Source organism: Opisthocomus hoazin, chromosome 3 (assembly GCF_030867145.1).
Source record: "Opisthocomus hoazin isolate bOpiHoa1 chromosome 3, bOpiHoa1.hap1, whole genome shotgun sequence".
Classification (NCBI taxonomy): Eukaryota; Metazoa; Chordata; class Aves; order Opisthocomiformes; family Opisthocomidae; genus Opisthocomus; species Opisthocomus hoazin.
Window position 1 is genome coordinate 5222498 of NC_134416.1, and position 1153433 is coordinate 6375930.

Consider the following 1153433-nt stretch of genomic DNA (forward strand, 5'->3'; position numbering starts at 1 on the left):
CATGGACTGGAAAAATAACAGCATTAGTGTTAAACTGAATGTCTTACCTCAGTATTAATTATTCTGTAACAAATTATAGGGGATAGTCTTCTTCCCACTTACCAACAACCTCTGCATAGACAGAGCAGGCAAGAAAATTATTTTGCTTTTCTGCGCAAGTTTTCAAGAATCAGAAGAAAACAAGAATCTCAGAAGACAGAGGTGCAAGTCATGACTCATGAAAGTTTAGCTATGTAAAGATTTAGGCTAATTACCTAGGCTCTCCCATAGTCAACTGAGAAAAATAGGGGTCATCAGACAGCGAGTCATTGTGTTCACAATAGGTAGGACGGACGCGCTTCATCGGCAATTAGTTTCGATGAGGCGCTGAAGTTGGAGGGGAAAAAAAATGGCAGCTAGAGACAGAGCAGAGATTTGAATCTGGACACCTTATAGTCCCCACAGAAGCCGTGACTGTCATCCTGCTCGTGTCTCACGGGTTTCTGCTGGAACTATCATGTGGGATAATCGTGTAACTTTTCATTGGACATGAACACAGCTCCTCTCTCCCAGCTGAGAGCTCAAATCACCAGCGTTTAGGCAACTTCCTCTACATTTGAATGAAAATTGCATTCTGTAACGGGAGAAAGATTTCTCAGCAAGTTCTTTATCAAAATCAGTATGTGGCTGAAGGCTTCTGTTTTTACAAGCGTTTTGCTGATGAAAGAAAGTAACAAGAAACCCACAAAAAATTCTCCCCCCAGGATCCGAAACAGAGACTATTCAGGAATTGCTACAAACCATCAATTTAATATATTATTTTCGGCTTGCCTTCATCCCATTAAAACCAATGGGAAAGCTCCCAAAGACTTCAGACAGCATACTTTTCCATATGAAAAAGTGTAACTATTAAAAGATTGAGTAGAAAGATAAGAACCAGATGCGCAGTTCTGCCATTGCTCCAGCTTTACGCTGTCTCCTCCATCACCCACATATCTCTTCACAGTTTTTCCACCTGTCAAATGGAGAGAACTGGTACATTGACATTGCCCAGAGGGTAAAGTTATAAAAACACAGGAATAGTAATTATTTATTAAAGCAAGGACATTCGAAAAGATACCCAAATGAAGAATATTAATTAAACCTGTATGTAAAATCAATAGGATATACTATGCATGACAGAAAGTTTATATTGCTACTATCTTGTATGCGTAGGATATAGCCCTGGATAGGAGCTGTTTGCTTTTAGGCCTGTTCCTCCAGTGAATAATGCGCAAATTTGGCAACTCAAATACTGTCTCAGCTTTCCAGTGTAAAAAATTGGGATAACTATCTTCTTCACAAGTTTGCTCAGAGGCCAGAGCACTTTGACATCTTTGGACAAAGGCTGAGGCAAAGGCGAAATGATTAACAATTGGGATCAAATGGTTGGAAGGGTCGTTTAGTGCAATTACCTGCTATAGCTAACAACCATAAAAATTTATGAAGCTCCATTGTCCTTTTCATTTTCCCTTTCCAGTATTTATACCACCCCTTCCCTGTGTATTAATCAGAAAATATACTCCTGTTTTACTCGTGCATTTCCTTCCGTTTTTACTGTCCCAGTCCTCAAAAGCATTCAATTATTCCTGTGTGTTACTGCGAACATCCTCTTTGTTGATGTCTCCCAACTTTCTGTCATCAGTAATTTTAATTAGCGCATTTTTACCTTTGCTGGCAGGAGCATCAATAGTGATCCCAAGACCAATGATTATAAAATAACCGAAATCATTCTTCCTTCCTTCCTTCCTTCATTTCTGCACAGTGGTCCAGCTTCAGTAGAAAGGGTAGAGCGCATTTGCAGTCCTGTCCAGCCCGCAGTCTGCTGGTTAAAGGACTCTCCCAGGAGACTGACAGAGTCAGGTAGGAATCTCTTGGGCTGAGGAAGTCGCCGAGTCTCACATTTTGTTAGCAACTACTCTAACAGCCAAGCATTTCTATAAAAGATGGATAGGAATGCTGTACTGCTGTTTAAAAGAGTTTCTAGGACTTATTTTTATATGGTGCTCAACGCATTCATATCATGTTCAGCGCTTACCTGATGGATTGGCTCCTGTAGGGGCTTGGGACAATTTAGTTGGATTCACCTGGAAAACTGTATTTACAATCTAGATGTCTGCTTGTTTAGCATGTCTCCTTTGAGTTTCCTTACAGTGCCTGGAAAACTAATAAACATAGGGAAGTTTAACAGTGTGTCTTGCCTTTCTTACCCTAAAGTAAACTACCCATGCTTGGTCGGACGAATGACATCCCAAATGCCATTATTGACTGGTTCTCCATCCATGAAGGCAGCCCAGCCAGCTAGCACAGCTCCACGTAGAAACGCATCCTACCTCCAGTGTCCAGACACGCTGGCAGCTTCCAGAGGTGGAGGTTCCAGATCTGCTCACGCTCAGGCTGCCTGGGACATGCAGAAGAGCAAAAACTGAGTTCAGCTGGCACTAGAGGTAAGTGATAGCTTAATATGGACTTTTAAAATTACTATTTCAGACTTTGGTTATTAAATATACTCAGTGACTGATGAGCATGCAAATACTGTGGTCATATATAAGTAAATTGAGGTGCTGGAACATGTCCAGAGAAGGGCATCGAGGCAGCTGAGGGGTCTGTAGAATAAGTCTGATGAGGAGTGGCTGAGGGAGCTGGGGCTGTTTAGTCTGGAGCAGGCTGAGGGGGGACCTTATTGCTCTCTACAGCTACCTGACAGGAGACTGTAGTGAGGCAGGTGTTGGTCTCTTCTCCTGAGTAACCAGCGATAGGACAAGAGGCAATGGCCTCAAGTTGCACCAGGGGAGGTTTAGATTGGATATTAGGAAAAATTACTGAAAGAGTGGTCAGGCACTGGAACAGGCTGCCCAGGGAGGTGGTGGAGTCCACATCCCTGGAGGTGTTCAAAAAACGTGTAGATGTGGCATTTCAGGACATGGTTCAGCAGCCATGGTGGTGTTGGGTTGATGGTTGGACTTGACGATCTTAGAGGTCTTTGCCAACCTTAATGATTCTGATTCTAAATACGCCAGTATTTCTACAAAAGAGAATATCCCAGCCTTGGAACCAGAGCGCAGTCGTGCCAGCCGGTGCCACCATGGAAATGCAGCCAGGCCGGAGTGCCCAGAAGCGGCCACAGAGCCCGCTCGTCCGAGGCTTTTCCAGGCCCCGGAGCAGCTGGGACGCCGGGGCACGGCCGAACCGGGAGACACCGAGGACGCTTCTGAAAAGCGGAGTGAGGACAAGGGGTTAAACTTCCCCCCCCCACCTTCCCACCGGCCCTTCAGGATCCTTCAGGGGCGGGAGGGAAGAGCCCCCGCGGCCGGCGCCCCGCCGCCATGACAGGCTCCGAGGCGGCGGCGGGGACTAGCGGGCTCTCGCCACCCGAGGCCCCGCACGCCGCGCCTGCGCCAGCGGGGCGGGCTCCCCCCTCCGGTTTGCGGGGCGGCAGCCTGACCCCCCCTCATCCCCCGCAGCCATGTTAGTGCGGGGAGCGAACCAGGCAGGGAGGGAGGGGGGGAGAGGGCAGCTGCGCATCCCATGGTGCAGCGCGCCGGGAGGGCGGGGGAGCGGCCTGGAGTGGCCGGGGCGGGCAGGGAGGGAGGGAGGCGGCTGCCCGCGCCGAGGCAGGGAGTGCGGGGCGGCCTCGGGAGCCGGCGCTGGCGGGACGACTGCGCTGCTTCTCTTCCCCTCGCCTCAGCCCCTCGGTCCGCCCGGGGCCGGCCGCCCGCAGCGCGGTGAGTGCTGGCGGCGGGGGCTGCCTGAGGAGAGGAGGAGGAGGCGGAGGGGACGGAAGGGGCGAGGGGGACCGGCGGGGCGAGGCGCGGCGGCCCGAACTTACATAAGGGGGGGGGGGAGCGGCGGCTTCTCCTTCCGTGTCCCCCTTTCCCCCACCGAGTCGGGGTGCGACGGCGGCCTCGGCTCCTCAGGGGGAGAACCGCCCGTTTCGGCTCCGTTCCTGGGAGGGAATGGCTTGGGCAGCGGGGAGGGGGGCACAGGGGATACACACACACACACACACACCCCCCCCCGGGGCACGCGTGTGTGGGTACCCGCGGCTGGGCTGAGGCGATCACGGGGAGGGCGGGCTGGGGGTCGGGGCAGAGCCCGCGACGCCTGCGAGGGAGCTTGGCTGGGCGGAGTTGCGGGGAGCGGGCGGGACGGCAGAAGAGGAGGCTGCGGGGAGAGGTGGGCTGGTGCACGGGCCGGGGGTGCCCCCATTCCACCCCTCCCCGGGGCGACGGAACGGCCGCCCCCCCCGCCCTGCCCGCGGCCGGGCCCGCTCCTCTCTCCGGTCCCACCGGATGCGGCGGGAGGCGGCGGGACGGTCCGCAAAGTAAACAAAGGGAAGGGAGGAGGAGGAGGTGGAGGAAGAGGTGGTGGTGGTGTCCCCCCCGTGCCGGTAAATCCGCGGTTGCCTCTTCGAGCCCGGGTGGGAGCGCGGGGGGAAGCGGTTGAGGTTTCTGCTTTTTGTGCCTTTTGGGGTTTGGTTGTTGTTTTTTTTCTGGTTTCTTTTTTTTGTTTTTGGTTGGTCGTGTGGCTGCGCTGGCTGGAGAGTTGGGGTGGTTGGATCCCGGGGGTGGCTTCCCAAATCTGCCGGGGGGGAGCGCTCAGCGCGGGGCTTCGGGTCGCCCCGGCTGGGGCCACCGAGGTCGGGTTGGGTAGAGGAGCCTTTGCGCCTCCGGAAGAAATTCGATGGGTTTTTTTTCAGTTGTAAACCCGATTTTGGAGTGTAGTGAGAACTGTGCTTCTGCAGCTGTGAGGCAGAATCTTTTTCCTCTGATTCCTGGGACTAATTTTGGAGCACGTGCTGTATAGTGCCAGTTTTCACATCCATTCTCTTTCCAAGCCTCCTTTGCTTGGATGATGCTGTTTTAGGACAAGGGGTAGCCTTTCTCTTTGATTTGCCTTTTTTTTTTTTCTTTCTCCTGTCTGAATGACTGTTCACGATACTGCTTCTGCGGTAGTTGGCTCGCAGTCAGTCTTATTTAAGCGCTCGGAAAGCAGAGCGTGTCCTGTAGGCCCCAGCACCAACGTCGGACTCTTGCAGCACCAGCCTGCAGCTCGGTTGGTGGCAGACCAGGATGGTAGCAGTGCTGTAGTAAATGTGTCGAACAAAAAGTTCCCTTGAAAGGAGAAACACTTGGGAGTTCATATTGAAGTATTTAATGCAAATGTTAGCTGAAAATCAAAGTGCTGTTGCAATGTCCCTTAAAAATTCAGGCTCCTTTGGCCTTTGCTTGTTTAATATCTTTTGGGTTTTTTGTGTCTTAGTTGGGAAAAGTCCCACATTCCTCAAAGCTGACCTGCCTTTGTCATAATCTGATTCTATTAAACCTAGGTAAGGTCAAGAACATAACTGGATTGGGGCCAGAAAATATTAAATGTTACATAGTTATTCAGAACAGTTTGTTATCTTGCTGATGTTGTCCATGTCCAAAATTCCACCGCTTCCTTTCTCCACACCGCTCCTTTTTTGTTACCTCTGAAATCAGGCTGTATCCTACCTCGTATCTCTGTTGGAACACCTTGGCCTGTACGGTGTGATTTGTGGATGGGGGCCACAGCCTCCGGATTTCTAAAGCGAGGTTTATGGCTGAGATTCTGTGAAGAAAGTGGATGTGTACCTTGGAGATCGCAGCCCATGCAAGAAGTTTAATGGACCTAAAATCTGGGGTGCTGTTACCAAAACAAACCAAAAAGCCCCAAAAGAGGGAGGAGACACTAGATGCTGGGAAACGTTGTCTCTCACAGGACTATAAACTCTGCAGACTGTTCAGTAAAACAGTTCTGAAGTTAATTTGTCTTTTGTGCTATTATGTCTTAAATCCATTTTTTTGTAGAACATGGCTTGGTTTGATATTAGTGTTGGTTGACCTTTTATTTTGCGGGAAGGTTGAAATGTAGATGTGAAAGCAAGATGGCATAGTACTTATTTCTCAAAAGCTCTAAGCTTTATTCAGCCTCAGCCTTAGGTATTATTAAAAGTACTAGGCATGTGTGGTTGACATAGCGATCAACTAGTAGTATCCTGGAGTACTTAATCCAGACATTAGTATTCTTAGAATAGCACTCTTGTCTTGAATGCGAAATTTGCTGAAATAGCTTTAAAAATTGTTTCAGCTTCTAGACATCTAGTGATGCAACTTTGCTTCACAGTATGTTACATATTGTTGAAAGGGCACTTTCTAAAAACATAGGATTGTTTACCATAGGATGACTAATAGTTGCATGGGGGAATCCTTGTTTTGTAAATTCCCCTAAGCTAATAGATACTTGGGAGGATGATAGGAGGAGAGAAAAGCAGGAGTGCTTTTTGGAGATTTAGTAAAGCAGGTGGCTTTGGTGGTTTAGGAGATTGTCTCCTATTTCTGAAGTATATGTAAATGCGGTGAGGTTTTTTTCAGTGAGAGGGTAATGCAAGAAACAGCATCTCTGGAAACACAAAGTTATTTCTTGCCATTTGTATAACAGAACGATCAGTTTTTTCTTCCCCTCATAGGCATTGCCGTGTGTAGCAGTACTTTCATATGATGTAGCATTTATAATAACAGTACAGGCTATTCCAGTTCCTTTCATATCTCTTAGGATTTGTGGAAAAGCCTTTTTCGCTATGACAGAGAACTTTTTGTGTTCAGTTTTAAAGTACGTTGTGTTGCTGGTTGTTCTTAAATATGTGTATGTATTCACCTGCAGGTTTTTGACAGCTGCCTGCACTGGTGTTTAAACAGTAGTCATGTCTTGCAGAATATTGGTAGCTATAAGTAGGTTGTAATTTTGCTGTAAAATCTGTATATTCAAATTTTATGTGTTTTTAGTCTTGCATGTTTTTTTTTTTTGTCTTAAATCGAACATTTGTAGCTTTACATTTGATGTAGATTATTGCATGTAGTGCCTCCACACTCTAATATTTTGGACAAATTTCAATGGATCAGTAGAAGGTATTTAAAAAGGATACCCTAGAATTCATACTCCAGGTCTTTTTTCTTGTGTTACAACTACCACTCTGGGGTACTAGCTGTGGAAACATGGGTTTTATTCTGTCAGTGAAAACGCAAGTGTGTGACTGATACTTAGCTCCATCAGCTGTGGTTTCCAGACTAAATCTGTTTTAACTCTTATGCTGTGTTAGTGTAATTCTAAAGTTTTGAGTTCCATTGCTGAATAACATGAAAACATGGATATGCTGACTGAATTCCTTGAAAAGATTTTAATTATAGATCAGGATTTGAAAAATGGCAACAAAGAAATCGTTACTGTATCGCTTTGAGCTCTTTCATGGAATGACAGCAGAAATTATTTAGGAACACTCTAAAACTCTTATTGTCAAATGTACTTGTTTAGCACCTGAACTGTGATGATCTTGTCTCCCTGACTTCTACAGGATAGTTATTTTGTACTAAGAGCTGTCTTTTTTTTTTTGTATTATTTTTTAAGTGTTTGGAAAAAAGCTAGAACTTAATGCAGATTAATGCAAGATTAGTTTGTAAATTGTTAGCAATTTCAAATAAGTCTCTTGATTTGTAGGTGACTGCCACTTAAGGAACCTCGAAGTTCGGCGTGCTCTAGCAGTGTTCAATGAATGTAGTTGATTGTGTCTCTTAGAAAGGCACAGAGTTGAAAGAACGGGAAATTAAATGGCAAACGCGGTATCCAGATATCTGTCTGGTTTTAAATAGTCTTTTTAAAAAGTGTAGGAAAGGAAGAACTTAGGTGGAGATAATAGAGTAGATGTTTCTAAAAGCTCTTGTTTTTTGTGTCCTGCTCTCTGTATTCAAGCAGCAGTTGATGGCTAATCAGATGAGCTATTGAAGAAGGTGGCTATTTAGGGACTGAACAGCTTAAAAACCTGCAGGTTTTGTGTTGTAGGCTTAAATTTTTATTTTCCCTATCCCACTCCTTTGTAACTTTGTGTTTTTTCCACCATGTAAATTTGCTAAGGTAGAAGTTTGTTGCTTGTTCAGTGTTTGGTGTTTTTGACACTGGGATGCAAGTCCTGGAACTGGGGGGGACTTTCGAGAGTTAGGTCTTCATGAATAGAAAATGAGTTTAAAAAAAAACCAAAAAACACACACACAAAAATCAAACAAGCAAAAGCACAAAAAACTTTGGATAGCTTAATCCAATTTTCTCTATTTGTATTAAAGCAAGCATGAGACATCTGTACTTATCCAGGTATGTTTTGCTGAAAGGTGTAAGAACTACGAAACTGGCAAGGGGGTGTTTTGAAAGCTGCGTCAGAGGGATGTGGTGCTGGAGGGAGTTGACACTGGGAATCGTGTGTATGGAATAAAGAGTTTCAGAGATGGCAGAAACTGAACCACAGAAACTGAATGCTCTCTGGCTTTGACAGTGCTTGAAATCTGGAGATGCAGATCACTGGTGGTGTCAGCGGTTCGTAGATGAAGAAGAAATTGGAGAATAGTTTCTGAAATCTGGGTTACAAGGTTTGAATGCAATTTCTGTCAAGTAAGAATCAGAATGGAAGAGGTAAATAACAAAAGCTGAAGGCAACAGGCTTTGGTAGAAAGCATCTGATGATTCATTTGCATCAGCGTTAATTGTGGGTGCATCTAAATTTTCCGCAGCAGTCCATGGCTGAACTGGTAAAACTCTCCTGTATCGGCTTTCCTTTGTCCCCTATGACTTGAAGACTTTTTTCCCATGCTCTAACTCTCTGCATTGGTCCCCTGCCCTTTTTTATCATGTTCTGTGCAGAAAGGGCATATAGGAAACGTTTAAGTAGTTTGTGTTAGATTCTCATTGCACTGAAGTATTAATTTTTTTGGTTTTGTTTTTTTCTGGGAAGGGGAGCTGACAAGGACTCAACTTGGTTTCATTTTGCTGCAGGGTTCCAACTTCATATGATGTAATATAAGTCAGTTTAGAGCTTAATCCTTACGATTAATCTTGACCATTTTGCTGACCATGGAACTGTAATTTAACTTATTTTAAGACCCTGGCCCAATTTCCTTCTTTGTGACTGAAAATGTATAAGCAAAACGTGTGCATCAGTTGTCCTGGAGACAGTAAAGGGAGATTACATATTCTTTGCCACTATTATCGTTCTGGGTATGTTAATGAACAATAAATTTAGAAGCATTTAGACAGTGTATGTGTGAACAGTCCTTCAATGAGGCACTTCTTGTGTTTGCAGAGATTCTAGTGACAGAGCCGAAGCTGTTCTCGCTGTTGGGGACGGTGAGGAAGAGGTCAGAGGGCTCTCCTGGCTGCTAACGGCTCCTGCTTCCTGCTGCCAGGCTTGGGCTTTTTCATTGTTTACCCACACATGAAAATGTGCAATTCCTGCTTTTGTTTTATTTCGTTCTGGGGGAGGGGAGAGGGAGCAGACCATCTGAGGCTATAAAGTGTCTTTGGAAGGCAGAGAGAATTTTTCCTTTAGTCCCATTAAAGTTGCCGGGAAGGATTCGAAGCAGCAGCTGATTTTTTTTTTTTTTAATATGTGAAGGAGAAGATCTGCTGCCCTTTCCTGTTTTCTTGCTCCTAGGTTAGCAAATAATTTGGTTGCAAGGGAGTAGCAGAAGTCTAGTTGAGCTCAGAATGAGCTAAATGATATATTTTGCAGATCTGAATGCACCTCTTGAACCAGGTACCTCACTTTTTTGCCAGGCCTTTCTTCACGCCGCAAGGAGCGTTTACTGGTACAATCCGTGGGATGTACAACAGCCAGTAAGGTCTCGGGTCCATCTACATTTGATACTTAATTTCCTAGCATTGCCTTCGAGATTACTGCTACTGAAGGTACCAGTAAGAGACTTTTAAATCCCAGTGTCTGAGTTACGCTCAGTGGTGGGGATTTATGTCAGTCAATACCGGTTTCATCCTGTCCGTTGTAGGTTTTATATTCGGTGTGAATGCTGAGGCAAGTTTGTCCTCGGTAATGCTGTGTAACGTTGAGATTCAGAAATTGTGTGATCTTTAAAAGATATTTTCCTCTTACTGATTTTAGGCAAATTCAAAAATTCTTTTTCTATGAAAGACCATAAAAGCATAAATACATCTACTATCATTTTCTTATTTTTACAGAGGTGTCTGTTCTTCATTTCCTTTTTTGAACTAGGCAGTCATAATCTTTCTGTCCTTTGAGGGAAAATTTTTTTAATGTTCTGGTTTAGAATACTGGGACTTTTATGGCCTGTTGCTTTTCTCAAGTAAATGTTAACACAGAAAGGAAAAAAATAAAGTTACTGTCTAAAAGAGTACAGTTCTTTTTTATTTTTGGTTAATTAACTAAGCTGTTTCACAACTTTTCTCCCTTGCTTTTTCTAATGCAGTTTTCTTCAGGCAGAAATTCCTTGTGCTGGTGCGTGAACGCTCTTGTAGTTCTTCTATGCCTGCTTATACCTCAGGTTTTAGCAGTCTCCACCTTTACCCCCTTTGGTCCTTTACTGATGCTCTTCTGTAGTGGAGGCTGTTTGAAGGCAGGGTCACTTATTCAGAATTGATTTTCCAGTCTAGGCAGTAGCACGCAAAAGTAACGTGTGTAACAGGTACCTGTGTAGTTCAGTTGCGTGAACTTAGACTTTGTAAAGAGTTAAACTTTGTGCTACTAAAATTCTGTGTTAGTCCTTATCACCCTTTCTTCACCCTTTCCCCCAGCAAGTTCCAGAACTTGAGGAAGGTATTCTTCTATTTTTGCCAGTGCCTAGGACCTCTCGTGCCTGATACCACTGTTTTTATTAACAACTAGTGGAAAAAAGATGGGAAACGTTGATATAATCACCGTATTGGAAGTCAGGAGGCAGGAATTTTATTTCTACCTCTTCCGTGGCTTTTTTTTTTTTTTTGGATGGCTAAACTAATTCAACTGCTGTGCTGTTGTTTGTTCCCCGTTAAAATGAGGATGGTGCTTTGCTCAGGCTTTGTCCACTGGCATATCAACACCTGGCAATTCTGAAGTGCTTTCTGTAGGGTGGTTTGAAGTACCCCTCGCAAGGAAAAGTAGAAACCACGATACTGAATCAAATTTGTTCATTTAAGGTGCCATCTTACTGCTTGGAATGAACCTGGTCATGGCTGTCGCAATTGAGTCACATTTGTCGGGATATTTGTTAACCTTTCACAATACCTGGATCAGAACTATATTTGCATTTACTAAATAAAATGGACTTGCATATTTTTTAATGAATAGGTGCAAAAGCTTGTTGATAACATGTATACAAAAATGCATGTCTCCAAGCCACAAGTTGGAGGGTTTTAGTCTCAAAGTTCCATGTCTAATTCCATTGAAGACTGTTTAATTTTATTGCATTTTTAACTGGTTTTCTATTGCCAGCCTTCACCCAGGAAACCTTCATATGCTGCTGCTATGTAAGGATCTCTTCCTTGCAGTGAAGCTCTGTGCAAATGTTACAAATTACTGTTTCTGTTCTTACTCTGGTGTTAGCAGCACCATTGTGGGAATGCTGTTAATTAATGGCTAAAGAAGTGATTCTGAGTTTTTATCGGCTCTCGTTTTCTGTTTCAGGCTTAAGCACTATATCCTAGAGGCTTCTAGATTCCAGCTGGTTTATTAATTATCTTGTCCTTTTCGCTTTGGCTTGTATAAATCACAAAGCTGGCTGTTTTCTGTGCTTGGTCTGGTGCCTCTCAGCTCCACAGCCTTTTCCTACTTGGTGTTTAGTGCCTTTGGAGTTCTGTTGTTCAAATGTCTGCTCAAAACATACTTTTCCAGTTCTACAAGAGCTGAGTAAGCAGTGATGTGCAGGTTATTGATTGATTGGTGCTCAGTTTGTGATTAACTTTGTTCTCCTGGTGCAGAAAAAGAAATGTTCTACTGTGGTGTAGCAAGAGGGTAAATAATTGGAGTAATTAATCGTTGTACTGAGTTCAGTACTGGCAGGGTTCAGTTTGAATGGGGTGTTCAGTTGTGGGCACTGTGCATTGAGAAAGGGTTTTCCTCTCTTCTGGATGCTTCCAGTAACAGATCAGATACCTGGAGAATATGACACATAAGAAATGAAGAAATTAAGGTGCTACCCTTTTATTTCCTTGTAGTCTGAAGTTGTTCACGTGCATTAGGCTGCTACAAGGATGAAGAAAATACGGTCTTATGGGGGCTAAACCAAGAAACAGTTGACCTAACGCAAGTCTGCAGTCCTGCTGTTTGCTTCAGGAGGAAAACTTGCTGAGAATAACAAGCCATTGGACTAGGTTAGGGAGGGGACTCTTGCCACTAACAGTCTTTAAGAACAACTTAGACATCTGTTGGAAGGAAGTGCTGTTTCTCCCTACCTCAGGAGTGGCAGATAGGCAACATGACCTCGAGTCCTATCCAGCACTGATTTTAGTGATGCTAATGGGTAAAGAATGTGGGATTATTATTTTCAGTCTTAAATTGATAGTCAAAAGATAGTTGACAGTAACCCCAGCAACTGATAGTTGTGTCTGAGCTCTTGTAAGCAAGTCTTCTCTCTTATCTTGTTCGCTGTTGCCTGAGACTGTGCAGCTTTGATGTAAATCTGTTGCAGGCAAAGCATCTTGTGTTTTCTTTGTGGAACACTGTTCTCTGTTATGGCTGTAAAGGTCACAGAGAGAAGATCCTTTCCTTAAATGAAACTGCCATGCTCTTCTATAGATGATGTTAACTAGATATGGCTTGAAAAATGGAATTATAAACTGATTACTGCTCCTAAAACAACTGGCTTAGTCACCATTTTGTCGTACACTTAAAAAAATTTATGAAGAAAACATGCAAGACTTCTAAATTGTGAAAGTAAGTTAATAAAGTGACCTTAGAGGATGACTTTTCTTACTCCTTTCAGTATTGCCCTATAATTAATGACTACATTTTATTACATATTAATAAACTGAGTTTTCCTTTCAGATTAATGGGACCGTCTGGTGAATAGATACTTTATGTCAGTCTTTCACTCTGAATATGGTAACTTGTATTCTGATGTTGCACCGGTAGCCGCCTTCTTAACTGTAACTTAAATGAGTCTGTTTTAATTTAGAGGCAGAAGCTGCTGGAATTAATGTTTTAGTGGTACATCTGAGCTTTCAGGGAGTCTTTAAGCTAAAAGGTGAAGCTAAGAGTGTACATCTGTGCAGTGTGTAGAAACTTTTGTAAACCGTTTGCTATGGTCTGGGGAGCTACAAGTCATTTAAAAAAAAACCCTATGCGATGTGGAGGCAAGGGGAAGCCTCTTTCTTGTCATTTGTATGAAATTCTGTTTAATCAGTTATAAAAGCACCTAGTCAGACTAGATACTGAGTCTTCGTTATCAGTATAATTTAATAATTTCAGATTTACATGTATTTCTTGTTTAGAATGGCATTTGTAAGTTACATGATTTTTTTGGGTGGGAAAAAAAATCTCCTCTGAGGAGGATAGCATTACTATTGTTAGCTTAGTGCATATGTGCATAAATTATTTTGGATAATTATCAATAGTTATCGGGAAAAATCAATTTCCAGGAATGAATAATACTTTTATCTTGCCGACGTATTTTTTTTATGGTACAGATTAAGGATTGAAGTTTATAAGAGAAATAAGGGGGGGGGAAGTATGTGGCATGTGCTTATCTTGTGGGTTTATTCTGTGTGTCTCTTCTTGAACGCTTTGTGAATAATAGATTGAATTTGTTACTTCTATTTCTTGGTTTTATGGACAGAAACAAAAATAACACAGAGTCCCTGTAAAACTTAGTCGAAGAATGGAGTCAAAAGGATGAGTGGGATATAATACCGAATACACTTCTGCTCCATCTTCTGCCTAGAGTTCGTGTCAATATTCCATTTTTATAAGAAATCGAGCTTTAGTTCTCTTGATTTCATAGAATCATAGAATGGTTTGGGTTGGAAGGGACCTTTAGAGGTCATCTAGCCCAACCCCCCATGCAGCGAGCAGGGACATCTTCAACCAGACCAGGTTGCTCAGAGCCCCATCCAACCTGGCCTTGAATGTTTCCAGGGACGGGACCTCCACTACCTCTCTGGGCAACCTGTGCTGGTGTTTCATCACCCTCATTGTAACAAATGTCTTCCTTATATCCAGTCTAAATCTCCCCTCTTTCAGTTTAAAACAATTACTCTTTGTCCTATCACAACAGGCCTTGCTAAAAGGATTGTGCCCATGTTTCCTATAGGCCTGCTTCAGGTACTGGAAGGCTGCTGTAAGGTCCCCCTGGAGCCTTCTCTACTCCAGGCTGAACAGCCCCAACTCTCTCAGCCTTTCCTCAGAGCAGAGAGGTTCCAGCCCTTGGATTGTTTTTGTGGCCTCCTCTGACCCCGCTCCAACAGCTCCATGTCCTTCTTATGTTGGGGGCTCCAGAGCTGGATGCAGGACTCCAGGTGAGGTCTCACCAGAGCAGAGTAGAGGTGCAGGATCCCCTCCCTCGACCTGCTGGCCACTCTGCTTTTGGTGCAGCCCGGGATACTGTTGGCTTTATTGGGCTGCGAGCACATGTTGCTGGGTCATGTTGAGCTTCTGGTCAACCAGCATAGTAAAGTCCTTTTTTGCAGGGCTGCTCTCAATCCATTCTCCACCCAGCCTGTATTTGTGCTTGGGATTGTCCTGACCCATGTGCAGGACCCTGCACTTGGCCTTGTTGAGCCTCATGAGGTTCACTTGGGCCTACCTCTCCAGCTTGTCCAAGTCTGTCTGGATGGCATCCTGTCCTTCTGGTGTGTCAAGTGCACCACCCAACTTGGTGTCATCTATAGACGTGCTGAGGGTGCACTCGATCCCACTGTCTATATCACTGATGAAGATGTTAAACAGCATTGGTCCCTGTACGGACCCCCGAGGGACACCGCTTGTCACCAGTCTCCATCTGGACATTGACCCATTGACCACTACCCTCTGGATGTGACCATCCAACCAATTCCTCATCCACCGAACAGTCCATCCATCAAATCTGTATTTCCCAAATTTACAGAGGAGGATGTTGTGGGGGGCCGTGCCTAAGGCTTTACAGATGGGCAGGTAGATGACATTCATTCCTTTTCCGTTGTCCACTGATGCAGTCGCTCTATCAGAGAAAGCCACTGGTTTGGTCGGGGAGGACTTCCTTTAGTGAAGCTGTGCTGGCTGCCTTGAATCACCTCCCTGTCCTCCATGTGCCTTAGCACAGCTTCTAGGAGGATCTGTTCCATGATCTTCCCAGGCATAGAGGTGAGGCTGACAGTTCGGTAGTTCCTAAGGTCCTCCTTCCTACCCTTTTTAAAAATGGGTACAATATTTCCATTCTTCCAGTCACCAGGAACTTCACCTGACTGCCATGGCCTTTCAAATATCATGGAGAGTGGCTTGGAAACTCCATCAGCCAGTTCCCTCAGGACTCTGGGATGGATCTCGTCGGGTCCCATAGACTTATGTGTGTCCAGGTTCCTCAGGTCGTGCTGAAACTGATTTTCCCTTGCAGTGGGAGGGGCTTTCTCCCCCTGATCCTCATCTGGTGGTCCATCGACTCAGGGAGGGTGAGGAGAGAGGTTGGCAGTGAAGACTGAGGCTAAAAGCGTTGCTACAGGCACGCACACGCGCACACACACACACACTCACTCACTCAGTCTCTCTCTCTCACTCTCTCTTTAACGCTGGTTTGGCATTTCACTCTCTTGTTGCTGGAAGTTTGTTACCTGTATGAAATTATTAAACCACCGAGTGGATTTCTTTAGCAGATCAGGCACCTTTAGAAGAAGACGGTGTGCAGCGTAGACGATGAGTTCTCAGACGGGGATTTACATGAAGCGAAAGTTTGGTTGTGTCATCGGCTACAAAGGCCCTGCTTATTCAGCCGTAGGAGAAGGGGGAGAGTTTCTTTGTGCGATGGCAGTGCTGCTGGTCTCATGCTGTTTCAGTGCTTTCAACAGCTCGTTTTATGCCTTGCTCTCTTTTCATCAGAAGAGGAGAGGGGATTCTTAAAGACAGGAGTGTGTATCATTGGCTTAATTTTACTACTGGATCAGCTTTTTCTTCTCTTAAAGGCAAACAAAACCTTCAAACTGTTTCGTAATCTGAGTATTGAATGCGGGAGCTTCCCTTCCTAGGAAACGAATTTTGGAGTTCTGTTATGCATTTATCTGTGTGGCTTTTGGGAGATAAATCGGGATTGCATTGAAGTTCTTTCTTTCAAAAGTGTTTCTGACTTCTGTTGAAATAGGAATGTTCTCAAGTGGGAGTGGGAACTTTGGTCATCATATAGCAAGCCAGAGATCACAGAGTGGAGGTACAAGAAGGGTGAGGACTGCAGCAAGCTGTGAAAATAAATGTACTTAAAGCACACTTCCATTAATACCTGACTCTTGAAGTTGGTGGAAGTAGTAAAATAAGGCAAGACCTCGTGGGCTGCTGAGTCAAGATCAGTTTTGGAAAGGCAGGATGAAAGTAGTGAGTCTTGACAAAGGATTTGAAGTACAGTCAAAATAAAAAGAGGAGGGGGAAATAGTGGTGCCCGTGTGTGTATAATGTGAGTACTTAATGCACAGCTGTCACTTGAAATATGATAGGTTTTTAGACTGTGTTACAGCAGTTCTAAGCGTTACGTGGAACTTGTGTTCTGTGTTGTTAAATCTTTGTCTTTATAGCTGATTTTGTGTGATAGTCCTTATGAATGGGAGGTGATAGTAAGTATGGATTTCTTTATTTTTTGGTGTTTTTAATGTGGTACGAAAGCGAGATTTTACTCAAGTTTGCCCTTCTTCTCGCAACTAAGAACAGTCTCAATGAAAAATGCAGTAGAACTACTGGTGGTGAGGCTGACAGTGGCCGTATGGGTATGTTTTGTGGTGCCGTGCTTAGGCTTTGTGTTTGGGTCCAATGACTCTGTTCCAAATTCAGCTTTATGGACTACAGTCTTCTGGTGTCCAAGCCACTAAGCAGCCTTCAGATCAAGTTAGTGCTTTTGCACCAATTATCCCGAAACCTCTACACTTCCTTCTACACTACATCTACACTTCCACTCTACATCCTTCCCCTCTACACTGCCTCCTTCCCCTCTACACTGCCCTAGAAGGCCTCATCTGGAGTAGTCTGTCCAGTTCTGGGCTCCCCAGTTCAAGCAAGATGAGGAGCTACTGGAGAGAGTCCAGCGGAGGGCTACAAGGATGGTGAGGGGACTGGAGCATCTCTCCTACGAGGAGAGGCTGAGGGAGCTGGGCTTGTTCAGCCTGAAGAAGAGAAGGCTGCGAGGGGACCTAATATATACTTACAAATATCTGAAGGGTGGGTGTCAGGAGGATGGGGCCAAGCTCTTTTCAGTAGTGCCCAGTGACAGGACAAGGGGCAATGGGCACAAACTGAAGCAGAGGAAGTTCCAGCTGAACATGAGGAAGAACTTCTTCCCTCTGAGGGTGACGGAGCACTGGCACAGGCTGCCCAGGGAGGTTGTGGAGTCTCCTTCTCTGGAGCTACTCAAGACCTGCCTGGACAAGGTCCTCTACAGCCTACTGTAGGTGACGCTGCTTTGGCAGGAGGGTTGGACTAGATGATCCCCAGAGGTCCCTTCCAGCCCCTGCCATTCTGTGATTCTGTGAAACACTAAGAGTTTCAAGACTGCTAAATCTTCACAGCGTTGTGTCTGTGCAAATAGTGCCTTGAAGTCGGTCTAGAATTCAGTAACCGCCTCTTGACTGTTCCGGGTCTTCTCCTGAAGGCCGTAGGTCAATTGCGAGTAGGCTGTAGTCAGGGCTGTGTTGTCTTATTCTTCTGCATAGGCTTCTTTTTGGTGGTACTGCTGAAGGTGCCCCGTGCGGGTCCATTACCCTCATTGCTCAAGGTGTAGAGAAGCTGTGTATGTATAGTTGCTTACTCAAGATGTACGAGAGTATCTAAAAACCTGTATGTACTGTATAACTAGCAGGAACAATAACACTGAAGATAACTTGGTTATAATTAGGTCTCATCTCTGCTAAAGAAAATATTACTTGTGCCTAGATATTGCCGTTACTGTTCTGTCCCTGCAGAGCTCTTAGTCTTCCCTGTCTAGCGTGATCTTTTGTGGAGGTTTGCTGTGACTTACGGTAGGGACGTCGTTAGAGACGCGATCCGATCACATTAAATGCTTTATAAGGATAAAAGTGTTGCATTGCACCAAACTGTTTATTCGCTTTGCTGCTGCGGATCAGAGGTAGAGGGAGGTGAAACAAGTAATGCTGATCTTTAGTGGTCCATTTTTAGCTTTGCAAGGCTTGGGATGATGAATCGCTGTGTTGAAATGGAGGAGAGGATCTGGGAGAGGGTTGGAAGGAGAGCAGTTTGTGAAGAGGAAGTTAATGGAGTGATGAGAAAAGAGGACAAACGGTCTTGAAGAACATGATGAAAGAGCATTAAAGGTAGCTGAGAACATAGGGAAGCTGAGGAATGAGCTCCATGCCTAGAAATTTGAAGATTTTTCTTCTTGGTTACTAGTAATTGGTTTATGTCTTCAGTGGTGTACTTGGTCAAGCAGTCAAACTGGAGAGGGAATGGAACGATACTGGAAGATAAAATTTCAGACAGTGTTTGTACAGGTTTAGATCTACAATTAAGATGTTCTATCTTGTAATTGGAAAACAGGATTATGCATGATTTTAAGAGGAAAATAAGGTAAGACAAAGCGATACATAAGGCTGAGTAAAAACAAGATAAGGAAACAAATGAAACTGAACCAAATAGATGACTTACAGCTGCCAGTTGGAAAGAATAGTTATGTCAGTTTACTGAAAACTTTCCCTTGTGGAGAAAGGTAGAGAAATTTCAAAAGCTATGAAAAATTCCTTTTTTTTTTTTCTTTTGCCCCGGAGCAGATGTTTTTTTTATTTTTTTTTTTACTTTAAGGAAATCATTTTATAGGATTATTTTTCTTACAAAAAGTTGGAATAAAAGCACAATATTTTGCTTAACCTAACCCACTTCCTGTGTTTAATCTCCTTTTGACCACTTTAGAAGCTTTCAGCATTTATCCCAATTAGAATGAGACTAATTGATGTTTTAAGAAGTGTCACAACGGTCAAACTTGAATTTAGCGTAGGAGAGTTCTTGTCACCGCTTCCTTCCGAAGGAACTGATGAATGAATTAAATCAGTAAATAACCTGCAAGAACAAATCTTGGCAAGGTGTGCCTGGAAACGGCTGTCAGCGTAAGGGAGGTGCAATGATCCCATGTTTGGGTCGGCTCTGCCTGCGCTACTCTTTTAAGAGCCGGTGACCAAAAGAGAGGCCCTTTATCTGTGCTCTGGTGTTGCCTTCCAATGTCAAATCACAGTAGCATGTGTTTGTACGCTGAATTTTACACACGTGGGTGGTTCTATTGAAAATCACTGGGATAACTTGTGTGGAGAATTTAGCATGCTTGTAAGTGTTTGCATTATTGATGCCTAAGCAATTAAAATAATATTTTTCTAGTATTTTTCTTTGGTGCATTTTTGATGTTGCGTGTGAGTAAGTCCCATGGTATTACATGCACAATTATTTTAACAAATGCTTTAAGGGTGCTGTTGACGTAATTTCCCACAGTGGGGAAAGGTCGTTACTGTTGGCCTTGGAAAGTGAAAGTAGCTTTTACCGTATCAAAAAACATCTTTAATTACATCAACAACTGCACAGGTTTCTCAATCTGAGAAAGCCTCATGAGCGATTTCCCTTTTCGTAAAGGACTTGTCATGATGTCCTTGCCATTGTGTTAGTCGTTGGTGTGTTCACAAATTGTCCCAAATCATGACTAATTCCCTAAAAATGTTCAGAGCAGACATGATTCTGGGGAAGGCTGTCGTTTGCCCCTCGGTCCGCTGGAGTTAATGGGACAGCCAGCTGACTTAACAGATTCTGTGTTCACAGTAAAATCAGTATTTCAGGGGAGTGCCGTTCTTCACGCGTGCCACCACAAAACCAGTTCAAGTTTCGGTGATGTTTTTCCCAGTGGTATGGGGGTGTGTTACAGGTGAGTCTGTGGCTCATATCTGTGGCTTACATGCAGAAATTTAAGTCTTTTGGTTTTCTTATTTTTTCAGTTTATTGTAGCTTAGATGAACACTTAAAATAGGATTTCAGTGTTCTGGTTTTTATTTAAAAAAAATAAATCTCTGCACAGTTTCACTTAACTTTTTTGTGTTATTTTAGCTCATCAGATTCTCTTCTTTTGTGGAAATCTTTCGGTGGCCTTTGTGTGTTTGAGGAACCTTAAGTAGCTAAGGTGAATAAAGGTTCAGAAATGGTTCCTAAAAATTGATTTAGAAGTGCTTAATATGTAAACTTAGGCTTTCTACTGGTACTGCCTCTGTCCCTGTAGTCTATATTTGTTTGAGAGGCAGAAGAGCAAAAACAACTAGCAGAATAGCAAAACCAACTCCGTAGATTACTCAACTCAGAGTTCTTTTGGTTCGATCATTTGCTTTAAGGAAAAAAACCACAACTCTTTCCGGACAGTGCGTTGCGTGTGTGTTTTGAGCTATAGCTGTACGTATTTGTTAATTCAGCTAAAAGCTGGCTTGGCTGTCCTATGATGCACATACCCTGAGGACATAAATGCTTTTCACTAGTCCCTCCCACGCACTTTTTTTTTTTCCAGGGAAGCACTCTTTCTAATTCTAGATCTTGATGCTGTGAATGTTTTGAATCATTCATCATGATTTTCAGCACTCACTTAATCGTTGTTTCATTTAAATGTGTGTTAGCTGTGTGAAAGGTTCACTTTAGAATCTTTCTTTAACCCTTCTCCTTCTTCAAAATACCAAAATCATATGGCTTGTGAAATTTTTAGTTTACTTGCACAGGACCTACAGGATGTCTGGCAACTTGCTTTGTAAGGTATCTGTTTGGATTTGAAATGTAGAATGGTTTGGGTTGGAAGGGACCTTAAAGATCATTTACTTCCAACCCCTGTGTCATGGGCAGGGACACCTTCCACCAGACCAGGTTGCTCAGAGCTCCATCCAGCCTGGCCTTGAACACTGCCATGGAGGGGGCATCCACAGCTTCTCTGGGCAACCTGTACCAGGGCTTCACCACCCTCAGAGTAAATTAATTTCCTCCTTGTATCTAATCTAAATCTATCCTCTTTCAGCTTGAAGCCGTTACCCCTTGTCCTATCACTATAGGCCCGTGTCAAAAGTCCATCTCCAGCTTTCTTGTAGTCTACCTTCAAGTACTGAAAGGCTGTAAGAAGGTGTCCCGGCAGCCTTCTCTTCTCCAGGCTGAACAGCCCCAACTCTCTCAGCCTGTCCTCTTAGCAGAGAGGTTCCAGCCCTTGAATCATTTTTGTGGCCTCCTCTGGCCCCGCTCCAACAGCTCCATGTCCTTCTTGTGCTGAGGGTTCCAGAGCTGGATGCAGGACTCCAGGTGAGGTCTCACCAGAGCAGAGTAGAGGTGCAGGATCACCTCCCTTGACCTGCTGGCCACGCTTCTCTTGATGCAGCCCGGGATACTGTTGGCTTTACTGGGCTGCGAGCACACATTGCTGGGTCATGCTTCTGGTCAACCAACGTAGCCAAGACTTTTTTTTTTGCAGGGCTGCTCTCATCCGTTCTCTGCCCAGCCTGTATTTGTGCTTGGGATTGCCCTGACCCATGTGCAGGACCTTGCACTTGGCCTTGTTGAGCCTCATGAGGTTCACTTGGGCCTACCTCTCCAGCTTGTCCAGGTCTGTCTGGATGGCATCCTGTCCTTCTGGTGTGTCAAGTGCACCACCCAGCTTGATGTCATCTGTAGACGTGCTGAGGGTGCATTTGATCTCACTGTCTGTGTCACTGACAAAGACGTTAAACAGCACCGGTCCCTGTACGCACCCCTGAGGGACACCACTTGTCACTTGGACATGGAGCTGTTGACCTCAACTCCTTGTGTGCGACCATCCAGCCAGTTCTTAGGCACCAAGTGGTCCATCTGTGAAATCGATGTCTCTCCTGTTTAGAGGCAATGGTGTCGTGCGGGACAGTGTCAGATTCTTTGCTCAGGTCCAGGTAGATTACATCAGTTGCCCTTCTGTTATCCACCAATGCAGGAACCCTTTCGTAGAAGGCCACCAAATTTGTCAGGCACCATTTGCCCTCAGTGAAGCTGTGCTGGCTGTCACCAGTCACCTCGTTATTTTCCGTGTGCCTTAACGTAGTTTCCAGGAGAATCTGCTCCATGATCTTGCTGGGCACAGAGGTGAGACTGACTGGCCTGTAGTTCCCCAGGTCTTACTTTCTGCCCTGTTTGAAAATGGGGGGTTATGTTTCCCCTTTTCCAGTCAGTGGCAACTTCACCAGAGTGCTGTGGCTTCTCAGATGGATAGTGGCTTACCAGCTTCAGCCGCCGGTTTCTTCAGGACCCTTGGATGCACCTCGTGGAAGAAGCCCCTGGCTTCTGCTTCCACAAACTTCTTTTGTGTTTGTTAGTGGGTTTTTTTTGTTGTTGTGGTGGTTTGTTTTTTTTTTCCCCTCCAAGTAATTCCAGCTACATCTACACTTGTAAAGTAGGGCACGTACTGCAGCTTGTTCCTTTGGAAGATTATCTTGTCTTCATAATAAGAATATCAGTTACTTGCTTTTAAGTTTGTTGGATATTTGACTACTTTGATGTTAGGTGAAGAAAATATCCTAATCGCTTCTAAATGTTTATTTCAGATTTCATGTTTCATCCTGTATTGAGCACCTGCTGCTGAGAGCTGGAAAGTCTACTTAAGGTACGTGGAACAGCTGCTGATTTCACTTCCGCGCAGGATTTTATTCTGGGTGAAATGCTTCAAGTTGAGAATCTTTGTTTGTTTGTTTTCATATTGTAATTATTGTTGAAAATCCTGATTTAAACAGCGGATGTTAAAACAGAGTTTCTTGGTTTGTTTTTTCCCTGAGTCTCCTGGAACTGGCCTTTCTCTGGCATCCATGTCTGTGCAGCAAGCAATTTGTTGTGCATGGGAGGAATTTCTAAGGTGTCTTCTCGCCTACCAGAAGTACTTAGCTGGAAATTGTCTGACCAGAGCGACGTGCTGGCTTTGGGGGGGGGAAATATTAATGATTCTGTATTCTCACGTTCTGCTTTTCTGTAGTACATAAAAATTGGTCTTAAGCAAGATCTTCACGGTAGGGGCGCTTGGCCCAAGCTGAAGTATTCTTGCTGCAAGTACGAGTAGAGAAGCTGGGTAGCCACAGTGATCTTTGTATTACAGGAACCTATTTCTGGTCTTCTGGTTTTTTGATTCCTTGTGACCCCCCTTCTCCCACAGTGAACAGTTGTATTTGCAAACTTCAGTTTTATTCCTTGGTATACCTTGTATTTTTCACTTCTGCTTTGATTGGTGCTGACATTCATGGATGGTTGGAAAATTCTTACGTTTGAGTGGGGCTAGAAAAACTTGTTGGATCTTTTTTTGTGTTTGTTTTTTTTTTCTTTCTACAGCCTTCGCTGTGATTGGGTTTTGGGAGCCTGTATTACATTATTTTTTTCTATTTCTTAGGCTTTGGCAGGTAACAAAATTCATCACCTGCCACTTCAAGAGCACGTTTGCATGCAGCTACCTAATGTGGAAAGACTTATTTAAGACTTCGATGTCGCCTGTTTTAGATGACGTTGATGTTCTCCTTGCCTGGGCTGTAATACCCTTGAGATCAAAGGAGATGTGGCTGCTAGCATTTCATAGGCTGCTGATGGGATTTCAGACTGTTGTCTTGCAGTTCGATTTCAGACTGTTGCCTCCCCAGGATGTCTCCATATTCTCACCTTCAGGAAACAGCAGTGTCACTTAATGTCTCCTGACTGTCTGAATTTGCAGGGGTAGATGTCTTTAGCTTTTTTGCTTAACTTCCTACTCCATGAGTGGTCTGGATGTTAGTCAGCCTTTCCTAAACTTCATTTTTCAAGTTTACAGTGGCTAATTGCTTCTCCTTTCTAATTTCTCCCTTCCCTTTGCTGGTATGGGATGATGTTTGTATTATGCAATTAACTTTTTCTAAGGAATTTCATCTACTTTCACCACTCCAAGGAATAAGTGAAGTGGTTTAAAAAGTAGTAGTCTCCAGTTTTGTCACCATGTCAATTCTGAATTATGATTCAGATGGAAACCCAGACATTTTTAAAATATTTTCTGAGTGTGGAAAACTAATAGTATGACAAATCCAGAAAGCCAGGGAAGGGAGGCAAAACAAGCCCCCCTTGTCTTCAGTTTGTCATAGATAAAGGCCAACAAATCAGACCTATGATTTCAGGTTTTTAATGCTTCCTTTCATTTTATTTGACCTTTTAAAAGGAACAGCTATGACTGTTGTGATGCCATAGGCAAAAGAGCACACTTGTACGTTTTGTGAACTGAAGCCATTTGTTCTTTGGAATACATGGTGTGTAATAGGCTGAAGTGAGTCATATCCTGGTAAAACCATGACAACTAAGTATTTATTAGTTTGTTAGGTAAATATCTTAAAGTACCTTCCTAGATAAGACTTCATGGAAAACAGCGCTGTGAATAACAAGACTGTGAAATATAATGGCAAGAAAGAAGAAACAGCAAAAGATCTTAAATGTAAATTGCAAGTACTTCTGACTTGTTAGGTTTACATTGAAGTATGTGTATTTTTTCTGGCTGGGAATTTGGTAGGAGGAAGATATTAGTGCTACTTATTCTCTGAAATTGGTGTGATCTATGGAAATACTGGAATGACAGTTCCAGTGCAAATAACAGAAAAATGTACTGAATCTCTTGCTTGCCCAGCTGCTTTATAAACTGTTACTGTAAGTCTTGTATTCGTATTGCAAAGATTGAAGCTTTTTTGTATATCACGATAGTTTTTTCATTACATGATCACGTACTTTGTTCTGCAGAACCACGATCTTGTTTGGTACCAGAAGTATGCTTGTCTGTTCAGCGCGCTTCTGGACCCCTGCTCTTACAGGACAGGTTTTTTTCTGTGAAGTTTGCCATGGTAGTGCTGGCTTTACCCCTTCATATCTTACGGTATGATTAGTATCTCTGTTGGATGGAGTCACAGAATTGAGCATCAAAGGTTTCAATTTTAGGTCTCCACTCAGACATGCTGTTTCTTTTGTTATAACACTTAAAATTTGCACTCAAAGCAGATCTCTCACTGATTTGAATAGCACCTGAAAGTACTTGGCAGTTCTGTATTTAACCCCCCAGATATCAAGGCATGTGTCCATGAAGAGGAAAAGCGTGGTGGTTGTGAAAAACTTGACTAAATGACTCTGCTAACATCATCCAGAAACCCTGAATGCATAGATAGCACTTATTGCTTCAGCTTATAAAATATTCTTTATTCTTCCTGGTGCTGGTTATTTCCTCTGATTATTTATTAGTGAATGCAGAAGACGTATCAATAGGAGGGAGTATGAGCAGCAGTTCTGCTTAGCTTTATAATTCTGACATGCTCCTCAGGCCAGTCTTTATGCACTGAATTGGTGCGGGGGTTCTGTAGGTAAAAGTATGTGTAATTGTACAGGTATTTATTGTGTGTGTGTTTTCAAAGGTGTCAGAGAGCCGTTGATGGTGCTAGTGCTTTCACCTAACAAGCTTCCAAAAGATGTTCTTCTGATTGTATCCCTACTGCAAGTGACATCAGATGCTTTCCAACCTTGCAGTTTTATTTCAGTTGAAATTAACTGTTGGTTGAGTCCCCATCCCTGGAGGTGCTTAAAAAACGTGTAGATGTGGCACTTCAGGATAGGGTTTAGTAGGAACGGTGGTGTTGGGTGGATGCTTGGACTTGATGATCTTAGAGGTCTTTTCCAACCTATGATTTTATGATTTAAAGCAGTATTTGATGAGCAACCTTGTTGTACCCAGCATAGCACTCATTTAAATACAGTATGGCAGATCAATAAATTAATGTTCCTTTTTATCTCTTACAGTATGAAATGCTTCCCTAATGAAATCTTTAAAGATCGTGATATCTGTGTTACTTTGGATGTTATTCTTGTAATCTTGTTTTAATACGTTCATGACTTTTGCCTTTTTGATACAAAATCTGTTTCAAAAGGTTTTAGTTTGCAATGAAAACCGTAAAGAATAACCAGTCTGTTCTCAAGTGTCAAGATAATTAATGTTTGTTGCTGCTTGCCAGTAGCACCTGTGTGCTTACAGCTCCTCCTGGCTTCTGGAAGTGGAATTTTGCTGGGCTTGCTATCTGGTTTATTATTCTGGACTTCTGGGGCACCAGAGAAAGATTTACTTTTCCACCAAGGTTATGGTGAACTTCAGCTTCTTCCAAGCAGAGGGGCTTCACAAGTGCCTGTGAGTTCACCAGCGGTGCAATGCAGAACACGCTCTTCTCCCTGGCTGGGTTCTTGCTGTGAAGAGCTCTGTGCTCTGTCTGCATTGGCAGGCATCTCCAGAGGTTTAAAAGCAATTTACTTGAATGTAACAAACATGAACCATGCTGTGTGATGCTTGATGCCTTCCTGAACTCTCTGTCTTGGCTTTTCCTAGGCACAGGTGTTGTGCCTCAGCCTGTCCCCAGAGCAACTGTTGTCATTTACGTAGAACTAAGTGGGCTGGGGAGAATAAATTTTAGTGCTTCTGATATTGTCCTTAGTTGTCTCAGTGGAGCTGAATAAAGCTTTGGCCTGTCTGAATTATCTTGGAATATGTCAGCGAGAATGAAGTAGGGTTTTAAGTCTTCCCTCTGGAGGTGCCAGAGGTCTTCTGTATACCAAAACAAATTATTTGTGTTGGTTGCTAGCCCTTCTGGTAAGCATGACTGGGGAAATACAAAGCAGAAAACAAAGTCTGAGCCTGTAAATAGTACTACTTTGTAATAAAAACCCTTGGATGGATCTGCAGTAGTACATTCTGATGATGCCAGGCATAGCCATGTAATGCTGCTGCTGCTACCTTCCAGACTATTTAAATTGCAGATTTCTGAATAACTGACTTAGTTAAACATTCATGAAGCTTTCCCCCATACATTGGAGCGTTAGAGTTGTTTCAGCTTGAAAATGTTGAGATCTTTTCACAGAATACATTCTTCTTCTTGTCTTGGGGCAACTAATTGTTTTCTTCATCCCGGCCCTGCAAACACATACCTGTTGAAATTTGTGCAGCCACGCTGACATGTTCAAATCAGCCAGAGTGGTTCTTGTGTCTGAAGTCAGGCATGCCTATGCATGGGTTTTTAGCTGTTATGATGGTAGGCTCTCATTTATAGTCATCATGAAGGTGGATGCAACCCGTTTTATTGGTATAAAAAGCAAAACTAACTCTATTTCACTACAGCTATTCTGTTCCATCCCCCTAATGTATTTATCACTTCTCTAAAAATAGACTTGGAGCTTTTGGGAATGCAGGGTTGTGTTTGCAGTGAAGTTTGCTGTAGCTCTGTTTCTGAGAACACTGCATTTGCTCACTGGTAATGTGTAATCGTCCTTTGATCCTGTATTTTGGTTAATGGGTTAAGATCTGTACTGCCCGTTATTTCTGGCAAGACATGCACAAGACCCTTGAACACCGGCCTAGGAAAGTTTCTGAAAGCAGCAGGAATATTCTGAATCGTTCATCAACTCCATTCTTGCACAAATTAATCAATGATAACGTCGATCTCGCTGCTAGGTGGTAGACTTGTTAGCTTTCCCGTCTGTTCAAATTTCAGACACTTTGCGGATCAACTCCACGTCAGCCTTGCACCTCAAAGTGGGTTACCTTCCTGCTCACAACAAAAGAACTTGAAGAGAATTTTGTGAGAGCATCAAAAATGCCGAAATTCAAACCAGACCAGAATCTTTTCAAGGACTGAAAAGTTCAATTTTTACCTGTAAACTGACTTAGGCTTGACGGGCTTCCTGTTATCATTTGTGACAGTGTTTGTTATTGGTGTAGCATCTTCAGTTGTGGTTGCAGACCAGGTTGTGTAATTAGTGTCCTTAGAAGAAAAGGAAAAATTCGTAGATACAAACGTAGTGACAAGTCATAAAATTCCGCAGAAAAAGTGCTGGACAGCTTTGTAGGCAGCAGGACCAGCAAGTGACAACCCAGGGACTGCCAAGGTTGGTTTGTGTGTGCTGTAGTAAAGGAAAGATCTGGGTTATTTGCTGGCAGACATTCATGGAGAGCTTCCTCTGAAGAGAAGCAGCCTCGAGTGCGCATCCTGAAGCATGTTTTAATTAGCAGTGCCTGAGATGCAGGGAGTTGCACTCCTCAGGAAAGTCAGGGCTTACAAATACTGTGCAGTGCTCGAAACGGGACAGGATGTTCTAGCTTACCCCTTATCAGCATTGTATAAAGTGAAAGGTTACTTGTCGCTCTTACACTTGGCACCTCTTGTTCACAAGTACCAACCTTAATACTAATTTTTTATTTATTTTTCCCTTCCCTCAGTAATCTCAGTAGATCTTGTTTACTTTTGGTTCACTAAAACCTCCAGATTTTCTGTGGTATTATTGTCTTGCTAGTAATCTCATTTTCTATATTCAAGGTTGGTTATTCTTTCCTAGTTGTAAAGCTGGTGGAAAATCATGCGATAGTGTTGGAAGCCTCTGATGTGACGCCTTTCCTTCTGTATTTGTAAGACAAATTACCAGTTATATGGGAACAGCCAGTATAAATCCCTTCAAATCACCCTGACTCCCCTTTATGCCAAGATGCCTGTAGATAATTTGGTTTGCTTATTCTCTTCTTTCTTTGGGACCTTGAGTTGCATAAGGCTTCTTATTGTGTCATAATTCTTTGGATGCCAATTTATTTTGAAACCATTCAGTTTTGGAAATAATGCTGTGTTTTCATGTGCTTCAATTTCACTAAATCCACTTACAGAATCAGGAATTGGCAGCAATAGTGGTTTATTTTTGATTATATTGTGTGCACGTACTGCTATCCTGGGTATAGAGTAGATGACTGTTGGAAGTGATGTTATTTCTTTTGTTTGTTTCTTACTGGTAGCTTGAGTCAGTACTTTTTGTTTGGTTTTTTTTTTTTTTTTTTCTTCCTGGGGCAAGAAGTAAAGCAGGCGACTTGAGTTCCCTGGGCAAGATTCTGGACAAATGCAGACTGGTCAGTGTTTATTAGGGAGGATGGAGAGGACATGGGAAGGTAATAAGAGTCTGTAACTGCACCCATAAGTGAATGGGTTAAATAAGATATAATGCTTTGTACCAAGATGGAGCCTTGCTTGCCTAGCCGAAATTATTAATAGCAGTTCTAGGTACCACTGAAATACTGCCCTTGAACAACACGTGGAAGGTATATTGTAACACAGTCTGCTCCCAGCTGTGCAGTGGAAGGTGCAGTCTTTAAATTGCTAACCAAGATTCTCACTGAAGGAAAAAAAAGAAAAGGTCATTTCTTATTTTAGTAAAATAGTATTTAGAATGTGGAAAGGAAAAGGGCACTTAAAAAGTCATGGTTGTCAACAGGACTCCAAGTTTAGCATTCCAGGTTATTTTTGTATCTATTGTAAGCAGGTGGTTGTGTTGTCATTTCCCTCTTTCCGGATCAGTCTACTCAGTTTAACTTTCCGGATAGGCCGATAAAAGCTTGGCAGAATCAGAGGAGGTGTTAAGGCCCAAAGGAATTGGGGCAGCTGTAATCATGGAGTTCTTCCTTTCAGCCTATGCTTTTATTCTAAACGATCTCTACAAGAGCAGTGCCCTAAAGGAAGGGTAGGCTTTTTCTAATAGTAGAATACTTAATGTATTTTCAACTTTCTCCTGTTTCTGGAAGTCTTTTCATGTTGTTTGGCTACTAGCAATATTCCTGGGAGTCTGAACCGTATTGTATTCTAGTTATTTTAAGCAGAAAAATTCAGGTTGTGCTCCTCTGCCTTGAATGTATGCTAACTCTTACAAATCACCTTACATATAAATTGGAGTTGGACTCATTATGGTGATTTACCTTAGAAACCTCTGCGTAATAATTGAAAAATAAACAGGATGTTAACTTGCACCTCCTTTTTCCATGGTGTTAGGGGCTATGGATTAATCCTTTAAACCTTAAAAAAAATTCCTGAACACAGGATATATTTGTAACCAGTCTGAGCCTTGTGCTTCTAGCTCTGTGCTAAATCCTAAACAGATGTGACCGTAAAAGAAGGTGGTCGTTAAACAATGACCTCTAAATCTTTTTTTGGGGAGTGTATTTTTTTGATGGCTTGTTTTATTTTATTTTGAGGCCCACTTTCTCCAGGAGGTCTTGTATGGGTCAATGAAGAGTAGGACATGTGATGGTGGCGGTGATATCTGGGCTTCAGTTCAGAGGCTTCCTGTTCATAAGGTTTGCAGAGAAGCCAAGCCAAAGGTACCTGGAAGATTTGCTTGGGGGGGGCCTGTGTGTATATATGTATAAACATATGTAGGCAGTGTGAGCTACCATCACTGCAATAACTGCATACAAGCAGTGTGAGTAATACGGGTCAAAAGATGCTGTTTTAGCTGTTCTAACTAAAATTCCCACTTGAAGGTATCCTCACACAAAGAAATTTTGTGATGGCCATATTCAGGAGGGCTTCACAGATTTAAAAATCAGATGAAATGCACAAATACAGAGTCAATTATTCTTTTAGCATCTAATGCTTTTCTAACGCAAGTTCTGCATCCCCTGATTCTTAGCGGGCGAAGTGTGGAAGTATTAAGGTGGGGAGGGAGGGTTGCATTTGATCAGAAGGTTCATCTGTTTTTAAGGACAAGACTAATCCCTTCATTCAAATTCCTCACCTGGTATATATTTTAAAGAAAATATTTAATCCCTAAATTTGCATCTGAACTGTACAATAATTTTGTCAGGAAAAAACAATTTCTATTGTTATTTGGGTGAGTTAGGTGGAGTTTACTTTAAATTTGTTACTTTAGTATGAACTTCTTTTTTCCCCTTTCTTCAAAATAATTTTTCAAGAGAAATTAGTGGGAACCGGTGAACATTTGAAAAGCAATTTATAGGAAAACCCAGAGCTTGGCCTCAGCTCTAGAATTTTTGCTCTCATACAAGTTATAGTTAATTATGGAAGTTTATAGAAACTGAATGAAAGACCTGTTGCTTTTGGAGATGGTAGAACTTTTTTTTTTTTTTTCTCAGTCCTTTTAAATGGCAGCAATGCGGAATTTCTGTAAATTGGCAAGTTTCAGTTAATACTGATTTTCATCTCTGCAGCAGCCATATTTTATGTATAGCTGGTCTGGTGACTAACGGAGGTCATACGCAGTTTGTGGAGGAGGTCCTGGTAACTTTGCATTTTCTTACTTTTACTGTTCTCTCATATTGTTAAAATTGCCAAAAATGTTTTTTCTGAAGCAAGAACACGTCTTGATTTGTCCACCATATCTCAAATTGCTGAAGAACACAGAAATCTGAAAGGGGAGGCTATCAGGGGTGTGGGCAGCCCAGGGACAAGGAAACCTCTCCAAGCCTGATTTCACAGAATCACAGAATGTTCGGGGTTGGAAGGGACCTCTGTGGGTCATCTAGTCCAACCCCCTGCCGAAGCAGGGTCACCCAGAGCACGCTGCACAGGACCTTGTCCAGGCAGGTCTTGAATATCTCCAGAGAAGGAGACTCCACAGCCTCTCTGGGCAGCCTGTTCCAGTGCTCCGTCACCCTCAGAGGGAAGAAGTTCTTCCTCATGTTCAGCTGGAACTTCCTGTGCTTCAGTTTGTGCCCAATGCCCCTTGTCCTGTCGCTGGGCACCACTGAAAGGAGTCTGGCCCCATCCTCCTGACACCCACCCTTGAGATATTTATAAACATTTATTAGGTCGCCTCGCAGCCTTCTCCAAGCTGAACAAGCCCAGTTTTATTCCCTGTAGTATTAAGAGAAATATGCTGAAAAAATTTGGGTTTGGAATTTTTGATTATGCAAAAAATGGCCCATGTGTGCCATATATAACTTAAATGGGGTGATTGTTCCCAGATTTTTGTTAAAAGCAGGAGATAATAAAAAAAAAAAAAAAATGTTGAAAATAGTCATAGTATGTAGTTGCTTAGGCTGTTGGTAGGGCACATCGGTATTTATTTCACTTTGTTTTATAATATACACACTTTGTAGATAACTCTTAGACATTTTAAACTCCTACACTGACTGCAAATTAAATATTGATTTGTCCGTTGCTGGTTTTTAAGCTTCAAGGTGCTTCTTAGTTGCAGTTAATTGATCTCCAACTCCATACTTTAACACACGATGGTTCTGAAAGCAAGGCATCTGGATTGTGAATTACTGTATGTTTTACAGACACAGTTCACATTTAACCAGTTGAACTTCAGACTAGCTAATTTTGCTGTGTGAGTTATTCTTTTAAATGCTTGTAAATAGGAAGGGGAAGTAAGGATAGGCCAAAATACGAAATGAGCTACTGGTAATGAGTTGTCTGATGTGAAAGTAATATTATTTGTCTGTAAAATATTTGGAAATTCCGCACTCTTACCATTCACACTGTCCATCTCATGGCATTCAGTTTCCCAAAAGCCCAAAGGTCAGACCTCAATTTTCTGGAGCTTTTAGTCACAAATGTCAGTATTTAGCCAGTAATCAGGGCTGTAATCCAGTCCATGAATGTTCCCAGTGTAGATTTCTGCTAGCTTATTCTCACAATTTATACATGTGAATTAAATAAATTTCATCATCTGTTGTGATTTTCTTGAATTAGAGGAATTTGTCCCTAAAAATAAATTTTTGTGGCTGTTGTATTAGGCCATATGATTTTTTTTTTTTAATATTTTATGCTACTTAAAAGCATTTGGATGTGTGTTTGTTTTGGTTCTTAATCAATGTTGCAATTGATTGCCTTTCATTTGAAAAATGTACCTATCTTTAAAGGGTGTTGAGATGGAGGTCCACCAGGTCTGTAGTCTTAGTCATAATGTAAAATTTATAAGCCCACCAGGAACTCTGTTTCATAGAGGCCAGCTGCTGAGTTGAGCAGTTGGAGAGAGCTGCTTACTACCTAGAAGTCTTGTCTCTAATAATGATGAAAGTCAGTGTTACACAGTGAGATCGTCTTAACTCTTCAGCAGGTAGAGTGGAGGTTCCTTGTTTGTTCTTTTGTCTTTGAGATGTCGTTGAAAAAGCTGATGTCAGGAGGGAGAGCCATGTTGGCCTTAGGACATCAGGTGTAGTAGGTTGGCTCCATCAACCAACAGTTTATGAGGAGACAACGTGTCCATTAATGATCTGCATGGAAGGGAGCGCAAGTCGTTGACACCATTTTGTGGCAAAACTGCTGTATCTGCTTACCCTAGCTGTAAAAGCAATGTATTTGCGTTTTTAACGGCTTTAGTTTTAGGGTTTGGGAGGGAGGCTGAGGAGACAATGAGGACTGAAGTCCTGTGGAGACTGAATCTTGGAAGCCTAAATAGAGATAAAGTCTTTAGTTTCTCAGTCTAGCTTGGTATTTTTGTACTTTGGAGAAGAGATGGAGGAGTTGGGACTTTATATTCTCTTACTATTAACTTCTTAAAATGTCAAACAAGATAGTATTTTTCTTCAAACTTTTCAGAAATAGATGCTCTGGATGTAGCAGAGGTCAGAAAGCTAAAACCTAGGTGTTCTTGCACTCGTGTTAGTGCTTTGGAAAGAGGCCTTAGGACAAGTCACTGCTGTCTGCCCAGGCTCAAAACTGCCCTTCGTGATTTTTGGAACAGTATCTCATTAATATCTGGAGTTTAAATTTTGGGACTGTATGTAATTGCCAAATCTGTCAACACTGTTTAATGGCTACAGACAGATGTGAAGATGTCTTCGTTAGAAAAGTCTACGTGGAGACGAGCCTGAAATCTTTCTTTTTTGGTATTGCTTTTTCTGAGGTGATCTAAATGGGTTTTAGCTAGTAGATTGTAATCGTACATCGTTGGGATAAGCCTTTTTGTGTACGCTCTCTGTAACAGGTGGTTTGGACCAGCTGATGCCCTGCTTCCCTCCACAGAAACTCCCTTGGACGGGACGAAACAGTTACAGGTCACCACCCTTGACATCAGATTTCCCTCACTCTGTGGTCATGTTATTAATGACAGTACTGTCTGTCGTTATCTTGCTTTTCTAAATAATTAGACTTGTGCTTCATACCAGCTCTCTGTTAACCTCTCCCCGACACTTTTGTGGCCATAAGCTGGTTCCTACCAAACTTGGCACAGAGGCAGAAGCCTCAAAACAAAGGAGCTGCTGATTTCCGGCTGCCGAGGTTGATGTGGGCACCAGGAGTCCCCCAAACTGGTACCCTTGGAATGGTGGCCCATCCAGAGCGCTCCGCTGCTTGCTGGCTGCTAGCAACGAGGTAGAGCTGGGGCTCAGGGGTTAGCCAGAATGGCTCTCACAGGCAGGTAATGGCAGGGCAGATGGGTTTCATGAAAGATTTGCCAATGTACAGGTGCAGTGGGATAAAGGGGCCATGCTGATGGGAGTTGTGCTTGCTCCTTGCTCAGGGATGTTCTGAACACTGTGATGGTGTTGAGTATATGGGGGTGTAGGAAATAATGCTTTATTAATCTATTCAGAAAAGCTGCTCAGTTTTTAGAAACTTGTTTATTTGGTGTTTCAAAACAAGGTGTTTAAGTGTTTTAATATTTTAAGAAGGTATAATTGTGTCGGAAGTGTGTAAGACAGTGTTGTGGTCTTGGATATCCTATTAAGCACCATGCTGTGCCATTCATTTGCATTCCAGTCTATTTAAATTCAGAAGCTTTCTGGCATCGCTTTTAGTTTTCCTTTGCACTGTAAAAAGTGAAGTAATCTTTACAGCTGCTGAGGTGAGAGTAAGTCTGAAAACATAAGAACATCCAGTAAGGGGATGGAATTCATGTGGCTAAATGGGATAGCCAGAGAAATTAATCTTTCTAGAGTTCCAGTTTCAGAAACACTCTCAGGAGGGGAAAGCCTTAGGGCTGTGTACTTGAGGAGCAGTACCAGGTGGAGGTTTCCAGCTATGGAGAAGTTGTTGTAGGGCATTTTTCTAACCTGTAGGTTGGTCAGGGAGACATGTAAATAAATGTTTATCCCCTTCTACGGGGCGCTGAGGTTTTGATTGGGCAGAGCCAGCCCAGTTGGTGGACCCTCTGGTGTTCACCAACCAGGTGGCCTTTGCTAAATGAGTATCCCGGGTTTTGCAAGTCCCACCCCTCATTGCTCTCAGAGTGGTTTTTAGCAGCCCATTGTACCGTTCGATTTTCCCAGAGGCTGGTGCATGGTAGGGGATGTGATACACCCACTCAATACCGTGTTCTTTGGCCCAGGTGTCTATGAGGTGGTTTCGGAAATGACTCCCGTTGTCTGACTCAGTTCTTTCGGGAGTGCCATGCCGCCACAGGACTTGCTTTTCAAGGCCCAGGATGGTATTCCAGGTGGTGGCATGGGACACAGGGTAGGTTTCCAGCCATCCGGTGGTGACCTCCACCATTGTGAGCACATAGCGCTTGCCTTGGCGGGTTTGTGGCAGTGTGATGTAGTCAATCTGCCAAGCCTCCCCATGTTTATGTTTTAGCTATTGTCCTCCATACCACTGAGGCTTTACCCGCTTGGCTTGCTTGATTGCAGCGCGAGTTTCACATTCATGGATAACCTGTGCGATGGTGTCCATGGTCAAGTCCACCCCTCGGTCACGAGCCCATCTGTATGTTGCGTCTCTTACTTGCTGGCCTGAGGTGTCACCTCATGCCCAGTGATGATGTTATATCAGAAGTTGATATTACACAGTACAGCACAATCATACTCCTGATCCTTTTCCCAGAGGTGGTGAACAGCACCGCAGGGAACACGTATGGCAAGTAAGGGTTTACATACCACAAGCATGTGAGCAAACAAAGCAATATTTTGACCAGTGACTATTAAACTAATACAAGAAATGTTTATTACAAGTTATAACAAAGTTGTTTTAACACATTCTGGTCAGCCCTGCTGTTATCCCAACCGTTGTGCCCCACGTTGGGCGCCAAAAAGGACTGTCATGGTTTAGCCCTGGCCAGCGACAGAGAACCATGTGGCTGCCCTAGTGCCCCTCTTCCAGCTGTTTGGCCAGTTTGTGTCAGCCAGCCCGCTGTGTCCGCTCCTGGCTTCTTGTGAGAGTTAACCCTGTCCCAGCCGAACCCAGGGCAATGCTCCGTTGCTGGAAGTGTTCAAGGTCAGGCTGGTCAGGGGCTTTGGGTAGCCTGGTCTAGTGGAAGGTGGTCCTGCCCATGGCAGGGGGGATGGAACTAGATGACCTTTAAAGGTCCCTTCCAACCTAAACCATTCTCCGAGTCACCGATTCCAGCCTTGCTGGGTTACTGGGAAATGCTTTAGGCCACTGACAGACCTAATCCAGCCAGATCTGCTACACTGATATGAAAAGTTACTGCTCTGCTATTCTGGAGGTCAGAGTTGCCCAGTTTACCACAAATTCTTCTAGAGGATTTCTGTGTTTTTTTCTCTTAGCTATAGAAATAGAGCTGTAGAAATAGAGCCAGACATGCTCCATAGGTTTCTTTCTGGCCCCTTGACTTTTGCCATGGACTTTTCTCCTAGGAATTGGGAGGAGATAAATGGACTTAGTTAAATTGCGTTCATGTGGCAGCAGTGTTAACATCCCTGCCATTTAGCCTGAAAAGAATTCTTTCATTCTTTGAGCTTCCCCTGGTTTGCTCTGAGCTTTCAGTATCTCGTTATTAAGAACTTGTGCATTCCTTCTTATGTGGGGCTGCAGCAAACAAATACAAAGTAGAAATTATTTCAGCTCCAATTCCATGGCATGTTGTTAGCGGACGCGGCCCAAAATTCCTTTGTACTGTCACAAACGCTTAGTTTGCAGAATGAGGAAAGAAATATTAACTGCACCAGAGCTGACACTGGAATAAGTACACACTACAGTTCTTTAATTTGATCTCCTTCTGCAGATCAGCAGAGGATGTGTGTGTTCAGACGTTCGGAAATGCTGGCATCCGTGTGCGGTAGCTGGATGAATTTGTGCCAGAATTACTTGCCTGTTTTCAAACAAATTTAAGTTCACGTCCACTCTGAAGCTGATCAGATCTTGAACAGCTTGCGCTGAAAATGAGTCTCTTTATTCAAATTTCCAATAATTATCACAAGGTTTTTAATTTGGACCTTAAGTTGTTTTCTTTCTCACGTGTGCTTCAAGCTTGAACTTGAAGGATTGTTTTTTTTTTTGTTTTTTTTTTGTTTTTTTGTGTGTGTGTGAGTTTTAGGATACTTTCACCAGCAATTTGGAGAGAGAAGATTAGGGAAAAGAGATCTTGGTGAACTCAATGTTGTTGTTTCAATATTTTGATTAATTTAAATTTTTTACTGAACACTGCATATGTGTTCTGCACATCATGGGAGATAGAATATACTGTTATAGTGTATTCTAAATAACTTAGTGTGCTGGGGGTACCTGACACTTCATACATGGTAAGCTGAGAACTAGATCATGGTGTAATTTTAAAATGTTCACCACCTTCATGTTACTGAGGTTGAAAGCGCGTGAAACAACTGTCAGTTTAGTTCTAGATAATCACCATCACCACGTTTAATTCTTGTTCTTACTCTTACGGGATTTGGTGGCATCTGACTTTGTCCAAGATGGATCTGGAGCAGAGAAAGCTGGATGGCTTTTGGTGCTGGTCTTTCTGTCTTCCATGCCCAATGAATGGTCAGAAAAGGAAAAGCTTTTTAGAGAATAGCCCTGAAGTAATTTGTCCTTGTTTGAAGTAACAAAAGAGGTGGGCTGGCGTTGGTTTTTCAGGCACGCGGGATCGTGAGGTAACGAATAAACAAGAGCAGTGAAGAATTTAAAAAGCTTAACGATGTTTTTTCTTGGTTTAGGCTTTATTATTGTTGCTGTACTTCCCTACAGATTACATTGTGGTACAAAAATTTATGTTTTACTGCCTCCCAGCCCTCATTGCTGAGGCAAAAGCACACAGTTCTCTATGCTTCTTTGTGGCCTGGAGTTCTTATCTGTGTGCAGAAAATATTTGTTCACCGAGTCCAACCTACACAGGGCTGTACCAAATGCACTTACACAATTAGGACCTTTGTGGCCCTTTTTCACTTTATTCTTAAAGGACTGCATGATGATTTGCTTTATTTCTGCCAACGCATGTTACAGCTAACTTGCTGTGAAGGAACTATTATACATCAGCACCGTATGTATTCACCATTAGTGTTGCATTTTATATATCAGCCAAGCAAGTTCAAGTAAGATATAATTGTACAAGTGTGTACACTGTATGATTCCTTTATATAGATGGAAAAAGCTGTTGCTGAAGTATTTGACTACATATTTTTCAAGTGGCATAGCACTGTTTGTTAATACCACCAGCACAAATAGTAAATTTCAGACTTTTTTGTAATAGTAATGCATTTTCTATTGGAAAAAATATATTTTTCTTCTAGAAGTCATGTGTAGATCCAATATCATGATAGACTTAAAAGACGTTTTAAACAGAGCTGTAGTACTCTGTAGTACTTAAATGCTTACCAATGTAAGAGAAGTCAGAGTTACGAAGGGACTTAGTGATTTTCAGCTAAGAAAGTAATGAGCGTGTTTTATGAACAGCACTCCGTCAGGATTCCTTTCCCCGCTGCTGCCCTTAAAATTGGCTTGTTAGTTATTTGTAAGGAAATTTGGTTTGACAGCCCTGAAGGCAGAAGTGTTTGTTTCACAGTACAGATAGTGCCGTCAAGCCATAGCCTTGGCCCAGGGATGACAAGAGCTGCTGCTCGGAGAGCCAGCTCCAGTCTGGCCCCAGGACCATTTGGGCCTGCCAGGCAAGCGGACTGGTAGACGTGTCTCCTGGAACGTGTTAACTTCTAGCTTCAAACCCTTGTGTGGACCTCCAAACACTTCTGGACAGCAGCTTTCTGTCATTATCTTCCCATATTTCTGTGGATAATCTAATTAGTTTAAATTGAACCTTGAGAAATTTTGCTCAGGGACCTGGACCTAGAACTCTTCAGACTTGTGCATTTATCCAGCCTGGCTTTGGCCAGGAGCCTACACAGGAGATCTGAAGCTTATAGAGATCGAGAGTTGTCTTTGCTGTCCTTGTTCTTCCTCCCTAGTGTCTGTGGAGTTTGTCAGTCTTGTATGAAATGATGTTGTATGAGATTTTGTTTTAAAAATTGCAGTCATGGCTTGTGTAGGAGGCTCAGCTTGGCTTAGCTGCTGGCGAGGTAATTGCAGTGTTAACTAAAAACCCACAGCTTTTAGACACAGTATTGAGCCTACAGAATGTAGAGTTTATTGCGCGTCTAATGCTCATCTGCCACCTAAGATGCAGTGAATCTTAAATCTTTCTGCAAGTATTTCTGGTGGTCTTTATCTGTTCCATGCCAGAGGCAGAGAAGCAATGCATTCAATTTTGTCAAATTAAGTTTTTACTGTGCATTAAATTGATTAAATAGAGCAGCAGATTAAGGCGAGAAATACTATCTCCGACTGCAGTTCAGGGCCGATAGAATCTTAATGATGCCAAGCTGAAGTTTTTCAGTGGGTTTGTGGAGATGAGAATCCGTTAATCAGAGACGCTAGGCTTCGCGTGTTACTGTGTTAGACACAAACCGTGTGACTCGCTCACTTTGCTGAGACGAGTAAAGGCCGCGTCTGGAAGTCACAGCAAACGGAATATGGAAGCTGCACGCATGTGGTGTTCTGTCAAGCCAGCTGGGTCTCGCGTTTGATCACGTTCTTGCAGAGAACAGACACGTTGGGGGTTTTCCTTTTACCCGAACGACAGAGTCTTTTGAGAGTCGTGCTCCGACGGCTACATGACAGAACCAATTAGGAGAAGAAAGCCTGTCTCGTGTTGTGGACTGAAATTCTTCTGTCTGCAGTCTTGTTCACCCACTACCCGCTTTTTTTTCCCCTTCATAATGTAGTTTTCATCAGTCATCTCTTCTGGATTCTTTGTCCTGGTGTATGTGTGTATTTTTCTTCTGCTGTTTTTTTGGCCTGTGGTTCCTCTTCACCTCACTTGTCATCGTTCTTGCTGTCTTAATTCATCCTCCATTTCTTTCCCATCTGGATAACTGCGTAAAGGGGGACAGAAGCAGAGGGGAAGCTAGGGAAGAGATTTTCCTCTTGTTTCTGCTGGTGCATCTGCAGGTGGGGGAAGGAGGAGGGCACTGACTAACAGAAATACTGTTACCATGAAACATAGCAAGAAAAGTTGATTATGTCAGCTTAGATGAATGCATAATATATAGCTTTGCAACAACTCTTTTACCCTTCCCTGATTTGCTGTCTTTATTGCTGTTGCCCCTAGATTCCTATTTCAGACCCTGAAGTAGGCTCTGTGTCTTTTTGGCTTATGAATAATTACGAATGCTTCTGTAACGACAGAAATAATAATGTTTGTAATTAATCTCTTTGCTAATGCTAGTTGCCATGTGTCTGCTCTGTTCTTTGACAAATAATTTATTCAATCTAGACAGTTCATGAAACAACATTCCTTTGTGACTTAGGTTTTGGAAAGCTTTTTTGGCTTTTTCATAAAAAAAAAACCAAAACAACAACAAAAAAAAACCCCAAAAAACCCAAAACAAACAAAACCCAACAACAACAACAAAAAAACAAAACCAAAACCACAACCTCCCAGAATTACACTTTGCAGCACGTTGTGTCTCCAAACAGTACAGCAGTTGGAAGCGTTGTAATCTGTCCCTAGTAAGAGGCGTAAGACTTGCTGAAACAACAAGATGACGTGAAAGGAGTCTTCCCTGTGCCTCCGGTGGTACATTTATTGGAAATTTATCTAGACCACTGAGCATGCTGTCCTCAGTTCTGTTACTCCTTACATTGTTGAGAACCAACACTGTCATGTCTCGCCGGAGAACTGATTTCAGGCTCTGTCGCTCACTGCCCTAAGCTGTACGCTTGTGGAAATGCCCATAACGCCCAAAGGGACGTCACGCTTCGCTTTGACAACAAGCTCTAACTGCAGCAAACTTGTTCTCCATCTCTAGTATCACTATTAGACTAAGAAAACACCAGTATTCTTGTTAAAAATAGATTTTATCATGTTTATTGGGGCAGATTTCTGTGCAGAACAAAACTTCTGCAGCTGCTGTCAGGCTCGCTTTGAATGCCTTGCAGTGATCCCATTGAGATCAATAAAACGTTTTATTTTTTAGGCACTAAGTAAGTTAGTCTTTTCATGCATGCAAGTGTTAACTAGTAACGGACGGGGTTTTTTTTGGGGAAGTCCAGTGTATGTGTCAAGTTGATAACCATCTGTTAAACTTTTGACAAACTGCTTTGTGTGTGTTCTTTACTGGAAAGCTGTCCCTTCACATTTTTTCCTTCACCCCCTCCCCCTCTGTGCTAGTTGCATTGATTATCTTCAGTCTTCTTTCACCGGTCTTGAATGTTCTGTAACTTCAAATGAAAAAACTTAAAACTTTAATTCTAGCTTCTGAAAAACTGCAGTAACAATGGAATCCATGTGTGGGCCATAACCATGGAAACAGCAGAATTTTACAGTGGTGGAACGTGAAGGGAGACAACTCTCCCAACCTTCTAAGAATTTATCTTAAAAAAAACAAAACACCAAAAACCAAACCCTCCCCCCAAATTGCAAAATACTGTTTTAGTATTCCAAACAGTATTCCAAGATTTGAGTGGTTTTTTTGGTAGTGTGTTACTCTAAATCTTGACTAATTATGCTTTCAAAAACAAAACAAAAAAACTACCCCCTCCAAAAATCACCCAAGAAAGCAGTTTTCTCTTATGTGGTGTTCTGGGATCTGTCGCTCCATTTGAGTTATTTTTTAGTGTTTTGCCTGAAGTACTTGCTCCTGATTCTCTCCTGTTCTTGGTTGTGGCCTTGGGGTTCATTTCCTTACCTGGAAAGCCGTTTATTTTACATTCTGAAACACCCACACACTCTTGCTGAGCTCCTGTCATACCTGGAGTGCAGAACAGCTTTACTGGCATGCAGTGCTAATTTGTATTTGAGTATGGGAACGATAAAATCCTGTCACCTTTGGAAAACAGGAGTGACTTGTGGTGGCACGCTGCATGTCACGAGTCCGTCATGGAAAAGGGCAAGGGAAATTCAACACTAGCAAGCAATGTCAAGACAATGGTTTATGAAAAAAAAAAAAATTCCCCTAAACCTGTCACTTTTAAGAAGGAGCACTGTGTAGTACAACTCAGGGAGGTGGCTAGACACGTGTAGAGCGCACGTCTGCAGCTTTCCCTGAGCTTGCCCGAGGGCCTGACTTGGTGGGTTCATAAAGCGTCGCGGTATTTCCATCAGGGTTACATGATTACAGGTCATAGCGCTGGAGATACTTCTGATAGATCTGAAGTGTTGCCAGCACACAGATGTCCCTCCTGAAACATCTGAAGCGGTTTCAAAGTTGCCTGGGCTTTTTCAGAGTTAAGCAAGTCTCCTTTTGCTGTAAGCCATTACAGGAGAAGAACATTCCTATAATGTAGCTGACATATTCCTAAAACAGCACTTCTGATCGAGTAGGTATTCTTACAGGTCATATCTAAAGCTTGTGACTGTGCTACATCCTCACAGAGCAGTGTCGGGGAGTTTAAGAGCACAAGAATTGTAGAATTGTTTAGGTTGGGAGAGACCCTTCAGATCATAGAGTCCAACCATTGACCTGACACTGCCAAGTCCATCACTAAACCATGTCCCTAAGCACCACGTCTACACGTCTTTAAGTACCTCCATGGATGGTGCCTCAACCATTTGCCTGGGCAGCCTGTTCCAGTGCTTGACAACCCCTTCAGTGAAGAAATTTTTCCTACTATCCAATCTAAACCTTGCCGGTGCAACTTGAGACCGTTGCCTCTCGTCCTGTCGCTAGTTACCTGGGAGAAGAGACCAACACCTGCCTCACTACACCCTCCTTTCAGGTAGTTGTAGAGAGCAGTAAGGTCCCCCCTCAGCCTCCTCTTCTCCAGACTAAACAGCCCCAGTTCCCTCAGCCGCTCCCCATAGGACTTGTTCTCCAGACCCCTCACCAGCCACGTTGCCCTCTCTGGACACGCTCCAGCCCCTCGATGTCCTTCTTGTAGTGAGGGGCCCAAAACTGAACACAGGATTCGAGGTGCAGCCTCACCAGTGCCGAGTACAGGGGCACGATCACCTCCCTACTCCTGCTGGCCACACTATTCCTGATCCAAGAGACACTGCTGGGTGAGACCAGCGATCCTCCAGCCCAGCAGTGTGCCTCGGTGGCAGCAGAAGGCGTTTAAATAGGGTTTTGTCACCTAGGCCCGTATTTCCTCGGCATCCAGAGATGCCGGCCGGTACCTCCCTGACTCGTCTTTCTCATCTTTCCTTGACAGCCTGCTGGGAGTTGGGCAGCTGCCTTTGAACTTGCTGATGGTGCCTGCCTCCACACCCTTCTCTAGCAGGACCTTCAGGAAGCTCCCTGCCAGCTGTGAAGAGAGGCACTCTTACTGGTTGGAGCTGATCTCCAGTAGTTTCATTAAACACCACCTACTGCTCATACCGGCAGGATTTGCTGAACCAGTGGTGCTGCACTGATTTTGCTTCTCCTTTCCGCCCGCCTTGTAAGCTGTGGTTATATTCCCTGTGAGCCTGATGTCCTCCCAGCCGAGAGGTCCCAGATGTTGTAGTCTGGCCTGACACGGCAGCTGCTCCATCCTGCGATCACTTCAGCTGCCCTGCTCTAGAGCTGCTTGAAGTCCACTGTGCATTCCTTCTGGTGCAGAGACCAGAGCTGAACGCCAGATGTGGACGCTTTATTGTTTTCTATGGTAACGTGTTGAAGTACCTTGTTTTCAGTACCCTTGCTAATGATACACAGTGTTTTATTGCCTTTCTTTGGTCAGCTACTGCTCTTTGAGTGGTAATTTCAGAGAAAACAGTGACTCAGCCTTCCTCCCGCAGCTGGAACTGGAGAAAGTGGAAATGTTAAGTGGTTCAGGAGCTATTGCTCAAAATATTTTTCCCCTAGATGCATTACATCATGTCTATCTGTGTTGAAGCGTATCTGCTGTCTTTTTAGCAACTTGCTTCGTTTTGTGAGATCCTTCCGGATATTTTTCCCATTGGCAGGGCTTTTGCCTACCCGTAAGAGCTTAACGTCACCTGCAGACCTGAAGATTTCTCTTACCCACTTTGTGATGCTGAGTAAAACCAATTTTTGACGTCCTCACTTCAGCCTCTTCTCTATCCATACCTCTCTTCCCCATAGGCCAAAGGTGCACGTAGTGCTGGTGTAGCTGTTGAGAAGAAGTTCTTTATCTGAGTTGCTGAGATACCGCGTGTTCTGTAACTCGGTGTGTAATGAGATTGATCCCACCTGCCCTGAGTAATGATTGAGTAATTTCTTTTGCTCTTCTTAACCTCCTTGAACGTAGCTTCCACCAGAACTCTTTCATTTAATCTCTTACTGTTCGGTGTGTCTGGGCTGAGACTTGGCTGCTGGTGGCGGGGTAGAGAACTTTGTGGGCGTGCTCAGTGGTGTGGTGTAAGCGGATTTAAAGTTTCCAGGCGCATGCCCTATTAGTTCAGGGCAGAGTTCAGCTGGGATGAGGGAAAACACATGTGGATTACTTTGCAGTATCTTAATCAGAATGTGGGTGTTTTTTTCAGTTTCAAAAACTAGTATTTAACAAGCGTAAGCCGAGTGATTTTAGGAGGAGTTTCTCTCAGCCGGAGAGGGGAAATTGTGATTGGAAATTGTTGAAAGACTTTTGTAGATGCTATAAACTAAGGAGACTAAACATTGCTTTTGTTTTTAAATCAGGGTGGGTGGGAAGCAGAAGATGGATATGGACAGAAGATTTGGGGGCAGTGAGAAGAATGCAGCAGTTAATTAGCCTCTGATTTGTCAATTTGTTGTCAGCTGTGGAAGCAAATATAAACTGAACGTGTTCCTGAGGTATAGGACAAGTTTGCTGACCCTGATACTTGTACTCCTGTAATGACATTCTGCTCACGTGTGTTTAAAGCTATTTGAAGTATGTCAGGTATGGTGATGATCATGCTGTAAACAGGCTTAGTACATATTTTGTCAGCCAAATACATAATCTGAAAAAAAAAGTTAGTGTTCTGTGCAGTACTCTGGTCCTCTAACCTTGATTTTGTGTTGCTTTTGTGATTCAGAGGCAGCCGCTTGCATTAAAACTAATAACTGGTTAAACAGAACTTCTTAAAAATATAACATAGGCTGTGCATGCTTCCCGAGGCGGGTCTCAGAGCGGTTCGTTCTTGGCTGTTTGCTCGTTAACCTTTTCAACAGATGTAAATGAAAGCACTAAATCGTTACTGCTGATATTCGCAGCTGAAGCCAAGATTTAAACAAAGATAAGAAAGGACTGCAGTGCAGCGTGAATCTGCTATGAGGTAGAGTTGTCAACAAAAGATGTGTGGTTCTGTACACTGAATTTCGTCCACTCTAGCCAAAGCACAAAAAAATGCTGACAAGTTTCGTGTGTGGAGGTGCCTGTCCTGTAATCACCCCCCACCCCACCCCGCCTCTCCCCATGGAACAGATAAAAATTTACAGCTAATGGTGAATATTAAACTGCTGCTGCGCCTAAGGCAAATACGATAAACACATCAATGGGGGGAAAAAACTCTAAGTAAGCAAATAGTATTTTTGGTGCTGTTGTGATTAACTTACGAATAATGTGTCAGGTATTGGTGTCCACAAACGGGCAAAGCTACAAAAAGCAGAAATAGTTGGAGCTTTCGAAGACTTGTAAGGATGATCAAAGGTTTAGGAAAATGAGCCTTGATAGCGATCCACTTCTGCCTCTCATTCTACATGGCTAATATAAGAAAAGATTTGATTGAGTCAGTCTTGAAAATTGCCCTAAAATTGCCTCAGTGGGAAATGATATCGTAAAGGGCAGTTAACATTCAGCTCTGCAGACTGCTAAATGAGAGGTAGGTTAGATACAGGTTAGAAAGAAGGGATGCTTTTAACAGTGAAGGAAGAAAAAGTACACATATGGAAAAATCTAACTGGTGGTTTATGTAATCTTTTAATGATATTGTAAAACTTTTTAACAGCTTTTCCGTTGCGGGTTTGCTGTCAGAAAATATTCATCGTATCTCCGAGGTCTTTGCTCAGTAGGTTGGATGATGATGGATAAATCCTTGAGTTTCTCACAAACATTGTAATTTTACAGAGCAATTTTTTCAAAAGGTGACTTGTGTTTTCTGCTTAATTATTTCCTCTTTAAAAAAAGAAAAATATTTTGATGTAGATGATGAGATCTCAACTTCATTAAAGATTGGAGGAACGTCCAGCTCTCTTTTTAGCCTGCCAGTGGAGAATAGGAAGGGAGACTTCCAGGCTGCTGAATCTGGCCTTTAAGATGACATCCTTCAGCATCAGTCACCCAGAGGCTAAAAGCTGAATACACGTGTGTGTTCCTAAATGATTTTGGTACCGGTAGATAAACAGGAAAATCGCATCTTACATTGATTCTGTGATCTTTCTTGTTCAGTTGGAAGAATTGTTGTCGAATGACATGTGCTACTCGGCTTCCTGGAGACTGCGGTCTGTGGTTCCTCGTGTGCTGCGAGCCTGTTACTCCTCGCTGGAATGAGAGATTGGTTCATGAACTGAGTATCTGAATTCATTTCAAGGGAATACTGTTAGGTTGGAGTCAGTCAGTTCCCGCTACAGGAGAACAGGCTTAAATTTCTTGTGGTCTGCTGCTAACCTCAGCTCTGGCAAGAGATCCGTGCTGCAGACGGGGTGAGAGTCTGAGCCTGAGTAGTTGTCCATGGAGTCATATTCTCATTTTACCTTGAGGCAGGAACATGTAGCTCACAAAATAGCCCTGTTTTCGAAGATTAGATGTTACTCTTGGAAAGAAAATGTTAATTTGCGGCTCTGTTTCCAAGAAAACATTTGAGGAAACTCTGCAGTAAAAAATATGTAGTTTCATAAAAACAAATGTAGTGTTAGAGATATCCGGTACTCAAGGCATCCATAAATCCTAGAAAAAAACTATTTGTGATGGGATCCACAAAGCCTATTTGAGGAGTATACTGCCCAAACCATCTCAATGGATGTAGCAGTAACAGTAGTAGTCTTTCTTTAAAACACAGTTGTGTTACAGTGAATCCATATAGATAACTGGCTTACTTGACAAGTTTTCTTTGGCTGAGGGACTTTCGTATTTTATAACACCTCTAGTGTCATTACAGCTTCTTTCCTGTTCTGTAATTGTCATCTGTGTGTGGTATTATAGAAACCTTGGTGGGAAAGGACCTTTTGAAGCCATCTGCTCCGTTCTCCCAGTATCTGTCTGGGACAAAACCAGTTTTTCTTGAGAACTGGTTAACCTTTACAAGGTAGGTAAAAGTTGGTACAGAATACGGTCCAAAAATTATTTTTCTTTCTGCCTATTCAGACTGGTAGTTTGCTTCCTACCTAGTAGCATAGTAAGACAGGTAGACATATAAATACAGAATATAACTAGTGCCTTGAAAGTGTCTGTAGGATAAGAAGCGCATGAAATCTGATGAATTTGTAATTTCACTTTGAAGAGCTACCTCCGAGCAGATAAGAAACGTAAGGTTGGTTCAGGTTGTACGGCTGTAAATGTGGTTTGTGTGACAGCATTCACAGGCACTCAGGAACCGAGCTGTAGGAGAAAAGTCAGTCCGGACCTCCATCGCGTGAGGGAATCCTTACCGACAAACGCTCCCATGTCTCCTTATAGTCACAAATCAGGTTGGGAGCCTAACTTTTGTTTTTTCTCTTCATATCTCAGCAGTGAGTGACTTTCTCCTGTATAGAGATCCGAACGCTAAAAGCACGCTTCAAAAAGGGAAAGGTTTTGCACAGCGAAGAAAGCCAGTTTGTAAACGTGATCTGAAATAAGTAGCTACGTGAATGTGTCATCTCAGTTCACTTCTCAGGGAAGGAAGTTTTTAAAATGTTGCCAGAAGCCACTAGTGTTTTTTCAGTGTTAGATATTAAATGAAAACCATATTTGGAGAATAAAGCCAAGAAGTTTCAAGCCCAAAAAGATTGTAGTGTGCTGTGGAGACACAGTAAACTCAAGGGTAAGAAAGATTATCAAAGTTCGTGGTGTAACTCTGCAGCTAATAAAAATACGTGAAGGTAATGAACATTCAGTTACTGTTGTGGTGTCTGAATACACAAACACGCACACAAAAAATGGAATTATAACTTCTATCTGGGGCATTGTGACACTGCTTCGTGTGTGCTATTATGAGTTGATGTTTCTGTAGTGGCTGGTGTTTGCCAGAATTAAGATGCATTAGCCTATAGAGGACCTTGTGCTTAATGGAAATCATTGAAAAATATGGTACAAGTAACTTGCTAAGTGCATTTATACAATTTTGAGTAGACTGCTATGACCTTGAGGCTTCAGTTCCTGTTGTCCTACTTGTTTTTAAATCTAGTGTGCGTCAATTAATTGTAGAAAACAGTCTCTCTTGTGCTAAATTGTATTAGAAGAACATGGACTTGCAGGAAGCTGTTCAGTAGACTTGTCCCAGAGGTGTAGCATCTCTTCAGTTAATGCACTTACGGAACTGATTTGTACTGGAAAGTGGAAGTAAGAAATCGTTACGGTGTTTGACTTCAAATACAGTAACGGTGCCGATCTTGTAGATAGCCCGTTTGGTTAGATCCCCGTGCAGTGACGGGATCTGCGTCAATGCCGGTGCCTGTGCAGGAGAGATCACAGCGGGAAACAGCAGCTCAGGTGTTAAGGACGAACACCAGAATACGATCAAGACTTGAAGTTAAAAATACGTGCGTGTCTTAGCTGCAGAGCTTTCCCTGGAGGTGTTTGAAGTTGCATGGCTAGGTTCCTGGAATGTAAATTAATGTTTTCTGCCTGTCTGTGTGTATATAATAATGTATTTGCCTGGTGGTTACATTTACCGTTATTTTCTTGAAATCTGTTGTGTAGGCACACTTCACCAAATCGTCTGCTGGAAGAGTAATAAATGCTGTGATCAAACATTCCCAATACATCAAAAATTAGAAGAGAATTTGAATGCAGCTTGTAATTTCTTACAGTAACTTACATTTTTCAGTGTTCTTTAATTTTAATTATAAATTGAGTTTAGAGATTAGTTTCTATCACTGTCGAAAAATTCAAATCAAACACGCAATTTCAGTTGTTTTGCTCAGGTGGCTGCAGTTGTTCGTACTGTATATCCTAGTGACAAGCAGGAATTTTCTTGCAACTTTATAAAAAAAGTACACGGAAACTGTTAAACTTATACACACAGACAAAAAGATGCAACCTGTCTCTTCATTTAACTTTGTGAATTAATTGCCACTCCAACTTTTTTTTCTGCTGGAAGGAAGTTCCGTTGCACAGGCGCTGCTGCTCTGGAGCCTGCGCAGGAGCCGGCGTGGGAGGCGACTTGAGCTTTTTCCTTCCTGCAGTTTGTGCATCCTCTTCTTGCCTGGGTTTCTCCTACCTCAGGGCATTTCTTACTACGTGAGATGGGTTTGTTCATAAGCAGACAGCGTGATGAGCATCTTTTAAATGTACCTTAGGATCTTCTTAAACGTTATATGTTCTACCAGAATAAAGCATGCAGTATGTGATAGGACAAGGGGGAATGACTCTAAACTACAAGAGAGCAGATTTAGATTAGATATTAGGAAGAAATTCTTCACCATGAGGGTGGTGAGACACTGGCACAGGTTGCCCAGAGAAGCTGTGGCTGCCCCTCCCCAGCAGTGTCCAAGGCCACGTTGGATGGAGCTCTGAGCAGCCTGCTCATGGCAGGGGGTTTGGAACTAGATGATCTTTAAGGTCCCTTCCAACCCTTACCATTCTATGATTCTATATTTTCTCTGTTTTTTGCGGTGTCCTATTGCTATTTTCATTTTGTGTTTTGTGTTTTGACTTTGTGTCTTGCCATTTCATCATCTCCTCAGAGTACTGCAGTTCATTTTTGAAATTTTTAGTAGGGTGCCTTTGAATTTCAGGTGTAATTGTCTTTAGTATTCAAGTTTTATCGTGTTTTGCAGCCACAAACATGAAAGCAAGCATGATGTTAAGAATCTGTTGGTGAGAGTGGGGCTAATTAAATTTATTAAGTCCTGTTATTTCTTCTGATAGGTAGCAAAGCAGTGACCATTTGCCCTGATAATCTCTGAATCTCTTCCAGTTGCTACACCTGTGGTTAAAGTTCACTTTCCACGTGGAATTTGTACCAAATATGACAATTTTATTACTCAACGTTGTCGTTTCCTTTTAACGAAATAACTGTGCAGACCGTTTTCTTAGGTTCAATTCAGTTTCTTACTTGTTTGTTTTACTAGTTCCCCTTTCTCGTCCCCCCATACTTATATTTATTTCGGCTTTAGTTAACCCCTTGCTACGTGTCCCCAGTCCTTGTCCTTACAGATGCTGAGTGATTCTTGCTTTCTAGTTCTTTGTGGGTTCTGGTTTCTGTTCTGAGCTCTGATCGGCCGGCACCTCAAGTCACAGTTCGGTCATGTGTACCGAGATGAGAAGCAGATGTATGAAAAGCAGGCAGAAGGGAGGTCATGAGTTAGGGTTTACATAGTTACCTATTTAGGAAAACGTAATGTAGATGCATTTCTACCCATCGTTCTTTAGAGTATAGTTTTTAATAGGATCTCTTTAGACTCTGAGCCCGTGGTTCTTGTGAAGTTCGTTGCAGCTCAAGACAGTCTTGGCGCTAACTATAAAAATGTTCAGCAACCGTGTCTCGTGCCCCAGTGACAAAAATCAGTCTCCTTTTAGTAATTGTTTCTTGTGTTCCGTACTTACCTGTCTGTAAGCTTGGCTACCTTTTCTGTATAGGCTAAAGAACAAAGACGGCACACAAAAACGTCCTCTTCATATGCGGAGGCTAACCCTGACACTTGCAGCTCTGAAATTGTGCAGGTGATAATGGTGAAATCCGTGTGTAACACTTTAATTTGTGCGTGGTGACCTGTATTCTGCCATAGTAATTACACTCATTGCCTAGCAGTGGAATCTTTGTCCTTCAGTTAGGTGGGCAAAACGTAATCCTGTTAATGAACAGGATGAGACAAGGAAAACGCTTTTGATTTGCATGTGGCATGCCTGGCAGCTAGCAAATTGCTTCAGATAATGTGCTTTATTAAACAAGTACAGCCTTGCAGAAAAATGATTAGACCAATGCAGTTTTAGAGCTATTTTTCCTTCCGTTTCTAAATGTGTTTCTTTATTGTTACAGATATTTCAAGACTTCCCTTGCCAGCAGGTAAGTTCTCTTCTTTATGTCTTGATGTGACAGCAGGCAGCTTTTAAGGGTTTGCTGGTAATATAGTCGTGCTTTATATAATCAGAAGATCGGTTCTTATTGGCACTGTCATAGTACTTAGACATGTGGGGATCCGAGGTCAAAACAAAACCTGTTGAGGTACAGATTTTTTTACATTTAAATGGTGTATTTTGACAAGGGGAGGAGGTAACGGAGCTATAAATATATGCAGTTGTTAAATATGCGTGTGATATAGTTAATGCTTAAAACGACTCAGCGCAGCGTGTGATACAGCTGTCAGAAGAACGGATTAGCAGCAGCCACAAATAGTGTTGGCGGTGAATCAGAGGGACGACGTGCAAGCGAACGTGGATGGGTGATTTATGGGTGGGAGGAAGGTCCCCAGGTGCTGCCGGGGAGGGTGACAGACACCTTCATTTGCCTGCGTCACAGGTGACTTGTGCTGAAGCTGGAAATACCCTCTGCTCTGTTGGACCCTGTGTCTGTTGTTGTTGATGTTAAAAAACAAAAAAACCCCCACCTCCAAAACAACAACCAACTCCAGGAAAAATCCCAAGCCCACCAAAAAAACCTCACCCAGAAGACCTGATTTATAAAAATAGCATTTTTTGTTTATTGTTTGATGCATATGGTCTTTAACCAAGTATTAAGCTTTATAAATTCACTTGTGCTGTGGGCTCAAGTTGTGCTGTAGAGCTGAGGATGATCGTGTCTTCTGTTGCCCAGCACTTTGTCCATCTGTTCACCGTTTGTAACCTGAGTTCTAGAATTGCAACTGTACTGTGCCTTTACTCCTGGTTGAGGAAGTTTGGGTTTAGATGTTTGTTATCAGGCCTGCTGCCTTTTGTCCTTACTCCGCGTTGGTGACTTTGTTGATGTATCTGGTTTATTTCTTCTTCCTGAGATGTGTTTCATATCTGTCCACAAAATACCTTTTTCCAAGTGAGTGTCTGAAGTATAACGGTACTTAGTCAATAAGAACCTGCTCCGGAGGTAGTGGCTCTTCCCAGTTGAATCAAATGGCAATTTCAGTTAAAAGTTTGATAGCTGCTCTGTTGTAGTCTTTCCACAAGAATTTTAGGGCGGCCATTCTGGAAGAAAACATCATGTTTCTTGAAACAGTGAAGAGAACTTTAAATATGGAAAAAAGTTGGGTTTTTTCTGTTCTTTTTTCTTCTTCTTTTAAGGAAGGCTTCTTTAAAATGATTTTGAGTGCTGAGAGCAGTTGTGAGGAAGGCAAATACTTGAGGAGAATATTGGAAAAATAAATGCCTGGTGTTTAGGTCAGGCTGATGGGAAGATAAGGGTTGTTGCGTTTTTTTTCTGCAGCTTCTAAAGCAAGGACGTGTGATGAAACTTCTTCCAAGTTTCCATTTGGGACTTGAAGAGTTTGTCTGGTACTGTGAATCTGAGTCACAGTGGGATTATTCCTTTCAATTTGGGTATGGGCAGGTGGGGGTCCTAACTGCACTTTTTAGCTGTGTCATTGGGGTACTGATAGAGGGCAAAGTTTGCCCAGGGATTTGAAGTGGTGACCTTTTCTGTGGTAAGGCAAAAAGCCTTTATAGAGGGGAAAAAAGCTATATGCCATGGCTTTACCTGCTGGAGAGCAGCTCTGTGGAGAGGGACCTGGGTGTGCAGGTGGACGACAGGTTAACCATGAGCCAGCAGTGTGCCCTGACTGCCAGGAAGGCCAATGGGATCCTGGGGTGCATCAAGAAGAGTGTGGCCAGCAGGTGGAGGGAGGTTCTCCTCCCCCTCTACTCTGCCCTAGTGAGGCCCCATCTGGAGTACTGCGTCCAGTTCTGGGCTCCCCACTTCAAGAAAGATGAGGAGCTACTGGAGAGAGTTGAGTGGAGGGCTATGAGGATGATGAGGGGACTGGAACATCTCCCCTACGAGGAGAGGCTGAGGGAGCTGGGCTTGTTCAGCCTGAAGAAGAGAAGGCTGCGAGGGGGCCTTATAAATGCTTATAAATATCTGAAGGGTGAGTGTCAGGAGGATGGGGCCAAATTCTTTTCAGTTGTGCCCAGCAACAGGACAAGGGGCAATGGGCACAAACTGAGGCACAGGAAGTTCCAGCTGAACATGAGGAAGAACTTCTTCCCTCTGAGGGTGATGGAGCCCTGGCATGGGCTGCCCAGGGAGGTTGTGGATTCTCCTTCTCTGTTCAAGGCCCACCTGGACGCAGTCCTGTGCAGCCTGCTGTAGGTGACCCTGCTTCGGCAGGGGGGTTGGACTAGATGACCCACAGAGGTCCCTTCCAACCCCGACCATTCTGTGATTCTGTGATTCCCATGGCAGGGATTTGACAATATTCACTGAACAGCAAACTAAGGAAACCTGTTTTAAATCACACTTGAAAGATTGTCGAAAGAGAAGGGTGTGTCAAACAGAGACCCACAGAGGTCTGACGTGTCCTGTTGTGTTGCAATATTTTCATTAATGACCACATGATGGACTTCATGTGCCCGTGCAATCTACCAGTAACACCGATATAAAAACAGTTAGGACCGCCTTGGATGACGGGATTAAAATTCAAAAGAAAGTGACAAATTGGAGAAATAGCCAAGATAAAAGATAGAACACATCTGAATAAAGATGAAAATCTGCCTTCAGATGGGAAGTTTTAATCAGCAGAACTTGTATTTGCAATAAAGAACGATATTTTCTTATTTCGAGTTTTGAAGAATTTCTTTTTTCTGTGTGCCACTTTTAGCAATGAACAATAGATGTCACTAGAAGTGCTCTCACTTTTGGCACCTGGTTTTAGTACTCTGAATTTGCACCATAATACGGTGGGGGAGTTTGAAGGCTTCTTAGTAGGGAGGAGACTCCTTAAAATGATCTTTATTGCAGTGTCTTGTTTGAGGTTGTAGTACGTGTAAATTTGTGACGGTCAGTGGTGTACCGAGGTCATCCAGAACACTGCCTTTTCGCTTTGATTTCATCGCAGAATCTTCGTGTAAAGAATGATTGATTGTGTGCTGTTGAAATGATTAGTTGATTGGGTCGTTAGTTAAATCATTACTCAGGAGAGTTATCCTACATTAATCTGTATCACTGCTTTGAAGTCTGTGGGTGACTTGGTTTTTTACTACCCTGTAATGGAGGCCATGGATATGAGCATAGAGAATTTTTGGAATGCGAACTAGCAGGGGCTTGGAGGGCAACTTGCTAAAATATTATAATTGTGAAGCTGGGTAGAGAGCCCGGTACTCCTGCCTGTATGTGAAGTTATCCTGGAATATGAGTGGGTTCGCAGTACGCCGGGAGGAATGAAAGACGTGTTTCCTTTGGTCAACGCGGTTAAACTTTGTCTGTTGGCACTGCTGGGATGAAAATCAGAGGGCGACAAAATCCAGGAGGGGCTGAATTTAAAAGTAAATTATTTATTATATATAATAATATGTATTATATAGAAAAATTTAATTTAAAACTAATAATAATAAATAATATATAGAAATAATTTAAAACTAAATTTAAAAATTGTTAAAAAGTAGCATCTGTGTGATGTAGGTGACTTTCCTTTTTACATGGTCCTTTGTTCTTCATCCTGTAGTGTAAATAAGTATTCATTACCAGAATTAATAAATATTAAGGAAGCAAAAAGCTGTACCAAAGAACTGTACCAGACAGGTAGTGGAGAATAAAGGTAAAGAAAAGAAATGAGCATATACGGGGGTTTCAGTTAAAAAAGGAACAAAACTTTCTCCCCGAATGGAATCTTAGGTACGGACGTTTGTTGCTGATGACTCTGTCCTTCAGAGAACATCTGGTGAGTTGAGTAAAACCTTGCTGTCTCCTAGTACAAGGTATCGAAAAATTAATGGGAAATCAGTATCCTTTGTGTAGCTTAATTACAGATATGTGGTATATTTTAAGTCTGATGTTTTTGTGTGCTTTTTTTTTTATGTATACTGTATAATTTAGGTGAGCACTATCCACACACAGTCATTGTGATCTTGAAATGTTAAATGGTTTTGGAACTATTTTTAGTTCCCAGTACTCGTTTAGGACCAAGAAAAAAAAAAAGTTACAGAATTTCAGCTCAACGTAAAGAAGTTGTTCTTTCGGAGTTGAAAAAATGTCCCCATTCAGTCTTTTGTTAGTGTGTATCACCTTGCTTCTTCCATAAAGCCTGCTAGTGAGCCATGGAGTTAAAGCAGATTCACCTCCCGGCACCTTCCGCAGACGCAGACTGCCTCAGAGCAACCCGCTGCTGCTTTTCACTCTTACCCGCCGGATGCGAGGTGGGGTGTTGAACGCTGCGCGGTGTAATTACATCTTCCACATCCTAAATCTGCACCTGCCCGTGTGATGAACGTAAACACAGCAGCTTGAAATACAAGATAGCTTTTCAGGCTAGAATTAAAAGGAAAAACAAAAACAAAAAACACACACGAAAAACCCCAAATAAAACCCCAAACCAAACCCAAGCAGCATGGATATTTTCTATGATGTTGAAAGATGGAAAATTAAAAACCAGTGGAGGGATTGTGAGGTGAAGTTGCAGTAGCAAGAACTGACAGAATTGAGGATATGCAGAACTCTTAAAATAAATGGTCACATGTGTTATGGGGGTTAATAAATTATGCAGCTGAGAACAAACCCAGTAACAGGAGCAGAGAACTGTTGTTAATGTCCCTGCCTGAAAGGAGGGGGGAAGTAACCCACTGTGTAGTCAAAAGTAAAAAAGTACAAAGGAGTAGCTTTTTGATTTCATTTCAGTTTTGAATAAGAACTAAATACGAGTTGCACGAAGACCGTGAGCAGTTCCTCTCGTGGCAGAATGCCTGCCGTGGTGCTGAAGGGCTTACACAAGGAAACCTGCACTGTCTTTTTTCACTAAAAGCAGTATTTTCAGTAATCCCTTCGAAAATCAGGATTTTTTTTTTTTTTTCCTCTAGGAACCTTTCAAATTTTATGAAGAATTCTGATTTTATCTAATGGTAAACTTAATTTTTGTACATTTGTAATGGTTTTGGTTGTAATTTTTTTTATTTCCACTTCACTTATGAGGTACTCTTACATATGAAAGAGTATGGAACTGAAAACTTCTCAGTTTATGAAATGTTAGTGCTGTCAGGTTCGAATAGCTGTTTGCATGCCCCTTATGGCTCAAAAGATGAGAGAAGGCTTTTCTTCTGATACAGATACACCTTACAGTTTAAATTCTTTTCACTACGAGCAAGGTAAGGTGCGATTTCTAGATTTCCAAATACCGTATCACAAAACTTCTATTACTATTGGGCGAGATTATTGTTGAAAAAACTTAAATGTGACTTTGAGGAAGTTTCCCGTGCTGTTTGTGTGTTAGATGTTCCTATTTTAAAATTCTGTTGAGTAGTTTCAGTAATCTAATCATCTGTACCTGATAAAATGCATTTGCCCATTGTTACTTACCTCTCATACTTGGAAAAGCAATATATTTAACTTTGGTGAGCTACTGCACTTAGATATCTGGGTTTTGGGGTTTTTTGCAGTGAACATTTTGGGGAGGTGGGCAGATGACAACTAAGATCTGGATGTTAAATCTACCCATTTGCAAGCCTTTCTGGTGGAACTTTCTATGATTTTTTTGGCTGCGCTTTTGACATTGCCCTGTTCCCTGCACTCTCATCATGTTTTATAGCTCGTGTCCACACAGGTCAGCAGCAACAGCATGGCTTGGTATAAAAAAAGTAACATTTTTATCAGTGAGCATGACCTATGTAGTAGTGTGGAGATGGTGAGACAGATTAAACACCCCACTAAAATTTAGGTGACTTTAGAATTTCTTCTTTTTTCTTTAGAAATCAGCGTTCTTACTAATCTTTTAACTGTAGTGGCTGGCCTTCACCTGGACTTTAAGCTGCTGATCACAACCCTTTGAGCCTGACAGTCCAGACAATTTCCAGGTCATCTGCCTGTCCATTTATTTAGTCCATAATTCATCAGTTTATTGATATCTAATATTAGCGATATTATATATAAAATATATTTATTATATGTTAATAAAATAGTATTATTTATAAATCCTATTTATTAGGATATTGTCGTGGGAGACTGTGTTGAAAGCCTTGCTGAAGTAGAGAGAAACAACATCCCCTTGTCCACCAAGCTAGCACTTTCATCATAGAAGTCGATCAGGTAGCTCAGGCGTGATTTCCCCTTCATATATCCATGCTGACTACTTCTGATCACCTCCTTGTTCTCACATGTTTCGAGATGGCTTCCAGGGTTGTTTGCTCCATCACCTTGTCAGGAACGGAGATAAGGCTCGCCAACCTGTAGTTATCCAGAGTCTCCCTCCTTGCCCTTCTTGAAGACAAGCGTTCCATTTGCTTTCTTCCAGCTGTCAGGAAACCCCCCCATTTGCCATGACAGTCCGTAAAATGGTTTATAGTGAAGAAACTCACCTGGGCTGCAGACTGTTGTTTTTCTGGCAGTACGTGTAGGGATAGAGGAAAAAGGAGGAGACCGGGCAGAAGGAGAGAAGTTTCAACACAGAGTATTGAGAGTAGGAGTAAAAAAAAGAAAATTCAGGAGTGTTGGGAATGATGTGACACCCCTAATAACTGCTTTGCTCTGTTTTGATGCTCGAAGAAGGTGAAACGTATATATTTATGACATAATGGGGCATGATTGCGTGAGGAGGTAGGGAGTAGGAGTTGATGACGTGAGAGGTGCTTTGAGTCCTGTGCCTGATATTCCTATAATTGTTAACAAGCTGGGTTAATAGTGTGAGAGTTTAAAACAAAAGAATAAACATAAAAAATACAGCAGTTCAGCACATTGCTCTATCATTTCTTGTCTGTAGTTCTGGCTCCCAAGGTTTTGGGGGCTTGCACGCTGCTGTGAGGGTTGTTCTTGCTTTTCCGATGCAGCCACCTCCAAGGGGAAGAATTCCCGCAGTCACGGGTGCATCATGCACAGATTGTATGAGTTGAATAGAGAGTGTGTTAGAGCTTCTCTACTTTGTTCTAATTTGTTGCTATTTTAGGACAACTTGGAATTTTTTATCTGTGTACTTAGAAATTAATATTGAAACTGATGCCTGTGGAATATTAATTTTGCGGTTTGGAGGGATTAGGGTACTGTTCCTAGGGAAACTTGTTCGAGGGTTTGTTGTGTGTGTGTGGGGGGGGGGGTTGATGGTTTTTCTGTTTGTTTTCGTTTTTGGGGTTTTTTTTGCAAACATCAGAAAAAGGTGCAGGTGAGAACCAGGGTTGCTCTACTCTGGATAACTTGAAAAATCCTGATTCCAGCTTTGAATTAAGTCATCTGGACATTCTTTTCTTATGCTTAATTTTATTCCTGGTTTGGAAAGTTGGTTGTAGGAACAATAAGACTGTCTATATTCTCTCACTGAGGATGATGGCCAAGAAACTTGAGCTTCAGTGTCATACAAGCACCTGTTGATACTCCTTGGCCAGGTTTTCCAGGAGGGGATTTGTTACTCTTCCATTCGAGAGGTGGATAATTCATATCTTGCATGGTTAGGGGTGCAGGGAAAGGGGATCGTCCAACACTTTATTTTAAAAATACTAAGAGTTGGCATTGTTATTTGGGGGAAAAAAAAAAAAAGCAAGCCTTTGACAGAGCTTTTGTACAAAATATAAAACAAGAAAACCCTGAAAATTCTTCAGGTGTTTTTTTTGGGGGGGAGAAACCCCGTCTAGGGCAGAAGCTACTGAATTTTTGTCAGTAGTAATATCTGAGGAATTGCAGCAGGACTTAGAATTCTGTATTACATGCTGTCAAAAAATAAATAACTTGTGGTTGTATTTTGCTTAGAACAGCACGCTTATTTGCTGTGAGAAGATGTTTAGGGCTACGAAGATGATGAGGGGACTGGAGCATCTCTCCTGCGAGGACAGACTGAGGGAGCTGGGCTTGTTTAGCCTGAGGAAGAGAAGGCTGCGAGGGGACTTTATAAATGCCTATAAATATCTTGGGGGTGGGTGTCAGGAGGATGGGGCCAGACTCTTTTCAGTGGTGCCCAGCGACAGGACAAGGGGCAATGGGCACAAACTGAAGCACAGGAAGTTCCGTCTGAACATGAGGAAGAACTTCTTCCCTCTGAGGGTGACGGAGCCCTGGCACAGGCTGCCCAGGGAGGTTGTGGAGTCTCCTTCTCTGGAGATATTCAAGACCTGCCTGGACAAGGTCCTTTGCAGCCTGCTGTAGGTGACCCTGCTTCGGCAGGAAGGTTGGACTAGATGACCCACAGAGGTCCCTTCCAACCCTGCCATTCTGTGATTCTGTGATTCTGTTCTGGAGTTGAAGGAATACAGCCTGAAAATGGTTATTTGTGGGTTCTGTGCCATTACATTTTCATTCTGTTGAAACAAAATAGGTGTCTTGGAACTCGCAGTTCAAAGTCAGCTGAGGCAGTCCGTAAAGTGACGCGAAGAAAGTTCATTTCACACTGTACACCCACGTGTGTTATTGCTGGCAAACTGGCTGGCAATGGTAATGCAGAAAAAGCTGAAGGGACAGTGATAAGGGTTATTCAAGCAATGTACTTGATCTAGATCTACAGTAGAATTTTGTCTGGACTCCACCAAGGTTACAGAAATGTGATATTTCTCATGGTTCTGCAGGAGAAACTAATTCTCGGCCTCGGGGAGCAGCTGCATAATGAATGCTGTTGCACTTCTCACAAGTGGAGTTTGCTGCTGGCTCGCAGTGGAGACGTGGAGCTCGTGCATTCATTGCAACGGGCACCTCTGTGAAGACCTGACCGCGTGTCCCTGTTCTAGCTCAATATAGCAAACCCTGCTGGAGTGAGACACCTTGATAGTAGCAGAGTGTATGTAAACTGTTGTCTCTTTTGTACTTACTGTGTGCAAACAATGAACTAATTTCCAGGGCTGTAGTTGAGCATCAGCTGGAGAGAGTTGCTTTTAACACCTGGGGGTGCTGGTTGACAGCCAGCTGAAGATCAGCCAGCAGTGTGCCCAGGTGGCCAAGAAGGCCAACCGCTCCTGGCTTGGATCAGGAATGGTGTGGCCAGCAGGAGTAGGGAGGTGATCGTGACCCTGTACTCGGCACTGGTGAGGCCACACCTGGAGTACTGTGTTCAGTTTTGGGCCCGTCACTACAAGAAGGACATTGAGGTGCTGGAGCGTGTCCAGAGAAGGGCAACGAGGCTGGTGAGGGGTCTGGAGAACAAGTCCTATGAGGAGCGGTTGAGGGAGCTGGAGCTGTTTAGTCTGGAGAAGAGGAGGCTGAGGGGAGACTTTATTGTTCTCTACAACTGCCTGAAAGGAGGTTGTAGTGAGGCAGGTGTTGGTCTCTTCTCCCAAGTAACTAGTGATAGGACGAGAGTCAATGGCCTCAGGCTGCGTCAGGGGAGGTTTAGATTGGATATGAGGAAAAATGTCTTCTCTGAAAGAGTGGTCAGACATTGGAACAGGCTGCCCAGGGAGGTGGTTGAGTCCCCATCTCTGGAGGTGTTTAAAAAACGTGTAGATGTGGCATTTCAGGATATGGTTTAGCAGGCATAGTGGTGTTGCGTTGACGTTTGGACTTGATGATCTTAGAGGTCTTTTCCAACCTTAATGGTTCTGTGATTAAATCTCAAGACTGGCTATACTTGCTCTAAGAAGTGCACATCTGCCGAGTTACTCCGGGACATTGTGCGGCTGCAAACTTTAAAAGAACTTTTTAAGAGTATTTGGTAAGGGATCAGGAATTTATGGGATTCTTTTGTTGTTGCAGGGTGGTCTTTTAGTTTGTAAAAAATTTTTGTGATAGTCAAGGTAGGGGGTGGGTATCTGCTAAGAGGACTGGAGACTTCATCTGCCTTCTCTTAAGGGAGAAGAAAAAAAAAAAATCTAAGAGCAGAGCCAGCCTTGCTAATGGAGAACAGCGAGCTACAATTGGGGCATCAGGATATTGTGAATGACAGGTTCTGTTGCTGCTTTATAACACAAAACCTTCGCTGGCAGTCACTGAAGGCTTCTTGTTCTGGTGCAGAATTACTTAAGGAAAACACAGAACTTTGAGAACTGAAGACATAAATAATTATGCTACGTAAGCGTGTATTCTTTACTGTGTCTTGTGAGCAATATCCTTCTTATGCTCGTGATGAAGTCACTCTGTTTTTATAAGACTACTCCACAGAAGGTACAGTTTCTGCTGATTCCTGTAACCCCTTCACCTCTTTCATTTCAACTTGGTCAATTCAGATGCATAACACACTTAAGAGGTTTCTCTGTGAGTTTCTGTTAAGCCCATGTACCACACGGGTCTCCCATGCAGTTAGATTCGCATCCAATATTGTGGAGTTCTGCTGCGGAAGCAACCTAAATGAGCAATAACTCACTGAGCCTTGAGAAGTTTTTCAGATGTCACCTCATTTTGTTGTTGTTTGGTTGTGTGTGTGTTGTGGTTTAACCCCAGCCGGCAGCTCCACACCACACAGCCGCTCACTCACTCCTCCCAGAGTGGGATCAGAGAGAGACTCAAAAGGGTAAAAGTGAGAAAATTCGTGGGTTGAGATAAAGACAGGTCAACAGGTAAAGCAAAAGCCATGTGCACAAGCAAAATAAGACAAGGAATTCATTCGCTACTTCCCATCGGCAGGCAGGTGGTCAGCCGTCTCCAGGAAAGCAGGGCTCCATCACGTGTAACGGTTACTTGGGAAGTCAAATTCTCAAGGAGGTTCTCCTTCCCCTCTACACTGCCCTAGTGAGGCCCCATCTGGAGTAGTGCATCCAATTCTGGGCTCCCCACTTCAAGAAAGATGAGGAGCTACTGGAGAGAGTCCAGCGGAGGGCTATGAGGATGATGAGGGGACTGGAGCGTCTCTCCTAGGAGGAAAGGCTGAGGGAGCTGGGCTTGTTTAGCCTGAAGAAGAGAAGGCTGAGAGGGGACCTTATAAATGCTTATAAATATGTGAAGGGTAGATGTCAGGAGGATGGGGCCAAACTCTTTTCAGTGGTGCCCAGCGACAGGACAAGGGGCAACGGGCACAACCTGAAGCACAGGAAGTTCCGTCTGAACATGAGGAAGAACTTCTTCCCTCTGAGGGTGACGGAGCCCTGGCACAGGCTGCCCAGGGAGGTTGTGGAGTCTCCTTCTCTGGAGATATTCAAGACCCGCCTGGACAAGGTCCTGTGCAGCCTGCTGTAGGTGACCCTGCTTCGGCAGGAGGGTTGGACTAGATGACCCACAGAGGTCCCTTCCAACCCTGAACATTCTGTGATTCTGTGAAATGCCATCACTCCAAACCTCCCCCCCTTCCTTCTTCTACCCCCCGCTTTGTATGCTGAGTATGATGTCGTATGGTATGGAAGATCCCGTTGGTCAACTGGGGTCAGCTGACCCGGTTGTGTCCCCTCCCAGCTTCTTGTGCATCCCCAGCCTACTTGCTGGTGTGGTGGGATGAGAAGCAGGAAGGGCCTTGACTCTGTGTGAGCACTGCTCAGCAATAACAAAACCATCCCTGTGTTATGAACACTGTTTCCACACAAATCCAAAACAGTCCCACAGCAGCTACTACGAAGAAAATTAACGCTATCCCAGCCAAAACGGCACATTTCTCCCTGTTGATAAAACACAAAGGTATTGGAAAGGAAGCTTTTCCCCATCCCTCCGTCTTGTCAAGAAATTAGTAGTAGTGGGACTGGGCACAGTTAGCAGTAGGTTTGGATGAGCTCTGAAGCTCTCTTGGATGAGTGCATTGGAGGTGCTCGCTGTAGTATCCAAGTATGTCAGTACCGAAGGTTTTCATAGCAGCGACCGTGAAGTAAAGGAAGGGTGGGGATGGCAGTGTTACTGAAAGAAAGAGTCTGAAAATCAAGTTGGATCTTGTGTAGTTGGTTTATTTAAAATGTTAGTTGTTAGAGTGTGTTTTTTCTTCTGTGAGACCCAGGTTGGGAGCGGCTTGGGATCTGCTCCCAAAACACACATAAGGTTGTTTGAAGTAGAATGTCACGGGCCACTGTGAACCAAGAGGAAAAACATTGCATAGCTGAAGTTGTATCAACTGCTTTATTAGAAGTTACGCCTGAAATGACCATAAATAAAAGATTATATGAGCTTTCCTGTAGTCTACTTTTACATCCTCGACAGCTCTTAATGTATAACCTCACTGCTCTGAGCAGTTAGCTGATAACTTTTTATTTGTGCAAGGGTTTTTTTGCTTAGCAGAAGACTGGAAAAAGGAAGTAGTAAGAAAAATTGTAGATACTGTACCTATGACTTCTGCCTCCTCTTCCCTATTTATTTTCAGAAGGTGAAGAATGTATTTAAGAGAATATCCAAGCAGCTTATGATAGCTGTGATGTTCCCTTGTTGGGTGGGAGTTGGGGATCAAAGATTTGAATATGAAAAATTGCAGAAGTTGTTTTGTCAGGCATAAAGCTGATGTTCTTCAGGTTTTCATATGGAAGAGTCAAACTTAAAAAAAGAAAAAAAATCTGTTCTTGCAGTAAGCACCTTTTTCCTCAGGACTTTATTCTGACAAGGGGTCAGAATGACAAAAGTGGGGTGTTAAATGCCTGTGCTTTCGTTGGTGGCCTGGAATTGTGCTCGAGATGGATGTGGAACTTCTTAAGAAATTGTTAAGAAATTGTTAAACTCAGGCCCAAAGATGTCTCCAGATTATAACTTCATTCAGTAATTATCCCTTTAAAAAGATCTTTAATGTTTCTAGTTAGTCTCCATTCAGATAACTTGCTAGAGTGGTTTCACATGGTTTGGTTTTTGTAGTTTTATGTTTTTCACAGCAGTGTGTGATAACCCTTTCTGTGAAAGGCGTGAGGTGGAGAAATATTGGAACTCTGTTTCCAGGATTAATAGACTTTACATTGTGATTTCAGATTTACCTGTGTTTTTAATTACATCTATGATGACTGGCCAGGCCAGGGTGTAAGCACACATGGTCGTGGTTGTTTTTCTGCTTATCCTGCAGACACTTTACAAACGGCTCTAGCAGAACGGTTCTGCGTTGTAGTGGAGCAAATTTCCGTGGACCTGAAGAGCAGCCGAACTGCTGATGAAAACTTGGACTGCGACTAAGGCTTTGAGTTTCACTAACGCATTATTGGTTAGTGTTGAAATTGCTGATGATTGTTCCCTGGTCAACTCTGCATCCTCCAAGAGGAGGAGTAAAAGGTGTCATTGAAACTTTAAGGCCTTACGAGAGAGAAAGGTGGGGGAACCAAGTGATGCAGTGAGATGTTAGAGGGTAGTCCTGATCGCTGAGGTTCTGGAAACATCAGAAACTGAATTATTGAGATTTTTATATAGAACTTCTTAAAGAAGGGATTTAAGTAGAGATTTGAAGGACAGTAATCAGGCTTTGTTTGATGACCTGTGTCCTTCAAAACTTGAGGGAGGGGAACGAAGCCTGTCCTATGCCAAGGCAGAATCAGCTAGACCTAAGTCATTCTTTGAAGATGTTTAACCTACTAAGATGGCAGTTTCACAGCTCCTTCTGCAATTTAAAAATTCTTACTGTGCTTTCATTTCAGGGTACTTGAACTTCGCTACCACCAGTTTGCTTACTACGCTTTGTTCTCCATGTCTTGGTGGCAGGATAAGGCTTATAGTCTTCCTCTGTTTATGCATTCACTGATTTTTTTTGTGTGTGTGTATGTTTTTTTTTATTTCAGTCTCTTGTTCTCTTAATAACTTTAACTCTGTGTCTGAGTTGAAATGCATCACATAGGGTTGTGGAGGCTAATACCCCAGGATTTTTGGAAGTTGTGCTTGACAGCTCAGTACCACACGCGACATGAGCTCTTGGCCCCGTCAGATGCTGTTACGTGCCGACATTGTTCCTGTGATGTTTGGTAACATAGGTCACTCAGGCTGCTATCAGAAAGGGGTTTTTTTCATCTTCTGTCTGCCACTGCAAGACATTGGATATTTATTTAATATTTCTTCTCCTGGATCAGAAGAAGGGCTGTGCCCAAAAGTCAGCTGTATCAGTTGGTCTTGTAGATTTTGGTCTTGCCTGGCTTAATTTTTATAGAAGCATTCCTGAACGCATCTTCAGCTTCATCAGAACACAGCCTTTCGTGCTGAAGTGGTCCTCAAGTCAATGGATCAAGTTTAGTACACTGAAAGTTCAGCTGGATTTGGAGCTTCAGAGAAGAGGTTGTATGGCTCTGCTCATGTATTTGTGTATTATATACAGATGCAGACTGGGGATCTTTGATCTCTTTGAAATACAGTGTGCCCTGGTTGCCAAGAAGGCCAGTGGGATCCTGGAGTTCATTCAGAAGAGTGTGCCCAGCAGGTCGAGGGAGGTTCTCCTCCCCCTCTACTCTGCCCCTGGTGAGGCCCCATCTGGAGTACTGTGTCCAGTTCTGGGCTCCCCAGTTCAAGAAAGATGAAGACCTGCTGGAGAGAGTCCAGCGGAGGGCTACGAGGATGATGAGGGGACTGGAGCATCTCTCCTATGAGGAGCGGCTGAGGGAGCTGGGCTTGTTCAGCCTGAAGAAGAGAAGGCTGAGAGGGGACCTAATAAATGTTTATAAATATCTTAAGGGTGGGTGTCAAGAGGATGGGGCCAAACTCTTTTCAGTGGTGTCCAGCAACAGGACAAGGGGCAACGGGCACAAACTGAAGCAGAGGAAGCTCCAGCTGAACCCGAGGAAGAACTTCTTCCCTCTGAGGGTGACGGAGCCCTGGAACAGGCTGCCCAGGGAGGTTGTGGATTCTCCTTCTCTGGAGATACTCAAGACCCGCCTGGACAAGGTCCTGTGCAGCCTGCTGTAGGTGACCCTGCTTTGGCAGGGGGGTTGGACTAGTTGACCCACAGAGGTCCCTTCCAACCCCGAACATTCTGTGATTCCGTAGCAGGGATTTGACAGTGTTCACTGATCAGCAAACCTACCATTCTGTGATTCTGTGAAATACTGAGTGCTGTTCCATCTAGTTTCGCAGCTCGTTAGGTAAACTAACTTGAGCTTTATTTGGTGGTGGGCTCCTGGAAGCCTTTTTAAAACTAAGCAACATGTTCTTGTGTTTTCTGAGCATTTTGATAGCACTCTACAGGCATTTTCGTAGGTAAACATAACTTGTTTAACAGAGCTGTGCTGGCGACAAACTGTCTCGTGTAATTGGAGGATCACATGAGGCTACTTAAGGTGGTGGATTTTGCATCGAGTAGATGGTTTTGTGGTAGCTAAAGATGACTGTTGATTCCCCATAACGGAGCGTAAAACAACTGCCTGAGGAACTGTTCTGTGAAAGTTTATTGCTGTTCTCATGAAGCAGCGTCTTGCGAAGTACATGTCCTGTCTTGGTATAAAACTGGGAGAGGGATTGATTGAAGTGAATAGGAGTTGAATTTTCTGTGGTTTAGAGGCTCAGCTCCACCTGGGCTCTGCTGGAGGTTCTACAAAACAAAACTTGAAACTCTGTTTGGTGGAATTTCTCATGCAACAGTTTTGAAGCCAAATTATGCTACTTGGAGAGGGAAAGGGGGATTTCTGCCTATTTAACAGTATTTTCTTGTTTTTTAAAATACACTAATCTTTGCTTGATAGGTTAGGCACAGAATTTGTTTGGTTAATAGAGCAGCCTTAACCTTTGTATTATAAATCTTTAAAAAGATGTTACGTAAAAATGCATTTTTAATTTTTGGTTTGCTTAGACTTGAATGGTGTCAGCGCTGGCTTGTTGATTTGTTCCGTAACACTGGAACTTTAAAGCTGTTTGTCTTAGCCTGTAAGTGTTTATTTATACATAGGAGATTTGTGCTATGCTCATCCTTCACTAAGAAATATGTTAAGCGTTTCACCAGTGTGTTTTTAAATATAAATGGAATAACGTTGCATTATTGTGAGATCATGGATTATTTTTTGTTCCCTTTGTAATTGCATTTAATGGTTTGGAAGTCTGAGGAATTGCTAATGTTATATTTGTGTTTCGTGTAACACTGGAAGTCTTTGAAAATCAGATGCTTTCTTCTGTGGTGCAGTGATACCTAAGTCAGGTACAAATCCTCACTGTCAACATCTTTTTCGCACAAATTTTTTTGGCAAGCTGCTGTTCTAACTTTGTATTTAGCATTTGGCGGAGAAGCAAGACAAAGGAGACATGTCCAGACTGCACCATTTCTGGTAAATTAATTGGACCCTCAGTGGCTGCAAAGCTTTCTTGCTTTCTTTTGTGTAACCAGTTATTAGACAGACGAGAGAGAAAGCAGACCAGATATGAACAGACACTTCAGAGACTTGCTGACCCATAAGCAACTTCATTTTCTTATATCCTTCTTAGAAAATGTGACTAATTATTTCTAGGTTACCCTTGCATTAATGAAGAGGGGTTTTAAGAAGCATCTGCTAGGTCAGCTGATCCACTCCTGGATCCCTCCCACAGAACAAAAGTAATCCTCACCAAATGCCTTTCCTTTAACCAGCATCAAAGGGATGGGGTCCTTCCCCTTCAGATACCTTCTACTGTGTTTACCTGATAAATAGAAGGTTTTCCCTGTAAACAGAGGAAGCTTTATAAGGTCAAGAAAGGTTCTGGTGGCCATTCTGGATGGCTTTGTCTCACTGCTGCTCCAGTCACCCCTTCTCTTTCTGTCCATCTGAGAAGGCTGAAGAGAGGCAGTCCGGACTGGTAAGCACGGTGAGCCAGTCACAGAGCAAAAATGTCAGACTTTATTTTGCAGTAAAACAAAGAGCAGGATGAGTAGCATTCAGTTTTTTGCCTCCTAGTTTTCCAGGTCTCCATGAAGCAGATTTTTGCTTTCAGCACTGGAATTGAGAAGAAACTTCTCAAAGATGTCTTGAGGATAGCAACAGTTTTGTTGTTTGTGGTGGTTTTAATTTTTTTTGTAAATAGCCTAGAACATGAAGAGGCAAAAGATTGGAATCAGTGCCCCAAGGAATGAGTAATTTTAAACCATTCTCAGCTTTCATAGTGCTGACTTTATACTGCTCAACAGTAAGCCTTCAAAAAGTAAATGGAAGGAAGTGGGAGACTATGAGCTAGTCCACCCACAAGAAAATCTGCTACAACTTTCATGCCTGAACATTAATACAACCCATATGGGTTTAAAAAATGGCTAGTCTTTATTTATGAAATAATGAAAATAATGTTAACTTAGTGGTCCTTCGAACATCTGTTGTCTTAACAGCATGGGCTAGGAGGCTGCCTGCTGTCTGCTCTGCTGCTCAACACCAGAGGATCCTCTGGGAAGGGAAGGTGTGGGAAGCTTCATTAACACCACGTTCCTCCTGCTCTCTCCCAACATCCTGCTCTGTTTCCCTTCCCCACCTCGGTACTATCGATAGGTTGAGATTTGAAAAAAACGGTGAATTCTGTCAACTGCTATTTAAAATTGTAATTCAGAGGATGGTAAAGGCTCATCAGGTGACACTGGCCCAGAAGGTGAGGAAGTCTTGCTTTAAAACTGCCCTTTTCAGGAATACCCTAGATATATTCCACTACTAAAGCTCACCAAATGGAGGAAGATAACAATAAATTCAGTACTGGATTGAATTTATGCCAGAAGAATGTCTTAAGCAGAGATCCAAAGCAGTTTGTATTCTAGAAGGAGTTTATGTTGGGATGCTGGCATCGTCCTCTGGTCAGTTGAAGCCCCGTGGTGTGAATCTCGCAGTGTGTTTTCTTCTCTTCCTGGCTATCGACTGCCCGAAGTAGAAACTAGGAGGTGTGAGCTTCACTCTGTCATACTTGTTCAAATCTCAAGCATTCCCTGAACAAGAAACCTGAAATCAGATACCACTGGAAGTTCGAAATGAAGACTAAATGCACAAATCCAAATTTTTTCATCTGATTGATGGAAACCTCACGAGAGAGCACTCAGCTTTCCAAGCAATGGGTGTTATTAGTAGTTTGCTTTGCCTTCTATTTTTTTTTTTAATTGATTCTCTAAGGTTTATTTCCTAAGTTGACAGACTGGTACCAGAGATCAGGTAATCAAAGGTAGATTTCCAAGACAGCCTTAGCAAACTTGAGCTTAGTGTAGGGTAGACTTTAGGAGTCGTAATTCCAGATTCCATGTAATGGTAATGCACCATTTTGCAGTGGTTCCTGTGAACAAAGGAGGAGATGATGTTTGTTTGGCTAAAGGGAAACTTAGGGCAGATAAACTTTTCCACTCTTAAATATTGTGCACATGCACACAAAATACTTATAGTAATTAAAAAACCCATAAGGAACAAGCTTGAAAGAATGAAGATTAATGAAGATTACAGCGCAGTTTCAATGTTTGGAGAGCATCTTTGCAGAATTCTGGATCCAAAGATGGAAAAGCAAATGAATTGGGGTGCAGAAGATTGTCACGTGAGTAATAAATATGTTTTAATTTTTAGGACAGTCATCAGGCACTCTCAGCTTTACAGGCTGTTCTGCAATTGTAAAACATTTGTGGCTTTACAAAAAAAAATCCTCCACTTTTCCTGAGGGCAAACTTGGTTTGGGAGCTCTCATTTTTTATTAGTAAAACAAATGCAGTGAAGAAATGTTGTTCTTCCATCTCTTATATCAATATGCCAATCTTAAAATAACTTATTCATCATTATCTAGTTGGGGGGATAAACAGTAGCCCATGAAGTGGCTAAGGCTACGAATGATCAAGTCCAAAATAATAATAATAATAATAATAATGATGATGTGCTTGCTTGCTGTGCTCTAGGCTGCACCTCTTCATTTTTGTCTTAACGCGCAAACAGGCTGCTCTCTTCCCTCTGTTGGAAGGAGATCTCTGTTGCTGGTATGTTCATCTGGTAGCTGAGATGTTGCAAAGAGGAACTGAAAAACAAATTGTTATTATCAAGAGAAGCGTGGCCAGCAGGTCAAGGGAGGGGATTCTGCCCCTCTACTCCACTCTCGTGAGACCCCACCTGGAGTCCTGCGTCCAGCTCTGGGGCCCCCAACAGAAGAAGGACATGAATGTGTTGGTGTGGGTCCAGAGGAGGGCCACGAAGGTGATCCGAGGGCTGGAGAACCTCTCTTACGAGGACAGGCTGAGGGAGTTGGGACTGTTCAGCCTGGAGAAGAGAAGGCTCCGGGGTGACCTTACAGCAGCCTTCCAGTACATGACGAGGCCTACAGGAAGGATGGAGAGGGATTTTTCACAAGGGTGTGTAGTGATAGGACAAGGGGGAAAGGCTCTAAACTAAAAGAGGGCAGATTTAGATTAGATATTAGGAAGAAATTCTTCCCCATGAGAGTGGTGAGGCCCTGGCACAGGTTGCCCAGAGGAGCTGTGGCTGCCCCCTCCCTGGCAGTGTTCAAGGCCAGGCTGGATGGAGCTCTGAGCAACCTGGTCTGGTGGAAGCTGTCCCTGCTCATGGCAGGGGGGTTGGAACCAGATGATCTTTAAGGTCCCTTTCCAACCTTTACCATCCTGTGATTCTATGATTCCACTGTGAAATGCTGCTTTGGTGAAGATCTGTCTGCTTTCTTCACAAAGTTTCTGAATACTGAGTTAAGTTTGGTTTCTCAGGGCAGTGGAGCTCAGCAAAGTATTGTCTGTTTGGCTCTGTCCTGTTCCCTTTCCCAGCAGTGCTTGAACTTGCCAGCTGGTTTGATCAAAATCTGATGAATAGAGATATTAAGCAATGTGAAAATAATTGGTTGAATAGCAGAGAGATCAGAACGATGCCATTCACTGGGGGAGAAACTGTAGTTAGCTCTCTGCTGACGAGCTACCCGAGATACCCCACAGGAGCTCAGCCTCTAGACATAACCGTAGAGAAAGCCAGGCTTTGCCACTTCATCTGAGAGGCATTTTAGATCTTTATTTTTGTTTGGATAAGCTTGTGTGGAAAAAATTATACAACCTTTGATGTGCCTCCCAGTTGGACAAAGCTGTTGTTTAACCCTTTATCCTGCAAGGCTTTGTGATTTTTGCAGTCGACTCCACTAGGAGACAGGATCAGCGCTACAGGCAAAATTAAAACAAAACCAAAATGCCTTGATACAGTTGAAAAGCTTCTGACTTACCCTCTTCCCCTTGCTTTCAGAAAGCTGATGCTGATATTCAGCAGTCTTTAAAACCAGGCTGACACTGAGCAACCAAAGTCACGGTAGAAAAGTCCTGACCTGAATTTCCTTGGAGGCAAAATGCCGTTTCTTAGCTGAGGACCTTGGCCTCTCTGTTGTTACTGGGGTTTGGTTTTGGGTTAGAATGTGCATTTCGGGAAAATGGCCGGTGCTTCCATGTGTTCTTAGTATAGATTGATGCTTCATTTTAAAAAAAAAATTTTTTTTTTTGTATTTTCCTCTGTAACTGTTAGCATCCTTGCTTACACAGTGAGTACTATGCAGATACTATCAGTGTATGTCAGCATATGCATCTTACACAACAACAACGAACGTTCCTTTTCCACAGTCCGAATTTCTGACAGGCGTTCTGTACCTCAGTAGATGTTAAAATCTGATTGGCATTACTTAAACCAGGTTATTTTGACAGAAATGGTACTCAGATACCTACTTGATAAGCAGTAGTTATAAAATGTTGCAAATACTTGGTATTAAGTTTACTAGAGACAAAAACATTCCTACTCTGTGCCTTGTTTTCTGCTTTATCTCTGCCCCCTCGCTTCCCCCCAGCTGTAGGTTCGGGGTTTCTAACTTTCTCCAGGACACAAATTTTATGCTTTTCGCTTTTTTTTTGTACAGAAAAACTGATCGTGTTATTTGAAAGAGAATTAGCGTATGTCTGCTGGTTGCTTTTCACAATAACAAATATAAATTAGTAATTGTTTTAGAAAAAATCTTGGCATCAAGGAAGCGCCTGGCATATTTTGAAAAAATCTACCCTATGAGTGTAAAATACTGCATAACTTCTAAAATCGAATTTAAAAAATGCTCGTGCTATGTAGGGCTTTGTGTTCACCTTCGTTTTGTAGCCTAATATTACAGCAAGGTGTGTCCGTGAGGAGAATGGTTGTAGTACTCGTGTCATCAGTAAGGGTAGCTGTAACGAGCCGACAGCAGCTCTCGACGCTTGGATTGATAATCTGGGTTGGTCTCATCTGTTGGAAGTGTGCAGAAAAACTCCACTCCTCACACTCCGTTTATTGCAATTCTCCTTACCGGTTGATCTCTAAAGGGTTTTGTTTTCATGAATAAAACTTCATTTAGGTCCTGCCATTTTTACCCCTTGATTTTTTTTTTTAGCTAGCTTTCTACAAAACACTGGATTTTTAGGGAAGAAACACAGGTTTTACACCCTGAAGCACAGACCAAACCAGTTAAGCAAAACTAAAAGAAGTATCTGTAGCTTCCCCTTTGGGAACGGAACGAGACTGACTTGCTCGAGGTCGTCGCGGAAGAAGCCCGCGGCAGAGCTGGACGCGCAGAAGCAGCTTTGCTGCGCAGTGAGCTGCAGCTTGAACCGCAACGGCACCGCGCCGGTGTCCGCGCATCTTCTGGAGACACAGAAACACAGTAGTTTGTGTTCTAAATATGACTACAACAGGTTTTGCTCTAATATTGGAGGCAAATATAATCGACCTTGTTGCTGGAAGTAGTTGGCTGGCTGTGGAGGCTTTGAAAACTTTATGATGGGGGGGAGGAAGGCATCCGGGCACGGCTGCGGTTCCCGTTGGCTTTCTTCAGCCCCAGAAAGAGCTTTGTGCCTGAGCAGTGATGCAGAACATCTGATGGGCCTGCTGGTGGCCTAATCTCGCGCTCCTCCCCCTCCAGTATTTTTTATCCTTTAAATGTAGAAGAAAGCAAAGCTTTAAAAAAAAAGAAATCAACTGTATTTATCAAGAGTTTTGACATATGTGACTGTAGTTCTGCATAGCCAGTGTACTGAGAAATGAAGATGGTGGTATTATAGGTAAAAAATAGTGATTAAACATATAATCATAAAGTCATAGGTTGGAAAAGACCTCTAAGATGATCAAGTCCAGCCATCACACGCTGGAGACGAGTGCGTGCGGCTACAAGTAGGGAGACAGGTGAAGCTGAAGGCTGCTGGCTTTGGGTTAATTCCCTTTTGGTTACAGCCTTGGATGAGCCCCGTGCCTGACTGCTGAGGGCCGAGAGAACAAATTACCATGGAATATAGAAAGAGCTTTAATGATCTTCTTGCGAGTCTTGTTCCTGATTGATTTTTAATACGTGTTTTAGCTGAATCGGTTGTTCATAATTTTTGTGGAACCTTTTGCTAGGAGTAAAATTTGAGTTTTCCTTATTTCTATATACATACGCTGCCTGAATGTCTGTTTACAAACAGATGCTTTTGCAAGGTTTACACTCACATTTTTAAAAGAAAAACAAAAATTGTTACAAGTCGTTTTGATGTTAGGTGCTGCAGAGCTAAGAAGAAACAAATGCCGTGCAGCCCGCGGTGCGTGCGCTTGCGGTGACCTTTGCCTTTTGCCTAGAAGTGTGTAAAGCAGCCCGAGGCGCAGGGGAGGGCTGGACGTGGTCCCGAGGGATTGGTGGCACGGGCTGTGTTTGCTCTTTATGTAGGGCGAAGGAACAGTACTGATAGGACGAGAGGCAACGGCCTCAAGCTGTGTCAGGGGAGGTTTAGATTGGCTATTAGGAAAAATTTCTTTCCTGAAAGAGTGGTCATGCACTGGAACAGGCTGCCCAAGGAGGTGGTGGAGTCCCCATCCCTGGAGGTGTTTAAAAAGCGTGCACTTCAGGACATGGTTTAGCAGGCCTGGTGGTGTTGAGTTTACCTCCCCACCAGCGATCCAGTTTCGGCATCGCTTCTGTATATCGTACATCCATACCTGCGTACCGAGAAGAACCCGACAGCCAGAGAACTTCCATGAACTTCAGCAGGAACGGGGGTTAGAGCCTACAGCCCCACCTGCCTGACCTCACAGCTAAGATTCTCGGTGGAAAAAACGCCGGCAGAATCATAGAATCGTTCAGGTCGGAAAAGACCTCTAAGATCATCAAGTCCAACCATCCACCCAACACGAGAGGCAATGGCCTCAAGTTGTGCCAGGGGAGATTTAGATCAAATATTAGGAAAAATGTCTTTCCTGAGAGAGTGGTCAGGCATTGGAACAGGCTGCCCAGGAAGGTGGTGGAGTCCCTATCCCTGGAGGTGTTCAAAAAACGTGTGGATGTGGCACTCCAGGACATGGTTCAGCAGGCCTGGTGGTGTTGGGTGGATGGTTGGATTTGATGATCTTAGAGATCTTTTCTGACGTGAACGATTCTGTGGTTCTGCCGGTGTTTTTTCCATCGAGAATCTTAGTTGTGAGGTCAGGCATGTGGGGCTGTAGGCTCTAACCCCCGTTCCTGCTGAAGTTCATGGAAGTTCTCTGGCTGTCGGGTCTTCTCGGTACGCAGGTATGGATGTACGATATACAGAAGCGATGCTGAAACTGGAGCGCTGGTGGGGAGGCGTGGTTGGCAGGAGCAGCCGCGACTGTCGAAGCTGATCCCGAAGTGCTTTGCCAACCCCGAGGGCTCCGCGGGGGCGATGCCGAGGGTACAGGCTCGGGGCGAACTTGCTGGAGAGCAGCTGCGCGGAGAGGGACCTGGGTGTCCTGGTGGACGACAGGTTGACCATGAGCCAGCAGTGCGCCCTGGCTGCCAAGAAGGCCAGTGGGATCCTGGGGTGCATCAAGAGGAGTGTGGCCAGTAGGTCGAGGGAGGTTCTCCTCCCCGTCTACTCTGCCGTAGTGAGGCCCCATCTGGAGTACTGTGTCCAGTTCTGGGCTCCCCAGTTCAAGAAAGATGAGGAGCTACTGGAGAGAGTCCAGCGGAGGGCTATGAGGATGGTGAGGGGACTGGAGCATCTCTCCTACGAGGAGAGGCTGAGGGAGCTGGGCTTGTTCAGCCTGAAGAAGAGAAGGCTGCGAGGGGACCTTATAAATGCTTACAAATATCTGAAGGGTGGGTGTCAGGAGGATGGGGCCAAACTCTTTTCAGTGGTGCCCAGTGACAGGACAAGGGGCAATGGGCACAAACTGAAGCAGAGGAAGTTCCGTCTGAACATGAGGAAGAACTTCTTCCCTCTGAGGGTGACGGAGCCCTGGCACAGGCTGCCCAGGGAGGTTGTGGAGTCTCCTTCTCTGGAGATATTCACGACCCGCCTGGACGAGATCCTCTACAACCTACTGTAGGTGACCCTGCTTCGGCAGGGGGGTTGGACTAGATGACCCACAGAGGTCCCTTCCAACCCCGAACATTCTGTGAAGCGGGGCTCCCCCCACGACCCGGCTCCATCTCCGGGGCGCCTGGCGCCTGGGGAAGCAGGAGGGGGGGATCAGCACATCAGCGCGGCGCTCGCTGATCGCCTGCCCTCCCTCCTCCCCGCCTCCCTCCGCTGCCAGCTCCCCCCCCGCCGAGGGATGCTCCGGCTCTGCCCTCGCCGAGGCGTGAGGAGATGAAGCGGCGGCGCTGCCTTCCCCCCCCCGCCCTCCTCCTCCTCTTCCTCCGCCGCCGCCGCAGCCGCCGCGCTGCCGCCGCTCCCGCCGCCAGGTGAAGGCAGCGCCCGCCGTTTCTCCTCCGGGGTTCGGCGGTCCCCGGCGCTCCGCCGGCCCCGGGGCTGCCGGGGGGCTGCATGCCGGAGCCCGGCGCGGCGGGGTGGATGTGGCTGCTGGCGGCGGCAGGCCGGCAGGCCCCGGCCCGAGCGGGTGCCGGCTGGATGGAGAAGAGCGGCTGTAGCCCGTTCCCCATATGCTGGGCTAAAGGTACCCCTACCTCTTTTTTAGATATACATATTTATATTCCCTCCCCCCTCCCCCTTTAATATCTTACCCCCTGCGGGTCTTTCGGTGTTTAGATTGGTTTTTTTTCTCCTATCAAAGCTAGAAAATATTTTTATTCCGGTCATGCGCTGGTAACGCGAAGCAGCCCGCAGGATCCGCTTTCACCTGACAGCTGTAACGCCTTTTAGTTTTTTTTCCTTCCTCCCCTCTTCAGTATTAGTGGAAAGGAAAGAGCGCTTGAGCTGCTGGGTTTTTACTTCCCCCGATGGCCCGGCTTTGTGTTTGATCTTTGTACGCTGGAAACCACGGCGAGCGGAGTTCTGCTTCGGCTGAACCTGCTGGGAGAGGCAGCGTGCGAGGGGCTGGTCGGGGGCAGCGCCGGCAGCGGAGGGCGAGCAGCTTCTGGCTGCGTGTCCGAGGAGCTGCCACCCCTGTTACTCACCCCTACCCCTCAAAAAGAGACGAGAACTGGCCCCAAAGCATGCATTTATTACAACGAAAGGCTTTGCCTTGACATTGAGGCTTAACAATAATCAGATGGAAACGCGGAACTCGTCCGCGTGATTATCTTAACTCGCATCCCAAGGCATTAATATTTACACTGGTGTAATCTGGAAGGTCCTTGTGCGTTGGTGGTGTGGGTGGGAGCGTGTGTGTGAAGATACGGTACGGGGATTAAGCTTGAAATTCTGTTAGCAGCCAAAGAATCAAATCTTCCTTAGATGGAAAACAACTGCAAAAGGTTGAGTGTTGCTGGTTGTAAGCATAACTTTCTTCGTGTTCACTTTCATTTCGATGTGCTTTCTTTTTTGGAAGAGAAACTGGCATTGAGTGTTGCGTCACCGTAATCTGGGTTCACAGGCAGAGGCACTGCAGAAGTCCAGGGGAAACATAGCTGGAGTTGATAGGCATAGCTGATGATTAGTCACCTTGGAAAAAATAACAGTAAATTTATTTAGAATTTTATTGTCTCGTTTGGAGGAGACACGAAGGAGCATTTATCACTGTCTCTGTCTTGCACGCTTTCTGCACCTTGCTGAACTGTTCAGGCTAAACTAGCATTTGCCACACTTTGATGTGTTGTAGTAGCACGTGTAGTAGAAATAACTTAAAAAGAAGAAATGGCAGAACTTGCACACCGTGTCCTGGTAACGTCTCATGAAGCACAGGATCTGTCAGCTCCCCGGGATATAATAGTTAATAAAGCAGTGAGTAACAGCAGCTGGCAACAAAGTGGAAAACAAAGCTGTGCTTTGCTTTTAGTGAAACTTGTTTACCAGGAAGGGGTGGTAGCGATGGCTTCTCCTGGGTGTCGCAAACTGGGTAACGGAAGTATTGGGTGAAATTGGGATTCATCTCCTTGGGCTATTCTGAGGGTCAGAATGAAGGTGCTTCCCCGAGAGTAACTTTCAAAAGTAGGGAGGAAAAATCTTCTCAAAGAAAAAGCAAGCCGTTGCCATCTGTTGTTAGGGCTGCTTAGTATCGGGGGTATCGGTTTTCTCCCTCCTGCTCCAGCACCAGAGGAGGATTACAGTGGGGCTTGCTGCTTTTTGCAGGAGATGGCTGCATTGGGCCGTGATAAGAGGTATCGATTCCTCCCCCCCCCCACCACTCCAGCAACTAAAATGAATGAAAACCAATCCCTCCCTCTTCCCCTGGTCGCCTGTGAAGTGTTCGCAGAACAGAACTTTAGGGAAGATTGCTTATCCAGCCTCCTCTGCCCCGGAATGGAGAACAGCCATGTAATCTCTTTTTATTCCTGTTGGGGGGAGAAGGGGGACACCAGGAGTTGCATAAGAGGACAAAGGCACCGGCATCCTCCCGGCTGCCAGTTATGAGGATTTCTAGAAAAAGCTTCATCTCAGCCTCCCCCCCCTAAATAAAAAAATAGGACAGATGAGAAATAGCTTGTACTATATTTGTCGTTGAATGGTGGCCATTCTTTAGTTGATGAATACTCTGTATACTGTTCGCCAGCTTAACCTTAGGGAAATGAAACGGATCTGGCCTACTTTGATAAGGGCTGTGAGATATCTACAGTCGAAGAAAGGTAATATATTAATGAGAGAAACATTAAATTTGGACAGCTTTATTGTGGCCCTTTGACTTTTTTGTTAAAGCTTCGGGTTACCTGCAGCAAAAATCGGTAAAACTTTAAAAAGTATTTTATAATGTGTAAAAATGTGATCTTGATGCATGTTTTATTATCCATAACTTCTCTCTACATATTTGAATGTGATCGATCAAGCTTTCGGTGTGTTATGTGTGTTCTCATGGCAAATGTTTCTTCTTTGAAAATGCTTTGACATGTTTTGGTGAGTCTGTGTTCATATAGTGTGCTTCTGCTTTTTTTTTTAATGTTCTGAAATGTAAAATCTTTCAATCTTAGTGATGCTCTGTGCTGACCTAATTGCAGCCAGTTCCGTGTATTCTGTCTGAAGGACTACATCAAAGAACAAGATAATATTTGCCTTTTTAATGAAAGTATTTACATAATCTATATTACCAGGTTTTAACTCCTCTTTACACTAATGTGAGATCTAAGTAATGGTACTGAATTCAGTAATTTAGGCTGGATGTGCATAGTCCAGATTTGAGAAGATTTTGATTGGCAGTTTTGTTCACTGGTGTATTTCTTCTCAGTAGCAAGTCTGTATTACTTCAGTAGTGATAGGAGTAAGACATTTTTGGCTGTGTGTTTTCCCCTTTCCCTTAAGTAATTTGAAACTGAAAATCTCTGGTTTTGTGGAATAAACAGCCTCAAGCCTCGTGACAGCTGTGGGGGATGCTGAAGTGGGTGTCTTGGTCCCTGAGAAGGAGCACTTGTCTTCCAGCTAAGTACTGAAAATCTGTGCAAGCATCGTACAGGGATGTCTTCTTTCTGACTGTGACAGTAGACTAGAAGGTTCTTACATTGCCTTAAATTTTACCTTTTTTTGTGTGTGTGGATCTTTAGTAATCTTACCGAAGCTTAGACATGTAAATTAAAAGTTTTAAATGGTGTGATGCCTTGCACTTTGCTTCATACACTTTTGCCAGTGGCCTTTTTTCCTTGGTTTCACACGGCGTGCCGCTTGGAACTTACACAACAACTCAGGGAAAGAAATGGGAATGTGACAGTTAAGGGTAGTTGGATAGCTGTGCTGTATAGTGATAAATTATCCACCCCAAGAAGGAGGAAGTTTCTTGAATATCTTCCACGAGAAGAGCTCTGTTTAATAATTTATGAGCGATAAATTGACGTGATGTTGTTAAGTGTATGTCATGTGAGTAGTTAGTGAAGGCTGATCACAGTGCTTCAGTTCAGCCATTCAGACTAACATGAAGAGATCTGTGCTGTCTGGAGGTAATCAAGCCCAGTTCAGTCCAAAACCTTGTCTTGATTAAAAAAAAAAAAAGTCTGAGCCAGCTATGTTGCGAAATTTATTTAATCAACTAGGAAGGAGTTTTACCCTACTTATTGCAGTCTGTTAATGTCGCAATCTTTTTTTAAAGTGATAAGCAATTCCAAGTTCAGTGTTGTGGGGTGGGGGGTGTCTGATAAACCCTGCTGTAGGGCTGTGTTCAGATGGAGCCTGCCGGTGATCTGTTGAGTGTGAGCAAGATGGTTTGATACAGAAGAGAAAAGTTCAGTGCAGTTTCTCCATCTCCTAAGTCTCTACTGTTTTGCTAACAGAAAAATACTGAAGTAATAATTTTCAGTCTAACAGATCCTTAGATTTTCAGGTGATGGGTAATCACTAAAAAGGGACACGGTGGTATAAATGGAATAAGGAATGCTGATACCATGCAGGTAGGCAGGTAAATCGTCTCTATAACAACATTTCTTCCTTTTTTGACAGAGGCACTCTCTGTATAACGTAGAAATACAATAGCTATTGTATATTAGGAAAGAAAAAAGTCTTTCTGTTAGCATGAGCATTCTGCTTCATCTGGTAGTGCATCGCAGTTGAGGTGACTGGAGGGAAGCACCCACTCTTGCCCTTTGTCTGGATCTGTAGGTGTAGGTCAGGAGCACCGTGACGTGCTTTGCCCTTGGTTTCTGAGGGCACAGCAACCGGGAGGAGAGTCTAGCCTGTCGTTAGACAATCTGTTCTTGACTTGCTGCCTTGGCTACATCAGCTGACGTGACTCATTAGCTGTTTCCTTCCAAACCATGAATTTGTCTAAACTTTTGTTTAACTTACCTTTAGTGGCTTCTCAAGGTGTGAGATTTGCAAACTGTTCAAGCATCTGTTAGTTCAATTCATGTGCGCCTGGTTTTTCTTGTTGGAAATCTTCGTAGAAGAAAAAAAAATGGCATTAATCTCTTCAAATTGCTGATTTTCAAAGGCAGTTTAAAAACAATTTCTGAAATGTCTGTGTATAGTTAAAAGTGGAAAATATTCTGGAAAAGCCAGGGGGGTTTCTTCCCTTCAGCACACAGTGCAGCATGCAGTAGCCTTGATATTCTTCAAAATGCATAGGAATTATGCAGCTATGAGAGCACTGGTGCATTTCCATGAGGGTGATTTGTTTCTTATTCAAAGACTGCTGGAATAGAAGATGGAGCGTGAGATATTTTTACAAAAAAAGAAAGTGATTGTTTTAAGTGCTGGGGGAGCATTTGGTGTTCCCTGTGTAATGGAGATGTACGATCTTATCAATTGTAGCACCTGGTAATGAACCAGTGAACCAGCCTGGAATTAAATTCTGAGCTGCCTGGGAAATACTAAAGCTTACGCAAGGAAAACAAAATGTTCTAAATAACCTTTTGAAGGTGCATTACAAAAAGGCTGAAGAGCCAAGTCTGGAAGTCGACATTTAAGAGAATGGTGCATTGATTGAAACGGTGCATTACTGGTGGAAAGTTTAGCAGGAGTTTGTGGCCTTAATAGCTTGCTTACTCAGCTTATATTTGAAATTTTTTATCACAAGTAACATTGTATGTGTATATATATTATATATATTCATTTTCCCTGTGGCACACATATATACACACACTCATTTTCTTTACCCAGTTAGCCTGGCAAGAGTTGCAGCATTTCAAAACAAGCATCCTTAGATGCTGACGATGATCTCTTACCTGTTTTTGCCTTTTTAGCAAATGCAATTCACTGGGCAATGGATCTTGTTGAAAGGACTGTTGTAATGAAATGGACTTTTCTGAGTGGTGTTACGCTTTTAAAAAATACGTAAGCTTGTCTCAGTCCTTCCACTTGCTGAAGTGTTGCGTTAACAGAATAGTTGCAGATTCACATCTTGTAAAAATTTCGGTGTGCCAGCAGAGAGTATATAATTTTCATTAATTATTAGTCTGAAAAAAACCCTCACTAATATCCTTATATTCGTGACCTGATTCGGATTTGGTCATGGTAATCTATTGAAAACTGGAGACATGTTATGTTAATATGGACTGTCACATTACAGTAGGCAAGCCCGTACAAGCTAATGAGTTGTGTAAACTGGGACAGAAAACAAAAGACAGGCATAAAGAAATATCTTTGTAAATGCTGTATTTAGACGAGCCAAAGTACAGCACATCATAAATGTATTTGATTGTAGCAGTTATAAAAATATTGTAGCATTCATGAAGATTTCATCACCTTGCAAAATACCAGGAGATCACTGTGGTATCTACTGTTGAATCCATGTGGAGAATTAATGATGCCACTTTTCTGGTGGGTTATGAAGGATGGGGGTTGCTGAGACGATGGCGTTAACCGGTGGTGGCTCAGCGCTTGACTTTGATGCTTTATTTATTGGCTTAGAGGAAGAGGGTTCAATTTTCTTCTTCTGATATGGAATGTAGCTTAGCAAAAATGTTAGGAGAAGTATTTCTGGGTGGAATTCAATCCTGTTGAGCTATTTCATTGAAAATAGTCTGCAAACAAACTTTTTTTTTCATTTGATAACCAAGGTTTATTTCTTTGCTGGGAGAGAGATTGATTATTGCTTTCCCAAGCACTGTCACTGCTTTCCAAAATAGTGTTTCCCCTGCCAGCAATTTCACACCTATAAAACTAAACGCTGGGGGTTTGGTTTGTCTTGATTTAAGTATCGCCCCTTGCTTTACTGAGGAAATTTCTAAGGAAAAACAGCTTTTTCCATGGCCTAAGTGTCCTTATCTTGAGTAAGTACAGGAAGAAAATCACTGTGTGACCTTCAGTTCTGCCATTACTTGGTACTACTGCTCACAGCAACTGAAAACACTTCAGTGAAGAGCTGTAGAGGGTGTCATATCAACAGATAATGGGCATAATAAACTGAAGTGTGGCATTTTGAGACTGCAGGCTAAACTTTGACTTGATGTGCTGGAGAACCAAGTGTCTCTTTTTGTCAGAGGAAATTGAATAGTCTTACCTTCTCCTCTGCATCCAGTCTTTGATGGTTCATCTTACGGTAACTAAGTGTGCCCTCATGATGTTGCAGTTTCCTTTCAGAGTTGGAAGAGGTACGGATACAATAGTTTTAAACATGTCCAAAACAGGGATGGACAGCTTTTGCTTCTCACCCATGTTAGTGACGATGATCTGCATCTTCTACATGTTCTTTATAGTGTGTGACACCCTGGGGTTGTCTGACTAAATGCTTGAAGAATAGTAGTGCCTTCCTTTCATTGCATGATTTTTTCCTAGTTCTTATAGTTCTATAATTCTTGTAGTTCCTAGAAGAATTTGGCCAAAGCCAACTATCAGTAAAACCAGACTTTTCTTCACTTGAACAGCAGTACTTCTTGATCAAGCTATACTAATTACTTTATTGCTGGTATTTGGTCATGGACCCCATACTGGTTGAGTTTTCTCCTTTAATGAGTGTATAAAGGTTATTGTTGCAACAAACTTTGTCATCACAAGTAGCTGCAGGATGAGTAATGGTCTTGCAGTTCCTGTTAAATCTTTATTTCTAGGGAGGAGGATGGGAAGGAACTGGATGTATTCCTGAAGCTTCTCAGCTGGCTTCTGAAGATAAGGGCCAGTAAGATTTCAGCTCTTCTCATAGGCTTTCTGCTATCACGTTTGCAACTCAGCAGTGATCTGTTGTCCTTGCTGTTACGGGGAGATACTAGAAGGAATCGTATTCCTGAAATCCTAATGTATTCAGCTCAAAGGGGGTTTTGTCTGCTCTGTGACACGATGGTTGGTCAAGATAAACGGAAGAATTGCAACAAAGATACTTCAGAGTAGAGCGGCCTTTTCAATGTGATCATGGTGGCTGATTCCCATAGTACAACTTGTGTTGCCAGTCGGCTTGAACAGCAGCTTTTTGTCCATTCAGGTGTTTGGTTGCAGTGGTCGTGAATCATACTGGCAGAGTTGGAAGGCTGGCTTAACAGATCTCTGATTTGTGGTTGTATATAGCTGTACCTGTCAAAATGGAAGCGTACGTGTGCTGAAGATACTAATCCCAACCCTTTACCAGAGGGTAAAGGTACCAATATATAATATAAAACACATAATATCATATAATATATATAATCTAAATAAATGGATAGAAGTTATAATGAGGGCTTGGGTAAGAAAATGTCCATTAATTCTTCTTTCTTCCATAGTCATTTTGGGAGTTGTGTAGGTTCTGGTTTGATCTGATATTGGACAAACTTCTTGCTGGTTTTGCATACGCTGACCTAGTTGTGCTGAAACAAGCTGCATGACCTGCGTTGGCCAGTAGTGTTGGACATGATGTTTGAAGTACCAGCTTTGCACATCTGAACATAAAATCTCATGAGGTTCAACAAGGCCAAGTGCAAGGTCCTGCACCTGGGTTGGGGCAACCCCCAGTATCAATCCAGGCTGGGGGATGAAGGGATTGAGAGCAGCTCTGCTGAGAAGGACTTGGGGGTACTGGTGGATGAAAAGCTGGACATGAGCCACCAGTGTGCGCTCGCAGCCCAGAAGGCCAACCATATCCTGGGCTGCATCAAGAGAAGCGTGGCCAGCAGGTCGAGGGAGAGGATTCTGCCTCTCTGCTCTGCTCTGGTGATACCTCACCTGGAGTCCTGCGTCCAGCTTCTTCCAACCCAAAGCATTCTATGATTCTTGCAGGGCACTAGTTCAGTAATTTAAAGAAAAGCATAACAGGTTCCTTAAAGAAGAGTGAGGAAAGAGGAAAGTATAGTGAAGCGCTTCAGTAACACGGTCATTAGACACCAGGATCATTTGAGTAATGAATGTCGTATCCTGGCACGGCCAGTGAAATCATAACCCATTCCTCTTCCTTTTCAAGCCATGCGTATCCTCCCTTGATGTGTGATACCCACCAGCCCGCTTCTGCTTCAAATACTGAAGTAGAGAGTTGGTTTTGTGAAATATTGATAGTTTAGCAGTTAAAGGCAAAGTGAAAATGAGCACGTGCCAATAGCCGACACGGTGTGAGGTTCTTTAAAATCAGATGTCTGCTTATTGAGCTGATAGAAATGAATTTGAGGACTTGTTGCATAGAAAGTTTGCAGTAATTCAAATATGTGACTTATTTTTTTAGTACTAATGTTTATCCAGCATAGAAAAAAGCAATGACAGGCACTAATTTCTGTTTAATCTGGCTTTATCTCCACTTTGTTGATAGATCAGGATGGGCTAAAGAGTGTCAGGAACAAGTAAAATTCATCAAAAAGAGGAAAAAGACTTATATTGGAAACTACTTATTTGAAGCTGGTTGTAAGAAGGGATCATACTTGGATATGTATTTATGAATACAGAAGATGCCTGCCATTCAGAGGTTCCCAAAATATGAACTTGAGGATGTTTATATTCCATATCTCAAGTTTCTGTATGTAGCTGCGTATAGCCATGATGGCTTGTGCATTTTTAGGAGAATTAGAAATGAAGCCAGCTTTGAAACTTGCGCTCACATCTCTGCTGTCTGTCTTCATTATGATATTAGGTAATTCAGAGCAGTTCAGTGTGAACACACTTTATGTGGAGACGTAAAAACAAGAGGGCAGACCGGAGGTAGAAAACCAAACCTGAATTTAATATGGTTTTGTCTGTTAAGTGTGCTTGCCCATAGTGGATTTTCACAAGCTGTTGGTATGCTATGGTGATGTATTTTAATGCTTTTTTTAAAGAATCGGTTGCTGATGCCTTAAGCCGGTCAGTGTTTTCCTGCTCAGTGACAGGAACATAAACGAAAAGTTGAGTAAACTTGATTTTTTTGGAATAACACCGCCTTTGACGGAGTGGTAACTGTTCCCTTTTGTGGATGGTCCCTGGACACAGGTAGTGACAATTACCATGAATTTTAGTTTTGTGGTGTACGTGATGCTTCAGCCCCGGAATTATCAAATGAAGCAGGAGTTCATTGATGAATTCTTCTAATTTATTACCACAAAATTCTTGTAGGGGATTTTTTTCCTTGACTTTCCTTGCTCTTTATGTCCAGTCTGCACTCAGATTATTAACATTGCTCCAGTCCTACTGGAAATGGAAATAATACTTTCTTGTTCCTTTCCTCCAATGGGAAAAATATTTCTCAGAGGAGACAGTAGATGGGACGTAAACCATGACTCTGCTGTTCTTGCCAGGACAGCCAACCTACTGTAATGCAATCAAGTCGCTCATAAAATGTGTCCTTTGTCACCGCCCATGCAGTTTTTTATAGGTTTATAGGGCCAGGTCTTTTCAGGTGCTGAACGCTTCCTCCTCCCTTGTCTATGTGTGCGTATGGATTCCGGTGCTTATCGCCTGGACATAAATATATTTCTATATTCAAATCCACTGTTCTGGAAGTCCATAGGTACGGTTGTTGCTTTGCAAAATTAAGGCCGTACTGAAGAAGGGCGGCTGCTGAACACTTTAGGTTGTTGATTTATTAATTATGGTCTGTGTTGTCTTTCACATTGGTGGTACAGTGTGATTTGGCACTGAATTTTTAGGCGGGCTGGTGTTTCTGGCTTTGATTACTACTTCTTGGTGTTCTTTCCCTTTTCCTCTCGCTGCTTTCAGGACACAGATGCTGTTTGCTTTATCGCTGTGAACTGTTTTGTTTAGGATGTAAGACTAGAGGATATAAATGTTATAATAACTTGAGTTATAATTCAGAGCTTTCTGTCGAAACAGCACGTCCTTAGGAATATTCCCAAAGTACTTCGTTACATCTATCTTTAATCTTAATTTTGTTGCTTAAAAACAAACAAACATAGAATTTAATCCTCTCCTGGAAGAACTGACATAGCCTATCCAAAACAGTGTCTTTGTGAATACCTTCTGTCGGTATGTATCTTGGTTAAATGCCTTATAAATCATCAAGGTAAATCTGTAAGTTTAAGATGGAATACATGCTGTCCAGCCACATATTCTCTTTTTTTTTAAATTAAACTCTGAAAGAACCAATCTACTTCTAAAATAAAGTCTTACATCTGGAAAAAGGAGGAATAAAGTATTTGGTCTTTTTTTTTTTCCTGGACAGTTCTCTCATTTATAAAAGCAACAACTCTAATTTCAGATTTTTTTATATTAAGTGTTTTTCAGGTGACAAGAATAAACAGTCAAACACAGTCACACCAGTGAAATAGTTTAAAAAAAAAATCTATTTTTAAGTTCTCTCCTTTTAAGTACTGTTGAAATGACTGAATTACTATGCACAAGGGAAAATAGATAAGAGATGTTTTTAATGAATAACCTAATACATCATAAATGTGAAGTAAAGAGAAACCGAAACAAGTTGTTTAGTTTTGGTATTGGTTGTCTTTGTCCCTGAAATCTTTGAGCTGTGAGTTTCTTTTGACTAATTGAAAAAATGTCTTCAGCTGTCTGGTTTAAATACTGAGCACAGATTGCGGGTGGGGAAAGTCTTCCCCAGTTCAAGTCGGCCAGAGAAACCTCCACTCCGATGAAGAAATTTTGAGAGAAATGTGGCTGGCTGACCCTCCACAAGAGCGTGGGACGGGACGGTGGAAAGAAGGGAGCAGATGCGGGCAGGCGGTGCTGCCACTTGGGCCCTGAAGAGCCATGCCAGCGTCTGTGCTTGAAGGGGTGTTTTGGCACAGCAACGCCCGTTTCGTCTGTATCTCGCTTTTGCTCCGGAGTCCAGCGGTGAAACAGTCTGCGCAGCTGCGGTTCTTGCTGTGAAAAATAAGTTTTTCACAAGGAGTGGGACAGGGAGGTTTCCAGTCTCTTTATTAGCAGACATCTTAAATGAGGAATTAGCGATGCACATTAATGAATCAGAATTTTCTCTTTCTTAAAACTTTCTAAATGCGGAGCGTTGCAGGAGGGGGAGGATGGTGGCTTGGGGCTGTTTTAGAGGGTTGGTCTTTTTTTCTTGACCTGAAGGGGCAGAGTAAATCGTGAAGTCTCATCAAGTGTGCTGCCCTGTACTCCCGCTTATATTAGCAAAATACTCTCCTATTTGCTCTTTAAAGTGGGAAAACTCATTTCCTTCTGGAGTGTGAAAATAAGCTGCAGCATATTTCTTCAGAGCAAATCTTAACTCTCAATGTCTCAGATTTTACAGTTGTGCACAAGGAACGTTGGAATCCACCAAAGCCCAGCAGCAGAGCAGCACGTGCACTGTGTCCCATAAGGACAGGTCCTCGTTGTCCAGGTGGAACAAAAATGTTCTCGAAGCCTGACAAGCTCTGCGTTTTGCTTCTCTTGTCCCCTCTTTCTGGTGTCCGTCATTCCTCCGAGTAGCGTTGTCTTTGACAGAAGAACGTAGCTGCATTGCAAGTGAGCTTTTCTCTTTGAATGCTGTTGTCTGTGAACCTCACTTCACTTGCTCAGTGAAATGTTCTGACATGAAATGGAGTCGTGTTTCAGACAAATGCTGAGCATCTTTAAAAACCATACTTTGACATTTACAAAATAGTGGGAAATAATTAGAGGTTGGGTGTGCTTATACTGCCATTGACTGCACCAGGCATATTGCAAATTGACCTTTTTCCTTTACACTTCATTGTAGTTGCTTGTTTTATCGGTTTAAACGATCTCTGGCCAATAAGTTACTTTTTAATGGATAATGTGGTGCTTCTGCCACCCCTTTAAATTCTAATCCCTGGCTGAAGATCTGTAGATGGTGCCATGATAGTTAACTATCAGATGCTTTGTTGATTTTGGTGCAAATTACAGGCGCTCATCACCGTCTGCCTTGTATCAGATGAAAACAAGCCTCACTTGTCTGTCCTGTTCCCCAGGAATTTCCTCGACTGCTACCCTGTCCACATTACTGGAGTCAAGAATTTCATTGTACGAATGTATCAAATGATAAAACCTGCTGTAGCACCAGAACTGTTGTCTAATCTGTTAGTAAACACTCGGCTCCTAAACGAAGTGAAATTGTAATTATTTTGAGTAAATGAGGTAATTAGGTTTTTTTTCCTTTCAGACTGTAGCTTCAAGGCCTTCAGCTCATGCACGATCTCATCTGAACCCAAAGTCAGGAGATGCCTCAGCTTTGAGCAGTAGAAGTGTCTAGAGATACAAAGTTCTGATACGCTTTCACGAACATGTGTATTTCAGAAATAGACTTTCCTTACCTTGTTATTCTTCCTTCGGGTACATTTTATAATAACGTCAAAGTGCGTGTTGCAAAACATATAGCGTTGAATAGATTTATTTCTTTTAGCAGATAGTTGTATGTTAGAAGAACACTGGATACTAAAGCAGCCAGAATTGTCCCATTTACAAACACTTCAGACTGGGAAATTACTGCAGGGTACATTTCTTGTGCTCATCCACTGTCAGGAAATACAGGAATAATCTTAAATTAACAGTAAGCAATTAGTGTATGTCGGATGTCTTGCAGTTAGTCTATTATATACAATCTTTTTGTATCCATTAAGGAAACAAAACTTTGAAGTTCAGCAAAGCCATTATTATAAAAACTTTATTTTTCATTATTAAGATGTAACAAGTCATCTGCAGTTTCCGTTCTTCTTTTTACTTAGTGTGCAGGGTCTGGAGATGACAGGTCTGTCGGTGAGCTGAAGAACCGCTCCTCTGTTAGAGAGATGTACGCAGGAGCTTTGTAGATCAGCAAGATCTTCCGTGGTGAGGTAGGTGAGGCACGGGGAAGGTGAGCGTTCTTTCAGCCAGAACGCTGGACTCTGGTTTTTGAACCTCCTCCTGAACACCGGAAAAGCTCATTCCCTCTGCCTTGGAGGCTTTTTTCTCAGCAGCTCCTCCCTGTTGTGTCTTCAAGTTTGTTCCTTCTTCTGTCCACTCTTGACACTTTCTGGGTGTTTCTCTGTGCCATTTCAGTGTGTTACTACTGAACATTCTTGGTCTCTCAAATCTGCACGTTCTGTTGGTCAGACTTATCTGGGTACCAGCTGATAGTTGATAAATGGCTTTAAAGGAAGAGGAAAAAAATGAGGTTGAAGTTGCAAATGACACTGGAGTTTTTAATATTGGTATTTTAACCACATTATTTTTGCCTTCTTTATTCGTGACAGTGGAAGAGCTCCTCTTCCTCTCCTACCAGTGCTGCGCCCTCTCTCCTTCCCTCCCGCCCTCTCCTTGCCTGGGTATTGAAAGTCAGTAAATGCTATTTAATAGTTTAGCATCGGAGGCTCAGAACTGTCAGATTTGGACTGCAGATGATTCATGCAGTGTACTGAAAAAAGACATTTCATCAAAACAAAACTCATTTCTCCAACCCTTTTGAGAGCGCAGAGGAAGATGGTTTTTATCTCCCATTGATGTATTTATCCCCACCCCCACCCCAAAATGAGCAGTGAGCTGTCCTCCTCCTCACTCCTGGCCGTGGGCCTTTGCTGTTTACTTTGTGCTGGCTCCAGAGCTTTTGAGAGCTTTTCTGAGCCGCTTCACCTCATTTAAATGGACCTTCCCCCAAAAAACCCCAAACAAACCCAAACCAAACCCCCACCAAAACCAGAAGAAAGAAGCCTGGACTGACTTATTCTGTCTTAAAAAATAAAAGCAGCTCAAAACTGTGTGAGAAGCAGCAGGAGGCCTTAGAAGGGAAGCAAGGGCTGCACGGTCAGGAAGAGCGGATGAGGAAACGCTTGGCAGGGTGAGCGCCCCGTTGAAGGGGGTACCGAGCTCCGCAGCGTTGTCAGCAGCGAGGACAAATCGGTTATATGAAGTTGGTTCAGCAGCCTGTGGTGACAACGTACTTGTCTTTGAAAAATGAACTCGAACCTCTGTACAAATATATTCTTCAGAAATAATAATATATCAGTTCTGTTGTCTGTAGCTTCTTCCAGAGGCAGATCTGAGAAACCAGGCTTAAATTCCTGTAATGATATTTGAACATTAGACTGCATATGAGAATTTGGAACTGTGTTGCAAGAAAATATTTGACATTAAAAAAAAATATTGCAAAAGTCGCAGTCTATCTTTAATTTTGTTTTTTGTAAGCATACTTACATGAACCCTTATGAGGATCAGAATGCACAGTGTAGAGTTTGCTGCTGCGTTCATAGATAGGCTTTTTTCTAGGATTGTTTCATTTTCGGATTTCTTCTATGCAAGAAAATCGTCAAAATATTATTTGACTTCTTTTTCTTTTCTGACTTGATGTCAGTCTTTCCCGAGCCTGGAAATCATCGTATCTCACTGACAATGATTGACTTGATAAATGTAGCCTACAAAACGTAAAGCATGAGAAAGCTTGCAAAGCTTGTGTACCTGTATTTTCATCTGAACTTGCTGGAAGCACTAAGGGTCATACTTCAGCTTCAACAGTAGAAGCAAAAGGTTAAACTTTTATGGATGTTCTTAATGTAAAAAATATGTATCACACCAGTGACAGCATCTCCTATTTGTGACCCTTTCAGGAGACCAAGTGAATGTGGATGTTGTCCGTGGCCCAGCCTTGTGTTTCTTCAGCATCCGCTGTATTGGAGACTTTTGGAGCTTCTTTTAATACCCATTTGTGTGCCTGTGTCCATGACTGTGTCAAAAACCTTTCTGAATTCCCTGCTGCCATCTGCATCCACAGTCTCCTGTCCGCTGCCTCCTGTTTAGAAAAGATCTTTTGACTGTAACTGATGAGGGGATGAGTTTAGGGTTCAGTTTATCCATCATCATGGATTTTGCATATGTTGATCAAATTCTCGTCTGGAGTCCCAGCTTTTTTTAAGTTCCCATCCCATGGCTGCTGCTCTGCCCCTTAACCATTTTAGTTGCACGTCTCTGGTCGTTCTGGACAGTACTCAAAATGTGGTGGAGATTCCGTTGACTGTTCTACGCTGCTGCACCTTGGGGTTAAAATGAAATAAACTTAATCTGTGGTTCTTTGCTGGCAAGGGATTGTGTGATGCTGAAGATACTAGACAGCCGTGCCTGGCCTTTAGTAAGCTCTGACAGAACCTCTTCCAAGTTACGAGGATCCCAAAGACCCAAATTCAAGCTAAAAGTAATAATGAAGTACTGTGTATCCCTCGGTTGGAATACTCAATAATCTTTTATCCCTTTGTGTCGTTCTTCCTCAAGCTAGCTCCTGTACCAGTTTGCTTTGGGGTTGGAGTGGCAGTAGGTGGCTCTGACCTGTGAAATGCCATGGCACAAAAAAAAAAATTGTTTAGTATGGAGGGTGTATTGTCAAACAATATTCTGGTTTTGTGCAGAAAAGTGTATATTTTCATAGATATTAAAGCACACATGGTGCTTGCTGAAAGGGGTTGTTTTCCTATTTTCTCTCTAGCTACTATGCAGTAGTTTATTTTAAAATAACTTACTAAGAGCACAGATTACAAATATATAAAACCGCTTTGCTTCCTGAAGCTAACGTGCAAAGGTGTTTTGATTACTGAATCCTCTTGTAAGAGATTGTGTTTTCAGGCCAAGTACAACTCAGCATTTAGAAACCTGCCCGTGTTTAAGTGGCTCCCGAAATGAGTATTTCTGTATGTTCTAACAGAGGCTGAAGGAAGATTGGATTGATAGCTCTGTGTGGATGGTTGGCTGACAGAGGTGTCTTGTTTGTGTAGCAGTGACTTAATTTATTGCCACCTGCTGTTTCTGCAAATGGTCAGCTTGTATACAAATTGCATATTCCATCACTGGTGTAGTGGGGAATTGATTTATTGCTTCCAGAGAAATAATGGAATAGAATAAAATACACTATAAAGTAACAGTTTCATCTTTGAGTCTCCTTAATGCCTACCCATGATCAAATATATTGTAAAAAGACGCAATAAATTCTCATGGAGGTAGTGAAACCTGCTTACTTGATTTCTTCAGGGTTACCCTGGTCTCTTGACCGTGAAGGTGTTACAGCAGTAACCCCACGTGTCCTTTGATACCCTCGCTGGTGAGGGACAGCACACGCTGGAGGATTTGGGCCTAAGCGAGTGCTGATAAATCTGTTATTTTGTTTGTGCTCATTAGCTCGCTGACGGGCTGTCAAAGAATGTGTGAAGAATGAATTTACTACTGGGTTTGGTTTTTTTTTTTTCCCCAAAATGTGCAGCAATTTAATTGCCTGATATTTATGACCCCATCCCAAGTTGTTTGAAATTAGATAACTGTCAGCAACTAATAAATATGTGGGTGGGATGAGGTGGGCTAGATGAGACAACACAATCAGTTTAATGGAAGGAGCTGAAGCTCGTGGTGGCGAAGTTGTGCTGTGTTTATTGCCCATGCATTGCAAAGCATGGTGGGGTTTTCACCCAGATGGCAGGGCAGCTTTGACCCATCATGGGAGGGCAGAGGGAAGAGGAAACCAGTGCCCACGTGCTGTGATTGAGTATTCTTCAGATGTTCCTGCATGATTTCTTCCACAGTTTGAAGTGACAGAAACGATATAGCTGACTTTTAAGAACACTTGTCGTGCTGTGGGGGATTGAACCCAGCTCTTCTGGGTCCCAATTAATTTTTCTACCACAGACCGGCATCTCATTCTTGGAAGTATTAAGTTTCTCTTTCAGAGGACTTTGTTGAAGGAAGCCCTGAAGTAAACCTATTTCAGCTCGTTAATACCTCATGCAAAGCACAATCTTTGGCTGGCCTAACATACAGATTGGAGATGGTTATAGAAAAAAAAACCCTAAAATAGTTTTTCTAAAATCAGTTGTATGGTAAGCATTCATCTCTCCCCATTTACTGCATGTTGAGGAAACCCCCGTTCTGAACCCGTTTTGTGTCCTTATCAGGATACCGAAGTGACAGCTTTCCCCTAAAACTGCGAATTCCTTAATTCTCAGTGCAATGCATATGTATATATCTAGTATATTAAACATACTTCTTTTTTCTAACTAATCTAAACTCAAGGAAGGTTCAGTTAGCCCTGTGTCAGTAGATTGGAAGTAAAGACTGAAAAATGCCTTTGGGGAGGGCCAAGGGTGTTTTCCTGCATGATTCAGGTCTTCAGAGCTTTTCAGAGTTGATGATTCCATTCAGAGACTGAATGGAGCGTTCACTGCCAAAGCCAAGAGTCAGTAGCGTAAACTTCATGGGCATGAAAGAGAACAAAGACAGCGTGCGCCCTTCCCAGGAGATGTGCAACGCGCAGGACAGCCGTCCCTGGTTTTGTGGGGCTAGGGACTATGTCCTAGGGAGAATTCCAGCTGCTGTGGGGCAGCGCGTCAAAGGGCAGAGGTCCTGGGTTTAGTTTCAGCCCTACACAGCAGGTCAAGAGGATCCACCTAGGATGAACGCACTGGTAGAGAATCCGTAAATCTTGCTCTGCCACAATGCAAGATGGCATCGTTGGTATTGACTGCAGAAGTCTAGAGTGGGCCCTGATGTACTGTTTCGAGTGGGTTAAGTGTTTTAAATTGCCTTTCTAAGGCTATATCAAGTTGGGGTTTTTTAATAACAAAAATCCTGAAGTTGACCATACAATATACGTTTAGCTGCTCCTAGCTTGACTTCACCAGAGTACTGGGACTTACTAGTCATCACAGTAGAGGCTTGGACTTGTGCCTGTTTCATGATCATGTCGGAACTTGAATCCTGGAGGCCACCAACTGATTTCTTACCAGGTATTAGGCCTTTGACGTGACTGTTAAATGAAATGCCAATTTTGTGAAGGTATGGCTTCAGTTCTTTGACTGATTAAGCTAATTCTGTTTGCTCTTCTGGCTTCGGGCGCGGTAGATGGAGACTTCAGGAGAAACAAATGCCTACCTAAAGAATGATGTGGCTGATGTTTAGGTCCTCAAATGCAGCGTAGAGTCTTGAGCTCTTGAGGAGCCAAGAGCTTGGGTTCCTGGGGGGATCCAAGGGAGTATCACAATTTACTCTGCTCTTCAGGATCTTATGTGAGGGTGCAAGGAGACACATGGTTCATGCCCAGTTCCAACAACCACAACTGTGGAATCGTTGGTTTTTAGATGGGTTTTTTTTTTAATGTGTGCAGAGACATGCAGAAGCGTTGTCTCAAAAAGCTTGTAATTAGGAGAATTATTATGGTCAGCCTACACTGAACTTCCATAGGGTCACTTGAATGAGAATCACTTTGTTATTCATTTCTACCTGTATATCAGAGGCTGTAATTACTGGCTTTGGAAAACGCTTGAGCCAGAATAGGCTTAAGCAAAACTTTTTACAGGTCATTGATTTTTGTGATAGGCCATTGTCATGCGACACAAAGGTGACTGTTGTCATGCCGTGTTCCTCTTGAGCACTTAAGGGCCTTTGATGTGATGTGTGCTTCTGGTTTTCATGAAAAACAGGCGTAACACAAGCACAGTTAAAACTGTGTTAAAGGGGATCAAAAATTGAAAGCCTGTGAAGTCGAATGTTTTGAAATACAGGGCTGGGATGATATTATCGTTCAGTAATGTAGAACTAGGAAAGGCAGGTTTAAAGTGAGATGGTAGCCAGACCCAGATGTGTTAAGCTGTAATAGTGCATAGCCAGAATACCTTACTTTCCATAACTGCCTCTAGTTCAGACATTTCTAGTTCTTAGTTGCTGAGAAGCACACTCGCCTTATCGCTAATTCTAATTTATTTTTTGCTCTTGGTGTTCTAGAAAGAGAGTATACACTCTCTGCTTCTATTTGCTACTTCTAAACTTGTCTGGAAGAAGACCTTGTGCTATGTAGGGCTTCCACAGAACAATATTTCAGTAAGTGGTATTAAAAAAAAAAGATGACTTGAATTTGGAAGGCTTACTTGACCCTCTTGTTCGGATGTTCGTAGGTAGGGCTGCCGCCAACCAGCAATGCAACTTCAAAAGAGAATTCTAGCCTTTTTTTCGGAGATATGGAGTTTTTACTTGCTCGCTTCTGTGGTGTCTTTTTTAAGAAAACTGCATCAGTAGATGCACTTGCTAGAGAAATTTGAAAGATCAGCAACAGGAGATGTAAGGGGAGCTGGTTTTACTTTGGTAAGTAAATAAGTAAGGGGAGTATGTAAGATAAGTAAGGGGAGATGTGTTTACTTGGATTTCAGTGGTACTGAGGGACCACAGTGAAGGTTCAAGATGCTGTTGAGAAATGAAGCAAGCATCTAGCCTGGATAACTTGCTCTAATTAAAGCATGGACAGATGTGATCTTCCTGTATTCCCAACACATCTGATGTTTCGGCATTATTAAATTTTTTAATATTAAAAATAGAAATTGGTGCCAACTCCAAAGGGAATTGCTGGTAGTGCAGGTTATGCAATTCTACAATAAAACTGGGTTAAACTGAGAGTTTAAGGTGAGGACTTAATCCCGTGGGACTCTCGGTGAGAAGGACGGGTACCGTTCTGAATGTCGCAGGATGGACAGAGTGCAAGATGTCTCGGTAAATTTGAATTGCTGCTTGACAGTACGAATAGTTCAGCCGGTTGTCAGCACTCTTTGAAACTGTTCTCTGTGTTTTCATCCCCAGGTGCAGTGCTACCGGAGTAAAAGGCTACTGCTTCTGTAGCACTTATAAAAAAAAAGCAACAAGTCCTTAGAACAGCCTGCATCCCTAGCAGCTGTGCATGGAACACACCCTTGTTTCATGTAGTTTAGGCAATATGTATATTTATGGATTGATTTTTTTGCTGATATGTTTGCTTTCTGTTTAGCCGGCTGAAACGTGTCATAGAATCATAGAATAGTTTGGGTTGGAAGGGATCTTTAAAGGTCATCTAGTCCCACCCCCCTGCGATGAGCAGGGACTGATTCAACTAGACCAGGTTGCTCCGAGCCCTGCGTTGTCTCAGTTCATACGGGTCTTGTAGTTCACACTTTCTCTGAATTCCTCCTTTACGCGCCCCTGAATCTTTGATCTCCTAAAACATTAATATAATTGAAATAAATTTTCCCATGTTGACAACGTGTACTGCTAAACTTGTTTTGACTTTGGTCTGTATTATCTTTTCATGTTGTTTTCCTAGTGTCTTTCTAAAATACTTAACCCTGCAAAGAGAGAAAACCCATACATTTCTGCTTTGAGCTGTACTGAGACATAGAGTTAGTAACTGTTAAAGCGGTATTCTCTGTGGGAAAATAATGTTCAGAGAAATTGTCAGTATCAGGATGCTCTTTTTTGTATCCATATAGTGAAATATTCAGTGTGTGAATTTAGACTAGAATAGATAGTAATTCAGACTAAAATAGATACTAACAACATTACAACCCCATGCAATGCTACAGGCTTGGGGAACCGTGGCTGGAAAGCTGCCCAGCGGAAAAAGACCTGGGGGTGTTGGTCGACAGCCGGCTGAACATGAGCCAGCAGTGTGCCCGGGTGGCCAAGAAGGGCAACGGCATCCTGGCTTGGATCAGGAACAGTGTGGTCAGCAGGAGTAGGGAGATGATCGTGCCCCTGTACTGGGCACTGGTGAGGCCACACCTGGAGCACTGCATTCAGTTCTGGGCCCCTCACCACAAGAAGGACATTGAGGTGCTGGAGCATGTCCAGAGAAGGGCAACGAGGCTGGTGAGGGGTCTGGAGAACAAGTCCTATGGGGAGCGGCTGGGGGAGCTGGGGCTGTTTAGTCTGGAGAAGAGGAGGCTGAGGGGGGACCTTATTGCTCTCTACAACTACCTGAAAGGAGGTTGTAGTGAGGCAGGTGTGGGTCTCTTCTCCCAGGTAACTAGCGACAGGACAAGAGGCAATGGCCTCAGGCTGCATCAGGGGAGGTTTGCATTGGATAGTAGGAAACATTTCTCTACTGAAAGAGTGGTCAGGCACTGGAACAGGCTGCCCAGAGTGGTGGCTGAGTCCCCATCCCTGGAGGGGTTCAAAAAACGTGTAGATGTGGCACTTCAGGATGTGGTTTAGCAGGCCTGGTGGTGTTGGGTGGATGGTTGGACTTGACGATCTTAAAGGTCTTTTCCAACCTATGATTCTATGATTCTAAGAACTCATTATGTAAATTGTTGAAATGTGGCTGGCTAGGCTGCTTTATACTTTGACCTAGAGCCCTTGGTAAATGCTTTGGACCACAGTTAATTTACTTAAAACGTGTATGTATCTGGAGGAGAAGGAGAGAGCAGTGAGCAGGAGGGGATAAGAGAGTAGGCAGGAAGAAAAATAAATGCATTCTTGGATGTAGTCATAGCAAATATTACCAAGAAGAGTCACTATAGCTGAAGGGGTCTTAAGGTGGAACAAAAGATGACTGCTTTTTTTCTTTTGCTTTTGAATGTCATCGTTTGCTGGAAGAAAGAAAACCAGAAAAATAAACTCAGTAGGAGATAAACAGGGACTTTCTGATGTGACTTATGGAAATAGCTGAAAGTATTGACACTTTCTGAAGGCAAAAGTGGTGCTAAGAGGAAAAAAATACCCGTTCTCTCGATGTTTATCTCTAAATTGAAATCACAAACCTAGTGGTTTTCTCAAAGTTTCATCCTTAAATCTGCATCTTTAAGATGTTAACATCAGATAAATACAAAAAACCTCGTTGCATACCTGGCGTGCTTGCTGTTTCTTTTCCCATGGCATGTACGTGTTCTAGGGATGCTGCTTTGGCCACGTTGCTGTTTCCACTGTCCATTCTGTCTGGTCTTCTGGGAATGGGACTGTTGCTGTAACTAGGCACTCCCAAGGGTGCAGCTAAGCCACACGACCATCAACATGAACACACTGTGACTGTTTTCTTAGAAGAAACGTGTCTTTTAAGTGCTGCTAAGTAGGATTTGAATGAGTCGTGCACTTTATGTCCAACAGCAAGCATTGGACTAGATCTCAAGGTAAACATCTGTATGTGTGTGTCTATCAGGAGATGGCATACTAAAAGTTAGCAATGTGCTGACTCTTGACACACTCTTGAAAATACAAGCTTTGGCATGGGGAACATCGTTAAAATGGTGCTTAACATCCTTACTTTCTGCAAGGTTGAGATAGACAAGTTAATATATGCAAGGTGAGCTACAGCAGGATTTAGTATAAACTGTGAAAAAGGATTGAGCTTGAAATTCATGAGATGTTTAGCATCTGATGTGAGATGCATTATGGATAATTCTAAGGAATTTAGAGTGTGAAGAAATTCTTAATCACCGAATCACAGTATTTCTGAGGTTGGAAGGAACCTGTGGAGATAGTTTGGTCCAACTCACCTGCTTGGAGCAGGGTCAGCTAGAGCACATCGTTCAGGGCTATGTCCAGTCGTGTTTTGAATATCTCCATGTATGGAGGCTCCATAACCCCTCTGGGCAACGTCTTGCTATGTTCACCCACCTGTATAATGCAAATGCTTTCTCTAATATTTAAATGGGAATTCACGTTTGTGTCTTTGTGCCCATTCTTCTGTGTCCTTACTGGGCATCCCTGGGGACAGTCTGGCTCTGTCTTTACTGGTGCTTGTACACATCGGTGAGATCCCCCTGAGCCTTCTCTTCTCCAAGCCAAACCATCTCAGCTCTTTTGGCCTCTCCTCATGTGACAGATGCTCAGATCCCCATCTTTGTGGTCCTTCATTGGACTGTCTCCATTATGTCCATGTCTCTCTTTTACCGGGGAGCCCAGCACTCACCAATGCTCCTCACCAGTGCCAAGTAAAGAGAAGGACCACCTCCCTCAACCTGCTGATAATGTCCTGCCTAGCACAGCCCAGGAGAATGGTGGCGGTCTTTGCTGCAAGGGCACGTTGCTGGCTTGTGGTTGGCTTGTTGTCCACCAAGACCTTCAGGTCCTTCTCTGCAAAGCTGCTCTCCAGCCAGTCACTCGGGTAAAGCAGCGTTGTTTATTGAGGATGCAAGTAACCTGAAGGCTTTTAGTTCTTTTAATAACTTTAGTATTTTAAGTCTTGTAGAATTTTTACATGAGGACTGGAGAAAGAAACACACTCTAAATTGTTACTGTATTTTTAATAGATTCTTATATTTTTTAGCAGATTTTTATAGGTTTGGATTGAGACAGACCAAGTTATTTTGTGGAAATGCAACCTGGAAGGCTCATTATTTCATAGATGCCGATGCCTTCAGTCCTGAGATAGGGATCGGAATATGGAGGTTAGGCAACGTTTTATGTCTTCATCATACCTACAAAGGGCAACGTGAAGTTACAGCATGAATAATTACAGCTTGGTTCTTTGTCACGTAGGCGTAGTTACCACTGTGGTGCTGGCCATCTGCCAAAGCTAGTATGAGGAACAGTTTATTTTTTTTTTACTTTTTAATACATTATCAAACTGCTAATGCTGAAGACATTATTGGCATTTAAGAGATTTCCCTTATGAGACTACTTTTCTATCCGTTTACTAATCAATTTTTAGTTAATTGATTTAAGTATTTTTTTAATGAGTTTTTGACTATTGTTAGTGGAAGTGATTTAGTTTCTGAATACTTGGAGCTGGTTGTGAAATGTGACTTTGAACTTTGATTGTTGTTCCACTGAAAGCCGTAATACTGGCTTTGTTCTTAACGAAGTTAGCAAATACGGGGAATATGCGGTGCTCGTAAGATGTGTCAGCAGGAGTCAAGTGGAGCAACAAATGACTTCCAAACAGAATTCTAAAAGGATTCAATTAATTATCATTTAGTGTTTTTTTCAGAAAATAAACCAACTTTTATTATGCTTTCCTAATGTATTTGGTACCAAAGTAGTGAAATGGCAGGTATTCAAAACTGCGTTGTATAAAGACAGGGGCACAGAAAAGCTCCGCTGTGCTTGCTTGTAATTCAGTTGAGAAGCTTTGAAGGGCAGTGTTGTTGGGTTTGGGTTTTTTTTGAAAAGCTTTATCTTCTAATCTCCTTTAGCTGTCTTCTATATACTCTCCTAAACCTCAGGTAATCCACCACAGTGGAGCAAATCATCTGAACGATAACAGGTATCATAGTTTGGTAACAACTGCATTACCTTAGCAGAGCTGCTAAGTGTCAGCAGGGCAGGCTTGGTTTACTCCGCTCCCCAAGCTCAGAAGAAGTCTTCACAGTGCTGATGAATGTGGTTTTTCTGAAGGGTGAGCATTTGGTGAGCAATGGTCTTCACTCTCAGAAGCTCAAAGCGATAGCTGGCACACAGCTTCACGTCAGAACAGGTTTGACCAGACTTGATTTTTAGATCATTAGTCTGCAGGGACATCTTCGACTCGATGAGGTTGCTCAAAGTCCTGTCCAACCTGGCCTTGAACACTTCCAGGGATGGGGCATCCACAGCTTCTCTGGGCAACCCGTTCCAGTGCCTCATCACCCTCTTTGTAAATAATTTCTTCCTTATCTTTGCTCTGAATCTGCCCTGTTTTGGTTGTCTGTAGCTGGTTTCTACTCCATAATAGCACGCTACTTCTGTTTAATAGAGAGAGGACTAAAGCTGCTGTTTTAAACTGAGATCCGTAATGTCAGGGTTACAAACCAGGCTGGTTTTAATTTAGAACCACCCAAGTAAGCATCCTAGTCTTGTCATCTTAGCTTTCTTTGCATCTTAAAACAACCAAGCAGGTCTTGTAAAGTAGTTGTTTAGCTAGCCCTCTGACGAGAGAAGCTGTTTTACACAAAGTTTTGGCCTAGGGCAGAGGTTTAGTCACATTGTAAACTCAAACCCTGGAGCTGGTTTTAATGGGAATGTTAGTAGGTCCATAACCGGAGATACGGCGTGTGTTTCTGTAACTTGAGCTATCAAACTTACCGCTCCTTTGGTACCTCGTAAAGTAAGCACTGGGATTTGGTAAAGAAATTGTAACGAACCCAAAGATGATCAAATTCTGAGGGATAAACTGCTTTTCTAATTTTGCATAGGAGGATGTTTTACCTTTAAAAACCTCTGACCATAAAACCTTTTGAATACTGACAATAGCCTGTACCCAGTACGACCAGTCTGATGTTGGATTCCACATTTTCCCCTCGATGTGATGAATATGGGAAAAAATCGGGATAGTCTTTTGCCTGTCGTTTGAAATTATGCTGCCTAAGAGCACCTCAGTATGTAGAAACTGATGTCTTTCATTGCTTTTTTTGTTTGCTGCTCCCAAGGGATGTAGATTGTTCACGTTAAGTCTGCATGTCCAAAGAGCAGTGAGGCTGGTGAGGGGTCTGGAGAACAAGTGCTGTGAGGAGCGGCTGAGGGAGCTGGGGCTGTTTAGTCTGGAGAAGAGGAGACTCAGGGGAGACCTTATCGCTCTCTACAACTACCTGGAAGGAGTCTGTAGTGAGGTGGGTGTTGGTCTCTTCTCTTAAGTAACTAGCAATAGGACGAGAGGCAATGGCCTCAAGTTGCATCAGGGGAGGTTTAGATTGGATATGAGGAAAAATTTCTTTCCTGAAAGAGTGGTCAGGCATTGGAACAGGCTGTCCAGGGCAGTGGTGGAGTCACCGTCCCTGGAGGTGTTCGAAAAACGTGTAGATGTGGCACTTCAGGCCATGGTTTAGCGGGCCTGGTGGTGATGGGTTGATGGTTGGACTTGGTGATCTTAGAGATGTTTGCCAACCTTAATGATTCTGTGACTCTATGATCCTCTTAATGTTTGTTTTGGTGTTTTCCTGTAGCTTTTCTCCCTGTTTTTCTGCCAAATAAAACCTGATTAATGCGTATGTTAAGTGAATGAAATACAGCAAATGAATGTTAAAGCAGGCTTTCTTTTAGTTCTCCTTTACTAAAAAGTAACTCATCTTTCTTTGGTTTGTAGCAAATTTTCCTGCTGTTTATACGTAAGCTTGAAGTAAAGCTTAGTGTTTTCACTCGTGGCTTCAAGGTAGAGCAGGTTGTTCTGATGGAGGCCAAACATAATGCAGAAGTTGTGACCCATGTCTGAGCCTGAAAACTGCCATGTCTTTCCTGGCAGTTGTGCTGTTGAAGGGCTTCGTCTGCACGAGTTTGTCCTGGTGAAGCTCCCCGCCCTGCAGACGTTTGGAGTTTGACGGTGGCTGTTTTAACCTTACGGGAGAGGAGCCCTGCGGCTGGGAGCATGTATGGCCATGTTGTCTTGGTATTAGTCTGCCACAGGGGAGATTTTTATACCTGCTTCAGCTTTCAAGTCAAGGTTTGTCTGAAAAGCAAGTTCCTTTGGTGAGGATAAGGCAAGAGTAGCATCATGGAGGGCTTCCCAGCATTCTCCAGTCTGTTGGTGTAGGGTGGATAGGAGGAAAGGCTTTAACTGCATGGGCATAAGGTTGGCTTAATACATTTGTGTTGTCAGAAAGGAGAACAATAAAGCAAAGTACAAAAGTTGTAATGGCTTCTTGAGTTTTCAGAGGCAAGAGGGATAGGAAACGAAGCTAGCGCTTGGAGGTGGGTGCAGTCCCTCAAGGGTCAGGCACTGGGGAAATGTTTGGGAGCGGTGTCTCCTTGGCCTGCTCTTACCACCTTCCCTGAGGGCAGGACTTCAGAGGCCTTTGTCTGACCCCATGCTGCCAGTCTGAAGTTCTTGAAGTTCTGTTAGGTGGATGCGGTTCCACCATTTATTCAAGAGGTAAAGGCACGCTGCACGGATGGGCTGTGTGTTTCCTCTTTAGCTTGTGGGTCCGAATTGGGTAGATGCTTAAGATTGTTGTGTTAGACTTCAAGTCCTGTTTTAGCCTCCAGCAAATGATATTATCTGCAGCCTGAAGATTTCACGCCTCGATACTGCCAGATTCCTGTTAGCTGAGCTCATGGCGTGGTTTGACGTGACCGGTGAACTGGCGGTAAGGGCTAGTTGCTGCACGAGGGGAGACGCTTGCCCTCGCTGCCCCTGCCCGGCTGCTGCTCTTCTTCTGTGCTTGTCTAACATCTACAGCGAGCTACTTCAAGCAGCTGTGGTATAAAACTAAGCCAACCCTAAAAATCAAATCACTTTTTTTCTTTTTTTTTCTCTTCTCTCCCCCCGATAGTTTCCTGCTCTGGTTGTTGGGGAGGTCGGCGGAGCGCTGCGCCGGGTGGCAGGTTGGTGGCTGAAGCTCTGTTGAGGAGCAGCCGGGCGTTGCAGGAGCTCGGCTGCAACCCCAGGGCTCTCTTCTGCCTCACAGTGCAGTAAAGGAAGGCTCAGGCGTTCAGGAGCAGCGCTGCTGGAAGCAGTTTCGCTCTCCTCCAGCCCCCTTTCGCAGGCCAGCTTTACTACCAGAAAGGCGTTCAGAGTACTACGCCAAAAAGATCAAGTTTTACTTTTATTTTTAACATCTCCGGATTTCCAAAACTGCCTCCCTGCTGGCTGCTCGCTGTGAGGAGGAGGTGCAGAAATCCCGGAGCACTTGTCCAAGCCCTGGAGCAAAGCCCTGCAGTTCTCTGCTCTTTCCAGCCAGCAGACTGGAATGATGCTGGAGACCGTGTCGGGCGAGGGAGGAGGTATTGTTTGCTCTTTTTCTCTTGTACTGCATCGATTTCACAGACACCATCTGCTTGTGGCTGACGAATTTGCAGCAGTAGCCAAGAGGCAATTTTTTCTTTTTCTTTTTTTTTTTAATTTGAGATGCAGGCTCATACCATGGTCCATGTCTTTTGCCACCAGACCTGGAAATCACTGTGAAACCAGGCTAGTCGATGATAAAACTTAACCACTTATGTAGCAGTTGATGAGCGGGGGGATGGTGGTGATATTAAGGGTTCCTCAGTGAATAATGAATTTAGCTCTGGATGGTGTTGAGTTGTGCTGCTTCCCAAAATAGCGTAAAACGAGTGATGTGGCAATGTCTTGGCCTGAAACAGGAGAGCCTGGTGTTGGTGTGCAGCTTCTGAGTGGAAAGACTCCAGTTCGGTGGCTGGGCTGTCCGCGTTTCCCTATCCTGATCTTCAGAGGATTGTTGCAGGACCAGACTTGGGAGATTTTAGGGATGGGAACTCCTGTTAAAACTGGAAGGTGCTGGTCAGTCTTGAAGGCTTTGGTGGAGCCATGCGTTAAGTCATTGAGAAGCTAGAGGAAGAAGTCCTGCTGAAGATACTGCTTTCGTTCGTGATTGTGGTGTTCAAATTCGGGTCACTTGCTCCAAGGGGCTTGCAGACTGTCGGGTAGTCATCTGGGTAGGGTTTTTATGTTTGTACATGTATGGGGGCTCGAAAAAAGGCAGCTAAATGTCCCTTAAAAATGAGTCTTTATGGATTTACAGCAAATACTTTGTGTGAATCGTTGTAAGATTCAGGTAGAACTAAAATGAGTTTATTTTTTGTTTCCCTTTCCTAGAATATGACAGATACCTAGCATCTAGCAAAACCATGGCAGCAGCTTACCTAGATCCAAACTTGAATCATACACCGAGTTCAAGTGCAAAGACACACCTCAGTACTGGGATGGAGCGTTCCCCAGGGGCCATGGAACGAGTCTTAAAGGTTTTTCACTACTTTGAAAACAGCAGTGAACCGACAACGTGGGCCAGCATTATCCGGCATGGAGATGCTACTGACGTCCGGGTAAGTGTTCTTGGCGTTCTCATGCCGTCTTCAGGTTAACTTCATCCTCAAAAAATAGGGGGTAAAAATCTGGAAGCAAGCAAACACAGAATTTTTTGTGGTCTATTTTAAAAAAATCTTCACCTGGTGTATATTGTGAGTAACTTCAGAATAAGCTTAAAGTGGTACCAGCTTTCCTTGAGAACAAAAAAACCTGGTGTGTGATTGTGGATTAGCTTAAAGAAATGAGAGAGCTTCCCGTTTCTGCCAGATAGAAGCTTGAAATTGAGAACAGTGGTTATCAGTCTGATACCACTGTTGATGTATGTCGGTTGGCTTTTGCCACTTCAGACTCCCCAAAAGCCTGCGTGATGCCTCGTAGCAGAATGGCGGGGATGAGGGCTGAGGTGAAGGTGACATTGAATGACACAGTTCATGTTTTAAAAAAAAAATTTTTTTTACATGTTTCAATGTATGATGTGTGTATTTACCTGTTTAAAATGTTTAAATGTGATGTGTACATGACTTTTTTTTGAAAAAATAGTCTTGTTTGAAAACTCATTCTCCCGCAGTGTGAGGAAATTGAGCTGCAAAGTCCTTTCTTCCCCCAGTAAGTCCCTTTGTCCGTCCCTCCTGCCACCCTGGTAGTCACCTGCAGCTGGTGTTTGTACAGTGTGGTCCTTCAGTTAGTCGATGTCAAAGAATCCAAGGTTGGGATTTTTTTAACAGCAACTCTTAGGTATCTGTAATCTTAGATATGTGTGGAAGTGTATGTGTGCATGAAAAAGCAGTGTTTATTCTGAAGCAGGCATTCTCTTTAACGCTGAAACCTTTACTTACCATTTGCTACGCTTACTCTTTCAATTTTTGAGGTGATGCAGTATTTAAACTGAAATGAGAGTTGATTTAACATGTCAAATGCTTTTAGAACTTTGTGGTTTGCTTCTTTTTAGTTATCCTCCCAGATCAGGATCTTGCATGGTGGTAGGTGTTGTGCGGGGTTGTTTTCTTCTGTGAGGTTCTCACTGTAGAAGCAGGTTCCCATCTGCTCGCTCCTTCCGACGTTTGTGTTCTCTGCACGGTACTTCAAATTCCACTCCAGACACGATTCCAATCTGCTGGAGGGAGACAGTTGTCAGAGTTAAGGAGATCTGTTGTCTCCTTCTGCCCACTACTAAGTTTTATTTGTGCAAGGGAAAACTGAGTAAAAAAGACTGAAGAGTTTGGAATGTTTTCTCTTCCTTTCCTACTGTTTATTTTCTAGCATCTCTGTGTGTGAAAAGACCTGACAGCATTCCTAAATGGAGTAAATCTTCTGACAGTGGTCACAGCATTCCTAAGTGGAGTAGATCTTCTGACAGTGGTCGCAGACCTGTGAAATTTGAGGATTTTCATTGGTGATGATCAGAAAATCTGTCTCTTGTCAATTTAATAAACGCCCATCTCTGCGTAGGGATAGCTCGACGAGCAGACAGTCAGAGGTACAACAACAGGAATAATTATCATCACTAGCATGCGCTTATTTTATACGGAATGGGGTTTTGGGGGTGCCACTTAAAACATCTTTGCTCCCTGGCTTGAGTATAGTGGTTTGATATATCTAATATGATTGATTCATTTCATAAAGTATATTACTTGGTACAAGGGAAGAAAAACTATGTCTCAGGATGTTTTTAACCTTGCAAGTCTCTACTGTGGATGAACGTCTAGGGTTCTTTATATGGTATGTGAAATCATGGTTATCTTTCCAAAGAAGTGTGTAGAAACTTGAAAAACTAAAGCAGAGATTACATCTCTGGTTTCTCCAGCTCAGAAATACCTGTGGTTATGGGCTTTGAGGATCCAAAGCTTAAGGTCCCTGTGAGAAATTCAGTGCTGAGTTCAATTTGCAGTTACATATCCTTGTTTTAAGCAAAAATGTTTAATTTTTTTATAAAGTTGGGATCAAAAGAACAGGCAAGTCACAGTTACCTGAGGCTTACCTTAATTTTTAATGTTCTTGTATGCAGATTTAATTGGATTTTTTTTTTAAAAAGGAATGGGATTTTTGTATTGTTCTCCTTTCCTAATAAAGAAGAAGGGAATGGGTTTTGTTCTTTTAACAACTGTGGTTCTTTTTTCATTTTGCTAAACTGGGGCAGTGACTGTTGAATGTGCAGGTACTCCATAGTAAAGATCTAGCACTGAGGTATTACCATGTCCTGACATTTATTTTAGAAACAGTAAACCGTTGTCGGAGTACAAGCCTACATTCCACTGGAATGACTGCTGTTTGACCAGGCTGAATAATTGAAGATTAAAATAGCTTTTAAGTTTTTTTTTATGCCTTAGTTTTAAACACACACACACCCCTTCTTTTGCGGAGTTCTGCGATAGAACTTCCATTTCTTCTGAATTACAAACTGAGAAGGAGACTGGTGCTGGGTTTGGCCTTTGGCTTGTTTCCGAGGAGCTCTTCAAGACTGTTCAGAGGTGGATGTCTCTGAGACAGCTCTGCAATTAGAAGGAAAAGAAAAAAAGGTGTTTCAAGACTACTCCCTGGTTAGCACAGCTTCTGGGATGATCGCTGAGGAACCTTTCCAACATTCAAAGGAACTCAGACTTGCTCTGAAATCTCCAGAAGAGCCAGTTAAAGGTGTTTCTGCTGGTAAACTGGAGAACTTTGTGGAATGTACTAATACCAAGGGAAAGTAAGGGTGGAATTTGCTTTCCTGATTTGTGATTTCTAACATCTCCTGTGTGGAGAGTGGAAACAGTGCTTTAGCTTTATACGTTATACAAAACTCCTTACGCATGAGGGGAAACCCGTTTCATTAAAAACCTCATGTTGTTAAGCTCAGAAGAACAGAATTCATCTTTCTGTCAGAGTCTCTTAAGTGGCTAGGCTAAAGGTACGATTTCCTTGCTATTTGACTTGAAATATCTTTAACCCAGACAACAGTGTGGCTATACATAGGCTGCACTTTGAGGAGAACTTCAGGCTGTGGACCTCTATCCTGGGTGGATTTAGTCTCTTAAAGACAGCTCTTTCCTCTGAGGGGTAAGTTTGTATTCTGCAACCGATCCAAGGGCAGCCTTTAAATTCTTGGAAATGCTTTCCTGGAAATGCTTTCTTGGATTTAAAAGAGCTGACATGCTCTCGTTACCCTGTTTTTTTCTTGGTATTATGCTAAAGCCTTGATTCATTTCCAAAAGAAAAAAAAAAAAGGCTTTTATGAATGTGGGAACAGTGATGTCCTGCTGTGAATGGGTGTATAGGCAGCCATGCATTTGCCAGAGAAAGAAAGGGGATTTATCTTCCCTATTTGTCTTGATCCTGCTTCGTCTGGATGTGTTGTCTATGTGCGTGTTCTCAAAGAAGGATTTCCAGAGCTTTGGGCTTGTAGAGGACGCGGGACATGCTCTGCCCTGTCCGCAGCCTCAGGTGTGGCGTGCAAGGAGGTGGGTGTTGCTGAGATGGAATGTTTTTGGTCTCAAGTACACTGTGAAAGTAAACAGTCCCTTCACATCTTCCTGAGCAGCTACGAGTGAATCACCCTTCCATTTGCAGAAGATGTGCTTGAAGCAGAATGGTAACAACTGTATTTGATAGAGAAAGGAGTGCGCTGCGTTTATCAGCAGGTGGAGGGGGATAGGGAAGGGTTGGGTTTTTTCAGAAAAGAGACATTTGGAAACCTTGGGTGAGCCCTTATAGATGGCCTTGGAGAAGTGCAGTTCTGCTCCATGGTCTGTTCTCCCACCCCAGGGGATGCCCAGGTAGCATCCATTGCACCTGCTTTTAAACTTCCACCCCTCCAAACCTATCTTTCATTCTTGAATAGTAATTGTGAGAACTAAAGATGGCATTATTTATGTGTAAATAACAACCACCAGTCTCAAACCAGGTTATTGTCAAAGTGCATCACACTTTGATTCTTACACAGGTTTGTTTTCTTCCAATTTTGTAAGACTGGCTGACTAAAATGTAAGCTGGATAGAGACAGCATTAAAACTTTTAGCTGTCAGCTTGGTCCTTGCTTCGGGAGCTTGGGAGAAGCATGATTAGAAGACTTCGAAAAATAAAGATACAGGTTCCAGGGCAACCTTAGCCTGTTCTTCACTCGGATGTCTTTTCCTCCCTTGCTTTATGCAGTATCACCCCACAATGTGTCGGCTGCCTTAACATTGACAAAATAACTCCAAAGGCTGAATCAAAAAAGAACAGCCTTAGCTAAGGATAAGGATATATCTAACTTAATGGACCCAAAAGAGTTTGAAGTCAAGCAGCGTGCCTTGGCTGTGTCCCTTCCCTACATCAGGGAAAAAGACCAGAGCAGAGTCATCAGCTTTGCTATCCACCTGTGGAACCTTACTGGTCACAGGTAGAAGGCAGGGGTGCAGCTTTGGAGGAGCTGCGTATTCCAGCCAGTTCCCTAGTTTAAACGATTTAAAGGAGGAGAGAGCAGCCCTGAGAAGGACTTGCAGATACTGGTGGATGAGAAGCTCAACATGAGCTGGCAGTGTGCACTTGTAGCCCAGAAAGCCAACTGTATCCTGGGCTGCATCAAGAGAAGCGTGGCCAGCAGGGCGATGGAGGGGATTCTGCCCCTGTACTCCGCTCTCGTGAGACCCCACCTGGAGTCCTGCGTCCAGCTCTGGAGCCCCCAACAGAAGCAGGACATGGATGTGTTGGAGCAGGTCCAGAGGAGGGCCACGAAGGTGATCAGAGGGCTGGAGCACCTCTCCTACGAGGACAGGCTGATGGAGTTGGGGCTGTTCAGCCTGGAAAAGAGAAGGCTCTGGGGTGCCCTCATAGCAGCCTTCCAGTGCCTGAAGGGGCCTACAGGAAGGATGGAGAGGGGCTTTCCACAAGGGTGTGTAGTGATAGGACAAGGGGGAATGGCTCTAAACTAAAAGAGGGCAGATTTAGATTAGATATTGGGAAGAAATTCTTCCCCATGAGGGTGGTAAAACACTGGACCAGCTTGCCCAGAGAAGTTGTGGCTGCCCTCTCCCTGGCAGAGTTCAAGGCCAGGTTGGATGGAGCTCTGAGCAACCTGGTCTGGTGGAATATGTCCCTGCTCATGGCAGGGGGGTTGGAACCAGATGATCTGTAATGTCACAGAATCACAGAATAGTAGGGGTTGGAAGGGACCTCTGTGGGTCATCTAGTCCAACCCTCCTACAGGGTCACCTACAGCAGGCTGCACAGGACCTTGTCTAGGCGGGTCTTGAATATCTCCAGAGAAGGAGACTCAATGTCCCTTCCAACCCAAACCATTCTGTGATTCTAAGGGTTGAAGCACATTCAGTGAAGACATCACTAGAGTAGTTTCTTAAAATGCATTACTGTGTTAGTGTTTGTTGCTTGCTTTCTTCCTGTTTGCCTCTCTCCTTCTATCCATATCCATATCCAATTTTTCTCTCTCAAACCATTTGCAATTTGCATGTCTCAGTCTGTCCTGCAGTGTCCGTGTTTCATTCTGGTTTGGCTCATTGTTCGTGCAGTATTTCCATTCCTTCCATGTTTGTCCACAGAAGTCTTCTGAATTTTTGCAGGTCTTTCTGCGCTATGGATTGTTGCTGTATTTCACAGGACACCTGAGTATTGGATTGGACATCCAGTTTGTGGTGGAGGAGTGTAAAGAAGCTCTAGTGCAAAGGTCTACGACTCCAATGATGTCCTAGGCAGACAAGCATTTCTTCTGGCAGCTGTGCCAGCTTCCTTCTCGCTGTTTGTTTTCTCATGCTGCCACTTTAGTTCTGTTGACATAGGTGTTGTGTCTGCTTGCCAAACTCAGTCCAAGTTAAAGTGAAGGACTGTTTTATTGTTATTTTTAATCCAGATCGGTTCCGCAATCTTGTTAGCTGAGTTGCCTTGCAGACTGACACAACTGAGAAGGCTGAGGGACGAAAGGCAATGCTTGTAATGCCGGCACTGCAGTGGTACTGCACCACCGGGGAGTGAGCTGTTAAAGCCTTGTTTATGAGCATCCCTCGTCATCCACTGCAGCATTCCTGGTTTCCAGACAAGTCTCGAGAAGGATATAGGCTAACCTGAAAAAGGGCAGGAGGCTTGGCAGTCTAACCTCAGTCATTGAGAAGACCAACTTCTTATCTCGATGCATAGAATCACAGAATGGGTTGGGTTGGAAGGGACCTGCAGAGGTCATCTAGCCCAGCCCCCCTGCAGTGAGCAGGGACATCTTCCGCCAGACCAGGTTGCTCAGAGCCCTGTCCAACCTGGCCTTGAATGTTTCCAGGGATGGGGCCTCCACTACCTCTCTGGGCAACCAGTGGCAGTGTTTCACCCTCACTGTAAAAAACTTCTTCCTTGTGTCTAGACTAAATCTGCCCTCCCTTAGGTAGACCAAATGCCCTTGGTCTTTAGAATGCGTGTTTTACTTGTGCAGAATACTCTTGGTATCCTCAGATTAGGGAGACATGCAAAATAACATTTTAAAAACAATTTAAATAGCCCTTTGACGTTTTTCTGAAAATACCTGGGTCCACAAGTGGCTTCAAGTGAAGAGCACATCCTGCTTTGGAGTTCAGCCATGCGTGTGTCCCTATGTCAGAGGTGCTACTTAAAGATTTTTTCTAGTGCAAGACACTTTCTCCTTACTACTAAATAGGGAAATTAGGTCTGTAGTCACACTGGGAGTATATTATTCCAACGTCATTTTATTTATAGTAGCACATCAGCTTTGTTAATTTACAAGCAAACGATTCATTTTCAGTCATTTGCAGAAGCACAAGGCATTACTGATACATACTGGGAGAGCCTAGGGTATACTGCGCCTTTCGGCCTTTCTCTGGTCTGCCTCCCAAATATACTGTACTGTAAATTCTATTTTTGGACACATTCTCCTAATTTAGGACAAATATTAAGCTGTTTTTCAGATTAGCTGTGTTGAATATCTGTGGGTTCTTTAGGCAAATGAGTAAAAATGAGTGCCATCCAGTATCCCAGCTATTGAAAAAGCATTTTTTCCTTCCCTCTGCGTTAAAGGGAGGAAAAGGTGACCTATTACTTATTATTTACACCTTGCTTATTGATAGGGCATTCCTCTAAGAGCTTCCCGTTCTCTTTTGCTCAGCTGTACTAGCCTATTTTATGTTCAGTGTATTAATGTTAGCTCTGGAAACTTAATTAAAATGTGATTACAGTAAACAGCATTCAGCTGGCTCTGTGACCTCCTTACGGTTGTAGGGTATTTGAGAATGACAGCAGATACAGGAAGACTCCACACACAAGTTTATATTCATGCAGGTGTCCTGTGTACACCCAAAGTGAAATCTCGTTCTGGAGTAGGTTTCTGCTGGAGTCAAGCTATCCTACCAGTATTTCTCGCTGTGATTAATTTGAAGTCAGAAGTTTGTCATTAAGGTTGAAACTGTTGCTCCTTACCTGTGTTTTTTCCACTCAATGCATCTGAGAAGCTTCCTGAGCTAGAAGGCTGGCTGTAGTAGAGTCTGGAGAGATTGTGGATTTCTTTGGCTGTGCTTCCAGTTAAAAGGTTGTCGTGATGTACCTCAGCGGGATGTCTTAGTCGCTGCTGCGCAGTGGTGAAGCAGTTAAATTGTGTGCCTGGAAACTTCTGATTAAGCATTCTGATCGCCACCATGGAGAAGGTCAGGCGTGCTTCTGGCAAGGCTCCTCATGCTGCAACCGCGAAAACCAGCGAAGCTGTCGCCCATCCTGGAGCGTCGGCGATGGCTGTGTTGGATGCTGCAGGCATCTCCGCTTGGTCTGTGGAGGCTGTCCAGAACCCGAGGAGACTCTACGCGTTGTTTACTACTGGACTGGAGTTAAATACACTGACCTGATTACGGGTGCAGTGCCAGTGCAGCTCTTGGAGATTAATCTTGTGCTGTTTGGAAACAGCAGCCAGAGAAAACAAACCCTGACCTGCTGTGTGGGAACTGACGATACTGCGTATGCGCTGCCCTTCCCCTGGGGCGAGTTCCTGTTGCTGAGTGAACCGCGTTGTTGGGTGAAGGTGTGGCTCTAAACATCTGAAATTCAGCTTCTCTGGTTTATTAATAAAAATGTAAATAAGCCAACAGAAGTTCTACTGGAGAGTCCCCCCTGCAGATTGGCCATTTTGAGTGCCTTAATCACGGTATTTCCTTATTTCTCCATTCTTTGATTCTGGCCATGTTTGTTTGTGTCTGGAATGAGCTCTCTGGCATTCCTGACCGAAAAAGAAGAGAAGCCGCTTCAGGTTTGTTTTGCATAAAGCATCAGTGCTTCCTTTCTGGGCGTACGTAAGTTGTTAGAATATATTTTCAAACACTTGCACTTGACCTCCTTGGCCCCAGTGCCGCTATCTCCTTAATGTTGACATTGAAGTTGCCTTTTCTTGAGTTGCAATATGTACTAATTGTTGCTAATTGTTTTCTTGGGGTTGTGCTGACTGCTTGACCAGAAGGGATGTGGTAACCTTCTGCAATAAGTTAGGAAATACATTTACTTCCTATCTTATTATTTACTTTTGGTTCTGTGATAGGTTTAGAATTGATTTATGATATAAAAGGGATAGAGGCTTAAAAATCTTAGTTGCTTTGGGGGGAGTTAAGACATCTGACTTCTTCAGTCCTTTGGAAATCCCAACCTGAAAACCAGAGAGGTGCTGAGATGTCTGGCTTGATTCTTTCCTGAGTAGATACTGATGGTTTCAGCTGCAGTATTCTTGGTGGTTCATGGTCATAGGCAATTTTGCCTCATTTTTTTTCTTTCCTAAACCTCTTCTTATCACAGCAGGCTTAACTGCCTTGTAAGAACACGTACCCCCATTTTCATTATCGACCAACACCGTCAGGGGGAGGGGGAGGGGTGGGTTTCCAGAAACAAACGCTGCATGTTACGTACTCTGTTTATGCAGGGTGTAGAAAGAGATGAAAATGAATGGATCTCCTCTGTTTGCATGCATACAGAAAAGCTGGCAGCATTCCTTTGAGAGGAGAGCACGCCTGCCAAAATATTAGGCTTTACTAAGCAGAGATTGTCCCTTGGGTGAGGAAGACGTTAAATGTGCCCCTGTCACTTCTGAGAGTGCTGGGTGGTGGTTATGTGTTTCCCAGGATACAGGCAACTGTTCTCCTTTTGGCAATATTGAACACAAAGACCCTTAAATACAGGCAAGAGACAAACTTAACCAGTTTTAGTATGCTGTGGTCAATACGCTTAATTCAGATTTAAAACCGTTCGCTGACCTGATAATAGATCTTTGGAACTTGCTGGGGAAGGTTGCAGAAAGTTAACTGCTTTACAAGGAGAGAGGATGAGTAACTGGGGGAGTTCCATCGAAGGCTGGTGAACAACACAAAGAATGTTTGGCTCAGGAAATCCACTCAGATAAAAGCAGAGGCTGGGAGAGCACTTGGGGGAAGCATCAGCTGTGCTTTCCTGGTGTCACCTCTTCCACCAGCATCCATCTGTGGCCTCCGCGGTTCTTCCGTCGGTTATTTCACCAGCGTACCTGCAGGGAGGGTACTTTAGTTTGCCTTGGACATTTGTCCCAGCAACGTGGGCACCTTCTGGCTGCCAGGACTTGGCTGTGGCTGGTTAGTGTGTGTGGTGCGGCCAGCTGGTAGTGCTGCTTGAAAACTTCAATTTTCCAGTGTGTTTTGAAGTCTGCCACCCAAGCGACAGAGTCCTCCGCAAGCATCTGGCATGCTTTGAGTTTGTGTCTATCTTCCTTCAAGAATGGGGCTTGTCGTCCTCTTAGCAGTGGATGTCCAGCTCCTGGGCATGGAAGAAGACAAGAGTATTGGGAGAATTTACACACCAAAAGGATGGGATGCCACCCAGAGGGACCTGGACAAGCTGGAGAAGTGAGCCCGTGTGAACCTCATGAGGTTCAACAAGGCCAAGTGCAAGATTCTGCACCTGGGTCAGGGCAACCCCTGCTATCAGTCCACGCTGGGGGATGAAGGGATTGAGAGCAGCCCTGCCAAGAAGGACTTGGGGGTACTGGTGGATGACAAACAGGACATGAGCCACCAATGTGTGCTCGCAGCCCAGAAGGCCAACCAGATCCTGGGCTGCATCACGAGAAGCGTGGCCAGCACGTCGAGGGAGGGGATTCTGCCCCTCTGCTCCGTTCTGGTGAGACCCCACCTGGAGTACTGCGTCCAGCTCTGGAGCCCCCAGCACAAGCAGGACATGGAGCTGTTGGAGCAGGTCCGGAGGAGAGCTACAAAGATGATCCAAGAGCTGGAGCACCTCTCCTGTGAGGAAAGGCTGAGAGAGTTGGGGCTGTTCAGCCTGGAGAAGAGAAGGCTCCGGGGAGACCTGAGAGCAGCCCTCCAGTACCTGAAGGGGCCGACAGGAAGGATGGGGAAAATCTTTGCAGCAGGGCCTGTTGCTATAGGGCAAGGAGTAATGGTTTTAACTGAAAGAGGTAGATTTAGACTGGATACAAGGAAGAAATTTTTTGCAATGAGGGTGGTGAAACACCGGCACAGGTTACCCAGAGAGGTGGTAGATGCCCCATCCCTGGAAACATTCAAGGCCAGGTTGGACGGGGCTCTGAGCAACCTGGTCTGGTTGAAGCTGTCCCTGCTCACTGCAGGGGGGTTGGGCTAGATGGCCTCTGCAGGTCGCTTCCAACCCAAAGCTTTCCATGATTCTGTGATTCTACTGAAGAGAATGATGCTTCTGAGGATGGTCACACCACTGCCGCTGGAGACAGGGTGCTGAGCTTGATGGAACCTCTGTTGACTCAGACTGCATGAACTTAGTAAACAGAGCTTGTGTTTCCTCCTTGTAGGCTTGAAAGAATTATTTTTACTTTTCACTGTGCACTGTGTTGCTTCTGGAAGATTATTTAAAGGTTGGAGTTCGATGACATGTGTGAGGTGATCTAACAGCTCGCTGTCCCCTCACCAAAAGCAAGATTCCATGCCTGAGTGTGTCAGCTCCCCCCTCTATTCAGATTTAGTACTTAATTCTCTTTTTGCAGTTAGTTTTCTGCTTACTTAATTTGCAGAATCAGGGTCTTAATTTCCTTGGGATGTTAAAGAACAAATTTGGGGAACCAGTGTCGTCCTGTAAAAGAAAACTTTCTGCCGAACTCACTCCGGTAGCGCACTTCTGGCTCTTGTAGAACTTACTGTTGGCTGCGTGTTGATATTTTCCAAAATTCTGAGCAAGAATCAGCAGCTTGTGCATCTGTGTGTGAATATAGAATCATAGAATGGTTTGGGTTGGAAGGGACCTGGAGAGGTCGTCTAGTCCAACCCCCCTGCAGTGAGCAGGGACATCTTCAACCAGACCAGGTTGCTCAGAGCCCCATCCAACCTGGCCTTGAATGTTTCCAGGGATGGGGCATCTATGACCTCTCTGGGCAACGCGTTCCAGTGTTTCACCACCCTCATGGTAAATAATTTCTTCCTTATATCCAGTCTAAATCTACCCTCCCTTAGTTTAAAGCCATTGCTCCTTGTCCTGTCACAACAGGGCTTGCTAAAAAGATTGTCCCCATCTTTCCTATAGGCCCCCTTTAAGTAGTGAAAGGTCACAGTAAGGTCTCCCCGGAGCCTTCTCTTCTCCAGGCTGAACAACCCCAACTCTCTCAGCCTTTCCCCGTAGGAAAATGCATGCGTCTGTGTGTGTATACACACACTCATATGTATGTATAGACACACGTCTATATAGGTGTGTACACACACTCGCAGATGAGCTTTTTTAGCAGGTAATTTTCAGTCCATTGCGGGGTCAGAAGCAAAGGACTATGAATTCCTGGAAGAAGCGTCTGGGAGCAGTGATAGCCCCTGCTCCTGCCGAGCTCTGTACTGGTGGGGATCTGCCGCCGCGCAGAGACGAGCCTTGCCTTCGGCCGGGTTGCGAGGCAGCGACTTTCCTCTCCTGCTGCCTTTCTAATCTGGAGAAGAGCAGGAGAGCCTGGCTCGCTGCACCTGGAAGGCTGCTAATCCCCGACCTGCTAACACATTTCAATTCTGCTGATCGCGTGTTAGACCTTTCTGAGGGCTAACACAGAAGCGAAATGTTCATCTGGCATGATTTTTGTTGAAAGGTTTCTGTCTTGGGCAAGAGATCCTCAAACTCTGAAATTTATCTCAGGACAAACAAGTAGGACATTTGTTTTGTTTAAGAATCTTCCCAAATAATTGTGCCTTGCCTCATTTTATAAGGGATCTGTGCTGAATCTCAGGAGAAAATGAGTGAGGGAAGGAAACCAAAGGGCTGAGAGGTGGCCTACCAAATCCTAGCTGTTGGGGCACTGAAAAGGATGAGAGTCTAAGATAATTTTCCGGGTGTAGATGGAGAGTGACTTTTTAAGGCTGGTGGTGTTTTTTTCCGAACAAATACAGCTTGCTTTCATCCCCAGACCTGCTTTTTATATTTTGCCTTTATGTTATTCTGTTTTACATAGAGGAAATGGTGGCTCAGTTCTGGTAAGATGCATGGAAACATGTTCACGGATGTTTTTTTGAAGCCGTGCTGTTAAAACTTCAGAAATTGTAAATGGTTGTCTGAAACAGTAGCTTACAATTATTCTTAATAAAGGTAATAGCTAATCTGTTGCTTAGTATTTTGTATAGGGTATTACACGGTAAGATTTTAAATTTTTTTAAAAAAATATATATTGCATTATACAGCTTGTAAGGAGTGTATGTTTCTCTGTTTTAGGGCATAATTCAGAAGATTGTGGACAGTCACAAAGTGAAAAATGTGGCCTGCTATGGGTTACGGCTCAGTCATCTGCAGTCTGAGGAGGTGCACTGGCTACACCTGGACATGGGGGTGTCCAATGTGAGAGAGAAATTTGAACTAGCCCACCCTCCAGAAGAATGGAAGTAAGAGCATAAATCTGTTCAGTGTCAAAATTGAGTCATAGAAGTCTTTTTGCCTTGTCTTTAAAAGCTACTCAATAATAATAATAAAATGATCCTCTTGTGGTGGAACAGAGGTGGTGGAACGGGACGGGGGGAAACGCCACCAAACGTTGCACAAAGAGCTGTAAGTGGTGTTTTGTTTGCTTTAAGGGGGTCTTGTTGTGAGGGGGTTCCTGCAAACTGAAGAGAACAGAGAAGTGCAACCTGGGATTTAGAGGATGCATGAACTAGGAGCAGAAATGTCCTAGTAATCTGCAAAACTTGTGATACATCGCGTGAGCCAGCCCTGTCTCAGGTTTTGTCGTCCTTAAAAGTTTTCGGACAGGAATGCTATTCCGGTTTGTGGTATAAACACATCTCTAAAAAACTGAAAAAGATAAATCTTGTTATTTAAATGAAAACAAAACAATATTATTAAGTACCAGTTGTATTTATATATAGACTAAGCAGGAGGAATGTAATTTTGAAAGAATGAAATGCAGTGAATAGATGAGTTGATCCCTCTGCAGTTGTCAGACTTTTCAGCTGTAAAACTATTTATTGGATAAGGACTTGAGGCCCAGAGCGAGGAGTGACATCTGCCTTGCTTCTAACTGGGATCTTCTGCAGTTATACTAAGAGCAATGAACAGCAGAAAGGTAACTGCAGAATTTGGATTTTTAATACCTAGGTGCATTTGCTGGTATATTTTCATGATACCAGTTAGTTGGTTAAAAGAAGTGGTACAACCTACTCTCTGTTGTAGGTGGAGTTTTCTTCAGCTTTGTAGCAGGGTAATCTGAAAAGGCAACGAGCAAGCTGATGGTGCATGCTCAGGGGAGCACATAGGCTGGAGGTGAAGACGGGGAAGATTGTCCACTTCCCTGGCAGAAAGATTAAAATTATTTGGAAACTAAAATTATTTGCAGGACACAGTAATAGGCTAGAGGAGATGGAGAGCTCAGAGTTTTAAAATGTCATTAAACCAAATGTGGTACTGAACTTCTGTGGGAAGACCAGAAAGTAGATTACTATGGTTACTCGTTCATTGCAGGGGTTTTGTGCATGTTTTTCTGTGGTTTATGTTCATAACCACAATCTGTGCAAACGTTGCGAGTTATTTTAAAGGCTTACGCGTGCCTTCCGCAGAATTATTGTAAGTAGTCTATACTTATTTTCTTGCAAATGGAGTTAGTATATACTAGCAGATGTCACAGTTGCCAATCTTCAGTTTGTAAATTCTCTTTAGGGGCCTGATTTTAACAAATGCAAAGAAGTCAAACAAATTAGCAATGTTTAGATCTTATGTTTCAAAAATCTTGCACGTTCTCTTCTGTGCATGTTACATTTGATTGTTTCTGGGACGTGCATCAATATTTTTCCTTCCATACCTTACAAGAAATTTTTCATTGATAATACTGTGAAATCACGGCTTAGGAAGCAGGGGGTTCCTCAATCCTTTCCATGATGGTAGTGCTGCTTGTAAGATGTGAATAATTTATGCTGTGGAAATTTGTTACAGAGTATACAAGCGGCAGTTCCAGTTTTACGACGCGATGCATCTCGCATCGTACACGTTGCAGAACAACGTTAATCAGTTTTAAAAGCAGAATTAGAGGATTGTTTTGAAGTTTGTAGAAAGGCATTGTATAATATACTTGTGAAACAGCTGTGGCAAGATGTAAATTATTCAGTACCTTTCCAGAGCGTCATTTACTGTTTTATCGAATACATGCAGCCTGACATACCTGGTAAACCCATGGAGATTTGCTGTGCTTAATCAAAACGCTGCTGTCATATTTGTAATACCATAACACAGAGTGTTTAAGATCATATGATGGTACTTGTAGAAATATTTAGATTAGTAAAGGGAGAGGAGTCTTGGAATGGTTCTTAAATTAAAAGCTTCCTATAGTGTTAATAAACCAGTTAACTACCTCTTGTATGACTGATTTTTTTTTTTTTTAATAATCTAAATTAAAAGGACAGGAATGCTATTCCGGTTTGTGGTATAAGCACATCTCTAAAAAATTGAAAAAATATAAATCTTGTTATTTAAGTGAAAACAAGACAATATTATTAAGTACCAGTTGTATTTGTATATAGACTAAGCAGGAGAAATGTAAATTTGAAAGAATGAAATGCAGTGAATAGATGAGTTTATCCCTCTGCAGTTGTCAGACTTTTCAGTTGTAAAACTATTTATTGGATAATGACTTCATTACACAGAACACACTCATTGTGTTCAGAAATGTCATCTCAGGTGTTCTCCTGGAGTAACGCAGATACTGGAGTTTGCACTGATTGTCAGTGGGTTGTACGCAAAGGCTACCAGAATAAAACCCATCTCCCATGTATGCAGCTTTTGTTTGGTGCTGTGCTGTGTGTGCAGTCCTGCAGAGGATGGGCAATGAAGAGGAAAAATAGGGATATGACTCTACTTCAGGTGACACAGCCGTAATTAGAGCTTAGGAAGAGTAATTAGTAGCGGACTTGAGAGCAACAAGGTCACCCAAAATTCTGTCACTTCACGTTTTCTTCCCTCTTCCTGTGGCACACGGTTCAGCTGCAGGAGCACACACAATTTAGCTTTACCAAACTGACGTAGATAACCTTAATTATGTCGCGAAAGACGACCATGAAATCGCTGCTTACTGGAAATCTTTTTTTCCCCACCCTTATGTTTGCTTTTACATATTAATTTGACCTTCTTCTTGTGATAAAAAGGTTGGGGGTTTTGTTTGGGGCTTTTCTGATAAAAATCAGTGAAGACCTAATACCTTTTTTTTTTTCCTACAAAGAAGAAAGATTGGCTCTAAAAGTCAGACAGAAGCCTTTTGTTGACTGTGGCTGTATCTTCACTCTGCGTTTACTTTGGGAAAATTTGTGCTACTTAACGGTATCGAATCAAATACCCCTTTTCCATTTTATTTTATTCTCTGGCAATGAAGATAATTCCATTCAGTATCAGAAAATTCCAAATGTGTCTAAATCACGGTGCCAAAAATGATCAGAGTTACAATTATTGGAAGTGCTTGTAAAAGTTTGTTCAGGAAAGAAGTATTTTGGATTCTGCTGTGGTTTTATGTCACAATACAGAATGTTGTCTTATTTCTCTGAGTTATGCAAGCTTTAGCGCTACAGAAGCGTTGTATAATTTGAGTGTGATTCCAGGGTGTTGCTTCAGAATAACTGTAGTCTTCCAAAGGCAGTCCGAGAGTTTTATTCATTACCGAATTCCAGTAACGCTGCTGCTCTTGGGTGATCTTACAGTAGCAGAAATTGTTAATTGTTCCTACAGCATTTGCTTGTGTGAAGGCTGGTAAACCTGTACATGCGAGGTGATCCCAGATGACAAGTGAAAGACAAACAAAATCTGAAGGCTTTTTAATTGGAAGGCAATAAAGACCAGAGTCCATTTGTTTGCTTCAGGTTTCATGTTAGTGTTCATGCCAGCAACGCGTGCGTTAAACTCGCCTTTTAATGAAGAAATTCCTTTTCATTTGGAGTATTATGATTATTTTAGTGATTGTGTGTTTCCAAGGGCATGAGGAAGAAAGGTGGGAGAGCCTTCCTCCCTTAACCTTCATCTTAACCTTCACCTCTGAGAGGTGCAGTTGACATGCCAGAAGGACAGGATGCCATCCAGAGGGACCAGGACAAGCTGGAGAAGTGGGTCTGTGTGAATCTCATGAGGTTCAACAAGGCCAGGTGCAAGGTCCTGCACATGGGTCGGGGCAACCCCCGCTATCAGTCCAGGCTGGGGGATGAAGGGATTGAAAGCAGCCCTGCTGAGAGGGACTTGGGGGTGCTGGTGCATGAAAAGCTTGACATGAGCCACCAATGTGTGCTTGCAGCCCAGAAGGGCAACTGTGTCCTGGGCTGCATCCCCAGCAGTGTGGCCAGCAGGTCGAGGGAGGGGATTCTGCCCCTCTGCTCTGGTGAGCCCTCACCTGGAGGACCTGTTGGAGCGCATCCAGATGACAGCACAAAGATGATCCGAGGGCTGGAGCACCTCTGCTATGAGAGGTGAGGGTAGATTTAGACTAAATATAAGGAAGAAATTATTTACCATGAGGGTGGTGAAACACTGGCACAGGTTGCCCAGAGAGGCAGTGGAGGCCCCATCCCTGGAAACATTCAAGGCCAGGTTGGACGGGGCTCTGAGCAACCTGGTCTGATTGAAGCTGTCCCTGCTCACTGCAGGGGGGCTGGGCTAGATGACCTCTGCAGGTCCCTTCCAGCCCACAGCATTCTATGGTCTTTACCTCTGTACAGCTTGGTGCACTAGGGCTAGCAGGATGTGGGCCTCTTAAATCACAGACAGTGCAAATCCTCATCATTTTTTATAATACTGAGCCTTTAAGAGCTGTCACAGCAGCTCTCCTTTCTGTCTCTAAAAATGATATGTGCCAAAGCGCTGTTGCATTTGCTGCTCTTTTTTGTCCCACAAGGAAACTACCAAGACGTTTAAGTAACAAATTGTACATCTTGGAACATGCCGTGTTCTCCACAGGGTAGACATCTTCCAGTTCTGTAGTTAAGGTTTGTAGGTAAAGCAGGTCCTTATAACCAGGTGACATTCATGCTTTGGCTCTAACAGGTAGAAGGTGCCTCAAAGGAATCCCAAGTGCTTAACAGTCCTGGGTTGTAAGTTTTGATAGCTGCAATACAAATGTCTTGGCACTGACACAAAGGCCCGACCACCTGAGGAATGATTTAATGAGTTGACTTCAGTTGATCTAAGAGCTCCATACTTCTAGCTCTCCACAGTCTGTCTTCTCCCCTCTCTTGCTTCCAGTTATCCAGTCCTTTCCCTTTTCTTCTATGATCCTTAATGCTTATTTAATCCTTCAGTGAGCCGATTCAGTTCGTTAAACTCAAACAAGGCTCTTCTTTTATCTGCCCTTTTTGTTCCCATCTTCTCCTTTCTCGTTACTTTTCTGCTGATGTGAACTGAATCAGAACCTACTAAAAGCAACCTGCGTGGCTGGGACTGGTGGGATTATTTCTTTCAGTTCCACAAAATATTAAGAGTTGGATCATCCTTCCTTTTTTGGCTCCAGCAACTGCCCGTTAATGCTTGTTACTCAAAGCGAACCCTCTAGAACTGCTCAGTAGTGTACACTGTGCTGTGGACAGGTCACTTTACCATGCAACTTGTTAACTCTGTTGATGCCCACCTTTTTGCAGGTCTGAGCAGAGGCCTATAGCGTGCGTCAGTGTGTTTCTGTACCCCAGTATAGATGCAGAGCAGTAAGTAGAACAGTGGTCTTCCAGTAGTAGTTTTATCAAACAGCAGGGAGGTGATCATCAGCTGAGATGGCATCCTTGGGATGCATTAAAAAGAGAGTGGCCAGCAGGTCGAGGGAGGTTCTCCTTCCCCTCCACTCTGCCCTAGTGAGGCCGCATCTGGAGTACTGCATCCAGTTCTGGGCTCCCCAGTTCAAGAAAGATGAGGAGCTACTGGAGAGAGTCCAGCTGAGGGCTACGAGGATGATGAGGGGACTGGAGCATCTGTCCTGTGAGAAAAGGCTGAGGGAGCTGGGCTTGTTTAGAGAAGGCTGCGAGGGGACCTTATAAATGCCTATAAATATCTGAAGGATGGGTGTCAGGAGGATGGGGCCAAACTCTTTTCAGTGGTGCCCAGCAACAGGACAAGGGGCAATGGGCACAAACTGAAGCCCAGGAAGTTCCGTCTGAACATGAGGAAGAACTTCTTCCCTCTGAGGGTGACGGAGCACTGGAACAGGCTGCCCAGGGAGGTTGTGGAGTCTCCTTCTCTGGAGTATTCAAGACCCCCCTGGACGCGGTCCTGTGCAGCCTGCTCTTGGTGACCCTGCTTTGGCAGGGAGGGGTTGAACTAGATGACCCACAGAGGTCCCTTCCAACCCTGAACATTCTGTGATTCTGTGATGCTTACTGAGAAAGCAGACCTGATTTGTGAGAAAGGGACTTGTCATCCTCATCAGTTCGCTGGGTTTCAACGGCAGTAGATTTAGAGGATATTGAAAATCAAGCCCATCCTTGAGTTGGCCTTTGGAAGTCAGTTTCTTCATTCCCGTAGGCATAGTCAGAGATTAGGTTATAAATAGGTAATGAAGGTCACTCTCAGGGACTATCCCAGCCAAGTTATTTGGCCTTACCTGATTTTCTCATGAGATCCTGTTGCAAAAACCAGTACTTCTCATGGCTCCTCAGCTAAGAAGGCGAGTCTCTGTAAGGGAGAAAGATTGCTTTTCCTATATATATATTTTTTTTAATCCCAGGGAGTAAAGATGCTCTACATGCTGCTCTAGATCAGGGTGACTGAGACAGTATGTACGCTGCTGAAGGTCTGAGATCAGTTCCATGTGTGTTTCTTCAGGCCGGAATGGTCTCTGATTTTTGGCTTAGGGGATGGCTGAAAAATAGGCGAATAGGTGGTCTGGAGTGGCTACCGGTATTTAGGCAATTTTTGTTCTTAGTATCATCAGAGACCAAATAAATGATTCTTTTCATTTGTATAGTGTGCAGATTCAACCCCACATTCAATATCTGTTATTAAATAAGATGTCTGAAACATACGCCTTGAATCATAACACTTGAGGATTCAGAAGGTCCCCTTGGTCAGGTCCTTTGGTGCCCCTGAGGTGGGCTGAGCTTGGCTGGCTGCCAGATGCCCCCCCAGCCGCTCTCGTCCTCCCCAACCTCAGCAGGACAGAGGGAGAGAGTGGATGAGAAAAGTTTTATAAATTCTCTTGTGCCATGCTAATACCCCCGAGTTGCATGTCAGCCTTTGCTGTGTGTTTGCCAGTCCCTCACAACGTTCAGTCAGAACAATAATGAAAAGGTGCCAGATTTTGTGTTAACATCCAGTGATCTGATAAAGTGCAGCTTCGGTGGGAAAGGATGAGATTCCGTTTTAATTAACCGGGAGATGCTGCAGTCTGGATAACCGGGTACCCTGTCACCTGGAAGTATCGCACCAGTCAATTTTTCTTTGCCCGAAGGTTGAATCTTCACGTTTGAATACTGTTCTGCTCCTGTTTGCTGTTGCATGCAGTGAGACTTGGGAGGTGATGTAGAAACTTGCTGCCACAGAGTGGAATTGAGATAGAAATCATAGAATCACAGAATCATTAAGGTTGGAAAAGACCTCTAAGATCATCAAGTCCAACCGTCAACCCAACACCACCAGGCCTGCTGAACCATGTCCCGGAGTGCCACATCCGCACGGTTTTTGAACCCCTCCAGGGATGGGGACTCCACAATTTCCCTGGGCAGCCTGTTCCAATGCCTGACCACTCTTTCAGGAAAGAAATTTTTCCCAATATCCAATCTAAACCTCCCCTGATGCAACTTGTGGCCATTGCCTCTTGTCCTATCGCTGGTTACCTGGGAGAAGACACCAACACCCACCTCACTCCACCCTCCTTTCAGGTAGTTGTAGAGAGCAATAAGGTCTCCCCTCAGCCTCCTCTTCTCCAGACTAAACAGCCCCAGTTCCCTCAGCTGCTCCTAAGACTTGTTCTCCGCACCCCTCACCAGCCTCGTTGCTGGTGGGTTATAGAGCCCCCCAAAATGCAAACAAGTAATTTTTTTACACAGATCTGTTTTATTCCATATCAATCTCTGCAGTGGTGTTCAGTGGTGGATTTGAGGGGGTATGGCAGGAGCAGGTGACAGGGGAAGCTTTGGTTTTCGGCTTCTGGGCAGGGTGCTTGCGCTGCTTTCTCGCCCTAGCTTCCACACCTAAATTTTAGTGAAAAACCAGATACCTGCTATGTGTCATGAAATGTAAACGCTGATCGGCAATGGAAGGTGATTCTGTTGGGATTCTCATAGCAATTTTTGAGAGTTGGTCTTAACTGTGACTTTGAATCTTTTTTTGTTTATGCCTGTCTGTGGTGTCGTATCAGAGGACGGTTTGGGTTGGGAAGGACCGTTTAAGGATCACCTAGTCCAACCCCTTGCCATGGGGAAGGACACCTTCCACCAGACCAGGTTACTCAGAGCTCCATCCAGCCTGGCCTTGAACGCTGCCAGGGAGCGGGCAGCCACAGCTTCTCTGGGGAACCTGTGCCAGGGCCTCACCCCCCTCATCGTAAAAAATTTCTTCCGTATGTCCAATCTAAATCTGCCCTCTTTCAGGTGTCCTTCACCTCTCTTGTATACCCTAGTCTGAAGGCTCTTTTTAGTTTAAGAACATGTTTTCTGTGCACAAGAAGACTGGACATGAAATAAACTTGCCATACTATGAAAAAAATTTCGTTCTAAGTATTGCTAGTTTGTGTACGCTGTGTGTGCATGTGTTAACAGTTTCTATATGTGTTCCTTATTTTAATGATTTCTTATGGGACAATGTGTTTTCAATGATTTCAAAGCAAGGAAGAATACTATGGCTTCTCTTTGCAGTGGAATCCTAAGCAGCAGTAACTCCTAGTCACTTTTTATCAGTTCCCCGTATAAATTTTTATTACAGGCGGCCAAATCCCTTGCTGAAAAGGATGTCTTGACCTGCTGGAACCAACAGATTGAAATGTTGCAATATTTGCTTTTCTCATCATGAGCAGATTGTTAAATCTACTTATTTTGGGGAGGGGCTGTAAAGAGTTTCCTACTTGGGATATGCTGTGTTGGCACACCCAGAGGGATGAGGACTTTTATTATCAGGATTTCATTGCAGGAATGCTTTGGAGGAGGAAGCGTGCAGTGTGTGTCAGATGTCCTGGGCTGTTACTGCAGGACAAATAATACTCAATTTAGGGACTGGAAGCAGAGGTTGAGGGTTTGAGAAGGGATACAGATTTGGTCTAGGTCATGGATCAAGGCTAATTCTGAATCTGCCTTACTCCGTGGTGCACTGTTACCTTGAAAAATATGATGGTCACATTGAAAACTGATTCATTCGGCTTTTGCACGGGTCTTGATGATGAATAAGCAAGTAGGAAACGTTTTTACAGAGAAATCGCTTCAAACCCTTTGGAACAGTTCAGAGGTGAATATTGCAGCAGGAGGAGCGGAGTCGTGTTCCTTGAGTAAGCCCTCGTTTGGTCTGTAGGATGTGGCTCCCAAGTGAGTAACACTGGAGCGTTCAGAAGGCAACAGGGTTTTGGTTTGCTGCTCTTACAAAGGTCCTTTGTAAACACCTTTAGGATGTGTCAAGTGCTGCGTTCCTGTTTACTTCCCTGAGTAGTCAAAAGAGGAAAATTTCCCTTAGTTTGCTGAATTTGTTTTGATTTCATCCCTGTTTTTATGAACGCATGAAGACATCTTTTGTTCGTGAGGAAATCTCGATTATTCCTCTTGTCTCACTGGTTTAATTCTCCTTGCTCGCTTTTCAGATACGAATTGAGAATCCGGTATTTGCCAAAAGGATTTCTAAACCAGTTCACTGAGGACAAACCAACTCTAAATTTTTTCTACCAGCAGGTATGTTCAGTTCTACTACGTTTTCTTTTGCTGAATTTTTGCTGAATTTGGAAAATTCTGGAGTTGTTCATGTGGATAACATTACTGCAGAAACAGAAATTGGTAAAATTTAAGGTTGTATATATGCAGCAGAAAGGGCATGAAGCCCCTGGCATCTTTCTGCTTGAGAAGCGATGAGGAATAGTTTCCGAAGACAAGTTAATTCTGCAGTGGTCATCTTAACTCGGGTAAAATTTACTGTTGTTCAGCTGGCTTCTTGTCAATAAGTGGGCAATTTCACTACAACCATGGAGTATTTTTTCCACTCATATGAATAGGTTATTTTCTTTGTTTGAGTATCTCTTACTGGTTAGTAGCATTGCATAATAGTAAAAGTTTCTATAAATTAAGCATCTAATTCTTCGTTTTGTTCACTTAAATAATTTTAATCTGCTTTAAGACTGGCAAGCTCCAAGTAAAACTTCATGGGGATGCCTTTTAGAGGAGTCTGAGCTAGAATGGTTTTAATATCCCCTGACTTTAAGAATCCATGAGTATGTGAGAATTCAAACCTGAAGTTACTCATTTGCTACGTGTTAGGTGGGTCTTCTCCATTGTCTGCGTGGTGGTGTCTGTGTTCGTCCACTGAAATACTGTTAGTGCCTAACAAACAGTTTGTGTCACTACTGGTGACAAGTTGGCGAGCCAGGTATGTTTTTATTTCATAGGTTTAAGTAATACTGTATACTATGTGGAGAATTAGTTTTAATCTAGATTATTCGAAGGAGTCATTTTATGGTTTTTTTGTCGTGACAGAGATTGAATAAGGTAGGAATGAGAGGCTGGAGGAGAGAGGGCTTGTGAAGTCAGCTGAAATCGCAGAGCTCAAGAGCTATGCCGTGAAAGCTCTGGAGTGTTGTTTTGACAGAGGAATATTTTTTTTGACCTGATGGGTTTTGCTGTGTCCAAGGAACAGCTGTATGAAGTGCTGATGATGTTACTCAAACCCCAAAGGCCTCTTCTTCCAAGGAAAACTATTCCCATGGACTGCTGTTCTTTTTGTTGTTTCTCTGGCACATTCGAAAATATCCTGACCTTAGGTTGGTTGTTTGGGGCATATCATAATTCTTGAGCAACATCCCCTAAAATTAGGGTATAACCGGAGCTGGTCCAAAGCGTGGCACTGCTCTGCTCGTGTGAACAGACATGTTTGCAGGTGAAGAACCAGGAAACAGTAATTCTGATTAAATTTTCTTTTTATGTTTCTAAAAAGATGAAAACATAATCCTCCACTCTGTCCAATACTTCAGCTGAAAGCAGAAAATAGAATTATCATGCTCATACTGATTTCTTAAACGTCTTCTATCTTTTGTTGTGCACACACACACACATTCCTGCCTTAGGTAAACACCTTTTGATTTTTTTAACATGTAATGAAATTCTTGTATTGATATACGATGGGATTGACTTCTGAGAAGACAATTCTAGTGCAGTGCTTAACTGGACTTAGCATTGTATGTAGATAATCTGTGTGATATGCTTGTTTCAGCCTAAAAATGTCTGGATTTTGGTGACTTTTTAGTACTGCCAGGAGTTCTTCTAGAAACAAGAAAATCATCTTCACTTAAGCAGCAAGTGACCTTCTTCATACTGGCTATAAACACAGGAGATTTGTGTTTTCCATGATGCAGAAGTGGGTGATAAGCTCCAAAATAATTGCCTCAGCTCCATCATTACCTATCCAAAAGCTGGGAAGCCTGCAGTGCCCTCTCATTTGTGCCTCGGAGAACTATTTCTTTCATGCAAGGAATTTAACATCCCGGAGGAATATTTTTTAGCATTTTCTGAGGAACACATTTTTACTATCTTTGTGGAAGTTGTTAGAAGCAGGTACAAATGGCTCAGAATAGCAAGAAGGCTGATGGAGATCGGCAGGAACTGATAATGCAGAGACGACGGCTGCGTGTGTCTGACAATGCCCTGAATCCTAGTTCTATCATAAAATGAAAATCAGGTTCTTGTCTCCATGCTCGGTGCGCCATGCCATTTTTTTTTTCTCTTCCCCTTTCTTCTCCACCTTATTGTGAGGTGTTTCTAAATCCAGTTTGTCAAAAATCCCTGTTCTTCCTTCTGGGGTGCTGGAAGGTATTTGGGTCTCCAGTGTCATGGAAATCAGGTGCATAGCTTTTCAGAGCTGTCATTCTCTGTCCGTGATTCTGTTTTGCGCCATAAATCTCACTTGGCCTCTTGAATAAATTAGGGCAATTACTTTTATCTGACCAAGTGTTAAGGCAAACCCACTGACTTAAGAAAAGAAGGCAGGAAAATAATTTGAGCAGTAACACTGCATCAGAAAACAGACCTAAAACGCGTGGAAAAACACAGAAAGATGATTTATTCACATTCTTTTCCTCTCTCATTGTCATTCCTGCAACATTTTCCATCCTCTTTTGCTAACCACAGCTCGCCCTTCACAGACACGTCACGTTGTATATAGGCAAGAACAACAGAATGTGCAGAAGTCATACAAGCATGCACAGATATCTTTCTGCAGAGAAAGAACTACGTTAGAGATAATGAACATAGGAGCCAGTTACAGAATTAAAAATCCAGCAGAACAAACCTTCTGTAATCAAATTGGCTCTTGTAGATGTAAAAGTCAAATACGTTGTCTCGTGTGTTGTAAATGAGGGGAAAAAAATTGAGGACCAGATGCTGCCCGTGACTAAATTTTTTTTTTTTTTTTCCCTGATGGGGCTGAGAACCTGTTACTAACTAAACACATGTTGTCTGACCTAAGAAATATGTGACATCAAAGTTCATGGAGAAGGAAAAGAAATAATCGTGACCTCTGTCACCCATGAATTGACCGTGGATCTTAGAAAATGTAATTATTTTATTGAGTATGAGTTGCAGAGCAGCAGTATTGTTGAAAAAGAAGCTGAAAGTGTAAGAGACTGAATCCTCAAGTGATCTTCACCTTCCAGAAGAGCACAGAGCATCAGTAAAGATAACAAAATGTTACCTTAATAGCTGTCAACAGACACGGTTTGTTCATACAGTGAACCCAAACCGCAATTACCAGGCTGTTACACGGGACGCTGGCACACGTGTGTCACTTCGCCCGCACGACTGCTCCCGTTCACTTCACTGAGCGCACTGCCCGGTGACAATTGGTGCCAGCGTTGAAGTCTTCTCAGCTTGGACTTCAGATGTGAATTTTTTTTTTCTTTCTCTTTTCTTGGTACTGACTATTTAAGAATGCTGTGACCTTTCTTTGTTTTGGATATTCTTTATTTTCAAGAGAAACAAATCCAGAACCTCTGCCCAAAGCTGTTAGTAGCTTGACGAGCAGCCGTTTGTAAGCGGTGGCGGTCGTTCTGCCATCTGCAGTGGGCGGAAGCTGTGCTAATTGGAAGCATAAAAGCAGGGCACTTAACGAGACTTTTTGTAAGAGTGCCCCTGGTTTGCAATCTGTACAGGAGAGGATTAAAATGGGGGGAGCACCATGGAACTCGTCTGTAACGTCAGAATTAGTCGTCCTAATATTGATGCCATGCAGTTCATCGAAGCGGCTGTGCTTCAGGCTGTGCTCCAGCTTTGAGACTTGAGGTGGGGCAGAGGCTCATGCTTAGGCCATTCCTCTTGACTGGAGGAGCTGTGTGTTCAAGAAATAAAATCATAGAATGGTTTGGGTTGGAAGGGACCTTAAAGATCATCTGGTTCCAAACCACCTGCCATGAGCAGGGACAGCTTCCACCAGACCAGGTTGCTCAGAGCTCCATCCAACCTGGCCTTGAACACTGCCAGGGAGGGGGCAGCCACAGCTTCTCTGGGCAACCTGTGCCAGTGTTTCACCACCCTCATGGGGAAGAATTTCTTCCCAATATCTAATCTAAATCTGCCCTGTTTTAGTTTAGAGCCGTTCCCCCTTGTCCTATGACTACACACCCTTGTGAAAAGTCCCTCTCCATCCTTCCTGTCGGCCTCTTCAGGCACTGGAAAGCTGCTCTAAGGTCACCCGGAGACATGTCATTTTACATCCCAGTTCAGAGCTCTGATCAACAGATAAATGCTAGAGTTGTGTCTTTGTTTCTTTTTTACTAACCTGTTTGGAAAATGTCAAAGGTAGTGGATGACAGTCTGAGGTGTCTTCTCTTTTTGTCACAAAGTGGTGTGTTTAGGTGGTGACACCACATTGACCACATTATTCCCTTGGGCCCAACTGCTTACAATTTCAGCCAAATTAGGCAAATTGGATCCCACTCAGTGCTGCATAAGTTGTGAGGTTAAAGTATTAAAAAAATCAGGAAAAGCCAGATTTACGGTTGTCTGCACGGTCGGCAGATGCTTGCTGCGTAGGTTTTACGTGCCAGCCTGCAGCCGTGTCCCGGTGTGTTATTGTATACACCGATCTGAACCACAGTCGACTCTAACCCCCCCCCCCAAAACCTGAAACATGAAGTACACTCAGGATTGATGAGTAAAAATACTGTAAGTTAGATTTTATCAGTAAGTAACATCCTTTTTTGTTGTTGTTCAGTTGACTGGTTTTTAAATCTCAATAAAGATATCTGTCTTCTATATCAGTTGTTACCATTTTTCCGGAAAACTTCAGAAGAAAGAAGCATAAAGGTACAAAAGGAGAATTAAAAATTGGAGGTTTTTTGAGTAATGAAAATTAGACTTCACGTTTTTCTTGCACTTTTTGGAAGCATTTCCAGTTGCTTTAAAAAAGTGTTGGTGAAGTTCATCGCGAGCGTCTTCCTTTCACTCTGTTCCAGTGACATGGCTGCTGGGAGGTGGAAGTAAAGGGGACAGGCTTCTCTTTTCCCTTAATAGCTGAGGGAGGAACGAAAGCCGCATCTCACGTCAAGATAGAATCCAGCTTTTAAAAACAGTCGTATAATGAGAATCAGACGTAAGCTGCTTGAATTGCCTTCCTTTTATCGTGGGACAAGAGCCTGCACACATTTATCCTTGAATAACGTGTTAGCCTCCAGTAATTGGAGATGGTTTATCCCTTGATGAAAAGGGAGTGAGCATCTGTAGGACTAGAGCCCGGGGAGGGGGGGACCAGCTCTCGGGCATCAGCTGTTCCATTGTTGCTGTCCTTGTGCTTCCAACAGACGACTTTTAAAGTAACTTGGGGAGGGGGTTTAGAACCCAAAGAACAAGAAAAGGTCGTCTTTATCAGCGTAGAATTTTTCTCTGTGCTGCCTTGTTTAGCCTGCAGCGTGGAGCTGCCCTGGGGGTGTTCATATATATAATGAAGGAGACCATAGGACTGGACCGTGTTTTGGTCTTGCTTTTTAAGATGAGCCAGAGTTTGTGTCATGCACGAGAGAGGGAATTGCAAGCCGAGAGAGGATGAGCTGAGAGTTAGGGCAGGTAAATGATGCTGCATTCTGTGCCACGGGGATTCTGTTTCACCAGGCAAGTACAGTGCAGGTTCATTTTCGTAAGAAAACTGTTTTTAAAAAGAAAAGAGGAAAAAAGTAATACTTGTTTTCTTCTGAAATAGAGGAAAAAAGGAAATTATCTAAAGAAAGAGGAGGCAAAGTTTCCTGTGGACAAATGGCACTTCTTTGCCTTGTCTCTGCAGTGTCTGTGAAGACAATGTTAACGCTTAAAATGTAGTGCCTTAAATGAAAATTCTCTTTTATATTGTGGCAGATAACTGCATCATGCAAATTAAATTATTTTTATAGCACTGTCCCCCAACAAGTAGGAATTTTCAAGTCCAGGCAGTTACTGTAATAGCTTAATGATTATAAAGTTTTCTAAGGCTTAGGTGCATGAGATATAATTTGAAGCACAGACTGGGAATTAGACTCTTTAACCTAATTAAATAACAACATCTCTTATACAGTAATAAAAATAGGAGACCTAAAACAAATGACTTTGACAGGAAAAGCTTTGAAGAAAATCAAGGACATAGGGCGAAAAGCTGGCGTTGTTCCTGACATTGGCAGCCTGTTTAAAACAAAAAATAAAACAAAAAAAAGTCTTTCAGGAAGGGTTAATGGTTGACAACATGAACTGTGCCCTAAAGAGAAGTGGTCAGAAACGTAAGAATTGCAGCTGCTTAAACAGATACTAAAAAAATTATTTAAAAAAATATAATAAAAATGGAAATCAAGCTGAACATCACCTGTCTGCTCCTTACAGCTTGCAAGAGTAATGAAAAGTGAGACATCTTTACAGGGTTCAGTTTCTTGAAATTGCTAAAATTCACGATGCCTTATATTAATTTTTTAACGATAAAAATCGATTTTCACTCTCTACACTGACATTCTTGTAGATCTCGCTGTTTGTGTAGTTGTGTAGCTGCTTTAGCATCTTCCAAAGGTTCTGTGTCAAATGTCTGCTCTCGGTTAGCAGCGCTGTCCGATAGGAACGTAAAACGTACTCCTGTTCCTAAAGACCTCTGAAACAGTCGGCCAAGCTCAGCCCAGGGAAAAATGGCTGCTTTGATGTGAAGTTTCCACCTGTCAGCCGGCGTGGTGAAAATAGTTCTTGTGGTCTTGCAGTCGTATGTGAATTATTCTTAATTCAAGATGATAAATTTGGAATGCCCGGGACAGGTTTCCATGTACTGAAGCACGGATGTGTTTTTGTTACTGACCCTGACCAGAACGTTACTCCCGTGAGTGCATTAGGTTGCGCATACCATACATCGGCCAAGAAATAAAAGTTGAATCTCGTTTATGCTTGGACTCATTTGTTCTGGAAAAGCAAAACTCAGCGTCGGAGAGGAGAAGTACAAAATTAGCTGTTAGCAAGGCGTGCTTAGTAGGTTGAGTACTACATGGCTCCCAAGAGTATAGTCCTACTTTATCGCCGCTCTGCGAGGCAGCAGCGTGCATTGCAGTGACATCTGGAGATCAGCCCCCTCGGACAGAAGGGATCATTTTTAGCCATTCTGTCCCCAACAATGCCTCATCAGAAGTTGATTCCCCCCCCCCCCATCTCTAATGCCCTTATTATTAACAGAGGAGCTTCCAAAATTAGTTAGGGATGTCAAAGATCATCTCTAGATAATATAGGGACTGTGACCTTGCAAGACGAAGAGGAGGAGCAGCTGAGGGCAGATGGCAAATGAATGTTATCCTGATACTGAATCGGTGCTTTTAACTCCACCAGGAAGGGCCAGAGCCTTAATTTTCCCTAATGTAGACTGATCTTCGATAACAAGTCTGATATTATCAGATGGGTAAATAGGGGTGGAAACACATATGTCTTTCCCTCCTGTGCATATTTTAAAAACTACCATTACGATCATTAGGGTGGCTCCTAAGAATAGCGATGACATTAGGAGCATGCTTTGGGCTTTTGTGCGTATGGTACTTCATTCAGAGCAGAAGAGGCACAAATCTTTGAGGGCTAATTTTGCAGAAGATTTCTGAAGCTGCAATAATGTGGGTTGGGACCCTACTCTTCCAAGCTGGTTATTCTGATAGTAAAGAAAATTCGGTGTCCTGCAGGAACCTGCTGTTGGTAAACGAGGGTGGACTCCGCTGTGAAAAGGTGGAGGAGCCATCTCCTTTGGCGGCTTGGGGATTACAGGTATAAGCAGTTAGGTAGGGCGACTGTTCCCCATTCACGGCTGTGGCTGTCTGTGGGTACGCTGCAGCATTTCTGTGGTGCATGTAAACCTACAAGACAGATTACAGAATATTCAGGATAATTATGTCTCATAGGGTACCACAGAAGAGCTGTGTCGTGGGTCACAGTGGACTTGCATGTGGTACCTGCTGCAAGCACAGAACAAACTGCGGTCTGAACAGGAGCGCTCGCAGCCCAGAGCAACTTTGTTCATTTTGAATGTGAAATTGTGGGGAAAACAACTGTGGTATATGCTTCAGTCGTTGTCTTCATCACATTACCAGTTCACAGAATCACAGAATCACAGAATGGTAGGGGTTGGAAGGGACCTCTGTGGGTCATCTAGTCCAACCCTCCTGCTGAAGCAGGGTCACCTACAGTAGGCTGTAGAGGACCTTGTCCAGGCGGGTCTTGAATATCTCCAGAAAGTTGCTGAAGATTGGCTTTTCCAACGGGTATAGAATCGTAGAATCACAGAATCATTAAGACTGGAAAAGACCTCTAAGATCATCAAGTCCATCTGTCAACCCAACACCACCATGCCTGCTGAACCATGTCCTGAAGTGTCACATCTGCACATTTTTTGAACACCTCCAGGGATGGGGACTCCACCACCTCCCTGGGCAGCCTGTTCCAGTGCCTGACCACTTTTTCAGGAAAGACATTTTTCCTAATATCCAATCTAAACCTCCTCTGGCGCAACTGGAGGCCATTGCCTCTCATCCTATCGCTGGTTACCTGGGAGAAGACACCAATGCCCACCTCACTCCACCCTCCTGTCAGGTAGTTGTAGAGAGGTGTTCTGGACTTTCATATTACAGAAGCTGGAATTTAAGGAGTTGGTAAATTATAAGAAATATTTCACTGGACTTTTGTAGGACCAGTGTCACCAGAAGTGTCAGGTGCTAGTGTCCAATGGAGATCACGATGAGCAGGTTCTGTGGTGCCTGAGAGTGAGATATTATGTATAAAAACCAAACACCAAAATACCTTCAGGTATTAGAAACTTCAATGTTCAAAAGCAGGTGCTAGAACACACCTGCGCTGTTAAAAGGGAGAATAAATGAATAATTATTGCAGGTACAGGAAGGTTAAGAGGAAGGTTGTATTTGTTAATGTAAATGTCACTAACTAAGCACAAGTACAGAATTTCTCATTATAAAAAACAGCAGCTAGAAATACCTGGGTAGAACAAACGGATAAGGAGAAAATGATGTAACATGAATCTCTGGTTTCCATGCTTCATTAAACTATTATAATTGCAATACTTACGCTGCTTACTAAAAGGAGTACAGGAGACATTTTGTTTCTTTGTTTGCACATCTAAATATCTTATGTGTTGTGGTGGTGATTTTTTTTTTGGTTACGTGTTATAACTCTTCAGGGTCACCGCGGTGCTGTTTAAATGCAGTTTTCAAAGCAATGCCAATAAAAAAATCAATATAAAAAAGGACCAGGTTGTGTAAGTAGGTCATAGACATTGAAAGTAAAGCATGAGAAATAGATAGCTTATTTTTAAACTTTCCTCCTGAAAAAGTGGAGACTATCCTGTGGGAAATTTCTTGGTAACATTAAATGAGCTGGGAAGGCCGGTGTAGTGGCTCATTATTGATATTCGCCCTTTTTGAGACACCGTTTGATAGTACTGCTGCTAAAGAATTTCCACAGTAGTTATGCTAGAAAAGGAAACTCCATAGAAAGTTTGATAATTTTTTTTAATAATTTCCAAGGATGTAAATAAATGTAAACCTGAAATATATCTTTAAGACAGAGCAAGTAGGGCTTTTTTTTTTTAATCCCTGAATTCCTGGAAAGCATTCAGTACGAAGTTCAGAACGATTTTACTCTCGTTCTTAATAAAGCAATTTAAATCCAGCGTCGTGTTTTTATGAACTGCCCTGGCAAGATGGCTTGTCAGCCTCAGTGAACGTTTCTCTGAAGTACTGCAGCTGCAGGAGAACATCGTGTGCAGAAAAATGAAGCAGATGGCTTTTGAAAGTAGCAGCTGGTATATAAAATACGAGGCCTGTGATAGATTTCTTCTTAAATCATGTGTGCTAGCGTAGGGCTATTCTCTAATTTCTCCATCTTCACAAACATGGGCTTTCCTCTGTCTCGAATTTTTATTTTAAATTATACCAGCTGGAATTTGCTGGCCATTTATATGGCTGGGAAAGTGCCCATTATTTCCTAGTAAATTTTGAGAAGTTTAAAGTTACACCATCAGTAATTTGCCCTTTCAAGCAAAAAACCAAATATTTTAAAAATCTGACATCAGAAATGAAGCTGGGCTTTTGTTTACATGCCTGTCTGCCTTGTGGGAAAAGCTTCTCAGTTCATGGTTCAGTGTTTACTTCCTTTCTTTTCTTGTGATTTAGGAATATCTTTGAACTTCTGATGCTGAAAAGGCCAGAGGCAGAAGAGATTTTTGTTCTGGCTAACCAATAAAGAATAGCAATGAAAAATATTTTTTAAAAAATGGTGATAATAGAAGGTAAATAAGCAAAGTGAATTCTTACTGAATATCAGGACATTAATATGTCAAGAAATACGTTATGGTGTAGGATTATGCTGGACGTCTAAATTCCTGTTTTAAATACTACTGCCCTTTCTAAGCATGGATTCCTTGTACACAGGCAATGCGCATCGCGGGGGACGATGACAGTTTTGTTTCACTTTTTATTTTATCAGGAGGTGTAGAAGACTCCTTTTTCCTACCTCCAAGAGGTGCATTTATGCTTGACGTACGTGTGTTCACATATCGCATCCCTTCCTTGTAGAAGACTCTTTGTAGCTGTTGTGACCAAGAAGTTAACTACAAATGTGAAGTGTAGGTCAGATTTTAATTCTTATTCACCAGCCTGTGAACGAGCAAATGCCAGTGCAGTTACTTCTTCTAACGCTGGCACTGTAGGAATACTCATCCACAAGCCTGAAGTAGTTTGCATTTCCATTATACCAAGTTTAATGAAACTCAGATATCTTTTCCCCTGCCAAAGCGTACACCTGCTTGACTGTAAATCTGATTTAAACTTGTTAGAACATTTGAAAAAAAATTCCAAGGGAAAAGGTGCTTGAAATCAACACCACAGCTTGCAGCAAGAAATTGCTTTTTGTGTCTATCCTCCTTTAAACCTTTTTCCAGTATATTTTTCTCTGGAGGTTCAGATAAGCACGTTCTGCTGCAATGCAAAACGGGTAAGTGGAAGCAAGTGTGCTGCAAGCAGCGTAAACCAAAGTGATTCACTGAAGACATAATATTTTGGGATTTTGATGGTTACCAAATAAAATCTTATCATTGCCAGAGCATCTGGTCTCTCATACGAGGTGTAACTGAGGTAGTGCCACGTGGGTTTAGCAGGAGTACTTCAAAGGCGTCCTTGGGTTGGTGGAAATGGGTGAGAGTTGCTGCGTTGCTGTTTCGTGTTTGACCTGTTGGGTTTTTTTGGGGTGGCTTTTTCAAAATTAGGTTTGTGTGGCAAGTTTATATAAATTAGTGTTCTCTTACAAACTAGGTAAGATTAAGTTATATTAAATAGCATCCTGCAGTTTTTTCTGCTTTAGCCTTTGGAGAGATCCCATCTGAACAATGAAAATGAGGAGCAGAACAACAGCAGCGGTACCTGACCTGCGTCAAGAGTGTGTATATCTTGGTGCCGTACTCTTCAGCCTTCCTCCAGGCATCGCATACTGTTAAGAACTTCCAAGCTATAAGTGAAGGTCTGCACATAACACCAAGGAGTGGTACACAGTATCTCCAAAACCCACAGATCAGAATTTATCCCTCCTTCTTAATACACTTCTTTGGAATTTGTAGTAAACAGGAAAAACCTGGTAGAATACTTAAAATTTGTCAGAGTTTCATTTTGGTGTCTTTGTATGTATGCAAGCTGTATGCTCTTAAAGATAGTAGGGCCATTTTCTCTTAAACAGACAAAAAATGTTCTCGTTTCATTGAACTGTATTCACAATAATAATAAAATAATAATTGAGCAAACACAAAAGACTTCTAGGAAAACTATTCAATCACCTTGTGGCAACGCACTTAATTACCATTAAATTATCGCTTCCGTCTCTTCCATTTAGCATTTGTTCAGGCTTTTTCCGTTGGAGGTTTTGCAGCTCCTGCAGAATCTCTTGCAAAATTCTTATCTAATCTTTGCGCGAGCATTAGTTCATGCATTGATCTAATGCCAGCTCAAAGAGAATAGTCAAGAAGAATTAAAGGTGATAAGAGAAGTTCTCATTAGTATTCTGGGAGTAGAAATTGAATCTGCTTTTTTTTTTTTCCCTTAGACTTACTGATATTTAAAGAAGAAAGTGTGCGGACAGGTTTCTGAAAAAAGCAAGATAAAATTAATTCCTTCTATCAATTTATTACCTTTGCTATCCGTAATAGGATACTGCTCAATTTAATTACACCACAAGATTATGGCCACAGGCTTCCTGACGTTTATAATCTCTTTGTATACCTTCCAAAGTTCAAACACAAAACAAATAGGTGTATATAATGTATATGCACTGTGTTGTGATAATCAAGTGCATAGACAGCGAGATTGAGTGCACCCTCAGCAAGTCTGTAGATGACACCAAGCTGAGTGGTGCACTTGACATGCTGGAAGGACGGGATGCCATCCAGAGAGACCTGGACAGGATTGAGAAGTGGGCCTGTGTGAACCTCATGAGGTTGAACAAGGCCAAGTGCAAGGTCCTGCACCTGGATCAGGGCAACCCCTGCTATCAGTCCATGCTGGGGATGAAGTGGTTGAGAGCAGCTCTGCCAAGAAGGACTTGGGGGTACTGGTGGATGACAGGCTGGACATGAGCCACCAATGTGTGCTCGCAGCCCAGAAGGCCAACCGTATCCTGGGTTGCATCGAGAGAAATGTGGCCAGCAGGTCGAGGGAGGGGATTCTGCCCCTCTGCTCTTCTCTGGTGAGACCTCACCTGGAGCCCTGAGCACAACAAGGACGTGGAGCTGTTGGAGTGGGTCCAGAGGAGGCCACAAAAATGATCAGAGAGTTGGAACACCTCTCCTTTGAGGAAAGGCTGGAGAAGAGAAGGTTGCAGGGAGACCTCACTGCAACCTTTCAGTACTTAAAGGGGGCTTATAAGAAAGATGGAGATAAACTTTTTAGCAGAGCCTGTTGTGACAGGACAAGGGGTAATGGTTTTAAACTGAAAGCGTGGAGATTTAGACTGGATATAAGGAAGAAATTTTTTACGATGAGGGTGGTGAAACACTGGCACGGGTTGCCCAGAGAAGCTGTGGCTGCCCCCTCCCTGGCAGTGTTCAAGGCCAGGTTGGATGGAGCTCTGAGCAACCTGGTCTGGTGGAAGATGTCCCTGCTCATGGCAAGGGGGTTGGAACCAGGTGATCTTTAAGGTCCCTTCCAACCCAAACCATCCTATGACTCTGTCAAATATCTGTGCTTGCCCATCTCTTGTGGACAGGTGTGTCCAAAAAAAGCCCCCTTCTTTCTGCCTCACTTTTGTATTGCAAATAAATTGAGAATTTCCCTAATACTTATTTTTTCTTCCATATTGTTGGGATTGGGAGGGTGTTTAAAATTTTCTTGGTGAAGTTCTGGTGCTGTAGTTGCAGAGTGAGACTGGGAGAACGTGACTGGAATTTGTGAAAGCTCACAAGCCAGAGGGCGAGAGGAAGGAAACCCAAACTCTAAATGTTTGGGTAATGTTGCTTATTTATTTATGGAATAGCAGTTACTTGAGGCTAGCAGCATTTTAAAATATGTTTGCACGAAACTGAAGATGTTCTAAGCTGTTTAGTTTAACAAATGAAGTACTTCAGTACTGGAATCTGCAAGGCAGTGAGCTGTGAAGATGAATACAAATTGGATGATGATATAGTAGTAGCCTCAAATCAGCATCGTTTCTGCAAGGGAAAGTTTTATATGTCGGGATTGAAAACAAAAACTTTGCTGCAGTCAGGTTTTTTGGTGTCTGCACACGTCAAGGAACAGGAGGATAACAGCTTTGCAATTTCCTGGTGATGCGAAGTTGTTGGGATGGTTCAAAAAATTGAATGTGTAGTGTTAAAAGGAAAGTTTAATTAAATATAAGTGAACTTGCCGATGGATATTTGATTTGGGTGAATGTAAGGCAGGCTTGCTAATGATTTCCTGAAGAGGTATGTTGACTTTTTAGGTGAAGTCACTTGACCTATACATGAAGGTGAATTCTCAGAAGAAAGGGTAGGAAAATGAAATGAAAGCTTGTATTTAAAGTAGAATTGAAGTTCCTTAAACTTCAGTACAGATGATATAAACAAGAAGTAAATTGGTTGTCATAGAATCATAGACTGATAAGGGTTGGAAGGGACCTTAAAAATCATCTGGTTCCAATCCCCCTGCCATGAGCAGGGACACCTTCCACCAGACCAGGTTGCTCAGAGCTCCGTCCAACCTGGCCTTGAACACTGCCAGGGAGGGGGTGTCCACAGCTTCTCTGGGCAACCTGTGCCAGGGCCTCACCACCCTCATGGTGAAGAATTTCTTCCCGATATCTAATCTAAATCTGCCTTCTTTTAGTTTACAGCCATTCCCCTTGTCCTATGACTACACACCCTTGTGAAAAGTCCCTCTCCATCCTTCCTGTAGGCCCCTTCAGGCACTGGAAGGCTGCTCTAAGGTCACCCTGGAGCCTTTAAAGAAAATTAGAGTTTCTTTTCGCTTGATACCTTGCTGGAATAGGAGCAGCCATATAAGAACTGAACTCACAGAGAATCTGCGTCTTCAGTTTGTTTCTTTTCAAATATTCCCATGCAGACTTGGGGACAGAGCACTGTTCTGTTTGCCACTGCGAGTACTGCAGAGGTCGTTTATGGTAAGAACATGGGAGCCTGAAAATTATATTGCTGATTTAAATGCTCTGACCTTGGGTCTGACAGTTTTAATGCAGGACAGGTTTCATATCCTTACTGATGAGCAGAAGTTCTAGTGTAATTTTCTGTTTAAGTTATTACCTTGTGCCATTTATAAAGGCATCTAGATGGTAGTTCTGATTTAAGTTAAACAAAACCTTGGTTATAGAAGATTTTTCTCTTAGAGAAATATTATACCATTACTAACAGGTGCAGTTCTGCAGTAGGATGTAGGGTAATTGTAAATGGATGCTAGCTGAGGTAAGAAAATACTCAAAATCTCTATGGTTTTTGTATTGTTTCCAAAAGTGCCCTTTCCAGGGAAACTTCTTTCGCTTTTGGCCCTTGGTGATACTGAGCAGCACAGGCTGGTCAGAAATGCCCAGTTTCTTGAAAAGGCCTCCAGGTGTTGTAATGACTTTGAGTACAAGTGAGATCAAGCTTCTGCAGAGCCCAACAAAGGGCCAGGAAGATGATGAAGGGCCTGGAGCATCTCTCCTGTGAGGAGAGGCTGAGAGAGCTGGGCTTGTTCAGCCTGGAGAAGAGAAGGCTGTGAGGGGACCTAATAAATGTTTATAAATATCAGAAGGGTGGGTGTCAGGAGGATGGGGCCAGACTCTTTTCAGTGGTGCCCAGTGACAGGACAAGGGGGGCAAAGAGGATGGAGCCGGGCTCTTTTCAGTGGTGCTCAGTGCCAGGACCTGGGGCAGTGGGCACCACCTGAAACACAGGAGGTTCCTTCTGAACGTCAGGAAACATTTTTTTACTCTGAGGGTGACACAGGTTGCCCAGGGAGGTTGTGGAGTCTCCGTCCTTGGAGATACTCAGAAGCCCTCTGGGCATGGTCCTGGGCAGCTGGCTCTGGGTGGCCCTGCTTGGGTGGGGAGGTTGGACCAGATGAGCTCCAGAGGTTCCTTCCCTGGGTGATTCAGAGGGGAGAACTCTTCATAACATCAGGCGGTGTTTTATACCTGATACTGAAGAATGGGACCTTAAATACCCCCTGAAAAAAATATTTCTGCAATGCCTTCTTTGCTGAGTCCTTCAGATGAATGGAATGTGTCTGCCGTAGCTTAGAAGTAAATAGATAACATGGTATGTGCTGTAGATACGTATATGAGTGGTCATATAACTGACAGCTCTCTCTAATTTATACATGGTTGTTTGTTAATGATTTAATAAATTAGAAGATGTTTCATCCATTAGAGCAGTGACTGTTTACTTGGCTCACACATGGGACTCTGCACTTAGGGACCTGTGTGGTTTTGAATGCAAATACAGAATCCAAACGTCTTGGCTGCCGGGAGGATGCGTGGCTCGCTTGGTGTCACTTCCAGCCGTGGTAGTTACCAGATACCTAGACCGTGTGGTTTTAGGGGGCTGCTTTTTTAATCTTTAATCAGATAAGTCTTTGTAAATGTTACCCGAAAAACTGAAATAGAATACTGTTTCACGTGACAAGTTCTTTTTTTCATTGTAAATAGAATGAAGAAAAAGACAATTATTAATTCTACATATTTTAATGCGTGCATGACTACTGTAGGAATACAGAATTACTATTTCCGTGTGTGTATATGGATTGCAAACTACATGATGCTGAAGGGCAATTATTTTGTCTCCTGTCTCTCTCATTAGTATTTGTAGGAGTTGAATAGAGGAGAGTTAAAATCTTGTTGTTTTGTCCTGTTGAGTACCTGGATGAGTCCAAATGCAAGAGGCTTTCCGCTGTTGTTGCATATACTGTAATAATTCATATTCTCACTCTTTCACAGTTTATCATATTTCTTCTTTCCCATCTTCAAGAATAAATTAAAATTTGTCATGCACTTCGTAGCCAGGAAGGTCTCCAGTGTTTGTTGCTTTGTAGTCTAGGGCTGGAACCAGCTGTCATACTGGTGGTGAGGGACTGCTGTGGTGCATGCTGGTGTGTTGCTGGGAGGATGCTGACTGGGGAGAACCTCCAGCTGTTGAATCTGCTGCTGTGCTTCTCTGTCTTTTAAATTGTGAATTTCGTAGCGATAGCAGTTTGAGATAGCTTTTCTTACAGGTTGTCATCACTCAAAAAACATTTGGTGAAGTGTATTTCTGTCATAATGTGTAATCTCCTCTTTGATCTGCAAGTCAGTCATGGGGATTTTTGTGATATTTGAGGACTTCCTTCTTAGGCTTTAGGATCTCAATAGCAAGTTTATGATTTCATGAGACAGAGGGTAACGTGAGCCGGTAAAGAGAAGTTGTACTTCTACAGACACGTGTTACTGGTAAAAACCGCCGTAGCACGGAAGACAGGATTCGCAGAGTGGAGTTCGTCCGCACTAGTTTTGTTCTCTCTTACTGTCTTTTTTTTTGTTAATAACTGTATAAATTACTAACTCCAATGTGGGGAAAGTATTATGCAAAAAGTAGGCTTTCTGCCTACATCGATGTCAGCAAATAATAAAACAAGTCCAGGAGACGAGGTGAAGCTTTGACCCACCGTGGTCTGATTTCCTACTGCAGATGGTAACTGTTGAGTTACGCTCTTTTTTTCTTCCTCTTGCTAGTCCAAGCATCATTTTAAGTCAGTGTGTAGTGTGATTTTCACATCCTCCTCTTTTGACTTACTGCTATTTTTATTTTCACAGTCATGTGTGGACGTTTGTCCGTGTTACATGCATGATTAGATGCACCTTCAAAATTAAAAACTATTGACCGAGATGGCTCAAGAATACAGCATATGTGCGCGTATCTCGAATGCAGGTGTGACCGTCTGCTCAGCCTCCTGTGAAAATTTTGATTCTATTTAATAAGACATAGGTGATATTGATGTAAATCAGGAAAATTTTTTGATCAAGTTCCTTGCAGTTGAAATGGGTTTCTTACAGAAGCGCAGCTCGTTCGTGGGGAATATGAACGTAACTTCTTTTTTCTCTTTGCACACTGTGAAAGTCATTCCAAAAAATTTCATTAAAATGTATTTATTCGGCAGCTGTTTGGGCAGTGTTTTAGTGTGTTGGCACTGAACTGACCTTTCTGTGATGCGTACCTGCTTCTTTTACTGTAGGTGAAAAATGACTATATGTTAGAAATAGCAGATCAAGTGGACCAGGAAATTGCTTTGAAACTAGGTTGCCTTGAAATCCGGTAAGCTGATAATTTCATTTATTATTCAACATGTTTCTGACAGAATATGTACATTAATTTTGAAACTGCTTATAGTTCATCACTTTCTGGCCAGTATAGCTGAATAAAACATCATAAGACTTTTTCGCTACAAAGTAGTTTGAAGAAAAACCGAGCAGACTGTATTATAACCACTTTCTAGTGATTTTAAAATCAACATTAATTTTAAAATTTTAATTACTTACATCTTGATCCTGCCTTTTGGGTGAATCCTTCGTTTGAATAATTCAAAGGCCTGTACAGTACAATGAATTATACTTTTAAAAAATGCGTCTGTGGTGTTATTTAGCAAATAGTCTTGTCGTTATGCATATATAAATCCTACAGCTAAAGAATGTAATTGAAGATAAATGCTACCACCTCTTCTCTCTGCATTTACTCGATTTTTAATGTGCTATTTTCAAATGATTAAATCTCAAGGATTCTTTCAGGTGGTTTTGGTATTTTTGCCTGTATAGACAGCTGGAAAATTAAGATAAATTGATCGGATTAGCAGATCCTTGAGAGAGTTCCGAGCACAGCCTTTGAAATGCGTGTTTGGGTTTTGTTTTTTGCTAATTTATGGAGAATTTCCAGCCTGAATCATTTGCTGTAGCTATGCTGTGGTCCCGCACACAGAGATGAGGGAAGAAGTAAAACTGATAAGAAATTAATGGCAAATGTAAACTTGTTAATAGAGAATAGAAAGTGTCCTTTGAACAGTACTTTCCCAACTAAATCAAAATGTAGGCTTAGGAAATTGCCTGGGTGTCGAAGGAGAGCCTGATGTCTTTCCTGGAAGTTCTGCTGGCAGCCCCAGAGCAAACAAAAATTCTTTGTGTAACTGCAGAGTCCTTGCGTGCTTACAAATGCGTTGGTGCCGGATTTCAAAACACGCAAGGAGTACGATAATCCATGACCATTTTGTCAGTCGGGTCCTGCTTTCTGTGGCTCTCATGCCGTGGCTCCCCAGAGCATTTTCCTGAGTTCTAGTAGGTGACTGCTAAGACTGCTTACCGTAAGCGTTACTAGTCCACTTTCTCAGTGGGAACAGCGATCCCAGCCCTCTCCCAGCAACAGCTCCTCATTCTGGATTTGGTTATTGATTTTTTTTTTTTTATCTGAACATGTCTGGATTGAGACTGTTGGTTTTCATCGTTCCCTGCTTCCGCTGGTTCTCCCTGTCCGTGCAGAGGCAGGAGGGCAGTTACAGGCGAGGGGGCTGCTGCCGAGGTGCAGAGGAGCGGGCAGGTTAGATCGCTTCTGTGGGTAGCGGTGCAGTTAAACTGGTTTGAAGTGGTTCTGCAGACACAGTGCTCCTGTAGTCCTGTGTAATGTTCCATAGATGAAATTATTTTGTAAAATCAAAATCTGATCTATTGAGGTAGGAGAATAATGCATTAATATTTATATTTGAATTCATTCTGCCAATGTTTCCTACTGGTAAGTCTCTGAAAGATTTCACTACACTGATGATGTAGTTTTAGGCTGGATCATCCAATAATTCTTGCTTTCAAATATTTTTCCTGACTTCAGGAGATCCTACGGAGAGATGAGAGGCAATGCATTAGAAAAGAAGTCCAACTATGAAGTGTTAGAGTAAGTACTGTGTTCTAGCTCCAGGTTTGAACGGTTTCTTAATCAGGAACATGAAATTCAGTAACAGAACGTTTCTGTTGTAATTGTTTATTCCATGAAGATTGTTGAGATCTTTGAGAGCTTTAATATAAGAAACGGATGATGAAACCTGTCAAGGTACAGCAGTAGGAAGAGCACCTTCAACTCTGGTTCAGGAAAACAGGGTTGGAGTTGTTCAAACTTGATCATGAGGCTTATGATGAATTTTTGCAATTTTGCTAATGTTGACGGGTTCGTCAAGTCTAGTTCTAATGGTTTTCTGTGCGTAGTTGCATTCTTTCAGCTGTGGTAAAGTTGGAGTTACTTGAAAATGTTTGTGGCATTGTTGTTTCTTCGGTTTGCTCAGTGTGTGGATTTCCAGAACTCTGACCTGGCAATTGGCAAGCTTATGGCTTATCTATGTATCGCAAATTTTAAGAAGACCAAGCAGCATCCTTATACTGAAGGTATTTTGGTTACTGAATCATGTTGTACAGTAGATGACTGCAGTCCAAACAGTCCACAGTCCTGTAGAAGCTTCAGGGATTGAAAACTGGGTTTATTAATTTAGCAGAACAGTGATTCATACATACATACATACATACACCAATGATCTCCTCTTCACTACTAATAATCTTTGTGAAAAGGTGCTGTACAGTTTAACATAAAATGGGGATAAAAGGTTGATGTAGCAGTGAAGTCTCTATTTTTAGCTTTATTTTCAATAAAACGTGCATGTTAACTTACAGAGGTGTGAAAATAGAGAATTTGGAGGTGGAAGGTAAGATTTTTTGTCACCGTGAGTAAGTTCACTAGGATTTTTGAGGAAACTGTATGATTTTAATAGGTAAAGCTAAGTTTAATAATTTGCCTGCTTGTGTATATAGTGCTTGCTCTTTATATAGTGCTCCTCTATCTGTGCAGAACTTTTAAAGCTTTGGTTTTGTTTGAATTAGGATTTTTTGGAAGGACTTCAGTTTTCTGTCAGTACCCGCTAGTAGAAATACACTTGTTGAGGAAACGCAGAACGAAACAAGAAAGGACTAATAAAGAGGAACAGGATGAGCAGATAGACAAGGCTAAAAGGTGACAGAAAAAAGATCTGAAGGTACTGTGACCTGGAGGAATTCAGAGCCCAGAGAGAAATTCCTCTTCGGGAAAAGGGAGCTTGTGAGATTGCAGGTTACGTATGAGAAAGGTATTTTTAAGTCAGCAACTCATAATGTGCAAACATTTGTAACTAGGTTAACGACTTTGGAAACGATGAGACAAAGGAAGCAAGGGTCATAACAGATGACATGATGTATTAATTAATAAGTGTAACAGGTGAGAGTTCCTGGAGGTCTCGGTGTGGGGCTGCTTCAGTTGATCAATGACTGGTTTCTCTCTCTCAGTGCATGTGTTTTCCAAGCAGCAACTGTTTTGGCAGGGAATAACTTAATTGCTCCTGTGAACGAGAAAGTGAAGCAAAACCCTGATATGCAAAATTGTAACAGCTTAATGCCATACAAGATGGGAAATGTAGAATTGTGCACTTCAAGATTTTAATTTTTTTTTTTTAAGCAAAATGTATTTTGTATGGGGTTCAGCTGGGAGAGATGAAGGATAAAAGCACCTTAAAGTGGCTAACGATAATTATAAGGTGCTGAGAGTCTGCAAAAAATGCCATCAATCCACAGAATGTGCTCATTCGACCTTACCACCTTAATAGCCTAGAAAGCTTTATCTACACAAGTAATATTTATTTCTCAAGTGAGCCTTTTTTGTTTATTTTGGGGGGGTTTTTTTGCTAGTTTTAGGACATCGTGAGGCACTTAACCAGCTGAGTGCAATTTTTTTTGCATTTGGTGTGATTGCTTCTGGCCTGTCTTTGTCAGATGTCTATTTCATGTATATTTGTCTTTGATGAGATTTTCATACAAGACCAGATCTGGATGGGAAATGGTAGATAGAATCAAACTGTTAAGTAGCCTTTAATAGTTAAGCCTTCTTGTAATGAAAGAAGTATTTTTTCATAATAAATGTGAAGCCTGTTAGCATAGAACAGGGATAATTACAAGTACAAAAATGGGAGCTATATGAAGGAACAGCTGCAGCCACGATTTTGTAAAAAGCATGTTAAAGTCTATTATGTTAATCTAACATTACTTTTTTGTGGTGACTTCAAATGAGATGAAAAATAGAAATAAATATATATGTTGCCTTAAAGCTGCTTATCATTATATGACAAGTGGTATCAGCTATCTGTAGTTGCTATTTTACTAATCCTATTGAAGTTTAGACATAAAAAAAAATAAATTTGCATTTAAGCCCACAAGTAGGATGGAGTAGATGAGGTTAAATACAAAGCTGTAGTAGAACTGTATGAGCCAGGATGTCTCTACTAATTACCTCTTACTGGCAATCAGAAACCCGATGTCGGAGTTCTTAGTCTGGAGGACTGGGTCGCTGTGTACCCCAGGCTGGCCGTTTTACCCCGACGCGGTGCAGCCGAGGAGGGAAGGGAAGGAGTTTGTAGGGCTGTGTGCCTAAAACTGTTCGTATGTTCCAATTTCCAGCACTTATTCTCTTATTTGTAGGTACCCGTAGATTGTTGATGACCATGACATTAAATCTGTATGCTGCTGATGTTAAATTCTCCTCCAGTAAATACATTTGCTGTCTCCGTTAAACACGGGATATGCTTTATTAGCAGATTTTATTGCGTTGTGTTTCGTTGCACTCTGCGTAAGAATTTCTTCTGAATTTGTTGCATACAGACCTGTACAAAAGGCTACTCTGCAGCTCCTTTGAATAACGAGTCGGATCAGATTGTCGCAGCCATGTGCTGCAGTGCTGTGAAGAGGAGTAGTCTGGCGTGGTGGAGGGTGCTTTGTTACTGAAAACACCATTTCTCTCTCAAATGCTTAATGTTAGACTAATATATTCCTTGTCAAAATGTCTTTGCATGTCATTTAGATGGTAATAAGTGCGTTAGATTTGTTTAACTGTGTGGGATGATAAACCACATATAATTTGCATTCGAGAAGAAATGCATCAAAGGAATTAACATTTATGAAAGTTTTATAATCTTTTCAGCTTACTGTCAGTGCAGAGATGCCAGCGTTCACTGCTGCGCGTGAACATTCTGCTCTGTTTTTAGTATGATGTTTTGCAAAATTTTAGAGTACTTGTCTTTAGAGAGCTTTAAAAATGCTCTGTTTATTGTTTTGAGTAAGCTTTTTATATTGGCTTTAATGTTGGCTTTCTTCTTGTGCCGTTAGGTAGCAGTAAATATATACTGTGTATCTCAGGCTTGCTAACAGCTTTGCTTTTCTTTTTGCCAAATGTAAGAATTCCAGATGTATTTACGTTCAAAGCATGCAGTCAGGGAAAGCTTTCTGTCGTACTCTTTGCAAAAGCAGATAGGGGTGTTTGTTTAAAAGAGATTGTAACCTCTTAAATTTAAAGGGCAAAAAGTCAGCAACACCTCTGAGAGGCAGGGATATAAGTCCTTTTCCTATTTGCATTTTGCTTTTAGTTTTTCCTTTTTCTCCTGCAAATTTTCTGCTAACACTGCACAACTAGTTCACGGTCATACACCGCTTGATGTACTTGGTTGTGTAATGATCTCCTTCTCCACTAACATATCTCTGGCACCTTCTCCGGCATCTTCCTTAAAGGTAATGTTTAGTTATAGTGATACATACGCACATCAGACATCAGCTGGGTGCAGCACATCTGGGCCACAAAGAAATTTAATCCTTACGGCTCTGGGTTTCAAACTAGGACTGCAGCCCTGTTTATGAGTGTGAAAGTGATGTCATTCAGTTTGCAAAAGCCAAGCGCACCGGCAGAATTGGGATCCTGATTTACAGATGTAAAAAGTGAGATTACTTGCAACAAAAAGCTGGGAATTTTAACATTAGATGCTGGATATGAGGAAAACGTGACAGCAGAAATTAGAAAAAAACTTTAATTATAGTGCTGCAAAGGGTAAACCAGTAGTGGAATGGCAGTCAGTGTACTTACTGGGGTGATACTGTAAGAAGTCCTTTTTGTTATATCTCGTGCTCAATTCTGATAAATGTTTTTTAGAATTTGTCATTTTCGTGTTGTTCCCTTCTCACATGACCACATGCTGTAAGAGTATTTTTTTTCAGTATTCTTTAAATTATTAGAACACGTACAAAGAACAGGTTTTATTCTCAAAACTTCTCCGTGCCCAAGCCAACATTTCAAAAAACACTTTCCACGCCAGGTGCCTGTTCTAAGTGCAATATCCTTTTGAGTTTAAACTAGAAGATATTGCTGTCCCACGTTTGCTGTGGAGTGGCTGTCGTTAGCATTTTAATGGTACTGTGTTTGCTACTCTGAGATTGTCAAGGACGTTACTATGAAAATCATTTACTATATTGCGTGTGTTAGTTAAAAACCCAAAACAAAACCAAAGCCAAAACACCACCCTGAAAAAGAGCAATACGGTACTGCGCAATGTTTTCTGTATTAATGCTCTGTGTGTTTGTGTTTCAGGAAAGACGTTGGTTTAAGACGTTTTTTTCCGAAGAGTTTACTAGATTCAGTAAAGGTAATTATAGTTCCAGTCAATGGTATACTACTTTTAAAAAAGCCAGAGTGTCAGAGATCTGAAAACTGCGTTACCATTTTCACCACGTAGGTGTAAGGGAGTGGCTGTGCACTTGTGCTGGCAGAGCTGAGACAGATGGTAGTGACGTACGTGGCCTTGCTGAGCTACTGTGAGAGAGGTACACCTCCACCTCGCAGACCTTGTGGAGAAAAGTTCTAAACGAGTCCTCAGATCCTTTAATATCCAATAACTTCACCCCCCCCGCCACGAGAAATGAGACTTCTGGAGAAAGAGGAAGGGGACATGTGAGACGTCAGCATATGTTTTGTGGCAACTCAATAAACCATATTCTGCCTTCCTTGCTCAAGACTCTATCCAACTCATTTAAGGAAGATTTCCAGCAATTTCCACTTCTGTTAATCCTAGTTAAGACTATAAACGTTAGTCAAATCTCGCTTCCGTTGGAAGTCCGCATGTTCCCAGAGTAAAAAATGCAAATTTTTCTCTACATGTTTCGAAAAGGGGGGTTAAGAATGGTCACCAAGTATTTTTACAGCTATAGCGATCTTGAGATGAATGTCCTGGTAAAATACCTCTTTCCATTCCTATGTGAAAGTAAAAATCATGAGTTGGGATTTTAGAGCTGGTTTTGGTAAGCAATGATGGTTTTATAAAAATAATAGTATTCAGTTTCAGATTTAGGAAGTTTCTGTGTTACGATTTAAATGGATAAACAGAAAAGGTCTGTTGTGAAGGGGCTTGGTTTCAGAAGACTTTTGAAAATCAGAAGCTAATGAAGTCAAGTGGATTTAAGTAATCCCTCTGCACTTTAATTTATGTAATCATCTGAAATTGTATTATCTGCTAATGGGAGGAATTGTGAAAGGCTCCAGATGTAAAAGAATTAATAACTGTCTCAAAAATGATACTACGGAGCCAGAAAACTGACCAACAAAGAAAACGGCTCCTTAGAAAGCCTGAAATGGAGAGAACAGCAGAAAGAAGCAGCAAGAATTGCCGGAAGGTGAAGCTGAGTAAAATCTTGCAAAGACATGAAAAAAATGTTGGATGTATGAAACAGAAAAAGAAAGGAAGGAAAAATGGGTCTGCTTTTCAATGAAAATTAAATCTCTATTAAAAATAAGGGAGGATCAGTTCAAATGATTAAATGACTCTTTGACTTTGTGAAGACCAATGATTTTGAACTGGTAGGCAGAGGACAGCTACTGGTGGCCATGAAATATAAAATTAACTATTTCTCTCTGTTAGTGAGGTAGAGCTTAGAGTGTAGTGCAGTGATAATCAAAATTGTTGGTGTTGTCCATGTAGGAGATGCCAGCTGTACAGAGGATATATCACTCTCTGTGTAGGAAGACCAGAAGGCTGGAAAAATGAAAATGGAAGTATTTAAAGGTGCGAAGTATGAGGTGATACACAGGGGTTAAAAACCAGAAAGTTCAGCTTTATTTGAGGAGCTTGTTAAAGAAATAAACAGGAATTCAGAGACATCTATGTATTAGCTGATCACAGAGGGTCTATAAAACACAGTGTTGCAAAAGAAGAAAGCAAGCACTGTCCTAGAAGATGTCTAGGGAGGTTTCTCCAGGAGGAAAGTAATATTAGAGTCCTTGGACAATGCTCTATATCTCGTATGTGGTGCAAATAGTTCTGTTTATCCGTGTTCAAGAAAGAGTAAGTCAGCCTGATTCAGGTACAGACGAGAAGTTACCGAGTCATCAGGCCTTCCAAATTTTCAGTGCATTTCTCATGAAGTTGTCATTTGCAGCTGTTTCTCGGAAGTGGCTCTCTGCTGTTGTGGAAGAGGTGTGTTTTTCTAGCTGCCTTTCTATGTTTACACCTTACTAATGATCTCTGAAAGTGAAGATTAAGTCTCCTTGGTGGACTTAAAAGAGCCAAATAACATATGCCACTATGCATGAAAGTCGAGATGATGCTGGAATAGGCCAGAAGAGCAAACCATGGGCAGAATAAAGCGTCTTTCAGCAGCTGAGTGCCTGAAATTCCTGGGACAACTTCAGCTAGCAGATTTTTGTCTTCTTGTAGTGCCTTGTTCCTGGTATTTGCCAGGTGTTCAGTTAAGGCTAAGGTCTTCACTTTGCTTAATGTTGGTTTTCACTGTAAGAAGGAAGGTAACAGAAAGGTCCAGTATAGTATGTCTTGGTCTTAGCGAAGCCAGAGGCAGCTCTGGGTGCAGTAGGGAGGTCTTCTGACTGCCAGATGCTTGCTTTGTCCTAGCCAAGTAGAATCATAGAATCATTAAGACTGGAAAACACCTCCAAGATCATCAAGTCCAACCGTCAACCCAACACCACCGTGCCTGCTAAACCACGTCCTGAAGTGCCACATCTACACGTTTTTTGAACTGCTCCAGGGATGGGGACTCCACCACCGCCCTGGGCAGCCTGTTCCAATGCCTGACCGCTCTTTCAGGAAAGAAGTTTTTCCCAGTATCCAATCTAAACCTCCCCTGACGCAAGTTGAGGCCAGTATATGCAGCCTATTAGAGTCATGATCCACCTCACATTTGGTAGAAGGTTCTGCTAAAGTGACGCACTAATTTGAAATTACCGCAAAATGGCAGATTTGTTAACTTTCTACCATAGAGTTTACGTGCTGAGCTGAGGGGTTTTTCAAATCATATGAGCGTCATTGCAAAACCAGTCATCATTTTGTATGTGAATATGCACCACCCTTGGATCACTGCTATTAGAGTAACTTTTCTGAACACTCTTTTTTAAAAATTCAGGCTATTTAGAGTTCTAAACGCTCTTTAAAGGCTTACCAAAATTAAATGTCTAATCTGGCTGGAAGTGCTAATGACAAAAGGAAGTTGGTGTTTGTGTAGTGCCTGGAGCTGTTAACAGGCAGCATGGAAGAATGCAGGGTTTTAATGCTGTTACAGTAAGCCATTTGCATATTATATTCATAGTGGAACGGTGGTAATTCCTCTCCCAACCTCTGCATACTGCAAAAATAAGAATGTTTTTCCTTCTGTCATTGTTAGTTGGAAGATATATTAGAAATGAGTATTACTGAGGGGTTTTAAACCCAATCAGTCACTGTAGACACGGGTCAAGCTTTGGCGAAGGGGATGAGACCAGATGTGTGTCCTGGCAGCTGTGACATTGTGGCACTGTGTGACGTGAGCAGCGGGTCCCCGGGCCCTGCGCTGCTTACAGAGCGTACCTCTGCTCGTGGGGCTTTTCCAGCCTAAACGATGCCGTGATTCTTAGGGTTGGGACAGGCGAGGAGGAGGCACTGCACGTCTGTCGAGATGAATTCCAGTGTTCAGAAGCGGATGTTTTTATTCAGGATTCTTGATTGCTTGTTCAGTTTTGGGACGTGTTACAGAGATTGCTTCTCAGATTCCGTTTTTATTTTCAAATGAGTGGCAGCCTTCCCAGGGATTATACATTATATACAGGCAGGTACTGCACTTTTCCTAGGTCTTAGTTTAGTGGGGGTTTTTGTTTGCTTTTTTTTTTTTGTTAATGCAGTTGTTTGAAAGCCTGTTTATGTCCTCTACGTGCTTTCTTTTTCAGTATATGTAATTGGGTGTCTTGCACTGTCACCGATGTCGGGAGGATGATTTGTGCTGCTCTAAGTGGTTATTTCTACCCTGGAAACAGTTAATAAAATGATACACAATATAGTTAAAATGATTTAACTTAAATAGTTTACTTTTTACATTAGTTTTTAATTTAGTATTTAAATTTTGGTTTTTTATATCAAAGTTATTTTGTATATTATCAACTTTAAGAATCCAGTATATTGTGGATAGTCTAAGATATTGTGAGCAGAGATTTAGATAGAGCTACAGCTGGGTTGTTACTACCAGAAAAGAGAATGGAGATTTAAGTGTAAAACCTAGTATGAAGGTGTAGGTTGCTGGGTTTTTGTATTGATACATAGTTATGAAGTTGGGAGAAATGAGGAATCTAGAAAAAATAGCTCCTGCAAAGGTTAACAGGTTGTCTTTTATTATAATTTATTCAAGACGTGGTTAGTTATATATTGCCTCTGTAATATATAGCAGACATAATTTTGTTCCCAAGCGTAAGTTAGAAGGCAGAACTGTTACTCATATTTTGAAGCTTCTTTTTTGCTTGATAATTGTCTACATCTCATTGATAAAGAAACTGTTAGTCGTACTAAGTGACTGAAACTTGTAAAACGCACTGCCACTGATTAGGTTGAAAATAATTGCTCCTTAAACATTTTAATGCACAGGCCAAAACACTACGAAAATTAATCCAGCAAACATTTCGACAATTTGCCAACCTCAACAGAGAAGAAAGTATTTTGAAATTCTTCGAGATCCTCTCTCCAGTGTACAGATTTGACAAGGAATGCTTCAAGTGTGCTCTCGGTGTAAGTAGAGGAATGTGACAGTCGCCAGAACACAGGCTGTAGTTATGAGTCTAATTGGTTTTGCTTAGGTCTGCAATTAATTGCTTGCTTAGTTCGTGTTTTGAAATAGAGAGGAGTTCTTGGATTTCATTAACAAAATGTATTTATTGATTTTATTTAGAACTTTCTCAGTTCTTTCACCATTCATTAGTAGGGAAAGAATTGTACATTAGTAAATATTTTTAGTGGTGCTTCGTTTGTGAACGTCGAGCGATTTTTAACCTGGTTTCCAGAGGAAACAAGACGTCCCAGCTGCTTCTCTTTGTGAATTTTGCTTTAATGCCTTTGAAAAGCTACCAAATTCAAACAGATTTTGCGAAAGGGTCTTAAGTCTGCGAGCTGTGTGAAAACAGGCACTCAGGTAGAATTTAGAACATGAATATCAATGTCCACAAGACGAGGAAATACAGGAAATGTGTAGTTCTCATGTAGGCCTAAGGTAAAACACACGGAAATGCATTTTGGGTAGCATGGATCCCCAGGAAACCAGTCATGAGGAATTTTGCTACTTACAGAATTACTTGATTTTAATATATTTTAAATTGTTTGAAGAGTTTAAAAGCTTCTAGAGATTAATTACTAAAAACTGTAATTGTAACATTGGAGGGTAGTGTTCCTGTCTCACTATTGAAATTTTGCCCTCTTTCTCCTTTGATTCTGAAGTCAAGCTGGATTATTTCTGTGGAGCTGGCAATTGGCCCAGAAGAAGGGATCAGTTACCTGACAGACAAGGGTGCAAACGTAAGTCCACTTCTGTTTCCTTTTCTCAGTTGCTGTCTTAACAAGCGTGACCTGTTGTGAACGGAACTTTACACAAAAGGGAGTGACAAGTCTAATCTTTGAGTTAAACACAGAAGAGCTAGGAAATTCAGCATATACAGCTGTTACTCAGATACTAATTCATGATTTAGGGTTGAAGAAAATGCAGTTGGGTTAAGTAGAGAGACAGCATCAGCCTTAGCACTGAATTGGTTGGCTTTTGTACTCAGTGAAGTGCTTGCTTGCAGAACTTGAAGCATTAGCGGTGACTTTTTAACAATGAAACATGGAAATTACTCTAAATTGTTCTCATCTTTCTTAGGAATGTGTAAATGAAGAGCTTGTTAAATCAGTGTTTAGCATTTATGCAGTCAGTGCTGGCTTATTTGCTTTACTTCATACCCTTAGTAGCCTTTGCATTACCTGATGTGAACTGTGTTACAGTATTTCTTGTACACCTCCGTGCTGCAAGGAAGTTAAGGTTCAGACAGGCTCTTCTAGCAAACAGTTTGGGACATTTTACCCTCATGACTTAAGTTGAGCCCATGTCCACCTTCTACTGAAATTAGTTCAAAGATAGTGAAAAGGTTTGCAGATCAGGAATACGTGGCCAGCTGAGAACGTACCTTTTACAGCAGTCTGGAGGTACGGTAAGTGTGCTGTGAGTGCGGGTTCCAGGTAGTTAACCTGTTGAGTTAACCTCCAAGAGGCCGTTTCCAGTGTGCGCTTCAGCATGTGCCTGGAGTTACTCAGCAGTGACCTCCAAAGGCAAACTTGGCGCTTGGTTTTGTTTTGCAAATACTGAAGACATTGGCGTGTGTTGGTAGCCAAAGCCTAACGAAACTGCAGAAAGAAACAGGGGAGCAGACTTCACAGAATCACAGAATGTTCGGGGTTGGAAGGGACCTCTGTGGGTCATCTAGTCCAACCCACCTGCCGAAGCAGGGTCACCCAGAGCAGGCTGCACAGGACCGCGTCCAGGCGGGTCTTGAATATCTCCAGAGAAGGAGACTCCACAGCCTCCCTGGGCAACCTGTTCCAGGGCTCTGTCACCCTCAGAGGGAAGAAGTTCTTCCTCATGTTCAGACGGAACTTCCTCTGCTTCAGTTTGTGCCCATTGCCCCTTGTCCTGTCACTGGGCACCACTGAAAAGAGTTTGGCCCCATCCTCCTGACACCCACCCTTCAGATATTTGTAAGCATTTATTAGGTCCCCTCTCAGCCTTCTCTTCTTCAGGCTGCACAAGCCCAGCTCCCTCAGCCTCTCCTCGCAGGAGAGATGCTCCAGTCCCCTCACCATCCTCATAGCCCTGCGCTGCACTCTCTCCAAGTGTACTTCTGCAAGTGTAGTCTGGTGATCAAAGTCTACATGTGCTTTTGCAACATCAGGAATAAAGGGAAAGTATTTTGCTGTAATTTTGACATTTTCCCCGCTTTTTCCATTGCCTTTTTGCAGCCAACTCATCTAGCAGACTTTAATCAAGTGCAGACTATTCAATATTCAAACAGTGAAGACAAGGACAGAAAAGGGATGTTGCAACTCAAGATAGCAGGTGCACCTGAGGTACGGTATTGACGGTTGTGATAAACTGACTGGCTTTGGTTTTCCGGCGAAGGGGCGGAGATTAGTGTGCTCTTAATGAAGATATTCTGTATATTGTACTTTTATTCTGGCCTGTAACTTCGTTCTGGATTTTTCTGCTGTCAGCATAATTATAATACACAGAATGTATACGTCACTTCGGTACGTGCGTGTTAAGCTGGGGACTGTGTGTTCATACAAAGACTTCAGCTGTTGTTAAACTCTCTTGCTCCTCCTGTAGTTACAGCCAGTGCATTATATTTTAACATTTGCATTCCGAGCATTCTGCAGGTGTTTGACTTCCCTTTGCTTTAAGGGGAAAGGGAAGCTGAGTGTGAGCAGTCATGATCAGACTAGTCAGATATTTTTGTTTTTAAAATAGACTTAGAGCTCATTACATGTTTCAAGTTTTGCACCTGGTGCTTGTATACTTCAATATTTGTAAAAGAAGCGTAATTTAAGAATTCTAGACTTTAAGTGCAGGTTGATAGTAGCCTGCATATGTATATGATGCTGTGACCTAAAGAGGAAATGGAGCAATTTCACTTTCGTGAAAAGGGGAAATGAATAAGAGGGAAAAATTTTTTCCCTCATACTACATGGAGGCAAAGCTGGGAGTGAAATCCAATCTTTTCCTTGGTCCTGTGCAGTGGAAAAGAGCCGCTGTGGTAGAGGAGGACTGGGGGCATGTTGGCAAATCTGTGCAGAGGCTGATGAATGTTGGTAGTATTAAAATTAATAGCTTGTCTGTATGTCACTCATCTCCTTTTCCACTGTCTGTCTCTTCTTGTTTTTAATCTTCTTTGAAATTGGGAAGGTTACTTTTCAGGGCAAAGAATAAATTGCTGCAAAAGAGTGGAAGAAAGGTACCACCTGTAAGAGTTTTAAGGAATAAGCAGCTTCTTCAGAATTGCCATCATTATAGCCATAAAATAGCAGTTGTAATGAGCAGTGGCTGACTGAAAGTTTAGCTAACAAGCCACTTAATAAGCCCAGATTAATATTACGTTGGGGTGGAGGGTTTTATCAGCTGTGCCTTCTGAACCTCATGTTTTAAATTTGCTGCATAAAAGGTACAGCACGAATCTGGTAGTTCTTCGCTCACCCACATTTTTCTGTGTACTGTTTGCAAGTGGGTGTAAAGTTCTGATGCAATGACACAGCTGTTCTACTCAGTGTTTGCAGCTACAATAATACCTCTTTGTTGGTGCCTTGTTTTTTTCCTCCTTTAGCCTCTGACAGTGACAGCACCATCCTTAACCATTGCAGAGAACATGGCTGACTTGATAGACGGATATTGCCGGCTGGTGAATGGAGCTACGCAATCTTTTATTATCAGGCCACAGAAAGGTAAGGAGATGTTTCATCCTGGTAGTTGCTATACTCACATCTACTGATAGATTATTTTGCACTTGAATAGAAGACACAAGGTAGCAGCAAAACCCTCACTTGGAGGCTCTTACCTTGCAGGGACGAGCCACGAGGTATTTTTGTTGTTAGGAACACTGACAGTAAATGTCACTCCATCCAAAATTACTTAATGGCTGATAATTTAGACTGGTTTTCAGTAGTCACTGCTCTACACTATTCTAAACTTAACTAGCAGAAGTAAATTGCAATTAAACACACTTCTAACAAGAACATATTGTCTTGAAAGGCTATTCCCTAATATGCAAATGGAAATTCAGAGAGGTTGGTTAGAATGTGTTTGGATAAGGTTCTAACTAGTGATAATTTTGTAAAATTTCTGCCTTCTTCCTTGACACTCAAATCATCTCTGTTTGAAAAATAAAAAACTTTGAGAGAAGTCTTACGAGCTTTTCTCATAAAATAGAACTAAAGCAGCGATACGTTTTGTAGTGTTGATCAGTTGTTTTTGTAGCAACCCACCAGCTGGAAGCAGTGAGACGAGGGTGCAGGTACACAGCTTTAAAGAGGGAATTAAATGTCATTAGAATTTTTTCTAACTTCAGCCAGCTTTAATTATTGAAGAACATCCAAGCAAAACTGCTTAAGAATGGAAATTGCTGTCCTCCTGTACTAATCTTTACTTGCGAATTCATCCAACTTCTTTGCTTTCTAAAACAGTGATTCAACTGTTTCCTTCTTCTGATGTGTAATACAAGAAAGTACATGAACCGTCCCAGCAGCTCTCCAGTCTGAAGCTGAGGCCCTCAGCCACATTTTTGCTTTTCTGTGCCACTGGTTTTCCCTGGTCAATAGTTGTTCAGATAGGGTAACGTTACTGACATTGTTCAGGTCTGTCCCGGCTCTGTGTGTAGTATCCTGCCTGGGCATGTCAGGAAAAAATAAACCACTGAAATTTGGTCATTCAGTAATGAGGAAATGTGATTGTAGGGTTTTGACAGCACTTTGTAATTGTGGAAATTATGCTTAAATTTGCACGTTTGTTTGTTATTGCTGACCCTTAGTGTGTGTGACTAACCCTTAGCTCCAACACAAGCAGCTTTGTTAGAATTTGGTAGTTGTGCAACCTTATCTCCATATGAAGGCAAATCTTCCCTCAAAACAAATTCAGCAATGCAGTGCACAACTCGGTGATGATGAACCCTTAGCACCAAAATTCTACACCAAAAGGATAAGCTAGCATCAGTGATAATGCTAGTTTATTGTTTTTTAAAAAAAAAGGCATCACAAACTAAGATTTTAATTTCACTGGTCTAGTTTATACCTGTGAGCAATTGTCTTTTGTGCCTCTACTTTTCTGAAAATTCGTGGTTTCAGGTTTGTTACAATCCTTATTATTCCCTCCCAAAAATTCCCTTCTGATACCCAGCAGGTTGGCTGTTTTTGAGCCTGAACTACGGTAGCCAAAGTTGAACTTCCAGTACTTTTTCATATCTTAACACATTACCTCTCCCCAGTCTTACTGAGTTAATAGATAGCTCTGCCTCTGTCCTCTGCTTTTTGTTCAGAGGCACACATGTAGAGGATGTCCCAATTCTTGCCACTTCTGCACTGGTGGTACTTCAGAAATTTGGTCCGTTCAGTCACATTGCCAGAGCTGTTCCTGTCTTGTTCCTCTGGTACTAGAATGGCTTTTCTTTTCTTACCTGTACATAAATGCTCTTAACTCCACCAAATACCACTGCCTGCTGATTTCCAATTCTGTCATTCACACCACCAACCGCAGGCAGTCAAGGCCTTCCTCAAGTCTTGTCTCTGTTCCTGCAGTGTGCAGGCACCCAGTGCTGTGCATTGTGGCGTTGATTGTGCTCCAGTCGTGGGTGTTCCCATACAGAATCGTGGAATAAAATCATAGAATTGTTAAGGTTGGAGACGACCTCTAAGATCATCAAGTCCGGCCGTCAACCCAACACCACCATGGCTGCTGAACCATGTCCTGAAGCGCCACATCCACACGTTTTTTGAACACCTCCAGGGATGGGGACTCAACCACTGCCCTGGGCAGCCTGTTCCAATGCCTGACTGCTCTTTCAGTAAAGAAAGTTTTCCAGTCTGAACCTGCCCTGGTGCAACTTCACACCATTGCCTCTCGTCCTATCACTAGTTATTTGGGAGAAGAGACCAACACCCTCCTCACTACACCCTCCTTTCAGGTAGTTGTAGAGAGCAATAAGGTCCCCCCTCAGCCTCCTCTTCTCCAGACTAAACAGCCGCAGTTCCTTCAGCTGCTCGTCATCAGACTTGTTCTCCAGACCCCTCACCAGCCTCGCTGCCCTTCTCTGGACACGCTCCAGCCCCTCAATGTCCTTCTTGTAGTGAGGGGCCCAAAACTGAACACAGTATTCGAGGTAAATTTTATATCAGCGAAGCCCTGCTCTGCTGTCCTCTGCTGTTCTTCCCCAAGCATGGAAGCAGCTCCCAGTCAAAATATCTACAGGATTTACCGTGTCCTCTTCAATAATTCCTTGTTTTATGATGCATAGGAGTAGTCGCCATCTAAGATTAGCACGGCACGTGGATGCTGACTTACTGCTGCTGTAGGTGGCAATAAAAATTAAGCCACTCGATTTGCACTCTTTCTTTCTACTTCTGGCCTTCCCCTGACCTGACTTGCTTATCATTCAGCTGTTATTTCTTCTAGACCCACTAAGCTCTGTGAAGGGCAAGATCTCTGATTTTTCTACGTGTTATACAGTACTAGGCACAACAGTGCCTTGCACTGTGGTTTGCTGGTAGGCATGAATGCAGAGTATATCAAAATGCATTTAATGGAGCACGTTTATTTGTGCGATATTCTTACTGGTGTATTTTAACGTCGAGCAGATGAGCAGTGATTGAGTTAAAGGGATTTTATATAGCACTTCGGGAATGCTCCTCTTTATGCAAACATGAAGAGAATCCCTCCAGTTCAAATAAATTGTGGAGTTCTTTTGTCTGAGGTTTCTTTTTCTGAAGTTCATAGCAATACTCAACATATTAATTAAACATTTTGTAGAAGAGCTGTTCCCACTGTGACCTGCATTCCCAGATCCCTCCCACAGTGAGCTTTGATTGTACAAGGCACATCGGAAACAAATCCTGTAGCAACTCTCGATCCACAGATGTGTTTTCTCCCCTCTTTAACCTGGCCCATCCCCTCTTTGTTGGAAATTTACTTGTTTATTGCAAATCTCCTCACAACTTATCCTTGATTACTGAAGGAACCTATGTGTCTGTGATATTACCTGTCTCGCTATACATTAATGATCCAGTTTCCTTAATTTGGTGAGACCACTCGGTAATGTTTAAGACCTGGACAGTATTTAGCATATTTCCACTCAGTTTGTTTTATTTTTCGTAGATATTTTGGTGTACAGGTCTGTTTAGAGCAATGGGGAAGCTTTAAGCTTTTAAAACACTGTTTGTGTTTCTGTTACCACACTTAAGCCTTACAGGCAGAAAGCACAAATGAAGCAACTGATAAAAACTTAAAACTGATGTTAAGTGGCTATTTACAGATCAGACTCTGCACAAAGTAGCTTTCCTGTGATCTTAAGTCTAGTGGCTGAATTTTGTATCTGTTAATGACTTTAAACAAGCTTTATAGGTAATTCAAAATTGTCAAAACTCTTATAAAAGGCTAAAAAGACTCTGAAAAAAAACACCTGAGCAACTGAAATAGTTGTGTGATTGCCATTCCTTTATACCAGAACTCACCTTTACGTTGAAACATTCCCTTTGAATCTAAAGCTAAACGAAAACAGAATTTTGAGTTTCCAGATACCACAATTAAATAACCCGTGAAGTTCTCCAAAGAAGTGTTTCCTGTTTTCATACGAATTAACTGCAAAAGCCCCGTTTTCATTTTAATGGAATGGCAACATGGATTGTAATTCTTACGATACCTTTATCCCTTTGACTAATTTGACCCCTCACTGGTACTGCTTTTGCAATAATCTCAGTCAGATGAGGACGGTTCGCGTTGTGGTAAATGGAGAGTTCTCTTCATGGCAAGGGCAAAACAGAATCGACTGGAGGAAAATTAATTTAAGTTATTGCCAATTAAAATAGATTCAGGTAGACAAACATTAAAAAAAACACATTTCCCCTCAGCTTCTTCCCCACTCCCGCCTTCCCCCCTCCCCTGCCGCCTCCTCTCCCCGCGGGACGCAGGGCTGGGGCTGGGGGCTGCGGTCAGTCCCTCCCAGCCCCTCTCGGCCGCTCCTCCCTCCTCCCCCGGCTCCCTGCTCCAGCGCGGGCCCTGCCCCGGGCTGCAGCCCTTCAGGGCCAACCGGCTCCCGCCCGGGCTCTCCCCGGCCGCAGCTCCTGCAGGAAATATCCCCCGGCTGCGGCCTGGGGCCCTCCCCGGGCTGCGGGGGGGGGGGCTCTGCTCCAGCGGGCTCTCTCCAGGGCTGCCGGGGAGCCCTGCTCCGGGCCGGCAGCCCCTGCTGCCCTTCTCCTCCTCCTCCGGCCTCGGGCTGCCTCTGCTGCTGCTCCCTCCTGGGCTTCCTCCTCCTCTGCCTCGGCCGCCTTTGGCCCTTTCCCAGCCCTGTTCCCCCCCGGCCTTCCCCCGGCGCCCCATCTTGGCTGAGGGGCTCAGCTGTGCCCTGCGGTGGGGCCGCTGGAGCCGGCTGGGACCGGCTGTGTCCGGCCCGGGGCAGCCCCGGCCTCTCCTCGCAGAGGCCCCGCTGCAGCCGCGCTGCCAGCGCTGGGGCACGGACACCCTGATAGAGTCATGTGTATCCCACTTTTTTAGTTGAATATAGAATTGGGCAAAATGTTGTGGGTTTTAGCTTGTGAAAAACAACATACGCTTTTCCTGGGATGCTGTTGGTAACAAAATTTGACTTCAGACTTACAAGGGTACTAATGAATGTTTCAGATTTTATTTGGGATATAAGCTGTAAATGAACGAGCACCGACTTGGGAAGCGCTGCCTGAAGTGAGCGGTTTGTAGCCAGAGAGCGTGTAGGCGTCTAAGATCAGCCTTGATGTGCTGTTTCAACAGTAATTCCATGCGGGTGGATTTTTTTTTAATTTTCTCCAGTGAAGGGGGAGACGTCCCTAATACTAGTTAATAGTAAGTTTTGATTTCTGGCTGCCTTTTTTTTTTTAAACATACGCTTACTTTTCCGGTTTCCCCTGTCCATGCCTGGGCCTCCACCCAGCGCGTATCTCCAGCAGCCGAGCGGGGGATGCTGTCCCTGTCGCCGGTCAATGCGTCCGGCAGATTGTGCCGTAGGAGCCGTGCCTGCCGTGTGCTCCTTCCTTCTCCACAGGGCTGAGCATGCGTTGTCCACCTCTTGCAACCCTGTCCGCCCAGGGGACGAGGGCCCAGGTCTGCTCAGTGCGTGACGGTGCGTTGCTCTGCTGTCGATGAGAACAGAATCAGTCGTGCCTCATGGAAACTGGAAAACGACAGTGAAAAGGAAGAGCATGGAATCATAAATCATAGAATCATAGAATGGTTTGGGTTGGAAGGGACCTTACAGATCATCTGGTTCCAACCCCCCTGCCATGAGCAGGGACATCTTCCACCAGACCAGGTTGCTCAGAGCTCCATCCAACCTGGCCATGAACACTGCCAGGGAGGGGGCAGCCACAGCTTCTCTGGGCAACTTGTTCCAGTGCCTCACTACCCTCATGGTGAAGAATTTCTTCCCAATATCTAATCTAAATCTGCCCTCTTTTAGTTTAGAGCCATTCCCCTTGTCCTATCACTACACACCCTTGTGAAAAGTCCCTCTCCATCCTTCCTGTTAGGCCCCTTCCAGTACTGGAAGGCTGCTGTAAGGTCACCCTGGAGCCTTCTCTTCTCCAGGCTGAACAGCCCCAACTCCCTCAGCCTGTCCTCATAGGAGAGGTGCTCCAGCCCTCAGATCATCTTCGTGGCCCTCCTCTGGACGCGCTCCAACACATCCATGTCCTTCTTCTGTTGGGGGCCCCAGAGCTGGACGCAGGACTCCAGGTGGGGTCTCATGAGAGCAGAGTAGAGGGGCAGAATCCCCTCCCTCGCCCTGCTGGCAACGCTTCTCTTGATGCAGCCCAGGATATGGTTGGCTTTCTGGGCTGCAAGCGCACATTGGTGGCTCATGTTGAGCTTCTCATCCACCAGTATCCCCAAGTCCTTCTGAGTGCTGCTTTCAAGCCTCTCTCTGCCCAGCCTGTGCTTGTGTTTGGGATTGCCCTGACCCACATGCAGGACCTTGGACTTGGCCTTGTTGAACTTCATACGGTTCACGCAGGCCCACCTCTCCAGCCTGTCCAGGTCCCTCTGAATGGCATCCCTTCCCTCCAGCGTGTCAAGATGATGAGAACTAATGGGGTTTTAGTTACATTGGACCCGTGCACAGTGCCTGTTTTTCCAACCAATCTGAAAACAAACATTCATTTAACTTAGAATTGTTAAGAGTCGCTGCTTTTCTCTGTCCATCCTCATCATCTCCTTTCACTGTTTTCAGTCTCCAGTTCCTTGCACCTTTGTCACACACTATGCGTTAACTATATCGTACTACCACTGCTCAACTAACCACGCAATACCACTGCTGTTCGCATTCTCCTTATCTCACAAAATGTGTAGAATGGGTTTACTACGGAATCAGGTTTTTGTTGTGAAGGAGATGTTTTATTACCATCCTTGCTCGATGTTTTGCACTGGTAGGAAGCTGTTCAGCTGAGTGAAGTAGGGACTTACAGGAACAGAATGGGAGTCTCATGGATAAGGAAATTTAATACTGCACTGGGAAGTGAGATTTTATCTTTAGCACTCTTGGATCCTTTTCGATAGGTAGCAACTGGCTTCAGCATACACTAGCAGGTGCCACCTGTGGTATTTCTCACTTTCTTAAAAGGTTGGAGTCTACGTTTGCAGGAGATAGAAACAATCTTATCTGCAGCTGAGGTCAGTACTTTGAATATACGAAGCGTTGTGGCCCTGCAAGTGTTACAAAATCACTCACTGATGTTTCTGAAGTCCCCAAATATGATACTGATGTGCTCCACACACAAAAAGATCCCTGGAGGAAATTAAAATTCCGTCTTCAGAATACAGTTTGAATAGCGTGCAGTTAATATGTGATGGAGCTACATGTTAAAGAGCAAGGAAAATTATTTTGAGTAGCTGCTTATTAATTGTGCATCCATTATCTTGATTTAAAAATAGGGAATGATGAAGTTAACTGTGCAATTTAATAAAGTTCTTTTAACATAGAGGTTTATATGTTTGTGTGGCTTTCTGAACCTTTGAAAACAACAGACTGGAAAGATGTTTCACCAGTAACATGTGTGATTCATCAGCAACACCTGTACCATTAAATCCAGTGTTGGAATAACTCGCAGCAGCAGCATAACTTGGTCTAAACTGGAACACAGGGTGCTTTCACAAATAGTGATTGACAGCTGATGTGGATATCAGGTGGAATTTAAGGTTCTTGTGGGTGGTCTTCACAACCATAGGGAGGCCTGCGTAGTGACGGGCAGGACCCTTCTGCCTGTTTCACCAGGCTTGATGTATTTACCTGGTTCTACCCGGTGTGAATCCTCTAGTGCCCGTTACAGGCTTCCTTTTTTGAGTACCTACCCCCCAGTCTTTTATTGCCAGGCCGTTGCCTTCATGCCTTTGATCTTCTCATTCCACGCTGCCTCTAAGGATCTTTGCCTTTCCACATCATGGCTTCTTGTTTTCCTCTTTTGTGCATCTTCCCTTCCTACACCCCCATCAGACGGATCAAACCAGGCCTAGGCTGGTGAGCCAGACGATGTGGTGGTTCTACCTTTAGACAGCAAAGAGAATTGTAACAAATTACTGTAGTTTGCCATGTTGAGCGTGGCTTCTGGGTATTGGGCATTTCTCTACTCAGTCCCATAATACACAAAGGTAAGACTCTAGTTTACTTTTCCAATGTCTGGAAATTTCAGAAATTTTAACATAGGGTAAGAACAAACAGAAACTTACATGATTTTTTTTTCATCTGTATGTATCACTGTTTACTAAAAGTGTGGCTCTTCCGTTGTTTCTCAGGTCACTGTATCAGTACCGCAGTGATTTAGAGAGCGATACCAGTTTTAATTGCCCACTTTCTCTTATTTCCTTCTTCCTTCGATCTGGTATTAACTAATACATTAATGTTTTACTAAAGCATTATTAACTTCCCCATCATCCTTCCCCAGCTGGAGATAACTGCGTGTCTCATCAAATCCAATAAGGAAAAAAACCCTAAATGTATACCTCCAAGCTTTTATACACAATAGCATTATCAAAGAAAGACTGGCAAGGGTTTGAAAATAGTTAATAAAAAGCTAACTTCATCTCTGGCTACCAAGCATTACTATGGTCTAATCTCAACCAAATGTGAAAACAATGTGAGACGTTGTGCTTTAATGATTTATTTCAGTTGTCTTATTTATAAGTCCAAGGTGGCTCCAATTGTTTTATTTCCATGTTAGCACTTAGCTCATCTTGGAGATAAAAGAAAAGCATTTCTTACTAGAGAGATGAGATACTGTCATACCTTCCGCAGGTGATTTATTGGAGTTATTTGTTAAGAATAAAAAAGAACTTGTATATTCTGTATACGTTGATCTCTCAGATACGAGTTTCCCAGAGGTCTGTATCACTGGTTAGGAGGAGGTGTGTTGATACGCTGCTCGTAATATATGTATAGAGCAGTCTTTTGAATCAGCATAAATTTCCCTGAGAGATTGTGATGGTTATTGTTTCAGGCGTGTATGAATTGCACATTGAGAGAGGTTATTTGGGAACTTGCAGAAATTTTAATCCTGTTTTCTTTTTGTTTACACAGAAGGTGAAAGAGCTTTGCCATCAATACCAAAGTAAGTTTTATGCTTTCTTTTCTTATACACTAAAAAAATTTTTTGCTTAAGTGACGCTTTCGGACTTTTTATACGTGCTTAATTTTTATTGTTGCTTTTGGATTCTATGACAAATACCGGGCAGTTGTTTGGGACCATGGGGCATAAATGACTGACAGTAGTATTAAACGATAAAGATACCAGAAATAAAATCTCAGGAAAAAGTGCATAATGCATAGATCATATTTGATAGTAACAAAAGAAGAGTGTTTTGGAAAAGACATGGCTGGGATTCAGGCTATTTATTTTGAGTCCATGAGTACATTTAATTATAGGAGTGATGCTAAATAGTTGTTGAATTGTGATTTCAATCTGTGAGTCAGTCTGTGCTCTTGTTTTTCCTATTTGTCCCCTTGTTCGCTTATGGGAAATAGAGAAAATATTTTTATATCCTCTGTCATAAATCTGTTGTGTCACCTTTTGTTAATATAATTTCCGTAATGGGACCAGACTAAGTTGGAATTTCTAGGTTCAGTGTAATAAAGAATACCATTTAAATAGCAAATACTTTTAAATCTATTTTTTTTTAATATAGTAACGTAGAAAAATTCTTCTCCAATAGTAAGTATGGATCTGTAGAAAATGCTAATCTTTGTCAAGCAAATAGAATTGCATTTTTTCCTCTGGCTAGTTTTATGGTGACCCTGTATCCAAGGTACCCTGAGACATTCTGTCTGTATCTAATAATTCTCATAAAGTATGCTAAGATACCTCTCTGCATTTTTCTCCTTCCCAAGCTTTAAGGTAAATAAGAAAAGATTTCTAATTTCTCTCTGTATGAACTAAGAAGACTTTGAATGTTGTTGGAGTTGGTAGTCCAGGCCTGTTAATTCTTTTTGCTGATTCTCTGTGCTCCTGGGGCCAGTGGCTTGGTCCCTGTCCTAGCTGGAACGTCGTGATGGGCATCTCCCCTTGCCATGGGCAGTTCCTCATCGTGGACTCTTAAACTTCTGTCCCTTAACCAAGCCACTTTTTTTCCCCCCTTGTTTGCAATCTGACTGCTTTCTCAATAGCCACGTTCTGACCTGGTTTGAAGTCACGTACCATCAGATTGTTCTCCTTGAGGCTTATCAGGCAGTATCACCAGTATCCAGTGGTGGGAGATAACTGTTGAGAGACCAAATGAAGTTCAGCAGTGTATAGTGTCTTATCTCTTCCTTTTTCTTTTGGGACACAGGGACTGTGCCTGCTTTGACCCAGCCACCTCATTCTATTTCTTCCTTGATTCCTGGAAGGAGTCCAGAATTATTATTATTTTTTTTAATTTATTTATTGGATGGAGTAGGGAACACGATTTGTTCCTGAATCAAGAAACCAGCCACTTAGGTACTAGTGATTGCTCTTTGTACACAGGTCCTGCTGCCGTCCTCGCTAGCCAGGTAGCCTTCTCGTGGTGTGAAGGAGGGGAATTAAAATGCAGGGAGGAAAGGGAAATGAAAGTCGAGGCTGAAAGCAGTAAAATTGGTAAACTCGGTGTGCACTCCTATGGAAAATTCGGTTTTGCTGAAATAGATACAGCTGAGAAACACAGACTAACTTTCTAATTGCATAAAAATTATCATTTTTTTATTATTCGTAGGGATTTCTGGAATAAAATAAGTTTTGGTGAAAAAGCTTCCTCCCATTTTTGGGACAGTGTACCAAAACTGAATTTGTACGCTGGAGTCTTTTTAAACAAGGGCACCACGTACACGGTTAGTCTGGCAGCAGAGGAATGGGCTTTTTTCAAATATATAAAACTACTAGCCAGCAGCATCTTGCATCTGGCAAGATTTGCCTCTGCCAGATGAAATTCCAGATTTCTGAAAGCGTGAAGTGCAGTACTCTTTTACCATTAAAGTTGTGTTTGTGTATGCACGTGAAAAAAGCTGAGAAGAGTTCATTGGCATTTCTGATACTAATGAACATTTATACCTATCTACATTTAAATAGAATTGTTTTTCTTCTTTTACTTGACATGTAAATGTATTTTAAATTGTTGTACAGGGGAAGTCATCTTACAGACAAGAACTCAATTCCTACTTTGTTTCCAACAGATAATACAGAAAGTCGAAGCACCATCAGGTTACACACATTGACAGTGTTTAGACCTGCATGGATTGGTCTTAAGTTTGTAGAACTTGTTTTTGGTTTTTTTTTCCTTTAAGTTTGCTCTGTCGTCATGAATCGGTATGCTCATTAAAATGGTAACGCGTTCTCTCCACTCTTACTCCCCCAGATGGGTTTGAAATGGTAGATTCCTTTCTGACTTTTCTCCCCCTCAAAATCTGTCGCTGTGGGAAATGGATTGGCCCTGCTAATTACAGTAGGTGCCCTGTTAGGGTGAATTCCCAGTGTATGTGACCGTGAAGAATGTACAGCATTCAGCGCTTCCAACCTCTGTTTTACAGGCTGGCCAACAATGAGAAGCAAGGAGTAAGGTCACACACAGTCTCTGTGTCAGGTAAGGCTTATTCAAAAAAAAAAAAAACAAGGAAATTTATTTGTGAAGCTGGCAGATGTTTAGGCAGATTTTTCACTCGCGGTTCGCTCACTTCTCGCTACGTGGCTGTTGACTTTCCCAGGACCATAGCTGTGCTGCCTTTGTAGTACGGTTTCTAAAGAACTTTTTGCAGCTATCCTACGTAGCGGCGCTTGCGAGAACAGCCGTATCCGTTCAGTAACTCAGGGTCAGAATACTTGAAAGCAAGGCTGCTTGTCAATATTTTCACTTAGCTTTGTAAGGAAGTGGAATGTCGTGGGCTAGAACTTAAATTACCTGAGTATGTGTTAATTATGAAGGAGCGGCTTTGAAAAGTGAAAATAGGCAATTAAATATTAATCATCACTTTTCAGAAAGAGGAAACTTAATAGCTATTTTTTGTAGCTGCTGTTTAGATCAAAGCACTTAATTTCGCTATTGAAAATCACAAGTTGATTGAAGGATGAACATGGGAGGTAATACATGTTGTTTCTACAGCTTACAGGCTTCTAAGATTTTTGTTAGTTGCTGTGGGGTTTTTGAAGTTTTTATACTTGAGGGACCATTTTTCTTTTACAGATCTTAAATCCTTTTGAGGGATTGATTCAGTGTCTTAGCAGAAAATACATTTCTAAATCCTGATGCATAATATTTATTAAGGAGATTTTCAATGCAAAAGTGTATTAATGTTATGATATGTTCCTATAGATTTCTAGTATTTGGCCACAAACATCAGGAACCAATGTTGTGACCCAGTGGAGTGTCCACCCCTGACTTAAGGCAGGCTACAGCCCCACTTCAACATCTGTGTGAACGCTTAGTGGCACATATTCAAAAACCCGACATATTTTATACAAGAAGTAGGAAAGATACATAGATACTTGATTAATATCCTACTTTTTAGATTCCTTTCCCCGTGCTTAACCTTTCTTTAAAGATGTTTGAGATTCACCCTTTGGCGTAGGAAGCTTAAGTAGACAGACCTGGTGCAAGAAAATAGATGAGAAGACCTGGAATTAATATGTGTATCAAGCTGCAGAGGTGTAATAGAGCTTCATCAGTTTCTGTTACCTCCCAGAGTCAAATAGCAGCTCTTCTGCCTTCACTACCTGTTGAGCAAGCATGGTAGATAAGGTAGATAAGCATGAAGCATGCTCAGCATGTTCTCTCTTGATTCTTACCTGTGTGGCTCATTTTAGCTGTTGGAAAAAATTTAGAAAAGTGCTATGCTTTTTAATCACTCGACTTGACACAAAAAAGCGCTGATCTTCAGGACAAAATAGTCGTACTTGCTGCCCCCTCAAATTTTCACCCTTTCAGTTTTTTTAAGAATGCTGATACACTTTTACTATTGAAAGCAATAATAAATGGTTACTCCTTTGTTGCTGTCGCTTTGACTTGGCAAATTCGGATATTCTTTGCTTGATGCATTTTATCTGAAGTAGTGCTGTGTGTCAGAGCACAAACTTGCTTCTTCTCTACTCTTTTGGAGTAGTGTGCTTTGCTGTAGCACCCCAGAAGAAACCAAAGGATCGGCGCTGGAGATGAGCCGGTTGTTCCAAGTGAACATCAGCTGTAAGGCACAAAGCTGGCTCCTGATGCCACAAACAAAATAATCCAGTTAAACCAGCAAATGTGCCTCCCTTTCTTTCCAATGTCAGAATCAAAACCAGTTAGGTATTTTTCTTGTATTGTAGTAATGTTCTGTAACTTTCCATAATGAAATCATTATACTTGAGTCTTTTATACCATTTTTATACCGTGTTACAAACCACTGGAAACACTGACATAATACTGGAATGATTCAAGCCATTGCATTTATTACTCATTCTCAAGGGTTCTTCTTTTTAATAAGGGTACATAGAACACTGACATATTTTTTTTTGTTGCTGATTTGGTTTTTGTGCCCCAAATTTATTTGAAATGCATCGAGTGTGGTATGGATGTCAGTATATTAAATATAAACCACAGACAGATTGTTCAGATGAAGTTGCCTGATGAGGGTCTTTCCTTGGGAGGTGCTTTCTGCATGAATCTCCGAGTCCCCAAAGGAATCAGCTTGTTACAAATGAAGTAATACTTCATGTAGATGTGGAGAAGTGTCGCTCCTGTTGTCACATGTAACTGATCCATCAGGATGGAACAAGGGAGGCAACAGATGTACATAAGGTTCAGTTAACCCCAGAGCTGCAGGTCAGCAGAGCTCGACAGCTGACAGCATCCAGTGCGAAGCCAGCTGTGGGTGATGCCGTCTTCGTCTGCAGAATAAGAGCTTCTCTGTGGTGACATTTAAATGCCTTACAGCTAAGGGCTTCAAATAAGACGAGCTTTTATAACTTACTGACAGCTGTAATGTCCTTTATGATAGTTTAAATCATATTAACTCCACTGATTTTTTTCAGTGAGATTGCTCGCCTTTGTTTAGACCTCTCCCCAAGCTAAAGCTAAATAGCAAAAATCTGAGACAGACATTCAGCAGTAAAATTAAGTGGTCAGACATATTTATGATATTAATGCACTTAGTTCTAAAGGAAAGTTTCACAGTGAGTTCCCCACCACAATTTGGGGAAACCAGCAGTAGCCAAAAACAATGTGGAACATGTTTTGGTGGTCTAAAAGGTCAGGTATTTGTCTGAAGTTGTGTAGGTTTGAAAAGGAGCCTGTTAATGAAAGGCGCCTTGTCTTTCTTGTTGAAATATTTATTAACATACCTTGAAATATTTCTGGTCTAGTGAAATGAAAACTTGTTCTTTCCAAGTGTTTCAATATTCCAAAGCACACAAAGATAGAAGGTTTTTATATACTTTTTTTTTTTTCCTCTAAAGAAAGGCCTTTTCAAACTAGTGAAGGCTGAAGTTGGTTTCAGGAATCCAAAGTAGCAGATTGCTATACCTGGGAGCCAAGAAGTGTTCTCTTACGGCTGTGTGTCGCTGAACCAGGTTTCATCACACACAGAATCCCAGAATGTTTGGGGTTGGAAGGGACCTCTGTGGGTCATCTAGTCCAACCCCCCTGCCGAAGCAGGGTCACCTACAGCAGGCTGCACAGGACCTTGTCCAGGCGGGTCTTGAATATCTCCAGAGAAGGAGACTCCACAACCTCCCTGGGCAGCCTGTTCCAGGGCTCCGTCACCCTCAGAGGGAAGAAGTTCTTCCTCATCTTCAGATCGAACTTCCTCTGCTTCAGTTTGTGCCCATTGCCCCTTGTCCTGTCGCTGGGCACCACTGAAAAGAGTCTGGCCCCATCCTCCTGACACCCACCCCTCAGATATTTATAAGCATTTCTAAGGTCCCTTCGCAGCCTTCTCTTCTTCAGGCTGAACAAGCCCAGCTCCCTCAGCCTCTCCTCACAGGACAGATGCTCCAGTCCCTTCATCATCCTCGTAGCCCTCCACTGGACTCTCTCCAGTAGCTCCTCATCTTTCTTGAACTGGGGAGCCCAGATCTGGATGCAGTGCTCCAGATGAGGCCTCTTACTGCACGCTTCTGTTTCTTCTGGTATTATTTGTCTGCCTTGCTTCTTCAAATGACGTGTTCCTTGCAGTGGGCATGGTCTTTCACTGCGTGCAGGTAAGATACCTGCCAGATTTCCACTGCTTTTTAAAGCATAATAGTAATTTTATCCCTCAAATTTTACGTTTGCGTGTGTGTAGGATTGTAAGTAAATATAAATAGGAACCCAGATTAAACTAATTGGATTTCAGATTTCTTTAGTATACATCTGATGTTTTGATTTAAGTTGCCATGATTCACCGGAAGCAAGGAGAGGTTTAGCTAATAGGTAGGGATGTCCAACTTTTATCTCCTTCTCCCTCTAGTTCTGTCTTTACATTAAAAAATAATTCTCAGTACTTAGCCAAGAGTGTACGCTCAGGAAAACAGTAATCTTAAACTATTTGCTCTGTGCCAATAGTATAGCAAATTTGTAAGAGCCAGCTACCAGTTTACTATCATTTTATTGACTAGATTTCCTGCTGTTTTACTTGGAGTCACCGTATTAAAATGCTCTACTCTAGTCCACAGGAGCTTATTCTGGCCAGCAGTTTGTTTTGAAATAGCAAACGTTAGCCTTGGTAAGGTGATGGATGTATTTCCTGCTACATGTATTTCCAAAAATAATAATTTACCTATTCAATTATATAAGAAGTTCTTCATAAAATGAAATCAATAAAGCCTTAGTTTGCTTGCTCCCTTTTTACATAAATTCTTTCTGGCACAGAGTTCTTTGGTTTCCCCTGCCCCATCCTTGCCTATATAAATATGACTAGGAAGAATAAATATGCTTTTGCATCCTTTGACTAATCGTCGTGCCTCCTTTGCACTAAAGAATTCTGTGGACATATTTTTTCGTCGTAACTCCAATGCCACTTTCTGTGCAGCGCTGCAGAGTACGACATGGCAGGCCCCCTCGCTTCAGCGAGGATTGAACAAGCTGGAGTACTGAGCAAGCCTTGGCAGCATGAGGTTCTTGGCTGTGTTAGGTTTGTGGTTGGACTTGATGATCTTCATGGTCTTTTCCAACCGAAATGCTTCTGTGTCCATCTCTGGGCTCCCCAGTTCAAGAAAGATGAAGAGCTACTGGAGACAGTCCAACGGAGGGCTATGAGGATGATGAGGGGACCGGAGCATCTCTCCTACGAGGAGAGGCTGAGGGAGCTGAGCTTGTTTAGCCTGGAGAAGAGAAGGCTGAGAGGGGACCTAATAAATGCTTACAAATATCTGAAGGGTGGGTGTCAGGAGGATGGAGCCAAACTCTTTTCAGTGGTGCCCAGCGACAGGACAAGGGGCAATGGGCACAAACTGAGGCACAGGAAGTTCCGTCTGAACATGAGGAAGAACTTCTTCCCTCTGAGGGTGACGGAGCACTGGAACAGGCTGCCCAGGGAGGTTGTGGAGTCTCCTTCTCTGGAGACATTCAAGACCCGCCTGGACGCGGTCCTGTGCAGCCTGCTGTAGGTGACCCTGCTTCGGCAGGGGGGTTGGACTAGATGACCCACAGAGGTCCCTTCCAACCGCGAACATTCTGGGATCCTGTGATTCTAAGCGGTCACTCCTGGCGTTTGGCCATCCAGGTACTGCTGAACAGTGTTTGTGGGGAGGGGGCTGTCACTGGGCAGAGGAGAGGAAGGCAGAGATGAGCCGTTCTGCGGGAGGCGTGTGCCTGGAGCGGGGTTTAGGGCCTGTCGCAGGGCTGGTCTTGGGTCTCAGCGGATGCGAGTTTTGCAGCTTTAGTATGGGCTTATAGAGTGAAGGAAATTGAAAGGTGTTTAAAAATATGGTCGCCGTTTCAGATGTTCAGACAGGCTGTTCAAGCCATCGAAGTAACAGCCCCCAGGACACAGTCCTTTACTAGGGAAGTAGGTATCTTAAAGAGAAGTTTGTCATCTTGTTCCCTTAGCTGCTGGCGCTGTTTCTACTAACACAAGTAGCATTGTAAAGTCAAAAGGGGTGTAGCTGTAAGTGCATGGTAGTGAGATGGCAGAAGTTTCTAATAATGCTGGTGTGCCGTTGCCTCTCTATATAGAGAATAAAAGAAAATTTATTTAGAATCATAGAATCATTAAGGTTGGAAAAGACCTCTAAGATCATCAAGTCTAACTGTCAGGCCATCACTGCCATGCCACTGCTTGCTCATAGTGACTCTGTAAGAAATTGTAACTGTATCCCATGATGTAGATATATCCAGTAACATGCCCTGCAAAACCAAAATCGGGTCCCTTGGAGAGCGCTTCCTTACAGGAACTGAAGGATTTTCACACCCTGAAAGAAGGGCTTCTCAGAAGCCTTCCAGGTTCTACCTTAGAATCACAGACTGATGATATAATGCCATTGCACTTGAGTCACGTACTGTGGTTGAGTCCTGATCATGGCCGTGAAGTGGCGTGAGGGTTCTTCCCTAAGGTGCTACTTACGAGCCGATCCTGTTTGAAGGAGCTACAGATTTAGTCATACTATTCAGCTGAAATTTCAGTTTGAATGAAAAAATTTCTCTTGTGAAGGACGTAAGCATGATTTAAGTGAGGTAATCAGCATGCAGAAAAAAATCGTATGGTATAGTTCGTCTGTGAGGCAGACTTCCAGTAGGTTACCTAGAGCAAACTGAAATATAGCAGGAGCCAAGTGTCAAAGCACAACAAACAGGAGAGAAAAAAAATAACAAATCTATTCGCCTGGTTTCAGGATTACGACACTTAAGAATGTTCTTAATGAAGGAGATGTCGGCATATGAAAGGACCTGAATATACGGGTGACTGATGCAGGCTAATCGCCAGCAAAGGTGCGAGCAGGGATGCAAGGCCAAATACGAGCGTCCTGAATCCTTCTGCTTGCAAAGCACAGTGCGTGCTCTGTTGCGTGACTCCTGCACTCAGAATGAAGGTCTGCCCTGTGCTCAGCTCTGAAAGAGTTTCTTGTGTAGGACTTGTGTTTCCTAGCTCCATTTGAATGAGTTGGTAGGAAGGTGTTCTTTGCCTGAGTTTGTAAGGTTGGGGTTTTTTACATGCTCATGTTATCGAGTCACTCCACAAAGACAATGCTGAAAAGTATAAGTAAATTTTTAAAAATGAAAAATTGTATCTGGAGTGCTTATGACTGTGTGTGCTAGCTCAGTTATGTTGTGCTCTACAGCTCACTTCTGAAAAGACAGACTAACAGTGTTGGCATAAATTAAACAGGTATACATTCAAACTATGGAGTAATTAGAGGAATGTGAAGGCTCTGTACAGCTGTAGCTCTGCCATATGGTCACAGGAGTGGGAGACACTCAAGCCTAAGGTGTACTGCAGATTAATTTTACAAACCTTGAGCAAGTCATTAATCTCCAAGTTCATAAAGGGAGTTACTTGCTTCTTAACTCCCCCAGCTATTCTGCTGATTAACAAGATAATATAGTTTAAAATACCCTTAATGCTAATAAATTACAGTATTTCATGTTCCCATCACAGTTGAATAGACTGGCGCGTTATCTTTTTGTATTTTAGACTGCCTAAAATGCTTATTTTCATGCACAAGACAACCAGAATGAACTGTGGTGAAAGTCTGAGCAGCTTCCCTCCATTTTGGTGCCTAGAAAGTTACTGCAGGGATTTCATCAGTCTGTGGTGTTTGTTAAAGGGTTCTTCACCTTCTGCGCTCCTCCTTTGTGATGCATTCACTTGATTTGAGCAGACTCTTTTGTTTTTCTAGTAATAACCCTGTAGCATGACTAAAGAAATGTTCCGTGCAGTATTAGGTGTAGGGTTATCTAGTTTATGTGTAAACATGCTTGATGTTACAGCAGCATAGTGCTCGTTTTCATTCAGAAGCTTGAAAACAAATAGATTTATTCCTTCTACAGATTTTTTTCAGGCTCTTTCCTCAAACTGGTTCAGGAATGTATGAATAAAATAGAACGGGACATTATCCGTTTCAGCCTTCAGTATTGGTTATCTACTCAAAGAATCTTAACGAGAAGCTCCTGTAGTAACTGCCCTCTAGCCTGGTCGCTTCCTTTCTAACATAGTCTGTTGCATAGCAAGTGGTTTGTTCTTTTTTTTTTTTTCCCCACAATATTTTTAGTGAAGGTGTAATATTGAGAAGAGGAACTAAATAAAAAACAAGTCCAGTGCAGTTTTCAGCATTTTTGAGCTTCATGGGCCTTTAGGTAGACACCATTGGAAGCTGATGTGAAATGGCCTCAAGTTGCATCAGGGGAGGTTTAGATTGGATATTAGGAAAAATGTCTTTCCTGAAAGAGTGGTCAGGCATTGGAACAGGCTGTCCAGGGAGGTGGTGGAGTCCCCATCCATGGAGGGTGTCAAAAAACGTGTACATGTGGCACTTTGGGACATGGTTTAGCAGGCATGGTGGTGTTGGGTGGATGGGTGGACTTGATGATCTTAGAGGTCTTTTCCAACTTTCATGATTCTGTGATTCTATGGAATCCTTCTAAGTAGCATTCATTTCAAGCAGATACTCCCTTAGCTCCTGAAAAAGTGCTGGAACTTCTTTTTTTTTTTTTAACTTAGAATCAACTCTTTGCCTAAATAAACTTTCTTTTGTATCTAGAGTTCAAGATGTGGTTAAGTTGAAGACAAAAGTAGTCTTCTGTTTAGTCTGGCAGAATAGTAGAACAAATTCTAGACACTATATCATAAAGGCAAAGTTTGAAATGTGGAAGATGAATTGGACTGAGTGTCACAGGGCATCAGACAGGTACATGGTGAATTAAGACGAATTCTGTCATTTCGATGTGTCCCTCGTATGAAATAGGCTAGTCAGGTTTCAGTCAGCTTCTGCTGCCCCTGTATCGATGTAAGAACGAACAGCGTTTCAGCATTTCAGGCTTAAATGATCTCTGTAGCCTGAGCAGGCAGGTCAAGAGTTTAAACATCTTTTCCCTTTCAGATAGCTTGCATTGCTTCCAGTGACTCTATACCTGTGCTTCTGTTCCCGTGCGGTGTATCGGATTCCGTTATTCTCCTTTCAGTACCTTTTCGGTAGGCTCTTAAAATAGCTGTAGCTTTTTTTTCTTTCCTTTCATACTATGTCGAAAGCTTTTTATGAATCTTATCTCAGGTTTGTGTTAGAATGATAGCGCTGAAAATTGCGCTGTGTGGTGTTAGGAAAACAAGTCTCCAGGATTACACAGAATCACAGAATGTTAGGCGTGGGAAGGGACCTCTGTGGGTCATCTAGTCCAACCCTCCTGCCAAAGCAGGGTCACCTACAGCAGGCTGCACAGGACCTTGTCCAGGCGGGTCTTGAATATCTCCAGAGAAGGAGAAGGAGACTCCACAACCACTAATGTGGTTTACATGGAAATACTGATACACTCATTTATTCAGTAGTTTTGCCCTCTCATTGCACCTCTTTTAGTTTTTAGCACTGAATCTGGTTAATATTCTGTCCTATTCAATGACTTGTACATTTTCACAACTGATGAATGATTTCTGTTTGTTTTAACCACCTCAGAAGTTTTTATAATGGTCCTTTGTTGTTGAGGATGCAGTAAGTCTCACCCGCTTGTTTTAACTTTGGATTAAAATTACCATCTTAGCAGTGTGTTACCCGTTAGATTTGCATGCGTGAAATTCAACATGCAGCCTTCAGATTGGACAGTGATTGAGCACACTTAATACACTTTGAAAAAAATGCTGCAGATTATCCCTCAAAATCTGGCCACTGAAAACTGCACGGTGGTGTATAAGACGGTGCCTTTGTGTACGTATAGCTGCTTCGACGGTTCATAGGCTGCCAGCCTCTGTGAAAAGTGTGAAGTTATTTTTATTAAAAGGTAATTCTCCTTTTCCACCCTTTCTTCACTCCTCCCCTGTACCTCCAGCCTGTGTAACTCAGGGTGGCTGGACCTCACTCGTGAGTTTTGACTGTGAAGGACTACTGGCAGCAATTTGCAGGTTTTTCGACGATTGGCTTGTTAAACCACCTCTCACAGTTCCTGAGATAGAGAGAGGGCAAAGAGGAAAGCAGAGGAGCAAACAGATAACGAGAAATAAAAGGAGCAGCTATCCTCAGGTTCTTACTGGCGTCTTGTGTCCTTCTTTCTCACCTTGTGAAACCAGTTGTGGCTTCTTTGTGTTTTCTCCTACTCAACAACCTCCCTCATTCTGATCAGTGCTTTGCTAATTAAGTGCAATAGGGTGACTGGGAAAGGGGACAGTGAGGACAGTACCATGGGGCGTTCGCCCGAAAGTCCTTGGAGAGCTACAGTATCAGTTGGCAAGAGAGCTCTGCACTGGGGAGAAGACTCCAGTGGCAGATTTCAGAGCGTAAAATACGGCAGTGTGCTGTTTCAGTGGGACGGAGGAACTCTGGTTTTCCTTGTTCTGTGTAACCCTGCTAGGTTTGCGTTACATTGTTTCCAGGATCCAGAAGGTCCATATGTCCCTGTTTAGGTCTGGTGGCTGCCACTTAAATCAGGATCTAGCTATAGCACAGTCTAGCAGGGCTTAGGTGGGGAGCTTGCAAAAGTGGGTTACACTGCCGGGATAGACAACGTTCTTTGCGTTGTCAGGGGATGGTGAATACATAGCTGGCAAAAGCTGGCGTCTTCATAGATTGTAGTCTGACTTTTAAAAATCGAACTAAGAATGAATAACATTGCTGTAGAAAGGATTTTGAAGGAAAAGACCGAATGTGCTTTGGAGTTTCAGCAACATTCGTATATCCATTTGCGTATGCAGAATTGTAATGTAAACCTTTACTTTTATGTTCATTCATTGTTGATGTTCTCTCCAGTCTCTCTTCTTTTATTTCCAAATAATTTGTTTTCTGTTTTTCTCTTTCCTTTTCTTGCCTCTTTGTAAAGGAGTCAATCACTGTCAGCATAAAGTAAAGAAAGCTAGACGCTTTCTGCCTTTCGTCTTCTGTTCCCATGAGCCGCCACCCAAGGGTACTGCACTGCTCTTTGTACAGGCTGCCTTATTAACCCAAGAGCTGAACATACTAACTCAGTTACTTTTTTTAAACTACTTTAGCCTCAGGTAAACAGAGTTCCAAGAATAATTTCATTAAATTTCTGCTACCCCTTTCTTCCTGTTGAATTGGATTTTCATGCAGTGTTTCAAGTTCGCTGGTCCCCGTTTTTATGAGGGACTTGGTTTTTAGCATCGTATGCTACAATGACAAACATACTAATAATTTCATTTATTCAGCTGTGCCTCCCCCGTGTATCCATGGGGTTTTTGGTTAATACATTTTTACTTCATTCTTGGACCCCTGATACAGCATGCTTATGAATGAAACAGAATAGCAACAATAAGCATCAGCTGAGGTCACTTTGATTTCGATACTGAATACAGTGATGCTTTTGGCTGCGTACTGGTTCAACACGTGGTCTGGACCAGTTTGGCTTCGTTAGGGGTAAGAAGAACTGGAGTATTAGGTGCATTACTTCTGCAACATTAATGCGCATTTTCATTTTTATTTATAAATAATGTCTCAAGTGCATCAGCTTGTGCTGTGGGTGTTGGTGTGCAATAGGGCGGCTACAGTACATGTGGAGTATGGTGCTTGTTCAACATCTTCCCACTTGAGTTGCTCCGTTTGCCACTCGTTTAAATTTCAGCTTTGTGTAACTGCAATATGCTCTGCATAATTAATACTTAGATGGTTCTGTTTCTTACTCATGTCTTACTGATAGCACAGCAGTGCATTTCCTTTTGAAAGGGTCAACACCGACTCTGCTTACCCGAAGTCGTAAGGGTATGTGCAAAGTCAAATTGAACTGACTCGTCTGGCCGTGGGAGATGTATTTCATAGTGAAGTATTGAACAGAAGCAGCAACTGACGTTTCTTAACGATGCATTGAAATAACTAGTTCCACTCCCAAATTTAATTTTTGTGCAATTTCGTGTTTGAAACATTAACTCTGTTTCATCGTACAAGCTTCTTAGAAAGTGTCTTTGTCCCTCGGGTTTTAGGTGAGAAGTCTTAAAATTCTGCTACTTTTCTGGTTTCTCTTGAGTCAGGTATATAAGATAACTGCAGTCTGAATACTTTTGGATTACTCATGAATTTAATAGTATATTTTCCCCTCCCCCTTCTCTGTCCCTTCTCTCTCCCCCTCTGTTTTTCTCTCTCCTTGCATGCCACCTGGATCTGCAGATGAAATTAGTGGGGACGGTAATATGTTTTCTAGTCTGTGTATTACTAACGTGCAATATGCAACTCTTATATCCATATACCACTTAATGCACATTTCAGTAATAAATTCTACGCAGATTTTAGTATTAAAAAGCAGTCTGCTTTGGACATTAGCCAATCAATATTGTACTTCACAGGCTGTGCAACTAACACTTGCTGCTACACTGGAACGGAAAAAGGAAAAATTCTGTTTCCAAGGCACAGGGATGTGGTATTGCATGCGTTTACAGTGAGACTTCTGGCATGACGCAAAGGTTTAGAGGTTCGCTTGAAATGGTGGTGTCCCCGAAGTGTTTTGGTCAGTGGGTGAGATAAATGGCTGTAACACGTGTGAAATGAATCTACTCAGTGATGGTTTAAAGGCACGGCAGCATCAAAGTGCTCTCTAGTCCACCACTGCTCCTTGCATAAAAAGAAGCTGTACAAGATAGATTAATGTAGATTGGATATTCGAAATATTAATCCAGTTTTGGCCACTCAGACTTCCAGTTTTAAAGACAGAGTTAAATCTTTTTCTTCAAAACTTTGGATTTTATTACTAAATATTTAACTTTTCTAGACTTTCTAAGTCTTTTTTCTGGAAAATACTGACTTGCTGTCCTCTGCAAATGAGTTGGGTTTTGGCTTTTTTTTTTTTTTTAGAGTTTTTTAGCTGTTTTACTAAAAGATTCCCTCTGATGTTGGGAAAAACAAACTGCTACTAAGGGTAGTGCATGTTTCTTTATTCTTATAAGTAGGAGGTACTAAAAGGGCATAAAAAGCAATATGAAAAGGAAGGTGATAAGAAGAAATAAGAGATGATGTCTCGTGGCCTTCCCCTCAGTAGAATGTAAAGGGGGTGTATAAATTCTTACCTCCTTTCTCTCCTTCAGATATACATCCTGTTAAGGTAATTCTACCTAAATTTTCTTTCTTTTCTTAAACATTAAAAACTCAAAGGGCGTTTTTTCTGTCATGCATTCAGAAATTGTATTTTACATACTAACCCTACATCACTTTTTATTGGTGCTTATAATCTTTTATAAATTATGGTCTCTGATAGATGGAGAAAAAAATCATGGAAAAGGGAATATATCAGAGAGGTGGATAAGGTCATAGATGAGCTATTATGGATTCAATATACAGAGATTTTTTTTTTTCTTCTCTAAATGCATACATGTTTAGTAAAGCTCAGATTGGCTCAGTCACCTGTACCACCAACACTGTATCGTTGTCCAAAAGCAGCCGATTTGTATTTCCATCTGGAAGAATCTAGGGTTGGCCAACAGCTGCAAAGGTTCAGTGCTGGTTTTAAAATGTGCGAGCGAGCAGCAGTAACGAGCCCTCTTTTTAAATATTAGTTTTACTAGACTTACCAAGGACCTCTGAGGTAGCACATCCCCTGGCCCAGCTGAGCTTCTGCGTGGGTTCTGGAATGTCTCTTCGCAGACATAGTCACAGTCTTAGCTGTAGCAGTAGTACCATACTACATGACTAAAGACTGCATGTGCGAGAGGTCAGGTATCTTTGTTGCAGAACACTTGGAGCACATCACCGTTACTACCTTGATTGAATTTTCTTCTAATTGTCAGAAACAATGCTAGACCTGTATAGGAATTATTTTCTGAATTCTTATTAAATAGTCCTCTCCAGTGTGTTAAATGTGTAACCAAATCTATTTGTTTAGTTAATTGCATACATTTAGTTTATTTAGATTGGCTGTTGAAGACTTTTTTCTTTTCAGCACAGTTTTAGGCAATGTATCAAAACCATGTAAAGTGCTCTGCGGTGTTCTGACAGTGTTTTTATTATGAACTAACTTTATTAATTTAAAATAGAGAGATGAACAAGCCAAGCCATTTACCACGTTTTGTAAGCACTGTTCCATAATCCAGTGTAATGAATGCATTGGTTTTTGAAGGACCAGTGTGGCACCAGTTCTAGTTTCCAAACTTCTTAAATTGTTCTCAAATCTGTTTATAATATCTTTCATTCAGTCCATTTTTTTTATTTATAGATAGATTAAGAACTTTCTGGTATCCTCAGATTTAACTTTTAACAATAGTTGATGTATATCCCACTTGACAAAATTTAAAAACACCTTACCACAATATTACAAGGAAGCAGAGTGATTTGTCCTCATCACATTGGTGTCACACTAATGATTTCTTTCAAACGGATGCTTATTTTTTAGATCGAACTGGGGCTTATTTTCTATGAAAACATTAGTTTATAATGTGGGGAGGAAAAACCATACCAAGAAAGAGATCAGTGCCTCTGGAGCATGCTGCCTGTGTAGAATTGTGCACTGTCTTTATAATTAATTGAATTTTGATTAGGTTACTGTGTTTTGCTGTGTCCTGAACAGAAATTGCCTAGCAAAAATTTAAATGGCATAGAATTTCCTGATTCTTTTTTTACATAGCTTGAATTTTATTTAAGTAGGACAAACTTAGGATCATAAAACTACATTTACTCACTGAAGTGTGTTCAACTTCAAAGGCGATAGGCAACCTATAGTTTCCTGATTGTTGGCTATGGAGTTTATCTGAAAATGAAGCCTCTTGTTTATGTGTGTGTATAATCTTTATGAGCCTTGCTCTGGCTTCAGAGCTGGCTAAAGCTGGTTGAACTGAGAGCTGCTGCCGTAAGGGATCATCCCGTGCTGCTTTGCAGTCTCCCTGTGGCTGTGTCTCGTTCTCCGCTCAGGAACCGCACCTCTAGAAGTGATGCCAGGGAGTGGTAGGGATGCACACATGCTCCAGGGGAGATTGGGGAAAAGGGGGAGTAAATCAGGCCTTTCAGAGGCGGCCCCGTCTATGGTCACCTGAAACCAGCCATGAAAACTGCATGCTGGATTAGAAATTACTCCATTTGGAGAACCTCTCTATGCATTTAAAGTTGGTGAGTAGAATTTAACAGCCTTGCAGTGAAAGATTATCTCACTGTTGTGGGCTGGTTTTGTAACCTCCAGAGGAATTTACCTGACCGTTAAGAAATGACCTACACACCCTGGAAGTTCTCTAGAGCAAGAGAAGGGCCTTCTGATACGACTTGACACCATTGAAACCATTTTGAGAAACCGGTGGTGTGAAAGTTGTAAGTTTTAAACAGAGGAAGAAACACACTGTATCATTTTTCAGAAAATTTTGAGAACTGATTGTTTTCAAACACTGTCCATGAAAGGAAAATTGAGATTAATGCAAGAAAGATGGGCGTAAGGCGAGAGCGTGACTTAAAAGACCTAGAAGACTCTATGGAAAAGAACTCGCCTCGCCGCACAGACAGTAGGTAGCTGCTGCCCTGGAACATCTTTACTGTCTGCTCTGCCTGCTTGGCATAAGAAACTAGCAAACACACTTTATTAAAGGTAAAGCAATTTAATCAGTTAATAATGTTTTCTTCTTAGTGCAGTGGAATTTGCTGTTAAAAAGATTTTAAGTGAACAGTTTAGATGGGTTTTGATTACGGAACTTGAACTTTTTTGAAGGCAAATGAATCTTCCTTCTATTCTTTGTTGAATGCATCTATGTGATGTGATATAATTGGCGCTGAGGTCATTATCATACCATAAATTATGCATGAGCAAGTTTTAGTCATGCTATTGTAAATACGTCCCAGCAGTGTTGCGCTTGGGGTTTGTGACATATCAGCCTTGATAAATTGGAGATGCTGTTCTGGAGAATTGTTTTCATCTGCTTTTCCCGAAACTCTCCGATTCCTCCCTTTACAGAGACAGATGACTATGCCGAGATTATAGATGAAGAAGATACTTACACAATGCCGTCGAGTAAGTATGGTGTTTGACTTGGGAACCTTGCGATCCGAAAGCTGCTTTGGTTTAGCAGGGACTGAATCTTAAATTTCAACCTTAAGTAATACGGGTGCAAAGAAAATATGCTTTATGATGTTTTGAAAACTCAGTAGATTCAGTGTTTTTCAAGTTCAGGTTTTGAAGCAAATAAAACCAGATTCTTGTTTGCTGCCATCAGTGACTTCACAGTGAAATTCTTTCTGTGTTTCAAAATGTGGAATTTTTTATTGTGGTACCGAACACAACGCTTGAAGAAAGAATGGAGAAGATTTCTGTGATAGGAGCAAACAATTTGGAAAGCTTCTGTGTGTTGCTGCCTAACTGTGTCTCACCCTCGCTCTGTGACAGACTTGATGCTCTCGAATTCCCTGGTAGGGGAAAGTCAGCTGTGCCACATGCAATTTTGTTAAAGATGAAAGACTTCAGGAACAGAAAAAGTCTCAAAGTTCTTCTGAGTCTTCATCTTTGAAGTAAAAAAAAAAAAAAAGATGCATTAGCCACCACCAGGATTTTTTTCTTAAGGCATATTTGAATCATAATACAGTCTGAAACTGTCAAGGCTAACGCATTTAACGTGGAAGTCTAGTGTTGTGTCTGCGAGATTACAGTTGCATTTTGGCAACCAGGGATTTCTCTAGAAGCAGACAATGAGCTGATAAACACAGACCTGCAAAAACAGCGGGTTTGGTTGGTGTCAGAGGGGAGGATGGTGCTAAGCTGGTGCCCTGTGCTGCTGAAGAACCGTGAATGCGTAGAAGGATTCCTCCAGTTTAAGGTGTGGCAGGAATGTTTCATGGTCACTTCAGTGTCTGCAACACAGTTTCCACTAATGTGGAAAATACTTGAAAAGCAAGAATGTATGTTTTGAAAAACATATATATTTGAAAATAAATATTTGAAAAGCAAGAATATATGTTTTGAAAAGCATATATATTTGAAAATAAATATTTGAAAAGCAAGAATATATGTTTTCCAGAAAGAAACAAAGTGTTTTGACTGTCTTGCAGTAAGTCACTACATGAGTCTACTCAAATAATTGCAGGATCAAAAAGTGCTGGGATAAATGATATCCTTTATTTTTTGTTAACGTATTAACTTTGTGCAGTTTCTTTTTTTCATTCCTAATCTTTTCATTTAAGTTCTTGTGGAAGTAATTACTTGTGGGCCCAGCCCTGGGCGATGCTGAACGCTGAAGTCCACCTTCGATGCCAAGCCCACGAGATGGGCCGCTGAAGTGAAATTTGTTGGGTGCTGCTCTGGGTGGAAGTGGACTCAAGTGTTCAGCTCTCGGAGGGCTGAGTCAGTAAAGAGCACAAGAGCAGACCTGTGACTTCTGCTAATGCAAACTTAAAATTGCATCAGTATATTTCTTCATTTAAAAAAGAAAAATGTTAACAAATGTTTGTCCTTGTCTTGATTTTAAGAAGCTATATCTAAGTAAGCATTTGATTTTTCTCTTAATTGCACTGCAGAAAGCTATGGAATAGATGAAGGTAACAGGAGACCCCTTTATCCATCCCTGTATGCTTGCAGTTTGGAATGATGTGGAATTTTTAAGTTTACTCTTCACTTTCATTTAATAAACATTATTTATTTATAGTTAAACCAGTTAGCTTTGGGATTTTAAAGAGGAAAACGCAGTACTTCAAAAAAAGCCACAAAAAAGGCATTTATCACTTCGATATCCAGCTCTAGATGACATCATTTCTGTAGCGTTAATGAAGTCAAAATCATCAGTCGTGAAGTCCTATGCTGATTGATTATTTTTTTATTCTCTGAATAATACAAATAGAGGTGAAAACATATACTGTACATGCTTTTCTGCTATTCCTGAAATATTTTTCCATGTCTGCTAGAAAATAAATTGCAAATGAAGTAATTCAGTTGCAATTGATTAAATGTTTTGCTGAAGTACTGAGCCATTTTTATGAGTAATATTCGCAGTCTGTTAAACCACAAAGTTAACAAAATTGCATACGTCCACAAAGCATATCAATTTTTTTTCAGTTACACACTGACAGAGGTGCAGTGCACTCAAAATTTTGCTCTTTCATTTTATCTTTATTTGCCATGCTCTCATTTCTGTATTTTTTTCTTGCAGTTACCTCTTTAAAAATTCTCTGGGCTCATCTGATGGTTCCAAGATCTAAAATACCACATAGTGGAGTTCTCTTAAACAGCTAAGGGGATGTGGGCTGAGGCTGTATTTAATATCACTGGTAGTGCCCTAGGCTATTGGTGCTCCTTGTCTTTTACTAGCTATAATTAAGAAGGGTTCAATTATGTCTATTGCACTGAAATCAATAATACATGGTAGTTAATTTAGAAAATTAGATTTTGCAATTCCTGTTCCATTGCTTGGATTCAAACATTTGTTTAAGAGGTTTCCACTGTGTGCGTACAGCATTTGTATAGGTTGGTGTGCAGCAAATGTTAATCTTAGCTAGTCATATGTGAGACATTTGAGTGACTTAACTTCTACTTTCGTATCTTGTGGATGATTTCTTTGCCCTTCATCAGAAATTTGATGTTTTAAGTGCATAATATTCTTATAGCCAGAGATTATGAAATTCAAAGGGAGAGAATTGAACTGGGGCGCTGCATTGGTGAAGGACAGTTTGGAGATGTGCATCAAGGAGTTTACATGAGTCCGGTAAGCCTTAATTCTGAAGTAAAAATAAATAGACAATAAAACCTTTCTAGTTACAAAATAAAATAAAAAATAAATGTATTCCTGAGATGCATTGATCTGAGTCTTCCGGAACAAATGAAAATTGACTTTGTGACTTATTTCTCAGAATAATCAGCATGTAGAGAATATTTCTCAGGTTTCAGATAAGTAGAAAACTAGCTCCAGAGTAGTTTCTCTGCTCCTATATCTCCATTTTTAATAGATCAGGAGAGGAATTGAAGGACTAAGAGCTGAATAAATTATTCAGGAACCGTACCACGGCCACTGGCTGAGTCAGAATTAAAAGTCATTGCTTTTCATAGAATCATAGGTTGGCAAAGACCTCTAAGATCATCAAGTCCAACCATCCACCCAACACCACCAGGCCTGCTAAACTGTGTCCTGAAATGTCACATCTGCACATTTTTTGAACACCTCCAGGGATGGGGACTCCACTACTTCCCTGGGCAGCCTGTTCCAGTGCATGACCCCTCTTTCAGGAAAGAAATTTTTCCTAATATCCGATCTAAACCTCCCCTGATGCAACTTGAGGCCTTTGCCTCTTGTCCTGTTGCTAGCTAGTTGGGAGAAGAGACCAACACCCTCCTCACTACAACCTCCTTTCAGGTAGTTGTAGAGAGCGATGAGGTCCCCCCTCAGCCTCCTCTTCTCCAGACTAAACAGCCCCAGTTCCCTCAGCCGCTCCTCATCAGACTTGTTCTCCAGACCCCTCACCAGCCTCATTGCCCTTCTCTGGATACTCTCCAGCCCCTCAATGGCCTTCTTGTAGTGAGGGGCCCAAAACTGAACACAGCACTCGAGGTGTGGCCTCACCAGTGCCGAGTACAGGGGCACGATCACCTCCCTACTCCTGCTGGCCACACCATTCCTGATCCAAGCCAGGATGCTGTTGGCCTTCTTGGCCACCTGGGCACCCTGCTGGCTCATGTTCAGCCGGTTGTTGACCAGCACCCCCAGGTCCTCTTCCGCCGGGCAGCTTTCCAGCCACTCTTCTCCAAGCCTGCAGCGTTGCGTGGAGTTGTTGTGACCCAGGTGCAGGACCCGGCACTTGGCCTTGTCAAACCTCATACAGGTATTTTTTTTAACCCTAACCATTCACTTTGTTCTTTATTTTGACTGTGTCCAAGCATGGTAAGCCTGCGTCCCTTCAGCCGTACTCCCCTATTGAGTGGTCAGTGCTTTAGAACATTTTCCAAAGTGGAGAACGGTATTTATGGGTGTTCCGCCTCCCGCAGGTTTAGGTTCAGTGTTCAGTGCAGCAGCTGCCAGCTGTGTGAGGATAAGCTGAGCTCTCTGTGCTGAAGTACAGAGAAATTTTAGGCTGTTACGGTGGAAGGGCAGCAGCCTACAGCAGAGAGCAGAGGAACAGTAACGTTAAACAAATGTGGCTGTTCCTCCAGTGAGCATCTCGCTGTATCTCTCACAAAGAAGCTTGTATGTTAATAAAGTTACTACTTTTTCCTGAAAGAAAAGATACAGAATACTTGGGCGCTGATCCAGAAAAACCCCAACGCACAAGAGTCACCTCAGTGAAACCAGTGAGATTGGTGGGACTTGTGTAATTTAGACTGGCGCTTACATGTTTTTCCAGACTGCAGCCACCAAGATTAAGATTGCAATTTAAAAGAGTGAAAAATAAAGTTTGTGGAAAAAAAACGAGAGAAAGCTGGAAAATTATTTAATTTCAACCTATTTCAAGCTTATAATAAGCTAATTCTGCAAGTGTAAAATGAAGATTTATTTCTCATTTGAAGGAATTCAATGTTTGGATTTTCAATAGATGAAGTAATAATTCCTGTGGACAGCAATCTAGTTCTGACTTCAGAGACAGTATTTCCCAGAAGCAGCCCATTAGTGTCCTGGCCTCAGTGGGTTAAAGCAATCTTTAATGCATTATTTATGTAAATAAGTAAGGATAAAAGTTAAATATTTCAGAAAGGTTTGAAGTCTGTTCTGGTACCTTCATTTAGAAAAGCAGTTCTGATATACTTTGCGTTAAGGGAGATCCTTGTTTTTCATTTAACCCTGTCCAGGTTAACAGGAGTAATGTTTCACTGAGCTCGAGGCACAGTGGATAAATCTAGTGCTCTGTAAAACCAATTAAAGACCCATTTTCTTAGGGACTGTTGTTTTGAAAATGCTGTGTTTCTCCGTTCTTTTTCTTGAATGAGAAAACAGATTTTATTCAGTCATCCTGTGTCTAGTAGGAGTTTTTGAAATGGCAACCTGCTGATTACTTTTATTAAGAAGATTTTACCACATTTAATACACTTGACTATGTGAAGGGAAAACAGAAAGGTGTTAGTAAATTTGAATGTACTAGTCACAGAGTGTAGCTTCACCTTTTGGAAGAAGTCTTAAAATAGTTAAAAGATCAGTTACAATAACATGATAGCATTTCCATCCTTGTATATATTCAGCTTGCATGCAAAGATGTGGGGGAGATTTCTGGCCGCCTGTTCTGGTAGCCCAAATCTGAATGTGAAAAATCGGATTTGTCCCTGTTCGTTGCACTTGTAAAGTTCTTCCTTCTGGTGGCTGTGCAGCATCCACATCTTCTCGAATCCTGCTTACTGCTAGGTATCCCTGAAATGTCACAACCAGCCTGTATGTGTAGGATGCTGCATAGAAAATGTAGGTATAAGTGCAGGATCCTATAGCTCAGGTGTGAGCAATTCAAATAAGGCTGTCTTCAAAGGCTGAGTTACTGTGGGATTAATTCAAAAAGTGTCATTTAAAATAGCGTTTGCTGCTCAATGCGCAAACCATTGCCAGTCCAATGTGTCCTCACTGTTTTGTCTCCTTATCCGAAAACAAAATCTGAGCAAAACCCTGATATTGGGCCTTTTCCTATGCTCGTTTTTCAAAATGGCTCAAGTCGTTGCTGGTTGCAGACGCCAGAACTCTCCCTTTCAATGCTGCTGTTGGCTGTGAGAGGTTTCAGAAACTCCCTCTGTAACCCCAGGAGGGGTTTGGTCTGGCAGCCCTCCAGAGGTCTGATCCAGTGCTGAATACTGAATCCTGATTTCAGAAGGGAATAAAACCATCTTAATTTAACGCCAGTTTTTCAGTCAGTTTGTGGGCATGTTTATGTGTGAGAGAAGGTTTTCATCAATGCTTTCCTGCAAAGTCAACTTGAAGAGCATGCTGTATCTTAGAAAATAGGCATTTAAGCCTGAAAACTATAAAAACTATAAATACTTTAAATTAATATAACAAATAGGTAATAATAATAAATAAAAATATAAATACTCCAATTCTGATAATGTTTGTCTGTAAAAATAGATTTAAAATAGAGCAAGCGTGAACAGACGTAGAACGTAAATCTGAATCTTCAGCTCTCCCTGGCCTCAAAAACCAGGTGAGGACGTACATCAACCCTGTAGCCTTTCGGGGAAAGGTTCATTTGTGATCTTCCCGTGAAACAGTGCACAATTCCCAGTTTCCCAGTTGGAAGGAAGGGTACTAGTCCTCGAGCAGGCCTGTACCTAATGCAGAAGCTGACTTTTAAAACATCTGAGCTGCTTTCAGCCCAGTAAGAAGTGCTATGAGTGACATCATCTGAGCACTGCGTGTTACAGGGGGATACACGGTGTTGCAAAAACACCACATTCTGGGTAAGTCGTGGCGTTTTGAGTACCAGTGAAGGTCAAACACCTAGAGCTGCTTTTCAGGAGAGAAACGCTTGCAGCTTCTCTGCGCTGTCTGTAGATATTTGTAAAACAAACCAAAGCAAGAGAAGCTGCGAAGGGCCTCCTCGAGCCTGCCTCGGCGCTGCTCGTTTTGCAGCATGCAGAGGATAAGCAATCGGATGGGAAAAGCTGTTTCTGACCACATGTGTTCTGTTGTAACTTGGTTGTAAGCCCTTGATGTACTGATTGTGAAGCTATTATGTCAGATCTTTGGTTTACTTTCCTTTGTAGCTGGAGTTCAAAATTATAGCCAGTCTTTGCAAAAGCCACAATACGTCCTTTATTTGGCTTCCCAGATCGCTTGCTTGCATAAGCCAAGTGTGTTTTTTAGGCACATGTCTAAATATTGTCACAAGTTTACCATCCTCAATAAGGCAAGAAGTTTATAGTACTGTTTAGTTAACCTTACTGTCTTTCATAATCTTTGTACAATTTAGCATACTTTAAAAAAGATTAAATATTTCCTAGGCACATTAGATGTAAGTGTTGTATGCTAGGTATCTTGATTATAATATTATTTTAACATTTAAGCATTCAAAATGTAATTTCTTAACTAAAGATATTTTAGTTAATAATAATTTAAAGCAGTTTTGCTAGAATTTTAAAGGACTTAGCTGTTGGTGGGCTGTATTTCAGTTCTTTCTCAATAATGTCTTTCAGGAAAATCCAGCTATGGCTGTTGCAATCAAAACATGTAAAAACTGCACCTCAGACAGCGTTAGAGAAAAATTCTTACAGGAAGCCTGTGAGTATTAAAATACTTCTTTGGGGGTAGCTTCTGTATCTGCTCCTTGGAAAGACCGCAGCCATCTGTGCCAGAAACTTCTGATATTAATATAAATCTTTTGTTAATATATAGCATGACCTTCTTCTCTCCTGCAGTGTGTGCCAGGCAGACTGCTGCACCTCCTTGCATTGCCCACGTCATTGTGGGTGCTTTGGTTTGCTAAATTGAACAGTGATGTTTGACTCCTGTAAGACTTCAGAACCAGTTTTGGAATATTAAGAGGTCTGATCCTCTATTTCCTTCTTTCTTCTTAATGAATTAAAAAAACATAGCACTTCCAGTTTATTGCTTTAGGAGGTGGGGTGGTTGTTAACGAAGTTACTAAAAATATTACATCTAAGAGAGATGTTTTGAAAATTCGTAATTAAAAATTATGATAGAATAAACCCATTTTCTATATAATTGCCCACAAATATTGCATTGCCCAAACAGTACATTTCATACATGGAAGAAGGCTTTGTTTTGAGATGAATTCTAATAGAAAACTTCTCGAAGAATGTTGTACTTACTGGTTTCTCTATTGTTTGGTTTTGTAAGCAAATTAAGATATGGGACATAGGCCTTAATTTTTGCCTATTATCCTCTGCTACTGTATATCTATAAATTTCATAAAGGTATTGTATTATATCAAGAAATGATTTGGTTATGGCCAGAAGTTACAGTATACTTTTCTTCACTATTCCTTTGTTCAATGATTTTTTCCTAATTGTTGAGAAAATCTGCGTTCATAGCTAATGGCTTCTTATTTTTAGATGTCAGATTTTTCTTAAATTACTATAATTTTTTCCATTACATATCTAGCTGTTGGAAAAGTGAAAACCATTGCTTGTAGTAATAACTTAGCAGTCAAAGGTAGGCTGCTGTCTCTTAACAATATAGAAAATAATTGCTCATCGAATGCCGCTTATTATGCTTTGAGCTTTGACAGATCAGGAAACGTCAACCTAGTAGATAAATAGTGCTTTTCAATTTTGATTTAATAGTTTTGCCATTTCTTCTTTCTTTTTTTTCATTTTAATTCCCATCTGTTACCTTGCTCTTGTTTGCGTTCAGGTGGCAAACTCTCGTGGCAGGTTCTGCCTCCTGGTTTTCAAGAGTACTCTTCAGCAGGCCCAGATCCAACATCTGCAGAGGCAGTTGGTTATTTCGCTGAATTAAGGAATTTATTTCCTAATACATTATTTTAGTGTTTGGAATATTAAAGCATTTTTGGGTTTCAGTTGTTTGCCTGTGGCAGAGTTTTCAATGCTGAAAAGATTCAGTATTGATTCTTGCAAGGAGGAACGCTGCAGTATGAAAAGTGGATGAAAGGAGAGGTTTTTACAAGCGACGCCTCTCTCTGCGTTCCTGCCCGCTGCTGTGTAGCGGTGTATTACTGTGAGAGCATTGGTGTGTGCTGCAATACAGACAACCTGGTTTGGGGAGATTTTTATTGATCTTCCCCTGGCTTGGGCAGATTGCTCCTTTCTGTGAGTAGTTCATTCCTCTTACCCCTTGAAGCCTGATGGCAAAACAGTATCACAACTCCACTGCCTTTTGGAGTTCGTCAGCTACTATTGATTGAATTAATTTCTGGGAGGTACTTTCCAACAATGAAGTATTTTATGTTGAAAACTGGTAAGGCCATATGATATAAAGCTGTTTGTGTTAATTGCCTTTCCCTTGCTTTGATAATTAAAACCGTATTCCTGCTTCATTTTCAAATCGATGAAGCAAAATTTCCATGTTATAAAACATTGTAAATTGCATTGGGTTGGTTTAGCACCAGAGAACCTTAAAGCTAAGTAATTGAGGTTTGTTTGGAACTTTGACAAGATGTTTTTAATTTCATGAACATTATTTATTTACCAAGATTTTACTGCTAACATTGGGTTCAGATAGACTAGTTTAGCAGTGCATACTAAGTCCGTAGAAAATAAAATGTGAGTGTAATTAGAAAGTGAGATTTTTGGCTATGTCGTAAACTGACGCACATTTTTGCAGACATTGAATTGTGCTGGTTTTTCCTTCCTTCTCTTGCAATAGAAAGGCACAGGGCAGCTGGTCATGCACGGGATTGATAGGTCAGTGTGTTAACTGAAATTATACTCAACCAGGGCAGAAGAGCTGGAGAGCCTGACTGGACTGGCACCTTCCACAGCAGTTTATTTTTGGTGGGTGGAGAACAGTACCACCAAAGCAAGAAGTGTTTCATACTGCCCGCAGAACGTGAAATGACCAGGCATTGCTGCTTGCAAGCAGTTGTTTCAAGTCCTGCAGAATTGCGATTATATTTTCTGGTGATAGACTAAATGTTTCTTAACCAACTTTTTTATTTTGAAAAAAAGGTTTTATGTAACACATCAACTTGTTTCTTTGCCCTTTAGTAACAATGCGTCAGTTTGATCATCCTCACATTGTGAAGCTCATTGGAGTTATTACAGAAAACCCAGTTTGGATAATCATGGAGCTCTGTACACTTGGAGAGGTAAGAAGAATCCTCGTGCAGCCTTGGTTTTCACTCTTTAGCTCACGGTTATCTTTGCAAAAGACTGAAAAAATCACTTCTCAGTACTAACGCAAAGGCACCCTCCTCAGACGTGATATCATACTTGTTTGTAGAATTATGGACTCAGAAGCAGGAGTGGCGGAACTTGACCTGACTCCTCCACTGAGGGAACTGCATCAGCTCATACCAAAGCGATTTAGTCATAATTTGCAGAGAACTTCAATTGCTGTGCCAGAGTGAGAGCATGACCTGTGTCAAGATGATGATAACGCGATATCATTTAAACAGCATTTGCAGAGATACCTTCTAGAAGTGAAATTATTTGATACATCTTTTATTCTTTCCGAGCAATACTGCATTTTCCCTTGGAAGACTGAATTTCTTATGATTTTTCTCTGTACAGTCTCTGCAGCAGAGACCCTAGATAAGATGACTTTGCTCATTACTGTGTCTTTTGGAGGAAAGGTTTAAACAAAGCTCGATCTCAGTTTTTAGAACAGATTTGTTTTCTTTGAGCTACGTGTTTCTGACAGTATGAGTTGAAGTGATATTTCATACTGCATTGCAGGATACTCGTTGTAATTGTCAAACTGAAGTATGTTGTCCATGAAAAAAAGAAAGCCAGAAAACCTGTAGTGGAGAAGTCATTTTCTATTGAAGAAATGACAGATTTCCTTTCCAGTGCCCAAATCACATTTCAAAGCCTTGTTTTAATTCATAAGGAGACTCTTGTGTCGCCTTCCATTAGATCCTAACTGCCTTATGCTAGGAATATAGCTTATAAAAACTCTACATTGATATTGGCTACTCTGAGCTAAGTCCACTTGTTTTAGCAAATGAAGATTAAAATTAATGCTTCCAGAACAATAATGATCTAATTGGTGTTCAGATCGATTGTACTGTTTTGTTCTGAAATTATTTAGGCTTAAACCATGTGCATTTCTCAAGAGAAGAATGCATAAAAAGTCCCGGAGCGCTTTAGCGCTCCTTCAAAAGGAGCCAGAAAGCAATGGATTCAGTTTGGGTTTTTGTTTGGCTGACAGTTTTCATATAGAAAAAACTGCTTGAGTTTAACCCAGAGTCAAATTTCTTCATGGCAAGTGATTGTCTTTTCTCATCCAGTCCTAAGGGAAAGCATGCCTGTTGATTCTCGGGTAAACTTTGCAGTTTGGGATATGCCTGGTTCAAAGTTGTTATTTTTTTGTTCTAACTTTTTTTCCTTTTTTTTTTCCTTCTTTGTGCAAAAAGTTGAGATCGTTTTTGCAAGTAAGAAAATACAGCTTGGATCTGGCCTCTCTGATACTCTACGCTTACCAGCTTAGCACAGCACTTGCCTACTTAGAGAGCAAAAGATTTGTACATAGGTAAGATTTTGTCCATACATATGTGTACGTGTGTGTTTCTAGAGGTGACTGTTTCACACACTGCCACCAAAGGGACGCCCTTTTCAAGAGTGACACCTGCTGGCTTCCTCCTGGATTGACTCGGAGATGGTGCTGGATTTTAATCGGAATAGATTTCAGCCAAGTTCTTGCTTTGTGGTTAAAATATTTTTTAAAGCTGCGAGTCAACTGTAATCTTCCAAGTACAGAAAAGCAAAACGAGGGGTAGCCGTCTTCTTAAGGAAAGAACAGGGAAAATAAAATACTAATAAAATACGAGTACTTGCTTAGGCACAGAACACAAACCTAAATTTCCTTCTAGTTGTGTTTTGAATTTTATTCCCTTGAATTGGAACATGAGCTTTCTAGGGAGAAGAGCCCGGCTGCAGCCTCTTGCTGTAAGTAATTAAAAGTTCGCAGCACTCCAGTTATGATGTAGCATTTCATTTTGAACTTGAGCATTTTATTCATGTTTAAATACTTCTGTTTAAATTCTATACATAATATTGTATATATTGTGCATATAAACACATATGTGTGTAAGTATTAGGTAGGTATATATATACACAGATATGTGCATAAAAACATTGTAAATAACAGACCCTTACGATTGTTACGGATACTTGAATTTTGGCCAAGCAGCTGTTTGTTTTAACTCTAGCAGTAAAATTTCAAAATACAGCTTATTCATACCGTACTGAAACAGGAGAAAGCAGCGCCGCTCACTTGGCTGGACTTACTTTGCTGCTCAAAGCTGAATCTGTGAATACTTAGTCAAGCCTGCTGAAATCCAGAATGCAGAAACACAGGAGGTGGGTTCTCTCACCTCGGAAACTGCAAGAGAAAAATGCCCAAGTCTTTTCATAATCCCAGTGGCATCACTGAAAACTGAGCTCCTTGTTGGGATGCCTCTTACAGATCTTAAACCAATTCCTTACCTTTGCGGGGTCAGGAGGCAGATTTTCTTCTTTCCATTAATTCTAATTAATAGCCAAAAATTGTTAGCCTGTTCTCCCAAGTAACTAGCAATAGGACAAAAGGCAATCACAGAATCACAGAATCACAGAATAGTAGGGGTTGGAAGGGACCTCTGTGGGTCATCTAGTCCAACCCTCCTGCCGAAGCAGGGTCACCTACAGCAGGCTGCACAGGACCACGTCCAGGCGGGTCTTGAATATCTCCAGAGAAGGAGACTCCACAACCTCCCTGGGCAGCCTGTTCCAGTGCTCCGTCACCCTCAGATGGAAGAAGTTCTTCCTCATGTTCAGACGGACCTTCCTCTGCTTCAGTTTGTGCCCATTGCCCCTTGTCCTGTCGCTGGGCACCACTGAAAAGAGTTTGGCCCCATCCTCCTGACACCCACCCTTGAGATATTTATAAACATTTATTGGGTTCCCTCTCAGCCTTCTCTTCTTCAGGCTGAACAAGCCCAGCTCCCTCAGCCTTTCCTCATAGCAGAGATGTTCCAGTCCCCTCATCATCCCCGTAGCCCTCCGCTGGACTGTCTCCAGTAGCTCCTCATCTTTCTTGAACTGGGGAGCCCAGAACTGGACAGAGGGGAAAGAGAACCTCCAGTTGTGTCAGGGGAGGTTCAGATTGGATAGTAGGAAAAATTTCTCTACTGAAAGAGTGGTGAGGCATTGGAACAGGCTACCCAGGCAGGTGGTGGAGTCCCCATCCCTGGAGGGGTTCAAAAAACGTGCAGATGTGGCACTTCTGGACATGATTCAGCAGCCATGGTGGTGTTGGGTTGACAGTTGGACTTGATGATGTTAGGGGTTTTTTCCAACCATAATGATTCTGTGATTGGTTCTGTGATTTAAATAGATGAAGGTAAAACTTTCCTCTGTTGACATTGGCGGTTGTACTTTCAGGAGACAGCTGTTACTCATAAGGATCAAACATACTGCAGCATTTCTGCAAGCTTCTCAGAATCAGTAGACAAATCTGTAGTCGTCTTTTTCTGTGCATGCACACTGAAACCATGACTAGAAAAGTAATTCAGTTCTCTTAAAGGTGTTTGATACTTCTGGGTTTTAATCATTTTTTTCAAATGATATTACACCACTTGAAGTTTCTAAATGACTAGAAATAATATCTTCTCTGTTTGGCAGGGATATTGCTGCTAGAAATGTGCTGGTATCTGCCACTGACTGTGTGAAATTGGGTGACTTTGGTTTATCCCGATACATGGAAGACAGTACTTACTATAAAGGTAAGTTGACACTCTGGGTCCTTCTTGCAGGCTGGGTAGAACACAGGTGCTTCTCACAATACTGAGTTTGTTGTCAAAAGGAATTAGCCAGATTCTCTTGGTCTGTCTGTTGTATTTGCATAAAAAGACAAGCTATTCAGCAGTTTCATAGATGGCAGTAAATTCGTACATGGATGCTTAAGAAGAATAATAATAATCACAATGTCTGATTTAAATTGCAAGAAGTAGGAAATTCATATGTAGGTAAAATTCTGGTTTTTAGGACAAGATTATAAAGCTTACTTTTAGAAGGTTATCCACATTTGAGGCATGTTTGAGATAATACTCACATTCACGGTACAACATAGGTAGCCTACAATGAGTTCAAAGTGGCCTACAGATAAATTTTGAGTTTGTGCTCTCATTGTATGCTGCATACTTGCATACTCGGCACTGGTGAGGCCGCACCTCAAGTACTGTGTTCAGTTTTGGGCCCCCCACTACAAGAAGGACGTTTAGGTGCTGGAGCGTGTCCAGAGAAGGGCAGCCAGGCTGGTGAGGGGTCTAGAGAGCAAGTCTGATGAGGAGCGGCTGAGGGAGCTGGGGCTGTTTAGTCTGGAGAAGAGGAGGCTGAGGGGGGACCTTATTGCTCTCTACAACTACCTGAAAGGAGGTTGTAGTGAGGTGGGTGTTCCTCTCTTCTCCCAAGTAACCAGTGATAGGACGAGAGGCAAAGGCCTCAAGTTGCATCAGGGGAGGTTTAGATTGGATATTAGGAAAAATTTCTCTCCTGAAAGAGTGGTCAGGCATTGGAACAGGCTGCCCAGGGCAGTGGTGGAGTCCCCATCCCTGGAGGTGTTCAAAAAACGTGTAGATGTGGCGCTTCGGGGCATGGTTTAGCAGGCATGGTGGTGTTGGATGGATGGTTGGACTTGATGATCTTAGAGGTCTTTTCCAGCCTACGATTCTATACTTCAGATGCCACTGGGCTAGGGAGGTTCAGTACAAACAAGTCTTTGAAGACTACTTTTTCCTCCATTTTGGATGGAATAGTGGTATTGAGTGGCTACAGCAGCTGTGAGATGTCCTGCAGTGCATGATAGATGGGAAATACAGCAGGAGAATAGAGTTTGCATGTAGGGTACCAAACAGTACCATTTTAAATCTGATATATCTTATGAAACCATGTATTTATAGAGCTAATCTTCAAGATATTTCTAGTTTCAGTCATATATTTTAAAATACCCTTTATCTGTCCCCTTACACACCACTACGTTTACTCGTTTCGTTTGTCTCTTACCACTGTGAGCTACATACCATCGTTTTAATTGCTGAGAGGAGAGGGAGGAATCCATTTGACATGATCATTTCTTGTGCTTTGGAGGTTTGTTGTTTGGGCCTTCGTTGGGAGGTTTGGGGGATCATTTTGGTTTTTGTGGGTTCTTTTTTCTGTTTTATGTAAGGCCAACAAACCCACCCTATTTTTATGAATCATTTAAAAACACTTACTTCCTTGCTAAGATTTTGTGATGATTTCAGATTTGGTGCCAGTACCTTCTTAACTTCAATGGTTACGTCTTGCAATAAGCACCAATTTATAACTTAAAGGACCTCAGTCAGCCTGAATATGTAGACAAAGTGCTGCTCTGCTCTCTAGACAGAGGACTACCAGCAGAACTGGTCAGACAGTGCAGCAATCTCTTGTACAGAATTTGGTAGTTGAAGCGCTTCACTGGAAAGTTGGAAAGTTGGGCAGAGAGGAACCTGATGAGGTTCAACAAGGGCAAGTGCAGGGTCCTGCACCTGGGGAGGAACAACCCCATGCACCAGTACAGGCTTGGGGCTGGCCTGCTGGAGAGCAGCTCTGTGGAGAGGGACCTGGGTGTCCTGGTGGACGACAGGTTAACCATGAGCCAGCAGTGTGCCCTGGCTGCCAAGAAAGCCAATGGGATCCTGGGGTGCATTAGGAGGAGTGTGGCCAACAGGTGGAGGGAGGTTCTCCTGCCCCTCTCCTCTGCCCTAGTGAGGCCCCATCTGGAGTAGTCTGTCCAGTTCTGGGCTCCCCACTTCAAGAAAGATGAGGAGCTGCTGGAGTCCAGCGGAAGGCTACGAGGATGGTGAGGGGACCAGAGCATCTCTCCTACGAGGAGAGGCTGAGGGGGCTGGGCTTGTTCAGCCTGGAGAAGAGAAGGCTGTGCGGGGACCTAATAAATGTTTATAAGTATCTGAAGGGTGGGTGTCAGGAGGATGGGGCCAAACTCTTTTCAGTGGTGCCCAGCGACAGGACAAGGGGCAACGGGCACAAACTGAGGCACAGGAAGTTCTGTCTGAATATGAGGAAGAACTTCTTCCCTCTGAGGGTGACAGAGCACTGGAACAGGCTGCCCAGGGAGGTTGTGGAGTCTCCTTCTCTGGAGATACTCAAGACCCGCCTGGACAAGGTCCTGTGCAGCCTGCTGTAGGTGACCCTGCTTCGGCAGGGGGGTTGGACTAGATGACCCACAGAGGTCCCTTCCAACCCCTACCATTCTGTGATTCTGTGAAATGGGTTTTGCCTATGAAGTATTTCAGTGAGAACAAAATCAATGCTTGAGCTCAGTAGCAGGAATAAAAGCCTGCCTTGTCTTGCCTTCCCTGTAGCTTCCAAAGGAAAATTGCCGATCAAATGGATGGCTCCAGAGTCAATCAACTTCCGCCGGTTTACCTCAGCTAGCGATGTGTGGATGTTTGGTAAGTGAATGCCAAATGGGGCGTTCTGGTGGAGAAGTTTGCTGTTTCATTTTAACTACTGCAAATGAATCATTTCCAGATATTTGGCACTGGTTTTACTGTACTTTCTGAAAATACAGTTTCTTCCAGTGCATTTTCCATCTCTGTATTTTTCTTTCCTTTTTGTACTCAGTAAGCCTTCAGTTTCATGTGCCTTTTCGCCTCTAGTAAGAAGCTAACAGACGTGAAGATACAAAGAAATTAGTTCATAGTCGTAACGGAGATGATTTTTTTTACCATTGATTTTCCCCTCTGATTTCTTCTTGTTATACCATCGTTATTTGGTTTTTATGTTTTCAGTTTCTCTCCTGTGGTGATACGCCTGTTCCCTTGCTTAATGCGTAGATCAGCCTACGCGATGTCCTGTTTCCAGATCTTTAATGCTAAATTCCCACTTAATTTGTCTTTCGTATCTCCTGCTAGCTTACACACTATGACCAGAAGCTGAGTAAAAATAAGAGTAAATGGGAATATCCTGAAGCCTTGATCTTTTTTTCCTAAATATGCATGTTTTTATATGAATCTGATCACCTGTGCTTAAACTGGTCCAAACTGGTGGTCTGGACAGACAGAATAAAGATAGACTGTGTAAGGGAAGAAAGGTGATGAGACTTGAAATATGAGCAGGACAGACAAGGAAGGGTTCATTCACCCTCTTTACAGAGTAAAATTTGAATGTTTTGAAGTGAAGGGTGTGTGAATTTTAGCAGGTTTATAATAGTTTGAAAAAAACTCCAGTACAGTCAGAGTTAGAAAAATGAAGTCAGTGGAACATTCTGCCCAATCCAAAACAGACAGACCATTTTTCCCTTTGTGCTTTTAACATAGTTTCAAGAGAAACTGTTTTATTACATAGTTTCAGCACAAAAAAATTTGGATTGATGCCCGTGTTAAAACACCCTCAAAGTGAAAATACGCTCTACGTGTCAAAACAAGCCGGCTGGAACTAGTCGAAGGGAAAAGCAAACACAGCTCATTCTACCTCATAAAAAAGTAGATTTGAATATGAGCAAGCATTCTGATTTACAATAGGTTAAAAGTAGCTAAATGTGAGGCCAGGCTGCCGTGAGCCAGCTGTGGGTCATGCTTCCTCATAAATAGTTCAGGCTGATACCGCGTGCGTAATCCTGCCGCACATTACTCCCCTCTGCTGCCAGCCCGTAAGTCAAAACCCATCCCCTAGCTGCACATTTCGGCAGAAACGGCGTTGTTTGGCTGTACAAAATCAGGTTTTGTTTCTTTCTTAACGGATTTTGTTCTTTGCTGACAGTGGGGAAAATTTTTTTGTCTGTTTTTCTCAGGTGTGTGTATGTGGGAGATCCTAATGCACGGGGTAAAGCCCTTCCAGGGAGTGAAGAACAATGATGTGATTGGGCGGATTGAGAACGGTGAGCGGCTCCCAATGCCTCCAAACTGCCCTCCTACCCTCTACAGCCTTATGACCAAGTGCTGGGCGTACGACCCTAGCAGACGACCCAGGTTTACTGAACTTAAAGCACAACTCAGGTAGGGTTATACTTCTGAAAGGTCGTTTCTTTGTTCAGAAATATTTATTTTCACTGTATCTTCTGTTACAGTATTTTCTTTCCATGGAAAATGCGAGATACAGGGTATGAAGTTTTATCTTCAGAAGGCCAGGTTGTTGGTACTCTTTGGAAATCTGGGCCTTATCTGTTGGAGGAAATTAGACTAGGCAATAAATTCAAAGAACTGGAAATACGAATCACCTTTCTTTCCCAAGAAAAACTTCAGATTTTACTAGGAATTTGGTTATAATTTTAGCTGTGTATGCTTACCGTCCGTGGGGAGGGGGTTAGAAAGAATGTACAGTGGTTACTTAGTCAAACATGCAGTGTACAGTTTTGGGGTAGAAATGTATCCTTTCTTAAATGAATGAACCATCAGGAGAGTGCTGTTGAAAGTTATTTTCATAGCATACGCAGCACACTAGTTGCCCTGTGGCAGCTGTGTCTACGCCATTGCAGAGCCTGCAGCGTCATTAACTAGAAATTCCTTTGCCCTTTGTAAAGCAGGATACAGACTGCTTTATCTTCACCTTGGAACAAATGTGAGCACACTTCTGAGACCAATCTAAATTCACACCCTCGTTTATTCTGCGGTAATTCATTCCAATGTCCATATCTCCATTTCACCAGCCACAAAATGGGCGTGATATTTAAACTTTGAAACATCACCGAGCTGTTCTGTAGACAAATTTGAGATTTTTGACCACCTTTGGGATTTTATGAGTGCTCAATATCTATTTTGCCTAAGTCAGTAGAAGCTTCAAACAATGTAGTAGGTATTGCACACTGTAGATGCACTCTTGGATTTGTTGTAATTCATTGCCAAATTCTTCAGTTTTATCTTATGCTTTGTTTCAGAGTTGTGCTTTGCGGAATGTTTTATTTTCATAATATCATTTTGTGCTGTCACTGGATGTTCATGGTACGAGATACTTCATAGGTGGTTAAAACAAGGGACAAAATTAATACAATTACGATGCTGTTTCAGAGTTGCTGTGTGGGTAACTTTGCTACCTTTAGGTTTTTTCCTGTTTCTTAAAAGGTCATACAGTCCCGCCATCTGCTACTCTGGGAGCATCTGTGTAAACTAATCGTTGACATAGCTAGAGGAAGATGTAGCCCTTCTCACAAAGGGCTTAACCATCCTATTGACTCTGTGGCGTGAACCACACAGGAAGGGAGGTAGGGCTGGGTAGGGATTGCAAGGAAAAGATACAACACAGTTGTGTGCTTTGGGTCATAGGTGGGAATTGGCAATTCATTTGCTTTTGCCTTTTTTTTGTTTGGCTCTAGAAGAACAGGGTTCTTTTAATTTGCAGTCAGATTGTACTGATAACAGCTGACTGACACGCAGGAGAGTGAAGCCCTTAAAAAATGTGACTAAGAGATGGCTATGATGTGTAAACCCAGGCGGGGAGAGTATCTCACCAGCAAGGGGAGAGGATGAGTAAATCCAGAGTAAAAGTAATTGTGTTAGGGCTATGAGGATGATGAGGGGACTGGAGCATCTCTCCTGTGAGGAAAAGCTGAGGGAGCTGGCCTTGTTCAGCCTGAAGAAGAGAAGGCTGAGAGGGGACCTCATATATACTTACAAATATCTTAAGGGTGGGTGTCTGAAGGACAGGACCAGACTCTTTTCAGTGGTGCCCAGTGACAGGACAAGGGGCAATGGGCACAAACTGAAGCAGAGGGAGTTCTGTCTGAACATGAGGAAGAACTTCTTCCCTCTGAGGGTGACGGAGCACTGGAACAGGTTGCCCCAGAGGGGTTGTGGAGTCTCCTTCTCTGGAGATCTTCAAGACCCACCTGGGCGAGGTCCTGTGCAGCCTGCTGTAGGTGACCCTGCATCAGCAGGAGGGTTGGACTAGATGACCCACAGAGGTCCCTTCCAGCCGCTGCCATTCTGTGGTTCTGTGTTGGGGGGTGAAATAAGTGTGGGCTATGCTCAGAGAAAGACTGACATCAGCAACACTTATAACCATGTGAGTCTGGAGGAGGGGGGGGGCGAGAGGTGAGCGATGTGGAACGGTATCATCAGGTGGACCAGGGCCCAGGAGCCTGGCTCGCCTCAGAAACGCATTGCCAAAGGGCGAGAACCGACGCTCACGACATGCGGCAAGGCAAATTCTCACTAGTTACAAATCCAGATGTTTCCCAGTGTGCATGTGTAAGCTCCAAAGCAGGTCACCCAGAAAAACTCTGGATTTTCCGTGCTGGGAGACTTTCAGACCTTGACTGGAAAAGGCCCCAAGCAGCCTGACCTCGGCATGTATGGAGCCCAGCTTTACCAGGAGATTGGACTCAAGACCTTCCAAGCTTATACGATTCTCTGGTTCTGGATGAAAGATGCACTGAGGGGGGTGGGTTTTTGCTCCTCTAGTCATGCTTGGAGATTTGAAGCATGGTTTGGAAGACAAGCACTCTCCTGGGGCCACAGCAACCCTAAAATCCAGTTTTTACTCTTCTCACCAAAGCAGAGAGTGTCCTGCGGCATCGAAGTGGTGACCTTTATCTCCTGGAAGTTCGGCAGCACGGCTGTCCTTAGGGCTCCTTTGTGCTGCTGACAGTCAGCCTCTCGCTGGAGAGATTGCCAGTTCCCTTACGGTGACACAACCTCAAGCAGCTAGGAAAGATTGTGTTTCAAAACTCGAATTCCCATGAACTTGCGAAAACAAGCTATTTCCCTGGTGGCCTTTTCTCCACAGTGTTGCTGCTGCTCCTTCTGGATCCTAGCCAGGGCAGGGTTGTCAAGCTGAGAGCAAAGCAGTTGTTTGCTTGAAGCCAGTGATACAGCACTGCAACGTTCCTCTCTGTTTTGATGAGAAAAAGTCCATGGCTTGGAGAAAAAACGTTTTTTCTGCATCTGAAATAGCACTGATGGGAGCATAAGCCTTTCATGGGTTCTCTGTTGCTTGATGCTTTTCCCATTCCATAGTAACATGTGCTTTGCACAAACTTCGTTTGCAGCTGCTTGTGCAACGCGAAGATGCTGATTGCTGTAGAATTTATCTGGTGTCATGAGGGTGGTCATAAGGCCTGGTATTTTATAGCATTCGATCTGTCCAGAGTGGATAGGGATGAGTTAGCCTTCCCAGCAAACACAGAAACAAATGGGTGAGTTGTGGATTTCCAAATTTAATTCCTCCTCGCATCCTAGGTCCCTGTCTTAATTTTGGGGGCTGGTAAAAGTGAGAAGAAGTCAAGAAAGTGAGGTGCTACCGTGCTACTCCTGCGGTTCTGTCTGATCCGGGCAGAATCAGAATCTGCTCAGGAAGCAGGTGTTGCCTTGCTGATGTGGTGTAGGAGAGGTTTTGAGTCTTGCACTACATGGTAAGCAGTAGAAGAGGCCCTTTGCAAAGTGTTTACCTGATTCACAGCATTCCTCCTCGCCGTGACTCCTAGCTATTTACTAGAACCATGCACTTTTACTAGACTATATTCGTACACTCACTATAACCATAGGCTGTCTCATAGATGCATACTGTAGGTGACCCTGCATCAGCAGGGGGCTTGGACTAGATGATCCACAGAGGTCCCTTCCAACCCCTGCCATTCTGTGACTCTGTGATTCTGTATTATTAAATTTAATTTATGCTTGGCAATGTTCAGTATGCTGCGGGTGTGGATTGCTAAGGTAGCACCAGTATACTCACAGGCTTTCTTACAAGTCAACTCCCAGGGCTGTGCTTGCAAATTGTGGTGGCCTGAGTGTCGCTTTTGTCGGTGATTCTGTTAAAACTGGAGGGGTTTTGTGTTGGAGGTTAAGATGGATTTTAATTTTGAGCTTTCAAATCAATGTAATTGCGTGACATTTTCACTGCATCATTGAATGAATGTTATATAGGGTACCTATCGCTAACGCTTTCCCTCTACTAAAAATGGCAAAATAAAGAGTAGTTGTATCGCTGCTGTGCGAAGAGTGTGAGTCCAGCGCTCTGTTGGTCGCGGATGAAGAAGCAGAGGTTTGAACAGAGCGGATGACCCCACTAGCATCCCAGCACTGCAGGTCACATATTAAATACGGCTCTAAAAAGAATGCCAAAAAAAAAAGGGGGGGGGGGGGGGGAGAAAAAAAAGTCTGGTTTTATGACCACACAGTAGGATAATTAACTGATGAAGTGGACTTGAGCCTTTTTGTGGCTGCGTTTGATGTGGGTCTTGAGATGCTGCTTGAAAGTAAAAGAAACAAAACTGGTAAGAATAAGGGTAGTTTGAGTCCTCTCCTTTCTGGTATCCTGCCAAAAAAACATTTTACCATGTACCTGAAATACATGATGGGGGTTTCAAAATGCTTTGTTAGCCTTGTGCTCTTTGACAGTGATAATTAGGAATAATCTCCGTATGAAAGTGCTTTTAAACTAGGGCAGCATGGGAAAATCGTTCACCCGCAACGAGCTTTGCGTTTCTGACGGCCGGAGACCACAGAGAGAAAAAAAAGCAGCTGCTTGTTCAGGGTCGGTGCTCGCTGTGGGTTCCCGCACCGCCGTAGCAGCAAACGCTGGTATTGCTGTGCCTGTTGAACTGTGAGGGTAGGTTTCAGTATTTCACATAATCCTACCCTGAAGCTCCCAGTAAATGTTTCCGTTTCGATGTCACAGGCCACTTTCAGTAAAAAGATTCCTTGTAAATGAAGGAAGTTTATGGATTATGCAAACATTTAGTAATTGAGATTTTTCATGAAGACTTCGCCTACCCAAGAAGATGGGTGAAGTTGCTCTGTGCTACCTCAAGATTTGCTAGAGAAGTCGTGTGAGTAGAAATACTTCTCTGCTTGCTCCTCTGTGCTGCTAAAAATACAGTCCAGTTTGGGAAAATATGCCGAGATCTGACTTCCCTGACCTTCTGCAAATTCTAATAAGCTGCTCAGAGTACTGAAGCAGCTGCACTGAGAAAAGGTCAAAAATATCTCTTGGCACGCTTTTACCCCGTCTATGGATTGGTCTTCCCTGTGTAAAAACAAAGACTTTTCTGTGAGTCATTGATGTTCTTTGTGTTTTTTCGAGTAATGCTTCTTGGAGGCATTTCCATTTTACATTCTTGTCAGCTGTACTCAGGGGCACCCAAGTACAAATCCTGCTGCAGCTGAGCAGCCTTTGCCCAGGCTGGGTTGCTGGGGAAAGGACCTCCTGGTGCCACGGGCGATGAGAGCGCGGGGTGGGGTGAGGTAGGGTTATAAGGCAAAAAGCTGGAAACAAGTCATTTCCATAGAAATTTCTCACTTCCAGCGAGAGGACTGAAGTGAATGTTGTGCTGAATACCGTGACACCGCAGGTGAAATGGCTTTGGTGGCAAGGCAGATAGGTATTGGTGTTTGGTTGCTTTTTATGGAAAAACCGGACTGTGCTGTGACAAATGACACCCAAACTGTCAATAAGCCATCTCTAAATTTAGTCCGCTGCTTTCAGCCAACTCCTGTTCCCTTCTTTTGCTCAGATCAGAGCAACTGCTGTATCAACAGCCTTGTTAAAAATCTCTGTTTTATTCATGCAGTGTCTGGGTGGATTTTTTGTGGTGTTTTGTTGCGTTTTTTTTTAAATCTTGAGGTATTTCGTGAAAGATCATAATCATGGTTCATGGCTACGGATGCATGTTGGCTGAGTTCTCGTGCTACATAGAAGTGCGTGCTGAATATCCGAAGGGTGGCCTGGCTTTAAAGCAGGTGGTTGTCGCTAGTTCTTCAGGGGTTCAAGTGGGAAATACTGCATTTTCCTTATTCTGAAGGAAGAGAGAGGTAAACCAGAAAGATTTTCTCTCCTTGGCTCCCTCGCTGGGTTGTAGCTGTGTTTTTCCGTGATAGACACATCAGGATGACTTTTGCAAATAACTTGTCCGAGTTTGGTTTTGTTCCACATTCCTGTGTTACTGCGGCGAAGGTGGATGGAAATGGCAGCAATACTCATAAACTGGGTTTAGCTGCAGCGAGACGAGATGACTTCTCCACTTTTTAGAAGTGGCATAGATTTTTTTTTTTTTTTTTTTTTTTTGGCTGAATAAGGAAAAGCAAAGTTCTCGTCTCCAGCCAAGCAGGAATTTATTCTTGAAATAAGCAGTAAAGTTCCAAGACTAGAATAGATTGCTGTAGTTGATCTCATCCCCTGCATGAGTAATTCTGGGTGGTTATTTAGCAGACTGAAGAGGAGATTATAAACTCAGAACCCAGCTTTGTTTCTGGAAACTCCGGAGCGATAAAGAAGCCGGAATAGCTCCTTTGCGGGATGGTCTTTACGCTGGGGATAGCGCTGTGTAAGTGCTCTGCCCTCCTCACGTCTCCGGACTATCCGTGTGGCGTGCAGCTCCACCGACTTTGCAGCTCCCCATTTCAGAGCTTCATTCTGGGTATTTTTCAAATGGCATGTGTCCAACATTAATAATCCACATAGCAGAGCTGGGAGGAGGCTGCTGTGGGGGCAGCAGGAGCACGGTGAACTTCAAACGGTCTTTTTAATAGTCAGAACAGCGGTAAGTAACGAACTAGTTTTACTACTGTCTTGTACTGCGTTGAAAATGTCGCCTTTTGACCTGAATGTTTCGAAGCTGAGCGAATGCTGTCAGATATTTCTGTTTTGCTAAAGTAGTTTGCTGGATGTGTTCCTGGTGAGGCTAAAATGTACGAGCTGAAGACAGAGTATTTAAAATGGTTTTTGACTGCTTTGTTTAAAAAATGGAAAAAAAATCCCAGCTCTCTTGAGATGCAGTAAAGAACATTTGCAGTTTGTTTTGAACCTCTGCAGCAGTTCAGTAAAATATTTTCTTGTGAAAGATAAGTTTTCATGCAAGTAAGTGCTGGATTTATTGTCTTTGGGGATTTCTCTGTGTAATTACACATCAAAAGAACTGTTAACATGCAAAGAAATTTTTGTACAAGATCAACCACAGCTTTTTAAAAACTTCATCAGTCTGAAAAAAGTGGAAGCTCTGGGGAGTGGTTTGTTAGACATTGAACTGGAGTTTTGCTTAAATATAATATGTTTTTCTTAGTACAATACTGGAGGAAGAGAAGCTGCAGCAAGAAGAACGAATGAGAATGGAATCCAGGCGACAAGTCACAGTATCCTGGGACTCAGGAGGATCAGATGAAGCTCCTCCCAAGGTAGCTAACACAGCAGATTATATGTGTTTAAAAAAACAAGTTAAAAAAAAGACCTTTTTACTCTATTTCTTCAGCGCCTCCTTTGATGGGTACATTCAAACAACGGCATTCTGGCCAATTTTGTCATCATCTGCTAATACTTGCCTGGAATAACCTGGCTCTGTTTGAACTGTTACAAGAACTGATCCATGCTATAATACCACATGAGTGATTTTCTGTTTCTTGTTGTTTGACATGTAAAAGGCTACCGTAGTAGCCACAAAATTGTTTCCTGGCCTTTTGTTTATTCTTCTTTCTTGTAGCACTCCTATGAAACGTGAGCTAGCGAGCTTTCAGATCACTGTGAAGTTTATGTATAACACATAGGTGAGAGGATAGAAATCGATTAATTACATTTTCCTTATTCTGGACAGAAAATTAGAGGTCTGCTTCCATGGACCTGGTGTGGTTTAGTTTACACTTCAGTTTGTTTCGTCACATGGCTGTCCTGTTCGGATGTCACCGATGTGTTCTGCAGCTGTGCCAGTCTGACCTCACCAGCTGCGGAGCACTCTCCTCTCTCAGTAACTTGTCTGCTTCTCAGCAGAGCTATTTTGCCCTTTTAAGGATCGAGCCCGTGTTTTGAAGAATGTCATTTTGTGCAGGCACCACTGTAATGGGGAAGATCATGCTGCTCAGTTTGCGATGGGTTGCTGTAGCTCTCTGCGCGAGCTCTGGTGCTGATCGTGATTTCGGTCGTGCTCTTGTGGCACCTCCTGCTGCACACATCCCCCAAAGCCCATAGGAAAGCAGCTTCTGTTGATTTGGTTTTATTCCCCCATACCCAGGTTGTTGCCTGATAGATTTCCGAGCTTGGTTCTGTGTTTTGATAGCTCAGTGATAACTGAGAATCATGGGCAGTGGAATTGTTGCTTCCAATTCAGAGTTAAAAATGGCAAATGGTCCATCAACCTATTTAGTCATCTGAGATGAAGTAACGGGATTTGGTGTATGTACAAGCAGACGATGTTCCTAGTTACAGAAGCAGATAAACTGCATAAATTGGAACAATATGCTACTTAATTATTGCACCTTGTTTGAAGAATTTGTTTAGTCTTGAAGCTTTGGGGCTAAGCCAAATAGAATAAGTACCTCTTACTAGTCTGATAGATGAGCTACACCATACCATCGTTAGAGCTTTGGGTGGGATGTACAGACTGAAATTCTTGACAAAATGTACATTAAGAATGAAATTAAAAGGAAATTAATTCTACCACTGTACATCTTTTTTGAGGGGTCAGTTATGTCCTTACTGTATATGCGATGCAGTTGTTGGTTAGGTTTTTTATACCATATTTTTATGTAAAATATGGATGTGCATGCTAATGACATTTAAACAAGTTGTATTTTGTAGATATGAGATCTTGGGTATCTCTTAAGTTATAATCTAATTTTCTAATGGTGACAACTGATTTTTTTCTTCCAACAACTCATTGTAAAAGTTTCAGGTCTTTATAGGTTTTAAACTCCATTTTATTTATAGCCTAAAACTCCTACACATTCTCAAATAATTCACCGATATCACAGTCTGTACTGTGAAATTACTTGTATCTCACAGTGATTTCAGTTGGAAACCTAAGACACAAAATATCCTAGTGCAGAATAATAATGACATTTTTCATAAAGTGATGATAAAATTCTGTGATCCCAAAGTAATGTGGCAGTCGCCTTTAACTGCCAGGAGGACTGAAGGAGCCCATTTACAGAATGATGAGGTCTGGGGGTTGGTTCCCCTCTTGGGTTAATTTTTCTCCTCCTGAAACACCCAGCAGCACTGTTCCTCATCAAAAAAAAAAAAAACAATTATACCTGTGGAGGCTGATATCCAACAAAACAACAGAACGCTTATACTTGGAAGATAAAAGTATGTTGTTCTTAGCAACATTTTCCAACATTATTTCTTTTGGTAGTGTGAATTTCTGGCTTGATGATCTGTTCAATGTGTGCAGAAACCCAGGCTCCTTTTCATGCCTTTTTTTTTTTTTTTTAATAATGCTGTCTGAATTTCTGGTGACTTTTCTGGTGTGCTCCTGTGATTATACATTTCGTCTGTTCACCAGTCAGGTAGTGCCCTTCTGAAGGGGCGAAGCAGGAGAATCAGGCAGAGCCTCTCGATAGCTGTTCTTCAGCTGCCCTTTCTACTGGGAGCTGCTTCATCTTGTCCTTCCTTGGCTGGGAGGGGGTTGCAAAACGAAGCGCGGATAAGGAAGCGACCATGGAGTTCGGAACATGATCAAAAGCACCTTCTGTGTTGAGGCAATTAGTTACACAGAAGTTAATTACTCAGAATGACACATGGAAATATTCAGGCTGAACACACCAGTTTGATTTGTGTTCTGACTGAAGCAAAAGAATTTATTTTTGGGAGCAGTCACAAATGCAACAAATTAATAGCAAAGCTTTTATGTACTGCAGATTGTGCACTTAGAAACAATGCTTTATTTGCACATGGAAGCTTGATTTAAGAATTATGTTCTTAGCTGATCTCTTTTCTAGGGTTAAACAGCACAGAGCAGGTCACTTAGTGCAAGCAATTAAATATGCACAAAGAATTCACAGAGCAAGCATTATTTATTGACAGACCTAGCAAACAATTCAGCTGCTTCCATTTCCAGGCAAAAATACAGGAAAACTTGATTTTTATTGTTTAAAAAAGAATGTTGGTCATGTTCGAATATTTATTTCAGGGGGGGTTTCGAGCTTGCTTTTGTGGTGCACCACCTGTAAATGTTTGTCTCACTGAAGAGAATTTTCTGGTTTTCGTTTTCTGTTTCTAAAGACTCTAAAAATTCCTTTCCATTTACAGCCCAGTAGGCCTGGTTACCCCAGCCCGAGATCCAGCGAAGGGTTTTATCCAAGTCCACAGCACATGGTACAGCCAAATCATTACCAGGTATTACTTTTAACACTCTGCATGCGTGTTTTCGAATGGGGGGTTTGTAACTCGGTGGCAGCTGGTGGGATTGGTTCGCTTCTTACGCCGTTTATTTTCATTCAGTTCTTTTAAATGGTTTTTGGTTTACATCAGAACAATCCCTGAACTGAAGCAGGTGGCTTTGCTCCAGATGGCAAATATGTTCATACCTGCTGTGGTGCTCAGATTCCTAAAAGTACAATGAAACATGTCGGACATTTTAAGATTTATTGAAGGAACGTGGAGTTCATGTGAATATGTGTGCTAAGCTATAAAATCACTTGCCTTATAAAATGGCGTTAACTGGTGGACTTTCCTTGGACTTATTGATACTCTGCTCCCTGATGATTCTCTGAAACGTTTTGTTGTTCTGTTGGCTGATAGCCACCTTCAGATCTGTGAGTATACATCGAATATTCACAGATTTTGCTTTTCTGCCTAACACTGCCAAAGAAATGTAAAACAAAACTTGGTCATGAAAGTACTTGAAGCATGCTCGGGTTTGTTCAAAGCTGCAGCCGTACACAGCTGTCTCAGCTGAGACTTCTTTTTTTCCATGGAGAGGGGGAGGTTTTCATTGTTTTTATGAGTACTTCAGAGTCATTAAAATGACTTTGATTTTCTTGTGGAGATGTTCTCAGGGTGCGCAGCTAAGCACCCTAATTACATGCTGTCACTCAAGACTTAAGCTTGTAACGTACACCAGGGGGTACATTTTTATGTGGCTCTGCAGAGTGATGTGTGCAGGCTCCGATTAACTTGAATGTGAGCTCTGCATGCGCAGCTCTTACAAATGTACCAACAGATTTATTTTTGTTCGTCGGAGGACTTTGATCTGCTTGATTGCAAGGGTTAGAACATAATTTCTAATGCTGCTGTTTTGATAGGCATCCTCAAATAGTTACAGGTGTTCAAAAATGTGGAGATGTGGCACTTCAGGACATGGTTTAGCAGGCCTGGTGCTGTTGGGTTGACAGTTGGACTTGATGATCTTAGAGGTCTTTTCCAACCTTAATGATTCCATGATAGTTGTCCTCAAAAGTTCTATTTATATATAGTTGTAGTTATCCCCAAATAGTTATTGTGTTATGATAGGCATCCTCAAAGACTTAAAAATTTGAGCTTTTGTATTTTATATTGCCTTGGATTCCTTCTTCTGATGTTGCTTCCCCTACTCCCTTTCGGTCACTTCTTGAATTGAGTCATTTCTGCACTGTCATGCTTGCGCCCTTGGTGGGGGGGCTATTAATGTCACTCTTCTTTTTCTCTTCTCTTTTTTGTTTTTTTTTTAAACCCTAAAGGTCTCGGGCTACCCTGGTTCTCATGGGATACCAGCCATGGCAGGCAGCATTTATCCTGGGCAGGCTTCTCTCTTGGATCAAGCAGATTCCTGGAACCATCGGCCTCAGGAAATACCAGTGTGGCAACCAAACTTGGAGGTACTGTGAACTGACACATCTGCTGTTGCGCTCTGTACGGCAATTACACTTGTTTATTATTTAGGTACACCTGGAGATCCTTGTAGGAAAATGGTTTCTCTGGTATTTTTTAAATTGCCTTACTGTAGTGGGATGGGAGTCGTGACTGAATTCCGTTCTTTTTGAAACAAATCCTCCTATGTGAGGTTGGGCATAAAGTGTACTGTTTACACAAATTCCTGATGGAGTTATTACTACTTATTATCTTGACTGAGTGAGTGACAGCAAATATTTTGTGTTTATTAAAATGCTTTGCTGAAACGTACTGCTGTTAATAGAGATGGGAACATTCATGTAAAAATATGTAATACCATTACTGTTTAAAAATAACTCTCATGGGAGATACGCAGCATAGCTACAGTGTCTGAGGCTTCTCTGTAACGTACCCAGAACAGAAAATGAAATGCTCTGCAAAACTGTTCTTCAGTTGTGTGCCTGTTAGGTGCTTTTCAGCCTGTCATTATTGCACAGAGCTGCTGCAAGGAACGTCAAATTTGTTTTAACCTTCTGTCATTTTTTTTCTATTCTCCTCCAACATTTTGTACTTCTTTAATAAGTAAATTTAAATACGGGCGAGCAGATAGGTGTTGAAGTCTTCAGTTTGCCTCTGCTTACTCCTGGTTGATTTGGCCACGTATTCGGCCATTGCACCTTGCTGCTGTGCTGTTGCTGTTCACACTTGTAGAGCTGAGAGTCGTAGTCCCAAGTAGCTCAATATCCCAGTAGATTACTGACTGTAGAAATTACTTACTCTGTGTTGTGCTTGAATAAAGTGTTGGTAGAAGCCTACAAATGCTTTGCACGTGTTCATAATCAGAAGTAACAGCCACTGTTTTCACAAAACCTTGGGAACTTGGTTAACTAAAAATAACCTCAGTGAAGCTTGTTACAAAAACTCACCGTGGCTTCTTTAAGAATACTGATTTATGCACTACTTGCTAATGATTTCCAGACAGCGTTGGGATATGGTATATTCAGTCTTGTAAGCTTAAGACATGCGTAAAAACGTATTAAAAAATCATGTGAAATGTTTTTGTGACATGCTTTGCAAGTGTCAGCTAAATCTGAAATGCATATTTGTTTGGAGTAAAAAAAGTATCTTGCAGCTTTTAACAACTGGACAGTTACATTATTGCTCAAGACCAAGAAAACAAAATTGATAAATCTGGTTTTGTTGTCCCTCTTAAATGAAGTGCCATGTATGAAGGGATGATGTTACTGCAAAACAGAACAGAATTTTTCAGATCTTTTGCGTTCCAGTGATCAGGAGCAAGGCAGATAAAACGTTTGTAGTTGGGAAGAGTTTCTTCTGATGGTCTGCTTCAGCTTACAAGGAGTTGAGGGAACTCTGCTGGACTGCTGTTGTGCATTTGGGCTTTTAAAAAATCTATTCTTTTATAATCTGTAAGTTTTTGCAGCTGTTTATACAAATTTTAAGTTGTGAGACTGAATAAACTTGCTCTGTTTCATAGGATTCGGGCACTTTGGACATACGAGGAATGGGCCAGGTTCTACCTACGCATCTCATGGAGGAGAGATTGATACGACAGCAACAAGAGATGGAGGAAGATCAGCGCTGGCTTGAAAAAGAGGAACGATTCCTGGTAATGCTTTGTTTCATAGTGCTTCTTAGTTCATTCTGATTTTTCTGGTTTGATTGCAGCTTGCTAAAACTGACCACTTCTGTGAAATGAGGGCATTTACTGAACGTAGGAGTCACTACCAAAATGTAGGTTTGGAAACAGTTTTTAAATAAAGCATTCAGCTAGTAAGCCAGTCCTGTATTGTAAATACCTTGAACAGCTGGTTTTTTCAGTCAGTCTCACTTTATCCAGTTGAATATGTGTGGGCAGTTGTGGATATAATTCTGTGCCAATCTGGAGATTGCCTGTTTGTTCTTAACGAGATAGATCTGTGCATACTCCTCCCCTAAAAAAAGGGATAACCATCAACCATCTGAGAACCCTGACTGTCGTGAGAGTTGTAAGCAGTCTTGCACTGGAGGAATGATGAGACACGTTAGTGGGAAGAAGTAATCTGAGAGAGAGCTCTGTGAGGTGGGGAAAAAGCTCTGAACATCACCAGGTGGAGAAAGAAGAGGTACACTGGCAATGGGATCTTCTGTTGCTGTTCCGTGTTTTCTTGTTGTCAGTGCCACTGGTGTATTTTTTTTAGTTCAGCTCTGGCCTCCCAGTTGTCAAAATTCAAGTTCAGTGTTAAAATTCTCCTACTCGAGGCAGATGGCTACAGATGCAGCAGATTACTCTGTATAGGCTCATACTGGGGAGCCTGGAGGCACGTGAGCCTCACTTGACTGGCGGATAATTTGCAGTGGTGTGGTTGGGTTGTGACAAAGATCAGTCACGTTTGGCCTTAAGAAGCATATTTCAAGGAATATTTCGGTTTGGAAGCCTTTTGTCTTGTACCTAGTTACAAAACATGTCCGTATAAATGCAGGTGCCATAGGTTTGTTACGGGAGGCAAGTTTGAATAAGGACATTCTCTGTTTAATGCAGATGATGATGATGGTCTGTGGTTTCTGAAAGAGTTCGCTGCACTGTCTGCAGCTGGTCTTCAGCAGATGAATTATTTTTATTTTAGGCACCAAAGTTGCTGGTCATGATTGTCTCACAGAACTTGAAACAGTCTTTTAGGGATCCTGAAGCCAGGACATTGAGTTCGTTGAAAATAAGAATTTATGCTTTATTCTGATGCTGATGACAGCAAGCTGGGAGGAGTGGTGGATACACCAGCAGGCTGTGCTGCCATTCAGTGTGACCTGGACAGGCTGTAAAGTTGGACAGAGAGGAACCTGATGAGGTTCAACAAGGGCAAATGCAGGGTCCTGCACCTGGGGAGGAACAACCCCATGCATCAGTACAGGCTTGGGGTGGACCTGCTGGAGAGCAGCTCTGCGGAGAGGGACCTGGGTGTCCTGGTGGGTGACAGGTTAACCATGAGCCAGCAGTGTGCCCTGGCTGCCAAGAAGGCCAATGGGATCCTGGGGTGCATCAAGAAGAGTGTGGCCAGCAGGTCGAGGGAGTTCTCCTTCCCCTCTACACTGCCCTAGTGAGGCCCCATCTGGAGTACTCTGTCCAGTTCTGGGCTCCCCAGTTCAAGAAAGATGAGGAGCTACTGGAGAGAGTCCAGCGGAGCGCTACAAGGATGGTGAGGGGACTGGAACATCTCTCCTATGAGGAGAGGCTGAGGGAGCTGGGCTTGTTCAGCCTGAAGAAGAGAAGGCTGAGAGGGGACCTAATATATACTTACAAATATCTGAAGGGTGGGTGTCAGGAGGATGGGGCCAAGCTCTTTTCAGTGGTGCCCAGCGACAGGAAAAGGGGCAATGGGCACAAACTGAAGCAGAGGAAGTTCCGTCTGAACATGAGGAAGAACTTCTTCCCTCTGAGGGTGACGGAGCCCTGGAACAGGCTGCCCAGGGAGGTTGTGGATTCTCCTTCTCTGGAGATATTCAAGACCCGCCTGGACAAGGTCCTGTGCAGCCTGCTGTAGGTGACCCTGCTTCGGCAGGGGGGTTGGACTAGATGACCCACAGAGGTCCCTTCCAACCCCGAACATTCTGTGATTCTGTGATTCTACAGGAAGCCAGTGGGCGGGAGGGGGGAGCAGATCTTGTATGTAGACGATGTTACCGAGACCTTATTCCTTGCCAGCTGAATTGCCTTAGTCTCTCAGGGGTTTAGTCATGCATGGTATTCAGAACTGTTCAGAACAACTGATGGCTGTGAAGACAACCAAGGTGGGATAAATCTCTGCTAGGTCTGGAGAGCTGCTGATAGATGCCCCCACGTCCAGTACATCTTCTAGCCAAGATCCAGGTTGTGCCCAAGTTAAGATGTTACTTTTGATTAAAGGGTGTTGAAGCTTGCTTTTGCCTGGTTTCCTTGTGAGTGCACTTGGGCATTTGCAGCTTGCCGTTGGATGACCGTAAAGAAACCACTGTACCCAGAGGCTTTGTCCAACTTTTTACAAGCTGAAGAGAGGGAGGGGAAAGGAAAATTTCTTCCCTAATTTAGGCATTAGCTTTTCCAGTCTTGAGTGGCACCGGTTGCCTCTGACTTTCACAAGCCCAGGAGGTCAAATTGATCCCATTGTCGGTTGAAACTTTCAAGATGGTCAAAAGCTATGTGAGGAATTAATATGCTTACTGAGAATGAGGCATTGTGATTTCAGGTGGCAGTAGATTGTGAGGGAACCTTCTGCACAAAACTTTCTGACCTTTCTGACTTTCTGCAGCAAAGATAATTACTTGTAGTGTTTGTTATTCTGTTTTGATTCAGCCTCTGGACCGTTAGGATGTTTACCCTCCCTGAAATTGCTTCTTGAGGAGGGACTTGCTGATTTTTCTTTTGATCTGTAATACAGACCAAAATATTGACATATGTTTGAAAACAAATCACTGTGTTTTCATTATGTGTTAGTTTTTACTGCGAGGAGACGCCATCTCTGTTGCTACCCCCTGCTCAAAGGAGAACTAGGGCTGATGAACTTGGGAGCAGCCACACCGCTCTGCAGCTTTGCCAGAGCTGGATTTGGTCAATGTAAACCCTTAGATGGTTAAAAAAGAAAAAAAACAGAGAAAGCTTGAGTGGAAGTAAGAATGAACTTAAATGGCCTAAATGAAGAATTGGAATCCATAAGAGACCTCAGTTCTTTTTCATTCTACACTAACATGTCGACTCTGCAGACTTTGGGGTTTATACTCGAATGCCTGTTGCAGATTTGTACACTGTGTCAAAAGCTAAACGAGAAACGATAGCCACAGGGTACGTTTGAAGCCGTAGCAGGATGTGTGTCACAGGAATCTTCAGTGTATGGGTGGGTGTTTCGTGGAAGAGGAATGTGGTTTTCTAGGTTTAGCCCTGAAGAAATCAAGATGGTAGGAGAGTCACTGCGGGGCGTCGCTTGGAGGCCTTGCAGATCTCCTGGAGGATATCCACAGTTCATACATGAGAGTCCGAACACTGGTCCAGCGTAGAAATCATCCATGTATTACACACACACACTTCTTGCCCCGTGTCCTCTAGTAAGTGACTGGTGACATTTCTCCTCTTGGGAGAAAGGCCTTCCCTAATTTCACTCCAGGGGATTTAGCATGGAGAAGCAACTTATTTTTTTAAAAATGGATGTCCTGTCTCTTGCTTGCTTTGAGACACCTTGCTGCACTAACCTTTAGATTTGGATTAAATGGTGTGCTGAAGTGTGGCTCTCCCTTGCCTGCTGTAGGCAGGTTTCAGAGAATATTTTTCCTTTTGAGCTCAGAGAACAATAGAGAGTAGAGCCAGATTTTAATTTTTAACTTACGTAACCATGCAGTGTGGTGTTCTCAGTTTAAACCGGCTGCTTCCAGAACCCGCTCCGTTTACACAGTCTTCAGACTCCCTGCCGTGTATCTCACTTCTGTTGAGAGTTGGACTCACAGGGGAGCAACTGCAAATCATTTAATGTAAGACACTGCAACAAGAAGAAAAATCCTCAGTGGGGTTTCTGTTAGTACAGTTTTTGTTTCCCCAGAGTAACACCAACTTGCTCATGACTGGAAGGGTATTGCTGTATACAGGGGGGAAAAATACAACTCCAAGCATGTTAGTACATGTAGGAATAGCACTGATGCTGTGTTTGCTGGAGGAGACAGCCCAGATGAAGGATTAAATTGCAGTGGCATTGAAATGGAAATTTGCCAGTCTTCGGAGAGGTCGTTGTCTGTGTAAGCAGTTTGCCTGAGCCTGGTCCTGTGGGAGCATGTGACTCCTCGATACTTGAAAGGGGACAGAAATGTTGTTTGCAAGCTGCAGCCTTACGAGAATCCAGAATTCTGAAATTCTGCGGTAAAAAAGAGAAAACAAACAGATCTCTCTTCATGGGAAGCTCCTGACTGAAAATAAATCTGTTGTGTAAAAACTGAAGAGTAAAGAAGTGTTTAATACTAAATTGTACCAAATATATCCACTGGGAGGTGAGAAAAGAATTGGGGGGGTGGGGGTTGTGATTTGTGGGGGCTTTTTTTTTTTTCAGGACTGACACTCCCTCCCACCCCCTGACAGGGAGGGGATGTTGCGCACTAGTCTGGTAGCTCCAGAGGACACTGATTAAACTTGTGGGCTTACACACTCTCTTAATATAAGTGCTTTGGATAGCAGCATCTCCAGGAAGGACGACAGAAATAATCTGAATTATTTTTCAATAATAAGCTGGGCTTGTTCAGCCTGAAGAAGAGAAGGCTGAGAGGGGACCTTATAAATATCTGAAGGGTGGGTGTCAGGAGGATGGGGCCAGACTCTTTTCAGTGGTGCCCAGCGACAGGACAAGGGGCAACGGGCACAAACAGAAGCAGAGGAAGTTCCAGCTGAACATGAGGAAGAACTTCTTCCCTCTGAGGGTGACGGAGCACTGGAACAGGTTGCCCCAGAGGGGTTGTGGAGTCTCCTTCTCTGGAGATATTCAAGACCCGCCTGGGCGAGGTCCTGTGCAGCCTGCTGTAGGTGACCCTGCTTCAGCAGGGGGGTTGGACTAGATGTTCCCCAGAGGTCCCTTCCAACCCCTTCTATTCTGTGATTCTGTGATTTTTGAGGAAGCTGAAGTGAAGACAAAGCATTACTGCACTTACAGCTTGATACAGGTAACTACAGGAGACAGTCAGGGCATATGCAGGTGAAGGGGGGAGATGGCTGCAGTACCAACATGTGACATCAAACAAATGGATGTCTGTTCGGACTTCAGTGTATGGAATCTTAGTGTTCGGATTTTTTGGGTGCTGCAGACTTTTGGACTGAGGTTTTCACTCATTTATATCCTATGATGTTTGGGCCTCAGTCACACAGGCAATATAACAAGAAATTGGGTGGTGAGGCACTGGACCAGGTTGCCCAGAGAAGCTGTGGCTGTCCCCTCCTTGGAAGGGTTCCAGGCCAGGTTGGATGGGGCTTTGAGCAACTTGGTCTGGTGGAAGGTGTCCCTGCCCATGACAGGGGGGTTGGAACTAAATGAGCTATAAGGTCCCTTACAACCCAAACCATTCTATGATAAATTCATAAAGTTCTTATTATGCACTTTCTCCTGAATTGTTTTTTGATCATACGGGTATTTCTACCCCAAAAAATAAAATTGATGAAGATCAATCCAGATTTTACGTGATAGTGCATAGCATGTAAGAAGCTGAACGAGCAACCTCCATCCCCAAAAGCAGTGCTCCCCAGTTGCGAGTGGCCTCTCTGCTCCTGGCCCTTGCAGCTCACTGTAGCCAGAAGGTCTGGGCCGTTACCCTGCCGTCTGGCACGCTCACTGCGATGCTTGCACTCGTGTCCAGCGTGCTGGCTTTTTGTTACAGTATTTGCGCACACAGATAATCAGTCCATAACGATCAGATTACTTCATTAGGGCCACGGTATATTCAGTCTTCCAGCTCTGACTTCTTGTGTGTAGAACTAATTTAAAAGCAAATCAATTAATTCATTGAGTTAAAATAATTTTTAAAGGCCCCCTGAGGATGCTTTCCTTTGTGGGTTTTGACGAAAGTTTGTAACTGCCAAAAACTTTTTATTTATCTTTTTATTTAATTTTTTTTTTAGTTGCTTCTAGGAGAGAGTATACCTTCTGTGTTTTAATACAGAGTTTGACCCAAAAAGGGTCTGTAACCACAGATGGGAAGCCAGTGGTGGTGCTGATGCCGTGAGAGAGCCTGCTGAACTGGGTGCTGGTTAGTTTGCTTCGCAGAAGTTGTGGGAAAGCAGCTGTGTCAGTCTATGTCTTTCCAGGGTGACCTTTTTGGTTCAGCAGTGTAGTGAAGTGAAGTGATTTTTATGCTGTAACCCTTGGCACCGTCGCTAACTGTCGCTGAACGTTTTCCAGAACACTTTTCTTCTTTTGGACCTGTTTAGTTACCTGCATTTGTATTTAGTTTCCAGTTTGAACCTTTCTTTTGTGGCTGTATTGATGGTCTGTGGCATTGTTTTTAATCATATAAAATAAAGATATATATGTACGTGCCTTTTAGTAACTCCTCAGCAGACAGAGCAGTGTTGTGCTGAGAATTTTATAGTCCTTTCCTGTGATAGGTTCAGAAGAAATAACTCGCATAGTTTCCTTATCGTGTTTGGGTTTGTTTTCTTCTGAAATTCCCACATAGTTGTGGTTTTGTCCTATTTTGACACTGAGAACTGCAATTCAAATATAATTGATGTGAACTGCTGCTAAAATAAGAGTTTAATTTTTAGCCTGAGAAAATCCCACCAAGACATTACAATTTGGCATGTCCTGAGAATGCCAAGACTTACATGTTCTTGTATTAGTGAACGACCAGAAATACTGGAAATAAAGTAGATTGTGTTCCAGTTTGTTAACATAGGCATCCTGTCTGAAAAGTCCTCGTGACATTTCCAGAAGATTTCAGACAGTAGACTATTTATTAGAAAAAGTACCATTTACTTTTCAAGGGTCTTGATTCTCTGCAAGATAAATATGTCATAAAATATAGTTCCTCCCTGAAATATATATATTTAATGAATATAATGGCAAGTGGAAAAGACTTTGCTTAAACTTGCATTTTAATTCAGCACAGCTGGTGCTTTCACCAAAAAATAACTCAGGGCACCACAGTGTGTGCTTGAGAAGTCCCACCATAGCATGAAACACATTTGGAGATGATTTGTCGTCACAGTTGGTCACTGTTTAGCTTCAAGGCTTGAAAAATATTCTCACAAGTGACAACTTTTTTAGGTAAATCCTGAATCTCCAATTTCCCAAAGGCTTCATTTTCTGAAACAGTCTTAGACTGCACAGGAGTGCTAAGCAGGGCCTTTGTAGATACACACTCTTAGTAGCTATGTTCAACTTGGGGGCTTCACAACCAAGTGGAGATCTTGAGGGTTTTCCCTCCTCCAACTCACCTCCCATACAGCTGTGCTCCAGCAAGTGCCAAAATGTTCTGCATGAACACACGCACGCTGAGCACCTCAGCGCCCACCACCCGGTGTCCAGCCCCTGCAGCTGCCTCTCAGAGAGGATCGTGTCCCATCCAGCCCAGAAGTTCTGTGTATCTAATGGTGCGCCCAGTACCGGGCTGGGAGAACCATGCGGAGGAGTCTCGGTGGTTGTTGGGAGGGCTGCCATGGAGGTACAGGGCCATAGCAGGGACTGGAGAGATAGAAGGGTGTGCTTTGGGGCTGTGAGATGGTGTGTAAGGTACAGAACGGGTCCGTTTTGGTATGAGGCTTATTTTTGACCTAGAGAATGCAGCATTAAACACACCTGAAGGATCTCGGTGTTAGAAATTCAGCAGTGCATTGCTATGTGATGCCAGCATGAGGGGCTAAAATTAAAGCTCTGTAGAAGCGTAAGAATTGCTTCTGAATAACATTTCAAATAATATTTAAAAATACAGTGGGATTTAAGAATACAGTTTGATCTTAGAGATCACCTTTGCTGTGAAATAGTTTGTCATTTGAACTTGCCACAGCTACACAAATGAATAAATCAGAGTATCGTTTACTAAAATGGGAGTTGGTAAAATCTGTTAGGACAGAGTCATGTTGCTAGCAATACATTTGGGCCTCTTCTTAGTGGTTGAGAAGTGTGGATATTTCTCTGTTGTTCCTTGTGTTCCTAGGCATCTGAGTTTCGACGGGGCAGAGGGAAGAAAATGTTGGGAGGAACTGGAAGGCCTTGCGTTTATGTACTTCTAAAGATATTTGGTCTTTATCTCTAAGATGTAGATATGCAGATCACTGAGATGCAGGGGGGTTGTGTAGCTGTCTAACTTGTGGACCCTCTGGTTTGCTGTTACCGTAGGCACTCGGTATCTTCATTTTCAGATCAGGCTCTTGGGGATGCCTGGGCAACATGACCGCCTTCCATGGCTTTGCTTGCACAGGGGTAGTCAACAGGACTCGGTATTTTTGTTGGCAATGTGTGAAGCGAGTGTTTGCCAAGTTCATAATGCTCATTTTGGTAATATTTTATGTGTATTTGTAGCTTTTCTGTCAAACAACTCTTAGGTGGGCGGTTGTGTACTGTTCATGTATGTGGTGTCCTGCAGTCCACTCAGACGCTGTGCGTTTGCTGCTGGTGGTGACCTGGGGAACGGAACTGTTGCAGTGATGTGAAATTGTAGAGTTGGGCATTTAGAGGGTTTGGGTGCTGAAAGGGAGGGACCTTGTTAGTAAGACAAGGAGGGGAGGAGATGGGTATTATGTCTGTTCATTTTCTTATAATACTAGAAGAAAAGCTGTTATTTGGCCTAGGGTGTATTTTTGTGCTGCTGAATCATTTGAAATGCTCAGTATGTCATTCTTTTTGGAGTTTGGGTTAGGGTGCCTTTCTGGAATAATAAATTGTTAAAAGTGCAAAGAGCATTAAAGCTCCCCGTGATGAAATAGTCTTTGACAATTTCCAAAGACTTTGGGCACTTCCCTGGCTAGAAACGAACATGAAACGAAAGAAAATTGTGAGCATCAGTGTAACAGAAATTTAGTCACTCATATGCTGAGATAAACAAGCATAGCTATTTGCTTTAGCTTAAAAACATGAAGAGAATCGTTATTTACTTGATACCTAACGATGTAACATACCCACATCAAATGAGACTTGAATCAGAAAAAGTTTCTTCATCGTAACAGAGGAAATAAACTGGAGATTCGTCAGTGGTAGGTTTCATCATAAAATCTGTCACAAATTTCTGGAGAAACATTGGGAAATCGCTGGCTTGTGTCTGCTTCAGTTCTGCTGTTTAAGATGGGGTTAAATATTTCCCTGTCTGCTGTGATTTGTCTATTTTTAATCTGCAAGTTCTTTCAGGCAGCGACTGTCTCTGGCTGTGCCCCACTCTGCGGAAGACTGAATGAAAACCCAAAGCGTAAGCCCTCCTGACAGACTGCCAGCACAACTGGAGTGTTTTTAATCATAAAAGATCAATATTAGTGTATCTGTGCCAGTTCCGTCTGCCCTGCTGGCTTTTTGGGGTCATTTAGCAGGATACGTGAATTGAATTATTCTTTAGTGCTTTTAGAAAGAATGAAGGAAAGGGGTCTGGAGTAGCTTTAAACAAGAAACAGATATATTTGTCCTTCAAAACTGACCCTGAAAGAACATGTTTTTGTTCAGGGGGTCAGTTTAGTTACAGTCAATATTCACATGCCTGCATTTCTCTAAATAAAAAATTTACAGTTTTGTTCTGTATGTGTCCATTTTATATGTATATATATATCCATACAGGCATATGAAATAAGTTGTATTTACACTGACATAGACATGCATTTTATCCGTTTTCTGCAGAGAACAAACTCCAAGTCTCATAAGATGGTGAATTGAAGAGTTAAATAAATGCTCTTTCTTTGTTGTGGTGTGCCAGGATGAGCGCGCTAGAAAAGCACTCTCGTTTTGCTGAACTTGTATCTTCAGATCAGTGTTAACCTTTGGTTCACATCAGCTCTTCCTTTGTCTTTCCATGTACTTAATGTTGTCCTCGAAGAATAACGTGCCTAGATTTCCTGGGGAGATGAGATAAATGACCAGTTTCTGTGTGAAAAAATCGGGCCGGTCTTATTTTTACTTTTTAAAACATCCGAGCCCCAAGTTCCTCGCTTAAAACTTACAAAATAGAAATTCATTTGTTGCTTCTATCAGGAGAATAGTGCATCTGGACATCTTTATTAGCTTTCTGTGCCCAAACGCAGTGTTTCAAGAGCTCCAGTAATTGGCCCCGTTTGCGAGCTTGCCGAGGGAGCCAAGTACATATAAGCCGTCCGCAGGCAGGAAGCGGGAATTAATGCGCGGCGTTGCTTGTCCCGTGGTTGAAATTTTGCTGTTGGGAAGCAAACAAGCTTTTTTTTCCCCCCCAAAAAAAAAAAAAATTTTGCTGCCTTTGAGAAAATCAAAATGCAGGTTTTCCAGTGTTGTGTTAGGGCAATGGTAGTACCGATATTTCTAACGAGCATTTTTACACGTGCGCTGGGAATGGGTGGTTGGGAAGCGGGCGAGAAGGCTGCCAGGAGTTTCGGCAGCGGCAGCTGCAGAAGCGAGTAGTGGCAGCAGCGGGGGTGGATAGACTGGAATGAAATGACATCTGTATTTGTCAGTGTACATTTTGAACAGCATTTTCCTGTCTTTACAATGGTTTGAAGCCTAGGTCGTGTGACTGGGTAAGCAGAGTACGGAATGAAACATTGAATTTTTGTTTCAGAAACCCGACGTGCGGCTCTCCAGAAGCAGCATCGACCGAGAGGATGGAGGTCTCCAGGGCCCGGTAAGTATGTGTGGGATCTTTTCGTCTCCCAGCTCTTTCTCCAGTTTCCTGGTAGAACGTGTTGGACGCCGTCGCGATTGTGGGAGATGATTTGAAGTTTTTGCGAAATGTTTCCACTATTATTACATGGTTCCGCAGCTTTCCAGGAGGCTCAGCTTCTGTGGGAACAGCAGCCCTGGCAAACTTGTTCCTGCGGCAGTTTGGGGGATTGGGGGTTTGGTTCCACTCCCCGAAGCCGCCGTTGTAACAAATACGAAAATGTTTCCACGCAGAGGTTGCAATAATTTTTTAATGTTCGTGTGCTGTATGATTGGGCCCTTCATTTGAAGATACGGATAGTTTTCTGAAAGTTCTGTCAACAGGAAGCAGCATTAAAATAACTTCTGCAGTTGTTTAAATATCTGAAGGGTTTTCTTCCAAGGAATGTAAATGTTACTGGTGCGTTACCCAGAAAGCTGTCTGGGGTAAATGATCCGCTATGAAACAACTGGAATAACCTCCACAGCCATGCATTTATTGCCAGGCAGCAGCTGCAGCTGTGGTGTTCTTTCTTCCTGGCTGAACTCCTCTCTGTTTAACTAAAAACGTCTCCAATTGTTTAATTGCCATTGGAATCTCTGAATCGTCCTGATCGAAAGGGGGGGTTAGGGCAGGGACTGGTAATGAGAGAAACCTGATGCTACTGTTTGTCCCCAGGGATCACCTTGAAAATGGTTAATATTTTAAATTCACATTCGTAGTTCATTTGGGATGCAATTGTAAACTGCTAGTTCGGCTTCAGCATTTCTTTGCTAAGACTTTAAGGACTCTTCCTGCATTTGCAGCCCAAGTACAATCATGAGTGAGTATGTTGACGACACGCTGCAGCGTGGGCTCGAGAGACGTTCACGTCTGGAAGCTGCTACAGATTTTTTTCTGTTAAATTGGAGAAGACTATCAGTTACTGTTATGTCTTTGCTATTGTTGCATCTTTCTATAAGAGTAAGTAAAGTGTCTCTGCGTTTTGTGCTACTCATGAAGATGTTTGGCAATAACGTGGAGATTTTGGAGTCGTGTCAGAGGCTGCCGGTGGCAGTGGGTTTGAAGTACAGCTTCGTGCAGCCAGCTGGTTTCCCCGACTGCTGCTTGATTTCAGCGCGGCTGCCTGGGCTTCGAATAAAAAATCCAACACCCAGATCCCTGACTGCTTGTAGGGGAAGTCTTGTCTCCCCAGACAAGGTAGTGCAATTTCACACCCCATTTGAATGAGTGTGAAGAAAACGCTTAGTGATCGTTGTCAAAATTGGTTTTAAAAGAGACTCTAATTTGTGATAACTACATTTCTAGTTCCAGAATTTGATTTTGCATTTTTATAGTTCTTAGTACATTCAGAACATAATTCTTGACTGACTTCATTTGCAGTGGGAAATGTCTGATGCTTCTATGAGTCAATCTCAGTTTCTCCTCAAAAGGATGAGAGGGGCAGTAGTCATTTCTAGGACAGCTACCATTAAATAATTGTCCAGTGTAACACGGGGATTTCTGTGACAGTGGTGAGGGGAGAATCCAGTTCACTGAGGTGTCATTTATGTCTGCCCTGCAAGGTGACATTTTTATTTGAGTAGTTGTGGTAGTTGGAACGGGAGCAGGAAGCACAGCACCTCCGATTCCTGCTCAGAGCCGCAGTGTCTGGGGAGTTCAGGTGTGCTGGGAGGGAGGAGTAATACGTAATGCTGTTCTTGGATGTGGTGGTGCAGATGGAGCGTTACCACATGCAGTTTAGGAGTTCCTAACCGATGAGCACGTGGCTGTATAACTTTGTGGGCGTTCTTTTGACATATACTAAGTCTGTAGTTACAGACTTGGAGTAGGCAGGATGAATATGCTCCTTTATTTCTAGCCATCAAGTTTCTGCTCTAAAGTATTAAGTTGCTAGAATATCATCTACGGGCCTTAGAACTTCAGATTTCTCCCTATGCAATACATTTTTATGCGACCTTACTTTCTGGAAGTTGTCCTTCTTGACATAGTTTTCCATAGCAAACTGATAGGAATGAGCTTGAAGTAGAGTTAGTTGGGGAATTTTCATTTCATACAGTTAAAAGTTGAAAAAGTTTTGAGCAGCTGAAAGCAGGCCTCAAGTGCTAGGCAACCTTGGCCCTAGGAGCCATTGTGAGATCTGTCTGTATTTTTAAAACCATAACATGAATTTCTAAAAACGCCAAGCTGAAGCTTTGCATAAATGTTGAGCTACAGTCGTGAGTATCCTGCGAGTTTGTTAATGAGTCGGCTGAAAGGCATGAGCTTCTCGGTTCAGTTCAGAGATCTCCTGCAGACTTTCGGCGTGCTGTTGGGCAAGCTGCTTGGTATCCTCACAGCCGTCTAGCACTGAAGGGAGCTGATGGTGGAGTTAGGAGCTAAGGAGTAGTAAGTGTACTGCTACTATCCGTCATACCTGGGTATGGATGTGAGACATTCAAGAACAGTTGCTTAAAAGGTCAGAAAAGAAAGTTAATGAATTATGATTTACGATAGCGTTGTCCAGAGCTGAAGGTGGATTGAAGCAAATACTGTGGTTTCGTACCATTAAAAATGAATCCTAAGCAGTCTGAATGTCATCTTCAAAGTGTTGAAAAAGCAGTTTCCTTAGGTCTGACGCAAAGTATTCTGACTTTGCAGAAAACAGTCTTTATTGTATAAATACATGCCTTTTGGGGATGTTTCAGTATTAGACCTATTAAATTCTGACTGCCTTCAGTGTTTTACTTTACAATGGAAACTTCTTTATACAGATAGGCTTGCATAAAATGGGACTCTGTTGGGATTGTAATGCATTTTATGACATGACAGCTGCAGGTTTTTTGTAAAGTATTGACTTGGTTGTGACCAGATTTTCATCTTTCATAGAATGATAGAATATCTCAGGTTGGAACGGACCCATAAGGACCATCGAGTCCAACTCCCTGCTCCACGCAGAACTACCTAAAATTTAATCATATGACAAAGAGTGTTGTCCAGGTGCTGCTTGAACTCTGACAGGCTTGGTGCTGTGACCACTTCCCTGAGGAGCCTCTCCCAGTGACCGACCACCGTCTCAGTGAAGAACCTTTTCCTAATGTCCAGTCTGAACTTCCCCTGATGCAGCTTCATTCAGTTTCATGATGTCCTATCCCTGGTCGCCAGAGGGAGATCAGCACCTCCCCCTCCGCTTCCCCCCTTGAGGAAGGTGTAAACTGCGGTGAGGTCACTCGCCAGCCTTGTATTCTCCAAGCTGAACAAGTCAAGCGACCTCAGCTGCTCCTCATAAGTCTTGCCCTCGAGGTCTATCACGATCTTGGTCGCCCTCCTCTGGACACACTCTGACAGGTTGATGTTCTCCTTATATTGAGGCGCCCAAAACTGCACACAGTACTCGAGGCAGGACTGCACCAGTGCCGTGTAGCATGGGACAATCACCTCCCTTGACCGGCTCGCTATGCTGTGCTTGATGCACCCCAGGACACGGCTGACCCGTTTGGCTGCCAGGGCACACTGTTGACTCATATTCAACTGGCCATCAACACAAACCTCCAGATCTCTTCCCACGGGGCTGATCTCCAGCCTCTCATCCCCCAGTTTGTATGTATAACCAGGATTACCCCATCCCAGGTGGAGAGTCTGGCACTGGCTCTTGTTAAATTTCATACGCTTGGTGATTTCCCAGCACTATAATCTATCCAGATCTGTTTGTAAGGCCTCTCTACCCTTAAGGGGGTCCACAGCTTCTCCTAGTTCAGTATCATTGGCAAACTTAATTAATGTACATTTGATTCCTGTGTCCAGATCATTTATAAAAGCATTGAAGAACACCGGCCCTAAAATTAAACTTGTAGAACCCTCCTGATGACTGACCACCAGCCTCATGTAACCCCATTTACTGTAACCCTTTGAGCCCGACCCATCAACCTAACGTATGACGGACTTGTCTAGCTGTGTGCTGGGGACTTTGTCCAGAAGGATTTGGGGGCTGGCACTAGATAATCTTTAAGGTCCCTTCCAACCCTTACCATTCTGTGATTCTATGATAAGGATACTGTGAGAGACAGTGTCAAAAGCTCTGCTAAAATAAAAAACCACCACATCTACTTCCCTTGTTCCACTAGATAGGTGACCTTAACATAAAAGGAAATTAAGTGGGTTAAGCAAGACTTTGCCCTCAAGAACCTGTGCTGGCTATGGTCAATGACTCTGTTGTCTCTCAAGTGTTTTTCAGTTAACTCCCAGAATAACCTGCTCCAAGATTTTACCAGGCACCAAAGTGCAATTGACAGGCCTGTAATTACCAGGGTCTTCCTTCTTACTCTTCTTGAAAATAGGGACAACATTTGCCAGCTTCCAGTCAACTGGGACCTCTCCAGACTCCCAAGACTGTTGAAAAATAATGGAGAGAGGTCCCATGATAATGTTGGCGAGCTCTTTCCGTACCCTGGGATGAATCCCATCGGGCCCCAGAGACTTACATGCATCCAGCTGGAGCAGCAAGTCCCAAACAGTTCAGAGCCGGCTGGGACTTTATCATCCCCCCAGTCATGGTCTTCCAACACAGGGCTCCAGGGGTCCCAGGACCCACCACTGGTGTTGAAGATGGAGGTGAAGAAGGCATTAAATGTCTCCGCTTTGTCTGTGTCTCTGTGAGGTGAACGCCTTCATCAAGCAACGGACCAATGTTATCTCTGATTCTCCTTTTGCTGTTAACATATTTTAAAAAGCCCTTTTTGTTTTCCTTCTGAGTGCTGGCCAGTTTGAACTCGAGCTTTGGCCACACAAATTTTCTCCCTGCAGTGGCAAGCAGCATCTCTGTAGTCCTCCCATGTCACCTGCCCTTGCTTCCAACGTCCATACGCTTCCCTTTTCTGCCTAAGTTCTAGAAAATCCCTGCTCAGCCAAGCCGGCCTTCTGCCCCGCTTTTTTGACTTCCAGCACTTTGGAATTGCCTGCTTCTGGTGTAGATGCACTTGAGCAGGGGTGAGATCGACAGCCCAGCTCAACTACATCTACACCAATGCACGTAGTGTGGGCAATAAACAGGAAGAGCTGGAAGCCATTGTACAGCAGGACAGCTATGACTTGGTCACCATCACAGAAACGTGGTGGGATGACTCTCATGACTGGAGTGCTGCAATGCATGGCTATAAGCGCTTCAAAAGGGATAGGCGAGGAAAGAGAGGCGGTGGGGTGGCCCTGTATCTTAGGGACTGCTTCAGTCATGTAGAGCTCAACAATTGTGATGACAAGGGCGAGTGCTTATGGGTAAAGATGAGGGGGGAAGCCAACGAGGCAGACATCCTGCTGGGGGTCTGTTATAGACCACCCAGCCAGGATGAAGAGGCAGATGAAGTTTTCTACAAGAGGCTGGCAGAAGTCTCACAATCGCTAGCCCTTGTTCTTGTGGGGGACTTCTAACTTACCGGGCATCTGCTGGAAATAGAACACAGCAGAGAGGAAGCAGTCTAGGAGGTTCCTGCAGTGTGTGGAAGATAACTTCCTGACACAGCTGGTAAGTGAGCCTACCAGGGGAGGTGCCTCACTAGACCTGCTGTTTACTGACAGAGCAGGACTGGTGGGAGATGTCGTGGTCGGAGGCCGTCTTGAGCTTAGTGACCATGAAATGATAGAGGTGAAGTTAAGAGGGGGGCCAGCAAAACCACCACCATGGACTTCCAGAGGGCAGACTTTGGCCTGCTGAGAATACTGGTTGAGAGAGTCCCCTGGGAGAGAGTGCTGAAGGGCAAAGGGGTCCAGGCAGGCTGGACAGTCTTCAAGGAGGAAGTCTTAAAGGCACAGGAGCGGGCTGTCCCCATGTGCCTCAAGACGAACCGTCGGGGAAGGCGACCGTCCTGGCTGAACAGGGAGCTCTTGCTGGGACTCAGGAAACAAAGGAAGGTCTACCACCTATGGAGGAAAGGGCAGACGACTCAAGAGGAGTACAGGGGTCTTGTTAGGTTGTGCAGAGAGGAAATCAGAAAGGCAAAAGCCCAGCTAGAACTCAGGCTGGCCACTGTTGTAAGGGACAACAAAAAATGTTTTTACAAATACATCAGCAACAAAAAGAGGGCCAAGCAGAGTCTCCATCCCTTATTGGATGTGAGGGGGAATATTGCCACCAAGGAGGAGGGAAAGGCTGAGGTACTAAATGTCTTCTTCGCCTCAGTCTTTAATAGTCAGACTGGTTATTCCCAGGGTAGACAACTCCCAGTGCTGGAAGATAGGGAAGGAGAGTGGAACAAACCTCCCGTAATCCAGGAGGAAGCAGTTAACGACCTGCTATGCCACCAGGACACTTACAAGTCTATGGGGATGGATGGATCCACCCAAGAGCGCTGAAGGAACTGGTGGAGGGGCTGGCCAAGCCACTCTCCATCATCTGTCAGCAGTCCTGGCTAACAGGGAAGGTCTTAGGTGACTGAGGGATCGCCAATGTAACACCCATCTACAAGAAGGGCCGGAAGGAGGACCCTGGGAACTACAGGCCTGTCAGCCTGACCTAAGTGCTGGGCAGGATTATGGAGCAATTCATCCTGAGTGCTCTCACCAGGAATGTGCAGGACAACCAGGGGATCAGGCCTAGCCAGCATGGGTTCATGAAAGGCAGGTCCTGCTTGATCAACCTGATCTCCTTCTATGACCAGGTGACCCGCTTAGTGGATGAGGGAAAGGCTGTGGATGTTGTCTACCTGGACTTTAGTAAGGCCTTTGACACTGTTCCCCACAGCATCCTCCTGGAGAAACTAGCTGCCCACGGTTTGGATGGGTGTACTCTTCACTGGATAAAGAACTGGCTGAATGGCCAAGCGCAGAGAGTGTTGGCGAATGGAGTTAAATCCAGGTGGCTCATGGTCGACTTGTTGTCCACCAGCACACCCAGGTCCCTCTCTGCAGAGCTGCTTCCCAGCAGGTGAACCCCAAGCCTGTACTGGTGCATGGGGTTGTTCCTCCCCACGTGCAGGACCCTGCACTTGCCCTTGTTGAGCTTCATCAGGTTCCTCTGCACCCAACTCTCCAGCCTGCCCAGGTCTCGCTGAATGGCAGCACAGCCTTCTGGTGTATCTACCACTCCTCCCAGTTTGGTGTCATCAGTAAACTTGCTGAGGGTACCTTCTAACTCTTCATCCAGGTCATTGATGAGTAAGTTGAACAAGACTGGGCCAGTACTGACCCCTGGGGGACACCACTAGTTACCGGCCGCCAACCAGACTCAGCGCCGCTGATGACAACCCGTTGTTGATGACAACAGTTTTCAACTGTTGGGAAATGTGCTGAGAGCAGGCTGCTCTCAGTGTTCGAGACTGTACTGATGAAAGTTGTCAGCACTGGAATAACTTGTCTAAATGTGTATTTTATTTTGTAGGCTGGTAACCAGCACATCTATCAGCCTGTGGGTAAACCAGGTAAGCAGTAAATTCCTCTACTGTCATCTTAAATCCTTGACTACAAGTATTCTAGCAGCAGTAGTGAACAAAGCTTTATGCCAGTGTATTCATACAAGGGGTGAATTCGATTCCCGGTAACTGCACGTAGATGTTTCCACGCACTACGTGTTGAAATTCCCCGTGCAGTCCCCAGAGACGCAGTCAGCAAAGCAAAGAAGGTGTTTCATCAGCCGGCGGGAGGTGTCTAGAGGAAGCTGAGTCACTGCGTAGGTCTTAAGCGTGTGTGGAGCTCAGACGTGTAAAACAACGGTAGACACCTACATTTAGGTGTCTCAGTCTCAAAGTGAATCACACCTAGGATTTCTGCCATGAAGAAGTCCGATTTTCCCAGACATCTGCAGTACACGTGGCACTCGGCTGTGGTACGAAGGGGTGAGCACCTCTCGGGTCTGGAGTAGGTGCACTGGGATGAGCAGCGGTTGCCCCATGACGGGATTTTTGAAGTGTCTTACTGAAACAGCTGTGCTCCCATAATTGCAGGAAAGCTTGATGTATTCCACCACCTTTTCTGTCTGCATTTTGTCAATAGAAATACATATTAATATTTACCCTGCTTCAGCAGGGGGGGTTGGACTAGATGACCCACAGAGGTCCCTTCCAACCCCTACCATGATATTAAAGCGTAGCTCCTACAAACAGTGAATTTACTGTAAGATACAGAAAGATGTACATCTCCTCTGCGAGGGCAGTAAAGCACGTGTAGCCCTTGTGGTGTTGACAGACCAGAATTCTGCAGGTACCTCTGTTGGTCCTCTAAAATGCAACTTGTTTTATTAACCAGATCACGCAGCTCCGCCAAAGAAACCTCCCCGCCCTGGAGCCCCCAGCCATTTGGGCAGCCTTGCAAGCCTGAACAGCCCCGTGGACAGCTACAACGAAGGCGTGAAGGTACGTCGCTCAGCGTCACAGGACACACGCTTCAGAAAATCAAACGTTACCGCTCAGATAGTTCGCTGTTCCTGAAGCAGAGACTGTGGAAAGCAAAAGCAACTAAACCTCTCGAGTAGATGTTGTCATGGGGCAAACGCGCACTGGCAGCTCTCCAGGGAAGTGGGGAGTTAGCTCGTAGGCTCGTATCCTCCATTACCGTGATTCAGCAAGGTCCTCACCTAGAACCTTTACCAGGTGGCCTTATTTCTAGTTTGAAGAGCGCATGAGATCTCCCATATGAACCCAGCCTCCCTGCTCAGCAGCTTCGTTAAGCAGGAGGGAGCACACCCGGGGTTCCCAGTTACTCCAGTAGCACCGAAGTCTCCTGTCCTCGGTCACAGGGAAGTGAGGCACATCTGAACTGTGGTGCTCCAAAAACCTCTCACTGCAGCACCGAGCCTCCTAAAGCCCTCCTCGTGCTGGGGCACAAGGGAAGGAGGGGAATGGCTGTCTGACCTGTGGCTGAGATGCCTTCTAATGTGTTGTTTCATCCCCAGTAAACGGGCAACAAAGCCAAAAATGAAACTTCTGGCCGAGAGATGCTGTGAAGCACAGCGTCCTGTCCCCTGCTGCAGTTGGTGTCAGCGGAACTGCTCCTTAGTACGTCAGTCGCTGCTAAAATCGTGTTGTCCCCTGCCTTTGGGACTCCGTTATCGTTCTGATCTGGGCAACAGAAACCTGAGCGACCTCGGGGCCTCCTGAGAGGAACCAGAGGAGCCGTTTCTGATGCTGGCAGTTTCCAGCAGCTAGGTACAACGGTGGCTGTCAGTAATTTCTCTGACAGAAATGCAGCCGATCTATGCGCCTCGCTGTTCTATCATTTCACGACCTTTGCAGCTGGACAAACACCCCTCCCCAGAGACTCCTGGGCTGACAGCAGTATTACCGCCCGGAGCGTGCAGGCAGGGTCGCTCCTGCTGCCTCTCCCATTCTGTCAGTCGGTGCCGTCAGCAGCAGCCAGGGAGGTGACGCGTTCGTGCTCCAGCTGTTTCCCGAGAGGAGAAAGTCGGCGTCTGCGTTAGGGCACAGGCGCCTGCAAATGCACCGGGGCAGTCCCCGCTGTAGTACAGCAGCTAGCGCTGGTAGTACGGCTCCCCACAGAAGGAGCACCTCTGGCTGATCGAAGCCCTGCCAAGCCCATAGCAAAGAACGGGAATTCATGTGGTGGTAGATACAGCTGCTGTGATGAGCGACACTTATTTTAGGTGGTTTAAGAAAATACAAAAAAAAATCCAGCTCATCTGACTGTGAAATTCAGAACTGGCCGTCAGAGCAATGCGTTCAGCACAAATCCATCTCAGCCACTGTCCGTCTCACTCTTGCTCTCTTGTTCTGAGATTATCAGAATATTTAAGAATCAGCGTAAATAGGCAGCAGTGGCAAATTTGAGCAGGGTTATTTATTAGAAACTGATGCCAGCGCTTTTCAAGCTGCCAAGCCTCAGAAAATGGCAAAAAGCAGTAACAGATGTGTTACCACACTTGGCTTCTCTAAAATTTCCTTTCTAAATGCTGATACTGGAACGTGAAAAATGTTTTCTGAAATCCATCTTTTTGACCACAAACAAACCTGAGCAGCCAAAGTCATCGGTAATAACGCATGAACAAGGTTCATGTACTAAACAGCTAAAGAAAAGCTGATTTTGTTTTCCTGTCAAGAGTTTCTTGAAATTGGATTGTTTTATGCCCCTTCAAGAAAACAGCCTGTTGTTTTTTAATGGCGTATGGCTTTGTTAGTGTCTGCAGTCCTAAACTGAAGATGCTTCTGGGGTTCATTTCAGACTCCCTTTTCTGTACACCCATTTCAAGACTCCCACTTCCGTCTCCCTTTTCTGCAGAAAACAAGTTAAAATAAGAGGAATGGAACTGCTCACCCCCGGGAGCCGTCAGGGCACCCACCGGGAGATACCTGGGTTTGCGTTACTTGCCGAGGCAAAGTCAGCCAGTCCATGCAGAGAAACTCCTCTGACTTCACAGTCTGCAGAGCAATAGTGTTGGTGTCAGGTATAAACAAAAAAAATTGAGTGGAAAGAAACGCAGATGTCCGTCCTCTTGAAACGTTAGGGCCCGACTGTAGGAATCAGGTGGGTTGGGTATAAGCCATGTGGAATGGGTTCTTGGTACTTTTTAACCACGACTGTGATCAGTCGTCGCCAACAGGAGCTGCACAGCTCCATGACCACGTATTTCCCATCGCGACTTTTCTAAAGGAAAAAAAAAAACAGTTTCAAAAAGACGAATACAGCATTTGCTTAAATCTGTCGGTGGTCTGGGTGAAGGGAGCAGGGCTGCGCAGGACACGTTGTTTCCCACCGTTGCAGAGGCCCTCTACTCCACTCACCACTCTGCTGCTCGCCAGACTGGCTTGCTCCTGTCAAGCTTTGCATGATCTCTTCGCCATGTGTTGAGTAAAAAGTAAGCATGGGTGCATGGCAAATACTTCCACTTCCTCCGCGGGTGCACAGCAGGTCGTCAGCACACGGTGCTTCCGTAACAGATGGCCCGAGAGCTAACGTGAATGACTGCCGGTACCGTTGAGGATGCATTTTCGTTGCAGGCTTTTTAACTGGTCTCTTATTGCTACACATGTTTTGGTTTGGTTTTTTCCCTGCTGAGTTTTATTAATATTGTTTTTCTTTTTTCCCTTCTTTTGGTAAATTTCTTTAACCTTCCCCCACATTCTGCTCAACCATAGCCATGGAGGGTAAGCAGTGCGTGAGCGTGTGTGTACGTGCCCTATTCCAAAATGTCTTTGCATGCGACTTTGCCAGACGACTGTTTAACTTCTCCGTTGCTGAAACCGATTAGAATCACAGCCTTCCTCTGGTGATTGGGGCAATTACGGTGTTCTTTCTCCTAAGGTACTTTCTGATCAGTGCACTAGATTGGATCTCTGTAGTAGCTGTCAGTACCCACTTAGTGCAATGCACCAAAATGGAACCACTGAGCACTAAATCCTGCACTCCTTCCTTACACAGAGTTTCATCCAAGTATTTTATAGTTTCATGAGAGTAGTATCTCAGGTGCTTCCAGTGAAACATCTCTGTAGCTAGGACCAGTTGTAAGAACCAGTAGTAACCCAGCGTGGTGGGTTGGAATGCCATGAGCCCTCTCAGGTGAACACAGAGGATGGCTGCTGTGTGACCAGTAGGAAATAAGGAATTTTTTAACCTTCTCCTCCCACTGAGTGGTTGCTTGGGCATCCCGTAGCAGCGAGGGGCTGCAGGGACCTGGGATCCTTGTAGATTTAGAGATCAGGAGCAGAGATAATGGAGGGCCTTACAGAGGAAGTTTACAAAGTTTGCTTCTTTTCTGACCCAAGATTATTTCAGTCTGTCTTGGATTTAACTTTAGACAGATCTGACTCAATGGGGATTTTGCTTGAGAAAGGATTTTTAATCTATTGACTTTTTTCTGATCTATTGGAAATAAACTCTGTGAAAACGTGCGGTGTTTCCCACCTGCAGTGGCGACACCATTTTTGTTCATCTGCTGTGAATTTTCACTAACAAAACAATAACGTGTACTGAAATATTCTCTCTTTACTACATCAGTACGTTCACTGTGTACTCTGACATTGTTTTGGAGCACGAAACAAGGTTCTGGAACGAGGGACCTGGTACCTGTTGCCTTAGCTGTGGAGCTTGGCCTTCAGTAGTGAACTACTTAGACGTGTCAAATACTCTGTACTGTTCCTCGTTTCTCAAATTATTTTCTTCTCTGTTGTGGGAGCTAGACTGGAAGCTCTTCAGGGAAATCCTGGTAAAAATTCCCCAGTGTCGTTTCACAGATCAGGTTCAGTCAGAAGAACTTGAAGGAAACTTCCTTCAGCTCCCGGACCGAGCGTGCTCAGGCAGGACAGGGGCCCCAGCTGGACGGGACTGGGGGGCTGTTGCGAATATGAGACCTTCGCGGCGGTCTGTGGAGGTTGGGAAGTTGCTGAGCCCCATCTGCTGGGCACAGGAGGTTCAACAACCCCTCTCTGCTTCCAGATCCAGCCGCAGGAGATCAGCCCTCCGCCTACGGCCAACCTCGACCGCTCCAACGACAAAGTCTACGAGAACGTCACGGGGCTGGTGAAGGCGGTCATAGAAATGTCCAGTAAAATACAGCCAGCTCCGCCGGAGGAGTATGTCCCCATGGTAAAGGTATGGAGGCAATTCCTAAAAATCAGTGGTTTAGTTCTCTCCCAAATGAGGTCTTCAAGTGGCGCAGGAGAAGCTTTCTGGGAAGCTGGAAGCAGAAAAGGTTTTTGTGTTTGCAGGGTGGGGAAGGTGTGGTCAGCAGGATGGAGCCTTGGATACTGTTAGCAGCACTGTGGGCAGCGGTGCTTTTCGTCCCCAGCTTGCCCGCGCTTATCCAGGGGCAGCGAGTCGTGCACAATCTTTTCTGCCTTTCACTTCTGTAAGAAAAACTTTTATTAACCCTTTGCCATCTTGTTTTGATGGTGAAACACAGAATTGCAGGTGGGATTTTAGAGTCTCTCGGCCATGTTCTAACTCCCTTACCCAGATGAGGGACTAAGTGCATCTGTTGCTTCCTGCACTCCTACAATTCCCTCACCTGTTCTTTCCAAGTTTTTAAAGTCTATTTCCTTTCATTTTTTTACTTAGGAGGTTGGTTTGGCACTGAGAACCTTACTGGCGACGGTGGATGAGACCCTCCCAGTGCTTCCTGCGAGCACCCACAGAGAGGTACGTAGAGCTCCACTCGCCTGATGCTCGGTCGTTACGCTCCAAGGGAGCCTCGGCCAGGACAGCTGTCCGGACAGGCTTTGGCTCTCTCTTCTTTGCCTGTGCATACGTTTTGGTTCGCTAAGCAGTCTGAACTCCTGGGTTATAATTCTACATGAAATAAATTTTATTAGAATTGCTGCGTGGACATAGGCTTGTGGGGACTTCAGACGCTCAAACTGTATGTAATTGAAGAGCGTCCAACCGGCACCCAGAGGAAGCTGCCGTAAAACCCGTTAGCAGTGCTTACATGAAACCAGTGCTGCAATGCACAGAGACCATCTGGGAGTTAATTCTTGGTGCAAGTGTGATCTTTCATTAACCTACAGCTTGTGCACAAAGTCGGTAAACAGGTAATTAAACATTAGCTTGCTGCAGCCAGAAGGTTTGGATGAGAATGTATCCTGTAGTGACCTAGTTCTGGATGAGAAGCGACTGAGATCTTTCAGTGAAGCTCAGGAGTCAGGAGTAAAGCTGTTTTCCTCCAAAATCCTGAAAGAATGTGATAATGAGAAAGCCAGAGAATGGTTCTCCAAGTGCCACCTTAGAGAATCGTCCTGACTTAGCGACGTGGTTCTTTTAAGTAACCTGTATCTGGCTGCTTGACCTGTTTTGGTTTTTAGAGCTACTTTCATCAGTAGTAAAAAGAGCGATGGTAACGGGGACCTGGAAAGCTCTAACGAGGCCTCAGCTCTCAGACATGGGTTAAAATCTGCTACTAGCGATGTGGGTCTTGGTGCCGTTCCACAGCGGGCGGCTCCGCCGCCGACGGGGCTGCTCGTGCTCTCCACGCAGCGCAGAGCAGCCAGTGCCGACGTTCCGTCCGCTCCCCGCGCTGCCCCCAGCAGCGGCCCCGGCTGCCATCGGAAATCCCAGCCGGGGGCTGGTGAGGGAGGGTGGTGCGTAGCCTCGCCGCTGCAAGCGCAGCGCTTCTAACGACTTGCAGAGTTGACCGACTCTTCCCGTTCCAGATTGAGATGGCGCAGAAGCTGCTGAACTCGGACCTGGCCGAGCTGATTAACAAGATGAAGCTGGCACAGCAGTACGTCATGACCAGCCTGCAGCAGGAGTACAAGAAGCAAATGCTGACGGCTGCGCACGCGCTGGCCGTGGACGCCAAAAACTTGCTGGATGTTATTGATCAAGCCAGACTGAAAATGATCAGTCAGTCCAGACCGCACTAAGTGCCGAGGGAGCGGTTTCGTCGGCCCGTTTGAGAATTCTGCTTGCGAAAGGATGTTCCTTCACCTTCCACCAGCAGCGAGGATTCACCCAGCGTAGTCCTGGCTTTCCGGCACCTCTTGCTTCAGCAGACCTGACTGACAGCTGTCGGTTCTCTCTCACTACAAAAGTTTAACCCACGTTTTTACCATAAAGCCAAGCTGGTCTGGGATTCAAAAAAGTGGCATTAGCACCAGATGAAGTTTGTACAGAAGTCCTCGGGAGCTCACGGCTGCGGAGCGCGCTTCAGTTTCACACCGTCGCATGGGACACGCTTAGCCTCGAGCTGCCGCAGGGCTACGGTCACCGAGCCGAAACCGTTCGCGCAGCAGATCGGAGGAAGATATTGTGAAGAATTCGGGGAAACCTCAGGGCTGAGAATTCTTGCCCGCAGTATATGAACTATCCAGACTGGAATTTTTTTTATTAGAACACTTACGTCGCAATATGCTAATCACAATTTACAGAGAAAGAATAAAAAAGCTATATTTTCAAGACTTCGGTCATTTCAAGACAAACTAAAGCCCTCTTCATCTTCCTGCCTTCTACTTTTCCGTGGATGTGTGAAGCATTTGTTTGGAACTAGCGGTAGGACACAACTGAAAACTCTCTCGTCTTTTTTCACCCGGATAACGTGCCAGTTCTTTTGTAGCAACGTTGTTTTCCTTGGAAGCGAAAATGCTGCTTTGTACCAGAGCAATTCAGAGCCGCATTCAGAGGAGTTCTGTAACCATTCATGTCCCCCGTTTTTATATAATTTATAAACGACAGATTAAAGCCATGTTGAATATTTTAAACCCACTGTAGTTAACTAACCCATCCTTTTGTCTATCTTGCCTGGGAGGAGTTACAGTAGAGCAGTGTAATTAGATTTTCCTTGGTTTTCCAGTTATGCCATCTGTTCTGTTAAAATAAAAACCACACTCCCTTTTTGCTGTTGAGGGATATAAATTATTCTCAGGAAGAATATAATGAACTGTACAGTTACTTTGACCTATTAAAAAGGTGTTACCAGTGAAATTTGGGCTGTATTGTTGTGTGTGTGTGTGTGTGTGTGTGTGTGTGTGCGCGCTGCAGGAAGAACCCCCCCCCCCCCCCCCCCCAACCACTGTTCAGTTTTCGCTGCTTGCAGTCTTTCCCCCACCCTGATCCGCAGGACTTGAGGAGCAACAGGAAGCACCCAAGGAGGAAATCCAAGACTGAGGCAGTCCTCCAGAAAACAGTTTTTCCTCCCAACTACGGAGCGCAGGAGTAGGTCAGCGTTACCATCTGTGTGACTTGCAACTACTCGGCGCTACTCCTTACGCTCCTTTAAAAACCAGTTTTCCTCAGGGAGGGTTTCTTTCAGAATGAGTGGAGAACCTGGCAGCGAGTGGTTTGCAGGAACTCTTCTGGAGCCTCAGTACCCGAGTTCTCAGCAGCAGCAGGGGGTGCACAGACTAAATTCTTCCCTGGGCACCTGCATCTTGCAAAAAAACAACCGAGCTCCAGTTGTCCCAGATGGGACAGCACAGAGTGCATCGGGTTTTGGTCCAGATACAGAGCAACCCTCCTACACAACTTTGGGGTCCCTTCTCACACACTCAGAACGTTTTGCCAATGCGTAATTCTCATTTAGATCTTCCGCACACACATCTGAAAGGCAGCCCCGACCTGGTGAAGTTGCTCTGGAGAAGTCCTGTCCAAAAGTTGTTTTTACAAACACGTACTTTCTGCAAAGTGACCCCATCTTCCCCACCCCCCCCTTCAGAGCAGTTTTCAGAGATGCTCCCTACAAGTTTTTCTGGAAAGGCAAAAAAATTACACACCTGACACAACCTAGGCTTGGCGCCTAGCAATGCAAGACTCGGTCTGCTTTTAGATGACACGATCCTAGATTTGGCCTCCAAGAATCACAGAATTGCTAGGGTTGGCAAAGACCTCTAAGATCATCAAGTCCAACCATCAACCCAACACCACCAGGCCTGCTAAACCATGTCCCAAAGTGCCACATCTACACATTTTTTTTTAAACACCTCCAGGAATGGGGACTCCACCACTTCCCTGGGCAGCCTGTTCCAGTGCTTCACAACTCTTCCAGTAACTAAATTTTTCCCCATATCCAATCTAAACCTTCCCTGGCACAACTTGAGGCCATTGCCTCTCATCCTATTGCTGTTACTTGGGAAGAGAGACCAACACCTGCCTCACTACAACCTCCTTTCAGGTAGAGAGCAATAAGGTCCCCCCTCAGCCTCCTCTTGTCCAGACTAAACAGCCCCACCTGCCTCAGTCACTCCTCAGCAGACTTGTTCTCCAGACCCCTCACCAGCCTCGTTGCCCTTCTCTGGACACGCTCCAGCCCCTCAATGGCCTTCTTGTAGTGAGGGGCCCAAAGCTGAACACAGCACTCGAGATGCAGCCTCACCAGTGCCAAGTACAGGGTCACGATCACCTCCCTACTCCTGCTGGCCACACCATTCCTGATCCAAGCCAGGACGCCATTGGCCTTCTTGGCCACCCGGGCACCCTGCTGGCTGATCTTCAGCCAGCTGTCGACCAACACCTCAAGGTTCTTTTCCACCAGGCAGCTTTCCAGCCAATCCTCCCCAAGCCTGTAGTGTTGCATGGGGTTGTTGTGACCCAAGTGCAGGACCTGGCACTTGGTAAACCTTTTGCAGGACCTCCAGCTGGGAATTTCAGTGTTTTCCCCACTCTTCAGCACAACAGCTGTCCTCTGCTGGGCAATGCACACAATCCCTGCTGTGCCACAGCCTCCAGCTGCCCCTGAACAGGTTAAATCTCCTGGCACTAGAAACCACCCCCAGACAGAATCACAGAATGGTTTGGGTTGGAAGGGACCTTGAAGATCATCTTGTTCCAGCCCCCCTGCCAGGAGCAGGGACATCTTCCACCAGACCAGGTTGCTCAGAACTCCATCCAACCTGGCCTTGAACACTGCCAGGGAGGGGGCAGCCACAGCTTCTCTGGGCAACCTGTGCCAGGGCCTCACCACCCTCATGGTGAAGAATTTCTTCCCAATTATCTAATCTAAATCTGCCCTCTTTTCGTTGAGAGCCATTCCCCTTGTCCTATCACTACACACCCTTGTGAAAAGCCCCTCTCCATCCTTCCTGTCGGCCCCTTCAGGGACTGGAAGGCTGCTAGAAGGTCACCCCGGAGCCTTCTCTTCTCCAGGCCGAGATGGACCCTGCACTGCAGCTAAAGCATTAGACACATCACAAGTAGAGGACCGCAAAAGGAGGCTGTAGCTCTTTCGCTAACCATGACCACAGCCTGAACCTACCAAGTTGCTACTGCATCCCACTCGCCATGATTCCACTTCCACCTTTGTCCACGCACTGTGAACGCAGCTCAGAGCTGTGACTGCCACTGCACTACGCCTGTGTTAGGTGTGAAGAACTGGCAAAGGACGCTGTAAGCCCCAGATGAACATGCAGTGACAGCAGTTCCAGGGCCCGCGGGTAACCTGGCCATCCCTCCATCCCCTCCCCTTCACACGCATCCATGCAAGAGACAAGAATACAACTGAATGTTCTTTATTACAGACAGGTACAAAACTAGTCAAAAAGACCAAAGCCCATGTCATCATCAGATTCCTCTGACTCATCTTTCTTTTCCTCTTCTTTCTTCTCTTCAGCTAGGAAAGGAGAAAGGAATCAGGATTTTTCCATCTTACCAGATCACGAAAGCCACCCGCCACGAAAGACCTCCCATACCACGACTGCAATGTCGAGAAGCAAAAGCTGAGCAATCCTAACGAGCTAAGCTAACGACCCAGGGAGGCTCATGTTCCCACTATTAGAAAAGGGTGGTTGTGCCATCAAAAAATGAATTCCTATCAAATCTGAGAAACTTCCAGAGGAGATCCTGATGATGCGGAGAAGGACCAGCCTTGATGCTGGGGTAATGCTAAGGTCATGTGCTGGCTCCAGCCTTTCCACAGGCGAGGGCCTGAACGCCCAGGATCACAGAATCACAGAATGTTCGGGGTTGGAAGGGACCTCTGTGGGTCATCTAGTCCAACCCTCCTGCTGAAGCAGGATCACCTACAGCAGGCTGCACAGGACAGCGTCCAGGCGGGTCTTGAATATCTCCAGAGCAGGAGACTCCACAGCCTCCCTGGGCAGCCTGTTCCAGTGCTCCGTCACCCTCAGAGGGAAGAAGTTCTTCCTCATGTTCAGACAGAACTTCCTGTGCCTCAGTTTGTGCCCATTGCCCCTTGTCCTGTCACTGGGCACCACTGAAAAGAGCTTGGCCCCATCCTCCTGACACCCACCCTGCAGATATTTGTAAGCATTTATAAGGTCCCCTCTCAGCCTTCTCTTCTCCAGGCTGCACAAGCCCAGCTCCCTCAGCCTCTCCTCATAGGAGAGATGCTCCAGTCCCCTCATCACCCTCGCAGCCCTCCACTGGACTCTCCCCAGCAGCTCCTCATCCTTCCTGAGTGCCCAGCGCGCTCCGCCCAGCACAGCCCGCGTTCGGAGGGCGACGGGAGCGCCCAGCCGGCCCCGCGCAGCCCCTTCACCCGGGGCCGAGCCCCTCCGCGCCCCGCAGCCACTCACCCGGCGCCGCCCCGCCGGCCGGCGCAGCCCCCCCGGCGGGAGCGGCCGCAGCCGGAGCGCCGCCGCCGCCGCCGCCGGCTCCCACGTTGCAGATCAGGCTCCCGATGTCGATGTTGGCGAGCGCCTGGGGAGGGACGAGCGCCGGCAGAGCCCCGTCAGCGCCCGCCGGCTGCGCCTCAGCCCCGCCGCCCCCGGACCCCCGAGCGGCTCCCCCGCCAGCCCGGCCCGGCCCGGCGCTGCCCCCCCCCGCCGCACCTTGGCGAAGAGGCCCGGCCAGAACGGCTCCACGGTCACTCCGGCCGCCTTGATGAGCGCGTTGATCTTGTCCTCCTGCAACGACAGCGGCGTTCAGCGGCCCGGCCCCGCCGCCGGCCACGCCGCGCCTCGCCGCCATCTTACGCCGGCGCGGCCGGGGCGGCTCGCACTCACCGTGACGGTGACCTCGTCGTCGTGGAGGATGAGGGCGGAGTAGATGCAGGCGAGCTCGGAGACGGAGGCCATGGTGGGGGCGCGGTGCCAGTCGCCGGAGTGGGACGGCCTTAGCTTCAGCTGAAGGACGCAGCACCTTGAGCCGCCACGGAGGAAAAGGGCCGCGCCCCCACGGGGGAGCTTTATAACGGCGCCCTGAGCCAATCGCGGGCCAGGCGAGCGCAGACGTAACGCAGTCGTCAGCGCCGCCGCCCAATCGGCGGCCGGCAGGGCGGTGCTGCCCCGTGCCGTCAGGGCAGCGCTCGGCCAATCGCGGCGTAGCAGGGGGTGACGGGAGCGGCGGCGGCGGCGCTGGGCTGGGCAGCGCGGTGCGGCGCCGGGGCGGCCATGGCGGCCATGGCGCGGCTCGCCCCGCCCCGCCCCCCTCGTCTGGCCGCTGGGGGGCGCTGAGGCTCCCTGCCCGCCCCCGCCTCCCCTCGGGGCACGGCGCGCGCGGGGCCGCCTCCGGCGCCTGGCCCGGCCCCGAGCGCCGCGCCCGGGGGGGGAAAGGCCCGGCCCGCTGCCCTCCCGCTGCCCTCTCCCCCTGTCCCCCTGTCCCCCTGTCCCCCTCTCCCCTCCCTCTTCCCTTCCCTCTTTGCTTCCTTTGCCTTTTCCCTTGCCTTCTTCCCTTCCCTCTTCCCTTCCCTCTTTGCTTCCTGCTTCCCTTCCCTTCCCTCTTTGCTTCCCTCTTCCCTCTTCCCTTCCCACTTCCCTCTTTGCTTCCCTCTTCTTTTTCCTTCCCTTCCCTCTTCCCTTCCCCCTTCCCTTCCCTTTCTTTTCCCCTTCCCTTCCCCCTTCCTTTCCCTCTTCCTTTCCCTTCTCTTCCCTCTTCTCTTCCTTCCTTCCTTCCCCCTTCCCAGGCAGGCAGGCAGCTTCTCTGCGGCCCTGCAGGAGTCCTCCCACATTACAGCTGCCTCCTCATCGAGGTCTGGTTTTCCCCCTTCTGACCAGCAAAACCCCCCTCTCCAGACCAGACGATGATCTGGAAGGTCCCTTCCAACCCAAGCCACTCCGCTAACCACAGGCTGCTACTGCGCACACGAGAGGGAGCGCGGACTGTGGACTCCCCAAAAAGAGAAGCTACAATCCGGAAAGCTCGCCAGAGCCCACCCCGTTGCCGTGAGGACTGACGTTAGGCGGTGAGGTTAACGCGGGGACCTGCGCGTTCGGTGCCCAGCGGTGTCCCCAGCCCTGCGGTGCAGACACACACTGGCACCATTTGCATCGCAAGGCAGAATTGCCAGTTTTTGTTCATGTTTTCCAAAAAAAACCCCATCGCTATGTACCGTGTTCTGGGTTTAATCAGCGCAGTTATTCAGGGTATCATCGCTGAGCTAAATGTACGATTTTCTGTAACGTGCAGAAGTAAAAAAATTTAAAAACCAACTGGTGTAGAACTTGGCGCTTCCCAACTGCTGCGTAACTTTGTATCCTGATGAGCCTCAGCGAATTGCAGCATTTCACTCCGAACAAATAATCAGACCACGAAAAATCAATGTTCTCTGATTTTCATGCGTTCTTGACAGATGTGCGTTTGACGAGCATCACTCGGGTGTCACACAGGGCACAGTCCACGCGCCGTAGCTCTTGCTCAGAGCCCTGGCGTGCGGGACGGACACCGACCGTCGAGCAGGCGCCTACGGGAAGGGCCGAGCCGGCTGTGCTCTCTCCGTTGCTCTCTCGGCAGACGGAGTCCCCTCCGAGCTGTGGTCCAGGGGACAGGGAAATCGGCTGCCGTGTTCCAGGTGAGCCGCAGCCGAACCGGTCGGGACGGCGTATTTTTATTTTAAATGGTGAACGGGCAAGATGGGCCTGTTTGTCATTCCCTCCGAAAGGTGGGAAGTTAGTTTGAAAGTACTTTGTCAAAAGGAGCATGAGAAAATAGTTCGAGCAAGAGGTGGGTACTTAACAAAATATCTTCCCCACCAAAGCAGAGCTTTTTTCTCTATTTATGTGCACTCAACTGACTTGCAGACAAGCATGAAGTTACTTAAAATAAAGAGCATTTTTTCAGGATGTTGTTGACGTGAGCTGCTCCAGAGCTGGCCCAGTCCGCAGCCAAGCGGTGGATCTCAGAGCACAGGGGGTTTCCTGAGGCAGGGAAATGCCACGGCAGCAGAGAAACCCACCAGGAGGCGGCAGCTCTCAGGGGAGACGCTGACGGGGCCTGGGCATCGCCCAAGCAACCACGGCCACCCGCACATCTACAGAAAGCAGCCTGGGGAGCACAAGCGACCAGAGCGGGCAAACGGCGTGGCACAGCAGTTCGCGCAGGAAGGCCATCGTCACCCGGCCAGCTCAACAGGTCAGTTCACAGAATCACAGAATCACAGAATGTTCGGGGTTGGAAGCGACCTCTGTGGGTCATCTAGTCCAACCCCCCTGCCAAAGCAGGGTCACCTACAGCAGGCTGCACAGGACCGCGTCCAGGCGGGTCTTGAATATCTCCAGAGAAGGAGACTCCACAACCTCCCTGGGCAGCCTGTGCCAGGGCTCCGTCACCCTCAGAGGGAGGAAGTTCTTCCTCATGTTCAGATGGAACTTCCTCTGCTTCAGTTTGTGCCCATTGCCCCTTGTCCTGTCGCTGGGCACTACTGAAAAGAGTCTGGCCCCATCCTCCTGACACCCACCCTGCAGATATTTATAAGCATTTATTAGGTCCCCTCTCAGCCTTCCCTTCTTCAGGCTGAACAAGCCCAGCTCCCTCAGCCTTTCCTCGTAGGAGAGGTGTTCCAGTCCCCTCATCATCCTCGTAGCCCTCCACTGGACTCTTTCCAGTAGCTCCTCATCTTTCTTGAAGTGGCGAGCCCAGAACTGGACACAGTACTCCAGACGGATCTTCACTAGGGGCAGACCAGAGGAGGAGGAGAACCTCCCTCGACCTACTGGCCGCTCTCTTCTCAGTGCACCCCAGGATCCCATTGGCCTTCTTGGCAACCAGGGCACACTGCTGGCTCATGGTCAACCTGTCGTCCACCAGGACACCCAGGTCCCTCTCCGCAGAGCTGCTCTCCAGCAGGCCAGCCCCAAGCCTGTACTGGTGCATGGGGTTGTTCCTCCCCAGGTGCAGGACCCTGCCCTTGCCCTTGTTGAACTTCATCAGGTTCCACTCTGCCCAACTCTCCAGCCTGCCCAGGTCACGCTGAATGGCAGCACAGCCTGCTGGTGTATCCACCACTCCTCCCAGTTTGGTGTCATCAGCAAACTTGCTGAGGGTACATTCTAACTCTTCATCTGGGTCACTGATGAAGAATTTGAACAAGACTGGGCAGAGTACTGACCCTTCTGTTGGGTCCTTGCATCCTGCTATTAGGTTGTAATATCCTGGAACCTCTGTCATTGTTAGGTGCGTGAGGATGGGATCTCATAAATGACTTGCATGAACCTGCCTTGCCTGTCCCACACTCCAGTGTCACCACGCCCTCCCACGCGAAACTACTTTGAGCTGTGCCGACAGGTCCATGAGATGATCTGACTGAAAAATAGCAACATGGAAAGAAAAGATTCCTTTTCAGTCAAATGAACTTGCCACTGAAGGTGGCTTGGGAAATGAGTAACGGCAGCATGCAAACAAACAACAAAATGACAGGCTTCATAGAGCCCAGTCATAATTTGCTTAGGAAGGAACTTCACATGTAGTATATAACTATGTTCCAAATATCACGAAGCAGAAACTGGTGTTTCTTCAAGGGCATCAGGATCTCAGAGTAACTCCTACTACAGCACCTCTGGAAATGTACAGCTTGTCAACAGGCTAAAAAAATCTGCAGGAGACCCCAGCTACGCAAACCAGAAAGAGTCCCTCCTAAATGGATCCCACAGCAGATTACATTTGTGTATGTGAGGAAGGAACGGAAAAGTAGACCAGCCCACATAAGGAGCTGCTCAGGTAGCTATCACTTTATGTCTAAAGGTACTCCCAGCTAAGAAACCCAGCAATGACAGATTCAGCATCTGAAACGTCTGCTCCACTGAAAACATTCTGCGCTAAACAGAAAGTAATTTATTTTGCAGGATTTAAATAGTGGCTGTATATCATGGCTCCCTTTAGACAGTAGAGGAAATCTAGCTTCACTGAACTCGCAGGTGCTCTGTATTGCAGGGATTCTTGTTGCAATGATCAGCATTTTTAGTGCTGTTGTACTGAAACTGAATATATTTGGGGACAGTACGCAAGCATTGCTCTTGCTTGTGGACACAAAGAAAGGTGAATGCTGGGGGCCAGCTTTTTCTGTTGTGCTTTAGTGGTGAAAGTAGGAATGGAAATTTATGTGGGCCCACACAGAGGGAGGAGGAACACTGATAACGGTTCTGATATACCAGTCCTTAAGCTTACAATGATTAAAAATGCTGATGTATTGTTAAAAAATAAAATATGAAGACCTGAAATTTAAATGTGACATTCACATAAGCTTAGGCTTTGGTTGGTAAATTAAATGAGATTTGCCTGCATCCTCACTTTGTGTCTGTCTTGTTGCATCTGTTGAGTGAGACTGATAAGGCTGCTCTGTAGGGGCTCAGAATAAAGTTATGATGGAAACAAATCACTATGCAGTAAGAAAGCTAAAAAACCCAGTTTTGCTACTTCCCGAAGCTTTTTGAAGCCTGGCTATCCAGTCAGGATTGCTGGTTAATAATGCTCGATTCTAAGGCAGATCAAGGGGTAAGGTCTAGAAATTTGCAGTTGTATGTGCTTTTCACCTCTGAACCTGTAACTGTCTATAATTTGTACAATCTATTTAACACGTCACCATCCTTTTGGAGCAGAACAGTCTCTGTTCCGGAGGAATCTGTAGCAAATAGATGGGGGCTTAAAAAAAAAAAGAAAGTGTACATGCTTGTGTGTATTCTACAATTCCAGGGTACTGAGTTATTTTCAGGGTGATGAGTTATTGGGACTTGATCCAGAAAACCAGTGTTCTCGTTTAGGACGGTAATAAAACTGTGTTGCGAGCAGGATAGCACAAGAGTGTCTTCATGATAAACAAAACAAGTAACCTGGGCATGAAACATCCCTGAGGTGGATACTTTACACTTAGGGGATGGTAAAGAGCAGTGGCAGAGATTTGGCTGGATATGCTTGTGCATTACTTACCAGCCAAGAAAGGAAAACATCAGCAAGGTGCGGATGAACTGTGGTGATTCTCCCTTTCTTAAAACAGCCTTTCCCCAGCTTTCAAGGTTGCACTTTTTCAATGACCAATAACTGACCATGAGTTACTGATGGTTTGGGGGCCTTTGCCTTCTGCCTGCACCCATAGTTTCAGGGCCTTTGCTGTTATCCCACACTTAAACATCACAGAATCACAGAATCACAGAATGGTAGGGGTTGGAAGGGACCTCTGTGGGTCATCTAGTTCAACTCTCCTGCCGAAGGAGGGTCACCTACAGTAGGTTGTAGAGGACCTCGTCCAGGCGGGTCTTGAATATCTCCAGAGAAGGAGACTCCACAACCTCCCTGGGCAGCCTGTTCCAGTGCTCCGTCACCCTCAGAGGGAAGAAGTTCTTCCTCATATTCAGACAGAACTTCCTGTGCCTCAGTTTGTGCCCGTTGCCCCTTGTCCTGTCGCTGGGCACCACTGAAAAGAGTCTGGCCCCATCCTCCTGACACCCACCCTTCAGATATTTGTAAGTATATATTAGGTCCCCTCTCAGCCTTCTCTTTGTCAGGCTGAACAAGCCCAGCTCCCTCAGCCTCTCCTCGTAGGGGAGATGTTCCAGTCCCCTCACCATCCTTGTAGCCCTCCGCTGGACTCTCTCCAGTAGCTCTTCATCTTTCTAAGCATGGGATACCTGATACCAAGTTCCAGTTCACAGAGTAAGCTGTCACACAGGTTGGCAACAGGTCCGACAAACCAGGATTGGGCCCTTCTGGAGTTAGTATAAGGCCTATGGCCTGTTAATAGCAGGACAATAGTATTTTCACCAGACTTTGGGTACAGAATAGCTTATATAGTTTTGCAGCATTAGCATGCATATGTTTGGGTTCAAAACAAGCTAGCATTAAAGTCTGCACAGTGATTGTTCTGTGGTTCTAGAAACTGCATCATATTGTGAGTTGATACTAAGGAAGCAAGAACAAGTAGGGGAGGTGAAATGCCGAAGTCTCATACCCATAAGCTGAAGACAACATTTGAAAACATGAAACAACACGAGTTAAAAACCTAGCAAGGTAGAAGGCCAGCAGGTAGGGAAGTTATTTGCATGCACCAACAGAATAAAAGATATGACTACTTGACAGAAAAGAAAGAGAAAATTAAGATTCCCTTAGCCTCTAAATGGGCTTTGTCTTGCACACAATCACGTCTTCTATGTAGACACCACAGTCTCCTAAAAGCAATCACTATACGACAGTGAGAGGACTTAGAATTAGATAAGCCATTTTAGGTTTTCTTTCTTACTACAGCCCACCTAATCTCTGTACAGTTCCCTTTCTTTCTCTAGCAATTCATTATTTTTTTTCTTGTTCAAATTGTCTAAATTGTTCATTGGCCCTGAGAGGATCCTAATTTGGCTATACAAGCCTATATCTCCTGGTTTTAGCAATTAGCCACATTAATGAACTTCAGGTTCTTGATCATCAGCAGCAGAGTAGAAAGGATCTGCAAAGGGAGCTGGACAAACTGGATTGATGGGCCGAGGCCAACTGTATGAGGTTCAACAAGGCCAAATGCCAGGTCCTGCACTTGGGTCACAACAACTCCATGCAATGCTACAGGCTTGGGGAGGAGTGGCTGGAGAGCCGCCCAGTGGAAAAGGACCTTGGGGTGTTGGTCGACAGCCGGCTGAACATGAGCCAGCAGTGTGCCCAGGTGGCCAAGAAGGCCAATGGCATCCTGGCTTGGATCAGGAATAGTGTGGCCAGCAGGAGTAGGGAGGTGATCGTGCCCCTGTACTCGGCACTGGTGAGGCCACACCTCGAATCCTGTGTTCAGCTTTGGGCCCCTCACTGCAAGAAGGACATTGAGGTGCTGGAGCGTGTCCAGAGAAGGGCAACGAGGCTGGTGAAGGGTAAAGAACAAGTCTTATGAGGAGCACCTGAGGGAGCTGGGGCTGTTTAGTCTGGAGAAGAGGAGGCTGAGGGGAGGCCTTATCGCTCTCTACACCTACCTGAAAGAAGGTTGTAGTGAGGCAGGTGTTGGTTTCTTCTCCCAAATAACTAGTGATAGGACGAGAGGCAATGGCCTCAAATTGCACCAGAGGAGCTTTAGACTGTGTATTAGGAAAAAATTCTTCCCCAAAGGGTTGTGAAGCATTGGAACAGACTGTCCAGGGCAGTGGTGGAGTCAACATCCCTGGAGGTATTTAAAAGATATGTAGACATGGTGCTTATGGACATGGTTTATGGGTGGTAGTGTTTTGTTTATAGTTGGACTTGATGATCTTCAGGGTTTTTTCAAAGCTAAATGGTTCTATGAATCATGCCAACACCTTCACCCAAAGGCGACAGGTTAAAGTCTTTTAACCTCCCAGGAGAGGGAAGGTGTTGGTAGACAATCAGGTTGCCCTGCTTTCACTTGAGTCACTGTTTATGTGCTGTTAACCAGGACAGTCATCCCTCTTACAACTATTTTCCACTGTTTTTTGCATTTGCGCCTACTGTGCTGTACTGAGTCAGGTGGAGTTGCTTGTGAAATTTGACAAAATAGCTGTAGACCATTAAGTTGTTTTCTCCAAGTTTGTTCATGAACAGTCTCAGGTACAGTATTTGGTTCCCATATAGTCTTTTTGGAAACTACTCTTCTCCCTAGATGGTTTTTGTTTTTGTCTTTTTTAATTTCCTGACAACAAGGTTATTACAATAAAGAATAAAACTCTGTTACTACTTAAAACTGAAATAATCATCATACCTAACATATCCCCAATAGGTGGTGCTGCATCTTTTTCATAGTGTTTAATTGTTGAATTGTTGGCCCTGATCATTTAGAAAAGTTAAATGTTTCCTGAGTGACCTGAAGCTAGTATTCGAATAATAATACTTTGTTTGTGTGTTGTTGGTTTTTTTTTTATAAATAAGTATTGCAATTCATTTGGCAAAAGAAATCAAGTGTGGCTTCGTAGCTTAGAAATTAGGACAGTCATCTGGTTGTGGCGAGACAAAAATCAGGTTTTGGTCCCTCTGCCATGGATTAATTGTGATTAAATCATTAACTGTAAAATAATAAACAGTCCCTGGGGAGGGGAGCAGAACCCTTAAAGTCTTTCTAACCATGTGAACACAATAGATCATAAGAGTCATGGTCTTCTTCACTTTTGTTCTGATCTCACTCATTTGATATTCTTATACAAAGCAGAACACATAATATCTGAGAAGTCTAATGCACGCACTCCAGCATGAAATCTTAAAAGTTCGGCCAGTTGCGAGCTGGAAGATGTAAACTTAAATCTCCTCAGAGTCAAGAATAAAATTTACATCTCTCTGCTCTGAGTAAAATTTTTTGCCACTGTGTCATTGTTATGCATGACTAAAAGACATTTATAAACTGTGGTGGGTTTTAATTAATTTAGTTTAAAAAGGGAAGGGTTGTTACTTAGCTAGCTCAATGCTTACTTTCTCGTCAAAAGAAAAGCCATATCGTTTGTCACTAGCCTATTTGTATATATTTACCCCAGATTGCCGCTGCTGATATGATTTTTAAAAGCTGTTCCTAAATACCATCTTTGCTTCCAAAATGATTAGAACATGCTCAGTTTTTCCAGAACTAATAATTTGTTCTTCGAGAGATTTCTGGGAAATGTCAGCCTGAAATCTAGCAGTTACGACAGGCATTCTGTCCAACAGTCACTCAATTTTCTCATTAAAGAAACCTCATTTTAAGTGTTTAAGCAGTTCTTCTGGTGCTACTATATAATTGTTAATATAGGGTATAAAGACCATGCATAAAGGAATGTTTTTATAGAGCTTTCAAACCACTCTTTCAAAACAAACCTTTCGAAAACCTGAGGTCTTGTTTGGGTGAAATTGCCCAGTAAGACATAATTAGGTTTCACTGTGCTTCAAAACATCAGATGTCAGAAGCATTAGAAACAAAGCAAGTGACATGGCCCAAAATGAGTGTGCGTCCCGTCACTTCCAGAACAGAGGTAGACGAGAGCTGTAACTCTCCTCAGTAACACAGAAATGCTGCTCGAAGTGTGCGGTAGCATGAAAATAGCCTGCAGGAACAGCAAGGCTTCTACATGAGAAAACAGTGCTTAAATAAAACTATTTAACCAATTTATTAGTTAACTGATTGTGCAAGCCTGCAGTCATGTATACACAGCGATAAGCCCTTTTGCTTATGGAGTGCTAAATCCACAAAAAATCAGCTTTAAATCAATATGAGTATATTGCACTTCAGGACATTCCAGGTATTAATTGCTGGTTTTGGGATCTCTGTTTTCCAGGGAATTTCTGAAATCAATTGCAGAGTATCCTGTGGAACTGAAGTGTGGGATATGCGTTTACTGTTTTGTGAAACCTCCCCTTGTATTTCACCTACCTTCTGTTGCTTGTTAGCTTGCTATTTTCAAACTGCTAGCAGAGTACCATAATCTACTTTTTTTTTTCTTTTGCAATCATATGAGGTATCCAATGAAGTTCCATGGGGGTACATCCCTTCAGCACACTAGCTTCACTGACGGTTGCTTTCAGGACAAGTAGATGTAGAAAGGTGAGACAAAATTACCTGTGTTTATGTCTCCAACAGTCAGTCAATTTGTCCATCTATAGGATGGTGATGGCCATGTTCCTGGAAGTCTGCACTGAGGTCATTCCACACGTCTACAGACATGATCTGATGGAGGTTAACTTCGGTGCTGCAAGTCAGGGTGACCAAATTAGTCAAGTGGACTTTTCTAGAAACCCATCAGTGTATTTTTATGCTCTCTTGTACTTAAATACAGAAGGTCTAACAGGCATGATAGTATGCATAATGTTAGAGGGAGTTATCTTCCTAATCACATTGAAGAGATTGATTTCAATATGGTATAAAAAAATTAAATGTCTATACAAGGACTGCATGGTTTCCTCCTGTCACCTCAGCACTTAGTACTATCTAATACAATAGAAAGGCCAAATTTGCATCCGCTAACTCTCTTCTGACTGTTAGTTTTGGGGATATCTCCTCCCCTCCCCCTGTTTTCTGCCTCTACTAAGGTTATACAGCACAAACCAGAAATTATTAGTGGTTGTGCAAAAATGTTGCCAACTCCTCACAGAGAGGAAAATGCCAGCCCCTTTGCCAGCTCCCTTGTTTATCATTTTCCTAGAGCTACTTCACTTTACTCTAGAACTAAAGCTGACCCATGATTTTGTCCTTTCTTTGTTTATAGTTACTGGTGAATCTTTACTTTCCAGCAACTTGAGGAGCTTGGAATGCAGACAAATCCAAAATCACTCCAGTGGAAACTCTAGTGGTGACAATGGTTTCAGGAACTGTACACTTGAAGTGAAAGCTGAGCTGTTAATAGCAGCCCTTGAGTATCTACAAGTATGACCCAAAGGGAAGAGTAAACATATGGTTGATGTAACTTTGGAACACTGAGATGCTTCTATATCACTTCAAGTACGAACTGATGCAGGGGATACTAACTGGCTTGATGAACCATACAAGTTGTATGTTTGCCTTGCCCTTTGGCAGATAATATTTACTGAAGGAAATGACTTTGAAGACATTTCAGTGTTCTGGGATGAGAAGAGCATTTATTTTTTTTTAAAGACTTCCACATCAAAATGGAGCAGGTGAATGAAATTATTGATCATAGCTGCTATACTATAATTCTGTAGGTAACACTTTCTGGTGGAAGCGAGCATCATTAACTTGTTTTTTGCCTCCAATGTCAACTTTAAGATTATTTTTCCTAATTTCTCCTCCTGAAAGGAAGAGGTACCAGTGAGGTGGTTACAAAAGGATGACCATTTCTGCAGGAATAATCATCACTGCTACCTCCTAGGTCTCAGCGCATCATAGTGACCAACATCGTGACTCTTTCACATTATTGCTAGTTGGTATTCCCTGTACTAAACTTTACATACGTATGGCCAGAGATTACCTGGTTGTACAAGAAAGTAAGGTACCACACCACAGCTGGGTTTCATAGATGCAACAAAAAGCAGGTGTGGTACGGAGGTGTGAGATCCATGGGGTGACTTTGTCTCATAGAACATTAGGCAGGAATAAAAGAAGTGAAACAATCAAATCCAGGGAGGTTCTCCTTCCCCTCTGCACTGCCCTAGTGAGGCCCCATCTGTCCAGTTCTGGGCTCCCCAGTTCAAGAAAGATGAGGAGCTACTGGAGAGAGTCCAGCGGAGGGCTATGAGGGTGATGAGGGGACTGGAGCATCTCTCCTACCAGGAAAGGCTGAGGGAGCTGGGCTTGTTCAGCCTGAAGAAGAGAAGGCTGAGAGGGGACCTTATAAATGCTTATAAATACCTCAAGGGTGGGTGTCAGGAGGATGGGGTCAGACTCTTTCCAGTGGTGTCCAGCCACAGGACAAGGGGCAACGGGCACAAACTGAAGCAGAGGAAGTTGTGTCTGAACATGAGGAAGAACTTCTTCCCTCTGAGGGTAACGGAGCACTGGAACAGGCTGCCCAGGGAGGCTGTGGAGTCTCCTTCTCTGGAGATATTCAAGACCCGCCTGGACAAGGTCCTGTGCAGCCTGCTGTAGGTGACCCTGTTTCGGCAGGAGGGTTGGACTAGATGACCCACAGAGGTCCCTTCCAACCCCAAACATTCTGTGATTCTGTTTATTTTCACGTAAACAGGGCATTCAAGAGCAAGCAGTAGACGTAATATCGATGGTATTCCAGCATCCATGAACATTCACAACTAAGCAAACTGCCTTGAAGGAGAGGTAGTGGAGGGAGTGCTGGAGACACACAGTTATTATCCAAGGTCTCACTGACAGACAGAACAAGCTTCTGGCGGTCCCGCCTGCAGCATACGCTTGGTTTGATTGTTGATGTTGCACCTGCCTAAGGCACAGGCTCGGTGCAAAGCATCTACGGTTCATCTTGGTGGGCGACTCCAGGGCCTAGCAAGGCTCCTGCCAGGAACGGCTGGCGTCTGCTTAGCCACATAGCGGGCCGGACGAGCCCAGCGCAACGTGCGCGGGTCCTGAGGAAGCGCCGTTCGCATCCAGTCGATGAAACCCGTGCGGGGAGGAGGAGGAGGAGGCGGCGGCAGGGCGGTCGGCTCCAGCTGGCGCACCTCGGCCCGGGCCCACCGCGCGCCCGGGCTGAGGGGAGCGGGGCCCCTCGGGCGGGCAGCCCGGCCCCGCCGCTTCCCGCCCGCCCCGGGGGCCGCGGGCAGGAGGGCGGAGGAGCCGGCGGCGGGCGGAGCGCCCGTTCCCCGTGACCCCGCGGCTCCTCCCTTCTCCCCACGCCTCAGTGCCGCCGAGTAACCTGGTTTCCCGGCGTCGGCCCGGCCCTCCTCCCTCTTTTTTTTTTTTTTTTTTCTTTCTTTCTTTCTTTCTTTCCCCTTTTCTTTTCCTCCCCCCTCCCCTCCCCTTCCTCCTCCCCCTTCCCCCTCAGCGCAGCCGGGGCTCGCTCCCTCCCCTCGAGCTGCCGCCGCGGTAGGGACCTGGAGAGAGGCGCCGCCTCCGCCGCCGCACACGGAGACAGACATGTACCCGGGAGCCCCCGCCGCCGGACCCGGTGAGGCTCCGGCCGGTTCTGCTTCCCCCCCCCCCGAGCCGCCGGAGCGAGTTTTTCTCCTCTCTCGGGGCGGCGGGGTTGGGGCTCGGCGGCCCCCGCGTCTGCGTGAGGGGAGGGGGTGACCGCCGGGGCACGAGGCGGTCTGTCAGAGCGGGAAGCGGCGCGAGCACCCCCGCGCCCTCCCCCCGCGCTGAGGCCGGCTCCGCTCCCCCCCGGGCCCCGGCTCGGGCCTGGCTGCAGCCGCCGAGCCCGGGGAAGGAAGGAGGGGTCAGGCCGCTGCCGCCACCTCGGGGAGGGCGGCGAGGGAGCCTGCGTGTCCGGAGGCCCCTTTGAGGGGAGGGTCGCCTTCCCCTTGCCCTCCTCTCCCCTCCCTCTGCCGCGGCGGGAGGCCGGCCCCGGCCTGAGGCGGGGGGTGGGGGTTGAGGCGAGGGGTCCCCTCACGGGGCTCTGGTGGCCGCTGAGGTGGGAGACGGCAGAGATCCCTCCGTGTCTCCTCGGCTGTGGGCTGCGTGCTGCCTTCCCCAGGCCGGCGCTTGGCCGCTGCCGCCGGCTCGGCCTCCCGCTGGCAGCGCGGCGGGGACCGGGGTCTCCATTTCCTTCCCTGCCCGCTCCTCGCACGGCCGCGTCCTCCCGGGCCGGCCCGGGGATGCCGCGCACAGAAGTTGAGGCCGCTGTGGCCGTGTTTTCGCTAACGGGGGGTTTGTCAGCGACCTGTTTGCGTTGTTTAGAGGGAGGTAAACCGTACCCAGATGTCTGGTAGGGCTGGGAGAGGTTATCGGCTTCGTTGGGTGTCTTCAGGCTCTGTGTCATGGAATGAAACCTGGGAGAGAAGGAAGGGTGAACACGGAGAGAAGAAAGGTTACCTGCTCGCTCGGGGACGTTTGGTGTTGTTTAATAGTGTGGGAGTTTGTGCAGTTGATGTGGGACAGTGTTTTTTCTTTTTCGTATTAGGCCGTTTCTGTGGTGAGGATTGTTTTCTTATGTAGAAACTACGGTGTTTGGGTCACCAGTACCTAGTTTCTTCTAGAAAAGTTTCAAAACAAGTGGAACTTTATATTACTGTTCTTAGCAGCTTTGCGTAAGATCTTTCCCCTTAGAGGGGTAATCTGGCAAAGAATAGTGTAGTGAAATATGGGACCTGCAGCTGAGATCTCATTTACTGCTTCTCTTATGAATGCTTCTACTGTAAGAGCATTACACATCTTGGGATCCGCAGTTAGGTGCTGGCATCTTTTTTTCTCTGATTTGATTCTCTTGAAGGGCCAAGAATCCAGAGGGGCAATCAGGATAATTGTTTTCCTCTTAGAGTGCAGCTCCTCTGTTTTGATTTTCTTGCTTTTCTTTCTACAGTGTGTGAAGGCTTTTACTAGACACACCAGGAAGATAGGTCTGTGCAACTGTGTGTATCCAGAGTGATGTTCAAGATTTTGGTTTCGTGTGTGACATCATGTGCACCTTTCAGTACCAATAACTGTGTATAATGATTGATGTAATCATTTGGTGGTTTCTAATGTCAGGTTCTCTTGCTCAGGTACAGATACATTTTCAGTTTATGGGTATTCATGGTGCTCAAATTGTGCTGTTGTTGCTAAGGCTGTTACGTTCACTCCTGTTGTTTCAAAATGGTACATAAGGAGGCAAATAATTGCAAATATTGCCACTGTACACACTGAGGGTAGTTTTAAGTGTGGGAGTCTTTTTATCTTCTTTTACTTGCTCTCTATCTGATCCTACCACTCTCCCTGTCACTCAGAATGATCTTACTTCCACGGCACCGGCATTGGTGGCTGCTGTTTACTATCAGGGACCCACATTCAGTGTGCCGAGGGTGTTTTGCCATGACTGGAACAACCCTCTCTTCACCTGGGGCTCTTGATAGAACAAACACTATGCTTTTACTGAGACCTAGGTTGATACATGTTGCTGGTGTGTGTCTCGGGCTCCTGTTACTCTGCTCCTTCCAGCCAAGCTCATCTTCCGTCTTGTTTACTTCCTAGTTTATCTCTGTGGCTCAGCCCTTTCCCCCTGTGCAGAGCTGGGCAGTGACAGTGGGGTATGAGCAGCGAGTTAGGGGTATGAGCTGCGAGTTGTTCTCCACATCGTGAGGCTCTCCGTTTCCTTCCTGTGAAATCATCCACAGAGAGCCTCAGCAGCACAGTGGCTTCTCGCAGTCCAAACAGCTTCCTGCTCCACACCGGATCGTAAGGCAGGGCGTTTTTAAGAGAGCGTGGCTGTACTGGGAACCAGTCTGGAAACAGAGACTGTTGGCAGGATGCTTAGCTGTCTTGTGTAAGGCTACGTGTGGTCTGCGAGCTGCCAGTGAAAGTCCCCTTCCATGCGTTAATCTGATACCTATAAAATGAATGTACGCCAAAATTCTGTTCAAGGAGTGAGTAAGAATTGTGGTTTACAACCCTTCACTGAGCCGCAGCTGCCGTGAATGCACAAGAACTCCAGCCTCTACATGTCTGTCAGCACATCCTTGACACCGCTTAAATGCCCCATTCATATCTCCTGTAACTTCCATCGTGTCGCCGTTTGCTTCTTCAAATGTTGCTGATGCAGACAAGCTACTTTGCTCTTCCAGCTCCCGTTGCCAAACGGGACACCGCAGCCAGCCCCGTTCTGAGGGTGCCTGTGGTGCTGGCCTCCTGCCCATGCAATCACTCAATTTGCCACAGGGTTTGCTATTTTAATCTTAATTCTTTTTCTGGAAACAGTATAAAGCAAGTTAGGAGGCCATATCTGACTAATTTCAAAAAATTGCTGCCGAACGTGGAAACTTTGTTCAAACATGCTGTTACATGGGGAGTAAGATGGAGGACATCAGGAAATCAGTGTTTTCATGGTTAGGAAATCTATGATCCCTGTTCCTTTTTCCCAAATACTGTTTTGAGTTCTTGACTTGATGTCGAATTTGCTGAAACATTGAACCCATATGCTTTTCTTGCCTTCGAGACACTGTGAAAAGTAAATAAAATCTCAAAATATGAGACAGGTTTTTTTAAAAGAAGCTTGATACTACTACATTTTGGTATATCTTCTAGAAGGACAGAAAAATGTAAGCATAACAAAAATACCGTTGTTCATTTTAAAGAATTGATTAAAACTTGAGTAAACTTCTGTAACCTACATTGCTTGGTATTCATTTATGTATAAATTATAAACATCACACACTACAGATTCTCTTTTTATTCTTTGAAAGGATATTTGATTTTTGCCTGCTACTCAAGGCCTTAATTTATTGTTGAAGCAGCAGTTGTCTGAATAAGAGTGACTTTATGAAGGGGGTTATGGCTTTTTTTCCTGGCTCAGGAAACAACTTTGAGCCCTCTGTACCAAACTAGTGAAACAGAGGTTATTTTATCACTTGTCGTTTAGTTGTAAGTTACCTCTTTATAATTGTTAATAGACTTTTGAAACTTTTAACTCCTTGCTGTTTTTCGGTGCGTGTACTTGTTTTTAACTCCCATACATTTTCTTGAAGATATGCGTAGGCTGGATGCTCGGTGTTTTTAGGAGTTTAGTCCTAAAGTGTGGTGAAGGGAGGGGTGTGCTCATGCCTCCTGTCAAGGGTCTGCTCTGCTCTTCTTAGAAAGGCTTTCTGTATTCTGTTGGGGATGGATCTGAATCTGCTCTTAGTGTGCTAGCTCTGGTGGTATCACAGTGTTTGTCCAGTTTCTTTGGCTTAGTTTTAGACAGTAAATTATGTTGAAATTCATTGTAAGCTGCCATACGTGGAAGAGGAAATGAGGACTTAATGCACAGCTTCAGCTTCAGCTCTCTTCCTTTTTTGCATGAGAATTTTTCCTTAAATTTACATGGCGTTTGAGAACGTTACAACCTACAAAACGCAGTGTAACTTTCACATGTGTTGCTGTCGTGGCCAGTATACTTTCCTAAGGAAGAAAAAGACTGCGTATTAGTCTTAAGGTGGCTTAAAGGTGAAGTAGTCATTTGATGAAAAAATAATTGATGTTGTCATACGTGTGAACCAAACTTTCTCCTTTCCTCAGTGAACTGAAGTATACTATTTGCCATGTGAAAAATGAAACATTTTTTTCAGTAGTGATTCTCTTACTGACTATGCAGTTACATGGGATCTTGTGCACTCATTTTGCCTTTGTCTTGAATTTTTTCCCTTTTGCAGAATCGTTGTGAACCTATGTATACTCAGTGGTGTGTTGTAATGTAGATAGAAAGAGTACAGAGGAACAGCCAAGCCCTCCTGACTTCCAGGAAAGTACCACTTTCGCAGTCTGTATACCCTCTCCTGCACTGCACTCGCCACCAGTCCTCCTCTATTTCATAGAAGGGTGGGCAAGAGAGTTAAATGCTTTAATTCTGTAAGAGGAAATATGTCTTAGATTATCATATGATGGTCTGTTCTTCTGCCCATTTTGAACAGTGTAGGAGAGAAAGATGTTTCCGTTTCAGAAAACAGCCTTTCTAAATACTTTTGGTCTTCCAGAAATTGTAGGGATCAATTCAGTGAATGCAGTAAACTTCTAACTGTAAATTGGCTTTGCAAACACACACAGGTCTCACTAATTAGGAACTTCAGATGCCTAATGAAAGTCTTGTTCGTGTCAGCTAAGCGTGTGCTGACAATAGCTTTACAGAACTTGTAAGACTTGTAAAAATTTTGTTGTGTATTGCCTCCCTTATTTCAAGTTTTAGTGGAATACTTGGTCATTATTTTTAGTGATGGAATTTCTAACAGTCAGACTACCAGGAAATACTACTAAATTTGAAAATTAAAGAGAAATCAACCTCCAGTATCTTATTTTTGGTAAGCTATGAACTAGAAAAAATAGCTGGTGGAAAATATTATGTAGTTTGAACTGTAGTGGCTGTGGGTAGGGATCTGTTCCATGCATTGTCCAATTAATTTACTTTAGTGTCACGCATCCTTTCTGATGTAGACACAAAGCAGCCCACTGGAATGAAAAGTATCTCTTATCCTATCGACCAGGGAAGTGCTGCACTTCACAACTTGGTGCGAGAGGGGTTTTTTTGGGTTTTTTTTCCCATTGATTGTAATACCCAAAGTTGAACGTAAACATTTCCTTACCCGTTTTACACTGTCAAAACTTTAAAAAGTAAAAGACGGACCTGAATAGCATCATCCCCAGACAGACTGGACTTGCGTAGTGAATCTTATGTCTTACACCAGAGTTGTAATTTGTTAGTATGCAATTCTCTTTGTTAGCCGTTTCGAAGAAGTAGTGCTTCGAAGAGACTTTAGTACTGTCCAGGAAGTTTTTTTTTAAATCCTCAGGCTGGGATGATGCCCATATTTATGTATAGATACGGCTTTTAATAGGTGATGCCTTTCAGTGTGTTTAGTGAGCACCATAGGTTACTGCAGTTGATTTTTCACTTCTCGATTTTAATTTGTTTTACTTTTACTGTTCTTTTTTCAGAGTAAACTTAGTGCTTTTAAATAAAAAAGTTTTAATATGAGCGTTCTTTTGTCTGTTTCTGTAGTTTCTCTTTGCATTTTGTATTAAGGAAAAGTATTTCTCCTAAGTATTTTTCTTTATAGCCTTTCTGTAGCTGTGAAGCTGTGTGATACCTGGTGACCAGGCTTCCTAGAAAGAAAAGTTCTGAGGTTTTTTTTTTTTAAACTGTATGACTTCACAGAACTGGACACTGCCAAGGTAGAAGCAAACCATTGATTTAGGTGGGAAAATACTGTTGACAATGACACAATCAAGTCAGTCCAAAGCTTGCTTTGATGTTTTTCTCTCTCTCTGCCATCAGTGTTGTCTTCTGAATTCAGTTCTCATTGAGCTGTCCGCAGTGCTGCCAAGTTTTGTTTGTGGAGCTGATTGAGTGTTTTTTAATCACAGATGTGGCAAGAGTAATTCATTCTTTCCTGTTGTGATTTGTTTGTCCTCTTCTGTTTTTTCGCCAGTGCTGCTCAGTTGTGTTTTGTCTTTGTTGTAGGTTTTAGTCTCCATTCAACCTTCATTGAACAGGCAACTGAAAAATAAAACTCTTCGTTGCTGACAGTAGATGTAAAAGCTGTCCATGTGTCAGCCTGTAGTTTTACATTCGTCTTAAACGAGCCTTATCTAGCCCTGCTGCAGAAGGAAATGGTCGTGCAGGTGTTAAGGTTGGGAGGCTGCCTTGGGCAGACCAATCCCAACTAGAATCTTGGTTTTCTTCCTTTCATTCCTTACCCTCATGCCCTCTCCTGATTAGTTTTAGCTGTTCTGCTTCTCTGCAGGAAGCCTCATGATAACAAAAATTTGGGGATCCTAGGGCAGAATGGACAGCCGCGTGAAGACAGGGCTTGTCTTTCAGTGCTGGTTTTGTCTTATACCAGCTTAAGTTGTGTGTGAGCTTCTCATGGTCTGAAGTGTTAAGGCCTGGGTGCCAGTGTTTATATATGCCATGATGGCTCTGCAGTTGTGAAAGTCTCTGTCTTTGAGAGAAGTGTTAAAATATTTAACTTTTCAGCGATACAGAATGACTACATACATCTGCACTGTTTTGGGCCCCACATGTCTTTCTGCAACAACCTGATTGCATCCCCTTGTACAGGTTGCTTTATAATCAGGAGTTGGAGAGTATGCTTAATGTTAACTCCTTCACCTGTGTGAAGAGTTAAATCACATAGCACAGAATTCCGTATAATATGAGTAAGTCTGAAGACCATGTGTTTAAATACTACGTGAATTTTATGTCTCATTATGTCACTACCAGCCTGTGTTGGGGTATGACTGAAACAAGGGGGCTGGGGAGCAAAAGTTAAGTCTTTGGTCTTTTGAGGGATAAACTAATCTCGGCATGTCATCTTGGGGAGCTTGAAAACACAGATTTGAAACTGTTGGCTTTACAGCGCAGATTTGCATATAGGGAATCAACTTGATGATTTTGTATGTAGTCTAGAAAAAAAAAAATTGTAACTCTTTTCTGGCCAGACGAGAATCTGACTTGACAGGCAGTGCTAGATACTGTGGGTGGCTCTGTTCGAGCTGCTAATGTCACAGATTGGAGCTTTAGAACTTTTTGTCGTAGTGGTGCTTTTTTCGTGTTCTTGGTTCGATTGTGAAGTTTATGCTAGAACTTATTAATGTGAGAAAGTAATGAAATTTAAATTTTATTTTAGTAGTAGGAAGTGTATGGATGTGCTAATTTAGGTTTATTTTAAATAAGCCAATTTTAGAAGAATTCCCAAGAGGGGAGGTTTCACTGGCTTAGCTAGATCAGTCTAAAAATTGTTTGAAGTTAAACTTGTCATGTAGATGAATAAAGCTTTAAAACATAATTACTGGGGCCTCATTATATACCTTCTGAAACTTGTTTAGCAACTATTTACTATTAAAGGACAGGTTGATTCATACAGGGGGTAAATTCCTATCTAAATGTTGCTGTGTTCTTGGCTTCACTTATCCTTTGGTAATGAATTTATTTCATTGTCCTTTCGTACAACTTGTGGTTTTCAGTGAATGCTGCCTTTCTATTGTTTTTTGTTTGTTTGTTGTTGTTTTTTCTTTTTTTATTGGTCGATCTGTTGGTTGTGCTCTGTTGCTGCATCATTCTCCTCCATTGTTTCTGAAATCTTTGCTCCTGTGTGGAGGACAAGTCTGAGGACTTCGGGAGAGCAAGGGTGTTCTTGTTTGGGCTTTTTAACTGCTGGTGAAATGTAAGGTTTCTCAAACAATAATATTTAGCAACTTCAGCTGTTCTGACTTGAATATTTCTGTTGAGAAAGCAAATGGGAGACATAGGTTTAAAAAGAAAACCCAAAAAACTACCAAGCATCCAAACCACAAACAAAACGAAAACAAAATAGGGAAGAAACCCAAGTTCAGGTGGAAATGACAATACAGAAGAATGGATCTTTCGGTGAACCAGTACATCGTTTTTTGGGGAGCTTCAATGTTTAGTGAGGGAGTTTAGGAATAATTTGTGGGGATTCAGAATATTTGTGTAAGGGTGCGTTGTTTAAAAAGTGAGAGCTTCATTCAGAAGGAGGAAACTTCCCACTGGGGCAGGGAAGTGGAGCTTTATTGTTTGAGTCTCGTTATGTGATTAGAATATGGTGGTGGGTTTTTTTCTGATTGTTTCTGACTTGCAAATCCCCTTTAATGTATAATTTTAATGTACGTATAGGTGCCTGTAGCAAAGTTGTATGTGCCTTTCTTTCAAACTTACCTTTCACAGAAACCTTAAAATAATGCATGGATGAAGAATGGAAATTTACAGGACTAGGTGCCACACGGAATAAGGTTTTGACAGGGACAGTGCAGGAGAAAATTATTTCCTGGGAAAAAAAAAAAATCTGTGGGGATTTGGATCTTCCTATAGTAAGATGCCATTGTTTGCAGTGTCCTGCTGTCATGACTGGGGTGGCACAGTGCCACAGCTGAGCGTTGGTTTGTATCAACTAAGAAGAGAACTTCAGTTGCTTACAAGAAGGAGGTGGAAGGAAAAAACCCAAGATGTAATAGGAAAAAAACATTCTCATGGGGGAGTTCTGCTGAAGACCTACACTCTCGTCATATCTCAGTTCTTCCATTATTACGAACCTGCATTTTACCCCTCTTCAGTGATGCTGAAAACCACAGCCCTATCTTTTGAAACCGCATGAGATACTATTGGATCTCTTGCATGTTGAAGATGCTCCTACAGCTGCTTTCACTATCTAAAATGAAACAATAAAGCATAACCTCAGCTCTTAACTGTGAATTTTCTATTTTGAAACCAAGCCACGAGAGTGTTCTTGTTTTTGTAGATTAATCCAGTGTGGGTTTGGGGAAAGATTTCTTTTTCAAGGAAAGCATGACTGCTTCTGAGTTATAGCTCAGCAGTTGAGTTTTGTAAATTAAAACATATTTTAGGTATCAAGACAACTTAAAATGTTTATTTTTAGATTTTATACAAGAGTACTGGTAGCCGAGGTCTTTGGGGGTGTGAATGTGCTTGCAAAGGTACAGCACAGAATATGGCCATCCTAGCTTATTCCTTTAATAAGATGAGGACAAACCATTTCTGTATTTCATTAAATTGTATATAATGTGAATACCACAGGGAACGTGGATTTGGAGCCTCTGTGGCACCAGTTTCCAGCTGGGGAGGCACAGCACACTAGAAAGACGTGCCAGCGGCGACATAATAAAGCCCAAGCTGTTAGAGCTTGTTAAGCTGAGTGGAGCTGGTGTGCATGTGGGCACTGATGTCTCTAATAATATAGAAGGCCAGAGGAGGGGGCATGGGATGTGATGGCAAGGGGACTGGAAGGAGAAGGAGGGGAAGGAAAAGATGTTGGTGGAAAGGCTGGGGAAGCAACATTATGCTGAGAACTATGACTTTGGTTCAGGTGACTTAATCTGTCCAGCATCTGCTTGTGAGCTGGAATACAGAGACCAGTCCTTACTATTTCTAAGGGGAAGAGCTTAGTCTTAACTTCAGTCTGTGCATTGAAGTAAATATTATTGGAAGAGTCAATACTGATGTATAATGAAGTCATGCTTTACCAGCCTTGTAGTGACTAAAAAGAAAAGGAAAATAGAAAAAAATGAAGAAGTAAGGAGAGTGGAGGGTAGGTTATGCTGTTTCCCACATACCTATGCAGTTGCAAGTGTCAACTAATACAGAAGGAGGGGAAGCCACATTTCTTTCCTAACCTAAATGCAACATTTCGGCGAACAAAGGGTAAGGGAAAGGCAGTGTGGGATGATGAATACAGAATTTTTGATCTTACTTTCTGTAGGGGAGAAGCAGCATGAAGGGAGGAATAGGTGCCAGTGGGTGGGTGGGGTTTCGCTTAGAAGATGTGTGTAGGCCTTTTGGAGTGCCAAATAACAGAGATTGTATTGAATGGAGGCATTGCTCTTTATGAATGAAGTAAATACTGTTATATTCTTTATTTCAATTTGTTAGAAAAGGCATCTGGAATTAATTCAACATTGTTTTCTAAGGTATGGAAAAGTTAAGGAAACATTACGGTTAAGTGTGATAAATAGCACGAAGAATGTTCTGCATTTCCCTCTTCATCAAGCAGAGATTTGCCTGAAGACGGTGTTATTTTGTAGTTTGAATTCACATTTAACTTGAAACTGAGTTGCTGACTTGTGGGTAAGCCCTGAGCATCCCCTCCATTGTTTGGATGAGGCTCACTATTTGGATGACTTAATTCAGCATTGCACTTTGTAATTAAAAGCATTTCTGTGCATTCCTTAAAAAGAATTTCAGTAGTGCTTTGTACAGCTTTGCGTACAGGGATCGGTTAAGCCACCTGGCTTATTAACAGTATGGATGGGTGGTTTATGCTGTGTATGCTCCTTGTGTGCTTTGATGGTGCTGCCGCTCGCCCCGCTTGCAGGTGGCCGGTAGAGTGGTGAGAACCAGCTCGTTAGTATTTGAACGTTTCAGGAATAAAGGTCTAGGCAGGAAGGAGAATGTGGGAGGGGGGAAAAAAAAAGTACTAACACTTGGTGTCTTTTGCTAGTTGACATTGTCCAGAAGAAGCTTGTGGGCGAGAAAGAACCATTCGTAGTTTCTCGCCTGCTGCTTTGTGCTGGAGCATTGATCTCTTCCTCTTTGGTTGTCTGCATTTCGTTCATGTAGTCTTTGACATATCCATATTTGAAACATGGTCGTAATTAGAAAGCAAGCTGGATTGATGTCTTCTTTCTCCCTTTCATCTCTGACTGCAACACCCGCTCACACCATTGGTGCCTGGCAGTGATTCTGGTCTCTGTGGTTCATACTGCTTCTGGCACTATGATGAGATCACATCTCTATCTTACAGAGGTCAAGAAGCAACCAGGATAACCAATGGAACTATAGATCTGTAACTGATTATTTATTCCAGACAAAATAATCATGGAATGATTTGGGTTGGAAGGGAGCTCTAAAGATCATCTAGTCCAGCCCACCTGCCACGGGCAGGAACATCTTTCATTAGATAAAAGGGCTGAGTTGAGGGTTAATCTTTCTTGAATTCTTTTGCAGTAAGTGACAATTTTTCAGTAGAAATCATGTCTAGGTGAGGTTTACTGAACACAGTGAGATAACGGGTTTGAAGGCAATGCTGTTTATCTAACACTTTGACTCCTTGCTAAGGTATTTAATATTTAAGATAATGCTGTAACGGGTATTAGATATAACTGAAGTTCTGGTTACATCATTTCTTCTGCTGCCCTCCAGCGCTTTCCTCGTGGTTTGTTGAATTTTTGGGGATAACAGATAAGTCCATTACCTTTATTTGTTGTGCATCATCTAATCCAACAATGCTGTGCCTTGGCTGAAGAACCCTGCATTTCTATACTCTAAAACGTGCTTAGTGAGCAGCAGAGACAGATGTACAGGTTGCATATAGATTCCTCTACCCCCATAATATCAAGGGACTATGGGCTGCAGCTTTGAGTTTTCCTTATCTCATAGAAAACACTGCCAGTCTGTCTCCTATCTTTCTCTAACGGTTCCTAACAGAAAGCCAGTGTGAAAGTTAAACTTCTTCATAAAACCCAGACTGTAAGGAAACTTGAAGACAGCCCAAAGTTTGGTGTGTATGTTGTTGTGTTGGTTTTTTTTTTTTAAGCTGGGTCCTAAAAAAAAGAGGCTGAACTCCCTGTATTCTTTTTCTTGCCCTGACCACATAGATATGTAAAGAAAATACATAAAAATTCTGTGCAGATCCTGTCAAGGATTTGTATTGGATGTTTTCCACATTCTTTCTGAGTTCCCTCTGTTACTGGTCTTTGAGTAATTATTTGTGGAAATCCTGTTTCCCTTGCCATGGGGTGTCCCCTCTCCAAGTCTGTCATTCACCCACTTCAAACTGCACTCCCAAAAGGGGACATGACCCATTTGCAAGCCCAGTGGCAGGTCACCAAGGAGGCTAGGGGAAGGAGCACATGTACTAAGAGAGGTTTGTTAAGGAGAGAAGGCTGAAGGGTGATCTGTCTGTCTGCAACTACCTGAGGGGAAGCTCTGGAGAAGGCAGAGCCAGACTTGGGGCAGGTGCACCAGAATAGGGCAGGAGACAATGGACAGAAGCTGGAACGCAGGAAACGCCAGTTGAGTATAAGGCAAGTTTATTTCAGCACAGGGGTGGTCAAGCACTAAGACAAGTTGTAAGAGATGTTTTTAGTATCAAGGACAGTTTCCACAACTTGACTGGACGAGTCAACCTCGTCCCTTGCAACATACATTATTCCATGTTCATGGTACTTGGCACGTCTACAGCAGCTGCTGGAAAAGCCTGCTCAAGCAGATGTGTCTGCTCCATTTGCCAGTCTTGGTTCTTTTTAACCTGATCATGCTGAACACGTTTGTCATTTTTTTGTTTCCTGCAGCTCTGGAGGCAAAACAGCTGACCACTAGTTGAGGACATGTTATTAAACCCCCTTTTCCCAAGGAGTGATGCCTCCTCTCTGTGTCTGTGTGATGGAATCAGTAACTGACCTGGAGGCAGCAAAGAATATGCACAGTGGTTGCATAGTGGTTGGAATTCATGAGAGCTAACTTTGGCCTCTTCAAGGACATACAATTCAAGGGGTTGCACTCTAGAAGGTAGCAGGCTCCAAGAGAGCTGTTCACTATCCAAGCATCACTTTCTCCATGCTCAGGATTGGTGCATGCCAATGAGTAAGAAATCAAGCAAAGGAGGCAGAAGACCTGCATGGATCAACATGGAGCTTCTAGCAAAACTCAAATGGAAGAAGGTCTACGGAGTGTGGAAAGAGGAACAGGCCACCTGGGAGGAATTTAAGAACATTAGCCTATGCAGGGAAGCAACGAGGAAGGCTAAGGTCCATCTGGAATTAAATCTGGCAAGGGTTATCAAGGACAACAGGAAGGGCTGCTTCAAGTACATCAGCAGCAAATGGAAGACTAGGGAAAATGTGGAGCTGCTGCTGAAAGAGATGGGTGCCCTGGTGATGGAGGATACAGAGAAGGCGGAGTTACCGAATGCTTCAGTCTTCACTGCTAAGGCTGACCCTTGGGCATCCCAGTCCTTGAAGGTAAGAGAGGAAGCCTGGAGAAAGGAGGACCTTCCCTTGCTTAAGGGGAATTGGGATAGAGACCATTTAAGCAAGCTGGACATCCACAAATCCATGGGCCCCGATGGGATGCGCCCATGAGTGCTGAGGGAACTGGCAGATGTCATTGCTGAGCCTCTCTCCATAATCTTTGTAAGGTCCTGGAGAACAGGAGAGGTGCCTGAGGACTGAAGGTCACACCAGTGACTGGTGTCACTCCAGTCTTCAAAAAGGGCAAGAAGGAGGACCCAGGGAACTACAGGCCGACCAGCCTCACCTCCATCCCTGGAAAAGCGATGGAACAGCTCATTCTGGATGTCATCAGTAAGCAAGTGGAGGAAAAGGTTATCGGGAGTAGTCAACATGCATTCAGCAAGGGGAAACCATGTTTGACCAATCTGATAGCTTTCTATGATGGCATGACCACCTGAGTAGATGAGGGGAGAGCCTTGGATGTTGTCTACCTTGACTTCAGCAAGGCTTTCGACACGGTCTCCCATAACATCCTCCTAGGGAAGCTCAGGAAGTGTGGGCTGGATGAGTGGCCAGTGAAGTGGATTGAGAAATGGCTGAATGGCAGAGCTCAGAGGGTTGTCATCAGCGGCGCTGAGTCTAGTTGGAGGCCGGTAACTAGTGGTGTCCCCCAGGGGTCAGTACTGGGCCCAGTCTTGTTCACCTTCTTCATCAATGACCTGGATAAAGGGACAGAGTGTACCCTCATCAAGTTTGTTGATGACACCAAACTGGGAGGAGTGGTGGATGCACCAGAAGGCTGTGCTGCCATTCAGTGAGACCTGGACAGGCTGGAGTTGGGCGCAGATGAAGCTGGTGCGGTTCAACAAGGGCAAGTGCAGGGTCCTGCATGTGGGAAGGACCAACCCCATGCACCAGTACAGGCTTGGGGCTGACCTGCTGGAGAGCAGCTCTGTGGAGAGGGACCTGAGTGTCCTGGTGGATGACAGGTTAACCATGAGCCAGCAGCGTGCCCTGGCTGCCAAGAAGGCCAATGGGATCCTGGGGTGCATTGAGAAGTGTGTGGCCAGAATAGTTGAGGGAGGTTCTCCTCCTCCTCTGCTCTGCCCCTAGTGAAGATCCGTCTGGAGTACTGTGTCCAGTTCTGGGCTCCCCAGTTCAAGAAAGATGATGAACTGCTGGAGAGAGTCCAGCGGAGGGCTACGAGGATGATGAGGGGACTGGAGCATCTCTCCTGCGAGGAGTGGCTGAGGGAGCTGTGCTTGTTCAGCCTGAAGAAGAGAAGGCTGCGAGGGGATCTTATAAATGCCTATAAATATCTGAAGGGTGGGTGTCAGGAGGATGGGGCCAGACTGTTTTTCAGTGGTGCCCAGTGACAGGACAAGGGGCAATGGGCACAAACTGAAGCAAAGGAAGTTCCACCTGAACATGAGGAATAACTTCTTCACTTTGAAGCTGGGGCAGCCCTGCAGCAGGCTGCCCAGGGAGACTGTGGATTCTTCTTCTCTGGAGATATTCAGACCCTGCTTGGACGCGGTCCTGTGCAGCCTGTTGTAGGTGACCCTGCTTTGGCAGGGGGGGTTGGACTAGATCCCCAGAGGTCCCTTCCAACCCCTACCATCAAGTGATTTTCTATTTCTTAAAATAGTCTGTGCTGTCTGCAAGGCTGAGGTTGGTCAGTAAGGTAGATCAAATCAAGTGCTGCAGGAGAATTGAGTTACATATTGAATTAAAGTTCTGTATACTAGCATGAAATTTGGCCCTCTTTTATTAAATACTTGGGTATCAAGTAATTAGGGATCTAAAATACTTTGAAAAGTCCATCTTTTGTTGCACAGCAATATCTGAAGACACAGATAGTGGAGATCCGGAAGAGCTGCCCTGTTGTCTAATGTTAGACAACATTAGACATGTTAACCGAAAGTGAAGCTTCCAAATAAGGCTTCCTTCCTTCACCTTAGTTTCATTTAGAGACTATATTTTTAGAAAAATAGTTTTAGAGAGACTTCCTATCAACAAACGTAGGTTGTGTTAGCCCAGTCTTGAAACATGCTTTGAGTTGTGGAAACATTACCAGATTATTAAATATGCGTTGGGACTTGCCACACAAGGACACTTATTGATATAATTACACTAGTATAATTATGCTCTGGTGATTTCCTGTGTCGACAAGCCCTTAGATGCAACTAGTTTGGCCCCTTCTTATTTAGTAACTCATTAGCCCGCTGACTGCACATGAAAATTGCATAATGCTTTGCTAAAAAAACTCCAGCGTGCAAGTTTAGCGTGAACTGACAGCACTTCCAGGGTGTTGAGAGCAGCGGTTAAGCTTGAAAAAATGATGAAGCATGAAGGATAAAAGAAAGGAACGCTCTTAAGTCTGGGAAATGGTTATAAATTAAACAGTCGTGAAAAATCATCATTGCATAATTGCGTGGATTTTGGCGTAGACGACCTGAGCCACGCTCATTCAAGAGCGTGGCTCATTCACACGCTTTATATACTAGGAGTGTCTTGGCCAGCTGACTCCTTGAGTCACTCTCTTATCTTTAGTTTTGATCCACAATAACGAACCGGAGTAGGAGCACACACGCAGACAGCCTTGCTTTTACAGTAGTGTTTTCAATCTGCCCAACTCCAAAACCTATTTTTACTAAAGCATCGTTTCTAGGCTTGTGCAGAGCTCCTCTACCAGCCCCTTTTCCCTGCTGCTCCCTTTTGACAGAGAAGTATTGCTTGGTGTTTAATTTTATTTCGGCTAACTGCCACGAGAATGTTATTTTTTGAATACCTGTCATCTTCGAGACTTCTTTTTGTTTTAGAAATTACAGTTCGTAAGATTGATAACTCTGAATGTTTGGTCTATGTAAATTGGATGAATTGTAATAGAAAGTCTGTTTTTTCGTGACAAAAATAAACCTAAAGACTGGCACCTCATTATTCAATACCCAGCTTACCTTACTTCATACCTCTAAAATGGTACTCTTGATGGTCTCAATCATCATATCAAGGCTGAAACGTTCTCATTATTCATATTGTCATCTAGCAAATGAGCGACGAGCTGCTGATACTTATCACACGGATGCGCCAGTTTATTAGTCTTTCATCCTTCTTCTGATTCGTTCTCCCCTTGACAGCAATTTAAAAGGAAAATCCCAGTATGCATGTAGATTTTCCAATGCTTTGAAATTCTGTCTCTCCGAAAGCGTCATCTGTGTTCGTGAAGGAGTCTCTGAAAAACAGGAGTGGAGCAGAGAGCGCGTGTTGGGGTATGAATTTTGGCAGACTTCCTTGGGCAGGGCGTCACCTTGAGCTCCGGTGTCCGGCGGTATCCAGTGTAACACAGCTCACTGTGCTGCAACACCTCCCTAGTAGGAACCTTTGGGCTAAGAAAAGCGTTCTCGTATCAGTGCGGCTCCTGTCACATGTGAAAGTGAGCGAGCAGTGGGAATTATGCGGGAGTGCTTGAACAAGGCGTTGGGGCAGCTGAATCACTTTGAGCATAGCAATTGTGTTTTACGATTGAGGTTCATGGGGGTTTTTTCAATAGAGAAGAATCCTAAGGCTCTGTCGTCTCCTATTGGCACCAAATTCAGTATTTTGTGACGTTACACTTAACAGCTACTTGGTGTAATATGTTTTAGACGAGATAGTTTGATTTTGCATTCTTAATTTGAGGCACTGAAAGTGAATTCAGATCAGCGGTTGTAATATTTAGTTCTTTCCCTTGAAGTTCAGTTCACATTCCTCAGTTCTCGTTAACACATATATCTCTGTTTTATGCGGCAAAAATATAGGTTGACTGCTTATCAGGTCAGTGCTGCTGTTTAATAAACAGTGCTTATCTCCTTGAAGCAACACCCTGCCCTAAATAAGTTTGTCTAGGGAGTTGAGCCAGAAATAACTTCCTTTTTAAAATTCTTTTTTTATTAGATCGTAAAAAAAAAAAAAAAAAAAAAAATTATTTTAAAAATGTTTAAAATGAAAATACAGGGTGATAGTAGTCCTGCTTTCTGAACAGCTTGATTCTTTTTTTTTTCTCTCCCATCAGATGTGCAGGTTGTAAAACTGTGTGATGATAGCTTTCCCCAGGAGTCTGTCGCTCTCTCAGCGTTTCGTGTTATTCTCAAAACTGAATATATGCCCTCACTTTGGTTTACTGTTTCTCACTGAAACTCCAGTGGAGGAATGCAATAATGTTACTGAGCAATACATGATTGTGTTGATCCCTGAACACTTACAGATACGGCTTCATTACGCCCCTGTGAGAAGTTGTAAACAATCCCATTTTAATGCAGTGGGAGGAGGATGTATTGCTTAACTACGAAATTACTGAATTTTGCAGCATGAATAGCTTGTGGGGGGTGTTCCCCCCTCCATGATGCTAGTCTTTGTACTTCCAAATCTTGTAAACTTTTTTTTTTCATATTTCTGAAAATTAGTCGTGGCGTGCCAAATGTGGCACAGCAAAAGGAAGGGCAGGGGAATTAGGATGTGGCAGTAGATATAGAAATCATAATTTCATTAAGGTTGTCAAAGACCTCTAAGATCATCAAGTCCAACCATCAACCCAACACCACCATGCCTGCTAAACCATGTCCTGAAGTGCCACATCTACACGTTTTTTGAACCGCTCCAGGGATGGTGATTCCACCACCTGCCTGGGCAGCCTGTTCCAATGCCCGACCACTCATTCAGGAAAGAAATTTTTCCTAATATCCAATCTAAACCTCCCCTGATGCAGCTTGAGGCCATTGCCTCTCATCCTATCGCTGGTTACTTGGGAGAAGAGACCAACACCTGCCTCATGGCACGCTCTTTTCAGGTAGTTGTACAGGGCAATGAGGTCTCCCCTCAGCCTCCTCTTCTCCAGACTAAACAGCCCCAGTTCCCTCACCTACTCCTCATAAGACTTGTTCTCCAGACCCCTCACCAGCCTCGTTGCCCTTCTCTGGATACTCTGCAGCCCTTCAATGTCCTTCTTGCAGTGAGGGGCCCAAAGCTGAACACAGTACTCAAGGTGCGGCCTCACCAGTGCCCAGTACAGGGTCACGATCACCTCCCTACTCCTGCTGGCCACACTATTCCTGATCCAAGCCAGGATGCCGTTGGCTTTCTTGACCACCTGGGCACGCTGCTGGCTCATGTTCAGCTGTCGACCAGGACCCCAACATCCTTTTCCCCTGGGCAGCTTTCCAGCCTCTCCTCCCCAAGCCTGTAATGTTGCGTGGGGTTGTTGTGACCCAAGTGCAGGACCCGGCACATGGCCTGGTTGAACCTCATACAGTTGGCCTTGGCCCATCAATCCAGTCTGTCCAGTTCCCCCTGCAGGGCCTTCCTACCCTCAAACAGATCAACACTCCCCCCCCAATTTGGTGTCATTTGCAAATGTTAGAAGGCATAAGAGTAGACAGCAGAGAAGGGAAATACTTAATGTTGATGAGCTAATAGTTGGCCAGGTAATAGTGGTAAGGCAGTACTCAATGCAGCTAGAATGCAGAGCATGAATAACCAGAAACAGAAATGTTAAAATACAAATGCCAGGAGCCTGGATAGAAAATTGAAATATTTTTGAGTGAGTGGTGCTATAGGGGTTATGGAACAATACAAAAAAATTGTACAATACGTTAATGAGTAGGACATGGTTTTTGAATGGGAACGTTTTGTAATGGGAAGATGGAAAGAAAAATATGTACAGTGATGAGTTGTAAAGGATTAAGCAACAGAATGGCTGAAATCAGAAGTGGGAGCCAGCTTTCTTCAGGGATAATGATGGTAAACAAGATTCTGGTGGAGTAGAGGTAGATGCTTGGTGCACATCCTCCTGATCTGATTTGGGGGTGGATAATAGAAACCTTTGTCATATTGCAAGTATATATATTTGTGGGAGTATTTTTTATGTTACTTTCCAGCTGTAGTGATAATGCTATAAATAACTTTGTAAGTTGTCATGTCCACAGCAGAGGGTTCTTTCCAATTAATGATGCAGAAACTTTGTGAATTTGTCACACCAAGCAAGGGGAGATGGTGGCTGTGGGGGCTGCCTGAGTGAGTTAATCACCTTCAGAAAAATATTTGAAGTAAGCAGAGTAAGCGTTGAGAAAAGGTGACAAATCCATGTCTTAGCAGTTGAGATGTGCAGGAATTAAAAAAAAAAAAAAATTGCCAAAGCTTGAGCGGAACTAGAGCGAGCAAAGTATTTTGACTTGCCTTCAGGGATGTAAATAGGAGAGGTCAGATGCAGAGGCAGATGGACTGCTTGCGGTGAGGACTGGGTGAAGATAAGTGTCTAGAGCTATTGTGTGAAAATTAAGATACTTTGCTTCATTTCTCAGTACAGGTGTTGACACTGCCAGATAGATAAATAGTAAGAATAATATTCAAATGAGAATTGCACTATTTCCATTGAAAGCAAAACTGAAGGAGGCGGTGTACTTCAATCAGGGAGATAGAATAATCTTTTATCACAGAAACCTGAAGTTTTAGGTCATGGAAATGCAAGTTTTAGTAATGAGCATCTCTAATATATTGATTAACATAATGTTGGAGAATCACAGACTTTAATGGCAATGTTTACAAAAGGGAGGGGAAAAAAGCAAGTTAAACTTCTGTAACATGACATCAAAAGGGTGTATGCCTCAGAATATGTTTGGAAGACTATCTGAAACGACCTTTCCAAACTTAAAATAAATGAGAAAACCCAAGATTTTTAAAAATAAAGAAAGAAAATAAAGTAACTAACAAAATCCCCGATCATATTCCTAATGTCAAACCACATTATCTAGATTCTGATGAAATAGCTGGTATATGGGGAAACTGGTGCTCAAAGGCAGGTTAGGGGAATGGTGAAAATAAGTAAGGAGATGCTGACGAGTGGGAAACTGGCCTTAGGGAGTGTTGAAAGGTAAACTGGGGAAATGATGCTGCGAAGGTTGGGAATGTTCTTGTTTATTATTTCGTTGAGAGTCTTTGGATAAATGTTGGGAATAAGCACATGGCACTTCATTATGGGGCGCAAGAGGCACTGACAGAAAAGGAGGACCTGGGCATCATCCAGAAAGCAGTAGGGTAATAGATCTGGGTTAAATACATATATATAGATATGTATTAAAGATGGTGTAGCTGGGAGCTAATAGTGAACTCGGAGGTGATCGGTCATAAAACAGCGAAGACGGGCACGCGTGTACTGGCTGGTAATTGGGTGGCCAAGAGCTGCTGTTACAAGGCAGTGGTACAACAGGCAAATGCAGTTTGGGGCTCGTTAATCTGATACTTCCAATTAACAGATGAAAGTATCAATGTGGTTGTGCTGGACCCTGATGGGACCTTGTGTAGAATAACACTTGGTCTTGTTCAGGAAAGGTGAGCTGAAAATGCGTTAGCTTAAAAAATGAGTGGAAGCATGAGAACGAAGCCTGGTTTAAGAGAAGAGACTAACAGAAGTAGTATAGCCTAGAATTAAGAATTAAATGGGAATTTGGTTTAAATTTAAAAGTACCGTAAGGAGTATTTAATATGAAGGTCAGTGAGTATAATCTGACAGTGAATAAATAAAAGTGTAAGGATGTTTCTGAACATTAGAGTATCACAGTTCTGCAACAGCTTTCCAGTAGGGGAAAGCAAGGGTGGAAAAGTGGTGACTGACCTGTTAGGGAAGGGATGTGTCCTGCTTCTGGTGCTAGCAGAGGACTGAATTTGATAATCCCAGGAAACTGCACCTGAGTTCTTACATAAATCATGAGAATCCTCCTGGGTTATTTCATGTGAAGGTTTTACTGCAAGTTGTTACTGCTTTAGACCACAGAAAAGCTGAGTACTGATGCTGCAGGAGTTTTTAATACTGGAGTTGGTACCTTATGCACTTCCCTATGGATTTTTAATGAAATTTCCTAGACTGAAAAAACCATGAGCAGCTATTATGCTTCTCCTTCACATTGTCTCATCTTTGGCTGGCGTTTGAGCTCGAGAATATAGTACAGCAGCAGTAGATTATCTGGTCTGTTTGCTTTCTGTTTAAAGGAAGCAGTAGGATATAGTTTAATTCTAATACATAGTGTTTGTCAGAGAGCTGCAATGTGTAGGAAGAGCTCCTGTGCTGTGTTCCCCTCTTTGGCAAACTATGCCGTATGGTCATTAGGGCAAAATGTATATGGCTGAAACGCATGCGTGTTTTTTTCGCTTCAGATGCTTGCAACTCATCCAGGTGTGATAGCAAAGGTGGTTTAAGTGGTAGAAACTCCCATTTTATACATGTCTGCTCAAAGAAACACGGTTAGGTGATTTGCTTTGGTGTCTGTTTTGAAACCAAGGTTTTTCTCTGCAACAAAGATCTGGTTCTCACTTTCCCAGCAGTGCCCACTTGCCCTCTCAAATTCCCATCCAGCTGCCATGTAGTATAGGAAAATGCAACTGATTTTAAGATTTTGTTCAGTAATCAGGGCTAGCAAGTAGAGCAGATGGTGCATGGGAAGAAGAGAGTCAGAATTCATGGACTCCTGATAGCAGAGTGTTTTTTTCAGTCTTTAAATTGTTTAAAAAGAGTTGCCACTTTAAAGGTGCTGTGCTTCATTGGTCAAATAGCCTGTAAGTCTGTTTAATTGTCAATTTGATGGCTAATTTGTGCTTTCTCTTTTTTCAGTGCTTGCACCTCCTCCACCGTTGCCACCACCAATACAGGGATATGCCTTTAAACCCCCTCCTCGACCAGATTTTGGAACTTCTGGGAGAACAATCAAACTGCAGGCCAACTTCTTTGAAATGGACATTCCTAAAATAGATATCTACCATTATGAATTGGATATAAAGCCAGAAAAATGCCCTAGAAGAGTTAACAGGTAATACTGTGCTTTGCTTTTCCACAGTGTATTTACACTCTTCTTTTCCTTTGAAAGTGCTGGAGACGTGTGCCAGTCTTCATTGACGGCTTGGAGAATGTGTCTGTCTTTAATCATTGTTTGTACTGATAGCTTCCAACTTTGCATATCCGTCAACATTTTTCTTTCTCCAAATCTTTTTCTACCAATCCAAGATTTCTGTGCTAATTATCCTTTATTTTGATTGGACTTGTCAGCATCTTAAGATGCTGCTGAGCAAAGCCACTGGTGACAGATGGATAAACTCTGTTAACCCTACTGGAGTTAGGTCAGTATAAGCCAGCTAGATAAATATGATTCTTAGTATTGCTTGGTTGAATATTGGAGTGCAATTGGCCCTTCAGCAGGGACTTGCTGTTACCAGCTTGTTTTCCAGCCTTGCCCTACTGACAAGGGGAGGCAAAACCCATTTGTTTGTGCTGCTGCAAGAGGATCATGGAGAGACTAAATTAGGTAAGAAATGATCGTTCATCAGTAGATTCTATATAAGGGAAAGATATGCTGCTGAAACAGATAGCAAGGTGAAAACATGGATCAGTTGGCCAAGCATACAAGCAATTAGGTCTTGTATTTTGCATATGTGCCCTATTAGTCACAGTGTGGCAACTTCATTGACTTGAAAAAGAGTAGCGTTGCCAGAAGTGAAACTTGAGAGCAAGACTTGGCACTAGCTGGAAACCACGAGTGTGTTCATCATAACTACCTACATCTTGACTGTAGAGGATTGGAATGGCCTGTTTATATATTCAAGAGCAAAACCTTTCGTTATTAAAAAAGGTCACATGGGTGGAATATGCAGTCATCAACAAAGCGTGGAGTTAAAAAAGCCACCCGAAAGCCAAAGTTTTCTTAATGTGCATTAATAAACCAGAGTTCATTATCCATTGTTGTACTAAAGAGTTGGTAATGATACTTGTGCAAAGTGTTTGGCACTGTCCCGCACGACACCCTTGTCTCTGAATTGGATTGACATGGATTTGATGGATGGACCGCTTGGTGGATAAGGAATTGGCTGGATGGACACACTTGAAGAGCTGCGGTCAATGGCTCGATGTCCAGCTGGAAACCAGCGATGAGTGGTGTTCTTCAGGAGTCGGTATGGGGACCGGCACTATCTGACATCTTTGTCCTGTCTGGACTACTGTGTCGAGCTCTGGAAGTTTGCAGATGACACCAAGCTGTGTGGTGCCGTTGACACGCTGGAAGGACGGGATGCCATCCAGAGGGACCTGGACAGGCTTGAGAGGTGGGCCTTCGTGAACCTCAGGAGGTTCAACAAGGCCAAGTGCAAGGTCCTGCACATGGGTCGGGGCAACCCCCACTATCAGTACAGGCTGGGGGATGAAGGGATTGAGAGCAGCTCTGCCGAGAAGGACTTGGGGGTGTTGATTGACGAGAAACTCAGAGTGACCTGGCAGTGTGTGCTTGCAGCCCAGAAGGCCAACCATATCGTGGGCTGCATCAAGAGAAGCGTGGCCAGCAGGTCGAGGGAGGGAATTCTGCCCCTCTACTCCACTCTGGTGAGACCTCACCTGGAGTCCTGCATCCAGCTCTGGAGTCCTCAGCACAGGAAAGACATGGAGCTGTTGGAGGGAGTCCAGAGGAGGCCACAAAAATGATCAGAGGAATGGAATACCTCTCCTTTGAGGAAAGGCTGAGGGAGTTGGGGCTGCTCAGCCTGGAGAAGAGAAGGCTGCGGGAAGACCTTATTGTGGCCTTTCAGCACTTAAAGAGGGGATTATAAGAAAGATGGGGACAAACTTCTTAGCAGGGCCTGTTGTGATAGGACAAGGGTTAATGGTTTTAAACTGAAAGAGGGTAGATTTAGATTGGATATAGGGAAGAAATTTTTTACCATGAGGTTGGTGAAACACTGGCACGGGTTTCCCAGAGAAGCTGTGGATCCCCAGTACCTGGAAGTGTTCAAGATCAGGTTGGATGGGGCTTTGAGCAGCCTGGTCTAGTGGAAGATATCCCTGCCCTTGGCAGAGGGGTTGGAACTAGATGACCTTTAAAGGTGCTTTCCAACCCAAACCATGCTATGATAACATTTTCATAAAGCAGCATCACTACACTTTGCTGTCCTGTGGGTTTTTTTTTTCCTGTGGTCATCTATTATAAATCTAACTTTTAAGCTAATCAAGAATTAAATTTTATTTTAAAAGCGAATGTTGTTGTATTAAGCTGAACTCCCTTCTTGCTTAAGGGCATCCCTGCTGTTTTCACTGGAATACCCTTACCGCATTGGAGCGCTGATAAAAAATTCCAGCAGTCGCTTTTTTCATAGAGGGGGCTGTGAGAGCTTTGCTGTCATTAACCAATCTCCCTGCCACCAGGTCCAGCCCTGACAACTGGTGTGCTGCGGATGGACGCCGCTGGCCGTGCCTCTGTAGCTCCTCTGGCAACTGTGTGCTGCCCAGCTCTTGTCTGTGGTGTAGCTCGCTGTGATCGCCCCTGTTATGGTCTGGCTCATGTATGCTTGCTCATCAGTAGCAGAGAGCGTAATTATTAAAAAATAAAGCCGTTTTTCTCACTGGAAAGGAAGATCGTATTCAGTAGCAAGTTCTTTCTCCACTGACAGCTTCTGACCTGCTCTGCTTTGTCAGGTTAGGCACTCCCTCTGTTGTGGTAACAACAGCAAGTAAAAATCTACGTGAATTAAATGCCTTTTGCAGTAAACAAGGATGTCATAGATGCACTCGACAGTGCTAGTGCATATTTCTCTGTGCAGTGTGGGAAGAATACAAATTGGATTAACTTAATGAAGTGTGTATTTTATTTCTTTTGAGTGCTTATTCCTACTTGCCTTACCCTGTAGATGTACAGGCACTCACTTGCACCTGGGTTTTTGTGAGCCGTGACCTTCCAGTCCTACATCGATACCTATAGTTGTGTGTGTGTATAGAACTGTGCAAGAGGCACACATTGTCCAACTCTAAATGACAGCTGTTTTCAGCTGGCTTACATGTTTGTAGTATTTTGGTTATATATTTCAGATGTATATTTGTGGTAAATAGTGGTTATCATTATATGCTGTAGCCTCTAGGAAGGGTAGAGGGTGATTTTATTTTCATTTATGCTACTCCTTTATCTGTCCCAGCTTTGTTCTTCAGTTTTATTCTAGGATTTACTGTGCCTTGTATTAGGCACCTGCAGACCCACTGCAGGGATGTGTACAGGGTCCATGCAAGTTCCACGCTGATGAGAGGTGAGCTGGAGCAGGACTGGAAGACACAAAGCTGAGACAGTGTGCTGCTGTGCCAAGTCAATACAGTCCGGCTACAATTCTTCTTGTGTCGCAGAAATCCCAGATCTATTTTTATAGTTAGATGGGGAGAGTGGGCAATGTGAGTGTGGCTCTGCACCGTGGATGCCCTCAGTTTAATCCATGAGAACAGCTAGGACTCGTACAAGGTTCGAGACGAGCTCTGCTTGCAGTCACTGGCCCCGAGTTCTTGGTGTGCTTGTGTGATCTCGATAGAATAGTAATCCCAAAGGGCTGAAGTTAGCGAACTGGTAAATAACTCTTCTTTTGACTTCGCATGGAGAAAATAACTTGCTTTTCATTAAGATGTCTCCACCCACAGCTGAGAAGCACCATTATAAATGTGGTTTGAAGCTTGAAAACTTCAGTGAAGTGGAAGTGTTCATTTTTATAGAAAGTAGTTCACAATTGGAAGAACTTGCTCAGTAAAAGAACAGGGTTTCTGTTGCTCAATTTTTAACTCAAGGTTGAAAAATACCTCATTCCTCCCACCCTCCAGATTATGTACTTGTTCAGTCAGATGTTGCAGACCTGAGGCAGAAATTATTGGGTGAAATTTTATTTGTACTTCTCGGGTCAGACAGGTTTCTTTCAGTGGCCACGTCTTGTCTTAAAGCCTTGGCACACAGCAAAGAAATTGTCAATTAAACCAGTTTTTGTTCTTTTCTTGAATGAATTTAGAGTTTCATCTCAGTTTTTTGCATAGCTGTAATATCTAACTGTATGCTTGGTTACTTACCTTTCCAAGTCAAGGTGTATGAAAGTCACCCACAGCGTCTCGGAGCTGCTAGTTGACAGCAGTACAGAAACGGTGGTTTCCTTCTTGCGTCGGTTTAACTTCTCAATGCCCTTTTGCTCCAAGCTGTATGTTAAGGATCTTGTAGGCAGCGTGTTGCAGACCGCTGATGGATTTCAGATTTTACAGCCTTGTGATACAGATAGCCTGAAGGATGCCTGCTTGGGACATTTGGACCAAAGACCTTTGGTGTCAGGGGTGTTACTGTTCCAACAGCCGTCTCAGCGGGTGGTGAGCTCCTTTGTGTGACCAGTGTGTAAACACTGGGGTTTGACAAGAACTTTGTGAGTGGTTACCTCGTTCATACAAATGTGCAACCTCATCCCAGCTATGCTTAAATGAATATGTAATTTTAATATGCAGGGATCCCAGTGAATCTGCATATCTAGTTTTGATGGATGGGTATCAGTTTTGTTGTGTACATGAAAAACTTAGATTTTAAAGTAAGCTTTCTCAGTGCTGTGCAAGAAGTTTGCCTATCACTGTCATCATAGAACTATCGTCCTTACACAGAGGCTGTAAGCTTGAATAGTGATTTTTGTATTTTTTTAAAGCTTCTCATGGTGCTGAGCTTTTGGTCCGTGGTGCTCTGCAGAAAGGGCTGTATGTCAGGGGAGCAGAAGCCCCAGGAGAATATGAAGCACCTCTTGTTTTGAGCTTGGGAGAGCATGAGCTTTTGCTTTACCACTTTCAGTAGATCACAGAAAAGAGGAAGGAAAGTTTCAAGCTAAAAAAGCTAAAAATAGATGCTTTAAGAAAGCTGTTTAGTATGTGAAAAGTTTGCTTTAATTCAGATCAGTCAAACAAATCTTACCTTTAATACCAACAGTGGACAACCCTTTCATTTACCTAATGCCTCTATTCATAAATATTAGTGTTAGTGTTCGTTTGCTACTTAACATCAAAAGTAAAAAGTTGAATTAATGTAATCTTTTTGTATTTTCAGAGAAATAGTGGAGCATATGGTTCAGCACTTTAAAACCCAGATTTTTGGGGATCGCAAACCAGTGTTTGACGGAAGAAAAAACCTTTATACAGCTATGCCGCTTCCCATTGGGAGAGATAAAGTAAGTTTTAAATAGAAAAATTTCTAATTGGAGATTTTGGTGTAATATTTGCAGAGCCTTTCTGATAACTGATAGGAACTGGTTTTATATTTCTGGAATAGGTGTCTCCTCCCCTTACCGTTTTGCTCAGGGTGTGGTTTGCTAGGACAGAAGTGTCAGCTTGTTGCCATCAAAATGGTCACCCTCCGTTCCATATGCTGTCCTTTCCTCCCTCTCTTTCTCCCCACTCATGTGGTTTCTGCTGGTTTGGTGAATTGGATCAACTGTCCAAGCCAGCGGACAAGCTCTGTAGTGGCACTAGGGAGAAAGTGAAAGCGCAGTTGACTTTGGGAGAGGGGAGCGGAAGCACCCCGCTGGGTAGCAGCAAGCTGTTGTGTCAGCTCGTTAATCTCATCGGAGCCCACTGTGAGCTGATTCTCGCTATCCACTAGCTGGAAGAAACCCCTCCATTCCTCGGTTGGAGGTATGGAACCTTGCCTAATCCTTTACAACGTGAGAGCTAAATTGGTGTAAACTGCACAGGTTAAGACCTGCTACCTTAGCCCTGGGGCAACTGAAAAGGACTTACATGTTCTGTTTTCCAGCTCTGTATTGTGGGGTGGCGACCTCTTCGGTCACTCCAGTTGTAGCTGCCAAGAGTACCCACATCTGTGCCTGTGGATAACTGGTGAAGCAGGAGGGACTGTGTTGGAACATGCTAACACGCAAACCCTATAAAATAATTTAGCCTACGCTTCTGTGGTCTAACACCAGGTTGAATTTTCTGTGGCCTTTTTAATTTAGATGAGGAACACTTGGGGATACAGTCATTCTCATTACTCACGCTATGGTAGTTCCCAGAGGCCATTACACCCTGCTGCTGTGGGTGCAAGGTGAGGCATACACAGTTACAGGGGAAGACTGTCCCATCCCGTAGAAGTTGTTTACAACCTAACTAGACAAAACTAAAATGTAAGGGGGAAAGGGAAACGCAGAGAAATATGGAAGCTTGGTTATGTGATAAAATGGGGCAGAGCTTAGGTCATCCTAAATTGAGTAGCAGCGTGCTACAGAATAGATCATGCTGCCCTTCGCTGTCTCCTATCGTATACCTGTGCAGTGCTCGACATTGTTAATAGTTCTACCTGAATCAAGCTCTTAATCTTGTGTATGTGTAATTTTGATTTCCCGCAAATGTGTTTAAGTGAATATCACAGAATTGCAGAATCACAGAATGTTCGGGGTTGGAAGGGACTTCTGTGGGTCATCTAGTCCAACCCCTCTACCAAAGCAGGGTCACCTACAGCAGGCTGCACAGGACCTTGTCCAGGCGGGTCTTGAATATCTCCAGAGAAGGAGACTCCACAACCTCCCTGGGCAGCCTGTTCCAGTGCTCCGTCACCCTCAGATGGAAGAAGTTCTTCCTCATGTTCAGACGGAACTTCCTCTGCTTCAGTTTGTGCCCATTGCCCCTTGTCCTGTCACTGGGCACCACTGAAAAGAGTCTGGCCCCATCCTCCTGACACCCACCCTTCAGATATTTATAAGCATTTATAAGGTTCCCTCTCAGCCTTCTCTTCTTCAGGCTGAACAAGCCCAGCTCCCTCAGCCCTTCCTCTTAGGAGAGATGCTTCAGTCCCCTCATCGTCCTCATAGCCCTCCGCTGGACTCTCTCCGGTGTATTAATGAACGTTGTAACCTACACGTGGGAAAAGGCTGACTTTAATGATTTTGTTAATTCTGTCCCCCACAAAATAGTTATCTGGCTGGAGCGATGATCATTTGCCAAAGGTGGTCCCTGAGGAGAGTGTTTTTAGTGGAGGTTAGCACAAGATGGTTCAGATAATTTCAGCTGTGCCTCACATTTATGCTCGCTTTTAATATACTCATATCTTTTACCTATTTCCCATGGCACATAGGACTTTGTCAGGTTTTCTGCCATACATATATTAATGTCATTACCCTGGGGGAAAGAGCTAATAGAGATAAACCTTCAGCTGCTTTAAATCGGTCATGGGGAAATTTAGCTTAATGAGGGAAATTTTTACATGGTGCTAAATTGGTTTAAGCATGATTTAAACCAGTATAAAGCTTGTAGGTATTAGGACTTTCCTCCAGCATAATTAGATTAGTTTTCTTTGGTTTTTTTTTTTTTTGTTTTTTTTGGCTGTTCTGTGCTTAACAAATGTAGCAAGTTTACTGCACATCTGATTAGATTTAGGATTGTACTGAAAAGATTCATGAATGTACAATGATGAATAGATGATCTTTAATCTAAGTGGAAGAAGACCTTGATTTACTTACAGTCTGCATCGGTAGTGGAAGAATGGATGCTAAGCAGAAGGCTGACACCAAATTGCCAACTTTTTTTTGCCCCTCCTGTTGCTCTTTAATGTAATCAATGCGCTCTGTCCTCATCTCTTGTCTGTGGCGGTTCTTCTGGAGTTTTGGGGGGTTTTGTCCTTGCCAACAATTCTGCTTCTTTTATACCTTTTTCTGTTATAGAAATACGCTAAATCTTTTCTGCTTGGCCTTTATGGTTATCATACCTATTTTCAATTCTACCAAATTTTCACTGTAATTCCTTCATTTCTTTAGACCTTTCAGATCAAATATGGAATATATAAAGATTAAAAGAGCGTTTTTATAGTCTTTACTTGTACACATGGAGAATAAAGAATTGTGTAGGACACTGTCAAGGTATAAAGATATTAATAGCGTCCTCTTTTCTTGTAGATTCTAACAGCAAGCCCGGGTCACCTCTAACTGTGGTTTGTACTCAACTGTTGTGTTACTTTTGGGTTTCCATAAAATGTCCTTCTACAATTAAAAGCTAGAATTAAGTCTTGACTGAACTCACAAGTTTTCTTACCTAGCAAGATTCGAGAACAACTGGTATATCTTAAGCAGTCTTTAATTACAAAAGCAGTAATGATGAGTGAACCGAGCTGCAGTTTGATACAGAAATCCTACTGTCCTTCCCTTTTTCAGAAGGAAAGTGTCAATTGTGTCTGGCCACAGCCTTACTCCTCTTGACTTTATCTGTCTGCAGTACTGCTGATGGCTCTGTACATGATAGGAGCTGGCCTCTTGCTTATGTTCATAGCTTGAGATTTCCAAACGAGTCCATGGGAGGTAGGCACCCAAATATTTGATTGGAAACTGTGCTTCCTCTGAATCACTGGGAAGGGAAAGCTCTTAGATCAATAGAGAAAAGGTCGGTTGTATGCTGAAAACATAATAAAATAATCACAGTGATGCATATATTTTATAGCGAAGGAGGAATACTAAGAATTCCCCAGAAACACATGGTCAGGTTTAATTTTTATTATTTTTAAGCAGTGATATATGGTGATTTGTACATGTCAGTAAGACTACATCAGCTAGAAGACCTATTCTTTTTAAGAATGGTGTTCAAATTTTTCCACAGGCTTAATGATTATTCACATCCCTACAGTAATATCCCTTTCATTTAGTTCATTTAGCTGCCAAATTATGTCAGCTGTATTGCAGTGTAGCAATGGGTCTGGCAGGTAGTAGTTAGTGACTGAGATTGTGACTGTTTATTTGGTGGTAGGTTACACCTGCTGAAACTATAGGAAATCAGACATTAAATTCAGCCCGAGAGCTTAATCCTAATAGTAAAGTACATGGTAAAATTCCTGTTTAAAACTACTTTGTCTTGAAACGTTCTATATTTTGCTTACTCTGGCAAACATGAGCGTGTTCATTTGCCCTTAAAAATACAGAGTGGGATAAGTAAAGTATTACTGAGAGATTTAAATTCTTATTTGCAGTGCCTAGAAGTATATGTGGTCTTGTGGATGTTGTTTAAGGACGCATTTTTGGTACTAATGTATTTTTATTCTTTTTGTTTTTTTAACGTAAACTCTTCAGTAGCGTGTAATTCAGGTGAGGTATTAAAGGAAGAAAACCTGAAAATTTGGATTTAAACCTTATTCGAGCGGTGACTCTAATTAAACTGTTTTGAAGTGGGGTGAGACCCAACAGCAGAAGCTGTTTGGGCCAAATTCAGCGGTGTGAGTTCACCGTCACAGCTATGCTAAAAGTGATAGGTATCTGCAGTCTAGCAACTGGAACAGAAATTCTTCAGTCCTGGGTCTTTTATTTCCACCAGGAGACTGCAACACAAGTAGTCCCATTCTTCATCTTTTTCCATTTCTTCATGGTGAAAGAGCTTTGTAAACTGAAACCCGGAGGGGAAAAAAAAAATTTTTCTTTTTTTAGATGAATGCTACTGAAGTTCTTAATAATCAGATGAGTTGCATATTAACAGTATCAGGAATAGCAGAAATTACGAAACTTGATTTGGAGGAGTAGGGAAGTTTAAAGGAAAATGCAGTTCAGGTGTGACAGACGTCTTCCATCTGCTGTAAATGAGATGTAAGCTGAAGACCTTTTGATGGCGTGGTGGAAAAAAAGCCTTCATAGAAAGCTTCCAAGCTGTGTCAGCTGAAAACCCATACCTTTATTTGCACAGCTTTTGAGCAGAATTAACCTTCTGGGCCAGATTCAGACCAGCAGCCCTGTAATTACAGGTTCCCGTTCCTGTTGCTCTCCCACAGTTACAGAGCTCCTTCCTCTGCTCGAGTCTCCTGGTGAATGCTGTTTGTGCTAGAGGAGTGATGCATCTGTAATATTAATTTTGACTTTCTACTATAAATTGTCAACTCATTTTTTTTGGCTTATAGGAAGGCTTAGTATTTGTGTTTTATCTTTTCTTCCTATTTTTTTGACTGAAGAAGCCAACTGTCGCAAAAGACCAGATGTTTGCATATATTAGCTTGCTGTTACCCATGTATTATTTTTGCTAGCCCACTAATTAACAGTTTGTGTTTTAAGTGGATGCCTTTTGTATTAGAATCGTAAGCTCCCTAGGACAGGAAAATGCAATGTTTGTGTTTATGTCCAGCACAAAGGGTACTCTGATCTTGTTATTTCTTGTAGTCGCTCCCAGAACTGCTAATCGTTTCAGACAAGCCTTAATTTTAGTCGGTTTAAGAACTTCTGAGCTCAGACTTTCTTTATTTTAATAAAGAGGAGAAATAAGAATTACAAGTAATTGCAAGTAATCAGCTAAAGTAATTTGCCATAATGTAGTTTGCCAGTGGTTTTTAGACAAAAAATTCAAAGTAGGGCATAACATGTCAAAGGAGTGCCCCTGTTTCCTGCCTGATAGCATCACTAGTACTTAGGGGTCATCGTTTATTCTTTCTTTAGTATTTAAAAATAAGGGGGTTTTGGGTTGGTGGGTTTTGTGGGGTTTTTGTTTTGTTTGGAGGAGGGTGGTGTTTGAGTTTTTTTTCCCTTTGAAAGCTCCTTGTGGATTTTCTCTCATTTGATCTATGTCTACAGTAACAGTATATAAAGCGCTCTGGCTTTCTAGAGAGCAAATACCAGAAATTCATGAATCTTGGCAGGTAGTGACAGACCACTTTTTATTTTAGGCATGCAGGAACCGACACGAGCGGTGATGTATCAGTATGTGTTAGGTATGTGAAATCCAGTTACTGGATCTTCACGGAGACCTCCCTGTTGGTACGCAAGCACTTCAAATCATACTATTGCCTCAGAGAGGGAGGTAGATGCCAGCTGGGAAGCACGCCAGCTTTCTGAAATACACCTTTGGAAAGATCTAGCGATAACAAGAGGCTGTACCTGATGTATTTTGTTTCTTCATCGTTGCTTTTTGTCTCCTCCCATGCGTTATAGCGCTGTACAGAGGAATCCATCGCCCACTCCATTTTCCCCTTTAAATGGAAAGAATCATCTTGGTTTGTTTGGCATTGTTGCAGGTGGAGCTGGAGGTCACGCTGCCAGGAGAAGGAAAAGACAGAATATTTAAGGTGGCTATAAAGTGGATGTCCTGTGTGAGTTTGCAGGCTTTACATGATGCTCTTTCTGGTCGGCTGCCAAGTGTCCCGTTTGAAACCATCCAGGCACTGGATGTAGTGATGAGGCACTTGCCTTCCATGAGGTGAGGGGAAGACTTTTGATGTTGTTTAGGAGGTTGCATTGTTTTTTGAATGGCTTCATTGGCTTTTTGGGTAGGATGTAGTTTCATAGCTCAACCAAAATAATAGCTTTCTAGTAGATGGCGTGCTTAGGCAAGAGGCGATGTGGTGCTTTTCTGCTCATCCGGTGGGATTAGTAACCTCCAGCCTCGACACAAGTCCCTTAATCCACTGGTCTTCAGACTTGCTTCATGTTTGTGTGCTCTCAGGTCAGGGGTGCCCTGCCATCTCGCTCATAGCCCGTTTCTCTGTAGGCCTCAGAGAAGGAAGCCCTTCCTAAGTGGGAGGTAGTTGGAGGTTGGTAGACATGCAAAGGCAGTTTTAAAACTTGTTACCCTGTTCCTATGTGTCCTTGGGCAGATGTTTATTGCCAATTTTGTATAAAGGAGACTGTGCTAGGGGGACACTAATGTCATCCAGTATAGCTGTTACAGAAAAGAAAAACTTGAAAATGATTTGGTGTTTTTTCCAAGCAAGTAGGATCTACAGCATTTGCAGTCAAACCCAAGAGATAGTGGGTTTTATTCTGCTGCTGTGAAAAAAGTCACTTAAGAACACTGTTCAAATTACATTCAGTTGGAAAATAAAGAGCAAAGCTTAGTAAGGCTGAACTTTCCAATTTTGAAGGGCTAAACAGGGAAATAGTTATATTTATGTAAATATCTTTAAATAGCCTTGTCTTGCGTTGATTTTATCCTCAAGTTAAGGATAAAAAAAAACCTGAAAAAACAACAGAAATGCTTTAGTCAGATTTTGCAACACAGAAAACAGGCCTAGTTAGTCACACATTTTTATTCAGAGAAACATATTAGCGCTGGTTTTAGTTAGTTTGATATTAATCAAACTGAATTACGGAGATGAAAGATGCATTAAAAATATTTGTTACACTAGTTGTTCACCCATGCAGAGTTTCCGTGGGTTTCAGAGGAAGCTATGGACAAGTAAGGGATGAAATTATTACATTGTTGTTTTAATAGCAGAGATGTTTAATTATTTTCTTACTGAAGCGTAGCTGAATTTTTAATAGAGTACAAAAAAAATTATGAATGCTTTTTGTTTCAATTAGGAGGTATATTAAGGAGTATACTGAAAATAAATTTAAACAAGCATGAGCAGTAGCCAGTTTCTTACTGTAACTAGCTGGATTTTGAGAGGTGTAACCTGAGTCCTGACAGGAATCTCAGCTTATTGGTAATTTGAAACGCTGACATTTCTGTGCTTTTGTGAATAGGAATTTGCATTAGTTATGGCTTTGCTGCTTTTTTTTTTTTGCTTTAGTTTTATGATCTGAATTTATTTTCTTTATTGCAGATATACTCCTGTGGGGCGATCTTTTTTTACAGCGTCAGAAGGGTGCTCAAATCCATTGGGTGGTGGCAGAGAAGTTTGGTTTGGCTTCCATCAATCAGTCAGACCTTCATTATGGAAAATGATGTTAAACATTGATGGTAGGTCCTAGAAAAATGTTTCCTTGTTCCTTCATTCTCTTTCAGCGGAAAGGCAAAAAGGCAAAATTTCGTTCCATTTGTTGGATTTCATAAAAATTTCCGCAGTATTGCTGTAACATAACATTGATGTCTTTTGCCTACAGTATCTGCAACTGCATTTTACAAAGCACAGCCAGTTATCGAGTTTGTATGTGAAGTTTTGGACTTCAAAAGTATTGAAGAACAACAAAAACCTCTGACAGATTCCCAAAGGGTAAAGTTTACCAAAGAAATAAAAGGTAATAATTAAATTACATACAACTGCTTTATTCTGTCTGATGATGTGTTTCCACCACACATTCAAAATATTTTCTATAGCAATTGCCGTACTGGGAGACAGATTGTCACAGTGAACTGTGCATACGTATTTTGAGCAAAACTTAAGAGGCAAGAATCGTTTTATTACTTACATCTATTTCGAGACTTTCAGCAGTCTACTGATCAGTTTTATGTTTCAGTCTACTTACCCTTCTTTCTTACTACATCGGTTAATTGATAAAGTCACTTTGTGGATATAAGCAAAGTTGGGTCAGTTCAGGAAAGTATGTGGCTTCAGCTTCGATGAATCACTAGTATAAATAGTGAAGTGTGCATATCCCTTTCTTTTTCTTTAACCAGCCACATTTAAAGCTCAGGTATGCACATAAGTAAATTATCACATATTCGAGAATCTGTGCTGACAATATATGTGTGTGCATTTTGCCTGTCACAGATATAGGGTAGTTTAATTAGCTTTGCCTTTAATAAAAGTGCTGTGGTGAAACCATGAAGGTGGTACGTTACTCTGAAGTGATGGGATGAAATAAAACTCTCACTAAAATAAATTACTATCCATCTGCTAGAGAGTTAGTTACTGACTTGTGACTTGTGCAAGCTTCTCCTCTTAAGTGTTTTTGTTCCTCACCACCACCCAGTCACTTGATCAGATGTCATGTCAAAGGTACTGGTGCGCGTTGGCATCTGGGAGCATCTCAGCGCAGAGGTGCTACTGAGATCTTTTCAGCATAGAAAGCAACATTGCTTCTTACGTCGGTCTCCTTAAAAACAGTTTGTCTTCCCAAAGGAATATTGCTTTGTTGTATTTGGTATTTGGGAGTTATGTTTACTGCAGTGCTTTACTCCTCTTAAACTAACCCCGTCTCTAGACTAAATATGAGTTAACAGTTAGAAATACCAAAATTTCATACTTTTCACTTTCAAAACATATCGGTAGTGCCAATCCCAGTTCCATGACAAAGATTCTCCAGTTTCTAATGTAATGATTTCAGATGTTTACAAAGACTGGTATTTCATGTTTTGGGGTTTGTTTTTTTTAATTACCTGATTTTAATTTTTTTTTTTCCAGTTATGTCAAGATTGCCATATTCCAGATTTTGCTAAGAACTTAGTAATGTGGTTTTGCATGCTTAGGTATATTTCATACTTATATTCTCCTGGAAGTAAATTACAGTTATTCTGATATGTAATGACTGAAGCAAAGAGTAGGAGGAAGAAATTTTACTGTTTGTGTTCACCAAAATTTTCTTCTGGATGAGCAAGGTCCTTCCTTCATGATGTGTTTGATAGAAAGCCAGCAAGTTAGAGAAAGTAACTCCATAAATCTGTCATGCAGCTTCCTTGTTTCCACAAAATGTCCACAAAATCATCTTTGCCCAAGTAGAAGTTAGGAGTAAAAGTATAAATAAATCCTGAGTTTGTACTGGTTGTAAATATTTTGAAAAAATAATCAGGCACTGAATTGCCAGCTGCTATTGTCATTTTTTCTATGAGGATTTTCATTCTTCACATAGAAGAAGTCATCTGAAATTTGTAACAAAGCTAGTTGTAAATTGAGGTAACAGTTTATCTTTTCATGAAAATACCGTGATACAGATTTCGGAGATTTTAATGAAAAATGTGGTATATATTGAAGGTTTCAGAATAAATGGCTCTTTGAGCTGTAACAGGTTATGTGGATGTTGTTTGGTGAGCTGTTAGAGCCTTTTACAGATAGGGGAAATATGCACTGTTACTCAGCAGCCGCCTGAGTTTACACCCATGTGCAGATATATAAGGAATTTCTAGCTACAGCCTCCTCTTTCATATTCCCACACGTTCAACTTCCGATCTCTAATAGTCCACCTACATCTGTTTCTGCCTAAGCATGAAAGTTGTATAAATGAAAACACTATTCAAGCCTGTATTTGTAGGTAATGGTAGATTAGAAACACTTCTGTAGGGGTAGCTGTGTCGTGCTGGTTTTGAGTGGATAATTTATTCTTCCAGAAGTTGCTGGCTTTCAGGTAGGCTTGGCTTTTGTGCCAGTGGGGTTTGCAACAGATGTTTGTCTTCACAAAGAATAAAGCCCCGTGGCCTCACTCCCATGGGTTCCTATAGGCTGTATGGCTATTTTTTTTCCCCCTGATTCATTCGTTCAATGTTGGTTGCAATAGTTGGAGGTCTCACAGACATGGTATGTTTAGACATAAAGTATAAACAAGTTTTTTGTTTCAAGGAGGCTGCGTGCTCTTTTTGTCCTTCCACCATCCTGGACTTCCTTAGAGGCACAGAACTGGAATTCACAGAATGAGTTCAGCTTCATCTGTGAACTCTTGGGGCTTGGGGGTTTCCTCGTCTCTAAAACTCTTTGTTAAACTTTGGCTGAAGCTCAGGGGTTTTGAATTTTAAGGCTATAAGTTGGGTTTTTAAGTTCTGTCTGGGATGCCCTTTGGTACTCTGAGAACATGCTAAATAGTGAATAGCTTTACTCCACAGTTTAAGTGGTCTTGTGTAGTAATTAAGGGGGCTGATGCCTTGATTTTGAGGAAACGGTGCTACGTGTTTTCCAATGTTTAGGTCTAAAGGTGGAGATAACACACTGTGGACAAATGAAAAGAAAATACAGAGTGTGCAATGTCACCAGACGACCAGCAAGTCACCAAACGTAAAGTATTTTGCTTACTTTTCCAGCTTGAGATTAATACTCTTAAGAAGATCTTGCCTGCCTTACTGACATAGGAAAAGCTGTCTTGAAAAATGATACTTTCTTTGGATGATATATGTAAAATATACCTCAAAGTATTTTACCAAGTTTGCTGTTCTTCTTTTTCTATTTTTATTTTGTAATGAATGTCATGGCATTTGAACCAATCGCTTTGTTTTAAATCTACGGTGGTTTGGGTTGGGTTTTATTCATTTACAGATTTCTTCAACATTGGAAGAACAGGGTGCCCTATTGGTAGTGTAATGTTTCTCAGAACCATTGAGTAGAGAAGTAGTGCCAATTGGGATCAGCTTCTAATCTTGCTTATTACCAATCTGTTTTTCCTCCGGAAAAAATGATTAATCGCTAAGCAGAAATTTGCAGATAACTTGAATATGGAGGTATTTAGTCCCATTTTTAAGAAAGTAGTATGAGGAACAAAACTGATACCAGCTTCTTACAAGAAGATAACTGATCAATATCTAAATCTGGCATTTAATTGTTTAGGCTTTGTTTTACACTCTTTCTTTGATGTATTATATTAATGAAAAGACAGTATTTGTGCCACCTTGAGGTAAGTATATGTAAATATTTGTACATATGCAGAAATATATTTGTGCTGTATAGAAAGAGGAATGCATTTCTGAAGCAATAATTGCTTTTGCTACTCTCAGAGTAGGCTTACTATTTTCTGTGCATGGCATATCATAAAATGTAGTACTGTAAGTATCCCAAGTAAGGAGAAAACAATAGTCTTTGTCTCTAAGGCACCTGCTCTTAGGAAACTTAATTTATAGCTTCAGGTATCAAGAATGTTAGAGAAACAGCTTTCTGTGGTCCTATTAGAAGACACACAGTAGTGGCAATGATGGTACACTTGCATCATTTCAACAAGATAGGTTTACTCTCCAGTAAGCTTAACTTGTGCTGAGGAGTGCATTGAGCAAGTATGGGAAAGTATTCTGCATAAAGTAATGGCATGTTTTCACATTTGATTTCCAATAGATTCCCACTTCAGCAGGAGAATGGACAAACAGTTGAATGCACTGTAGCTCAGTATTTTAAGGACAGGCACAAATTAGTTTTACGCTATCCTCACCTTCCATGTTTACAAGTTGGGCAGGAGCAGAAGCACACGTACCTTCCTCTTGAGGCAAGTAAATTTTTAGATGATACTATATGCTGGGAATGGGGGAGGGGAGTCAGAGATAAAAAGGCTCAAATCTTGACAAACTGGTTTTTGAGTAGCCAACTTTAGAAATCGTGTAGTGTGGCAACAAAAATACCAAAACAAAAACCAGTTGCATTGTGTTTTTTAACTTCCCTTTGTGCGGGGATATTTTAGGTGTGCAACATAGTGGCAGGACAAAGATGCATAAAGAAACTCACTGACAATCAAACTTCCACTATGATTCGAGCAACTGCCAGATCAGCACCTGACCGTCAAGAAGAGATTAGCAAATTGGTGAGTATTCTGTCAAAGTTGAGCAAAGTGTAGTAATGGACTTAATTTTTCTCTTGCTCTTAGCAGATACTAAATAGTTTGTGTACTACACACAGGTTATGAGCTTGTTGTTATGAGACTTTCTCCATTAATCACAGAGAAATACATTCTCACAAAAGGTTTTCAGGTGTTCTTTTGGTGCTTTATTTCAAGTTTTGAGGCATCCATGTTTCCAAGTGGAATTAACAGAGGCTCTGAATGCTTGGGATCACCCATATACAAGGGTATATGCCCAAATACAGGTTGTCTCAGAAAGTTTTAGATGTCATAAAAAGAAATTCTTTTTCTGCAAGAAATATCTAATGCCTTTTAATTTCAGATGCGGAGTGCGAGTTTTAATACCGACCCTTATGTTCGTGAATTTGGAATAATGGTCAAAGATGAAATGACAGATGTGACTGGTAGAGTCCTACAGCCTCCTTCAATCCTCTACGGAGGCAGGGTATGTTGAACGGGTACTGTACGGTCTGTGACAGCTTCAGTTACCAGCTGTAATTACTTCTATAATATGGTTGCTTTAAATTAATTATGTTTGGTATATTGGAATAAAGACACCATAGGTGAAATGTTTAGAACTTAAATAATTTTTGAAGGTCCTGAAGTGCAACAGGCGTGTTGCATGTGGTGATGCTTTGTCCCTCAACCACTTACTTCTTCCTTTCAGAAAGTAAAGCTAGGGTGAAAATGCACTTACATAAACTTAAGAGAAAAATGTGTGTAGGCTGTGTTTTTTCTTTCACACACTGTTTTATTGTGTGTTGCAAGAAGAAACCTGCAAATAGTGGTTTAAATCAGTGTGTATAGAGAAGAACAGAGACAACTTCAACTATTACTGTTCATTTTTGCTTCCTGTAACTCTGAAATCTTCCTGTACTCCTGGTTGGTTTTGAGTGTTCTGGGTGGAGCAGCTGTGTTTAGGACAACTATCATAAGGTATTACCTCTATCAGCGTTTTTTTCTCTAGAGCCATCTCTTCCTGTTGGAGTGTTTCCTCACAGGTGTTTTCTTTACGATGACTTTTCAGATGGCCTTTCTGACATAATCTTCCTAGAATCGTAGAGTGGTTCTAGGAAGTACCTACCGTGGTGTCTTTCAAAAAAAGCTTGAGAAACAGGATTTTCTACCAATTGTATAACCGGTCTTGTTTTTGTATAAGGTGAGGCTTTGATAGCTGGGATAACTTAATTTGTGAAGGCTTCTGATGAACCTCTTCTAACTCGTGCATTGCCAGCTGAAGATAGTTCTGTCCCTGTGCACAAATCGGACTGTTATTTCCATAAACCCACAGTGGGAGAGGATCTTGTATCTTCTACCCAAAGCTCTTCAGACAAAATTGGGCAGATTAGCTCAAACCTTCCTTTGCTGACAGGTTAGGATAACCCAGCTGTCTCTGCCTGATCCTGATTAAGGAGAGTGCTCTTATGAACTCTTCTGGCACCAGGGGAGGAACAGAGGGAATAAAAGCTTAATGGCAGATGAATGATGGAAAGTCAGAGTGGGGGACATACTGCTTTCAGCAGACACAACGCTTTGCAAAATGAATTATCAAATTTCCGTGTGTCTTCAAAAATTTCTGTAAATTTTAGCTGTTGCTGCGAAGTGAGAAGGCAGACAACTTGTCTAAAATATCTACTGCATGTTAATACTTATTAAGGTAATTAACATCACCAGAATTACTTTAGTCATCTCATTATATCCCTTGTCCTGTAGATAATCTGTCATAGCAATGTCTGCTTGATGGGTGAAAAAAAGTGTTGCAGGGGTCAAAGTTGAATAACTGATCGTCTTTTGTCAGCTTGTTCACATTTTTTCTAGAGTTGTGTGAGTTGACGTTGAACCATCTTTTGCCTTTACTTAGTGATGTGTAAAATATTGATAATACTTAAGTGGCTCTTGGAAAGTTCAGTGAGCAGTTGTAAAGTCACTGTAGAAATGTATGTTCTTGTTACCATCACACACCAAGCATGAATATGACTTGCTACCCATATGTAATTTCTGTCTGATGCTGATTTATATAACTAAAGGAAACCATCAACCATAAAAATGAACAATACGAGCTCCATTTTTATGAACTTTATTGTTTACCAGGCTAGCAAGCTGCCTTGCTGCAGTGGTAGAATGATCTTTATAAGATAGGATAGATGTTTGAACAGTAGAGAGAAAGAACTGAGAGTATAAATAGCCTGCTAGTTGGAGGGAGGCAGAAGCGTAACTGATTTTTGTTAACACAAATCGATTTTTATATTCATGTTTTGATCTTTTTTTTGTCCCTTGCATCTCCAGAATAAAGCAATTGCTACACCAGTTCAAGGAGTCTGGGACATGAGGAATAAACAGTTTCACACTGGGATTGAAATAAAGGTTTGGGCAATTGCGTGCTTTGCTCCCCAGCGCCAGTGCACTGAAGTTCATCTTAAGTAAGTGTGTTTCATGAGATGGTGATTTGATTATTTATTATGTATGGAAACATCATAATTTCACTTATGTAGAATATATATTTTGTTAAATTGTTTAGCGTGTGGCAATACATCTTTAACAGTGCTTTTGGAGTTCTGTCTCTGTGTTTTGAATGACATCAGTATGATTTCAATGCTTGCATCATGAAATCCTCCAAATCAGACTGAGCAAAAGCAATTTATACTGCGTGGCAGGTTTCTGACCAGTGAGGCCTTAGGACAGAGTTCAAGATGACCAAAATGATGTAATGAAGGGTATTTATCACTAGATATTTGTCAGGAGTGAAAGCGAACGTGTATGTCATCTTAGGTTCTTTTCCTTGTTATATTGAATAGATTTATTTGTGAAGAACTTATTTAAAAGGAAAATTTTAAATAGCAGTTCAACTTTTGTCTAAAACTTTCTGCCCTCTAGAGTTACTATAATGTGCAAGTTGCTGTCTTTGCAAGACGAGTAGGACTAGCTATTTTGTTGACTTCGAGCATTTGAATGAAACTTCCAAATTTGCTTTCTCCATCTTTGGATGGAACATGATTGTTGAAAGACTGTTGTTAAAGGGATGTCTGCTGTTCCTTACATCAGGGAAAGTGTGCTTGCCTGTGGAGATGGATTATCTAATTCCTCCTTTTGCACACAGTTGCCTTCCCTTCATGCATGGGCAAGTGCAGCCCTTACAGCTGCCCCAGCAGGTGACTCAGCTGCGCTTCCTAAGGTGAATGCAAGACAGTGATTATTCTTAACAACTACATTGTCATAACAGTGTTCCTTTAAATGATTCACCAAATAGGGAGTTTTTCCCTAACAAAAAGTGGGTGAGCAAACAGTGGAAATCTTACCTTTTACTCTTCTTCCCATTGTGTAGGGCTAGGGACTTCTTCTCTCCAGGCATGTGGAAGGAACTAAGCTGCCAGAGAACTTTCCCTTCCACGCTGTTGCTTGTAGTGGAAGTGCTGTGTAGAAGTTAGTTCTGAGAGATAGGCAGAAGTCTTCAACATGATGAGCCAAAATAAAATTATTTCCTGGCTTAGATGGAGTTTGTGCTTACTGTGAAAGGACTTTCCTTCATGCTAGGAGCGTGGCTGCATCCAGTTGCATCTTGTTGCCTGTGGTTACATAGAATCATAGGTTGGAAAAGACCTCTAAGACCATCGAGTCCAACCATCCATCCAACACCACCAGGCCTGCTAAACCATATCCCAAAGTGCCACATCTACACGTATTTTGAACACCTCCAGGGATGGGGACTCCACCACTGCCCTGGGCAGCCTGTTCCAGTGCCTGACCACTCTTTCAGGAAAGAAATTTTTCCTGATATATAACTAAACCTCCCCTGGCGTAGCCTGAGGCCATTGCCTCTCATCCTATTGCTAGTTACTTGAGAGAAGAGACCAACACCTGCCTCACTACAACCTCCTTTCAGGTAGTTGTAGAGAGCAATAAGGTCCCCCATCAGCCTCCTCCAGACTAAACAGCCTCAGCTCCCTCAGTCATTCCTCATAAGACTTGTTCTCCAGACCCCTCACCAGCCTCACTGCCCTTCTCTGGACACGCTCCAGCACCTCAATGTCCTTCTTGTAGTGTGGGGCCCAAAACTGAACGCAGTACTCCAGGTGCGGCCTTACCAGTGCTGAGTACAGGGGCACAATCACCTCCCTACTCCTGCTGGCCACACCATTCCTGATCCAAGCCAGGAGCCATTGGCCTTCTTGGCCACCTGGGCACACTGCTGGCTCATGTTCATCCGGCTGTCGAGCAGCACCCCAAATATTGTTGAGCAAGTTGGAACTCAGCTACTGTAGACCTGTCAGAGTAAACGCCTTCAAAATCCCTAAACGTCTTCAAAATCATCCTGCTTTACCTGTCAGGAACAGGGAGAGAACCTTTCCTCTTAGACACCATACTGACAGGTAGACTTCTGAAGGCTCAAAACTTGTACCATTTCAGACTTGCACGTTCTGCCACTGACTCTCTTTGCTTATAGTGGTGAGCGCCTCTTTTGCCAGGGAAAACTCTTAATGTGCCTATTTTCTGCAAGAAGCTACAAGCACGGGGCTAAAGCTCGCAGACTGTTAAGATGCATGAAAGTTAACAGTAGATTTGGAAGAAACTAAGTCTTCACACCCTCCCGATGGGTAAGACTTTATTATCTGGCACCCTCTGGTGAAGACGAGCAACTTTTTAGACACCTGTGAGGACATTCACTGAAAAATAATACAAGGGGCTTTGTCAGCATTGATACCAGTTAAGCATTGCTATCTGGGATCATGTTTACTGTGCTGGTCATTAAGCCAAGTGCCATGGAAGGACATCTCTGGGTGCATCTGCACTAGTGTTCTAGTTTGGGTCAGGAATGCATATTTGAATCGCTGCTTCTGGTGGTCACCAATTGCCGTGCCGTGCTCTGCATCAAGGAGCAGTCTGAGTGTACAGCGTGAATTTTGTTTGGATAAAACTGGACTGGAGGATGTGCCACCTCACCAGACTACAGCAACGCTGAAGAAAAATCCCAGAAACACATGTAGTGTGGATGTTGGTCCCTCAGCACCAGGTACTCTGCTCTACAGGTCTGCGCTGTGACACCTCGCTGCTTGCTCATCATGCCTTTCTTTATGGGACTTATGGACTTACTTGTGCACCATTGATGCAGGCATCCAACCTGGAGGAGCCATGACTTTGAAGATGCTTTCCAGACCGAGTACACTCTGTAGAGCCTTCGACTGAAGTGCTTTCAGTTGTCTTCCTTACAACAGCACAGTGTCTTGTTGGTGTCCATTCAAAAGGAAAGTTAGCCAAACGCTGCCGTGTTAACAAGAGCCAGGAGAAGGAGGCAGGCTTGCTACACAGCAGACCCTGCTAGCAGGGGGCTGAAGGAATCTGCACTGATAAAAGCCTGTGACAAAATCAGGTTGTCTCCATTTCTGACCAGTTCTGTCACAGGGTGACTTCCATTTGCACCATCCTTGGAGAAGGTTTGTCTTCACCTCCAGGATACGTCTTTTCTCTGATATGTAGCAAGGTTTTCTTGTGCATTAGTATTGATGTTTGATCAATTTGCTGAGACACGATTGCTGGTAACTTCTGTTGGTTGTTTTCCTCGCCAAGAAAAAGAAGGAACTCCAGCCATTTCTGTAGTGATACACATGGAGGTATGGTAGAGCAGGCTATCCAAAATGCCATCATTGCAGTGTATTTGCAAAAAGGAGCTTATACTGAATCTCCCATAGAAAGATCAAATAAGGTAGAATTTGCTTTGGAAGTGAAGTTTTTAGTAGTGGTCTTATTTCTGCAGTGTACTGCCTCATCTTCCCCTGTCTTTCCTTCAGTGACTACGTAAGCACAATCAACTAAAGATGCGCTTGAGGTAAATTCCCAGGTTTTTGAGCAACACAGGTCTGCAAGTTTAATGGGATTGTTCCATTAAAAATAACAAAAATCAGGATGGATTTTGCTACCTGAAAATCTAATGTGTTTACTTACATCCTTTAGGTCATTTACAGAGCAACTGAGGAAGATTTCCAGAGATGCAGGAATGCCAATCCAGGGGCAGCCGTGCTTCTGTAAATACGCGCAGGGAGCTGACAGTGTGGAGCCCATGTTCAGACATCTCAAGAACACTTATACGGGGCTGCAGCTTGTTGTAGTAATTTTGCCAGGAAAAACACCAGTCTATGGTCAGTAAGTGCAAATCATGAGCGTGTGTGTGTGTGTTAGTCAGCATTTCATGTATTTTTTTGTGAGGTATCTGAATGAGAAGTTTAATTCTGGTTGAACCACATAAATTCCATTTAGGGAATGGGCTATAAAGTAATTTTACGCCTCGTGCTGCATGATGGTTTATATTAAGACCTTAATTCTGTTAATTATTTTTGTCTATGCTTTTAATTTGCTTTTCCACATTCTTCCTGTTGGCTGCATTTGCAATGCAGTTAGTGAGTGAGAAAGCTAAACCAGGGCTTTTTTGAAATTGATGAAATTGATATGCAGTGGATTAAAACATACTTACCGTAATTTGTGTGCTAAAAATTCCAAGTGATTGAAGAAGTAAGGACATTAAGAACTGTGTAGCTTTTAGAACATCTTTGCTCACTCACGCCATCACCCTTTGGCAAAAAAAACGGGAGTGAAGGAGAATATTTCTGCCAGTCGATTTTTTTCTTATTCCTTCAGTGTTTTTAACTCTTGGGTTACGAGGACACAGATCCACGGAAGGTGAAAACTCAGCAACTTAAACTGTTTTTTGGAAACAGACTGTCAGTTAGTGCATTTGACATAGCACATACACATAGGTTTGAATATGTTTTAGATAAACCATGCATTTTGCTTTTAACTAGCTCTTCCTGTAGGCAAGACACCTCCTTTTCCTGTCCTGCCTTCCTCTTTCTTTCACTTACCTTGCCCTATTGCAGCATCATCCACTATTTATCTCCCACAGCTTCATGGACTCTCTCTAGTAGCTCAAACCTACCAAGCAGCTACAGATTTGTTTTATCCCATCGCATGCCCCCACCAACTTAATACAGCAGAAAATAATTTCCTTTCTTTTCCCAAGATTATCTCATATCAGATAGAGAGATCAAAAAAGGAACCTTAACAAAATAATACCTTTTTTCCTTTTTGTCCCCCCCTTGAATTCAGCCTTGCAAAGGAAGTCACTGGTCTCTAATTTGCTCAATAGAAATTCAGTGCGAAATGACATTTTTGCTTTTACTGCTTGGCATTAAGAGGGCATTCTTTCTTCTGCCTAACCACTAAGAGGATGTGGTACCACACTCGTCTGCTTTCCTTGTCATTATCTTTAATTATAGTTCTTTCTGCCCCCTCTAATCATCTCTCTTTATTTTCTCCCTGTGCTCTTCCATACCCTCGCGCTGCGTATACTCACAGTATTGTCTCTTCTCCTCCTCTCACCCTGCTCCTCAACAAAGCCTCTTTCCCTCTCCTGTTGCCAAAGGGGGGTTGCGTCCTCTCTGAGCCTGGCTTGGAGCCTAAATTTCTTCTTTCCCTGAGCGTAAGAGTGTGGCTCTCTTAAAGCCTTTAAGTCTCAATTTTGTTGTTAACGATAGGATTTACTTTAACCTTTTGAATAGTACAGTTCTTAATGAGTTTCTTTTGGAGTTTTTGTGGGCCATCTTTTACTAAACTGGTGACTTTTTAGGCAAGTGATGAACTTGCCGTGATGAACTGATAAACTGGTTGGCTGAATATTGCTCAGCACGTTACTATGAAGTTTGCATTACTAGTCCAGTGTTTAATAATGAGACAAGTGCTCGTTATCCTGGTGTTATCCACATGAGCTACTTCATTAGCCAAAGGTTCTTCCATGCTGATGATAAAACAGTAGAATTCTAAAATTGCTATTAGTGTAATTGAAAAAAATTCTTAGTTAAAATAAGCCAGCAGTGCCTTTAGTTGTATTTACAGAATCACAGAATCACAGAATGGTGGGGGTTGGAAGGGACCTCTGTGGGTCATCTAGTCCAACCCCCCTGCCGAAGCAGGGTCACCTACAGCAGGCTGCACAGGACCGCGTCCAGGCGGGTCTTGAATATCTCCAGAGAAGGAGACTCCACAGCCTCCCTGGGCAGCCTGTTCCAGGGCTCCGTCACCCTCAGAGGGAAGAAGTTCTTCCTCATGTTCAGACGGAACTTCCTGTGCCTCAGTTTGTGCCCACTGCCCCTTGTCCTGTCGCTGGACACCACTGAAAAGAGTCTGGCCCCATCCTCCTGACAGCCACCCTTGAGGTATTTATAAGCATTGATAAGGTCCTCAAAGGATCCCCCAAAGGATAAGGACCCAGTTACGGTGCTGTCGGCAGGTGGAGCAGTACAGAACTGGGAGGAGGTTTAATGGAGGCTGGGTTTGGCTTTGGGGGTTAGGTTTCTTCTTGTTTCATCAAGCTTAACCAACCACTTCACTAAAACTCTAGGTGTAGTTAATTGTCACTGAATTAATGTCTCCTACGTCATTCGATTTGTAATCTGCAAATCTGTTTTTTTGTTTTTGTTTGCAGCGGAGGTGAAGCGTGTTGGCGACACTGTGCTGGGAATGGCTACGCAGTGTGTTCAGATGAAAAATGTGCAAAGAACAACACCGCAAACGCTGTCTAACCTTTGCTTAAAAATAAATGTCAAATTAGGAGGCGTAAATAATATTTTACTGCCACAGGGAAGGTAAGCCATCTTTCAAGGAACAAGAGGGTATTGTATTGTAAAAAGAACATATTAAGAGAGCTGAGTGCTTTTATCTGTAGTCATACCACTGTAGTTTAAGTGACTCTTCAACTGAACTATCTTTTGGCTTCTAATAGTCCTGCAAAAGTTAGGTTACGAAGGCTGGAGAGGAATACTTGCTCCAGTTGAAATTTATAATAAAAATATTGGTATTGCAATTTGACCAATGAAGTATACAACTTTCATTTGAATGAAAAATTTATAATATTTTATTTGCTTTGAGTTTTCAGAAGCAAATAGAGAGCATCTTGAATAGTAGTGCCTTTTCCTTTATAGGTTAATTGTGGTCAAGATTCTTTGTTTTGTTGAATGTCCTAACTTATGTAGACATTTAAAAAAATCAAAAGCTGGCAGCAAAAAACTCCTAAGTGGTTTCCAGGTCCAGTTTACCTTGCAATTTCTTATTCGTATTACATTGATAAATTTGGGTTATACTGTGACTATATTCTGTGAGGTTGCTTTGATAGTATTGAATTGCATATCTGACATGTCACTCAAGTCCTGTATGTATTTGAGTTGGGAGTGAAAGAAATATTTGTAAAAAAGGAGGGATGCTGCTGTTATAGAGTATATTTGGTTTGTGCATCATCTTAAAACAGATGTACTTAAATGGAAACTTCATCAGCGACAAGAAATTCTAGTGGACGAATGAACAAAATACAGCTTGTTTTCTCTTCCCTGTGCAGGATAGAGATGGCTAGCATAAAGATACATCAAGTTTCTTGAATCAAAATGAACAACTAGTTTCTGTGTCAGTAAAAAGATGGCATTTTTACAGTCGTTGCATTTCAAGTTGTAGAGAGAGCTCAGGGAATAACCTGCTACATCATTCTTGGGAGCCTGTTTCAAAGAAGTCAACATTCTGTTTTGCGAAGATAAGCAAATTTTCACTTAGACGTAATTAGGCTAGTCAGAAGGCAGCTGCTGAGAAATAATCCAACAGCAAGTACTTAGGGAGGGAAACAAAGAATGCATTATCAGAAAGGATATGTATTTTGTGTGTCTGGTTAAATTCTGTTTATTGAACTAAATATACTGCCTGGGTAATGTGCTTGTTAGAGACCCCTACTAAAGCAAATAAAATCGTTGTGTTACAGAGCGTGTATTTCAAAAAGGCACAGCGGGTTTTTTGTTGGGTTGTTTTGGGTTTTTCTGGGGGGCTGGGGTGGGTTTGTTTTGTTTTGTTCTGGGTTGGTTTTTTTTTTTTCCAAAAAGGAGTTAAAGGTACTGCTGTGGAAACAAACCAGAAACACACACACTGTATCTGTAGTTTTATGTTGGATTCATAGACATAAGGTCTCTGTTAAATGGCATGTGCTGACAGCAATAATGTGACCAGAAAGTTGAATTCAGCTCATTATGCCAATAAACTGTGCATTTGTGAAAACAGAGTTAAATAAAGGGAAAAAGAGAAGATGGCATAACTGCACACAACATCTAGACATCCTATAAAAGTGCAGGTTTTGGGGTATTTAAAACATAACTCTGTAATTACTATCTTTGGTTGGTTAAAGGGATGGGAATAGAACAGCTTTTTATTTGCATAATTGCATTATGAGTTACATTGTTACAACAACCTTCAAATTCCTTATTAGAGGTGGTCTGAAAACAGCAGAATCTGTCTACATAACCATTCCCCCACGTGCACAAATACACATGAAAAAAATCCGGTGGCCTAAGATCTCCTCTTTAAAATTGTTTTATTAAGGAATAGATTTGAAGCTTAAAACTTCCCATGTAGTGTTTCGGTGTTCTACTCTTTATGCAGTGGGCTAATATCTTAAAGGTTTGTTTAAAACTTCGAAGAGTAGTTTAAAAAAAAAATCTACTTTTAAAATAATAAATACAATAATACCAAGTTTTGTACTTCTTTACCAACACTGTTTTTTTGTCAGAAACAAAATCGTAGCACCTGTGTATGTGCACAGTCCTTCTATTTTCTCAGATGCTATTTGATGCTGAGGAATCAACTTTGATTGTTTTCTATGGTCTAATTAATAAACGCTGCAATTATCCAAGTTAAAAAAAACGGTTTGTTTTGTTTGGTCATTTTTAATGAAAAGTATCAATTAGCTAGGCTTTAAAAATAGCCCAAGTATTTAGTATGGGAATTCTAACCAGGACTTCTAATTACTGTCACAGTACAAGTGACCAACTCTGATCACGTGCAAATCGTTGACTAATTCACTGCAGGAGCAGAGAGTGCTATTTACTTGAGTTATAATGTGCTTTATTAAGCGTAAGCCTTGCTGCTTTTACAAATTTGCTTTCTCTTTATCAGACCACCAGTATTTCAACAGCCTGTCATATTCCTTGGTGCAGATGTAACTCATCCTCCAGCTGGAGATGGAAAAAAGCCTTCCATTGCTGCAGTGAGTAAATTGTGTGATGATCTTTAACCCCTGCTCTCTCCTGCTGCTCAGCTCTAATGCATTTTATTACTTTCAGTTCTTTTGTGGTTCATTTCTTCTGATTGCCTAATTATAGTATTATAAATTATTTTTCTGCAGGAATCTAATGAAACTTTGGAGAGCTTGCTCTGAGACTAATTACTTAAATGTGTGAATCAGCTTGTAAAATGCCTGAGCTGCTAATACGCAGAGGAGCTTTTCCGTTAGCTGATGTTTATCAGCAACCTGTAATAAGCTGCTGCATGTTTAAATCTGCTTTTTCAGCAGTTAAAAATGTTAAGAATTTATCCATTGCTGATAGGGAATAGTTGCGGGTTTGCGGGGTTCAAGCTCTCTGACGACACAATTTGTGCAGTAATCTCTTGAAAATGTGCCCCTTAAATACTGGAGAAAGCCTTCGGCTTGCATTATGTCAAACACCTATAGTGGCTGCTCTGGCTTATGTAGTAATGAAGATCTTTGGTGTCGGTATGTGTGGTATTCGTCTTAGGCTTAGTTCTGGTGCTAAATAAACAAACAGTTGTTTTAAAAAGTTACGCACACGTGTCCAGGGAAAGCCAGGCGGAGATGTGCTTAGTTGTGCTTTTTGACATATGGAATTTGGATTTGTTTGGTTTAAAGTCCCATACCATTTTAAAAATGTGTGAATTCTGAGGTTTTGTAAACAGAAAATTCCCTTCCCTTGGTGGACGGGGTCTGTTCGGCGTGGACATTTCTGTGGTGCCTCACCATTTCAGTTTTATGGATCCATCCACAGTATCCTAGAAGAACACTTGGTCTTCAGTTCAAATTCCTGTGTTGCAGTCTGAACTAAATCAGTGGTGTCACGGTATCAGTGCTCCAAACTGTATCTGCGTTTTTAACTGCGTGTAGGTGCAAACAGGAAATTAGTCTTTTGGATTTAAAGTAAGGTTTTGGTTTTGGCACAGTATGTTACCACAGGTAGACTAAACTCCAAGCTCTTTTCCAAGAACATCATGATTTTGACTATATCTTTGCTTGGTCAACCCCTTAGTTTGCAAGATACTGTTAGAAAGACAGTGCATTTATTTTCATGAAAAACTTTTATTAAAGTACTTGGTTTGATACTCAGCGTTTTTTCGACAGGTTGTAGGAAGCATGGACGCTCATCCTAACCGATACTGTGCCACTGTCCGGGTCCAGCAGCACCGCCAAGAGATCATCCAAGATCTGGCTGCCATGGTCAGGGAGTTGCTTATTCAGTTCTACAAATCGACCAGATTTAAACCAACTCGTATAATCTTCTACAGAGATGGCGTTTCTGAGGGGCAGTTTCAACAGGTTATATTTTTCTTTTTGATATTTTGATTATGAATTTTTCTGGTAGTAATGTAGTTTTATGTAGTTGGAGTTATGAAAAGAAGTATACCCTCAACAAAGCTTCCCTCGACAAATTTTTTGGATTCTAACCAAGCGGAGCAGGGAAAGTGTCTTCATATTTTTCATGAGCTTTTTTTTTTTAATACTTTTCCCCTTTAAAATACTTCCATTTTCAAAATTTTAAATTATAATTTTGCCATTCAAGTTATGTTTAGCATCTGTGACCTGTTCAGGATATATTAGACAAACTGCATCCCGTAGAACTTCGATAGTAAATGAAAACTAAGTGCAAGCTAATTTTCCTACTTTTTTAAAATGGATTAATAAATGCTGTATTTTCACATTGTCACTTTTCACTCATTACTGATAAAAGTCAACAGATACTTTCTTGGTTTTATTTTCTTTGCTTACAAGTACCTTGTTACCTGACAGGAGACTGTAGTGAGGCAGCTGTTGGTCTCTTCTCCCAGGTAAACAGCGATAGGATGAGAGGCAATGGCCTAAAGTTGTCCCAGGGGAGGTTTAGATTGGATATTAGGAAAAATTTATTTCATGAAAGAGCAGTCAGGCATTGGAACAGGCTGCCCAGGGCAGTGCTGGAGTCCTCATCCCTGGAGGTGTTCAAAAAACGTGTGGATGTGGTACTTCGGGATAAGGTTTAGCAGGCCTGGTGGTGTTGGATGGATGGTTGGACTCGATGATCTTAGAGGCCTTTTCCAACCTATGATTCTATGATTTTTTGAAATAGTTTTCTATGTATTTTAAAGATATTTACATATGCTCTCCTTTCCAGTGATAATACAGAATTTAGTCAGCTTCTCAAAATCTAAGGGGAAGGGAGTAAAGGTCACTTAGTAAACTTCAATTAATAGAACTAATCGTTATATGAACTTTTGATATTTTTCCCATTTATCACTGTTTTTTACTGAATTTTTAATATGTAATTAACCCAAATCACAAATCATTGCTTTTTGTTTTATTGCACTTCCCTTTGTCTCAGTTTTTATTGATGCCTGTTGTCCTGCATCAAAGGGATTTCATAACGCTGGGAAAGAGCATGCAGTTGAGCAATTCTGGATTTTATCCCTCGTACTAGTCTGAAAAATAATTAGGCTGTTGTATATTCAACAGCCTAATTAAATGTGCATTTGTATTTGGCAGTTAAAAAGATTTTGACATACAGCTTATTAGTCCAAGCCTCGTGCTTGGAGCTGAACAAATACAGAACCAGCTCTCGCCTGGCTCAGGAAACTGGTGATCTAATTTGTTCTAATTAAGCGGCGAATTTAAGGTTTGATCCTGCATGCTTTGCCACCTCACTGCTTGGAGTGACAATGCAAGAAAGAACATGATAAAGAAGAGTAATCTGTAAGATAGCTGTCTTCCATATGTATCACACATCTTTATGTTTACGGTTCAGGTTCTCCATCATGAATTGCTGGCTATCAGAGAAGCGTGCATTAAACTAGAAAAGGATTACCAGCCTGGAATTACGTTTATAGTTGTGCAGAAAAGGCATCACACCAGACTCTTCTGTACGGATAAAAATGAACGGGTATGTTCTAATTGTGACCGGCAAGTATCTAGCAGGCAGCCAGGTGACCTGTTACTTACCATTTGTTTAAGCGAGAGACTTGTTTGAAGAACTGCGTAGCATACTGGGTGAGATCTTTCTGCCTGGAAAGAAAAACCTTTGTTTTCTGTCCCGTATAACCAACTGGCAAGAAGCTTTTATGAAACGTCAGCAGGATGTGCCTTGCAACAAGTCTCTCCATTCTTTTTTAAGCTCATCACATTTTTCAGGTTTCTTTTCTTTTTTTTTTTTTTTTTTTACCATCTCAAGATTCTTGAGGGTTGAGGTTGATCTGAGTCGTGTGAGTAGTGTAGGGTTTGTAGTGTGGATGTCTGCATCTGGAGCAGTTCCCTCGGGCACTCTTTGTTGTAAATGGAGATCTGTTTAGTATTCCCAACACACTTTAAGACACATTTCATCTAATCCTAGCGCTAGTAAGTTCACTGGTTAGGTTGCCATTCGCTACCGAGTGACTCTTGGGTTACCAGCGGAGGTGTAGACACCTGCGCAGCAGACACTGAAATTGTTCGGTAAAGTGAACCTGACACTTCGAGAACACTTTCTTTCCCGCTAAGGCTGCCCTTAAGGTGTCTTAGGTGTCTGATGTCTTAGACACACAGAGTTTGCTTTGGGCATGTCACAGCACATTATTTGTAGTCCTGAACATCTCAGATTTGTTTTATGAGTGTTTCATAGTCGTTACTGTATTTATGTGAAGTACACAGAAATATTTGATTCCACCTTTCTGGGTGGAGGGGAGACTCCTCGAGCCTAGGATGGAGTCATTGCTGTAAATGGAGACTTCCTGATGGCAAACCTGTGTTCACAGATAGGGTTTTTCATGTTCTTTTTCCTTCTCTCAGGCTTCTCTGTGTGAGCACTTGAAGCCCACTAGGCTTCAAGGCAATAATTAATAATTTAGTGCTGACAGTGAAGATGGTTTTTATATTGAAAACATGGTAAGATTACAGTTGTTAAATTGGTTTGAAGTAAAGAGTATCTTTAAATTCGGCTTTGGAGTAAAGTGTTTTTGAGGGAAGAAGCAGGGGATCGTCCTCTTTCAGGTTTAAACAAGAAAAGTTACAGAGGAATAATCTATCCTGGAATGGGAAGGTGAAAATAATTTGACAAATCAGTTGCAGGAAATTCTTTTTACATTAATCAGAAAATCTAATCTTTGTAGGTAACTTGTAAAGAAGATTTTGCAGCTTGTCTTTTTTTACTTCCATAGTAGAGGCACTCCAGTTTTTCCGATGAACAAAATTTCAGTTTTGCATGTTCTTTCCTGACTTTTTTGCTTTTTACAGATATTTTTTTCCCTCCTGTGTTTTTTTCCTTACAATACAGCTGAAAAGAAAAAACTCTACATGTGCCTTACTATATTCGCATTTTCTGTTCACGCAGGTTGGAAAAAGCGGAAACATTCCAGCTGGTACCACAGTGGACACAAAAATCACCCATCCATCAGAGTTTGACTTTTACCTGTGTAGTCATGCTGGTATTCAGGTACAGCATTTTGTGTGGGACGGTGACTTTCAGAGAGAACACTGGCTGCTTGTATTTCTTGCGTTCTTTACACAGGAGACAAACGCTACAGCTTCCATCTGTGTGTTTCAGCTGTGCCATCCACAGTGCTCTTCTGTCATTGTTAAAATCTGAAAAAAATAACGTAAATAAATAGATAGGGAGTTTATTGTGCTGCTTTGAACAGTAGCAAGGTAGTTGGACTGTTTTACAGAGCTGCCTCTTGCATTAAATTCACGTGAAATGTGCATTTAGTTCCTAGGAAACAAGTAACACATTTAGATAGCACCATTGTATTTACATGTTTTCTCGTGATTTCTTCTTCCCAGTCAGAAACTATTTATCAGCAACAGTACTGAAAGTCAACATTTGATATTGGCTGAAAAAGTGTATGCAGTAGGGGCACAAGTTTGCTGTAGGCTATTAATGTCTTGCCTAAAACTACTTTATATGATGGCTTTTTGTCAGATCTCAGTTTCACAAGATGAAAGTGCATTTCAGTCAGATCATTTAATCTCAGTAACAGGGATGAAATTCTAGAAAATGCAGTCCTATCTGAAAATGCAAAGGGATTAGTTGTATGGGGAGCAAGGAGGGAGGTTATCTGCATTTTTAAAGGAAAAATTTGCTGAAGTATGTAGAATTGCTCACGTGTGATTTCTGAAGAAGCGGGCGGTTGTACTGCAGTTCTCCTGCAGAGGTGGCAAGTTAAAAGAGCTGTTTCTGAAATCCTGACATCCTTGTGATCTGCCCTCAGGGAACAAGCAGACCTTCTCATTACCATGTCCTCTGGGATGACAATCGTTTCTCTTCCGACGAACTGCAGATTCTTACCTACCAGCTGTGTCATACGTACGTACGCTGTACTCGTTCTGTTTCCATCCCTGCACCAGCATACTACGCGCACCTGGTTGCCTTCAGAGCCAGGTATCATCTGGTGGATAAAGAACACGATAGGTGAGTTGCATGGTTTTGATTTGTTACAGAATTTGAAAGGAAGCAGGAAGGAAGGGGGCTTCTGAAGTCTGGACTCTGTAGTATCCTCAGCGGTCTGAGGGTAAATTTAGTCTTGCCACTGAATTATATTGTGGAAAAAAAGTAGATGTTGCTGCGTGCTTCTGTGCTTCTTTCTGTTTCAGAACTTCAGTGGTGTTTTAAGGGTAATTGACTTTTGACCATTGTGTTCAGAAGAAACGAATGATACAAAAACATCATATGCAAGGGAGAAGCAGATTAAATAGGGTTTCTCTTCCCCCTCAAGGTGTGGTGTTTGTTTGTTTGTTTTTCCTCCTCTCCTCCACCTCCCTTCTCTTTCAGTGCTGAAGGAAGCCACACGTCCGGGCAGAGTAACGGCAGAGATCATCAAGCACTTGCTAAAGCAGTTCAAGTTCATCAGGACACGTTGCGCACTATGTACTTTGCTTGACATGTTTTAATGTTTAGCGACTCAGTACAGTACGGAGTTGGATTCACAGGAGACCAGCTGCACTTAGACCAACAGTTGCCCAAGCTACAGTGACAGCCAGCAACGAGTGATGCATCTTAATTTTTTTTTTCTTTCCCATTTGCAAGAAAGCCTTCCGTCCAGAATTTCAGACTTGATTATGAACTGCATTCTTGTACCAAACCCCGCTATTGTTGGAAATGTGGTTTGCCAAAAATCTCTAAGCTGCTTGGTATAAAACAGGCCCATATTTTATAATTAAATCAAGAGCTGTGATCTCAGGGCTTAGGGGGGAAAAAAACCAACAACCACCCAACCCACAAAACTCCTCATTCAGTTTGCTATTCATGGAATTGCTTTTAATAATTTGGAAAGATCTAATTCATACTGAAGTTTGATGGGCTAAAATGCTGTGAATTAGCTTTTAATACAAAGGAAAGCAAAGCATTTTTTGACTATTTATGAAGCCTTGATTATTCTAGATGCATTTACAAAGTTTTTATTTTCAAAAGAGAAGAGTGACAAAATTCTGGTTTTCAACTGTCTTATAAAGATTATTCTCTCTGTGTCTAAGGGCAAATGTATTTTCTGAATCTTGTTCTTGAATGTTTTTTATTGTGCTGCATTTGAAAATGTTTTTCATAGACTAAAGAAGAATTTTAAAAAAGAATGAACTTGTACCTAAGCTTTTAATAGGTCCAGTTAGATTGGCAAAAGAAAAGGTGCCATTTAAAAAAAAAAAAAAAATTGTAAAGGATTTTTTTAAAATCATACTGACAGCTAACTTTAGATTTTGTCATACAGGACTGTGACACTTACTTTCCAAAGTCGCTAAAGAATACGGGTCTGTGGTGATAAATACAGTACAATCCTTTTTCACTGTTGTTTGAGTTAATGTAAATTTTATATATGTTTCACAGTATTAATGTGATAGACTAGATGCTATTATTTATTTTTATTTACTAAGGAGTGCTCACTATACTTCTGTTAACATATCAAGAATGCTTTGGATTTAGAAATTAAAACCTTATTGTGGGGACATTACTATTCAAATGCAAAAATATGCAATTGACTTTATGAGAGTTCAGAGATCCATACCGTGTATATCGTAGAGTTTGTAAATTGTAGAAAGGCTTTCTAAGCGTGCACACAACATCGCAGGTTTTACCTGTGCAGTTCAGAGACGCACACGAGACCGACATTCTACGTTCATTCAAGCACAAAACAATTGTATTTTATTTATGTGTCGAATATCGGTGAAGCAGGAGCTCTGATAGAGGAGAGTGGCTCACTGTAATTTAGACAAAAGTCAGAGAATCTATGCAGTAACGATAAATCTTAGGAAACTGAAGTTTACTTATGAAGGGAGGTGAAACTCTCTTCGTTATGCATAACGTCAATAGTAAATGTGAGAGTTTTGCCGTTCTCTTAGGAGAAGCATTAATTAAAACTGATGATTATTAGACAAACGCTTCTGTTAGTTTGCACACTGGGTTCATAAAAAACCATAATACATATGTAAACCATTGCACTAATTACGATGCCACAAGCAGGTTTAGAAGAAAATGGAAAAAGCCCAGGAAACTTTGTTTATGCTGACTTGATTTTGTTTATTTTTCATAGGATAACTGAACTAACATGCTAAGGGGCAGGTTTTTGAAATTTCATTCTCTTCCACCGATTCATTTTGCTTCATCTTGTCCCTTTTGTCTTAGCAGATGCTCAGTCACTGTTTTTACTTTACCTCTAGCCACTGAGACGGGCGAGTAGCTTTAACCAATACAGAGGTCTGTGCCATCAGAGTGGAAAGGCTAAACCGCTTGCTGTTGAATAAGCTAGAAAATGCCCAGCCTTCGCTGCGTAAAGAGTTTCAGGTACAGAACTTTGTGCAAGTTCAGATCTTCACCTTGTAGCAGCGTGGTGGTTGTCGGTGGTGTTCAGGTGAAATAACAACGTAAAATCTGTGAATAGATGAAGTGTATTATTCTAATTCCGGTGATTAGGCTGCTGGGTCGGATTTTCTTCTTGGTCGTAGTTATGTAAATCCAGATTTTAAATTATGCTGGTGTAAGAAAGCAAATTCCTCAGCGCATTGTCTGTCTGTCTGTGTTCCGGCCGGGGTGTACGTACCTTCCCTAAAGTACCGTAAACTGCAAAACCTTGCCACGGTGGGTATGTTGCGCTTCTCTGTGCGTTTGTGTGAGATGTTTCAGATTTCAGTGAAGATTTTAATTCAGCAGAGTTTTATATAAGAATTATTTTTTTTATATGAATTATTCTTACCAAATAGGAAAAGATCAACCATTTCAAGATGCCATTCAATTTATTTGCTCTTCATTATGCAGAGACCTCTTGGATGTGAAATTCATCCTTCTCTTTCCTCTCTGTGCAGATCTGGAATAAATGACTTTATACAGGTGGTCAGATGGGGCAAGGAGGGCGGAGTCTGTCTTGACCTCCAATCTTATTTCTGAAGCAGACTGGGGGACTTCGCTGCATCCTACTTGTGATGTATTCTTTGGGCTGGAGTAGTCGTTGCAGCTCCTTTTTGCAAGAAAAGGAGGATGAGGCCGAACCTTAATCTGAGGATAGCTGTTGTCTGTGTATCCTCTTGGAATGAAGAGAAATTTTGTGTAGCTTTCCTTCCCTGAGCATGAAGAACTTGGGATGGTTATATGCATTTCAGACTAGGGACATTTTTGCCACTTTTTAAGCCTCTAATACTACTAGCTCTTTATGGCTTGATTTCTCGGCCAATAGTTTAAAGCATTTTTCTAAAAAAATATTAAGTATATAGTTTGAAAAATACTGTACGTTCTAAGTCCAGCAGCTATCTTTCTGGGAATAGTTTTTAATATAAATTACGTGTTCAAAAATGTCTCTTGTCAAAAAAAAACCCACCACGAACACCTAAAACCCTACTCTTACGTGTTTTTTTTTCCTTACCTCCCTTGTGTCTTCTAAGAACACCAATATCTCAGGTAAACACAAAGCTCAAGGCGTCTCTGTCTCGCACGCGTTCCTGCTGTTGAAGTCGCAGTTGAGGTTGACAGTTATAACCACTTAAGTCACTATGCAGCTCAGGTCAGCAATAACCAAATGTGCGTTATCCTCTGGCAGTTGTTGGGTTTGGGTTTGTTGTTTTTTTTCAGCCCATGCAAAGGAGCTACATGACTCCTGCTGCAAAAGAGCGCAGGGCAGGACCTCGTTGCTTGCCTGCCTCTTGCTCTCCGTTACGTTCCCGGCAATGACCTATTGCTTGAATTCAGCCATCGGTGCAGGCAGTCCTGGTTCTTAGCAGTCTGAAAATTGGTAGTAATTGCACCCTGGTGACAAAAATACCTTAATCCCATTGCAGACGTGAGCAGGGTGGTGGACAAAGTGACCACTGCCAGTGCTGCAGTATTTCTTTAGTTTCAAGGGAGCGTGCTTGAGAGATGAACAGATGTTAATGAGGAGTTGCCTCCTATGGATTAGTTTTCTCTGGGTGTTTTGTATGGAAATGGTAACACTATTGAAACAAAAATACTCAAAGATCGAAACTGGTTGTAGAACCTCTGTCTTTGGAGAGGCTCAAATTTGGCTGGATAGGTCCCCACGCAGCCTTGGCTTGCTGGACCTGCTTTGGGTAGGGGGCTAGAGAAGACATCTCCAGAGAGCCCTTCCAAAGCACAGGGTCCTGTGGCAGCCCCCCAGAAACCAGCAGCAGTGAGTGCAAAGTGCTCCTGTTGGGAGGGGAAAAATAGTGTCAACAAGCATCAAATACTTCACAGCTGTCATTTGTAATGTACAAAATATAATGTAATAATTAGGCTTGCTTGGTGTTGGAAATTTCTGCTCCAGTGGCTGAACAGAGTAACGTGTCCACTCTGCTTCTTCTGGCACCCAGGGAACAGCGGAGTTGGTCCTTGGGAGGAAATGTCCTCTTGTGGAATATTGGAAGTGGGTGGATTTGTCTCTGCCTTACGCAAGTTTGGCATTCAAGACAGCTCTATGCAATCTTAACACTTTTAGTTTGTATATATGCACTGATGTACGGAGTGAGATGGCTCATTTTTATTAGAACTCCTTATTTTGGCTTGCTTTGGTTGGTTTAGAATATTACAGCAACCGCGTTTGGCTTGCTGAGTTGCAGTCAGTGATCTTCCATGTTACAGAAGCTTTGGCATACAAATTTCCTCGTTTCTAGATGTCGGGTTTGGGGCAAGTTTGTTGCTTACAACAGGTTGTTAGGGAGAGGTGGTGTGTCTTAATCTGCTGGAGCCAGCATGGAGAACTTAGAGGAAACTTAAAACAAGATATCCATAATACAGATTTTGATCTTCATCCAGGCCCCCAGGCAATGTTCCCTGATGGTAAAAGCAAAAAGGTTGCAAAGGTTCAGCTTTAATCCTGACTCTATCAATAAGTCCGGTAGCCTTTGTCCATTTTTAAGAGAGGTCTTGCTTACATGTCAGTGGATCATTTGCATAACTAAGACGAGGTAATATTTCCACGAGGATTTTTAAATCTAAACTTCTGAAGGGTAAGTGTGAGGGTTTAGGTTTCTGTGTGCCCAGGTTGCTTTCTGAAGAGACTTAAGTTTCTAATTGAGTTACGATGCTTCTGAAGCTTTTATCTCAAGGGCTTTCTGGTAAATAGGAGACTGTGATCTGGAGGGCTTTGTGCGTTGCTGCCAGTGCTGTTTGCTTCGCTGCAGCAGCGAGTTCCTCGGAGACAGTGGCCGTGTGCGTCTCGCCTCCAGAACCCCCACTCTTCCTCGTGCCAGTGAATCTCTCACATTGAACTGAGCGCAAGGATAGGAGGGAGGTCTGCGCTAACACCCCCCGGCCAAATTCACCGGATTGCTCTAGCACATTGTTTCTTTTTGAGGAAGAATGTTGCTGTGTGGAGGTGAGACCAAGTACCACTGCAAAACCACAAGTACTAGAAATGCAGGACTGGGACCTGTGGAGATTTAGCAGGACGTACTGGCCTCTTGCTGCAATCCAGTAAGCGTCTCTGGTGACACAGATAGCCCATAAGGGACTTCTTGTTTTTTAAGAGTTCTTCTACAACATAAAAGTTTTCACTCAGTATTTTTCACACTCCATACCAGTATAATAAAAATCACTTTTTTCCCTTTTTTTTTTTTTTTAATACTCTTTCCTACAGTAGCATCTCTTTTTGTGTACTTGTCCTGCCGATGTGGCTTTTTTATTTTTATATTACATTTGGTAACATGCTTCTCGATGCATACGTGCAGTCTTTTTTAAGGAAAACTTCAAGTAGAAGGTAATTGCACTGATTTTTTTTTTAAACTCCCTTTTTACTGTAAGACTTCTTTTTTTGCATCTGCTGTAGCTGCTTGAAAATACTGTAAATAGTGCTATGTATAGCAAATACTGAAATGCTGTGGATACCATTCCTTCTTGTTCTTACATTTTTTCAGAATACTGCCGTATTTTACAGTATTGAGATACGAGCTCTGGTTTTAAACGTTGTTATACTTTGTTTGCATTATGGTATGAATCCAAGGGCACAGTTGCTTTATTACAGTGGAAATATTTAGAGTTCGTCTGTAGTTATAAAACATTTCTTCTTTCTCTCCTCTGTGCACATTTCTTGAGCACTGTTAAGATCCAAAGGCAGTCTTTAAGCTGCCGACGTGCTCGTTGTCTGTGCAGCGTTCAGATGCCGACCTTTGATGTCGCTGTTGGACGACTGACAGCACTAACGTGGTATCTGGACTGTCGACTGGAGCTGTCGCGCCTTTTCCTTGCTGCTTTCAGCATCTGATTCTTGCATCACATGGAGAAGAGCCGGTCTGTGTGGCAGAATTCGTGGGGTAATAGGGATTTGGGATCCGAGTTCCAATGTCTTGCTCTCTGTCCCTTGGCGGGTGTGGGGTGCAGTGGATGTTGGAGTGCTCTGAACTGAGAAATAGCGCTGCCTCTCCGATTGCCCACGGGAGAAAGCCATCAGTCTTCTGTCCATCAGTCATTGCCTTTTGTTTCTGTAACCCCTGGGGACAGGAGAGACCCAGGCTCCAGCCCCGTCGTCTAGCGTTAGGGTGTGAAACAGCAAGTTGTGCCTCCTGTTTCTGAGGGTTAATGACTGGGAAGGTGCAACTCTCAAAGATGCTTTTAATCCGAAGTATACGGGGGGTTATTCTGTGTGTGCATAATCCATTTTATCTCATTTAGTCTTTCAGTTGCTTTTTTTTGTGTTGTTTCTTTGTCTGAAGTGTTAATATGAATGTAATGGCTTGGCCAAATCACTACAAAAGGTGGTTTTGTAATACTCTGTAGTTAGCAGGCGGATGCAGTTAAAGGCTACCTCCTGTATTCCTCCGCGGATGAATTAATATTTAAAGTGAACCTACTACAGAACGCTCCCAAACAAACCGTACTTCTACTGTGTTGTTTCGTGCTGGGGAACTAGCGGTGCCACACTGTGATCTGGGCTGCTCGTCGCCCCTTCTGTCTTCCCGAGGCGTGGATGTGGCTGGGGTTGACGCAGGGTGTTAGGAAGGTGTCGGAAACGGCACGGCAAACCGCACGGCTGGCACTGCGGCTGTCGTGCAGGGTTACTCGATGGCAGCGGCTCCCTCTCGAACCTCTCCCCTCGCTCGCTGAGTTTTCGTATACTGTTGTTTCCAAAAGAAAAATGTTTTCGTACTTTAGCTGTTGGCCAGAAAATGTCATGTTTTTACTGACAATGACATGAAGGTGCTTGAAATATATTTTGAATCTGAGGCAAAAACTATGTATTGGAATATTTTTTTAATGTATTTTTTAGATAAGTTGACCTAAGACTGTAACAGTGACAATACTATATTCCCTGCTCAGATCATAATAAACTTTCAAATGGGGGGAAAAAACCCCACCCAAACAAAATACCAAAAAAGAACCCAACCTTGAGTATGTTCATATTGTGAATATTTAGCGTCCGTTACGTGCGAAGCCTTGGCCGTAACTCAACCTTGAAATAAGTGCACGCAGACTAAAGGTGCTTTAAATGACCTGAAATGAAACTGTAGAAAACTGTGTGTTAATACATCGTGTTTTGTTTACAATAAATCCAAACAAGCTTCCTCATTTTCTACTTAACCACTCTGCTGACAGAAATACTACCTGTTGTAGCACAGTGCGCTGGCGTGTGGCTTCGTAGCAGTGTTAGAGGGGTGTTTTGTTTAAAAGTAACTGGGATTTATGCTACGTTGGCATCTCAGAAGCAGGTTCGCTGGGATGATGTGCTACCTGCAGCTTCATCGCCTGAATCTTTGGGTGTGGACACTAATGCAGCTGGTCGATGGCGGGGAGCATCGCTGAAGTTCTGGCTTTCTGCAAGCCAGTTCTTGTTGAGCAGCGGCGAGTGACTGAACAGCTAAGCTCGCTATTGACTGAACAGGGTAAAATCCTCCAAATTTTATTCAGTTCTCAGTTATAATCTAAGAAAGCTCCTGCCAGAAGTGTGACGTACAGGGCTTTGCTCTAGGCTAAATGGCTGCTTTTCAGAAAATACTTCACTACATCACGTACGACGGCTCCGTAGACACTATTGACGTTGCTGTGGCCTGGAAGGGGTTTCGCTGTGCGAGCGCGCTGAACACTCGTCTCCGAGCAGGTCCTTGTAACATGGCGAGGGTAACGTCGTGTGCTTTCTAGACTAGGTCTGCAAACCCAGGGGAGCATCGGGAAGTTTAAGCGAGGGAAGAGCCCGGCGCTAGGTGCTCGTCGCGCCTATATGGAAGAGAAATGCTGCCTGCGCTGTGCCAGCGACCCCGTCACTCGTGGAAATGAGATAAGGAGGCGAGGGGAAACATGTTCTTGCAGACTGCTAATTAAGCACTTGTTAAGGTGACAGTGAAATAACACCCTCGTGGTTTTCCTTCTGGCTTCCCTGCAAGGGGCCCCTGTGGCGCAGCCCCTCGCAGATTCCCCACCTTCGGCCCCTGCCCTGGGAGGGGAGTACGGGTGGGCAGTTCCCTTGCCTGGACTTCGGGCTTCGGCTCTCTGTTTCCAAGGGCTTTGGACTTGGTTGGAGCAAGGACAGGGGCGTCTGCTGAGTTTGGAGGTGTGAGAGTTCAGCAAGAGCTGGTCTTGGGGGTCTTGCACGGGGCGGCGCGAAGGCAGTGGACGCACAGCACAAGATGGAGGCTGGCTAACTCCCCTCCTCCCACCTAAATATCCTCAAAAGAGCAACTGCTTTCCATTTGTCCATGTGCTGCCTCAGCAGATGCGTCTGAAAACTGCCTGTGGCTGCTCTTCAACCAGCCAAGCTACCTGTGTTGTTCTGAAAAGCCTAGCGTTTGCATTACGAGTCTGTCTGGAAGGGCATATTCATTTTTACATAGCTCTTATGAGTGCACAGATTTTAGTCCCCCTGCTCCCCCCCGTGGATGTGCTGTTGTGCCAGGCTGCTTTAATTTTGCTGGTTTTTTCCCTCCTTTCTTTAAGCACAACTAAAATACCTGCTGGAATAACTGCTATCTAATCATCAGCAGGGATTCACAGATACCGACTAACCTGGGAGCAAGCCTAAGAATTGTCCTTGAAATAGAAATTTAAATTTTTCTAGCTATTTTGGGTTTTTGGACTGTGCTTGGAGAGCATGAACTGTGAAAAGGTCAGCAAGCAAGCTTGGGAGTTTCTAATCCCCTGGCTGGTGCTCTTTGTACGGGCTTTGTTAGGTTAGATTTCCTGTCAGGAAAAAAAAATACATTTAATGTAGACTCTATTCTGTATTTATCGGCTTTTCCTGTTTTAAAATCCATGAGTAGAGGAAGCTTCACTCGTGCCAGTATACATAAAACGGCACTTTTTTGCTTGCCAACTGCTTGACTCAAAGCAGACCTGGTCTGTGCTTTACAGGCACCCCAAAATCTCAGCTCCTCGGCCACGTGCTGTGGGGACGAGCAAACCTACGGTGCGTCCCCACGACGCATGGAGACGCTGGAGTCTGGGTTTCGCCAAAGTTAATGCAGCTGTGAGATGCTCAGATCCCGCTGTTTCTGTGCTATTAAAAAAAGAAGGTGTGTGTCGACCCTGGTTGTGTTTTCTCGTGGAACTTCACGAGCCTGAGCCCTCCAATTGCTCGTCTCATTTACAAGCGACAGCTTTGCAATTTTATTTTCAGGTAAAGAACATGTCTCCATTGCCTGACTGACTTGAATCTGTAACTGACCGTCAGCTGTCTGGCAGCGCTGAATCCCCAGAATGTCTCCACCACCAGGGTGTTGCATTTTTCCAATTCTTTATTACCTGGTTTGGGGCAGTAGAAATCATTTGAGTACATGGGGGGGAGGGTTAGATATGAGGTGCTTTTCCTTGAAGTTTACTTAAGGAGTAATTACCAGGAGACCGTTTGGGAAAGCAAGACATTTGTTCGGGGGGGGGGAAGAAAAGAGAAACCAAAACAAACAAAAAAAACCCTAAACCCCAAAAAATCAGGAGTAAGCTTCAGAATTACGTATCTGGGAAAATCAAATTTTAAATGGGCTGTAATGAGGAAGTGTATCTGGCAAAATTATGTGCTACCTTGAAGAGCGTTGCCATTTGATTTCTGTAGTTTGTTGATACAGTTTAGTAGATTTTTTATATATATATCTCTATATGTATGTGTGTGTGACTATCCATATGTGTGTACGTGTATACACACACGTCTGGTAGTGGAAGGAAAGCGGGACTGTTTATGGGCTGTTCATACAAGATACAAAGGCAGTATTTTGCTGGAAATAATAAGCACAATTTCACTGGCTTCCGCAGTGCATCGTTAGTTTGTACAATCACAGAAAATCTCAAGGTTTAGGGCAGTTCGTAAGTAAAGGTCCAGTCCCGGATTTCTGGGCAGCAAAGTGGTTAACTTCATCTCGGGAGGGTGAGATGGAAAACAGAATGTATTGATTAATTCCTTCTTCTTGTTTTGTTCCCTTTATTTTGGTACATTGCAGGTTTAACTGGCACCTGTTAAGGTTTTAATCTTTGCGTTTAATGATTTTCAGGGTTTTTTTTTTTATTATTTTTATAAAATAACCGAAAAAGAACCAAAAATAAATTCAGAAATTTCATACTGTAAATCTTCCCTTGAATCAGAATGGTTTTGTGACCATTTAAAGTTTGCTATTTTTTTGAAAGAAAGAAAGAGAAATAAAACCCAAGCTGTTTAGGGCCTCATTCCAAGTGGTACTCACTGTACGTTGCCTCGTCCGTATGAAACCGCCTTGTGCTTGCAGTAGGTGACCGAGGAGTGCTGGCTGGGCAAGAGCAGCACTTGTGACACAAAAAGCAGGCACCGACATACCCTCCACCGACTTTTCGATGCATCGACAGCGTTGTAGAATTCGCTACCTAGGTTGTAAGCGTGGCTTTATGTTCCTCAAGCGACGAGGTTTCACGTAGGGGTCTGGGGTTCAAATATATTGTCTGTAGCTCGGTAGCGTAGCTGAACGTTTGCGTGATGCCGTGTGGCGACGCCACTTCAAATTAAGCCTTAACAAAGCCGATAAAATTAGTCAGATTTTCCTCAGCGTATGCAGAAACGCTGCTGAACGAGAGTAGGCCGTTCCTCTAGAGCTGACCTGGTAGAAAAGGAAGTTTTCCCACCTGGGAAATCAAGGGAACCTTGCGGATCTGCGCACTGTGACGGACCTCTCTAGGCACCGGCTTTCTCAAATCGCAGCTTTGTCGTTGTCGAACGTATTCTCCTCCCTCGCCCTGCTAGGAAATCTCTGCCTGAAGGAGGACTGTGATTTACCGCTTAAATTTACATCCAGAGAAGCCGCTCTTGAGGTCTGTGCGCGCTTCAGCTAGTGCCATCGTTTCCCCCGCTCACGACTGGCGTGTCATCTTTCAAACATTGTAAACGGAGGCAAAGAAAGCGTTGGGGACCCCGATTGCTTTTTTTTTTTTTTCCCCCTTCTCTCTCCCCGATGTGGATCTACCTCATTTAAACAGTTGGGTGCTATTTACTCAAATTGTCGATGAGATTGGCAGAAGCGACCAAGCCGCGTGTGCCGACCGCCCTCTCCGGAGGCGGCACTCCGCCGACCGGAACCTCCGGGTCTGGTCTTCAGAGACAACAAGATCGTATTGGAGTTTCATTCTTTGTGCCTTTGTGTTTTGTTTTTTTTTTCCCAGTGCATAACAATCAAAAGTCCCATTCTTAATTAAAAACAGCAAATGAATTTTAACCACAAAGCATTAAAAAAAAAAAAAGGCCACAAAACATAGTTTTATCAAAGTTTAAAAGATTTTTCAGTGTATCAGGTCATAAAATGGAGAGTGTCACAGCAGAACTAGGCAAAGAGAAATACCCAGTGAAGAATTTTTTGAACTATATAATCCCGACCCTAAATCTGTACATCTCTGTGTGTCTCTCTCTTATATATGCGTATGGACACACACACAGAGTACCCGCGGGGTGGGCGCGCGTGTGCGTGTGTGTATGTATATAAAATGAAGGGATACATGTGTAAGGGTAAGGGAATAAAACATCATTGACTTTTCCACTCTTTTGTATGTAACAGTTTACAACTATGTGTAAGTTTTTCTACTATGTGAACCTTTTTTACTTAATTCCTTTTTGGAAAATTTTGAGTTGTGATACGCCATCATTTTTTGAAGTTAAAAACAAACCAAACTACTTTTTACCAGTACCTGATACAGAGGGGGAATCTTTTCTGTTAAAGTGTATTTAGTTTAAATATTAAAGACAAATCGACCTATGGACTTGTCCAAGTGCTGACATTCCATCGTGGCAGGACTTCCAAGCTGGTTCCTAAGGCTTTCTGCTGCAGAGAGACTCGAACAAAAGGAAAACGCCTCTGTTCAGTGTTTTCATAGAACTGCTCCGTCAGGTCTGTACTGAAGCTATATTTTCTAAAGCCTAATCATCCTTTAATATGCTGCATATATATTATCAGCATGGTTGCACTTTCTCAATAATAATGTATGCCCTGCGATTGGCTCATGGTAAGGACTTTAGTTTTTTAACAAAACAAATAGTACTTTGGGCAGAAGGTAATATTTATATAGGTACCTCAAGAAAAAAAAAAAAAGAGCCTGAATATGCTGCATTTTGTTCCTTTAACATTTGTCATGTAGCATTTGTTTGCTTTTATATGGGTTTTTTTTTCTTTAGTAGATGACGAGCTACCTGTTTTGCTTTGGGGGACCCCGGTAGCGTTTTTAGGCCGTTGTTTTCTCTTGATCTCATAGAATGTAGTATCCTTCCGTGGTCTCCTGCAGTAGTTGGGGACGGGATGTGCCCTGCGTTGTGTGTGCGAGAGGGAGGGGGACCACGCAGAAACACGCTTCACGTAGACTTTGGGGGAAAGGATACTATATTTCTAAAACAGACAATACGTGTTCCTAATTCTTAATTTTTTGTAATGATTTTTATTTTTGCTCATACTGCTTTCTTGACTCTTTTCTCAAATATGAGCGTGGAGAGGGGCAGCTTGTTAACGGAGGGCAAGCCAAGGGCCCAGGCTCGCCCTGTTGGGTTGGGGCCGTTGGAGAAGCGGCAGCCACGGGCTCGGCCACGCCGGGCACCCGATTGCCGGCTTTGGCGAGAGTCGGGCCCTGCCCCGGAGCTCTCCGTCCGCTTGCCGGGGTGGGCGCGGCGGCGGCGTCTTCATTTCCGAGTCAGTAAAAATCTACAACCGTGCAGAGATGGGGAATTTCTTTGTTGAGAACTGTTGAAGGAAGCTTCCAAGGCTGTGAAATTGAGCATTTATTGTCATGTTTTTAAGCTAAGGTGGGTCCTTTTTCCAAGTTTGTTTTACAGCTTGCAAGGTAAAATAGTTTGCACTACTTTTGCAATAAACTCATGAAAAACCTGACAGTTTCTGTTTTGGTTTCTTACTGTACATATACAACTAATACTAAAGATTTAGCATAGTGTTTTTCACCTCAAAACATAAGACTTGTAACAAGCTCCGAATGCTGTAATTCCTGACAAAATAATGATGTGAATGATATTTTATAAAGTTATTTTGTATGGTGTCAATTTTGTTTTGCCTCATAGTATGTCAATAAAATAAAACTCCTCATCTTTACAAGTTTCTGTCTGATGTCTTTCTACTGAATTTGGCCGCTTTCTGCAGTTCCTTGTGCACGGTGAGGCTGTTTTTTTCATGAGCACACAGTGGGGCGTAATCATGGCCTCAATAATTTTCCCCAGCGAGCAGAGAAGCGCGGTGGGCGGCCGTCTCACGCGTGAGGACCTGCTGAATGCTGCCACACAGAGAAATGCCGGGACAGGGCTCAGAAGTCCCGGTGTACCATGCAAATAGCCGTTACTTTGCAGCATTGGTGCAGTGTTTTTTTCTCCCTGCTGGAGGTCAGAATCAAATCTAACGTGACTGATCGCTCTCGTGAGACCCCAGCTGGAGTCCGGCATCCAGCTCTGGAGCCCCCAACATAGGAAGGACATGGATGTGTTGGTGTGGGTCCAGAGGAGGGCACGAAGATGATCCGAGGGCTGGAGCACCTCTGCTGTGAGAACAGGCTGAGGGAGTTGGGGCTGTTCAGCCTGGAGAAGAGAAGGCTCCAGGGTGTCCTCATAGCAGCCTGCCAGTCCCTGAAGGGGCCTACAGGAAGGATGGAGAGGGGCTTTTCACAAGGGTGTGTAGTGATAGGACAAGGGGGAACGGCTCTAAACCAAAAGAGGGCAGATTTAGATTAGATGTTAGGAAGAAATTGTTCACCATGAGGGTGGTGAGGCCCTGGCACAGGTTGCCCAGAGAAGCTGTGGCTGCCCCCTCCCTGGCAGTGTTCAAGGCCAGGTTGGATGGAGCTCTGAGCAACCTGGTCTAGTGGAAGGTGTCCCTCCTCATGGCAGGGGGGTTGGAACCAGATGATCTTTCAGGTCCCTTCCAACCCAAACCATTCTGTGATTCTATGACCGCTTGGTCTGTAGCTCGGGAACAGTCGTTAAGGGCCCCGGTGGCAGAGGGGAGATCGTACTGGAGCAGAGATGTTTACACTATACCGAATCCTGCTCTGTCAAATCGTCGTCCGAGTTGGAATGTGCTGGGCCAGAGGATTTTTCTGTGATGAGAAAAGATCTCTGTTGCCTGAAAGCCAAGAAGTTCTCCCAGTCCCATCGCCTTCCCTTCCCTTCCACCGCGCAGATGCAGTTCAGGTGTTCCCGTGGGCACTCGCCTGCTCTGTGCCCCGATTTCCAGAGGCAACGTGTGCAGCTTTTAACTGCCTTACGAGTGAATCCTGAAATTATTTAGGGAAGGTCAGCGTGCTGGAGACCACTTGCCTGAAATGCAACCTTCTCGACATTAGCATTCCTGCAGCGATCAGTTTTTAAGTGGAAAAGAAGTCAGCACTTGATGTTTGCTATAAAGGGTCAAGTGAAGGGGGCTGTCGAGAAGAATGGCATGTATGCTGCGGAGCTCCTGCCAGGACCCAACCCTGCAAACAGAGATTTATTTCAATAATATGAAATAAAGTCCCAGCAGTCCCTTCCATTTCAGGCAGAGCTTTATTTTTTCCCTTGTTTTCGAAATACTGCTTTGAGTTGGACGTGGGTTTGCTCTGCGTCAAGCTCTTGGGGAGAACAAATCCCACTTACTGGTTTTGATGGCAACAAGCTTGGCAGCTGCAAGGCCTTGGAGATGGCTGTGGCAAATTCTGGCACCTCTGAAGTCCCCCATCAAGGCCTCTGGCTGAATGAATCCAGAGGGGCGTTCAAGTTCTTGTGGCCTCCCTAATTGACAGAATATCTTCATCATCCCGCAGGAAACTTCTAAGAGGGATGAAATATGGTAATTTATACTCAGTAACCACAGCTCTTATGTCATTTTTGCAAGCTTAGGAAGCTTCATCTCCTTTGAGCAGCCTTGGGGTAGGGAGGATCTCACAAGCGAGTATTGAGGCGGGGGAAAAAAAGAAATATGTATACAATAAGAGATTCATCCTGGAGGTGTCCCCTGGGCTGTGTTCTGCTGTCTAAAATCCCTGAACACCTTAAACAAGGCACAATAACCCTGGTGGTACCACCAGCTTCGTGCCTTGCATCTGGCTTCCTCGCAGCGCAGGAACATTCAGCAACTGCAGCCTCTGAAAACTTAAGCAAATCAATGGGTCTGGTAAGCAAAGCTGGCTGCTTTCCACTGCAAAACCCTGGTTAGGATGCCTGTCATTTTGTTGAGATTTAGCTGTTTATGGTGACACTTCCCATACTGGATATGGATAGGTCTTGATCACAGCTTGCCAGTACCTGAAGGAAGGTTGACGTTGGCATCATGGACTTTCCTGTTCCTCCTTTGGGTGCAGGAAGAGGCTGTGTCAGCCCAGGCCGTGGTGGTTGAAGCACTCGCAGTTTTGATGCACGGTCCTTGAGCAGTAAGCTCCTCGCCTGGAAGGTTGGCAGGAGGAAAAAAAGCCCTTCAGAGTCAGCAGGGGCAGTCGTGCCAAAGCAGAGGGCTCTCAGAGGCCCAAGCTGTGCATCATCTGCCTGAGAACTGCTACAGCACTGGAGAGCTGGGTGCTGGTGGGGGAAAAAAACATGAGCTGTACAGGGAGCAGTCTGAGACAACCAATTTTGATCTACCTGGGCTTTAGTAAGGCCTTTGACACTGTTCCCCACAGCATCCTCCTGGAGAAACTAGCTGCCCATGGTTTGGAAGGGTGTACTCTCTGCTGGATAAAGAACTGGGTGAATGGCCGAGCGCAGAGAGTGATGGAGAATGGAGTTAAATCCAGGAGGTGGTCGGTCACAGGTGGTGTTCCCCAGGGCTCAGTTTTGGGGCCAGTCTTGTTTAACATCTTTATCAGTGATCTGGATGAGGGGATTGAGTGCTCCTTCAGTGAGTTTGCAGATGACACCAAGCTGGGCAGGAGTGTCGATCTGCTTGAGGGTAGGAAGGCTCTGTAGAGGGATCTGGACAGACTGGATTGATGGGCCAAGGCCAACTGTATGAGGTTCAACAAGGCCAAGTGTCGGGTCCTGCACTTGGGTCACAACAACCCCATGCAACGCTACAGGCTTGGGGAGGCGTCTCTGGAGAGCTGCCCAGTGGAAAAGGACCTGGGGGTACTGGTCGACAGCTGGCTGAACATGAGCCAGCACTGTGCCCAGGTGGCCAAGAAGGCCAACGGCATCCTGACTTGGATCAGGAATGGTGTGGCCAGCAGGAGTAGGGAGGTGATCGTGCCACTGTGCTCAGCACTGGTGAGGCTGCACTTTGAGTACTGTGTTCAGTTTTGGGCCCCTCACTCCAAGAAGGACATTGAGGTGCTGGAGCGTGTCCAGAGAAGGGCAACGAGGCTGGTGAGGGGTCTGGAGAACAAGTCTTATGAGGAGCGGCTGAGGGAACTGGGGCTGTTTAGTCTGGAGAAGAGGAGTCTGAGGGGAGACCTTATTGCTCTCTGCATCTACCTGAAAGGAGGTTGTAGTGAGGCAGGTGTTGGTCTCTTCTCCCAAGTAACCAGCGACAGGATGAGAGGCAATGGCCTCAAGTTGTGCCAGGGGAGGTTTAGATTGGATATTAGGAAAACATTCTTTCCTGAAAGAGTGGTCAGGCATTGGAACAGGCTGCCCAGGGCAGTGGTGGAGTCCCCATCCCTGGAGGTGTTCAAAAACCGTGTAGATGTGGCACTTCAGGACATGGTTTAGCAGGCATGGTGGTGTTGGGTTGATGGTTGGACCTGATGATCTTAGAGGCCTTTTCCAACCTTAATGATTCTATTCTATTTTTTCTGGCTTTCCTGGTTGTTTCAGCTGCAGACTTCAGTGGCTGCTCGGCACATCACCCAGTTGCAGAGTAAGACACAGGCTCCAGGCTTTGTTTTGTTCGAATGCCCCTCAGTTACTTTTGGACCAGCCTGAAGAAGTTCATGTGAGATGACGTGGTTTGTAGCTGGAGCCTGGTAATCGCTTGTGAGTGTGGCTTTTGATTTACTGCGAGGGATAACAGTGGGCTGCGGCCATCTTACACTGGCGTCCCACTGTACTGGTCAGTCTGTTCGCACCTCTGAGCTCACCTGAAATGTGTTTCCTTTGCTGTGTAGCCCAGTGTTCGTGTGTTCTTTCGGCACTACTGGCTGTGGAGGGTTGACCTGGGGGCAGATGTGTCCCCACTGCTCGCTCCCTCACTTCCCCAGGACCAAGGCAGAGAACAGGAGGAGCCATCTCCTGGGTGAGGTACGGACAGGAGGTCCCTGGCCAGCCCGGTCACTGTCATGGGCAGCCCAGGCTTGACGGGGGGAAAATTATGTAACTGACTGCCAAATGAAACAGAGCTCTGCGGGGAGAAACAAACACTACGACAACATCTCACCGTGCCCTTCCCCCCTTCCCCCCTTCCCCCCCCCCCCGCCTCCTCCCCCCGCGGGGCGCAGGGCTGGGGCTGGGGGCTGCGGTCAGTCCCTCCCAGCCCCTCTCGGCCGCTCCTCCCTCCTCCCCCGGCTCCCCGCTCCAGCGCGGGCCCTGCCCCGGGCTGCAGCCCTTCAGGGCCAACCGGCTCCTGCCCGGGCTCTCCCCGGCCGCAGCTCCTGCAGGAAATATCCCCCGGCTGCGGCCTGGGGCCCTCCCCGGGCTGCGGGGGGGGGCTCTGCTCCAGCGGGCTCTCTCCAGGGCTGCCGGGGAGCCCTGCTCCGGGCCGGCAGCCCCTGCTGCCCTCCTCCTCCTCCTCCGGCCTCGGGCTGCCTCTGCTGCTGCTCCCTCCTGGGCTTCCTCCTCCTCTGCCTCGGCCGCCTTTGGCCCTTTCCCAGCCCTGCTCCCCTGTGCTTTTTCTCCTCGCGGTGTCTTTCAGCCGACGTTCAAAGCCACCGGTTGTGTAGAGCAGCACCCTCGAAACCCCCCCATCTCTGCTTGCTCCCGCTCCCCAGGTGCCGCAGCGCTTTGCAGCCTGGCTACGGGGGGAAAACGGCTCCCAGGGCCAACGTGAGGACACGGCTCACACCCCGGCTCTTCCCAAGCGGTTGTCTTGTCCAGCCTGGAGAAGGCTGAGAGGGGACCTTATAAATGCCTATAAATATCTCAAGGGTGGGTGTTAGGAGGATGGGGCCAAGCTCTTTCCAGTGGTGCCCAGCGACAGGACAAGGGACAACGGGCACAAACTGAAGCAGAGGAAGTTCCAGCTGAACATGAGGAAGAACTTCTTCCCTCTGAGGGTGACGGATCCCTGGAACAGGCTGCCCGGGAAGATTGTGGAGTCTCCTTCTCTGGAGATATTCAAGACCTGCCTGGATGCAGTCCTGTGCAGCCTGCTGTAGGTGACCCTGCTTCTGCAGGAGGGTTGGACTAGATGACCCACAGAGGTCCCTTCCAACCCCTACCATTCTGTGATTCTGTGAAGCAGTTGGGCTCAGCTCAGGGCAGAAAGGCCCCGTTCCCTGCTGCTGCGAGCGCAGCCGGGCTGCCGGCCGGTGAAGTGTGGCAGTTTGCTGGGTTGGGCTACTTGGGGCCAGGGATATCTCTGCCAGTTGTGAGCACAGCCCAGGTACCTGGATAATGTGGTCAAGCACCGCACTGGCCTCTCACCGCAGCGGCAGAATTCCCCCGCTTCAGCTGACCCTCACAGGACTGGCCACGACCGGTGACTTCCCAGTAAACACCTTTTGTCTTCGGTCCCAGAACACCAGCGCTCCCAGCTGTGTCAGCGCCGGCACACGGTACCAGCTCGTGGTGGACAGTTTCTGCCCTGGACGCGTTTGCTGATCGCACTGAGACGTTCTCCCTCCCAGGCTGAGGGGGTAGCACTCCACAGAGCAGGGACTAAGGGATGAGGTGAGGATTTCTTTTTTATTTAAGGTGTCTGAGAGCAGCGTTGCTGTCACCTACCAAACGTCAGCATTGACAAGCTGAGTGGCGGCTGAAGTGCCAAAATCCCAGGAATGATCACCTCCTGCAGATTACGAACGGTGGGAGATGCTTCCTTGGGGCTGGTGGCTGTTTTGGCACCTTTCAGCAATGTTGTCCTTCATCAGCTACACCCGGCTCCAGGACTGGCTTTAAAAAATAAATCCCTTTTCAGAGGGTTCTGCATAACAGACAGCTGGGTTGGCTCCGCAAACAGAACTGGTGGTGGGAAACACCAGGTCTAAAACTAAGCAGAACTGCAATTTCTATAAACACTCCTACCCTAAAACTTACCAACCCTGATGTTTTTACCTCAAACTACACGTGACCAGCACAAAGACCTCCTTGCCAGGGCTGTCTGAGGTCGCTGCATTCTTCGGTTGTGCCCCACCTGACGGCACCGTGGGCCCGGTGATGCTTGGCCTGAGTTGTAGTATGAGCGCGTTCAACAACGGCGACGCCAGCCCTGGGATCGGGCTGCTCTGCTGCGACTCTTCAACGCAAACAGTGTGGTGGCCCCCACAGTAATTTATCTTGTTGCCTTCTGCCCTGCTCACGCTACGAAATTACCATCTAATTTTGTGCTAGAGCACAAGTAGCTTTTTTTTTTCCCCAAAAAATGCTGTCAAGCTGCAGACTCACCAGGTGCTGAGCGATGCCACACCACTTCCACCCCCTCCTGCCTCCCCAGCCAGTCAGCGTTCAGCCCTCCGTTTTCACGCACTTTTAATAACAGTATTTTTGAAAAAAGCAAAACAACCCTTTCAACAATAGTGCAGTCCTGCGTACCCATTTGGGAGTTTCTCTCGAGATAAAGCGTCCCTTACTGCTCACTGCAGCATTCCTGATACAGTGCCATTCCGATTTATGGTAACGTTGGGAAAATTTTTTATAGCGAAACATACTTTGACCTTTTAAAATAGTAAGAGCATTTCTCGCGTGGCTCTGTAGCTTTACTCTCTGACCTGCCTAACCCCATTTTTACATTGTCGGAACAAAATCTGGAGCTGCCAGAGCTTTCTGCCTCGTGGTTGAAGAGCAGCCCGGTGTATTGTTTGTGCCTTCAGCCCCAGAGAAGCTGTCAGCACCATCCTGACAGGGAGGATGGTGTTTCCTGGTGACTCTTTACCATGCCCTCCCCATTGGGGGGGCCTTTGAGCCCTCTCTCCTCCCGATGGACTCAGGGCAGGTTGCTGCCCAGCTTTTTGGAGTGGGAGGTTTTCTTCCGTAGTAACGTTCCCATGCTTACTCGGGGCATTCGTCCCAGCACGGGAGAGGTTTTGGTCACTTCTCTCTCACTCTGACCACAGCACTGTGCGAGCATTCGTTGCGTAGCAGCAGAGACCGCTGGTTAACACAGCCAAGACTCCCTCAGTGTAACCAAGGTGATGGTTGTTGACCATAAACATGAACAGTGCTGCTATGTTCCTGGTACAACCTGACTCACCTGGACATTAGGACGGAGGGTCTATTCTCTAGGTAACTATTAATGCGAACCATAGCAGGTAATTGTGTTTTTGTCAAGAGAAATGATGCAGTGGGACACAGCTGCAGCAGGCATGCGAGGAATCCGCTAACACAGCAACTCCCTGCAATGTACCATAGAGGGTGGAGCGGAGTGGAGACTCCATGGCCATGCTCCATGATGATAAAGCAGGAAGAAATGGTCCTCTAGAACTGATAAGCAGCTCGTCTGGCCTCTGAACCAACAGGTTTTCGAAACCTGGCCAAAGTGCTACCCTCTCATGAACTTTGCTCATTTTAATATCACTTTAATACCAAAACACACCTCCACCCCAAAGGCTACCTGCCTCCGAGGTGCGACCACCCCTTTGAGTCTGCGCTCTCCATTTTCTGTGAACTATACCTTTAAACGTGAAGCGAGAGAAGTTTACACCAATCGCCAAAGAGAATAATATTGAATATGCATAAATGAAATAATATTGCCCAGTGACAGGACAAGGGGCAACGGGCATAAACTGAAGCACAGGAAGTTCCATCTGAACATGAGGAAGAACTTCTTCCCTCTGAGGGTGACGGAGCACTGGCACAGGCTGCCCAGGGAGGTTGTGGAGTCTCCATCTCTGGAGACATTCAAGACCTGCCTGGACAAGGTCCTGTGCAGCCTGCTGTAGGTGATCCTGCTTTGGCAGGGGGGCTGGACTAGATGACCCACAGAGGTCCCTTCCAACCCCTACCATTCTGTGATTCTGTGAAATAAATATGTATATTTTTGATCTATATAAACTGCAAGGAAAAGGTATGAAGTATGCACGTTCGGTGGAATTATCCCTCGTGCATCCAGCGCTGCAATAAAGAATGCCTGCCTTTTAACACTACATTGGTGTCACGAGGTTTTATTGCCAGATTTTCGGTGACAAAAGCAGGCCAGATCGAGTAAGTCTCGCTGATGGAGAGTACTCCGAGCATCACTCAGCCCTCTGTCCCCCTTTCCTTCCTGGGAAGAACGGGAGCACGCTAGGCTTGTGCGCTGATCCGGTATGTGGCTGCGGCTGGAAAGAACTACAGAAAGTCTCTGCATCAACAGTTTTTATACAAAACATTTATTTTAAAAAGTTGCATATAAAGTTCTACACAGGACAGTTACCATTTCTATAGTAAAAAAAAAAACCAAAAAAACAAACTCTGAAAACAAAACTAAATGAAAAATCCAGCTCTGTCGCTCACATGCTACAAGGGCTGATTGTTCTTGACTGTCCACACCTAACAGACTTCAGTGCGCATTTCGGGAGAACACCACGGACAAACTGCAGAAGCAGAGTTCGTTGAAGGTTCCAGATATGCATATTTACACCGTTATCTAACACATTTACCACACCGCAGCCGCAGATCCACGTTAGCTCTCGGAATGGACCTCCTCCTCTACCCTGTTCCGGTGCCGACGTGGCTCTTCAGGCCGCGTCACAGAAGCGGCTGTTTTTACCGGAGACTTTTTCAATGGCCTTGGTCCACTGCTAACGCCCTAGCGCTGTTCCAGGGAACCGGAGCAGGGCTCACTCGGTTACCAGCTCCCCAAGGAGAAGGCTGAGGGCAGAAGATGCTGCTTGAAACACCTCCCCTCGCCTCACCTTCCACTCTGAGGAGAAACAGCCTGGGGAAGGACTCCTTTCTAGTCAGAGGGCGAAAGAGTTTTTGGACTGAAAGCTGCCCGTAAAAATTCTTAAATTCGGATAATGATTGTCTGAAGAAGTAATTTTAAGTCATCTGAGCAAGTTCTGCTGTCAGATTTACATTAGCTCTTCTTACGCCGCTGCGTTTGTGAGGGAAGAATTCCACTCTTCAGTAAGTCTAAATTTCAATTTCTAAACTTCTTAAAGCAAAAGCAGATGGCTCAGTATATAAATATATCCAGCATCTGGATTCTCAGTCACAAAAATAACATCCTTTATACAACAGAAAATGGATCAACTATGAAGCAATTCTCCGTTGGTCTTAGGAGCCAACATCTTCGTCAACGGTTTCATCTTCATCCTCTTCCTCCTCATCCTCTTCATCATCTTCCCGCACTTCTCCGTCTCGCTTCTCTTTTTCAAGCATTTTTAGGTATTTGCTAGCTAGGATCTTCTTTGGCAAGATATCTGGAAGGTAAAATTCTTTCTTTTATAGTCAGCTTGAATACTTATATGGCCTCATTAATACTGCTGCATCCATGCCGCTAATGAAGTTGAAAAGAGGCTTCGTTAAAAACATTGTTATTTCAGGGAATAACCAGAGAAGTCAGTCTGGCCTATACAGCTGTCAGACTAAGAGGGAATTACCCGATTATGGTACAGGTAACCAAAGATAATGACTGTGTGTTTTATGACTGATGACTGGCAAGTGTCTTCACTAACTGCTCATGTATATTATTTATTTGATGTAAAACAGAGCGCTCAGCTGCCTTAGACCGATTCACCAAGCCAGCGACCCCACTTACGTCCTGTAGAAACAGTTTGCCTGCATTAAAGTAAGATACTTGTTCAGGGCACTAATGATAGACCCGGATCAAAGCAAAACTGCACGCTCTGAATGTGTGTCCACGGGGAACCCACAGAAAGACTGGGCTAAGGGCATCTTATTCTTGACCTATATCCTACACCAATACTTCTCTGAGCTGTTACAACAAAAATCCAAGTATCGGTAAAAAGCGTGTGGGCACACATACACGTGTGTACATACACATAAAAAAGGAAGGAGGAACTGGATGATGAGTCACTGTGAGAACCAAGATTTACAGCTTTACATGGGTAATTTTGGGGCCACATAACTTCTCACACAAAGATGTACAGCCATGTTGTTTTATAGGCTGAAAGCTTTCAGATGGAGTTGCTGGAATTTAAGAAATGCTTAAGGCAACGCGCTGAGAACTAATTAGTCTTGCGTAATCTTGAAGCACCATGAAAATCCCCATTCACAAAGAAATGTTTTCAGTGATGTAGTTTATGAGTTCCAGCTGAATGTTATACAGGAGATTAATGACCAGCAGGAGAACTGTGTCCTCACAAAACAATTCGGTAAGAGCAAGATTTCATTTTACAAACTACATACTGGATTTACCATCACGCTATAGATACCTGCAAGGAACTGAAAGGTCTCACACTCTTCTGCAGTATGAGACAGGTCGCTGTAAGTCAGAGCATTCTTCTCCTTGCCTCTGCCATGTTTGTAGGAGTATGTAGCCAAATACTGAACAAAAAGCTCCTAAAAAATTAAAACAAAAGCAAATAATCAAACTATGAATTCACACATATAGTTGGCAGCACTTTTCTTTAATCTATGTGACACAAATGCTGCATTTCAGTGTGCATATACTGGACACTTTCAGGAGACAACCCCACGCAATTCTACAGGCTTGGGGAGGAGTGGCTGGAGAGCTGCCTGGAGGAAAAGGACCTGGGGGTGTTGGTCGACAGCCGGCTGAACATGAGGCAGCAGTGTGCCCAGGTGGCCAAGAAGGCCAACGGCATCCTGGCTTGGATCAGGAATGGTGTGGCCAGCAGGAGTAGGAGGTGATCGTGCCCCTGTACTCAGCACTGGTGAGGCCACACCTGGAGTCCTGTGTTCAGTTTTGGGCCCCTCATTACAAGAAGGGCATTGAGGGGCTGTAGCGTGTCCAGAGAAGGGCAACGAGGCTGGTGAGGGGTCTGGAGAACAAGTCTTACGAGGAGTAGATGAGGGAACTGGGGCTGTTTAGTCTGGAGGAGGCTGAGGGGAGACCTTATTGCTCTCTACCTGAAAGGAGGTTGTAGTGAGGCAGGTGTTGGTCTCTTCTCCCAAGTAACTAGTGATAGGATGAGAGGCAATGGCCTCAACTTGTGCCAGGGGAGGTTTAGATCGAATATTAGGAAAAATTTCCTTACTGAAAGAGCAGTCAGGCATTGGAACAGGCTGCCCAGGGCAGTGGTGGAGTCCCCATCCCTGGAGGGGGTTCCAAAAACGTGTGGATGTGGCACTCCAGGACATGGTTTAGCAGGCATGGTGGTGCTGGACTTGATGATCTTGGAGGTCTTTTCCAAGCTCTGACTCTATGAGAGACCCACTTATTTCGGAAGAGTTCACGGTCAGGATCCAGTGCCATCCCCTCAGAGCACCGACTGCAGGCTCGGGTTCTGAATCACAGAATCACAGAATGTTCGGGGTTGGAAGGGACCTCTGTGGGTCATCCAGTCCAACCCTCCTGCCGAAGCAGGGTCACCTACAGCAGGCTGCACAGGACCTCATCCAGGCGGGTCTTGAATATCTCCAGAGAAGGAGACTCCACAGCCTCCCTGGGCAGCCTGTTCCAGTGCTCTGTCACCCTCAGAGGGAAGAAGTTCTTCCTCATGTTCACCTGGAACTTCCTGTGCCTCAGTTTGTGCCCGTTGCCCCTTGTCCTGTCGCTGGGCACCACTGAAAAGAGCTTGGCCCCATCCTCCTGACACCCACCCTTCAGATATTTGTAAGAATTTATTAGGTCCCCTCGCAGCCTTCTCTTCTTCAGGCTGAACAAGCCCAGCTCCCTCAGCCTTTCCTCGTAGGGGAGATGCTCCGGTCCCCTCATCATCCTTGTAGCCCTCCTCTGGACTCTCTCCAGTAGCTCCTCATCTTTCTTTAACTGGGGAGCTTTTTCTGGTACGTAAATGAACCTGTGCTCCTCCACAACGCTTCCCGCAGCCCAGCAGCTGACACCTGGGCTCCGCAAGCCGCAGGGCACCACTCCCCGGGGGTAACTCACCCCCCTGACACCGGTGGGAGGAAGAAGGCCGCAGCCCCGCTCCGGCACGGCGGGAGCCCGCAGCCCGATGGCCGCCGAGCGCCAGGCGCGGGGAGGAGGGGAGGGAGGCGCGGCCAGAGCCGCTCGCTGGGGCCCAGCTCGGCGCTGACGCTGCGGGGCCGCAGGGAGGCAGAGGCCCGGTACCGGAGCGGGGCCGGCCAGGAGGGAAGGGAGGGGGGGGGGAGCCGGTACCGTGGCTTTCGCGGTGAGGAACAGCGCGTCCTGGTTGATGCTGGAGACCTCCGGCGAGCTCTTCATGATCACGCGGATACGCGACAGGGGCAGCGACACCAGACGGTTCTCGCCGCCGCTCAACCTCGCCGCCATCTTTCCTCCTCCCCCCCTCCCCTTCCCCCGGCCGGCTCCGGCCCTTCACCCCCAGCCCGGCGAGAAGTGGGCGGCCTCCGCCGCACGGCCCGCTGGGAGCTGTAGTCTCCGGCCGCCGCACGGCCCGCTGGGAGCTGTAGTCTGCGGCCGCCGGCGGGACCAGCAGCGCCCTCAGAGCCGCGCGCTCCTCCCCTCCCCGCCGCGGGACTACAAGTCCCAGGGTGCACCGCGCCCCCTCGCCGGCTCTCACGTGCCCCCTGGCGGCGGTCCCAGGGTGCGCCGGGCGCTCTGAGGAGCTGCCGGCTGCCTCGCTGTGGGCCTTAGCCCCAGGCTGACACCGCGTTTTGGGAGCTTGTGTTTAATGGCAAATAGGCTTATCCTCTGCATATTCCAACTACAGGCCAGTGGCTACGAAATTGTTACCTCAAAACTGAAATTACAGGCTGCTAAATACCTCCTGCTGCTGTCATACAGCAAGAGGGAATGCTGTCTGGTAACCCTGAGGCTGGTCGGAGGTATGCTGAGGTGTGGAGGGCGCATGAAGCTATGAAGTGATTTGACACAACACTGGGAGGAGTGGTGGATACACCAGCAGGCTGTGCTGCCGTTCAGCGAGATCTGGACAGGCTGGAGAGTTGGGCAGAGAGGAACCTGAGGAGGTTCAACAAAGGCAAATGCAAGGTCCTGCACCTGGGGAGGAACAACCCCATGCACCAGTACAGGCTTGGGGCAGACCTGCTGGAGAGCAGCTCTGTGGAGAGGGACCTGGGTGTCCTGGTGGGTGACAAATTCACCATGAGCCAGCAGTGTGCCCTGGCTGCCAAGAAGGCCAATGGGATCCTGGGGTGCATTAGGAGGAGTGTGGCCAGCAGGTCGAGGGAGGTTCTCCTCCCCCTATCCTCTGCCCCTAGTGAGGCCCCATCTGGAGTACTCTGTCCAGTTCTGGGCTCCCCAGTTCAAGAAAGATGAAGAGCTACTGGAGAGAGTCCAGCGGAGGGCTACAAGGACGATGAAGGGACTGGAGCATCTCCCCTACGAGGAAACGCTGAGGGAGCTGGGCTTGTTCAGCCTGAAGAAGAGAAGGCTGAGAGGGGACCTTACAAATTCTTACAAATATCTGAAGGGTGGGTGTCAGGAGGATGGGGCCAAGCTCTTTTCAGTGGTGCCCAGCGACAGGACAAAGGGCAATGGGCACAAACTGAGGCACAGGAAGTTCCAGGTGAACATGAGGAAGAACTTCTTCCCTCTGAGGGTGACGGAGCACTGGAACAGGCTGCCCAGGGAGGTTGTGGAGTCTCCTTCTCTGGAGATATTCAAGACCCGCCTGGACAAGGTCCTGTGCAGCCTGCTGTAGGTGACCCTGCTTCGGCAGGAGGGTTGGACTAGATGACCCACAGAGGTCCCTTCCAACCCCTGCCATTCTGTGGTTCTGTGAGTTATGGAGCTGTCTCTCTGTTATTAACACACTCCCCACAGACTGTTTACCCTGCGTGTCTCCTGGTAACATGCTCACGGGTGATGGTGTCAGCCGGGGCCTGCTGAAGGCGGCGGGGGTTTTGCTGCTGATAGCGTTGGATCCAGAGGTTCGTCTGTGCTTGGTGGGGCGAGAGTGACTCTGATGCCACCGAGAGCGAGTTGGCACTTCCAGGAATGATGACGTGTAGTTTGCATTTCGTTAATGACTTAAGTAAAAAGTTTCTGGTATGCTTTACAAACAATAAGCCTGATCATCTGTATGGGTAAGAAGTCTTCTAAAGCCACTGATTTGATGACTGCTTAGCATGAGAGTGCAGAACGGGAGCTTTTCTATAGCACACAGTAAGTTCACATAGAATTTAAGGCAGAAACTGATGTACCCTAAAGAATCATATGAAATGGAAAATACAGGGAGTTTGTTAACTGAATATTACCAGCTTATACAGAGCTTGCATTAAAAAGGGATAAGGGAGTCTGATAAGCGGCAAAAGGAAAGCCCTCCCGTTGAGTCCCGAGGTTCAGAGCAGACCCCCTTGCGTTCTGAGCCCTCTCTCAGAGGAGAGTCTTGGTGCGCCTGGATCACCTCCTAGTCCCAGACTTGGTCAACAGTTTATGTCTAAGGGGTTAAGTTTGTAGCCACTTCTCAGATTCAGCTTGCCTGCCAGAGCCCTTCCAGGGACTTTCACTGAAACAGTTTCTCAAAGCTGAAACAACAGGTAATTTATTCAAGCGACAGGTATCACAGATTCGGAATTGCCGTTGATAAATGCACTGTCTGCAAAAGTTGAGCTCAAGGTAATGGTTTAGCGCTTTAGTTAACAATGTGTTCCCGGGGATACGTCTGACAAAGTCAGAGGCACGACTCTTACCAAAAAGGCATCTCTCCTTGGGGGGGGAAGAGAGGTTCAGGCCCGTCGACCCGTCCGTCAGGTGAAGTTCTCGCTTGGCTCCTCCTCCCAAAGAGAGTTTTCAAGTGCCAATTTTTATATGTTTGGAAATCTTTTTGCGAGGTGGGACTAAGTCAGTTATTGTGTATCGATTGGCTCTTGGCATGGAATGTCAGAAGCGGGACTCAGCAGTGTGACACGCCTTCGGAGCGGGCGTCCTCGTATGCGCTTCCAGGGGCCATCTGTGCTTTATCCAAAGCAGCGGTTGCGCGGCCTCCGCAGCGCCCCACAGATCACTTGATTTACAGTGATGGGCTGTCCCTCCTTACTTCTGTCTGATAAGATAAGCACGAGTCAATTGCTACATTTGTTAACTCTTCGGATCTTGACGCCTCAGTCCGAGCATGTCTTTTGTTGTGCATTTAACAAGCCCAGCAAGGCCATCGATTACACTTACCCAGTACATACGGACAAGGCTTTCCTACAGATGATACTGATTTATTAATAAAAGACAGCCCCTTAAGCAGCTGTAAGCACCTTAGTGCAAGGATGGTCCAGTGATGTGTTCACTGGCACCGGCTCCAACACTGCTGTGGAGACATCTTTTACAATTAGCTGTCACAGATAATCTCTTACACTGCATAAGTCCCTTGAGTTACAACTTCTGTGAGGCCATTCTGTCTAAGCTAGATCTGAAGTGCAGCATAGAATCATAGAATGCTTTGGGTTGGAAGGGACCTTTGGAGGTCATCTAGCCCAACCCCTCTGCCATGAGCAGGGACATCTTCAACCAGACCAGGTTGCTCAGAGCCCCGTCCAACCTGGCCTGGAATGTTTCCAGGGATGGGGCATCTACCACCTCTCTGGGCAACCTGTGCCAGTGCCTCACTACCCTCACTGTAAAAAATTTCTTCCTTATATCCAGTCTACATCTCCCCTCTTTTAGTTTAAAACCATTCCTCCTCGTCCTAGCACAACAGGCCCTGCTAAAAGCAGCAGCACAGTGTCCTGTGATGCTGTATGGTCTCCAGCAGGCTCAGTTTCTTCCTTGATGCTTATCGTCTTGTGACATCTTGTGGAAACAGCTGACAGTACCATGACAGTGAATTTCTTATAAACACTACTGGTGACTTTAATGATTTCAACATACCTGTAGAACCCCATCAAGCTACCAGGATTTCTGAGGGCATTGAGCTATTTGGATATGGATTTAGGATCCATATAGATCCATAGGATCTAGGGACCTGCCTGTAGTTACTTCACTCAGCTGTGGACAATGCAGTTTAAGGTGGTCTGGGCAAACCAGGACTCACTCTTTCTTCTCCTCTAGCTTCTATCTCATTATCAGACGTTTCCTCTCTTGCTGTGTAGTGCTCCCTGAAAGGCCACATGTGGGACAACTCTTTTTTCTTCAGTACCATGCTGGGCAGATGAAGGCTTTCAACAGACAGAGACTAGGAGCAGGAGCACGGCAAACACACGGCACCTCTCCTTGCTGCTAACACAGCTTTAGTTTGCGAGAGACAGAATCACGATGTAGCTGTATAGCATAAGGTGGGTGTGCACACACTCTGAGAATACCATCATATTGCGCTATTACTGATATTTAATAATTTACTCTTTTTTGGTATGTTTTGAAATTGCAAACTTACTGTCGTACCGGTAGTGGAATCGAAGCTGTTCCTAATTAAAACAAACAAACAAACCCATAGAGCAGTTCACACCAGGATTACTTCTCGTGAATCAGAAATTAATTGGTATTAAGAGTTCTCTGTCAAACCTGACTGGGAGCACAGGTAAAATAAATCTCTCTGGTAAGTTCAAAACAACAGTTTGTCTAAAAACCAATACGGCCCATTCAGTGTAGGGGCAGATTGTACTAATTAAAACCACAGAGCTGCATCACATCTCAGTCTCTCCTTTTCTGCTCTCACTTGACTCACCAGTCTGTGGTACAGGAGTCCTCCTTTCTGCTGTGCTTTGCAGACCTGAGTACGAAACTGCTCAGTACGGGTACTTTTGTGCCTTTTGAGCTCTCTAACTAAATTAGGTCTAATAAAGGAGTGACCAGAGATGCTATTTTTGTCCCGTAGTGAAGATTTGTTTCTTGTTAGTGCCACCTGTCAGCTTCCCTGCAGCAATCTCATCTCTTTACTTCACTGTGTAAACAAACGTACAAAGGTACTGTGCAAGCTCTAGCAGGAGAACAGAATAGTGTTAAAGCCTTTGCCTACCTGCAGTCCCAGCCTACAGCATCACCCTTTTAGCTGGTTATATGTGAGGCAGGGTGCATAAATTCCAGGGTACTGGTATGAACCCTTAGTGCTCTGAACCTGAACTACACTGCATGAAATTTATTCACGGGCTGAATCTGAAGCAGAACCTAACTGAAGTAATGTACTAATTTGAATCCCTAATATACTGGGTTTACTTCTACTGTCCTGTACTGAGTGGAAACTCAGCAATGGCAGAAGTAAGACCTACTGCTCAAATGGGGACAACTTACTCACATGTAGTAATGGGCTACCTGAAAGCAGAAGAGAGTGTTAAATCAATGAAAAGTACTTCTCTGTATTGGGCATTCATTGTATGGTATTCAAAGAAAAATCACGATAAACCATCAATATAATCAGAATTCCGCACAGAAGAGAATCTAGAGAAGGTGCCTGCAGAATTCCCCAAAGTTAGTGTGAAGTTAGAGTACAACTGGAGAAAGAGCAAGTATATTATGGCAAGAGCATGAGGCAATTCTAGCTGCAGTGAAGATCTTCCATTTTTTTCCAGAGAGAATCTGAAGACTCTGAATTTCTTGGCAAAGCCAAAAAAGCCATAAAGAAAACATTTTCTTTACACAAAAATATAGCATACCTAAAATGATTGGCTACTATGTTGCTGAGTGACATTTTAAAACTGATCTGTGCACATTTAAGAATTTAATAGACTAATTAGAGGTTTAATTATTTATGATATGCGATCACAAAAAATCCTGAAATTCACCTTTATTGTGTAAAGAACAGTGGATAAATGCTGAGCTAGGGAAAAATCTGCCTCTGTCAGCAAACAAGGGAGGGAGCTGCAGTCATTCTGGCAAAGCATAAACACAATGTGTGGATAAGTAGTTGGCACAGACAGTAATAAATGTAAGGTTATATTAAAAGAAAGAGGTGTTTAGCACAAGATGCATATTATCACAAAATAGATTAACTTCTGTATTAGCGTTCTCCAAATTTGAAGTATAGCAATACAAAACCAGCACTTCTAAACTGAAAACAGACAAGTTCATGAAGTGGAGCATTTTCTTGCACAAGGCAAAAAAAAGCTATTCTGAAGTGTTATTTGGTAGGGATAAGAATGCTGTGTCATATTAAAAATATGAGATAAATCTGAGTAGTTAGTAAATTATATGCTAATGCACAAATGCAAACAGAAGATGACTGAATTGACAGTGGTCACTTTAAGGTACCTAAACATCTGGAAGTCTCAGGTAAGGCTCTCAGTGTAGGAGTTCCTCCATTAGAATAGCTGGAGCGATGAAGATTTTCAAAAACAAAAATAAATTAATGGAAGCCAAGCTTTTAGGCAGACAATACCATGTCTAATCTTCCATTTCCATTTTTGATAGATACATATTTAGGCAATTTTTCTTCAGAGTTGCTCTGCCCACTTGGAACTATTCTGAACATTCCTGGAGGATCTAAGGAGACTATGGCAGCGAGAAAGCTCTAGATCACAGCGTTTACAGAGCCACAATCTAAATTATCTTCTAGAAATTATAAAATATTACATGCTCCAATGTACACTTAGTCATAACTATCTTAATTAATGCAAGCCATATATTGTCATCACCTTTTTCTCTTGTAGGGAAGAAGTGCAACAATAAGCTGCTGAGATAAAGTATATAAAAAAATGTTTCTAACACCGTCTCCAACCTAAGCTATAGGGTAGATCCATGAATTGAGCATTGGCTGTGCTCACGAGACCAGCTCCTGAGGGTGTTTTGGTATCACCGATATTCGTAGCAGGCAGAAAGGCTTCGGTCATAGTCACACTGTTTAATTTAGACCTGACTGCTTTGTACAGACAATGTATGCCTTACTAACGACTATGCCCTTGAAGAGGAGCTAACACACTGGTAAAAGGGGAACATCCAGCCCAGAAGGCGCCGAAAGCTGGATGATCGCTGAAGAAGCATGAAGTTAACAAAAATCTAGGGTAACGAGGAGAAAGGTAAAGATGGCAGGGAGAGATCGCGACCACCGACTCAATGCAGAACCAGAAAGGCTGCAGCCCCCCAGCCTGTGAGCATGCCCAGTTAAATAAAGAAGCAATATACCTTTAAGATGAGTGTATAACGCGATGAACCAGTCAGAATGTAATGAGTAATTTCTTTGGTTTTGTAAGAGTGTATAGTCCTTGTGACTCTGTTAAGTGGGGTGCTAGCTTTGTGGAATTATCACCTAGCACCCACATCTGCGCAGATATGCAGTAAAGACAATACCTCTGCTCTGTGTGTAGATTGGCATATCATGCACTGGGTAAATGGTCCCACTTTTGGGAAAACAGTATCACAACCAAATAGAGTGTCAGCATTTGCCACCCAGCTAGTGCTCACATCAATAATGTAGAAATCAATGTAGCAATCGTTTCTCTGTGAGAAATCTCCCTAGTTACATTCCTGGCAAAACTCTGTGAGAGAAAACCAGTTATTTTCTTTACTTAAAACTGTCACCGTCTGGCCCCTCCATCCTGAATCTGCCCAAGTTTGAACATACCGTTCCTCCTCCTGAAAGGGGTGTGCAGCTTCCTAGCCTTGTATTCTTGCTGAAATCCACAGAGCTGCTACATTTGAAACTTGCAGTTTAATCTGTACCATCTTTTAATTCATGTTCTGAGCTGTGTCATCTTGAATTTATTTACACCAGTTCAAGGAATACATCTACGAACGCGACTGCTTGTCCACAATCTTCAAATAACTGTGAAGGCTACTGAAGTTACCTTGTTGGAGTGCCGCTACCTTTCAGTCATAACATGCCCCCTCCTACTCCAACAAGCATTTGCACTGGTAAAATGGAGACAGGCAGGCTGAGAATGCTCCCATGCCAGGGGATTTGCAAACTGAGACCGAGAGCAGTTTCACAGAATCACAGAATCACAGAATCACAGAATAGTAGGGGTTGGAAGGGACCTCTGTGGGTCATCTAGTCCAACCCCCCCGCCGAAGCAGGGTCACCTACAGCAGGCTGCACAGGACCTTGTCCAGGCGGGTCTTGAATATCTCCAGAGAAGGAGACTCCACAACCTCCCTGGGCAGCCTGTTCCAGTGCTCCGTCACCCTCAGAGAGAAGAAGTTCCTCCTCATGTTCAGACGGAACTTCCTGTGCCTCAGTTTGTGCCCATTACCCCTTGTCCTGTCACTGGGCACCACTGAAAAGAGCTTGGCCCCATCCTCCTGACACCCACCCTTCAGATATTTGTAGGCATTTATAAGGTCCCCTCGCAGCCTTCTCTTCTTCAGGCTGAACAAGCCCAGTTCCCTCAACCTCTCCTCGTAGGGGAGATGCTCCAGTCCCCTCACCATCCTTGTAGCCCTCCGCTGGACTCTCTCCAGTAGCTCTTCATCCTTCTTGAACTGGGGAGCCCAGAACTGGACACAGTACTCCAGATGAGGCCTCACCAGGGCAGTGTAGAGGGGAAGGAGAACCTCCCTCGTCCTGCTGGCCACACTCTTCTTGATGCACCCCAGGATCCCATTGGCCTTCTTGGCAGCCAGGGCACACTGCTGGCTCATAGTTAACCTGTCGTCCACCAGGACACCCAGGTCCCTCTCCGCAGAGCTGCTCTCCAGCAGGTCCACCCCAAGCCTGTACTGGTGCATGAGGTTGTTCCTCCCCAGGTGCAGGACCCTGCACTTGCCCTTGTTGAACCTCATCAGGTTCCTCTCTGCCCAGCTCTCCAGCCTATCCAGGTCACGCTGAATGGCAGCACAGCCTTCCGGTGTGTCTACCACACCTCCCAGTTTGGTGTCGTCAGCAAACTTGCTGAGGGTACATTCTAACTCTTCATCCAGGTCGTTGATGAAGAAGTTAAACAAGACTGGGCCCAGTACTGACCCCTGAGGGACACCACTTGTCACCAGCCTCCAACTAGACTCAGCGCCGCTGATGACAACCCTCTGAGTTCTGCCATTCAGCCAGTTCTCTATCCACTTCACTGACCACTCATCCAGCCCACACTTCCTCAGCTTCCCCAGGAGGATATCATGGGAGACTGTGTCGAAAGCCTTGCTGAAGTCAAGGTAGATAACATCCACAGCTCTCCCTTCGTCTACCCAGCCAGTCATGTCATCGTAGAAAGCTATCAGATTGGTCAGGCATGATTTCCCCTTGGTGAATCCATGCTGACTACTCCTGATAACCTTCTTTTCTTCCACTTGCTTCATGATGGCCTCCAGGATAAGCTGCTCCATCACCTTTCCCGGGATGGAGGTGAGGCTGACCGGCCTGTAGTTCCCTGGGTCCTCCTTCTTGCCCTTTTTGAAGATTGGAGTGACATTGGCCTTTCTCCAGTCCTCGGGCACCTCTCCTGTCCTCCAGGACCTCTCAAAGATGATGGAGAGTGGCTCAGCAATGACATCCGCCAGCTCCCTCAGCACTCGTGGGTGCATTCCATCGGGGCCCATGGATTTGTGGACATCCAGATCGCTTAAGCGATCCCTCACACAGTCCTCCTCGACCAAGGGAAAGTCGTCCTCTCTGTAGGCTTCCTCTCTTACCTCCGGGGCCTGGGATTCCTGAGGGCCAGTCTTAGCACTGAAGACTGAAGCAAAGAAGGCATTCATTAGCTCTGCCTTCTCCGCATCCTCCGTCACCAGGACACCCGCCTCATTCAGCAGCGGCCCCACATTGTCCCTAGCCTTTCTTTTGCTGCTGATGTAGTTGAAGAAGCCCTTCTTGTTGTTTTTGACATCCCTTGCCAGCTTCAATTCCAGGTGAGCCTTGGCCTTCCTCGTCGCATCCCTGCATGCTCTCACTACGTTTCTGTACTCTTCCCAAGTGGCCTGTCCCTCTTTCCACATGCCATGCACCTTTCTCTTCTGCCTGATCTCCGCTAGAAGCTCCTTGTTTAACCATGCAGGTCTCCTTCCTCCTTTGCTAAATTTCTTTCTCAGGGGGATGCATTGCTCCTGTGCATGGAAGAAGTGTTGTTTAAAAAGCGACCAGCACTCATGGACCCCCCTGCCTTCGAGAGCCCTGGCCCACGGGATTCCTCCCAGTAGCTCCTTGAAGAGGCCAAAGTCAGCCCTCCTGAGGTCCAGGGTTTTGATCCTGCTTATCGCCCTGCTTCCTCCCCGCAGGATCCTGAACTCGACCATTTCATGGTCACTGCAGCCGAGTCTACCTCCAACCTTCACGTCCTCCACCAGTCCCTCCTTGTTTGTTAACACAAGGTCCAGCAGCGCGCCTTTCCTTGTTGGTTCCTCCACCACTTGCATCAGAAAGTTATCATCGATGCTCTGTAGGAACCTCCTGGATTGCACCTGCCTAGCTGTATGGTCTTCCCAGCTGATGTCAGGGTGGTTGAAGTCCCCCATGAGAACCAGAGCCTGTGACTGTGAGGCTGCTTGCAGCTGCCTGTAGAAGGCTTCATCAACCTCCTCCTCCTGGTCGGGTGGCCTGTAGTATACACCCACCGTAATGTCACCCGTGTGAGCCTGTCCCTTAATTCTAACCCACAAGCTTTCAACTCCTTCTTCACTTGCCCCCAGGCCAAGCTCAATGCATTCCAGTTGCTGCCTCACATATAGAGCAACTCCCCCACCTCTCCTTGTTGGTCTGTCTTTCCTAAAGAGTCTGTAGCCATCTATGACAGCATGCCAGTCATGCGAGTTGTCCCACCACGTTTCTGTGATGGCGACCAAGTCGTAGCCGTCCTGCTGTATAATGGCTTCCAGCTCCTCCTGTTTATTGGCCATACTACGTGCATTGGTGTAAACACACTTGAGCTGGGCTGTCAATCTCACCCCTGGCCTTGGCACTCTAAGCCTAGGCTCATCCCTAGTGAGCTGGGCAATATCCCCTTCCCCCTTCAAACCTAGTTTAAAGCCCTCTCAATGAGCCCCGCCAGCTCGTGGCCAAGAATTCTTTTCCCCCTTTGTGATAGCTGAACTCCACTTGTTGCCAGCAGGCCCGGTGCTGTGTATACCTCCCCATGATCAAAAAAGCCAAAATTTGACCGATGGCACCAGTCCCTGAGCCACCTGTTAACCAGGTGAGTTTTCCTGCCCCTTTCAGTGCTGTCCCCTGCCACTGATGGGATGGAGGAAAACACCACCTGCGCCCCTGATCCCTCAACCAGTCGCCCCAGTGCCCTGAAGTCCCTTTTGATGGCCTTGGCACTTCTTTCTGCTACCTCGTCTCCGCCAACCTGCATTACCAAGAGGGGGTAGTAATCAGAAGGCCGCACCAGACCAGGGAGTTTCTTCGCAACATCCCTAACCCGGGCCCCAGGGAGGCAGCAGACTTCCCTGTGGGATGGGTCCGGTCGGCAGATCGGGCCCTCTGTTCCCCTCAGAAGGGAATCACCTATGACAATGACCCTCCTTTTTTTCTTAGTTGAGGCAGTTGTAATACGTGGGGCTGTCTGACTCGTTCTAGGCAACCCCCTGGATGGAGCCTCACCTTCACCCACATCCTCTGTGGCCAGTCCCTCACATTCCAGAGCCCCATACCTGTTGCTTAAGGGCAACTGAGCAGGTGAGGGAGGCCGGGGGGAAATTCGCTTGCCCCCCCGAGCAGGGACCTGTTTCCATTCCCCCCCATCTCTTAGGCCCCCTCTTTCTGCTCGGTGGCAAGAGGGATGGGGGTTCTCTGCTTTCTGTGGAGCCGCCTCCTGCTGCCGCTGCCTCAGGGAGGGTAGGGTGCGGCTCCACCAGTCGATCTCCCTCTCACACTCCCGGATGCTCCTCAGCCTCTCCACTTCCTCCTTCAGCTCTGCCACCAGGCTGAGCAGGTCATTCACCTGCTCGCACCGAACACAGCCGTTGTCTCTGCTGTCCTCCGGTACAAGCGCCAGGCTCAGGCACTCCCTGCAGCCAGAGACCTGGACACCCGCGTTCTTGCATGGGGCCTCCGTCTGGGTCCCCACACTCCTTCGAGCCACAGCTTTACCACGGGTGGTAACCATGGCTAGAGTATCTCCTGGAAGAGCGATGCCCACTACTCGAGTAGCCAGAAGGGGCGGCTGTACCCTGCCAGTCGCCTTCCCCGCTCGCCCTGCCCGCGCGAACTGCTGCGCCGCTCCCGGGCTGCTGCGCCGGCTCTGTTTGCCGGCTCTGTTTGCCGGCTCTGTTTGCCGGCTCTGTTTGCCGGCTCTGTTTGCCGGGCCGGCTCTGTTTGCCGGCTCTGTTCGCCCGCGCTCCTGGTCGCTCGCGCTCCCTGGGGGCTGCTCTTATCCCTGAGGGGGTTTGGCCGCTGTCACACTCGACTCCGCCCCCGCTGAGTCAGAGCTGCTGCTCGTTGGCACTTCCCGCTTTCCCGCTGAGGGGGGGGGGGCTGGGGTCTCCTCTCTCTCTCGGCGCTTTTTGCCGCCTCGCCGCTGCGGTTTTGCCACCGGAGAAAGGGTCCCTCGGCGCGAGCCTCTGCTCCAGAACCCTTCACCTTCAGTAGCTTTGCCGAAGTTTGCACTTCCCTTGCTTTGGCTGAGTAGCAAACGTGGCAGGGGAGGGCTTGCAAGAACACGTCGTACAACTTTCCTTTCTCTTGACATTCAGACCACAAAAAGATGGTTTGCTTCTTGATCTGTCTTGATAAATGGATAAAGTATTTGGGCCAACCCGCTCCATGGGAATGGAGTGGCAGCAGGTAGATGTCTTCCATGGGGACAAATAGTAGCACGTTGGAAGAGTTGGTGGCAACCAGCGACATAAGTCTGCTCTCCTGCAATACTGTGGAATATAAAAAACCTACTGGAATAAGGAAAAGGTTGTCAGAGGGAATTATTCCCAATGTTTTGTAAGCAGGGTTATATATATTCATAAAAGCATATGTGTATATATATGTGTGTGCATATATAGAAAGTAAAATTATAGAAGAAGAGTCTGGTTGCTGAATGTTGATTTCCAGTTCTCCCTACAGCTGGCAGACCAGCAATGTGCAAAGAATTAAGTTTGCAGTATGTCTTGTGTTTTGACAGCGTCTGTAAAGCTAATAAATGGCGTGCATTTTAAAGAGAGACAGCTAGCTCTCAGGTGGCTCTCTTTAAAATGGTGTCTCTCCATTTTTTTTTGCTGAGGTTTCTGACCTGGCATTTGTGCTTACCATGTTATTGAAGTAATTATTCTTCTCAAATGGGTTCAGACTACTGATTTGCCTACATTTACATTTAATATTTGTGTGTTGGGTGTAGGCTTGTGATTCGAGTGACCCTTCCCAGGCTCTGTAATCTTTCCCCAGCAGCCCACCTGTAACAAGGCCTCCCTAATCGTGATCTTTGAGGGAGCCACATTGCCAATAATGTAAGTAAATGGCAGTCTCTATCTAAAGCTGGTAATCAACTGTACTTTTAATATCCAAAAAATGTTTGCATAACTACTTATAAAATGTATGTTTTAGAAAATTTGAAGAATTACCTCTTTCTGAACTCAGAGGTAATGGAACTAATTTTTCGCAGTTGTTTTGGGGGAAGGGATACATTTGGACCACTCACATGAGCGGTCTGTTGATAAGTGAGATGGCAATGTTGTGCTGCCCGTACGAAGAATTCCCCCCTATCAACAGCAAATGCTTTATCAGACTGTCTCGTGAATAAAAGTCTCATAACTTAATATTCTAGTTCAATTGATGATCAGGATTTGGGATTACAGAAAATCCCTACGGGTGCAGTCACATGTAGTGGGAAGAGAAGCAAATACCGCGAGGCTTGGCACCACCCAAGAGATTTCCCTTTGCAAAGCAATGCCAGAAGGACGTTACCTGGGGCCCAGGGCTGACAAGTTGCAGGTATGTCCTGTCAACTCGTGCCCGAGTGAAAACCAAAGGGTACTCTGAGAACCTGTCTTAGAGAGCTGCTGTAATGAGCTGTGCCAGTGCTTTGTTTTCTCCACCAAACCTAAGAACCGGTTTCCTAAATTTGTAGTTTAGTGGAATAAAATGTTATTTTTCATTTAAATACTGCCTCATTTCAAGACTGAGTTGAAAGGTATTTGGCAAATACTGAAATATGTCATTCTCACTGAGAACTGCTGCTGTAACTAGGATGTCATAGAATCACAGGATGGTTTGTGTTGGAAGGAACCTAGAAAGGTCATCTAGTCCAAACCCCTGCAGTGAGCAGGGACATCTTCAACTAGACCAGGTTGCTCAGAGCCCCGTCCAACCTGGCCTTGAATGTTTCCAGTGAGCGGGCATCTACCACTTCTCTGGGCAACCTGTGCCAGTGTTTCACCTCTCTCATTGTTAAACATTTCTTCCTCATATCCAGTCTAAATCTACCCTCTTTCAGTTTAAAACCATTACCCCTTGTCCTATCACAACAGGCGCTGCGAAAAATTCTCTCCCTGTCTTTCTTATGAGCCCCCTTTAAGTACTGAAAGGCTTCAATAAGGTCTCCCCGCAGCCTTCTCTTCTCCAGGCTGAACAGCCCCAACTTTCTCAGCCTGTTCTCACAGGAGAGGTGCTCCAGCCCTCGGATCATTTTTGTGGCCTCCTCTGGCCCCGCTCCAACAGCTCCATGTCTTTCCTGTGCTGAGGGCTCCAGAGCTGGACGCAGGACTCCAGGTGAGGTCTCACCAGAGCGGAGTAGAGGGGCAGAATCCCCTCCCTCGACCTGCTGGCCACACTGCTTTTGATGCAGCCCAGGATATGGTTGGCTTTCTGGGCTGCAGGCACACATTGTTGGCTCATGTCCAGCTTTTCATGCACCAGTACCCCCAAGTCCTTCTCAGCAGGGCTGCTCTCAATCCCTTCATCCCCCAGCCTGTATTGATACCGGGGGTTGCCCCGACCCAGATGCAAGACCTTGCACTTAGCCTTGTTGAACCTCATGAGGTTCACACAAGCCCACTTCTCAAGCTTGTCCAGGTCCCTCTGGATGGCATCCCTTCCCTCAGGCATGTTGACCGCATCACTCAACTTCGTGTCACCTGCAAACTTGCTGAGGGTGTACTCGATCCCACTGTTTATGTTGCTGATGAAGATATTAAACAGTACTGGTCCCAATACAGACCCCTAAGGGACACCACTTGTCACCAATCTTCATCTGCACATTGAGCCCTTGACCACTACCCTCTGGCTGTGACCATCCAATCAATTCCTCATCCACTGAACAGTCTACCCATCAAATCCGTATCTCCCCAATTTAGAGAGAAGGATGTTGTGGGGGACCGTGTTGAAAGCCTTACAGAAGTCCAGACAGACAACATCCATAGCTCTTCCCTTGTCCACTGATGCAGTCACTCCATCACAGAAGGCCACTAGGTTGGTCAGGCAGGACTTGCCCTTGGTGAAGCCGTGCTGGCTGTCTCCAATCACCTCCCTCTCCTCCATGTGCCTTAGCATAGTTTCTGGGAGGATGTTCCATGCTCTTCCCAGGCACAGAGGTGAGGCTGACAGGTCGGTAGTTCAGTCTGCCTGAGTTACCTGTAGAAGCCCATCTTGTTATTCTTTGCGTGCCTTGCCAAGTTCAGCTCCATCCATGCCTTGGCCTTCCTGATCCCATCCCTACACACCCGGTAGCGTCCCTATACTCTTTCCCAGGTTACCTGCTTCCACTGCCTGTGCAGTTCCTTCTTGCCCTTTAGTCTCACCAGCAGGTCTCACCCCGCCATGCCGCTCCCTTGCCGACCTCTCCTGAGGAGTGGGAGCTCCCGCACTCTATGGAAAGCGTCCTCGAAGACCCGCCAGCTCTGTCCTGCTCCCTTGTTCCCTGAGGGCAGCTTCCCAGGGGAAAGCTGTCCCTGCTCACTGCAGAGGGGTTGGACTAGATGACCTCCACAGGTCCCTTCCAACCCAGACCATCCTAGGACTCCACGAACTGCCGGGAGCGGCGCGGCGGGCAACGCCCGCGCGAGCGCCCGCCTCACACCCAGCCCGCCACGCCCCTGCCCCTCCTTGCGCACGCGCCTCCCTCCCCGGCGGGGCGGGGCCGCCAGCGCCCAGTGCCGTCAGTTCCGCCGCGCCCCGCCCCTGCCCGCCCCGCGCGTCCGGCAGCAGGAGGAGGCGGGGCGGTTCCTGTCCCGGCTGTGAGTGCCCCCCACCCCCCCACCCCATTACCCACCCGGCCCTGAGGTGGCCGCCCCCTGCCCGCTCCTCACGCTGCCCCCCAGCCCCGTTCCTCACAGGGCGCGTCGCTTGCTTTAACGTTGGTTTCTTTTCCCCTCCTAAACTCCGCCGCGCCCAGCGCGGGGACCTGCCCGGGGAGAGGGCGAGCGGGGGAAGCGGGGCGGCGGGGGCGGCGGTGAAGCCCTGCGACCCTCCCTGCCCGCCCGCTGCGGCGGGACGCGGCCTCCCGCTGGGCGGGCAGCGGCGGGGCGGGGAGCGGGAGCGGGCGTTGCGAGGGGATTTACGCACTGCCCGTGGGTACGAGGGGCCCCTCCTGCTCCAGCAGCCGCCCCGCTGCCTCCGGTGCTGCCGGGCTCAGACCTTTTCCTGCGGTCGGTTTGGTGTTTTTTGTTTTTGGTGTTTTTTGGGTTGTATGTACGTTTTAGAGGGTTCTTCGGAGCTGAAATCCACCAAGGGATCTGTGCTTCCCTACGTGCGTCTTCATTGAAGACGCAGCTGCAGTACCCTAATCAGTTTCAGATAGCTTGGAGGAGAAGGAATTCTAAATATTTAATTATAAAAGCAGAAAACATTGCCTGGTCCCTCTGATGAACCTGCAGGTGTTTTGAGAAAATGACGACTCCACTTTTTCTCAAAGATGAGCATCCTGGACCTGGTTTTGCTCTGCCTGGCCATGCGCGAGCACTTGCAGCCGTGTGAAGTCCAGTGGCTGCGATTCGCGGTGGGGTGATGTCCCACCTCGCCCAGTTTGCCGTGTTTTTCCCCAAGGCGTGGCGCGGAGACGGACTGGGGAGCCCGCGTCTCGAGGGGTGCCTCTGCGGAGGTGACGCTTGGGCAAGCGTTTGCGGCTGTGGTCGGCAGAGACTCCGCTGCCCCGTGCCTTATGTTGGCTTGTGTAGCTGCACAGGGAATGGTTGGAAAAACTGAATTTACAGATTTTTGTTTGTGGCCATACTGATCTGTGACTGAGATCTCCTTGCACGCTGTGTCATTTTGTCGGTAGGCTGCGTGACTGGAGGTTTAGTAAAATGGTGAAAGAAAGGATTACTATTGTAGCACATACGTACGAGATGCAGAAGTGTTTAGCATCAAAGTCCTCGTTTGATTCAGCAACTATGTGTACTTCTGAGTGTTAAAAAATAATACACGTTTTTCTTTTACTAGCCTGCAGTTGATGCAAAATGAGTGTTCCTGACTACATGCAGTGTGCTGAGGATCATCAGACTCTCCTGGTTGTGGTTCAGCCGATTGGCCTTGTACCCGAAGAGAGCTTTTTCAGGATCTACAAGCGAATTTCAGCAGTGAGTCAAGTTAACGTGCGCGACTCTCAGCGTGTCTTGTATATCCGTTACAGGCACCATTATCCCCCAGAGAACAATGAATGGGGGGATTTTCAGACACACCGGAAAGTTGTGGGGCTGATAACTATTACGGACTGCTCTTCTGCGAAGGACTGGCCTCAGACTTTTGAAAAATTCCATCTTCAAAAGGAAATGTATGGTTCTACTCTCTACGATTCCCGGTTGTTTGTCTTTGGGCTTCAAGGAGAGATTGCGGAGCAGCCTCGCACAGATGTGGCATTTTATCCCAGTTATGATGAATGTGAAACTGTGGAGAAGAGAATAGAAGATTTTATCGAATCCCTCTTCATAGTGTTGGAGTCTAAGCGGCTTGACAGAGCCACTGATAAGTCTGGAGACAAGATCCCGCTCCTCTGTGTTCCTTTTGAGAAGAAGGATTTTGTAGGTCTGGACACCGATAGTAGGTAAGCAGATATTTTTGTCAGCTCGCAGGTCTTGAAAAAAATCTGTGCGGCCATTGCTAGCCTTTAGGATCAGCCTATTAGAAAGGACAGAAAAGTGCACTTTGTTACAACAAAGGTCGTGCCCCTGTCTTATTGTGCATGTGTGCTGTAATGTAAAAGAATTTAATTTGTAGTCTGACCATGTTTGATGTTTTGAGTTACATATATATATATTTCATGTAGGAGGCTAATCAAATAGTAGGAAGAGGTCACAGGAAAGGTTGGACAGATTCTACTATAAAGAGTTTTTGCTGGAAAGTTTCAAATAGTTTATAGGTATATAGTATTAATAAATTCAGTTAACATCGATAAAAAAAAAAATTTATGTTATGTTGAGTAGTATTTGATTAATCCTACCTAAGCTTCTCTCTACTTTTTCATGCTACGAAACAATAATCGTTTATTTTGGTGACTAAGTCCAGCATCTTTCCCTGTCTTTCGCTTTTATTTAATTATTTGATATTCTTGACCCACCTTGTTTTGCTACCGTTGTTCTCACAACTGTTCTCTTTGGTTTTGTGTATGTTAGTGTTTTGTGTGTTACCCTCCCGCCCCCCATCTTTGCTTCCTAATCATTTGCATGCTCAACTTTCAGACTTGAGTGTTACCTAGTTGTTGTGTTAGGGATTAGTAATTATGGTTTACTAGCTACCGGCAAGTGCAAAATCTGTTCGACTCTGCTGTTCGCAGTCAAATCCAAAGGATGGAAGCAAGTCTTCCTTCTGTCTTGGAAAAGACAGAGGTGTGGAAGCCCTGTCAAAATACATAGTATGCATGGGAATAGTATCTTGCACATCTGTGTTGTACTGCTAAGGATGCCAGCAGTGGTTGTTGTGTGTAAAAGCTCAGAGGTATCCAGGCAGGGTTGGCCAGAGCTGTCCAGGCAGGTTTGTGAAGTCTTCTGATCCTGTTAGGCAGCCCTGCCTGCATAATTAGTCCTAGCCTTAGAATCTCTATATAAGAATGTGATATACTGGAAGAAAATATTCTAAGTTTCTAATTAGCTTGAAGCCCTCCATTAGATTATCTCTGGTTGCTTGAGGGACCATCAGTACCTTTGTCCCCTGCTCCTGGTCCTCTTTGCTGGCGAGTCGTTGAACTTGCTCTGACTTGCTTACCCAATGTTGTTTCCTACTTGAGCTGCTCTTCCAGTGTTCTGGTTAGTCCCTGCGCTATTTGACTTTCATTAGCGGTATAAATTCTGATGCTGTTGTTTTTTGTACTCTGCATGGGCAGTAAAGTTTTGTGGATTAGATGAGCCCTGTTAGAATCTCACCTTTAATTACTCAGTTTGGATGAATTTTGGTTGAACGTGATCACCAAGATTTCCTGTTCCAATTAGCTAAGAAAACTATGGAATTAATTACGCTGCTCAACTGTGTCCTCTAAATAGCATCCTTCAAAATTGTACTTTGGAAGTCGGTTCCTTACATAAATTATTTATTTAATACTAGATTTTTATCTAGTATAATAGTTATAGTCAATAGGATAATAGATAATAATTATTATCAAGTATAATAGGTGTTACTTACTAGAGAACTGGGCAGAGAGGAACGAGATGAAGATCAACAAGGGCAAGTGCAGGCTCCTGCCCCTGGGGAGGAACAACCCCATGCATCAGTACAGGCTTGGGGCGGACCTGCTGGAGAGCAGCTGTGTGGAGAGGGACCTGGGTGTCCTGGTGGATGACAGGTTAACGATGAGCCAGCAGTGTGCCCTGGCTGCCAAGAAGGCCAATGGGATCCTGGAGTGCATTAAGAAGAGTGTGGCCAGCAGGTCGAGGGAGGTTCTCCTTCCCCTCTACTCTGCCCTAGTGAGGCCCCATCTGGAGTACTGCATCCAGTTCTGGGCTCCCCAGTTCAAGAAAGATGAGGAGCTACTGGAGGGAGTCCAGCGGAGGGCTACGAGGATGATGAGGGGACTGGAGCATCTCTCCTACGAGGAAAGGCTGAGGGAGCTGGGCTTGTTTAGCCTGAAGAAGAGAAGGCTGAGAGGGGACCTTAGAAATGCCTATAAATATTTTAAGGGTGGGTGTCAGGAGGATGAGGCCAGACTCTTTTCAGTGGTGCCCAGCAACAGGACAAGGGGCAATGGGCACAAACTGAAGCAGAGGAAGTTCTGTCTGAACATGAGGAAGAACTTCTTCCCTCTGAGGGTGACGGAGCCCTGGAACAGGTTGCCCCAGAGGGGCTGTGGATTCTCCTTCTCTGGAGATATTCAAGACCCGCTTAGACAAGGTCCTCTGCAGCCTGCTGTAGGTGACCCTGCTTTGGCGGGAGGGTGGACTAGATGACCCACAGAGGTCCCTTCCAACCCCTGTCATTCTGTGATATATGAGCAGTGGCTGTGTAGTAGCTAGTGGCTAAATAATTTCTGTGAAGTTCTGAACTGGTGGGGAGCTCAAATAACAGGCAGCATGTTTGTCCACGCATACCCAAGAAGATATTTTGTGGTGTTGCACTGAAGAGTTGAAACAGTTTTAGTGTGATGCTTGAATTCGTTGCAAAATGGAAGGTGCATGACCCTCGTTCTGTAAACATGAGTTTATACAGAGTTAGTTGCTGGTTCAAGATATGTGTACAACCTTGCTGGTGGTTTGAATACCACATAGTTTTTCAGTAAGTCTAGACTTACTGATATCAATAATTAGTACTTTAATTGTTTGCTGCACTTAACTGCTCAAAGAAAAGGTGTTAAATATTCTTATTTTTCCTCTTTGAGTTCAATAGTAAGAAAGTTTTTCATCTTTAGTTTGCTGTGGAGTTAGTATTTCTGATTGTTTTAAAACTTAAGAATTATATATGAATAGCATAAGCAAGCCAAATTAAAAGATCTTTATATTCACTTTAATATTTTGTGTGGATGAGTAAGAAAATACTCTTAAGTGCTTGGACTTTTTTTTTTAATATATCTTTGAATTCTGTAATAGAAAGGAGAAATTTATGTAATCCCAAGTAAACATCAGAAAAGGAGTTGTCCTTGGTTGAGTTAGAAATACGTGTGCGTAGTGTACCTGAACTTCTCTGCAGATGGACCTCTCTAAGACACCTTTCACGTCGCGTGATGCATCTCTGCTTCTGTGTTCTGCTTGGTAGAAATTGAGGACCATGAAATGTGGTTGAACTAAGATCAGTTTATTTAACTAACCTACACTTTCAAGCCTAAATCTGTAGATGTGAAGTGGTAGTGTACAGCATTTTATTTTTTGGGTTGCAATAAAAAGTTTTTATTGTAGCATGTTCTCTTTTGCAGTGATAGATTTCCAAATTGAGGGCAAAGCATTGTATTAAGTCCTAACGGGGAGATACAGGGCTAGAAAGGACCTCCTTCAACAGAGTCCAGTTTCTGTTTTTGCAAGATGCGATGATCTGTAATTCTGCCCAGGGAGGAGTAAAGGTTGTCTGAATGCACGGAGTGCATGTGAGAACATCTGGTAGAATAACGTTTGCTACTTTGTTGGTTTTGAGTCAGCATAAGGAGTTTAAAGAATGAAAAAAAAAAATGTTATTGAGATATTGAGGCAAATGAAACAGCTTTTGCTAGAATAGGTGGAAATTTCTGAAGGGTTAAAGGCAAAGAATGTCCCCTTACTCTTTTTTTATGTACCTTCCATCATTTTTTTTTCATTTTTTTGTATATAATGTATCCTGACCTCCCAGTCAGTGTGCAACCAACTGGTGAAAAAGCACAGATATTCTGTATTAGGTAGATGGAAGAGAAAGCACACTCTCTGTGCTTAGAGACTGTATGTTTTTGTTGCTATAGCTGCAGATGTCTACTTGGGCTAAAGAAGCAGATAATTTCCTGTAACTTCTAAAACTGAAGTTAAATTTCAGGGTGTAGCAAAAGTCTCATTAGATGTAGAGTGGAGCTGTAACCTTCAGGTAATGAACTGCTGTAACCTTGAGGTAATGAACTGGATATAGAGTGAAAATAATGTTAGAAGTTACATGGGACATAGTAATTATGATCATGTGATTTGATGACTAATTAAAACTACTGAACTTTTTTTGTATCTTAAAAGACCCTTTTCTCCAAGCAATTTATTTTAAAATACCAAGGTTAATACTTATGTTATGATCAGGACATCTTCTCTCTCACCTAGTTAGTAAGACTAGTATTAATTTGGTTGCATAATAATTGTAACATGATTGGCTTTTTTTAAGACACAGAGTTCATATATTAGGAAGATGGATCATTATGCTGCATTTCAAATAAGATAATTCTTGGAAAAAGTGGAGCTGATCTTAGTCTTTTGCAAGTTGCGTGTATAATGAGCAGAAGAGACAGTATTCCCGGACCTTGTACTGAGATGACAATATATACAAACCCGCTATATTATTTGTGTAGAAGAATTTTTTTTTGTCTGATAGAAAACTTTATGTATTAAAAATAGTGGGTTTCAGTCCAGAGACATTTTGAAGAAAGATCGTCCTGGTAGGTTTAATTTCTAGAGCTTTCAGCCAACAGGTGATCTTGGCAAATCTGTTAATTTTTCTTTCTGTTTCTTCATCTGTAAATAAGGTAAAATAATTATGTGATCACAGGGCTGTTGAGGATAACTGAAAAAGTTTCTGAAATCAGTTGCACTTGATGGTTATTTGTAGAGGCTGGAAGACTGACTGAAAAGAATGGAAATGCACGTTCTCGAGATGATAAAAAGCTCCTGCAACTTGAAACTGAGAAATGTACTTGCCAGAAATACCATTTGTTTAATTTTTCTATTTTATTTCTGTTTTTGGCTAAAAAAAATAAACATACGTATGATTATAAATCTACTTGGATAAGCTCATTTTAATGTTGTTTACATCAGTTTGTGTCTTAGGTTCTTTCTGTTTTAATACTGGTAAAGCATCCATTTAATACTATTGAGTGATGAGAAAATAGGGCTTTATTTATAGATGTGTCTTTCTCTACACAGTGTCGTAGATGGAATTTGTTCACTGATTTATCAAAGTTTATGATATCTCAGTATGTGTATGTGGCTGTTAATTTTCTTTCTGTTCTCTGTCTTTCTAATTTTTGTTTTGTTCCTTTCTTTTTTTTTTCTTCTTCTCTCATACTGCCCTGTGAGTTTGTTATTGGGTCTGAAAAGGTAGGCTGCGATTGCGTATATTTAAAAATAGTTAGCTTTCTTCCATGTACTGCCTTTCCACTCCACCTTCATTGCATATTTTAGTGTTGCTTTTTATATTTATTTTTCAGTACACACAAAAATAATTGCTGCCTGGAGCCTTACTACTGTGGTTGACCCTTTTTGGCGCCTTTGGCAATTATATTTGATAGCAATGCTGATTTTTTTTGTAGGACACACATAATTTGCTTAGGCGGCTGCTGGCCTCTGGAATTTGCTTTATTTTTTAAACTCCAAAGCCATGAAGCTGTTGCTGCCTGTGTTTGGTTTCCAAATTCAAAAGTTCTGGCAGTGGATCAAATGCCATAGCTGTGTCTTTTAAGTCTGGATAATGTTATGATTGGTGATATCTATAGTTCTGCATGCTAATTGGAATTGGCGGAATTTGATGGAAATTTTTGTTGAAGCATTTTGCATGAATACTTTTGCAAATTCATTTTGCATGCTTCTTGTTTTTTAAATCTAGCCACTTTGAAATTTTGAGGATCCAGAAATTCTTTCAAACCTGTTGCTGGATGGTTTGTAGCAAAAATAAATTCTGTCTTGAAGTATAATATTGTTGCTTTGAATTTTCCATACAATTATCCTGGAATCCTAGAAAAGAGTTGGGGATGAAGAGGTAAAGCAGGTGTCATACATAGCAAATGAGGTAGAAATGGAAACGGGGTCTGGTAGTGCTTTTTTGGTTCCTGGAACAGGTTGATTGGCCTCCAGTTTGAAGTGATAGTAGTGGTTACTGATGGTAATGATTGTGGTTATTATTCTGAAGAGAACATAAAGAGTGTGTTAGGTACTAAATTAACACAACTAACTTCAGAGAATAAGATTTTAAGCTGGTTTTGTAGTCAACTGTATGTGTACACGTGTTGAGGAGAGGACCTTCTGAAGAGGAGTCTGGATGACCGACGCTATGGAGTATTCCACGTGTGGTCCTGCATTATGTGGCATTGCCTTCCTTGAGGATATTTCTGAGTGCATCGCGCTCTGGGAGGGATTTGTGGTGTGTCCTTGAGTGAGACTTGGGTGTGTCTTTGAAACCTAATGTCTTAAATGATCTTCTAGAGGAAAACTAAATAGAAACAGCTCTTAGCAGTAGGGTACTACAAAGAAGTGACCTAGAAAAACGTTGTCATCTTAGCCTAGAAAAAGTAGCAGTTAATTTACGTGGCTTCCTGTTATCAAAAAGATTAGGATTAAGCAGTAGAGAGCCAAAATAATGAAAGAGTATTTTAATAAAAAATAAATTAGAAGATATCTATAAGCTTCTCACTTTCAGCATTGTGGACAGATTCTTTAGGTAAAGTTGTCAAGCAAAACTAGCTAGGTATTAAAATTAATAATAATAATTTTTTGCTGAGATATATATGCATGTATGATTTTTTCCACTAAATTTGCACCCCACTATGCATTGATGAAACCGTTAGTCACTTAGACATGCTTTTAATGACCTGATATTGTAGATACTAGATTTTATTTCACAACAGGCTTCCGAAATACGAAGTAAATTAAGTTTTGCTCTCTGTGGAGAGTGGATTTTGTTTCAATGAAATCTCTGCCTTTTGTCTTTTTGGACATTCTTGCAGTAATTGAGGGGCGAAGCCTGAAATCATTGTACTTAACTGTGAGTGCTAAATTAAGACACAGTTCACACACTTGTATGGTGCAAACTTGCTCTGTGATAATGGAGAAAATGTTTTCCAGGAGCATGGCGAAGGCTTGCAGGGACTGTAGGAGATAGGTCTTGTCTTGGCACCACATTTAAGAGCCTAAAAGTAGGTGGAATTAATTCAGTCTTCAAATAAGTAACAGTAAATTTCTTCATTACCAGGAATAAATTTTCTGTTTGTTTATACATAAGGACAGTTTCTAAAAGAGAAGAGTGTTGTATGAACAATGTATATTGATCTCTAAGTGAGTAAGTGCATTCAAACTTTGCATATATTGACATATGCATAAATCTGCAGCACAGTGAGGTATTGGTTAGGAAGAGCTGTTGGTGAGGCAGTGTGATGGAAACGATTCCGGTATTAGGTGCTGATTTAGGAGTCTGGCACCATCTCTTTTCCCTTGTCTGTATGACTCCTATTTGTGCACTTAGTCACATGCAATCTGGAAAATCACTTAAGAACTACAGTTTTGAGAGAATCAGAAATGTAATTTGTCCATAAACACAGAGATTACTTGAAAGTGTAGAGAGAGGAAATTTGAAGTGTTAGCATCTTTGAAAGGAATTATAGCTGTGTAAGGAAGCAATGATTCTCCAATTCCACTATTTATTATGTGTTAAAAAAAAAGTTAAAAGCAATATACCACTTACAATCTTAATTTCATTCTGGAATGCAGAGATGAGTAAAACCGGATTTGTAAACAATTTATACTCTCCTATACAATACTGAGTCAAGATTACAAAGTAACTTTTTGACAGAGGTATTTCTCTATAATCCAAAGCTCAGACTGAAATCTTGGTAAGACTTGGTGCCCTTCCGTAGTTCTTGCAGAGCAGGTTTAGTTTTCACTTTCAATTTTCTTGCATTTTTTTCCTTAAAAAGATCTGTAAAGTACATGCTTGTTGAAAAATAAAAGAAATATTGCAATTTCTTGACATATCTGAAAGATAAACAGTCATCTTGTATTTAGCTTCATCTAATGTTGTCATCTTCACACCAATTGTGAATACAAAGTGATAGATCCAAAAAGTGGGAGCACTTACATAGGACTTACTTCTAACTTTTTTTAGATGGAGACAAGCAATAGGAGACACGTGGCTTGTCTCCTTTTATAATGTACAGTTTTTCTTGTAAACAATGACACTGGTTCTGACTGCTTTTCTGTTTAATTTTTATAAGGATGTTGGATGTGCTTCCGTATGTCTTCTCTTTTTAACTTTCTGTTCTCCATCCATATAAATCAGTTACTTTCTCTTCATTTTCTTGATGAACTATTCTTTTTGAACCAACTACAAGGAACAAGACATTATTTGGTGGCATTGGTTTATTTATTTATTATTTGGTGGTTATCCTTTGGACTTGATGTTTCTCGTTGGTGTAAAAAAAAAAACCCAAAGAAACTCAGAAGCAAACAAACCAATAACGTAATTGTTTTTATTACCATTTCTCCTAGCCTTTCTGCCTTGAAATCTAAAGGAAATAAACTAATATGCTCATTCCTACCTTTACACTTCATATGTTCTGTCCCCCTTTTTCTTTTACATTACAGACTTCGTGAAGACAGTCTGTTCAGATGTGTTATATTATTTCAGTCACACTTTGATTCACCTCTAGGGTCCTCTGGGAAGTTCTTTGCTTGAAAAAAACGCACCACCCTAAATCCCAATTCATTCCGTAATCGTGGCATTTCCTTTTACAAGTCTTGCTCTAGGGTAAGAGTGCGGCATCTGGAGAATGGATGTTACCCTGTTTTTTGTATTTTTTGGGGGGGGGGGGGAGGGAAGAGTGTTGTTTTGTTTTGGTTTATTTGGGAGTTTTGTTTGTTTTTTTTAAGTTGTTTGGCTGAAATATGCTAGGTAATTTTTTGGAAGACACTCTGTTGGACTTAGTTTAATTGGAAAAGTATCACTACATCCACTAAAAGCTAAAACTGTCTAACTATGACAGTCAATCCAAGACTGGTCTTTGTATTTTTGGAAGCCCCTTTTAACCAGATTCTTCGGTGCTACTTCATATATACAACAAAGAATGACATCTGCAGCAATTCTTTTAATTAAAATTTCATTCTGGGCTAACTTTCATTTCAGTTTAAACCATCCAAAGAAAAAAGTTCCAGTTTTTTTTCACTTGGTGTGAAGTTTGGACAATGAAATTGTACATCTCTATGTAGTTAGAAGACGTTAAAACAAAAGGATATACTGTTGGAGTAATGTAGATAAATGAATAAAATACCTGAGTTGATGTTTAATTTTATAAGGCAGAGCAAGAACATTCTTGCTAGGGAATACTTCTACAGGAGGGAGAACAGGAGAGCTGCTGGTGGACTCGGGAGAGTTCTGAACCGTGACTGAAGTCATGAGGCGCTTCCAGGGTCCGGTGTGTCTGGCTGTGCCTCTGTTGTGTTTCTTTAGCTGTAACTTACTCAAAAAGGTTAAATAGTAAGATTAGTGCCTGTACCACATGGATTTGTGTCTGAGTTGCCTTCTCAGTTGTAGCGAAGTGTCTGTTTAGTGTTTTCAGTAGGACTTCATTGGCCTTGGCTATTAATTTTGTTTGGGAAAGAACCTTACCATTTATTCTAATACGTAAAACAAGGAGTAGCAAGAGAAACCCTCTCAGTGCTTGCCTGAAGTGATAGCGGTCTTTCATTAGTCGTTCTTTACAGGAAAAACGTACCTATTTCAGGACCATGACATTTCTAAAAAGATAGTATTTCTTCACAAACATGAGCAACTCTTTGTGAACCCTGGGAAGCCGACGCTGGCGGCATCAGGAGCCGCAGCAGCCGCGGACTGAGAGGAGCGCGAGGCTTGTGAGGCCCCGCCGGCTGCCTGAGGGGGGTTCGAGACGCCGCCCCCTTGGGCTCTGCGGGGAGGGGCGAGGCGAGCGGGCTCAGGAGCGGAGAGCGGCAGGCGGGGGCTGGGCGGTGCCGCTGTCCCCGCGGCCAGGTCCGAGCGCGGGAAGCCGCCTGTAACCGGCCCCTGGGCAGCGCCGGCCGCCGGGAGCGCCGCCAGCAGGGCGGGCGAGGGGGGAGCGGCGCCTGAGGGGAGCGGTGCGCGGGGTGCGCGGGGAGCGGCGCCTGAGGGGAGCAGGGCGGGCAGTGCACAGGGTGCGCAGTGAGGGGAGCAGCGCGGGCAGTCCCCGGGGTGCGCGGGGAGCGGCGCCTGAGGGGAGCAGGGCGGGCAGTGCACAGGGTGCGCGGGGAGCGGCGCCTGAGGGGAGCAGCGCGGGCAGTTTGGAAGGGCTGCGCGCTCTGCCGCTGCTTCCTCTGCTTATCCTCGGGCTTAGCCGGCCGCCCCGTCGGTTACCGCTCTAGCTGGTGCTGTGCGAGCCTACCCAGCACCTTGAGGTCGGCAGGGAACCAGCAGGGCTGATCGGGCAGTGCTGTGAGGTTGGCGGCAGCATGGTGGTAGAGCCCAGGCGAGGGCTGTGCTCTGCAGCAGACAGGAGTCGGCTGCCGTGCCGGGCAGGCCTGGGGCGAGTGGAGCAGCCACCCAGAGAGAGCTTGCTGGGAGCGTGGCTGCTGTGCGGCTGGAGGGCTGCAGGGACTGCACCCCGGCCTCCCGGCTGGAGCAGGGTGGAAGCTCCACCGGTGCCAGGCGTGCTGTGCTCTGCTGGGGTCCCTCAGGCAGTGGGTGCAGGAGCTGCAGGAGGAGGTGAGCAGGCTGGGCTGTGTTAGGGAGGGTGAGCAACAAACAGTAGCATGTGAGACTTGGCAAAAAGAAATACTAGGGCCCTGAGGCATTGACCTGCAAGGACTATCAGACAAAGAGCTTCAACAGCAGACAGACTGCACCTCGGAGAAGGAGGTGCCAAGGTCTCTGGTGACCCATAAGAACAGGCTATCACTTCAGTCTCCTTCCCCATATGTACCAACCAGCAACAGATATGAAGGCGTGGCAAAGGATGAAACCTACAAGCAAAATTCACAGGGAGAAGCCACCCCAACAGCACATATTAAAAGCTGCAAAAGATATGGTGAGTGCTAGTAGTGGGTGACTGCTGACAGGCACCAAGGCACACATCTGCCCGCTTGGTTTACAGTCAAGGGCAGTTTGCTGCTTGCCGGGAGCTGAGATCTGGGATGTCAGAGGGAGATGACTGCCACAGCTAGTTAAAAGCACAGGCTACTGTCACCTGCTTCTTTTCCTGGGCAAGATCAGGCAGGCCTTAAGAGCTCTGGGAGCACAAGTGAGAGACAGGTGCGCAGGTGATTTTTCTTCTCTGTCTTGCCAGTCATGGTCACAGATAGGGGTGCAGGCAGAAGCCGACGCATCATGCAGATCAATACCTGGCTGGTGGTGTTGCCAGGGCTCTGGTTTTTATGATCGCTGGTTGCTCTTTGATGAGTGTGGCCTATTGGGGACAGATGGGATTCACCATTCTAGGAGAGAAAGGAGAATATTTGGTAGCAAATTGGCTTAGTGAATCATGCTTTAAAGGTGGGGGGATAGTGTCCAAGTCTGGGGGATGGTGTCCAAATCTGTGACATGTGCTTATTCATAAGCAACAGGGTGAATGAGCACACCTACCAGAGTAGTGAGGAATGCTCCCCAACCCTCTCCAAAGGCAAGAATCCCAAATCCACCCAACTCAAGTGCATGTCTACCAACACATGCAGTCTGGGCAACAAACAGGAAGGACTGGAGCTCCGTGCCCAGTGTGAGACTGATGATGCCATAGGAATCACAGAAGCTTGGTGGGAAAACTCACATGACTGGAAGACCCCAATGGGTAGCAACAAACACTTTAGGAAAGATAGGAAGGGAAGAAGATGAGACAGAGCTGTACTTGATATGAAAGAGAAGTTTGAATGTATGGAGGTGAGCTATGGAGACCACGAAAGTTCTATCAAATGTTTTTGGATCAAGATTAGAGGGATCGTCACCAAGGGGGATCTTACGTTAGATACATTACTGACCTTCCAATCAGGATGACGAGGCTAAAAAAAAAATTACGTTGGCTGTTCAAGGAATTCTGAGGCCAACAGAACCTGGTCCTCGATGGTGACTTCAATTACCTGGACATTTGTTGGGAGAATAACACAGCAGTGCACAAGCTGTCCATCAGGTTCCTGGAATGCATTGAAGACAGCTTCCTGCTACAGCTGCTGGATGTGCTGACTAGGAACAATGCATTGCTGGATTTACTGCCTATAAACCAAGATGATTTACTGGACATGAAACCTACCAATGATAGTTCTGGGTACAGTGATCACAACATTGTGGAGTTTAAGATTCTGCTGAGAACGCTGAAGACCAGTAACAGGACAAAGAAGCTGGATTTTAGAAGAGCCAACTTCAGTATGCTCGGAGCCCAGCTGTGAGGGATTCTGTGGGAAGCATCCATGGATGGCAAAGGAGATTGTGAGTGCTGGGAGATATTCAAGAACAGTCTCCTGGAAACACAACAACAGTCCATCCACTACCAAAGGAAAGGAGAGAGGCAGAAAAAGAGACCACCCTGGCTTAACAATGAGCTTTTGGGCGTGCTTAAAAGCAAAAAGGCATAGTGGCTATGGAAAGGCAGCCAAATACCCATCAAGGACTACAGGAACCTTGCTTTGGAGGTTCCCAAGATCCAATAATCTCATTTAGGCTCCCTCTCCCATGAAAGGTTGGAGCAGATGATCTTTTGAGGTCCCTTCCAACCTGGGCTATTCTATGGTTCTGTTTTACTTCATTTGTGATAAAGCACTCTGAAGTGCAGTCTTTTAACTTGATGTGACTATCTGTGTAAATAGTATGTAGCCAAAATACGCGATGCATTGTTTTTTTCCAATATATCCTTAAATTGTTGTTTCTTTTACTTTTGCGTATTATGCTTATTAGAATTCATACTGGATGTTTGCTTAGAGAAAGAGAGTAAATTAATGTTGATGTACTATGAAGGAGGAAAGAAAACTGACTTTTAGGTGTTTATTACCTCAAATAAGTGTTTTCTGTAAATAACTGTAAATGGTACCTTTTATTTTCCAGACACTATAAGAAGCGTTGTCAAGGCCGGATGCGGAAACATGTTGGTGACCTGTGTTTACAAGCTGGCATGTTACAAGATTCCTTGGTGCATTATCACATGGCGGTGGAGCTTCTGCGGTCTGTGAATGATTTTCTGTGGCTTGGAGGTAGGATTAATGGATGATAGTGAATCAAATGATTAGTTGCTAAAACCAAGTAAATTAAACTATCTTCTATAACTTTTATCCTGTATTGTGAAAATCGTTTTGGTGACCGAAATGTGAATATCAGGTGTGACTAAGAATTAAGTTAAAATAAAAATTAGTTGATAAGACATGAGTAAGAAAGGTGTTTAAGAAAACCTGCAACATGAAATGCATTATTGTAGTAAAGCATGTACTTAAAAAAAATTGTGTGTGACTTTTTAATACTTCTCTGGAAGCTGTTTACTTTTTCAGTGGATTGTATGGATGTCTCAAAAATCTTTCTTGTAGTATCTGCTATGGACTGTTAGCAAAAGATTTTTGTCTTTACATCTACCAAAGCCACAAGTGTTTAACTTCCACTAGCATGACTTCCTTCCGTTCACATTAGTAGCTAGGCTTCACTTTTTTCCTGACTTTTCCATTGTCCTTTCCTTTTCTTTTTTCCCCCATCCTTTTTTCTATTTATTGGATATACAGGTGATCTCTAAGCACAGTTTCTGTTTCTTAGTTTTATACACTTGTAGGAAAATTGCTGTCTCCAGTTCCGCTTTTAGCTTTCTCATTCTACTTGGAAATCCGTTTAGCTTCCTGATGGCTCAGTGCGTTATATGTTGTGAAAACCACAACGCATTATGACTTTCAACTTCTGTCCTTCTACTCTGGAAAGAGGTTAAATGGCTCAAGATTCTTCAAGCAGGAAAGGAGAACTTTCCTGCTTTTGCAGGGCATGAAAATATTTTAAGACCCATCTGTTGGACTACCAAATTATGGACTCAGAATAATTTGGATTAGAAGTGACCTCTGGAAGTCCCCAAGTCTGATCTCCTTCTCATATCACATCCAGTTAAATAAGGTTGCTCAGGGACCTGTCCAGTTGAGTTTTAGATATTTTCAAGGATGGAAGTTTTACAGTCTGAGCAACCTCTTCTAACGTTTTGCTGCTTGTAGTTTGAAAAAACCCAACAACAAAACACAAATTGTTCCTACATTAAAGTAGAATTTCCCGTGTCAGCTTGCACTGACCCTCATCCAATCTCTGCAACTCTGAGAAGCATCTCACTCTATCTCTTCTGTACCTTCTCACTGGATGTTTAAAGACAGCAGTAAGATCACAGAATCACTAAGGTTGGAAAAGACCTCTGAGATCATCAAGTCCAACCATCAACCCAACACCACCAGGCCTGCTAAACCATGTTCTGAAGTGCCACATCTACACGTTTTTCAAACACCTCCAGGAATGGTGACTCCACTACTTCCCTGGGCAGCCTGTTCCAATGCCTGACCACTCTTTCAGGAAAGAAATTTTTCCTAATATCCAATCTAAACCTCCCCTGACACAAGTTAAGGCCATTGCCTGTCGTCCTATTGCTAGTTACCTGGGAGAAGAGACCAACAGCTGCCTCACTGCAACCTCCTTTCAGGTAGTTGTAGAGAGCAATAAGGTACTCCCTCAGCCTCCTCTTCTTCAGATTAAACAGCCCCAGTTCCCTCAGCAGCTCTTCGTAAGACTTGTTCTCCAGACCCCTCACCAGCCTCGTTGCCCTTCTCTGGACATGCTCCAGCCCCTCAATGTCCTTCTTGTAGTGAGGGGCCCAAAACTGAACACAGTACTCCAGGTGCGGCCTCACCAGGGCCGAGTACAGGGGCACGATCACCTCCCTACTCCTGCTGGCCACACTGTTCCTGATCCAAGCCAGGAGCCGTTAGTCTTCTTGGCCACCTGGGCACACTGCTGGCTCATGTTCAGCCGGCTGTTGACCAACATCCACAGGTCCTTTTCCACTGGGCAGCTTTCCAACCACTCCTCCCCAAGCCTGTAGTGTTGCATGGAGTTGTTGTGACCCAAGTGCAGGGCCCGGCACTTGGCCTTGTTGAACCTCATACAGTTGGTCTTGGCCCATCGATCCAGTCTGTCCAGATCCCTCTACAGAGCCTTCCTACCCTGAAGATCTCCCTTTAGCCTCTTGTTCTTTAAGACTGAACAAACTCAGTTCTCTCTGCTTCTTTTATGTCATGGGCTCCACCCCTCTGATCATTTTGATGGCCTTCCTCATTTTGATGGACGTGCTTTGGGATGTTAATGTCTTTCTGGTACCGGGGAGCCCAAGGCTGGAGATATTTCTCCAAATGTGGCTTCTCAGATGTAGAATAGAGGGGAATAATCACTTCCCTTCACTTGCTGGCTACACTGTGGCTGTTACAGCCCAGTATGCAGTTGGCCACCTTTGTTGCAAGGGCCTGTTACAAACTGCTGTTAACTTGTCCACTAGGACCCCCAGGTCCTTTTCTGCAAAGCTGCTTTCCAGCCAGTCAGCTCCTAGGCTTCACTGCTGCATAGGTTTATCCCATCTGAGCTATGTGATCTTGAACTGTGTGGGGCTCCTGTCAGCCTGTATCTCTAGCCATCAACTTCTCTCAGCATTGAAGGCCTGCCCTACTGTTCCCCTCAATTTGATATCACCCAGGAATTTTCTGGGAGTGCTTTATGCAATCATCCAGGCCGTTAATGAAGACATTAGAGTGTTGTCCCAAGTATTCATCCCTGAAGGACACCATTTGGATTCTGTACTGCTGATCACAATCCTTTGAGCCTGGCTGTCCAGGCTATTTTCCACCTACTTTGTAGGCCAACTATCCAAATCTTCTCTCATCAGTTTGGCTATAAGCATGCTATGGGAGACCATGTCCAGAGGTCTTGTGAAAGTCAAAATATACAACATCCACTGCTGTTCTTTGTCCACTGAGCTAATCATCTCATCGTAGAAGGCAAAGAGGTTGCCAAGGACTGATTTATCTGCGGTAAATCAATGTGTGCTGTTCCCAGTCACCTTCTTGTCCTTCCTGTGCTTGGAAATGGCTTCCAGAAGGATTTCTTTATAGCGTGTTCAGGGAGCTGTCGTTGATCTGCCTGCAGACCTCTGGTGCTTACTTCTTGAATAATGGTGTGGTGTTTCCCTTTGTCCAGTCATTAGAAACCTCCCCCAGTTGGCACGACCTGTTGGAGGTAATAAGAGAGTGGTCTCACAGTGACCAGCTCTTGGCATGCATGGATGCATCTTTCCTGGTTTTGTGGAATTGAGTCCAATTGGATAAAGTGCTTTGTATGTCTGTCTTCCTCTGCTGTGGCTGGTGCATACTCCTACAGATTCTGCTAGTAGGCTTGAGGACCTGGGAGGGCTGAGAGTAAACTTTACCAGTGAAAACAGAGATAGAAAGGACATTGAGTATCTCAGGCTTTTCCATGACCTTTGTCACAAAGTATGCCTCAAATTGCAGACCTGATGTTTGTGTGATAGACTTTACTACACGATCCTTCGTGTTTTGTAAGTATCTCTACTAATCTGTTGGCTTTTTTCTTTACAGCTGCTCTTGAGGGGTTATGCTCAGCATCAGTCATCTATCATTATCCGGGTGGTACTGGAGGCAAAGTTGGATCTCGCAGGGCACAAGGAGGTTCTCTTTCTGCTGAGGCAGGCAACAGGCACAGACCAGGTAAGGATGCGATTTCGTTGTTACTCTGTTTGTCACTTAACATCTGAAAATTTCCTCCGTGCTTCCCAACTCTGTGAAATGATACTGGTGACAGGATGAACTGGAGGGGGGCAGGGAGGGAAGAACTGTATTTCTTTTTGAGATTTTTACATTAATGACTTTATACTGTTTTGGTGTTAATGGCAACATGTGTGCTTTGGATAGAGTTGCAAAGCTTTTGATCTCTGCATCTGATTGTTAATAGTGCCTGCATTAGTTTGCATTTTGCAGGAGGGGATGCAGACAGTTTTCATAAAGTACATACAATGTGGCAGAGCTGCACATATTAAGAAGAATAAGTTAGGTACATTTTTTCAGAGGTGTTTTGCTATTTTAAAGTCAACATTGAATAAATAGATTTGGTTAACTAAATACCAATAAGCCAACATCATTTTTAAGATTTGGTGTACTTTTTCTCAACTCTCGGATTGCGTAACTAATACGATGATTGTATTAACACTGTTTATAGTAGATATTCTTTGAGAAATGGTCTGCTTAAAATATTTTAGAAATTACTAGGAGAGTAACAGAGAGAAAAAATAGGAAATATCATGAAGTCTGCCGTTCACCTGCATCTGGAATATTGTATGCCATTTCAGTTTTCCATCTCAAAAGCATGTTCGTGTTCCCTTTCTCCCTTTTTTCTACTGGATGAAGGTTGCAGATTGGCAACAAAGGTGATCTTGGTATGGGCTCTGTACAAAGAATAACAGCCTAGGACTTGGTGGTTTTGCAAAAGAGATGGCTGACGAAAAATATGTGAGAGCTCTGTAGTATGGTGAACATTGTGGAAGAGGATAGACAGGGATCAGAGGTTCAGTGTTTCTTCTGATAAAAGAACTGGAGGACATCAAATAGAGCTAGCAGACGGAAAACCAAATGAAAGAAATTATTCTTTATTGAACATACAGGTAGAATGTGTCACGCCTTCTCATTAGGAGTTACCAGATCTGGTAGCATGATAGAGGCAAGGCTGCTGGAACTCCGTGTCCCCAGGTCCAGCCAGGAATGAGGCTGAGCATCCATTCCCAATAGGTGTACAGGCACACACACACACAACATATATGCACACAGCCACGCAGACCAGCACAGACAGAAAGCACAGCACTCATATAAATGCAGACAGCACTAACAGCCTGATCCTGCTCCCTGCTCCAGCAGATCGGGATCACAGAATGGTAGGAGTTGAAACGTAAAGAAGTTCTTCCTCAGGTTCAGATGGAACTTCCTATGCTTCAGTTTGTGCCCATTGCCCCTTGTCCTGTTGCTGGGCACCACTGAAAAGAGTCTGGCCCCATCCTCCTGACACCCACCCTTAAGATATTTATAGGCATTTCTAAGATCCCCTCTCAGCCTTCCCTTCTTCAGGCTGAACAAGCCCAGCTCCCTCAGCCTCTCCTCACAGGAGAGATGCTCCAGTCCCCTCATCATCCTCGTAGCCCTCTGCTGGACTCTCTCCAGTAGCTCTTCATCTTTCTTGAACGGGGGAGCCCAGAACTGGACACAGTACTCCAGATGGGGCCTCACTAGGGCAGAGTAGCAGGGGAGGAGAATCTCCTTCCTTGACCTACTGGCCACACTCCTTTTAATAAGTCCCAGGATGCCATTGGCCTTCTTGGCAGCCAGGGCACACTGCTGGCTCATGGTCAACCTGTCATCCACCAGGACACCCAGGTCCCTCTCCACAGAGCTGCTCTCCAGCAGGTCAGCCCCGAGCCTGTACTGGTGCATGGGTTTATTCCTCCCCAGGTGCAGGACCCTGCACTTGCCCTTGTTGAACCTCATCAGGTTCCTCTCTGCCCAACCCTTCAGCCTGCCCAGGTCTCGCTGAATGGCAGCACAGCCTGCTGGTGTATCCACCAGTCCTCCCAGTTTGGTGTCATCAGCAAACTTGCTGAGGGTACACTCTACCTCTTCATCCAGGTCATTGACGAAGAAGTTGAACAAGACTGGGCTGAGTACAGCTGTTTCTATGTAAATACTCAGGTTCTTATGCAGTTCTGAGACAAACAAAAGCTGGGTTTAAGTGCTAGCGTTAAGTACCCTTGTGTGCAATGTGATCAAAATGAATTCCTTCATCTAAAAAAACCCAACACCCGTGTTATTCATCTGTAAGTTGCAATCTGGTAAACACTTGCTTTGTATTTTCTTTATGACAAACTGTGTATGTTGACACCAGATAATTGTGATAGTAAAGTTACCTGGTTTCAGGAGAGAATACTAATTTTTCGTATACTGTCTAGTCATCAAAATCTGTTCATTTGGTCCCATGACCTATAAGTGACTTTATATTTGATGTTATAATGTACTTTCACACAGTTATTGACCTTTGTCCACTTATCGACGAATATTTAACAGTAGATGTTTCAATCTGTTTGTAATGGGTATTCCTGGTTACTAAAGAAGGTAACAAACAAGTCACAGGTGTCAGGATAATTGAATAAAATATATTTTGCGTATATGATTGCTGCTTCTCTATATAAGTTGTTTTGTAATTCAGAGTCCTGTTTGCAAACTTGTTAGTGCAGTCGTATTTTAAAAATGTTTTTGTTTCGTTTGACAAGATTTTTCAAAGGCCTTTTGTGAGAAGAGAAACTGAGACAGGTTTTTTGTCATCCCTTCCAGATGGAAGTGTTACGTCATGGTCTGTTCGATATTGTTCCCTCACTCTAGTTATGATCTCTTAACTGTTTTGAGATCCGACCTGCTGAAGTCTGTCTAGCCAAACACGTATTGTTGTGATGTCTTTTTCCTGCAAGCTTTTCTGGAAGTTTCTTTTCAATACCTTTTTCTGACTCCGCGATGCCTTTAAATTAAAGTATTTTCAAACTGCGCTTTTGTTGATAATCTACTTTGTTATAATTAATTTTGTGAGGACAGTATTTAATCTTGTGCAAAAAATTTCAGTGTATCTTTCTATAGGATAAGACCAGAAACCAAATGAGTTTCCAAATCCTGCACAAATCAAGAAATGCCATACTTGGAGCTGACACTGAGTTTATGCTTACTTTGGAGGCAAACAGATGTGAGAGTTCCCTTTGTTGCTTCCTGAATATGGTGCCTGGAATTGCACCTCTTCTTGTGCCTCTACTTCAGCCTTGACAGGACGGGGTTTTTTTGGTGCTGCCTTTATGCCCATACCTGATCAAGAGAAACATCCTTCTCTTAAATTTGCTGTGATTTCCACTGTTTGACATATTTAGGCTATAGCAGAGCACCTGGCTGCTCAGAAAATGTTGTGGTGTCTGCTTTATATAGAAACATCTCCAGAAAGAGAAGCATAAATACCATCTTTCTCTGCATAATACAGAGCACAAGCTTAAGAGGGCAGTGTGAAATGGGTTTTTTGGTGGGTGTTTTTTTTGTCTCCTACTGAGCAGAATTTCAAGATATTTCATATTCATCTGTAACCATCAGAATAGTGTCTTTTTTTGTTGGTGTACTCTTCAGCTTCTTTTGGAGGAAACAGTTAGTTCAGAAGAGAACTATCGATAACATAGTGTTTAAAGTACTTGTCTGATGGAAGGAGACATGGAATCTTGCCTGCTCCAAAGACAGATTTCGTCCTTGGTCGTAGCCATGAGTCCTTGGACTGCAGTGGCTTGCTGATTGTGAAAAGGGAACTTTGACTTTTTAAAGTAGTGTGACTTCTCGCATTCCTAAACCCTTTTGTTTGTAGGGGGAGAACTTTAGGCTGTGTCTCCCTGAACGGCTGGATCCGTCTCTGCAGCCTTCTGTGTAAAAGAAGATTTGCAGTTGCTTAGTTCGTGTTGGCCAGGGACCTGGCCGTGGTCTGTTGGCTGCGTGATTTCTGTGCTATTTCAATAAGCTGAGTTTAGATTGCTTTATGTTTAGCTTACTAGCTGTTTGGGGTTTCTCTCTTGTGTTTTATTTGTTTGAAATGCTAAACTCTTAATTTTGTCACCTGACCTTCCTCTTTTCCCAAGCTGAATTAGGATGCGTGAATAAAGTGTTGAAGTACACTTTCAATCTAGGCTCTAAATCTCTACTGCTCTGGAGTCTGAATGAATCAACTGAAGGGAGGTCCTGTCTCCCTCATAAAGCAATTGTTTTTGACTGCCTAACCCTTGATCTTAAGAATTTTATTGCCATGTTTAATCAAAGTTTAGTGCAACAAGGTGTTAGATATCTGATAATCCAACTTTGCAGTACTCTTGGCAGATATTTTATGTGAGTCGTCTGGCTTGTTGGGTTGGCATGACTCAATTATTCAGAAAATTTGATGGGGTGAAATTAATGACAATTGATAAGGGATGCAATTACTTGAAAATGTTATTCTAGAGTATTGTGTAGATTAAACGAGCTCCCACAAGGAGATTTAAGTACTGTGGGACCTGATATGAAAATATAACAAGTGACTTGTGATGGAAACTTGTCAACTAAAACAAGAATAAAGAAAAAAGAGAAAAAGGATATGGATTTAAATTATACACTGAAATCTGTTCAATTCTTCTTGATGTGTCATAGAATTCATTGCAAGTTTATGGAATTTTTACATTTATTTTTTAACAAAATGAGATTTAACATACGGTGACTACTTGAATTATAATTGGTAGTCCTTTGGTGATCGTAATAAATCTTACAATTTTGTTCAAGCCTGATGTTAGTTATAAAACATTATAAAAGCTTATTTTGTTGGCTATATCTAAGGCTGAAAAAAAAATCATTTTTGTTCCTCCTTTTAGGGGCACAAGAAGTTCTCATTGATCCAGGTACATTATTTTTGTGCATGTTTCCAAAGTCTTTTCTTTTTTACTTGCATATGTTTTGCATTTGTATAGATAGTTGCTACCACTTGCCAAAACTAGTACTGATTCATGATTCTTCAGTTTTTGGCTATAAATCTTGAGAAAGCAAAGAGACCAAAGGGTAACTGGCACAAAAGAAATGATGTAGTTCCACAGTTGTGTCCCTGTAAATTCTAATCAAGATTGTTTAAGATTGTTTCTTTGCATGAGTAGTGAGGATTTTTTTTTTTTTTTTTTTTTAACTGACAAACCTGAATGGTCACATGTAGTCTTGTAGTGTCATGGTACTCTCTCAGTCAGCACTAACAAAGATTTTACACTTAAACTTCCATAAAAAGCCTGATGTGTTTATCTACAGATGTGCTTGGTATGATTCTTTAAGGTTGATAAACATATAAACATATAAAAAAGTTACTTTAGCATTTGAGCATGTAAACCAACATATTTCTGAATAAATAGAGGGAGTAGAAAGTATGTTTCACCGTAGTTTTTAACTGTCTATCGAGAGTTATGTCCAGCTCTGAAACACAAAAATTTCTTTGCTATCTCAGTAGAGAAACCTCTTGGAGAAAGAAATTACCGTATAATCCTAGAGATTAAGTAACACGTAAAAAGGTATAGGGGCTTGCCAAACCTTTGATGTATGTTTTAAATTTTATTATGTAGACTCTGCAATAAAATTAAATTCTAGAAATAAATTTTTCGTGTTCGTTGTAATACCCCAGATTTCCTTGGCTTCTGTTTCAAAATCTTATCCCTTATGTATGTAAAGACTCTATCTGTCTCTTGCCTTCTTTCTTATATAAGAAAAGCACTTATTTAGTGTTTTGTCTGAGCCTCAGGTAATTTTTCTTTAATATGGAAGGCTCAGGTTTGGTGGCCTTTGTTACAGTGTAACACTTGGTTGTGCTTAAACATAGGAAATAGAAGTATTTGTTTTAAATAATTGGAGGAGCAGGTCACTGTTCTAATAATTTATAAAAAAAATTGCACTTTTTTTTTCTTAGGTGTGCTTTAGAAATACAATTTTTAAGTAGAACAAGGGATAATTCAAAGATTAAAATTAAATATTTAGATGTGGCCTTAATCTAATTTTAGCAATCTAATATTTTATTCATAGTTAAATATTCAGATAAGTGTAAAAGATTATGAATACATTTGTTTTTTACTAAGTGAAAGATTATTTTCTGTTTACTGGCTTATGATTGGATCAGTTTTTCATTCGTACTCTTTAAAATAGGACAGTAAAACAGAACTAGTGTTTTCTAGGTAGGGCACGACTTATTTCTAGGTAGGGCAAGTATTCTTTGTGTATGCTTTGGTCAGACCCACAGCACATCCTAGTTTTCTTCTTACATACTTAGTATTTGCTAAAAGACTTTCTGCTCATTTCTTACCCTGTTCTGTTCTAGGTGCGCTAACTTCAAATGGTATAAATGCAGATACCAGTGCTGAGATAGGACGTGCCAAGAATTGTCTTAGTCCTGAAGACATCATAGATAAATATAAAGAAGCCATTTCTTACTATGGCAAGGTAATCCTGCTTATTTTTAAGAAACTTCTCTGAAATTCTTGTGAATGATGAACTGCTGTGGTTTTGGTTTCAGACGATCATCTACAGCAATAATGGTTGTAAAACATATGATAATGGAAGAAATAGGAATAATTTATACTGCTGAACTAAGGGCTGGGTTTAGAGTTTGGGAATCTTAGAAGTTTGATCAAAAACAACATCTGAAACAGCAGCGTGCCGACTAAACTGTTTACTGTGCCTGCTAGTACCTGGAGGTTTTGAATTAATTGTCTTACGTTTTTAAAGTGCTCTAAGCAGAAATATTAGCAGTTTGAAGGTTTGTCAACTGCTACGTATGTCCATGGTCCTTAATACATACATCATCAACTCCAGTGATGCTTTTATGCATTGTGTAAGCTGAATGGTTATTTATTGTGCTGGCTGGAATGATCTCTGGGGAATTCAGGAGTTTCTGAACAGATTGCTGATGATGGATGTGATTTTCCAGGATCGTTCAGGGAGGCTTGCAGAGCATGTGGAGAGGTAGGGGGTCATGGAGGAAAAGTGAAGGACAAACATTCTTAAAAGAGGATTTAGAAAAATTAAACAGTTCTCAGCTCTGCTGGAGCATTTTTTTAGAGCAAAGTACTCAGAGTATAAGATAGTAAGGCAGCTTCAAGTTTGCATTCATAATAGGAAGAGAAAAAAAATATTTAACACTGTGACAATAGTGTCTCAGTGTCCACATCAGCATTAAAGGTAAGTTTAATTGTATTGCAATGTAGTTATTTATGCTTTAATCACTTTTTAATTTCAGATTTTTCTCTTCTTTGCTATTAAAAGTATTCTTAGAGTAAGCTGTGTAAATATGACGTGGCTTTTCCATGGCTGTGTTGAAGGGAGACTCTCTGAATGAAACAAGATAAATTGTGTGCATGAGTTGATTTATGATCAGGAGCAATGAAAGGTGATAGTTTTGGGGACAGTTTCAGAGAAATTTGAATCCATCAATATAACAGTAATTCTCAAGTACGCATTCAGCTTTTTATGTTACCGTAAGGGTAAGTTGCTCATCTGGAAAGAGTATGGTGTCTTTAGAAGTATAAAATTATTGGACTTCGGACTTAGGGCAAGGTATATATATTTTGATTATAGTAATATACATTATGCTCTCGGCAAGTAACTACTATGCTTCACTGCTGCTTCACTTGCAAATAACGAAGAGCTTTGTCTCGGCAGTGATCTATAACTGTTCAAGACAAGCATAGTTAGCTTTTGTCTATTTAAGACCTACAGACAGAGTAACTCCTAGCTCTAATGCTGAGGAAGCAGCACTTTCTACATACTTTTTTATGTTATCACTGAGCTTAAGAAACTTCTGTAGCATCTTTGAAAACGGATTCAATCTCCAGTGATTCGGTTTTGCTGATATAAATGCACAAGAAAGGAGTATGTAACTGCTTTGTATGTAACTGCTTTGGTGGAGTAACTCTTGCATTTCATGCTGAGCTTGATTTACCCCATTAGATATCAAACATGATAAATACCTGAACAGAGTTTAACTTCAGCAGGAGGTGGGCTGACTCAAATATCCAATATCAGTATTGTTTGAAGAAATAACTAGATCAGATTGTTTGCCTAGAAAATTGCCTTTGTTTGTGGCCCACGCTCAAACAGATCCATGCACATCTACGTTGTCTTCTGCCTTTCTTAAGCAAGCCAAGTAACGGACACAGTCATCTACAGAAAATGTTTTGTAAATAGATACTAGAAAATTCGGAATGGTTTGTAATTCACTTATCATCAGTGATACTGTTTTAACTAAAGAGAAAATGGGTGCAGTCAAAGTGCTGTCACAGCTTCCTATGCTATATAGCGTTATTTTGTAACAAGTAGAAAAGGCAAAATTAATTCCTTGTTTATCGTGATAGAAGTTTTAGGCCGTGATGAATTACTGTAAAACTGACCTTTTTGCTTACATACCTATTACACTGTGAAGGTAGAATTAATATCTTTGTTGCAGACACACCACCCACATTCACCATATATGTGAAGTTATCAAAAATGATACTAATATTTCCAACTTTTCTCCTCATCTGAACTCTCAGACTGAAGCTGTCTTATGTGTCAAAATAAGAAAAGTGAGTGAAGAGGCTGAAAACCATTGTTTTGCATAATCACATTTTAGATGACACCTTAATTTTCACTTGGGCATATGTTGACAATTTAACAGTGTAGTCACTAGCTTAAAGGAATTGCTGGGTTTGGAAGATGTGACAACTGACTTATGTGTTGAGCAGAAATACTTATCAAACGTAACAGGTGCAATACTTAAATATTATTTTAATTTTCTCCCTCTTCAAGTACAAGAATGCTGGTGTGATTGAACTGGAAGCCTGTGTGAAGGCAGTGAGAGTCCTTGCAATACAGAAAAGGAGCATGGAAGCCTCGGAGTTTCTTCAGAATGCAGTGTATATCAACCTTCGTCAGGTCAGTGCGGAAAGTCCAGTTATTTGTCTCTTCTTGTTTGAGAGATTATACTGAAGTGTGAAAGTTACCTAGATTTGGGAGACTCCAGTTTATTTTCTGTGTCACTGCCTTCTTTCTCACTAGGACTTGACTTCTGAGGATTTTCACATCTATGAGTCTGGTTTAAAAGGTATTCAGAGCTCATCTAAAAACATGAGAATTTACTTTGAGATTGAAGACTCTATTGGTTATTCTCCCTTGTGAAGAAAAAAATCCCTTTGTTGTTCTATTGTGATGTTGTACTAGGGAAGAACAGTTGCTTGGGACAGATCTGAAATGGACTTTTGTTTTTTCCTTGGTTGTATCTTGTTCAATAAAACTAAGAGCAAATCAGGAATGGCCTGTTGCAAAGTGAGATTGAGTCTGACTAGTGTTGGTAATCAATTGAATTTATGTTGTGTAGTGCAAAGTCTTGGTTAGGCCAAATCAGAAAGGAATTCAGAGGAGAAAATCAGTATTTGGAACTATGAGAAAAACACTCAGTACCACCGCAGAACAAGGTTAACACTTTATCAGTGTCTCAATCTTGGTGTCATCGGTTACAGAGAGACTGCTGTGTTTGAAAGAATTCATAGAAAGCTGTTAGGTTTCTTATTGGTTTTCCTTTTTTGCTCATTACATCTTAGTAAGACTAGCAGTTTAAGTTCACACCATTGAGCTTCTTAAGCCTGGATTGGGAGAGCAGATTTATGAGGTAGGCAGAATACTTTCTTTCATTAGCGGAGAATTGTTTTTGTGGAGTCAATTTTCTAACCCAATATAAATGAGAAGTAAGTTAATTGACAAGCTGTCATAAAAATCATCAATTTTGTTGCAGAGTCCCTTAACTGCTTTCATCCTTGCAGTGCTAAGCGCCTTCTCTTTAATTCTGTAGTCTGTCTTTTGCTGGCAGCTCTGTAGCCTTTCGTATAAACTGCTGTGGCAGTAATTTTTCCCTTGTTCTTGCGCTGTTATTCTTGTGGCCTGCAAACTCCAGTATTGTTATGTTGTTTTTCTTATGGACGCAATTACCATCATTGCAAGAATCACCCGTTCTCCCTCACACCACTAATGTTGTGACTTTCACTTTATATTAGAGGAAAAAAATAAGACTTAGTGAATGGCAAAGTATAGAAGTCATTTAAATAGCTGATAAGTGTTACCTAATAATACAGAAGCACAAAGCTTGGCAGCTAGTCACAGCATGCAGCACGTGCCCTGATCAAATCTTGCCCCAGTCAGCTCAGTCCCAGATAGAAACAAGAAGAGTTTGAGTGGGTCCTGATGAAACGCATCTGGTGAAAAAGCATGGTGAGAAGGCATCATCATTTTTGTCGCCTGCTGCGTTGGAGGGAACCAGAGAAGGGTGTTCTGGAAGGCCCGCTGCTTTTCTTCCTGCTCTAGTTCTTTCCTCTTCATTTTTTCCATGAAGTAACTTTGAACTGGATGCATGCCATCAGGTATTGACCCCACAAATAAATACTTGTGCATCTAAAGACTGCCTTAGTGAGCATTGTCATGCTATATAAAATATATGCTATAAATGCCAGATCTCCCACTGTCTGGAAAACCTTGAAATGAAAATCAGGTCTACTATGTATTTTTGTTGTAGCTCAGTCAGAATTTAGGGAGTTAATGCAGATATCATCTAGCAACCATCAGCAAAGCGTCTGACACTGTTTCCCACAGCCTGAACAAACTGGCAAGATACAGACTGGATGGGTGGCCTGCAAGGTGGGCAGGAAATTGGCTAACAGGCCACACTCAGAGTGTGGTGATCAAAGAATCACAGAACGCTTTTAGATGGTAGGGACCTTTAGAGGTCATCTAGCCCAACCCCCATGCAGCGATCGGGAACATCTTCAACCAGACCAGGTTGCTCGGAGCCCCGTCCAGCCTGGCCTTGAATGTTTCCAGGGATGGGGCCTCTGCTGCCTCTCTGGGCAACCTGTTCCAGTGTTTCACCACCCTCATGGTAAAAAAACTTTTCCTTATATCTAGTCTGAATCTACCGTCCCTTAGTTTAAAACCATTAGTCCTTGTCCTGTCACAACAAGCCCTACTGAAAATACCTTCCCCATCTCTCCTATAAGCCCCCTTCAAGTACTGAAAGGCCACAATAAGATCTCCCTGCAGCCTTCTCTTCTCCAGGCTGAACAACCCCAACTCTCTCAGCCCTTCCTCAAAGGAGAGGTGCTCCATTCCTCTGATCATTTTTGTGGCCTCCTCTGGCCCCACTGCAACAGGTCCGTGTCTTTCCTGTGCTGAGGGCTCCAGAGCTGGACGGAGGACGTGCACAGACTGGAGAGGATCCAAGGAGTGCCACGAAGATGATGGAGAACCTGCCTGATGAGGAAGGAACGACTGAAGGAGTTAGGTCTTTTTCTCCCTGGAGAGGGCACCGAGGGGATCTCATCACCGTATTCCAGTACTTAAAGAGCTGCTACACAGAGGACAGAGACTCTTTCCTCACAAGGAGCCGCATGAAGAAGGCAAAGGGCAATGGGTACAAGTTCCACTGGGAGACGTTTCATTGCAATACAAGAAAAAAAAAAAATTCAGTAAGAACAATCATTGATTCGAACAACCTCCCCAGGCACATGGCGGAGTCCACATTGCTGGAGGTTTTCAAGATGCTGCTGGACAGGCTGCTAGATGATCTCATCTAGGCTGCCTTTCCCACCAGAGGATCTTTCGAGGTCCCTTCCAACCTAGGCTGTTCTGTGATGATTCTGTATCACTGAGTGTAACTCTGTCTTTTGCACAACATGGGAAATCAAACTAGATGATGATGGCACTCAGTAGATGTGTTCTAGAAAAAAAGATATGTTAAACTGGATACTAAGGGTCATGATATTTTTTCTTCTCAAGTGATATTGGTATTCACTGTTTTTTAATTTTTAAAAATCATATTTATAGTTTGGATTGGGTCTTTTCCACTGAATTTCCTGCTGTACTGATGTGTGGAAAGCAGACTCCACAGTCTGTAAGATTGTAAAGTAGGTATGCTTATTCCGCGCCGGGTGGCACGGGGGGTAGTCCCACCAAAGTCGTGCGTGCCGAGCAGCAACTTGTCTCTTCAACTTATGCAATCAAGTATTACAAATGCATTAGATTTACCAATATGCCTGTATCTATGCATAACCTATCTCTGCTTCATACTAAAATTAGTTCCAAGAAGTAATTTCCATATTAAAATCAGCTCCAAGAAGTAATTTCCATAGACTCCTCCCAGCTGCGCTTGCGCAGTGCCTCCTGGTGGTGGTCGTCGGGGGTCCCAAGATGAAGGCTCATCCTCTTCATCACGGTGTTCACTGATTGACCTTTGTTTCTGCGCAAACTCAATTCTCTTCTGGCTCCCATCCATACAGCAGGGTCGGTCTTAACCGGTTCTAGGCGACTCCCAGCCCCTATCAGGAACTAACCCCGTCGTATGGAGATGCAAGACTCTCTGCTTCAGTTAATTTACACAATAGATAAACACTATCAGTTCTCTTTAAATGCACAGTAATTATTAGGTAATGCTACTTCTACTAAAATCCCTTTTAACCCCTTCCTTCAGTACCTTGTATACCTAATGATCACTTGCTCGTTTCCTGAGGTCAGCTGTGTCTGCTGTTGTCATTATGCCGCTGTAGAAGTTCAGTATATGGTTGCTTTGAAAAAAAACACAAACTGACACCTTGACAATGTTGATTATTTGGGCATTGAGGCCCACTGCTGAGCTGTGAGCCGTTCTTTACCTTTATTGATTTCAATCACGGATGACATTCATCTAGCTTGTAACTGCACGTCTACTGTTTTGTCATTTTCTTGGGTGGAAATGTTTCTAGAAAGCATTATTATGAGAAAAATGAATAAGATAATCTTTCCAGTGTTGGGGAATGTATTTTCCATAAAGAAAGGTATGGCTGGGAATTATATGTACAACTCTTCAAGATTTACTGTATATAGTATGGAAGCAGATAATAGTTATATTTATAATTTGAACTAACTCAAAGGAGAAATCATCCTGTGATAGGTTAGGGAAACAAACTGTGAGACTGTGTTTTTATCTTGCATGTAGACAGAACACCAGCACTACCAATATTCAATAGCAGAAAAAACACCTCACAGGATAAAGTGTATGCGTCTGATAAACAGGAAAATTAGTTTTTTTCAATATATTCAATCTTCTGCCCAGTCTAGTAACATTGTGTAATTGGTGTTTTCTCATTATAGGAGAGCTGCAGGGTAATAAGGCTTATCTTTGCATCTAGTTACGAGGAATAAATTGTAACATCTAATTACAAAGAAAGTGAGATTATAGAATTTTAATGTAGTAAGGGATAATTAAAAAACAAATAAAAAGCTACCCTCTTGAAAGCCTGTCTTAAAACAAGCCTGTGAAAAAACTGGCTCAGTTGCTGGGGTAGTAAACTACAACCTTTACAGGTACAGTTGCTAACTTGGTTTTTTAGAACAGTTAAATGAAAATTAACTAGATGGAAAAGATGCTGTGCTTCAGGTGTTGGCAATTTTGCAGCTGCTTTATAGGCCTTAAGATTTTATAAATTTGTAAGGTCAGGAAAGATGTTTGTGAATGCTACATTAACAGCCTGCAGAATGCCTGCTGTAGTCTTCCCAGAATGAATTTCTTGGAGTGTCTGTGTGGTGGATTTTTTTTTTTTTCTTTGTCTTTCACATCCCTTGGTGGTAACACATATCTATTTGTGCCGAAGGAAAATGCAATTTTGCTATCTTTGTGGTGACGAAAAAACAGTTTCCTGCAACTGCAGAAAATATTTGAGTAACTTTGTGGACAATCATTAAAGCAATAAGTTAGGTAGCAAACTTACTCAAATATGATAAATATAAAACTTTCTGAGAATCTGTTGCCTTTCTGATAGCTGTTCCAATTATTAGTGAGAGCTCATGTCTACCTTTTCTCATCTTAAAAATTTAGTTTCCGTAGGTGCGTGAACTTTGACAGTATTATGTATTTGAGGAATAGCTTTTGATAGGGTTTTTTTTTTATCTTTTCTAACTTAAATACATGATCATGCACTCATGCCCTTTTCACCTCTGCTGCCATATTTTTTTATTGTGCTAACTTTTCAAAAATGACATGAATGGAAAAATGAGAAGAAAAAAAATAAGGTGGAGCAGCTTTTTTTTCTGATGGAGTAGGTAACCTTAATCTGACACCTCATATTCTTTTTGAATGATAGCTTTTGGGGATTCTAATAAACTGGTTTAAAAGTGTTCCGTATTTTCTTCTTGTGCCTTGTTTTCTTCCCAGCTTCAGTGATTCATGGAAGTTTTCAGCTTGGTGCAATCGCCTTTTTACAACTCTTGGCACAGACATTGGTCTTTTATGTGGATGGGTGGTATTTTTGCCTTCGACATCGTCTTGTGCTGTCAGTTCTGAGGGAAAATGGCAACATCAGCTTCAAAAATAGTCTGAAACTTTCTAAAATGATTTGCTAGTCTATCTGTCTGTGTCTTTTGATCTTTTGAACTTCTAAAATTTGAACTATCAGATAAGGTCACGGTGCCTTCAGAAAACTATCGGCTTCTTTGAGGTCTCTCGTATCGCTATGTCCAAAATAAGTCACTTTTGAAAACAGACCATTTTTGGGGGAATTATATTAGGAATTAAGTGACTAAAAAATGTTTTGAAGCTTCATTTATAAGACCTAATTATTCCTGTAAAAGTGAACCAGTGTGGCTAGCATCTTCTTTCGACTTCCAAAGGCTTTAAGTAGCTGAAGTTAAATGCGCAGAATCAACTGACTGATCCTTTCAGTTCTGAAGAATGAGTTGCAGAAACGCTGTTTCTGTCCTTTAGTGCTATTTTGGTATGAAGTTTGCCATTTTAAACGCCTTTGCAAAATGTGTTAGCAGCTTTAGAGCCATTTAAAAGATTTTATATTGCTTTTGGTTGTGCATGCCAGATACTGTGCACTAGGTGTCAGCATTTGTCCATCTTCAAAACTCAATATTGCTTGTTGCTGGGTGGTATCACAGAATCACAGAATGTTCGGGGTTGGAAGGGACCTCAGTGGGTCATCTAGTCCAACCCTCCTGCCGAAGCAGGGTCACCTACAGCAGGCTGCACAGGACCTTGTCCAGGCGGGTCTTGAATATCTCCAGAGAAGGAGACTCCACAACCTCCCTGGGCAGCCTGTTCCAGTGCTCCGTTACCCTCAGAGGGAAGAAGTTCTTCCTCATGTTCAGACGGAACTTCCTGTGCTTCAGTTTGTGCCCATTGCCCCTTGTCCTGTCGCTGGGCACAACTGAAAAGAGTTTGCCCCCATCCTCCTGACACCCACCCTTAAGATATTTGTAAGCATTTATAAGGTCCCCTCGCAGCCTTCTCTTCTTCAGGCTGAACAAGCCCAGCTCCCTCAGCCTTTCCTCGTAGGAGAGATGCTCCAGTCCCCTCGTCATCCTCGTGGCCCTCTGCTGGACTCTCTTCAGTGGTTCCTCATCTTTCTTGAACTGGGGAGCCCAGAACTGGACACAGTACTCCAGATGGGGCCTCACTAGGGCAGTGTAGAGGGGAAGGAGAACCTCCCTCGTCCTGCTGGCCACACTCTTCTTAATGCACCCCAGGATCCCATTGGCCTTCTTGGCAACCAGGGCACACTGCTGGCTCATGGTTAACCTGTCGTCCACCAGCACACCCAGGTCCCTCTCCACAGAGCTGCTCTCCAGCAGGTCCGCCCTGAGCCTGTACTGATGCATGAGATTATTCCTCCTCAGGTGCAGGACCCTGCACTTGCCCTTGTTGAACTTCATCAGGTTCCTCTGCGCCCAACTCTCCAGCCTGCCCAGGTCTCGCTGAATGGCAGCACAGCCTTCTGGTGTATCCACCAGTCCTCCCAGTTTGGTGTCATCAGCAAACTTGCTAAGGGTACACTCTACCTCTTCATCCAAGTCATGGATGAACAATTTGAACAAGACCGGGCTGAGTACTGACCCCTGGGGGACATCACTAGTTACCGGCCTAAGGTAGACCTGAAGTAGTTGGTAGCTTCCAGAGTTTCTGCGACAGTTTCTTCTTGACTGGCTGATTTCAAAGCAAGATTGTCACTCAAAGCAGAGGGGGAAGAATGGTTACTTGGGACTTGTGCCCATATATTGATAAGCTAAAGAAGCACATGTTGGTAGTTACTCATGAAGTTTATTTCGACTTTAAGCTTCATGGGGCTTAACCTTTCTCTAAATTCTTCCTCACTAGTTGACAGTCTGCATAGGTATAGTATCATGGAATGAAAATTTTGTGGTTTATAAGATCAGAGAAATATCAAATCTGAGGCAGTAGTTTCTTTGCATTCATAGCCTGAGATTTCGAGATTGTGAATTAATTTTAGTCTTGAAGGGATGAAAATGTTTAACTTAATCAATAGATTTTGTAAGTGGTATATTTTTGCGTTGTTATTGTACACATGAATATCATGTTAAATATCTTCCATAAATTGTGGAGCTGTTTAGCTGTTACTGACTGATTTGACTATTTACTTATTAGTAGTACTGACAAATAAAGTTGCCAAAGAACTCTGACTTTGCTGCTTTAGTTAGATGTTGAACTTGAAGCAAGCTTAAGTTTTGCTGGCAGTAGAAGCTGCCATCACTGGCTATATGCAAAATCATCGGCCTTCTGTAGTGTTGGAGATACGTCTGCGACATGTTTTTTTCCTCCTGTTACTTTTTTTTAAAAAAACTCAAGACATGCACTTTAAAATTTTTATTAAAAACAATCCTTTTTTCTTTTCCCTTTAAATTTCAGCTTTCAGAAGAGGAAAAAATCCAGCGTTACAGCATTCTTTCTGAGCTGTATGAACGTATTGGTTTTCACCGCAAGTCTGCTTTTTTCAAGCGTATAGCAGCAATGCAGTGCGCTGCCCCTAGCATCCCCGAACCTGGCTGGAGGGCCTGCTACAAACTGCTGCTGGAAACACTCCCTGGCTACAGCTTATCATTGGATCCTAAAGATTTCAGCAAAGGTAAGTGGCTCTGGGAAAATATGGCTTAGCACAGTAGGTCACTCAGCTGGCTAATTTCCTTTAGAGATTTAAAATTAAACCAAAGTCATTTACCTATCTGAAACTAATTGCGGCAAATAGAGCAGTTCTTTAACACTGCACCTTCACTTTTTCTTAGTGTTGCTTTCAATAACTTCAGATTTCTTCAAGCCACTGCAGTTTGTGTTGCTGTCTTCCTCTGTTTGCAGCAAATAATTACATTTTATTTATGACAGCTTAATTTCTATGCTTTTTCAGTAATGTCTTTGGTTTTGATTATACACTTTTCAGTACAAAAAAGATCATATTTTATTTTTGAGTATTTTTTCAATTAAAGTGCCTCCAGCTTGTGTATCAGAAATTTGCTTTCTTTTGTTATTTGTTGCTGTTTGATCTTAAAATGAAAGAATTAAAGATTCTTTTACATATTTTTGTATACAGACACACATACATACATATAATGTAATTGTATCTGCAGGGTCAAATACGTCACATTTTTCCACAAATTAGATCAGAGTGATGTCATCTGTAAGAGTAGCATTTGGTTAAGGCATTTCAACAGTTTTTAGATGCTATATATCGTTTAAATTACTGTTTTGTTGCATCTGTTAAAAAACAAAGGAAAAATAGTCCATAAGAACACATGTCAGTTCTTGCAGCTGTTAAATACTGTGTTCACGTTCGGCAAGTTATGCGCTGCTTGCTGCCTTTCTTTAGGTGAGCTATGTTTCAGCAATTTTATCAGTGTATAAAAAAGCTGTATATAAAGTAATAATATTAAAAGTTGTCTTAATTTTAATACACTGTGCTGCATTTTTCCTCTAAAGGAAGAGACAGCTCATGTGCTGCTTGGGAACTCCTTTTGAGCAAACCTTCTCATGTTGCCCAAAAACTTGCATTCTTTTGTATAGCAGCATTTTTGGGGACCGTTCACTAAATGTTGTAGCTGCAGGAGAGGAGCAACAAGCAATGGGCTGAGCATGTATTGGTGGAAAGGAGGTGGAGTTCACCAGTATGAAAACTCCGAACTGGTTTAAATATGAATGAACAGCAGCCAGAGTATTCTCGCTTTTGTGAGAGTACGTTGACTGTTGTTGGGATTCCAGTTTGATGTTGTCATTTAAGTTCACTTGTTTCTGTATATGCCAGGTCATTAGCCATTCCAATAATGGAGCTATCTAGTCAATTCAGTCAAAGGAGAATATGGAGAAGCTCTCTTAGCTCCGTTGATGAAACAGGCATGTAGACAACCCACCATACATGTGGATGGTCATTTTTTTCTTTTCAACTGGTGTGATTTTAGCAGTCACTGAAAGAAATCATGTGAGCGGAGGCAGAAAATGCCAAGTGGACTAGATAGAAAGATGACAAAGAGTGTAGGAAGTGGGAATGTACTGGAAAAAATATGCTGTGGCTTGTGATGGAAGAGAAGTCTGGGATGGGACTGTGTTGGGAGAAGAGGTTGTAGAAGTTCTGCAAGAAGTGATGGTTAAAAAAACCCAAGTTATATGATTGGTGTCTCTCTTTTCATCCTTTATGTTGCACTTCAGTGCTTTGTCAGATTTTACCCTTAAAATGGCTGAGACATACAGAAAGATCACTGTAAGCTGTAAGAACTACTTGACAAGAACGACATTTCACACATGAAAAATAATGAGACTCTTGTGTGCAAAATATAAACACTCAAGGTTTGGTTGCAGTAAGTAGTTCTAGAAAAGTTTGCCAGACGCCGAAGTGTAATATTAGAAGGAAGGCTGTTTAGAAGTTTATGAAGTATTACATCTTAGAATATCTGTTATTTAAAAATTACTGCTCTTGCTTACTACTAAAAGCAGATTAAATTTCATGAAGACTACTGCATATTATGTTTTTGAAAGAAAAGTTACATTATGATGCTCTATTTATTGTTAGCATAGACACTTTGCAAATATGAAATAATTTATAGTCTGAAACTTAGTTTTTAAAGACTGAAAATCAGGAAATGTGCCTCATGCCCTGTAGTTTTATTGCTTTTTACTGACTTTTAATGGCCAGGAAATCGTTTAGAGAAAGTATCTTTTGCTTGATCTTTGAAGACGGTTAAGAAGTGCTTGATTTGGATAAAAATGAAGTTTCTATGAAATCTCATGTGAATTTCTTGTTCAGAGAATGTAAAAACTATAAAACTTCAAAGTTTTTGTGTATCATTTTGTTTTTACTTCAAGGGAAGTGTTAACTTCATTTTCTGAATTTTAATGATAAATTTATTAGTCAATAGACAAGCATATAAACCAGAAAATGCTTTCACATTTAAATATTCAAGCAAACTCAAAGATCCTAATTTTTCTTTTGTGTTGAGTACAAGGTTTGGATTTTGTAATTACTGGTTTCATTGGGTAATTTTTAGAAGTGTCATTATATGACTGCTTAGTATATTAAGAAAACCAAAACCAGTTGGTTTGTGATGACTTCTAACTTTAAAAAGTATAAAATGATGGCTTAACTTTTTAGGAACCCACAGAGGATGGGCTGCAGTGCAGATGCGTTTGCTTCATGAACTGGTATATGCTTCCAGAAGAATGGGCAATCCTGGTCTATGCGTCAGGCATCTGTCTTTCCTTCTCCAGACCATGCTGGATTTTCTTTCTGATCAAGGTATGATTTTTGAAAGAAGGAGCTATTTGCACTTTTTTCTGTCGTAAAGTCAAATAATGTGACTTTGTTTTGAAATATACTTAATCTGAGCAGTAATGGAGTGCACAGAAGTTAGGGAATTCTGTGTATGCATGAGGTAGCTTGCTGATGGTAATCAATCATGTGTACAGTTTTAAATACTAGTGTTCTGACCTTGGTGTGTAGTATCTAAAATAAAACTTCCTGTAATGTTTTCTAGGTTGACTTGAGGTTGACTGCCTCAAGCCTACTGCATTGTTTCCTCTGTAAATATTAAGAATATGGTCAGAGGGCTTAATTTGTGTGTGGATTTAAAAAAAAGACGCATTATTTAAAAATACTAGCAGCTTTTGTCAGTGCTATTAATGAACTGATTGAGAGGAGGTGAGGTTGAAAAGTAAATTCAGAAAAGAAGATGTCCGGTAGTTCAGCCTGAATCTACCATGAGTTTTCTGATGAAATATGTTTTCTAACAAAACATTCATAGTGTGGATACAGAATTAATCTCAGGCAATCCTTGTCTCTGTATTTGAGACAATGAACTGGTAGAAGCTGAATGTGATGGAGTTGAATTAAACAGTGTTTAACTAGGACAGGAGGCTTAAGCTTCTGTAAGTTTCTGTGGTTTGTTTAAAAAAAATTTTAATTCAGCAGTAAATTTAGTGGGATTTATGAAATTTGTTAGTGGATGACAATGGAATGAATGTGTCTGTGGATGATTTTCAGAAATGGTGATGTATGTGAGCACTCTTTTGTAGGGGAGGGCCATGCAGCATTTACAAAATCACCTGGAAAAGCAAAAAGTGACAACTGTTTTTATGACGTTTCTTAGGAAAAATATTTCAAACAGGTTAGCTTTTCATCAAATTAATGAGATTGAACTAGTGATGAAAGGTTTTAAAAAATGTTTTTGATTCACAGTAAGCTAGGTAAAAAGTACTTTTTTTTTTTTTTCAGTTATTCCCTCATTTATGATAAAGAAGATGGGAGTAAAATAGTGTAGTTTTTTTTTCTTTTCTCTTTTTTCCTTTAGTTATGGCCAAATGTCTCTCCTTCGTGACTCCTGCATCAAAGAACTTTGCTGGCAGGCTTTAGGTCTTTACCTGCCAGTGAATTCCCTCTGTGTAGTGGCTCAATTCTGTAGTGGAGGAAGGAGAGGAAGTCATGAACTGGAATAAATTATCGTTCTATCTGTAGGTCTTATTTGCTGTCAAAAGGTCCTTGGATTTTCCAGAACTTTTAATGAAGCTTTGTTGATTTATGTATGGAAAGTTTGGCTGAAAGACAAAGTTTTAAGATCACCTACTACGCATGCCCACATATGATATTGCTAATCCCTAATCCTAAAAAGGTTTGAAATCTTAAAGAGAAGAAACTTTTGTGTTTCTTGTCTTCAGACCTTATATGTCTGAGTAAAGCTTCCAGTTTCATAAGACTGAAGATAACTGTCATGTTTAGTGGCTTTGAAAAATCAGACTAAATGTTCTCCAATATGTTTGAAATGTAGCTGAATCTTTTTCTCCTTCTCTCCTGAAGACATCCAAAATAGAACTTGCTTTTGTGTTTCAAGTCTTTTATTGATAGCGTGTTGCTCAGCCACAGTTAGTCATGTTCCAAACTAAAGTGTGGATGACAGTGCCAGGAATATATTTCTGGCTTATAATTTTTTTGTAATTCTTCTGAGACTGATATGGTGTGATGTAGTTCATGAGTCCATTTAGCATAGAAAATGACTTTAAACTTATAGTTCTTCTTAAAATATCAGAATGTCAGGAAAAATAAACCAATAAAACCCCTTCAACCTTGGATTGTAGTAAAGGACGAAAGCAGGATGATTTGAAAGCACGGAATTATGCTGCTTACTGTTTTAACTCTGTGAACTGTTTCCCTTGTAATATGAACTTTTCAATAGTGTTGTAATGAGTATTCTTCTCTGATAATCGCATGACTGAAACTTGCAGGTTTCTTAATCAATTAAAAGTTTAATTAGGAAACTGAAGTAGTATAGTAGCACTGGAGTTGAAGAATGCTAAGATTTTATTATTTTTCTGTGCTGCATAGAAGGTTGCCAAGTTACCAGTTACTAGGTGGGGGAAAACTCACTCTTTTTAAAACTTAATTTTTTACCTGTATGTGTTTTTCCTTAAATCAAATAAACTTCATATTTTTAAAGCTTGTAATTGATAATAGAAGTTAAATCCTACACTTCTATTTAAAATTCAAGTAGTCTGCAGATCATCTTTAAAAACAGAACAAATAGAAGTGAAAACTAAGCTGAAAGTAAGTTACTAGCTAAATATTTGGGTCTGGAACCTGACCTTCTAACCCTTATTGTCTCAGGATTAGCTGTCTCTAGACACAGAAAAGGAGTATTCTCTCATTCTAGTTTGTTAATCTAATTCTGTTCATTTATTAGTTCCACTGAAGCTGAGATACTGGGACTTCAGAAAACAGAAAAAAATGATTTCTTCTTCACTTCAAGTAAAAGTTCAGAAGATGAGATTTAGTAGTTCTAATGAAAGATCTATTAATTAGAAGCGTTTGCTTTTTATTCAGGGAACACAAATGCATAGTCAAAACTGGTTTGTGTTTAAAAGAAAATTTTCTTTTATTTTAATGGAATGACACTTGTTAATTATTTTAAAATAAAACTTTTGTATATGTTTACTTGAATTACAGTTTCCAACCATGCAACCTGGCAAATCTGAATAAAAAGTATCATCAAGTAAATGGGAGATGTCAGTCACTATTTTAACAACACAGAAGCTAAAAATCTGATTTAAAATTAAGCTATTTAGTTACATGAATATGTAAAATGCAGTCTTCTGCTTAGCAATAAAGAGGTACCAAATTCTGCGTAAAAGTTCTCTAATCTCAAGCCATTATGTTTTAATGTTAACAAGCCCTTGAGAATCACTCTTTCTTTAAATAAGAATTAAAATGTGCAGTTGCAAAGTTTATTGGAATTAAATTTATCTTTTGCATAATGCTTTTTGAAACATAACACTGTGTGTACAACTCACACTGAATTTGATTTGGGTGAGGTCAGACACTTGGAAAAAAACCCAGTATTTTATTGTGGATCTTGATTGATAATGTCCATACTACTTCAAAGGACTGTGATTTGTACTGTGTGCAAATGATTCTGAGTTAGTTAGGGCCTGTCGAAACACAGGGCTACGTGGAAACAGCTGTTACCAAAATGTGACTGTCCACCCAGAAACCACTTGAGGAGAGCATGTCCGTCATGCCTGCAAGCCAATGTTGTTTCAGACATTCAGTAGGTTTCCAACTGTCATGCCTGCTGTTTTGCTTTTGGTGGCAAGGATCTTGGTGCACCTATTCTCACCATTCATGGCATAGGATGAAACCAGGAATGCTTCATTCCTTCATCTCTTTTTCCTTCAGTGCTTCTCGGTATACCTTTGCCATTGAGATTTCTGTCCTATGATTGTTGTTGCACTTCAGTTCTTTTCAGCCTTCTAGTGAGATGACAGGCTTCACATCTGAGATCTCTACTGCTCCATCTGTCATGTACTTACTAATGAAACTACTGACTCTATGATGATTCTGCCTTGCGTTAAACATGCAGAAGTAATTTTTCATCTGTTGACCAATGTTCTGGATGCCATTATTCTTGAGATGAGTGACAGTAGGCGATGGAGAGAACAATACCTAGAAGTACTTCCTCAAACATCCTAGGGTGCCTGTTGGTCATTCCTGTGCATAATTGATTCTTGTATCATTGGACACACACACACAGAATCACACACAGAATCACACACAGAATGGTAGGGGTTGGAAGGGACCTCTGTGAGTCACCACTGTTAATTCCAGCTGCATTCTCTGTTACCAGACTTCAGGACAGAGGTTGGTTCCCAAAGCAGTTTGGCAGGGGTTTGAGATTGTGGAGGCTAAAATGAAGGTGCATGGTGGCCTTTTGACACCAGTTCTACCTGTTGGTCCTGGATAGTCAGCAGGCAAAGGTAACAAGACAAATGACAATGTTGACAACGTGAAGGGGAGACCTTATTGCTCTCTACAACTACCTGAAAGGAGGTTGCAGTGAGGCAGCTGTTGGTCTCTTCTCCCAGGTAACTAGTGATAGGACGACAGGCAATGGCCTTAACTTGTGTCAGGGGAGGTTTAGATTGGATATTAGGAAAAATTTCTTTCCTGAAAGAGTGGTCAGGCATTGGAACAGGCTGCCCAGGGAAGTAGTGGAGTCCCCATCTCTGGAGGTGTTCAAAAAATGTGTAGATATTGCACTTTGGGACATGGTTTGGCAGGCCTGGTGGTGTTGGGTTGATGGTTGGACTTGATGATCTTAGAGGTCTTTCCTAACCTTAGTGATTCTATGAATTTATATATTTTTTTCTTCTCTTCCATATGGTTATTGATTTTGGATACAGCCTACATGATTGTCTGAGCTCTCTTGGGACCCTTTAGGTGCTTCTCCAGCCAACTGGATTGTCAGCACACGTACTACTACAGCATTAGCAAGGCCTTTGGTGTCTCAAAACATCGTTCTGCTGCTCTTATAATTCACTAGATTAACACGAATACTCTCTTTAGAAACAGAACCATGTTGGCTAACAGTCTGAAGAATGACCACATGACCTTTCACGTATGTACATGTTTACCTTTCAACACCAGAAAGACAAAGAATAGTGCACGAGAAAGACAAAGAATACTGGGTATCACGTAATTCAGAGTCTTTCTGTGATGACCTTTGCCTTTAATCTTTTCAGCAGCAGCAGTGACCAAAAATAAATAGGATAAGTTCCACAGCCATGAGCACAAAATGTCTGGCAGCTTGGCAGACAAGATAGGCTTGTTGTTCCAGTTTTGCTGATCTGGTTATCAGGGCTTCTTTGCTCACCGAGTACAAGATTTTGAACAATTATAGCTTATTTGTCTTTCTACTGATGTCATGAAGAAACTGGTTTTAGCCCTAGCAACCTAAAAATCATATCCTGGGCTTGATTACAGATACCGCTTTGATAGAGGCACGTCCTCCCCAGAGGGGATACTCGTCACTCTGGCCACAGTCATTGATTCTGCCGAAAGACATGAACTCTTTAGTGAATGACTTAACTTGTTATGATACTTCTCTTCAGCCAGGGGACAGACGAGGTGCTGCATGTGATGAAGGGGGTTTCCTTGCTGTAGCTGGATATTTTGTCTTCAGAAGCAAACCTTGTGATAGGAGTTCATCAGTCTCCATTAGGAGGGATTTCTGTGCATGGATTTTGATTTTCAGTTATGCCTGCTTTTATATATCTCTATACAGGCATTGCACGGGAAATACCACGGAGTGGCTCAGACCATTACTTGGTCAGGAGTTGTTTTTATGGTTCATCTCAGATAGCAACTGCATGCCATGGCTGCATGAACTCCATGGGGGCCGGATCCTATCCCTGCTGCCGTACTAGCTATTACTTGGCACTTAAAAATCATATGACACATTGATCCATGCCGTGCAAACCTTAGAGGTTTGTAAGTTTGGCTCCAGGTTATTTTCTCATGAAAACAATCTCTTACCTTCCAGAAGGTGCTTATTCTCAGCCTGTGCTGAGATCGTTGTCCCTGATGAAAAACGTCTGCCAAAATTTATGCTGAACACTATTTCGGTTCCCCTCATCCTCTAGATCAGTTGTGACGGACTTGTCAGTGTTGGCTGGGCAGACCACTTTGATGCCTTGACAGCTGAGAGTTGTTGGTAGTTGGAGGACCAGGGACTGCTTGCCAATAATCTGAAATCGCTTTCAGAACCTTTTCATCCTCCTTTCAAGACTGCTGCGCTCAGGTGATGGCTGACATGTCAGCTGCTGGGGTGAGGTCTGTGCCTTTCGCAAAGAAGTGATGAGCTTCATCTAAGAAAAAAAAATCCCCAAACGTTTTTTTGTCTTTAGAAATTATGGTTAAGCCTGGGCTGGTCGTAATTTGATGATGTCAGACGTGGTGTCTGACAACTCTTAAAATATGCCTTTCTATCTCACAGCTTGAAAGAGGAAACCATGCAGTATTTTCTGGCCGTTTTTATTTATAGAACACATTGCATATGCTGCATTCACTTGGTGGTATTTAAATTTCAAATTGCTATCTAGAAATATAGGAAATAAGAAAGAATATTAAACTGGGCTCTTAAAAAGGGACAGCCAGACCAAAAGTGAATGTGTAAATGCCCGTAAGTGTAACCCTTCTGCCAAGCCTATAGGCACTAGGCTCAATTTCTGAGGATCTTTATCACAGAATCACAGAATAGTAGGGGTTGGAAGGGACCTCTGTGGGTCATCTAGTCCAACCCTCCTGCTGAAGCAGGGTTACCTACAGCAGGCTGCACAGGGCCTTGTCCAGGCGGGTCTTGAATATCTCCAGAGAAGGAGACTCCACAACTCCTCTTGGCAGCCTGTTCCAGTGCTCCGTCACCCTCAGAGGGAAGAAGTTCTTCCTCATGTTCAGACGGAACTTCCTGTGCCTCAGTTTGTGCCCATTGCCCCTTGTCCTGTCACTGGGCACCACTGAAAAGAGCTTGGCCCCATCCTCCTGACACCCACCCTTCAGATATTTATAAGCATTTATTAGGTCCCCTCGCAACCTTCTCTTCTTCAGGCTGAACAAGCCCAGCTCCCTCAGCCTCTCCTCGTAGGGGAGATGTTCCAGTCCCCTCATCATCCTGTAGCCCTCCGCTGGACTCTCTCCAGTAGCTCTTCATCTTTCTTGAACTGGGGAGCCCAGAACTGGACAGAGTACTCCAGATGAGGCCTCACCAGGGCAGTGTAGAGGGGAAGGAGAACCTCCCTCGTCCTGCTGGCCACACTCTTCTTTACTTAAAACATTGTCTTGAATTTCCACCCAAACACCTGGGAAAATAAAATCAAGGTGCATGGGCACTTAGTGAGTTATACGTCCCCACACAAATTTGACTAAATGGCATTTCACTGGAGAAAGGGATAAGAATAACCTATAAACCTCTAAATACCTGCTGCTACTCTGGAGCATGGAGTAATTTACAACCACCTCTTGTTTTGAGGGACTGCTGGAGCAGCTTATTACTGTATGTTCACCTGGCCGTATCCTGTTCTCTTGTTTGTGTCTTGCTCTCTTTCTCAGGTTTTTTGCCTGTTTAGATTGCTGTAGCAAGTGTTCTTGAGAGCTTCAGCTCCTTTTTTTAAGTTTGAGCTGGTGGTTTGCCATTCCCTCTGTTTGCTATCCCTCCTGTCTATTCCCATAGTGCTCCTCACCTTTTTTTTCTCTCCTGTTCTTCATATTTAGGTTACAGGAAACAAGATTATAAGAAATAAATTATAAACTCATATGAATGATTTTAAAGCAAACAAACCACCTTGACAGTAGTATCAAATTTTGGAAGGAGGAGATACATTAAAAGTAAAGCTGGTACCATGGGGACTGGTTAAAGATGTCACAGTAGATTCTCAGTAATTGTATTCTCCTTCTGCATTAAAATAAATTAAAAAAAAAAGGAAAAAAGCAAGTGTAGCTAAACAGCAAAATAAATGCAATTGGAGGAGGAAAAAAAAATTACTGTATACAAGTGGATGTTGTGTCCAAATATAGAAAGTAGAAGGGAATGTCAACCCTGCTAAATTAAATGGGGGGGAGGAACATAAGCCCAGAAAAGATTTTTGAGGCGTAACTTGCTGAACTCTTGAAAGCTAATAACTTCTTCAGACATATTAGAAACAGGAAGCCTGCCAGAACTGAAACATAATTGGGGTATAAAAAGAGACATTCAGGGAAGATTAAGCTGTTTCAGAAAATTTTGATCAAGGGTTTATTTTTAGGAAGGAAGATTCTGAGGCTTGGTCCTTTCTCTGCAGAGAATAAATCTGTGGAATTGTTTCAAAGTGTAATTAGAAATGGTTGATGGTGGGGAGCGGTCTGAACTGTAAAATGAGTAGTAATAAATTTCGGGTACCAGATAACATGCAAAGATGCTAAAAGAATTTGTATTTAATAGTTGAACCACTAACAGCTGCAATTAATGGATTTCTTAAGTTGTCTTCATTCTCATTTTAAAATTACAAATGGCAAGTGTAGCCCTGCATTTTTTAAGAGTTCAGAGAGGGATGGAAGTTCTTCTAAGTAAATGAAGTAGGTGTGTCTCCAGTGTAGCTGTTTGCATCATGGTCATCCGAATGATCCTGGCCATCCCAGTGATTCCTTTGACAAGATTCATCACTCCCTTTACGCACATCTGGCTGTCTCAGTACTGACTAGGTGTCTGCCCCTGACCTAGGCATCGACGCTTCTCTTGAAGTAAGGTAAACGGAATTCCATCTTTTGAACTCACCTGAAGTTCAGTAAATTGAATATCTGTACTGGGTAAATTATAAGAAACTATGTGGATATTACTATTACTTTGGTGAACTCCCCATACAATGTTGATTGAGTATGACTGGATGTGCTAAGAAAAGAATAAGATCTAGGAGTGATAATGAAGAACTTTTTTTTTTAAAAGGATTCGAAAACTCAATTATATGTTAGGAGCATGGGGACAGACTTTTCAGTGGTGCCCAGTGACAGGACAAGGGGCAACGGGCACAAACTGAAGCATAGGACATTCCACCTGAAGATGAGGAAGAACTTCTTCACTCTGACAGTGACGAAGCACTGGAACAGGTTGCCAAGAGAGGTTGTGGAGTCTCCTTCTTTGGAGATATTCAAAACCCACCTGGATGAGGTCCTGTGCAGCCTGTTCTAGGTGACCCTGCTTTGGCAGGGAGGCTGGACTTAGATGATCCTCAGAAGTCCCTTCCAACCCCCACCATTCTGTGATTCTGTGAGAGCGCTGACGTTTTCATTGTAAGTTTTCAGACAGTTGTCTAGTTCTGTAAACAATTAAAACCGTCCTGTTCTCAAGCAAGTCTTTTCATATCACTAATAGAATTGTTGAAACTTTGAATCATGTTAATCTTCTCTGGCCAAATTCTTGTGACTCTGCATAACAGTATATTGGAAAAAGTGTCCCACAGAAATCAACATGTTGTTCTTGGCAGCTTCTGTCTCTGTGCTTCTTCCACCCAACACACAAAATCAGGTGTGTTTAACGGTTATGCCGTTGTATCTGTAAATTTTTACAAACCCTGCTTTGGCCAGAAGCAGCTTTGCAGCAGTCCTTAACGGTTTTTATTGTCCTGGAAGTGATCTATGCTTCATTTCCTCCGCTTTATGTTAAGGTGGGTACCAAGGTCTCTTGGTATTTTTTAACTTGAAAAAATCATTAATACTGTTGAGTAGTTTACCTACTGATTTTGTATGTACAAAACATATTTTTATAGTGTTCAAAGTGTACAGACATCTGAAGTTCTCAGAGGTGGTAGAGAAGTAGATATTGAAATTTTAATGGCATGTTTCTGAACTCTTGACTTCAGCAATGTCAATTTTTCATGAGATTTTATCTAAAGATATTTTTGTGCTAGCTGTGAATTTCAAACTGGCTGTGACTTAATGTGTACACATTTTCTACAATTCTTAAAAATCTTGTAATAGAAGACTGTAGTGTGTTTATTCAGTCTCTTCCCGTTTGCTGTCTTTGTGGTGGTCATCTTAGAAGCAGAAAACATTCTCCTTCTAACAGACAACTCTTCTGTTTTTAGTTATGTTGGAAAGATTATCTTCTCTCCCCCCCCCTCCCCAAGTTAGCAGTAAAGCTGATAATTTATTTCTCAAAGATGAACTATTACACAACATATAACTGAATCCTTTTGCTCTCGTTCTCTTCGTTGTATGGATGGAGCCACTTTCTTTGACAGTGTTCATGATGATTTGTTCATGAAAGTGGGTCTAGCTCTCTGGGGAGCATAGATTAATTATTTTCTTATTGTTCCTGCTCTTTTTCATGTCAAACGGTGAAATTTACTCGTTTTAGTCTCCACCATATTTATTTAGAGACTTATTTGCTTGATTTCTCAAAGAAGCAGGGTTCATATACTGTGCTGTCTGCTGGTGCCCTCCTGGTTTTCCCCATACGACCAGCTTTTGAGTCTATTGAGAAAAGGTGGTGCGGAGAACAGATCAGAGACGTTAATTTTGTGCTAGTTTTATAACAGTTGTTTGTACTTAGAAAAGGTAGATGTGAACAGTGCCCTGAGGAGGCAAAGAAAAAAAAAACATTAATTCTCACTCATTTTGGTCATTTTGTCAGCTTGCTTCCTGTCTAACTGATGACCTAATGAATATGGGTAGGAGACTGAAATGTAGCTGTTCAGGGCAGTATCAAAACAGGTCATTACTGAGATTTATTGCAATAGAGAACATTGGAATGAAAACCCAGCATTCCTCGTGCTGCTTTCAGAGCAACTTGTTCACGTATCAGATCTCTGAGCAGTCTGAAGTCATGTTTACTTGCTCCGTGTATTTTTGCAGAAAAATATTAGAGGTGCTGTTTGTTTACTAAAACTGTAGAAAAACTGTAGAAAATGCTGTCATCTAATACCTGCCAGACTTAATGTAATGGAAAAACAGGTGATGCTTGCCTGCAAATTAGAGACCTGCTCTGTTCTGCTGAATTAAACAACCGAAATACTGAATTAGTGGATTGATCGTGCAAGTCTTGCTAAGGCACTTCACTTACAACATCACCTTGCTTGTGGTAGTGAGGACTGATGTACTGAGTATACAGATAGGATGCCTGTCTGCGTCTGTCCAAAAGTAGAGCTGAGGGACTACCTGACAGGTCATTACGACCTTTGCATACATGCTATAATCTAGGGATTAACTTCAAAGTTAAAACTTTGTAGCGGTTACTGTCTATGAATACTTAATTTCTACTTCAGTTTTTGTGAGGGTCTTAATGTATTTTGTGGCCTTTCTGAGATTCTTTTGTAATTTAAAGAACATACTGCGTCTCGATGCTGAAGATCTCCCTGGCAGCAGATGCTGACTTTTTTCTTCTCTAGTGGTAAAGAGGGCTCACCAAGCAATTGTTTGTTTGTTTGTTTGTTCTTGCGAAGGAAATACCTGTGTTTCTGGGTGCAGAAGCTAATGTTTCTCTCGCTTTTTCTGCTGTCAGGCAGACTTTCCTATGTTGTTACCTACTACTAGTAATTTATAGACGTTTGACTGTTCCTGAGAGAGTAGGGTGGGGGAGCTGGCTGCCACTTCTCAGGGGCTCACTGCTGCAGGAGGACTCCTCAGACTTTTCCTTTGTGAACCTTATTTGCTGTTTTCAAAGGGGAAGGAAAAGCTTAGCCAGCACAGAGAACCCTGGGCACTAGGTTTTTTTTTTATTAAAACTTGGATTCTGGGCTTATCAGCAGGAGACAATTGAAGTCAGAAGGCGTTTAGCTATTTGTTTCCCAACTTCCTTTTTCAGTATTTTAGCCAGCTGCATAAAGAAACAGAACGTTGTTCATCTTCCAGTGTAATTGGCAGGTCAGACCCAAAACGTTCCCTTTTTCATTCTACCTTGCTGTAGGTTGTTCTGCAAGGGACCCAATGACTTGATCAACACAAGATCCACCGGTTATTTGCCAGAGAAAAAACGTCATATTTTTAATATTCGATTTGGTTTTTAATGGGTAGTGACTGAGAGCGAGCACAGCTATTTTAAATTTGTTCAAGTGTTAGAGAGCTAGAACATACAGTTATAGCAATTGTGGTGTTTTAATTTTCTCCGTTACCTGCCAAGGCATGAAATGCTGTTTGTGTGATACTGTTAAATCACAGTTACTGAAGTGCTTAAAAATGTTAGTCTATGACTGACCTTCTTTCCTGTCCTGGTCTGGAGAGAGTCCAGCGGAGGGCTGCAAAGGTGATGAGGGGACTGGAGCATCTTGCCTACAAGGAAAGGCTGAGGGAGCTGGGCTTGCTGAGCCTGAAGAAGAGAAGGCTGAGAGGGGACCTTATAAATGCCTATAAATATCTGAAGGGTGGGTGTCAGGAGGATGGGGCCAGACTCTTTTCAGTGGTGCCCAGCGACAGGACAAGGGGCAATGGGCACAAACTGAAGCACGGGAAGTTCCAGCTGAACATGAGGAAGAACTTCTTCCCTCTGAGGGTGACGGAGCACTGGAACAGGCTGCCCAGGGAGGTTGTGGATTCTCCTTCTCTGGAGATATTCAAGACCCGCCTGGACAAGGTCCTGTGGTGCCTGCTGTAGGTGACCCTGGTTTTGCAAGGGGTTTGGACTAGATGACCCACAGAGGTCCCTTCCAACCCCTACCAGTCTGTGATTCTGTGATTCATATTATTGTGAAACTAGCAGAAAGACTTTTCTTTTTCACATTTAGTAGCTTTCAGTCACAAATGGTTTCTAATTGTGCAGCTGAAGCTTTCAGATTTTTGTGTTCTCACATTAGAGGAAGGTTTGAAGCAGCTTTGGGACAAAAGCAATGTTCATTGTGTTGGCATGAAGTAGTTAAGCAAGAAATTACGAAGAATACTGGTGGACTTGCAAAATTTTCAGTTGTCAGAAGCAGTCAAAAAAAGGTAATGAGAACAATTTGGTATGAAATGGGGAAGTTGTAGTATGAGGTTCTACTGAACAAACTGAGAAGTATGTGCTCGAGTGGCGGTACTGACTATGGCTTTGTTCAGTGTTATTTAATTGCAGCCGTTCTGTGATCCTGATCTTCCAATGAATCATAGAATCATAGAATCATAGAAAGTTTTGGGTTGGAAGGGACCCCTAGAGGTCATCTAGTCCAACCCCCCCACAGCGAGCAGGGACACCACTAACTAGATCAGGTTGCTCAGAGCCCTGCCCAACCTGGTCTTGAATGTTTCCAGGGATGGGGCCTCCACTACCTCTCTGGGCAACCCGTTCCAGTGTTTCACAACCCTCATTGTAAAGAATTTCTTCCTTATATCTAGCCTAAACCTACCCTGTTTTAGTTTAAAACCATTACCCCTCGTCCTGTCACTGCTGTCTCTACTAAAAAGATTGTCCCCATGTTTCCTATAGGCTCCCTTTAAGTACTGAAAGGCTGCAATCAGGTCTCCCCGCAGCCTTCTCTTCTCCAGGCTGAACAAGCCCAACTCTCTCAGCCTGTCCTCATAGGAGAGGTGCTCCAGCCCTCGAATCATTTTTGTAGCCCTCCTTTGGACCCACTCCAAGAGTTCCACGTCCTTCTTGTGCTGAGGAGAGAAACTGCAGAAAAAGAATAATCATGAATGTAGTTATTCCAGATGAGAAAACCCATCATCTTTTGTCACGCAATAAATGAGTTTATGTAATACCTGCACAAGAGTATCCAGCAGTGTTTCCAGCTGCAGTGCAGGCTTTTAAAGCTGTTAAGGTGAATGCACAGGTCAAGGATCAAGTGGTGATTGCTTTCCTGCTGACATACGCAAGCATGAAGGCATTAGGTGGGTAAAGACCTCCAAGAGCAGCTGTTTTCTATCTCTTCTTTGCAAAGAGAAAAATAAGTAATGGTGATAACTCTTTCATTCAAAGTCTTCTAAACTATGGGTCAGGAGAGTTAGTAGTTGAATAGATCCTCTCAGGAGGTTCGTGCAGTTCCTGATTGTGTCAAAATATGACGACAGCCAGGCAGATGCTAGGAGAATTCAGAACTGTTTGAAAGTAGCAGCCTGTAGCAGGTTCTTGGCAGGTATTAGGCTTTGCAAATTTGACTAAGCAGAGAAGTTTTTATCATTCGTTCATACCACAGAGGTCAGGTAGCACAGAGCTGCTCAGTGAAGGGACAAGGGCTCCGGCATTTGCTTTCAGAAGTGACTCTCAGTAAGATCATGCAGCTCTTGCTCTTCTGCATCATGAATGCTTCTTGATGTGTCCTGTTGACGTAGATTCGTTTAGCACTGCATTACAGCTGAGATGCTAAGTAAAAAGTAATAGAGCTGCTGGCTTGGCAGCAGCATGTTTTAAACCGCATTTCATACAATATCAGCATAGAAAAATGTCTTGGTTTAGTCTTGTCTTTGCAGAAAGCATGCTGAGCTTCTACTGTGAAATAAAAATGCGACTCAAATCTATAAACAAATTCTTTTTGCAACTGGCAGCATGCTTGCTTTGAATACAATAATTGACAGTGTTTCACACTAGGAAATGAAAGCCAGTTCTCCAGAATGACAAGCCTCCAGTTTCACGCAGAATGAAGTGCATACTGTAGCGTTGTCTTCATCAGTCTTGGTAGCTGTGATGACTTCTGTCTCAATGGATTCTACTTGTACTATGTGCCCTTGCTTATGTCACGTGGCAAATAACAACCTGAATGCTGTATCCTGAAATTTCTGTGAAAATACTCAGTCTTGAACCACTACAACTCCTGACTGCGCTACGCTGATCGGAGTGTATGTGTATGTCTAATAATGGATTTTTTGGGAGCATTTCCGACACGCAATTAAAATACGGTGAGTGGCTCAAGAGATGGTCCAGTGGAACACGGACACGAGCAAGGCAATTTGACAGTTATGTGATGTTAATTTCATAGTGAAGGTGATGACAATCAATGTTTATTTGCTTTGAAAGACTATAGAATCACAAAATCACAGAATGTTCCAGGTTGGAAGGGACCTCTGTGGGTCATCTAGTCCAACCCCCCTGCCGAAGCAGGGTCACCTCCAGCAGGCTGCACAGGACCTTGTCCAGGCGGGTCTTGAATATCTCCAGAGGAGACTCCACAACCTCCCTGGGCAGCCTGTTCCAGTGCTCCGTCAACCTGTTCCAGTGCTCTGTCAAGCTTACAAACTAAGCTGGATTGATGTGAGCAGCACAAACATCAGTGGATGTTTGTGCCTTTCGAGGCCTAAGATGGTGTTTCGGGCAATGGCATGGTTTACAGGATATGTTTCTCTGACATTTTTCTCACTCCTCCCTCTCACAGCTGCTGTGCAGCATTTTTTACCTTTTCTTAAATATGATACCACAGAGGTGCCGCCAGCACAGCTGATGGGCCCAGCTTTGGGCAGCAGCGGGTCCATTTTGGAGTTGGCTGGACCTGGCTCTCTCCGACATGGAACTGCTCCTGTCTCTTCTTGCAAAGGCCACCCCTGCAGCACCCCGCGTTACCAAAATGTTGCTGCATAAACCCAATACACTTCTCTAAGCAGTTTTTTTTAAAGGTGGTATTTGCTATCACCCTTCCCTTTTCTAGTTTGTTTTGTTGTTGAGTATTTTGATCTCTGAAGTATTTTCTAGAAGCAGTTTAGTTATTGAATAGTTATTTTTATTGGTAGCACATATATGGAGGAATGTTCACTGTGCTTTAAAACAATATGGGTCTAAGACTTTTCAACTATCTCATTCTCCCCTCTAAACACACACTCTCTGGCTTATTTCTATTTGCAGACTCCCATTTCATCAGAGAAATATAATTTTGTGTTCAGGTCGTGTATTTACAAATAGGCTTTTTTTCCTGGAGGCACAATTGTATTTGTTGGATAAAATTCATAAGCATTTGTTATACGTTATTGAAGATAACGTATGTTTGAATGTTCTTGTATTTTTAAGATAAACAAAAGAAAAGATTTCTTACTGGTTATTACGATTTAGTAGCACAATATGGTACAATTATGTGAAGAATTAGGTAATTTTAACACAAGATAACATCAAAAGTAATTTGTTTCTCTTCTTTTCCTTTGGTATTGTTTCAGCTAATGTTTCAAAGCAGGGCTTGTTCACATAACAATGCTATTATTAATAACCTTAACATGCTTGAGACCAATTCTGTTGGATATGTAGATTTACTAGATAAATTGTAGAAATTTTGATTTTGACAATGAAAAAATTAAAGAAAAGTAGGCACAGACTGACACTTTAAAAATTCTGAAAAGTCCAGAAAACTGTCTTGCTTAAGGTCACTTAATTATATTTTATCGATCCATTAAGGCTTCTGAAGCATAACTCTAAGCATGCAAGCATGCAAAAATTAGTTGGCATTCGATTAGAGTTACTTTGTATAAATACAAAAAATCAAGTAAAACTTTAGGTTGTAACTTCATCTTAAACTTTTGTTACATGTAAGTTTGAAATAATTTTCCAAATTTTATTTTAAACATATTTATTTTCTAGAAAAGAAAGATGTAACACAGAGCTTGGAAAGCTACACAGCAAAATGCCCTGGTACAATGGAATTCATCACTCTGCCAGATGGTTTGAAGTTACCTCCTGTGCCGTTCACCAAATTGCCTATTGTGAGGTAAGACTCCAAAATACAGTCTTTCACTTTTACACAGTACCTGTCAAATTTTAAAGGATACTGGAAAGATGTATCTTCTAAGTTTACGCAAGTTGTTCACAATAACATGAAAAAATGTCAAAATGTCAAATTGCTTTGAGAAGTTCTTAGGCAAAAATAGAGCCTTTGAGCAGAAAATACTTTCTGTGGCCTTTAGTTTCAGAAGGAGAGTGTTTTTTTTTTTTATGTGCTGTCATTCAAGAGTTTCTGACACAGTCGAAGAAAAGTATTTTGTAATTGCAGCTGAGATTTAAGTTGGATACCTCATCATACTGAAGGTCCATGAGTTGGCTGCTCTCTCCATCTATGGAGCCTGGAACATAGCTGGAACTGATGCATTTTGTAGCTGTTCCTTTCCAGATGCTGCGTTTTCAGGCTGGCATCTTCACAGGCCTATTCTAAATCTATGTTCCTTTTTGTGCCTGTGTGCCAAGGCACATCGTGCAGCCAGTTCAATGAATAATACCTTGTTTGAATTAAAGCCTACCGTGAAGTATTAGAGAGAGAGAGAGAGAAAAGAGTCATTGGGCATCAATAATAAAAGGCTAAAAGAAAATCTTTTTCAAGAAGTGACTTTTTGAAGGAAAGATAATTGCTAGTCAGAAAAAATATGGTAGAGGTTACTGAAAAGAGTTCTCAGAGATTGGAGTTCTCAGTGGGATGTTTTCAAACATTTAATGAGGCAAGAGTTCTGGTATCATACAGAGATAGTCAAGTGTATAACCAAAGTGAAAATTATATTTATTTTCAGATTACTTTTAGTCTCTAAAATGACCTTTTTTCGTGATACAATGAGTTTTACCATGTTCTGTCTAACTTATTTTCATTTTTTTTCCGCATTTACTGAAGAAAGGAGAGGGATTTTTCACAAGGGTGTGTAGTGATAGGACAAGGGGGAACTGCTCTAAACTATAAAAGGGCAGATTTAGATTAGATATTAGGAAGCAGTTCTTCACCGTGAGGGTGGTGAAACACTGGCCCACGTTTCCCAGAGAAGCTGTGGATGCTCCCTCCCTGGAAGTGTTCAAGGCCAGGCTGGATGGAGCTCTGAGCAACCTGGTCTGGTGGAAGGTGTCCCTGCTTATGGTAGGGGGGTTGGAACCAGATGATCTTTAAGGTCCCTTCCAACTCAAACCATTCCATGATTCTGAAGAGCCCTTGTCTAACTTTCTGTAGTGCATTTAACATGGTAGGTGTGCTCACTCTAACAAGTAGTTGTGTGTGAGGTGCTTGCTTAAGGTACATGTTTGACTGGAGCATATGGTTGTATGCGGTCAGATGGAATTGCATGCAGAATCGGAACGGTCACACCATTTCCAGTGATGTCCTGGAAACAGTGTTTTGTCTCCTGGTTGGGCCAAGTCCAAAGCTGTGCACTGACTAGCTACCCAGGCCACCCCGCTTTTCACAGGGGAAAAATGCATCTCCCCTCAGGTCTCCCAGCATCGTTCCCTCGGTGGATCCAGTTAGACCTCACAAGTGAACTGGGATGACTTTGCAGCTGCCTGCTCTGTGCTGCCTGTTCAGTGGTGCAAGTGCATACTTTGAAGTTGCAGCTGGTATCGGCTTCTTTGCTGGAAAACACGCTGTGTGGGGACACGATGCCAAAACCGTAACTGTTAGAACCAAAGCTACATATTACAGTGGGAAAGTTAGTTGATGAATTTATTATCAGCTGACCTTGGGCTTGATTTAGTTTCACAAAAAAATCTATGGATAGAGCTGAACTAATCTTATTTGACTATCCTAGATCATATTTCAAGTCAAGACACATAGGTAGTCACTTCCAGGTTTCTGCTTTAGGATGAGTTGAATTACTGGAGTATGTGGACTCATTTTCCATTGAGTTTAAAGATGTCCAATGACAAGTTCAGGTAACTGGGTCTGTGTTAAATCAGTTCCCTGGTAAGTGCATTCTGAAGGCAGGTTCCCAGCTAAATACATGAAGGACGCCTGTATTTCTTCTGAAAGTTTTTAGACAACAGATTTAGTGCAAATTTTAACCTAGCCTTTTTTTTTTTTAAAAAAGAAAAATTAAAGAGTATTTAAAATATTGAAGTTAGTTAAGCAAACTTGTATAGTCCTTTCTAGTACTCGAGTTACGTGGTTGTAGAGAGAAGTTAGAGGAAAAGCTTCCATGAAAATTTTTTTAAGGCAAAATACCTTCTTTTGAGAGCAGGAGTGCTGTCAGGCACTTAGTGCCTCTTGCAGATCTCTGTTCTAGGCATAATCTTAGTATTACATAATATAAAACCAAAACTACCTTTCTTTATCTGGCTGTGTATGGTATCTGTCTGCCTTGGTGGTCAAAGAGCTGTGGAAACGTGATGCTAAAGTTTCCTTATGAGTCTAACCCTCAACTTGCGCTAAAAAAGCAGCGTTGTGTTTAGCTGGAAATTGTTAAATGCTGAGTTAGTCTCAGGTTTTTGCTTTCTGCTTAACTTTTAAACCATGGAGGAGGTGCATTGTACTGGATGTATTCCATAACATTTTCTTGTTCTTCCCCATGCTGAATATTGAAGAAAATTCTGATCTGGAAAATACGGGAAATGCTGATCGAATCCTCTTCTACAGGAGTCATGCATATAGAGGCCAGTCAAAACTTTCACAACAGATTACCAAGACTTCAATGGGAAAGGCACTGCCTCACTTAAAATCTTTTGCATGCTGAGAGAAACGGACAAGCACATTATATCGATGACCTCTAAAGGTCCCTTCCAACCCAAACTATTCTATGGTTCTGTGATACTTACTTTTTATTCCTAGGGCTACCTTTAAGGAATCGCTCACCATCCGGGCACTGCATTTACACTGTCAGCTTGCGCTGACCTGGCTGTGCTTGGAGTGTTGAAAATAGTTGCTGCTGCTTTGCCATGGGGTGAGGAACTCAACATCAACATGATTTAACAGCTAAGAATTGCTGTTCATGCTCCTCTCCCCCTTCTTGTCTTTTGAAAGTTCTATGAAAGCCATACTGATGAAAATCTGTAATCCAACGGAATATTAGTTGCGACTAAATATAAAGTCTCTAGTGACATCTACACAGCAGACCCAGTGTGTCGTAGAGCTGTCGAGCTAGTTGGAAAATAGCCTGCTGCAGGACTGCAGGGCTCTGAGCTAAATCATGTTAATTTTTGAGACATAAATTATAAATGTGTGGAAATGTGGTTTTGATCAACATTGAATAACCTAAGCTTGTGATTCAATCCATGCTAGAGCCCTCTAGAAACATACACATTTACTGATGATGATGCTGCCTTCTATTTACTGTTGGCATTTCATGGTCTACTAGTTTTTAATCCATTTAATGTGAGGTGCGTATTTTGGATGCAGATTTCTTAATCAAAATACTGTCAAATATTTAAATGCCGCAGCGAAATTGGAACACAGTTGCACTGTTACCTTTTTCTCCCCCGTACCTATAAAGCAAAAGAAGAGATTTGGCTTGGCAAAATCTTTATATTCCATTACTTGTGTTAACTAATATTTCATGTCTAGCTGTCCTTTGATGAAGTGTTGTATTCTCTATAGACTCTCTTTTTTTTGTGTGTATCATGCCTTTTAACTAGATGCTTGGTGTCTTACTGATGTGCTTTAAATATTATCATATTTTTATGTCTTTTCTTTTAGACTTTGGAATTTGGGGCATTTTTTTATTGACATTTCAAATACTGTAATGCAATCTGGAAAGCTCCTTGATGAATTTTTATTTATTTTGATGAAGCTTCAGAAATTAAAAGCGTGTTGGATTGGAAAGTATTCCATATAAAATCATCAACTAGTATTTTCTGTAATACAAAATAGAAGGATTTATTGTCTTTCTACTCTTATAGATGCACTATTCCCATTTTCAGAATTCACCTGTGTTAAAATTTGTTTTCTTACTAATGTGCTTAACGGAAGAATACATTTTCTTCCTTTTCACCACTGATGTCTTTCAGTTGTCATCATATACTTTTCTTACTATAAATTTATGTGGTGCCATTTTTTTCCTTCCCTCTGAGTTAGGGTTTTAAGACATTTTTATCATTTCCCCTCTAAGCAAGGTTGTTTTTAATTAACACAAATTTTTCCAAATACAAGATTTTGATCTTCTGGGTAGCTAGTGAAATTATTTTGTAATTCCTAATTGTCACTCATTTGAATTCAGTCAGGCTGGGCCAGGGGCTAGAAATGTACGTTACTGAAGCTTTTCACACAAAGGAATTAATATTCTATATACGACCTGTGAGGGTACAGCTGTCTAATCTGTGGTTGAAGAACATTGCTTCCACTGTCATGCATTAAGATAAAAAAGGTTATCTATTTAGATAATAATGATGGATAAGCCAAAGCACTTCTTTCTATACATAAAATAAAATTCCTTTTTATTATCACTTTATCAAATTTAATGTTTGTTTCCTCAAATAAGTATCATTTACATGTTTTGCTTTAAGTTGCATTCTGATTTGTAACAAAATTCTGTCAGAAGAGGTTTCAAAATATGAAATCCTCAGGAATCTGTCATAGTTTCTCTTTATTCCTCCTACTTGTTGGCTATTATTTTGCATTTGATTGCGATGCTGACACTAAGTATTTCCAACAGATAATATATGGATATGATTTATTTCTTGCTCTGAACTACTTGTAGTGTTATCTGGTAACTTCTTATTGGGTGTTTGATATCACAGAGACAACCTGTCTGTGTAGTGTTACTCTTACAGCCTCATTATTTTTCAGCAGTAGCACATTATCTTGAAGGATTTGGGAAGTTTTAAAAACAAATTGTTTTCTTGTATGTATGTAGTTTTTATTAGTGGGATATTGATACAACTGGTCTTTACTGTGCTGAGGACTTAGATTATTTTTGTGTTTTCAGCAATAGTTTATTGTCTTGAAATTAAATATAATTCTGTAACTTTGGCAAGTGAATTAATTCAGTTTTATCCTGTAAATGATGCAAAACTCTTTTAACATGTAAAAGAATACTTACCTGCTTTTCCAAGTGAAGACACTTGATTTTAAGTTGTTTCTATGACCTTTACAGCTTGAGGAAGGCAGGCTTCTTTCTTGGGGCCCCAATCCTTGTCATAGTATTTGAAGAACTTCGTAAAACATGATAACTTCATCATGTACTGTAACATTTATAACCTCTTTGGTTTACTGCAGCATTATCAAAGAATTTCAGTGAGAGGAGTTTTACTGTGGGAGGTGGGAAGGGGGGAAGAAGGGAGTTAATCTTTGAATAAGTTTGGCTTTTCTAGCATTGTTGCTCTTGGCCTCTTAATTGGCTTTAGAAGTCTCCGAAGGCTTTAGCTGGACTCTGATGTTGTTCGTGTCTTGGTATGTGCCTGCTGTATCTTCATGTATCTTTTCAAATTTTACTGCTGGAAAGTTTTGTCAACATTTTATTTCATTTTTGTTTCATTCTACCTTAGAGTGGTGGGATGCCTCTAGCAATTAGCAAAAATCGTACTTTTATTCTATAGGAACCTCTTTTTTCACTTGAAAACCAAGTGTTTAAAAAGTCATAGTTTTAATCCATAAGTGATTATAGAGGGGAGATTCTTGTCTCTTGATGATGTTCTTCATTAAAAGCACAAATACATCAAGCTTAATAAACTGTAGCAAAATGGCTGTGATACTGAATAGTGCCTTTATTGACCTTTTGGGTTTACTTTCCTTGCTCCTTCCTGGCTATGAGTAACTAGGATTCTTACAGCTTTTATAATGCTGCTACTTTTACTGGTTATCCACTAATTTATTGCTTGTTTTTATGCCCAATATTTAGTCTTTAATTTCCCCATCAGCACTGGAAGGCCAGTGATTTCCCTGCATGGTATTATAGGGATTTGGGTCTAACAGGAAAGCTACAAGGATGATGAGGGGACTGGAGCATCTCTCCTACGAGGAAAGGCTGAGGGAGCTGGGCTTGTTCAGCCTGAAGAAGAGAAGGCTGAGAGGGGATCTTATAAATGCTTATAAATACCTCAAGGGCAGGTGTCAGGAGGATGGGGCCAGACTCTTTTCAGTGGTGCCCAGCGACAGGACACAGGGCAATGGGCACAAACTGAAGCAGAGGAAGTTCCATCTGAACATGAGAAAGAACTTCTTCCCTCTGAGGGTGATGGAGCCCTGGTACAGGCTGCCCAGGGAGGTTGTGGAGTCTCCTTCTCTGGAGATACTCAAGACCCGCCTGGACGCGGTCCTGTGCAGCCTGCTGTAGGTGACCCTGCTTCGGCAGGGGGGTTGGACTAGATGACCCACAGAGGTCCCTTCCAACCCCGAACATTCTGTGATTCTGTAACAGGGATATAGTCTCACAAATCATTTGTTTTATGTCTATTTGTAATTGCTTTCTGGTCATTCAACAAACCCACTCAGATTTCTGGGACGTTTCCTTCTGTCCAGAAGCAATGCTGTGCATTTTAGGTGTTTTACAATCTGTTTTATTCACCTTGGAGAAGTTCTTTAATTGTATTACATTGTCCAATTAAATTTTGTCTGGCTTCTGTTTGGTGAAGTTAAATATTCGGTTGCTTTCTGCCCTGGACTTGTGGTGTATCTGTTGTTCAGTCTGCACTTCACTTGGAAATTAATAGCTGAATTTCAGATCACCTATCTGGCTAGTTTGGGTTTTGTTGGTTTCTACAGAAGATGTTTTTCCTTTGGTATTTGTTTTATGAGAACTTTCTGAAACTTTGCCTTCATTTTCCTTGGGTTGGTATTACTTTCTTTTGTACTGTGTTTACTTCACATTTTCCATTTCAGGTATTTTAATCAGTACCTACTGAGAGTGTTACTTAGTATTTATCAGTTAATTTTTAATCCATCCATCTATTATAAAATAAAACAGAATAAATAAAGTAAAATATTATAAAATTCTTTTTACTCAACAGATCTGTGAAGCTTTTGAACCTCCCGAGGAGTCTCCGACCTCACAAAATGAAAAGTCTGCTTGGCCAGAACGTGTCAACCAAAAGCCCCTTCATATATTCTCCAATTATCGCGCACAACCGTGGGGAAGAACGAAGTAAGAAAATAGGTAAGAATATTTGGCAGTATTTTCCATTGTTTTTTTAAATGAGAAAGTCTTTCTTGGTCAAGGAAAGCAAACCTGAACATTACTTCCTTGTATTGGAAATAATCAGCATTTTAGCCTGAAGTTCTGAAGGAGCAAAGCTTTATTTTCCGTGGGACAGTTTCAAATTCAAAAGAGGAATAAAGTCTCATAGATGATAAAATTGATTTTCAGAGGAGACAAACTAGTTTAATTTCCTTCTCAAACAAAAGAGAAATTGGGGAAATCTTAGTTCTGATACATTCTGTTCAGCAGCAGCCAGCTTAGTCACTTGTCCTGTGTGGTGCCCTGAGACAGATGCACTGTTGGGGTTTGAAATTAGGATGAACGAGCTGCAGTTTCTTGGACAGAAGATGCAAGTCCATAGGAAACTGGATTGTGGTAGTTTGTCACCCATAGAATTTTTTTTTAACTTATTTTTGGGTAATATTGTTAGACCGTTGGGATTTTAAAATTGGTTTTCAGTTTGTCTCAGGAGAAAGCAATTCATTTAGCTGATATCCTGTTATGATTTAACTTAAACTCAGAATGATTAGCTGTTGTGATTAGTCAGTTTTTCTTAAAGACAGTTCAGCAAAAATCACAAAAGCCTTATGAACAATGTTTAGAATACTGTAGTCATTTTCTGCTACAGGATTATTTCATTTATTAGAAAGCTGTTCCATGCAGTAATTATGCCATTGAAAATAGATTAAAAGGCTTGTTTCAGATCCTGGATTAATTGACAAATATCAGTAGTCCTTTTTGTTGCTTTTGTGCATGTCACATGCATGATAATTTTTAACATAAGCATTAGTGTCAGCACAAAAAGGACTTGTGTGACGGTGGAATAGAACTGATTGTAAAAACTTGAATGCAGAAATTAGCAGAATGCTGTTTATCTTGAATTTGGCTCCTTATGTTACTGTTTTTAGTACTATGTAATCACCAAAAAAAGTAGAAAAACAGTACTTTGAAATGTCACCCAGGTTTGTTAGATTTTCTGTGTCATGTTTTGAGTTGTAAAATACTAAATATTTAGCAGGTCATTGTCACTAGTGGCACCAACTAATTCTTCAAGTAGGTAGTTCCGGAACAAGTTAGAGCAGCAGCTTTTGAGCTGGACTAGCGTGTGGGCTCCTCAGCACCCAGACTTCATGTTCTGTCCCCTGCTCCCCGCCCCTTTCGAGCACGAATGCGTATGAGAGAGATGGGGAATGCTTTCCCATTCCCATATTCTCCATTTCTCTTGTTACTGGTAGTGTATTTGTATTGTAGGGAATTGCATTGCTCTTTGAGACTCCTCCCTTTTTGTCTCTCCTTTTTACCCTTCAACAGTCCTTTTTTATCTATTTTTAAAATTAATTTCCTCCAGCAGTGTAGCAACCGCCTGGCTTGTTCATCTGGATTGAGCCTGGCCTGCAGAGCCAGTACTCGGAGGATCTCTCTGTATGGTTTCTTCATTCTAACAGGTGGGGCCGCAGGCTTTTCCCACGTAACCGTCTAGGTTAGATGTTGGACTTACGCTGCCTGTGCTGTGGAGCCCTGATTATGATTAAGATGTCCCTTGCCTTGAGAAGAACATGCACATTTGCTGATTGGTTTTATGATGATGAGTATTTTCAGTAAGTAGTTCAAACATGAGGAATTAGGAGATACGCAGAGGTATGGATTAGTATCTGGCAGTTTGGATGGACATGGTTGAGTGCTACTTTGCTGCAGTACTACTTTGATTTAAAAAAATAAAGGATAAGAAAAAGAATAAGGATAAGAAATTTTAAAAATGTAGATGTGTGGGAACATCTTAAAGTACTTTCCTGTTAAAGAAATATTTCTTTGGAAAATAGCTTATATTATTTCTCTTAAGAATTTGTTTAAAAATTGATCACAATTAAATTTTCAACATTTAATCTCTTAGGTATACCTTGTCATGTTTTTTCATTTAAATAAAACCTTATTGCTAATCTTGTCCAACAGTTGTAGTATGCAGAATTCTTGTTCCTTGATGGATAGAAAAGGAACCTGCATTTTTTGAAGCGGTTCCAGTTAGGATGTGTTTATATGATAGGAGTTTTATATTATACAGGGCAGTTTCTCCTTTTAGGTTTTTATTTAGCCTGAGGAGGTGTCTGAACTGTTTGTGATCCTGTAAAGCATTTGTCTGTTGAAGTATATACACAGTGCATTCACTTGTAAAAGCCTCTAATGTTTCTTTCAAAGTTTCACAAACAAAAGAATATACAACATAACATCAGATACTTCCTTTGAAAGAAGCTGAGAAATTTAATAAACTTAGAAACTAATAAGAATATTTTAATGACATGTATTTAATTAAAAATGACAATAACAAACGAACTGTGTTTTTCTTACATGGAAATATGCAAGCCATATTTTGGTTAAATTATTGTTACAGCAAAGGAAATCAAGTACTGCTGACAAACCAAAGGGAAACAAACCCCCTTAGTCTCGAGGAAATGTTTTCAGCTTTCAGCTTGATAAGCTTTTCTGATGGGAAACAATAAATGGGATAATTATATTCTGGTTAAATTGGTTTAATAGCATGCTAGTCATAAGAAATAAACCTACTGATTTTTGACATAAAGTGTTTTTTCTTGTTTTAAAGTGCCAATAGTCTAAAGCAGCAAGAATGCATAATATAGTTCCATTAGTAAATCTGGTAACTAATGTCATGCCTCTGTTAGGTGATATAAATGTAGCTCTTTACCTAGGACCTTATAAACTGATTTTACCTTTCTTTTCAAAAGCTTTTCGCCCCGAGGAAGCAATTCTGTAGCATCGCCCTGGCGTCATTTACATGGGGCAGCTAGACCTTCTGGAAAGGAAACCAGAGGCACCTAGAGAGACCTCTAGAAGTGGGCGTGTCTTTTTGGTGCTGGTAGGGGACTAGTCATGTTTTCATGTGCGAATGAGAAGACGAGATATATATATCTCCTTGCAAATAAACCATAGAATTAGAACAGTCCAGGTTGGAAGGGACCTCGAAAGATCCTCTGGCCCAACATTTCTTGGGAAGGGGAGCCTAGATGAGATCATCTAGCACCCTGTCCAGTCGCATCTTGAAAAGCTCCAACAATGTGGACTCCACCACATCCCTGGGGAGGTTGTTCCAGCGAATGATTGTTCTCACTGTAAAAAATGTCTTTCTTATATTGCGATGAAACCTCTCCTGCTGCAACTTGTACCCATTGTCCCTTGCCTTCTTGTTATGGTTTGGCTGTGGCTGGCAACGAAGGGCCACGCGGCTGCTCTGCCGCCCCCCACCCCCCGCTGGGGTGAGGAGGAGAATGGAAGTGGGTCGGGATCAGGGCAGTTTAACAGAACAGCAAACTAAGGGAACAGTAACAACAACAATACAGAAAAGGAGAATACACAACACAAACAGCAGAATGCACAGAGCCACTCTCACCGCCCGTGCCGCGCGCGGTCCCGAGCCGCAACTGCCTTCCCGCCACCCAGCTCCCCCTGCAACCAGAACCCAGCATGGCAGCACATGGTATGGAATACCCTGCTCTGTTTGGCCAGGTGGGGTCAGCCTGCCCAGCTGTGTCCCCTCCTGGCTCCTGGTGAAAATTAACCCTGTCCTGGCCAAACCCAGGACATTATCCACCCCTTATTCTATACCATCTATGTCATGTCCAGGTCCCCCATTGTCCAGTTCATCACCACCATTTCTCCTGTCTCCAGATATCATTCTCGTAGTCTATGGATCATCACTCTAAAGTGTCCGTTGAGTTCATTTAATCCATGACTTCGGGCTCCATCTGTCATAACGGTCTTCCGTGGCAGGAGAGGTGATGTGTGGTGATGGGCGGTTGCTTGCTGCATCCGGAGTTCATGGCTGATGTATCTGGTGCGGCCCGTGCCCACAGTCTGCAGGAGATGTTGATCTTGATGAAGTTGCTGGATGCCAGTTGTTGAAAACCAGATCCAGTCCCATCATCGCTGTGCTTTGCTAGGTTTCATCAAAAAGTCCATCCTCCATTAGTCTGGGCGATTCTTACTATGATACTACTGGTATAACGTATAACAATTATAGTAGTGATAACAGACAGTGACAGGATTATTTAGCAATTAACTTTGTACAATTTATTTCTGGACTATTCTCACCCAAAATCAAATCCCCATGAGGTACACATCGGACTTCCCCATCCTTCTGCATTACCCACCAGGTACACCCAAGTCCTTGAGCAAAAGCAATCCCGCAGACGGGCTTGCCTTTGCCCGAGGCAGGACTAACCCAAACCGTCTTCCCTAACATGTTCCGCATGTGCACTACAGGGACTTTATCCCTTTCTATGGGGCGCTGAGGTTTTGACTGGGCAGGACCAGCCCGGTTGGTGGACCCTCTGGTGTTAACCAACCAGGTGGCCTTTGCTAAATGAGTATCCCAGTTTTTGAAAGTCCCACCCCCCACTGCCCTCAAAGTGGTTTTTAGCAGCCCATTGTACCGCTCGATCTTTACCGAGGCTGGTGCATGGTAGGGGATGTGATACACCCACTCAATACCATGTTCTTTGGCCCAGGTGTCTATGAGGCTGTTATGAAAGTGAGTCCTGTTGTCTGACTCAATTCTTCCAGGAGTGCCATGTTGCCACAGGACTTGTTTTTCAAGGCCCAGGATGGTATTCCGGGCGGTGGCATGGGGCACAGGGTAGGTTTCCAGCCATCCGGTGGTGGCCTCCACCACTGTGAGCACATAGCGCTTGCCTTGGCGGGTTTGTGGCAGTGTGATGTAGTCAATCTGCCAAGCCTCCCCATGTTTGTATTTTAGCCATCGTCCTCCATACCACTGAGGCTTTACCCGCTTGGCTTGCTTGATTGCAGCGCATGTTTCACATTCATGGATAACCTGTGCGATGGTGTCCATGGTCACGAGCCCATCTGTATGTTGCATCTCTTCCTTGGTGGCCCGAGGTGTCATGGGCCCACCGAGCTATAAGTAGTTCACCCTTATGTTGCCAGTCCAGATCCACCTGAGCCACTTCAATCTTGGCAGCCTGATCCACCTGGTGGTTGTTTTGATGTTCCTCAGTGGCCCGACTCTTAGGGATGTGGCCTTCCAAACTGCCCGCGCTGCTCCCTGCCCACCCTGTGCACTGCGCGCCCTGCTCCCCGCGCACCCCGTGCACTGCCCGCGCTGCTCCCCTCACTGCGCACCCTGTGCACTGCCCGCCCTGCTCCCCTCAGGCGGCGCTCCCCGCGCACCCCGGGGACTGCCCGCGCTGCTCCCCTCACTGCGCACCCTGTGCGCTGCTCCCCTCAGGCGCCGCTCCCCGCGCACCCCGCGCACCGCTCTCCTCAGGCGCCGCTCCCCGCACACCCCGTGCACTGCCCGCGCTGCTCCCCTCACTGCGCACCCTGTGCACTGCCCGCCCTGCTCCCCTCAGGCGGCGCTCCCCGCGCACCCCGGGGACTGCCCGCGCTGCTCCGCTCACTGCGCACCCTGTGCGCTGCTCCCCTCAGGCGCCGCTCCCCGCGCACCCCGCGCACCGCTCCCCTCAGGCGCCGCTCCCCCCTCGCCCGCCCTGCTGGCGGCGCTCCCGGCGGCCGGCGCTGCCCAGGGGCCGGTTACAGGCGGCTTCCCGCGCTCGGACCTGGCCGCGGGGACAGCGGCACCGCCCAGCCCCCGCCTGCCGCTCTCCGCTCCTGAGCGCGGTCGCCTCGCCCCTCTCCGCAAGCCTCGCGCTGCTCTCAGCACGTGGCAGGTGCTTGTGCTGCCAGCGTCGGCTTCCCGTGCTTTCAGTGTTGTTGTAACCAGGTAGTTCAGGGAATATTCTACACCGAGGGAGGGGTTGTATCTGTAAAACATCAGAAATGAGCCTGGAATCCTTTCTTTTTGGAAGGAAAGACAGGTTAAAGCTTCAGACATACCAGTGGTTTGCGTTTGTTTAGAGTAATACTTGGAGGAAATCAAGAGATTCCAACGTGCTTTTCTGGTCACTGGCTTTTTCAGAATCACTTTTTTGGTGGTTGTGTTGAAAGCATTTTCAGAAAAGACATTCCAGTCTTGTAATTCTTATAATGTGGCAAGTGCTGTGGTTTGCAGGGACTGAGGTACCTGTCTCTGGCTGCTGGAAGAGCCTCTGCTGAGACAGTTCACTGTAACGGGCCGCAGTGCTTAAATATCTTTGAAGCTGTGTGCAGTGTCTCTTCAGAGGAGTAGCTGAGTCTTTTGGGGACTGCAGAATGCATAAGATATTGCGGACACTAATAAGCAATTAAAAAGAAATCTACAGAACATCTCATACAGTTGTGCTTTTGAAGGTTTTGTTTTAATCACTAGTTTTGCTTTTCAGGTTTCGTAGTAATATAAGCTGTTAATATCTCTGAGTATGTTTTTAATTTCCATTAGCATTAATTGTAGTTAAACATTTGCGCTACGTACATCTCCCTTGAGCTCTCTAATATTGTTTGCAAAACGTAATCAGATAGTAAATGATTGTGAATGTACAGTTAGAGCACAGATAGTTTCAGCTGCGAGTTACAGTCTTAATATTAATAATCCTGTTTTTTTACTGGACACTTTCTGATATCCTAGTAAAAAAGTGTTAGTAATGTATGTTAAAATTGCTGAGTAAAGTAGTGAAAGTTGATCCATGTATGCTATCTATTAGCTTATGATCATGTTTATGTAATAAATACAGTTAAACCACCTTTTGTTTATTTGGACTGCAGGTCCTCAGCTTGTATGGAGAATCTTGTCACATTTAAAGTCTGAATGTCAGGTCCCTGTGGTTAACTGTGAGATGTTTGGAAGGTAGACAGGATCTCATGGGCTGAAAAGATTAGGAAGTGCTGATGTGAAATAATCTTTCTCCATTGAATGGTTCCTCAGAACATGCATCTCTGCTGCTAACCTCACTTCCATGAACTTCTCGCCTCCTTAAATTAAAAAAATAAACACAGCAAAATTTTAAAGTTGGCAGGGTGAAAAAAAAGTCTTTGAAGTTGAACCTCTGTCACTTGTAGTGAGATATGAACTGAACAGCTTATTATCTGACCTATTTCTGTTCATTGTCTTTCCTAAGTATTTTCAGAAGTCGCTAAATAATTTGCACTGTTGCTTAAGTCTCCATTTTGTGAACCTCAGGAAAATCTGTATCTGTAGATCCTACTGCCATCTCCCCTTCATGCAGCACCTCCCAAACTACTTAGTGTTTCCCAGAGAAAATTAGTGGGAGGAAACTGAGGTGGCGTCTTGCTGGTGAGCAGTTTTTTCCTGCTTAATTTAGAATGATCTTTTATTTACTTGGTATTATCAGCTGTGTTTATATGAAGATTTGTTTCCATTATTTTTAATTTCCTTCTTCCTGTTGTGTTCATTCCTTATCTGTTTGCTTTTTATCTGTGTCTTAATTATCCGACATGTACTCTGTACCGTATGTAAGCTTTGAAGTGCTTCACATTAAGGAAGTGTTTAAGTAGTGCTTTGAGTTGATGCCTGAGTTAATTTTGCCAATGAAATGTTGGCACACTGGGTCTCTGGAATACTGTTACTGCGTTGATGAATGTTTCTGGTCCTTTAACCCATTGCTTTGCCTGTGATTTACGGCTTGTGTCTCACAATGCAGTAGAATAGGACTTGGGCTGTGAAAGTTTTACAGAGGTGTTAATTTAGAACATAAAGGTAATGTAACAGTCTGATAGCTCAGCTGATGCCACTTTTTGATAATACTATGAGTAGGTAATTCTTTCATTAATTCTATAATAATTTCATGTAGATTTCCAGTGGGTCCAGGGAGATGTATGTGAAGTTCAGTTGATGGTGTACAACCCTATGCCTTTTGAGCTCCGAGTGGAAAACATGGTATGTATCTTCCTAAATCTCCCCTTTTTATTATTGTTTCTGAAAAATGTCTTAGTTGAACTTTCAAATACAGTTTTCTATAAATCAAATAGTTTAAAAAATCATTTAAGCCAGTATAACCTCAGTTTAACAGCACAGTACTGTCAATTTCTCATATTTGTTGGTAATGAGGTATTGAAATGAAAATCTCTGCCACTCAGAGTGTTTAAATGCTTTATGGTTACTGACCCGTAAATCAATTCTGTGCCTTTCTGCATTGACTAGAACTCATGCTACATAATTTCCATATACTGGTTTTCAAGTAATAATTATATCCTGAAACCTAATAATTAGTGTATACTTACTACTGTTAAAAATTTGCGTTCATCCTAGCCTTACAAATGCCCATTTTGTCCACATTTTTAAAAATCTGAGGAATTAAAATAGTTCGTTCTGAGCAGATTTTTTTTTTAATAGAAGCTTCGGCTCATGGATCTGCTGTTCCCAATGATATATGTTATTTGAAAATACTGTAAGTTAAAATGATTAGAAGGGAGGGAAAAAAAGGCTAAAACACGAGAGAAGCACGCAAAGTTAGAGAGATCAAGCCCTCTACTACGTCAGTTGACTGCTTGCAGTGTATCCTGAAATAAATTGGGTTTTTTTCCCTTCTTTATGCCAACTAACAGGATTTTTTCTATAATTGTTTCCATTTAAAAAGTTGTCTAACTACCAAACAAACTTAACTGCCATTCAGTCCTAATCCAGTGTTCTCCTTTATGTTAAATATTTTTACCTTTAATATTGCTTTAAAATATAAACCCTGTCTCTTACAGCCCATTGCTCTGTTAGGCTAAGTGAATTAGCATATATTTATTTGCTCGGGATTTTTTTTTTTTCAATTGGTAGGTCTACTGCAGTGGCTAGTCAAACTACTTGACCTACATTACTGGTAATATGCCACATATAATAAAGTATTTTTCCACAGGAAACAAGCATGCCCAATGATGGCGCTTATAGCATAACAAAATTCATTCCTGGAAATTAACACACTGGTTTCTTCAGCCGCATTTTCTGTAACCCTCGCAGAAGTACTCCAAATTGTTAGGAATGAATAGAAAAAGTAATTGTAAATGTGTGCATCAGAAAGGACTCTATATAGGATTTAATTTATTTAAGAACATTTTGATTGGTAGTCTAATTTGTATTTTGTAAGTGATGTAATTTTTTAAAGACTAGGTTTGGATAATTTTTTGATTTCTCAATGAGGAAATTTGTTATGAGTGCTTACATACGCTTAAGAACTCAGAACACAGTTATGTGCATAGATGTACACTCTGTCCATTCCCTGAGCAAAGTAGTGGTAGTAGCGTGAATGCTTCTTTTTACTGTTAGCATGATAAAGTTCTGTCTTTGATACTCAATTGCAGTTTCATTGGTAAGCATAAGAGGAAGCAGGCATCCAAACTAGATAGAAATAATTGAAGAGATTAACGTAATTCCTTAGTCAGTGCTCCATAAATAGAGTGCTTTGAGAAATTCTGCAGTGTGCTAATGTCATGTCTTCGGTAGAAATTAGTTGATTTTGCTTCATTTGTCTGTGGTATCAAGACTGTAGCCAGCAAGTTGAGGAAAGTAATTATTCCCCTCGATTTGGCATTTGAGAGACAATGTCTTTAGAATCAAGGCCAGTTTGGAGCTCTCTGTACAACAGAAATATTGACATACTGGTATCAGTCCAGCAGTGTTTCCAGGATGATTGGTGGGCTGGAGCTATGACATGAGGACAGGTTCAAAGACATGCATCTGTTCAGTTTGTAGAAGAGAAGAGTACTGGGGTAATTCCTATTACTTTCCTTGGTCTCAAAATGTGAAGGTGCAGTGAAAATGGAGCCAGACTTTTCCCAGAGGTGCCTGGCATAAGGGTGAGAGTCAGTGAGCATGTCGCAGCAATGGAAAACTTTCCTAATAAAAAATTCCCTTTTTCCAGTCATAAGGGCGATGATACACTGGCACTGGTTGCCCAGAGAGAACATGGGATCTCCATCTTTAGAAATCTTCAAAACTTGAGTGTATAGTATGGTGAAAAACCTAAACTACCATCAAAGTTGGCCCTGTTTTGAGCAGTGGGCTGGGAGAGAGGACCTCTAGCATTTCCTTCCAGCCTAAATTGTTCTGATTTTCCAGTCTCATCCGTGAGCTTTCTAGAATGTGGGAATAGTTATTACTTTATCACAAGAATAAACTCTTTTGTTTTTATTTTAATAATTCAAAGCATTGTTTAATATTTTAAAATGTTTTGTTTTATTCTTCACATGTACTCATGTCTGCAGTCCCCATACCCCCTTGTTGTCTGATTTCTCATCACGTATCACATTCTTTCATATTATTTAGTCTCATAGGATCATTTTCATGGCAAGCATATCCTTTTCTGTCATTTAGTGGCAGTTTCAGCCTGTTTGTCCCACGACTTTTTTCCTTCTGTCTGACTTGGCACCTTACCTTTGCAGTATGATTCTCCATTGAAGCTTGTTTCCAGTGACTGACAGCAGTTCTTGGAGTTCTCCATTGCTTGATTTCCTTTGTTCTTTACCTTTTTTGTGGTTCACCGTTCATCAACATGTAACTGTCCTGAAATCTATAGTCTTACTCCTTTTTTTCTAATTTTCCCTTTGCTTTGTCTTTCAGTTTGTGATTTGTTGCTCTGTTAGCTTACTTGTTTCATGTTAAATGAATGCAGGAAGCATCGATCCAAACTTTTATCGTGATACTTTGCCTAATGTGTCTTCCTGTTGGTTATGGCTGAAAGTTGTAATGGTAAAAAACTTGGTATTGAGCACATGTTGTTAAGAATGGTTCCTCATTGAAAGGCTTCTCTAGCTTTTTTCATTGTTTGAAGTATTCATGCTAAGTACACATAATTTAATTGAGGTGTGCTGAAGTAAAAAAGTTACATTTTTAGACTTGACATGAGGCTGTGGGGACAAGACTTTGATCAGTGTTGCTCAGATGATAAGCCCTGTACTATCTGAGAAGTTGATTTTTTGTTGCTGTTATTTTATTTTATTCTTCTCAAAACTCTTTGCCCATCTTTGTTGTTCTTGCTGTTTATTCCCTGTCATGCATATTCATGATTTGAGACTCCATTGAGATACCTGTTCTTCATGCACGTCCCATTTCTGTATTACTTCTCTGTCTTTTTCTATTTCATGTTTTTGTTTTGTCCGTATGGTTAGAAGGCTGATCCACTGCAAGGTGCAATAGTGTTTGTAAAATGGCAGATGAAAATGCTTAATCATGAAATATGGAGGTGATTAGGTCCAACAACTGTGTATTTTGGTCAATAAAGTGAAGTAGGAGAGATCATGGAGTGATCAGAGGAAATACTTCAGTAAAGCTTGGAGGGTACCTTAAATCAACAGCGTGAGAGGAAGACAAAAATGAGCCTAACTAGCTGTGACTGCAGTGGATTAGACAGAATATTTTTGCTGTCCTGGTGGTGGAGCCCAAGTTAACAGGAGATGCGATGTTCAGCTGTAACTAAGTGTATATACCACTTCACTTTTTCCCCCAGGAATATTGATTTCTGTACAGACTTGTACAGGTATGTGAATGATAGCTTCTCTCTCTTTTGCAGTTATTAAGCCTTTTTTCTGTTCAGGAAAAAATGACCTTCAGATTTCAGGCTTTCGAAAAGAAAACCAAATTCTGGGAAATCTCTGATGGATTTATTTTGTGTCTTGGGAAGTATGTTTAAAGCAGTAAATCATGGTGCAGTCTAGTGAGATCTACTATTAACCTAAAATGCATGTGAAGATGTGCTGCAAAGTCTGTTAAGTCCTCTAAGATTTTAACTACTTTTTCCTTTTTGTTTCTGAAGTTTCATATTAAAGGCAAAAAAAAAAAAAAGCTGAGAAGTTTTGAGGCAATGTTATCTATTGAGTGGAAAGCATTTTTTCTGCACTTAGTGTAGAAAATGCAGCTGTGGTTCTTAGAAGGCTACAATATATACAGAGCAGCGTAAACTATTGAATAATATCGAGAAACTAAAAAATAGTACCCCAAAACACGGGGCTAATGTAGTTTATAGTAGTAAAAGCTCATTATTCAGAACGAAAGTCTTTGTTCTGTAGTTCTCCTTCTGTTCAGAGTATGTATTGATTTGAAGACAATTTAAGTGTTGTATTTTGATTAATGATGCTATAAGAATGGCTTTTTTTTTTTTGGTGAATGTCAAAACTAGACTATTAGCCAAGAGCTCTATGCTGATGTTTAAAAATACCATCTAGAATTTTGAGAAATCTTTATGTATAATCAATCCTGTAACTTAGCTTATGGTCACTTAAATTGTTTCCATGAACTGCTCTTCAGTGAGTTCACATCTTTGTACTGTTTCTGCCATCTTGAGAGAATATTTACTTACTGATACACTACTTTTAATTGAAGCTATATTAGGCAAGAATGTACACAAAAAGATGCAGGGGGAGAAGGATAAAAATGGTTGTGGTTGGTGTTTTCTAGGTCTGCCTAAAATAACCTTATTAGAAATAGTAGGGAAAATTTCCTTTTAAATAAATATTTCACAGTTTTTGTGTAAAGTGTTTGACAACATCGTATAAAGTATGTTCAGGGTGAAAACTAACTTTGATGGCAGTGTTACTTCAAAAAAAGAACGATTGCATTTCAGGATTGGTAAGTAAAGCCTAAAACAGCAGTTACATGCTCATGTTGTTTTAACAGCGTTCCCAAATGCTAACACTTATATACAAGTTGTTTTGTTCCTCTGAAACTAAATCGAGGTTTGAAGTGATTGAAAGACATGCTGTGATAATAACATGCATGTATTCACTCTAAGACAATTTAAGTTGTTTTATAAGAATGCAAGGAAATGTAAAAATGGGTGGATTTTTTGTGTGATTCGTATATTCTCTGGAGGAAACCTTGTATACGGGCAGTGTTTTTTTGTAAGGTCAGAAAGAGCAATGATTACTGAAGAGTTTTACTTGAAAGAAGGTGTGAGACTCAAGGGAGAAGAAATCTAACACTTCCTTTTTTTTATGTGCATCTGATACGTTTAGGTAAAGGTTATGACAGAGCTTCAGCCTTGGTTTGATTTGTCACTGTTAATCTAAAAACCTTTTGGGCACCAGAGGGCAATGTTGGGCAAATATTGAATTCTGCTACCCAGCAGACAGCAATATCAAAAATGTCTTTCAGACATTCTAGAGAAGTCATTGTCTTTTAAAACGTATTTGTGTGGGTTAAGTTTTAAGGGTAAGCATCTTGATTTCAGTTTATGTCTGGAACTCCAAAGCCTTGTTGAGGTTCCTATTGTTTTTTTTTTTTTCCATTTCAATGAGGTTTTGTGTTTTCTTAGTATCTTTACTTTTAAAAACCTTGAAGTTTTACTGAATAGTGAAACTCTCATAATGAGAGAAATGAATGCTGTATTCTCCTTGGTATGATAATACACTTGAGGCTCTTTTATTTCTCGTCCAGGCATAGTATGTGCTTAGTGCAGATGTTTTGGCATTTCCATTGCATTTGCTCTCTAGACAAACTCTATGTTTTCATGGTTTTTGTTGTTAAAGAATCAACTGAGAATGCATTCTTAATGCATTGTAAGAGAAATACATTGTGTTGAGGACTTACTTTGCTTTAGCAGTTACGTGTGATCAATGTGCTGAGTTCGTGATCAGCATGATCCAAGGGTGTCATTTTGATATGAGATTTCAGGGGTTAGGGAGCAACGTACACTGTATGTAGCAATTTTTTTTGCTCCACTGTTAGTAAATCGTTTTAATACTAACAATTTCTTTTACTAGTAACTCTTCCTTCTTGTCCATAAGCACATGCATATGTTGGGTGATTGTGCTCCAGATGCATTTGCATGCCTTTTTTTCTATTACTTTCTCTATTTATCTTGATTTTTGTCTGGATTTTGTCTGCTGTTAACATACCCACATTAAATCCTTTGGTGAGGAAGATGCTTTCTCTGACAGATGGGTTGTGATCATTGCTTTTCCGGAGCCTTGACCATTAGCCTTTAACAATATTACCATTGATTTTAGTTTTTCTTGGTTCATTTCCCTGTTTTTTTTCCCCCCCAGTTCTGATCTGTAGTTTCTTCAGGGTTATTTGGCCCTGGTCCTTTCCAAGCCTCAATTCACTGCAACGAGGGAAACTCATTGGTGTCATAGATCAAAACTCTTGTTGGGCTGTGAGGTTCTGACTGGAAGTTTTGGGGTCATATGGCAGACTGTATATGTGCACGCATAGCTAATTTTGATGCCTTTTTCAGGACTCCACTGGTTTATGGTCCCCTTTGAGGTTATTTTTTCCTTTACAGGAGCCTAAAAGGCTTTCAGTGAAATGTCTTGTCATGCACGCCCCCAATCCCGCTTGATAGTGGAGGATGTCTGGTTGCTGGGATGGGGGACTAATTCATATTAAGTAAGAGCACAAAATTGGTTAAGATGTTAAACAGTGTCGGTCCCAATTTAATATAATAATATTTAGAGGTCCCTGTCAGTTCTTGTTACTTACATTCACTATAGCTGATACTAAACAAGACACTGGAAGGGATTTTTTTGTCATTGATTTTTTAGGACTTTAAGTCCTTGGATGAAAGTATTTAGTTGAGGTGAATCCTGAATAATTCAAATATATTTGAATATTTGGCCAAGTGATAGTTCAGTGCTTTCAGGGCTGAAATAGTCTTAGAAAGCCTTCTGTACCTGTTTTAAAAGTGAGTTTTGGAGTGTGTATGGGGTCATCTTTTGATTATGTTGTAAGATTTGCTTCAGCTAAAGTAAAAGCAGAATGATTATGATGAAGACTGTCAGTATTAAAGTCAGTATTAAAGTGTGAATGTCCACTCCATTTCTGTGGGGTGAATCCTGCTGGAAAGATTCGTATTCCATCACATGCAAACAATAATGTTGCATCCTATGTAAAATTAGTTTGTATTGGCTTGTTATTGCAATAATTATTTTGATCTCCTTATTCTGAAATATGGCAAGGAATAATTTACCGACTGCAAACAAGGTCTGTTTAAGCTCACAGCTACAGAAATGTAACTATTTGAAACGTAGTGACCAAACTTGCGTTCAGGCAGTGAAAATAAAAAGTGTCAGTGTTTTGGTCACAGAATCACAGAATCATGGAATGGTAGGGGCTGGAAGGGACCTCTGTGGGTCATCTAGTCCAACCCCCCTGCCAAAGCAGGGTCACCTACAGCAGGCTGCACAGGACCTTGTCCAGGCGGGTCTTGAATATCTCCAGAGAAGGAGACTCCACAGCCTCCCTGGGCAGCCTGTTCCAGTGCTCCGTCACCCTCAGAGGGAAGAAGTTCTTCCTCATGTTCAGATGGAACTTCCTCTGCTTCAGTTTGTGCCCATTGCCCCTTGTCCTGTCGCTGGGCACCACTGAAAAGAGTTTGGCCCCGTCCTCCTGACACCCACCCTTCAGATATTTGTAAGCATTTCTAAGGTCCCCTCTCAGCCTTCTCTTCTTCAGGCTGAACAAGCCCAGGCCAAATAAGCTCAGCTCCCTCAGCTGATACACTGGGTGGTGAATGTATAGGAAGACAGAATTAGTTTTTATTTACTTTTTGGTGGATTGTTTTTGACAACTGAAGTCTCCGTGTGAAACTGGGGGAAAACTAAAATTCAGTAGAAATTAGAGTTTTACACAGTACTTTCTTACAACTCGAATGAAATGGTGAAGTTGAATTTTGTGCAGTATTAGAAAAGGATGGAGTTCTTTAATGCAACTTTCCACAAAGCAAGAATAGTTTTAATTGAATTAGGTGTTGCCTCAACAGTGTCAAGTCTACAAAGAAGTAATTGCTAGAAGAAAGGATTTTTTAGCTTTTGGGTATATTGTAATCTTGATGACTTCAGATCTTCAGTAGCAGAGACATCAGGAACCTGACACACCTGTTCACATCGCTTTCTTAAGCTTCTGGTGTGTTTAGGACTTTGCTGTCAAAAATTTTGGATGCAAAGCATTTATTTGATAGTTATGTAGCATGTAAATAAAAGATAACTATTTGTTAATTTTCCAAAAGACACACTGCTTTCTGAGGAGGGAAGAAGTTGTGATAATGACTTTAAATTTAGTTCAGTTTTTGATTGTTGGTGGGTTGGTTTTGGTTAATATCTAGGATTTGCTTGAGGAAGACTTGCAGATGGTTAGCCCTAAAGCAAATCAGGCCATTAAAACTTAATGTACATGACAGGTCAAGTTTCAGTCATTGGCTGGGTAATTCCAGTGATGCCATTTGCATCTCTTTAAGTACTTGTTATACCAGTATCAATTTTCCTCATTTCTAATTGAGAATTAGAACGTAAGAGGACTAGTCTGCCTTTTACAGCTGACGTGAGCATTAGAAGTGCACCATTCAAAACCCAACTGAATTAATAACTAGGCCATCATAGGTGTTTTTAAAGGAAAGCAATGCTGGTATTCTGACATTGTGCAGATAACATTGCTGCTTCTTAAACTTATTCAGTCTTCAGTCTGTGGTTTTCTGTGGCTCGAACCGTGAGTTTTCTCATCTATCTTTACAAGAATAGTATCTATCATAGAGTTTTGAGTTCCTGTGAAGCGTCCTCAGGGAGTTGAGGTTTAATCCAGTTGTACTTACTGCATTAATTGATGGAGATATTTGGATGGCATCTTTATTAAAAAATAAAAATCTATGTGCATAGAAAAGCTTTTGGTAACTTAGACTTATGAGCTTTACATCATTAAATTTCTTACTTCTAGCAGTACATTTTGTGTTCAAGCATCTGAAGTTCATTAACTGAGCTTAAAAAAACCCCAATCTGCTAAGGACAGTAATGGTGGGTTTAAAAGTTTATTAATTTTTTCTTCCTTTCATTTCTTATTTTGTCCCATGTTTTAAGTTCAGGGTGCTAAGAGATTTCTCTGACATACACTAAGGGAGTAAATCATACAGCTGAACTGCAGGCATCTAGGCTTGATAGAGGACTGATTTAGCAAAGTCAGTGCCTTATTCCAATGCATTGAGATGTTTAGGTTGGATAGTAAACTAGATTTGGTCTATTATCTGTAAACGCTTGATTTTTTTTCTCCCCATAGACACATATTTTCTGGCTATGTACTTTAATTAAAGCTAAGCAAGAGCCACTATTGATGTTTGATTTCCAGTTTCCAAACTATAAGGAAATGTATAAGTAGGGTCACAGGTACAATTAAATGTAGGTACAAAACACCACCATGCAGATTATATCACTCATTCTTTTTACTGTGCTTGGGTATAAATTTTTATTAGCTTTTCATACATCATTCCCACCTCAGATCCTAAAACATGTTTCACTGTTGAATACAAATCTTGCCATAATTCTAGATGCATGCTTAAGTCACTGGAACTTAAAACCAAATAATTGCAATGAGCAAATTGGAATAAATTGTGAAAGCCTGGGTCATGTAATGCAAGGGATAAAAAATGTAAGTATATGCCATAAAAATGTAAGTGTATATCATAAATGGATTTATCTATGTAATTTGTCTTTTTCAGGGTCTCTTGACAACAGGAGTAGAATTCGAATCTCTTCCTGCAGCTCTGTCTCTACCTGCAGAATCTGGTCTCTATCCGGTGACTCTTGTTGGTGTTCCTCAAACCACTGGACAGATCACTGTCAATGGTAAGCGATCTCTTTAGTCATTCTCTTCCTAGCGAAAGAACCATATGTTTTACATCTCTGTGGATTACATAAGGTTGTGTGACACATTTTAAATTGATGTCCTTTATATATTTTCTGGTCTGAAGTCTCCTCAGTATGTAAAAGAAAAAACAAAACAAAAAAAAGAAATCTCTTTTCTATACTAGACTTCATGAAAAACATAGCCTGAAAAAATCACTTGGTTGCAACAGCACTAATGAACACATATTTACACTATCTCACATATGAGAGGAAAAGGATAATGAATTCAAACTCTCCTTTATTAACGCTTTCATTTGGAAAGCTGCTGAGGAGGATTACTTGAACTTTTTTGTGAGAATGCAGAAGATAATCTTGCAGTTCATTTTTCTAAATTAATCGTGTTTACATAAGATTACAGGAATTTTTGCAGATTGCTTGTGTAGAAATAATTTAGCCAATGTGTGTAGTCTGTTGCAGTCGAGATATCATTTCATTAAGAAGCCTAAATAGAATTGTGTTCATAGTAAGTAAAGAGAATTAAAGAGCTTTTGTAGAAGATGAGCAGATCAGTCTCCTAGAAAAGGAGATATATGTGAAGATGATAGATTCAAGAAGTAATAGGACTGAATCATCTTACCATCACGCAATTTTAGGTGCATGCTCCTGGAGTACAGAGTTGCAGGAAAAGAACCATTTTAATAAAGCTAAACAACCAAAAGAAGAAAGGCTTTGAAGAAACTCTGTTCTCACTGAGTTTTTCTTAAGTGCTTTGCTGTCTGCTCATAAGGGAATTCCTCAATTGATTTTTTTTTCTTTTTCAGAAACTATTTCAGCAAATACAGAATGGCATAAAAGCATTCAGAACATTTGTGCTGTAGTTGTCTCCATTTAGTTTCACATACTAAAAATGTATTGCAAGTAGCGGAGTTGATTTCTGTATTTGGCAGCTGCTTGTGTGTCAATGTATCAACTTTTCCTTCACATACAGCTTGTATATATTGCCTGGTGAGGAACGGGTATGGAGATACTTCCCTATGAAACTGAACAGTGGTCTTTCATGGCAGGTGTTTGTGTGTATATGCATATATACTTTTTTTTCCCCGAATTAATTTCCTTTAGGTTTCTTTTTTCCTTAGCTTCTCGATACAGTTGAGACTCTTTCCTATAAACATTTTTTGGAGGAAATACGGAATTGCTAACATATGTTGAAGGGTAACAAGTTTTATGTGCACCAGTGGGTTAGGGGATGTAGTGTAAAATAATGGTCTCTATACTATGACTTGTTGATCTTGTAAAGGATTCTACAGAGCTTACCAAAATGTGTGGTAAAAATCATGGACTTTTTTTTAAATTTTATTTTACATGTCACAGATACAAAGGCTTACATATGTGTTGTTTGTATGTCATCTTGTAGTTATGAATGTTGTTATTTAGGGAATTTGACAATGTTTTATATATTTTGTGTCCTGAGAAGATTCTCCTGTAGAGAAAGTGGTGGTTTGGGTAGCAGAAATATTGGCAAGATCTGACTAGTAAGCTTAGTACTTTTAGACCTTTCAGAAAACACAAAAAATTCACAACATACTGGTGTTTTCTTCTAAAAATCAGGTTACCATACTTCAGTCTTTGGAGTCTTCAGTGACTGCCTTCTGGACAACCTGCCAGGAGTGAAGACCAATGGCTGTACTGTTGAAGTCATTCCAGCTTTACCAAGGCTGCAGATCAGTACCTCCCTTCCAAGGTGAGAAACTGAATTAAATGGTGATTTTATTTGGTCATATTTAAGTGTTAGTCACGTGTTGAATAAAAACTCCTACATCTGAGTATATAATCACTGCTTTAGTAAAATAAGACATAAATTTACTGTGATATTTACTTTAGAATATAAATCCAAGTTTTTAATTTTACTGCTTGAAACCTTGGAATTTCATAGAAAATATTCTGAGATTTAATTAACTGGGGGACTGTAATGGTTTAACTGAGGGAGTGTAACGGTTATTCATTATTAAAGTAATAGAATCATAAAATCATAGGTTGGAAAAGACCTCTAAGATCAACTCCAACCATCCACCCAACACCACCATTCCTACTAGACCACATCCTGAAGTGCCAGATTTACACGTTTTTTAAACACCTTTGGGGATGGGGACTCAATCACCTCCCTGGGCAGCCTGTTCCAATGCCTGACCAATCTTTCAGGAAAGAAATTTTTCCTAATGTCTAATCTAAACCTCCCCTGATGCAACTTGAGGCCACTGCCTCTCGTCCTATCGCTGGTTACCTGGGAGAAGAGACCAACACCTGCCTCACTACAACCTCCTTTCAGGTAGTTGTAGAGAGCAATAAGGTCTCAATAAGGACACACAAAAGTTATACTTGTAAAAGACTGTATCCTTTAAAGGCTAAATGTTCATGCAATCTTTAAGTAAAGAGGTGATCCATGGAGTAGTGTAGGTTGGAAAGGGCATCTCTGGAGGTCATCTGATCCAAGATCTTGCTCAAAGCAGGGCCAGCTTTGACAAGTGATACCACTTAAATGTTAGATGAGGTTGCCCAGAGCATGAGCTAGTTAAGTTTTGATTATCTCTGTGAGCGGTGTTTCCATCACCTCTGTGGTAAACCAGTTCCAATGTCTGACCACACTCACAAGAGTAAAAATCACCACCTCTTCTTTTTTTCAAGCTGAACAAACACAGCTCTTTGAACCTGAGCTTGTATATCATGTGCTCTAGCTTCCTAATCATTTTCATAACCCCCTGCTGGACTTGCTGCAATATATCAATATTTCCGTTGTTCAGGAGGGGCCCAAACATGATACTGTACCACAGAAACAATATGTTTAAGAAGTACAGGAAGAATTGACTAAAATAACTTCCTTATACACTCACCAAGAAGGACACAGTAGTAGTGTGGCTTTTTGTGGTCTTTTTTTTTGAGCTTTTTTAGTGTGAAGAATGTGGCTGACTAATTCTACGATTTTAGAGAGAGCTGATAAGACACCGATTCAACTCAATTTTTGGAACTTTTCAAGGTTCAAGAGCATTCACCTACTAAGCTGCATGTTGATCACTATATCTCAGAATCTTGCCATCTATTTACAATTTTGCAAATAGTTGTAAAAGTATGGAGTTTCAGTTTTCCATTTTTTTGTTTGGTTTGTTATTTTGTTTTTAATTTTCCTTTTAACTGTGAATCAGGAAGCAGCCTTTTGTTACTTACCACCTTGATAGCTGAAGTACCTTAGGGATTGTTCTGTTGGTTGGAAGATCTCAGCTTCACTTATGATCTTTAGTAGGATGATCATCAGTATCGTATGATGCAGAGATATATATGTCTATATATGTATATATTTTTTTTTGGTTGTTTTCTTCAGTGTGGTTTACTTAGTAAAGCAAAGGAACCAATTTGGTTCTGATTTCTGAATTCTGCTTTTCTAATGTTGAATGGCCTATGTTGATGGCATTGTTTTAAAAAGATCTAAAAGTAATTTCCTGATGAAGACAGCAAAATAATGAAATGCTGCAATTGGATTACATGTTGGTAAATTCACTATAAAAATTCTGCTAGATATGGAGTCTGTGTGGTTTAGCTGTAATCAAAATTAATATTGGCTAGCCAAAGCTATGAATATATTAAAGAACATGATGGGTTTGAAATACAGAGGGAATTGCAAATACTCTTAAATGAGCATAATATCTGCTCTTTTTGGATATATGTTCAGCTGATAATGTGGAACAAGTTTTCTTTCTATATTGGTGTGTATTTACTTTTTTATTGCTGTTAAATTTATTCTCAGTTTCTTCAGATGCTTTAGTTTCACTACTCAGTCTCAGTTCCTGTAACACCCTGGGAATTGAGATGCACCTCTGCCTGTGTTGCAGAGAGATGGGATGGCTGAGAGGTCCCTGCTTCCCATCACTTACTCCTTCTCCCAGCCTCTATGACACCAGCAAATGGCCTCATGTGATTCCTGTCAACTCTGTTTATCCTCTGAGTTCTCTGGAGGATGATGTACCTTTAAAAGTCATGGTGAAGAACTGAAATAAAGAACAGTCTTAATTCACAGACAGCAGGATAAAATCTGAATCTGATTTCTCTTCTTGCATCTTTCCAATTTGCTTTACGTTTACATTTCCCTTGACACCCATCAGCACAGTAGATTTTATAGCTCCTTCTACCAGAGCCGAGTAGAAATTTCTTAATTTTTCAGTGATTTTATTTATTTTTTGATGTATCTGAGATGATCTTATACCATATTTGTTGCCTTACTTCTTTGTAGGTGAAACTGTAGGACAGGATTTGTTTGAAAAGTCAAAGATATATAGCTCTTTATCATTTCTTCAACAGTTGATTGCTCTGATAGTAATTTTGGGGTGATAGTCATACTGTTTAGAATAATTCCAGGCCTTTCAAGGCATACTATAGTGTCTTTTTAGAACTATAAATTTTTTTTATTGACCTGTGTTATGGAAGGTCAATTTAATAAACTCAATTTAGCAGAAGCTGTAACAGAATCAGAATCATTTGGATTGGAAAAGACCCTTAAGATCCAAGTCCAACCGTAAACCCAGTACTGCCAAGTCAACCACTAAACCATGTCCCTAAGCTCTGCCTCTACACGTCTTTTAAATACCTTCAGGGATGGTGACTCCACCACCTCCCTGGGCAGCCTGTTCCAGTGCTTAACAACCCTATCAGTGAAGGAATTTTTCCTAATATCCCATTTAAACCTTCCCTGATGCAACTTGAGGCCATTGCCTCTCATCCAATTGCTTGTTATTTGTGAAAAGAGACCAGCATCCACATCACTACAATCTCCTTTCAGGTAGTTGTAGAGAGCGATAAGGTCTCCCCTCAGACTCCTCTTCTCCAGACTAAACAGCCCCAGTTCCCTCAGTCGCTCCTCTTAAGACTTATTCTTTACCCTGCACCAGCCTCGTTGCCCTTCTCTGGACACGCTCCAGCCCCTCAATGTCCTTCTTGCAGTGAGGGGCCCAAAACTGAACACAGCACTCCAGGTGCGGCCTCACCAGTGCCGAGTACAGGGGCACGATCACCTCCTACTCCTGCTGGCCACACCATTCCTGATCCAAGCCAGGATGCCGCTGGCCTTCTTGGCCACCTGGGCACACTGCTGGCTCATGTTCAGCCGGTTGTCGACCAACACCCCCAGGTCCTTTTCCACTGGGCAGCTTTCCAGCCACTCCTCCCCACGCCTGTAGCATTGCATGGGGCTGTTGTGACCCAAGTGCAGGACCCAGCACTTGGCCTTGTTGAACCTCATACAATTGGCCTTGGCCCATCGATCCAGTCTGTCCAGATCCCTCTGCAGAGCCTTCCTACCCTCAAGCAGATCGACACTCCCACCCAACTTGGTGTCATCCACAAACTTACTGAGGGAGCACTCATGGAGCTTGCTGTGGGTTGAGAATGTCTTTGTTAGTATAATTTTTTGTCATTATATGTCTTTATAGATATATTTGTACATAAATTTAGATGTATTATATTTAGCATAGAAAAATATTGCACTACCAAGTGAAACAATCCTAACAGAAAAGCCTATAATGTAAGAAAATTGAGGGAAGAAAATGAGAAATTTATAAATAAAGTTTGGGAATACTTCTGATATGGAAAAATATCAGTCATTTCCACAAGAACAAGAAATTTTTGAAGCTGCATGGCAGTGTGCCAGGTTGTTATAGGTTGCTTTCTTGATGAGTATTTTCTTATATACTGAGATAATTGTGCAGTAGTGTTATGCTCAAAATCATGTTTATGGGCAAAGAGGAAACACACTTTATGTATAAAGCCAAGAATGTACTGTTTTTAACTTAATGATTCCTGTATTAGACTGTTATTAGTCCAGATGTAGTTATTACAGAAGAAAGCAAAAGAGAGAAAAATACTCTATACAGTAGAAGAATCACTATTAATAATACACTTAAAATTGCTATACACACACTTCCTATGTCCTGCCTGTTCTCCTAGTGTTGTGTTCACCCTTCCACCCTCACCAGCGTCGTCATAAAAAATCTTGCTTCCTTATGTCCAGTCTAAACCTACCCTATTTCAGTTTAACACTTTTGCTCCTTGTCCTGTCACTGCAGGACCTGGTAAAAAGTCTCTCTATCTTTCCTATAGGCCCTGTTTAAGTAATGAAAGGTTGAAACAAGGTCTTCATGGAGCCTTCTCCAGGCTCAACAACCCCAGCTCTCTCGGTCTTTTTTGCATAAGGGAGGTGTTCCAGCCCTCGGATCATTTTTGTGGCCCTCCTCTGGACCCGCTCCAGCGGGTACATGTCTGTCTTGTGCTAGGATTCCCAGAGCTGGACACAGGACTCGCAGTGAGGTCTCACCAGAGCAGAGTAGAAGGGGAGAATCCCCTCCCTCGACCTGCTGGCCACACTGCTTTTGGTGCAGCCCAAGATACAGTTGGCCTTCTGGGCTGTGAGTGCACATCGATGGCTCATATCTAATTGTTCATCTACCAATATCCCTGTGGCAAGCCTCAGTCCTGAGGTCTTGCAGGTTCAGGACAAAGCTGATGGCTATACAGTAGTTAAACAAGAATTGAGATGGTTTTTAATTTAAGAAGCTGTTTTACAGAAAACGATGTTTAAACTGTATTAGCTTGGGCTCAGGTTTCAGATGTGCATTTATACAGTAATTGAAAGTATGATTTGTTTGGTTTGTTAGTATGGAATTCCCTGATACTCTTGTCTAAATATGAGGGGAGAAAAGAAATTCCTTCTTTCCTTTCACTCCGGTTCCCCAACTTCCGAGTGCTGCAGTGATAATGATACGTGATAGTAAATTTTAAATCATCAAAAAATACGTGTTTTAAGTACTTGTTGTCATAGATGTGTTCTGAAAGACTAAAATCTACTCATTTGTGGAGTCTTCTAGTACCAAGGAAGGATAGGATAGAAAGGAAGGATAGCAGAAATACCTGCCAAAAGAAGTTACTGAACCTGGGTTTACCAACAGATTTGTTGGTCGTTAATCTTAGTAGCTTTTGCCCTTCTACCCTTGATCCCTTCTGACCACTTTACATTAGCATGAAAAATACAGTCAGAAATTGAACCTCTGCCCATCCGTCTTGTTCTGCAGTCCTCCTTCCCTCATTCATGTTCTGAAGAGTTCATTTATATTCACTGTTTCACCGTCACACAGTGAATTTCTTCCAGGACCCGCTCCCATGAGGTTTATGCCCTCTGCTGTCCACTAAAACTTCATTCTCTCAACTCCCGTATTACTTCTTCCGAGCAAAGGTCAAGGTTACTGCTCAATTCTCCTTTATCCATGATGTATTGTCATAGCACTGCGCATATCTATTTCAAGAATTGTCTGGTTTGATACATTTGTTACTTTAAAATGAAATGCTTGATACTTGTTTAAATAAATTCTCATGTTTCTGAAGCATTAGGTACTCATACATTTTCTCTCGCACATATAACTCGTAGAATAATTTTTATTTCATCTCTAAGTAATTTTTCCAAAATATTGCTCTACTAAGTGTATCTTACATCATATTTCAGATACTGTTTATGATCTCTTAAGAAAACAGTTTCGGGGTGAACAGCTGCATAAAACAATTAGTGCTGCTTATCTGTCATTAGAGGTGTTTCTGCCATCATTCCACATATATCATACTTTGGTGGAGTCTGGGAATGCCTAACAGCGTGGGATAATGTATCCTCACTTGTGAGCACAAAGGTTTCATCTCTTCAGAGGTTTCTTCTGCCAGCTAATTTTATTTTCAGTTTTGTAATTTTTATGGGCTGATCAGACAGCAGTATGGACTTCAGCGTCTTGCAGAGGACTCTCATCCTGGTTTCTCCTATGTAGTGCTCAACTTCTTATTCTCCACAATTTTATTTTTTATTATTTTTGTTTTGCATTCAGCTCTTGAATACTCATTGTTACTCAACCGTAGTGTTCCAACACTTGGTAGATCAGATATTACTTTTTTCAAGTTTGCTCATTCTAATCACCTGCTTTTGCTTTTTTGCACTTTTCCCTTTCTTATGGTTTTTGCAGCATTTTTTAACAAGCTTTGACAGTTAGGAATACATATTTTATATTGTTTGAAATCTGACCTGTCTTATGCATAAAATATTAATATTTGTTCTCAATGCTTGTAAAAAATGACCCTGGCTAAAACAAGAATGGAAAATGGTATCTAATATTAATGGTATCTAATTATTTGAAAAATGAGTCTGCAAATAATAGTTAATACAATATAGTAACGGACAGGATTTCAAGATGTTGATCATAATATTTTGTTTGTCTGTGTGTCACATTTTGCAGGTCTGCTCATACGCTTCAGCCTTCTTCAGGGGATGAAATCTCCACTAATGTGTCCGTCCAGCTTTACAATGGAGAGACCCAACAGCTTATCATTAAGTTAGAAAATATTGGAACAGAACCACTCGAGAAACTTGAGGTCACAGCGAAAACAGTCAACACTAAGGGTATGTAATGCTGATTTATATTTAGAAATAATAACAAACAATTTTTCTCTGATAATAGGGGAACTAGGTGTGGTATACATATTTTAGGTCAGTTTAGAATGAATATCATAACTGCTGTTAAGGAACTGGAGTCATTCAGTTTGATTTTAATGTAGGAATATAGGAATGAAAGAGAATGTAAGAAAATGTAGAAAGAAAATGGAAGAAAGTGTAGAACCATCTGTGTGTCAAAGCATGACCTGCTTTTTGGAAATCTAGATTTCATTTTAAGGTTACCTGGGGGGAAAAAAACCCTGAGGCAGTAACTAGTAAAAAGCAAGAATCTTGGGTCTAAATTATTTTCTCCTTATGTCTAAATAAACTGATTAGTTAAATAAATTATCATTAGCAGTAATGTTGTCCCACTTGAAGAAGTGGAAGTAAATAAGCCTATCTCTCTATCAGTCAGTGAGCAATAAGAAAAAAAAATGGGATAAAAGACTTTAAAAAGCAGGCAATAATTAAAATAAGCTATTGCGAGATACAAGAACAATTGAAAGTGGGGAAGAAATACAGTACATTTTCTGCTTCCACTTACTTCTCCTAAAATACTTCATACATATTAGTACTAAAAAGTAGTCTAATAGGCGAATCTTGCTTTTTTTCTGTGATGTGTTTTATCATTTAAATGCCTATAAATATCTTAAGGGTGGATGTCAGGAGAATGGGGCCAGACTCTTTTCAGTGGTGCCCAGCGACAGGACAAGGAGCAACGGGCACAAACTGAAGCAGAGGAAGTTCCATCTGAACATGAGGAAGAACTTCTTCCCTCTGAGGGTGACGGAGCACTGGAACAGGCTGCCCAGGGAAGCTGCGGAGTCTCCTTCTCTGGAGATATTCAAGACCTGCCTGGACAAGGTCCTGTGCAGCCTGCTGTAGGTGACCCTGCTTTGGCAGGGGGGTTGGACTAGATGACCCACAGGGGTCCCTTCCAACCCCTAACATTTGTGATTCTGTGATTTTTGGTTTGTCCTCTGAGGCATTGTTAGGAACATGATGGTAACAGAAGAAATGCAGATGACAGGCAAGATAATCTTTACTTACAATACAAATACCTTACTTTATTGCAGATTTTATTCTGTCAGTACCAGAATATTAAAATGCAATGTGATACCTGGTGATTTTTGTTCATTTTGGTATTCAGGCTCGTGATTGTTTTTTCAACAGAGCATTCTCTTCTCTGCAACCTGAGAGAATAGGAGTTGCCAGTCGTCTAAGAATAGATTTTCCGTCTGAGACTTGTTACCAAGAAAGATTTTAGAAGCTGAAACTTATGATGACTTACTGTTCATAGTAATTCCAACGTGCTCCTACTGTGCTAGGTGCTGTATGTAGGTAACGGAAACACCAAATACAGCACACATATTAAATGGTGAAGTTTATGTAATGAAATCTGTTAAACAGTGGAATATACGGGCCTCTGAATCAGATGCTAATCAGACTCGTAGTACATAACATTACACAATTAGTTGGTTCAGAATTTCGAAAAAGTGTCTTTCGTCAACTTTAAAACCATCATAAACACCCAGTTACAACTTTTGTTAAAAAGAGTGGGGGGAAAAGGAGAAAAGTTGATACACTCAGCTATGAGTTCATTAAAACTTTAACTTTTACTTCATCCTTCATTTTCTTTCTCTGTAGAAAATTTTTATCATGAACTTTCTTTGTGTATTTGACAGTCTCTTAGATGTTATTAAGCATGATAATAATTGTCTTTATCAGAAAAAGAAAAATTTCTGATGAGTAACTTATACATATGCATACTCAAAAAAGCGCAAAACTTCAGAAAAACAGAAATGAGAGTGAGTTTTGAGAGGTACAGAACAGTATTTTTTCTGAGAGTGTGAGAACCATGCAATCAGAGTCAGAATTGTAGAAGTCTGCGTGGGAAGGGACCTCTGGAAATCATCTTATCCAATCTTCTTTTGAAAGCAGACCTTTAGATTAGGTTGTCTAGGATCCTGTCAAGCAGAGTCTTCAGTTTCTTGCATTGTCTCACAGAAGTGAAATATACTCCTGTGTTGGAACTGTATGCTTGAGTTGAACTGTATTATTGGAGAAAAATACATAAGTAAGTATGACTTTTTACAGGACTGTGTGCTGTACGACATAAAGCACTGAAAAACGCTATCCGTGTGTGGTCAGTTGACTTTGGCTGGACACCAGGTGCCCACCAAGCCGCTCTATCCTTCCCCTCCTCAGCAGGACAAGGAGGGTAAAAAATAAGACGGAAAAAACCCCTTTTGGGTCAAGATAAAGGAAGTTTAATAAAGCAAAAGCTGCACGCGGAAGCAAAGGAAAACAGAACATTTCTTCTCTCTGTCCCATCAGTAGGTGATGTCCAGGCACTTCCGGGGAAGCAGGGCTTCAGTATGCGTAGCGGTTGCTCCGGAACACAGACATCGTCGTGATGAATGCCCCCACTCCTCTTTTCTCTTAGCTTTCATTGCTGAGCAGATGCCATATGGTATGGAATAGCCCTTTGGGCAGTTTGGGTAAGCTGTCCTGACCATGTCCCCTCCCAAGATCCTGCCCACCCGCAGCCTACTGGGTGGAGGGGGGAATGTTGGAGAAACAGCCTTAACGCTGTGTGAGCACTGCTCAGCAGTAGCCAAAACACCAGTGTGTTATCAACACCTTTCTAGCTACCGATACAAAGCACAGCGCTATGAGGGTTGCTGTGGGGGAAAGTAACTCCATCTTACCCAGACTCAGTACACCATGGCAAAAGAACTAATGGTCCACATCAATTACGTTGATTCCAATTATTCCAATGTGATTGCATGTAGGTCTTGGAAAGGAGGGACCCTTGCCTTTTTTAATGGACTCCCTTCCATTTTAGTTACTGTAAATTGATACAAATGCATCAGGATGGACTCACGGTACAGTGCGACATGGAACACGGGGTTCTGGCAATCAGGGAACTCAAGATTAGTAACGTCCTGAGCTCAGTTTGGCCAGTGATACTGCATGCCTGGAAATAATGTGGATACAACATTAAACCATCTCTAATAGCAACAGAAACTCTTAACTTGATATTATACATCAAACTGAGAGTATATGCAGACACTTATGAACTATCCATAGTGCCTTAAGAAGCTGTCTCTTTAATGTTCTTTACTAGTCCTCAGCTGAAATGTGCCTGTGATTTAAACTGCTCAAGGTCTCCTTGAAAGCTGTTAGGCATCTTCATCTGCCATGACCACAGCTTGCCTGTCAACTTGGGAGCCCATGAGAAGTTGTCCAATTTCAGCCAAATACAAAGAGCTTTCAATCATCTTTGGTTTCACCTGATTTCCTTTGGTTCTTTCAGTCTTGGCACTTGCTCGTAAATCTTTTGCAGCTGCTGCATGCATGCCAGTCTGACTTCCATTTCCTTACCTTCTGTTTCTGGGGCCGCAACTTTGAGGACAAAGGTGAATGCTGTAAATGGCAACCATTCTCTTTTTTTTTTGTTGTTGGTTGAAATTACTGGATGGGATTAGCTGTTGCAGTGCAATGACCTGACCTCCCTCCTTTATGTGAGCTGTAGCTGGCCACTTTTCTTGAGGAAGCCCACTTCTCTGGCATTGTTTTCCATGGTGTCTTCTTAATGAGAAGCTCTGGAGATCAGCCTTTCAAACTTGCCTTCCCTTACTTCCTCTCTTGTGTTTCTTTCAGGTGCAGCTCTTTAGCTTTTCCACTCTGGCCCTCAGATAAATGAGCAGAAATTGCAGCTCACCCTGTGAAGTTCATAAAGGACATCACGAGGTTTTCGAGTCCTTTAGCAGCCGTGTTATGAAACAGCTCCTGAGGCAAATCAGCAAAAGAGACTTGTCATGCTGCCACATTAAACATGTCTGTCATGATTGCACCACTCTGTCTACCAGGCTGTGGTATCTGTAGGTTGGACATCACACATACACTGTCAAGGTCAACTATGTGTCACCTCAGATTGTCTGTCACCAGGTCAGACAGTCTAATACTTTTTTTAGAATGATGACATGTGCAAAGGGGGATGTCTTTCCATCCTTTGTGTCCAGCCAGCTCTCGCCAGAGGCTTGTGGTTTCTCAACTGGGGAGTACGCTCTAAAAGCTTTGATAACCCAACTATTTGATCCACTCAGGAGCAAATGTGACACTGATGTTTTCAGACTTCAAGCACTGAGAAGAGCGTGCCAGGCCTTCTTACCAGCCTGGCAGGTTGTTAGGCCCTAGCCGTGAGCATCAGCTGCACACGCTGAATGAACTTGGATGATGAAGCAAAACCTCACTGATCTTTCTTAAAAGTGATTGACCTCTGGAATTTAAGCGTAGAGAAATACATTCATCTGTCTAGCTGTATTCTTCCCGTGGTCTTTGAACACATCTGCTTGTGGTCTCAGCTGTTTAGCTGTGCCACCACGAATGGAAAATTGATTCTGAGAGCCAGGTAACCCATTTTAAGAACTGTGACTATCCTGGAATAGTTCTATTTACCTTTTTTTGCCAAACAAAACTGTAGTGTCTTTCAAATTGGAGCTGGGTTATGTTCCACAGAGAGCTGTGAATCCAGTAAGTCCAGATGTCCTTGTGGAGGCAGGACAGTGAGGAGTGTTGGTAATCCAGCCCCAGTCTAGCTGTCATGGTTGTACTATCTGGGTTTCTCAGCTCAAATCTCATCTCTCTGCCCACACTGGCTGACAGAGATCTTCATGATTTTGTATGATTCTTGCTAACTCTTTTTTTCTGCTCACAGGATAAATGTCAAATGGTTCATGGTTTTAGACCAGGATTTTCTCCTTTTAGGGATATTTGCTAATCGCCTAGAGAAAACTCTGCCAGATACATTTACATTGTAAAGAACACAGCAAGTTCTGCAAATTCATTTCTATCTACCAGGTCCAAATTCAAAATATTCTGGATTGTCTCCTCCATTCTAAAGAGGCAGGTTTTCCCCGATCTCAAAGGAAAATTAGTAATAATATTGGTACATTGCCTACGAGCTGATGACCTGTTAGTGCTTTTAACCCCATAATTGTAGTCTGCACGTGCCACAGCACCTTATTTAAAAAAAGGTGGTGGCTACTCTGCAGTGCTAAGTATGCAACTTTCATTTTTACTAGAATTTCATGCACTTGGAGAAGTTAAGATGTATGAATACCGATGCTACGCATTTAGAGCTGATAACTATTTTGAGGTCCTGTGAACTGATCGCTGTTTTCAAGTCCTGTGTATTCTGCTAGGAATATGTACTTCATCTGGTGAGGCATCAGGAATCAGACGCGCAGGTCACTGTAGCAGTCTGAAGAGCTCTGTTGCCTTGAAGCACATCAGATTTTATCTTCAGGTGTCTGATCATACTTGCATTCAGTGTACTTTTGTGCGTGGTGAATTCAGAGACGTGGAGTACTCTGATCTCATCCTTTTGTACTAGCTGGAAACTGCTCTTGCATTTGTATTTCCGTTCAACTGCTCCCCTTGTGAAGCAGTGGTGGTTTTGGTTATGTTCTGCCCAGACCTCGCCCTTCTGCTGTACTCTGCTAAGTTTTTCTTTCTACTGTGTTTCCTTTTGTCCTTACCTTTAAACGCTGTCCCACACTGTTACAAGTGTTTTAATTAAATTGCCAGTAGTGTTGTTAGCATCTCACTGGTCCTCCAGGCTGAACGGCATTTTTTTAATCCTCTTTTTTTTTTTTTTTTTTTTTTTTTTTTAGTCTCTGTTTGTCAGGAATCCACAACTGTGTTCGGAATGCTGTTCCATGTATGTACACTTTCTCTGATGGTTTAAGTTAAGTTTGCAGTTTTGAGGCTGTCTGCAGATCAGTGGTTAATAGAGGATTCAGTCACGTCTGGTCCCATTCTCTCACAGAAAGACAAAGGCACAAGAATTTAAGAAATGTCCTGCTAGGGCTGATGGTCCATCTAGCTCAGTAGTCACAGGACATGAGGAGATGCTGCTTAGGGAGGGCACGCAAGTCTTGCCACTGTTGTGTTTCTGTTGTGCTTGCTTAGCATCTTTAGTTGCTGTATATACATAGTCCTTTTCAGTAGCCCATTGTGGATTTACCCATGAATTTGTCTAATCCCTTCCTGAAGCTGCAGGTACTGCTTACCTCTGCAGCCTCCTTCAGCCACAGATTCCAGAAGGGGGGCCTATAGCAAACATGAGGACAATCTTTTTAGCAAGGCTTGTTGCAATAGGACAAGGAGCAATGGCTTTAAACTGATAGAGGGTAGATTTAGACTGGATATGAGGAAGAAATGTTTAACAATGAGAGTGGTGAAACACTGGCACAGGTGGCCCAGAGAAGTGGTAGATGCCTGCTCCCTGGAAACATTCAAGGCCAGGTTGGATGGGGCTCTGAGCAACCTGGTCTAGTTGAAGATCTCCCTGCTCACTGCAGGGGGGTTGGGCTAGATGACCTCTGCAGGTCCCTTCCAACCCAAACTGTATTATAATTCTGTGATGACAGGTGTTAGAGAGTATCTGCAAGGGATATTCTCACTTGGAAGGTCTTTTCACCTTCTCCTACTTAATCAAAATACGTTTGGGAAACAATTTGTTTATTAAACTGAAGATACACTCAAGTGCTTGGGCTATGTTATTCTTTGCTTACACTGAAGAAAAAACATCCCTTTAGCATACTATGTTTTTACTTATCAAGAAAGAGGGACAAAGATTGCTGTGCTTGTTAAACTACTTTTTGTGAAAATAGAAGAAAATCAGAATGCTGATATGGTTACAGCTAAATCACCAGGTGAGCTCGAGGTGACTTAACAGAAATAATTATTAGCAGGATTTTTTATTTTTATCTCATCTTTTTTCTTATAGAGAAGTCTATAATATTGATCTGATGTGGAAGGACACATGACAACAATTGATATTCTGTCAGAAAAATATTTCTAAGGCAAAGCAGTTACTGTTTAGGTAGAAGTTAATGGAAAAATATTCACTCCCCCTCCCCCCACCTGCTCCCCAGTTGCAGTTGTTTCTTTGCAAATTAACAAGTTTTAGACTGGAATTCAAAATACCTTTTATGAAAGATCCTAGATTGTAGTTGTTGAGGCAGTCTTCCCACCCCGTTCTCTCACACATGGACCTTAGATGATGGTTTTGGAAAGGCTCTGAAATGACAAGACACTAACTTGTTCTTAGATACAGTAGGCTGGTGTGAAGTAAAGATGAACTGTATGACTTTCAGCAGTCCCCATGTTATGCAAAGTAGTGCTTAAATGGTGTTTAAATGAACCTTTAGAAGAATTCCTCAGTGTGCTTTGGAGATCGTATGCATTGCTATAAAGATTAATAAATATCTTTTTAGGATTCTCCCAGTCAAACCATCATGTTTATTTTATGTATTAATAGACTTTTCTGCAGTGTTTAGTATTGTATGGTCTTGCAAATATTGATGAATTTATAAATGTGGTGGGTTGACCCCGGCCAGAACCGAAGCCCCCACCCAGTTGCTCGCTCACTGTCTCCATCCCCTCCCCATCGGGGTGGGGAAGAGAATCCATAGGGCAAAAGTGAGAAAACTCACAGGTATCACAGAATCACAGAATGGTAGGGGTTGGAAGGGACCTCTGTGGGTCATCTAGTCCAACCCCCCTGCCGAAGCAGGGTCACCTACAGCAGGCTGCACAGGACCTCGTCCAGGTGGGTCTTGAATATCTCCAGAGAAGGAGAATCCACAACCTCCCTGGGCAGCCTGTTCCAGGGCTCCGTCACCCTGAGAGATAAAGAGGTAGAGATACAGATTGTTGAATAAGCAAAGAGAAAGAAAAAAACAAAACAAAATGACCTTTTATGGCATGGAATATCCCTTTGGTCAGTCTGGCTCAGCTGTCCTGGTTGTGTTGTATTCTGGCTTCTTGCCCACCGTGGGCCTACTCGCTGGCAAGGCAGACTGCGGAAGGAGAAAGCCTTGATGCCGTGCAAGTAGTGTGCAGCAATAGCCAAAAAGCTGGTGCGCTACCAACACTGTTTTTAGTCACAAATCCAAAACATAGCACCGTATCAGCTGCTATGAAGACAATTAACGCCATCCTGTACAATGGATTAGAAGTGAAGCACTGAGAGGCTGATCCCTCTACCCTGCCAGGGATCATTCATGAAGTGGGTAAAAGAAATAAGATATTAGCAGATATTTCTCGTGTCTGTTTAGTGTCTGAAGTAAGATAAATTCACAAATAAGTCACTGTATTATTGTACTATTCTAATATGGAACAACCTTTTCTGTCACTCTCGATTGCTTTTGCTGAAGATACTTTAATGTCCACGACACTAGCTTTTGGCCTGCTTCAGAGCTTGAAATGACCCCTAGCTAGCTCACCTTTAGTCCTGAAGTGGACTCAGCCCTCTGCTCCTCTTTTTTTCAAGATGGATCTTTTGATGTTACTAGAGTAATAAGGAGACTGAATAAATGGATGAAGTATCTCAGTGTATTGATGAACAGTAAATACTGGGGGGTTTTATTTCTCATATTACCTTCCGGCACTTCAGGTTTAGGACAGAGGAGCTAATAATTACAGATGCTGTATCTCATGTGAACTGGTGATAATTTCTCCGACAAGTATCTTTTAACACAAACTGTCCTGTCTGGGAGTAGCCTTAATATTCAGGTCTTATATACTTTCTGCTTCTCAGTTTTGAGGAAAGACTTAATTTTATAAAAAAAGGAAAGCCAGTAGTCTTCCTAGCCTTCTCTGTTGTGTTTCAGGATTTTAACTGATTTATTTTAGTGTAATATTTTCATGAAATGTTTTTTGCATTCTTGTGCCATTTCCTAAGTTGGAGTCTGTGTGATTCAAAAGTATGCGAACTTCTGGGTCTCCTTCAGGCTGTATTCTCGAGTATTCAAAGTGTATATCTAATGCTGCCTATTGTGCAGTGTTTTTCTTCTGGTAGCATTCTTCTTCACTTAGATTCATGTTTTGAGCTTTGTGATCTACATGCTTCCAGGTCAAAGTCAGTAACCTCTCTAATGTCTTTCTAGTATTACATTCATTTTTAATGCCTTCATTCTGAATATTTCAGAATATAAACAGAAAATGACAAATTGGTTGGTACTCAGTACAACAGTTATAAACTTCCTGAGCACAGGGGTTATGCTCATGAAATTCTTCCTTATTTTAATACAGAGAAGCTGTATGGAGACTTCTTGAGTTGGAAGCTAGAAGATACCCTCTCCCAGTTTCCTCTAAAACCTGGAAAGATTGCAACGTTTACTGTAAACATTAAAGTGAAGCTGGACTTTTCATGCCAAGAAAACCTTCTGCAGGATCTCAGTGATGGTGAGTTTGTAATTTCTCCTTGCTCAGGAGGGTTGTATGTACTTCTGAGAAAAACTACCCAATTGTTGTGCCATTTGTTTTAAAATACAGTGTCTGATGTGGCTGTGTATTTTCATATTTGCGTCTTGTAATGCGAAGACAACTGTTCAGTGAGCTGTATGGATTCAAGACTTAATTTTTGTGACAACTATGGACGTGATTGTCTGACCAAACTTTCCCATCATGGGACCTTGCCCTGCTATCTTTTTAAATCTTTCTTGACAGAGTGGTTTTGATGTGTCTCTCTGCATCCTTATCTTATGAAGATAAATAGTTTGCAAACATCAGTTTGTTTTAAAGAGAAATAATGTGAAGTTGATCATTTAGTTATCCCAGATTGTAGGATTTTTAATTGTGGCTGACTGTAGTTTTGCCAGAAGTGACATACTGAAATGTAGGCATAATCCCCCTAATATCTGAACTGTAGAGAGTTTCATGTGCTTAAATTCATAGTTTCTTTTGAATAAGAAAACCCATTGTTTGCTTGTATTAGAATTACTGGGAATTACAAGTACCAGATACTTGTAATAAGGATTTCTTTTTCATAATAAACACACAGTCTCGCTGGAGTAATTGCTATACTCTGTATTTTTTCAATTGCCTGATATATTTACACTGATTGAATTAACTTCACAAAACAAGATATTCATGTATTTAAAAAAAAAAAAGGGTATCATAATTATTTGGACTGTTTCCCAGGATCCAGCTGCAGGTATGCATTATCAGTATAATTAATCTTTAAAAAAGGAATATTTTCAGTATAGAAAAAATACAACAAAATTATATTCATAGCTTATTCAAACTGAGTAGGTCTGAGTTCTGTGAGTTATCTTGCAAATGCATTTAGTCAGAAATTATACTGATTGTTAGTAAAGACTATTAAAAGACTTTTTGTTTTTTGAAGTTCCATGGTTTAAATTACATAAATTATAAACTATAAAAATATTTTAGTATTTAACTGCACAAAACCCATAGTGTTGCTACACTAAAGTTTACTTTAAAACTTTTTGAAAAAGCTGATAGTGGAGTAAGACCACACCCTGATATTATAGTGAAAACACAGCTGCCAGGGAATTGGGGCTTTGAGAAATGCGCTGGATAGGGATTGCAATTCCATACAGCACAAATTTCTGCTACAAATTCATAGAACTGCGGGGGTGGAGGAGCAGAGCCAACGCAAGCTGTGGGATGATTTTACTGTTTCAGGAGCAGATGATACTGCATTACTGACAGATTCCTGAACTCTTGGTCCTCGTGTACCCCGCAGATGACCTCTCATTTGCATGGAAATTCTAATGGCTTATTGCTTGCTTATCTTACAAGAACTTTTCTTAGATCATAATTCAACTCATTAGCTATTACATTGTATGGAAAGTGTGCAGGCCAGCTGATTCAAAATTTAATTTGAACTTTGGAAACTTAGCTTTTATTTGTTGACAGATTAACATTAATAGGAAAGAAATCAGAGACATGGAAATGAGAAGGAACTTGATCAATGTAATCAATATAACTTGAAAAATAATTATGAAAGTCAGTATTTTAAAAGCTAGACATCACTGTCTCTAGTGCTGTCACAGCTGGCAACTGGGACCTGACAGCCACTCACTCACCCCTCCCCTTCCCCCCCAGTGGGATGGGGAGGAGGAAAGGACAAATGGGTTGAGATAAAGATAGTTTAATAAGGCAACAAAGGAAATACTAATACTACTAATGATAATAATGAATATGCAAAACAAACTATATAAAATACAATTTGCTCACCGCCCAACGACTGATTCGCAGCCAGTCCCTAAGCAGTGATCACAGAACCCAGAACTTGCAAATTTCATGAAATTCCCGAAAAAGACAGAACTTCTGGGCCAGAGTGGATTTGAACTGATGGCAAAAAGAAAGCGAGAGAGAGAGTCCTGCCCCCCTGCCAACCCCCATCCATAAACTGAGCCTGACATCCATGGTATGGAATATTTCCGTTGGCCAGCTCGGGCTGGCTGCCTGGCTGTGCTCCCTCCCAGCTCCTGCACACCTGCTCGTTAGCTGGATATGGGAGACTGGAAAAAGTCCTTGATTCCATAGCAACAACTGAAAACAGGAGTGTTATCAGCATTCTTCTTGTACGAAATCCAAAACACAGCAGCTACTGGGAGCAAAATTAACTCTCTTCCAACCAAACCCAGGACAAGTTCCAGTTCTGTGATTTCGTTTTTTGTAACTTTTATATATATGAAATATATACAATTTCCTTAATTTGCCGTCTCCAAAAGCTTTAAAGACACTCTGAAGCTGCATTTGTCCAGCAGTTTTCAGATGAAATAACATACAAACAAAATACTCTATAGAAGGAGTAAATAACATACATGCTTCTTGGTATTGACATAGGATGGTTGTGGGATAGTGGATGTGGGCCTCTGGCTTTTACCTATATCTAACATTTATGGTACCACATATGAACAACATCTTGGAACAATATTTTTACCTTGTTATTTCTGCCTACAGCTTCTTTGAAAGGTTGTGTAACTGAAGCCTGGAAGTGATTCAACCTTTTCTCGTTCAGTGATGACAAAGGAGTAGAATCCGTTAGTGTTTCTTTAGAGCTTTGGTATCTTTGGGTGCTATGTACTGTGTGTACTTCGAAAGTATTATCAGAGATGCTAAGTACATTGACATTTTTACTTGCTACTTTGATTTTCCTATATTGCTTTTAACTTCACAAATGTTGTAGTTTCTAAAGAGGCAGGTAATATCCTGATGTGAAGAACAGTCAAGAGCTAGAAAAATCAATGGCAACTATGACATGACTTTTAATCATATGATAGCTATGGTACCTTTTTCTTTTGAAGACCAGATTTACAATGATGATCAAAATACTTTTGCCTTTTAAAAGTAATGCCCTTAGCAGAGCATCTGTTACTTTGATCTGTTTTCATTTGCTGCTGAAATTGTTTCCTTTTACGCTGTTGGTAATCAGGGCATACTACAGAAAGGATAAATTACCGATGTTTCTGATGATACACTTATTCAATTGGAAAGTAAATTAAGTTATCAATCAGAATTGCTGATCTGATTCTTGTGTGTTGATGGTGTACTGTCTCGTAAAGAAAAATGTTAGATGTTCTTCTAGATTAAAGGAAGCAAAACCACGAGTGGCTGTACAGTATCAGATCAATGACTGTCTAGTCCAATACCCTGGCTGTGATGGTGGCTAAGAGCAGATGTCAGTGGGAGAATACAGGGAGAATCATGAACATACATGCCACTTTCCTTTAGGCTTTTGGGCTCCAACTCTATTTAGCTTAGAAACTTCCAGAGCCTGATATGGTTTCTCTATTTTTAGGCATTGTTGGTCATCCTTAGTGAATCTCTCTTTCATAAAATTCTTCATTCTCTTTGTCAGTGCTGCACAACATGCTGTGGCACGAAGAATCACAGCCAAATTGTTTTTAGCAGCTTTGCACTTACTGGTGTCCTTATTACCTGGTTCTTGTAAATGCAAGAAACAGCTAACAGTGCATCTCCTAAACATCTTACCTACCCTCATGATTTTATACATTTCCTCATGTTATTGTCACAGTGGTCTCTTTCACGGACTGAAGATTACGAACTGGCTTAGTTGTCCCTGGTACGGAAACAGTCCCATACATTGATCAGCTGTGTCCCTTGTGAACTCTTTCCGTTCTGTAGGTTTGCAGTAGGATGTACACACTATTTGAAAGGTGATCCATGTATTTCTGTAGTGACCTAATGATGCCTTTTATTTTGTTTAAGTACTTTCCTTATAATAATGCACAATTTGTCATTTGCTTTTTTGACTGTTGCTTAACAATGAGTTCGTAGATTCATGAATCTGTGAACCATAGCTCCAGGATCTTGCTCCTGACCAGTAATGGTATGCTGAGAACCTCTTATTTCACATGTAAGTTTAGCGTTGTTTTTTCCCATTTATTTATATTGAATCTCATTCGACGTTTTATTGCCCAGTCGCTAAGTTTCATAAGATCCTAGCTGTGATGTCAGGAGCATGCCATTCTGTCTGTGTTCTGTAGGCTTCCATGCTGGGAACTGGGTTTATGCAAATACGGCTTAGTAACATGGCAGATAACATCGCAGAAGAATGTGCGTCCTATTAAACATGTCATTTAAGGTTTGTGTCACATTCTAGATTGCCTTGGTTCATTATATTTGGAATTAATTACTGCAAAAACTTTGTATGACTGGGCAGGTGTTCTAGAGAGACTTTACTAATTAGGATTAAGAAGACCAGGCTTAAGTCTTGAGGGCAGTTGACCAAGATTTAGCAGTTTCCTGTAGGAGATCTGTTTGGTGCAAATGCTAATGAAGTTTTGGATGTCCTGTCCCTCAGCTGGGTGGTTCAGGGTTCCTGCTATGCATGTTCTTGGTTCTCTGGTCAGAAAAGTCAGTGTACGTATTCAATTTGATTCGAAGTTTGTTACATTAGATCGGACAGGAGGAAGCACTCTGCTTGGTACAGCCAGGCTTAAGGAGCTTAAGCAGTAAGGTCTGTCACCTGTTAAATCAAAGAGGTCAGCGGGATGCTCACATTATGAGTGTAATGAATTCTCCTTCCCAGTCATTATACTTTAATTTCTGAAATCCAGTATTTCCCCGATGCTAAATGGGAAAAGAACAATAGCTGCTCTTTCTGGATTGCATGTGAATGGTAACTTGTTAGTGGGAAGCTTCTGTTGCATGGGGATAGTGTTTTGCAAAGTTAATGAATTAATCTATAATGAGTACTTCATTATGTAAAATGTTAGTGTTCATTCATTCTGTGTATAGGGAACATAAAAACAGGTGCGAGAATATGTAAATTCATAAACTCATCAAAGGAACTAATTAATTACATGCGAAGAGAGAAGCAAATCTATGCCTTAAGTCTCACCTTCCCTTCTCTGGGGGAGAAAAGGTTGCAGAGAAAGAACAGCATCTTTCTAAAAGCAGTGATCTTTAATATTTTTTAATACTGGTATACAAGGCAATTGTCTGTTTGATACGCACATTGTTGCTTTTCTTTAAATGGCTAGATTTTACCTACTTAAAAATGTTCCTGTGCTTGTATAATGGATAGACAATACATTTCTTTGTTAGAAAGATACCTAGGTTTAAAATTAAATGTAGTCTTGACAGGTCTTCTGAGAAACTAAGGAGCCTAGAGGAGTCTGTTACTATAATTGTATTACTGAACAGAATGATGGAAGTCCTCAGAGATACTTCAGTATGATCGTTTACATGTTACTATGCTTGGTTGCCTTTGTTAGCTTTAATCATTCACAGTATTTTTTCAAAGTGACTTCATTTCTAAGGTCTCTGCAGTTTGAAGATGTCAGTTTTCATTTTGGTTGCACTGTTAATCTGAGCAAATGAGGATTTTTATTCTCTTTTTAAATGATAAATGCTTCTGTGTCATCCATAAATTCTTCCCCATTACTTTAAAAATATTATTAAGTTTTTGAGAACTTTCTTACAGATGTCTTCTTGAATTCCAGCATTACTGCTTACAGAAGGTGACTTCTTCTCTTCCAACTTCCTTTTAATCTAGATAATCTTGTCTCATAATTTGACTGATACAGGGTGTTTTTTTTAACAGTATATAAGTGCCATAGGACTTTTGCCTGTATCAGTTGTACCAGCCACTATACAAACATGTAGAAAGAGGTATTTCAGGCCCCAAATCTTTGCAATTTAAATAGGTAAGACAGACATGAGGCAAATAGCAATAGATTTATTACTGGTATATACAGGCTAATTGACCTGCCATCCTGTTACTTCCTTGCGGAGGCACTTTATTTTGGCGTGTAACGTAGTGTGCAGAAATAATCTCTAGTCTTTGATTATGAATTTCTTTACACTTCATTTGCTCCTTTTTATTGTATTCGCCTTATTCTAAATTTAACTTCCAATTCTAGTTTCATCAGTTCACCAGCCTCAGGAAGGAATCCTTACTTAGACTGCATTTTTTATTGTTACTTATTATTACCATCCTCTTGCAGATGTAATGGAGTCTCAAAGAAGCGCTTAGTCTGCTACGTGGCGTCTCTGCCTGGCTCCTGGGAGCCAGAGAGCGGATGCAATCCTAGGAGCTCGCTGCCTGTGGTCTCCTGTGCAATAGTCTGAAGGGAAGGAACTGCATCTTCTCGCTCCCCTGTAGTGTGAAGGGTGAAGCGGATTATATTGCCTGTAACTCTGTCTGCTCTTCTGTTATTCCCCTTTGTTGCAGCAGACAGCAAGTTTCTAGAATTCTGCCTGCTTTCAGCAGAACACAAGTGTTTTTTTCTAGGGAAAAAAATAAAAAGGCACATTCTGGTTTGGTAAGCATCCTCTTTCTCCTATGTCGAGTTGTTTTTTTCTCTTTTTTCTGCGTGCTGAAAGTACTTTAAAACTGTTATGCTATTCTTAGGAGAAGTTGCCTACCAGGAGGCTTTTTGTTTTGAACTTTCCATCAGATGATGTGCTGACAAAATAAACAAATAGGTTGAGGGGGCATTCGGTTTTCATACTTTATGCACAAGTTGTGTACGTTCCAAAAACTCTCACATATCTCTTGGGTTATTATTTCATACTGTTAAAACATTCATGTAAGAAAGAAGTTACTGTAAGGTTTTTGTGTTTTTTAATATGTGGTGGCTAACCCTGGCTAAGAGCCACACGCGCCCCATCCCCTGCCACCTGCTTGCTCGCTCCCCGTCTGGAGCTGGACAGGAGGAGCGATTCCTCTGTCCACAGAGGCGCCTCTGCAGCCCCGCTGCCAGCACCTGGGCAGGGACACACTCTACATATAATATTAAGTACATTTCATATGTTTTTAGGAAACAGCAATAAGCAGGTTTGTATTGTTATTGGATGATAAGTATTTCTTCTGCAGAGAAGAAGCAGTTTAACCTAAAAGCTGTTTTGCATCTCAGGTGACGTATTGCCAGTTACCTGTAGACTGCCTTTGAATATAAACAAACTTCTGTGGTGTCCTGGCTTCAGTGGTAAAGTTATATAAGGGTTTCCTTGACACAGAGTTTGGGACCACCGTAGCTGTGGTGCACCAGTTGAAAAGTGGATATATTTTTGTCACCTGGATCAGGCCAGTGATCGGTGTAGAACACAGCGTTACAAGGGAGCAGCAGTGTGTTACAGTGGGGACGGGAGCTGTCCCGTGCCAGCTCGCCCTTCAGTGTTTACTCATCAGGTTGTAAATCTACAGGTTTAACTCCCTTAGGAAACTTTCCCTCATTCAAATACAAAATTGTGTGGGTTATTCTGTGCAGCACGCTGTGAAAGTGGCTAATGAAGTTAAATTGACAATTTACCTCACATTTGAGAGGAGGGAGGATATGGCGGTAAGAAATTTTGCTCTGTTGTGACAGCAGTGACTGCGATGTTGGAAAGGCAAGCTGCGTTTTTGCAGTTACCATAGAAAAAGTATTGGTCATGTGCTGTTACCATGGCAATATTCAATGTGGATTCTAGAAATTAGGAAGATTTCTGGACAGAGTAGAAAGGCAATTGTTCTTTTTATAGTGAAAGTCTGCTCAAGCTGTTTGACAGTATGGATTGATGGAAGAAAACTGTGGAGGATTTAGCATCTTCAAATCTCTAAACTTCATGAGAGAAAATAAGATGTATGAAGTCTGAAAAAAGATAAATATCAAGGAATTTAAAACTTCTGGTGAACTGCTTCATTGATGCTCTAAATTTTTCAGTCACCTGTTTTCTTCTGCCGTCATTAAGTTCTGCAACCTATCAGGGCTTTTAAGAGAATGTGTTTCCCCATTCCATGGTGACAAACGTATTGCAGAGGAGCTGGACAATGTCTAACCAACTTTGCTGCCTGGTCAGAGAGCAGAAAAGCTAAAAAATTAAAAAAAAAATTGTTAGCAGCAAAACATTAATTTTTGTTGTCCTCTGGCAGAGAAGTCCCCTTGCACAGTTAAAGCTGTGAAGGGGTAAGTTGTTTGAAGCAGAACACAGTGCCTGGCACCGAGCGCTCTATTATGTGCTGTCTCTGAATGCCACGGGCTTGAAACAGAAAGTTTGACCACTCAATGGCTGCCTTAGACTTTCCTCTTAGCCTGAAGCAGAATCAGTGTTTACTTTGCTGTCGTACCTCCTTTTGCATGTACAGTGTAAAGGTGAAAAAATTTTCTTCTCCAGACAAAAGGTTTAAACCAACCTTTGTCTTCTCCCCTCTCCCCCCAGATGAAAATAGAATGGGGTTTTTAAAGGTAAAGCAATTAAGAAAGGCATTAGTTGTATGGCCATGATGTTGGTTTAGGTATTATCCATTTCTTTCTAAAAGAAAGTGCCTTATATAAAATGGAAAAATCTGACTAATGCCATGCAGTTTTTCATGCTTGGTTCTTGTCATATTTTTCTTTGTAATTTTATGCACCAATCAGTTTCAGCTTTTGTTCTAAATATAGAACTGGTGAAAATCATTCATCAATTTGAAAAGAATTATTTTTCCTCAGATAAAACTTCAAATTTTAATTAAGAAAGAGTGAATTGCAGAGCCTGCCATCAAATAGATTTATGATCAGTTTTGTTAGCAAGCTGTCTTGAACTTTTTAGTGTATCATTGCATCAAATCTCAGGCTAAGTATGTTTTCTTTAATAGCAGTTGGCTTTTAAGGGATGCTGAGGGCTGGTCTAGGACTGGTTTGATAGCTTGTTATTTCTTGTACAAGTTAGAAGTAAAATATCTATTAGCCCATACAAAATTCTTTTGTGCTGTCATCTCCCTTCCTGTTCTCTGGTCTTCACAGGCTGAAATACTGCATGATTTCATGTAGTTATAAGAGAAAAGGCTTTCTTAATTTTAGATGAATAGGAATAAAAACTACTAAGTTTAGCTGATGTGTTTTCCAGTTTTTTAGGATAGTCATACAATAACTCATCTGATTCTCTTCCCATTTTTAGCTACCCTGTTCAGACTTAGCCCTTCAGATTTCTTTTGTCAGTTACATGCTGCTGATGGATTTTTCTGCAGTGGACCCACAAGGAACAAATATGTTTTAGTATTTAGTATTAATAAACACTCTTAATTTGAATGTTCATAGGGATTAAAAGCAGAATTCTAACAATGAGGAAAACCAGGCTAATGCTGCATACGTTTCAAAGTAGTACAATGTGGACATGTTCCCTTCGTGCTCTGGTTGCTCTCAGGTGTTTTTTTTGTTTGTTACTGCTTTTTCTTTGTTTGTTTTTGTTTTAATGTGTAAGTCGTTAACTAGCTAACCTGGAAAAGAACACAACAGTGAAGGTGAAAAAAGAAGGTGAAGTGAGGTTTGGCCTGGATGATCTTTAAAGGTCCCTTCCAACCCAAACCATTTTATGAAAATACATGGATTATCAAACAAGCTACTAATCAAAATGTAAACCTTTGGGATGTGTAACTGGGACTGCTGTTGCTTGAATTTGAGACTTCGTGATGCCTTCTTTTTGTTGTTCTTATCCATGATGCCATCTAAAAGATGGAACGGTATTTCCTCATGTGTTTCTCTTTGGTAAATCTATGTGAGTCACTTTAATGTCTGTCCCTTAACAGTAACCTGTTAAAAAATTTACTGCTGAACTGTCCCAAATAGTGTTTGCATATGGATAAATAAATCTAGGCAGAGTAAGTTTTGATTAATTCTTGATAATGCTACATTGCACAGGCAGGGTGTTCTCACGTGCTTGTCCTGCTCTCCCCCAGTAACTGATACAACAAGATATTCAGAGCTTTGGCAGTATGCTTTAGTGAAGGTATAACATTGGAACATACAGTGTTAGTCTTTCACTTTTAAATTCTTTCAGACTGTCCATTGAGGAATACTTGGTCTGTGCTGGCTGTCTGAAGGTGGCTGGAAACAGTAATCTGACTGACAGAAAGTGGTTCTGTCAGATGATTGGCAACCCTGATCAGGTAGACTGCAAGTTGTGAGGTTCTGAAAATTCATTAGGAGCTTTGTTGTCTTTGGATCTTACATCCAATAAAACTCTAAATGATGGTTTTAAACGTGTAGTGTATAACGTCTGATCACACAAAGCTTTCTTCTATTCTTACACTGCCTGATGATCTCACTGTTATTCCTTATTTAAATTGCTGGATTTAGTGACTGAAGGCTGTATCTGCGTTAAGGTGATGCAGCAGGAATAGATTGGTAGGTTGAAGCACTCAGTGCTAAAGCTCCTACAGTAAGTTATGATGAGATTCCTGTGTTTCACCTGAGGCCAGACTTATTCTGGCCCTCTGGATAAAATATCCCCTCCACATATGTGATCCAAATTTGTTGGAAGGGCCGCTTGTTGCTTGTTATGCTCCCATTAGAGGTTGGAGTACATTACCTGTAGTCTGGGATTGAAATCTTTGATTTTGTTTACTCCGAAAAGAATCTGGTTTGCATGCGCTGAAAATGCTCTGCAAACCTGAGTAAGTGGGCATGATAATGAGATTTTCTTCAAAATCATGCACCAAAACACGAGGTGTGGCAAAGTCCGTCCTAACTGTTGCACAAAGACTTACATCTGATGAACAGTGGTCATAAATGGGACAACTCGTGCTGCAGGTTGAGGGGGAAAAAGGCAGTTTTTCGTGCACTCCTTGCAAATACTGATACATATTTGATTCAGCTACTAGTTCTTTTGCTTCTGAGTGAAGGTCACCAGAACCATCAAAAATAATTTTCCCATCCTTTAAATTTCCCATCCTTTAGATTTCCCATCCTCTAAAGCACTGAGACTTGTTTCTGAGAGTTGGGTCATTCCTTCCACTACTTCAGTAATAGCGTCTTCCGAAGAGTAGTACCTTGGCCCTTGGGGTGCCAGCAGTACACTGTGGCAACTGCAAGAACGGCTTTTTGGAGACATCACTCAGCTTCTGGCAGTCCTCTGCAGAAGTCAGAGGAAGCTTTGAGGATGTTGTGGTTTAACCCTGGCAGGCAACTAAGCAACACAGCTGCTTACTCCCACCCCCCTACGCTGATGGGATGGGGGAAGAATTGGAAGGGTGAAAGTGAGAAAGAAGCTCATGGGTTGAGATAAAACCAGTTTAATAATTAAAAAAAGAGATAATAGTAATTTAAAAAAATGTAATGAAAAGAGGAAAAAAGTAGCAAAGAGAGGAAAGTAAACCCCAAGAAAGACAAGTGATGCAAATGAAAACAGTTGCTCACCACAACCAACCAATGCCCAGCCCTTCCCCGAGCAGCGATCCCCCCACCAACCTCTTACCCCCAGTTTCATGGCTGAGCATGACGCCATACAGTATGGGATATCCCTTTGGTCATTTGGGGTCAGCTGGTGTGGCTGTGTCCCCTCCCAACTTCTTGTGCACCCCCAGCCTACTCGCTGGTGGGGTGGGGTGAGAAGCAGAAAAGCCTTGACTCTGTGTGAGCACTGCTCAACAGTAATGAAACCATCCCTGTGTTATCAGCACTGTTTCGACACAAATCCAAAACATGGCCCCATACCAGCTACCACGAAGAAATTAAACTGGCCCAGCCAAAACCAGTACAAATAAACAGCATCAAGTCAGGCTTTGCCCATGTGAAGTACATAGGTGTATGTGAATACATCTTTTGCCGAAATCTGTAAAGGTTATTGACCTTTTAGGAAGCAGATGATGTTGATGATGGTTGGCAATGGAAACTGTAATTTCCTGAGAAACAATGATCTTTCTTTTCACTTGATTTTTTTTTTTTTGCATATAAGTTAATTGTCAATGTGGGGCCGCTGCTGAATGAGGCGGGTGTCCTGGTGACGGAGGATGCGGAGAAGGCAGAGCTACTGAATGCCTTCTTTGCTTCAGTCTTCAGTGCCAAGGCAGGCCCTCAGGAATCCCAGGCCCCGGCAGCAAGACAGGAAGCCTACAGAGAGGATGACTTTCCCTTGGTCGAGGAGAACTGTGTGAGGGATCGCTTAAGTGATCTGGATGTCCACAAATCCATGGGCCCCGATGGAATGCACCCACGAGTGCTGAGGGAGCTGGCGGATGTCATTGCTGAGCCACTCTCCATCATCTTTGAGAGGTCCTGGAGGACTGGAGAGGTGCCCGAGGACTGGAGAAAGGCCAATGTCACTCCAGTCTTCAAAAAGGGCAAGAAGGAGGACCCAGGGAACTACAGGCCGGTCATCCTCACCTCCATCCCGGGAAAGGTGATGGAGCAGCTTATCCTGGAGGTCATCAACAAGCAAGTGGAGGAAAAGAAGGTTATCAGGAGTAGTCAGCACGGATTCACCAAAGAGAAATCATGCCTGACCAATCTGATAGCTTTCTGTGATGGCATGACTGGCTGGGTAGATGAAGGGAGAGCCATGGATGTTGTCTACCTAGACTTCAGCAAGGCTTTCGACACTGTCTCCCATAACATCCTCCTAGGGAAGCTGAAGAAGTGTGGGCTGGATGAGTGATCGGTGAAGTGGACAGAGAACTGGCTGAATGGCAGAACTCAGAGGGTTGTCATCAGCGGCTCTGAGTCTAGTTGGAGGCCGGTAACAAGTGGTGTCCCCCAGGGGTCAGTACTGGACCCAGTCTTGTTTAACTTCTTCATCAACGACCTGGATGAAGAGTTAGAATGTACCCTCAGCAAGTTTGCTGACGACACCAAACTGGGAGGAGTGGTAGACACACCAGCAGGCTGTGCTGCCATTCAGCGTGACCTGGACAGGCTGTAAAGTAGGGCAGAGAGGAACCTGATGAGGTTCAACAAGGGCAAATGCAGGGTCGTGCACCTGGGGAGGAACAACCCCATGCACCAGTACAGGCTTGGGACAGACCTGCTGGAGAGCAGCTCTGCGGAGAGGGACCTGGGTGTCCTGGTGGATGACAGGTTAACCATGAGCCAGCAGTGTGCCCTGGCTGCCAAGAAAGCCAATGGGATCCTGGGGTGCATCAAGAAGAGTGTGGCCAGGAGGACGAGGGAGGTTCTCCTTCCCCTCTACACTGCCCTAGTGAGACCCCATCTGGAGTACTGTGTCCAGTTCTGGGCTCCCCCGTTCAAGAAAGATGAAGAGCTACTGGAGAGAGTCCAGCAGAGGGCTACGAGGATGGTGAGGGGACTGGAGCATCTCCCCTATGAGGAGAGGCTGAGGGAGCTGGGCTTGGTCAGCCTGAAGAAGAGAAGGCTGAGAGGGGACCTAATATATACTTACAAATATCTTAAGGGTGGGTGTCAGGAGGACGGGGCCAGACTCTTTTCATTGGTGCCCAGCGACAGGACAAGGGGCAACGGGCACAAACTGAGGCACAGGAAGTTCTGTCTGAACATGAGGAAGAACTTCTTCCCTCTGAGGGTGACGGAGCCCTGGCACAGGCTGCCCAGGGAGGTTGTGGAGTCTCCTTCTCTGGAGATATTCAAGACCTGCTTGGACGCGGTCCTGTGCAGCCTGCTGTAGGTGACCCTGCTTGGCAGGGGGGTTGGACTAGATGACCCACAGAGGTCCCTTCCAAACCCTACCATTCTGTGATTCTGTAAATTAATAACTTGCCTGGTTTTTTTAACTAGTAATGCTTTGGAATCAGAATCTTCAAATGTGATGTTTATCATAGTGTTGTACCTTTAAGGCTGAACCAAGGTGCGTTTTAGAGGAAGTTAGTGAAGGAATATACGAAGTGCCCTTTGTTTTCTCATTTGGGTACCTGTGAAGTTGGATTTTAATGAAGCAAAACCATTTCATGCTCCATCTTGTTTTTCTGGTTTCTTCTTTTAAGGAATGTATCCTCAACAGGTCCAGATTTGAGGTCATCCATGGAATTGGAATGTGATATTAGCAACTATAATTTGATAGGAGCAGTTTCCAGGAAGGAAATATGTTTGGGTTTTGTGTAATAATTTGATGTTTCCCATATGTTTGGATATATGTCCGCTGCAATATATGAGTTTTTCCTTGTATTTAATTGTTGTTTGTCGATTGCAGTTGCTCTGCATTACATAAAGGAACAAAATCTTGCTTTTCTTTGGACTTTGGATGTAAATCTAAATAATAACAAATATTGAATCTGGTTTTAATGTTTATTGAAGCTTCATTATTTTAATTTTCTTGGTCTTCTGATTTTTTTTGATTCAACAGTAGTTTTCACATGTTTTAATGATTCGTGCTCAGAATGTAGTATTGGTAAGTTGAGAAACACAATTGGGCTCTACTTTATTTATTTACCTTCAAGTTATACAAGCTTGTCAGTAATAAAAAATGCTACTACGTTGTCATATTGGCTTTTATTGCTACACTTTATGCCGGTACACAGACTGCTAGTAAATGCCAAACTGAGGACATTCCTTTAAGGATGCCCATTTCTGTATAACTTTTTGTTGACTGTGACAACGTAAACCTTAGTTTCGATTCTGTCCTTGTTACACATGACAAATGTTTTATATATTTTTGCTTCAGTATACGGTACAAAACATGACCTCTCTATTTGCTGTTCTTTTCCACAAGATGTGCTTGAAAAAGGAATCCTCACATTGGAAGGTTGTTTAAAGATATTAAGGAGTTGGTAGGGTCACTGTCATGGAAAAGCACAAACTATTAACTTTTTTCATTTGTAATATTGTAAATATTAAAATTAATTTTAGATTATGAACTCTGACATCTCTGTTGTGATATTTCAAATGCAGTTACCTTCCTTTCCTGTGACCTTCACTGAGTTTTATGTGTATTTCTGTTTGGTTTTTTTTTGGCTTCTGAAGACAAATACAGCAAACTAATCTTTACCTGTTGTTTTGCCTTGTTGTATAAAATGTTAATATTTGTTTTTGTGTATTTTCTTTTCATGTAATAATACAGATATGGATTGATTGGAATAAAACATAACATTAGACAAGCAAAAGTAATTTCATTTATGTTGTTTCTAGATGGAATCAGTGTTAGTGGACTTCCGCTCTCCAGTCCTTTTCGGCAAGTGGTCAAACCGAGAGTAGAGACTAAACCTATTAATCCACAAGAAAGCAGCAAAGTTGGTGACTTTAGTCATGTGAAGGTAAGTAAGTGACATCAAAATAAGTAAAAGATGTGGTTTTCATTGTGCTGTGTTAGGGTTTGTTGTGTGATTAAAAAATAAAGGCTTCCTTGTCTCATAAATATTTCCCTTTGGTTTTCTTGTAGAACAGCTTGATGTTCTGTGTTTGGATTGTTGTATTAGAACAAACAAACGAAAAGGCAAAACAAGATCAGGCTAACAGTAGAAATTGTAGCGAGCTGGTTATCAGTACGGTATACTCAAGGAGCTGTCAGTTCTGCACCTCGTGTTGCTTTCTTATGCTGTATACTCTGATGGAGGGTGCTTCTGTATGCACTCTTGGGTTTCTTAGAATGTATGGAAGGATTTGTACCTTCTAAACATTTTTGGATCAAAATCTTATCTTCACACTTCTAGTAGTAAGCCTTTTAGAGGTGTTCCTATAAGTAATAAAATAGAATAGTTGAGAGCGCCGAAAGAAAAGTAAATAAAAGGAGCAGAATGAAAGAACAATTGTGTAGGTAGAAGCCGCACTGTGCTTTCTTTTAGTATTCCCTGGAATAAGCTACTGTTTGTTTTTCTGTTGAAGATCTTACCTGTTGAAGATGTAAACTTCTTGTTTTGAGCAGTGAAAGAAGAATAAGTTTCATACTGGCCAGATTTGCAGAAGATCTAATTTAAGATTGAAATAACAAAGATTGACAAAAATGTACTGTAGCACTTCATTGGTCTCTTCCATAGCTTTGGTGAATGTTTTGCATGCCTTGTAGTATTTGATACATTTCCCACATGGACCTGTGTTTGGCCTTAATTTGTTCAGTCAGAATTTAGAACGAGTGTTGTTCACTGCGGTATTTGGCTCAGCATGTCTTTGGCCGAGAACCAAACATAGGCTTTGCTTTTCTCAGTAACTCGCTTTGCATGTGAATTTGCTTTCTTCCCAGTGAGGTTATTTACAGTCTATTTGATCAATAAACAGGTGATGCTATTAATTTTTTGAGTACGTTTCTTTTGGACCATTAGTACTGCTAATTCATCATCATTTGATTCTACAGTACAAAAAGGATGATGGCAGCATATGAAAGATGATAAACATTTAGTAAAGCCTTTCTTTGTACTTTATGGCATAGCAAGATATTTCCCAGTTGCGCATAAATACAAATCAGTGTGAGTGAGGAAACAGTGTGATATTTAAGTGGGTAAAATGTCCAGCATGAATTTTTAAGTTCAGACTTTGTATAGAATGTCTGACCTATAGAGTCTTCTGACTTAGAGAACCAAGGGGAATGTTATTTTGAATTTGGACTACAAATCCAGAAATGAATAATTTCTTTGCACCGCATACATGAAAAAAAACTTTTGGTGCACTTTTTGCTTGTCAGCCAGTTGTCCTGGCAACCAAGAAGTTACAACTTCACAGTAACTTCTGTGATGGTATTACACGGATCTTGGAGACCTGCAAAGCAAGAACTTCTATTTTAACGCATATAGTGAAACAATCTGGTGGGACTGCACATGCCTGATTCTGTTGCTAGGTTTATGGAATGAATTTTGTTTTAATTAATCAGTATTTTGTGATGAAAGGACCTTGCAGGTGATCAGAAGTATGTTCAATAGTGAATACATGTTCCAATAGCGTAAAGGGATTCCTTGCTCATTAAATTTATCTGTGTATCAAGCCTGATTTGTATGACTGCCTTCAGCTCCAATAGCATGCCCAAAATGAACAATTCACTGTGTTAACATCTATTTTAAAACAGGCTTAATCACTAACCTTGCAGTTTGTAATGTTTAGAAGAGGTGATTTATAGAGGGGGGAAAATAAAACCCAGGGTGTTAAAATAGCGAACAGGATAAAGCTCTGGAGGAATTCTACAAAATTATGCTTCTAGTTACTGAAATTATTATCATTCTGATCATATATTTGCAGATGACATCCATGACAGGAAAAATATGACTTCGATTTTTCAAATATATATAAGATTGGTGTCTATAGTGGAAGAAGAGAGAGAAAACCACAGTAAGATATCAGCATCTGTAGGGTGATTTACTGTCATGGCTCATTCCATTTAAACAAATGTCCAGTTCTGTAACTTCCATTTCTATTTACCACATTAATATATTCATAAATAATAATCTTATCCCAGTTTGTCCCAGTTAAACTACTATAATCCAATCATTTGATCTGCCTGGATTAAAAATGCTTATGAAGTTCAGAACTGTTTATCTTAGAAATATTTTTCAATTCACCAGACTATCCACATAATTAAGTCTCTGTGTACATAGACATACATAGTTGGTACTGGGCAAATGACCAGAATAAATAACCTGTCATAACTGAGGAGATTGCATTGGTGCATTGAGATGACTACGTGACATTGGACTGCTGGTCATTCTGTGCTGAGGTTTTATATCCATCTTTTTCCCCTGCTGTCTACTGCTTCCGTTTATTACCATCTGTTTATTTCTGGTCGCGACTTCTCTCTACTTTGACAGTGTTCTTTAGTAGGAAGAAATACCAGAACCACCGGTAGCTTAAAATAAAAGCTAGACAAGTTCCAAATAAAATATCAGGCAGTTATTGTAAATAATTGAGTCAATTAAGCATTTAAAGATGTAATTAGACTGTGTTCTGGTCCAGTTTTCTTGGCTGGGTTCTGAGGAATTTGCTGTATTTTGGTTTTGACTTGCTTGGTTTTAGATGTATATCTTTCAGAATGAAATATATATAAATACATGTGTTCATTGTTAAATGCAAAGGCTTTTGCTCAGTGAGAACGTTGTTATCTAAAATGTAGCAAGCTGGGGTATATGCCAGAGGGATGATCCAAGGTTCCCTTTGAACCCGAGTCTCAAAATATTTGATATTTATGAATCTTCTGGAGTGCCCTAGAACTTCCTTAAAAGATACTTGAGTTTCTCTCTGTTGCTGCAGAACAATTCAGCGCATATGGGGTACTGCCTGTGTCCTGCAAAATACGATTTAGGATGATTGCTTGATTGTGGTTGAAGATTTATCTTGTAATGGTCAAGCCAATGAAAGTGGTTTGACAAGGACTAATGTAAAAAGCAAGTGGGAGTTTTTAAGTTAAGAAACAAGATTGATCTCAAGCAATTTGTATCTGTGGTGAAAATGCTGTCATTTATTCATGATTTAGCAATAGGTGTCAATTGTGAATATTCAGGAGGAGTACTTAATTTTCAATCCTGTATGCTGTGCATAAGCTAGTTTTCAAATAAAGGTGAATTTTTGCAAATGAAAATTCATGTAAATCAATGCTTCTCGTTGCTGATTCTGAAATGTCCTTGTCTGGGTATTTATAAGACTTAATGCTTAAACCTTCCCTCCCCGCTTGTTTTCCTTACAAGTTTTGTGCTTCAGTGTTGGGTATTGCCACTATTGCAGTTGAACTTCTCTGCAATCTAGGTTTTCAAGTTTGCTACAATAAAACAATCACTGACTTCTGGAAGTGACTGTTATAATGACCGCATAAATTCAGTATAAAAATTACTTTATGACCTCATCATAAAGCTTGCTTATACCCTCAAGCTGAATAGAATATCACGGTGTAATATTATATTCAGATGTACTCTTTTCTACTGTTCACTACTGAGTAGTTGTGGTAAGCATTGTCAGAAACCCTGAGTTGTTCTAGTGTCCATCTGTACAGCAGAGCGAGTTAGCCCCTGCATAGCTGTGGTTATACTGGTAAATGGAATAGTCTATTTAAAGGCTGAATCTGCTGCTCTTTGAGTATATTCAGCTGTTCTATGTCTCAATAAGCTGCGGAGAGAAATTTAAACAAATACTCTCAGCAAAGAATGTGTTATTTTTAAGCTAGGGAATTCTGTACTGATTTTCAAGCTTGGAAGCTGAGATTACTTGGCTTAGTCTAGTTCTCCTCAGTGATGGAAGAAACACACTCTTTCTCCATGCCAAATATTGCAGACATGAGACTTAGAGATCGGTCTGATTCATGGAAATTTGATCCTTAAAGTCACAATGATTATCATCATGTAATGGTAGTTCACTGGTAGTTCCTTTTTGTCACAAGGTGAAAAGGAGAATTACTCAACAAGATATCTTGGTTCAACATAACCATAGAATCATAGGATGGTTTGAGTTGGAAGGGACCTTATAGATCATCTAGTTCCAAACCCCTGCCATGGGCAGGGACATCTTCTGCTAAACCAGGTTGCTCAAAGCCCCATCCACCCTGGCCTTGAACACTTCCAGGCAGGGGCCATCCACAGCTTCTCTGGACAACCTGTGCCAGTGTTTCACCACCCTCGTTGTTAAAAATTTCTTCCTTATATCCAGTCTAAATATCCCCTTTTTTGGTTTAAAACCATTACCCCTTGTCCTATCGCAGCAGGCCCTGATAAAAAGTTTGTCCCCATCTTTCTTATAATCCCCTCTTTAAGTACTGAAAGGCCACTATAAGGTCTCCCCACAGCCTTCTATTCTGCAGGCTGAACAGCCCCAACACTCTCAGCCTTTCCTCAGAGCAGAGGTGTTCAGCCTCCGGATCATCTTTGTGGCCTCCCGTGGCCCTGCTCCAACAGCTCCATGTCTGTCCTGCGCTGAGGGCTCCAGAGCTGCATGCAAGACTCGAGGTGAGGTCTCACCAGAGCAGAGGAGAGTGGCAGAATCCCCTCCCTCGACCTGCTTGCTGGCCACGCTGCTTTTGATACAGTCCAGGGTACAGTTGGCTTTTTGGGTTGTGAGTGCACATTACTGGCTCCAATTTTTCATCCACCAGTAGCTGCAAGTCCTTCTTGGCAGGGCTGCTCTCAATCCCTTCAGCCCCCAGCCTGTACTGATACCGGCGGTTGCCCCAGCCTAGGTGTAGGACCCTGCACTTGGCCTTGTTGAACCTCATGAGGTTCACGAAGGCCCACTTCTGGAGCTTGTCCGGGTCCCTCTGGATGGCATCCCTTCCCTCAGGTGTGTTGACAACACCACTCAGCTTGGTGTCATCTGCAAACTTGCTGAGGGTGCACTCGATCCCGCTGTCTATGTTGTTGTTGAAAATACTGAAACAGCACTGGTCCCAATACAGACCCCAAGGGACACCACTTGTCACCGATCTCTATCTGGACATTGAGTGATTGACCTCTACCCTCTGGATACGACCATCCAACTGATTCCTTATCCACTGAACAGTCCACCCATCAAATCCATACCTCTCCAATTTAGAGAGAAGGATGTTTTGGGGGACTGTGTCACAGGCCTTACAGAAGTCCAGATAGATGACATCTGTTGCTTTTCCCTTGTCCACTGATGCAGTCAGTCCATCAGAGAAAGCCACTAGGTTGGTCAGGCAGGACTCGCGCTTCTGACTAACTCCTTGAGGAGCTGGAAGTTGGCTTTCTTAAAATTCAGGGTCCTGATTTTATGCTTTTGCCTGACCCATGTCCTCCAGGACTGCAAACTCCACCAGTGCGTGATCACTGCAGCCCATTGCCTTCAGTCTTGACGTCACTGGTGAGCTCCCTTGCGTTGGTGACCATCAGGTCCAGTATCGCATCCCCTTGGGTAGGGCTGTCTATTACAGAATCATAGAATCACAGAATGTTTGGGGTTGGAAGGGACCTCTGTGGGTGAACTAGTCCAACCCCCCTGCCGAAGAAGGGTCACCTACAGCAGGCTGCACAGGACCTTGTCCAGGCGGGTCTTGAATATCTCCAGAGAAGAAGACTCCACCAGCTCCCTGGGCAGCCTGTTCCAGTGCTCCGTCACCCTCAGAGGGAAGAAGTTCTTCCTTATGTTCAGCTGGAACTTCCTGTGCTTCAGTTTGTGCCCATTGCCCCTTGTCCTGTCGCTGGGCACTACTGAAAAGAGTTTGGCCCCATCCTCCTGACACCCACCCTTCAGATATTTATAGGCATTTTTAAGGTCCCCTCTCAGCCTTCTCCAGGCTGAACAAGCCCAGCTCCCTCAGCCTTTCCTCATAGGAGAGATGCTCCAGTCCCCTCGTCATCCTCGTAGCCCTCCGCTCTACTCTCTCCAGTAGCTCCTCATCTTTCTTGAACTGGAGAGCCCAGAACTGGACACATTATCTGGTTTAAGAAGTTATCCTCAATGCATTCTAGGAGTCTCCTGGATCGCCTGCAGCTCGCTGTGCTGCTTTTCCAGCAGATGTCAGGTGGTTGAGGTCCCCCAGCAGGACGAGAGCCTGTGACCGTGAAGCCTCCTGGAGCTGGAGCAAGAAGGCTTTGTCAATAGGCTCCCCTTGATCAGGCGGCCTGTAGTAGACACCAGCCATAAGGTTTGCTTTGTTGCCTCGGTCTCTGATGCTTACCCATGGGCTTTCGACGTGCTCGTGACTATTCTTCAGGGACAGCTCTTCACACGGTATTGATTCCTTGACGTAGAGGGCAACGTCTCCACCCCTCCTTCCTCACATGTCCCTTCTGAACTGCCTGTAGTCATCAATAGCTGCACTCCAGTCATAGGATTCATCCCACCAAGCTTTACGAAGCTCAACTAGGTCATAGCTTTCTAGCAGCACGGTGGCTTCCAACTCCTGTCCCTGGTTTCTTTGAAATAAATCTTCTGGGATTAAAAAATGCTGCATGATACCAACTGGATAAAAGACCAAACTAAGAATTGAAATGGAGAGGTCTTTTTGTTCGGTGAAGCAGACTTAGAAAGCGTATTGTTGTTTTATTAAAATCTTAGTTTAAGCTCTTAAACGTAGACATTGATGACTGGCCAGTTGCATGGCAGACTGAGGGCTGCTTTATAACTTTCAAGGGCCTTGTCTGACTTACATATTTATTTGGAAACTTGTGTGTTCAGGAGAATTTGCCTCTACATACTGAACAGGAGCTGTAAGCCTAGGGATTTCAGCTGCAGAAACTGAAGAGGTTTAAGTAATCTCATGGAACTACTGTGTTCCTGCACTTTGAGTAAATGATAGGAAGTGTTAAAATACAGTATGTAGAGTCAATCTTGTTTAATACACTGTCTTCAGTGTATCTTTTCTGATTTAGTCAGCAGTGTATTAAAATGAGATCCAGGCCTTAACTGGATTTTTCTGTGCGGTTCTCAGGCTCTGCTATTCTAGTATGACAGTATACTTTTAATTGAGATAAACTTTATATTGTTGATTCTTTAAGGTCAAACTCCTTTTACCAGTAAGCCTTAAATCTATTCTAAGTTTAAGACCATAAACAGAACAAGTTGGATTTTTTTTTTTTAACTTTTAAATAGTTCTGGGTCCTGCTCAGGTTAGTGGGGGTGTTGAATCTATGGAGCACAACTGAAATTTAGATGCCTTCTTTTTGTTTGGCTAAATATGAATTTAGGAATGAGATCTTAGGCACAAAGATATAGTCAGGGTGAGATGGTCTACTTCCACACTGTCCTGTTTTGGAATTCAATACTATGCGTGTCAATTCTGTGACCCCGAGTCCTCCTTTGGTATTAAACACATCAAGTCTTATAAAGAAAAAAAGAGGAAGACACAAGTCTCTGTCTCTGTTTCTCTAATAACTTTCAAGCCTGTAAAAGAAAAAAATCCCAAAGCTCCTTCTGTTCCCAAGTTGATTTTTATCAAAATAGTGTAGTGGGTTTTATTTATAATTAGTTGACATTTATGGGATAAGTACCAGAAAGCCAGTCACATTTCCTGAAGCCTGCTCACATTGGAGACATGAGCCAAATTAGCCTTTGCCAGGTCAGTCCAGTGTTTTCTGTTGCCTTTCTGGCCAAGAATTGCAGATTCCCTTGAGATAAAGAGGATAGTGAAAGTAGAGTTGTTCTGCAAAAATGAGAGGGCTGGGATTTTAGTCATTGGTACATGCCTGGCAAAATTTGATTGTGATCTGGATTTGGACGAAAGCCTGCAGTTTTTGAGTAGTCTGTGTCTAAACACTCTTAACTTTCGTTCCCTGCCCAGTTTGGCATTGCTAATGTTCCTTTCAGTGGTTTTGGTTCTATAAATAGTTAGTTGAGTATTCAGCACTATTTCTGCTCACCAACCATATTTGTCTTCTGTGAATTGTTCCATCAAGAAATGAACACTCTTTTGTGCCCTAGAGAGGATTGTACTTCAGAACACGAGGAAAATATTTTACTAAAGCTATTCTCTAGAGCCATGGGAAAAATAAATTTGCTACTCCCCCCTGGATTTGAGTAAATTCAATTCGTTCGTCTGATATTTTACATTCAGTATTATCATTGTAGTACCTGCAATTTCAATTCAATGTGTTTTACAAAGTCAAGTACTTCCTATTTTTTGCCATTTTATTTTACATGAAAGAAGCATTAAATATTTTGTATTGTATTGACAGAAAAAATTTTTGACAGATTCTCTATCTGCCTGGCAAAAGCAGTGTTTTCTCCAGACTTTTCCCATTGTCACTCAGTAAACAAGAGGTAATAGTCTACTTATACCCAAATAAATGTCTTATCAAGGATAGTTGCAGCAGGTGCAATCTGCTATATAAATCACACTTCATCTGTCTTTCCCTCTTGTCTGAAGAGGAACAAAGAAAAATTAAAGTTGACATCAACACAATAAACAGAGTTTATGTGAACAGTAACAGACTCCTCAGTCACAAGAGCTGCTTTCCCCAAGGAGTCCTCCATGGCCATTGCTGGCCTTGATACTCAGCTGCAATAAAGTCCCGTTGCTATAGTTAGGACGTGTCAGTATCTCGAGATGAACAATTGCTGGTAGTTTTTCATCAGCTTGCCAGACTACATATGAGTCATTAATATAGTCAGTGAGCATCAACAGCAGACATTGCCCAGGAGAAGCTGTGGCTGCCCCCTCCCTGGCGGTGTTCAAGGCTAGGTTGGATGGAGCTTTGAGGAACCTGGTCTAGTGGAAGGTGTCCCTGTCCATGGCAGGGGAGCTGGACTAGATGATCTGTAAGGTCCCTTCCAACCCAAACTGTTCCATCATTCTGTGATTCCATGATCATTCATATATATCTGTTACCTGTGTTCACAGTGTTCCAATGCGGACCCATTGGAAATATTTCAGACAAAAGGAGTTCCCTCTGAGCCGGTGTTGTAACTCGGAAGGTAACGGTAGATGAACCCATTTGAGGATGGGGATACCCCAAGATCACTGTGAAGTCAAAAAATTACTTTGGATTGTTTATCATGATAGTACCTAAGAAGTGCTCACTACGGATAGAGCAGCAGTAGGTGGTTATTTCCATAATGAATTTGTGATAAGAAAGCAGAAAATCTTAATATTGAAGTGGGCTTATGTAGGAGGGCATCGGCTAAGTAGAAGGTCAAGGAGAAAGTTGGAGGGGAAGGTAACTAGGTTAAAGTAGAAGATAATATGGAGAAAAATAGAAGATGGGTTGAGAAGACTTGCTGAGGTGAAAACTTGAAGGGAGGGGAGGGTTGGAACAAACATTTAGAAAGAGTGGTGAAAGTCCAGTCAGCTCTGTAAGAAATTTTAATAGTAATTAGAAATTGAGATGTTTTGTCTCAGTGCTCTGCTTGAATTGCATGATACGTTTCCTCACAACAGCTCTCCCAGAGGAGAGAGATCACCTGTAGCCCGGAGCTCTCAGAATGTAAGCTGCTGTGTGCCACATGGCCAAGTGTCACAAATTCAGGATACCTCTGGATATATATACTTGAGTTGTACTCTTGCAAATTCTTGCATGTTGAGTTTTCCTCCTTAATGAGTTCAAACGAGGTAGGTCAGACATGGGGTTTAGATCAAAGACCACTCTATTTCAGGTCCCCTATTTATTTATTTCTCAGTCTTTGTACATTTTTACTGCCCTTGGTGTTGATCCTCTGGCTGTCAAGAGTTGCTGCAGTAGTCCTCATGATTGCTTCTGCCAAACTGAGAATGTTTCAGCTCCAAGAGTGCAGTTGATCAGCGCTCTGAAGACTTGCTTTACTTGTTAAACTTGGTTCACAACAATGAACTGCCTTTACCAGTACTCAGCCTCCCTGCTCGGACTTTGGATTTTGTCTCAATGTCCAATTTAACGTGTTTTTTCATCTTCTCTGCAGGTGGATTTTGATTCATTGTACGTGCTCCTAAAATGAGAGTATATTGTTCAGGTCTGAATCAGAAGCCCTGTAGTATGTTGGGTATCATGCTATGCTTCAGCTAATAAACGCTTTCTTTCAGCAGTGCTTATTTTATTCATAGTGCTATACTTCTTTGACTGCATGTCTCCCAGTTCTGAATTGACTCATGCTCAGCCACATCAGGTGCTGAACAGAGTGAGCTCAAGTATGTTTATGAAAAAAGTTAAAAGATCTTTTTTACCCCTCAGTGCAGAAAATCTTAGAGTGCAACACAAGAATTCTTCCAGAATGACTTACCTGAAAATGCGGAAGACAGTTGCTTTCCCTTTTAAGTAGAGACTCTTCCAAGCAATTGATATTTAGATTTCAATTATAATAGATATTCTGGATATTATATTAACTTTATAGCCAAATGTATTTCCACTCTTCAGCTTCAGAAAGATTTGTGTAGTATTTTCATCCATTTAACTTACGGATATTGATTTTTGCCATGCTCATTTTTACTAGACTCGTGATGATAATTTCTAGCATTTTATCTTAACTAGAAGTGTGGAGTTGGCTGGGAGAAAGGCAGCTGCTCTGGTGGGAAAATGTGGTGGCCGAAGCTGAAATGCACCAGAAGACAGAACTGATAAGTCCAAGTGATAGGGCAGCTCTGATCAGCTGGAAGGGTCTCCAGGGCCTACATAAATTGATTCAGTGAAGTTGATTATGTACTTTTGAAAGTATAGTTAAGATTTTAATTCAACCTATGTGAGTGTGAAACTAAGTGCAAGGAGTGTCATGCAGGTGCTGTCTTACAACAGTTAACTGTAACCTGCCTTAAGGATGTTACTGTTCATGACACTTATGACAAAGTAATGCCATTTACTGAACAGTATCAGAGAGAATTTCATTCAAATCTTTAGATCTAAGCATAGAAGAAAATGTCACACAGTATAAGATTAGAGTTTCAATGTACTGTATATCTTCCATCAAGCAGTTGGAGAAAAGCTGAAGTATATTAAAAGTAATTTTATGGATTTGGGTTATTTTTTTCTGTAAAGCAGAATTCTGAATACAAGGAATAGATGGAACCATGTTATTTATTTCAGTTTGAAACTACTATTATTTCATCTGTTTCAAAGTCCTGTTGCTACTTAGTGTGACACAAAGTTGTCCTGAACTGAGGATCTGTACGTTCTGTTTAGTAGCTTTGCATTTGTGAGTTGTTCCATGGAAGTTCAGTAACATTCATGGCTGCATTTTCATTTTTAGCTAGATATTAAAATCTTAATCATTTTAAATGTGCTGTGATGTTGTATTGTAAGGACTTGCTTGAACAATTTTTGTGTTACCATAATTGAACTTGGGCAGTTCCATGGGTGCCTTAGCAACACTAAGGACATTCCATCTTCAATTCTCCAGCTTGCCTTTCACCTACATCTTAATTCACCATTTCTTCCTCCATTTCTTCTCTTCTCATCTTGGAGTTATAAATTAAAACCTACCTACTAAGGTCTCTTCACCCTTATCCTCATAGCTGTTAGTTTATAACTTTAGAGCCTAGTAGATAACATAGTAGGTAAATAATGTACCAAATACATACTACTCGTGTCTTGTTTACTTTTTTGTATCCATTTGCTTGTTTTGCCTCTGAAAATAAGGGAGACTACTTTGTTATAGCTCTGGAAGACTGCTACCTGGAGGAAATATTTTTTCTAACTTCTGAGTGATTTAGTCAGAAATACAAGCTTACATGCAGCATTGTGAAGATACATTATATTTCCTTTGACTTAGATCCTAGTAATGATGTATCACCGTTATAGGTCTTCCCCTGAAACAATAACAAATGGCCTACCTCAAAAAATAATTCTGATGTGTTGGGCTTAACAAACCAAGCTTGTAAACAGTCATTTAGGATAAAAATGATGTGTTCCTCAGAAGAGTAGTTTGTGAGAGAGGAGGCATGCTCTCCAAATTATGGTAACTGGAACAGTTACTCCATAAATGTAATGCCACTTTTGAGGCTGTACAGGAATTGCATCCTGATCATCTTCACATCTGAAAGCACCCGTTCAGGCTTTCATTTCGTTACTAACTAGTGGTAGCAAACAGTGTCTCCATCCTAGCTGTATTCATTTGTGTAACTGCTACTGTTAGCACTTTTTGTTTACACTTCTTGTCTAGAGCCAAATACCAACAACCTCTGTGAATATATGGAAGAAGACATGGATAAGAAAGGGTAATTCAGGTGCTTTTTCCTCTCTTCAGACCATGTTGTTCTGATCACTAAAATTTAGTTTTTATATTATGAAATTGTCAAGTTCAAAATGTAGTGATGTAGAAATGTGTTGCTGAAATTGGTTTCAACCTTGTGGTACATTTTTCCTTATGTATTGCTCACCCTGCATATGATAATCTCTTCTTGCCAAATATTTGGTGGAACATTTTTGAGATTCCATGCGTTTAATCAGTTTAATCTTTTTTTCTGTGACGTTTTAACCACAAGGACCCAGTAATGAAGAATAGCTTTTCCGAAGGCGGAGATAAACACCATGTACTCTATGCAGGAGTTTCTTAGCAGCATGTCCTGGATTAGTTTGAAATTTCTCAGTTTTTATTCTGTTCTTTTTAAAATGTATAGATCAGTTCTTTTTCTCTCAATTTGAGAATAATTAAATCTACAAGCAAGTTCAGTTTCTTACGTTTTCTAATAACTTTCTTCTTGAAATATTCCTGGTTTCTCCATCACAGGCACAGGTCATAGTTATTCACGGAGGTTTGTTCTGGTTTTTGGCAACTAGCCAAAGGAGTTAAAGTGCATCTTCGTAAAAAAAGAAGACTCTTTAGACTGCAGATCTTCTGTTTGGCTAAAAGTGGCATTCTTAATAGCTGCCTTACCCTGGAGCATGAGAAAGAGAATGAAGTTTAGTAATTTATCACTGTGGGGACTTCAAAGGAGTAGGTCAAGCGCGGTAGTTTTCCACAGAAGAAATTGGAAACATGGAATGTGATCGCTGTAATTGATGCCAAGCCATTTTTGAAAGGGCATATCAGAATCTGCTTTACCAACTTCATTTCACCTAGGGAAATGACTGGATAATCATCACAGCAAGCTCCACATTTACTGTTTATAGGGTAAAACAGGTTTTAAATGTCATAGCTTGCAGTTTTTTAGTAAGATGGTTTGGACTAATATTCTCATTGGGGGATTGCTTAATTTTGTTGTAGGATCAAACAGAGTGTAATTTCTTAGATTCTTCTCTGTGATAGGTTTAGAACTAACTTTCTGTAGGTGTAAACTTATCCTAAATTAAATTTCTTATGTTACTATGTTTAAATTGAATAAAATCTTGTTCTCTGGTGGTAGAAGATGTAGAGAAAAGTATTAGGACTATTACTGTGGAAAAATCAGTCCTTTGCACTGGTACATGTTGGTTGTGTCTAGAATACTTTCTGTGCCTCTTGACTTAGAGTCCCATTGTTTGATGATATATTAGTATAAATATTAATGTTAAGTGACTTGGATGTGCATCAGCTGTCTGTAGCTGTTAAATACAGTGAACATAATATATCATTCTCTGCGATTATATTTGTAAAAGTGAAGAACTCATAACGGCTAGCTTATTTTAGACCTGGGACTCTTAAAACATATTATTGATTTAGCTTAAATACATCTGAGCAAGAGGAAAGACAAATGACAAGAAGCAATTAAAATGCATGGGTTTTAATAAAGGGATTCTCAGGAGCAAGGAGGCTTCTAGATTACTTCATGGCAGTGGCTAGTTTATATGAATAATATTAAGTTTACTTTCAGTTATATCTTTGTATAAAATGCCTAGCGAACTAAGCAGTACGTTTCAAATACTGTACAAGTAACTTTATTAGGATTAAGGCATTCTGTCAAACTCCACTTGTTTTTTGTTAGGCACTATGCAAATACAAGTAACAGACAATCTTATTACTACTGCTGCCATTTGATATAGTGGCTGACAGTCCAGAACAATGAGTAAATGACTTGCACAAGATTGCACAAGATGTACGGTTAGGAATATTTTCAATATAACCACCAAATGTTCCTTATCATGACTAGGGTGAGAAACAGGTCAATTAATCCTGTTTCTTAAGAACCAAAAAAAAAAAGTCTAAAATCCCACGTTCTTCACTGCTGGAGAAATTCAGCATGAGATTTTCTCTGCTCAGCATCTTGACACTTTTCCCAAAAGCTAGTTTTAGATTTCTCCCCTTGCCCAGTTCTTGTTCCCTGTGGGTAGTTATCTGTGTCCATTTATTTTAATTCCTTCATGTTAATTTCATAGAATCATAGAATCATAGAATCATAGAAAGTTTTGGGTTCGAAGGGACCCCTGGAGGTCATCTAGTCCAACCCCCCCGCAGCGAGCAGGGACACCACTAACTAGATCAGGTTGCTCAGAGCCCTGCCCAACCTGGTCTTGAATGTTTCCAGGGATGGGGCCTCCACTACCTCTCTGGGCAACCCGTTCCAGTGTTTCACAACCCTCATTGTAAAGAATTTCTTCCTTATATCCAGCCTAAACCTACCCTGTTTTAGTTTAAAACCATTACCCCTTGTCCTGTCACTGCTGTCTCTACTAAAAAGATTGTCCCCATCTTTCCTTTAGGCTCCCTTTAAGTACTGAAAGGCTGCAATCAGGTCTCCCCGCAGCCTTCTCTTCTCCAGGCTGAACAAGCCCAACTCTCTCAGCCTGTCCTCATAGGAAAGGTGCTCCAGCCCTCGGATCATTTTTGTAGCCCTCCTTTGGACCTGCTCCAACAGTTCCATGTCCTTGTGCTGAGGGCTCCAGAGCTGAACGCAGTACTCCAGGTGAGGTCTCCCCAGAGCAGAGTAGAGGGGCAGAATCACCTCTCTCGACCTGCTGGCCACGCTTCTCCTGATGCAGACCAGGACACGGTTGGCCCTCTGGGCTGCCAGCGCACATTGCTGGCTCATGTCCAGCCTTTCATCTATCAGTAGCCCCAAGTCCCTCTCAGCAGGGCTGCTCTCGATCCTTTCATCCCCCAGCCTATACTGGTACCGGGGATTACCCCGACCCAGGTGTAGGACCTTGCACTTGGCCTTGTTGAACCTCATGAGGTTCACACAGGCCCACCTCTCCAGCTTGTCCAGGTCCCTCTGGATGGCATCCCGTCCTTCTGGTGTCTCGACCGTACCACTCAGCTTGGTGTCATCTGTTGCATCTTAATATATTTTTCTACCTCTTGTGTGGCCACTGCAGTGCTGTGGTCAATCCAAACCCTCTCCCTGAGCTTATCTGATTGCTTGGTAGCCACCTCTAGATGATAATGTTAGCTCCTGCTCCAGTCTAGAACAGGGGGAAAATAGCTACAAATGGAGAGCAAATGAGCTGAAATATAATAAGGTGGATTGTTATCCAGATACTGCACATCTAATCTTGTAGCCTTGGTGGGAAACTTTCTACTGATGATCCATGTAATCTGTTCCTGATAAATTTACCTCAGTGATTCCAGCATCAAGCCTAGAATTCTGAGCTGAAACATGCCTTTTTGGAAGTTTTCCAATTTTATTAAAATATTTCAGTGGCGGAAAACTTTCCGCATCCCTGCAGCAGTTACTTTAGTGGTGGCATACCGATGTTGTTCAAGAGGCGTTTTACCGTTAGCCTTAATTTGTCCACCTTCAGTTCCCACCACTGGGTTTTGAAGCAAGTAAAGGGCCTCCTGTCCTAGGTATCTTTTCTCTACTTACTGTGAGTGAGCTCATGTGAGACCAATTATTTTTTAGAGTTTTATTTTGAACTTTCTTTATGACAGAGATGTCAAATTCAGAAGGAGGGAGAGCGCTACCTTTGCAGCACTATTATACAGCTCGGTGACGATTTCTTCCAAAGTGCTGGTTTTGCTATTTAGACTGTATCTCTGTAAAGTTTTAAAGTTTTACAAATTCCAGTGAACGTTTTTTAACGTTGCAGTTTTGAAACTAACCTTCTGGGTTTCCTTTGTGGTGGTATTGTCATGCAACTATAATGCGTACCTTCACCCAGGTAAATTTTCTACCACAAAAGGAGTAAAGTAGTTTGAATCGTAACTGTTCTTTGTACTTGGCATCCAGGTGTGAGTTATGATCTTCCAGTCTAGATGGAATGGAATTGGAATGTTAGGCAATCATTAGGTTTATAACTGGAAAAAAAAAAAAGTATTATCATGTTCTGTGCCACTTAATTCGGGGAGTATTGCTCAGAGTGCTTGTTGTTCAATGTAACACAAGTCAGCTGAGAAAAAGAAAAATTTGTCCCCAAATTTGAGCATTCCAGCTCTGTATTTAACTGAATAATAACTTTGACTGTGATGTCTATGGAGGAATGTTGCGTTAAAGGGTTTCAAGGAGTCTGATAAGCAACGAGGGGGGAAAGGCCTCCTGTTGAGTCACGAGGTTCAGAGTGGAAACCTTGCTTTCTGAACTCCTTCTCAGAGAGGAGCCGAGGCGCAGCTGGATCCACTCCTAGTCCCAGACTTGGTCAATGGTTTATGTCTAAGGGGTTAGGTATGTAGCCACTTATCAGAATCATTTGCCTGTCAGAGCCCTTCCAGGGACTTTCACTGAAACAGTTTCTCAAAGTTGGAACAACAGGTAATTTATTCAAGCCACAGGTATCACAGATTCGGAATTGCCGTTGATAAATGCACTGTCTGCAAAAGTTGAGCTCAAGGTAACAGTTTAGCGCTTTAGTTAACAATGTGTTCCCGGGGATACGTCTGACAAAGTCAGAGGTGCGACTCTTACCAAAAAGGCGTCCCTTCTTAGGGGGGGAAGAGAGGTGTAGGCCCGTCGACCTGTTTGTTACGTAAGGCTTTTGCTTGGCTCCTCCTCCCAAAGAGAGTTTTCGAGTGCCAATTTTTATACTTTGAAATCTTCGGTCAGGTGGGACTAAGTCAATCATTATGTGTCAACTGGCTCTTGGCATGGTATGTTGTGTTGTCAGAAGTGGGACTCGGTGGTTCGGCACGCCCTTGGGGTGGGGAGCTTACTACATGTTGGTTAGAGGCCTTCTGTTCTTATCTGAAGCAACATCTGGCTGTGCAGCCTTTGGTCATGCCCCAGGTGTAGTGGTGGGCCATCATTTGTTACTTAAGATAAGCGAAACTTGTTGTTCAAGTCAAACTGTTCCCTTTTGTTAATTCTTCAGTGCTTGACGCAGGAGTCCGAGCATTGACAAGTCCATTAAGGTCATTGACCCCCAAAGAAAAAAAACACAAAAAATGCACAAAGCAAAAACCCTAATCCTCAGATGTTAGGGTAGTGGCAGCTCTGCTTACCTTACCTCTTTTGTGAAAGTCGTTTGCTTTGAAAAGTCCCCATTGTAAAAGGTCACTCCTGTGGATATGCGAATCACAGGTAACTGGAATTAGTGTAACCAGTGGGGACTATTTCTAACGGTTACCCAGTAGCATTCTTTCAGTGTGTATTTTGTCAAGACACTTGGCATTTGAATTTAAAAACATGACAATGAGTATGTGGACATTCTTTATCTACTACGTTTAGCCAGGGGACCTTGTTCACCCTTGTGAATAAGGGGTGATGACGTAACGGTGCAAAACAAGACATGGTATCTCTCTGCGCTGTGTAGTGCCAGGCTGAGTCCCGTTGGGTTGCATGGATATCACACTGGGCCCTCCTAGTTGGATGTGTGGAATCTGCCCTAGAACAGTAGGGCATAAGATAGGGGATTTATATTCCAAGAAATTCGAAGACTGAACTTCTAGGGGATACTGTCTGAAAGAGAAAGGGGGAAGGAATGCAGATATCGATTTGATCATTTTGCTGTGTGAGAATAACACCTGTCGCATTCTGGACAAATCTTACAAATGCTTCTCTGGCCTCTGTTATCATGATACCCACCTCACTCCAAGGAGGGAGGTACAGGAAATGATACCAGAAAGACAACTTGACAGCAGTAACCTGCAATAACTCTGTTTGTCCTCTGTAACAGGGAAGAACTGTCATAATTGATACCATCCAGTGACAGAAGAAATGACCCAGATCAGTTCTGATACCTGGAGAGGGTCTCCCATGCACAAGGAAGAGCAAGGGCTGTGTCATTGATGTAGAAATGTCTCATTCCACTTTCGTATCTACATGTTTCCGTTGTTTCAGACATGCATACCACTGCCTTACCCTTTCATTTAGTATTTTCCTCCTTCGTAACATTGGCACGTGTCTAGCCATTTCTAGAATTGTCTTTGCTAGGTAGGTTAATGTTTTTGTGATTAATCTGTTTGAAGCTTTTTCTGCCTTTTGTTTTTTTGTCTCTTCTCATCTCTTGTAGTATTTTCTGCTCACTGAAGTGCTTTGCCGTGTACAAAACCCTGGCTTTCTTTTTCAGGAATCTTGCCATCTGTTGAGTACCTTACACTAGCCTAATGTGTGAAAGTTACTAAGATTTGGCTCATGTTCTCTTTTCCTCATTTGTTCAGTTTGCATGCTTACCATCTTACTCAGAAAGAAAACCATAGAGTATGAACATTAGGCTTTTCAAGGTTATGTGTGAATATGTAAGAATATCAAATGGGAACAGAAGTCAGTCTGTAAGTCAGATTGTAGTGCATTTTTGGTTTAGATCTCTTAATTTTTGGCTTCCTTTCTAGGTTCAACAAAAAAATGTCCCTATTTTGAAATACTCATGGTGTGCATTTTAGACTACAACATAATGAGGCCCTACAGTCTGGAGTTCAAAATTCATTTTTTCTCATATATTGGAGTATACTCAAATGTGAGTTGGTTGAGAATCGCTGAAATACAGGGTGAAGGTAAATTTACTCTTAGAAGTTTCCCAATCCTTTATTAAAAAAAAAAAAAATAGGTAGGCTAACTTCTTTAAAGTCTTAAAGTCTTCACACAGACATATAGTACTTTTAATAGTGAATATTTTCTTTATGGTAAGGTTTTTTTCCCCCAGTTTGTATAACAATGTTATAAAACACCTGATCTGGTGAATGTAATGCATCAGGCTCATGTCCCTCCAAAAAAGGACTAAAAAGTAAAAACTTACTAGAATCTTTTCAGTGAAGATTTAATGTCCTTCAAAGAGTTAGGAAGTGTTTCTGCGTATCTCAGGAAAGAGAGGAAACTGCTCCGTTACTATTTAGTACGCTTTCCCTGCAGACAATCTGAAATTTATAAAAGTGGAACGTGCTTTTGGAAACCAAAACCTTCAGGTCAGAGGATTAGGAAAACGATGGAAGATGTCCTTTGTGAATTTGCTGTCTGAGACAAGAAAAGCTTTTTTGAAGAAGTTGAAAAGAAAAAACTCAGAATGCTGCAAAATGAGGAACTGCTGGTCCTTTGTACTCAAATGGTTAAAGTCGGCAGTACAGTGAAATACTTCATTAAAATTGTGTCAGCCATGGTGAAGTGTGGGCCTTGGACTAACCTAAACAAAGTGATGGACTGGCACACGAGTCTCTTGCAGCGCTACATCTCAACCGAGTTTCAGTTTCTCTAGCGTCTTTTCTTTTCTCTTTTTTTTTTTTCCTGCTGTATTCCTCCTTTGAAGGAAGGTACATTTTATTTTGATCGTTTAGTTCCTGTGTTTTGGAAATTTATTCCTTCATGTTTGTGTGGCTACCTTTCTGGAGTTATGGTGGGCCTTTTATTTTTCTGACCCTTAAATAAGCCTTGAATTTTAGTTCATCATACAGCATAAACTGAATTTTTTCATACTTCTCTGTCTGTGGACAGAGCTTGTTTTTTTTTTTTTTATTGCTGGTTTATGACTTGGGAAAACCTTGAAGAACAGTAACAGATTTTAAAAAGAGGTTTCCATATTATCCTCTGTGTAACTGGAAATGCGTTTCCTTACAGTTTTGTCTGCGGGTTTTGTTCAGGGCTCTGTTAGATTTGAAAGCAATCAACTGGAAAATAGTCCAGTTTGAGAATTACTCTGCAGGCTTCTCTGCAGCGTTTATACTTGGGGAGTAGGTTCAGAACTGGAGTGGCTGGCTGTAGTGGTGGAGAATATCAAATGTGGATTTTCAGTGCAGGGCATGAGAAGCACTGGGTTCGTGGGAGCTGGGGTTATCTGGGGAATTTTGAACTGAAAAGAATATGGATCGAGTGAAATCTACTGTTAAATGAATTTTAAGATGAAGAGATGAGGGATATCTGTATGTCTTTAAGGAGTATTATTGTTCTGTAATATAGTCTATATTTCTATAATACCGTTCTTTTTTTAGTAAGAGAATGAGAGTCCACAACTGACAAGACAGGAAGAATAAGAAAGTCTAACTTTTGCTCCATATTTGACTCCAGTGCATACACTGTTCCAAATTTGAGTATTGCTTTACGTATGATGAGGCAACGATGCAGCTTTCTCGTTGAACTAACAGGGTTAGGATGATGCTTCTCAGCTACTCACCGTATTCAGCTCAGGTACTGTTTTGCTGCGTGGTTCTCCTTGCTTTAGCCAGGTTAACTCATTATAAACAATAAAACCACTGAAATTTGAATATTGCTTTCCTTTTCCTTTATATCCCATGACAGTGTCCAGTTTCTTTAAAATAATTGATTGCTACTAACACTTCTTCAGGTCTTGCTGTCAGTTTATGATTGTATAATCTGTGGCAAGTTGCTGCCTTGCATCTTTAATAAATATTCAGGGCACAAAGTGAAAAGAAATCTATGATCTCACAGAAAGAATTACAATTTTTCTGCAGCTAGAGGTTTTTATCTGTAATACAAACAAAATTATTTAACTGCCAATAAACGTAACTGAATTGTTAACGTTTCTCCCTGACTGTGTAATTTTGTTCACTTCTCAGTAGGTTTTCATTTTTCCTTTGCTTTTTCTTTTAGGAACTTAGAAGAACAGGTTATGGCTCTGAAACTTATATAGTTCTGTATCACTGTTGTGATAACACTGTCATGTTAAAAATGTTAACAGTGTCAATACACCCGGAGATAACTGTGTCTATTTATGTCACTGGCTTTTTGAAAGCAATCTTGTTAGAAATGATGTGTTTGTCGGTGCTCATTCTTGAAAATGTAGCGATGCACCTGTTCTGATGAAATGAACGCAGGAGGACATTTCAGCGTTCTGGCAGTCTTGGCAAGAGTTAGATGCATTAATCCTTATGTCCTAGCAAAACTTGCGTGCTGTTTGGATAAAATTCAGCTTAAATTATCACAGCATCCCAGCAACTTCTGTTGATTTTTTTTTGTTTTTGTTTTTGGACTGGAATCTGAGCCTCTCTGAAAAAAATCTGATTGAAAGTCAAGCTTCTTACTATGTCACCAAAATGAAATTTCCCCAAATTTCACCATAAAGATAATAGTTTAATTTTTAATAGATTTCTGTTTTCCATTAATATATGGTTTAAGATAACGCTGAGTTCAAGTTACAAAAATAATTCATGATAACTAGAGAAGGCATGTGTATATTAACTCATCTGTTGGGCTTCAAGGACTAAGAGTTCATGTTATTTAAAAAAAAAAATCTTAAAGGATACCCACATTCACTGTGCCTTGAAACCTGGAGATTACTTGTCCTGCCACCGAATTGTGATAGATTTTAAAGAGATGACTTTGGAAAAATGGCTGCTGGGAACTGAAAAGATTGATACCTACATGAATTACACCTTATTGTTCTTATTTAAATTAAGAAATTTATGTATAATCTAAGCAGTAATTCCTAATATTAATTTATTATTGCAAGGAGGGAATTTAGATACAATCTAAACAGGAATCCCTAATATTAATTTCATATCTCAGGCTGGATTGAATTGTGAATGACAAACTTCTGTCATAAATACATGCAAATGTTTCATCTGGACGGTTTGCTCATAGTCTGTTGAAAGTAGTTTGTTTTCAGCATGCCACATACAGGAGTACTTAATTTAAATAAAATGGCATGTGTGCATGCATGCATATAGGAGGTCTGAATCACGAAATGGTGGGGAAAACTCCAGAAATAACAGAGACTAGAAATCTTCTTTAGCAGACACATTTATGCTTCTACTGGAAGTAATTGGTCTATCAGGTGTTAAATAATTGCAATGGAAAGGACTGAATTTACCAGTTCTAAGGCCTTTACAAGTTTCTACACTTCCTAGCAGTTCAATAGAGCATGCCAAAAAAATCCGAAGAAAATAATGCACCAAAACAATTTGGGAATAGTCAGACTATATAATATGAAACAGTGTTCAGAAAGATTATTTTTCTTAAAGTCCATTACAGAAGAGAAGTGAAATACCTCAGTTTTTTTAGTACCCAGGGTACACCTGTAACCCCGTGTGTTCTACACTTACAGTTTCCCTTAGTGATTCAAATGTTTATAAGATCGATCACATAATAATGCAATAACGCAGTTTAGAGGAAAAAAGTCTGAAGAAAACAAGGCTTTACGAGCATGGAGTAGGTATATTTGAGTGCATACAGTGCTTAAGTGTGTAGTGGAGAGATCTGGATCTGCTAATTTTTTGAGAGATATTTAATGAAGTCTACCTGGTTAGTAAGCTGAGATTGTTGCTTGATGTAGTCTTCATGTTCTCTTGCTGTGTCCTTTCCTTTTTGTCATATAATTGTATGGTGTATTCCCTGGAAAATTGTAGTACTGTAATTAAATATATGTATCAGTGCTTTTAGTGTTCTAATCTATGGCTGAGTTTTGAGCCACATAAGCTACAAATAACTTGGAAATTGCAAGGTAAAAGCAATTAATTCAACATTATGAAAAACAATTTTAAACTGATTAATGCCAGTTGAGATTGTATGCAAGTAGGCAGATCTAAAAAAAAGAGAAATATAACTTGCTTTTATAAATGGAACTGAAGATATTTCAGTCTTGCTTGATTTATATTTGGAAAAAAAAATACTGTGACTGTTCTACTACTTTCAGCTGTCGTTTTTGTCAGTTCTTAATTTACTTCTTTCTAAACAAGTTTACAAATTTATTCATTTAAAATTGTGAGTTGGCTGCTGCTGTTTCTGTTTAACACATGCTTAAAAATGTGCTACTTCTGAAGACGCTTATTTAGGTGAAAACTGAAGTCAAGCATTTGAATGCGTTTACTTTCAGAAATCTGTTTCAATTGTCTCCTGAACTAGATCTTCCAGTGTTCCTATTTTCTAGTTTTAACTTGGAAGTGGAGTAAAAATCCAACCACCATTATTTGTTTAATGTGAATTTGGGGACTAGTTGTTTGTTTCTACTGAGTAAGAAGAGATTACATGAAGTTACATACATATAGTTATACAGAGCTGCAGAAAGATTCTTCTCACTTTCTACTGAGATGTCCTGAGAAGCTGCATGAAACCTTATGTTGTAAGAGTTCTGTGAACTGATTTTTTAACCTGTAGTTTTGTGTTGAATGTCCTAAGTATGAAAGCTTATGTGATACACAGTGGTTGGGATGTGGCAGTTCGAATGAAGCTTTGTGGTGAATTTCTCTTGTTGAGAGGGAATTTCTTGTTACAACAGGATATGGATACCTTGGCAGTTGAGTAGGTTGGTAGTAAGGGCAATTGCTTGGAGTCGTTCAGCTTGAATCAAGCAGGACATGGATTTTGGATAGACTTTCCCTTACTGTAAAAGTGCACTTCATCAGGGTAAACTTGGCCAGTATCTTCTGTTAACTGTGCTTTTTTTACATAAATATTTATGGTGACAGTAGAAGACCCATGGGCTTAACACAGTCATTTTGGATCAAGACTCTTGTTTTCAAGACCTTACTCAGCTTGATTCAGGGCAGTATACTCTCGTAGGAGGCCGCTCTTCCAATTTAGTGTGGGCTGCTCCATGCCATTTTTCATCCAACAACTTCAAGGTCTAAGTGCTGAATAGGAAAAAATTGAAAGACTTTTTTCAGAATAAAACAGTGTGTTCTTGTAGTTATCATCTTTCAGCATTTCTCTTGAGTGATCTGCAGCATTCCTGTGCCATTTTTCACCAGTACATGAAAGTCTCGAGAATGTATGATGCTGGTTATATTCTACATCATAATCATCGCTATCAGAGTGGAAAACATAAGTAAAAATATAAGATTATTTGAACTTTCAGGTTCTAATTAATTAAGAAAAATCAGTAGTTGAATTACTGAGTCATATTCACTGGCTAGGAGCTGCACAGCACAAACGAGAGTGGTGTCTGGCTAAAATACAATACAACTGTAGGTCTAAGACAAGGCAGAAGAACCTAGACAGCTCACAGAGTGCAAGGAAAAGTACCAGCGACATCTATTTATTTATCTAGCTATCTATGTATAAGGCATCATTCACAGGATCAGACTCACAGAATGGTTGGTGTTGGAAGGCACCTCTGGAGGTCATCTGGTCCAACTCCTTGCTCAAGCAGGGCTACCTAGAGCCAGTTGCCCAAGGCTGTGTCCAGACAGCTTTTGAATATCTCCAAGGATGGAGACTCCACAACCTCTCTGGGCAACCTGTGCCAGTACTTGGTCACCCTGACAGTAAAAAAGTGTTTCCTGATGTTCAGAGGCAACCTCCTGTGTTTCAGCTTGTGCCCATTGCCTCTGGTCCTGGCACCAGGCACCACTGGAAAGAGCCCGGCTCTGTCCTCTTTGCCCTCTCCCTTCAGGTATTTATATACATTGATAAGATCCCCTCACATGTATTGTGAGGATGTCAAAACCTATGGCCAAAACTGACAATGGTATGGCAACAGGGAAGAGTGGATGAAGTACAAGAATAAAACTTACTGATACCTGTGGCTACAGGTTTGTTGAGAAAAATTTTGCATATACACAAACACAGAGTTACAAAAGGTACAGTCTACAGGTGTCAGATTGTCAGGAGGTGCTGTCTTTATTGTGCTCAAAATCTTGGTTTATGGGCAAAGAGGAAGCACACCTTACATATCTAAGTCAGTAATTTATTACTAGGACAGTTGAAATCTGAATCATGTAATCGTTGTTACTCCAGATCTAATCATTGCAGAAAGAGTAGTAATAAAGGTCGATTTGTTACACGCTCACTTCTTAGCACCAGGAAAAGGGATGGAAAAGATGCTCACTCTCCCGCTGTTCCTCTGAGTTAAAAGTTGGTCACTTCTGAGTGTTGGTGACTTGTAAGTCACTGGTGTCCTTGACTAGGAGGAATTTGATGTATATGGTTTCTTCTCTAGGGTACATGCTTGGGGTCCTTTTTATACGTTTGCTACCAAGTTTTTACACCTTGCTCTTTTCTCAGTGGTTTGCAGATCTATGTTACATCCAAACTCGCTATATATGGTGTCTTTTCCATATGTTAGATAATATTCGTTCTCTTTGTTACCCCCCAAATGGTGTTTTTGTCCAGCTCTGTGTCTGCATTTCTTTATTCAACTGTTAGTGAGTTATTTACAGCCTTTGAGGTTTATGGTGTCAGGTGTGTATCTGCTGAAATTTCTTACTGAAAATGGAAGGTAACAATATCTTCCACAGGAAAACAGGAAATAGTTGTTCTCGTTGAGCATCTCAGCTGTTTTTCTTATGGGATAGATGAAGCATTTTGTTACTACTTTGAAGGAAAATGGTAGCATCTGAAGTCATATTTATCAGTTTAAACATGTGATTCCTTGTGGATGTATTTAATAATAGAAGAGATATTGGACTGGAAATTGAGGCAGTATTAATGGTTGTAAAACACCCATGATATGAATTCATTTTCTAACTCATCAGGTACATACAGTTTGTTTCATATGAAGTTGAGATGTGATTACTCCTACTGAAAAACTGAAAGAAATGTACTATTACAAGACATCTTTTTATTCAAGAAGGAAGGAGAGACAGAAGCCTACTTGTAATTTTTGTTCAATAGCTGTCTTTTTTTTATGTAACAATTTCTGGGTAAATTGTTTGTACTGTCTTAACTTCCAGTCAGGTATTATTCTTACAGCGTGTCTGCTTTCAGGAAAAATGTTACCAAGGGTAACATGGTATTTCCCTTGATGGTCCTCTTTTATAGCTATGCAGTATATTATGGTCTTGTCACTTATTTTGTTGTGGGAATGGGCAAAGGGTGAGTAATGATGAGAATATTGGTTGTGAATTTGAGGAAGAGGAGAAAATAAAGGTCAACACCAATATGAGAAATATTTTTCTAGTGCTGCTGTCTTCATCAAAGTGTCAGAACTTGGCTCATCACTTCTATAAACTGTTAGAAGAGAGAAAATATATAATGAGCCTGGAAAGTCTATTTGAATTTTTCATATGTGAACACAGTAAGCTGATCAATAAATTTTATACTAGATATACCAATTTATCTTCACTAAGTTTATTTATCTGCCACCACTTTTTAAATGAATGCTTTGGTAATTTTAGATACAGAACTTGAAAAGCAAAGTTCAGCAATGTTTGTCCTTGCATAGCTGGCTTTTAGAGGCCAAATTCCAGGGAAAAGCAAACAAAGAGCATACCCTTCCACTTATCTCATTCTTGAGATCATGCTGTTCATTTCCATCAATAGCAACTTTTATTATTTTATAGCGATACTCATATGACTTAGTTTAAAGTCCACGATGTTCCTGGTGCACTTTCAAGTTTGCCAGAAGAACATGCAAATTAGGAATTTTGAACCATTCCAATATGTAGAGAATCATTTCTGTCCTTGCCTTCAAATAAAACTTCAGACAAGAGGAGGGAGTTAATGTAGGGTAATGGATGTGGTGGGGTGGTTGGATGAGCCTAAAACATACCATCTATTTAAAATGTGTAAGAGTATAAATAGTCACCAGATGGCACTGTGACTGAAATTTAAACCCGGCAACCAGAAATACAGTTAGCTAGATCGTGGAATAAATGTTAGTTGTCTCTGAAGTTGTTATATCAAACACTGGTTTTTTTTTTCTTTTTCCTGTGTTGAACTTTAACTGTACTTTTTCTTAGATTCAGTGGCTAGTGCTTAGGAACTGCTGGTTTATCCAAGCAAAAACATTTATGTAAATTGAGCTATCCAAGTGATACTTACCAAAGATCAATTTTAGACCATTTAAATTATAAAAAAATCAGATGACTTTTGATATTCTGCTTTTACTTCTAAGGGAATACATGTAACAAATTATTTGAGGAAAACAGTCATTGTGATTAGTCTAATGCTGCTGGACCAAAGATTTATACTGGAACAGAGTCATAAGGTAATAGTTATAGTATTTTATCTTACCAGATCTGACATCACTTTCCCTTAGTCCTAAGCATCACACTGACTGGTTGAGTAAAAGTCTTCGTAGCAGTAACATCCCTTGGCAGATATGCAAAAATCGTAGAGAGCGCTGGAGTTGTACTGTCAGTATTTATATAAATTTTCGGAAGTTCAGAGTTGTAATGTGTTCTGTGTGATAAATCTCGAAAAAAAGATTGGAAGTGTTTAAATTTTAAAGAAAGAACTGATGCGTAGCTGATAATGGACAATTCTGAGTAGAAGTGTTAATTCTTTTTGCCTTGCAGCCTCAGTTCACAGCCATGATCAAGTTGATCCATATGCTTTATCAAAACAGCAATTCTGATTATCCCAAGAGCTTAATTTCCTTGCTTGAATGTTAAGGTCTCATAATATAGTATAGTTTACTTTTTCAATATTTCAGTTTTATATGGCAGATTACATTATCTTACCAAAAATAAGGCTGTAAGAGGGACACAGCTGATAGAAGTAGTTCTTTTTAAATTTTAGTTCATCCTTAAACAATCTTCAAGAAGGATGGTAAGTGTAGTATAAACCTGCTCTAAAACCTGCTTTCATTTTGGCTGGTAGATACTTTTTCTTTCCCAACGTCTTGTTTTCCCTTGCATTTGGAAGTACACATCAAAGGTCTTCCTTTACTGCTGAAGAACACAAATTCAGTGCACTTTGAACTTTCTTATGTTTTAATGTAGGCAATACCTGTTAAAACCCCATTGCTGAAACTTAATACACACATATGCACTCCTAAAATAAAATTACCTTACACCATATTATTCCAGGCAACAGTATAGGCTGGATGCTGACTGGGCAGAAAGTAGCTTTGCAGAAAAGGACTGGGTGGGCAATAGATTAAACAGTAGTCAACAATGTGTGTGCCTTTGCAGTGAAGGCCAGCTCCATACTGGGATGTACCAGAAGAAGTGTAGTCAACAGGCTTAGGGGAGTGGTTCTTCTGCTCTGTTCAGCACTTGTGTGACCACATCTGGAGTACTGTGCCCAGTTCTGGGTTCCTCAGTATAACAGAGATATAGGCATACTGGAGGGAGTCCAGTGGAGGACCACCATGCTGGTAGGGCATTAGAGTCCATCACGTGCGCAGAGATTGCTGAGAGAGCTGGGTTTTTGCAGTCATAAGTGGAGATGGCTAAGGGCGTTATGTGTGGGAGGGTGTAGAGAGGAGGGAGACAGAGTCATCTCGGAAGTGCACAGTAAAAAAATAATCACAGAATGGCTGAGTTTGGAAGGTGCATCTGGAGGTCATCTGCTGGAACCCCCTGCTCAAGCAGGACCACCTAGAGTCAGTTGCCCAGTACCATGTCTAGACAACTTGAATGTCTTTGAGGAGGGAGACTCGGCAGCCTCTCTGGGCAACCTGTTCTGGTACTCAGTCACCCTCACAGTAAAAAGTGTTTCTTGATGTTCAGAGGGAGCTTCCTGTGTTTCAGTTTGTGCCCATTGCCTCTGGTCCTGTTTGTTCAGGTTGTGCCCTTTACCAGTGTCCTGTCACTGGGCACCACCCAAATAATAAGCAATAGGCACAGACTGGAACATAAGAAATTGAAGTCAAGTATTGGGAAGATTCTTGTTCACAGTGACGGCACTCAAACAACAAATGGTTGCTCTGAGGGGAATGAGTGCTCCCTCAGTAAGTTTGCATATGACACCAAACTGGCTGGGAGTGTTGATCCGCTCAAGCGTAGGAAGGCTCTGCAGAGGGATCTGGACAGACTGGATCGATGAGCCGAGGCCAACTGTATGAGGTTCAACAAGGCCAAGTGCTGGGTCCTACACTTCGGTCACAACAACCCCACGCAACGCTACAGGCTTGGGGAAGAGTGGCTGGAAAGCTGCCCAGCGGAAAAGGACCTGTGGATGTTGGTCAACAGCCAGCTGAACGTGAGCCAGCAGGGTGCCCAGGTGGCCAAGAAGGCCAATGGCATCCTGGTTTGGATCAGGAATAGTGTGGCCAGCAGGAGTAGGAGGTGATTGTTTCCCTGTGCTCGGCACTGGTGAGGCCGCACCTGGAGTCCTGTGTTGAGTTTTGGGCCCCTCACTACAAGAAGGACATTGAGGGGCTGTAGCGTGTCCAGAGAAGGGCAACGAGACTGGTGAAGGGTCTAGAGAACAAGTCTTGTGAGGAGCAGCTGGAGGAACTGGGGTTGTTTAGTCTGGACAAGAGGAGGCTGAGGGGGGACCTTATCGCTCTCTACAACTACCTGAAAGGAGGGTGTAGTGAAGCGGGTGTTGGTCTCTTCTCCCAGGTAACCAGCGATAGGATGAGAGGCAATGGCCTCAAGTTGTGCCAGGGGAAGTTTAGATTGGATATTAGGAAAGATTTCTTTCCTGAACGAGTGGTCAGGCTGCTCAGGGCAGTGGCGGAGTCCCCATCCCTGGAGGTGTTTAAAAAACGTGTACATATTGCACTTCAGGACGTGATTCAGCAGGCCTGGTGGTGTTGGGGTGGTGGTTGGACTTGATGATCTTAGAGGTCTTTTCCGACCTTAATGATTCTGTGTTGCAGAATCTCCATCTTCAGAGATGTGTTCAGAGTTTCACTTGATGAACCTCTGAACCAAGCTACCGTAACTTAGCCCTGCTCTGAGCAGAGGGTTTCACAGAATCACAGAATAGTAGGGGTTGGAAGGGACCTCTGTGGGTCATCTAGTCCAACCCTCCTGCTGAAGCAGGGTCACCTACAGCAGGCTGCACAGGACCTTGTCCAGGCGAGTCTTGAATGTCTCCAGAGAAGGAGACTCCACAACCTCCCTGGGCAGCCTGTTCCAGTGCTCCGTCACCCTCAGAGGGAAGAAGTTCTTCCTCATGTTCAGACGGAACTTCCTGTGCCTCATTTTGTGCCCGTTGCCCCTTGTCCTGTCACTGGGCACCACTGAAAAGAGCTTGGCCCCATCCTCCTGACACCCACCCTTCAGATATTTGTAGGCATTTATAAGGTCCCCTCGCAGCCTTCTCTTCTTCAGGCTGAACAAGCCCAGTTCCCTCAACCTCTCCTCGTAGGAGAGATGCTCCAGTCCCCTCACCATCCTCGTAGCCCTCCGCTGGACTCTCTCCAGTAGGTCTTCATCTTTCTTGAACTGGGGAGCCCAGAACTGGACACAGTACTCCAGATGGGGCCTCACCAGGGCAGTGTAGAGGGGAAGGAGAACCTCCCTCGTCCTGCTGGCCACACTCTTCTTGATGCACCCCAGGATTCCATTGGCTTTCTTGGCAGCCAGGGCACACTGGTGGCTCATGGTTAACCTGTCATCCACCAGGACACCCAGGTCCCTCTCAGCAGAGCTGCACTCCAGCAGGTCCGTCCCAAGCCTGTACTGGTGCATGAGGTTGTTCCTCCCCAGGTGCAGGACCCTGCATTTGCCTTTGTTGAACCTCATCAGGTTCCTCTCTGCCCAGCTTTCCAGCCTATCCAGGTCACGCTGAATGGCAGCACAGCCTTCTGGTGTATCCACCACACCTCCCAGTTTGGTGTCATCAGCAAACTTGCTGAGGGTACATTCTAACTCCTCATCCAGGTCGTTGATGAAGAAGTTAAACAAGACTGGGCCCAGTACTGACCCCTGGGGGACACCACTAGTTACCGGCCTCCAACTAGACTCAGAGCCGCTGATGACAACCCTCTGAGTTCTGCCATTCAGCCAGTTCTCTATCCACTTCACCGACCACTCATCCAGCCCACACTTCCTCAGCTTCCCTAGGAGGATATCATGGGAGACTGTGTCGAAAGCCTTGCTGAAGTCCAGGTAGACAACATCCACGGCTCTCACTTCGTCTACCCAGCCAGTCATGTCATCGTAGAAAGCTATCAGATTGGTCAGGCACGATTTCCCCTTGGTGAATCCATGCTGACTACTCCTGATAACCTTCTTTTCTTCCACTTGCTTGATGATGGCCTCCAGGATAAGCTGCTCCATCACCTTTCCCAGGATGGAGGTGAGGATGACCGGCCTGTAGTTCCCTGGGTCCTCCTTCTTGCCCTTTTTGAAGATTGGAGTGACAATGGCCTTTCTCCAGTCCTCAGGCACCTCTCCTGTCCTCCAGGACCTCTCAAAGATGATGGAGAGTGGCTCAGCAATGACATCCGCCAGCTCCCTCAGCACTCGTGGGTGCATTCCATCGGGGCCCATGGATTTGTGGACATCCAGATCTCTTAAGCGATCCCTCACACAGTCCTCCTCGACCAAGGGAAAGTCGTCCTCTTTGTAGGCTTCTTCTCTTACCTCCGGGGCCTGGGATTCCTGAGGGCCTGCCTTGGCACTGAAGAGTGAAGCAAAGAAGGCATTCAGTAGCTCTGCCTTCTCCGCATCCTCCGTCACCAGGACACCCGCCTCATTCAGCAGCGGCCCCACGTTGTCCCTAGCCTTCCTTTTGCTGCTGATGTAGTTGAAGAAGCCCTTCTTGTTGTTTTTGACATCCCTTGCCAGCTTCAATTCCAGGTGGGCCTTGGCCTTCCTCGTCGCATCCCTGCATGCTCTCACCACGTTTCTGTACTCTTCCCAAGTGGCCTGCCCCTCTTTCCACATTCCATGGACCTTTCTCTTCTGCCTGATCTCCACTAGAAGCTCCTTGTTTAACCATGGAGTTCTCCTGCTTTCTTTGCTCGATTTCTTTCTCAGGGGGATGCATTGCTCCTGTGCATGGAAGAAGTGTTGTTTAAAGAGCGACCAGCACTCATGGACCCCCCTGCCTTCGAGAGCCCTGGCCCACAGGATTCCTCCCAGTAGCTCCTTGAAGAGGGCAAAGTCAGCCCTCCTGAGGTCCAGGGTTTTGATCCTGCTTAACGCCCTGCTTCCTCCACGCAGGATCCTGAACTCGACCATTTCATGGTCACTGCAGCCGAGTCTACCTCCGACCTTCACATCCTCCACCAGTCCCTCCTTGTTTGTTAACACGAGGTCCAGCAGCGCGCCTTTCCTTGTTGGTTCCTCCAGCACTTGCATCAGAAAGTTATCATCGATGCTCTGTAGGAGCCTCCTGGATTGCGCCTGCCTAGCTGTGTGGTCTTCCCAGCTGATGTCAGGGTGGTTGAAGTCCCCCATGAGAACCAGGGCCTGTGACTGTGAGGCTGCTTGCAGCTGCCTGTAGAAGGCCTCATCAACCTCCTCCTCCTGGTCAGGTGGCCTGTAGTACACACCCACCGTAATGTCACCCTTATGAGCCTGTCCCTTAATTCTAACCCACAAGCTTTCAACTTGTTCCTCATTTGCCCCCAGGCCAAGCTCAGTGCATTCCAGTTGCTCCCTCACATATAGAGCAACTCCCCCACCTCTCCTTGTTGACCTGTCTTTCCTAAAGAGTCTGTAGCCATCTATGACAGCATGCCAGTCATGCGAGTTGTCCCACCACGTTTCTGTGATGGCGACCAAGTCGTAGCCGTCCTGCTGTATAATGGCTTCCAGCTCCTCCTGTTTATTGCCCATGCTACGTGCATTGGTGTAAACACACTTGAGCTGGGCTGTCAATCTCACCCCTGGCCTTGGCACGCCAAGTCTGGGCTCATCCCTAGTGAGCTGGGCGATGTCCCCTTCCCCCTTCGAACCTAGTTTAAAGCCCTCTCAATGAGCCCCGCCAGCTCGTGGCCAAGAATTCTTTTTCCCCTTTGAGATAGCTGCAATGCACCTGTTGCCAGCAGGCCCGGTGCTGTGTACACCTCCCCATGATCAAATGAGTGTCACCAGACAGTCTCTAGAGATTCCTTCTCAGATAAAATATTTTTTTGGTATATGATATTATTTGCTCTGCAAGCACATCTTTGTGAAGAGCCTCATCATTTGTATAATTTTTTTCAAATGGCCACATTCTCCAGTGTACAGTTGCTTATTAGGAAAGTAGCAGTCTCTGTTTTCATTTGGTAATTTAAAGAAATGTAACCATTTCCCTGCATAATAAGGGAAGCTTGTTTGTTTTTCATCAGCTGACCTAACTGGCCACAGTGGTATTAGTGCACTGTTACGGACTGTGACCACAAAGATTTTCACTTAAGATGATGGAAATACTAAAAGCAGAAAGTGAAAGATATCTCTGTTTTGAGAATGTGTGTCTGAATTAATGACTACTGAATTCAGAAATGTGTTTTCAGACAGTTTGCCTTTATCGTAGTGAACGGTAGCTCGTACAGTTGTTAGTAACAACTGTGTAACCATCAGTTCCTTGTTTCAGTTACATGGAAGTAGATTAGAATGAAGCTGAGCTCCAGCAGCTCAGACAGATGATTTGTGTGCTGTTGATTGCCACGTGTTCTTTTTTTTTCCCCTTGTAAAATGATTTTTGATTCTGCTCTTGCTTCATGTACTTTGAATTCTGGGCATTACTTCATGTTTTATAGCAGCCTTTTCAAGATTTTTACTGTTGTGCTTTTATTTATAGTGTTACAGGGAGGAGGGAGGTCAAAAAATGCCATGCTGTCTGTCTCCTGTGTGCCACAGATGTTCATTTTCAGCTTCATGCAGAAAAAAATTGAAATTCGCAATGTGTATCTGACGAAGTGTTTCTGAGGACAAGTGTTCAAATGCAATATTGTCAAGCTATTTTTAGCCAACTGCTGTCCCTATAGTGCTGTTTAAAGATTCAGCTCAGGCTGCTAATAGATATATTTATAACCATTCTGTCAACTGCCACAGCATGAGTGCTGTTACAGATGATAATTCTATTCTTGGAAGCAGTGCCATGGTTACCATTCCCCTAGCTGCTCAAATAGAGGCTATACATCTGTATACACTTAGTAACATTTTGATATACCAACACGTTTTTACACTGCAAGAACAAAGCTAGACATGGTATTAAAAGAAATAACACATGCAGAAAAGCATGAGAGAATTAAAATAATTGTATTTACTTGTTTAAGAAAATACAATAACTTCTTTATTATTACATATTCTGAAGTCTGGGTATGAAAGAAACTGTATGAGGGTTTTCAACTGCATTTGACTGGCATTTATTTTTAATGTAAGCAGTTTGACATCACTGTTTTTTGTTTCATGTCAGATTGCTAATGTATAGACACTTAGGTGCAGTGTGAATGTGTGTAGACGTGCTTTCAGTACTGTAAAAAGTCATTAGGCTGATGAGGTGGTTGTTGTGCCTTCGAAGAAATCAAGAATTTACAAATTTAGAGGTTCATCTGCTTAAAAGGGCAATTTGATATGAAAAGTTTCACATGGCTTTGCATTTGTGTGTTGTGCTCCAAGCATGGGTTCCTGAGATGCTCTTTCTTCAGAGCCTCCAGTGGTGCCTGTAGATGACTGCCTGGCATCACAGCAAGCACCTGGGTCTTTTCTGAGGCTGGGTGTCCTGTTGAAGCCATGGATACTCCTTCGTTTGGGCCTAAAACCCAGGTGATCCAAAGTCCTGCAGCTTTCTTGGTCTCCGACTCTTTTGCGTAAATATTTGCTGAGCGGTAATGCAGAGTCTGGGACTCAACCGCTTTATTTGCCTTCTCTGAGTACTGAGGAGGCTTTAAGTAAGTGTGACTGGAGCGAGGACAAGAGGTTCCACATTTGGATAAGCTCTGTTTCTAGTGGCTGCACTGTAATGTGCCTGGAGCACTGCAGCATGCCTGATAAAGAGCCTGGAAAAGAGAGCATAGAGCTGCATGGTAGGGGAGCTGTCAGGACTTTGGATTTTTAAAAATTTATTTTTGGTTTGGTTTTGCTATTAGGTTTGCAGAGGATTGGGCTGTAGGGCCATGAGTAGCAGTAAAAGGCTCTGAATAATGGTGATACAGGTTTTGGGATGATGTGGTATCATCCACCATGCTGGGAAAGAGGTGACCTAGTCTAGTTTTACTCTCTTGCTTCTGTGGAGTTGGGGAAAGAGTTTCTATGAATCACGGACAGCGGCTGTTAGTTTTTCTTTGCCTTTAAATTTATTAGGTACAGATCAAAAAAAGCGACCTTGACTTTTATACAGCTACTGTAATCATAAAAAGATCAATATGTTTTTTAGTGCGTCGTCATTGCCATTGAATGTATGTTTTCTGCTAGACGTTGATGTGAATTACAGATCATGCCTGCCTGAAAAATGGAAAATAAAATGAACTTTGTTTTTGTAGGAAAATTTGTGGAAAGATTAGTATTTCAAAGAAGACAGGATGAGTATTATTGATTTTTCAGCTGTGGGAATTACCAGGTGAAGTTTGAAAATAATGAAAAGGAAGTTTGTTTTCATAATGTGCATCATTTAAATTAGAATCACGGAATTACAGAATGGTTTGGGTTGGAAGGGACCTTAAATATCATCTGGTTCCAACCCCGCTGCCATGAGCAGGGACGTCTTCCACTAGACCAGGTTGCTCAAAGCCCCACCCAACCTGGTCCTGAACACTTCCACGGAGGGGGCATACAGATTCTTTTCACAGGTTTGCTCAAATTTTGCACCAGAAATGTGAAACATATTGCAACCTGTCTTTCTAGTTTATTATTGGAATTGCAATGCACCTGATTGGGTCTACAAATGAAGCAGGTATCCAGCTTGTATTGTGAATGTGAAATACTTCAGGCAAAACTGTATTAAAAAAAAGACTAAAATCCACTTGAAGATGGACTGAATATGGCTTGGCATGCTCAGAATACAGAATCACAGAAAGTTAAGGGTTGGAAGGTACCTCTGTGGATCATCTAGTCCAACCCCCCGGCCAAAGCAGGGTCACCTAGAGCAGGCTGAGAGATGCTCCAGTCCCCTGATCATCTTTGTAGCCCTCCACTGGACTTTGTCCAGTAGCTCCTCATCTTTCTTGAACTGGGGAGCCCAGAACTGGACACAGTACTCCAGATGGGGCCTCACTAGGGCAGTGTAGAGGGGAAGGAGAACCTCCCTCGACCTGCTGGCCACACTCTTCTTAATGTACCCCAGGATCCCATTGACCTTCTTGGCAGCCAGGGCACACTGCTGGCTCATGGTCAACCTGTCGTTCACCAGGACACCCAGGTCCCTCTCCACAGAGCTGCTCTCCAGCAGGTCTGCCCTGAGCCGTACTGGTGCATGGGGTTGTTCCTCCCCACGTGCAGGACCCTGCACTTGCCCTTGTTGAACTTCATCGAGTTAAAGTAGTGGTAAAACCCAAAAATTTGTGCTGGAGAGTTTGAAAAAATGTATTGGCAGAGGAGAACTTTGAAGGAAAGAATTACTTTATTGTTGAGAAACATTCCATAAATGGCATCCAGGTGTGATTTTTGAAATGATGCAATTTCTTTTTTGAAGTCCGATGAAGGATATGGTGTTCTTCATATTGAAGGGACAAAAGCAGATTTGAGATTGGCGACTCAGGAGGGTTCGTAATGACTGGAAAAAAGTTAATGCTGTGCCCATTTCAAGGAAAGATAAGGAGGCAGATTCAGGGTTGCGTAGGCTGCTGAGCCTCATTTCAGTTTCTGAAAAGGTAATTGAGCCTTTTCCAAACACATGAAAGACAAGAACGTAATTGAACACAGTCAATATGGACTTACCAACCTCAGCTCAAGATTGACCAATTTGTGCTGCCATTCAGCGTGACCTGGATAGGCTGGAAAGCTGGGCAGAGAGGAACCTGGTGAGGTTCAACAAAGGCAAATGCAGGGTCCTGCACCTGGGGAGGAACAACCTCATGCACCAGTACAGGCTTGGGACGGACCTGCTGGAGTGCAGCTCTGTGGAGAGGGACCTGGGTGTCCTGGTGGACGACAGGTTAACCATGAGCCAGCAGTGTGCCCTGGCTGCCAAGAAAGCCAATGGGATCCTGGGGTGCATCAAGAAGAGTGTGGCCAGCAGGACGAGGGAGGTTCTCCTTCCCCTCTACACTGCCCTGGTGAGGCCTCATCTGGAGTACTGTGTCCAGTTCTGGGCTCCCCAGTTCAAGAAAGATGAAGAGCTACTGGAGAGAGTCCAGCGGAGGGCTACAAGGATGATGAGGGGACTGGAACATCTCCCCTACGAGGAGAGGCTGAGGGAGCTGGGCTTGTTCAGCCTGAAGAAGAGAAGGCTGTGAGGGGACCTAATAAATGCTTATAAATATCTGAAGGGTGGGTGTCAGGAGGACGGGGCCAGACTCTTTTCAGTGGTGCCCAGTGACAGGACAAGGGGCAATGGGCACAAACTGAGGCACAGGAAGTTCCGTCTGAACATGAGGAAGAACTTCTTCCCTCTGAGGGTGACGGAGCCCTGGCACAGGCTGCCCAGGAAGGTTGTGGAGTCTCCTTCTCTGGAGATATTCAAGACTCGCCTGGACAAGGTCCTCTACAGCCTGCTGTAGGTGACCCTGCTCAGCAGGAGGGTTGGACTAGATGACCCACAGAGGTCCCTTCCAACCCCTACTATTCTGTGATTCTGTGATTCTGTGATTGCCTTCTTGGATGAAATGGCTGGTTCTTTGATGATACTGAGGCTGATAACTGTCCATTATCAACAATGCAGACAGTGAAACAGAATGCATCCTCAGCAAATTTGTGGATGATACCGAGCGTTGGGTAGACATTGTAAGTGGTCGAGACTGCGTCCAGAAGTACCTTGGGAAACTTGAGGTTGGGGCCAATGGGAATTTCGGAAGTTCAGCAAGGAGAAATGCAAAGTTCTTCTGATGAAATGATCTTTGGAGTCACAGTTGATGCCAAGCTTAATATGAGCCAAGAAATTGTCCGCACTGGGAATAAGAGACAGTTGTTCTTGATTATGGAGTATTATGGAGTCCTTTGTGGAGGTAAAACAAGTTTGGTCATTGTGAAGTCCACAAACACATTTCATCTGCTTCCTCCTAGCATGCAGAAATCACGGTGGTTGTATTGCTTAATAATATTGTTTTAATAGTGGAAGATGTCAAGCATGAGTGCTGTATTCAGTTTCGCTGGCCATGGGAGATGGCTGACAGATCTTTGCGTTATCTTAGTGTCTGGCAGAATCGTGCTTTAATTATTTCCTTTTTATTCTCTTCCAGACAACTGAGTTGTTTGAAGCAGTTGTTTCTTCTCTTCCAGAAGTTTTCCCGTGGAATTTTTTAGATTCCTGCCAACCTTGCCTTTTATGTGAGACTGCAAAGGAGGTTGTGACAGATTGGTTTGCAGTTTCATCAATATGCTGCTAATATTCATTTTTACATCTCCCTTTCATGAAACACAGATGGTCAGGTTTTTTTAGATGATCAGTGTGTGACTGAAATTGGATTTTGGCTAAGAGCTTGTTGGCTGAAACTCATCCTAACTGAAGCAGATGACACTGGCTGACTAAGGGGAAAAGATGAGAAGGTAGGAATTTGTTACTCCAAGAAGGTGTAGCTGCATTTAGTTGTTAAGACATACGATGCTTGCCTTAGATTGTTGCTTTTGCTTTTTGGATAAGGAGAAAGAAGAGGCATCCGATCATATTTCCTAATGTTCATTTAGAGTGCCATTTTCTGCTTTTATTTTACTAATGAGATGCTGGCTTTAGCTGATGATGTCAAATGTCACTCTTGTGGCTTTGTCTTCAGATGTATTGAATTCCAGTTACCGAGAGTGTATCTGTGATACGACATGCACCTTCCTCTGTTTAGTGTTCTGCACCAAACACATTATATATAGCCTTTTGGAAAGACCATTACCTTTCAGAATGGTTTTAATTTCTGTTCGGAGTCCTAAAACCAACATTGTTCACATCTGTGTACCTCAGTTTCCTGTTCTCGTGACTGACAACAGAATTCTTAAGATGGGGTTTGTAGATTGAGCTGCTGTCATTCATCTTCTGCTTGGCATATTAGTTTCTTCCCATTTAAGAAATAATAATTTCCATAGTGTAGGTATCAACAAATATGTGTGGCAAACAGCAGTGTTTTTATCCACATTATACAAAGATGTTCTGGTAGACGAAACTTTCTGTAGCACTTAAACAATTAAATGCCTGCAAGTCTCAAGCAAAAACCTGGGGGGACCTCTGTATTTAAATTAAAATTTAAAATACAGATGAAGTTATATAAAAGTCTCTGTAAGTCTAAAATATTGTTTAGTCTTTGAAAATGTTATTAACTTGATAAAGGGGTATCCAATTCCATTTACTGGAGCTGCGCATTGAGAATTTCACCTGTGTGTGCATAGAAATCATGCATTTTTGTGCAACTCTCACTTAAATTTGTTTTATATGTACTTAGAATTTTAATTTGCAAAATATTGCTTGGCAGGCATTGTCTAGTTTCTGTGGTGATTTTTTGTGTTCTATTTAAAAACTGCTATACAACACGCAGAATTATGAAGACAATTCTGACTTTTAAGAAAACTCTTTTTAGTTCGAAATGATGGTTTTCTGGTCTTGTTTATTTAGAGAGATGTTCCGTACCTCCAAAAACACAACACTGAGTAATGTCCACTGTATTTTAGCATGGAATGAAAACTGGAGAGTGCTGTGGGAAGCTGAAAGGGAGCAATCCAGCTGTGCGGGTAGGTTGTAGAGAAGTGACACAGGCAGCCATCAAACGCTATGCAGCTGTAGTTTGCCTGCTCAGCTATAGATGGGAGAGCTTCTATTTCATACTTCCAGCAAGTATGAAAGAAATAGAGTAGACGTCCTTCGGGTGGGAGAAGGATGCATACTGTGTAGAGGTGAAGTGGCTTCGACTATTTCTTTGTTCTTTTTGGTTGTAGTCGTAGGGGCTTGTGGTACTGTGTAGTTTTACAAAAAAATGACAGCAGCTGGATTTTTTTGTTTTAACTAGAACTTGTGTTGATATGTGGTAGCAAATATGTAGCACACATGAATTTGGAAAATTCCTTTTGTGAAAAATACACAAAGGCGGTCTGATTAGCTTCTCTTTTTTTTTCTTTTTTTTTTCTTTTCTGTACAGAAAATATCAATGAAGACCATCCTTTTTGTCTCTCTCTTTCAGAAAGCATCTTTAAAGAATTTTAAAAAAATGTTTATTGTTATTCCAATTCTATAATCTGAAGAATCATGGAGTAGTATTTGTATTTATCATGTCCCTGCCTTTAAATCTTGACCATAACTCTTCTTCCAAGGGATCAGGTCCTGTGATTCCCAAATGCTGTGGAGCAAGTTAAAACCTCTAATACCCAGTCTTTGGAAAAGAGCAAGGAGGAACATGATTCTCACCCTGCAGATATAAGCCATGCTCCTGGATCTTCTGCCTAATATCATACAGGCCTTTCTCTTCATTCTGGTCTGCTAAAGCAAATTAATGGACTATTAGGTCAGATTTCTTTGAGGTCACCAGTTACTTAATGGCTGTCTCAAAACTTTTGTCTGTATATTCTCTGATAGTGACATTTAAATTTTGACATCCACAACCTCTCTTCCAGAAACCTTGAATTCCCTGCTACATTTTTTTTCTAGCAGAACTTGGCAGTGTTATATTGCAAGAGAGATCCTGCAAATGATTGGTTGTCCCACTGTCCCATTCCTCATACGTTCAAGAATCCATCATTAGCAAGTTCTTGTTTGTCTGAAAATTTGCTGCCAGCTCAGCATTTATCTGGTCTATCAATATTTAAGAGAAGATAATTGCTACTAGACTCCTTGTAAGGACTCATCATGTGTTTTAGATTTTCAGTTTTAGAATCATTAGTGGTAGCACTGCTGATGAAAGCTGAATGCTCCATTATGAGCAAAAGGATTAAGCTTCTTCAGAAAGCTGTGAGTCATAAGTATAAAGAACTATTTTTTACAGTCTTAAGGACATCCATCTCTTTTCTTGATAAAAGAGCAGCCAAGAATACCCTATCTGTTCAAAAGTGCTGCGTAAGCAGATCAGTGCAAAAAGCAGTTGTTTTACCAAGGTAAAAGTAATTTATTTGGCATCCAGCAACAGCACTTTTTTAAGCAGACAGAAGTTTCTGCAAGGTTAGAGAAAGTAGGCCTGTCCAACATCTGTGACAAAAAATTACCCCTTTCACACTCCAGAAATCTCGTGGATTTCTTGTGTCCTGCCATGTTACCTTCCTAGGGGATGCTGAAAGCATGGCTGTCCTCCATTAGAAGAAGGACTGCAGTTGGAAGATGTCTTTCGTGTGTTTAAATAAGGCTTTGTCTGCTTCTTGGTCAGGCAGCCTGTATTAAAATGTCCACCGTAACATTCTCTTGCTGGTCTCCCCTATGATCTTGACTGGTCATTCTTTCCGTAGCAGAGCTTAATGTATTGGAGCCTTCATATTCAATTTTGTTTTCTGTCCATCTCATCTATTCTGCATTTCTTTCTCAGAGTGCTTGTTTCCATTTACTGCAACACTCTGGTTTGTGAGCTATCCCACTAAGTCTCTGGAATCCCAAATACATTGTAGGTCTATTTACTGCTAGGCACAGACTTCTAATTCCTCCTGCTTGTTTCCTAAAACGTGCACATTTGTCTACAGGCACTTGTTATGAGCCCTTGGTTGCAGTGCTTTCTCAAAGGCAATGCAAAAGCCTCCTTTGGTACCCTGTTCCATGCTTGTTTTTCATCTACCGTCTAGTCATTGACTTCTCTTCAGGCTTTGGTCTCCATCCTTCAGTGAACCTGGCTTAAAAGCATTCCTCACTGGGTTAGAGAGTTTGTTCGCAAAGATACACTCATAGAATTATTTAGGTTGGAAAAGACCCTTAAGATCATCGAGTTGAAGTGTTAACCTAACACTGCCAAGTCCACCGCTAAACCAGGTCCCTAAGCACCATGTTTCTGCATCTTTTGAACACCTCCAGGGACGGTGTCTCAACCACTTCCCTGGGCAGCCTGTTGCAATGCTTGACAACACTTTCAGTGAAGAAATTTTTTCCTAATACCCAATTTAAACCTCCCCTGGCACAACTTGAGGCTGTTTCCTCTTGTCCTGTCACTTGTTCCTTGGGAAAAGAGGTGTGCTGGCCTTGCTTCATCAGGTAGATCCCATGCCTGTGAAGTTGTTCTTGTTCCTCTGTGAAATCCTATGGAAGCCAAAGTCCAGCTGCCAAAACCAGCTGTGCTGCCAGATGGTGATCTGCTGGATACGTCCACTTAGCCAGTGTGTCCGTCCTCCTGAGCGGCAGGATCCAGGGGAAGCGAAGTCCTGCAGCTGCCACTGATCTGCGCTCCATCTCCCTATGTAGCATCACTGGTGCCCACGGGAGTGAGAAATGGAGGGTAGTACATGAGCCTTAGCAATTTTTTTGGCATCCCCATTTACGCTAAGCGAACAGCAAACAGTATGTTCCCAGACAGATGGGTGTCTCTGTCCTTCACAACTAAAAGTTTTACTACTATACGCGCAGGTCAAATTCAATAAAACTGTTTTGTTACAGATATTTACTAGGATATCTAAAGCATTCCTGCAGCGAGATGCAGAGTCTACCATCTTGTGAGTTGCCAATCAAGCGGTTAAGTAATTTCCTCTATACTGAAGTTGTGTATTTATTAGATGGAGTTACAGATGACTAGATGTGTCAACAGTGGCTACAGAATAAGTTTATGTGGAGCAACAGGAGAAGCTGTGGGAGCTCCACACAGCAATTGAAGATTTCCAATTTAAAGATTATGATCTAGTTAATGTGGAAAATAATTTGTAGCAAGCATGATATACAATAACTTTTCAATTGCCTTTTCTTGCTATTTGGTTTTCTAGATTGACAAAGGATTTGTGTGTGTATGCACACATATATATATACAAACTTCACAGTCTTGTTTGTGAGACTTGGTGTAGGTAATCAGAAAGAATATTAGGAAAATCTCATTTAAATGCTATTCACTAGTTAATTTTCTTCAAAGAAAACTTACACATGCTATTGGTATAATAGAAAATGGTGAACTGGAAAAAGTATTAATCCATTTTCTCAGTTAATGAAGGCAAAACCATGAGAAAGTGTGTCTACTGTGCATTATTTTCAGGCTGATATCGTCCTTGGCTCTTTTTTCATGCAAAGTTTTGGAGATCAGTAAAATTACTCAGTTCTTAAATCAAATATAAAGTGAAGCTGAAGTTGACGATGGTTTTGAGAGGCTGTATACTGCATTCTCTTGGGAAACATCACCTTGAATTTCTAAAGATCAGCTTTTCAAAAAAGCAAACATTCAAACCCCAACATGGGGATTCAACTTCCAGCTGTATTTATAATTCCATGTAACAGTTTTTCTGGTTGCTAGCATCTGGTTTTGTGATGTGATTCTTGCCTTGTTGCAGGATTACAAAAAAGAAATTCTTTACTTGCCATTGTGTTTCTTTTTTTGTTAATGGTTTGACATTCCTATGGCAAGCATCCTTTAAAAGAAGGTTGCTGGAAGTTGGGCTCGGAATCAGGTTTAAGAACACCTGTACTTAAGAAAGCTCCATCTAGCCTGGTATCACATCCCTAATATGGGCCACTGGTAATGTAAGTTATTCAAGGAAAGAATATGAAAGGATGCCATGAAAGAGAGATTGCTTTCTGCTCCATTTTTTCAGGTTTCAACATTTAGTTGGTTGCTGGCTTCATTTAGCAGAGGGTGTAGCTGATCAGACTTACTTAAAACCTACCAGTTAGGCATCTTTTACATCAATTTTTCAGATCCCTTTCTGAGGTTACGGCCTCCAAAATATCCTGCTGAAATGCTTTTTGTATGTAGAATTTGTTGTCTGCCAAATAATTACATCAATTAGCCTCTGTCCTCCCCCTACCCCCCCAAATGGTAGCTTAATCATTCCATATTTATTTTCTGCACAGTGTTTATTATTCAATAGAGTGCGTTCATATTGCCTTTCAGTAGTGTCTGTCTACCTGAAGAGCCTCAGTCCATTGAATCGCTCCATTTGGAACTTGCCAACAACTTAGAAAGTGTTTGCAGAGAGCTACCCACAGTTATCAAGCTGTAATTTATAACCAGTGATTGTGTTTAAGTACTTAGTATATTATTGTAACAACATATTATTAGTAAAACCACTAGCAGCAGCCTGTATTCTGATCAGGTGACTGTACTGCACAGCATCCATTGAGGCAGGACCACCTTGACCCCGAAGGCAGTATTTCCCTCCACTGTTCTGAAAGTGTCTGTTTGCACCAGTGTGGTGTTTACTGTCTATTGAACCAGATTTCTGTGAGGGAAATCTTTTATCTGATGTGCCTTGATTCCTTAAGTGCCTTTCAGGAAGCTGTTGGAAAATTTGAACATACTCATCCTCATTCATGTTGACATTGACTTCCTTGGAGATTAGATTTGGCAGATGTCATTTCTGACCTTAAAAAACATTTGAGCACTTCTGATGTATCACTTCAATCCATTAGTCCACTGGATTTGTTTTCTGTTGTGGTTTCTGCCCATTTCCCCAGTATAGAAGTCATTTACAGATCTGTAATTTCCTTTATGATTTTCTGAGAATCTCCTTTCTTTAAAAAGAAAGAAAAGGCACGTTGGACGTCCGGTTTTGCAGATAGTTTATATGAGTAGTTCACCAGTTTGGTATGTGAGTTCATGTAGGTCTCTAATGTGAGTACCGCTGTGGCAATTTAGAATCAGAGAACCATAGAATGGTTTGGGTTGGATGGGACCTTAAAGATCATCTTGTTCCACTCCCCCTGCCATGAGCAGGGACACCTTCCACTAGACCAGGTTGCTCAAAGTCCCATCCAGCCTGGCCTTGAACACTTCCAGGGAGGGGGAATCCACAGCTGCTCTGGGCAACCTGTGCCAGTGCCTCACCACCCTCAGAGTAAAGAATTTCTTCCTAATATCTAATCTACCCTCTTTCAGCCTGAAACCGTTCCCCCTTGTCCTATCACTACAGGCCCTTGTGAAAAGCCCCTCTCCAGCTTTCTTGTAGGCCCCTTCTGCTACTGGAAGGTGGCTAGAAGGTCTCCCCGCAGCCTTCTCCAGACTGAACAGCCCAAACTCTAGCCTTTCCTCAAAGGGGAGGTGTTCCAGCCCTCTGATCATTTTTGTGGCCTCTATTTGGTACTCTTTTCCTCTTTACTTCTAATATTTACTGGCCTTCCAGTCTGAAGGTAATTCTAAAGGCTTATCCTATATAAAGGAAGTTATACGTAGTATAATACATGTAAAAAGAAAAAAATGCTGCCTATCCACGGAGTAGTATGTCAGCCACTGAGAGGTATGCCAGAGAATTTGGATACATTTATGTTGACAATCTTTCTTCGTGTTTTCCTCTGTGGAATATGAATAACTGAAAATTGCTGTTGAGTAATGTTTAAAATGGTATGTACTACAAATGCTAAAAACCTTTTTGATTTGAAACCTGCTCAAAACCTAAGTTTAAGAATTGGAAACATTATTGTGTTCTGCTTAGGTGGTGAAAAATGTACAAGGAAGGATATTGTTAAAACATAAAAAAACCTCACCAAAAAGCCCTACAGATTTTTTGTGCTCAGAATTATCTGTGAAGAAGGTTATTTTCTGACCTGATTACAATTAAGGGAAATCACAGGGAGCTAGTGAAAATTGCTTTTTGCTTGACTGTTCTTACATTTGTGTGTATGCCTCTACCTTTTGTAACAGTATTTGTTTGCGTACATTGTTGGTAACGGCTTTAATAGTAGCACTTTTTTTTCGAGGAAGGCTTGAGGGAGAAATGTCACGCTTGTCAGTGAGTGATAAATGTATTGAATAAAGGTTAATTACTTTGTGATTCACAAAATAGCTGAAAGCACAGATGAATGCACCACGGAGACTAACTTTAAAGCAGGATCAGAGTTGACCTTAAATGCTGGATAAAATAGTGAAAATGCAGTTTTCTGGGGTAAGAATTAATAAGATAACAGGGCTGTTACAATGTACTGTATTTGAAAAGCTTTGGTATCTTTTGTATAGAGAGTAGTATCTTTTATCTCATATTTGGGAACTTTTTGTGTAAGAACAATTAGACAAATATCACTTGCATCTCTAAAGAGCATTATTATACTGTATCATCTTGAAAATTCTGTAATTATTTTTCCACTGTAGAAGTTTTGGTAATAAAAATAATAGGTAAGAAAAGAGAATGTCCCAGTCGTAGATATGCATTTATATCTTCAAACTACTCAGAGTGATAATTCATTATCTCTTAAAGACTAAAATAAGACTCATTTTTTTAATATTTGATGAGAAAAATGTGCACGCTAGTTGTGGTGGTTTTATTAGTCATTCACTGACTGAAAGTTGTAGATTTGGTAGTTAATGTTGTCAGTAACGTTAGATTTTTCTGTTTAAATTTTAGATTCATGAGATGCTTCCTGGTACTTGGTGTTTCCTTGATCTTATGAATGTTCAGCATAGTAATGTGTTCGAAGGTTAGAACTTGAAAAATTGCAAATTTCTTCACAAACAGTAGATTACTGGTGTGGAAACAGCATTACCAGAAAATGGCTCTCATTATACTTTAGTCTAACTGTCTTCTTTCTTCTCATTAAGAGGCAAGGTTATCTGTTCTGTAGCTGCTGAACACATTGATGTTCTTTTTGCGGTTGATATCTGAAAGTCAGTATAAAACCTAAATTATTTTAAAATTCTTGGTTCACAGAAAGTGAATGTGCTGTTCTTTTATGTGTATGCCATTAAAATAAAATAGCTTCAGTTAATAATACTGCTTTATGATAAGGTTTTTTATCAGAACCTTATAATAAAATTTCCTATTCTGCCTAAAGAGAAAGTAAAATTCTAGAAGAAAATAGGATTTCAGTTAGCTTGTGGTCAATTTTATTACTGACTTCTTAAACAAATATTCCATCTGCAGTTAATAAATTTTCCTGTCCATGTTCGTACAGGAGACGCTAAACAAATCACAGAAAGTAGAGCTCGGAGGGACTTTCAGAGAACATCCAGTCTCTATCTTGCTGCCTTAAAGGCTGGGTTACAGAGAAGGGATGTCTAGGCCAAGTCGGGAAGAAGATCTGGTGATGGAAATGCCATAATCCATACTTAATCACCTCTAGCCTTTGCTAGTATGGAAAGCTGTCGAAAGCTTTTCCTTATGTCTGTGCCAGCTCTTCCTTTTCATGGTTTTCCTATCACCGGTGGAAACTGTTCCCATCCTCTGTGCATCAGACTTTTAATTACTTAAAAACTGTTATTTCATCTTTTCTATCAAACCTCTTTGAGTCTTGCTAGTTAGGAGAAAGGACTCTAAATAGGAAATAGCTAGAGTTTTAGTTCAAAACTGAATCACTAGTTCATTTGTTGACTTTGCGAGAGACATCGTAACACTGTCTTTTCAGGGAAAATCCGATTCAAGATGAAGATCTTCTGCTGCATCTGGTTGAGCATAGGTAGGTTGATTTCCTGAGTGGAGAGAGTTTCAGTTATAGTCTCCAAGCTGTTGCAGATGGCAGATGAAACTGAATTTAAAAAAAACCCCTATAACTGAAAACTGTGGTCTATAGTATTCTGTAGTAGTTCTGTAGTTCTATATATTTTTAAAAAAATTGGCATATGATTGGAGACATTTTAGTTCAAAGAAGACTGAATTTTTTAAAATGTGAAGTCGCAGACTGATATACATGGAGCTGGTTATTCACTTTGCCTGAGCAGTTATCTTATTAAGCTGTCGCCTTAGATAGAGTATATTACATGATTTGCTACAAGTGAAAGCATTTTTTTATAATTACTGTTAAAGTTATAAATATTTTAGAAGACGTTATAATCCATATACTCTGCACCAAAAAGTGCCTTTGTAAGACAGGAATTTTTAATTTGCAAAGGTTTTTATATTGTAGAATCATAGAATGCTTTGGGTTGGAAGGGACCTTTAGAGGTCATCTAACCCAACCCCCATGCGGTGAGCAGGGAGATCTTCAACCAGACCAGGTTGCTCAGAGCCCCATCCAACCTGGCCTTGAATGTTTCCAGGGAATGGGGCATCTACCAGCTCTCTGGGCAACCAGTGCCAGTGTTTCACCACCCTCACTGTAAAAAATTTCTTCCTTTTATCCAGTCTAAATATACCCTCCCTTAGTTTAAAGCCATTGCTCCTTGTCCTGTCACAACAGCGCAACAGGCCTGGCTAAAATGTTTGTCCCCATCTTTCCTATAGGCTCACTTCAGGTACTGGAAGGCTGCTCTAAGGTCTCCCTGCAGCCTTCTCTTCTCCAGGCTGAACAGCCCCAACTCTCTCAGATTTTCCTCATAGCTGAGGTGATCCAGCCCTCAGATCATCTTTGTGGCCTCCTCTGGCCTCGCTCCGACAGGTCCATGCCCTTCCTGTGCTGGGGGCTCCAGAGCTAGATGCAGGACTCCAGGTGAGGTCTCACCAGAGCAGAGCAGAGGGGAAGAATCCCCTCCCTTGACCTGCTGGCCACACTTCTCCTGATGCAGCCTAGGACATGGTTGGCCTTCTGGACTGCGAGCGCACATTGTTGGCTCATGTCCAGCTTTTCATGCACCAGTACCCCCAAGTCCTTCTTGGCAGGGCTGCTCTCAATCCCTTCATCCCCCAGCCTGTATTGATACTGGGGGTTGCCCCGACCCAGCTGCAGGACCTTGCACTTGGCCTTGTTGAACCCCATAGTGTTCACACAGACCCACTTCTGGAGCTTGTCCAGGTCCCTCTGGATGGCATTCCATCTTTCTGGTGTGTCAGCTGCACCACTCAGCTTGGTGTTATCTGCAAACTTGCTGAGGGTGCACTCGATCTCACTGTTTATGTTGTTGTTGAAGATATTAAACAGCACCAGTCCCAGTACAGACCCCAGAGGGACACCACTTGTCACCGATCTCCATCTGGACATTGAGTGATTGACCTCTACCCTCTGGATGTGACCATCCAACTGATTCCTTATCCACTGAACAGTCCACCCATTAAATCCAGGTATCCCCAATTTAGAGAGAAGGATGTTTTGGGGGACTGTGTCACAGGCCTTACAGAAGTCCAGATAGATGACATCTGTTGCTTTTCCCTTGTCCACTGATGCAGTCAGTCCATCAGAGAAAGCCACTCTGTTGGTCAGGCAGGACTTGCCAAATTCAGCTCCAGCTGCGCCTTGGCCCTCTTGACCCCATCCCTACATACCTGGACAGCATCTCTGTACTCTTCCCAGGATACCTGTCCCTACTTCCACTGCCTGTGCAGTTCCCTCTTGCCCTTTAGTTTGATCAGCAGGTCTCAACTGAGCCGTGCTGGTCTCTTCCCTTCCTTGCCTGACTTCTTACACCTGGGGAGTGAGAGCTCCTGCACTCTATGGAAAGCGTCCTTAAAGATCTGCCAGCTCTATTCTGCCCCCCTGTCCCTCAGGACCGTTTCCCAGGGGGTCCTATTTACTAACTCCTTGAAGAGCTGGAAGTTGGCTTTCCTCTAAAGTCCTGACTATACTCCTTGCCTTTCCCATATCCCTCAGGACTGTGAACACCATCAGTGCATGACCACTGCAGCCCAGGCTGCCTCCAATCTTGATGTCACTGATGAGCTCCCTTGCATTGGTGACCATCAGGTCCAGTCTTGCATCAGAATCACAGAATCACAGAATGGTAGGGGTTGGAAGGGACCTCTGTGGGTCATCTAGTCCAACCCTCCTGCAGAAGCAGGGTCACCTACAGTAGGTTGTAGAGGACCTTGTCCTTACATCCCCTCAGGCAGGGCTATTACCTGGTTTAAGAAGTTATCCTCAATGCATTCTAGGAGTCTCCTGGATCGCCTGCAGCTCGCTGTGCTGCTTTTCCAGCAGATGTCAGGTGGTTGAGGTCCCCCAGCAGGACGAGAGCCTGTGAGCGTGAAGCCTCCTGGAGCTGGAGCAAGAAGGCTTTGTCAATAGGCTCCCCTTGATCTGGCAGCCTGTAGTAGACACCAGCCATAAGGTTTGCTTTGTTGCCTCGGTCTCTGATGCTTACCCATGGGCTTTCGACCTGCTCGTGGCTATTCTTCAGGGACAGCTCTTCACACGGTATTGATTCCTTGACGTAGAGGGCAACGTCTCCACCCCTCCTTCCTCGCCTGTCCCTTCTGAGCAGCCTGTAGCCATTGATAGCCACGGTGAATATTTTTTATCAAGAGTGGATATTTTTTTTATTGAGGATGGAATATTGAATAAAACATGGTTTAGCTTGAAATCTGTGATGCATTTGATAACAAATGAAGGAAAGCCTTGCTTTTTGTGATGGCTTTGCCTTTTCAATGTTTTTCTGCAGGGATGAAAGATTTAATTTCATACATCTTTTAGCGATGTCAAACTTTTCCAGGTGTAGCCAATGAGATTAGCGTTTCTGTGGAGTTTTGAGGCTAAGCTACATATTTCAGTGTAGGTGTTAATCCCTTTACGTGTTGTTAAACATTTTTACTTCGTCTGAGATTATGCGAAGGCACATGGTGTCCTGTAAATTGTTCAGGGTTGTTTGAAGTTACCGTCCAAAACTTCAGCAGTCATCTGATTTGCGTGGCAGTTCCTGATGTTCTTGTACATAATTACGCAAGATAACCTTGAAAAACAGATAACTTTTTCCTCTATAGCTACATATTTGCATTATGTGCACAGTAATATTAATGTAGCCTTCATTAGATTTTCAGATGTAAAATGGTGATAGCTTGTTGGTTTCTAGGAACATGTTTAGGGAGATCTAATGGACTCAGCTATGATGCTGTGCTCACAGTTGACGTGACTGACTAGATTTTTTTTTTCCTGGTTGCTGATGTAATCAGGTACGTAGTTATTACCATAGAGAAGCAAAAAGTAAACATGTAACAAATGGAATCTTTCTTGAGATTCTCTAGAAAAATGGAAATTCTGATTAAGCAGGCTTTGAATAGGAAATATCTAAATGCGCACTCAGAATGTAGACTTCAGTGCACCATGTAAGTGCTCAAGGCTGGAGCCTTTTTTTAGACTAGGTGGTGCGTGTAGACAATGCAAACACCTTTCTGCTTAGACACGTGGTATATATGTGGTAGGATTTGTCTGCATTGGGCTTGATACCTCTGGAATTCCGTTGGCTTGAGGTGGAGCGTTCAGCTGATCCCCTGTGAAAAGCCTGTTTGCTTTGGCTGTCTGAATATGACGTTTCATAGGAACCTTCTTTGAGTTATTTATTTATTTGTTTGTTTGTTTATTGTTATTTTTCTTTTGTTTTAGCTCAGTGGCTTACGCTGCTGTCGTTTAATGTGTGTCTCTGGGCCATAACTTTGAAGAAACTTCCTTTCTCTGGGTGTTCCTAAGACCTTTTACTTTATTTGTCTTTCAGTTTTGTTGTCCCTTTGATAATTTGTGTTAGTGTTTGGGTTTGTTTTTTTTCAGAGAGGAGTAACTGGGAGTTATACTGACATTAAATTGTATTAAAATTACTATGGTTTTCAGAATCAATGTTTATTGGTTATGAGCTTGCTTAACAAAAGCATAAAAAACCCAGTTTCCAGATCCTGTTTTTGTCTCAATATTGTATCATGCCTCTTAATCTTTTAAGATGCACGTTGACTTTGTCATACATGATAATACAATATCTCTCCAGAGAAAGGCAGACAGGTGTGATGCTTCAAAACGAATATTCTGTCCAATTCTTTGAGCCTTCTTTCTTTTCTCCTGGGTTATTTGAGATTGCACATTAACATTCTGCTTCCACTGTGAGATTGCACAGTACTGCTTGGGTTTGGCCTGTACAGTATTTCTTTAGGCTGTGATTTCTGCAGGGTCACTTCACAATTCAGCAAACTTAAATAGGTTTGGGACTCAGTTTACTTCAGGATTCTACATTTTTGTAGATGTGCAAGGTCAAGCAAACAGCAGGTCTAAAGTACAGGATTGGCTGTGGGCCCTTGTTGCCAAGAAGGCCAATGGGATCCTGGGGTGCATCAAGAAGAGTGTGGCCAGCAGGTCGAGGGAGGTTCTCCTCTCCCTCTACTCTGCCCTAGTGAGGCCCCATCTGCAGTACTGTGTCCAGTTCTGGGCTCCCCAGTACAAGAAAGATGAGGAGCTACTGGAGAGAGTCCAGCGGAGGGCTACAAGGATGGTGAGGGGACTGGAGCATCTCTCCTGTGAGGAAAGGCTGAGGGAGCTGGGCTTGTTTAGCCTGAAGAAGAGAAGGCTGAGATGGTGTCCCGATCCGATATCGGGGAGGTTTCGATGTGATCCCAGGAGACGAGATTAAGATGCAAACGCAGTCATATGCCGTGCAACCTTGTAAACTTTATTTTCGGTGAACTGGGAATCGGAGGTCTGGCAGGGACGGCAGTGGGGGGGGAGGTGGGGGGGGGGAGAAGATGAGACAGGAAAAAAAAAAAAAAAAAGGGTAAAGTCGGAAAAACCCCAGCGGGCGAGGAAAAGAAGTGCAGGGGTAGAGGATCAGTTACCACCACCACGGATTCGACGATGTCCAGCACTGTCCGGTCGGCTCAGTCTCTGTGCAGACGTGGAGCCCTGGCGAGAGCAGAGCCCAGCAGCCAGGCGGTGAGGAGGAGAGCAAGAGAGCGGCGAGGAGCATGTGCTGCCCTTTTATAGGGGCATTTGCGCATGCGCAGAGCATGTCTGCATACGTGCACTTCCTGCCATGCGTGCTGCCCACTTAGACAAGTCTGTTTTTGCCCGTCCACAGGCTACTCTGTGCGCAAGCACTTTCCTGCAGGTCGTTGTGGCAGCTTCCTTCCAGAGGCCAGCAAGAGATGGCAATAGCGATGTCGAGACAAAACCAGTTTGTAGCGGTCTTCTACAGATGGGACCTTAAAAATGCCTATAAATATCTTAAGGGTGGGTGTCAGGAGGATGGGGCCAGACTCTTTTCAGTGGTGTCCAGTGACAGGACAAGGGGCAACGGGCACAGACTGAAGCACAGGAAGTTCTTTCTGAACATGAGGAAGAACTTCTTCCCTCTGAGGGTGACGGAGCACTGGAACAGGCTGCCCAGGGAGGTTGTGGAGTCTCCTTCTCTGGAGATATTCAAGACCCGCCTGGACGCGGTCCTGTGCAGCCTACTGTAGGTGACCCTGCTTCGGCAGGGGGGTTGGACTAGATGACCCACAGAGGTCCCTTCCAACCCCTACCATTCTGTGATTCTGTGATTCTGTGAGAGCTTGTTAAGGGAGAAGCTGCTGCCCAAGTATTTACTCACCATTCCAGGAGTTGCACTCCCACCACCCGAGACTTCAGCTGCTAGGTAGGACCACGGTCCCTTTGCAGTGGGCGACTCCAGTGGGCCCATGGGTGCCCCTTTTTTACTCCTCACACATGCTTGCTCTTAGGTGCTTCCTCATCCCTCAGGCTCCACCCTAGGTTTCCCAGAGCAGAGTCTCCGACACAATGTACGCCAGATGAATTTATTGAGTAGTACAGCGGTGTAAAACAGCTCGAGCTGGGTACCTCTGAAGAGGGAACCTGAACAAAGTTGTTCCTGGGCAGTTTTACCCTTACCATCTTAAGTTCCTGCCCCACACAAGTTCTCCACATGGTGTCCCAGCGGCAGCTGATCCAATGGCATTATTCAGGTCTGGGGTCTTCTGTCCCTCACTGGTGCCCTCCATTGTCTCTGGGCAGGCTGAAGATTCTTCCCTTATCTTCAGAGAGGCCCTGCTGCTGTCAGTGGATGACCTAACGTCCTTGTGTTCTAGCTGCGACTGAGTCCTCGGGGCCCTCCTTCACTGAGCTTGGCAAGGGTTCAGTGCAAGTTCATGGTATTCAGGTGGCAGATTCACAGCGTGTGGCCTGAGGCTTCAGTGAAGTTGGCCACTAATGCTAAGCAAGATAGTTATATGAACATATATCTATATAGGAGTAATATACCAGAATACAGAATAGCGACTCTTGTTACATTTCGGCTAATTTTTTTCTATAAGAAAGCTAAACAAACTGTTCCTTTGAAGACCAAGTGGTTTTTAAATAGCGTGACAGCATGGCAACATTCATTTGATGAGCAATGTAATTAGATATTTTATCAGTAGTCTGCTTAGTGATTAACCATTATTAACTGATCATTACATTAATAATATTCCAGGTATTGTTTTAATTGCCTGAATTTAAAATTTCCCAGCCATGCTGGATTAAGGGACTCAGTCAGAAAAACCTTGTGAAAGTGCAAATGGGCAGAAGAGAATGGGGTTCTTGAATTTTCTCAGACCTTTATCTAAGCTCACTGACAAGCACCAAGCTGTTTTGCGAAGTCCAGAGTTCTGTGTATGTGAGTATTTTGTTTTGAAGTCATACCTTTTGGTATCAAGGTGAGCACCTCAAACACAATCATTTTGCTTTCTTGTAAATATCCTGTCGGAATGGAAGAACTCCTTTGAGGAGTTGAAGAAAGCAGTAGGAAATTAATCTTTCCTAAGTGGCGCATAGGTGCATTTTATGAGTCTCAGACGAACGAATTGCATTCACAACAAATAAAGCATTAACATGCCTTTTTAAAATTGCTATAATAAAAACGTAATATGCTTATGTGAGGAGATATCATATTGCAGAGCAATCAGTTTCGCTGTCACGCTGCAAATGTTTAATGTAACTTGCTAGAAGTGTTAAGAGGGAGCTAACAAATACATTCAAAATTTGTTTACAGTCTTTCTCTTTAGCTCCTTCTTTTACAAGTCAGTTTTGTATGCCGGGATTAAAATGTTTTGTTTATTTATTTACATATTATTGAAGTGTTCGACTTGAGGATAAGGTGTTACTTATGGAAAATGTAGGTAAGTTGACTAAGGGAAAAGGTACATCTCATGTTTGATGAAGAGCGAGCTTACCAGCAAAGGTGAAAAAGTAGAGGAATTTTAGTGAAGTCCTTGAAAGGATGGCTTTTATGTAAGTGATACCAAATGGAAGTGGTGGAGTGCAAGTCTGAGGTGCATCAGGAATAGAATATTAGTCACAAAATGGAGTGGGGATCTCTTCCTTATGAAAGGAAACCAACCTTTTGAATTATGACATTAGGTTTGAATTTATTCCAAAAGATAAACACGCTGCACTCTTAGTATTTCAAAGTGTACAGTATACCTATAAATACACTCTGGAGTAAGTATATGCACTTCTCAGAGAGGGCTTCAGAAGGTTTTAGCAAAATGATTGTAGTTTGAATAATGGGTGTAGTTGGATGTCAAGCAGTGTAGCACTGTTTCAGTGGTTACATGTATTTTTCAGATGAGTGATAGGTTGTTTTAGTAGGATATTTTATATCACCAATGGCATATTTATATTTAGTAGGCTATTTTATATCACCAATGGCAATTGCAATGGCAATGCAAGATGTGCCTTGAAGGTGATCTCAAGTAAACAATTTTACTAAGAAAACATTTTCTTATTTTCCTTTTTGTACTTCCTGTACTTTTTCAGATGCAGTGTATTAAATGGCCGATATCTTAAGTATTGTAGAGTAAGGGCTAAACTTCCCCATTGTATGTCAAAAAAGAGAATTTTGTTATTTTGTTCTCGTTCTTGCCTTTTTCTTTCCTTATTCCCAAATCCTTGTTTTGTTCCATTTTTAAACAGTGAAAACATCCTTGTTCTACTCCAGTGTCTTGATGCGTGCAGCTGATTTGAGCTTACCAAGTTCCTCATATGAAAAAATCAGTGATATGAAAATATCATTTTCTATTTTTTGCCCTTCTCAAGCTTTTCTAATACGTGAAATTTTACCTTTGATATTGTAGCCTTAACTTTTCTGAGAAATTAAACAAATCTGTTACCTTTTTCTTTATTTTGCCTAAGTTCTAAGCAGATATGTTGCTTTGAATTCATCCATTTTCAAGGATGTTGTAGGTAATTTTTTCATTGTTGCACCTAGTCAGTCATTAAAGCATATTTTATATTATTTTTTTTTACTACTAGTCTTGTTTACTTGTTTCCCTCTGGTGCAGTATTTCTTCTGTGCTTGTGGTATTCCTTGTATTGTAAGGAATATGGAAGAATTATCCTTATTCCACTATCTTGTTTCTGAAAATAGAGATTATGTACAAGTAAGAAGTTGTTCTTTGGCCAAAGTGCAGACAGCAACCACACTAAACAGGAGGATGGCTTTTGTTAGTAAATAAAGGCTGTAAAAGGAGCCACTGTCTGAACTAAAACTCAGGTTTCGTGGGTTGATGAATGCAGTCGACAGCCTGTGCATATGACTGTCACTACAGATCTCATATACTTCACACAATAATTCTCAAAATTTTTGCCTTAGCTCTCCATTGCATATTATATCCTACACAAAATTGCTTTGCTGACATTTAGAATTGTCTACCAATCTATTGCTGTTTATCTCGGTGACCTTCTAGTTCCTTGTATTCTGGTCTGAGAGCTAAGAGGTAATTTGTTTTGGTGACTCTTAGACTACAAGAGTAGTTAGTTGGAACAGAATGATCCAAATGAAGTTTGGCCGAAACATGAAGGTTAACACTTCTCTGCTTGCAAAAATGATCAGGTTTTAAGAATGGGGGCCAGAATTCCAGTTTCATGTCTCGTCAGAAGTACAATGCTTTCACCAATGTATTTAAATACTATACTAGGATATAAAGTCAGTGCCTCGTCCTAAAGAAACAGTGTTACTTCTGAAAGGTGAAGGGTTTTGTTTCTTTAGACTGTATTATAGACTTTTAAACTACATACTCATTTTTTCCACAACTTAAATGCCATTCTAAAATCTTTCTGTAACTTGGCCCCCTTTACATTTTGGTTTCTGCTTCCTGCAGACTTCTACTTGCAATGTGCAAAGCCTCCATTCTTAATAAAAACACAGAATGTGACTAGTTCCTTTAATTTTTTGAACTGATAAGGGTGAGTACAATGTAAGTGGCACGTTTATTATGGTTCACTACCTATATTTAACTCGGATTTGGTGATGTTTCTTACAAGCTGCTTGCATTTAGACCAAGTTAGCAGTTCTCTGTGATGACACACGGGCTGGGACAGGAGAACAAGTCATCTGAAAAGGACAGAAAATAGACGATTCAATGGCACGATGTTAGGAAGGACAATTTAAAGTAAATATTAAAAGCAATATTATTGTTAATTTTAATCTGGCAGTTTGACATCTGTGAAGTGCTGAGTGCTTGCCTTTTACAGTTACACAGATGCAATGACTGGAATGAGCAATAGTGTTGAACACCCAGAAAGACTTAGTTTTTTACAGTCTTTAGAAGTACAAGAATGTATTGTTTTAACAAAAAGTTAAGATGGTACATGCTGTATTTTATTTATCAGCCTTTTTGAGTTCCTATTGTGATCTTCAATCAGAACTTCTGTGCTTGTTTTTTTCTGGTTATTTCCAGTACACACTTTATTATTAACAAATATACTAGACTCTATTAAGAATTGTTTAAAATGGTGACATTGAATTAATTTAGTTCATAAACATGAACAAACTGGGGGAGGATGGAGTTCATGTTAGAGTGCTATTTACTCTCTGAGTGTGTTTTCTGTAAGGCCGTTGTAAGAGAAGAGCAAATTATCTGTTTGAGCTCTAGTAAGAAGAAAAATTTAAATGGAAATTAACTTTTAATAGATAATTCCAGTGTGGTGGGATGACCTCAGCTGGCTGCCAGACCCCCTCACCCCCCCTCAAGCTGCTCCCCCCTCCCACAAGATGGGGAGAGAATAAGATACAGAAGCTCATGGGTGGTGATAAGGACAGTGATTGGGGGAAGGGAAGGGCAAAACTCAGACTGGACATTGCCAGAGAGAATCATAGAATCACTGAGGTTGGAAAAGACCTCTAAGATCATCAAGTCCAACTGTCAACCCAACACCACCATGCCACCATGCCGTGTCCTGAAGGGCCACATCTGCACGTTTTTTGAACACCTCCAGGGATGGGGACTCCACCACTGCCCTGGACAGCCTGTTCCAATGCCTGACCACTCTTTCAGGAAAGAATTTTTTCCTAATATCCAATCTAAACCTCCCCTGGCACAAGTTGAGGCCACTGCCTCTTGTCCTATCACTGGTTAGTTGGGAGGAGAGACCAACACCTGCCTCACTACAACCTCCTTTCAGGTAGTTGTAGAGAGCAATAAGGTCCCCCCTCAGCCTCCTCTTCTCCAGTCTAAACAGCCCCAGCTCCCTCAGCCGCTCCCCATAGGACTTGTTCTCCAGACCCCTCACCAGCCTCCTTGCCCTTCTCTGGACACGCTCCAGCACCTCAATGTCCTTCTTGTAGTGAGGGGCCCAAAACTGAACACAGCACTCCAGGTGCGGCCTCACCAGAGTGGAAGAATTGTGGGGAATCTTTTGTTGTTGTAAAGCGGTGAAGGGACAAGGATTGGTGTTTTATTGTTTGTGTAAATTGTCCCCCTTTGGCAGCGTTGTGGTGATGTTGCTTTGATTTTGGTCGGGCGCGGGCCCCGCCCCGGGCTGCAGCCCTTCAGGGCCAACCGGCTGCCGCCCGGGCTCTCCCCGGCCGCAGCTCCTGCAGGAAATATCCCCCGGCTGCGGCCTGGGGCCCTCCCCGGGCTGCGGGGGGGGCTCTGCTCCAGCGGGCTCTCTCCAGGGCTGCCGGGGAGCCCTGCTCCGGGCCGGCAGCCCCTGCTGCCCTCCTCCTCCGGCCTCGGGCTGCCTCTGCTGCTGCTCCCTCCTGGGCTTCCTCCTCCTCTGCCTCCGCCGCCTTTGGCCCTTTCCCAGCTCTGTGCCCCCCCGGCCTTCCCCCGGTGCCCCCATCTTGGCTGAGGGGCTCAGCTGTGCCCTGCGGTGGGGCCGCTGGAGCCGGCTGGGACCGGCTGTGTCCGGCGCAGGGCAGCCCCGGCCTCTCCTCGCAGAGGCCCCGCTGCAGCCCTGCTGCCATCCCTGGGTACGGGCACACCATTCAGCCAGTAAACATAAAAAATATCATGAAAAACCTTCAGTCAAGAAATAAGGTCCCTCCCAAGCATAGCTGCTCCTTTTCCCCCCAATTATTGGCTATTTTGCTGTCAGATCTTCCTGATAAAATTCCTTAGACTCTCGGGTTGAGCAGAAATGGTGAAAAAAAATGGTTCCTTTGTGAGGTGATGCAGTGAAAAACATGCGAGAGCTCTGCTGAATATGTGTGTAATTAAAACATAGAAATATTGCTATGCAAAACACTTATTACACCATCCATCATGTTCATTCAAAGGAACTGCTATTTTAATAGCAGAACCAAATTTTACTTTGTGTAGCTGTGAATTTAATGAGCAATTTGCTGTTAAAATATTTGGAAAATTTGAAGGGAGAACATTTGCAGGTCATCTTTTGAATATCAGGCTTTTTACAGGAAAGAGGTTTTGCCTTTCAATGATACGTTTTTTAAGTATTGCACAGAAAATCAAGCTACAGTCCTTTCTCCTGCTGCTTCTGCTCTCCTGTGTGTGGTGCTGTGTATCTACAGCAGTACAAAGCTGATTTGTTTGGAGTAGTTTTTCTATATGTTAAAACATTTGACACCAACTTCTTGGCTTGATTGAAGCAGAAGAAAACATTCCACATCTACAGATAAATCAGCAACCTGGAACTTTGCATGCATGAATTGTCTGTCATATCTCATATGTTTTGACTGATATAATAGCACTTCAAAACCCAGGCAGATTAGTGGGTTCCGTTAATAATGAGTTAAAATATATTAGGTTAATCCTGAATTTGTTACCTGTCACATAGTTCCGGACTTAGGGATGGGTGCAGGACAGGTATTCCAGAAGTGTGGAACATTCACCGTGTTGCGGGATAAGGAAGCCTTTGAGACAAGTCTGCAGTTATCTGAGCTTTGAAGTCCAGTACCGTACTGCAGCAGACCATTCTCTTTAGCACAACAATAAACTGCAGATAATCACTTTAGAAATTCTGTTAACATAATATAAAGTTTCTATATATTTTCTCTGCGTTACAGCGGTGGGCGTTTCAGTGAACACACAGTAGGTTTTTTGATGACGGTATTGTGCTGTGAATTAGGGAAAATTTTAAGCAAATCAGATTAATAGATCAGCCGTATAACTGACACTGAATTTCTGTGTTAATAGCTGCAACAAAAAACATAGAATTCCAAGGCTGAAATTTCACTTCTGGGTAGGAATCAACACCACGGCCCGGTCAGCATGGTGGTAATGGCTGTAGGATCTTAGGGGAAACTTGAGAGACTGTGAATTTTGGATAAAATAGTAAGAGATGACTCCAGCTGTGCTCTTGTAAATTGGGCGAGTGCTGCACTGGGATAGGAGACAGACTGAGTTTGCGGACAAGTCTGTTTTGTGGAGCAGTTGATTAGAAAGCCAATGCGCAGAAGTCAATCTGTGACATTTTCCTGGGGAACATGTAGGGCCTGGTTCCAAATGCGAGGCTGAAGTGCCACCTTGTAATAGCGATTTTGGTATGCGTGGATACCGCAACAACAGTCAGTGAAGTAGCGTGTAGCTTCTTAAAGCTACTTAAAGCAAACTGTTAAAAATGAGGAAGGTTGTTGAAAAGAAGTGAAACAGAGCAGCTGAGAGTTAAATCTTGGTAGGTAGCATGGAAGCTTTTTGAGGGCACCTCAGCAGAAGCACAGAACAAAAATATTTCTGTAGGAAGAGCCTTTTACCTATCAAGAATGACATGAGAAGAGGGCAAAAGAAATCAGCATGTCTGAAGAGTAAGGCAAAAGAGCACGTTAAAAGCAAGATTACATCTTTCAAAAATTCCCTGAGAACATTTTTGTTAGGATCCAAATTTATGTGGAAAATAATGCAGTACAAATAATCAAAACTAATATTGCTGTCAACAAAAGCACCTCTGTGAACTGAAGCGTTGTAGTGGTTGTCAGCTGCAGTTTGTCACCTCCTGCTTTCAACCATCTTTGTGCTTGAGGATTGATTGACGGCCAATACGATGCCAGTACTTTCTGGGAATTTCAGATCTGGGACGCTGCGTACTGCTCAGCCTGATGTCTCTATTGGACACTTGGATGGAAATTGTGTACAGAATTAGTGGACACACGAGTATGTCCAATATACTGGGGACAAGGCTTTTTTATTTTTCTTTTGAAGTCAGTGCTTCACAGTCCATATGCTCCACATACTGGAGTTCTTTGAAGATGTGAAGAAACATTTGAGGGAGGGAAGATGGGGAAAGTTTTTCTGGATTCAGAGAGACAATGAACAGGATCAGAGAAGACAGGTTCAGTGGGGGTTACTAAATACATAGAATTCACCTTTGTTTCAAGGAATCTCATACTATTTGTGACTCGGAGAATGGATTGGGAAGTATTTTGTGTCCTTGCGCAGTTCTCTAGGCATCCTGTTTTGGTTACTGTATGTGACCACTCTTACAAGTATAAACTCATGATAACTTTCCTCTGCAGACTGTAGCATCAGTTAAAGCTTATCTTAGTTATAAGACTCTTTGCTTTTAGATTATGTTAATGAAGGTCAGTAAATTTAGGTGAGCAAGTGTCCACCTAGGGACAGCATTGGACATGCTGCATAGTGGTCTTGTTTGACTGAAACAAAGAAGAGTAGGTAAGCATAAAAAACACAGTCTTAAATATTTTTGAAGAAGATGCATCTTAGCAAGTACTGAGAGATACACAGGAGCTCGATCGTCTGAAGTAAAAGATCTGAAGTAAAAAGCAACTATTTTTTAAGCTATTGTACTGATCATTAACTCTTTGAGCTGTGGGTTTGTATTACAACTGTTAGCAGAAGCCAGGTTTTATATTTGTTCTATATTTGTGTGTTCATGCATTGATCCTTGCATCAAACACTTCAAAGCAGTGCTTCAAAATGTAAGAGTGCATATAACGGGGCGTTATAATTTTGAGAGAATCGGTGAAAACATGCAGCCACTTCTAGCACATTTGGTTGTTTAAGTTTGTTTTGTAATCTTCAGTATACGGAAGCTGGCTAAACCCCATAATTGTTCTCTTTCCAGTTACCAAGCTGAAGTTGTATGTTGTGTTGGCCTGCCTTTATATTTTAAATTAGCATATGAAAAAGTAAAAGAATTTAATTTGCATGAAGCAGCAGAAAAGCAGAGCAAGGCCTGAAATGTCTGAGTAATGTGGGCAGAGGGTGAGTAGCGTATAATAACTTGTCATATATTTGCTCTGTAGAACAACATTGTTCCTTGACGTCATTCAGAAAGCTGTCATAACCACACCACAATAGAGAGATACTTCCCTCTACAAATTTTACAATATCTTGCAAGCTTGTTTGACAAGGCACATGACAGGTCTATCAAAACTGGGAGTCTCCCGTGACAAAATTCAAGACAAGTGGCAATCCTGTAAATGAAAAAGGTGGAATTTATATATGTCAAAAGCAACCTCATTTTTATTTAAATTTCTAAGAGTCGTCTTATGAGTTTTCCTTCTCATTTTTCTATCTATAGGATTTGAAATATTAAAATGGAGAAACACACTAAAATGCTGTCTAGCTGTACCATGCTTCTATATAATTTTTCTTAAACACTTTCTTGTCTTATCCTTGGATCTCTTCTTTTATCTCAAGTAGTTGGAAAGAATTAAACTAGAGGAAAATTAAGAAATAAACTTAAAAAAAATATCTTTTTCTATTTTTTTTCCCTCAAAATATTAGAGGCTTACGGTTGGTGAAACAGATGGCTAAAGCCTGACCTGCAGACTGCTGTGTGCTGACGAAAGCTTGTGAATTCTTCTGCTTGAACAGGTGCTCTAATGAAGCCAACCGAAAAAGAGCAGAGAGGCAAAAGGCAGCGGTGGACACGGAGTCTGTAAATGAAGCACAAATGTTACATTTCAGTGCCTGAGGACATGAACAATTTTATTTTTATTAATTGACTAAGGATATCTTTAGAATGGACCTTAGTGTAAGGTGCTGAGGTGGTGGCGCGTGTCAGTTATAATACTCCAAAATATGTAGTCGTTCACCTGTGTTGTAGAACCCAGCACAAATGTACTCAGGTGAGAGTAGCTGTATGCTGTGTTGCTTTACGAGGGTATGGCTGGGTAGCAGAGAAGAAGGCTAGAAGGTCCCTGCTTGCTGTGTCCTAGCTGCTGCGTGCTGGGTTGTTCTGAACCTTCTGGAGGGGGAGAGATCTTTCCTTCTGGGGAAGCAGCGCAGAAGGCTTGAGAGGGAAAGAAGTTTCACAAGCGAGGGGTGAGAAAGGGGTAAAAGAGATGGCTGAAGGGATGGAGCTCTCCTGTTAGGAAGCGTAGACCCCAGCAGCTGGGGAGACTCATGGGAATAGCAAGAATCAGATCGTCAGCTCGCTCTGGTGGAAGAATGGACTGTATTTACAGTAGTAAGTAGTGTGCCCAAAGAATACAGATTTTTAGAGTGGAGCAGTTGCCTCTAAGGATAGAATGTCTGTGGTACCAATGCTTTTGGGGAGGGATGGGAGATTTTTTTTTAGACCGTCTTTGATCTGGTATTATGGATTTGAATGCCTGGTGGTGGATAGAACACACCTTGCAATTTAGTATCACAGAGTCGTTTCTGTTGGAAGGGATCTCTTGAGATGGTCTGGTCCAACACATCTGGTCAAAGCATGGTCAGCTAGAACAGGTTACTCCGGGCCATGTCCAGTCAGATTCTGAGTATCTCCAAGAACGGACACTTGACAAGCTCTTTGGGCACCCTCTTCTAGCCTGTGAAGATACAGTCATAAAGCTCTTCCTTAGGATTATAGGGGATTTTCTGTACTTCATTTGTGCCCATTGCCTCTAGTCCTTCCATCGGAACCCACTGAGAAGAGCCTGGCTCCGTCATCTTTGCGCCCGCCAAGTGGGTATTTGTACACAGGGATAAGCTCGCCTGAGCCTGCTCTTCTCCAGGTAGAATACTCCAACCTCTCTCAACCTCTCCTCGTACAACAGATGCTCAGGTTCCTCAGTCATCTTCATGACCGTGGGCTTGGCTTGCTCCAGTATGCCCAGATCTCTCCTATACTGGGGAGCCCAGCACTGAACACAGCACTCCTGATGGATCTTAGCAGTGTTGAGTAGAGAGGAAAGATTGTTACCTGCTGATGACATTTCCTAATGCAGCCCTTTGTAATTCTCCCTGGAGTAACCAAGTTTGTGTGCTTCAAGACCGCTCCACAATGTGGAGAAAGGCTCAGTAAAGAAGTAGGAGGTTAACTGCAAAAGGATCTTCCTGATCGAGACATACCAAATGCTGAAAATGGACCCGTAAAGACCAATAGTGGAGTGTGCAGATTTCACATGAGGTCACCAGGGTGGCCTGAGAAAAAATGTGGAAGGATGTAGTAGTCAGGGGAAACGTATTTACAAAGCTTTTCAAATTCTGTTCTGTCTCATTTTGGTTTTTCATTTTTGAATGGTACCTGTTCTCAGCAAATTATAACTTCTAACAGGTGAAAGGGAGGCTTTCAGGAGAAGGAAGTCTGGATAAATGTGTCTCAAGGTTTTGGCTGCCTTGATATCCCATCATAATTTTGTGGCTAATTTTATCCTGTGGTATTTTAAACCTGGATGTTTTCTTTTTAACATTTTGTACCTAGTGCAGTTATCTCGGCACAATTTTAGTACCAAATATTGGAAATATTACATACAATTCTAATAATTCGCATTTTTCAGAACTCGTTTAGATTTCTTGTCCACTTTGGAAAAGTTAGTTTCCTTTTTTAAACCCATAAAGCTTCATTTTTCTCTGACGTGAGTTGAATGCAGCTAGGTTGCCTTAGGCAAACAATTACAAATCAACCCTCAAGCACAGTGCTTAGGAGTAATTTACACTTTTCCGATATTAAAGCTGTGAGGCTTATATATTTAAACCGAGTTGTTATGTGTCTTTATTTCCATAGGAAAAAGTTACCCTCATGTTACCTGGTAAAAATAAATCATAAGTTGCCAAACAGATTGTTTACCATTTGGTGTGATAAAATTACAATGTTAGAGATGGACAAGAAGAACTTGATTCCTTATAATTTCATTATTTTTCTAAAGCAGGGTGTGACACTTGTCATCTAGATGCAAGAATATGTAGTCAACTATTTATACTTCATTGTTGCTTGACTTTGAAATCAAGTTTTGACTATGGTTTACCTTCTGTTAGCAGAGTGTACTACAAATTTGTTGCTAAAGAGTTCATGACTTTTAAATATTACAGTTCCTAACTCTATTCAGTAAAAACCTATGTGTATGAGTATGTAAGGTTCAATGTTCGTAATTTCTCCCAGTAAGCAACTAAAAGGAATGAGTTTGCAAACTGGAAGGGAGCACTTTTTTTAGCAAATATGAAATTGAACCATCACCTGATTTTAATCATTTATCATTATAAAAGAGGAGAGGGCGTAGGAGGACTCCTCAATGGTTGAAATTCTGTATTTTGGTACTTCAAATAAACAAATGTAATTTTCATGTAGTTACTCCTGTCTTTAAAAATAAATAAACCACCAAAAACTCCCAACAAATGAAAGAGAAAAAATTTAATTTGGTTTTGAATGAAGCAAAGCACCATAATTCAAGTTGAATAAAAAAAAATCACCAATCTGTCATAATTCTTTTAATTACCTTTTTTTTTGTTTTGTCTCAAAACTTAGTATTCTATACAGATTTCCCAAGAACAGGGTATTGGATTTCTTTTGACTATTGGCTACTGCGTGATTGAATAGGAACATGTCAGAAATTATTCCTGACTTTCAGCCAGGGTTGCTGCAATAGCGGGGAAGTATTCGGCCTGTTTGCGTGCGAGCACGAGCAGCACAGTGTCCAGATCTGCTGTGGGAAGCCAGTACGTAGCATGGGGTGGAGCAGCTCAGGACTCTGTTCAGTCTTTTGGTGAAATGATTGATAAAGTGACTATGAAAAAAGGCAGTATTTTATGGAGATTTGCAGGAATGAGTTTATAAGACACTCTTCTTGTTCATTTTACAGAACTCACTACCTTTACAGTAATTACATGTATATTTAATGCTGTTAATCTTGAAAAATATACTCTTCTTTTTCATTTCAAGACAAAGTAGGAGCATTATGATGATACTTCACAATAAACCATTAAATATTTATTCTAAGTATTATAATTCTGTAAGAGCAGGTAGCTAGAGGATGTCAGTTGTGCTGTTTCTGACTAGGAGCTTGACAGGATCATGGAATTGCAATTTTTAATAGGGACACAAATGGAACTCTGTGGAGAAGAAACTTCAGGATTGTTGCATGTTCTCAGATCATGTTTCATTTTTCTCTAGGAAAAATAAGTTGGCAAAGGTTTTTTTGTTTGATTGTTTTTTTTCTAATCAGTCATTCTTCAGTCAGGTGAAGACAGAACCCAGCCACGCCTCAGTTGTAAGGGAAAGATTTATTGTTCACTGTATATTTGTAGGAAATGGTTTTCCCGTAGAAGCTGTTAAGAATTAGCACTCTTCCCAGTCATCTGATTTTGGTTGGGTTTTCCCATAGCGCTTTTATTTCTTTAGAACTTAATGGACGGTCAAGTGGAATTCACAGAAGCAGGATGGTTTTGGCTTAGGATTTAATTGAGCATGAGTAACAGTTGGAAAATACATGATTATTTGTCTGTTTTAAACCTCTGAAGTTATGACTCACTGTTTGGGAGTTTCCTGCTGCAGATTTGTGAAGTCCTCTGAGTGAGCTGACTCAGTGTGGTTTTTAAATAAGCATTTGTAATCCTTTTAAATGTGTGCTAACCACGTAGATTGGAAATCAAGTTAGCATCCCTAATAAAATCAAAATAGTGATTTAAAGATCAGGCATCAGTACCTTAGATCTGTCTGTCTGTCTGTCTATCTGTCTATCTATAATGCATAGCATATCTCTGGTTGGAAGGGACCCATAAGGATCACCGAGTTCAACTCCCTGCTCCTCACAGGACTACTTAAAACTAAACCATATGACTAAAAGCATTGTCCAGAATTTCTATATATTTGTATATGAAATGTGTATATGCGTATTTTGCAAAAATATTTTAAATGTAAGATTTTTTTTAAGTCAGTTCACCACTAGAGATCCCTAGAGAGTAAAGTAGTGCATGAGAAAGAGGTTTTTGCTGAAATTTTATTTACGTGCAAGCAGTTGTTGGAAGATGGGGAAATGTGTTTAACGTTCTTGAATGTCTCAGAGAAAGAAGGAATCAGAGACTGACTTTCCTTTTCACACAGAACGGAGATTTTCTGTTCCTTCTGTTAGAAAGTGGAGAGTTCTGCTGATTTATTAGCGTATGTTGGTTTCAGATGGTTTTACGACTTAGATTCTGTGATTAGATTTGTCTTGTTTCCTTCAGGAAAAGGTATCTGAAGCCGTTAAATAATTCTCTTGTTAATGGTGAGTTACTGGACCTAATGGCAGTGACCTCCTGTTGACTTTTGGGAACATATTTTTTTGGAGGGGGAAAACCTAAAAGTACCAACATATGTTAAGCCTTTTGTTTGGATGTTATTTTTATAGGATGTTCTGCTACTTTTAGTGCATAGCTGATCTATGTGAAGAATACAGATGTGTCAGTAGTGGCAGCTCGAAAACAGTGATGGTTCGAGCTGGAATTGTGAGATCATGCTCAGAAATCAATAATAAACACATCCTGCAGACTAGTCTGACAGACGCTGTTCACGTTGTCAGTGACTGGCCCTTTAGAAATCCACGTTTCTGAGAAAACATTTTGTGATGCCTTTCATCTGCTTTAAGATGCCTTCATAAAATTTGGCTGGTTTTGTTGTAACACCACATAATGTGCAGCGTGTTCTCAGCCTTCAGGAGTCTTTAGTGCAGGTGGGACTTGGAGCGGGCACTGGTGCTGGAGCCTGCTGGCACGGACTGTGTTTACCTGGCTGAATTGTGGTGAAACGGGATCCGTGAAGAGGGGAAATGAATTTTCGTCTCCTCTCTACTTCAGATTTGTATATGCAATTATCTTCTGGTGTTTACTGAAGATCTAAGTCCAAATTCCCTATATTGAGGAAATACATTTGAGGGAATCACGTACACTGAATTTATTCAGAGAACTGTATGTTCTAATAATGTGAGTGAATGCTTGGTTGCTTGGCAGATTAGCTTTCGGATAGTATGCCCAGCGAAAGAAAGAAGATATGTCAGAATGGAAAGCGTTGCCATTCTGTAACTCTAGGACTCAGTTTCTAGCTAAACTATAAGGCAAATTTAATTTCTGAAGCGTTAGTCCCTGAAAACTAATTTCACTATTTTTTTATTCTGTTAGTTTTTATCATCATATTAAGGAGTAGGAATTTGCAATATTCATTGCATATAAAACTCATTAAATCAGTGATAAATTTAGCTCAATAACTTTACTGATTTTGAAAATGATTGCGCTACTACAGCCTCTATTTCCAGCCCAAGTAGCAGCTGAAAAATCTGAAGTACTCAGTCTTCCATGGTTACATGTTAATGGCTGTGCTGAATAAACAGATCTATTGCTTAAGTTGTTCAAGCGTTCCTGTTCTAAAACCTCTTTCTTCACTTGCTCCTGCTTTTGCACAATCACTTAATTGGGCTTATCCCTCCTAATCATGGGAATTCCTGAAAAAAATGAGGATTGCTTAACAGAAAAATACTTGTGTTAAAGAGCTCTCATGTAAAAATCTGATCACTCAGTTTCAAGGATCTTTTATGTGTTATAGTCAATTATTTTCTGATTTGCTGGATACATTATTTCTTGTTAAGGTACTATTGCAGAGGAGGATTTGTTTTATCTTTTGAGAGTGTGAGTATCATTTTTGTTTAGAGTACAATGCAGCAGTATTCTGAATAAAAAGTACACCAGTAGTGAATGGAACTGGATTCTTCAGGAAACCCTTTTGAACAGCAAGTGGATATGAGATCTTCAGGAAACCATCGGTACTTTTTGTGTGCCCTTTGTATGGGATGGATTTGTGTGTTGTAAAATAGAAACTCTAAATTTTGCTTTCTTGCATGGTGGTGATGGTCTTGGACCTGTGTCAGAGCATACACCCATAGGGGGATGCATGTGACTCTTCCTTTTTTGTCTGGGATATAATCTTCATATTCTGTGGTGTTTTACAAGTGTGTAAACTTTGAAAAGTTAAGTTTTATATCGCTGTTGGAGAAGCAAAGTAACTAATACAGTTGCTTTACTCTTGTTATTGGTAAATATAGTAAAAGCAGAGATGTGACAGCAGAGTTGATGTCAATAAGGTACGTAAGTTGGAATAGTGTTGAAATGTTTATGAAGGGCAGTCACGGTAAGCAAATCTGTCAGAATTCTTCAAAGCGTGTGCTGAACTCATGAACAAAGGGAAAATCGTTGATGCTGCTTACTTGATTCCTAAAACACTTCCAATAAGACTCTCACAAAAGGCTCTTTGAGAGAAACAAATACGCGGTGAGATAAAAGTGGAGGTCCCATCATGAGTCGAGAGCTGGTTCAAGGTAGAATAAATGCCCCATTTACTCACTGAAAGGTGGTCTCCAGCCTAATTCGTGGGGATCTGTGTTGTGCCTGTGCGTGCTTGTAAAGGATCTGGATAGTTGGGTGGTTAGGATTGTGTCGAAGTTTATCAGGGGTAGCAGACGTGAAACCCAACTTCTAGGGATTACAGGCTTATCCCGTGATAGAGGCGAGATGTTAAAATTTGAGGTGAAAATCAGCATTGATCCATGTGCACTGTGAAGTGATGCACATGAAGAAAATGCAGTCTTATTCACAGTGATGGGCTCTGAATTAACCACTGCCAGACAGAGATCTCGGAGGTACCAGACATTCTGTGAAGATGTTAGTTTAATCTGTAGTAGCAACGCGAAAGGCAAAGAGAATATTAGGAATAACAGAAAGTAAAGGAATAGAGAGCAAACCAAAAAGTTTCTTGTGCACTTACCCCACTTCACGTGCATTCTCATCCCCTTTTCTCGCAAAGGACGTGGTAGAAGTTGAAGGAACAGAGAAAGCATCGGCTACTGTTGAGGCAGTGTGAAACAGTGTAGAAATGCTTGGCCTGAAAAAACAAAACTGAGTAACTTCATTGTGTTACCCAGAGACTTGAGCTTGTTGCATATGAGCCTATTCAGGCTTGGTGGTGTTGCTTTGATTCCCTTCCTGGGTGGGAGGGTTGGAGACGAAAACTCGCATTCACACTTGGAAACCTTAACAGTGTCATACAGCTTTCTGAGATTCTCATTTGCTTAACTCAGAATAGATACTGAAAGATAATACTTGATTGCTGAGTCTGCAGTAGCAAGATGTGGTGGATAGCAATTAAAAAAAAGCGGTGTGCTCTCTCTCTCCGAAGTGAGAGATGACCTGCTTGTGGATGAGTAGCAACTGTGATCAGATGTGTCGTTCTTCACTGGGGAGTCCCTTGGGCAGCACTTGGTTTGGGTTTTTTCCTGATGTTCTTTCTGGGGTTGTGACTGTTTCTATGCTGTCTTGTTATTCCATTTATGATTTCATGGCGTGTGTGGTGTTTATGCTGGACACATGTTCTTTGCACGATTATGCCCAAGAGTCGGTTTTCTCCGTCTCTCACACGTGTATTCTTCTAGCGAGAAGATACCTGCCAGCATCTTGTCCCTTTGCTCTGGGGGACCCTGCCTACAGGGTGTAACGAACAGGTTTCAGTGAGGAAATACACTCAGTGATGCTTCTTTACAGCAACCAACGTGTTATGTAGCCAGTGCTGGGAGAACCAGTCTGAGCTGTTGGTCTCCACATAGAGGAATTTCCCCTTTGAAGGATGTGTTGTGTGCGCGATTTGTTCATGAGCATCTGTCCCTGCATTTACTCTCCTTTTGTACCTCCCTACTTCAGGATCAGGGCAGGATTTCAGAATCGGAGAAGTTGTTGAGGAACATGTCTGGTGACTTGCCCCTCCGTTCCTCCAAGAATTTCCTTGCACACGTTCTTCTAAGAGATTCTGCAGTTTAGTGTCAGTAAACAGAAAACTCTCGATGGGAATGTTCCACATGAAAGTTACTTGTATTTAAATTACTTTTAATCTCTCATCTGTATCTCAGCCAAGAATGAGGTTCTGTGATAGCTGCGGTCAGCAGTGCCTGTAGCTAGGTTGACGGAGGTGAAACCTTTGAGGCCGTGAAGAACACGCATCAGTCACTTGCGTTCGGCTGCAGTAGTGCTGCCCTGGAGGCCTGGGTGCAATTTGCTTTTAATTAAAGAAAGCAGCATTCTGTGATTAATATTACAAGAAGAATTATGTATTATATTTCCTGAATATTTCCAGAGGGAAACTGACCTCTAGGAGGGAATATTGCCTGGAGGAATAATGCTGTATACGCCTGTGTCTCTCCTATCTTTTGGAAGTAACAACTTGTGTTCTAGCTAAAAAATGCCCACAAAATAACTTGTGAATGTGTGGCTGCAGTAGCCAATTAGAAATTGCAGAGTTTAATGCGAGATGAATGTTCTTCAGTAAAAGATTGCTGTGTATTGTATTTTACCTGTCAATCTGTATATCTGCCTGTTAGAATGACCTTTGATTCACCCTGTTCGTTAATGCGGAACAACTACAGCACGCCTGCCTTTAAACTTAATATCATTCTGCTCACATCTCCATTCTCATTATAAACACAGCTATTTTTAGCTAGCACAGATTCAGAATATGCCTTGTAAGCTTAAGGGGGATTTATTGAGCTCCTGTGTGTATTCACTAGAGATTCCTTGGTGAAGCTTACTGATTTAGGATTGGGGAGGGGTAAAACGTACTATTTAATTCCCGGCATATGCCTGCAGGAGCTATATTTAGCTTCAGCTACTTGTCATTGCCATTGTGCTATTTTTACAAAGGGATGCAGCAGTTTCATTGTTCAGGGGCTTAACTAGACAGAAATGTAGATGGATGAGCTAGATAAACATCGGCGTGCTGCAAAAATCGCTGCTGAAAGTCAGCGTGTGTGCAGTGGGTGTACTGGAGTAAAACTGCACTAGGACACGAACACCGCAGGCATCTTGTTCAATAAACTGGTTGTGTAAATTCACCTGATTAACACATGGGATAAAAATTGCGTTTAATTTTGCTTTAGACTGGTAAAGTGGTTTAACAGGAATGACAATGTGGGCTTTGTTTGTATTTGTACTTACAAAGGTCTGACTTACTGCAGTGGTGCCATTTATTTCATTGGTTAGTCAGTTATTAAGAATTTTATTGTAGATTTTGTAGTTGCCATGTATATTTTTAATGGGATACAGAGGAGAAAAATTATTATGGAGAGTGCTTTCTGCACTTCGGTCCTAGAGGATGATTACATATGCACTACAAGATGATTACATATGCATATCCTTTTTATAATGCATGTATCGGGGCTCTTGCTATCAGTTACTATACCATTTGGTGCTTTAAGGAACAGTACCTACTGAGACAGTCTCCTTTTTCTGTTTGGGGAAAATTAGGAATTCTAGCTGGATCAATTAAGTGTTCCAGTAGATTTAGATTTGGTTCGTAATTTGGATTCAGAGAAATATGTAGGTGCTTTCTGTCCTTTGTTGGCTGTTCAGTTTCTCCTTAAAAATACAGAATTTATTTTTTAGCTAAAAAAAGAAAAACAGGAATTGTAGTGTCATTTATAAAAATACAGAAAACCTAAAGTGTATTTTGTGTGTCAGAAAAATCAAACAGGTTAACCGTTAGTGAAAAGACTAAAATTCTCCAGTGAGAGAGAAAGCAATGAATAGATTTCATTCTGCAAAGTAGCATGATATCACTGCACACTCATTCCAACACTTATTTGCATTTAAAAATTCAGTTAATCATAGAACTTAATTTTTATGAACCATGATAGGGTGTTTTCTACAGACAGAAAAATTTCACATATTGGTTTTTCATGTGTTCCATGTCTGATCTTCAGTTCTTGTTGTGAACCTTTGTTGGGCAGCTGCAGATTTGTGCCAGATACTAAAGACATCAGGGAGGACTAATTTATTTTCAGTTTTGGAATAATACTCATCTTGAAATAAACCTTGTGAGGTAAAGACCTGGAGCTCTCCTTACCGCAAATAACATACTCCACTTCTCCTCCCAAATGTCCTTTCCATACCAGTATTTCAAGTAAAGGAAAGTCTAAGTGTTTGAAGGAACGATGTGAGTTCCTGCATGGAAGAAGCTTTGAGGATATCATCATCCAAGTTCGTGTGGTCTTAGTTGAGCAAGAAGAGACCTGTCCAAAGAACCAATGCTGAGAAGCATCTCTATCTCAGAAACCAGATCACAGAATCACAGACTGGTAGGGGTTGGAAGGGACCTCTGGGGATCATCTAGTCCAACCCCCCTGCCAAAGCAGTGTCACCCAGCGCAGGCTGCACAGGACCTTGTCCAGGCGGGTCTTGAATATCTCCAGAGAAGGAGAATCCACAACCTCCCTGGGCAGCCTGTTCCAGTGCTCCGTCACTGTCAAAGTGAAGAAATTCTTCCTCATGTTCAGCTGGAACTTCCTGTGCTTCAGTTTGTGCCCGTTGCGCCTTGTCCTGTCGCTGGGCACCACTGAAAAGAGTCTGGCCCCATCCTCCTGACACCCACCCTTCAGATATTTGTAAATATATATTAGGTCCCCTCTCAGCTTTCTCTTCTTCAGGCCAAACAAGCCCAGCTCCCTCAGCCTCTCCTCGTAGGAGAGATGCTCCAGTCCCCTCATCATCCTCGTAGCCTCTCTCTGGACTCTCTGCAGTAGCTCCTCATCTTTCTTGAACTGGGGAGCCCAGAACTGGACACAGATCCTATGTAGTGACAGCATTCAGGTTTTGGTAACGTCTGTATCTCAGAAACCAGGACCTACGTTGTGAGATCATTTGGGTTTCAGTAACGCTGTTCTTTGCTTAGCTTTCATCAACAGCGAGTGACAGCAACACGATGCTACTGACACGTAGTTGGAGGTGTTTTTTCTGTTAGATTGGAGTTTTTTATCCTCCCGAGGAGAATTACAGAATCTCTAACTAGTCGGCAGTTTCTCTGCTTTTCCTCTTTAGTGATGTGGGGGTGTTTTTGTCTTTTATCCTCCTGAGAACAAGTGGGCAGGAGAATACTCAGCTTGTGTGCATAAGGGCACCTGTTGCTTTTCCCAGCACTGCTCTTGAGCCTCATTTTTTTTCATACAAGCTTTATCCTTTAAGCCTGATTTCTGTGCAGACTTTATGCTTTGTCAGATTACCCTGTGGAATCATGGACTGTAGGCTCAGTGAAGGGAGAAAGAAGGAAAAATCACAAGGATTTGTGTTTTGTTAGACTGTTGTAAATTAAAAGTCAACAAAGTGCCAGACTAAATTAATTTTAGTAGCCAAATGAATGCATAGGCAAAGATGTGTGCATTTCTAAATGCCAGGACTGTTTTTTTTCATGAGATCAACTCTAAAAAGACACAGTCTTTGCATTCAGAAATTGGTTGAAGGACTGGAAGCTTGACATCTTTGGGTCCCGTCTTCCTTGGTTTCAGCTACACAGGCATCTCCGTTTCCCTTCCCATGCTCACATTCTGGTCTTTCCTGAAAAAAAATTCAACTATGCTGAATTCACTGCATTTCTGTATGAACCGTGTTGCTGGAGCAGCATATCCTGCGTGCTTGGATTATGGCCTCAAGTTGCATCAGGGGAGGTTTACACTGGATATTAGGAAAAATTTCTTTCCTGAAAGAGTGGTCAGGCATTGGAACAGGCTGCCCAGGGCAGTGGTGGAGTCCCCATCCCTGCAGGTGTTCAAAAAACGTGTGGATGTGGCACTTCAGGACATGGTTTAGCAGGCCTGCTGGTGCTGGGTTGACGGCTGGACTTGATCTTAGAGATCTTTTCCAACCTTAAGGATTCTGTGATTCTATGAAAGCTTACAGTCTCCAAGACTGGACCTTTTTGGGTTTGGTCCAGTAATGCTTAGGCCAGGTAATTTTGACAGTAAAGATGGAAAGTTGAGGTATGGAGCCACATATAGAAAGAAGCATAAAAATTTAGTCTGACAGGGCAAAAAAACCCCCTACTGCACCCTGTGCTAATGGTGTGCTGTGCAGATGGGGATAAACCACGCAGCTTCTCAGCGTGAATGAAGATGAGCAAGCAGGACTGGCCTGAGGCACCAAGGAGCAGAAGAGGGCTCAAATGCAGTGTTTGGAACCGCGGTCTGCAGCCTGAAGCATCACAGAGGCTGTGCGGAGCCATGAGTCCGACAGCCCTGAGGAGAGCTCGGCCTCACGGCCCAGAAGCAGCAAGGGAGCAAGGGAAGGGCAAAGGCTGGGAGATGCCACCAGCTCTGCATCGCTGCACGCACAGAGCCGAGGCTGTGGGACGCCAACGGTGTCAGCAACTCTGAGCACGCTGTTGGCTGGCCAGCTCTTTGCCGTTACTAGCGTATTTATTGCCAGGGTTACCTGCTGCTGTTAAAGAGAGTGTGGTTAGTTTCAGGAACTCATTTTCTCTTTGTTACCCCCAGATAATTTAATTAAAGTCAGGCATCTGAAATTCCTCATCCCTGATTTATTTACACATTCCTCAAAGCTCTTAAAAGAATTTAAGCATGGCACCCAGTAGAAGAAATGGAGAAAGCAATTTTGTAAAGAGAGATTCTCTGGTGCCTTTTGCGAGATGGAACCGATGAACCACTACATTTTTATTTTTCTTTATTACTGATGGGTATCACGGATTGCCCATCAGAGTTGAACATGGGATTGGAATGGTCAGAGAAGGAGAAGAAAAAAGGAGAGGACAGAGAGAATTCAACAAAATTAGGGTTTGTAGTCTGTTTAAGGGAAAAACCCCAGCCAAACAAAGCAGAGAACAGAAGGCATCCAATGAGAAAAGGGGCTAAAAGTCAGAAAGAATGGCAGAACACTGATGAATGCGTGGAGCATCTCCTGCAAGCGCTAGTTTCTCTGAGTAGCAGATCAGGAGCGTGATGGGATTTCAGAAGATAACGTGTTTACTGTTAGTCAAGTAAATTTTTTTTTTTTTAAAGGAAGGTACATTTTAAGATTACACACCAACAATAAGTTCTTTTTCAAATTTCAAGCCCTAAACCCATGAGAAATAATACTCATCAGTGAGAATGGTTTTCTGTAAGCAGTTCAGAAACCAAAATGGAAAGATGATACTCTGCATTTATGTATTTTTAGTCTGGTCTTCATGCTGCTGCTTTTTTTTCTTTTCTTGTAATGTTATGCCTTAGTGGGGAGCCTGCAATAGTGTGTTCTGGCATTTCTTAATGGTTATTGCAGACAGTATCTGAGGAGTCTCGGGAGCGAACTGCATGTAGCTAAGTGCTGGCATTTCATCTTGTATTAAATGTTGGGATCTACTTAGTGTCATTTTTACTATACTGAGGAAATTCAGAAAAGACCTCAAAATGCAGCGTATGTGAGCCTTTCTTACGAAGTATGATTGGTTATTTTAGTTATGGAAAACACAGATAATAAATATTGCAAAAAAATAATGTTGCAGTTTGGGATAAAATGGCTAACAAAATCTTGCTTTGCTCTCTGAAGCACTAAATGCAGTATGTGGGATGCTGCCATACTCTAAGAAGAAATAGTGTAAACCAGAATCTTTTGGTTCTTCCAGTAGCAAGATACGCACAGGGATAAAATCAGAGTTATTGCTATTACTAGTAAAATTGCCGAGGAAAAAAGAAACAAACAATAAAGAAACAAATCTACTAAGCAAAACGGATGACGTAAGAATTAAACCCCAGAGCTTCTGACCTGAACTGTTTCAAACTTTGTAAATTTTACCAAAGCAAAAATTTAGATGCACTGAAGTGTTTTTCAGCTGTAAGGAGGAACGTATATGAACACTTTATTGATTGTTCACTCATTAACGATGTATCACTGTAAATTTGAGTTTCCTGACTACTAATTCACCTGCTGTGTATATCATTCTTATTGTTGGTAGTTTTTTTGTTGATTATATCTAATGTTGCTGCTCAGTAATTATCCCTGTTTTTTAAAAGAAAATGACTCTTTTAATGTTTTTCATCTGTGGAAAGATTTTTTTCTTAAAAAAACAGTCAAATTATGAGAGTTGCTAATATTTAATAAAGTTCATCTTTTGTATTGCTATGTGGAATGTTCATTTTCCTTTACGTACTGCATATAATGATTACATCTCTGCAGGTGGATTCTTATATCCTTCAGTTATACTCTTGGTCTAGCCAATTTTTTGAGCTAAAATAGTGTTCTTCGCTACGTGTAACTTCCAACCGCTTTTTTGGGGTTGATCTTCTGGACTCTGGTAGTCAATCAACCCCCTTACTTGAGAACAAGCATACGGAAAGAACTGAGCACAATATTGCAACTTTCCAGCACCAGAAATCCTCTTCATCACTGCTCTTTCCCCGTTCTTTTCTGTCTTTCTTGTGTCATTAACTGTTTTGGGGAGATCTGTTCTCAATCACTAATGTTCTAGCTTCAGTGTAAGTAGTAATATTCTGTAGAATTATGTGAAAATTCTCTTTAGATTTTACTTCTGGGTAGGAAGTGCTATAGTAGTAGTTCAGTAGAAATAATTGATCTGAGTTGTACATTATAATTGTTTCAATTGGCAATTAAAAATCCGTGTCTGGAAGGTTTTACTGCTCAGACAGAGTCACTATTGCAGGACTGGCAGAAGGGTAAGAACTGTTGCCATTTAGTTGGGAAACTTTAACGCCAAATGCTTTGCTTTTCTGTAGTGGCGTAGTGTTATTCAAATAACAGATCTGGTCTAATCTTACTATTAATTCTGTTATGAAAGTGAATATGGGAAGGATTTCCGTGAGCTTACCGGAGAGAATGATTTTTAAAATAAAATCTGGTTCCTACTCTATGCAGAAAATGTATTTGAGGACAAAATGCGTGAGAGAAACCAAAATGGTAATTTTTTGATCATTCATCTGTAACGTATTTCTTGTCAGTATCGTAGGTGGTATTAATGTCTGGTGCCGCTGGTTAAGAGTGTTGTCATCTGGAACTTACACTCAGAAACACTTTCATTTCCTTTTCTTCATCAATAGAATCAAGGACCAATTAAATAGTAAAAAAATTATCAAGCCAAGGTCGTCATACAGGTTGAATAGTTCATCTGTATTTTTACTATTGAGTTTCCAGAATGCAATTCTGCTTTAAAAAAATATATATATATCCCCCCCCGACCTGGTCCATAGATATTCTGATTTCCACACGTATTCAGTTAACAATAGGCTGCTTTTCCTGGCTGCCTGCCCTGAGAAGCCGGTGTGCTCCGTCCTTCCTTCCTTTTCTTCTTCATTGATCATCTACAGGCAAAATTATGTTCGTAGTGACACCCTGCCTTTTCTCTTTGGTCTGCATTGATGCAGTTTGGACAAATCTCATAAATTCTGTTGGTGTTTGTGAAGATGAATAGAATCTGCAGCTCAGTCCGTGATTTGTGTAGGTTGACAAGGCCGCTGCAGTAAGTATACAACATTATTTAAGTCAGAGGCTGTAGCATTTGGACCGTTCTTCTCTGCAGGTACTCTGAGAAAGAATGGTAAATTGTTTTAAATTGGAATTTTTAAGCTTATGAAAGTGTAGGATTTTTTTTTCTATCTTAGAGATAGAGAATCAATCTTTCATATTGTGTGTGGAGTCCTTTCCAAGGTACGTGTGCATAGAGGGGTTTAAAGGAGATTGAATTTGCTTTTTCTTTTTACATCCTGTTCATATTCTATGAATCCCAAGCAATAAAGCTTGCTCTGATCACCTGAAGGCTCCTGAAAAAATGATTTCTTTCAGTGACGCTCTCACCCTACACAGACATCTACACTCCTGATGTAAGGTCTGCCTGATGTTTCCTCTTTGTGTGTGTGTGTACGTTCCTAGGGAGCCTGCAAATTGTCATGGCTGGAGAATGAATATAGGTTTGGGTGTTCTGAGGTTCTCGGAGATCTTAGGAATCTCTGATGTCCCCAGTATAAAATGTCCCCGGTTAGATCTTATGTTTTGGGTGAGCAGAGATGTCCTCCTGTTGTTCAGATTAAGAGAAGACCATTAGGTTTCCTTTTCCCTGTTCCCTAGCATGGGCTGTGGGACGCACACAGGGTCATCAGCAAGTCTGCTGTGACAAATTGCTCACTGTGATGGGGACCAAGATGATGACAATGCCCTTAAGCTCTCCTGCTTGTCAATGGCACATAATGATTGTATTTTTTAGCCTTTTTCTGGAGGTTTTTCGTTTGGTGTAGGATGTTAGGAAGAGTTTTGCATGTGGAATGATAATGCTCTGTGACCTTTCGAACTGATGTTTATTACATGTTTATCTGGAATTATATGGGACTGGGTTTCATAAAGCAGCCTTGTGCCATGTTCCTGTGTAGAATGAACCATGGATCTGTACCACAGTAGCTTTCCTGAGCAGGATACTGAATATTACAGCAATAACACAGTACATACACCGCTAGAGTTGTCACAGATCGCCTAACTGAAACTGAAGTCCATTCTCACATTACGATGGAAGTAGTGTCAGATGCCTGGACTTGCGGAGTCTAGCTCAGATTTTTATTAAATGGTCCAGCTGGTTAATTAGAATAAAGTATGTTTTCAATGGGTTTGTGCTTTTTTATTTTTATATTGGATATTGATTAGCTCTCCTGACATAACATAAACTGGAGTTTATTAACTACAAATTAGGAATTGACATAAACAGAGTAGATGGGTATGTCCACAGTGCCCAGTGAAGGTTTTTATTTGGACCATAAGGTGACTCTCATGAATTTTAATGACACTAAATTAGGAATTGGAGTTAGCCCACTTTACTTAAAAGCAAGCTGGAAATAGGCAAAACATTTAAGTGTGCAGAAGCAGCAAAAAATTAAACTCTTGATTTTTATATTTTTTAAATCACTGAATTGTGGTTATTTTAAGAAATCGAGTGTCCCAGTATTTCTGTTCCTTCAGCCAGACTTGGAAACATGAATGTTTTTTGTAAGCTAGAAAAACCTTAGATTGTTCCTTAGAGCTTATGAAAAAAATCATCAGGTTTCATGAAATGTTTTGTAAATCTTCAATAGAAAGGGAAAGTACTTCTAACTATCTGAGGATTGATGACATCTGGTAATTATAAATGGTTATAAGTTGATTTGAGTTTTAGGGTTTGTTTTTTTTTTTCTTTTTCTAAAAGAATGAGCTAAAAGCTACTCAAAGAGGAGACAGACGTTGTTTCTAAATCTTTTTGAGAAACAACTGGCCTTCTAGTCATAAGCTTCAGCATAATATGGTGATGTCCATCTCAGGGTAGGGATCTGTCTCGGCCTCTGTCCTTGCTCTGAGGCTTGGCAACAGGAGGTGCCTGGGAACCAGAAGAAGAGCTGACAAAAAAAAAATCCAGGGACACTTCCCAAATACTTGCCTTGCTTCCAGCAAATTATTTTTTCACGGATGTAATGAAAGAAGAGGTGGTGTATAGTGTCTTTGGATGAATCAAAGGTTTATTCTGAGCTTGAACACTGATGATGATGTGGGGACTGGTGTGCTGGGAAGCTTCCCCCATGCTGTTCATTACAGAAAATGACAAAAAGCCCAGAATTTCCTCACGGAAGTGAAGGCTCAGCTCCTCTGAGAGTAATGAGTGCATAAGACTAACGCTAGAGAAACATCCTCATTTTTAGTATTTGCTAACCAATAATGTCCTGGAAAATGAACATGAAAGACAGACAAGGTTCATTTACTAGATCTAGCCAACAGTGTTCTTGTAATCTGTTAGTTGATGGAGATGAGCATATGTTTACGATGACTTGTTAAGAGACCAGATGCTTTTAGTTTTGTGTAATCTTTACCTGTCTGCACTCAAAAATGTTGAAGGTTTTCCATTAGATTACAAAGGTATTGAAGTGGTCAATACTTTTCAGGCATATGAAAGAGTGTATCATTTAATAAACCCTAAATTTTTGTTATCAAAAATAAACTCTTCATTTTTTCTATGTTAAATGTCATGTGGAGAGGAATTAGGTACAGGGAAGTCCAGCTGACTGTGTTCTGTACCCTTTAGCTTTTGAAAGGGTTAGGAAAAAAAAGCAACTGTTTACATAAGATGCAGTTATTTGTTAGGTTGCTTTTTCTTCTTGAGACAACAGAGTGGATGGGTTATTCTTGAGGGCATGGAAACTTTGTTGGTCAGTCACTTCTGTGGTTGAATTTAATTGAACCTGTGAAATGCACAGTAATGAAACATAGCTAAGAAGTAATTTACTATTCTTTCTCTAGACACTGGAAGCCATTTTGAATTTTAAGTACTCTGGTGGACCAGGACATGTTGAAGGATACTACAGGAACCTTTCACTAGGCCTGCACATAGAAGTAGAGCCGTCTGTTTTCTTTACGCGTGTCAGTACCCTTCCCGCAACAAGGTAAGCCTTGCTTTAACTCTTGTATATTTGACTCATTGCCTCTGTTATATTGGCTATAACTTAGAGACCATGCAGGAAACTTTCAGCATCATCAGCAACGTGTAGGTAAAGAATTACATCGACAAATGTTCAAAATTTCACAGAATCATAGAATCACAGAACGGTAGGGGTTGGAAGGGACTTCTGGGGATCATCTGGTCCAATCCGCCTGCCGAAGCAGGGTCACCTACAGCAGGCTGCACAGGACTTCACCCAGGCGGGTCTTGAATATCTCCAGAGAAGGAGACTCCACAACCTCCCTGGGCAGCCTGTTCCAGTGCTCCGTCACCCTCAGAGGGAAGAAGTTCTTCCTCATGTTCAGCTGGAACTTCCTGTGCTTCAGTTTGTGCCCGTTGCCCCTTGTCCTGTCGCTGGGTTTAGCCTTCTTTAACTGCAGACTATGATTGAAGCAATCCATGTGCGTTGGACAATTTCCGAGGTTCAAACATTTTTCATGATGGTTTATTTTACCAGGGACAGGATATCTCCTGTTTACTGTAAAATTCGATGACTTCTTTGTACATCTCTTTGCTGTTGTGATGTGCTGTGCATTACGTTGTCTTGTGTTTGTCTAACAGAATCTGACCCAAAATGCGTGTGTAAATGATTGTCTTTGGATGTGAGGAAGAAGTTGTAATAATTCTCCCCTGTGATGCTTGCTTTCCCTTGTAACGACACAAAGTAGTTTCAGATATCGTAGTGTGTTTTAAAAATCATGGCAACACATGAAGGTGGTCAAATGCCATCATTACTAAAATCTGATTGCCTAAATTTCGTCAGCAACTGAGTCCAATCAATTTTATTAATTTTTTGTTTTGGTAAAATTGTTTTTATTTGCTGCTAAATACACATTTCCTATTCAGTATGGTTTTATTAATTTTATATTGCTTTACATACTGCTTAAGCAAAGCAGCTTCTGAAAAAATGAATTTTGTAAGTTAATGATTTTGGCAATCCTCAATGAAGAATTTTTTATTAATATAAGTTCACCTACGCTAGCAGTTAAATACTCTACAATCTTTAAATATTTGGGATGTGTTCAAACTCTGGCAGTTCCAGAGGTGGCCCCTGAATAGCTGTCATTCAAAACATGAATAAACAAGCTTGGGTTTGTTGGGAGGAAAGAGGACTGAGAGTGGACATTGTTTAAGTACAGAAGTACTGCTGAGGTGTAAATACCAAGGAGGAGGAAATACTCTTTCAGATGAAGGATGAAGTTAGTGGAAGAAAAAATTGTTACAAATTGGACAGGAATATGCTTTTATTAAAAATCCCCTTGTAATAATCGGCTACCAACTACCAAGTGGCAAGATTATTGAAAGCCAGTGTGTGTAGTGGGAGCAAGCATTTTGTTTGGTTTAAATTCTGAAATTATTTCAGTGCAATTATGTAGTATTACTACTAACAGTAGTTGAGAGTGAACTCAATTGATCCAAGAGATTGCTGCTGGTCCTAGGACCTTTTTCATGACAGACTTCAGAAATAAAACCCAAAGACAGGCAAGAGGGGAGAGTAAGTGTAGGAGATGTTGGCAGCATATATCGTTTCCAAAGGAAGGAAATGAGTTACCAGTATCATACCATTACAAAAATGTCAAAGGATGTGTGGACAGCAACACAGCTTCCAAGACATGATGCGTTTCTTTTGTTCCTGTGAAAAAAAAGAGGTAAAGCTTCAAGAAAAGTTACCGTATCTAGTTTGGGACTTGAACTTGGAGAAGCATGAAGAAAAGTGGACAAGTTGGAGAAAGTCTAGACCAAGAGGAGTGGTAAAAGGTGATTTATACTAAAGCATACGTTTAAAGAAACTCTTCGTCTTGCTGAAGCCAAAGAGAGGACTGACAGAGGACTGAAGTTTTTGATTACATGAATGGCACTGCCGGGTGGGTAGGTACCTGTTTTTCACAGCAGGTGATACAGTAAATAATGACCTTCACATATAGCAAGGGAATTTTAGGTTAGGCAAAGATAACGGAACACTAAAATAGATTTTGTAAAAAAAGTTTAAAAATGAGACAAAGAAGATTGTCTCAAACGGATTTTTTTTGAAATGAGTAGATTGTGCCCAGCTTTTAGAAGAGACCTAAAATTGCGTGGCTTTGTTGGTAAGCAGCTTTGCCAAGCGTTTTGCTGTTTGGAAGTGTACCGTAATAGGCATCATTTTGTTCTTTTAGGAACTGCTCTAGTGAAGTAAATCTCATGCTCCCTGCGAAGCCAGAACACAGTATCCAAACACTTGTTTGCAAATTCCCAGGAACCTTATTAACGATGTTCAGAGTTTCATCCCTACTACGGCACATTCTTAGGCCTTTGTAAGGTTTTCACGGTTTAATAAGCAACCTCTCTTTATCAACCTGGGAGTACCACAGCATCTACTTTAGATAGTTTTCAAGGTAATTCATTATAGAGGTTAAAATACTCAGTTTCATTTATTATTTACGTGCATAGTCATTTTCACTGAGTGTCAGAAAAGTCCTTGGTACTCTGTCTATATATACTTGTAAATGGACGGCACGACCGCTCTTTGAAGCACTGCAGTTGCTTCCCCACAGTCACAGAGCAGCTCGGGTGTGAAGCTGCGCACCTTCCGTGAAAGCTTAAAATAAAACATGATGCTTTTATTTGAAACTCTCTTGTAGGTAGGCTGGCTTTTTGTGGTAGGTTTCCCAGCTGTGTTTTGTGTAAGACAAGGTTATCCCACCTCTGCCTTGTCAAGCTGTTCTCAGGAATTTACTATATGAGGAAAGTATTTAATCTGAAATCTTTAAAAATAGATTGAGGTGCTAATTCAAAGGTAGAGTTTCTGCGTTGTTCAGCTGTGTACAGCTTCACAAGTCTTACAGCAGCAAATGCTATTTATAGTGGCTCCGATTCAGCCAAGTGCTTCAGCTCGTATTGTACGCGGTGGCTTCGTTCCTTGCCTGTTCATCACACTGATCAGCAGCGAAGTCAGTGGAAACTTCATTTGAAGTGATTTGCTGATGTCGTTAAAGATGTGACTGCTTTTAATTAGGGTGCCAAAAAGCTTTACCGAGTTGGGGGAAAATACTGTAATATTTAAATTTCTTTCAGAAATGTTTTATTGCAAGACCTGTCAAAAGGCTATTCAAATCTTTGTTTTTTTTGTTACTTTAGTTATGTTTTGTCGGGTTTAAGTGCTTCTTATCTCTTGCTGTTTATTCTGTACTCGTAGCTTTATTGATCAGTAACACAGCTCCTCTACTCCTGTGCATTCCCATGTTGATTCTCCATCAGAAGGAGAAGGCATATGTCATGTGATAGTATGTTTTAGAGTGAGAAACAGCAGAAATATGTCATCTTCCAATCTGCTAAGGATAAACATTTATCATTAAATGAAACAAAGTTTGTTTTTTGACTGTTGATAATCTCTGTCAATATCTGAGACTCAATGACAGCAAATTAGAAGTCAGATTTTGTACTTTTACTTGCTCTGTTTGAATCTTGAATCTTATTTCTTTTTGGTTTACAGCTGAGATTTCATTGCTTAAATTCCATCTGAGGCGCTGAGCTATTTTTGTTTAGTCATTATGAGAAACTGTATTTTATCATTTACCTTCTCAGCTGTCATTTCAGAATTGAAGTTATCATTGCTTTCATTTTCTGGATTCAATTTTTTCCCTTTCTTTTATGTTTTTGTTCTTTTCAGTTTACATTTTACCTCAACAAAAGTAAGAAACAATAGCTTACTAGCTGCTGGGCTTAAAAAGTCAAAGCAAAATAAAAAACTTTGAACATTGATTCTTCCCTTAGGCCTTTACTGAAAAAAATGGAAAAAATGTTAATGAAGTCACTTCTCCCCATTGTAACATAGAGATTGTGGTTTATGTAAAATTCTTCCAAACTTAATTGGTATTTCTTTTATTTAGGTGCTTGAGCTTTCATGGGAAATGTCATTGAAACAGCTGCGAATTTTGGTTTGGTTTTTGTTTTTCTAAGTATCTAGCCAAAATTATGGCTTCCACTCAAGCACAGGTTTCTGCTTTGGAGGGAGAAGTTTCATTAGCTGCATCTTCAGTGTATCTTAAGATGCATTTAATCTTGACAAAAGGTCCTTTTAACCTTTATCTGGGCTGGTCTGTAGAGCCATCCATGGTTAGCTTGAAGCAGCACACGTGGTGGTTAGCATGCTGCAGTGCCCAATCTGTTGCCTAGTTCTGATTCAGGTAGCAGCCCTCCGGTCGGAAGAGATGATGTTCCATCAGTAAATGGACATAGACTGCTCTGAGGTTTTTCGCTGGGTATTGCTACCTGTACTTGCTGAGATGCCAGCGTCCAAAAAGACTGGCAGAACAGCCTTGTGCTGGGGAATCATTTGCCTCTGATCATGTTACCTGTAATCCTTGATGTTGCTTGTTCGTGCTTGCCTGGAGATCATTGTCCCACGATCCATAATCAAGAACGCAGGTGTTTAAAGCAGCCCAGATATAGGGTGTAAGAGATAGTGAATTAATGTTGAAAGTTTTCCCAGCCTGATCTACAGCTCACTGACCTGCAGATCACTGAAGACTTCAAGGGCTGCAAGGATCTACTTGCTTGACTGTTTATTTACTATAAAATGCAGGTAAATCTGTATAGTATAATTGTATTTATTCTCTTGTGTAAGTGAGCGTACCATGTTAATTGTTTCCTTATCACGTCTTACCCCCAAAACTGCTGGTGTGATTCCGGGCCTCAAAACAGTTCCATTACCAGTGGATTATAGACTGCCAGCAGAGATCTGATGATCTGCTCCTAGACTGGCAGCGGACATCTGACGCTAACGGTTCGGTGTAAGGGAAGCGTTCTGTTGACAGTTGCACGTGATATACCTCTTCACTTTGGCGTACTGTTAGCTCTAAGAAAGTCGGCTGTTGAAGCTTATGCTGGCTAGAGTGTCTTCAACTATCTCTGTTATAGGTGTTGATTATCTTTGATTCTCTCAAAGGCATCGTCTGCCACTTTTGGTGGGCACTGATTGTTCTTCCTTATTGCCTTGATCAAAGAGCAGAGCACATGAAAAAATGTCAGGAAAAATACTGCTTCACTCCACGCGTTTGGTAAGAATTCTAGTAAAGCCTCCTCTGCATGCTGTCAGGTGCCTTTTGGTCTCCTTGTGTCCCTTGCTGTTATGCCATCAGACACAAAAGTGTCTGAAATAAGAGCCGTCTACAAAGGTCGGAAAATCTTGGTCTTGCTTATTAAAAAGGTGGTGAGATGGCCAGAATTTGTAGATGAAGACAATCTGCAGTGCAACAGGGATGCTGCCTTCACTTTTGGGCAAAGTTTGAATGCCAGATATGTCAGAATATTCTTAACCTGTAAATTCTACAAATTCAAGATGATGAACAAGGTAAATTTTTTTTTTTTTGAGGCAGTGGACTTTTCTTCCTATCTTAAAATCGTTGTACAGCTGATGAGACATCAGCTGCAGGTGTCTTTTGGCAAGTGCAGAGGCTCAGACTCTGTTCTTCTAATTGAGTCAGAGAAATAAGAAAAGAGGAGCTGCAGCAGGTCTGACACAGTTAAATTCAAATTGTCGGTTCAGCTAACTGTGGGTTCAAGTTAATTTTCCTTTGTACCATTCATGTGTATCATTTCAGGAAATGTTTGATTTTGTAAAGAAGGCATTGGTTCATAATAAGGCCTGCAGCGTGCTCCCTAGTCTAAGACCTTTCTTCATTTTGTATTTAAACTTAGGATCCAATTTTCCAACTTGGTTTCACCGAAGTGTTTGGAGACTGAAAAATAACAGTTTTGACTATGTTGAGAGTTCTCAGGAGGTCCTTAGTTTGGTGGGGAGAACTTTGGGTCTTAGTGACATAATTTTCAGAATTTTCATTCCAGTTTCCAGGGTTGCCCACCTTTTCACTACAATAAATTGCGACACAGCCCCTTCAGCACCCAGGTTCGGGTTAGAATTCCTGATCGTTGCGTATTTACAAATCATACAAGGCAAAGAGTAAACAGCGTGTTTCTTTGGCCATGCTCTAACAGACATTTTTGTTATGCAATAAAAAACTTCTGTAGCATTTTATGAAAAACTTCTTGGTTTTATGTAGCTGAATTTTTGAATTAAATCTTCATATTTGCTACATTCAGAATGAGAGTCAGCTACCTACTGACAGGCAGCTGCTTCGGGTCTGCTCTTTCTTAATATTTCAGTATTTAAATGTCACAGGGTTTTGAAGGGTGGAGAAAGACACTTTTATTTGGGTGCTTGAAGAGCAATCTGTTTAGTTTGGAGGAAGGCTAGAATATGACCTGTTTAAAATGAATGGATGCTTCTACGTGCAGAGGGTATGTAGTCTTAAATTCAATTTTATGATAAAGAATAAAACTTCGTAATAAAAGCCAGTCAAAATGGAAACCAGGCAAATTCAATTGCAAATAAAGCTCTATTTTGATCAGACTAAACTGATTAACCATCAGAAAAATCTGTCAAGCAAAGGATTTAAGAACTGTTTTCTAATGTTTTCAGGACTGGATGTCTTTCTAGAATATGTTCGTTATTTATACACATACCAGTGAGCTCGATATAGATTCTACCGAGTGGGGACCCGTGACACATAGGAGGGTACATCCAATAGTTAAATCATCTTGCTAACCTTAAACTCTGCTAATGGTATGATGTTGCAGTGGGTTCATGGAAGAGCAGCAAAAAGTAACTTACAGATTGAGAGAATTGATTTTTGAGATCAAAATGTTAAATATGTACGGTTTGGCACATGAAGACATGAGAACATAAATCTGCAAATATTTATAGATGTGCTGGGAATATTTAGCATAATTGAAAAGGTTTACAACTGGGAGAAGTCAAATGAGGACAGTTCTTGGAATATGTGAAATGACCTTTGAACAGTAAGATGGATAATCTGGCGCAATCATCTGAAGTTAGTTTTGAAAGCTTCATTTTTAGAAAATTTAATAACAATTACATTGAATTAAAAAAACCCTATTCAAAACACAATAGCAACAACAGACACGCTCTAGATCGTTGTTTTGCTGTGTTGTTATATGTGTTTGTCAGTGGATTTTGGAGAATCGAGTAGTCATCTGGCATGCCATCACCTGTCATCATTGCCAGTGCTTCTCTTCACTCTCTGATGTCTCATTTTGAGTAGGGATGTTGCATACGCCTCTTTAAAGAAAACCGAAAAGAAGCAAGCAAAAGCGTGGACGTGAAAAACACTCCATGATTTCAGTTGATGGGGAAACCGAGCTGACTCAGGAGGTAGATAACTTGCCAGTCCCCTCTGATGTTTCTTGTTGAAACTGGTTTGACAGCTAAGCCAGAAACAGAACTGCAAGGTTTTGTTCATTGAAGCGAGCCGTCGCTAGAGCGTGGCAGCCGCGTCTGGGTTTTAACACTGTGTTAAGCGTTACTGAAGAACATCCTCTGAGAACATCCTCTGCTGTCATTTCAGAGTGGATTGGTATAGCAATCACAATACCCTTGAAAGAAATTTCTAGATCACAATGGAATCGTCTCTTGCGTTAAGTTCCCATGGCCCCAATTTTGTGACTATTTTTGGAATTGTAACTGTCATTGTAAGATTTTTAAAATACAGCATGATTCATCATGTCAGTAACTTTTGTTTGTGTTGTACCCTGAATTCTGCAACAGAGGATAACACAAATAATTTATACAATAAGTCTTCAAGACACTGTTGAATTAACTCAATTTTTAAGAAAAGATTAAGAATTCTTACTTTTTAGTGTTAGAAATGAGGATTGACTTAATTTTGACTGTTATTCTGAGACCTTAAGATTGTAAATCACCCAACTGAAAAGATCTTTCTTTATAGATCTAGTTTTCACGTGGACAGCCTTCTGATGTAAAAATTTTTGTGTTACTTGTAAAAGAAACTCTTGAACATGAACTTTATGGTTGATTGTTCTAAAGGAAACACCATGGACAAATAAGGAAGATTGCTGAAATGGAAAATGTTTGCATGCTGTGATTTTTAGTATTCTTCCACTTAAGCTCTGAAACTGTTTGTTTGACCCAGCCATATTTCCTATCCATTAGCAGTCAAAATGACAGATGGAAAAAAGAGTAAAACCCTTTCAAGAACTGTCTTCTTTCACAGAATCACAGAATCACAGAATCACAGACTAGTAGGGGTTGGAAGGGACCTCTGTGGGTCATCTAGTCCAACCCCCCTGCTGAAGCAGGGTCACCTACAGCAGGCTGCACAGGACCTTGTCCAGGCGGGTCTTGAATATCTCCAGAGAAGGAGACTCCACAACCTCCCTGGGCAGCCTGTTCCAGTGCTCCGTCACCCTCAGAGGGAAGAAGTTCTTCCTCATGTTCAGACGGAACATTTATATACATTTATATACAGTCCAATACAGCTTTAATTCATCTTCATTTAATTTGGACTTTTAACATAATGCGTAATTAGTATATCATTCTGTTCAGAAAAGACAGATGTTGTATTTGTGGTGTCTGCTGTATATTTCTGGATCATTTTACATTTTATTTCATAGGGAAATGAAATTTGTATGATCACTTTAACTGTTTCCCTCTCTCCCCTAGGTAAATTCTGAGTAATTTCAGCCAGCTGTGTAGGCAAAAGTTAAATATATTCTGGCAGATTGGTAACTGGACAGAGAAGAGATATCCTAATTTATGTCCCGGTGAGGAAAGGCAGAAGAACGGACTCAGCAGTTACCTGCTCTGTTCCCTGTGCCAGTTGGCATGGATGAGCTCAGGACCAGCCAAAAGCTGCGCTGCCCACTGTGGTTGATGGATGGGTGAAGGAGCTGTCGGTAGCTTGGGGGGGGTGTATTATAGACCATAGGATCATAGAATCGTTAAGGTTGGAAAAGACCTCAAAGATCATTGTCCTGGGTTCGGCCAGGACAGGGTTAATTTTCACCAGAATCCAGGAAGGGGCACAGCCGGGTGGGCTGACCCAACCCCACCTGGCCAAACAGAGCCGGGTATTCCATACCATGTGCCGTCATGCTGGGTTCCGGTGGGGGGGGGCGGCGCAGCGGGAACTCACTCGCAGCTCGGGAGGGCTCAGCGGCGGTTCGGTCCGAGAGAGCGGTTCTGTTCTGCTGGTTTGTTTTGTGTATTCCGCTTTTCTGTATCGTTGTTGTTACTGTTCCCTCTGTTTGCTGTTCTGTTAAACTGCCCTTATCCCGACCCACCAGTTTCTGCCTGTTTCTTTCCATTCTCCTCTGCACCCCGGCGGGGAGAGGGGCGGCCGCATGGCGCTTTTGTTGCCAGCTGCAGCCAAAACCAGAACAATCATCAAGTTCAGCCATCAACCCAACACCACCAGGCCTGCTAAACCATGTCCTGAAGTGCAATATCCACATGTTTTTTGAACACCTTCAGGAATGGTGACTCCATCACTTCCCTGGTCGGCCTGTTTCAATGCCTGACCACTCTTTCAGGAAAAAATTTTTTCCTAATATCCAATTTAAATCTCCCCTGGTGCAACTTAAGGCCATTTCCTCTCATCCTATCACTAGTTACTTGGGAGAAGAGACCAACACCCACCTCACTACAACCTCCTTTTAGGTAGTTGTAGAGAGCGATGAAGTCTCCCTTCAGCCTCCTCTTCTCCAGACTAAACAGCCCCAGCTCCCTCAGCCGCTCCTCATCAGACTTGTTCTCCAGACCCCTCACCAGCCTCATTGCCCTTCTCTGGACATGCTCCAGCCCCTCAATGTCCTTCTTGTAGTGAGGGGCCCAAAACTGAATGCAGTACTCGAGGTGCAGCCTCACCAGTGCTGAGTACAGGGGGACGATCACCTCCCTACTCCTGCTGGCCACACTATTGCTGATACAAGCCAGGATGCCGTTGGCCTTCTTGGCCACCTGGGCACCCTGCTGGCTCATGTTCAGCTGGCTGTCGACCAGCACCCCAACATCCTTTTCCACTGGGCAGCTCTCCAGCCACTCCTCCCCACGCCTGTAGCATTGCATGGGGTTGTTGTGACTCAAGTACAGGACCCGGCACTTGGCCTTGTTGAACCTCATACAGTTGGCCTTGGCCCATCGATCCAGTCTGTCCAGATCCCTCTGCAGAGCCTTCCTACCCTCAAGCGGTTCAACCCTCCCACCCAACTGAGGGAGCACTCAGTCCCCTCATCCTGATCATTGATAAAGATGCTACACAAGACTGGCCCCAGAACTGAGCCCTGGGGAACACCACTGATGACCAGCCACCAACTGGCTTTAACTCTATTCACACCACTCTCTGCGTTCAGCCATTTAGCCATTTTTTTACTCAGTGAAGAGTACACCTGTCTAAGCTGTGAGCCTCCAGTTTCTCTAGGAGAGATTGTGGGAGACATGATAGGAGTATGTTGGGGAAATAGGAGTGTGGATATATGAGAATTGAGATTTTTGTTGTGCAAAGATGTATTTCTGTCCTGTATCTTCCAGAAGAATCCAGAAAGAGTTGGTTATTTGGGTTTTGCAGGAATTAGAAGCTATGTATGAATTAATGTAGTTTTCCTGAATTCTTGTATGTTGTGTGTCCATGTCCATAACTATATGGAAGAAAAGTAGATGACAGTTTAATTTTGTGTCTGTTAATCTGTGATGATACCATGCTATCTCAGTAGAAGTTCTGGAGGAAAAAACGTCACAAATCCAGAACACCCAAACACAAACTGACTTATTTTAGATGTGTTTCACCCAAAGTTTAAAAATGAGCTAGGAACAGCAAAATGACACAGAACCTCTAAAAAGACTGGGAAGCTGCTGAGGACCCTGCACCTTGTGTGAAGTGTTGAAGATGGTAACTAACAGCTACTTAACTGAACTTAGAGGACTCAAAATCCACTCAAAGTGAATGTTTTCCCCCAGAAACTCACCCTGTACCTCCCTCCACATCCCACTAAATATTTGTTGTAAACTCTAATATGGTGGTGGATAGTTTGGAAAAGGAAGATGAAATTGTGTAGATGTGGGATAGTCTTTCCCAGTTCCAGGAATCAGTGGCTTATGACTGTTATTTCTCAGCCAGAAAGTTCAGTAGGCCATTGTGGTATACAATTTAATCATCTTTAGATCCATTTATTCTTTTGAGTGTTTGAAGTTTTTTGTAAGCTTGCACACTTTTTTTTTTTTTTAATTAATTTGCTTAGTATGGAGGCCAGGGATAATGGTCTAAGATTTTCTCAGTTGCCTTAAAATCCTTTAAACAATGTGATGTTTGAAATTCTCTGGTGAAGAGGTTAGTTTAAGCAACAGATTGCTATTATTGCAGACTTATATGTAGTATAGTAGTTCAGCAAAATCATACTGGAGTTGCTTTATCACGCTTGTGTGAATATGATTTGCCTCTCAAATCTCATTTATTGACATTTGGAGATGGGTTCTTTAATTTCTTTCTCACAAAGGATGGCCGCCGGTAAGTTCACCTGTAGTGAAAATGGATATAAATAGTTAATTTGACTTTCTCACTAATTCTTTCTTTTCCTGGAACTTTCACTTTCACCCAGTTCATAACTCAGCACCATCAGTTCTGCACATTCCGACCGATTCTGGCACATTTAAAAAAAAAAAACAGTGAACAAATCATGCTAGTTTTTCGATCTTTAGCAAATTGCTCTTTAACGATGTGAGGGTTTCTTTTTTCCTTTTTAACTTTATTATGGTGTCACTTCTGATTTTCCAGAGCTTATGCTTTGTCTTGGTTTCCTTACTTGGATGTGGCTTGCAGTATTTCAAGCTTTCTATTTTAGCTCAAATATTTTTGTAACCTTTGATTGTGTTTGTGTTTCATTGCTCTAACAGTCTCCCTGATGCTGTCCTGTGTTTAGTCTGAACTGCTAATGCTGTCTTTTCTACAGTCTTAATATTGCCTTCAATCTTTTTATACCTGTATCTTATTCGTCTAAGTTTTCAGAGTACAGTAATAATTCTCTAACTTTCATTTTTATTTTTTTTTTTAATGAAAGATTTCCCTGGAGAATTAACTTAAAAATGACAAGGGAAGAATTATTTCCCCTATGCATCTGTTTTGTACAGTGTTTGAAGAGGATGAAATAAATGTCATGATGATGAATAATTTTCACTGTGTAATCTAAGAGTTCATATTTGGAAATTTTTAGTATTAATGATGGTGTTTAGTCCTGAAGGGCTGGTGGTTGCAGAGGTCCTTTATATTTATGACATGAACTGTGTTGTTTACAAAACTTTGTTTCTGCTGCCAAGAGATATTGCACAAGGCTTGAGTGTTATTTCAGACAATTGTTTGGTTTTGTTATGGGAGAAGTCAGAAATTCCTTTGATGTTGAATTTCGTAAACACAGCCTGCACTAGAAGTCTCTCCTGCAGATTGTAACTTGGTATCTACTGGAGAGGCAGAAGTTTGCTGTGTCTTTACAGGTCTTGTCCCACTCTCCCAACGATGAGATGAAAGCCAGGCTGTTATTTTATTCTCTCTTTTTCATTCCTTACTGCTAGCTACTGACTCGAATGCTCCCCTTCCAGTCATGGCTTTCTTGTGAGCTGCGAAGGAAGGGAGTGTCTAACAAGAGCTAGGATAGTTCTAAATTCTTGAGTTTTGACATGCTTGCTTCAGGCACTCAGCTACCTTCATCCGCTCTTGTATTCATTGGGGTTTTACCCAAAGAGAGTGAAAACCCTTAAAATATGTATAAAAACAGCCTCCACCTCCACTTTCGCTTTTTACTTCCGCTATGAGACGTGCTACTGTCCCCAAGCAGTGCTTGCTTGTCATTTAGTGCCTGATTGCATGTGACATTGCTATCACTTTTGTGACCCAAACCTTAAGCTCCCACGCTTGTCCTAAGAGTGTTCCGTTCTCAAGGGTTTGCAGTAGCAACAACAGTTCCTCCTGGATACGCTGGAAAAAATGGTGCCTCTTGATTTTCAGAAGAGAGTTGTATCCTGAACCAGAGAACTGGTTTCTGAAGTAGAAGAGCAGTTCTTATTAAACTCTTGCACCTCTGGAGTTTAATTGCCTTTGAAATGGCTGGCATTTGAGTTTAATTGTAAATTATTATGCAATAGAATAAATATATTTGGCTGCCTGAGTATCTTCCTTAGTTTGAATGTGCATGTTGTTCGAAGGATGGCTCTGACCACTCTCACCAAGATAGTCCTCCCTCTTCCCTTTTGGGGAACTTCTGATTTCATACGACCTCTCTCTCCAATTAACGCTGCTAATGGGTTCTACATAGAAACATAGAATGGTTTGGGTTGGAAGGGACCTTAAAGGTCATCTGGTTCCAGCCCCCCTGCCATGGGCGGGGACATCTTCCACTAGACCAGGTTGCTCACAGCTCCATCCAACCTGGCCTTGGACACTGCCAGGGAGGGGGCAGCCACAGCTTCTCTGGACAACCTGTGCCAGTGTCTCACCACCCTCATGGTGAAGAATTTCTTCCTAATATCTGAACTAAATCTGCCCTCTTTTAGTTTACAGCCAGTCCCCCTTGTCCTATCACTACACACCCTTGTGGAAAGCCCCTCTCCATCCTTCCTGTAGGCCCCTTCAGGTACTGGAAGGCTGCTCTAAGGTCTCCCCGCAACCTTCTCTTCTCCAGGCTGAACAGCCACAACTCTCTTAGCCTGTCCTCGTAGGAGAGGTGCTCCAGCCCCCTGATCATCTTCGTGGCCCTCCTCTGGCCCCGCTCCAACACATCCATGTCCTTCTGCTGTTGGGGGCTCCAGAGCTGGACGCAGGACTCCAGGTGAGGTCTCACGAGAGTGGAGTAAAGGGGCAGAATCCCCACCCTCACCCTGCTGGCCATGCTGCTCTTGATGCAGCCCACGATACCGTTGGCTTTGTGGGCTGCAAGCGCACATTGCCAGCTCATGTTGAACTTCTCATCCACCAGTACCCGCAAGTCCTTCTCCTCAGGGCTGCTCTTGAGCCATTCTGACATCTGCCACATCTGACATTAAATACAAGTTGCTTTTCCCTTCTTAGTGATTCTGATAGCAGTTACATGGGATGAGATGATCTGTAATCTTCGTACAATGGCTACACTGCTTTATACTGTAATTCACAACAAGTCACCAAATTTTGTTTTATGTGCATTGAAACTTCAAAGTCATGGATAGCTAAAGCTAAATGGTAGTGATGGTTAAAGCCGGGATTTTCTCTGTTGTTAGGTAGCTTCTTAGGAGGTTTTGAATTTCAGAGTAGACTGGTGAAGCTTTATTGCAGCTGTGTGATTGTATTTGGCATTTTGGTATCCACTTCTGATATTTTTTCCATGTGTATTATATTGTAATCACTCAGTGTTGCTATTTGTGCTTAGTTTCACACAGAAGAAAAGTTAATAAATAAGAATAAAAATTTACAATAAAATTTCTTCTCTGTAGCTTTGTCAGCATTAGAGTTGTCTCAAAGTGGTTGGTATAATGGAAAAGTACTCCCATTGCCAGCTCGCTTTGGTCGGTAGACAAACCATCTTTCATAGTAAATGGAATTGCTCCCTTACACAGGGCGAGGATTTAGTTTTTTGCTGCTAAATTTCTTTCTTAGAAAAGGCAATGTCAAAGTAATTTGGACTAATAAAACTGCGTCATGTGAATGCTCCAAGAACTGTTAAAAAAATCTGTGGCTTCTTCCATAGAAGCGAATCTGACAGCTGCAGAGTGAGAATGTGCACAGGTGATCAAATACCGTGGGGCTTAATATTGTGCAGGTCATAATTGTGATGGAACGTCTTCCTTTTAGGGTATATGCTTCTTTCTAGTTTTAGTTTAAAAAAAATTTTCAGTTATTAAAAAAAGTTATTTCTTGTAAAAGAGTAAGATACTCTTATAATTGCAGTAGGGTTTAAAACATATGCATGTAAATGTGTGTGTATTTATATTTATGCATATATATTTATATTTGTGCATAAATATTACTTCTGATATGTGTATAATGATTCTGCGGTGTGTTACTGAAATTGTGCTGTTCTCTTTTCCCCCACATCTGAACAGCACCCGGCAATGCCATCTGCTTCTTGATGTCTTCAATTCTACAGAGCATGAGCTGACCATCAGTGCTAGGAATAATGAAGATTTAATTCTGCATGCTGGGGAATGTCAGCGGTAAGTGCTTTCAGTAGAAAAGAGCCCTGTTTTTAACCCTATTATATATTTATATACAATTTATGATACTTGGGGCCTATTTTTCTTTGTAAACATTGTGCACATGTGAAAGAATACAAGAGTTTTACTTTCTTTAAGGTGCGTCACTGAGTTCTAGCAGTACCTCAAGTGAATTTATTTTGGCTATGAATCTAGTAGTACTGAAAATAACAAAATACAAAATAGTTGGTTCTGAGGTGTACAGATCATTTAACTTGTTTTTGTAGAATGTTTGGATATTATTTTCATGTCCTCTGAACATAGTTCTGATGTTAAAACCTGATCTCACTAGTTCGTTAACCTTTCTCAGGTTTCTCTTTTCTTGATGTGATTCCCCAGCCATTTAATCAGTTTTTGTAGAAAGAAGACTGCAGGAAAGAAATATAGAATTGAACAAAAAGCAGTCACAATTTCTGTGGAAAAAATATTTTAGATTAAGTAGTATATTGATTCTTACAACCCTACTATGGTGATATAAAGGTCGTTCTGTAGCTAACTGTAACCATTATTTGCCATAATATATCTACCTAGGATTCCTACTGCTGGCTGTACCCTAGTTTGCTTGGTCTGTCTCCTTCAGATGATCGTTACATCTAGATGACACCATTTTCATCTGAAAAAAGATGAAACTGTGAAAAAGGAAATGTTTCTGTTCCATCATGGGCTATCTGCACACTTTTCCTCTTTGGGCGAGTTGTGCTGCAGTCTTAAATCATGCAGTTGATAAACTTATTTAAGGAGAGATACTTTCATGTTGTCAAACCTCAGTCTGAATATAAAGTTCAGAGTAAAACCACATCAATTGCAAGGCATGCAGTTGTCAAAAAGGGGTGTAGAAGACGTAGCAGTAGTAGTAAATTTAGAAAGCTTTTTGCCGTAGTGGCTCTGAGAGCACAACCATGAGAAAAGACATCGGCTCAAACCAAGGCTGAATTCTCTTCATTTTACCTTACCGAGGAATGGACAAAAATATCAGTAACGTACAGTGCCTGTTCCTTTTATTTAGAAAGAATTGGCTTTTTCTCTCATTTTGAAAGCAGTCTAAATACTCACAAAAATGTGCATGTTTATATCCATATTGTTTTGAAATTTTATTTTTACGCCTCTTGCTATTTCCCATCATTTTTGTACTTGGTAAACTCCTTGACATTTTTCACTCCAAATTCTTGGGATGATATGTAACAAATAGAAATAATACTACAAATAAGGTTATAAAATTACTTTGCATCTCCTTGATTGAATTACTTTTATTTTCTTATGGATTTTATAATTGAAGTTTAAATATCCTTAAATCACTGTATTATAATGGATATAAACCCTTTCAATAAGTCTTTTGAAACAGTAATTTATCAAGGCAGATTGTGTATTTGTTGCAAGTATATAAACCTTTTAAGGATAGTGATTTTTATTCTTACTTCAAAGTATTTTATGGTTTTACCCTTGGTTAGAAACTGCACTGAGTTTTCTATCAGTTTTGTGAATTAATTTGTTACCTGTTTCTGGAATGAGAAGTGCTTTTAATTGTATCAATGTGTATAGAACTCCTGTATTGCTTTGGGTTTTAATTTTTATTGTGATGGATCTGTTACAGAAACTTGGGTAGGGCATACACTGGGCCTTTAAACTGGCTTACTCCTCCTAGCAAAGGGCTTTTGCTAATCTTATTAAAAAAAAATGAGAAAACTTTCCCTTTTTTGAGCTATAGTTCTAGATCTTTCTGTTTTAACATAGGACAGTCATTCTCAGGAGTTTGCGTTTGAACCAAGTGTTTTCAGTTCTAATATGCAATGTTTTTCAACAAGGCCTCCTACTCTGAGATTCTCCTTTTATCATTTTTTTTCTTTGGACATCATTTTTTGTTAATATATGGTTAATATTTAAAGAAAGGCTCTTCAGTCAAGTTCAGGTGTTTTTCCCCTTCCCTGTAAATTCTTGATTCCATCCTAGACCTTAATGTTTTCCTCATTCCACTTTTGTTTAGATTATGACTTTTTCACCAGCTTTGGTCACTCTTGCTTCCTTTTGTAATTTACTCTCCCTCCATTCATCACCATCGTTTTGAAATCTCCTGTCCTGACAAAGTGTAGGCAGCAGGAAATTGTTTTCTTCGTTCCAGTTCTTATTGCTGGAGACTCTTAAGTGTTTTCATCTTCTCTGCCTACAGACCTAAAAAGAAGGGATAGAGCTGCGTCCTGCTTACTGCTCACCTCTTTGCTTCCCACTTTACACAGAACCACAGACTGGTAGGGGTTGGAAGGGACCTCTGGGGATCATCTTGTCCAACCCCCCTGCCGAAGCAGGGTCACCTACAGCAGGCTGCACAGGACCTTGTCCAGACGGGTCTTGAATATCTCCAGAGAAGGAGAATTCACAACCTCCCTGGGCAACCTGTTCCAGGGCTCCATCATCCTCAAGTGAAGAAGTTCTTCCTCATGTTCAGCTGGAACTTCCTCTGCTTCAGTTTGTGCCCATTGCCCCTTGTCCTTTGCTGGGCACCACTGAAAAGAGTCTGGTCCCGTCCTCCTGACACCCACCCTTAAGATATTTGTAGGCATTTATAAGGTCCCCTCTCAGCCTTCTCTTCTTCAGGCTAAACAAGCCCAGCTCCCTCAGCCTCTCCTCGTAGGGGAGATGCTCCAGTCCCCTCATCATCCTCATAGCCCTCCACTGGACTCTCTCCAGTAGCTCCTCCTTTGTATGTTTAGAAAGTGAAATAACTTGGAAGTCTCTGATGTGTTACTTCTCTTTTCTGTATTACGGAGCCATCACTGTAAAATATAAATTTTGCCCTCCTGTGCCTGACTGGAGTGAATTTGCAGGGAATTCTTCCATTGCTTTTATATAAAATGAAGAATGGTGGTGGAAGGCTCTGGATTCTATGCTTACTAAAGCGCTCTCCACAATATATTTGATTTATAACAAGGGTATATAATTGGCCATGGTGCTGGAAGTGGGGAGGGTGGAGGAGATGGAAACAGAAGTGCCAAAAGAGGCCTGGGATCATCAGCAGATGAGTACGGGCACTGGCAAAACTTGCCGAGGTCTGAAGTGAAGTTTGCTTCAATTAACTTAGAGATCGGGAAATAACAGCTGTTAAAATATGTGTGCAGTATGATAAAATGGTATTATGCTGTTAAGGAAAGGTGGCATCCTTTAGGCCACTAAAATCCTATCTGGAAAATATATGCCTTTTTGTACAGAAAGATTATTCTGCTGACCACTTAAGATTATCATTTTAGCTTTCAGAAAACTTTAAGCTTACAATTTACTTAATATTTAAGTCATTGATTGGGAATATTTAGTGTGTGCGTTGTAACTGTTCTTGGCTATGTATATAAGCAGTGTTTTTGAAAAGCGACACTCTTTTCCCTCTATTTTAGGATAGAGGAACATGTGCTTTGTTCCCTATTGTTTTATAGAAAGAAATGATAATCTGGCTCAGTGGTTATTTCACTCATTTTTCTGCCTTTTATCATTATATTTCCTGCAGATACACAAATAGGAAGGATCAGCATTTTGTTTTTCTCCTGTATCACAAGATGTTACTTAGTGATCTTCATACTCCCCTTTTTGGCTTCCATATGATTTGAAATGTTCCTCTGTGTCCCATTGTGGGACAATGAGTGATTTGTTTTACTTTGAGGCCATTTGTTTGTAGAAGTCTGCGATGGTGAGAAGAGAGAATTAAGACTCATTTGGAGGACGGAAGAAAAAGAGATTTGCCCTCCCTCTCCTATGAGGTGGCATGGGGAAGAAAAGAGAGGGGCAAGGGTTTTGGCATGTCCTCCGATGAACTCCTGAACATATATTTAGGGTTCATGACAAAGCTAGATTCAAAATCAAATGATTTTTGCTGCTCTACATCTACAAGAGTTTGGACAACTGATGTCCCAGCAAGAAGGTAGACAAGTTACTCGAGTGAAGGTCAGGCTGTGACGAGATGTCCACAATGTCTTCAGTTAACCAGAAATATTTGCTGTACCACACCGTGGTGTCAGTATGTTTTGTTACTCTACCCAGTTGAATATACTTCGCGTTGTGATGAGGGAAACCAGTTCGGATATGTGCTGTTGGAAAGTTCAGCCTTCAGATGTTTTCCTAGACTAGGGGAGCCTCCTGCCTGCAAAGCTGTTTCTTGAAGCAGTCAGCTGCATGCTGCTGAAGGGGCTTTGCTGTGAACGTAGAAATGTTTTCGATGTAATCAGCGGTAAAACTGAATTTGTTTATCATCGTGATGTGGCATTCAACAGGTTGCTCTGAAACGGAGGAATATAGCAGACAGCTCTTGGAGGGGAATTGTATTATGTATGTTAAGAAAAAAGTGTTGCCACTAGCAGTGATTTTAATTTATTGAAAAACTTAGGTATGGTAATTATTGTGTTTCTTACTTGATTATCAAACCATTAAAATTAAATTTCATTACAACCCTCATTTATACGTAAATCACTTCATAATTTATGGTAATAGAAGTTATCTCATTATGTACCCCAGGATATCTCATTTTGTACAACATACGCTGTGTCGCTCTCACATTTCTATTCTGTGCACGGTGTGTCTGGCATTCGGGAACAGCAAACATCATCGTCAGTGGAAGATTTATCGTGGTGATGGTCGGAGTAGATCAATCCTCTCATCTATCCTTGTGGTACAACACAACTGGGCTGTTAAAGTCTTCCGTGTATCTGAGACTCCACAGTTGGTGGCTGTAGATGTGACACTTTTAGACGTTAGAGTTTCCAGACTCTTTTGGCTTTGGTGTGAGGACCGTAGGGATTAAAGCTTGAGATTGCCCAGGAATAGGACTGGAGTGAGGAGTTAAGAAGCAAAGAGCAAACAGGACCTGGATAAGAACAGGCTGGAAAGAAGGGGTCAAATGGTGTCAGTCACAGAGGAGCTGTGAGGGATCTCTTAATTCATTTAGGCACCTTCCCCACCAGAGAGGACATCTCCCTTAGATGCTGGAATGAAATCTACAATGTTTTGAGAGCTGTATTTCCTTAGAAATAGTAAGTAGCCCTGAAGGTTCTGGATAGGTGTATCTATCACTGGTACAGGCCATCATAAATGAGGAGATACTTTTATTGGTTATTCAAATGGCAGAGGCTTATGTGCAAAATTTACACAAGTTCTGACAGGTAGCGATGATCCACATGAATGCTGATGTGAAATAACGTGATGGAATACTACGGGAGCAAAGTCAACACTCGGAAGTTAAGAACTGCCGAGCTTCTTGCTGGGTCGGCAGTGCCTGCCTTTTAGCGGGGCTGGAGGGTTACGTGACTGGGTTAACTTATACCGATCCACTGCAGGAAGTTTTGGTGTGGTTCCTTTTAAAGACAGCAGAAGGATAGATATTTTTCTCAGCTTTGATAAGTGAACTTTTGTGTGTATTGACTTCACCTATCTGTAAATACTTTTTGTGTTAAATTTTAATGAGTCAAGAATAATTAAAGAAACAAATTATTATTTTCATTTTTATATCTCTTATCATGTGGTATGGTGTTTCTTTCATTCATGGAAAGTAATGAATTTTTTAAAAGTCCTTTGTGTGCATACTATTAATGAGGGCCATTGACTGCTGCTTAATGATTTTATTTAAATGCATTGATAGATTGAGCTGGGAAGTCTGTGATGCGGTATACTGCAGTTTCTGCAGTATTAGTTAGCAATGCACATACATATTAAAAACATTTTGAAAAAAGTCCCCTTCCAACGGGTATGAAAAAAAAATTCTGCCCCTTTCCAAACCGTAAGTTCCTTTAATAAATTTATTGTCCATATGCAAGTAAATCATCATTGTTATTTCTCATAGCTGCCAAGTCAGTGTTTAATTTGTGCTTTTGTTTACAATAGGGCGTGTTGCCTGTGTGAGAGATTAATGATTTTTTCCTTACATTGCTGTTATGTTTATGTTCTAAAGACAAAGCTGCTATGACTAAGGCTTTGCATGCTGTTATCGAGAGAAAATAAAATTTCACAGCAATTTCCCTGGGTCTTCATGTTAAATCCATGGCAAGCTAGAATTTTCTGAGCTAGATACCTTCCACTCAAATTAAAAAATATCAAAGGTTGTATTCACTGAAACAGGAAAACCACCTGCTGTTTTCAGGGTAATATTTTTTATTTTGTCCTTTACTTGACATTTGTTAAATACATGTTAATTTTTTTTAAGGCTTGCCTTTTTTTACTTCTAGACAAATCAATCTTTAAATATACTACATAATTCTGCATGAATAATTAGTTATTTTCAATGAAGAAATTAGAAAGGAAATGTTTGTTTGGGTAGGAAAGGGTGATGTATCTAGCACTGCTCAGATCCATAGTATCATCCATTTCTAATATTTATATTTATTTCAAAGCTCTTTGCAAAAATCAGAGATGTTGCAGGAAGAGTCTGCAAAAAATATAGGCTGAGAAAATTATAATAAAAAACCAAAGAGCAATAGAAGGAATAATAAAGAGAAATACCATTTTTGGACTGCTAGAGCACTGAAGGAATTCCATCACTGAAAGGGGCATGCTTCCCATGAAAACCGAGCCCAGATACTCTTTTGAGGTCCCTTCCAACCTTGGCTCTTCTATGATGCTGATTCTTAGGTAGGCTGCAAAGGTGTTGTGGGTGATCGCAGGGTGGTTGCGAGTCCTCAGCGCGAGTGTGTTGCAAAAACCCAAACGGAATCTGAGAGCAGCACAGGCACATAGAAATAGGGAATAATAAATGAGAATTACGACATTCAGTTCTGGTCCCATGTTTACAGGAAAGAGGAGATCAAATGGTAGAAGATGCAGATAACTGATGAAAATAGTGCAGACCTTGACCTTGGTTTGAGAAGTGCAGTAAAAATTAAGTAGGTTATTAATGTATTCTATGAAGTTTGCAACAGAGGAGGGCTCTCTTCTAAACGTTAAGGGAGGTGAGGACCTTAAGAAAAACTGAGCTTTGAGCTGTCTGTAAGTACGGTTAGAAATGAAGTGATTTCCAAGTCTCAAACATCATCAGATGGTTGGTCTTGTGGAGAAGCGGAAGCAAAGAACCTCGCTGCTTTTCTGAGATGTCCTCATCTGAATTGCTGAAGACCTGCCTGCAGTTGCTGCACTTCCCAACAGCGAGACCTTTTCCAGTGCGAAGTCCCTGTAATGAGATGAGAAAATCAGTGTCCTTGTAGGCTTTACAGCAGCAGAGATGTGAATAGCTGCTTGTTCCTCCCTCTCTTCCATCCTCAGGGCAATATCATCCTTTTGTTGTGAATATATAGAATCATAGAATAGAATCATAGAATGGTAAGGGTTGGAAGGGACCTTAAAGATCATCTGGTTCCAACCCCTCTGCCATAAGCAGGGACATCTTCCACCAGACCAGGTTGCTCAGAGCTCCATCCAACCTGGCCTTGGACACTACCAGGGAGGGGACATCCACAGCCTCTGGAAACCTGTTCCAGTGTTTCACCACCCTCAAGGTGAAGAATTTCTTCCTAATATCTAATCTAAATCTGCCCTCTTTTAGTTTACAGTCATTCACCCTTTTCCTGTCGCTACACACCCTTGTGAAAAGCCCCTCTCCATCCTTCCTGTAGGCCCCTTCAGGTACTGGAAGGCTGCTCTAAGGTCACCCCGGAGCTTTCTCTTCTCGAGGCTGAACCTCTCGTAGGAGAGGTACTCCAGCCCTCTGATCATCGTGAACCTCCTCTGGACCCGCTCCAACACATCCATGTCCTTCTTATGTTGGGGGCTCCAGTGTATTTCTCCCCCGCCGCTCTCAGCTTCCTTTGAAAGACTCAATATATTGTTTATATGGAGGATGCTACACTGGGTAGGCAACTGGTTTGGTGTTATATGACTTCTCAGAATATCTTTCCCTTCTTTCCACTTTTTCAAAAGCAGAGCTAAGCAATTTGACAGTTTCTTCTAAATTGAGGTGTCCAACTCACTGGATCTAGCCTGCATGGCTATTTTTCTGACCTCTTTGAGCATTGACTTGACTTCAGGAGATGGAATTTGCACTATTTCTAATATTTTCTCTATGCAGCTGGGAAACAGGAGGTTTGTGAGTGCAGGCCAAGTTTGTCTCTGGCAGGATTTATTAAGCTTAGCAGGGTACAGCATAAACATGGCTAGACAAGTTGGCCCTTATAGAAAATATCACAGAGGTATGGTATGAGTTTGCTATCCTGGTTTTAGATGATCTATAAATCACTCAAAATCCAAAACAGTCATCTTCATTTTCCCCTTAAATCATAAGTAGATCACAGGTTGCAGGAAGTGCAGGGTTCAAAATCTATCTCTTGGAAAAATGTTAGAATAATTGATTTCAGAACTCAGATTTAGAAATTATGAAAAAAAATAGAGCTGTTTATTTTTTCGTAGAAGAAACCAAACTTTTTCCTCATGTCATTTCTTCAATACTTGGAAAAATTATTTGTTTATTGAAATTTTTGGGTGCTAGGCACATTTAACAAAGTGCAGGCCTATTAGAAAATTGGCTGAAGTGCTAATACTTTTTTATTGAGTTTTCATTTTTATGCAAGATACGTGGAAGAAAAAGTAAAAATGTAAGAATATTCATAAATGAAGCAACAAGCTAAACTGGAAAAATTACTACTTCTTGTTGGAAATCTTAGTTGAAATGGCTTGTGCTTGCCCTTAATTCATACATATTCAAGTCAATAGATTTGTATTCGTTTAGAAAAATCATGTTTCAGCATTGGTGGATGATGGAAAAAAGTGGAGAATGAAGTTAAACATTATCAACCTTTCACTGGGCGTTAGTCCCCTCATCAGAATGAAATAAAAAATACCAGTATTCACAGGAAGGCATGATTCCATGGAAAATGTGGGGTTTGTCTATTCTTTTTCTAGTGGAATTTCTCAACATTGAAGGAGAAAGGTAAGTAGTATTAATCAACTTTTGTTTTTTCTACCGATGTTTGTCAGTGTTTCTGTGAGATGGAAACTTAATCAAAATTCCTGTTTTGTCCCAAACCTACTCAGTGGTCAGCACACCTTTGACAGGCTGTTGCTGTCTCTCTTCTTCTAGTAAAGTCCAAGTTAGAAACCTAGGAATATGAAGTGAAATGATGATAGACCAACACAAGGTAAAAAGAGCTGCCGTGCAGATGAGTGCAGACGAGTAGGGAGGTGCACATCTGCAGCCCTGGTGATAGAGTTGGTGTGGCCCAAATTTCTGTTAAGACTTGCTTTGCAGTCTAAATTCAAGGTAGGCTGCAAACATTGTTGTTGCAGCGGTTATTTTGTAATTCTTTCTCATCTAGTTGAGTGCGGTGCTGCCTAAGGCATGGTAGAAGGGAGCTGTGCGGTGCAATATTGTGTGTCTGAATGGGAGCAGAGTTTCAAAAAAGAAGCATCACTTGCATGCTGCTGTGCTACAGACCTGGGTCTTCACGGCCAGCTTGCAGGTTAGCCTTGCTTTGAGTGAGGGGTTTGAACTGGATGACCTTCAGAGTTCCCGTCCAACCTAAAATGTTCTTTGATTTGGCAATGTACCTACTCATTGTTAAACTCACTCGTTGTTAGAATCATAGAATCATAGAGTGATTTGGGTTGGAAGGGACCTTTAGAGATCATCTAGCCCAACGCCCCTGCAGTGAGCAGGGACATCTTCAACTCGATCAGATTACTCAGAGCCCAGTCCAACCTTGGTTCTTCCCAAAGCCAACAGTGTTATGGGCATGTACCCATATGAATTGGTTCCTCTGTCTCTTTTGTCCTCTAAGGCTTTCTGTCATCCTAACATTTGTCCTATTCTGTCATTCTTTTTTTTCCCCTTCCCCCATCAGAGGATGAATTCCTTTCCTTACCCCTTCCTCCTTTCTTTTTCTGCCATTACAGATGGCATGTGCCGCTTTGTGGTAAGACTCTTGGCCTCCAGACTCATACATTACTTTAAGTAGTGTCTTGTAGGGGGAGCGCGTATTTGCACAATCCTCCTTCGTAGGTCCGATTAGATGCATTCCTTTTTCTGTTCATTCACACCTAAACCCTGGTGCCTTGTGTGTTCATCTAACAGATGAAAAATTGCCATGGGATTTATTTTCCTGATAGATTGCTCTAGTATGGCATTTCGAAACTTGGCAATAGGAAGTGAAGGGTATCTGGATGTGTGGAACCTTTAGAAGGTTGTAGGTTCAAATGGTGAAGGTAGCTGAATAGTTTTAGTCCATTTCCTAATTAACCATCATCTTTGTTTTTGGGGAAAAAGCTACCCAGCCCATTTCAGGACATTTTTGTTCATGCTGCCAGTAAAAGAGTGAGCATTTGGGTGTAGGTACAGCTCCAGGTCACACCTGGTTTGATCAATATCTGTAGATAAATAGATTAATTTAGTCTATAGCGCTATCTGTATTTAGGAGCACTTGCTGTGTTGTGCAGCTGTGGTGACATGGTGACTGCATTAACGAGATGCAAGAAGATTGTCTTGAGTGGCTGCCAGTTACGTCTGCTTTAATGGCCAAAGGATTTATTAAAGTAACACTCTGATGTTGCACTGATTTGGCTTTTTGCCTGCTCTCTGATGTTCTGTAAAATATCATGATGGTACAGCGTAGATTTCCTGAAGTTGGAAATGAAAATATATGATTCCTATTAATGTATTTTAGATGATCAAAAGTATAATTAAAATAGCTGGTTTATGAGTCTTTCCTTCAAAGAGAACAGTCATTTAAAATTATTACTTCAGCAGCTTGATTTTATTCTGCGGTCTTGACACCCATTTACTTCTTCCTTCATTAACTGGAAACAAAAGCTAAAACAACAGTGATCTGAAAAGATCACTGAAAAATGTTATGCAAATGCTATAGTGTATGAAGCCCGCTTTTTATGACATTTTCATTTTGCAGTTATAAAGGTGTCTCCAGAAGTTGGTTTGAAGTGGAGTTGTTGTTTTCTGGTTTTTCTCCTGATTCTGCTAGAACTGGGATCATAGGCAAAAGGGAAAAGCCTTCTTTGGAATAATGCAAGGATTTATAGATTGTAAATTAAAAAAAACCCAGCAATGTTCTGACAAATTTGAATGCAATGTATGATTTGGCTTCTAGAAGTCTTGGCAGGGAATGTGGTGACATTGAGTCCGTAATCTTTCCTCTTCGGCTACTTTGTCTCTCCACTCCAGCCCACTCTTTCGGTGTCTGGATCTTCCCAATGGAGAGCTCTGCCCTCACTGGCTTGGTGTGCTCTCAGTCCACGATGCAACGTTTGAAGCATGTTTGCTCAGTTCTGGAGAGTGCATACTGCTTCTAGTTTGTTTTCTTACAGTTGACAGCTGTAGGAAAAATGAAGAATTCTGGTTTAGCTTTCGATTTTTAGAGAATAATAGACAGTTCTCAAACAAGATCATTGGAGTTGTTTAACTTTCTGGCCATCAGGAGAACTGTTACTTGAGGGAGAGGAACTCTAAATATGAATCATAGAACCACAGAATTGCAGAATGTTAGGCATTGGAAGGGACCTTTGTGGGTCATCTAGTTCAACCCCCTGCTGAAGCAGGGTCACCTACAGCAGGCTGCACAGGACCTTGTCCAGGTGGATCTTGAATATCTCCAGAGAAGGAGACTCCACAGCCTCTCTGGGCAAATGCTGTAGTACTTCGATTTCTGTCTCATGTGGTAGGGGTGTTTAAAGCCTCCATATATACATTTTTAAAATTACTCCTGGCCTTACATAGTGCTTTTAGCCTATGAAAGGTCCCGACATTATGGAAACATTCCAGATTTAATATGTTGGATTGTAAGAAGGTTAATTACAGGTTTCTTTGTGGTTTTTTGGTGTACATTAGCGTCGGATAAGTGTGCTTGAATTTTGAAAGAGTAAACATAGTTTTATGCAGGGAAGTTGTAGCTCATAAATCTGTTGAAGTTCTGTTAAGAAACTAACTAGCTTCTGGGTAAGGAAGAAGTAAATAATATAATTTTTGACATATGGCATAGTTCCCCATCAAAGGCTGATAGAGAATCTAAGCTGCTGTGCAATAAGAAGGGAAAATTATTAACTGCTTGAGAGAAAAGTGAGAGAGGGATCAGTAATTGCTTGTAGAGATCAAGTCATCACTGGAGCCCTTCTGGGATCTGGGCTGGACCCCGAGCTGCTCAGCCTCTGGGGAAACTGCGTGGGAAGAGGAGTGAGCAGTGGGCTGGGAAGGTCCCCGGCAGTAAACTCTGGGCTGTAAAGGGGGAAGATGACTGCAAGGAATTACAGAATGAGAAGATGAGAAGCTGGTGGATGAACTTCAGTCTTAATAAATCCAAAGTGATGAACGGGATCAAAGAAGAAACGGAACTTTAAGTGGTGAACGATGAGCTCTGAGTTGTCTTTTACCTCTTAGGAAGTGGATGCAGATTTGAATACATCTATGAAAATGCTGCTTAGGGTTCAACAGTAGATGAACACAAAACAACCATGGTTTTTAGCAGATGTATTGTATCAGCACAGGGTAGGATGTTTTCACTTACTTGGTACAATCTCACGAAGTTAGAAGGTGATACTTGAAAACTATTTAAGATGAAATGAAGTGCTAGGAAGGAAACATCTACCAAAGGGAACCAGATATGACAGAGGAATGTAGATGCTGTTACACTTCAGGGGAAAAAAAAAAAAGAAGATAAAAGCAAGCAGGCATTGTAAATGGAAGAAAGAATTATAAAACTATTTGAAGTTTGATAGCTGGAGATGATTGGTAGTATCTTTTTTTTTCTTCCCTTTCAATTATGAGATTAAAGTTTTGCTGTCTGGTGTAACTGTTGGTAAGGTGGGGAAGTGGAAACTAGTTTATCGATTCTTATCTTCACAAACTAAATGATTTACTTCTTGGAGAAGGTTTTGCTACTGTCCACAGATCTCGTCCTGGCTCCTGACCTGAAGGTTTCAGGAGTATTCTACACACGCAGCTGATGCGGGATTTGCACTTCTGAAGTGCAGCTGTAAGGAGGGTAGCTGGAAATGGGTTGGAGCCTGTTTATGCTAGATTATTTGGGGATGGAGTAGCGATTTTCCTCACTGATGACAGGTGCTTTTTCAGATACTTGAAATACTCTAAGATATTTCTCTATTTCCCAGCTGCTTGTTCTCCTCTTCCTTTCCGAGTCTGCTTTCCCATGAATTGTGCTGGTGCCGATCAGCGAGTCGTAGGTCTGTCCTTTAACTGACAGGGGGAAGCGCTGGACAAACAGGAACAGCGACCTGTGCTTTAATATTTTTAAAATCAGCTGAAAGCATTATAAATTACGTGTCAAAATTAAAAATTATAATCTGGATAAATTCAGGTGCGTATTGAAACTAGATACACTCAGTATAACAGAGTGTTTTGAGTGGCTACATGCCTTTAATACAATTAAAATAATTCTTCCTCTTGGCTGTATAAGTCTCCAGAAACTAATCTTGTTTTGGAAAGAATCTACTGAGTCATTGCTTGCATGAGGAAATCTTTCTCTCTAAATTACTCCTGCTATAACAGTTTACTAGGTCATCTGTATTTTTTATGAAGTGTTTATTTGTTGTCCTTTTTTTTTGAGTTCAATCTAAAATATGTGTCAATTCCACAGAACACATGGCAGAATATTAATCCTGTTAATAGTTGCTGTGAAACATGTGTGATAAAATCCCAGCCATGGATGTGTCTCCGCTAAAACTTTTCCCTTTGACTGATGGGGGCCTCACGTGTAAGTCATATGTACTGATCAACAAAGTTTCTTTCCAGGGTTACTTCCGTCAGGGAATCTTTGTTCTCAGCCCTATCTTTCATACCAAAATGGTATTAATGAGTTGTGCATCTCCTGATGAGTTGGCAGAGCTTTCGCAGCTTCAGGGAGATCTAACACCTGCTAATACCAGTGCGAAAGCCTGGCTACCGAGTTGCCAAGACCACATTTAACCGATTTAAATCACAAGCTACCATCGATCTGGAATTCGCAGTGTGTTCTCGGGAGTGCTTTGGTCTTAGGAGGTACGTTATTTAAAGAAAAATTTTAACATTTAATTTGCAGAGTTTAACAGGAGAGAAGCTGCCTCTTTGGGATTGATAAGGGTAACAAAATACAGTTAGTGATAATTTCTTGATAATAATTTCTGAGCTAGTAAAGAAGGTCCTTTTAGTAGGATCCTTCTGCTACATGAATATTCAGTCTGGTATGAACAAAATCAGACTTGATCAAGAAGAAACTTCAAATGGTGTGAAAAGAAAGCTTTAGTGAACCGCATCCACATTATCAGTGAGGGTAGGAGCAGTGAATGACACTGTAAATGGACCAGGTGTATCCCTGTGGCTCCGGCGTAGCTGAATTACCACTTCAGCTGCCCCGGGTTTTGGGAATGGTAGCAGTGTTGAACAAACCTTTCCATCCACATGTGTAGTTTGAAATCATAGAACCATACAATGGTTTGGATTGGAAGGGACCTTTAAAGGTCATCTAGTCCAACTCACCTGCCATGGGCAGGGACACCTTCCACTAGACTGGGCTGCTCAAAGCCCCGTCCAACTGGGCCTTGAACACTTCCAGGCAGGGGGCATCGACAACCTCTCTGGGCAACCAGTGCCAGTGCCTCACCATCCTCATCATAAAGAATTTCTTTCCTATATCTAATCTAAATCTACCCTCTTTCAGTTTAAAGCCATTACCCCTTGTCCTGTCACTACATGCTCTTGTAAAAAGTCTCTCTCTGTCTTGCTTATAAGCTCCCTTTACCTATTGAAAGGCTGCAATGAAGTGTCCCCGGAGCCTTCTCTTCTCCAGGCTGAACAGCCCCAACTCTCTCAGCCTTTCCTCATATGAGAGGTGCTTCAGCCCTCTGATCATTTTTGTGGCCTCTTCTTGACCCACTCTAACAGATCCATGGGTCTTTCTTGTACTGGGGACTCCAGAGCTGGACGCAGGACTACCGGTGAGATACCAGGGAGCTGCAGCAGCACGCATTTGTCACGTTAAAGGGTTAAAGGGTTTCAAGGAGTCTGATAAGCAGCAAGGGGAAAGGCCTCCCGTTGAGTCACGAGGTTCAGAGTAGAGCCCCTTGCTTTCTAAACTCCTTCTCAGAGAGGAGCCGAGGTGCAGCTGGATCCACTCCTAGTCCCAGACTTGGTCAATGGTTTATGTCTAAGGGGTTAGGTATGTAGCCACTTATCAGAGTCAACGTTTGCCTGTCAGAGCCCTCCCAGGGACTTTCACTGAAACAGTTTTGCAAAGCTGAAGCAGTGGGTAATTTATTCAAGTGACAGGTATCACAGATTCGGAATTGCCGTTGATAAATGCACTGTCTACAAAAGTTGAGCTCAAGGTAATAGTTCAATGCTTTAGTTAAGAATATTTTCCCGGGGATACATCCGACTAAGTGGGAGGTGTGACTCTTACCAAAAAGGTGTCCCTTCTTGGGGGCAGAAGAGAGGTTCAGGCCCATTGACCTGTCCATCTGTCGCGTTAAGGGGGGGGGTAAGGGGAGTCTGATATTCAACTAGCCTGCCAGAGCCCTTCCAAGGACTTTCACTGAAACAGTTTCGCAAAGTTGAAACAGCAGGTAATTTATTCAAGCGACAGGTATCACAGATTCGGAATTGCCATTGATAAATTCACTGTCTACAAAAGTTGAGCTCAAAGTAATAGTTTAGCGCTTTAGTTAACAATGTGTTCCCGGGGATACGTCTGACAAAGTCAGAGGCGCGACTCTTACCAAAAAGGCGTCCCTTCTTGGAGGGGGGAAGAGAGGTTCAGGCCCGTCGACCCGTCCGTCAGGTGAAGTTCTCGCTTGGCTCCTCCTCCCAAAGAGAGTTTTCAAGTGCCAATTTTTATATGTTTGGAAATCTTTTTTGCGAGGTGGGACTAAGTCAGTTATTGTGTATCGATTGGCTCTTGGCATGGAATGTCGTGTCGTCAGAAGCGGGACTCAGCAGTGTGACACGCCTTCGGAGCGGGCATCTTGGTATGTGCATTCGGGGGCCATCTGTGCTTTGTCCAAAGCAATCTCTGAAGCAATCTCTGGCTGCGCAGCCTCCGCGGCGCCCCACAGATCACTGAGTTTACAGTGATGGGCTATCCCCCCTTACTTTTGTCTGATAAGATAAGGACCAGTTAATTACTTCCTTTGTTAGCTCTTCTGCTCTTGTCACCTCAGTCCAGAGACACCTCAGTCCATTTGTCTTTCGTCTTGCATTTGACAAGTCCAGCAAGGCCATCGATTACACCATCAGGTAAGGTTTTTGCTTGACTCCTTCTCCAAAAGAGGGTTTTCAAGTGCCAGTTTTTATACTTTCGATAAATCTTTGGCAGATCTTGGTGAGGTGCGACCAAGTCAATCATGAAGTGTCGACTGACTCTTGGCATAGCATGTTGTGTCGTCAGAAGCGGGACTCAGCTGTTCAGCATGCCGGAGCGGGGAGCTTCGTACGTACTTATGGGGGGGCCTTCTGTTTTTCAGCTGAAGCAATCTGTGGCTGTGCGGCCTTTGTCGCACCCCAGGTGTCACACAGTTCAGTGGTGGGCCATCACCCGTTACTTCTGTTTGGTAAGATGCGTGAAGCTCGTTGTTCAAGTTGAACTGCTCCCTTGTGTTAACTCTTTGGTGTTTGACATACAAGTCTGAGCAAGTCCTCCGCTGTCATCGACAAGTCCAGCAAGGCCATCGACTCACCTTATTTTGTTATTTTTTCAGTCCTGAAAAATATGTGATTTAGGGTCCTGATGGGACCTGTGTCATTTTGTGTGTACACTAACGAGTTGATGCAGCCTTGTCTTTAATGAGGAAGCTTGTGGTGGCAGTGACAGTCCAGGTTTGAAATTGGCTTATTTTTGTAAACACTAGAAATGAAAGTTAAATGGACTTTGTGTAGAAAAAAGAGAAATCTTGGTTTTTAAAGCTATTCACACTAAATACTTGTTTGTGTGTATTTGGAATAAGTACCAGACATATATCTGAGATAATTTCCAACTCATAAAATATATTTTGTAAAGATAACAGATGCACATTGTATTGGCAAATAATAGAATTTATTAAAATTTGTCTTCATTTCAGAAAGTCTTGATTCACAATACAATAAACTATTATTTTACTGTAAGTCCTGTGGCTATATCTTTTTGGGTACTTAGGTACCTACCTTTCACCTTTTGCGACTTGGAGTTTTTGTACGAGTTGTGAACTAAATTTATTTTGCAAAGAGTAGGCAAACCATGGGTAATGTCTATAAATCTAACCCGTTGAATTTGAACAAAGCTTACGTTGAGGTCTTAACAGTTCGGTGACTGAAGAAGTAGAAAGAGCATACGAGATTAGAAAAATACATGTATTAAAGCTACTTGTGTAGCAGTTTACTTCCCTGCTGCTCTTTGGAAAAAAAGGGGGCAGGGAAGAAAATAGTGTCTTTAAATAGCCTGTCAGGCTGCTGCTGCATCTACTTCCTTGCGTGACAGATACTGCATTTCTCATTAATGGTACCTTGCAAGTGCCTGTGGTTGCCATAGTAACTATCTCCGAGCCTTATACCTTAAATTTATCCTGACAAAGGTTATTGTGGCAATTCCTACTAATTGGCTTTTTTTGCTGCTGCTATTTTTAACTCATCCCCTCCTCCTCTATTTAAGTTACAGATCCTAAATGGAATGAATTGGCAGAATGGCTGTGGGTTCAGAAAATGCTTTGCAGGACAGGACTAATTAGCAAGTAGACTTTACGTTTTATTCTATAGTGCTTGGTCAGAAAAATCTAAATTATAACTTCCAGTGCTAACTAAAATGTTATTTGTTTTGTCCTCCAAATGTTTTGATATGAAGTAATATAGATGCTTCTGAAACACGGTTAGGCTCATGCAGACTTCTACTATTTTTTATTACCAAATATTAGTCATGTTGTTTATTACCAGATATTACTACCAGTGGAGATACAAGGAAATAAACCATATCCTGAAGACCTGAAAAGCTAATTTAAAGTAAGTCTTTAATACACAGAAGACTGCACAGTAAGAGGAGTTAGCCTTGTGCTACGTTAGTGCCTGGGACAGGTGCTATGTTGGTACAAATGCAGTTACGTGGCGTATGCTGGTACAACAGGTTGAATTAAAAAGTTATTCATAGGCTGATGATATCATGGTTTAATTTCCTGTAGGTATTTTAGAGGACTACTGCTACAACATTTCCAGTGGCTAAGAACTCTCAAATTTAATTGCTTGATTGACTTCATCTACGTTTTTCAGGCTCAGGACTGAGACAGCGAAGCAGTGACTTGATGAGCAGTCCCAGAGCATTCATTTCATGGGTACAGAGCAGCAGAGAAGAAAAGTTACAGGTGGAAGGAGGGGCTGTCAAGCACTATAACTTTTGATAGTGTGGAAGGAACAGTTCAGTTCTGCTGAACAGCAAGAAGTGTGATTGCAGCTATGATAAGGTACAAAATGTAGCCGTAAAGAAGGCAACATGATAGGATTAAATCAAACCATGCCATTAGAGGAAGGGACGATGCAGAGAATTCTCAACTTTTCAGCAAGGTGAAAGAGACAGGTGCACATTCAACCCACTGTTTTACACTCAGCCCATTTCTGCGTGGCAGAATTCATCCAAAGGTGCAGCCAGCAGTTGTTTGACCTTCTTCTTTCTTTTCAAGACATACAAGAAACACTCTTAAAACTTCACAGCCTTTAAAGATTGAACTTTCTTGTTTTGAAGTCTGCAGTTTAGTCATGATGTAGATAAGCACTTAAGTTTAGGGAACAGCAAACTTAAAAGATGTAAGAAATGTTTATTCACAGTTGACTTGCTTCTGAAACGTTAAGGCTGATGCATTCAATTGCTTTGAAGCCCAAGAATACATCCACTAGGACTTCTTAGAACAATTTCATTTTCTTTCCGTGCTTTGTCAGAAGGAATTTACAAGGACTGTAAATTCACATCTGGGAATAGAAATTTGCTACAAAGCTAGAAAGAACCCTATGGAAATTTGGGGAAAAAAAAAGTAGATTTTGGAATTATGTAACTCCTTAAGGGCTATACAGGGGTATGTTTCATTCAGCATCGTTTTTTCTGGTGTAGAACTTTGACCAGAAGTTTTTATATTTTCAATATGAAAACAAAATGGAAAGCTCTGGAAGAGTGTCATTGGCTTTCAGCGTTTTCAATTCTCCTCCTTCAGCTTGAAGGATAAGATGGAGGACTACTCTATGCTAAGTAGGTGGACAGGATTTATATCTGTTGCAATGACCAGTTAGGTCGCTTAAATGATCACTCAAAGGTTTTGCAAGAAAAGATTTTACTGAAAATTTAGAAAATGTGATCTTACAAAGTTCATTGGCAAGTTTCATTCTATTACTTATTAAATAAACGGAATACAAAATCAAAAGGGGTTTTGTATGGAAAATGGTTTGTACAGAGTGTAAGAAAGTGTAAGGGGTAAGGGGGACCCTCCTGCTGAGTCGCCAGGTCTGGACTGGACCCCCGTGCTTTCTAAACTCCTGTTCAGAGAGAAGCCTAGGTGCGGCTGGATCCAGAATCGGCCTTAGACCACAGTGGTTTCTGTCTAAGGAATATGTTTATGTGTTTACAGTTTAAAGAGAAAGAGAATCACACAAAGTTAGCAGTTATTAATCACCGGTTAACTTAACATTTGCTAAATGATTAAAGAGAATTTGCTATTACAATCACAGTAATAGAATATTATGTTGAATCGATCCACACACTCACACAAAAATTCCCCTTGAGTTCAGTGAAATACTCACTTCAAATCAAATGATTTATCAACGGGCGAAGGTGGAGTCTCAAGGAGATCAGCCCAGGTGATGCCCACAGAGTTCAAGGTACTCTGAGAAGCGTCTCACTCAGAGGGAGTTACTGGGTGAAGCGCACTGCGGACCAGATGAGCTGAAAGGGCCTTCCTTGGTACCGCTGTTTATGCAGTCTCAAGACGATTGACTTTAGGCATCAGTGTTGTTCCATCCTGGTCATGATCCACAGGGTGTAGTCCCGATGTTTAGACATAACTATACAGTTCCAGTAGCACCCAGAATGTACAGTTCTGCAGACATCAGTGGTTCCAGGTGCGGTCAGGGGGTACCTGATCCACCCAACTCACTGCTCTTGCACAAAGACAAGGAAAGTGCCATGTTGTCCCAAATCGCTGCCCTCATTCAAGGACATGAAAAATTGCTCGTCACACCAGCTAGCCATTCTGGCAATGTAAACAAGAATACAGTGCTGGCTAATTTTGGGGCACCGCGTGTGACCAGTCGTGCCAGCTACCTATTCTTGCAGGGTAAGCAAGAATACAATGCCGGCTGGTTTCGGGATCACCAGGTTTGAGGCGGGGGGTTGCACCACCACGATGTCTTTACAGTAAGTCTGCCTTTCATACAATTTAAAATGAAGGTAACAGAGCTTTGTGGGATACAAAATTGGTATTTTGTTACTGTGAAGCCAGTTGAGTGTGCTTCTGTAGAAATCTTATTCTCTTTCCTTATGTATTTGATGCTGTAATTCCTAACACGCTGTTGAGCTTTCTGGATTTTCCCGTGTTCTTCACTTGATATGTCTGAACAGGAGCAGAATTCAGAACTGATACTTGCTCATTTTTTTGGAAACTTCAGTCATTTAATATAACAGGTAGTGAACTGGAATAACAAAGTCCGTCTTGCATGTTTTTCTCATCCATATGCTGAAGTACGGTATGAAAAAAAGGTGTATGTTGTGATTTGGGCCCTGAGAGACAAAATGGTAAGCGATTTTTCTGGCTGTCACTCAGCAGGAAAGTGCCAAGAGCAGAAACACAATCTGCCTTTCTGGGTTTGCTGCAGCCGTTGCCGCCGAGTGCTGAGTTCCCTGCCCTGGCAGAAGCTGAACGTGTACCGTGTACCTGAATGTAGACATACACGCAGTGATACCAAGAGCTGGGATGTGTAAAGAGCACCTTGAAGAATTTCAGAAGTTTTTACTTTAAATACGTCAGCAATAAGGGTCTGAAATGCAAATGATGATTTACAGTCACGTAGAAAATTACAGCATTGGTAAATCATTTCATCCTGGGGTCAGTCCTGGAAATGCCAGAGCTCTGTTGGAAAAGTAAAATTAAATATGGCTTGAAGAAAACAGCATTCACATCCTGTTATAATTTTTCAGGGTTTTGAGGCATTTAAACTTAAATTTCATATAGCAAATTATACTCATTTGCTGCATAAAAGGATTTCTAGCTGAACACCTACTGAAGAGTTTTTCTTTGTGTTGACTTTTGTGTTGACCATTAACTATAATTTTTTCTCTTCTCAGCAATTTTATATCTTCATTTGGTTTATAAATCCATTGACGATGTGATGTCTCTTTCATCTGTGCGTGTTCTCTCTGACACAAAGTGATTCTGATTATACTCACTGCTGCGGGAATTACAGAAGATTAAGGAGTAATACAAAGTTATGGAAAAAGAAGGAAATACTAATTTAAGTTGCAGCAGTGAATATGTTCTCAGATCTTTTACTTGGGGTACAGAATGTATCTAATACGTCATAGATACTAGTTTTATTATTGTTGGGGGAATTATAAAAATAATTTTTGATACTGTGATAGAATATAAGACACTGTACTGAATTATGAACTCCATGTTCTATTCTTCATAAAATACTGTTTCATCCTAAGACCACTACAGTCAGTGCCTTGTGCAGTGCCCCAGAAAAGAGAGAAATAGAAACAAAAAACTGTCTGTAATAATAAGATTGAATCCTGGCTGATTCCAAGCAGGTAGCATGGTTCTGGAAATACTGCATTTTCTTGACCAAGTAAGTGTTGCAGTATCTTGATCAATGTACATAACACAGCAGTCTTGGAGTTTGGCTGCAGGGAGAGAGACTTTTAGGAAGAGCTGTTTGTGATAAGTCAGCAGAAGGCTGGCCCGGAGTGGAAAGTGCAGGAAGGACTAGCTTTTACTAAAACACTGACCAAATCTTTGACAAGCAGAAGGTGCTGAAGAAAAGTCTAAGGCAACAGTGAGTTTCAACAGATGTTAGTCATACACCCGATTTTAAAAGAATTTCAGTTACTGCACAATAAGTGTTTAGTGTGATTTTTCAGATTCTGCTTTGCAGTCTGTGTTAAATCCTAGATCTAGATAATTCCAGATAACTAAGCAGACTTAGAAACTGAATGGAGTACTCACGCAGTTAACACATTTCTGTGTCTTCTTGCCATATGAATCCAATTTATGAATGACTCAGCATAAGAGGTTTGTGAAAGCTCATGGAGGGTAAAGTTCTAATAAAGTCCGCAACAAAAATTAATTTGGTTAAAGTGACATTAAATTTTGTCTTCGTGCATTAAAATATGAATCATAAGCTCCTAACAGCTTGAGTCATTCAAAGTTTTTTCTTTGTATTATTAAAGAAAATAGATACGGTTTAAATACTCAGGAAATTTATTTAAGACCATTTTTCTTCAAATGTGAATGCTCCATCAAAAATATTAATGAAATGTGTTTTCACAGAATCCCTCACAGAATCATTTAGGCAGGGATGGACCTCTTGAGGTCAGGTAGTCCAATCCCCTACGCAAGCAGGGTCACCTAGCACAGGTGCCCAGGATTGTGTCTAGACAGCTTTTGAATGTCTCCATGGGTGAAGATTCTACAGCCTCTTTAGATAACCTGTTTCAGCATTTATTCAGCGTTTAACCATCCTCCCAGTTAGAAAAGTGTTTTCTCATGTTCAGATTGAATTTCATGCGTTTTAATGTATCCATTGCCTCTTGACCTGTTGCGGGGTACTACTGAGAAGAGTCTGGCTCCCTTGTCTTCATTTCATATCATGTATTGCTACACATTGCTGAGATCCCTCCTGAGCCTGCCTTTCTCCAGGCTGAATGGGTCCCAGCTTCTCAGCCTGTCCTCATATGAAAGATGCTCCGGTCCCTGAATCATCTTAGTGGCTCCTGATACATCTCAGCAGTTTTGAGCAGATGAGAAGGATCACCTGCCTTGACCTGTGGGCAGCGCTCTGCCTGATTCAGTCCTGGATGCTGTTGGCCTTTTTTTGCGATACGGGCACATTACTGACTTGTGGTCAGCTTGTTGTCTGCTGGGAAACCAAAGTCATTCTCTGCTTTCCACCTGCTTGGTCCCCATTATGTATGGATGCCTGGAGTTATTCCTTCCCAGGTGCAGGGCTTTGCATTTCCTCTTCTTCAACTTCATGAGATTCCACGCAGTCCATTGCGCCAGGCTGTCAAGGTCCCTCTGAATGTCAGCACAACCCTCAGGTGTATTGGCCATTCCCTCCAGTTTTGTATTAGCTGTGAACTTGCTAAGGATGCACTCTGCCCAATCAATCAGGTTATTAATGAAGATGTTAAAGAGCATTGGACCCAGTATTGACCCCTGGGGTACACTGCTAGTGATTGTCTTCCAACTGAACCTTGTGCCGTTGGCTCAGTAGTTCAGATAGTTTTTATCCACCTCACTGTCCACTTATCTAACCCATACTTTATCAGCTTGTCTATGATGATGCTATGGGAAACACTGTGAAAGGCGTTACTAAATTTGAGGTAGAAACATCCATTGCTCTCCCCTCGTCAACCAAGCTAGTGACCTCATTGTATAAAGCAATGAGGTTGTTAAAGCATGGTTTGCCCTTCATAAATCCATGCAAACTACTCCCGATCATTGGCTTGTCCTTCATGTGTATGGAAGTGGTTTCCTTGATGGATTTCTTCCATCACCTTCCCAGGGATGGAGGTGAGGCTGACTGGCCTTTAATCAAAAATATAACAAGGTCTTTACAATGTACTCTGTCCCATGCATTTTTTGTCTTTGTACAAACATTAGTGCTAACACGAAGATGTACTGTAAATATCTCAAGATTCTTAAGTGTGTCTTTGATCTACAAAAGTTGATCGAAGGGCTACTACTACTGGGTGCCAGACTTAGTAAAATTACCAGACCACCAGAGACAGAGCTCCCTTGGTGCACGGTAGAGTATGGCTTCTCCAAGGGACCGAAGTGGTGGGAAGACCATTCATGTTTCGGGGGACCTCCTAAATATTTTACAAACTGACAGAAGGTGGGGCTCAAGACTTAGCTCTGATGAAATATGATTATTTTACCAAAAAATTGCTTAAATCCCGCAAAAGTCAGTTAACTTCATGTGCTGTGATGCCACACATGATCTTAACACTGTGATTTTGTTTTCATTATCAGAACCTGGAATTTAGTGGTTATGGAAAGTATTAGCGCTCTGTCTGACCTTTCCAAGCTCCCTTTTTGAATCTGGCTTTCTAACAAAACAAGTTTGATGCAATTGCTTTTGCTGTTCTGTCACTACTAAGTTTTGAATTCACCAGTAAACCGAAGACTGGAGGTCTCAAAAATGGATGTAATTCCTAAATGTTCTGTCAAAATCATTGATGGGTAGAGGGAAAGAGGAAAATCACTGCCCCTATTCTGAGAAAGACAGGCAGAATTTAATGAATGTGTATTTGATTTGACACCCGGAACTTTTTGGCTGTTTGACAGGGAACATGGAGAAATCAAGTCTGAGATTAGAGGATGAAGAAGAGTCACAGAACATAAATCTTTGTGAAACAGACTCTATTATTCTTTCTGCTTATGAAATAACTTCTTTGACTACAAGTGGCGTTCTCTAAAATTTCTCAGAGGGAAGGATTTTGACCAAGTACTTCCTGTGCTTCTGTTTTTCTTTTGTTAAAAAAGATTTGGAGTTTTTATCTCCACCTGAGCTAACTTGTTATATTGTCTTTAAGGAATATAGTAACTTAACAAAGAACAGAATCCTATTATGAAGTGTACTCTTTCTGTTAAGGACTGAGTTTTCTAAGACGTGATTCTTTTAGGCTGCTCTGTGCCGTCTGCTCCCACGTCTTTGAAGTGCAGTTTTAGAAGTCCAGGCATTTATCTCTGCATCTGATGGGACTCGATCCTGAATGATGAAAGGAGTAGGAGGGTTTCCCACAGAGCAGCTGATGAGCTAGTTGTGTAGGATGCTGAAAGTCCTCCCATAACTGACAATGATCCAGGAAACATGGTGCCCAGGCAAAACTGGTCCTTCTGGGGTCCAGCCTAATGACTTTTTGCCCGTTACTCTTAAATCTCTCTCTTTTAAAAAATATTTTTTAAAAGGATTTGTTTTGTTTGATGGATGTTTCTTGAGTTTTTTGCCTTTCAAAGATAACAAATAGTTTCAATATTATATTCAGTTTCTTTGAGCTCTTTTTTATCTCTTTTAAAGATGGCTTCGTTGGCATTGCTGATTGGACATGAGATCTACCCAGCTCTTTTGCCTAGATCCAGAGAAGCAGAACATTCTTTCCCTTGCTTTCATGGTGTCGTTTTCCCTGTCTCTTTCATGGGTTTTCTTTACACTAGCAAAGACACCTTGCTGTTTTTAAGTCTCTAATGAGAATTTTCATTATGATCAGATCTTCTCGAAGTCTGTACTGGCATCACCATTTTTATTGGTGTGCTTTCTGCAACTCCCTTAATCCATTCTGTTCAGGTCTGACCTGTGTCAGAGATTGGTGGCTCACTCTTTTGTAGATTATATATGTGTACATATATGTATGTGTATATTCACAGTTGTATTTTTCACACTAGAGGCTTCTGAGTTTTTCATCTTATGTGTATCACTTAACTTTCCTAGCCTTTATTTGAGGAATGTTGGAAGCATGTTGGAAAATTGGAAGTTGCTTGTTCAGTTCAGAGTTTTCTTTTAGTGGTATATGGTAATTAGAAACTAATTAGAGGTTCAGAACTAAAAGGTTAATTTATAAAGTGTCTGACCTCTGAGACCAAAGATTATTATATAATCTAATAATCTAATACTAATCTAATAATCTAATAATATATGCTGTTAAATATAATATGTTATATTATATTAATATATTATATTAGTAATATTATAATATAATAATTAATTATTAATATAATATAATATAATATAAATATATTATATTAATATAATACATACTATCTAATAATATATACTGTTAAAATAAAATTTGGGTTTGATTTAAGTTGTTTTGTACCCTCTTCTCAGTTAAAATATTTTGCTTTGTTTTATTAAAAAAATTACAAATAGTTTATGTCCGTCTGTGCATGAAAACTGAATAGATTGTGATCATGAATAAACTAAATGGATCTAAAAGAAGTTAACAGGTTTTCAGAATTACCATGTATACTAAAAGATCTTTCGTGCTGCATCCAAATTACAGTGAAGCCTTACAGGCCGGATACTAAAGGAAGCACAAGCATTGGAGATATGTTTTCCTTCAGTGATGGTGAGGCAGAGCATTACAGAGCTATATCAGTCATGGTCTTGCAGATATAGCATTACAGAGCACCAGAGTGATCAATTCTGCATACCCGTTTCTGAAGCAGAGCATCCATGTGGCTAATTTGCTTTATTGCAATCCTACATACAGTTTAAAAATGACTCCATCTCTGTTCTCTCGGTCATGGGCAACTGCGACAGGTCGTTTCGCAGTTGTATGCAATTAATATGTGTGATGAATGTATACTGGTTGGTTAGCTGCTTTTCCAACAGGAGGCATCCCTTTTTTTCTTTCATCCCTGCCAAGACAGAGTATCCTGATAATGAATGTTTTCCAGATGTGGCTTCCTGGCAACCTCCACACATTCTAGTCATGCATGGCATTATCTACTTGTTTGAAGGTCTCTGAGTAGGTGAATTACAGAATGGCAGTTGCACATTTATTTTCATGGAGCAAGAGTTCTATAAGTTTCTATACAGCACAAGTTCATTAAAAGAGTATGTAATGGTTTTGCAACTGTTTGTTATTAATACCTGAGTAGTTACAGCAATGTTACTGGTGTGTTATCAAACATGCCTACTTAAAGTCATTAAATTTATTTAAACTCATTCAGTTAATATCAGGTCACAGCAGTAGAGGTGGGAACCTGATGCTTTGTCCAACAAAACAGATTCTGGTTATATGCCTGGTGTACTAAATACATAAAAGGGTAGATTTAGACTGGATATAAGGAAGAAAGTTTTTGCAGTGGTGAAACACTGGCACAGATTGCCCAGAGAGGTAGTGGAGGCCCCATCCCTGGAAGCATTCAAAGTTGGACGGGGCTGCGAGCAACCTGATCTAGTTAAAGATGTCCCTGCTTACTGCAGGGGGTTGGGCTAGGTGACCTCTAAAGGTCCCTTCCAACCCAAAGCATCCTATGATGCTGTGATTCTATGATATGGGGGACAAGAAATGATTTTTAATATTTTAATATTATTATTTTTTTAAAAAGTTCAAAAAATAGTATTTGCTTTGCTTGATTTGGAACCTTTTGATTATTTTAAGACCATTCAGATGGTGAGGTAGTAACTGCATGACAGATAAACGTCATAGTTTAGCATGGCAGCTGGCAACTATGCCCTAGACAGCTGCTCGCTCACCCCTCCCCTTCTCCCCTTAGGGGGATGGGGAGGAGAAAATGGACGAAAGGGGAAACTCATGGGTTGAGATAAATACAGTTTAATAAGGCAACAAAGGAAATACTACTACTAATACAATTATTAGCTATAATAATGAATATGCAAAACAAACTATATACAATGCAGATGTTCTCACCACCCAACAACCAATTCACAGCCAGTCCCCAAGCAGTGATCTCAGAACCCTAAAATCCTGAATTTCCTGAAAAAGTTCGAACTGGCAGACAAGAAAGAATTCGAACTCCTGGAAGTGAGAAGACCCGATAACTTTGTGTCCCCCAGCCAGCCCTCATTCGTAAACTGAGCCTGACATCCGTGGTATGGAATATTTCCATTGGCCAGCTCAGGCTAGCTGCCTGGCTGTGCTCCCTCCCAGCTCCTGCACACCTGCTTGTTAGCTGGATATGGGAGACTGGAAAAAGTCCTTGATTCCATAGCAACAACTGAAAACATCAGTGTTATTAACATTCTTCTTGTACTAAATCCAAAACACAGCAGCTACTGGGAGGAAAACTCACTCTATCCCAGCCGAAACCAGGACAATACAGAACCACATAAAGGAATTTCAGATGTAAGATGTTATAGTATTTTTTTTTTCAATACATTATCCTTATTTGGGTGTGGAGTACTCTAGAAATGTTGAAACTGAAATGGTAGAAATTGTAGGAGTTATTCCAGGGACATGGGATTCTATTCCTCACATTAGAAAATTTAACCCAGCGGGGTGTTCTCTGTTTGACTTAAGTTAAAATGATTGCATATGTAATGCAAAGTAAAACTGCAGAAAGCAGAGTGTAATTTTTTGTCACCTCTTAGGTGTGAAAGATCCCCCAGTGCCAAAGTGCTTGGACACCTTTAGAAATTTAATGTGTGTTATGGTGTCAGTTCATGTCTGGAAGAGGAAGAGGTTCTGCAGTCCTTATTCCGTTGCTGTCTTTTGGTGAAAGATTGAGCCGTGGTACCTCCACTGCACATCTTTCAAAAATGACTGTGTCGGGTCCAATTAAATACTGATTTAGCCATAATCCTGTGTGTAACTGAAGCCAGTAGGAAATTATCTCAGTAGAATTTGGTGCACAAGGTGCATACACCGAATTTGAGAAAAAGTTGTAATTTTCGATCAACATATTTTACTCTGATGAGCTAATTCAGCGGTTAGGCTGAAGCATGCCTAGTTCTGATTTAGGCTTCCAGAAGTTCTGTCAGTACTTGGCAAGCCGGCCAAGTGCTCGGCGATGCTTTGCAGACTACTGTGGGCTCTGTCTTGCGTGTCGTAGTTTAGCTCTGTGTCTGCTATTGACAGTACCGATGCCATGAAGAAGTACACCATTACAATTCTGTAGCCTAGAATGCATTGCATTAAAAGCTAACAATGAATCATATATGATTTTCTGAATCTACTGGAAAACAAACATGCTGAGAGCTAATTGCTTGGAAATTCATCGTTTTTGAAGTCTGGTTCAGATCATACAAATGAAACCTATTCCTGTCTAAGTGCAGTGTCTAATACGTTTACACAGAAGTAATGATCTTGCACAGGAATAATGATCATCTACAGGGTTTTAAAATAATTTAGAGTAAATAATGCATAGTATGACAGGACTCTGTTGCTGGTCTGAGATTTTTTTTTATTTTTTTAAATAGCATTTACTATTACACACATATTTCATTGCACTTTTAAAAATGTTTTTCCTTGCTTCTGTTCAGAAATAAGTCTGACAAGTTTCCAAACCCAATCTTGTTCTCTTAGTGTTTAAGGCAAAACTAATTATTTTCAAAGGTCTTGAATAATGTGCAGAAGATGCTGATAAAGAAAGAAATTGATATAACCTAGGAGAAACAATACTTTTCAGAAACAGTTTTAGAAACCAGTAACAATGTGCACAAGATAAAAAAGCAGTAATATGCTCAGCCACAGTCCTCTGACAAGCAACCCTGGAGCCACTGCTGTCATTAAACTGCTTTTATACCATCCAGGTAAGCAATGAGAGTACAGAACTCCTTTGGCCAGCAAGCAAATAATGTCCTATTTTAAGAAATCCCAAGTAGACAGTGTGATCTTTGGGGTATTGTGTCTGGCTAATGGATTAAAATTGGATTAAACCAAATTTTTCAGACAGGAAAAAGTTCTAAATAGTAAGTGCTTGATCAAAAAACAGGTGTTCAGAACTGACCTGGCCTGAAGCTTAGAAAATCGGAGAACCTAAATGGTCTACAAGCTTAGGAGTAAGGTGTGTCCATGGCCAGAAGTGAGGCTGAAGGCAGGAGACCGGGAGGTTTGTGCCAAGAATTGTAGTCGTGTGGCAAGAGCGAGGGCAGAGCTTTGGCTAGGTGGGATGATTGGATCAGAAGTGGAAACTGAAATCGGAGCCCAGCAAGCCAGACATAAAAGCACCCCAAAAGCCAAAGTTGCCACAAATTGCACATTTTCTAGTAGGAATAAAGTGGTGTTCTCTCTATTGCAACGTAAATAAAAGCAGCAAGGGTCAGCTGTGTCAAACACCGCACAAGTATTGTAGATGATAATGATGGAGCCAGTCGGATCTGATCTGGATGAGGTGTTTTGAATCCTTGTTAACACTGAAATGGAAGAAGCAGGGATTAGGTTGAAAAACATCAAAAACTGATCTAAGGAAATGAATTTGAAAGTTTGGGTACCACATTGAGTCATTTCGGATTTAGGCATAGAGATTGTATTTGGAAAAGATAAAGAGCTGCGATTTCTTTGACTGGAAAGAAACTTGCATTATAAGGAGACAATCTTATAAAACAGAAATGTAAAAAGAAAAATGAGTGAAAGAAGTGAGAAGGTAGGAGTATACATGCCTATGCAACAGGACGTTGGTGTTGCTGAAATAGCAAACAACATCTGAAGAGAGAAGTGTTCAGGAAGGAAGAGTTAATCTTAGTGTGTGCTTGGAAACCCAACGCCCCTGTTTCGTAGTGCTTGCTAGTAAGGAAAAGAGCCAAGAGGAGAATTATGCCTATAACCGCTCCAGTTCCCACCAGGAAAATTACCCTCTCCCAGCTGCAGACTCCCCTCTGACACAGCCTAGAAAACTGGGCTTTGTCCATGTGGTTTATCTGCCTGCTTAGACTCTGTGTTCCTCAGGGTACGTCTGAGTCATCTTCGAGGCTTTGGTCTGCTTGTCTATAAAATAAAGGTTTGGTTTTGCATGGTGTACCCGGAGAGCGATTATGTTTGACGGTTTCAATATTTTGATTTCACGCTGTGCCCCATTTTGAATTGCATCTGTCAAGGTAAAGGAAAGGTTTGTCCTACACAGAGTATTGTCTGTTAGACATGATAGTCTTTGTTATGTTGCTCAGCAAAGTTTTGTGTTTGTCTTCAGAGGATAAAGAATCAGTTTCATTTTGGGTATGATTAAAAAAAGAAAGAATCAATAAGGGATTAAATGGTCATAGGTCAGATAAGGCCTGATAATGATGGAGAGTTGTATTACAGTTTTTGACCACTTTTGCTAGCTAGCGAAATGCAAGTGCAAGAATTAGAAGTAAAAGTTACAGAAAGTAAATAAAAAGAAATACCCAAATTAGCTGAATTACTGTGATTTAATGGTTGGGGTACGTGGCCTGCCATTAGTTCTGTCTTTTCTGCTTGCACTTGTCAGTGGCAATTAATTTAAAATAACTTGTTTTGAACATACTGGCATAACCTCAGAAAATTGTTCTAGTTGTTTTGATAATTTGTTCCTTATTTCTATTACTTTAGCCTTTTACATTGGAGAACACTTATTATTACATGATGTCGTGGCTTCTAGATAAAAGTAATAATGAGACTGGTCAAGGACTTGGTAGCCGCGGTAAAGACAGGACACTAATTAATTATTATGACACAACTTATATTCTTTAAGCCTTTTCAAACCATTATAGACTCCTTCAAGTTTCTTGTTGTGAAGTCTCTGAAGCATTCTGCTGGTTTATCAGGAGAGTGTTAATGAAGGCAGCCAGTGTTTTGGCCTGTTAATCCAACAGGAGCTGCTGCTGTGGAAGGAGCAGTAGAGCTTCTCTGACATGCTTGGATGTAGAAGGAGACGAACAAGGAGAATTGGTTAACACACACATTTCAAGCTCTGACTGAAGTGCTGAGAGTAGCAATAAACAGAAGGGCACACTAAAGAAAAATCTACTTTTATGACTAATCTTTGAAATGTTTCAAGTTGTGGAGAGGTGTGAAAGAGAACATTAATGGAAACATGTAAAAACTAAGAGATGTGCTTTTTTTTTGTTAAAAAAAGTATTTACAGCCATTTAACGTTATCCTGAAATTCACTTGTTTACATAATAAAAGAACTACAGGCCAGTCAGTCTCATCTCTGTGCCTGGCAAGATCATGGAGCAGATGCTCCTGGAAATTATACTAAACCACATGGAAAATAAGGAGGTGGTTGATGACAGCCTGGTGTTCAGCCTGGAGAAGACAAGGCTCCACGGAGACCTTATTGTGGCCTTCCAGTACCTGAAGGGGCTAAAAGAAAGCTGGAGAGGGACTTTTTACAAGAGCCTGTAGTGACAGGACAAGAGGTAATGGCTTGATACTAGAGGGTAGATTTGATTAGATATAAGGAAGGAATTCTTTACTGTGAGGGTGGTGAGGCACTGGAACTAGAATCATGGAATATTTTGGGTTGGAAGGGACCTTAAAGATCATCTAGTTCCAACCCTCCTGCCATAGGCAGGGACACCTTCCACTAGACCAGGTTACTCAAAGCCCTGTCCAACCTGACCTTGAACGCTCCCAGGGAGAGGGCATCCACAACTCCTCTGGACAACCTGTTCCAGTGTTTCACAACCCTCATAGTAAAGAATTTATTTCTTTAATCTACATCTACCCTCTTTCAGCTTGAAGCCATTACCCCTTGTCCTATCACTACAGGCCCTTTCTCCAGCTTTCTTATAGGCACCCTTCAGGTGCTGGAAGGCTGCTATAAGGACTCCCTGCAGCCTTCTCTTCTCCAGGATGAACAGCCCCAACTCTCTCAGCCTTTCCTCATAGGAGAGGTGTTCTAGCCCTCAGATCATCTTCATGGTCCTCTTCTGGCCCCACACCACAGGTCCATGTCCTTCTTATGTTGGGGGCCCCAGAGCCAGATGCCAGACTCCAGGTGGGGTCTCACCAGAGCAGAGTTAAGGGACAGAATCCCCTCCCTCGACCTGCTGGCCACGCTTCTTTTGATGCAGCCCAGGATACAGTTGGCCTTCTGTGCTGTGAGCACACATTGGCAGGTCATGTTGAGCTTCTTGTCAACCAGTACCCCAAAGTCCTTCCCTTCAGGGCTGCTCTCAATCCATTCTCCGACCAACCTGTATTTGTACTTGGGATTGCCCCAACCCAGGTGCAGCACCTCACACTTGGCCTTGTTGAGCCTCATGAGGTTTACACAGGCCCACCTCTCAAGCCTTTCAAGGTCCCTCTGGATGGCATCCCTTCCCTCCAGAGTATGAACCACACCAGACAGCTCGGTGTCATTGGTAAACTTGCTGAGGGTGCACTCAGTCGCACGGTCCATGTCGCTGACAAAGATGTTAAACAACGCCGGTCCCAATACTGACCCCTGAAGAGCGCCACTGGTCTCTGGTCTCCACTTGGCCACAACACAGAATCACAGAATCACAGAATAGTAGGGGTTGGAAGGGACCACTGTGGGTCATCTAGTCCAACCCTCCTGCTGAAGCAGGGTCACCTACAGCAGGCTGCACAGGACCTTGTCCAGGCGGGTCTTGAATATCTCCAGAGAAGGAGACTCCACAACCTCCCTGGGCAGCCTGTTCCAGTGCTCTGTCACCCTCAGAGGGAAGAAGTTCTTCCTCATGTTCAGACGGAACTTCCTGTGCCTCAGTTTGTGCCCATTGCCCCTTGTCCTGTCACTGGGCACCACTGAAAAGAGCTTGGCCCCATCCTCCTGACACCCACCCTTCAGATATTTATAAGCATTTATTAGGTCCCCTCTCAGCCTTCTCTTCTTCAGGCTGAACAAGCCCAGCTCCCTCAGCCTCTCTTCATAGGGGAGATGTTCCAGTCCCCTCATCATCCTTGTAGCCCTCCGCTGGACTCTCTCCAGTAGCTCTTCATCTTTATTGAACTGGGGAGCCCAGAACTGGACACAGTACTCCAGATGGGGCCTCACTAGGGCAGTGTAGAGGGGAAGGAGAACCTCCCTCGTCCTGCTGGCCACACTCTTCTTGATGCACCCCAGGATTCCATTGGCCTTCTTGGCAGCCAGGGCACACTGCTGGCTCATGGTTAACCTGTCGTCCACCAGCACTCCAGGTCCATCTCCGCAGAGCTGCTCTCCAGCAGGTCCGTCCCAAGCCTGTACTGATGCATGAGGTTGTTCCTCCCCAGCTGCAGGACCCTGCATTTGGCTTTGTTGAACCTCATCAGGTTCCTCTCTGCCCAGCTTTCCAGCCTATCCAGGTCATGCTGAATAGCAGCACAGCCTTCCGGTGTGTCTACCACACCTCCCAGTTTGGTGTCATCAGCAAACTTGCTGAGGGTACATTCTAACTCTTCATCCAGGTCGTTGATGAAGAAGTTAAACAAGACTGGGCCCAGTACTGACCCCTGGGGGACACCACTTGTTACCGGCCTCCAACTAGACTCAGCGCCGCTGATGACAACCCTCTGAGTTCTGCCATTCAGCCAGTTCTCTATCCACTTCACCGACCACTCATCCAGCCCACATTTCCTCAGCTTCCCTAGGAGGATATCATGGGAGACTGTGTCGAAAGCCTTGCTGAAGTCCAGGTAGACAACATCCACGGCTCTCACTTCATCTACCCAGCCAGTCATGCCATCGTAGAAAGCTATTAGATTGGTCAGGCATGATTTCCCCTTGGTGAATCCGTGCTGACTACTCCTGATAACCTTCTTTTCTTCCACTTGCTTGATGATGGCCTCCAGGATAAGCTGCTCCATCACCTTTCCCAGGATGGAGGTGAGGCTGACCGGCCTGTAGTTCCCTGGGTCCTCCTTCTTGCCCTTTTTGAAGACTGGAGTGACATTGGCCTTTCTCCAGTCCTCGGGCACCTCTCCTGTCCTCCAGGACCTCTCAAAGATGATGGGGAGTGGCTCAGCAATGACATCCGCCAGCTCCCTCAGCACCCGTGGGTGCATTCCATCGGGGCCTATGCATCCAGCCAGCTTCTTATGCACCAAGTGGCCCATCTGTCAAATCCATATCTCTCCAATTTGGAGACAAGGATGTCATGCAGGACAGTGTCCAATGCTTTGCTCAAGTCCAGGTAGAAGATGTCAATTGCACTTCCCTTTTCCATCAACACAGTAATCCTGTCATAGAAGGCCACCAGATTTGTCAGGCACCATTTGCCCTTAGTGAAGCTGTGTTGACTGTCACTAATGATGTCACCAACAGGATGATCTATAAGGCCCCTTCCAACCCAAACCATTCTATGATTCTATGAATTACAGACAGTTGTTGATGTAACATGGAGCATTTTGAGGAATAAAGCTTGGCACCTTGAATTTCAGCAAGAATCCCGTATGAAACCATAGTGGAGGGAAGGTACAGATTTTATGAGCTTTTAGTAGTCTCTGTTATTGAAGTGATTGTTTCTGTGTTTTTGTGATACTGGACTTTGATATGTGCTTAGGTCTCAAAAAGAGAACATGAGAATAAGAAGCTTTACAATTCTGGTGGAGGAGAGCTGTCTTCAATGGAAGAGTGAATGGATAGCACATACTGAACATAGTATTTTGAGTTTATCAACACTGCATGTTGATCTGTTGCATTATAATCAGCAACCTGATAGAATAATCAAAAAGGATTATTTTTTTTTTTTCTGAATCCAGCAGAACATAATCCCTGAACCTCAATTTAGGAAGGCCTGTGTTGCATCCCAAGTCTTAGTGCTGCCAGAAGATAAGTGATACTGGGCTTAGACACACTAACTTCTATGACCTTTGAGCCAGCAGTGTGCTCTTGTTGCCAAGAAGGCCAGTGGGATCCTGGGATGCATCAAGAGAAGTATGGCCAGGAGGTCAAAGGAGGTTCTTCTGCCCTAGTGAGGCCCCATCTGGAGTACTGTGTCCAGTTCTGGGCTCCCCAGTTCAAGAAAGATGAAGAGCTACTGGAGAGAGTCCAGCGGAGGGCTACGAGGATGATGAGGGGAGTGGAGCATCTGTCCTGTGAGGAAGCAGAGGAAGTTCCGTCTGAACATGAGGAAGAACTTCTTCCCTCTGAGGGTGACAGAGCACTGGAACAGGCTGCCCAGGGAGGTTGTGGAGTCTCCTTCTCTGGAGATATTCAAGACCCACCTGGATGAGGTCCTGTGCAGCCTGCTGGAGGTGACCCTGCTTTGGCAGGGGGGTTGGACTAGATGACCCACAGAGGTCCTTTCCAACCCCTACCATTCTGTGTGTGATTCTGTGTGTGAAAGGCTGAGGGAGCTGGGCTTGTTTAGCCTGAAGAAGAGAAAGCTGAGAGGGGACCTTATAAATGCTTATAAGTATCTCAAGGATATAAGTATCATGGGTGTCAGGAGGATAGGGCCAAACTCTTTTCAGTGGTGCCCAGCAACAGGACAAGGGGCAACGGGCACAAACTGAAGCATGGGAAGTTGCAGCTAAAGATGAGGAAGAACTTCTTCCCTCTGAGGGTGATGGAGCCCTGGAACAGGCTGCCCAGGGAGGTTGTGGATTCTCCCTCTCTGGAGATATTGAAGACCCACCTGGACAAGGTCCTGTGCAGCCTGCTCTAGGAGACTCTGCTTTGGCAGGACATTCTGTGGTTCTGTGACCTTCTCAAATAAAAAGGGAATAGAACATTTACTGTTACAGCAAATTCTTCACCTATCTGAATTTTAATGATGCATTGTTTCATCTGAGCTATCTTGGTGTGGTATGATTACTAATGACTCTGTGAACCCACACCCTACTTCTTGCATGGTAGAACTTAGCACTTTAGGAGGTTCCCCTTAGAACCCAGTTTTCTGTTTATTACGTAACTCCGTAAATAATGTGCTTTATTGATACAGAACATTGTTGAGTAAATTGGCAACCTTATGCTCTGTAGAAATTAAAAGCCATGGCAAAATGCAGTTCCATGGTCGTTGTGGTATTGGGCTTTACTGTTAAAACTCTCTTTAGATGAAGTTCAGAGCTGACTTTGAAAGCTGCTTGGCAATTCAGAACAGCATACCTGTATGAGTGTACTTGTCTTCATGTTATCTGTTTATTTGTCACTGGGTGCTAAAGTGCTAAATTCTGCAGACTGTGTTCATCAGATATACCTGCTGGGTTGTACTTAGGTGTTAATCTGGAATATGTATTTTTTCTGCCTTGTATCAATTCTGGGTGCATTAAGTAGCCATGGATAAAAATCAGCGTTACAAAATTCTTTAGGGGTTCCATTTTGCATCTTGCACCCCTTCTGTCTCTCACTTCTTCCCCAGTTTAACCTGTATTTTCCTCTTACCCCTTTTCCTTAAGCCCTTCCCCATCTCAAATGAACAGATTTCTGAAGCAAAAGATGATTTTCCTGTTTTCCCCCCCTCCCTTCGGGTATTATTTTGTGTAGATGTTGGGAATAACCAAGAGTTGGAGATTTCCTTAAAGAGGATTCATTTTTTGAAATTAATTGAAACAACAGTATGAAATGAATGTACAAGAAAACTTTCTGGTTTCGTGAGGGCAGAGATAATGAGCAGGAGATGATCCCGCAGGTTCTTGTGTACATTTCTCTTCCACTGTGTTAACGTGTTTTCTGAGCTAACTATGCCGTATGCAAGCAAGCTTTCAAGCTTTTACATGTAAAAAAAAAAAAAAACCACCACCCAAATCTGCGTAACTTCACCTGATAAATAGAAATGCTCTCCTTTTGCAGATGATGTAAGGATTTATTACTGTAGAACAATCTTCTAAATGTTTTGTTCTGTGTTTTTCATCCCCTTTAATGTTTGGGGATATTTTAGTTACTATCAATTGAAGATTTTTCCCCATCGCTTTCTCGTTCTTAAGTGGTAAACATAACCTGGAATGGGAAACTGTTAGAGGACAGACATTCTGGAATAACCTTCAGAATGGCTTTTTGCCCTGTCAGACTTCCTGAATAGTTTGAAGACAGAATTGATAATTGTATAGGTAAGGTTACAGAATTCCATACACCATCACAGACTGCACAGAGACTACACAGCCTCTTTCAGCAACCTGTTCCAGCGTTTGACCACCCTCACAGTAAAAAAATGTTTCTACTATGTCTAGATGGAGTTTTCTATAGTTTGGTTTGTGCCCATTGCCTCGCATCCTGTCACTGTGCACCACTGAGAAGAGCCTGGATCCATCATCTTCACTCCCTTCCCCCATCAAGTATTTATTCACATGGGCAAGATCCTCCTGAGCTTTCTCTTCTCTGGGCTGAACCATCACAGGTCTCTCAGCTTCTCCTCATAGGACAACTGCTCTCATCCCTCAGTCATCTTCATGACCCTTGGCTGGACTTCCTTGAGTACGTCCTTGTCTCTCTTGTGCTGGGGAGCCCAGCATTGGACACCTGATGTGTCTCACCAGTACTGACCATCTCTCTAGACCTGCTGGCAATGCTCTACTGAATGCAGCCCAGGGTGCACTTGGTCTTCGCTACAAGGACATGTTGTGGGCATATGTGCAACTTGTCCGCCAGGACCCCCAGGGCCTTTTCAGCAGAGCTGCTTTCCAGTCAGTCAGCCCCAGTCTCTACTGGTGCCTGGGGTTATTCATCTCCTGGGACAGGACTTTGCATTACATGATAGATTGCTTATTGCAGCTGGAACTGGACTCTGTGACCCTGGAGAATCTTTTCAGCTATAGGTTTTAATTAGACTCAAGAGAAGAATAATGATCATACATACTCTATTATTTTTTTCCTCTGAGTTTAAATTCAACCTATAGCTTAAGTATTTTCTCTGTTGATAGAGGATGCGGTGGAGCCACAGACGCATGCATTTCTACATCTTAGGAAATAGTGATGCAAAAGGTCTTTATTTCAAAATGCTGCTGTATTTGCTTTAAAAAGGGAATACAAAACACTGCACATTTTTACCATGTAGTTTGCTTTTATTTGTTGCCTTCGCTTTTTTTGTTTCAATGAAAAATCAGTCAGTTGTTGATCTGGGATACCAGCTCAAACTTCATCCTTTCTTGTCGCCTCTTCATCTTTTTCAGTCGTAGTCCTTAGTCTTCAATATATACTGTATTTTGTTCTACTAGGGTAAGTTATAGGCATTTAACTTTTAAGAAGTTTTCATTAGAATACGACTGAGTATCTCCTTATCACAAATGTCATGGTAGACCATTTCAAAACTATTTTGAAAAGTTATCAACATTTGAGTTAGAGTTTCCAGTTTAGAAGAACATCTTGCCTTGCAGGAAGCGTTGGGTATTTCTATGTTTTCCCTATGAGTAATTAATCTGTGGTTGGGTAATACTTTAAGGCTTATTTGTGGGGTGCTGTGACTTATATTTTCTTCTCAGAGACAGTGTTGTGTTTTAATTTTTCTTTCTGTCCTGACTTCTAGTAGTGTTACATTAACCTCATCTGATGTTTGATGAGTCTTCTACCAATGAAGAAAGGAAATGGAAACTTGACCTGTTGAGGAAAGTGTTGTGTTCTGAGGTTCAGTTAACAGTAAACCTATTCAGCTTTCCTGTTGTTGTCCCCAGTTAGTTAGATACGTATTCTACAGAGCAGAGCCATTTATGTCTACTACATCAAGAAAAAAGATTTATTTGAAAATATATTTCTTCTTTTCAATGATTTGTTAAGATTTCCACCCACATAAATGTATGATATTTAGTATCTTTAATACATGGTCAGTCATTTTTCTTGAAACAATATCATGATCAGTAAAAAAAGAGTACAGACTTTGATCAAGCATTATTAAGTGGGTGCTGCAGACACTTTCTATCCTGAAATGTGCTAGAAGAATTTTGTCAATATACAGCAAAAAACCTAATTAATTTTGACATACATCGACTTTGGAGTGTATTGTCCTTCAAGGACATAACAGCCAAATTCACCTCATTTAATTTAATACATAATTCTTAAGGCATTTCATAATTTCTGCCTGGAAGTTATTCATTCATCCAGTTGAAGACAGATTCTTAAAAGAGAGAGAAGAAGCTGGTTTAGTGTTCATGGCTCGTTTTAGGTCATATTATCCCAATTTAACAAATCAGTAACACTGAAACTAAAAGTCAAATATAATTACTGAGGAAAGTAGTATTTCTGTACATGGCTTTAGCTAAAATTATGAAAGAACCTCAGGACATGATGGTGGTAAATCTGTTTCTAAAAGAGCATTACTATTTAATGAAATGCTGAGCCCAGGGAATGCAGTCAAGGATAATCAGAGGCACTTATCACCTTTGACAGGCTGCAGTATTCCTTATGGCTTTGTTTCAGCCCATGACTTCTTACTTTGGTAATCAAATACTTTCTGTGCCCATTTCTAGGGAAAACATTAAAATCTAGGAAAAAATATAGTAAGAAGAAAAGTATAGCTGGAGGGGCTGGGAGAGTGCTTGAAACATTAGATTTGAAATATTTTGACTCCTTAAACCAGAAGTTCAAATCCCAGGAGGATTGACCTAGTCTTTCATCTTTTTGCAAGCTAGATAGACTCAACTTGATGCAGATTCATTCAGGTCGGTAAATTGTTGTATCAGTGAATCACTTTACTGGTGTTCAGAGCACACTTAGTGATGGTCTTGTTAGATTGTTCTTCAAGGTCTGTGAAGAGGAGCTCTCTATCTTGTGATACGATATTCTACCAAGCGTAGACCTGCCACAGCCAAAAAAAACCCAGCACAAAAAAACAACCCTTAAAGAAGTCTGAGCCCCCATCATTGTCACTATTTCTACTATATTTTTCAACTCTGAGAAGCATGAAGTACGTTAAAGTAACGGTTGTGCTGTGGTATGGCTGATTTAGTTTCCACCAGGAGTTGGGAAAAAGTCCATTAGAAGATCCACATGGACAAGTTTTCTGATGTAGTGTAATCAACATTGTACGTGTTCTCTGCATTCATAGTAATGGGGAACACTGGACTACATGGAATTGCTGAAAATGACTGGTTTCTGCCTTAATGAACGTCAATTACATTTATCTTTATTCTCCTTCAGTAATCATTAGTAAAGAATGGAAAGGACATGCACGAAAGTTTAATTTCAGTTCATAAGTTCAAATAAGTATGCTCTGAACAACAGTAAAGGGGTTCGCTGTTGAGAACTGTGTCTTTGGTTTGACTCCTACATCTCAAGCCATTTTTGCTTGAGCATAACGCGGCGTAAGCTGACCCTGAAGAACCGTATAGAAATAGCTATGAACCCGTGGCAACACCTGCACTTTTGTCAACAGTATTTTCCTTATTGGAAGCTCTATGGAGAGCTTCCATTCTTCGCGGCTACTGCTTCTGACCTTGTGGGTAGGCAGCTTAAAGTTATTTTTAGACCATTTGTGAGCATATTTATGTGACACTGACTTTTTAAACTCTGAAAAGCCAAGTAGCTTTTTATAACATTGTTAAAGAGGCAGTGGTCATGGCTGAGTAGTTAAAATTAAATTCTATTTTGCACTTAAAAGCTGAGATTTATCCTTTTAAGCCCTGTGCTGGCTTAATGATTCAATACAATTGTATGTTTGCTGGGAAGCCGTTTCTGGCTGCCTTGTTCTGGCTGTGTGGATTCTGCCTTAAAAAGACCAGGTCTAATTTGTACTGTGTATCATCTTTATGCTATCTATTCCTGTCTTATTTCTGACATTGTAGATATTTTTGAAAAACCATGCAACTTCAGGATAAAACCAAAACCCCAGCTATACCTAAAATAGCCTAAGGTTTGAATGTACCGATCAGCAATTTAAACCAAGGAAAAAAAAGATACTGTTATTATCCCCACATTAATCACTACGTTTTCAACAAATTCACAGTTAAAACTTAGCCCAGAGAAAGACTGATGTGTAAGTTACTGGAACAGGGGCAGTTTCATCCTACAATGACTTGATTTTGTCTTTGTAATTTTTTTTTTCTCTCATGGAATTGAGAGAAGCTTGTCTTGGAATCTCATAAAATAGCTTGCTTCTTCTGCACACATTGTTTGATCAAAGTCTAGGATCTTCAGGTATTTTTCTGTTAATGAAAACTGGCTGTGGAGATAATGCTTTATAGCAACTACTTCTGTTCTCTTTGTATAGTTTGCTTTTGATGGGTTTTTTTTTTGTTGTTGTTAAAATAAATACAGGTTTAGGTTTTTTCTTTGAGTGATTGCCCCATGTGCGCTTTCTAACAAGGATGTGTGCGGTTCCAACTGCTTGCCACCAAATACTTTAACTTCTCCTGTACTGAATGAACTAATGCCCTTAAAATATGTGGATACCTCCTACGGGAGACTTCATCTACCTGTGTCAGTCTTAGCATGACATTGCAGCTGCATTTTTCTAGTTTTCTTGCTGTCCCGTTTGGAATATTGCCTTGCTTGTGTTCCGAGTACTTAGACAAAATATTTATTGGTGATTTGCAGTTTCGGATGTTGACTTTGAAGCTTTTAGTCTTTGAGGTTCTCACTCATTTCAATCTGTTTCTACATCTCAGTCTGAATTTTTGATGGTTGATCTCAAAGCACGTAGATTTTCTTCTCTTGATTTCCTCATTTCAAATGAAAAAGACAAGAAGTTTCAGAATATTCAGTCTTGAGGAAGGTCCTTGGTTAGTGCTCTGTCATAGCAGAGTTACCTCCTCTATTGCCATATGGCCCTGTAGGTATTTATAATGTGGTGTGGAGCAGACCTCAGTCAAGCAGCCTTCATCAGCTGCAACAGAAGGAAAAGAAGTAGTCTTCATCTGATGCCTTAGTGCAGCCTTCTGTCAGGTCACAGTGTTCCGCAGTGAGCCCCACGTTGCACAGTTCTGGGGATATCTGTCTTTTCCTGGAGCTTCCAGAGCATTAAAGCTTCCAGGACTTCCGAACAACATGTTGGAAACTTTTTCTTGGTAATGCAGTTACCTTAATAAAAGTGTATTATCCATCTGCATCCTTGAGATGCCTGGGATTGTTCCCGTCCATAACATGTTATTTTCAATATATCTGTTGTTACAGTTAATGCACTGGATTAAGGCAAACCTGTGTCATTACTGTGTCGCAGACTGGTGCGATGGGCACGTCCTGCAGCTTAGATACTGTTTTCTCAGAATGGTAAGAGATGGAGTACTCTGCCAACAAGAAACCCCATTTTGGAAGATCTGGAGAACAGGGAGGTGCAGTCCCTTGTGCTTAGTGAGTGCCTCTGAGGCTTGAACTAACTTTACAAAAGCTGTCATTTGTTCTCTGTCCCGCTCATCGGGCTCCAGCAAGGATCTTTGTCTTTACAAGAGGATCATCAGTCTCCCTTACCTGCTTCGGCTGCAGTTGTTGATACACAGCAGTATGGGTCATCCTCATGGCATCCCAGATCTTTGTTAGGGGACCACCCTCTTTATCTCCTCCCTTGATGGGTATTTAAGCACCTGCGTAGGCAGCAGTACAGCTTGCTTTATTTTAAAGTAAATCCCACTGTTAGATCTCTTGCCCACTAGGAATGACTACTTTGCCTACCCACCCATCTTTCTTCATCCTTTTCAGGAACATTCCTCATGGAAGCCTGCTAGTAGTAGTAACTAGTTAAGTAGAAAGACTATTAAATGTTTTACCCCCTAGGTTTCCTCTGATTTAAGAAGAACGGAGCTTTACAGCAGCTGTTTTCTGATAACAAAGAGGCAAAAAAGGACAGACTTATTCTGAGTTTCAGAAATGGTGAATAATTTTTGTGGTTCAAGTTAAAAATGGTAACTGCAGTTGAAATACTCTATCACTTCATAAGGAAAACTGGTTTATTTCTGTGTATCTTCTGGGGGCTGTGCTTTTCATATTTTGCATGTTCTTGTGTAAATAGAACCAGTTTTTCGTAGGTCAAGACCACTATCAGTACAAGAGCATGTAGTTTGGATTCTCTATAACTCTAAGGCTTTTCATGGAGGTCTCTGCACCAGTAGATATGTATGCTTCAAGTTAAGTGGAGTTATTTTTTATCATTACTTCAAACAGGTACAAAGATTCCTAGAGATGATTGTACAGCTGTTTCACTTACTCGAGTTAATTTGAGCCATGCTTTTTGTTTGATGGTGAGACATGGCTAGCGTCTGCAAAGAGGAGCCTTTCATCTTCAGCTCTTACCCTGTTACGGTTTTTCCCTGGTTAGGACACAAAACCTCTGATGCATGTAAGTGCACTGATGCACTGGGCTCCTTTTGTGTCAGCAGTCATCGCGTTGCAGATCCTGACGGGTGCAAACAGGACTGTGTGATACATAGTCAAGAGACTAGTGTAAAATGAAACACAAAGTATTTTGATTTTTCTGAGTCGTTTCTGGTTTCCAAATAAAGATCTGACATCTTTACTTAATTTTCAGCACTGAACATGTCTGGAATTTCATTTGTGTTGGATGCCAACAAGAGCTTTGACTCTGCTGTGGGTGCTGTGCTGGCCCAGATCAGATGTGTTTCTAATCCACCGAGTTGTGTTCCCGATTCACTGGTTGTAACTAATGATGGATGCTTTTCCTCAATTCCAGCTCATTTTGAAAATACCTTAGGAAGAATGCATTGAAGCTGCTATGGTAATTATATTCATATCAACATGAGTAAGTTTCCAACAGCTGCTTGGTCTTTTGAGTTATAAAATTGTCCCAAAGTTCAGATCAAAAGTCTGTGGTCTGCAGAGCATCTCTGCACTTAACTGAGTGGCTCACAGAGCTGCAGTGATTTTACCCTAAATCAGCTAGACATATTTTTGTTGGCTTCAGGAAAAGATGCAATTTGTCTTTTCTCAACAGTGGTGGAGAGGCCAGACTCTAATTTAACACAGAGCTTGATGGAATTGATTGCAAACTCTTTAAGACCTGCAGTTTAAAAAGTCAGCTGACTTTTTCCTTTTATCAGTCTCATTTTTTATTTTTGAATTTAGTTTGGACAACGAGAGAAGCTGAAGGGGGTGAGAGAAGTACACTGTCCTTTTTTGGGTTGTTTTCCAGCAGCATGTGGATGGGTCACGGCCTGAGTGAGGTGTTACGTGAGGTGATAAGGTTAAGGCTAAAAAAAGTAGCTTACGTCATATAGGTGAGTGTAACCAATACATAAACACTGAAGTGGACCAGGACATCTGAAAAGAACGTCCAATTTTTGGTGAATAACCTTCCTTTTCCATATTTATAAATATTAAAAACTCTTTAGCCACTGGAGTGGAAGAGCGTGATAAAGAGTTTCATTATAGTCTGGCCCATGTATTATCTACAGAAATGTTTCCTGAATCCTCATTGCTTGGCCAAATTCTGACCTTCCTTCGCACTTCCTCCTCATAGCATAGCACAGACTTTGGAAAAGCTTGTTACTGATAGTGATGAATGGGAAAAAGATTATAAACATGAATTATCTGAGTGGGGATTAGAAGACTGGAAGAATGAATTAAACAAGAACTGAAAGAAATTTGATTTGGAGTCGCTGACCCGATAAACCGTAGGATAGTTTTTTAAATTGTGAGTGCAAGTTAAACAAAACATAATTATCCCCCAGATTAACTTAGTTTAAGCAATGAGGATTTATGGGCAGGGCTAAAGTTTTGTCAGAAGATTTGTCTATGTTTCTGAGAAAACTTTTGTGTCACAAAAAATCATTTTAATTATTAATAGAACTGAGGATGAGCATAGATGATTTCTTCACTGAAATAAACAGGGTACATCAACACAAAATGTTTTTGTACCTAAAGATCAGTAAACCTGTATCTCCTAAAGCTGTCGCAAGGAAGAGTAATTTATTTTTCTAGAAATACTTATTAAAGGCTCTTAAAGGCTTAAAAATCATGAAACAATCAAAATTTTCACCCTTAGAAAAGAAAAACCTACTGACCTTTGGAAGAAATGGGAGTAAAAGAATGCAGTAGCATCTGTAGATTTAGTAAATGTTTCATCATTATTAATTCCATGCATTTGCAAATCTTTAGGCTGTTGGAGTTTTTTTGCATGTGTATTTGATATCCATTATAGTTATAAGTGTTGTCTTTTTATCTGCTTGATCAGATCTTACTGTTTTGGATCCTGACACGAACATTGCAATTTCATTGCATTTCTCCCCCTGAATTCACTTCAGATTTATTCCTAGGCATTACACTCGATATTGTATATTATTCGTTGTTCACTGGAGGGAAAAGCAAAGTACGTATGTAAAATGAAATGAAAGTTAAGAAGTTCAGAAACATTAATTTCAAGATAGGAGAGTGTATGTGTCATACGTAAGTTGTGAGCTGAGGTCCCGTTTCTCATTTGAATTTAGACTTGGAAGTACTAAAGTAAACTTCGAAAGTGAAGTTTGTATTAAGTCATTGAGATGATATCCATAGGCTTAAATAATAGGCTGTGCTGTGTTCTGTCAATAATTCTCTAAACTGCTTCTTACTAATGTGTTTTGTATTACTCAGGAGCAGCCTTAACCCCATCTCATCCTACAGCAACACTGCCATGCCCGACAGCGTCAGGTGCAATAATTACATCATACTTTGCCAATATTTCCTTTTTCCCCTCGATATATTGGTGGAAAGCTTATCTCAAGATGGGCATCACTAGCAGCTTCTTTCGACCGTCACTTATTTTCCTCCTGAATACACAGTGACTTGAGTAGGACAGGACTTAATTAAGAATATTCAGAGTCACGACCTGTTTCATATGAAGTAGAGAAGTTCATGAAAGGAAGTTATGGAGTGATTAACGAGTGATGATAAAGCGGTGACAACAGGCAATAAGTACATATACTGAGGCTGTAATTGTGGAGTTTAAATCTAGGTGAGGAACATTTTTACGTCAGTACTCCTTATTGTTTGTTTCCCAGGCTGTTCTGTGTGGGTTCGACTCAACTTCTTCCTTGTGTTCTCTCTTGTATTTTGAATTTAGGTCTCCTTTTCTGGAAAGAGCTGGCCATCTGTGATTTTGAGGGAGAGCTTCTTGTCCTTTATTTGGCATTATCTGAGAGGCTGTGCAGGCTGGACTCCTGTACAATGATATTTTCAAGCACACAGTGACATTAGACAGTTGGTTATGTCGGTACTCCTTGGCCTGAAAACACGCTCATCAAAACAAGCCCTGTTTTTTGTCTTTCATATTGCCTCTTGCTATTCTCAGTCCTGCTATCAACTACACAAATGCACTTATTTTTTGATCCCTTGTGGACAAGAACTGATCTATACAAATAATTAAAATTTTAAAAATTTAGCATTTTTAAAAGTAAGCTATTTGTGCTTTTGCTATAAACTGGCTATTCTTTTTCCGAAAGCAGCTTAAACCGTGCATCTCTTTCATTTTCCACATTTCCATACTGTTCAACTGAGAAAGCAAATCACTTGATTTCCTTTCCAAGTCTTCCATTTTAGTTTGTGTACGTGTATGAAAGGAACAGTAAACTGATATTTCCAATAATGAAATAACAATAGTGATTTAACCAGGGGCTTCTAAGCCTGCTTGGCAAATGCATTCCAATAGGATAGGAGCTTTCTCGAGACAGAAGGTCACAGATTTGCTATTGAAATGGTATTATCTAAAGAAATATAATGTAAAAAGAGATAGGTAAAAAGTGAGTTATTGCGAATTACTTGAAGGAAAATATCAATTTGGCTTAGGGGATACAGGTTGTCCCAGGTTTGTGGAACTGTTTACCTGCTCATTTGCAGAACGACTGCAGAAATAATTTAGCTCCGAAATGCAATTTGTACTTCAAGCTGTTAATCCATAGCTGATATTCTGATTATCAGCTTGATAAACAATTATTGGTTTAACTAAATCCTGTTGTATTGTTCTCGAAATGGGGTGAAGATGCCTTATGTTTTGACTGGTTTAGACAATTTTCAGGAAGGAAAGCACCATGGGGAGAGGTAAGTGTCGCTGCTTCTCCTCCTCTGGCTTCTGTAGCCCAGGAGAGTCCCTTGCAGCTGCCTTTTGGAGTACGTTTTCATCCCAGCCTGTGTTCCAGCTCCTGAAGTAGCTGCCATGGGTTGGACCAAAGCGCGTGTGTGGTGGCACAAGGACAGGGCTCCGGGCACTGCTGAGCTGATGCCTGCGATGAGCAATAGTTTACCTGGATGCTGAGAATGGCTGGAGGTGAAGAGCCCGAAAGCTTGTAAATGAGAATTGTTTGCACTGCTTTTTTTTTTTCCCCTCAGTGGATTATTCTTTTTGATGATGTTCGTGATTACTAAAATTATCCCTACTTACTGTCACTCACATTACAGTTGGCAGTTAAGGTGGTGATTTGATTTAGTAGTTTCCTGAATTCTAGGATAGGGCATGGATTTCTGTAAGAGAACAGTCCAACTGAATAAATGTGTGTAGGTACCTGTTTGAAGGCTATTACAGCTAAAAAACAAAAAGCAAGCTACTCTTTTATGAGTTTGTACTCAATTACGCATCATTAGAGTCTTGTATATTTGGGAAGAAATGCTGCTATTTAGTCGATTTCCTACCACCTGGAAGTAACATGATTTACAAGTAAGAGAACTGCTCTTTTTAGTAGTATCAAAACTCTCAGTGTGCTATTTTAGTGACATGTCATACAGCGTGTCATCTGCAGATTAAAGTCAAGGTTTGTCCTTTTTGGGAAATGATTCTAACACAGTCTAGTCAAAGAATTTCATTTAATTACATGTGTAGTACAACTTTCTGCCTTTTACTTAATTGGTCTCGCCTACGTTGTTTCTGCCTATTAGATGATAATTTAGCAATTTCCAATTTGTATTTCCCTGAGGGAGGCTCAATGGGAATAAATGGGAGTAAAAAAAAAAATCTCTGCAGCTTTATTCCTCGATTTACTGCTTGATGGCATCTCTTTTAGTTGTATGGAAGGAGAGAAATGGAGAACACTAAGCAGTAAAAAGGGAACTCTTTTGTATAAAAAGCTTAGTTTCAGAACAAAGCAGATGATTGTGTAATCTTTGCCTAGTATATTTACAGTATTATTTGCTTAGTATAGGATATATAAACCCAATTTTAATACTATATGCTTCCAGTTTTCATATTAACCCTATAATCCATTTATACCTGTATAATTGAATAACTCAGAGCAAATTAGCACATCGGAAGCATTGGGGGCTTCCCAGCTGTGGACAGGAAGGTTTATAAGACTGCGACACAATTCTGGGGTACAATTTGTCAGGTAGTAGTAGCCTGCCATTTTGGAATAATCTGACCCTCGGATGTCCTATGTTAAACTGTCAAATGGACCTAAAGCTCTGTGTGTGTGAATTTGTCTGCCCCTCTGTGTATCTTTTCGGGGGGGGTTGGCTTCTTTGCAGGAACTGTGAACCAGGTGGGACAGGATGGTTAAAAAAAAAATGGTGGTGATCTATAGACAAGTGAGTTGCAACCTTCTCATAAGCTGGAAATGAAAATATATTGATTTTTTTCCTCCCAAAGGTGGAGAATAAGACTGATTCCTAAACTGGGATTTGAAACTGTTTGAAATAGATGCCTAAATCTAGATATGCCTACATGTGGTTTTTATTATAGCCAACAAAACTTGTCAATGAGTGGAAAGTATATGTGATTTTCATAAAAGAGATCTTAGATGATTGTTTTCTGTTTTGGAACCTTTGGATTTTATCTTGCAGTTTGCGTGTTTGTTTTTTTTTAAAGGAAAAATTGTCTTGCAGAAAGGTAGATAGCATCATATTCTGAGATTTTATTATCTGTAAAGGAATACTACAAAGAAACAGATTCAGAGAATTTGGATTAAAATTTTTTTCTTAGACCTTAAAATTTAGATTTAGATGAATGAAATGACTTTGTAAATTTCTAGGTTAAAAAGAAATGCTGAAAAGCTCCCACCTTCAACATTTACATATTTCAAAACCTTACCAAAGCTTCTAAATAATACCAAGTTAATTTTTTACTTGAAATAATTATTTCTCAGTTTCTGAAGCACTGAAAACATTAATCTAAAAAAATATATTTTTAAAGATGCACATTTTTAAAGCATTTTTTCAGGTAGAATGAATGCAATACTTAGATGAAAACTTATACAACTCCTTAATCCTTATAGGATAGTTCTCATTTTAAGAAGAATCCTTTCTCTTAAAAATCATGAAAATTTTGGAAAAATTTAGTAGCATACTTAAAATGACACCTTCAGTGTGAGCTTTTCATTGAGAGGTCATAATCTGGGGGTTTTGATGTAAATTGTTCCTCAGCTGGGGGCTTTGTGCCAGCCATGATAACAAAAGGTACTCTGGAAGTCTATCTAAACCAAAGTATCTTTAGCTCAGACACCATTAGTTGTAGAATCATAGAATCACAGAATAGTTTGTGTTGGAAGGGACCTTTAAAGCTCATCTAGCCCAACCCCCCTGCAGTGAGCAGGGAGATCTTCAACTAGGTCAGGTTGCTCAGAGCCCCGTCCAACCTGGCCTTGAATGTTTCCAGGGATGGGGCATCTACCACCTCTCTGGGCAACCTGTTCCAGTGTTTCACCACCTTCATGGTAAAAAATTTCTTCCTTATATCCAGTCTAAATCTACCCTCTTTCAGTTTAAAGGCATTACTCCTTGTCCTATCGCAATAAGCCCTGCTGAAAAGATTTTCCGCATCTTTCCTACAGGCCCCCTTCAGGTACTGAAAGGCTGCTCTAAGGTCTCCCCCCAGCCTTCTCTTCTCCAGGCTGAACAACCCCAACTCTCTCAGCCTTTCCTCAAAGGAGAGGTGTTCCAGCCCTCGGATCATTTTTGTGGCCTCCTCTGGACTCCCTCCAACAGTTCCATGTCCTTCTTGTGCTGGGGATTCCAGAGCTGGATGCAGTACTCCGGGTGCGGTCTCAACAGAGCGGAGTAGAGTGGCAGAATCATCTCCCTTTACCTGCTGGCCACGCTTCTCGTGATGCAGCCCAGGATATGGTTGGCTTCTGGGCTGTGAGCACACATTGGTGGCTCATGTCCAGCTTGTCATCCACCAGTACCTCTAAGTCCTTCTCGGCAGGGCTGCTCTCAATCCCTTCATCCCCCAGCCTGGATTGATAGCGAGGGTTGCTCCGACCCATGTTCAGGACCTTGCACTTGGCCTTGTTGAACCTCATGAGGTTCACACAGGCCCACTTTTCAAGTTGACCTCTCATAACGTGTAGTATTTATAATCCGTCTTCCCTCCACTTCCTCCAAATGCAGTGAGGAAATCCGTTCCCACAGAAGAATTTTGTGTCTGTGAAAATGATAAAAACTTGTTTTATTAGTGGCACTAAAAATGCTGTTTTTACCTCTGAGTTCCTTTACACTAGCTGCGTGTTCTGTGAAAGCCTCCTAAGCATGACTTTGCTCACAGGCGATATTTTCCTTTCTAAAATTTAAACCACTACATTTGAACTGTTTCTGAACTATAGGAAAGAAAAGTAAAAAGCCCTTTGATCTAGTCTGATTTTGACAGGGTTTTTTAATTTGCTTTTGTTCTTTGAAGATGGTTGTGTCACTGCCTGGACATCAGGCAGGCTTGCAAACAGGGCTGCGCAATCGATCGTCTGTACGTCCTGTGTGGTCTATATCACCCTCATTGACTGAAGTAGGTTAGTATGGCAGGCAACTGCTCCAAAATGAGTATTTTTTCCATTTTAATAATTAAATAAATGCTGACTTTCTAGCTGTAGTGTTTAGCTCTGAGGCTGATGGCCATTTAGCTTCTCTGTCCTTTCCCATGGGAGCTCAAGCTCATGGCTCACTGAACAAGAGGGCAACAGGTAGGGCAGTTTTTGATAAGATATAGCGCTTTCCAAACGGGAAGTTACAGCAGTTGAGTTTTGGCTGAAATAACACGGTATTTTAGAGCTGTGCTAATTTTCTGGTATACTAATCAGGAAAATCAGACAATAATGCAACACAGCAGTATGTGGGGCAAAATGCGTCGAGGTAAATCAATGTAAACGTGATGAGACAGAAGTGAAGCTCTGCATATCGCTCCAGTTGGCTCCAGGGCTGCTAAAGGCCGAGTATAATTAGCAATAGAAGCAACACCTTGGTTTATTAAGCATTGTTTCCTGGGCAGTGGGGAAGTGCTTTGAGATTATCCCATGAACATTCACTGAGCATCTAACCGTTGATGAGAACTGGTAAGACCAATGTGGGCTTTCAGGCTGCTGCACTGCTGAGTGGGAGAGTTTGTTTTCTGAAAATAGCTTGTTTCTGAGCATGCTTCTAGGTACACATTTAGTTGTTATTGGTGGAGGAAGCACTAAATACATTTCTCGTGCGTACAGTGTTTTGAGGGAAAAAAAGTGAAAATTGTGTGTTTGAGATGTGTATAATTTTTATTAATAGTGCTGAGCAGTTGACTGCTGTGGAACCTGTACGCCTCCTCAGGTGAAGCTCACCGGGAGCTGAGATTTAGGGAGCACGATTAAAGCTTCTTGTGCTCCCACTCATGTTTGTGAACATTAGTCCTGGTAATAGTTACAAAATAAACTCTGTAGGTCAAAACTCATGGACCACGTTGCTGCGCTGGAAGATGTTCACTGTTGTACTGGTGCTTTGGTCTCTTAAACTGATTGTCCCCGGATTGTCCCCCAGCTTTGCTCTTTGGCACGCACGTTGATGTGTGGTGTCGTTCACAAAACTTGATTCTGGGACTTGAGAATCTGTAATAAAATCTGTGTAGCTCCTTTATATACCAAAAGAATCAATGAGGCAGTGGCAAAATAAACATTTTGAAGTCCATGGACTGAACTAACTTGGATATAAGACTCTTCAAGGAACTAACCAAGGAGCGCTCTGAACAGCTGTTGCTTTTTTAAGAAATTTGAAAAATGTGAAGGTAAGATGTGTGACAGAAGTATACAGGTTATACATCTAGGAAGGGAAATTGTTTGGGAAAACAGTGACTTGGAAAAGAATTTGGTTATCACAGTAAATCGTCTCAAGGTGAACTTCTGCCGCAGTGCACTGAGAAAAGGGCAAATGTTTTCTTTGTCTATAAAAAAGATGACAAGCAAGTAGATTGTAAATTAATAATTCAGTATGAATGTAAAGTCTAGTTGTATCTTGAAGTGACAGTCCGTGGCAAAACGTGTATATGTGCACACCGAGCATTCATGCATCCTATCCTTCTACCCGAAAAATGTTTGAATCGATTGTTTTATGAAAAATTTACACTTTTGTTATGAAAAGGTTGTATGTAAAGCTCTGTATCACTTCATTTCCTCTTGTATGAACACTGAGATGGACTGCTCTGTGTTTGAATGATTTCTTAGTTGCATAGGCTGTGCTGGCGTTTTGAGCACTGTTTAGTTTTGAGCACTCTGAGTTTGGTTTTGATTAGGATCTCAGGTATCTTCTCTGAAGATAACCTTTCAGGTGTGTGCAACATGTTACGGTCATATTCCTTTAAAAGAGGAACATTGCCATCAATTGCATGATTTATTGGGGATTTTTAAGCTTTTTCTCTGAAGATGAAGTGAGTTTATGCTCCAAGTTTATCATCTGCAAGAGACCTTATCGATGCTTATGAGTATCTTACGGGTGGGTGTCAAGAGGACGGGGCCAGACTCTTTTCAGTTGTGCCCAACAACAGGGTAAGGGGCAAAGGGCACAAACTGAAGCAGAGGAAGTTCCAGCTGAACATGAGGAAGAACTTTTTCACTCTGAGGGTGACAGAGCACTGGATCGGGTTGCCCAGAGAGGTTGTGGAGTCTCCTTCTCTGGAGATATTCAAGAGCAGCCTGGCCTAGGCCCTGTGCAGCCTGCTGTAGGTGACCCTGCTTCGGCAGGGGGGTTGGACTAGATGAACCACAGACGTCCCTTCCAACCCTGACCATTCCGTGATTCTGTGATTCTGTGACTGTGAGACCCCTCTGAGGATCTTGGTGTCCTGTGTGGGTCCTACACAGACCCAACTCCATGCATAACATACTGCTGTGCCCTGGGACCAGCAGCAACTGTAAGTGTTGGGGCAGGACAGAGGCCATGCTGTGAAGTGAGCTGGTGGCGATTCCTGACCACAGTGCTCCTTACCAGTGTTTCTGGTTTCTTTGGGGCGTTCCAAAAGCAGAGGCACTTGATGGTTTTGTCCCATGTTCCTCAATGCTGGGTTCATGCTGAGTCAGAAGGAAGATCAGGGTTGGAGGAGGTGAGTACCTGGTTCCTCCACTTGAGGCTACCTGGGAAAGATGCTCTGAATGTCGCAGAGAAGCTTGCCTTATTCCACTGTATTTTTCTCTTTATTTTTTGGGGTATCCAACCTTCTCAAGCTTTTCCTGAGGAGGCTGAGAGAGCTGGAATAATGACTAGGTGTGACTGCAGAATGAGGTTTTTTGATCTTGTTTGTTATATCTGGCACAAAATTCCACGGTTTTAATTTACATATGTTTTCTTTTGAATCTTCTGCCATATAAAGGCAATACTGAATTATACAAATGAGCAACTAAACACGAACATATACCTTTTGAAATTTATTTCTCTGATTATTAATATTCCACTGAGAGGTAGGAGGTAGAGGACTGCATTATTTTGGATAATGACAGGATTACAATCCTTGTGTAGTTCAGCTGCAATAAATAAAGGGAGGATTTTCAACTCAGTCTTCTAGTATTATCAGGTTTAGGCTTTTCTGGTTTTCCTAATGGAGTGAATGACTATTAGTTATGAGTTTCTTAGGCCCCCTATGGAAATTGGTGCATTTAGAGAGTAGGCTATTACCATTATTATTACTATTTTAAATTCCTTTTTAAGTAGCTAACGGCTTCATGGTGATTGCCACAGAAGTCCAAATGATTTAAATGGGCAAGTGAAAAAAGAGGCAAGTTGAAGTGAATTGTTATGCCTCTTCGTTTCCAGTTTATGGTTTTCAGATTTGGAGTTACAAATTAAAAAGCCAGATTCTCAGCACGCGTAGTATAATCTCATTGAAACTGAAGATTTATGTAGCTAACCATCTCTTAACACTGTTCCATTTTCAAATATTACATTGTATACAGTGCAACTATTCTTTCCTCGTTTAACTTTTTGTTGTCTGAAATGCTCTGGATCAGATGAGTATAAGCTGTTGAATTTTACAGACTTCAGCACTCTAGTTTGACTTTTATCTCCTCTTCAATTATTTTAAATAAATAATTAAGTTCTAAATGCAAATTTTTTATTTAATTGACCTTTCCAAGATTAATGGGAAAATTTATCTTTTGCTCTGCATAGTTCAGATATTAAAGCAATCCCTTTTTTTTATGAAGTCAGTTTTAGGCCAGGAGAAGAGATCATTACTTATGGCTCACTTGAGCTACTTATTTTTACAGTTGTATTTTATAGTAGTGAATGAAATATAGATTGCACTCGTAAAGCGGTGAAATAATTAGAAGTAAACACAAGGTATATGTTAATTTGGATTACTTTACTGTCTCAGTTTCATCTAGTAATACATACGTATTCATCTCACAAGAGATTTGATTCTTGAGGTCCCTTGTTGCATATAAATTATTGCATACTCTGGTGTCATGACTACCATTTTTTTATTTTAGCTGCAGAACTTGTATTTAGGGTGGAATTATGAGTACCTGAAAAATGTTATAAAAACATTGTTACTGAGATTGAACAATGGAAGAATCAGGCGAAGTTTCTTTTCTAGAGGTAGGCTTGTCTTTATGCCTTTTTTTTGATCTTGTGAAAGTGAGAACAAGAGCATCCTCCTCACTTCTAGCTTCTCCTGCAATTTAAAGCCATTGACTATACAGGGACTATTCATACCCATACGCATTTTGCATAAGTAGTGGTAATATGGTCTGGCTCTGATTCCTACTGTCTACTTCGTATGAGAAAGGAGGATGAACAGGAAGCATAATATTGAATAAAGTCTTCAACTGCCTCCTTTCAGCTTCATTATGGAAACAGCCTGCAAACTCGTCTGTGGCTGATAGTATTTAAATAGGTAGTTAGCCATGAGGAATAGTTTTTGGGTTCCTGTTATATTGTTTCTTCCGAAAGATAATTGAATAAGGACCATCTCTAGATTTTATTCTTCCACCTACGCAGCAGTATTTTATTTACTTAATGAAAGATAAAATCTAGTTATGTTAACCAGATTGCTGCTTTTCTTTTAATACCATGCCTGCTTTTAACCCTGTTTTATTCGGAGAGCGTCACATATTTAATTTCACTTTATAGATTCATTGTCTTCTACGAGATGAGGATATCAAAAGAGCTGAGATGCATCTCTGGGAGACAGGGGATGCCTGGGACCTGCCCACTCTCCTGCCAGGAGCAAGGGCACAAAGCATCAGGCAGGGGTTTAGGGCACTCCAGGCAACACTCCCTTACTGAATTTTTCACCTATTAATTTTATCTGCTACTTGCCACTTCTGTGAAACTGTTGGTTTTGCTTAATTACAACTGGCACTGCTTTGATAAAGAGCGATGTGCAAGGCGCTGGCTCGGGAGGAGTCACGATGCTGTTTACAGAAAGGTTTTTTTTCTCTGATACCAAGTCCTTTCCGTTGTGCATTTTGTTGTCAGGACGGAGTACTATTTCCAGTAAAGTTGAAACTCATTTTATGAGAAGTGGTGAAATGATCTGTCCGGTGTCTTTAATGATTCTGTACTGTTACTCTAATGGGACTTTAGATAACTGTCATTGAAATGTCTGCTGCACCATCAGAAGGTTTGTCATTTTTTTCCCTGTAAGTCATCCTGAAGGGTGACGTGAGATGATACCATGCAGACATATCATCAGCATTGCCAATGAGCTGACCTTTTCCTCTTCATTCACTTCATTTGTATTTGAATAATTTGCATCTCTGTAACGATGCTTGGTTGTCTGAGTAGCTGTCACAACGGCTTGGGCTCATTTCATGAAAAAACCCAGTAGTTTCAAAAGACGAATGTTTCATTATTCATGAAAACTGCTGTTACTTTATCCCTCCTCCTGCAGAAGCAAGGTTAGCCAGCGAGGAAAAAAACCTGTTTTGCATTTGCAGGACTGGCTATTTAATATTTTTACATGATGCAGTGTTTTTATACAAATATCTCATGATTTATTAAAAACTCTTCTTGTAGGAAATCTGGGTAGATACCCATGAGACAAAGAAGGTTAAAATGAAATTCTAGTCCCTTTTCATGGAGCAAGTATGTGTTTAAACTTCTGTGTTTTAAGACCTTTTATGTTTTCCCTGGTATGTTATTACTGTGAAGGGCAAGGTACTGTGTATGGAGTTACCCTTGCACAACGTGAGCCATCGTTATCCCAGCCACTTGGAATAAATTGAATGCCTGTTTCAATCTGAATCATCTTTTTTTTTACTTCTTTCTGTATAGATTCTATAGATTCTTGTATATCACAACAAACAAGGACAAATTTGGGGAGAGAAGCGCAGAGAACGCTTGACCGGAGGCATAGGTTGTAAAGTAACAGTAGACAGAAGTGGAGAAAGACTTTTACGGCTAAAATAGGTTTCAGTTTCATTATTTTGGTGCACCGCACAGCAACAAAGTTGGGCGAAGGTCAAGAGGTTGCCTGTCACTGCCTTCTACTTCTTTTAGGATAAAGCACATGTGATCTCTACAGATCACTTAAAAATTAAAAAATCTTTTTTTTTAGTTGGTGATTATAGCCCAATGTCCAGTTTATCCATTTTCTCCTTCACTCAGTTTGCTACAGGAATTGTCCATCCATTCGTTACTACCTCACTGGTGAAATGCATCTTCTGAGATGGGAGAAATTGGTGTAGTAAAAGTAAAGTGAAGAAGCTGGGTTTGTGTAGGGGTTAACGTTGTAAGGATGAGTGACTGATTTAGGTTACGGTATTTATTTTTTGTTTTGATTTTTCTGTAAAGCCTTCCATTTTACTACACATTCCATAGTCTGAGGAATAAATACTGAAGCAACATTACTGATAAAAAATGCAGATGCAAAACTCAGTGTGAATGTTTTTAGCACGAGAGGAAGCAGAATATTGGTGATAAAAGGCATATATGTTTAAGAAAAAGAGCTAGGATTTAATTTTATCGTGCTTTACTTGGAGTGTAGCTGTAGTCTGGAAAAATTTATTTCTGTTTGTTGAGTTCATATATTCTGCCTACAGCTGTATTTGTCATAGTTTTGTGTGATTTTTTTTTTTCTCTCCATAGTTCTCTTTCACTCAGACCTCTTCGCTTTCTAGCTGGCAAGGATGTTGTTGGGGATGGTTTTGTATCTTCTCACGTGACATGAGGTGTCACTGTGCTAAATACATTATACACGGTATAAATAGAAATTGGGTTAAAAAATTTTAAAAAATCAGTAGAGGTTCTGAGTACTAGGAGCCCTATTTACTAAAGTTTTCCATACCTTAGAGCTTAATAAAATTTATTGCAAACAGACCTGTACAATGAACTGTTGTTAAGAGTAATCTAGGCCATGTGCCTGAAGCTGTTGTGGATTTATTGGAGACTGTTGGGGAAAAATGTGCTTACATGCATATTTAATTTCTAGAAAAAAAATATCATATTGCCAGTAATGATCCATTAACAGAAGAATGCAATCTGAATGCCCTCAATTAAATACTAAATACCGTTAGGCAGGAATGTTTTTCTAATATATCATTCACTTAGAAAAGTGTGGCACAATAATTAGATGAGAGCTGTTTTCCAAGTCCATTGGGAGACGGATTCTAAATATGTTTGACTGTTCAGAAACTAAGATTATTTGTTGTCAAAATATGACTGCAGGTAGCTAACTAGGACTATTTATGTGAGAATTTAAGCAGTACAGTGTACACAGCAAAAATCAAATACTGAGTGTGCATCTGCTCATGTACCACAGAGTCATGAGGTAATCTCGGAAACAAAGGCAAAATGTTTTTGTAATGTTCCAGTTGCGTCTCTGCCTTGCACATGCGTTGCCGTGCAAAATCCAGGAAACTCAACTGGCATTTGCAGAACTGAATCGTACTTCAACGCCAGTAAGAACTGATGTTGTTAGTCATAGTTTCAGGCCTGATACTTTCTTTAAAACCCACTCTACAGATTGTATCTAGGTGTTTTTCTGTACATTCTTGATTTCTAGTTTGATTCCTCCAGTCACTGTGATAACTCTTTTGTAGCTCATTTTAGCTTTTTTTACGTACCCAGCACTTGGTGGTCTTTGCATGCAAATGAAGAACTCTTAATGATCTCTTGCTGTAGGAAAAAATGGCCAAAACAAAACCACTCCTTACAGAGAAATAGATTAATTCCTTGGCCTTTTTTGATTTTTAAATGTGAAGACCAGCAAAGATGCGGTCTGCGGAAGGGGTACCTTACAGAAGCAGTAATTGTGTCACCTTTGTCTCCATGCTGTATTTGTGCTTTTTAATGATGAAGGCAGTCTTGGAACATTAAGAGCTTCTCCTGGGATGTCAGTTTTTGCTCAGGGTGAAGCACGATGGGCCTATTTGCATTCATCTTTCCACAGTGAACTTAATAAACTCTGGATTATTCCTTGCTCTTGTAATTGCCATGTTTTTTTCTCCCAGTATCTTTTAGGGTCAAGATTCTCTTAAATTAATGCTAATTATAGAAAATCTCTTCTGATATGGGTGGATTTTGAAGCCCTTCCTTCTTGACTTTTGTTACTAGTGTTTTCCTTTTGGCAACATTTATGGAATATGTTTCCCTCTTTATATGTAGAAATAGGGATAACAGTAACCCTGGGGTTTCCTGAAATGCCCTTCTCATACCCCTTCTTAGATGGGAGTTGCATTTCGTCATAAATGGTTTACAACGCTGTTGCTTGGTCTTCTGTTTTCTTTAACTGCAAAGTCATCTGAAGAGCAATATATTTTAATTCTTCCCTAATTATTTTTGTATTTCAGACGATTCAGGAAATTAAAGCTGTTTTTGCAGCACAATATATTAGATCTGCTATAACCACATTTCATGTGATGTGATCTGGTCCAAATTCCCTTTTATATTAGATTAGTGATTCTAGTTTAACATAGAAGTATTTATTATGCATTATGGCATAATATATTTAATTTAATTTGCTTTTATGCCTTATAGTACTTTTAATAAAGCAATTATTTAACCATTTACTACCAATGAATTATACTATGATATTGAAATTAGTATTGCCTGTCATTCATGAAGTTACATTAAGCAAGATGGAAGTACCTTCTCAAAGAAAAAGGCAAGAGCCGCATGTAGACCCTACTACTGTGGTTATTTTGTCTTTCCTTCCTGAGTGTTGTAAGGAAATTTTTAAAGGGAAAATTAGGAAGTTGGCTTGTCAAACCAATGAAGTGCACGTGGCTTTCTAAGTGTGTTACTGTTTGCTTCAGGACACACTTTTGTATATAATATTTTGCTTTGCTTGTATATAGATTGGGATTAATAAACTACTTGGAATAGTGTGTTCATCAGCATTTGGCCCAGTCTCATTGGTTTTTTTCAGCATGTCTTAAACACACCAGGAGCTTTTTTGTACCAAGAGTGAAGGCAGATGAAACTCTGCAGAACCACCTGTCCTGGGTACAGCTGGGATAGAGTTAATTTTCACAGCAAGGTGATTGGGCTGACCCAAACAGCCAATCAAATGGGATATTCTATACCATGTGATGTCATGCTCAGTATTTAAGTGGGAAGCTGGCTAAAGGAGAGGCTTTTGCTACTCAGGAGCAAGCTGAGCATTAGGTGGTGAGAACACTGCATGCTATATATGCTTTTATCAGTATTATTGGTTGTTGTTTTCTTCTCCCTTTGCCATTCTGTTAAGCTGTTCTCATCCCAACCCATGAGTTTTTGCCTTTTTTCCTTCTGATTCTCCTCCCCATCCCACCGGTGAGGGGGAAGAAGTGAGAGAGTAACTGCATGGTTCTTTTGTTGCAAATTGAGGCAAAACCACATCACCACCATAAGGTCAACTGGTTGCAGCTGCAAAACAGACATCTTGTGTAACACTCACCAAGGCATTAAGAAGTTGATTGATGATTTGTAAAAAATCTTAACCATCTTCAATAGGCTTAGACTTCTGTTTTCAGTAGCATAAATCATATGGCTTATATGCCACTGGTATACAGACTAGATGCCACCAAGACAAATACACTGATATGGTAGTGCTTGGTTTCCCAGTGGTCTCCAATTTTTGTCGAAGTAATATCTGGAAAATTACTGTAGTAAAAATCCTGAGTTTTTTCTCTTTCTTTTCCCTTTGCTACAGTATGGCTATCCAAGTTGACAAGTTCAGTTTTGAGAGCTTCCCAGAATCCCCTGCCGATGGAGCACAGTTTGCGAATGCAAAGCAGCTGGAAGAAGAAAGGCAACAAGCAAAAGGTCTGGAGATTAACAGCAAGCTGGATATTTGCTGGAAAATTATATCCTTTCATAAATACTTGCTTTAAAAAATATATAAATAGATGCCCTATGACATTTTATTTTGTAATTCAACTCAATTTATAGCAATGTTACTGGAAAGAAAAGTAATTAGAACTATGAAGCTTATCATAATTATAGACTGTTTAAGGTTAATTGTGCTGTATATTATTTAGACGATGCTTGGGTCTTACTATAATGGCTTTTTCTGAGTCATTGAGCCTGCCACAAACCCTGTGTGTTTTTCTCAGCTTTTAGGGAACTGAGGAGGTATAGTTAGGATTGATGAGTAGTAGTTATATAGGGCCAAATGTTTCTATTCTCCCCCACACCAAGTAACTAAATCATGAAGAAATACATGAAGCTGAATTTAGAGTGTTTTCATAGATTTAATTTGAGCGAATCAGATCATATTAGAATAATTTATTTCCAAGTCCTCTTTACAGATTTAGTAATATATCTAATCTTAGGTAGCCTTTTTAAGGCTTAGAAAGAATTTGCATGATGACTTAGTCATTCTAAAGATAAAATCCCTATATTCATTCATTCCAAATGCAGTAAAATACTGCCTTATGATTATTAATATGAAATTGTGTTTAGAGTTAAAATAAACCAATGGTGTTGCTGTAAATTTCATAATTTCCATAAAAAATCTTGTGCTTGGCTTGTCAAAAATACACATTTTCGTGATTTTCATTAGGGAAACATTCAGTGCAGTCAGCAGCCCCCCAGGCCATGTTGATACTCAGCATCTTCCAGGAGATTGATATTTTTCATTCAGATTATCCTCAAATTCGTGTGATAGTGGGTAGCAGGGAATGAGAGAAGAGCGACGATCAAATAGTTGTTTATATTTAGAGATGTCTTTTTGTGCTTCCAATTGTATTTTATCTAGTGATCTGAAATGATTTTTAATTACTAATTATGAAATTAGCTGCACAGGATTAGTCAAATGCAAGACTTGAGACCCAAATGAGGTTCCTGATGCCTGGTTCCATCCAGACTCCTTCAGCAACATTTCAGAAAGAGTTCCATTTATGCAAAAATGACAATATTTAACTGGAACTCACTTAGAATATCTCTGTGTTATGGAAAGCTACAAATATTCTTTGATAGCATAGTTAAACTCTTATGCTGGAATTGAATGCGTAGCTGTCATAATTCTGTCAGGATGTAAAAATACTTCCTCATTCATTTCTGTTGCTGAGCAACACTGTTTACATCCATTTGGATTTCTGTGTTTAAACCCAGTTCTGATACCAAAACTAGCATGGCTGACATGTAAGTCAGAGACTTAGAAAACCAGTAGAACGAGGCATGAATTCTTTGTGTTAAATTCAGTGCGTTAGTTTCTGTGTTTTTAAGATTTGTTATGAATGTTCTGTCTGTTCCTATAACTAAAAGTAGTCTAATGGAAGGCAACAAATTGCACGGGTTTAAAAATTCTTCAAGAAACGTGTACATTTTTTTCCGGATTTCACATCCCAAATAGAGTCGGTCTTTCTCATTCTTTTATTTCTTACAGCAACATTTAGATGTGAACCAGTAAAAAAAAAAAATCCCCTCATTTCTGCTAAGTTTGAGAAACTTTGTTTCTGAGACATACGTCCTCCTGCCAGAGACACACTGACGGACAGACACACGGAGAAATGGATGGACAGCTTAACTGCCTAAGCCTTGCTTTCCTTCAGAAGCCAGCCTAAATGCAGCCAAGAGATTAAAAAGTGTTTGGAAAAATACAGAGGAATATAGTTGTTTATATTTCTTACTGGAGGAGGCATTTTTTCAGAAGTCTTTTGAATGGTGAGACCAAGTGATTGCTTTGGAGTCTACCATCTTTGATCTACTTTGATCTCTCCAGCTAACCTTTCTCTGCTAAACGTATGCATGAGAAGAGGAATGTGTATTTTGGAGAACACAGACAATTTTCTCATACGTAACCTTGCATTGTTTACAAAGGAAGGGCTATATTATGGAAGGACTATATTAATTATCTTGCAATTCCTTAAATTCTTACTGTGTTGGTTGATACCACCAAATCTTCAGGTTTTAAGTGTGTGGATTATATTGACTGCAAGGAAAAGTTAGTTATATGAAACTCCTGTGAGGGCCAAAAACAGTTCACGAAGCGTGAGGGTTTCAGGTTGTATCTGTATTTCTTGAAGAGCAGCAGAAGTACTCTCCAGCATGGAAAGTCCATCTTCCATGGCTTTATCCATTGAATATTCAGGGATTCAGGTGATGAGATTTTCAGTGCTTCATTTGTGAAAGTATTGTAAAACTTCATCAGTTTTCATGTACTTCGGGAGGGCTGAAGGCAGGAGGTAAAGACAGTACAGCATATTACTCAATTCAACCTTTGGGCATTTTTGATAGAATGAGAATTGTGAAGAAAATAGACCTTCTTAGGAGAACGCATACTGCCATGCCATTTCAATTAAGAAAAATTCTGGAGTAGTGTAATTTAGTGTATCTTTGATATTATAGGTGTATTGAGATCATTTAAATTAAGAACGTGCTGCCTTGCTTTTTTGGCATCTGTTAGATGGCATCTGGTATCAGCTTAACAACTGGGGTTTGTTTTAACACACGGTTTGAACAGACAGAACACAAGAAGTATTAAGGTGGCTAATACTTTCAAATTATGCTTCTCTTCATATTTTCTAAGTATTTTTAAACAAGATTTATATTTTCTTCAGAGACCTTCTGTGCATACTGACTCATGGATGAAGGCATCTGTACTACGTGTCCTTATCTAGACTAGAATGCTGTGTCAGTTGCTGAGTGCTCTAAGATTTTAATCTTCTTACTGATGCTTTGTACCTGACTTCTTCAAAACCTTCAGTTAAGAAACATCACATTCCCCAGGTGGAAGATGAAGGGCAGGTTGAACTTCTATTTGTGGTCTTTACACGCTCTGTGTTAGACCCACCATAGATTATTACTCTTCAGAGTATTCCCTTGATTTGTGCCACCTACATTTTGACTTCAGAAATTCAGATGTGTTCAGAATTATTTCAGAGAATTGTCACATGCAGGTGATCCTCATTTTTACTAGAATAAACAAAGATTTATCAGTGTTCAGATGGCAGAAGAGATTTTTCATAGGGAAAACAGAAAGGTTTGGCTACGGGTAAAATCAAGAACTTATTTATGCTTCACTTTATGTATTTTATTTTGTCATAACTCTTGCTGCTGCTTAATGAACAGTCTTTCCCTGTCCTCTAGCTCTGGGTCCCTCTCGTCGCCCTCTTGACGATGTGAGATAAGAACATCCTTGCCAGCAGACTTGCTAGTCTTGTGAGTCTAAATTTAAATGTGGTACCTTGCAGGATATCCGTCAAAGCCTGTAGAGCAGTGCAAGAAGGGGGGAAGCATGGGCAGGAGAAAGTGATGGGCTAGGATCTCTGTATCTATCCTGAAGTGAGATTGAGAGCCCATGTCAGATGCTTACACCTCAACTTGCAAAAGCTTGTGGAGGAGGAATTGGAGGTCACTGTGCGGTTGCAGAGCTCTGGTGTTGTCGGGATTTCAGAGACATAGTGGGTAGTTTGCGTGAACAGGGGGCACTGGCAGGTCGGTGTGGGTATCTAGGAAGGCTGGGCAGAGTTGAAGTGCAGGAGGAATTGTTAAGAAATGAGCCATGGGCCAGTTGAAAGCTTTTGGATCAAGAACAGAGCAGTCCAACAGGGTGATGTGGTGTGCATTTCTTACAGACCACCCAACCAAGGAGCGAAGTTGGACAAACTCTTCCTTTAAGAACTGGAAGAAGTCTTCCAGTTGCGGGTTAGGAGATTTCTGGAGTCCTTTAAGGACACTTGTGTACAGGTGCTGGATGGCTTGATTTGGCCTATGCTGTGTGGGATCTGCTACTTGAAAATAATGAAGATCCACACAGAGGGGTGAGGTCTGATGGCAGCCTTGGGTATAGTCTCCCCAAGATGGTGGAGTTTAATATCCTGAGGGAAGTGAGGAAGGCAAGGAACAAGGATAATGACAAGGAACTTTAGGAGAGGAGATTTTGGGCAACTAGTGCGTGAGATTGCACAGGAGACTGCGTCTGGGAGCAGAGGGGTCCAAGAGAGATGATGGACCTCCAGGGTCAGTCTTCTCAAAGCCCGAGTTGCACCAGTCAACAAGATACATCTGACTCTTCAAGCAAGGCGTATCACGAGGTGACTGTAGCAAGTTGCAGCCAGGTAAATTCTGATTAGGTAGCATGAAAAATCCTTTTCACAATGAGGGTGCTCAAATAGTGGAACATGTTGTCCAAAAGGGCTGTAAAATTGATGTCTTTGAAGATATTAAACAGTCCTGGACAAGGCCTTGAATGACCCGATGCAATTTCAATATTTTCCATGCTTTGAGCATAGGGTTGGGCAGTGACTCTGGAATTGCCTTTAAGTGTAAGTTATTCTGTGATTTGTGCAGCCATGCAGTGGGCTGGGTCAGAGAATGACTGTTGGAAACTTAACTCTTTTTCCTCCATGTCTCTTGCTCTTCCCAGGTTTGCTTGCAGCCAGAGACATTTTCTAATGTACTGTGAAAGAACTGCTGTTTCAGTGAAATGAGACTATAACATTTTGGAGTCATTTTCTTGAAAATATTCTAAACCTGAACCTAACAGCCTTTAAAAAAAGACTTCCAGTGCCACCTTAAATACCATATTCCATTTTTAACTTTTCTAATAGACCTTTTGTTTTTTTCCCTTCAGCCTTAATTTCTGTGATATATATGAAGCCTGTCCTATTTGCAACGTTTTCTTACTTTTTTTTGAAATTGTGTTCTGTGCCCCTTCCTCTGTTTTTCTATATTTAAACCTAATTGCCAACTTTTTTTTCAAAGCACATTTTCTTTCAGTCTTATTGCTGATGTTGTTCTGCAGTGTAGCTGTATTTCTCTGGATCCCAAGCTGGAATCAGTACTTCAGGTGAGGTTTCTCATAGCACAAAAGCTATGCCTTCCATGTTTCACATATGGTCCTTGCTCTGAGAACTAGTCTTGACTTCTTTTGCAAGTGTCCCATGTCTGATGGATTTTTTTGCATGTGGTCCAGCATAACTGACTGAATATTTATTCCCAGTGTCCATTTATAGATTAGTTCATTCCTTCCAGGGTGATACTTTCAACTTTTCTTCACTGATTTTCATCTAAGTGATCGTCATAAATTCAACTTATTTATTAGGTTTGTGAACACTGACTGTTTTCCAAATATATAAATTTTATGAATGTTTTTGTATTTCATCATCCAAGTAGTCAATCAGAATTTTGAAATTGTTTTGTATTGGAGAGAACCTTGAGTCATCTTATTTGATGTGCTGTTTGGGCTTGACAGCAAACTACTGATAACTGTTATTGAAATTTACTTTTCTGTTTGTCTATTCAGCTTTTGCTGACTTCATCTTGCTCATAATTATGAATCTCTGGTTATGAGAATATTGCATGTTGTGGAACTTTTGCGCATTGGTAAAGGTTTCCTTAGAAATACTTTCCTTGGATGGAGCTTTACAATGCCGTGCAGCTTCTTAGCATCAACAATTGTTTGCAAAAGTAACTATTATTTAAGAACTGCATGTAATTAGTTTTAATAATCAAGTACCACAATAACAGTCAAGCAGAAAGCTTAAAATATGACTAAGGCTACTGCTACAAGTAAACTGTGATTGATAATCATTTAAATTTGTTTTTCATTAATATAATTCTTATTTATGAACATTTGCTAATTTGTTTTGATTGTGTGCATGCTTCCACCTGTATTTATTTGCAAAGGAACTGAGAAATATGTTATTGAAAATAAGTCTTTTTCAAAGAACGCAAGAAGTGGAATGCTGCATAGCAGAAAGGAAAAGCATGAGTAACTTTAAGATAGAAACCATTTTGAAAAATCTGTTGTCTTTTTAAGCAGTAGCTTTTAGGTAACGCGCTGTGTTAGAATAGCGAGTATCCAGCCACACATTCAACAATCAAGACAGTATAAAAGACCAAAGTTTTCCTTGGGGAAATAACTAGTTCATTTGACTGTCATTCAGGTTTTTGGTGTGAAACAGTTTATATCATATACAATCTGTCGCTAAAGGAACACGAAGGTGTCTACTGTGAAAAATTAGTGTTTTTTTTTTTTTTAAATAGCATCTGGTGGTTGTGTGCTCGTTGGCTCTGCGGCCCCATTTGAAACTCATTCGGTTGTGCAAATGAAAATATCTTGAATTGCCAAACATGACCATTTGCGCTGGAAACTTCAAATCAGCCGCGTTCCAGTCCTGGCTGATGCGTGCGTTGTTAGTAACAAAGATTTGACTGCTGGAAGTGAGGCCTGGGTCAACAAAGGCATTTAGCGATCTGACTCCTGCCAAGAGCAGGTTTGTAATCACAGTAAGATTTCAGCAAAACGTTTGGAGGTTTGGTGAAGTAGACGGACTGTACAAGGTCAAACTACTTTTGCCAGTCTGTACTTCCGTTTGTGCAGGTTTTTGTCATTTAATTTTAAATTCCGCACCTTACACTGTTGTCTTTGATCAGGTTCCACTTTGAGAGAAGAATGAAAGTGTGTATTGGCACCCCCTGTTCCAAATGCCTTGCTTTAATTGACATCTAAAAGCTTGTCTTAGGAAATAGGAAAACCCTTGAGTTAAGCTTTTCTTTCTTTTTCCTCTGACATTTTATTACTGCTTATTTTGGTTACTTTTCATCTCCAAGGCTATGAGTTTTCTACAGTGTTCAGTTTGTATTTGCACGGTAATGAGCAATTTTATAGAATTGCCTGACATAGTCAGGAGACAAAGATCAAGGATATGAAATCCACTGCTGTTTGTGTCCATTAGGAGTGGTCGGACTGTATGAGCGATGTTGAGCTTCTCTGTCAACTTCAGTGATGTTTGTCTTGAAGTCTGCTTGGCAGCAGAGCTTAAGCTGGATGAGATACTCTGAGGGCAAGATTTTAGGTACTGGTTAAACTAAGTATTTTGGGGATTTGCTTGCGAGTGAAAGCATGTTTTCTGAATTGGTTTGTGCAAATTCAGCATTTACATTATGTTTGAGTCTATTTTGCCATGCCTGTGGGGCAGCCTGAAGACTGCACTGAATGCCACTGGCACTGCCACGTCTTCCTGGGCAGTCAGCTGAAGACAGCGAGGTTACGTTGATGGTAGAGTAATTTAGGTAGGAAGGAACCTGTTCAGGTCTGGTGTAACACCCTGCCCTGCAACTTGTGTCCGTTGCCCCTCTTTGTATTACTGTGCTTCTCCAAGAAAAATCTGGCTCCATCTTCTCTGTACTCTCCCACTAGCATAGACGGCAATAACATTTCTCCTTAGCCTTCCTTCTCTTCTCAAAACCAAACCAACCCAGTTCTCTCAGCTACTTTTAAGGTGTTATATTCTCCAGCCCTCCTATCTTGTTAACCCTCTAGGGAATGTTGTCCTGTATTTCAGTGTCTTGAACTGAGGAACCAAAACTGGGCACAGTATTTAAGAAGTCTAGGTGTGTCATTTTCTTATTACTTGAGGTATAGCTATGCATACTTTTTACACTCAATCTAAGAAGCAGCTGGCTTCAGAAATAATCTGTAGTTGTGTTGAATTTGAAATTGCAAAATGTGTTTTCCTTATAAATACATGGATCTGCTGTGATAGCATTTACCAATGGTAAAGTATGGAGAATCACCTATTTTATAGTCATTTTATAATGGTATCTGAGACATTAAGCTTTCCATGGAGCTTTAAGCAGTAAAAATTTGTAATATGCCAGGCACCACTGTGAGCCAGTTGTAAGTAAATTACAGTTAGGTTAGTTTAACATTGCAGTTAATGGCATCCATTCTGTTTTAAAACTTCTTTTAAATACTGCCTTTTTATTAGTGTTTTCTCTCACATGTATTCCTTACATTAAAGATGTGATAACAGAATTATTTATCTGCTGTATCCATGCAAATTATCATCCAGTAATGCAAATTATGCATTCTCTGTCCTGTAGTTTAGTTTATGGAAATTATTTCTTTGTGCTGGTGTCCTGGGTCGTCTTTTTCAGCAGCAGTGTTTTCCTAAGGTGGTGTTCTGCTGCCTTCAGTTTTCCAAATGGGCGCTTTTCTTCAGCGGTATTTATGGCTTTCAGATTCTTTGGGGCTTGTGCATTCTTCATTTGTAGTTCTTACTAGCTATTTAAGACATTTCTCAGGGCATAATGAGAATTATTAAAAGAAATATTTTGAGAATGCTATAAGATGTATTGATTTTTCTCTTCTATCATCTCCTTGAACTCTTGAGTCTCAATCACTAATTGTTAGATCTCATTTTAATCTGAGTTTTCAAGACTTTTCTTGTGGAGACCCTGTAAAATTAAGTCCTGTGCTAGAAATTAGTTATCTGCAGTACTTCTTAATTTTCTTTTAAATGACACAGATGAGAGTATACTTTATCAATCAGATGATGTGTTTCTCTTTCCAGAGTTTTGCAGAAAAAGGACTGATCACATTTAGAAGCTGTTGATAAAAGCTCAGATATTCTTCAATTTTTTAACCTATTTTTGAGCTACATGTTTCCAGTACTATTGGAGTCACTGACTGAAACCTTGGTCAATCTTACTAGGAGCTTAACCCTTATGTGGGACACCACTTCATCTATGGTTGTTTCATTTGAGCATTATGAAGTTGGAAAAGGAGTGTTTTCAAGTCTCGGAGAGGATCCTGCCTCTCTCTCAAATTTTGTTTCTGTGTGATGCTCCTGTTCTGGGAAAGCATGAGCTGAGCTGTAAAGATGATGGAAGTTTTGCCAGAGGAGTTCTGGTGTAAGTACACAGAAGCTCATAAGCTGTATGTGCATCCATAAAGGAGCCATGCTTGCTCTACCTCCTAGAATCATAGACTCATTTGGGTTGGAAGGGACCTGATAGATCACCTAGTCCAGCCCCCATTCCATGGGCAAGGGACACCTTCCACCAGACCAGGTTACTCCAAGCCCCATCCAGCCTAGCCTTGAACACTTTCAGGGAGGGGGCATCCACAGCTTCTCTGGGCAACCTGTGCCAGTGCCTCACCACCCTCAGAGTCAAGAATTTCTTCTGTATATCTGATGTAAATCTGCCCTGTTTCAGTTTAAAGCCCCTTGCTTGTTTAAAGCCATTACCCTTCAGTTTAAAGCCGTTACCTCCACTTCTTCCTCTCAAAGTACCTCAGACAGGGGCTTGTGGTACAAAATTGTACCAAAAGCCAGTGAACGCGACTTTGGCCAAATCCAAGATGATGCTAATGTTTGTGTGTTCTTCAAAGCCCTTTGTACTCGGTGCCTTTCTGAAGTCAGGGAATTAGAAAAAAGAAATCCAGTGCTTTTCCTGTCACAGACACGTATTATCGTGGTTGATGCATCACACAGGAAATTAGTAATAATTTGTTTGTATGGAACGTACTGTCTTTGTTACATTGGATATTAGCACTTGCATAACCTGTTTTGAAGCCCTTTGAAAAAATAGATATTCCCCTTTTCCCATCAGTTTATTTCAGTACTTCACTGTCCTTAGAGTAAGAACAATTTCCTAGTTTTTTCTTGTTTGTCTGAGCTTGTTACTGAGCTCATACAGGAGTGAGTAGAAAGGGAAGCTCGCAGGTGACGTGCCTGTGCGATTCCGGTGTGATGTTTGCCCTTGATAATGACACTGCCACTGCGTTGTCTGACATCCCTGTACCTCCACCGAACTGGCACCGAGACCGTATTCAAAGCTATGCTAGCCCAGTTCGTTCTGTTTCGTATTGCCCTGTTAAGTTTTATCCTTTTTGTTTTCAGATTGCTCTTAATTTGTCGTTTTGAATTCTCATGCTGCACTACATAGTTAGAGGTTCTGCATTTTTACGGCTTCCAGACTTCTATCCCTTTGTGTTTTACTGTGGTTCAGGTATATTTTACCTCTGCATCTTCATGCTTAACACTCCTCGGTGGAATTTATTTTTTTATATTCTGAAGATATCAAATGCTCTAGTTATTATTGTTAGCCAATTCATGGGTTAATAAACCAAGTATGTAACGTTAACCTTTAATGAATCTCTAACTTGCAGTTTTGATTTGCAATAATATAAGTTGTATGTATTACATCCTCTTTTTCTCTCTGAAGCAAAATTTTCCTTAATTTCAATTTACCCTTCCTTGAAGCGTGAAGGGGAAGCAAGTGTGGAAGGCGTTCTTAACCAGCTAGTCCTGGAGCATCTACAGTTGGCTCCTCTCCAGTGGGGTGAGTCATGTCAAAATCCATTGATGATTTTTTTTGGAGGCTGTACCAGCTTGTAATTTTTAGCAGCATGCGAATAGTAATGTTTTCATTTACTGATAATCTATGATACAGGAGAATTTACTAGGAATTTTACTTTCCTTTGGATATTTTACTTACCTGAAGATAAATGTAAAATTGATATCTGCTTTTTAAGTATCGGTGTTCAGTGATAGCAAATATGAAACCTGAGTATGCACTTTTTCCTGTAATTTGCAGTCCTAGTTGTGTTGTATGAAGGTGGCTGCTAGTTAATTTTCCCTTTGCCTGACAGTGTGTGTTTTTAAAGTAATTTCTCTAAAATATTTTCATATGGAATTGTCATATACTTTGTGGTATATTTCATATCATGGTCTAGATATTTTCATTACTAACTTTTTAGATGCAGAAAAAGGTGTTACTCTGTGCAGTGAGGAAGAACAATTTCTCTTAATTTTGCATCTGGAATGATGTTCCAACAATGAAATATCAAATTAATTTTGAAGAGTTGTAATAATGTGACTTCTGTCTGAGGTTCTTAACAAGCCTTGTTCAGAGGCTTTGGAATGGGATTTTTTTACACCCAGTGCTTCTATGTCAGTTACAGGTTTCAGAAAAAGTTCCCAGCTCTAAGAAAATTGTTTTCAAAGCTTTGGCTTTTAAAGCAAGACTTAACTCTATACTCCTTATTTTAATTAATCTGGTGACCTAGGGAGCAATTTTAAGGACAATGATCCATCACTGTTGTCCGCGTTAACTATTAACACTGAAATGACCCCAAACTCTAGTGTGTGTGTGCTCTTTTAGACGCTTGTGGTTTTTTCAAGCATGTGGACCATCCTCAACTGGTATGTTAAAACTTGTGCTTTGCTTATAGACGAGAAGATTTAAACTGGTAATAGTTTAAAGTTGTTTGTTGTAAATATGTCAAACTTTAACCATAATCATCTGTCTGAAATCACACTTACCTGGCCTCTGTTCTTCAGAGGATTCAAGGATTTAGTAGCACTTACTTGCATGACCGGCTTTGGCTATGATTGCCCTGTTCCTCGTCCGTCAGATGGGTGGCTTTGTGTCAGATGTGTGTTGTGAGCTCAGAGAGGTCACTTGAGAGCCACCCTAGTTCTGCTGAGTACCGCTGACTTTCAGCAGGTTTGTAACCTGGGCTCTGTGTTTGAAAATTTTCCCTTGGCACTTTTGCATGGGAGATTGCTTTAAGGATGAAAATTATAGTTTTTTTCTTTTCGTATTTTCTTGGGTTTCTTCTTTTAGTTTTATTTTCATGACAAATTCCATTATTTTCTTAGTAAAAGGAGGCTATTTTAGAGTCATAGGATTGATTCTGGTATTCCTGCCTAAATGGTGGTATTCATGGGTACTTTGACACAGTAGTTGGAAAGCATAGACATAGCAGTGATCAACCATAAAATGGGATTGTCTGTGGAGTTTGTAATTTCTCAGGCTGTTGCTTAATTCAGTTACAGTCCTAGTTACTTTAGTTTTCAGAATGTATGAACATGAGGCAAAACTCTGGTATTCTCTGCCTCATAACTGCAAAATCTTTTGAAGCCCAGTCTCTTGGCTGATTATGGCCTACATGTTAATCTTCAGCATTAAATAAAGCCAGGAGAGGGAGATCCCGTGGGATATCAAATACTTGGTTTGTCACAACTTATGTTTGTTATTTCCTCTTGGAATGTTCTGGTGGCAGACAATACTGGTTTTGCAGAAGCATACTTGATTTTTGTCTAGTATTTTCTCAATCTGAAGTAACTATTGCATATGTTATCTGTTTTGAATAACACAAAATGTGTGTCCATGTAGAAGCTGTAGCTCTCACTGCGGAGATTATTGAAAAGGACATTTTGATGAAATGCCTGATTTAAATTCCAAATAAAAGCAAAAAATTAAAATTAAAAACAATGGAGAAATTTTGGTTTCTTTTAATTAACCATAACTTCAAATATTCAGCAGTGAAATCGTTGCTGGTTGTTTTCACGATGTTGTAGCCAGGTAGCCCTACCTGCAGTCATCATGAGGAAAGCTGCTGCGGTCTCTCCAGAAAGCGTACCATGGCGATACAAGCCAATTTTGGTTTTATTAATGTGTGGGACGGAGGAAGAATTGAAAGATTGTTTTTTTTCAGTTTGGTAGGTGGGAGTAATAAGGAGTTGTTGGAATGACTGGACAATCAAGAGTGTGTGTGCACATATGTGTGTGTGTGTGTACACACAGGCGTTTAGACAATGTGACTTACTGTCTTTCAGAGTTTAAGTTGTCTTTCGATGCCAGAATATATTTCCTGTTCAACACTTACAGGCAGGGTAAAGTGTTCTGTTTCAAATCATCTAAATGTAGTGCAAGTTCTGTTTTTCCTGTGATTTTTTTCTTGATATTTTGAAGTGAGTGACCTTAACTGTCGCGTAAGATTCAGGTCTTGTAGTGGTAGTGGTCTGTACTGAGTACCAATAATGAGATAAACTTATGCAAGCTGTCTTGAAAATTCTTTGACCATTAACATTTCTACTAATAGAGAGCTATAATCTTTATGTATAAAATTAATGAGGCAGTAGTCTACAGATTTTCTTTTCTTGTCCTGCCTTGTCCAATATTCTGATGTTGTTGATAAGAAGTTACTTTAAGAACAGTAGAATATGGTAGTGTCAGATGGGTTTTTTTTCTCTTGGTCATAAAACTGTCTGTAGTCACAGCCTTGCTTTGCTTTAAGTTTTACTTTTCTGTGTTAAGAATAACTTGTATTTTAATGTGAACCCTTTAATACTAGCCATTATTGTAATATAATTTTGCATACATTAAAAATTTTGCCTTGGTGTTATGTGATAAAAGTGATTCTATGATTATTCCAAGGCTTTTGCTATATTGATGGTTACGTTAAAGAGTTTACCTTATTGTAAGTGCTCACACTGAACCATGAATGAATATTTAACATGATTTTGATTAAAAAAATGACTGGCCCTTGTTCAAATTTATAAAAGCTGGACTTAAAAATTCCTTTTAAATTTGGCATATTTAATTAATATTAGAGTTAATATTACATTTCTAGAGTTATAAAAGCATATTGAAATAATTTTTCATGTAAATGTGACAATCCTGCCTTTTTTTTTATTTAATGCAAGACAAAGAATAGAATTAAAAGTTGGTGGCACTGAAGTTTTGTTCTGAGAGTTAGAAGTCAGCTCTGAAGGTTGTCAGGTAGCGAAAGAAAGTGGCTTTTGGTTAACAGCGTTGGTTATCATTTCTTATAATTAAATGACTGGGAAAGGGAAAATATTTAAAACATGAGGCATCATAAAAAGAAAATATGTCAAAGGCGAGACTGAGAGTTCTTAATATGTTGTTAAAATTGATTTTAAGATTTAGGACATCTCTGTAAAATGAAGGTGTCTATTAGGGAGGTTAGTAAATCACATGTAATTGAAAAACATAATCTTGCTCAACACCAGCAAGTTCGATGTTCTCTAAAATTTATGACATATTTTCTTTTTACTGCTGGGCAACAAACCAAATGTAGGAATAGATGTGGTTTTAAGGTGAATGTATTAATATCATCAAATCAAGGAAATATAGTCTGTAAAGTTTAATGAAGAGAACCAAGACTCTTCAACGGCGTATGTCGTTCAAGTTCCATGGTTAAATTTCAAAATGATCAGATGGAGGCATTTGCAATTGCTGGCTGTGCAATATTTTTTCAGTCTTTATTTGATTTATGTTGCTATGCTTTGCAAGCAAGCAAAATTCTGAGGCCAAACACTTATCAGTTTGACGGTACTCTGCATTTCAGAGCAAAGTTATCATAGGTACAAATGCCATGCACAAAATGTTGTTATTGAACTTGAAATAAACTGGGTTTGAAGTAGACTGTTGATTGAACCTGGGATCGGCTGGACTCAGGATATTCCTAAATTCAAATGAGAAGTATGTCTTAAGCGAGAGGTTCCCAACACTTTGCATGCTGTACTTGTATTTCACAATAGAGACTTCTTGTAAATTCCCCTACATAAAGCAAAGTAAACTAAACTTCCTTCACTGCCTGCAACCACAAGGTAAAGACTTCTTTTCTTGGTGATCCTCATATGTGTAAGGGTGAAGATGGATTAGAGAAATTTGATTGAGGAATAGAGAACTGTAGACAAATCTAAATGTGCTAAATGTTTTAATATATCATGCAAATACCTAGCTTTTCTTTCTTTGTAGAAGCTAACTGAATAACTGAAAACCACTGATTATACATGAACTTTGAAGATGGCATTTGCAGTAATATTCTAAGAACCAGACATTGGTAAAGCTTCACCATGGGCAAAGTCCAGACATAGCTTTTTGATTTCATTCACTCATTTCATTCATTCTTCACTTCTTCCTTCATAATAAACACGAATTTCAAGACAGTTCACAATGCTTAAATTAGTCATGGTTACCTTTTCATGCTGCGGTATGTTTCACTTGCTAGTACATGACTGAAGGGAAAACAAACAACGAAGTTGCTGAATGCTCTCCAAGATCATCATTAAGAAACGCGATGGTTAGTAACCAGTCTTAATTGTTTACTTATAGGTAGAGAATGCTACACATTTTGTTGTGGGTTCTCAGTAAATTGTGTGTCTACTTGCATCGTGTACGCATATCATTCTTGGAAAAAGCTCAAAAACTTGAAATTAAAGGATAGTTTTAAAATGTCCCTCACAGGTAGTTGGTATCCATAGGAGAGGTAGATTTCAAAGTTTTTTTGAACTGAGCATGCAGTTTGTGACGGCTTGTTTGGAATTTGTTTCTGGTTGTTTCACAGAACATTTTATGGGAACATTACTTTTAAAATAAATTATCTTAATTTATTGTATGTTTTAGAGAGCACCAAATCAGAATCAATTTTCACAGCTTATATATTTCATGGATCTTAAAATTAATTACTGAAACTACTCACCCGTTTTATTTTGCATTTTCCACTCTGACCTTAGACCATAATTAAATCTTTCTTTCCACAATTTATGTGGCTAAGTCTTAGGGATTGCAGCAGCGTCAAAATACCGCATCCTGAACACAGAGGAAAATATTTTAAAGTGTCTGTCAGTGAGTAGATGAGGAAATGATACATCTCGAAGGCTGTGTTGTGGATGCTGTCTCGACACCCTGCCAGCTCGTTGGCCCCAAGGACCTAGTTAAAAAGAGCCAGATCTCTGCGTACGTGATCACTGTTAACAGCTTTGCCGTAGTCGGGGCAGTCTACAATACTGCTCTTCCCCCATTATTGAAATTCCAAGGCTGTCTTGGATGTTAGTTCAAAGAGTAGTTTTCTTGGGGAACTGTAGGGAAGTAGTTTTACTTTCTCTTTTAATAAACAAACCCCTCATAGGCCCTTCAGAGGAGCATGTAGATTATATAGATATAAGCTTGGAAATACGGAGAGATCAGCAGGGTATATGAAGGTTTGTCCTTCAGAAAAATTCTAAACATTGTTCTGTTCGTTCATCAAACTAAAATATTCTTTCATGATTTCTTTTTTAGAATTACAGTAGACTGGCCATTATCACCATTAGAAAGATGAAACCAAGAGTGTTAGCCAGAAAAATCTCAAGAGTAAGCTGCCTGTATGGTAGAGAAACACAGTCTGATTCATAGGAAGACCAAAATCGCAAAACAATCTGGTGGTAAATGGATTTTACTAGGTAACCAACCTTTCGCATGAATTTAGAAAAATCTTCAGGTTTTTCAGTTTTATTTTTAAGATGCAAGAGAGGTGGGAACACTTTCATATCTAAACAGCTTGTGTGCGGGCTGTTTTGGAGGATATTTTGGCAATGTCAAACAAGCAACATGCTTTAGTTACTGGGAAGTGTTAAGGGACTGGGACAGTACATTGAAAAACTGGACTAACTTGATAAGACTAGGGCATCTGGCACACGAATAATGTTCTCACATGTCAAAACATGCTATTGTGTGATATGTTTTGAATCAGCTGTTGTTTCTAATTCCTACTGAAGCCTTGGTTACTCTAAGCTGAGAGGAGAAACTTGTAGAGAAGGGGTTTCAGACATAACTGGACCAGTAGTGATTTGAGAGAAAAAACGCTAAGAATAAAGAGAGCATCCTAAACTGAAAATAAATTAACAAAACCTCTTATGTAAAGACAGATAGCTTGAGACAGGTTGGGTGGAGTGCCAGTGGTTACTTCAGGTCAGATTTCTGATGGAACTGGTAGCTGAAGCTGCAGGCCCAGCACTGCTAACAAAGACTGAGAAGAGGCAGGAGGGAAAATGGATTAATAAATACTAATGGAGTTGTTGAAGTATTGGTCTAGGACCAATTTCACCAGTGTGACTCTAGTGATTTTTGCGTAAGAATAAATGAAAGCAGATACGAGGAGAAGGAATAAGCTGATGAAACGTGCTGATGACTAAAAGATAAGCACCACCATCTCTCCGAAAAGAGATCAGGCTACTACACAGAATCATAGAGTGGTTTGGGTTGGAAGGGACCTTCAATGATCATCTAGTCCCTCCCATGGGCAGGGACATCGAGGACACTAGATGAGGTTGATGAAAGTTCATCCAGTCTGACCCTGAGCACTGCCAATGACATCCACAGCTTGATGTTGCACACCGAGTAACGAACTCCGTTTGTGGGACAGCAGCTTCTCTCAGGACCCTGTTCCACTGTCTCACCACCCTCATTGTAAAAAAATTCTTATGTCCAATCTAAACCCATCATCTTTCAGTTAAAAACCCTTGTGTCTTGCCCGATCACTACAGGTCTTGGCCAAAAATCTCTCTCTGTATTTCTTATAATAATTCAATAATCTCAAAAACCAAAGTGTCATAAAAGAAAATCATGAAATGTAGTCCAGGAAAGAAGGTTATCTCTTCTGAGACTAATAACACAGAAATCTAGTAGAAGTTCAGCTGTCTGAAGTGATTGGAAAGGATTTGATGAAGTGTTACTGAGCTACCAGTGTAATTCAGCTATGAAGAAAGGTGTATGTGACGTACAAGTCTCTAACGATACCTCCCATGGAAAATGTCTTACAGAAGAACTCAAATCAAACCAAACAGGAAAAAGTAAAGTTTTGGAGGTGATCAAGAAATGAAGACTTATTGTTGGGTTTATGCTATGGAGGGAGTACACTGAATAAAATTAGAGCAATTCTCAAAAGTTGAGTAAATCTGGCATCTGTGTTCACTACTTAGGTGTCTAATACAGACTTACTTGCTTTGAGCTGCAGTATCTCTGAGATATATTTCTTTAATTTAGCAAAACCAAGAGCTGACTGATCTCCAGGAATCCATCAGACAACTGGGTTTCAAGGAGGGGAGAAAAAAATTGCTGAAGTAGTGCAACTTTTGGCATAAGAGCATGCTGAGTAGAAACTGTCTGTTAGGAAATGCAGTCTAGATTTTTTTAAAGACCATTAGGGTTTTCAATACAATGTTACAGCAGAAGTACTTGTGCAGAGGAAAGTACCAAATAATGGTGTTTAATCCTGTACGAAAAGGAGAAAAAGAAACAGGACATTGTGCTAGCAGGAAAATTAACTCATTCAAGCATGATTCAGGCACATGTGCCTAATATATTTTGTTATATTGAGTAAGTGACTTTGTTTTCAGTATTTCATTTACAAAAGCACTGTTTTTTTTAAAGCAAACAAAAAAGCTCTGCATAGATTACTTCTTTATAGGATTATTGCTTACAACATTGCAGTTAAGCCATAACAGGTGATTGAGGAACACCATAATGATGATAAATTGTTACACAGTTACACAAGGTACTTAATTTTCCAGGTATTGTTAGAAGTAAATGGAATATTAGATTAAATGAACATCCAAATTAAAAAATGAAAAGCTATTGAAATAATTACGAAAATGGGTTACACTTTCAAAAAGAGCTGTGAAGATAATTGTAAGGAAGAAGATTGAAAAGACAAAAAAGCTGTCTTGTAAAGCAGTTGGTGAAAAGTAACACTGAATCTGCAGAGAAATAGATTTCTATTACTTTGATGGACACAGCAGATACTGTTTGAATGAAAATTTAGAAAAATATGATTCAGCTTGTGGACAGTTTAAAAAAGAAAAAAGGAAAAAAAGATCAGAAGATGTATGTATTAACGAGAGGCAAGGAAGATGCTTTGATCAGGCAGGATTTTAATTACCCAGCAATTAAACGAATTGTACAGTTAAGTGTGTAGAGAATGAGAAATGGAAAATATGCTAATTGTAGTGGAATAATATTCTGAATAGCCTATGTAGGACAGGTTCAATATGTAATTGGTTTCGGGCAGTAACCAAGAAGGGAAGCCTTATTCCAGAGTGCATACGCTGAGCTTTCCTTATCTGGCTTCTGACGTTTTTCAGCTTTGGCTTTACTTTACTCAAAGAAGTAGTGCATATGCTTGGAACTGAATACCATGAATGTTGTAAATGAAAGCAGTCTTTTCACTGACTACATCGTACTTTGAATCAGACTCTTCTTTACTAAGAAAGTGTGTGATTGGAGTGGACTATTACATCCTTGAGGTAGAAGTGCAAATGTAATCTGTTGTAGTTTAGAGATTCTACTTAATGAAGTTAAATAGAAAGTTTTCCTTTTATTTTTGTATTTTACTCAAAGCAAAATTTTTCAAGTATCTGCATGTGTTCTCCCCCAGCCCCCTTGTGTTTTGACTCATTGGTAAGGCCAGTGTGACCTATCATCAGTAGAAGGTCTTGGACAAACAGACATTTTGAGAGGAGGGAATTTGGTTTAATTTTCAGTGTTCATTCTGAAGTAGTCCTTTATTTCATCAAGGAAGCAGTAACGACTGTAAAGAACATAAATCCACCTCAATAAGCCTTGTAATACTGGAATTAATAGCTTCCAACTCTCAAAACCTCAACAGTACAAGCACAGACCAGAACAGGCAGATTTGTCTGAGGAAATACAAGCTTTGACTGAACTCCTCTCTTTCCTGTTCTCTTCTTTTCTCCTTTTTAGTCTCTCTCTCTCAAAATTGACAGCTAATTGTCTGTTCTTTAGCAGAAGAGGTTTTTTTAGCCGTCTTATTTTTCTCCATTTTGTGATTTTTTTTTTTTTTCTTAGCCGGTTTCTTCTCCCCATTGTCTTTTGGGTAAAACAATGTCAGAACTTGACTTGATTTTCCATTCATTTTTATTTTGTATCCCAGACCTTTGTATTAAGCAATCATAAAATATATTTTAAAGAAAAGTTTTAGATGAGAGAAGTTAATTTCATTTGATTGACTTGAGTCATTAATTGGTTTGATTGTACCAGAAAATCGTAAAGTCAACCAGAAAATCTTTCCTGAGCTGTGATTCTGTGTGCGTATTGACACTGTATACTCAGTAGTGAACTCTGGCTTTTATTTTAGTATCTTTTTCCTTATTAAGCAGAAATTCAGGCTCACTTTAATAACATTTCTGATTCCCTAGGGATACATTAGAAAAAGTTGCAGGAGAAGGGCTATTTTTTTTTTTTGCATCTTAGGATAAAAAAGAGGAACTGGGCAAACGTTTTCTGTAGGATGACTTTGCACCAAAGGGCTTTCATCAAAAGGTACTCCAGTTGTTGCCTGTTACTCATTCCATTTTGTATAGTATCATATAAAGTTGTGGCTTGATAATATCAGGCATGTACAGAGCTGTAACAGAACTTTTATTTCAAGGCTGAACACAAGAGATGAAATAAGGAAGAATCTTAATTAAAAATGTTAGTAGTATATATAAAGGATAAAATGTCTCGACAGTGTTACTGGAATTACACAAGGAGAAATAATAGGTCGCCGCATGTGAAATCATCAGGAAAGAAGAAAAGGCAGCAGCAGCAATCCTCAATAATTAAAAGAAGTGTTAAGGGATAATTACATTTCTGTGCTTTGATAAACAGTCAACTGTCATTCATCAGAGTGAATGATGGGGTTGGGTTGTTCAAGCCAAAGGAAAAGCCCAGATATTAAAACCGTTGGAGACCATAAATCAGAAACTTCAGAGCAGAAACAGGTGCCACTAGTCCCAAATGGTTCTGGTTGGAAGTCTTTGAACACCGCTCCCAGCTGTGAGAGCATTTAGTAAATTTGTTTTAGTGGGACGTAAAGGCTCAGAGTTGGTTTTATGCTGCAGGGAAGCTCTAGACTCCAGCTGGAGCCCTGCTGAGTGAGGGGATCAGCAGCTCGGATCTGGCAGGGCTTCTGCTCGGATCTGGCAGGGCTTCTTGGCTTGGGCTTTGCCTTACTCATAGCTCTGACCAGTAGACTGGGTAAAACATGACTTGGCACCTATACATTGGGCCATTTGGATTCAGAGCCCTTGTCTGAAATGAGATATATTTGTAGCTCCTTGATTCTGCCCAGAAATTTAGGCCCAAGTATAACCCCCCCAAAGCGGGAGCTGACTCCATGGTGACAAGTGTCCATGCTGTCCTGTCGAGTGGGTTCCTTCATGGCATTTAACTCCCAGTAACTGCATCACCTCTTGCTTTACTATCACAGTTTTTCCCATATATGCTTCCCTACCAGCAAGAAAACACGCAGCTTTCTCTAATGAAATTGCCAGATAGTTGGTAGTGGAACAAAGAACATGAAAAAGCAGTGAGAAATGTAATCTAAGTTTTGAGATTTGGATGGAAATAAGATCAGTAAACAGCTGTCAGTTGGAGTGAACAGCCTGAACTTTGCCTGTTAAAGAGGCAAAATGACCTCCTCTTGTTTCCTAGCGACTATAATTTTCTATAACTTACTGGAGCAACCAGTGAGTTTCTGAACATCTGTTCCTAATGAAGGTATTAATCAGCAATGTGCTCACTGTTTGCTATATATAAACTATTTTTGTTAAACAGTTAGGCTGTATTTGAAGGAAATTATTTGTGTTTATGGGTACGTAATAGATAGTGATTTGTATTATCCGCATATTGTTTTAAATTAATCTCATAATGTGAAATACACATCTTTATGTTCTTTAATTCAGCAGCAGATTGCAGAAGTAGATTGCAGAAAATCTCAGTATAATTTTGTTTGGAGAGCCTTTTGTAAACTTATTGAGCTTCGTCTGAGAAGCTTGCTGCGAATAGGAATTTCAAGATTAAATTTATTTGTGACTCATTTCCAGCCCTTTTGTTCTCATGTCAATATTGTTCTTTGGTTTAAATAGCTTTTCTCAGTCTTGGGTGTTTGCCTTTTTTTACTCTTGCTCTTTCTTTTGTACATTTCAAGACAGCAGTCAGGACTACCTCTCCCAGTCTCCTTGATTGCATAGGGGGTTTTTATTGCCCACCCCACCATTTTCTCAGTAGCCTCTGTCTGTTGTAACGTGTGGTTTTTGGTTTTTTAGATCTGGATGACAAGCTCAGATCTTCAGTAGCATCATTCCTGACACAAATCCTTAATGAACTCTGCTTTAATAAAGTAAATCTGTGCTTTCACTTTAAAGACTATCTAATGTCCTTTGTTAGTCACCAAAATTATAATGAATATGTATTATTTAACAGAAAATGATATAGGCTGTTGAAACCGACATTGCCGCTCTCTCAAACATCAGTTTGAAAGTGGCAATGATGGGGTAAATCCAGCTTATTAAACCTTCTGGCTCATTTCAAAGTTTATGTATTAAGACCAATGAGAATTTTGTTACCTGGCTACAACACAGTAGTTAGCAAGTTGCTGCTGTCTCTCTAGCATGGCAGGATCTTGACTATTTAAGGTGGATAATAATGTAGTCACTCTTGAGTAAATACAAAGTAATTAAACGACCAGAAATTTCAGCTGTTAATTTCGTTTGCATTTCAAGTTTCGGCTTCTCAACACTGTTACTAATAGTGTAGTAAAGGAGTATCAGGCCTTATTTCTGTCAGAGATTAGAATCACGTTGTGAAGAAGCATCTATAGTATTTCAGATGGAGTGCAGTTGGTCCGCTGATGTGACATTCCTGTTATTAGGCTTTTTCACCGTTTCAAGTCTTCCTCAGCCAACAGCAGAAACTTGTTACATGTCTAAATTTAAAGATGAAGGCACCGAAGCATTACAGACAACCAGAGATTTCATTTAGCCCAGGAACTACATTTTATTCAGATTTTGTTGTCTGTAGCTACTGATTAAAATGTTGCTTCATTGGATTTTTGAAGCAGGTTGTCTGAGTCTTCAGCTATCTCGCATTATAGTTTTCTTATTAGAAACTCATTGTATTCTGTCTGGGAGAGTGGATGTGTCTCAGTTGCACAGATTCCAAATGCGACCCTTGATCACTTCTTTTAATTTTCCATAAAAGTTCATGTTAACAACATGCACATTCCCAGTATGCCAGTCTTTTGGATATCGTTGGGTAGTACTGTTGGACAGTAGTATTTATACCCAAACTTGCAGTAGTAAGGTCTTTGAACTACATCTGGGAAGAAGCTTTAAACTGAAACACTGTAGTGGTGACTCCTATGCTTTTCCTGACATGCTAAAATTTAGAGAGGAGGCAATACGACAGGCTTTTATGAGCTCTGAGATAACACCGAAGAAACAGGAGATATAAGTGCGGGTTCAAGTATTTTTGATGCTAAGTGGAATTGCCCTGAGCATTTCACTAGAAATTGAATCTTGAGTACCCGGTATCTGGCAATTAATAGCAAATTAAAACTATCTTTATATACAGTGATTAGACAGGCCTTAATTGTCATTACTTCATATTCTGATGGCAAGGTGAATTTATTAGTTTGCAAACACTGAAATAAACACAAGTGAATATTTTGTTCAGTAAAATTTTACTCGTATGTAGTAATAATATTATTAATATAATAATATCTAGGTGAAAAGTCATTTGGGCTTCTTTTTATTTTGGAACAGGGATTAAAATGAATCCAAGTCATCTTGCTATTCATTAAGTAGCTCACTCCTGCTCCATCATAAATAATAAATGATCTAATGGGAATACTCATCACTTGTTAGTGAAATTTGAATATCAGCAAATAAGTTAATAGATACAAATAAAAAGCAAGCTAATGTAATCATAAAATATCTTTGAAACTTTCTAAAGCTGTATGATGATGATCAGGATTGGATACCTTCTACTGCCTAAGAAAGTGTTGCCATTCAGCGAGACCTGGAGAGTTGGGCACAGAGGAACCAGATGAAGATCAACAAGGGCAAGTGCAGGGTCCTGCACCTGGGGAGGAACAACCCCATGCACCAGTACAGGCTTGGGGTGGACCTGCTGGAGAGCAGCTCTGTGGAGAGGGACCTGGGTGTCCTGGTGGACGACAGGTTGACCATGAGCCAGCAGTGTGCCCTGGCTGCCAAGAAGGCCAATGGGATCCTGGGGTGCATTAAGAAGAGTGTGGCCAGCAGGACGAGGGAGGTTCTCCTTCCCCTCTACTCTGCCCTAGTGAGGTCTCATCTGGGGTACTCTGTCCAGTTCTGGGCTCCCCAGTTCAAGAAAGATGAGGAGCTACTGGACAAAGTCCAGTGGAGGGCTACAAGGATGATGAGGGGACTGGAGCATCTCTCCTACGAGGAGAGGCTGAGGGAACTGGGCTTGTTCAGCCTGAAGAAGAGAAGGCTGAGAGGGGACCTAATAAATGCCTATAAATATCTCAAGGGTGGGTGTCAGGAGGATGGGGCCAGACTCTTTTCAGTGGTGCCCAGTGACAGGACAAGGGGCAACGGGCACAAGCTGAAGCAGAGGAAGTTCCATCTGAACATGAGGAGGAACTTCTTCCCTCTAAGGGTGACGGAGCCCTGGAACAGGTTGCCCAGAGGGGCTGTCGATTCTCCTTCTCTGGAGATATTCAAACCTCGCTTGGATGAGGTCCTGTGCAGCCTGCTGTAGGTGACCCTGCTTTGGCAGGGGGGTTGGACTAGATGATCCCCAGAGATCCCTTCCAACCGCTAACATTCTGTGATTCTGTGATAAAGTGAAAGTTACTGAGATCTACCTTTAGACCTGTTACTGACTTTTCCATTACATGGAAACTGGGTGATTTTTAAATGTTCAGATAAGCTTATTCTGTAAGATCCTTAAGATCTCAGAAATATTTCGTCCTTTCAAACCTTGTTAGCAGAGAAACCTCATTATGGAAGGTCAAGGTATAATAAACAGATATACATCAATTGCCACCAGCACCCCTAAAAAACCCAAATGCTAGCGTACCCATAAAACTCCGCCTGAGATCTCTACCCTATTTCTGGGATTGAATATCTTAGAAGTTTTATGGGAAATCCTGGGAAGTTAAAATGATGGTGCTGTCCGTAGAAACACGTCTTCCATTCTCCTCTCTCCCCATCCTCTCCTTTTCAGCCTCCTGTGTGTGGAGGTCTCTTACTGAAGCCAAATCATGTTTGTGATTCTGTAGATGTGTGGATTAAAATATTACAGGCTCTGTTGGATGCCTGAAAGCACCGAAGACACTAGGAAATTTATACTTTACGCTGCTAATTGTTGGAAAATACGAACCCTTGATTGGTATGCAATTAGAAGTGTAACATTCTGTTAAACGTATCACACAGCATATGGCATGTTAGTAGCAAATCCTCTAATTTAAAATGAAAAAAGTGTGTAGTTCTGCGTATTAGAAATCTTTGCAGGGAATCAAAATTTGCCATTTGTCTAAATGTTGGGCGGAAAAGCCATCCTTAGTTATTTTGGTAATCTAAATTTGGTTTATGTTTGATAAAATTTCTGTTCTCTAAACAAATATAGAAGAGGAAAACCCATAATATAGTTAAATGCGCCATTAGTTCCAACTAAACAAAACCATGCCTTTTATTAAAAGAAAAAAAAAATTACCTTACCACATCTGCTTTAATTCAAACAATTTAAAAATGCTGAAACAAAAGCATAATTGCAGGACCACAGAAAAAAAAAAAAAGCTGAAGGACCATGAGTGGAATTCATCGATGGGCAATGAGATGGTGCACTGCTTTGCCAATTAAAAACGTAGAATGGATCCGTAGACAAATGATTCTTTCTTTAGTGAGCTCAGTGGTTTGAAGGCTTGATTTACCCTTTCGTCTGCCAGTATGTAGTCTCTGATCACATTTTTTTTGGTGGGGTGTTTTGGAATAACATTTTCACAGGTATACCAAGGTGCTGCAAGAAATAGCCTCCTGTTAGAGACCGAAGTCTTGCTTCTGTGGGCCCAGGGCTGACTAGTGCTTAGAATATGTACTAGCCCATTTATATGGTTAAGTGTAAGCACTGCTAATTGTAGGCACGGTTCATTTAAAGGTGGCTTTGTAGTCCAGGCTAAGATGGGAGCAAGTAAGCTGCGTCCGAGAATGAAATGATTTCCTTTCACCGTGGCTGTGCAGGGTTGCTGTGTGTCATCAAATACGATTAGTCTTGGAAGGGATTGCATTTCGTTGGTTGACTGCATATACACCGCAGTTTTTATCAGTGAAGTTTAAAAATCTTTGAATGGTTCAGCCGTGTTTTTGTTAACAGGATACTCGACAAGCTTGCCATTTCTGATATTTGTAGATGGTCAATTTATCTCATGTTTGGCAGGTAATATTTATCTTCTTCCTCCAAGTTTCTGTATTCCTAGTCAATCTTTCACTGTTGCTACGTTAGGATAATGCATCGCTTTAAAAATGTGCCTTATTTCTGCTTTGATTTACATCTCGTCTCCAGTCTTTTTCGCATGGCATAGTATTTGTGAGATGTCATCGGTCTGATGGCATATTTGCCAATGTATCTCAAAGTAACCTTCTACGGCTGGGTTTCTTAAGTGTTTATACTGAAATGGTGAGTACGATTCCCATTCTCCTTGTCTCCGCAGAGCCACAGTCGAGCCTTGTGAGAATTTGCGTCCCGATCTTACACTGGTCAGGAAAGAATTTGTTTCTGCTTGAGCGGATAACTGATCATTTCTTGTGCTCAAGTACAAACATCAGTTTTGTTGTGACTTTGTACTTCATTTTGACATTGCATTATACAGTCAATTTGGCATTGAACTGGAGAAAATGAGAATACTAGGAAGCTGACTCCTCAAACTATTAATTTTATATCAAAGACAGCTCTCCAAATTGTTGCATGTGGAGGAGAGAATTCTTCATTCTGCTTTACTCACCAAATTACGCAGTTACTTTGGAAATCTTAAATCTAGTAAATTTAATTTCAGTTTGTGCTACAAAGCCTGAGGTTTGGTATCAGTTATTCCTGTTGTATGTTGTAGTCACTAATCCTTTTAATGAAGAGCTTTTAGCATTGAAGAGATTCTATTTATAGTAAAGCCATTAGAGCATAAAGCTCCTCATTGCTATTCTGCAGTGTGTAGCTGTAATGTTTGTCAGTGGAGAAAAGATATTTTTAGCTGCAGCATTGAAAACCGAGGCTGAAAGGTCAAGAATCCTCGCGGGGATATGTTCTGCTACACCAGTGCTATCACACAGCTGCTGTTTACTCTCTTACCGTTCCTCAGTAATAAGAAGATTTCTTTATTGTGACACTAAAGGTATAAAGCATCAAAAGGATTTTGTGCATGAAATGAATACTCGGGGAAGGATGATGTATCCAATCACATTAAATGTTCTTCTTCTGCTTAAGTGAATGTTTTTATTTTCCCAAAGACTATCTCAATACCTATTCGTCAAAAGATTCATTCCAGGAAAGTTTTTTATTAAAGGGGATAAGACTTAATGCAAGCAAAAGGCAATCTGCTGAAATAGCGATGGATTTTAAGTACACGCTATTCTGCCTGACATCTACACCATTCATTTTCTGAGCAGCGTGCTGCATGAGCGGAAGGCAGAATATCAACGTGTAGTTTGGCAGAGCAAAAAGAGCCTGGAGATTTCTGTAGGTAATTTGAGGAACAGAATTGTGGGGGGTGGTGATTATATCCGCTACAGGACAGCTCGTAGCGCTCTGGATAGGTACTCAGCAAGCACAAAAAGATCACACGGTCCTATTGAAACAGGATATGATAGATGCTATGTGAAAGGGAGAAGGGAGAAAGGAGGGGAAAAAAGGGATAATTATAGGAATAAGAGGCTGCATATATTAGCCGAGTGTACAATGTGGAGGCTTCAGAGGGTTTTCTAATATCTTTATATAAAAATCGAGGGGAAAAGAGATTAATTGCCACATTGAGAAAATTAGGGCTGTATGATCAAAGGAAAGGCAGAAAAGAAATGGCCTGTTGACAGATGGCTTATAAAAATGAAAAGATTTTTCGGAGGATATGAGTCTGGAGTTTTGTGCTGCTTGGGGAGACACAGGCACTCTCGTCATATTTTAATAATAATAGGCTGCTATGTAAACCTTTTTATTCACCAAACGTTATGTAGGAAAGAGAAGTATGAGTAAAATAATACACTAATAGGTACACTTTCTTCTCAGAGTATAATGAAATTAATTGTACTTCTCTGAGAATTTCTTCGAGGTCTTGCTGCTGGAGGTTGTTCTTATCTTCTGACATACGGAGTCCATTATCACATACCTTTTAAAACAGGTTCCTTCGTATTGGGAAATTGTTCTGATTCTACTCTTTCAGCATACCCAAAATGGTTTTTAGCATCATCTTTTCCAGGCTTCCTCTATAGTATTCGACTTGGTCCGTGTGGTTGTAACTGTTACGTTGTTCTGTCTGTTGTAGTCATGCCAGGCAGCTGCACAGAGTGAACACACATTAATAGGCACCTTCTGTCCCCAGGATCTTGTACATAAATAAACCAAAAATGGAAGGTTTGTCAAAAAAGAAATGGAGAAACTGAAAAGGTCTCAATTCTACAATTATTTTCTTTTGTAATTGAATGAGATTTAGGTAAGTGGGCATTGGCTGAAGGGAATGACAGAGAAAGGGAGGATATGGCTTCATGAAAAGACAAGACATTAATGGCTTGTTTTTATCAAAACCAACAGATGTTGCTCAGTCCTGTTATCTCTCACTCTTATGTGGAAGAAACTCAGGTGTTTCTGGCTCTGTCTCACACCTCATGGCACAATAACTCAATTCAACTCACTAAACCAACAGAAAACAAACCCACGGAGGGGAAGTAGTTTCTTTTTTGTTGTTTTTTGGCCAGGTTTGGAAGTTGAATCAGTGTGCCTTGTAACAGGGCGGTGGGTGCTGGGGCACAGGAGCAACTGGCTTGCGCGGTGGGCAGAAGAGGAGGGCAAGAGGGAGCCCAGCTTCTTTTCATCCCTGCTGAGGTGATGTGCTCTTAATTTAGCTTACCATCATCTGAAACATGGGAACAAGTCTGAGGAAGCCCATGAGTAATGGGGATGATAGGTGGAGAGAGGCTCGAGAAGGAGCCTGAAGAAGGAAACCTGTGTGAACAACCAAGCTTCATGTGGAAGAGAACATCCTACGAAGGGGCTGTCAAAAGCTGTCATGACACCATTCAAAAGACTTGGCCCATCCCTGCTTTAACTCTTTAAACCTACGTTGGTATCTGCTCCTCATAGCTTCAGGTTCTGTGGTACAAGGATATTTTTTTCTCAAATACTGTGTTCAGTTTTGGGCCCTTCAGTACAAGAAGGACATTGAGGGGCTGGAGCGTGAAGTGTCTAGAGCACAAGTCTTATGAAGAGTGGCTGAGGGAACTGGGGCTGTTTAGTCTGGAGGAGGCTGAGGGGAGACCTTGTTGGTCTCTACAACTACCTGAAAGGATGTTGTCATGAAGCAGATGTTGGTCTCTTCTCCCAGGTAACCAGCAATAGGATGAGAGGAGATAGCCTCAAGTTGCATCAGGGAAGGTTTCGAATGGAAATTAGGAAACATTTCTCTACTGAAAGAGTGGTCAGGCATTGGAACAGGCTGCCCAGGGAAGTGGTGGAATCACCATCCCTGGAGGTGTTCAAAAAATGTGTAGATATTGCACTTAAGGGCGTGGCTCAGCAGGCATGGTGCTGTTGGGTTGATGGTTGGACTTGATCTTAGAGGTCTTTGCCAACCTTAATGACTCTATGATGTTATGACTTGGAAAAAGGAGGACACTACCTGGGACTTAACGCTGTCTTGGGAGGAGGTTGCTTATGTGTGAGATATGCACATAGTGTACAGGATGGAGGAATTGATTTGGAGTTCTTGGCTTTGTGATGTATATATAAACTTTCTTAATGAAAGTGAAACTTTATAAACATCAGTGATGGATTTAATATATTCAGAGAACTAGAATTCCTGGGATTGTGATGGTAGGACAAAGATTTCTTAAAGAAAGAATCCAACATATTTTTTCCTTTCTTTCTGTAACTGCTAGACTACAGAAGGAATCAGCAGAAAACATGATAAAAAATTATGTAAACTCATGATCCATGATCTTAACTGCAATTTAAGAAGTGATTTGGTTATAGCTTTCATAGCCTGTAGAAGTAGTCATGGTGTTTTGGGGGGGAGTAAGTTCTGGGTCACAGAACTGGTAAAATAGTGTTTAAATCAACTGTTGGTATTTTGTATGAAAACATGCGTGATTTTGCTGTTCTGGGTGCTGGAGTATTGTGGACATCCTGATGCATATTCTAGTTTTCCTCAACTTCGCTACTTAATCTTGATGCCTTTCATACTCGCTTGTCCTGTGAAGTCCCATTTACATCTTCTATCTCTGCTGCATTCTCTGGCTTTCTTGGACTATTTAATTCTTACTTGGGCTCAGACCAGCTTTAATTACTTTAATGGTGGTGTCTTTGTCATAATTTTGCAATCACTATGACGTCTTTTTTTTCTGGTAGTTGGTTTTTTTTTACAGTGAGCAGTTCACATACTAATTTGCTTTATTAGCCAAGTGTTGTTGGGAGAAACAAAGGATTTTTTTTCTGTTTTTACTAACGGTGACTTTTGTTGGTAAAAGCAAGGGCAGTTCTTTTGGGGTCTAATGGACCAATGCTTCCGCTCCATTATGCATTGGCGTGAAGTTGAAGACTTGTAAATTTTGGTACCTATTGACATTCAATTTTGCTGTAAATTTGTAAAATTCAGTGCAAGTCAGTTACTAAAACACTTTGTTTTCATTAAATTTCCCCCCCTGATCTCTTCCATCTGTAGAGGTAGGTTAAAAATAATTGCAAAGTGGACATGCTGGCCTTTATTGACATAGATTCAACGGACACACAGCAACTGACAGTTGCCTTTTACTAGTTTCATATTTTCACTTTAAATACATGGTTTCCGTGAGAAAGTGGAAATGTCAAAGCTGTATCTGTAGTGAAGACAAAAATACTTGTCTGTAATTACAGTTCTCTGAAAATGTTTTTTTGCGAGAGAGATTTTATCTGTTCTCCTTTCTGCTGTATCTGAGACTTGAGTATTTTCTTGATTTGTTTGTTAACCAGGGGGAATTTGTATCTTCTTTACTCTCTTGTGTTTTGAGATTTACTGTGTGATTGCCTCTAGTTTGAAAATTGGCAAATTTTATGAAATATGGAAATGTGACCTAGTTCTGACCTCATATACCTATGCTGCATTTTGTAGCGATGCTCCTAGCGTGTTTGATGGCCCTACAACTCCTTTTATTTGCAGGCTGTCATCACAAAATGTATTTGGCTCCCAGTTACTATATAAAAGGATTAACGATTCCTGACACAGCTGAAGTTTTGGCTTAGGGATCTCGGTTTAAATCTCCTCGCAACAACTGAAATATCAAGGGTTGTTATTAGGGAAAGATGGAGTCGCTTTGAGAGATGTGTGGAGACCTGAGCAAAACTGTACGTTCATCGGAGAAGCTCATCATTTCAGCTGCGATTTTCTGGCTGGTGCAGAGCAGTATCTGGAGAGTTCAGTTTATCTATTTATTTGAGCTAATCCGTGACTTCTGTTTATTGTATACACAGAGCCTATGCTGAATATCCTTTTCAAATTAAAACAAAGTACTAGGTCTTAGTGTTTTGCTCTGTCTGAAGCAGCAGTTGTTTGATGGTGGCAATGTTGAGAACACGTTTGCAAATAAAGCTTCAGGCAGTGGCAAACATTCTAATTGTCCTGTCCTTTAAATTTGCTCATGCTAATGATGTCTCTAATACAAAGCTAGGATGACTTGTGATTCCAGTCCTATTTGTTAAGTGGATGTATTTTATGTGTAGCTAGTGACTTGCTGCTAGTGGATGGTGAGTGTAACTACTGACTTGTTTTAGTGCCTGTTTGAAGCTCTCATGAATCTCTGAGAGAGTCTTAAGACACATTTTTGCTGGGCTTTCCTGCTTGGGTTGAATGCCATTCAAGACTTGTAAGGAATTAAGAGCTGTAGGTAGCCTTGTCTGACTTGCATCTCTTTCTATACAGCTTTTCAGTGTTTGGGATACAGTGCAATTTATGTTAACGAAATCTAAATTTGGATACTTAAGGGTAAAATATTTCTGGAAATGAACTTTGTTGCTCTTGCTGTCAATTAAATGACTAGGTCTGAGTGTAAAATCTTCCTCTTGCTTCAAGATTCTGACTTGTGTGCTGTTGACATGCTGGAAATGTAGATAAGATGTGATAAAAGATACTGTTACTATTGCCTGCCCACATACATAATTTGTTTGCTGCATAAATGCACCTACAGGCTTGTTGCATACAGAGGTCTAAAGTAACTACATAGAAACATGTATTTGGTTAATTCACAGAATTTTTCTGTTATGTTCAACATAAACATAGATAAATAAGCCAAGACTTCATCAGGGAAATCTGTGTTTCTGCCAAATTGCATTACAGTAGGCCAAAAAAATTCATTCCAAAACATTCCTTGACACTTTTGAAGGGAGTACCTCAACCAGTGCATGGAACTTCTAAAATAATCAATCTTTTCTAGGGAGTATAAGTTGAAAGAATAATCTTGCCTTTTCATCAAATAACTCTGAGTCTAGGAACTGTACAATGAATAATCCAAACCGATTTTTAAAAACATGGAAGGAGAATGTAGTTATGATGTGGGGAAGCCAAAGCCTATGAAGATTTCTAATTTGAACATCGTGCATTGCATCTAAGAACAAAGTGAATTACAAGCTAGAAACATGACTGTGTAAGCAGGTAGTCTCTTTGTTAGCTTAAGTTTCTAATCAGTTCCCAGAAGAAAATGTTGCAAAACTCCCCTGCAGAACTGCTAGAGCTCCTCTTTCGTACTTTTTCATATCTGAAGAAACATATCTTTATCAGTCTCTGCAATTGCATCGCTGACCAAGGCTCCAGTGGTATTTTAATAAAATAAATGAACAAGTCTGTTGAACTGTTTTATCTGGTTCCTTCCCTGAACTCCTTCTCCCACGTCAGCTTTCCAAGTCAGCATGTGCTAACACGCTCTCCGGCATCTGCTTCATTTTTCATGGCTTGTGTTGTCCTGCTGAGCTGACAAGAGCTCAAGTCTTGCCATTCCTCTTCTCTCTCAGGGTTCATGGGATGACGTGGAACAGCTCGTCCATTCTGGCTCTGGATTAGAAGTCCTGAAACAGTCAAATGGGTATTTTTCTCTGAGGGCAGGATGAACTTCTGACTTTTCTCTTCTGGCCAACATTATGTTTATAAGGCTGGAAGCTGTCTTGGGAAGCTGATTTTTTTTTTTTTTTTTTTTTTTTTTAATTAAAAAAAAAAAACCCCAAACCCACAAGCCTTGGAGAGCTTGATACCAGAGAATGGTATGTCTCTATGTAAAAAGTTTGTTGTAACTTTTGTATTGTTCAACTGCACTGGTATGAGAAGACAGTTGTTTTCACTCTGTTGCTTACCTCTTGTGAATTTATGATGCCATATTTCTGAGAACACTGAAATGTTTCTTACCATCAGTGAGCGAATCATATCCCTGTGAGAAGCATAATGTGCATATTACATATAGACAGACTGAGAAAAGATCATTACTTTGCCTCAGGCTACAAAATAAGACAGTAATATAGTGGGAAGCCCAGTCTCGCAGTCTCCCAGTTTAACCAGAGAGTGACTCATTTACGACACTGGCTTAAAATGCACAAGGAGTGAACGATGGTGAGTAAAGCTTAGAGAATGATTGGTCAGAACAGTGTCTCCTGATCAGGGTTTAATAATGTGTGACTTTCACACCAGTTTTGAAATTAAACTAAAACTATGGGACTATGTTTTTGCTTCTGGCATTATCCCTGATTAATAAGCAAAGCAAATGTTTTCTACACTGAATTACTTCCAGTATCTTTATTTACACATCAGTGTGTCAGAGTAGTTCTTTCGCTTGTAATTTGGCTCTTTGGCAAATCTTTTTTTTCACTCCCTTTAGCTGCCACTGGCTTGGCACTGAGGTGGCATTAGGCTGATATCCTTCTGAACGTAAAGGCTTCCAGATGTCCTCCTCAGCGTCACAGCAGTATTTCTGTCCAAAGACCTTCCTCATCGTAGAACTGCAAGAAATCACCTCTAGGAAGAGGTTTTATTTTTAATTGCAGATAGAGCACCCACAAATCTAAGCTCAGTTTATTCCAAGCCGCGTTCAGTATCAAGGCTCAGAGGAACTTCAGATGGGATGTCAAATTCCTAGTGTCCTCCCGATCCTGCAGCCCACTGCTTTCCTTCTCCTTTCTCAAGTCTAGTGTGAGGTGGACTTTTAATTGACCTAAGATGAGGGCTACTATGAGGGAGTATTGGTGCATTCCCGTCTTCCCAGTTTTGTACAGGGTTTTGTCTCTAGTGTTCGTATAGCTGCCCGGTAAGTCAAATAAAGGAGTTGATCTATCTGAAAACAGTTTTCTCCCCTCACTCTCAAGTCTTCCTACAGATTATTTCCTCAATTACTGTGTGAACTTTTAGTACCGAATTTCTTCCAGCTTTGCCTCTTGCCAGACTTCCCTCCGCTGATTTAACACACCAGTCCGACAGAGGACAATCCCAGTGAGAAATGCAGGTAGTTTTCTGTAGCATTAGTGATATGAATGGCTGGTGGGAAGATTGCCTCAATTCCTTTGAGAATTGCAGACTATGATCCTCTGTTCCCAAAAAGCAAGAGGAAATAGTTTGCTGAGGAAGTGGGATCTCCTTCATCCCTATCCCAACCCTTCTTTATGTGAGCCTCGTTAGAAATTGTATCTTATGACCGATGCCCTTCTCTTTCGGTTTCTGTGTACCGACCTTAAAAATTTCCACTGCTGGAGTACTTTATAATCCAAGGCTGGTTCTGCGCATATGAAACCCTGTTGCAGAATGTCCTTTGGTCCATACACCTATTCAGGTAGATATTTTACAATACAAACCTCTTAAGAATGGACTGCTCAAGTCTAACCAGAATTTGCAAATTGTCTGATAAAGTTTGATTTTCCTCCAGAGTGGTGTGACTAAACACAAGAAGGTAAAACAGAGTAATCATCAGTGAAAATAAACAAATAATGACTTAATATTCACAAATCTAACTGAGAAAGTGGTATGGATTATTCATACAGGGTGATTTATCTTAAAACTTACTGTGAGACTGGCAGCTGAAATAGAGGCAGATGTTTCTGCTTTGTCCCGGAGGGCTGGAAATACAGAATTTGAGTCCAGTTTGATATCCACAGAGTGAGCTGGGAGGGTGTGGAGGTCTGTGTAGTTGTTATTTGTGTGTGAGGTTTGTTCTGAATGACAAATGGAAACACTTTTTTCAGTATTGGTACTGTTTCCAGTTTTTTCTGTATGTTGTGTAGAGACTGCAATGTAGCATCTTTCATTTAGCACTCTTGCTGCATATTTTGGAAAAAATATTTACAGGAATAAAGACAAATGAAAAATGCCATGTATTAAAATTTTAATAGAGATTTAATATTATGAAATCACTTCTAGAAGTTACATTTCACTTCTAAAGTGCGTTGCAAACACACCTAAATACCATAAACCATTAGTTTCAGAATACAACATTTGGATTCAAGGTGGAGGTGCTGAAGCAAAGCAGAGTGAGAAGGAAGAAAGAAATTTCTGACCAAAACTTGATGTTCTAGGTCTTAGAACATCTAGTTTTGTCTCCTGTCTTTATTACAATAAGGACAGAATATATTGTAATTTAATGTGATACTTTGTATAAGTTGTTTTTGTTTACTTTGGTTGAAAGGATTGTTGCAAGTGAGCTGAAAGTTTTAAAGAAGTTGTAAATCACTGAACAGCAGAGTATGGAGTCAATACTGGACTGGACCTGTGTCATCGTCAGGTCCAAAACCCATTCAGAGTGGGGCCAATCTTAATATTAAAAAGAAATGCCGAGTCAGGCCAGGTGCGAGGGGTATCGTCACCGTATTGCGACTTCCCAAGGTCAACCGGTGAGTTAGAGGCGGGCTGGACTGCATGTTTCCAGCCCAACTCAGTCTTCTAGTTATCTTGCTTATAAATAGCTGCAAAGGCCTCTTATGTGCACTGTATTTTTTCTTCAGTAATTACATTATTTGTATTTAGAATTGAGGGTGAGATGAAGCACATAGGGTTATGATGAGGAAAGGGAAAACAAGTTGTGAAAGTTAAATAGCTTTACTAGATTGGAAGCCCTGATTCTATTGCCTCAGTTAAGATTTTAACAAGGTGAAAGATTAACACAGAAAACTTTGGTAGAGAACGGTTTTCTCTTTATGTCATCTTTACTTTTAAAAGAATATGTATGTAGAAGTTTGACTAGTGCTTTAGCTTCTCAGCATTTCTGTTTGTCTGGTTAAAGTATATGATACCATCTTTGTTTGACATGTGGAAACATGATTTTTCTTTCTAAAAAAACAAACCAAACTAAACCCCAAATCAGCCTGTATGTGTATTCAGTGCTTATTCTACTGATTGACACATTTATGTGAAAATAATGCAGATTTACTTGAGCACGTTGGGAAAGTTGTTGTATTTACCAGTTACATATTTGCATTTTTGTTCTTGCCCTTGAATTTTGGGATTTGCACTATTACAAATGGAGTTTATTAATATATATAAATACATCATGCAGCGCAACAGAAGAAGGGAGCCAGCCTACCTCTGCTCTTGCTCATAAAATTTTCTTGTCTTCTTGTCCCGATGGTGTACAAAATTGCAACAGGCACTTCGGGATGTACAGGCAACTCTACAGAAAAGTGATGCTCTGCCTACCTCTGACTCTGTGCAAGTGTGGCCTTTGCAGATTGAAGTTTGAAGTATGTTTTCTAATTTTTCAGTGGGGCTTGTGCCTGGTGTTGGACACAGGGACCCATATGCCTTAGCTGTTTCTCCTCGGAAGTAGTAAAAGCAGAACAGTTGGCCTTAAAGAACATGGCAAGAAAGATGTTCTGTTCAGCCAAGAATCCAGTCCTGTTGGGGTTAAAACATATAGAACTATTCATCATTTTAAAATAAAATTATGTACACTATTCTGCTCAGGTTTTGACCTAGGATTCCTAATTTTTATCTGCACTATGACAAAATGTAATAAATTTTGATGTATTTTCATTCACATTTTTCCTGAGCACCCTGAGAATATTTCCTATCAGCATCTCCATCTCGGAGATTTTAATGATTTTTCTCTAACACTTTCTTTAGAGTATCGGTTCTTTTCTGGAAGCTTGTTGCCAAGCTAACTTCTGTATGCTGTTACTATTTAGTGGGGTTTTTTCCCTCTAAAGAACACCAGAACTTCGAAGAACTTAATTTTGTGAGAGTGGTTGACCTTTTGTGGTATTGAAAATCCACACATTTTCTTTGGGAAGATGGTTATATTTTATCTGTAGGACATCAGTCTGGAAAGACTGAGAGAACTGCTTGAAAATAGCTTCTTCCAGCTACTTTTCTGTACTGATGCCTAAAATAAAATTGGTAATAATTACCAATGCCTCTTCACATGGCTTAATAATAGAACCTATGCTAGCACATCCTATCAACTGAAGATTTCATATATCATTTCAAGAAAGAAAATGCACATGGAATTTTAATAGCCTCAGGCCTTGTCAAAACAGGCGATTTTTAAAATTTTAATTTTCTGTTGAAGACAGTAGTTCATTTACTTCTTCAGCATTAGCAGTATTTGGATCACTGACGTAAACATACTGCTGAATCTTCTTCTGAACCAATGTACACTCAACCTCTTAGCTGTTAGCTAGACTCAAGTGCATGAAGTTGTAGGAAGAGGGCTTTTGGCTCCCAAATATGTACATTCTTTTATATTTTTCTGCAAAAACAATTTTGGAATTACTTATGCCCACCTTGTCCAGGAGCATTCTTCTTTTTTGTATCTCAAGTTAAAAAAAAGTGTGAGACTAATGAGTATTTGCTCTCCTTGGAAAAATAGGATTTTACCATGTAATGAATTCTGGGTGAACAATTGTTACTGCTATTAGTAACGCCTGTGGCTGTCAGATTACAGCACAGATTTCTGTTTATGCTAACTAAATCCGAGTGACCAAGGGAAAGAGAATTAAAATGCACATTTGCAAGATTTAGTAGTCTTTGTTGCTTTACCCATATCATCTTGGTATTCATTCGAGGAGGTTCATCTTTTTCTGTCTCAGCTTTCACATTTTTCTATAAAATGTGTTTGTTGCTGTTCCTATTTCTAGACACAGTTTTATATGTTTGTATTTATAGTATTTCTGTCGCACGTGTATGTATGTACGTATACAAAAAATTTACTGGGGCTGTGTGGAGGTCAGTTTAATTCACATGATTAGGGTCTGATTCTGCAAAACATACAAAATTTGGAGAAGAAAAACAGCTTGTGGACAACTTCATGGAATCCAGGATACAGAAACTTGCTAATTTAGTCTTTGAAGACACAAGTGATATTTTCACCCTGCATCCACTTGCTGAATATTCCATAAATAGACTTTATTCATATCCCTCTAGGAGAGACGTGGCTGCAATTTATGGAAACCTCATCATGCTTCATGAAAGAGCTGAACGCCACAGCTTTAACAGAAGCGCACTGGTTCATAAATGTTGCAACGCTATGAGCAGTAGAAAGTAGTACTTTTCTTTTTTCCTTTCCGGCAGGCAATATGATTTTATTGCTTGAAGATGATTCTTACAGAGTTCAAAGAGGAAAAAAAAATGAGCTCAGTGAATTTTTGAAAGAATTTGATGCTGGCGAGTAAAAAGATTGTCAAAGTAATCCGAGAGCCTGATTGACAAGATGCGGTTTCAGTGGACCGTATATTTCTGTTGCTTCTACTCTGACTTTTATGCAGTGTTGCTTTGCAATCAAGTCCTCCATTCTTGATTTACCTGTCAAGAACTGAAGTTCAGAGAGAAACTGATGCTGGGGCCCAGCTCTGGATAGCTGCAAGCCCTAGAGCTTTCTTACGTTAATGGTGGTATAAAAATTGATCAACAGAAAAGAACTTTGCTGTGTAGTGATACTTCTTTTGTGAAGATGAAAGCTGTCAGTCACAACAAATGATATTCTTTCCTTAAACCCACAAGGGCGTAAATGCGGTGTAGAAATACTACCATGGGGAAACTGGTCCTTGTAGTATCCCTGCAGCGTCCTTGGCAAAGTGCTTGACGGATTAGCAAGAGAGTTGTTCTATTACACAGATTAGGGGCAACTCATTCTTCATAATTACAGTTCATTAGGGTGTGTTGTTACTTACCATTCCATGCATACAAAATTAAAGTTTCAATGTAGTTATAGTAAAGCCATGTATTTTTTTCTTTTTTTTTTAAAAAAGTAAAAAGTATTCACTGTAGTTTTAACTTGCTGGGTTTGAGTTTGCTAAACACCCCCATCTCTCTGGTGAGGCCCACAGCCTCAGATTCTCCGTACCTTCTGAGGCTTGGGTGCACACCAAGGATTCTGAGTTGTCATTGAGGAGGCACTGACTATTGTAGCTCAGATCTTGTGTGTTGAAGTGCCCCTGCATAAAGTAGATGTGAGAGTAGAGATAGAATATAGAGAGTGTAGCCTAATAATACTTTAAACGGGATGTAGCCTACAACTGGTTTCCCTCATTCCTGTGACCTGACTCCCACCTCTGTTCCTTCCAAAGCTGAAAACAGCATATATGCTTACTGCAAAGAAAGCATGTTGGTGTTGGATTTTGGCTTTTCACTATATAGAACAATCTAGAGTATCAGGAAGATGTAAGAAAGCCCTGAAGAAATACTAAAATGAATGAAAATTTCAAAGGAAGAGGAGCCTTCTGTTGGTTTTTTTTTTTAGAAAGTAATTAAGACTCATTAATATTTTGTTTACTCTTTGGTTGCAATAAGCAAATCCATAGAGGGTGAAAATATGCTGTAACTAGCTGCTTTGCAAATGTATAAAATTCATAATGTAATTGAGTAAAACTTCTGTATTGCTTACTTAAGCTTTGCACAGAATTCTGCAAATATTTCATAAAGAGTAATTCATAAATCGTGTAAGGTACATTCATCATCTCTGTCAAAACCTGATTTATGCACTGTTGAGAATTTAAAAAAAAATGTTCAAAACTGAGTAGGAGGTTAGAAATACTGCGAAGAAAGTAAAAGGTCTTTGTATTACGGAGACCTTGTGCTGTGCTGGGACTTGATATTTTTGCAGAGAATTGCCTTGTATATGTGATATTTCAAATATTCTTGAGCATGCTAGACATAGGTGACAAAGGATGAGTGGGAAAGCAGCACAGAAAATACAGCAGAAATACGGAACTTGAGTTCTCAACTGGTAACAGATTGTTGAAGGGATTTCTACTTGGTCTATTTTAATATTTTAAAAATAGAATAGTTAGCATAATTTTACTTTCTTTTTCTGAAAACCTTTAATAGGCTCGCCACGAAATAAATATTTTCTTCCCTAATTGTGAATATGTGGGTTAGTTAACAAACTAATGTGATTCTGTCAGTACAAACACAAGTAAAGTCAGCAAATTAGCTTATAAATTCTTCTGCTGAATACATGAATTGCATAATAATTAGAGGTTATAATCAAGTCTTAAATAAAGTGAGTTTATCTAAATAATACGTGAGCTGCAAATTCTGTTAATACAGTGGTTTTCATTAACCTGTTTCTTGAATGGTCGTCTCTAGGTCAACTGAAGCACCCTTCTTACCTCTTTCTTTTCTGGATTTTATTATATACCCTAGTGATTTTCCAACTCAGAAATAGAAAAGGGCCATGGTGACATTGTTGCTGTGGTTTTTGTTGCTGAAATTTTCTCAAAGCCCCTGAGCAAAGTGAAACTGAACCAAAATTGGTGGCATTCATCAGCCACAACAAACAAACAGGATCACTGCTCACGTCAGAAAGAATTTTAATGTTTCAATACAATCCATAATTAAGTACGTGCGCTTTCCTCGTCTCCCTCTCCCCAGCCTATTTACTTGGCCGTTCATAATACAGACATTTATGCCGACCTGTATTCCTTAAAATTATTTTCTAGGTCTTTAATTCCATTTTCCAGGTTACCCTGCGGTGAAATTTTTGCCGTTCTCTTCAATGACAGAGGTTGTTAGAAACACCAGCTAGTCTTAATATAGCCTTAGTCTCAAAATTCAGTTCCAAAAGCCTCAACAAGAAGAAATACTGAACAGAAAAAAGGGAAAGTCACATGAAAACCAATGTATAAAGTTTCAGTTGGAGGGAAAGAAAAATCAACTGGATGCTTTCATGTGTTGTGATATTTGGAATCTGACATGATGCAGAAAAAAATTACAAAAGGTAATTCTGCTTTGAGAATAGGCTTAATCTGGTAAACCACAGGAAGAAAGAAATTTAATTTATATAGATTTAAGATCCCTGACAAAGTACCAAATAAAATAAAAATCAGTCTGCTTGCATGTCAGATTAAATTCAAAAACTAAACAGTAAAAGATACGAACTTGAAACTTTTAGATGTTTCTGAATATCTTTATAGCTAATTCTGATCATTGGGACCTGATGAGATGCATCCCAGAGTCCTGAGGGAACTGGCTGATGTCATTGCCAAGCCACTCTCCATGACATTTGAAAGGTCATGGCAGTCAGGCGAAGTCCCTGATGACTGGAAGAAGGGAAACATTGTGCTCATTTTTAAAAAGGGTAGGAAGGAGGAGCCTGGGAACTACCGACCTGTCAGCCTCCCCTCTGTGCCTGGGAAGATCATGGAACAGATCCTCCTAGAAGCTATGCTAAGGCCAATGGAGGACAGGGAGGTGACTGGAGACAGCCAGCATGGCTTCACTCAGGGAAGTCCTGCCTGACCAACCTAGTGGCCTTTTAGGATGGAGTGACTGCATCAGTGGACAAGGGAAGAGATACGCATGTCATCTATCTGGACTTCTGTAAAGCTTTTGACAAGGTTCCCCACAACATCCTTCTCTCTAAATTGGAGAAAAAGGGATTTGATGGGTGGACTGTTCAGTAGCTAAGGAATTGGTTGGTAGGTTGCAGCCAGAGGGTAGTGGTCAAGGGCTCGATGTCCAAATGGATGCTGGTGACAAGTGGTGTCCCTCAGGGATCTGTACTGGGACTGGTGCTGTTCAACATTTTCATCAGTGACATAGACAGCGAGATCGAGTGCATCCTCAGCAAGTTTGCAGATGACACCAAGCTGAGTGGTGTGGTCAACGGGATGTCATCCAGAGGTACCTGGACAAGCTGGAGAGGTGGGCCCATGTGAACCTCAGGAGATTCAACAAGGCCGAGTGCAATGTCCTGCATCTGGGTTGGGCCAACCCCCTCTATCAACATAGGCTGGGGGATGAAGGGATTGAGAGCAGCCCTGAGGAGAAGGACTTGGGAGTGTTGATTGGCTAGAAGCCATTTTATTCTATTATGTAATCATAAAAGTATATTTTAGTATAATAAAATAATCGTATTTGATAAAATAAAGTGGTAGCAATGCGAGAAGTTTTGGATTCCCCGGTGTTGGTAGGTTTGTGGTCTGAAAGCTGCTCCAGAGTAGGGAAAAAAGAAAGAAGGCCATTTCCTTTCGTTGGTCAAGATGAATCATGACTCTCCTTGCACGCTGCCCAGCGTAGCGCTTGGAGCACCTGCTTCTGGTTTTCACTTTGGTGATTCAGAGCAAATCAAGTTTGGAAGCCACAAATTTTGCCTTCGTAATATAATTTCATGCATGTTACTCCTTTTGAGCCAGAGTATGAGCAACGACAGATCCATAATAACCTGCAAATTGCATATTTATCGTGCCGATTTATATAAGGCTTCTTTCAGCCCGAGAGGAACTCAGTAGTAGCTTATTTATTTCAACAGAAAAGTAAAAATCCGCAGAAGCTGATAATGTTTGCCCAGCCATCTAATCACTATTTCAGACTTATGAGGCTTATTTTAGGCTTATGAGGAGTTTTTTTGACTATACCCATCAACATAAAGTCTTGCCAGAAGAACAGTTACCAGTTTGAAACTGTAAATTTTATTTTAAAACATTCAGAGTGAGACTTTAGCTACAGAGGTAACTTTCAGTTTTATTCTGTGATGTGCAGAAGCTGAAGAAGAGGTTTCTGCCTTTCAAGACGTGCATGCTTGCTTGACTGTAACTTTTCAAGTTGATTTTAACTTCGTGTAATGCCTGCAGAGCACGCTGCGTAGCACAGCTCATCTGGTCAGGGACTTAGCGATGCACATCGGTACGTGGGATCAGCATGCAGCAGAGAGGAAAAGCAATCGGGGAAGTCAGATCGTCTGGAAAACAAGCAGTGATCTGATTTTAGTTCAGAAATGTCAGGTTATTCTTAATTTTAGATGTCGTGGCATTTGCCTGTTGAGGAAGTTATAGAAAAATTGTTTTCATGTGTCGACAGTTTTTCCCTTATGGGCCTCTTTCAGTTGTACATCCCAGTTTCATGAGTTAAAACTTAAAGTAAGAGAAGAATATGGAAATTTAATCGGAGTATGTCCACATTTTGGAACAGTAATGAAGAGGATATGTATTGGAATTATTAATTTTATTGGCTGTTAATTGCAAAAATCCATTTGAATTTAACCGACTTTTTATTCCAGTTTGTCAATGCATTTGTGCGTGATGGCTGGAACAAGTTTTTGAAAACACGAATCAAATTGATTAATAAGCATTTAATCCCAGGGATTTTTTTTTCCTGAAGCCTTTTTTTTTTTTCCAACAGTAATAGCTATCAATATTTTAATAACTGTTCTCTTTAAATGAAATTTAATGCATGGTTTTGTTCACAGAGAATTTAAAAAAATAATAATTTTGTGATACCTTGTTTACAAAATAAAAATAAATGGTGTTGCACATAAGAATAGAAAGTAAAAATATTCATTAGAGGATGAAATTGGGCACTTGCAGCCCAGAAGGCCAACCGTTCTGCGTCCAGCTCTGGAGCCCTCAGCACAAGGACATGGAGCCGTTGGAGCGGATCCAGAGGAGGCCACAAAAATGAAGGGATGGAACATCTCTGCTATGAGGAAAGGTTGAGAGAGTTTGGGCTGTTCAGCCTGGAGAAGAGAAGGCTGCGGGGAGACTTTAATGTGGCCTTTCAGTACTTAAAGGGGGCCTGTAGGAGAGATGGAAAGACTTTTTATTAGGGCCTGTAGTGACAGGACAAGGGGTAATGGTTTTAAAGTACAAGAAGGTAGATTTAGATTGGACATAAGGAAGAAATTTTTTTATGATGAGGGTAGTGAGGCACTGGACCACGTTGCCCGGAGGGGTGGTAGATGCCCCATCCTTGGAAACATTCAAGGCCAGGTTGGACGGGGCTCTGAGCAACCGGGTCTAGTTGAAGATGGCCATGCCCATGGCAGGGGGGTTGGACTAGATGACCTGTAAGGTCCCTTTCATCCCAAAGCATTCTATGATTCTATGAAATTGGAAAAAGAACTGGAGTAGTCCATCACCTATTTTAAAAAATAATTTAAAATACAAGATTTTCTTTTTTCTTAATATGTTCTCTCCAGGTTATTTTTTAGACAAGGCTTCTCTAAGCATTTACTTTGAAGGCTTAAGGCAGTTACAGTTATGACTTTGTATTTTTATTATTTTCTAAACAATTTTATTTTTGACTACTTTTGCTTATGCATTCCAATTTAGTATCATTGATCCTGGTTTTAGAAGAGGACGTTAACTGCATTTTCCCTGCTGCCGATGTGTTTATTATTTAACTATCCACTTATTCTGGCTGAGTGAGTGGGCAACGGTAGTGTTCATTGTGTGGGTACAGGAAAGCAAGAAATGTAAAACTAAATTTAGCAAAGTAATTCTAAAGGAAAACAAACTTTTTTAAACAAGTATTGAAAACGAAGTGTGAAGTGATACATACACTGAGTCAAAGTTGTCCTGGCTTTTGTTTCATGTTGTTACATCCCTCCCCCTCCAATTTTTTTTTGTTTTCTGTAGTTGCTGTCCTACCTAAGAAAGCAAGCCAAATAAGGCCATGTTTTCCTCTGACAAATACCCCAGGAGAGACTTGATTTAGGTGTATTTTACTAGATTTCGTTTGTTTACCCACTCTGGGTGTCAAGCACACGTGGCAGAGATTAGTGTAAGTCATACTATGGAAAGTGTATTAAAGGCATACATGTTTAATTGCAAAGTGTTTCATAATGGACCGTCTTATCTGATAATTTAAGCTTTAGTTCTCTAGATGCTTGACTAATTTTACACCTGGAGGTATTCATGATAAACTCCATGTGTTTTTCACATTATTCTTGTACATAACGTCCAGATTTGGGACATTGACTAAAGTCTGAGCACAGATCTGGGGGCCTGGAGCACTTGTCTTAGGTCTGCTACCACCATACTTTGAATAAGTTGCAAAATCCTTTTATTTTTGTTTCTGCCTCCATAAATTTCCATGGTTTTTTTTTTCCCTAGACCTTGTGTAGCTCTTTTGACTTCTGATTGCCTATTAAGAAATAAAAATGACTTTCATCTCTGGTCTGTGAGAAGTACAGCAGAGGTCTTTTCAACAAAGGTGAACACACTTTGACAGAGAGGTCTTAATGATGCAGCAATTTTCATGGTTAAGAACTATTTCATAATTATATAGCATTGGTCTGATATTGTCAGAGAGATTTTGGGTTGCACAGTATCTTGATAGGCCTCCTAAATAAACTAAGTGTATCCAGACCTTGAGTCCTTTTGGGGTTCTGCTGATATTTGTAAGGAAAAACTCTAACACTGCATGTCAAAAACTTCCGAAATTTTGCTCCAGGAGATCAGGAGCACAGCAATAAAATCCTTGTCTGCCAGGTCCTCATTCTATTGAAGTAGCTAGTGATAGGACGAGAGGAAATGGCTTCAAGTTACATCAGGGAAGATTTAGATTGGATATTAGGAAAAACTTCTTTACTGAAAGAGTGGTCAGACATTGGAACAGGCTGCCCAGGGCAGTGGTGGAGTCCCCATCCCTGGAAGTGTTCAAAAAACGTGTGGATGTGGCACTCCAGGACATGGTTGAGCAGGCCTGGTGGTGTTGGCCTGACGGTTGGACTTGATGATCTTAGAGGTCTTTTCCAACATTAATGATTCTGTGATTCTGTGATTCTATGCCTTATCCTGCACAACCTACCCTTCTCTCATTTTATTGGAAAAGTTGCTTTTGCCCTGATATTTCTTGCAGGAAAATTGACCTTTATTAATTCTCCCACTGCTTCCCCAATTTATAAATCATTATTTGACAGTGTAGTTCTTTCTACCCTGTAAGTAAATGGGAAAAGGACAGATCTGTGGAGACAGGTCCTAAAGAAGACCTGTATTAAAATCCCGATTAAAACCAGAAGTGGTCTTACACTTGAGCTAATTCTTCTGTCTTAGGGATGCTCATTTAGACTGGTGCACACTGAGCCGCGCTATGACTTGTGTTGTCTTGGGCTTTTTTGTTGGCCGTATGCAGTCTGTAACTCTGCAGCAAAACTATCACAAAAGGTATTACTTTAACCTGTTTATTTTACTGTTTCTGTCTGCACCAAATTCCTTTGTTACATACTAGGAGAGCTTATCTTCTATGCACTATTGCTTTCTGTGTCCACAGTGACAATAATTTCGATGTCTACATTTTTGCCTATTCTTCCTCTCGTAGGAAGTGAGTTGGCAGAATGGAAGTTGAAAGTGGAAATATGCGTAATGTCAAGAATCAGTTCTTCCTGAAATATGTTAGAAATCACACCTGGCCGACTGCTTGAGTATAGGGGTTATATTGGTGAAAAGGGCATAAAGTGGTACTGCTGTACCCCACTTCGTACTGCCCGTGGGAGCGAAACAGCAGGTAACCATGACCAAACCTTAGCTTTTAGCTCACCCTTGACTCCTTTCACATTTTTTCTGCTTTAATTTTTGCCCTCGAACTTACCAAATCTGAGAAGTTTATCAGATGAAGTTCAATCTCGTGGTTTAGTCCATGGCTTAAATATAGGCACCTGCCTAACTTTAGGAAACTGGGGACAACACAATCATATTTATTATATAAATTGTTCACTGGTAATAGGTTACTTTTTCTTCAATTTAACATTCACTTTTTTCCCTGCAATTTTTAAGTAAAGTGAAAGGCAGCTGTTTCACAGTCAGATCATGCTGATGTTAAAGCAGCAGCCTACCGGATCTTGCTCTCGAATAAAATTGCTTGGAAACATCTTATTTTCGTTCAGAACCTTAATGAGTGATCGTGTGTCCTCTGCTTCCTCCTCAGGTCACCTGGATCTGTAGCCAAGTCCAATGTTCAAACACTGGTGTAATAGTCAGTCACCTAAAATACTGCAATGCTGTGTGCTCGTGATGCTTGTGAAGTGGGAGGGAGAAAACAAGTATATTGATTGCAGATTTTAACATAAATTAAGGAAATAGAAAGGACTTACAGAATCCTTATAATGCATTTCTAAATGAAAAATATGTATTGTAATAAACTGTGGTACAAACTACTGACTATATTCGTATCACAAACTTGTATGTGTGGTTCTCAGGCAGAAACTGGGTTTGCCCGAATTTAAGATTTCATAATGTAGTTTGCAATTTCAAAAACAAGATGACTGTCAGAAAAGATGCGGATTCGACAGTGAATTAACTAGTACTTCAGAGGCGGTTGAGAACAGCTTTTTTTTTTTTATAGGTTCAGGACCTAAAGCGGTCCTGTTATGCAGCTCTGACATGAACTTCTTTATTCAGTAGTGGTTAAAGAGATCTGGCCTGGCAGCAATGTGGAGTCCTCTAAGGGGTAGAGAAAGTTTGCTCTTCTCTGAACAAGAAAGGAGCTCAATCTGGAGGCTTTCCTCCTGCAAAAGGGGACAGGTGGAGGGTCACCTCACAGAGGAGAAACTCATCCAGCCCCTGTAGCTCACATGGGAATGTGTCTATTGCCACTCAAGAAATTCAGAAAGAAGAGCAACTGGGGAAGGCAGCAAGACTTGTTTCAACCTCTGTTTTCGTTCTTTCTCATCTAGTTGTTTTGAGCAGCCTCTCTTTAAAGTAAATTTCTAGTTCATATTCTAGGGAAATGTGGCGTTGGTGGTAATTCCACCAGAAATTCTAAGGGTTGTGTCCTGTCTCACTTCATGTCTGCATTTGCAATTGTATTCGTCGTTGGTTTCCCTGCTAGCTCTTACAGCAAATTGGGCTTTTATTACTACAACATATTCTTGCAAGTTTACAATTTATTATAGTAATATTTCACCCAAGACAAGGAATTTAGACTGAAAAGGCTTTCAGGAAAAAAAGGTTCTTCTCTCTATTATACCCCTGTAGGTCAGCGTTCAGTCCATTCCCATGTACAAAGCAAGCTTTACTTTAGAGAATAATTCAGGTGAGAGCTATCCTAGTTTAAGTATCATGGTAAGTTTTTCTACAAAAGCATCCATCAATTGTTCTTAGTTAATTTTAACCTCTTTCAAAGATGTCTTCGATAGTGACTGAAGTTTAAGGTTTTTTGGTCAGAATGTTTGGTGCATAATCCTGAATTTTTTAGGTAGCCCTTAGGTGTTGATGCTTCCAATAATGTGCAGCGCGAGACGTGAAGGACCACAGAGATGATTTTATTTTGATGCCAAGTAACCATCCTGTTCTGGTTCCTTATTAGTGAGTCTGTACCCAGAAAAAGGTGTAAAAATACTGGAAACTTACATAAATCTTCTAGTGTTTTAGACAGCGTATGCGTAGTCTGTGTGACCGCTTGACAGTGTGGACAAATAGGATGGTTATGGCAGCAGAGTTTCTCTTTGGAATTGAAGGTTAACAGCCGCTGTGTACAGCTGTGGCTTGAATGCGTGCTCTGAATTCGGTCTCACCAGTGATGTCTTTAACGGGTTCGTATTCAACCGCTTGTTCCCCACCAGAGCGGTTCTCAGCTGTGAGATTGATCTCTTGAGTGGTGGATTATTCCTATACACCTGCGTTTTACGCGTATACCTTGCTCAGGATGCTTGGCACAAAGTCTGGCCATTCTCCGACAGGCATTGTGGAAAATAGGGGGATTCTTCAAACATTAAAAAAAGTGTATTTTTCTTCTTTCCTAGCTTAAAACTGTCAGAGAGCACAGTACCGCTCCCAGATTCATTCTAATGTCGTTACCAGTTAGGGAGATGATCGTACAACACACGTAGAAAGTTCTTTGGTAATGTCTGAAAAAACAGTTTGAAGATTCTTGTAAAAAATCAGAAATTTGCCAAATATTGATGAACTCAGCTTTAGATTACCGTACTATACTGGCTGACTTCCCTATTGCTGAATTTACTTACTAGAGTTTTGACATCAGTGACAGGTCCTCTGCTTCCAGTTACGTCCTGGCACTTTTCTCAGTGCAGGAGAACAGGTTTACCCACACTGCTGCGTAAGCCTCACATCTGAGAAGGGAATACGTAGAGAATTGGGGTGTTTCTTACTGAACACACTAAGCTGTGCAACTGCAGTGCTGCAAATAAAGAGGGAAAAAGCAAAAGCAAAAGAAAAAAGAATAACAAAACAAAACATCTACGCTTTGTCACATGTATTTTATGGGAGTGAAGCCGTAGTAATGTGATTTTCACTTTGGAATGGGAATTCCAAAAATCACCATTCATGTTTGGGACCTCTGAGCAAACTTTTCCTGCAGGATTGCCATACGTCAAAGCTAAAATGAGACCTCTGCATCTCTGAATTCCAAGAAATCATCACTATTAAGGGAAACTTTAGTGTTTAGAATGAGACTTGAGGATGCATGATTTGTTAACAAGATGTGTGTGCTATTTTGTTTTAGAAACTTGAAATGATGTTTCCTGGAGTGACCGTCGGTAGAAGTAAAAAAACAATGGTGCTACCAAGTCAAGGGATGGGGTCTGAGTGCAGGAGCTGGCTTAGTCTCTTTCTGTTTCATGTGTGCCAATTTTAAGAGGCATCAAGTAAAGAGCTTGCCTGGTTCCCAAAGCAAATAACAAAATATTCCTGCTCATAAAATATAAATAAATTATAAATATATTTTTGTACCCATCCCCATGAAAGTTCCATTATATTATGTGTTCATCTATTTTTTTATTATTTTTACCTTAAATTTATCAGTGTTTACACTCCTAGGAGATGTATGCTCTTGCAAGGGGAAAAAGACCGTTTTCAAATGCTGTTGGCAAATAGAAATGGATGAGTTGCACATAAGTAATGGAGATAGTTTTTATTCACTGGTTTCGGACCACCACTATATTTTACCAAGGATTTTGGTAGCAAAAGGAATGGATAGTTTTGAAGTTGGACAATGGTGATGGGGACTCTGGTGTAAGCAGAGAGACCTGGAGATACGGGGAGGTGGTTCTTGTATGCGTTATTTCAGTCTTTCCTAAGCTACATGTCAACTCCTTCAGTCAGGAGATAAGATGGAAGAGGGTGGCTGTGAGTGTCCCGGCTTTGAAGTAAATGTCAGATACAACCACAGTTGTAAAAATAGTAATGGCAGAAAAAAAAAAATCATATCCATTTATCAGTATGGGATGTCAAAAGGAAAACAGTGAATCTGCATATGCGTTGGCAAGTTTGCATAGCGCAGAAAAAGGAATTATTGCAGAATAGAGTAAGTTCTCTGCATCCTAAGTATCAGAAAGGGACCAGATAATGAAAACATATTTTGATTATGAAGCAGTCCAGTTCTTAACACTTCTAATAAAACTCAGATATCCAATAGAAGCTCAGGGGAGTTTTATTGCAGTGAATTGTAGCAATGTTTTAAATTGTGATGAATTTCAGGTGACACTCTTTCACGCTCTGACAATGTTGGTGGATGCTTCCCCTGGTGATACAATTTTTCTGGGAAAACAAATAGTTCTGCATGTTTTTCAGGCCATTTGGTAATCTCAGCTCCTGAAATGAGAGTACGCGTGTCTACTCTTGCAGGTTCGGAATTCAGGAGTTATCCTGGGTTAGCTGGCTTGTGTAGACAAAGGAAACTTTAAATACGGTGCTCTATTATGTTTAAATATGATGGTATCTGAAGTGTATGGTATGAAGTCTAATAGCTTGTAACATACCCATGTAGTCCCAGCTGGAATAATCCCTTAGCTATTTGCAGGATGCTGAACCAGTGAGTTGAAGCTGTCATTTATTGGTAGGATGAGAGATCACTTAATCTGTGATTTTTATTTTGCAAGTGTTCATTAGCATCATAAATTCCCCTTGGGGGAAAAAAAAAAAGGGAAAATGAAAATGTTGAATTGAGAATATGTCATAAGGTGGAGAAGCAGTTTGGAGCTAGAAATGTGAAATATAATGGGATGCTGTAGATGGCTACTTGGTGTTTAGTGCACATGAAAATATTATAATTAACCTGCTGTAGGAAGTTGAGGGAAGATATCTCTGGTCTCAAATGGTGTCTCATACATTGGCAGAAAGGTCATCATCAATCACTATAGAAGGGAAATTATCAATAGAAAGTTCTGTAAAGTTTCTTTCCCAGATTCAAGCAGAATATTGGCAAATGTGACCTCAATCTCAAGCTCTGCTTTCAGAAAAATTTGCCTGCTGATTGTAGGCTGCTGTTGTAAGGAGCAGTTTTAGCGTTTTCTTTAAGGCTGCTTTAAAAAATGTCCAAATTGCATTAATTTAGTAAAATAGCTTAGCTAAGTGAATTTATTTTGAACTATTTATTGTAGTTCATAGCAATATGGGTCTAAATAAATGGGATTTTGTCATGATGAAATGACAAATGAAATGCAAATTAGATCTTTAAAAAAATTAAAGCATAATAGAGAGATATAATTGCAGTAAAATGCATTGATAATAAATATTTTAGAAAGAACCCCCAAATGAATATACAAAATGTTTCATTGATAACTAACAGAAGGTATCTAGTTAGTGCTAATTTCAGCACAGGAGGAGACAGCTGGCGGAAAGCCAGCAGAGGAAAAGTTTCAAGTCCCACATCTTGTCTCTAGTTTTTCTGTTGGTTATAAAGTGGAGGCTTCAACATAGATTTAGAAAATTATTTATTATGATGTTGATATGTTGGTTTTTGAAAATTATATAGGAAGCATTTTTCCCTTTTGCTTTTTCAAAATACTAATTTTCTTTTTCAGTTGAGCCCTGAGTGAAAGAGTAAAATTGAACACAAAAGCTGCCATGGCCTGTAAGCTGGACTTTCAAACAGTGTTTCAGGTCTGAACCAACTCTGGTATCTCTCATTTCAGTTTCGGACACTTCAGAAAACAAAATGAAAAGCCCATAACAGCTTTCATTTGCATTCATGTAGTGTTATCTTTGCTGTATCTTACAGTACGCCAGAGTGCCCTGCACAGACAATGCTGAGATGTATCCTCTGGCCCATGCCAGAACATCATGTGGGATAAAAATCGTGGTGGGCAGGTTTTTGGGAAGAAATGCAGATGTTTAGTGGGGCAAAGCCGTAGCTGTAGTAAGCCAACCGGCCTTGGCAGGAAGAGGTCCAGGACTCTCGGGTACTGTGAAGAGCAAACCTCTCTTACTGTTGGATATAGCTACTGTGAGCCAAATTAAAAGTTGTATTTGACGTACGGAATTGAAAGTATTTTTAATTAAAATACACTTAACATGCCAAAAATACAGTACATACTTTATTTAAATTCTGTAGACACACACATAAGCCAACTTTTTTGGCCAGTTTTTCCCTCTCAAGTTCATGACTTGCTATTGTCGCCTATGCTGGTAGGACTCTGAGAGATACTTCACGCTTTCTCCTTCATCGGGCGTGAAAAAAGGGGAGAAGAGGAGAGAAGACATGGGGATGCATTTTTCCCTGCCTATAACCTCCTGCAACCTTGCTACATCTCTTCCTGAATGTTATCCCTCTCCTATCTACTGTAGACTCTAACCCCACGTTTTCATGATGTGTGTTTGGTCATTCATTCACAATCACCACGGCCGTGACTAGAAAGGAAATGTGGTCTGCTATTGAGTTTGTTGAGCTTAAATTAAAAAAAAAAGAGAAAATAATAATAAAAAAAAGATGAAAGATTGAGATAAGAGATACTTTTTCCTTTTTATATTAACATGTTTACCTTTTTTTTTTGGAAACATGTCAGTGAGATTTGTCCAAGGAAGAGGAGTGACATTTTGGAGATGCAGGGAGATTGATTTCTTTTTTTTCTTGAGATGTAGGGTTGGAGGGGAGCAGTTGGAAACTAAAGCAAATCTTTCTAACAGCGTAAAGGGTATTGGATGTAGTAGCTAGAAGATGGAGATGGTTGCTTTCTTCTTGCCTTTAGATTGTTGTGAGAATTGGTGGAGTTCCTCTGCTCTTTCACATTCATTTTTCGAGAAGCTGTTCAGAACGTTATACTTCTAAGACCTCTACTCATTTTGTCAAATTTGGTTGAAATAATAAGTAGTATTAAAAAAAATATACCAGAAGGGGACAAATTAATTTGGAGACTGTGACTGAATAAAACTTGTTTAATTGTGAAACCTGGTACAGATGAGCAAGTCTGAGCCAGATGCATACGGATTTTTGCCTTTTTTCTCTGCAAGCATTGTCATCAAGCTCAAACATAGCTGGATTGTCTCCAGATTTTCACCCAGCCAATCAATTAGCAGAAACATTAATTTTTTATAAATGTCACACTGTTATAAAATTACTTTGTCAGTTGTTTTTCCCCTGGAACTAATTTTTATAGCACAGGGAGAAGTACTAAAGTGTATTTTTTTTTGATGTGAACAAGATTTGTTACAGTAGGATAATAACCGTATGCTTTTAAACAGATGGGATATAATTTATTTTCTGTGAGCCTACTTTCTTTCGTCACAACACATTTAGTGAAAAATACGACTGTTTATCAGTAAAGTGTTTCTTCGCACCCACGCTGATGAGATATCACCATCACGTATGGGGATCAAATCACTATCAAGGGTCGTCCAAAGCAAGGATCGAGTGATAAAATTCTTTATATTTCTTGCTAATCCAAGGAAAGATTGTTTTAATGGTTTTGCAGTGTGTTAAACTGTTGTTGCTTCTGTTTTGCTGCAGTTTTTGCTTTGGGAAAGCTCAGGAAGTGTGGGCTAGATGAGCGGGCAGTGAGGTGGATTGAGAACTGGCTGAATGACAGAGCTGAGAGGGTTGTCAGCAGCAGCACTGAGTCTAGTTGGAGGCTGGTAACTAGTGGGGTTCCCCAAGGGTCAGTACTCGGCCCAGTCTTGTTCAACATCAGTGACCCGGATGAAGGGACAGAGTGTACCCTCAACAAGTTTGCTGATGACACAAAACTAGGAGGGGTGGCTGATACACTGGAGGGCTGTGCTGCCATTCAGTGACACCTGGACAGGCTGGAGAGTTGGGCAGAAAGGAAGAAGTTAACCATGAGCCAGCAGTGTGCCCTGGTTGCCAAGAAGGACAACGGGATCCTGGGGTGCATTAAGAAGAGTGTGGCCAGCAGGTCGAGGGAGGTTCTCCTCTCCCTCTACTCTGCCCTAGTGAGGCCCCATCTGGAGTACTGTGTCCAGTTCTGGGCTCCCCAGTTCAACAAAGATGAGGAGCTACTGGAGAAAGTCCAGCGGAGGGCTACGATGATGATGAGGGGACTGGAGCATCTCCCCTACGAGAAAAGGCTGAGTGAGCTGGGCTTGTTTAGCCTGAAGAAGAGAAGGCTGCGAGGGGACCTAATAAATGCTTATAAATATCTCAAGGGTGGGTGTCAGGAGGATGGGGCCAGACTCTTTTCAGTGGTGCCCAGCGACAGGACAAGGGGCAACGGGCACAAACTGAAGCAGAGGAAGTTCCATTTGAACATGAGGAAGAACTAACTTACTCTGAGGGTGATAGAGCCCTGGCACATGTTGCCCAGGGAGGTTGTGAATTCTCCTTCTCTGGGGATACTCAAGTCCCACCTGGACAAGGTCCTGTGCAGCCTGCTGTAGGTGACCCTGCTTCGGCAGGGGTGTTGGACTAGACCATCCCCAGAGGTCCCTTCCATCCCCCACCGTTTTGTAATTCTGTGTGATTCTGTGAAATAGAAAAGAAAAGGAGGAAAGAATTGGGAGCAGAAAGAAAACATGTTTAAAGATGGGCCGTTGTGTTTGACCTCTGAAATTTTTATCAGAAGTGTCAAGGTTCTCTGAGGAAGTTTCAACCTCTGAAATTCCTGCTGATGTATTTGGCATTTTCCTGTGACTACAGTAAAATATACTGATCTTCTTGGCATTTTACTTAATTGTTTTGTAAATTTTTGCTGTTGAAGGTGAAGGTGTTGAGATCACTCACTATGCTCTTGAGCACTCTGGAATAAGCATGGAAAAAACTCAAGTGGGGACCAATGCTCATTGCTTTTCATAGACTTCCTTTGACCTGCCCATGCAGTACGGAGTGTGGTGCTGAGCAGCCTTCCATCAAAAACTCTTGCCTTGAAGATACACTTGATGAGCACCCCATTCAGTATTCATTAACAAGAAGCTGAAGTTTCCTTTCCTTTTGGGTGTGCAGGCTCCGCTGAGTGAGCTGTTATAGGAAACCTGTGCTTCTGATGTGAAACTAAGAATTCCTGTTTGCTCCGTTCTTAGAAGTGTGAATTCTATTTTACAAATGCAGGACAAATTTTTTTTTTTCTTCTAACTTTCATCAGAATTTCTGTCTTGAGAAGGAGTTTGCACCTTTTAAAATCCCTGCACATTCATAAAGCTCTGCTCATAGAGGTGATGTGTGTACATGCAGGAGGAAGGAAGTACTTAAATAATTTTACAATATCATTAGCAATTAATCATTAGTGTTCTCACGCGTATTATGGTCTGCAGTGAATGCAGAGTTGTACCTAGAATTTTCCTGTAATGAATCATAGAATGCTTTGGGTTGGAAGGGACCTTTAAAGGTCATCTAGGTCCAGCCCCTCTACAGTGAGCAGGAACATCTTCAACTAGATCAGGTTACTCAGAGCCCCATCCAACCTGGCCTTGAATGTTTCCAGGGATGGGGCCTCCGCTGTTTCACTGGGCAACCCATTCCAGTGTTTCACCACCCTCATGGTAATTTTTTTTTTTTTCGTATATCCAGTCTAAATATGAAGCCTAGGAAATCCCAGTATTTCAACTAGGATATAGCTGCCTATTCGCTATGCTTCCACTTCTCGTCCTCTTTGATTTTCTGTTTCAAAACTACCAGCTGAAAGACATTTTGTACTTTTTACTAAAAACCTGGTTAAGATATGGTATTAAAAAGAAATAGTATTTCAAGAATACTTAGCAGCTGTCGCAGTGCATATTAGCTTTCAGATAAGTAGCTATGTTTTGCGATTGTTTGTTTAGAAAATATAAATCTGAATCTTTTTACATAGTCCTTTGTCCAGGTATGGTGTATCATGATTGTTCTTTATGGTAGCTATATCAGCTTGAGTTTTTGTGAAGGTCCATAATTGGAAAAGTAGGCTGTTAATTGTACACTCAGCGGGTTTGATCTACAGTCATTGGCAGACAAGAAACATTGACTCACAAAAATGTCAATGTTCCTACAAAGCCATTTACTACTGTCTTTTTAAAAGAGTTTCATATGGCAGAGCCATAATGCACTGCACAAAAGAAGACATAAACCTGAAGTCCACCAAAAATGAGCACTGCACTCATACTTTGAAGTGGTCAACAGCCTATTTCCCGTGATTGGGTTGTAAAGAATATAATGTGTGCCATTTGTCTGCTCTTTCAAACAGCTAAATTTTCCTGGTGGAATTGTTGTTTGGCACTTCTAGTGAATTTTCTATGTGTGCTGCTCATCGGGCTGATAGTAATAGCAGGTTCTTATATATTGGTATATCCACTGCATCGTTTGGAGCTATGATACAGAGTAAAACCATTGTTATCCTTTTGAATAAAAAAAAATAATGAAAGGCTTTAATACCCTTAAACAAGGGGATAAAGATCAATGAGAAGCAGGTAGTCAAAAAGAAATGTCTAATTTTTAACGAGAAAGTGGCAAGCCTTACAGAGAGAGAAGAATCAGTAGAAGATGTATCTTGGGGGGCTTAGTGAGGTTTTTTGCATTCCTTCTCATGATACTTTAAGCTGAAGAGACATGGTTTAGATTACTGTATGGCGAATAAAGAACTCATTGGAAAACCACCTACAGAAAATAGTTGTGAGTTGTTTGTTGTAAGACTGGAAGGATATATTGAGTGGAGCTCAGCAAAGACTGTTTCTAATTACTTTTTCCATTACCAACCCAGGTAGTGGACTAGAAGTCATTCTTATAAAATTTGCAGGTGCAGGGAAGCTGGGAGAGATTGCAAGTGTGTCGGAATACAGAATTAAAATTCAAAATTACTTGAAGAACTGGACTGAAAAATGTCAGAATTCTTAGAGGAACAAGGACAAACTGCTAAGTTCATGTGGGAGGACTTTGTTAATTCTCCAGTGTGCCTTTCCAACAGGGTACAGACTAATTATAGAGAATTCCAAGTACAGTCATGGTTATGATTAGACATCTACACAGCATGATCTGAGGGAAGAATGAGAGAATTGGGGTTATTTCACTTGACAAAAGACCAGGAGGTACATAACAGCCCTCTAACATGTTATGTCTTGTACTGATTTTGGCTGGGGGAAAATTAATGTTCTTCATAATAGCTTGTACGGTGGTATGATTTGGATTTGTGATGAAAACAGGGTTGGTAGCACAGGGATATTTGAGTTATTGCTGAGCAGTGCTTACACAGCTTCAAAATCTGTCCTGCTCCTCACGCTGCTCTGCCAGCGAGTAGACTGGAGGTGCGCAAGGAGTTGGGAGGGGACACAGCTGGGACAGCTGACCCCAGCTGACCAAAGGGGTGTCCCATACCATGTAATGTTGTGCACAGCAATAAAAGCTGTGGGAAGGAGGAAAGGGGACGTTGGGAGAGGTGGCGTTTGCCTTCTCGAGTAACTGTTATGCGTAATGGAGCGCTGCTTTCCTGGAGATGGCTGAATATTTGGCTACTGATGGGAGGTAGTGAATGAATTCCTTGTTTTGCTTTGGTTGTGCACAGCTTTTGCTTTACCTAATAAGCTGTCTTTATCTCAACCTACGAATTTTCTTACTTTTACTCTTCCAATTCTCCCCCCATCCCACTGAGGGGAGAGTGAGAAAGCAGTTGTGTGGTGCTGAGCTGCCTACTGGGGTTAACCACAACACCTCTGCTGTGAAAAAAAAAAGACAAAAATAAAAGATTATTTGTGTTTCTGGTTAAAGCAAATGTTGAAATAAAGTTTCAGGAAAAGAAATTTGTACGGGGTGTTTGAAAAAAAAAAATACTAGGTTGTCACAAAGTTATGGAAGAGAATGCTTTGGGAGGCCATGGTGGCTTTAGCACGGAAGCCTCTGACATCCAGCTAGACAGAAATGTCTCACGAATTATTAGGTGTAACAAGATCCCCTTGTGGGAAAAGGAGATGGAGCAGATGTCTTCTTCAGGATCAAGAGCTTCTAATTTTCATGACAATCTTGCAAGGTTGCTATACGTGGTGCACCAGAAATTTATGTGATCATCCATCCTCACCATTTTAATTGGTGGGTGTGTGTTCAGGCATATAAACTTGTCAAGCTGTATCCTCCATTGTTGATGAGTGAATAAATTAGATCTTTTATTTTTACATTTATGAGACTATAAAGGCTTCCCTTGCCTATCAAAACAGAAACTTACACATTTACTAATGGGTTGTAGGAAGCAAATGAAGCTTGAATTCAGTTCTTTTCATTTTGACAACTGTTATTGATATGAAGTGTAATGAAAACAGCCTGTCTGTTGTTAGGCTTTTAGTTATTTGGTATGCTGTTTCCAGCCTTTAATTTACAAGGATGAAATAATTGACCTTGTATCCTTACAGGGCTGACTGGGAATTACTGACTGCAGTTATGTTTTATTTAACCAGTAGCGCTGTGCCGTTGAGAATAAATGGACGTGTGTCTTTAATAAAGACAGAGAATGGTCTAGTAAAATGTTCTCCTAGAGATTTTTGGTACTTGATAGCCTTCTGATAGCACAAATACAGAGTGAAAAAAACCTTGCAAATGATGAGCGGCAATAAATTAAAAGGAAATGAAGCAGAAAATCCACATTAATATCACTACTGCTGAGTTTAGGTTCTCATGGCAAATATAGAATATTTTGGTTTACTGTCATACAACTGAGCCCCGAGGTGTTTGTAAAATAACATGCTTTTTGGTGTAATAATTAAAATTATGTTAGTGTAATTATTGTTTCATTCACTTGGATCTGTTTACCACAAAAGTTAAAACAACTTAATTCTTGTTTGCATCACAGATGTAAATATCCTTTGAAGAGAGTCCGAGGATAGCTACTGAAAATAAGTAAGCCTTGCAGAGCTCCCAAGGACATAGCCACAGCATCATAGCGAATTACTGGCTTTTTTTGTTGCAATTAGGGTCTGATTTCTGTCAGTTTAACAAAATTGAGTTGCATGTCAGTTGTATCACAGCTAAATTTTGGTGAGATTGCATGAGCTCTGTGATTGATGTAATGAAGGAGATGACCTGGAGAATTTGAGACATCATAAAAACCACGTCTTGCTGGTAATGACTTGACACCTCCCCCTCCTCGATACACATTTTTGAGCTATGCCCCGTCCTACTACTCTGATGCACGGAACTTGTTTGGGTATGTCTAATCAGAATTCATTTGTAATTATTTTTAATTATGAATTTAGGAGTTATGCAAAGAGTGGGTTTTCTTAAATAGGAAAGGTTATTGGCAGCTGTCATTAAAGAGTTTTGGTAAGTTTGTTATGAACAAAGCTTAACATAGTCACTTGGCAAGGGATAATCTAAACCAAATTAAAAGTCGAAAGATTGTGACTTGAAGCACCAAATTGCCTTTTGCCCTCATTGCCATTTGCCATTCCGTTACACCAGCATTATCATACAGCTTTCTTTTCTTTTGACTCGTTATAAACTATCCACGTGTCTGACTGGCAGTTTAATACCAGCCTTTCACATTTGGTCTACAGGAACCTCACTTGCTCCAAATGCGTTTCATAATGCCCTCTCTGCTTTTTTTTTTTTTTTTTTTTTTTTTTGTCTCCTGCTCCTGACTACTCATCCTTGAACGTCCCAACTCTCCTCAGCTTGCTGTTGTGCTTTTTCTGCCATACCTATTTCAATGTTAAGCAGCACAACACAGGAGTGAGGGATCGGTTCACGCCATACTATTGTGGGTGCCTTGCAATATGTGAGAGATGCGGGTGCCCTTGCTCCCTGGGACAGTGACCAGTGCCAGATGATTTTCCCTAGAAGAGTTTACATTCATTTAAACAAGCAAACCCATACGGGCTAACGTGTTGGTAGTTGTCTACTGAAGCTTCATTTCCCATCTTCTTGCCACGCATCTGCTCTTCCTCTTGCTTGAAGTCTCCTGGTCTCTTAAATCCTTGCATAGTTTTGCAAACAGATTTATTGTTGAAAATGTATTATTAGTACGGTGCCTGACACAGAGCCTCTGGGTGGCACCACAACATGAATAATGCTAATTATAATGAGTCGAGTCAGCCATTAAATCACTTCACCTTCCAGTCTTGGCTACACGTGGAAGCCTTTTTTATTTCTAGAGCTGACTTCTTCCAAATCTAAAATTCATTACGCTGTGCATTTTTCATCTCCACAGACGTGCTGGTGCTCAGAGAAAATTGGGCTGCAGAAAGAAACTGAAAAGGCTTTAATTAAAAAGCAAATAGCATTTTTCAGCAGGGAGAAGAGGTGGTGAGATCTCCCCCAGGCTTTTCTTACTATAAAAAGATCCTTCTATTTTTGTTTCACTTGCCTTTTAAAATCCACCACCTACCTTATTTATTCATCCCCACTTGGAGTTTACTGATCCAGCTGTAAGAGAGGTGTTCAGCATTAGCTGCTGTGCTGTGGCAGCCTGAAGCTCTGTACGGCTTCCTTCTGTGAAAGCAAAATTGCAAGCTCTGCACCTTACTTGTACAGCTGCTCAGCCGGGGGGATGAAGCTCTGATAGTGTCAGTACCTTTTATTTTCAATATTTAATTGCCCAGCATGTAAAGACAGATTAGTTCTGGCAATAAGTAGAGCAGGTAAGACGTGGGGGGTTTTATTTTTAGTTTTTGGAACAGGCCAGGCTGACTGGAGAAGGCAAAGTGAAATGCTGTGGTTACCATCTCGTTTCAATTTTCACAATTTCATTCAGGATGGTATGGGTTAGTGATTCCACTATTGATATTCTGTGAAGAATTAAGAAATTTAGCATACATGTATTTTAAAATGTTATGCGCTTCTTTGAATAAAACATGTACTTACCACATTTCCAAACTTTGCAGAGTTGACTGAGTTATGGTAGAACTGCTCTGAAAGCTTTTTTGTGGAGTTTACTTTTTTGCATTCAAAATCAAAGTGATGAAAGCCCTTTACAATTTATTAGCTATTTGATGACCAATTTGAAATCAGCTGTGATCTTGCTTTATACTTTACAAAAGCATATCTTGTTCTGTTATATTTAGCTGTAATTGGCATCTTTATTGGCAGTCTTAAGAAAATGAAATGGTGAGGTGGGCCCTGGGAGCTGATCAGACCCTCTGAATTACTGGATATTTGTACTCCTTGGGAGACACGACTGTAGCTGTGGTGAAGGGGAACTTTATCCTGCTGCTCCTTTTTTTAATTATCTTTGCAAAAAGGCACCAACTAACACTCTACTGAGCTTTCAGTCCACCATCCTTCATATAAATAAAAAACGAGAACTAGTTTCTTGAAACCATTTTAATTTCTTTTTGAATGTTGGACAGTGTATTTCTAAGTGCTTCCTCAGGTGTTGAATGTTTCCGTGCACTGGAACATGTCGTCCATCCCATGGTGTGGTTTGATCTTCTCAGAGGTGAAATCCTGGTTTTACCTTAGTTGGTAAGAATTTGATTTTTGGTTGAGTGACAACAAGGATTTTGCTTTTGATGTCACATGTTAAGATGGCCTAGCCATCAGCTCATCTAGTGAATAATGGTCCTGGATTTAGGGAATGAGATGTCTTTAGTAGTTTTTCTTAATTGACAGTTAAAATTATTACAATGTTATACTGTTGAAAAGTACTATACAGAAAACATGTAAAACTTGCTTATCTTACAGTGTTGGACTTGCTCTGAACTGTACTGACAATACCACATTTTGCTCTGAAATTTTGGTTTATGAAATTCAGGTGTGACATAAATATCAACTCTAAAATGACTACAAGCTGTAGCTTGATTGTTCTGAAAACTACAGTGTTTTTCAAATAATGTTTGGGATTTTGAGGATTTCTTCATTAATAGGTACAATTTGGTTGCTGTGGAAATCTGTGCTTTCTGCGTGAATGTTTAAAATGTCTCTGTGTACACTCTCCCTTGAGATAAGATTTGACTTCTGAAATGTACCTCTTTCCAGCTGTTTGGAAATGGAGAATTTTCACTTCTACATTTTCCAAGTGGCATGGACATTACTTGTGAACAGTCCTGTTTTGAAATAGCATAAACTCCAATCGATCAATCAATGAATCAATCAATGTTTTCTTCTACATCAGGGCTTTTCTTCATCCTCCTAACTAAGAATTTACTTGATCTGGATGGTAACTTAGAATATGCAGTGTGATAAATCATAGAATCACAAACGTTGGAAAAGACCTCTAAGATCATTAAGTCCAACCGTCAACCCAACACCACTATGCCTGCTGAACCATATCCCAAAGTGCCACATCTACACGTTTTTTGAACCCCTCCAGAGATGGGGACTCCACCACCTCCCTGGGCAGCCTGTTCCAATGCCTGACCACTCTTTCAGTAAAGAAATTTTTCCTAATATCTAATCTAAACCTCCCCTTATGCAACTTGAGGCCACTGCCTCTCGTCCTATCGCTGGTTACTTGGGAGAAGAGACCAACACCCACCTTACTACAGCCTCCTTTCAGGTAGCTGTAGAGCGCAATAGGTCCCCCCTCAGCCTCCTCTTCTCCAGACTGACCACCACCAGTTCCTCCAGACAGTCCTCATGAATACTGCAGCTGGAGGTGATTTGGCAGCCTTTTTTTTTTTTTAGCTTATTACTTCTGATAATCATGTATAAGAGGCCTTCTCCTTTTCTCGTTAGGACGTAGATGCTCCATAGTAATCCTTCAGAGCAGTCTCTGCATAGCTGGCTGTTTTGCATTCAGGCAGTATAAAACCATGAGAGTTTGCAACTACATTTAACCTTCTGTCATCAAATGTAGGCATAAAACTTTAAAGCTTGTGGTTTAAAACCTTTTAGTAATATAAAAACTTTTGAAGTCATCAGTTTTATTATAGACTTTTAGGTGCTTTTCAAGTCTTCCAAGAGACATTACCTTTCTCTTGTCTGGTATACCCAAGTGCCTCTTCCCATAGTCCTTTAATACATAATTATTAGTGGTCACAGTGAAGTTTGCATCTTGATTGATATTCTTTTATTAAAGACTGCCATTAAAATGAGCTCTGAAATTGTATGATGAACAGTTTTTAACCAAGTAACTGTTCAAGTTGGAAACAATACTCAGGATTGTTGTAGAAATGGATAACATAGACTTCAAAAAAGTCTTTTTCTCATCCAAGTTAGAAGTTGGTTGACCTTACTCTTACCATATAAATAAACTGGTACTGGATGTGTTGACTGATAGTGTGATTTTTATGAATAGAAGTAAGTTTGCTATGACACTAGGTGGAAATACTTCAAATTTCACTCTTTTAAACAATTACTGGAATTCTTGCATAGTGAACTTGGGTTTTCAAAGACCATATCAGCTTGAATCGTCAGAGGAGAGGCTTTAGGTATTCCTCCGAGGTTCCTGCATTTCATTTTACTGTGCTAAAATTTATATTTTCTTCGCTTTGAAAAGCTTTTGTCCTCTCGTAGTTTGAAATAGACTATTCTACATACACTTTGATTTTTTCATAGTCCCTTTGTTTCTAGCTTTTGAGGCAGTGTCCATCACCTGTGTTATATCAAGATTCTTGCCTTTCTTCCCTGCCTAGCAGTCTGCCCCTGTCTTTATTTCTCCTCTAGCCAGGCTAATGCCTGCTTTCCTCATGACTTTCGGATCCCCTCAGAAGATGCATTTCTATTACGATGGCAGCAAAACTGTTGGCAAATTATAGTGATGCATTTTAAAGGCATTTATTTATTTTAAAGGCATTTATTAAAAAGAGGAGCATAACCACACTGACTGTTTTATTTATACATGGTACCATACTCTCTAATGCTCTTCTGGTTTTAAAATCCTAAATTTGCACATTGATTACAAAAAAAGAAAATGAAAAAATGGAAATTTGAGCAGTCTCCAAGTAACTGTCTTTGAATTGTCATCTTTCCAAACTAGTTACCTACAAATTACTTACAAATTGTTTAAGCGGCCAAGCTCAACTGCAACAGTAGAAGCAAACCCCAAAATCTTCTTTAGAAGAGTGCTTGCAGACCTAGGAGGCATTAGCAGTACTCTAAGATTTGAGAAATGATACTTTAAAGTCAGCCTCTGTAATTAAAATATTATTAAAGGAAAAGAGAGGAGAAGATAAAGTGTCAACAGAAGTTAATGCTGTGTGAGGTATCCATGTTATTAAATGTGTATCACGGGTTTAAAATTTTCGGGGGAGTTGTCACAATGGAAGTACAAAGCACCAGAATTTTGTATCAGTACTTTAAAAAGTTTTTTTGACTTGTTGGGAACAGTGATGGTCTCTCGCAGGCTTCAGCTGTTAGACTTGAACACTAATAACAGCACTTCTTCCCAGTGATGAATGACCACTTAGATTTTCCTTTCAGTTAAAATTACTGTGGAGTAAAAGGCTATAGGTTTTAAATTGGGACGGGAGACTGTTTATCCAGCTCTCGCTATTTGTTATATTTCTTCTTTAATATTGCACAGAAAAATGACCTCCTTTACACAGAAACAGATTGTAAGCATTAGACAATTTGGTGTCATAAACTGTATTTCAGCCTGTAGATATTCTGCTGGGAAAGAAGAAGTGACTGTCTGAAGCTCTCTGGGAGCAGGAAGAAATATCTGTGATATCTGAAATTCAGTAAATTGAACAGGAAAGTAAAGGATCACACAGCACTTGAGTACTTAAACTGGGAGGAATTGTGCGGTGACTAGGTAGTAAATCGAAAGTCAGATTCTCCTTTGCAGACAAATGGAGGGAGGAGGAGGATGGGGCTTGTGTAATGCGTCCTTTCAGTTTTCCAGGTATATTGTGTTCCCCTTGGGATACTCTGATTCACCTTCTGAGTGGTTGGTCCCTTCAGCAGACATTTGTTCACCTGCCCACGTAACAGATGGGAGCAGCCACACAGGCAAAGGACACAGATATTTCTGCCCCCCAAGTTGTCTTCTAATGGCCCCCAGTTGTCTTCTCATCCCAGCTGGTGGCTGGTGGCTCAGAAGGGAGTGTAAGGAGTAGGGCCAATACAAGGTGATGCTTCCCTTCCCATTGCTGGGATTTACATTCCCAGTTTCTGAGAACAAGCAGGGTCAGGACTTTCTCATCTGCAGCTACAGTGAACTTAATAGCAGCTAACGGCGTTATGCTGCACAAATGAGCCTAATCTCTTTTTGAGCCTCTGTGCTGTTGGCCCCGACGGTGGTATCCTGTGGCAGTGAGTCTGCAGCTCAGCTGTGCTCTCTGAACTGTATTGTCTAGGGTTTGTTTCAACTTCATCACTCGGTAACTTCATTTGTGTCCCAGTTGTGTCACGTGGAACTAGGAAAGAATTGCTCCCTCATCATCTTTATTTTGTAATTTGTGATTTTATACATCTGTATTGAATCCTATTTTACCAGCTGTAGAATCAAAATACTATCTTTTGTCATATTAAAAGTGTCATATTTCATCTTTTTTTTGTCATCCTGTTTTTTTCTTGCTCTGCTCTCTTTGCGGTTTCTTTGTCTGCAGTGCCTGAGACGGGGGCACACCATGGATTTCTGTACAGTAGCACACTAGTGTTTTCTCTCTTACTTTCAATCCCATCCTTTATTAATGTTTTATACGTTGGTTTCTCTTGTGTTGTCTGCTGAGCATTCATATTTCTTATAGCTCTTACAGAGCTGTCTACCGTGTATCCAAGATCTTTTTCTGGAGTGGTAACAACTAACCAAGAACCTGTCAGCGCTTACGTTGTACTTCAGACCTATCTGCCTGCCTTTGCGTTTCAGCTGCCGTTTTATCACCCCATCACTTAGGTGGTTTATGCAAAGCTACAGTTTTTCACAGTAAGCTCTTGATTTTGATTAGTCTGAACAATTTTCTGTTGCCAGCAAAATTCATCCCTACATTAGTCAGTCATTTGCCAGATTGTGTGTTAATCTTTTCAGCTGCACAGATCCCCCAGGTGTTTCCCTGCTGTGGAAACCTGGGAAGTAAGCTGTATTTTTAGCAAACCTACAGGTTTTTTCCTGCGATATCGAAACATTTTGCTCTTTTCAGTGATCTATATGTAAAGAATTTGGTGGTCTTTGTCTTCTGCACATTGCTCTCAGCACCATCGTGTTACAGCCAAGAAGGAGCAGGGAGCTGAGTAGGTGTTGGAGTAACCTCCCGTCATCTGCCCTGTGCTTTGTTGTGGTTCGGTCGGAGGCTCACTGCGTCCGCAGGTTGTGGGCATGGCCATGGCCTGTGCAGCCCCTCTTCGGTGGATTAAATGGGGGTTTAAGGATGAATCGCCATCAGCCTTGAGGTATTGCTCGTAAATGAAAACTGCCATTTTTTTAAGGAAAATTTATGAAGCTGTGCAATGATTTTTGTGCTGCAGCCATTACTGTGTTATAAATCTGGAGACAGAAAAATAGCAAGCAAATAATTATTGATCATCTGATATTCCCCATATTTAGATGCACATAAGTGCAATTTCTCTTTTTTGGTTTGCTCTGTGGCCCTAGACTGGCCATCAGAATGAAGTAATGCTGACGTATATCAGTTTTATGATCCTTTTTTCTCAAAGCCAAAACTTTGTCTGATCAATGCAGCTATATTTAATATCCTTTGCTCTATTTCCCTAAGTAGTATGATTGTCTATGCTACTGTGGTAGAATAAAACTCTAGATAACATAATGTATCAAAAGTTTATATTGAAATATTTTTTGTAGTATTCCAGCAATGGATTTTAATGGCCATCATCTGAGCTGTTTACCAGATGCATCAACATATTTAGATCACTGTCTTTTTTTTTTTTAAGAGAAAGCCAAATGCTGTCAATCTGAGGAAAGTTCCTGCAGAAATAACGGCAGGCAGGGTGCCCTCTCTTGAGCACTGTTGCTTTGTAAGTGTGACTGCTGTGTGATTCTTGTTTTTAAGCTGCCCACATACATTTTTAAATAAACACCTATGAGTTTTTCTACTAAAATTAAAAAAACAATTGTGATGGTTGCTCTGTTATCAGGCAGAGCTAACTACGAATCTGTAGTTGACCATGCTGTTCAGAGCCAGAGGTGTTTGCAGTGTTGTAGGTTTTTCATGTTTATTTCTATGAAGCTTTGATGGGTACCAACGACAGGGAAAGAAGGTCCAATTTCCATACAAGCTATCTAGTGAATTAGCACTCGGGCTTGCTGAATCAGAGTCTTTGCTGGTCCTGCCTTTGCTTCTGCTGTTACTCTTCCTCGCCACAGGACAAATACATTGAAGACAAGTTGTTACGGTATTCATGTAAGTAGATCAGGTGCAAGGTGGTGATTACTCAGCATGTTCTTTGCAAGCTAAGATATGGTATTATACGGCAGATATTTAGAATCGTGGAATCATTAAGGTTGGAAAAGACCTCTAAGATCATGAAGTCCAACTGTCCACTCAACATCACCATGTCTGCTAAACCATGTCCCAAAGTGCCACATCTACACATTTTTTGAACACCTCCAGGGATGGGGACTCCACCACTGCCCTGGACAGCCTATTCCAGTGCCTGACCACTCTTTCAGTAAAGAAATTTTTCCTAATACCCAATCTAAACCTCCCCTGACACAACTTGAGGCCATTTTGTTCATGTATAGTTAAATTCAAGGAATTTCACTGAATATGTGAATTTTACTGTATGCACTGGCTTTTCTTTCATTGTCTATTTTTTGTGCTGGGAAGATTTAAGTGGAACCCCTGAAGGCTTTGCTTATTAGTGTTAGGGGCTGAATTTATGTCTTCGTGGAAGTAGCTAAAAGCAAAAATAACAAAAACTGAATGCATGAGACACTTTATGCAAAAACATAGTTTTGTATGACTGTTCATTACAGAAACATCCGTATTAGTTTTGAGGACCGGTGCGTTTCTTAGAATTTTGGCACAGAGGAACTCAAGTGTGGAAATGTATATTTTGAAGTTTATGAAGTTAATATAACATCATACGTAAAGCTAGAGACCTTTTCTGTGATGCAAAAATGGCGTGGACTATGTCATGGCTGTAAACTGGAATTGTTCGGGAGGTCTGGTACGAACCACACTCCGTTAAGACACGCTTCTGGCAAATCGCAATGGCTGTTCATGTTTGCGCTGAGGATGTATTGCTGTTAGCTGCTTCTGTGTACTGCTTACTTTCACTAACACTTTATTTTGCTTTGCTCATGTGTTTGGCTACTCTTCCCAGTGCTGTAGGTTAGGATCTGAACAGATTGAATAAGCTTGGCAGGGTTTTTGGTGTGATCAGACGCGAAGAGTGTTTTGCAGAACACAGACTTGAATAAGAGTGGGCTTCATTTCCCACTTGTCTCTTCCTCGTGTACTGATGCTAGGTCAGTCCTTTCTTCTCTGGCGGTTGTGATCTCTCAACTCAGAGGAGCTTTTAAAAGAAGAATCCATGCTGGATTTGAGGGGAGAAGACTTCAGCAGTACTTCTGAACTCCACTAAGAAAAATTTCACAGAATCACAGAATGGTAGGGGTTGGAAGGGACCTCTGTGGGTCATCTAGTCCAACCCTCCTGCCGAAGCAGGGTCACATACAGCAGGCTGCACAGTAACTTGTCCAGGCGGGTCTTGAATATCTCCAGAGAAGGAGACTCCACAACCTCCCTGGGCAGCCTGTTCCAGTGCTCCGTCACCCTCAGAGGGAAGAAGTTCTTCCTCATGTTCAGGTGGAACTTCCTGTGCTTCAGTTTGTGCCCATTGCCCCTTGTCCTGTCGCTGGGCACCACTGAAAAGAGCTTGTCCCCATCCTCCTGACACCCACCCTTGAGATATTTATAAGCATTTATTAGGTCCCCTCGCAGCCTTCTCTTCTTCACGGTGAACAAGCCCAGCTCCCTCAGCCTCTCCTCGTAGGGGAGATGTTCCAGTCCCCTCACCATCCTTGTAGCCCTCCGCTGGACTCTCTCCAGTAGCTCTTCATCTTTCTTGAAGTGGGGAGCCCAGAACTGGACACAGTACTCCAGATGAGGCCTCACCAGGGCAGTGTAGAAGGGAAGGAGAACCTCCCTCGACCTGCTGGCCACACTCTTCTTGATGCACCCCAGCAGACCATTGGCCTTCTTGGCAGCCAGGGCACACTACTGGCTCATGGTTAACCTGTCGTCCACCAGGACACCCAGGTCCCTCTCCACAGAGCTGCTCTCCAGCAGGTCCACCCCAAGCCTATACTGATGCATGGGGTTGTTCCTCCCCAGGTGCAGGACCCTGCACTTGCCTTTGTTGAACCTCATCAGGTTCCTCTCTGCCCAACTTTCCAGCCTATCCAGGTCAAGCTGAATGGCAGCACAGCCTTCCGGTGTGTCTACCACTCCTCCCAGTTTGGTGTCATCAGCAAACTTGCTGAGGGTACATTCTAACTCTTCATCCAGGTCGTTGATGAAGAAGTTAAACAAGACTGGGCCCAGTACTGACCCCTGGGGGACACCACTAGTTACCAGCCTCCAACTAGACTCAGCGCCACTGACAACAACCCTCTGAGTTCTGCCATTCAGCCAGTTCTCAATCCCCTTCACCGACCACTCATCCAGCCCACACTTCCTGAGCTTTAAATGGGTACACAAAATCATGAAAACTCCCTTTAAAGATTAAATAGGAAGAGCGTGCAAACACGGGGCATTTTTTAGACATACATTGAAATCAAGATGTAAATGTCTTATTAGAGAGGTGCAGAGACAAATTAGAGATGACACCTTTCTGGCATGGTAACGGTTGTCACTTTGTAATGAACAATTGAGAATTTGTAGCTTTTAGTGTTATTCATTACTCTGTAGAATAAGACTTGTAAACTACTTGTTATCCCGCAGATCAGGCGGATGTGTCGCTGTGGATGTGATTCCCGTCACAGATGCAGTTGGCACTTTTCTTCCCGGTCCTATTAGCAGTTATTTTCTAGCAGCTTCACTCTTCTGTTTACTCAGTTACCATTAGCTGAGTTGGCAGCTCTGGTTTCCCAGGACCCAGTGCAGTATTAAGTGGCTGCAGAATTTATTCTAGAATGGCTTTCAAGTCCTCTTTTTTCTTCACCAGTCTAGTTGCAGAGCTACAGTTAACAAACCTCATTGCAGCTATGCACTGGAAGGAGTCTTCTACTGAGAACAGCAGCAATGAGGCAAGGGGGAATGGCTCATACTGGATATACATGTTATCCCAAATTGAAATCACAGCTTGGAGTGATTTCCACACTTCTGCGGCAGGTTACCCACTTCTAAGTACTGCAGGATCATTCCCGCAGAGAACAGTACTGCTGGAAAGCATATGCTTTTCTAGAAAGTAGCTTCCTAAAAACCCTTTGTCTTGCTCCAGATTGTGCGCAACGTGAAAGGCAGGAGGGTAAGAGAAGAAGAGATGCTACAGTAGTTTATTTACCTTCCATCAAATCAGAAAACCTGAATATTGAGTTGTGCTGTAACATACCGCAGACACTTCCAATACAGTCTATACAGTTGTTTGCAAAGGAGATCCATAGCACTTTCTCAAAGCAAGGTGTTGGGCACTTGGGACAGGAGATGCTGGCTAATCAAAGGGAGGTGCTGCCAGATTCGCCTCTCTGAAATCCTGGTAAAAACATCACGGTCAAGACATAATTTTGTTGCATTGCTGTAATGTACAGATAAGTGTTTAAAAATAATTTAAAATAATTAAAGCCAGCATTTTGAAATCTATAGTTAGCTCAGTACCTGGATAAACCAATATATGAGTACCGAAATAAGTAAACAAACAATTTTCAATGAAGCTAAATCCCAGTGCCTTCCATTGGCTCAGTAATGGTTGTGGCTAAATTCAGCTACACGTAGCAGAGCTCCGTGCCATTACACGACTTGGACTCCTTAATTCATTAAATTCCAAATCTCGGAGAAGATTCGGCACTTAATAATGCATTAGCAGGGCTGGATGAAATTAGTTTGCACTTGCATGTTATTTTTTTTCCTAATAAATTAAGAAGTCAGGAACTATGATGTGTCTGAAGACCCTCAGGAGAAAGTATCCTGAGGTACAGAGCTTTATAGCATGGGATGTGCTTATTTAATTTCTGGCTTACAGCGCATTCGCTAGAGGTTTTCTCAGGACTTTCTGGGACTTCACAGCCAGTCTTTAAGTAAGAGAAGAAGATGGATTTTTGAATTAAGAGAATTCTGTAAAGAGTGGAGGGAGGGATTTTTCATGAATTTTATCAGGATGAATATGCATTTAGACATAGATGTTAGAGCCAGTGCTTGCAGAAACCTGCTAAATTTGCCAAGAAGCATTACCAATTAACACAGTTAATTAACAAGAAGCTATGTTAAAATTAGTTTGGGGTTGGAGGAGGGGAGAGAAAGTGAATTGTAATTAGAAAAAGAAATCACAGCTACTATATAGAGAACTGGTAGGGAAGTTTGCAGGTCTTGCTGCTGGAAGAAGCACTGCATTGCAGCTATGCCTCGTTCATTCGTTCCATTCTCAGTTTTCTAGGAAAGAGCTACTTTGGAGTTAAGTATCACGATTTCCAAGCAATATTGATTACCGTAATCAAATTTAACTTTCTGCAGGCTAACATAACAATAAAAAAAGTCTTAATTTTTCAGAACTTCTCAGAAAGGTGAGAGTCTCAGTGTTTCTTGAGCATCTGATGTTCAAGAAATTATGCTGATTTTCTGCAGTTAAGGATTTGGATCCTGCTGAGTAGAATTTGCTCAAAGAAAAATGCCGACTTTCCCAGCTTGTATTACCCTGCATGCTGTTACTAAGCAAAGAGGAGAAATCAAGGCATTTATCTTCACAAATTGAATGATTTTCGCACTAGAAATACATGCAAGCTACCCATGAAGTAATGAATGTCTCACATGTTTTATTTTCCAAATGAAAAGTAAACTACAATTTATTGAACAGAATCCTGAATAGGCCTGATGTTAGCCCAGGGAATTTTCAAATCCTTCTCAAATACATTTCTTCATTTCAAAAATGAAATTGGGCATATGGATTAGGGCATGTGAAGCAAGACTGAATCTTAAGTTCACCATGGCATGATGAGGCACATGACTAATAGTATACATTGCAAAGGTTTTAATAAGATAGCTGCTCCCATGGTTGTATAGAGGAGATACAGTTTATCCTGTCTTGGCTAGTGTAATTAAACATTTCCAGAAAAGGTATCAGACTTTTATAGAAAAGCACCCTCTTGCCAATGTTCTGCACAAAAGGGAAAGCATTTCCTGCTACGGCCTACGGTCAGAGTCATAATACAATCCATTCAGCTTCAAGAGAGAGCAAATTCCAGCCTTGCTGTTGAGGCAGAAACTTGATTAATAGAAGCGCATGAGACCTGGACAACCGATACTCTGATTTCTCTAGCCGATGCTGTTTTGACCATCTTGAGGTGAGATCATAGAATTGTAGAATGGTTTGGGATGGAAGACACCTTTAAGATCATCTAGTTCCAACCCCCCTGCCAGGGGCAGGGACACCTTCCACTAGACTAGGTTGCTCAAAGCCCCGTCCAACCTGGTCTTGACATTGCCAGAGAAGGGGCATCCACAACTTCTCTGGGAAACCTGGTCCAGTGCCTCACCACCCTCATAGTAAAGAATTTCTTTCTTATATCTACTCTACATCCACCCTCTTTCAGCTCGAAGCCATTACCCCTTGTCCTATCACTGCATGCCCTTGTAAAAAGTTCCTCTCCAGCTTTCTTGTAGGCCCTTTCAGGTACTGGAAGGCTGCTAGAAGGTCTGCCTGGAGCCCCCTCGCCTGCAGGCTCAACAGCCCCAACTCTGTCAGCCTTTTTGTAGAAGAGGTGCTCCATTCCTCCGATCATTTTTGTGGCCTCCTCTGGACCCACTCCAACAGCTCCATGTCTTTCCTGTGCTGGGGGCTCCAGAGCTGGATGCAGGACTCCAGGTGCGATCTCACTGAGATAATCCGTTGAGATAGTCTGGAATTAGGTGGTCAGGGCATTCAGATTTTATTTCTTATGTGCCGTTCATCATTACAGTTTAGGCAAATCCAAATCTTGTGCTTCTTTTATGTTACCGTGTGGATGTGTACTCTGATCCCCACTGGCCTCACTGTACCTCTTTAATATGTGTTACATATGTGAGTACACATGAGCTGTAATACAAATAAAAAAAAAATTCATTACGTAATGCCTAATTTTCAATTCAGACAGACCAAACCAACATCTGTACTATTTCCCTATGCGACAGCTTTTCTGGAGGTCTTTTTAACCAGCTAAATCACATTTTTGTGCTGGTAGAGGCCAAGGGTGGAGTACACACTGGGTTAGTCGTGCTACTAATGGGTATTTTTTAAAGACGTGCAGGCATATTTTTGAAGTATAGTTTAGGTCACACATTTTGATATTATTGAAATAGATGGGACCCAGCCACTAACGAATGGGACCTTCTGTTTGTGCCCAGTCAGTTTATAAATAACATCAGTCAGGAACTCTGCTGTAGATCTGCAGAGACTGTATCTGTGAAGAGCTCTGGTTACTGTATTTGTATCTTAAGTACATGGATGTGGAGTTGTCTAATGGCTCTGTGGCTCTTACGAAGTGCCTACATAGATACTGAAATTAGCTTGATGTCTTCTAAACACCTTAAATCATTACTTATTGCTCTGGCTGCATTCAAGAAAGGTTAGAAGAGATAATATTTTTACTCTTTCTATGAAAGATTTGCTTTTTAGTTTAACATAACATTTATTTGACTTTTTAATGCAGTCGATACATCCTGAAAAGGTCTGTATGTACAAGCAGTTCTATTTAAGGTTTATTAGAAATGACATTAATAGCAAATCTAGTAGCTTCTGCTTCCCATTCTCCATTAGAAATCACGATCCTTTGTTTTTCCAGACATAATTACCTCCATGTGAGCCAGTTCTAACAAGGCAGAATTAAGAGTTCACATTATAAATGAGCAGCAGGAACATATGGACCGAGAAAATAGACAGATTTCATGCAAATATCAATAAAGGTGATTAGTAAAGCAATAAAAGCATTTGGCTTATGTGTTCCTAATAAAGACTGCCTAACTGGAAAGGTCTTGTGGCCAGTTGGAGGTCCGGAGAGTTCAATGTTCTGCTTCTGTACATTACAAAGTCAGGTTTTGGGTTGTTAGAAGAAGACACTGCCATGAGTGGTGTCAGACTGCCAGGCCCAGTATAAAAATTCATAATTTTCACAGACTCGTTTCACTTAAGGGCTGAAAGCATTAGATTTCGTCCAGCAAAACAGATACTGAGCTGAGGAGCTTACATTTGGTTAAAGTACTGCTGTGAGTAGGTAAAACAGGATTAGGGCCCCTTTAGCCTGGGTTTCAGTTTTCCGGTTTATAAACCTTCACTTGCAGATTCCCCTGCTAGCGAGCCTTCCCAGTGTGTCTCTCTCCTTAGTCTTTCTGGAGTTATTGCTCTTCTGCAGTGCTTTGAGTTTGCTGTTTTGTGGTGATGCTGGTGCGCTCCCATATTTCCCTGTTCCATATGGATCTATGCCCTTTGGTAGATTTGTTTGTCCTGCATTTTCTCTCACTTCTGTAGCTGCCAGAAATGGAGGAGAGCAGCAGAGCCTCTGTCAACACAGAAGATAGGAAACAGCTGCAATATATATATATATATATATATATAAAAGATGTATTGCACGTCTGCATATTCCTGATATTCCTGTCCAGGATTTTGTGGAGAGAAACGTCGTTGCACATCGTGTAGCATTCGCTTGTTGACTCACATGTGCTCTGGACTCATCGGAATATCAACACATATATTTGGACGTTATCTGTGTGTGCTTTGGAGTTGCTGCCCATGTAGCTGGTGTGCACACGCACTTTCGGTTGAATTTCTGGACAGCCAAATCAAGCCAGTAGCTCAGACTTGCCTCTCAGCTATCTAGAAAAGTATCAGAAGTCCTGAGAATTTGTTTGAACATGATTTCCTAACAGAGATATGTGGGGAAACCTAGGCAGTCCTTATCTACATCAGGGGGTTAAGCCCACCTCCCCCTTCTTCTCACATGCTCTGAGCTGCTAAGAGGGACGCCGATGTGGACGTGTATTTTTTGTGGGGGATGCTGAGTGTATGTGTAACGAGCTGTGTTTAGTCTTGAGAACAACAATGGTTTCCTAGTCAGGTAGATCATACCATATGGAAAGCCATCCAGTGATTTTGTTGTTATTTCTTATTTACTAATGAATGAACGCTTGGAAGAAAAGAATTCTTCACTTAAAATTCAGTTAGCGAACTTCTTTCAGTCGTAAATACAGGAAAATGCTCGTTGCTCCAGGCCTTTAGGCAGAATGAGGTGATGCAGTAAGATATTTGATGGCAATAGGCTTTTCCATTGTATGTTTTAGGTTTACTTTTCTTGAAGAAAATCTCTCATGACTGTCCCTGGCTCCTGTATATATTTCTGTCTCTTAAAGTGAGGTCTTGTGATGAATTCAGAGAGGCCTTTGAAAAACAATGCTGTGAAGTATTTGCGTATAGTAGATCTTGTTATCTTTGAATCACTTTGAAATCCTGTACATTTAATTCTTTTTCTTCCACTTAATAACATTTTTTCTCCTCGATATTAACAATGGATATAAGACCTTGACTGTAACCTTGCTTTCCCTAGTTTTGCTGTAACCATAAAGACTTCTAGCCAGAGCCCGCTCTCGGGTTTTTTTGCAGTGTGCTCTGGGAGGACAGGAGAGCTTTCTCAGCTCGAACCAAAGCTTCATGCATTTCACTTAGCTTTTGATCGATTTTGTTGCTGCTCACTGTTGGTACTGTATTGAAGTTGTATTTTTATTGTTGTAAGCTCCTGTGTGCTGTGGTGGTTGGCAATCTAGAAATGTGTTAAATAATATTGATTTATTTTTTTTTCCCACTTGACAAGCGTTTTATTTTACTTTGTCTCTAATACTATTTTAAGTATCATTTACTGGTTTTATTTTCTTTCTTATTTACGACTTGGCATCTCATAGAGCAAGGGGCCATCGCAGTGCCTGGAGAGAAGTCCTGAGAGAGAGGGTGCTCACAAGAATATACTTTCCAGTTCTGATGCTAACTGCCTTTAGATAACAAGAGGAGTTTGCATGCTCTATTCTTCTGACATCATTTAATAGTAGGTTTCCATCTTTGTCTCAGAAAAATAGGAATTATTTTGATTTTCACTGCAGTATACATAACCTATCAGGTAGTCACCCTAAATAGGTATTTGGAGAAATCAGCTTCCAGAAAACATCCTTCCAGGACCTCCAAGAGCCAACAAGATGATACAAGAAGACCTGTCCATTTCTGATATCTTTCACAATAAATACACGCATTTAGGTGTTTTTCACTTAATGATAAACTGTGGGTCCATCTATTCGATGTGACTTTTTCTGAATTGTCTTTATGTGGTATGTGAAGATACTGGGGAAAGGAAAGCTGCCCTTCATTAGGGGGAAATTAAGATTTTCTTTGAAGTGAAGGTCCTGCCTAGTGCTTCAGGAGTTGTTACTGCATCTTGGAGCCTTCCAGAATTTCCATGCGGTTTTATCCTGAGTTGGAAATCTGTGCTGAGCGCCAAGCCATGCCGAGAAGAGTAAGGTGCAGAAAACAGCTGGGTGATAAATCTGTGGTTTCCAACAGGGGTTTTCACTGCAGCTATTAAGGGAGCACAGTGGCCTTTTAAGCTATGGTAATTGTCTGTGTCTGTTGAGACTTTTCTTGACATAATGGTGGGAGATCAGTTTTAAAATCAAAAGAGGTTAATATGGTGGTTTATTGGTCACAATTTATTTTTCTCACTTTTTGCTCTGTACAGATTCGCAAAGCTCTGAGTTGTTTCTGACAATGAAATGTTTCTTTAATAAACAGTGCTTCTACCTTAGCTTTTGCACAATTGTTGAAGCGTTTTGGTTTGGAGGAAAAATGTAGACCTCAGGTCAGGCTGTTATGGCATCTTCTCTGAAGCTGTGTGTGTATGTGCGAGGAGAAGAGGTTAACTGTTTTTCCTGAAAAGATTGCTTTATGTAAGAATTCTCAACAAAAATTTTCAGGAGAAATTCCAAAACTATGGAAAAATACTAGCAGTTCTTTTTTTCATTAGGGAAGTTTGAATCTTGCAGTATGGAAAGGGGTAAAAATAGAAGAAATTAATCAACTTCTAATAAATTTCCTTTCTGTGTAGGAAAGTAGGAAGGGATAGAAAAGGGGAATTTGGAGAATACCCCTCCGTGGGAGCATGAGCACTCTCATTTGTCAGTTGATTTTCCCTCTGTGAAGACTGATGAAACCTGACCTTGGATTCAGTTCTCCGTAGTTTGAAGTTGTAATTAGAATAATACATGAATTTCCGAGGGAAAGGTAGAATACAGATCTTTCCTGTGGACAAAAATAAAACAGCTTTTCTGTATAATTCAAGAATTTATTGCTGGTATGCGTGAAATCTAACAATTTGTTTAAAGAATATGAGTCTCAATAATAAGAATAAATTTATACACATATTCTCTATATATTTATAATTAGAATCTTTCTTTGTTGTTACACTCATCCTTCTCTTGCCCTTCTGGGTCCTAAGGTTGATGGTACCCATATTCCTGAAGAAGAACCCAGGGGCTGCAGCAAGTTATTAGCATCCTCTAGTTCTTCAGGCAACTTGAGGCTGTTTTTGTGTTTTCTGATACACCTTTTTCTCCTTGTTTTTTTTTTAACTCATGTCCAACTGAATTCACTGTATGTGGTGTATTTTACATACATTAGCTACATATGTTAGATACGTTTGTTGATCTCTTTTTGTTATTCCTAAAACTGCTTTTCCTGCTCCCAGGTCTGCATGTATTTGACCTACTGTTGATGAGCTGTTCATGGCTCTGGGTCTCCAGTGTCAGCCTGTGGTCTTTTTCTTCCCACGCCTGTTGTTCTCCACATGGCTTTCAAAGGCCTCTACTGTCATACCAGGCTTATACTCCTCTGTGCTATATCACGATCATAAAAACTACCGTCATATTCATAAATACTTCATTTTACCACTCAAAATTCCAAGTTTGTTCTATTACATAAAAATTACGGTTATAAAATACGAAGTTAAGTAAAACAAATTAGGCCTAGCCACCTGCTCATTAGGAAGTTTGATGATAAACTAAAGAAGCTGCAACGAAACTTCATTGAGACCAAGAAATGTTGAGACTGACTTTCCTGGGCTGCAGCAGTATGGTGGACTGATGATCTGGGTAGAGCCTAAAGAGTGAGAAATCTTTACATTACATGTGGAAATTTGGACTGTCTCTAGAAAAGAATTTTCCCGGGCTATTTTGCCTGGGAATTAACATTGATGATTTTGGAGCTCATCAGTGGCAGCATCAGTTCTCACCTTTTTTTTGGTGTGCAGACCACTTTGAGACGTATTTCTACGGGTGTTTCTACTCACTGCTTCCAAACCCTGTTTCTATCATGAAGACCATGTAGAAACATGAAGCTAGAAAGGACTAATGCCACTTCACCTCTGAATGGCACTAGCTGTGATTGACTGTAGGGACAGGCATTAGAGTCAGTTGTTTAGGTGAGCGAAGCCAAGGGCACTGAAAAACCCAACCATGATTCTGCTCCATCCTTTGCCAGGCCAGCTGATGTCTCTTAGGGAGAGCCCAGAGGAGGCAGAGCAGCAGCCGTACTGTGAATGAGGGGACTTGGGGGCTTTCCGAAAACAGCAGTTTGTGTCACCGTCCTTCATCTGTCTTCTCTGTCCTGGAAGCAGATAAACCTTGTCCTGTTGTCCTTAGAGTGGCCATAGTCTGAGGCATATGCTTGTGGGAAGCCTTGAACCAGTGCTGCCTGAATCTATTCGTGGCTTTAATTCATTTCAACCACGGAGGTTGACATATGTTTTTTTTTTCTTGGAAGCACATACAGTATGACTGCATTTCTAGACATAGACACACTCTCAGATCTCCAGACTGCCTTTTGCATTTAGAGTGAAGGAGGCCTTTGTGCTTCCCTCCTCTAGGATAGCCAGTGGCACCACAAACATTAAATATAGATTAATTTCAACGGATTTATAACTATACCTACGGCATCCAATCTTCACCATCTTGTCTTTTAAAATTTGCATTACATCACAACACAGAAATAGTCTGGGTTTTTTTTTTATGGGTTAGCATTAGTTGATATGTTATGAATTTGTCTCAATCATCTGAGTAATAAAACAGGCATTTTCTGTCAAATCCCTCGTACGGATAGACACTGTCGTATCTCTCATTGAACGCTGTTGCTGTCTTTGGCTGCCTACAAAGGCGCCACTTGGACAAGTTTGTTGCATCAATTCTGTGTAACTTACCTTCCAGTTACACTGATGCCATAACGTACACCTCACTCCCTTTTACTAATGTAAGTGGAGCCTTTTTCTCAGACCTGTTACGAAGCTCATTTACAATTTTAATGAGGGCATGTTGGGGGAGTTAAACTTAGGAGATAGTGTTCATGCAGAACATTATTTATGTCTGACGCTGCAATTGTATGTATGACATTTTGCAGACAAATGTAAGACGTGAATCCTGATTCAGTTATAATCTGAACTGAATACAATGCAGGGTGCAGGACTGGGGCAGTGAGCAAAGGGAGATGGCAAAGCGAATGCTGAGGTTACGATAACCAAATCCTGTGACAAAGGTGTGTTTTCCATGTCCGTTTCAATATCACTGACTTCAGTTTCTAAACCAGACGTGCCCCTTGTAGCTGTCAATAACTGCCAATGTCTGGACGAGTCTGCATTTGAGAATCTATTTGATAACCTAATTCCCCTCACTCAATTGATTTCTGACCTGACTTTCATTCCTGATTCAAATGGTTTTCTTAATAGCTTAGCTACCGACAGCTGCCAGTAATTGATACTTATTAAATATATTTTTTAATGTATCTCAGCTTTTTTGTCACCCATCTGCTTTTAAACTGCCCATTTGTATGGATTCTTCACATAAGTATTTTGTGGCTCATTTGATTCTCTGCATAATTAATTAATTGCTTCTCACTTAGTTTTCCACATAACTAATCTGCTGCCACATAATTAACAAACTCTTTAATTCCTTATTAATTATTTACTGTTCTTTTGAATATATTAATTAATTGACAGTTTAAATTTGCTGCTGTGCTGATTTGACATCTAGTTAATTGTTTTGATTAATCAATTAATTAGCTGCTTACTCTCTGCTTAAAAGTATAACCCCACGACTGCCATGCAAATGTTCTCATGCCCTTCCCCGTTCTCTTCTCATTCAGTGCTATCATCTCAGCCGCATCTGGATGCGCAACTCACTGTCCAGGCACACATGGTTACACATTAGTACATATAAGAAAGAAATTCTTTACAATGAGGATGGTGAGAGCCTGGCACAGGTTTCCCAGAGAAGCTGTGGATGCCTCCTCGCTGGAAGTGTTCAAGGCCAGGTTGGATGGAGCTCTGAGTAACCTGGTCTGGTGGAAGGTGTCCCTGCTCATGGCAGGGGGGTTGGAACCAGATGATCTTTAAGATCCCTTCCAACCCGAATCATCCTGTGATTCTCTGATTATGTGGACTTTTTGGGCTTATATGTATCCCTCCAGTGAAGCCATCTCTATAAGCTCGGTGATGCTCCTTATGTCGCTCATCTTCCTCCAGATATATTTTTCTTTCATGTGACACACTGCTCATACACTTGAACCTCAAGAGAAATTCAGCTCTGCTTAGTTATGCCAAAATGACAAGGGGAGAATCAGGAACAAAAGCATGAAAATATTGAGGGATGAAAATCCATGAGGTCAGTGTGATACAAGAACAGACCCAGAGTATTAAGCGTTTTTATGGCACACAGGGTGAGGGTGTTTCAGATGCAATATAACTTCTGAAGACGGTTGTGGTAAATTGATGTAGCTGATAAACTTCCTGAAACTTTATATTTATGTATAGCTCTTCCACTAGACTTACTTGTTGAGGCTATTTTTCTCTGGTTCTTCAGTGCAGAAGAATTTTAGCAGAAAAGAACCTTTTTCTTCACACTTTGCTGTATTTATGTGCTAATCTTGGACTTCAGATTTCACCACTGGTTGCTGTGTAAACTACTGTTATTTTTGGGGACAAGGTCTTTGAAAGAGATGTTGCCTTAAAAAGCAGTTTGATGTTATATTATATCACAAATAAGCCAACAGAAAACATGCCCAATAACATGAAAACTCCTTCAAAATGGAATGTTTTTTTAAAGTTTTCCACAAGGTGTCAGCTGCTCTTCAAAGGTATTAAATTGTGGCTTCTTATGCAAGTGAGAGAAGTGAAATGGCTTTAGCAGGCACGCAACATGAAACACAGGGAGTACATTTATGTCTTTAAAAGAAGGTGCTAAGCAGAGTATTACATTTAATAGCAAGAGAACAACCAGGTGAGAATCCATATAGGTTGGACTTGCTCATATGTTTGATGGGTGCTCTCCTAATTTATTGTCTTGACGTTGATCAATCTACAGACTTAATAGAGTGGCTGCCAGAAATACAATATTTTGGGAGCATATAAGAATGCATAAAAACTGTGTTATCAATGAAAATTTTCAGATACATGGTATGATAGGTATACTGTTATAATATGTATTTTTAAAGTTATACTAAGCATAATATGTATGTTATAATATATCATAAAAGGACCATTTAGCGTGATCATGTGTCAGCTGAACCATATTGGACAGTAAAAGGCTGGAGCTGGTAGAGCAATTCCCTGGATCCTGGAGGTGATACTACCCTCACTGCCCACCTCCTCCTCCTCCGGCGTGCCCTCAACTGTGGCAGCTTGATGTCCATTCACTAGCATAGGACCATAAACACCAAGTGCACGTGGACATCCTACATGCAGATAACCAAGTTCAGATGTCTTAATCTTGAGCTGAATCCCACCCCAAGGTGTTTTTAATTAAACACTGATAAGAAGGCACCAGTTGGTCCATGAAAAGTCACCTTTAGCAGTGGTCTCCATGCCCAAATGTATGGGACTTGCTCCTCTGGTGGGAAACATTGGAGAATATGCAGAAGTGGTTAATATTCCAAGGGAGTGGATGCAAGAGCCTGCTAATCTTTTTTTATCTCCAATTTTTGTGAAACTGATTATCATGAAAACTTGCCGTGGAAAAAATCCTGGGCAATACGCACAACCTACTGGCTTGCCTTTTTGCTGTAAGTGTAGAGATGAAGAATTTACAGTAGTTTGCTTTTCTCCGTTTACCTTAGGCAAATTAACTAGAGGCTTTTTTTTGGGGCTGTTTTACAATATATTGAGTCTAAATCATAAAGAATCTGAAAAAATTGGATTCCCTGAACATTTAGTCAGTAATAAGGAAAAATTGTTATTCCTCTGATCCCACTTTAATTAGTCTATGATATAACGAGTGTGCTGCAAAGTATGGATCATCTCTTAGTCTGTATGTATCTGTGAAGAATGAAACTTTACTCTTAATGTTTCCAGGCAGTGCCTGATACAACAGCTATTAATAACTATGAACAGCGTTACGCGCACATTTCAGGGAGACTATTCATATGATTAAAATTAAGCGTTAAAGTTCGATAACTCAGTGGACCCAAACCCTAATAATACTCACATCGGAGATTTGCCATTGCAAAAAAATATATTGAAAAGAGGTACAATCTGAAAGAAAAATGAGCTTTTCAAGAAGTTAAAAAAATTGGAGGAGATGTGTCATGATATAGGAGAAATATGTAAAGAAGTGATACAGGTGGGAGAAATTAACATTTTTATCATCAAGAAATATATATGTATATATTTTGTGTCAACATTTCTTAACAGTGAGAAAAAATATACGTCAACAACCCCATGGTTGATAGGAATTATTAGAGAAGGTGAAACAGCTGAGCCTGCAGGAATATAGTTCCCATTCAGCTCTGTCTCACTGCATTTTTATGTCAGCATAAATCCACCGATTCAGTGAAATTCAGCCCACACCTTGATTTCTGTGTCTAACTGAAGCTGTGCAAGCAGAAGCCTGTACATTTCGGAGTTCTGGTTTTATTTACTGCTGATAGAGCACTTTTCCAGTGTGGTGCAGAGGATAACATGGTTATTCCGTTAATACTTGATTTTTTTTGTTTTAAACTAAGACTTCTTCCATGGTTTCCTGTGTGTTTAGTAGCTCCCTCTCAGATGTAAGTTATCTTTAATAATAGTGTATTCAAATTGAATTTTAGTATTTCTTTTCCTTAGTTTTCTTTCTTAAATGAAGAAGAATGGCATACAAAAATGTGATTACCCACTTGTTTAACAATCTGACAGTCGTGACATGTTGCTATTGGTTTCGTCAGCAGTGCTGGCAGGCAACATTTCAAATAAAAACATCTAAACCGCCGGCTTTACATGTACACAAACATATTGAGTACTGAATGGATCTTTTTTTTCAGGTATTTGCCTTTCTATCTTTCTCCTAGAAGCAAAAGATTATGAAAATAGGTAAAATGTAAAAGATACACCCATCCTTTTGCAGGATTAGGCATTTTACTGAGTGTGTGATTGAGTAGTTGCGGCTGACAAAAAGGATGGAGGCAGGATACCAGAAACCATTGATTTGTCATGGATTTGTGTTGTATCTCAGCTTCAGTAGTCTGCTTTTTAATGTTTATATTTACTTGCTAACATTTGAAAGCTGTAGGAGAGGGTGCAGTGCTTATACTGGAAGCAGGTCAGCCTGAGAACTAGATTGGCATTGTTCTAGCGAGACTGGAAAAATAACTGTAAGTCCTAAATGGGGAGCATTGGCTTCCTGTGCTGCTTTCTCTTCACTTTAGAATTTATTTAAAATTTCAATTTATTTGAAAATAAGATTTTCGGAGAAGCTTAATGTTCAACAACCTAATACTTTCATTACCCAGTATTAATTTTGCTTAATTATAAAACAACACACAGAACTTTTTGACACATCAACAAAACATTACCAGCAGCTTTCTTTTGAAATCTAAAAATGCACAGGAAAAAGCATGTGCTGAGACATTTAATAATGCTCAGTCATTTTACAAAACTCGCTTGAAAGACAATAGAGTGTTTTAATGGATAAACTAGAACTCATTTACCCGTTATTATTTAACTTATGTTAGAAGCTGAAGAGCACATTCTTTTGATGTCTGTGTACGTGCCTCAGTACTTTCAGAGAAAAGAACAGAAGTCTGTCTTTGAATTTGACTTAAAGCAGCTCAGTGGTGTCTCACAGCTTTGCGGAAAGGAGGGAGTTGCCTGTACTTAATGTTTCAACATTAAGCTTGGTCTTAGAGGGTTAGTTTTGCCCAGCTCTTGTGTAGGGAAGTAATTACCAAAACAAACACTTGCCTTCTCATTGCAGTTTTGGCTTAGCTACTCCCCATAATTCATTTCTTGCCCAGTATGGTAGAGGAGGTAGCTGGGTTTCAATCCTGTGGAATAAGCCAAAAATACTGGAGCTACCTCTTACTCGTAGTGTTCTGGTAGACTTGTGGTTTGAGCAGTCGAAAGGACAGTGTGCTCGTCTGTGTAAAATGGGAAGTCAGAGTAGACTTCTTTTGGGTCACTCCTATATAAGATGTAATATTGTATTTGATTAAAGAGGTTCCAGAGTTACACTTCATCCTGACTGGAGCTTCAACAGTTGGAGAAATCTGTTTCCCCTTAATTCCTCTTTCCCACTGTCAACTGGGAGCCGCAGAAACCAGGATGAAATTGGTCCTTTAAGGTCGCATCAACCCTAACTTCGAGCTCCCTGGTTTTCGTGGGCTTATTTATAACTGAGAAGCTCCAGAAGGACATGCAGCAATGCTGGATAACTGTAGCTACGCATAAGTAGCGTTTCTGTGAACTTTTCTTGCATTGCTTAAAAAGATGAAATAAACTACGTCGCAAAACTGAACGCTACAATGAGCAGCAGTCGAGTTCTGCTCCTTCTGCTCCTTGGCAGCAACTGCCTCAGCTACTGAGAGTGCTGGCAGTGCAGCGGGGTCTGTCTCTCCCTGTGCTGTATCTCATCGTCTTCTGTCCTCACACCTCTTGCCTATAAATAGCAGATTTCACCACGAAACGTGCCTGTCAAAGGATTAGGAAAAAGGTGTGGGAAACAACACAGGACAGAAGGGCCAAGTGAGGATGCTTTTGATAGGGAGAGGAATAACAATCATTTAGAAAGGATTAAGAACAGGAGGATTTAAGAGCTGTTTTCACAACTTGGCTGTGTGTTATATATTAGCTTTCAGAAACAGATTTGCTTCTTAAATAGTTCTACTATTCAAAGCATGCAGCTAAAGTTTAAATTCCCTTTGATGGTAACATGTGGCCCTCGGTTTATTGTCCTATTGACTGCCAAATCGGAGTCTGAGCCCTGAGTGCATGGATGCAGCTAAGGTTCGATAGCAACAGCTTGTTCCACTGTCTGAGGCAGCCTTCTCACTTCGACAGAGTCCTGAGCTGCCAGATGTTGTCTTCGATCTGAATCGTTGACTTAGTCCTTAACAGATCCTTGAGTGTAACGCCATGTCCCAAAGTCAGTGAGTGCCAGCTTGTTTGTGAGGCACACTAAAACGAATTTGGGAGGATCAGAAACATAATTTTGTCCTCCCCGTGTATTAGAATAAATTAGGACTAATTAATTCTGGTTGTTTAGATGAAAACATTATTCCCGGAGCACCTTGCTTGAATTAATGTTGACCTTTAACCTGGCCTCATTTATATGTGGCAAGCAGATACCAAGATTATCTGGGTAAGCATATGGATAAAAGAGCATTTACGCTCTTGAATCTTTGATTGAGAAGTGTTCATGGTTAAATATAGAGCTGGTGCTCCAGTGCAGTGATGAAAAAGCCACTTCTAGATTCTGTTCCTCACTCTCCAACTCAGTAACTGCTGCTCTGTTGCCTTGAGCAATATCTTAATCTTAAACTTTAGAAAGTGTGGAATTCCTGAAAGGTCCATTTGAAATCAAGAGGATCTGTAGGAGAGAGTGAAAGCGTAAGGGCAATCACATTTTCTTTGGTCTTCCGAACTACCTGTGCGGTCTACTGAAATAGGGCAGTGAAATAACTTGCTCTATTTCCATTCGTTCTGTGATTCGCTTTGAGGAGGGAAGTGGCAGATAGTCCAGTCATGAAGATATTTAGTAGTATCCCAACTCAAGTAAAGTGTAACCCTGACCATAAATCGTTTGTGACACCAGGAAAAATACTAGGAAATAAGAAAGCATGTATGTCACAGCTGGTTTTCCTCCAAGCCCAGTGCAGGGCAGTAACCTGTTTCTTCTTGCCTGAGGGCTTTGTCTTCTGGAGCACTTGTCCCAGGCTGACTGGAGAGGGTCACAGCAGAGCTACCATCTCATTCAGACAGAGCCTTGACAACATTCCTACTCTTAGTTTCTTCTCACCAAAGGACAAGGTGTACCCTGATGAGAAGTCTCAGCAGAGAAAAACTTGAATTGTTTTATACATTTGACACTGTTTTCTAGTCATAAATGGCGTGAAAAACACATGCGTCTCTGACAGGTATGATGCCTGAAAAGGCCTAGGCATAATAAATAATGGAAAATTTAAAAAGTCATAATATGGCTGCCATATCTTGACTTTTTTTTTCCTCCTTGCTTTTCGTTCCTCTTCTGCGTGTCTACAGCATCCAGGTTCTGATAAACATGAACAAACATGCAAGGCCAGGTTGCATGGGGCTCTGAGTAACCTGATCTAGTTGAAGATGTTCCTGCTCACTGCAGGGGGGTTGGACTAGATGACGTTTAAAGGTGCCTTCCAACACAAACCATTATATGATTCAATGATTTGATGATTCTATGAATATTGTAAAGTTTATAAATGAAAATGTAGGAAGTGATGGTTAGTGTATTGGCAAGTCTGAACTGCAGCTTGTAAAGTATTTCATGTTATAAAGTTTGCCTCTAATAAAATAAGACCATTCTACATGTCTTTCTAAAAGCATGAAGTTCGATTCAATGCACTGCTGAGAAACTGTAGAGAAAGTTTTTCCAAATAGTTCTTGTTTAGAGAAATGTTTCATGCCACAAATTTCTTCTGATAGAACAGCACGACTGGGAGTGGAGGAGGAAAGCAGCTGGTAGGAGGCTGAACACCAGTACGCTCGGGGCCTCTGCCTGAAGAACAGCTTCTTGGTAGACGATAGAGATTTATTCTGAAAAACTCTGGAAAGCAAAGATGCAGAAAGGTCTAAAAGCAGCACATGAGACAACACTGTCTCTTACTATAGCAGGAAAGTGAAAATTCAAGCCACAAAAATACAGGAACGATGGAGAATGTATTCTTGGGGAAATCATCATGCAGTCAAAATCAGCAAACTGGTAGTACCACAGGCAGGACTTCCCTTGGATTCCTTCCTCCCATGTAAACCATTATGAACAAGTAGTTTCTATTACTTCCAACACAGATATCTTTCTGAAAGATACCTCATTTAGGATTTTCCTTAAAGAGGTATGTTGTGTATTATGGAGTCACCAGATCTGCTGAATTTTCCCCTTTGGATCTTGGTGAGCTGCGGCTCAAGAAAACGCAAGTCGCCTCGTTATCTGAATATCAGTTCCTGCTCTTTTGGGGTTAGAACTAATCACTGCTAAATCTGCAATGATTTATTTATTTACTGACTTTCTGGGTGATGATGGAATCAAAATGGGACTTGTTTAACTTCCCATACCTTTATTTAGTCTTTATTCAAGAAAAATCAAGACATGTATTTGGTTGAATTAGTGAAACATGGAGATAAAAATCAGAGCGCTCAAGGTATCTTTTTATAGAACAAACAAGAAGTATTACTTTTGAATTTTGTCATGTGATTATGAAAATTCTCATTACAATAGTCCTGAGAGAATAACTTCTTATTAGGAGATAGCTGGCCCTTCCAACTTCTTCAAAGAATTTGAAAAGTATGCAGATGTTAAGAACATCTTCTGTATGCATGTTCTGCATACAGAAAGGGATGTGGCTCATACTCTTATCCAGATAAAGAATATTTGGCGGAAATATCAGCCAGAAAGTTGTTGGGTTTGACACTGTCCATTAGGATGATGGAACTGATTTTTTTCTTTTTCCCCAACAGTTTAGGTCTTCTCATAATACTTCTTCCATCCTTGGGCCTCTTCTTGAACCATGATGGTTTTAAATGGAAGCTCCACAGCAAAGCTGCTGCTGTTCCAGTTCACTGATAAATGTTCAGTCTGCCTTTTGTAGCTGCTATACACAATAGGAATAAACTAAAGTACAAGGCTTTAATGCTGTTGAGAGCTGTTCCTTTGCTGTGACTCATTTTACTAGCAATTCCCATTATTTTTTAGTCTCCTTCCAATAGATGTCCTCATACTGGTCCCCCAAATATCTCCTAAGGTTCAGTTACCCAGTAGGTATTTTCTTCATAGACAAGTTGGCATCAGCAATAGGAACCGCTGGTTGCTTTCCTGCATGTTTTGGTGTTTTAGTAACACTTGGTCTGGCAGTGTGTAACGGCGAGTACCTCAGTGCCTTTGGCTTTGCTATAGCATCGTGTTTTATAATTGTGTTCCAGCAGACTTGCGGAACATGACTGTTTGTATTTTGAGCTGTTAATTAACAGTGGAAGCAGGATGTGCAATAAACTACAGATTTAACATCTAATTTGGAAGTGGTAAAGTTGTGCTTCAGTTTCTCCAGAAGGAGCATTAGAAAGTTTTTATTTTTGCCCTTTCTTCAGAAACCACATGCTGAGGTTACAGGAAAGGATTTAAGGATAAAAGAGAGAGCAGGAAAACAAAGAACTCCTAAGCCTGGTCGTGTTGGAATTTAGCAACCCTGGAGATTTTGTGAAGGCTCTGGATTTTAAAAGTTCCTTCAAATAATGGTGTAAGACTTGCTCCGAGCAAAAACCCACGTCTCTGGAAGCCTGCATTTGAGTAACAGATGACAGTACAGAAGGTCAGAAGGTCGTTAAGCATTTAATGGATTTAGTTGTGTTTACATGTTAACACCTTTTATATTTTTAGTAAAAGTAAGCTAACTACTGATATCTAAACTATAAAACCAACAGAAAGTGGTGAGAGGATTCCAGAAAGAAGGGGGGGGGGGGGGGGGGGGGTGTGAGGAGGCTCCCAATACCAAAGTGTATGGCCGTCAACAGGAATCTGTGACTTCTTGGGGAGCTCAGAGTCCTCTGCCCGTGACAGGGGCGTTGGAACTAGATCGTCTTTAAGGTCTCTTCCAACCCAGCCCATTCTGTGATTCTGGATCGATGCGTGTACGTGTGAGCAAGATCAGTCTTTTTGCTGACGGATCAGAAAAACTGGGATTTACTTTTCAGAACATGGAGATTATTCTTCTTTTCCTGTAAGTATTTCTAGCAAAGCTGACAGTCTTGACTTGGAATCCTAGCTGGATCTGAGCATCTTGCAAAAGTAACATCAGCTTAATTCCTTCTGTGTGTACAGCAGCAGCATGGCTTTTTGAATCAGTGAGTAGAGCTTACCAGCTCCGTGAATATGTTAACGATAGGTGCCTGAGTGTGGTTTCTTTTTCTCACTTTTTAAATTACCGGTGAAGTTAGTTCTTTGGGTGTTCTAAGAGTTTGTTCTGTTCTTCTGAGCTAAAGAATGACTGGTTGGTTTAAACTGAGATCGACCCATGACACTGTGATAATGTATGTCTGTGGGGGGGGGTGTGTTTGTACGGACAGTAAAATGCAGCTTCATTCAGTATTGCTTTCCTTTTCTGTTCTTGTTGATTAGAACCTTTGCAATCCTTTGTGTTCAGTAAGTAGAGAGCAAACAGAAGAATCTCACATTTCTAAAAAAAAAAGAGAGAAAGGCAAGGAGGTTGTAAGCTCTGCTGCTTGCAAAGAGCTCTGACTATGTAGTTTGTGTAACCCCGTTTCTTGGTTGAAAACAGAATTTTCCTGAAAGTCAGAGAGCTGTTACTCACATTTCCCTCGGCACAACCAGGACCAGATGTCAAGTTGCAAAACACTGTTGGGGTTTGTTTGGGTTTTTTTTTTCTTTTCTTTTTATTGCAGGGGGAGGCTCCAGCTCATTTGGAGATACTGGAGTTGCCAGCTCACCCGGAGCAGGTACAGGTTCCTGGCAGGCGATGGCTGGAGCGCTGCCGGCTCCTCTCTGAGCCCTGAGCCCGAGCTCTCCCTGCAGCCCCCATGAGCCCAGCACACAGGGCAGCCTGGTCCAGCAGCAACTGCTTCCCCCTGTGATGTTGATCCCCCTGATTGTGCATTAGGTATCTTTGTCAAGCTATGTAATATCTTAAGATGGCTGTTGTAATTAAGGCTACTGTTATTATTTTTTAGCTGATACTTTGCATGGGTGGGAAGAACTTGACCTCAACCATCGCATATTCTTATTTTCCTCATTTTCTACGTATGCTCTTGCACCAGATATACCAGAAAACACGTCTGCCTTGCATCCACTTAACATCACTGTGTACGATAGCACACGGCAAGCCATAAGGGAAAGGACAGTGATACAAATCCCTCCAACGCTGTGTGCCAGGGCACTTTCACAGATTCCTACTGCAGTGTACAGGCAAATAATGAGGATATGCTATACCAGCCTTTTCTGCAGTAGCTTCTACTGTTGATTTCAAACTTTATCAAATAGTAACTTTTTTTTTTTTTTAAAGCAATCAGTTTTAAATCTTGATGTTTTAGAAGAAAATGTAGGTTTCAGAATGTTCTTGTTTATCCTTCTGGACTTCGCCTACTTGCAGCTTAGTAAATTGGAGCCTGTGTTTGTGTTTAAGATCTCTTGATTTTCCTACAGTTTCATAAATCTAAATAAAAACAGTTTTAATGAGCTGAATACATTGTTGTTACATTATGAGTAGTGCTTTATGCGGGTTTTTTCCCAGATAGGTATGAAAGCAAGGTTCTGGGCTTAGAGCGCTCAGGACAATGAGTTATGGTGAAAGAACCCAAAGCGAACAGACTTCAGAGCTGCTCATTATTTTATCTGTTGCTGATTGGTTTTCGCTGGTAGACATTTGCTGTTCTGCACAGTTTTGAGAGCTGCCCTGTGTACCATATTACAAAAAAAATTGTTAGTCCTAGATTTTAAATGTTATTTCCTTTGTAAATTGAAATGGTCTTGTTTGCACCAGGACATAAAGAGTTTGCACAGCATGTGGGTGTCGGGTGAGAAGCCAAAAAGCACTTTGCTTACAATGAAATGTTGTGTTATTGAACTGTGTCTTCTCACTGCTAGAGAAAAAAAAACTCTCTTGTTGGTCACTCGTAACATTTTTAAAGGTACAAAAAGCCGCTTCTGCTTTGGAGATAGAAGAGGAGCTCCTGTCTGTCTGTCTGCGCTTGCTGACGCTGAGCTTCAGTCCTGCTGTGGGAGATAAGGGGTGAATCAGCCCACGGCGCAGCCCTGCTGTGGCCAGCCTGGGCGCTGGTAACAAGGTTAAAGCTAGCTCTGGTGTATATCTATGTATATACATATGTATACATGTCTTTATATCGCACTCCTGTCACTGCTGCGATGATGGGGTTGACCTCAAGTATGAAACGAGGCGGTGGCAGCCCGGTGTAAATCATGCGGTTTCTCAAGAGCTCGAGTAAGTGGCTTGCTCTGCTGGCTGGAGGAGCAGGTGTTTTTCCATGGGAATCATTCTTCTCTGCAGGAGCTCTCTTTGCTCGTACAACTCCTATAAATATGTTCTGAGGAGACATTTTAACGACCTGAATGTGCATCTTGTATCCTACCTAGCAAAAATGAGGTCTGAAGATTTAAAATCCTATATTTTTGATATTTGACTCTTGAATAGTATTTCTGTCTTCAAAATAGTCCTGAGACTCCGCATAGCTGATGCTCACAATATCTGGGATGCAGCTGCTTCGTAGAGTATTACTGGGAAAATAACAACCCAAAACTGAAGAAAATATATAGACTTGCCACCAACTTTAGGTCTCAAGAACTGTCCCTTTATTCCTCTATTCTCCATAAGGAAGAGAGGGAAAACCCATTTACTTTCATGTGACGAGCTGGATATTTTTGGTACATATGAACCGTGGTTCCTTCCAGAGCTATATGATTACCAGCACAGTTATGAAAGATGGAAGGTTTGTTTAACTCTCAGCAGGTGAATGTACAGTGCCGCAAAAAAGTAAATCACCTTGAAATCAGAGAGTTAGGCAAGCACAGTCAGCACACTGCTGTCACAGGCTGTACGCTCAGAAATGGGAAACAAGATGATAGCTCTCCTTGGTTCAAAGCTGAGGCTCAAACTCCAAATCTTGCAGGGACTTTGTATGAATTTGTGAATCTTTTATGTGCAAGGTAGTTAAGAATGCTTGACACTTCATAAAGGCACACTGCTACGCCTTCAATATTCAGCCCCTAAGCCAGAAAGAAGCTGTAATAGAAATGCCACACAACTCAGGTTCTTGTCCGAAGAATTAAAGTGGACAACATGAGGAAAGAGGGTGGAACAGGCTGAATTTGTTATGTGGATTGCTAATGTTTGCTTGATCCTAATGCAGACTGCCAGTTTGAATTTGGAAGACTTACTGCGACATTTGAGAGACCTATTTCTTCCGGTCTACAGATACAGGAACACCTGATGCTGTTGTCGAGACTGGTCTGACCATGGTTTTAGTGTAAAGGATTCTGCTCCAAATTTTGGAATCTCACAGGAATTCCCTGTAAGTCACTGTCTAAAGTTGCAGAGCAATGAAAAACCAAATAAGACTCTGTTGAAGAGGCCAGCAAATTTTTTCTTCTTTTACTCATCTTGAAACATGGAATTCTTTTGAAGTTAATATCTTTCAGAACCTGAAGAAATATTTTTTTGTTGTTTTTGTGTGCATAAAGAGTGAATCAAGGGTTCTCTTTGTAGCTGTTGTGTGGTGCACCTACCTCAGCTGCAGTCTGGAGTGAAGAAGAGTGGTGTTTGTACTGTGCTCACTGCTAATGATCAAAAAATAATCAAAGAAGGATCAAAGAGTCCAAGAAGAAAAAAAAGGTTGAAGTTCTGCGTCTGTTCCATAAAGACTGTTCTAAGCTATATGGAAGGTCTGGCACAATGAGCTTTAATATCTCTGCTATGTATTAAATAGTGACTATATGTTAGATCTGAGAGTATTAAATTTCATTATAAACTCTATTTCTAACCTTTTGTATCCCTTTATGCCAAACCACATTTTGTGGCTCACAGTGGGATGAAGTGGCTACCATCGCTGTTCTGATTTGGACAGTGGGACTATCTTTTATGGGCTCGCAGCTCACTGCCATTTATCTACTTAAAATTTTCTGGCTGATTTTGGTCCTTGCGATTGCAGAGAAATAGTTCTACATCTTACCTAAAAGTAATAATCAAAATCACTATTTCTTGTTTTCTTGATCTAACTTTCTTAACTCTGTCTCTTTGCTGTTCAAAGCTTTATCCATTTTCACAAAATAACATGGGTCTTCCCAGGGGAGGCAATGCAAGAAAAACTCCTCCCACCGATGGTGCAGGGTGGTTTCTGCAAATCGTGCTCCGGAGAGCCTGTTCCTGTCCCTTGACATCCACGGAGACTCACCTCCTAGTGTGGATCCTCAGGTGCATAATCTTTCACATAGAATGATTTTACTTGTGAATGCATTTTATCTAGCGAACTCGAATGGAAATGGATTTTATTCAGTCATTAAAACTTAAAAGAGCAAAAAAATCTGAAAGCTGAACAACCAGCCATCTGAGATAAGTTAACTGTGCTTGTTTTACAGCAAGAAGCAAGTTCCGGAGTGTTGAAATTTTCTCGCCTAAGGTCAAAATGAATTGACAACAGATCCCAAACCAGGACCTAGAAACACGTTTTCAGGGCTCTAATTAAAAGCTGGAAAAGGAGCAGTTGTCTTAAACTATTTTATTGCATTGCATCTTTGACCTGAACATAGTCAAGGTAAATCAATATTTTCCATAGACTTCTGGAGTTGGCTTTGTGGGTAGATGAGGATAGTCTGATTTATTTAATGAAGCTGGTGGCATGAAGTAAATGCTGTCATGGAGTTTGTCACCACGTATTGGAGGGAAAGCAATGATTTCTAAAGAGGCTGCTATTTGCACATTTATTGATCTTGTGGTGGAGCCATAGCTACCGGTCCTTTTGTGATGCCAGATTATTTTATCAGTGACACATCTTCTGTTTCCTCCACAATCCGTTTATATTCCCTTCAGGCACTGGCAGAGCATAGCAAAGCAGTCTCAGTTTTCTGGTAGAAGGTGGCATTTTCTTTCTGAGTTGGAGCATTCACTCTGTATCATTGCCATGCTAAAAATGTCGAATAATTAAGAACTCGTGTAAGTTTGGTTATAAGTCATAGAATCATAGACTCATTAAGGTTGGAAAAGACCTCTAAGATCATAAAGTCCAACCGTCAACCCAACACTAGCATGCCTATTAAACCATGTTCCTGAAGTGCAATATTTCCATGTTTTTTGAACACCTCCAGGGATGAGGACTCCACCACTGCCCTGGGCAGCCTGTTGCAATGCCTGACCACTCTTTCAGGAAAGAAGTTTCTCCTTATATCCAGTCTAAACTCCCCTGATACAACCTGAGGCCATTGCCTGTTGTCCTATCGCTTCCTACCTGGGAGAAGAGACTAACACCCACCTCACTACAACCTCCTTTCAGGTAGTTGTAGAGAGCAATAAGGTCTCCCCTCAGCCTCCTCTTCTCCAAACTAAACAGCCCCAGCTTCTTCAGCCACTCCTTGTAAGACTTGTTGTCTGGACAGAAGTGCCAGAAGTAGGATCCCGGGAACTACAGGCCTGTCAGCCTGAGCTTGGTGCCGGGGAAGGTTATGGAGCGATTCATCCTGAGTGCGCTCACCGGGCATGTGAAGGACAACCAGGGGATCAGGCCAGCCAGCATGGGTTCATGAAAGGCTGGTCCTGCTTGACCAACCTGATCTCCTCCTATGACCAGGTGACCCACCTAGTAGATGAGGGAAAGGCTGTGGATGTTGTCTACCTGGGCTTTAGTAAGGCCTTTGACACGGTTCACCACAGCTGGAGAAACTAGCTGCTCATGGCTTGGATGGGTCTACTCTTCACTGGGTAAAGAACTGGCTGAATGGCTGAGCCCAGAGAGTGGTGGTGGATGGAGTTAAATCCAGCCAGTCACAAGTGGTGTTCCCCAGGGCTCTGTTTTGGGGCCAGTCTTGTTTAATATCTGTATCAATAAAGAGACAGTGGGTTCTGACTGCAGGCTTTAAGGTTGTTGCTTTATGTGCTGTGTCTTTGTAACATAAAAATGCGAGCGTCTCAATCTACTGTTCAGTGAAGCAAACACTTCTTCTCAGACACTCAGAAGATACCAATAAGTCACAGAAGGCTAAATAAGAGAATCTACATCGTTGTTCTTGACAGCAATAAAAGGCAACTTGTGATGTGTTTTGGCTCATGAATTTGAACACCAGTGGAATTAAGAAAGCCTCTTACAGTGTTAGCAGAATGATGATTGCCAGTTGAAAATTACAGGGCTTTTTAGATTTGCTTACTGTGCACTTCGAAGTCGCTTACAGAAAAATTGACTTGATGGTATATTTTAATATTGTTAAACTGCTGCATGTACGTTATAATGAGTCCCTAACCTTGTTTGATCGAAATGAATCAAGCAAACTTATTAAAGCCCTTGAAGTCTCATAATTTATGAAGTTTAAAAATGGTTTTAAAAATAGAGTCTAATTGAGGTACATATTGCGATTTCTGTTTCTTCATGCTCCACAAAGCCAATTAATTCTCTCAGCAAACCAGAATATGTGACAAGGAGGAACTGAGCACAGCCCAAGGGGACTCATACCTTTGAAGGTTTATTTTTGGATGGGACACAGGCAAAAAATTTCTGAGCCCATGAAATTTCTGAAGTGTCTAGGTTGTCACAAAAGCACTGAATGCCATCAATGTCTGAAGTCAGGGAGATGCACGATATGGGGTCAGTGCCTCAAATGGGAATCTGAGAGGTCGAGCGAGCATCATGCTTTGTGCTGGTGGAGGTCATCTGGTGGTATAAGTTGACCACCCTTGCAGATGATGTCCCTGTTCATGGCAGGGGGGTTGGAACCAGATGATCTTTAAGGTCTCTTCCAACCCAAACCATTCTATGGTTCTGTGGTTCTATGATTCTATGTTAGCATTTATAAGATCATATATTCTAGCACAGTCAGTTTTTTATCTTGCACAGGCAAGCACGGGGTTTTTATGTGTGACGACTCTTTTAAGGGGGCTTGGAGAGCTGCAAACCTTCTTTACTTAGAGGGTTTCCAGCTGCCGCTACACCACTAGATGGAAAAGGAGGATGGTCTAGGGAAATCCTTATCCAGATGGTTGGAGTTTTGTGTCCGAGATCAGAGTGGTGCAAAAGGTTATAACATCAGCAAGAACTTGCTGTCTTAAAGACAAGGTTTTTTAGTTTATTTTAATATTCATAACTTCCAGATAGCTTAGGTCAGTCCTTCTAACTCAGACCAGAAGATGAAGCATTTCAGTAGTGGCTCGTTAATGGCATGTGGCATCATCTTAATTCTTTTCCTGCTCTGACAATTAATTTTTAAAAAACAAAAGTCCCATAAAACATTAGGCTTTCTCTCAGTTAATTAGCTGAATTCAACAATGGTATTCTAATAAATACTTGCTTTCAGTTCCTCTGTGTCTCTTACTTGTAGATGTTTGCATCTAAACCAGGAAAGTTGTCTATTTACAGCTCACAGGATAATTTCTTTCCTACCTGACAAAAACATACTGGTCTGTGTGAGCAGAATAAAACAACCAGTTGCTTCTTCACCCTCTGGTGCTCTTTAATCAGTTTACCATCCTGTTTTCCAGCCGGAGTTTTCTTAGTACTTCCAGTCTGATACTCTGAACATAGATTTTTTTTTTCTTTTTTTTTTTTTGCTAGTGTATCTGTAAAGCGCCTTGAGCATAAAGTCATTATCTGAGAGCTACAAACCAGAATTGATCTGTTTTAGGCTTAGCATAATTTCCATGTCTGGGCTGACCTGACTGTTATTGTCCAGCAGGTTTCTGAAAATGTCAAGAGCCAGAGGGGAGGTCCCAGTGAAACTGAAGTTCTTCCTTCCCTCGGAGTAACTGAATTTTAAAGTCCCCAAGCCCTTTAAATAAAGGAGAAAAATTGGTAATGAGAAAGGGAATGAATAGCATAGTCTTTCACACGAGTTATATAGCTTTCAAAAACTGTTGCATTATTGTGTTTAAAAGTGCTAGTGTACAGCACTTTCACACCAGGAGGACAAGATTAAAAACTCGAAGGGGCAGCTCTGGGAATTGGAAGCTGGAAGACCTGATGGATTCAAAATGAAATAAAAGCTGCTATTGGGGAAAATTTATTTTGAAGCTAAAATAGTGTGGCTGCCAATAAAGTATTCAGAGGACTCGGATGTTTACCTTGATACAGATGTCGCATTTCAATTTAGTAGACAAGTACTTTTTTCCCAGCTACTGTTGTCATTATGGAAATCAGCTGAATGAATCTCTGCCGCGTAATACATTATAGAGTAAATTGGAATCTGAGGCGAAGTTCCCGTTATGCAGATGTGATCTCCTGTTAAGGTGTGTGTGCAAAGTCATCTCATTGCAACCCTCTAGAAAATACCGCTCTTGAACAGAGAGAATTTCAACCAGAAGTTAGAAGGGGCTTTTAATTAGAAAGGAGAAAAATGAACAGGCACTGATGCATTTGCAGAGCGTCTGTCTTTGTTAAAGAGAGATTTCTTTTTTGGGGAAGCTATTTATTTTAAACTTGTAGCATTTATAATGAAATACATCTTCGCAGTGAGCCTTATTTTAGGGAAACAAGGGCATAGGTTCTAGTATCAGAGGTGATGTATTCACTCTTCGTGCCTTCATTTGTATTTCGGTATGTCTATAAACTCCTCTCTCCCTCTTTCTCTCAAATATGTGTGTGCTCTCATTTGTTCTTGCTGTGAAAATGACTGAATTTGTAGGCACATGCACAGAATTATTGTCTTACTCATAGTTTTACGGTGCAGTTAACGCATTCAGGTTGTGATTAAGTTGATTGCTTCTGAAGTAAGGTATCACTGGAGCATTCCAAGTTCCTACAGCTTTCCAGTTTTCACCAGAAAGTCTTCTCTTTGAATACAGTTCTTGCAAAAAACCCCAACTTTGATACTTTTTTTATAATCTCCTGCATGAAAACTCTTGCAAAAGGTGTCAGTGTTGCTGAAGGACAGGGATGCTAATTAATGTGTTTAATTGAATACGTGGTCTTTTCACTGGAAGCTTCCTTTTTTGCCTGTAATTTGCTGTGGGGAGTTTTTGCTAAGAGTTTCCATCTCCCGATATTGTTGAGTTGTCTTTCTTTTTTTCTTCTCTTACAAGAGCTTTAGAAGTTTTCTAGGCAAACAAATTGATTGTTACACTGCAGTGTAGGAGGATTTTGTGTTGCATTTGTTTGAAAATGTTATTGCTCCTGGAGCTTCGTTGTTAAAGTAACAAACTTCTGTAGTCCCTGCTTTGTTTTCTGCTCCATTTGCATCTTTTTTCTTTTTTCCTGACTGCATGGAAATAATCTACAGTAGCATTCAAAGGAAGTTAATGAACATAAGAGTGCTGCAGGAATTAACAGAACTGTGAGTAGGAAATGCATATTCTTAAAGGAAGTTTGGTGTCAACAGAAGCCAGGATCACAGGACGGGTTATTTCTTTTTTTATATATGTTCTCAGGCTATTTATCTACAGTATTTAGTACAAAAGGAAACTGAATAAAGTTTCTACCAGTATTTGTAGGAAAAAAAGAGACGTTTTATTTTTGCCCATTTAGAAAACAAGTGAAGCAAAAGCATCTAAAGCAGATCAGGGGCTAAAGATTTTTAAAAGTTAACCTGTTTTTTCTAGTATATAATTGCTATGCTGCTTACTGGTAGTTAGCCTATTAAGACCATATAGAATACTTAAATGTTAGAAAGAAGTGTCTATGGGTATGTTATATAGCTAACAGTTCCATAGATGCTATGGATGACATAAAATACGTGCTTAGCAAAACCCTGCGTACCTAAACATTGCTTCCACCTACCAACAGTGTTCCTCTGGGAACTCAGCTGCATTTCTAAGGAGCCGCTGCAATACACACAGAAATACGGCACACCACAAAACGAAGGTCCCATTGCTCATAGCTGATGATTGCATACAGCCCTGCATTGGAATTTATATTGAAATTGCTAAATAATTGCAGTATATGCTGGAAGAGGGAAACTACCCTCTCGCCTACCTTTCAGACACCTCCCCAGCACTGGCAGATGTGTTACCAAATGGAAACTTCATGCCAGTGCCAAAATTTAAGAGCAGAATATGGCTTGCTGATACTTCTTAATAAAGATCACCAGTGCTATCTGCAGAACCATGAAATGAGACTTTTAAATGTGTATCCCCCTACTGTGATCTGAAAGCTGCAGCACCTCTCCTGTGAGGAAAGTCCAAGGGAGTTAGGGCTGTTCAGCCTGGAGAAGAGAAGGCTGTGGGGAGACCTTACAGCAGCCTTCCAGTACCTGAAGAGGGCCTCTAGGAAAGATGGGGAAAATATTTTCAACAGGGCTTGTTGTGATAGGACAAGGAGCAATGGCTTTAAACTAAGGGAGGGTAGATTCAGAATAGATATAAGGCAGAAATTTTTTACCATGAGGGTGGTGAAACACTGGCACAGGTTGTCCAGAGAGATAGTGGAGGCCCCAGCCCTGGAAACATTCAAGGCCAGGTTGGGCGGCTCTCTGAGCAACCTGGTCTAGTTGAAGATGTCCGTGCTCACTTCAGGTCCCTTCCAACTCAAAGTATTCTATGATTCTGTGCTTTTATGCATTTCTGCCAGTGAGCGTAATGCCTTGGGGAAGTTGGGGGAAGAGGGAAGATGGGGCTTACACAGCAGGACTTCATCACAAACTATTGATCAGGCGGGAGGACTCCTTCATTAGTTGGAGCAAAATTGTCATAAACCGTTTCCTTACTCCTGATTTCCAAGAAGGTTCCACAAAATGCCTCCAGTAGATAAACCCAAGTTCAAAAATACCTTGCCACTGATTGAAATCAAGGTTTCTTTGACATACTGGTTTTGTGGCCCATTCCTGTCCTCAATAGAGAGCCTCCTAATCCACTTGTCTCTCTCTCCTTTGCAGGGGCTGACCTCCTCTCACTGCTAGCCCTGTTGCTACACCCCTACACTTTTTGGGGGCTACCTATTCTCTTCTTTCAGCTGGTTAAATTGAGCATTACGCTTAGATTCATTAAGACCAATTGTGTCTAGCGTGTGGCCAGCTTGCAGTTGTCCATGGTTTTGTGAGTCCACAGAAGAGGAAGTCAATAAGTTTGTGTTGTGGAAAGATATTAGCTGGTCTTATAAAGAAATTGTGTACCCCTACAAAATGCATTCTAGTTTCAGACCTGGTGGAAGACTAAACATGTGGAGCTCTGCTGCTGACACCAGTAGAGATTTGGAGCAAATCTTTGGTGTGTCATCCTGGTTTCTAGCCCACTTTCTTTGGGGGGGGAAGAAAAAAATGTTATCTGTTCTATTGGGCCATTTTATTTGGCTAGTCAGGAAGATTGTTACTCGGAACCAGTTTCAGCACATTCCCTCTTCCTCAGCCGGTGTCTAGGGAGGCAGGAAGGGAACCAAGGGAGCTCCTGCAGGATTTCAGGGTGGGGAAACTCCTACCAGGAGGGAGAGCAACCTGAAACGGCATGTTGAAGAGGGAGAACAGAGGTTTTTTATTATGTGAGAGTGACATAAGACTTAAATCTGCAAGAAGACAGCAAGAAAATTCATATTCCCAACCTTTAGATATCTTCAGTATAGGTTTCTACACCTGAGGTTGTGCAAGCTCTCACTATGGTCACTGGGCATCTGTTTATTGGGGTTGAGGGTGCTGCTCGTCAAAACATCTGCTTTAGTAGGAGCCAAATCCTAGCTCTCTACTGACTAGAAAGGGAGAATTTTAACTTTTAACTTAAAACAACCTTGAAATATGACCACGATACTGTAACTTGTTTTAAGTGATGTGTCTGCTCTAGGTGGTCAAATGGACAGATGTAGCTTCTCTTTAAGTCTGTGGAAACCATAGACTGAAGGGGCACTTTTTTCATTTCAAGACTTCTTTGGCATTTTTTTAATTTGTTTTGACTTTGGCAAGGTAAGAGGGACCAGTCTTGAGACCCAAGGTGCCAAGTAAGGACCAGAAGAGGTTTGATATCCTTCCAGTACTTCTGTCCATATGAAACAGCTTCTTTCTTCCCTGTGTCTGGGTTTATTATCTTTGCAAATGGGAAAATAACAAAGAGCTAGTGTAAGAGTTGCATCTCTGTCATTGCTGAGCTTTGGTGTCATTCCCATAAGCTGTGATGCTGGAGGACTGTTATAGTCCTCTGTCGTTGGCCCCTAAGGAGAACCACCATAGCTGCACAGTATCATAGAATAGAATCATAGAAACATTAAGGTTGGAAAAGACCTCTAATATCGTCAAGTCCAACCGTCAACCCAGCACCACAATGCATATTAAACCATGTCCTGAAGTGCAATATCTACTTATTTTTTAAATGCCTCCAGGAATGGAGACTCCATCACTTCCCCCGGCAGCTGGTTCCAATGCCTGACCACTCTTTCAGTAAAGATATTTTTCCTAATATCCAATCTAAACCTCCCCTGACACAACTTGAGGCCATTGCCTCTTGTCCTATCGCTGGTTACCTGGGAGAAGAGACCAACACCCGCCTCACTACAACCTCCTTTCAGGTAGCTGCAGAGACCAATAAGGTCCCCCCTCAGCCTCCTCTTCTCCAGACTAAACAGCCCCAGTTCCTCCAGCCGCTCCTCATCAGACTTGTTCTCTAGACCCCTCCCCAGCCTCGTTGCCCTTCTCTGGACACACTCCAGCACCTCAATGTCCTTCTTGCAGTGAGGGGCCCAAAACTGAACACAGTATTTGAGGTGCAGCCTCACAAGTGCTGAGTACAGGGGCATAATCACTTCCCCAATCATGGAATCATAGAATCTTTTAGGTTGGAAAAAACCCTTCAGATCATCAAGTCCAACCATAAAATTGCCGTATTACTCATGTGTCCTTTAGACAAGCTGGTGTTTTTGAAAAGGCAGTGTTTGCACAAATTGTTAAATCCATTTAAAATATTATGTTTTTGGACAAGTTCTTGATCGTTTTTTGCATATCGCCTAATCTTAAATGAAGCAATTTCTAGATGACAACATCCCCTGGAGCCTCCATTTCTACAGACTGTTTAATGTTTTTTGACAATCTTGTACATTTTATTGCTGGTTTGTTTGTGGGGTTTTTTTTAAAGTTTGAATATTGATATTATTGTGTTACTTGCCTGAATGATTTGCAAGTTTGGAAGGCAGCTCTAAACCAGCTTTAAATTTCAGAAAGATGACACTAGTGTGCTAATCACAGGGACTCCACTTTCAGCATTGGGTTTTTTAGGTTTATTGACAGATCTGTGTAAATCAATGTTACTAATATTACAACGCTAAGGTATGATTGGTAAAAATATTTTCTACAGTGAAGTTGCCCAAGGATTCAGAAAAAACCCCACACCAAAACCCAAGAAAAACTGCAACCCCTGTGCAGTTCTTTTCCTGAATTCAGGTAGAAATGATGTCTGTTAAAATGCCAAGTAGTATTTTGGGACTTAATGGATGCTCAAGATTTCAGAATATCAGGCAATTTATCTGGATGCTTAAACATAACACCAAAGCCTTTTTTTAATTTCCTTTTAATTTTATTGAAAAACTTGGGATTTTCTTGCACATTGGAATCAGGAACCCAAAACAAGTCAGTTAAAAACTCATTAAATGTCCAGAGGAGTAGCACTTTCTCTTCCAAATTCATCCAGGAACCTCTTGCTCTGTTCCACAATCATCATTTTATTACAACAACTGAAATAAGTAAGCTGGCTTTGCTTTAACTCTCGTGTTGACACAGCGAAACTCCAAAGAGAAAATGATGGAGTCTTTTCTGCATAGACATGTAGCTGTCCTTTACATGTTGCATCCAAGCCTTGAAATTCAGCATGTCACCATGGCTTCTGCCCTGGCTCTTCTTACAGAGGCAGAACTTTGTCATTATGAAGGGAAAACGGAATTTGTTTTATAGTTTATGCAGTCAGTTTGTAGTGTTTAAAGTGCTTCAGAATCTGTTCCAGTAAAAGTCCTTATAAAATGTAAGAATTTTGGCATTAATTGCTTTGTCAATAGCCTGAGGGTATGGCAAAGAAGAGTACTTATCTGGTGACATTTACACCTGCGGGGCCAAGAGGACAAATTGAATACTTTCCATTGGAAAAAAAGTCAAAAAGTCAAAAAAAAAAAAGAAAAGGCTTATTAATTACTTGTTGTGCCTCTTTGGAGCTGCAAGCGAGGCATGGAACAAGACCTGGAAGACAGCAAAGTCTGATTTTAGATAGGATTAGTAGATATATGTAGAATGAAGCATGAAGAATGGCACGTGTAGATACAATAGAATCATAGAATCATAGAATGCTTTGGGTTGGAAGGGAACTTTAGAGGTCGTCTAGTCCAACCCCCCTGCAGTGAGCAGGGACATCTTCAACTAGACCAGGTTGCTCAGAGCCCCATGCAACCTGGCCTTGAATGTTATGTTCTTGCCAAGCCTGGCTGCTCATCTGAATGATTTATTTGCACTGTCAAGAAGCTAACCTCAGAACATCTACCTCTATGTTAACTTTTAATGGAATCAAGGTAGTTATGCAGTACAGAAAACTAAAAACCCTAAACGTGTTGTCATAAGTTAAAAACAAGGATTAGTGGTCTGATACCTTTCATGCTGCTGTGGCATGTGTAGCTCTGAATTACTGTGATTAGATAAGGGGAGTATTTATGGTCTAAACACAGATGAAGTGTTTCATCTCAACTCATTGTTCTCAAACCAGTGGTGTCATCTGTTTGTAAAACGCTACATGCACCCCAGCATTTCTCCAGACGGGAGTCACTGCTGTAGAAAGGATATGATTAATGACTTGGAGGCTTCTTCAGCAAAGTGATCACAAAAGAAATGATAAGAGGAGGAGAAAGTCCATCTCATGGGAAGAAATCGTGCTTTGCTGTAGTTGAGACAGAAGGGTCGATTGTGCTTTAAATATTTAATACTTCCCAGAATGAGGTGGAAAACTATATGTCTTCTTGGTGCTATGTGACACACATAGGCAGTGCGTATACAGAAGGTAAATAGTACATGCAGTACTTGCACTCTTATCTTGCAGCACTGTTGTATTCTTAGTATTCAGTTTCATAGTGTAACAACACAAAACATAATTGGCTTCAGAGTAAGTCAAGCCACGCTTTATAAAAATATGTTTTTCTGGGTAGCAAATCTAAGCATTTGCACTGTGGGCAAAAAACCTGTATGTCTTAGGCTTCCTGCTATGAATATATTATCTGTCTGAAGACACGGGCATCAGTCTGATTCCCTGGAAATTATTCTCATGTCCTGAAATTTTGAGTCCTTGTTGTCTGACGGAACTGACAGTTAAGACCAGAAGATGATTCCTGTGCCTAGTTTGTTTAGTTCAGTTTTCAGTCTTACATGTTTTGTGCTGTTGAGCAGCAGAAATAATTAATCTATATGACAAGTGCTACTATCACTGCTTGTTTTTCTGGCAGTATACCTGGTACAGAGTATTTCCTCTCTCTAAAGAAACTATCCTCTCATTCCCACTTCCCTGCTGTTAGAGATTTTCTACTCCTCACCCTGATGCCATCCCCTGTTTGCTCTGTGGATCTTCTTCCAATTGGAATTCAGATGTTTCACCACTGAGGTCTTAATTTCTTCTTCTTCCCTTGCTCTGTTGTGAGGAGAATGCCAGAGTGATGAGAGGTGTTGAACTGAGATGGGAGACTTTCATCTGAACCTCAGGTGTGCTGGTATGTGGGCGCTTGTAGCAATGCTCAGTCTTCTCCCTCAAAGGCTGAGAGCCCGGACTGTATCTGTCTCCACGCTCTGGCTTTTTTCTGTATTTGAATGAGGTTGTTTTGGTAATTTGGGGTTTACTTCTCTTGCTTACAAGAAGAGCAGAGTTCAAAGGCCTCTTGGGGATATTAGTGGTATTTCACACAGGCTGAAAATAAGCAAGCGTGGAGGCTCTGGAGACCGCAGTAGCACTGCTGCCCAGCAGACACTGCGAAACAAGCACTGCTAAGAAGAAATTGAGGTTTTGTTCAAGTACAGCATCGGGGAGCAAAGCAGAATGGAAGTGGGTAGCCTGGCCCTTAGTGATGATTTTCCATGCATGTCAAAAGTTTCCAAATTAATGATCTTTCAGCAAACTGTGGTAGAGTTGGACAAGTTACCAAATCTTCATTAGAATCAAATGCAGGCCTAGCCTGTGCAAAGACGAACCACCAGCTTGGAAAGCCAAGAGGGGGATATTTCACTGCAGAAATGTTACTGTCCCATGAAATTACTAAGGTCTTTGAATTATCTGAAGCACTGTGATGTGCTTAAAAACTGCCTAACTAAAAACTGAAGAGATCACAGAATCACTGAATGTTTGTGGTTGGAAGGGACCTCTGTGGGTCATCTAGTCCAACCCCTCTGCCAAAACAGGGTCACCTAGAGCAGTCTGGAGAGGACCTTGTTGAGACGGGTCTTGAATATCTCCAGAGAAGGAGACTCCACAACCTCTCTGGGCAACCCGATCCAGTGCTCCGTCACCCTCAGAGGGAAGAAATTCTTGCTCATGTTCAGCTGGAACTTCTTCTGCTTCAGTTTGTGCCCGTTGCCCCTTGTCCTGTCGCTGGGCACCACTGCAAAGAGTCTGATCTCCCAGACTGACGCAGCACAATCTGTATAGAGTGACCTTTGCTGTCTGGTCTAGTAATAATAGCAAAATGTAAGCAAAGCTTTTGGGAAAAAGAGAAGTGATTAGTGAATTCATACTAGAAAAGCTGTTACAGAGCAGCATCTTCTCGGTGATGAGATTTGCCCAGAGAGGTGGACGAGTGGCTTGGCTTGTCCTTTGAGCAGAGACAGTCTCCAAAAATGAGCTTCCATGCACGATGTACCGCTTGCTATGTTCGAAAATGCTTGTTTTGGATGTGGTAGGTTTCAAATAGATAATTCTGTGAAAATAGCTTATTTTTTTCTTTCTTTTTTTTTTTTTTTTTTTGGTAAATGAAACTAAAGCTTTAATTAGCTTTAGAAGAAAACAGAGGCCGCAGCGTGTGTATTCTGAAAGCGCACAAGGGAAATAAAATGCCTGTCATAGAGAGAAAGGAGAGAACCATTTTCCCTTAGATAATACGATAAAAATATTAAAAAGGCTATGTATGGATGTTTTTTTAATCTAACCTTGATAACGTTAGTTTTGAAGTAAATGAGCTGTGCATCAAGCTAATGCTAATGATAATCCCCAAAATCAATGTAGCAAATACCTTGCTTATTTAGTAGAAATGTCTTATTTAGGACATTCAAGGAATAAACCAAAAGTAACCATTTGCTTTCCAAATATATTTTGAAAATAACATGTATTTTCTGACTAAGATGATTTATGTGAGAAGGGATTGCATTTAATGTGAAGTCTTTAGGCATTTATCTCAGCTGAGAGGCAAATCCAGTTTTTGCACATCTGTACCATGAATTCAGTTGCTGTTCGCTGCATTTATTTGTATTTTTAGACTGATTTCTTGTGGAATGAGGCTTTCTGTGTTTGCACTTGTCTCTGTCACCCCCTACTGCGTTTTAACCTATTGGGCAACCTAACCCAAATTTAAAAGTGGAGGAGCACTCAAATGTAATTTAATAATAATACCAGTTTTACAAAAAACTGAAAAAAGTCACCCTGAATGTTAGCGAACTTGGGAAGAGGCTGGAGAATTCCTGTCTTGTGTCATTTTCAGCTGCAGCTATTTTATAGGTTCAAGTTAACCCCAGCATTTAATCGCTTTTGCTTTGTGAAGGTGACCTTATTATGGAGAGGAGAGCAGCAGCAGAGCACACATGTCCCCAGGGAACCAGGCTTCGGCAGTTCTGCTGTTAGCTCTGGTGCTTTTTGGCATTGCTTTGGCAAGTTATTTTGTGTCTCAAAGCAAGCGATGAACAAGCTGGTGTGGGAGATAGTGGCCATCTGATGTGGACACCTGAAGTGCGCCAAGGACTGTGTCACCCTGCCCACAGGCAGAGCGAGCAAACCAGTGGCTATAGTATACTTTCAGGTCAAACTCTCATTTCACAAAAGCAGTTCACTGTGCTGTTGTTGTTTTACGAGATGATATTTTTGCTTATATTGTTCAACATAAAGACCAATTATTGTTGCGGGTAAGTGCTGGACAAAATTATTCCCTTAAGCTTGATTAGTAGTATCAGATGGTGAAGTATCTTCTGAAGTGTGTCTTTAAGTACCTACTATACCCTACTTAAAAACTGAGTAAAACGCTTATTTTACAGCCTACTTTTTAACAATTGGGTAAAATCCCACAACAGTGTAGTTTCAGTGATAGGCAAGTACATCCCAAAAGCTGTCTTACTCGGTACTATCCTTCAGCACAGGCTGAATGAGTTGGCTTTGCTTCCTAATGCTCCTTTGTGCTAGGAAAAGAATTGCACACTCACATTCATTGGGGAGATGGGGCTTCGTCCTTTACAAACCGGTACAGAATGATTGACCATGCTTCAAAGAGCACAGCCTCAGAAAGATAGTTTATTAGCAAGAAGGTGAGGTGAACAAATGGCTTGTTGTGATGGACATCAAGTACAGAATAACAAAAAGTATCTGCAGTTGTTGTTAGCCAAAACAATTAAATTTTATTCTTTGCTAAATGTTGCCCTTAAAGAAAGAAACTCCCAAAACCTCATCAGTTGTTTTGAATTTCGGTAACTGAATTCAAGCTTCTGCTGAGATGGCGATGGGCTGTGCTGGGCTGGTAATGTCTGTTAATTTCTTGGCTGGTGTAACGAGGCATGTAGTTGTCATGCAGGGTCACTCTGGGCATAGGAAACTGTGCCAGTCGGAAGTGATAACTTGCATTCTGTCCTGCCCAGGTGGAATCGCAAAGATTTGGCTGTACCAGACCAGGCTGTAGCCAAGAGCTCATCATGCATGCAGAAACTTGAAAGATCAGATGGTGCCTTATGTGAATGGCAGGGGAGCAGAGATTACTCAGGAACAGATATAGTTCGTATATCAGCATATTTTCTGCTTGCATTCTTTATTCTTGACTTCATAATTCAAATCCATTGATATCTATCGTGCCATCTTCTGCTTATTTCTTTAACTTATTTGACTGCATTTGAAACTTCATTGATATTGCAGTTGTTTCACTGCTGTGCTCTTCACACAAGCTGAGGATGCATCATTTAGCATGATCCTCTGTTTTGCTTTGTTCAATGAAATGACGACAGTAGGATGATGTATGTTGAACTAAATATATCCTCAGGGTTTAAAAATGGCATCTGGTTGGACATATGGGGCAGTGCTGTATTACACCAAAAGTCATACTTGAAAAGATTGTGTTTCTTCCTAAAAATTGTAAAATTTTGGCACTTCTCAAGTTATGATATAGACCCAGTTATTCTTGCTACTGATGTGATCTTTACAACATATTTCTTTGGGGTCTAACCTGCACTGTCATATGTAATAAAAAGATGTTCCAACCAGGAAGTCTAATGCTGTAAGGACATCTTAATACCTGTGTAAGAACTTGGTCTCCTGTTAGTTGAAGGGTCTTAAATCCAGGCTCTGATTTTTAGAGATTTGATTTTTCTTGCCTTATTGGGCATATGACTTTGGGCTATCGTTGAAAGGCTTCTTTGCTGGAATCAGTTATTTAGTTAGACACAGTGCAATATGCTCTAGGTTAGTAGAATTTTCCCATAACTCAGTTTAGCATAAAAATATAAAGAATTGTTCTTGTCACTTTTTTACAGTGGAGTTAAAAGAATAACTTATTTCAAAGGCATCCTGCACTTTTGATGGCTAATCGCAAATAGCTGTTTTGAATAAAAAAAACACTGATAAGAAAAAAAATGAAACATGAAGCCATCTGCCTGTATAATCTAGACTTACACTTTTGAGAAGATGCTTCATGCTTCATCTCCTGGGCTGCACACAACTGGTACCTTGCCTCCTGTTCAGCTGTTTCAAATGCTGTTGTATCAAATTCAAGTGTTTTTTTGATATCATTTTAGTTTGTGATTGTGAGTGGTTTTGTTATTGGCTGGTGTAACAGAACATTAAATGCAATCTGGAGGTGCAGGGTCATTCTTCGCACGCTTGCGTACAGCTCAGCCGCTCTAGGATATGACAGATTGTCAGCATGTACAAGGTTATTTGGAAATACCGTTTTGGCCTTTACTTGAGCTACTGGACAGTGATGAGAAGGAATGGGAAAGAACAGATTTTTTCTTGGGCAACCTGGAATCCTTCATCCCTTAGTGGTGGTGGTGGTGGTAACAGCTGTGGGTGCTGCTGCTGTGTGCATACAGACTCGAGGATGCTGCTAGAGGAGTGTCACGTTAAAAGGGGTAAAGGAGTCTGATAAGTGGCAAAAGGAAAGCCCTCCCGCTGAGTCATGAGGTTCAAAGCAGAACCCCTTGCATTCTAAACTCTCTCAGCGAGGAGTCTAGGTGCGACTGGATCTAATCCTAGTCCCAGACATGGTCGACGGTTTATGTCTAAAGGGTTAAGTGTGTAGCCACTTACCGGATTCAACTTGCCTGTCAGAGCCCTTCCAGGGACTTTCACTGAAACAGTTTCTCAAAGTTGAAACAGCAGGTAATTTATTCAAGCGACAGGTATCACAGATTCAGGATTGCCGTTGATAAATGCACTGTCTACAAAAGTTGAGCTCAAGGTAATGGTTTAGAACTTTAGTTAACAGTGTGTTCCTGGGGATACATCTGACAGTCAGAGGCACGACTCTTACCAAAAAGGCGTCCCTCCCTGGGGGGGGAAGAGAGGTTCAGGCCCATCGACCTGTCCGTCAGGTAAGGTTCTCGCTTAGCTCCTCCTCCAAAGAGAGTTTTCAAGTGCCAGTTTTTATATGTTTGAAAATATTTTTTGTGAAGTGGGACTAAGTCAGTTATTGTGTATTGATTGGCTCTTGGCATGGAATGTTGTGTCCTCACAAGCGGGACTCGGCCCTATGGACCAGGCATCTTGGTATGTGTTCAAAGGGGCCATCTGTTCTTTATCCAAGGCAACCTCTGGCTGCAGGAGGCCACTGTGTCCCACAGATCACTTGATTTACAGTGATGGGCAGTCCCTCCTTACTTCTGTCTGATAAGATAAGCACGAGTTAATTGCTCCCTTTGTTAACTCTATTAGGCTCTTGACGCCTGAGTCCCAGCATGTCTTTTGTCGTGCATTGACAAGTCCAGCAAGGCCATTGACTACAAGGAGTGAGGAGATTCCTGTTTCTGCTGGTGTTCTTTTGTGTTGGCATGATTTGATCACTAACTTTCTCTAGTTTTAGATGTTCATGCACACAGCAGGGATGTGATCTATACAGCTAGCAGAGATTATATCAACTTTTTGTATATGAAGGGGACCCATCTATCTGCCCTTCTTCTTTAAAGCCAACTTTAAAGATTGCATGGTCGTCTTCTCCTTTTCTTCCACCTTTATTTTTTTGAATCAACAGCTGTTCTGCAGCTGTCTGACAGTATTTCACATGACATTTGGGGCTGAGGAGAAAACATTAACCCTGCGAAAATAATATGGCATACTTGAATTGCAGATAAGTCAGATGCGAGCTGAAGACAAGCACTCACATGCTTCTGGCTGGGGAGGGCAAAGACATGATGAAAATAAGGAAAACAGAAAAAAAACCCAAAAGCTGGTTGGGTGGTTGGTTGGTTGAGTGTAGTTCATGCGATGGGTTAAGTTGATACCATGGCCTTGAGTTGCATCAGGGGAGGTTTATATTGGATATTAGGAGAAATTCCTTTACTGAAAGAGTGGCCAGGCATTGGCACAGGCTGCCCAGGGAAGTGGTGGAGTCCCCATCCCTGGAGGTGTTCGAAAAACATGTAGATATGGCACTTCATGACATGGTTTAGCAAGCATGATTGTGTTGGGTTGATGGTTGGACTTCATGATCTTAGAGGTCTTTTCCAATCATAATAATTCTATGATGCTATGGTTAAGAAGGAAACAACTGTAGGAATGGACAGGAAGTAGAAATTGGCTCTTCTGGGGCTGGCAGGTCTCATTACTATGGTTAAAGCTACATTTGACTGCTCCAAAGTTCAGCAGAGAAAAGGCATCTGGTGACTACTAGGTGAGTGAGATCTAGTGTGGCTGATACTGATTTATTTTCACTCGAAGACATGTCCTTGAAAACGATGCCTGTGCCCAGCTGATTGCCCCAAATAACAGGCTGACGTTTCTCTTCTGTTTCTCTCTTCTTCCCCTTCCTCTGTTGTGGCACTCATGTTCTAAATACCCGTATAAGGATTTTGTCTGTGTTAAACATCCACCTCTTGAAGAAAAATGAGGGGTTTTGCTATTGTAGATGACAGATTTTTGATTCTTGTGCACAGAACAGGTCAAAATTTGTTATGGAGCTGGGGGAAGAGGAAGCAGGAAATCTTCAGCCTATGGACCTAACTTAAATTGTGTGTGCTTAAAAATGGGAAAAAAGTTCTCTGTCAGCCTTTCTTTCGGAAGTTAGAGCAGCCCCTGGCATGTTAAACAAGCTGTTCAGATTACGTAGTAATGAATAATACATGTGTACCAGTGCAGAGATCTCACTGCTGATTATTTAAGTGGATATTTTTGTGGCCAAACTACTTGTGAAATATGCAGAGAATTTGTTATTATTAGCAGAAGAGATAAAGAGAAGATTGGAGAAAGCTGTTGAATGATTTGGAGTGATTTGATATAGGAAATGGTTAAGCACACTAGTTGCATGATTTTTTGAAGACTGGCCATATGCATTTGCAAGCAAAATTGTCATCATGACCCATAACGTAGAGATTCTTCAAATTACCTGGCTCTGCGGAACTCATCTGGAAGGTCATACCAATGTTCATCTTAGAATCATAGAATCATTTAGATTAGAAAAGACCCTTAAGATTATTGAGTCGAACATAAACCTAACACTACCAAGTCCACCACCAAACCATGTCTCTAATCGCCACATCTACACATCTTTTAAATACCTCCAGGGGTGGTGACTCAATCACTTCCGTGGGCAGCCTGTTCCAATGCTCGATAGCCCCTTCAGAGAACAAATTTTTCCTAACATCTAATCTAAACCTCCCCTGTCTCAGCTTAAGGCCATTTCCTCTCGTCCTGTCGCTTGTTACCTAGGAGAAGAGACCAACATCCACCTTACTACAACCTCCTTTCAGGTAGTTGTAGAGAGTGATAAGGTCTGCCTTCGGCCTCCTCTCCTCCAGAGTAAAATGCCCCAGTTCCCTCAGCTGCTCCTCATAAGACTTCTTCTCTAGACCCTTCACCAGCTTTGTTGCTCTTCTGAGCCAGGGATGTGGTTTATAGCTGTGTTCTCTCTTAGCCCATATCCAGCAGTTTTCATGGGGCAATGAAATACAGTTCCAGGCAACTCATGTGGGAGGATAGTTTTAAATGTCTTTGGAGCACAGTCTGCAATTTGAGTGTTTCTGTCCTCTTCACCCCACAGTGTCCTCACAGTGCATCACAGCCATTTTCACCATCTTTCCCTTTTCTCTTTTTTTGATCCCCAAATATGGAACAGATGCAACAAGAGAAGTGTGGGATTCCCAATACAGATTTTTCATGATGGGGATGGTGGGAGAAGCAGACTCCTACATTTGGGGAGTATCCAAGCATTTCAATGAAGCAAGGTAGAACCGGTTCTTCATGCTGTGACTGTTTCATAAGGAAGGCTGACACTTGCATTTCACTCAGAGACAAATCAGGACTGTGGCTTTCAGGGAAATAAAACTGCTTCCCTGCTGTTTAAAAGAGGCACCTGTCACCTCCATGTTTCCTCTCAGGTGAGCTTGGTGTCTCCTCCAAAGCTTGCCTGGGTCTGTGAAGTCCACACAACAGCAAGTCCTCTGCCCAGGTGTCCTTTGCACTTCCCAGTTCAGGTGTGTGGCTTCAGCTAGGCTGAAATTAGATGATGAGAGGGAATATTGTCACATCTGTTTCTATTTGTGGATCCAGCTATAGTTGCCTTCTAGTACTACATCAAACAACGGCAACGACAGCTGCCCCGTGTCTTGTTTTTTCATTTATTTGGACTTCTTCTAAAATTAAATGTGCACAGTTAAAATAAATAATCTCTTCAAAGCAATTATTTTAATGTTCTGTGGGTATGGTTTTATTGTATTTTACTCTCTGTATCTCTTTTTGACTCATGTAGCTCTTACAGAAAAGACAGAAAATGTCTTTAAAGTTCCTTATTTAAGAATTTGATGTTATTGTATATTGACAACAGAAGCTGCGGATGCATTAGCTGGGCAGTCTGAATTCCTCTCTTCGTGAGCATGAGTGATACAGGACACACTTCTTCCACACAGCAGCGCTAGCATCCCCCAAATCCTGTTCGAGGGGAGTAACATTAACTTGTTTCACACGTGCGTTTTGCTTTTGGCTTTTGGTTTTGTGAAAAGTTACCATTGTGTGTTATTTCATCCAGGGGCTGTCAAAGAGCTTTCATTCCTCATTCCAAATGGTTGTGACTACACTGCAATGAGGTACCAAAGTTCTTGAACGTTCTCAGATGCGTTCACGCAGCTATAGAAATACATCTCGGCTATATTTATTCAGTGTTGGCTCATTGCAATGAGCTAAATTCAGTCCATTGGTCAGGCGCTGGAGGTAAGATGCAAAACATGTTAGAGAATTCAGGTTGCTGGAGAGATTCATGGTAGGGTCCTTCAGCTGCTCATAGATGCTATTAATTAATCCCCTTGACACTCTTTGTACTCTTCTGATATCACATGAACTGAAATCACTAAAGTGAACTTCTTCCCTCATGTGTTTGGCCGTATCAAACACTTCACACGTGGATTCTACTTCATCGCTTGATCAGATATCAAGAGCTTTGGCTTCCTTTCAAAGCTCTGTGCAGCTCTCACCACTCAAGGCAAGCTGTACATCCTCTGCTTTGCTGTCATCCGCAGTCTCATTTTTCAGCTTTTCAGCTAATCCCTTCTTTCTCTTACATGGCCTCTAACATATAGCTGTGTTTGGCTCAAGTTTAAGTTCACTTAGATTCCTCGTCAGGACTGTTTTGCTTAAATAGGGAGTAAAACAGTTCTTTCCCTTTCCTAAACCCTTGTAGGAGTGGCTGTGACTCCATGCAAATCCTATACCAGACCTTATTTGCTTGCACAGCAGTTCAGTTTCTGTGCCTTATCTCTCAGCTTTTGTGTTTCTGTTTTGCTTTTGGTTGAACCTCATTTAAAAATTTGCTTCATCCTCAGAGTGTTTGCCTCAGACATTGTCTTGTTCCCATAGCAGAAGACTTAATCCAGTAGGTTGGTTTTAGTTAAATGGTAATCTTACTGCTAGGAGCTAAGTCTAAAATGCACTGCATGTGATTTTTTCATAGAGTCATAGAATAGTTTGGGTTGGAAGGGACCTTTAAAGCCCATCTAGTCCCACGCCCTGCCGTGGGCAGGGACATCTTCTACTAGACCAGGTTGCTCAAAGCCCCGTCCAAGCTGGCCTTGAACATTCCCAGGGAGGGAGCATCCACAACTTCTCTGGGAAACCTGTTCCAGTGCCTCACCACTCTCATAATGAAGAATTTCTTTCTTATATCTAATCCACATCTATCCTCTTTCAGCTTGAAGCCATTACCCCTTGTCCTATCACTACACACCCTTGTAAAATGTCCCTCTCCAGCTTTCCTGGAGGCCCTTTCAGGTACTGGAAGGCTGCTCTAAGATCCCCGGAGCCTTCTCTTCTCCAGGCTGAACAGCCCCAACTCTCTCAGCCTTTCCTCACAGCAGAGGTGCTCCAGCCTTCTGATCATCTTTGTGGCCCTCCTCTGGACCCACTCCAACATGTCCATGTCTTTCTAGTGCTGAGGGCTCCAGAGCTGGACGCACAACTCCAGACAGGGTCTCACCACAGCAGACCAGAGGGGCAGAATCCCCTCCCTCGACCTGCTGGCCACACTTCTTTTGTATGACCACAAATTCTTTCTGAGATTTCGTCCTGAAAATACGACAGTGACCAGGAGCTGGAAATACAGTTCTTCACAGAGGCACGGTACATTGGCAGTCGTTGTCTCCGTTCGTCAGTGCATGTTATTCATAGTGGAGTAAATGCTAACTTGGTTTGCCATACTTCCTACCATCTCTGGCTTTTCAATTTCCACTTCTTCCTCTTCCATACGTCAAAAGCAATGCACAAATAAAAGCAGCTTATAAATAGAATGAAGTGGAGATAATTAGTGGGACTAGGGGAAGAGTTTTCAGCATTCTTGTGACTTGGTTCATCGGTGACTACTAGATTTTTAGCTCAAGAAAAATAATTTTAACAGCTTCTTCGCAATCTCTGCCCATCGCTGCCTGCCCCAGGAAATGCATTAATGCTTCAGAGCTTTCATGTGCTCATCTGTGTCTTGCTTTTGGGGGAACTAATGGAATTTACCCTGTAATTTCATTGAGCAGATATATTGCTTTTCTGTCTTATTTAGGTTACAAAAAAGAAGTGAGGAAGGAAAAAGCTGTGCAGCGTTGTTGGGAACAGAGATTGTTAAAGGCACAAAGGTTCTTAGAATTACGTCATAATAATAGTTTAATTAAAATAAGATGTCAATTATAGTGGAACCATGACACTATTAGATATTGATTTTTGTTTGATGTGCTTGCATGTTATTTAGACTAGCAGGTTTGTGGCTGGGTTTTTTTTGCATATCTTTTGGGAGTATGCTAACAGGAGGTTCATAAGAAGAAAATAATTTTCAGAAATATACTGGAGAGAGAGAGAGAGACATCACAATTAGCTCAATCTGTAACACAGGTTTAAATGTGGCTCACCAAAAGGGTGAATTTAAATCAAGCCTTTCCATAAGATTTAGGTATGAACATAGGAAAAAAAGGAGCATTTTGGGGAACAGTAACAATAGAGACAGAGGACCTTGCTGGTTAATGTCCTCTGCAGTTTTACCCATCGCATGGTCCTCCTGACCTCCCATATAACATGTTTGGTCTGTTTGGAGCAGCCTTTTGTGTAAGGCTGGAAGGAGTATTTTATGTGGATATTGGTTTTTTATATTGGCTTTGGATATTTGTTAAAATGTTTGTATATTCATATAATATAATTTAAGCTTCCATAGAGTCATAGACATTTTGGTTGACCTATGGTGGTCATCTAGTCCCATTTCCCGTTCAGACAGGGTCTGTGTTCAATAGTAGAATCATAGAATAGTTTTGGTTGGAAGAGACCTTTAAAGTTCATCTAGTCCAATCCCCAGATCAGGGGGATAGATCAGGTCAGATGTCACCTGTCTAGCAGAGTGTTAAAAGTCTCCTCAGAGGTTGCTATACCTTGATCTCCATCCTTCCAAATAGTAGTCTCTGAGGCTTTTGAAGGGATATCGGATAATCTGTTCGCTAACTGCTAACCACTGGTTGCTGAGTTCAATGCCAGCCTGTATGAGGCCAGCTGTGTCATTTGAGTTTGAGCATTTCACCTCTTGGAAGGCCATACAGTATGTACCAGCCACGAAATAATATGTCAAATGTCTCTACTGCCAAGGTTGGAGCGCTAGCAGTGAATTGATACAGCTGAGAAAGAAGCAGATCACTTGAAGAGACGAGTCACATCCTAAGCAACAAAAAAACTGAGGAAAAACCCAAACACTAAAGCTCTTTGTTGCCAAAGAATCCCACCTCATTAGAAAATCTGGCACATGATGGTTTTGTATGCAGTAAACAATGGATATTGTGTCAACTTTTTTTCACACAGAAGTCTACTTTCTGTTGACCTGATTTTGCTCTCTAGCCCAGTTTTTCTCACTATGTGTACCCACCGAGACTGCATCTTCCAAGAAATAATTGTTCATCCATAGAGTAAGACCTGGATGACGGCAGTCGGTTGCCAGTTTTAGAGTCTGCCATAACATAAGAAGGATTATACAGAGCCACGTACAACTCCAGTCATCAGCTGTAGTGGGGAGGATGGGGAGGAAAGTCAGCTGGCCTTGACCCCTGAGAACAGAGTGTGATGACTCCAAGAGGAGACGCAGCAAAGTTGTCTATGGACTGTATTGAGGACTGGTTATTGAAGCAGTTATTTTCAAGGAGCAGTACTTTTAAAGACTCTGTGGCTGTCTGACAGCTGGGTTATACTTATGAGAAAGCAGCTGGTTTTTGTCAGAGTAACATGCTCCAGGCTTGCTGGAAAATGGTATTTTGTATTAGGTGAACTTTTCTTAGCTGTTGGTGGATCGCGGTTATTTGCACTTACCCTGAAAGGGAGGAAAACTTGTCACTTTTAGCTGTAGCAAGTTGTCAGTGACCTGTTGACTTGGAAGAAGTAGACTTTGAAAGCGGAATCCTGTCCACTGTTCAGTGCTGCCTGCTCCCCCCAGTTAACTGGGGACTGACTGGGATTCTTGTAGGTCATAGCTGCGGTCTTTTGAAAGCTGGACATAGGTTGTGGTGAGAGAAATCAATTTTCCTCTAGCAATAGGTAACAAAGTGAAACACCTCTTGCAAAAGCCCTCTGTGATCTGTAATCATTCTACTTGTCTGCGCTTCTGGCTTTGTTGTGCTGGAAGTAGGAGGCAGCACTTGAGATTTTAATTTTGTGCTGTTCGGAGTGCGTGGTCTGAACTGACTTGACCAAAACGAAAAATTATGATGAACTTGCAACCACTGGACAGATACCGAGAAGAAGCAATTGTTAACATTTTCAGATTATTTTACATTTAGCATCTGAATAAGCTAAATCCAGGATGAAGGATTACAGCAAACCTTTTGGATGGAACATTGCAGCAGTCATTTTTGAAGAGATAAAGAAACTGTATTTCTGATAAGGTTTGCATGAGGAACCCTCGAATCCTTGTACTGTTGCAAATGAAAACTCAGTTTATAAGGAAAAAGGGTAAAGTAAAAAACACTTCCTTATGTCAGAAACCTTAGACAGCAAAACGTGTTCATAGCCATTTGTAGCCATAATGTGTTCAAAGCACTATGTGGGCTATTTTTAAATTGTCTTGAAGCTGGAGAAGATTAATCTGTGCAGCTCCTGACTGTGCCCGACGCATTGGACAGACGTCAGAGTTTTCCACTGACTTCATTTCTCCCTGTTTGTACTTTGATGTTTCCATTTCCTTTAAGGTAAACTGTAAGTCTGAATTTCCTGACTTCCTAATATTTGGAGTTTATTTGGTTTATCACTAGAGACTTTTAAAATTATTTCAGTTACCAAAATATGCCTTCAGGCTTCACTTTGTCTTAGCTTTTATTTGCAAGTGTGTAGCATCTTACGGTGCATTCCTGTGACACTACAAAGTTCAACTTTTAGCAAACACTGTAAACTTTTATTTGTAAACATGTTGAAACAGGAACACTAAGAGTGAAAAATTTGAGTGCCACTAGAACTTTCACAGGAACACTATGAAAAATTCATGAGACTAGAGAAAATAACAGGTATTGACAATTACCTCTTTGTCAGATTTTCCCCAGAAAATCTCCTTGCTTTGCAAGTTTTTCAACGGAAGAAGAAAAATTTCTTGTCCCCAGTCTGTATCATTTAATCATGGCTTGTTGTATACTGGCTTGTAGAGTATCAGTTATAGTTCAATAGCTTTTGTCTAGAGCTCATTATCTGTAATTGAATGTATGCACCAAGCTGAATATGTTTATTTGTAACTTGATAATTAAGCTGCTGCAGACACTTCTTGGAGAAGGGGGGAGAGGAGACAGACAGCCTGTTATCCCGCAAACACTGCTCTGGCCTCAAATGGGAAAACCAGGACATACTTGAAGGTGACCAAAATTCACCTCCTCGCATTTACAACCACTGTTTAATTCTCACTGGGGTTACATTTGTTTGTTTATTAATTTTCCTGTCTGCAAACTAAGTGTCCACTGAGGAGGAGGGGCTGCATCGTTCTTGTCATAGATTGTGTTGGCCCAGATATTACTTAAGACCAGTATCCTAAGGTTGTTTAAGACTGGTGCTGCCCAATTTTTACCACTGTAGATCCTAATTTTAATATGCCCTGCAGGTTAAGAAGTGGTGATTTTACCAGTTCTTAGGCAATATGGGTAGGATGTGCCGGAGCACCTTTGTGTTGTTACAGCTGATGCCAAAGTATATGAAGCTTCTTTAAAAAAAAAAAAATTACTAAGAACAAGTTTAATGGGGGTATATTACATTTTGGTTTTTCGTGGTGATGAAAATGAGAGCCTACAGACGTCTGGTAGCTATGGTTGCCAACATTTCAGGAAGCACAAAAGCAGGGATGAATGTAAAAGTCTTTCTTTTTCAGTTCCTAATTCCTTTCCTATGAGGTTTTGAATAAATCAGACGTATAGTGCCATGTTAATTTTTACTAAATATGTCTTAGTTTGGTAATGGTTTCTCAGAGCAGGCCTGAGATGACATTGTAGAACATAACTTCTTTGTTTTTGCTCTAGTTATCATTATGCATTTTTTAAAGTAGAGTGTGTTCGGCTGAATTTTTTTCTGTCAAGTGTAAGAGCCAGTACTACATTATGTCCCATTAATCATGTTTTAAAAATAAATCCAGATCCTGAGAGGAAAACCACTACATTCACTGATTGACTCTCTAGGTAACAAAATAGGAAAAAACATATTTCCTTGGGAAGAGTTACAGTGTTGTAAGTTCCTGATCGCTGGCTGTATTCTTGCAAGGCACTGAAGGGTATGGTTAAAGCCTGTGTGTAAGTTGTCCTTCTGAGGCCAGCGGGACCAGAGATTTTATGAACCTGAAAGAAAAAAGATGACGTGACTCTTGAGAGAAGTGTGGTGCATGAGAGATGAGTCTTTCTTTTGCTGAATTTGAAGCCATCCTTATACTCAGGTATGCATTGTATGCAAGAGAATAATCCAAGGAATAAATTTCTATCACTTGGTTAAAGATCTTTATAAATTCCTAGTTGAGGTTAGTTAAATGTATCAGGTTTGCTTTACCAAGTAGTCAGCCGTAGTAGCATCCTTGTGAATAGTAAAACATAGCAAAGACGAGTGTTTTAAGACAGGAACGTGATCACTGAAATCTCACTGCCGGGTTTGCCAGGCTATACCGGAGTTGATGATTTTGGAGTCTGCAGCCATTTTTGCAGGCTAAAATGGGCCCTGACACAGTGATCAGGCATTGGAACAGGCTGCCCAGGGAAGTGGTGGAGTCCCCATCCCTGGAGGGGTTCAAAAAACGTGTAGATGTGGCACTTCAGGACATGGTTCAGCAGGCATGGTGGTGTTGGCCTGACGGTTGGACTTGATGATCTTAGAGGTCTTTTCCAACCTTAATGATTCAATTCTATGATTCCATGATTCTATGATATAGGAGGGGCTGAGAACAGCCAAGGGGCATCTGTGTGCGGAACATCTCAAAAAGGGACAGTTTGGTTTCAGGCTAAACTCCTACCAGTATTTCTCATTAGCCAAATAAAAACTGGTTTATGATCTGTTCTGTCATTGTTCATGAGTTTATTTCATGGGAGTAGAAAAAGGCAACAAGTCGTGAAGAAACGGGCGTTGTGAAAGGAAGCAATGGGTGTAGAGCATGTGACAGAATTTGGAAGGATTTTTTGCCTAGAATTTATGGTGTGTGCATGCATAAATATGCATATACACAAAGATACACCAGATTTTGTCCCCTAAGGCAGGTTTTATTACCTAGGTTTGGTTGATGTCGTGCTTGGTTTGGGGAAGTTTCAGGTGTTGGGTACACTCGCAGTTGCATGAGCTTTTATATACACCTTTGTCATCTCCCGGGTACTGCAGCTATCTGTGATGACGGTTTTGGTCTCCTGAGTTTTAATGACAGGACTGCTTTCTGCTTGCTTTCTTTAATAACTGTTGTTTGGGGATGTTTTCTTTGTGTCTTGATGTAGGATCACAGCTCAGGGAGAATTGTTTCGAATTTTGCCAGCTTGTCTTGGTATTTATTTTAGTTTTTGAGAAAAAATGTACCAAATAGGCATTCTGACTCAGCGCATCTTTATGGACATAAATGCAAAAAGCAATTGTATGAGGCTGCAGACAGATTTGTGGTTTAATTTTTTCACCTTTTGCTGACACTGTTACTAGAGACACAAAAAATAGGTATTACTGTTACATTTTTGCATTTATGATCCCTTAGAATTAGTGTTATAGTCGGGAATAAAGTGGAATATAAAGGAGAAATAAATAGCTGTCTCTAAATTCACTTTCTTCCCTCAAAGCTATACAAGTTGAGTCTCTGGCTGGCGTTGTGTTTGAAAGACCATTAAAATCATCCATTTGATACGATACTGTGAAAGCTTTTTTAATTCTAAAAGATTGCCTTGGCGCAGAAAAAATGAGCTTGATATATAAAATGATGAAAACTTCTGAATTCGTAGAATCTTAGAGGATGGCAGAATTTTTCCTGGAGTGACTGTTGCATTGTACTGTTATAAATTATTCAGGTACCTAAGAAGATGTTTTCTCCACAGGGATTTACCACCTTTCCTTCATTCTGTAATGTACTTGCTTCCTTTCCACAGAATAATTGTAGTTAGGAAGAGGAGGGTCAGTGGAGGTCACCTCATCCACCTTCTGCCTGTACAAGTTCACCAATCGTCATATATATTGATACATAAGTATTGTGCCAGTTTAAAAAATACGGACGAGAAATCTCTCTTTTCTTAGACCTGTATTTCCTCAATTTTATTTTTGCTAATCTTTCGTAGAACTCCTCAGTGAAATATTTTTCAGCAGGTGTCTCTGTATCTTGTGGCTTTCTTCTGTGGTTCTAACGTTCCCCATGTGTTAAAATAGTTTTGAAGGTTGCTTCTCTGTTCATTTCAGTGTAACCTGAAAGTCTGTGGTTTTTCTGCCTGGTATTCCTTTCTGCTTGGAAGTGGGCAACAGTTAGCATTTATTTGTGGGTGGGAGGATCTTAGGAGTTAGCCTGTGGTGGATTTATTTTGCCTGTTTGCATGCAGTGAAAATAATTCACTGAGGGATTGCTGAACGCTCAGAAAAAGAGAAAAAAAAATTAAACCCTTTGAATATTCTCCGTCTTTTCATAAGGATTCTGTCTTAGAGGCAAAGACAAAATGACACAGTTTTTAAAAGCATCCCGCCCAAACACAGCAGCGTCTCCGCTGAAAGTCAACAGTGGAAGTGCGCGTTAAGATCTATATTGTCTCTCTGTATATATGTGTGTACTTATATGTATGTGTATATTTGAAGTTGTATAATTCACATGTCCACTTTCACAGTCCGATTTGTTATCCTACGCCTTACATTTAGTATTGATTGCATACCGTTATTCAGGTGCCAACATGCACTGTAAATTAGATATGGTGATCTCTGATGTTCTGGTAGCAGATCAGTGGAGCAATCACGTTTATCATCGTCTATTATCTTAGATTATAAAAATCTGAGAGTATTCCTGAGCAGCGTTGTCTGTTTACTGTATTTTCTTTTATTGTTAGCTCGGTAAGGCGTTGCAGCAAAGGAGTGATGAAGCTGCCTCTGGGGTAGATTTTATGATTAGGGAGACTCGCTCTGTGCTCCTTTCCATTTGGGAGGGAAGCAGAGCATGCCACAGCTGCGGCCTTTCAGCCTGGGACCTCTCTGACAAATGCCCATGGTACACAAAAAAAGAAAATCAAGTGAGATGGTTTCTAAATTGAATGTTTTGAGTCCATGAGGCAGCAAACTCAAGTTAAATGATCAGACAAAATACTTGACCAGTTGGCTTCATAGGCGTCTCATAGCCAAATATTTGTACAAAACCTGTTTTTTTCTAATTATTTTTTTTTTCCTTCTGCCCAAACATATGCACTAATTTTGTATTCTTACGAACAGGGCTAACATCTGTTACTGAAAATTTATCCAGTCCCTACAATGGTATAAGCAATTGAAATAGGATTTCTTGCCACATCTCCCCTTTTGCTTAAGTCCCAGGCAGTTATTAGGCCTTCACAAATGTAAAATCTGGTACCAATTGAGCCAGTTTTTAGTTTTCATAATTACACTGAACAGTAATGAGAATTGCACCTATCTGATGATGCCTGGATGGGCATTTTTGGCTTGAATACGTCACTTGTGATTTCCATAGCGACTGCTGGTGATAAAAAACAAAACCCACGCCCCTACCAACCCTCCCTCCCCAAAACCGCCACAAGCAAACAAACTTGGGCCCTGTTTGGGCCATTTTGATCATAAATTATGCAAAGGACATTTCGTGTCTCTTGCTGTGGGTTATGGGGAGTGAGCAGAACAAAGTGCTCCATTTTGGCCGGAGCGTTTGAACGGATGCTGCAGGCTGGTACGTGGCTGAACAGCGTTTTCAAACCGGAGAGACGATCCATGTCCAAATTTTCTGATCAAAGTTGGGGTTCCTCCCGAACTTCTGACAAACTGCTAATGCATTCCCTGGCTGGCTAAGTTCGGATGGTTTTGGTAGGTTTGTACATATTGGAGTTTACAGCACATTTTCCTGTCCTTTCAGAGCAACTGTCTGGATTTCTCTTCTTGCTTGAAATGCAAATGTTAAGATGTATTTGTTGCCAACTGACAGAAAGGAAGAGAAATTATTTTAGGAGAAAGAAATCAAGCAAGCAAGCATAGCCATTCATTATTTAAATGACGGTGTTTTGTGGCAATTTTGTCTTGAAATAACCTTCTGGCTTTATAAATTGTGCAGCACTGTTTTTCAGTAGCCAAAACTCTTTGTCACACACTCAGACCCCTTTGTGATACACGCATTGCTATCTCAGTAATGGAAATGTGGGAGCAGATAATTGGCAGATAGTATTAACCAGCAGTATGTTCCAGTGAGGGTAATGAATCAGTATTTTGCTTCGGTAAATGCATGTTGGTATCCAAGCAATTTGGCAACCCTTCAGGTTTGACCTGAGAAAAGAACTACAAAAAGATTTTTTGTTTGTCCCCAGCTTCTGTATCTCAGAGTCATCTTTCCTGTCCTGCCCTTCCACCGGGAAATGTAGAACTGAGAGGTTATTCCCCACCAGTGCAAAGAATTTTGTTTGTTGGCTCTGACTTTTTCATTAGGATGGCCATAGAAGATGAACATTCTTGGGGAAGATCAGTCTCTGAGCCGAAGTTACGGGATGTGCCAATTTTTGAGGCTGCCAAGGTGTTTCAGGAGATAACTTAGATGGTGGCTGTGCTGTACATTCAGTATTTTTTCTTTGCCATCTGCCTGAAAGGAGTACCTTTAAGTAGATTCAAATCAGGGAAGAAATTGCAGTGATTGTTTCCAAATGCCCCATTTTGTGCAGAATCAGTTGCTTCAAAGATATGGTCTTTTAAAACTTCTGTAATAGAGAGATGTTTGGCTTTTTTCCTCTCCTTTTTTATTATCCCATCAATGTTTCATGGGTATCCTTATCATAAAAAAGGAAGATTATTTAAAGTTTGGTCTAATTTTTCATTAGGATGCCATCAAAGAGCTAGTGATAGACACAAAATGCGTTGGTTCTCCCCAAGCTACTTGTATTAGACAAGAGTTAGTATCCGAAGATTGTTACAACATACCTACCTGCAGCCATCTAAACATTTGCTCGGGTTTTGAGGCAAAGTGTCTGACTTCCAAAGCCACTTTTAGATAACAAAATAATTGCCTTAGGACTCTAGTCATCTTCTCTTCACAGATGAAGTTCCTCTACTGTACCCAGAGGACACTTTTATTTTGCTCATATCTCAGCTGTTTTGTGGTCTGCGTGATTTTTTGCTGCGGTCTTTTGGCTTACAGCAAGATGCCATGTGTGTTGTTAATGAACTCTCTCCAACGGTAATCTCTATCTTTTGTGATATGGATTAGCCCTATAGAAGCTCTCATCAAAGCTCTCACAAACACTTACTGTGTGAGAGTAAAGGGCTCCAGGTGAGGGCTTGTGTAAAAGGTGTGTTGTGTTTCTTATGTGCTAGTTTTCAGGCTCTCAGTTCAGGAGTTGTTTACTGGAATTAATTTTATTTTATATCTGACATTAACAAAAAATTGTCACTAGTTATTATTTCTTTAAGTAGGCATTTATTTCAATAATCTAATTTTGGAGGGGAGGAAGGAGCTGCAATACATCCTTGTTAGAGCTCCCCGTTATCTAAGATGACTATAATGCTGTTGGGCATTGCCACAGTCCTTACTCATCACTGTTCCCTATAAAATTAGCCTCATTTTTTTGGTTATTATAGCCATTTAGTAGAGAAACTTGCTTTGACTCAGCTGTTGAGGAGGAGGAATTGAAGCTGTTGCTCTCTTGGCCCTTCCTGGACTCTGGGCGCGGGAGCAGCCTCCTCCTGGTGTGCAGCGCTGGAGTAGTGCTGGAGTATTTAACCATGGAAACTGATAATAAATAGTCTTTGTACTGCACAGTCAGCTGTTGAGCAAAGCAACGCTTTATATTGGCTTCAAGGAATACTATAATAATAAAATATAGCAACCACATTTGTTACATTTCATGACAGTGCTACGCGGAAGTATAAATAAAGAAATGGGCACGCTGAAGAAAGGGATGGAGATGGCCGTTAGGCAGAGCCCACGCTGGCACTGTTTGTACCCAGCACCTAGAATCCTGGCTCTGTCATTAGTGGGGCCTCTAGGTATGGTCACCATTCAAAAAAATTAAATAATCTTTGTCAGTCAGTGCCTCCATCTTATTAAATCAATGCTTCATGACTCTACACAACAAAACCCTATTATTGTCTTCAGACAAGTGGGCTGCGTTTTAGACCTAAAAAGGGAAATTAAATTCATGAATTAGTGATGATATGCAATTTTATGTTGTCATTTTTTTTTTTGTCCTGATGCTGAGACTGCGTTATTAGCATCTTACACAGATGCATCAGAAAACACCTGGTGTTGCAGCTTAACAAAGTGAATATTTAATATTCCACAACAACATGTGACTACGGCAGGCAATGAAAAAAAATTAGTCCGTTATTGGCAAAGATTATACAGACAAAATACATTTCCTTCATGCAGCGGGAAGGAAAAACGCCAGCAAGGATGATGAAGACTTTCTTAATAAGATTTCTGTTTTCAAGTAGTCCGCTTCAGACCTCTTAATAAAATGAATACGTTAGATGCACAGAGCTAAGATCACTCTTCAATGAGATTATACTCTCATCCATTTAATAATGATGCAGTTGTAGGGTTTTTTCTTATCTTCTTTTGTACCTTTAAATATTTAGTGCTGAGCAAATTTTGCTTGGATTGAAATGGGTTTATTTATCCTTTTTTTTTTTCTAAATAAGCTTTCAATTTCTGTAGTCTGAATGGTACCTCATCTCACAAGAGTCTAGACGTGATTTTCTCTAGTCATCTTGTGACTTCAGTGTGTCTGTTTACTGCAGAGGCCACAAGGACAGAAGCCTTTTTAGGACAGCATTTGAAAATTGAATTTAAAGAGAGCATTTTGGTTTAATTTGCTGGGTCAATTTGTTTAAACAGGCAATAATCTTGTATTTGTCCCAGTGAGACCTTGGACAGAGAGCACATTTGGGCATCATTTTTGATGCTGTAGAATATAGCAGTCCTGCTAATAACTGCTGGTAAACCGATACATTTATGTATTTTTACTCAAAATGACTGATTTTTGGCTTATATATTGTTTGTGATTGACTGCAGGTTGCCTATTTGTTTTCTTGCTGGCTGGACTATGGCAGGAGGAATTACTCTTTCTCTTTACTTCCTTACTCCCCTCTGTTCTCAGCCACCTCCCCAAGAGATCGGCTCCGATCTTGGCACCGCGTGACAGTTAGCAGTTGTGACAGGCTAGCCTATTTTTGGAAGTCTGTCCCCACTCTTGCCCTGCTGGAAAAGAAAAGCAAGTTATCTTGAGAAATTAATCCATCTGGAAAAGGAGGAGAAAGCTTCATGAGGCACTTGCCACTCAGTGCTTGGGCTGCAGTTTTGCTGATTATTTGTTCAGCTTGTGTCACGGGAGCGGAGAGGTTTGCACTTCGCCTGGCATTGATCACCTGCCCTTAAGCTCTGCAAGAGGCCTCCTGTTCTGTACAGAAAAAGAAGCAGACTAAAATACAGCATGGAGCTGCATGGATGTTGTCCAGTCATGTCTTATATTTCACACATTTCTGAGCTGCTTCTGCAAAACCAGAAATACTACTGCTTGTCTCCAAGGAGCAGAAACAGAAGTGCAGAATTTGGCAGTTGCAGTGGAAAGAGGCTTTTTTTTTTTTCCTTATTTGTTTTGCCCCTTCTTTAGACTCTGCAGGCTCTACAAGTAGTAAAATACACGTGTTAAATCGTACTCGCAGTGGGGTAATATCCATAAGGCTGTTCCATGTGAAGGAGTAACTGCTGTGTGGTGAGTGATTACATCTCTTGTTTTGAGCTCTTTTCAGTGGTGTCCAGTGACAGGACAAGGGGCAAGGGGCACAAACTGAGGCACAGGAAGTTCCGTCTGAACATGAGGAAGAACTTCTTCCCTCTGAGGGTGACGGAGCACTGGAACAGGCTGCCCAGGGAGGTTGTGGAGTCTCCTTCTCTGGAGACATTCAAGACCCGCCTGGACGCGGTCCTGTGCAGCCTGCTGTAGGTGACCCTGCTTCGGCAGGGGGGTTGGACTAGATGACCCACAGAGGTCCCTTCCAACCCCTACTACTATTCTGTGATTCTGAGATGTTCTCTTCGTAATCAAACTGCTACATCTCTGTGCGTTGCAAACCGAGCCCAGGTAAGGCAGATGTAGTCCTGGAACTTTCTGAGGATTATCAATTAAAAAATATAAAGCAAACGCTAATGTCTGGTAGGGAAAGTATGGCAGCAGAATTAAGTTGTCAATGGATACTTTATATTCTGTCAAGAAAGCAAGCATTTCAACTATGTGAAACTATGACCGAAATGGCTTTTGAATTCTCATTCCATGCTGTCAGTGTCCCTAAAGCTCAGGAGCACACTGGACAGCTGATGTTAGTTTTGATCTCTTGAAGCACTATTATTTTGTTTTCTTATACGTGGTTATTGTTGGAACTTTAAAAATAGACTCTGCAGTCTGTCTAGTGTATTCATTTAATCTTGTTCTAGATGCCTCACTTTATTTCTTTACATGTGATGTGAATACCTCTGTGCCTACACTTTATACCTGTCATCACTAGACTATCAGAACACCTTTCCCTGGAAAGTCAGTGCTGAGTCATCTTCAGAAGGTGCTCGTCCTCCCTGCATCCGCTTGGTATACAAGAAATTAAATATTCAAAATATCATTGATGCAAGGAGCACAAGCGGAGTGGGAATCACTTGGCCATTCAGGGCTGATCCTATATTTTCAAGGAGGTCTTGTGGAAGCTCTGTCGTTTCAGGCTCCTGAACCACAAGGCACAGATTTATAATGTTGGTTGGCTAATGGGGCAGACGTCGTAAAATCTCCAAAATAAAGTACCTTTGGAGGCAAGAATGTGATGCCTAATTGCAGTGCTCTGTGTATGTGGATAACATTTCCTGAATGTGGTTTTTCCCTTGTCCCCTTTAAAAGATCATTATAATACTATATGGTTGTTACTGTCCCCTGTACCAGCTGAAGTTCAAACTGGACGTAGGCTTATCTGGTTGGAGTGGATTGAATTGAAAATGAAGTGGTAAATTAATTTACAGCTACAGTAAAGCATGTATTGATTTCTCCAACTCTACCACATTTCTTCTCCTTCCTACCTCCCCAGGATATAAATGCATATGTTACACATTTTAATCCTTCAGGGTTAAGACCTTCATGAGGAATATAGCTCACCTGATTATATTCTCACCTGGAAGCTTTTTTTCTTATGATTATGTGACATTGAATTCACACTCCTCTCTCATCTAAGCCTTCATTACCAGAAGGAGATGCCCATGAGTGTACAGGTACACACCACGTTTATACTGTTCCACATCAACAAGCGTAATGCCTGTGCCCACTGCATAAATTCAGACTGACATGGCCAGCAAACCAGCCCCACGTGTCTGCTGATCTTTGGTGGGCACCCTGCGTGATCTGAGACAGAAACTCCACACATGTGATTCGGTGTATTTTTGAGTCATTTTATCATACCAGTTAGATGTTCTTATAGAACAGAATAGTTTCATTATGGAAGACAAAGAAGTGGGAGAGGAGAGAAAAAATTTAGGATAAGTTTTGGTACATATGTGTGTGTAGCTCTGTGTATATATTATCAGTCATTCGTCAGGGTAGATCAGTAAGGAGCATGGTGTTGCATTCTTTCTGCATGGTTTTGTGCATGAAGGGAAAATGTTTCGTCTCTTCTACCCCTCATCTTATTTACCAAAGAGTAAGCATAATTAGGCCCGTAAATTGATGATAACTCTTTCATATCCATCATCACTAGGATGCAGCATTTTTTAAATAATCATTTAAAGTACATGTGAACTAGCAAAGTAATGAATGGGCTGTGCTTCTGGACTTTGTCTTTTCATATGCTAAGTGGTAACAGTTAATCAGCATTGGTATGTGGTACAACAGCAGATAATGAGACCAAAAACATCCATCTGCTTCTCTTGAAGTGAATCATCGTTCTAGTATCCTTGCTCAATATCTTCTGCAGTAGAAAAATTAAACAAACTTCTTTTAGCAGCGTTATTTTTCTTGCTTATTCTAAATGAATGTCTAAGAGGAGGGAAAAAAGAAGTGAGGCAATACAGGTATGTGTTTTTATAAGGCTGGCCAATCTGTAACATTTTCTCTATGTCCTTTCTGTCAGTCCACCAGAAACAAATGTGCTTCTCTGCACATTGGCTTGCCTGGGCATGTGGGGAAGCATCTGTCCCTTGAAGTTTTACACTGCTCTTACTACCTTGAGTGATAGATTCCAGTTATCCAGTCTGGAAAAGGGGGGTATTTATGTAAGGATGTAAGTTTGAGATGATAATTTTTAGATCCATGCAAATAGATGCGTCATGTGCCTCTGCACTCAACGGAGGATGTGTGACTACCACTTGGAGCAAACGAGAATGTCTACTCAAAACATCTGGCAGAAGATGTCTGGTTTCCTCCTGTCCCTCCCACCTCCCTTCGTCTCCAGCAGTGTCTCCGGTTGGGGTTCCTTCACTGCGTCTTGCCACAACTAGTGCAAGTCTGTCCTTTGTCATTTCTGCTACTTGGAGCCTGAATCCTGGAGTGCACGGTGCATTTGAGAATGCAGAGGAAATCTCACTTTTACCTGCCTACGGTTCATTCTCTCTTTGGGCAGAGCTTGTTATTTCTATCCATGAGCATGTTCATCTGGTTTTAGTGTTAAACATCACTTCTTTTCACAGAATTATAGAATGGTTTGGGTTGGAAGGAACCTTAAAGATCACCTAGTTCCAACCCCCCTGCCATGGGCAGGGACACCTTCCACTAGACTGGGTTGCTCAAAGCCCCATCCAGCCTGGCCTTGAACACTGCCAGGGAGGGGAAGTTGTTTTCTCGTGTTTATTGTAGTCTCATTTAGAGATAAGGCAATGCTTGCATTATTTTTTTTCAATTTCTACTATTCCAGTAGCTTTCCAAGGGCTAGTTATGCATGTGATTGTAATTCTGCAATTCAGTGTGTTACTGAAATTCCAAAGTGTACAAATTAAAGTGCTTCCATATGGCCACCTCGGCTTTAGAGCTTTGTTAATCGGTAGAGAAAGGGGTCTAGCTGGATTATTTCTTTTTTCATATGAACATCCATCTGTTGTGTGATTGTCATCATCTCCATGACTTTGGCATCGTCATGCTTTGCTCTGGCACTTATCTGATTGTAAAAAATGCTTCTTTATAGATTTGGTCATTATACTTGTTTCTCTTTGATTACCAGCTTGCAAGCTGATCAGTGTCAAGAAGCTTCCATAATATTTATTATAATACAGACTAAATCAATATCTGTGTAATGGAACAAGAATATATGCATTAAGGTTGTGAATTATGGTGGTGTCTTTGATGTTGTTTAGCACTTCTGGACTCTGGCCTTCAGAAGGCTGGGATGATGCTGACTGACAAAAACATAAAAGATGTAAAAAATCTGGTTCCTGTAATTGTTCTTTACCTGGACTCACAGGTAAAGAGACCTGTTTGCTGCTCCTGTCACTTTTTAGCAGGGTAAAACCTGGTGCTTTATAGTAACATATCTAAAGCCCACTGTGTAAGCAGTGTATTTTTTATTTGTCTTGGACCTGGGAGGAATACTCCATTTTCCTCCCTATTGATTAATAAGCTTCCACGTTTACTTTTCTACAAAACTCATCAAAACACAATTGCAAGCACTAATTTCTAATAGCCAAATATAAAAATGTTAGTGTGCTTTGCTCTCCTGCCTACAGACTAACAGAAATGAAAACTAGAATGACATTGGCACCCTTACATACTAGCGTGGAGAGAGCTGACTGCTGTTGAAGTTAGCTGGAGTTACCTTATTACATAAAATAAAGAGCAGAAAATACCTGATTTCGCCCAGTTACCTAGAAAAGAGCTTTATGCCACTTTTCAAAGCTTGCTTATGGCTCTGCTTTTCACAGTTACATCTGGTGACTTGTGTGGCGAAGTGTTTTTTCTGCTGCTTATTACTCAGGACCCTGGAAGCCAGTTCACGGAGGACAGCCAGCTAATGCCTGTGCATCACCATCATGAGGCTTTTATAACCTTACTGAAAGAACTGTGCTGGGATTGTTGAAAACCATGCTCTTTTGTTTCCTTCGATGCAGTTACTTGTATTGCATCCATCATGACATCTCATGTTACAAATACTAATGGTGTTCTTGCCATCTTCCCAATAAAAAAGGGGTGTAAGTGAACAGAGGAACTATTTAAGTGAACAATTCATTAACATGATATATTTTTGTTAGCAAAGGCAAAGCTGTAGAAGTTCACCTGTGTTTGGAATGTGAGGACATGGCTAATGACATCTAGCATTTCTTTCAGCCTTGGATCACTCCTCTGACTCTTGGGCAATTTTCTCCAGGCACTGTTGTATCTGAGGAATGGATTTCTTATCCCCAGCGTGGTGGTATTTGGTGATATTTCGCGTGTCTTGACTGCAGATCACTTGGAGACATTAAGAACTGTAGGGCTGCGAGATGTAACTGGTGCAGAACTGGGTTTGTGAGATCTTTACTATTGGTGATGCAGGTTGACTTTTAGAACCCGAGTTGATCATGAAGCAGTAGCTCTTAGAGGAAAGCAGAACTGATGCGTTAAGCATTATGGATTCTTATAATGGAAAGCCATAAGGCTGTTTTTCTAGGAATATTTTTCAGAGCAGAGTCTGTTTCTCATCTCCAGTGTCCTTCATATCATGTACTTTTATTAGATATTCAAATAACATGGGGAAGGATATCCCTACCCTGCTAATTTGGTCTCTGATCTTTCAAACGCTTTCTTATATCCTTATGTTTATTCACCTGAGGTGTTCATTTGACTAGTTGCAGAATAGAAGAAGCATAAATAGCGCATTTTGAGTTTATTGCGCAAAGTTAAAGAAGATAAGGGAAAGCATGTATATGTCATTGAAAACTCATTTATTTCAGGGTATACTGTACAGAGCACACCAACGTGTCCTACGATGAAATTTATCCATGTGCTGCTGGTGGTACAGAGGAGTGAATAAAATACATTTGTTATAACATAATAAATCATATTAATACCGAATAAAATAGCATAGGGATCTTGTTATAGGTACTGTGGCTGCAATATAACCCAGGGCAATATGTGAATAAGTAACATTTATTATTAAGTGTAAATTTTGTGCTGCTTTGAAAGTGACAAACATTTGACATGTTCAGTTAATAGGTTTAATTAAAATTCAAGATTAATTCTAAAGATGAGTAGCTCTCCTTCATAACCTTGTAGGAACAAAAGATAACTTACATTTTGAGAAAGAAAAGATGATTAACCCAGTAACATGTATCAGAAGAATTGCAAATACTCCCTTACAGGAGCAGAGATCATAAATATTAAATTCTGCCTCCCCCAGCAAAGAGGGAATGAGATTCAAAGCAAACTGGATTTGCAGAACTGCTGGGTTTCAAAAAAGTGATTTTAAAATAACTGTAAGTGCACTTGTCGAAGAGGTGAACTGTTGCTTCAGATATATCAGAGATGATTAGAACAGGGGAATGCGTTGGAGTCTTGCTCTAAATTTCAACACATTATTGAAGTATAACTCAGATGTAAAACATTGAATGTGAGACTGGTTCCCTGGGTTTAAGTTTTGAATATTCATCCCATGGTCATGTAAGAAACTTGAAAGAGGGTATTAGACAACTATCCTGATTTCTTCCACTGTTTCCAAGAAAGTGGCAACACCAGCTGATGCATTCTAATACGTTATATTTATAGGTCAATTTAGCAGCTTTTTCTATTAAATCTTGTCAGGCTTTGTGATTTATATGGTATTTGTTCAGCATGCCTGCAGCAGATATGACTGGATAATTTGAAATATGAAATGTGTTAACCTCTGAGTTGAGCTAATGATAAAGTTGAATTAGACTAATAACAGTTTAAAACAGCCGTATGTTTCCTTTCAACTTTGTAGACTTTCAATCTTAGATATGCTTTAGACAAGTATAAAAATAAGGAATGTTCATTTTTTTTGTAAGTACAGCATGCTGTTCTGAAGGGTCACCTCCAGGTCTTCAACTTACAAGTAGTAAAGAAAGGATATTGTTTTTAACATGTTCTGAAATTCTATTTTTTGAAAGATGTCTCCTCGTGTTTCCTGTGTCAGTCATCGGTATTTAGCTTAGACTTTTATCAATTGCCAGATCTCACCGCTGGTTAAAAACTACTAGTACCGTTGTTTCATCTCTGCAGCCTTTTCTGTTGGGTCCTTTGCATTAGCTCTAAATAAGCTATGAGCACTGCAACTCTCACACCATTTTATGGATATGATGTGAAAACAAGGCATTGCTGTACCTGTCACACAAAGAAGCTCTTGAAAATTGTCTGATGAGAGAAGAGTGCGTTTTGGCCAAGATTCAATGCCTTACTACCAGATTTGACAGGCAGGTTCGGCTTTCCAAAGGTGCCCTCTCTTCAGTGACTTTTTAGGTGGTTGGTGTGTCCAGTCTTCTAGTGTGTGCTGCAGTTGAACTATTTTATGTGAAAGTGCCTTTCACTGTTGAGTGCCTTTTTCAAAAATGGAGTAGTGTTTTTTGCTTGTAAATGACGGAATTCAATTTTTAATAGTGACATGGAGAATGAGAGAGAGCTGGGAAATCCGCAACCATATGAGATTTAACAACAACAAGTGCTGGATTCTCCACCTGGGACAGGGTAATCCTAGTTACGCATAAAAATAGGGAGATGAGAGGTATGGAGAGCAGCCCCGTGGAAAGAGATCTGCAGGTTTGGGTTGATGGCAAGTTGAATATGAGTCAACAGTGTGCCCTGGCAGCCAAAACGGCCAACTGTGTCCTGGAGTGCATCAAGCACAGCATAGCTAGCTGGTCAAGGGAGGTGATTGTCCCACTCTGTACTGCACTGGTATGGCCCCACCTCGAGTACTGTGTGCGGTTTTGGGTGCCTCAGAATAAGGACATCAAACTATTAGAGAGTGTCCAGAGGAGGGCGATGAAAGGCCTCGAGGGCAAGACTTACAAGGAGCAGCTGAGGTCACTTGGCTTGTTCAGCTTGGAGAAAACAAGGCTGAGGGGTGACTTCATTGCAGTCTACACCTTCCTCAAGGAGGACAGTGGAGGGGAGGTGCTGATCTCCTCTCTCTGGTGAGCAGGGGTAGGACACGAGGAAATGGAATGAAGCTGCATTAGTGGAAGTTCAGATTGGATGTTAAGAAAAGGTTCGTCACTGAGAGAGTGGTTGGTAACTGGAAGAGGCTTCCCAGGGAAGTGGTCACCGCACCAAACCTGTCAGAGATCAAGGAGTGTCTGGGCGATGCTTAGTCACATGGTTTAGTTTTAGGTAGTCCTGTGAGGAGGAGGGAGTTGGACTCGATGGTCCTTGTGCCCCTTCCAACTTGAGATATTCTATGATTCTGTAGGTTGAGAAATTCTCGTTTCAGTTAGGAAGGCTGTCCCTGCTGGTGATTCCTTGAACTACTGTACAAGTATCCAGGTGTAGAAATCAAGCTTTTTGTGTCACTCCAAATAAGCAGTAATGACTAGCAAAAGTAGAAAACTTAGAAAATCCCTCCCCTTCTTCTCTTTCTAATAATGATTTTTTAATACAAAATTAGTCTTCCTTTCATTGTCTTAACAGGCAATTTGTGGTTTTATGCCCAGGAGCTTTGCAGGCAAATTTTATATGTAGGTCTGGATGCGCTTGTTATGTTCAGCATGGTTACCAGCATCCAGAGTCTAAGGCACGTGGTCATGAGCAACAGCTGTGATATCTGGTATAGAGGCCATAGAATGTAATTAAGTTCCCACAGAAAAAAAAAGTGTCTGTTAGCTGTCTTATCTAATGCCTAGAGGTAACCCTTAAAATCATACATATTTGTGCTGTGTAAATGGTGCTTGTCAAAATGTTTCGGTTGAGGGGATGAGGGTTTTTTATGTGGACAAGATTACTACTTGGGCGCATTAGCAGAGAGCTGTGCTTTGCCATAGGCAGTGCAATAAACTTCCAGATCTTGACTGTCACAGCAGAGGTACCGATCTAGGGTGAATTTAAATTGCTTTTCAATGCATGGCCATGAGATCAGATTGGAAGAGCCCAGGAAAATCTTTTGAGTGGAGGGTATCAGTCACCTCATGTATCCAAATGTATTTGCATCTCATATAAAAAAGTCCTGTAATGTTAAGCAGTGACTACAACATATTTATTGGGTAAGCCATTGCCTGGTGGCATGTGGTAGGTTTGAATAAAATAAAGATTATCTGCAGCACAAATAAAACCAAATGGAAGTCCCTTTGTTGGACACAGCTGTGCTGCAAATTGTTCAGATATCTTGTGTGTCATTGTCCCCACTTCTTTCTGATGTACATCATTTACGTGAGGGGCTAATGGTCCCTCGGTGTCCTGGATCTGCTCAGACCATCTTGAATGGTCGTTCTGCCAGCAAGCTCAGTGATAGTGACTCTGCATTGGGATCCTCCAGCCAAAATGGAAAATCTAATGGGTTTATTTTCTTATTTTATGCCATAAAAAAACTTTCCATTGTTTTCTTGAAAAACATAGGTCCTAGCCTTGCATCATGGCAAGACACCAGTTTAAGAAAGTGTAGACCACCAACCTATACAGGATCACCTCTTTAACTTCACTGAGCCCTTCACAGTCCAGATGATGAGAACATTCTGACTCCTCTCTCTCAACTGCTGTTTTGTTTTTTCTTCTCCTTCTTAAATATGTTATCACAGAGGCACTACCACCATTGCTGATTGGCTTGGCCTTGGCCAGCGACGAGTCCATCTTAGAGCCGGCTGGCACTGTCTTTATCAGACATGGGGGAAGCTTCTGGCAGCTTCTGACAGAAGCCACCCCTATAGTCCCCCCGCTACCGAAACCTTGCCACGCAAACTCATTACAAAAGGAAAAATATGGAGCTCTCCATCTGCAGATATCTCTAAGGTAATTTACTGCATTTTGGGGAAGAAACAGAACACTTGCATGTTTTCCAGTGTAGACAATTACTGGCTGAATAAGGGAGATTGTGAGGCCACGTGGTTGGAGACAAATGTTTGTGCGGGATCACAAATGATAGCTTTTATGCACTGTTTTACAGTTAATATTTTTTGTGTTAGGTACAAATGCATTTAAACCCCAAGCACGTTTGGATCTTTTTCGAAGTGCCTTAGAACACAGAGCTAGGCTGTATTTCAGTCTCTGCAACGTGTAGTCCACGAAGTTGGCTACTCTGACAGACGGCGTTGAGACAGGCTTTTAGTTCTGAGGATTTCTTAGAACGCAGCACAAAGAAAGATTTTAAGTGAGTGAAGGAGCTCATCCTTCTCACATTTGAAAAGTTCATATTCTAGCAGCAAATAAAAATAACTATTGGTCTGTGCATTTCAGTCCCTCAAAAGGGGGTCTATAGGGACCTCTTCCGTATTTATTTTTCATTTTTCCTTGGAAGACACTAGAAAAGAAAAGATTTTATCCAGTTTGGGTTATTGCATATTTTTCTTAGTAAGATTTCGTGTACTTTCCCGGGAAGATCTGGCCCACAAAAAGTCAGATCATACCTCCCTTAAAACTGTTCCTTAGTAGGGAGAGACAAGAAGATCACAACTTCTCATATTTGGGCAGGGATGTGAAGGCATGTTGAAAAGAAAGTGGGTTTTCATTTATTTTCTACTCAGTCTGATCTGAATTTTTCAGAACTGAGATGCCCTTCTGCCACTTTTGTTCTCTGTCTGGCGCCTACCTATAAATAACAGGCCATTTTCTATATTTTCCTGCTGAACTTCTCAGTAGCATTCCCCTATGTCTGAGCCAGTTGGATGTCACATCTCAAAATGTCTCACCCTTAGCCTCCTGTATTTCCATCCAGCAGCTCTAAGGCCTTTATTACAAATCAGAAACAGGCGCCCATAAGTTACAGTGAAAAAGAAAAGTTCTTATAGAGCACTTCAGTATTTCTCTTCTCTTCAGCTTTGTGGGGTCTAGAAACAGTAGAATCATAGAATAGAATCATAGAATATTTTGGGTTGGAAGGGACCTTTAAAGGTCATCTCTTCCAGCCCCCCTGCAGTGAGCAGGGACATCTTCAACTAGACCAGGTTGCTCAGAGCTTCATCCAACCTGACCTTGAAAGTTTCCAGGGATGGGGCATCTACGACCTCTCTGGGCAACCCGTGCCAGTGTTTCACCACCCTCATGGTAAAAAATTTCTTCCTTATATCCAGTCTAAATCTACCCTCTTTTAATTTAAAGCCATTACCCTTTGTCCTGTCACAACAGGCCCTGCTAAAAAGTTTGTCCCCATTTTTCTTATAAACCCCTTTTAAGTGCTGAAAGGCAGCAGTAAGGTCACCCTGAAGCCGTCTCTTCTCCAGGCTGAACAGCCCCAACTCTCTCAGCCTGTCCTCACAGCAGAGGTGCTCCAGCCCTCTGATCATTTTTGTGGCCCTCCTCTGGACCCACTCCAACAGGTCGATGTCTTTCTTGTGCTGGGGGCTCCAGAGCTGGATGCAGTAATCCAGGTAGGGTCATACCAGAGCAGAGCAGAGGGGCAGAATCCCCTCCTTCGACCTGCTGGCCATGCTACTTTTGATGCAGCCTGGGATATGGTTGGCTTTCTGGGCTCTGAGCACATATTGTTGGCTCATGTCAAGCTTTTTATCCACCAGTACTCCCAAGTCTTTCTCAGAGCTGCTCTCAATCCCATCATCCCCTAGCCTGCATTGATACTGGGGGCTGCCTCAGCCCAGGTGCAGGACCCTGCACTTCGCCTTGTTGAATCTCATGGGCCCACTTCTCAACCTTAACCATAACATTATCTCCAGTATTCATACCAAGATCTTTTATAAGTGAGACCGGAGGTCCCACCCTAACCCAGTATCCTTTTTCTGACAGCGGCCAGTAGCATGAGTCTTTTTTAGGGAATAAAATGTCAAGTCTAAAATAACACTTTCCCAAATGTGTGCCCTTCTAGTTTTGGAAAACTGCATCCTACACACTTTCAGAGCCAGAGGTTGTATCTGCAGCTTTGTGTTTATTAGGTCATGCTGAACTTTCTTTGATGGATTTATCTAATTAGTCTTTGAAACCACTTGTACTCTGCAGTGCCTATATCATAGTGAGTAATTTTTTATGCATGTTTTATAGCAGCTTAAAGGACCTCCTACGAATACCTACAGGTTTTTTTGTCTACCATAAATCCGTTTCTATGTGTATAAATCCAATTAGTATAGCTTTTATTCTATCTGTTGACATTTTGGTAAACATCTCTGCATCAACATTTTTATCAACAGGTTTATATAACAAGCCATTCTTCCAGTTTCTAAGTACAACTGTCCTTTCTTAGTTGTAGCAGAAGGAAATATTGTTACTTTGCCAGATTTTATAAAAGAAATCTACTAATAAAGTTTTCAACTCTTTTAAAGCATGTAAAATTCAGTTATGAACTCACATATAATTGGATTATCCAGCCTCATCCTCTCATCTTTTTCTTACTGAAGCTGGTGTCAATCCATAGGACAGTTGGTTGTCTTTTGTGTAAAGGAGATGTATCTGTTCCACATAATCCTTTATAAAACATGTCCAAAAACTTTTACTGTTTATTCTGAGCTAGTTATCAGATATTTCTTGCTATTCCTAATGAATTGACTGGCTTCATTGTACCTTTTTTTCTTTAAGCTTAGCATCCTATTATTTTCTCTGCATTGTCTGCTGCTGTTAGAGACGTGGTTTTTCTCTCACTTCTCTATTTTCTTTAAAAAGTTTTAGATCTGCTTGTGCTTAAATTCCAGGGCTAATGAGATCTTTGTCAGATAGCATTCACTCCTTGTTTTTTAGGATTGGAAACTTTATCAATTAAGGGTGCTTTTCACCACAGCCATGCTGGTATCCAGGTCTGGGTTTTATGTGTTTCTTCTCTATCTTTTTCTCATAGTTCTGAAAAAAAACGTTCAGAATTTTTAAGGAGCACCAAATAAAGGTGTACTGAATCTCTAAGAATGTTCCAGCCTCTTCACCCTGAATTGGTGAATGATCTTGTATCTACAGTGTTCAGTGTATATCTTACCAGCCAGAAAGGAATAATAGGCTTGCTTTAATTTTTAACAGGATCTCTCCTCTGGAAGCCTTATACCTGCATGTTAGTCTTTCATGCTTTTCTTATCCTCTGTGTTCTCTGTAGGACACCTCGTTTGTTTTTTTTTTTAAACGATGGCCTCTATTTTACTGGTCTTGTCTTAGTTGTAGCTTTTAAAATGTATTTATCTCTAGCTTAGAGACTGTACTTCCAATTCCTTCTGTCTCCTTGATTTAGTTTTGGAGGTACAATTTCTGGTTTCAGCTCATCGGGGACCTCTCTCCTTACAGAGTCTATGTCTCTTCCGCATATTCTGTTTCCCACTTGAGCAACCATATTTTATTTGGCAAATTCCAGAGCTGTGATCCTCCCTGGGAATTTCTTTTGGGAAATAGCACTCATAATTGCTCCCTTCCTTCGAGTATCTATTTCACAACCAGAGGTGTAAAGGTAGAGAGTGAACAGGGAGTGGTATTTTTGGAAGATTTTGACATCTCCCCCTTCAAACTCCAGCATCAAGCAGTGACGCTGTAGGCTCCTGGTCTCTTAGTGCTTGTTTTCCTTTTTATAATTTTTACAAGTTTATTGTAAAGGTGAATTCAGAAATTTAAAAACTATTTGGCTTCTGCTAACAGAAGGTTGTAAAAGATGAATTCCAGCGAGTGTGTGTCTTATAGATTTTGAAGTACCCGTACTTGCTTTTAAATTGCCAAGCCATGTGCCAATGTTCCTTAATATTAATCCTAAATGTCAACAGAAAAACCTCATAGGAAATGATAAAAGTTATCTTGGTAATGATTTCTGCAAAGGAGAAAAACAGGAAGAGTTTTTGTTCTTGTTATAAAACACTGGTTTGAAGATTATAACCTGTTTAGTGCTTCCACTTTTTTATATAAAGCAGTTTGTCTGGAAATTCTTGAGCTTTTCCTGTAATGAAAAGTCCTTTAATAGAAACCTTGGAGTAAGGGATACTCTGCAGTTTCATCTGTGGAAGATGGAGGGAGAATAACAGAGGAGCAATAAGAACCAAAGCGAGGAGAAAGTAAAGGCTGGGGGTTTGGTGGTTTAAAAAAAGAGCAAAGGGCCACAACAAGAGATGAAATCCAAGACACAAGGTAAGGATCACATGGACATGCTGTTGTTCTACGTTATGTTTTGGGTGGGAGGGGAGGACTCCATACAGCAAAAGCTGATGTACCTTGGGAGGAAGGGAAGGGTGTTTTCAGACTCTCAGACTAGGATGATAATTTTAGCAGCTGTGATTCAAGCAGGCTGGAAAGGAAAGAAGCACATGGGAATTGGATGTCAGACAGGAAGGAGTCGCAGTAATTGAGGCAGGAGATGATCAGGGCAAAGATCAATGATTTAGCTGGGCTGCTAGGAAAAGTGTTTGATATTCAGTAAATTGCAAAGCAGGGAAGCGATGTGACCTGCTGAGCATCCAGATGCCGCACTGAGGGCAAAGCGAGCAGCAGAGCGGATGGCGGTGTTGCAAGGCTGCTTGAACATGAGGTTGGGAGTGGCATTCCCAGACGTGGAAAGAGGAGATGTGCAAGGGAAAAGAATTCACCTGATGCTGGCGTGTGATGTGCCCTCCTGGCTGTGAGGTCTGGGGGCTGTGCTGGGAGACCATGCAGAGATGTTTGGGTTGAATTTGCATGTTGGCTCCATAGCAGTTGCTGCTAGCTTGTGAATGAGCTTGTAGGCAAAGGAAGAAACGTAGAGATTAGAATTTACACGTACAGACATTTTGCGGGTGGGAGACTGAAATGAGACGCTGAACAAATCCTCGGAGGGGAGGTTAAAGTTTACCAAAACTTCTAATTACACTATCACCCCCCACTGCAGCAAAGAAAGAAGCTTTTTAGTGACATCTAACACTATTTACTCCAGCAGGCTTTGATTTTTTAACAAAGTAACCGTATGCTGTGCTTTCAGCTGGAGGGAGGTGACATATGGTGTCGTTTAATAATTGAATTTATTTTAGAGCATCATGTAACATAATTGCCCTGGAAGTACTGTACATACTGCTTAGCTGCCTCTGAGAATGCAGAACAGTGTTAGTTTCTTGTCTGCAACGGTGCTATTGTGCTGGTAGATAGCCGTGAACATCAACAAGTCTAATAAGAGATGGAAGTGATTCTGGATCCGCTTATATCTAGTGAGGTGAGAGATTTTTCCTGGCTTTCTCTCTGCTTTTCTTGCCAGCATTTCCCAGTCATGATGAGACCAAGTTAAGGCACCTGATGGTCACTTGCTGCAAATGCAGTAAATATATGCCCAAGCACTTTCATTCTTGACTTCTCTTTGTCCATTAATACTTTTATTTGTGAAAATAGATGGGGAAAAAAGTTGATGTTTACTCCACTTGTCCTTCCTGTATCTACAAATATTTCAGAGTGAGTTTTTGTTGAGGCTTCTTTTGCCTTGGCATCCTCTTTGTAACAGGGCTGGCAAATGAGAGCACGTGAGAAGGCATTTGTAGAGCTGTCTTGGACAGCACTTGTGGTGGCAGAAATACCCTCCCAGCATGGCTCATGCCCACTGCTTTGTCTGTCATTAAAAGACCCCATGCAGTGGGGACGATATTTCGCTTTATTTCCAAAAGGAGTAAAAAGTCTGAGAGCACTGGGACTCTTCCTAGCGTGAGTCCCTGGTGAATTTTTTCTGATCCTGGCAAAAGAAATTTTTGTTCTAATTGGATTGTGCTAGTGCGTTATTTATGAATACATTTTAAAAAATCTTTATTCTGACTCTTCATAAGATTGAATGTGAGCTAGAAACAGCAGGATTGATATTCTGCCTTGGTTAAATATAAATTTTTTATCATATTAGCAATTTTGTTGTCATATTGGTTTTCACTTTCATTAGTACAAGGCGTTCAGATGTTTATTTTCCTTTTGAGTTACCTGAAATAAATGATAATTTAATAAATGCGAATAGCTGCATGAAAACAACATTAGGATTGAAGGGGAAGAAAAATAAGAAATAATTAATATGGAGGTAAAGGTTTAGTTTCTCTCCTCCTCCTGCTCCCACAGGGTCCCAAAACAGGCATTCCCACTGCAGACTCTTCTTCAGTTTTTGCCCTGTAAGAAATTTCCCTGTGGAAGTGACCATGATACGGTCCTTCCTCACACTGCTCTGAACCAAGCAAGGATGTTATGCAGTTTGTAAAACAGTTTCCCACCCTCTTAGATTTGTGCTTTATTTATTGTAGTATATAGTATTATGTATTATTAATGCTATTAACTGCAGCAAATAGCTTCATTCGGAGCCTTCTACATTGTTCTCAGGTCCACAGGTCCTTAAAAAGGTAAATCAGCTTTTTTAGTGACCATAGTGGACCAAATTATGTTGCTTCTACAGTTGAACTTCAGGTCTTTAGAGTCTCCATTAATTCTGCTAGTACACCTGGCTGCTGTTCTTTCTCATCCAGAGGGAAATTCCTAACTATATTTGAAACCACTAAATAATTATTTCTGGATGATTTAGCTCCCTAATTTGTTTTTCCAGTTCTGAATTATATCTGCAATTGCACTTATTTTGGGGGAAGACAGTCCTTTTGCTGAGCTCTCCCAGGGAAGTGTTTTTACCAGAAGATGTTTCAGGAAGGAAAGCCGGAAAATCAAAGGCATCAGTCTCTGTGTCCATTATGAGCCCATTACCCCTGTATTACAATGGGTTATTTTAGCTTTTTGGCTGATAAAAGAGACAAAAAAGAGAACTAGAGTAGCTGGCTCCTACCAAGGAATTACCACTTCTGTCCTTCCCTTCCATTTTCTTCAAGAGAAAATGAGAAGGATGATATGAAAGATAGTAATCTGTAAAGATTTCACCAGCGGTTCTTCTAGGCATGGCTGGCAGTCAGTAACACACCATACACATTGTCAGTCTTACAGAGTGGAATAACTAGGAACTGCTTGCAACGACACTATGGATGAAGTTATACTGTTTTGGGGAGGACGAGAGTTCAAAGCGTGTGTATGTGAGACTTGCCATGGCTCTTACCTGCCCAGCTGATTTTACTCGTTTATACAAATCTAGTGTTTGAGGCCCTCAGAGCTCCTTCAGGAAGTTGAATCTCCAGCATCTTCCAGGAGAGACTCGTATGTGACCTCTTGGAAAGAGGAAGATCATAAACCTCATCTCTAGACTCCCTGGTGGGGAGATTTGTGGCCAAACACAAGTGACTGGAGTTTCAGTAGGAGAAATGAATGAAATTTTGTGTCCTGGGAAGTACAAGAGGTGAGAGAAGACAAAGATATAACGCTACCTGTTGGTTGTAATGTCTATGACTTAGGGCCAAACTCTCAAAGGAAACGTTCATAAATCTGAACTAGTTCCCCTGCTCAATTTATTTTAAGGCAAACTGAGGGGTTGTGGTTGGCCTCTTTGTATCACGAACAGCACCGAAGTCCCTTCTCTCCACCTAATATATAGGAGCCCAAAATCTCAGATTATCTTTGCAGAAATCATCAATGTTTCTCCCTGATATTTTCCCACGGCTCTGCATGGCTATATAAAATCCATGAAAGAAGGAACACCATGCACAGCGTATCTTACTTCCTGAACTGTCTAAAACTTGCATGGCAGGTTAACATCACATTGTACTGTTTGATGATGCTGCCTTATGACCGGCTACTATTTCCCTGTCCCTTTCTACCAAACAACAACAACAGAAAACCCTGAAACCCTCCTCAAAACCAATATACCATTTGGCATCAGAGTCCCAAAGGAGGGTTATTGGATGAAAGGCGTATCACTGCTCTAGGCTGTAGAAATAAACAAACCAATCAACAAATGTATTCCGTTCAATACAAGGTTTGTGATTTGAGTAGTTAAGAAGAAAGTAAATAATAACCTTGTATTTGTTGGAGAGGCTTCCAATTTGTTTGTATAAGCAACCAAGAAAAATGATATTTTTAATTATCTCAGGTAATATTCCGTGAAAGGAAGATGTATTCAAACAGAAACAGTAAGGACAAGATTCATGTTACTTGATGTAAATGTCTGTATCTACTCCTGTTGCATTAGTCTGCCTTTATACTGATAGGATAGCAGGAAGCACTTGCAAGGTTTGAGTTGCTTGATCTGTATAGTTGTCTGGGTCAGGACCAAAGAACCCCTGTGTTTCGCCACTGACCTTGAAGGGAGCATAGGGAGATGTAAAACTGGTGAAAATCAGCCACATTTGCTTAGCTGAACTCTGCCTTAATTATTTCCTGTATTAAAGAACTATTTTTTTTTTTAGCTCTGTGAGTTATAGGAAACAACCCTGGAACAGCTCCAACCATACAGCATGCTTTAGTATGACATAATGATAAAATCTTTACAGTCATTAAGAAGTCAAGGAAGGTTTGCGCAAACTACCAATCCAAATGTTGCTTTACATCCTACTAACAGTCACTGGCACGTATGCCATGCCAGAGCAGTAACAGTATATAAATATTTAAATGTTAAGGGAAATATGGAAGCACTGTGCATATAAGCTATAAATGAGATAAGATTAGTAATACCAAAAGGCAATACCATTTGAAGAAATCTATTTAAACAGTTGCTTTGTAAATTACACTACTAAGTTGGGGAATGTTTATTGTCACAGTTAAAATTTCACAACAGAATTTGCTTCTAGGAAACCTGGAACACTGTAATATTCCCCAGTGCACCTGAGGGCAGGATTTAAGGGCCACATTAAACTAAAGTTAGACTGCTAAACTGTACTCTAAAGTTAGACTACTAAACACTGATGTGTGAACAAACCCTCGATTCAAAATTTTGTGAGTAGGAAAAGCAGAACACACACTGATTTCAGGAAGTTATCTTAAAACTCCAGCATGTTGCATTTAAAGGGTATTTGAAGGATGCGGGTTAGTTTTATTGGATCAGACCCAAAACAGATGGGTTTTTCGATATACAAAACTGAGAGGAGGAAAAGATTTCAAGTGTACCTTGAAATCTCACAGCACAACTATTGTAGCTTGCCCAGGGAATATTAGAACACTAATTTGTTTGCTAAAAATGTGAAAGTAAATGACACTGGCTGCTAAACTGTTTATGTTTGTTTGCTTTTCTTTGCCCCCTTGAGGTTTGATCTTTGGAGGTGTCGGTGTTATTGCAGGTTTGAAGTTGAGTAACTTTCTTTGTTATAGTTTATTTTAAACTGTGTCCCAGAAATTAGATGCTACTCAAAGGAGAGAGGCAATTTCCAAAACAAATTATTGTCTCCTGAGTTGAAGCCTCTGTTGACAGCTCTTTAGGGATCTTTCTAGAGCATTGCAAAAGGTAGCTGTAATGCATGATACTGAATTTCTATAAATTATGTCACAATTTTGCTTATGGTTGCTCTGTAATACTTACCTTCCATTGTTACAACTTTGCATTCCTTCCTTATGTGCTGTGCATTTTTATAAGATGCAAAGGATCATAATTAAGAGCAAAAGGAGAAGGAAAATGCTTCCCTATTGGGAATGCTCTTTGGTTCAGCCTTGCTGTGTGGTAGCTCTTCTTGCAAGAGAGGTGGTGGTTGTCCCATCACTGCAGGGCTTTGTGGCTGTTTAGGAAAAAAAAATTAAGAAAAAATGGACCAACCCTTTTCTATTTCATATGCTTGAACATCTTAGCCAACTTCCTACCCCAAAATGAAATATTCAGCTAGAACAGTCTCATAACTTCCTTCTCTTGCTTCCAAGTTGACTGCGTAGCCTGGAATTCTTTCACCTCTCTCACCAGGTAGGATATCTTACATGACACATTTGGCCACCAGGAAATTCAGTTAAAATAGCTCATGAAATTATGGATCCAGGAAATTATTAAAAAAACCCCACAAAATCATCAACCCTAACCCCCTGTACTCTATATAATTAGCACTGATAAAGTACTAAAGCATATCATAGAATCACAGAATGGTTTGGGTTGGAAGGGACCTTAAAGATCATCTAGTTCCAACCCCCCTGCCATGAGCAGGGACATCTTCTACTAGACCAGGTTGCTCAAAGCCCCATCCAATCTGGCCTTGAACACTCCCAGGCAGGGGACATCCACAGTTTCTCTGGGCAAGCTGGTCCAGTGCCTCACCACCCTCATAGCAAAGAATTTCATTCTTATATCTAATCTAAATCTGCCCTCTTTCAGTTTAATGCCGTTACCCCTTGTCCTATCACTATAGGCCCTTGTAAAAAGTCCCTCTCCACCTTTCTTTTAGGCCCCTGTCAGGTACTGGAGGTACCACCTGTGCTTGGGATTGCCCTCACCCAGGTGCAGGACCTTGGACTTGGCCTTGTTTAAGTTCATGAGGTTCAAACAGACCCACCTCTCAAGTCTATTAAGGTTCCTCTGGATGGCATCCCTTCCCTCCAGCATGTCGACCGCACCACACAGCTTGGTGTCATTGGCCAACTTGCTGAGGGTGCGCTCAATCTCACTGTCCATGTCACCGACAAAGATGTTAAACAGTGCAGTCCCAAGACCGACCCCTGAGGAATGCCACTCACCTCTGGTCTCCACTTGGACATTGAGCCATTGACTGCAATGCCTTAAGTGTGACCATCCAGCCAATTCCTTATCCACGGAGTGGTCCATCCATCAGATCTATGTCTCTCCAGTTTAGAGACAAGGATGTCATGCAGGACAGTGTCAAATGCTTTGCTGAAGTCCAAGGTAGATGACATCAGTTGCTGTTCCCTTATCCACCAATGCAGTAACCCTGTCGTAGAAGACCACCAAATTTGTCAGGCATGATTTGCCCTTAGTGAAGCCATGTTGGCTGTCACTAGTCACCTCCTTATTTTCCATGTGCCTTAGCATAATTTCGAGGAGGATCTGCTCCATGGTCTTGCCAGGTACAGAGGTGAGATCGACTGGTCTGTAGTTCCCCAGGTGGTCCTTTTTACCCTTTTTAAAAATGGGGGGCTATGTTTCCACTTTTCCAATCAGTGGGAACTTCACAGGACTGCCACGACTTCTCAGATATGATGGATAGTGGCTTAGCAACTTCATCTGCCATTTCCTTCAGGACCTGCAGATGCACCTCATCAGGTCCCATGGACTTGCACACCTTCAGGTTCATTAGATGGCCTCAAACCTGATCTTCTCCTGCAGTGGGTAGTTCTTCATTCTCCCAGTCCCTGCCTTTGCCTTCTGTGACTTGGGCAGTGCGGCTGGAGCACTTGTCGGTGAAGACTGAGGCCTGAGTACCTCAGTCTTCTCCATATCCCAGGTAAGCAGGTCTCCCTGTTTCCTTCCAGAGAGGGCTCACATTGTCCCTAGCCTTCCTTTTATCACTGATGTACCAACAGAAGTTTTTCTTGTTGCCCTTGACATACATGGTCAGATTTAATTTTATCAGGGCTTTAGCTTTCCTAACCTGATCCCTGGCTGCTTGGACAATGTCTCTGTATTCCTCCCTCGCTACTTGTCCTTGCTTCCGTCCTCTGTAGGCTTCCTTTTTGTGCTTGACTTTGTCCAGGATCTTGTTCATCCATGCAGGCCTCCTGGCAGTTTTACCTGACTTCCTCTTTGTTGGCATGCATCACTCCTGACCTTGGACGAAGTGGTCCTTGAATATTAAGCAGCTTTCTTGGGACCCTCTTCCCTCCAGGGCTTTATCCCATAGTACTCTGCCAAGCAGATCCTTGAAGAGTCCAAGGTCTGTTCACCTGAAGTCCAGGATAGTGAACTTGCTGTGTGCCCTCCTCGCTGCCCTAAGGATGTTGAATGCCACCATTTCATGGTCGCTGTCGCCAAGGCTGCCCTTGAGCTTCACATTCCCCACCAGCCCCTCCTTGTTGGTGAGAACAAGGTCCAGCATAGCATCTCTTCTTGTGGGCTCCTCTGTCACTTGGAGAAGGAAGACAGGAACCTCCTGGACTGCTTATGCCCTGCTGTGTTGTCCCTCCAGCAGTTGTTGATGTGGTTGAAGTCCCCCATGAAGACCAGGGCCTGTGAATGTGAGGCTGTTCCTGTCTGTCTATAAAGGCCCTCATCCACTTGGTCTTCCTGGTTGGGTGGCCTGTAGCAGACCCCCCACTGTAATGTCACCAGTCCCTGCCCTGCCTTTAATCCTGACCCATGAGCTCTCTGTCAGCTCCTCATCCATCCCCAGGCAGAGCTCCATGTATTCCAGCTGGTCATTGACATAGAGGGTGACACCCCCTTTATATGTGAAAATAGAGTATGCCCACAGAGGGAAGTATTGCAATTAAACTGAAGATGTGAAAGCAAGCATACGTGAGGTAAGGATTTACTTGGATTTCAAAGTAATCTCTGGTTTTGAACAGCTTTTGTGAAATTTGAGGTGAGTTCATTAGCAGCTTCTAAATGGACTGCATGTCTGCAATATCAAGGTCGCCCGTCTGTGGGACTCTTCACGTCCTTCTGGCTGTAGGAAGGATTCTTGCACATGTTGAGTTAGAAGTTGTGTGATTTAATAGAGTGTTTTTCTCCTTAATTCCCAAGATTTTTTTTCCTCAGGTGTTAGCATGTGCCTGAGTTTTACTGGGCTTAAAATTGCTCTCCTTTAAAGGTTCATTTGGTCAACAGCCCCTGCAACGTGTACCAACTGTAAAGCATTCATTGTGATGAACGGCCTCCTTCCAGCAACCTAATGGCTTTTCCTGTCCATGTCTATGAATCCTGGTGAGGATTTTGAAAAGCCAGCCACTAGACATAGATATAAATCATTCCTATTTGACAATGAAAATCTCATTGGTATCTTCAAGCTAGACTATATTTCCATGTATCTGTCTCTATGATAGAGAAATAGTTTTAGGTATCATATTAGGAATTTCATACTTTGTTACTTTAAAAGAGAGAAGTAAAATATAGAGAAACCTATAATATAGTATCTGATTTTTGAAAGAGGAGAGTTAAGAAGTGCTAATTTGGGAAAGTAAATTAGAAAGTATGATCCATGAAAAATGACAAAATTACTTATTTATTTTTGCAAAGTCACAGAATCACAGAATCACAGAATGGTAGGGGTTGGAGGGGACCTCTGTGGGTCATCTAGTCCAACCCTCCTGCCGAAGCAGGGTCACCTACAGCAGGCTGCACAGGACCTTGTCCAGGCGGGTCTTGAATATCTCCAGAGAAGGAGACTCCACAACCTCTCTGGGCAGCCTGTTCCAGTGCTCCGTCACCCTCAGAGGGAAGAAGTTCTTCCTCATGTTCAGACGGAACTTCCTGTGCTTCAGTTTGTGCCCGTTGCCCCTTGTCCTGTCGCTGGGCACTACTGAAAAGAGCTTGGCCCCATCCTCCTGACACCCACCCTGGAGATATTTGTAAGTATATATTAGGTCCCCTCGCAGCCTTCTCTTCTTCAGGCTGAACAAGCCCAGCTCCCTCAGCCTTTCCTCGTAGGAGAGATGTCCTAGTCTCGTCACCATCCTCGTAGCCCTCCGCTGGACTCTCTCCAGTAGCTCCTCATCTTTATTGAAGTGGGGAGCCCAGAACTGGACAGAGTACTCCAGCTGAGGCCTCACTAGGGCAGTGTAAAGGGGACTATAGTCCTAATAAGTCAGTTATCATTTATTATTTCTGCTAGGATAGAACCTTTAAATCCTGCTAGTCCTACTGACTAACTGGTGCATTGCAAGTAATGGGACAAAACAGGAGACCCTGTCCAGAAACAACCAACTCTGTAAAAGACGAATGAGCTGGGGAGGGTTCAAGAAAACACAGAATCGTAGAATCATAGAATGGTTTGGGTTGGAAGGGAACTTAGAGATCATCTTGTTCCAACCCCCCTGCCATGAGCAGGGACATCTTCCACCAGATCAGGTTGCTCAGAGCTCCATCCAACCTGGCCTTGAACACTGCCAGGGAGGGGGCAGCCACAGCTTCTCAGGGCAAGCTGGTCCAGTGTTTCACCACCCTCATGGTGAAGAATTTCTTCCTAACATCTAATCTAAATCTGCCCTCCTTTAGTTTAGAGTCATTCCCCCTTGTCCTATCACTACACACCCTTGTGAAAAGTCCCTCTCCAGGGAGGGAGATGGACATGGAGATGCTGTGGTTCACCACGATAGGCAGGGATCTCTAGCACGTCAACAGCATTACCCTTATGAAACCTTTGTGGGCATCAAACCAAGGAAATCCTTAAAGGAGGGAGTACAGCAACAAAACTCTTCCAAGAGCCGATGGGCAGCATGAGCAATGGCTTGGAAAAAAGCTTGATTTAAAATCAAACAGATGGGCGATGGATGTTCTCACACGCGTGCTAGAGGTGGGCACAGCCATCCAGTGCAGAATGAGAGAGGAAAAGACACAGGAGAACGGGCTGCGGGAGAGGCTGAGCGCAGCAAAATGTGGCAGGCATTACACTTCATACTTCTTATGTGACGGTATGAAGTCAGAATTCATTAAAGGCTTTTTATAGGTACAGTAGCAACACCATACGGAATATTTCTGTCTGGCTATGGCCACATGATAGTCTCTGAAGAATAGCATGTGCATTCAGTATACAGGCTGTGACACTGAAATTCGAGATGTGTCTGAAAGGGATATACACACAGAATTAAATTTATTTAGTAGCTAGCTAATACCTGGTAAATTCTCTTCTCCTTGCTAGCAGAAGGGCACAAGCAGTTATTTCTTGAGGAGGAGAGTGGTGGGTTGACCTTGGCCAGCTTCCAGCTGCTCCAGTGGGCTCTCTCCAGGGCTGCCGGGGAGCCCTGCTCCGGGCCGGCAGCCCCTGCTGCCCTCCTCCTCCTCCTCCGGCCTCGGGCTGCCTCTGCTGCTGCTCCCTCCTGGGCTTCCTCCTCCTCTGCCTCGGCCGCCTTTGGCCCTTTCCCAGCCCTGTTCCCCCCCCCGGCCTTCCCCCGGCGCCCCATCTTGGCTGAGGGGCTCAGCTGTGCCCTGCGGTGGGGCCGCTGGAGCCGGCTGGGACCGGCTGTGTCCGGCCCGGGGCAGCCCCGGCCTCTCCTTGCAGAGGCAAAACCAGGGCACGGACACACAGTACAGGGGGACAGGTAAAAGGTCCCAGTTTTATCCAGAGTTTTCATAACTGGGCATTGCTGATATGTTGCTAAATAAAGAGGACATAAAATACAGCATTTTCTACCTCCGCACCTGGAGAATTTCACAGCAGGACGTCGTCAGCATCCCCTCACGTGTATTTGGCTACGGAGTTATGAACACGAGAGCTTCTGATTAATATGAGGAGAGGCTACTGAGCACACCTCTAAGCTACAGAATGGCCTTTCTTTCCGATCGTCCTAAATATTAAGTGAGAACACGCATGCCACATTGCTGTCTTATTATATATTATAATATAAATATCATATATTATAATAACTATCTTATTAACAGATACCTGCAACTTCAAGAAAACCATATATATCACGTACTGCTCCTTAACACAGCGTGTGAGGCCCGACCTGTGGGAAATAACCATTGCCATCGCTTGCTTTCTTATGTTGGGGGCTCCAGAGCTGGATGCAGGACTCCAGGTGGGGTCTCAAAAAAGCGGAGTACAGGGGCAGAATCCCCTCACTTGACCTGCTGGCCACGCTTCTCTTGATGAAGCCCAGGATACGGTTGGCTTTCTGGGCTGCAAGCGCACATTGCCGGCTCATGTTGAGCTTCTCATCCACAAGTACTCACAAGTCTTTCTCCTCAGGGCTGCTCTCAAGCCACTCTTCGCCCAGCCTGTACTTGTGTTTCAGATCCCATCTGGAGTACTATGACCGGGTCTGGAGCCCCCAGCATAGGAAGGACATGGATGTGTTGGAGCGGGTCCACAGGAGGGCCACGAAGATGATCAGAGGGCTGGAGCACCTCTCCTATGAGGACAGGCTGAGGGGTTTGGGACTGTTCAGCCTGGAGAACAGAAGAGTCCGAGGTGACCTTACAGCAGCCTTCCAGTACATGAAGGGGCCTACAGGAAGGATGGAGAGGGACTTTTCACAAGGGTGTTTAGTGATAGGACAAGGGGGAACGGCTCTAAACTAAAAGAGGGCAGATTTAGATTAGATATTAGGAAGAAATTCTTCACTATGAGGGTGGTGAAACACTGGACCAGCTTGCCTAGAGAAGCTGTGGCTGCCCCCTCCCTGGCAGTGTTCAAGGCCAGGTTGGATGGAGCTCTGAGCAACCTGGTCTAGTGGAAGATGTCCCTGCTCATGGCAGGGGGGTTGGAACAAGATGATCATTAAGGTCCCTTCCAACCCAAACCATTCTGTGATTCCAGGGAGGTAAGAAGGAAGGGAAGGCTTTCTGTATTGTCATTACACTGGCTGCCGTTCGGTGTGGTCCATCCCGTTGGTGAATTAATCTCTTCAGTCTGTGCAGAGCTTAACAAGGTGGAGGAGCAGCCTTGGGTGAAAACCCCTGGTCTGAATTTTGTATCTGTAAATAGACAAAAACCACCATCTGCCGAAACATCTATAAATGTAGGAATGCAAATAAATCAAAACACCAGTTGTGGTTTTGTTGCTGCCATTGTTGATAAATATCGAAATACTCAAATTCTGTCAAATCAGGGAGTGTTTGCAGTTCTTCATCACGTGAAGCCCATTTCAAAGCATGAGATAAAATAAGAACGCTGATGCAAGTCTCGGTGCAGATTGCAGATCTGGGGCTGAAACCATTTCCATTTTCAGTTCAGCTAATTGGTTTCCAATTGCCTCTTTCATTTCACTTCACCCAAATGCTCATTTTCAAATCTGGAAGCAACTGCATTACTAACTCTATAAAACAGAAATATTTTTGCTTGGCTTGTTGATTATCTGAAGCATTTTTCTGGTGTTAGTGAACATAGAGCTACTTATGATACTGATAACTAGAGTTACTTGATTTACATTACTCCTACAAAATGTAAACTTAAAAGGTTCCAACTTCCAACTGGTCCCTACTCTGCTGTTGTAGTCATGTCATGAAACAAGTTCATCACTTGAAACTACCATACCATTAAGACAGGACAAGCACCTTGATGTCAGAAATGTTTTAGATTTAAAAGAAATTCACATCAAGGAAAGGTTCAAGTTTTGTAGCCTGTCTACACCCATATGGCATGGCACTCATGTACGTCAGATGCAGGTGTTTGATGTGTGCCTTTTAATCAGCTATCCTTTGCCAGCCCAAAACAGGAGTAGTTTATAGATTAGTTATGGTAGACTGTGGACTTTTTTATTTCTTTCTTAAATATTTACATGCTGAGGAAGACTTGTTGATTTGGGTTAGAGGTTTACTCCACTGTCTGTGTTTCCAGTTTGCCAGGCTGAAGTTGTCAGTGTCCATCCTTCGTGACATGCTCCTTGCCTACCCCTTGCCTATTTCAAGGGTTCACACTTCTTGAACCAGCGAGTTGCTGACTTCGTTTTTCAGTAACATCGGGGAAGATAAAATGCATCAATTAAGCTTGATATACTTCATGTAGAAGCAAAGTTGAGCGCTGGTAGCATCCCAGGTGGTATTAATCACAAAAATAAGAAGAACACTAATACGGTTTATGAGATGAAGATTGTTAATGTTTCCCTGAAGAAACTTTCACATTTTTGTTTGCCTGATTTGTGATGCTCTGCTCTTTCCTTTTAATATTCCAGTTTTCTCTTTTACTTGCCTGCTTGGAGAATGTCTGAGAAACCTGTTTATGTTTATTTGAGTACTTAGAAGAATTAATGCTGGTTTATGCCTCTCAAAGATAATTACATTTTACAGTTACTTTAATTTTATTTTAGTTCTTCTGTCTAATTGTTTAGATGGCAGCAATACTAAAATTGCCATGGTCTTTCCTTTCTCATCTTCTGTGAGCTGGCCCATGTTCCTTATGAAGAAGCCTTTGGTAAAACATTAACCAGCAAAATTTCATTGTTCAAAGGCAGCACGCATCATGTACAGTGCATTAAATTCAGTCATTTTCCAGTTTTCTTGTGTAACAGCAATAGGAAAATCTTGGTAAAATCTGAATATGGTAATCCAAATATATATACATTTTATATATACACTTTGCACATTTTCAGTTGTAAGTTATTTTTATGCTTCCTTTTTTGTAAGGTAATACTTTTATAATAAAGATTTTAAAATGTTATGTTAAAACTGTATAGGTTCCCAACATATGAACAGACTTTGATGTACTTATATCTTTAGACCACGATGGTTACACCAATCCTGTTGTTATAAAGAAAAATAGCTATCATTTTGAAAAATTGAATGAGATTCAGAAATGCTCAGATGATGAGAAAAATACATTAAAAGGACTGGGAAGGGAGCTCTTTAGTTTGAAGAAGACAAGGATATGAGATGTTGATTACAATCTATGCATATCTTTGAGGAACAGAAAACTGGTGATGGAAGGAAAAACTGGTGATGGCAGAGAAAGATCCAGCAGCTGGAGACTGAAGCTTCATGCATTCAGGCTCGAATCGGGTAGCTTTTCTAAACAGGCAGAATAACTCTCTAATCACAAGAGCACTCTCATGAAGGGTGTTGGATTTACCGTCGCTCAGCACCTGATGTTTTTCTAAAAGTCATTCCTGTGTGAACACAGATAAATTGGAGGGGTCTGGTGGCATGTGTTGTATAGGTCACGCTGCAAGTTCTGAGAAAATCTGTTTTCTCTCTGAGTTACGGCTGATGGGGGTGGACGTGTTAGAGATGGTGCAACCTGTGGAAGCGACAGTGTGATCTGGGGATGAGAAGATTTGGTTGATTTGGTGTCAGGTCTCCTCATGGGTGTGATTGCTCTCTGAACTTAAATATTTTGCTAACACCCCTAGCTCCCTAATTCCTTTATGTGCAATAGGCGGATGGACAGGAACAGTCACTGCCTGCATCATGAGAAAAAGATGAAGTTCAGTTAGAGTGGTGAAGTTGTGTTCTTGTTCTCATTTTCATTACTAAGTAATATTCTTTGTATGAAATGAGTGTAGCCGACATACATGGGTAATCATTTTTCAGAGTGACAAGCTTTTCTGCTCCACTCTCAGGCACATGATTCATCCCATTGCATGATTTAGATTGAATATAAGCATGCTACAGTTTGCATTTTTTTTTTTTCAATACAAGCTTAATGCCATAGGCTGAGTTTTCCAGAGGAGGTTAAAAAGGCCAATGCTTATCGATGCTAAGAATTGTGCCTACTATGTGTCAAGACCTTTTCTAACTACAGATTTTATTTATTCATTCTGTTTTCTTTCTAAATTGACATCTCCTTCTATACAAGTCTGCAGTGCTCAAAGAGAGGGATGTAGGATTCCTTTAATTTTTTTTCATTCTCACCTTGCTGGAGTTAGCACAATATTGGAAGCATTATAAGAATTCAGACTCTCGGCTGGTTATTGATTCCATGATAGCAGTGAACCTGCTTTCCTTAAAATTTTGTTGTTACTCTGCATTTAATTTGTGTTAGTTGCTGAAAACAATCGAGAGATTAGGATGAAGAAAGTTGGGATGTTAAATATTTAAAAGCAAATAGAGGGAATTTAAGTCACAGTTTTCTTTTGTTACAAGTGGACAACCAATCAGAAGCAGAAATGTCCCTTTTGGATGTAAAAAGCTTGAGGATTCTTCTTGGCAGACACCAGTGTACATGATAGTTTTTAAAGTGAACAGAAGTGACTTTATGGCCTTGAGGAACTTGTGTTTCGCACATGAGATCTCTGTTTTGCAAACAGAAACTTGTAGCAGTGACACATACATGTAAATATATCCATATTTTCAAGTATCTGTGAATGTAGTTTAAAATAGTTTGGTGTATGGATTTAATACTGCTTTTTAAAACTACATTAAAGGTGAAAATCATTACTGACCAATGAATCACAATAAAACATATCTTTACTAATATTTGCCAATCAGTGGTACATGAAATGCTGTGTTTTCCATACATGATGTTGTCCATTCTAAGAATATCTCAGATACCACTATGTTACAAGCTCCAATGTTGACTTTTATTAAATGTAGACTTCAAAAAATTTGTAGCAGTATTTGTAACTTCAAATCCCAGATCTGGGCTAACCGTGATCAGCTTGCTACCATGGAGTGTTAAACAAGAAATCCCAACTACACTCCAGAGACAAAAGGTGGGGAAGTGGCGACTGGCTTCCAGACTTACCAGAGAAGGGAAAATAATTTCTTTGTAGAGATACAGAGAAAAGAAAGAAAAGTTCAGTCTGTTTTTTAACAGCTTCTTCTCTTTTTGAATCCCTAATTAATTTCAGCAGTTCTTACCCTCTTGCAAATCTATTTTGTATATGTAATATATATATTTGCCTTATTGTCCAGGTAGAATGGTGAACCCAACAGTAGGAGCTAATGATCGTGTATATTAGAAGACATACATTGAAGTTGAAATTGATCTTTCTGGAGGAAAAATACTGTAGCTGGTTTTGTATTCTTAGATCTGTACTTCTAAGTGCTAAGTCATACTGATCAGCATGGGTTTATTGCATTATTTCAACAGTGAAGATAATTAAATGAATGATGACTAAAAGAGAACATTTATATGACATTCAATTATTTAACGATGTAGACTGTCAAAGTGTTTTATTCCAAGACTCTAAAAGCTGAATTTAGAAGCCAATCCAGTGAAGTCTTTGGAACTGAATTTTTCATTAGCTTTAATGACTTTTTTTCAATGGTTATTGTATGGGTCATCTGTAAAATGCAGTAATTAAAGGACTGGTGGTAAGATAACTTATGGAAAGTAACTGAAACTGAGTTTTAGTATAATATCTGTCTTTATGCCACAGGACTACACCAAAGGCAGGTATGCTTGCTTTGTTTTCAGTTACCATGCTTTCCTTTCTATGGTGGAAGACATTGGGAAATAATTGCTTAGAAATTATTAGTACCTTCCACACATTATTTTTAAGGTTCTGTTGAGGTTTTTTTCTAGTTAAATTTTAAAATAAGCTCATAGTTGCTAATATCAGAAGTGTGTTTCTGTGCCAGATAACTCTCTTGGACAATCTTTACATACACTTTATGCACACAGTCCCAAACGTTTTTACCATTAATAGATGTATGAAAAAGAGTGGATGCCCATTTTCCCCTAGAGTCTTCATCCTGCCTTACTCTTCAGTCCCCAATAAAGGGTATAAATATCAGAACATGGTGTAAAGCTCTTTACCTCAAAGAAATTGGTGCATGTCCTGTGATGCAACAGTCTTCAGTGGTTCAGCTCAATTGATGATCCTCAGCATATGTTTCGGTTTTGACTCCCGATGGTTTGTTGTGTTTAGAATCCTTAGTACTGGGGAACAGTCCAATGGATAGGATGCTAGACTAAGAGTCAAGAGACTTTGTTTTCTAAGTTTTTCTCTGCCCTACTGCGTGAACACAACTTTCTATGTCTGTAAAAGAGGGGGACATCTTCCGCTTTGAGGTACTTCGAGTCTGGCAATGGAAAAAAAGAAAAATAATTTTAAAAGATCTTTTACTATTATTTTACTTTGGACTTCATTGGGAAGCATTGCATCAAACATAGCCTCTTAAATATACTGTTAGGTTGATTTTGGTCTCTGCCATTCATTTATTTTGAGTTGGAACAGTCACTTAGTGGTATGTTCCTTGGTTTATGTCTATAGACATAAAGCTCTTCAGGGGAGATGATCCTGCACTGCTATGCTTCACATATATCTTGATGGCTTAAAATTGTGAGTAGGGATGGCTGTAATTACTGTGTGTTAAATGCCGTTTGACATAGTATAAATGTGCACATCAAGTGATTAAAATTGAGGAAAATGTTGCTCTTACTAGAATAACTCTTCCCGTTTTGGGGCAAAATGTCTGTTTCAGCATCAAGTACAGGGTCAGAAAGAAGAAAGGAAAAGAGGCTGTCTCAGGTACTATGGGCTGCTGGCTTGTTGGAGTTCTGCAGCAGAGGTCCAAAAATGAACTATCAATTGAAGTGATGAGGTAACCAGATTATCCCTTTTGAGGATGCTTTGACCCATGAACGTACTGAGTGTTCCCTTTCAAGGGTTAACCATGAAGCGAGAAGGTATATAACATGCTGTTGGATAGAATAGAAAAGGCTAAATGCAGCTGAGATTTTTTTTTTCAGTTTTGTTTTCTTTCAGACATCTTGAAAAATAGATGAGATCCATGTTTGTTTCATTAGTGTGCAGAAGTTATAAATGTCTTAGCTTTAGGGGGGGTTCCTCAGGAAATACAGTTATTGTTTTATTTTTCCGTGAGTTTCGAATCATCTGTTAAAGTCACAGGTCCTTGTTTACAAATCAAGATCCCATATGTGAATCAGAATTGTAATTTCTGGGATATTAGTCTTATTTTTGTTCACATTTTCACAAAGCACTCTAGTCTTAGGGAAGGGTATTATTAATACTTTAGGTTTTTAATTTTTCAGTACTGGGTGGCTTCTAGAAGAAGTGTAAACTCTTTACTGGGAAAGACTGTTTTGAGTTTGTAGTAAAAAGGGATTTAAAGATTGCAGATGTTCCAGTTTTGGAAGCAGGCCAGACTAGAGCTACAAACTTGATTTTATACCCTATAAGGGTAAAGAAATTGGAGAGTTTTTACCAAGAATACTTATATTAACAGATTGGACTTCTCTTCAGAGAAAGCTGCCAATTAAAAAACTCCCTCCAATACTTATTTATGTATCTTCGTTCCTGTGAAATTAAGGGGATCTGCCCTTCATCAGCATGTGACATTGTGGTTGGGAAAAGCTTTTCATTCTGCCTGTGTGTCCCTAAGCATTCAGGATCCCAGCTCTGAAGATCTGACTCAGAGTCTACCTCAGGCAAGAGTAAATGGAAATCTTGCCTGAGGAGTGACTGACAATTTCGCTTAGGAATCGTTAGGATATAATGTGATTTGTAGTAAACGATGGGAATTTGATTCCTAATAAACTACTGATACACAATTCCCATTGGCTAATCCAGGAGAATTTATTCTTTCTTGTCTGATCTTATAAAAGTAATGTCTGAAGACCATTAGAAATGCTGCTTTTTGCCACTGGTGAGCTGATGGGGTGATTGCCAGCTTCTTTCTGCTGGTTAGGAGGCAATGGTTTGGTGCAGAGGAACATGAGCAGCATTTCAGAAAAATGAGAAACTTTTCGAAAATAGTATCATAGAATCATAGAATCCTTAAGGTTGGAAATGACCTCTAAGATCATGAAGTCCAACCATCAACGTAACACCACCATGCGTACTAAACCAGGTCCTGAAATATTATAATTATTTAATAATAATAGGTAATTAATTATAATAGGTAAAGATATGGAAAATTGCTGTTGGCCTTAAGTTTCATAGAAGTTTTTTGAAGAAGCTTTCAAAAGGCTTAGTACCATTTAGTTGGAAAATTCAAGTTTTGTTAAATGCCAGGTTTCTTGGCACCGAGGCAGAAGAATTAAAATGGTGTGTTGCTTCTTTTTTATTCCCTCTCCCTTGACAGCACGAAAAGATGAAGGTCTTTCCCTTCTTTCTGAAGTATCTAGTGCAGAGGTAGTGCTGGACTAGACGAGTCTTGTGTACTGCCACAGACATAAACTACCATGAAAATACATTACTTATCTATACTACTAGCTTCTGCTAAAGCATCCTGTCTTTACGGTGCTTTAAAAAAGCATAATGCCCTTAATGTGTTGTTTAAATTTAGGACTATTGGCTACTCCTGTCACAGCAGGTAGGAAGAGGAAGCAAGCACAGTTCTTTCCACTCTTAAGACACTGGAATAGTTGATCTGGGTCTTAGCTGTCAGCAGTTGAAGGTTACAGGCCTTGGTAAGGAATCCAAGAAAGGATAAAAATACCTATCACAACATCAGTATTGCTTACCAAACCTATCCAATGTTTTGAGCCTTCTAGATTCCTCCAGTGACTAATGTCCATGCCATGTTTGGTGGTAATAGAGAGCTTGACAACAGCAGTCTCTGTTCATGCACTGAAATGATAGATTCCTTTAGAAAGAGAATGTAAACATAAGTGAAATTTTGGGTTTCTGAGTCATGTTGGTGGGGAGATTGTTACATTTTCCCAACTTGACAGAAGAGATTTTAAAGAACCAACTGAAAGGTCCAGTTGAAGTATTTTTCTCTGGAAAGGTGCAAGTCTACCTTGCAGCCTAGAGCCCTTTAAAATTTTTTTGAACTGAATTGCTGTCAGGAGGAAAAAAAACCTGTAAGTACCCTTGTGGCTGGTGTCCCCAGTGGAGAGTGCCTTGAGCAACCTGCCTTCATCTAGGTTGTGAACTTGGTCCACCTTTGAGAGAGCAGCAAGCAGTTCCCAAGACAGAGCTCAAGCAGCCAAGGCCAAGAGGTGTGTATCAGTCTACTTAGCCAGCTCTTCTCCATGGAGTCACTGACATGTGCTCAAAAGGATGGATAACAAGACAGTTTTGTGAATATCTGCTGAAAGGTATTTTGGGTAGAAAAACCTACCCCGAAACCCTTCTGTTACTGTGCCCATAGTTGGAAGAGTTTTTTGGCCACAAAATTCTCAGATAAAGAAGTCTGAGGTGTACTTGGAGCCTCAGTTCTTTGAGATGGTTTTCTCCTCTGTAAGTACAAACCATCAAAAGTCAGTGTTTGAAGTGTTTGATATCTGAAGACTCTGCTTTTACTTGATAGTTGTCACTGCCTTCGAGCAAAGGTAGCATTGTGTTCCCATTTAAATGTATAGATTTAGATATGTAGGTTCTTAATTTACAAGGTAAATTTGCTCTGCAGTTATGATTGCTTTAAATCTGGTAAATTATTGTACTTGCTTTCAGAATGTTCTTTAGAGAGATTATTTTGTTTTTTTTGAGAGAATGATGATCAAATTTATGACTGTGTTCTCTATAGCAACATCAATTATTCCAATAAAGGCCAAATAAAAAGAGCTATTTACTTGTTTTCTCAGACAAAGACTTGCTGGGACTTTCAAGTAGCTCAGATGTCTGTATCACAGCAAGCCTCTCTAACACAGTGAATTCTCATGCTGTCTTCACATGTGTTCCCACACGAATCAGTGGAGAGGTCCATGAAAAGGCACTTGTTGATGCGCTGGAGACTAGCTTGTTATCATGCTTTTTGTAGGCTGTTTCCCCAAATAATGCAGTTCAATGCAATGAAACTTAAAACAGGAGTCAACAGTGTTGGAAGTGGGTTTGGTATCTCGCTGAGTGAGTGTCAGTTTAGCAGGAGTGTGTCTTTGGTCTGCTGGACTGAAATAAATTTGTTGCTGTTGAATGTGAAAAACTAGCAAGCTCCCTGCTGTTTATTTTGCAACAACAAAGATTGTTGTTGTCTTTCTGTTTGAGTTCATAGTATCCTTCTACAGAATAGAGAGGTGCGAAATGGAGTGTTTTTAAAGGATGGAGACATCTCCATTTCTGCTGATGCGAGGCAGTTCTATTCTGTATGAAAAGAGGGAGTAGAGGCCTTGTCCTGTGCATGTGCTAAGCTGCTACCTAAGGCTTAAGCGTCAGACAAGATCACCCTGCTGATTCACTCAGGCTCTGCTAAGTTATCACTTCTGATCTGTGTATTGCATAGCTGATTGCTTGGCATCAAAGTTACAAACGTGGAAATTCTCAGATGTCCTTTTTTAAAACTACGAGGAGAATGATAAGTAACATGGGATTTGTTTAGATTTGTTTTTTTTCTAAGAAACTGAATTTTTATTAAATCTCTCCCACTTATATGCTGACCATGGTTTCCCTTAGCCTAAAACAAGGGAAATGATCTCCTCAATTTAATATTTTCCTTTGATTAAAATTGTGTAACTCATGCTGAGAGTAGTAACATGTTTTACAGTTTTCTTCTTTATCTGTATCACTCAAAGGGCTCCATAAAGAAGCAGGTGGTGTTAACACCATTTTGTAAGTAAGAAATTGAAACAGAGAGAAGGAAATGCCTTTCCTAAGGTTTCACTCAGTTGACCAGCCTGGTGCCCTCTGTGACAATGTAATGCCATTTATCTGTAAATAACTCAGCTGAGTGCTGTGAATCAGATCAGTCCATGCTTCAGATTTGTCTTTGGTTATTAAAGCTGTATCCCAACTTAGTCTTGCTATGCAGACAGTGTGGGCTGTGACACGCTAGTGTCCTAATGCTGGTGAAAGAAAAACACAGGTACTTCATTTTGAGCCTTTTTTTTTTTCACCCATGACTGTAATGGAAACCCACATCTTTCGAGAAAAATCACACTGAGTTTTAGCAGACAGGAGAGATGAGCTGCTAAAAAGTCCCAACATTCAGCTTCAATGCCTGGGCATTGAAGATGAAGACATAAGGCAACCAGCTCTTGAGAGGAAAAATTGTAATTCTGAGAAACAGCCAAAAAATGACACCTAAGGGACATGGATGTCCAGCAGTACCCCTGGCAGCACTGGGTGTTACTTTATAATAGAATCATAGAATCATAGAACGGTTTGGGTTGGAAGAGACCTTAAAGAGCATCTAGTTGCAACCCCCCTGCCATGGGCAGGGACATCTTCCACTAGACCAGGTTGCTCAGAGCTCCGTCCAGCCTGACCTTGAACACTTCCAGGGAGGGGACATCCACAGTTTCTCTGGGCAAGCTGGTCCAGTGCCTCACCACCCTCATAGTAAAGAATTTATTTCTTACATCTCATCTAAATCTATCCTCTTTTAGTTTAGAGCCATTACCCCTTGTAAAAAGTCCCTCTCCAGCTTTCTTGTAGGCCCCCTGCAGATACTGGAAGGTTGCTAGAAGATCTCCCTGGAGCCTTCTCTCTTGCAGGCTGAACAACCCCAACTCTCTCAGCCTTTCCTTGTAGGAGAGGTGCTCCAGCCCTCTGAACATTTTTATGACCCTCCTATGACCACACTCCAACATGTCTATGTTTTTCCTGTGCTGAGGGCTCCAGAGCTGGACGCAGGACTCCAGGTGGGGTCTCACGAGAGCAGAGTAGATGGGGAGAATCACATCCTTCGACCTACTGGCCACGCTGCTTTTGATGGAGCCCACAGTGCAGTTGGCCTTCTGGGCTGCAAGTGCACATTGCTGGGTCATGCTGAGCTTTTTGTCAACCAGCACCCCCAGGTTTAGCCACCTTACTACTGGTTTCCTCATAGCAATTGAGGTTAAGGTATCAGTTGTACCAATAGGTTTAGATCTGGTCTGGAGCTTGCTGTTAGATGATACTTGTGGTACTTGGCTTCCAGTCATCCAGTATTTGACACTGGTAAAATGTCTTCATCTACAGTATCTTTCAAAACATTAACATGAAACAAAACTTGAGTTTTTCTAGCTTCATTATTTTCTGTAAGTAGGAAGTAAAAAGTTGTAGCAACAGTACCAGAACAGTACGTAATGGGTGGCCTGACTGTTTTCAACTTTTGGTGAATTTCTGTTTGTAGGCAGCTGCATGAAGAACTGCCAACCATACAAGATTGTTTGCAAGAGAGGACTCCAGTAACACTTTACAAGTTTTCAAAGGCAATAGCTATAATGTTGTTGACTTTTAAATTCAATTGCTAAGTTTGTTTAAAAAAAAATCTCCATTATTTGACTGCATTTACTCACATGAAAAAGAACTGTTCATACTAACCTTGTTGTAGCCATACCAGTCTGATAGTCTAAGGATATAAATGGGGTAAAGTTTGTAAGAAGAGGTCATCTCTTCTATTACTTCTCTTTACAAACCCTTCATTCTCTATTAATATGCATTCCTGTTCCCTCTACTATAGAAAACATAATCATGCACCAAAATGACTGTTCCCTTTGAGCTTTGTCACCTCAGGCTTTATAGTGTTATTTCGTTTTGGTTCTCATTTAAGAAATTACTCAAGTACTGTTTCTAAAAGAGGTCTGGAATGTTAATTAGGTCCATTAGGTCTATGCCGAGGCCATCAAATTAATTTTGCTTCTGTCCTATGTAGATATGAATCTCAGCTTCCTGAATTGAAAAGGCTATTACATTATATACAACTCACTGTGTCCTGGAACTTCTCTATAATGCATTTAAGGTACTTATCTGCCCCAAAGAAATATTTCTGCTTGTTCAGGATAAGTTTAAAAGACCTTCTTTGCAGAAGAAGGCAATCTCCTCTGTCTCTTTGTACTTCTGATTTGTGGCAAAGGTCTAACTGAAGTAAAACTGAAATAATAAATAACTATGTTCTTATTTAAACCATAGAACTTTTATGGTGGCTTGAAAATTCCTGGACATTTAAAATAAAATAAATAAGAAATTCTGCACCTGTAGTTCTTATAACAGCACTTATTTTATGTAGAGTCCAACACACAAACTGCATCTAAAATACTTTGCGAAGTTGAATAGGAATAGACAGGAGGAGAATTCATGTCCTTGGTTTGTTTGAAGGAGGCAGGACTTTGTATAATTGGTGTCAGGAGTCCATTCTGATCCTACCACAGAGATAGAAATGACATTGAAGCTACTGGAAGATATTATGACACGTTTCCATCCGAGGCTGAAGAGAATGATAATCTTCGAGGACTGCTTAAGGAAAGCATTATTCATGATGGTCAAAGAAGGCACATAAAAAAATGCAACCTGTTGGGTAAATGGCTGAAATTTCAAGTTTCAACCATTATTGCAAATTTCTTGTAAAGGAAATCTGGAACACGGGGCTTTTGCTCATTTTATGGGGTAGGAAGGATTAGAATTTGTTTCAGGACTCCTTTGGTTCACTTTTCCTCAGTGCCTTTGGCTCTCAGTTGCCTTGGCCGTTCACATCATTTGTGTGCACCAGCTCGTTCACATCTCCATCTGCTTCATGTACAACTCTTTAAGTATCTCAAAGGAAACCTAATTTGTTTATAGAAGTAATATCAGTTGGGAAAGACAGAGTTAAAATCTTCCTAAAAATTTTCTGTCCCTGTCCCTGATTGGGGATTTACTAAAAGGAGATAAGCAGTAATTGCTTGATGGCACTGGGAGCTCTTACAGTTTAATTAATGAATGACTGTAGATGCACTGAGAACCTCTGATAAAAGATACTCAAGACACAGAAAGTATGCTTGTTTTAATGTCTCATTGCAAGGACCCTTTCTTCAAATGAATATCCCTGGATTAATTTAATTGTTATGATAGTCCATTACAAGTCCATGTGGCTCCTCTGTAATTCTTTTTTCTTTTCCAATTGTCACCTTAGGAAAGAATTATTCCAGTTACATTTTTCACAGCCAAGCTGTACACTCTCAGTTCAGCTTAAAGGAAGCTAATAAAGGAGTGCAGTAAGAAGATGCAGTTTTATATGCGGTGTCAGGAAATACGGTATAATTAGGATTTTTCCATCAGATGGAGGAAAAATAAAAATGCTGGTCTGGAGCACAGAAAAAACCCCAAATATTTCCATTTCTGATATTTAAAATGAGAAGGAGATAAAAATATCTGGGATGGAAGCACTTTACTGAGCTCTATACTATGGAGACAAGTTATCCAGTGGTAGGAGATGTAAATAGGAGCTTGTCACTGATGTCTTTTCTGGGCTTGAACAAGCCATTGAACTGTGCCTTGATTTCTTCATAAAAATTAAAGTTAAATTAGGGATTTGCTGAGTTTCAGCATCCATGCAGGGACAGGAATGACACTCACACATTGATACAATGCACAGCCGATTCCCCTTTATTGGTCTGCTTGTGTGGTTATATACATTTCTCATATCTGCACATGCAATCACGCTTATTCGGATAGGCTACAGACATAAATCATGCACTGTTCACGCACCCCACATTCCCTTATGATTGGTAACTATGCACTAACGCTAATACCAACAGACTGTCTCCATGTCCTTGAACACATCTTGTTTTTGCTAACCCACATCATGTTTATTCTTAGCTGTCCTTTCCAGCGGCCTGTCCAGCTATGCTAACTGTTTTGCTTAAGCGGCCTAGTCATGCTAACTCTCAAACTACATCGACCCCAACAGGCATTGACATTCTGGTTCAGAATATTGTGAAGAACATAGGTAAGTAAATTTGAACAGTTTTTCAAATGTTTTGCCACTAAGCTGAATTTAACCACCCAGATAATTGCAGCTGATAGTAGTAGTATATTAAATGAATTTTTTTTCGTACATTTTCCTTTAAGCAATAAAAACTAAAACAATGTACAATTTGATTTAATGTCTTTGAAATCCTCCTTGGGGACATATTGGGGCTTTGAGCCTGCAAGAAATCACAGCTCTTTTCCGCAGAAAGTTTACATGTTAAACACCATGGTAAAGTCAGTGATATGTACATATTTTGATTTCGTATGTGTCTTTTTCCCCCAACCTTTGATATTTAATTCTGAAAACAAATTAGTACAGTTTCTTTTGGGGGATCCAGGGCTATGAGGCTTGGTTTTCCCAACAGCAGATGGATTTTCATTTCTTTGTTCCATTTAATTCATTGTGCTTATTAACCTGATCCCTGAAGGTATGCAGCAGTCAAGAATGCACCTTTCCTTATTGCTTTGCTTTCCCAGCAGTAAAGTAGCCAAATACATCTTCACTAAATGTTGCTTTTAAACAATAAGAACCAAGAAGAAGTTAAACATTACTGCAGAGATAGCTAGGGGTGTCTACTAAATGACCAGAGATGGATAGATGTCTGTAGCTTGGTAAATGTTATGATGTTAGAAGTCTGAGATGAAATACCTCTGTGTCACGAGCTCAGTCAGCATTCAGGAGATGGATGCATCCGTCATTGGCCTTGTGATTAAAAAGCATAAAGTGGCATAAATCCAATAAATTATTCCAGAAATTTGTGAGGATTTTTGCATCTTTTAAATAGGAAAACTTATGGTTTCCTTGTGACAGAGTTTAAGAAATATCACAGCGAACTACAGAGTAATAGATTATCTACTTAAAAATTATGATCCATATCATAATGAATACATGGCAAAAAACCTCATGGCAATAGACAGCCAAATCCGTGGCAAAAAAAAAACCTTGAAAACATGCCCAGTAATATATCCAAAACAGTACGTGAATTATCAAAACTGAGCTGGCTCTAATGTAAGTAAATGGGATGTTAGAGGTAGTGGCAAGAACTCAGGTAAATGAATGCTCCAAGCTAAAGCTGTGCTGCTCTGCCACATCCATCTGTGTCCACACTGCCTCCAGTGATTGCTATTTTGACTTTTTGCTGATGATGCTTGAAAAGACTACAGGCTACCCAGCAGAAATCTGGTTTTCCCAGGCTGTATGAGTGCAGTATAGATTTTGACCTAGTATTTCCTACAACTACAGCATGAATTAGCTATTTGAAGGTTTTGGTCTCCAGGCAGATTGCTGTTTGGCAAAGAACAGACTCAATAGTCAAAATTAATGCATATGAGCCTTACAAAATAATGTCTTTGTTAAAATGGAGAGTCGAGAGATGCCAGTTAGGAATAGTACACTGTCTGCGCAGTGCTGCTGGAGGACTCTGCATGTATGTGTCTTAAAAGGTCTGGTGACTGAAATACATGGGGAGATAATGAGGAACAACTCTGTTTCTTCAATGTATGACTTTTAAAGAAATGTACACTGTGATATTAGTAGTATTTGGCACTAATGCATTTTTACATTTCTGAGGCATGGTTAAGCCATTAAGGGATCCTCATGACATGTCTGTGAATGAAGAATAATTGCTGAGAAATTCACAGTCTATGGCTTAAAAATGCATGCCTTGATCTTTGGAAATTGCCTATCCCTCTGTTAGTAAGTCAACGACAGACCATGGTTTAACTTAGGTGTGTTTCATACCCAGGATCTAGTTATATGAGATATGTATATTGAGGAGCCCTAAAAACCTAGTTGGCTTCAAGGAAAAAAAGAAAAAAATATTAATACATGAAGAAATAAACCCCAAGGCAACAATTCAGTGTGTTCATTGCTACAAATATAAATACATTTAGCAATAATCCTCTCTTTTTTCCTATCTTGCTTTCATTGTCCTGGATACCCTCAGATCATCTTTCTGTGTTGAATTCATGGCTTCAAGCAGTGTGTCTGCTGCAGTGTGTTAGAGATGTGAGAAGGAATCAGGGTGAAAGCTTACTAGGACTTTCTCCAATGCAATTCTAATATCTTTCATTCAGAAATCTAGAAAATCCCAGAAATACCAGATTGTAACAGAATGGTTGGACTTTTTATTTTATACGGTTCCATTGGCAAATGAAGGAAGTTATCATCATCCCCCAGTGATTTTTCTACAGCACTTTCCTGTTTCAGTTGCAGAGGAACGTATATATTTGTTGTTTGGGGGAATGTGTTTTTTAATGCCTTGAAAACCTTGTGTGATATGATTATTTTAAATTTAGTGTCACTGCTTCGAAGTCGGCTCCCTGGGCATTCCACCTCCCCCTGTCCTCCAGGCTGCTCCACGTAGTTCTCCGGTCTTGAACCTCGTGATGTCTAAGCCACTGGTCACAGACAACATTTCCAGCATTACTGGCAGGCACAGGAAATTAAAAAACTGAAGTAGAGGCCAATAAGGAGTATTGCACCTAATATTGCTCACAGATTTCAGCATTACTGCCTGTGGCCAGTGAAGGGTGGTTACCTGGCTCATGCTTGAAGATCCTAAATTTTCCTTGTAAAACTCTTGAGGAATCACACCTTCAGCATGGACGAAGGTGTGGTTGTCACAGGTGATGACAATGTTTTCAGGGCTCAGCTTTAATAAAACAAAATGCTACGCAACTGGAAAAAAACCAGTCTGGAAAATATATTTTAAAAATTTTCAACTGAACCAGTTCAGATCACTCATGTACTTCCCCTGTTAGTCAGGAGGAGCATTTGTTTAACAATTTTCTTGAATGATTTTCTTGAATTCCCTCCACAAATGCTTTTGAGGGGGGGGAAGGCAGCAAGTCCCTCAGGGAGCATGTGGCTTCTTATGGATTTAGTTAGCAATTCTGTTGCTAGGAAGCCTGTAAAGAAATATGTGGTATGAATAACATGAATACATACAGTAGTCCTCAAATAGCCCTTGTATCCATCTGTCATGGGTCAGCATTTGTTTATGGAAATATCCTTTCCCAAATGTCAGTCTACTTCATTCAGAACTTCAGAAGTTTGCTGTAAAATTGTCATCTTCAGCTATTCAGAGGAGTCCAAATAACTCTAGTGCAAATAATAAGCTTTGACCTCAAGCAAAGCACTTTTATTGTTAAGTTGCTGCATTTCTCCTTTAGCTTTCACTGCCTTTGTTCAGCTAGATGTGTAATGTATTAAATTTAATTTAATTTAATTTTTTTGTTACAGATTTCATAATTGCAAGTTAAGCATTACACTGGGACAGGGCAAAGATTAATTTGACAATTCATTTTTTTAATTGCAGTTTTCTCTGAAGCTTGAGTTATATTTCTCTGTGTATTTAGAGTTGCTGCATTGGTCTAACATAAATATTAACCCACTTAAAGCTACATATTACTTTTAATTTTAGAAAAATCCTCTCTTTAGTTTAGGAAGACATTTCACCTCTCTTCACGGTGAAATTGCCACAAATGAGCAAGAATAGAGTTGTGCTGTTAATTCCATGTGTGTGGCATTGAATCATTATTCTTCAAGGCATTTATGAATTATCCTTTGAATAGGGAATGTAGTTTTCAAAGCAATTTATGGATTTAATATTCTGTCATCTCAGATGTGTCTGAATTGTCCATATTCTGTATCTAGTCTAATGTTTCTCTGGACAAGGGCTAGCTACTGCCACTTGGGGTCGCAGGAAAAGCTTAAACATTTGCGCTAGAAACATAAAGAGACTGGAGGATCTGGGATCACAGTTGTCACCAAGCTGTCCCACTGTCCAGATGCGCTTTGCAACTCAAATCCATTTTGGAATTTGAGTTTACAGTGGGGTCTCTATCTTTGTCACCAGATACCATGTGTAAAATAAAAAGGATTTGTGCTCCGTGGGTTAATCTTGTCATTGGCACACTGATAGGCTGATGACATGTGCCCATGTTGGTGCTTCTTCTCAAAAAGCTGCGAGGTTTAATGTTTCTACCCATTTGGTTCTTCTGGGAAAGTTGTCCGCCATTGTACATTGCTCTCTTTCCTGGAAAACTAGTTGGGCCAGGACGAAAAAATTTATACAAGTCTTGACAGAGCAGAACTTACTTGACTTCTAAATTTGTCTGAAGAATTAAACCAGCAAAATGATACTCTGTTATGATAAAAGCCTTTTTAATTTGTACAATCTCAGAGTTATGACAGTCTAAATGTCTCTGTTTTGGGAAATGGTGTTATTTACCTCTTGCATAAATCAGAGGATCACCAGGAGTGTGGACCTTTTCATTCTCGTGTTAGCAATCATGCTGCTCTTAATAGGAATAAAAATTCCAGTTAATAACTCTTTGTTCCAAGAACAGGCACAGGTAGTGTTTAATGTTACCTCCTGAGGTTTGTAGTCTTGCTCAAATGAGATCACTTTGAAGGAGCAGACTACATCTGTCAGCCCTTAGTCATGTAACAAGGCACTGCTCTATCACATCATGTTCCTGGTGTGACTTCCCTGGGTTTCCTTTGGTTTTGGTGGCAATATTTCAGGAAGATTTGTGAGAATTTTGACACAGAGCAAGAACAGATACACTCCAGTGGCCAAAGGGTGCAGCAATGACCGGCAGCTCCACCAGAAATGGGGAGACACAGTAACTACCATGAGACAGCTCCAGTATCAAGCCAGGAAGCCCAGGCATCGTATCTGGGTCTGGATGGAGGAGGCAAGAGACCAGATGCAGACATAGCTGCTGCACAGCTGCAGCTTGAAATCAGCTCCGACATTTTTATTGATTTCACCCCTTTCACCACCTTTCTTTTCTGGAAAGAACAGCATCTTGCAACATCCCAGCAATGCCATGCCACTGCCAACGTCCATGTGTTTGCCAAACATGTAGTGTGTGGTGGAGCATCAAAGACCATAGCAGTACAAAGAAAGACTTACAGGAACTGTCATGAAGACAGACTTACAGGAACTTCAGACAGGTCATTTTAATGGATTCATGGCATTATTTAGCCATTTTGAAGAATCTTAGAAATGCATCTATTCCCCAGCAATTTAAGAGCCATTTATTAAGGTGTTACTCAAGTGGACTATTATTGCTTGTGAAGTGTCACCCAAGCACTGGCCTGCATATGGGATTTTGTACTTGGTGGCAGTGATGAAGCTTTCTGATGTTGTTAGGAATGTGAATATGTACTAAGCTTTTTTAGAAGTACAGGTGTGATTCCTGTAAGTTGCCTGGATTTTATGTGCCATTTTGGGTATTGGTAGCTTAAGGGGTTTTATGGGTGCTGCCACTATGACAGCATTTGGAAAGATATTGGTGAATCTGCCCAGTACTATGTCCTTCTGTTACAGAGAAACTTCTCTTGGTGGAGATGAAGAAATAATGAAAGAATCTACAATTTCCATGTTTATTTAAAATACAAATATATATATTTATTGAGCAGGTAATCAGTCTGAATAGGTATGAAGACATCATCTCAATGAACTTTCCCTTTCTAGATAACGTAGCCTTCCATCAAATGTTAATATATAACATTGCAGAGATGCCTCTCCAGTAAATTGTGCTGCAACCCTGCCAATGTTTTAAGAGGGTAAATGGGAATTACTGTGTTTTTACGCTGCATTTGGTACTGGTTTATACTTATGTTTTCAAAACATGAGAGGAGTGAAGTAGGTAAGGATTTAAGCCTATTAGTAAAACCAGAACTCTGAAACTTGTATAGCAAGTGCTGGTAAGGTGCCCAACTGTTGCTGTTGTAGATACCACTGCTTAGCCTATTTTATATTTGCTTATGTTCATAGTATTCAGGTGTCAGCAAAGAGTTGGTGTTTCATGTTCCACACCATTAACAATACAAGTAGAGCTTTGCCTAAAGTCTCTGTGAATGAGCTGAGGTGTGTTTTTCTGGTAGTTGAGCAAAGAGATCCAAAACAGGAAGACAAATTTAAAGGATTTGGGAAAGTGCAGTTTGGGTCTGTTCATTTGACTCTTTGTGCTTGCACTGTGAGTGCTGAAGTGATTTTTTACATTTCTTTTTCCAGTGTTGTTTTTTTTTTTTTCCATGCTACTGCTTATGGATTTTCTTGGTGGGGTGTTGAGGGTTTGATATATGAAAAGATCTCTTCTCCAAAATCCATATAATCCATATTATTTGCTATACAACTTGAACCCTCTGTGTGGTCATGTGTACACATGACAGAAAGATTTCTAGTAAGAATTGGCTGATAAATCAGGATTTTACTTTAACTAAGGTAATTGCAATCCTGAATTTGCTCAAGTGTTTAACTTTTCATAAGACTTTTTATTCTAAACTTAGAGGTGATCTGAATGTTGGTTTTTCAGCAGCCAGGATGAGTGGAAATACTTATTATGTAGGTGGCTGGCTACAGGGTTTTATCACATCTCTAAAATAGAAACAATATTCCTTTTCATTTGTGTGGAGACTTTTGCCTGAGGATGTTAATGCAGCTTTATAACATTCTTGGGAAGAAGAACGTTATTAAGTCTCGTCTTCCAGTAAAGTACATTTAGTCACACTCCAGAAGAGAGTGTACCCCAGTGGGGAGCAGAACCATATTTCCCCTCTCTCTCAGGTTTAGAGCTTATGTTGGACAAAGTCATGTATTCTTGGTGGCAGATATGTGTTTATTTGTAGATAAATTAGTCCTTTGTTGTGTTCATTCTGTCTCATAAATACGGTCCATCAAATCATGGCAAACTGTTTGCAGATCATCGGCATCAAACTGGGACTGATGTAAATGAGCCTATGCCATCCTAACAGCAATTCTCCACATTCTATGCAGCAATGAAGTCTGACTTAAGTCAGGGGATGTCTTTTGTATGGTATGAATAACAACAGAGCAGCATAGCACTTCCAAGACTTCACTTTGAAACTCAGAGAAACCAATAGAGTTGTCTTATTCAGGAATCAAAGCTCATGGCAATCCGATTACCAAAGGAATACACAGACTCAGTTATGAAGTTTTAAAAGCCACAAGACGGGTTTATCTTTGTTAATCATGAAATAGAGATTAGGAACCTCAAATAACGTTAGGTGGCTGATGCCATCGGTAGTTCCCTTTCAGAAATTTACTTCTTTTTCTCGCTTTGAAATACCCTTTCCTCCCCCTTCTTGTTTTTCCTTGCCTTATTTTTGTATTTGGCACATAGAGACTGGTGGAAGTTTGTTGATTAGACACTGAGATGATACCGCTTCTTTGGTGCATTGGTCCTGGCAGGCCTGTGAAACACTCCTTTCCCCAGTGGTCTTGTCCTCTTTCTTCCATTGGAGTTATACGGGTCAGTTTTGATAGAAGGTACCATCATAGCTTTGTCCCAGTAGATCTTCCCTGTAGTCTAGTAACGATCATTGCAACTACAGTCCGGTGAATCATATAATGAACGAGGTAGAACACAAGCTATTTAAGGCATTTACTGAACACATGAAGGAAAGACCACGTGGAAATTTATTCTGTCCATAATTGCATAAACTTTTTCAGGAGTGACAATACCTGGAAAATAAAGTGACTGTATGTAAGACAAGTCTGCAGAGAGAGGAGATGGAGAGCATGATGAGAAAGGTGGCATTGAAGGCAAGGTGGGTTCTGTGAACAAAGTCTCGTGCTTCAAAGTGCTTGGCTGTGTGCTCACTACATAAGGGCAGCTAAGAAAGCCTCCTTCATCTTTTTTTGTTAAGACTTGCTTATTCATGAGTGGCTGGGTAGACGAGGGGAGGGTAGTGGATGTTGTGTACCTCGACTTCAGTGAGGCTTTTGACACTGTCTCCCATAACATCCTCCTAGGGAAGCTCAGGAAGCGTGGGCTGAATGAGTGGTCGGTGAGGTGGATTGAGAACTGGCTGAATGGCAGAACTCAGAGGGTTGTCGTCAGCAGCGCTGAGTCTAGTTGGAGGCCAGTAACTAGTGGTGTCCCTCAGTGGTCAGTACTGGGCCCAGTCATGTTCAACTTCTTCATCAATGACCTGGATAAAGAGTTAGAGTGTACCCTCAGCAAGTTTGCTGATGACACCAAACTGGGAGGAGTGGTGGATACACCAGAAGGCTATGGTGCCACTCAACGTGACCTGGACAGGCTGGAGAGTTGGGCACAGAGGAACCTGATGAAGTTCCACAAGGGCAAGTGCAGGGTCCTGCCCCTGGGGAGGAACAACCCCATGCACCAGTACAGGCTTGGGGTGGACCTGCTGGAGAGCAGCTCTGTGGAGAGGGACCTGGGTGTCCTGGTGGACGACAGGTTAACCATGAGCCAGCAGTGTGCCCTGGTTGCCAAGAAGGCCAATGGGATCCTGGGGTGCATTCAGAAGAGTGTGGCCAGCAGGTCGATGGAGGTCCTGCTCCTCCTCTACTCTGCCCTAGTGAGACCCCATCTGGAGTACTGTGTCCAGTTCTGGGCTCCCCACTTCAAGAAAGATGAAGAGCTACTGGAGAGAGTCCAGCGGAGGGCTACAATGATGATCAGGGGCCTGGAGCATCTCTCCTGTGAGGAAAGGCTGAGGGAGCTGGGCTTGTTTGGCCTGAAGAAGAGAAGGCCGAGAGAGGAGCTTATAAATGCTTATAAATGTCTTAGGGGTGGGTGTCAAGAGAGTGGGGCCGCACTCTTTTCAGTGGTGCCCAGCGACAGGACAAGGGGTAATGGGCACAAACTGAAGCAGAGGAAGTTCCGTCTGAACATGAGGAAAAACTTCACTTTGAAGATGGCAGAGCTCTGGAACAGGCTGCCCAGGGAGGTTGTGGAGGCTCCTCCTCTGGAGATATTCAAACCCTGCCTGGAGAATGTCCTGTGCAGCCTGCTGTAGGTGACCCTGCTTCAGCAGGGGGGTTGGACTAGGTGATCCCCAGAGGTCCCTTCGAGCCCCTACCATTCTGTGATTCTGTGATTCATTTTCTCTGCTTTCTGGAAAATTCACACAAACTGTACCTACCTTAGAAATGCCTTGTTGTTTGCAGGCAAGGTTTATAAATAGATGTGTTTATGTGGCAGTTGATTAAAAAAAAATAATCCAGAGAATAACCTTACTGTGTGGTGAATTCTACATGCTTGCCTAAGGAATCAATACTCTCTTCGATTTTCACAGTATGGATTCAATTTATATGTGCTGAGAGAAGTAGGAATGCACTTTACTAAAGGAAATAAAATGATTCTTTAAGTTGTTTATGTAGAGCATTTTATTTGCACATGAAGAATATCATGTACAAGTGTAATGGATCTGTCAGTTGCAAATGATTTCTATATATATAAAAAGAGATCAAAGATATGACCTTCCTAAAATAGACCTCTTTATGTAATCATTATAAAGTACTACCATAAGCAATATAAATAGAGGCTCATCATGGTGGTAACATACTTAGAAAGTTGAGTTCAAGCCTAATAAGGAAAGTATTTTGCTATTATTGCTGTTCATATATTTTAATTATTTGTAAACGTACTATCAAGGACAAGACAGGGGCTTTGTAGATAAAAATATTAGAAAGCTGATGACTTTTTACTTTTTCTTTCTTAAAGGTTTTGACCAGTACAATTTTGTGCAGAATGTTTTATGTGGAGTATTTGATGTCATTTCCAAGTGGGAAGGAAATGAGAGTAATATAATAGAGGTTTGAGTATTTGACTCAAGCGAAAGGAACCAACAAATGAATTAATTTATAGCATGAAGCATCATTTCAGTTACTTTTTCTAGGGAAATAAGGTATGAGCTTTCAGGTTGTGTTTTATGAGCAGCTTTATAAAACCCTTGTATAGTTTCAGCAGAGATGGAGAAATTTGAATTAGGATCCTGGAAGCATTTTTTCAGAAACCTTAACCTGGATGTGTAGAAGCAGAGATTTAGCGCTCTTTATGAATGCTTCGGGGGCTAGGACCTAAAAAGAGAAAATAACTAGTGGAGTTTTTAGTTCACCCTGTTACCACTATAGAAATATTCAACAGAAGATCCAGTTGCAAGAGGCACTTCTGCTGGTTCCTGCCTGCGTCTCCTAGAATGAAGCAGTTGTTCAGTGCAGTATTTTTGTGTGGTCGTAATCCTCCCCCCACCCCCCCACCCCCCCCGCCCAGTAGTCATTTAATTGTTGTTTGGCCAAGCTGCACTTACTGCAGTAACTTCCATACTAATTTAGGCACTCCAGCTTTTGAATGATTAATGTTGACTGTGCTCAGAGATCTCATTGAACCTTTCCAGCCCTGAGATACGCTGAAGTGTATGAACTGGTTTTGACGTGAAGTCTACTGTGCAGAACAGGAATAACTAACATGTGTCTGGGCTGGGCTAATATATGTATTCTGTAAGCAACGGGACAACCTTGCTGTCTTGGCCAGTTGTAAGGCTGTATCTGAGTTACTGTCTGTTGTTTCTCGGGGGGCTCTGGTGTTGCTGCTTTCAAGGTTTCTCTCTCTTCTTGAATATCTTTTGATATTATCCCTCCTTACATGTAATACTTGCTGTAACTCTAATTCTGATCACTCTATATTTGTACCTGTGTTTTAACCTTTTCCGTCTTGACAGCATTAGCAATAGTCATTCCGATGACATATATGAAACCATTTCATTTTAACTAAATCGAAGTCCAGCATTTGCCTCACAGCTCTAGCTTTTATTAAATAACTCAGTGCCGTCTACCATTAACACTTCTTATTTGTCCTTTGACCAATTTTTGTTTATAAGTAAAAAACTGAATTAATTTTTCATTTCAAATCTAGGAACTCACAGTGGGGCGTGCTTTCCCAGAGTTCAGACAGGCAGTTAGGTGCATGATGTCCGCTTTGTTCACTAATTTGTGTAGGTTGATCAAAAATTTCTTTCTGCATGAAATTAAATATCCTGGGAGAGAGGATGTTTTGAAAGCTGTGTGGCAAGAAATGTTCATATAGAAGTTAATATTAGGTTCAGAAGAGAATTTGGCTGTTAATTTTCACAAGTGTTTTATGATGGCAGTAGTACTTCAATACAGAAAGCACTTCATAGCTTGAGAAAATAGATAACTCTATTATCTGTAAATAACAATAGAAACTGTACGTCAAGTTGTTTATGTAGCCATCCCATTTTTAAAGATTTAGCTAGGCTTACTTTTAATTTTAGTTTCAACCAAGCCTTCCTGATTTATCACTTCAATGTCCCTCCGTTTCTTGTAGTGCTGAACAGAGCGCGGTCTCCCCTCCATAAATAAAAACACCCCATTATTGTATTGTCTGTTAGTATGAAACTCAGAAGTAATATTTAGGCAATAAACTTGCATAAAATTTGGTTGTTGTCTCCTCTGCTTTGTTCTGTCTTCTCATTAGCAAACCTGCTTGACAGTAGATGGAAAATAAAATAGGAATGTAAAGTCTGTCTTACCAGCTCAGGTGGCCCTTGCCACCCACTGTCCCTTCTCCAGGGCCAGGGTCTCCCAGGTCTTTTGAGCAAAGGTGAAGATACCTGAGAGAAAACTTTTCTGGATATATTTGCCAAGAGACAAGATGGCTTCATAACCCTCCCACAGTCTCACCTGTTCCCCTGAAGAAGAAAATGTGAATCTCTGCCATGTCTTCTTTATTAATTTCAATAAAAGTCTATTGCTTTTGTAGAGAAAGGAAAGTTAAAAAAGTCTTACTGAGCCATTGGGACTTGATGATCTTAGAGGTCTTTTCCAATCTTAATGATTCTATGATTCTATGAGAGATGAATTTAAAACATTTATATGAAGTTGCTTTTTTGATTTTACTGCATCTAAAAAACTGATCAGCTAATTGGTGTCAACATGGAGTGTTTTCAAGTGTGTAGAATTTGCATTTGGGATTTTAAAATTTGTTTTGGAAACAGACACACTTATTAAACCGGTGCAGGGAATGCAGAGGTCACTGTACACTGCGCTCTCTGCCTGGACTTGTTTGAATTACCCTAGCATTGCCCAGCATATAATTCAGATATTAATTTTCAGATGGGGTATACAGTCCTAGTGTTGGAGTATGTTTAATGGAAAGTGAGAGGTTGAGGTGAAGGAAAAATCCACTAAAAATTATAAAATAGTAAAAGAGAAACCAGATACCAATACTATTTGTGCTGCCCTCCCACAGACCTGCGTGCTTTCTGCCCTGAGTCAGGACTTTCCCATCCGTTTATGGAATTGGATTTAAGTTATGGTTCTGCTCTTTAATGTCCGGAGAAGAGAAGAGGTCAAACCTGGAGGAATTGTCCTGTCCCTGGTGGGAACCTGTGGGTAGCACAGCATCATAGAGAGGAGTTGCGAGTGTGACGGATTATGCTGTCGCATCCTTGTTAGACCAGTTTTTCTCAGAATTGAGGAAAGAGCCTGACAGTGTTAATGAAAGTGGGTTTATTGCACAGAGAAGTGAATTTGTGGTTGGAAATGTAGGAGAGTGCTACAAACTGTCATGACTCTGCACCTTCGTCTCCAGTTAGTTACTCGCAAGGGCCAAAATTAAAAGATAAACCAATTCTTCTAACAACTTTATACCTTCTAGATGCTGTGTTGGCTGATCATTCTGTGATGGCAAAATCAGTCGCTTGTCAACTTTGGCCCTAGTCTTCTGTCTCATCTTCCTTTCTAAATGCACTGGAGGAGTACCGTGATATATTGCGACTTGGTGGGCTGATGTTTCAGTCATTAAACCTGGGAATGAGCAAAGCATTGTGTCCACAGCAGTGAAGGACGGGCATCTCCACAGGTCTCCTGAGAAGACTGGGGAGGGGGCTGTTGTCTGCACAGACTCCTGCAAATTTGTCTTGAGCTACCTGGGGAGGTGCCGTATGCGTGAGTCAGACTGGATCATCCCCGCAAAAATGCTCTCAGGAGAGGCCAGTAGAGGACATTTTTCCGTTTGTGTTTTGACTTATTACTGTGCTTTCCCAAGTCTATTCAACCTCTGTTCGGGGAGGGAGAAAGGTGGGAAGAGCCACACATAGCAAACACGAAGTCTGGGGAGATCTCGTGTGAAAAACTGCTCTGTCAAGAAAGTAATTCCATAGGAATCTTTGAATCTAGCTAAAGATGATTTTTTTTTGTAATTCTTGTGTAGAGGGAAGCAGAAAAATAAGACAAAAACTGTTGATCTGATTTGCATGTTCTTCAGATCACAGAATCACAGAATCACAGAATCACAGAATGATAGGGGTTGGAAGGGACCTCTGTGGGTCATCTAGTCCAACCCCCCTGCCAAAGCGGGGTTACCTACAGTAAGCTGTAGAGGACCTTGTCCAGGTGGGTCTTGAATATCTCCAGAGAAGGAGACTCCACAACCTCCCTGGGCAGCCTGTTCCAGGGCTCCGTCACCCTCAGAGGGAAGAAATTCCTCCTGTTCAGACGGAACTTCCTGTGCTTCAGTTTGTGCCCGTTGCCCCTTGTCCTGTCACTGGGCACTACTGAAAAGAGCTTGGCCCCATCCTCCTGACACCCACCCTTCAGATATTTGTAAGTATATATTAGGTCCCCTCGCAGCCTTCTCTTCTTCAGGGTAAACAAGCCCAGCTCCCTCAGCCTCCCCTCGTAGGGGAGATGCTCCAGTCCCCTCACCATCCTTGTAGCCCTCCTCTGGACTCTCTCCAGTAGCTCTTCATCTTTCTTGAAGTGGGGAGCCCAGAACTGGACACAGTACTCCAGATGAGGCCTCACCAGGGCAGAGTAGAGGGGAAGGAGAACCTCCCTCGACCTGCTGGCCACACTCCTCCTAATGCATCCCAGAATGCCATTGGCCTTCTTGGCAACCAGGGCACACTGCTGGCTCATGGTTAACCTCTTGTCCACCAGGACACCCAGGTCCCTATCCACAGAGCTGCACTCCAGCAGGTTCATCCCAAGCCTGTACTGGTGCATGGGATTGTTCCTCCCCAGGGGCAGGACCCTGCACTTGCCCTTGTTGAACTTCATCAGGTTCCTCTGTGCCCAACTCTCCAGGCTGTCCAGGTCACGCTGAATGGCAGCACAGCCTTCCGGTGTGTCTACCACACCTCCCAGTTTGGTGTCATCAGCAAACTTGCTGAGGGTACATTCTAACTCTTCATCCAGGTCGTTGATGAAGTTAAACAAGACAGGGCCCAGTACTGACCCCTGAGGGACACCACTAGTTACCAGCCTCCAACTAGACTCAGCGCCACTGACGACAGCCCTCTGAGTTCTGCCATTCAGCCAGTTCTCAATCCACTTCACTGACCGCTCATCCAGCCCATACTTCCTGAGCTTCCCTAGGAGGATGTTATGGGAGACTGTGTCGAAAGCCTTGCTGAAGTCAAGGTAGACAACATTCACGGCTCTCCCCTCATCTACCCAGCCAGTGATGCCATCGTAGAAAGCTATTAGATTGGTCAGGCATGATTTCCCCTTGGTGAATCCATGCTGACTGCTCCTGATAGCCTTCTTTTCCTCCACTAACAATATGTTGAACCATAAAAAAAAAGTTTGGCCTCTAAAATGTTATGCAGGTGAAAGCAAGTCTTGCCCATGTTAAAGGAATGCTAAGTGGTACGTGGGATTAAATATGGATATCCTTTCCTGAATGATTACCTGCATACACAAAGTGCTCTCTGTAATGTGCTACTCTAAGGAGGGGCTGGAAGAGACATATTTCAGGTCATCCAGTAACCAGGGTGGTTAAGAGTCTCATGAGAAGTGGGAGACTAATGGAAGTCCTGGCGTTGTGTATATAGAGAGTGGATATTAGTGTAAGTAATTAAATTGGGAGTAATATCAGTTTTTGAGAACTGAATGTTTAAGACTCTGAAACAAAACCTGACCTATTGCAGCCCCTCCATGGAAAGCTGACTTCTTTCTTAGCGTTTATTTTTAATGTACTCTTGAGATCTAGCAATGGAATTTCTACCACTTCCTCAGCTGGTGGTTTGGGGGCTGATCTATTATTTTCAAGATGCATTTGCCAGGATCTGAAACAGTACTCAGAACTTTCTTGTTCTTCCACCTCCTTAATTCAAGTTTTAGCTACAAATGTCAATGGTAGTCATAGAGGTTCTATAAAAGCAAAAAGAAAGAGTATTTTTAAAGCAGCTGGGCTACAGTCTTTCTCTGAAAGGGAAGAGAATGGAATTATCAAGATTTCATTTGAAAAAATGGACAGTGTCTCTGTTAATGGTGGATCAAATATCCATATTTGCACTCAGTTAATGACTGTTCATTTTAGTTTTTGTAAAACGTGGAAATATTTAGATTTCTTTTGTAATTTGTGTAAACTTTGGGCTGAACAGCATTTGGCAATGGCCCTTCAGTTACTGCAAAGGTTTTTCGGCCCTCTCTTCAGAGGAATAAAACCACATTAGGAAAAGCTGCGGGTGCTCATGGTTCTTCCTAGCCAAGCACTGAAGCATTCAGCCTCATAGCTACAGAGATGAACTCAGCTATAAACTGTGGAGGCAAAGCTGTGCTGTAAAGCACTTTATAACCTACCAACTCAATGTACTGTTTTGCAAAGCAATTTATATCACTATTCAAGCCTGGCCAGAGAAAGCACGTTACCACCTGGCAGGTGAGAAGCGTGTTTGAAAACATGGCAGTCAGGGCAGTTTTGAATCTTGCTGTAATGAGAGCCCTCTAAATGTACCAGAAAGATGCTCAACGTATTTTAAGAAGGAGGTGTAGCCTTGTCTGTAGTCTAGGGAGGTGATATGTGATGAAATTGCGTCTGTACTTCCTCGTGTTATTTATATCCAAAGATATTGCCTGCTATGCCTGCTGTAGTCTCTGTATTATCTGGTGCGTATAGTCACCCTCAGGCCTCTCATGAAAAGGAGGCATTTATGATTTCCATGGAAAATTAGATTTTACCTAAAGACATTGACACTGATTACAAAAGTGCTGCAAAAACCTTCACGTTTAGGGTTGCATGAATGTTTCCATCCTAATTCCTTGACTGCTTTTTGTTTTTTCCCTCTGAGGAGAACTTTTTCCCATCCTGATTTCTGCCTGAAGACTAATACATGGTTCTTCATCTTTGAGTAAAAATTTTTTATCCACTTTTGAACAGAATGGTAGAGAGAAATATTATTTTTCTTCTTATTAGATAAGCATAAGCAAATAGATCTTGCAGCTCAGGTTGTATCCTTGATGACATGGTGCACCATCACCCACAGCTTGAATACCTGTAGAGCCTTTATAAGGGATAATTCAAGTTTTAAAGGCTTAAGCAGAATTTGTTTGTGGTATTATGATAATTTCTCCTTGTTTAACTTTTCAGTTTCCCTAAGGAAAGTTTGCTGATGGCTAAAAAGAAAGCATCAAGTTTTTCTTAAACATATATTATTTAAAATGCAACTGCATCTAAAAGAAAAAGGCTTTTGGGTAGAACTTTCAGCAGTTTAGTGATCACTTTGTGTAAAAGAACGGCACCATGAGTCCTGTAGCTCACAACATCTGAGAAGCAGTAATTTGTAGAAAGCAACCCAACCTGTTACTTCTGTCAAGACTGGATTTGTATTGCTTTGCTCTGTAGAAAAAGGGCCAGGAAGGAGATTTCTCTGTCTCCGCAGAAGGAGGAAAAAGCGTATTTGGCCAGCCAAGATGACTTGCGATTGCTAATAAAAATAAGCATCCATGCCAGTGTGCCATTCCTCACATTTGTTAAAATGCAAGTGGACAAGTTATTACTGCAATGCTATATCACCAGCAGCACGTGGAGTCATAAAGAGGGGACGTTTTTTGAGTTTTGGCAGATATGGATGGAGAAGGAAATTGTTTGCCAAATTTATATTATCTGCCGTGGTTCAACTTTTCAGTTTTTTCCTATCTAGCTCTTTTGAAGAAGGGCAACCTTTAAAAATTAATAAGTGCAGTAATGACAGACACAACAGTGGAATGGAAAGGAGGAGATATTAGTTTAAAGGAAGACTTGGCAATCACACAGGAACAAAGCAATAAGCAAAAATTTAGAAATTTTATGTAAATCAGACCACTGCATTTAAAACCACTTGAAACAGAGTATAGAGCCCAAGCAACTGGAAGTTAATTTTAATTTTTAATGATAACATTCTAAAATTTACTGAGCCAACTTAAGCCAAGCCTTTGCTTTTCAAAAGCAGTATCTACTTCATCCTTAGTACACAGTGGAAAACTCTGTGCCTCCTAAGAGAGAGCTACAGTGATGCTTGTTGCTGGCATGCTTCTACGTGTCTTGTTCAATGCCGTCAGAATATGTTTGAGGTTCTTCAAATAAGTTCTAACATTAAAAGCAAATCAGTACCTTCTGATTTCATATATTAATTTCTTTAAAGAATTAGGGGAAAAAAGAGCATTGGAGATGTATGTTGGTAAAGCAGAGATATGGTATACCAGCTACTGCAAAATTCAGTAGATTTGCATGCCCTGAATAATTGAAAATAAATACGTCTAGCTAAGTTCTCGCAAGTGAGTGTTTTCTAGCACCCTGCATGTCTAAAGAAGAGCCTGGCTGCAAATTCTTAAATTAAAAAGATCATCAGTGTAATTGGATAGAGGGAAAAAAATACTGGGCAACATGAGTCAAAGTGGAGGTGGATGAAAATTTTTCACAAAATCAGTGCACACTGTGTAAGAGGGGTGGGATAATGTGGAATAAAGGGGCTTAGACCAAAGAACACAGTTACCATTTTGGACGCCTTAGAAGGGAGAAGGATGTGATGGGTTTTGAGGGCATGTTTGGGTAGTGGTTATGACATTGAGGACATCACAGACAACAAATGTTGACACCCTGTAGAGGTGGGGAAATAGCTCCACGATGCTTCCATACCTCTGTGCTTTGGTGTGCCCAGAAAATAGGGAGCTTGCTTAGAAGTCCATCAGTAACTCCTGAGAAGAGCGAACTGGGCACAGAGGGAGCCTCTAAAGCACAGTGCAATAAAGATGCCTTTAATCAGTGCTTGCTTTTCTGTATTGTCAAGTCTATAGCAGACTTGGAAAGACAAATCCTGTTTCAGATTTCTGAACGATTCTGGGGCAAAAGCAACATGCAGTAGTTTGCATGGCTGTCTGACACAGAGCAGGCTTTGAAGTATGTGCTTCATCTGCAATAGGCTGTCTTGTTTTCACCCAGCAGAAACTGGCTTTTTGCTCTCTCTCCAGTCCCTTCATGTAAATAGATATTAAATAACAAGAACCTCGTCCCTCTCTCCAGATTATGGGAAAATCTACACTACTAATGGCAGTTTGATGAGAATTTCATACATAGGGTTGTTTCCAAGCCCCAGGAAGGGGGTTCATCAGGTAGTGGTTTGAGTGCAGCGTTCAACTTCTCTTTCTCAGCTCTCTAATGGGGCAAATCCAGTGGAAATCAGATGCTTGGTCCCAGATCAAAACCCATCATGTTAATGCCCCTTTACTACAAATTTGGATTAGAATGTTGTCTTTAATCGTATTGGCTAAAAACTATAAATTCCTTTCTCCCCTTCAATCGTGTTTTGGAGAGAACTTCTGTAGACCTCATGTTTTAAATGAAGCCTGTGACATTATAATTTGAGGTTGCTATCATACATTTTTTGTAAGTCATACATCAAGGAGCTGCTTGCAGCATGCTCAGGGGATCCAAGGGTTGTTAACATCTCTGGGAGGTATCTTTTCCATTGGCTTGAGGAAATTCCATGTGCATAGGTGTCTAGCTACTCCTTCACGAGGCGTTCACGGGGTCCAAAATAAGTACCTAATGAGAAGTCAGCTAAAACCCATTACTGGAAATCTGTTGTTTCATACCATGGAAATGACTAAGCTGGGGTGTACTGGTAGTTTGCATGCTCCTCTGTCATGTTTCTTATACAAAGGGAAGTGTGCTTTTTGATGTTGGTTAACTTCTCTTGGGTAGTTTTCTCTGCTTGGAGCTCTTCAGTGGACACCGTACAGAGGTAGTGAACCAGTAGTGATAGAGACCAAAAAATTGACACTACTTGGGAAGTAGGACAGTGTATTTTTTCCCCGCAACACTATGTCATCAGTGTGCCTGGGCAGAGATTTATGGTATAAGCACTTGTCACTATGGAAGTAGGCAAAGGCCACTATATTACACCACAAAGCAGGCTGGAAGACTGCAGATTTTGCTCTTTAGATTAGTGGGTTTAGTTATTGCAGAGTAAACAAAAAAACCTGCCTGAAGCCTGTAATTGAAGCCTCTGCACTTTTGAAGTACACCAGCTTGTATTACTTTTGAAACTTGTCCCATTATTGTTAATGGAACCTGTTCGTAAAATCTGTTTCCCCAAATACTTACCAGAAATAAAGCATCACACAACAAAATTTATAATTATAGAGACATGTCTCTTTTCTTTTTTGTACTTATTAGTTTATTTGTGCTTTCCCTATTATAAAGAAACATATGGAAGACAATTAATAGAAAAAAACGCATGACAGGGAGAAGGCAGAGAAATTAGGAGACACAGCCCAAAGAGAAAAATATTTGTTCCCACGTATGTCATTTCCATCACTACAATATATCAAGATAGCTTATAGTCTGTCTCCTTGTTTGTAAGAGTATCACAGTCTTGGCCAGAAGTTGACGGGCAGAAGCAGGGACACACAAACTGGAAGGGCAAATCCATGCCTCGCACCGGCGAGCTCCCTGCTGCAGCCCAGATGGTCCAGCTGGCTTTTTGGGTCATGTCCTGGATGGTGTGCAAAACACATACGGGGTGGAGCAGCCTGTGGTGAAAGGGGGTTATTTTAATAATATATGGGACGTTTTAACGGTATTTCCAGTGACAAGATATTCCAGATTCTTTGAGGCTTTTGATTGACCATCAGCCCAACTTTGCTTTCTGAAGACTTTGCAGAGATTTAAAATGAAAGTTAGAGACTGAAAGAAATGTGAGGATAAGGAAGATGAAGTATTTCGTAGCCAAGAACTGAAGCACTTGCCCAGTACTGAGTTTTCCTGGCAAGCCAGGCCTGGTCAGTCCAAGGCTCTGGGAAATTAAAATACTCCTCATGACAGACATGGATTTACAGCTCTCTATCAGTTCTGTTTTAGCTCTTAAATATCCTTTAAATACGCTTGTTAAGATACATACCTTGCATAAAATTGTGCAAATAATAAAACATTGCAAATATTTAGATAAATTAGATCTTCTTTATTTAGTTACTGCATGTGGCTGAGGGACAGTAGGAACAGAGAGAATTGAAACAGGTTGAACGAAAATGCGGAAGCAAGTGGAAAGTTTTCAAATCTCCCTTGTCAAATACAGAAACTCCTGTAATATTGATCGCTTGCTTTGTATTAGTTTAAGTGGTAGAAATGTCCTTCATGAAAATTTATGAAAGTACTTTGGAAATATCTCTTCAGTTTTCAGGACTTAGCTGTAGAATTATTGTTACTGTTGATTATAATTTAAAGTGACTCGTCTGCTTGCCTGTATGTTAAGGCATGAGACCTCTTCATTTTATACACAGGTCAACTTAGCTGGCGGTTGGAGAGATATGTACCCTTTGCCTTAAGAATAAAGAGGTGGCACGGAACGTAGAGCATTACCTGCAAAAATAGCTTCTGCACTGCTGTGTTTAGGACTTGCTTTGTAGAAAATTGTTTCTTTTCACTGCAATTTTGCTGTTACAAACAGGAAAGATAGCAGCACATTGAGCCAGAGCAGGGCAGTCCATTAGAAATTTCTCTCTTTGATCAGAGTAAATGCACGGCTAATTGCACCTTGTCTTGTCACCCAGTGGACTGAGGCACTTCGGGTTGTGGTGACGTCTGTCCTTTTGAGTCACGGTGAGATCCTTTCATTTCTAAAAAGTGAGTGAGTCTCCTTGGTTAGCAACCTGTACAATGGTAGTGATAATTGTTACCTAGCCAGGAGGAGTGTTACGGACTCTTACTAATGAATGTTTTAGTGTTCATGAGGGAGAAAAATAATCTACAAAAGCTGCTTTGATTTTTCTCTTTTAAGACTGTATCTATTAAATCTGCTAATGTGGAATTGTTCTCAGTGCTTTCACGTCTGAGATCGGTAATCTAAGAGGGCTTTACCATCCTGAAACACTGTGGGTCTTGACCAGCCTTAGGTACAAAGGCTTTTTCTCACAAATGTAAGGAAAATAATGCATTAGAGCCCTTTGCTTCCTTTCAATAGGATGTTCTAAAGGGAAACTATTTTAAATAGGAATGAAAAGCAAGTCTTAGCACTTCAGTAACAGCTTCATCTTGCCACTGTTTCAAGATGTAAATTAACCTTGCACTTGTGAGTTTTCCTGTAAGTTTGCAAGGTCTACTTCAGCAGAAGTGTTTCCAAGACAGACAGTGTTACCTGCCTTTCTGACAAGCTTAGATGATTCTGTTTCTGATCTGTCTTTGTTCTTTTAGGCCTTTTTTTTTCTTTCTTCTTTTTTAAAGTTTCTCTCTTTGTCAGTATTTCAGCACTTCCTAGGTACATTAGACTTACCACAGCAAGCCTCCCAGTAGACTTCCTGGACTCTTTTTTGAAGTGGCTTTCTTGTTATAAATACGCTCATTAAAGTACTTAGTTACATAAAGTATGGGTAAGCTTGACAACAAAACCACAACATCCTACAAGTTGTCCTCCTGATAGTAAAACATCCCTCAGCCTGGTGTTCTTGGGGAAGCCAACCTGCTGGTCAGAAGTGCTATAGCCCTACTGAGCTCTGTTAAAAATATCCTCCCTAAGGAGGGCTCTTTCCTGATTGTCATAGACTAGGAACAGTAAATAAAATGATAACCAATGAAATTACATCCCTGATAAAATGAATAGTTGAAATAGAAGAATGAGTGGAAATGTGTTGTAATTGCCTTCCATTCTGCTGAGACTGCAGTACGGCACCAGGTAGAGGGCAAGCCAAAGCTTTTGGCGCAGTTTACCATGTAATCGTAGCAGACTATGAAGTGTGTTGTCACTGAATGCAGCAGCATGACTGGGATTTCAGAAATATGGTTCTAGTTTCTGTTGTGAGCTGATAACTGTAAGAAAAATTAAATGAGACAAGTGGCCTCCTTGCTCTCTCCTCTCTGTCCATCCTCTTCTCCCACTGCAGTCTGAAAAATCCGTGGGACTTGGTTCGGTGGCTGTAGCCTGGTATCCAGCATGTGATAATGAGGTGTAACATTGGGGCGCTATCTGAGAACAGCCTGGTTAAACTAAAGTAATCCTGGTGTTTCATTTAATGAAGTGCAGTTTTCAGTAAGCAGAGGGTAAGATTGCAGCTCTGTGCTGTGTTCTTACACATTGCCCCGTTCCGTCTTGTGTGTATAAAATAATAGGTGGGCTGATTTTACTTGTTGTTGATTTAGTAATCTAATAGCGTAGTGGCAGAAAACCTTCCTACCATATATTTACATTTAGGAACAGCTGTGGTTCGAGACTTCATTCCCAGAAACCGTACACTGTTGGCCACTACTTTGCCTACGCATTTATGGTTGAGTGTCTCCCCTGTACCTTCTCTTACTGAAATGAAAAACTTGCAAGGACATCTTGAAGTTTAGTGAGGTGATTATGGTTCCGATTTAATTGTTAGACAGACCTTAATATACTTATTGTTTAATTATATAATTAGCTTCCAGCAATTTCATAAACCATTAAGGAAAAAGAAGCGTGGTTAAATATTTGACCATCATTTTGACAGACTAATCCTTGCCTGGAGCAAGGGCTTCTCGTAGTTGTTCTGTCATTCTAAGATTATGCAGGCTCCTCCTTATTTTTAATTTTACACTTGATTAATTCTACTTTGTTTATGAATTTGTTATTTGTGGCTGGCTCCCCAGGAAGCTAATTGCTACTGTAACCTACAGATACTGCTGAGCTAATGTATTGTGAAAATATCAGGAAAAGAAAGGATGTCATGAACGTACAGTTCAAAAATGAGCCACTGATTTGTAATTTTGAGTTCTTTCCAAAATAAAAATAAATAGAACCTTTATTCTTTGCTCCTTTTGGAGAAAATGCCCATCTCCACTTTATTTATATCTGTGAAAAGTCAAGAGCGGACCTGGTAAAAAGAGAGGGTTTTTTTTCTGTGTTTGGTCTTGTATTTGGTATGTTTTATTCCGTAAGACAGTATGACCTCGCATATTCCAGTCAAAATCTCAAGGTTATTTAGACTATAATGTTTAGGAAATGGGTTCTGGATAAATTCTTAATATTAGTGAATGGAATACAAAAATTGATGCCATCAAATTTACAAATCGCATTGTCCTTTCATTACTGCCTTATTCCTAGTGGAGAGAAAGTAAGATGATAGTAGAGTGCAGATGAGCTGTAAGAATTACAAATCAAGATATCAAGTCCTTTTAGAGGGAGACTTGCCCTATTGGGTATGTGATAATCTGGATGAGGATCAGAAAAAAAATTTGTTGCTGTGTTGATCTTCCAGATCGGCTCTGATGGCCAAAAGAGAAGTCTCCCATGCAGAGGAAGCTTTTGGTGGAGGTCTCCAGATGGACATCTAGATGTTGTGAAGCTTTTGAATGGCCTGAGGCAAATCAGTCTAATCAATTGGACTTGAATTTCTCATCTTCACAAATGTAGGCATATTTGTGTTTGCACACTGCTGTAAGAAGTCCCAGGGAGCTCTCCTTCCCTGCGCAATGTCAGACAAATTTTGTAAGTCACACTGATTTTTCCCTATTTCTCTTACGTTTTAAGGTGGCATCTCCTTTTCCCAGTTTAGGAGGACTTTTGTCTGCCTTCTCCACCGTTCCCCAAAATACGACTTGTTCTTTATCCAACCCTCAACCAGAGCCTGAGCTTCATCCTCTGGGCAATACTGAGATTTTGTTTCTTGTGGCTGGACAGTGAACTACTATGTGGCAGTAAGGCACTTCGTAGTAGCCTTTTCCCATCTTCAGTCTTCATTAAATACCTTAACTAGCATGTCTCTGGCTTCAGGCTGCCTTTTCTTATTTGAAGCCTATGGGAAAAACACTGTTAATACTTTATATATCAGATTATTTCAAATATTTAGACACATTTGTCTTCAATATTTGACTATGTGCTTTATGTGAACATTGATTCAAGAAACAAAAAGGATGATTAACCAAATGCAAGATCATCCTCCCCAACAAGCACTCTGATACAGGATGAGTTTTGCTCTGGCTCATCACAGGATTCTGCTTACACCCACACTTCAAGAGTGTTTTGAGATCAACAAGCAAACAGTTGCAGTTAAAAGCATGATGTTACTTCTCGATGGGGAACACATAAATTAGTTGTAAAATAGATGGAGATCCTTATAGGAGTTGATTAGATGGCCGTGACTTTCCCTAGTAGGGTTTATAGAGTTTAACAATCAGGGTAGCAAAATATTTGCCTGAGGGAGCAGACAGCCCTGTCGTGGTAGTGTCTGCCAGCTGCAGGAATTTCATTTACAGCTCTCGAGCTGTTGCCTGGGATGACTATAGCAAAGGTGCTAATAGCTCGTTGTACTGAAACAGGTGATGGAGATTCCTGCGGTTGTATCTGAAGAGCCTGCAGAAATGTCATGGTGCAGCTGGAAAGGCATTGCTGGCCACTCTGGATTTTCTGCAGTTTCTGCTGATATCTAAGCGATGCTTGTCCAGGAGCTAGGGCTGTACGCTGTGTTTTTATGCTGCGTTTGGGCTGAGACTTTGCATTTTCGTTGGGAAACATTAACATGCTGCAGTATCCTGAGGAAGAACCAGTTACCTTAATAGATGCTTCTGTGCCATTTCATTGTCTAGAGCGTGTCACTTGCCATTCCTTTCTCAGTGTTGCCTTTGGTAAGATGAAATATTTACCCCTAGACTCCTGCAGAGTCTTCAAAATAGTGAGAATGTATTGTAATGCTTATTAAGATAGCATAATAATAGTAGTAATCAGAGATTGGAGGCTGACTTAGTTTGTACAGAAGAAAAAACAAAAAGTTGTTTCATTATTTAATCTTGCAAATGGGAAGACTGTATGACCTCACATTCGTCTCCCTGCCTCTGGGGTTTTTTGTTAAACTTGGGTCCAAATGAGCTGATTTCTACACCCATGCTAGCTGATCCTTCATTTTTATAACTGGGTTCTCGTGGCCTCTGTCCTCTTCTCCTTTGACACCATGTAGTACTTTGAACTTCAGTTCTAATAACTGAATTCAGAGTTTACAGGTACTGAAATCAAACCAAACGTTAAATCAAGATGTGCCCAGTAAGTATTTAACTTGATTAGCATTTTGACTGCATAGGGTACTTGGAAAGTGCTTGATAGATGCGATATAAGGCTTTGCACTGGCAGCAAAAGATATTACTTGTTTCATGTCAGCACTAAATAATGTAATGTTGGTACTGTTGTCAAATGTCGATTTTCATTGCTATTTTCAGTGCATCTTGATTGCTGGAAAATTGATAGATCACAGTTTCAGAAATTCTTACACCTTTGCGGTGAAAAGGTAATCTTGAGAGACAGTATTCTGAAGAAGGAAGGATTCTTTCCTTCCACCCCAGACACCAGGTTTTAAAATTAATTCTTAGGTTTTGGTCATTAAGGTCAGCAGGGAGGAAATAAATCTCAGACTTTGAGATTTTAAGTTATAATATTGAAATTCTTGTCATCTGAGACTGTTTCCTAGAAAAGAAAAGCAGTTGTCTGCTTTACCTCGTTAATGAAGTATCAGACTTCTCCTATGAATAATATCCTGGCTCAATTAAAAAGTGTTTATCCAAATATTTAAATCAGAGCAAACGCAGGAAAAAATAACATCCTGATTTAATTAGAAAGCAGTTAAGAAATATTTAAATCACTGCAAATCCAAGAGGTGAATAAAGTGTTAGAACGTACGGGCTACTACCTTAGAAACATCAGAGCTTTGAGAGTGGCTCTCACAAAACACCGATGACTGTTTTACCCCTGGGGCCAATAAACATCTTTGTTCCCACCACCAAAAGTTTCTGCCTTTCTCTGTATGCATCAAGCACCTATAGCTGATTCTGTTTGAAATGAAACCCAAACACAACCTCCTCCAGTGGAAGTCCTGCTTATATGTGTTTGTGTTAGTTGTTTGTGTAAATACATTACAAATATTTCTTCAGCATGTTTTATCCCGACATGATTCAATGGCTTTATTTCAAAGTACAAGTGAGTATTAGTTTACTAAATTGCATTACTACTTGGGAACTCGCTTGGGTAGTTTTTCTTAGTCATTAAATATACCACAGTGGTCTAGTGCTGCATTTTACTTAAGCACAGCTAAGAAGCCTTTATTCTCTGAAGTGGGGCGCAGGATCTGTAACGTGACCACATCAGTTTTCGCAGACGGAAGGAAAATTTCAGTTTCTTATATTCAAGAGACTTTCAAAGTGAGGCCAGGATTTGTGTAGCTATAAATGTCAGCAATGATGTTCTTGGTCAGCTTTTCCTTGATGCGTTGTTAAAACGTGTTGGTGATGAGCCACCCAAAAGCCAGCTTGCTGCTGGAGTCAATGTGCAGCTCCATCATTTCAGAAAATGTCACTGAAAGAAGGATAAGTCAGGAAACGTAAGACTGAATTGCAAAGTGAAATCTTCAAGCAGTTGGGAAATGTAAAAAGCAAGGCTGCTTCTATGACTTTGAATCTTGATAGATATTCAAGCTTTTTGCAGGCCCTAGTTATTCGATGGTCTGACTCAAAATGCAGATGTGGGACCTGCCACAGTATCATGATAATTCCTGTTGTTTCACATGTTCAGACTCCAGGCAGAATGGATGGAGGCCATCTGTAAGAGAGCTCAGCAAGACCATTGCTTTGCGTGCTGCCATTTCTCCCAACTCCCTGGTAGGCTCTACGCATCATGATGTTTTGTTGAGGTTCCCTTATTTTTCTTTCCTTTTCTCACATGTAGAATTTATGTTGAAAACCACATTGCTGTGGAGCTGACGAGCGCTCCTGGGCTTCCTTACCTGAGACTAATTGTGTGCGTGTATGCATGGGAAAGTGTGTAAGGGAGGACTGGATATGCTTGACAGCCATCCTGCTTCCTTTCCACTCCTCTGACATTGCTGAGACCTTGCTACAAGTCTCCTTTTACCTTCTGGAATGGACACACTACAGATAAGGTCCTTAAGAGAGGCTTAGATGTTAAATCTTTTTACTTCCCTGTATATACATGCAAGATTGTTCTATTTATTTGTGCTGTGAAAGCACTTTGTACCTCTGCTAATTCTTTTATCCCTCCCAAAGTTATCTTGACAAAACCAGCATACTTCCCTTCTGCCTGAGCTTATGAAAAAGAGAAGAGGAGGAGAGCAAACAAAATCAAGATTCCTGCTGACTTGCATGGCAACAGTGATCTCCTTCCAGTTAGAATTAATCAATTGTGTAGCTGTGGGAATCAATTTGTCTGCAGCATGCTGTCAACTTCTTAAGAAAGTGAAAATGAGCACTAGATAATAGCTTGGAGCAAAGGACTGAAAGGGTTAACTGCAGACTTGGTAGTCATAGAAATAGAATGATGGAAGAAATATCTTCTTGATATGGCACAGTTCTGCCTGGCGATGCACTAATGGGCCAATTGACCATGCTGTGGGGTTACTTGCAGTCAGTGCTAGGATGTTTTTCTCCAACTTTGCATTAAGAGTTTTACGGCTTTAAGTGAATTTCAGGAGAATATGTTGATTTATGTGTCTGATCCGTTTAGGGTTAGATCTCAGGCTACATATATGAAGCAAAAAGTATAAAACCAAGAACCACTGGGGCCAAAAAGGGATCCAAGGTTGTTAAAAACTGTTGCATCTGTACAAGGCAGCAGTTTTTCTCTGTGACCTTTTCAAGTTGCAAAGGCTTATAAGGAAATCAGGAGTTCAGTGAGATGAGGCAAATGGGCAGAACTGATCACTGGAACCAAAATTATTTCTTGTTCAACATGACTTGGTGATGTTTGTCTTGGCACGTAGCTACCACGGTGAGAGGTGCCTTAGCATCGCCACAGGAAAAAAACCAAAGTGTATTATGAATGATCAGGTCATGGCATGTTGTTGTTGTTTTATTTTGGTTTTGCTCAGTGCATGTACAAGCATGGCACTTCCCCTCCCCCCCTCTGCAAGTTTTCCTCTACTTTGTGATTGATCTTGGAGGATAACAGCTCCTCATTTTATGCCTTAAATAGTTATGCTCTCCATCAATGTCTACAAGGAAGATAAACATAATAAAGAATGCAACATAGGTACTACAAAGACATAAATGACAGCTGAAGGAAGACTAGTAATTTTTGAGATTCATGTGGGAAAACGTTCTCGAGCTGCCGTTACCAGGACATTACTATTCTTGATTCAAAGATATATTTTTTAGGGTATACCAGAAGGTTTCCCACTTGTCCCAAGTTAGTATTATAAAACTAATTTCGTAACTGTGGTACTTATCTCTGGAAAAAATTCTTAGAAGTCCTGTGTTTTAGGAACAGAAACAGGATGGATCTCCTCATAATCTCTTTTGTGGCGGTGCTGACTATTCAAGTCCATTCAAGTGATTCAGACCTTTTGTTAATAATGGAAGAACCTGTTGCCTTAGCTAGTGAGAATGACACAGCAGAGGAAAACTGGCCTCTTACAACACATAGAAAGCAATCAGAATAAATCCTCAATGTTTTCTACAACATGAAGTTATGCAGTGTACGGATTTGTTGTCCAACAGCTTATCGTGCCTTCTTTAAAATGTAATAATAATTGTAATCAAGTATCTGTGACATCAATGGTATGGAGAAATTTTTCATCTGTGTCAGTAATTCACCAGAGCTGGAAGAAAACCTATGAAGTTGTATCAATCACAAGAAGTATAATATCATCTAAGACTGGGTAATGAGAAATAAGAGGAACTTGAAAAATTTGAGACAACAAAAGTTGTTACTACTTCTCAACTAAGAATATATTACTTTTGTTCAAAAAGGGTGTTATTACCAGAAGAGGACTACAGACTGGCCTTTTTTTTTCCCATTTTGTATGTAGATAAAGAAGGAAGTTTAATGTTTAAATACTAGAAATACAGCATTGTTCGTGTCCTGATGCTACAGGAGCTTCTTTAGCAGGTGCCAACCATGTAGCATTGTAAACGGGAACACAGAGGTGCCTGCTGACTTTATCAGTGGCTTGTACTGATGAGAAAACCCCACGGAGACTGTTGCAGACACCCTGCTTTTGAACTGGCATACTCTGCAGTCAACTAAAAATACTGTACTGTAAATGTAGTGTAAAATGTTACATGTAGGTATTACCTGCTTGTAGGATATTGGGCAGAGCTTCTACTCAGTTAAAATATCTGTGAACCCTGCATATTCAAGCAGCCCAATGATTTGGTGAAGTCATCTTTGCTAGCTTATCATTGAAAGTCCATATGCCTTTCCCCATTTTGTTCATGTGCGATGCTATCGAGAGCTTTAGAAACAACACTGCTAACCAAAAGCAAAGCATAACATTGAAAAGAATAAACCAACTGTTAAGATATGGAGGCTATCAGACAAACAACCTGGCACTGAATATTTGCTGTTATGCAGGAAATAGCCAAAAAGACCTCTGAAATACTGCTATGATAAATTCAATGAATTTTTTCTTTTTTTTTTCTTTTTTTTTCACTACAAGAGGTTAGAAGTCCAACAGGCATATGATTAAAAAGTGACGGACACGAAGCTTTCTAATACCTTCATGTCTGGCAGGTAGCGTAGAAGATTAAATATCATCAGTGAAGAGCAGATAGAAAAATGTTTAACTGTCTGTCCATTTCTATATCTGTTTGCTGAGGCTATCCTTCAGCAACTGAAGAAAAAGTAGACTGATTATGATACGTTGATGGTTTAGAAAACTTAATCGAAGTGTATGATCTTTTTTTCTGTTTCATCCAAGTGAGTGACAGTAGTTGAGACTATGCTTGGTTTGCTTTAAGTACGAAATACTTAGATAGCTTGCATTACATTGAGGTGATAAATTGATTTATAGTTTAGAGAACAATGTGACTTTTGGTACCAAAATTGTATGAAATCAAAAATCATTTTTACCCTCTGGTAGGTTCCTATTTCTGCAGTGCTAACTAAATTGGACTAGTTTGGAAGTTCAGTTCCTGGACTCTTTTCAACTAATTTTTCTTTTGACAACTGTGCGTCTTCACAAATTAATGAGCATGCTTTGGCTGCATTCAAGAAGTTTTTCTGTGTTTAGGACAGTGCATGAGAATGTGCTGAAATGATAGTGTCCTTAAATTTTTATTATTCCATCGTGGTTTAAATAAACCTGTAAGTTTAGCTTGTGCTTAAGCATTGTTTTGACTACAAGTCCTTTCCTGAATTTTTAATTTTAAGATTTGACCTTTTTAGAGTGTGGATATGTCTGAGCACCCCCAATTTTTTGGCTGACAGCACTCTTCTAAATTAGGGAGAAGCCTTTATCTCTGCTGTGCAGCTGAGAAGCAAGGGGAGAGAATTCATAGCATGCCTCAAGGTGTGCAGGAGTACTCTGGCAGAGCGGGGAATGAAGCCTAGGTCTCCCAAGTCCTTGACTGCAGTAAGGTCACTAAATCTTGAAACTGTGAACTGCCTTCTTGATTCAATTCTTTTCGTGCAGCTGCTCAGTCCCACCTGGACCAAGGCGTGAGAACTGATTTTAGGTATGAACGTTTACGCCTCTTCTATGATTAAGGGCAGACAGAAAGCGTACAGCAAGGACTAACAATGGCAGCCAGCACTTGCAACTACTTCTTGTCTCAGTGCTGGAAGAAACTGAGCTATGGCTGACTAGTATTGCTTTTTCTTAAGTTTTATAATCCCCATTGAACTCAATATCTGAGTTCCCTGGGCTAGCATTTATTTGCCGAACTCTGGGCTAAACCATCCTTTTTCTCCAATTACAGACCCTGGCATCGGTGGTTTTTATAAATCTTCTTTTTTCAACATTTTTTTTCCCCCATGGATAAGATTGGGATATTGAATGACTACCTTTCAGTAAACTAATCTAATAACACAATGATTTTCAGACTCTCAGGTACAAAACGAGAGAAAAGCCTCTTCAGACTTCCCACTTAATAAGATTTACAGTGTTTTCTATTAACCACAGGAGCAGTTTCATTCCTAGCTCAGAGTATGTTCACTTCGTAGTCAAGCTTCCTAAATTAATGCCTGATTCTTTTTTCAGCACTTTTTCATCTTTTTTAATTGCACCGGTCGCAGGCCACGCTTGTCACGTTTTACCACCTCCACTTCAGCACCGTCCAGACGCTGCTCCCTGAGCTCATCTGTTAACCTCAGTTCATCCCCACCTTTCTCTCCTTCAGCCCTTCCCACTGCATCCTACCAATTCTGCTCTCTGTGGGCAGTACGAGACTTTTAGGGCTCATCCAAGGCTTTTTCATGTACACTGATATCTAAGAAAGAAGTGACTCCTTTTGTTCAGTTTAGTTTGTTCAGGTGAAAACACCTCAGAAAAGGTAAGCAAGGTCCAGCAGTCTCTTGTTTCAGATAAACCTCTGATCTTTTTGCAACCTTTAGGATATCAATTATTGAAATTATAGCCTTAACGGCAACTTTACATTCTGTAGTATTCAGCCTCTGTGTCCCATGAGATTTATCTACAGGAAAAGTGGCAGTTGTGTAACCTTAATTTTCAATTATGTAATTAAAATTACGTAACTTGCTGATATGTATTTTTAATATTTAACTTTTCATATATAAAAAAAGCATTTACTTTAGACCACATCCTAATGATATGAATAATAACCAACACACTCCTACTCCCCTTTTTATTCATGTAGGTGGTTGTTTGAGTGCTCTCCAGTGGAAAGCCGATGGTCTGTTTACTTCGATTTTATGTATTTCCTACATTTTAAAATGAATTCTTTAGGCTTTATTCCAATTTATCTTACCTTACACTGACTTAACTGCATTGACTTCAACAGAGTTAACCATAATCTTCATTTATGTAGGAGGTAAATTGTGCACATTTAGCTAATTCTCTAGGTGTCTGGGCTTGAAATGGAGTGTAATGGATCTTAGTCACTGCTATGTTTTCATGCAAACTGTTAAAACAACACTTTATTTGCAGAATTTCCCAAAGCAAAGGGAAATAAAGAAGTTCATGAGCATGCTTTTGGCTATAGAAATGCAAATATAAAACGTGCTGATTTCACAGTGAATGGCCCTGGGAGAAAGGAAGGAAGTTTAGTAGGAGCAGGGAGACTCCAGAATATCAATGGTCAACAAACATTTCCAGCTGTGACTCCTTACTAACTATATTAGTAGTGTTTTCTTAATACAGCCTTTTCTATTTTTATTTTTATGTTACATTTGAAGCTGATGTAGGTGAAGCATGGTCCCTGTAAGCACAGTTAGGAAGCAGCGGAGTGTAGCTAAACAGAGAAGATAAACCAGAGCATTTTGTCATTCTCTTATTTTAATACCAAACATTAAACAAATCCTTAAGTAGTGCAAAAGATTTAGACAGAAAGATGTAAACTTCAACTTATGATGAGTCAACTAGGTGCTGATGGGTCAGATTTAGAGGGCAGACCAACACAGGCAACACTGTGCTAGAAGTTCCCCTACACACTGCCTGTTCTGGGAGTAGAGGAGACCTTCTTCAGATGACTGGAAGAAGCCTCACATGGACAGAGACTGGTCCTCATGGGGCACTGTAACCACCCAAAAAACTGCTGAAGGAACAGCAGAGCAGGGCACAAGCAGTTCAGTAGGTTTCTGGAGTACATTGGTGAAAGCTTCCAGACACAGGTGCCATTGTGCGGACATGGTCTGCCTGGACCTGACGTTTTAACGAGGAGGAACTGGTCAGGGATGTGAAAGTCGAGGGCAGCCTTGGCTGCAGTGACCATAGGATGATGGAGTTTAGGATCATGAGGAGAAAAATAGCAGGCTCACAACCATGGATTTCAGGAGAACAGTCTTTGACACTGTTTCCTGTAACATTCTCACAGATGAACTGGTGAAGTACAGACAGTGAGGTGGACTGGGATCTAGGATCTAGGATCTTCAGTTCATACAAAAGAGCTTCAGAAAGCTTCAAGGTCTTCTCTTTTCCTGCCTCCAGTCTTGGGTATCGATCACTGTCAAGGAAGAAATTTGGAGAGGGACTTGTATATTATCCAGTTCACCCCTACCCACTGCTGAGCTGTTGACAGAAATTCTTTGAAGTTACACGAGGAGCTATAACTTCATGCAATATGATTATATTTGGAAAACAAAGAAGAAGGAAACGGCTGTTAGTGAAATGTCTTGGTCCACGGACCAGCCTGCTGAGAGACCCACTGGGGGTAGTTATTTAAAATAACATAAACCAATACAGGAAACACACCACAGTAATGGAATAAGAGGATGTTATTTAAGTTTCACTTAGCAGAGGCAGCAGCAATGCCTTCAGGCCCATGCTCTGCTCTCAGGAGCCGCAAACTATTTTTGACTTCTGCCTCCTGTGTGATACAGAGATTAACACACTGCTTTTTCCTTTGGAGAGAAGGCATCCCTGTGTGGTAGAACAAGTTCAGATATACCCATCCCTGGTTCCACATCAGCTCTGTCTTCAGACTGCTCTCCCAGGCTTTCTTTAACTCTCATTTGTTTTTCGATGCTGCCTTCTTTCTTAGTTGGTAATGAATATTTTTATATTCTTCTATTTGTTTTCAAGAAGTCTGGATGAGGTGTTCGCTGTTCCATTCTCACACAGTCTTACAGTAGCGAACATCCGTCGTTCCCTGTTTACCAGCCTTTGTCTCTGCTGTGCAAGCGTTGTTGAATTGAAATAGTGTTCTGGGGAAACTAGTCTGCCAGATGAGTAAATATGTGAGAGACTGAGCACTGAACCAGTTTTATGAAAAGCTCTGAGTCCGAGAAGATGGAAAAACTCCTAGTTCTTGCGGACGTCTGATTGGATCTCTCCTCCCTTTTACATTCAGTACAAGCCAGTATATATTTGATGTCTCTATATAAAAGTGTTGTATCTAAGGAAAATCTCTGGGAAATTATCTCCTTTTCTGTAGACAACTCTCTGTTCATGGCGATTTTGACTCAATAAAACTAGATCCCTGCCAAAGACTTTCGGCTTTTTCGAAACAACTCAGTTGTCATCTATTTTATGTGTAGGGTATCTAGAAAAGCTATAATTTCTGCTCTTGTTATAGGCTTAAAGCTTTGTCTTTGTCTGCTCTGTCTTCCATGGACATCTTTATGAGTATATGTTACCCCAGGCTCATATCCTCCCCTGCTGTTAATCTTTAGAAGGTGACTGAGGAGTAGGAATGTGCTGAAAACCATGAGGGACTGAATCTCTATCTCAGGCGAGGGGCTGGTTCCCCATATTCCCTGATTTCCCCAAGCCGCCCCTGCTAAAGCCGCTCTCGACATTCACTGCTTGGGTCACTTCATTGATTGCTTTAGTTGGAGTTATTTACATCCAGCCTGCATATCCTTCACTCCTCATCCTCTCGTCCAGGCTTTCCCAGCTTTGCCCTTCACATCTGCTGGGTGCTCCTTTTTGTCAGAGTCTTTCCCCAGTTTTGACAACAGACTTTCTTGTTTTTATCCCGTGGTGAGCCCCAGCTCACTGCTGCCTTTCCCTTCTCTCCCACGAGCTGCAAATGGATGTCCTGGAGTCGTGGGATTTATAAACTTCTTCAGTGAAAAGATACCATTCAGTCTGATCTCCCTTGTGTTCTGGGAGCTTGTCTGTTCCTTCTCGCTAATACGTTGTGCTCAACAACTTCAGTTTGATTGCGGAAAGGCGCTGGTCTTTGTATGAAGACGTCAGGATAGGAGTAATCCCCCTCTTCCCCGCCTAATTTGAACTGCTCCTCTAGCTTCCAGCCATTACTTTTAGTAATGTATTTCTCCACTGAAGTCTCTTATTGCTGTTCATTTTCTCTCCATAGAGATACTTACACACTAATCAAGTCTTTTTTTCAATCTTTTTGATAAGCTAAACCTGTTAAGCTTAAGTCTGTCAGTGAAAAATATTTTCTCCGGCCTTCATTTTTTTTCCCTCTTTTCTGCCTCCCTGTGGTTCTGTATTTCCTGTCAAAAAGGGACACTGAAACTGCATTCTGGTTATTGGGTTAGTCTTACCAATGGCAAATAAGAAAAAGAAGTTATTTCCTTCTTCTTTTTGCCTGTTTTTGCAGTTCACAAATTTTTAATGCAACTTGGCATTAGAAACAGAAGTTACTTATTTCTTGCGATTTTTCATACGCAGGAACATAGAAATGGCCTTTCAGGGTTAGCCTAAAGACTCTTCTGGCCCAGGATCCTGTCTCTGACAGCACCCAGTGGTAGATCCTGGGGAATGGCATAAGGATAAAGCCAGCATAGCTATTCACAGCAACTGTCATGGCAGTTTATGGCTCACCCAAGAAATCGTGGTGCTGTATTTAATAGACCTTGATGACTTTCTCTTCTGATCCTTTTGTCCACTCACATTTTTTTTTTGAATCCAAGGAGAACTATTACATTGGTAACTTATCTTCGTGAGCTGAACTGTGGATTGTGAGGTGAGGCATATCCTTTCTTTGTTTTCAGTGCACCATCTGCTACTTTTGTTTGACTTCCTCTGCTGCTTCTGATAGAAGAGACTGAACAGTCATTCCCTGCTCACCTACTCTTGTGTCACTCATGATTTTATAGATCTGTATCATAAGCCTCCTACATCATCAAAACTACTGATTTTCATGGCAGGTCTTCCACTCTCTAAGAATAACCTTTGTTACTTGAAGAAACACAGAGGTATTCATTTGTATGTGTTTGTATCACAGTAAATGCTTTTCTGGATGAACTGAGCTCTCTGAGTGGTCTGCATTGTCCTTAACAGTTCCCCTGTCCTCTTTATTTATTATTAATTGCTTATGATTATTTTATTTATTGTTATGGGACCTGACGAGATGCATCCCAGAGTCCTGAGGGAATTGACTGATGTCATTGCCAAGCCACTCTCCATGATATTTGAAAGGTCATGGCAGTCAGGCGAAGTCCCTGGTGACTGAAGTAAGGGAAACATGGTGCCCAATTTTAAAAAGGGTAGGAAGGAGGACCCCGGGAACTACCGACCTGTCAGCCTCACCTCTGTGCCTGGGAAGATCATGGAACAGATCCTCCTAGAAGCTGTGGTAAGGCACATGGAGGACAGGGAGATGATTCGAGACAGCCAGCACGGCTTCGCCAAGGGCAAATCCTGCCTGACCAACCTAGTGGCTTTGTATGATGGTGTGACAAGATCAGTGGACAAGGGAAGAGCTATGGATGTGATATATCTGGACTTCTATAAAGCCTTCAACACGGTCCCCCATAACATCCTTCTCTCTAAATTGGGGAAATAGGGATTTGATGGGTGGACTGTTCAGTGGATGAGGAATTGGTTGGAAGGTCGCAGCCAGAGGGTAGTGGTCAAGGGCTCGATGTCCAAATGGATGCTGGTGACAAGTGGTGTCGCTCAAGGATCTGTACTGGGACTGGTGCTGTTTAACATTTTCATCAATGATATAGACAGCGAGATCGAGTGCACCCTCAGCAAGTTTGCAGATGACGCTAAGCTGAGTGGTGCAGTTGACACACCAGAAGGACGGGATGCCATCCAGAGGTACCTGGACAAGCTGGAGAGGTGGGCCCATGTGAACCTCATCAGGTTCAACAAGGCCAAGTGCAAGGTCCTGCATCTGGGTCGGGGCAACCCCCTCTATCAATATAGGCTGGGAGATGCAGCGCTTGAGAGCAGCCCTGCCAAGAAGGACTTGGGGGTACTGGTGGGTGAAAAGCTGGACATGAGCCACCAATGTGTGTTTGCAGCCCGGAAGGTCAACCATATCCTGGGCTGCATCAAGAGAAGTGTGGCCAGCAGGTCGAGGGAGGGGATTCTGCCCCTCTGCTCTGCTCTGGTGAGACGTCACCTCGAGTCTTGCATCCAGCTCTGCAGCCCCCAGCACAGGAAGGGCATGGAGCTGTTGGAGCGGGTCCAGAGGAGGCCACAAAAATGATCCGAGGGCTGGAACACCTCTCCTACGAGGACAGGCTGAGAGAGTTGGGGTTGTTCAGCCTGGAGAAGAGAAGGCTGCGGGGAGACCTTAGAGCAGCCTTCCAGTACCTGAAGGGGGCCTGTAGGAAAGATGGGGAAAATCTTTTCAGCAGGGCTTGTCGTGATAGAACAGGAAGCAATGGCTTTAAACTAAGGGAGGGTAGATTTAGACTGGATATGAGGAAGAAATTTACCATGAGGGTGGTGAAACACTGGAATGGGTTGACCAGAGAGGTAGTGGAGGCCCCATCCCTGGAAACGTTAAAGGCCAGGTTGGATGGGGTTCTGAGCAACCTGGTCTGGTTGAAGATGTCCCTGCTTATTCCAGGGAGGTTGGGCTAGATGACTTCTAAAGGTCGCTTCCAACCCAAAGCATTCTGTGATTCTATGATTCTATGTCTGTGCTTGCTAAGAAAAAAAGGGGTGTAATCTTATTTCTGTGTAATATTGTCTTCATCAGCTTCTTATCTTTGTTTTTTTCTATGCTTTTTCTCCCAGACAGGTTGACAGCAACCTCAGCTCAGTAATAGTATGTCACCTTATTAATTCTAGCTTGCCATCTTAGATGCTTAAACAGGATTAGCCAAATAACATCAATCTATTTATGATCTTTTTGTGATTAGCTTTCATACAGATTTTATATTGTAAAGGATTGCTGCACCTGATACTTATGAAAACCTCTGTTGATATTTCGCATTTAGGGTTGCAGATTAGGATGGCTTTAATGTAACTCCAAGGCTCCAGGTGAACTTAACTCACTGATACGCTGTTGCTGCAGTTTTTTATTTTGCATGCATTCTCATCCATATAAAATATTAAGGGCTCACTGCTGCAGTTTTTTATTTTGCATGCATTCTTATCCATATAAAATATCAAGGGTTCACTTTTACATGGTAAGAGCAGCTCTGCAAATACCGATTTGTGTGGAGAGGATCAGTTATGAAATTCGTGTTGGAAAAAATGAAAATCAAATCTTGTCTGTTCTTGCCTGCGTCATACACTGGCACAGTGACAACCGCCCGAACGAGTAGCCTGTTCCATATGCTTGGGCTTCTAAGCCAACAGCATTGCATAAAAGGGTTTGGGTGATTTTGGTGTGTTTTTTAACATTGTGCTGGTGATAATTTGAAAGAAACCAACCTGCAAAGTGTTTCATAGCCCTAAAAAGAGTCTTACAGTGAAAATCAGATTACTTCAGTTCTGTATTCTACTACAACAACAAAAAAAATCTGATTAAACTGGGAACAATAGGAAATAAAGGGTAATTGCTTGGCGCTGGTCTGTTAAAAGTGTTCAGAGTATTACGCTGACCGCGCCTTCCCAAGAAATTATGTAAGGAAATTAGAGAAAAGGTTTGAGAAGAAGCAGGTTTTTTTTGCAGTCTTGAAGAGGTGACATCCTAACCTGATAATGACAACAATTTTGGGGGGTGTTGTGGCGGTGGGGGAGAATGAATGTTAAAAATAGTTCAGGTATCTTCTCAGTTACTCATAAAAGTCAGTCAGAGCAAATGGTAGCCTTCTCTTCCCAGCTGCTTCTAATGGAATTTATTCTTCAAATTAGGATCTTGTGTTTCTGTGGATTTCTGTACTTCAAAATAATGCGGTTAGGAACCATGTAAGAACTAAATCTCTTCTCAGTCCGATAACCTCTTCAAACAGCAGCTGGGTAACTCAGTGCTTCTCGGGACACCTTCAGGGTTTGCATTATCCAGAAGCACTGAAGATGCACTTAAACTGACTTTTGACTCCAGTACACATGAGTAGGAGAACAGGGATGTTACCACAGACCAATGCAGGTTCTATGCTGTGTTCGCCTCTTGTTACACTCCTGATACAAATAGGTACATGTACAAAACCTAGAAGAAACATATGTAGAAACCTGGGACAATCCCTGCAATATGCTGAAAAACGTGTCTAGAGCCTGACCATAGTTCGGCTGCCAGAGTGAAGAGGAAAGACAGGTCATTCAGACACTTGTAGCTGATATTTGGGGAAGACAAAGGTTTACCAGCACTAGCAAGGATGGTAAAATGCAAGCTTGAATTGTAGAGCTGTTGTGAGTGAAACCACAATTTTTTGTATTTACCAGTCACTCTTAGGTCAGTCATTACTTACAAACCTCAAAGGATCTGCAGAGCTGTAGATCTAAAGGTTTTGTGTACTTTATAAAGCACCATTTAGCCGTGAGCTGCTTCAGCAGTGTCTTATGAACCTGCCCTGCCTTTTGTCATTTGTTTTTTTCTAATGTGACTTCTTATAAGGAAGGTGGATCTTCCAGTCAGGTGATGGGACTCAATACCAGTACTATCCCACGTAGTGACTTTGGGATTTTCAAAAGGTGGTTTCCTTTCTCTGCACATCAAAATAGCACTTACCTGTTTAAAAACATTTATATTGTTGGAAAAGCCAATTGGTCTGTTGATCCAAAACTGTAAGTCAATTTGAGAATGAAAATAGACTTATGTGATACTCCACAGCAAAAACAGATGCAGTGAGAATTAAGTTTTGGGTTAATTATTCACAATACAAAATGTTGCCTACATAGGACCGCAGAGGGACTGTTTTAAAGTTTCCTTGGTGAACTAAATGCCTATCAGTGCGGTAACAAGGACCCAGACTTGCTCTCCCACTTTTCTCTTAGCTCCTTTACTTCTGATTTACCAGGGGGAGGGGAAAAAAAAGAATAGTTTTTGTATAAGCTCTCTGTCTAAATTTCTATTAATTAGAGCTAAAAGTAAATAGTTAAGTATTCTTTCTCCAACTTCTCTTACTCCTGTTGCATACATACACATTCATACTCTCAGAAATAGCATGGTCTTTATGCAAAGGCTCCCTTCTTTTGAAATAAAACCAATGTATTTCCTAAACAATTCATCAGCTGCAGAGAATTTGATTACTTCATGCTCCTAAATTCAGCTGTTAATTATTTACTTGGAAGTGTTGGGTGGGCTACCACAATTAGCCTTGACATATTAAATAAATAGTTTTTTACAGTAATTGGTGGTTGATGTCATGCTGCTTAGAATAGGTTTCAATATTTCGTTCCTGTCTTGGAGCTAGCTGTAATTTTTAATTTTGTAAAACACTTTTGGACACCGTAAGAAAAAATAATCACATTACAAGTGAGAAGTGTTGAGTAAATTTCTTTTACAAAAATGCACCCGTTACAAATTTAGCCCTTAATTAGTAACATTATAAAGTGCTGAGGTGGAAAACAAACAGGAGGAAACCTAATAATCTGTAACGTCAGGAGTCTGCACCTGCAGCTCAGTCGTGGTCTGCTTGCCAGTTTGCGTGCAGGCTGTTGAAGAGGTAGAAGCTTTCAGTAGTAAGACAAAATAATCTTCAGATACTCTGTGCCTGTGCTGGAAAGGTGTCCAGCTGAGGAAACAACAGGTAGGCAATGACCTTTCTGTTCTTATTTACTTTTATGGTCTCAGCCAAGGGGCTTTCCTGTGCTGTTGCTTCCAAGGCAGCAGGACAAGTTACTGGTTCTCCAGCTTGCCTTTCTGCCAGGCTGCACATTCTCCATGGGCAAGCTGGCTGCTGCGTTTTGTCCAGTCTGGTGTTTGCTTTCATCTCTAGGCGGGCAACTTGGGCTTCTCGCATCACAGTCTGCTGGATGGAGAAAAAAACCCAGGTCTGGCTGCATGATGATACAATTGCACTGTGTGGGTATTTAGATCTGGCTCTGTAATATCTTCTGGCTGACTGGAAGATGTCCGAGCTAAAGGAATCTTTCTGCTTGCACTCTGGGCTTCCTGGCAGAACAAGCGAGCAGCAGGATTTGGGTTTGCATAGCAAGTCTACCCATCCAGGAGCTCATTTGGCATTCCTTATGCTGCCTCTCGCCTTCCATCACCGTCCAGGTAGTCTGTACCTTGAAAGATGTATGAGGATCTCGAGAGGGTCCAGCGGAGGGCTACAAGGATGGTGAGGGGACTGGAACATCTCCCCTACAAGGAGAGGCTGAGGGAGCTGGGCTTGTTCAGCCTGAAGAAGAGAAGGCTGCGAGGGGACCTAATATATACTTATAAATATCTGAAAGGTGGGTGTCAGGAGGATGGGGCCACGCTCTTTTCAGTGGTGCCCAGTGACAGGACAAGGGGCAATGGGCACAAACTGAGGCACAGGAAGTTCCGTCTGAACATGAGGAAGAATTTCTTCACTCTTAGGGTGACGGAGCACTGGAACAGGCTGCCCAGGGAGGTTGTGGAGTCTCCTTCTCTGGAGATATTCAAGACCCGCCTGGACGCGGTCCTGTGCAGCCTGCTCTGGGTGACCCTGCTTCGGCAGGGGGGTTGGACTAGATGACCCACAGAGGTCCCTTCCAACCCCTACCATTCTGTGATTCTGTGATGATAAAAATGGTACTTTGAGCGCTCTACTGTATCTCAGGCTTTCATACCTCCAGCAGGGTAAGATGTTACTGATATATCTCAGTTGACATGTTTCTCAGGGAGCTTCAGCACTCTGGTTCTTCCTGTTTTCCCTGGGTCACATCAGCTTCAGAGAGTCATTCCTTTCAGTTTAGGCATGAGTTCATAATGTGATACAGTTGTCTGTTGTGGTGAGCACTTCCAGTAGCAGGTTTCTCCTATTCCATGTTTGGGTCCAAGTCTCAGACATATGGTCCTGATGTACTCACCAGTTTGAAGAGCAGTTTCGTCTTCTGAAGCTCTCCAACATCTCCATCTCCAGGGAGCTACTGATTGTTCTCAGTGGACATTACTTGGGCAACTGGCCACAAGCTCGTATAGTGAAAAATGCTGAGACTATAGTTAGAAGTCCCAGAACAATCAGTTTTATACTGAAAGTCTGTAAGTCACAGAGAGCTGATTGTAATTCTGTTTTCTGCTTACAGGAAGATGCATTTCAAAGGCAGCTTTGAGAGAAATGGTGCGCTTTGCTCCACAGTGCTGGAGGTTTGATGGGTGCACATTTCCAGTGGTGGATTTTGTGCAAGGTGGTCTGTGTCTCAGCATGCTTAGAGGCCAGTTCTTCACTACCATTCCTCAGTATTTGTCATTAGGGCAGCATTTTAGCCCTGTCTTCCTTAATAATCAGGATTCTATTTCATTTTGCATGTATGTGGCAATTTCTCTGTATAGCTAAAGCCATTGACCCCGTTGTGTTTAAATCTAGTATAACAATATTCTGAGAGGCTGAGAAAAGAGATTTTCTTCCCTGATATCACTATATTTCCTCTGCAATGCCTTGTATAGCCATAAGCATATTTTATAAAGAGCAGCAAGATTTTGGGGTGGTGATGTGTGGGTGGGTGGGAGGAACTCTGTGATAGAGTATCTGATATAATATATGATAATATATAATAGGAGAACTGTATAAATTCTCCTTGGATAAGAAATGAACTTCTTGACTTTCCAGAAGGCCTATGGTTTTCTTTTTTCACTGTCCTATAAGAGGTAAGAGGTTTGGAAGCAGTTAAGGTAACGTGTGTAATGTGGGGAAATGTAATAGACTTTGCTGCTTGTTCCGCACTTCTACAGGGATAACGGCTGACCTGGAAGGATTCCTCTTACTGTAAATCCCTGTTGCACCAGTGATTTGTGCTGGCATTTCTGTAAGCCATTGCTTAGTCAGTGGAGGGAGCAAGAAGAATCCTCCTTTCTTTCCTCTTTAGAAATTCCCAGCCAATTATTGTGGCCTCTTACACTGAGTTGTTTCTCTTCCTCTGCTCCCTTCACATAGTAAACTGCCCTTTTCAAGTGGGTGAACTTTTTATGAGATATACTTGTGAACTGACTCTGGCAGACTGTTGTTGTCTAATGCTGGAGGAGATAAGCCTTTTTAGCCTTTATCTGTTCCTTTAGGCATCTGTATAAATTCAGACAGTGGTGTTTGATGTCATGATTGGTTGAATTTTAATAGAAGTTTGAACTGAATCTTAATAAAACTTTTATGGTGGCAAATGAAGGCAATTATATAAACAGGTCGGGAAACTGGAGTCATCTGTCCATTCAGTCAGGGGATGAACTAACTTCTGCCTAGTGCTCTGTGAATATGTTTCCTTCCTAAAGGAGTCAGTTATGTAAACACGTATTTCTCCCTTTGAATACCTTCCTGTATCTATCCTAACATTGTTAAAACACATAGCGGAAGAGTATCTACCTAGCAAACATCTACCACTTGCAGATGATTTTGGTAACCAGTGCCTCATTGCGTAAAGTTGATTTTGTATTCTCAAAAGTCCTGTACGAGCAGTAATTACGGTCTACAGTACAATACATGATAGAAGTCTTAATCAAGATGCCCCCTTTGAACATGTTTTTTCTGCTGCTACTACTATTGTAAGGCTCCCAGCTGTATTGCAGTAGACACAGCATGCATGTGTAACAGATAAGATGTGGTAAACCTATCAGCTAAACACCAAAAAGAGACTCTAGTTGTTGACGATCAAGAGAAGAGGGGAGACGACAAAGATGAGCATAATCTGCTCTTTCTGCTGCATGCTTGTGCCCTGGCACAGGCATTTGGGTGACAAATCTCTGAGCCTACTGCTGTGAATGGGGACAGCTGTCACAGGAAAGGTTTGCAAGACTGTTTAGTTTTAATGCAAGAAGGAACTAAAATATGAATGAATTTCATAAAAAGCCGATGTAACCTGTCTCCTGTGTCTCATATCTATTATCTTTCCACTTTTCTGTAATCTCTTGAGAATGGATTTCCCAGTGGGATAATTAAAATCCTCCTGTGACATCCCATTCTCTCAACAAACTCCTGTCCCCCTGTGCATACTGTCACTGGGAGCCTAAGTTTGGATTGTATGGACTATACGGTGTAAACATAGGCTGCTTTCATGCTGGTCTGGTTTTGCTAGAATGCGACTGTATTTGTTGGCTTTAAGAGCATGTCTGAGAGGCAAGTAAGAAAACTGATAGCAGCAAAATTTAATAAAGTCAGAAAAAAGAAAGCGTCCTGCCTGTGACTACCCGGAGAGAAAAACACGAACTAAGATGCAGCAGATTAGTGAGGACTGAAGCAATCATCCTCATTCATCTCTGAGCTTGTCTCTGCAAACTCCTGTGCATTATGGCTTTCCACACGGAAGTCCATTAATTTAATTGAATTTTGGGGTATCCCCAGGTAGGAGGAATGATATACTCTTTTTCTCCATAAAATTATCATTTTTTTAATAGTAGTTACCATTTGGGGGTAGGGAAAGTGAATTTTTTTACAGTAAATCATGAGAGCTTATTGTGCACATTTAGTTAGTTCCTCTGGTGTGTTGCATTTCTCTTGATGTGCCAAAAGCTAAGCTGGAGATCACAAATGATAAAAACAAGTAAGAATTTTTCTTTCTTCAGGTGTGCTCTAATTGTCAGGTCTCCTGTTTGTGGTAGATGATTGGTGCTTTGGGGTGAGGAGGGGTCATGAACATGTTGGTGAGAGCTTGTTAAAAACTCTGGTTTCACCTGTAAAGCCTCATGACCTGGCAAGGTATATTTGTGTGGTGGCCATGCACATTTGATGGGGAGGATTGCCAGAGTAAAACTGACACTTTGAAAAATTTTGTAGGCTCTGCTTGTGTTTCCAACATCTGTGTTCACGAACAGAATGACGTGCAACTGGACCTGATACGCTCAATAGGATAACCACTTTTTGTTCAGAACGATATTACACATAGTGCAATGCATTGTATGGGAAGAAAGCCTGATTCCCTGTAGGAACGCATTGGGTTTTAGAAACTTCATCTCATGGATCACTTTTATGGCTTTCCATTTCTGTCCTTTATCTGTAGTCTAAACAGTAAGTCTTGTTACCCACAGGCGGTTTGTGTCGCTTCCTCAGGGTCCCCATGCTCAGGATTGCTTTTTACAGGGTTTTATACTGCACTAAAAATAAAGATAAAATAAACTGTCCAGATGAGGCTTTAAAGATATGGACTGTGGAGACGTACAATCCGCACACGCTGTGAGTGGTTGCTCGTAGTCCCGCAGCGTTACAAGGGAAGGGCACTCTCTTTGTGCTTTCTACCTTGGAAGCCAAGTACAACAGCAAACCCTTTTTTTACCATCGTCATTGTTGCTTTCATTTGAAACGAATCCAGGACTATGAGAAGGGTGCAGGTAAAGGAAGCCTGATAGCACAGGTTTAGGCCATAGATGGAATCTCCCAATCCAGACAGCCAAGAAATCACTGTGATCCCTGTCTTGAGTTGTTTCATCTGCACATCTGCTGAGGCGCTACTGAAGGGATATATGTGAGAACAGTTTCCGTGATGTTCATACAGAACTGCATGAAAACATCTCAGCATTTTCATACTGTGTCCTAGAGTTGGTTGATAGTGATTTTAAGCTGGTCATTTAAAGAGTGAAGTCTGCATATTGTCATCACTAAGCCTCCAATTGTCCAACTCCACTCTGACAATCTCTGTACATACATTTATGCTGTAAATTGAGGCTTAAAATGTAACATTTTAAAATGCTTCCTGACTAATAAAAATTTAACGTCTCATGGTTGTCATAAATTTGTATTTGAAGTTTCTCAGCAGTCAGTTAGTTTGCAAAAAGAGAGGGAGCTACAGTGCGCTCCAGCAGGACCCTGGTGTAGGTTTTGGGGGACCAGGACTCTGGAGCAGAACACCTCTGTCCATCAGCCAGGACGTAATCAACATGCACATCCAAAATTATATGGCCTGTAAGTCATATAATTCACATCGTAGGTACAGGGTGACATTCCTGTCAAAAGATAATACAGCAGCAAAATCTGGTAGAACAGCACTTCTGTCAGAGAGACCAACCTGAGCCTTATGTTTGGCTAGAAAACTAAACTGTGTAACTCTTCAAAAGCTGTTTAATTTGCATTAGATCATTTCTTAATGCAAGCAAATGCCTCTTTCTACTAGTATTATATTCTCACCAGTGCTAAAAATCCTGCTCTTTCTTGGCAGTACATCACTTGTTTAGGTACAGTATGTGTTTGAAACATGGGTAATAGCAAACAATACATTGAAAACCCGAAGATCCGTAGCCTAAGTTCAAACTATTGAAAGTTGTATATAGAATCACACATGTGCAGAGAGCTATAACTGAAAAGCTGAAGATGGTTTTATTTCCAAAAAGTGCAGTGACAAAGTTAACATAAAGATATTAAGATGTATAGGATGAACGTGTTGCTCCAGGGAATAGCTCAGCTCGTGGATTTTAGTGTCTTTCGATAAACGAGTCTCAGCTACATGCACAAATACTTGGGCAGTAACTAATGCATAAAATAATATTAATTGAGTAAGTTAGTGACTTTTTCAGTGATTACCACTACACCTATGCTCAATTATTTGAGGAGCTGTCATGGGCAGCTCCTGTCGGAAGCTGCGTTCCCCCAGCTCTTATTCCAGCGCTGATTCAAAGGAGACTGAAATAATCTTTTACAAGTTTATTTTACAGTCTGGTCAAAAGGTTGAGAGCTAAAACTTAAATTGATAATGTCCAAGTGAATGAAGGCATTAGATGGAATATAAAACTTTACTTGATAGACATATCTAAAAAAGGGGAAAGAAATGTCATTTGATGCCAAACAGCTTCTCAGTAAAATTTATAGCGAGTCACAGCTCTTCATTGACTGTTCACCGAGTGCATAGGAGCATGAAGAAGAGGAAGATGAGCTCTTTCTATCAGTATTGCCTCACCTCAGCCATCTCTTTGGCAATTTCTAGAGAATGACGGGTTTGTAGAGACTGGATCAGCAGACTGGCTGGGAATTGCCTGGTGCACAAGGCTGATGTGTGTCTTGGATTAGAGGAGCCGCATTGCTGGATAAGCTGTGCTGGAAGGGAACTGCAGAGGTCTCGGGGTTCATAACTCTGGGTTGCTTCATGAGCCTGGTGCTCCTATGCTGCAGAGCACAAGTGGAGAAATTGGAGAAATTTACTGTCATGCTGTTTCGAAGTATCTGTTTTATGAGAGCACAGGGTGGTAAATTCTCCCCCTTTCCTTTCCAGCTTCTCTTCCCCTGGCTGTCCCTGTGATTTGTGGGAGTTAATTAAGTTTTAAGTTATCTTTCAAAAAAAGTCATTTTTAACTTGACAGTCTTCCTGCCAAGCACACTTGAGCAGAAAGGACCACACAAGGCACTTGCTGCTGCTGAACAGATCAGAAAAGAAGAAAATGGGGAGTTAGAAATCTTGTCTGATAAAGACCGTGGGGTTTTGTGTTGTTGTTTTTCCTGATGATTTATTTTTTAAATAAACTTTCTGACTACAGTAGTGTTCCAATGTCAAAGCCTTATTTTTTTCTGCTTAAAATGCCTTTAAAAATAGTAAGCAGTGTTCTACTTGCCTGTTAATCTTTGCCAGGGTCTGCTTCAAAAGAAAAGACACATGATAAATGCAATCTAGCTGAAAACAGTGATTTTGGTGTCTTTTGCACCAAATACAGCACAAAATTTTTAGACAAAAGAGACTTTCAAGTTTGCTGTGTCCCGTGGAACGAGAGGAACCGAGGGAACCGTTGTTCGGTGAGAGAAAGCATATCCAAATTCCCACTGCAGGGAAAATGAAGATTAAAAAAAAAAAATCTCTTCTACATGTTTTTGAAAAAGTTATTTCTCTATTCGTTATAGGTGGATGGGATCAGCATATTATTTCATAGCGATACTAAAAGATGTTCCCAACTGATCTTCTAATTTAATGCTTGATCAGGAAGCCTCTCCTACTGCGTTCTGGAATCCCTAATTAAATGTCAGGTTACGTTCAAAGACGTTAAGGGATTGGCCACTATTGGTTTATTTTAAAATAGCGGTATTAGTTGTATTAATAATGATATTCTCTTTGACAACACGTGCAGCAGTCAGTGAAATCCTCATTCATTTTGTTTTCTTTTACCGTGTAGTAACCAGTTTCCTGAAGCACAGATAGAAAGCACTCTATAAATACCTTCAGCCTTTGGAAAGAAGAGACCCTTTTTTGCAGTTGATGTATCCTCTAAGTATTTACTGAAGCAGAAGTGCCTCCATTTTGGAGTGTTTTCCTCGTTGCACATTTCCCTTCCAGTTTAACAGGATATTAAAAAGATATTCTGGAGGGTAGGTAGTGAAATGTAACAGAGGAAAGGTCACCTGAAGACCAAGAAGATGGCCTTCGAAGAGGCCATCTATTTCTGCAGGAAATAGAGAAGAGAAAAATTAGCTAAGATTAATTTCAGGAATAAGAGGTTTTCTTCTTTCCCCTCCTCCTTTTTTTTGAACCCAGCATTGCCAGTTTTTCCCCTCATGGCTAGCAGCTGCTCCATTTTTCAGATTTTAGGATACTTTTCTTAATATGCTAGATATGTTGTAGGGGCCCAAGGTGCTACGGATTAAAGTTGTGCCTAACGCATCTAATTTTGGGTTGTGCTTCAAAGGCCTATTTTAGCTTGTGGAAAAATTAATAGGCCTCTGTTTTTCTTAAAATGTCATTATTTTTCATAGCTTTGATACAAACTTGCCTGTCTGATCATGTTAGCAAGAGGAGGAGTCCTTTGAACTCTGAAATAAAGGAGTGTCAACAAGGACTGCATGTGTAACTGGGGTCGGCTAGAGTTTTAAGATTGATGGTGGCTGGTTTGCCTTCAAAAATCCTCTCTCCTTAGTAACAAATACTTGTTCCATGGTGTTGTTAATCCTTCAGTTTAAATGAAAGTCATCACACTTCTTTGTATAGGAGTACAGGAAAGAAAAAAGCGTGCAGGAGAAGGGATTGCATCCATGATTTTGCCCTGTTTTAATTGCTTCACTTCATCCAAGCAATTTAAAGACATTACTGGTGCTACAGCATCAGTTGTTGAGAACTGCATACCTAATTTTAGTCTCAAAGTTTTAGAGGAGGTCATTGAAAATGTTCATCTTATCTTTCTTCTGAAATTTCCAGCTAAATTTGGTATTACTGTTAGAGAGATGAGTTATCGGAAATGTCTTTCCACAGATGAAAAACCAAAGAATTTCTCTGGTTTGGATGAAAACTTTGCATCTCTGGATAACTTAATTAAAAAAAAAAAAAGGGTGAGAAGGGGAAGAGGAATGCAATATCCCAACTAATTAATCACTTAACAAAACAAGTGGATAACGGAACTAAAGCTGTTTTGATGGTCCAAGCATATTAGTCGATAGAACAATGACACTTCTCTGATTCACCAGTTAAAATTGGTAAAGGAGTTATGATAGATTGTGTACATGCAATAAAAAACACAGAAACTTAATTTCATTTTTATACTTTGATTTTTCTTTCCATTTTCTGCTGTCTTTATAGAAATAGCATTCCTTGGGGTGCTATTCAGGTGCTCTGTTGTTATGAAGAAGCTGTGTTTATTTCTTATTACTTTTTCAGACTGCCTCTTTAGGAGCTTTTATACTAGAGATCCTTGTGTGGAAGACCTGTATATGTGGTGCTTTATGGCATCATATATTCTGTAAAAATTCCAGTTGCTATATTTGGATCAATAAAGAAAGACATTTAGGTATGCATCTTTGATAAGGACATATCTTTTGTAAAAATGAAACATGTTCCATGATCCCAGTATGAAAAGTGTTGCAGAGAAATGACTGACTCTTAATTCAGCTGTTTCTTAGTTCATTTCAGATTTTGAGGATGGATGCTGCAAGGTACTAAAACTGTTGGGTTTTGGTTTGTTGTTTTTGGTTTTTTTTTATTTCCCATTCTGAATTTATATTTCATAGATCACCTTAGTGCCTCAGGAACTTCTTAAAAGCACAAAATAAAATAAGTGCTGTTCTTCTGCTATGTGAGTGACTGTATGATGAAAAAAAGGAAAGGTAATTCTACATTTCCACACAAATTACTGTCTCAGTTAGTGGTCTTGGGAGAAGGGGCACAAAGACTTGAGGAGCTACCTTTCCTTTGTTACTCTGCCAGAGCACAGTCCTTCCCCATACTTCAGCAGTGACTATTTCCACAAGGATTTTACTTTTCTCTTAAATATTAAAAAGGAATTAATCTAACTCCAAATAGTCTAAATTCAGGAAAACTTTATAGTTTTGCTGTGTGTAAATTCTTTGTTCAGCCTTTGTTGAGGTCATGAAGACATGTGTATTATTGAGGCACAATACTGAAAATGAGATATTATCACAAAGACATTTTTCCTTTTCGTGCTCTATTACTCTTAGAGTAAATCTTTCTCTTTATCAAAATGTTGACTTTGCAAAGCATGCAGAATTTTAGTTACTTACATTTAAATGTACAATATAAGAAGTCTCACCTGTAGCACAGTTACAGCCATTTTTCCCCAGCCTAGCCTGTAGTGAAATTAATATCTGAACTAACTAAATAAAACTACTGTACTGCTTTATATTTATGATCAGGTTTCTATGTGCTGTTCTTCATAAAGCCTTCTGTCGCTAAATGTGAGTTTTGGAACCTGACACCATTACCTAGAAAACACCCTGTTCTTCAGTCTCTCTTTTTTCAACTCAAAAAGTAGAAGTGATTTTGTAAAATCGTTTGGCTGCCAAGGCAGTGCCGCTGCACGGAGAGCTTACAGCGTGCAGCAGGATGCATAGCAGGGATGCTAGTTTTCCAAATGATCTAAGCCTGGCACAGTGAAATGGAGGTGCAGTTGCTGTTATGAAGAACAGTAGGTCTCTAATTCTCTATGTGCTTGCTGTTGCCCTCTGTATTTTGTTTCTCAGTTTCCCCAGAGGGAAAAGTGGGAACAGAGTCACAGTGAATGAGGTGCTTTTGGTCATACTGAGGTCCCCTAACTGCATGGATGCTGAAGACGTTCTTTCTCGTAAAACTACAAGAAACAGGGAGGCGACCTCATCTCTTAGCTAACAAGTAGTAAGTTTTGGGTTTCCTCCCACCCCGCCATTTCTGGAGTGCCTACAGATATGGATAAGTAGTGTGAAGTATGAGAAGGACAGGGAGAGATCACTCACCCCTTACTGTCACGGACAAAACAGACTGAACTTGGGGAGAAAAGGAAGTTTAATTCATCACCAATCAAGTCAGAGTAGCATAATGAGAAATAAAACCAGATCTTCAAACTTCCCCCCATCCCTCCCTTCTTCCCAGGCTCAACTTCAATCCTGTTTCTCTACCTTCTCCCCTCAAGCGTCACAGGGGGTCGGGGAACGGGGGTTATGGTCAGTTCATCACATGTTGTCTCTGCCGCTCCTCCCTCCTCAGGGGGAGGACTCCTCACACTCTTCCCCTGCTCCAGCCTGAAGGTTCCTCTCACAGAAGACAGTTGTCCACAAACTTCTCCAATGTGAGTCCTTCCCACAGGCTGCAACTCTTCACGAACAGCCCCAACATGGGTCCTTCCCACGGGGTGCAGTCCTTCAGGAACAGGCTGCTCCAGCATGGGTCCCCCATGGGATGACAAGCCCTGCCAGCAAACCTGCTCCGGCGTGGGCTTCTCTCTCCATGGGGCCACAGGTCCTAGCAGGAGCCTGCTCCAGCGCAGGGCTCCCCACAGGGTCACAGCTTCCTTCAGGCATCCACCTACTTCATCATGGGGTCCCTTCCACGGGCTGCAGGTGGATATCTGCTCCACTGTGGTCCTCCATGGACTGCAGGGGAACAACCTGCCTCACCATGGTCTTCATCAGGAGCTGCAAGGGAAGGCTCTCTGCTCCGGCGTCTGGAGCACCTCCTCCCCCCTCCTTTTTCACTGACCTTGGTGTCTGCAGAGTTGTTGCTTTCACATCATCTCACTCCTCTCTCTCAACTGCCATTTTTTTTTCTTCTTCTTAAATATGTTATCACAGAGGCGCTACCACCATTGATGGGCTTGGCCTTGGGCAGCAGCGGGTCTGTCTTAGAGCTGGCTGGCACTGGCTTTATCAGATATGGGGGAAGCTTCTGGCAGCTTCTGACAGAAGCCACCCCTGTCGCCCCCCCGCTACCAAAACCTTGCCACGCAAACCCATAACGACATGGGAAAGGAAAAAGTTATAGCAAACAGGGGCTCTTTTTTTACATGAGGAAGAACTTCTTCCCTCTGAGGGTGACGGAGCACTGGAACAGGCTGCCCAGGGAGGTTGTGGAGTTTCCCTCTCTGGAGATATTCAAGACCCGCCTGGACGCAGGCTGCACAGGACCTGCTTCGGCAGGAGGGTTGGACTAGATGACCCACAGAGGTCCCTTCCAACCCCGAACATTCTGTGATTCTGTAATTCTCTTGAGATGAGAAAGTTCAGTTCTTATTGTCAGGGGTTTTTTTTGAATGAGAATGTTCTTTGATTTTTATGGCAATGTAGTAGGTTAGAATTATTACATAAAAAAGCCGAAAAGGATCATTCTTGTAATTTTTTATATGCAATGTGTTTAATAGGCTTACTATTGCCCCTCATCTATTTCAGTTCAGCTGCAAAAAGTCAAAACTACCACTGCCATTATTCTAGACAAAATGCCCTTTCAAAAACCAGCCTGAAACTTCACATAACCACTGGTATGGAACTGCCAGTACTGGTCCTTGTCTGCATAATATTGATGTACCCTTATGCCTGTGGAAGATGAGTGCGCTGAGCCTCAGATCAGTTTGATTGCCGAAAGGTTATGTGCACTGAGTTGAAGGATTTGGAGAAGAAGGGGGATGTCTTCAGCAGGCAGTTCCAGTCTGGAGAACTGCCCTCTCCTCATCATAGCCTTGGTCCCCTGTGATTCTTTTCACTTAGATCGATTTAGTAAACCGATGGATAAATATTTTCAGTACTGTCAGCATGGCGCAGCCAATACGAGAGCGAAAGATCAAGCTCTGTGCCTGCTCCGCTTGCTGTATCAGCAGCGCGGTCGCCAGCTCGGATGCATCTCCGGTCTCCTTGGTGTGGGGACAAGGATGGACTGCCAGGGGGGAAAGGTCACCAGCTGATCTGTCTGTGCACCGGGCTGAGGGTTGCAGGCTGAACAATATGAAATATCTTGTTTTGATTTGTAAACCGAGCAAGCCGAGGATGAGACCTGTTGGGGGGATGGCTCTGAGACCACATAATGCCATGGCCATGTGTGGCTTTGACACACAAAGTCAATGATTTTCCCTTTCCTGTATGAACATCTTTTTCAAATAGACCGAGATGACTTTTTCTCCTCCCTAAGGACACCTCCCTAGACAGCTGACTTTGTCTGTGTGGTGAGGATTATGGGTAGAGGAAATCCTCCCCCCGTTTCCCATCCCCACAAGCGATATTGTCTCCTGCGGGGAAAGCCTGTGTGCACCACACCTGTCCACCTCCCCACCCAGGACCCAGTTCAAGGACTGGCTTGGCCGCCTGTGTTTTTCTGTATGCTGCTGAGCAGTTGTGCTTCAGCATCCAAGCCCAACATTTGGTGGTTTAATTTTTATTGTTTTAGTGCAATCAAAGGTGCTAAATAGCAGTGCTCTGCTTCTGAGGAGTGCAGGAAGATCATGTTAGCTTTAGCCTGGGCTGGTTAATCATTGATGGAGAGGCGATAGCTCGTGGCCTGTCTCCTCCTTCCCTCCGCTTGCTTTCATTCTCTCTTGCCCCCACACGAAACTCAATTAATTTGCCACATTATTTCAGGACAAAACCTGATCTTAAAATATGCAAAATAAAGTTTTCAATTTTATGTCTTCAGTCACCTTGGCAGGGGTTATTTTTAGCCCAATTTCCACATGAATATTATATCATAAAAGGGCTGATTAAAATGAGGTAACATGACAGGGTTAGCTCGTGGTGAATGGATATGTTATTTGTCCTGCTGAAAGGACATTACTGTAACCTTGCCAGCAATCCTGCAGAGTGGTTCCCAGTAAGTTTTGTGCTATCTAACCTTCCCTGAAATTTATTCCTAACAATTGACATGTGGATTATCAATGCAGCAGAAGTCTTTTATATTCTCTCCGGATCAGAGGGTGGCAAGTATGCAGCCTTTCAAACAAACATCCAAAGCACCCATTGATAAAACTGGAGATACATAATTTAGATTTTTTTAAATTCTGAATTTCAGCAGAGGAGTAAAAGAAAAGCATTGAAAGAATTTGGCAGTCAAAAAAAAGTGAGCTTTTAGTTCTCATTTCAAAGGGTTTTGCCTTCACTTGAGTGAAGTATTTCATTTCTAAAGCAGATACCTGCTATAGTGTGAGCCTATTATTTTAGAAAAAATGACAGTGTTATCTTTTGTGGTGAAGATTGAGAATGAAAAAGTTTCCTGGGTTAACAGTAACATCAATTTAGTAGAACATTCTTCAGCAATAGATCCTGAAGTACTAAACAGAAGACATCAGGGTCATCCTTGGTTCCTGGTGGGTGGGGAAACCAAAGGACGGAGTGAGCCACCAGTTTGCCCAGCGTACCGGTGGCACGGCTCTAAACTAAATGCAGGTTTTCAGAGTTCTGCTGGGGCACTGTGTGCTCAGTAGTAGCGCTGGCATCACTTGCTGAGGCACAGGGAGGTCTGAAGTTGGTTATCTCCTACGTTCAAGAAACATCAAGGAAATTCTAGAAATACAAACTGCATGTGAAATGTTTGCAGAACCTGGTGCAAGAGTTTGTAACCAGAATAGTTTTCTCCTTGAAGGCATCTTGCCTCTCTTCCCTCCCTTCTTTTCACAGATCTGATGATTGAAAGGTCTGAAGGAGAACTGCTGTGATCATCCTGTCTCGAAATATCGCACATGCTACTACTTCACTTCTTAATTGCTGTACTGCACCTAGTAAATCCTGGTTGATGGACTGCAAGATTTTCAGAAGGCTATCAGATTTTTCTCTATATTTTCCACGTCCTATAAAAATCAGCCACACCTATGATTCATCTTTTATTTCCCATTCTAATTTCTCTAGGTTTTATCTCTGCCGCCGGATGTCATTCTGCCTTTGCTAGAGTGGAGCACTTTTCCAATATCACATAAATGAAAGCAGACCCTAGTGTCGGTTCCCTAGGCAGATATGGTGACTGAGGTGGTGTTTCATTTTTTGCCATTCTGCCTTTCAGTTTGTGCCCAACAGTCAAGACTAGTTGAGAGAAGGAGACAATCCTTTTTCTGTAATCAGGCTTTGAGAAAATCTCCAACGTAATAAATTTTTCCTCAAAACTGTGACTTGTTTCTCTGCTGACTGAGAATTATAAAAAGGCCAAAGAGTATTTGCAGTCCTAATGACAAACAGATCCATGTACGTTGTGCACCTCTGTTATCAGCCACTGTTGTGTTAATGATTGATGTAACTAAGGCTGTGGCTTGTTTCTGTAGCTCAGGTGTAAGTCAGGATATCTGTAGATAGAGCTAGAGACATATGGGGTAAGGAAAGGGGACTTCTGTTTGGCAATATGGGCAGGAAGCTGGTTTTGAGCATTATTTCCTAAGGAAATTCGTGTCTGCAGTGCTCTCTGTCTATATGTGTGTCCCCAGTAATTTTTCAAGACACTGGTTGATATCAACAGGATTTGAAATAGGACAGAAATCTCAAAAAATTCTTATGTTCCTATAAGTTGGCACAGATGAAGATCTCAACAGGCCAGAGCTGGTTTCTTGTACCCTTGAGGGGGTCACAAGAGACTGGGTGCGAGCCAGGTTGGTTGCAGGACATACATATTCTCTGTGTACACATGGGAGGGAATCGCACAAGGGAATGGCTGCTGCTGCACATCGCGTCGGGGCTGCTTCGGGGGGGGACGAGAAGGGTGAATTTCCTGACCACACACTGTAGTTTGGAAGATGTAGTGGCTGACCTGTTGGCTGGAGAGGGGCAGACGAAACCCTTCAGCCTACGTGGCAGTGGGACACAATTTAGTGCAAATTTGCAATTTTTGTTTCTCTGTTTCTGTCCTTTCATTCTCTTGATGTAAAGGAAAAGGTGTTTGTGGAAAAGGATTCATCTAACTCAAGGTTTGTAGCTGGTGAAGCCAGATCTTCCTTGAGCTAATTAAGGCCGAGGCTCCTGGTTGGGCAATAACGTGCCATTTCTTTTGGTGCAATTATGTTTGCTTGTTTGGTTCGACACACAGGGAAGGGAAGTGGGTGCTAAAGTGATGCTTAGGACAAGCTGTTTGTATCTGGTCTTAAACAGGAAACAGTTGCTCCATCCTTGATTTCTTTCTCACTTTATTTGAACTATATTAAGTGAATATTATGCACAAGCTATTTTCAGAAAGTGGTAATTACATTAAATTTTCTTCTTCCGGTATGCTTTCATTTTCTAATGTATTCAAATGCTGGTAAGATATTGTCCAGACAAGATGATGATAAAATCTGATCATCTGTTACTGTTTAGTAATGAAAGCAAAATTGGAAGATTGTGTAGCAACTTTAAAAAGGGCACTTTGACAGTTTTTATTTTATTGGACTTGTTCTAGTCTATTATTTAACAAACCATTTCTTTATTGCTTAAAGAAGTGATTGCAATATTTCACAAGGAGCTCATTTTTCTCCAATTTCTATTCACTTGTGCAGCGTTCTTCTGCTAGCGTTGTGCTCTGCTTCTCATGCTAATTCCTTTTACAGCAGCTGCTGGAGAATTGTAATGATATTTGGCATTTCAGCCCCCTTCCTTGCCTGCCACATACACTGCAGCAGCACAACCTGGTCGAGCGTTACCACTTCAGCACAGGCTGGTGGCAAACCTGGCCACTCGGCTCCTGAGCCTGCAAACTTTTCCTCTAGTATTCTATATCGATATGCGTACCCTTTTTTAAGTCACTGTGTATAAAGCAAATACTAGAACATTTTTCAGGACCAAATTGGTATTGCTCCAGCAGTGGCCAAAGCTAAATATTTGTAGCCAAGGGAAAACACCTATAAGGCAATTGCTGTTTAATGGTGGTAGAACATTGTTGTAGTTTTTTGACCGAACATGACCGTCAGTTCACTCTCTGGTGCTATAAACTACTCTGACATTTCAAATCTGCTTAGTGATATGGTGAAAACTATATTCATTCACATGAAAATCAGCCCTGGTTTGAAACTTGTGGCATGGAGTTCTGCAGGTTAATTGAATTAGAGTCTGTCTGTGCTGCTTTGTCCTATCAAATTTTATTTTTTAGTTTTCTTGATAGATCTTTTGCTTGTGTAGTCAGGAGAAAATGAACATGAGACTCCAACCAGCTTTCTCATTTTTTTCTGCTGTTCAGTCATCAGTGTGTTTTCATTTCTCCTTGTCCTGGTTTCAGTTGGGATGGAGTTAATTTTCCTCCCAGTAGCTGCTGTGTTTTGGATTTAGTATGAGAAGAATGTTGATAACACTGCTGTTTTCAGTTGTTGCTAAGAAATCAAGGACTTTTTCTGGTCTCCCATGTTCAGCTAACGAGCAGGTGTGTAGGAGCTGGGAGGGAGCACAGCCGGGCAGCCAGCCCGAGCTGCCCAACGGAAATATTCCATACCATAGACGTCAGGCCCAGTTTGTAAACGGGGGTTTGCCAGGGGGCAGAAATCCTTCTTCTTTTTTTTTCTTTTTTTCCTGATTTTTTGGGGGGGAGTTCGAACTTTTCCAGGAGTTCAGTCTTTTTGGGAATTTCGCCAAATTTGCAAAATCCACAAGTTTAGGGTTCCAGGATTGCTGCTCGAGGATTGGTGACACAACTGGTCATTGGGTGGTGGGAGGAAAATTCTAAAGTCTATGGTTTGTTTTGCATATTGACTATTAGTAGTAGTAGTAGCAGTAGTATTTCCTTTATGGTCTTTAATTAAAGTGTCCTTATCTCACCCCACGAGATTTCCTTTTTGTCCATTTCCCCTCCCCATCCTGCTGGGGAAGAAAGAGCGCAGGGAGCAAGCGGCTGCCTCGTGCTTAGTTGCTGGCTGCCAGGTTAAACCATGACACTGCTTTATAAGGAATTTATTGGAACCATTTTCTACATTCCTGCAAACACAAGCAGGCAAATTTCATTTAGGCTGCAAAGGTTTGTTAGGTGTAGCTCCAAGCCTGCTACTGTTTCTCTGAGTGAAAATAAAATAGACTATTTTCTTTACACTTGCAGATACACATGGGAATATGTATGAATATGGTTTGTAGAGAGAAGACATTTTGGAATTTTACAGTTGCTCATTTAAGCTCTCAAATGAACTTTTACAGAGGTTGGAAGCGGAAGGTAAAGGGGAACACTCTTTCAGTATATGCTGCCATTGTCTCTGCAGGGCAGCTCTTATCAAAGTAATCTCCTCTATATATCCCCTAGTCCATACTGAAAATCAGCCCTGAACAGAAGTTGACAGTCAGTGATTGAACATGAAGAAAGCTGAGAGGTGGTGTTTCTTCTGCCACCTTCTTCATTCTCAGCCTGGCTGAAGACTTTGCCACCAAAGAGCCATTTTACGCTCAACGCCCCTTTGCAGTTATCTGAAGACAAACCCATTGCAGGGGGCATTGAATTGCCTGCCTGCCTTTGGCTCTGCTGTTGCTGTGTGGTTCTCTTAGCTGTCAGTTCTGAGGCTCTGGCTTTCTGCAAACTGAAAAAATGAGTTTTCTGTTCTGTAGTGTGATCTAGGGGATCCGTAGGTTGGTGTGTATCACCGGACAATACTTGTTCTTGCAGCCACTAGCCTTCAGATATTGCTTTTCACTATAGCTCTGAATTCCCTATTAGTATTACTAGTATTATTTTTAGTTTTTATGCTGGTGCTGTGCTTGTCAGGTGGACTCTGAGCAAGTACCTTACTGTACTTTACAATTTCCCTGTAATCACCACAAGTTCCGGAGCCAAATTTTAGTCTTGCATACACAAGAGTTACATGCACAGGCCTTCCCCGAGCAAAGCGCAAGTCCTCCGCTTTACTTCAGGTAGACAGAAATGTGTTGGAGGTAGAGGGTGTCGTCAACTTTATCCCAGCCTGTTCCGTCCCCTCATCCCCAAGCTCTGTACTCATGGCATGTCCATTTTGCACTCACAGATTGATGGAAGTTGAAAATTCTGATGTAGGGATGAGGTTTTCCTGCCCTGGCCTGCAGGTGAGCCTGGGAGGGGAGAGTCATGCTCCAAGTCATCCTCAGCTTTTCCAAACCTGCTGCTCAAGGAACGTGGAGGACGTCCACAAGCAGAGTCTCAGCGATGTGCGCAGTGTTGTGCTGTTGCTACAATGGTCAGGAGCAATTCTTGTGGATGGCGAAAGGCACTTTTAATAAAAACCAACCATTTACCGTACGCTTTTTTGAGGAGCCGGGTTGCCACTGGGGTACTCACACTAATGGAACTGGAAGGGTGTTGTGCTACAGTTGTTTTCGTATTTATGTCGTTCTTTCTTTGGCTATTATTTTACTTTTCCAGGGTCTGCTATTGTGTTTCCCAATCGGAGCTAAACACTCCTGAGCCCTAGGGATTTTTGCGGTTATTGCCACCGACAGAGCAAACAGGAGCGAGGAATTTAAGCCGTTGCTATAGAGGCTGTATATAACACAATACCCGTGGAGCACTGGGCATAATAACCATAACATGAAAAATGAGCTATTGATTCTCTGCCCACTTCTAGGGAATGAAAAACATTTCCTCCCAATCCATAAGCCAGTGCACTGACAGCATCGTCCTCCTGAGTGCTTGTCCACAGAGGTCTGACTCCGTCCTCTGGTCACCATTTAGTTTAGACTAATGAAAATGCATATGTATTTGAGGAAAAAGCTTGTCATAGGCTTATTTAGCGGCTGTACACCATCACCGTGCAATGATTTCATGGCACTTAGGCGTGCAAGATACTGTTTTGGCTTCAGTGGGTACCAGTCCTGCCTTACATCTCAGGGAGGAGCGAGGGCTGAATCACAGAAAGCGTCAAGAGGCAATTCCGGCATCTGTACTCATTCAGAGCGTTGTTTCAACCTCTGTATAGTCGCACTGTGCATAGATGTCCTACCTGATGTGAGCAAAGATGTCACGGTTTAAGTGATTTTGGCCTCATCACGCAGGAAATGTTCAGGAAATATTAGTCTCCAGTCCTATGTCATAAGTAGAGACAATACAAGAAATGATCACTCGCATCCTCACGAGCTAAAATTCAGCTGTTTCCTTTCACGTGATCGACTGTGTAGTCATGCTTGCATTTTTCCTTTTGCTTCTCACTATTGGGTTTTTCAGCACTGCCCAGAGCAGGCTTGCTCTGACCTCTTCTGTGTGTGGTAGGCCGGGGGGCGTGATGGTCCACTGACACATCTGCTACGAGAACTGACATCAGTTTTCCTTTCCTTGACATCCCTCTCGTTGGTTTTAGGTACCAATTACAGGGCAAACGGCCCGCACAAGGCAGAGAAGTTCTTTGCGGGCAGCTGGAAGAGAAGCACTGTGTGGAGATCAGTAAAACTTGGTCGCTTGTTTTGCTGGCATCGGTGCCAGCATTTTCTTTGGGTTGCTCCATGCAGATTTGGGACCTTGTGTTTCATTTGGAGTTTTGCTAGGGACTGAACCCAAGCTCAGGAGACGATGCTGCCAAGTTTTCTCTGGTTTTGTGTCAAGAGCAACTTTGGATTGAAGCTGGAACTGAACCAGGCGCGTGATCTAACTCCTATACTGTCTCATACATTGAGGAAAGCCAGTCTTGTCTAGCCAAAATGGAGTCAGACAGACGGTGCTATATATTGCTGAAGTAAGATTAAAGTAACATCCATGGAAGTTTTTACTCTCCCTTTTTTACTTGGTCTCACAAAAGAACAGTTATGGAACAAATCTTCAACGTGAAGGTTGTGAATGTTCTTTTTTCCCTCCTGTCCATTTCTGAAGTAGCATGTTGAAGGATGGCTCTGCCCTATTCGAGGGCATGGTTGAAGGAAAGGGATGAAGCCCGGTGGTTGAATGCTAGGAACTGCCGCATCCCTGTAGCCTGGGGGACAGGTCCCCTCAAGCAGCGTCTGACCCCCTCTTTGAATACTTTGAAGTGTTCAGCTGGGTGCTGGGCTGAAGGCTGTCACCTGAGTGCAATATATAAGAAGCCAAGTAAATTGATGTGTCAGCATTTCTGTTAATTCAAATAGTTAACGAGAAGATTGGTTTTTGGACTGAATTTATTCTTCTCTCAGGGAGAGAGATGATCTCACTAGAGCTATCTTGGTCTTTATTTAGGTGTTTCCACACTATTTGTCACATACCAAAACAGGCATTGCGAAAGAGGATTTGGATGGCATTTTTAAACCTGGTTTCAACAAAAACCATAGCATGAGACTCAAATGTGAGCAGTGGGTCTGTGTAACTCCACAGATGGTCAGGAGGAACAGGCAAATGACCGCTCTGTATCTGCAAACACCTTTTGTGCTCCACTGTTACCTCCCCTAGATCATTATCCCTTTGTTGACTTGTGCCAAAGCATCTGTGTGCTGCTGTGCAGAACATTTCTGTCTTGATGCTGGGTCTCTGAAACCAGAGAGCCCCTTCCATCGTCTTCTGCTGAGCTCTGCCTCCAGCACAGAGGGGAGACCTTGGGCACGGGCCATTAGTTATGTTCCTGGCTGTAGCTTCTGTTATTTTTGCTCATGCAGAATATCTCTGTTGTTGACAGGAATTAATTTGCCCAAATTGGGAAGACCAAGAGAGATGTTTTTGGGTGTATTTTTGGTTTGGATGGAGATCCAACTCCCACCTATTCATAACTAACAAGTTTTATTTTTAGAATTTGGATGCAGAGTGATAAACAGGAATGGGAAAAAAACATCAAACTGTGTTTTCAAATGTATAGAGATATCACTGTATTTCACGGAGTTTCTGCTATCTCTTGTCACATCAGTGTGCGCTTATGAGCTCTGTGCTGAATCAATCTATTTGCTCTCCCTCTTGGGCTGCCTTTCAAGTAACACCTGACCAATGCTGATCAGCCGAGAGAGATGCGATATGTGACCTACCCACTTGACTTACAGCAAATCAGGCTCCGCGCAGTCTATTTTTAGATGTCTGGTTTCTGTGTTAGGCTCATGGAATTCTGCATTTGTTTCATCTGGAGTAAGAAAAAAAAAAAAACCTTTTGATTGATTTTAGAGGCAAAGCTCCTTGGAATAAAATTTGGTTTAATAATGGAAGTGCATTAAAAATTTATGTGAGAAACAGGAATTTATGTCTCTCTGGGAACTTAAATTTAAATAAAATCTACCTGAAACTCAGGAATAAACACAAGATTCACGTTGAACTTTTGAGCCCTGTTGGGGTCTCCAATCCCATCGTGCTGAAAAATCCTTCAGCGTAGGAGCTGGTTACCACGCTTCCCACTCACAGCCTTTTTTCTATTTTCTAGCTTAAATAAACACACTCCCTCCGGGTTTTTCCTTGGTAGGGTGAAAGCCTCTTACCTTGCTTCTTACCATCTTCTGACCATTTTTCCCACTGACCTGTGCTGAGGCTTGAAGTGTGGGCCAAACCCAAACCTGGTGTTTGTGCTGAGATGCCAGCAATGCTGCGTGCAATGGAGTGATGCCCTCCTGGGCAGTGTGTGTGATGTCAGTACAGCTCAGGGGGACATGAAGGTATTTTGCTATACAAGCCAGTTGTGCCTGGTTAGTCAACCTGCTAGCTGAGAGTCGTCCCTGAGCTGCTGGCCCCTAAGCCAGGTTTTTGGGTGCGGTTTTTTTTTTTTTTTAGCGGCTAGATATTAACATTTGCGTTGTCTTGCTGAAGATTAGTGTTCTGTCCTTGTCTCCAGTGAATTGCATTTTACTGATTTTGGGGCTGAGTTATCAAAAGCCCACTGATTTTTAATTTGTGTGCTCCAAATCATTAGTAGCACCTTCCAGTCTGAGTCAGTTTCCCTTTATTTTTTAGATTTATTCCCACACCCCACCTAACCCCCTCCCATTCCCCGAACTTAAATTCTCAGTGAAGATATTGGCTAGACCTCAGGACTCACCTTCATGAGTTTCACCTCTCTGGAGTGGTGTGAAGTATTTTTGGCGAAAGATACCAGATTTTCTGTGATCTCCCTTTGAATGCAGGTTTCCAATTATCTTTAAATCGCCTGCGTTTCATACAGATGCAGACTGCAAATGGAAAGGAAGATAGTGAAGTGTCGTGGAAAAGGCTGTCAGTGCTGGAAGCAGGAAACTCTCTGATTATTGATGATTATTTTCTGGTTCAGCCCTATTTTGTAGTCCTCCCTTAGCCAGCCTTTGAGCTCAGAGCAAGGATTTAAAAGCAGATAGCCCACAAAAATGTTATGTCTGTGACTATATGAAGTAGAGCACCCTGAGATAGCAGATATTTTTAAAGATGGGTATAAGAAAATAAAAAATTAGATGATGTCATTTAATTCTGGGGTCTAAACACGGGACTGAGAATCCAGAGCCTTAAAGATTCACATCTGGCTCAGTGACTTGGCATTGCAAAAGGGAAAATGTGTTCTGGATCACTTTGTCTTCTTTTAAAAAAGATGTGTGTGGGCAAAGTGCACTAATTTACCACTGCGAAGGCATAACATTTTTAAAATTTATTTGTGCCCACACAAGTTGAAATGGAAACTATTATTTTAATGTTAAGCATTACCTTTTTTTTTTAGTTATGTTGGAAGGTCTAGATCCTGCACTCTTTTCCAATGAGAATCATAGAATCATAGGTTGGAAAAGACCTCTAAGATCATTAAGTCCAACCATCCTCCCAACACCACCAGGCCTACTAAACCATATCCCAAAGTGCCACATCTACATGTTTTTTAAACACCTCCAGGGATGGTGACTCAACCACCTCCCTGGGCAGCCTGTTCCAATGCCTGACCACTCTTTCAGGAAAGAAATGTTTCCTAATATCTAATCGAAACCACCCCTGATGCAACTTGAGGCCATTGCCTCTCATCTTACTGCTAGTTACTTGGGAGAAGAGACCAACACCCACCTCACTACACCCTCCTTTCAGGTAGTTGTAGAGAGCGAGAAGGTCTCCTCTCAGCCTCCTCTTCTCCAGACTAAACAGCCCCAGTTCCCTCAGCCGCTCTTCATCAGACTTGTTCTCTAGACCCCTCACCAGCCTCCTTGCCCTTCTCTGGACACGCTCCAGCAACTCAGTGTCCTTCTTGTAGTGAGGGGCCCAAAGCTGAACACAGTACTTGAGGTGCAGCCTCACCAGTGCCGAGTACAGGGGGACGATCACCTCCCTACTCCTGCTGGCCACACTATTCCTGATCCAAGCCAGGATGCCATTGGCCTTCTTGACCACCTGGGCACACAGCTGGCTCATGTTCAGCCAGCTGTCGACCAACACCCCCAGGTCCTTTTCCTCCAGGCAGCTCTCCAGCCACTCTTCCCCAAGCCTGTAGCGTTGCATGGGGTTGTTGTGACCCAAGTGCAGGACCCGGCACTTGGCCTTGTTGAACCTCATACAGTTGGCCTCGGCCCATCGAGTGCCAGACTTAAATCAGATTTCGGTCTTACCTATCAATCTTATTTTTTCTTCCAACTATCTTTTATTCCATTTTGCTTAGTGCCTTTTACAACTGTACTAAAATCTGTTTAGTTTTTGTGGTCTGCTTAATATACTTTCTGAATATTTAATTTATTGGAGGTTAACAGCATTCTGATTGAAATTTCCATCAGCTCAGAAATAGTATCAAAGCCGAAAATGGTAGACGGGAGAAATCTAGTGTATTTTTAAATCTAGAAGGCTAATTTAGACTAGATGCAAAATGGATGTGAGCAACTGCCCTAGTATTTTCACAATAGCCAACCAGATGCCATCTGAAAAAAAACAAAGTCCTAGTATCCTAATTTCTTTCTATGCTGAAACATTGGCAGGTATTGATACAGGAGGCAAACTAACTCATTTGAACTAAATTGCGCAGTTCACGCTGAACAAAAGGCATTCAACTGCAGTTGCATAGCACATGGTACAGTGACCCTTGGATCCTGGAAATCGATGTGTGAGATTGCCTCAGAACCATGTGTTTACTTGTGAAATTATTGTTTTTCTGCAAATATCACCCACTTTTGAGATTGTTTTTGCTGAGATTTTTCTGTCCGACTCAACTCTCACTTCCAGTGTGCAGACTGGAGTAATTGCATCTCAAATTTGGCAGTGCAGGACTGGGAGTAAGGAGTGTGGTATCATCTACTCTGACCAACCTCTCAACAGCTCATATCGACATGAAGGAAAAAAAAGTCACAGCAGAAAGTTTTGAATATTTGCCCACAGATATATTTGGTTTTTGCCATGGTGGCAATGGTTTGCCATTGCCATGGTGGTAAGAAATCTGGTCTTGATTAAGACTGCTGTCTTGAAAACGCTGCAGATTTAAATCCTCTATAGATGTGATTGTCATCACAGCAAAGAGACTCCACTGGAAGATTGTCTATAGAAGTGAGAAAGTGAGAAACCTTTGGGTACCAGGAGTGCCTTTTTTCTGATGTATTTTTAGCGTTGATCATGATCTGTTAAGAACAGGAGTGAAATGTTGGGTAGGATATACTAATTTGTTTTTATTATCACAAAGTATTATTTTTCTATACCTTATGAATTTTCCCTGAGTGCAGCTAAAGCTTTCATGCCTTGCTTAGTTAAATCGTCTCAGAGGATCAGTCCTTCTTCCACCCCTGGCTATGCTGTAGTCACTTGTCAGCTCATATGGGTTTTTTTCACCATAATATATCCACCTCAAAACACTCATCCTGTTGCTAAGAGCACAGTCTATTATCAAACTTGGTCTCTAGTTAGGCAGTTGCAGTGAATGACGCCTGATTCAGCTCTGTTAATTCATTAACTACACAGATGTAAAGAAATTGTGCAAATACATTATTCGTGCAAGTAACATGAGAGTCAAGCCTACAGAAAAACTATCCCTACTGCAGTAATTGGAATGTTCAATCAATGCACAGAATGAATAGATTCCGTCAACAGATATTTGAGGTCAAGTCCTGTAACTCTTAATATCAGGAAAGTTCCCTATGGGTGAAGTTCTTGAAAGTTCAGTCACTTTCTAATCTCAGGGTTTGATCCAAGTCCATTTCATGAAGAAAATTATTTTAAATTTAATTGGTTAGTACAAGTCACTCTAAGGATGATGAGGGTTAATTGTCTTTGTCTGTGAGCTTTTTTGATCTGCCAAATGTCTTTGCAAGAAGCATCACATAAGCTCCCCCCCCCCGCCGCCCCCAAAGCACTAGGAAATCAAAAAGAGGAAGGAAAAAAGAGCCCACTATGTGGTCTTTGAGATTCCCTTTTGTAGCGTGATTTATTGGTCTCTCAGTTTTGTTTCAGGCTCCAGCTAGGAGGACAGTAGCTTACAGTGCGACCACGTAGGCTAGCTTGACAGAGATGCATGTTGGACCTGTAACAAAGAAAGCTGAAAGGAGAGGTGGCTGAGAGTTCAGCGAAATAAGGCAGCCTTTCTTCTTCCTTCCTTTTCTCCTTTCTTCCTTTCTTTTTCTTTCTTTCCTTCCTTCCTTCTGTCTCTGTTTTTCTCTCTTTCTTTGTTTCTTTTTTTTTTAAACAAGTTTGTGTGTAACATCACGCATTCACTAAAGTATTCATTTTCCCTAGGCCTTTTGACTTTGAAATTTTATATCTGCTTGTCCTCATTGTATTTTTGCATTACTTACTACTTGTATGGAAGTCTAACTTCATGTCATTGATGTCTTTTAATGAACAGTAAGCCATAAATCAGCAGCAAGATAAACAACTTCCAGTAGTATTGTCATGCATTGTTATTTATCTTTACAGTGAATGTGAAACAAGATGAATTACAGAGATCCCACTTACACTTGCAACACCTACATGTTTCTCAACTGTTTTTGTGCCCATGCTGTCTGAGAATGGATTTGGCATTGGAAATGTGCCTTCAAAATATTGAGAACAATAAAAAGGCATCCCACTGAATTACTGTAAAGTTACGAGTGTAGGAGTTTGGGCATAACTATCGCTCTTATATACCGTAGGTGATATTTATCTCCCTTAATTCGAATAGCTTGAAAGTCTGGGCTCTGTCCACCATCAGTGGAGTGAGATGAGGAGTCCCGGGGCAGTTCTTCCCGTCCTATATGACCTGCACAAGATAGGTGGAACGGGGATACCTTTGGAGGCCTATTGCTCTCCACGGACTTAGAGAGGATCTTGCTTTTACCTGGCTGCAGTTTGAGGAGAAGAACCCTAATGATGGGAATGATTATGTTAGTACAGTGTGGTGCCTTATATGTAGATGACATGTAATAGTACGTATTTCATGGGGCAGGTCTGAGGAAGAAGTATATTGTACCTGGCTAAAGAACTCCCCTTGGCGGAAATGCATTTATAGATCAATTAGAAATGAAAGACAGATCATCAACTCTTTTTTTTCACAGGTTGCTAAGTGTCACTCAACTACATTATTGTCAGCCTGAAGAGATTAGGGATATATGATTCAGTCTTCCTGAAATGCAAATGTGGGCTTCAGGCAGAAAAAGAAGGAAGAAAAATCCTAGTGCCCATGGCCCATGTTAAATTATTATGTAGGTGGAGTTCCCTCAGGAGACCCTATGGGTGTGCGATGTCCCATCTTCCGGAGCAAGCTGAAAAATCCCAAAGGAGGGGAGGCTCAGCTGTCTCATGTGATGCTCGCCTGGGCCTTTTTGTCCTGGTTTTCATTAAAAATGCAGAATTTGTTGTTGCCTTCCAAGCTGCTTGGTGTGACGCCCCTTCGAGGAGAGGCTGCGGTTGCTCTGTGCAGCTCACTCTTCCTTCTTCATATTCCTATCATGGCTTTGTATGGGATGAATAAGTTGGGGAGGCAATTCAACTGGAATTGTTTAAAGCAACGGGTGATTATGATTTTCCACAGCGAATGTAAGTCAGACAATAACTCATCCTGGGTTCTTCTGATAAATTGGCTCGATTATGGCTGATGAGCACTGTATAGCCACAGTGGCTGTGGCAGCGAATCTTTCAGAATCATTGCAAATCTGTTCAGCTCCGAATAAAGCGATCGAGGCATTTTTTTCAGTGAAACCTTTGTGACTGATGCCACAGACTGGTTTGGCATGACTAAAAATTCACTCTGTCCATTTTCATTCAGTGTCTCCTATTCAGCCTCACAATGTCCCTTTAATGAAACCATTTAGGAAAATGATTCCATTTGGCGGTGATACTGGCAGGCCAGGGAGGTTCATGCTTGTTAAGGAAACTGGCTCACACACTGACCAAATCACTGCTGCAATACTCTCTTTGAGAAAGCATTTACTGCTAAGTGTTTGTTAGCACGGAGAGAACCCAAGCTGTTTCTAAACCTTTGCAAATCTAATACAGAGAAGTCTTAGCCTGGAATATCTTTTTAGGAGGTGAACTCAGGAGCTATTAGGAGGCCAGAGTATTGTTAGCAGAGGGAAGAAAATAAAATACATGCTGAAAAGAGAACATAAGATAATAGTTCTGCTGTAGGGGCCCCTTTTGGCAATCAGGAGAAAGAGAATAAGGTTTGTAATATTCTACTCTTTCTCTCATAGCCTAGAGAAGTCTTCATGTGCAAAATATTTTTAATCTTGTTTTCTATTTCGAGACTGTTTCACAAAGTCATTTTTATACATCCCACTGTAAACACTGCAGCAGATTTAAGAGGGATTTTGTGTCTGTCAAATTTAAGTGCATCAGTCTGTGTGTGAGGCTGGGAAATGTTAGGACGCAATCATAGTGAAAAACAAACATACAAAAAAAGGCAAACATCAAGTATGGAATAGTTTTATGTTTCAGATAAGTGACTTTATTCCCAAGGCTGACTAATGATGGATGAGGGAGAGGTTATTCAGTGGTTATCGCAGGCGATGGGTGATTGGGGCTTTTGGGTTCTTTTTCTTTGCTGACTCATTTTCTGGCCTTTAATGAGTCAAACTCTGTGTCACTGGAGTCTGTTAAAATGGGTGTAATAAGATGTGTGTCCCAGAAGCATTCTGAGTCTTAATTGACGTTGGTAAAATATTCTGATGTTTTTGTTTGAATGAAAATAGCATCGCAAACAGAAGCACCAGCTCATTCTGCGTGAACATTTCTTCATGGAACCACACTCTCATGGACCTAAATCTTTCGGATTTTCTTTGCTTTCCCTTAGTTTTTATACTTTGGATCATGCAGAAAGCTGAATGTTTCCATTGGTGATTTCAGCAATGCCACTCAGATTTGACATTTGTATCTTGCGATGTTTCTCTTTCTTTACGAGGAGAGGTTGAGGGAACTGGGCTTGTTCAGCCTGAAGAAGAGAAGGCTGCGAGGGGACCTTATAAATGCCTACAAATATCTGAAGGGTGGGTGTCAGGAGGATGGGGCCAAGCTCTTTTCAGTGGTGCCCAGTGACAGGACAAGGGGCAATGGGCACAAACTGAGGCACAGGAAGTTCCGTCTGAACATGAGGAGGAACTTCTTCCCTCTGAGGGTGATGGAGCACTGGAACAGGCTGCCCAGGGAGGTTGTGGAGTCTCCTTCTCTGGAGATATTGAAGACCCGCCTGGACAAGATCCTGTGCAGCCTACTGTAGGTGACCCTGCTTCGGCAGGAGGGTTGGACTAGATGACCCACAGAGGTCCCTTCCAACCCCTACTATTCTGTGATTCTGTGATTCTGTGATTCTCCGATGTGAACACTTTTGTATTAGAGTTTAAGATTTATCCAAACTGAGCTTTCTCCATGACAGTTGCTGGAGCTCTGCTTTTGCACATGTTGCTTTGGGAGCATAAATGTGTTAAGTCCCTCTCCCCTCAAAGTCTGGGACAGAATTCCATTGATTTGCAGTAGGGCAGGATCAGATTCAATATCAAGAAAACTCCATTTCCTGCTAATAATCTATTTTGGTCTCCAGACAATTTGCAGAGTTGCTTTTAAAACAGATGTCTAAAGCTGATCATCTGCTTGTTTTGTTCTCTCTGAATAACCTGCAAAAAATTACATTTATAAGGTTCGGTCCTGCAGATTCTTATCAGCATTGTTGCTGCTTATTCAAAGGTGACCTTTTTTATAAATAAGGATTACTTCTTAGAATAGAGGCTGGCAGTATCAAGCGTGAAAATTCTCACAGCCATTTGTATTTCAGACCAACTTTCATGTCAGTCAGCCGACTACATTTGCTTTGACTGCATCGAAGCCTAGTAAACAGAAAGCAGACAAATGAGTTAATAGTGAACTCAACTGAAACAGGAAAGTTTGAAGAGATGCTAGAAGAAAAAAATATCTTAGGCAAGTAGGGAACATGGCTTGAATGAGAGACCATATTTGTCACGTTGGAGGGCACTTGGATTCCGCGATCAGTAACAGTGCAACACCAGCCCTGTTCTAAACAGTAGTCTGTAATTTGTGTTAAATAGAATATAAACAGGATCTACAAATCATTTCCAAATAGGGATTACATAATGCAAATTAAAGGAAGTACTAATAAAGAGGGATAGAAATTGTGAAGCAGATACAGTTATGCTACAGGTTCCAGGAAAGGGATACTTCAGTGCCGAGCGTTTCTTGTAGCATCTTTGATGAGATTTTGAGAGGTTCAGAGCTGGGCAAACACAAACCATAGGAGAAAAATTGGCAGAGATGCAGGGCCATATTCAGACTGTTTTTCTACAGAAGCCTATCTTTAGCATCTGAATTTGAGAAAGTGATCAGTGATTCAGGCCACCTACAAGTCAGCGCTGCCAGACCCGGCTGTCTGCACTGTCAGTGGAGAAAAGCAGTCATGATACCTAAATTAGCTACTGGGAGCAGATTATTCTGAATAAAGCTCTGAATTTAGGAATGGAAGTAAGTTCTTGTACTGTTTAACTAAAGAAGGCTGTTGAAACAGCTGGGGACCCAAGAGAATGAAAGTGTGCATATTGCTTGGCTCTGATTTCCTAATTTAATAACTATGGAGGAACATGAAAATCTGGTTTACTTTAAGGTAAAATTTAGGGAAAAAAACATGAGGAGATAATAGAAAGTAATAGTGGTTTCTCCAGTGCCCATACATATTTTGGGCAAGGATTTGAAGCCATGCACAATGGGAAAATTTTAAGTATTCCGTGAGGAACCTTAGAACAGAAGTGCAATGAACAGGGCAGCACTGCAGCCTGTAGCAAAAAAGACCACGTAATTGTAAGTAGGATTGTGTTTAGCTGATATGGTGATGCTGGTGAAGGTATTTTTCAGGAGTCACATATTCACTATTGCTCTTCATCTTTTTATTATGGTTGCTTGTTATGAAGGTGCTTTTGCATTGTTTTCCTTTTTGTAGTTGCATTTTGGTTTTAACTTATTGTCACGCTATAAGATCTTGGCACTAATAATAATTATAAACACATCTTAGTTGTCCTGTGTGGGTCCATTATGCTCACTCTTCCTTGGTGTTTTTTTTTTACCCCTGCTTTATCCGGTATGTTGTGCTTAGAGTTGTGTACAGTAACGTCTAATGAGTTTCATGGGTGAATAATAAGATTTGTGCAAATAAGAGAAGAGACAAATAATAGAGAAAAATGGGAAAATTAGGATGCTTCAGCTCAGGAGTGTAGGAAAAGCTATGAAAATTGTAGAAGAAAGACTGTATTACACAATTCTCTTGCATATCTCTGACAAAGATGATTTCAGCCTCTTGATTTAAAAAAAAAATTGGAAGTCAGTGGGTGGCTTTTCTAATGGCTCAGTGGGTTTTGGCTGACTAATACTCTGAGTCTTAAAGAACAGGAGCAAAGTACTGGTGCTAGCTGTCAAGGAGGTCATGACTGCTCTGCATTAAGCGGTGTTTAGGGTGGAATTCACTTGGCCTGATGTTGGGTGGCTACATCTGAGCTAGTCACTGAACTTATGCCAAACCCAGAGGAAACCTCAGCAGATACTTTTTTTTTCCTTGAGTGGGGCACCTGAGGTCAGGAAAATGAATGCTGTCAGCCTCTCAGTCTCACATGGCTTCAGATGGGCACAAAAGATCTGCCTGGTGTTTAACGATGTAACGTAACGAGCCTCCCTCTGATTCTCCCCACTGTAAATGGAAGGAGTAAGGTGGAGCAGAAAGCTCCAGACACGCTTGGCTGCGGGTGAGGGATTTGTGACAGTAGAGAGCTGCCTCTGGAATGAGTCTGCGTGCAGATAGTGTGTATCCAAGCATTGACCATCATTAAGGAATAGTGCTGAACTTCTTTCAAAATAGGAAATTATATGACTGGCATTCACAGTGCTGCTGCTCTCACTTTCCAGGCAAAAAAAAGCCCACTTTGTCAAACTGTGAAACAAAGAAAGATCAAAAAGCTCTTTCTCGTTTTGGGTTCTTATCAAGACAGAGGTTGCTGTCAAGAAACCCTGAGGACTTTTGGTATTGATTTTCCATGGAAGGTTTGGGGAGTTTTTAGTGAAAGGTGGTGGTAAATTAAACACATTTTGTAACAGATGAAGTCAGAGCTCAAAAGACGTCCTGTATGTCTTGTTTTCCTTACCCACTGGGCCAGCCTCCCTGTTGGGGAGTGTAAAATGGACAGCTAATCTCTTCCAACCAAGACAGAATTATCTTTTCTCAACTCAGTGGATGTAATGGCTGGTATTTCAGACATCAGCTCATGCAGTATTCATCATTAAGTGTGGAAAACAACAATTAATATGTGAAGTATTAAGTAAGACTTCCAGATTCTCTCCTCAACAACTTCCCAACATGGGCAGCTAGATGTTTCCCACTGAACTCACTGGCTGACAATGCTGGTATTTGTGATGCACGAGAACATCTTTCACTCAGTGTTTTTATATGCCAGCTTTGATTTCTGCTTTAGCATCTTGCAGAGCCTGACGCTGTAACATGCTTTCTCAACTCAGTCAATGCATTAGGAGAAATACCACTCGGAGCTCATAATGTGCTGTTCCATCTGCTCTGTCCTGGACTATATCCTCAGCTGGATTTGCAAATCGGGTCGTGGACATCAGCATTAAATGGGAGCCAGAACACAGGAATTACAATACCAGGTCAGACCAGTTGTCTGCCTCATCTGGGATAAAGTCTGGCAGAGTTGGCACCATTTGCCTCAGGAAATGGGCACAAACTGAAGCACAGGAAGTTCTGTCTGAACATGAGGAAGAACTTCTTCCCTCTGAGGGTAACGGAGCACTGGAACAGGCTGCCCAGGGAGGTTGTGGAGTCTCCTTCTCTGGAGATATTGAAGACCCGCCTGGACAAGGTCCTGTGCAGCCTGCTGTAGGTGACTCTGCTTCGGCAGGAGGGTTGGACTAGATGACCCACAGAGGTCCCTTCCAAACCCGACCATTCTGTGATTCTGTGAAAATGAGCGTGCTGGAGAGTAGGACCGTACATGTGTTGGGAAGAAGAATGGTGGTTTCATGCCTTCATAGCTCTATTTTAAGGACATAGTGAAAAGGACAAGAATCCCCACATGCACTAGCCTGTGGCGATCTGCCCTGTGGCATAACTTTGTGGGAGCAAAGCAAAAAATAGAAGTCTGGATCATTCCTCTCTGGAAAGAAAGAGAGAGTGAGTGTGTTTGCATCTCTGTCTTTCTGTCTCCCCCTACATCTTTTGAATTTGTTTGCCAATTTTTTATACAATTTGATAAAGAGGTAGAGAGTTCAGTGACAATGAAATTCCTGCAAATCTGTGAAATCTAGGGAAGAGGAGAGAGACTTTAAATGAGTGAAAGGCACTAAAGAGCAAACTGCAGTCTGGGCACAAACCTTTGCATGCACCACCAAGCCCATGTCACAGAAGGTAGAAATGTCCTTTGGAAGGGGCTGCTGGAGGTCTCCAGTCCAGCCTCCTGCTCTAAGCACCGAACTGCATCAGGTCAGATTTGCCAGGGCTGAGTCCCAAATACCTCTAAGGCTGGAGATTTGACAGCCACCCTGGAAGACCATTTCCAGCGCTGCACTATTCTGCAAGTGAAGAATCTTTTCGTGATGTCCAGTCTGAACCTCCAACTTGGGGCCATTTGCCCACGACTGAGAAGCATTTGTCTCCATCATCTTTATGGCTCCCCTGGGGACAGTATTAGACTGAGATTAGATTCTCCCTTAGCCTTCTCTGCACAGAGCAAGCTGATGTTGAGTCAATCGACCACACGAAAAAGAAGTCGTAGGCAACCAATACACTCAGAATTACCTTTTCTTTTATAAGCGGGAAGGCAGAGGGATGGGAATTAGATGCTTCCACACTTACTGCAAAAATGTATAAATGCAGCTTTGCAATGCATTGGTCTCTAATTTTTCCTATAGTCTGTGAAGAAAAACAGCTATTGCTACAAGAACAAGTGCTTTCTTTCCAAGCAACTGATAAAGTATCTTACCTTATGTCAGCATTAAAGAGCAGAAATCAGTTGTCTGTCTGGCAGCGTTATGTATTTCATGGTAAGTTCAGATACTCTCTTCTCTAGTGCAGTTGCAAAGCAGTAGCTCATTTGCAGATTCTGTAATGCCTTGTTGATCTACCATAGTGCTCTTGTAATGTTTGCTAGTTTGCACTTCGGAGCTGGGTTTTAAATAATTTCAAAATTGCAAACTTCTTATTGTTTTGCTGTTTCTCCCATTGCCTTTCAAAAAATCATTAAAATATTTGCATTTTATTTTTCCATAAAGAATTGTAACAGCTGTTGATTACAAAGGAAAATCAAGGCATCAAGAAAACTGGATAATGTAAAAGTAATTTAGGGATTTGCAGTATTTCCCATTAAATGTCAATTTACATTGTTTGGACCAGCAATGGGCTAGGATTTAGCAACCGTGTCTCATTGCAACCTAAGAAGTTCCACTTGGTAGCTTGTGTATTGTTTAGCTGTAAAGTTGTACCCGCTGCTCACACACACAAGAAAAGGATTCTTTGAACACAAGCTGCTGTGGTTTGCGGCAGTGATCAGGACAGCAGTAAACTCATGCGGTGAGCACAGCTATAAAGGGGAGCCAGCAGATGAGCAGCTCCTGTGCTTTGCTTTGAGATCTCCTGGGAACTTCTGGGGCTGTTAGAAGACTCTTGAGGACTCTTCAAGGGTGTTCAGGGTGCTGCCTGCAGTTGGGAAAGGATGGCTACAGGAGGCCTGTCTCCAGCAGGCTCTAGCAGCTTCTAATGAGCTCTACCAGCTATTTCTGATCAGAAGGTGCTTTGAGCTTGCTTTTCTCCAGCTGACTCCTAGTTAAGAAGCATCAAGCACCCTTTCAGCAGGTGCTATGGAGAAGTGTATGTAGCTGCTGGCCTTGGAGCACAGCTCCCAGATGCAGTAGTTGGTGCGGAAGTGGTATGGAAAGAAATCGACTGGTTCTTCTCCAAGATCCTGAAGATGCAAAAACCTGAACCTTCGACAGTACTGAAGGATGTGCTGGCAGTCTGCGCTTATCAGGTTGAGAGATTAAGACTTCCATGATGGCAAAGGTGGGAGTTTGTGACTTCTGCTCTCAGGAGTCCTGCTCCACCTGCAGATCTGCAACTACAGAATAGCTTTAGTTCCCTGGGTGTAGATGAGGGGCTGGGAGCTCTGTCCAGTGAAGCACCTGAGCCAGCTGAACCTGAGGAGGAAAGGTGATAGTAGTAGGTGAGTCTTTCCTGTGCAGGAGTCCCCATCTGTCAGCATGACCTGCTGTCTAGGGAGGTTTGCTGCTTACCAGGAGCTCAGATCTGCAATGTTGTAGACAGACTGCTTAGGCATGGCCAGCCCCTTGGGCTATTACCCTCTTCCACAGGAGCACCAGTGATATGATCAAGGAAACCTGGAGCATATGAAGTATGGGTACATGGCTCCATGCGTAATGGTTGAGGGAGTGGGGCCCAGATGGTTTTCTCCTTGAGGGGGAGGGCTAGAGCAGGAGTGGAGAGATCCTGTAGGTCAGTGACTACTTGCACAGATGGTGTCAACAACAAGGATCTGACTTTTATGGCTATGGGACCTTCTCTGGGGATCAAAGATGGCTAAAAAGAGACAGGATCCACCTGACCAAGTGGGGCAAAAACATTATAGGAATGACAGAGGAGGGCAGTGATGACCCACAGTGGGGTTTGCAGTTTATGTGGGAGTGCAAGGGGAATGCATGGAGCTCTGCTTTGAAACTAATGATGAGCCAGCTGGGAGCTGATGGGTCATACTCAGAGGGCAGACCAGCATGGGTGATGCTGTGGTGGGTTTTTGCTACAGACTGCCAGATCAGGAAGAAAATGATTAGGCCAACTACAGGGAGCCAGCCTGGAGAAGACAAGGCTTAGGGGATTTTATCCACGTATGTAAATATGTGATGGGAGGATGCGGAGTCGAAGCCAGACTTCTCAGTGGTATCCAGTGAAAGGACAAGAGGCGATGGACCCAAGCTGAAATTCAGGAAACGCCATTTAAACAGAAGAAAAATTTTTACAATGATGGTGTCTGGACACTGGCACTGGCTGCCCAGAGAGGTCGTGGACTCTCAGTTATTCTTACAGCTATTCAAATGTGGCTGGACATGGCCCTGGGCAGCCTGCTCTAGCTGACCCTGCTTTGAGCAGAGATTGTACTAGATGATCCTCAGAAGTCCCTACCAGCCTCAGTGATTCTGTAGCTCTGTGAGAAACCACATTCCTTCTTTTCCTTTACATCAGCGAAGCAGCACACAGCAGTGAGGAACAACATACCTGATTTCTGGGGACGTGCTTGGAGTTTACGTGAAGAGACAACTAGTGGGAATGGTTTGCAGCACAACTTTCCCAGAGCATATTTGCTTAGAGAAATGTAAATTTTCGTGAGTGAAATAATCTACCTTGAATTGCCTAATTATTGGCAACAAAAGAAACCACAAGGCTGACCTGCAAATTACAGGGATAAAAAACTAAGTGCAGGTTTAGACTTCACTGAAGCTTTGTTGAAACTCTGTAGGTATTCCAAGTATATGTTTAAGAATGTCAAATGAATAAATAACAGCTACTTGAGCCATCTACTCTTTTTAACTGAATTGGTGGTACACTGCAATCTGTGTTCTGAAAGAACTGGAAATATTCCACAGACAGAATAGGCCATGGGATTTTGGTACAGTTGGTAGAAATGAAGTGGTGTTGCAGGATGGTGGAAGGAAAGCCAAAAGAGAATGACCAGGCAGATGCTCAATGGTAAATGTCTGGATTTCAGCTCAAGCTAAGCGAAGGAAAAGATTTCACAGGCTCATAGTCAGTGAATAGTTGCTGTTACTCTTAAAGCAATACTTTGAAGATATCTTGAACATCTCTTCTGCAAAGAGCAACATAAAATGAATAACAAATTAATGTATTTCAATAATAAATGAGATTCAGTATAGGTCATTTGCTAAATGCTCAGTTCCAGTAATTCCTATATTATATGTGAATACATATAGTTCAGGACAGTATTTAGCACCTACAGGAATGGTTTAGAGACCATTCAGGGAACGCTGGAAAAGTGGCTGTTTGGTTAAATTGGAAATGGTAATAAAGGGAAAGTCAGTGTCACATGGCTAACTTAGTTAACTGAAGAAAAACATATTTTGGACTGAAGGCAGCCCTGGTAACAAAGTCTCTTTAGATCCAGAAATTCATCTGACTTACCTGCAGTCAGTCAGAAGCAGGTTGGGTGGTAAATTAGATGGCCAAAGACATGACCAGAGCAGCTGTAATAAAATAAAAGTGGTTGCCAAGTATTTCAGAGCTGCCTTACAGATAAATAGGAGCAGTTCTTTTCTGCTGTGCCAAAGGAGAAGGTCTGTTCCCATGTTCTGCCTCTGGGGCTCAGGATCACCAGCAACGGAGGGATGTGAAATTGTGTATTGCAGTTTTGACGGGTGCCGTTTGCATTCTGTCAGTCTGCAGCAAAACTACAGCTATTCACTGAATGGCGTGCCTGATCTGTTCCCTCTTCTTGCAAGTGGTGCAAATTGCTTCTGTGTAAATGGTGACTCGTCCCTACGACCTCTGTCCTACCTCCTCTTTCTCCAGTTGCAAGATCTGGCCGATGCTGATGCAAAGACCAGCAAGGTCGTCTTTTTTCTTGCTTATTTTTTATTCTTTCACTAGTCTGTCACTGACAGAGACTTATCACTTTCTTTTTCCCTCTAACCTCTGTACCTGCCTCTTTGGCCCTCATTTGCAAGATAATTTTAGCGTCTTCGCTCTTGCACCCTCTCTGTTCCTGCTCTTCACCTTGACGTCAGGATTTCATCTCTTTCTCTTTTTCTTCTTGTCAGCCCCATTTCATGAAGTCTTCTTTGCACGAGGCTATATTTCCTTGTCTTCACTTTGTTGATTCCTAGAAAATCCATTATTATTTATGGTTGTGATGCTTTTAAAGTTAGCCATAAAAAATAGATACACTTTGGAACTGCAGCTATTTACAGAGACATAGCAAATAATACCGTAAACCTATGCCAAACAGCTCTACTACAATTCACCCTTCCCTACTGAAAGGAAGAGAAGAATTGTCTAGGCAGCTAATGCTAGTGTCAGAAAGAGAAAGCAGCTTCAAAGGAACGAGAAGTCTGTTGGCTGTGTTGCTGAAAGGGAATAAACTATGAATGAAATGAAACCAACCTTAAAAGGTGACATTCTCCTGCAGAAAACTGAATAAAATTGTTTTGCCTAGCTGCAAGTAAAGTTGTTCTTTTGCCTTCGTGAAGTTTCAAAACAATTATTTCGTATGTGTGCTGGAAATGAATTTGTTGCTAGAGACTGCATCACAGTGGGCAGGGCCGAGGAGTTTGGGAGTCCTGTTCCCACCTATGTATCTGGCGTAAAGTGTAATTGTGAGCAAAGTGTTTCATCTCTCGGTGCCGGTTTCTCGCTATTAAGTAGGGCTAATTATACTTCCTTCCTTTGTAAAGCTTTTTCAGTCTGACTGGAGAACAAAGCTATGAAAAGTATTTATCCTTGATGTTGTTACACAGCAGAATACCTTGAAGGCTTCTTTTAAAATTTAGGAGAGGACACATCCATACGCCCAAAGTCAGCACGAAGCATTATGGCTGTAATATGAAGACTAAGAGTCGACATGAACTGAAGTTGGTGCCCAATGCACATTTTTGTGCTTGATGTTGCTGGTTCTTCATATGTATAGGAGGATAGGTCTTCTATTACCCACCATCCTTATTTCTCTGTGTGGAGCTTCTCGAATAAATAAATGTTTATAAATATCTGAAGGGTGGGTGTCAGGAGGATGGGGCCAGACTCTTTTCAGTGGTGCCCAGCAACAGGACAAGGGGCAATGGGCACAAACTGAAGCATGGGACGTTCCGTCTGAACATGAGGAAGAATTTCTTCACTTTGACGGTGACGGAGCACTGGAACAGGCTGCCCAGGGAGGTTGTGGAGTCTCCTTCTCTGGAGATATTCAAGACCCGCCTGGACAAGGTCCTGTGCAGCCTGCTATAGGCGACCCTGCTTTGGCAGGGGGAGTTGAACTAGATGACCCACAGAGGTCCCTTCCAACCCCTACCATTCTGTGATTCTGTGATTCTGTGAATTGCCAAGAATAGATACGAGTACATAAATGAAAGTATTTATACCCATTCTTACTGAATTTAAAGTGAGGAGATTTTTTCTGCTAGGCTATACATCATGTGGAGCTGCAGTGGCTTGGAGGGGCTACAGCACCGTAAGCTTTCCAGTTAGTGTCAGGGTATGGTTCTGTTACTAGGACACCACAGCAGCTACCAAAATATAATGAAAAATAGTCCTTTTCTTCTTTTATTTCTCCAAGGCATTGTATTTGTATTACAGTACAGAGTGATGTGATCTGATTACTTCAAAGGCAATCTAACTTTGAACTCCTTGTGTTTATAACCATTTGGTCATCACATGGTCTCTCCAAAGGTCTTGGGTAATGATGTTGTCATCAGAGCTTTTATCTGTGGGTTAAAAATTTTAGGGAATTCATTCAGAGCAGCTCTCCTGCGGAGACAGCATTGACAATCTGTTTTCTTTTTCTGCATTGCTGTTTGCTTTCTGAGATATTCTGTATTTTGAGAGAAACTCTGTATGTGTCTAAACAAAGAGCTCGGTCACTGTAAATGTATGCAGGAAGAATGAGTTCCGCAGACAAGGAAGACTTCAAAATGTGACCTTTTTTTTTTTTTATTTTGTGAAGATCGTTGGGGAGATATGTGGATAGGGAGAAGTAATACTCCTCTCAGTACATTGGCGTTCTGGAGCGGTTGTAGGTCAGCCTGACTAAGCCTGGGATTTCTTGAAGAAGATTGCTAAGGAAGAATATTTCAGGTGTTTTTGCTGAAAAGGCCTGCGTGACTCTCAGCACTGATATCAGTGTGTTAATCTTAGCTTAAGCTATCAGTTGGTATTCAGTGCAGATTTGCGAAGTGTTGTCTTCTGAATAACGGTTATAGACCTCAGTCCTGGTTATCCACCTGACATTGGCACCTTCTTTATTTGCCCTTTTAGCAGAGACAATAAGACTTCAGTGTACACAAATACACCCTTCTGAGAGTTTTGGCGGTTGGACTAGATGACCTCTAGGGGTCCCTTCCAACCCAAAACTTTCTATGATTCTATGAGAGTTAAAATAAGCTTCAAATCCAAATTCATGTCATGCTACTAGGGCTAATAGTGGTCACATTCCTCCCTGTAATGTTAAGGGATTCAAAGCCAAAACTCGTTTATAATTTGAAGAGCTACAAAGCCTTCTCCCTTGGAACACCTTCTCATCTTTACATGGTACCTGTTGAAACAGAGAAGTCTGATACATGATTGTCAAATGCAGAAGTTGTGGATCCAGGTCACAGGACTGCATTCCCACATCAGGACGATTCTTTGCCAGGACATGCAGTAATATTTTCTTTTTTTTTTTCCCCTTTATGTCTACATATTAAGCAATTAAATATTCATGAAAAAATAAATAAATTGTTTCAAATGGTACCTGTAAAGAAGTGAGGCTTGATGCTTTCCAAATAGCTTTCTCTCTTTGAAAGTTAAAATAAAAGTTAAAATTCATAACTGAAACCGTGCGATAGACCATTATTATTAGTTAAGTATTTCTGAAAGAGAATGAAGGTTAGGAGATATGTAGTCTGGTCATGCTAATTAATTGCTTTCAGTTCTGCCATAAATCTGTCTGAAAGCAACGAAGTTATAGAGTTGCCTCTTAGGTATGTTAACAGCTATTAGAGATGAGATATAATAGCTGGGAAGTGTTTGTACGCATGTCCTTTTTAAAGCATGGATGCTGGCCTGGTTTTTGTTAGAACAGAACCAATTCTCATTTAGTGAATCTTCCTTTCAGCTAAGCTCTTCTAAGTAATTGCATTTTTCTGAAGTTGGCTGCATGTTTTTCAGACTGTCCGCTCCAAAGCTGGTGACACCTGATGTTTATAGTTTCACTGAGCTAGTGGTAGGAATGGAATGCAGAAGAAGGCCCATGTTTATAATTATTACTATAGCAGCTAAGGTCACCGGTAGACCTTTTAGGTCCCGCAAGTGAGAAGTCATAGAAGGTCGCACTTGCAGGGAGGGGCGACAGAACAGGTGACCCAATATTGACCAACGAAATATTCCATGCCATGCACGTCATACTCAGTTTAAAGTTGGGGGATCACGAGGGTCTCGCTCTGTTTTTCCATGGCTGGCTTCTGAAGAGGACCTTACTTGTTGTCCTGCCTACGATCCCAATCCAGATTCCTATCCGTGCATTCCTGAGTCCAGTTCCCATCTACTACTGAGGCCAGTCCAGGACTTCCTGGTGCTGCTTAGCACCCACTGTCACAACGCCAGCGCCCGGGGAACCCAACTCTGGGAAACTCAGTATTGGTTTTGTATATTTTGCCTTATTTCTTCTATAAGTGGTATTATTACTAAAGCTGTTTTAATTTCCAATTTGTAAGTCTCACTCCCTTTTCCTCCTTTTTCTCTTCCCCTGGTGGGAGGGTGGGGTTAATAGAGAGCATCTGCCACTGCTCTAAATGGTGACAGAAGTGATAGTGCTCATTGCTGGAGTTCTTCTGGCAAATACTATTTTTGCAGTTTAAGAAAGGACACAACAGTCGAAAGACCTCCAAAACTCATATGAATTAGGGAAAGCTGAATTGAAAACATATCCCTTAGTTTGTTTATGGAAGTAACAACATTGAATGTAGTGCTGCTAGACGGTGAGTTAGGAACGACGCTGCTCCTTCTGACTTTTGATTATTATTAAAAACTGTATCTGCTAGGAGAGAAGGGTTAGGACATGCATGCACTGGTCTGACCAAAGGTCTGAGACAAGAAATTCTGCAAAGTTATTGAAAGCCTCTCTTGCCTCTTATCCCCCATAAATTAAGTGCCATGAGAAGATCTCCATGGTTTTCCATAACCATACCATTCCTGAGTGTTTTTCTCACTTAATTTGAAGTTTCTTATGTGGCCTTGGGTGTAGCTGGAGGAGTCCTGAGGAACCAAGCTGTTCTGACCTATGGCACTCGCAGCTGTAACAGGCTGCACGTGGTATTTAGGAGGGAAACCTTCCGTATCTTGTGGTGCTGGAAATGGGACTACTCGGTAAAGTGAACATAGGGAGTATCTGCATAGAAAATCTTGACTACGAATACAGAAGCATTATTTTACAAAGCTTATAATTTACAGGAATTCAGGCTGAGCAGGAAAATGATCATGTTGAACATGCAGGCAATTGTACCTCCCCAGCCAAATTTCAGATCCTAGCTGTAAAGTCTGAAAATGCTGGAGCTGCTCAGGAAAAAAATCTGTGCAAATTCTTAGCTCATCTTAGAAACTTTTGAGTCATACTAGATGCTATACTAAAAAAAACCTGCTGTAATTGTGCCCAAACTAATTCATCTCAATGGTGAAAGACAGAAATGGCATCTTTGGTCAATATTTATCCAGGAATATTGAAAAGAAAAGTCTCTGCTGTCACTCAGACCACTGTATTATCAGAAGAAATCTGTAACAGCATTCAAAAGGCAAAAATTAACCAAAATATAATTCTCCTCTTGGAGAAAAGCAATTTAACATTTAATAAAAGAAGCAACTTCACTTGGGGGGTGAATCTGCAGCCTATCAAGCCTGCCATATCATTTTAAAATTTATAACTCTCATGATTAGAAAGTGTCAAGATAATCAAAATACAGGGGAAATTACAGCTGCTACAGTAAATGAATGCTCTGAAAGTACTCAGATTGTGTGGTGCTAGAACATCCACGTAACAATCCTAACTTTTAAAGCACTTCTGTCACACACTTTTTTTGCTTGTGCATTGCCTGAAGATAGTGAAGATTTGGGTATGATTTCCTAGCTGATCTTAAGAGCAAGTTATTAAATCCCTTACATTTCATACACCGCTCCGATAATGAACCTGCGCTGCAGAGAAAGTGTCAAAAAGTTTAATTTCTTTTGTGCTCAAACCCTCTATATGAATCTGCGTAGGTAATAGAATTATAATCACATATTCATACCTCTTTGCAAAATAAAGGTAATGATACTTTGCATTCCCTCGGCGCCAGCTCTCTCAAGTTCTTCAGGCACTTTATAAACATTAATTAAGACTCGCACCTCTGTGTTGCGTAAGTGCCATACTGATCGCCTTCATTGTTTTGTAAAGTGTCTGCCATATTTTGATTACTCTGGAGCCGCTAGTTAATATTAAACACATCAGTAAACTGGGGCAGAGCTGTTAAGTTGCATGCTTAAATTCTCGCAGCAAATCAGTGATGAAGGTTGGGGCTGCCATTAAGGGAGTTTCACTTTCCAGTTCCCTGTTGTAGCCACCGGACCAACTCCTATTGGGACTTCCAAAGTATTTTCAGTGATTCAGATTGGTTTCTGTGGTGAAAGAAATTTAATTCCTAACGTTAATAGGGTTGTTAATTCATTGGCACTTGGTATGTCTTGAGGGCACGTGTGTGACCGTAGGGCAGCCACAAACCATACCGTGGCACCCATTTAAAGGCCCTTTTCGTCTAATCAACTGTGATAGGCAGCTGTCTGCAAGCATAAGCGCTGCTTTATTATGGTGAGTCTGTGGCTCGTTTATGACTAAACGGACTCTTTTCCTGTTGGTCCTTAGCTTGCAATGTGCTACTTTTTCCTCATTTTCCAGTCGAGAAAATTGTACCTGCTCCTGGAATCGGCATTTCTCTCCTCTCTTGCCAAGGGCTGTTTTATTAACTCCCGTCCGACTTCTGTTTCCTGTCATTTTTTGCTGCCTTTCCATCTGAAGGAAGACAGTGGTCATGTCATATTTTCTTTAGTAATTGCCACAAAGATGCTGAGTGTTTCCTAATTAGATCAGGCAGCGTTCATGGCAAAACCTCAGAGATGCTGTCCGAAGACGCAAGTTTCCTTCAGATCTCGTTAATTGAATTGTACAGCCCGTGCTTGTGCAACCTGAGTTTCTCCCTGCAGCTCTTCAAGCACACCAGAAGATTAGGAAGAGTGGTATTTAAAGAGAAAGAGTAAAAAAACTTAATTAGGGAAGTAAAATAATGGGAATTTTTTTCCCCTCTCTTCTTTAAATATGCTGTGGAAATCTGCGCAGTTGTATCTTGTTACGGTGTCATTTTGCAAATAGTAAACTGGAGCTAAAGTACTTCTGTATAGGTGAGGATCAGCTGAAAATATTGGAGACTTAGGTGGGTTTTGGGGGCAGATGGATAAAACTTACTCAGGGATTGAAAACGCATTTTTCAAATTTACAGTTATTTTGATGCAAATTAACTTTACCAGATGTTCTAAACAGTGCCTTATTTTGCTGCTGGAGGGCTGTAGATTTTATAGGTCATTGCACTGTAGATGAGATGTTAATTTGGAGGAATTTGTGAGCGGTGTAGAATTGCTGTATGCGCTTGGTGTGCTGCTTGCTTTCATTGTTATTGGTCAAAATGAACAACAGTGTGGCCAGCATTTGAGAGCACCAACAGTGAGGATGTTCCACTGACAGGATTAATGTTCATGGTAAATGCCAGAAGCGACAGGAGAAATGGTAAAACCACCCTTTATCTAACATGGGGCAGGAAGGAATATTCACTTTGCCCTGCTGTTTGTGTTAAGAGCACCTCCCTTCCACATTTTTTTTTTTAATTGATAAGAATGGGACATTTATCTGGAGATGGGAACAGGAGGCTTATCCAGAGATAAACCCACCAGCCATCCAGGGGGGCTGTCATCCGGTCATCTCTTTGGCTGCAGCTGTGCATTTCCCATGCCATTTTGGCACACTAGCTGCTGGGGCAGGAGTAAATAGTTCTCTGTACCTTGCAAGCATCATTACAAAGCAGATTAGGAGGGAGGGTGAAGCTTACTTTCTCCGTCTCAAAGTTGAAGTAGACCAAAGGTCTTCTATCACCCCTCAACTCCATGTTTCCCTTGAAAATTGTGCTTTTAACTGTAGATTCTTGAAAGCAATCGCAGCTGATCAGCTTCTTGTATTCACATCTTCCATGCAAAACCCACAACAACATTGTGCCCAGGCATTTCTGGGGAAAAAGGGCACCTTTTTGCAGCACGATGTTTCCTTGAGCTTTCCCAGTTGCATGATGGTCAGACCCCGTGCAGCTTGGCTTGTGACTCTTATTGAGCTTGCAACTCTACAGGGCTGAAAATGAAGAAAGGGTTAAAAGTCAAAAGCATCACTTAAAACAGGACCATGAAGCATATGGTGGTGTTTATATATTGGCAGGTAAAATGCTGGAGAAAAGGAAGCCGTAGGTTAGTCAGGAAAAGAAGATAATTTAGTTCTGTGTTAATAGCAGTGTTTAATAATAATAATAATGATACCAGATTATAATTTTCTCCTACGATGCTAAAAAAACAAAGGCTGGCCTCCTAAGTCTGGAGTGATAGATACTGTGTCCATACTAGTTATTAAACTCTTCATTTGATGAGCTACTTAGCGTAAGTGCCTTCGTGCAGCATCTAAAAATGACCCTGAATCCTGAGCCACAGACAAATCGAACACGGCTAGTTACTTTGCTAAGGAGGAGGATGAAAAGGCAACCATCCCCTGGAAAACAAGTGAAAAGATAGGGGAAAGGCACGAACCCTCTGCCTCTCTCCTGTCGGTCCTTGTGGCCTGATGGTTAATGATACAAAATGCTACTGAAGGACACCGAAACGGAGTAACCTTTTATTTATCCAACAGGTAATGGAAAATGTTGCTGTCCTTTGCAGGGCTTAGCAGATTCATTCCATTTACCAAAATTTCAGCCTGCCAGTGCTCTGTGTACAATATAATAACGGGGTAAAGCTGTTGCACGCTGCACAAAGAAGAGGCACATATCAGCAGCACAGTTCTGCTTTGGTCTGTTGGCAATGCGATTCAGTCATCTTTCTCTCTTCAGAAAGATTAGGAGCAAATTCAAGAAACATGCTACTTCTGACAGGCAGAAACCACTGTGAGATATAGGGTGACAGAGCTTCTGCGTATTAGCAGTGCTTTGATTTTTTTTTTCTTTTCTCCAAATAGAATTCATGTAAATAATTATAAAAATACAAAACCTGGTTCAATCTGGCTGTCCAGCAGAACAGAAGATAAATATTTCCAAGATTCTAAAATATACTGTGATAAAAAAGACTTGTGGCTGGATTCTTCCCGGTGTCTTGTGGTCTCTCTGCCATTCCCAACTGTTTCGCCAGTTAGATTCTCCCCAGGGTCTGTAAGATCATGCATATATTTAAGACTTTGAAGTTCTCACCTTGACATGAAGATGACAATCATTGAACTCATAGTGACAAAAAAGAAAAAAAAAATTAGGAGGTTTTCCTGCAGTGTGTGGTAACAGCGAATGCAGCTTCTGAAACACAGCCCATGACTCAGGATGCTGTTTGCAAAATCAAAATCAAAAGAGTTGAAATTGCTATTCAAAATTATGCCAGTCAGACCTGTTTTAAGGGTTGGTTGCAACAATAATTGGCCTTGCGTTAAAATTCAGAAAATTTGAATTGATCCCTTTGTCTTTCCAAAGATTGGTGAGCATCCAAACTTGTGTTTGGGGCATATGCTTCCAGGTACTGTCTCTGAGGCATATCTTGAAAAAAATAACTTTTTTTTTAACAGGTATTCTGGACACTGTAATCTTTTAGCATCGTGAATAAAAGGATATTTCTTTGTTCAGAAGCTATCAGATCTCTTTCATTGCAGTCTCCAAGTGAAAGCTGTTGTAATTGTTGGTGCAGGCACTAGTTTTTCTTTAAAAAACAGCGTATTGTTATTCAAGTGCTTGCTGTTCATGGTGTTTTAAAACTGAAATGCTAAAGCAATGACCATGTTAAACCAGATGCTGAAGCAAAGAAAAACATAATGGTATTTTCTCTAGATTGTCGATAACCGTGTTGTGGTTTACATGTGGGAAGTCCTCTACTCTTTCAGGACAGGTGAAGTCATTACATTACACATTTGGAGTGTTTAGAAATGAAACTGAAATATCTTCTTATGTACTGCTTATACAAAAGGGAGGACATAAGGTCCAACTTGGCACTAGAAGCCCATCGTGCCTCAAGTTTTCCAGGAACAAGGCAAATCAGAAGACCTGAACTCAGCCTTGCTTCCTATGCGCCTTGTGAGCAGAATGAGAGCATCCTTACTGAAATCTTTAACATGTCAGCAAATGTCTCTCCTATGCCAGGCCTGAAGAGGCTGGTAATAAAATAAAGCAAGGTAATTTAGCGAAGAGATGAGACACTTTGGTTTTCCCCTGGTGGGTAGCAATGACTGTGGTTTTTCCTGCTTTGTTGAAGTTGCTAAGGAACCTTATTTGCTCTTGAATCTGTTTTTAATTGACCCAACAATGAAGAGTTTTGTTACAAGATATCGCTTTCTTGAATCTAGATTTCTGAATTCAATTCAAAGAAATCGAGTTTATTCTAGCCTGATATGTCTGCTGTTTTCAAAGCAACTCTTCAGTTCTTCAGCCAAATGTTTAAAACTAAATGCAGACTGTAACAGACTGAAGCCTACTAGATATTTTTTAGATTAACTGTGGTTTATTGGTATAAAAAGTTCAGGAACAACTTTACTGCTCTTCCTTGAGGGTCCTCTGTTGGAAAAAAATGAAATTACTTGTATCTTGAGCTAATTCAGGTATAACTACAAAAGAAAACTAAAAGAAAAAGAAAACCTAACTGAAGTGGGGCCACTGGTGATCGCAGTCATGCTACGTGGTCTGACTTTTGGAATATGTATTTAAGTTTATGTTCCCTTTAAAATAACTTTCACAAGACTTACAGTTTCGAGATTTTGATGTATTGCTGTTTCATTTAGACCATCTGTCTTCTGATAGCCTGAAATGGTATTTCTTGTAACACAGTTCCTATCAGAGTTGTGGTATTATTAAAAATCAAATTTCATCTTTTTTTCTGCCAGGCAAAGCTGCTTGGCATCAACACTGTTGGTAAACAAACACAATCAAATATTCTTCCAGTACTGCATTCCCATGTGTGTTTGTTGAAACTGCAGCTCAGATGAGGTTGGAGGCAGCAGTTCTACCTGACTGCAGACAGGCACAGCAGCTTTTCCCTTTGCACTCAGTTTGAAGAAGGCACAGCCTTGACAGGTAACTTTAGTTAAGTCCTGTCCAAGATCTTCCCATTGGGGACAAGTTCGCTGTAAGATGAAGCTCATAATTTTCTTAAAAAAAAAGAAATTACCTCGATTTTTGAGAAATAAAAATTAACAGACCTTCAGGTGCTGCTGTATTAGCATTTTGAGACAGATTGTATAAAGGCCAAGCAATTCAAAATTAGGGAAGATATGCAAGATTCTTCTTGATCTTTTGGCTTAGATCACATTTAATATCAGATTAATTTAAGACGTCCTGTATTCAGGGACGTGTGCAGTAATCTAATAGGCGTTCTCCATTTTTAACTGCTCTAATTGTATTTATTTTTAAATTATCTGGCATTCATTGGTTTTTCTGACAGCTTTAATTTGTTCTAGTATATTTTTCTAATGTCTTGCTATGCCATAGGGTAATGGAGGCTAGAAATAGTAGAAGGATACCAAGCTCATGTGGGAGTGGAATGAGTTTAAGGCTAGAATATAGTCTGTAACTAAGAGTGAATATAAGAATATAGTCTATAGCTAACGGGATAAAATGAATGTGGAAACATTTAGACTGAGACTTAAGGAGACTTGACAGTAAGATCTATTGAACTATGGAGGTATTTCCTACAGGATATGGTGAAAGTCTCGTCATTTTGAAGTTGCAACCAGACTGGATAAATTAGAAGAATTATTATACATGAAACAATCATAGACATACTTACAGCTGGAGATTACCTCTCTTTTCAATCTGAATTTCGACTATTTCTCCTCCTTTGCTTTATCCGGCTCCTTCAGTGGGATGGGGAAGAATTTATGGAGAAGAAAGTATGCTGTATTTGAATATGGATTACCTGAGAAAGCTATACTGCAAGAGACATCTGTAGCTTTTTCCAATGGAGAAAAGAAGCCACCAGAGATCTGATTCTTCTCCATCTGTACCTGCTGGGGACAGGAGTGCTATGACTGTTCTCTCCCTTGCTATCCAAAGAACTAATAAGAGTAGCTGTTTTCACTATTAATAAAATTTTTGAGACAAAAAATGCAGAATGCAGAATAAGAGATCTCTTCCTTGAATGGCTATGATGGCATCAATAACATGATAAAAGTGAATTTTGACAGTTAATTTGAGAAATGTGTCTTTCTGAAGTGCTGAGTTTGATTCTCAGTGGGAACTTGTATTATGATGATGAAAGTGTAATGCAGTAGTGTCTGGATGTGATGGGATCTGAGCACCTGTGACTGTCAGCACTACGTGTGCATTCAGTAGAGATCTCTGCTGCCCCAGTGAAGCTGAGGCAGGTGCAAGGAGTGTGCAAAATGCTCAATCTGCAAGCCTGGGGAGAGAAGGTCTGGGAAAACTCTGCTCTGAAAGTGTATGCAATGGTCAGAAAAAGTAGTTGTCACTGCTTCTGGCCACTTCCCAAGCCATTACCTTCTAGTAATGTCCCAAACGTAGTGTGCTGGAAGTCCTGTGGGAAGTGAGGTCACATTGCTATCTAGTGGTCTCATGTGAAGGGGCCATCACATGTGTAACTGGCATTTTAGGAGAAGGCTGGAGACAAGAGAACACTGGAGACCAACCATGGTGGCAGAGCAGAGTGTAAGGAAGAACAAGGCCGTGGTCATGGATGGAAATGGGGGCATAGCCCTAAGGACCGTCAGAAGTAGCAACTGTGACTTTTTTTGCAATGGAGAATAGGCAGTTGGGGATAGGATCCAAAGAAAGTGTAGTATCACAAGGATGATGGCCCAGGAAATAAAGCCAGGCCATTTTGCCACTTTGATTAAGCTCTTTCGAGTCTTTTTCTTTTAGCCCATTAGCTGTCTAATGTGTAGGGATCACTGATTTTCGATATGTTACATATACGATACCAGCTTTAAGCAGGGAACCATTTCTGAGGCATCCGTTTGGGTACTGCCAATGTAACAGACCTGTGAGAGTGATGTAGTGAAGATAAAGGAGAGAAATGTAGGAGAAACCAATCACATAAGTAAACAAAATTTTAGTCTTTGGAGAAGAAAGGAATTTTTGTCTCCTCCTAACTGGAGTGATCTTTTTGAATAATAATCATTTCAGACTTATTAGGACTCATTTCACATAATCACTGTTCACTTCATTGCTACAGGTCTCTTTCTACAAGGCAGTACGGTAACTTGAAAAGCAATGATTGTAATACTGGCTCTGCTTATTAGTATAAACAACCTGCAGGCAAACTTGCACTATTTTATTAATTAACAGCTGTATTGTTCTCCCTTGGACATCGCGACAGAACGGCCATTCATATGGCTGCCCAGCAGAAATTGCTCAGCTGTCAGAGCCAAAGACAGCAGGTGGGTTTCCAGGGCTCTCAATACAGTCTGTGTCATATTTTTATTCTACCCAGGGCTTAGCGAGTGGGTAGTCAGGGAAATGGTGTTTGCTGGTTTTGATGGCAGTTCACACTATGGCCAAGCAATAAAGAGCCGTGTTCGCAAATGATCCAAGAGGACATTGCAGTCCTCAGTCCCAGACAATGCATATTCTCATACAGGATTCAAGTATTTAGGATTGGTTTGATAGGATGAGAAGTCTAGGTAAGATAAATTGTTGCTCAGTGTCATTAACAGGCAAATCAGATCACAGAACAAAGATTTGTGTAAATATTTCAGCGTACTGCAAGAAAATCAACCTCGTGCTGATCTCAGATGGATTTTCCAAAGTGGTTTTACCATGATTTCTTTCAAATATTTAGATTTATTGTTGGCGCTATTATGATTCCACAGATTCACAATGAATGAGAAAATATGTGTATGAAATACTCCTGCATTTGCAGGGGAAAGGCTGACTGAGCAAGTGTAGCCTTTTTTCCATCTCAGTGTCAAGTAGAAATATTCCAGATATAACTAGACCTCATACTTTTAGGCATACAAAAGCTGTTACTGGCACAGGATGGAGTCTTTCTGGACAGGCATAATCTGGAAGAAAATTCTATAGATACTGAGCTGAGGGATGGACAGGGGATGTATGAAAATGCCCAAGATTTGAAATGCTGCGATGACTCTCAAATGGGTGGATCAATGGGGAAAAGGAAGCAAACATGGTAAAAAGCGTGTGATGTGGCTGTATGTATGGATAGCCACTAGCAAATAATAATTCCTCAATTACCTATCTTAACAGTAAACCTGTTACCTGGAGTGAGTGATTACATGTATTTCTCTATAAACCTAATGGATGCATAGATGGGTAATTACACATATAATGAGTTCAGCAAGGTCCTAACACCACATATAAATAAATGCAGGAGGCCCGAATGCTGAAGTCACACAGGGTGTGTACAGTCATGTATATTAATTGCAGTACCTTATGTGTCATAAAGCTGGAAGACCCTTCCTTTCTAGACCATCAAACTCTGGGCAGGACAGAAAAAAAAGAAAGAGGTTGACTGCTCTGTTAAATTTTTTCCTTATTCTCACTTCTCTGAACTTTTTTAATCCTGTTTTCTCATTAGCAGAATATACTTGATTAACTCACTCATTTAATGAGGTGCTTTGGGATGGTTAAGACAGAAGCCCATTCTGCTGAATGACTTTGAGATGTTGAAAAATAAATAAGACTTGTAAGTGCCAGTATGTCTCCTGTTGGTCTTTACTGGCAGTTGTTCTTTGACGTGACAGAATTTTCAATTCCGGCCAGTGTCCCCCTTCAAGAAGTTGACTTTCAGATTGTTAATAACAAGTGTTGGCACACTCTGGCAGTTACTGGTTTCTTTTCTTAGACAAATACTTAAATTAAGTAAGAGTAGGTCAAGCTTGTCTGATTTTCAAGTAATTAACTGTTTTATTAGTTTTTTATCCTACTTTTTAGAGAGAAGATAGTGAGATTCATTTACATTATATCTCAAAGAAAAGTGTCAGACGAAATGGACCTTTGCTCTTACAAAACATTTTTTACTTGAGGCTGCCATGCTCTGGAATGTAAAACTGGAGCCTAGCTAGAGAGAAAATTGGGAAGACAAGAGGGTGGATGCTACTGTTGGACTTTGTATGATTCTGGTCATTGAAGACAACTGGAATTTATCTTTCCTGTCAAAGACAATTCTCACAATTTTTCTATAATTTTTCAGTGTTTTGTTTTGTGGGTTTGTTGCTTCTGTACCTGTGTCAGAAAACTAAGAGTAGTGTTACCTTATTACATTTTATGGTAATGAAGATCTTGGCTCAGCATTTTTAAGACAGGGAGTGAGTTCCCTTTATACTGAAAGGTCGAATGTTTGGTGTTAAATATGCACAACATCTACATGTCACTTCAACAGCTGGCAAACTCCTTATGGAGCATCTGCTTTCTATTACAGCTGCTTTTCGCTGAGGCAAATTTGAATGTGGCATCTGAAAGGACTCTTTGCATAGATGGAGATTTCACTGGTCGTTACATGACATAAAGTGATAATTTAAGGACAGAGATTTTGCCTGTTTTCAGACAGTGCCTGGTACACTGTGGTTGCTGTCAGAAGCAAATGCAAGAGACAGTAAGAAATGGTCAGGAACAATGTGGAGAGAGAGGAAAACAGGGAAGAAAAGATAGCAAAGTTCTACATTTGCAGATATTTATTACTGAGTTTCTAAAATGCTTGTACTGAACTTTATAGATTTTGAATGCTTTTTATAGTTTTGAATGAGATGCTTCACATAAACAGGTGACCCTGACAGATGTTTAAGACTGATGATGCCCCTCTACTCCGATCTGGTGAGACCCCGCCTGGAGTCCTGTGTCCAACTCTGGAGCCCTCACCACAGGAAAGACATGGACCTGTTGGAGTGGGTCCAGAGGAGGCTGCAAAAACGATCAGAGGGATGGAACACCTCTGTTATGAGGGAAGGCTGGGAGAGTTTGGGCTCTTCAGCGTGGTGAAGAGAAGGCTCCAGGGAGACCTTAGAGCTGCCTTTCAGTACCTGAAACAGGGCTTATAAGAAAGCTGGAGAGGGGCTTTTTACAAGGGCCTGAAGTGATAGGACAAGGGGTAACGGCTTCAAGCTGAAGGAGGATAGATTTAGATTAGATGTAAGAAAGAAATTATTTACTATGAGGGTTGTGAGGCACTGGAACAGGTTGCCCAGAGAAACTGTGGATGCCCCCTCCCTGGGAATGTTAAAGGCCAGGTTGTATGGGGCTTTGAGCAACCTGGTGTCATGGAAGATGTCCTTGCCCATGGCAGGGGCTTGGAACTAGATGCTCTTTAAGGTCCCTTCCAACCCAAACCATTCTACGAGTCTATGATTATATGAAGGTAATTTTTCATCTCTGATTTTTGTTTCATTTGTTTAGATCAGGGATACTTTATTGACCAGTTTGGTATCTTAATCTCATGAAATCTCATCCTGCTTCTACCATATTAGTGTGTAACTTTGTGCTTTTATCACTAGACCTGGCTCAGGAACCTCAGTGGTACCTTTATGGAACAAGTATTAATTGGGATTTGGCCAGTGATCTTCCCAAATTACTATCTTATGATGTCTGTCATTTCTCAAGAAAGGATTTTAAGAGATTCCTATTGAGTGGGCTCAAGCAAGAAATCTCTTCTGAGAAAAGGCCCATGAATGGATGCTAATAGGTGATTATATAGCTATGGACAGGAGGCTGAAGCCACCAGCGCTGATACTGTATTCCAGCAATAACACCTGACATTGTGGGTCAGGACATTTTGTTGACTCATACTAACATCTGTGAAGACTGAACACACCTTTTCCCTTCTTTGAAAGCATCTCTTCTTTGAATCACCTACGCCAGGGCGGGCTGGATATCCTCTGTTTCTCCCTGCATGTGTAGTGCAAGTGGCTATCTTCTCTATGCCCTGTCCTCTCTTGGAGTGCCCTCTTGGAGCACGTGGGCTCATGTTGCATGTGCTTGACCAGTGAACCCTGAGGGAACATAGATCCCCAGCTGAAGTTTGCTAAAGCTCATGTTCAGGTCTCTGATTGTGAAGATCTTCTATGAAGTGACTGCAAGTTCTTTTCTTCTTACCCACATTCTAACACTTGACATCCATTCTCAAACTTTAAGCCAGGAACTACGTAGTTTGTATTCTCCGCGTGAGCTCAGTGAGCTCGGTACAATGAGGGGACTGTAATATCTGTTCAGGATCTTTATGGAAAAAAGGTTCTTTCTCGTGGCTGTTTAGCCAGTTGTCGTGTTCTCCTGTGGTCTTGCCACTAAGCATGCTAATGCCATCAATGGAAATAGATGAAAGAGAACTTCATTTGTTTTAGAGAGATTTCCAGGAGAGGGCAGCCATAGTTAATTCTGGGTCAGTTCATGTAATACAAAGTGAATATAGATTACTGGCAGCGTTTGGCTGTGATGCTCTATTGCCCAGCATGGTTTGTGTGCTTAGTTCTTTTAATTTCTTCTTTTGTTTGGATTGCAAGTGTGTGAAAGATAGACTTTTTAAGAAATTAATGCTGGAAATGACAAACCACACAATAGAGTGGTTGACTCCCAGTACCTTGTACTTGCTGAAATCGCAAATGCTCTTGGGAACAGTTTCCGTTGTATGTTACTGTATTCTTTATATACTTTCCAACTAACTCATAAGCTTTTCTTCACTCTCTTGCTTTAAAAATGTTTATGGAAAAGCATAGTCCAAACTAGAGACCTGAAAATTTTGGGAAAAAAATTCCCTTGCACTGAAAGCTTTTACTTCTTTAGGAATTTAGAAAGGATCAGGACAAAATGATCCTCTCTCCTCTCCTGTTTTACATAATGAGGTTAATAAAACCTCTGTGGGTTTGGATGTAAGGGTGGTAAGTTAGCACTAAAGGGGCATATCCCATATTCACAGTTTGGAGGCTGTACTCATCCAAACAGCAGTAAGGGTGCAGATAGCAGCAGGAGACATTCTTTAATACTGCCCTCCCAGGGCTATGGGTTTGGCAGGACTGCTTCTGGGACTGGGGTGGCAACCAGGATCCCTTGGCATGCGCCCTCAGTCTCTGTACTGAGACTGCAAAGAAAGCTGCCTTTTCATATGAAATCGGTAGATTCATTTCTTGGATCAGTTCAAAACAGCAAAAGCTATTTTTCTGTTTTCCTCCTTTTTTTTTTAACCCATCTCTGTTCTTCTGCACCACCAAACAAAAACTCGATGAAATACCTTTTGCCAGATCCCTAGGTAATGTAAATCCATGGATTTTTATAAAGTTAAAAATCTGGTCCCTGCAGGTGATGGGATTTGGAAAGATTTTTTGTTCGTGTTTTGTAGTGCAGTCAGTATCACTTCACATGTAAATCCACAAAATGATACATGACTTCAGAGATGCGACGAAGGAAGCCATAAAGTCTTTCTGTACATTGAATTTTGAAGACTTCTAGCTTCAGTTTTGCGAATTTTGTCAACTTCCTATGCTTTACAGCCTCTCTTCATTTCTTAGGCATTCCACTGATGTGTATCAAGCATACACACGTAATCTCAAACCACATAAACCATTGAATGATTGCACCAGTGAGAGCTGGTCAGAGGATGCAGTGTTGCTTTCCTTGCCATGGAGGCTGAGGAGTTAATAATTTCTCTTTTCTGCGTATGTGTGTGCCTCTAGAAGGTAGAGCAGACACAATACTGTTTCTGTAGATGAGCTGATAGCTGTGGCCGGTCTGCGCACAGAGCCTTGTGCAAATAATTCTCAGAAAAGAGACCTAATCAGCCGCCGCACTACACTGATTTGCCCATAATTATATCTGTCTTTTAAAAGCCAAAGATAAAAGGACAGAATTTGACACCTGCTCATTGCTCATTTTTCCATCGGCTCGGCAGGCTGGAGCACGGTTGCAGGGTTTGAGGAAGGGACGGTTTTGCTGCCCGAATGGCCAATTAAAGGAGAGGGGTTTGCAGGAATGCTTTGAGCACTTGACAGGTGAAGCCCAAGGCATGGCTCGCCGCCTCAGCTATGGAGAGGATTTAATTTTTTACTCTCTCTAGCTGAACTCAGTGTTTCTTGTCTTCTCTCCTCCCTAATATTTAATTTGCGATTTTATTTAAACCCAAAGTTTTCATCCTCTGAACTTCACCGTGCTAATATCTGAGGTCTCCATTCCTTCAAAATGCAGTGATGGGGAAGGATGGGTTTCTGGGCTCTTACGTTTAATATTTTATCAAAGAGTTCTCCTTTAAATAGCATTATTTTTATTTTGATTTACTTTTCCTTATGATTGGGTTTCCTTTTAGCCTCTCTCTCCTTTCCTGCATGTCCTATAAATCCTCAGGTTTTATGTTCAGTTCAGTGTAAGACTTATTCCCCTAAGGAGCTGGTACCTAGACAAGCCAGCATAGGGATTTTGAAAGCTTACAGTTAAGGTGTTTTTCTCCATATTCTGGAAGTCATCTTCAGCTCTCAGTTCCATTGGGTAGCTTATGCAGTCATTTCTGCTCAGTGAAAACTCCTGACTGCTCTTCACAGGACAGGTTAACTGCTTCCTAAAATGTCTTAGTATCCTCATTTGGAAAACTGGTACAGCGCTCAGTTCCTTGCCTTGCTAGATAGCCTTGAGATTTGAGATACACAGATGCAGATATTTTTAATTTCTTTAAAGTTATTTATTTTATTGTTTCTAATTTTCTAGCAGTGCTAGACATCCCAGGAAAATAGGTCTGCGTAGTTCTAGGTGCCATAGAAATTGTTCTGCTGAGCTCTTAGGAACATGAGTATTGTTGTCCCTAAGAGCTTGTAGTGTAGTATTATATATATACATATGTATGTGTGTGTATATATATGTATTTCATATGTATATGCTGTAGAAGCATATATGTTGTACGAAAAAAATGAAGTTAGCAGGGAATAGGAATAGGGAAAATAGTATAACAGAGTAATAGGAGAGAAGTAGTTTTGCGCACAAGTTGTAGCCCATAGATAGCAATAAGCACAATCTGCCAGCTCTGTAGCAATCACAGCATCATAGAATCATAGAATGGTAAGGGCTGGAAGGGACCTTAAAGATCATCTGGTTCCAAACCCCTGCCATGAGCAGGGACATCTTCCACTAGACCAGGTTGCTCAGAGCTCCATCCAACCTGGCCTTGAACACTGCCAGGGAGGGGGCATCCACAGCTTCTCTGGACAACCTGTTCCAGTGTTTCACTACCCTCATGGTGAAGAATTTCTTCCTAATATCTGAACTAAATCTGCCCTCTTTTAGTTTAGAGCCATTCCCCCTTGTCCTATCACTACACACCCTTGTGAAAAGCCCCTCTCCATCCTTCCTGTAGGCCCCTTCAGGTACTGGAAGGCTGCTCTGAGGTCTCCCTGGAGCCTTCTCTTCTCCAGGATAAACAGCCCCAACTCTCTTAGCCTGTCCTCGTAATCAGATAGGCTTCTGTGAGTGTTCCTGCATGACCTCTGCAACGGGTTTCAGCTTGCATGGGAAATATTGGGGCGGTAAGTGGGGATTTAGCCTAGGCTGAGCTCCGCTGCTATGGCTAGAAAGTAGACAAGCTGGAAATTATATCTATGCAAGGTGCCATGTTGACATAACCAGGTTATAGACCTACAGGATGATCTTTGAAGCAAAGTCTTTAGCAGATTAGAAAGGCGGGTTTGGAAGTGTCAAAAGCAGAGATGAAAAGATTTTAATTGTTAAGGCTCATAATCCAATTAGATCTTAGACAAGGGTCTGGCAATGTAGGCAGAGTGAAAAGGTCAAATTTGGAGAAGTTTTGTAGAAAGTGGTTTCAGGATTTAATCACAGACTGGAGGTGTGAGTCATGAGAGGCGATCAAGTCAAAGAGAAAGCTGAGATTGGCAGGAAAGAGGCCGCTTTTATTTCTGAAATTAAGACAGGTATGGAGAGGAAAGGACTTCATGAAAAATTCAGGAGCTCAGTTTTGAGCATGTTCAGTTTTAGAAAGTAGTAAATTCTTGACAAAAAAGATCTCAAAGAGAGAGGCTGAAAGTTATTTGAGTTGATGACTCTAGGCTTAAAGATTTCTTGTTTCCCGTAAGTTTATTGTGTGTTCACATCCTATCTAACAAGTAAGAATACAGATTTGTATCACAGAGGATGACTGAAAATTTCCATCTATATATATCTATTAGTCCAGTTCATGGTATGTGGATTCAGATTGGATTTTGAGACAGGTCATGGTGCAGAAGAAGGATGTGATCAGAATTAAGAAGTCATAGCACCATAGTAGGACTTGATAGTTTCCAAGTCACATCTACCTGGATTACTGTCTCATGTCATAACGCAAAAGTGGCAGAATGAACTAACTGTACATAGGGGAAGCAGTAACAACTTAACTCAATTCACTGGTAATTAAAACAACTTAGAGTCATTAGACCGAAATATGCTGTGACTGAAATTCAAAGAACCTTCCTTAAGGTTGTTTTAATGTGCTCCTCTGCTTTTGAGCAATTCTGGTCTGTAGATGTTAGCCACAAGTAGTCTAGTAACCAGACGTCACGCTTTCCCTCTACATGAAATGCTGCAATACGGCGTTTGTACGTGGAGTTGTTTAATATATCTCATTTAGCAGCTCATTGCGTTTCGATCATGGTCAGGCTAAAGGAGGCCTGGGAGGCTCAGTGTCCTGGTGCTCATATTTACACACTTACTGAAATGTGGTAAATCATCTACCTGCCTGTTAATAGGGAGTTATATATTATCTTGTACCAGGCTTTGGCTGCTCTGCAAGGACACAAAAGTCTTATGGCCTGGGCATCTCATCCAGTATTTCATGGTTCGTTTTTAGGACAAGCGTGGAAACTGGGTCAGGTACCCATCAATTTTCTTTAAATAATCAGTATCGCTTTTTTTTGCTTACATTAAGCATCCTGCCCCTATATCTCTATACACTGGGCATGGAGTTACCTGCTCTCTCATCTCTCTTCTCAGCTGCATTTGAGTTCCTTCTGCGTCAGGCAGTACAGCACAGATTTCGTGGTACAGATGGCAAATATGACAATTATGCTACATAGAGAATTTGTTTAACTGGCAATTTAAAAAATAGCTACCTCTTAGGTATGATCCCTTACCTATGTAAGAGTCCAGAGAACCACTGTGTGCCTGTTGAATGGATAACGCGGAAAATACTGTTTCTACTTGAAACGGTAGAAAATCCAGAAAAACAGTTTCTACTTCCATATTGCCAAATTCAGTGAGAGTTTAGTGGATGAAATCCACATATTTGATTTTGCATGCAGAGAATTGAGTGCAGGAGCCTAGTTTTTATGTCTCTGCTACTAAGTAGGCATTACTTCTCTTGTGACCCTGTGCTATCTCACTACTACCTCTGTCGGGAATGTGCCACAGCCACCACCTTTATCACTGATTTCTAGAGCAGGTAACACTCGCTGGAGGTCTGCAATCTGTGTAGTGTCTAGACTAAACCTGCTTTGAGATCAGACAGACTCACAAACCAGCACATAAAGGCTACAAACTCCTTTTTACCATTAACTTTTCAGCCACAAATCAGAAACTCTCACAAAGTTTGCGTGAGACCTTTCAAAAATCTTCTTTGTGAAGGGAGAAGTTTGTCTCACATCCATCATTGCAGAATGGCAGAAGGAAGGAGAAAATTTGAAGTCTCATTATGCAACCAGGGAGGAATTAGGTGATTTTCTTTTGTTAAGCTGTAGGTTAAGCCACGTTATTCATGACCTGCAGTGTTTTTGCACAAAGCTGCCAGTATACAAAAACCAGTGTTACATGATGTATTCTAGTACAGATTAGTTTTTTTTCACTGGACTTTTTTTTTTTCCCCCCCTTTTTTCCTTTCCCTTTTTCTTTTCCCCCACAAGCCAGGGTAAAACTGCTCTGAAAGTAGTCCTGCCACAGACAAGCTATAGAAATAAAGTTTTCAATAACCTAAAATAACATGCAAATCCTGGGATCATGAAATTTCAAAATGCAGGCATACGCTCTATGCCACCCTGACCTTCCGGCTGTGCAGCAGATAATAAAAAGTCTTCTGCAAACCTGCTTGTGATGAATAGGTAAAAAGGGGTTGGCCCACATTCAGAATTGAGACTATTTAAGCAAGCTGGGGCTATGTCATGGAATGTTTTAAAAGAAGTCAAAAGGAGCTCAGGATAACTGAAAAAGCCAGAGCTTTGAGAATTTTAAAAGTTGAGGGGTCTGCCTTTGAGCGTTGAGATTAGAAGTGGACACAAGCAGTACAAACTCTGAAGTGATTTTCACTTTGATAGCAAATTGGAGAAATCACCAAATGAGAAGTTACCTTGGCTGCCAGAGGAGAAGTGAGACAGTCAGGTGCCATCTGTGTGCCAGCAATTTCACAGGGCAGTCTATTGTAAAAGGCATGGGCAAAATAAAATAACTCTTGCCAAACCCAGAGAGGTTAAACTGAACAACTCATTTCTTAAATCTGTGGTTAATGTACATTCAGCTTTGCTGTTTTAAGATCCCAAATAGAAGTTGGAGACAGTCAAACCGCAGAGCGCTAGTCATGTTCAAGCTTCTCTTTTCAGCTAGCGTGACCCTGGTATTTAGAGTTAATTGAAAAAGATTGTGCTACATCTAAATGTTTACAGCGGAGATCAAGTAGTGCTGAAATTGAATGCTGATCACGTGTCTGCCAAGGATCGATTTGGAGATTGAAATGGGGCACAGACATTATACTGATTTGGAGGAAGAGAGCTTACTTAGTGCAAAGGAACAAGGTTGAGAAATCCTTGTGCAAGGGAGTCCTACAGGGATATTGCAGCATCCTCAGTCCGTTGTCATCACAGAGTTAAGAACAGACACAAACTCAAAACAATTTGGCAAGAACGATAACCGGACCAGTCGGGATCTGTCATCAGCATACTGGCCACGGCAAAAGAGTGATTAAATAGGAAGACACAGACAATTATCAAAGACTAATTGCTTATTGTTGCTAGAACTATATTTTAAATGTGTTTTTCTTTTTAATTGCTTTTGGAGCGAATAAAGTGTCCTTAATTCAATTGTGAAATGTTTGGGAATGGGAAGTCTGCCAGGAATCAGGCAGCTCAGAGCTCTTGTGAAAGCAATTGCCTCTTCCACTAGCCTATATTCATGTTCAGGCATCGCATTCTCTGCCAAGTTTCCTCTTTTCAGGTTCGTGCCCCCATGTTAGCTGAAGGTCTTTGGGTTGTTGGTACTTGCAGGAAACTGCACTGGTTGGTTCGTATCTTTTCCTGTGATGTTTCATTCATCCATGTCCGAGAGCCTTGACCCACAGAATCACAGAATCACAGAATAGTAGGGGTTGGAAGGGACCTCTGTGGGTCATCTAGTCCAACCCTCCTGCCAAAGCAGGGTCACCCACAGCAGGCTGCACAGGACCTTGTCCAGGCAGGTCTTGAATATTTCCAGAGAAGGAGACTCCACAACCTCCCTGGGCAGCCTGTTCCAGGGCTCCGTCACCCTCAGAGGGAAGAAGTTCTTCCTCATGTTCAGACGGAACTTCCTGTGCCTCAGTTTGTGCCCATTGCCCCTTGTCCTGTCACTGGGCACCACTGAAAAGAGCTTGGCCCTATCCTCCTGACACCCACCCTTCAGATATTTATAAGCATTTATTAGGTCCCCTCGCAGCCTTCTCTTCTTCAGGCTGAACAAGCCCAGCTCCCTCAGCCTCTCCTCGTAGGGGAGATGTTCCAGTCCCCTCATCATCCTTGTAGCCCTCCTCTGGACTCTCTCCAGTAGCTCTTCATCTTTCTTGAAGTGGGGAGCCCAGAACTGGACAGAGTACTCCAGATGAGGCCTCACCAGGGCAGTGTAGAGGGGAAGGAGAACCTCCCTCGTCCTGCTGGCCACACTCTTCTTGATGCACCCCAGGATCCCATTGGCTTTCTTGGCAGCCAGGGCACACTGCTGGCTCATGGTCAACCTGTCGTCCACCAGGACACCCAGGTCCCTCTCCACAGAGCTGCTCTCCAGCAGGTCCACCCCAAGCCTGTACTGATGCATGGGGTTGTTCCTCCCCAGGTGCAGGACCCTGCATTTGGCTTTGTTGAACCTCATCAGGTTCCTCTCTGCCCAACTTTCCAGCCTATCCAGGTCACGCTGAATGGCAGCACAGCCTTCTGGTGTATCTACCACTCCTCTCAGTTTGGTGTCATCAGCAAACTTGCTGACGGTACATTCTAACTCTTCATCCAGGTCGTTGATGAAGAAGTTAAACAAGACTGGGCCCAGTACTGACCCCTGAAGAGGAGACTCTTCAGGTCCATAGGGGTTTTGGATCAGCAGGCACCAAGTATAAGGCACTTTCCAGGACAGGACTAGCAGTGGTTGACAAGGTGAGATATTCGTGTAATTTGAACCTGTTACAATACAAACATCTCTATACCTTTGTTCTCTGTTACTATTGGCTGCAATCAAATTATGCAGGGGATGGATTTGACTCGGCATTGTGTCAGTGTAACAATGAATGAACACGAGGATGTTATTCCAAGTTAAGATACTCGGGTTGGATGTGAGGAGCAGATCCAAACCACATACAGAAGACTTTATGCAAATAGCAATGAGGTTCTTGTGTTATTAAATAACTATTCAGCATTTTCATGATGAGAGTGGCAGGGAACACAGTTTTTATATTCATAGAAATATCTTTTGTATGGATGTATTCAGGTCTGATAATACTGCAGGACCTCGTAACAGACAAACAAATGTAAACAGTCCTATAGCATGTGCTATAGCATCTCTATGTGTCAATAATTTGCATGAATGGTTTAGAAAATGAAAGGGAACTGTTCTACAAGAGAGAGAACAAGTTGGAAGAGGGGAAACAGAAACAGTGTTTAGTTTCGTATATTGGAGGAGGTGATAGATACAGAAGAAACGTGAAGGAGTCCGTTGTCTTAACGGAATGCCACGTGTTAACTGCCGACCCAACTCCAAAGAACAGGCTGCTAAAACTGTAAAACTGTTGCTGACCTGACACCCAGCATGAGAGGAGGGACAGGGACTTTGCTTCTTTGGACAGGATCAGCTTGCTCTGTGCATGGAATTTTCCTGTGGTTTTGTGGTTTTGATCTTTGATCTTTCTTCCATCTTCATTATATGTAAAATTGGAAACAGACAGAATTGTTCAGCCTATTTCTAAATGGATGATTTAAAAAAAAAGAATTCTTTTCGCATCGTTAAGTTCCTCACAAAATCCTGAACAAACATTCTTGCAGAACAGGGCAGGAGAAATAAAAGAAGTTGTTCCAGACAGAAGGGCTGGCCCTTTCCCTGCTCTTTTAGGGCAATTAGAAGTAAAGCTGGCCCAGGCAGACATTTTAATCAGCACTTTAGATTTGGTGAGCGCAGAAAAACTGAATCATTCTGCAAGACTTTCACTGCAGCAACTCTGGTTTGGGCTCTTGATCTTTGGCTTTCCTCCACTGAAGTACCTGATGGACGTCAGTGTTGTTGCTCCTCTCCCCCCCTCAGAGCGCAGCGCTCTCAGTTCACAAAACGAGATGAGTAAAACTAGTGTTTTGGAACAGTTGTAACAGAATAAAAAATGGTTGATTGACTAAAATCCCCCTAGCTATCACAGTACAGCTGAGCAAGGCTTGCTTTGCGGGGCTTGAAGATCAGTTTCACCTCTTACGTGAGAAGCATTTACTCATTTGGGCATCTCTTGCCTTGAGTTTTGTTGACACTTGTTTGTGCAAAGCCATGCCTCTGTGAGGCATTCGCTCCATGTCTCGAGACAGGTTCCTAGCCTCAGTGAATGGCAGAGACCAATACATCTGCTTCAGTTTGGGATTCAACATCCAGTTTAAAAGCAAATATCCAATGGGAATTTCTCCATCCCCCACTATAAAGATGAGCACCAACACCCTGCCTTCCTCTGCAGCCTGTTTTTTAAAATCAACCCAAGCTTGAGTGGGGAGAGTAAACATTGCTGGAACGTGAGTTTCCACTGAGATTAAACACGTATTTGTATGCAGCTTTCCAAAATTAAACCCTCACAGTGGCAAACAGGGTGTTGGGTGCGGAAATGCAGTTAGCCGTGACTCAGGACCCTTGATGTAGAGGTGGGACAATGAGTTGCGAGTGCTCGCACAGGAACTTGACAAAGTAGCAAGAACCACTTACTATGAGCTAACATGAGCAGAATAAATAACACAAAAGGTTAATAATGTTCGGTATTCATTTCCAAGCTGCTCCTTTGGGTGATGTAGACAGAAGTGCACGTGGCAGGTGACAGTAAATGACGTTTTTCTTGTGAAATAGTGGTTGTCTTCCCATTAGTAACATTCATTGCCTGTTCTTGAGTTGTGAGGTCCTGAAAGGCAGACACTATATGAAATCTGATGTATTATTTTTATATAATAGTCTCCCAGCCATTGTGGTGTCCATAAGCATCGCCTATTAACTGGCCATGAAGCAGTTTTTCCAACTGAAAGGTGAATTTGAGATCTTAAAAGGCTTAGCTAACACCATCAGTGACAAACCAAGGCTTTCCAGTCGCCCTTCTCACCACTTCTTGCTATGATCCTAAGGGTCTTTCCCAGTCTAAGTGATTGCAGGATTCTGAGATTCTCAATGGCTTGTCATGCTCATCCTCTGCCTTCCAAAACGTGTTGGACATTTTCTCCCTTGTACAATAATCACTTAGACAAGGTCCTAGAAATAAAATATCGTGCACTTCCTCAGCGTGGTCCCGTGCCTGTTCGTGGGTGCGGGGTAGACACTGTGTCTTTCCTTTTTTTGTGGCTATGAAGCATTGCAGAGCAATGTTGGCACACAAGGATTTGATCACAGTGGACATGTGTAGGTAAGTGATCAGAAAAGTAGAGATGGGGGGGGGGATAAAAAAGCAGCATTCTATTTGCTTATTGAAGTACTTAAATAAAGGATTTAACTTTCAATTAGAAGGAGATTGCTAGCCCTTTATGCTTTTTTTTGCCCTTGACAGCCAGAGTTTATACTTCTACCTTTTTAATGTAACTTACATATACTGTTTGCGTTTAACTTGGTCCTTCTAATTTTCTGCTGTTTCCCTTGTATCTGAATCTTTGGAAATGGAGATACGGCCACCACTGTCTTCTGTGCTCGCGACTGTAACTTCTGAATCAGAGCTACTGTGTACTGAAGCCAATAATGATTCACTCTCACAGCAGTGGTGTGAGCAGTCCCAGCTTTTAGATGCCATCTGTGTGAGTGAGCTGAATCTGCAGAAACGGGACCCTGTACACATGGCTTTTCCTCTGTTCATGGATGAAAATATTAAAGCAAATCCGTATGGTCCGTGAGATGTTTTCTGTGTCAGAAAGGGAGTAAAACTGCCTGTCAAACCAAGCTGTTCTCTCTGATGAAAGGGGACTGTTTTTAAACACTCCTTTCCATAGTATTTTGCACGCCAGCCATGTGTGTTTTCTCATCTGACATCTCATTGAGATCCTTGACTTCAGTACTGCAGGAGGGAAGGGTGTGCTGGGAGGGAAGGAAATACTCTCTCAATAAGTACACAAGCACGTGTGCGCACACACAATCTTAAATCAATCTTAAATGAATTTAATTTTTTTTTAGGAATACAAAAGAAAATTAATCTGGTTGAGCCAAGCTTAGTTGCTTCCCTTTTTTTTTGGATTTTCTATTTTCACATGAAGATATTGGGAAGCAATGCTCTGAGCTATTATTACATACAAAGGTGGAGACAGAGGGCAAAGAGTTCATTTACAATTCCTACAGCAGAGCATCGAATTTTAAAGCTAAAAGGCAAGTGGATCAGCAGCTTGAAAACATTCATCAGTTTCTTCACCTGTTTAGCTTACTGACTGAAAGTTCATGCTGATCTGGGGACCTAACCATTCTCACAGCTGTAAGACCTGCTGGTTGGAGGAACCAGAAAAAAAAATATTTTTTTTCACATGACAGCACTTACCTTGCACAGAGAAGCTTGAAAACATAAACTGGTATAAAGTCATGAACTGACATAGATGTATTTCTTTGAAATGAAGCAACTGGACTTCACTTCTGTGGCAGGAGAGTGGGAAGTATAAAGTTTAGACACATACACACACAGAGACATATTTTTGTGTTTTGAAAAATTCAGGCCAGTTAATCCCATCATAACCACCACTTCACCTTCATGAACTTAGGGCAATCCTGCAAGAAGCATTTTGATCATGTTGAGCAGGAGAACCCATAATGCTAGAGTGTGCTATTGCAAAAGAAATCCAACACCAAACATGTTTTGTAGTGCTTTCCCGTAATGCAAGGATGATTATAACTTCCTTGCACAGAATGACAAATGGTTGAAGTGGGAAGGGGCCTCTGAAGGTCACCTGGTCCAACCCCTTACACAAGCAGGGCCACCTAGAGCCAGTTGCCCAGGACTGTGTCCAGTCTGCTTTTGAGTATCTCCAAGGATGGAGACTCCACAACCTCCCTAAGCAACCTGTCACCCTCACAGTAAAAAAAGTGGTTCCTGATGTTCAGAGCCAACTTCCTGTGTTTCAGTTTGTGCCCATTGCCTCTGGTCCTGGCACTGGGCATCACTGAGAAGAGCCTCACTTCTTCCTCTTTGCACCCTCCCTTCAGGTACTTCTATACATTGATAATATCCCCCTGAGCCTTCTCTTCTCCAGGCTGAACAGTTCCAGCTCTCTCAGCCTTTCGTCATAGGAGAGATGCTCCAGGTCCTTAATCCTCTTTGTGACCCTGCACTAGACTCTCTCCACTATGTCCATGTCTCTCTTGTACTGAGGAGCCCAGAATTGGACCCAGCACTCCAGGTGTGGCCTCACCAGTGCATCTCCTTTGGAAAGGGAGGTTTTGGCATGGGGATGTTCCAACTGGGACACCAGCATGGATTTTGGATAGCTGCAGCTTGAGCACTGTTGGGTTCCTTTGTGCTCACTCTGCCAAGCCTCTTGTACCTGGGACTTGCCGCTGCATTTGGTCAGCTTTGGTCAAGGAGGGGTTTTCATCTGGGTGGTTCAGCTTTGCTGATCTGAACTCTGGAATAAATGATCGTTTCTGAATTTCTTTCTTCTTTGGTATTAGCTTTCTTTTTTTTCCGAATGCTGTGCTGAGGCTTGTTCAGTTTGCCAGGCTAAAGGGCATCACGAGAACATGCATCATTTAGTAGTTTTTTGTCAAAGGCAACAAAACAAAAATAAGTAAAATAAAATAAAAAATTGGTGTAAAATTTTTTTTCTGTGAAAGCTCCTGAAGCATAAAAATAGTGTCTTTTCTTGAGGAGGAGATATTACTAATGTAAATCCAGTGCTGTTGGCAGAAGAATAATATGCTGTATGTCATAAGGCAAGCAACTGAGGAGGAGCTGGAGTGATCGAAATGCCTCATGGGCATATGAGATTGTGGGGATAGGTATTCACACAGAGGATGCTTTCTTACATGTGCCCAAGGCTTTCTCTTATCTCAGAACATGAACCCATAGTAAAATAGAACTATGTTCATGTATTAATAGTCCATCGGAGATAACCCTCATCTGAAAAACACAGTAATACTGCACAACTGGGAACGCTTTCAGAGCAGGGAATTGGACTAGCAATTTCATAGTGTGCTGGTAATGAAACATTTTGGTTCTGTATAAGCAAATGGGCAAGGTTAGTGGACACATTACTCCAGCTGTCATTGTCCCAGCAGTAACCAATTTAGAGGCTTTATATTTTCTGCTATCCCACTAAGGGAAAGAAAAGTAGAAAGTTAAAAATAGAAATCCCAGAATCAATTAAAGCGCAAACAGTGAACAAGCTCATAGTACTGCTGTATAATTTCAAAATCCCCTTTTTCCTTATAATCTGGACTTTAATAGATGTATTACATTGCAAATTCTGGCCGTGTCTGTCCTGCTCCAACAGGTCACCTGCATACAGGATGATTTATTCAGGCTGTGACCATGTGAACATGGGCATCCAGCCCTGGATCTATCTAGCTACCATTTGTATTGATGATTCCCATTTGTATCCCCGTTTGTATCTCCCTTCACCTAATGCTGTTCATTTGCAGGAGAAGTTGTCTATGGCTTTGGTCTTCAAGGGAGGATGTTAAAAAAAATCTTCTGGTGCCTGCGTATAGATCGCGATTAGTTTTTTTCATAGCTCTTTCAACAGTTGTGCATGGATATCAGACTATCATGAACTGGTTTTTGCAAGTAGTTTCTTTGCAACTTTACCCTACACAACACTGCAGCGTTGGGTTGTCTTTCCTAAGGTTAACTGTCATGCACTCCTGGTTTCACTGAGTTTACATTTTCTTGTTGAGCTTCCTATCAAGATTAGTACAGTTTCTAAAGCAGGAGTCCAGCATAACATGGATTTTTTTTTTTTGGTTTGCAGATATCCTTGTTGATGGCAAGCTTTGCGACTGTGATATCGTGGTGAACTGCAAAGTGGGAGACCCCATCCCGTTGCAGGTGAAGCTGACCAACTGGAGCAAACACAGTGTGGGGCCCTTCGCTCTCACCGTGACCCCCTACCAGGATTACCAAAATGGGGTGCACAACTATGACCTGCAAGATGCTATCACCTTTGTGGGATCCAACACCTTCTACATCGATTCGGTAAGTCTTTCTGTCAAATGTATCACAATTCTGGATGACGTGCATTTGGAGAAATGGGCTTCATTATTCAATTGTGCATTTTAAGGCAGATTAATTTTTTGAAAGCACCAGGATTACAGCAGCTATTGCTAAAGGTGCTGCTAGATTTGTGGATATAGAATCATCTCTCTGAAGTGGTTTGAGACTGTAATTTCCTATCATGTAAACCACTAGTAAACTAACAGAAACAGTAACTTTTGGTCACTCTAGATCCGACTAAATGTGAATGGGTAACCTAGATAAAAAGTTTAATACCATACTGCCAGTCGCTAGAGCCATCCAGTGCAGCCTGCAGTAATAGATTTTAAGTAACTTTTTCTCTTTAGTCCATAAGAAATATTCCCCAGGCTGAGCCAAGGAGCTCAGCAAATCAGTTTTAGTCAGGTCCTGAGGAAATGCAGCACACTGCAAAAAGAAAATGCTAAACATCAATGACCAATCTGATGAGCTGGTTCATTTCCTTGTCACTTAGCATATTCTTATAAAACCATAAAGAAAAATAGCAAACATGTTTAAAAGGGAATTAGAAAAGCCACTTTAAAACAATTGAGATTTTTATTTTTCTCTCAATTTTTTCTTTAGACAATTCAAGTCTAGGAGCTTTTTGCTTCTAAGGCAAGACACTGAAAATACAGATACAACTACTCTGTCCCACATCCTTCCCCAAAAAAAGACCACAACAAAAAAACAGGAGCGAAAAACATATGGACAGTACTGCAGAGTGGAATAAGCAGTATTTCTGGTAACTTATAAAATAAACATGAAGAAGAGCACGAGTGTTTGGGATAATGCTTAGGACCTTTGCTTAGGTCAGCTCTTCGGATCGCTAGTAAAATGTACCTGTCAAAACTGAATATATAAGTGAACCTTAGTGAGAAAGAAGTTAAAGGTTAACCACAGGGATAGTCACCATGCATATTTTTCAATTACGCATCATGGGAAGAAAATATTTCAAAAAGTTAATGAGCATGGAATACACCATCAGCTTGAATTTTAATAGGGGCTAACTATATTCTTAGCTGAATAATTTAAATATGTCAACAGAAATAATCAAGAGATGGCTTTCTTTGACTCTCTTTCTGACAATGTGGATTTTTTAATCAGAGTGGCAGTATGTGGATGCCCAGCTGCTGAAGGGCCTGACCCTCCAGGCTAATGAGGGAAAAGGGAGATGTCAGCGTGATGTATTCTTACCATCTGATTGAGTCTCCTACGGGGCAAGAAGTCAGGAGATCACATCGCTTGTGCCCGCCCAGGCAGCCTTCTCATACGTTACGGTCCCCGCATCTGCCCCGTTGTTCAGTATTGTGACATTTCTCCTGTAAACACAGTCCCTGATAAGTTAAAAATAGAGTTGTTTTCTACTATTTGTCCTCCTTTCCATCCAAAAGGGTGAAACGAAGAAAATGTCGACTCTTAGACAAGAAGTGTTATGTTTCACGGTATGTAGTGTTGATGCTTGTCCTACACAGACTCCAAGAGAAAATACTTAGTCATATTTCTTCGAGACATATAGCCCTCATCATGGAAGACATCTCTTCAAACAGTGCATCTAATGCTGTCACAGGCCCTTTCATCCCCTGTAATAACTAATTCAGCAATGGAAGAAAGATTTCAGGAAGCCGCACCTGTTGTGGGGACAAGAAGAAAGTCCTGGTTTTTGCATTCGAGGTTTCAGGGAAGAACGAACATACTCAGAATTGTGTTCATGCTCTGAGTTTGGCGGAAATTCCGACAGACACTGGTTAAGAAACCAAAGAAGTTCATGGTGGGGTGAGATGAAAGAGACAGAGTTTCCTTTTGTTACAAATGAAACCTGAGACACTGGACCAGGTTCCCTGCTGGTGTAACTCAGTGCTGCTCTGTCAAAGCTATTAAACACATGCCCGTTATTTTTATAAGCTGTAAGCTGAGGTCACGGGCACACAATTAGTTTGCTTGTGTAATGGAGGTAGCTTGAGATGCTACCGGTTCCCAGCTGCTTGTTTCTGCTCCTCTGCAGGAAGATGCTCCCTTCTTCCCCAGCAGACCCAGTGGCAGAGGTGGTGTGAACATTTGTTTTCGTGCAAAGTTGGCCAGTTTAGCAAAACCCACGTTCGTCAGCAGTTTAAGCTAATTGGGCTGACTTTACACTGACACTGGCAAGGAGGTGGTGACATGATTTATTGTGCTGCCAAACTGGGTGGGAGGAAGGATGGAGAAATAGCATATGATTTGGCGTATCAGAAGTGTGTGGTCAAGAACAAGTGGGAACATCAGGTATTACAGCAAGAGAAGACACTTCTCAAGCCCTGAAGATTTGGTCTGTTGTCATGCTGATGCAGAAGCTACATTATTGGTGCTCAATTGAATGTGATTACTCTGGGGAAAAAGCAAACAAAACCCAAACCGCCTCTGCTTTCCTGAATGTTCGTTTCGTATTAAGCCTGATGCTCAGCAAATCACAATTATTTTTGTTTCCAAACTAAAATGTTTCAGATCAGTTTCTGCTGCTATCTGAGAGACAGGGGATATATACAGGAATTTTCAGCATGCACATGCTGCTTCACAGTATGAATATAAATTGTTTAAAGGGTAAAAGTCATACAATTTTGTATTTCTCTTTCTTGTGGCTTGAAGTCCGGGTTAGATGACTTCTCTTAGAAGTAGCGTAATGAGTGCCGATTCACCTTTTTGTGCTCTTATTTCAATACAATGCAGCAGTCTGGGTTCGTGTCACAAAGTCTCTGCTGGGATATACTACTTCAAAAAGCAAATTCTTTTACTGAAAATTTTAAAGGATTTTGAGATATTTCCATGCATTTTAAATTAAGTAAAATCTTTATTTTTAAGCACAACTTATAATTTGGTTAGCCTTACCTTTCTATGTCTGTATTTAACAGAAAAAGTGACTTCATCAGTTCTCATGTAGATAGATAGCAGGCATTCTTGTTCAGTGCGGGGTTTTGAAACATGAGATGACATGGTGGAGCCCCACCCATTAAACCACACTGCATTGATTTGTTTTTATCTCACTTCACAACCCAAAGTTTAGCTTTAGCCATATTATTAAAAATTCTTAGTTCTTACCAATGGTTTTTTTTGACTGATTAGTTGATCAGATAGAGTTGCTTCTTGCCAAATTAAAAAAAAAAAAAAAAAATTATCTTCTATGGAAATTCCTGTAACTACCAGCAATTCATCTTTCCTTGTTGTTCCTGCTTTTGCCATTACTATTCACAAGCAGGTTCTTTCCTGCGTGCGTTATCATGTGCTAGTTCAAGTGATTGGTAGTGGGAGATGAGGAAAATTTCATTAGTAGATGGTCATTTTGAATCAGCTCAGAAGCGATGATGAACATTTGCTCACTTCTGGCAGGTCCTCTGTGGCCCATCTGGAACAAATTAGTTTTCTTGGCACTGTTTTACTCACACTGTAAACTCTTTGGGGCAGCGAACAGTAGCTGGCACTAGCCCTAATCTCCAACTGAGCTCCCTAAGTACTACAGCAGTATAAATAAGAAGTAATTAGTTCTAAGCAATCTCGGTCCCACACAGTAGCCTGAATCAGGGAAGGATTAGGATGGAGGTAGAAACTTAATTTTTCTTCTATCTCAGTGGAACAGAGAAGTCATGTGGGCATTTTTTTTTCGATTCTTCAGTCATTTTTTTCCAGCGTAGAAGCTTCTCATCTTTGGTTTCCACTATTTGGTGGAACTTTGGCAAAAATTGTTTCAACTCTGACTCAATTCGGCAAGCATGTATTCAAAAGCATCCCAGACTGGCACAACATATAAGCACATATCTAGGTGGTGACACTACCAGATCTGTGCACTGCTAGGTCGAATGACAATAGAAGTTTGGTCTGGATCGGGTACGAGTATGTGATCTTCACGTTTCTCATCGGTTAGCTGGATCATGCATTGCCATCAGTGGGGTGGCGTGTACTGTCAGCTATGGTGGGGAACCTCTGACTTGTGTACACATCTGAACAAGTCACCCCAAGCTCCCTTCACAGGCAGTGGAGAGCAAGTCATGGGGGGTTGATGGAGTTTAGGGGATATTTTACCTCATTCTGCATTTGATCAGATGAATCCTTGTGTTGAACAGCTGGCTCAGATGTGGACACCCACTTTATAGACATTTGGGTGGATTCAGTTCCAGACCAAGACTTCTGAATGAGTAGGTGTTACCATGGATGCTGGCCAGCTAAGCTCCCATTAGTCAATGGATATACAGTCTGCAGCTGGTAGAACCTGGCTTACACTAACATAGACACCAGGAGTGAGATTCAGTTGCCTAAGTAAGCGTCTACCATAACTTAGGTGCTGTAGGTATCCCACCTGGCCTCCACTTACTTCCAGAAAACCTGTAAATCATCCTGCAGATCTTACCAGCCCTGTGCAGATGTCTCAGTGCCCTAGGTCATCCCAAATGTCACAAGGTGCCTATGTTTAGGCAACTGTATCCCGACTCTATCGGCTGGCTAGGTAGACTGGTGCATGTTTCCTCCACAGGCTGCATTGAGTAGATGTCTTCTTACTGTACTAGGAGCTTGGATGCCTAGTGTGCAGAGAGACACCGAAATGTGGTTTAACCTCAGAATCAGTCCTATGCGTGGTAGCCCGGTTGGGTTGGATCTGGCCTGCTACTGACCTGACTGCTGCTGAGCTGATGTGCTTGTGGCCTCCTGGGAATGTTTGTAGGCAGCCCCGCTAAAGAGGCAGCCATACTTTCCAAAGTTAGTTGCTATTTCTGAAGAAGTTTCTTGTAACTTCTGCAGAGCCACTTGCGTCTCAGCAGTGCAAAGGTTTCAAGATACTTTTGCTTCCCTGTTTCTTCCCCAAACCACAAGTGTTGATTAAAGTAGTGGCTGTACAAGTGGCCATACAGCTGTGGATAGTCCCCAGACAATGAACGTTGTTGTCTGGTCTGTGCGTTTTGCACACAGGGTGGTGGGCTACTGACAGAACAGGACGCTACCTGCCTCGCTGGCTCTTCTCACTGATGATGAAGAAACTGATGACTGGTGCAGAGACGTACTGTAAAGGCAGGAGGAACAAGCAAACAAGTAGGCAGAACTTCAAATGAGTGAAAAGACTGTGTTGATGCCGATGTGCCTGCAGCCACCTTCCTGCTGGTCAAGGGCTCTGATCAATGTTGTTACAGACATTTCTTCATGGTGCAACTAGATTAGGAAAAAAGGACTGGGAGCTTGAAAAATGTATGGGTCCTGAGGAGGCTTCTTTGCTGTTTGCCTCCACCCATTGCTGGGGTTAGTGCTTGTCTCTATCCTCCTCTGGATACGAGTACGCATCAGTTCCAGTGAGGTGGAAGCAAGGCAGGCAGCCCCAGCAGGAGGAGAAGGAAGCAAGAGAGGAAACTGCTTGATGTCGTTCTGCATGTCCAGACGCAATGCCAGAGGCCAAGAACTTGTACCCAGCCAGGAGTGGAAATGCCAAGGACGGGGGTCAGGAGAACAGCTGTGGCTGCTCTGATCACTCACGTGGATGATACGATGCTGATATGTGTTTGCAGTAGGTCAGCAAAAGTGCTCAGCACCAAAGCCAAAGGGAGCCTGGGCTCTGCCAGCTCTGGTGATGTTCCTACTTGTGAACAGCCAGGTCCCTGTGCAAGAACATCCATTTAGGCAGGTTCAGCAAAGAAGCCCGATACCCCAAGGGACTATACAGGGTGTCTGTCTGCTGGCTGAGGGACCCAGCAATGAAGGTCCAGAAAAATCTAGAATAAGAGAAATCAGAAACAACTCGGTCCCCTCACATCTGCCAGCTACAGACAACCTTCCTCACTGGAGACGGTGACAGGCAATTTTCAACTCTCTGCCATGTTCTTGTGGTGCCCCACACTCCTGGAAACCCTTTCTAGTGGTTTATCTCCCCCGTTTCCCTGACATGGTCTAGTCATCATCCTTCTTCTGGTCTTCCTGTGCAATGGCAAAGTGCCCTTCAGCAAAGGGTGTCCATAGACACTTTTCCAGTTAATACCCCGTTGTTGATGTCCTAGGAAATTTTTTTTGTAGTAGGCAAGAATCCTGACAATCTGTCTCGGAGCTTTAGCCTCATCCATTCGTTGTTCCAGGTGGTAATGTTCCTTCTGTTCCCAGTGATGTCCCTTGCAAATATTTTCTCCCCCTGTTTCAAATCAAGTCCAGCACATCTGGACAGCTCAGTGCTTCTGTATCCAAAACCCGAATTTCTGTTGTGGTTGGGCTTGGGTCTCAGCTTGACGGAGCAGTGGTGTGTCATGCTGTCATTTGGAATCAGCGATGGACTCTGTAACATGATGGACACTGAGGTGTTTGGAGATCTCCAAAGAAAGGCCCATTACCAATGAATATTCAGGTGAAAAAGAAAATACATGGGCATAGGCCTACCTGTGAAAGTAGGGATGACCCGATCAGTTGATGGTTTCAGGGTCCAGAGAGCGGAAGGGAACTGGTAAGATAGTCTTGGCTGAGGGAAGACCAGTACTGAGGAGCATCAGATGCTCTTTATTGGATCTTTTCTGCTAGGATGAAGTTGCCTTTTCACAATTTTTGTAATAAATTCCATCCAATGGAATGGCTTTGTACTGATTCTCTGTTTTGCATCTGCAGCAACTTTAACCCCATTCTAGGCCCCCTGAAACTGGATTTAACATCTTGTAGAAGCAGATATTAATTCAAACATTATCACATGCTGCACAGTTGTGGGATTGTTAAAGTTAGAAATTACTTAAGTGTCTTGCTGAAAGGAGGGACTGAGATACATTATTTGTTGTAAAGTTATGGATCATAAATGCTTTCTTGATGAACAGAGATACATAAATGTAGAAACAGTGTGAACTCTGTATTTAATTTGGACAAGTGGCTACTTTTCATGTGACGTTTCTTGCTAAATTTAATTATTTCAATGACAGTGAATATTAAAATTCCTGATGAGAATTTGCAATCAGATTGTGTCTGAATAATAAGTGGTGATGAATTAAGTTATTGCGAAGCTGTTAAATGGTGTTTAACCATGTGTTTAACATGAGTTTAGAGCATGATTTAGACCTTTAATACAGATGTTGATAAATGCAGTCTGAGAAAATACATTCCTAGATATTCAGGACACTCTGGGGAGCTTCCACCTTAAACCAGCTCTGATCTGGAATCAGTGACTCCTGAGGATCTGTATTCTGGTTTTAGCTGTGCCACAGCTTTGCTGCATGACCGAATAATACAGGATTTAATTTTCTATGCTCCAGTTTCACCATTGCTAGAAAGGGACAAGATCTTTACTCCTTTTTGTGAGAAGGCAATATTGAGATGTGAATCTAGAGTACTTTGAGATCATTTGAAGGAGCTACTGAATTGCCAAGTGCAATTATTTTGTTTTGTTGCTGGTTTAATTATACTGATTTTCACATTCTCTTTTCCAGGTGAAGCCAACCAAAGACTCTGTGTACTTTGGAGCACTTCTCTTTCTCTACACAGGCGATTTCTACCTGAATATCAAATTCCATGAAGACAACTGTAGCAGGGAGCTGCCTCTCTCCTGGTTCTGCCTTCCCAGTGTCCACATCCGTGCTATGGAGCCTATGGTCTAAACTAAGCTGTAAATGTACTGTGTGCTGTTTGATTAACCACAGTGCACAGAAATGCTTGGCACATCCTCTGCTTGACCCCAGCTTGTTTCTGTCCAACCCCAGGCCACAATCCCTACTTTGGAGGAACAGCTGAACACTTTCTGAATTGGCTGGTAGTCATTTGGGCAGCTGTTTTAGCTAATTTCAGAGAGAGAGAGACACACAGATTATAACTATGCTAGAGTTCTCCTCTGTTTCCAAAAAGCCTTTCAAACTGCTAATGTATGCATTATGCTTTCATATACCCTATTGCTATCAGTGGGTTTGAAAGGGTCTTGAGGGCTGAATTTAAACATGTGTTTGAAGGTCTCAGTTCCAACTTGAATAATCCCATTTTAGCATTGAACAACAGTTGTATATCTGTATGAAATCCCTCCTGGCTTACGCTGGACCCACGGCATGTACCCTTGAGGTGTAGTTCTCTCTTAGACTTGTTCACAGGCTTGTTCTCGTTCGCTTGTTTGCTGAGTATTTGTTTGTTTTGATGGTAAGTAGCAGTAGCGATGCTTTTTCCTGAAAGTAAGAATAGCAAATGTGCTCCAGGTATTCTCTTCCTCCCCTGAGCCCAGTGCCACTTGCTTCTGGTAGAGTCATTGCCTTTAGTTTGGTAGATCTATGAACAAGAAATGAAAGAAGGCAATGAAGAGCTAAAAAGTTTTGTCCTTGAGAAAGGAGATAAGTCAACTTTTGGGTTGCCTAGGGCTTGCCTGTGAATTTGGGCTTTCACAGTTCTGTTTTATGTAATCACAATCACTTGAAATGTTTGCAGACACTTAAAGAGCCACCAGCATCAATCAGCTGGTCATTAATACTACTTTTCATGAGTTTTTGTGCTCTTCTGATCAGATTTTTCGTGCTAATAGACTGGGCTTGATTATGTGGTTGTTTTTTTCCTTCTTTTTGTTAGAATGATTAAGTTTAATTATTAGGCAATTAAAGCCATGGAATTCCTGACTGAAAATTCAGCCTGCTGTCTTTCAGAATAATGTTTTTGTATAAAGAGACCCGCATTTACCTCATGTAAAGCAGGGAGATGTCTTATCTGTATGATTAATATATTATTTCCTGGACCATATGTTTCAAACCTGTCTCAATCTTTTCTTAAATTTAGCAGCTCTTAAATTGGGTGATAGTATACTTTCGGACATGGATATACCAAGATGTGGGAGGGGCGCTCCAGTTAGCTCTGTACCTGCTAAATCTACATGCACAACCTCTCTGCAGAATTTTTGTTTGCTTAGGCTTCACCCAAACGTGGGCACACCGCTTCATGCCTGTCCTGGTCCATCCTGCTCGTGCTGCGGAGCACTAGCCCAGATAGCTCATTCTGGCTCTTTGCACCGTGCCCATTTGTACTTTTAGATGTGACTGGTGTTTTCCGTAGGAATGACAGTGCTCAAAACTCAATTTGTGGCATGTTTGCAAATGACTGTAACATATTAATCCTAAATATATTACTAATTTGAGGGAACTACAGCTATAACACGATAGCTGTATTTCCAACATATGCAGGGTATTATCTCTAAAAATCTGTATTGTGGCAAAGTTAACAGTGTTTGGTCTTGAGCTGTGGCTCTGTATACAGCTTTGAACGCCAGAGTGGAAATCTTCAGTCATAATGATGGAAATCTGAGACTGACTGAAGATTTACTTGCAATGATGTACTGCTCTGTCAGCTCCAGCATGCAACGTCCAGTAAGAAAACTGCTCCTTAGACTTGCATGGTGGTTCTGGGCCCGAGACACTGATGGAAAGAGGGTCCAAGCAGCTGGGTTGTGCAAGTTTCTTACGTTGATGGAGCTCGGTCAACCAGTTTGTGGCATGAGGCTGAATTCTCTGTCACTACATAGGTATGTACACAGAAAAATAAGATCCTGGGAGAGCAGTAATTAAACCAGTTATTCTTCTCCATAAAAGCTTGCTTTCGACATGTGTCTCTATACTGTGTTACACAACACTGTTGCAGCAAAATCCAAATTGGGTTTTATTCAGTATTCCAGCAGGTAATCTGCAGATGCTAGGAATACAGTGAAGGATTTGTAAGGATCACATTGCATTTGAAACAAAAATATTGTGAAGCAAGTGCTGTTGCAGTCAGGATGCTTCATCTTACCCAGCCAACGGATCATTTCCTACTTTATTTTTGAGAGCGTTCTCTGAGAGCCGAGGATATCGTTCCGTGAAGCCTATGCTGGGATGCAGCACTCCTCTGCCCTTTACTTACAAAGGATCCTGATTCACAGCCTGCTGAAGCTGTTGGAATGGGAACAGGTTTTATTATAACAAAAGCAAGCTGCATATTTCCAATATGCCATTATAAATCTGCCATATGTGCTCATAAATATAAGTTCTTATGTGTGAGCTGACCCTTAATGGTCTATCTGTTCATTATATAGTAGACCATTCTGTCCCTTGTCAACTTTGATGCTTAGTTGCTTTTGGCATTTATGATATCTTTCCCAATTTTCTCACACTTCTACTTGTCTTGGTGAGAGGATGAAACACAAGAAATTCTTCCTTCTGGGGATCATTTGTGACTTGTCCAGAAGGAGAATATGTAAGTGTCAGTGTAATTTGGAGAAGGGTGAGGGTGAGGTACTTGAAATGGGAATACTGCATCACTTCTGGTTTCCTTTTTAATGGAAGCTTTCACTGGGACTGCTGTCAGGATTGGTCCTTGCAGTGCCTGAAAAACAGCTGATACTTTTTGATCTGCTCTCCTTTTCTGGAACTGAAAACTTGCTTATATTCCTCTGAACCACCCAGCTATTATTTTGAACATGATGAGCCAAAATGTGTGTTGTTACACAGATATAAATCTAATATGATCCCACTTGGTTGAATTAAATCATTTCTAATATAAATCACCATTGCTGAGAGCAGACATTGATCCAATATGTGTATGCATCAGAGAAGAATAAGTTGTGTAAATCTAACAGTGTGAATAAATACTTATCTTGTGTTATTTACACCTCTACCTGTCTCTTCTTTCTATAATTCTTGATAGTGTCCTTGTGTGTTTTTACTGGAAATGATAACATATCTCTGGATGCTGCGTTCTGTCTCTGAAAGAATGTATTTGACCCTGGAACTGAAATTTCAGCTTCACTCAAACTTTCTCTTCCTAGATGGAGTCAGAGCTGATGAAAGATGTGTGTTCCGTAGTGTGACTCCTGTATCATTGTCCGTTAACTGTCAGCGGAGGGGAGAGAGATGCACTCACCTGAAAGGTTAGTTATGCCTCAGTATCCTAATACTGACAATAAGGATGGTGAAACACTGGCACAGGTTGCCCAGAGAGGTGGTAGATGCCCCATCCCTGGAAACATTCCAGGTCAGGTTGGATGGGGCTCTGAGCAACCTGATCTACTTGTAGATGTCCCTGCTCATTGCAGGGGGGTTGGACTAGATGACCTTTAAAGGTCCCTTCCAACCCAAACCATTCTGTGATTCTGTGAGTCTTTCCATCCTCTACAGAAGTAGCTCAAAGGCTGGAGCGAGGACCACTTATAGAGGTGGTATGCACAGGAAGACTGACTGGAAGCACTTGTTTTGTGTGCACCATCTGATGTCCAGCCTTGTTTGAGCTCCTTCTGTCAAACAGTCCTGAGGCTCCTGTGTTTGGATTCACAATCTAGAAGTTCTTCAGCTTTCCTTAGTGAAACCCAGCTGCACTCTCCCTTCCTTGGATCCTCTGGCTCCCTTCCTCAGTGTGGGCACTTTGTCTCTCACTGAAATGGGACTATGCATCCATCCTACTTGCACTACATACACTAGAACAGTGCTGTCTGCCAACTCCCCAGGATGCTAAGAATGCCTTCTAGAGCTCTGGGCTTGCAATTCAGCTGTTTGGACACAGGTGGGATTTAGAGGCTTTCCTACAGGTACATGCTTTACAGGGGTTTGTAAACAATAGTGCTCTTTTCCTAATACAGAAGACATGCAGATCTGGACAATTTTCATGTCCTGTGTTCAGTGACGCATGTTTAATTCTGCGGGTTAGACCATATGGGGGCTTAGGTCAGGGTCCTTCGGTTGTCCAGCATCTTTTTAGCTCTTGGTTTCTCATCTATCTCTTTCTCACCTCATCCTTCCCACCAACTCTTCCCCTCACTGCTTTTCTAATTTTCTTTGGGTGATCCCAACAGAAAGGATCAATATGTCCCTTTCTTTTTCTGCCTCCTTCATCTGCATCTCCGTCAGAGCCTTCCTAACACTTTGGTCATCTTCTGGGGAGAAACATTGCTTCAAACCCTATTTCAGTTATTAAACTGGAGTTAGGGTCTAATATCCTCTCTTAAAAGCATCTTGAGATATTTCAGTTGAACGGGACCTTGTCTATTTTATTATCATCTGGTGTTGCTTATTGGAGCCATACTTAGGCTACTACATTCATGATGCATCAGTTTCATAACACCAGTGGGACTTGTGCTGTATGTAGATGACATGTCACCTAACGTGTTGATTGCTCATTGTTGCTGTGTTCCTGATTCAGCAAGATATCAAAGCATGTGCCTAATATTAAGCACATTGTAGACCTATTGATTACATCTTATTCAGTTGCACATCTGCCTGGGGAACTGGGTAAACCTGTGTCCAGATGCACAGTCAGCATCTGAACCCACAAATTTGAGATTGAGGCCCCTGTCCCATTACGTTGCATGGGCCATCACCACTGGCTCCCAGGAACCCTGGTACAAGGAGAAAACATATCAACAAAATCTGACACTGTCATTTTAATACGTGAGGGATAGATATATACAGTCTGGGAGTGCAGAAGATCCTCTCAGGCCAGTATGTGCTCGGTGGTATCTATACCAACTACAGTAATGAATCTTGAAGGCATAAATCCTGTGCATAGACTCCTTGGGAAATCACGTTAAACCCAAAGGCTGTGCCCAGTAGCTGTGAACTAGGCGAGACAGTGCTCAACCACTGCCTGCTTGCAGTTGCTCTTCCAAGTGTTTCTCTTCCAAGGGCTGGTACCAGCACAGGCTGCGCCAACATCCTCCCAGCCTCCCCATCTCCACATCCACAGGAAATCTCCCCAGGAACTGTTCGGAAATTACTTGGCATAAGGGAAGGCATATGTTAACGATGAGGAAACACAGCAGCACTTTTGTGATGAGGGAGCGCTGAATCCTCTGAAGACAAGAAATCGTTACAGCCCAGTGTGCTCTGATGTCACAACTGAAGAAGGCCAGTTTCAGTCCCTTTTCAGCATATATTCAGTTTGAACAAAACAACATAGACACTGCCAGAAAGAAATCAGGCCAACTATTGAAGCAGATTAACAATGAGCATCTTGTTAATGGCTATGAGGATGCCATCACTAATCTGTGTCAGAAACAGGACACTTTGCTGTCCAAAGTCTGCCCATGTTCTTACAGAACAATCGAGGATGATGGCTGGAGTCATGCCATGATCTGGTTTAGGCATCTGCCTACCACCACCTTTCCCAAGAGCTCAGATCCAGAGCACAGAGGCCATTCCCTCCCCATCCCTTTGCCTGATTCACCTCTTCACGTGGCCACACCAGGATGAACCCGTGCAATGGGTTTGGGTTGAAAAGGGGAAAGAAAAGGCAAGGAAGTATTTTCTTTTAGTGTGTGTACACATGTGTGAGGGCATTATCGATGTGCAGCTGTGTCATTGCAGACTCTTGAAGCCTGTGAGGTTGCAGCATCCATCATAGACACATTTGTAGGGCTTTTCAGGGCAGCACAGGGGTAAATATAAATATAAATATAAGTGTAAATGTAAATGTAAGGGAGGGTAGAAATGCAGAGAGAAATAGTACAGGGCTACACCAGAGACACCTCTGCAAGGTGCCCAAAGTTAACTGAGATGAATCAAGGCCAAATGGGTTTTGTAACTGCAACAACATTAAAAATAGGTTACGCTGTGTATTAAGATTTCATTTATAAATTGTTTATAAAGCATTCATAAATGTTAGATGTGGTAAGCACGTTATGCACACAAATACTTTGTGTTCCAGCATTATCGATGGCGGTATATACAGCAACTGCAGGTATTATGGATGGTTAAGTCACAGCTCTAGAGACCAACAGTTCAATAGCAATTTACAATAAATGATTCAGCAATCACCTAAAAATGTATTAAGCATTTATATGTTCTTTATAAATTGAGCCTTAATATGGAGTGTGACCTTAAGAAGTGTGAAACAGGGAACTTTTCCCCTTTCATTTTTTTTTTCTTTCTAAAAAAAATTTAAAATACCTCTCAAATCACCAGTTTAACGATGATTGTGCTTTCCTTCACCTCTGGCTCGAGAGAGGCCACAGGCTCCTGACGGTTAAAAGGGATTCATGGAATGAGTGCAGCATTTGGATGTGCTCCCCTCTGCCTGCAAATATGTTTTGTGTCAGTTGGGGGTAGAGGCTCCAGGGACGCAAAAGGATATCACTCCAGAAGGATGTCACCTTGCCAGCCTTTGGCCTTGCTCAGTTGGATGTCTGAAGCTCCCTCGAGGAAGCACAAGCGCAAAGGTAATGGGAGTGTTAAAGTAAGTAAAGAGCACAGCAGAAGAGCTATGAAATGAGCCTTGAACAGGATAATTTAATTCATTAAAATAAACCCTGCAGCCAGCTCTGTGGGCATTCACTTGTGTGGGAGATGCCACTAGAGAAGATGCCACCAGAGCAGATGCCACCGTTGCAGACCCCCAGCACAAGGCAGACCTCCTTCCCTACCATGTCATCTGCAATGTTAAAAAAAGCCTGGAAAAAGGTGTAAAGGTGTAAAGCCTGCCCATCCCATCTCAGTTCTCACTCCATTGGAGAGCAGAGCCCCTCGAGACTCTTTTTGTTAGTGGAAGAGACACAAGATACTCCTGCCTTTCTACACTTGGCTGAAGTCCTGGCCAGGGCTGTGTCTTTACAAGTCTCTTGAGGGCATTGCAGGGACCTGGCCCAGGTCTGTGATATTTGAATTGTGTGTAGATATTAGCAACTTCCATGTGGTGTCAGAACAAAGCCGTTGGATAATGAGCATTGAAATCTACCACAAAAGCAAGACAAAGTATGTGCAAATGCTTTGGGATATTATTTTCAAGACAAATACTGGGTAAATCTACCAGATTTTCCCTTTAGTATAGCTCTCCAAATGTTGCTGCTGTTGGTTTCGATATAAAATCATGTCCTTTAATGCTTGTGGCCAGTCCATATTGGGGGCTTGGGGTCAGACAAGCTCTGCTGGGAGAAACAACAGGAGGGATCAGTGATGTTATTAACACAGGCTCCTTTATTTAAAACCACTGGATATGGACAGGAGTCACATGGTGAGCTGTTGTGATTTACAGGGCAGTCATCTGTGCTCCCCAGGAAATCCACAGGGAGAAAGGGGCTCTGTGAGGAAGGAATCCAGCCATCTTTATGCAAACACTCACCCTGCATCAGAAAAGTCATGTTTCCAACCTGAAATGCCTATTTTTTTGTCAGTGGCTACAAAGAGAAGCCAAGGTGACTGAGATGGAGACATCTGCTTACCAGACCACTGCATTCGGGTGAGATAAATCCCCCTGCCCTGTCCCATCAAACGAGGATGAAGTTAGCAAATATGTTTACGAGTTTGAAAGGACCTGGGGAGATACCTCTGTGTGCAAACAGCATGAGCACAGAAGACTCTTTTCTTTGGAGGTGAGCTAGGACAAAAGCCTTTCCGTCCACATCCAGGGTGCAGCTCCGTGGGCTCCAGGCTGGTACATGGGCTCTTCAGCGCTGCTGTGCTACAAATATCAGGACTACGGCTCATTCCCAGTATTTTTCCTTTTCGCTTGTGCTCACCATCGGCCAGGTGCGCAGTGACCTTCCGGGCGAGCAGGGCATCACGCGGCACGTCAGCGAGGAGCCATGTGATGGGGAAATACAGGTCTCCTGGGGACGGCCGATGTGAAATGTCCAGGGGAAGGGGGAAACCTGCTGCTGCTTTATCGTGGCTTTGCGCAGACCTGCTCTGATGAGACCCCTCGGCTGAGAGGCGTTTTGAGCTGTCACGGCATAAGCATGGTCATATTTTCCCTCTCCCTTTTCCCCGGGGCCCCTCGCTGCGCTGTAGATAAGGCAGGCAGTGTTTTGGCAGCTGGGAGGTGATGCTCTATCTGTTTGCACATATAGGGCGCTAATGGAAATGTGCCACCCATCGTCCTTACTGGGGTTTAACTTGCCTCTCCTCGTCCCGCCGGGGACATTGGCTGGTTCCTTTGGTGGCAAAGCAAAGAGCAACAATGCCAGGCACAACCCAGGCAGACGTCTGCATGCAAAATGGAAAAAGCCCCTGCATCAGTCTTGCTTACGCTCTGTTGTAAGGCTTGGCTGCACACCTCTTTTCCCCTCTGCCTCTTTAGATTTCAAATTTCAGGGATTTTTTCCTGATGTCAGATTTATTTATTTATTTTGTAATCCCTCCCTCTGCTTTGTGTCACTTTTCTGCAGCTGAACCGTACCGTTTTGTCCATTTGACCTAACCCTCGGTTTCTGGGTTTGGAGTTTCTGGGTCAGAGAGAGTCCTGGGGTCTGTACCACAGCCGAAGTCCTCCTGTCTGTTTTCAAGTGCATCCTTCACCTGCTGAAGGCTTGTCCGCCTCCTGCCCTGCTCTGCTGCCTGCGTTGCTTCAAGATTAGGCACTAGGAGGAGAATAAAAGCCCTGCCTGGCTGGGCTCTCCCTTCAGACCTGGCCCATCTTGTTTGAATTAGCTCATGATACTGTTGTCCGCTCTTCCTTTATTTATCAGTCTTCCCACTGGCTCCCAATGACCCCGCAGGCAAGACTTTGGTTCTGGTGTCCTTGGTGCATTGGAGAGGAGGGAGGAGAAAAGGAGATTTAGTATCACCTTACTATCTCCTGCAAAATCCTGGTTTTGTTGCTTAGTGACAACATCTTTATACGCAGTCCCAGTGCTACATGTAAAATACTGAATGCGAAGCGCTGCTGTGCAGCAAGAAGTTAAGCTTTGCTAAATGCCACATCTCCCTGCTCAGTGCTGGTGATGTGGCTCCCAGCTCCTCTTCCAAACACCAAAGGGCACATCAGGTCTTAGCACTGCAGGTTGGCACAGGTCCCCTCCCCAGCTCCATGGCAGCATGGCGCTTTGCTGAAGCAGTGGTGGTGGTCTCGGCCTCTCTGCCATACTCAGGACATCCCAAATATTGCTGGTGTCCAGGTGGGTGGGCTCTGGGGGCAGATTCAGACTGCCTAGGAGGACAGTGTCCCTCAGACCACCTTGCAGAGCCCAGGAGTAGGTGGCAACCATCTCACATGTGTAGACACGGCCTCGCTTCACTCGACCTGAAGTTTATTTTTACTTCACAGTCTGTCCCAGAAGGAAACACTTCAGCAGCTCTATTTCTCACTTGCACCTGAAGATATAAAGAGGACTCCTAACTGTTTTCAAGCCTCCGTCTTGGTGATACTATAATTCACATCAAGCGAGGAGGCCCTGGAGCTATGTGCGGTCCAACTCTGCAGTGACAACTGCAGTGTGTACCAACCCCAACGACTCGAGCAAGGAAGCACGTTGCCTAGCCACATGCCTTTCCCTCACCTTGTGCACCTTGTGCTTGTGGGTCCAACAAAACTAAACTAGAATAGAATAGAATAGAATAGAATAGAATAGAATAGAATAGAATAGAATAGAATAGAATAGAAATTTCAGTTGGAAAGGGCTTAGAACGATCATCCAGTCCAACAGCCTGACCACTTTAGGGCTGACAAAAAGTTAGAGAATGTTATTAAGGGCATTGTCCAAATGCCTTTTAAACACTGACAGGCTTGAGGCATTGACCACCTCTCTAGGAAGCCTGTTCCAGTGTTTGACCTCCCTCTCAGTAAAGAAATATCCCCCTCTCACCCCAAACCCAAGCAATGTGAAGTGGCAACAATCAATGAATCAGGATCGGGCTGCCGCCTCCGTAGCACATGGTAGCAGTGAGAAGTGGAGTGGTTTTTCTGTGCCTCCTCAGCATCTCCTCTGTGGCAGGAGCAATTAGCAACTGCTCATCTGTCACTCCAGCAAAGCAAAGCTGGGAGACACATGTCTGGCCTCTGGCTTGTGACCCACCTTGTTACCGGTAACTGGATGTGCGAGACAAGTAAGCCAAAACCAAAACAGTGGCAAAATCCACCAGCTGTATCAGAGAGAAGAGCTCAGGGATGAATGCCTGGTTCAACTGAAATGAAGCGGCTGCTGTATGAAAACGCATATTTCATGGGCTACCTGTGACTGACAATGCACCAAATGTATTTTGGACGGTCTGCCTTGCTAGTAAACTCTGCCTAATTGACTCCGGGGACTGAAGTGGTTGCAGCAGCCTTGGCTACACCAACAAAATATTCCATTTTTCCTTGTTTGATATCGTTTCCTACAAGGCGGCACACTCTCAGCCGAAAGCCTCATTGCTGTTCTTATAACAAAAGAAAGATCTCCTCTCGATTTAGGTAAAGTCTCCATTTGCATTAAGAATGCCCAGGGGATGTGGATACATGAACATGCTTTATCCGAGGGAAATGTTGAGTAGGGTTCCTGGTAAGCCCCAGCTTCTCTGTCTCAGAAAAAAAAACCAAAACCCCAAACAAGTCAGGGCTGTAGCAACACAGTTGGCCTTTTTTTTATCTGCCACGCTGGGCAGCAAACCCGCACCTGCGATGGTGCACAGGAGGGCTGTAACAGCGAGAACATGCCTCTGGAATGGATTTAGAGGTAATAAGAAATCATCTTAATGTGACTGTTGAATGTACAAGGGATCCGGTAATAGTTACCACAGGTACACTTTCATTAACTCCCTTTAATTTAAAAGCTCAGTGTTTGCAGCCATCTTTTACGGGCAAGAAAAAGTCAAATCAAATAAAAAAAAAATCTTACGGAAGTGCGTTGCTGCCGCTTCCCCAGGATCTGTACAGCGCAGCCTGAAATCTGTCCGCAGTGATCCCTCCAGCCAGGTCCCGCGGCCCTGCGATGGGCCAGCCGGGCTCTGCCAGCCCTGCGGTGCCACTGAAACGCCCCGTCTCATCCATCACCCCCTTATCAATTCACAGCAGGGACCCATGCTTGCCACGTACAAACAGGGCTTGGGTGGGACCTTTCCAGGGAGCAAAACACAGGTGACAGCACCTACCACGTCACCAGAGCTGCTGCTTTTCCCGGTGCTCATGGTGAGATAGGGAGCACGGTCCAGGCTTGCAGCAATAATGTTCCTCCACCCAGGAACAACCCATGTTCATACCTATTGGGGGGAAAAAAAAAAAGAAAAAATAAAATAGATTATTTAATACTCAAACGTAGTATAATTCTGCAACAAAAACCTAATTTATATAATCAGGATGGAATGTAACTATCCTGAAAGTTAATAAAATATTTAACCTACACAATACATTAGCTGCACAAATCAATAAACATGCCAGAGAAATCAGGGATGTCAAATCCCAGAGCTTATGAGACCTGTGATTGCTGAGTGGGGGGTGACAGACAATTGCTTCAACACATCGTTGGCCCCTTTCCTCCTCCACTCCCCACTCTCCCTGCAGAGGTTACACTCAATGCTGGCAGTGGGCACAGAGAAAAGCCGACCCAGCTATGTGCTGGTTGACTTTACAACAGCTTGCTCCTGGTTTTTCTGTGAGCAATTCAGCTTTATGAAAGCCTTCATACATATGCAGGCATTTCAGAGGGCAAACGCCAGGAAGGTTGTAGGAAATTTCAGTGCCGTGATGGAGTGTTCCTGTGGCTGCAGTAGGAAATGCCTTTATTTGCGGAAGCAGGATGAGGGGTGGAGACACAGAAAGGAAAATTGGTTTGGTTCAGGAAAGGTTTATTAAAGGAAAATAACCCAACTGCTAGATGCTATCAGTGTTGTGAATCATGCACATTTCCAGCTCAGCTTCAATGGAGGACTGAGAGTAGCACACAGCTCTGTAGGGAGTGTGGTGTAACAGCGTGGCGACTTTTGGGGACAGCTGGGGGGGTTTAGGGATAAATGTCCCATAGCTGCATTGCTTCATGTATCTCACCTTGTGGTTGAGGCTTCCCATGCCCTTTCTGCTCTGAGCATGGATGACCATCAGATGACAAGACTTACAGTAACAGGAGGGCGACAAATGGGTGGAATATATTAAAATAATTTGAAATGCAGAACCAGAGAGAGAAATGGGGAAGAAGGATTGAACATGCATGGCTTATGGAGAGATGTGGGCCTTTGTGGTATGTAGGGAGCTTGCCTTAAGCTGCTCACAAGAGACCTAGCAGGCAGCCTAAGCCCAAAGCCCCAGGTGATGGGCTTCCAACAGCTTTTCTCTGGAAGCTGAATCCTATGCCAGACAAAGCTGATTTGTGGGGCTGGAGGGAGAGAAAGCCCAGGATGTAGCAGGAACTGTGGCATGCACTGAGGACTGGGATATACCTGCCTTCCCCAAGGTGGTGTGTGAGGGCTGCTCTGACCCTGCTCCCAAAACTGGCTCTTCAAGGGCCTTGTGTGCCTCTGGGTCTTGTTTTCTGTCATCCTATTCATCCTTCCCCTTGCCACTCGCACAGGCTGCAAGGACACGCTTGGAGCAGGCACAGAGAAAGGTGGTGTCTTTCCCCACCCCATCACAGAAGGTTGTAGATGGTTCCAGCTGGGCCCACCTCAAAAAAGTAAAGGGTCCAGGGCTGGGAGTTTTTATGGGATAAAATAGGAATGCAAAGGTACTTGCGGTTACCACAGAGGAAGGAAATATGTATATATGAGTGTCTTCTGGGTGCTTTCTCTGTGGTATATCCTGGATATCTCCTTGCCTTTTGTTGACCTTCACATCATCACTAGCTTGAGCAGAAGCTGACATGGGCTGTGGTGTGGGAAATGTGGGATGAGGGGCTTCTCTGGACAAGGGAGAGCTGAGATCTCTTCTTCCTGAAGATGATGATATGAAATGAAGTGGGTATTACTCACTGTCATGTATCACTTTGCAGGCAAGATCTCAGTAAGGGCAGGGGTTCAACATCAGTGAGGCTGGTTGATTGATAGGCAAAGAAATTGTTTCGTGCTAAAACCAGTGTCTGGAGAAAGGACTTGGCAAGGAAATTTGAGTCACAAACTGAACCTCTCCATGCTTTGTGTAATAACGATAACACAGTCAATCTGGACTTTACTTCACACACTGGAGCCCTCCCAGGGCTACTCTGGGCATAGCAGCCTGAAGCACATTGCTGTTTTCTCTCCAGCACTTGTGTCGTTTTCCCATCTCTCCTTTCTGGCTTGTTCACAATCTGGTTTAGCTCCACCTGCCATCTGGAGTGACCATGTCCCCTTTGCAGTTGGGTACCAGGACTCTCTGGGCCCACAGAAGCAAAGAGGAGGACTTTGTATGCAGAAATGGCAAACACCAAGCTGCAACAAGGAGGCCAGGTGGGCCTGACCCCAGTGTCTGAAAAGTGGGTTGTCATCCATCTGAGAGCCTCTGGCCTGCAGGTTGAGCAGGAGAACAGGCATCTCAATGGAAAACATCTCAATGGAAAACAGAAGGCTTCTATCTTTGTAAATCCCAACCCACCATGGGCTGTGACCCCCACAAAACATCTCAGTATGGTAAATGCCTGCTTATCCAAACCCTTCTCTTGTAACCTCTAATGCTTTGCCCTAGGCTCAGCAGGATCCTCAGAGCCATCAGGTTTGGTCTCTGCAAAGTGGAATCAAATCCACCTTTTCTTGCAAGGGGCTTTGTAGGGCACAGCTTCCCCAAGGCTCCGAGTTTCATTCACCTGCACACAACTTTTCACTGTCCCTCCCCTAGCCCCGCATGCGTGTGGTAGCCCTCCCTGCTGAGGGCTCTCCCTTGGTACATTTGGTAGCTTGGGCTTCATTTCTGCAGGCAATGAGGGACCACAGCCTGTGAAAGGACCTTGCAGGGCTGCAGCTTTCTGAATACTGATTTTTGTAGCAGAAGCACCAGTGCTGCCAGAAACTCCTGCAGGCTTCGAGTACCTTGAAGGATGACGAGCAGTGCAAGTGCCACTATTCCTCCATGAAAGCTGGAGGAAGCCTGTCCCCATGCAAGGGGCACCTGGCACACGAATTTTGTCTGAGCAAGCCGTAAAGGATTTCTTAGCCTCGCAGTGTCTTGTCCATATGCTGCGGAGCGGCTGGCACACATCTTGGCAAGGTGAGTCACACCTGTACTCTACTTTTGAACACAAGGCACTACACACAAAATGCTCTCGGGTGGTTTTGGCAAGCAGCTTCATCCTGGTACCCCCCCCTGCATCTCCCCTTAGCTACAGCACCTTGTGTAACTGAGAAATATGGCATATTTATCCCATACCTCAGGCCGTCTCTATGCTCTTTCACTGTACCTTGGAAACCAAACTTCTATTCTTGCCAACAAATCACTTTCAGACGAACGGGGGAGTGTGTGGTAGCTTGGATTTCTTTTCATTTTTTTTTTTTAAGAAATTTTTTGCAATCTAAGAAAAGACTTGAGGATCTATTTTTAAAGATTATATCCCCCCTCCACCCACTGAGCTGCAAAAACTGAATAATTTGGCTTGATGAGAATATTAGTAAAGCAGTCACACTCGGTAGGGTGCACTTCTTAAAACTATGTTGCATAATGGGACAAGCAGTGAGCAGAACACAACAAAACGCAGTGGGGCTGGGGTTTTCTGTAGTATGTAAACTAAAAAGTCTTGTCTTCAGCCAGGATTTATCACCAACTAGTTTGCAGTAACCCATGCCCTGACCTTTCCTGCTTTTGTCTACCAAATCCATCTGTCCTAGAGGTACGCTAAAGCATGGTTAATACGATGTTTTGCGGGAAATGTAACTGCTAAAGCAATCTCTTTCCTCTCCTTGATGTATTTTGGTATTTGAGAAAACCAATAAGTACAGTAATGGCAATGATATGCCTGTAAGATGATTTGATAAGTGCGGTTTTGTCATTATAGTCTGGGGGAATTGCATTAGCTCTAATGAAATCCTATAGGACTTTAGTGAGGATAATAACTTTAAAATGTTGTTATTAGTAACATTGTTGATTCTATTCTGAGATCTGCGATGTTAACAAAATAGATGTAAGAAAAAAATTTCATTTGATTCGGTTGAAGGCTACTGTGTTCAAGGAAAAATGTAGCACTTTCTAGATTTTATTGAAAGTCCTTGGGAATCAGCCACCCACCCAGGGTGTACCAAGTGATTAATGCTGGTCATGTGCTATTTATCCCTGAAAATGTAATCACAAGCTGATTATTTTGTTCAACACATTTTTGGTGATTTGATTAAGAAGCTGCGTGGACTGAACAGATTCAAAGGAAAACACATGGAAGAGGAGTTGAAAGACAAAGGTTGCCGCTAGGTAAGGATGTTCTTGGGACCTTGTGTTTTGGTTTCGGCTGCCGCCGGCAACAAAAGCGCCACGCGGCCGCCCCTCCCCCCGCCGGCGTGCGGAGGAGAATGGAAAGAAAGAGGCAGAAACTGGTGGGTCGGGATAAGGGCAGTTTAACAGAACAGCAAACAGAGGGAAAACAGGAACAACAACGATACAGATAAGGAGAAAACACAACCACGAACCGTACAACAGCCGCTCTCCCGAAACCGGACCGGCGCTGCGCCCGCCCAAGCCGCGAGAGCCTTCCCGCCGCACCGCCCCCCCCCCCCCCACCGGAACCCAGCGTGACGTCACATGGTATGGAATACCCGGCTCTGTTTGGCCAGGTGGGGTCAGCCCCCACCCCCCGGCTGTGCCCCTTCCTGGAGTCCGGTGAAAATTAACCCTGTTCTGGCCAAACCCAGGACACCTTGGTATAACCAAATATCTCTGATTAAGATTCACCTTTTGCACTGCTTTAGGCTCCTCTGTGTTTGCATCTATCTTAAAAGAAGTGGGCTAAGTTGATGAAGGTAGATGAAGGAATATAGCCTTATTCTGCAGACCTTTGTGCAGCTATAAGAACTAAGATTGAACTTCAAGTCCACAGAACACGTAGGGGAGAAGGGGAAGAAAAAGGCGAAGATTTGATGTGAGGTTTAACATTTGAAGAAGAGAGGTGTTCATTCTGAGCTGAGCTCCTCGCTTTGAATGACCACTCTTTGTGCCTGCCTTGGGATCCAGCAAGCAGGAACCTTTGGAATAAAATAATAAAATAATAATGTTTATGTGGCTCTTTGCATCGGCATGTAATGAAGCACATTGAAAGATGGGTTTGTGTGACAAGCCTTGCTACTGAGACAGGGGTACAAGAGCACAGAACTTTTGATTAGCTAGCAACCACAGTACCACCAGGTCCTGGGACGGATGTTCTCTAGCCTACTGCTTCTTTCTGATTTCCTTAGCTAATCTGTGCTGTCCTACAAGATGTTTGGTACAAGATTAAAAAAGAAAGATGTTTTCTGCTTTAAAAACTTTCTGTCTTTCTTGGGTGGTTTTTGTTTGTTTAGTTTCTTGTGTGGTTTTTTTTTAAAGAGCTGAGATGTACAGCGACAGCTGAGGTACCCTCTCTGGCAGGTGTTGGATACAAAGCCTAGAAGGAGTCTTGTGAGAACCAGGACGTGGGTCTGAATCAGCCACAGAAAAGCCATGAGCTGTGTGTCTGAAAATCTGCTGGCCTTACGCTGGCAATTACAGGAAGCAGAAGAGGAGACCATGCCTGCATGTGAATGCAAAACAGTTGATGTGAGAATGGAAGTTTATCCTAATTAACTGAGTGAAAGCAAATTCAATTTGTCTGGCAACATGTGCATGTTGGATTCAGTTTGCCTAATAATGGTTTGAATTTAACCTTGTTAAGAAGAGAACTGGGATCCAGGACATAATGCCTGGGATTTGATGGGACACTTCACCCATGAGGTGTCTGTCCCTGTCTGGGGAAGCAACTCAGGAAGAAACATAGAATACAAGATGACGCAAAGAGTTCCCAACTTTTCCCTGCTGTGTGGCAACTAGTTTTGCAATTAGAGACACTGACTGTGTCGAGGGTAAAAGACGGTTAATGTTCAGAGGTCTACAGATGGTAAGTAGTCTTTGGCACTTTTTGGCTTTGCATGGGCTCAGATGACATTCAAACGTGTTGTGTTCAGCCAGCTAGCTGAAGGACGGGAGAGAGGGTTTGACAGGCCTTCAAAGGAGCTGGTGTTTTAGCCTGGGAGCTTAAAACAAGGTGAACATATTCATACAAAAATCAACCTTTTGTTGAGTCCTGTCATTCACAGTCTCTCTGACAGCTATTTGATTTGGAGGCAGTTACTTTGTTGTTTTTTTGACTGTGTTTCTCATGGAGGTGGTTCCTCTTTGCTTCCTAATCATTGGCTGAGATTTTCTCACTGAATAAATGTCTCCATCTGTGCTTTCTGTACCAAATCCCGTCTGCTCCCTTACCCTCTTCTGGAGTCCCATTCGTACCTTCCACCACTTGCCACTTTTTGGATGCTTCTTGGTATCCTGCGCTGCATTAAGAAGAGTGTGGCAGCAGGTCGAGGGAGATTCTCCTCCACCTCTACTCTGCCCTAGTGAGGCCCCATCGGGAGTACTGTGTCCAGTTTAGGGGTCCCCAGTTCAAGAAAGATGAGGAGCTACTGGAGAGAGTCCAGAGGAGGGCTACAAAGATGATGAGGGGACTGGAGCATCTCTCCTACAAGGAAAGGCTGAGGGAGCTGGGCCTGTTTAGCCTGAAGAAGAGAAGGCTGAGAGGGGACCTTGTAAATGCCTACAAATATCTGAAGGGTGGGTGTCAGGAGGATGGGGCCAAGCTCTTTTCAGTGGTGCCCAGTGACAGGACAAGGGGCAATGGGCACAAACTGAAGCAGAGGAAGTTCCATCTGAACATGAGGAAGAACTTCTTCCCTCTGAGGGTGATGGAGCCCTGGAACAGGTTGCCCAGGGAGGTTGTGGAGTCTCCTTCTCTGGAGATATTCAAGACCCTCCTGGACAAGGTCCTGTGCAGCCTGCTGTAGGTGACCCTGCTTCGGCAGGGGGGTTGGACTAGATGACCCACAGAGGTCCCTTCCAACCCCAAACATTCTGAGATTCTGTGATGCTGCCCTCTGTGGCAGGCACACAGCATCAGCTAAGGACTTTTGGCATGCAATGCCTCTCTCCAAGTAGCTTTTTTCATGTGTTCCATAGTCCTTGCCTCCAGGCCTTCCCAAGACACCTCTGTCCCAGTCCTCTCCTGCCTTTCCTGGCCATCCCACCAACATACATTTTGTCCTTCCCCATTTTCCACTTTTTACTGGAGCTACAGAGAAATTCATCGTCTTCTCACATTACGTCTGATCAGTGACTCTTTTGGATCCTATGGATGGTGTTAACACCTCTAGATGGACATTTTGTGGGCACTCCACTCTCATACTGCTCCTCCTGATTTGTTGCTGCTTCTTGAATAAAAGAATATGTGATGCTGCACTGTTGTCTGAGATGGGTGATGAAGGTCTTTTTGTCTTCTCTCTGCTAGGTCTAAAGCAGCACTGTTCTTCACACCACTTAAACCCACAACACAAGTGCCATGTTTGAGTTTGGCCATCCTTCCCCCTGAGATCCCTGCCCTCTCCAATTGATCGGGCCACCACACTGATGCACTGCTTGCTGTAACAGCTGTACCTGACAGTTTTCTTTACTGCCTCTCTGAAGCTTTTAAAGTGTGTGTGAGAGAGTCCAGCTCTTTCTGTTTGTGGTGGGAGATGCCTATAACAGTTTTGGATGTCATTAAAATAGTAGAGGGCAGAGATTATTTCACAAGATAAAGGATATCTTGCAGGCAAAATCTCCTCTCAGGAGACAGCCAGCACATCTGGAGGAGAAATGTGTTAAATACCCAAAAGCCAAGCTGCACTTGGTGTAGTATGGCATGGGTCTACTAAAGTCAAAGAAAGAGCACAGATCCAAATCATCTGAGTCTTCAGCATCTGAAAGACTTCGTATAGGCTTCAGGTGAGATTGGTTTTGCACTAAACAAACCAGTAGTTCTCCGTTTTTTTAAAGATCATCATAAGATTGGAAAAAAAAAGGTTGCTAACAGTGACACAGAAAATTCTTGCAGCTGGGAAGGAGCCCAGCACAGGCTTAGCTACAGCAGGGGATTTTAGGCAGTTATTGCATCTTTTGGGGGATCAAGAGGCTTCTCTGTAGCACCGCATGGCGCAGTGTGGGACCTGGGGAAGCTATCACGGGGAACAGGACATGCCACCACCGCACTGACTTTGGCTCAGTGGAAACATGATAGAAGCAGGATTTCAGCTGCTCGTCTCTTTGAGACTGCCCCATATGACAGGGTGCTGATGGGATGTGTGTAAGATAGTTGCTGTCAGGGATCCAGAATTGTGCTGGGATCAGCTGAATAAATCCATAGCAGTAGCTGATAACCAGGGATGGTCTTGCTTGTACTGACTCCTAGATATTAACACAGGAGAGTGAGAGATAAGAAACCAGAGAGTCTCGTTTATTGCTGCTTAAGAGAGAGAAAGGCATGTTCAACACTGACATATGTGCTTTTTTTTTTTCAATTATTTTTTTTCCTAAAGCCAGAGAAGCTTTTTGAAAACTATTTCCCACAGAATTGCAAGAGGCTGAGAAATGGAGTTGAACAGAGGAGATGGCTGTAATTTCCCGCAAACCCAAGTAAAGAATTTGTATTGACAAGGCTTCTGCCAGACCACTAAAAAACCCAGCAGCCATTTTTTCACTCCTGATATTGTGCAAGATAACGGAGTCGGCAGCAGTACAGACAACTCCCGCCTCATTAGTCTGACACTGTACTCAATAGGTTCAAAAAAGTCACTGCAGGGGATGGAACCAGAGAGTCTGCAGGGACTGAGTGGTGCACAGGGGCCACCCAGGGAAAACTGAGGGTCTCAGGCTGGAGACTTCTGCTAGCAGGTCTGTTTGGGCAGTCAGAGACCAAAACCACAGCAGGAGGGGGTGTGTGTGTGTGTGTGTGTGCGCAGTTAAGGGATAAAAGTGCTCCTGGCTCTCTCACTGCTGGGGTGACAGAGCTGCTTCTTTCTTCCTGTGGGAAGCCAGTTTATAGATGGTGAATAGTCTCATCCCCTCTCAATGAAGGCTTTAAACTCTTCATTGCTCTACTAGTTACTTTAACGAACTGAATTCTGTGAAATTTCTTATGAGGGCTTAAATTCTTTTTAAAGCCCAATTTGTTAAGAAAACCAGGGCCTTTGTTAATTTGCTAGAGGGAAACTCCAGCAGGAGACTTTGGTGGAGGATGTGCCTGTGGAAAGACAAGGATTCTGAGTGATGGCCAGAGGGAGAAATGCATCGCCTGTGGTCTGTGAACCTACCCCATCTCTGACCACATAGATTTGATACTGTGACAGCTGAAATTATGCTTTCAGTAGGGTTAGATTAAAGGCAGAAGTATGGCCCACGTGGTCCTTTCCCTTTGATGTCTCATTCGGATTCCTTCAAAAAGAATCTGACATGGGCATTTAACTTTCAAGCCACAATCTTGGAGACCATTCAGATCAATAGTGACTGGATTGGTTGCCCTCTCCTGTGTGATCAGAGGGTTCCAAGACATGGACAGATAGGCTCAGGGCATCGCACTGCTTGGATATCCCCATCTTCCTAACCAGAGTCTTTGTTCTAGGCTCAGGGGTGCAATGAAGACATGGCTGGACCTGCATGCTAAATTATCCTCTCATCCTGTAGGTGATCCAATTAAGCCAAATTTGAAGAGAACCAGAGAAGTTCATGCTCTGCCTTGCTGTGCATGAAGTCAGCAAGTTAATAATGGACATTGATCTCTAGGGCTGTCAGTCTGTCTAGGGCTGGGTGGATTTTTTTTTTCATCACATCATTAGGTTTCATACTGCAAGCAATAAACTCTGTAGCCTGCAGCTGTGAAAACACTGATTTGAAAGCTATTATTTTTTATATTTTTGAGAGCTTGCTGCAGGATTTTTAATATATATATTTATATATATATATAATTTTTTTCAAAACTCCAGTAGTTCTTTCAATTGACTTTTCCTGTTTTCTGATTTCCAGAATTTTCATATCAATTAGGTTATCTCTTTTCCCCCCTTCCCTCCGTTCCCTTTTCTCTTTTTTCCTTGCTCCCACTCTTTAGCTGCTAGAGCAACAAAAACCTTCAGAACAGAGAGGATTTACCCAGTACAGACTCTAAACATATAGTAACACCAAAGTTTAGCCTGTTACTTACGAATATAAACAGACCTTTCTGATACCTGTGGCTCCATTTTAGGTGTATTAATCTAATATCTTCTTCTCCCTTTCAGGACTTCAGTTTCCGAGATCTGTTGTCTTCATCCCGACATCTTCAACCTCTTAAGATCAAAAGAATAACCGGTGGCTAGGACTGAGTGACACTATCTAGAAAAGTAATTGTCATCCTTCAGTGGCATGTTCAAGAGTTTCACTCTTCACTTTCTTTTGTGCTTCCACCCCATATTTACTTCCCAGAGATCTCTGCTTTATTGGTCCCTATAGCTTGAGAGTCCTCTGGTAGTTAGCAACAACAATCTTTTCAGAATAGTTCTCCACCTAACATGTCAAACGGACATCCGTGCAAAAGCTGTCTCTGGGAACAGATGTTTTGAACACAACAATAATGCTAAACCTAGAGAGAATTTTGGCAGCTTATGTCTTTTGCACTAATGAAAGAAGATGCAATACCTGCCCTCCTGCTGTTGTGGGATGGTTATGGTTAAACATGCTGGCATATAGTTCTGGGTGATGAAAAGCCACATTTCTGTCTGACTTAAATACAGGCTTGGAAAATAATAACAGCAGTTAAAGTGTGACTAAGCACTTCCAAGGGCTGTCATGCTTGACACTGAAGGCAGCTGGTCATGCCCTTAAAGTCCTTTTTAATAAGATTACTGTGTTGCTCATTATTCAGAAGTCTAGAAAAAGCAATAAATTGTTATGTTCTTATGAAGGTAACTAGCTGCTCGAGTGTGTCCTTATTCCTTCTGCACCAGGGCTCCTGAATAGCCCTCTCTGCTATGGCCAGGCTGGATCCATGATGTTTAATTTAGGATGCCGTCTTCCTTCTCAGAGTTGCATATTTCATAATCATCCTTTGGTTCACCAGAGTCCTTAGCTTTGTGCCTAAATACTTCTATAAGTCAGGAGCACATGCTTAATGTGTGTAACAAAAGACACATCAGTGCTGTAGCCACTGTAGAGCAGCAGCTGAGGAGCTTCCAACACCAATCTTTAACAGCATAGTGTGGTTACCGCCATCCAAGCTGGGGTATGGTCTACAGGAAGGGGTGCTTGATCTGCCCCTGTTATTAGTGAACAAAAAGAAATTTCTCTCCTGTTTTGAGTCTATGCTGGGCTGGAGAATGAGGCATACAGGAAACCTGACTTCAATTTCCTTTTCACTCCCCATGTTCAAATCTCCATGACTGTGATTCAGTACTGAGAAATGACTCTATTCTGTCTTCGCATGTTGTGACTAGATTAATATAGTCATTTCGCATGTATTGGTGATGATGGCCAGTGGTTAGCATACCTGGGATTGAATTAAAAGCCTCTAGAGCTATGAGCATGAGTCATACGTACAGGCTGAGCTCAGGAGTCAAGCTTTGTAGCTGGGGCTGAGAAACGCATCTCCTGCGGATGAAGGAGATGTAAGACTTCTACACAGGGCTGGATGGTGATCTTGGCCTCATTCCATTTCTGTCTCACAGAAGGGGAGTTACTGGCTCTGCATCTCACCCACCAATACTGGCCCATTCGTGGGCCTGAGAGCCCAAATGTGTGGGGATGCTGAGGGGTACCAACTCCTCCCATCCTCTATCAGGCTTTCTGGAAAGGGTGAATACATTTGAGATTAGATCTATGAAAAGGTTTGAAAGTGTATCTTCAGTTGCAGATAGTCATTCACAAGCGCTAGCCTTCACCTGGGTACCTCAATTCATCTTCCAGTGCAAGAGCTGCCAGTACCACCAGGGAGACCGTGGGAGCTACATCTGTATGAAAACACCGTGCATTGCAGCAGGTCAAATCAAAATGGGATTTCATTTGGAAGAGAAAAGGAGCTGGGAAACACATCTTGTCTTGAATATCTGAGTAGATCAACTTAAGCACAACGACAGCAAGTAAGAGAGAGTTACTTTATTTGCCCTGGACAAAGCCACCCTACAAAGATGCTGTATTAGACAGCATTTGCTCTTGGAAAAATTTTCCAAGTATTATATTATCTCTATAAATCATTTCGATTCAGAGAGCCCATGGATTTAGGAAGAAGTGTACGTACTGGGGAAGGCTGGGGTGATACTGACATTTGGCAGCACGCTTTAATTGCTCTGTTAGGAGGGACTCAGGACCTGCACCTTGGTCCATGTAGTCAGGATTGAATGCATGGAGACCTGGTCACTAGTCCCCAGCTGGCCATGGTCAGTGATGCTGGAAACCCTCTGCAGCAGCAGCAGGATCAGAAACAAATATTTAACTAGTTTTAGTCTTTGAGGGAAAATGTGGATACTACTAAAACTAAAAATAAAATCACAGCAGATGGTACTTTGACAGCTGATGGCATGGACTGGCCAGGCCACAGAGGCTAAACTCCCCTCCGCTGCCACCCAGAAGCACCCTCCCAAACTGGGGCTCATGGGAACTAAAGTGCTGTTTGTGTTCGTGTTTTCTGTTTTGTGGCACACATCCAACATTATTCACAAACCACAAGCAGCAGAAATCACTGTGAATTTTGAAATTAATTACCTTTCTTTTTTTAATGGATTAGGCTGCTTTTGGATACAATGAATTCAGGGTCATTTTCAGATTGGCGAATGTGAGCTTAAGCTACCTCTAAATTCTTTGAATCTATGGAAATAAGAATAAAACATGACCTTTCACATCCTCAATGGCTCAAACAATTGAAGTAGACGACTATTTAAGGCTCAGAAGAGGTTAGCTGTCTATCTCCTCCATTGTACTGACAAGTCCTTCTCTCTCCCCCCATCTCTTTCTTACTTTTCCTTCATCTGTGCTCTGGCCAAGCCATGCTAAAAACAAAAACAATATAAAACACTTGGACTATATACATTCTTACCTAAAGCAGAGTGGGGGTACTAAAAATCTAGTAACAAAATATATTCTCAGAGGCCAAGTGATCTGGATAATCAACAAAGCTTGGGAATTACTTAGTGACTGTTTGATGTTCACTGTCACTCTTGGTTTTGTTTGTTTGTTTAAAGATGAAGTGTTTGGGGCAGCCTGGACTAAATTTATTTTTGTTAATAAGCAGATAAAATTATTTTCAACAGAGAGACATACTTAAAAAAAAATCACTGCTGTGGTGAGGCCCTATCCATCTATGATGGTTTACTGTACAGATCTGAACCCACCATTGAATTTTAGGATTCCATCACAATTTGTTAGCTTTCTAACCATTTTTGCTGTCACTGGGAGCCCCTGGTATTCAGGATCAATCCATAACAACTTCTAAAAGCTGTTCTTTGCATACTGGTTGTTTCTACTGGTTCTTTCTAACTCCTGTATGCAGAACTGGTGTTGAAAGGGTTTTAGTGCCAGTCTCAGCCATCACAGATCAAGACACAGCCCTTTTTGCAGTAAAAGGCTGGAGCACTTTCTACTGTTGCATTTAACTAGAAGTCACTCTCCCTGTTTTTTTGTGGCAGAAAATCAATGCCGTAATAGCTATTCCTTTTTGGCAAAAGACTGATAGCATTGGCCAGCACCCAGAATAACGCAAACTTGAGATACGGAGTTCTGCCAATGTACCTTAAACCTCATGACCTTCAGCATCTCAGGATTTCCAGCCATAAGAAGAGAGTTTTGGGGAGAAGAGATTGATAATTCTGCCTGGCTGTGAGACAGTGTCCAAGAAAGAGCCCCAGTGGGAAACTGAAAACCTCCTCTGTGTTGCTTCTGCTTTCACAGTAAGGTAAATAACAGCTGATGCCACTCAAGCCAAGGGAACTGAGTACTGAAACTAGGGCTAAAGGCAGCAAAATCAGTCCTGCCAGGCAGATTGTGCACTGTGTTGTGGTTGCTCACAAATATCTATTGGATGAAAACAAGCATGTGCTTGGGGTGATTTCTTTGCCCTGCAGATCAGCCTGTGTTTTGGAGAGTGGCTTCTTGTGGATGCTGATAATGCTGCTCCCCTGTGGGCTACCCACGTTGGGGCAGGCTAGCAGAGGTCTCCTTGATGCTCCAAGGCAGCTGGGCTGTCCAACCATTGCAGATTCTCATAAGATTGCAGTTGCAGTTCAGCATCTCTTGGCTTCTGGGAGTGCACTTGTGCTGATTTTGCCCTGACTAACCTGCTGTGTTGTTGATGTACCAAGGCAAACTCACCCCATTCTTCAGACATTAACATTTTACTTCTTGCTGAATGGGAGGGCTTGGTTCACTACTCAAAGCACGGCTCTGGGAGCCAAAAGTGCTGGCATCTCAGTCTGCCATGAGCAATGAATGACCACATGACCTTGTCCCAAATGCTCTGCCTTTATTTTCCCATCTGTGAAAGTGGGTTTTTGAATCCTCAGCAATCCACCTTTCCAAGACTGTTTACTAACATGCAGAGTGGTAAATTTTTCTGTTTACTGCTCACTTGACTTACTTCATGAACTAGACTGGGCTGTTGGATGTAATGATGCAAAAGAGACATTCCCCCAAGCTTATCCACATAATATAATTCCACCATGAAATATGACTTCTGAAGAGATCTCAGACACAACGATACTTACGCATTGCTATAGCTTTTGACTCCTTTCAGCTGCAAGCTTGCAGTCCTGTTGTCTACAACACGGCTGCTGCTCTAATCCTTCATGTATTATTTTCACTTAATCTGAGCAAATTCTTTTAAGGGGATATTGTGTTGTGCATCTGTATCACTTTTTCTTTATAGTGAATGAAACTATCCTGCGCACGTGCGAACAGACTTCTGAGGAGTGAAAGTGTGCTGTTGTTTCATAGGTGTTAGATCAAATGCACCCATTATAATTGATGAACCTGGTCTTCTGCACAGCCAGACTATTGAATTTTACTAAGAGATTTCTGCATCAGTGTATGTTTCTAAATCTATATGGTGTGTTTTTTTTCTGAAAAGTGGCAGCAGCAGACAGCATCCCTTCAGACACAAGTGTTAGGAGAAAAGGAGAAGCAAGAGTTAAGGTAAACTGGAAAGTGACAGTGTACCAGATGCATTGACACTAATGTGCCTCTTTAGAGTTCATGCCTAAAGGCTCTGTGTGCGATGATAAATATATTTGTTTTGGTTGCTGGAGGTGCCCTTAAATTATTAAAAGACAAAACAGAAAGAGGGCTTTTCATTTTCTAGCCCCATTAACCTGTTTCGCTGGCTGGGAGAGACTCAAAAAAGGGTTCAGAAATGTAAAATCAAGGCTCAGACCACCCTAAATGCAGTTATAATTTTCAGCCTTTTGTTGTGTTTCACATTCCTACCTGTCTAGATCCAGTTAGAAATCCCACTTAATTGTAAAACCCTCAACCTCTGGCTGCTGCAAAAGTGTTTTTATAGTAAAAGAGGAAAAATAGGGCATTTTCAATATTTCCTTCTATTGATTTTGTGTATCTCTGTGTAAGAGGGAGAGAGAGAGAGGGAGAGAGAAAGAATGCAGTTGTGATAATAATACGGTAGCAGTATAATTTTAGCTAAAAGAAAAGTGTTAAAGGGGAAAAATATTTCTGGATCTGTGAAGTTCTTTGACATGGTCAAAGACATATTTTGGGCTAAACTTTTTACAGTGGAGATTCACCTCCATCATGTGTTACCTTTTACCTAGTCAGGCTGCATTTTACTTGCTGTTGCCCATTCATTTAACCCACTGCTATTAAATAAGTAATTTTATGTCATCTGCAATTTTTCGCTCCGTCTATAGCTTTCCAGGTCACAGAGCTTTTTAAAAAGGCAGGACCTCACCCGGATCTTGCGGAGCTCCATAATTACTTTTTTTTTTTTCCAAATTGAAAATAAAACATTTGGTTGCATGCTGCAGATCCTCTTGGCATTCCTCCACAGTACACTGAACTCATTGCTCAAGTCAACCTGGTAGTGGTCAACATAATGGTGTGTGTCTGTCAGTTCTGTATGTCCTGCTACACCTCTGTCCGCTTGTTCTCAGGTACAGGTTGAATGTTGATAAATAGATACCAAGCTTTGGGTGTCTCAGTTCAGAAAATATTAGGCTTTAAAAAAAAAAAAAGTTATATTCACTAATTACTATGGAAAACATAACTAGGTGCAACATGATGAGACAGGTAACAAATTCCCAGGCTTAGTTAGTAGTGCAAACTGTCTTGAGGTCCTTGACCATTTCTGACAGCAACTGTCTGAATGATGCCAATAAAAGAACAATATCCCATATAAAGATGTGCACTTCTGGAGGACAATCAAGTAAATCAGACACATCTGCTTTCATGAGTTCTGTGCAATGAAGAGAGATGAATCTGTGCAACTAAATGCCATACAGAGTAATATGGAGGGTTCAGGATCCCTGCACTCCTATATATTTTGATACCAGCAGGGCCTGTAGCAAATAGATGTGTATAGGACACTAGGCAGGACTGCTTGTCGTGGGGCACAGGAGAGCTTAACAGCATTTTCAAAATCAAGGTTAGTGAGATGGCGAATAGGGGCTAATCTGAAGACACGGAGGTGATGAGATTCATGGTTAATGAAGCATTGATTCAAATAAATGGAGGTGACCTCTTCTTTCCCTCTGACAGGGAAAGTTTGCTGTGCTCTTCACCCACATCTTTGAATACCTGTTCTATACGTTTTCCCCCACGGCCCCTCTACACATGCATCAAAGGCCTATATGCAAGATTGGTCCTACTGACACCAGATGTGTACGTCATGATATGGGCACATCCTCCGATCAGATTAGGAGCAAGAACTCGGAAAGATCTAAATTAAGAACTTTCAGGGAACAGTTAAACCTTGCAGGAAGTTTAGGCTGGTTTTGAAAACGCAAATACCACAGCAGTCAGCAGTGGTCAGATGCCTGGGGCTGGAAAACAGCACCTGCCTACCCATCCTGAAATGAAAAGCTGTTTCCAGGCTAAATAAAACTAAAGATGGCAGCTCCTTAGGAGTGTTCAATTGTGAGTAAAGTCTCTCACAAACTTTCAAGAAGCTGGCTTTACCACAATAAAAGCTATTTATTTATTTTATATGTTCTTTCAGGCTAAGAAAAGTCCTTAACTATGATAACCTATGCTGATCTTTATCCCATTAAATACGTAATAAAACAGCATTACATGTACCTAGTTGGTGGTTTCCTCAGTACATGGCGTTTTAAAATATCAAGTCCCATTCACTTCGTAGCTACCTTCACCACAGGTAGTGAAACAACATTTTAAAGGTGCTGCGAAAGAAAATCTGATTGCCCAGGTTTTGCCTTGGATGCAATTACAGCAGCAAATGATTGTGTACCAGTGAATCCTGGTTTAATCTAAGCTATGCAATCACCTTCTGTACTCTTTTCAGTATCTTATTATTAACCTCTTGTCTATGGAAAAATCACTCTCAAAATGAAGGAGCAAATTAAAGTAGTTTTAATGTTAGGCTTTAAATCTTAGCTGGGTCTTTATTTGGAAACAAGCACAGCCAGACCTGACAGTACAACCTATAGAGCTACCTAGCACTTTCACTTCCATGTGACCCCTCTTTTCGAAAGTTTTGCCAGACTTTCATACAATCATGGAATAGCTTTAACTTCTTTGGCTGAAATATTCTGTCTGCCTATTTCTGAGCTACTTCTTTCTGGATTTTTTTGGTTGGTTGCTTGGTTTGGGGGTTTTTTGATCCTATTTTTTCTCCCAAAGCCTATGCCTTAATTTCAGCGAAAAGGTTTGCCTGTAAGATACAACAAGGAAATGGAAAAACTGCTTGTTTTGCCCAGGGTCTGAGATTTGTTGGGAAGTTGAGCATCCAGATGTTCCACAGCAGACATGACAACCCCCTTGTGCCAGGGATGTGCCTTCTGCTACTTCTATTAAAATTCATCCCCATTAATTTTAGTTATGAGCTGCTGAAATATCTGTTTGCATATACTTAATAGGGATATGTTGGAGCCTGCATGCAACATTTTGCTGAGATGCCACCCACCCTGAGTGTGCTCTACTCCCTCACTATACCTCCTTGTTGGCAGGACTGGGTGTACAACTATCTAAAATACATATGGCTAAATGTGTTAATTGACAGTGCAACCTTCTCCGTCTCATCTGAGAAAGCCACACTTCCTTTATAGATAGTGCAGAGCTGATCCATATGCTTGATGAAGCTCAGGACCCTACCTCTGGTCACATATATCCTTAACTCCATGCTCCCATAGAAGTACTACTAGCTCTCCATGGGAGGTTAAAAGCTCAGATGCATACATCTACATTGTGGACAGGTAAAGTTAGTTGAGATTTTGCCTGAAGTACCTGATTAGTCCAGTACTGTAGAGACTGAGCGGTAACGTGTCCTGGGAATCTGTCATAATGAAATATTTAGAGGGAGAAATTACTTGCCTGAACATTTGTTTATCATCATTTCTGGGTGGAATTTCTGACACTATTTCTTCCCAAATTAACTCAAGCTACTAGGGATTTCAGGCCCATTTCAACTTCTCTAATGGAATGAGAAGGAGAAGAAAGAAACTGCAAACCTATGAAAGTAAGCTAGCCAGCAGCGGTGATTTGCCAGTGGAAATTTTTATTGTGCAAGGTTTAAGAGCAAAAGGAACAATGCTATGTAAGCTGACCTTTTTTAACAAAGACTCACATTTCTGCGATAGAAAAAATCTCTCTCAAACACATGTAATTTAAAAAAAAGAGAAAGAGTTTAAATATTTGGAGAGTAATTATGGAAATTGATTCTAGAAGGAAATATAAAACCCAGACTCACACAAAATCAAGGGGGATTGCCTACTGTTAAAATACATCCAACAGGTAGCAGAATACAACAACCTAATTCAAGTATTGGTTTATATTGTGGCTCTGGACTTCCGAGGGTCAAATTCTGCTGATGATCTGGTGTATCAGGCTTGTTAAATTAGCTTGGATATGCCTATGACCAGAAAGAAACCCTTGCAGATAGTCACCCTTTGCATATGTACTGAGCCTCCCTCCTCCATTTGCTGTCATGATGGACATATCACCTAGTGCTCAAGAAGCTAAAATGGCACTCCGGAAGAAACTGGTGAAGCACCAATAGTGCCTCAAGAACCCTTTCTCCCAAGCCTGCTAAATAATTTTTAATTCCTTCCCCAGTTCCTGAAACCTGTATGAGTTCCAGAAGCAGCCAAGCATGGGGATGATCCTCTCTTCTCCAACAGGCAAGAAAAACAAGGACTGTAGAGAATCCAGAAGAAATTTCTTTCACTGCAAAAGTTTGACTGAGAAATGCTTGCAGAGAAATGCTGTTCCTTTAAAGGTGGACATACATCTACTCCCTCAGCACAAGAAATAGCTGTTCTTGGGCATTGCTCTCCAAGAGTCAGAGAAAGAGGAAAGGACAGTCAATCCACAGAGATACTTCCTAAAGACCAGTTAAGGATGACAGTAAAGAATGGGCAGTTCTGTAATTTTATGAGAGACTGAGGATGCAGATACACAACCAGCAAATTCCCTGGTCTCCTGATACATGCTGTGTGCTCTCCTGGTCTCTCAGTTGCCATCAATCTGTATGTTAGTGCTGTAGAAGCTAAATTCTTGGTATCTGCAATGTAGCGAGAGCCTTGGAGGAGCAGTCTCTGGTGACAGACAGTGGGAAGTTTGACCAAAGTGGTAGCCTCTGTTACAGGCTCTGTGAACTGCTCATCCAGAAACTTCTCGGCTGTTTGTTAGCTGCTGCACTTGAGAGCATGACTATCCCTGGTGTTGCTGAAGAGCCTGTTTACTGCTACAACCCTTAATGGGATACAGCATGTCTCTGCTGCGTGTTCTAACAGCCTTAACTGCAAAAGGGAGGAGGGGAAGAAAGGGGTAGGGCTTTGCTCCTGCTTCCTTTTTCCATTAGGAGAGTTGGGAGGGAACCAGTCTTCAGTTGGGAATGCATGCTGCATGGGGATAGTGGGGTCTGCCAGCCCCTTCAGTATCTCCGCACCTTGCCCTAAAAAAAAAATGTGGAAAGGCTTGATGATTCAGTAGCACTGGCCAGTTCTAGGGATTTCCAGCAGCCTAAACAGATTCATCAGTAACTTTATAATGTATGTCATTCTAATATTGCTATTGATAACCATGCAAGTGATCGTCATGGACAAGAATGAAATGGATTGCTGCGGATGGCGAAAGATCTCACTTATTGGTCACCACAAGTGAAGGATGCATCTCCAATGTCTACTCTTCTCTACTGCAGTTGTTGCCTGGTGTCAGGCTTCACAGGTATAGGTGAAGATTATTTATTTCTTATTTGTAAACTTGCTAAAAATGTGCTGAGGTGTTTCAGGGAAAGAAAATGAATAGTTATGACATGGCTTCTACACAGGAAGACCTTGCAACCTGATTTAAATATGATGCTCATTATGAAAAGAGCAAAGAATAGGGGGACTAAGGGTGAGGGTCGAAGTGGTCGAAGTTTGTGGTGAGTTAGTCTGGTGTGTGTGTGTGTGTGTGTGTGTGTGTCTGTGTGTGTGCATGTTGCTGGTTCTCTTCCATCCATGAAATGGGCATCCAAAACTAATGAGTTTGTCTAAGAAAGACAGGCTATGCTGTTCCTGTCTTTTGAAATGGGAGGGATGTGCTGTCCACTCCCAGAACACAACGGTGCATTTGAAAATAAAAATAACACTTTTTGTCCATTCACAAGGAATTTGTGACCTTAAAATGTATCCTCTTCTCTGGCTGGCAGAGAGGACTTGCTCCCCTACCTGCCATTTGATCTTTTCCGTAGCTCTTGCCGTTGTTTTCCTCACCTTCAGGCCCCCTCAGGCATCCAAACTTTTCTTCATTCCTCAGTGTCCCCCTGATTTCCCTACAAGCGCTTTATCCTTTAACAGAGGTGTTACCCTGTGAATGAGGAAAAGCTTGACCTGACCAGCATGGCTTTATCCCAAAAGATAAAATACCAGTGAGGAGAAAGGGCTCCTCTCCAGCTAGATGGGAAATTGTAGTTTGACGAAAGTCACCACATCTCCTCTGTTCCCTGCCAATTGAGTCGGCAGAAATGATCTGCATAATTGCTAAGTCTCACAGCCATCAATGTACTCATAAGGTTATTTTCCAACCTAGGGAGTCCAGTTAGGTGGAAAATATTCCTTTGATTTATGGCCCTGAGATAGTCAGCTCATAAATTAACATTTGCGTTGGCAGCTTCAATATGTGCCTTTTACATCTGAAGGCTGCAGGTAGCAAAGAGTGACAGGAAGGCATCAGACTAAGATGTGTAAAACACACAGAAACTGTGTTTATTTTCCATGTCTCAACTGAGAAGGCATTTTACAAAGAGTGTTACGCCGTGGCTTTTAAAATGCTTTATTATTTATATACATGACTTGGACAGTATTGAAAACAAGATTCCTGGGTGACAGTAAATGGTGAGGAGAGGTAAATAATGAAGAACAATACAGTTAGACACAAAAGGTCTTAGATCATTTAAGTAATTGGGCAAAAAGATGACAAATCCAGTTTGGTGCAGATGAATGTAGAATAATGAGTTTTGGAGCAAAGAATATAAAGAGAGCATATTTTAACTAGGAGAATGCCACAGCATACTGACTAGCAAAGAGATCTGGGGATGTAATGGAGAGAAATCTCCTTAATGCTCAGCATATAACTGCTCCTGAATGGGTGGAGTCACAGAGGAATAAGAGAAGGGTCAAGAACTGAATTTTTCATAGACATAAAACCCTCTTAGGTTATCTTGTCCATCCCCTTGCATCAGCTGAGCGACAATTCTTTCTGCAAAGAACCCTATTATGTTGAATTATGAGGACTGTCAAGGTGATTTATAAGACAGATTTAGTCAGAGTGTGAACATTTTTGCTAGCCAACACAAAAAGCTGAATGTTATGGATGAGATTCTGACCTCACTGACACAGATGTAAATAAAGTCACCTGTGCAATTTTGAGCCGAATCTCTTATGCTGTATGGAAGTATATATGCACTTATTTATTCTCAGAACTGGAATTTTACCCCAGGCTTTGCAATACTGGGATTTTAGCTATATCTGCAGCTGAGACAATGCAGTATCTGGTGAAGATAGGTTTTCTGCCAGGGAAATTCACAGGACCTGTGAAGCCCAAGCTGATTTGAATGATAACTGGGATCCTACTCCCTCTCTTGCATGGGTGCTGCATGGTGACGCAGTTCAGATGTTGATCTGGATAAAAGGTTCTCTGCTTTCTCAGCAGACCCACTGACTTCAGAAGATTATCAGAGAGTGAAAAGAATAGAAGTTGACTCTTGCAGTAAGAATATACACATGAAAAGTAAGAATCAAAGCACAGAATTGTGAGATTAAAACCCTGTGTTCAGTTCCCACTAGAAACGTACACATCTTTGGTACACATTTAACACCCATGTTTTCCAGATTCTTAAAGTTCTGCTCAGTTCTTGAGCTCTGTTGCTGGAATCTGCACCAAAGTCCATCTGGGATCCAGAAGAAAGTTCAAATTCCTTGTCTTATCTGGGAAGTAGAAGACCTAGCTTCTGCTCTTCCTCCAAGAGCTTATCATACGCTTCACTTTTGACAGACACAGAAGCAGTGAGAGGAACCCGGACGTCCCCTTTCTCCACGAAGTGCTGCTATGAGCAGATTGTGTAGCCCTCTTGTACTTCTGCCCAATGGATCAATGAAGCTTGTGTGCCTTTATTCTTTTGACACTAGGGGTGGAGACCACCTCCTCAAACCTCTCCTGAAGCCTGGAGTTACAGGTGTGTGTGAGATACCTCTTGCCTTTAGGGGGACACTGATCTCAGCATCTCTGTTAAATAACACAGAAATTACAACTGTGAGTAGTACAGCATTGCTCTAAAAATGGAGAGAAACCCCTGCTTATGTCTTTCAGAAGATAGACCTATATTGCTTCTTCAGGGAGGATAGGGGGGCTTCCAGACTTTCAGTTCTAAGAAGATGGAGGAACACCCCCACTACCCTGTACTGGGTGAAGAAAGGATGAGAAAAGGATGCAGCAGAACCCAGACTCTCTGTATAGTGCTATAGGGAATCAGCAGCGAGTGCTGGGTCCTGAATCTCAGATGCCTAGGATCCTGCATACCAGGCATGTATTATGGTGCCTACCCTTTTCACAGAAAACAACTGAAATCCACAAGTGAAGTCAGTGCAAAACTAGCAGGGTAATCTGGTCAGAGCTCTGTGATTTCATAAATTCAGCCTTGGAGAAACTTACCTGTAGGTAAACAATAGCTGCAATATCCTTTTTTTCATGTCAATGAGATGTATATTCTACTGCAATATTCATCTATATCAATTCTTCCTTCCAAACCTTGCTGAGGGACCAGAAAATGCTTACACTGTTAAACAGAGGAAATTTAAGAAACTAACACTCAATTGGAATTTGACATGTTAATTAAAAGTTTGATTTCCTGATTTCTAGCTCCTTTTTTGTTTCTGTTCACATCAGGCTGGGCACTACTTCTGAGGGGGTAAAGCAGAGGTTGGGTGAGGTAGAAATAAATAGTGCAGGGTGGGATGGAAGCATGACCGATGTGCTGCTGGCAGCAAGCTATGCACATTGCACAACAGTGGGCACCAAACAGCTCCCTTTGTATAAACAGTCTAGTTTGACAGGGATTTTCCAAGAACCGTACCTAAGATATGGAAAGTGGAGGCAAACCCTTGATCCACCACAAGCTTTCCACACTACTGTTGCAAAGGTACTTCCAGTTTTGTACCACTGTCTGTAAAACATATACACACAAACATGCAGCATGTATGTAGAGCCCTTCCCCATCTCCCAGGGGCAGAATACCAATAAATGCATTAAATCTCTCTGTATGGCACCTAGCTACATGGTTTAGTGGTGGACTTGGCAGTGTTAGATTTATGGTTGGACTTGATGATCTTAAAAGTCTTTTCCAACCTAAACAAATCTATGATTCTATGATATCTGATACTTGGCCTTGGGAGCCTTTAAAATGCTTGGGAGATCTTTTTGACACTTAATTCCTCCTTTGAAGAGATGTGCTGTTTCTTGAAGGTGTGTTGTTTGTGGGGAGACACTAGACTCAGCTGAAACCCTCTTGCAGCTTTGGCGTTTCGTGGAAAAGAATTTTTCTTTGTGATGAGTTACTGCCTTTCCGGAGCTGTATATTCTATTTTATTTATTATCCTTATTTTCTTTCAAATCTGGGGTTACTGTTTGTGTCTAACAAAGCTGCTAACAAGCCTCTGCGGCAATTTGTTTCCTTCTGATGCCTTGTTCGCAAGGCCCTTGAAGAGTATGTCATCACATTGGCTTTTCAACATATAAGTAAAAAGCTTTTGCTGCTCTTTGATCTGCTATAGGTGCCAAATACCTTTATTTGGTTATCAAATGGATGACAGTGCTCAGTTACATGATTATCAGGCATTCATTTAACCTTTTTGACATACCGAGATGTTAAATGCTTCAGGATGCCTTTCCATTTTGAATACAAAGCTACAGAACTTTCTCCTAAATTCTCGTATGTCTTAACAACGCTAGGATTCTATTGTATTAAACGCTATATACAGTTTTAAAATAAAATGGTACCCTGCTTAGTACTAATGAACAGCTCCTAAAACCTACCATCTATATAGATGAAGATAATTGCTGTTCCCTCTAATGGGAAATCTCTGACTGTAGCCAACCACAGAGAGAACACGATGTTGAAGCTTTCTGGTAGGCAGCTAGTATCCCAGCTTGAAAATTTATCTTCTTGTGAAGCATAAAGAGAAACTTCTGACATGAGGTATGAACAGGCTATGAACCTTGGGTTTCTGTGGGCATGGGAGAGAACCTGATCAGGTGAACAAAATAGAGCAATTCTGCATGAGATTGTTGTTAACTATCTATCATTTTCTCCATCAATGAACCCCTTCTGCAGTGCTGCAAATGGCATTCCCCTTTTTTAGAGGAGATGTTCCAACACACATATAATCTCCAATACATAATGATATTCATATAGTCACATCCAGGATCATATCCCACCAGCCCAGACCCTGGATTAATGTCACTTTGAGAAAGGCATTCCACATTCAAAAGACACAGTAAGATTCTTCCTAAAAAAAAGATCTGTTTAAGATGTTTTGGTGGGATGATATATTGTGCTGAGGAAGCAGCAGCAAAAGAGAATTGAACACAGAGGGATATGTACAATAGCAATTTCTATAGGATCAATGTGTGTCATGTAGCATATTTTACTGGAAACAGAAAGCACATCTCTAGTAACTAACTACTAGGGCCAGTTCTGTAGAGGAAAAATGGTGTTCTTTCCCTTTAATTTTTTAAATCAAGAGTAGATATCTTTCAAAAAGACATGGCTTATTTCAAAGAGGAAGGAGGAACTGTGTGCAGTAGTTGCTGGCTGGAAATCATGACAGCTGGTTACAGTAGCCCCCTCTCAACTTGAAAATCCTGGGTGCATCCAGAAGATAGATGCACATATCTGTATTTTATATTAAATCAAAACTTGACAGAGTTAATTTGTTTTGTATCAGTCATTAGAAGAATAACACCAGAATCAGCTGCAAGAGGCAAATGCAGCTAGTGTTTTGATGGCAAGATGTCCAGTAGCATCATAGATGGATGAAGATAGCAGTTGCTGGAATGCTGGAGTTGAGTCAGAAAGGTCAGAGGATACTGTCCATAAACCTTGCATTTCAACCTTGATAACAGGATCAGAGCAGGACATGAAGTAGCACTACGTAGAGGAGCAATGTGGGCTGATTTTTGAAAAAATGAGCTGAGACCAGCTACACCACTGCATTGAGTGCCAAAGCAAGCTTTCTAAGTCTGGGACCATAGTAGGACATATTATCATGGATTGGCATACTTACAGTAATGGAAATTACTATCTAGTCTTGAAGGAAAGTGTATAAAATGTGTTATAAATGTAGTGTGTGTATACATGTATAAAAAAATGTGGTTTGCATTGACTATACGGTGTTTTAAACATCTGAACATGAAATGCTTGTACATGGGGCATTTGGACCATTGACACCTGGCATGTATGAGAGCATATGGTGCTGTGATCCAGTGAAAAAGGAACTGGACAGGAGCTAAATTCAGCAAAGGAGACCTAATTTTCCTACCAGCTTTGTTGAGATAACTTAACCTATGGAACCATCTTGGGAAAAATCAATGTAAATCTGTGTGCACCATCTTTGTAATCAAGTGAAAAGGGGACATTGTAGCGTGGTCTGTGAATATAATGAAATCTACAGTGACCAGCACCTTGATGCCAGAGTTAGGAGGCTTAATACAGATTTGTGGTACGTGGCCTTATGGATGAGTCAAGGACACACTTCTCTATCAAAAAGAGGATTAGAACCTTCTCATGCCTTTTACTGCTCCAGCAGGACATTGCTATTGGTGAAGCCTCTGATTAAGAAGCAGTACTTGAGCGATAACAAATTTTCAGTGATTACCATGGGAACCATGAACGATTTCATAAGGGTGGAGAAATTATAAAAACTTCTAATTGAAAAAGGATGAGGCTTAAAACAGTTTCTATGGAAACCAGAGGTGGCATCCAAAAAAAGTGTGTGTACTAATCTGATAGTCTGATTGGCAGGTAATTGGTTCAGTTTTGGAGTGGTGGAAGCCTTGGGATGTGAGATGAAGTGTCCGACACACAACTATGTAAAACATATAATCTTCTGAAGAGGAGCTGGAGTCTCATACTCTTTCCCTCCCAGCAGAATATGGTCATCACTCAACTGGCGATTTGTTTTCATTCTTGTCTTTGTGCTGAGTGAATCTGGTTTGGTTTTTTCTGTCTTTTATTGCAATGTGGAACAACTTCAACAGAGGTGATGGATGGAGCTGCTCCCTCACCTTACCCAAAGGACAGAAGTCATGATGGTGCTTTTGTGGACAGCAGGAGACAGGGTGCTTTTATGGATAGCAGATGTGGGCTCCAGTATCTTTCTTCTCAGACAGAAAAGAGAAATGAACACAGACTTCCAGCCTTCAGTAAGCACTCTGAATAGCTGGATGAGATACTTGCCTGTTTTTTCCAGGATATCAGTTTCTTCTGACTGACTGGCTGATATCCAGCTAAGCTCAGTTCACAGAATTCAGAATTTCTGAAGTACTTTTACTTGTCAGATCACAGTGGAAATCCCGAGGACACAATGTCCTGTATGACCCGTGAAGGAGCCTACAGGCATACAACAAAACAGCTAGCCTAGTATTTCTATCTACCAGAACCATTTGCTTTCAGGGCAAGTGGAAAAATGCTGTCAAAAGTTTTGGGGAAGACATAGGATGATCAAATCAAATCTTTGCTCTCTTTCATGGGGCTACATCCGAAGTGCAATACTATATCCTTCAGCTTGAAGTCTGAAGCAGGAAATAACACTGTTGTCAGTAATTTAGATAAATAAAAGGCCTTTGGCCAGCTGCAAGTTGCTGAAGTCTTCAGCAAAAACTTTGCCAGCTCAGTGGTTTGGCAGACACATACTTTCCTCCAGTATTCTCTGAGCTCACCAAATTCATTTCTCCATTCAGCAGGTGTAGACAGAAAAACCTAGCAATTTGAAATATTTTATGGATCTAAGGTGTTTTGAAAGAAGATAAGCCTTTCTGTTGAAAGACCTAGAAGACTAGTCTGCAATCTCTGTGCCACTGTGGTTCATGGCCCCCCCATTGTTATCCATAATTATGATAAAAATGAAGTATTTCAAAAGTATGAGGGAAAAAATCATCCCTTAACTTAACAAATGTGCATTTGGAGAATTTACTTTTCCCATTTTCTGATCACAGAATTACCAGTGCCAGCACGGTCTAGGCTGGAGCCATCTGCAGAAAAGCCACACTTCCCATGGTCAGTGGCCAAACTTTTAGGTAAATTTTGTCCAGAATGGCTGTTATATCATAAACTCTGCATACTCCAGCATAAATTGGATTTGAAGAACAGTACACAAAGGTACTCACGGAGATGAGGAAGATCTCTTGCTTCACTTTTGGTCTGGCCGTTTTAGATAAGTCTTGGGTGAAGCTTCACTCTGTGTTTTATATATGGGACTAAGGTTAGGTGAGTCTTATACATACTGCACCTTTGCAAAACATTGAAATATCTGCCTGGATAATAAGCTCAATCTGTAACCTTTCACGGATTCTGCCTTTACAGTATGATAAAAAGATTGTTTCTGTAGACTAAAGGGCTCAGAGAAGCTATGAGGAAGGTGGTGGCATCCGTTTAAAGAAGACTCTTAGAATAATGCCACTTTAACAGTCATCATGCAACTGAAGGGGCTCTCAGGTGGTCACCGTGCCTTTTGGTTCGGTGAATCCATCACTGCTTATACCACGCATTCTTTTTAACAGCATTTCAGAAAAATGGGGCAGTGAACTGCACCGGGCAGCTGAAGAAAATGGCAGCAGATGTAGCTCAGTGCAAGAACACCCAGGGCTCCACCCTGCTCACTCAGCCTGTGTAGACGACTTGGTTTTTTGTCTCAAAAACTGTTCATTTTTTAATTTTCATGTATGTTTTTATTCCCATTGACACCAGTGGGCAATGAGACAATCAGAGAAACAAACTCGACCCAGCCATACTTCTGGTTGGGTGCTTGCACATCTGCTGTTTTTCTGATTCATTCACGGGTGCTGCTGGTCTGTGCCCTGTCTATTATGAACCATGCAAAATTTTCCTGACAACCGAATCATTAACCCATATTTCATTTCATTTCAGATCTTGCAATTGTATTTCTCAGAAGTGCATGTCTGCTTGGGGGAAGGTGTATAATGATCTTATTTATATACATGCTCAATAGAAAGCAGTAGTGAAAGTTTCTGGTTTACACAGGTGGACATTTCTGTGTGGGTTTTGCAGGTGGTGCTTCATCCTTTGCAGCACAGCATACCAGTAGTTTTAAACTCCTCTGGAGACTCACATCTTTTCTATGCAAACAAAATGTTCCAGTAGCTACAGAACTCTAGTAGTTCTGTACCTGCAGAGAAGATAGCAGTCCTCTACCGTAGTGAGAGTATACCACAGAAGACAGCATTTACCACCTTACATGGGATCAACACGCAAGAATAACCACCGGGTCAAAATCAGATGAACTAAATGAAGAGACTTTTGTGGGGTTTAAACAAGAGATACTTAACTTGTGGAGATTAAGAGATGTTTGAGCATGTGCAGTTATTTTTTATCACTCAGGAGCAAAGTTTTGAGGGTGGAATAATAATTCATGTGAAAACATAATTGTGCTGCTCTGGAGGGTTCAAAAATGTAAATCAGATGTTGAAAAAAGGAGCTGACAACGTAAGAGAGAACTTCGTCATACCTGTGTAACTGCACACCGCTCACATCCTGATGACTGTGTGGAGTTGTGTCCCGTCTGTCTCAAAAAGGTACAGCAGAACTAAAAGGCACAGAAAGGGTGACACAGCAAGGGATAACTGTCTGAGGGATGATTAAAAGACTAAGATTCTTCTCCCTCAAAAGGGAATAGCAGAGGAGGAATTTTAAAAAGGCCTTTTAAAACCTGAGTGGAATGGAGGAAATGAAAGAGGAGAGTTTTCTTCATGTCCTCTTTCAACACAAGGACCAGGGGATAATAATGAAACTAGCAGGCTGCAGATTGCAGGTCCAGAGCAAACAAGAGGATACAGTCCCTTGTGTAATGTATAATTAGGCTGTGAAATTTCTTCCCATGGTGTGCTGTAGATGCTAAAAGTTTACACTGGTTCAGGAAGTGTTTAGGCAGTTTCATAGAAGAAAATATATGCTAAGGACTATTAAATACAAAGATACATTATCTGGCTCAGGAATTCCTAGATGAGAGTTTACAGAAGCTTGGCAAATATAAGCATGTGCTGACTCCATTCTTTCTCTTTCTTAGGAATTCACTTCTGGCCAATGTCAGGGATGGCATAATGAGCTGAAGGACATTTAGGTCCCACCTGGAAAAGCTGTTGCCTCGTGAAAAGACGTGGGCTTGTGCAGGGATCTGGCTGTGAGAAATAGAAACTGAACGTGAGGTGTGGAACAGAAGAAACCAACGTAGGACGATGATGATTTACTAATTAGAAATGCAGTTCAGGATTACCAGGTATGGTCTCAGAGCACTGTTTGCTTCTGTTTGAGTTTGAAATCATAACCCAGATTACACTGAGAGCCCTTCAGAATTCTTTGTAACATTGTGAATACACAGTCCAATAGATTAATATTTTGCTGCAATTTTTAGAGTTCAGCTAAAAGCATATTCAAAGACCCTAATGTTCAGATGGTTGGTAGTCCCATCGCTGTTCAATAATGTCATGAAGCCCAGGAATAACCAGGATCCTGCAAGCAAATTCAATTCAAAGGAGTTCACTTCCAGATATTTCTCTGATCTGTATATTCAATGAAGAAACTTTCTGGAGTTTCTCTTTTTTGTTTTCAGCTCTCTTTTGGATCACAGTGCATCCTGTGTGTCCCAGAGTACACTTTCATTCTTTTTGACATCATTGAACAAGTTTTGTGGGAGGGTGGAGTAAAAGCATTTGTAAGATTTAAAGTCCTCAAGTAATCATGGCTTACAGTTAAGGACATGGACCTGTTGGAGCTGGTCCAGAGGAGGACAACAAAAACGATCAGAGAAAATGATCAAAATGATCAATAACAAAAAGATCTGAGGGCTGGAGCACCTCTTTTGTGAGGAAAGGCCGAGAGAGTTGGGGCTGTTCAGCCTGGAGAAGAGAAGGCTGCGGGGAGACCTTAGAGCAGCCTTCCAGTACCTGAAGGGGGCCTGTAGGAAAGATGGAGAAAATCTTTTCAGCAAGGCCTGTTGTGATGGACAAGGAACAATGGCTTTAAACTAAGGAAGGGTAGATTTAGATTGGAGATGAGGAAGAAATTTTTTGCAATGAGGGTGGTGAAACACTGGCACAGATTGCCCAGAGAGGTAGTGGAGGTCCCATCCCTGGAAACATTCAAGGCCAGGTTGGACAGAGCTTTGAGCAACCTGGTCTAGTTGAAGACGTCCCTGCTCACTGCAGGGGGTTTGGGCTAGATGACCTCTAAATGTCCCTCCCAACCCAAAGCATTCCGTGATTCTATGTAGAACAGGTGCATTTAAAATACAAAACCAGACTTGTTTATAGTTTTGGTCTGAACTTCGTTGTTATTTAGGCCTTAATGGCCTAATGGCACCATTATAGATATTTTTGCAGATTTAAGCTAAATAAAAAAAAAATCAGCTTTTTATTTTTAAAAAATGGGGGGGAGGCGATGACACAACATGATGATGACGTGTCCAACGTAAAAGTGATAAATCAAACTTTAAATTACAGAGTCCCAGTTCTATTTGCAGACATGCCAAGAGTTACATGAGAGAGAAGTCAACGTGCATGTTCCTGAAGATTGCTTACAGTGATTTGCTTGCAGAGTTTGCAAATATAATGATTTGTTCATTTGTTGAGTGACAGTTAATGCAGTAGCCTGGCTAATATATTAGCCTTCATTCCTCTAAGCTGTGAGGTAAAGTAACATTAATGGAGCAGAGGGAACAGGCAGAGTTGGGAGAGTAATTTGGCATCAATAATTTTTCTGAAAAACGTTACCTTTTTTTTTTTCTTCTGTTCACAAACTGTCCATGAATAGGCTATAACTGGAATTATGTGCTGAACAATTTCTGCCACTGTGTCTCCATCTATCATGAACTTTTTTCTATGAGTGTATGATTGACAAAGGTCAAGAAGCTCTGACTACACACATATGTTACGTGGATTATTTCTTTTCCATCATTGGATGGCAGGAAATCTCAGAGTAAAGCCTTCTGGAAAAACAGCTGTAAAAACAAATTCTGAGTCTGCCTGCTGATTGATTCAGTTGTATTTTGCTGTTCTTTTAAGCTTTTTGAAGTATGTTACATGTTCCTTACCAAAAGATGTCATTCACACAGAACCTGGTAGCTCTTCAACTTAAAAGCTGAAGAAACTCAGGAGCTCAAGCATAGAAGCCTTCTGATCCATCTTTCATGTCATTTAAAATGAATAGTATTGCTCTTTGCCTAAGCACTCTGGACAATAAAATTTTCTTACAAATGTATTTTAGGGATTACTATAGATTAGAAAGGATCTCTGGAGGTCTTCAGTTCAACCTCCTGCTCAAAGCAAGGCTAATTTCAAAGTTGGGTCAGTTTGCTTGAGGTCCCCTCCAGCTGAGTTGAACATATCTAAGGATGGAGGTACCACAGCCTCTCTGGGTAACCTGTTCCAGCACTTAGCTGTCCTCATTGTGAAAAATACTTCCTTGCAAATAGCTGAAATTTCCCTCACTGCAACCTGTGTCCGTTGCTTCTTCTCTTTTCAGTGTGCACCCCTGAGAAGAATCTGGCTCCATAGTTTCTATAAGCACCCACTAGGAGTTAAAAAAGTCTTCAGCTTCAATAAGGGCAAATATGAAACAGTGGAAGCAATATTTATCTGTAAAAGGTTACGTCCAAAGATGAGCTACTAATAAAATTAATAATTGGGCTATTATCCTAGCTTCTAATGGCAAAATTCGTCAGCACAGATGTCATTGAGATAGGACACATGAAAAGACACAAGTAAAGGAAGTAAACAGAGACGTATTCAATGAATAGGATAGTTTCTATGTCTGTAATGTTTCTTGTTACAGCAAAGTTCTCCTTCTCCCCTCCGAAACACCCAGCCCTCACCCCATCTGCCACCTTTGTGTGCGCCTGCAGTGCTCACGTAACCTGTCTCAAATATGCATGACTTTCTGCAGTTTGCCAATACTTTCATGGTGTCAAAACATTCCCATACAGAACATCGCAGGAAAGGAAGACAAAACCGCCATGTCCCATGGAAACTGCAGCGCATTTGTTCTATGGGAAGTGAATCTGCTCCATAGGCCGTACCATATGCAATGGAATAGCAGGATAAATTCAGAGTGGTTTACACTAGACACTGTAATGATTGTAATTGCCAAGGAGGGTTTTCAGATGAGATTAGCATAGACATTGGGGATATACAGTTACAGTGTTAAGGCCTTTAACGGTACCAGTGGTGCAGAGCACCTGGCTATTACACACTGCCTACTTGCTGATGCTGGAGCCCTGAGGGACAAGGTTTGCTAATGTGGGTTTAGGCCATGTGGGTGGTGGTTTTCCATCCCCCTGAAGGCAGTATGAACACCAAGTTTAGCTGTCCAAGGGGCTTCTCAGCTCTCTGTCCCAGCTCCCCTTTCTCACACTGGGAAAGCAATACCCCAGTATGGTTATTAATATTCAGATATGTCTGTCTAAAATTAGCTTTACTCTTTATGGGGCACATTTAGAAAAGGATACCAAATCCCTCAGAAGGCACACTTGGTTCAGTTATTGTTATCAGGACTGAGTCGTTCGTTTCTGGAAAGGCAAAGAATATGCCAGTATCATATGGTTCATTTTTTTGCAAAGGCAAAGAATAAAACAACTGTTAAATACCAAAGCCCTTACTCTCCTGTGTGTGCTAACCTAGCCCTTCAAGGAAATTTTCTGCTCATGTGTGTCACTAGTCCGACCCATTCTCATTACAGTGCAGCTGTTTTAGTGCCTTTCCATAACCCTTGTGGATCTCTCCTAGGCACTGAGTCAATACAGTAATTGTAAACGAACTGCTCTATCTGGCTCTCATATTATGGGTCTTGTGATAGGTCTCATGGGGAAAAAGGAGGTCATGGGCAGAGCAGTGCTGCTTGCTGGCTGTTCATGGCCTTTGAGATGTCTGTTGACAATCTTCAGTCTCTTTTAAGCAACACCATGAGCAGACAGACTAAAAGCCACCACTAGGACCAGAAGGGTATGAAGGTAGATTAAAACAATCTCAATTCATACCAAGTGGCTGCTGTGCTGAATTCGGGCATCTGGAATACAGACTAAGACAACTTCTATAACATTGTCGAGTGGAGGCACTGGAATACTTGGTCCCGGATATTTAAACTACAACTGGTATAAAACATTCTTTTCCAGCTCCATGGTGTCAAATGATTTCAGTTAGGTTCGGAGCTGACTGGTGTCTATACCAGCTGATGCTGTCATACGTTAAAGTGCTAGGCACCTTCATTGCACTGTATGCTGATGTTAAATTATACTGAAGTAAGGGTTCTGTTAGCAGTTTGGCCATTGACTTTAATGAAATAGCTAATTTGATCGTTTTAATTATAAGTTGAGGCAAAGCAAGAGCATAAATGTTAAAATATCATTTCATGCCAGTAGAGAGAAAAGTTGACATTTACCTAAACCAGGGACTAGATTGCTGAGAATGAAGGAGAGAGATAATGAGCAAGTGCAAAGGAAAATAGGAGTAAAAAGGTGAGACAATCTGAAAGCTGACAAGACACTAGAAGGACATGACCTGAAGCCAGAGATGGCTGGAAAAGCCTTCAGGCAGAAAGAAGATGAGAAGTTTTGTGAAAAGGTTTCATGTGCTGCTTTAGTCAGGGAGGAAGAGTCTCGGTGCTGGAGACCGAAGCCTGTTTCCTGCAGTTCTGAAACAAAGCACTGGTATCACGCACACAACAATATTTCTGGATTCTCTTCTGAATGGAATTATTTCTGCATTTGTAAAGCTAAATTTGATCAAATTCCCACAGGAAGAGAAGCAGGCACACAGAGTCTCTTATTTTTTTCATAAATAAAGCCATACTTTCATTGCAAGAGGCTAACAGCTACAGCAGGCTAACAACAACGTTAACAGAAAACAGGTTTCTAAGAGAGAAAGAAAAATGGGCTTACACGGTCCCTTCGATACCAGAAGCAAAGCAGAATTACCAAAGCACTGCAGTTATAAACCATCCTGGCACCAAAGTACCTCCTCCTACACACGTTGAGTTCTTCTTCTGCTTTACCCATTGATTAGGTATGTGGACTTTACATGAGTCATCTAAATTCCCCAAGTGAACTTGTGACATTGCTGAAATCAACGAGAATTTTACCCACTGGTGTCACTGGGGACCAAAATGCTGCTGTACAGTTTTGAAAAAGGGGTGTAAGAATATTTACTGACTTTGAAGGGATGTTAGTCACTCACTATTTGGTGTTCATTTAGCACTTGGATGGACATGGTACTGTGGGAAGGCTGGCTAGGTTTGAAGGTTGATCAACTCCTGCTTTATGTACCTTATGCTATAGCCAGATTTTCCAAGCTTTTTATTGGAATTCACTTTTGCCTTTATCAAGAAGGAAATATATGACCTGAATAATTGCAGTGAGCTGTGTCAATTGCTTTGCCCAGAAGCTGAGACGTCAAAATTACCTTAAGAGCTGGGGCACAGTATTGTTGTTTCCTAGCCAGACTTTACACGGGTCTGGGAAAGTTGCTGTTAATCAGTATCCTCACCAGGATATCCTGAATGATATCTGATGGAAATACAGAGCTGGAGGAAAGTTTCCTCATAAGTAATTTCTCATGAGAAAATGTTGACCCACGAAGGAAATTCCCTGTTTCTAGCAAATTTGGTAGCAATACTGTAAAAAGACAATTCTTGCCTCACATTAAGAATTTTTGTTCTTATCAATTCAATAGAGAGAAATTCCCTAAGATCTTACAGGCTAAAAGACTGCTTTGATCTTGTGTTGAAGATATGTAATATCTGACAATTTTAGTGGTTTATCGTCTGTGTAATTGGATGCAGTGAATGGACAGGGCCAAATTCTCAGCAGGTGTAAATTGACATCATTGGCAGATTTGAAGCTGTGCATTTCCCCCAGTTTCTGTCAGCTAAAAATTTCAGTATGGCTTTGAGATTATCATGTAGTGGTTCGAAACCTTGTTTGTGTGGGCCTGGCCAGGGAGCAGTCTCAGGCAAATCTGGTCCTTGTAGGTACTAGAACTAGGTACAGGAGGAGGTAGATTTGGCTCCTGTTTATAGCCTTTGCATCCGCATAGCTTTTGATTGAGGTTTCTGATCTGCACAGATTTCCTGTGTGCTCCTGGTCAATGCTGTAATTTCTCTATGATGCAGTTCTCTGTAAGAGGAGGATAGTAATTCAGCACTGAATTTCTCCTCACTCATATGATGTAAGAAGAAATCCATTAATGTGAGGCATTTAGGTAATAGAGTAATGGTGGCTATGAGCATCACAAATACCTGGGTCTAGTCCTGCAGAGGGAGGTACTCTTATATTTATATGGAGATAAGAGCTGTGTTTTTCTATCTGCTACCAAACCATTTGACGGTCTGTGTTGAAAAAGCACAAGACAGGAAAATAAATATCCTAATTGCAGTTGCAGAGAGAATCATGTGGAAATAAAAAATGGAAAACTGGAAAGTGCTGTTTTAACTTCTGTTGTCATTTGCTCTGCCAAGCTATGGGAAGGTTTCGAAAAATGAAAGTGCTGGTTTGTGGCTCCTGCTCTCCCTCTGTAATCATCCCCTCTCTTTTCCTCTAAAGCATCATGACAGCGTGTCAGTTAATAGTGATGTTACTTAGAATTATATTCTCCCTCTCTCCTCAGGTCCCTCAGACTCAGGTCCAGGTCAGGCCTGGAGCTTCTGTCCCATTCCTTGACTGCACAAGTTGTGCTAAGATGGATTTAATGATGTATTCATAATAGGTGCTTTGGGATAAATCCTAAATGTCTTTTCATTCATTCTCAGTCTCTGCTCATGCAAACTACCGGTGAAACTAGCCATTTCCACCAGACCTAGACTTTGATTTACTAGACCTCAAGACACACAGAGAATCAAGCATCTGCCCTGAGTGAAGTTTGGGTACAGCATCAGGTTATAGATTATTCTTCCCATATGTAAAGAAACTGAGGCCCAGAGGGGTGCAGAAAGTTGCATCATGCCATACTGTCACCCTGTGCAGAGCCAGGAACACAAACCTATGGTGGCATCCCATGAAGGGTGTCCAGAGTTTTTGACTTATGTCATGGCAGAAGTGATTTTTACTGAGGACTTGCATGAGCTGGTGGCATCAGAGGTCAGCAGGCAAACTGAATCCAGGAAAGTGAGAGGCATGGAAATAGGTATGAAGCCAGGAGAGGAAGAACAATATAAACAGAGCACGAGGGCCAGAGTAACTGCGAGGTAGGAGTAGAAGTTGGATGATGGCGGAGGATGTGATAACAGATGAGGCTGCTATAAGAAGCCTCAACTATTAGTAGTATATCAGTCTTCAGTTTTACTTAGCAGTGTTCTGGAAAGTGTGATGAATTCAATCTTTTGTAGCTCGTGGAAAGGCAGCTCTACGTACATTTGAAATGCAGGAGATGCTGTGATCTGGAGTGGATCTTAGGCCCTGTTTTATCTTGCACACCTGACATTTACCGTTGAAGGAAGCCTGCAGCAGGAAATGGAGTGTGGTTTATTTCACAACATTTATATGAAAAACATTCAATCATATGCCCTGCTATTCACTCACTTGCTAAGAGGACGAGATTGATTGTAAGTGGTCTTACTAAGCTATCAAGCGGCTTCATATTCAGGGCTCAGATTTCTGCCTGTTCAATCTGCCAAAATAGGCCTTTTCAGGACTTTCCAATTTGCCCAATGGGACTTTTCCATCTGCCAGAAATTATTATCCTTGCCAAGACATGGAAAACCAAAATGTCCCAAACCCTTCCTTCCCCATCTCCTTTGCCTGACTCAGGAGGCCGGAAATAGCATTTGCCATTTTCTCATCGACTTTTGACCTGTAACTCTTGCCTGTTATTTGATGTGGCTTTAGAGTAGGTTCAGCAAGGAAGAGCTCAGCAGCGCCGGGAGCACATGCGCTGTAGAACCAGGGCCAGCTCCAGCCACGCTGCTTGGCCAATGCTAACCACAAGCTTTTTGCTGGCTGAGCAACGTTGCCCGGGGGCTGTGAGGAGGTGTGAACCGTGACTGTCTAGCTATGCTGGCACTGAGTCCTAAGAGCAGTGCGGTTATATGGCTAAAGCTGCGTGCTGCAATCAGACAGCTTGCTTTGCTGATGGGGAAAAGCTACTAAGCTTGTGCAAAGCTCTGCTTTGCAGGCAGGCGTTTGCAGATACTTGCAAAGATGTTTCGCTACTGGAGTTTCGCAGTAGGGAAATGTTATCTGCTGCAGACATAAAATTAATCCCGGGGAAAGTCTGTTTAAACAGCAGTTTTCCCTCCTGAGCAGTGTGTCCTGAGCAGGCTTTTCAGGAGAACAGTGGAAAGGGTTTTTGAGAGGTGCATTAGTGTTAATGCCCCTCAGCTATCAGTGCACACAAACATTCTCCAGTTGCACTCAGGGAGGATGGGATCAGAAAACTGAGGAGCTGGTGGAGCTCTTGCTCTTTTTTTCCTCACATCATCAGCCTGACACACAAGCACAAGCAAAAGTCTCTGCAGTGTTACGTCCATGCAAGAAAAAATACTCAGCAAGAGATGTGCTCAGAAATCTTCAAGGCGTGATGCCTCTTGGAAACACAGTTTGGGTCTGAGAGCCCACTTTATTCTGCCAGTACAATGGTAACTCAGTGAACATAATGTGCCTTTCCCAAGAATCCCCTAGATTTTGAACACTGCATGACAGACTATCTGCCCCCGCGGGGAAACTAAAATGCGGGTGCTGTCTGTTCCCTACTCTACTTCGTTGCCTTCAAGAAAAAAATGCCAAGAATAGTCAGCCAGAGTCTCCAGACAGCTGGAAAAGCTGCAGACACAGCTGAAGTGGACATTGATGAACATTTTCTGCAGTTGCAACTGCAATTTTTTTCTGCCCCTTGCCAAATGGATGATTGCACCAACCACCTCCCTCCTAGCCCCTCATCCTCATCTCCTAATTTCTCTGTTCATTTCCTTCCTTAGTCTCCCACACCTTCTTTCCAGTCTGCTTTTTTCCCTCAACTAGGTTAGAGCCCCTCCATGACAACCATAACTGTCATACTCTTCACTGTCTTCATGCATTCTGGCCTCACCACTGATATTTTCTGTCTCACACATGTATAGAACCATAGAATCATAGAATCATAGAATGGTAAGGGTTGGAAGGGGGCTTAAAGATCATCTGGTTCCAACCCCATGAGCAGGGACACCTTCCACTAGACCAGGTTGGTCAGAGCTCCATCCAGCCTGGCCTTGGACACTGCCAGGGAGGGGGCAGCCACAGCTTCTCTGGGCAACCTGTTCCAGTGTTTCACCACAATCATGGTGAAGAATTTGTTCCTAATACCTCATTGAAATCTGCCCTCTTTTAGTTTACAGCCATTCCCCCTTGTCCTATCACTACATAACCTTGTGAAAAGTCCCTCTCCATCCTTCCTGTAGACCCCTTCAGGTACTGGAAGGCTGCTCTAAGGTCACCCCGGAGCCTTCTCTTCTCCAGGATAAACAGCCCCAACTCTCTCAGTCTGTCCTCGTAATGTAGCTTGTGAGATATCAGTGGCAGCTGCCCCTAGTCTTGGCTGGTTGTTCAAGATGGCCTTACTGAACTTGGTAAGCAGTCGAGCATCCCTAAACCTCCTAGTAAGCCTAGTTTTTGAAATCCTACCTCAGCAACTTAAATGGAGTGTGGATTGTTGAGCAAAGCCATGGGCCTTGGAGTGACGAGATGTGACACTATGCAGGTGTAAAGGCAGAAGAACCATAACAGTGCTATGTCATCATTTTTGGTAACCAAGAGAGACAAAACCGCAGAAATTCTCACTCTATTTCAGTATTATTATAACCTTATTCAGTCAGTCAGGCTGGCTTGTACTGAGCAACCACAAGGTAAAAATACTATCCCAAATCATGGCTGCATGATAGTTATGATATGGCAACCTGCATTTGGTTCATGTCCTGCCACTAGTTCATTTGTTGGGCTTGTAACCATATAACTATGCTGTGCTTCTGAGCAACCATCTGCAAACTGAGTATAGTACTTACTGAATCACAGGCATATTGTGAGGCTTCATCAATCAATTGTGGTTTTAAAAGGACTTCCCAACTCCTGGCCCAAAAGTGTAAATCATCGTAATTTATGTCCTTGTTAGAATTTTTGTATACAAGTTTTTGTCCTATTGTTTTCTTACAACAAATGTACACTAGGTCAATTCTCAGTGGGTTACTCCTTATTTAAATGTGTGTAACAGAGCTGGGAATCAAATCCCTCGTCTGTCTTCAGCCAGAGGAGTGCTCTTAATACTGTAGCCACTTACGCACCCTCGAAAATGGAAGCTATTTAAAAGCCTCATTTGACTTCCACAGCAGAAAAATGTGCACCTCACTTTCCTCAGCATCAATCCTTTTTTAAAGCATGTTGTGTGTTTACAAGCTGTCTTGAGCACTGAAATTGATTTTAGAGCTGGGCAGTTATTAAAGGTTCATTTTCCTTCCCTCCTCTAGTTTCAAAATAAGTGATAATATGAGGTGGTGGGAAATTCTCTCCATGAGATGGTACTGCCTTTGCCCTGACTCTCTGAGTTTCTCAGGAAAGGTTTTCACTAGAGTATATATCCTGCTTGATCCCTACAAGTAAAACTATAATCTTCCTTTCACAGAAACAGTTTAGCCTTGTGTGTATATACAGGTTGGAATTTATTTTGGAAAATAGCTGTAAGAGAGTCTGGCATAGCTAAATGTAATTGAATTAACTGAGGTTTAAGCTACTGCTATGCTTTTAGTTCCATTTCAACACAGCCAGATACAGTAATAACAATATTTAGCATCAATTTCTTAATTACTAGTTAGTCCAGGCACCACCTGATTTTGGTGAAGTAAAGCTGACACTTCCAGTATGTCTGTGGAGAAGGGGAAGATGCTGTTTTTCCACTTGCTCTACAACAGATTGACTTGCTTGGCTTTAGCATGTCCTAGGTAGATTCCAAAGCTGCACCCATAGCAGGAGCATGCAGGGATTGCACTGGAGTATTTAGGCCTTGGACCGTTGAGACAGGTTTGCAAGAGATGGAAATGGAGGCAGAGGGGACACCCCACAGGATGTCCGTCCTTGTTTGTGAAAGACCTAGGCTAAGGCAGCAGATGGATACCCCACCCACCACAGGCTTTCTCTACAGCTTTGGTAAATCTCTCTATTTCCTACCTGAAAAATGGTATATGCAGGGGGAAAATGTTGATTGGAAAAAGTTTTTCCATTACTGGGAGGTGGTCAGGTCATAAATGATGGGCATAGAGGCCAGAAAAAAAGAATTAGAACAAAATGCACTCTGAAAACTACAGAGGTATCTGAAGGGTGAGTGTATTCATGTGTCCTCAAACAGGAAAAAAATGTAAGGAGATGTGGAAGAGCCCTCTCAGTCTCTTCCAAATAAAAACAATGTGTATACATCAACCATTTATTCAAACGAGGCAAAAGCTAGGTCCTGCTGCTCAAGCAGTCAACGCACAGAAATAAGGTAAATCAGCACATTTCATTCAGCCTTATTTAAAATGTTCCAAGCAATATGGTGTCCTTCCTTCTGAACAAGACAATTCCTCAGCAAATATTCATGATAGCTCCTATTTTCCCTTTACAGTGCGTTCGTTAGTAACAGTTGTAGCTTTTTGCACTAGCAATTAATTTCTGCCTTCAATGGTGATTTTAACAAAATGCACACTTCCACAAATTCATTCAGAAGTTGTTGCGTCAAATTATAGTACCCATTGCTACCAGAAGACTGTTGTCTCTCCCAGTGCTCTGGATCTTTGCAGCTCAGTTACCTTTGGTGATGATGGAGAAGGCTCTACCTGTACAGAGATCTTTATGCTTTGCCAGGGTTCTCCTTCAAGACTTACTCTTATTCAGCAGCAGTTTTGGTACGCAAGGTAGTCATCTAAAGTATGCACCAAATATTACATTGAGGCATCAGCTGCAGTGCATGCAAAAGTGACATTCACACTGTGAGCATTTGGTAATCTACAAATAGATCTGCAAGTCACATTGGCTCAGGAAACTTAGGTGGAGTCAATTCAGTAACAAACACATCAATAATCAACACCTTTGCTGTACTAATTTCTCCAAGGCAGCCTTTTCCTCTATAGTGTGCCTACAAGACATGCATACTTTACCGTCAGTGACTGACGCTGTCCCCTTGGTGGCTCATGTTTAATGAAAGCTTTGTGCCTATATATAAATTCTGTGTTTGAGTGAAACATCTCTCAAATCCTTCACAGCAGTTCTGGAAGAGACCTTTGGCTTGTATACTGCGAAGTGAACTCACCCTTTCCGCCATGCACAAGCTCTGCAGAATAAAAATGATACATGGATATAAAAATAGAACAGAAGAGACTATTTAGGCTGAACCAGATGCTCACATTCCTGCCACCTAGGTGGATTTAATATTAGTGAATTCCCTGTAAAAAGAAATTAGTGTGGGAAAAATATGAAGCGTAGGTCTGATCCTGTTCTTTTTTCTCCCATGTGTGAACTTGCTTCACACAAGCACTCTCTCTCTAAGTCAGTGAGACTCCTCGTGCATGTTTTCTGTCACTGCTGATTATTTTCAAGAGGACTGTCATGTTGCAAGGACAGGGGGGATGGAGGCAAGAATTAAAGCACCAGTGCCCTGTTCTGCCTTCTTCTGCATAAACACTGTTTGAGGTAGGGAACACTATTGAATCATCTGAGACCCGCCTGAGTGTATCCAATAGACGCTGCAATCCTTTGAACATCAATGGGAAAAAGGTACAAAGAATAAAACGAGAGCTACCCAGGGAATGTTCCCTCCTCCATCATTTTCCTGAGCTGCTGCTCTAAGGACACAGGTGTATTCACCTGCTAACCCAGGCTCAGCTTCCTCTCACAGTCAGTGAAGTAAGTCCATCGTCCACAAACACTTCAGTGACTGTGCGAACGCACACAGCTGGCAGAAGCAAGGGACATGAAGAGAGGGTGTGAAACTAAAGGGAAGTTTGGCTCCTTACAATCCATTCTCTAATGCTCGTCGTGATAATCTTCGCATTCTTGATAACAGCCTGATCCAAAGGCCACCAGACCTGATAGATATGGCTATGACAGGCTTTGAGTCAGTCACTGCATTTTCAAAATGAGCCACTTCCCACCTCCTTTAATTGAAACATTTACTTTGGTGCTGCAGCTGCATTGTGAAGGACAGTCTTCATTCGTGGTCAGATCATTTAAGGAATGAGTTTTGTAGACTTGCAGGCAAGAATATTTATGGGGGACCTCTGGTGAGATATTCTTAATTGCTGAAATTGCAGTGGTTCTCTTATGCATTATCAGCCTCACCGGGTGTTGGAATCGCTACAGAACTGAAGCACTCTGCTCACGTAAACAGCGTGGAAACGACAACTCCTTGTGTGTGACCACCTTCCATGAACAAGTACTTATTGTCACTCAAAAGAACATCTGCAGCGAGTGTCAACACCTGTCGCGTATTGCTATGCATCTCTTGCTTCCTTAGGGCATGCAGCCCTGGAGAGGACAATGCCTTGTGTGGTACTTTTATTGCAGTAATTCAAAGAAATCTCCCAAAGGGATGGAGATATTTTATAGGGCAAAGTGAGCCAGGGCTACACTTCTGCCTTGCTCGCCTGTACACACAGAGGCTCTAACTCTCATTGCTGTGGCAGACAGATGGGGAAGCCACACAAAGCTGGCACATTATGTCCCTGCTAAAAATGTGGCTAAAAATGTGGCTACCTTCTTGAACTTCAAAGCCCCTACCAAACCGTGAGTGGCACAGAGAAACTGAACAAATAAAAGGGAGTGCTCTTGTTGCTCTGAATGACATATCTATTGAACTCCTCCTTGGGGGAGGATGAGAATTTTTGCTGAGGATGCAAAAATTTTAGCTGGATTCAGGAAGAGAGAGAACTAGTGCTCAGGAGAAAGATCCATCATGGGTCACTGAATAGAGCAACTAACTGAGGCTCACAAAATCCCCTGAATTAAAACAGTCTGAGGTTGGGAGAGTGTTTAAGAAGCTGAAAGAGAATCACACGTGCTTGTTCTGTTCACATTTCTCCCTCATGTCTGCTACAGCCTCTGTGGAAGAGAGACTTCTGGGCTAAATGAACCTTGGCCCTGAACCAGAACTGCGCTTCTGACCATCTTTGTGCCACTGTTTCAAGAGAAAGAAAATGGTTTCTTGACAAGCTGTGTTAGCTCTTTTTCTTTCTAGTTTTGATTATGTTTTTTGGTTATTTTTCTGGTTTTAGGGGCTTTTTTTCCTTATCTGGTTTGTTGTGACTCCTGTGGTTCAGCTGGTAGATGGCTCATGGATTGGGAGTTCTCAGACCCTTCTTGCAGAGAGAGAGACATTAGTTCTCTCTCAAGGAGCATCACTGACAGGTCAACAAGAGTGACTGGAGAGGTCCACAAAAGCAACTCAGAAGCCAGTTGCCCTTGCAGCTAGCTCTTTCTTCACTGCAGAGTGAACTCAAGATGAAACAGGAGAGCTGCTCTAACACAGAAGCACCCACATAGTCCTGCCTTGACACTTCCAACTCCCACTGGGTTTTTGTGGAAAGAGTAGGTGAAACGTTGGGTTAGCACAGCTGTCAGCAGCCAGGGCAACCACTGCATAGCCTAGGGCTCTCTTCCAGCCTGCTTGCTCTCCCTCAAGTTAGACTTAACCAAGAAGAGCTAAGATATGCGTTGACACTTCGAGTTAACCTTCCTTTTGGTGACTACTCAAGGTTTGCTCCTCCAGTAGCTCTTTCTACAACTGTCCAGGTTGCCAGTCAGTCACTTTCCCACAGAATAAAAGACTTTTTTTTACCTTATGGAGAAAACATTTGGCCAGGAAAGATCTTTTTAGCCACTTCCATCTATATTAGAGAAAAGCTCTTCACTCGTGCCTTACCCCTCCAATCCTTTCCACGCCAGCTTGACAAAGAGATATTTTCTAGATTCTTCATCTTTATGGTTTCCTTTTCTTTCAGTCATGCTGGACACCCCTGGGTCCCAATTCTGCACTCAAGCTGACAACAAAGTTTCTATTCCTAAGTGTATGTGTCTGCTTCTCACTTTTACCAAACAATAAGCCAGTGTCACACAGCACAGCAAAGTGATAACCTTAATCCAGTGTCCAGAGGTGATAAACTGCACATAAGCACCGATAAACAATATATACGGCAAGTAAGTTGTTGCACAACACAACTCTGAGACCAACTCTGATAGCCACATTGTGACCAGAAACAACCAAACTGACACAATGAATGTTTATCACTGATTCATTTTAACAAACTCTGGTCAGATCTGCTGTGATCTCAACCCTTTGAGCCCCACGCTGGGTGTCAAAAAGGACTGTCATGGTTTAACCCAGCAGCTGGCAACTAAGCACTAGACAGCTGCTCGCTCACCCCTTCCCTTTCCCCCTGGCAGGACTGGGAGGAGAAATGGACAAAAGGGGAAACTCATGGGTTGAGATAAAGACGGTTTAATAAGACAACAAAGGAAATACTACTACTACTGCTACTACTACTACTACTGATAATAATGAATATGCGAAACAAACTACATACAATACAATTTTCTCACCGTCCGACGAACGATTCACAGGCAGTCCCCAAGCAGCAATCGCAGAACCTGGAAATCGTAGATTTTGCGAATTTCATGAGACTCCTGAAGAAGACCAAACTCCCATCCAAGAGAAGATTCAAACTCATGGAAAAGGAAAAAAGCGATTTCTGCCCCCCAGCCAACTTCTATTTGAAAACTGGGCCTGACGTCTATGGTATGGAATATTTCCATTGGGCAGCTCGGGCTGGCTGCCTGGCTGTGCTCCCTCCCAGCTCCTGCACACCTGCTCGTTAGCTGGATATGAGAAACTGAAGAAAGTCCTTGATTTCTTAGCAACAACTGAAAACAACAGTGTTATCAACATTCTTCTCGTACTAAATCCAAAACACAGCAGCCGCTGGGAGGAAAATTAACTCTATCCCAGACAAAAGCAGGACAGGTGACGCCAGCTCAACCTGGCACTCTGGCAAAGCCCGCGAGCTGAGCCATTGATCATGCTGTCCAACATCAATCCCCCTGCCTGAAGACTGCCTGACTGTTCTGCTCTAGATGGAAGGATTGAAGGATTGAAGGAGACTTCTCTTTGGCTGTTATTTGCTCTGTGATTCAAAATATGGACTTCTGCTGGTGACTCTGGATCAGCAAAGACTGGTCCTCAGAGAGGTGGATATTTTCTTGGCAACAAGCTCAGCAAAAAAAGAAGAAAATCCCAAATTCTTGTGGCGGTAAATAGTTGTTTAAAAAGTGACTGTGACTTTCATCTCAGCAATGTTGATTGAAACCTTTGCAAGTACACAGAAGTACAAATATTTCCTGTTCCACAACGCCAGCAAAATGCTAATACTCAGATATTTCTCCAGAAAGCACCACACTGACCCGCAGCTTGTCACTGCAGCCTGATGCGAGGGAGGCTGCGATCTCAGGGCCGCGCCTGTACCCTCCATGATTGTCATGCTGCTCTGTCTCCTGAAGTCTCATGGAGACCTCGTCCCTTCCCAGCGGCCCACAGGCTCCGCTTCGACCCCACGTGAACCACCCCTTCCCAGCTAAAGGTTAATTACTGCAGGGGACATTTCCATCCAAGCTGTTGCCCACAGGTTGCAAACCCTGCCTGAGTGCTATTTTTAGACCAGCTCCTTCGTTGCTATTGATCCCAGTCACCCTCTGTTAATTAGATACACACAACACACACAGCATTTGCAACTCATTTATCAATTCCGTTCAGCACCTCCCTCCCCTGAGATGTAATTTGGAGCCCTCCTTGAATCATGCTATTGATCTTTCCCAGCAACTTGGCTATAGGTTTCTCTGTGTTGCAAACTATTTATAGATCCTTCTTCTTCTCCTGCTTTCCCTTCGGGAAATCAGAAATGGGCAACAGTAATCAGACTTCTATTTTTAAGGAGTTGATCGAAACCAGATATTTCCTCTTTTCTCCTTCTTTCCCGTCCTTCCCCCTGTTGCTGTTCTGTACAGGCTTCCTTTGGCAGGCGAGACCTTCCTGCTCCGCCTGGTGCTGTAATGATTCTGGTAATGCTCAGGTGAGGTGATGCAGAATTTGCTATGAGTCAAATCATGTTTGCTGAATTAATGTAATTAACTCCTCCTCTTCCTCCCTGCGTCCAAGAGTTTCACAAAGGGCTTTGTGACCTGTTCTGTCTGCTCAGCCTGAGGTGCACCTTTCAGAGGGCTGCAGTCTAGGAGACTGCCTTCTCAGCCTGTGCATTTGATCCATTTGCAAGGCACTGGGTACCCATTGTCACCTTGTACCTCAGAAGAGGCACCCAAAAGCCTGGGACAATGTGCAGTCAGGAGCAAGATAGATGGAGTTGGTTTTAGGGATGGAGGATGACAGCAACAAGCCCTGGGTTCCTAGGATTTAGGTTCCCTCCTAAAATAAGGGAACGTCACCTGAAGCTCAGAGGTCAGAAGGAGCTCAGCCTTCACTGAGTAAGGTTGAAAATCCCAGCTCTAACGCAGGAGGGGGCATAGAGTTACCATGGGCAAGGTGACACCAGGAGACAGCCTTGTCTAAGGGCGTGCATGAATGCACCCCCAGGCTTCTGTGGTAACACACCTACTGGTGAAAAGCTGACGGTGAAGCAGGAGAGAGCTGTGCCCACAGCAGCTGGACAGGACGCAAGGAGAGGCCCTGGCCTGAAGCCCCAGGTTCCCAGTAGCCCCAGGGCAGCTGTGGGGGTTGAAGCCACCCCGGGCAGCATGGCGGCTCGGGAGTCGTGAGGCTGGGCCGTGTAGAGCAGGGTGAATGGCAGAGCTCAGAGGGTTGTCATCAGTGGCGCTGAGTCTGGTTGGAGGCCGGTAACTAGTGGTGTCCCCCAGGGGTCAGTACTGGGCCCAGTCTTGTTCAACTTCTTCATCAATGACCTGGATGAAGAGTTAGAAGGTACCCTCAGCAAGTTTGCTGATGACACCAGACTGCGAGGAGTGGTGGATACACCAGAAGGCTGTGCTGCCATTCAGTGAGACCTGGACAGGCTGTAAAGTTGGGCAGAGAGGAACCTGATGAGGTTCAACAAGGGCAAGTGCAGGGTCCTGCACCTGGGGAGGAATAACCCCATGCACCAGTACAGGCTTGGGGCGGACCTGCTGGAGTGCAGCTCTGTGGAGAGAGACTTAGGAGTGCTGGTGGACGACAGGTTAACCATGAGCCAGCAGTGTGCCCTGGCTGCCAAGAAGGCCAATGGGATCCTTGGGTGCATTAGGAGGACTGTGGCCAGCAGGTGGAGGGAGGTTCTCCTTCCCCTCTACTCTGCCCTAGTGAGGCCCCATCTAGAGTACTGTGTCCACTTCAAGAAAGATGAGGAGCTACTGGAGAGAGTCCAGCCGGGGGCTACAAAGATGATGAGGGGACTGGAGCGTCTCTGCTAAAAGGAAAGGTTGAGGGAGCTGGGCTTGTTTAGCCTGAAGAAGACAAGGCTGAGAGGGGACCTAATAAATGCTTATAAATATCTCCAGGGTGGGTGTCAGGAGGATGGGGCCAGACTCTTTTCAGTGGTGCCCAGCGACAGGACAAGGGGCAACGGGCACAAACTGAAGCAGAGGAAGTTCCATCTGAACATGAGGAAGAACTTCTTCCCTCTGAGGGTGACGGAGCCCTGGAACAGGCTGCCCAGGGAGGTTGTGGAGTCTCCTTCTCTGGAGATATTCAAGACCCGCCTGGACAAGGTCCTGTGCAGCCTGCTGTAGGTGACCCTGCTTTGGCAGGGGGGTTGGACTAGATGACCCACAGAGGTCCCTTCCTGCCCCTACCATTCTGTGATTCTGTGATTGTGTGGGAGATTGGGGAAGGGGCTGTGTGGTGCGCGTGGGATGGGGGCGGCGTGTGGGGGGCTGGGGGGTTTGTGTGGGGCTGGGGGGGGGGGGGGTGAGGACGGCTTTGGTGCGTGTGACGCTGTGGTGTGGCCGGCCGGGAACCGGGAGGGCCGCGGGATGCGGGGCGCGGAGCTGCGTGTGAGCGGCACTGTGGTGCGCGGAGCTGTGCGTGCGCAGGGCGGGGGGGGGGAAGGTGCTCCCGCCCCGCTCGTCTCCGTCCCCGAGGGAGCGCCCGGAGCCCGCCCCGCCCGCCGCCACCGCCCGGCCGGGGCGTGGCCAAGCGTGGGGGGGAGCCCCGCGGCTTCTGGCTGAGGGCGGCGCGGACGGGGTTAACCCGCTCCCCGCGGCGGGCCGGGGCCGGCGCCCGCCTCCCGCGGCAGCGCCGGAGCAGGCACACGCACACGCACACACTCACACACACCCGCACACACCCGCACGCGCGCAGGCGATGGCTGAGGGGCGCGGGCTCGATTTTCCCCGAGATGATGTCAAGAGCTTGGGAGAAGGAGGAGGAGGAGGAGGAGGACGGTCGCTCTTTTTCTTAACGGCTTTGTTCTAAAACCATCCGAAATAAAGCAGCCCCGGCCCCGCAGCGCCGGGGGAGCAGCCGTGAAAGTAGCGCGCTTTTTATTATTATTATTATTATTATTATTTTAAATTTTTTCTCCTCGTCTCTGGCTTTGTGTCCGCCTGGGGCCGAGCTCCCCCTCCCCGCGCTCCCGGGCCGCTCTCTCCCCGCGGGAAGCCGCCCGGCTTTTTTTCCTCTCCTCCCCGGCAACCCGAGGCCGGAGGCAGCTCCCGCCGCCGTCCCGCCCCGCCGCTGCCCCGGGCAGGTGCTCCGCCGCTGCCGGCTCCTCCTCGCCGCTCTCCCGCCTTCCCCCGCCCGCCTGCCCGCCCGCCGGCCGGGGCGGCTCCGCGCCGCTCCTCCCGCTCGGCGCGGCTCCCTGCGGGGCGCTGGCTGCCCGCCGCCCGCCGCGCCCGGGGATGCTGCCCCCAACTCCCCGCCCGCCGCTCGACGCCGCCGCCGCCTCCGCCGCCCTCGCCTCACCGGACGCCGTTCCTCTACCGCGGCCACCTGCAGCAGCGCGGCTCCCCGCCGCGGAGGAATAAAGAGCCCAGCCCGTCCCGACCGGTCCGGCCGCCGCTCCCTCAAGCAGCCAGGGCCGGGGCGAGTCGGGCGCCCGCCGCCCCTCGCCCCCTGCGCGGCCACTTCCCCCTCCCCGCCCCGCGGATGGGCGCGCTGCCGCCGCCCGGCCCCCCCCGGCCCCGCCGCGCCGCCTGAAGAAACTTGGGGACGGCGGCGGCCTCCGCCTCCCCGCCGCGCCCCGCCCGGGCTGCGGGGGACCCTTCGCCGCGCCAACTTCGCGGGGGGGGGGCGGTGGGGAGGGGACAACCCGCCCGCCCCGCCGCAGGACTCCCGGCCCGGGGTCGCCGACCGCCCAGCTCCCCCCTCCCCGCGGCGGGGACCCCCCCTGCCCCCGGCCTCGGTGCTGGGGAGGAGCGGGGGGTGCCCTGGATGGCCCTGCGCACTGGGACGGCTTGGTTTGGGCAGGTCCTGCGCAGAGTTTCCCGGCTCCAGGGCACCTGGTCCCGGCGCTCCAGCAGCCTCCTGTGCCTCTCCTCCTCCCAGGAGCCGGAGCAGGCGGGCGGGGAGCGGCCGCCTCCGCAGCACAAGCTGCCCCGGAGCAGCGGCGGCAGCGGAGGCGGCGGCGGGAGCCGCCAGCCCCCCCGGGAGTTGCCCCCCTGCTGCGGCTGCTGCGGCCTGTCGGATCCCCGGGCGGCCGGGGGGGGACATGGTCCCCTCACTCGCCCCTTGCTGGCGGCCATGAAGAGGCAGAACGTGCGGACCCTGTCCCTCATCATCTGCACGTTCACCTACCTGCTGGTGGGGGCTGCCGTCTTTGATGCCCTGGAGTCCGACAACGAGATGCGGGAGGAGGAGAAACTCAAAGCCGAGGAGATCCGGCTCAAAGGAAAGTACAACATCACCAGCGAGGACTACCGGCAGCTGGAGTTGGTGATCATGCAGTCCGAGCCGCACCGGGCCGGCGTCCAGTGGAAATTCGCCGGCTCCTTCTACTTTGCCATCACGGTCATCACGACCATCGGTGAGTGTCTCACCTCGGGGAGGTCCTCGGGGACCAGGGCCGGGGCTGGGGCAAAAGTCCCCCTGGTTGGGAGAAAGGGAGAGGGGCAGGGGTGCTGTGGCATGCGTAGGGTTAAGTGCCGGATGAGTTTTTTTGGCCTTCCCTCCCGTGTTATGTAATTCATCGCTCTTCACTGGGCACTTGTTGGACTTGGCGGTGTCCTGCACCTCTTCCCCTGGAGATGGAGCCTGCGTCCCCTGGGTGGGACTGGAGAGGAGTGCAGCTGGCCTGGTGGGGGGACTGGGGCCGGCCAGGTGGCTACCATCGAGCTGTGGCTTGGGTGGCAAGGAGGAGGGGGGAAGAGGCAGGGTGACACTCTCCTGGGGTTCCCCTCGGAAAGAAGGAGGCCCTGTTGCCACGCTTCTCCTTGTACCTTTGCTTAAGAGGTGTGGGGAAAACTTCGGTAAAAGGCTGTTGGATGAGGATGAAAATGAGGAGGACGTGGGAACTGGATCAGCTGGGAAAGCCTCTGGTGTAGCTAGGCGCAGCCTGGCTTTCGCAAACTTTGTTTTGGTGTTGGCAAGGGCTGTGGTGGGGGTTCCCACAGCTGTGGTCCCATCGCTGGGCCTCTCCTGGGCATTCCCACCATGTTCCTGAAGTTTTTATTGCAGCTGGAGTGTCTGGTGTGCCAACAGGTCACAGTCTGCGTCTCCTCTTTGTGGGCATGCGGTCCGACAGGCAAAACGATGCCTGCTGTCGCATCCGTGCTGCCCAGCTTCCCAGCCGTCCCATTTCCCAGGCCGGTCGAGGGACAGTCAGTGGACACAGCCACAGGCTGTCATTTTGTAGTTCTCTGCTTCCCGCAGCTAAAGCAGAGGAGCGTTTCGCGTAAAGTTTGCTTCCCTGCCATAAAAATAAATACCACGATAACCAGAGGCTGCAGAGCACACGCAGAACTGTGCCACATCTCTGGCTTTGGCTTGCTGAGCGGGTTTGTTCTCCCTGGCTCTGCATTCGTTCAGGTGGATTTACTGAGGCAGTTGATAACGTTCTTCTCCCAGCACTTCTAGCTGTTTCCCCATAACATCTGGGGAGATCTGAGAAGACCTCTCTAGCTCAGTGTCTGTTTGACCGTGCGTTATATTGAACAGGACACGAAAGACTAGCGCTCGTATTAATACAGAAGGACTCAATCTATTTACCGTTTAGGGCTCGTTACAAGAAATGTGCGTGTTGCCACCTGAAGATACTGACAGTTTTCAGCAGAGCATGCTATCCACTGCCCTTTGAGTAGGGTCTACTTACATTTGTATTTGACTGTATTATACTTGGGGCAGTAAAAAATTTCCTTTGAAAGACTATCTGACAGTATAAAACCTGTTTGCCCTTACAAAGATAAGATTTTTAAGGGATAATTTCCTCTTTTCTGTTATTAGATATATTTATATAAAACACATATATTAATAGGCTGTAGAATATAAAGTAGAATGTAACTTTGACTTCTGACTTAGATTTCCTGCTGTTCATTACGATGTCAGAACTCTCCTTCCTCCTTTGGTGGCTGATTCTCTCTTCCTTGATCTGTCTCTTGTCATTTCTTGGTGCTAAGTGCGTACGGGACTGTTGTGCCCCTCTGGATTACACCCAGGCTTCCGCGCACACTCCTGTGTACTCGTGCTGCCCTGTACTCCTGCCTCAGAGGTAGCTGCAATATTTTCTGTGTTCTTAAGCTCGGTTGGTGACAGGTAGAAAGGTCTGTTTTTGCAGTAGTTTGCTGTTTTGATTGTATTTTACCTGGACACAAGTACAACTTGCTTGGGAAGATTTAGCATTTTCTCCTGCAAAAAGCTGGGATTTGTTTCAGAAGCTCAGAGCACCTCAGCGTGCAGAGGATAGCGTGCATTTCTGTAGGCAGAGACACTTTGGGATGTCAGAATTGTTTAAACTTTAAATGTGTATGGCAACGCCGAACCACTGGGAGGAAAAGTGATAATGAAGAATGGTGCAGAAAAGCAGACATTCTTTAATGATTGTTCATTTGGGAAACTGCTCCAGGAGGACAGACGATCCCTCTTTCAAAAGTTTATTAATAGTTGCTATCTGCATCTTGCCAAACGCACTTCTATTTTGTGTATTATCTCTTCAGTAATAAAGTACCTTCATGATGTTATCTAATCTACTGGTAGTCTGTAAAAGTAAACATGGAAGGTTGTTTTTTTGTATTTTCTTATTTATCCTAAAATAATCTGTTTCAAAGCGGGGAAAAATGACTTTCTATGTCTAAGTTCTCAGGAATATAAGAGAAGGTTTTTTCTCTGTTTCTTGCACGGGGCAGTGATCTTAAATATTCATATTAGTCTTTTGTGATGGTTCTTGTTTTTAATCTGACTGTGCTTATGCACTCACATACATTTCCTTCTCCCTCTGAAATCTTCCAGACAGACTTCAAGGAGCACATGCCGTGGTGCATGCGTTAGTGAACGTGCTGTAGTCAGCAGGTGCTCCTGCGGAAGTGCACCTAACTAACCATCGCAGGCTGATTTTGAAAAGAGAGTGAATAAAACCCTTTGTTGCCTCATCTAGAGTGGTACACCTGTCTCCACAAACTTCTCTTCAGAGGAGTGCGGTAGGAATCAGCCGACCACAAAGTCTAACAATATGCATATGATCACAGACCTAATTGTTCTCCTTGATACTGCCCTGCTAGCAACATCTCTGAAGCGATTACCTCATTACTGCGTTGATTTAAACTACCGTGGCTTTAACTGAATCACAGACGTGTACGGCTGGCCACGGACCACGAGCCAGCAGCTCCCGGTAGCCTGCCAGGGACCGGCTCCACGCCACCGGAGCCGGGGAGCGCGGCGGGGCTGGGCCGCGGTGCTGAAGGGACAGCTCCGGCCGCGGTGCTGAAGGGACAGCTCCAGCCGCCCCCGCCGCCGCCGGTCCCGGCCTCCCCTCCCCGGGCAGCCTCCGCGGCCCGGTGCTTCCTGCGAAAACACCTCGTGAAAGACCTGTTGGGACGAGAGGATGAAGAAGTGACAGCCTCCCGTGGGAGGCGAAGCGCTGAGGTTTGGTCAGCTCTCACGTTTCCTCTGATCTATGGCACTTGGCATTTATTAGAGGGTGGTAGGGGGCGGCTTGCTTGCCAAGGTGACTACTAAACTACCTACTTTAAGTGAGGGCTGACTGAGTAAATGGAAACAGTTTTTTTCACCTGTGAAACATTTTTTCCTACTCCCCAGGTGTTTTTTTTCTTTTTTTTTTCAACTGACCCAACAAAAATTAAAAAATTAAGAACCACAAGTGCTACAACATTCGATGACTCCACTCTTAAAATCCAATAGCAGAAGAAAAATACCCTGCTTTCATAAAGTTTTGGTCATGTCTGACTTCTGTGAAAGTTTTTATGTGATCAAAAATAACTCATAATAACATAATTCTTTACAATGAGGGTGGTGAGGCACTGGAATAGGTTGACCAGTGGAGTTGTGGACATCCCCTCCCTGGAAGTGTTCAAGGCCAGGTTCAATGGGGCTTTGAGCAACCTGGTCTAGCAGAAGGTGTCCCTGCCCATGGCAGGAGGGGTGGAACAAGGTGACCTTTAAGGTCCCTTCCAGCTCTAACCATTCTATGATTCTATGACTCTAATAAGCTGTTCTTGGCTCTCCCCAGTTGCTGAGTGTATTTTGGGATTGTTGTCACTTCAGAGTTAGCTAGTGTAATTTCCTATCCATTTCCAGTTACACAGCCAAAATGATGACAGAGAGTGATTTAATCAAGTTCTCCATCCAGCTACTTGTCTTTTATGAGATACACTGTAGAATACGCCACAGAGTTCATCAAGAGGCTGGATACGATGAATGAAGACACCAACCTTTGAAAATCAAATGTAATTCCTAGGATTCCTACTAAGTTTTAATGCCCTTTTCTACAGGTTTATTAAAGTGAGTAAACTGCTTCTATATAAGCAGGTGTCAACACTGTCAAAATGTGTTATTGGTGTGGATATCGCTTCATCATTTAGGCCTTAAAGGGTGATAGTCATACTTGATTTAACACCACCGAGCTCTAGTAAACACTGAATATTTCTGGAGGCTTATGCAGAATGTAAAGAACTGAAAGCTGTTTATGTCACCCTAAAATGAACTGAAACAACAAACAGATTGAGGATTTTTATTTATTTATTTTTTCCTGAGAAGTCACTGCAAGGGGAGCAAAATTAAGACACTGTGTTGCTAGTCTCTTCTTCTAGCTTTTAGGCCTTTGTTTTGAGTTTCAAACCTACTACAAGCAGTGACTGAACCATCCTAGAGAACACAGACAGAATATTTTTAAGAATGTAGTGCAATACCTGTAATGGTGAACGTATTATCCACCTATTGACAGCTGTTTGGCTGTTGCGTAGCTGAACACTCAGGAATTGCCTACCTGCAGATGAGGAGACTGCATAATTCTGGCAGATGGTGGCCTAACAGGGAATTTGAACCTGCATTATTGAACTGAGCAAACACATGCTTAGATCCATTTCAGGATAGTAGTTAAATCTCCGTATCCTTCCTCTGCATCACTTTACACTTCTGTAAAATGGGTATAAATATACTATGTTGTTTGTGTTGCAATGTCTCTAATTTGGTTTAGAAAAAAGAGAGAAGTATTTTTACATGCCAATTATTTTGTTAGCATTTCTCCTCCTTTGTGACCAGCCTCTGGTGTTTTGAGTCTGCTCTTGGTTTTTGACGGATGGTAATATTTAGTGGTAGTCTACTGAAAAGTCTTGAGCAGGGAATCATGGCAGATCGACAGTTTGCTGTGTAGAGAAAGAAAAGAACCAAAGAAAACAAGACATAGAAAGGGAAGGAGAATAAAGACATCAATGCTTTGGTCAGTTAACTGCTACATGTATGATTTGCCAGGACCATGAAGGTCGTATCTCACACACACACACAAAAAAAAAAGTACAAGCACAGAATAGGTTAAAGCTACTCTATTATTAATAAACTCAGGTGAAAGCAGAGAGCAAGATTCTCTGGTGATATGAATGCTTGTAGATGCACTGAAGTAATGAATCTATTCATTCACACCATCTGAAGCTTCAATGGAGAATACTGGATGATCAGGACATGTAATGTGTGTTGGTAGTATCTCCCAGGCAAGGAGAAGGTCACTTTCAACGAGCTCCATGAAGATGAACTGCGCATAGGATTTTGAATCATGGAATCACAGAATCATAGAACGGTTTGGGTTGGAAGGGACCTTATAGATCACCTAGTTCCAACTCCCCTGCCATGGGCAGGGACACCTTCCACTAGACCAGGTTGCTCAGAGCCCCGTCCAGCCTGGCTTTGAACACTGCCAGGGAGGGGGCATCCACATCTTCTCTGGGCAACCTATTCTAGTGTTTCACCACCCATATTGTAAAAAATTTCTTCCTTCTGTCCAGTGTAAATTTACCCTGTTTTAGTTTACAACCATTACCACTTGTCCTATCACAATGGGCCCTGCTGACAAGTTTTGCTCCCCTGCATAACTAAAATATTCTGCAAGATCTTTTCACACTATAGTCTTTGTCTCGTGGATATTTAACAAGAAATAAAAATATCCAAAATAGTGGTTTCCTAACTTTGTAGCTGCTTTGCTCACATGTTCGTAGAAACAGTTCTGGAGTTCTTGAAAGCTGGCTTTGCAATGATACCTCACATTCTTGCCAGAGGCACATTAGCAAAAGCTTTTTAAAAATTGCTGATAAGCAAGGCAAAAATGCAGTTCAGACTGAAGCTGAACTGCAACTTCCCCCTGGATGACTTACTGGCAGTGCAAATGCAATATCCAGTAAGAATCTGAAAACAGTTTTGGGGAAGCATCAAGAAGCCTCCAGCTGGGTGATGGAGTCAGCAGATTTCCTCAGTGTAACCAGGCTGGAGAAATTAGAGTCTTGTAGTTTTTTAGGATTTGGTGCTCTTTCTTTTCCTCTTAACTATTCATAACGTCTTTCTTTAACTGAAGCACGTGAGGTTTAGATTAGGCATGAGGAAGCTCTTTCCAGCTGTCAGGGTGGTTGCGTGCTGGAATAGATTTCTTTAGGAGACTGTGGAATCTCCATCGTTGGAGCATTTTAAAAAGAGTTTAGACAAAAATCTGTCAGGAATGGTTAAGTTATAGCTGCTTTTGCCTTTGGGGAGGAAGATGGACTGGCTGACCTCTTGAAGCCTTTATCGGCTGTATGTTCTATGATTTTCTGAATCTTCCCTTTTTCGTGTCTCAAGCTGTAATAGTTCTTTGGCCAGCTTGTTTTTCTTGAGAAAGAACACCAAAGATTTCTGAAATTCCATTTTCTCCACTATGTGGTCTTTGCGTATTGATTATTTTTCTGTGCGGTAAAACCATTTACGTGCCTTTGCAAGTGTCAGCATAGAAATATCTGTGTTTGCCCACTGACAAGGCTATGAGTTAGAGGTGTCAGTGAGTCTTTTGGGAAAGAAGTTTGCTGAAGAAGAAAATGATCCTACAGATACAAGGATGGCAAGCAGAAATTTACAGGGCAGTTTTGGAAGGGAGAGGAGGTGTTCTAGACTAAGAATAAGGGAAAAAGTTTACCTGTTAGCTATGAGCTTATGCCTGCTTCCACTAAAAATAATAAAAATCCCTTTGCTTTCTTTGGGAACACCATCAGATCTATGAGGCTTCATCTAAAGGAAAACTGATTAACGGACAGCTGCTTTTTTGAACACCATAGGTTTTGGGACAGGTGATGCTGGTCTGGCACACAGCAAAGACTGGAGTGCTGTTGTCTTCCCTTGAAGGCAATCTGAGCTGAGGTGCTTAGTTCCTTCAGTGCCATTCCTTCATAAATGCTGAAAGCCATGCTCATGTCTTCGAGCTGGAGTTACACAGCACTTTATATTCAGAATGCTATACTGACATTAGGTGATTCATCTTCACAACACCTCTGTGTAAAAATTATCCCCAATTTAGAGACAAGAAGATAAAATGACTTTCTGAAGATTCAGGTTGGGAACTATTTCTAATTGCCAAACAGCTCACTTCTCTCTCTTTCAGACCACATGGCATTAGTTTATAGCCAGATTAAACAATGAAGATGAACCAAAGGCAGAGATCCATACTGAATTCAAGGTGAGCTTAGCAAACTCCTGCAGCTTAGGTCTTCTGACATGCAATAATAGCAGAACTTGGAGCTTTATTATGTGAAGCAGCACATACAATTCTGGGTAATTAGCTCTGTTATTACTGTGCATCTTCTGCCAAAAGCCCTTTAGGTTTTTACGTACCCAGTTTCTATAGATTTTACTGAAGATCCTTGACTGGATTTGGATAAAGGCTGAGTGAAATAACCTCTTCCCCTGTAACAGATGCTAGCAAGGACACTTGCTGGTGATGCAGAACTAATCAGTAAGAGTCCTTGCTGCTTCTAAGTTGAACTAAGAGGTTACTGTGGACTTAGAATCATAGAATCAGTTGGCTTGGAAAGGACCTTAAAGATCATCTAGTTCCACCCCCTCTGCCATGGGCAGGGACACCTTCCACTAGACCAGATTGCTCAAAGCTCCATCCAACCTGGCCTTGAACACTTCCAGGGAGAGGGCATCCACACCTTCTCTGGGCAACCTGTTCCAGTGCCTCACAACCCTCATAGTAAAGAATTTCTTTCTTATATCTAATCTACATCTACCCTCTTTCAGCTTGAAGCCTTTACCCCTTGTTCTGTCACTCCATGCTCTTGTAAAAAATCCCTCTCCAACTTTCTTGTAGGCCCCCTTCAGGTACTGGTAGGCTGCTAGAAGGTCTCCCCAGAGCCTTCTCTTCTCCAGCCTGAACAGCTCCAACTCTCTCAGCCTTTCCTCACAGCAGGTGTTCCATCCCTCTGATCATTTTGCGGCCCTCCTCTGGACCCACTCCAACATGTCCATGTCTTTCCTATGCTGAGAGCTCCAGAGCTGGACTGCTGTGATGCAAATTAATTTGAATTCTTTATCTTCTGTCGATTATAGCCCAAAAATCTACTGACTTCAAGTTAAAATGTATGGATAGAGTCCTTTCCCAAGGTTACCTATACCCGACCAGGTATCTGTGACTTCATTAACTACAACTAACATTGATATTGTCGGTGCTGTAGCTGTGGCAGTTTCTTTGATTAAAGTGAGAGGGTCTATGTATCAGGGAATGTTAGGCAAAAAAAAAACCCAGAAATTAAGGCCTGATCCAAAGTCTGTTGTAAATAATGGAGAGAGTATTTTGAGTCACAGTAGTTTTGGATCAGGCCATTAGTTGACATGAATTTTACAATGCAAGGAGCTATATTCCATAGCAAACCAAATCCTGGAAAATACCTGTAATAGCAGTTTTCAAATTTTTTTTTTCATGGTGAAGCAAAAGGAGTTTGTGGAGTTAAAGCATATGTTGACTTCGGCATTTCTACTGATTTTTACTTTTTTAATTCAAAGTGAAAGGCCTACTGCCTGCCTTAAACTCAGAACAAAGAAAAATCTTGAGGAAGAATGTTGATGCTTTTTCTTCCATTTATTTGTTTTAGTGGTAGGCTTTTTTTATTTTGCTTTCTTTCATTGCTGCAGGACAGTTAAAAACCTTTTCTGATCCACTTTTTTTTCTTTTTAAAAGTGTATTGAACACTTCTGTTTAGGGGGAAGAACCTCCTAAGCTTCTTAGCAGATTTTTTGTTTTTAAGGAGTAAAATGACCATTTTTTTTAATATCTGGCCAATTGCCACAGGAGGCTTATGCAGTCATCAGTTGGTTAAAAGGTTCAGTATCCTTTTTGACTGCTTTCGTTATGGAGTTGATTAGGGCATGTCAGTGAAAGACATATCTCTATTAAGGACTCCTGTATTTGTCACTTTTTAGGATGATTAGGAGGGAATAGGCTATATTGTCCTTTCAGTTCCCTGCACCAGCAAGACAGAAGAGCTTCGGAAAAAAACAGACAAGTAGTGGGGTTAAAAGATATCTGATGGGAAGTTGATTGTCTTCTTGCTCTCCTGTCACAGAAGAGGATCGCTCCCTTCGCTAGCTGCGTGAGCCTTCTCAGACGGGAAATTTTCACAGACACCTTTAGGGCACAGACTGATGAATGAAACCTGCAGCAGCTCTCTCTAATTGTATAGTGCAGGAGATTAACTATGAGGAAATGTTTGTAGACTCCCTATTTAGGGATATTCTAAACTTATTGAAGGGAAAGTGGAAATAAGAGAGATCTACTCCCAGGGCAATTGGCACTGCCAGCAATTTCCGATGTATGCTACCATTAACTCATTACAGAGGTGTTTTGGGTGCAGATGTAACATTTTATTTCTTCCACCCTCTTTTCTTTTGATGTACTCTAGAGAGGATGTCCTCCTCCTATGTTTAAACCGTCACAGGCCATTGCTCTGGGAACTGTATCAGAAATTAACTGTTGTAACAAACCTGTGACCACCTGGAGTTTTGAGTTGACACTTTTCTGCGTTTCACAACACTCTGGAACTTCTCAGGACCAGACACAGTAGGAAAAGGTGTTGAATACTCTTGTTTCAAAGGTCTAGGCCTCCATTAATTGAACTAATGAACAGTTGCTGTCAGAATCATAGAATCATAGTTTAGGTTGGAAAAGACCTTTAAGATCATGGAGTCCAGCTTTTAACTGTTAATAGATTGGACTGCATGGTGAAACAGAGCTGAGTTGACTCAGTGATAATAGTGTTATTGGCAGCAATAATTTTTAAAAATCTGCAGTTTGCTACTTAGGTTAACTTTGCTCTAGAAACTAGAGGACCTGCAATAAAACAAACTCCAGCAGCAGGAAGGATGTGGAGCCCTGACCATAAGGCTCTGCATGCAGACTGTGTTGTATAAAATACTGCATCGGAAATGTTTTAAAACTGTTCATAAAATAAAGATGATTGGACTTGCCATTACAATCTTGCATCAGAGAAACACCTCATACCTGCAGAGGTGACTTGAAGCCTCAGTGTTCCCCCACCATTTTTCTGGTCTTTTGGAAATTCTTAGACTCCTAGAGGTAGACCATGAGTTTTAGAAGAGTTCCTTACAGGATAAAGCATATAGCGATTCCTGCTGAGGACTAGAAACAGTAGAAAGATGCACTTTCAGCGTTATTCAGGATTATTACATACACTAGGCTGTCAAAAAAACTGGATTGCCCTAGACTACTGAAGAGGAAAAAGCATATTTTGGGATGGAGAAGTCTGGAGACCAGCGTTTGGGGAGTGACAGTCTCTCCCAACATCTGAAGAGATCTACTCACCATCACTCTGCCGCATCCTCCATAAAAGTCTCTGATCTACTGTTTGTAGATTCTTGTTTGAATTCTTCAGCTGACCTTTCAACTGCTACATTAAGAATTCAGTGATCTTCTCAGACCTTCTCCTTCAGAGTTTCTCCTCTCCTTTGCTCATTCATGTGGGAATGAACATCCCTGAAAGAGGAAGGAGATGGTAGCTGTTCAGTCTGCACCGATGCCCTATCAGCTTTTGCATTCTTTTCTGGTATTTTTGTCTGACAAACAAATAAACGATCATCCAGTCTTTTGGCAGCAAAGGCTTAAGCTCATGATTTGCTCTTAAAACACATCCTGCCTAGTAGTAAAAGGCCTGTTATTTAAAGGGCACTTTTCAAAACAATTAGGGCTTTAGTAGCAATGTGTTTGCCTTAATGAGTGCACTCTGCCAGTCAGAGGAAACAGCATAAGCTGATACCTATTGATGTGGGCCAACAAAGGCAAATTAGCAGTGTCACAAGTCAGTTCGTGAAATGTACTGCACATCCCAGAGTTTTATTTTAATGCTTGAAAAGCACTAGATATGATTCAGAATGGCTTCAATTTTGTTTTCTTCCCAAATATCCACCCCCAATTGTATTTTCATTTAGAAGCCTTTATACCACTCCTATGCTTGTGATAGCTTAATCTGTGTGGGTTGCATTCAGCTCTGGTTTGACTCGTTGGACTGGCACCAGAGATAATTTTGTGTAAAGCCTCAGTCTTACTACATTGCTGTTGTTGTGTGACATTTGAAGTCAGTGTTCTGAAGATGTAGGTAGGTCACTTGCAGGCATTTTACTGTGACATAGGTGTCTTTTTATAAGGTTTCAGGAGTTTTTTCTCAAGACGGGCTATAGGAAATGCTGGTGGTACTGAAGAGGTAGATGCATGGGATGCAAGCGTGGCTCTGAGTAGTGATAGCTATCACAACGAAGTTGCTGGCTCTTGGGCATGTGTGGTCCTGATTTAGATCACTAGTTGAAACCTGGCTGCAGGTTGGGTCATGAGCAGTTAAAAAGTATTTCCATTATTTCTTTGGAAATAATCTAGTCTGGGAAGCTTTTAAAATCTGAGCAAACCCATGGTCTCTTCCTGAGGAAGTTGAGTGTGGTACAGTGAATAAAAAAAGTTGTTAAGCAACAGCAAGGAAGTGTTAGAGAAAAAAATCTTTCTAGCAATGATACTAGTGAAACACCAAAAGACATTGCCTGCGGGGGGTGTGTGGGCTTTTTTTTGCTAGATCTTGAAGAACAGGATAGACAAGCATCTGTCAAGAACGACCTGTGCATACTGTCCTGCCTTCCGGCAAGGTATGGACTAGCCTCCTCCTGCCTTTTTTTTAATGGTTCTCTACACACTCAAGCTGTTTGAAGTTTGTCTTGGATCTTGCTTGGGATCTACGTAAGTTTATCTTGTCCATTCTTCTGAAGGTTCCTGCTTCCCTGAGGGATTATCAGTGCATCCTACAATTTTGTCTCCAGCTGAATATCTGGATAAGAACCAAACCTCTTTTCTGAGCAGCAACTGTTCACTGTCAGCAGTGTCACCAGCTTTTTATGGCTGCTGTTTGAACAGCTCTGCCAGTGGCTGTTGCAGGGAAAAACAAACACGCTGCCTATCTTTAAAAAAGGGACAGGAGAGAACACAGGGAGTTAATGCTCAGTCAACCTAAATTTGATACTCAGCGAGATATTTGGGCAAGCTGTTAAACAATCAGTGTGAAAGTACCTGGGGGATAACAAGGGACAAGCTGGAAAAAATGCAAATTTTTCTTGAGTAACTCACATTTGACTTCTCTGAGTTGTTTTTTGTCAATAGAGTAGCTGGTCTAGCTGATAGAGGGGGAGCAGTGGATCTTGACCTTTATTACATATGTGGCATTATAATAGCATTGAGTTCTCATAATTGCAGTAGAAAAACACAGACTGGATTGAATTGCCACAGGTGGGTGCAAGGTCTGGATGCACACACACTGTGGACTGGAGATTGCACTGTGGCTGGACTTCGTGCAAGTGTGAAAAGCACATGCACTGTGCAGGTGGTTGTAAACAGGGCAGAAAATACAAACCCCGTTGCCTCCTGCTAGATCTACCACCAGATAATTTCACAACAGGATTTAAAAAAATGTGAAAATATTTATCAGTAGTTTTCTGTCAGATTGGATGGACATAACATGTGCAGTCTTACAAGGGTCTGTCTTGTGGTTGGTACTATTCAATTTTCCCATTAATAGCTTGGCTGATAGAACAGAGAGTACACATATTAATTGTGAGAGGTTGCTAGCACTTCGGAGGGCAGGAGCAGAATACAGAATGATTTTGATAAATTGTAGAAATGGTCTGAAATCAATATGATGAAATTCAATAAAGACAAGTGCAAAGTATTACACTGCAGAAGGAAACATCAAATGCACACATAGAAAAATGATGTGATGTTTTGAGAGAGGAACAGAAAAATGAAAATGCTAAGAGAAAACTTGACTTGTATTCAGTGTGAAGTGGACAGAGATTGTTTTGGCTGAAAAAGAAATATATGAAGGGAGCAATAATAACAGTCTCCAAATACGTGAAAGTTTGTTGTAAAGAGGACAGTGGTAAATTTTTTCTACATGTCTAGGCATGGTTTAGTCTTCAGCGTGGCAGATGTAGGTTCATTGTCAGCTGTGAAAACAGTTGTAACTGTTGAACCTCCAAAGTGCCAGTAGTAGGATATTTATCTGAATGGATTAAACAGTTGTCCATCATGCATGGACCTGGTATACTTCACCCTGCCTCGGATCTGAATGGACTAGGTAACTTGCTGAGGTCCCTCCAAGCCCTGTGTTCCTGGGAGTGGGTGGGTGATAGCTACTCTACAGGAGCTGAGTTGAGTAACTCATAAGTGATGGACTGAGGATCTAAGCATCCTGAAACAGGTCAAATATAGTATTTCGAGGTTTCTCCCAACCCTCAGCTTTTGGGATTATACACTCTGTGGATGTTTCTCAGTACTGTGCTAAATGTACAGCAACATTTGCTATGTGGCAGTGGACTTCATTACTGGTGAAGGCTGAACTTGCCTTGAAGAGAACTGTTCTGCTAGAACAGGCATCAATATGCATCTTGCAACCCCTGCTCATTTTGCATTTTTGGTTACAAAATTCTGTCATGCTAAAACAAAGAGGCTTCTCCTCTTTCCCTAAATCCCATGCATACAAACCAGCAATTTCCATAACACAGACAATCATCCAATCTGTCATCTTGGCAGACACCAATGCCTTTCTACTTTGGAGGAAGGAAATCTATCCCATAATACACGTGTGCAATATATGGCAATGGCGATTTCGTTGCTAACCCCCGCAGCAATCAGTTTATGCCCTCAAGCATGGGATTTGATTATCCTTGTCATTATCTTAGCTACAAATGTTATTAGCAGCCATAAAATTGTCCATTAAAGTGAGAGGAATTGCTTGCCTGCACCAAGGGGAGAAGAGATAATTTACTACACAGATTTTAAGCCCAAATGCACTTTTTTTCCAGAAGAGCCCTCTAAACTTTTGTACAGCCTCCATTTTTGTATGTCAAAACCTCCTTCCCCCTCCATGGGCTTCAGGTCTGGGCCTTTATACCATAACAGTGAGAAAGATACATGCTGTTCTTGATATAACCCTGAGATCATGACCATATAGTTTGCCATGTTCCATGGCTTGGATGAATTCTTCCCTAATTCTAGAAGTGCAGATGCCCAAACTTTTCTTGGGCTCCATAATTTCTAGACTTCAGTGTTGGTCCCAACTTCATTTACACACAAACAATTTTGAAAGTCTTGGGCTGACTTGGCACCCATGGAATGACTGTACATCACTGGTTGAGTGTAGGATCAGTTGATCTGCTCCTGGCAGTGTCATTTTTAGAGGTTTTCTTGACATTGCAATATTAGCTTTTTATGAGAGGAAGAGATGATGTATCACAGGGGCCAAGAAAAGATGCTGTGTCTGAGTGGGTGAGAGCCAGGATAGTCTCTGAAAAATTTCTTTCTCTTCACTGGGACTGGCTGATTCATTCCCTTCCCACCACCCTGTTAATCCTTGTTCATGTATCAGTTCACCGTAAAGGTTTTTTATTCCCATGCGGTATTGTGTTCCCACCCCCTTCCATCAACAGGGAGTGGGAGAGACCACCTATGTCTTTCCCAACAGACACAAATGGTGGATTCTGACAGACTGGGACAGATTCTGATCACAGTTGCTTTCTGTAAATCCTGTGGAACTTCATTGTTTTGGTGTATTTGTTGGCTTTAAACTGAGATGAATGTGTGCAGAATCTGGTCTGGAGAGCTTGTATTTTGAAGGAAGCATACCCTCCTACTCACTCAGCAAATTCACACACACAGAGCGTAGCATCAATATTAGCTCTTGTAGCAAATGGAAAATGTGGCAGTAGCCTGAAAGAAAAAGAAAATGTTCCCAAACAGGACTTAAAAAAGTAAATAAACATCATATAACCGACAAAATCAATACAGTTCCATATTAGCTATTGCAGATATCTCTGTGTTTGTCTCCATCATACTGTGCACATTTCAGTGCTGTGGAAAATGTATAACCCAGGGGACCTCATTTCAGAACTGGGAGATGGTGTATTAAATGCAGGGTCTGGGACAGAAGGTCTGACAGAGATTGGTGCTAAAGAACAGAAGAAGTGTACCCCTCTACCGCCCAAAAGAGTATTAACTGAACCAAACAAGTGTAAATACATATCCAAGATGAATATATAGTCATGGGCGTTACAAAATTACTAGAAACAACTCCTCAAAAGCTCTTTTTTCCTGAGTCATCTCCACAGACTTAAAAAATGACTTTGCAAGAACAAGTGTTAGGTTCAGGACATCCAAGAGGGGACAGCCTTTCAGCTTTCTGCATTCTAAAAGCTTTATATTCCTCAGGTGCTCTTCTGCTTGGAGGGAATCTTAGATGGAGGAATGTCCTTACGCTTTCCAGTCTAAGCCTCATGGCCTTCTTCCTTTACTCTTCACGTCTTCCAACACTATCAGTAATATTCAAGCTTTACTTTCAGGCTTCTCTACTAAATTTGTTCAAGCCAAGCTGCTCTTGGCTGCTGATGGCATTCCCTCTTCTCCTCTTCCTTTGAGAACTATACATCCCTAGTAATCCAGGAAGCAAGAGACAGGACTGCGGACTAAGCATGTGGTTGATGATCTTCCTAACCAGAAGACTGTGTCATCAACTGTCTCAGTGGAAGTTGTGTTAGATTTAAAAGGAAGAAATGCCCCTGTGACCCACGGCCATTCTTTGGTTACTTGTCTAATACACGTAATATTGGGGAACATCCTGTGTCTTTTGAATGGTGACTTTTGCTTCCATTCACAGTGCAGAGCTCTTTGCCAAGGAGAGGCTGGCAAGTTTTCCTGCACAGCACATTGGCAGAGACTTTGAAGAAGAGGAAGAACCTGGAAACGTCTATTAGGACAAAATGAACCATTGCTTGGAATCCTTCATTCAGGTGATTTTCTGAAACAGAAATGTCTGGTTTTGGTGGTTTTCAGTCTTCTAGTGTTTTAGTTCTGTATATCAGAAAAGGTGTGCATGTTTACTGAGTCAGCTGAAGAGCCACAGGAGCTGTGCTTCACTATGTCTGCTTTTCTATTAGAACGATAGTACTACCTGAAAAGCAGATTGACAGATAGTTAGATGGATAGATAATTTATTTTCTTTTGTATGTAATGAGACATACTCCAACCCTTTTACAAGTGTCCGTAGGCCCTGTGGGAGGTCCACAGCCTTTCATCTTGAAGGGGAGACAGAAAGATTTTGTCCCTCCTCTGGCTTCTCCTTCACCTCCCAACTGCAGTGCTTGACATTGATGTCGCTCAGAGAGCCTGCAGCGCGTGTGAGACCTAGGGGCCTGGGTTTCCTGTCTCTTTAATGGCATTCTGTGAGCTTGTGTTCAGAGAGAGACAGAAAGATCAAAGGCTGTGCAAGTGCACTGCACTTGATTTTGCTTACACCAATATGAATCGATTGACTTCACTGAGTTATGAGGGATTTACAGCTAGGGGAGAACACATTCTGACCTAATGGCTCCAAAAGAGGCTTTTCTTGGATGAGCAATGTAATTAGAGCACTGGAACAGACAGATTTCATGACTCATCTGTGGGTCTGCGGTCTTTTCTTTGCTTCTAGTAGGGTGTTCACTAATGTCACCACACTTTCATTTCACCCGTGGGCTGATCTAATGAAGGACCAACCTTTGCTTGAACAGAGATCTCTATTTACCTGCAAAGCATCCTCAAATCTTCATGTCACTGTGCAAACTTTATTCATTGCAGAGCACCCTAGGAAGGGACCAGCAACCTCAGGGTCAGACACTGGGGTAGGGGAAAATTTCCATGTTCTTCCTTTGCTGGAGTAAAGCCGAGGGTTAAAAGAAATAGAAGAAGTGAGGCTGGGGCCAGGGAGTATGAATTGATGACTGTGTCCACCTACTAATCCCAAATATGTGTCTTCGCAAGGGGCGAAATGGTGGAGCGCATGTGCCAAAATCAACCGGCTCTATATATCCATATGAAAAGCTGTACGTGCATTTTGAAATCAGTTAAGCTCTGTTTCAGAGCTGGTTGGAGGTCTGGGGATGAAACATTTTTGTTAGAAGATACAAATTCACTGAGACTGCAAGGCGTTCATTTGGGAAACTTTGTTGAAAATGTTCTGTAAGTTTGGGGAAGAGGAAATAATAATGGTCAGTGTAAGATGGACTAAGCATGTGTTTGGAATGAGTGGAGGTGAGCACAGTCACAAGGCTCGGGCTTGTCTTCTCCATTTTTTCTTCAGGCTATGCTGGGCACAAGGTCCTGATGGAGAGGTGGCAGCACTCAGGAGGTGGAGGTGGTACATCTTTGGCTGCCGGTTCTCCTTTGGTCCCAGTGCAACAAGGAATTGGAGGCAGGGGCCAGCTGTTGCAATTTGGCTGGTGGCAATGACCATGACAACAACAGCAGCAGGGTTGTGTCAGGGCTGAGTAGGCAGAAGCCCTGACACTGCTGCATACATAGTCCCACCTCTTTCTCACCCGTCTCTCATTTCAGCTGAGCTTGAGCTGTGAGACCTCTTCAACACCAGGGCTGTTGCAGTGGCAGGCAGCCATGGCCTTGCTTTGGTCCATCAAAGTAACAAGGACACAGTAGTTTCAGGAAAGGGTAGGGAGGCAGTGATGCAACGGACTAGAATTTAGCATGGGATGGGAGACAAGGGGCAGAGACACCATATCTGGCACCATTGAAGGTTTCTCCCAAAAGACTGGGGACCATTGATATGTGGAACCCAATGGAGGTGCCTACCTTACATGCAGCCTTATCCTTTGTGCTTGTGTGCTATCTTCTGAAGCCTTCAAGATGCCAGCGTGCATCTGCTCCAAAATCACAAACTGCTACCGCTATACCTCTGCTAGATTTAGCCTTCCTAAGTGGGTTGCTGCTGGTGCAGTACTCAGCACAGATTGGAAGACCCACCTGGGAAGAAGGTGAATTGCTATGTGCTGACTTGTGTGCCTCACCACTTGGCAGTGACAATAGCACAGCTATATCTGCAATTGGATTTGATGTTCTTTTTCTTCTGATATGCCACTCGCTGAAACTTAGAGCCAGTCATGATGATTGGTCCTGTCCTTGGATTCAAGCCCTCCTACACCGGGCTCTGTACCAGTGTGAAATCCAGGGTAATTTCAAAAAAGTGTTTAGAAGACCACGGAACTAAAGCTCCATTTTCAAAAGTAGCTTTTGCACTTAGGAGGCTAGTTTCCAAGCCAAGTAAGCTCGTACCTGCCAAATATGGGTTTAGAAAACAGGTTGGTTGGAGTGTGAAGTCATTGAAGAACATGTGAAAAATTTGCCTTTCAAGACAGTTTCAAAAAAAAAGGCTACAGGTGCCTGGAGTCCTCTGGTAATGTACCCTTCAGCTACCCATCACACAAACTTCCCTTGGAAGATTTTCCTCTCCTGTTACTCCTGAGGGAGTAAGCCACCATGTGAAATATTAATAAAAGCTGCAGTAGATGCTGGTCTGCTTGTGTATAGAAGTTAAAATGGGTCTTTCCACATGCGGACTTTTGAGGTACCAACTCCTGTTGATATTCATGGGAGGTTGATGAATACCTGTAAAACACAGGAGTAACGCACTGCCTTGGAGAAATTTCTGTTGCTTTGAAAAACACACAAATGAGTGCAATAAGTAATAGGAAGGAAGGAAAAGAATTAATGAAAATAGTAACAGTTAGGTTCTCCTAATTGCTCTCAGTTGCCACCATCATTGTCTGGCTGAAGAATTTATCTGAAGAAAAATCCTGGCCTCATGATGTAGTTCAGGTACATCTTTTGTGTCCAAGATACTGCGAGAAACAATGCCTAGAGACCTTTTTTGGGGAAGCCAAAAAATCCTAGTCACAGCTGGCACAAATGGCATTGCAGATGGGGAAGTGGGTGATGAGAAATTGGAGCTGGGAAAGATGGAGCAGGGCTGTGTGTTCATGAAAAGTTTGAAGATGTTGTGGGAAAAGGAGAAGTCAATAAAGAGGGAATGGTGAAGTTCTTGGGGTATTGAGCTGCTTAGAATGGAAGTGTTGAGACTGGTTTCCTTTGATGTTTTTTTCAAGATAGGTGAGAATATCCCACCTAAGTGGGAAAGTCTGCAGGTATAGAACAACATCAGAGCTTGTGCGAGTGCTGTTTAGTACGGTTACGTCTTGATTGACCTACCCTGGGATACCAGTGGGAATTGGACTTGGTTGAGGGCTTTCTTTATGCCTCATGTAGTTGTGGGAATCTGGGTGCAGGATGGATTGTCCTTTCTGAAAGACTCTGAAGCTACAGATTTTGTTTTTTAAGCCTCCAGAGAGAAGCACTACCATATGTTCCCAGGCTATTTGCACTGCACAGCTATCTGTAATATGTCTAATACAACGCAAGAGATTCACACAGCTCACAAAGCTGCAATGTAGGCAAGTTCAAGCATCAAAGCATGGAGTTGCCTGAACCTACATGTTTTGTGTGCTCTCTGCACTAGGTTTAGCATTCTAGCGTCAGCCTTGTTAGTAACACAGCTCTTTTTAATGGTCACCAAGACTTTTCAGCAAACTTTGGGGTTAAAAGACTGGTGGGAGAGCTGTAAAACTCTCCCTACTGTTCTGACCTGTGGAGCTATTTAGCTGTGTAAACAGTTGTACCTCAGCAAGATTAGACAATGTCCGAGCAGAAATGCTAGACCTATGGCACTGAAGCGAGGTATTGATCAATGATTTGCAATCCCAATTTTCCAAGCCCAGATACTTCTTAACGACTTCAGCTGGATTTGTGGACACCTTCTAGCTTTGGGTGTCTTGAAAACAGACCTCCAAGGAGGGAAGCTGCTATTGCTAATGTGTGGCAGATAATGCTGATGCTTCTGTTTTCAATCTGAAAAGTGGGGCAGGGCCATGTAAGCCTTCCTGGAGCAATTCTCTAAACTAAATCACCCTCAGGGAGTACTAAATATTGTTGTTATTACTTGTGTGACTGAAGAGAGTAAAATTACCTCGGGGAAGAAGGAACCGGCCAAATCCACTTTCCTGGCTGTGTCGCCCCGAAGAAGAATTTTGATGGTGAGCAGCACAACTCCAAGCTGCCGTGAGGTTCAGCTGCCGTCATTGTAATGCTGAGGCAGACGTGCCGCTTCCTCTCCGGATTGTGTATTTCGAGCACGTTTCACTAGTGCTCTGAGTTAACATTTTTTTTCTCTTCCTCTACAGTGCCAGTCATTGCTTTTTCTTCATTTTAGTGATTAATTGCTCTAAATACTCCTGCTCCTGGACTGCGGGAGTACAATTTCTGAGCTGTATTTCATTTGAACTTGCTATGCAAGTACAAGCGAACTTGGGGGAGTGCACACACCCACATATTGCTAGGTAGAGATGGTTGCCAAAAGGACACCAAGTAAAAGAACAGTTAGTTCTTAAACAAGGGTATAATCTAATAAGCCAAAAGAGAGAAAATTACATACTGGAATCTTCAGTGCCTTCCCCCTCCCCCCAGTTTCAAAATTTACAGCTAGCACAACCCCTGACTAGAGCAGTGATTTAAATATATATAGGCATCTGTGCTTCTAAGAAAAGGAAGTGTGTCTGTTTAGGGAGCTGTGTGGAATGAGTTGGTGGATCTCAGTCCAACTTCTGGCAGCCAGGTTTTCACATCACTCACCCACCCGCTCGCCCAGCCCCCCCTCCAGGGCTCGTGCCAAGCTCTTCATCTCTTCCTGGTATGATCCCACCTGCCTTAGCACCTTCTGCAGAAATGGAGTGTTTCTCATTTTCGGTTGTGGTCCTTCTGGGATGGTGCTGAGGCATGCTGCTGGCTTGTCAGCTCTGCACGTGGAGGGTAAGGTGGGCTGTTTTCTTTCTCTCTCCCTCAGTGCGGCTGATCCTTTGCACATCGCTCCCCGCGGTCCCCATGCGGCAGACACTTTTAGCTATCCCCATGACTGGTTTTGCCTGGCATGTGGCATCATCTTTCCCATGCTGAAAAGAGGCCAACTAGAAGGCACGGTGCTCTTGTGTGTTAGGACCATGGCACATCCCCCATCATATGCAGGCATGCTGACATGCACCTCCCTGAGATCCAGTGTACCAGGCGGATCAGGAGCATGGATGTTGATTAGGGTGTGGTAGGACAGCACTTCACCTTTTCTGTACCCTGGCTCTGTTTTGTTACAGGCAAAAAGCTTCAGGACTTGTAACAAATTTAGCAGCTCAGAAATAGAAGGTTATTTCGTGCTTCTGGGGGTTTCAGTTTCCTCCTCAGCGCCTAGGCGGAAAATCCATGGCTTGCTGCTGCCCTCCTTCATCTGTTCTTAGGATGTCCATTGCCAAGACCCTCAGTCTGGTCTTGTTTACGTGCTGCCTTCCAAGCCTCACTGTGCGAGTTCTTTCTTACAAAGCTGTCGCTCTGCCTGGGTGTATTTAGCTGTTTAACGATCCTCTTGTGCCCCTTGAAAAGCACAACAGCCCTTTCTGATGAAAGCAGCACTCTGCAGGCCGAGTGCTTTTACCTTGACTCAAAAAACTTAAAAGGAAATGTTAATTGCTTTAGTGGTGTTATTGTTGAAAAAGGCACGGCTGGGCAGACTAGCTCAGAAAGATGAGTCCCGGTGCTGATAAGAGAGAGAGCAATCTATGCGAGTCTGTAAAAAGTCAGCAGTGCCCAGGGCAAATTCAAAAGTGGAATGGAAATATTTCAGCGATTTGCTTCCTTGTCGCTTTTGTCTGGACTGACTGGCATCTCAGGGCTGTGTTAACTTCTGCACTGCTTTGTCACAGGCTCTGGGCTTATTCCATGTGCTGCCTGTGCTGCTTTTTTCTGCTGTGGCAAGTGGCCAGCTGCAATGGAAATGCGCAGGGGAGAGGGAAAAGAGACTCTTTAGGGTATGCATTAGTTACAGGAGCCAGGAAGGACATAGGAAAGGTGCGTGCTTGCTCTTGTCCTAGATGCGGAGATGCTGTGAATGGAACAGCGGAATCAAATTCAATATTCATTCATGTCTGGGGGACTGAACAGGTCAGGAAAAGGTGACGCAGCTCTCTGGGAGACGGGGTTCAGAACCCCAGAAACATGAGGATGTCTCAACAAGTTCCCCTTCCCAGCTCCCATCTGCCAGAAAGCCAAAGCAACGTGGCCTTGTAGTTGCTGATGGTCTGAGATGTAGACAATGTGTCTTCACATCTTGGGCTTGCTCTCTTTGGTTCTCAGGTGACCTAATCTATACTCTTCTGATGCCTCTCTTTTTTTTTTTCCCCTTTAATTTTTGAGCTCTTCTAGTTACAACAGTAGCAGTTTTGCATGTGTGCAGAACCACCCTTCTTTTATCATCTCAACACTTAACACACATTTAGGCATCCTTGGGATCATTAATAGTGGTTACTTGAAGCAAGAGGAGGTAGGGACTGAGCACTTTCTACCTGTGCTGTTAAAAAGGAGGCATTCTATAGAAAAAGATCCAGCAAGAGAGAGTACAAGGGAGGGAGGATGTGATGATGTAACATGGTGATCAGATCAGGAGGAAGTCTTTGACTCTGTTTTTTTGTCTGCACTGATTCTGTTTTTTTTATTTCATTACATACTTTAACAGTCATGACAACCACATTTCCCAAGCCCCTGAGACAATGTTTTGACTTCTACTCTGTGAACTTGACACATAAAGCATAGGCATTGCTACACTTCTGTTCTGCGTGCTCAAGTATCTTACTGCTTCTAGCCCTTAATCTGACTGTGCCTCAGTTTCCTACAAGAGAAATAGGTATAACAGTGCCTCCATGTTCCCCTCCATGTGGAGTCTACACTGAGAAAAAATCCTTCCCTTGTCTCTTACTACATCTGTGGAGTACATAACTTATATGTTCTTGCCTGTGATTTTAAAAGCCCAGCTCAAATCCAACAAACTAATGTGCTATTTCAGTTTCTATATGCATCTGTTATCATTCTGCAAATTCCGGGATTTTTTTTTTCTTTTACAAATTCATGCTCATTCTCCCCAAAGAGGTTTTAATGGGCAAAGAGAATTAAGGTAGACAGCCTGTAAAAATCCAGACACTTCGGAAAGAGCAGCAACCCAAATTATCATCTCAAGTTATCTCTGTACTGTGTTACTGCTTACACTACAAAGTTCTGTGAGCTGTGGGGAAGCAGCTGGTTTGTAATAGTGGAGCTGAATAGTATCAGGTGGAATCAGAAATGTCCCACTGCATGCTATGTTGTAAGGGTGGTCTTCCGCATGAGAGCATGGTGGAACTCTTCTGTGTCAGAGAAATACTGACTGTCTTATGTGGCCACAAACTGGCAGTAAATGGCATTTATTTATCAGTATCTCCAACTTATACTACAGAATGCTCACAAAGATAGCCTATAATCAGTTAATCTTAGTGCTGGCTGGGGGGTCAGGAATAAAACAGCAAAAAAACCATCCTACAAGACAAATTGGAAAGGAAAGAATCTCTAGTTTGTAGGGTGGGAAATCTTGGAAAAAAGCCAATCTTGGAAAAAAGGTAGCGTTGTGCTCTGCAGACTTCCAGGCGGCCAAATAATCTCCTACTTGTTTTTTCTAGCTCTACCATTCACTAATAGACTCACTCCCTTCACATTAGTCTTTTTTTTTTTTTTCTTCTTGCTGTATCTCAAGTTATCCCACTGCCATTTACTCTCTTTTTGATCCTTAGCCCATGTTATGTCTATTTCATGGAATTCCTACCCAGGTTCTGATGCTAAAGTGTTATACAGCAGGCAGCTGGTATGTGCCAGAACCATTGCTGGTAGATGAACAGTGATGGCTAAGAAAAAGTGCCAATTAATGCTTGTTTGAACTATTCAATAGCCTACAAAACTGGGCACTCGCCTGAGGCATTCATAACATTCCCAGAAAGACCTGGGCTTCAGGTTTCACAAGCAACTGAGAGTATTTAATCCTAGCACAAGATAATGTTTTTCCTGCCATGTGACATTTTATTCACAAATGGCAGTGCGGTAATAGTGCTGTGGCAGAGTGTGACTGTTTGGGTTTACCACCACAGTTGTGATGGGGTTTGCATTGGTTTTCCCCTGGTTTTCAAATAGATCTCTTTTACTGGGATGGTCCTTCTTTGCTCTTGCCATTGCTCCAAAGAGAGCAAGCATTCAAGAGGTGGATGGACTAGTCGGGTGGTAAAGATAGTGACTTGGGTGAGATTCATGTCATCGTTCTGCTAACAGCTCAGTAAGATGCGTATCGAAGAATAGGTCCAAGGGAGAGGGAAGGGAATAAAGTTACTGGAAGCCTGATGGTGGGACACCAGGATTCAGGTCCTCCATGAATGGAGCTGTGCCTCTCGCTCTAATGGCAGTACTTTTCAGCCTGAAATTCCATCCTGCTCTTGAGAAGAATGCTGTATGCCAGGAGTGGTGTATTCCCAAGCAGGGGAGCAAGGGCTGAATTGACACTTTTAATAAAAAATACAGGAAAATTACTGTGTATTCGTTATGTGTCCTCATGGCTGCAACAAGGGAATCCATCTAGATGTCCTGTGTGTCCCCCAGGAGAAGCAGCAACACTCTCTCCAGTGCTAAAGTTGAGCACAATCCCAGTGCAACCAGTTCTGTCCCTGAAGTTTGGGGCCTTATAAATGCCTATAAATATCTTAACGGTGGGTGTCAGGAGGATGGGGCCAGACTCTTTTCAGTGGTGCCCAGCGACATGACAAGGGGCAATGGGCACAAACTGAAGCATAGAAAGTTCCAGCTGAACATGAGGAAGAACTTCTTCCCTCTGAGGATGATGAAGCACTGGAACAGGCTGCCCAGGGAGGTTGTGGATTCTCCTTCTCTGGAGATATTCAAGACCCGCCTGGACGAGGTCCTGTGCAGCCTGCTGTAGGTGACCCTGCTTCGGCAGGGGGGTTGGACTATATGACCCACAGAGGTCCCTTCCAACCCCTAACATTCTATGATTCTGTGATTCTGTAAAGTGAATGGGGGCTCTTTAATCCGTCCCTGCAAATGCAATAGGAACTTCGGAAGTGCACCCTGAGATCTGCATCCCTCGGTAAGATCTAAGCAGGCAGAGAGGAAGAGACAAGAGTGAATGTCTTGTTCAGCTCAGGCGATGGGGATGGACTGTCCTCATAGATATGATTCAGTTATGTGTTGCAAGCAGGAGAGTGACTGCTCCTCACACTCTGGAAGAGTTGTTACTGCTGGGCAGGCCCAGAGGGTAATCTAAATATCTGTCACATTGTTACGGCTGCTTCAGGAATTTTGCTTTTCTAGCCACTTGTGAGCCAGGCAACTGTGAAAGGAGTCTAAGAAAACTGGGCAGTGCTTTAAAAGCTGTGGATGCAGTCACAGGGATCCTGGACACTGGGGAAGGCAGCTGGGAGGTGGGACCTGATGGGTAGACAAGGGATCTCCCAGAACGTACCCTGGGCTGTTGAAGTAGGAACTTCATTATGAAAAACTTCAGGGAGTCCAGTATTTTGCTTGAATCAATTCGAAGCCATCTAATACATTTTCCAATATCCTGTGAGCAGGAATAATGTAACTGTAGTGCTTTTTCTTTATCCCTGACATTCATCACAAAGACGAAAGCAATGATGTTGTGACTCAGCCAACCTGAACGAGCCTGACAGTTCGTCTCTCTGATGGGTTGGGACTGGGTTATGATATGGAGTCATTTACTGTTAGTTGGCTTTCAAGCAGTAAGGACTTCAGAAATGTCCCTGGTGAGGTAGGGATGAGGACACTTAGCAAAAGCTAGTTCTTATCAAACTGACAAAAAAAAAAGGTGTAAGAAGCTCCTTATTCCTGGTAGAAATGTAACATCGACACAAAGAAGATGGAGTTGGAAAAATGCCTCATTCCGATGTGTTTATCCATGGTAAAGTGCTTCTATAAAAGGCATCTTGGGACTCCATGTTTATTCCCCCTCAATGACTTCTAGACTGGGTTTGCTTGATTTTTAAGTCAACATTTTTTTTTTTTTCCCTACTGCCAACCATATAAACTCAGCTGGGTTCTGGAAATCAAACAGTGCTTTCTCCCTCACGACTGTCGCCTCCAGTAATATCCTGCAATCAGCACATGGGAAACAGCTTTACTGGCGATACGTGAGCCAATTTAGACACCAGTTTATTGCCCACTGCAGTGACCCATTCATGCTAAGAACAGTAAAAACTGGTCCCTCTAAACAAAATCAGAAGACCTAATTTGGGGATGTGCCACCTTGAGAAAGAAGGGGCTGCTTTTTACTTCAATGCGGTGGTGACTGTGAACTTCTACCTTTTTTTTCCCAGTTCCCACATTCATATTTAAAGTTTACTGTGGTGAAAAGATGATGCTTCTATGTCTGTTTTGTGGTGGAGAAGAAAAGCACATGTAGGTAGTATTTTCCCTGTTTTCAGAGGGTCATGTGGATTCCCTACTCTTACATTACAGAATCTGCAGGTTGGGATGTGCTGTGTCCTGAAGGTAGCAGCTCGGAGAGTGATTCTCAAAGGGGAGCATGCAAAGGTGGCATTAAATTTTCATTTGCATCTCTGGGATTTTGAGTGGATGTCTGGGTCTTCAACAGTGTTGTGGGGAGGAGAAGAAGGAGAATTATTTCTGTGAGATTTTGTTGATGCAGCTCTAAATCCATTTCGCGTTTCTGAGGGCTTTTGCTCACGATCTCACTCTCAATTTTGGTTCAAGTAAGCTCCTTACATAAAACCACAGAATGGCTTAGGTTGGAAAGGACCTCTGATGGTTGTCAGTCCAAGCCTGTCCTCACAGCAGACGCAGTCCTGAGTTGGGTCAGAGCCTTGCCCAGTTGTGTCTTGATCATCTCTAAGGCAGATTTTTAACCAGCTGGAGATTGCACATAGAATCATAGAATGGTTTAGATTGGAAGGGACCTTAAAGATCATCTGGTTCCAACCCCCCTGCCATGGGCAGGGACACCTTCCACTAGACCAGGTTGCTCAAAGCCCCATCCAACCTGGCCTTGAACACTGCCAGGGAGGGGGCAGCCACAGCTTCTCTGGGCAACCTGTGCCAGTGCCTCACCACCCTCATAGTGAAGAATTTCTTTCTTATATCTAACCTAAACCTACCTTCTTTCAGTTTAAAGTCATTACCCCTTGTCCACATCTTCTTGGCCACTGTTCTGGTGTTTGTTGTGAAGATTTTTATCCTAATACCAAACTGGATTTGCTCTTTCTGCAATTTGTTTCTCATTTTACAGTGCACCTCTGGGTGTACAGCTATCTCTTCTCGCAACTTGCTAGTTATGCTCTTACTAATGCAGCCTGGTGTGCTTGGCCCTCGTTGCTGCAAGGGCACATTGCTGACTCCAGCAGGACCCCAGATCTTTTTCTGCAGAGCTGCTCCCTAACCAGCCATGATGATTTTCAGGCCCCTCATGACTGTTTCCAGCACTTGCACTTCCAGAGGATCATAGGGGCCAGAGCCAGGGACCAGGGATCCATCGAGATGAATCTTAGAAAAAAGGAATGGGAAACCTTCAGTAAGTGATCTGTCACCAAGAAGCAGAGCAGAGCTGCCTCCTTTTATAACTGGAGTGATGTTTTTTTCCTCCCTTAGTGTACAGCTGCTAAAAAAACTGCACGGTATCAGTTGTAACAGCAGCGTTACAATTTGCAAACGTGGTATGTTAAGCAGTTAGTGTGAAGCTGTGCGCCGGAGCCTGCAGGTTCCTCGACTGATTTCAGCTGAATACTTGTAGATGTCAAATGGTTCTGAGAGACTAAGTCCGTATTAAATAAAATCTTTGCTTCTTCCTGGAAAGATCACTTTCCTCGACGGACTGTTCTGTTGATGAATAGGTCCAGTGTTTGGAGTAAGCTCCTAATTCTTAGCCTGAATTTTGTGTTTTATAAATTCCTTCAGTTCTTGCTAGTTTTACTGCCTCAAGTAAACTGTTTGCATCCTTTCAGTATTTACAGACTGTTATAAAGTCCTCACCACAGGTTACGTTTAGTCAAACTATATATTTGTTTGACTGTTTTAATCTCCCCTTGTTAGTCAGTTCTTTCCAACATTGAAATAATTTCTTTAGCCTTTCTTTGGATTTCCTTATCTCATACAATTAGTTATCCTTCCTTTCTGGACCAGGGAGTACTCCGGAAAAGCAATCACAGGAAAGTTTTTCGCCTCTTGTTTTTTCACCAGAACATTCACATCAATTATATTTCATCAGTGATTTTAGTTTTTAATTTTACCTTCCCTGATGAAAGTGTGAATGCGAGAGTGATGCAACTACATCAGCATTTACTGCATTGAACCAGGGACTTCTGGAGAGCCCCATCTGTGACTTAGGCTGAAATGGAGGAGCAACATACTGACCGGCTGCCTTCATATTTCCCTCTGCTCTTCAGAAACATGGCTTTTCCCGAGCTCAGCTTAACTAACATCAAAGAAAGGCAATCACAGCTAAAATCCCGAAGTCAGACCAGCAAGGGGGATGGGGACAGAAGGGTCACAGATTCACCTCACCCATGGAGTGAGGTGATGCTTAATGCATATTTCCCGTAGGCGCTTCTGAGCAAGAGGTGTTCAAGGGTCTGTGTTTCATCAAGGCATACAAACGGACTGCTCTGGTCCTCAGTAATAATACTGATGGAGATAGCTGCCACGGGGGCTGAGTGGTCAAGGTAGAAGATTTGAGATTAATTAATCCAGAAGCAGTTCAAAATGCCTGAGGCTCCGAGAGATCACACAGGAGCTGCTGGAAAAATGTGCCGCCAACTTCAGCATCGCTGCTGGTACTCATGGCAGTGCCTGGGATGCCCTGGGGGGGGGATCAGGCCCTCGTGTGCATGATCCTGTGCACAGGTAGAACTAATAGCACCCCAAAGAGACACAGTTGTTGAGAGCAATGTTGCAGGGGCTGATACAGGCTTGCTCAGCCTTTATCTTTATTTTTGAGCCGGCTGATAAAACGCTGTGAAATAGATACCTGCGTTTCCAAACTGAATTTCCAGGGGAAGAAGATGCTTATTTCTCAACGAGAGACAAAGGGAGGAGAAAGCAGTTCCACCCCCCCACCCCCCGCCCCGTTCCCCGGCAGAGCCCGGGAGATGGAGACAGCCCCGGGGGGCGAACCGCGGTTCCCGAGCTCCCCCCAGAGGCACGCCGGCACCCCGCCAGCCTCGGCAGGGCTGCAAAGCCGCTTTTTCTGATTTTTCCGCCTCTTTTCCTCTTATTTCTTTCCCCAGGAAAGCCGTAGGTAAGTAAAGCATTTCAGATCTTCAGCACAAATGTGCATCTCCCCTCCGTTTCCCTTCTCTACGGGTGGATTTTGTAGACGAAGGTGTCCACCACTCGGGTACTCTCTGATCAATCAGATGTTAAGCCTGTTGGGGACACTGGGAAGAAGAGGAAAGGGAAAAGCAGGGCAGGGCAGGGCAGGGCAGGGCAGGGCAGGGCAGGGCAGGGCAGGGCAGAGAAGGGAGGGGAGGGAAGGGAAGGGAAGGGAAGGGAAGGGAAGGGAAGGGAAGGGAAGGGAAGGGAAGGGAAGGGAAGAAAAGAAAAGAAAAGAAAAGAAAAGAAAAGAAAAGAAAAGAAAAGAAAAGAAAAGAAAAGAAAAGAAAAGAAAAGAAAAGAAAAGAAAAGAAAAGAAAAGAAAAGAAAAGGAAAGAAAAGGAAAGAAAAGGAAAGAAAAGGAAAGAAAAGAAAAGAAAAGAAAAGAAAAGAGAAAAGAAAAGAAAAAAGAAAAGAAGAAAAGAAAAGAAAGGGGAGGGGAGGGGAGGGGAAAGGAGGGAAGGCAAGGGAAGGGAAAGGGAAAAGGAAAGGAAACAGGAAAGGAAAGGAAGAACACCCTCGAAATTCTATTTTAAACAATTTTAACTGCTTTATTTTTATCATTAGCTTTTTAGGAGTGATTTCAGATTAAAAGAGATTTGCAGAAGTCTGAGAGTGTACAAACACTTCTCCGTTAGGCTGTCGGTTTTAGCACAAGCCATCATTGGAGAGAGGGTATAGAAGGCAGAAGGGACAGTTGCGCATCCTCCTTCGAGGGATGTAGTTGTGCTTGGGTTTTGCCTTGTGTGACATCTGGGCATCCTCATATTGGATGTTCCTGCTGACTCTGGATTCCTGGCCAAAACCAACTCCCACTTGTTGAGAGCAGAGTCTCCTGTCTCTAGGTAACACCTGTTTCTGGCAGAGTTGTTTGGACTTCTGCAGGTTTGAGGGGTGTGCTTCATTAAGCTTGTATTTTTCTTCTGATTTTGCTGGGGAATTTTGGACTGATTCCTCCTTCCATCCCACTCTTCTTCCTTTCCTCCCCAAAATGGTGGGTTATGGCACTAAAGAAAAATGAATGGCAGGGAACAGCAACCTCAGTTAGAATGCAGTGTGAGGACTGTTTGGTCAACCTTGTGAGTGGGTGCTGTGGAGGAGAGGGATGATACAGGCATTAAACCAGTGTTTTGTATGGGTTTCATGCAAGGGGTTATAGGAGGACATGCTAATGCTTTGACAGAACTCATCTCCCAGGCCTGTGTTACGGTGTTTGGTTAGTGTTATGGTGACATTTGGATGGTCTCTTTAGCCTCTCCAAGATGAAGGAGGAAAAGACAGAAATCTTTGCATTGTCAGCAAGGCCTTGGCCAAGCCCTGATGAGTCAGTGAACTGAAAACAATGTGCAGCTGAGGAGCTATGGGGATGCCAATGTATTTGTAGAGAGTTCCCATTTCAGGATGGTGGCTTTTCGACTGTCCTTTCTCAGCTTCTATTTGTTTTGCTTGACACTCCGTAGACACAGTCTTCCCCTCTTTTAAATTTATTACGTATTCAGCTGGGACATGCACAGACTGATGAATTCTCTATTGGATTTCTTTTTGGCACCTGGTCTAGATTTTTAGAATGGGCTATGTACTTACTAAGGATTATTTTCTGGTATTTCCCTCTTCATTTTATGCAGTCTGACTGTATCCGTCCTGCTTTAGCACAAGCTTGAAATCACTCACCCAATGAGAGTCAAGTCACTTAACTGCTTGTGATCGGCAGGGAGCAGCATTTGAGATGGTTTCTTCATATCTGGTGAGGAACTTCTTAATTTGTTAGCAAACTTTTTTATTCCAGGCTTGAGGCAGAGTGAGAACCAATGTGAGACCATTTCGGAAGTCTGAGGTCAGGCCCTGAGTAACACTGTCAGTGAAAATATTCTCAGGATACTTGCATGTTTCATACGGCAAGAGGTGTTTCGTGGTGGAGATTGCTCCATGCTGTGCGTGTCACCCAAAGTAAATCTCTAACATGCTGTCAGGAGGTTCTCCATAAGCAAGAGAGGAAAGAGTAGGTACATTTTTAGGCATTATGTTTTTCTAATCAATGGGATTTATGTAGGAATTTTTTGTTCCTTTATAGCTTGAGTGCTAAAGACTGGAGCAAGTTCTTCAGCAACTACATTTGATGAGTCTCTGGTGAGACCCCACCTGGAGTCCTGCGTCCAGCTCTGGAGCCCCCAGCACAAGAAGGACATGGAGCTGTTGGATAGGGTCCAGAGTAGGGCTGCAAAGATGATCCGAGGGCTGGAGCACCTCTCATATGAGGAAAGGCTGAGAGAGTTGGGGCTGTTCAGCCTGGAGAAGAGAAGGCTGCGGGGTGACCTTAGAGCAGCCTTTCAATACCTGAAGCGGGCCTGTAGAAAAGATGGGGAAAATATTTTCAGCAGAGCTTGTTGTGATAAGACAAGGAGTAATGGCTTTAAACTACGGGAGGGTAGATTTAGACTGGATATAAGGAAGAAATTTTTTACGATAAGAGTGGTGAAACACTAGAACAGATTGCCAGGAGAAGGTGTGGATGCCCCCTCCCTGGAAGTGTTCAAGGCCAGGTTGGATGGGGCTCTGAGCAACCTGGTCTAGTTGAAGATATCCCTGCTCACTGCAGGAGGATTGGGCTAGATGAGCTCTAAAGGTCCCTTCCAATCCAAAGCATTCTACGATTCTATGACTCTATGGTTCTATGATTCTATGTCAGTTCGGCTCACCTGAAGGGCTGTGCCCTGGGGTCACTGCAGCTACTGGTCAGCAGAATGGTACTCATGGACATCAGAGAGGCTTTGGCACAGATCTGGAGCAGATCTGACCTGAAATTGGCTGGTCTGACATTTCTTACCAACAAACCTGCCTCCATCTCTGTAACCATTAAGCTCAGTGGGGATGGAATCGGAGTGCCTTTCTTTTTCTTCTTTAATGTATAATTTCAAAGTTTTTGGTCAACGATAAAAAATTAACAAGTTTCAGGCAGTGATGTGTAAACAAGAAATAAATAGCTAGTGGCTAAGTCCTCCAAATGCCATGAGTAGTAATGCTGTGTTAGATTAAAAGGACAATAATAACATGTAAAATATTTTCAGTATGTGTAGATTTCATTCGTAATAAAATGTTACATTCAAAATATGCTGTTTCTTAGCCAGCATCAAGTTAAATTTGACCTGTTTATTGACTATGGAAAACCTAGAAAATAAAAACCCCTGTACCTCATTGAATGTGTCAGTAGGCAAATACAAATCATATTATGTTCTGGTTAATAGATGTTTTATAAAACAGGATAAGCAAATGCTGCTTTTATACTTTATATTTAGAAGACTACAAAAAAGCATAAAACATTGTGGAAAACACACGGGTGTTTTGGATAGATGCAGTGCTTCTACCTCAAGGAGGTTTTATTACCAGAAGTCATGAGAAAATGTAAACCAAAGTACTTTTGTTAAGTATATAGTCAAATCCATGTTCAAGATGACCAAAGATCTCCACAGGAATGGTGCAGAATTAGTCTCTGTTGATGTTTTGTTAAGGTAATGAATTTTTTTTCAACTTTCCAGACTGTAAGGTTTCAGTAAAAGAAAGTGAAATTGAAGCACAACAGTGATATTCACATTCTGATGGAATTGACTCAAATAATCAATTCCCTTGTCTGAATCATTCAACTTTTCATCAACAGATTCATTTCTCTTCTTTTTCCCTTGATTTGACTATTCAGAAGTGTCATTACTTTATCATAATCATAAGAGACCATTTTTAGTATCTTCAGCAAAATGATGTTTGGTGGGAAGAGGAATGAAATAGTGAATGCTAAAGAAGACAAACACAGGAGTTTTGTTTTGTTTTTTTCTAGCGAAGGTGCTACTAAAATATTAGGTGAAAATTATGAGATGTGTAAGTTTGAAACAATACTTGCTGTTTGCTCTTTCAATCAGGAGTATCAGTCAGTCATGATCTAACTTCCATCCCAAGCTCTCAGTATGAACCAGACACACACACATGGGATCATTAGTCCTAGAAGTGCCTGCACTGACATAGCATCACAGAACAGAATGGTAGAATATCTCAAGATGGAATGGACCCATATGGATCATCGAATCCAATTCCCTGTTCCTCAAAGGACTACCCAAAACTAAACCATAGGACTAAGAGTGTTTTCCAGATGCTCCTTGATCTCTGACAGGTTTGGTGCGGTGACCACTTCCCTGAGGAGCCTGTCCCAGTGACCGACCACCCTCTCAGTGAAGAACCTTTTCCCCTGATGCAGCTTCATTCCATTTCCTCGTGTCCTATCCCTGCTCACCAGAGAGAGGAGATCAGCACCTCCCCCTCCGCTTCCCCCCTTGAAGAAGGTGTAAACTGCGGTGAGGTCACCCCTTAGCCTTGTCTTCTCCAAGCTGAACAAGCCAAGTGACCTCAGCTGCTCCTCTGAAGTCTTGCCTTTGAGGCCTTTCACAGTCTTAGTCACCCTCCTCTAGACACATTCTAATAGTCTGATGTCCTTCTTATAGTGAGGCACACAAAAATGCACATAGTACTCGTGGTGGGGCTGTACCAGTGCCATGCAGAGTGCGACAATCGCCTCCCTTGACCGGCTCGCTATGCTGTGCTTGATGCACCCCAGGACATGGCTGGCCGTTTCGGCTGCCACGGCACACTGTTGACTCATATTCAACTGGCCATCAACCCAAACCCCCAGATCTCTTTCCACAGGGCTGCTCTCCAGCATCTCATCCCCCAGTTTGTATGTATAATAATCGCAGCTTCTAACATAAATGTGTGATTAATTCATTGTTACCTTATAGTCTTCATTTGTTGGCACTATCTGCCTAGATTAGGAAGCCTCCTGGGCCTTACAGCTGCATCCCATGGAGTCCTCTCTCGGGACTGTAGGACTAGTGAAGGAATGTGGGGGCAGCTGGAGCTGCTCTGTGCTCCAGGAAATCTGCCCCTGCCTGTAACAAGAGCCTCCTGTACCTATAGCAAAAGTAAACTAGTGCTCAAAGGCTGGAAGGAGAAGGTTTCTTCTGGAAGCCATGTGAGAAGTCAGAACTGACAGAGTAGCCACACTGGTGTAGTTGGCTTTATCTTTCTCTCTAGAAGTATTTAGAGGGACAGACAATCCTCCCTGAAAAGTCAGTCCCTGACCTGACAATCCGGTTCAGTGGGTAGATTTAGGGTGGAGATCCTCTTAGTTTTGCTCCTTCTCTCCTTTGTTTTGTTGGGTCGTTCTGGGCAACTGGCTTAAATTTGCTGCCTTGGTTTCCTCCTCTAGCTGCAAAGGTACCCACTGCCTGCATTTCTGAATCCTTGCTGAGGATTATTTAGTTTATGTTGGTCCAGTTCTGTGGGAGTGAATACCTCTAAAAGTGCTAATTCTTAGCCCAAGTGATGAAATGCTGTTGTGCACAATAATTCATTTTTTTTGCTGGATGAATTGGCTAGTGGCAAAACTAGCTAATGTCCAGAACAATTCACTCCAAGGTCCTGCTGAGCTGGGTTTATCAGCCATTGAATTATTAGCCCTGCGTATTGTTATGTACTGCGCAGTGAAGCCATCGAATATGCATCAGCAAAGCCTCTGTTAGCAAGACAGGACGGGTGTAATGCTCTAAGTTGCAGCCAAGCCCAATTACCACGCGAGAATGCCTCAGCTGTTTGGTGGCTGCCAACCATTTTGATTGCATATTAATAGCGTGTACTCCATTTAAGTGGCTTTGCCATTCTGTCCCCAGCTCCTGTTTCTCTGGTGGTGCTGCACGGCTGTAAGCAGTGACAGACATGTTCAGAGGTTGTTTTAGCTCCGAGGTGGGATTAACTGTCCTTTGAAAACAGGGTTGAGGTTGGGGTTTTGCCATGCTTGGCAACACTGATTGCTGCCTCAACCACCTCCATCATTTGGGTGAGGTAGCAGTAGCAAGCTTCCTCTGTAGCCATCTCTACCATAACTTTCCTTCGCACCCCCGTCTTCCCCCAGCTTTGAGTTCAGCGTTTGCTCTGCAGAGCTCCAACTTGGTTTTTCAACAGAGAAACCCATGCAGTTGGGCTTGTCCATACCAGCTTTTTCAAGCCAATGTGAGATGACCCATATGATGGGGCTTCCTCTGCCTCAGCCCCCCAGCTGCTGGTACAAAAGAGGCATTAGGCCCATGTCTGATCCTCCCTGGTAATCTGAGGCCAGGCATGGTCTTTTCTTCCAAGAACAGCTGCTGAAAAGGTTTTAAGGATGTTGTCACAGCTACACTCATGGGCAAATGGAGCAGTTCAGCTGTTTCAGGCTGTGAAGATTTAATTGAGCTCTGAGGGAAGGCTTGAAGCTGAATTCAGTCATTTTCTGAAGGAGAGCAAGGTCTGTGGTAAAAAAAATCTCCTGATGCTTGCCTTCCCTGTGTGCTGGCCATACCAACCCAGGACCAGCTCTGACCCAGCCCAGCGCAGATTTTGTGCTGAGAAAGGGGCTGTTTGCCCTGCTGGAGTTACTTCCCACAAGCAAATAAACTATTTTATTCTCTGTTCAGCATGTGAAAAAGTCATTCAGAGCAACTGAATTGCCATTTTTTAATTGCTGTTACTCCGTAGCTAGAGATCGTGAGATTTGCAGGCTCTCAGTCGAAATGTCATCGTGTTCCTTATAATCGTGTAAGAAGAAACAGCGTATGAGGGAGAGATGAGCCAAGAGAGAATAGTTTATCTGTTTTCCTTAGTAATATAAGGATGACGTGTGTATTAATTTCGGAGCAGATTGTGGAGATTTCTTGTAGGGACTCATGAGTTTTACTCCTGAATTTTACTCCTCAATAAATAAACAATCAAACTCTAGCATGTTTTGAGTTTCAGGCCAATTCTTCAGCCTCCTTACAGTCAAAGGTACCTGGTTGGTCCATCCCTGTAAGGATTACATAAGTCCAACAAGGGCAAGTGCAGGGTCCTGTGCCTGGGGAGGAAGAGCCCCATGCACCAGTACAGTCTGGGGGCTGACCTGATGGAAAGCAGCTCTGAAGAGAGGGACCTGGGTGTCCTGGTGGATGACAAGTTGACCATGAGCCAGCAGTGTGCCCTGGCTGCCAAGAAGGCCAATGGTATCCTGGGGTGCATTAAGAAGAGAGTGGCCAGCAGGTCGAGGGAGGTTCTCCTCCCCCTCTACTCTGCCCTAGTGAGGCTGCATTTGGAGTACTGTGTCCAGTTCTGGGCTCCCCACTTCAAGAAAGATGAAGAACTACTGGAGAGAGTCCAGCAGAGGGCTATAAAGATGATGAGGGGACTGGAGCATCTCTCCTACGAGGAGAGGCTGAGGGAGCTGGGCTTGTTTAGCCTGAAGAAGAGAAGGCTGAGAGGGGACCTTATAAATGGCTATAAATATCTGAAGGGTGGGTGTCAGGAGGATGGGGCCAGACTCTTTTCATTGGTGCCCAGCAACAGGACAAGGGGCAACGGGCACAAACTGAAGCATAGGAAATTCCATCTGAACATGAGGAAGAACTTCTTCCCTCTGAGGGTGATGGAGGCCTGGAACAGGCTGCCCAGGGAGATTGTGGATTCTCCTTCTCTGGAAGTATTCAAAACCCGCTTGGACAAGGTGCTGTGCAAGCTGTTCTAGGTGACCCTGCTTCGGCAGGGGGGTTGGAATTCATGATCCCCAGGGGTCCTTTTCAACCCCTACCATTCTGTGATTCTGTGATTACATTTGGAGATCCTAAGGGACTAATCTTATGCTGGTTACTTGGAATCAATTCCCCTGGATTTCTGCACAGTAAACACCTCTTAAAATGGCTTTTAAAAAATGCTTTCAGCCCGTGTGTTGCTGCTGGTAGGTTTGGAAAAGACATCCTCAGCAGCCAGCAGTCCACTGCTAGAACATGGGTTTGTGGGATCCTATGAAGATGGTCAAAGGCTTTACCCCTCAGCCTCAGAGACTGCGTGACATATTTAGGGATATGTCAAAAGTGCTTCCATGGAAAAGGATCTTCATGCAGAGTGTTATCAGCTGAGTTGGGTTTGCCTGTGCTTTGTGAACAGGAGAATTTGGGTTGTTCTGCAAAATAATATATTTTTGTTTAGGATTTGTTTATTTGTTTTTTTTTTTTTTAAATGGGGAAAGAAAAACTGAAAATCGCTTAAAAAAAACCCCACTTCTCTCTCTTTTGGTCACTTTGGCAAAATCAAGACCGTCAGATGTCTGAGTAAGGATCAGAACGGCAGCACATTGGGGTGAATGAAACTTTTGTGAATTTGCAAGGCACCACTTTTTGCTACTTACTATAGGGAGATGCTTGCTGAGAAGATATTTTTTCAATCACACAGTCTTTCTGTGGGTTTAACAGGAATTCAGAGAGATTTCCTGGTATCAAACCAGTTCATTGACACATTCCCAAACCTCAAGTCTCCTAAAGACTTAATTTTTTTTTTCCCCCTTCAGAGCTCCTTCCTTCTTGTAACATGTCTGAAAACATTTTTATTCAGATGTAACTGACCTGAGATCAACACTAAGGTGCCAGAAGTATTTAAACTAGAAAAGAGTTATTACAGAATCCAACCTTGAACTACCTGGGGTTACAGGAAAGCACAGAATTAGGCATGAATTATGGGGAAATAGATGTGAGGTGAGTGACAGGTAATATTCTTGGAGTCTTTATGATTCCAGGAAAGAAGGAAATGTGAAATGGAAGGTGAGCCAAAATTAGAGACCCTTCAGAGGTACTAATAAATCTGAGCTGTGCTGATTAGTGCAAGGTTTGTGAGCAGCTTCCCATCTTTTGTGCAATTGAGGGAGAAATCTTTCTAAATCAGTGCATGTTAACCTGGTTCTCACTTTGTACCATCATTTACACAGGTACAAAAGGTGACATAAATCACAGAGGTGATCTGTTTTGGTAGAATTTTACCAACCCACTAGACAGATAAAAATGAAAGCTAACCTCATGGCATTACTGATGTTTTTTATACTGAATTTGTGACTGCGGTATTTCATTGCACAGTTTGGAGTCTTAATTCTTTTGCACAGTTCAGAGTCTTAATTCTTTTGCACTTGTCTGACATGACAAAATTAAAGTAGTCTAAACCAGACATAGCCTCATCCATACCAAAACTTGAACCAAATCTAGTGTAAAAATGGGCAGGCTGGTGCCTGTGACTGAAGCTTGCTAACACCTCACCCCTTCTTATACTAAAATGGCACTGGGAAGGGATTACCTCTCCCGTAGGAGATCCAGTGTCCCATTATGCTTTAATTCTTCCTGGTGATTTAGGACCTGCATCAAATAATGCTACGCATAGCTTATTGCTGGAGCTAAAGCTCTGTGTGACCTTGGTGAGGTTAATCCTCATGTGTGCTAGCGTGAAAACAGAATCCCGTCCATATGTTCAGCCTTGCATGTGGCTCCAGGAAGTGCCATGGATGGGTTCAATATCAGAGTCATATTGCTATCTCCTTGGGTGGATGGAAGCTTGCCAGGACTGAAGGGGAAAATGTTAGCTGATATTCATGAAAGCAAGGACATTCATGATTTTTCCTTCTCCCACCTGGGTTAGACACCTGAAGAACCTGAGGACTTTTCTCTTCTGTTTTGTTTCGTTTAATGAGCAAAGAGATGGAAAGATTGATTTTGATTTATATGTTAGATGACAGAATTATAGCCTTGCCAATGCCTTGGGTGCCCTTTTGTTTAAAAAAAGCATCTGTGCAAGAATCTGTACCTGCAACAAAGCTAAGGTCTCAGACAGAAAAATTAAAGTGACTCTAACCAACCAGTAAATGAAAAGCACAAGTATGGCTGAATCTGCCTCAGAAACTTCAACTTCTCTTCAAGCTGCAGGATAGGGGTGACAGATTTTCCTGATCCTCTGTCTCACATACCAAATTGTTCTGCAAAGCCTGTGAGACACGGGATGTATCATTGTTCTTGAGAAATGAAGGGATGGGAAGATTCAGGAGTAGTTTACAGTGGGAGATGATGGTGGTTTCTCAAGGGTCGGTCACTCATTTGGCTCTGCTGGGTATTCAGATAGGGCTAGTCTCGAGAGTCCTGGCAAGTCTCAGGGGTCCTGTGTCCAGTTCTGGCCTCCCCAGTACAAGACACGGACATACCGGAGAGACTCCTGCGAAGAACCATAAGGGTGACAAAGGGACTGGAGCATCTCTCTTATGAGGAAAGGCTGAGAAAGCTGGCACTGTTTAGCCTGAGGAGCAGAAGGCTCAGGGGGAATCTCATCAATGTATATAAATACCTGGACAGAGGGTGCAAAAAGGATGGAGCCAGGCTCTTTTTGGTGCTGCCCAGTCATAGGACAACAGTAGGGTCCATCTGAACATCAGGAAACACTTTTTTTGCAGTGAGGGTGATTGAGTGCTGGGACAGATTTTCCAGGGAGATTGTGGAGTCTCTATTTTTTGAGATGTTCAAAAACTGTCTGGACATGGTCCTGCGCAACTGGCTTTAGGTAGCCCTGCAGGGATGTGGGGCAAGGTGACCTCCAGAGGTCCCTTCCCACATCAACCATTCTGTGATTCTGTGATTCTTTGTAAAACTAAAGGTTCAATTTTCCAAAAGCTGTAGCTCAGCTGGCCTTGCTCCTGAACTGTGAGTGGTTCCTGACTTTTCAGCCTGCATGCTACTCAAAAGCAAAAATCTGGCCTTGCCTTTCTTGGGTGAGAAGCAGGCTTCACCAAAACCAGATCTTAACTATTCCAAATGGGAAACAGAGCATGTTTCACACCTGGCAGCTGTTGCAAGGACAGACCTTGCCCACTGTAGAGAAGGAATTACATCTGTCTAACCACAGCTGTACAACCACATGAATATCTTTGTTCGAGAAATCTTTAGTAGAGGGTATCTCAGTTTCTAGAGGTCCACTTGGAGACATGAAGCTAGCCCAGATTATGGGACAAGGATGTGCGGGCTGGTGAGGTACAGGCTCTGTGAAGTGATGTTTCACTATGCTTTGCTCCCATAAATGGGCTTTGATGGAGGGAGTTCCCTGCAGCTGGGAAACCTGGCAGCACCTCAGGTCTGGCTAGCGGCAACGTCCTCATCCAAGGGGTGAAGCTGCAAACTCTCAACCTCCATCCCAAGTGGGCTTGCTGGGAGCTTTACAGCGTACCCGAAATAGCAACACAATGTGACTCACCTTATGGGCCTCTGAAACACCGTGCAACACTGCAGGTGACCCAGTGGGAATTAAATAATATCTGCAAACCCACTGATAGTCTCCTGGAGAGGTCTGAACTCCTGGCACCGTGTAGTGCAGCGGAATAATGGGAAATGAGTTTTGATGGGAGGGAGGGTAACAGTAAAGACAAAAATCCCTTCTAGATTGAGAGGTTAATACAGGGCAGGCCAGTGAAGCATTGCTGATAGAGGTGTGGATAGGCCATGAAAAATTCACAAGCTAACATTTCGAGCCCCTGTCAGGCTGTAAAATATTGACCTTAATCCCCTGAGCCCGTGATGCCATTGCCAGGCAGTAGATGCCGAGCCTTTGCAGAGGAGCAAGATCAGGTGCCCATGGTCAGTCTGCTTTCCCTGCAGCATTCTTCTAGGATCTGTTGATCTCTGTGTCTCGCTTGGTGTCATCTTGAATATGGCTGGATATCTGATCCATTTGCTCGGAAAATTCAGAGGCAAGGCCTCACTGGAGGGTTGGCAGGAAGGTGGGGTCTAAGTGGTCTCTGTGCTGGACCTGCCGAACTTTGGGCTTCACTGGAAACACAAAGAATATATCTTATTCTAAAAGGTCATAAAATAATGTCCTATTTCATGTCAGGCAGGGGTCTCTGACATAGCAGTGACATTGTAACTGCTTAACATTTATTTTCCTTCATTGATGCTTTTTCTTCTTCATGTAATTGCTGAGCGTGCTTCTGTTTATCTGAAGGAAGGGAAGACTCACCAGCTCTGCTCGATTAGACGAATACTAATGTAAAGTGTTCAAGTTGTGTCTTCCTCCCAGTTTTGATCCTGACTTGCTGTGAAGGTTGTGTAAGCACTCTCCTCCCCCTCCAAAGGAGATTGCTCACTGTCTCGCCAGAGTCTGAAGGTCTAGTTGCCTGGTGTTTGTAAAATGTTGGAAATCCTGCAGTGAAAGGCTGAGTGATATTTCACTCCTTTAACAACCCACCATCTTGCGTAAGCTGTAACACCAGTGACAATGGTTTGTCACTCTTATTTTAAGCCTAATCTGATTTAAAATTGCTTATACAAAAGTAGAGAGAGAGATGGGGAGAGTTGACCCCATGCGTACATACTTACATTTCCACTGTAAAGATGGTGTAAGTGAAGAGTAAAATCTGAGCAGGATCTTCAGAGCATAGCCCGTAGGGAGCCCTTTTTCTCTCTGCAGAATGAATGTAGTGGAAACAGAAGTCCCTTGTCTCACATGTCTGGCCCCATCTCTGCGTGTGCTCTTGGACACAAAGATTGTTTCCACATTTCTGAGATGCACCCGTCTCCACCATGCACTGTCTCACCGGTGCACCATCGAGCCGTGATAGAAGAAAACAAATCCAGCTGACGCTTTGGAGTCCATTAGCTGGCAATTTACACTCATCAGCACTGAGAAGGTGGTTGTCTCCAGCTGGTGTGCAAGGCACTAGTACCGGAGACTTTGGCTGTGCTGCTTGGCAGAGGGTAAGTAGATGCAAAAGGATACAACGCAAGCCAACTGATCTTATTAACGGTCTCCAGCCCTGGTAGCAGTCAGGCAGCTGTTTGTTGTGTGAAAGACAGAGCATCTACTTGCAGGGTAAATCAAACAGATAGGTGTGAGTGATCCAGCTAAAAAAGTCTCCTAACACACGCTGATTGAGTATTGGCTAATAAAAGCATAGATTGCATGGCTTCCACTGAACTGTGTGACCACAGACCTCAAACATTTTGCTGCTGGAAGTCAAGGGAAAACTTGGGTGTATAAGATAATAATCAATCAGAGCCTGAAGGATTTTTGGATTTGGTGGGGCAGTGAACAGCATGGAAACAAGACCAAGCATTTCCCCTCCTTCCATGTCCCTTTCTCTCCCTCTCTCTCTCCAGCCTATGTGCTTTGCCTTAAGGAAGTATTGAGGGAGGCTGTATGACATCACTTTTCTGAAGATGAAGTTCCCAACTGTTGGGTTTTTTTTTTTCCATTCTGCAGGCACAAAATTTACTATGATAATAAATCGGTGGTGGTAAAATGTTCCCCAATTTATCAGTGAATTCATGTATAAAAATGAATGTGAAATACAGCATTTCTGCTGCTGACTTCTAGTTTTGTATCAAGGCAGCCAGAAACCACAGCTCCCCTTTCCATAGAGGTGGGGACCCCTCCTACTGGCTTCATTCATGTGGAGGTGAACTGGCTTCTCATAAAGCTTTGTGGGCTTCCAAGTGATGCATCATTTTCAAATTCATTTCCTGCTTGGTTTAATAAACAGTTGATTCATCTCCTTCTTCCTAGTTACAAGCTAGTTGCAATGACTCTAAATACTAGATCGTCAAGGTGAAAGGGAGGCGATCATGGGCAATGAACAGACTGCAGAGGAGTTCAATTACTTGTTTGCATCAATCTTCACTCCAAAGCTGTGTTCATATTGAATTGGAAAGGGTTTGGGCGGCAGGGTGAGAAAAGATGTGTGGGAGGGAATCCCTTTCCTCTTCTGTGTTTTAGTTTCTGAGCACCATTGAACTATTCCCACAAGCAAAGCTCTGTGAGCCAGAGTATTTCTGACATAACGTCTCCCCTGTGAGTGCATCACATTGAAGCAACTAAAAGACTGTCCTGACACTGGGATTGCAGGTAATCCAGGATCCCATTTCGGATAGTTTTTTCTTCTTTGCTCTTCCTTTGTCAATAGAATAATTAGAGGGCAGAAGGCGATGCAGAGACTGAGAAAGGGAGCCAAAATCAGCATGGCATTGGAAAAAATGGGGATCATAAGGCTGCAGCACAGTAAGGAGCATGTCGTGGCCACATCTCTGTTGTACCCCACTGAAGTCGGCTGTGCGCAGGATTTTGTTGCTAGGGACCAGGTCCCACGGGAGAGGCCCAGATCAGGGCAGTGGGGAAAATCTAGGTGTCTTGAATGAGCTAAGAAATTCAGTATTATATGGGAGATGGGTAGCAATGCTGTTTAGCAACAAAACAAGCTGGAGAAACAGAATAATAATGCAATTAAAATAGAATTTTTGGATTTTGTGACTGAGCTTTTGACTTCACTATGCTTTGCTTAGTTCATTTTGTGCTGGTTGCAAGTATATTGCGAGCCTTGAAGGATTTGAGAAAGCATCTTCCAGTCTCCAAATTTCAGTCATGATAAATCAATTTATCATTGAACAATGATTTTCCAGTGTAGTGTGTAGCTTCTCTAATAAAGGAGTTACAGAAGATCATGGACACGGGGAACCAACTAGGAACCAACCATTAGAAGTGAAGAGTCAAGGAAAATTGTTTGCAAGTAACTTGAAGTCTATTTGCCGAGTGCTTATAAACAATCAATACATTAAAGGTAAATCAGGATTGTTCCCAAACATTCTGCTAACCAAAGTGAGGCTTTATTCTTCATAAATACTATTTATGATGAATAATTTGACTAGGGAGGACTGGAGAGTGGCCAATGTATCCATCTATTTAATAGGAACTATAGGTGATCCAAAGAATTACAGACTTCTCAGTCTTATTTCTGTTGCTGAAAGAATAACTGAGAAATTAATTAAAGAACAGGCAATAAAACACCAGGGTAAGTATAAGCTGAAAGTAGCAAAACTCCATGGATTTTAAAGGTAAAAGTCTGCATGCTTTCATTCATATTTTCTAGACTCAAGGTAAGCATTGTTCCTTCCACCAACATTTCTGTATCTGCTAAGATCATGGACAAACAGGGATGGGGACTTTCACTTGGTGTAGACAGAGCTCAGCACATTGCCACCTAATCTTTGCTGGTGTCTTTAAACACTGCAGCACTTGAATACAAATAATAAGTTATGCCTCTAATGTTAATAATCCTTCAATTTTTTTTTTGTAAGATTAAGAGCAGAGCGGATAAAGGACGACTGGTAAATAAAGTTAATTTAGATTTTCAAGATGGTTTTGAAAAAGCACCTTACAAGAAGCTATTTATGGGATTTGGTGACTGTAGAGGGAGAAGGAAGGCAGAGGCATAGCTTCAGCAGTGTTGAAGAGAAAGGAGAGAAAGATGAGGGCTAGGAGTTCAATTCTCAGCATGGGAAGAGGTTAATAACAAAGTCCGCCCAGAATCAGGTTCATGAAGACTAGCGAGGAATAAAAGCAACTCAATAAAGGCCTAATAAACCTCAAAAATTGCCAACATGAATTTCAATATAGCCAAGCACAAGGCAATGCTGCTTGAAAGGACTGATTTAAATGCTTTATACATGCTGATGATTTCTGCATTCGTTTTAACCCTCCAGACCTCGAGACATCATTGCCAATAGCTGAAAGAAGGGATTCACGCAGTATGCAGTGGGGGCCTGCAGTGGTGAAAGGACCGCTCTGCTGAGTTAAGGAACGGGTGGAGGAAGCTGTGTCTAATAATAATGATATGGCTAATAATAATCCAATGAACTAATGCTTCATCTGTACCACCTGCTGTATTCCGTCCTGAGCACCCTTTTGTTGAGAAGAGGAATGGTGGCGCAAATAAGAAAAAAAATGAGAGCGATCAGCAGCACGTCGTTCTTCTGTGCATTGAGAAGTGATGGGGTTTAATCTGTAGGGAAAGAAGATGAATAAACTAGGACTGACGTATTTTACAGGGTTAATACTCATAGGGAAGAGCTCATTTGCCACTCTCCTGTTTTGTTTTTTGTCTTTTATTCCTTTTCATGAAGTGGTAAGTACAGAGAAGTACAAAGAAAGCTAAAGGCAGCTTGTTTCAGAGGGGAGAAGGCTGTGAATATTCAAGGTGCATACTGATGCTGCACTGGGAATGGGAAAGGATATCACCGCATGGAAATAACACCCTGTTCATAGAGGCTGCTACACACAAAATCCCTTGTGCACAGCAGCGATTGCAGCGTGCGTTACCTCCTTCCAAACTGCACGTGGTTCAGATTTGATGGAAGTTTTGGGCTCTAGGTCAGGCTATCTAGAAGTTGCTTGGGCCCAGTGTGGTATCCCAGACCAATCTGACGTTACTTGGGCAGGGGTGGGAGGCTTTGCCTCTGTATGACTGCAGCTGAGGGAAACCCAGAAGTTTTAATTCAGTCTCAGACTCAGTTTTTGAGCTCATTTGAACCCCAGGAATGAAGCATGGGCGCGTCTGTTCATCCCACCTCTCGGGCAGCAAAGCTCCAGATCAATTTTCCTGAAGAGGTGCAAAGTGAAATCCCTCCAAAGCTAAAGAGTGCCTTGAGGAGTTGCCTGGGAGCTGCCACTCCTGTGTGTGCTGACACAGACTAGGACACTGCTGCTTTGCACGCATGTGCTGGCGTGGGAGGGACACCGAGCTCCAAGCAGTTGCGAGATGCTTGCCGATGGGTAGGACTGCTGCTGTGAGTGAGAAGCGGGGACGGGTTGCTGGAGGACTGAACATGCGCTGTCCATTCCTCTTCTTTCTCCTGAAGCCACTTGAGGTGCATGTTAAGATGTGACCACCTGAGGCACCCGATACGTCTATTTTGCCCATAATGGTGATTGCTGCCCTAGCCTTATGCTAACTGGAGTCCTCCAGCTGGTGCTGAGAAGTCATCTGCTGTCCTTCTGCCTCACCTCCCTTCTCTGCAGCAGTGTTGCTATTGCTGTTAACCGCAAAGGCAGCAAATAGGACAAGGAAGGTCTAGCTGGATGCTAAATAAGTGCTTAAGACACTGATCAAATGTGACACAGGGATCTCATCTTCCCTTTGCTTGAGAAGGCAGGGAAGTGCTCCATCCTTGAATTATCACCGGGGAGCTGAGGCATAGAAAATGACCCAGCCACACCATGAAGAAATTCAATGCCAGCAACTGATTCTGGATTTCTTGGATCCCAGCCCTGGGTGTAAAGCAGAAGCTTGACCCTTCGTCAAGGCTGTCTTCTCCCCTCCTGCCTGTTTGTCACCATGCCTCATGGCATCGTGCTTGGTGTTAACCTCCACATGTGCTATGGACAGGTCAGGTCTTTCTGGGGTGCTCTGTGGGGAATGAGCCTCACTTCAGGGCTGTCATGCAAAATCATAAAAACAATGATCCAGAAATAGTAATCCTCTATCATGGGTAATTTCTAAAATGAATCAAACACATTCTTTTCTTTCCAATGAATAATTCTCTTAGTGCTGAGCATTAGTAATGATAAGGACTTTCTAATGTCCCTACAATATGTTTTTAAAGGGCATCAGTCTCTCCTTTTAATAAATCCCCCTTTGGAAATGTTCAGTTTAATTTGAAAACCTTAGAAAAAAAAAGAGTCTGGTTGAAAGCAGTCACTGCTGTTCAGTCTTAATCACATCAAGATGTTTTTCTTCTGTTGATTTAACGCATGTGTATGTATGTGTGGCTCAGACCCTTCCTTAGGCATGCACTGACTTGATAAGCTTTAATGGCCATGTCAATGATCCACGGATGATATGTCACCGGGAAATGGGGCATTTTGAAGCTGCACCTTTCAATCCATGCTGCTGCTCCTTCGGGGGGTGTCCTGAGGCAGCCACAGGAACCAGCCAAGAAGCAGTGATTTTGTGCCCATCATGAAGCAGCTTAGAAACACCTTGGGCAGTGACTTTCATCACACCCCTGGCCTTTGAACAGCTCTGAAGAATGACTCTGAACTGCAGAAAGCTGAGCAAAATCAGAAAGCCAGGGGAGGTAGTACTGAACCACATTGCTCTGCACTGGTATTTCTTTGCTAATTTGGGATAAAGCTGCTGTGGGCCTCCTGAATAAGCCTAGAAGTAAATGCATGAGCATAGTCTGTCCTGGAGGCACTATTTGTAGTTGGTGGAGGGATGCCAGGAGGCATCTGGGTGGACATGTCTGCCTTGAAGTGCTTGGACTCTAAGAGGGGATTGAGCTGGGCTGGAGAGATGTGGACAGTCACACACATGCAACGTGCATATGCCCTCACTGTTGGGAATGTAATGCTTTCAGCTGATATTGATCTCTCCTTACTGCCCTTCTACTCTTTCCTCCTGCCAGTCTAGATGAAAAAAAGCACATATTGTTTTCTTAGAGCTACAACAAGGAAAGACTAAGGGAGGAAAGTTTAATGGATATCATCAGGGCTTGAAATGCAGAAGGGCTATCAAGGGAAAACACAGATGCTTGTGGCTCTGCAGATGATATGGTAACTGCTTGTTCAAAATGCCTGTGCCCATCAACGTACCAGCTACCCTGCTGCATGAGGAGAGAGGATTTCACGCAGTTCCCCACTGATGTGCCCACAGGACAACTTTGTGAGTGCTGCAGTCGTGAACACTCGGTCCCATCTTCAGGAAGACAGAATTACACTCCTGAATTCCTGGCACTTTTATTCATACTCCTCCCATAGGATGCCCTGACCACCTGGCACAGTAGTTATTTTACCAACTTATTTTTGGTAAGTCAGAAGTAAGAGGGTGTGGAATTAAAAACAGAAAACCCTTATCTCTTTCAGGAATGTGTTTCACCAGGAATTGAGAGCTTGTCCCATTGCACAGTGCTCGAGTGCCAGAAGTCACAGAATGACAGAATCACAGAATGGTAGGGGTTGGAAGGGACCTCTGTGGGTCATCTAGTCCAACCCTCCTGCCGAAGCAGGGTCACCTACAGCAGGCTGCACAGGACCTTGTCCAGGCAGGTCTTGAATATCTCCAGAGAAGGAGAATCCACAACCTCCCTGGACAACCTGTTCCAGTGCTCCGTCACCCTCAGAGTGAAGAAGTTCTTCCTCATGTTCAGACGGAACGTCCTCTGCTTCAGTTTGTGCCCATTGCCTCTTGTCCTGTCACTGGGCACCACTGAAAAGAGTTTGGCCCCATCCTCCTGACACCTACCCTTGAGATATTTATAAGCATTTATTAGGTCCCCTCGCAGCCTTCTCTTCTTCAGGCTGAACAAGCCCAGCTCCCTCAGCCTCTCCTCATAGGAGAGATGTTCCAGTCCCCTCACCATCCTTGTAGCCCTCCGCTGGACTCTTTTCAGTAGCTCCTCATCTTTCTTGAAGTGGGGAGCCTAGAACTGGACAGAGTACTCCAGATGAGGCCTCACCAGGGCAGTGTAGAGGGGAAGGAGAACCTCCCTCCACCTGCTGGCCACACTCCTCCTAATGCACCTCAGGATGCCATTGGCCTTTCTGGCAGCCAGGGCACACTGCTGGCTCATGGTCAACCTGTCGTCCACCAGGACACCCAGGTCCCTCTCCGCAGACCTGCTCTCCAGCAGGTCCGCCCCAAGCCTGTACTGGTGCATGGGGTTGTTCCTCCCCAGGTGCAGGACCCTGCATTTGCTCTCGTCGAACCTCATCAGGTTCCTCTCTGCCCAACTTTCCAGCCTATCCAGGTCACGCTGAATGGCAGCACAGCCTTCTGGTGTATCTACCTCACCTCCCAGTTTGGTGTCCTCAGCAAACTTGCTGAGGGTACACTCTAACTCTTCATCCAGATCATCCATTGCCAAGGATGCAAAGCTTGCTCTTCCTGTCGTGTGGTTGCACTGAACACTCAGCATGAGCATCTGATCTTGGTTTTTCCCTTTATTTTCAAGGTTATCCCACTGACAGCAGCAAGATCTCTACATGGGGATGCAGCATTAGATATGAGCTTTTGCTCTGAGTCACTATATAGCTCAGTCTTGCATGAAGAGTATCTAGATAGGGGGATATGGCCTCATGTTAAAGACCCATTAATGTGAGTGTCAGCTTCCCTTTATGCCCCTGCTGGAGGTTAAGTATGTTTCAGGGTGATGTGAAGAAAAGACCCTCATCTGAAGAGCTGATGATCCAGATGGACAGCATTCAAAGTCAAGGGGAGCAAGGGAAGTGGACATCCAAACCAAGAGATAATAGGAAAACTTAACTGCTCTTCTAGCCTCTCCAGTGTTGGTCGGATGTTAGTCTCAGTGCTTAGGTCACTGGAACTGGTAGCCATTGATAAATAAGCTATAGGAAAGTGGTAGCTAGGTTAAAGATTTTATATCGCTGTATTTAAAGGTGAGGAAAAGGTAAGTAGCTTATGGTGAATTCTGTTGGTGTGACTGACAGTGTTTTTAACATATTTGCTTGCTTATCCTTCTAAAAGCATGGGTGCTGGACAGATTAACTGTGGTGTGTATGGCAGCAGGAAGAGGGATGGACAAAGGCAGACAGGCAGGAATGTGTGGTTGGGGGCATGGGAACCTTTTAAACTGGATTTGCCTCTGGAGATGTTGTCATATGAAACTGAAACTGTCTCCTTCAACATCTCTGTATCAGGATGCTCATCCTCGTTCCCTATATCCTTTGGGATAACCCAGCTGGTTTTGCAGTAGTTTGCTGCCGTTGTACAGCAGCTGCTTCTTGGCTTTCCATTTGCTGCTCTGTGCATGTGGATCATGGGACAGGCCATTCCTGGGCAGTGCTCTGACCTTCTCTCAGTCCTCTTGCAGCTCTGTTCCCCTTGCCTGAAACAGCAGTCTCTGGTGTCCATGTGGGTTCTCTGCCTGGGTCTGCTCCCTTCCTGTTCTCACTCTGCCTATGACAAAAAGGACCTCTAACCATGCAAAGCTAGTGGGATAATTTAACTGAAAAGTATCCTCTACCTGATTTGGATGTCATGCAAGACCCAAAGTGGCCCTATGGGATGCAAGAGACAATTACACTCTTTGTGGGAGTTGTGGGTAAAGTAATGAATCGGGGTTTAGAATTGCAGAAGGCAGACATCTACTGACAAATTCTTCCCATCCCATCCTCTAACACTTGTCTGTGTGCTCTATCATGGAGAAACTGTTCTGAAAACATTACAGAGAGCTGTAATGTATTAAAATTAGGTTTAGATTAGTATCCTCCCACCTGGAAATCCAGGTGCTTTACTTATCGTGAGTTGAGCTCTCCGGAGCTTGGAGACAACCATAAAGCTTCTGTGAACATCCTTAAATAGCTGTTCTGCACACATAAATGCTTCTCTTTTGAAACCAACTACCTAATTTCCAGAGCAAGTGGTATGTATTGCTGTGCATAGTTCTCTGCTTCCCTGGATATGAATTATCCTATTCTTCTGCTGAAGAGCATGGACCAGGGCCCGAGTGGCAGTTTTTTGCATTGCATACTTCTGTTTGGTTGAATTTTCCTTCCCTGTTAGTGGAAGGTGCAAGTGGACAAGGGAGAAGAAGTGCCATGTTGGAGAAAAAAAAGAAGGAAACAACGTGTGGAAGATTAAAAAAATAATAATCAGTGGTAGTCATTTGGAGGCCTCCAGATAAGAAGGCGAAGAGGTAACATCACAATATATCAGTGTTCTTGTCACCATCAGTGTTATCCTAACAACTCTCCAGCTCATCACAGGGGTATCATTTCCCTAGGTGTGGAGTGTATCAATTATTTTTAACGATACCCTGAAATCTAAGCTGTGTCTTCAGCTGGTGTGGGGTGGCACAGATACATGACCTCAGCAGAGCCCTGTGGATTTATTCCAGGTGAGGTTCTTGATTGTTGTCCGATTGCCATAAAACACCCCACAAGTCGGTTTGAAATGGTAAGCACAGAGCGTTGCATCCAAGGGAAATTTTAGGGAAGCAGAAATAATACAAAACTGGCTCGTTGCAGCTGGCATCCTGCCGGGATACTGGGATTAAGCCGGCGAATGCTTATAAACAGCGCAGCTGGCCCTGGTTGTAGATTTCCTCTTAATCCACACGGCGTGGTATCTCCTGAGCAGCCTCCTGAGCCTTGGGGTCAATACCGCTTCTGAGGAAGAAAAGCTGCCAATGAAGGGGCTGGTTGCCTGGTGTCCTATTCTTCTGGCTTGTGTGTTGGGAGGCTAATTGCAGAAAGTTCCCAGCTTGAGGGAAAAAAAGTGGAAAAGGCAAATGGGGAAGGTTGATTGGATTTTGCTGTCAGCCTGAGGAGGTGAATAGTTGGAGCATGGAGTTTATTGTGAAATGTAGGCCTAACCCAGTGGCCTTTGAAATCAATAGAAAGCTTCCAACTGGCTTCAGTGTCAATTTGTCCTAAGCAAGGAGTAGATTATGGAAATAGGAAAGCAAAATTATAATAGGCTTTAGACCTGCAGAATGCACACTTATCCTGGGCTCTACAGAGATGCTTTGTCTATGCTCATGGAGAGAAAAAATAGTGATGTTTGCCTTAAGAGAAATGATTTAAAAACAAAACAAAACAAAACAAATAATGCATTCAGGGAAATTGGATGGAGGTGTCTACAAAGGATGAGGATTAAAGGCTTGGTTTTGCTTGTTGCATTCCTGCCCAAACCTGAGTTTAGAAGCAATGTAAAATAGTGCAAGGAGCCAGTTCCAGTTCTAGAGGGAGATAGTGGGTATCATTAGCCAAAAAGATAAAGGAGACTAAATAAAAAACAATCAATAGCTTCCTATTGTAGAGTCAAAGAACTGAAAAGATCTGTCAGAGAGCATACAGGAGGGAGCAAATCCAAGTTGGCAATAAATTGAGGACAGACAGGTTCTCTTGGGAGTCTTCAATCTACCTGGCTGGCTGTCCATATATCAGCCATCTTATACATGGGGCATCCTGTCACCACAGTAGAAAATCAGAGTAGTCCATGACATACACTGAGTGTGTTGCTTTGCATATATGTATACCTGAACAATGCCTGGTTACCATGGTGATGGGCACTATAGAAAGCATTCATATGGATTCCTTGACAATTTTTTATCCTGTGGGGAGAGAGAGCCGTCTGAGAGGAGGTCTTTGCCAGATGGGTAGCCTCTAGAGAACACCCATACAGGGACTAAAGGGTCTTCACTGGAGACCTTTGATTCACATGTTGAGTTTATAGTCTTTAAGAGAAACAAAATAAGCTCTGAACACCTAGCCTCTGCAGCTAGGGTCTTTGGTGGCATGTGGCTAGACATTGGCTCAGAAGCTTACGGACACCTGAGAAAATACCCTGGATTTTACATTTGCTGAGGCCCATCAGATATTTAAACATGTATCTGCTCTTAAACAGCAAAATTTATTACATAGGTGATATTAATATCCATGAACAGCCAATGAACTGGGGTGAGACTTGGGGAATCACAGAGTTGTGGAGGTTTGAAGGGACCTCTGGAGATTATCTAGTCCCCAGCTCAAGCAGGGTCAGCTAGATCAGGGTTGCTGAGGGACACGTCCAGCTGGAGGTTCAATATCTCCAAGGAAGGAGACTCCACAGCCTCTCTGAGCAACCTGTTCTGGTGTTGACTACTCTCACAGTAAATAAGCTCCTTATGTTTAAATGTTATTTCCTGTATGCCACTTTGTGCCCATTGTCCTGTCAGTGGGCACCACTGAGAAGAGTTTGACTCCATCTTCTTTACATGCCCTGTCAGATATTTATACACATGGATAAGATCCCCCTGAGCCTTCTCTTCTCCAGGCTGAACAGTCCCATCTCTCTCAGCCTCTTCTTGTGTGACAGATACTCCCTTCCCTTAATCATCTTCAAGACCCTTTGCTGGACTCACTGTCCATGTCTCTCTTGTACTGGGGAGCCAAGCATTGGATGCCTTGGCTACAAGCTCCGTCCTTTAGAGAGCATCCACATTGTCCATCAGAAAATTATCAAGAGAGGAGGGATCTGGACTCGTGCGTCACAACTCCCCACTCTGACAGCGAGGCCATGTTTTCTAGCCAGGCTTGGAGATGGTTCCCTTCTCTGTCTTCTCTTCCTTGCTGTAATGAAAATGTGGTTGGACTGATTCTCAGAAGTGGAGAAGTTGATTAGTCACTGTCTTGTAGAGCAGCGCAATTTTGTGTGGAGCGCTGCACTGATCTGCCTACCCATCTCAGGCACAGATTTATTTATGGTGCTCTCTGAAGTGGCACTGTAATATCCTTTTCTAGCCCACACTCCCTCTGGTGCCTGCTCACTATGAGATTTCTTTTATTTTTTTCCCCCCAGTGTGTTAAATAAGATTATAGTGTATTGAGGTTGAAGGGAGCAGGATATTGTTAGGATTTTTATCACCAAATTAGTACTTTAAGTAAACTGGAAGTCTCTGATGAATCATGTAGAGCACAGTGTACTGGTCCTGGCCTTGACGTCCTCTCTCCTGTGAATGCCCCAGCAAGATTCAGTGAGGATCCAGAGGTTACCTAAGGTAAAGGTGGAAAACATACTGGTGTGAACAGCTGTTCCTGGTGCTGGCTCCATCACTTTTTGGGAGAGTTCAGAGGCAATAGATTTGTGTCAGTGAAACCTTTCTCCTGCTTGGTAAGTTGTGCTTCGCTAATGTACTCATCTACCAGGAGGGTATTTTCAGTTCATGCCCATTCCAAAAATGAGACCACATCTCCCCACTCCTCCCCAGCCTCCTTGCTCTGCCCTGGGTGGGCTCCAGGGGCTGGTGGAGGCATCTGCAGGGAAACATGGGTGCTTTGCCATCTTCTTCAATGCAGCGTGAGAAAAGGGATCTGCTGAAGGTGTCTATGGCAGGCAGAGCTCGCTGGCCACTAGTTTCTCCTTGTCTGTTGCAGGAATGAAGGTGGTCAAGTCACATTTAATTTTGATATAAAATTAGAATGTGTTTAGAGGCAAATTCACTGTGTTGCCTGGCAGGGGACCTGCATTGCCCACGGCACTGCTAAGTTTAGATTGCTAAGTGCAAGTGATAAAGTGGTACCTTCCCTGCTTCAGACGTCTAACGTCTCTCTTTCGACAGTGGGCTGGTGGATGCATGGTGGTGATGTTCCTTTCACCTCCTGAAATATTAAATTTGCCTTATTTTGACTCATTCAGTCACTATACAGAGGCTATTCAGTCTAATACCCAAAAAATTAACCCAGAGGGGCAGCACTGAATTGGTTAACAAGAAAGGCTGGGGAGCACAGAGCGATGGAGATGAAAGGGAGATGAAACGGGATTATCCACAAGAAGTTGTTGCAGTTTGCTGCAAGGGATGAGTCACTGGTGATGATGGCTAGTGTAGATTGTGAGAGATGTGCGTCTCTCTTTCCAGGTGAGATTTTCAATGGAAAATATGGTTTAAATGTGGACTAATGTTAAACAATGCAATAGGGACAGTAAAGTGCATATGTTAAACTGAACAGCTCTGCAGCTGGCCACCCGGTGAAAGGATTGATGGGTTATTTATTGCAGATTATATGACAGGGGAAGAAATCTGGCTCATCAGGGGCCAGGGAAATTAAATGGTATTCTCCTGTCACGGTAGGTGCTGAAATCAGTCTGTTACCTCCTGTTACCTCTTTCAATGAGCACGCAAAGCAGCCTGTTGCTCGGTGGATGAGGCCAGCTTTTTAGAGTTGTAGCTGACTAATTTTGAGGGCACCAATAACATTTCTGGTTATGAATTTCAGAGCATAAGATGTTTTCTGCATAGATCAAGAAAGATGACATCCCTGCCAGGTAAAATATTGATTACCCGTCATGGAAGTGTTTTTACATAAAGAGAGCTTCTTTGAATCATCAGATAACGGTGCTACTAGAAGCATGATACTGAAGCAGATCTGCCTTTTTTTTTCCTGTTTTGTGCAAAATTTTGACTTCCATAGGTTTCAAGAGAGATCACCCATTTTACACCCCTATAGGGCTTGACATTGTTTCCATGTCATGTAACTCTGTGCTGTTCTGTCAACACTGTGTCTCCACTGCCCTGTGGACATGTAACAAAATTTATCAAAGTTCAAAAATACATGTTGGGAATGTTTTAGCCAGGGCAAACGTAGTCCTGTGCATAGCCTGAAGACAGTGATACTGCTCCCCAAACCCTGCTTATATCTTTAAGCCTGGTTGTGCTAAGAGTTCTGCACACACCATTGGTGCCCTTTATTTAGTTGGCCCAACTTTTCTTAAGGCAGGAAAAGACATTGCCTGCTTTGAAAACAGCAGTCATTTCTCTGCTCATCTGCCAACATCTGTTGGTGTGTGCCAGTCACAACTTATGCATCTTAATCCAAAGTATACGATGCTGTAACACCTACCAAAACCCAGGCCTAAAGCGCCTTGGCTCGTACCCATGGCCTTTGGGGACCATTGCTATATAAATGATTAATAGTGATAGCATATATGTCGTGGCCCTCTGTGGCTGTTAATACCAACATCTGGCAGATTTTGGCAAAAGTGCTGAGCATTGAGGGTTGCCTTATGGCCATCCTCGATGTGTTATGTGATGCAGATAAGTGCTAAGAAGTACCTAAGCAGGTGAAGCTGGAGAGATGCGAGTGCTGCTTTTCCAGTGGAGGGACAGACTAGAAATCCAAATCTACACTATAGTAACATACAGCTAAGTTTTTTTGGGACTTTATGTGCAATCTGATTGCTTTTTATTGGAGAGATTTCTTTTACTATAAAGAACCTGGTGGCTAGGACCTGACAATGGGGTTCATTGCATTTGGCTTATAAAAATTTTTTTTATATATCAGCAAAGATTAACGACCTGAGTCTGTTCTTACTGAGACAGCTGTGAGGTTACCAAGCACTCAGCATTATGAAGCGATTTGGTAAATCTGAATGAGATCAGCAGTCATTGAGAGGAGTCTGAAAAACACCACAGACGAGGCAATCTGAATGCAGGCTGAGGAGATGGGACATATTGCGTTATGCAAGAGACAGTCTTATGGAGTCAGGACATGGGCAAAAAGCAAGGCTAACCAGCTTAGGAGACAATTAGGCTGTGGATGAGTGGAAGGATGGTGTTGTGATTTAAATACCGGCAGAGCTGTCGGATTGGCGTTCTGCTCCTAACTCTGCTGCAGGCTCGCAGGCTCCTTCGTTTGCTATTGATGCTCTCCCCTGCACAGCCTGGTTTCGTGCTTTGGAGCTTCCGAAGTATAAGGGTTGCCATACGGGGAGCAAAATATTTTGCTAAAGACTTTGAAGTCATTGCAAAAACAGTCCGGTCTTGTTTGAGAGAGGGATGCTGGCGACAAGGCTGGCTCCTACAGTATCTATAGCTATATATATATGTATATATATATATAGGTGTGTGTGTATATGTATTTATATAGTCTGTATATGTAGCTGTAAGGCTGTCATTCTTGCCTCTGCCTATCACAGAGCTGGAAGTACTTTTCTGGAGGTGGTAGGGGTGGTAGAAACATAGTTGTACCCTCGCCTTCTCCACCCCTGACTCTCCTGATGTCTTTGGCTGGCCATGGAGAGGAGATGAGGGGAGCTGCACCAGGGTCTCCAGCAGGCTAAAGCAAAATCTGAGACTTGTCTGCTTTATAGGAAAAAGTACTGTAAAACAAGGAGCTGGTGGCCTCTTGAGTAGATCACTGTGATCATCTAGCAGAATGGTGGCTATTTTGAAATACCCATAGTACGTGGCAGACCCTTCTTGGGAAAATAGATCAATTGCCCACTCAAAAGGCAATGTTTACCAGCAGGTTTTATGCCAAAGAGTCTGAGGCAGTGTTCTGCATGTGGGGAGCTTCTGGGTTTCCCAACACAGCCCAGGTGGCCAGTAAAGCCCAGCGGTGCAGGAACCATCACTGGTCTTTGGAGGTGGCCAGTCTTCCTGCCACTGCTTACCAGCATTATGGAGGGCCTGACACCTTTTGCACAACGACCTCACAAAGCTCAAAGTCACTCGTGCTTGTCTTATGCACCTGGAACGGTCTCTAGGAGCAGAGAGTTTGCTGTGGAAAGGGTAAGGGAAAGGAAGGGACAGATGGGAAAGAAAGAGGCAGGCAGGAGAAGATAAATAGCGCAAATACAGCACAGACTCGGAACCAGTGGTGGCCAAACCTGCTAGCCAGAACATGCCAGCAAGAAGCAGAGATCATGACCAGCCATAAAAACATCCCTGAGCTCCATTGCCAGATGTTTCTCCCTGGAAAGAAAAAGAAAATAGGAGGCTTACTGGCTTGATGTCATCCCAGGAGCCTCCAGCACAGCATCATCAGCTGTAGCATGCCATAGGCTGACCTTCTCTACCCTGAGTCAGACTTTGTCCTCTTTTAGTTTGGAACCCCTCTCTCAGATGGGCCAGAGATGATCAGACTGCCAGAAGCCAGAGTGTGAAGGACTCAATAGGCCATGACGCCTGTGTCCTGCATGGCCAGGAGCAAAAATGTGGCTCTCCAGCTGAAACACAGGAATATGCAAGGAGCACTGTCCCTAATTTGTCAGTCAGTCAGAGCTCTGGTGACGTGAGGAACGGGAGGTGACACCCCATGGCACAGCCACTGTTAGGGGAGGAGGATGGCTTGTGCATGTGCTCAGCCCTTCTCCTCACCAGCAGAGCAGTTATTTCCTACTGGTCCCCCCTCCCACAGACATACCAGAAAAGATCTGCTGAATGAGCTGAATAGGATGTTGGACTTCAAAAGCCAGTGAAATAGTAATTCTGGCAAAGAACAAGTTTTCTGGAAATCAGTTACCTAAAATTCAAACTCTGTCTGGGTAGGGTCCTGCAGATTCCATTTGTGTTGCCTGACGGATTTGCATTGAGGATTGCTCTCTTCTCATTTTAATTACAGACACTTTCAAAAAATGCAGCAAGGAACAACCTTTAAAACCAAGTCAGGCAGCTCTTCCCTGTGCACCTTTCAAATATGGGCAATGAGGCCGTTGATCTTGCCACCTTGTTATATCCAAAGATCATAAATGAGACTCGTGCTTAAGTGGATTATGTAGTTTTGCTCAGTGGCTTCACATGGAGAGTGGAGACCGTGAGCCAAGATTTCTGGTTCCCTGCATTGCCTGTTGGCAATGTCTGGGCTCTTCCACGCCGTGTGGCATGGCCACCTGCTTTATCATTTGGTAGAAATTTGGGGCTTCCTTCGAATACACATTCCTAGGGGCTTGTCCTGGATCCCTCCCGCAGAGATGGATTTCTTCCCTGTTTGTTTCTTTCCTGTTTTCTTTATATGCTTCAGTCTTCAAATCTGCAGAATGAAACTGGAAAGATGCTACACAGATGAGCTTAGAAATTGCAGCTTGTGTGTGAATCCCCCTGGACTCTTGGCATGACCTCCAGATACACTGTAGGTTCTAGGAGATGAGTAGATGGCTTTATGCCACGATGTAAAATGTGCAACACTTCCTGCAAGCAAAAAGGAGAGACTGAAGGTGTTGTACCCTATTAAGAAAGGGGAGTCCCCCACTCATGGCTTCAGTAAGGGCAGATATTCAGGCCTTGTTACGCTGTTACATAAAAGAAAAAAAAGTGAATTACCAGGAAATGCACAAAAAGCAGTGGGAAGGCAATGCAAATTACTAGCGGAGGGTTAAATCTGGAGAGCTTTTCCAAGGGGTGAGTCAAAGGGCTTGTGCTGCCTAGCTACAAAAATTTAATGGATGTGAAAACTGAAGAAAGAGGGGAATGATTTGGCTTAGTCAAAGGGCATAGCATGTATCAGTAATGGAGGGAAATTATGGAAGGTTAAAATCCAGGTTGAGTACAGTACAAATTTGCAGTCAGATGTGTTATTTTAGGCAATAACCTACCATGGAGATGCGTGGCACTTAGTTGGCATTTTGTAACTAGGTAAGTGCACAGAACCGATAAAGACGAATGGGCATCTGGAGAAAGCAATGGTGTGTGAGCAGGTCTGTTGAGATATAAGTGCATGTGAAGCTGTGTTGTGAGGACCCATGGGTGTTTTGCCCATAAATAGTATAGAACAGAAGACCTGGGAGAATCGAGTGGGATGGCTTCCCAAACAGCTATCCTAAGGAAGAGTCTTGTGGGAATAATCACAAATCTGCGGGTTTACTGAAACATTTTTATGTCCAGCGATTGTTGGTCGCAGATCCCACAACCATTTTCACTTACTGACAGGCACCACTATTCCCAATTTACAGAGGCAGTAAGGAGCAGACTTGGAAGGCCAAGACTCTGTAGTCACTTCATTGGTTAGCAGCTGACCTGAAAAAAATTATTATTTCTTATCATTTAGGCCTTTCTCTGAAGCGTACCATCTCTGAAGCTCCTATTTTTATTTTTTTTTTTCTTTTCCATTTCCAATCAGTACTGGAATCTCCTGTACCAAAGTGCAGCTGGGAAGCTCTCTTGGGGGGGGGCAAGGGGGGTGTAATCTACAAGTGAATCACAAGAACACTTGTACCTGTCAGATTTCCAGCACAACTTTTAAGACTTTTTAAAATGCTTTTTAAAAATATTTGAAGCTGTAGAATGTTCTCCAGAGCTGGAAGGAGAGATGTCTGAGGTCCTTTCAGCAATCACACTGGCAATTTCATCCAGGAAACAGCAGTTTTTGACTTCCTATTGTACCTGTTGTTACGCCCAATGTGAAGGAGTTGCTATATTCGAAAGGAATATACAGGAAGCCACAAAGTTCATGTGTTCATTTATTTGTTTTTCATCCATGCAGTGAGCAGGAAGCTGCCAACAGCTATTGCACCAGGATCCAGGGGGGAGAGAATGGCAGCAAATCAGGGGTTACAAATAAGTCTTTCCTCTGGTTGGAAGTGTAGCAGAATTTCCAGATGAACAAGTCAGAGACAGAGACATCTGAAATTGCTAAGGAGTTGGTCTCTAGCTAAGAAGTTGGTCTAGTGAAGAGTCAGTCTGGAACTCTGAAGAAATGTCCAGAGAACCACAACCCTCTTAAGTCTGCAAATTTTGGAGCAATTATGAATTTGTCCTGAGACAGAGAAGTCCAATGGTGACAAGAATTGTTACATTTTCTTTTTTTTTCCTTGCTCATTTGATACTTCTCTTTATTCTTAGCATCACATAAAAGACACAGTCATTTTCCCAATCTCTTAAAACCCTAGGATCCAGTTCAGCTCATTCTTTGCTCTGTATTTATTTAATATGTGCAAGCAGAAGGTATTTGATAAAACATGCTACTGAACTGAATGAGGCCATCACAGAAGAAAATGGAATTATTTTTCTCCTTAATGACAATTCAGAGAGGTAGGGTATGACTTCTGGAGGATTTTGCATTGAGATCATGGAGTTACAGGCAGCTGTCCTTCCATAGTTCCCCTGCTGATTATCAGACCCTCAAATGTCAGTAGAAAATTACAACCCAAGCACCATACCTCTAAACCTGAACAAAACCATGGAGCCATGCCCTGCCTCTCAATGTGTGTGTGGTGCTGACTGATGACAATGAAGGAGGCGGTATCTCTCTTACCTAAGGCCCATGTTTGACCACAGTGGTCTCCAGATTAGTATCTGGAGAGACAGTACCTCCAAATCCATGAACATACAAAGGCACTAGCGTGGTGCTGGTGCAAAGACAGGCTTTGACACACACAGAGACAGCAGACCAGGTACCTACTGCACTGTGATTCTTCATGGTTGGTGTCATGGCTAACACATCAGGAGTTTAAACAGCTACACAAGAACAGGTTAAAGAAAAGCTATGTAGTGGCAAGACTTCCAGGATTGGCCTTTGAAGAGGGTATATGGTATGTCTCCAGATCTGCATATGACTATATCTGATACCCTTTACTGCTTAACTTGACTTACAGACTTTGTAGGAGCAAATATCTTAGGCATTCAAACAGCAAGATCTCCTTCCTGTCTGAGATGGGATTTTTTCTAAATTGGTTAATGCCAATTGCCTGCGCTTCCTGATAAGCTAAATAACTGCAGCTGGGATCATCTTCATGGAAATTTCCATATGCCCCTTGCAGAGAAGCCAATAACCAGCTGTCAAGCAATGAACCTCAGCCCAAACACCCAACCAGGATGGCTGCTAAATGGATGTGGAGTCGCCACTCCCTCCACATCGACATCCGACTCATGCCTCTGCATGACGGCAGAGTTGCAAGTGTTGCTTGACTGCTTGCACAGTGGGCTTGGGCTGCTGCAGAGTGGCTGTCAAAGCTATGCAAGAAGCTCCCAGGTGGAGATATGGGAACTGCTGCTGCTGGACTGCCCATAGATTTAGCACAATTAGAGATGGAGAGGATGTCTTCTTCATTTGGTCCCCATCCCCTTTTCATTGCAGAGGTGGAATGAAATGCTTTGATCATCAGTGCTGGGTTATCGTAGCTCTTCCTTGGTGCCCTGCAGTCTCTAAAGGCTGTCTTGCCTCCTCCAGCCCAAACAGCTCTCCCATGGTTGATAGCAGGGTGACTTTCTTCTGTCACTTATGAGCTCCACAGCAACACAATGTTTATTGCAGCTTTGTTCTTTCTTTCCTTGAAATTTAGGCTGGTGTCTCGTTTTTCCCTTATGGTACTCAAGGAGTAGTAGACATGGTGTATTTGGAGTATTTAGAGTAGAAGTTTACAGTTACCTAATCTGCAGCTTGAGAGAAGTAATATATACCATTCAGGAGTATAAAGAGTTGTTTTTTTTATTATTTTATTAAAAGTGCATATTTTGGTAAAGGGGATCCATAGCCAATAATCAAATAAGAGAAGCTGCAGATCATTAGAAAACCAATAAAGGATCAGACTAATGACTCTTAGGGCCTCATTTGCTCTCCAGTTAATTAAACAGACAACACAGATGCTGCTGCTGTTAATAATATCATTCAATTACTGTGCTGCTAAGTATTATGGTCCCTAGGAAACCATTACCCAGTGCTGACTGAGAAGGGGAACTGTGAAGGGCTACTTAGGGGGCAATAAACCATGTCTCTGTTGAATAGGGGGCTGAAAGCAGTGTTTACTGGAGATACTAGGTGCTCTAGTACAAGTAGGTGCAAGGTTGTTTGAGGCGATGACAGAGCTGAAGGGCTAATCTGAAGAGCTATGCTCCTACCCCAAGTGCGCTAACGAAGCTCAGAGCAGCTGGTCAGGGGTCAACGGGAAGCATTTTTGTGAAGAAAGCCTGGAGAGGAAGGCTCTTTGCTTGTGGAAAGAAGAGAGTGTGTGTGTAGAGAAGCTGGGAGAGGGATGGTGAATAAAAAGGGATTGGAAATGAACGTATCTCAACACCCCAGAGTATACTAAGCATCTCTCTGAGTGGGACAGGGTATATTGTAAAAGCCTCATTGAGCAGTGCAGGTAATAGATTCACATGTCTGAAGATTCACTTACCTGAAACTCTCCTAGCTTGAAGGAGGGTGTAAAATCCAAGGTTGGCAGGAGAAGACCTCATCTCAGCCCTTGGAACTTTATCAGACTCAGCTTTCTTGTCAAGGCATTGCTGTGACAGTGACTATCGAGCTGAAGGAGCACAGCACGGTCCCAGGTGGTTCCTGTTCACGGCACAAACCTGCTTCCACCGGCATCCCAGCAATGTGATGCACAAGGATGTGAGAAGGCTGAGGATAGGTGTTGAAAGACAGCCTGGACCTTCCCCAGAATCCTGATGCCTCCTTGCACCCCTTCCTCTGTGCCAACCCATCGGGCATCTCTCATTTCAGAGAGTGCTCTTTTTTTTTTTCTTTTTTTTTCTCCTTTTCTCCATGTTTGCTTGTGCAAAAGGAGCTTTTGTAGTATTTATCTGTACTGTTGTAGCAGGTGGAGACCCTGACCGGGGATGCAGGGGGACTTGTACGCTGTGATGCTCAAACTGGCAGGTAATAACAGCCTGGGGTTAATGGTCTGTGTCCCTGGTACTTTCAGCTGTTCTCTGGTCCCCAGGAAATGCCTTGGGTCATGGTCATAATAGCTTTAGTAACATGAAGAAATGTGTTGGAAAATGCTTGGCAGTAGCTCCGTGCAAGAAAACTGCTCCTGCACGGCCGCACTGACATTTTCAACACAATGCTAAGGAGTTTGCTTCTGTATCAGGCTACCTCTTTGTGGGTTCTCAGGGTAAGCGAGTGAATATGAGGGTTTGGGGTGCTAATACTCCATCTGTGAGGTGGTATGGCAGTGTTGGGGGCTGCACTGCCATGTGGTGACACTGAGCTGCATTATAACTGATTTTGCTGGTTGCAGAGGGATCCTTTACTGGTTTCTCCTGGAACACTGCACCAAGATCAGGGTTTCAGTTTGTATGTTAAGGGCTAGAAAGGTGTATGTTTGTGCGTCGATTTGCCCATGATACAAAATGATTCAACCCCAAACCAGTAAGAAGGGAATTATATTCACTTCTGAAATATGCTCTAGGGACAGTGGTCCGTTTTCTTTAAAGCTCAATTTAAAAAATACAGCCGGTATGTTTTTTTTTTACCAAACTTCCATTTATTCATTCAGGTTCTCCTTTGTTGCTATCTTTATAGACTATGCCAAAATAATTTCAAATGGCTTTAATCCCACAGACATCTGTGCCTCCACTAAATTACTGTCTAAGCACCTCAAATCCATAACGCAGAGACTGTTCTGGCCCCGGGGACTTGTAGTATGACTTGGCAATTAGCATCTCTCTGCTCTTTGGCCTTGAGCAATGCATAGACTTGGGAACATGCTGGGATCTGGGACCTAGGCATGCACCAGTGTGTTACCAGCCCTTGGGCTGAAAGGAGGGCATGAAAAACCAAGGCCAACCCAGATCTGGTTGTGTTGCTAGGGAGTGGGCCTGCTACTTCGTCATCAGACTGGGACCATCCAGATGTTGTCAGCAGCTCCAGCTCACCAGGGCTATGTAGCACCTCATTCTGAAGAGTGGAGAAGTATCTTGGTGGCCAAGACACTGCACATTCCTTAGCCCAAGGCGGTGGCCCAGGACAGTGCAGTATTAGATGGAGTCTCTCAGGATGTGTCCTAGCACCATAGCAAACTTGGACAGAGAAAAGTTTAAACAGGAGGATACAGTGAAGCAGTAGCAAAGGAAATTTGGACTCAGTCCTGCGCTTGAAACACAGTACATTGGGACTAACATCAATCAGGGGAATTAAATGCAAGAACAGCCCAGCCCCTTGCGATCGCCACTGCTGAGAAAGGAGATTTATTCTGAATGAAATCATTCTCCAGGATGCTTTGATGTAAGCAAAGTGTCTCCTCGTTTCTGTACAATTTGTCTCTGCTGGCACTGACCCGCGGAAAGGCAGCTCTGGATCTCCATCATGTCAGCAGGATGGGGATCGGCTTTGCCAGGCAGGGACGTGCTGCTACGCTCGCCCGGTTGCTCGGGTGCGTGAGAGGCAGGAAGGGGCTGGGGTGGCACGGGTGAGTGGAGCCAGGTCCCTGCTCCATGTCTGGGGAAAGAGCAACCTTTCCAGGGTACAATTTTCCTTGTGTTTCAGCTCTTTCCCAGTCCTCCAGAAAGGGGCTGGCAGCCTCTGCCTGCTCTCACTTTACTTTTTTGGTGGTATCAGCTGCAGACACCTCCTTTTATTATGAATGTAGTGGGGACAGACTTTTTAGTAGGGACTGTTGTGACAGGACAAGTGGTAATGGTTTTGAACTTAAAGAAGGTAGATTCAGACTAGATATCAGGCAGAATTTTTTTATGATGAGGGTGGTGAAACACTGGCACGGGTTCCCCAGAGAGGTGGTAGATGCCCAATCCCTGGAAACATTCAAGGTCAGGCTGGATGGGGCTCTGACCCACCTGATCTAGTAGCAGATGTCCCTGCTTGTTGCAGGGGGATTGGACTAGGTGACCTTTAAAGGTCCCTTCCCACCCAAACTATTCCATGATTCTATGTGTTCATGACTTGCTAGCTGGCTTATCTCATCACTGGCATCCCGCCTCTGTCCCAGGAACAGAAATATTAACTAAGATCAGCCCCATCACGAGGAGCTCCACGTGTGCTTGCAGGGATAGGACCTCTCTCTGGCAACTCTTTGGCTTTGGTGCCTCTGCCAGTTGCCTGGCCACCATCCCGTGTCTGCAGCCTGCTGAGATCTGTGGATCTCTGCTTCAGCTGCTTCCTCCTCTGCTTTCTTCGCTTACCCGTTATTGTACTAAAGGCTTGTCTCGCTCATAAGCTGCCACAGACATCTCTTCAACCACGGTCATAAAACACAGCTGTTAACTCATTCTAGGCCGATCCTTTCCCATCCCACACAACGTGTTGACATTTCTTATTTAATCCTTCATCATTCCTCATTTTCTTGAGGGATCCCTGTGGGGCATATTAATTAATTTCACTGGAATGCAACAAGAAACACACCTGCAATTTTTTTTTGCATTATTTATTTATTTATTTAAGTCTGATATAGGGATATTTGTTTCTACATTCGAGGACGTGGGGAGTTGTTCAGGACTTGTTACCAGTTCTCTGTCCCAGTTACTGGTCACTATTTGGCCTTTGTCTGAGCTTTAAGTAACCTTCTTTCTGCCGAAAACCAAAGCAACATATTCTTCTAATGTGTGGCTCATCCTCATCCTGCCCTTGTTCCCTAGCTGCCTTCTTTCTTTACACACCCAAAGAACCCTCTTCTATTAGTTTTAATGTCCATTAGGCAGTCCTCATCTTACTCCTACTTATAGAAACTTAGCAGAGATGGATTTGTTGATTTGTCCTTTTCCCACTCCTTTTAAATGTTGCTGCCAATTCTTCTCTTGCAATAAGTATTATTGTAATCTTGCAATAAGTTGTGAGATCTATTGTAAAAATCATTGTTGTAATCCAATCCTGATATTCTTTGTGGGTTTGTCATGGAGAAATTTCAAGCTATGTTTTTATCCTCCCTGTGTTCTTCATCCCAAGTGATTCAGTTACTAATCCCTTTAATTTTTCACCATTGTGCTTTGGAAATTAAGGACTTGGGTACCTGCTTTTGCTTATCCTTATTTGTCATTTAAACAGTACTGGAGAACACTTGAGCAAACACTTCTCCATAGTGTCCTCACTGTTCATCTAAATCAAGTATAAAATAGAATTGCTTTTTGCTGGCTCCGATGCTATTTTTTTTTTTGGGGGGGGGGGGATCTATTGCCTATTACATCCAGGAAGGACGGAGCTCCAGTATCACTAGTAACAGCAATTCTCCACTTGCCATCTAGAAAATTGCAAAATGACACATTTCCCAGTATTATTTATCTTTCCAATAATTTCCCAGAGATCTCTTGTCATGTCTGGATCCAATAGCAGAGATCCATAACAGCTTCCCAGAAAGTGAATTGTATTCAGATGGATCTTGTTATACTCATCATCTCATTTTTTTAAATTCTTATGAGCTACCATGTTATTCACCTGCACTGCAGTTTTGGTGTTACAGCTCTTACTTCTGTCTCAGATCATAACCTGCAGTACTGTGTACTGATCGTATCATGTTCCTGTTATCACAGAAATACTGTTTTGCGCCTGGCACCAGGAGTTCTTGTTCTTCTAAGCATTCACATTATGTATCTGCCATTTTTCATGGGCAAGTTTTCCTTATATTTTTATTGCCTTCTCACTTTCTCTTGTTGTCTGTCCTTTCTCTTTCTTCATATCCTCCTTTCTCTTTTTCACCTCTCTCCTCATTTCATCTCTTTTTCTTACCCTTTCCCATCTCATCTTATTTTCCTCCTTTTTTCCCCCCTTTCTCTTTTTCCTCTCTTGCTGTGAAATAGCTCCCATGTCCGTTTAAATCCATTTGCGCTTGTCTCCCTGCCTTAGGTTAGCCTGCAGAAGAGTCGCAGGGAACCACACTTTGAAGGCATTTAAGATCTTCTTAGTCTATAAAATACGGAGCATGCTCAAATACAGTGAATCTGTCTCTGCTAATGTCCTGGTACTTCAGCGAGAGTTAAACAGCAAGGTCAGTGCAGTTAGGGACTTGCGTGCACTCTGGATTACTCAAAGCCGTGTGCATAATGATACTTGTTATCTTTGATGGCCATATTTCATTGGTTTTCTATTTTTTCCTAAATCATGCTGATTTTTACATGGAACTGCCCACTCCAGGCTACAAGTGGAGGAAGAAGAGGATGGGTCCACTCTGGAAAATTGGGGAGAGGGTGTAAGAGCTGGGAAATGATGAGGAAGAGGACATGAGAAGAGGCTGGATAGTAGTGAGGGGGGAGAGGGGAAAGTTAAGAAGGTTTGGGGGGAACCATGGTGGTCAGGATGGGTAAGAAGGTCCATTTGGGTACCCAAATGATGCTGGAGATGGTACACTGGCCAAGACGAGCTCCAGATCTGTGCTATATTGTGTTTCTGCATGCGAGGAGAGGGAAGGAAAGGGGGCACAAAGCAAAGGGGAGATCTTTGAAGAGAAAGGCATGGAAAGGGACTGAGAGTTACAAAATGTACAGAGTGGGCTGCCTCTCTCATAGTGGGAAGCCACTGTTTTCCTATCCAGTCCCAGCTGGTCTCTGGGGGATGCGAGCACCACCTTGCCATTGCCTGCCTGCTGCACCTGACGAACGCTGCCCGGCCAAGGCTTCAGCGCTCGCTCCCTGCATCAGCATTGGCAGCGCTGGCAACAGCAGCAAAGTAACGGGGTCAGCCACTGGCAAGCTGCTGTAGTTAAAAAAACCAAAACAACAAAAAAATTATGTACATAAGAAAAGGAAAATGAAGCAATGATGGGTTAGGCAATTAAGCTAAAAGCCTTTGAGAGTGTAATCCAGCTCTCTCTATCAATAATTCAGGAGTCCAAGATCAGTCTAATTGATTGAACACCTTCCACAGTAGTCAGCCACTAATAAGACAAATGAAATGTGTTTTTTATTGTCAAATCTCCATCTCACATTCGCGCAGGCAAAATCCTGCAGGGCTTTTCATTTGAGGACCTCGGGTATTTTTTCCCTTGATGGAGATAAATTGAGGGCCAGCGTCTGTTTTTAAACAGCAGCAAATTAAGCTGATCTTCTCCTTTGGCTGTGGGTGGGTGGAGAAACAGAGCTGTGCTGAACAGGATTCACACATAAAACTTGTGTGGGTCATCAAAAGTTGAACCCACTTCCCAGGGGACGTGTTTTCACTGTGTAATGATTTGATTGCCTGGGATACTTGGCCTTGACAGACTCCAAAGGACTGCAGCTCTTACCCTAAAGCCAATGTCTTTTACCTCCCTTCCTCTAAAGAAAAATCACATTAGGATCCTTGTTTTCCTAATAGCGGTTTTGATGTGTGCCTTTTGACATGCATAGATTTTTAAAGGGGGCTGGACAAATATTTAACTTTTCCAATTGACCTGAGCAAACTGTGTCAGAGGTTGTGACAAAAAAGGAAAAAAAAACAAAGATGGGTTGAAACTGTTTGGTGTTTTATAGCTTGCTTCCAAAACCATGACAAATGCAGTGATTTGGGGGACCTCTGTGATGACAAAGTAGGACATGCTCGGCAAATTTGTTGGATTATGTTTCCTTTGGACCGTAACCCTGAGTGGGTGGGAGATTGCCCCAGCAGGATGGAGCTTGTGGACACCAGCTCTGGAGCATTGCCTGTTGCTAATCAAAAGCTGATTTGGAGAAGGGGTGAGGCTCGAATTGCTACTGATGTGTATACAAGTGCCTATCTGCATGGTGAAAATCTGTGTATAAGCAAAGTTTCTTTAAGCCCAGATACTCAGCAGTTATGCTAACACATCCCCTTGTACGCACAGTGGCTCTGGGACTGGATCCTTTGCCAACGTAAATCCAAGTAGGTCCTCTGGGGCATTCTGCTGACTTATACGAGCTGAAGATCCAGCCCTGGGGTGAGGGGCAGCTCTGATTATGATGTGTGCATATGTGTTTAATTAGGAAAGACCGCAAGCTGTGTGCATGCTCCAGAGTCTCCACTTAATTAACCTTTTTGCTGGTGCGGCACAAGTTACCTTCTGAGCAAACCCAAAGTCTGGAGATCTGGTAGCGACTTTCCTCATTTGCTGTGATTACATGTGCTTCCCTGCGGCTTAGCTGGGAAGGGAGGGAAGGAGGCAAAGCACCTAAGAGCAGTTTCATTTTGCCTGTAATAGCTCTGAAACATTACATAATGTGTTTGAAAGCTTGATCTAACCAAGGAGTAGTTGTTTGACTTCCTAATCTAGTAACTTCATGATGTCTGTCTCCTCTTAGCTTTAGTATAGCTTGACTGTGCAAATGCCATTTAATTGTGTTCTTGTGAAAGCTAAAGGCCAGTAGCTTTGCCAAGGATGGCTAATTTTATAGTGCACCATGCCAGAATTGATCTTGACTGCAAAGATAAGGCTGATGGTTTATAGCTGGCAATTACAGTCATACAACAACTGTTGTATAGGGTTGTTATAGGTTATGAAGTTCTCTAACTACTGTGCATTGCTTAAGGAGGCAGGTGTTTCCATAGTCAAGACAGAGGAGAATGAAGAAGGGGCAGATGGGAATGAAAGAAAGTGGGCAAGAGAGGAGGGGAATAGGACCAAAAAAAATGGGATAACAGCAAATGAATGCAAGTAGGGTGAAGGCATGCAAATGGAATGGGAGTGACATACAGGTGGAACAGGGGAAGAAGAGGAATGGATATGGCCAACAAGAAGGGAGAGGGTATGGAAAAGAAATAGAAAGAAACTGATGGGAGAAATAGGCCAGTGAGTACAGAAGTCTATCTGAGATTCAGTGTAGTCAAAGAATTTTTTTTTTTTTAAGGATATCTTCAGCTTCTCTGTCTTTAAGCTATGTAACAGCTACCTGCCTAGTAAGAAAAGCAGCTTGGTTACCCAGTCGACGTGCTGATGCTTACTGGAGTCTTCTCCCTGGGACGGGTTCTTTCAAGCTGAGAGCCGGTCCTCTGCGGAGATAAATAAAACATTGCCAGGTTCATAGTTCTGCTGCTGCTCCACAGCCAGGAAATCAGGAGGTCTTCAAGACTCTGAAACAGCTTCAGCCTCAGTATGAGCACTTGAAGCTGTTGATAACAGCTCCATCAAACTGCTTACGGTTTTGTGAAGCAAATGAGACCCATCAGCAAATGAGGGAGCAAGTCTGGAAGTGGAGTCGTTACTTCCACGACTTACAAGCAACCAAGCAAGCAAATAAAAAATAGCTATTGATCTGTATTTGGTTTACGTAGCAGGGTTTCAGTAGCCAGGGGCTGCAGGGGTAGCTTCTGTGAGAAGATGCCAGAAGCTGCCCCCATGTTGGAAAGAGCCAGCTCCAGCTGGCTGCAAGATGGACCCACTGCTGACCAATGCTGGTGGCAACTCTGTGATACATTTAAGAAAGGGTAAAAAATGCCACACACCACCTGTGAGAGAAGAGTGAGAATATGTGAGAGAAACAACTCTGCAGACACTGAGGCCAGTCAAAATGGAAGGGGAGGAGGTGCTCCAGCCACCAGAGCAGAGATTTCCCTGCAGCCCATGGTGAAGGCCATGGTGAAGCAAGTTGTCCCCTTGCAGCCCATGGAGAACCAGACCAGAGCAGATATCCACCCTGCAGCCTGTGGAGGACTCTACGCCGGAGCAGGTGAATGTGCCCTGAGGGAAGCTGCAGCCCTTGGAAAGCCCATGCAGGAGCGGGCTCCTGCCAGGACCTGCGGACCCATGGAGAGAAGACCCCATGCCAGAGCGGGTTTTTCTGGCAGGGCTTGTGACCCCGTGGGGACCCACACTGGAGAAGTCTGTTCCTGGAGGACTGTACCCCATGGAAAGGATCCATGCTGGACTAGTTCTTGAAGAACTGCAGCCTGTGGGAAGGACTCATGTAGGAGTGGTTTGTGAAGGACTGGAACCTGTGGGAGGGACCTCACACTGGAGCAGGGGAAGAGCATGAGGAGGAAAGAGCAGCAGAGATGAAATGTTATGGACTGACTACCACCCCCGTTCCTCATCCTTCTGCACCAAATGGGGAGGGGAGGAGGGGATAGAAGAGTTGAGAATTAAGGAGTGAAGTTGAGCCTTGGAAGAAGGGAGGAAGAGGGGCAAGCGGGGTTTGGTTTTGCCTTTGTTTCTCTCTATCCTCCTCTGTTATTAATTGGCAATAAATCAAATTAATCTTCCCCAAGTTGAGTCTGTTTTGCCCATGATGGTAACTGTTGAGCAATGTCCCTGTCCTTATCTCAAGCCACAAGTTCTTCCATCCTTTTTCCCCCTGTCCTGTTGATGGACAGGAAGTGAGTGACTTGGTGGCCACCCAAGGTCAACCCACCACATGATTATATATACAGATTCCCAGAAATGTGCATTTGAGGAAACCTGACTTCCAGAAAAGTGTGCTAAGATCCTATCCGAGAGTCCAAAATTGAGCATGTGTCTGCAACTCCAGTCCTAAACTAAGAAGTGAGATGATATCGCACTCGAAATACAGGGCATGCATGGGAGCGATAATGCAATGGAGGGTCATTATGTCTTATAGGCAGGAACCTAGTGGACCCTCAGCAGTGCTGCTCCTTATTTATATAAGCTTTAAAGCTTGACAGCGAAGATGAAACTGAGACTTAAATCACTACAAGAATAGTTTTGGAGGATGTTAGCCAGGGTTTTGTACAAAGCAGTTTTAAATAACCCTGCTAGTGGGTTTTCTCACTTGTTGAACAGACTAATAATTTTCCTCATTACGTGGACCAAAAAGGGGGATATCAAATTCCTAGTCTGATCTGTATTCTTCATGACTAGGCCCTCTTCCTTTCCGGTATCCACACCTGGAAAGTGCAGATGGTAATTCCTAGTGTCAGAGGATAATTGTGAATAGTCAGGGACCATCTCATGTCATTCTGTGTCATTTATATAGCCCCTGCCACTGTGGGATCTTGGATCACAACGGAGGTTCTCAGGTATAAAAACTGTGCAAATCATGGTTATGACTGCTCAGAAATGTCACATGAAGTATTTTGTCAGTCTGACTTCTTCAGATGCCTTGTATGGAGAAGTTCAGAGATGAAATAAAACAAAAAAACACCTGGTTTTGGTGTTAAAATAATATAATAGGACACTTTTTCTACCCAGCAAGAGAAACAGTGAGGGGCAGAGGTTTGAAGAAGTTTTGGTAAGTGGCTTCTCATTTCTTCCCACTCAGTTTGACTATTTCTGTTTGGCTGGGAATAGAAAACTGAAGTGATGGGTTGCTCTGATTATGCCTAGTCAGGTGCATTAAATGGTGTCTCACTCTGCTGCCTCCTGCAATCTTGCTGCTCGGTGTGCTTATCAGGGCTGACGTGGAAAAGGTAGATGTCTGTAAACAATAAAGAAATAGAAAGGGAGGTGAAAGATCTCAGATTGGTCTCAGCAAAAGGATTTGTTGGGAACTGGAAATGTGTTGTGGAGATTAAACCAAGCCACTTTTAGAATAACTAATTGGGATATGCCTGTCAGCTTCAAGACTCAGTAGTGTACATGAACCCCATCCAGCTTTTCATGGGTCATTTGTTGGAGAGATGCTTACAGTATATAGAAAGTTTCTTTTTAGCAGCCATCTGTTTTATGCTAACATGGAGCTTTGCTCAAACGCTTCTCTCTAGTTAAACCATGAACTCGTGTACTTGAGTTATAGTGCTGTGAGTTCACAGTCACCAAGAAAGATTACTCTGTTTTCATCAATGTGAGACAAAATAAGATCCAATGGATTTTTAGTACTGAGATCCAAAGACAGTCAGGTTTGAGATGCAGTACTTTATTTCAAGTTTTGCGTCAGTGCTGTCTACATGATCTGTCTAAAATTGTACGAAATACTATTCAAAGTCTGTACAGTGGAGCATTGAATTTCTGTGGTTTTGTATCTAAATTTGGATTGTTGATGTACAAGAAAATTGAATTCAAGCTGGAAAGGTGCAAAATGCTACAAAAATGAAACTGTCTAATGCAAGAGACTAACAGTGGCTGGTTTATTCATCCTAGGAACAAAAACAGGCTGGTGAGATACAGCTGATCTTTATTAATCTATGGAAGTAGGGAAGACTACCTGGGAGGACTGCTGTTTAAGCTAAGGACTTTACTTTTATGAGAACAAAGAGATCATGAGAAAGTTTGGATTGAAAATGTGAAGACTTTTAGCTGTAAGAGCAGTGAGTTTAGGGACAGCCTTACAGCTTGATTAGTGGAGATGGAAGCCCTAACTGAGGTGGAGCTCTGTCTTTTTAGGAAAGAGATTTTCACTGCATGTGAACTCAAGTTCTGGGTTCAATATCTCAGGCTGAAGTTCCTAAACGGCCTGACTTACCTTGAACAGTTTGTGCTGGTTGGAGCAGTATCCCATGAAAAAAGCCACTGGTTTTGTCTCGGTGGGGAAATGTACTTACAGTCTCTATGCTCCTGGTGTGTGCTTGCTTCTATGAGATAAAAGTTGCTATCAGAATAAAAGGGTGAGGTGGCTTCATATGAAAGTGCCAACCCAGTGAGTTAGACCGGTCTAGCTTCAGTGGTGTAATTACACTGATACTGCAAATCCAGCAAATCTTCCCATAGACAACCCTGAACAATATTGCAAAACTTTGACCTTCAGATTTTAGCTCAGCTCTTCCATCTTCAAAGTGCAAGGATAAATGTACCTCAGAGTTTGTACTGGCTCCGTGGAAAACTGAACAGGACAGTAGAGTTGGAAAATATATTTCCCTTAATGTTCTTGGTTTCAACTTCCAAAAATGCTTTCTCAGTCAGAATTAAACCTTTTCCTTCACAGAAGTTTTGGTGGAATTATTTTAGTTTTTCAGAGACAATTGACAGAACATGCCTAAAATTTGTAAAGGAAAATGGAGAAATCTGGTTTTGCTTGTATTTTCAAGCATAAGCCTGTTTTGGGATTAACAGCAACAGAAATAAAAAATTGTATACTGGTAAAATAAGCTTAATCCAAAGCATTTGAACAAAATTTTTTCCTTTTTTTCTTTTTTTTTTTTTTTTTTTAATGGAAAACATGTATCCCTTTGATGAAATCTATCTATAAATCCAACTGAATCACTGCTCAGTCTGTATGTGGTGTAATGGGGCAAATTATGACGGACTCCACTTGCACTGGCTGTTAAGATCACTGAAACCAGGTTTTAACTAATAAAACTGCTGCAAAATTAGAATGTCCGCAGGGAAAATAGCCTTGGCCAAAACTGCAGCCAGCCAGAGTCAGAAGACTTGTTTGGGAGTGCTTTTCTTTGGAGAAGGGTACAATAAATGTTGTAACTGATGTAAAGAAGTCTTTGATTGCAAAGATCTAGAAGTGGGAAAACTTGTGTCCATCTAACTAATTCCTTTTAGTAGTCATGAAGGGGCAGAGAATGAGAAGCAATGGAGAGGGAAGAGGAATTCGTGGTTCCTTCATGCTCAACTATTCACCTGCTGAGACAGATACTACCCTACAGGTGTTTTTCTGTTTATTTAACTTTGTCTAGATCAGAGCTTGTACCACTTTATCTGTATTAGTAAAAGTTGTGTCTGATAATTGGTTTGCTGGCGTGTTTTTGTAGCAGGGACTGAGGCTGAGCACAGTGGGAATCGTTCAATCTTCCTATAGCTGCCCTTTTGGATGGTGAGGGCCCTGGTTTCTCGAACAGCAGAAAGGAGAATCTGATCAAAATACCATGTGCCTATTAGTATTTTCTAAAAGTTTGAAAAATACCCTTTTTTTCTTCCCCATGGGAACAATCTGCAGTAGATACAGCTTGAAACAAAAACAGATAGGTAAGCAAACTCATGGCAAGTTGTCTGTGCCCTTCTAAGTTTCTTAATTGTGTAGAGAAGAGAATTGTAGAGACAAAACGCAATTGCTTCAGTGAAAACACAGCTGAACTGCTTCCCTAAATATCACCCAGCATCTCTCGCTGGATGTGCTGCATTTCGCCAGACCAGCTCAGACAGCATTTGATGTCACACTGATTTGCAAACAGAGCTCTGTGGACTGCAGGGCATAATGACATCACAGATTCAGAGGACGTGATTAATACGTCATTAACGAATTGAGCCACTGCTGCATGACAGCCTTCAGTAATATTTGTTTAGCAGGGTGTCTGCTGAGATCCAGCTTCTCAAGCCCCAGCAGTGTCAGACTGAGAGCTGTCTCAGGCATTCAGCAGTCTGAGAGCAGAAACCTGTTAACCTTGTGAGGGCTCAGACTTGATGTGTTTTTAGTGTGGAAAGAACTAACCCTTCGAGCAAAGAGAAATCAGAAATTTCTCATGTCCCTTTTCTGTCATCACAGCATAGCAAATGAAGAAGAAACCCATACATTTTTGGCCTCTTGTTAAGATCATAGAATCATAGGTTGGAAAAGACCTCTAAGATCATCAAGTCCAACCATCAACCCAACAACACCATGCCTACTAAACCATATCCTGAAGTGCCATATCTACACGTTTTTTAAACATCTCCAGCGATGGTGACTCCACCACCTCCCTGGACAGCCTGTTCCAATGCCTGACCACTCTTTCAGTAAAGAAATTTTTTCTAATATCCAGTCTAAACCTCCCCTGAAGCAACTTGAGGCCATTGTCTCTCATCCTATCGCTAGTTAATTGGAAGAAGAGATCAACACCTGCCTCACCACAACCTCCTTTCAGGCAGCTGTAGAGAGTGATAAGATCCCCCCACAGTCTTCTCTTCCCCAGACTAAACAGCCCCAGCTCTCTCAGTCACTCCTCATCAGACTTGTTCTCTAGACCCCTCACCAGCCTCCTTGCCCTTCTCTGGACATGCTCCAGCACCTCAATGTCCTTCTTGTAGTGAGGGGCCCAACAATGAACACAGTACTCCAGGAGCGGCCTCACCAGTGCTGAGTACAGGGGCACAATCACCTCCCTACTCCTGCTGGCCACACTATTCCTGATCCAAGCCAGGATGCTGTTGGCCTTCTTGGCCACCTGGGCACACTGCTGGCTCATGTTCAGCCAGCTGTCAACCAACACTCCCAGGTCCTTTTCTGCCGGGCAGCTTTCCAGCCAATCCTCCCAAAGCCTGTAGCATTGCATGGGGTTGTTGTGGCCGAAGTGCAGGAGCTGGCATTTGGCCTTGTCGAACCTCATACAGTTGGCCTTGACCCATCAATCCAATCTGTCCAGATCCCTCTGCAGTGCCTTCCTACCCTCAAGCAGATTGACACTCCCTCCCAGTTTGGTGTCATCTGCAAACTCACTGAAGGAGCACTCAATCCCCTCATCCAGATGATTGAATAATATGTTAAATAAGACTGGCCCCAAAACTGAGCCCTGGGGAACACTGCTTGTGTGATGTGAGCCCCTACGCTTCTTCCTGAGGTACTTTTTCCTGATTCACCAGAGTGCTGTTTGGATCATCCTGCCAACTCTGCCAGTGGTGAGTCCTTCATCTTCCCTCTCATGGAGAGGTCTCAGATCATTGCCAATAAACTGGGAGCTACCAAAATCAGTTACAGAAAACTTTGAAAATTTCCCAGGAATGCCATTTTTAAAGGGGATTGAGGAAAAATAATGCTTGTTGCAATCACATACGTGCAGTAGAAAGAGCCTTTGATATGTAAAGAAATGATAGAATCAGGAAAAGTTTACTATACAATGAGGACATAATCTTATAGTGATGACCAGTCAGACCTCAATACCTGAAGAGGATATCCTGCAGACTGGGGAACTGATAACCCTGCAACCGTGGTCCTGCATCTAGAAGGACTATGCACAACTCTAACTATCTGAAAGTTTCTGAAAAGCAAGAGGGATCTCAAACAAGTGCCATAAAAGTGATCATATAAGGAGCTTCTTCTGAAAAGACATTTAAAATCTGATTCTAGGTATGTATTGTAAAACGCCTATTGTCTTCCTTACTGCAGGAGTCTGCCCCAGAGATCTCTTGTGATAGCTAATGTTGACTAAGGGGTGAAGCTGTGACTATCTCAAAAAAGTGTAAAGGAGCAAGTAATGATGGAGACAAATCGGGTGTGTTGGATTGAGGGCTATAAAAGAATACCGTGATAAAAGGCAGCACAGAAAAATACAGACTGTGTATGAAAAAACACTTCCCAATACCTGGTTCTGCTAGACAAGGGAATAATTTCCTAAGGGAGAGAGCAGAAACCCTGTTATTTCAATCATTTTGACAAAACTGGACAAAGCCCTGGAGAATATATTGTAGGGTACAATCATATACTGGCCCCCGGGAATGGGTAAGTCTTTTCCAAGTGGTTGCTACGATTCTCTTCAGATTGGGAACTTGTTCCGGGCATGATTTGTTTTGGGACTAGATGTGATGTGAGCCTCAGGTCCATCATCTGACTGTTTCAGAGAACAAAATAGAGAGGAGGAAGGGGAGGAAAGGCCTGCAGGGGCAGTCAGAAATAGAGAACATGGGAAAACGTTGACTCAGAAGTGCCACAGGGCTTTGTGCAGGCAGGTATCTCAGTGCCAAGGAGATATAAAACACACTCTGGTCCAGAAGCAAAGGTTTTATGCTGAGCTGAGGCATGAGAAAACTTGATCATTTGGTGGTTACCACAAAGCACCCAACATGTACGAACCCAAAGGTTTACGGTCAACCTGCTTGTCCTTGGACTTCGGAGGTTTTTTTCCTTGCTGTTACAAGAATCCAGCTTGCTGGCTGATCTGTCTTGCTGCATCCCTGTGATGCACACATGCTCTCCTGGTGGTATGCCTGGCTGCCAATTTGTCCTGCTGTTGATTTCTTCAGAAAAGTGGCCAAGCTCAGCATCAGTCCAGGGAACTGTCAACTACTGCCCAGCTGGAAATCCAGAACAGAGCTGCTCTTGGGTTTGGGAGGGGTTGGGAAATGGTATACCAGAAACATGGCCCAAATCACTGCTGTTTACACTGCTAGTCACCTCATAGAGCTGGAGAGGGACCTCTTCCCTCTTCCCAGCCTCTTTTCTGAAGCAGAGGAAGTCGCAGTGATGAGTAGAGATAACGTTGCCATGTCTGGAGAAAATTAACTGGCAAGTGGCAGTTACCTCGGATGCTCTGTCATCTTATTCAAAAGAATTGCCAGTGATTGTAGGCATCTCTTATCTTAGCAGTAGAAGTAGAGGCTGTCTAAGTTCAACAAGAGGAGGTCTGAGATAATCAGGTCTTCTGTACCATATAGATGAGCAGGAAGATTGTTGGTGGTTTCATGTGGCCATTTGAAAATTTCCACTTTCCCTTACTTTTTTAGTAAAACCCTTTATAGTGTAAATTTTACACTGAAAATATGGAAAATGTTCATCTGCAAAAAAAAAAAAAAAAAGAACAACAAACACAAACAAATGCAGAACTCTCAAATATTTTGCATTTTTTTAAAGCAATATTTTTCAAGTTTTGTCTTTTGCTAGAAACAAGTCATTTCTTGAGCAACAGCACTCGTCAAGCCCGGTGTCCTGTGAACTCCAAAACATCCCCCAGTTCTCTTGAACCCTGATCTGCATCTTCATCCTTGCAGGCAGATGGGTATTCCATCACAGGCTGTCTGATAAGTTGATAGAGACATCCTATTCCTGCAGTTCTCTCCCATGCCCCTGCATCTCACCCCACCTTGCAGGCTCCCCAGCTCCTGTAGCTTTCCTATATCTGTCCAGAGAAAGCTGATCACATTGCAGCTGAGTCTGTACTATGTGTGTGTTGATTTTTTGGCCCTTTTTATGTGTATTCACAGATTGCCCAGATGGCAGGCCCAGCAGAAGAGATTACTATCAGGTTCACATTACAGCTTCTTCTAAGTGGTGGAAATGGTTGAGCAGCTTCAAAGCTACTGGGGAGGAAAGACAGATGGGCAGAGAAATAGATATAGGTAGCTCATCCTTATCAAGAAATCAGAACAAACCCAAAAGTATTTAGAGAAAGAAGAGTTTCTTATGGCTTGGTTTAAACTTGTAAACCCATTCCTTCATGCAGTAACCCAGTGGGTATCTGAAAGAGCCAAATGTTGTAACCAAATCTGTGCTTCCGCATTAGGCAGAAGCAATATTTCTCGAAACGGGGAAGCTGTGTCCTATTGGGGTATAAGTTCAGATCTTTTCCAGCAGAGAAGCCTGCAGGTCTCTCCAGTTGTGGGGAGGGTGGAAGCTGCCTGGGTATGCACCTCTGATGGCCACGCAACTGAATGAGCAGCACTTCCAACTACTCTGCCCCAATGAACTGAACTGATTTGTCCCCTGACAGACCCAGTTAGGCACCTAAAAGCACAGAGGAAAGACCATCATGTACATGCTGGTGGTGGAGTCCAGGCAGGGAAGGAGGAGGAAAGCCGAATCTAAGTAGTCTGAGAACCTCTGAAACACAGTACTCCAGCATGTCCCTTGGAGGTGATCTTACTGAAAGCCTTACTGGAACTACGACACATTATGTGCCTCGATCCCCTAAGACTCCAAGAGAAGTCTCCTCAAGAGGGTCAACTTCTTATTGGGAATGCTTGACTATTGCATGTGATCCCCAGGTGAAACTAGCCAAACCTGAAGTCCTAAGTCCTACCCTGAATCAGAAATGAGGATGGCAGTGCATGACTGTGTTTCACACAATTAAATTATTGCCTTTGGACCACTGTCATTTAAGGTAGTGCGAGAAACATACTGTCTTCCCAAGCTGAACCCACAGGAGGACTACCCAGAAGGCTGTCACAGCTGATGGCCTCAGTTCTTGCTCCATCATGGCTCCATCATAGGAGTTCATGGCTGTGTCCTTAAGCAGTTGCCCAAGCACACCTGATGTAGTAGTTTTCCTGTGATTCTATCTTCCATTGGGATATGGTTTAGCAACATTCCGTAATGGTCAGAGGTGGGAATTTATGGCAACAGGTAGTTTGGGCAATGCAAAGCATTTACCATGCTGGTAATTACTGCGACTTGGTGTGGCTGGAATCATAGAATCATAGGTTGTAAAACACCTTTAAGATCATCAAGTCCAACCATCAACCCAACAACATCATGCCTACTAAACCATGTCCTGAAGTGCCACATCCACACGTTTTTTAAACACCTCCAGGGATGATGACTCCACCACCTCCCTGGGCAGCCTATTCCAATGCCTGACCACTCCTTCAGTAAAGAAATTTTTCCTAATATCCAATCTAAACCACCCCTGATGCAACTTAAGGCCATTGCCTCTCATCCTATCGCTAGTTACTTGGGAGAAGAGACCAACACCTGCCTCACTACAACCTCCTTTCAGGTAGTTGTAGAGAGTTATAAGGTCCCCCCTCAGCCTCCTCTTCTCCAGACTAAACAGCCCCAGTTCCCTCAGCAGCTCCTCATCAGACTTGTTCTCTAGACCTCTCACCAGCCTCCTTGCCCTTCTCTGGACACACTCCAGCACCTCAATGTCCTTCTTGTAGTGAGGGGCCCAACAATGAACACAGTACTCCAAGTGTGGCCTCACCAGTGCCAAGTACGGGGCACAATCACCTCCCTACTCCTGCTGGCCACAATATTCCTGATCCAAGCCAGGATGCCGTTGGTCTTCTTGGCCACCTGGGCACACTGCTGGCTCATGTTCAGCCAGCTGTCGACCAACACCCCCAGGTCCTTTTCCACTGGGCAGCTTTCCAGCCAATCCTCCCAAAGCCTGTAGCATTGCATGGGGTTTTTGTGACCGAAATGCAGGACCCAGCACTTGCCTTGTCGAACCTCGTACAGTTGGCCTTGGCCCATCGATCCAGTCTGTCCAGATCCCTCTGCATGGCCTTCCTACCCTCAAGCAGATCGACACTCCTGCCCAACTTGGTGTCTTCCGCAAACTTACTGAAGGAGCACTCAATCCCCTCATCCAGATGATTGAACAATATGTTAAACAAGACTGGCCCCAAAACCAAGCCCTGGGGAACACCACTTGTTATTGGCCACCAACTGGATTCAACTCCGTTCACCACAACTCTCTGTGCTTGGCCATCCAGACAGGTTTTTCCAGCAAAGAGTACACTTGTCTAAGCCATGAGCCGCCAGCTTCTGTAGGACAATGCTGTGGGAGACAGTATCAACAACATTACTAAAGTCCAGAGAGATAACATCCACATCCTTTTCCTCATCCACTAGGCGGGTCACCTGGTCATAGAAGGATATCAAGTTGGCCAAGCAGGACCTGCCTTTCATGAACGCATACAGGCTGGGCCTGACGCCCTGGTTGTCCTTCACATGCCTGGGGAGCGCGCTCAGGATGAACCACTCCATAATCTTCCCCGGTACCGAGGTCAGGCTGACAGGCCTATAGTCCCTGGGATGCTCCTTCTGGCCCTTCTTGTAGATGGGCATCACATTGGCAAGCCTCCAGTCATTTGGGACCTCCCCTGTTAGCCAGGACTGCTGACAGATGACGGAGAGTGGCTAGGCCAGCTCCTCCACCAGCTCCCTCAGTATTCTCAGGTGGATTCTGTTCGGCCCCGTAGAATTGTGAGTGTCCAGCTGGTGTAGCAGGTTGCTAACAGCTTCCTCCTGGATTATGGGGCATTTATTCTGCTCTCTGTCCCTGTCTTCCAGTTCAGTAGGCTGAATACCCTGGGAATAACTGGCACATCCTTTCTTCTCTCATACAATGTCCATGTCTTCACAACACAGGATGATATTAGCCCATGTTTCTCTGTGTTCCTGTAGGGAGCTGTGTGCTGCTTTTTGACCTGACATTAGAGACTGCCTTTTGAGCATGGAAGGGGTAGATGCTTTTGAGTATGGAAGGGGAAGCTGTGCACAATGAGAGAGATAATTCAGTTGATGTGCTGCAGTGAGATCAGTTAACAAGGGAATGAAAGAAAATGGGAGTCCTGGAGATGTTTGGGGAGAAAGGCAACAGGATTCAAGGAGAGCCCAGACATGTGGGAGAGAGAAGAGGGAGCAGTCAGTGGTGCTTAAGTGCCAAGAGGCTGGTGTAGTTACACGGCAGCTTTCATTCAGGTGCAGAAGCATCCATGATGTGTGCTCGGTTTCCTTACAGGAGAGTGCCTTTGTCCTGGTAAATGACTTAAATGACAGTAAGATGAAGTATCTCTCTGATACCTACTGAAACCTCTTTCGTCTGCACTGTGAAGGCCACATTGTTTCATCTCCCTGCTGAAAGCATGAGCAGCAAATCCAGTGGAGAGACAGTCTGTTCTTTGTGGCAGTTTTTCTGACGTAGATGAACCACTGAAGTTAAGTGTGTGACATCAGGAAGATGCTTTAATCTGAAGTATGCTTGCCCATGTGAGCAACAGGTGCCGTTATCCTCTTTTCATCATGTCATGGCCAGGGCTGCTGCCAGCATGAGTAAGACAGGTTTGAGTCATGGGGATGGTGTAGTTCATTTCTTTCCAGAGGCTGTTGTCAGAGATGACCAGGCCCAAATGTCCATCAAGGGGATGAATGATGTGTAGATAAGTGAGGGGAGAAACCTACTCTTGAGAGAAATAAAGCATCCCTCATGAATAACGTACTGTTGCTTAAGGATTCAAGACATCTAAAACCTGTTGTACATTGAATGTGAATGTGAATGTGAATGAGGCTTAGCCACTCTGCAGCTACACACTGGCCTGAACGAGACCTATAAATAACTCACCACTGCCCCACTTCATTTTTAATTTTTAACACTGACCATGTATTTGGTGTGGTACCAATGCACATGTAGAGAAAAACCTCTCCCAGTTTATGACAGAGCCCAGTGTAGAAAAACATCCTTTGCTTTGCATGATGAAGGCTCTATCTGTGCTACTAAGTAGAGCAGGACCTGCGTTTTTTAAGACACAGATGCCAGCAGAGATATAATGGAGAATGCCAGTAACAGGTAAACACACGTACTGCCCCAGAGTGGTGCTTAGCTGCAGTGATGCCTGGCCAGCGTTAACCTCCATGGATGGACCAGGAGTGGACGTTGCCTGGGACAGTGCTGTTTGGTCCAGGGTAAAGCCATGACAGGAACTGTGCTAATGATTTAAGAGTGTGGACAGTCATGTTTTGGTGGTGTAATCCATCCCTTGTCCCAGTTTAGTTTGCTAGAGTAGGTATCGCCTTGCTGTACTGGAGGTAGTTACTATGTAGACGCATCACACTGAAAGTATTCTGGATTTTTTCCCATGATGTTTTATTTTTGTTACATATTTACTTATTCTGGGCAATCTGCACTACTGCAATAGCATGAAATTTTTTACTGACACCTTTTTTGCCCAAGAAACTAGGTGTTATTCAAGAGAATTTGTCTTGGAAGACAAGACAGACGTTACTGGCCTGGCTATACACTGCAGCTGAGCGTGGTGCAAAGATCACTGATGTAGATCTAAGCAAGCTGGTCTGTCCACATGCGGCTGTACAGGGCCAGAGATACTTGCTTAGAGCTTGAATGCAGGCACAGCATTTTTATTGATAAAATGTCTATAAAATCATGAGTGACACAAAGCAGGGGAATAGGGAATGATTATTCCTGGTCTCTTCCACAGAGGAGGTGGGAACATCAGATGATAGTAATGGGAGAGAAGTAAAGAAGCGATGGTGATTTTTTTAAAGAACATACAGTGGATCTACGGACCTTCTTGCCACAGTACGTTGCAAGTGCTAAAGGTTTATACACATTCAAGGGACAATGTCCAAGCTCATAAAAGAGAAATCCATTGTGTGTTACTAAAACCAGTGAAACCATGTCTGGCTTTAGGAAATCCCTGAGCTCTAAATGATGAAGCTGGGTACATGAATATTTGGGGGACACGTCACATATAATTATACCATTCCTACACTCTTCCCCAACCATCTGTTTGTGGTCACTGTTGGATTCAGGGTAGCTGTACATTGTGTTCCCCTGCACACTATGGTTATGGCCTGGTACACCAGCACCATGTCCCTCTAAAAGCAAGAGAAAGCTATTTGGGTCGTCCTCCTAAATGGACCTCATATAGATTGTAATGAGGAGTTCCTCTCTGTGTCTCATCTGAAAGGCACCATGGAAAAATTGGATCTGAAGGAGGCTGAGCGGGTTTTCCCTGGACTTTGACAGCTACACTCTGGCAAACAAGAAAAGAATATTTCCTTTTTTTCTAGAACTACATATAGATGCATATGGTCTTTGAGAGTTTTCCACTGGAGAATGGACAAGGCCTAGAAAAATTAAAGGCAGGGAGGACCTCAACAGAGCACTCACTTTGTGTCAGCCCTCACAGCCTGACTCTTTGCTCTCCTTGCCTACACCTTCCTGCAGTTCTGCTTGATGTCTGTAGCCCAGCCCTTCCATAACTGGGAGGAGACGGCTTTGGCGGTCAATTGGTGTTCTGCAGTCCAGAATTGGAATAATACTCCGAGACATGACATTTCTTCATGCCAAACTATTCTTCTTGGTGCCAACCCAGATGAGCTCTGTCTTGAAAGCCTAAGCAGCTGGGAAGGATTATAAAAGAGAGAGAAAGTACTAATGACATCACTTCCATTCAAGGTGAAAGTTATTTAGACTGTCCTTGATCATTCAAATTATATCATTAAATATCAGACAAACGTGTCTGCTGTGGTAACATTGCTATATTGTGGGACCTCAACAAACATGTTTAGTGTACTAGAGTAGCATAGGTAGTATTTACCTAGGTGTGGTCCAATGTAAATCTTCATATATAGCTTTCTCACTGTTATCTCAGCCCCTTGGCTTGTTAGGGGATGCATTTGCTATACTTAATTTTAAGGTCTTCTGTTTGATCTTTCTTCTTCACCACAACAGAGTGAAAAATACCAATGTCACACTTAACCTTTCTATTTCTCTTTAAGCCTTGTGTTCTGTGTGGCTCACACAGAGCCGTCTCTTTATACTCTGGGAAAGGGCAGTGCCATTCACGTAGCAGAAGTTAGGCTGAATTTTGGTAGCTGAAATCTGCTACCAAGGCAGTTGCTTCTGCTTCTGCCTTTACTTGACATGAGTAAAATCCAACTACTTGGAGGCTGACCCTCTGCACTGCAGAGGGCTATTTCACCTTGTTAATGATCCCCTGTGCCCCTCTTCCTCTGGTAATTACTGACCTTCTCATTTTTCCCAGAGGCAGTCTCTGATGTTAAGACAGTGGTTTATTTTAAATTTGAGATTTACCAAATTTCACAGAACATGCATCGCTGGAGTTCACTTTTCATGTATTGCTCTGTGCATTGCTGGATAGATTCTGTAATGCTAAAGTAATAAGGAGTTAAGTCTTTCTTCCGTGTATTTTGAAACCCCTCGTTTCAGAGTGCTGAAGGCAATGTCTAAGGTGCCTATTCCTTAAAGCCATGATGTCCTGGAGAAATATATGACTCTGAAACCCTATACATAAATCTATTTGTAAAGTCTTATTCCAGCTTCATGAATAAAGTCCTTTCTTTACCCCAGCTTCATGGTGAAAACACGATAAAAGACATTTATCTGATATTGTGGAAAGTGAATACGACAGAATAGAAATTAGAATTTCTGAATATTCGTCTACCTTTCTGAATTGGAAAGAAATTATAGCCTGCTGGTGTCTGTGCTTTCCTGTAAAACAGGGATATGGATGTATTCCTATCTACGGGAGACCTGTGAGTCCCAAGTTAATTACAAAGTCTGCGACAAATCTGGGAAAATTCAATTGTGAGACAGTGAGTAAGCATGTAATATTAATGTTTTATAATCTCCCTAAACTGCCTCTGTGGATATCTTTAGTGAGAGGGGTATAGCAATATCAAAAGAAATCTTTTTTGACCCCTGCCATTATCTTTAGAACCCAAAGTGAAAGCTGTTTCTACCAACTGCCATCTCTGCAACCATCTGGAAAATCACATTTTCTGAAGCTTTTCTTCTCTTTATCAGCTGTAACTAAAGCTATAAAATGGGAAGATATCCCTGGTTTAATTAACGCCCCTGTAGTTCAAAAGCTGATCTTAGTAATGAGAGGCAATTATAGCCTTTACTGAGGGACAGTCAGGTGGAACAAACCTAGCATCAATCTACTGAAGACACTTCCCTTTCCAGGTATTTTGCAAACTGCTTTTTATGATGAACAGGCTACCTAGCCCAATACAACAGGTGAATCTCTTTGTTCTCTAACCTGAAAAAAACTTCCTATTTTGATTTATGTCCTTCTTTTGTAAACCGTTTTTTGCATCCCATCCATCTGCCAACAACTACCAACTGAGCTAAGGAAATACCTGTCGATTTTTGAGGGGCATTCTTGCTACTTTTCTCATTTTATTTTCCTGTCCACTGTTGCTTTTCATTTTGAAGGTTGCCTGGTGTTCGTATATTTCTTCTATCAAAACTGCAGACTGTGGTGCACCCACATCCTGAGGGCTATGCAGCATTCTGGTCTCTGCACCTCAAAAATAATGTAGTAGAACTAGAGAAGGTCCAGAGAAGGACATTGAAATGATCAAGGGAATGTGATTTCTGCTATATATTCCCCGATGGAATGCACCCACGAGTGCTGAGGGAGCAGGCAAATGTCATTGCTGAGCCACTCTCCATCATCTTTGAGAGGTCCTGGAGGACAGGAGAGGAGCCCGAGAACTGGAGAAAAGCCAATGTCACTCCAATCTTCAAAAAGGGCAAGAAGGAGGATCCAGGGAACTACAGGCCAGTCAGCCTTACCTCCACCCCAGGAAAGACGATGGAACAACTCATTCTAGAGGTCATCATCAAGCAAGTGGAGGAAAGGAAAGTTATCAGGGGCGATGGACACAAAATGAAGCATAGGAAGTTCCATCTGAACATGAGGAAGAACTTCTTCCCTCTGAGGGTGACGGAGCACTGGAACAGGCTGCCCAGGGAGGTTGTGGATTCTCCTTCTCTGGAGATATTCAAGACCCGCCTGGACAAGGTCCTGTGCAGCCTGTTGTAGGTGACCCTGCTTTGGCAGGGGGGTTGGACTAGCTGACCCACAGAGGTCCCTTCCAACCCCGAACATTCTGTGATTCTGTCATTCTGTGATATGAGCTAAAAGGCTGTGGCTCCAGTTCAGACAGCAGACAAATGAGAGCAGAGGTAAAGCTGAGTTTAGCTGAAGTATGCAGATGGTGGATAAAGTAGATGTAGAACTTTAATTCTAGAGCTAACGGGCTCTAGCTAAAATGAGGAGATCTTCTTGAGATTATGAAGTACTTTTAAACACAGCAGATAATGAACTTCTGGAATCTGTTACCACAGGAGGTTGTGGGACAATGGGCAGTGTCAACAGGTTCAAAAAAAAATTAGACAAATCCAGAGCAGCAGGTTCACAACCTGAGTCGAAAGGTGATGGCCAGGGCTGAGGCAGTACAAGGGGAATGGTCCTGCCTCAGTAGTATCTCAGGTGCTGTCTGGCCTCCAGCTTCTGATCTGTCAACAGTGTGGGTCTGCTGTATGCCCTGTGTTTCATCTGCCATGCCTCTGGATATCCTGTTGTCTCAGGTGTCTCAAATGATGCTAGATGCCTTTTTCTGGAAAGCTGATTTAGAACCTCAGTGTCTACAATGCAGGCACCTACACTGCAGCTAGTCACTGAAGGTGGAGCTCTACTCATGCATTCCGCTGTTTGCAGGTAGTTGTCTATCTGTGCAGCAGGTGTCTAAATTCTTCTGCAGTCAGCAGACATCTAGTCAGTCTAATGGGGACCTAATGAATACAGTCATAAGGTAGACTCGGGATGGTCAGTTAAATAACTGACTGCTGGCTGTTTTCATGAAGACTTTGTTGACTATAATGGGAGCTTGGACACCCAGCCCACATGTAGATACCAAAATTTAGGTATATTGAACTGAGTTCTGTCCCAAGATTAATATTAAAATGACTGTAGAGTAATAGGTGTCTCTTGAGAATAACTCGTTGACCTATTTTAGACATCTAGGCCTAGATGAGAGGAATTGCACTTGTGAAGTACATATTTCTATTCATTGATTTTCGGGGGAGTCTAGACTGCGGCACCCACATGGTCAATGCACACCATGTGAGCAGGTAAGTCCCAGCTGTCCCATTTTGGAGAGCTTGGTACTGTCACTTAGAATCTCAGCTGTAAGAAATGTAGATTTTTAAAGCAGTGTGACATGAAAAAGTGAAATTATAATTTCAAAACACCCTGCCCCACCTTACAGTTTGGTTTAAAATAAAGGCTTAGCCATGATTTTACCATCTGTAAACTATGCTGGGAAACATGCTACATCCTCTGTCCTGGGTTATTTTAACATCCTGATGAGATGGCCTTTGCCAGACTGGCTATAAAAACTGTAAAACTATAAAACAATCTGGTAAATTGTTTATTCTTCAATAATTAAAGATAGAGAAGCATTAAAACACTAAAATCCTATGGTATTCCAACAGTGAGTGGCTTTCATAGGGTGTCTAGGAGAAAGGTTTTTTCAGTATGGAAGAGTTTGGAAAGGAATTTCTTCGGTGGGTAGGTCTGCGGACGTTGTTAACTCCATGCTGCCAGCAGACACAGAATGTGGATGCCATCACTGCACTTTGGTTTTGGGACAGGGCAACACTAACTCCTCTCAAAGATACTGTGGAAAAGTCGACCTAAAAGTTCTCACTATTGCATGTGATAGAGGATGCACGTGAAATTTCTTTAGCGAATGAATGCGATATAATCTTGCTTAGCAGAGTGCAGTTATTTGAAGTAGGATGGATTGCCCGTTCTCTCGTCTTTCCCACTCTTGTGTGTACAATTTTATTGTTCTGTGTCTTATGTGCTGTAGTTACAGGATATAGGCAAGGAGACAGGAAGATTCTGTGACTGCAACGTTCCTGTAGCTTTGGATCTCGCTGCGGTATCAGTCTGTGCAATTCATGTGGCATGTGTGAAAGGGGGAGCTGTGGTCATCACCTGCCTTGCTGACTGTCCTCTCTTTTCATTCCCCCTCCCAGGTTACGGACATGCTGCCCCAGGGACGGATGCGGGGAAGGCCTTTTGCATGTTCTACGCGGTTCTGGGGATCCCACTGACACTCGTCATGTTCCAGAGTTTGGGCGAGCGCATGAACACCTTTGTCAAGTACCTCTTGAAACGCATCAAAAAGTGCTGTGGGATGAGGAGCACTGAGGTCTCCATGGAAAACATGGTCACTGTGGGTTTCTTCTCCTGCATGGGAACACTCTGCATTGGAGCAGCAGCCTTCTCCCAGTACGAGGAATGGAGCTTTTTCCATGCTTACTATTACTGCTTTATAACATTGACTACGATAGGGTTTGGAGACTATGTGGCCCTGCAGACCAAAGGGGCCCTTCAAAAGAAGCCTCTCTACGTGGCTTTTAGCTTTATGTACATTCTAGTGGGGTTGACAGTCATTGGGGCATTTCTAAATCTGGTTGTTCTCAGGTTCTTAACCATGAACAGCGAGGACGAGAGGCGGGATGCTGAGGAACGGGCATCCCTGGCAGGGAACCGCAACAGCATGATTATCCACATCCAAGAGGACTCCCAGCATGGTCGGCCGCGGTACAAGGCCGAAGTAACAGACCTTCAGTCAGTTTGTTCCTGCATGTGTTACAGGTCCCACGAGTACACCAGCCGGGTGGTGTCCCACCAAAATTCATTCAGCTCGAAGCTGAACCCCCAGTACTTTCACTCCATCTCTTACAAGATAGAGGAGATCTCGCCAAGCACATTAAAAAACAGCCTTTTCCCATCTCCTGTCAGCTCCATCTCACCTGGGTTGCACAGCTTTACAGATAACCACAGGCTGATGAAAAGGCGAAAGTCCATTTAAAGGGATCTGTCTTCTTTTGCTTTCCTTGTTTTCCCCAGTTCTTCTCCGTTGTTTTGGGTTTTTTGTTCCCTGAGTGAGACGGAGTGAGGCCAAAGGGAGTAGAGAAAGCCAGTCCTCCTCCGAGACTCAGCTCTTGAGCATGAAGCATGGATTATTACTGTTCCAGCAAAGTATGCCTTACATTACCCCCTCGGTGGATGTCAGAGGATTCAAGGTGACGTGAAGTGGGTACCAAATCCAAAGTTGCACACACAGCTGGGAGCCTTCATGTGCCACTGGCACTCCTGACCTAATAAACTATTTTCCTCATGAGCAGGTTGCAGTGTGCGTGTGTGCTTGCGTGCGTGTTGGGTGTGTGTGCGTGTGTGTGCGCGTGCAATTCCACAACCAGTACCATGTGACAAAAATTAAAGCATCAGGTATTATTTTTTTTTCCCTTGAAGCAATTGTGTTCCAGCCTGCTTTTAACTTTTAAATTGCTTCCAAAAGGAACGGGGTGGGTGGGAGGTGGGCCAATTTGTTTTGTTTTTTGCCAAGACAAGCATGCGCCATAAGCAGTCAATATACCAGGTGTATCATGATAAATTTTTTAATGCTAGATTTTAGATTGTATTAACATTAAAAAAGGCAGGAAAAGATGGATCATTTTAGCTTGCCAGTTCAAAATTTAAAAAAAATAAAGCATGCACTTTGTAAAACTGGTATGCATAATAAAAACACAAGAAAAACTAGCAATGAAATTAATAATCAAAAGCAAATAATCCTATTGATTTAACTACATTTACTTTTACAATTTTCAATGGTTCCAACAATTTGCAAATGGAATTTTTAAGAGAAATTGGGAGAATTGTTGGAACTAAAGTGTATTTTGTTATTTTTATTTAATTTATTATTATTATTATTATTATTATTATTATTATTATTATTATTATTATTATTATTATTATTATTTTGTGCAGCAATTACCTGCATGAATAGGAATTATATTTTTTGGAATGCTTGGATTAAGATGGGTATAAATAGGTGGATGTATATTTTTTCTTCTATAATAGTGACAGGGCATTCCTTGTTTTAAACAAAAAAATAAAGATAATTGTCTCTAAATGCTTTTGATTTGTAAATAATGGAAAGCCTTTGTTGGTCTCAGGAAGAATTCAAGGGACAGTATCTTGTGTTTGGCTCACTGGGAACTTGTGAGATTAGATGTGCTATTGCTTTTTTGCTAGGTGGAAAGTAAAATGCATTTAGCAGCAATAGGCAAAAGCAGTTTTACTCCAGTGCTTGGAGGGTAACATCAAGAGTGATTGTGTTGGCAGGTTGTAGTGGAAGATGTGGAGATCATGTCATAGAGTTGTTCCTTGGAGACTGTCTGTCTCTTGGTTGTTCATCTGGACCAAACAGACTTTACAGAACCAAATTAGAGGCCTAATCCAGCTCTCTTTTAAGACAGTAGGAATTAGCAATGATTACATGGGATTTAGTGTGTTTGGGAGATTTATCTTTGATTTGACAGGGGTAAGACTGGGAATTTTACCTGCAGCTTTGTCTCTGATTTAATCCTATCTTTTAAATCGCCTTCCGTGTTAACTCACCATGCAAACCCCATCTTTTTTTGGCGCTAATCACCTCCTGCTGATTCTACCATTTTGTGCTCTCAGTGTAAAAGCAATAATCCTTTTTTTTTTTCTTAAACTAGATGGTGTGTTTTTGTACAAGTCCCAGCTATGAGCTCTGTGTGCTGATGGATGTTGATATCCTTTCAAAGAGGCATCCATAAAAAGCATTAATAGGGAGAAATAAGAAATGTCATTCCTCCTCTGTTCTCTTCTCTCTGGTTTTAAATTATTAGCTATATCAAATATGCTCATGTTCTCCTAATTTCCATATCTGTGTTTCAACAAGTAAATGAAAAGCAAGTATCCATGACTTTGACTCCCCTGTGCAGCTTCCTTTGGGATTATAAATTGCTGTGGCATGAAAACCTCCATTAAGATTAGCGAAGAAATAACTTCTTAATGAGGATGGATGAGGATGGACTTTTTCAGCCTAATATGTGGGGATAACATCCTTTAGCATAGTAGGAAAGCATGCTGGATGCACTGATGATGTGCTGCTTGTACCACGGCCTAAGGCAAACGCTGATGGCAGAAGTATTGAAGCAAGCATACCTAAAAAAGCAGTTTCAGGATGTGTTAACCCACTTCAGTGATGACCACTTAGAAGCTGGTTTCCATAAGGGTTGCTGTCCAAATTCACTTTTATAGTCTTTGCTGGTGGCATCCCAGAAGTGCAAATAAATGTAGGTTTCTATCCCTCCCAAGAAAATAAGAAAGAGAATGCCTAGAATATCCACATCTATATCATGTAGAACTGCTGAGTGTATTTGACACCAGAGAAAAGCAGGAAAAGTTTGGGGTTTTACAGAACTCGAGGGAAATTCTCTCTGCCTAGCAAAGAAGAACTTTTTGTAACAGGACATTTAGCAAAAAATGTAAACAGTTTTGTGAAAAAAAGTTACATCATATGAAACTTTGGTTAGCCTTTTTTTTTTTTCCCTTTAGGAAAAGGGGAAAATTCTATTTCTGCTGCATATAAAAATAATCTTTAAACGTACTATGAATCATGTTGAACTAGAGAACTTCAAACCTCTTACATACTGTAGCTAGATTGTTGCTAAATCTTCCCTCTGGAATCATAAATGAAGAGTAAATTTTAATACAAGGTGTAAGGGGTATTTAACTAGGGGAGCAACTTAACTTAGCATGTCCCGGGTTATCTGCCACTTGTAGTCTTTGTATTAAAACTCAACGGCTTTCTAAAAGCTCTGCTTTAGCTTAATTGAAGTTTATAGACATGGTTGAAGAAATTATTGCGTGTTGATATGAAGGAGCCAGAGTAGATCTCCATAGTGATACTTTTAATTCTAAAAGCTGAAATGAGTGTGTATGGGGGAAAGTGTTTTGCTAAAATGTATCTGCATTCCTTAGGATTTTAAAAAATGTTTATTTACTTTTATTTTCTGTTTGAATAACCTGTCCAATCTGTATTTTTGTCACACATGACATTCTAAAGTGGCAAGACATTTCCTTTGCAGGCCTGCGTGCATTCAGACATTTGCATGAGCTATTGCAGGACTTTGCTTTGTGAGGAGCCAGAAATGCAAGAACTCTTCTGTGTACACATCAGCATACCAGGCAAAATACACCTCTCTCTTTCATCATTCTTGTGGTTCTTGACTGATGTGTGAATAACGACTTGGGCTGTCGGGAACTGGAACAGACAGTATCGTGAAAGGGAAGGTTTTGTCCAAGATTAATCCCAGCTTTTCAGTGACACATGAAAAATCAGTCGGTGAAAGGTGATCGGATTTTTTGTCTGCTCTGTCTCTGACTTCTTATTGCCCTACACGAATACCGGTTTTCTTCCCATAACACTGCTTTTCACGTAATATTTTATCTGGTACATTACTAGTTTTATTCCACTTCAGACATTATTTCTTTCAGTTCAACCTCTCTTGCTTGCTACTTGGTCTTTTGAAATTCAGCTAGAAGCAGGTAGTAGTGCTGCTTATGACAAGACATCCTAATATCCAAATTACCTAACCTGTGTTTCGGTAGCACACAGACGTCTGCTGTCACTTTGTGATGCACTCTCATTCCCCAGAGTCTCATTTCCCTTTCCATTCCCTATTATTAAGCATTAGAAATAATAATAATAAATCAGATTAGTCTATTTATGTCACACTAATGTGCTCTTCATCAAAACAACACAAATTTAGCTCCCTGTTGTCGACTTTGATTATGTAACAACCCTATTAACCAATCATATTTCATATTATCATCAAAGGGAAAAATCAGTTTGATCAGTGAAGTACCAAAATAGCTTTGACTGAGCATGCTGTGATACGGAAACGAAAGAGGAAACTTCACAGCACAATGTAGGCACAACTCTCTGCTTGGTCTTCATTACTGTGTACGGAAGATCCTGACTCATCTAACTAGGGCTGCTTTGCCAGAACTTTGTACATATATATGATTTACAGGGATGTCTGTAATGGGCAGCTCTAGAAGGGGTGTTTGGATGTTACTTCAAGGGCCAAAATACTTTCTTGGTTATTAATAAATGGAGAAGACATACAGTGACCTTCAGCGATAGACTTCTGTTTGTACACCTGTGTCACAGCTCATGAGGACAAAATCAGCAACATTGAAAAAAAAAGAAAATAGGGAAGTGACCAAGTTAATCTACTGTATTGTAGGTTGTCTCATTAGTTTCCTAGTGCTTCGACTGAAGAAATGCCCGGACAGTAACCAAAATTACTGCATATCAAACCTAAGCAAGGTAATTTCTTGCTTTCTTGACAGATTTGAAAGCTTTTGTTATGGAAAAAAGCATTATTTGTTCCTAAAAGCTTAAAAAAGAGCAGTCAGTGGAACCAATACGAAGAATGAAAATGTTACAGAATGATCTGGTGCGTGCAGACTAGAGGACAGGGGCTTGGGTGGAAGTAGCTTTCAGTTGAAGTTTATGTCCTCATTTAGCTTTGTATAATATTCCTGTTAATATTAGGATCTAATTAAGACAGTAACTTAAAATCTTCATAAGAAAGCCAGACCAGAGAGATATGTTGGAGTGTGTCCATTCCACTAACGTTATGGACTTTTTCATGCATATTTCAAAAAGACACTATCATTGACTGGAGTATTGCACCAATTACAATGAGAATCACACCACCAAGACTTTCATCAAGTAGAGATGCATAACACTCACAGAAGTGAAAAAGAAATATTGCCTTTCTGACCAGCCTGCCTGTCATCTGATTTTAATATCAAACTTTATTTTGGGAACTTCAGCAAGATAAAGCGTATGAAAAGGATTAGCCATCATAATGATACACCAAAATCGAAACAAATGGAATAAAGACACTGGACACAGAGAAACTGATTACAGATGGAAGGCGCTCAGGGACTTTTATGCTAGTTAATGTGAACTCAGCAGCTGAATTAAAACCATGAAAACTGATGTACCCTTTGCCAAAATGCATTTTTCAATTATTTAAGATGCAGATAATGAACATGGCAAAGGAATTTTCACCCAGAAAAAGTAGTAGGAGGGCAAAAAGTAAGTTGGAAAGAAAGAAATTGTTCTTAATAGCAGGAGGATTTGTGTTATTTCAAACTGAAACCACTGTGAGGTCATGCTGAAGACAGTTGTGCTTTGACCTGTGTAGAATCAGTCTGGGAGACTGATTGTCCTCTGCTCAGTCAAGGTCTACGCCACAGTATTTCACTGATTACTGCTGACAAGCAGATTCATGGAGTTCCTGATTCTCCAGTCAGGTTTTTGTTGCTGTTTTCATTGAAGCCGGGATTTTATTCAGCCAGCCCATCCTGAGCAGTGCTGGTCCCTGTGACATGTTATGTTAGTGATGTGATTTCCTTTACTGGTGCTCCTAAGTGCAAGGGCTCAGTGAGATGTGAGCAAACTTTTTCCTTCTCTAAAGCCTGGAATGGCAAGGCCTTCCTCTGAAGCCAATGGACGCTTTACTAAAATTAAACTTGTTCAGACTGGGCCTAAGTCTTTCATTTAACTGGAAATTGTTCAGTGATTGTTATTCTTACTTCTTCCTTTTCTCCAAAGAGGCTTCTCCAAAGCCCCTGACTGATTCTCAGTCAAACCGTATTGTCCTTTGCACAAATTTCCAAGCCATGTACATGTACACATCCGTATTCCTTTGGGTCAAAAGTCCAACATAATGCTTCAAATTGAGGTGCTTTCAGCATTTGTGTCCCTGTTAGACTGGGAACTCCACAAAGTTTCTTCTTCTGTGTGCCGGAGAATGCAGACATGGGAAATACATGATGGTTGGGTATGCACATAACCCAGGTGGATGTTACACCTGCTGAGCTAGCTCTTGCTGGACTGTTTTCTGAAGTTGGTGGGTTTATCTTGCTGTGAATGGGTAAGCTACAGACAAATCAAAATGCTGTAAGGCTAATTTTTTTTCTCACGCAGATTTCCAATATGGTAACCTGACTGATTGGGATGCAACGCAGTGAGTCCTGATTTATACTCCTTTGCTGAAACAGGAATGTGAGCCTTTTTCTGTTTCCTGCTAGATACTATATCAGTGTCTCCAACTACTGCTTACCATGAACAAACTTTTCTAAACTTAATGGAGAGCTGAAAAACCTAAAGGCAACAGTCAACCTGCATAATTTATGCAACTGTATCTTGCTTTATAGAATTCAGTCATCCAAAGCTGCCTGCTAATTTTGGGCTGGAAATACTATCCCTGGAGCCTTCAGCCTTCATTTGTCTCTCCTTCTGTGAATATTGTAATTAAGAAATATCCCAAAGCCCTTCCTCACCTTGCCTTCTGACAATGTAAGGAGTGCTGCCATACATTAACACCCACAACAGACTCAGGGGGAGGAAGGTGGAAGGGGAAAAAGCAAGATTAATGCTGCAATTTTATTGATAATTAATATTCACAGTTCCAAGCTTTGTTGTCTTTTAGTTCACTTTGAGAAATGCAGCGCAAACAACAGCGTGATAACATTTATCATAGCTGCCTAATTCACAAGTGGAGCTAGCAAATAAAATAATTGAAACTATGCTCTATAATGCATCTTCCTCATGCGTGAGTTCTGATACCACTAGCCTGGCTTTGATTCATTGTTTATCTGGTCTGTGGAACAGCTTGCAGTAATTGCTCTATCCAGAGCACTATACTTGAGGCTAGAAGAGAGATCCATTTCACAGACCGCAGCCCTCCAGCTTTCTCCATATGCCCTCCCTGCTTTCCTACCGAGGCATTAACTCATTAGCTTGCCATTTCATAGATGTGTGTTCAGACCCAAGATCACCACATTCTGTTCTTTCCCCTCTCATCTATTAATGACAAACATTATACTACAGAACTGCACCCTGGGGAAGGAAATGTTCCACTCTAATTACTACTGACAAAAGAAATCTACAGATTGATTTAAAACAATATGCGGGGAACCAAATAGGAAATGCAAAGTGTATAAACCTGCATGGGTGAGATCCACTTCTTCCCTGGCTGGGGTGCAAAGTCATTAGCCTGTGAGGAGGATTTGGGAATGTATTTATTTGGGAGACGACCACCAGGACAAAGGGCAGCACAAATGACATGAGCAGGCAAAGAGACACAGTGGTTTGGCTCACTGTGTGTAGATCATTGGTAAGGTTGTGGCATGGTTTCAAATTAAGGAAGAGCCACGGCTCTTCTGGCTTTAGTCTATGTACTAGTCATCTGCCAGCATCCTCCCAAGCAGGAGTGGCAGGAGGTGTGGAAGGATGCACCACGGCTGGTTCATGGTGGAGTGGATTGTCATCAGTGAGACCACATTACTGATGTTGCTGTCAAGCAGGATGCAGGGAAAATAGTGTCTACTTGCGCATCTTCCCTCTACTACTCCTCGGAAGAAATCAGTTACACTATCCCTTCTATAGCCTGCAGTAAATCCGTACTGTGACTCAGAAAGACCTGGACTGTGGTATCCTTGCCCATCTTTGATAGCATCTCCCCAGAGCTGTGCCATAGAAATGTGTGAGAAATGCTGAGTTTCTTCAGCTGTCTTCAGGAGGTCACAAAATAGCAAAGAAACCTCTTCATATCGACTGTGTTTGCACAGTTTCTACATGTCAAAACATAATCAAAATTGACCTTTAAAGAAATAACATTAATTCATCATTGCTGGCTCTCCCTACAGCATGGGTATGAGGCTCTTTAATCATAATTATTGTTAAGAGGCTAATTAATCTGATAACAATATTTAATTAGATTAGCTGAAGTAGAGTGTGTAAATGATTTTGGCCTCCCAGAGTTTGAAATTGCAAGTCTACAAAATGATTTCCAAAAGGCCTGTCTGGCAATATCACTGCTGACCTGGGGGTCATGCCATGGCTGTCCTATTGACAAGCATCATCTTGGCACATTGACTGGAGCTGGTCATGGGAGTATCTGGGGGAAGGATTTTAGCTCAGATCCAATCTATGCAGTGAGGCTCTTAATTCGCACTGAACTAAATAGGTGTATTAATATATTTGTGGAGATAGGCTTTGGGCCTGATTTTTTCTTACCTGTGGAGGAAAGAACCAGTGTTGTGTCTTAGAGGGATGGGATGATGCAGATGGATGAGCAAGGGGCTGTACCTGAGGATGGAGCATGGTTCTGGTACCCATTTGGTGCAATGGCCAAAGTGTCTCAGCTGTGCTGTCTGGTATATGTTATTCTTCTAGGAGGAAGGGTTCCTGGATACATGTCCAAACATATCTGGACCACCTGGGGAATGGGAAGATAGAGTCTGTGTCACAAGCTGGATTGATGAGGACACTAATGCTATGGCATATCCTTCTCTCAAACCCTCTCTGAACAATGTTAAGTAAGACAGAGGAACAGCTTGGATTTCTTCCTGGCTTGAGTGAGAGTGACAGAGGACAGGGCTGATTTCTGACTTGCACAGTGGGCAAGAGCTCAGGGCAGCATTCTCCTTAGGAACCAAATAAGGAACTTTGGTGACAGAGCCTTCAGATAGCTCCATAGCCATTTCTTCTAATATTTCCTTTAAAGTAACTAGCACATTTCTCTAATTGCTCTGATTTGAGACTCTTCATCAGCTTCTGAATGGCGATAAGGGTGAATTGGAGTTCCTTGCTCAGCATGCAGCAGTGGGCACATCTCCTTATCTTCTTCGTGCCAGTCATCCAAATGGATCTGTGGGGCAGCTCACAGCTATTCATCGTGGTTGTGGCCACCAGAACCTCTCCAAATTCTTCTGATTGCTCTGGCAGCTGTCATTTTGCCAAAAAAATTGGCCAAGTGCAACACAAGAGCAAAGACATGTATGTGAGATCCTTTTAGCAATGCACAGTTAGTTGTGGGGGTTTTTTATCTTCACTGTACATTCCTTTCATGTTCTTCAGCATCTAAGCCCCAGTTACTCTACAGTGACTTATCTTTCCATGTGACTTCTCTTTGAAGAATTCCTTACTGTCACACATTTTCCAGAAAAGATGGATGCCATATTGCTCCCTTTTAGCATATCTTTTAAATTCCTGACATGGAGAGATACTGCAGTCAGAGGCAGCAGCAGGAAATTCCTCTTCATCATTGATACTGTGCCCTTTTAGTCCTCCAGGGAAGATTAGTACAGCAGAGTCCAGTGTGATCACTACGAACCAACACAACTGGTATGCTCAGCACAGCTTAGTGATCTTTTCATGCAAGTTTACCTCCTTTTTGACTGCTTAGCTGCATTTACATTGTGGCAGATACTTTCTGTATAAGTTGTTAGTGCAGGAATATTATTCAGATATTGGAGGACAAGTATACTACCTGCATAACAAGAGAGGGATCCCAATGTCCAGATTACAACAGGTTCAAGACTCTGTTTGTCTAGTGGTTGGCTTTATTAAGTAGTTTCCTGGGTACCACTCTGAGCACCACTCATTTGGACTTTAACAAATTTGGTTAATTCACACAAAGCTGGTTTGGGTGTAAGTACTGGGTTGACCCTGTATGAAAAAAGGACTAGTACATGCTTCAGGAAGAGTCCTGTCTACGACAAACCTTTTTAACAACTAACTAATAAGCAGAAATTAGGAGAGACTGGCTCATTCTTTAAAATGCAAGCCTAATCTGTCTTTATTTTACAGAATGTAAATTTCCTGTAATATACTATACAACCAATAATCCATCTGTTCCTTTTCTGCAAGGTCAGGAGTGAACCATGGAAGAAAAAAATGTTTTCTTTTTCCTCTTCCCTTGACTTCTTAAGATTTGTGTGGCTGTTTGTTGCCATTGAGGAGTATTGAATAAAACTTTTGATCCTGGTGATATGATGGCAAAGGAAATTATTTGGAGCTGGATAGGTCAATGGGGAGTGTGGGGGAGAGGGGTGTTAAAAGTTGTTTCCAGTAGGCCAAAAGAATGTGGATACTGTCTCTTCAAGGTGCAATTTCTTACTTCAACAAACTGTTCATCTATGAGAAACAGGGATAAAAGTGTTCAATTTGGGACCTAAGGAGTTTATATGGAAATTCTTGGATTTCTTCCGAACACACATACATGTTGAAACTAAATTGTGATTCCTACTTTGGAGACTGAGCCTTCCTGCTCAGACAGAAGTGTGTGTGTATGTGTGTGTTTGTGAGTGTGTGTTGATGCTATATCTCTTTTGGATCTCTTGACACTTTTTGGTGCATTTTTGTACTTCTTTGAATGTGCATATGCGGACTTACCGACGGTGTATTGACGGCATTCTAAAGGCCCTCAACAGCCTGGGATAGAGCAAAACTCTAAATTTTTACCCTGGTTTATACATTTTCTGTGCAGCACACAGAGCATTAGGAGCACGGTCATGTAGAAAGAGGAGCTGCTTGGCTGTGGAAACTGCACTGGGAATTTCCCGCCTGGAAGCTGTTTTCTCTGCTCATTTCAGACCTCTAACTTCAACATTGTTGTTGAGCTGGTCCTAGCAAAGGAGAAGGAGCAGTCATAAGCATCAAGATGTGATTTGTTAAATCAGTGATCACTTCATTACAAAGAACCAAATTAAAGACTCTTTTGTGTTTTCATTTCTTTTTCTGGCCTTCTCTGTAATGGGAGAGGATGCCTTCACACATGGCCTTAGAATGCCGTACTGGAGTTAGAATGCAACAACAGTCAAATGAAAATAAGATGTATTGCAGCTTACCTAAAGAATGAAAACTGTATCACACAAATGTTTACAAGTCCAAGTAGACAGCGAACCCCTGTACAATATGTAATTTATGCAAGGGATTGCATCTTTCTTTTGTAATGAATGCACTAAGCAACCCTGTATATATTTTACAATGTCTTTACAGAGAAAAAAAAAAAGAATCATTTACTGTAGTGTTGTAAAATAATGCACTTTTCTAATTTTTTCATTAAAAATCCTATGGCACGTTTTCAAATGTATATTGTTTCTTTTATATTGAATGTGGAAATGTTAACTTCCTGTAAAATTGCACTACAGAAGTAAAATCCACTGATGGAACTTATTTTGTTAAAGTCCCTTGACAACCAACAGATGTTTATGATTATACGATATGTATGTGTGTGCATATATGTGTATATAGTGTATATTTAATGTATATATATGTATATACACACACATATCTAGTGATATGTATATATATATAAAATGATATAGGTCCAGATTTATATATGATTGTATTAATATGATATCTATAGATTGATAGACATATAGATATGTATATATATTCATACATACACACAAGAATCACAATGTACAAACCTAGAAAGGATTACTCAGTAAATTTAAGGGGGTTGGGGGGCGGGGAGAAAGATGTCATATACAGAAGATATTTTGCATTGCAATAAAAGCTTTTTTGACAAAAGTACGTGCAGAGTGAAGTATGAACCTTCATCAAATACCCAACCGTGCTGTTCCCAGAAGACTAAAGTACAGAATAAGCAAAAAGAAAGTGCTTAGGGGAGGCATTACAGTAAAGTCAGTGCATGGTGGACTGGAGTCAGCTGTTGAGACTCCCCCACCTTAAATTTGTGGAGCTGAAAGACAGGTTCTTAGAATATCAAAGGGAACAGCATAATTTCTTCTGCCTTGAGGAGACCAGCATTTCACTCACGAAACTATCAATCTAGTGCTTCCTAGCAAAAGAGGGGAAGTGGGTCTTGGTGCCAGATTTAGCTGGCAGGTGTTGGTGCAAGGCACAAGCACAATTTCTCATTTGGGATGGAGCGTTGAGGAACTTGCACTGTTGTTGCCATCCAGGTAAGTCACAAGTGGAGTCAGGTACAGGACCTCAATTTGCCCTTATGATGTGATTTCTACACACTGGTGCTCATGGAAGAATTCTAGAAGTTTCCAGAGCTAACATTTCATATCTGAGCAACATCTTACCATTCAGAAGAATCTGTGCTTTTTTCCTTTTTTTTTTTTCCCTGGTGATACTATGGCCAGAAGCTGATCCCAGCTGCACAGTGACAGAGAATGAGAGGTTTTGTATTTCCTTCCAGCAGCCTTGATGAAAGAAAATTCTTGCATGAACAGCAAGAATAGTTAACCATTAGAACAAAAAACTGGTTGCAGCAAATTTGCCAGGACATGCAGTGATAAAACAGAGACCAACTACCTTGTGCACCCTTCCACGAAGAAACCGCTGCTTTAATGCAGGAAGTACTTGATGGAAGTCACTGTTCTGTGTTGTAATGAGATTGGCTTGCCGTCATAGCCTTCATCTGTTCTTGCTGTGTATAAGACTCACTTACAAATAAGTAAAGAGCCAACATATCCTGTGTGTTGGGATGCAGTCAGTGTTATATACACCCTATATTTAGTCCCTGGCCTAGATTAAAACAACAACCAAAAAATGCTTATGAAAACTTTGTTTTCTGATGGTGAAGACAGGAGTTCATATGGCACAGAAAGGGAGAAAACAGCTTTAACAATAGAGATAAATATACCCAAGCAATCTCTTATGTGTTTTCTGTGCTGCATGAGATAACATCTCTGTCAGCAATTACGATCAATAATTTCTTCCTTTCTGGAGTGGTATTTGCCAGCATATTTTATCACCTCAATTTCCAGCATGCACAGACAAGCCAAAGCATCACTGAACTCCGTCCACCCCTTTTGCAAGCAAAAATACCTTTTAGAGTAATTAAGCAATCAATAATATAGACTAGAAGACCACATTTTAAGGGGTTCCAGGTAGTGCAGCAGCACGCCCAGGAGAATTTGAAGAAGACCTTGTGTGCCGTACTTTTCTTAACAACCACAGGAATGTTAGACTTCAGGGGATGGGAGGAAAAAATGCAGGAAGAAACCTCCAATCTCTCATCTATAGGCATATAAATATCCTTACAAATGTGAATCAAAGTCACAGATGCCTGATTGTTCAGGATTTGGCTGCTGCCATGTGCCTGGGTCCTGTCTCTGAGGCAGAAAACAAATTAAGCATCCTGCAGCAAAATGCAAGAGCCTGCTCAGTACACATCAACTGCTTGGTTGACAGCAAACAAAATATTCCAGTCTCTGAAAATGGGTTTGTGTCTGTAATCACGCTGTGACCAAATCTCTGCATCTTTCTCACCTAAGGCAATGTGTTCAGTTCAGCTTGTCCGTTGTATAAAAAGTGACTTTTGAGAGGGGACAAATGAGGGAATCGTACTGGAAGTATACAAAATAATGAGCAGTACAGAAAAGGTAAATGAGCTCTTCCCTGTTGTGCTTTCTCACTCTCTCAGGACAAAGCAATATCCTATTAAACAGAAACCAAAACATTTAGAACTGAGAGAAGGAAATATTTTCATTTCCATTATTAAAAAAAAACATTTTAGGAAAAAAAAAGGAAGGCATATTTCTAGGATCTTCAGAGCCAGGAAAAAAATGTTATTTGATTAAAAGGCAGAAAATAAAAGCTCTAGAAGACCTTCAATCAGTGTTTCAGTCCAAGTTCAGTCACTGAAGGAGGTATAAAAGACTAGATGCTGCTTATATGCAGACTATTCTTGGCTTCAGCATTTTACTGCTGGGAAATTTTGACTGTTGAAAGAAAGGAAGAAAATGTTTGCATAGATGAAGTTAATGTACTATGCCACTTACACAGCGGCTATTAACGGAAACTCTTGGCTTTAACACTTGATATGGATTCAGACATGCTGCCCTGTCCTAGCACTATGGTTATTTGTTCCAGGTCAGGCTGGGCGTATGTTGCTTGGTTTCCAAGAGGGTGGAAACTACTCACCTATACCAACTCAGACTCTGCGAACTCTACCTGGAGGTTAGCCTTCTCCTTCTAACTCCTAGTCAAGGTTGAGAAGAAGAAAAATGACCCTTTGATAGCCACAGCAAGGCAGATAGAGCAGGAAGAGCATCTCCTTAGTGTGTCACACCATAGTCAACTTAATCTGATGTCCTCCAGACAAAAGCCAGCAGCTGACATTTCAGGCAAGGAAGAACAGTTTACACCATCATCTGGTGTCCTGTGCTGCACAGTGCATCATGAGCAACAGCTTTTGTCTTAGGTGTCACTGTTGTAGTGTGTGATGAGTGTTACCAGCTGCATTTTGAACAGTAGGATGCAAAGACAAACTGCAAGACACTGACACATCTGTGGAGTTTTAGGACAGAGGTTTGCTGTGTTGTACATAGCAGTGAGAGGAAAAGAGGCCAACTCGCAACATGAGTGACCTTGATCTCAGACTATGAGCTATGCCTCTTCATGATGCTCATAATTAGTGCTATTGTTGTGTTTTTCTTTCATTATCTCTACTTCCTAAAATGTAAAAAATTCCATGTACAAAAAGGGGGCTGCTAAGACATGCAGTCACCCTGCTCCTCTAAGATTTCTTTGGGAATGTTGTCCCTGTCTCTGTCCTTGAAGATGTGAGTTGAAATAATTTTCCCAAGAGGCAAGAGGAAACAAGGAGCAGAGATGGAGCAAGAAGGTAACCTTCCTCCATTCTAGACTCACGTTGATGTTGTGAAACATTGCGCAGTACAAGTGATCCCAGCTTGTATTTCTGTGTTCGTCTGTCTCTTCCCACACTGTGCATGGGCTCTAAATATCATGGTATGGACACTGCAGTTCAGAATAAATCTGAAGTCAGATCACTGAATTTATATTACTGGAAATTAGGAATATTTGAACTGGTGGGTTAAATTAACCTGTATTTTGGTGCAAAAGCCTGCGGGATGGTATGAACCAAACTGTTGGGCAGTAGTGTAAAAGCCACACATCACTGATACAGGACTTAGCTGAATACAGATGTGGTGAAAAAGAAAGGAGAGGGAAGAGCAGCAGTTAACACAATCTGAAATATTTAACTAGTCAGATTTAATAAAAGAGCTTGCCTCAGTTTTTCAGCATTGCACTAAGCAGTTTAATCTAGGCACAGCCTACACTGGGGCTGAACCTATTTCTATATATTGCTTATTTCTATGTATTTGCTTGTTTCTTATAATATGAGGGTGGTGAGGCACTGGCCCAGGTTGCCCAGAGAATCTGTGGATGCCCCCTCCCTGGAAGTGTTCAAGGCCAGGCTGAACGGTGCTTTAAGCAACCTGGTCTAGTGGAAGGTGTCCCTGCCCATGGCAGGGGGTTGGAACTAGATGATGTATAAGGTGTTTTTCCAACTCAAACCATCCTATGATTCTACGATTCTATTTGAGTCAACCCAGCAAACTGGTGCAAGTTGTAACACCTTGCTAGTTCTACCTGTATGGTCTTCTTGCCTGGGCTACTCACACTGAGCAGGTAAATCTCAGCACTGTTCACATCATTGACAGCCTAATTCTGCTCTCGTTGGCTCTGATTTCATACTTATGATACACTTCTCTTCCTAATACTAATACAATTTGCCTCTTTTTTTCCCCTTCCCAAAATGCCTGCAGAAAAGACTTTTCTGTTCAAGCTGTAAATTTGCCTGCTCAGAAGATGTGGTCACCAAGGAAGAGCTATCCCGTGGCTATAAAACATGTAGATGGTGGATGTGGATGCTAATAGCTTCTGGCTCATTAGCACAAGAGCAAATATCTGTGGGAGGTAATTGCTGTAAGGGTGATAATGTAGGAAACATCCAAACCATCGATCTCTGTGTGAAGGTGAATCCCCGGGTGCTAAATCACTTAAATTAATCACCCAGTGCTGTTAGAGGTGATGATTAGTGTCTGGTCTCCCAAGGGAGAGAGATGGAGAGAGAGACAGAAATCTAGAAGGCAAATCACGCTGTGTTTGTTGTCCTGCAGACATTCTCTACCTCCTTGCAACACCTTGTAGGCCAATACAAGTTTGTAAGACATGGTCTTGTCAGGATTCCCAAATGTAAACAGGTCAATCAATCTAGCAGATCCACTAACAAGAAGAACAACAGGTGGCCAGATACTGTTTCAGTAAAAGGGAGGGCTCTGGGACCCCACTTGGTAAGTGGAATCCTAAACACAGCCTGTGGCAAGTGCAGTTGGATAATTTCAAGATGATTTTGGCCTGCCTTTCATCATTTAAATCCATGCCATGTTGATATCAGGAGCAAAGTGTTCACCACTGAGTAGCCATCTAGTTTCTTGTAGCAGATGTGTTTTTAAATTTGCCATTAAGTGCTCCTTGAGATAATCTGATAGGGCCCAGGGCTGAATGAGTTGTGTAGACAGAAGGATTCTGTAGTCTTGAGCTGCAGTAAATAAAGCATCATCTTTTGTGTGTCTGGGCCTTTAGTGGAGCAGCTGAAGGAAGCGATGGTCTGGAGGTGTTCCTGAGCTCTCCAGACTTCACACAGCCAGAGAGGTAGCACAAGGGTTCACATCCATCACGAGGTTAGTATCTTAAGCTGTTGCATATCAGGTGAGGTGTAAAACCTGGCCTCAAGTCTCTCTTCAGCCCATGGCTGTGCTGTGTGGAGTTTTCCAGTCAGTTGTGATGAAGTGTGTTTATGGGCAAATACACAGAGACATTTATTTTGCCTCGTATTTATTGGGGAGCTGTCTGGTCTGGTCCACTCCAGTTAAGTCTCTATAGGTAACTGGTGTACTCCAACATCCAAAGATGTATGTAGGGAACCCAGCTCAAACCCCATTCTGGTCAGGATCAGAAACACTCCTTCCATTTCAACTGCTACTAGCTCTTAACAAGTTTGGGATGCCCAAACACAGTTAACGAACCCATCGGAGGAACCAGCAGAATTAAGGGGCAGCAGAGGGAGAAGTGCTGATCTCTCTTTGGTGATGAGCAACAGGACATGAGAAAATGGAATGAAGCTGCATCAGGTGAAGTTCAGACTGGACATTAGGAAAAGGTTCTTCAGGGAGAGGGTGGTCGGTCATGGGGACGGGGTCCTCAGGGAGGTGGTCACGGCATGAAGCCTGTCAGAGTTCAAGGAGAATCCGGACAACACTCTTAGTCATATGGTTTAGTTTTAGGTAGTGCTGTTAGGAGCAGGGAGTTGGACACGATGATCCTTATAAGTCCGTTCTAGCTCGACATGTTGTATGATTCTATGATTCTAAGGTTATTTTAAACACGTGTCCCTTCAACACAGAACCAGCAGACTGGTAAAAATGCCTCCTATTCTTACTTTTGCCTTATACTCATGATCATGTGTTATTTTGTTCTTAATGCCAGGTAAAAATGGGGCCAATTCAGCTTGGCATTGCACACAGACAGCACTGAGGCAAATCGCTCCCCTCAGTGTTCGTAATCTGCACAGCTGAGCCCCTCGGCCAAGATGGGGGCGCCGGGGGAAGGCCGGGGGGGGAACAGGGCTGGGGAAGGGCCACAGGCGGCCGAGGCAGAGGACGAGGAAGCCCAGGAGGGAGCAGCAGCAGAGGCAGCCCGAGGCCGGAGGAGGAGGAGGAGGGCAGCAGGGGCTGCCGGCCCGGAGCAGGGCTCCCCGGCAGCCCTGGAGAGAGCCCGCTGGAGCAGAGCCCCCCCCCGCAGCCCGGGGAGGGCCCCAGGCCGCAGCCGGGGGATATTTCCTGCAGGAGCTGCGGCCGGGGAGAGCCCGGGCAGGAGCCGGTTGGCCCTGAAGGGCTGCAGCCCGGGGCAGGGCCCGCGCTGGAGCAGGGAGCCGGGGGAGGATGGAGGACCGGCCGAGAGGGGCTGGGAGGGACTGACCGCAGCCCCCAGCCCCAGCCCTGCGCCCCGCGGGGGGAGGAGGCGTCGGGGGACGGGGGAAGGCGGGAACGTGGGGAAAAGGTTGGTTGGGGGAAGGTGCTGTTTTAATTTTTTTTTGTCTTTGTTTTTCACTATCAGAATCTATTTTAATTGGCAAGAAATTAAATTAATTTTCCCCAATTTGAGCCCATTTTGCTTGTGATGGTAACTGGTAAATAATTTCCCTGTCTTTGAGTCATGAGGTTTCTCACCCTGTTTTCTCTCCCTGTTGAGGATGGGGAGTGGGAGAACAGCAGGGTGGGAGTTTGTCCCTCAGCAAAGCTTAGTCCACCACAGTGCTGAAGTGGAAAAAAGCTGTAAACAATTTGATCTGAATTTAGCATTGTCCCAGCTTAGCGCAGGAGGTTGGACTAGAGACCTCCTGAGGTCCCTCCCAGCCTGAAGAAGACTGTGACTCTGTGTTTGAATCAGTTTAACGCAAAGGAGACACTTGGAATCAAGACTTGACCCACACATATGACAGCAGTGACACAACAGCTACTTAAACGTAGTCTCTCAATATCGACATGGGATCCTGGGGTGCATTAAGAAGAGTGTGGCCAGCAGGTCGAGGGAGGTTCTCCTCCCCCTCTACTCTGCCCTAGTGAGGCTCCATCTGGAGTACTGCGTCCATTTCTGGGCTCCCCAGTTCAAGAAAGATGAAGAGCTACTGCAGAGAGTCCAGCGGAGGGCTACGAAGATGATGAGGGGACTGGAGCATCTCTCCTACGAGGAAAGGCTCAGGGAGCTGCTCTTGTTTAGCCTGAAGAAGAGAAGGCTGAGAGGGGACCTTATAAATGCCTATAAATATCTGAAGGGTGGGTGTCAGAAGGATGGGGCCAGACTCTTTTCAGTGGTGCCCAGCGACAGGACAAAGGGCAATGGGCACAAACTGAAGCACAGGAAGTTCCGTCTGAACATGAGGAAGAACTTCTTCCCTCTGAGGGTGATGGAGCACTGGAACAGGCTGCCCAGGGAGGTTGTGGAGTCTCCTTCTCTGGAGATATTCAAGACCCGCCTGGACAAGGACCTGTGCAGCCTGCTGTAGGTGACCCTGCTTCAGCAGGAGGGTTGGACTAGATGACCCACAGAGGTCATTATGTTAGGTCACCCCTAACATTCTGTGATTCTGTGATTCTCCAGAGACAACAGATCTATCACTCCAAATGGACACAGTGGAAGATTTGACCTCATATCTATGAATTAGGTGGAGGATTAAATGTAGCATAATCTAAGCACACTCAAATCTCCTGCAAAGCATAATTTCGTGTGGATGTTTTTGTAGCACCCTGTACTACCCTGGTAATGATCACACATTTACACCCATCTTCCACTGGGCCAAAACATTGTACGTGCAGTTTCACTGCCTCCCAAGGAGAGCTGTATAAGGCTCTGGTAGGTGGACATTAATCATTCAGGACAGCAAAATGACGGATGGCTGAGTGGGCAGGGCACCATGTGCTTACATTCTCAAGGGAGGCTGTGATAAGCAGGAGCCAGGGTTGTGAGGACATGATTATTAGTGTAGCTGTCTGATTACCAGAGAAACAGCAACAGAAATCGCAATCTGGTTGCAACTGCTGCTTGAACACCTCTTCCCTGTAACAGCTCAGGGAAAGGTGAACTCATGCAGGAGATGGATGGCCCTGCAATGGTTGCAGCCCCGTGAGTTGCTTGCGAAGCAGTGTTAAATGCTGAGCAGAGTGCAAGACAGATGGAGCTGAATTGTTTCCTCTGCTTCTAGAGGAAGAATTGACCCTGCTGTACACAAGGACATTTGCAAGTCAGCCTCTCCTTGCCAAACTGACTCTTGACTCCGTGGAAATTCAGGAAGACATAAACTCTTTGACTTGGGAAATGGTTGGGGAAATTAGGGGGAAAGAAACAACTACACTCTGTATCTTGCCTGTCCCCTGGGAAGCTGCTGGAGGCTCAGTGGTGGGTCTGGACTGTCTCTTCAAGTCAGGGGGAATTTCCCTGTGTACCACAACACTGACGCTAGTGCAGAGAGCAATCCCCTACCTGAGAAAGACAGGTCATTGTCAGGCAAGTGTCTGGGCCATGAAAGCAGCGTTCAAAATGATGCCCAAAGTGTTCCTTAGAGGAAATCTCCATACAATGAGAGAGGTAAGGGACGTGAAAAGAAATGAGCTTCCTTCTAGCAGTCTCCTAAGGTGGACTTAGGTCTCTGTTGTGGCACGTAACTTGAAGAGTGACTGAGATCCTTTACAGATCTCAGCAGGCAGTGGGAATAAATGGTGCCATACGCAGACCCTCTGCCTCCTTCAGCTAGCTGACTTAGATGTTGTAACCACTTATCGCCATTGACTTTATTGAAAAAACCTGCTCTGGTCCCCCTTATTAAAAGGCAGTTTGAATAAATCACAGTCACATCAGCTGAGAGGCTTGTGCTGCTGTCTCTGCAAACAGAGGACTCAAGTCTCTGGTTCAGTGGTGCTTGACTCAATTGATTCACAAAGAAAGTGACCACATAGGGAAAAAATGATGCTGGTATGTTTGTGAAGACTCTCCTACACACCCATCATATGAAAAAAATGACCTTTCCCAAAATATAGCTGGGAGGCTGTGTGACTTATATAGCCTAGATTCTCCTCCAGCAGCTGATTTCACAGCTCTGCTTGTCTCCAGTACATGTTGCCTTTTGTTTTGGTTCAGTTTGTTCTTCATCTGTGCCATCCACGGCTAAAGGACAATGCTATTTCTCGTCTGCTTAACTTCTGGGCAGGAAGCTACATGAACTCACACACTACCTGTTAAAGGATGCTTCTGAGGGGATATGCCATGGCAGTGATTTAGAGCTCCAGAAGAAAGAAAAGAAATATTTGCATTCAGTTTTCAATAAGCAGATGGTACACGGCTTGTTTTATACCGCAGTAAATTTTGAAGTCCCTACTGAAAAATAAGAAAAGCGAGCGTATTCGCTTTTATTTCAAACTTTCCCTGTTTCCATGGCAATATCCCAGTGAGGTACCAAGAGTAGATGCTGGGATATGAGGTGTTAAATAGCTATTTTTCTCTGCGTCATGAAAGGCAATGCTGAGATCCACGTGGAAAGAAAAGCAAGTCGGGAAGTGATGCAGGAACATTGAAGAATTATTACACTGAGGATTACTGATGAGAAAATTTTAACACTCTGTGAATCCACAGAAGGATGAGCTAGATTAATTCCTTTGTTTTAGCCCAGTGCAACTGAATTGATTTTCAGTAGAGCTGTACCAGCTCTAAAAAGATGGGACCGTTCCCACATTATATGGGTGATTATGGAGAAGATGGAGCCAGACTCTAGTTGGAGCTGTGCAGCAAAAGGATGAGCAGCAGCAGACACAAGCTGCAGCAAGTGAAATTCCTGTTAGGTACCAGGGAAAAAAGAATCTCAATGAGAATAGTCAAACACTGGAACAGGTTGCCCCAGTGCTAACCTTGAAATAATCAAAGCCTGACTGGAAAAACTCTCTAGCAGCTTGATCTAATTTTAAAGTTGGCTCTGCTTTATTCACAAATTAGACAATCAAGTCCCGCTTCCAACCTGAATTTTTTTATTATTTTATGATTCCCTGTCACACGGACTTCAAGAAGTCCCCTTTTTCCTGTTGCACTCTATATTCAGCCTAGTCTGCATTTAAGGTAAATGAAATGTTGCTCCTTCTGTTGTGTCCTTTTGCAGGTCATTCTGCAATTGCATAGAATTTGTGTATAGTAAATAGGTAAACCGATTTCGCCACTGTTCCTTTCTCCTCAGGTGTAGTATTGCCCTTGGCTGACACATTACAGTACACTTGACTGAGCTCTGTATTTACTGTTTACTTCAGTAATTGGAGACCTTTGATACCACAACAGGTAGACAATGAGACACCTCTTCATATGAAATGTGTAGCCCAAGCATCATTAGCCAATTGCAACCATATAACAGGATCATACGATAATTCACTTTGGAAAGGAACTCAGGAGATCATCTAGTCCAACCTCATGCCTGAAACAGGATGCGAGGGAAGCTGATTTGTACAGACTTATTGATTCAGGGAAGGATGTGGAGTATCTGAAAAGAGTCAGAGGACCTGAAATTTAACAGGCATTGGATTGACGTCTCTAATAACAGTGAAAATGTACATAGTAATCTGTTGGTGATGGTGGTGGTAGTAGTAGTAGTAGTGTGCATTGAAGTCCTAACCCTTTAAACTGAAAGATATCTCCTCATTAAAATCTAGATGGGGAAAAAGGACACAATGGAGATTAAAAGGAGTACATTAGATTCATTATTTTACAAACTGACAAATTATATGACATATCTGAAGGATCCATGCTGATCAGAGTTGGGAAACAGACTCTCCTCAATCGGACCAGGCCAGTTCCTACAGATAAGACCACTATTCTCTCTAACGATATTTTTTGTTCTCTGAGGTGCATATTTGCCCCAGCAGCATTCACGGAAGCTTAGGTTCCTTCAGCAAGCAGGAGGGTAAGAAGAAGATATTGCTTGAGACTTCAGAAAGAAATTGATATCTCTTTTTTTTCTTGTCTTCATGTCATAAGTCTGAAGCTTATTCTTTAAATGGGTCAGACCCATGAATATCTGTTTTTTTCCCACTTCCAAGCTGGGCCAAGATTTCAAGTTGCCAAGATTTGAATAACACTGTCTTGGCTGTTAACGTGGAAGCAAATGAATGAATGAAAATCCCCACAGCACTTTGTAAAGGCATTTGTAGCTCTATCCGCACTGTAAAGTCAGTGGATCAGACCTTACTCAGCCCCTACAAATTCACCTTTAGTGAAGGCCAGCTTCTGTAATAACTCTGGTGTGGCGACCCAAAGGAAGAGCAGCTGAGTTTCTGAGTTCTGCAAGTAAAGGACTGTCCTGCTATGGGGCCCAAGAAGTCTAGTGCATTCCTGTGCCTTTGTTCTTTTTCTAATGGTAATTAATTTATTACTTTAATGTTTTTATTATTATATTCAGTCTTATTTTATTGATACATTTGTTACTGATTGATTGTAGACTACATATGCTTCTCTAACACAGTCTGAATTTTTCTAATGAATGTACCGCTTCTCCAAACACAGCAAGTATCAGTGCCTTTGTTCAGTTCATACCCTCTTTGCAACAAGTGCAATGCCACATCTCTCCTCATTTCTCTTTGTGTCATACCACCAGTATGTCTCCTGCTTTCCCTTCTTTCCCAGCTCTTTCGTCTGCCATCCTGTGACTGCTTCTGTTAACAGAGGTCCTGAGCAGTGCCTGCCCCATCAGGTATATCAGTCCTTTGTTAAATAGCCACTGGTTTGTGCTTTGACCAGTGACTCTGATCACTGAGCTTGTTTGCTTCTGTAGTTAATCCTGGAAGAAAGTTTGTTGTGATGCTCACCGCCTTCCCACTGGATCTATCTAAGGATTGACACAAAAGGGTGTGAATGCTCTCTACTGGAAGGAGATCCTAAAACAAACAAAGGTATTGATTGTAGTGAATAGTTTAAGTATAAATGAGCCTGCTTTCCCCGAGAGGGAGGAACTAGCTGACGTCTCAGGTCCTATTAGCTTTTTAACCCATCACAGGAAGGGCTAAAGGATCCCCATGGATCTATCGTTCAGGGAGTGCAAAACAGATTCTTAGTCTGCAGAAGAACCCACCAGAAAAATGAGACAGAAACCCACTCAGCACAGCCCCATCTCCTGATAAAGGAACAATGCTTTCTTCTGTAGTGGAAAGAAAACCACAGCTTGTGAGGTGGGCAGTGGTACATGATGCTGGGAGTGTCTGAGTTCTGCAGATCATTTGGTTGAGACCAGTTTAGTTGTTGAGAAGAAATTTAGAATGAACGTGGGTCTTGTTCCAACTCCAGGAAAGGCATTTGTAGATTCAACGAACATCCACTAGGATCTGGCAAGATCCTGAGGCTTGGATGTGTTTTAGCAAAAAGCATGACTGAAAGTGTTTGGCTAGACAGGTCCTGTTTGACCACTGACCACCCTCTAGAAGTACCCCAAGCACCAGACGGCACCAACTGTTCAGTAACTATTTAGGAAAAGAAATGCTTTCAACAAGTGCTTTCTTCTGTAGCAACAGATGGCTCGAAGCTGCCGTGAGTATCCTAATGAGGTCCTTCTAGTGGAGCTCCCGCAAAGGGCAGAGGAAGGAGAGAAATGTGCCCTAGATTCACAAAAGTGCTCATCTGCACTCGTGCTATCCTTCTCTGATCATCTGTAAAGGAAGAATCAGAATTTCACTGCCTCCTTGTAAAGATTAACCTCAGTCAGCAAAGTCAAGCCAATGAGACAAATACAAAACCAAGCAAACCGTTTTAAAAAATGACATGAGCTTTAAGGTGGCTTGTTTTCAGGGTTCATTGTTAGTAAATTTTTTGTGGCACGTGGAGAACTGGGATGGAGCTTTCATTTTTGTGACAGCAATGACATGTGAGTGGAGTGCTGTGCAGAGAGCATGAGGCAGAGAGGTGACTCCCTTTGCCACCTCTGCTGCAAAATCTCAGAAAATCAATACTAATAATGTTAACGTGCAGGGAGGCTGAAATAAAATGTATGCACCAGGGCTGTGATATTTAAATATGGTCTTTTCAGTGAGCGGTCAGGATAATGAGATGACAGGGAGAGCAGTTCTCAGATCCAGAACTAATAAAGAACTTAGACCCCTGAAGTTACCTTTTGTGATATATAGTTTTCACTTTTCTGGCTCTTAGGGTATTTCTCAGTGTCCTATATTACGTACACAATACAAATTTGGAAGGCTTATTTGAGAGACCAGAGGGTTGTGCTGCCTTTCAGAGGGACCTCAAGAGGCTGGAGAAATGGGCAGACAGAACTTCATGAAGCTCAACAAAGGGAGTTGCCAAGTTCTGTCCCTGTGGAGGCATAACCGCAGGCACCAGTAAAGGCTGGGGAGCAAGTGGCTGGAAAGCAGCTTTGCTGAAGAAGACATAGAGGTCCTGGTGGACAACAACTTGCACGTAAGCTGGCAATGTGCCTTTGTAGCAAAAAAAGGCCAACAACCTCCTGGGCTATATTAGGTGGAGTGTTGCCAGCAGATCAAGGGAGGCGATCCTTCACCTCTGTCCAGCGTGAGACCCATCACGAGTGCTGCATCTGGTGCTGGGCTCCTCAGTACAAGAGAGACATCGACATACTGGAGTGAGTCCAGTGGAGGGCCACAAAGATGGTTCTGGTATCGGAGCATCTGACATACAAGGAGAGACTGAGAGAGGTGGGACTATTCAGTCTCGAGAAGAGAAGGTTCAGGGGGATCTTATCCATGTGTATAAATATCTGATGGGGTGAAGTAAAAAAGATGGATTAATCTTGCAATGTCCAAGATGTCCTCAGTGCTGCCCAGTGACAGGATGAAAGGAAGTGACAGAAATTGAAATAGAGGAAATTCCAATTAAACACAAGAAAAAAACATTTCTATTGGAAGAGAGGAAATCAGGGGTGGGGGCAGACTCTGGAACAGGTCACCCAGAGAGTTTGTGGAGTCTCCATCCTTGGAAGTATTCAAAACCTGAACGGACATGGCTCTGAGCAAACTCTTCTAGCTGATTCACAGTCCTATTGACAAATTAAACAAATGAGCTTTTGAAAATGGGAAATGACAGTAAAGTCCAAGACTTAAGGGAATAAAGACTCTTTAAAAGAAATGAGATATAAGAAGATATCTTCTGGTAAATAATGTGCCAAAGGAGTAATGCCCACAGCGCCAGCAACTGGCTGCTCTGCACTCAGTATTCAAAGAACTGAATGTCTCTGTCCAGTTGGACTCCACAGCTGAGTCTCTCTTCAAACCCAGTTTTTGCTAATGGCATTCTCACATTTGCCATAAGGAACCTCACCACCTGGGGTGCTGTGTGATAGGGATAAGGTGGGACTGGCAGGGTTCTGCTGATGTTTCCCTCAAAACCAGAATTCGTGGATAGTTTAATCAAAATTTCCTTAACAGCCCAGTATGGTCTTGATCAAAATCCAACAGTAGGCCACACACATCAGTACCATTTATTTTAGCTGGATAAAATGTGGTTGTCAATTTACATGGTTCTGTGGAATTTGAAGATGAATAATGAAGATTCAGTCTGGCATTTTACTATAGCTGTTGCAGGGAGGAAGAACATTTTCTTTTACTGTGACTTAATAATTTATCCCCTGACCACAGGAATATTCATTATTCTTAATGACATTCTTAAAAAATGCTCTTAACGATAGCCCTTGACCACAGGGATATTCATTAGATATCTTTATTGACCATCTGGGCAAACAGAAATTGCACTAGACTATATCCAAAAGACATTACTCTTTCAGATGCTAGCAGGGCCAGGCCATGGTGTGGGAATAAGATCCTGCAACACTCTTCTTGATTGAGTAGGAAATCTTTGGTTCTGACGAAATTCAAACTTAAATTATGGAAGAGTGAAGGGCTCTATGCACGGGTTGCCTTTTGTGAGGCAGCCAGATGGTGAATGGGTTGCGTGAGCCCTTGAATAAGAAGGCCAAGAAGCATCTTTCAGCTTATTAGCTGAATCGCAGAGTGTGAAAGAAACTTTGAAACCTGCTAGACTAGAAAGTAGCATATTTATAGAAACGTCTCTGTGAACTGTATTATATATTCCTACACGGTGTGCTCTATCTGGTACTACTACTATTTGGTCTTACCTTAGCCCAGCTTGAAATAAAGTGTTTTAGAGATAATGGGCTAACACCAAGCCTTTTTATCCTTTTGGCATGCCAGTCCTTAAAATGAAGTTGCTGAGATACTTCAACAGTGCTCAGTTACCAGAAAATCCCAAGAGAATGGGAATGTACATCCCCTCACATCCCACAGGATACCTGGCAGTATGGTACTTGGGAGCAAGGAGAATCTGCTTCTCACCACAGTTAAGCCACAAGGCCTTTGATGTGCAGCAGACCCAGGAGCTTTGTGCTGACACCACTGAGCTTGCAAGGGCTCTAAGGTAACCCTGTAGAGACGTAGACAACAGGCTGATATGGCAGCAACAGACTCATTCCACTAAGACTGTGTGCTGAGAAGATGATCCTCTCCCCAGAAGAATTGTTTGGCCCAGAGGCCAGCTGCTTGGGTGACTGGTGTAGCCCATGAATAGTCTGGGTCTGGGGAGGCTACAGTTCATTTATTTCAATTTGCCTGAGAACCAGCATCAGTGAGTGCAGCACCTGGCACAGAGACAGTCCTGCTTTTTTCATAATGTAGTTTTGTAGCAGATATTGTTACCAGTAAAGGAAATGTAGCTGGGCTTATTGGCCCTGATTATGGAGGTATATGCTGTTGGGTTTTCAAATCTTTCCCTGAGTGTCTTGGTACTTTTCTTGATGCCAAGGTTAAGAAGGTTAGTGGTAGTGTGAGAAACAGTTACATCCTTAATCAATCAAAGCCTATTCGGTGAGAAACAGATCAGTGTATTGCAGAGCAAAAATCCTAGCAAAAATCCACACCGCTGCAGAACAGTAAAACCAATTCCCATGGTCCTCAGGGGCCATGCAGCTACCTATCTCTGCAGTCAGCCGAATGTCCTAGCAGAAAGATTAACTCACTTGAGCAATATCTCCCAGGGAAACAGAGCACCTGAGATGTTAAGAATTGGATGGGGCACTGTCTCAGTCTCTTGGTACACAGGGCATGGTGGGACTCAGAGCACAAGATGATGAACAAGGAGGGAAAAAAGACAAGGGAGGGGTAGACCATGGCCCAGAGAGCATCCCTTTACTGGGAGGTTTGGCTGCCAGAGTAGGGGCCAGCTCAGTGCCAGTGCAGCTGAAGGGATCCCTTCCCATGCGGAGACACTGCCAGGGAGCAATGTGGTGGACAGCCCTTCCTTGCTGTGCCGGGACGGAGGGAGAAGGAATAAGGGAGAGGAGCCCTTCGTGCAGCCCCTGGCACAGCAGAGTCATTCTACAAACATAAACGTCAGCTGGAAATCAAACTGCTGTTTCCTAAAGAGTAAGTTCTAGTGAAGATCCCAGTAGCTGTCACAAGACAGACACATACAAACACATGGTCCATAGCAGACATAGATAAGGGTGCAGTATAGGACAACTACCAGTAGGAAGGCGAGAAGGAACAGTGAGAAGCTGGGTGGGAAGATACAACAGGAAGGCTGAGAGGGATTAGCATCAGACAGGGAGATAGGGACATCTTGCAAGTGAAGAGGAGGAACCATTTATCACTTCAAAGTCTTTATGTCAAGCCTGTTTTAGTGTGTGGCATCAATTAACACTTATCTGTGCCCTGTAGCAAGATGGTTCCTGCTCTTCTTCCTACTGCTACAGGCCAGCTGTTTTCAAAGTTAGCGTATCCCTACCAAATCACTGCTGAGTGGAAGAGGGTAACCAGCATATCACACATAACCTTCACAGATGTTTTAAATCAGATCAGGAGACAGCCAGCATGGTTTCACCAAGGCAAAATCCTGCCTGACCAAACTAGTGGCCTTCTCTGATGAAGGGACTACATCAGTGGACAAGGGAAGAGTTATGCATATTATCTATCTGGACTTCCATAAGGCCTTTGACACAGTCCCCCACAACATCTTTCTCTCTGAATTGGGGAGATATAGGGATTTGGTGGGTGGACTATTCAGTGGATGAGAAATTAGTTGGATGGTCACAGCCAGAGGGTAGTGGTCAACAGCTCAATGTCCAGATGGAGATGGGTGACAAGTGGTGTTTCTCAGGGGTCTGTACTTGGACCAGTACTCTTTAATATCTTCATCAATGACATAGACAGAGCGGTTGAGTGTACCCACAGCAAGTTTGAAGATGACACCAAGCTGAGTGGTGTTGTCAACACGCCTGAGGGATGGGATGCCATCCGGAGGGACCTTGACAAGCTGGAGAAGTGGGCTCTTGTGAACCTCATGAGGGTCAACAAGGCCAAGTGCAAGGTCCTGCACATGGGTGGTTACCTTACAGAACCAGTTAACCGGTGACAGTAAATCTGAGCAGAGCCTGTATGCTCCAAATGAGGATCTCCTTGTGCTCCTCCTGCAACCCCCACTATCAATCCAGGCTGGGTGATGAAGGGCTTGAGAGCAGCCCTGTCGAGAAGGACTTGGGGGTACTGGCGGATGAAAAGCTGGACATGACAATGTGCACTCACAGCCCCGACAGCCAACCCTGTCCTAGGCTGCGTCAAAAGCAACATGGCCAGCAGGTAAAGGATGGTGATTCTACTCCTCTACTCCACTCTGATGAGACCCCACCTGGAGTACTGCGTCCAGCTCTGGAGCCTAGGAGAAGAGGTAATGGTTTTAAAGTAAAAGGGGGTAGATTCGACTAAATGTAAGGAAGAATTTTTTTACAATGCAGGTGGTAAAACACTGGCACAGGGTGCCTAGAGACGTGGTAGATGCCCCATCCCTGGAAAAATTCAAGGCCAGGTTGGACGGGGCTCTGAGCAACCTGATCTGATTGAAGATATCCCTGCTCATTGCAGGAGGGTTGGACTAGATGACCTTTAAAGGTCCCTTCCAAACAAAACTATTCTATGATTCTATCTTGTGGCCAGATCTTGGTGTGGGTGGGATTTTGGGGTGAGGGATTGCAATGTTTCAGCACAGCAGTATGTTGTAATGCCATGGTGCAATGAATGATTGCTTGCGGTGGTGGGTCAGTGCACTACTGCTGTCTTCTTCCAGGTCATCACTACTCAGGGCCAAAGTGCGAGGTTTATAAACAGGAATTCAGAACTTCTATGAAATGAGGAGTGACCTGGTTACTGCAGAGAATTATTACTTTTTGGGTTTTTCTGAGATTTGTTCCCTTGAAAGCAGTTGTGATGTTTAAAATGAAGACAAAAGCTACTGCCTTGCAGAAAAATGCTAGAAAAAAATAAATGAGTTGAAAACCCAGAACTGAGGGACTAAATTTCTCCCTTGCAGGCATCGTCTGAAACCACATGGGAACCTGGGCTTTTGGTTTTGAATGTCTGTATTCTGCCAAAGGCAAAAGACAGACAGATCTCCTGGGGCCTGGGCAATGCTTGTGTTCCCTCGTACCTAACCTAGCACTGCTGAGCAAAGGGTCTCCATCCAGGCTAAATATTAGCTGCAGATTCAACAGAAAGAGTCGAACCTTGATGTCAGGAAACTTCCAAGTCCCAAATTCTAGGTTTGAGATGATCTCTACTGGGACTAACACTTTCTGATCTCACCCTTTGTTTCAATTCACCTGCACCCATGCCAAAAGCAAAGGAGATTCAGCAGTCTATTCCCTAGGGTTGGGTCTGGCTCCAGACTTTCAAATGTTAGGGCTGGCAATATTGGATACTACGTCTTCTCAGTTTCCCTGCCTTGTTACTCAGTGCCAAGAGGGTTTGGAGAGGTGTTTGACCTTCAGTACTTGCCTTGCCAACCTAGAGAAGCAGCAGAGGTTTAGCTGCCTGAGAAGACTGAAATTCAAAACTCAAAATCATTAAAGCAATTTAGTTTAATAATTCATGCAGCAATGTAAACAAGGATGAACCAAAGTTGAGACCTCACATCCAAAGCCAGATTCTGGGTGTCTGGGGATGCAGAAGTCTGGACTATGTTGGATTTTGCTCCCTCAATGAGTGTTTTCTGGGCAGGGCTGGGCTTTATGCCTCAAAAGTATTTTTTGCACAGTCAAGACATGGTCTGGTTCTTTAAATGCAGTAGAGATTGTCCAAGGAGTTGTCAGTACCACGTTTGTCTCTGAGACTTGCGCATTTGCAACTTTTTTATCTCCTTTCTGCAAGATAGATATTCAGCTTTTGCAACGATCTCATGGTTTAGCCCCATGCAGTTGCTCTCTTGCTCCTCCCCCCCCGGTGGAGAGAAGAATCAGAAGAAAAAGGTGAAATTTGTGGGTTGGGATAAAGACAGTTTAACAGAATAGCAAAGGAAGAGAACAATAACAACAATAGTACTGATAAAAAGAATATACAAAACAAGAAATACACAGTGCAATTTTCTCACCAACTGATGCCCAGCTCACTCCCGAGGAGCGATTATCCTTCCCTGGCCAGCTCCCCGACTTATGTCCAGAGCATGACATCACATCGCATTGAATATCTCATTTGTTCGGCTAGTTTAGGTCAGAGGTCAATCTGTGTCCCCTTCCAGCTTCTCGTGAAAATTAACTCTGTCGCAGGCAAAGCCAGGACAAATGGGAGGTGGCTCAATTTCCCCCAGAGAGCCAAACTCAGCTCTGGGAAATGAGCATGCAGCAACATTCCTGCACAGGGCTGACAGGGGCGAACAAGGCATGTAGGACTGATTAGGATGTTTGAGTTATTGGGCAATTTATTTTTTTTCTCCTGAGGACTCCCTTCCCTTCTGTAGGAGTTGTTTTTTCACTTGCACTCTTTGCTGTTGACACTGATGCAAAGTGCCTAACAGATAGCAGTATCCAAGTTTGCTGCAGGTATTAATGGATAATTGAAGCAGCAATGCAAGTGAATGGTGAGCATCCTCCAGAGTGCAATTGACTGATGTCCTCACTTCTACAAGAAACTCACAGATCACCAGCTGATCCAGGGTCTATTGGGGAGGAGGAAAAATCCCACCCACATATACAAACATGGACTTGCCCTTGTTTTAAGACTTCCTGAAGCTTACAGTGATATATGAATGAAAAAAAAAATTCTGAAGATAATAACTTCAATAGTTAAAAGAAATACAGAGAGGCAATGGCATCTCCCTGCAGGTGCAGATAACCTTCCAGGACTTACACCTGGCACAAAAAAGGTAAAGCATAACTCACAGACAATGAAGAAAGGATGAAAAAAAACTCTAAAAAGCTTTCATCAAAGAAAATTGAATTTAAGGGATGAATTTGTCCCATAAATCTAGGAGTAAAAATAGCCAAAGCTGGCTGATAGTGGTCTGAAAAATGAGTTCAGTTAGAACGGTCACAGCTGTGATGGATAGGGGAGCTGCTTCTTATCAGGTCAGGCCAGTAATGGAAAGGCAATGGGATAATCATCAAATAATTCTTTTTACTACCTATCAGTTACACATAAGTGGTTGCCTTACAGAACCAGTTAACCGGCGACAGTAAATCTGAGAAGAGCCTGTATGCTCCAAATGAGGATCTCCTTGTGCTCCTCCCTTACTCGTTCGAGTGCATTTTGTTTTTCTATCTCTGGTGTTGTCCGGGTTAGCTCTAAGTGCTGTTGCCATCTGATAGTGTCTTGGTACCTATGGGAAATGTGCTGGAGATGCCATACTAGTTTCAAGCAGACATGCATCACCAGCAAGCTCCCCTCCCCAGACTTAACTGGTTTTGCCAGTGCAACTAAGTTGAGATGCTTTAAGAGATTTATTTTTCAGAGAAGAGTAAAGCTGAAGTCATGACTATGGTTCCGAAGAATAATGTTCTTGTTACTATTGTTATTGCTGCTGCTACTGCTACTACTAACACAGGCAATATAGAATCATAGAATCATAGAATGCTTAGGGTCAGAAGGGACCGTTAGACGTCATCTAGCCCAACCTCTCTGCAGTGAGCAGGGACATCTTTAAATAGACCAGGTTGCTCAGAGCCCCATCCAACCTGACCTTGAATGTTCCCAGTGATGGGACATCTACCAGCTCTCTGGGCAACCCGTTCCAGTGTTTCATCACCCTCACTGTAAAAAATTTCTTTCTTATATCCAGTCTAAATCTACCCCATCTTAGTTTAAAACCATTACTCCTTGTCCTGTCACAACAGGCCTTGGTAAAAAGATTGTCCTCCTCTTTCCTATATGCCCCCTTTAAGTACTGAAAGGCTGCAACAAGGTCTCACCTTCTCTTCTCCAGGCTAAACAGCCCCAGCTCTCTCAGCCTTTTCTCACAGGAGACGTGTTCCATCCCTCTGATTATTTTTGCTGCCCTCCTCTGGACCCACTCCTACAGGTCCATGTGTTTCCTGTCCTGAGGGCTCCAGAGCGGACACAGGACTCCAGGTAGGGTCTCACCAGAGCAGAGCAGAGGGGCAAAATCTCCATTCTTTACCTGCTGGCCACCCTGTTTTTGATGCAGCCCAGGATGCGGTTGGCCTTCTGGGCTGTGAGCGCACGTTGTTGTTTCGTTGTTTCGTGGACCAGCATCCCCAAGTCCTTCTTGGCAGGGCTGCTCTCAAGCCCTTCATTCCCTAGGCTGTATTGATAGAGGGGGTTTCCCCGACCCAGACACAGGACCTTGTACTTGGCCTTGTTGACCCTCATGAGGTTCACATGGGTGTACTTCTCCAGCTTGTCCAGGTCCCTGTGGAGGATATCCCATCCTTCCAGTGTGTTGACTATACCACTCAGCTTGATGTCAACTGTAAACTTGGTGAGGATGCACTCAATCTTGCTGTCTATACTCTTGATGAAAATGTTAAACAGCACCAGTCCCAGTACAGATCCCTGAGGGACATCACTCTTCACTGGCATCCATTTGGACATTGAGCTGTTGACCACTGCCCTCTGGATGCAACCATCCAACTAATTTCTCATCCACTGAATAGCCCACCCATCAAATCCCTATCTCCCCAATTCAGAGAGAAAGATGTTGTGGAGGACTGTGTCAAAGGCCTAACGGAAGTCCAGATAGATAATATGCATAACCCTTCCCTTGTCCACTGATGTAGTCCCTCCATCAGAGAAGGCCACTAGTTTGGTCAGACAGGAATTTCCATTGGTGTAGCCATGCTGGCTGTCTCATATCTCCTCCCTGTCCTCCATGTGCTATAGCATAACTTCTAGGAGGACCTGTTCCATGATCTTCCTAGGCACAGAGGTGAGGCTGACAGGTCGGTAGTTCCCCGGTTCTTCCTTTCTACCCTTTTTAAAAGTAGGCACAATGTTTCCCTTTTTCCAGTCATCCGGGTCTTCACCTGACTGCCATGGCCTTTCAAATATCACGGAGAGTGGTTTGGCAACTCCTTCAGTCAATTCCCTCAGGACTATGGGATGCATCTCATCAGGTCCCATAGACATGTATGTTCAGATTCCTCAGGTGGCGACGAACCTGATCTTCCCTTCCAATGCGAGGGGCTTTATTCCCCTCGTCCCATCTTGTGGTCCGTCAACTCGGGAGGGATATAGCACACCTAGTAGTGCTAATGATAAATGAACAAGGAATAATAATATTTAAGACATTTCCCTCACGCTTCTTGAGCACTATAACTTCCCTGGAAATAGTAGGAATAATAGTACTGACTCCCTGGTACCAGCTGACCTTTGGAGCTGATGTTCTTGAAGTTTGCTGCTCCTGTGGGCAATTTTGGTGTGTGCTCTAGGGGTGCCTTTAAAATGGAGTATGTGTGAAGATCAATAGGCTAGCAGGAGAGGCTATGTTGGGGCTAAAAGCAATTACAAGCATGTTATTAGAGTCCCATGATAAAATTGTGACCATGGCCATGTTCATATGGAAGTGCAATATATCTCTGAAGCTTATTTACAATTTTCAGAGCAGAAATGCCCGTATAGCCAGATACCTGGTTGTTTCTTGTATTTCAAAGTTGAAATACACTCCTGTTTTGTAAAACATTGACCATTATAGTATTCTGGATCAACTATTTTCCTGAGGTATCGTGTATACATAGAATAGGGAGAGCCATGGATGTTGTCTACCTTGACTTCAGCAAGGCTTTCGACACAGTCTCCTATGATATCCTGCTAGGGAAGCTGAGGAAGTGTGGGCTGGATGAGTGGTCGGTGAAGTGGATAGAGAACTGGCTGAATGGCAGAACTCAGAGGGTTGTCATCAGCGGTGCTGAGTCTAGTTGGAGGCTGGTAACAAGTGGTGTCCCCCAGGGGTCAGTACTGGGCCCAGTCTTGTTTAACTTCTTCATCAACGACCTGGATGAAGAGTTAGAATGTACCCTCAGCAAGTTTGCTGATGACACCAAACTGGGAGGTGTGGTAGACACACCGGAAGGCTGTGCTGCCATTCAGCGTGACCTGGATAGGCTGGAAAGTTGGGCAGAGAGGAACCTGATGAGGTTCAACAAGGGCAAATGCAGGGTCCTGCACCTGGGGAGGAACAACCCCATGCACCAGTACAGGCTTGGGGTGGACCTGCTGGAGAGCAGCTCTGCAGAGAGGGACCTGGGTATCCTGGTGGACGACAGGTTAACCATGAGCCAGCAGTGTGCCCTGGCTGCCAAGAAAGCCAATGGGATCCTGGGGTGCATCAGAAGAGTGTGGCCAGCAGGACGAGGGAGGTTCTCCTTCCCCTCTACACTGCCCTAGTGAGGCCTCATATGGAGTACTGTGTCCAGTTCTGGGCTCCCCACTTCAAGAAAGATGAAGAGCTATTGGAGAGAGTCCAGCGGAGGGCTACGAGGATGATGAGGGGACTGGAACATCTCCCCTACGAGGAGAGGCTGAGGGAGCTGGGCTTGTTCAGCCTGAAGAAGAGAAGGTTGCGAGGGGACCTAATAAATGCTTATAAATGTCTGAAGGGTGGGTGTCAGGAGGATGGGGCCAAACTCTTTTCAGTGGTGCCCAGTGACAGGACAAGGGGCAATGGGCACAAACTGAGGCACAGGAAGTTCCGTCTGAACATGAGGAAGAACTTCTTCCCTCTGAGGGTGACGGAGCACTGGAACAGGCTGCCCAGGGAGGTTGTGGATTCTCCTTCTCTAGAGATATTCAAGACCCGCCTGGACGAGATCCTGTGCAGCTTGCTGTAGGTGACCCTGCTTCAGCAGGGGGGTTGGACTAGATGACCCACAGAGGTCCCTTCCAACCCATACTATTCTGTGATTCTGTAATAGCCAGGTCAATATTTGTCTGGCCCCTGACACTTATTGTTTCCAGTTTAAAGAAGATAACCACAGAACTGAGCAGAAAGGGTGGCTATTGGTATGGCACAGTACCTGTTGTTTCTGTTACTTGGGATTTTCTTTAGAAAATAAACCGTCTTTTAGCATAATGGTTTATGCTTGGTCATGACAGGGTTGCATCCAACAATGAAGTTACCAAGCATCTGTGAAGCAAATGGAAATGTGCAGCCATGGCCTGTGCTCCCTACTCTTCTCGTCTACAGAGTAGAAGACATTTACCTTTCTTACTAAGCAGGGGCTGTCTTTTACTTTACTGCTTAATAACTTGTTCATCTTGCAGCCTGCTCTAGGTGACCCTGCTTCGGCAGGAGACTTGGACTAGATGATCCACAGAGGTCCCTTTCAACCCCTACCATTCTGTGATTCTGTGGTTCTGTGAGTCCTGATTTTATCTGGATTTTGGCTGCTGCTGTACAGTTGACACAATAAGTGTTCGTAAAAGGGAAATGTTCACTTCTTTGTGCATCTCCCTCTCCTTTTAACTCAGAAAGATATCTGCTGAAAGAAAACACACACCATTGATTACTAGTGATGTTGTCTTCATCGTTTTCATCAGTAAATCCTCATCTTCAGAGCTTCAGCTGTTCAGAAAGCTATGCAGTTTTCCTTCCAAGGCACCCCACTATTTGGTGAAGCTTGAGCCAAATCATGATTTTAATTAGTTATGTGACTTAAAGGAAACATGGTTGCCGTTTCCTACATGCCATATCACACTGCACATCTGTCAAATAGGCTGTGGGAGTCTTCCAAGAAGTACTTACCCTATTATTCAGAAAGCCAAGGCCTTTTGTTCCCTTCAGTGGCAGCCTGACTTAATAATTAATACTTAGCTCTATATAAACATGAGTTAATGAATCCTCGTGCTACCCCAATGCTAAGGATTAGTGCTTCCCTTACATTAGAGGTGAAACTGTGCCACAGCAAGCCCCACTGTGTCTTCTTCTTCAGCTATGATGGCCCAGGAAACTTCAGGACTGCGATGCCCCTGTACGAGAAACTGGCTTTAGACAGCAAACTGGAACAGGAGGGGTTTTTATTCAGGGACAGTAGGAAGAAACACTGAGTACGGTGGATCTGTGCTTCTGGGCCCTGATCTTGCTGGTGGAGCAGAAGGCCGTGATACCCCCCCTTTCCAGATATAGACAGCAATTTGTGCTGCCGTGAGTGGGGCTGGCTAATATAAATTCAGCTTCCATGTCAAAATTATTCTTAAGGGACCATGAGTCTCATGGCAGCTTCTCCTTGACCTTTTTGAACGTTTGATGTCATAGTCTGAGATACACAGTGATTAGTCAGGCTTGTCACTCTCTCTCATCTCATCAATCAAGAGAAATGGTGGATCCTTGAAAAATTCAATAGAGAAGTGCAGGTGCCAGAGTAAAATAGAATATATAACACGGGTCAAGGAGAAACAATCCAGGTTCAAATAAAGAAAAAACTGAGTCAGATAATAATCCCTTCAGCATTTTCTCTTAGGAACACAAGAGACCACCTAAAGTCTTCTGCTCCACAGAATAACTATATGGAATTTAAAAAGATACAGATGATTCCAACAGTATGTCCCTCTTCTGTATCTTTTCCCACACACCACAAGCCCCTAAGCATTCACCTGTGTTCCTGTACCATAAGACTTTCAAAGTGCAAATGTCATACCCAGAATTCAGACCTACTGATAGGATAAGCAGGACAAATCTGGTATCAGACACCTTCTCCATAGTCTTGATTTGGGCTAGCTCTGTGAATGGTTCATCAGTTAAAGTTGGCAGACAAACACTGGGGTTTTCTGAGCATGTCTCTAGAGGAAACTTGTGTTCCCAAGGTACATAGGTTTGGTGAGGCCTGATCAGTGGCTTTCAGTACGTTGATGATGCCTAAGCAATGCCTTGACATGCGGGCATGGATAGGAGTAAAACTGGATGTCAGTGGTTTAACCAATTCACTGAAAGCTATGGCAGAGCCAATAGCTGGGTACAAATGTTCCAATATCTTCCTGTGTCTGCACATCTAGGTGGACATGAAACTGAACCACAGTTGTGAGAATGTGCACTTTCATCCTTTTTTACAATGACATCAAGGGCTAAAATATTGTAGCCAAAGCTCTCCTTTCTTTTCAGGCTGTGGATGACTTCAGCCTCTTGGAGGTCAACGCGAAGCTTGGCAGAGGAGGGACTCTGGGGAAGGAGAGGCCTCTTCTTCAAAGCAGCTTAATCCTACTAGGGAATTCCTTCTGAGTCCACTGCTGAATGTCATCCTCCCCTGCCCACCTCAGCACTCTGGTGAGGAGTAACTTGATGGCTTAAGCTTTTTGCTGTGACTAGGGCTTCTCCCCAATGATTGCAGTGATGACGCAGCAGCAGCAGCTCATCACTGACTCACTCCATCGATGTCTGAGAGAAGCAGGGGCAACAGGGAGACCTGCATCTCCTTCATCTAAATGCCAGATTTTCTGTGAAGCTGGCAAAGCATGCCTGAGAATGTCTGCATGCTGTGCTAGAGAAACCATCACACTCGCCTCCTCTGGGAAGCTGCCTGTGGCATCGAGCACCCCTCTGAGTCAGAGCTGGCAGCTCTTCTGTTTGTTTGTTTTGCTGGACATAGACAAATGCATCACGTGGGAAAAAGGGAAATGAAAATACGTTCAAAGGATGGTCACTGGCACAGTGGTGAAAGTCGCAGCTTCTCACACAACACAAGGGAAAACAAGACTTAACAATAGCAACATTAATAATGTATACGTGTGCCAAAGCACCACAAGCAACTAGAAACAGCTGCACGTTGCACAGTCTTCCCCTGTTCTCTGTGGCAATTGCCTTGGGAAGTCTGATAAATCACCTTTGTCTCAAGCTGAATTAAAAAAGGCCTCTTTTGTCATTGCATGTGTTACTACGATGTTCCCAATACTCTGGTTCCTTGTCTGCAACGCTACCATGCAGCGGAGCCTCCTAGAATCCTTATCTTGGTGTCTGACACAGTTTTTCCCTGAACATGTTGTGCCTTTGCAAATTATAATCCGATTTGAAAGTGATACTTATCTAAAGTGGGCTAAATGACTCAGAGTTCATAATCCCGGACTTCAGTAAAAGTCTAGACATCAGACACACAGTATCTCCCCATCCAGAATGGGGTGTTATAATCTGTCAAGGGCCCTTATTTGAGAGAAGGGATTGAATTCCTTGTGTGTAGCACAGACATCATCACTCGTATGATCCCCTAGCTTTCAAGTCATTACACCACTGACTGCTCCATTTCTCAAGCAACTTCTACAGCTTCGTTTCTGTGCCTGATCCCAGGAGTTTTATTTCCCTGGTTCACAGAGCATCACAGCAGCAACCTTCGTCATCAAACCATTGGTGACATTGATGTCTCAGAGTTCAAAGCCTTATACAGCTCAGACAACTCTGCAAACGAGCTTTGGCCAAGGGATTTTTGAATAGGAAGGATAATCACACTCATTAAAATAAGAGGCTTCCCTATTACAGTTTTTTTTTCAGTATTTTCAGCAAGATGATCTCATACATTAATGGGAGACTTCCATAAATGCATTGTTGTTAGTACAGTAGACAAGCATTTGGAAGACCACCTCAGCATGCTGGTGTCCTGATGCTCTGCACCAGCTCTTGCTGTCAGCAGGTGGGTGGCACAGTCCCTGAGAAGGAAAGCGTAGCTGATGGGGTGTTGCTGGTAACTGGCCCTTGCTGGCTTACAAGTTCCTGTGATAATAACAGTGACCCTGTGAAGAATCTGGAAGCGCAGCAAATAAATTGTGGCTACGTCTGGCTACACAGCCATGCCCTAGCACTGCACAGATTGCAGTTCTCAGAAGTATTTGCTCCAGGACGGGGAAATACAAAAACTGCATTGTGAAAAGAAAGCAATGTTTAGCGTTGGAAGGCAACACCAAATTTGTTTGGCTATGAAGACCCTGCAAATATGAAGCAGAGGGAGAGCAATATGAGGCAGGAGGAGGCAGATGAAGAATGCTTGAGGTAGATAGGGAGATTTGGGTTAAATCTATGCCTTGCTGTGTCCAGGCAGCCTCGTACTGAGTAAGGACCTGCTCGGCAGGAGATCAGGGTCCCATCACATTACTGAGTGCAGTCACCTGCTGACACAGCTGAGTTTAGCTCAGTGAGCGCCTAGGCTTCAGACAGACAATGGATTAGCTTGCGAGTACATTGCAATATTTTGCTGTAAAGCAATACCCTTCTTCAAATCTGGACAACCTTGAGTAACCTTTCCCAGGCAGTTCTCTACCTGCTTTTGAGTCTTTTCTTTCACAATCTGAAAAGAAGACAAGCGTTTCTAGTTCTAGGCTGACACTGTCCAGACACATAATGGAAACAACATGCTTTGTTCCTCTGGTTGTGGCACATAAGACATATTGAAACAAGTCTCAAAAAAGTTGCACTGAGGAGGAGAGGAACAGAATGTTTTTTTTCCCTCAGGTGGCTCCTGAAATGAATTTGTCTTCCTTTACTTTGGGCACTGCCCTTGTGGTATTAACAGGATATATACTCCACTGACTTCGAGCATGGGAACTACCTATTCTGCTTGTGACACCCATTTTATCCATATTTTCCACCATTGTATGGATCCCTTCAGGAAAGGCTTCCTCAGCTAACACAGCTCCCACCTCTATTTTCTAGCGTTACTACCATCCAAGACATCAGACTTCAAACTAGCTGTTGGGGAAAGTCTTGTCCAATAACTAGGTAAGAGTGGCATGAAATCCCAGATTTTATGGGTTTTAATTTTTATGGCAAGCAGATTTGATTCCTTCAAGGACACTTGCCTGACACAGTTAAATTAGAATTTTGGAAATAATCTAGCTGGAGATTAGCTCATGGATTGAAGGCACAATGGAGTGCCATTACCAAAAATGTGATATAGGCAGACCCTAGAGATGGAAGATGTCAGACCTGTATCTGGAGGGAGATTTGGAGATTCTGTTTAACCCATTAGAATTTTCCTGGTGAAGCTTAGAACAGCTGTATTATTCATGGGTCACTCTTATACTCCTGGTTTGTTTATGCCACATATTCTTATAGAAATGTTATGAGTTAGAAAGTTATAAAACATTTTACAGTCTGCACATCCCGCTACAAATCCAGGTTGCCTTAGTTACCGTCTGGCTAACTGCACAGGTGAGGAGAGGGAGAGAGACCGAGAGGGAAAGAGAGAGATTAGTACTAATACATTTTTAAAATCTTGAAAGATCTTGTGACTTGTAATGTTGTGATACAATAGAGATCTTTCAAAACCTGCACAATACAAGAGGACTATGAAAGTAAAGATTCAGACTGGCAGCTTTCTGACAAGATAGTGAACACACTTATGGGTTTTTTTATTTAGAAAATCATGAATCTAAGCTGAATATTGCCGAATCAAAAGCTTTAGCAAAGCTAATACTTAGTCCCCTCTTGAACACTTTCTGTATTTGAGCTGAAGAGCTGTGTCTTCCCTGGTGATAAAATGTGCTTCAGCCTCTGATTGTGAGAGCAGATAGCATGGCACAACTTATATCCATACGATTAAATCATCTTCCCGGCTCTCTTATCCGAACAGTGTATTGGCACCAGTCTAGTCTATGCTACCTCCTGACCCTAGCGGTTAGGCTGCACTGCCCTGTGAAGCAGGCACAGGCACTGCCCATGTAAATGGAGGCACAGGGAGAAAAGATATCTTCTGAATACCTTCAAAAAGGGTACGGCTACTTGTACAAAGCAGGCTGGAAGGGTGGCACTGGTATTCCTGTGAAGTTTTGTGATACAGTGTTAGTCACATAATAGTTGATGTTTTTCTTAGAGCAAGTCCCAGCTGCCAGAATCAACAACAAAGACTTGATATTCTCTGCCTTCATTTGAAAAGACAGAGGAGAAGATTAAATCAAATAATGCTAGCACGCACTGTCATGAAGGAAAGTTTGCATGAATGGAGGTCCCCCTGTGGGCAGAGAGGCCAGCATTTCTTAAAAGCAGTTATTTTAAACTAGGCTCATGATGTTCTGAGAAAAGATTCATTTATTTGTGAGAAGAGCAGTACTGGTAGCAGGTTAGATGCCTCTGACTCCTAATGCTTTCTTCATTCAGCAACTGCCCTATGCATCCACAGTCAACCAAATTTGCTTTTATCGCAAGGCAAAATGCATCTAAGCTGGAAGAAGTTTGCAAACAAAAATAGAAGTGCCTGTCCCATATCTGTTCTCTCCACAAAATCTGGAACAGTAGTCATGGCTCATTAAGCCCATGGATTGGTATTTTGGTGAACTGCTACTGAATAATATGATCATATATGTTGAGGTCTGTGTGTTGACTTATATGGGAGTCTGAGCCTCCAGGGAAGATGAATACAGATGTTTGCAGTCACTCTTCTCTACATGATACCCTCGGGATCTTAGATATTAGTGATAATAACTCCTAACTGTGTCCTGACAGAAACAGTTTCTCTAAACCAGAATGAAGAGAATGGGTAGAAATCATGACACATTTGTTTTATTTTTAGTCTGATTTCGTACTGAAATCAGTAGGAAATGCATTTGTGTGGACATGCTAGCTGTTTGTTCATCAGTATCCCGTAATCTCTTGTAAGTTTTAACCTGATGGCCAGTTTCAACCAAATCTAAAAGAAGGTTTGAGATGTCAGATCTCAATTTTCCATGTGTATAGTATAAAAGATGCAAGTAATGGTCTCTCTGACAGAAAGGTCATGGACATGGTAACTCCTACTAGAGGCAGGAGAATTCACACAGGAATGCAACTTTTGGATATGAGACCCAGGCCTACTGGCTTCCTTCTTAAAGGCCTAATAGTTTCTAAATCAGGCAGCAGAGGATTCCAGATCCAGCATGGGTGCTGAGGATACGTGGAAGAATTTATTTGAAAAAATATATTTATCTGGGAGGAGGAGTGAGCTGAAATATTTCAAAAGAAGCCATATCTTGTTATCTGAACTTACTTAAGGGAGTTGGCTGTACTATTTTATGTCAGAGGTATGAAACTTTTGGCCACCTAGATCAGATTCTAGCTAATGTGTTACATCTCACTGATGTTTTTTTTGACTGTTCATGCCCTAACAGTATTTGGCAAAATTCTTGACTCACTGTTGTGGATTAACTGTGGCAGACAGCTAAGCACCACACAACTATTCATTCTTCTCCAGTGGGATGGGGAAGAGAATAGGAAGGGCCAAAATGAGAAAACATGTGGGTTCAGATAAAGACAGTTTAATAAGTAAAGCAAAAGCTGCACACACAAACAAAACAATATAAGGAATTCGTTCAGTACTTCCCATCATTAGATGTTTAGCCATTTCTAGAAAAGCCGGGCTTTGTCATGTGTAATGGTGACTTGGGAAGACAAATGCCGTAAATCCCAACGTCCCTCCTTACTTCTTTTTCCGCCCAGCGTTCACTCCCAAGCACAACATCATATGGAATATCATAGAATCATAGACTCATAGAAGGGTTTGTGTTGGAAGGGACCGTAAAGATCATCTAGTTCCAACCCCCCTGCCAGGGGCAGTGACACCTTCCACTAGACCAGGTTGCTCAATACCTCATCCAACCTGGCCTTGAACGCTTCCAGGGATGGAGGGAGTTCCAGTGCCTCACTACATATCCCTTAGGTCAGTTGTGTTCATCTGTCCTAGCTGTGTCCCCTCTCAACTTCTCTTGCAACCCCAGCCTACTCACTGGCAGGGCAGCATGAGAAGCAGAAAAGGCCTTGACACTGTAAGAACTGCTTAGCAATAGCTAAAACATCCCTGTGTTATCAACAATGTTTTCATCAGAAATCCAAAACATATCACGATATGAGCTACTATGAAGAAAATTAACTCTATCCTAGCCAGAATCTGTTCACTCACTAAGAACTCCAGTATTATCTATGACATCTAAAAAGTGCTCCAGATCTCTTTCTTCACTGGTAGTCATAGTGATGAACCATAATAGATGTCACACCCCAATAATGAGAGTGATTAAATGCCCCACGCCATTAACGAGAATGACTCAGATTTGGCGATCCCCTCGGTTGGATTAAGGTGAAACGACAACAGAGGTCCTATATTACTTTACAAGGTTTATTCATTATTATGATAAATCAACTTATTGTGGCACAATTGTGACAGGCAAACTGCTGAGACACAATTATGCACAATAATGACAAGCAAACTACTGAGGCACAATTATGACAAGCAAACTATGGTAGTACGATTACAACAAGCAAACTACAGTAGTACGATTATGATAAACCTTGCTTTTATAGTTTCAGAGGAGAAGGAAAAGAACGTAAGAGGGAACAGAAAAGAAAAGAGAGAAAAAGAGGAAGAAGAAGAAATAAAAAGATATCACCAGTCCTGGGTCCAGCGTTGATCCGGCCAATGGAGGGGGGGGTCCAGGTCCTGGAGAGTGCCGCCTTTACAGTGATTTTTCTCAGTTTTTATAGGTAGCTAGCCCTCTCCCCTTAGCTCAGTTTCTCACTTCTCATGCTAATTAATTAGTTGGTGATAACCACCATTTCTGTTATAGGCTAAGTTAGCCTTGCTTCGATATAAATTAGCACACATGCTCTTTACAGGTGTGTGTGGGGGAAGTCTTTTCGTTCCTGAATTGAGTCGGTGGTTGCGATATCCCCACACCACAGTTACCTGTGTTTGACCTCATTCCTGTCCAAGACTATTGGCTTGTTAGCTGTAAAAAAGGAGCTGGGTACGGAGGCAGAGTGGTCTGCTTAGCTTTACCAGAGTAACATCAGGCTGTTAGGGTCTCTCCCTTGGTCCAGATGTCACTTGGTTGATTTAGCATCAGACCACCAGGCGCCAGGATGAGCAGGCCCTTTGCTCAAGCCCAGTGCTTATCGGCACAAGATAAGTACAATGCTCCTGTGTCCAACACTCACAGGCTTTGTCCTTCACAGTAGCACCTTAGACAAATGTTTGAGACATTTTAACCTCATATTGTCCGGACCCTTACAATAGGTAAGAATATCAGGAAAATTAAGTTGATGTGGGTTTTGGAAGGAAGCAGTATCCCCATTCAGGTGAAGGTGAGAGGGAGACCCAGGCAGGCACTTGCTTTTCCTGCAGTAAGGACATCAGACTACTAGAGTATGTCCAGAGGAAGGTGACCAGGGTGGTGAAAAGTCTCGAGAGCAAGACTTACGAGGAGTGGCTGAGGTCACTTGGCTTGTTCAGCTTGGAGAAGACAAGGCTGAGGGGTGACCTCATTGCAGTCTACAACTTCCTGTAGGGAGGCAGTGGAGGGGGAGGTGCTGATCTCCTCTCTCTCGTGACCAGTGATAGGAGATGGAGAAATGGAATGAAGCTGCCTCAGGGGAAGTTCAGACCAGACATTAGGAAATGGTTCTTCACTGAAAGAGTTGTCTGTTGCTGGAACAGTCTCCTCAGGGAAGTGGTCATGACACCCAGCCTGTCATGTTCAAGGAGCATCTGGACAGCGCTCTTAGTCATATGATTTAATTTTTGGTAGTCCTGTGAAGAGTAGGGAGTTGGACTTCACGATCCTCATGAGTCCCTTCCAACTAGGGATATTCAATCATTCCACGATTCTGTGAACTCCGCCTGGCTGGGGGTATTATCTTTCCCCATAATGTAGCGACCCTCTTTCATGAAACCTGTACTCAGGCAAGCATGTGCTTCTCGGGATAATACGACCAAACCAGCTCACTTGGAAACAGTGCATGGTGAAGGCTGAGTTACTGAGGTTCACCTGCAGATAGAAGATTTGGACATCAATCCTTATTCTCAATTTTGGAATTGAAGATGTGATTCTTTAGGGCTTCTTTTTACCCTTCTCCATCATGAATGCAATCATAAATTACCTGTCTTATCTGTTGAGACTTTCCTAAAGAGACTATAATGTAAAAGTAGCTTTCAAAGTGTAAATAAGATACATTTTTTTCTCACTGATCACTGAACTAGGTGGGACCAAATATTAGACTGGAATACAGAGTTGAATACAAAATAGTCCCCAGTACCTTCTCCATGGCCCTCAGTTTCCTTTGCTGACTTTGTGTCTGAAATATACTGGACAGATTTTTTTTCTAGCAGTGTTAAACATAGATGAGTAATTCTTATGGTCTTTAAAATTAGTTCAGGCAAAGAACTACCCATCTGCACATCCAATGCACTTCTAACCAGCACATCTTGAAATTGCCTGGCTTGCTTTAAGGGCTCATTGTTTCAGCAATTGAAGCTTACTGAAACAATAAATATGGCAACACTGTCATTTCTGATGGGGTGAGGAACTGGTTAGTGTTAATTTACACCTGGAGGTGGTTTGAATTTTGACAAAAACACAGTGTTCTGCTGTTGCTGTTTCAGTTTGCTGGCTGAGCATTTCTTTAAATGCTTACTGCTTCTGCTCAGCGATATAAAAGCAAGATTGCTTTTTATTGCCATTCTCTCCCAGCACAAGATTGTGTCTGTGTCTCTTACAGACTTAGCTAAACTTGTCAATCTGAGAACTTAATTTGTTATTTGCCAGGAGCCCTCGGGCCATATCTCTTGGAGTAGTCTTCTGTCTCACAGGAGAGGGGATAGATTCACCCTTAGGAAGGTCGCACAGCAGAGGAACAGCACGTGTTCCCCTGTGCAGGTTCTGTGGGGGCTTGTGATGCTGTGGTAGGCGGGCTGCTTGTTTTTTCTTGTGTGCCGGTAGGATGAAGACAGCAAGCTGCAGGATCCTAGGGCAATGGTACAGCTCATGGAATTGCACTTATTGTTCTGAGAACTGTGGCTCTGCCCTGACCTTGTCCCAGTGCTGTTCCTTTCCCCTACCTGTGGTCCTCTATTCCTCAGGCTCCTCATCACATTTCCACTCACAGCCTGGTCCTTGTTCCTTCTGCTCCGCTCGGCTACTGGGTGTCAGCCTTCTGGCTTTCAGTCCTGTAAGTGCCCCAATAGCCAAAAGAAGCAACCTCAGGAAAAATACGGCCCATTCTTCCAAAACCTGGAATGGGGCATGCTTGCTATACTGAGAGTTTTAGAAGGATCCAGAGACTCTGTGTAACATATTCCACTTAAACTGCAGCTCATCAGGCACAAAGAGAGTAGACAGGACACTGGTGATAAGTGAGGCATGCAGGTGAGCATGAAAATGTTAGAGAATCCTCATGAAAACAGTGAAACAATTGCTTGAAAGCTATGGAAGATTTACTTACCTAGATTTGTTTTAAATTACCTTAAATCTGCTTCTTTCCTTTGCCTCATTCCTTCAAACAGCAGAAGCAATTTTGCTGAAATTTTCTAAGGCCTCTGCTTTTTGCACAATCGATACATAAATTTAAGGAAAAATGTTTAAGTCTTCCAACCTCCAAGCTTGCTGTTTGTAAATAACAGGCTGTAATAAAAAACTTTCTGTTGATCTCAATGGAAGTTGAGGACAAAGAGAGAAGGCTGAGACAGAAGCACAAGGGACAAAGAGGAGAGATCAGTCAAAATGTGTCAGATCAGTGAACACATGCAGTCCTGCCTTGATGGCTCACTTTTGCTTGTTTTCCTCCAGCAAAAAAAGTGCCTTTTTGTGCTCTGCAAGTACAGCACCTGTGTCTCACTGAGGATGCTGGAAAGGGGAAGGGAAGGCTCAGAGAGGAGCTGAAAAGTGAAGGGAAAATTCTACTCATTATTCATTTCTGTGCTTGGAACTTGAAATTCAAGGTTCAAACTTCATTCAAAGGGATATGATTAAAGCTTGGTGAGTTTCCGAAGGGATTGCTGCATACAGAGATGGATAAGAGTGCCTCACAGCACTTGCAAAAGGACCTAGGGAGGGTGCGTGCCTAATCCTCTACAATTCCCTGCTTAGGCTCTTTTGTAGATCGTACTGAGTTCCCATCTCACATCTTAATATGCCTTTGTAAACCTTATGTAAACTTGTTTTCACCAAATTCCTTTGCTTGGTTATAAAGCAGGCAGTTATTGGCAGCAATACCCTATGAGAACAGCAGATGCTTTCAAGCAGCATTTCCCCAGAATAATTTCCTTTCTATAAACTGTTTTATCCTCCCAGTGATAACAGCATCCCTTTAGGAAAAGCAGAGCACCACGGCATTGCTGATACTGAGCGTTCCCTGTATTTGTGCTGTACTGGGGCCAGTATGGTATGAGCTGGCTCTCACTTTACCCAACATAACTCCAACCTGGTATTCATTCACTTGCCACTGAAGTCTCTCACTACGACATCTTCTCATCACACCACTCCTCTTTCTCACTTCCCTCAGAAAATGAGCACTTCAGCATCCAGCTGTTCTCTACTTTTGCTGTGTCTGAAACCAGAAATGATGTAGGTGCACCTTCTTTTTCCCTAACTTCATTGTGTGAAATGCTAGAATAATTTTTGCTGAAACTTTAGAGAGATATATGTCTATCTATATAACTATATCTCTACCCGTTTTGTGGCCTATTTTTAGACGCTACTGCAGAGTACCATGAGATACTGCATGTGAACAATGCATTGCAAGTTGATAAATACTGCCTTTCCCTTGTTTCTCATCTTCTGCAACTGTAAAGCAGACTGTGGCTTGAAATGAAGTAAATATGAGTAACTCACTTTATGATTGCTTGGAAGAGTCAATCAGTTTTTCAGAAAAGTTGTAATTGATTTTATATAAGAAAGTAACTCCCTAGATAGAGGACTAAGAATTCAGTTTTATAAGAGAGTTGTATTTGTCTGAATCTCTTTATAGAGCTGCCTGAGTCTCAGATATTGAAAAAAAACCCAAACCTCCAAGCAAAATAATAGAAAACAATTCCAAAAAAGGTCTTGAGAAGCTACCTAGTTACCCCTTTGAAAAAAGCCAAAGCTTAACAGATGTTTCTTTAGCCTGACAATTCTCAAGCATTAGGTCACAAGCAAAGGGCCTGGTCCATCTCATGCTCTGTGAGATATATAAAGTCCTTTGGCAGTAGCCCTCACTGATGAAATTCCATGTAGTTTGTGTATTTTTACTGCCTCTTTTTCCTGTTTACCTCCCTCAAATCTTCTTCCTCTTCCACACCCATGAAACAGCTGTGACAACTTACTTGTCTGAAATCTCCTTATTCTAGTCTGGTTTTGGCTGTTGACGGAGTTAATTTTCTTCAGCAACTGGTATGCTGTTATGTTTTGGAATTGTGGTGAAAACAATGTTGGTAACGCACCAATGTTTTAGTTATTACACTGCCAGGACAGCTGATCCCAACTGACCAAAGGGATATCCCACACCATATGATGTCATGCTCATCAATAAAAGCTGGAGGGAAGAAAGAGGAAGTGCGGACATTTGGAGTTATTGTGTTTGTCTTCCCAAGTCACTGTTACACATGATGAAGCCATGCTTTCCTAGAAATGGCTAAGTATCTGCCTGCCGGTGGGAATTGGTGAGAGAATTCCTTATTTTGCTTTGCTTGCACACACAGCTTTTGTCTGTCTATCTGTTAAGCTGTCTTTATCTCAGCCCGTGAGTTTTTTCACTTTTACCCTTTTGATTCTCTCCCCCATCCCACTGGAAGGGAGTGAGCAAGCGGCTCTGTGGTGCTTAGCTGCTGGCTGGGATTAAACCATGACATCCTCCCCATTTCCACATGCTTTTACCCCTGTGCCGCTGTGAGCAAGCTCAGCTTGGCAAAAGTGCTGTGATGGCTGTGAAGGTGTGAAGTGAGGAGAGGCGGGACAGATGTTGGGAGAGTGAAGGGAACTGGGACTTGAGTGTGGCTGAGCTGAGTGTGTCCAGAAGCTACTTTGCAAGAAGGTGGGGTGAAAGCCATTTTAGGAGGGAATACACAATTCACCTTGTCAGAAGAAGATAGATGGCTGGAGGACAGAAGTGGGTGGTGACCAGAAGGTGCACATTATTTGTGTGGAAGAAGGTAGGACTGAATGGTCCCAAGTTCTTACAAAATGAAGGTTGCAGATTTTGATCTGAAGCAGGGGTGAAAGAAGGAATGATGAGTCCTGATCCAACCTGCACAGAAGGCTCTCCTGACTCCCACCACCACCCTAGACATTCTCTTGCAGTGTTTCTCTGTGTCATATCTGTCAGCCTTGTGTAGTTGTCCTAGAATACTTGAAGTGACTCTACATTAAAGCCAGGTTTCCCATTTTTACTCTGCAGGATATTCTTCACTTGGGGTTTCTTAAGGAATATGGATGGAGGCCACAACTCCAAATGGTAATCATTACTTGCTTTCACAACATTCTCCAGCCTGATTCCTGAGCTGGCCAATTTTGGGATCTGGCTGTTCACCACAGGTCAGGTTAGATGCCCCCACAGAGAAAGATTTCACAGCCTCTTAACCTTCCTATCAAATATCCCTGGCATCTTTTAGGAAGGTATAGTTGCCAGATCCAAACCAAATCTTTTAGGTCTCTGCCAAGTCCCTTCTATATTTTTAACTTTTTTTTTTTTTTTAAATGTGGACGTGAACACTGCACACAACACTGTAGTAGTGTTTTCTGCAGTGTTCTACATAAAAAGTAGGCATTTCTTCTCTTCTACCGCTATTTATGTTCTTCTGCTTATACATCTTGTGCCTGAGTGAAAAAAAAGACACTGATCACACCAATGTCATTTCTCAGCAAAGTTCTTAATGAGTGTTCCTTGCAAAAAAACAAAGGAAAAGAAAACATTACGTTTTCTTCTTTTGGTTCCTTCTGCAATATGCCAAGAATGTTGCTCTACACGTTATTACCAATATAAATCTAATCCTGTTTAGAAACACTGGTTTAAGAGATAAGAACAAAAGACCAAAATACATAAAAACTTGATGCTGGGTCTGCAACCATTGCTTTACAACAAATGATAGAAGGGATTTAGTTTTCCTTATTTCTCCTCTCAGGGAATTCATAGCTTTTTCTTCATGACAGATAAAAATATTTTTAATAACCTTGCAACAAGGAATTTCGTGTGTGATTCTTAAAACTAATGCAAGACAAAACCTTCTTTGTTTCAGAAGTATGACGGATCAAAGAGTGTATCTGAAACACCTCTGGTGCTGCCTGATTCAATTCAATTCATTGGTGGCTCACTCTTTTTCTACGAGTGTAAGAAACCAACAACATTTAATACATTCATATCCAGTCCCTCTTTTACACTTCATTTCCTGTTCTTATTATGAAGCATTGTCAGACAACTAGATCTCTGTACTTTATGGTTCATTAGCTCCCTTGCCAAAACACTCACAGGATTACCAAGTGCTGAGGCAGACTCACTATTTGCACAAACACACATACACACGTATACACACAGAGGCTATTTAGATTGAATTATTATTCATAAATTAGTCTTAATTAGACTGTTCATCAGTCTGAGAGATTATGCTCCCCTGTTACTAGTAGCATTAAATTACTTCTTAAAATTCATTACCATAGCTTGTTTTTCATGTGTGTTTTTCCCCTCAGTTTCAAAATAACATCCTCTTCTTGCTGAAACAGTTGAGAAGATTTTGGCATTGCCCAGCTTGGTGTTAACTCCATAATCCTGGCTGCTCGCCTTGCATAAGAGCGGAACAGTTATGGGACAAGATCTTATCAAGTAAAAACAGCTGACAGGGAAGCAAAGCGATCAGGATCTGACCTGGCTTGCATTCCCAAAGGTTTCATACATGTGATTCCCATCCAGATCTCCTACATCTTAGGCAGACCCTTGCACTTCCTTGAAAGGAAGCTCCTATCTTCAGGAAAGGGTTTAAGTGAATATTGTGCTAAGACACTTAGCTCCTGAAGCGCAGGGGGATTAATCTGTCCTCAGCATTTCCTATTTGCTCACATGCGTGCTCTTGGCTTTCATGCGTGACTTTTATAGATCCTTTTCAGAAAAATCTAAATCTCCTTCCCCTCTGCAGGGACCCTGAGCACTTATCCCAAGTGCAAGGTTCCTACTATAAACCACACATCAAATTAGAATTTGCCATCCTGAACCTCACAGTGGCTGACTGAACCTTTGGGAGGCCTTGGCTGGACAGAGAGGGTCAGTGCACGGGGTGAAGGGAGCCATTCCTTTTTCCTGTGGTTTGCCTCATGTAATTTAATGCCTGCTCTTGACTCCACTTCACAGTGCAGCTGTTTGTCTGCAAGTAGTCCAGGCTCCAGAGTCTGGAAATGAGTCTTTGGATCTGGCATCTGCAGAGGCAGCTGGATCTTTCCCACCTTTTTCACTGGAAAGTATCTGCTTGTAATGCCCTCATCTGGGCAGTCAGTTTGCCCTCGTCTCCGTGTTCCTTAACAGACTGCACCGTCAAATGCTTTTTTATTTCGCTTGTGACACGATAAGGCAAGAGGCAAGAAAGCTCAGGAAAAAATAATACTCACAAGCAACCAAGAAGAAGAAAAGACAAAACAAATCTTCTCACCAATGCAGAGATCTCGGAGCTCGTTTATTACAACTTCCAACTTATGCTGAAATTTTCCAATTTGCTGACGTTGAAAAGTACATCGAATCTTGGCTGAGGTACAAGATCTCAAGATCTTTTTTTTTTTTTTTTTATTTTTAAGCATAATTTACATCTACGGCTGCACAGGAGACAGATAAAAGAGCTGGCAGATGAAGCCTGCCCTTTCCAAGAAGGGGAATTTGTGAGCACTGTGATAAATTTCAGAGAAGAGTTGTTTCCTTTGAGTTTCAGTTCTGTTGTGATATTGCAAACAATCAAAGCTAATTTCCTTTTTTCAGAACTGTGATGGAGTAAAGAGACATTGCTGGGTTATTTACTTCATTGCTACCTTTTCTTCCCTTGGGATTTCAGCATCTGTGATCTTTCCTGATGGTGTCCAGCTAGTCTAACTATGATATTAAAGTGTCCTGCCAACTTATTACCTCTCTTCAAACAGGGCTTCCAGGTACAAGGAGAACCAAAAATCTACGGTCAAAGTGTGTTAAACTTGCTTTTTCTTCACTGGAGAACTACTTCAGCAACTTGCCATGCATCCAACTCAACTGAACCCCAGCAGTACAGCAGGAACCAATGAGTGGAGAAACCCAGTTAAGGCTCTGACTCACAGTTGCTCTGGAAAGCAAGCTGAGCTGTTCTGTTGGATCCTTGCTGCTTAGTTCAAGCAGTCCTTGTCCACACGCAGAAGAGAAGGACTTGCTGTGCAGTGGTTGCCCGCCTTGCTTCATTGCCATACCCATGTGATGGGCTTCAGGGGGTTAGTGAATGGCAACAGGCGTATTTCCTGGCTAAGAAGCAATCTTGTACTTACTCATGTTTGCTCTAGGCTTGTACAGCTTTTGCTGACCTTAACCTGCTGAAGACCATAGGAGCTCTGTGACTCTGATATACCTGCTCAGCCAGAAACCTCTTGAGTTCATGTGTCTATCTGAGCCGACAGCTTGAAGAGGTGAGACTAAACCTGCCCCACAGACATGTCTTCAAATACCTCAAGTTATGAATCTCCTGTAAGACCCATGAAATGTAAATTTCCTCTAGTTACCTAATTTGCCGTCAATTTGTTCAGCTAGTATCATATCCTTATAACTGATTTTTAAGCTAAAACAAATTTATAATGCTCCTTAAACTTGAATGGGGCAAAGGTGGGGGGTGGGGGGAAAGGTGGTATTTTGCTGAGAAATTAAATTAATTTTCCTTGGTTTCAGTCTGTTTTGCCCATTGCGGTAACTGGTGAGTGATCTCCCTGTCTTTATTTCAGCACATGAGGTTTCTCACCCTGTTTTCTCCCCCGTCCCATTGGAGGAGATGGAGAGAGCAGCTGGGTGGAATTTTGGCCCTTAGCCAGGGCTGACCTGCCACATCATGACAAATCAATCATGTAATTAAAAGCATTTACTAATTTTCTTTGCTTCTTAGTATCTTTCCTTACGATTGCATTTGCAAAACTCCAGTAAAATTGCTCAGTGTCAGCTCTTCTGCTGGCAGCAAAACCCACCACCTCCTCAGTGTCCTGCGACATAATGACTGAAGATCTTTGCTGTATCAATGTAAAGGCACCAGGAAAAGTGAAAGTTTGCTGGTAAAGCAGCTTGTGTAGAGAGATGTTTAGACTTCATGAGAAATTTTTAGTATCACAAATGCTTTTGAAAACATGAGTGACTGACACACTGCTGAGGACCTATTGGGAGCTGCACTGGTGAATACCACGACCTGGTTCCTCAAATAGCAGCTGAGGTGATTGTCTCTGGCAAATGTTAGAAACTGTATTTTGCCTTGAGTGCCCTTTCATGGCAGTGCTCCCAATAGGAAAGCGTATTTAGTGTTACTGTGACCCTCTAAGTACTGGAATAGGTTAACTGCTGCAGCTCTCTCTTTGTTTTTGGCTAATGCAGTTTCTTTGCCTGACTGCTCACGCTTTCAAGATCAAGGGACCGCATCCTTATATTGGACGTTTATCTGACTAGCCATTCCCTCCAAGCCAAAAAAAGGATCTATGATGGCTGAAGTTTCTCCTGAAAAACCTAAAATTCTGTCAGAATGTATGGCTTTCCTTGCTCAGATCTCCACCCCAGCTGGCTACATGGATTAGACAAGGTGCTTTGAGAGACTTTGTTACTCCTTCCCTTCAACAGCAGAAGTTAAGTGGGAACCTAAGGGCTGAAGGGGTCTCAGTCATGCCAGTTTGTTCCTTGTTAGCTATGCAGGAGATAACCACCTGGGAAATGTGATAAGCTGAGCTTGAAATTGTGCCCTACTACACTCCTGTTTCGGACTTAGAAGAAAAGGGGACACCATCTAATTGCCTGATTAAAGGCATCTAGGACCACGTCAGAGTCTCTAAGGCATCCTGCCTGAAACTGCCTTTCCTGTAGGTCCTGTGGCATACCTGTGCAGCCGTCTTGGATGCCACTGGCATCTCAAAAGTCAGTATACACTTTTTTTTCGGCAACTGAATTGAGCCTGAAGAATCAAAATGGCAAAGAAGCATACATCTTCCACTGAGGCTTTCCCCAGAATTCATGCTTCCACCTCAAGATTTTAGTATGAAAGAAAAATAACGGTTTAACCTTTTCCCAGTGCTCAGATTAACAGAGGAGTTTAATATTACTAAATACACAGATTCGTAGAAGTCTTGATAATGATCAATGGAAATATCTCCATGACATTGACTTGAGCCTGATTTGAGAGAACCCTGATGAGGTTGCATGCTCTGTGGAAAGAGGATTGTATCTTTGGCATACAAGTGCCCATAAATGACAATGATTAAGTGCTGAGCAATACAGTCCCCTAAAGGAATAACTGGACAATCTATTGAAAACAAAGATGAATGGAAAATTGGAGCAAATGCTGTGGGAAGGCTCATGCATTGACAGTGGAGTGTCTGTGTCATGCTGTCCGTCAGGAAGTCTGCCGGTCTCATACTGGTGCTTCTTCCTTTAGTTGCTTTCTGGACCAGCATGGCTGAGTGCAGCTTGAGACATGCAAACACTGAAGAAAATGTGAGGAAATTAAAGTCACAGTGCTATTATCACTGAGGACTAGTAGCAGGAAAAAAAAGATTAGTAAAGCAGAGAACAAGGTAGAAGAGCATGAAGTCCAGGAAATTCCCCTAAGAGTGACAGAAAGGTATAGGTAAAAGAAGAGTAGTATGCATGAGAATATGGTAGGAATGAATATGAAAGACAGGTTAGGGCAGCGAGAAAACCACTAAGGGGCAGGATTAGTGGATATAGAACTAAGCTTTTGTGTCAGGAAACCTAAGGTCTCTGATCAGTTCAGTCATGATTTACCCTTAGATGAATTACGTGCCTTCTCTGGACATCTAAGTCTCTTTCTGCCCTTTGTCTACCAGCCTCTAGATGTAAGGCTCACGACAGCAAGGTCCCTCTTCTGTAGTTGTATGAGGACTGGCACAGTAGAGTCCTGATTGGTGTTATAAATAGCAAGGAAAGAGTACAGCTGAAGAGAAGCCTACCTCTTGAAGGGATCCAGGATCCAAAGCAAGGAGGAGGTGGGTGGGAGTGAACAAGAACAACTGGTTTCATATATATATATATAGAGAGAGAGAGAGAGTGAGAGAGAGAGTGTCCCCACCTCGTTCAGTGCACCCAGATTCCTGAAGAACTCATGGATCAGGAGTCGTCACTGTGACCCTTTGCAATAAGCCAAAGGGGTTCGCTTCTCCAGAGTGGCCTCAGACGGTCACAAGGGAGACAGCTTGCTTTTTACTTTGCTGTTGTTACTCTTCCATGATGACTATCCAGGTAGCTGTGGCAGAGACATCAGTCACTGGATAAAGAGCAGCACCTCTGGCAGAAGGAGTGGTGGGACTTACCTATGGAGAAGTCTAAGGATGACTAAATGTGATGACAGTCTTCTCTCCAGTCTCTACTTGCGTTCCTCCCAAGTCCTTCACGCTGAATCTTGCTGTCCACCTATGTGCTAGGCATGCTCTGGCTGCCTGGATCTTGTGGTTTTAGAAACCTCCTGATGTGAAATAATAATAAACAAATGGAAGAGGTTATTGAAAACATTACAGGCCATAATTTTAATAAATGTTGGCTGCTGTCACTATGTTCTCTAGTATTTATAGTTTTATATACTGCCAACAGATCCAAGTGTTTTGTCTTTTTGACAAACATTTCATGCAATCATAAATTAACTCATTTTTCAGCAAAATCTGACATCAGCAGTTAAGCTGTCAGTATATAGAAGTACTGGGGTTGGCAAATCCTTGTCTCATAATGAAAACAAAGAGCTTTAAATGCATCCCAGACAGTGAGCTAAGTGTGCCTGGGTTGAGTCTGCTATCACAGGCGACATTGGTCACAGATTTGACAGATAGTGATTCCGCAGCTCATGCATTAGCCAAAATGGCTGTCACAGATGTTTGCCACCTCAATAATCCTGCACAGGTATGCAGGAGCAACTCCTGGGTTTTTGATGAAGCCAGGGAACCTCTTCATGTTTCTTACTGGCTTGGGTTGAGCTATATGTGTTGCTAGTTTTGATCTTAAGAGAAGTTCTACACCAGGTGGTTGGGTTTTTTTGCATATAGTGCTAATAGAAACAGGCTGCGGACTGGTAGAAGGTTAATTTATCCACTTGATGCTGGGATTTATGCACTTTCCGATTGAATAGGACACCTTGGGCAGATAGATCTACTGCCACTTCTTTTGAGAAAACTTCAGAGGAGGAGGCAGAGCTGCCCTGAGCTACGTAGAAGCTCAGGAAGAGCTCTGTTTATAGCTGTGATCTGTATGTATCTTTGAGCAAAGTCTCATGCTTAAAAAACACAGTAGTTTAGTCTCATTAGCTGCTCCTGTTCTCAGTGTTCTTGAAGAAAGGGGTCCTCCACTGACTTCCTTATGGGGACATCCTGCCTGCCGAAATCTGCCTAAGCACAGTGCTGTGAAGGTACTTCTCAAAAAGGGGAAATGTTTCACCCTTTCAGCACCCCAGAGTACAAGGTGGAAAACATGTCTTATCTGCACAAAGATGACAGATGAAATTGCAGCAATGAGTGTTTCCTTGAAAGAGCTGAGGCAGAAGGCAAGAGTGAGGAAATGTACCCAGGCTATTACCAGCACAGTTGTAGCTGATATGGAGGTACAGACACTGCTGAAAGCGCACTTGGCAAGCGTGAGAGATTTGAGTGCCTACAGACCCACATAAGTCCTTTCAGAAGTCTTGATATTAACAGATACCACCCAAGCTCAGACTTTAAGGTCTGAGACTAAAGGTGTGCAGGAATTTAATGCCAGTTCCAGGCAAGCATCTCTTACAGGAAATAGCTGATGTTAATATCAGGGAGTAAAGTACAGAGAGAGCTTAGCTCACATTTCCTGGACATCAAACTGGCCACATGTATGCCACATCCAGGATCTATAAATGTGCAAATGGGTTTCTGGGGAGACTGATTTTCCTGGTGTGGCATTGCCCCAGCACAGCTACGCATCTTCACCTGGAAACTGATTCATGCCAAAATAACTATGAGCAGGACAGAGCGAATTCAGTTTACTGGTGCATACTGAAAGGGACTGACTGTTTCATTTGGAATGGCAAATTGTCTAGGTCAAGTTTTAGGAGACAGTGTGAAGGGATGGTGGCAAGATTCTGCTCGTAATTCACTTAGTGCCCACTGTGTAAACATAAGTACTTGGCACCATCTTAGACTTTTTGGCACATCCCACCTGGTCTCTATTGAGTGATGAATCTCCCATGGGACCCAGGTCATAGCTATGGCTGTCTAGGACAGGGTAGGGTGTTTCGTGATGTTTGCAGAACTAAATGAAACCTTAAGGTCCATGGAAACATTACCAAAAAACTTCACTGTGCTTTGGAGCCGACACTCAAACTGTGCTTCTCCACTGGGGAGAAGTTTGCTATACCCCTCTCTTGACTGCAGGTTTCTGCTTGCATGGGGAAGAGGAAAGTGCTGGCTTCCTGCTCTGGAAGCCAATATGGAGCAGCTCCCATGTGCATCTCAGGAACCAACCAACAAGAGCCTCTGTGGATACCTTCTGAGGTTTCCAGCCTGTCTGTTTGGGGACTGGTTGTGGCAGTGGTGGGCGTTTAATTAAAAATAGCCATCATTCAATTTATATGGAGTTGAATATTAAGTTGAAAAAAAATAAGTGCTTATGCTTTAATAAGTGGCAGCCTTCACATTTTCTAGTGGTAATAAAAGCAGTACCATGCCGATGCCTTGTATTTTTTGTTCAGTGTTCCTACTTCAGCTAATGTCTACTCTCATTCATCATATCTTTTCAACATTTTGGCTTTCCTCCCAGGAAGGATATGTTTGATTTTTTTCCTAAAAGGAACAGAATAGAATAGGAACCATTTTTGTTTAGTTGCACTGAAATATACAAGGAGATAAATAGTACCTGGATCAATAAACGGTGAGACCACAGATCTTACTATTTAAAGATTTAAACACTGCTTATTTCTCCATTCTTCCAAAGTGAAAAAATCGTGATTCTTTAATCATTTGGAAACAGTCATAGACATATGTTCGGATAAAGCCTATGTTTGTTTATCAGTGTCTCTAGTGTGTTGTGTTCCTCTTGTCTTCACTTGTTTAATACAAAGCCTTTCAAGATCTTTTCTCTAAACTATTTTGTTGAGGAGTGCATGGAGTACTTCATACAGTATAATACTCAAAGTGCCACTGATATCTCACTTAGTTGTAAATGAAGAACTTTGATTCTTTTGCTTAGGGAAGCAAAGGAAGGCAAGATGGAAAGCAGGGTGTAAGGATAGGTAATAAATCCCTCTGGCAGAGCTAGGCTAAGAACAGATTTGGCAGGTCTTCACAGCTTTGGCTCCATCGATTCTGAATCTTCGTTGACTTCAAACCCTGCTGAGAAATCTGCTTAAAACCTGACTTGCACTCTGGGCTTCTGCTGTTGAGCACTCAAGAGGAAGATAAGAGAGGAGCATGAGAAAGATATTCCTGAGAACAAGGTTTTGGCACTAAACGAATGTAAAAAAGGTTAGGATGGCTCCTGTAACCTTGTGCCCTGTTTACTCAACAATTTGTTTTCTGGTAAAGTGAACTACAGCTCATTTTAATAATGCTGTGGATTCAGACCTCCCACTGGAGACTGCAGGCATTGTCAAAGTATCAACCCAGTATCTGAACACAAAGTGTCAACACAAGTGTAAAAGTCCTAGCAGAAAACAAGAATGAATCCTGCTATATTCATTACTATTTCCCCTTCACAATCTAGAAAGAGTAGGAGTATTTAGAAACAGAAGTGGCTTTTACTCTTACAAACTGTTTTGTTTTTAACACAGCTTGGTGGTGGGTAGAGTTATAGGATATTTCGTAGTGGAGGAAAATAGAAATGAGAGAGACTATGAGACTTGTCATGGTATCACACATGGGGGAAAAGTAAGGCCATTCTCCAAACTGTTGGACCTTTAGCATTAGAGAACCTGTAGTAATTCAGAGATCTTCTCTCAGAATGAGTCTTAAAACACCAAAGAATCTCGAAGTGACTACTGGGCTAGGCCAGATCCAGCTGTGCTGCAAATTCAGCAAGTCAGATGAGCAGTTGCATCACAGCCAGGAGTAAGGATGGTTTCTAAGGCAGCGATTTCCCCTTCCCAGGCAGTAAATCTAAATCTGGTGGCTTAATTAGTTTCCTACATTTTGATGTATCTGAGCAAAGCACTAGTCACATAATCACCTGGTGCTCTGTTAATTGTAAACAAGAGAAGGCCTTAACTGCATTATCCCAGTCTTGGCAATCCTTGCAAATACAGCCATCATAATTCCAGTCACCTCAAGCAATTATTCCTGAGTATGTGTTTAAATGCTTCTCTGAAAAGGGATTGTTTCCTCAACTGGGCTCAAGTGGCTTATGTAAATGCAGACTGTACTGCAAGTTCACCACTTCAACAAGTGGTTAAAACTTTGACGAGAGTAGATTGTTGTAGTCTTTACACACAAAGGAGTGCAGCAATAATTAGAAATCAGTTGCATAAGGCTTTGAAAAATCCATTGAAAGAGTTTGGCTAATTAAAGAATTGGTCACACCAAGGTGAACATACAAACATTGGACTGAACTACTTGGTTCAACAAGTTCAATTCCTTACAATTATAAACAAGTGTATAATAAATGTGTAGCATAGAAAGGTCGAGAAAACATTTATTTCAACTGTCTTCACAGGCCAATAAAACATTTATAGCAGCCTGCGCCAGGACTTATAATCAAAAAACCAAATGCCATCACTATAGTATGGTATTTAAAGAAGACCAAGGGCTTTGATATGACATCCCCCAATACTCATAGGAAGCAGGCAGTGCAAAATGCTACAGACCAAGGCAAAAACCAGACTGCAGCACTCTGATCTGAGGGGCGTACGCCCTTCCTCAAGGATGTGAGCATGTCAGTTAGATTCACCAGCAGAGAGACAACTTATCATCTATGCCTGTCTGTAGCAATCTGCATTGATACAGAAAGAAGTAAAATCTTCCTGTAATGCATCCCAGGAGTCAAATTATACCTAAGAAGGAAACAGTTCCTCTGTCATCCCTCTAGGCAGCTGGCAGAAACCCTGAAGAATGACAATGAAATTATATTCAGTGATGCAGGCTTCCTTGGCAAACCAGTGGCATCACCTGAAAACATCATCTGCTTCAAAGGAAGTTGAAAGGAATGAAGTTGGCATCTAAAAAGAAAGAAGAGGGCAAGAAGGGTGGAGGAAGCTACACTTGACATGTAGGTCCAGAATATTTCCAGTCCTCCTATATGAGTATACTATGGACAGATGCTCCATGAAACAGGGAGGAAATAAAGGAAAGAAAAAGACAACATACTTTCTGGCTTATGAGGAGATAAAACTACTCCATGGTACTGCAGCGGCAAGAATATGGCATGGACATTTGAAGTGTTCATGTATATGTATTTATGTTCACTCAAATGTAATTGCAGTATGCACCAAAGTTATTTAATCACAGTGGAGACAGTCTCCAAAAGTTCTCATTGGTGAAGTATCTTCTGATTACAGAGGCTTATAATAAAGTTAATGAGAATAACACTTTAATCATAGATAGCTACTGTTGTGGGAAGTATAATAGCCACAATATTTAGGCTGGATTTTTGCTCTGACAAACACAAACTTAGATCATAATGGTCAGATGTTAGATTCCCAATTCTCAACTGAGTCAATTAAAAGTAGAGAGAGTAGGAGAGTTCTTGCTGAGAGATGAATGGACCCAAACTCTTTCAAAAGACAAATGTTTTTTGTTCACATCTCTACATATTGATTTAGGAACTTAAGATTGGCTACTGAATTTAAATTAGGAGCCAAAAGATACTGCTCTATGAACATAGTTAATGAATTAAGCTTCCCAGTATGCCCTCAAGGCAAGTGAATTTTAGAAATGCAGGAAGTTAAGGCCAAGTAATCTCTGAAGTATCCATCAACGTGCCTAGTTCAGGATACCTACCTTTTGGTTTTACAGAGGCTTGTTCAGCATTCTGCTGACAGTAGGTGCAAAAATTAAGCCACATTACAAGATCTGTAAAAACACCATAAACATTTCCAGTTTAGGTGTCAGAGGATGAAAAACTGGATATTTGTGCCCTGTGCCCTGCCACCGTGTACGGTAAGAAAAAGGAAGTGTGCGGCATGTAGGATCCCTGTGAACTCAATGGGGAGAGGTTACCACCCCACAGAGCAGACAGTAACACACACCCTGGCATTAAACAACCAAGTGGTGTTTGAGCAGAGGAGTGTGTTCAGATGCCCTCAGTAAAGTGCACGTGTCTGAATCAAGCTTGTAGCTTAGATGTCTCCATCCCCTTGGGGTCCCTGGCTGAGGGAAAGGATGCAATGTGAAGAGTTTTTTCTCTCTTTGAAAGCAACGCTATGATGAATGCGTATGTAACAAACTAGTGGTCAGAACCTCATCCAGCATACTGTCTGTGTGGTCTCTAGGCCTCCCCATCTTCAAATACCACATCACTGAAAAGAAAATCTTAATCATGTCTTTTACTGAAGCTAGTTTACAGTTAAGTCAAAGATACAAGAGACCTTGGAACAGCATTTGAACAAAGAAGTCCTAGCCCTACCCCTGTTTACATACTTTTAATCAGGGATTGTCTAAGGTAACACGGGCAGAGTAAGCGCTGGAGAGAACCTTCGTTTCAACACAGTGGAGTCTTCCAAGCAGTGTAGCCAGGAGGCCAGCCAATGTGAAAGAACTGATATACCCCCAGGTCTGAGGTTGATGTTGGTCCTACTCACATGTTTAGGAATTAAACCTGAAGCTGCAACAGTCTTGCACCAGAAATCTGTGCCAAAAAGAAATGCAACAAAGATGTCGAGTTGGTAGAAGAGAGTCACCTTGCAAGTGCAATCTTATTTTCTGATAACTATAAATATATATTCTGAATGTTATTTATGGTAGCCAGATTTCTAGAAGCGTGGCAGCAAGGAAAACTGAAGTTGTAACAAAAAATTGAAAAAATTTGGAACATGCATACTCTCTGTCTTCCTCTTAAACAAGTCAGCAGCTGTTGTTGACACAGCCCAGTACTCATTTGAATGGTGTCCATAGAGCACAGTTTCAAAGAGGAACTGTTTAAAACTCTAACAAAAGACAACACTGGGATGAAACATTTTCCTGCTATTTATAAGGTAGATGGAAGATATGGAAGTGCTTATTCCACAACTTGTTTCAATAACAGCAGCTGGTGGTTTCCATAGAGTCATAGTATAGAATCATAGAATTGTTAAGGTTGGAAAAGACCTCTAAGATCATCAAGTCCAACCACCAACCCAACACCACCATGCCTACTAAACCATATCCTGAAGTGTCATATCTACACGTTTTTTGAACACCTCCAGGGATGGTGACTCCACAGTTTCCCTGGGCAGCCTGTTCCAATGCCTGACCACTCTTTCAATAAACACGTTTTTCCTAATACCCAATCTAAAACTCCCCCGATGAAACTTGAAGCCATTGCCTCTCATCCTATCACTAGTTACCTGGGAGAAGAGACCAACACCTGCCTCACTGCAGCCTCCTTTCAGGTAGTTGTAGACAGTGATAATGTTTCCCCTCAGCCTCCTCTTCTCCACACTAGACCATCCCAGTTCTTTCAGCTGCTCCTCATAAGACTCGTTCTCTAGACCCTTCACTGGCGTCATTGCCCTTCTCTGGATATGCTCCAGCACCTCAATGTCCTTCTTGTAGTGAGGGGCCCATAACTGAACACAGTACTCCAGGTGCGGCCTCACCAGTGCCAAGTACAGTGGCATGATCACCTCCTGCTCCTGCTGGCCACACTATTCCTGACACAAGCCAGGATGCCATTGGCCTTCTTGGCCACCTGGGCACACTGCTGACTCATGTTCAGCTCAGGATCTTTTTCCACCGGGCAGCTTTCCAGCCACTCTTCCCCAAGCCTGTAGCATTGCATGGGGTTGTTGTGACCGAAATGCAGGACCTGGCACTTGGCCTTGTTGAACCTCATACAACTGACCTAGGCCCATCGATCCAGCCTGTGGATCACGCTTGCCTCAGGGATGATACCGATCTATTGCACAGGAAAGAACTATCTTTCTAGGACCTGTAAGTCCCTGCTAAGGTTAAAAGCAGTCCTTTGGTATCACAGACCATCCTGAGGACAGCAAATTTTGTCCTTGTCTGATTCCATTACTTGCATTTTTGAAAAGGTCTTTTAATAGTGCACATTATAGCTGCCTACCTGCTTCACACAATAGTGTAACAGAAAAGGAAAAACACTGAAAAGATTCTAAAATCATCTTTGGGAAATATGACACTTCTTTGATGAGAGAGGTAAGCAGTATGAAGAACTCATTGGTCCTCCACAGCTGTCTGGTTTGGGTTTCAACTGTTGAGCTGACATCCAAACTTAAAGACCTTAATCTCGAAATTCAGGGTGAAGAGAAGCTGACATAAATTGTTTCATCAGTAAGTGCTTTCAGAATGAAGCTCAAGCTTAGATAACCTAGTTCGATACAGATTTCTTTTCCCTACATTTCAAAAGAAAATCAAAGAAGAAATAGACTTTTCTAAGTTGACATAGTCTGAGTATTTGGAAAATGCTACAGAGGATTTTGAGATGTGACTTTCTGTCTTTAGCTGCAACATACTCACCTGTTCACCAACTTCTTGGCTGCTAGACATATACAGAGAATTACTAATCAGGCTGGAAGTGTCTTGAAAGTAAATGTCAGTGACCTGGAATGGAATTTACAACCTCGCAAACAGATGTACAATTAAATGCACAGCCAAGTCAACCATCGTTCTAGTCATTACTGGAAAAGACTCAGCTTGCTCTTTCTGAGTGGAGTTCCCTTTTGATTAAGTGCATGTTTTAGGTCAACATATCTGAGTGAAGCTAAAATTTCCATGATGAAAATATTGAAGTCCAAGTTCAGGTCTGTCTTGTCAGATGACCTCCTTAATGACTGCAGACAAGTAGCAATGACACATCACATATCCTGAAAGTTGGCTGAGCATATGCGATGCTGGAGTTCTCATCATTGCCTGAGAGCAATTTTTGTGATACTAGTGGCACTAATATTCCTTTAGGTCCTTGACTGCACTGTATTTTTTAATATAGTGTTATGAGAAATCTAAAATTATATAAAAATGAATTAATTATTAGCTAAATATTATTTTAGCCTCCCATTTTTGTGCAAAGTGCAGGTCTTGCTGAAAAATCTCACCCTGGCATTGGCCCTGAGGGAGAGCACAGTGAAGGCACATTCCAGCCACACAATGCAAGTCACAGAAGAACTTTAGAGGCATCCACAGATACCAGTGTTGAATCAGGTTTATTGGTGCTGAACCTGAACCGACATTTCTATGTACCCATGCTGGGCTTTCCAAACTTATTGGCTTTCTTGAGGATCTCTCTTCTGCTGTAGTTGCACCCAGGTCTGAAATGTGTAGGCGGCACTTGGTCAATGTTTATCCTCCTTGTCTAATTCTATGTTTGGATGCAATCAATGAGGGGAAAAAACAAACCCCAAATCCCCACAAAAACCTGTGGAGTGGAGAGTGGATAGCGTGTCAGTCAATTGAGCAATGCTGCCTCCCTGGAACAAGCTGTTAGAGCTGGCCATTGGCAGTCAGGTGGTGCATTTTGTTGACGTTCTTGAAAAGGCAAGTCTTGAAGGAGGGATCTGAGAGAGACAGAATTGGTGACTGCGCACTTCAAGATGATGTTTTCTTTAGTAGCAAATTGTGATTTATGAGGAGAAACAGACATGACTCGATTGGTAGGTGGATGTGTACAGTAAAAGTACCTATGGCTTGACCACAGTAGCTGTACCCCTTAGCTTTTTTCCATGGCCTGAGGTGTAGCTCCTTAAATTCTTAAAAAAAAATAGGTCTTTGCAAACGCAGCTTATTTTTGCTGAGGTAGGTTGAGGTGCACTGATACCATCTCCTCTGCTGACAGGTCTGAGGAACCAGTAACATCTACTGGGGGGGAAGCCTGGGTGTGCAGGGGTGGTCATCTCTACCTGTATCTGGGAGAGGATGTTATTAAAGGCCTCAGGAGGACAGCAAATACTTGAACTCCTTCCAGCCTTCTTTGTCCAGGGGAGTGCCTGAAAAAATCTCAATTCTTCCGTAAACAGGCATTTATGTCTGTATCAGCATCACCAGAACAAAAGCAAAGCAGCTTGAAGTAAGACTCATTCTGTCTCCTGAATGCAAAGGCTCCACAGTTTGTTGTCAATGGCCCCTCCAGTTTGACAGCTTCCGTTGTTCTCAGGTAAGTATTCCATTAACTCAAATTTCTAGCGAAATGGGTTAGTCACTCCTGGCTTCTCCTTTATGAGCTGTATGAGATTAAAAATGCCTTAGTAATAAACACCTGAGCTTAACCTTTGTTCTGTGACAATGCATTGTGACCATACATTAGAAACTATTGGATAATACATTTTACAGCAAAAAGCAACTTTGCGATAAATAGCATCTTTGAGTAGAGTCTGTGAAGAACAGCAGCTGGCCCTAGAGTAGCCTCCATCCACTGCCCTCTACGTCCAGTGCATGTAGAGCTGAAGAGAGTGATATATTTCAAGGACCTCTACTATTTTTGCATCTACAGGGAACTTGTAATTTTTTACTATCCTGGATTTTTTGTTTGTTCTAGATCCTGGATTTCATCTCCTAGATCTTCTTTCTCCCCCTCCCCCCTTATTTGTTTCACTGATTTTGGTGGAGCTTTGGCCACAAGACATCAGGATCTCACCAGAGAACCAAAATATTAGTCCTAGCTCTGGTAAAATATGTCTTGTGATACTTCTCAAAGAGAGAGAGTAGGAGCATTAACTACAATTCTAATTTTCTGTGAGAGTGGAGCCAGCTGGCTGCCTGTGGTCAATGATTAGTCACGTAGATTTTCTTCACAGTATACCAGAATGACACACTGTAAAAGGTGAACATATAATCATGGATATTTTCTTACTGAGCAGTGTCTAAAGAGTTGAGCACTGGGAACATAAAGTGGGAGATTACTCTTTTGTCTGAATACTGTCTCTCCAAGAAAGTGCAAGCAACAATTGTGGGAAGGTGAGGTTCCATGTAATCTAGTACTGTACAACACCTCAGAATGTATTAGCCATTTCATAATGAATGTACTAAAACATAGCCACTGCCCCAAAAGAACTGCAGTGAAAATAGCTTACACACTACACTACTGCTGTCTGACACCACATTACCAATGGCTGATGTGGTCTTTTCACAGCAGGACTGATTCAGCTGCTCTGCCTGTTCAGAGAGAGGAAGGCAGGAAGAGCTGCTTGGGCTTGTCCTGGAAGCTGGTGAAGTGTTGACCCACACTCATTTATTCTAGGGGAGGGGGGGAAGAATTGCCTTTAAGGTAAGTAAACACCTTTTATTGATTCATCCTGATCCCACACTCATTATGAAGGAGGAGAAGTGGAGCTTGAGAAGAGTTACCAAATTATCATAGCATCTTCCTGGCTTTGCACCTCCTGCAATGCAAACAGGCTGGCCATTCTCTTCACTATCCTAAGCATTCCTAGGTGATCTCATTGATATAATTCTTTTCCTGCATGTGGATTTGAAAACATGATTTACAAGTGCTCCGGCTTGCAGAAGGACAGTCCAAATAGGCTGGTTAGTCTAACGCAAACAGGGATTTGGGTAGATGCATACTGAGTGGAAAATTGCTGTGGGACAAAGGCCTTGGAAAGATGTTGTATGACTGCCTGTTTTTCCTGAGTCAGATCTAATGCAGTACTCCAATTATATGGTAATGGTGAATGCATGTCACTGTACAAGTGTGACCCTGTTGTATGCAATAGCAAAGCTAAGGCCAAGGCAGCAAAATCCCTTGCGCTTTCTGCAGGCTGTTCTGTGCTGATGAAATTCCAAGGTTTTGTTACAGGAAAACAAGCAAGAGAAATGGCAACTAGTTTCTCCATTTTCCTAGCATTAATGCATGCCTGCCCCCAGTATGACTCTCCCTAGGTGCTGGCATGTTTTCCTTCTGGTGCAGCATGCTCTGCATTATTAAAAAGCTTCTTGTTTGACCTCATCATTAGGTTTTTATTCTACTTTTTGATTGTAGTGACTAAATATAACAATAAATGATTTAAAGAGGAGACAGAAATAAGTGTTAAAGAAAACAAACAGCCTCCCCCCTGCCAAAATGCAGAGTGGCATAGCAGTGAATGGTTGAAAGAATCAGATTTAATTAGGGTTCCTTTCAGCACTGAAAATTCCATTTATGCACACTATTAAAATAATCTTCTGCATTAATACTAATTTACATCATCAAAATAGCAGTTCATCTATTATTCATATGGCATTGTAATTTCTCCCGACTGAGAGGGTGAAGCGTGGTAAGACTCTTCTGCTAAGTACTGCACAGATATTAAGATATCAGTAATGGCCTAGGGTTTTTTCTATCACATTAGCTATCCCACACAGGTTCTTCTCTTCTCTGGATTTGTGTAATGGCCACTGAAAAAACTGTAATAATTATTACACTCTTTCTATGCCGCTTATGTCCAAAGGATATCCCTTTCAAAGGCATTCTTGTCAAATCAATCTCCCTTTGCCTGCTGTCCAGGTGCAGCCTTGTTCAGCGGAGGATGCAGGAGCTGTTTGGGAAAGAGAGTAGCTCTTGAAGGAAAGCAAAGAAAAACCTTTCTTCTCGAGTTTGAAGGGCAGTAGGGAAAGATGATGTGCAGAGCGCAATGCAGCTGGAATTTCATGCAGTCTTGTCTTCAAGATGGCAAACTCTTGCTTTCTGTACAAAAGCAAGTGACTGATGCTAGTTTGCAGCTTTCTCTCTCCCTGGTGGGTTCTCCATGTGTGTGCATGTCTGTGTGTGTGTATAGGATGTTGGTGTAGCTCCCCGTTCCCAGCAGGCATCATGGCACACACCTACCTCATGCTACACTACATGCCAGAATGGGGCCTGTGGCTTACTGAGGAGCAGGTGCTAATGGACAGCATGATGTTTTTTGATTTTTGAGCCTGGCTCTCATTATGCTGAGAAGACAGACCAAAGTTGTCTTTAGACTACTCTGACAGTATAGAAGCATCTTTCAACAGTGCAGTTTTCATCTGCTTGGAATTACAGTTCCCTGAAATCTTTATTGGGCAGATTCTTTCTTCATCTACACACTTCTGAAGGAAAATAAAAACTTCTACATCACCAGTTAAGGAGAGACTTCCCTAATAACTTACCTATTATGCTGAAAAAAGAGTAGGTAGAGATATTTGAGCATTGACTGCATTAAGCGTTAGCTTACATCTCCTGCTCCAGTGGAGGGAAGGGCAGATGACCTAGCAGGACTTTCATGTTCTGTGGTGGAGTGAGTCACTCTGCTCCTACTGATTAAAACAAAGGAAGAAAAAATTGTCTACAAAGACTGCTTCTAATCAATGAATAACAAGCTGGAGGGAGGGAGGGAGGGAGTGAAGTGGGTGTTATGGGTTTGCGTGGCAAGATTTTGGTAGCGGTGGGGCTATAGGGGTGGCTTCTGTGAGAAGCTGCAAGAAGCTTCCCCTATGTCTGATAAAGTCAGTGCCAGCTGGCTCTATGATGGACCCGCTGCTGCCCAAGGCCAAGCCTATCACTGACGGTGGTAGCGCCTCTGTGATAACATATTTGAGAAAGGGAAGAAAAAGAACTCTGGGTTGAGACAGCAGTTAGAGAGAGGAGTGAGATGATGTGAGAGAAACAACTCTGCAGACACCAAGGTCAGTGAAGAAGGAGGGGGAGGAGGAGGTGCCTGAAATATCGGAGCAGAGAGCCTTCCCTTGCAACTCGTGATGAAGACCAGTGGTGAAGCAGGTTGTTCCCCTGCAGTCCATGGAGGTCCACAGTGGAGCAGATATCCTCCTGTGGCCCATGGAAGACCCCACACCGGAGCAGGTGGATGCCTGAAGGAAACTGTGACCCCGTGGGGAGCCCTGCGCTGGAGCGGGCCCCTGCCAGGACCTGCGGACCCATGGAGAGAGGACTCCATGCCAGAGCAGGTTTTGCTGGCAGGGCTTGTGACCCAGTGGGGGACCCACGCTGGAGCAGCCTGTTCCTGAAGGACTGCACACTGTGGGAAGGACCCATGCTGGGGCAGTTTGTGAAGAACTGCAGCCCGTGGGAAGGATTCATGTTGGAGAAGTTTGTGGAGAACTGTCTCACATGAGAGGGACCTCATGTTGGCGCAGGGGAAGAGTGAGGAGTCCTCCTCCTGAGGGACAAGGAGCTACAGAGACAACGTGTGATGAACTGACTGCAAGCCCCATTCCCCATCCCTCTGTGCCGCTTGGGGGGACGAGGGATTGAAAAGGGAGTGAAGTTGAGCCCGGGAAGAAGGGAGAGGTGGGGGGAAGGTGTTTTAAGATCTGGATTTATTTTCTTAGTATCTTACTCTGATTTGATTGGTGATGAATTAAACTCCCTTTTCTCCCCAAGTTCAGTCTGTTTTGTCCATTACAGTAATTGGTGAGTGATCTCTCCCTGTCCTTGTCTCTACTCTCGAGCCTTTCATCATATTTCCTCTCCGCTGTCCAGTTGAGGAGGGGAATGACAGAGTGGTTTTGGTGGGCACCTGGCATTTATCCAGGCCAAACCAAAACAGTGGGATGTAATTTTACTTTTAACAAAGAAAAAGGTCTAAACAGAAGTTTGATGTGTCAGTTGAAGATGAAAAAAAGACCTCACATGGTGTTTTTTGGCTTTGGGACTCAAGTGGCCTTCCACTGCTTGTTGGTTTGGAGTCTGCAGCAAAGCACAGCATGACTCTGAAATGTTTAAAGAGCAATAATCACATAGACTTGGAAATCAATAACCAAGACAAAGTCATTCCAGCCTCACTAACCCTAAATATTAGAAATCTTATAAAAGGTGTTATTTTCTTCCATGAATTGAAAGGTCTTGTTTTATTACCCTTGTAGTTTTTTTATCTCTATGAAGGTTTTTTTGCACCTAGCCTGGTGTTTTATGATTACTATTTGTCATATGCTTGGCTTTCCAGAATATATTAAGCCCTGTAGAAGAGATGTAGAGTAAAGAGCGACTAAGCCTGACTGGTCATCAAGGAGTTGCCCACAGAAACGATACTTTGACAAAGGCTTAAGTGTGGAGGCACTGTAAAATTGTGGAAGCAGACTGAGTTTTCAATGCACTTAGGAAATCATTAACTAACACGTTTTGTGGATAGATTTCCATCCCTGGTTTCTTGCTCCTACATGTGATCATAATAACATAATAAAAGACCTCTGAGAGAATAAAAATTAAGCTTCAGAATGGATTTATATGATTTAAATGAACATATCAAAAAAAAAGATATTTTAATGTGCACTACATTATCTCTCACAGTGTGAGTTCTGTGAATTTCTTTGTTAACTTACTGATGCCTGGCACTATACTAACAATTAACTCAGGGTCCTCATCATAAGATATTCTGATTGGTTTGTTGATTAATTCATCTTTATAGCCAAGACCTTACCACTTCAACAGAGAAGATAAGCAGGTAAAAGATGGATGAACTGAGTTTAGATAAGCAGCTGGGTATTTATAAAAGAAGATACACAGTGACCATTTGCTCAAGGTCTCAGAGGATATCTGTGGAAATCGAAACTGGATACTTGAGAAAACAAATCCAAATTAGGTGGTAAAGACTGGTTAAGGAACGGGGTTTCACAAAGTGTGGTTGGCTCGGAACTGTAATGACTGGACAGAAGGGAGCTGTTTTGGAAAAGTGGAGCTGCCTTCAGCAAATGTCAAGATCTATGACAAAGAAGCTTGAACAGATGGTTAAGCTTTCCCTAGCTCATTTTGAGAACATTCAATGAGAAGCTGAAGAACCATGACCTCACGTCATACTCAAGATTCTCTGTGAAACTAAGGATTATACTTTCCAGCCTTTCCAAAAGTTTCAACATCAGGTTGCTAATGTAAAATAGGCCCAAAAAGTGATACACCTATATATATAGACATGTTGGAAACAGTAAAAATGACAGAATTTGCAAGTCACTGTCTCATCAGGTACTCTGATCACAACAAGGATACCCAAGTCATACACTCGGTTATTAAGCAGGAAAATACTGCATGCTAATCCTCATATCCCAGTTAAGACTCTCAAATGTGTTGCTATTTTCCTAATGTAGCAGCTTTTAAAGCCAGAAGGAACTACAGTAATTATCCAGTGTGAAGTGCATAGACCAAGCCATAGGACATGCTTTAACTGATTCTTTTTTAAAGCCCATTATCTCTACTTGAGTTGCGATGTAACTTTCAGAAAAACATCCGATATTGATTTAAAATTTTCTAGTGATAGAAAATCCATCATAGCTGTTGGTAAGTTGTTCTGATGGTTAATTGCCTTGCCTGTTGAAAGTTCATGACTTATTTCTTGTCTGAGCTTGTCTAGACAAGGCTAGATCTTTCTGTGTGATTGCCTGTGAGATAGAGGAATGTTTAATTCACTTTTCAGTTCTGTATGTGATAACTGGTGGGCAGCTTAAGTTACCCTTGTGACCTTGCTAATATTTTTATACTCATCCTGAAGTGTAGAGACCAGAACTAGAAGGAGTAATCCTACAGCTTTGATACCTTATCAGATTGAAAGGCTGTATAATTTCTGTTCATACACTCCGAAATCCTCAGATTTATGTAACCAGGAGTCATATTAGCCCTTCTGACTATGTTACACTCAGAAGTCATGATTTTTCCCGAAGTGACTAATTTCCAAGAGGAAAGGGACATACATTGTTCTTTATTCCTTCATATATAACTTGACAGTTGATAACAGCATACTGCTTGTATGTCTACTTTATTAGGTAGCTCTGTCTCAGTGACCTCTCTTTTCAATATTGTCTGCTTAGAAACCCAACTAAATATAAACTCTGTTTGCAATTAAATGTCAAAGACTATCACTCAACCAGCTGTAAAAAGTTCAACATTTACATATTCATTTCATATCCTCCTAGTTCTTGTACAAGTTGTTTCTGGTGTAAAGTCAAATACCATAGTAATTTCTACTGTTTTGACATTGTTGTCTTTTTCATCCAAGCCTACAGTCTCAGGAAAAAATACACTATATTATTTTAGCAAGATCTGTTCTTACACTTGAATTCTGATTTACATATTTCCATCTTTAATTCTTTATTAATCAGTTCTCATATTAGGTAGGCTGTTTTTCTTCGCCCAGGACAGATGTCAGTGAGATATTTAGTTCTGTAGTTACCCACATTTTTCTTTTAAAATCATAGAATCGTAGAATGGTTTGTGTTAGAAAGCACCTTAAAGATTATCTAGTTCCAACCCGCATATTATGGGCAGGGACACCTTCCACTAGACCAGTTGCTCAAAGCCCCATCCCACCTGGCATCGAACATTTCCATGGAGGGGACATCCACAACTTCTCTGGCCAATATGTGCTAGTGCCTCACCACCCTCGTAGTGAAGAATTTCTTTCTTATATCTAATCTAAATCTTCCCTCTTTCAGTTTGAAGCCACTACCCCTTGTCTTGTCACTACATATGCTTGTAAACAGTTCCTCCCCAGCTTTCTTGTAGGCCCCCTGCAGATACCAGAAGGCTGCTATGAGGTCTCCCCAGAGCCATCTCTTCTCCAGGCTGAACAATCCCAAATCTCTCAGCCTGTCCTCACAGGAGAGGTATTCCATCCCTCTGATCATTTCTGTGGCCCTACTGTGGACCCCCTCCAACAGCTGCATGTCTTTCCTGTGCTGAGGACTCCATAGCTGGACACAGGACTCCAGATAGGGACTTACCAGAATGGGGAAACAGGGCAGAATCATGTCCCTTGACCTGCTGGCCACGCTTCTTTTAATGCAGCCCAGGATATGGTTGGCCTTGTGGCTGCAAGCGCACATTGCCAGGTCACGAGCTTTTGTCAAACAGCACCCTGAAGTCCTTCTCGGCAGGGCTGCTCTCAATACATTCTGTGCCCAGCCTGTATTTGTGCTTGGGATTGCCCCGACCCAGGTGCAGGACCTTGCACTTGGCCTTGTTTAAATTCATGAGGTTCACACAGGCCCACCTCTGAAGCCTGTCACGGTCCCTCTGAATGGCATCCCTTCCCTCCAGTGTGTTGACCACACCACACCACTTGCTGTCATTGGCAAACTTGCTGAGGGTGCACTTAATCCGACTGTCCACGTTGCTGACAAAAATGCTAGTATTGGATCATACACATTTTACTCCAGTTCCTTGAAATTTTCCCAGTATTTTAAAATATTTTGAAAATAAGTAGAACATCACCTGACCAAACATCTTCCTGTTTAAGAAGCTTGCAGGCAAAATTTTGGATGAATGGTTTAAAAATGTCCTAATTTCGTAGCTGGCATTCCCAAATCCACCAAAACTAATAGTGGTTTTTCTTATTACATGTATAAACAATTCAACCATCCATAATAAGTTTGGATAGTTTAATTAACATACATATCATTTTTTAATGCCAAGGAGGATGGTTCATTATGGCATTAATAGTTCTTAATGGTCATGGTTTAATCATCAGGTTCTCTGCTATATTTCTCTTGTGTTCCTAATACCTTGTTCATCAGGAGCAAGCTGCAATTCGATGTGCCTTCATAAACAAGTGATGGTAAAAAGGAATTATGGTTAATAGGAAGTTAATAGATATTTTTGTATTTTTTTCAGTGTTGATGTACTTTTTATTTTACTGATCATGTATGAATCAGAATAAAGGAATAAGGTTTTAAATGACAGGTGATGATTGTCTAGTTTGCATGATGTAAGCTTTAATTCCTGAGACAACAAGGGAAGCAGAGTTTAGCTAGTCTAGGCAGTAGCCCAAGTTTTTAATGGTTTGTATGCACTACCTGCTGTGAGTAGGGGGTCAGATGCTCCTAACTGTAATATTTGTTTTTTGCTTCAGCAGATGTATTCAATCATTTATTTTCTCTTCAGGTGCTTAGTACCTTGAGGACAGTGGTCGCCTGGTATAAGCAGAGACAGATACATTCTTGATCGGAATAGGAGAAACGTGAAACTGCATGGGAGCTTCCACATGATGTGATAGGGAATGTGTTTGCTGAAAAGAAAATAAATCGACATCATTAGACGAGTTCCTCTGACTGATTTAGACCAAGTGAGCATCAGTCCATAATTGTGTCTTTACAAACTAGTCTTCCTTCCTTCCTGTCATGAATCACAGAGTCACTAAGGAACCACTGGATGTCATCTGGTCCAACTCCCCTGCTCAAGCAGGCCCACCAAGACCTAGTTGCCCAGGGTGGCAAAAGTCCAGACAGCTTTTGAATATCTCCGAGGATGAAGACTCCACAAACTTCCTGGGCACCCTGTGCCAGTGTTCGATCACCTTCACAGTAAAAATATGTTCAGAACTTCCTGTGTTACTGCTTGTACCCATTGCCCCTCAGTCTGGCATTTGGCACCACCAAAAAGAGCCTGGCGCCAGCCTCTTTGCACCCTCCCTTCAGGTATTTACATACAGCAGTAAGAAGCCTTTTCTTCTCCAGGTCACAGCTGTCTCCGTTTCTCCTTTCTCCTTTCTCTTTTCTCTCTTTTTTGGATCCAAATATCAAAGGACTTAAGCATAATGAATCATCACGTTATGGAAAAGGTCAGTTACAGTGACTAGAGTTACAGCTGTCACGACTAAATTGTAAAATAATATTACAGAGCTGTTAGAGACTTGTGAACTCAAGATACGACACTGCTATTTCAGGTGGAAAGCGATGCGTTTTCCCGTCTGTTCTTTCAGTCCCTGTGGTTAAACAGATTAATTACTGGCATGATTCCAGCACATTAGGGATTGATTTGCCTGTTGTTTTTTTTTTTTTTTGCCTGTGTTATTGAAGGACTACGATGAAGCGTATAGCATTTTTAAAATAAAAAGCACTAATGTGTAAACTCTAGAGAACATGTTTCAAATCTGCTTAATTTACTAGACCTTCACTGTCTGAAGCATGTCCTTGGTGGGCATTTACCAGTATTATAGAATTGCCAGAAGGTGATCTGTTGCAATGCTCAGAAACTCCTGAGGGCTGTAACTCCTGAGGCAGAGGGCTGCCAGCCAGGTTACAGTGCAGACTTTTTGCTTTCTCACTATTGCTGTCTTTTAGCATGAGAATTCAACTGAGGCATACGCAAAAAACAAGCAACATTTCCAGGCTACACTGAAGACTTTACAAAGACGCATTCGAATCATACCTGTTTAAACACAGGGACTGTCACCAAATTCAGAGGAGTTCTGGCACCGCTTGTCCCATGCCCTGGCAAATGTTGTCTCACCAAAGTTGGGACACAGCCTATGCAGCCTGGTGGAGGAGCATATATCTGACTTCTGAATTTCACTTGATCTGGTATGGGGTGAAGGATCCAACTCTGTTTCTGTTTTTGCAGATCCCTTTGGAACACTCTTTCTGGCTAGGGTGGTTCTTGCAAGCATTCAAACACAGACAGCTATTATGGTAAAAGTAGAGATGTACGTACTGATGTGATTCACAATTTACACAGCAACAATGTAGGAAATGATGGCCTCCTTCTATGACTCTGTATGTGTATTCACCTTGAAGGAATTCACTCTGTTTCAGCCCACTTGCTCATGTCCCAGCTGTGATGAAAGCCTTCGGCACGTTCTAGTGTTCAGAATTGTTTTCATTGATTGGGGTCTTGATCTTGTTTGTCTTTGGAGACAAACATTTCCCTAGAGACTCATTTTGTGCTTGGGATTCTGCTCAAGTTCAAACCTTGCCCCTTGAGCACTTTCTATCCTTCATAAAATTGATATATAATGGAGATATGTATTCACTTTTCTTCTGAAGGGTCTTTCCTGTACATGCCTATCTTCAGAGGTGCTGGTGTCTTTTCAGTATAGGTGGCCGAGCAGATGGATCTCCTGGCAGACTGTAAACAAAATTTACTAATTGCAGCTAACAATAATACTGTCTGTGAAGGAAACTCTGAATGGTCAATGGGGTACAAACACACTACTAGGCTCTTTAAAATACTGAAAAGTGTCATACATGGAAACATTGGTTGAGAACTACACTTATGAAGGCATACATGGGAAAACAATGTCTGCAAGTGTTTAATTTGATTGTGACTATATACTACAGAAACTAAGTAAAATTTTGATCATAGTAGACTTGAGATAAATAACAACAACTTTGAAAGATACAAGGTGGACATGCCACATAGACTCAGTGGCTAAATTAGGATAAAGGCTGAATCTTGAACTATGTTTTCTCAAAAAAAACAGGATATTGAGATATTGTCACAGTTTCATTTTTATTGTCTGATGATTTGATACACTCTGGGGTTTTTTTCCATGACAGATCAGAGAGGTAAGGATGCAAGGAGAAGGAACTGACAACATCAGAACATATATTGAAGCCTGTTGTTTTAAACGAGAACAGAATGGAGCAGGCAATGAGCAGAAAATCTTTAAATAGTATAGATGTCCTGGGAAGAACACACCTGCTTTGAGTATTTTACCAGTCTGGGAACCAATAATCAAACAAGGGTGGAAGAATCAGTGATGTGGGAACAAATCAGGTAGAATTGAAATAAAACTTTCTTACCTCTAAATGAGAGAGATATGGGTTTGATGGATGTACTATTAGACAGATAAGGAACTGGGTGGATGGTGGCATACAAAAGTTTATAGTCAGTGGCTCAAGGTCCAAGTGGAAACCAGTAGCAAGTGGTGTCCCTCAGGGGGACAGATAGCATTTAATATACAAAATATTTATTTATATTAATATTTAATGACAGACAGTGGGACTGAGTACATCTTCAGCAAGTTTGCAGATGACACCAAACTAAGTGGTGCAGCTGATTCCCTAGAGGGATGGGATGCCATCCAGAAAGACCTTGACAGGCTTGAGGAGTGCACCTATGTGAACCTCATGAAGTTCAACAAGGCCACGTGCAAGGTCCTGCACCGGGGTCAGGGCAGTCCCCAGTATCAATACAGACTAGGGGCTGAATGGATTGAGAACAGCCCTGCAGAGAAGGACTTGAGGATACTTGTGGCTGAAATATTGGACATGAGCCGGCAACGTGCACTTGCAGCCCAAAAAGCCAATTGTATCCTGGGCTGCATCAGAAGAAGTGTGGCCAGCGGATCAAGGGAGACTCCACTCTTGTGAGACCCCACCTGGAGTATTGCATTGAGCTCTGGAGCCCCTAGCACAAAAAAGACACGGACTTCTTAGGATGGGTGCAGCATAGGGCTACAAAAATGATCTGAGGGCTGGAACACCTCTCCTATGAAGATAGGTTGAGAGAGTTGCGGTTGTTCAGCTTGGAGAAGAGATGGCTCCAGGAAGATCTTATTGCGACCTTTCAGTACTTAAAGGGGGCTTATGAGAAAGATGGAGCGAGACTTTTTACCAGGGCCTATAGTGACAGGAGAAGGGGCAACGGTTTTAAACTAAAAGAGGGTAGATTCAGATTAGGTATAAGAAAGAAATTCTTTACTATGAGGGTGGTGAGGCACCGGAGTAGGCTGCCCAGAGAAGTTGTGGTTGCTCTGTCCCTGGAAGTGTTCAAGGCCAGGTTGGACAGGACTTTGAGCAACCTGGTCTAGTGGAAGGTGTCCCTGCCCATGGTGGAGGGTTGGAGCTAGGTGATCTACAATGTCCCTTCCAACCCAAATCATTCTATGATTATATGAAATACAGTTTGGGTAAATTATACGGATTTCTTCTAATACAGCAGAACAGCTGCACTCTCTTCTTTCTTAGGCCCTTGCCTGACTACTGTTTATTTTATATGTGCAAGTAATCTGTATTTGATCTTTTCTTTCCCTTCACATTCATTACTGGAAAATGCTTAAATTTTAAACTAACCACACTGATGGAAACAATCAGTTACAGGAAATCAGAAGGCCTAAGGTAAAAGAAGCAGAATTTATCAAACACTTGCAGTGACATCACTGCCAAACCGTGAGTTTTGGCAGCTCTTCTAAACTAAGCAATGTCTAGCTTTATCAGTACCAAGATGAGAGACCACCAAATAAAACCCTACTCAGTATACAGCTCTTCAACCTTGCAAGCAGTTTAGTGTGGCTCTTCCAACACAATATCATTAGATGTCATGCTTTTTTTGAATGAATACCTATTGGAAAATAACCATGCTTAATTCATTGTTGTCTTTCTTTTGTGTTCATTTTTACAGAAGGGAGTCTTTTTAGTTCAGGAAAATTAAGAGCTGCTTCAATATCCCCAGTTCGACAAATATGTTAGTTGTTACTGTCCCTACGATGCTGAAGTGGAGCTTTATGTCTAGAGTCACTGTTATGCACTGTCTCTTATTTACTTGTTATGAATGCCTCCCTCCTTAGATAAATGGAATTTACAAGCAGAGAGTTGACTTCAGCTTGAACCCATATGAAAACCTAGTTTAAAGACATATTTTTTCTTGAGGTGAAGCTGAACTGAATTGGTCAGTATGAAATCTTTTTTGAAACTGAATCACTCTGGGTGATTTTTTTTTTCCTTTTCCCTTTGAAATGGAGCTTAAGCCAAACTGGTTCTTTGAAAAATGTTGAATTTAAATCTGTACTACAACAGAACAGCTCAGGTCACGCTTGAAACAAGCTAAGAGTTGAATAAAAAAGTTTCCTTGTGTGACTCCTTGTTTACAAGTAAAAAGGCCTCCAAAACACAAAGTCCTGAAAAATAAAGGTGTATGCCAGCTCTGCAAAAGCTATCAGAATTGACATGGGATTTTCTTTGCTTGTGTACCAACACAAGAATCATAATGCACCATAGGGTACCAACACTAGAATAATAATTCCTTGTGCAAAGGGAGTCTCCCTTTACCTGGTGTCCCTGTGTCAGTGACTTGCCACCTCTGTGCAAATTAAACGATGAGGTAACTAAAGTGTGTAGCGCCTTGTTGAAAGCCTGCTCAAGTGACACTTTTCATTGACATCTCTGACGTTTGGATCAGGCTCTGTGGCCGTAAAAGCATCCAAACTCTCCTGAAGCGTTTGGGCTGATGTGGTGGATCCAGAGGCCCCGAAGGCAGTACAGTTGGTCTTCCCACTGATTTTATCCAAAAAAAGTTAAAACATTGTCCTCAGACCAAATGTTTGGATATTTAAGCATCACAGCAATCGAGAGTACCACATCCCTCACTTATTGTAGCCACTCCTGGGGAATCTTTGCTAATAGGATTTAACAGTCTGTTGCACAAGGAAGCCAGTGGCATTTAAAAAAAACCTTCATTCCTCTCCTCTCTCTCCTTTATTCAGAGCTGCCAGATTGAAGTTTACTCAGTAAATATGCAGAGACATAAAACTACCTTTCCATTAGCATGGACTGAAATGGGAAAAATCCCCTTCTGTCTAATCTAATTTACTGCCAGTATCAAGAGTGTCAATAGAAAAGAGTCATCAACATGACGTGCACATGGAAAATAATTCATTTCTCTGTGTTCCCAGGTGGTTGTGGTGCAGATGCAGTGGTTGCTTGCGTCCCATAATTAAGCCCCAACAGCTCTGCAATTGTATTATCTGTTACATACATTATCCTCAAATCGTCTCCCTTCCAACGATGTATCTGACTGTTATGCTGTGCCGCTAAACAGCTGACGTGCGGATGATGATGCAGCACTAGCAAAATGAAGCTTTCCGTGCAGGCACTGGGGTGATATATAGCCCTGTAATGGCTCTGTTTAAGCTGGGGAGAAAGCATCCAGGTGGGACAGGATGACACAGGTGGAGGCTTTTGGGGAGCTGGGAACAATCTCCCCTTTAGGCTCTCTCTCCAGCACAGTTTCTGCTGGTTTTATAACAGTGGGTTTCTAAGCCTGTCTAACTTCCCTCCCTCCCTTTGTGTTTAGATAACAATATTTAACTTTTTATAGCACTGCAGTGGCAGCAATAAACTATGACAATCGTTGCTGAGAATGGAAAGAAAGTACAATACAACCCCTTTCAACAGAAGATAGCTGTTGGCTCCCGATTCAGCTGTGGATCACATTAAACCTTCTTATCATTCTCTTCAAAGCTCTGCATAACTTTTCCCTTCCCTACTTCTCCCCATTGCTGGACTCTGAGAACTCAGCCCCGTGGCCACTCTCACTCTGCCGATGCTTCTAGCTTTGTCGGGTTGTTGATCAACAACTCCCAGTGTTGCCCATGAGTCCTACCACATACAGCCCTCTATATAAATGGCCCAACTTCCTCTGTTATGCTGTATTACTTACAATTAATTGATTTGAATATACTCTGCCCAGGTAGAGGCTTCAAAGACTGACAAAGTAGATGATTTTCTAACTGAGATATTAGATGCAGCAAGAATTTATTATTTGGTAGCAAGTATACCTCATTAAAATTTGCTAGAGTGAAAAGTTTGATTCTATTCATATTTGATGAAGAGTTAGTCTGAAAACTTGGCATAAAGTACTGCTGCCTGCTCTCAAAAGTAGGCTAAAACTGGCTGTGTGCCTGGTTCTCTTTCTCTCCTTTAAGCTACATCCATCCTCAGAACATGAGCTCCTGGGCATAAAATACCTTAAAGAAACAATCATCTTTTATACAAATGATATTCCGTAATACTTTACTGGTTTAAGAGAAGCCAGCTGGTATTAAAAAAAGAATTTAAAAATAAGGCTATTTAGAGTAGTTGTGGAAAGTATTTGTGTCCTGGGCTTGGCCAGGACAGGGTTAATTTTCACCAGAAGCCAGGAGGGGACACAGCCGGGAGGGCTGACCCAACCTGGCCAAACAGAACAGGGTATTCGATACCATGTGCTGTCATGCTGGGTTCCGGTGGGGGATCTTGCTGGGGGAAAGGTAGTCACGACTCGGGAGTGCGCGGAGCATCGGGTGATGGGAGCTGCTCTGTGCATTTTGCTGTTTTGTTTTGTATTTTCTCCTTATCAGTATTATTGTTGTTACTGTTTGCTTTGTTTGCTGTTCTGTTAAACTGCCCTTATCCCGACCCACAAGTTTTTGCCTTTTTCTTTCCATTCTCCTCCCCATGCCAGTGGGGGGGAGGGGTGATCAAGCGACCGTGTGGCCGTAGGTTGCCGGCCATGGGCCAAAACTAGAACAACGTGTAGCTGAGGTTTGACATTAGAGCTTGAACTGGAGACATGGAAGAGGTTTGTACGGAATGGGAGTCCAGGCTGCTTCAATGAAAAGAGTTCTTGTGTTTCAGAAGTTAAAATTGTAGCGAGGAGGAAAGGCTCTTAATGAAAGGGTTGATAGGGCAAGTGGATGAATGATTACAAATTCTAAACAAAAGTGATTGAAATGGAATTGTCCAGTTACAGGAAAAGCTACTGTGAGGAAATTAGGAAAACATTGTCTAAGTTAACTTTCTAGGAGAGGTCCAGTGATGGTCATCTTAATACAATATGGAGAGGTGCAATGAAATTAAAAACCAAACAAAGAAGCTCAAACAAGGTGGTTCATTTCAAGGAAAATCCATAAAAGCTGATGATAGATCTCTAAACCTGAAATTCAGCAAAGAGACAGGTTTAAAAATAACAGACTGTGAGTAGATACTGCAAACACCACAGTAATTCTGGATGATACAGATTTAGTCTGTCTATAGATTTTTTGTGCACATCATTTAAATCAAGTCAGCATAGTTGTCCATTGCCCAAAAAACATTTGTGTGACAGTTACCAGGAGAGGTGGCCTGTTTCAGGGTGTCTGGTTGCGTCTTATTTTTCTCATAGATACACTGATTCGAGACTTCAGTGGGAATTGTACTGGAACTGCTTTAGACTTCTCTTAGTCAGGTCTTTGTGCTTTTTTTCTTGGTTGATCTTCATCTGGCTGTTCCATGCTGTCTTTGGACCCAATCCAAAACAATGAAAAATCAAACGAAGACTTCCTACCAGTTTAACAGATTTTTAGGTCATGACTTCAAAGTCATTAAAAAGGGATTTGGGATCACCTCCATTGTTAGTTCAGAGGACAAGGCTGAGAGAACAGCAGATTTCTTACAGTGTCCACAAGGTCAGCCTACAAGATGCTTGCTCAAACAGAGCTTAGGTGCCCAAGGACTTTGGTTTCTCTGCTTTTTTTTTTTTTTTTTCCCTCTCCAGGTTAAAAAGAGCTGCAGGAAACTTAGAAGTCATTAAAAATTAAATGACTCATCCAATAAGGCAGTAAGGGATTTAATTAGATCCCAAAATGAGTAAATCTGGTTGGTCCACGGCAGTATGGAGCAGGTGCCAAGCATGACAAATATCTTTGTAAGGGTGGAAAGCTCTGTTAGTACAGAATAAGGGATGGTGGTGAAGGGCACCAATATCTGTCAATATCTCTACAGAGGGTATACATAAGGGGAGACAGAGACATGCCATCAATAAGCTGTACAGCTCACTGTGTCTGCCATGATCCCTGGAGCAGGAATTTATTGTGAAAGTCACAGCATGCAGTGTACTATGGGATCCTGCTCCAGAGCTAGTCATTTATTGTTTTTCTCTGTGGCAACTAGGCAAAAAACAAATGAACATTTTTAAACAATGACAAGTGGAAAATTCAGAAAACTGGAATGCTTGACAGATATAAATTCAAAGACATTTAATGAACTGTGATTAAGTATTTCATGTTTCAATTAGAGTCTAACTGAAAGTGAGTTCAGGTCCACACAAAAGCTACCAGTGACTTCAGTTCTGGCCCCCACCTTAATGTTTAGATTTTATCTACAATGTCTGTTGTGTAGGAAAGCTTCACAATGGGGTCTAGTCTGGAGGTTTGCCAAGTATGTTTTGTGTATTGGTGTTAAAGGAGGCTGAAGCAGGATGGTTAGGTGGTGCCCCTCAGGTTCTCGCTGTTGGCGTGAAGTAGAGGGCTTCCAGGGTTTGTTCACACCAGGTTCTTCCTGACCCCTGAAATAAGCCACACATGAGTACGGTAGAAACAGCAGGTTAATGTCCTAATAAAAAATACAGTGATCAGATGTAGGGCAGCTCAGCGGGGATCCTGAACAATCATTTCTGCGGGAGGAGAAAGATACAGTTCTGTAAACATAACCACACATATGTTCCACTTAACTCTTGCTATTATGAGAGAAGTGAATAGCTCTGCATTTCATACAGCTTGGTTAACTGCACGTTTACGGCAGGGGCCACGAGGTTCCTTGGACTCAGATGCTTTTGCTTTGTTCCTCCTCCTGCCACAGCAGTGAGGTGTGTTCAGTGACTGCTTTATTTCCATTACAGAGCTGATCAGCCTTTCACTTCCTTAAGCAGCTGCCACCAGTTAAAATGAAATATTTGCACAGATCTTGCCTTTTAAAATTTAGTGCTGTTCAGTTTGCAATCTCTTCTTTTCCAAAAAATGGTACCTTCAAAAATTACGTATTTAAAAGTAGAAGATGTAAAGTGATTGTAAAAGGAAAGTGATTTAAAGATTTCAGTATAATTTAATGTAATTCCAAACAATATTCTGTATCATTTTACCTATAATAGCTTCTCTTTGAGGATGGAAAGTTTTCTGTAACTCTATCCTACTCTCTGGCAATTATCCATATCCTAGTTGAAAGGCTTTGCATTCCTATACCGTAATCTTTTATATTAATGATTTGCACATCAGCTACCCAGTAATATTTTATAGAGATATCTTTCTCAGTCTACAAAATTCCTTCCTGCCTTTTATAACTATTCAAAAATCAAAGAGCATAAAATGTGCCATTTGGAAAAGAACTTGTTGATACCCCTTACTCACTAGAGATTTTCATCTGGAAGCTCCCCAAAACTGACAACTGTCTTCATTTCATAACAGTGTATTAGCTTCAACCACAAAGACACTGAAATCAGGATACAGCTAACTTTTCTGTGGAGTCCAAGATTGCAAAGGAAGAGTCTTGGACAGTTAGATGTTCACAAATATTTTGAAACTACTTGGAAGGCCTTTGGGGTACCTACACTAAAAAGAAGGACAAAAGGCCAAAAAAGGGCACTAGGCCAGCTTCGGTTGTTGTCACTAATGAGAAATTTTTTCTCTTTTGAAAGAACTTTGCACTGCTTGAAAAACAGAGTTAAAAACCAATAGCTGAGCTTCTAATGAGCCACTGGCTCTACATAACCTCACAAACTGTCAGGCAGAGAGCACACTGTGTGTAGATGTTTTGGTTATCATCTTATTTTCATTTCTGGAGAGGACAACACCGTACATTGTTTAGAGATGTTCCGTCCATGGTGGTTTCGAAGCACTTGTTAGATGGTCTATTTATTTCTCCTGTCTGAGGGGATTTTAATCTAATTGTGGAGACCACCTTGGCATTGATCTCGTGAAATCATTTTCATGTGGAGAGACTGAGTACCTGGGATGGAGGTGAAGCCTCATACAACTTGAAGTTCTGTGTCTTTTATGGGACCATGTTGGTACGCAGTGTCTAGAAACGTTTGCAGAATGCCACAAGTGAAAACGGTTCTTCTAAACATGATACATCTCAGTTATTAATTATGTGAGTCTGCATTCTAAAAGTTCCTTTTCCAACAGATTAATCAGGCTGAATGAAAAAACGAATTCTAACACTTCAGAGGGTTGCTGAAGTAATTACACCATAGTGTGACCAATTATAATCACTCATATTTAAACTAAAGTAACATACTTCCTGTAAATGGCAGCTCATTTTTTCAGTCCCTCATACTCAGTGGAAGACAAATTCATGCCATTATTGTAGCAATTCTGTTAAACAGTAATTTGGGTTAGCTTTATCTTTCAGGACAAAACGGCATATCAAATATGCAGCTGCAGATTGGAGTCAAATCAGTTCACCAAGGAAAGAGAACAGGACAATATTCTACTTCTAGAGTTGTTCTTACTTTTTCTGCATTCACATTTGTATTCTTGGAAAAAGTGATTCAAGTGCGAAATAATCAATAAGATTTTCAGACTAAATTCCAGTTATTTATATTCCTGGTAGCAGAGAACATCTCATCTTTCTCTTACTGTGTGTCTAATCTCACAGGCTGTTTTCTTTCTTTCCAGTACTACAGATGCAGCATCATAACTGAAGTTTCTGATTTAATCATGCACTGTAGTTGTGCATGGAGCTAAACTTATGCTTGGAGATACAATATCAACTACAGGCTCATAGATTCCAGGAGTAAAACATCCAAATGAACCACTGTAGTCAGATATTCTGACCAGTTGCATAGTACATACCTGCGGACCTCTCTGATTTTATCTGTGTTATAATAAGAGGATATAGTTTCCAGCTCACTGTGGTTTGGCTATAAGTGCTACAGGATCCTCTGCAATTGCTGTTCCAATCTTTCTGTACTAAAATTGTGAGTCTCAGTCTGGATTGGCTGTTCAACCACAGACGCTTGTCTAAAACATTTGTCTACATGATTAAAGAGTTCATTATCCACAAATATGTTCAACTCCTCTCTATCTCTACAGGGACAAAAGATTGGTACTGACCTGGAGAAAAGGAATATTTGAAATATTAGGCACCCCAAAGCAGCCACAGCTATAAATTTTACTGGATGTTTGCAAACTTCATTCACAATTTTTAAGGCAAGAAGGGACTGTTATGATTGATTATCTAATTTGGCAGTTTCCCTAAATACTGTGAATTGCAATTAAGTGATTTGTACACACATGCATTTGTGTAACAGTACTTCTGTTGAAGACATCCACTGCTGAGTGAAGAAAGTGGAGAAGAGAACCTTCTGGATGCTGGGAAATGGGAGAAGTAAAGCAGAACTCCCATGTCCTGTAGCATGAGGGTATAAAGAGGTTATGTGAGAGGAGAAAAAAAAGAAGTTCTTTAAAATGCTCCAGATACATTACTTTCAAGAGCAAAGGTCATTGTCAGCAAAGTCAGTCATGTTATTCCCCATAGAAACTGTTTAAGTTTTACAACATTTCACATTCTAATGAAAAATAAAAAGATAATGCTCATGCATTGATCTGGACTGTGTCTCTCTTTCAAGTTTTGGCATCTTGATTCTAAGCAGCTTTCTTCTGTCGATGGAGCACCCTAATGTGTCCAAATGACAGAAGGTAGAAGGCAATGCAAGCAATAAGAGGACAAGCACCCTCCTCCTCCTGCTTCTGTGTGAGTCAGTCTTCTATTACGGTTTGATACAGGTAAGGATGATAAAATAGGAAAAACCTATACCCGTTTATTGCCGATAGGAAGATGAGAAGCACATGTGCCTGTCCTGGAGAGCTGGTTACCACCTGGCACCCAGGCCTGTGCCTTAATTGCCAGGTTGTGCTTTCTAAACAGTAAATATGAAATGAACCACAACCCTGTTTTATGTCAGGAAAGCAAAAAATTTTGGGGCTCTGCATCACCCAGTTGCACATCAAAAGTCATATTTAATCTTCCCAATGCATCTTAAAATTTTAAAGGGAAATAAAGATTTTTAGCATCCAGAAAAAGAGAGAGAATCTCTGAAGACTCAGGCTGGAAAGTGTTTAGCTTTGATCCTGTGCCAGTTAGCAAACACAGGATGTTATTTTCATTTACAGTGAGCTTATCATTTTAAACTATAATAACAACAATCTAAAATTGAAAGTTCGTACAATGCTAACTCTTTTTTTAAAGGAGTTGAATGCATCTCATAATGCTCAAAAGTGTGTAACCCTGAAACATACCATCTTCAGGCATATGGGTTTTCAAAATTTGTAAAATGTCATAAAAGTGTCAATTCAAATTCCTCATAAATCTTGTGCATCCCAGGATGAATCTTTGATGCTTGATGTTAGATGTTCATCTCTGTCCCTTGTGAGCTTGGGATACATATTCCTTTCTGGTTTTCACTCCAACAAAAGGATATGCTGGGTGGCATGCATGACTGTTCTGTGGATCTGGGTTAAAATACTGCTGAAACATCATGTCTAGACCTCCTTTTGCTATTGTACAAATGCTAAATGTATATTACACCTCAGAAAAGAAATGAGCGGATATTTATGCTGAGTGAGTCCTTAGGTGCTCCAATCATATCAGGGCACTACTAGGAAGGGTGCTGTACAACCACTGACCAGAATCATTGAACCATCAAGAGCTCACAAATTAGATGTAAGTCAAGACTCAAGAGGTGGTTATAACACAGAAGCAGCAGGAGCATTACAGGAATTTGTTTCTGCCCCTGAAGCCACACGTGAATTCTGGCCTTTGCATTTTGAGGATACTATGAAGATACCACACAGTCATGTGCTTTCTCCAGAAAGCTCTGTTATCCCATTTCTGGCATCAGCCAGCTGTATTTATTGAATAAGCATAGGTTCCAGAATTTCAAAGCTGTACGGAAATAAAACAGAACCACCAACAACAGGGAAAAAACTCAGCAAATGCCTATTACAAAGTTCTCACAGCTGAGAAGAATGGGGTGGGAGGGTGTGCATTTATATAGGAATTGTGCATTGAAGGCAAGTTTTCTTAATAGATTTTTGGAACATTTATCTGAGAAATACACAGTGTTACTGCATCTCAAGGATTTCTGCTGTATTGCTGTCTAAGCTGTTTGTGATGGAACAGACTCTGTGTGCCCGGTTCCTCCCTCAGGCAGCACATGAGCCACTCCACTGGTGGCTGTCATGTTGCACAAGTTACTGTTTGTGTAAGTAAGATGAGAATCTACCTCCCCTTAATGTGTTTAAGATGATGAACCAGTAAAATACAAATTAGAAACACTTTTGCAGTGTTATTTTTATTTTCCTTATCCAATTACCTATGATAAACCTGGGTCGAAGTCTCTTCACTAATTGCATTTCATTGCAGACCAAACTTACATCCAGCTGGGAGCGCTGCAGGGGCCAGCAATTCTTTAGGCATCTTATTAGAGGAGTCTGATAGAGCACACACCACGGTCATAGTGTTGAGCAGGAAATTGGGTAAGCAAGGAGTATCTGGGATCAATGAAAAGATCTTTCAAACTATTAAGTTACGGAACAGCTTTTACAGAACTCGGATGCATAGATATGCTCCCAGGAACAGACACCAGGGAGTCTGAGCTAGGCATGAAAGGGAAGATCTCCGGAGATCCTGTGGAAGTACTGGGGCTCCTCTGAAATACTCAGTGATGCTGCTACCAGAAAGCCGTTCCAACTGCACCAAACAGGGATGGACAGGGAGAAATAGTTGAACAGTCATAAGGCTGTTGTGGTTGTTTGATGGATTTGTGAAATACTCACTAGTGTAGCACGCAGATACTCTGCTTTTGACATGAAAAGGAGACTTTTGAAGGCATAAGTGGCAAATCTGCTGATCTCCAAACTCATAGTTATTACTGTAAACCTGGAGTGAGGCAGTTGAAGCACTGGTTGCTATCATATATGTTCTTCCCTTGTAGCATACATTGTCTCAAAGACCCCTTTGAAACTCAGGTACTGTGATGAGGGAAGGGTAGGAGGAAAATGAAGGCATGGCTGTAAAATAAAAATCATGCTTCACAATCTGTCAAGGATCTCTTGTCTTTCTTTTTGCTAGTCTTTTGTAAACTAGACCTTCATAAATTTTTCTCAAAGGAACATATGAAAGAGATGCATCTTGGAAGATCGTCTTGGATACGGCAGTAAATTACAGCTTCATACACATTTACAGTGAATTTCGTACCCACCAGGCAATTAGTTATCTGATAATCTTTCCCTTTTGTCTCACTTGTACCCTGATATGATACTTTGTGTTTACTCATTGACTCATGGCTGAGACCTGGGAAACATTATTGAACAGTAATCGTGCAAAGCATACAATTAAGAAAATCCTGATCAGTTCTTGCACATCCACTTATAAGTGTCAAAGACTCCTTTCGTCTCCTCTGCACACTGTTGTGTAGAAGGTATTCAACGATGCCCTCTTCTGATAAGTAAGGAGTTAATTTACTTGTTTCTCTTCGGCTTGATAGAAAAGAATTATTTGTGATAGTGATGCATAGAAACCTTGTGATGAAACAGCGATACAGGCAGGACTAAATATACCAGTAGCAGTATTTTCCATGTATTTTTTCATTCCAAGTGTGTGTGCGTGGGGAAGGTTGGTTGTGTCTTCAGGTGGAGAATGGATTGAGAGCAGCCCTGCTGAGAAGGACTTGTGGGTGCTGGCTGACGAGAAGCTCAGTGTGACCCAGCAGTGTGGGCTCACAGCCCAGAATGAAAATCGTATCCTGGGCTGCATCAAAAGCAGCATGGACAGCAGGTCGAGGGAGGTGATTCTGCCCCTCTACTCCACTCTGGTGAAATCCCAGCTGGAGTCCTGTGTCCAGCTCTGAAGCCCTCAGCACAGGAATGACATGGATTTGTTGAAGTGGGTCCAGAGGAGGCCACAACAATGATCCGACGGCTGGAGCACCTCTGCTTTCAGTAAAGGCTGAGAGAGTTGGGGCTGTTCAGCCTGGAGAAAAGACAGCTCCAGAGAAACCTTATAGAAGCTTTCCGGTACCAGAAGAGGGCCTACAAGGAAGCCGGAGAGGGACTTTTTCCAAAGGCATGTAGCAATAGAATGAGGAGTAATGGCTTTAAACTGAAAGAGGGTAGATGTAGATTAGATATAAGAAAGAGGATTTTATAATGATGAAAGATCTTTATGATGAAGGTGGTGAGGCACTGGCACAGGTTTCCCAGAGAAGTTGTGGATGCTCCCTCCCTGGAAGTGTTCAAGGCAAGGCTGGACAGGGCTTTGAGCAACCTGGTGTAGTGGAAGATGTCGCTGCCCATGTCAAGGGGGTTGGAACTAGATGATCTGTAAGGGCCCTTCCAGCCCAAACCATTCTATGAATCTATGATTGTCTGATATGCAAAATATATTGGACTTCATTATTCTTTGTTCTCCACTTTGTAGCATCATGTTCTTGATTGTAAGGTCCATGTAAAAATTTATAAAATTTGTGATAACATCAACTCTGGCAAGTGTGATAATATATTACATCTGGTTTAAACTGCTGTGAATTAATTCATGATAAGGAAAGCAAAGATGAACTCCAAAAACTGGTTTAAACACTTGCAATTTTGAATTGGGCCATTTTTTTTTAGTATAGGTCTTATATCTCCTTTCAACTGCATAAAAGGTGGGGTAAAATAAGGCAAGTGGCTTTACCGTACTACACCAATATGTATTTTAACTTCCCTCTAGGAAAGGTTACTTGGTTACATGGACTACCATGCCTTTGGCTTCACTGTCCTCAACAAAGGCTATGCTGAATCCAGAGTTAGGGTTCACGACTATAAATACAGTATTTTAGCATAAACCATAAATTGTTATGTGTGCCTAACAAGGAAATATTGAAGTAGAAAATCCAGCTGAGAGATGGAGAAGATAGGAAAAGTTGGAGAAGAGGAAAAAAGGGATATTTTTGATCAAGAGAAATAATTTCTTTGTCATCCTTAGCATTGAATTCTCCTTCTCCCTTGGGTGTGTCCTCTTCCATTCTAGTATCATGAATCCACTGCATTAATATGATGTTTGCTCCCTCTTCTATATCATTAAGGAAAGTGTTCAATCTTCAGTTCAATAATTAAAACTGACCTTGATAAGGACAGCTTAGATGGACATTAGGGAATAGAAAGCAAGTAGGAGTAAATTGTACTTGGTGAGAATTTCCAAGTAGGAGAGTTTTAGGAGAAAATTCAATATCTGAAGTCAGAGAAAGTGCTGAAGTTCCTGAAAATTTGGTAATGTGTCACAATTCACCAGAAACAAAGCAGCTTAGCCTATGTCTAGTCAAGAAAATGTGGACATCTTGTGGTCCAGTGATTAGCAGATAGAAGGAGTAGCTGGGATTCTGTATGCTGAATCTGGTAGCAGAACTGATGGCAGTAAATCTCAGTTTACCTGAAGGCAAGGTCTTATAATACATACTGTTTGTGAGCAATGATTAAAAGGGGCTTGATTTTGATGATCATAGTTGTGAAAGCAAAATAAGATTTGTGAATAAAGCAGGATGTTTGCCCAGAAAGTCAGACAAATGTATTTCATTCATCAGTTGATACTTGCTCATTTGAAATTTTCCTTACATAGACATCAAAGTATATAATTTATAAACAGAGTAAACAGAGAAATGCTGAAATAAAATCATTTACTTGAAGGATGTCATGAGGAAAAAAAAGCATCATATTTATCAGGTAACACACTGATGAGGAAGTATATGAGCCCTTTAGCCCATACATGCAACCTTAGAGAGACAATGTCTTTTATAGCAGGTTGTCTTTGGGTACTGACTCGGAAGTGAAAATAAAGAAAGGAAAGTGGATATTTTAAAATTTCTTTCTTTCTAGACACAAAATTGTTGGTTAGAAATATGCTCTACAAGAAAAAGTCCACTTAATACTGTATTAAAAAATAACTACTCTGAATAAATAAACATAAATTTATGTTTCTCCATTAGCTGTTGGTATATCAACTTTGAAATTATTTGACATATATTCTAATCTATGGGTACAGTTTCAGTTGGTTAGAGGGAGATTGCTCCTCCTTTGTCTTTTCAATCTATCGGTCTCCCATGACTTCTCCCATGACTTTGCAAATTTTACCTGCTGTTCTCAGAAGCAAAAATACATAATAAAGCTTAATATCTTGCAGCAAGTTATTATAAGATTTTAACTCTGAAAGCTGGTATATAAGCATCAGGTGAGAAAGTGAACAAGGAGTATCTGGATTAAGTGATAATAATTAAAAAAAAATCTCAAAAATTAAGCAGGTGATTATGTGGCAATGAGAAAACGCAGTCAGTCTCCAGTAAAGCCTCTGCAGTGTGCTGACACAGGTTCTGTAGCCTCGGGTCAGCCTTAGTTTGTTCAGTTGCAGATCCATCTGGCTAGCAAGTTTGCTAGCTCGAATCATAAATAATTGAAAAGGTATTCTGTTATTCCAAGCACTGATGCTTCAGCTTGTTGATGCTCTTCTCATTCAGGGGCACAGCACAGCTAAACAGGTCATTGTTTGACTTATGCAGCACTTCTAAGAGAGGTTGGTAAAATGTTCAGAATCGCTAATGCCCATTATGTATCCACCGGCAATGACCTTTCTGTGAGATACCCAGAAAAGCACAGCTTGCACTGAGGTTTCCTGCTAGGAGAAGCTGGAAGCTGTGTTATTTCTGGGCAGATGTTATGGATGAAGGTAATGTTAGCTGTTAGTTAAGCAAGGAAAGTTCAGGATGACCATATCTCTGATATTTTATCTTTTCCGCCCATTCCCAATATGCATTGTAGATGTGTGTGCTGGAATTCCCTGGGCTCATACTGTATTCTTGCAGCCCTCCTGCTTTGGTAAGTACCTATTATGATCTCCATTGTAATGGTCCCTGTACTCCCTGCCACCAATGATGGCTCTAAAACTGCCATTCATAGAAATACCCATATGCATATGAAGGAATACAAGTGGAGCAAACGAAAAAGGAACAAGGATATTGTCTGTAACAGCACCATGAAAAGTAGTCATGAATGTATCAGATCTCTGACCAGTGTTCATTACCAGAGAAACCTGCTACCAAGTTCTCATGCTGTGATGGAGGTTCATGAAGACAGCTTTGGTCCTGGAGTGGAAGATGAGGGAAGTGAGCATGGACATTGTCATGTGCATTGACCATCACAATGTTCCTACTTAATTTGCTAGACATTCGTTTCCGATTGTTGATGTTAATTGATGCTGTTTCTAGATATGATTCAATGAGCTATCATTCAGGGCTAGCAGCTGGCTATGCTGGGGATGTGGAGCGATGAGAAGGAAATGTCAGGGTTATACACGTGTCAGAGAATAAGAAGGGTCTCACGTCCTAAAAACAAGTTCAGCCGAATAAAGACCTCTACATTCATTGGCCCACCTAATGAAAGTGTGTCAGTGCTGAGTTGTTTAATATGGCTGAGCTGTAGAAGGTAGCAGAAAAACCTTGCACATACATCAGTAATGGGTAGTTTGCTATATAAGGGGAATGGAGGGACTTCCAGCCATGAGGTGTTCGGAGAAGCCAGTGAGTGACTAACAGATGAGTAACTGTGCATGCTGACTTAATTGCAGTGCCTGGATTTGTGCATGTTGAGTCTTTGTGGAGACCTTAAATATGTATCTTCAGTTTTCAACCTACTTCTAAGCCTCCTATTTGACTGTTCAGATCCTCCCCCCACCTGTAGTCCTCTGAAGCACTCATGCAAATATCACGCTTCTCCAGCAAATACCCTGTGCCACAAGAGAGGCAAGCTTTGCTAAATCTGTGAAATCTGCCTCTATACAATCCACTGTAAATGACTTTGTCAAACTCCTTCTCCTTCTGCCTTTGTGCCAAACACACACCACACTACCTACAGCACAGCTTCAATTTGCACAGTGTCTCTGGGGCAAGCTGCATCCTTAAGTTGCCGCCCAGAGATATAGGATGAGCAATGCCACAAAAAGAGCAATCATTGTAGCAGGCATGTGTAAGGAGCTGGGGCTGCAGAGGATATCTGCAAATAAATGGGAAAAGTAAACGTGTGACTGCAAAACTGCAATACCTTCTTCGAGTGTGGGACATCAGCCAGAGCTGAAATACTCCAACTCAGAGTGGTGCTGCTGTCTGCTTGAGCACTTCAGAAGGCCAGTTTTCTCTTGCTTCATACTTTTTAGCAGTAAATCACAGTATATAAAGCTGACTCTGCCATTAAATCAAGAGTCAGATAATCTGACTATTCACTTGGAAGGAAACTTCCTTGTTAATTAGCATAAATAAAGCCTTTGGGGCTCGTAGGTGTCAGAGCCAAGGCGCAAAGGAGAAAGTGATAAAGGCAGGCAACTGTGGATGGCAAAATGGGAGAATCATTAAAGGGGTTGGAAATGGACCTGTCACATTTAGTTTTACTGGTAATTTGATTATTAAAAGAATTAAAATTTGATGGTCTTAGACAATAAATGGCTTGTTTTACAGGGCTGGAAGGGAAATGCAAAGTGGTGTGAAGGGAGCTGCAGACTCCAGTATGTCATCTTGAACTCTTTTTCAGAAAACTGGAGAAAAAGCTCTCCTACTAGTGATTACAGGAATGCTCACTAGGTTTCATCTTTGGAAGAAGAAAATTGTCTTATCAATAGCTCAGTTTTTTTGTTCTTTCTCCATCACACCACTTCTGTGTCATAAAAATAACATCTGGGACTAGTTCAAGAACTAGTGAGATACCCTGTCTAGGAATCCGATTGGTGATGTTTTCCTGGGCAAAAAAGATGTAGAGCAGGTTATAGAGACTGACTCCTCAGTGGTGAAGGGTAGTGTGGCAGTGCAGGCTCTAGGTGCAGCTGAAGCAATGAGAGTAAAAGGGGGTGTCCCCCTTTAGTTCCTCACTCCGCCCCACTGGCCTCTTCTCTCCACTTGTAAAGTGATGGTGATGTACACAACTGGGATCTGGGTGAGATACATATACTCTAGATTGGGAAGCCCTGTCCGGATAATACCAACCTGCAACAGCAGGTCTGTTCAGGAGGCGTTTGTGAATTCCTCCTGCAGCTGCAGCATTTCAATGACAGGAGCAGCAGCTGTTTCAGTCCCTCTTTCGCTCCTGTATAACCATCCCAAAGTGAATACCTGAGATGATGGTTGCTTTTTGCAGGGTTCTTGGAGACACCAAGGCTAGAGCAAGGTACTACTGTGACCTTCAAAAAGCATATGAGTACCTCAGCTCAAATTGGCATTCTTGTAATTTTAAATATTGCCTGAAGATTTGTGAGCCCTAGCTGGGAAAGAAGAAGGCATTTCCTTTTCTTTAAGAGAGTAAAGCACCATCTGGGGGCTCTGGATCTACTCAAGAAACAAACCAGATGGAAGAGTTAATGCAGCTAAATGTGACCAGCCTTAGTAGATTGAAAGAAAATCCATTAAGAAGGGCTGCAGCTCACAAGTGTTTGACAATTTCCAGGCTCTGTATCATCCGGCTTTGGAAGTAACCCAACTCAAGGACAAAACTGGCACAATGTACTCGGGAAGTTACCCAGAACTGAACAGCCTGGTGCTAGCAGGAGGACTAGCATCAAGGCATGGCAGTCAGATATCAGGCTAAGCTGAGGCACAAGTGCCTGAGTAAGGATAAGACAAAGCTTTGCATGGCTTCTTTTTATTTTTTTTCTTTTTTCCTTTCACTCCTTTGTTTTCATTGAAAGAAATCCTGGGAATCATTTTAAAAAAATAAAAAGCTCTTGACCTAAAATCCCAGAGTGGATTGATGTTTTTTTCTCTCGCCTTAAGAGAGATTGCTGGTGCTATCAAGAGACTTCTTAAACAAAAGACTTCTCTCTGAAGCATCTCTGCGCATGTGAGAGGAATGAAGGGGAGTTTTCCTAGAAGAAAAGTAATTTGACTTTTTCACTTGAAGTATTAGAAATTTCCTTCCTTTCATTTTTTTCTTGATGTATTTCAAACCGTTTAAAGGGATTTCTGTACAGCAGTCGCTATGGGAGAAATTAGTCTTTTTTTCAGTCATCAGGTAAGTATTTAATATTTTAACCATGGAAGGAACTTATCTTCTAGTGAGAAATTTACCCTTTTTTTTTTTTGTCAATTTTTTTTTAAGCCTCTGAAGATGGACAGATCAAAAACTTGGAACCAAAAAGCTTACCTATGAAACAAGGGAAAGTTTTGCAGGCTTGAAATGTCTCTGTTTTCTCCTCCATGATATATACCACTGGAAATGGTGTGATTTTGCTTGAGACAACCTGGTTAATTCTCAGTGACAGCATCCCAGAGCTTGAAGTTCAGCTGGTTCCTTGACAGATTCTGTATGACCTCTCCTTTCACAAACCTGAAGATACTTGGAGTGAAGGTCTG

At 42.3% G+C, this 1153433-nt stretch overlaps 6 protein-coding genes and 2 long non-coding RNA genes across 23 annotated transcripts; 5 read left to right on the forward strand and 3 right to left on the reverse strand.

The window, feature by feature from the left end:
• Nucleotides 1–774: 774 nt before the first annotated feature.
• On the reverse strand, nucleotides 775–4074 carry LOC142360809 (uncharacterized). The gene is made up of 5 exons (XR_012763362.1): nucleotides 3848–4074; nucleotides 2352–2419; nucleotides 2057–2183; nucleotides 1688–1955; nucleotides 775–994 (listed from the first exon to the last, which is right to left on the reverse strand). It is a non-coding gene; the product is annotated as an uncharacterized LOC142360809 (long non-coding RNA).
• On the forward strand, nucleotides 3362–241864 carry PTK2 (protein tyrosine kinase 2). Of its 10 annotated transcripts, none has more exons than XM_075415500.1 (36): nucleotides 3362–3486; nucleotides 22555–22613; nucleotides 51005–51031; nucleotides 104026–104252; nucleotides 116872–117038; nucleotides 126383–126470; nucleotides 143984–144063; nucleotides 145618–145680; nucleotides 150211–150265; nucleotides 154517–154657; nucleotides 155360–155437; nucleotides 156911–157018; nucleotides 158269–158386; nucleotides 167245–167275; nucleotides 169705–169757; nucleotides 180081–180164; nucleotides 181379–181396; nucleotides 185130–185186; nucleotides 186683–186703; nucleotides 187766–187863; nucleotides 192255–192339; nucleotides 194748–194848; nucleotides 196118–196233; nucleotides 198366–198466; nucleotides 201086–201175; nucleotides 202516–202720; nucleotides 209719–209830; nucleotides 212676–212762; nucleotides 214085–214222; nucleotides 215734–215865; nucleotides 226458–226520; nucleotides 233887–233926; nucleotides 234750–234856; nucleotides 238890–239045; nucleotides 239511–239591; nucleotides 240602–241864. In XM_075415500.1, exons 4-36 carry the CDS (start codon nucleotides 104058–104060, stop codon nucleotides 240812–240814), a joined length of 3282 nt encoding a protein of 1093 aa, XP_075271615.1. In that variant the 5' UTR covers nucleotides 3362–3486; nucleotides 22555–22613; nucleotides 51005–51031; nucleotides 104026–104057; the 3' UTR covers nucleotides 240815–241864. The 10 variants fall into 10 exon arrangements, with proteins under 10 accessions (XP_075271615.1, XP_075271614.1, XP_075271611.1 ...); XM_075415499.1 differs by lacking the exon at nucleotides 3362–3486 and adding an exon at nucleotides 3598–3743; XM_075415496.1 differs by lacking the exons at nucleotides 3362–3486; nucleotides 22555–22613; nucleotides 51005–51031 and adding an exon at nucleotides 75615–75657.
• Nucleotides 241865–244374: 2510 nt separating this feature from the next.
• Nucleotides 244375–246016, reverse strand: RPLP1 (ribosomal protein lateral stalk subunit P1). The gene is made up of 4 exons (XM_075415212.1): nucleotides 245846–246016; nucleotides 245672–245746; nucleotides 245417–245540; nucleotides 244375–244491 (listed from the first exon to the last, which is right to left on the reverse strand). Exons 1-4 carry the CDS (start codon nucleotides 245915–245917, stop codon nucleotides 244412–244414), a joined length of 351 nt encoding a protein of 116 aa, XP_075271327.1. The 5' UTR covers nucleotides 245918–246016; the 3' UTR covers nucleotides 244375–244411.
• A 325-nt stretch (nucleotides 246017–246341) lies between these two features.
• LOC142360811 (uncharacterized) lies at nucleotides 246342–250342 on the forward strand. 4 transcript variants are annotated; one of them, XR_012763367.1, is made up of 5 exons: nucleotides 246342–246810; nucleotides 246909–247023; nucleotides 247411–247629; nucleotides 247899–248189; nucleotides 249231–250342. It is a non-coding gene; the product is annotated as an uncharacterized LOC142360811 (long non-coding RNA). The 4 variants fall into 4 exon arrangements; XR_012763365.1 differs by having other exon boundaries at nucleotides 246342–247023; nucleotides 248685–250342; XR_012763364.1 differs by having other exon boundaries at nucleotides 246342–247023.
• Nucleotides 250343–258312: 7970 nt separating this feature from the next.
• On the forward strand, nucleotides 258313–327475 carry AGO2 (argonaute RISC catalytic component 2). The gene is made up of 19 exons (XM_075415507.1): nucleotides 258313–258523; nucleotides 280139–280334; nucleotides 285381–285501; nucleotides 291297–291478; nucleotides 292827–292963; nucleotides 293107–293241; nucleotides 295838–295925; nucleotides 296970–297117; nucleotides 297310–297429; nucleotides 297788–297910; nucleotides 299752–299885; nucleotides 303412–303596; nucleotides 305936–306095; nucleotides 308437–308527; nucleotides 309674–309868; nucleotides 311328–311462; nucleotides 312885–312986; nucleotides 313762–313961; nucleotides 314322–327475. Exons 1-19 carry the CDS (start codon nucleotides 258493–258495, stop codon nucleotides 314428–314430), a joined length of 2592 nt encoding a protein of 863 aa, XP_075271622.1. The 5' UTR covers nucleotides 258313–258492; the 3' UTR covers nucleotides 314431–327475.
• An 8320-nt stretch (nucleotides 327476–335795) lies between these two features.
• CHRAC1 (chromatin accessibility complex subunit 1) lies at nucleotides 335796–339846 on the reverse strand. Of its 2 annotated transcripts, XM_075415214.1 has the most exons (4): nucleotides 339698–339780; nucleotides 338613–338861; nucleotides 337827–337953; nucleotides 335796–336851 (listed from the first exon to the last, which is right to left on the reverse strand). In XM_075415214.1, the coding sequence occupies exons 2-4, from the start codon at nucleotides 338727–338729 to the stop codon at nucleotides 336706–336708; spliced, it is 390 nt and encodes a 129-aa protein (XP_075271329.1). In that variant the 5' UTR covers nucleotides 338730–338861; nucleotides 339698–339780; the 3' UTR covers nucleotides 335796–336705. The 2 variants fall into 2 exon arrangements, with proteins under 2 accessions (XP_075271329.1, XP_075271328.1); XM_075415213.1 differs by lacking the exon at nucleotides 338613–338861 and having other exon boundaries at nucleotides 339698–339846.
• A 15506-nt stretch (nucleotides 339847–355352) lies between these two features.
• Nucleotides 355353–909146, forward strand: TRAPPC9 (trafficking protein particle complex subunit 9). 3 transcript variants are annotated; one of them, XM_075415508.1, is made up of 23 exons: nucleotides 355353–355432; nucleotides 356637–357237; nucleotides 370056–370201; nucleotides 373604–373732; nucleotides 378478–378504; nucleotides 379953–380074; nucleotides 382418–382543; nucleotides 390336–390552; nucleotides 393061–393204; nucleotides 409223–409349; nucleotides 416267–416412; nucleotides 424170–424255; nucleotides 433782–433908; nucleotides 435517–435649; nucleotides 442218–442381; nucleotides 451523–451675; nucleotides 466552–466676; nucleotides 547612–547754; nucleotides 562728–562838; nucleotides 623506–623659; nucleotides 633782–633872; nucleotides 898312–898535; nucleotides 905975–909146. In XM_075415508.1, the coding sequence occupies exons 2-23, from the start codon at nucleotides 356654–356656 to the stop codon at nucleotides 906140–906142; spliced, it is 3447 nt and encodes a 1148-aa protein (XP_075271623.1). In that variant the 5' UTR covers nucleotides 355353–355432; nucleotides 356637–356653; the 3' UTR covers nucleotides 906143–909146. The 3 variants fall into 3 exon arrangements, with proteins under 3 accessions (XP_075271623.1, XP_075271625.1, XP_075271624.1); XM_075415509.1 differs by lacking the exon at nucleotides 355353–355432 and adding an exon at nucleotides 355784–355843; XM_075415510.1 differs by lacking the exon at nucleotides 378478–378504.
• A 58317-nt stretch (nucleotides 909147–967463) lies between these two features.
• On the forward strand, nucleotides 967464–1057644 carry KCNK9 (potassium two pore domain channel subfamily K member 9). The gene is made up of 2 exons (XM_009936383.2): nucleotides 967464–968055; nucleotides 1056508–1057644. The coding sequence occupies exons 1-2, from the start codon at nucleotides 967464–967466 to the stop codon at nucleotides 1057347–1057349; spliced, it is 1434 nt and encodes a 477-aa protein (XP_009934685.2). The 3' UTR covers nucleotides 1057350–1057644.
• Nucleotides 1057645–1153433: the final 95789 nt, after the last annotated feature.

Coding starts and splice junctions, on each gene's coding strand:
- PTK2 (XM_075415500.1), top strand. CDS start 104,058: ATGGCAGCAGCTTACCTAGATCCAAACTTGAATCATACACCGAGTTCA. Junction 192,340..194,747: donor AAAATTCTTACAGGAAGCCT/GTGAGTATTAAA, acceptor TTTGCCCTTTAG/TAACAATGCGTCAGTTTGAT. Junction 212,763..214,084: donor TACAGCCAAATCATTACCAG/GTATTACTTTTA, acceptor TAAACCCTAAAG/GTCTCGGGCTACCCTGGTTC.
- AGO2 (XM_075415507.1), top strand. CDS start 258,493: ATGTACCCGGGAGCCCCCGCCGCCGGACCCG. Junction 285,502..291,296: donor TTCCCATTGGGAGAGATAAA/GTAAGTTTTAAA, acceptor GCATTGTTGCAG/GTGGAGCTGGAGGTCACGCT. Junction 292,964..293,106: donor AATGATGTTAAACATTGATG/GTAGGTCCTAGA, acceptor TTTTGCCTACAG/TATCTGCAACTGCATTTTAC.
- KCNK9 (XM_009936383.2), top strand. CDS start 967,464: ATGGCCCTGCGCACTGGGACGGCTTGGTTTGGGCAGGTCCTGCGCAGA. Junction 968,056..1,056,507: donor CACGGTCATCACGACCATCG/GTGAGTGTCTCA, acceptor TCCCCCTCCCAG/GTTACGGACATGCTGCCCCA.
- CHRAC1 (XM_075415213.1), bottom strand. CDS start 339,832: ATGGCGGCGAGGTTGAGCGGCGGCGAGAACCGTCTGGTGTCGCTGCCC. Junction 337,954..339,697: donor TCCTCACCGCGAAAGCCACG/GTACCGGCTCCC, acceptor TTAATTTTTTAG/GAGCTTTTTGTTCAGTATTT. Junction 336,852..337,826: donor GACCTTTCAGTTCCTTGCAG/GTATCTATAGCG, acceptor TTTACCTTCCAG/ATATCTTGCCAAAGAAGATC.
- RPLP1 (XM_075415212.1), bottom strand. CDS start 245,917: ATGGCCTCCGTCTCCGAGCTCGCCTGCATCTACTCCGCCCTCATCCTC. Junction 245,747..245,845: donor ACGACGAGGTCACCGTCACG/GTGAGTGCGAGC, acceptor CTGTCGTTGCAG/GAGGACAAGATCAACGCGCT. Junction 244,492..245,416: donor GGCCGGCGGGGCGGCGCCGG/GTGAGTGGCTGC, acceptor CTCCTTTCCTAG/CTGAAGAGAAGAAAGAAGAG.
- TRAPPC9 (XM_075415508.1), top strand. CDS start 356,654: ATGAGTGTTCCTGACTACATGCAGTGTGCTGAGGATCATCAGACTCTC. Junction 370,202..373,603: donor TGATTTTCTGTGGCTTGGAG/GTAGGATTAATG, acceptor TTTTCTTTACAG/CTGCTCTTGAGGGGTTATGC. Junction 390,553..393,060: donor TCCTAAAGATTTCAGCAAAG/GTAAGTGGCTCT, acceptor TTAACTTTTTAG/GAACCCACAGAGGATGGGCT.